Source organism: Equus przewalskii, chromosome 32 (genome assembly GCF_037783145.1).
Source record: "Equus przewalskii isolate Varuska chromosome 32, EquPr2, whole genome shotgun sequence".
Lineage (NCBI taxonomy): Eukaryota > Metazoa > Chordata > Mammalia > Perissodactyla > Equidae > Equus > Equus przewalskii.
In genome coordinates, this window is record NC_091862.1 from 3,527,911 (window position 1) to 4,681,343 (window position 1,153,433).

Consider the following 1,153,433-nt stretch of genomic DNA (forward strand, 5'->3'; position numbering starts at 1 on the left):
CAATGTTAACACAACTGAGTTGAAACAAGAGTAGGTGAATTTACTTAACGTGAGCTGATGTAACTTTGAAACTGATATGCTCTTCCTTCCAAGTAAATTCTTCTAAAAAAGATAAACGAGTTTTGTCAATGTAAATGCAAATGTTAAAGGAACATTTTATTTATTTATCTATTTCGTTACTCAATTCAATTGTGGAAGTTTTTCAGCATGTTTGGAACAACGTGGGCGTGGAAATATCCTTTTTTAAACTGCAAATTCTATGAGATTCAAAACAGATCAAGTATTGCCAGTGAAAGTTTAGCTTCTGCATTAAGATGAATCGTAAGTGTAAAATACACTCTGGATCCTGAAGGCTTAGTATGAAAAGAAGAAAATAGAATATTTCAATACAAATTCTTATATTGATTGCATATTGAACAATATTTTGGATATATTGGGCTAAATAGACTGCCTTGTTAAAATTCATTCGCCTGTCTATTTTTACATTTTTAACGTGGCTACTAAAAACTCAAAGTTCTGCATGTGGCCCCCGCTCCAGACCGGCCCCCTTTCCTCATGCCAGTGGCATGAGGAAGAGAGAGGGCTGGTTGTCCTATTGTCCTGTTAAACGTTCCTTCCTGGATATGTTTGATTATTTATTCATAGTTTCCATCGACGAGGTCCTCTAACCTTTCATGTCCCGTAAGCTGGACGTGGAGCTACAGACTTGCCTGGATTCAAGTTCAAGGTGTGGGGTAGACTATACACCAGCGGCACTGTTTACTTGATGTTGCTTCACGCCAGGAGGGACTAGAGTCCTGTGGACCTGCTCATAGTAACAGGAAGTAGGTACATCTGGATCCCTCCTTGTAAGTTTGCATTTTTCCCTTTTGGACCGGCAGATAATCCCTGTGAAGGCGCAATCCCCGTTCTCTTTCTGAACGGTGTTAGCATCCTGAGATGATTTTTGTCTGGGTCAATCATTTCACTGGGGATTGCAAACTGGTGTCCTTTTAATTCCAGCATTCTCTCATATTTATTCCGCTCTCATATTTATTCTCATATATTTGTCACTCATATTTATTAGCTAGGATTATCCTGAAAAGAGCAGCTTTCCTTCATCACGAGGGCTATCTGAAATAGTTCACAAATGCTTCTTTCCCCTTAATTAACAAAAGAGTTGGTGCACTGACGATGACAAGAGTTTCAGCGTTTTCGTTTTGCTTGCTTTCCTATGCATCTTTTTAAAGATTTCTTTTTTTTTCCTGTTAAGTTTTTTGAAATAAACTTATTGGGATATAATTCACATGTGACAAGAGATTTTCATATATTGAGGTTATATGGGGTAGCTATTCTAGTTTAAAAGTGATTTGGCCTGAACTAAACATACACTGTACAGCTGCTTTAGCCATTAGAGAGTGCTTTAAACGTTATCTCAAAGTACAAGAATGCACCCTTTGAAGATAAGAACGCAGACTTCCCCTCCTATGCCCACCAGTAGCTCACCAGGATCAGTAATGCCCGTTAGTGCTCCTGAAGGTAAGATCCTTTCCTGGACCTCAGGGTCATGTTGACGTGCTAATCTGCCATTGAACCCCTCTATGAAACTTTCATGAATTGTATCCTGGGCGTGTTTAATGTATGTTCTTTGTTCTAAAACGGTATAAAACTGTACTGAAAACCATGCTTCTCCAGAACGCTTTCTTTCTTTGTGGAAATTGCCTTCCTGGGTTATAATCCTCAGCTTGGCTCTGGTAAAACTCACCTTATCTCTTTTATCTATAGAAGGCTTATTGGTTATTTTGTGTCAACACAGATCATCCAATTCACCCCTTTAAAGTGTCCAGTTCAATGGTCTCTAGCATATTCACAGTTGTGTAGCTGTCGCAACCAATGTTGGACCATTTTCATCACTCCAAGAGGGAGGCGCGGACCCATTAGCATCATTCTGTTTCCCCAACCCTCCCAGCCCTAGGCAGCCACCAGTCTACTTGCTGTCTCTCCAGCCTTGTGTACTCTGGACAATTCTTACAAGTGTGGTCACACGATCTGTTGTCCTTTGTGTCTGGATTCTTTCACTTAGCATCGTGTTTGCAAGATCCACTCATGCTGTAGCAGGTCAGAACTTCATTTCTTTTTTAAGAATGGCCCTGAGTTAACATCTGTTGCCCATCTTCCTCTTTTTTTTTTCTTCTCCCCAAAGCCCCCCAGAACATAGTTGTATATTCCAGTTGTAGGTCCTTCTGGCTCTGCTCTGTGGTATGCTGCCTCAGCATGGCTCGATGAGCGGTGCTAGGTCTGCACCCAGGATCCGAACTGGTGAAACCCTGGGCCACTGAAGTAGAGTGTGTGAACTTAACCACTCAGCCATGGGGCTGGCCCCCAATTTCTTTCTTTTTTTTTTTCTTTGAGGAAGATTAGCCCTGAGCTAACATCTGCTGCCAATCCTCCTCTTTTTCTGAGGAAGACGGGCCCTGAGCTAACATCTGTGTCCATCTTCCTCTATTTTATCTGGGATGCCTGCCACAACTCGGCTTGACAAGCGGTGCATAGGTCCACACCCTGGATCTGAACCGGCAAACCCCAGGCCACTAAAGTGGACCGTGCGAACTTCACCACTGTGCCACTGGGCTGGCCCCGCCTCATTTCTTTTTATTGCTGAATAATATTCCATTGTACGGATAGTCCATATTTTATTTAGCTAGTCATCATTTAATTTGACATTTAGGTTGTTTTCCTTTTTTTGGCTCTCATTTATAATGCTGCTATGAGCATTTGTATATAAGTTTTGTTTTGTTTTGATTTGGTGAGGAAGATTGGCCCTGAGCTAACATCTGTTGCCAATCTTCCTCTTTTTTTTTCACTTTTCTTCTCAAAGCCCCAGTACATACACATATATCCTAGTTGTAGGTCATTCTAGTTCTTCTATGAGGAATGCCACCACAGCATGGCTTGATGAGCAATGTGTAGGTCCACGCCCAGGATCCTAACTGACGAACCCTGGGCCACTGAAGCAGTGTGTGAACTTAACCACTTGGCCACAGTGCTGGCCCCTGTATACAAGTTTTTATGCGGATGCATGTTTTCATTTCTCTTGGGCATATACCCAGGAATGGAATTGCTGGGTCATATGGTAACTCTGTGTGTGTTTAATCATTTGAAGGACTGCCAGACAGTTTCCCAAAGCAGCCGTAGCATTTCACATTCCCCACCAGCAGTGTACAAGCCTTCCTATTTCTCCACATCCTCCCCAACGCCTGTTGTTTTTTTTTTCATTGTAGCCATTCTGAAGAGCGTGAAGCGGCATCTTATAATGGTTTTGATTAGCATTTCCCTCATTACCAATAATGTTGAGCATCTTTTCATCTGCTTATCCACCATTTGTATGTCTTCTTTGGGGAAATATTTATTCAAATCCTTCACTAATTATTTAGTTGGGTTATTTGTCTTTATATTATTGAGTTGTAAGGGTTCTTTAAACAGTTTAGCTACAAGTCCCCCTTATCAGATGTATGATTTACAAAAATCTCCCCCCAGTCTCTGATTTTTTTTTACATCTTTTTGTTTTCCCTTGAGGATCATGAACTCACAGAATTTTCTATACTGGTGTTTCCATCGTTTGTAGTCACTGTTCTTTTTGACACTCAAAATGTCCTGCATTTAGCCAGTGGGAGCCCCTCCAAGGATGGCTTCTTGTTCTGTGACACACCCCCTATTGTGTAGTGTCATCAAGGTAGAATTTCAGCCAGTGTGAGAAGCAGACGAGAGGGCTTTCCAGACTCCTGCAGTCACAACCCGAGAGCCCGGCCCCCATTGCCCAAGGACAGCTCTCTGCTGTCCCCACCACCGTCTAAGTCTGTGGTCAGAGATGTGAGCTACTGTTTGTGTTGATCTCTTTCTCCCCCAGCCTGGTTTTCACCACACACAAAACCAAACAATTGCACAAGAGAGCAGAGATGAGGACCCAGAGATAGCTATGACCCCTCTGACCTTTCTCCAAGCACAGAAATCCACAGGGATAACATCTCTCCTCAGTCTTTCGTCCTTGAAGAGAGGAGATAACGCTTGGAGGATTAAAGGCTGGTACAACACTTACAACCTCTCTAGGATTAAAACAAAAACAAAAAAAACCCTGTCTGCTTAGCAACAAAAGAAAGACGATAGCATGAAGGAGCATATGCTTAAGCTCCCTTAACAGAATAAAGGGAACTGAGAAATGAACGTTCATTGAGTCTATTGTTGACAGTATCAGGCCTTGTACAGATATTGTTCCTTTTCACTCTCACAAAAACTCAACGTGTATGATACGATATTTACTGTTTTCATTTTATAGATTAAAAAAATGAGGCCTGGGGAGTTTGAATAATTTGCCACATACAGGCAGCTAAAAAGTGGCAAGGCTCACTCACCTGATTCAAAAGTCTGAGTTCTACCAGTGCGCACTCAGGCTCAGAGGGCGTGGAAGTACCAGCAGGGCACACAGCCACTGGAACCCTGGGACCCTCAGTCCCACAAGATGCTCCTTCCAAAAGGGGTCTGTGGTTAAGGAAGTTTGGGAAATGCTACATAGAATAAGCTTCTTTTACGGTATCACAATTCATATGAGCTTAGCAAAGGCTCTGAGAAGAGCTGCAGAAAAAAAATAACCTTGTCTGATTCAAATAAGTTTCCGAAACACATTTGACCAAGAAACCACTCCCTCTCCATTTTTCCCTTTCACAGATCAACGTCAGGTGTGACCCATTGAGATCCTAAAAGAAAATGAATCTGAGTCAATCACAGGCTTGCTATTTTAATTGTCAAAGGCATTTATTTTCTTCTTTAACGTCATTTTGAATAGCCAGCATATGTTCATTGCAAACTTCAAAAAGAAACAAGAGTATACAGCGAATAGCTGCCCTCCACCCCTCACCCTCTTAGCCATCCTTAGAGGCAGCCGCTGTTAACATTTCTCTTTTATGTTTGCAAACATAAATTTATATATTTTCTTTGTCCCTACGTACAAATGAGTAACAAACTTTACACATGATTCTGCACCTTGATTTTTTCTTAGAAATCTTAAAGATCTTGGGGCCAGCCTGTGGCCTAGTAGTTAAGTTTGGGGGGCTCCCCTTCAGTGGCCCAGTTTGGTTCTGGTTCCCAGGTTGCAGACCTACACCACTCATCTGCAGCACTGCACCACTGTTGCAGTGACCCACATACAAAATAGAGGAATATTGATGCAGATGTTGTCTCAGGGTGAATCTTCCTCAAGCAAAAAGAGGAAGATTGGCAACAGATGTTAGCTCAGGGCAAATCTTCCTGGGCAAAAAAAAAAAAAAAACCTTAAAAGATCTTCCCATATCAGCAGACATAGAGCTCCCTTATTATTTTAAGCGCTGTATAGATTCCAACGGAATGGATGCACCATGATGTCTTTAACTCTCTCTCTGTGGATAGGTATGTAAATAGTTTCCAATCCTTTCGTATTAAAAATAATGCTGTACATGTGAAATTGCACGTTTACTTGTCTACCCTAGGAAAAGTCTCTAAAAATGGACTCGCTGCGTCAAAGGACATGTCCATTATTACTGTTAATAGATTCTGCCGCATCGTCCTCTAAAGAGGCGTTTAGATTCCGATTTATATTCCCGGCAGCGATGTCCCAGAGTCCCTGTTTCCTATACCTTCACCAAACGCATTTTAAATGACAATCGTCTACATTTTGGGCCAGTATAAAACATCAAAAGAAAAAAATAGCCAAACCAACCAACCCCACACCCTGAACAACCGAAACCTCCCGTTTTCCGGTCTGACTGGCGCATCCGCCCGGCCCAGCTAACGGTCCCGCTCCCCGCGGCGTGCACGCCCGCTGGTCTATGCAGCCTTTATCGGGGCACAGGGATGCGTGCTCCCGGACTGCCTCCTCCCTGCGTCCGCTCCTCCGGCTCGAGCCCGCTGGCCCGGGCGGCCGCGCCGGGGCCCCCGGAACTGCAAAGGCCTGCCTGCGACCCGGGCCGCGGCGCCCTTGCGGAGACGAGGACGAGAACCCGGTCCGCCGTGCCGGGAGTGTCACCTTCACGCCCGGGGCGCCGTGAGCCGCGGGCGCCTAGCAACCGCCAGCCAATCCCCGCCGGGCCCCGGCCGTTTTACGGCAGCAGGCCCCGCCCACGCGTGCCGCCGATGGGCGGGGAGGAGGTGTGCGGCGCGCTCCAGCCAATCCGCGCCGCGGTCTCCCGCTCGGCGCCCTCCCATAGGCCGAAGGCCGAGCGGCGCGGCGCGGCCGTAAGGCGGGGCCGGGCTGTCGTGAGGCGGGCCCGCGGGCGGGCGCGCTGTCCGCGGTCTCCGCTGTGCCGGGTGTCATTGGGCTCCGAGGCGCGGCGGCGAGGGCACCGCGGGCGGTGTGTGTCCGGCTCGGCCATGGCGGGCGCGTTGGTGCGGAAGGCGGCGGACTATGTTCGGAGCAAGGACTTCCGGGACTACCTCATGAGGTGAAGAGTCTCCCGGGCAGGACCCCGGGACCACCGAGGGCTCCGGGAGTCCGGTGCCGGCTCCGGGACGAGGGGCCGCGAGGGCGCGGGCGCCGGGCAGCGGCGCTGGACAGTGGGGCGCGGTGGGCTTCGCGGAAGCGGGGCGGGGGCTGCAGACAGCGGCTCGGGGTCTGCGGGCAGCGGGGCGAGGGCTCCGGACGGTGGGGCGCGGGGCCGGGCAGCGGGGCAGGGGTCCGGGCAGTGGGGCTGGGGCTCCGGACAGTGAGATGGAGGGGTCTGGGCAGCGGAGTGGGGGGCTCCGGGCAGCGGGGCCGGGGGTCTGGGGCCGCGGGGCTGGCCGGAGCGCAGGTGGAGGACCCCCGCCCTGGCGCAGACGGGAGCCAAGAGCCGGGCCGGTTTCCTGGTGGGTCCCCTCCAGGTCCCCGGAGTGGGGCGGGGGCTCTTCCCCGCTGCATCTGCCGGGCAGTTGTGCGCCAGGTGTGCTCCAGGTGTGCGCCAGGTGTGCGGGGGACGTGCCGGGTTGGGCCGGGAAGTGCCAGGCGGGGGCGCTGTGGGAGCGTGCGCGCGGCGCTGCAGGTGTCCCAGCTCCTCTGCAAGGACGGAGATCCAAGGAGCTGGGGCGAATTCGCCTCTCCTTTTCTGCAGCAAGGACTTTAAAAGTGTCTAAGCGTGGGAGGCAGTTGAATCTGAAATATTCTTATATACGAATGTTCTGGCAACCGGAGTAAAATAAGGTGTCTCCAAGGGCATCCCTTTTTCTGATTCTATTTTTCATTAATTCCTCCTTTCCAGTTACAAACAAAGGGCGTTCATGGCTGAATGGCCTGAAGACACACTTTGCTGATTTTATTGTCACGTCTAATCGGAGACGTCTGCTTTTATTTCACAGTTTTTGCTATAACTTTGAAACAGGTTTAAATAGTTTGTTTAGGAGTATACTTTATACTTAATTTTTCTGTGTTCAATTTTAAAGTCTAGGCAAGTATAGGGCTGCAGCGTTTTTTTTTTTTCAATAGTTAGTAGTGTGGTAAAGAGGTAAGGTGATGAGAGCTAAGAAGTCAGTCCTAGCATAACCATCCAAAGGGTACAGGATGAAGGCAACTGAATTTTACCCAAATAAAAAGGATTGATTTTCTTAAATCCTGAATTTTATTGCAAATACTATTTGCTTCTAATTTTACAAAGCAGTAGGGTAAGAAAGATAATGCCGTCTGCCATATGGGAGAGTAAATTAGGAAACAGAAGCTTTGCTCCCACCTTTCCAAAAAAGAAGCTTCTGTACTTAAATAGGACTATGACTAATTAAGGTAGATGTTTAGTATTGTGGAGCAGAATGATTTATCAGATGAACGTGCTGGAAAAATCTGAGCAAAGTGGTAATATGAGGATGTGTTCTTAGTGCTGGCAATTGGGTTTCTCTATGGCTTTGAATATCATCTTAGTTTTTCACTAATGTTTTCTCCTTTGTATTATAAGCCTTTCTAATAGGTACAGCTCTGGATGAAACTGTATAATATAATTAAGAATAAAGGGTTTACACTTTATCCATGTATTCTGATGAGTAACAAACTTCCCCCCCATGGGTACCAAAATCCTCTGATGCTCAAGTCCCTAATATAAAATGGCCTAGTACCTTGAATACCACGGTTGGTTGAATTTGAGGATACTGAGGCCCAACTGTATATTTTTTTCTACTGGATAGCTTTCCAAGAGCCAGGCTTTCCAGTTAAGTACATTGATATATGTTCTAACCTTTTTTCTCAAATTAAGTACACTTAGCTTTAATGTTTATATACTTTCTTTTTCCTTTATTGCTTTAGCTGAATTAAGCTTTAACTAAATAAAGAAGAGAATTGCAGTGTCTAGGAAAGTACTGCCTGGTAAGGGCACCAGACTGGGGTTCGAAAGAATGGCCACTAGCCAAGCGATCCCTAGCAAGTCAGTCCCAGGGGACTTTAGTTACCCTGTCTAGGAAGTGGGTTTAATGGTGATGCGGATCTGGTCAGTTTGCTGAGAAAATTAAACTGGATGCCAGATGTGAAACTGCTTGGAAACTCCAAACCACTATACTTTTTATTATATCCTGGTATTTTTTGTGAGCAGAGACATTTTAAAAAGTACTGTTGTGGAAAAAGTCAAATCTTAAGTGTGAGGTATAGAGCTCTGTGATTTTGACCTGAAATATCTTCTGTGAACTGAACAGGTGAAGCGAGTTGTCAGGCTGGCCTGGTTTCCTCGCCGTTCTTGGCAGCAGTGGGATTTCATACCAGCTCTGCCCATCCGTGACTGGGGCAGAACTCTCGCCAGAAGCTCTTTATTTGAGCTTTTTTCCCCTAGAAAGAGAAACCTTTCTGCCTAGAACTCATCAAGAAAGTTTTCCCTATTTTTTCTTCCAGCTTCTTGCACAAAGCCCCTGCTTTCTTTTTGCAAAGGAGAACAAAGCATAAAGAAGAGAATTTCCTTATGGCTCTCTTCCGATCAGAAGTGAAGTCTACGCCTTCCTTCTCACCTCATAACTTGTTCTGCCTACTCTCTGCTCCCTATCCACTAAAGAGCTGCTGCATTCTTTTCACAGCCTACTGAAGGGGTACGGAGGTTTTCTCAACTAAAGCTGTTTTAAAATTTTAAAAATGACTTTGTTAACAACACAGTTGAGTTTCTCAGCAAAAATTTAAAATCCTATTTCATACAAATTATAAACTCCTATCAATCACATTTATAAATAAGATTGAAATGTCTGTATTGCTAAAGTGGATTCCCAAGTCTATTTTAAAATGTTGATTTTCTTCACCAAGAAACAGGTAAGAGAACAGGCTCCAACCGAAGGCAGCATGTGGGCTATGATTGGATCTGGAATGGAAGAAAACAGCTGTAAAAGCTTAACTGGGACAGTTGGGGACAGTTAAACAGGGCCACAGTATTAAATAATATTAAGTAGGTATTGGCCATTGTTAGATGTGATGGCATTGTTAGATGTTATTAACCCTAGGCGATGAGTCTGAATGCTGGGTTTGAATCCCGGCCCTGTTGCTTTCTAAGCTGTGTAGGCTTGGGCCAGTTACTTAGGTTTTGTGCTTTGGTAGCTGTTTAATGACATAGCGGAGTACTTGACCAAAGTAAGTGTCCATTTGTTTTTTATTATTAATATTCCATGTTTAGTCCCCTGGGTTCCTGGAACTCTCTTCTTGGTGCCTTCCATCTCTCCTTTCACTGATTTCTTCTTACTTACCTTAATGAGGATCTTGAATCCAGAACTTCCTGGATCTCTGTTCTATTATATGTTTTTCAAGAAACTATTTCCTTGCATACCTTATTGTTGGACTAAAAGAAAGTAGCTCCTTTTTGCACTTTTTTTTGTTTTTGCTCTTTTTGCTCTCCTCTCATTGTCCTCTTGAATTTTAGTTAAGAAGAATAAATGAGAATGAGCCAATAGGTTTTGAGGTAGGACATATATTTTAATGATTGAGTCAACCAAGGTGTGTGCATATTTATTCTAGAGATTTGCCCCTCTTCCTGAGAGAGGTGAACGGATGTGTATATGCACCTATGTATGTGCCAAGGACGTTTTCTTAAATAGAACCTCGATCATGGAGTATTTTAAAATCAGTTAATCAGTTAGCATGGTTATACATCTGAGTTAGTTGAGTGTTTGCAATGAATATTCTCTGGTTAATAAGGTATTCTATTCTAAGTTTATTTTAACTTCTAAGAGCTTTAGGAATTTATACTTATTAACCAGGCGAGAAGTTGCAGTGGAATAACAGGGAATCTTTCCCAAATGATAAAGAGTTAGAGTTGGAAGGGATCTTAGAAGTCAGAGATACTCCAACACTTCATTTGCCACACAAGAAAGCTGATATCCAGACAGAGCAGAAAACTTGAGACCCTCTGGGCACAAAACTTGTGAAGCCAAAACAGGGATGTCCGTTTAGGATTTAAAGGAAAAGAGTCATGCACAAGAACGGTTTCGAAAAGAAGTAAGGTTCACGTGTTTTTTGTGCACCTTCTTTCCCTGCATGTGCCTCCATTCTCTCTGCCAAGCTGCTCCCTATCCCCTACCCTTGGATTTCCTTCCCTGGCGTATCACTGACCTTCAGAAATTTAATGAAGCCCGGCATGTTGCAGCAGAACCGACCATAAGAGTTTCTTGCTACCTGGACAGGCCAGTTTCCAGAGATCTTTTCTGTCGTCCAATTTAGTTGACCAGCTAAATACAGTTGCATATCATGCATTCTAATTGCTAAAACTCTCCCCTCATTTCAATTTGAACCAGAAAATCAGATGAAGCTTGGTGAGAATAAATGAAATGCAGGTGAGCATTTTCAGCCTGCAAGAGAATAGCAGTCTAGAATATCTCAAAATCCTACCCCGCTTCACTTTAAGTAGTGTTATAAATAGACTGTGCTAGGCGGCCGTTTGCCTCCTTTCAGTACTGTATAAGCACCTTATAAATTACCTAAATTGCTCACAGTACTTTCAGAGAAAGCTGGCAATTACTGGCAGTAATTTTAGGAAAATAAGAAACAGATCGGCAATGTCTGGGAGACATTCTGAAAATAAAAATGGCCTTAGAAGAAACCTCGAATCAGCCAGTAACTATTCCAAATTAAGGAGAAAAACAAGTTAAAGTTTATTCTGTGGCTGTCATCCGCCTTCATCATCTCCATCATCATCCTCCGGAACTAGGATGATCAAGTTTCTCCTTTGTGAGAATTCATGATCATCAGTGAACCCAAGAAAACCCTTATATGGTTTTGGGGTTTTTTTGGGGGGGGAGGATAGTTTGTTTTGGGGGTTTTTTTGGGTTTTTTTTCACCTTCACTGAAATAAAATAAAGGCAGCATACCAAATAAAGAGAAAAGCAAGGATATTTTCTACACCGTTTTACATTACTATCCCCAAATTGCAGCTTGTGTGTTATTTATAAATTTATCTTTCTTTGGAACAGATACTCATACATACTAGGAAGTTCCCTTTTTTTTTTTTTTTTTCCTAGTTTGGCTCTGCAAAAATTTGCTTTGTGGAGTTTTGACTGAATAGCTGATTCATGTTTGGACGACTCTGACACAGAATTCTGGGATGTTGGATGTGGATTTTGTGTTTTCTAGGTATTCTCAGATTGTTTTACAATCTTTGGTTAAACCACGATTAAAGGGAACGATCAGCATTATTTCTGTGATCATTTCACGGGTGACGTTCGGATTGAGCAGCTTGTGAAGACGGAAGTTAGTGCCCTCCCCTTCACGTCCGTTTATAATCTGTACTAAGGTCACCTGTTGTAAAATGGGTGGAGTTTGAACTGTTGTACAATTTGAGGAAAGAGTCCTGAACTGAAAACTAAATTATCTCCACATTGACATTTTAAATTTTAATTACTACATCTTTTAAAATATTTTCATAGGGAAAAAATGTGCCTTTGGTGATTTACAGTTAAATAAGAGGCCTGTGTTCAGATCCTGAACAAGGATGTGTTAGGGAGCGTGACCCTGTTGGTGACTGGTCCATGATCCACTAGGTTCTGCTGCCTGCGCTGGCGAGGTCATCGACCCTCTGCCGTTAAGCACTGGTGTGGACCTGCTGTGAAGTACAGTGTTGGAAATGCAATTTGTTAAAACAATTTGCTTCACACTGAAAGACGGGCTCTTTCTAGGCTTGTCATATTTCGTGATAGAACCTGCTTGAAGTATATTAGTGGCACTATCAACCGATATCTTCATGCTGGAAGTTAGAACTCCTCGGCCTCTGAAATCAAAACAGCCAGAAGAGCTGTTTGGACAGGAGTGCGTTTCATAAAGGATTTATCGCTTTATTTCTCTAACTGAAACTTTCAGTAGCTAAACTTTAAGATTTTTGCCTTAACAGAACAATTAAGCTATATCCTGGAAAGAAGACTTGTCGTTTCGGAAATAAAAGTAATTTACTGTAAAACTTTCAGTGTTTTTTAAAATGCTATTACGTTTACCACTCAGGAAAAGAATTCACTTAACACTGAAGGTTTTTACTATTTTTTGAATGCCTTGTAAATGCTGGCCACCATTTGAGGTTCCAGACTTTCAGTAGTCGACAAAATATAAAATTACATGCCTATTTTTAGGCACTTACATTCTGCTGGTAACCTACTGGTAACCTATTAGTAAGTAAAAATGGAAGTTTCATTGTTAATAGAATTCTGCAGCATTGTGCTTCTCTCCAACTTGTCGTTTTCAAAGAAATGCCCCTTTAAGCCTGTGTTGTCTAGTTTGAGAGCCGCAAGCCACACGTGGCAGCTGAGCACTTGACATGTGGCCAGTCCAAACTGAACTGTGCTGTGAGAGTCAACTCACACCAGATCTCAGAGACTTAGTGCAAAAAGAAAATGTGAACTGTCTCATCAATACGTTTTTATTGATTACATGTTCAAATTAAAATAGTTTTGATATGTTGGAGTAAATAAACAATAAAATGAACTTCTGTTGTCTCTACTTTTGTTAATGTGGCTCCTACAGATCTTTAAGTTACGTATGTGGCTCCTATTTGTGACTTGCATTATATTTCTACTAGACAACTCCACTCTAAGGATTAAGCTTATTTTTCTTAAAATTAAACTTTAATTTCATGAGGTCAAAGTTCTTAGGAGAAATGTGGCTAGATTTTCTCAGGGAAAAGAAAGGAACGTGTGCTGCTAATTGTGGTTCTGTTACTGAGACTTGAGTACCCGTGTGAGGCTGAAGTAACCTAATAGAACTGAAATCTTTCAAGGCATCTGATCTTCTTTTTCTTTTTTCCATGTCTCCCCTGTCCGAACCTCGGTGACTCTTCACAAAATAGTACGGTAAGAAAATTGTTTCTACTTCATTTCAGGTTTTTGCAGACTGTCTGCATTAACAAAGTTACGGACAGCAGACCTGGCTTCCTCTGTTTGAGATAGCATATCTAGCCACCATGACTGGTGAGTTATGGGCCAAGTGCACTCCCAGTGTCCCCTGGGTTCTCCTGGTCCACTCTGGATGGTAACTTCTCTGCAGGACCAATGCGTTGACTGATGAATATCTGGCAGAGCATAGACTAAATGTGTATTTCGGAAAAGGGAAGAGAGAACTAGAATCCTATGCTAGATAGAAAAGATGCATTATTAACTTTCTAAGCCTAGCTAGTTAAGTAAACTGGTGTTGCAATTAGTTTTATCTTTTATGTTGTTTTTAAGAAATATGTTTTAGGTATAGCTCAGTGCTTGCAATCACAAGTGTATACATAACCCTTAGCTCGCAGAGCCCTGCTTCGTATAACCCTAACACTCATCATACTGAAACTCTGAATACCGGCATTTGGCCCCAAGTCCCTGGGGCTACTTAAAGTTTCAGATTTCTGCCATGGTCTTACTGCGTGGCCCCAGCTGTGAGGGAAGACGCCTGTGTGCCTGGTCTAGATAAGCCCCTCGTAGTGTAACTCTTCAGGCTCCATAACAGCCCCAGGTCTCTGCATGATAAAGTGGGCATCAAGACCACCATGCAGAGTGGGTCAGTGGAAAGAGATTAAACAGAGAAGAGGAAAATGGAGCAAAGTGGAGAAAGGCCTGGTCCAAAAGGAGGAAAGGAAGATGACTGGATGATGGAGAGTGAACAGTGAAGTGACACCCGAGGACAGGACAGGTGGGAGAAGAAGTGGGTGAGGGGGGCAACTCTCCCGCAGAGGTCTGGTGGGTAAGGGCAAAGGGAGATGGGCACCCCTCACCTCAGCAGAAGACACAGTCACGTTGCAGAGTGAGTAGCTTAGATGGTACCCAGGCTGGAGGCAGGAGGACGAATTAGCCGCCCCAGAGCCTCAGAGAGTCTGTCTTCCAGCTGCACCTAATTCACAGGGCTCCTGACTCGGGTGTTAGGCTCTTGAGCACTTGCAGTGCTGGCCTAGGGGCGCTCTGACGATTTCATGGCTGCTTAAGGCATAGGCCACATGCTTACCTTTGAGCGTGTTAAGTAAACATTTCAAAAATACTCTTATATTGTGCCAAATGTAATTCTCATTTGTTCTTCTAGTATTTCCCTTATTTCCCACTTCTGTGGAATTTTTGGATTTACTGACTCCTGGTCAGCCTTAGAAATGCAGGTCTAGACATGTATTCTGCTGTCTGAATTTCCCTTAAATTCTCTGACCCGCAGAAGTCGAGCACTGTTTGATGTCCTGATGACTACACAGGGTGTTTAGCCAACAATGTGTGGTTTCTTTCCTATTTTAAAATAGTGTTTGCAAATTGTACATTAATAAAACAATTTTTAATTTCATGGGGAAAGCCACTGGACTTATTTCAGCCTCAGAAATTAAATTAAACTGGATGTTGCTGCTGTTACCCATGAACATCTTAGTTTTGGTATCCTGGGATGGCTTAGTTGTAGAATGAAAAACTGATGGTCCTTTGTTTTTAATACAGGTTTTTGCTGTTACTTCAAAAGTATTTTCCAATCTTAGCTTCTTTGTATCTGGGGTTCTGAGTGTAGACTTCTGGGTTCTCTGATCTTAAAATAGCTCATGAGCTGAAAAGCCGTGTCTTCCCTTATTAAGTTCCTTTCTTCAGAAAAAGTGTCCAATTTGGGTCTGCATTTTAAGAGATACATTGACAAATAATGAAAATTTGAAAAAGGAAGTTTGGGTAGATTTAAGTATTACGTTATGGAGAATAGTTCTCAAAAGGTTTAAGTTACGGCAAGCGTGAATTGTGTAAGAAGTTAACCTCATTTTAAAATTCTCTACATGGGACAATCAGATTACTGTGTTGTAATCTGGAAGTTGGTAGGGACCTTGGTAAACTGCCAAGTCCTTTCTAGCTCTGGGCTCACCTTGTAGGAACTGCTGATTCATAGGCAAACACTTGAACAATGAAATACCTCGTGTTAACCATCCATCAGTTAACCATTAAACCCACCAGATGTAAACGTGAACATTCATTTTCACATGTTTCACATTATTGTTTAAGAGAAATTGCAGCTGTTCACAGCATTGCCTTATCTTTCTCCTCTCATCTTTCCCTCTCATTTTTTATAGCACTTCTGGGGCCCAGTAGCGAACTGGGGTCTTCCCATTGCCGCCATCAATGACATGAAAAAGTCTCCAGAGATTATCAGTGGGCGGATGACATTTGGTAAGGATGCGGGTTTGAATAATTGAGAGAACTTACATGTGTATAATTCTAGCATAATATAGCTCCTGCTTACACTTTAAGTTTGTAGCACCAGATACTACTGTCACTATTGGAAAGTAACATAAAGGATAGGATGGCGGGGCCGGCCCTGTGGCTGAGTGGTTAAGTTCGCGCGCTCCACTTCTGGCAGCCCAGGGTTTCGCTGGTTCAGATCCTGGGCACCGACATGGCACCGCTCATCAGGCCATGCTGAGGCAGCGTCCCATGTGCCACAGCTGGAAGGACTTACAACTAAAATATACAACTATGTGCTGGGGGGATTCGGGGAGAAAAAAGCAGAAAAAAAGAAAAGAAAAGAAAAGATTGGCAACAGTTGTTAGCTCAGGTGCCAATCTTTAAAAAAAAAAAAAAAGCATAGGATGGCATTGAAGGTGCTGCTTCTCCATAGTGAGGAAGAACCAGGACTACTTTGAAATATTTATCGGGGAAGTGTTAAGGGCTTGTTGCCTTTCAGTCTTAGTATACTCAGTTGAAAAATGTGTCCTCTTGAACTTTATTTGGAAAAAGTATCTTGTTTACTTGAAACCATGATATTTGACCATAAAACTATCATGAAGGGATTAAATAGCGATTCTTTCAGATAATGGATTGTGAACTGCTCTGGGGGACAGAAGAAGTGGCTAGAACTAATTTCAGCCAACTCTAGCTAACAAGTATGTTCCTAACATGTTGAAGTAATCAATAACAAAATACCTAACAGTAGAGTAAGATATCTGATGTGTTACCGTTCCTGGAAGCATTTAAGCAGTGACTTAATCATCCGTCAAAGGTTTTAGCAGAAGAGATTCTCTTCCTGATTCAGGCAGTTGAGCCATTGCTCTCTGTGGTCCCATCACCTCTGAGTCTTCCAAGTCGTAAGTCGTTGCTTCTCTTTCTCTGATGTTTTGGCAGCCCTCTGCTGTTACTCCTTGACCTTCATGAGATTTGCCTACAAAGTGCAGCCTCGGAACTGGCTTCTATTTGCATGCCACGCCACCAACGAAGTAGCCCAGCTCATCCAGGGAGGACGGCTGATCAAACACGAGTAAGCGGATTCCCATTCAGTCGTTCTTGTTGTGAGGAACTGGGGAGAGTGAGATGGAAATCTTCACAGGCGTCGAGGGGCCGGGCGGCAGGTGTGCGCGGATGTGCGTCAGCACTCGGGGAAGCTCGATTCAGAGCAAAGACATGCCGTTCAGTTTAAAACAGTGGTTGGGCAATTAGTACAATGCAATGCAAATCCATTTTTTAAAACATGAAAAGTAACATGAAATAGGATATTCCTGTTTCTATAAAATTGTCTGTTGAAATAAATGTTATGTAAGGCGTCTTCTTAAAGCCACCCCGGGCCTGTGAGGCTGCCAGTGAGGTTCTGTTTCTCATTGCGTTTTCCCCGTGTTTATTTCCAGGATGACTAAAAGGCCCCAGCAGGGCGGCAGTGGGAAATGAGGAGCAGCTCTTTGAAGGGGTGGCGTTGCCAGCTGCTGCTGCTGAGTCACAGATCCCGCCACCACGACCGGTCCTGTGAAGGAAAATAGGCTGAATGCTATTTTTATTAACCAGACTCTTTTTATAGAACTAGCAGAGAGTCTTTAACCCAGCTCTCTGCTGCCTTACAAATATGGAATATTATATTTCTCTTCATAAAGGGTAGCTGAAAATATGCAATCAATTTAATAATTCCCCATGATGGTTTTATCTGCAGTAATATGTATATTATCTATTAGAATTTACTTAATGAAAAACAGAAGAGAACGAAATTTGTAACTATTAGCATTTAAGTACTCAGAATTCTTGACTTTTTCTTTAATGACCATGAGACAACCAACAGCTGGCCACATAATTAAAATCTCATTGCCAGTGTTTGAAAAAGTATCTGTATTTCCATGCAGTGTGTTTATTGAAATGCTGTCATTTAATGGCAATAAATGATTTAAATATTTGTCAAATAAGTCTGACTGAATCTTAGTTAAGAAACTATAGAACTATATCCCTAAAAAGAGAATTATAGGTTAAAAAATGGAACTCCTTGAAAGTTGTTAAGTTGGCCGAGGGAAATGACGAGCTGGAAGGCCAGTTTCTGGAAAGCATTGGCAGTCCCAGCTCCTTGGAACGCGTTCTCTTCTGCGCAAACATTCGGAAATGCACCTGACAAAAACCCCAGGGTGACCGACTTCAGGCAAGCCGCCCAAGTGTTCTGGACTTCGGTTTCCTCTGAAGTATGTAGTCTCTGAAGTAGGTGATCTAAGAACTGTGCTGTTTTCCAGAGAAAACTGTGGAGCTCGCGCTCCCACAGGATGTGCTGATGGCCTGGCCGCCGGCGCTGCGCCGGGCACCCGGGGAACGATGCAGCCCGTGGCCCGGGAGCTGCTCCCGGAGGAAGCGTCCTGAGAACGCAGTGCTGATTTCTTAGTTCACGTTGTGCACTTAAGGTAGGAGTTTAAAGACTTCACAGTGAATAGGGGCACGATTCCGTCTTCTCTGTGTTGGTCGTGGATGAGAGCGGCAGAGGCAACGCCGACCTCCTCTCAGCCAGCCTGTTCCCGCTGACTAGTTTCTCTTCTGTCACTTTTTCTTTTTCCCGTAAAGGTACTAGACAGCTTACAAAGCATTTTCGTAATGTTCCCTCTTTGGAGCCGCACACAGCCCCGGGAGGCCAGCAGGACTGGGGCTGCTTCCATTTTATACGTGAGGGAACCTGGGCGAGAAGCTGGGAAACGCCCGGTTCCTGGCAGGGCTGGGGCGCCACACCTGCCCCAGGCCTCTTCCTGCCTCCTGGCATCCGGGCCCCGGCAGGTGACAGCTGGGAACAGTGCCCGTCTTCGGCTGGCTCGGGCTCGTTCCTCCAGTTAGCCGGACTTGAGGTTGGGTAAGAGGAACTAGCGTTAAGCACCTAGATGAGTTTAATTAAGCTGAAACAGTGTGTTCTACTTTACTTATCATACGGGTAATGTTACTGGTAGAAGATTCCAACTGTCCAGAGGCATACAAAGTAACAGCTGAAGCTTGCTGTCTTTGCTCTTGTCCCGGCTCTCCAGAGTCAGACACTCAGCTTCTGTGCTTTGGGCTCTTCCTTGTGTCACCTTGGAAGAATTCTCATCCTACCCGTCTTAGTGCCAAGTGAGGAGCAAGGGCATTTTCTCTCCCTCCATCAGAAGGGTTTGTTAGCTCCCTGAAGAGGCGGCCTGTAGGTGTCAGCCCCACTGGAAACCTGAGGAGCCCCGGACCCAGCGCAGATGAGGCAGAGAGGAGAGCAGGAAAGGCCCCTGATAGAATGGGGTCAGCAGGCTGGTTCAGTGAGCTGTTCCCATGCACCTGATAAGAAAATACAGAGAGAGTGAGGCCAGCGAGGTCGTTTCTGCTTTCCAAAAGCTTCCTGTGATGTGAGAGAGAAACCTGGAATGAGCACAGACCAACACCTGCAAGGAAAGTATGCGCAAAACAGCGTTGCGCGAGGCAGGAGTTGGGCCGAGCGTCCGAGGGAGCAGTGAGATTGACTGTCCCAGATCAGAGAGACGAAGGAGCCAAACAGGAGGCTGACCTTGCTCCTGGCTGCCTCCAGGTCTCAGCAGGCTCCCACCAGTCCCACTTTCTCTCTGCACGGAGCCCCCAGTGCTGGCGGGGACAAAGGCAGGGACACAGAAGGAAGAGTAGCAGCGGGACAGGGTGTGAAATGTCCAGCTAGGATCTGAGTCCTAATTTCTTTTTTTATTTCTTGAGGAAGATTAGCCCTGAGCTAATATCTGCTGCCAGTCCTCCCCTTTTTGCTGAGGAAGACTGGCCCTGAGCTAACATCCATGCCCATCTTCCTCTACTTTATATGCGGGACGCCTGCCACAGCATGGCATGCCAACCAATGCCATGTCCACACCCAGGATCCGAACCGGCAAACCCTGGTCTGCCAAAGCGGACTGTGCGAACTTAACCACTGCGCCACTGGGATGGCTCCTGAGTTCTAATTTCATATAGCATCCACACCAAGATAAAAATCTATTCCACAGCAAGATTTCCTTTGTTTTTTTAAAAGTTCTTGGTTGCTTTAAAATCGCCATATCCAATGTCTATCATTAGCAACAAGGACGCTTGGGCCAGCTGGGCATTCAGGGTATAAGTGATAGCCTTCTCTAAAGAAGAATGACCAGCTGTTAGACTTCCTTCTCACTGATCAGGAGGCGGCAGCCGTCCCGGCAGCATGGACTCCTAGCCCTGGGCGAGCCCTCCCTGCTCTTTTATCCTGGGCATTTGCCGAGCGAGCTTTGTCTCCTAGAGATGTTGGAAGCGTGTTACACAGAATGTGGTAGGTGTTGGGTCTGCACTAAGAGCAGTGTGTGTGGTAGTGTTCCATCAGATCTGGTGCCTTCAGAGTGGTCGGTATGGTTAGGGTTCTGGTATGTGTTAGCAGCAGACCCTGCTGGCCCCGTGAACATGCTGACCGTGAAAGGGTCAGCATCTCAAGGAATGATGGTTGGTCACTAAAACATGAAACACCGAAATTGGGTTGATGAAAACTTGATTACGTCGAAAGCCCAGTGATATGTATTCAAAATGTTCGATTCCCACGTACAACATCCTCTCTAAAAATAATACTCAAGGGCTCCAAATAGTTCTCATTTCAAATAATAAAACACAGAGTTCGAAGACACAAATGCGTTGTGACCATCTTCCAAGATGAAGTGACACTGTCATTACAAACGTGCCTTGATGGTTTCAGCCACAGAGGCATTTCCTTTGTTATGATAAATTCACGGGGCAGGGGTGACAATTGAGAAGTACTGCACAACCCAAACCTCCTGCTCAGGCAGCGTGTGGGCTGGCTCTCGAGGTGCAGCTGCCTGGGGGCACGACTTGCCAGTGGAGGAGACAGTTGAGAGGTCGATGGCCTTGTTTCCTCCTCTGCCACAGTTGGCTGCGAACCACCTGCCCCCTCCCCTTCTGGTCCCGGCTCCACACAGCCCTCAGGCATTCTGGACCTCAGCTGGGTTCAGTTACTCGTCTGCTTCCATCTTCATCTTGGTCCCGCGCATACTTTCTCAGACTCATTTGTACGGAGCATTTACAGACCCAGAGAAAGTCAGCACGAGTGGTGACTTCTGATGCCAGACCTTACCCCAGATTGCTCAGGAGTCATTTGATTGTCTCAAAAATGACTTCCGTTCTAAGATCTAGAAGAGAAACGAATGTCAAGACCGTGTCATCCTCAAAAGCAAAGCCCGAGTTACCTGGGGCTGTAGGCCTAGGCAGGTGAGTGGCCTCCAGGAGGGTGAGGGCTGGACCGCAGAGAGCTGTGGAGAGAGGTGCCGTCCCCATCGGACATCCCAGTCCTCACCCTCTGACAGGGCAGCTGTGGGGAACGGTCCTAACCAAGTGGGCCCACAGGGCTCCTGGGTTTTGTTGTTTTCGGTGCATGTAACAGTAAGCACAGAAAAGTTGCTTGGGGATTAGCTGCACCCTGACACCTTTGTTACAAAAGCTAGTCGCAGGTCAGGACCTGCTTCACCTACAGGCGTCTTAAGCAAACATTCATTAGCCAGCAGGCCCAGAACCCCGCTGGTCACCTGTATTCCTGATGGGCTTCAGCCCTGATTGCTTTCAGGTGCTTCAAAAGGCCCGTCGGAGGCAGAGGCCACATTTCAGCCCCACTGATAACTCCCACCGAAACACAATTCCATTATGGTGGCTGCATGGTGGTTTCCTGTTTCTAGTTATCAGGTAGCCTGCTACAAGCTAGTTTACTCCATTAACTGAGACTGGTCACTCACACCAAACATGGTCCCTACTGAGAAGGCAGGATGAATGCTCAACTTTTTCCTTTTCTTCCCAATTGTATAAGTAAGGAACTGATTCAATAGCTATTCCAGTTGTAACAAATTATTTTGAATTTTTTTTACTATTTCTCTTTTGATCATTAATTTTCATAGATTGAATGTGTTTTTATCAACTCCAGTTATTATTTTTGTTTTGGGGTTTGTTTGTTTTTTTTTAACTCCTCATTTCCCCGTCCCCCTGGCCCCTAGCTAGACAAAATATTTCTAATCACGTTGACTGGTGGCATGAAAAAGTGAGGAAGTGAAATATATATTTGCCAATACTAGAATAATTAAGTGAATATGACCAATTTTTTCAATGAGCATTATTTGATAAACATTATTTCATCCTGTTTATGTGAAAATTTAAACAGAGATACATACATAGAAGGAGAGAGAGGGCAATAGGACTAGAAACGTGTTTACTGAACTGTTAACATTGTTTTGGGTAGTGGGTTTTAAGGTGATTTTTATGTTTTTTTTGTAAGCTCGCGTTTATTTTTTTCAAAGTAAGCAGATATGAGTTTTACAGCTGGAATAAACTTATTTTTAAAAGAAAAACAATCTTATCGTGCATTTTTCACTTTTTTAGACATTGGGAGAGTATTAACCAAAAGAAACAATGTTTGCAATGGCTCCCTGTCTCCTACAGGATGGGGAGTGAAATGTTAGTGGAGAGTGAAAGCTACATCCACGGAAAATGGACATTAACTTGTTCTCAGTTGTGTGATTGATGATTATAAATTTAATCAGAGTTTAGAGACAAGAAAATCAGTGTGAAGTGGAGTCCTGGAACAGGGGTTCATGCAGAAGATGGGGCTTTATGTTGGGACCCTTGATCTTGTGACCCAGTGTGAACACGTAGAGGTTAAAGGTAAGTATCAGGATTTGTGAAAGATTTAATTTTGGGTCAAGCTTTAAGTAAATGATAAATTTTGTTTTATCATTTTTACTGAGGTATAATTGACATATAACATGAGATTTCAGGGGTACAACATAATGATTTGAAGTTTGTCTATATTGCGAAGCAATCACCACAACACCACAATAAGTTTAGATAACATCCATCACCATATGTAGTTACAAAAATGGTTTTTCTTGTGACAAGGACTTTTTGGAAGGACTCTAACAACTTTCAAATATGCAATAAAGTATTAGTAACTGCAGTCACCATGCTGTGCATTCCATCCCAGTTCTTACTTTATAACTGGAAGGTTGTACCTTTTGACCTCTTCACCCATTATCATTCTTGTTGGCTCAGATGGCATTCCTTTGGGCAATAGAAGCCCCTCTAAAGGTGCCTTCTGCTACGACCCCACTCATCTTTGAGAGTTTCCGTGTGTTCTGGCACAAGATGCCTCCCACCCGCACTACCTTCCTGCCCCCAACAGGGGACGTCTCCCAGAGAGCTCTGGCTCCATGTGGAAGGAGTGGTGTTTGTACCCAACATACAAGCTCTTGGCAGATCTTGCTGCTAGAGGGACGTCACTTCTTGGCCATTTCAGTGCATGGTACTAAAAAGGATTTTTTAAATCATGAGTTCATGTTGATATTTCCACTTGAATTCTAGTATAGTATTCCAGTTAATTTTTTTTCTTTTCATAATTGAACCTTTGTATACTAAATAGCATTATTTCTAACAACACAAACATTTCATTGCTTTCTTTACCCAACTATAAAAGAAAAATAGTCTCCCAGTCATACTATTATTATCATAAATAATGAAACTACTGAATAAAAGCTCTAAATTTTCCCTCATGTGTCCTGAGACTGCACGTCCTGAGTAAGTTTGAAGTAATAGTTCTAAATTCACTTAAGATAACCTTTGACTGTATGTTGCGTAAGCACTTACCCAACGTAGAGTTTGCTACAATCGTTCACATCCATTTTAGCATGAAGGCTTTTGCATCCATCAACTCATAGTTGTGAGAAGGCGGTAGCTTTTGGCTAGAACTCTTAGTACAGGAGGTGGAAGGTCAGTCTGCCAAGGCGCTCTGAGGTCACACAGCCATCTGAACGATTCGCTCTCCACCAGTGCTTTCAATTCTAGTCTGACTACACTGGAAACAAAAATCTGCCTTTTACTGTTTAATTTCCAGTACTGTTACAACCAACATAATTTAACTTTCTAATCTTGTCCTAACGTGAAAGTTTCATCTTTGCCTTTTTGAGTTATGACTTTTCTCTTTAAATAAAAATAATGATATCCAGTCTTTCTACATACACACTGTGTTTTCACACCAAGGCTTCCATGGCATCAATTCAAATAATTCAGTTAACAGTCCCTTGACTTTGTGTGAGTCGGTGTTTACTTTTCCCCTGGGGGAGAGTGTAAGGAGAGCTATGGAATCTCCAGATCCCACAGGATGAGCACAGGTGATGTATGTAAAGAGAGCTCTTTAGGGTTGTGTCAGAAATCTATTCACTCAGAAGTCAAACTAAAGGCAACTTTGCTTTATTTGTGTATTTTCCAGCACAATTAAATACCCTTCAAGTCGTTCACCCACCTCAAACCATTTAGTAACTATAGTTATTTACTCAAAAGAACAAACAAAAAAAAAGAGTCGTGCATGACCAGATTTGTGGAGTTTGGAAGAGCAGCACCACGTTTGGCATGGTTTTTGCCAAAAGTTAGGGTGAAGTTCAACTCGGGACAGCTCGAAGGCTGATGCGTGCGCCATTGCAACATCTCTGCTTCTGGCCGAGAGAGAAATAAGAGCACAGAGCAGAACACGCTTCAGACAGGCTCCAGGAGCGTGGCCCGGGCGTGCCGCTGTCCCTTCCTCTCTCTGAGTCCAATGCGCTTCCCATTTAACACGGAACAGAGAGCACTACACACACTGTAATAGACGGATCAGCAGATCCAGTCTTTTCAATTTTGCTTGTGGTTTAAATTCAACCACATTCCACTTTCTTCTAAAAGCCTTTCTAATTTCAGAATTATAATTACTTCCTGATTCTTTCAAAAGTTGCAACTTAGAGCAAAGAGTAGGTCTTTAAAAACAATTGGGGTACATAAGCCAGTTGAGGGGTGGGGAACAAATCTTCGCAGTTACTTTTTCTAGACAGCTGCCTTGAAAGCTCTCCAGATCCATGAGATAGCATCTCAGTCGAACAGGTGAACTTACGATGTTTTAAAAATAGTCTAAAAAATCCTGGAACATGTGAGGGAGAACTCTGCAGCTTTTATTTGAAAGTCTTCCTTTTCATTGAGAAAACAGAATTACAGCAGCCCTCTTAGAGGCGTGTACGTTTTCAGTTTCGGATCAGCTGTTTTAGGTCGTATAACATCTTGGGTATATCTGGGGCCTTCTGCCCTCAGGCAGTTCTGAAGATGTTTGCTTTTCTCTCCTCTGTTAGACTGTAGGCTCCTTGGGGTCCCTGCGGGAACTTCTGTCACCATCCCAGCTCATAATATCTTAAACAGCCCCCATATATTTTAGGAAGTTCTCAAACTTCCTGTTTATCGGCTGTCTCGAAACCCGAAACCCGCCTCCCAAGCAGCCAGAAGCAGGGCGGGGCCTCCCTCTGTGCCAATCAAGCACTCTCATTTGGAAGTGAGAGTCACAAGAAAGCAGGCTCTCTGCAGAACATCCACTTCACTAGTCTACATGCAGCTTTCGCCACTGAGATTGGCCTCGGTTCTGGCAGCAGAAGCCCAGGCATTAATCTGGTGGTGGCAGCAGTGACAGCAGCGTTCTCATCTGTCCAGTCCCACTGCACGGTTTGGGTCTTGGTCCTGGCAGCATAGTCTCAAAGCCTGTTCCCAGTCCGCACGATTCTGTGAGTGACCTCACAGCCTTTAGTAAATCCCTTTTGTGCTTAAACCAGTCATTGTAGATTCTGTTTGCAATTAAGGGCTCTAACCAACCTCAGACAAGGAGCATGACCTCTTAGTCTGCATGTCCGCAATTCCTGATGAGGGTCAGTAGAGGTCATGTGCACCTGAAAATATCTTTTACAATTGTTACAATGCGATGTCTTCTTAGGCAAGACCAGAGTGTTGGGTTCCCGACTTTGCAGGCCCAGAGACTTTCATCAGTGCCCAAGTTTCTGCGAGCGCTCAAAAATCCAAATGTACTAGAGACGGAGGTATAAGACAGAAGGACTTCTTAAAATTTGCAATAATAAATATAAATCTTGGGGGCCAGCCCCATGGCTGAGTGGTTAAGTTTGCGTGCTCTGCTTCAGCAGCCCAGGGTTTTGCTGGTTCGGATCCTGGGCACAGACCTAGCACCACTTGTCAGGCCATGCTAAGGCGGCATCCCACATAACTCAACTAGAAGGATCTACAACTAGAATATACAACTATGTACTGCAGGGCTTCGGGGAGAAGAAGCAAAAAAAAAGAGATTGGCAACAGATGTTAGCTCAGATGACAATCTTTAAATAAATAAATATAAATCTCAAATGGACTGAAACAGCTCATGTTGTCAGGATAAGTGACTCTCTACATTTGACTACAATTAAAGAGTCTGGGAGTCAATTTAGAGCAGGAATCACTGGAACATAGATGAATGGAAGGAAGGACGAGGGGAGAGAGATTGAGAAAGAAAAGGAAAAGAAAAGAAGTGGTTCAAATGGAAAGAATTCATGGAAGGCCAAGCAGGGGACAACAGAAAACTCACACCTAGAAGTATTATACCAAAACCTAAGAATATCGAAAGCAGAAAGTTCTAAAAGCTTCCAAAGGGAAAGAATTAATCATCTATAAGTAGGGTGACAAAACAACCTATCAATAAGTAGACCGTATGTCTTAGTTTACCCAGGACGGTCCTGGGTCACACCTACTGTCCAAGCTTAGTTATTGGTAGTGTCTCCTTCACTCTCAAAAGTGTCCTGGTTGGATGATAAATTATATTTTCACCCTTCCTACAAAGGAATAAGAGGCGAATTGATGGAGGGCTTCTCAATAGCAAAACAGTACAAGAGGATAATAGTGTGATGTTTTTAAAGTATTAAAAGAAAAGAACTTTGAATGTTAAAATTTTATCCAAATTTTCATTCAGATGTGAGAGTATGAAATAAACATTTTCGGTCACATAAATCCTCAAAAATTTTGCCATATGTTGAAAATGCTCTTGAAGGAAGGGTTCAGATGAGAAAAGAAACAGATCCAGGAGATTGTTAGAGGAGACATGGAATAAATAGTGATCAAATACCTAGGTAAAGTCTATTATATGACAAAACAGGAAATAGAGTGTATCCAGAATAGCCAAGAAGTACAATAGCTACACTATGGGAGTTGAGAGAAGACGGAGACCAAGGGACGTGATCATGTGCAAAAATCTTGAATTGTGAAGGGTACAATATAGATATTGCTAAGCTTACTACTAAGGGCAAATATGCATCATGACAGGCTTTAAGAGTAACCACTGTGAGGACAAAAATAAAATGTTTAGCTTTTAAATGGGCAGAATACCCAAAATGACCAAAAGAAAGCAGGAAAAGACAATAAAATAAATAAAAAGAAAGTTCAATAAAAGCAAAATATGAAATAAGACAGCAAAAACAAATCCTAATATATAGCCATTATAATAATTGTAAATGGATAAAACTTAAAAATATAAAGACTCTCAGACTGAATATAAAGTAATATCCAATGATATGATATCTAGAAGAGGCATGATTCAAACAGAAAGACCCAGAAAGACTGAAAATAAAGGATGGCAGAAATACAAATAAAATGTTAGCAAGTAGAATTCAGCATCACATTAAGAAAATAATTCACCATGACCAAGTGGGATTTATTCTGGGAATGCAAACTTGTTTCAATATTTGACAATACATTAATATCATATACATATGTACAGATCCAGGAAAACATCATATAATTATCCCCATAGATGCTGTAGAAGCCTTGGGCAAAATCAAAATGCATTCCTGATAAAAATTTCTCAATTTGGTAAAGCTAGCATCTTACTAAATAGAGCAACATAAGAGGCATTTTCACTAAGATCAAGAACAGGGTAATGATGCCCAGTATTTCCTTGACTGTTCAACACTGTATAAAAGCATTAGCCAATGCAATTAATTAGATAAAAAAAGTCAATTACAGACATAAGAATTGGTAAGGAAGAAGTAAAAACTATCTCTTTGCATATTATAGAAAAGTATACTAGGAAAACCCTAGAAAATCAATGATAAAACTAACTCCAACAATAAAAGAATTCGATATGGTAGCAGGATATAAAACTTACTTACAGAAATCAAGACTCTTCATATACACAAACATTAACCAATCGGAGGACATGACAGTAAACAAAATCCTATTTACAATGGGAACAAAGAGAGAAAATTGTTAGGAAGAAGCATGACATGAAATACGCAAAACCCAAATGAGGAAAACTTTAAATTATTCCTAAAAGACAAAAAAATAAATTTGAACAAATGGAAAGAACTCCCCCCCGACCCTCCGTTCTTGGACAGGATGATTCAGCATTATAAAGATGTCAGTTCTCCCTAGATTAACTTAGGAATGCAATAAAATCCCAATAAAAAGATCAGTTAGCTTTTTTTTAAATGGAGTTAGACAAGTTACTATTAAAGTGTATACATAATAATAAACATACAATTATAGGTAGAATACAGATGAAGAGACTGGATACAAAGAGGTAGACAGCTTCTCTGACAGCAGTCACTAAGCAAGGAGGGTCAGAGTTTGAACGCAGCTCTTTAAGACCAGAACACACCACCTCACCACTAAGCAATGCTGTCAATCTCAGTTCCCAGTAATCGTGGAACGTTCGCCTAAGACTACAAGTTCTGAAATGTTAATTGCCCATAGTCATGCTAGCCAAGATGTTTGCCTCATTTTACCTGGTCTCAGCTCAAGTTTCATAAGAACAGTGCAGGCACTTGTCATCCAGCTGCAGTTTTCCTAACTGGAACTCGGAGAACACACAACCAGTCAGGGAATATAATTTTCACCATGTGGAAGCAAGATAACCAGTATGAGAAGAAGTCCTCCCAGAATGCCCAGGGCACAGAGCTGCTCCCCCAAGTGTAGGTCCTGACTGTCTGCTCTTTCTCCTCTTACATCAGCACTTGTGGTTTGGTCTACAGACAGAACAGCAAGGTCTAGACCACGAGTAATAATGGAGACGGCGCCTCCTGAATATGAGTTACGAAAGAGAGCGAGACAGAGCGGGAGAGAGAGCGAGAGGAAGAGAGAAAGGAAGGAAGGGAGGGAGGAAGGAAGGAAGGCAAGAAAGCAGGGAAAGAAGAAAGAAAAAGAAAGAGAAAGACAGAAAGACAGACAGGAAGGAAGGGAAGAAAGGAGGAAAGGAAGGAAGGAAGAAGGAAGGAAGGAAGGGGGAGGGAAGGAGGGAGGGAAAAAAAGAAAGAATGAAAGAAAGAAAGAAAGAAAGAAAGAAAAGACAAGGAAAGAAAGAGAAGACAGAAAGAAGAAAGAAAGAAAAGACAGAAGGAAAGACAGAAAGAAAGAAAAAGAAAGAAACAAAGAAAAAGAGAGAAAGAGAAAGAAAAAGAAAAAAGGAAGGAGGGAAAGAAGAAAGGAAGGAAGGGAAGGAGGGAAGCAAAGAAAGAATAAGAAAGAGAGAAAAAGAAATTTGTCAGTTTGTTGTCATCAGTTTTTGCAACCAATTAAATATTTTGAGTTTGCAATAAAATACACTTCTATCAAGGAAATCTATGCCCTTGTCCCGTCTGCGGGATAACTTTGGTTTTCCCGTTTGAAAGTTCAGCTCTCTTGGGGACACACTCATGGGTTGTGCTGGAAGAGACTGCACCGTGGACCTGCAAGGAGCAAGCTGCACCTCAGCAAGAACCTGGAAACTTGAAAACATCTGCTCCTCCTCCAGAATCCCGGTACCGAGAGGCCAATCCGTTTTCACCGTCATTTGCCCTGTCCCCAGGTTGAGGCTATTTTGTGGCGAAACCACGCCATCTTGTGGCTTCACAAGATTCCAAAGCTGAGGTCAAGGATGATATATTGTGATACGTGTTCAGCTAATATTTGTGGTAAGGAATATAACAACATTTTTCAAAACACATACATCCTCCTTATCAGAATATCCCTTTTATCTACTAACACAGACATGAAAACCGTCACCACCACAGATACCGTGGGAACATTTTTCTTCATTTGCGTAACATTGCAGTTGTTTCCCCCTCAAGTACTCATGAAAGGGATATAGTAAATGGATCAGGAGAAATAAGTAATGAGAATGCTGAGTTCCTTTTGCTTTTAAACAAGCAACATCCAAAATTTGTTAGTAGCTGGTTCATTACTTTAAAGCATTGGTCTCGAACAGTTCCCTTGTTTTCACAGACTAGCACATGAGTTTCACGAAAGCCTCAAATGGGCATTAATAGAGTGACTGGCAGCTCTACTCACAGTACGGCTGTGACCACAGCAGGGATTTCATGGCTGACAACGCCAGCAGTTGTCAGAAAGATAAAGCAAAGAGCAGAGTTCTGTCCTCATGGTACCAGGCTCTCTCTGCCATCTCTGGGGAGACAGGACTGGAGAAAGGCATTTTCTCCCCTCTTGGGGTTCAAGGTGTAAAAATTTCTCTCCTGGAAAGATATAACACCCAACAGATAATCATTAAAAAATCACCTTTGGGGGCCAGCCCCTTGGCGTAGTTGTTAAGTTCGGCACGCTCCTCTTCTGCAGCCTGGGTTCACGGGTCCGGATCCCATGCATGGACCTACACCACTCATCAGTCATGCTGTGGAGGCGACCCACACATAGAGTGGAGGAAGACGGGCACAGATAGTAGCTCAGGGCGAATCTTCCTCAGGAAAAAAAAAATCACCTTTGTGTCTTTCTTTGGAATGACACATATGAGCAAAATTTACAGGCAGGATGTTTTCTACAACAGTGGATCCTTGGGGAAAATATTTCACTCACCCTTCACTCAGTGGTTTACATGGCTCAGCAAATGAGAAGAGAATCTGAACGTCAAGGCAAATTGGGCATCGTTGGACATTTTTTGACTGCACACAGCAAAGACTCCAGACCTTGTGTTCAGTGATGGGCTGATAGCCATGAGGACCACTGGTAGAAGAAATGCCTGGCTTGTTTTGGCCATTTGAGTACTTAGTTATATCTCACTGGCCCCCTGAAAGGAGAGCTACAGAAATATGGAGGCACCGTGTGCCTGACTTAAGCCCTGCCACCCTTGCTTCTCTTAGACAAGGAGCAGTTGCCCACAGCAGGACTTGTGCCCCGCTGTGCTGTTTCTCTCACCCTCTGCTCGCACTCCCTCTCCTTTGCTCCACTGCAGGGCCTGACCCAGCGTCTCTTCTGCCCCACACTCTTCCGGGGGGATTTCCTGCACCAACAGATGCCTCCCAAATTTCCATCTCCAATCCATCTGCACCCAGATCTCTCACAACCACCACAAACCCCTCCTTCCTGCTCCCCAATGCACCATGGTGCTCTGTGCACATCCTGGGAGCCTCCCAGGACCCCACCCCTGTCCCACTCTCTGCACTCAGTCAAGGCCTGTAGATCCCACTTGTAGAATCTCCTGACTGTTCATTTCTGCCCATCTCCATGCCATCCTAGTCCAAGCCACCATGACCCTCCTCTGGTCTTCCACACACACCCCCAACAGATCCCAGCACAGCCACGCCTGCCCTCGGAGACCCGAATCCCAAGCATGCGTGAGTGAGCTTTCTAAATTGCAAACTGGATGTGTCACTTTCACATTCGATGTGACATGGATTCAATGGCTCCCCATCTTTCAGAGGCTACAACCCAAAATCCTTAACATGCATGATACGGACTGAACATTTGCATCCCCCCCCCCCCGAATTTATATGTTGAAATCCTAGTCCCCAGTGCGACAGCATTGGGAGGGGGCCTTTGGAGATAATGAGGGTTAGATTAGGTTATGAGAGTGGGGCCCTCATGATGGAATTAACACCTTTATAAAAAGAGAAGAGACCAGAGCTTCCTCTTTCTCCATCACATGAGGACACAGCGAGAAGGCAGCCGTCTGCAAACCAGGAAGTGGGCCTTCACCAAGAACGGAATCAGCCAGCACCCTGATCCTGGACTTCCAGCCTCCAGAACTGGGGATTTAAATTTCTGGGGTTTAAACTGCCCAGTTTGTGGTATTTTGGTATGATAGCTCAAACTGACTAAGATTGTGGTCTGCAGGGCGTCCCCCATCAGCCCATTCCAACCTCCCCTAACTCACTTCTCCCTCTTGTGCTCCCCATACCAGCCAAAACAACCACACTCACAGCTTTCTTTTCATGGCAAATGCTAAGTTCCTTCCCACCTCTGGGCCTTTGCACGAGCCATTCCCTCTTCCAGGAGCCCCCTCCCCGTTGTCTACACCCACTCATTCCTGACTCTCCTCCACTCTGAGACCAGCACAGCTCCTGTGCACAGCTCCTGCAGAAACCTGCACATCCTTCCATAGCTGTGCTCACAAATACAATGAACTCAGTCGTGTATAACGATTATTTTTAAATTAATATAACGATTATTTTTAAATTAATAGCTTTTTTTGAGCAGTTTCAGGTCTACTGAAAAATGAAGAGAAAGTACAGAGCTCACAAATATCCCCTCCCCACACCCAGTTTCCTCTATTATTAACATCTTGTATTAGCGCGGTGCATTTGGTACAACTGATGAGCCAACTGATGCAGTGTTGTTGACTAAAGTCCCTCGTTTACATGAGGGTCCACTCTCTGTGCTGTACATTCTGTGGGTTTTGACAAAAGTGTGATGACATGAATCCACCACCACCATGTTATACAGAACAGTTTCACTGCCCTAAAAATCCCCATTTTCCATGTATGCATCCCTGCCTCCCCAACCCCTGGCAACCACTCATCTTTTTACCCTCTCCACAGTTTTGCCTTTTCCATGGTGTGAAATAATTGGAATCATACAGTGTGTAGCCTTTTCAGGTTGGCTTCTTTCACTTAGCAAATACACATTTAAGGTCCCTCCATGTCTTTTCACAGCTTGCTAGCTCATTTCTTTTTAGCACTGTCTAATATTCCATTGTCTGGCAGTAGCACAGTTTGTTGATCCATTATAATGATTTTGTAGACTCCTCTTGTTATAGAACACAAACACAGGTCCGTTACGCAATGTGCCGGAGGACCAATTAAGCGAAACACCAGGCTCGTGGCAAAGAAAGAGGTCTATTATCAAGAGGCTGCCAGATGAGGAGATGGGAGTTAAAATTCAAATCCACCTCCTCAAAGGGAAAAAGGTAGGGCTTTTGATCAGGGGTTTTAGTACGGGAAGGGGAGCATGTAGCCTCCCTGGCTAGTGTCTTCAGCCTGTGTTTGGTCTTGAAGATTGAATCTCTTTTTTTCTTTGACCATCTGGACTTTTCCACTTAGTTTTCATCCTTGGCCTGCGTTTGGCCTTGTGAGGCTAAATCTCTTTTTTCTTCTTGACGTCTGGTCCTTAACTTCCAGGGAAAAACAGCTCACTCCTATACTAATGAGGGACAGAGAGACCTGGTTTGTTTTAAACAACAGTTGATGATGCTGAGTATGCACAGCTGCAGTTTGCAAAGCTTATCTCAAATTCCTTTCTTCTCCTCTTCTAGCCCAGGGAAGATGTTTAACTCCTTCATTCTTGGTTTCACTCTCTTCCCAGTCAGTCTCATGCTCATCTATGTACCTACACTGCCAACCCGGGCAGTGCCTGCCACACAGGACACACTCAACACGTAATTGTCAAATAATTGACACCTGGATTTATTGTCTCCTACAGACACCTGGATTTATTGTCTCTCCTACAGTTAACCCTGGATGTCATATGGATGCAATTTGTGTCTCAGATTCTTTAATATGCTCTAGCTATTGTTACTCATTTATTCACCCTAGAAACATATGCTAAGCTTCTATCACGTGCCAGGCTCTGTGCCAAGGGAAGGGGTCTGAGCATGAGTGAAACTCTACTTCTAAGAGGAATAGCTAATCCAACTCATCTTTCCAGTTTTTTGTAAACACTGCAAACTTTTGAACAAGGGTTTACTGTTCTCTGGCCAGTGCTGGGTGAATGGACTCTACCAAATGGGGAAGTGGTTCTTTTTTTTCCCTTTTATTCTCCACCATGCTAAACAGAGATTAAAAATTAGGGCTGCCTGTAAATATGAATTCCAGAGAACCTTGGAGCTTTCCATAAATATACTACTCCAAGGTCATCAAGTGATAGGTTTTGCTTTTCGGTTTGGTAAGACCATAATGAAAATGTCTATTATTTTGTTTTATTACATCACCCACTCTATTCCTTCCTAAAGTCTGACGATTAAAAGGTGGATCCCCAAAGATTTTTAATGTCCACCCTCCTGCCTTCAGTAGAGATTTTCCCTAATCTCAGATTAAAAACAGATACTATAAGACCCCTGGAAAAGCAGGTGATACACTCTTTCTGATAAAACAGTCCAATGCCCAGCATCTTTGGGGCAGACAGTACTTATATTCGGTCTATTTATACTAAAGCGTGAGATCTTCTCCGTCTGTCTTTAATTTTAAAAGATCAGAAAATAGATGATAAGCATCTGCTGTACAATAATAAACCTTTATGTGTCTATTCAGTGAAAGTACATCTATACATTCTTCAAAGATTTTCCTTTTGAAGTTTTCCAGATGCAAAAAGATGAAATAAACTGATATCTGCAGTAATGGAGAGAAAGATTTCCAAGAATATTTGAAGTTGAACCATGTCAAAATGCCAACGTCCAACAATTTTCAACCTAAAAAGGACCATTTCTTATATTTCATCCTGTACTTGGGTGCAAGAAATTTTACTTAGAAAATAATACTGAACATTTAGGAATGTGGCGTGGGCTTTTTCACTTCTGTACTCTATGAGCCGAGCTCAGGTTCCTGAAAAACCCTGCACAAAGTTTATTGCAGGCATAACCCTTATGGAGATCATAAAATGATTAAAGCGTCTGGGCGCTGGAGTCAGACTGCCTGGCTTTGACTCCTGGCTCTGCATTTTATCACTGTGGGATTTGGGGCAAATCAACCTAAACTGTTTTATTTTCTCCTATGTGAAGCCAAGGTGATGACAGTTCCCACCTTGCACGGTGGTTAGGAGGATTAAATAAAATAATCCTACAGTCCGTCCTCGTTCTTCACAGGTTTTGTATTTGCAAATTCACCTAGTTGCCAAAAGGTATTAGTAACCCAAAAATCTATACCTGCAAGCACTTTCATGATGATTCAAGGACACGTGCAGATCAGTGAAAAACAAGTCGCCCAGGGCACAGGGTCCTGGCTGAGATGGAACAAGGCGACGCCCCGCTTTCTTGTCTCAGCTCTCCTACTGCAAACAAGCACCTCTGCAGTCTGTTCAGCGCCACGTTTTTCCCATTTTTGCGCTTTTTTTAATAAAGATTTTATTTTTTTCCTTTTTCTCCCAAAGCCCCCTGATACATAGTTGAATATTCTTCATTGCGGGTCCTTCTAGTTGTGGCATGTGGGACACCGCCCCAGCGTGGTTTGATGAGCAGTGCCATGTCTGCGCCCAGGATTCGAACCAACGAAACACTGGGCCGCCTGCAGCGGAGCGCACGAACCCAACCACTCGGCCACGGGGCCAGCCCCCCATTTTTGTGCTTTTTGGTGGTGATTTCACTCTTTAAAATGGCCCCCAAGCCTGGTGCTTGAAGTGCTGGCTAGTATTCCTAAGCACAAGAAGGCTGCGATGTGCCTTACGGAGAAAACACGTGTTAGAAAAGCTTCTTTCAGGCAGGAGTTACAGTGCTGTTGACTGTGACGTCAGCGCTAATGAGTCAGCGATACGTATCACACAAGGTGTCCTTACACAGAGACGCACATCAACAGGGTTATGCACTGATTGGCTGAGGAAAGTGTGGTCCGAGGCTGGCAGGAGCCTCACCTGTATTTCCCTCGGAACCAGTGCTCCCGGATGGCTAATTCGGTGTTTGTGGCGACTTTATTGAATGTAACTGCTGCAAATAACAAGAACTGACTGTACCTGTAAACACTCATGGCAGGGCCCACCACGTGGTAGAAATGCTGGGTTTTGTGATTATAATCATTACCGTCGTTTCATCACGTATACTTTCTGCTCTGGATCCCCACCTCCCTTCCCACCCTAAAGAACTCTGGAACAGAGTGTAAGGAGACCTAAAGTGAGTCTTTGCCTCTCGCCCATAAACCTAGAAAAAAAATCTAAGTAGCTTCCTAATCCCTTCCTCTTCCTGCTGTTCAGCCACGTAGCTTTTCAGAGCCAACGACCTTCCCAAACACGGGGCAGCCCAGGGACAAGAACAAGAGGAGGCTCCGAGTCACGAGAGGCAAGGAACTTGAGAAAACTCATCTTTCCGGTTCCCCGAGATGAGCGTGTCTCCCACACTGCCTTCCTCCAGGCCTGCCAGAGCAAGATTCACAGATCCTGGTCTCCACACTTGAAATCAGCTGTTCCTTCCTCCTCCTTCCTCCCTCCCTTCACCTGGCCACGGGAAAGCAGGCGCGAGCGAGGCAAAGACAAGTTCAGAGGGAAGAGCCCTGGTCAGCAAGGCAGAGGTCTCGCCCCTGGAGGATCCAGCCATGGGAGCTGGAGAGGGTGGTGCTCTCCACAGGCAGGCCCTGCCCAGCCCCCAGGTGTGATGCTCCATCCTGCATCAGGAACTCGGACCCCAAGGGACCCCACACACAAACCAGCACCCTTACACCAAGTGGCTAGGTTCCCAGAGGGTTTCTTAGGACAGCAACATCAGGAACGGATGTGGGAACCTTTACCCAATGGCAACATCTTAAGCATTTTGAAGGAAGAGAATACAGAACCTTTTAAATTTCCCATTCCCACCTCTAAGAATTCATAGAGTACTTGGTAGAAATTGTTGAATGTGTCAAACACTCTCAGGTGACAACTTGGGTAGGAAATGACACTTGAAATTGAGCCCCTGAGTGGTTACAAGTGCCTGAGAAAGAGCACAGATCCCGAGTTTGGGATAGATTTAACAAGATTTAAACACTGGTCGTTTACTATATCTCGTAAGCTTGTCTTAATCACTTCTTTGGACATGATAGTGAAGCTTGGTCAAAAAGTAACACAACAGCTTTTCCTCCTTCAGAACTGAGGCCCAGAATGCTTTGTGCGTGAACAAAGCCAGCTGCCTAGCATCAGTCTGTTGCCGTGGTTACCTGGGGTCACAGCTGAAGAGCCAGGGAGCGAGGCACTCTGCACAGAGGGGACAGGACTGGTTGTCAGAGTGTGGGTGGGAAAGAAGTTAGGAATACCTGATTTCAAAGACGACTGAAATGAGGAGAGGAGACAAACCTTTAGAAACACACAGCCTTAGTTCTAAGTATGCTGCTTATTTTCCCAGAGAGACCTTAATGCTTTTCTCTCACGTTTTAGTGCTTGCTTGTGTTGCTGATGCCATCCACAGAAAAAGTGAGCTGTTCTGACAACTGCTGCATAAAGGCAAGAGGAGGGAAGTGTTGGATTGGAACAGAAAGGCAGCGCCATCCGCGTGCTTCCACCCAGGGCTTCACTCTCCTCCCTAGTTGGAAGACGAACTGACTTAAACACCTCTCATGGGTAAAAAGGACTAAGGCAGTCTCCTGCTATTTCTTGTGGGATAATTTGAAGTATAGTCTCATTTAATCTTGAAAAGTAGGTGTTGTCATGCTCTGATGAGGAGCCCTGGCTAGGAGACGGCTAGTCCCCAGCGCCACACTGTTGTGGCAGGGCTGAAATCAGGGCACAGAACTGCCGGCCCGCAAAGCCTGTCCTTTCTTCCCTGACTCCTTCCAAGAGAAGATATTTTGAGAACTTCACTCCTGGTAAGTCGGTGTCCAGTTTAGACTGAACCCATGCCTGTCAGTCTTCCCAAATTGGCCTCCAGGATTCTTCTCCTACTGGTGTCAGGCCTGAACGTCCCGTCTGAGGCACTGCAGTACTGGACGCTGTTCTGCAGTACTGGGCCTTGGGTCTGCAGAATTGGACCTCAAGTCTGCAGGCCTGGACGCGAGTCTGCGGTACTGCACGCAGGTCTGGGCACCAGCGTCAAGAACCCTCGTGAGGATCTGTGTTCGTGGGTCCCTTCATCCAACAAGCAACGAGTGTGAGCCCGCTGTGTCCCCACTCCATGTGATGGGAGGCAGCGACCGGGGACATCCGCGCACGGGGGACCCGCGGCTGCCCTGCCTGCTCGCGAGACCACCTCCACCCAGCCGACCAGCTGCCAGGTCAGCGAAGCAAGTACCTACTCCCACGATCCACGGCCCGCGGGGGCTTAGTGCGCATGAGCGCGCGGCTACGGCGGCCGCGCGGGCGCGCCGGAAGCGGGCCAGTCCGCACTTCCGGTCGCCGCGAGTGGTTTCTGGTTTCGGCTTCCCGGTTGCTCGGTGGGCTCGGCAGGCCGGCGAGCTTGTGGCGGCCGCTGCGCCCAGGAGCAGGGCCATGGAGAAGCTGCGGCGGGTCCTGAGCGGCCAGGACGACGAGGAGCAGGGCCTGACCTCGCAGGTAGCCAGCCCGCGTCCGTCCCCGAGCGCCATCCTCGGTCCCAGCGGCCCCAGACCTCCGACCGCCATCCTCGGTCTCGGTGCCCCCCGACCCCGGCCGTTATCCTCGGTCCCCGTGGACCCCGACCCCCGGCCGCCATCCTCGATCCCAGTGCCCCCCGACCCCGGCCATCATCCTCGGTCCCCGCGGACCCCGACCCCCGGCCGCCGTCCTCGATCCCAGTGCCCCCCGACCCCGGCCATCATCCTCCGTCCCGGTGCCCCCCGACCCTCGGCCGCCATGCTTGGTCCCAGTGCCCCCCGACCCCGGCCATCATCGTCGGTCCCGGTGCCCCCAGACCCCCATCGTCGTTCTCGGTGACCCCCGACCGTCATCCTCGGTCCCCGCGGTCCCCGACCCCGGCCGTTATCCTTGGTCCCGGTGCCCCGTATCCCGGCCGTCATCCTCGGTCTCGGTGCCCCCAGACCCTGGCCGTCATCCTCGGTTTCCGCGGACCCCGACCCCCGGGCGCGGCGGGGGCAGGCGGAGCGGGGTGAACGGGTGCCGGGCGGGGCCCCCTCTGACCCCAGCTGATGCAGGAGGGCTCCACTCCCGGTCCTAGGAAGAGTCTGGGAGCATGCCCGGTTCTCATGATGTCTGCAGAAGCTACCTTTGAGATACCCCCCCATCCCCCCAATTGGGCCTTCTGGTTCTCGGGACCCCGGTAACTGCCTGTCTCTCTCTCCCCTGAATGATCCTCCGTTCTCCTCACCCACCCGACTTGGTTTTCTGCGCCTGACATGTGCACGGGCTGCCCAGTGCCGCTACATGTGCAGGTCCTTCGTCCTGCGAGCCGCAGAAAGCCAAAATCTTAAAGTTTGGTTGCGTCTCTTTGCCCCTGGACGTAAATGAAGTGCTGTGTGTGTGCGTCTTTTGCAAGTAGAGACACTGGAGGGAAAAAAAGAACAGGTCGTCGAGAAGTGGAATAATACTAAATTAAAGGTTGTCTGTTAAGGCTTTGAGCCCTGGTAGGAGATTTTAAAAAATCAAAAACAGGAAAACCCCCTTGTCTCTGTGCTTTACCCACGAGACTTGATAAGGGTTACTTCCTCTAGTGAGAGGGTTAAAAATAGGAGTGGAGCGGGAACTGCTTTATAAGTATTTTTATTTGCATGCCGGCAAATTCTTGTGTGCCTGTCGGAGAAGTGGAACACTTAAAATCGAAGAGTGCTGATGTAGGGATGTTTTATTTGTCCCCCTTCCTAACTTCCCTGCCTGTCATATTTTTGCAGCACCTCTTGTGGGCAGGATTCTGAGCTCTGTGTGAGGGTTCAAAGACTAAAAGAGAAGCATCCGCTTTCGCTCAATTCTGTAACCAGTTTGGCGAAGCATCATGGTAATACAGGAACCCACAAATAGTAGCGAGAGGTGTGAAGAACGAGGTGGAAGGAGAAGTGTGACCCAGGAACACAGTGAGGAGGAGCAGCAGGTGGCCTAGCATGATGGCCAGATCTTGAAAGCAGGTGTTTCTGGGGCAGAGGAAGGCACGGGAAGCAGCAGTGAGGAGGGAGCATTCCCTTAGCCCACCTCCTGTCCCAGTGACAGGACGTGTGGGCAGGAAGACAGGCCCCACTTGAGAGGGTGCAGGGGAGACCAGATTGCAGACAGAGCAGGAGGTGGGGAGTGGTTGCAGAAGAGGGGGAGGATGTAGGGAGTTTGCTGGTGGTGTTCAGGGAGTGGGGAGTGCCCTGGGAGTGATGGAGGACTTGACGAGGTTGGCTCAGGACAGATTGAGGACTTAGGGGAGGCGGCGAGTGTTGCTGGGGGAGCATCCTGAGATCTGGGGCTGCTCCGTGCTCCTGCTCACGTGGTTGGGAGGCCAGGAGAGAGACAGAGTAGCCAGAGTTCTGGGTCCTCCTGTGGGAGATCTGGGAAGATATCAAGGGGGCAGAGACCTGAGCCAGGTCTTAGAGAGTCGCGTCAGAGCATGTGACTTCCTGTAGCACTTGGAATAAAATCCAAACTCTTTTCACGGCACCACAGCCCAACTTCTGCCCACCGCTCCACCTCACCCCTTACCTCCCTCCCCGGGGTCCCCTGTGCTCACTTGGCTTCCTCTCCCCAGTCTAAGCCATTCGTTTTTATCTGCCTGGGGGACTTGGCCGTTGCATTTCCTTTTTCTCAGGTGCCCCTAACATGGCTCTTTTCAGGGTTGAATTTGTCATTTCCTTTTGCCTCCACTTAGCCACCTCTTCAGAGAGGCCCCCTTCCTGATATCCAGTATCCTCTCTGTTTCCTCGTGGAACTTACCCTAGTCTGTAACCTGTTCCCCCCATTTGAATGTATTTCCGTAAGCGCTGGGGTCTTCTTCATCTTATTCTTTACTGTTTGTCTAGAACCTACCAGGTCCCTGGCATATGACATCTGTTCATAAGTCTTTGCTGAGCCAGTGAAGGAGTGACTAGTTTGGGTTTGGACAACTAGGGCATGGGTGTAAGGCACCTGTTGGTGCTGAGGCAGCAAGGCTGTAACGTGTGAGTGTGCCACAGAGGCCTCTTATTTGAACCGCCACCAGCTTTATTTAAGGGGCAGTTTGCAGGAGACAAGCCATTTTCCTGTGGATTGAGTGTACCTTGTGGATTTGAGTATTTACAGATGGAAACTGTCTGTCTTAAGGTCTCATTTTAAAGATCAATGGGATATGGTAACAAGAAAAATAGCTGTTGTTACACAGATTAAGCTCCCTCCCTCCCTTTCTCCCTTCAGAGATTGTAAGCGTAGTCTTGCCTTATCTGTTTCCCTCTGCTCACGTTGTGGAGGTGGACAAGGTGGATTAGGGAGAGGTACAGAGAAGGGCGAGGAGAAGGCTCAGCAGAACACGTTTCATTTCCCCGTGGAGGGAGAGAGACGCCGAGGAGACCGTTAGAAGGAGTAGCCTGCATGGCAGAAGGCAAAGCAGAAGAGAGCACTGTCGGAGGAGTCGATGGCAGAGAGTGTTTCTGGGCGGGGGGAGGGGGTGAAATGTCCAGTGCGGTTGAGACAGAAGGGAGACTGGAGTCTTAAGAGTGTCCCTTGGAATGAAGGAGGGGGAAGTTGCTTTCCTGTCTGGATGGTTCTCGTCGGGTAGGGGCAGGGGAGCTGGTTGCTGAGGAGAGTGGGCATGGCTGGGCCGGGAGCCCATCAGCTTTCAGGGTTCTCCCCTGGGCTTTACCTGTGCTGGCTCTTCCTAAGCTGGGGTCCGACAAGGGGGACAGGCGCTGGTTTCTAGAGTGCAGGTTGAGAAATGGGACGAGGAGGCAGTTTGGGGGGACGAGGAGGAGGTTTGGGGGGACAAGGAGTTTGGGGCTCTCTCTCTGACCTTTGCTTGGCTTGGTCCTTAGTTCGGTCAGGTCCCTGCTCGCGTCACCTCCCAGAAGGGCCTCCAGCAGGACTTCCCAATATGCCTGACCCTCGCGCCTCCCTCGCCACTCTCCACCCTTTAACCTGCTTAGAGGCTCTTCACAGCTCCTGCCAGACCTGATGTTCTGCTTGACGGGCATCTGCTTATTTGAAGATAGCGATCTTACTGTGTTCACTGTTGTGCTACCCAGTGTCAGAGCTCAGCCCAGCTGGGAGAGAGCGAGCTGGGCTGTCACGTGTCTGGAGTAGCCAATTAAAGCAATGGGCCAAGAAGGAAAGGGCCAGTTCAGCCTTAAATCACTATCTGCAATGGGATAAGCAAGAAGCTAAAACTGGAGGAAGTGCCCACTCCCCTCGGTTCCATTTCCCCCCTAGAATGGACACTGGTCAGGGGCCAGGTGGATCAGCCAGGACGTGGGGAACGTCTCACTGCTGAGGGAGTCCCCAACAACAGTTTTATGGAGCCTGAGGTCAGGGGAGGAGGGCAAGTGGGGAGGCTAAGAGTGGACTAAGTCGGAGAGGCGAAAAGTGTCTTCAGGGTCTCCTCGTCCCCTGTGAGGAGGCCCTGTGGGAGAAGAGCTTGGATAAGAAACCCTGGGAGCCCGGCCTGGTGGCGTAGTGGTTCAGTTCGCACGCTTTGCTTCCACGGCCCGGGGTTCACAGGTTTGGAGCCCAGGTGCGGACCTAGCACCACTCATCAAGCCACACTGTGGCCACATCCCACATAGAAAATAGAGGAAGATTGGCACAGATGTTAGCAACAATCTTCCTCAAGCAAAAAGAGGAGGATTGGTAACAGATGTTAGGTCAGGGCCAAACTTCCTCAAAAAGAAAAGAAAAAAAAAAAAGAACCGCTGGAATGGGGGCCGCAGGGCTGAGACTGAGATGTGTGAGATGGCATGACCCGCTGGGGCTGAGTCCGTGACTGCAGCTCCTTTTAGAGTCTGCGATGCAGGGTCTGTGCATGAAGTCTGCCGTGGGGAGGGCAGCCTCCCCTGGGACAGCTTTTAACTAGGAGCCAGACTCCTCACCCAGTACTTAGAACAGGCACCTAGGAGCCCTCAGTAGGTATTTGTTGAGTGAATTAGTGAATGAGCAGAGGCTGCAGGGTGGAATCAAGTCAGCTTTTTATTTGTTTAAGATGGAAGAGGCTTAAGCATGTTTAACGCGTTGATGGAAATGGTCTCAGGGAGAGAGCATGGTTCATGATTGGAGATGCGGTAAGTTTCCTGCGAAGGTCAGAGGGTGGGGATTGGAAGCTCGGTGGCCGGGTTGACCTTCGCTCCTCTGCGTTAATCCGAGGAAAGGAAGAGAGGATGTTCTTGAGGTGGGCTTGGTGGTGGCGGCAGGCAGTGGAGGGGGTTCCACTAGCGGCTTCCATTTTCTGTGTGAAATAGGGGAAGTCATCTGCTGGCAGTGAAAGTGTCAGAGCCAGAAATGGAGGTTTGAAATAGTCAGTGGGTGGTAGGGCGAGAGAGAAGGTGACTTAGAAACAACAACACGTGTCAGGTTGCTGGACAGGCAGCATCTGGGCCCATTTGAAGTTGGTGCTGACCGGGTTACGATGCCCTCTCCTGCTGCGTGACTCAACTCTGCCCAGAGGAAGAGGAAGGCAGGCTTCAGTCGGGGTGGGATTTGCCAGATGGATGCAGTGGAAAGGGAATTTGAATGTCTGATTCACATGAGGTACGGTGTAATTTCCACGGAAGAGAAAGGAGAGGATCGCTGGGCTGGGTAAAGGTCCCAGAGGCCACAGAGCAGTGGAGGCAGGAGCCGTTGGATCAGTGCTTCCGGGAGGGCTTTGGGGTGGGGCTGGAGAGCAGCAGCTCAAGGTTTGGAGATGGAGTAATTTCAGGTGGTAAGAATGCCCTGGGTCACTGAGTGGAGTGCAGGGGAAAGGCCGTTGAGAGTAGGGGACTAGGAACAGAAAGGCCAGGCTGTCCATGTGGATGTTGAAATCATCCAAAACTCTGGTTGGATCCGAGGTGGCACCTGTGATCAGGGGTCCTGAGTGGGAGAGAATGACAGGGAGAGCAGTAGGTGACGGAAATGAGGAGGGTGGGGGTGCTGTTTGTGTGAGCCTCCTAGTAAGGGGGAGGGCACCTGAGGAGGTAGGTGAGGACCCGACTGTAGAGGGTCTGTGGATGCCTGTTTCTTGTGCTCACTGTCTGCTCATCTTGATCTTTTTATACACTGAAAGAGGTGTTTTAAGAATACTGCATTCAGTGCGTTCATTAGTTTAAAGCCACAGTGTTCTCCCTTTATTCCAGTGGTGGTAGCCCCAGGCAAGGCTCAGGGCTCTGCAGCTGTCCCCTTTGTGATAAGGTCGATCTCCCGCTTCTCCATCGCCGAAGGAAAGAAGCGAGCGTTTGCTGTGCTGCGGGTTCATTCATTCATCTGTAATGTTGGGGCTGCGATGAAGATGTTCTCCTCCATTATACTTTCACCTAGTTTTTCCATTAATCAAGTTCGGGTTCCAGGCAGTGCTGTTTATGTGTTGCAGCAGGAACAGGACACCAGAGAATGCAAGTCACACTCCTGCTCTCCAGAGATTTCTCTTTGCTTCCTCTTCCTTTGATTACAAATGAATAATTGGTAGCAGTGTCGATGTATATTGTGTATTTCTTTTCTGAGACTATGTTTAAGAAATTGACACAGCTGATGGTGGTGGTGGGCTCGTTCCTGATCCTGGGTGCACAGGAACGCAGCTCCTAAATGCTTGTGCTGAAGGGGGGGGGCTGGAGCATTGGCGCCGTCCTGTCTTGACGTGAGCGTGCTGTGCCAGGTTCTCTTGCATGGTGAAGCGACATATAACTTTCCCATTCAGGACCTAGGAAATCTCTGATTTGTTTCTGTATCCTGGACAATTTGCAAGGCTTGAGACAAATCATTTGCTTGTGGATTGACTATTCCATATTTCCAAATGGAAATAATTCATCATATGCTTCATTTTAAAGATCATCTCATGTGAGATGGTAATAAGGGGAAAATACCTACTGTTACACAAATAAGCGTGCCGAATGAAAAAGAGACCAGCTGTTGAAAACCAGAAGTTGAACTTATGAACAGTGGGTGACTTAAACTTGTAAAAGAAAGCAAAAATGGATGCTTTTCCTCTCATTAAGCCCTTCTCACCCTGGTGCGCTCACACCCACCGTTTAGAAGTCGCGCTTGCTTACGATGCCATGCCGCCTCTTTACGAACCACTAGATCTTCCTGTTTAATGTGCGATCTTCAGGGTTTATTCTGTTCTGTAGTTAAAATACACTCGATGTGTGTTCTTCCTGATCAGAAAGAATGAAATTTAGACGTTTTTATAGGCAAGTTCATTCTTTGTTTAAAATCCAGTGATCGTTTTTGCTATAAACAGGTAAGATTGCTGGAAACAAGAGTGTCTGTGAATTAAAGCAAATTTAAAAAAAAATTTAAGATATGTTAAAAAGTGATATACGTTACATTGACAGAATCTTTACTCAGTTATTTTTATCTCCTTTTCATGCTACATAAGGATTCACAGATTAATCTGTGGAGGTAAGGAACGTAACCAAAGGTATTTTGAGCTTTTGCATATAAAACTTTCTGCTTTTGCTTCATTATTCTTGAAAATACTTTATAAGCATGTGGTCTTATTTTTAAGTATACATGGTATATAAGTTAGAAATTTTAATTTTGGTATATAAATTCTTAATGTATATTTCTAGTTTCTTGAAACAGCTGCTGTTGATACTTTTTCAACCTTATTGAGAAAATAAGTTTTAGTAGTATACTCAGTAATCTAAATGTCTACTTAATCATTACTGCGTGCTTGATTATTGTACTCTATAAAGTATGCAGAGTAATTCCTACTTTTCTCCGCACATAATTTGGTTAGATTTTGCGTGGCATACAGGAATATTGTTGCTCGAGAATAAATTATCATTTCAAAAATATGTTTTTAATAATGGCTGAGGAGATACCCAAGTTTGCATAAGTTGGTTTGAAATGAACTTTTTATAATGGAAGTTGTCAAATGTATCTAGTGGTGACAGTCCTGGTGGCTGCCCAGTTCCCTGTTGTTAGGGGGCTATGCCCATCACCCAGCGACTCACAGCTGTACCCTTTGGCTCACCCTGGAGGTCCTGCAGTTACCCCCAGTCCACCTACAGCTGGTGACCACCTGACGGCAGCTGGGTTCCAGAGGCCAGCTGCCTGCCACTCGGGTGCAGTTTACACTGCAGGCCCAGCTGAACTGCAGCTGAGGCCACGTCCTTGCTCCATCCTTCCCCTGCTCTGTTCAGCTTCCCTTGCTTCCCTCAGGGTTTCTCCTGAGAGCCGTTCCTGCACAAGGACCCCCGTCTCAGGCTCTGCACGTAGGGACCCTCACCTCAGATGGACACGGGCAGAGTAGGGGTGGTGAGCCCTGTGTACCTGACCCGGCCTCAACCCTTGGCAGCGTTTTGCCTGCCTTCTTTCATCCTGCCTCTGTTTCTTGATCATCGAGTGTTTTATAATATATCTCATATAATATATCTCATACGTGCATAGCGTGCTCTGCTGTCCCCAACAGGTGGGGCTTTGTAAGTCCACCAACACAGTGCTGTTTTCACACCTGGCACAGTGAACAGTGATCCTCAGGACCCTCTGATCCCGGCCCACGTTTGCATTTCCCGTCACAGCCGTGAATCTTTAAGATTGGCACCTGAGCTAACAACTGTTGCCAATCTTCTTCTTTTTTCTGCTTTTTTCTCCCCAAATCCCTCCGGTACATAGTTATATATTTTAGTTGTGGGTCCTTCTAGTTGTGGCACATGGGACGCCGCCTCAACATGCCCTGATGAGCGGTGCCATGTCCGCGCCCAGGATCCGAACCCTGGGCCTTCGAAGCGGAGCGCGCGGACTTAACCACTCGGCCATGGGGCCGGCCCCTACAGCCGTGAATCTTAATGTTGTTAAACAGTGCTCCAATACGCAAAGTAAAACCAAGGGTCGTCGTGGAGGCTAGAATGGGACCTCGCCTCAGCACAGTGTGAGGAATCGGGCTGGTGAGTGGCCGCTTCAGAGCCTGTTCTCATTTCCCTTCTCTCCGAAGGTCCTGGATGCCTCGACCCTTAGTTTCAACACCAGGTTGAAGTGGTTTGCCATATGCTTCGTGAGTGGCGTTTTCTTCTCGCTCCTCGTGAGTTAAGGCTTTATATTGCTTAATAATTTTCATTTCATGTCAGACTAATAATGCCATCCAGTACCATCAGGCGGTCCACTTGATCTGGATTGCTGTGAGACAGTTTTGATGGGACACATTTAGTCACCTGAAATAAAGGGGTGGACACCAATACAGGGATGTAGAAATTAATATTTTGGGGGGTTTTATGGATTGTTAAAATACTTAACAAAAATCAACAGGTGTTAAGAGAGCTGCAGAATCAGTCATTTAGATGCGTTAATTACTTTTTTAACTGGCCATTTAAAAAGAATATTTAAGTAGCATGAGATTTACATGTATACAGAAGGTTGTGTTATGGGTTATTTATATATACTTATATGCAAATAAGCAGAAGATTAGAATTAGCAAATAACGTTAGAAATTAACTGATTTTTTAAACTATATAACTAGAGACTATAAGCACATTTATACTTAAATTTTATTTTTTAATTTATTTCATTATTATTACTCTTATATTAGCATATTTGTATTTTAAGCCATTACAGTGGTAAAATTGTTTTTAAATAACTGTAATATCTTAACTCAGGGAACTGGATTGCTGTGGCTTCCTGGTGGCATAAAGCTTTTTGCAGTGTTTTATACCCTTGGAAATATTGCTGCATTAGCCAGGTATGTATAGAAGTTTGGCTTCTAAAAATGTTTTGTTTGCTATCACTATCAAAATTTTCCTTTCTAATAAGCACTTTCCTAATAGGATATATTTCTGTAGCTCTATTCATACCATGAATTCAGCCACAAAATTTATGTTCCTTCAATAAATATTTGTTGACTCCTGCTATGTGCCAGCTGCCATAATAGAGTGTCAATGGCAGGAATAGCCAGCATTTGGGGGCACTTACTGTGTCCAGGGACTTTTTGAAGTGTTTGGTATGTTATGCCAGTTTATGAGGTGGGCACTGTCATCACCCCACCTTATAGCGGTGGGTGGTAGCACAGAGAAGGTGGTCGCTGCCTGGTGATGTGCCTAGCAAGGTGATGAGGCTGACTTCCCACCAGACAGTCCTCCGGAGCTCGGCCTTAGAGCTGCTGTGCCCCAGTGCCTGCTCTTGTGCTCTTGTGATGTCAGGGTGCTGAGCAGAGACGGCAGACAGGTGATGCGTGCCACGGCCCAGCAGCACTTTGGATTGGGCGCTCCGGCATTCCTCTCCCAGGATCTTTGGTGCATCTTTGGGTGTGTTGACATCTGTTGGAGTAGTTGGGTGCACTTAGCTTTCAGAGGTGACCTGCTGTATCCTCAGGAATTTTCCGGCTCAGAGATATTGTCGAGTGAACGGGCATGAGCCAGCCCGAGCTCAGTCAGCTTTCCTGGGCTCGTCCTCATGATTCTCCTTCAGACCGCGGTCGGAAAGAAGGCTGGCGTAGCCTTTTCATGTTGCGCTGCTACTAGAGGCTTTGAACTGGCAGTGACTGTGGCTGGCGGTTTCTCCTTGTTCTGACGGGTGATAAGCGTGGAGATAAGGAGGTGGGAGTGGCTGCGCTGGCACAGATTGAAGACAGACTTCCTGTTTAGGATCACTTTGGCTGTCCTGCTCACCTGTGGCCCTAGATAACGCCATGAATAATTTGTAAAAAGGCATTGCTGTGTCATAGAGAACTCAGATTAAAGTTTCCTTTAAATGTTAAGGATAAAGAAAACAGATTTAGTGGGAGAGATTTTTATTGATAAACTAACATAGGATTTCTGTTCTTTTCTTAAAAGCATTTATTTTTATATTGCCAGATAAATTAGTAGAGCCATCTCTTAGTTCTCTTATTTGTTTCAAATAGTACCTGCTTTTTAATGGGACCCGTGAAGCAACTGAAGAAAATGTTTGAAACGACAAGATTGTTTGCAACAGTTATCATGCTTGTAAGTATACAATGAAAATTTACAAAGACCTTTTATTGAAGTATTTTTTGCATTTTTTTCCAGCGTTGCCTGCTCTAATGTGTGTACTGTTGTTCTGTTTCTCTTGTTGAATGTAATATTCATGTCCTTGAGGCTGTGTGTTCAGAGTTTGGATTGTACAGCATTACCTGAAGTGTTTGGCGGAGGGCATCCTGCCCTCTGTTGCGTGTGTCTGACACGGTAGCTCTGTGTATTTACAGTGACGCTTAGAGCTGGATGCATTTCATATGCAAGCCCTGTAGAGCGTTTCTTAACTGCTGTGTGCGCCCTTTGGAGGGGGGAACTGGACGACAGGTCACTTCTGGGTCCGTTTGAGTCTTCTCAGAGGGAGTTGCCTGAATTGAAGTAGCTTGTCACCTGGCTTTTGTCCCTTCTCTGTTTGATTGCAGTCGTGCATCACTTAATGACAGGGTTGTGTTCTAAGAAATGCATCATTAGGCCATATTGTACTTGTGTGAACATCATAGAGTGCACTTAGACAAACCTAGGTGGTACAGCCTACTACGCACCTAGGCTGTGTGGTACTAATCGTACGTGACCCCCGTCATCTGTGTGGTCTGTGGTTGACTGAGACGTCACTGTGGGGCGCAGGACCATACTTGTCTTTCCAGCAGCATGGCCTCTGGAGCAGTGCCCTAAGTACACCCTTTCATCACCTGTGGGTTCTGTACCAGCCAGCAGGTCGTCACTGCACAGTGCAGTGTTCTCTTTATCTTTGAACAGGGAGGGCTCTGCTTGGGGTTAGAGGCATAGCTTTATTGTCATGCATTTTGGGTTCTTAGCTGATCATCGTTTGGGGTGTTATAGGCAGAGGAACCCAAGGCCCCCCTTCACCGAGCCTTGATCCCTAAGTCTTGCTCTGTGTCTCCTGCCTTAAAGCGTGTTGTTGAATTTAAGTATCAGCGTTAGCTAGTTTGTCCGTTTAACCACTAATTAACTTTTGAAACACAACTAATCCCAGTAGATTTACAAGTGAGGAAATGTTCCCACTGTAATGTCTGTGAGTCTTTCCCCACCTCTTTGCCAGAGGAAAAAACTTTACACTGTTGGACTATGAAAAGTTTGTATTCTACGGAGATTTTTCATAGATTGGTTTTGTTTAGGCAGTCCTGGAACCTGTCTTAGTAATGTTCCCTACTTATGCAGACAATCGTGAAGTTGAGAGACTGTTCAAACATTTAGAAATAACAAAATATTTCCCGAGACAGACCATTAGTTATTTATATGATGTAACTTTGGCGATGACTTGAGTCTTAACGTTTCCGGCTGAGTGCTTCTCCATGGTCTGATTTGCTGCTGGTGGCAGAGTATGCCTAACAATGACGGCAAAGAAATGCTGCCACTTACTTAGCGACTTCTGAGTGCCCAGCGCCTTGCAGGCAGATTCTGATTTGTTCCCTGTTCACAGCCCTGTAGAGCACGTAGCTAGACACTGTCCTCACTTTAAAGAGCAGATAACCGAGGTCAGGACCAGATGACTAACTTGACCAAGGGACTCTCAGCTCCTGGGCGTCAGCGCTGGCGTCTCACCGAGGTCTCTGTCTCCAGGCCTCCCGCATGTCCCCCTTGCCGTCACCTGCCTCTCATTTTCACTCCCCTGCCTCCTCAGGGGACACAGGGATGTAGGGTGACGATGTAATCTCTCTGTGTGAAAATCCTTACAGTGGATTTCTGTGTAAAGCCAAGTAAAGGAGACTTTGCCGTGTGTTAGCAGTTGTACTGGATACTGTGTTGGTGGTCTTCTGTTACTAAACACTGACGTGAGCCTTCTTAAGAACAGCTGTCGTCACTCTAGATCGTTCTGCAGACCTTCTTTCTGTTGATTCAGTCAACAGATTATTTACCAGGTGCTTCCAGTTTGCTAAGGAATATTGCAGTCATAGACTTTAAATAACACTCATGGAATATTGTCTCATTAATTTTGTTCTGTTGTATGTTATCCATGCAAATGAATGCAGATAGTTTATGCATTCTTTTAAGCTTTTGAAAGGACTCACATGTACACTTTTCTCTTTCCTTTCCTGTAGTTGTGTTTCGTCTTTACCCTGTGTGCTGCTCTTTGGGTAAGTTAGACCAACCAATGCCTTCTTTCTACTAACTCTGTGGCCCATCACCAGCTAAGTGTCCTCACACTGTCATCTCAAAGGAGCTCAAAGTCTGGCTTCTTAAAACCCACCAAAGATCGAGCATCCCTAAAATTGTGTATGGTCACATCGAGTTAGTGGCTAGACTTGCCATAGATTCTGCCACCTGAGACAGACACAGGGGAGTTCGTGCTTGTTTCGCTCAGGCTGGCTCCTCCATCAGTCCTGAGCCCTGAGAGGCCCTCGCTGAGGGTCTGTGTGTCTGTCTGCTGGCCTCACTGCCCGGGCTGTGCTGAGCTTCCGGGCAGGCCCGCTGATGAGGGAGTATACTGTGAGTAACCCAGTGTCGAAACTAATAGGGAGAAAGGGCCAGAAAACCAACCAAAACAAAGGAGACAGAAGAACTTAATCGCTTGCCGCTTAGAGAGAACCACTTGCAGACAAGGTGAACGGCTCTTCGTTAGCCTTTACAGAAGTTAGTGTCACAGTTCACCTGACTCGTTGTTGCTCCTGACCGTACATTATATTTTATTGTTCCCTCTACTTCCCAGAAGGGTTTGAGGTGCTTAATGAGCTATCAAGAAAACTGCACATTTTAAAGAAGAAAGGGTGGTGTATAATATGTCTTAGAAATGCTCTATCAGAAAATGCTCTGATTTTCTTTTTAATTTTGATGATGTAAGGACTGAACTTATGTGAAAATTCAGTTACACCTCGTTTTCCAATGATAACTTAAAAGAATATTCTTAAACAATTTTTGCATATCCCTATGGAACATTGACTTCTGGTTTTCGAATGGTCTAGCAGCCTGTTTATTTGTGAGCAGTAGATTAAAAGTAAATGAAGAAGTAAATAAAAGTAAAAAATAAAAATGGACAAGGAATTCTGAAAGTAGATAATTTTAAAACAACCATGGAAACTGTTCATTTTACATTATTCCAGAAGATCACAATAAAATACAGTTTTCCTTCAAAAAATAACTCAAGGAAAGGAGGAAATGAAAATGAGTAAAATGTGTAAATTCCACATAGGATATAGGTCTGATAACTAAGTGGGGTTTTAAATGCTGATTTTAGAAAAGTTAACGTTGACTTTAAGAACCTAACTTTAAAGACTTTTAATATTTTCAGCCATGCATAATTATTTAGGTAATATTTATTTAATGCCATATATTTAGCAGTACAGTCATGCGTTGCTCAACGATGGGGATGTGTTCTGAGAAATGCATCCTTAGGTGGTTTCATCCTGTGAACATCATAGTGTGCACTTACACAAACTTACATGGCGTAGCCTCCTACACACCTAGGCTCTATGGTGCTAATCTTCTGAGACCGCTGTTGCATATGTGGTCTGTCGTTGACTGAAACATCGTTATGTGGCACATGACTGTATTTAAATTAATGGCCACAGAGACTTTTAGAAAGGAAATGTACTTCATGGATGTTTAAATTTCAGAATCTTAAATTTAGGTACAGTACTAAATTAAGTACTAAGTTTAAAGTACTAAATCTTAAATTTGTCATACTAAAATTTGTTAAAGAGAAAGGGAGCTAGCATCTGCATTTTTGAAGGGGAGGAATTGAACTTGGTTGTGAAAAATATTTTTAAAAATTCTTAACTGGTTTCTCTGTTTTTGCTGTTTTTAGTGGCATAAGAGGGCACTCGCCTTGTTATTCTGCATATTGCAGTTCTTGTCAATGACGTGGTAAGTCTTACACTGATTAGAAAATTACGGTTCCCTAGGCAGTGATAAGCATTTTGTTCTGAGCCTGTAAGCCCTAGGGAAGTCGCTGGCATTTTATCTGGTGTGGCGCCTTGGAGGGGACGGACCTCTTGAGAGGTCACATGAGTGAGATGTGCAGTGTGCCCCATGGGACGTGGCTCAGGGCCCCAGAGGGAGAGCTGTGGGGAGGTAGGGTCACACCAGTGCTGGGTGCTGTGCTAACATAGTTACACAATGATGCAGTCGCTTCTTGTCTAATATGTGAAAGGGAAGTGATAAGGAATGTAGGTGAAACGTATGAATCCATGGAAGTGAGGCCGTGTCACAGCACGCGTCCGAGGGCGTATCGCTTCACCATTCCCTTTGCACCGAGTTGCTGAATAATCATGACGTAGAATTCATTTTGATGCTGGAGCTGTCTTCTGAATCATCAGTGCACAAATTGTTGTTCACTGCTGCTTCTCTGCCTCAGTTTCCTCTCCCTCTCTCCGAGTCTTCGGGCATGCCATTCTTCACACTTCCCATTCATGTGGCCGTTTTTGTGACTTGGACTGTGTCCCGTCCAGCTGCATAAAAGGCCCTGTGAACGTGTGATTAAATTGTCTGCCCTCCTTGCACATGTCCATGTTAGACCAGGAAGTTTTTTTCACATATAAGGTATTTTTTTTTCAAGATTTTGTTTTTCCTTTTTCTCCCCAAAGCCCCCCCGGTACATAGTTGTATATATATTTTTTTTAGTTGTGGGTCCCTCTAGTTGTGGCATGTGGGACACCGCCTCAGCATGGCCTGATGAGCGGTGCCATGTCTGCGCCCAGGATCCTAACCAGCGAAACGCTGGGCCACTGAAGTGGAGCGCACAAACGTAACCACTCGGCCATGGGGCCGGCCCCCGTATGAAGTATTTTTAAGAATGCTTTTCCTTTTTCTTTAGAGCTAAGTCTTGTTAGCTCCTTCCGATATTCAGTCAACCCCTCCCTGATTTTGCTGTCTTAAATCTCTCCTTTTCGATAAGACCCAATCTGGGATCTGTCTTTCTTTTGGTCCTGCTTCTGCCTTTCTGCTGATAGATGTCACATCAACAGATATTAAATGCAGTTCTCTACATGCTACAAATGAACTGTGTGATGATAGTTTACTTCCTTTCAGTAGTATGTGGAAAAATTTAAATTGAATCCCTTAGTTTTCTATAATATGTTGCTTTTTATTGTGTAATCTGTACTTAACGATTTATTTATCCCTAAAGGAGAATGCAGTTTATTCTTATTTTTGTTTCTATTTAAAAAAAATAATTTAAAAGGGGTAACCTTTTTATTATAACAAGCTCAAACTTTAGCAGGCATCAGAATTACCTAGAGAGTTTGTTAGAACACAGGTTGCTTATTAACACCCCGAGTTTCTTGTTGGGAGGTATGGGGTGGGGCCCAGGGGTTGGCACTTCTAACAGGTCTCGGGGTGGTGGTGCTGCTGCTGGTCCACTTGGAGAATCATCCTGGGATCGTGACTTTTGGGGTCACACTTGGAGAATCACTGTGCTATATTCTGCTGCTTTGTTTTTTATGGTGTTACAACATGGCCATTTGGCATAAAGAAGAGCATCATCTAGGTTACATTTCAACATGCTTGAATTTTCCTTGCAGGTACAGTCTGTCATACATCCCGTATGCAAGGTGAGCTCCTTTGAATTCCATCTTATTGTTTCTGGTCCTCTAACTCTCTTTACACAAATACATGAATTTTAGCAATTTGCACGTTAAAAGATTATTTAAAAGGCTCTGTTTTGTTGACTTTTACTTTCTTCCCAAGAGGAAATTATTTTTTAATGAGATGACTAAAAGCTTGCCATATAAAGTGAAACCATTTTGAACATGTAATGGATAGGTTGGGAATTTACTCCTACTTTACCATATGAACATTTGCAGTTAGGGAATTATGACAAGAGATTCCAGAATCTTCCATGACTGCAAATATTCGGGAAATAGGATGTGGAGACTAGCAAAACAAATTGTACTTTTAAAAAAAGGAAGAAAGTGAACAAGATGAGGTCTCGTACATAAATGTTCGTTTTAAGCCAGTAGAAACATATTTATTCGGTATGTCAAGAGGTAACTGTCATTTTCTTACAGTTTTTCAGAGAAATGTACTAATTTAGTTGTGGAGAAAAAAAAGCTAATTGCAATCTTAAATCTGGCAGAATCAGAAAACTATTCTGTTGAGGCACAGCTGTGCTTCTTTGTGAAATTTGGAAACATACGTTGTATATGAAAACAGCAAAATTGTACGCCTTATATGAACGGTGAGGGAACCTGGCAGACATTCTGTTTTTACTCAGTTTCAAGTGGTTGATTCTTTCTGATGAACACCTGTCTTAGTTCTTTTTGGCATTTAAATTTATTTCTTCATATTAAGATTAGCACATGTGCTGGCAAGGATTGCCTAAAGCAAATCTCATTTCAGAGATTGACAGGTTATTTCCAAGTCTCGGTTCTTCATTTCTAGGGACGTCCAACACAGGTTTAGTTCATCAGGACATGAGTGGGCGTTCCGCCGAGTTCTGATTTAAAGAGCTGATCATGCCTTTGTCTCTTGGCAGGAATGTTTCTGAAAGGTTGCTCTTGAGGCAGATTATTACATTGTGTTTTCCTCCCTCTTTTTCCACCAGGGATGCGGTGATTAAATGCTGTTCTTCTCTCCTAAGTTGAAAATCAGAAACTCTTCGGAGAAAGCGTGGGAAAGTCGATGTTGTGGTTTTGGTCAAGTGTGCCTTTACTGATACAATAGTCACTCCCAAACAAGTGCCGGGACGGTTTCAGACCGTTTTGTGTTCTGGTAAAGACTCCCTGCTCTATTAAACTGTTGGATGCTCGTAACGTTGTAACCCGAAATTCATCGTGTGTCATTAATGTGCTTTTCCAAAGATAAGGAGATTTTAATCACTGCCGGTTGTAGATGATTTTTAGCCAGTTTTTTAATCTTTTCTAAACAGCATTTGAGATGTGAATATTTAAGGATAAACCTGTGCTGCAAGGTGTATTCAGCTTTTTTGTCTCTTAAAATGTCTACATTTTTTAAATATCTTTTTTTAAAACTTTAAATGTGAAAGTTTTTCTTTAAGCTAAAAACTTATTATATGTAATAAAAAATAATATATAAATCTTTACAATTTTGAAATAAACCCAAACTTGGAAAAATAACATTTTCTGGGTCCAATTTCTTATGTTTTAAGTGGGTGGTACATTGATTCAGTTCCATAAAATTTAGTTCAGACGTTATGCAATTTTTCTGTGGAAAAGTGAATAAGATATAGTCTGTGTGCTAATGCTACTGAGTATAAATTTGTAAAAGATAATAGGACTGTGTAATGAAGAGAACGTTTGTCAGTGTGCTGTTGAGGGCGCAGGCCTGAAAGCAGAGCATGCTGGGACGTCCAGGAGAGGGTGTAAGGTGGGACAGTTGTCAGTGTGAGGAGAGCTTGACAAGCCAAGTCGGGGTAAGGGAGGCAACCAGACACTAGCAACAAAGGAAGAAGCTGCTTTCACCCCAGGGCTTCAGGAATGACGGGAGGGCGGCGTCTGGCAGGAGCTGGGCCCTCCAGGGAGAACCTGCTTGGTGGGGCTAGAGCATGTTGGAGACGCTGGCAGGGTGTACCCCAACTCCCCCTCCTCCCCTCAGGTCTCCCACCAGCGCCCCAGCCCCAGTGGCTGATCCTAGTCAAGTCAGTGCCCACTGAGCTTCAGAAATGTGGCTCTGCGGGGAAAGGGCAGGCGGGCGGGTGCCGGCACAGACCACAGTGCAGAGGAGGGGGCAGTGCTCACGTGCTGTTGTGAGCGTTGACGAAAGAAAGGGCTCACGAGGGAGGATGGCAGGATTACTTCCTGAGTGGTTACCCTCCTGAACACATGGTGGGGAGAGTGTTCTCGAGGGCGTGGCAGGAGAGGAGGTCTGGCTGGGACGGAGTAGATCAGGTACTTGGTATCGCTGGAATGCAGAGGCGGGATGGAGGGAGCTGAGGCTGGGAGGGAGGCAGGGCCAGGCCATGAAGGACCACGGGAGGCAGATTGGTACGGGAAGTGAGTGAGCTCTGGAAAGTCAGCAGGCACTGAGTGCCTTGGTGCTGATGGATGTAAACGCAACATCCTCACCCCAGAGGGGTCCCGGTTATGGGCGAGGCAGACACGTTCTCACTTGTCATCCAGAGATGTGACTGCAGTTACAGAGAGTCACAGGACATTGTGGGAGTGTACAGAGGGGCAGCTCCCCGTGCTGCGGGCAGAGGTGATGCGTGGGAGTAGTGTGGAAGAGGAGGGAAGGCATGCAGGTGGCATGGGTGTGCAGAGCGCCACAGAGAACATGGGGGCGTGCAGAAGACGTGCCGAAGGGACTGGAGGTTGACCCTGAAAGTCGCGTGGAGCTCAAAGAAGAAGGTGGTGGTTTTAGACAGTTAGTAGTTGACAACAGCAGTAAAGACAGTGAATGATCTTAGTTCTCAGAAGAGGTTAGAGGACAGCCGAGCATCCTCCAGGCACCTCTCCACAGCCCACCCCGGGCCGACCGTGCTTAACGGTGGGGAGGGCAGAGCGCACGGCCAGCGTGGTCGAGGCAGGGTTTAAAGAGCCCTGTCTGCGTCCAGAGGCCACTGAGCTCCACTGTGCCCTCTGCCTCCCGAGTCCTTTTGATCCGCCTTCCTGTTTGTCAGCTGCCCGGGAAACCTCGCCTGGAGAAGAGGGCGTTGGGAGTCTAGTGGGGCGTCTCTTCAGTTTCAGTGCTTTCAGGTAGACTTGGTTTTTCTGAGTTGAAATTGTGTTACTTGCTTACCCACTGTCCGGCATTGGCTGTAGTGTTCAGCCAGACAAAGTGAGGGGTCTGCTCGAGTCAGTATGAGAGGTGTGGGGTCAAGCTGAAAACGGTGAGTCCAGGCAACGCCAGAGGGAGAGCCTGAGCCAGAGTCAGCCCAGGGACAGGTCGCGATGGCCAGCAAAGAATGGACGCACCTTATCTTGAAGGGCTTCCTAGTCTTCTCGTCGGAGGCCACTGTTGGAGTTATAGTTGGGAGCGATGTGTACCCAGAACTAACTGGAAGCACACTGCTGTACTGGTGCAGAGGATCCCAGGACGGAACATGGAGTATCTTTGGGTAAAGATGTCCATCGTGGAGTTGGGGCATGGCCTTGGGATGGAGGAGGAAGCTGTTAAGTGCACTGAGATGGTGCGAGAGAGAGACCCCTCCCCCAGAGACAGGAAGCGTGTTGCCCTGCTGAGAGCTCTCAGGGTACGTGGTTGGCCCTCTGTCCCTGCCCAGAAGGCAGCAGTGGCAGATGTTGCCGGGAGACTGGGAGTGATGGAAGGCATTAAGGATTGGTGAGCATGTGTTCTGTGCCAGGCCAGGTGTTCACGTCCCTTATGAAATATCATGCTCACCAGAAACCGTCTATGCCTACTCACAGCTGGGGAAGTTGTCTGGGAGGTGAACCACTGGCCCGAGGTGAGCAGGAGTCGGGGTTGGAATTGGGTCTAGCTGTGTGGCTGCTCGATCCCCCTACAAGGGAGGAGGGACATTATGATGGGCTTCAGCCTCTGGGTGTGAGCAGGACGACATGGTACATGTGTGTCCCCAGGAGGAAGGGACAGGTGAGAGGTCGGCCACAGCCTGTGCTAGGCCCTGCCCTGGGTGTGGAAGTCAGATCAGATTCTTGTAAATCACGTGAGAGAATTCCACGTGAGACTGTTTCCTGCACGCTTCCTCCAAATGGGGGTCCCTTGGGAGGGGTCCTGCTGTGGTTGGAGGCCCAAATCCTCAGCAGGATATCCTGATCTGTCCCCACTCTGCTTTTCCTCTGGGTTCCCACCTTCCTGTCTGCTGGCCATGCTGCAGCTGGCCGACAGCCCACAACACACACGGAGACCAGGCCGGCCCACTCAGCCTCCCTGAGGGGAATTCGTGCCAAGGTTCACATCCCGAGCCCACAGATCGGCTTCGGGGGCTTCAGGACCCACCCGCCCATCCCCCCCATCGTAGCAAAATTTAGTGTTTCCTTAAAGGGATCCCCAAAACCTTGAAACATGCTGGCGTAGACAGCCAAGGCCCTCTTTGGTGAAGGCCCGGGCAGCTGTCAGGAGAGGGGAGCGGGAGCTAGCTTAGGTGACCCTTGCTGGGACTGCGGGCAGCTCGCCCACCCCCTGGGGGTCAGAGTGTGCAGGACGCGGGTAGCACCCCCCACGGTCTAGCTGCGCGTTTAGGCAAGGCGCTGACCTCCGGAAGCTTCCGTTTCCTTATCTCATGAAGAAGCTAGGAATGGCATTCTTCTGGTATTTGCTTGATGGGACTGCTGGGAGGAGGTATTGAGGGAGAAAGGCCTGGCACGTGGTGTTCAGCGTGTAGACTGTTACAGACTAAAGGCCTTGGACGTCTGTGTGAAAAGCTGCTTTTGCACACACGTCTGTACGACTTTGGGCCCATAATGAACTTGGACCTGAGTGCTCCCAGGGTGAACCTCAGCGACACGGGAGGGCGGCGTCCACTGTCCCCACGGCCCTCTGGCAGGGACCTGTGGGAAGCCGTGCTGAGGGCTGCCCTTGCTGGTGACAACCATAAGGACAAGACTTTGGCACAGCTTCTCCGGTCCTGGGGGCATCACCGGCTGGTGCTGGTGTCAGGAACTGGAGCCGGAGGACCTGATGGGCCCTGTGTGTGACAGTGACCACAGGGAACCCATGGCGGGTCTTGGAAAGGGACCAGCACCAGAGGTGGGGGCAAAGACACAGAGAAAGTTCATGTTCGTAAACCTTTGTCTTTATCCCCAGACTGGTGTGACCTAAGGAAATGTGGACTTACCTCTATTCTCTTTAAATATTACTGAAACCATCTCCCGAAGTATCAACTAGCCCTGAAAATGTCTGTGAGGTCATTTAAAATTAGACTTTGCTTTTGCGAAGCTGCTGTACAGCTGCTGTTGCATTTGCAGTGCTAGACTGAAAATACCAAATACTCTCAGTGGTCGTTGGGGGGACTGTCTGAAATCGGCGCCGTCACCATCACACTGTCCAAGGACACCTGTACCTGGCTGGTGTACTTAGGTACTGTCTTGTGCTGTCGAGTGAATTATTTAAGGAACAGTTTATAACTAGATGCTTTTGTGGGGGGGTGAGGGAGCAAGTGAAACTGCCAGCCTCTCGTGGGAAAGTGTTCTGTGTTGGTATTTAACATATAATGGGATGAACAGAAGTGACAAAGTGACGCTGACACAGAACTGCTCCGCCCCAGGAAAGCACACTCACCCGGGTTAGTGTGGACGGTGAGGCCCCAGGGCGCGTCCAGCCAGTTTAACAGCAGCCACACAACCACAGGGCGGCTCTGGACCCACTTAGGTTTCTGTCGTCGGCATCACTTTCTCCCATTCTGCGGTGCTCAGAGCCGTGTTACAACTTTTGCTGCCTAACTGCATTTCCCCAGGTTAGTTTCCTGCACACATCCCTTGGCCCAGTGTTTCCAGGCAAGCGTTCCTTAGCACATAAGTTCCATGCACATTGTTATAAGACTTACAGCTACTGCTTCTCCCAGCCGAATGGGAAGATTGTTGAGTACGTTGACTATATCTAAAACTCAGTTTTGCAAGAAAGAGGTGTAGTGTAAAGTTAAGGCATGTAATTTTTTTTTTTTTTTTCCTGAGGAAGATTAGTCCTGAGCTAACATCTGCTGCCAATCCTCCTCTTTTGCTGAGGAAGACTGGCCCTGAGCTAACATCTGTGCCCATCTTCCTCTACTTTATGTGTGGGATGCCTACCACAGCATGGCGTACCAAGCGGTACCGTGTCTGCACCTGGGATCCGAACCAAGGGCCACCAAAGTGGAATGTGTGAACTTAACCACTGTGCCACTGGGCCGGCCCCAGGCATATCATTTTTAATAGTAGAGTCTGTGACTTTCCTTCCTGCATGAGCTCATGTTCCTATTTGCTTCACTTTTTTCCAGGATGTTACAAGAAAGAACCAAGTATTAAGCTTTGCTTTCAAAGTGGAAAGGACACACCCACTAGCCAAGATTTTGGTCAGCCATGTCGGAGCATAGGGCTCCCTGTACCACACGGCAGGCAATGTAGCAGTCCTCAAAGTGTGGCCCAGGGACGTGCCCGGGGTCCTGGGGACTCTTTCAGGGTCTACTCTGGTAATAATCCCAAGACACTGTCTGTGCTTTTCACTCTGGCGCAACCGTGAGGGCACTGTGGAGTTAACAAGGCTGCAGACGTGTGATCGCACACGGACCGAGCACAGAGCCCACCTCTCATCTCATTTGTTTGCTTGTTCTAGAAAATGTTATTTTATATTAAAAATATGTTAGCATAATGGGTTTTATCGTTAATTTGATGGGTTTATTGTTATTTTTAAATGTGTTAAACAACATATTTGAAAGTCTCAGTTTAAATTTCTATTAAGGTTACCATCAAAAGATAGAGGCCATGAAAACAGAAGCTGTTTGGGTCCTAGGAGTGTAAAGGGGTCTTGAGACGCAGTAGCATGGAGGCGAGAGTGTGCTTTTGCGTGTCCTGGCCTGGACAGCTGCCGCCCTAGCCACGTGCTAGTGGTGGGGCTAATTGGGCAAACTTTGGTTTCTCCATCTGTAACATGCAGGTATCGCTGGTACTTCTCTCATAAGGCTCTCGTGAGAGTTCAGTGAAGGAATCCAGATAAACCGGATTATTATCTTAATGATGAGAAAAAAGACTCGAAAGAAAATAGCATCTGAACAGTTTCCTAAGTGTTGTCCTACTCCCAAAGCCTTTCATAGTAACAGACCAGTGTTAGGAGCAATTTAGGTAATTTGTAGTTATTGACCAAGTTCCCTGTTTCTCAGTAATAGGATTTATAAAACCGGAATTGGCTTTCTGTGTTGTTGTTTGTTTTGGTGAGGAAGATTGTCACTGAGCTAACATCTGCACCAGTCTTCCTCTGTTTGGTATGTGGGATGCCACCAAAGCATGGCTTGATGAGCAGTGTGGGTCCCTGCTGGGGATCTGAACCCGCGAACCCTGGGCCACTGAAGTGGAGCACACAAACCTAAGCACCACGCTGCCAGGCTGGCCCCAGCTTTCCGTGTTTTAAAATTCAAATTTAGTTTTAGTTCTAGATGTTTAAACTACCACTGCTATATCAAGTAAAATTATTTGAATCAAAATACAGAGATGAAGTCTAGCACATAGGAAGAGGGTGGGCTTAGAAGAACAATGTATTGATTTGTTTTCCTTTTTGAATTTTTCTGAACATACATTGAAGTATTATATGCCATAGTAAAACCAAGAAGTTAAGTTAATGAGAAGCATAAAACATTTCTTAAGATCATGGCTAGTTTACTGGTATTACGTATGCTTACTGGCTCTAATTTAATTAACTGGTGCGTCCATGGTAATGAACAGTTGAGCACCACCCTGTCTGTGTGTAGCACGTGTTCATTCTGGATGGTTTCTGTGGATCCAGGCAGAGGTGTGGTCAGGTCTGTGGCCCTTTGCCGAGCAGGGTCATCATACCGCAGCCTCCATGGGTCTCAGTTCAGTTCACACCCGAGGAGCACTTACCCTTTATCATTTTAGTTGGGCCTTCTTGGTATTTTATTTTAGTGATTGAAATATTTTCTGCATACATTATGTTCATTCTGGAAATATTTTAAAGGGTGGTTGTAGTGAAACATCTTTATTTGTACACTTACTCTGATACAATAGTAGGAGAAAAAATTACCATGAATCCCTAAATGGTGGGCAATTATTGTGTTATTGTTTATTTAAAATTTGAAAAGCAAATAAATGTAATTCAAAGATTAAATGTCATAAGGAAAAAATATGTACAGTTCTTACTTATGTATTTGATTTTGCTTAATTGACCTTTCAAGTCAGCCAGCTTATTTGAAATAGTAAATTCCGTAACCTCAAGATGAAATGTAATCATGTATTTTAGAGATCAACTCTTGTCCGCTGGTGATGCAGAAAGACACTCGTGAAACTGCTAAGCCAATCGCAGTCTGCCAGCACTCGACTTTTACTATTTAGTATGTAAACGGTCATCCCCATTGCTGTGTTACTTGGCATGTTACGCAAAACCCCATGTGAATTTTGATTTAAATTTGACTATATTTCTTGACTCTAATCACTCTTCTGTCACATTTCCTGTTCTGAACGTAAATGTGGCTGTCTTCTCCTTACTGGTAACTGTCACTGGCTCCTCAAGTCTACCAAGTAGAATGTGTGACAAAGATTCTTAACAGCCAGTGTATTAGTGACAGGGCCAGCAGCATATGCCGCTTTCCTGCGTTCCCCCCGGGCCCACGCCAGTCTTTCTAGCCTGTGATTTTCAAGGGCTGAAGGTTTCAGGTAGAAGAGGCAGCTGGCGGGGAGCAGTGGTGCTGTCCTGTGGATGTTTTAGCGGAGTCTGAAGACCGGAGTCCCGTTGGACGTGCTGACTCCTCCGCCACTCCTGGGACAGCAGCCCACCACGAGGTACGGAAACTCCATCCCCCACACGGGCACCTGCCTTCCGGAGAGAGAGGGCAGAGGATGCCCTTCCGGCCTGGGTGGGAGAGAACCCATCGCTGACACCATTACAGCTTTTGAACGGCTGGGGTCCATACTCACATCTCTGGGTCTCCAGCTGTCGATTTTTCTCAGTAGTCTGTCTACCTCTGGGGCTGCACCCACGGGAAATGGTTTGGCACCTTCCCCTCCTAGTCCTCTCCCGCCTCCATCCTCTCCTGTCTTAGTGTCTTCATCTCCTCTCCTGTCTTCCACTCTCCTGGTATAAAACCATCAAACTGCAGCCACTGCTTACGAACCTAGCCCCACCCCCAGCTGGAAATACTAAAACCTGGAATAAAATGCATGTGTGCTCTCAGTACCTACGATGGCTGTTTTACGACTTGAACTGTCTCCACGTTCACATCTGAGCAGCAAGCCCTTGAGGTCTGGGCGGGGAAGGGGAGAATGTCCATGGTGGAGGAGGAGAGCTGGGAGACTTGTCTGGAAGCTGTATTTGCATATGTTATGGAGAATAGGTAAGCATGTGGGTGGCTTGGGGGTGTGGTGCAGATTATGGGGCCTAAACCTACCCCTCCACCCCCTTCACCTGCTGAGAAATGTGTGTGGCCATTATCACGTTTCCTTCTTGCCTCCTGCCCTATACCCAGTAGCCCCCTCAACTGGAAAACATGGGAATTGGAGAGGAATGTGGCCAGTGTCCTGGTGGCGGCCGCCTGGGTAGGTGGGGCTGCTGCTGCAGCAACTACAACAGGGGTGGTGTCATGCTGTGAGGGCTGGGGGGGGGGGGCGGGGGGGGGGAGAAGGGCGGGGGGGGGGGAGAAAGGGCAGGGTGGGTGTTCCCCCCACAGGCACATCTGAGTGCTTGTGAGCTAGCCTGGGGCTGTGACCACAACTGGTTATGTTCCTGGGTTAGCACAGAAAAGCATATCCTGTGGAAAAATAATTTTTGGAGAGCTAAACACTTAATAATTATCCTTAATGCAGGGGCTGCCTATATGAAACGTTGACGTTGATGCGTTGCTTTGTAATTGCTCGAGCAACTTTTCATTTATTCCACAAACATTTGAATATTATAGGAATGTTTTCGTGTCTCTACAAGTAGAACATAAGTGATAGTGAAGCTGTCTCGTGTTGAACCACTGCTGTAATAATAAATGTATTGCTTTGCTCACAGTGATCGCTAAGAGAGCTTCGTGTTGAGTATTTCCTGTATCATCATCACCACATAACTGAAGCTGGACTGTTTTGCCTGTTCTTTGAAAACTGGGTTTTTAATTTTAAAATGACTGCCTTTCAGCAATGGCATTAACATCGTGAGAAAGCAAACAGAATGATTCACGGAAATGCCTTTTCCCGGCTTTCTCCCCTGACACCAGCGTGCGGGCTCCTTTCCCACCATCTTAGAGGCACTGGGAGGTTGTGAAGGATTTTCTCTCCAGCGTGCGAGGACTCCGCCTGAGACTTAGGACGCCCGCTCTCCCCGGGCGCCTCTCCCCGCCTCTGATGGATTAACACCAGCCCCGGGCGGTGGGAGGCCTGCGGGTGGGGCCGAGCCCCCGCCCTCCGCCTGTCCCGGCGCTGTGTCTCCTCGCATGCAACAGTCTGTCGTGACACCAGCCAGGCGCAGCCAGCACCTCGCGGGGCCGCGTCCCCGGCCCGCGCGCTCGGCTCCTCCTCCTGCCGGCGACTCTCCCGGCGGGGACCAGGCGGCGCCCGCACTCGCCGCGCCCGGGCGGCTGGCGCTGTCCCGCCGGATCAGGCCAAGGAGCCCCCGAGTTAGAGGAGAGCCGCCGGCCCCGGAAGGAAGGACAGGTGCCTTAGCTTAAAGTCCCCAAGTGTGGGCGCCGGGCCCTGAGGAAGCCAGACATGCTGCGGCTGGACGCAGGTGGGTGCGGAGCGGGGATGAGGGCGCCGACCCGGCCACTGATGGGGAGGGCAGCAGGCTCCGCGCGCCCCTGACGAGGGACCGCCCCTCTGCTTTCAGGGCGCTGATGATCCGCCGGCTCGGCAGCACCATGCCTTTCCCGCCCGTGCCGCCGCCGCCGCCCGCCCCGGCCCCGGGGGTCCCCGCGGCGCGCCCGCCGCCCCGGAGGCCCGGCATCCCCCGGAAAGCGGCGGCGCCCGCCTGCGCCCCGCCCGGGCCCTCGCCGCCCGCCGCGGCCGGGGAGAAGAAGAAGAGGCCCCCCGAGCGGCCCGAGGGGCTGCTGTCCAGCTCCTGGCCCTCGGCCACCCTGAAGCGGCCGCCGGCCCGCCGCGCCCCGGGCCCGGCCCCTCCGCGCGCCCCGCCCCAGGCCGCGCCCTGCCGGCCGCGCGCCCCCGCCGCCTGCGCCCCGGCCCGGCCGGCCGGCTCCGGCCACAGCCCCGCGGGGGCCACCGCCTCGGGGGCGCGGACCGCCGGCTCGGGGACGGCCGCGGGGGCAGGGCCCGACGACGCGCTGCGCTTCTCCCTGAGCCTCACCCCCGAGGCCGTGCTGCTCATCCAGAGGCGCCACATGGAGAAGCAGCTGCTGGCGCGGCCCCGGCGGCCGCTCCCCTCGCCCTCGGCCGACGCCAGGCGGCTGCTCGCCCCCTGCCCCCGGGCCACGGCCGCGGGTCTCTCGCGCCGCCCGGCTCCGCCCGGCGGCCTGCAGGCCCTCGACCTCGGGCCGCGGCCCGCCGACCTGCGCCCGGTGCTCAAGGTGTCGCTGCTCAACGAGCGGCACAAGTACGACGACGTGGAGTACGAGGAGGAGGCCGAGGTGGTGGACGAGGGCCTGGTCCGCAAGTGCACCGAGTGGCTGCGCGGCGTGGAGTCGGCGGCCGGTCGCGCCGGTCCCCTGGACGCGCTGCCGCACCTGAGCACGCTGTGACCCGAAGGACGGACGCCTCCCGAGGCCGGCTCCCGCCTCCTGGCACCTGTGAGCCAGGTGGGCTTCCTGATGCCAGTCGCCGCCTCCCAGGCACCTGTGAGCCAGGTGACGCTGCACGCCCACCTCCCTGCGCCTGGGAGCCAGGTGGGCTTCCTAGTCCCCGCTGCTGCCTCCTGGCCACACTGTGGCACCTGAGCACCTGTGTGCCAGGTGGGCCTGGTGGGACGAGAGGGTCTCACTCGACGCTCACCGCCCACCCCCTGGACGTGCTGCTCCACCCGGGCGCCCTAGGGGGAGACACAGACAGCCTCGCCGACCCCCATGGCCCACCTCCTGCCCAGGCGCCTCCCCGCTCCCCAGCCGGACAGCCGACGCCCCTCCCTCTCCACACTGGTGGTCTCGACCCCACAAGTCTGCCTTCTGCACCATCCTGGTGTCCTTGCCTCGTGGGGGTGTAAGCAGCGGTGAAAACGCCTCTCCGCCCTGGTCCCCTCAGGTTCGTTGAGGCCCTCTGCTGCGGAGTCCTCGGTAGGCGGGTGTCACTCTCTGCAGGTGCTGGGCCGGGGTGCCCCGGTCTGAACAGTGGGTGACAGCCACGAGGAGGGATGGGGGACCAGGAGCGCGGGGTCTGTTGCACAACCGGACGTGGCGCTGCATTTGTGATTTTGTTTCTTCTCGAAAGAAGAGACGTTGCGGGTATTGGAAAGCCTGAAAATGGAAGGTAACCGAATGTTCGAACTCGGAAGGCGAAGGGGCTAGCCCACCAGGAGCTAGCCCACCTGGTGGATGGACGTAGTGATGGCAACGGTGCCATGCTCACGACACGACTCTCCGCGGGCTGCGTGCTCTGCGGGCCTCTCTGCCAGCCGCGGGCAAGTCTGCCCCACACACACTCTCACACACACGTACATGCTCACATGCTCACGGATGCTTACCCTTACACTCACACACTTACACTTGCTCACGCAATGCTCTCACGCACACTCTCTCCCACTCATACACACACACACACTCACACTCACGCTCACACATGCATGTGCACAAACACACACACCATGCCTACCCTCGCACAAACTCATTTGCTTACATGCTCACACACACCCTCACACACTTGCCCTCACACATTCACACGAGTGCACACACATGCTCACTCACGCTCACACACATACGCACCCTTACACACAGTCATACTCCTGCACACACACGTATACATACAGTGCCCTCACACTCACACGTACTCATGCTTACATGCATACACACCCTCACACTCGCTCTCACACGCATGCACACACTTTCTCACACAGCCTCACACACTTGCTCTCACACAGATACACACTCACACACAGTCTCACACTCACACACACACACACACCCACACAGGTCTTCTCAAGCACAGCTGCAGGCGTTGTTTTCAGTGGCTGCGTTGAGGTGCGAGCGGGAGCGAGGGGCAGCTTCTGGTGAAATTTGTTTGTATTTGAAGCGCTGCTCACAAAATACCTTTTGTGCTCCAGAAAGAAGGAGTAACCAGAGGAGAGGGGAAGAATGCAGAAAGCTGTCCCCAGACGTGGAACAAAACGTCCTGGGCTGGAGGAGCGATTCCTTTGAGGGAGAAAGCGGGGAGGGAGTTCCTGGGGGTCACGGGGTAGATGTGTGCGTTTTCCGTACTTTTAATCAGTGTGTGAAAATCGTAGTGGCTTTGTACCGTGGTATATAGTGATTTTAAAAAGAAGAAAATTTCTATTTATTATTTGAGTAAAGAGTAAAACTCCTCTGCCTTATAGGAGACATACCCTTCCCGGCTAACTCCAGGCTGATTTCTAGATCTTTCCTCCTTGGGTCAGAGTGTATTTAACTCTAAGATTGAGAAGGAAAAAAAGTGCTATAATCAGATAAGGCTGATTATAGAAGAGTAATGTATTACCTCAATTTTTGACTTATTTTGTAAAAGTCAATAACTACTTTAATGTTTATCTCGTTAGACTTTAACGTGTCAAGTCTTAATTATATTTTCCATTGAAGCCTTACATTTTTGAAAACCGATTTTCTATTTTTCTCGTGGAGGTCTTTGCTCTAATCTCTCTCCCTCCCTCTCTCCCTCTCTCTCTCTCTCTCTGTCTCTTTCTCTCTCTCTCTCTCTCTCTCTCTCTCTCTCTCTCGTGCTAGGCACAAATTGAGTTAGACAGGAAGCACTGAGTTCCCTGGGAGCTAGATCAGCCACCAGATGAGTTGCCAGAACAAAAACCCTCCCCACTGAATAGCTTTTCTTCTCTGACCCCTGTTTGAATGCAGAGAGCTAGATTGCTTTTATTTAAAATGAGCGTATTAATCCCAGAGAGGCAAAGTTAGCGACCGTGAGGAGGTGAAATTGAGACTCAAGCCCTGTGATGCTCTGGCTGCCCCACCTCCCCCACCCCATGGCATCTGCCGCTCCAGTCCTGGGGGAGGAGGTCCCCTCTGGACGTGCCCCAGCAGGTTGGGAGTGAACTGACTGTGAGGTCAAGGTGCGCAGCATCATAACATGGTCTCTTTTGCACTGGGTGCGAATATCAATAGTTAAGAGGCCCGGGTTTCTGCCCATCGTTCCAATAGCAACAAGGTTTTTAAAGACTTTCCTAAAGTCGTTAACTTTGCTGAGCATCTGTTCCTGTCTTCCTGTGTCTTCTGGGTCATGTTGCTGTTACAGTGTGTAGGTCCCTCTCTTCCCCTGCAAGTCTATCTCCATGTCCCTGTCACTTTCTTTCTTTCCTTTCCTTTCCTCACCCTCTCTCTGTCTCTGGGTCCCCTCCCCATCTCTCCCTCTTAGCTGGCCACAGGACGACACGAAGCACTTTTTCCTCGTTTGCATTTGTGGGATGGAGTTTTGTGTGCCTTGTTCTTTGGTCTGAAAAGCCGATGAGTGGAACACGAATGTTGCCCTGGTTGATGACCCTTAATAAAAAACGAGAAAGGTTCTGCGCATGATACGTGATGTCTATTCATGCTGTTACTGTTTGAGAAGGTTTTCTAAGTCGCTATGCTACAATTTCTTAATGTTTTGAATAAAAGAGAAATTCATTGCCTTGTACTTCTTCTTGAGGAGGATGTTAAAAACTGGTCAGGAAGAGATCACCGAGGCATTTAGAATTCGTCTGAGGTGGTCTCTCCTTAGTGCTGCCCCATCTGAGGTTCTGGAACTTCCAGGGGTTGACAAAGGTTCATTGGCCTTAATTACTGCTAGAAATTACCAGGATTTTAAGAATTCTAATGATAATCAAATATTATCATAATAAGGCTGTTTGGCACTGGTACTTAACCTTTTGTACAACCTTCTGATACAGCCCCCAAGAGAGCTGTATTCCAGTATACGCCTAAGAATATGCACCACCTATCAAGAGAAATGTGCATGTGTTTTGTGAAGCTCATGGACCCCAGATTAAGAACTCCTTCTTTTTTTTTTTTTTTTTTTTGAGGAAGATTAGCCTGAGCTAACATCTGCCACCAATCCTCCTCTTTTTGCTGAGGAAGACTGACCCTGAGCTAACATCCATGACCATCTTCCTCTACTTTATATGTGGGACGCCTGCCACAGCATGGCTTGATGAGCGGTGCCATGCCCGCACCTGGGATCCGAACCGGCGAACCCTGGGCCACCAAAGTGGAATGTGTGCACTTAACCACTGCGCCCCCGGGCCGGCCCCAACAACTCCTTCTATGTACACTCACTAGAACATTTTTCTTTTAGTGAAAGTATTTTAAGCTGGTAGCTCATATCAATCAGAAGTTAAAGGTTCAATTTGAATAATGGTGAGGACTATTGGATTACTCAAACGGGGTATGTCACTTAATAAATGTGGTTTGTGTTTCAAATCTTTGAGTCCATGGGAAAAAAAGTAATAAAATGTGTCCATGGAAGTAAGAAGGTAGGAACGATGCTCTCTCTGCATCAGTAGTGGTATTATCATTAAATTCTCCCATCACAGGGGTTGGGGGCTCCCACCCCAGAGGATTAAGCTTCCTAAATTGTAGTGAGAGATCATGGAACGTCAGTAAGTGGACGTGCATGTGAAATCCCCGAGGTTGAGCGCAGATGGCTTAATGTCCTGTAGTCAGGGAATACTCTGGCACTTTAAGATGGGTTTTATGTTGATCCGCTTTATTTCCAGAAAAAGTAGATGCCATAAGTCAGAAACTATAGTTCTGTGGTTTCCCGGAAGTCGCACATCTCTGTTGAAGGTGGTGATCTGTGGGATCTGGTATGTTACACTGACTCTGAAACCATAATTTGGTACCATCGATTTTGGGATGGAAATTTCAGCCAACAGTGGTGTGTCCTTCAAGGCAAGCCCTGAACTAACAGTCTATGTGAAATAAGCAATAAGAACAGTTGTGCGTTACCAGAACTGCTCTCAAATGCCTTTGCAACCTGTGGATGCCCGGAGTGGCCCAGTGCAGACCCGCAGAGCCTTTGTCCAGATGCTGACCGGTTCAGAGGATGCTGCCTCAGGGGCCGGGGATGGTGGTGCCACGCCCAGCTTAGAGACTGAGCACCTTCCCTGGACCGTCTGGGAGTAGGTACCTCACTGAGGTTAAATGTGGCCTTTAGAGCCTTGGAGACTAGAGTTCCCATACTGACATTGTCCTTTGTCAGCCGTCTCTCATTAAACCGTCTCCTCTTCATACAATGGGGATGAGACAACATGGCGGATCCCATAAGGAGTATGATGGCGTGTGTGTAAAGCATTTGGGACAACACCTGCACGTCACCAGCTCAAGGTCACCTGTAATTATTACCACCTCAAAAAATCTTCACTAATCAAAAAACGTCATTCTCTGGCACTTATATGTGCAAAATCAACCCCTTCCTGGCTACAGTATTCTGAGGTTTTTCTCTCCAACCATTTAATGCACACCTGTGGTGGGGGCTATAATCGTATTTCCCTGAGGAATTTAAAAATAAAAATATCTATTGTGTTTTACCATCTCATTTCAAACTGATTTATTATTTATGCCCTGAACACAAAATTTAGCTCTGAGCTTTCTAGTAGCGAAGTCAAAATTAAAAATAGTGAGTTAAGTAATATCAATATCTAATAACAAGAAACACTAACACATTAAAAGACATAAACTTTTTCTTAGAGACAATTATTTTTGTGTCATGTTTATATTTATATTATATACAATATAATGGATGGTGTCCCTAATGCAGTTTCTGGAGGATGCATAAATGTTTTTATATCACTGTTGGTTCTCCATGAAAGTCAGTGGGATACTCATCAGCTGCATTCTCTGCTGTCTTGGGCCATTCTACCTTATGGAAGTGGATTGTATGGAAACCTGCAAAAAATGGTAGTGAATCTTTAAGAAGTAGTTTTAGATATATTCAAATATTTAGCAAATACTGGCCTAAAACCCCAGAAAATTGTCTGTACATCAGTTCCTAAACTTTTTGGTCTCAAGACCCCTTCATACTCTTAAAACTTATTGAGGGAAGCACAGAGCTTATGTTTACATGGATTACGTCTACCAACCCTTCCTGTATTAGGAATAAAAACCAAGACCCTCAAAGTGTCCAGGGACCCTCAAAAGTCTTTGGGTCACGCTTTGAGAACCCCTGGTTTCTACCATATATATATCAGTTCCTAATGCCCGTCATCTGTGCTGAAATGAACAGCTGAAATACTGGGGAAACATTTTCAGACGCGGATGATCCAGACCCCAACCTAGAGATCCTAGTTCGGTAGACCTGGGAAGGGGCTCAGGAGAGGCTGGTGTGCAGTGGAGTTCGGGAACCACTGCTCTAAAGCAAGAAATACAGGGTGGGACTCAGCAAATACTTGAGGCGGATCTTACAAATTGTGTGTTCTGCCATCAGAGACCCTGAACGTTACTGTATCAGAATATGAGAATCTCCCTTTCTGGGTGTCATGCTCTCTTCCCCAGCCACGTGTTATTCACGGCATGTGGAGGATAACTCAGTGACCAGAATGATGAAAGTTATCACACATCAGTTTTATTTGCCCGTTGGCTCAGCATGGCCATGGGACAATGGCGCTGGGTCATACTGGACATCCCCCTTTTGGAAGCTTCATCTCAGACCCTCCTCTCCCAGAGTTCCACGCTGACTGAGGTTCCAAGCCTTCGCTAGGCTACCTCTGTAATCATCATTATCATTGCCTCCAGATGAACGCTTACAATCATATCACTTTGATAGCTCTATCCCATAACATTACCAGAGGGGTGGGCCTGCTCTGAGGACCACAGACACGCAGCCCTGCGTATTGAAAAGCCACCTCCAAATAGTGTACAAATTTTTTTCTGATTTTATGAGCAAACTCTAATAAGTATTAATAGAATATTTTACTTTGAACAGGATAGCATCCCAGTGGGCCCAGAATAATTCATTTCTTCAGCAAATATTTATCCTGCTTCTACTGGATGAGAGGTACCTGGGATATGAGACTAATTAGACACTGTTCCCTCTATAACTTAATGAGTTGACCTGTGAAAAGGTGTAATTTAGGGTACTATCTGCTGGGGCTGGCCCCCTGGCCGTGTGGTTAAGTTCGCACACTCTGCTTGGGTGGCTCAGGGTTTCGCTGGTTTGGATCCTGGGCACAGACCTAGCATCACTCATCAGGCCATGCTGAGGCGGCGTCCCACATAGCAGAGCCAGAAGGATCTACAACTAGAATCTACAACTATGTACCGGGGGCTTTGGGAAGAAGAGGAAGAAGAAGAAGAAAAAAGATTGGCAACAGATGTTAGCTCAGGTACCAATCTTTAAAAGGAAAGGACATGTCTGCCAAGAGCAATGATTTTGGTGGAGGACAACTGACATTGAGTTGCTCTTTCTGACAGCGATTGGTCTATATTGTTCTGCTCGGGCTGCCCTAACAGAATACCACAGACTGGCCGGCTTCAACAGCAGTGGGGCCAGATAAAAAGATGGGAAATGTGACGTTAGAGCTTCGGTATAGATAAATCCTACACATCGCTAAAAATACTAGAGACACATAGGCAGAGTCAACGTTGAAGAGCAAATCCTGTACACTTAACACCACAGTAATTCCACATGGGTCCTGGGGTCGGCAGAGGGGGGATGTGGCCTCCCCGCTTCCCTGCGTTTGTGTCACACGTCCAGGAAAATGGCTCTGCAAATCTGCTCTGGACGTCCTGCCAGCATGGACTCGACACTTTGTCGCTTTATGAATGGAGGGGCCAGTACCCTTCAAGTTAAGATGATTGTAGAGAGATTACAGAAAGTGACCTAGATTTTATTATTTCGTCACACAACAGAGTTTGGGATGGAATTGCGTGGTTTCTATGATGAAAGCATGAGTTTCATTTCATATTCCAGGGAGTTGCTGAAAAGACCCTCTGAGACGAACCCAGCTCTCTGGCAGAATGGGAGAGAAGAAGGGGCACTGTGTCCGAGTGTCTGCTCACAGGGAGGCAGATGGGCTTGCAGCGCCCCGGCCCAGCCACCTGGCTGCAGTCCCAGGTCCACCATGTTCTCAGGGCCCTTAGTTGGTCGCTGTCTCTCCGCCCCTGGACAAGGGACAATGGGAGCTGCTCCCGAGATGGGGTGAGCGCTGTTTTCCCTGGTGCAGAGGACGAACATGGCGCATGGTGACCTGGTGTTCACCGTGGTCGGCCATCGCCGCATCTACTACCTGGGCACAGACCCTGAATGTGAGCCCTGCTGGCTGCGGTGCTGGCCTGGCAGAGACAGTCGAGCCAGAGAGTTCCGGAACAATCGCCCCTCATAGTGGGGACAGCCACTCAAACAAAGGGCTCATTCATGACTCAAGAACAGCGAGCACCCACTTCTGCATCGTCCCAGGGTCTGCGGAGAAACACCGGGAGTCACGGAAGGGTCGACTGAAGAAAATCTAATGATAGAGCATCTCGAATAATCCCACAGTTATTATAAAGCACAGCATCTCAGGGAGCCGGGCTCGCGTGGGTGCCCAAGGCCCCACAGTCGAAGGCGCATGAAGAAGAAGGTGATTTCTTTTGCATGCTTTGCTCTCCGACTCCACGTAAGACGTGCCTCAAAGTCACGGGCACCGTTTCTGGGGACGCCTATCTGTGCTAGGAGCCTAGCAACTCCAGGGAGAAGTTATAGCCACTCTTCCAAAAACAATGGAATCTTGGCCAGAGTCTCAGAAAAATGCGTTTGAAATGCTATGCAGGCAGCAGCAGGTGAAGGGACCCCACACCGGTGGACTGGGAAAGGACAATTGGCTGTCCAGGGAAAATGGAACTCCGGTCTCGTCAGTAATAGCTCGCTGTGCGTTGTTTCTAAGTTACTTTGTTTGAGAATTGCCAATAGACCTCGTTAGGAAATAAATGCGGAGCTGAGTTACGAAGAGAAAGAGAATTTTTTTTTTTTTAAAGATTTTATTATTTCCTTTTTCTCCCCAAAGCCCCCCGGTACATAGTTGTATATTCTTCGTTGTGGGTTCTTCTAGTTGTGGCATGTGGGACGCTGCCTCAGCGTGGTCTGATGAGCAGTGCCATGTCCGCGCCCAGGATTTGAACCAACGAAACACTGGGCCGCCTGCAGCAGAGCACGTGAACTTAACCACTCGGCCACGGGGCCAGCCCCGAGAAAGAGAATTTTTGAGTTACATAAAGATCGACTGACTAAGAAATAGACTTGTGCTTTCTGAACACAAATGCGGCTGTTTCCAGCTGCACTCGAGACCGTGGAAAGGGCTGGAATTGGCCTGATTTCTTCGTTTTCTATTGTCACCCCATCCCTGAACTCAGCATGCACGCGCTTATTATCAGTGCCCTGAAGATTCGAATTTTGTCGTAAAACACAGATATCTATAAGGCTGTGCAAGACAACTGGAGGTGGCCCATTTGCCCCAGAATAAGTTGTTGGAATTCGTTTTATTTGAGGAAGATTAGCCCTGAGTTAACACCTGCTGCCAATCCTCCCCTTTTTTCTGAGGAAGACTGGCCCTGAGCTAACATCCGTGCCCATCTTCCTCTACTTTATATGTGGGACGCCTACCACGGCATGGCGTGCGAAGCGGTGCCATGTCCACACCCGGGATCCGAACTGGCGAACCCCAGGCCACTGAAGCAGAACGTTTGCAATTAACTGCCGTGCCACTGGGCTGGCTCTCGAATTTTTATTTTCAAGGGGAGAAGGGAGGACGTGAAGCATTAGAGGAAGTGATGGGTGGGTGGAAGAGCAGAACCCGGGGAGAGATGTGAATGGAAGGAATGGGTTAGCCAATGCCCTGTCACTTTCTGTCTGCCGGCCCTGCAGCAGCAGGAGGAGACAGCTGGGGAGCAGGGAGGGAGGGGGAAGGACCGATTTGTGTGGGCTTTGTAAAGTGCCCAAGGTGTCCCCTTTGTCCACCCTCCCAGGCCCCACCTTCCTGGGCAGTGTGCAGGCCAGCCCCTCTCCAAACTTCCCTCATCCTCGAGGTCCAACCAAACTCTCTGAAGCTTAAAACAGTTCTGATACTTGTCTATGGGAAACGCCTTCAGCGTTAGCTTTTAAGGAAACAAACCCAAATCAATATCGTTACATCGTTGTCCAAATATATATGTGGAATATTTCCGGACCCTATTTGTGGGAGAGGTATGGACAGAAGCAGCCCACACAGTTTGCGGGCGTCACGGCAGCCTCGCTGGTGTGAATGCCCCCCTGTACTTAGACTGTTTCACGTGGATTGGGTTTATTGAAATGTCCAGAGTCGCCTTTTCAGCTAGTAAAGCCGGCTATGTCTCAGAGCCATGTCTGTTCTGCGAGACACCAATTTCTTTAACTGAAATAGAACCATTAACATCCCCACATTGGATCACAGAGAATGAAAGCCTTGTCCCTTCAGCTGGGGCCGGAGAGCCTGCTATTGTTTCCAGAACATGACTGACTGATTCTGGTACAGCATGTTGATATTGTTGACTGGTCCAGCAAATCAAGAGATGGTGAATTCCAAGTGCTTGGTCTAGTGGGGCCCCTGCCTCTGCATGCACTCCAGTGATGGAGGGTGATGGAGGGTGGTGCTGCCAAGAGAAGCATCTAGATGTCCTTCAGGGGTACCGTCAGATTTGCTCTTGGATATCACTGAACTGTGAACAATCTGTTTATAGTGGGTTGTGTTGACACGGCACAGGTTTGTTTACCAGCCATGCTGGAAGGACCCAGAAGCTGTCTTGCATAATTTCTACAATCCCAGATACTTGACAGATGGAAAGAGAAAATTCCGCCATATGCAGCTGAACGTTGGGCATCACATAGTAGAATCATTTTCCGTTAAAGCTTTCCTTATGAGATTTTTAAAAACTATAAAATGACGCATGCTCCTTGTGACGGGAGATACCGGATGTGTAGAGGCAAAGTTGCGAGTCCCCGTTCCCTGCGCCCCAAGGCCTCAGTAGGTCGCCCAGATCAACCTGGAGTATGTTCCTCCTCCATTCGACCTCAGGTTTGCTACCATCCTCGCTGCTCGTGAGACTGTATTATGCATCTTGCAATTAAGACAAATGAAGTTATGTTTTTTAAAATAAAGTTTATTTGAAAAACATTCATCTGGTATTAGATAAAAGGCTCACCCATTTGCCCTGCAAAAGGCTTTGACGGTCACCAGTGGGAATCAAAGGAACCCCGGGCCCCAGTGGCTGTCACCAAGGACTTAGGCAAATGTGCTGGTGGTTGTCAAACTCTGACCACTGGGAGGACCCGCCCATGTCCTTCCGAGGACAAACTGTCAGGACAGCCTGCCCCGCGGTTGTGTTTTCCTGTGGCACCCAGAGTCATAGTGTCATGATGGGCGTGTCTTTGCTCTGTGGCCCTTTCTCTCCGCAAAGGAAGTCCCTCCACAGGCACAGAGAGACCCTGCCTCCCTCCCCATCCACACTTACGGGAGGGAGAGAGCATCACCCAGGCCAGAAGCACCTTCCTCTCTCGATGAGTCATCTCCTTCCTGGACAGAGGGGAAATGCAAAGTTATACCGTTACCATAACCACAAGTGCTGGACTTTCCAGGGATGTTCTGGTTTACTACGATTCTACCCCAATGTGAATTTCAATTTCACGTCGGGAGAAAGAGGTGGCCGTCACCCAGAGTTAGCAGTGTGCAGCCGGGGTGGGCATCCTCTGCTTTTCTTCCTGTCCTCGTTTCCTCTGCCAGCTGTAAGGATTCAAAAGCATCCCCTGCGTGTTCTTTGGAAGTAGCCTCTTACAGCTCATTGTTATTAAGTAAGGGACCATTTAGGGCACAGTAAACCCAAAGTGAGAAATTGATCGCCTTTATTCAGAATTCTCTATGCTTTTCGGCCAGATAATCATTTCTTAAAATAACGAAAACCACAGCAAAAAGTGAGCTCAGGGCAAGGTACTCATCTGTGCTCTCCAGTTTAAAGCCACCGGCAAAACGAACACCCGAGAAATCGTTAAATAAATACAAAAACCTCCCCCACGGCTGCCACAGGCTCCCTCTGACTCCTTAGGGGTCTGTTCTGTTTGTGTGTCAATTCTTGACTGCAGGACGTTACTCACGTGGTTTTTCCATTCTCAAAACACTTAGTATCTCATAAAAGCTTACAATCTTACAATCAAGTACAAATTCTATAATTTACAACAAAAGGAGACACTAGATCTCTAGTGACATTAATCAACCCCTCGTGGTTGTATAATATTAAAATTTGAAAAGTAAAAGATCAGTTTGGAGCAAAGAAAGGAAAGCTACTCATGGTCCCATGATCACTGTAATCTTCATTGAAAAGATTAATTTTCTGTTGTCTTGTCTTTTCTGGGTTTCTTCAAGCAGACAAAGAAAGAAGATTTAAACAAAAGTACTTTGTGCATTATGTGTTTGCAATTAGATATCAGCACAGATTTGAACTCGGCTGTAGTTCAGATTTAAATTGATACTTAATTCTAAGGATGAAATGGTTCTCATTGGCTCTTCCCTCATCTCCCCATTGATGTGCAGGACTGAAAGAGCTGGTCTAGACTCTTTCCTTCCCCTAATTCAGATTTGGGGTCCATTTGATCTTCTTCACTCCTGTAAACTCATTGACTCATACTTTTTACTCGTATTTAACTCGTATTTTAAAATGTTGATGGTCCGTGGAGATTTTAAAGGGAAGGAGGTAATCCAGGAGCATGTGCTGAGCGCCTGCTCAACCCAGGCCCCTGGCTCTGGCCCAGCCCCTGGCTGTCCCCTCATGGTGGACCCTGACTACTCAGCCCTCCTTTCAGATCATTGTCATCCCAGCTACTTCCTGCACAAACTCCAGACTTGCAGGCTGCTTGTGCTTGTGGTTGTGCTAATAGACACAGCAGTCACTGTCACACTTGAAAACTCAGTGTCACCTCCTTGCTGGAGCCACTGCACGCCCACAGTTACCCCCCTTCCTGTCCTACTGTCCCCTGACTTGGGCCATATCTGTCCTGAGGTGGAGCTATTTTTGCCCCTGTCTTCTCTCCTGTTAGATGCATCCTTCCTCATTGGAAACGGGTACTACAACCCCCGTGAGGTGCTCTCGTATTCTGCTTTCTCAGCACCGAGAGAAATCTACAGGCAGGTAGGACAACGAAACTCAGGCTTCAGAAGAATCGGGCATGAAATGGGGTTCTCAGGGTCACCCAGTTTTCTCCCCACTCGCTCCCGCGGTCCCTCTATCAGAGTTCCAAATGCGATGGCATTATCCACCACCTTTAGACTTCAGCACTCCAGTTTATACTTCACAACCTGCCTTGTTTACCCTTTGATTATCTTTTATATCCATCTTTACCTAAAGTATTAAGTAGCCAAATAAGATAGTGATCTGATGCTTTCTCAACATAGCAGCAAGGCAGCTGGTAACTCAAAAATCAATTCACTGGGAGCGTCGATAGCAACCAGAAATGGGCAAACAAACGCATGTCCTTTCTGCTAACAGGATCGCGGTGTAAGTCAAGGGCCATGGGTTCTGGGAAGGATGGGGGATTTTTAACTGTATTTCTTTGGTATCGGATCCTCCTAGTAATTAACACTAGGATTCGTATTGCATGGTTCTGGGGGGTTTAATCTGCAGCTTTGCTTGTATCTTGACAGCTTCTACCGTCTGCAGAGCGAGATAGCCTGTGTGGTTTTCCAGTTCGAGGAAGTGACTCTTTGAGGGTTGTTTGGGCAGAAGCCACACGCTACCACATCTGGGGCTGAGTCCAGTTGTTAATTAAAGACGAGCGACTTTCTAATCTTGGTTTTCACCACCCGTAAAAGCATTCAAATAGAGAAAACTAAATCTATATTTAGGTTTCTAGAAACAGAAGCCAACTCTGCTTCAACTTGAGCAAAAAAGAAAGTTCTGAGAAGGCTATGGGAGCTAAAAAGGATGGAAGGAAAAGCTGAGGAACCAGGTTTTGGGAAGGGTGGGACCAGAGCAGCCTTGGGGATCTGGGCTGTAGGCACTAATGGGGGAGTCTGTCAGGGTCTCGTGTTTCTGCCTGGGGGTCACTCCCTGCAGAACGCAGATTTTGGGGAGAGGGTGGTTGTAGTTTGACCTCATACATTGCGGGTGGAGAAATGAGGATGTGACCAGAGAAGTGTGGGGTGGATGCCACTGGCCGCTACAGCTCAGGAACACAGAGCACCTGTTCTGAGCTGGGCACCCTACGTGCATCGTACCACGCAGCCACCACAATCATTCACTTGCTAGATGCCGAGTGCGGACCAGTGCTGGTCTGAGGGCTCCGGATGCAGCACTGCGCACATCCTTGTGGGGCTTGTATCCTAGTGGTGGGAGACAATAAATAATGAGGAAAATGGTGAGGTATGTCAGAAGGTGATCTGCGCCATGGGAAAAAGAAAAAGCACATCAAGTACAGTGGGGCGGTGGCTGCCACTGCAGTTGGGCAGCTGGGTAGCTGTCACTGAGAAGATGAATCTGAGAAATACTTTAAGAAGCTGAGGGGGCCGGCCACTCAAACCCTGGGGGGCTAGTGGTCAGGCAGGGAGATCAGCTAAGTGGCGGGACTGAGCCACAAGGAAGCCTGAATGGTGAATGAGCAGGGAGCCCAGAGGGAGGTGACAGGCTTGGGCAGGTCATAGAGGGTCTTGCAGGGCCCCCCAGGAGCAGGGATGGGTAGTTTTAAGGAGGGTCGCCCAAGTCTCCAGAGCTACTAAGTGGTAGGGCTGAGAGGTAAACCTAAGGAATTCTATGCTTTGCTGCACAGCCCACCTTCCACACTCCCGAAGAAAGACCCAGACTTCTGTAAGCGTCACCGCACCTCGGGGGATTGTCCCCTATCTCTGTGAAGCCCTCCGAGGAGGGAAGAATGTAGCCAACACTACTGCTCATTTGTCAGCTAAGTTGCTGTTCTTTTTCAGTAGTAGCTTCAGGACATTTGAAATATTTTTTAAAAAGTAATTAAATAGCAGAAATAGAAAAGTAAGTTCATTTTTTATCAAGAGGAATTCTGAGGCTTTATCTCATGTTGGGCATCTGTTTTATCACCCCCATCGAGAGAAGTAACTAAAGATGATAAGTAACTGAGACTTCGATGCCCTCATAATCCTGCACCAGTTTTCTGAACGGAATGACGATTCTTCTGATTAATTATAATAGTACTTTTGGTTCCTGAGTAACAGTATTTAAAGCATTTTCTTATGCTTTGTCTCATTGTTCTACAAATGGAAATACCAGATTGAGGGGAAAAAAAGCTATTTCTTAGGAGGTGAGGGATTTGACAGTGATACAACACAAACAAAAGGAAGCAGGAGGATTCTGGGAAATGTTCCATGACATTCGGTACTTATGAAGGAAGTGCAGTCCTGCGCCACATAACGACGTCTCCGTCAACGACAGACCGCATATACAACAGAGATCCCATAAGGTTAGTACCACACGGCCTAGGTGTGTCACAGGCTGTGCTATCTAGGTTTGTGTAGGTACACTCTGTGATGTTTGTACAACGGCGAAACAGCCTAATGATGCATTTCTAAGAACATATCCTGGTGTTAAGCGATGCATGATTGTATCGGCTTAAAGGGATTGTTTCTTCTAAATATCAAAATAGAATGATAAGCTTTTGTCCCTTTTTAATAACTAGGTTTTTCCTGCTTGTAAAAATCCTAGGAGAATACAGAGAGGTTTAAATTAGAAAACAAAAATCATTCATGGTTCTACTATCTGGATATCACCTTGTTATCATCTTTGTGCATTTGCCTTTTCGTATCTATGCATAGATAAAGAGAGCTACGAAACGTTAACATGAGAATCCTCTCACGTTATTAAACATTTTCCTACCACAGGCTTTTATTGGCTGTGTAGCTTTCCCCTATCACCATCATTTTGAAAACAAATTTCCAAAACAAACATTTAGTTTGCCCTCCTTTTTTATGGACTTTATAAATACCACCCAAGTAAATAGCTGTGTCCTCCAATATTTAGGTTTCTATGAATTATAAAGGACACTTCAGTGAACAGCGATGTTCACGTGTCTTTATGTACTCTTCTGACTTTTCTTGGGGTGAACTTCTGGAAAAGGAAGCCGAGAGTCTGAATATCTTGAATTGTTCTTGGTGACTTTTCCTCCAGAAAATTTATACCAACGTACACTCCAGTGTGGTGTCTGAGAACGTCCTTTCCATTCACTCCTAAAAACATGTGGTATTATAATTTTTTGAAATGTTAATTTGGTAGGCAAAAGAAAAAGACTTCTTGTTGGATCTCTTTGATGAATGGTAAAGTTGAACTTTTTAATTTATTTTCATGTGTTGACTGTTAGTATTTCTTCTTTGATAAATTGTTTGCTTTCCTTGGATGTTTTTAAAAGTATTCTACACAGCATGTGAAATGTGACAATAATTGCTAATGTTTACGAAGTATGTAGAGTCCTCCAGACTTTGTCTCCAAGGACAGACTCTCTCCTTGACCGACCTTGAGTCAGCGGGGCTCCTCTGAGCCTCTTGTCGACTAGGCCTCATCCTTGGCCCTGCCCTTGGCCTGGCTTGTCCAGTTGGTGAAGGAATCCTGCTAAGTTGGTTTAGAGAGATTCGCCGCCCTGGATAGCTGATTGTCCTGGCCTGCCCTCAGCAAGAATCCCCGACTCTTGACCCCAATCTTCTATCCACTGACCCTCCACTCTGCTCCTGGCCCATCAACCCCCAGTGGTCTATGCTCTCTTTGGAATTGAGCCTGACCTCTCTCCCTGTTGTGAGAGGCTTGACACCTAATGCAATAGTCCTGAATAAACTCACTATTTTAACAAGCCCCAGAGTAATTTTTTCTTTAATGCTGCACACTGCCCATGTATAAACACTTTTAATTATCTTGAATCCTTGTGAGGTAGGCACCATTTTGCAGATGAGAGGACTGAGGCCCAGAAAGGCCATCAGCTTGCCCACTGTCACACAGCAGTCACTGTAGGGGCTGAGATTCAAACGTCAGCAGGTCTGCCACACGTACAGTTCTCAGGCTTTAAGGATGGAGGGGAGCGGGCTTGTAGTTTTATAATCAGTAAAGGAACTCCCTTACAAACTGGTTTTTTTTCTTCCTCTTAGATCGGCACCCTGTCCAGGCCCTGTCCCCTTAGGGCAAAGGGGATGAGGTTAGGAGTGACTTGTGGGCAGGGGTGGGGCGGGGAGGGGCTCCATCTCTCTTTCGTGTAACTGCTCACTTCCTGGTTGGAGTAAACAAGTTAAGTCCAGAAGCTTTAGTTGTGTTTCCTACCATGGGGACATGGGCCCCTACAGGAATGGGGGCTCACCCACAGACCCCCCATCCCAAGGATGTTCTAGTCTCCCTTGTCACTCTTCTGGTGTCAGGATCTGACCCGTGGAAGCCCCTGAAAGGATGGAATGATGTGATTGATTGAATAACAGACACAGAAAATGACTTCTATTTTGAGAGTTATTTAGCCTAATCAGGTCCTATCAGACTATATATTTAGTTTAATTGTAAGTATCCACACGTGCGTGCAGTTTTTAAAGATGGAAGTGCATATGGTGTTCCTGAGTGCCCATTAGTTTCCAGGCAACAAGAGAGGATGCAAAAACCCCAAGGAGCTTTCTCAATCTAAGCAGAGCAAGACAATTACATCGCGAGGACAAATCAGCAGTGAATTCCAGCATGAACCAGGCAGCTGTTGGATAGAACGGTAGACGAGGATAGGGGACGCTGAGCGCACGGACGCGCGTCGGTCGCCAGGCGCGGCTGGCTTGTGTTGTGACAACCGGCTGGAGACGCGGGACCGCGGTGAGTCCCGGGCCTGAACGTGCCCGGACTGGGGGGGCCCGCGTGGCCCCAGGGAGCCCCTGCCAGCTGGAGCCGCGCCCTGAGCGCGCAGTGCGCCAGTGGGCGCGCGGGGCACCGGGGAGGGCGGCGGGGACCCAGCGGGGAGAGTGAAGGCAGGGTTGGCGAGGAAGGCAAAAGACAGACTCTGCCTGAGACAGCTTGGGGCGAGGAGGAGCTGGGGAGAGTGGGGGGTGGACGACCAGACACTTCTGAGCGCTCACCTCCGGGTGAGGCCACCTGGGCACTCCCTGTGTTGGTCCAGGAAGGAGGGCTGGCCTGATTGTTTCTCTAGGGAATTAAAGGGAGATTAAAACCACGCCTGAAAATCCCGCAGCAGGCCTGAAAGTGCACTTTATTTAAAATAGCACTGGGGAAAAACAAACACTACATTGTTTGGGAGCTTTCGGATTCTGTTTTCGTTCCGCAAAAATAAATCTAGCAACTCTGGAGAGCAGATTTTTATACCCCTCCAACTCTCATGAAAAAGATTCAAGAAAGAAATGAAATATATTACGTTCTTAAATACTCTTGGCCATAATGTGGAGTTTTTGTGAGTCTTTAAAATGACTTTTAAATGGCAGCACCATTATGCGATTTTTTTCCTTCCCAGCTGAGTTAGCTCTTCTGTGCCCTGAGTGGTCTGTGTTCAACCCTGGCTGCCCTTGGATAGTTCAAAACAAAACAAAACAACAAAAAGCCAAGGTTTGCCCAGCGATTCAGGGTCTCCATTCAGAGTCTGGGGGGTGCCTCGGCATCAGGCTCAAACTCCCTGGGTGATTCTAATGTGGGGCCGGTGCTGGGACCCACTGACTAAAACTTGACTTCCTACACCCCTGCCTCATGGAGTCATCTAAATAGATCGAGCACATCAATAATTTAAAACCCATTCGTACATGTGTCTTCCCAATCATCGTTCACAGTGGGGAGACCTTGGAATCGAAGGTCCCATGAGATCTCCACATCCCCAGGTAATGGGGGGGATAGAAGGAGTTCCAGAGAAATTTCAGTCCCCAGTCTGAAAATCTGAGCAAGTGGCTTTCAGTAATATTGAAACTACTCCAAGACCGTGGGGAAAAAACTCCCACATTTTACTGAACAAATAGAGCCACTTCACCTCCGGTTGGTTTAGGGTACAGATGGATGAGCCCCTTAGAGTTGGGAGCCAGAGGGTCCCAAGATGTTGACTTGAACTCCTGCCTCAGGCAGGTAAGGTCTTTCCAATTCCATTTACAAGTTAGGTCACTGAAATCTGAAAGGGGGCAGAGCATTTGCTAACAGAGCGCCAGAGAGTTAACAGACGTTGGAATCCAGCGCACCTGGGCAGAATCCTTGATCTTCCATTTCTTAGCCATGTGAGCTTGGAATTAAGTGCTCAAAGCCACACAGTTAATGGAAGATCATGGTAGCCACTGACATCGGGGCCTCCTGGCCTCCAGTGTCTTTTCATCATCCAGGAGGCCCCCACCGTAGATGGAACTCCAGCTTTGGCCGGTTGGCTTCATTCTGCTCCACGGCCACAGGCCTTGTTCTGTGACCACTGAGGGAGCAACAGAGGCTTGAGGTGGCTCCCCAAATCCTCCTCCACTGCTGGGAAACCACCTGAGAAAACTTCGAGGGTCCTTTCCATTCTAAAGTGCTTTCCTCATGGACCAGACCATCTCTTTCTTCATCATGAAAGGAAAACACACTATTGTTAACTGTTTTCCCGGCTGTACAGAAAAGGAGTCAGCAATCAAATACATTTTCAACTTTGGACTTTCCGACCACCCTGACCTCTGCGCCTGGAAGACTGTCCATGAATGAACCATGTCTTTAGAGAAAAAGTCACTTGCTGTTTTTCATCCTCCCATTTGTCTTCATCCCAACATGGATCGTTGGGTGGTAAAGTCCGCTTCTAATCTGGGGTGTGTAGAGTGGCTGTATATTCCTCCGGTGTGAGACACTTTGGAGAGGTGGTCCTCAGCAGAAATGGACCTTGATTTGGCCCTCTGTCTTCACAACAGGTGGTGGAGCCTCTTCTAGAACATGGCAGCCGGCCTTCACACTCACCGAAACCACACACTTCCTTCTCTCCTGAGTGGTTACCCACCGAGTAGCTCCCATGAACAGGTACCATTTTGGATAACTGGTAACAGAGGAAATGACTCCATTCCAATTATAGAAATGTAACGGTTCCTATCTTTCTTTCCCCTTCATTTATTTGGAACTATTTTCATATGGCAGGTCTCTAATAAGGTCAGATTTGGGATGGGAAAAAGTGTGTGGAAATCCAGGTCACAAACCAGGAGTCATTGAGAACAGAGCCCCATCAGCCTTGGAGGGCTGGCTTGGTGAGGGGTGGGGGTGGGGGGTGGGGGTGGGCTGGATGTGGCATTTTTTTGTTGTTTATTATTTTTTTAATTGAGGTCACGTTGGTTTATAACATTATATAACTTTCAGGTGTACATCATATTTCAGTTTCTGTGTAGATTACATCATGCTCACCACCCAAAGACTAATGACAATCCATCACCACACACATGTGCCTGATCACTCCTTTCACCCTCCTCCCTCCCCCTTCTCCTCTGGAAACCACCAATCCAAACTCTGTTGCTACGTGTGTGTTTGTTGTCCATTTTATCTTCTACTTATGAGTGAGATCATATGGTATTTGACTTTCTCTCTCTGACTTATTTCGCTTAGCGTAATACCCTCAAGGTCCATCCATGTTGTCACAAATGGCCAGATTTCATTGTTTCTTATGGCTGAATAGTATTCCATTGTGTCTATATACCACGTCTTTCATTTACAAGTTAGGTCATTGAAATCTGAAGGGGGGCAGAGCATTCGCTAACAGAGCTAATGGAAATGCAACTGATTTCTTAGGTTGATTTTGTTTCCTGAAACTTGACCGTATTCATTTATTGTTTCTAAAAGTTTTTTGGTGGAGTCTTTAGGGTTTTCCATATATAAAATCACATCATCTGCGAATAGTGACAGTTTCACTTCTCCCTTTCCAATTTGGATCTCTTTTATTTATTTTTCTTGCCTGATTGCTCTGGTTAGGACTTCCAATACTATGTTAAGTAAGAGTGGTGAAAGTGGGCATCCTTGTCTGATTCCTGTTCTTAGGGGAGGATGTGTCATCTGGTGAGAGACCGAGGACTCCACGATGCAGCTGATGGTCTCTGCTGTTGGTCCTAATGAGATAAAATATTAATATTTATTTTAATACACTATAAATTGTTACTCGTAATGTGTGATATTTTCTGTGCTTGTAAAATATTGACTTAATTACACGGTCCCCCTGAATATCCTGGGAAAACTGAGCAGTCCAAAGGTCTGCGGAAGCTAGGTGACTGCCCTCAAAGCTGGTGATAAACCTCCAAGGGGGGTTGCAGAAGTCCTGTGAGAAGGAAAGATGGCGTGGCATGGAGGTGGTGTGTGAGTCAGGAGAGTGGGCAGTAGAGAAAGAGAGCGTCTTCAAGTTGTATTTGACATTATGAATTCTGGAACTGGTCCTTGTCAGAAGATGGGGGCCCTAGTGACCTGAGTGTCACTGACCCCATGAACTTGGGTTGGTCAGTTTTGTCATCTTTGAAGAGACTAGATGATCCCAAAGCCCCTTTCGGTCCTAATGCATTTACTGCTTCTCCCCACCTGTGCCGCTATTCCCACCCTGTCCCGGGGCTCCATCCCTTACAGAGGTCCTGGTCGCTCCGTAGGACGTGGGACTGACATGGCCCGTCCCTGAGTCAGTGGCCTCTTCCTCTGAAATGTTTGTATGTAACTATGTGCAAACCCACAGGCTCTGTGCGGTCACTGGTCAGGCAAGTAGGTCACTGGTCACAGCTTGGCGTGTGGAGTGGGAAAGTTCAAAGTTTTGACCGAGGCCCCTAGAGAAGGTAGAAATCCCATTCTGGACGAGGAAACTTCCTGAGAGGATGGCTGGACCATCTCAAGGATCTGGATCCTGACCTAGGACGAAGGTCTAAGGGTCAGTTAGTTGGTGGTTTGGGGATTCATTTGGAGAAGGTCGTTGGGGTCTGTGAGCCCTTGTGGTGGGAGCAGGTGGGAGCAGGTGGGAGCAGGTGGGAGCATTTCCTTCTGATCATAGGTTTGGTGAGGGGGCTTCCCGAGCTCCTCTGGGTTCTTCAACACACATCTTCTGGAAAGACAAATGGCACCGTGTTGTTTGGCTGGACCATTCTGTTTTCCCCGGTTTTAGGTTACGATGCATCCTCTTTACTTTCCTTCGCAGTAATGACATTTATTCAACAAATATTTATTGAGTTCTTTCTAGTGCCAGACACACTGAGTCACAAGGGCTGTGCCAGTTAGATGCCTGGCTACAAACAGTAGAGACTAATTCTGAACAACTCAGGGGGAAGAAAAGGAATTGATTGGAAGAATATTAAGTAGCTCATGGAGCTGATGAGGCATCTAGAGAGCATGGCGCGGAAAAGTGAGCAGGAACAAGGAGACTAGGCATGTTGCCAACAGGGAGAGGTACCCAAGGCTACCACCATCCCGGGTCCTCTGGGCTGCAGGGTGCCCGACTCCAGCGCAGCCAACCACAGCTCAGAGTCGCCCCCTCAGGAATCATATTCCAAGCAGAAGCTTTTGACTGGGCAAGGGCTCCAGGCCAGGGCGCCTCGCGGCACTGACATTTTAGACCGGAGAATTCTTCGCTGTGGCGCGGTGGGTGGGGGCTGTGCTGTGCATCCTGGGATGTTCAGTAGCATCCCTGGGCCTCTACCCGCCGGATGCCATTAGCACGCCCTCCTCCCAGTGATGACAACCAAAAATCAAAAACATCTCCAGGTTTCTTGAAGGGCCCCTTTCCCCTCCAGAATACCCCGCTCCCCCCAGCCCTGCGTCTAAAGCACCTGGGGTTTTGTTAAAGTGTAGACTCCTGAGCCGCCCCCCCCCCCCCCCCCCCGCCCCGAGAGCTGCTGAAGCAGAAACCCTGGGATGTGAGGCTGTACTCTGTGTCTCAAACAATCCTCCCGGATGCTTTTATATACATTAGATTGAGTGCCAGGAAATGGGAAGAGATGGAAAGATTTGTAGGTGGGGTGGGGGATGGTGATTAGATTTACCTTTTAGAAAAATCGCTCTGGCAGGCAGAGGGAGAGAAAACAGGAGAATTTAGATAAAGCCGGGTTAGAGAGGATGAGGGCTGAGATCAAGAACAGTGGTGGATGTGGAATCAAGGGACTGAATTTGAAAACTATTTGCAGATAGACTTCGGAAGACTCTGCGACTGATTATGGATGTAGGGGAAGTGTCAGAGCGCTCCTCGTTTTCTGACTTGGAGGATGGTGTGACGTTGCTCAGGGTAAGGAATGTCAGGGGGTGAATCTCGGGGGAAGAGAATGAGCTCAGATTCAGACATCTGGGATTTCAGAGGCTGACGGGACCTCCCGATGGATCTGAGTGTGGAGTCGAGAGAGAGGTCGGAGGGCAGATGGGGCGTGGAGCCATCGGCATCCTGGTGGTGGCTACAGAAGAAGGAGTGGCTGAGATCCCTAAGGAAGACGTAGGTGAGGACCACAAAGGGCAAAATAGAGCCCTGACAAACTAACTTGAAAGAAGTAGGCAAGTGGGAGGACCCGCCAAAGACGAGGTGAGCAGACATCAACATAGGAGGAGAACAGGAGACTGACCACCGACGCGGAGAGACGAGGGCGATGAAGCAGGCAGTGGGAGTTGACCCCAGTGTCGGATGCCATGACGAGGCCCACTAGGATAAGGGCTGGTGGGTGTCACACTCTGCGGGCAATCAGTAGCCTTTGCAAGAGTGGGATCGGTAGAGTTGTGAGAGTAGAAATCAGATCATGGTGGCAATAAATAAATTTATTAAATAAATAAATCAGATCACGGAAGCAAGATGGTGGAGAAGGTGGCTGTAAAGCTAGAGGAAATGAGACAGTTGACGGTGGTGAGAGGGGCCTCTAGAGGCAAAGGAGGCTTTTCTTTGTTTTATAGCTTTTGCGAGGTGTCCTGGACACACAAGGAGCCACACATTCATAAACCCATATGCTTTGATAAGTTTTGACGTATGTATACACCTGTGCAACCATCACCACATTCAAAACAGTGGACATATCCATTGTCCCTAAAATTTCCTGTGTCTCTTTAGAAATCCTTCCCCCTGCCCCTGTGGGTCCCCTCCCCTCATCGTCCCAAAGCAAATACTGATTAGCTTTTTGTCACGATGGATTAGCTTGCATTTTCTAGAATTCTAGACAAGTGGAATTTTCCATTGTACACTCTTTTTTTGTTTATTATTTTTTTTTCCTCTCAGAGAATCAGTCTTCTTGCAGGGTATAGTATGTATCAATAGCATATCCCTTTTCATTGCTGAGTAGTATTCCATCGTGTGGCTATACCATGGTTTGATTATCCATTTGCCTCTTGATGGACTTTCCGGTTGTTTCCTGTGTTTGGCTGTTACACATGAGGCTGCTGTAAACATTCGTGTACTCCTCTGTGTATGCACATATAATTTCTCTTGGGTAGATACCTAAGAGTGGAAAGGGGGGGGTCATATGGTAGATGTATATTTAACTTTTTAAGAAACTGTCAAACTAGAGGCCAGCCACGTGGCATAGTGGTTAAGTGTGTGCACTCTGCTTTGGCAGCCCAAGATTCACAGGTTCAGATCCTGGGCATGGACCTAGCACCGCTTATCAAGCCATGCTGAGGTGGCGTCCCACACAAAGTAGAGGAAGATTGGCACAGATGTTTGCTCAGGGCCAATCTTCCTCACACACAAAAAAGAAGAAACTATGAAACTGGTTTCCAAAGTAGTTGCACCGTCTTAGTTGTCACATGTCCTGGCCAACACTTGGTGTCATCACATTTGAATTTTAGCTACTCTCCTAGATCTGTGGCAAAATCTGGTTATGGTTTTGATCATTGCTCCCCTGATGACTGATACTGTGAGCATCATCTCTATGTGCCATCCTTGTATCTTCTCTGGGGGAGTGTCTGCTCAAATCTTTTGCCCATTTTTAAAATTGGTTGTTTTCTGATTACTAGCCTCATTCTAGTCTTAAAGGATCCTTTGAACTCACTGAAAAGGGATTAAATATTTGATGAAAAAAATATAATGCGTGTAGAGAACACTGGGCTTACACAGAGATGGTCAGAGGATGTGGTTTCCTTAAACAATTCCTTTACTTTGTGTATTTGTGTCCTTAAGAACCTCAATTTCCTTTCTTCAATGATGGAAAGATCAAAATGCAGATACTACGTATGCAGCGAAGATGAAGCAGGGTCTGGATAGAAATCCTGAATCTTCCTTGTGAACTAGAGCCTGTCACAACTCCGGCATCTCAGGGCTGCTTTCCCAGTGGTTTCTCTGTTTGGAGCAGGAGGAGTGGCCCTGGCGCCGTGGGGGAAGCCGTGCGACACCTCATTTGTTGTGTTTCGTCATCACCGAGAGGTGGGAGCCCAGCCCTTGTTGGGGGCGGGGGGCGGGGGGGCATTCAGACTGTCACCGAGGGAAAAGGAGACATCTGTCTGCCCTTTTCACTCCACCGCATTCTGGTACTCTGAGCACATCTCTCCCAGGACAGGAGAAAGGACAAAAGCCTGATCAGAACTCATCGCTCAGCCCCAGGGGGGCGGTCTGCCAGCACCTGCTGGGTCTGGGGGGGCTTCCCGTTGGACTTCCATCCCCCTGTGGGGTATAGACATCGGGGGCTCGGAGCCACACACGGAGCCCTGCACAGCAGGTTCTCACAGGCGCAGCAAAGGCAAATGACAAGATCCTGCAAATGTGGGGATGGGGGAAGCCTAATGGTTGCCATGGCAACACAGCAGGAAGACTCCATCAATCGATTGGGCCCCAGTCTCAGCGCTCCCCAGCCCCGATTTCTGTCATGAAAGTGACAGCCGTGTTGGCATTGATGTGTTTCATACAGGGTGTCCTCTTCAGGTTAGGTGATCATTAGAGCCACTTCCAGCCACTTTCGGACCTTGACTGTGACCTAGAGTAAGAAATACACTTTACATGGTGATGGAGCACGCGTGTACGTGTGTCTGTTTCAGAAACAAAAGAATGAAATGAAATCCCACTCACCCTTATTACGGGAAATACAGTCTCTTCTGTTCTGTTACATTGTATATTATAAAGAATATGTTATAACATTATTTGCTGGCCGTACCCACTAAATTGAATGTCTGAACCACTAGCAGCTGCAGACCTGAGATTTGTAGAATATTGGTCAGATTAACATGCCTGAACTGCAAGGGGTGAGTTCAGACTTCCCACTTCTTCCGTGTCACGTCTGCCGTCCCTCCTCAGCTTCAAGGCTAACTGGTGAAGGAGCACAGCCTCATAATTCCAAATTCATGCCTGTTGGGTTATATATACCTTCAGGGAATAAGGCTAAAAATGGTCAGAGGCATGGCTTGTTTCTTCCCTCTTTTATGCATAAGGAAACTGAGGCACAGACTCTTGAAGGTTCTTGTGTGAAATCACGCCGCTGAGGGTGGCAGAGTCTTGGCCAGCGCTTGTGTTCCTGGCAGCAAGCCTAGGGTCTTTTCAGGTCTTTTTTTGTGTTCTTTTGGTGAGGAAGATGGGCCCTGAGCTAACATCAGGGCCCATCTTCCTCTATTTTACATGTGGGATGCTGCCACAGCACAGCTTGATGAGTGTTGCATAGGTCCGCGCTCAGGATCCAAACCTGTGAACCCCAGCCCGCCAAAGTGGAGTGCATGAACCCAACCATTACGCCACCGGGCCGGCCCCTTTCCAGGTCTTTTGATTTATACAAGTTAAAATTTGTCTTTCTATCTTTAGAATTTAATGCTACAAATTTTTGAGTTGTAGGTAACACACAATATGTTGAGCCAGGAGGCACCCAGAGCCAGTAGTATAATTACTTACTGAAAAAAATAAAACTCTGAAAAGAATCACATAATTATGAGAATTTGCAAAAGAGTGTAAAATTTATTTCAAATTGCAAAAACCTGGTTCTGTGGTTTCCTCCATTTTTTCCACCCATTCTTCTTTTTCCTCCCCCCACCCTCCCTCCCTCCCTTCCTTCCTTCCATTTCTTTCTTTCCTCACTTAATCTGTCTTTCCCTCTCATTCATTCAGGGGGCTGAGTATGACTGTCTATTTTGAAATGTCACCAACATTTTTCTTCTGTCATTTGTAGAGCAGTCCAGTGAAACACCCACGCTGTTATCTTTCTGTTGATTCTGTCTATTTCTGCCCTGAGAGTGAGGGCTGAACCAGGCATGAATTTTGAAGAACTGGGGAGCCTGTGCGCTTGGCTGTTGGGGACTGGCCTGAGAAATACTGAGAAAGGATCATTTACAAAGATTCTCTCTAAAATGAAAACATAAACGGTTTGGGAGATTAACGAGAGGACACTGAATTTGGATGTGACAAACAAAATCGATAATAATGCCATCTTTCTTCGGGGAAACAAGGCTTTCTGAGGAGCATGAAGGAGCAGCTGCAGCAGGCACTGACCTCACTGTCCCCGGGGGTGGGGGGCGGGGGAGAGAGGTGACCGGCTCCCTCCCGGGTCCACCCACGAGCCATGTCTCCTGCTGCCTGGCCATGCTGACTGCCATCAGGATGTTAAATAGCACCTGCTTCCAATGGAGCAAAGGAGAAATCCCATGATGAATCATCAGCTTTTAATTTAGAATCTGGAGAATGGCAGTGAAGGGCCAGCTTATGATAATCCTCTAGGAGAAAAGACTGAGGCACCCAAACAGCTAATTGCTGAGAAGCAAGTGATGCATCCCACACATGTCGCTCATAGTCCCTCTTGCCCTGGTCCCTTCCTCCCCATCTCCCCTCCCACCCCTCACAGACAGTTGCTATCTCCCCCCTAAGTTTCATCCTGCTGGGAGCACTGTGTCCCATGGGCAGTGCCATAAGCAAGAAATTAGCTTTGCACCTGTTTTGGAAAGTGAAATGTTGGCCTCATAGTTGCATAAAATCTCTTTCAAAGCCACAGTTCCATTTCTCAAACTCTCACCAGACACAGAACTGAGGCTTGGAGCTCTGGACCCGTGCCACCAGGGAAACCTGCCCGGAATTTACAAGTCGGTGGCATTCCATGAACTGCGAATCAGTATCCGATGCTGAAAAGAAGGGAAAGGGGTGACGTGTTGTGAAAACTGAAACCCTCTTAGCTTGCAGCTTCTGAGTCACAAATATATTTGCCGTGTCATAATAATCGCTATTTTAAAAGACAGCCATACTTTTTCAGGAACTTAGCTTCTAAATAATAAAATTTACAAATTTCATACTCATAATTTTTTTTTTCAAAAAAGTTAATTACAGCATAAAAGGAGTATTTAGTCACATAGAAAAATAGCATAGCAGCAGATGTTAGCTCAGTGCTAATCTTCCTCGGAAAAAAAAAAGAAAGAAAAATAGCATAATACAAATAATACTTTTCAGAGCCATCTCTTCACTTAAGAATATCTTCTTCTACGAAATGCAGTTGGTATGAAAATCTAGCTCGGGATGGCGAAGACAGGAGGGAGCCTGACACGGGGCAATTGGAAGCAGAGGAGGAAGGGGCTGGCATTCAAAGGACGGATGCGAAGCAGGATGCAGAGAAGGTGTGGTCTGAGAGCGGAAGCCCGGGGCAGTGTTTCAGCTTGGAGATGGTCCAGGTGATTGGAAGGCTGGCCAGTGATGGTGGAAGTGGGTGGCTGACGTTGAATAAAGGGAAAGGATGCTGATAGCGTGGAGAGAGAGGAGTCAGGCTATTTATTCTCTGTAGAGACGTTGACATCACCAGGATTCTTGTAGAGACGAAGGCTACGGGCAGGGGCAGCAGGCCCAGCACCTGAGATGGGGCGACCAGGGGCCAGCAGATAATGGGACCAGGGTGTGTAACCTCACGTTTGAGATGTTGGCCTCTATCTTTGCCTACATCACTGGTGTTGGTGTGAATTTGATGTGGCAAAGCTCGGAGCCTGCTGGCACACTTGGGGTCACCACCCATCCATCCACATTCCCCCGTGGATGTCAGCCACATTAGGCTCTCCTTAACAACTGAGATGCCATGGGGAGAAGGTGGATGCAGGTGCTAGAACCAAGGGGACCCCTCAAAGAAAAGGCAAGTCTAAGATAAATAAAATAAATTACTACTTTGCACAGCAGATGGCAAACTTTCAAATCTTGTTATCCCAAGACTAGTACAGGCCAAAAACAAACAAAAATTGAATAAAACAAACAAAAACTTGAAGAAGCTTTTAGTCACTGGACTGGTAACAAATCTGTTATTAAACAAACACTTTGGAGCACATTCCTATCGTTTTGTGGTTGAGCTGTTAGTAAACATCCCTGGACCCCTTAACACTTTAGGTTTCTCTTTCCTTAAATTAGTGGCATTCATAGCACCAACTCTCAGGTCAAAATTTGACCCAGAATATTCTATGATTTTTGAAATATTTTCCCTCCAGTGAAATAGGTTACAAAAACATGAATTTCAGATGTGGGTATTTTTATCAGTTTGCTGGGGCTACCGTAACAAGGTCACCCAAGTTGGATGCCTCAAACAGCAGCAATTTATTGTCTCATGATTCTGGAAGCCAGAAGTCCAAGATCAATGTGTGTGCAGGGTTGGTTTCTTCTGAGGGATGTGAGCAAGAATTTGTTCTGGGCCTCTCCCCCAGCTGCTGGTGGTTGGCTGGCATCTTTGGTGTTCCTGGGCTTACAGAAGCCTCACCCCATCTCTGCCTTCATCTTCCATGCCTTCTCCCTGCATGCATGTCTGTGTCCAGATTTCCCCCTGTTTATAAGGACACCAGTCATACTGGGTTAGGGGCCCACCCTGCTCCAGTATGACCTCCTCTTAACTAATTACATCTGCAATGACCCTGTTTCTGAATAAAGGCTCCTTCTAGGCGCTGGGGGTTAAGACAACCACGTATGAATTTTTAGTGAAGACAATTCAACCCATAAGAGGTATAGTCCAAGTATAGTGGTCCTCTTTCCTTTTTAAACCGCAGCTTGTTTTTAGCATAACGTGTATCAAGACCTCAGCTTTCAAAGGATAATTCCGTCATCAGTAGGGGGCTCTGTGAAAGTTGTGAAGATAAAAAATGAGATTCCACTACGCCTGAGTCATGCCTCACTTTGCCGTGTTCTGACCAGACCCTCGTGTTGGGATGCGATGCAGGAAAGAGATGCTTGAGTTCTTTGTGGCACGTGATTTCCTCCTGTAAACCTCCGGGACTTTGTTTGATGTTTCCCTGCTCCTTAAACAGAGGGTTCGAGCGCATATATACTTTACTCATGTGCAACGTTTCCCATCTGTTCCTGTTTGAAGAGTTTCTTCTCCTAGAGCCCTCCCATTTCTGTTTCCAAGGCAAAACCCAAGCCGTGTCGGAAGGCCTTTGCTGACATCTCGAGTACGCCAAATAAGCCCTTTAAAAGCTAGAGTCAAGTCGACGGGAAAAGACGTCAACTCTGTTCTTTCATCATCAGATTTAACACAATGTTCCACTTGAAGATGTTCAAAGTTGCTTGACTTCTTGGACTGGGTGCTCCTACCTCTCGTCTTCTCTTGGGATGGGATTAAAATGATCGTTGGGGGGCCGTGGTTTTTATCAGCTGGTCGGTTTTTCTTTCCTCCTCTCACCACCGTCATGCACACCCAGCTCAACAAATATTTGTCGAGTGAGCACCTCCTGCATGCCAAGGGCATTCTGGGGGTGGGGATACCAGCAGTGAGCAAAACGCACCAATCCCCAGCCTGGTGGGCCTGATTCTGGTGGAGCCAGATGGCCAGGAAGCCGGAGAAGTAAGTCATTTATAAAACTATACATAAAATGATGTATAAAGGAATTATATATATATATAATAAATAGTTTATTAAAATGTAAGAAGCAGCGTAGAGAAAAATACAGCTGCGATGGCGATGAGGACCATGGGGTGGGTGAAGTCCTCAGCAAAGTGCCCCCAGAAAGGCAGAGTCTGAGCAAACAGGGGTGCAGGGGCAAACCCAGCAGACACCATGGAAAGCCCTTCACAGACGACACAGAGGGACCCGAGGTGGGAGTGGGACTCTCCGGGCCTGGGAGGAAGCTGGGGAGAGGGTTGAAGATGAAGTCAGAGAGGGCGGGTGTGGTGGCGCAGATCACGGAGGGGTGACGACCACTGGGAATATGGCGAGGGAAGTTCTGATGGCAACAAGGCTTGGAGAGCGGAGAGGATGGTCCGGGGCTCTGTTCTGGAAAGCATGAGATGAGCCACCTGGGGACCATAAACGTGAGTTCGCCAAGCCTGTCTGGAGCAGCACCGTCCCAGCAACTCCCACTGTTTGCTGAGTACCCGAGAAGTTTGCAGCGCTGCGCTGGGAAAGATGGCCAAGGGAACCGACAACGTCCCTTGTGCCCGGGAGATGCTGTGGTCCTGTCGGAGAGGAAATGCATGCACGTGTCTGTGAGCGCACACACACACATGCACACACACTTAGACAAATTCAGCAGTGCCACTATGGTGGAACTACAAAACTATTGCGTAAGATTCGAGAATGGGCCACGCAACTAGTGATCATGTTTCTGATGTTTGTGAAAAGTACTAATATTGCAAGGTGGGGCACAGAGAAAGAAACTATGTTGTGTTAACCAGTCTTGACACAAAACAATATCCTAACCACAATGAGGTATCACTTCCCACTCACCAGGAGGGCGCTAATAAGAAAGACAGACAATAAACAAGGGTTGGCAAGACGTGGAGAAACTGGAACCCTTCGACGTTACTGATGGGAATGCAAAATGATGCAGCCGCTTTGGGAAAAGTTTGGCAGTTCCTGAAAATGTTAAACATAGAATTACCTTATGACCCATAATGGAAAATACATGTTCATGCAAGACCTTGTTCATGATTTTCATAACAGCATTATTCATAAGAGTCAAACAGTGAAAATAACCCAAATGTCCATCAAGTGATAAATGGATAGTAAAAATGTAGTATATCCATATGGTGGAATACTATTTAGCCATAAAAAGGAATAAAGTACTTATATAATGGATATATACTACAATGTGGATGAACCTTGAAAACATTTTGCTAAGTGAAAGAAACTAGATGCAAAAGACTACGTGTTTATGATTCCATTTATAAGAAATACCCAGAATAGAAAAGTCTATTGTCCTGTATTAATCTGCTAATCTTCTTAGAAGGGCACCAGCCAGATCGAATTAGCACCCACTCTAAGGGCCTCATTTTTTTTTTTAAATATTGGCACCTGAGCTAACCACTGTTGCCAATCTTCTTTTTTTTTTTTTCTGCTTTTTCTCCCCAAATCCCTCCAGTGTATGGTTGTATATTTTTTTAGTTGTGGGTCCTTCTAGTTGTGGCACGTGGGATCCCACCTCAACATGGCCTGATGAGCGGTGCCATGTCCACGCCCAGGATCCGAACCGGTGGAACCCTGGGCCACTGAAGCAGAGTGCGCGAACTTAACCACTTGGCCACGGGGCCGGCCCCTAAGGGCTTTGTTTTAATTTAATCACCTCTTTAAAGGCTCTGTCTCCAAATACAGTCACATTCTGAGGTCCTGGGAGTTAGGACCTCAACATATGAATTTGGGGGGTGGGGTGCACAATTTCAGCCGATGACATCTATCGAGACAGAAAGCAGATTAGTGGTTGCTAGGGGCTGGGGGGAGGGGAAATGGGGAGTGAATGCTAATGGGTATGGGGCTTCCTTTTGGGGCGATGAAAATGTTCTAAAATTGATTCTGGTGACGGTTGCACAAACTTGCGAATATACTAAAAGCCACTGAGTTGAACACTTTAAAAGGGTGAGTTTTATGTTATGTGAATTATATGTCTCAATTAAAAAACACAATATTCTGCTAACCTCCGGAAGAGATTAATATAGGTGCCAGTGGGAGAGACAAGGAGAAACAGGGACGAATCGTGAAGAAAATGTCTCCTGGGGCTCTCCAGGACCCCTTGGCTGTCTTCCCCAGGCCTTTGATAAACCACCTGCTCAGCCTCCCCCCTCCCCTCCCCCAGCGCCTCTCCACCCCGTTGCCAGGTTCCGAAATCCAGGAAGGAAGGAAAGCCAACAAAGGGAACAAGGGCATCCGTGGTGGCTGAGAGAGCCCTGGCACCAGCTTCTGTCAGCCGGAGTAGGACCGGGTGCTGCTGTGCTTGGAAAGACACTTCCTTCCTAGCGGCACAGAGGTGCTGTCTGGATTCTCTTGCCTGCTTCTCCATTTCTCTCTTGCCTCTTTTGTAAAAATCTTTCTTCTTGTTCTGAGCCACTTCTGTGCCCCAACTGAGCCTGAGAAAGAGCGGCCAGGATGTGGAGCCCCTTTCTGCTTGTGGCAGGGGAGCTTGGAGGAAACTGCACTGTGCCTCGGGAGGGAGAGTGTCCCTGGCTTTCATAACGGCATCTACTATCTGCCTGCACATTCTTTTGGTTGTGAGTTTGCACAGAGACAAACTGGACACTGCAGCTTCACTTCTGACCAGAGTCATTGGGAACCACATTTTGTTAAATGTGTGAAAAACCACACAAGGGAAAAGATGTCTTAGAGTAAAAATTATCCTGAGCCAAAATTTGATGCACTTTTTAAAAAATGTGTGACTTAGGATGTTTTGGATCTTGAAAGATCATCCAAAAAAGTGAGTGGAGAGCAGCTCAGTGATCAACATTTTCATACAGATGAAGACAAAGGGCAGAAGTTGGTGGAACAGGTAGTAACCATTTGTGTCTGTGTTAACGCATTGAACGTGTGGTCTTTCATATGTCTCTATTGGATGTCCTCAGTTCATGTTCTGGCAATACGGCCATTATTAGTGTCAGAAAATGTCACTGTGCATTTATATTAAAAGTCCAGATAGTCTGGCAAAATTAAAACTTTCTTTGAGAGTAGAGAATTGTGATTTCTAACAAAGCTTTTAGAAAAAGATCACTTTTACATGAATGGGTGTGAAAAATTCATGCAGCTTTTGGTCGTCCACGGTCGCAAAAGAGAACATGACAAATTGAAATCAACCAGTAAATGGGAAACCCATAAACTTCGTGTGTTTTAAGTTCTTTCCCGAAAAGATCTGCCCCCAGAGGGCCTGTGACTGCGACTCCTTGTTCTACAGCGCTCTCTAGAGGAGGAAAAGGGAAGCGGCGCGAGGCCGGCTGGACGTCTGGGTGTGAGCAGGCGCGCGCAGGTGCGGTCGTGGGAAAACCAGATGCGTCCCCACATGTGGCCTCAGCAACGTCCGCGCCAACGATTTCAAGACTGCGTGAACGGTCTGGAGTCCTCTAAATCCACTCCTTGAGTTTAAAGTTGAGAAGCCTGAAATTCAGAGAAGAGAGGTTGTGTCTTACCCTGGTCCTTTGAGGCCAGGACCCTGGAGGAGGGAAACCCTAACCCTCTCCCCTCGCCGTAGCTCACAGGACTTCAGGGAGCGGGCAGGCAGGCCCCAGGATTTGGTGTAGCGAGTGTGAGGTCATCCCGATGCTTTCTGTGCTCTCTATAAAGGAGGGCATTGTCTGCAACGGAGGCGTGTGGGCTGTTGGAAAACATTGGAAATAGTTGTTGCACAGTGAGCAAGCAAACGGCCAGAGGAGGCCCAGGTGAGGGTGGGGAGTCACGACTAGATTGCAGAGGTTTGATCTTGTTGGAACGGGTGGTGGCTATTTGTGTTAGTGTTAGCAAAATTGAATTCATGGTCTTTAATATTTCTCTTTCTGATGTCCTCAGTTCGTAGTCTGCACTGTGTTGCTTGGGCAGCATCGCTTAACTATTCTGTGCTAGGGTTTATGTGTCTGAAAATTAGATGAATACTTGTACCTGCGTCTTGGGTTGTTGTGAGGGTTTAATGAGTTAATCTGAGTAACATGCTTGATGCTGTGCCTGCACTAGGCACACACAGGAGAAGCTCAGGTTGATGGAGACATTGATGACAATGCTATTGGAACCAGTCAGGTGAGGGGTGGGAGGGAGTGCTGGAGTACTTGTAGGAGCAAATCACACACACACGACAGAAATCAATAATGACATCCACATCTGTCCACACTTAGGGCAGCTGAAACAAAACCTGGGCGAAGCTGCTAACTCATCTGTTGTTTCTATATCTCCAGTCCACTGAATCCCCAAGTAAGCAAAATAATAACATTTTCCCTTATTTTTCTTATAGATTAAAAGATACTAATGGGAGACCCACAAAACCTACCCCCCCGAAATTTACAAACACATGCATATACAGACACACACACAGACACACATGAACACACATACATGTGAGTGCACATACACACACAAACACACACACACACACAAAGAATAAGAAGACAGTGAAAACAAATGACCAGAGGCAGCAAAGATTCCGAGGTATAGAATGGGGAAATCATTCTGAGGCTTCAGAATAAATAGTATTGTACAAAACAAATTTACTTTTTAATACAGGAGGAAAATCTAAAGCCGTAATGCATAGTCTCAAACAGATTTGAAGATTATTTCATCTAACACCGGCGAGATCAGCAAAGATTGCTTTCAGATTAAAAACACTGTTTCATTTTAAAAAGCAATAGAAGCGAATTAACAGCTCCCTTTACCCTTCAACCTGGCAGCCCCGCTTGTAGCAATCTATGACAAAGCTCTTCCTGCACAAGCACAAAATGGTCCGTGCACAGTGTTATTAATTGCAGTATTATTTGTGACAGCATAAGACTAGAAAAAATGGGAAATATCCATGAAGGGGGGGCTGGACTGTGATGCTACACAAAGAAAGAGGAAGATCTCTGTGTGCAGATACATCGAGATCTCCAAAATATCATATGAAGGGTAAAAAAGCCAGGGTCAGAGCAGAAGAAATAGATTGCTGCATCTTGTGTACTGTCGGTGGGAAATAGGAATATAGGTTTATGTATTCACAAGAAGAAACAGATGAACCAGAAGCTCGTGGTGAGATGGTTCCCTCAGGGGGCACGTAGAGAGAACAAGCCTGGAATGAAACTGAGACCCCAACCCTAGATGCTCTAATCCTCTTCGATTCTAGAACCACAAATGTGTAATGTAATTAACAGAAAAGTGATCCCGAACGTTGAAAACCATAACCAGTGGAGCTAACTGTATATCAAATCGATAACATAACCACATAGCGAAAAGAAGCATTTCATGAGTTTTTAAAGTATAGTATTTTTATTATTTACGCTATTGTACATACTTAATGGACTATAGTCTAAGTACAAAAGGAGTTACAAAGAAATCTTAAAAAAAATACTAGAATTATTATTTTGAAACTATCTTATGAATGTTATAAAAAAGACGTAATTTTTAGTGCTCTTATAAACCAAGATTTTTAGTGTGAGAGAGAAAAGACAAGTACAAAGTGCAAATCTATGCAAAAATGTACAATGTTCTGTTTGCACTGAAAATATTAATAGGAATCATGTTTTACTTTTAAGATGTGTTTTCTAGCTTATTCCACTGAAAAGGCCTGGAAGCAGTGACACCCAGTGGCAATGAGCACCCATCTTTGAACCCAGAGTTGGTCACTAAATGTTCTTCCCAACGAAAGGAATGAGAGCTCTATGGTAGACTGAATTTTTCACCCTCCTTGCGCTCCTGCTCTTTGCCGTGTCCCTATGTGGTTCCTCTCATCTTCGATGGAGAGTCTGCTTTCCCACCTTTTGACTTGAAGCTGGGCCACGTGATTTTCTCTGGCTGATAGATTCACAGCAGACATATTGGGCGTGCAGGGGTTAAAACATTTTAGCTGGGCAGGCCCCCTTGTGTGTCGGCCATCACCATGGAAGGAATATTCCCAGGCTAGCCCACTGGTTAAAGAATATATGATCATGCTACATATAACTCTAGAGAAAACATTTGAACATGTCTATGGAGTGAGTGGTTTTATAAGAATATGTAAGAAGAAAGCAAGCCTGGCTAGAGCAATAACCAGGAAATAGAAGAAGTAATCAAAGAACTATCTTCCCAAAAGGGACTCTCACATTTCACAACTGAGCTTTAACATGTTTTCAGAAAACAGATCAATTTTCCGCTATTTAAACTGATCCCATGCATTAAGAAGGAAAGCTCCCTAATTGTTTGAAACTATAAAAAGGTGATGTGGGAAAAGAAAGTTCCCCTAAAAATTAACAATCTGATCTTATATTAAAAAATTATGACTCATTTTCTATTAAAATCCATCAAAATATAAAAAATATGAAAACAATAATATGTAACCAAGATGGATTTTTATTAAGACAAAGTGGTTCAATATTAGAAAATATACTATTATAATATAATTCATTATATTATTAGTTCAAATGAGAAAATATATGATTTCAATGATGTTGAAAGGAAATTGATAAAACTCAGAATTTATCCTTGATTAAAACAAACTCTACATAAAATAAGCATAGAAGAATGTTAACTTGATTACTATGTCATGCCTAATGGTGAAAAATGATAAATGAGCCTCAATAAGATTAACAGATGACTTCTCATCAGAAACCACAGAGGTCAGAATGACGTGGCCTTTGCTGTTTTCAGACATTGAAATCCAGAATCCTATACCCAGCGAAAATATCCTTCAGGAATGAAGGGGAAATTAAGACTTTCTCAGATAAAGAAAAATGAACAGAATCTGTCATCCTCAGACATACTCCAAAATAATCACTAAAGACAGTTCTCTGAAAATGAAATAAATTATATTAGAAGGACCTTGGAACATGAAGAAAGAAGAAAGGGCACAATAAGAAAAAAAATGTGGGTAAATATGGTAGGGTTTTCTTCTCTTCTTGTGTTTTCTAAATTATGTTTGATGGTCGAAGCAAAAAGTATAACACTGTCTGACGTGGTTCTAAATGTGCATACAGGAAATATTTGAGACAATTATTTTATAAGCGGGGGGGGGGGGGACCTTAAAGGGAGGTGAGGTCTCTATACTTCATTCAAACTGCACAAAGACACCGCCAGGAGACTCTGATACATTCTATATACATAGTGTCATACCTGGAACAATCACTAAATAAGCTATGTAAATTGATCCACTCAAAAACAGTATAGTTGGGGCCAGCCCCGTGGCCGAGTGGTTAAGTTTGCACGCTCTGCATCAGCAACCCAGGGTTTCACCGGTTCAGATCCTGGGTGTGCACATGGCACCACTCATGAAGCCATGCTGCAGCAGCATCCCACATGCCACAACTAGAAGGACCCACAACTAAAATATGCAACTATGTACCAGGGGGCTTTGGGGAGGAAAAGGAAAAAGAAAATCTTTAAAAAAACACCCAAAAACAAAAAAACCCACTATGGTTAAATCAAACTGGAATTCTAAAAAAGGTTCAGATAATTCACAGGAAGGCGGAGAAAAGGAAACAGAGAAACAAAAAAAAAGAAAGCAAAAGTAAAGTGGTAGACCTAAGCCCTAAAAAAAAAATCATTAATTACCATTAAACGTAAATGGTCTAAATACACCAATTAATAGAGATCATCAGAACGGATTTAAAACATGACCCAATTGTATGCTTTCTACAAGGAACTCACTGTAAATATTATAATATTGGCAGCTTCAAAGTAAAAGGATGGAGAAAAGATATGTCATGCAAATATTAATCAAAGGAAATCAGGAGTAACTATGTTAATATCAGGTAAACTAGACTTCAGAGCAAAGAAAATTGCCAGTGACAGAGAAGGATGTTATATTGTGATAAAACAGTTGATCCACCAAGAAAACATAGCAATCCTAAATATATGAAAATGCATATGCTGCATTGCAACCACGTGGGCCTGGAGATTTTATTGTCAGTTTTATCGATCTTCTCAAAGAACAAATTCTTTGTGTCACTGATTTTGTCTATTGTTTTCCTGTTTTTAAGATCATTGACTTGTGCTCTTATCTGCATAATTTCCTTTGTTCTGCTGCAAAATATGTGAAACAAAAATGAATAGAAGTGGAAGGAGAAATAGACAAATTCGCAATTGTGGTTGGAGACTTCAACTCATCTCTCGCAACAATGGGTGGAACAAGTGGACAGAAAATCACCAAGAATAGAGATAACTTCAACAACCCCACGAACCAACAGATGGAATTCACATGTATGGAACACTCCACCCAACAACGGCAGAACACACATTCCTTCAAGTGCCCATGGAACAGACCATACCCTGGGAGGACATGAAACAAACCTGAAAAAATCCAAAAGAATTGAAATCACACAGAATTTGTCTTCTGATCACAACGGAATCACTGAGATTAATTTCCTCTGAAGTGAAAGGATTAAAAGGGACAAAAGCAGTAGGAATTTAAAGTGCATTGACACAATTGGCTCCTTGAACTTTATTTATTTGGATTTAAATAATGGTGATTCTTCCCACCTCTGAAAGGGATGTTAAGGAAAAGTTTTCGTTACTGCACAGAGGGCACAATCTGCTCACCACGGGACAAAAGCCAATCGTCAAGAGGCGAGATGATGGCAGAGAAAGGGCACTTTATTGCAGCTTGCTAGCAAGAGGGAAGATGGCCGACTAATGTCCAAAAGAACCATCTGAAGGGAGGCACAGAATCTTGAAGCAGTTATACAAGCCAGTGGGTTATAGGGGAGGGGTTAGGAATGTTGACCCTCTGCTGTTACAGACTGGGAGTTCCCTTCACCAGATCTTTGAGTTGTCATTGATGATGGCTATCAGCATAGACTTTCTGTTTGGGCGTCATCACATTCCTAAGGATCTCAAAAGAACGAAGTTATCGTCTTATCGCAGCTGGGAGATATAAGCACTAGCAGGGGTTGTAACATCTACAGAACAGGTGGATCTCCTGGAGGGTGCGAATCCAGCTGGGTTAGTTGGTCAGAGGTCATTCAAAGTTACGACACGGTCTCTCTTCTACAATATGGCTTCCCTTATGTCAACCTTGTGTTGAGCCGGTTTCAATTTGATCTAAGACAAAATACTTCTCTTCTGGATAAGAGTATTCATGGGCTTGGTGGATCCACAGTCAAGTTTTGTTTCTGCAGCCTGCTGACTATTAGGAAAAAAAGTGTTGTAAGTTTGGGAAAGTGAAGACTTCAAGTCTTTCCCCCTAATTTGCCCTGAATGAGGGTAAAGAGGCACCACAGGTGGTCAGAAGATATCTGTGCATACACTAGTTTTTCTTCTATCTGCTTCCTGGTCCCAAATATGTAATTTTTCAAGATTAAGTCAAAGGGATAAATCTAGTTCTGATTCTAAATTATCCATGGCAATAGATCGTATACTACATTACATTTTTTCAGTTTTTGACTATGCGATCCTAAAATAAGACGGCTGGTTTTCATGCCTGCTTATGGATATTAGTCTTATTTCCTTATAGTTAAGGCTTGTCCATATAGAACTCAGAACTTTTCTTAACTGAAGAATCATCTATGACATAGAATAGGAGGGTAGGGACATATTTTATTTTATTATTTTTAAAAATCATGTACTTAATCAACATTATGAGGTGTAATTTACCCGCAATAAAGTTCACACATTTTAAGTGTGCCAATGAGTGACTTTTGACAACTCTATACATCTGTGAACCTTTACCCGAATCAAAATATAGGGCAATCTATCTCCCAGGAAAATTCCCTTGTGCTGTGGGCATTCTTTTGATTAATTCCTAATTCTGTAATGGAATATTAGCACGACCTTGAGTTCCACAAGGACAAGCACAGACTAAGAAATGCTATGTATGTGACGTCCAAGAATCTGCTCCATGAGAAAATGGAGAAGCAACAGATACAGATGAAAATGCATGCTCTCGACTTTCAACAGGACCTTGAATATCAGAAGAGAAAGGTACCCTGTTGTTCATTGTGCTTTCACATTGGCTCTTGTTTGCTGCCTTTAATGTGCTTTAGAAAGTAACTTCATTGCATTTTGTTGTCAGAAAAGCCCTTCTGGTTGGTTTTTATTTAGACCCATTTCCTGGATGAGAACTTAGAGGCTCAGAGAGGTTGGAGAAGTGACCAGGACACTTCTGGTGGCGGAGCCAATGTTCAGCTCCAGGCCTGTTATTATTCCTCACTGTCTTTGGTTGAATAAGGTCTCGCCAGACCCTGCCACCCTCTCCCTTACAGTCCTCAGGCCCAGGGTCCAGCCCTGCCCCTGGGCAGGCCTCTGTGCCATTTTGAAGTAGAGGCTGACCATGACTGGCTTCTTCCTAATTCCCTTTCTCAAGGTTCCCCAGAGAGGCTGCCTAAACATCTCCAACCTATCTAAGCTCTAATATTTTTCTCCTTGCTAGCTCAAGGTTCCTTCTCAGTTGATTAATTTTAGGTAGGCATTGTTACCAAACCAGGTTCATTTTTGCCCATCACCCTGAAAGCCAAACACCGAGATGATGAGATTGCAGCCGAGAAAGGGTTTAATTACAAGGCAGCCAAGTGAGGAAACAGGAGAATGAATCTCAAATCTGCCTCCTCAAAAATGGGGACTCAGGGATGTTTATGGGATGGGGAGCAAGGTGGTCTGAATGTGGAGATAGATGATTGGAGGTGAGGAGAGGTGAGGTAATTGATGATCTGTGCAAGCGTAGTCAGGCTCCATGGCTCTTCATAGGACCCATGTTCACAAAATGGCGGCATCAGCATGATCTGAGGGTGGAATTTTCAGCCTCCTGATATCAAAAGGTCATTTATTGGGCATCTGTGCAGCCCAGCTGATGAGTTGGTGGTCTCAACCAGCCTGAAGTGGACAAGGGGTTCTAATTTCTGAAAAACAGCTCACATACCCATTACCATGGTGACCCAGGTTCCGGGGAGATGTTATCTCTATGAATCTAGTGGGAGTCAGACAGCATGTTGCCTAAACAGCACAGTTACCAACGGGCAGGGGAACAACTAAATGCTATAATCAGTAATTGCAAAAAGGAAAAAAACCTTTAGTTCCTAGCTATGTAATCATCAATGGCTGTTTGCTGGTTTCAGTATTAGGAAGAAAAAGTCTAATTAAAGACATTTCCACTCACATAGGCTTCTGTGCGTGGATGTGTGTGTGTGTGTGTGTGTGTGTGTGTATGAAGCTGCTTTCTAGCTGAAATAAATCTCAAATTAGTAGTGTTTTTAGAATGATGCCGGAGACATTTGGGATGAAGGACCTAACCTCTAGTTTTTTCTTTCTTCAAAATACAGCATACTAAATACTACCAACCTTCCACAGGAACGTTGAGTCTACCACCCCCCTACCTCCGCCCCATCCAATCCTATTCAGAAACCTTTTCATCTACTCCCAATACGATCCACACACACACATAAAACCACTTTTTGAACTTTGCTAGCTTTGTGGCTCATGCTAGTTGCTACTACCCAAGTCATCTGGTTCCATGAATTTGGGGGAACTCCTTAGGGTCCATGATGAATGCAATTTGAGCCTACGGTCACAAGCAAGAGTTGACTCTGAAAGGTTTTGCAGTACAACCCAGGTGTTAAGCCCTGTGGTTGAGAGCTCATAAGTTGGAACTCTCCCCTTGGAGCATCCTGAGCTAACAGCTGACCTCTGCGTGTGCTCCCAGCACAGCCTGGGCACTCATTGGTCTTCTTGACCGACTATTGGTGATGCAATCAGCACTTCAGGCCCTGGGGCCACAGTCAAAACAAGAGGGCCTGAGCCAAAATAAGCCCTGCCTGCTACATTGTGGAGGCTGTGAAAAAGCAGAGCAAGAGGTCAGAGGATTCTTTTAGCTCAAGAAAGTAGAGAAATAACAAATTCGTAGAAAATTCTAGCTCCTCTCTCCACCTAACTGGGTAATTTTTTCTTCTGTAATTTTTTAAATCATACTATCCATTTCTGTTGAATATTCATTTGTATGGGGATTTTTTCTTTCTTAAAAAACTTTAAAATTATGGTAAAATATACATATAAAATTTACCATTGTGGGACCAGCCTCATGGTTGAGTGGTTAAAGTTCTGTGCACTCCGTTTTGGTGGCCAGGGTTTGTGGGTTTGGATTCTGGGCACAGACCTACTCCACTCATGAGCCATGCTGTTGTGGCATCCCACATACAAAGTGGAGGAAGACTGGCACCAATGTTAGCTCAGGGCCAATCTTCCTCACACACACACACACACACAAAGTTCCTTAGAAAAAAAATTTACCATCGTGACCATTTTTAAGTGTACAGTTCTGTGGCACCGAGAACATTACATTATTGTGCAACCATCACCACCATACATCCCCATAACTCTAAAAAAGAGTTTTAAGTGTGAAAAAAGAGTTTTTCATCTTATAAAACTGAAACTCTGTGCCCATTAACACCATCTCCCCATTCTCCCCTCCCCCCAACGCCTGGTTACCACCATTCTACTTTCTGTCTCTATGAATTTGACTACTCTAGGGTCCTCATGTAAGTGGGATCATACAGTGTTTGTCTTTTTGTGACTGGTTTATTTCACTGAGCGTAATGTCTTCAAGGTTCATCTATGTTGTAGCATGTGTCAAAATTCCCTTCCTTTTGAAGGCTGAATAATATTCCATTGTCTTTATAGACCACATTTTGTTTATCCATTCATCCATCCATCCATCCTTTGATGGACACTTGGGGGGGTTGCTTCCACCTTTTGTCCATTGTGGATAATGCTGTTATGAACATGGGTGTCCAGATAGATGTGTTGTTTTTGACTCAGCCAACTGCTGAAAAAGGTTGATGCACCAAAAGACTGCAGAATAGACAAAAAATCTTTGTGGTTTTTCCAGTCAACAACAGGTGGTTTGGAGAGATGTAGTGGGCTCTTGTGGGAATCCAACTGTACAAGCAAATGATGTCAAGAAAAGAAAGAAGGGGAGAAATGCTTACTGATTTTAGTTTATGGGGAGTCTCTAAATGTTGGAGAGCACCCTGAAATTCACAGAAGGCTCTCATTCATTGATTTATTCCATCACAACACGTGTTGACACCTGGCACCAGCCTATGCCGGGCTGAGCAGGCTCGCAGATGAAGGAGAGAAAGATCAGCTCAGCCTTGTCCGCACAAGGTGTGGATGTCTGGAAAAAATACAGTCGATTCTCATTCTCCACAGCTGTTATGTTCTATAAAGTCTCCACAGACCCTGGACAAGTGAATACTGAAGCGTTGTTCCTAGGAGAAATACAGTTAAGTTCGTTTGAGCCTCTGGTCCCAGTATTTTCATCAACTGATCCAACACACAGCCTTGTTTGATGTGTGTTTCTGTGTAAAGACGCTTTATTTAACACATCTAGTAGATTCATTAACACTGAGCTCATGGCCAACAGCACAGAATTCATGCCTGAGTGAGGTTATCTCACATACAGATCTTCTCCATCCTAAGGCACATCACAGCCTTCTTGTGCTTAGGAGGACCAGACAGCACTTCAGCACTAGGCTGGCGGGCCACGTTAGACAGGGAAATCATCAAGAAAAAACACAAAAATGCAAAAAGGCTATGGCACTAAATAGGCTTCCAGAAGGACAGGCATGGAGCATGGGAGCTGAAAGAAGAAGGCAGGGCACAGCCTCCTTTGGCCTCACCTGGGAACGTGCACGCCTAGCAACTCAGATCTTATGCTGCTCTGCCCATGTCACAAATGATCAGGAGTCCCACAAACACGGAATTGAGGGTTACAAATACTTTTTAGCAAGTAGGCAAACTTGCAGATGCGGAATCAGGGAGCAATGAGGATGACCGTGTTTATCTCACTTAATCATTTTGCAGACAAGGAGGCGAGGCTTCAAGTGCCAAGACGCGCATGCAGGGCCACATAGGAAGGGACGGAGCTGGGACTCCCGTCCAGATTTCCGCTTTGAGCCCCCGGACTTGCCACCTGTGTGGCTGCCTTCTGCACCTCTGCTGTGCCACCCAGCGGATCTTCATGGCGGGCTGAGTCCTGGCCAGTCCGTTCCGTCTCAGCGCTGGGGAGTAGCTGCATCTGTCTGCTTCCTGCTTCCTCGAGCTTAGTGCTCGCTTAAAGCAGCTTTGGAAAAGAAGCTCCTGTGGAAAATAAAACAATTAAGGACAATTAACTGATGCCTTTGGAGGGAAAGTCTACTCTCAAGTAACCTCATGTTTTCATGGAGCAGATATTTTCATTTCGTTCATTCAACCAATATTTATTAAGCGTCTCCTAGCCTGCCACGTATCTGGTGAGGGAGAGAGAGAAATCCCCGCTTTTGGGGAGTCCACTTTGTACCGATGAGAGACAGAAAATAAAAAATAAAACACAAAGATGAATAAATAAATTAGGTGGTGTGATCAGAAGGGATACATGCTATGAAATAAATGAGGCAGGTTAAAGGATATTTGGGGTGCTGGGGAAAGGGCTGCGATTTAAAATGGAACCATCATGGGGGGCTTGAAGAGGAGAGGAAGACGACCCTATGGGTCTCTGGGTCTGACCATTTCAGCAGAGGAGCAACAAGTGCCAAGGCCCTGGGTTGTGTAGTGTGTGAGGAACAACAAAGACATCAATGGGTGCGGAGGGTAGAGAGGCAGAGACGTGGTGGGCAGGGGACAGGGGTGCGGATAATGTGCCTATAGTGTTACCGAACCTGAAATGAGTTCATGCACCTGTTGTGCAGCAAGCCAATCTCTGACACCGGGTGTGGTGGAAGAAAGTAGGAATTTTATTTTTGCACAGTGCTGAGCAAGGAGAGAGGGCAGCTAACGCTGAAATCCCAAACTCCCCGAAAAGCCAAAAGGAAGGGTTTTTATTTGGGGTTTTAGGTAGGGGAGGGGGAGCATATGGCCTTGCTGGTCGGAGCTTTCCCACCAGCCTATCTTTGGCCTTGAGACACTTGCAGAGAGGAGGGAGCTCATGACCTTGCTGGTCAGCAGCTTTCCCACCAGCCCGTATCTCTTTGTGGGGAGGAGATGGTCCAGGTGCTTGTCCTTGATGGTGTCTGTCTCCATGGAGGATAGCGGATTCTGGAGCCAGGAAGCCAGAGAGTAAGCAGGGAATGAGTGTTTTAGTTTTAACCCCATATATGCTGGGTTTAATGTGGGGAAACTGACATCAGGGTCGATATCAATAGGACCTGGAAAGGACGCTGGCTTTTACTCTGGGTCAGATAACGAGCCACAGGAGAGTTTTAGCAGCAGACTGTTAACAAGGTCATAGTTAATAATTCCCAGTTGAATGCTTCCATGTGTCTTTGCCTATTGCTGTTAGGGTGTCCTCAATTGTAGTTATATTGGGTTTCTTTTTAATAAAGCATATTCGGCAGCTGGGATATGTCTGAAATGCTCCTATCTCCCAAAATGACAGGCCGGGGCACTTTTGTGAAGCTGTGGGAAGACATCACATTCAAAGAGAACCCCAGCATGGGTCACAGGCAACAAAATGCCTATTTATCAGCTGCCCTGGGCAGGTGGTGGAGGGAGAGCCTGGGACAGTGAACAAGTGCACCCACAGAGGATTTGAGAATCTTCTATCTGGGAGTTGTGAATAAGCTCTCTGTCACGGGCTGAACTGTCCCCTCAAAACAGGTACATTGACATCCTAACCCCAAGACCTCAGAATGTGACCTTCTTGGGAAATAGGGTCATTGAGGATGTAATTAGTTAAGATGAGGTCCTGCTGGAGTTGGGGTGGGGTTGTCCCTAACCCAGTATGACTTGTGTCCTCATAAAAAGGGGACATCTGGGCACATGCACAGAGGGCAAGGCCATGTCAGGACGGAGACAGAGAATGCCAGAGACGGTCTACAGCACGAGACGCTGAAAGGGGCAAGGAGGCCCCTCCCCAGAGCCTTGGGAGGGAGCACTTCCGGCCACCAGCACTGTGCGAGGATCCTCCTCTGTTGTTCTCGGCCACCGGCTCGTGCTACTTTGTTAGGGAGGCACTAAGAAATAGTACCCTCTCTAACAGATCATGCACTGACTCCTTTGGGTATATTCTTGAGTGCTTGTACTAAGGAAATCACAAAACAGGATCGCCCTTGACAACACTTCCTCTCTCTCCATATACAAATCTCACGGCTCTTCAGTGGATGCGGAACCTTGTCGCTCCATCGCCTTCCCCCCCCGGCCCCAGCCAGCATCGCCTTCCCCTGGACAGTGTGACACCCTCGTTACTGGCCCTGCTCCACCTTGGGCCACTGTGGTCTGATCCACACAGCAGCCACACTCAGTCTGGGCCGGTGGCTCCCTGTCCGGCCCGCTTGCCGTCTGGCCTCCTGTCTGCCTTCTGAGCATCCCGGTAGATCCCGATTCAGGGCTGCCTCCTCCCTCCCTCACCTCCTTCACATCCGTGCTCACCTGCCGCCTCGTGATGGACGCGGCTGGCCACGCCGCTTAGCTGCCCTCTCGGTGGCTCCCTGCTCCACACTCCCCAAATTTCCCTGCTTTTCCCAGTCACCTTCTAACACACTATGGGATTACTGACTCATTCTGTTTCTGTTTGCCCCCACTGAAGCTCCATGAAGGAGTTTATCAGTTTTGTTCCCCAATGTTTCCCCAAAGCCCACAACAGTGCCAGCCACAGAAGAGGAATTTAATAAACATTTTCGAACCAGTGAAAGGATGCGTGAATAGAAAGCAATTAGAATTTCTCTTGAGTGTGTCTACAGCTCACTGCAAGGCATACTCTGTGGTTAATGGCTTTTCTAACTCTGCCAGGGAACACTCTGTATAAAAAAGACGACCACACAACACCCGGGCTGGAAAGCATGGATTCCTCTGCCTCCGAGCCTTCACCCCACCCCACCCACCCCACCCCACAGGTTTCACCCAGTGGAGCTTCATGGGTTTCCTTCCACTGCGCTGAAGGCGCATAATTCCTTATCCCACAGGTAGTGAATGCTCCAGTTTGCTGCCCCCCTTTTGGGAGCCGTGAAAGCTTTGGCGTATCTGAGAAGCAAAATGAATGCTTGAGAGCAGTGGGTCTCCCAGAGTGATCCCTGGACCCACGGCGTGGGCGTTCCCTGGGAACCCGTTGGAAATGCAGAGTCTCGGGTCCCACCCAGACCTGTGGAATCAAAGCGTGGGGTGCAAACTGCTGCAAGAAGCCCTCCAGGTGATTCTGGGGCCCAGGCAAGTTTGAGAACCCCTGCTCCCGGGGAGGAGAATGGGGTTAAGTAAATACAGCCACCTGAAGACTTTGAAGGACAGGTTTACACCTTCCAGAAAACTCCTTGATGTGGAGATAATTCCATAAATCACTTTGCTCTCCACCCCACTGGAAGTCAAACCAGGAATTCATTCCCAGACACCAGGATCTCCTGCCTTCCCCAACATTGCCCCACCCCCTTCTAGGTACCTTGATGGGATTAAAAAAAAATACACCCAAAAGCCTTTCTGTTGACAATACTCAGTGTCAAATACCACTGCCCTCGCAGGAGGCTCATTAGCATTCTATTAATATGTGCATAAAATGTTGTCTGCGTCTCGGCCCAAATACACAGACTGGGGAATCAAAGAGAGGCTCTTCCCACCTTTTGCTGGCTTCCTCCTGAACAGTTATTTGTTTTCAAACAACTTCCTCGGGAATTTCCTTTCTAAAAGAAACTCCTCTCCATTTTAAAGGAAAATTACCCCTTATTCCCCTCTCCTCGAGCAATTTCTGACAGGGAGCCTCTCAGGAGAGCTGGAAGGCTGCAACTGGCGTTTTTCCTGTCCTCCTTTTTAAGGCTGTAGGCGAACTCTTTGTGAAATATTCTAAGGAAGTGTGCTGACTACAAAGGGTTTGCATTTTGTGTGGAATTTATACTAATACCTGATTAATGCCTATGTTTTCATGGAGGGCAAATAATTACCGAAATGCAGTAGACTTTGAACCGTGTTCCAATGAGGAGATTATAAAAAGGTCTCTAACCAAATGTTTCTGGACATGAAAGAATGGATTTTCTCCTCAAAAGAGCATGCCAACATTAAAGCAGATTCAACAGTGGTATTGAGAGTAAAAATAGGAGAAAACATCGACTTCTAACACAAAGGTTTAAAGTGTTTAATAATATTCAGCAAATATTGTTGGTCAATTTTTGATACTTCTGGGAGTTAAAATACATGTTTTTTGGCGAACATTTCTGTCTCTGAGATTGATTTATTGAAGATCTTAAAGGCTCTAATGGACTCATTTAGTTATCTCATTTTTCTCATGACCAAAGATGTGAAAAATCTTAAAATTTGTGCAATTGTAGAGTTAAACAGAGCTTGGAGGTTATTTCGTCCAATCCTTGATTTTCCTGGTAAGGAGATGTGCCCTGTGTCCAGCAGCCTCAATCCCCAGGGCTCTTTCCACCCATCGCTGTCTGTCTGAACGAGATGCTGCAGAAACAATGCCTTTCTGTAACAATATTTAACAATTTCTAATCACTAAAGGAATCTGTCTTCTTATTAATTAGAGGTGAATGGAATGCATATTTCTTGTATCTATGATATTTACCACAATTTGGGAAAAGCCAAGCTTCCTTAGTTTGTAGGCTCCTACTCAAGGCTCAACCTCCAGAAAAAGTTCCTGAATTTCTTTCTAAAACCATCCCGCAGACTGTACAGTCTATTCTAATTGGACTATGGAGAGATCTGAATTTTAGTATTTTAAGTTCTGGGCTTCCTCAGGCCTCACTCATTTCAGCCTCAGTTTCCACCTCTGATAAATGTGGACGTAAGGGAAGGGGAGAGGGTGGGAGGGGTTGGAGCAGACCCTCTCTGGGTCTCACTTGCTATCACCTTCTGAGATTCTCTTCACACAAGCTTCTGGAAGCATGACCTCTGCTAGCTCACGTCATCCTTATCAGATTGTCCTGTAATTTCCTCAAGGCACAAAAGCCAAGGACCTTCGTCTGTGATGGCGGAGGCTTTGCTTTAAAACACATTGTAAAAATTGACCTGAGAGGTTCGATAGATTTTATACAGTTATGTTTACAAGAAACATAATTAGAGTGAATTTCCAACTTAGAAAATGACTCACCATTTCCTCGCTCACTATTTAGGATGCTATTTACATTGCCCCTAGGGTTTCCAGAACCTCTCTCTCTGGTACAATGAGTCACACCTTCAATTCAGACCTATTTGAGAGGGAGGCAGTGTCATTTGGCAAAAGGCAAAACTATTCTTTTTGTCTTATTTTCTGTGGGTAAGCTAAATACATTGCACTGAAATAGAAAAAAGGATGTTTTGTAGTACACTGAGGGCCCACATAATTATTTTTATCATTACCACGTAACACCTTATTTAATGCTGGAGGAATCTAAAGAGGATGGATTCGTAGGGCTTTATAAGGAAGTAGGAAGGAGGAGGAATTTTTCAATCCGTTCAGGGAAGGACTTGTACCTTATACCTAGAAGAACTGGCACCTAGAGAGACAGATGACGTAGGACAATAGGGTTCCTTCCTTCAGGGGCTCAGGGACACACTTGGGAGTCACCAACATGGTATTCAAACAATATCACGCTACATGGTTATTTCAGTACTTAATTACACTTACGACACGAATATATTTACGGCTCTTAATAAATGTATATTGTTTGAATTACCTGAACTTTAAAAATGGATTATTTCCTCAATAGTATATTTAATTGATTTGCTTTTGACATTTCCGTTTTGAAGTTCTTTTGCCGGGGACTTAGAATATCATCACAATTTTAAAGGGTATGTGATTTTGAGTTTTATTGTGCTAAACTGCTAAATTTGAATTTATTTTGACTTTTCCATGATTTTTTTTCTTTCATGGAAAGGATCTGGACTTCCACATTTAGCCAAATTAATAGATATTAATGTCACGCAGATTGTTGAAATAGCAGAGCAAAAAAGTGTAATTTAGGATTAGTAGGTCGAGTGGAGACCAGGGCAGCCCCGGATGGCCTGCTGCCTCCCCTTCCTCCTCAAGCCCCTGAAATGTAGGTTCTATTACTATGTGTTTCAAGACCAGGCCTGCAAATATGTTTGCTGGGCACCACTGTCTTTGGAGGGAAAGCCCAATGCCCATTTTTTTTCTTTCCAAGTAGCTATGATCATGTGTGCAACTCACTTATTTTTCTCATCCATCGCATACTGATGATGGCATTTGTTGCTAAGAGCCGTAAATCTCCAGTTAAGAGAAAAGACCTGGAGAAGCGCAGAGCAAGGTATTTTAGGAAGAGTTGGCCACAGACATCAGCCCATCGATTCTGGAAGGATTGTGACATGAGGCTTCCTTCCAAGGAGCTCTGGGGTTGTTCCACACAGAACTTGCAACGGCCAGTGTATTGAAGCCCAAATGAAAGACACCAGCCCCAGCCCAGCTCAGTCTACCGAAGAGTGCGTTTCCCACCTCCACCCCCAGGAAAGAAGACCCTGATTTAGGATTTTAGGATCCCATGTTTTAAGCCTGAAGAGGGCAGATTATAATCTTTCCCATTTCTGGAATTATCTACTCGCCTTTGTTACAGAATTACAGCTCTACACACTTGCTCTCTCAGAGAGTCAAAAATTGCCAAAATAAAATCATTAACTTGAAGAATTTTAATCTAATAATTGTAAATAATTTAGAAGGAACTGAGAATTAAGTCAAGGTGCTACCATTTGGCAGATCTTGATGAGATTTGAAACATCATATTATTCATTATTTTCAGCAAATATTTTTCAGGTGGGCCTTTTTCTATTAAGAATTATACTTGAGGACATTTATATCAAATAGATAATCAATAAAAATATATGGGTATCAGTAATGGAAAAAACTGACTATAATTGAATAATTATTTCTGGTACCAGAAATAATTTAATGGTTTTCAAAATAATAGAAAGTTCTATGTCTTTTGCCATTTTGCATCTGTTAGGTGCACAAGAAATATTAATTTCATAGGCTCTGCTTACAAATAATAACTCATTATTTGGTGAAAACTTTGTTTTGTGTCAGGATCTAGTATACAATTTCCTGTGAAGCTGAACTCAATGGAGAAGACCATACCACGAAAAATTATATTGTACCCCAAAAAAGAGTGATCAGAATCAAAGTGAGACAGTCTATTTAAATTCGCATCACTATTTTCATGACTCACGGTAGAGTGCATTTTGCTAGTCGTAGTGGTATTAAATCTGCCTTTATTATTTTGCACAAATGAATGCATGAGACACGTGCATATGTATCATATGTGTATGTATGTGTGTATCTTTCAGAATCATACTAAAAAGGAAGATCAGGATCAGCTCTCTTTATCCCGTCACTAATGCATCACTGAAGCCTTAGGAGTGATCTCTCTCCTATATTTAACTTAACGATCCAGCCCCTTCAGCCATTCGGAACTTTGCTGATAACGGGAAATAAGCTAAATGACCTTAAGGAATCAAATAGATGTCACAGAGTCTAGACATTACATAATCAAAATTGTCGACATATAGCTAAGAATATAGTCACGGCAAGCACTTACATAGGACTTACTATGTAAACGGGGAGGTCAGCCCATCACTGAATGCTTTGTATGTATCAATTAACTTGGTTCTCAGAAAAATGTCTAAAGTAGGCACTGTTATTTTCAACTTCATTTTAAAGATGAGGAATATGGAAATTCAAAGAAGTGAAGTAACACATTAAAGTCACACAGCATGTGAGTGGCAGAGCTGGAATTTGAACCCAGGCACAGTGCCTCTAGATATAGCTCCTAAACACTATTTTCTTTTTCAATGTGAGGAAGATTGGCCCTAAACTAACATCTGTAACCAATCTTCCTCTTTTTGCTTGAGGGAGATTGTCCCTGAGCTAACATCTATGCCAATGTTTCTCTATTTTATGTGGGATGCTGCCACAGCATGGCTTGACGAGCAGGGCTAGGTCTGCGCCTGGGATCCGAACCTGTGAACCCTGGGCCACAGAAGTGGAGCTCATGAACTTAACCACTTGATCTTGTTAGTAAACTTGCTATCCCTTTGACTCTGAAGAAGCTACCTTCCATAAATCCTATAACTGAAAGAAATTAAATTCTGCCAACATCCTGGTGAACAGGGATATGCATGTTTCCCCAGGCAGACCTCCAGATGAGAACACAGCCTGGCCAACAGCTAGATTGCAACCTTGTGAGACCCTAAGCAGAAGACTTGCCCAATCCGTCCCTAGATTTCTGACTCACAGAAACTGTGAGATCATAAATGTGTGCTGTTTTAAGCTGCTTCAGCTGCGGTCATTGGTTACACAGCAGTAAATAATGAAGGCATGAAATTATCCTGTTCACATGAGTAAAGAGTGTGGTGCAATACATAGTAAAGATTTTAATGGCTACGTGGTTATTGGTTTGCATCATTATTTTTATTAACCTGAGCAAATCTTTAAAATATTTGTAGCCCAGCTCATGTGTGAAATAGATAAGTGTTAAGATTTTAAAACAATTTTGCACATAGTAGTAATTTTTCTATATATTTTAGCCTTCAAGTTTTAGTTGCTACAACTTGGTAGGTAAAACTTAAAGGCGCATGGAGTGCAAAAGGATTACTTAATATGCATTGATCTCCTACCATCTGGCAGATAGCTCCAGGCACTTGACAGACAAGATCTTATCCTCAGAACAGCCTGAGAGGAAGTATTATCACCAAATCTAGTGATAACAGCTGAAAAAACTGAGAATTGGAGAGTAAGTAATTTACCCAAAGGATAGAGCTTAGAAATGAACCCAAATTAGACTGACCCCAAAACGTATGTCCTTTCCATACATTATCCTGTTTATTTTTTAAGTCTTTAAACTCTAGACAAGTAGGAGATTCTCCTCCCCCCTCATTTTATGCATCAACTTACTTTTACCAATACACGTTTAAAATGAGAATCTAAATATTTTTAAATTTCCATAATTATGGCGAACACATGAAACAGTGGAAATGCGTGCAGTTTCCTTTGTTTTTTTCAGCAAAATTTTTGTGTCTTTTATTAAATATTGTACAAATAGAAAATAAATAATTTTAATTTAGCTAGTTGTCAGCTACATTCTTTCTTTCGATTATGTCCATAAAGATTTGCATCACAAAGAATACTGCATTCTGTATTTACCCTGGATATGAATGAGCTTCAATTAATGTTTACTGAGCACATCACAGATGTTGTTAAAGTATAATTTTCAAAAAGTTAAAAATATGGTGCCCACGCAAATAAATAATGAACATATAGAAAAGATCAATGAAATGAAGAGTTGGTTCTTTGAAAAGACAAACAAAATTGACAAACCTTTAGCTAGGTTCACCAACACAAAGAGCACTCAAATCAATAAAATCAGAAATGAAAGAGGAGACATGAACAACTGTTACCAGACAAATGCAAAGGGTCATAAGAGACTACTATGAACAATTATGTGCCAACAAACTGGACAAACTAGAAAAATGGATGAATTTGCGGAAGCATACAACCTACCAAGACTGAATCATGATGAAACAGAAAATCTGAACAGACCAATTACGCAGAAGGAGATTGAATCAGTAATCCAAAACCTCCCAAGAAACCAAAGTCTAGGACCAGATGGCTTCACTGGTGAATTCTACCAAACATCAAAGAATTAATACCAATCCTTCTCAAACTCTTCCAAAAAATAAAGAGGAGGGAAATCTTCCAAACTCATTACCTTGAGACCAAAACCAGACAAGGAGGCAACAAGAAAAGAAAATTACAGGCCAATATCCCTGATGAACATAGATGCAAAAAATTAACAAACCGAATACAACAACACATTAAAAGGATCATACACCATAATCAAGTGGGATTTATTCCAGGAATACAAGAATGGTTCAATATCTGCAAATCAGTCAATGTGATACACCATTTAACAAAATGACGGGTAAAAGTCATATGATCATCTCAATAGGTGCAGGAAAAGCATTTGACAAAATTTAACATCCATTTGTGATGAAAACTCTCAATAAGGCAGTTACAGAAGGAATGTAACTCAGCGTAATAAAGCCATATATGACAAGCTCACAGCTATCATACTTAAGGGCAAAAAGCTGAAAGCTTTTCCTCCAGGATCAGGAACAAGACAAGGATGCTCACTCTCATCATTTTTATTCAACCTAGTATTGGAAGTCCTTGCCAGAGCAATTAGACTAGAAAAAGAAATAAAAGGCATCCAAAGTGGACAAGAAGTAAAACTGTGACTATTTGCAGATGACATGATATTATACGTAGAAAACCCTAAAGACTCCATAAAAAACTGTTAGAACTAACCAACAAATTCAGTAAAGTTGCAGGATAAAAAAATCAATATATGAAAATCCGTTGCATTTCTATACACTAATAGTGAACCATCAGGAAGAGAAATTAAGAAGAAAAATCCCATTTACAATTGCATCAAAAAGAATAAAATACTGAGGAATAAATTTAACTGAGGAGGTGAAAGACATATATACTGAAAACCACAAGACATCAATGAAAGAAACTGAAGAAGACACAAATAAATGGAAAGATATTCCATGCTCATGGATGGGAAGAATTAATATTGTTAAAATGTCCATACTACCCAAAGCAATCTACAGATTCAATGCAATCCCTATCAAAATTACAATGGCATTTTTCATGGAAACAGAACAAACAATCCTGAAATTTGTATGGAAGTACAAAAGACTTGAATAGCCAAAGCAAGTTTGAGAAAGAAGAACAAAGCTGGAGGCATCATGCTCCCCGATTTCGAACTCTATTACAAAGCTATAATAATTAAAACAGTGTGGTACTAGCATAAAAATAGACACATAGATCTATGGAACAGAATAGAGAAATAACAGAATAGAAATAAACCCACACATTTATGGTCAATTAATTTACAACAAAGGATCCAAGAATATACAAGGACAGTCTCTTCAATAAGTGATGTTGGGAAAATTGGACTGCCACATGCAAAAGAATGAAACTGGGCCACTGTCTTACACCACACACACAAATTAACTCCAAATGAATTAAAGACTTGAATGTAAGACTTGAAACCACAAAACTCCTAGAAGAAAATGTAGGTGGTAAGCTCCTTGACATGGGTCTTGGCAATGATTTTCTGAATCTGACACCAAAAACAAAAGCAACAAAGGCAAAAATAAACCAGTGGGACTACATAGAACTAAGAAGCTTCTGCACAGCAAGAGAAATCATCAACAAAATGAAAAGGCAACATAGTTAGTGGGAGAAAGTATTTGCAAATCATGTATCTGAAAAGGGGCTAATATCGAAAATATGTAAAGAACTGACATGACTCAATAGCAAAAAACCAAACAATCCAATTAAAAAATGGGCAGAAGATCTGAATAGACATTTTTCCAAAGAAGACATCCGGATGGTTAACAGGTACATGAAAAGATGCTCAACACCACTAGTCTTCAGGGAAATGCAAACCCAAACCACAATGAGATACCATCTCACACATGTTAGAATGGCTATTAGCAAAGTCAAGAAATAAGAAGTGTTGGCAAGGATGTGGGGAAAAGGGAACCCTTCCTTGTGCACTGTTGGTGGGAATGTAAATTGGTGCAGTCACTATGGAAAACAGTATGGAGGTTCCTCAAAAAACTAAAAATAGAACTACCATTTGATCTAGCAATTTCATTTCCAGGTATTATCTGAAGAAAATGAAAACATTAACTTCAAAATATACCTGCACCCCCATGTTCGTTGCAGCATTACTTACAAGAGCCAAGATGTGGAAACAACCTAAGTGTCCAACAATGGATGAAAGGATAAAGAAATTGTGATGTTTATACACACACACATACACACATGCACACGCGTACACACACACAGAGGAATATTATTTAGCCATAAAAAATGAAATCTTGCCATTTTCCACAACATGGATAAACCCCGAGGGCAGTATGTTAAGTGAAATAAGTCAGACAGACAAAGACAAATGCCATATGATTTCTCTTACATGTGGAATTAAAAAAAAAAAACAAAAAACTAAGCTCATAGATACAGAGAACAGATTGGTGGTTGCCAGAGGCAGGGGTGGGGGGTGGGAGAAATGGATAAACTTTTCTTAGTGAAAAAAAGTGTATCAAAGATTTCATTCAACTAATTAATTAATAAGGCGATAAGTAAGACGTGAAGATTGATTCAAAGGAGAATTTCAGGTATGAAGATTTATATAGTGGCCAGTTGGAGAAATGCTGAAATGAATTTGCTATTAGATGTAAAACTGGTTAATGTCCTAAATGACGATAAACCTTAACCTTGGGGTTATCTTTTCCCCCTGGGCAGAAATCTGCACCTCTAATGGATGGAAATCTACAACTGAATATGTAACTTCAACTAAATCTTTAACTTTAATCAATAGTAAAAAGTGAGTCCAACCAAATACATCCACTTAGATAATCCATAGGCAGGCTGTTAAACAGTGTTCATATCCGACATTGAAAAGAAATGCCATCTACCTTTTTAACTTTTTCCACGTTTTAGATAATGTGCCATAGTTTAAGAATATCTTTAATACAATATTATATTGATAGATTTCTTTCTGTGTTCATATGGGAAATATCTCCCCCAAATATTGATTTGAAAGAAAAGGCCAAAATTTGATTATCAAATCTGGTATATGTGGTCCAATTTATGGCTATTGAGGGTTAAAATTCCTCATGGTAATTAAATCCTCATTGCCACCATGGTTCTGTGACTGGAAGGTCCCTCTCAGGGAACTGGAGGAATACTAGGGTATAAAGTCAGGAGTCCGGGGGACACCCATGAGGGTCTGGTGCTGCATATTTTGGGAAATCAATGCAAGTGAGCTATTATTCAAGAAAAAGGGAAAACTTTCTGGGGGACTCATGATTCATGTAAGGAAAATTCTCGCTGGATGCCTCCGTTCTTCTGAGAGGTGCCAGGGTCACTCACAAAGAAAGGGAGACCTCTTTCTATACATCTAAAAAAAGAAAAAAAGAGAGAGCGAGCAAAGGGTCGTGAATCTTTTTCTGGGGTGGTGCTTATTCCATTGGGGACTAGGGTTTTTCCAACACAATTATTAACAGAAGTGGATAAAAGTTGTGGTTTCTATTGGCTTGTGGGTGGGGTGGGTGAAACAGGGCAGTTGCTTTTTATTTTAAGCCCTTCTGAAAAGTTTGATTTTTTTAAAACCATGCACACATCTTAATGTGATATTTTAAAACAAAATTATTAAGAAATCTAAAATTTGAGATTCAGAAGGGACTGAAGGATTCATCTAATCCAATTCATTTTATAGAGTAGTTTTAGTGTCAGGACCAACCAAAAATGTTGGTTTATAACTAAAAATAATATATAAAGGGAACTTATCACATATAAAGAAATAACTCTCAAGTCTTAGATAGTACTTAGCAAACGCTGGCTCGACCAAGCAGATAATGCAGACTTTCTGAAATTTACCCTAAACCACTTTCCCACCTACTTTCTAAAATGTTTAAGATAAACAAGCTTAAAAGGCAGCGTTCTGTTGGAGGTTCCTTTGCATAATTCTCTAAGTTCATAAGCCCATCGCTGTGTGTGGTCTGGTGCTGAACCCGGGGAGGGAGGACCCTGTGGGGTTCTCCGGGCCCCAGGCCCCAGCGACTGGGAGCGGACGCGGCGGGGTTTGACTGGGATGGGCCGGGCTGACCGCCAGGTGTCGCTGCCGCAAGGACCTCGACCACCGTGGAGGCCTCAGTCTGGGCATCTGCGGAGGATGCTCGGGGACAGCGGGCGAGAGCGCCACCTGTCCGATCTACCCATCCGGAGAAAGAACGGTCCCTCCAAAAATTAAAGCTAGCTAAACGGCATCTTGAATAGTTCAACAGGAAAGCGAAAGTGAGGTCATTAACCCTTGCTTGACCACACCACTGCTACCTGGAAAAAATTTTAAAGAATGGTTTGAAATTTAAGGGAGCACAAAGGAACATTTGGTTATTCAAAAGGGTTGATTTTTACAAGAAACTGTTTCAAAAGGCTCCTTGGACAGTGGGTCGATGCTCACCTCTTCGCGTTCGCACACAGCTGGCTGAGCCCCTACCTTGGAGCTGCTGGAGTCCCCCCACCCCCAGGCTGGGGTGTCCATTGGCAGCCCGGGAGGACGTGAGAATGTGCGAGATCCGAGAATCTCCATTTTCTTTTCTTTCCTCCTGGAGTCTCCTTATTGGGACTGACAGTAATTGCGGCTTCTAATGGCCCAACTTGAAGGGGAACGGAGACCACAGCAGGTTTACGGCCTGCCAGCGGGGCTCCGGGCCGGGCGGCCGTTTCCTCGACGGGCGGGGTGCGCGGCGGGCGGCGGGGCCCCGCTGCGCGCTCATTAGCGCCCACTCTCCTTAATGGCTTCCTGTGGCTGGATGTTTACTTGTCATTTGTTTTCGCCTTTGTTTCCCAGCTACTGAACTGCAGGCTGACCGCGACTTTTCTGTCCTTCTTTGCAGCGCGTTCCTGGAGCTGGACAGGCGCCCCCGCGCACAGCCCGGCGCCCCGCGTGCCCCTTGCGCTCCGGCGCCCACCGGGTAGGACCGAGGACCGGGTTGGTGCCGGCCTGAGAACCCCTGCACGGGCCTTGCCGCCGCTGCTATATTCTATGTGTCCCGTCTCCAAGGCGCTTCATCATCAGAATGACTCAGGAATTGGGGGGGCCCTGGCCCCCCAGCATGCGCGGTGCAAGCCTTTGCTCTTGGAGCCCCTCTGCCCAGGGTTATGTGGGAGCCATGCTGGCTCTCATCAGCCCCTCGGGGACACGCGAAATACTGAGAGCTGGACAGAGGGGAGACCCAAACACCATGGCCTCCAAACCCCTTCCACTTCTTGCGGGGGCTGGCTTGTGTGCCATAGTGATGAACCTCATGGCAGATCTCCATTTCCCTGTAATGTTAGTGTGTTCTGAGCAGAGCCCTGAGAACAGCCGCGATGAATGAAAGCTCTTCCCGCAGAGGAAGGGAGGGACCTAGCTGGAGGGGCCACCGCCACGGGTATCCGAGGGATCCCACAGTCCCCACGTACAGCGACGTCCCATAAGCGAGCGATTGCTCTAGAAATTAGACCGAAAAAGTGGTGTCCTTCGTGCTGACGTGTGTTACATTTGCATCATCCGTGAGACATCCCCGAATGTTTTCAGAGCCCTGTGCTTCCTGATTTTATTCTCCTTGAGTGGAACATGGAACATTACATCCTCGAGTTATAAGTCCCTGGGGATATTAGAGTTCTTCCGGGAGGGGTGTGTGTGTGCGTGGGGGGGTGGTGTGTCACTGTTTTAAAGAAGCTGCTCTGTTTATCTAGTTATACTACCTAAAACAGGCCTTATCAGTTTGACGTGTACCCCCAATTTCTGAGAGATGAGATGATATTTAAAAGAGGTGAAGACTCACTTGTCTTCCTCTAAACTGGCAAAGACATCATTTATTATCGCAAGCAGCATATTCCTATGTGACAATTGGTTTACAGTGTGTGGCAATTCTAGCGTCTCCACGTCAAAGGGAGATAAAGTTAGAAATTGAATTTTAAGGGAAGGATATCCTTATCTACTTCCTCTCATTGTCCTCAGACCTGTCCTTCCCTCTCTCGCTCCTCTCCCTCCCTAATGTCCTCCTTCTCTCCTCCACCAGCCTCTCCCAAAGAACTCCCCTTATATTAACTCCTGGCTGCTACTACCTAGGATAAGACAAAGAAGAAAGCAAGCAAAACAGTCTACCTCCCTTCAAATTGTTCCCGTTAATTATTAAATACAAATGAACCTCTAGGATTTAGGGACAGAGACTTTCAAAGGTGTCACTTTCCTGGTGTCAATTACTGTTGGCAAGAACCCTTTCTCAGTTAGACAGCTGCAAGTTATCCAGACGTTATTCTCTGATGCTTAGAAATGGGATTTTAAATTTCCAATTACCTGCTGATTTCGAATTAGCCTTTAAAAATGTCACTCTGAAATATAGACATTAATCTCTTTGAAAATAAGATTATAGGGTTGCAAAATGAATCGACCAAAGGTGGAATCTTGAAGAACACGAGCGACTATGAGGAGTTCTGGAAGCTGATTCAGGAGGAAGATGGTGGAACAGAAGTCAAACAAAATCTCCAGAACATAAAATTTAAAAGTTTGTATTTTTCCTGTTTTTTTTTCCTTCTGGATTTTGATAAATACTTACATTTTCTGCAATTAGATCTGAGAAGCAGTGATATAATCTGCCCTACAGTTAGGTTAGTATTACAGAGAGCTGTCTTTTAAAGATTTTTACATTGTCTTTTTAAGATTATGTTGACTTTTTATATAATTTTTAAATAAAATAAGCACTGTAAAATAGTGCTTATGTGTTTGATATTTTCCTTTAATGTCCTAACCTCAGTGACAGCAATAGCCATCCAGAGCCACAGATCAGAGTGAGAGAAAACTATGCCCTTTTTCCCTCAGTGCCTTTCCTGGGCTCCTTTCGCACCAGAGTGAAGAAACTCATTTCAGTAGCTGTTGAGCGTTTACTTCTGGCTAAGAACTGTGCACAGATACATGCGATAAATAGCCTAAAGGATGAAAAACCAATGTTCCCCAAAATTGTTTGAGAACATGAGATTTTAAAGGAGGACTGCCAGGAATTTTCTAAGTTAAATTTACTCCATCAAGTCATATGACCACTAATAACGTCACTCAGTGGGTTTCATCTCTACAGTATCATTTAGCTGATGGGAGCATAATTTTTAAATGTGTAGGATATATCAATAGTTTGAAAGTGAGTGAAGCTCATACCAACAACTTGGGTGTCTTCTGGTACTTTTAGACAAATTGGTTGGTTTAAGTGACCCATATAAGAACTTCATAGTTTGGAGATGGATGGTGTCTTCTCTGGGGTCCCGAGTATTCTAGGACTCGGTCCTCTCGGATTCTTGCATAAATGTTTATTGACTGTTCACCATGCCAGGCACTGGTCTAGGCAACGTTGGTACATGGTGAACAGGGCAGGCTAATATTCACAGCTTTTTCATTGGGCAAAATGCTGAGTCAAAGTATTTTTAGGTGAGTGTCATCTTTTTTAACTATGCATTCACATTAATATCCTGCAGGAATATTCTAGGCTCTCTTCCCTAGCCTATGTTCTGGGTTTTACAGGCAATATCATCTTTCACGTTCCCCCGTATATTGTTATGTGCTCTTTCCATGAAAATGTCTAAAGAAATGTTGTTCAAACTTGCAAATTTCTTGAGTAACTTGTGCATTGAATCCATGTAACGTGGAATGTTAACTTCCAGAGAGGATTTAAACGTTGTTAGTAGAGTGACTTTTTTTTTAGAATGGAAAAATTCAGGTGCAAATTTTGGGGTGGTGTGTTGGGGCAAAAGGGGCCCCTGCTTTTTCATGTACGTGCAGAACTCCTGAAAGAGGGGAATGGTGTGCAAAGCCTGCTGGGAAAGAAAGCCTCGTGGAGGGGTGCATGGGAAGGGCCCAGCGCTCCAGGTGTAAGGGAGCAATGAGGGAGCAGTTTGGAGCTGCTTATTGTGGAAGGCATGGCTGATGCATGTTCACTCTGAACTATTCGTTTCCATGTGTAAACAGGACTTAAATCCTGGGAACTCACAGGCTGTGGATCGTTTTTGAGAGTGTCTATCTTCAAAACGTTTCTCTCCACTCTTAGTGGTTATTTTGTGTTTTCTAAATAGGCCAGTGTGATGTAAGTGTCATAATTACCCCTAGAAATCGCCATTGTCATTTCATAATCAAAGATCTGTCGGTGTGGTGAGACCAAGGTGTCTCCTAGGAAGGAATCTGGGCACCCAGCTTAGCAGCCTGTTCGTGAATATTCACAAAAGAAAAGTAGCACCATTTTCTAGGAAATACAAGACTGGGATCCAAATGGGTGTCTACAAGAGTCTTTACTGTAATTTTGGAATATTTAAATGGTGTGCATAAAATGTATTTTTTGTCTCTACCAAAATAACTTTAGTTTTTCTCAGACTTTTAAGAATTAAACTATGCTGGTATAATTTTTGACTTTTATACAACGATAAATAACAAATCTACTAGCATTTACGTATACAAAGCATATTATTAAATACTGAAATATCAGAATAAATCTTGCGTAGTGGAAGGGACTGTAAAGTTCCAGTTTTATGCCAAAAGGAAGAATTTACTGTTCAAATGTTAAGCTTGATCTTAAATATTAAGTAATATCTCTCAATGTGAATTCATATTCTTTTCTATTTATAGAGTAATGAAAATTTGTAATATCAAATGCTACATTCTATTACTACAGGAGCAAGTTGGTCCTTGCTAACTCTAAAACGTCTCTTCCCAGTGTCTGCTTCTAAACTCCGGTCTGTGGCTGCTCCAAGGGGAAGAAAAACCAGGCTGTCGGTCAAAGCTGATCAGAGAAAAGAGGTGAGGTTTCTGATATTGATGAAAAATGTGTTTTCTAACACTATATTTTAAGTCCCATTAGGGAATATTTTTTGCATGCGACTATGTACCAAGCTTCTTAATTACTTAGAACTAAAATATTCATTTCAGTCAAGTGATTAGTGTAATAAGCATTTTAAAATTCTTGTTGTATGCAAAGTATGTTATGCATCATGTGGGTAGTTTCATTTGGATGATATAAAAGCAGGACTCATGATCCCTGACTCCAAGGAGAATATAGTGTGTCTGGGGAGATAAAAAAATAGACTTAAAATGACTCAAGAAGAATAATGAAATCAACAAATAGAAACACAAGTCTGGAAACAAAGAAAATAAGTTCTTGTTCTTTATTAAATAAAATCAGAGTGAAAATGAACTAAGAATTTTTCCTACAGAAAGCAGGGCTGAAAGGCTTTGCTTTTCTAGAAAGGAGAGGGCTTGTCCCCTTGTGTCTCTGGTCTTCTGAGCTAGTTTTAGCTAGTGTGGTCTCTGTAAGTGGCCGGCTCTACTCCTACTGGATGTGGGAATGGATTTCTTCCGATAGGATACGTGCCGTCCGTCTTTCTTCCTTTTGCTGTTCTGCACATCTCCATTCCTTTCCCAAGTGGCATTTTAACTCTTGTTCTAAAGCTAAGGAAACATTTTCATCATTGCATATTTGGAAATTAAAGACAGAAGGATCTAAGACAGTGGATTATTATGGAACGATCTAGGATAGAATGTAGATATTATGAAATATATATATATTTTTTAGAAGCGAATACTCTTTTCTTTTTAGATTGGCCCTGAGCTAACATCTGTTGCCAATCTTCTTTTCTTATCTTCTTCTCCCCAAAGCTCCCCAGTACATAGTTGTATATTCTAATTGTAGGTCCTTCTAGTTCTGCTGGGTGGGGTGCTGCCTCAGCGTGGCTTGATGAGCGGTGCTAGGTCCACACTCAGGATCCAAACCAGTGAAACCCTGGGCTGCCGAAGCAGAGCGAGCGAACTTTATCACTCAGCTGTGGGGTCGGCCCCTGAAATGTCTTTTATTACCTGCACTTTACAAGTTAGATTTCAAAATTAAGATAATTTTTTTGCCGCCGTTCAGTGTTGAATTTTTCTTTGCATGCTCGCACATAGCAGCAGTGACGGAGGAACCAGCTCAGGCTTGGAGGAATAAAATCTGGGCCTGACTCCTCATCTTGTTACTTTTCAGATGATTTGAGCAGGTGAGTTAAATTCAACCCCCTGAGTTTATGGGAAACTGGTGATGATGATGCCTGTTTTGTAAGTTTGTTGTGAGAGGAAACTTACGTGAAAGTGCCCAGCACAGATTCGTTTAAAGATGAAGACAAAGAATGTTTGCTGTTTAAGTGTGTTTTATTTTGTTGTATATAGTTTTATTAAATTCTTTTTCTGAATGACTCAGGGCGCTATGTTGTGTTCTGAACTTTTTCTTCACCAGAAAATTGTCTGGGCGCATAAGGTAACCAAAACTGTTTGGAAGAAGGCAGGCTGTTTCAGTTTGTTCTCTTCTCCCTGGGGTGTCTGGGCCAGAGTACCGTTCGCTGTGCCCTCCTAGAGGAGCCCGGAGGGCTGGGCCTTCACACCTGGGTGCAAGGAGCACGCCATTCTGAATCTGCTGGACAGCGCAGTTTTTGGGGCCACTCTGTCAGAGGGCTGGAGATGGCTGGAAGTTTAATTTGCAGGAAACCTTCATCGATGGACTGCATTCTTTGGAGAAAAGACAAAATGGTCCCATGACTGTGGACTCAGAAGTTCCATTTAACACTTTCCAAGCAAGATCAGTAGAACGTCTTGACCTAGGAAAGGTGGTTTTCTTAAATAACGTTAGAAATGTGGAGCTTTTGGGAAAAAAGGAATCACCATCCACCTGAAAGTAAGTCTTTATGGTCTCCGCAGAAATGGAAGAAATTAAGAGTGAATTGGATGTTAATGATTTCTGGTCCCCCCCTGTATTCAAAGAAGAACTGAAAGCAGCTTTATCCATATGGACATGCGTGTGTATACGACTATTTACGCCAGCAAGAGTGGGAAAGATTTTGGTAGACGGCTTACAAGAGTTTGTGGAGGTTTCAAGACACCGAGGAAAATGTAGTCCTTTTTTAAAATGAAAGGTGGGCTGGATAGTAAGGCTCTAGAAACTTCTACCCAGGAAAGACTCAGACAGGCTTAGCTGAGTCTAGGAAGATAAGTCGAAGGGGAGTGTAAGTGGCCTCAGACACTTGGGGTTCTTGCGCAGATTTCATATATATATTTCATGTTCTAATAAACATATTTCATGTGTATTTCATATTTATCCTAAGTTGCTTCCAAGACCAGAACTAAGACCAATGCGAAGAAGCTACAAAGAAGTAAATTTTAGATCAACATGAGGGTTTTTTGGTTTTTGTTTTTGTTTTTTTTCTAACTAAAGGTGTATCCTTGGTCCAGGCTGACCTTTGGTAACTTGGAAGTGTGTAAGCCTAAACTGGACGCCACCCCCTCCCCCTGCCTCCCATCCAATTCCCCAACCAGGGATTTCAGTTTTCAAAAGGAGGCTCACCTAGGTGGATGCTGGTGTTCCTTCCAATTCCAGGTGTATAATCATCTAAAAACAGAGAAGAAACAACCAGAAAAGTAAAAATGCACAATGTGAAAACAGACACACTCTACAGAAAACCCTTTACTCAGAAGACTGCCTGTGTAGACCCACTGATTCATAAACTGGAAACCACTGTGCAAATGTAAGCGCCTGTTCACCTGTAATGTTGCCATTAGAGTTCTGCATGTTATGGCTTTTTAGGGAATGTTAACATTACTTTATACAGAAACAAACCACAGCCGAATTTAAACGTGTTATTTTACAGGCAACCATCTGTGATATTTACAGCACTATGGGAAGAGTCTTCAGAGAATGAACTAAAAATAAAAAAAAGTGTCCTACATAAAATATTGTAATAAGAGGAAAAATAGTTATCGTATATTAAGGCAGTAAGATACGGGCTAAGCAAATGACTAAAATGATAACACTACATATTTATTTAATATGATATTTCAAGCATTGTGCATGGATAATCCCAATTAATCGTCACACAAATCCTGTGAAATGGTATACCTACCATTTTTTAGCAAGCCCATTTTGCAAGTAAGGAAATGGAAGCTTAGGACAATCAATAACTCACTCGCCCTGAGGTAACCAATTAGCACGGCATGAACCCGTGTCCAAACCCAGCCTGTCTTCACAGCCTGTGAACCTAGTCATATTGTCGCACCACCTGCATAGGGTAGAACATGAAATTACTCAATATGTACAACAAATGTGTGGAGATGAAACCCTTCCTTGTGACTAGCGAACATTAGTCCACCAATTCCAATATCAATGTTACTTAGTAAAGATATAAAGTACAGGGGCTGGCCCCGTGGCCGAGTGGTTAAGTTCGCGCGCTCTGCTGCAGGCGGCCCAGTGTTTCGTTGGTTCGAATCCTGGGTGCGGACATGGCACTGCTCATCAAGCCACGCTGAGGCGGCGTCCCACATGCCACAACTAGAAGGACCCACAATGAAGAATATACAACTATGTACTGGGGGGCTTTGGGGAGAAAAAGGAAAAAAATAAAATCTTAAAAAAAAAAGACAATAAAGTGAATTTAAAAAAAAAAAGATATAAAGTACATTATAAGAAAACTACAGACCAGTATCTCTCATGAACATAGAAGCAAAAAGCTTCAACAAAATATTAGCAAATCAAATTCAAGAAACTATAAAAAGAATTATACAATATGACCAAGCGGGATTTACCCCAGGTATGCAAGGCTGATTCAACATTCGAAAATCGGTTCATGTAATCCATGACATCAACAGACTAGAAAAGAAAAATCACATGTTTATATCACAGGATGCAGAAAAAGCATTTGACAAAAGCCAGAAGTGGTTCATGAAAAAACTCTCAGTAAAGCAGGAATAGGGGAGAACTTTCTCAATTTGATAAAGACCGTTTACAAAAACCTACAGCTAACATCATACTTAATAGTGAGAAACTTGAAGCTTTCCCACTAGGATCAGGTACAAGGCAAGGATGTCCCCTCTCACCACTTCTTTTCAACATGGTACTGGAAGTCTTTGCTAATGCAATTAGACAAGAAGAGGAAATAAGAGGTATACTGGTTGGGAAGGAAGAAATAAAACTGTCTTTGTTTGCAGATGACATGATTGTCTATGGAAAAAAATTTGAAAGAATTGACAAAAATGATCCTGGAATGAATCAGCAATTATAGCAAGGTTGCAGGATACAAGGTTAATATATAAAAGTTGATTGTTTCCTTACATATCAACAATGAAAATGTGGAATTTGAAGCTAAAAAGAAAATACGATTTACACTAGCACCTCCCAAAATAGAATACTCAGATGTAAATCTCATGAAATATGTACAAGGTCCATATCGGAAAAACTGCCAAGCTCTAATAAAGGAAATCAAAGAAGAACTCAATTAATGGAGAGATATTCCATGTTCATGAATAGGAAGACTCATATTTATCTAATCTGATATTTGTCAAGAAGTCAGTTCTTCCTAACTTGATCCATAGATTTAATGAGATCTTGTTATTTTGTGAATATCAACAAATTGATCCTAAAGTTTATACGGAGAGATAAAATACCCAGAATAGCCACTCAATCTTGAAGGAGAAGAGCAAAGTTGGAAGACTGACCCTACCCAACTTCAAGACTGCTTGTAAAGCTACAGTAATCCAGACAGTGTGGTATTGGTGAAAGGATAGACAAACAGATGAATGGAACAGAATAGAGAGCCCAGAAATACACCTCCATAAATATAGTCAACTGGTCTTTGACAAAGGAGCAAAGACAATACAATGGAGCAAGGATAATCTTTTCAACAAATGGTGCTGGAATAACTAGACATCCATGCAGAAAAAAGTGACCCTAGGCATAGCCCTTACACCCTTCACAAAGATTAACTTAAAATGGATCACAGATCTAAATGTAAAATATAAAACTATAAAACTCCCAGAAGATAACATAAGAGAAAATCTAGATGACCTTGGGTATGGCAATGGCTTTTTAGATACAAAGCCAAAACTACAATCTGTGAAAGAAATAATGGACGAGCTGGTCTTTATAAAATTAAAAACTTCTGTTCTGTGAAAGACAATGTCAAGAGAATTAGAACACAAGCCACAAGATGGGGAGAAAATATTTGCAAAAGACACATCTGATAAAGGACTGGTATCCAAAATATACAAAGAGCTCACAAAACTTAACAATAAGAAAACAAACAACCCAATTAAAAAGTGGGCCAAAGACCTTAACAGAAGATATATAGATGGCAAATAAGCATACGAAAAGATGCTGCACGTCATATGTCATCAAGGAAATGCAAATTAAAATAACAATGAGATACCACTAAACACCTATTAGAATGGCCAAAATCCAGAACACTGGCTTCAAATGCTAGCGAGGATGTGGAACACCAAGTACAAGAATGCAAAATGGTGCAGCCACTTTAGAAGACAGTTTGACAGTTTCTTATAAAACTACACGTTCTCTTACAATATGATCCAGCAGTCAAGCTGCTTGTTATTTACCCAAAGGAGGTGAAAACTTATGTCCACACAAAAACCTGCACGTGGATGTTTATAGCAGCCTCATTCATAATTGCCAAAACTTGGAAGAAACAAGGGGTCCTACAGTAGGTGGATGGATAACGAAACTGTGGTCCATCCAGACAACGGAATATTATTCAGCACTAACAAGAAATGAGCTATAAAGCCATGATAAGACATAGAAGGACCTTAAATGCATATTGCTAAGTGAAAGAAGCCAATCGGAAAAGGCTACATACTGTATGATCCCAACCGTATGACATTCTAGAAAAGGCAAAACTATGGAGACAATAAAAAGATCAGTGGGTGCTGGAGCAGGAGGTGGGGTGGAGGGACCCATAGGTGGAGCAGAGAGGGTTTGTAGGACAGTGAAAATATTCTGCATGATATTATAATGTTGGATCTATGTCATTATACATTTGTCTAAACCCATAGAATGTACAGCGCAAGAATGAGCTGTAGGGTAAACAGTGGACTTCTATCAATGTAGATTCCTCCTTGGTAACAAATGTACCACTCTGGTGAGTGATGTTGTGGGAGAGGCTGTGGGAAATCTTTGTACCTTCCTCTCAATTTTGTCGTGAACCTAAACTGCTTTAAAAGAAATGAAGTCTTTAATCAAAACAAGACAACCTATAAACCATAGAACACAACATTTGTGTGTATACTGATAATAAAATGGCTTCTTTCTAAATTTTCAACTTAAAAAAAATGGCATAAAGTGACTCTCAGTTCTGAAAGTCCCTTCCTGATGATTGCTTTCTGCTCCATGGAAATATTTTCAGTAGAAACCTTTTTGTAGAAGGACACTTCAGGTGAATTTGGAACCTGGTTTCCACCTCCAGGAGGGTCGGTGCAGCTCGCACCAAGCTGTGAGAAAGCCTCCTGGCCTTTCATCTGGGCCTGGGGACTCTGTTGGCCTCGGAGCTCCTGTTTGGCTTGCCTGCATTAAGGCAAACACATCCTTGGCTCAATATTGTTCCTGAAGAGCTGACCAAGGAGGAGATTGTTCACGGAGAGGTGAGAAAAAAATAAAACTGAAATGAGGCAAGACCCTTTTTAACATGAAAAGGAGAAGGGCCACTTGAAATGAAATCCAAAATGAATTTAAGGTGATTGCTCTAACAATTTGTCAACAGAGAGGACAAATAAGTGTAGACAAGGCATGCTTTAGGGAAATGACAATGGAGAAAATTAAAGAAAAACAGAAATTAAGACTGAAATGTGGCCAGCCTGTTGCAGATTCATGCATGTATCTGTGGACTTCAGTGTGTCCAGTTTTACAATTTTTCCCTTCATAGTTTCACATTTTCTTCCTAAAACCATGTTGCACAAGACTGTGGTTTCTATCAGTGACTCGATTCCAGTGGATGTGTGATTGTGGCTGCTGGCATGAGATGCTGGGTTAAATTTAACCTATAAGCTTTTCACCCACTTAATTACTTGAACTTCAGAAATCCTGGAAAGAACGCCCTTGAAGTGATGAAACCAGGTCACGTGGATTGTGAGCAACTCAAACGCACGTGGCCATATGTCACCTCCCGGAAACTCAGTCACACCGCAGTCCTTAGTGGCATTTTCATCAGACAATGTGGGATTTGATTGGCCACAAAAGAATGAATGTCTGTCCATGGTGGGAATGGCCCCCTTGAAAGTGAAACTTTGGGCTGCTGGTTGAATTATATTGAATCAATATATATATATTGATTGATCCCTAAATATTTTATTATCACCTTACTGATTTTTCTATATTACCAAATAATTCTGTGCATAGATCTTGCCTTTCACAGATGGAACGGTCATTCTTTCCATGGTTCGGGAGCCACTCCAAAGGTCTAAGATGAGATCGTTTTGGTGTAAATTTAGCCCCTTTTCACCAGCTCCTCGGCACTTGTGTCTTAACACCCAGCCCTCGACTAGAGTGAGTAGACTCTCTTGACGAGGCAACGATTTAACAGAACTTCTGTGCACAAGTGTGAGAGCGTTAGCAAACTGGGGCTTTCTTAAATGTGTTGGGATAGGTTCTGCACCGTTATGAGACAAGAATACATCCCAATCCAGTGGTTTGTCAGGAGTGGTCTGGACCAGTCCAGCACCCCTGGGAACTTCTTAGAAATGCAAACTCCCAGGCCCACTGCAGACCTGCCGAATCAGAAACTCTGGGCTGGGGGCCGGCGGTCTGTTTGTCACAAGCTGCCCCCCGCCCTGGGTGATTCTGATACAGGCTTCAGTTTGAGAGCCAGGGTCCTCAGCAGTAACCCAGCTCCAGTGTCTAACTGTCCCATTTGTTGTTAGGAACTTCGAGCTCCACTTTTGGATCTGCTAATGATTGACCGCCTGACTTTGAGTAATGAACCCCAGGGCTTCTTTCTGAAAGTGATTCTTTGCTATTTTGCACACCAGCCCTGGCAGTGGTTGGGGGTATGCCCATCCTCTCCTTGGCGCCCTCCCCTCCCCTTGCTGCAGATATCAATGGCAGAACACCTCCACCCCAATCAGCCGTCAGGCCGTCTGGACTCTGAGTTGTCTCTTCACTGGTGGGAGTGGATTTGCCCTCTCCAGGCACCTGGTGACCAATGGCAAGTATTTGTGAGAAATTCATTTGCGATTAAGCCGTTCTACCCAGTGGTCAAGCTAACCCTGACTTCCTTCGCCTCGAATCTCAGCCTGTGGGCTGCAGGAGCCAACCTGCTGAGGAGCATCTCCTACCAACCCAAAGTGGGGAAGATGAGAAAGGAGACGTATCTTGGTGGTGTGAACAAGCGTTCGTGTGAATCACCCATTCAACACTTCCTAGAACGCAGGGTCTCTGAGCACAGGGCAGTGACCAACACTGGTTCCCAGAGGCGTTCCAGTGTACTTCAAAATCAGATTAATTGCACCCAACCTGAATCCTCAGTAGGCCTTTTACTCTAGTCTTAAATCCTGTTATTGATAATAACAACGCTGATGTCTGCAGAGCACCTGCGCACTTCACAGAGCGAGTCCGTGGTGGTTTTAGAACCCAGTTGGCTTTGTGTTGTTCCTGGAGGTGTGCTCCACTGTGCAGTCAAGGGAGACCCATCTTTTCACCCGCCACATAGCATGAGATTCAGAACCAGCACTTGTCAGGCTCTGAATGAATGCTATTGCAGGAGAGGAGAGGAGAGTTAGGAGGAGAAAAGAAAGGAGAAAAGTATTAGAATGGAAAATAAAGAACATTTTTATCATCTTATGAACCATATTAGAGAAGAGATTTCTTAAAAGGGAGTTTGTGGGGGCCAGCTCGGTGGTACAGTATTTAAGTTCACATGTTCTGCCTCAGTGGCCTGGGGTTCGCCGATTCAGATCCCAGGTGTGGACCTATGCACCCCTTAGCAAGCCATGCTGTGGCAGGCGTCCCACATATATAAAAATAGAGGAAGATGGGTACAAATGTTAGCTCAGGGCCAATCTTCCTCAGCAAAAAGAGGAGGATTGGTGGCAGATGGTAGCTCAGGGCTAATCTTCCTCAAAAAAAACACAAACAAACAAAAAAGGGAGTTTGTGAATGGTTCTTGGGACCATCAAGGTGGCTCTTGGAAAGACACAGCATGCCAGATAATTTTACCAACTGCTAGTCTTCAAAGAGCCAGATCTGAACTTCAATTTTCCCAACTCTTAATCAAGAAGAGCTCCTTTTGGATATCTAGTAACCAGAGTGTGGCCGGGCACACAGTGGATGCTCAGTAAAGGCTCATCTACTGAATGAATGACTCACAGGGAAAACCAAAGGGATGATGGAGCTGCTTCCTCAATGAGGTGGGCAGAGCTCCAGCTGGATGCCCTGGAATTGAGCATCTTGTGGAACCAGAACTTGATCAGGAGACACAAGGAAGGGGTCTGAGCGGCAGCAAGGAGCCATGGGGGTGAGATTCTCCTTCCTTCTGACCGCTGCCGCTCAGACGTCAGCAAATCTGGCTGCCCCAGCAAGCGAAGGCCGTTCTCCCTGGAGCAACATCCAGAGAGAAGTGAACTGGGGCTTGACGACTATCTACAGGTTAAAGTCCCCGATGACGCTGCCCTCACAGGTTCTCTCTGACGGCTCCTCTCCCCGTCAATGCTGCGTCCGCTCTGTGAGCAAATAAAGAGAACCCGCTTCTTGAGAATGAGAAAGGACCTGGGCCATTGTTCAGCTTTTAGAAAGAAACCACCATCAACGTTCATCTCCACGAAACTGTTGGCTGACTCTGGAAGGGTCTCAGATAATGAGCTTTCCTTGCTGCCTGCCTCGTGGTCTCAGCACCTGTATGTGGAGTTGTAAGGAATTCCTAATTACCTGTGGGTTCTCAGGTGACAGGTGACTCCTGACGGCTCTGCTCGCTTCCAGCATCGGCACACTTCAGCTTCTGAGTGCAAGAACCTCCTGCACGGCCACTGTCGGGAGCAATTTGCCTCATAACTCCAAGACTGTGCACCTGCCGATGTAGAATTTGGACGTTTGTGCTGATGCTTTTGAGGAAGAATGAGCTGTCGAGTGGTGAGGTTGACTTTGTCCTCGACTTGTCTTTTTGTCACACCTCGCGTATGATCTGTCAGCAATCGTGTTGGCCCTGCTTTCAGGATATAGCCGGAGGAAGCTGTAGATGAGTTCTGCCTATATTGGAACTCTATATAAATGGAATCATATTGCAATACCTTTCTCTCTTTCCAGAATCTGACCTCTTCTCACCATCTACGAATTTATGACTACCCAGGTCCCAGCCAGGCTTGCCTCTGGTCAAAGTCATTGCTTGCACTGCCCCTTGGCTCCAACACACTCCCACATAGTCTAGTCTTAACACAAGAGCCGGAGTGATCCTGAACAGGGTTTCAGTTATCTATGGCTGGGTAACAAAGTGCCCTGGATCTTAGTGGCTTCAAACAACAATGTGGTATGATTTCTAAGGGTTGGTTGGGGCTCCCGTGGGGGCAGGATTCTTTTGTTGGTCTCCCCAAGGCTCAGTCGTGTGACTGTGCTAGCTGTGAGCTGGCTGACTCTGGTACATCCAAGATGGCTTCAGACTCTCTCTCCCTGTCTCTGTCTGTCTGTCTCTGTCTTTCTCTATCCCTCTCTTTCTGCCTCTCTCTTTCTATGTCCCCCTCTCTCTGTGTCTCTCGCTTTCTCTGTTTCTCTCTCCCTCCCTCTCTCTCTTGCTCTCTGTCTTTGTCTCTGTCTCTGTTTCTGTGTCCGTCTCTGTTTCTCTCTCTCTCCATCTTCCTCCCTCTCTCTCTGGCAGGGTACCCATCTTTCCTAAATGGTGGTGGCTGTCTTCTAAAAAACAGGAAGCTGAAACTGGCTGTCCTTTTAACACCTGGGTTTGGAAGTCCCAGAATTTCAGTGTTGTCACATTTTGTGAGTCAAAGCAGGTCACAGGGCTGCCCAGGTGCAAGGGGAGGGAAAATCCATCCCACCAGTCGCTGGGAGCAGCCACATGTCCACAAAGAGGCGGAGCCGGGCTGCCTCCAGAGACTAGCTCCCATAGATGTGAGCTTGCTCCTGTGAACTCCCGCCAAAACCCTCAGATGGCTTCATGTGCTGTAAAAGCCGATGTCCTTACTTGCTATAGCCTACAGGGCCGATTTCTTTATCTGTTTATTGTCTGTCTGTCTGTCTTCCTTCAGTTGAATGCAAGTTCCTTTTGACAGGCGTTTCTATCCATTTGTTTGCTGTGGTCCTCGATGCCCAGAGCAGTTCTGGGGGCTTAGGAAGAGCTCAACAAACATTTGTTGAATGAGAAAAAATGTATATGTGCACATTTAGGTAAACACATACATATGCTGTTATCCACTTACCAGATTGCATTTCATAAGCATGCTTGCAGGATACTGTCTAAACGATGCTTCATGACTGTTAGCAGTTGTGCTGTATACGAGACAGGAAGTACTCTCCTGACTCTGCCTGAGTTTGAAGTTTTGGCACTTGAAGTAAAGGTGTGACATTGCTGAGAGCCTGGTGTGACGGATAGTGGCTCACACGGCCCACTGAGGTGCCCCAGACCCTAAACTCAGTCAGTCCAACAAGGCAATGGACGTCATGCGTGTACAATCAGCCATGTTGAACACAGGCAACAATGTGGTGGGCCCATGGTTGCTGAAGACACTACTCTGTGGTGCTCAGGTTGGGCTTGTTCAGTCACAGCACTTATCAGAGAAGTTTCTCCATTCCTCTTAAACTAGTGTTAACCTTAGAGTGATGATCATCATCGTCTCTGGTATTTTGTGAACTTATGAATTCCTGTTAAGTGAGTCTTTTCTTTTTCTTCCCTGTTTTCTCGTCGGTAAACAAAAATGGTCCAGTTTTAAGATTAAAATAATATAGCAATAAAATAATTTTAGCTCCTGGATGCATCTCCAGTGCTGAAGCCTTTCCTTTAATTGCTTTTGTTTTGGGGTTGTGACAAATTAGCTGCTAAGAACATGAGTTTAGTCCGTTTACAGAGTATAATAGATCACAAACATCAGGTTCTAATTCTAGAAGCTTGGTTCATGGCACTTCATTCAACAATAGGACCCTAAATTTGGAGGGACCCCTTAATTTTTACACTATAGGAAAGATGTCTGCTAATGTTTTCAGTAAGAATGGAAGATAAAACAAGTCATGGTACTACCGGGTCCAGAATAAGAGTAATAAGAAATTCTTCATGTTTCTAAAATATCGAGGATATATCAGAAACGCGTGAGAAGATTCCTTTAGAAGACTATTGTCTAGCCATTCTTTACTTTTTACTTCTTTTAAATTTTCATTTTTATTTATCTTTCACAATTTTCGCAATTTTGAAGCCTTTAGAGTTTAGAGTGGTTTTTGTCAATTCACACAGTTACGTCACACACTCCTTTTTAGTAGATAGTTAATGTTAAATTCCTCGTTCTCCTTAAAGGTCAATGGAAACAATATTTGTTATTCATATAGAGGGAATAATAAAACTTTCAAACTTCAGAAATGAAAAGACAAAACAATTATCATTATATTAAATATAGACTCATTTGACTTAACCAGTTTTAATGAATCTGAAATCTCAAAAAATAGTAGTTCAACCTTCCTAATTAGGAGTTATCTTTCTTGACAGCCTGTCTGTCCATCCTTATTTTGACCAGAAAGCTGTTCTGAAAGCATATCTAGATATTCCGAGAAGCAATAAATAATATGGCTTTGGGATACTTAGTGCTGTGTTTTATAAATATTGGCAATCACTAATATTCACATAAAAGGAAATTTTCAAGAACCAAAGATAATTTTCCTCTAAAAATGATATAAAATCACAGTACATTTGGGGCATCTCATTATATGTGAGCATTTGTTATATGATGACAACCTGGACAAATATAAAGACTATATTTATCCAAATGGGGAAAGGTTATATCAATTACCAAATGTATATGTAGGAATTTGTTTTTAATTCCACAACTATCGAAATGCACCATAATATCTCCAAATAAGAGGTGTTTTATTTTTGAGAAATGCTTTTGTGCAATGAAGCGTCTCTTCATTGGGAAGAGAAGCATTCGGAACTGAGCATTTAATGCTGTTTTTTTACAGACCCAGGTATCTTCCCCAGAATCAATAGCCTGTCTGCCTCAAACACACAGAGGATCTCAGCAGCCCACTCCCAGGGTGAGTGACATAAGAATCTCCAATGTGACCTTGAAATCTTAAGGTTATTTATCAACTTGATAATGAAACCAGGACTGAGTCTGGTAAAGAATGGTCTTCCTTCCCAAGACATTAATTGTAGAATCTCTAAGTTTGTGTGTGTGTGTTACAAGATTGTATATATGAAATGCTTTTCTTGAAACTGCTTATTATTGCCGTCTTTCCTATTAGTGGGGATATTGTTCCATATGTGAGGATGTCTCTCTAAAAATCAAGTACTTACTTCGAAACTTGACCAAATATCGTCCATCCACCAATCCATCCAGCCACCCATCCCTCTATCTATCTGTTAAAACCAACAAACACACTTATTTGTGTAGGCACCAAAATAGATTCCGTGAGAGAGAAAGAGGTGAACTGACTGCTCAAATGGCTGACATTTTGATAAATTTTTAGCCTCTGCTGTACTGCAACTTGATTTGGGTTTTAGAAGTAGTGGTAGAATAATTTTTAATTGTGATATATATGTGTAATTTGATTTTGCTGGGGGTTTTTCTTAAAAATAATTCTGGTCTAAGAAAGTATCTGAAGGGATCAGAAATAATAGCTAATGAGAAAATTTCAATGATAATACATGCTCTCTCCTTATTTTCTCCCTGAGTGACTGCTAGCAGCTCAGTGCCTCAAATTTTCCTTCATTTACTATAGGCATACTTCAATCTATGCTACGGATGCTGATTAATATTCACCCTAAACATTCTTCATTAAATATGGAAGGAATGGTTTAGAATATTTTTGCAAAGATGTTTGTAAGAGGTGAAAAAATACAGTACTCTTTCTGGACCCCCTATAATTGGACTTTAAAGAAATTTTCGTAGTTCCAAGATCACTAAGGGTTGGGATAACCCCCTAGAAATAGACAGGAGAGTGTGTGACGAGGGTGGCCCTTTCTTTCCGTTTTTCTTGCAATTTCAACAGGCAAATCATCAGCTCCTTTTCGCATTGAAAATAAAAGGTGGAAAGAATCTGACTGGCTTTTACAAGGTAGCGGTGATGTTTGCATGAAAAATAAAATTCCCTAGGCAGAGGTACGCACGCTGTCCCTTCCATGATGCAGTGTGGACTTTGTGAGAGAACTTCTCAGTGCGTGGAGCCCATGCAGCCGATTCCTGGGTGCTCAGACCATAAACAGCCTTCATGGCACTTAAAAAATCTGCATTTTGTGGGTGTTGGCAGAATGCTCTTCGGCTCTCTCATCAGCCATCTGTTCCTTGTGTCTGAGTCTCCCTTTGAACATTTGCCTTGGCTTGTAAATTCTTCCATTTATTTCACTTCGGGTTTCAAGGTGATGTCATTTTGCCAAATGCACTTGCCGTGGGTCCGTTCCTAAAAACAATCTTCGTGTTTGTTAACCAGACTTGGCTTTTTTTTTTTTTTTTTTTGGTAAAGACCCAAGGTTTTAGGTTGCTGAAGGGCACTCCTGGGACCTGGCGATTTCTCCTCCCGACAGTGATGGCGAGGACAGAGGCCACCTTTTCCAGCCGTTTTTATGACCCATTCCAGGCTGTGTCACTTTAGATCCCACATTGAAATCATTATAGGCTCAAGTTAGCGGAGGTGGTCTCAAACTGGCCTCAACTCCAATTTTCCTCTTCGTCTCATTAGGAGTCAGGGCACGGGAACTAGACAGGGATGTCCCAGCCCCCCGCCTGCCACTTACGGGCGCATGACATTCATAGCTGAAGAAGTGCATTGTTTCAGAGTTTGTACTTAAGAGAAACCCACCTCCCTAAATTGGCTCTTGTGTGCCCAGCAGGCTGGGCTGCTTCTCGCCCGTTCCTCTTCCTCTTATAGCACTTGGACAGGATGGAAGCCCTTGGGTCTCACCATCAACGTCAGAGGTGGGTGCTTTACGGATTTCCTAAAAGAACCTTCCTAATGTCCAAGGAGGGCTAAAGAGGACTTTGCAACCTTAGTGACTTCTAAAAACGGACCTGCTAAATCCCTTCGTGGTGTTAGGAAGGAACCCGAATTTGTGAATGGATTTCTTTGTTGTGTGACGTGAGCAGAAATAAGTCTAAAAGTGATGCTGTGCTGTCACAGAAAGCTGGGTTCTACTCCACGTCACCAGAGTGTTTGATGACATTCTGGTAACGCTCCCTCCGTCTGGGGTCTCAGCTCCTTGTTTCCAGGCTTTACAGCTTTATCCTCATTAGCTGCCTGCTCTTGGCTCTTTCTGCCCTGGCCACCCCGGCCTCCTTGTTCCTCACACACTCTGGATGCCTTCCACCCCAGGGCCTTTGCACTTACACTTACCTTTTTCTGGCATGCCCTACCTCCAGAGATCCCGGCTACTGACTCCTTCCCTTCCTTCTGTTCTGGTCTTTGCTCCAAAGGCTTACAGGAAGTAACCTATCTGATGTTTCTACACTGCCTCCATGCCCTCCCTTGTATTTAAATTACTTTCCTTGCTTTAGTTTTCTTTCTTAGTGCTTATCACTTTCCCACATAATATGCATTTTATTTATTTATCCCCTTCAGTGTTTTCCTCTACCCTCTAGAGCATCTTTCTCATTCTCTAGAGTGTTTTCTATACATCCTCAGTATCTGAAAAAAGTCCCTGGTATTCAGTAAATACTTGATGAGTTAATGAAAAGATTGGGGAATTTTCTAGGGAATGTTATTCTCCTTGGCAATATTTTTCATTTTATTGCATGACTTACGGTTTCTGAACCATGAGCACAAGATAAATGAAGGCTGTCTCACTCATGGACTTGGTCAGACCCGGCGTTCAAGGCCTTCTGTAGTCTGGCTCCCAGCTCCCCGGGAGCAGTGGGGTCCTCGGATCAATCCAGGGCTTCCCTCTGTCCCTATTGACAGCATCTCTTCTTGACCCGTCCAGACTTTTCCCCTGCCAAGCTCATGTTTCTCCTCCCCCGCAAACCTTTCTGGGTGGATCCGTGGATGATACATAATTTAGTCCTTGAGTAGCTTGTAAGCTCCTCCATGGAATGGGCCCAGTCTTCTACTGCAGCATCTACCTGGGGTGGCCTGTGAGTGGCACCGGTGCTGACTCAGCCTGACCCCTGGCACTTCCCTGCCAGGGAGTGCCCGTGTTCCTTGTGGCTGGCTCCATTGTTGCACAGCTCGCCTGCTCAGTCGACGTTAGTTTATACTCAACTTTCCCCAGCAGAGTTCTAGATTCTTCAGACAGGTCCCACTCCCATGATGCATCATGTTGATCATTTGTTTAGAAATAGGGTTACTCTGGCCCTCATCACTGGTTCCATCATGGATGGTTGATCCCCTCCAAGAGGCAGAAAACTTCCTTCCCCGGCCTCAGGCTGCTCCTTTCATTCACCCTACACGTGTTTGCTGAGCTCAGTTCATGACCGGCTAAGACAGTGTGGTCACCTCCCATACTGGAAAGAGCACTGGCTTCTGACCTTGGGTCAGTCCTCAGGGTGACACTCAGCATGGTGCCATATACGAGTCTGTCTGTAAAGATGCTTAACCTTCACAGATAATTGCTGAAAGTTATCTTCGTTTTAAAAAATATTTTAATTTTTGGTCAAAAGTTTCATTTCAGGAAATCTCTTCTTCCTTTGCTGTGAAGAACAGGCTTGTGACTTGAGAGAAATTATTAACGTCTACCAAATATACTTTTTCATAAGCAATATTAGACCCAAACTTAGACCTAATGTGGGCTTTTAAAATGGAAGGAATAAAGGCCATATAATGAAGAAAAAATAGGTGGTTATTATCATGTCTTGTAACTGGTGGCCTTTATTTTTTAAATATTTTATTTTCCTTTGAAGGTACTAATTCTTATTAGGTTATGTAGATTCAATTTGGAGAGTGTTTTCACTCATCTCGTTTTCTCGTTTAATCTGTATTCAAGACCGTGAGCATCTTTAGGCCAGAACTAGATCTTTCTCGTCTTTATGTGTCTAAGGTTGCACGCACAGATTTAGTAGGAACACAAGAAATATTTAAGGTACAAGGAACACGTGAATGAACGAACAGACCTACCCCTTCACGCTGGGTTACAAGATTGACCTCTGATAACCTGTGTGGCAATATCTTACAAGTCGTGAGGCTGTCACTGGTATTGATCTCATCGTGGGGCTTCTCTGTTAGAACTGCAGATTCATTCCTTCACAGAGAGTTAGCAACTTGCTAGACTCAATCTCTCCCATTGGGAACAATCAGAATCCCCATTCTTCTCAATCAGGATGCAAATAGGGAGGTAGGAAAAATATACTTGTAAGGCTTATTTACTACCTATATAAAGGATATTCTCAATTATGTCTCAAAGCGTTTTACTTTTTCAGCTTTTTTGGAAAGTGTTTCAGACTGTGACATGTAATACTGTTGAGTTATTCTGAGTCAGCCCGATGTGGGCCCTGACCTGATTTTCCCAGTTACCTGCTGCAGACCCTGGTAAGTCGCTTCTGTTCATCACCTGTCAGTTTCCCCATCTTTAAAATGGGAGCAGTAATTCCTACCCACAGGGTTATTACAGAGTTCAATTAAACAAATTCAGTTACACAAATAAAATTACACAAATATAGTTCAACAAAGTTCCTCTCACAAACTCATCATTCATTCAACGTGCTTTCTTCCTTTTTTATTTCTCCAACTCAGTTGAATTTAAAAAACGGTAGCCATGCTAAACTACGACTTTTTGATAAGAATACGAAATAAAGAATTGAAAATAGTGGAAAGAAAACATTACACGAGACTGTATCTCTACTTACAGTTTTGCCGTTACTCAGAATAAATTCAGTATTTAGGGATTGCCACAGCCACTTTCTCTAATCTTTTTATAAATTTAAGAAATGGGGTTCTGTATCACATTGAGCCAATGCACAATTTTATTCTTTTATCTTAGAGTAGGATGGGAAGTTTTGATTGGTGGGCAGTAGACGGATGCTGTCAAGTCAAACATGACACAGGATTTCAGTGATCCCACACTTTTCTCTGCCAGGTGCTCTTTCCTCTGAGTGGTGCATTTTTTCTGTTCCAGAGGCCAAATCTCCTGTCAGGAGAGTTAGCTGCTTGGCTCATCAAACCCAGATGGCATCATTCTCACTTAACTGGTTTCCTTTAACAAGGAAAGTTACATTCATGCTTCTCAGTATTTCTTTCCCCCACATTTCTTGGAACATTTAAGTCAGTCTGTAGGCCTCCTTTGTCCTCAGATTTCCTCCAATAATCCTTTGTAGCCAATTACTTGTGTCTATTTTGTAGCATGTCTGCCCCAAAAGTTTGTAACATGGCAAAATCTGTTGAGCCGCAAAGATGTGTCTTAGGACGTTCTCGGCAAAGGGGTTGAAAAATGAACTTTGGGAAAATGCGTGGTTGTGATTGACAGATCTGCTTGCTGTTATGCAGATTTAGAAACCACTATTTGTGGCCTTTATGGCTTCAGTTGGGAATTTTACATGCAGTTGCTTAATTGTGGCAGACAACATGTACTTAATCAGAGCCCACTCGTCCTGCAGGTAGGTTGTAATATATAACTCAGAGCCTGTCCCTGTGGGGACCGGCCGGCTGTGAAATGTGACTGAGGCTCTGTGTAGTACAAATGGCATTAATGACCTCAAATGAGCATCAGCCAAATGGAGTCATTGGTTTTAGGAACTAACCATATCCTCCACTTAGATCAAGGATCAAACTTTTATTTTGTGTGGTTCCAGGAAAACACACTTTGTGATGTTTATGTTGAACAAACCTATAATTAATAAAATGAGGAAAACCCAAAGTACATTTCCTTCTTATCTGCTTTGCTTTCTTTTTAGATACTCTCCATATGCATAAACAAATCCAGGCTGATTTGTTTTGCCTTAATTTCTCAAAATGTGTAAATTTCTGTTCCCTCCCAAATATGCTTAAAAATAATAGAAAATGCATACAGTAAAAATCCTGAAAATTCCAACTTCAACATATGAGTCGATTACCTCCCAATAAGTAATGAAAAGGGCAGCATGTAGATTTATTCGGGGAAATAGAAATGGCTTCATTGTTTACTCCTTGTAGAAATCGACAGAGTACGAAATTTTGCTTAAACCGTATATTTTATTAGGAAGCACAGGTATGATTTGGTGATTAAAGAAAGGCTTGTCTTCAATTAGATCTGAAAAGTAGTTTTGTCCCCAGATGAGACAGTCTTTGTGGTTTAACTGCAATTAGAAACCATGGTTCTTCTTTTTTTTTTAAAGATTTTATTTTTCCTTTTTCTCCCAAAGCCCCCAAGTATATAGTTGTATATTTCAGTCGTGGGTCCTTCTAGTTGTGGCATATGAGATGCTACCTCAGCATGGCTTGATGAGTGGTGCCATGTCCGTGCCCAGGATCCGAACCGGCGAAACCTTGGGCTGCCAAAGCAGAGTGCGCGAACTTAACCACTCGGCCACGGGGCCAGCCCCAAAACCACGGTTCTTAAAAATGCGGCTTATCCGATATGTCTATATTTATTTTAACCATGTAAAATGTTTGGACAAGAAGTAGAAGCATAGTGGAGTGGCTAGAAAGGCCTTTCAGAAATCAACGATGTTTGAATACCGTTAAAATGTTTCCTGTACCAATTTCTGCATTAAGAAAAATGTTACAGAATCACTGCTAATCCAGGAATTCAGAAATAAGTTTAAAATTAATCTAAATTAAATATAGAGCCCTCCAATATCGGGCTCTGAGAAATCTAAGAATAGGAAGGGAACGATGTGCTGGAGTGAGTATGGGGTTTTTTTTTCTAGCTGTTCGTATAATCTAGACAAACATTTTCTGGAAAGGAAATCATTTTAGACTTTGTAGACCACATCCCATCTCTGTGGCGTATTCTTTCCTCCTTTCCTTCTCTCTTTTTCTCCCTTCCTTCCTTCCTTCCTTTCTCTCAGAGTCTCTCTCTCTGTCTCTCTTTGCTTCTAACAATCCTTTAAAAATGTGAAAACCACAGACTTGGCACAGGCTGGAGTTTGTAGACCTCTGATCTAGGATGTTAAGTTGGTGATTCTCCTTTCTGGCCTTAAATTAGAGAAAAATGAATTGAAACATCATCTAAAAGTATCAAAGCCCCTTCTTTCTGATCTTGCATTCTTCATTCAAACCACATGCTTTATCGTGTTTGATCCTTATATGCCAAGATCCTAGCCCAATGTCTGACGTGTGATAGGTTCCCGGAAAATGTTTGCCAAACAGTAGCATTTCTTATTTTCATCTAATCCTACCGCACTAAAAGGGTGACTTCCAACCTAAAGGATGGGTTTTTTGACTATCAGCCTAAATAGTAATGTTTCCATGGGTCAGCTTACCCAACCCCACCAGTTTCCTGTAGAATGTAATGTATGTAACCCAACAGATAGAATTTATCAAAACTATTAACTTGATAAGCAGTATTATGCATGATGCAAACAGTGTTGCACAGTGAAAATAATTTAAGGGTATAAGATAAATTCTTGGCTGCTGATTTTTTAAATGTGTTTAAGTCTATTTTGTGTTTATTTGTTGGGTGTCCCCAATTATAAAGTAATGTTCTTTGAGGGCAGAACCAGGACTTTTTCTTCCTTATATTTCTTCTACGTTTCTTTTTCTCTCCTCCTCCCCCACTTCCCCCTGCCCCCCTCCCCCCTCCCCCCCACAAAGTGGTGACGTGCTCACTACTCAACACAGTAGGGGCATAATAAATGTTGCGGACTCACTCGTTTGCTCTCTAAGATAGCCCTTTCTCTTGGCCATCCTTTCTTTTGCAAAAATGCCACATCCACTTTTCCGTTTCTTTAAAGAAATATATGTGTTTCTCAATCTGCCAAGTAAAAACAATATAAACAATTTAACATTGCTTTAAATAAATTGACTTTCTGATTTTTTTCCCCTTCTTTTTCAAAATATTGACACAAAGCCATGGGCAGAATGACCGGACTGGTTTGTGAAGTTATGTGACAATTGACTGACAGCTAGTCTATAACGATTAACGTCTTCTACCGCTAATAAAAAGAAAAAGGGCAAAGTGTGTTACATCCTCACTATGAAATACCAACAGAGATCTGACATCTTTGAAAACACATATGATTTTTATTTATCTCTCCTAATTTGAGGAGGAAAAAGAACCTGGTCATGTAGATTTTAGAAACATTTTGTTACAGTATTCAATGCCGTTGAAGACTTTTTTTTTTTAACTTGGGTTATCAAATGTCTAAATTAATTTGGCTTCTCTCGGCTTCCCTTCTTCAGTGGTCTAAGTTTTGGTGGCCTTGTGTTGTCCAAAACGTTTCTACTGGGAAGTTGCACGCGACACAAAGATCTGTGGGAGGTTATGAGACTGGCCTCACCGGAGCCCCAGCACATGTAGCAGTGGTAATTTCGGGAATAGTTTTAGGAGCTAACAGCCAGCAGCCTTGCTGTGGAAAGAGAGCGGTGAGCCGGCACACCCTCACAAACAGGGGAAGCTCGCATCTCGCTCCAGCTCCTTTTTCTCCAGCAGCTCAGCATGGGGTGTCAGCGAAATCATTAAGGAGCATCCTGGCCTCTCCCTCCCACACCTGCGGGTCTTGGTTCCCTGCTGTAATTTTATGGGCCGTGAGGAGGCAGGTTTGACGCCACGGAACACAGTCTCTGCCAACAGCTGCAGACGAGTCAGCTCACCAGACAGTAAAATGTAAAGAGGGGGGAGGGAGAGATAACCTTTGAAGTTTACAAAAAAGCATGACTTTGACCACTTCCTTTTTCCTTTTTAAATTGGTGTCCCAGGTAGGTTGAGAGCAACCATCAGCTAACTTTACAAGGAAAGATTCACTTCCTCCCGACACTTAGGGGCTGCGTGGGTTTCAGGATTTTAATCCCAGACTCAAGGGCCTCCTCCCCTTTCGGCACGGCATCCGTAAGGGGCAGATGAGAAGTGAGTTATTTCAAGTGAAGGTGTATATTAGACCATAGTATGGACGTGCACGGGAAATACGCGCCTACATACACGCAGAGAGATTCAAGTTGAAGGTTGAAAGGCACCAGCCGTCACTGAGGGCTCCCCACGTTCTCCATGCATTACTCCACATTGGGCCTCCTTGTTTGTCCTTAAAGGAACACTAAGGAAGGGAATGGAAGCTGTCTGTCGTGTTATGTTTCCCCCTTATTTTCATATCTCAGTTTCAATCTCCAGTTAATGCTTCTCCTCTCCACTTTGCTTTCAGTATTTTTCTGTTTTTGTTTGCAAAAGGATTCCAGGATTTTAGTTGTTCTGTCACTTCTATACAGTTGAGCAGGAAATGTCCCAGAGGGATGTCTGTGTGTATGGATGCGTGTGTAGGAATCAAATAGCATTGATCTTCCGGAGAACTTGCTGGAAGGTGGAGTTCCAGTCTCCAGCTTGAACCACGCACATGAGAAACGTGTAAACGATTCCTTTCAAATTACATGACGCACCTCATGTTTGACAGCTTTGTGATCTCCAGATGGAACTTCTTTCATTTTAACGATGGTCTTAACTTTCTGCTTAATGAAATGCAGCCTGAGTGGATCAGATTTAGAATCTTTAATGTTCAATTCTAAAATAAGAATTAGGATCATTATAAAAGGCTGTTTCCAGGCCGGCATAAAATTTACAGAGAACAAAGAATCTCACAATTCTCTCGCTTTTTTTCTTCAAAAGAATTAAAAAGAACAGAAATACTTGCATCCTTTCTTGTAGGGTAGAAATTAACCTAGAAACTAACCCATACGAACTCATGATACCATCGGCGAAGTGCTTTGTCTCTCGCCACTTAGTAGTAAGACTTCAAACCAATCACTTAACTTCCTGGGACTCAGTTTCCCCATTTGGAAAAACAGGGCATTGGGTCTAGACCTCTTCTGTCCAAGACTGTAGCCACTTGTCACATGTGACTATTTAAATTTGAATTTAATGCAATGAAATAGCATTAAAAATTTAGTTCCCCAGTTGCACCAGCCGCATTTCCAGTGCTCAATAGCTGTGTGTGACTAGTGGCTATTGTACTGGGCAGAGGGGAGAGGGAAAGTCCCTCATCGTGGTGGACACAGTGGGCAGGTCAAGGGTGTGCTACACCTTACGACCAGAGAGCAGAACACACGGGGTACTCCAGGCTGCTGTGCTGCAATCAGTTTCCTCCTTATTGTTGGAAGTTCACTGAGTCATTATTGCGTTATTTAGAACAACGGTTCTGTGCGGAGCCATTGATTCTTAAACATGCAATAAGGGCTTGCTGCGTGCCAGAAATTGTGTGATAGGCTGGGAATATAAAGATAAATAAAACCTCGTGCTTGTGTGCTAGGTGCCTAGTGCCTTGTGCAAACTAACAATTCCTGAGGGGAGAAGAGTGAGACAGGAAGAGCTGTGCAGGAGATGCTGGGGGATGCTAGAATGAGAGACTCTGGGTCAGGCTGGGGGCCAAGGATGGCTTCCCAATGGAGCGCTGATCCCCAGTGGGGGATAAACACTTTGTGCTCAAATTGTTTCAGAAGAGCAAAGGTCAGAGATGGAATTGCTGGATTCAGCAGTACGACATAACGTCAAGATTTTGATACTCTGAATTGTCCTTTTACTGACAACATGACAGCATCTATTTCTACACTTTAGCTAACACTGAGGAGTTCCAACAAAAAATCTTTTTTACCAATATTATAAAGAAAAAAATGGTTAGTTTTGCATTTCTTTTATTACTGGCGAGATAGAACACACTTGCATTATTTCATTGATATATATTTCACATATCACTTTCATTATCAGCTATGTCGGTGCGTGTGCGCACACATAGTCATAGCCCAATTTCTTTTTTTTTTTTGGCTTGAGGAAGATTCACGCTGAGCTAACGTCTGTGCCAATCTCCCTGCATTTTGTATGTGGGTCCCTACCTCAGCATGGCTGATGAGTGGTGTAGGTGTATGCCCAGGATACGAACCCGTGAACCCAGGCCACCAAAGCAGAGTGCGCTGGACTTAACCACTGCGCCACAGGGCTGGCCCCTAGCCCGGTTTCTTTTTGATTTGCAAGATCTCTTCATTGGAATATTCACTTTGTGCCTGTTATAAAATTGCAAAAACTGCAAGTTTGTCATTTTCCTCTTAAGGCTTATATATATTTTTTAATTTATGAAAGCAATGGATACTTTTCATTCTTAGGTAATTTAAATGTTTCAATCTTTTCCTTTATGCCATTTCTCTTCCCAAAGCAAATATGGTGTAAATATTGATCTATATTGTGGCTCTTCACTTTGGCTGCACATTGGGGTCCTCTGAGCACTTGAAAAGGATGCCTGGGACCTACCAGCTACTTGGGTAATTCCACCATGCAGCCAAGCTTGAAAAACGCCGATTTATATCTTGTAGTACTTTATAATTTCATTTTCTACATTTGTTTGATTATGAGGTGGAGATCTGACACTATATTTCTAAGAGATTTAGCCATTCATCTTAAAACCATTTGCTACGTATGGAATGCCGTCTTAACCACATACTCCCTTTTCAGAGATATTTGGGTCTTGTGCTATACTCTCTATTCTGTCCAGTCGATTCACGTGACAGTACCTTACAGTATCACATAAGATGAATCCACCCCTGTCACTTTTCTAGATGTGGAACTCACGTTTTAAATGGCACTCATAAATTTTCGTTGATTAAGTAGAGGAAACCTAGAAATTCACGGTCCAAGTAATAACAAACAACGTACAGAGCCAGCTGGATTGGTTGGTCATCAGTTAATATTAACAGTTGGTTTATTCTTGGACCACTTCATGTAAAGATGTTTAGAGCTAAATATGTAATCATATATTCATTCAACAACTTTTTGATGGGCCAAGGCTTTTGCTTTAAGGTTGTGTCTGCTGATGAGCTTCGTGTGGGTTTTTTTCGCATTGTCCGGGCATGGTCTACAATTGAGACTTCCAGTTATGTGATTCCTTAGAAACCCCGGCACCCAACCTGAGCACAGAATCCTTTTCAGACACTTATCGTTTTCTTGCCTGCACTCAATTTGTTGACGGTCTTTTAGGTGACTTACCTTTATTATGTCTTCACAAAGCAGTCAGCTTGATGGTTTTGTTTTTTCAGAAATAGCTCCCTGTCACAGTCATATTTTATGAGATTATATCAATGGTTCACTAAATTATAACACTCAGATTATAACTACCCTTGGCTTCAGGAGGGCATAAACAGTGGACGCTAATGGACATCAACTTGATGGTGGATGTAGAGCCACATGGCCACGCACAGAGGGGCCCTGTCGTTGGGTTCAGCCTGCCCCGGGCACCCGTAGGTATATTTCGAAGAGGGTCGTGGGCTAATCTGCTTGATGGCTTCGTGGCGTTTGAGGGAGGTTCATGAAGTGGGGGCGGCACGGTATTGGGAGCCAGCAGAGCTGGATGAGCCCGTGTGGGAATCCTGGAGACCCCACTGGCTGTGAGGCCTTGGGGAAGCCACTTCTGTCACTCCCACTTTCATCCTGGGCCTAAGAAGGGTGAGATAATGCATCGTTGTGAGGCGTCAACGTGGCAATATAAAGGGGCTACTATGCAAGCCAAAAATCTGGAAATTGTCACTTCTTTCACCTCTTTTTCCACCCACATCTAGTGTACCCCCAAACTTCCGGCGTCTCTCAGGTCCACAGCCTGCTCTCCATCTGTCTCCGCCATCCCCAGGCTGGACCAGGTCACCGTTTTCTGCCATCTGAACCAATGGCCTCCTTGCATTTCTTACATCGATTTTCATTAGGATAGTGATTTCCAAACACGTCTAGGATCATTCCAGCCTCCTCTTCAAAACATTGCAATGTCTTCCTAGTGCTCCTAAGATGAAGACGAAAGCCCTGATCACCATGGGCACTGTCCAGAGTGGTCTGCCCCTCCCGTGTCCTCAGCTCCCATCTCCCTGGCCTTCCAGTTCCTGAAATGGATCGAGCATCTCTTTAGAGAGCCTCGCTCACACTCTCCCCTGCTCCTCCATCTGCCTAGTTGAGTTCCCCTCTTCCTTCACAGGCCGGGTTGGCCAGAGCCCCACTCCTAGAGGAGCATTTCCCATCTCTTCATACCCATCCAATTGTTTCCTACCCTAGATTCTTGGGGTGGACTCCTCGTCCTCAGGAGCACTCATCCAGCTATAGCTGCCGGCGCATTTCTGTGGTTATTTGGTTAACATCAGTCACCTCTGGTGAACTGGTGGCCTCCAGGGGGACAGGAATCCTGCCCGTGGTTGCTCACCTGGCACAGGGTCTGAGCAAACTCTCAATAAATAGTCTACAGAATGAATAAGGGAGCCAGTGATAAATGTATAATGCCGTCTAACAGAGTCTGACACGTGAGATGCACTTTTATATATTTATTTCCTTTTTCCTATGCTTTCAGCTAATCCAGCGGAATCACGTTACTTATTAAATGAAATATTTCAGCTTCGGGCCAACCGCATTTGACGTGGGAGGGGAATGACATGGCATCCACCTTAGAAATGATTTCTCTCTACAGAAAGGGGTGGGTCTGAGAAAACATCTTAGCAGACACCAAGGTAGTAAATTCTCTGCAGAAAAGGTTCAAGTTCCAGAATATTCTAAACAGGTCCTGAGAAAACAGCTCTCCATAAACCTCCATCCTGGATCACAAACTGTCACAGTTTCAGATCGTACCAAATTGCAGCTTATTTTTAATTATATTAGACTTCTTTCTCCCCTGTTGGGAGCGCGCAGGGAAAGCAGAGCTCTCTTTGATCCGGGAGTAGGTATGCTAATGCTAGAACAACAGGAAGCCCTGGGCCCGATTGCCTCCCCGCCCGCTCAGCCCCCCACACCATTATCTGCTGGCTTGATGAGGGAAACCAGACTTGAAAGGGGCCAGGCTCTCGGTCATCCTTACACCAACTGTATCCATTAGAAAGAAAAGAAAAATACCTTAAGGATAAAGACGTTTAAGTGATTCACTGGTCAATTTGAATCTACAGTGAATATCAGATTTGGGACTTTTATGTTTTCTAGAGATCTGCAAACTTTTTTCTGTAAAGGGCTGGGGCAGGGGTGGGGGTGGGGCAGGTCTGCACTCTTCTTTATGGAACCGCTCAGCCCTAACTCGGGTCCTCATCACCGGTGTTGCTGGAACCATCCCCAGCTCGTCACCTTTCCTCCCACACCCCTTACGCATCGCCAGCAGACTGAGCTTCCTAATATGGTTATCTGATAGTCTACGGTCCTGCTGGAAACCCCACCCAGCTGCCTGCCGGGCAAAGTCAGACCCCTGGATGGGATATCTACGTCCACCCTCTTCTCTCACTGAAACAGAAGCCAGCCTTTGTCAGCTGGAGGTCTCTTCTCCATCCTCTGAATTTGGCATTTGCGTTCCAGGCGTTAAGGATTTTTTTGCCCCCCGCCACTCGTTCCTTCTTTTTTTCCCTCACCTGTTCAAAGCATTCCCTTCAAAGCCACCCTGCCTCTTCCCACTGCTTCCCACCTTCCCATTCCTCCTACAGCCCAAACTACCTCCAATCCCCCTCATGTTGCCCTTTACTGGGGCCCACTTGGCATTGCCAGTCACCTCTGTCTTCTCTTCCCAGCTCGTTGCAAACCCCTACAGGGCAGAAAACTTATGTTCCTTTTGTATCTCCCCCAAATATGGCAGGTTCGCTTATACACGTAAGGAGCGGAATCGGTCCCCAGCCCGTAGTATTTCACACGCAGGTCTGTGCAGAGAAGCATCATGTTCTTGGTTCAGAGGGGGCTGGCCACCCTGCCAGTGGGATTTAGGCAAGATCTCCCTCCCCTGCCAGGAAGACACAGTCCTGAAATTCAAGAATGTGAGTTGGCGTTCTCCAAAATAGGCTGCTCAAAAGTACCCATTTAGGGGAGGGAGAAAACTACTCTATTCGTTCGTGTTTTTTTTCTAAACATAAAAAAGGAGGTAAGCATAACCAGTATTTAATATACACGCCATCTCTGGCTGGCACACTGTCCCATGTGTCACACAGCTGTCACACAGCGCCAGGGTGGCTAGTGTCTGCTATGTGGGACGCCGCCTCAGCATGGCCTGATGAGCGGTGCCATGTCCACGCCCAGGATCCAGACAGGGGAAACCCCGGGCCACCCAAGGAGAGCTGAGGAACTTAACCACTGGGCCATGGGGCCCGCCCTGGGGGTTCTTTAACCAAAAGAATTCATACCGATAGGTGAAGTATCCTGAGACCACCCAGTGGGACAGAGGGTCCTCGCGTCACTCGCTTCAGCTCTTTGGGACACGCTGCAGTTTTTGTGTGTTTGGTTAAGTGGATTTAACATATTTTGCTTATCCACACATTGGTGATGATACAAAACCACAAGGAAATGGCAGAGGAGGCCATTTCTGGGACCCAGGATGAGCTCTTGGCCACCCTCATGAAAAGGTGGCTTGACAGCAAGATCTAATCAGAGGTAATTCAGAAAGAAACAATGACAAAAACACCACCGATTGTGTAGATTTTCTCCCATCCTCCCCCTCAGACAGACTTGCCCCTCGGTGCACATTGTGATTTGAGAAACTAGCTCAAACTCCTCTGATACTTTCGTGACTTAGCAAGATATTTAAGCAACCTGGAGTTCGTGGGTTCAGATCCCAGGCACAGACCTACATACTGCTTGTCAAGCCATGCTGGGGCAGCAACCCACATACAAATTAGAGGAAGATTGGCACAGATATGAGCTCAGGGACAATCTTCCTTAAGCAAAAAGAGGAAGATTGGCAACAAATGTTAACTCAGGGATAATCTTCTTCACCAAAAAAAAAAAAAAAAAAAAATTGGGAACTTTGAAAGTTCCCACTGCTATAGTTCTCAGTGACATGAAAATCATGCACTATTGCATCCAATACTTTACAAAGTTTTACTAAACCTAATGATGGTCATTGAGAAGCCTCTCCTGTGAGGCTTCTTTCTTAGAGAAAGATGAAAAAGTCATGGGTCATTGGTGGGAACTTTGTCCTCCGGCTGAGAATAAAAATGACCAAAATGACATACAGAAAGCAGTAAGGTGACAAACGAAAATGTATTCCTGAAGCGTATGCTGCTGGGTGACGTTTAGGAAATCTGGCTGAAGATCTGAAAAAACTAGTATTCCAAGAAATTTTCAGTGGGAGAATTTTGTCATATTTCACAAGAAGTTCAGGAGTCCTGATGGGTCTCAGTTCATGCATTCACCAGCATCTGTTTTTGTAATGAGATCTATGTTTACCTAGGGGTGACCATCCGTCTGAATGTGTGGGTATAACCGTTGGAGTTGTTGACACGTGGAAATACTTCTGTGCATGTGGGTGAACAGTGAACAGCTTCAGCCCCAAGGGAGCTTCCCCCCATCCACTCCCCAGAACGCTCCACAATCCAGCTGCTGGTCCGATTGTTAAGTGCCTGTGCAATACCAGTTTTAAACATTTTGAATATTACCCCATGTGTGTATATGATGAAGATATATTCTTCAGAATAAATAACTTCTTTAGTTAAAAAAATTACAGAGAATTAGTGAAAACACAATCACTAAGGTAGTGACATCTTGGACAGGAATGAATAGAGAAGGATTCTGGGGTAGGTTATAGACATAGCATCAGATGTGAAATTCACTCATAGCATCATTCTAGGTGAACTTGGGCAAAATGAGTGGAACCCAGAAGCGGGCAAAATGATGCAGAATATCATTAGTATAGTTAACAATAAAAGTAAAATATATAGTGACATGTGTCTTGACATGGCTTGTGGCCATGACACTTCTATGCCGCTCAAGAGGTTATTGGTTACTTCTAAGTGGAGCACTTGGAACATTTCAATGATAGATAAATTATATGCTTTTCTTCTATGCAAAGAAAACGTTCCAAATTTGCTGATCTTTTATGTGATAGCAAATGATTGCTAGATAGCTACCTTGTGGAGAGTTAAAAAGAAAAGCCTAATCCAGATCCTTTAAGGTAAAGATAAAATTATCATTTTACATTTAGGTCTGTGATCCAGTTTGAGTTAATTTTTTGTGAAAGACATGAAGTCAATGCCTAGATTCCATTTTTTTTTTTTTTTTTTTGGTATATAGATGTTTAGTTGTTCCAGCACTATTCGTTGAAAAGACTATCCTTTCTGTGTTGAATAGCCTTTGCCCCCTAATCAAAGATCAGTTCCCTATATTTGTGTGGGTCTATATCTGGGCTCTTTCTTCTGTTCCATTGATCTGTTTGTCTGTTTGTTCTCCAATACCACACCGTCTTAACAATTGTGGCTTTATAGTAAGTCTCGAAGTCGAGAAATGTCAGTCCTCTGACTTTGTTCTTCTTCAGTATTGTGTTAGCACTGCTGGACCTTTTGCCTTTTCATATAAACTTTAGAATCAGTTTGTTGATATTCACGAAATGACTTGCTGGGCTTTTAATTGGGATTGCATCGAATCTGTAGATCAAGTTGGAAAGAACTGACATCTTGACGATATCGAGTCTTCCCACCCATGAATGTGGAATCTCTCCATTTATTTCGATCTGCTTTGATTACTTTCATCAGAGTTTTGTAGTTTTCCCCATATAGATCTTGTACATGCCTGGTAGATTTGTTCCTAAGTACTTCTTCTTTTTTCTGGGTGCTATTGTGATTTACATCTTTTTATTTTTGCCAGTCTTGCGAGAGGCTTATATATTTTGTTGAGTTTTTTTCCCAAGAACTACCTTTTGTTTGATGCATTTTTTCTTCTTTTTTTTTGTTTTCAGTTTTATTTAGTTATCTACTATCTTTACTATGTCCTTCCTTCTGCTTTCTTTGGATTTGTTTTGCTCTTCTTTTCCTAGTTAGATGCAGTAAGAACTTATAAAACTTATTTGAGACTTTTCCTCTTTTCTTAATGTGTGCATTTAGTGTTATAAATTTCCCTCCCAATCCTACTTTAGCTGCATCTTGCAAATTTTGATATGTTGTGTTTTAATTTTCCACCAGTTCAATGCATTTTAAAATTTTCTTTGAGACTTCTTCTTGGACCCATGGATTATTTAGGAGTGTGTTGGTTACTTTCCACATGTTTGAAGATCTTTCTTCTGTCTATAAATATTGATTAGATCATCTTGGTTGATGGTGTTCAGTTCTTCTATATCCTTGCTGATTTTCTGTTTAGAGGTTCCATCAATTGCTGAGACAGGGGTGATGAAGTCCCCAACTATGGACATGAATTTGTCTCTTTCTCCCTTCAATATTTCCTTCCTGTATTTTGAAGCTCTATTGTTTGGTGCATACATATTTAGGACTGCTGTATCTTTTTGGTGAATTGGTCCTTTAATCATTGTGTAATGTCTCTATTTGTCCCTAGTAATTTTCTTTGCTCCAAAGTCTACTTTATCTGCTATAACATAGCCAATCTTGCTTTTTTTGATTTTTGCATGGCATATCTTTTTTCATCCTTTTATTTTCAAACTCGCTGTGTACTTATGTTTGAAGTGAATTCTGTGTAGATAGCATTTAGTTGGATTGTATGTTTCTATCTATTCTGCCGCTGTCTGTTGTTTAGTTGGTGTATTTAGACCATTTACGTTTAGAGTAATTATAAATGGTTAGGATTTATGATGCTGCTATTTTATTATTTGTTTTGGTTTTTTCCCTCTGTTTCTCCTTGCTCTGTTTCTCTTTCCTTGCCTTTCTGTGGATTACCTCAGCATGTTTTAGAATTCCATTTTATTTATTTGTAATTTTTTTTATCATATCACTTTGTATAGTTTTCTTAGTTGCTGTTCTAGATATTGCAACACATATAAGTAACTTATCATAGCTTCCTTGTATCAAAATCTTACAACTTTGAGTGAAGTATTGAATGTTTACTTCCATTTAGATCCCTTAACCCTTTCTACTTTTTAAATAAAATTGTCCAAATATTTTGTCTACATACATTGAGCACTACATCAGATGGTGTTATCATATTTGCTTCAACCATCCAATCTGATTTAAGAAACTCATGAAAATGATAATCTATTATTTTAACCTCTCTTTTTACCCAGTCTAGGGCTATTATAGCAGAATGCCACTGTGTGGCTCAAACAGTAGAAATTTATTTCTCACAGTCTGGAGTCTGCAAGTCCAAGATTAAGGTGCCAGCAGGATGGGTTCTTGGTGAGGGTTCTCTTCCTGGCCTGCAGATGGCTGCTTTCTCTCTGTGTCCTCACATGGTCTTCCCTCTGTGTGAGCATCACCTGTATCTCCTCCTCTTCCTATAAGGACACTAGCCCTATTGGATTAGGGCCCCACACTTATGATCTCACTTAACCTTAACTACTTTTTAAAGATTCTGTCTCCAGATATGTCACATTGAGGGCTGGGACTTCAACATATGAATTTTGGGGGAATACAATTCGGTCCATAACACTCAGCTATTTTTTTTTTCTTTCTGAAGAAAATAGCGAACAGCTCATGAATTTGTGTGTCATCCTTTTGCAGGAGCCATGCTAATCTTCTTTCCATTGTTTCAATTTTAGTGTGTGTTTTACTGAAGTGATCACTCCTGTAGCTTTCTGAATACCTAAATAATTCTTGTTGGTAGAGTCTATTTCTCACCATAGAACCTGACATTTTTTTATCTTTATGATATAGATTTATTTTCAAAAGCAAGTTAATGTCCCCTTATCTTAGTTGACTGGTTCTCAAGACATCCTTAAAACATTATAACTTTACCAGTACATTGGAGCAATTGGTGAAATTTGAATTTAGTCTGTAAATTAGATAATAGCGTTACAGCAAATTTAATTCCTAAATTTGGTCATTCTACTGAGATTGTATAAGAGAATGACCTTTTTTATTGGGAAATATACAATGAAATATTTAGGGGTAAAGGGCTGTAACTTTCAAATGATGAAGTAATGATAATATTATAATTACATGTATACATGCATATATACGTATGTAAAGAGAGAGAAAGGGAGAGATAAAGCATGCATTTTATGTGACACATAATGTGAAAAAATGTTTACAATCGATACATCTAGCTGAAGGACATATGGGAATTCATTGTGCTATTCCTGTAAGTTTGTATAAGTTTGAATTTTTTTTCAAAATTAACAGTTAAAAAATCTTGGAGTTAAAAAGGCAACCCTGCCCCCCAACTTTACCTGGGGCTGTCATATATCCCAAGATAAAAATAGAATGCGTTCTATTTTTTTTTCCGGTATATAGCGTTACTAGTAAAGACAGATTGAAAACAAAATTACAGTGCTGGCTGCAGCTATAATCAATATTCCGTGTGTGTTTCCAAGTAAGGAATTTGGTGTTTTATTGATTCCCTTGGAAGATCCGAGGATATGGTTTAAGATGGGCAGAACCTGTGGGAAGAGTGTGCTCATCATAAGCCAGTTGACAAGCTTCTTATGAGCTAGAAATAAACAGTTTAAGACAGAAACTGGAGGCAAATAAGCTTTCCGCCTCTGGAGATTGGAAGAAACCAATTAGACCTTCGTACAGATATGGCGGATCAGATGGTTCTTGGATTGAAGAGGTGGTCACATAAAAGACTTGCAAACAAGAACGAGTTTTTGAAAATGGAGGTGATCTGACAGACCATGTGAGTGCAGCCCAAATTCCAAAATGGGTGGGGACAATGGAAACATCTAATAAAGGAAAAGATTGTAAGTGACCTAAGATCTAGACTGCAATATCCAAAAGTATATGAGAGTGTTTATAAACTCTGAGATACAAACAATTCTAGAGTAAAGGAAGAAATAAAATATTTGAAGACCTTTTAGGCACGTGTGACTCTCTTAGAAGAGATTGGGAAATATTCAATGATTCCTTAACTGACAATGAATCATTTGAAGCACGTACTTTATGATTTGAAAAGGATTATTTCAAACTTTAAAATGCCAGTTAAGCATGTAGAACATGAAACTGTGTGAAATCTTCATCGTAATTCCAGAATTGACCTGCGGCCATGGCATGCCAGCTCACTAGCAACTTAAGGCGTCAGTTGGAAGTGGTTGATCCGCAAGGAGAACATTCTATCTTTACAGCTCCTGGACATGCAGGAGAGCATCGCAAAGACTTGAGCTGAGCCCTCCTCAGCTCACAGGGAGATTCACCAAGTAGGTGCTGATAAAGGAGAAGAGGAAGAAGAAGGGAGGAAGCTAACGACAAGAAAGAGCAGAAGGAGAAAGATGAGGAAGATAAAGAAGAGGAGGAAGTAGAATTGATGGATAAAACTGAGATGCACAAGCAGAAAAGAAGACGCCTCCAGGAAAACACTAAAACTCCAGCTAAGCACAATTTCTTCAGGGCAAACTTTCCCAACAAACACAGTAGTGATTTAATTACTGGTCTTTGCAGAGAGCACCATCTTTACCAGCTTCAAGTCATAGGTCAAATACTCCCCCAAAAGAAGAGATTCTATCACTGTGGTTTATCATCCAAGGTGATCCCCTACAGAAAAGTTTCTCCCTAAGATTTAGTCCTTCTAGCAAATAAAAGGCCTTCAACTCAACAAGACATCTTTTGTAATTTAAACTTCTGGCCCTAAAAAAGTTTGTAGTTTTGCAAGGTGATGTATCTTAACTCAATTTAGTGGGGTAATTATTTTGCAATAAATACACGTATCAAATTGTTATGTTGTACGTCTTAAACTTATGCAATGTTATATGCCAATTATGTCTCAATAAAACTGGGGAAAAATTAAAAATAATCTCCTGCCACTTTTTTTAGTGTGTGTGGAAAAAATACAGGACCCACAAAATAGAGTTGAAAGCCAGGACTCTGGGATGCAGGCGATATAGAGAGTAAGGACTTGAGTGTGTGTCACTGGGTGCACGGAGTCTGAGCTGGTGTGTCTGTCTCCGGATGCCTGCGTCTTCTTCAGGATTCTGTCTCCTCTCAATCCTGCCTTGCTTTGTGTTTGGCATCATTTTCTCCTCCTTCAGCCCAGCCTCATCCAGGCCATGAGGGGACAACAGTGCCTGGCTGTGATGACCCCAGAGGGAGATGGATGGAGAAGACAGGCAATTCCCCAAGGGGCTGGGGGCTCTTGCCAAAAGAAAGGCAGTGAGGGGGACAGGAAAACAACAGATATCACAGAAGGCAAAACTTAACGTGAAAATTTGCCTAAAATTGGTGATTGCAAGATGGGATTTTATGGGCCATAATAGAGGGAGAAAAGTTATCAACACCAAAGTAAAATTTTCAAGATTTTTCAAAATAGCATGTTTTCCATGCTGACTGGACACCGTGGTTCTTAGCTGAGATGGGCTAGTCCTGTATTCTGTGCACGTGGCCATTAACCCAATCTGACTGTTAAGATTGCCTCTCGTTTGGAAAGATTAGGCTCACGCATGCTGAGTTGCTGTTCTGCTGCTGTTCTGCCCATATAAAGACACATCTTATCTTCATTGAGCTCAAAGGCTTAGCTCAACTGAGGTTTCTTTTGCCCTCAGTGCTCAGAGCCATCTGTCGTGCTTGAGCCAAAGGGATCATGGACATCTTCTTCAGGGGCATGAAGCTATCAAGAGAACTCTGGACAAAATTGCTGGGACTAGTGTCAGCCTGTTTGTATTATCACCCCTAACCATCTTCTTATGTACCTCCCTTCTCCATCCCTCCCTGCTTTGTCTAGTCATCTGTGGGATGAGAATGATGGTATCTACATCATGGGGTGGTTGGGAAGACCAAACCCAGCACTGAATGTCAGATGAGGTTTACGTGACCTGGAGAAGCCAGTGGGACAGCATAAGATGGAAGAGCACCAGGCCAGGGTGCAGCCAGAGCAGAGAACAGAAATAAATAAGGCCGGGGCGACCTGTGCTGAGGGGGAGCTGGAGGAGAGGTCTGGAGGCAGGAAGGGGCCAGATCAGACCATTGACCTTCTCTGGAAGGGTCACATGGGGAGCTGAAACGCAGAAATGCCCATTATCCTTAGCCAACATGCGTTCAACATCCACCGTGAAACGGTTTTTACGTACCTTGCCTCTCATCCTTACGGTTCAGTTAGGTATCGTGGTCTTTACCAGATTGATGAGGCAAATGAGGTGTTGAGTTGTCATCACCCAGAGTGACAGGAAGGAAGAGCCAGAGCTGGAATCTCAACCAGAAAGACAGCTTCCGAATCCACGGGCTCCCCGTCCTACCCCAGGGCTGACCGCAAGGCCCTGTGGAAGTCAGTGAGAGGACCAGACTTGACCACTGAAACTTCTCCTGGTTTTCCTCTGAAGATGATTTAAGAAAAAAAAAATGTGGACAAATTTGAAAGAAGGCTAAGAACTGAAATTCCCAGAGCGTGTAAAACCAGCAAAGAGGGGGACCAAACAAATAAGGAGGAAATGGTCGATATTGTTATATATCTGATACATCCCATTTATACTTAGCCAGAAAATAAGAGACAAATGCAATTGCTGGCATTCTGCAGAAGACACAACGCTGTCATAATTCCAAAAAAATAGCTCCCGGCACCATCAAACCAAAGAGCCTACATAATTAGGTATGACATGCACACATCTTAGAATTAGGGATGGGAAGTGTCACCAAAAGTGGGTCTGGGCAACACAGTGCTGCATTTGGAATCCTAACCTTGACGTGCAGTGGGGGCCTTGCCCTCTGTCTAGGTACAAAACCGTGAGGCAAGTTCCCCACTTTTTTTTTTTTCTTTATCTCCCCAAACCCCCCCTGTACACAGTTGTATATCTTAGTTGCAGGTCCTTCTGGTTGTGGGATGTGGGATGCCGCCTCAACGTGGCCTGACGAGCAGTGCCATGTGTGTGCCCAGGATCCGAACCCTGGGCCGCCGCAGCGGAGTGCGCGAACTTAACCACTCGGCCACGGACCCGGCCCCTCCCCACTTTTTGAGTTGCAGTGAAAACTGGAGGAACACAGCTTGGCTGACAGTGTCAATAAACTGCGGTGTTGAAGGATATTTGTAAAAAGATATCTTGCATTTTCCTCTAAGGGCCTTCTTTCTTGGCTTATGGAATGGAAGAAAAAGTGTGAACAGCGAGAAACTGCAGGAAAAGTAGCCCAAGGCTGGGAGAAGGTGAGTTGCATGGGTCTCCTTAACACGCTCTGCTGGGTCTTTCTGGCACCTTTCCCTTCCTCTCCCAGCTCTTTTTTGTGTTGGGTCCCAGGTTGAGTCCAGTTGTCTTTAACCTGCGAGGAGGCCCAAGGTGTTGGGGGTTCAAAGTGAAATTCAGGAGAATCAGGAGTGGACAAGAAGAAAAAGGATGCAGACAAATGTTTTTCTTTATCATGAGAATAGCGGCAAAGCCTGGCTGAGGGGCTGAGGCTGAGGGTACGTCCTATACATGTTTCCATTCACTGAGGCCAGGAATGATTTTCCCCAGCCTGAAGCGCCAGCCACAGACACAGATATTTTGGCTTAATTTCCTAAAGGCATGTCAAGATTACATCAGCAATATTTGAGCTCCTTAGGGTTCACGTGAATTCTTGAAACTCGTGGAATTTAATGAACAAACTTTCCTCCAAAGACTTACTGTCGTGGATTATGAAAGTTAGAATTGAACTTTCTTTAATTTATTCACAGACCATAGTTTAAGGGTGTGGGCTCCAGAATTCTCCCAAACTCAGAAGAGGGTGAAAGACGCATACTTGTAAATACATGCTCTTAAGTGCAAGGATTACAAACTCGAGTGGCACACAGAGGCATATCCTTGCCTGTCAAGTGAGGGGGTTTGACAGGATGACCTTCTTGGTGACTCATCCTGCGTGTGAAATTCCATGAACCTACAAGTGTAGAATCTAGGCACCACCCCAACGGGGTAGCACACACGCACACTTACTAAGGCCTTTCATTTACAAAACAAGTCTTGTCCTATAACTAATATCATCTAGCTTGAAATCTGATTCTTTAAGCAAAGAATATAATGCACATTTTTGGGGGCTGTCTGAAAGAAGACCAGCCTCTTTCTTTATTTCTGGGTTCTTTCCTGAGCCATACTTAGCTCTGCGAGTGTTCCCCAAGTACGCCGGATCACAGCTGTCACCTGGAGCACCTGGTAAAAATGTGGGGTTTCAGGCCTTTCCCCAGACACTCTGATTTAGTTGGTCTGTGTGGGGACCCAGGAATCTGTTTTGTTATCGAGATCCCCAGATAATTACTGTGATCCGATGATTAGACAAACATCGGAAATCCTGTGGCTATTGACCCCTGGTTCTGCCTGGCCGCCGGCCGGTTCTCAATGACCACACTGCTCCTCCTCTGCAACCAGAACCAGAATGTGCCGTGATTTATCTACAATAATTTCCTCACAAAGGCCTGGGGGGCTTGAAAATTCACTGCCACACAATCACTTTCTCGGCCCTCCCTTCCCCCTACTTTTTCTTCCTGTTTGTTTCTTGCTTTATTTGCATCTGGTTGAAATTTTCTCTGACTTGCTATTCTTTCCCTTGAAATTCAACTGGGTTTTGCTTTAGTTTTCCAACTATTTCTGTAGCTTTTTTTAAAAAAAATAATGTCATTTTCTTAGAGTGGTATAATTTATGTTGCAATTTTTGGATTTTTAAAATATCTCAAATACTATACTTGGTACCACCTTTAATTATGCTATGCTAACTAATATATATATATATAAAATATATATATATGTATATATATTTTCACCCATCATAGCTTAGGTATCTAGCTCTCTGTCAGATAGTATCGCCCCTCAGTGGCAATAGTGCTGTCTCGTTAACTAATTCATACGATAAGACCGAGGCAGAGAAGGCTGAGTACTTACGGCATATCCAGAATATTCTGACATGCATCAAAGGTATTGTAAATGTAAACTAGGTAACATTATCAATGGGAGCGTGCTAGATTTACTCATCATAAGAAACCGCACAGTATACACCTACTGTGTGCAATGTATTGATCCGTGTGTTAGAGATAGAAGGAGGCAAAAGTACCCATCCGTGACAGTTTTAAATTCCAGCTGCAGAGGGAAGACGTGAATGTAAAAAATAAAAATAAATCATTTCTTCCAGGGGTGGCCTGGTGGCTCAGCGGTTAAGTTGGCACGTTCTGCTTTGGCAGCCTGGGATTTGCTGGTTCAGATCCCGGGTGCAGACCTAGCACCACTCATCAAGCCACGCTGTGGCAGGCATCCCCCACATATAAAGTAGAGGAAGGTGGGCATGGATGTTAGCTCAGGGCCAGTCTTCCTCAGCAAAAAGAGGAGAATTGGCGGCAGATGTTAGCTCAGAGCTAATCTTCTTCTTCAAAACAAAAACAAAAACAAAAAAATAAATAAAGCATTTCTTTCAGAACAAGATTCTCCATAAATCAGCTGAGAAGCATTCCCGAAGTAAGAACTACCTCAGCTGCTTGTATCAGATGCGTTCTGCCTCTCTCGCTAACATGCGCTTCTCCAGGAGGTGAGGTCCTCTCTAAAGCATATAAGGATGCCTGTTTTAAACCTGTCTTTGCACCATCAAATTCACAGTCTTTTCACAGATGCGTAAAAGAACTGCCACTCTGCGAAATGGTGTCAAAACTATCTCCCGGTCAAAGAAGCGTCGTAGAGTCTAATCAAGAAGAAAGAAACTGGCATAGTGTGAATCTAAAATGTACACAGAGGGGGGCTGGCCCCGTGGCCGAGTGGTTAAGTTCGCGCGCTCTGCTGCAGGCGGCCAAGTGTTTCGTTGGTTCGAGTCCTGGGCGCGGACATGGCACTGCTCATCAGAGCCACGCTGAGGCGGCGTCCCACATGCCACAACTAGAAGAACCCACAACTAAGAATATACAACTATGTACCGGGGGGCTTTGGGGAGAAAAAGGAAAAAAAAAAAAAAAAAGACATTAGTAAAGGCCAAAGAGAGGCCTAGAGACTGGGAGAGGAGTTTTCAAACGCTCTATGTCATCCAGCCTGATTATGTGCCTGCGGAAGCTCTGCATTCTACCACCGACCGCTGCCCAGGCCCAGTGCTGGTGCCTTATCCCTTGGCGCCCCATCAGTGTTCGGGAAGCCTTACAAAGTGAGTGCTGTCACAGAAGAGGGACTCAGGCTCAGCATGTTGGCTGACCTGGTTAGGGTCAGGTTAGTGGTGGAGGAATGATGGGCCTCTGGTCCACTGACTCTAGACCCCAACGAGGTGTACTCTGTGTGCTTTTCCTCACCTGTGTGAGATAGGCGTTGGTCTCCTTCCCCTGAGACTGAACAGGTACACAGAGCCTGGTACCTGGTCCAAGGGCACCGCCTGAGTGGTTGGACTTGAACTTGGATCATCTGGCCCCAAGTCCACCATCTTCAGCTCCCATGCACAAGTGGAGTAGTGGCATGCACAGCACCTGGTGGGAGGACTGGGGTGGAGGGTGTGGCCCTAGGGAGCTGAGAAACTACTTGCCTCCTTGGGACCCCCAGGAAACGAGGCCACCACGGAATTAGGATGAATCAAGATGGTGGCAACCAACTCTAAAACTGGGGCTTTGTCCAGTGAAGAATCCCAGAGTTGCACCAGATTTGTTCAGAGGTCTTCCTGGATACATACGAGGGAGATGGAGCATTACCAAAGAGACGAGAGCCTTGTTCAAATCGAAGCCTTCTTCTTTTCCCCAGGAACTGACACACACAGCACCCCGAGACCGCCTCTGGGATGTTTCCCGTGAAGCCATTTAACAGAATATCCAACTGGAAGAATCCTGCAGGTTCTGACAGCAAAGGAGTGACTTTGTGGTCATTTATAGGGGAAAGTGTCTCCCTCTTTTAGTGGCCAATTCAGGCCCTGGCTATTAGCATTTGAATCAGGCAGCCATGCTGTTTTGATTGAAGAGAGAAACCCAGCCTTTGTTGTCACAATTTAGGGGCGTAAGTCATTTTCTATCCTCCTTTAATCAAGTCAAATAGTTGGGGAAATGGCAATATCTGGGAAAAGTGTGGTCTGGCCTCGGAAATGCAAATGAGGCTCCTGTCTTGAAGCCTGCTCCGTGAGGTCTGGTGGTCACTCTTGGTCGCCTGTCCTTCCCATCAGAAATTGGCTGAATGTCTTCGAAATATTCTCTTTGTTTGGATGAAGCCAATCCAAATAATTACAGGAACACAGCAGGACTGGATTGAAACGCTGATAGTCAGTCTTTTCTGTCGGCTGATCCGTGTTTCCTGCACAAAAGCAACGGAAGGTGGAAGCTGCGTGGTGGATGCAAGGGTGGCGTCCAACATGCTCTGTGAAGTCAAGGTTCCTTAGCCGCTTGGAGCACTTGATAACATTTAATTTCCACGCTTAGGAGACATCCTATTAAAACCTAATAAAAATCGCAAAATTTTAAGTTGAAAAAGATAGGAGACCCAGTTTGCAAAAATCCTCAGCTTGCTTCCGTCTTCCTTTAGTTTGCATTACATTTTCTTATATTGGGCATATAGAGACGTGAAGATTTAGGATTCTTAGAAATGCAGATGACAAAGGAAAACCCATTTGGAAAAAAAAAAACATGTCCTTGCAAAGTTGAGATGTTTGCAGCCAAACACGCAGCAAAGTTTAGCTGAGAAGTTTGCTTAGTTTTGCACACTGGTTCTTGGGCAGAGGCCTCGGAATGTGCGGGATGCTCTTCTCAGCCCTTCGTGGGCTTTAATTCCTGGACCAAAAGAAGGATGCCTGGGTTGACGACATCCTCATCGTGCATCAGCTGAAGGTGCCTATAAACACCCGCAAGGCCCCAGCACCCGGGAGGTGCCCAGGACGCCCTCAGGCTCCAGCTAGGAAGGACCTGTGATGACAGCAACTCTGCAGCCTGTCATGCTCTGCCCCTCATGCTCAGAGACAGCCCACCAGAAGACGCTTCTCCCTGCCTGGCCCAAGACCAGATTCAGCAACAACGTGAAACAACCCATGACATTAAAACGCACCTTCAGAGGGCATCCGTGCACACCGACCACACTTTGTTGGCTATTCCCGGCTGAAATATTTGCCAGCTTCCTTTCCCCTGCTCCCTGTTCTGATGTCAGCTAATCCATCACCTCCTCCAGGAGGTATTCTGGGATTTATCTCCTTCATCTCTAGCTCCTGTCTTAGCTGGGTCGAAATGGCCCTTCCTCGAGTCACAGTCCATAGCTGTCTGACCTCTGCAAGTGCCTCAAAGGCAGGGACCGCGTCTTCTAATTATCGTGGACCCTCCCAGAGCCCTGAGTACTTTCCCAAGAAAAGCAATTTGTCAAACAGCTGTCCCCCGGGAGCTGATGAAAGGCTGTTTGTTTCTGCCTTGGTGTTTGCTGTACCGTGTGTACGGGGACAAATGGCAGGCTGGGCGTTCAGGCACCTGTCTCATCGCAGTGGGAAAGGGCATCCATGCTGGTACAGCTCACTCTGGCCTCTCCTCCGCCTGCCAGTGCCCCCGGCGCCACTCAGAGCCCGCCAGGGCCTTGCTGTCAGCTAGCCCACCGGGGACTCATACACGGGGGCTCGCCCACAGGGCTCGCCCTGTACTTTGCTTCAGCTGTTATGGCCTCGCCAGGAGAAGTAACGTGGAAAGGAAAGATGAAGTCCCCGGGGATGTAGCCCAGGGCCACCCTTGGTAGCCGGTGACGCCAGACAGTTCTTTTGTGGGCTTTAGAGTCTGTGTCCTCAAAATAAACCACTGACAACAACCTTTACTCCGTGTTGTCACAGAGCTGTCATGAGAACCAGGTGAGAGGGCATGGGCTCTGCCATGGCCACGACAGGCATCATAAGGAGGGAGACATCCTTGAGACTGTCACTGTGGGGTCCATAATTTGACTCCAGGGTAACCCACAGGTCCTGGGCCTCCAGGGCCGGCAGAGGCCTGAAGGGAACTCCCCATGAGGGACAGTGTCCCGGCTTCTGTCCCCAACGTCCCAGCGCAGCCCAGGATGCAGGTGAGGCGAGGGGAGGGGGCGGCACGGTGACAAATGTTGCATCTATTATTGGCATTGAGAGAGAGTGGCAGCTAGTGAGTGCCAACCCCGTCTAGGCACCATGCCGCCTTCCCCATGGACACGTATGTCACTCTGTCCTCACAGCCCTCTGAGGAATTAAGTGTTCCTGTCACGAGCTCCGAGGCTCATGAGGGCTCTTGTGTTCACAGCCAGCAAGGGGCCTGGCGGACTGAAATCCTTGCCAGGATCCTGGGGCATCCCTTTGGCCACAGGCACCCCTTCGGCCCCAAACTTTCTGGGTTAAGGCCCGTTTTATGCCAGATTTTATTTGTAATACTCTGTAGCAGCAAAAGGAAAATGTAGTTTCCTGGCCTGTTATAATGGGTGGATTTCATACGCTTCATACTAAAGCTGTACCATTCGCCCATTCCTGAACCCAGACCACTTGCCGTCTTCGCCTGTGATTTGGCATCTTTTCTTTCGAGATGAAAATGAGAAGTGCCGAGGGCTCTCTAACACAGGCCTGTGTGTTCAAGGAGCGTGGAGCCTGACAGCTTGCTTCTGTGTTTGCTTTTCTCTGTTTGGTGCTACCCGAGCAGCCTGCTGGAAGGAGACGGCCGCTTTGCAGATGTGGACAGAGCCAGGGGGCTGGTCAGTACTGTCTTGGTCTGGAAGCCGCACAGTGAGGGTCTATCCTCAGCTCTGGGGGGCGCGTGGGCAAGGGGCCGGCTGTGGGGGAGCTGACTGTGAAAGCACAGAACCTTTCCTGCTGCGTGTCAGCAGACTGTGCCCTGAAAGTCCTGGTGCATACAGGAAGGCTGCCTGTAAGAAGTGGCCGCCAGGTAGAATTAAGGAGGAAGATGCATTCTGTTCTTACCGAACTCCATTTCCATTCTGGATCTTGATGTCCTCTGATGTGGTGACCAGAGGACAGAGAGGTTAGTTTTGGTTTTGAAGAAATAAAAATTTAATCTTGAGTCTAACTTAAAAACAAAGTGAAACCAAAACAGCACCTGCCTTTCTGTGGGCTGATTTTCCTGCCTCTTCCTTCTGTGCCACAACACTGCCCAGCAAAGCCACCACCCAATGGGTGATCATAGACGAGATGAACACACAGAGGATTACAGGGGACTTACCAGTATTTCTTAGCAATAAGGTACTATCTGCTAAAATATCAAATACTGTCGAATGAAAAATTTAAAATATGAATAAATAGGGGCCAGCCCAGTGGCATAGTTACTAAGTTTGCATGCTCCGCTTTGGTGGCCCAGGGTTCACAAGTGTGGGTCCCAAATGTGGACCTGCACACTGTTCATCAAGCCATGCTGTGGTCACATCCCACAGACAAAATAGAGGAAGATGGGCACAGATGTTAGCTCAGGGCCAGTCTTCCTCAGCAAAAAAATAAAAATAAAAATAAATAAATAAATAAACACACATTTTAATGATCATTGCTAGCCCAAATTTACCAAATTCTGTTTTAAAAATTATTTCTGACAGTATTCTGAAAGTAATGAAAACAATAACCACAAAAAATGAAGGTGATGTTTGCTTCTGACAGCTGGATCGCTTGTTCCCAGGCGGACACAGGCAGCGCGGCGTGCAGCCCAGGGAGACGAGGAGGGAAGACTCGCGGCCAGCTGGTCGGCAGCCTGCAGCACCGCCCCCCCTCAGCTTCCTGAAATGTGACAGCCCAGCCAGTAAGAAAAAGGATTCCAATCAGAAAACAAGAAGACACCAAGCAGCCCCATGTGGCATGTGAGTAGCCTAGAAAAATGCCAGAAATGAAAAATGTTGCAAAGAAACCAAACTGCAGTTTTTGAGAAGAATTTGACAATGGAAAGGTAAAAGGAATTGAGAACTAGGAAACCTGAAGGCCAGATTGAGTGTGGCAGGCTCCTATGTTAGATCTACGCCCAAATACCACTTTCTCCGGGAAGCCTTCCAGGATGCCCTGGGGGAGGGTGGGTACCACACTGTGCTCCCATCGCCCTCATCCTTCCTAGTGCAGCATTTTCCTCCACTCATCACCATGGATCCACGGGTCGATGGATTGTCATTGGCTTGTCTGTCTACTCTCTCCTGCTGCCCTCCCCTCGTTGGAAACCCAGCCAGGGGGCAAGGGCTGTCTTGCTCACCGCAGCGCCTCCTGCTTCTAGGATGGCAACTGGCTCACAGCAGGAGCTCAATTAATTTTTCCTGAATGAATGAATAAATGAGCTCCTTCTGGTTTGGATTTCCATCTGTAAAGTCTACATCATGCTCACTTCTCCCTTCTCACTCCGAGGCAGAATGGTGCCATAGACGTTGCAGGACACACCCGATTCAGCTCCTTCCTGCCCCTTTCTACCTACATGGCTTGGTCAGTGGATACAAGAATACCTACTCTAGGGTTGTTGTGAGGACTAAATTCAGTCGTGTAGATACAGTGCTTTCCATAACGCCTGGCACATGGCACGAGCTCTTTGAATGTTGAGTTCCTTGTCTGAGATGAGTTACGTCCATTCAGACAGCAGTTACGATGAATGTCTAGTATATGATGAAGCACGTCTTCTGTGCCAGGCCCCTTGCATCCATTCCCAGTAACCTCGTATAAAGGGGAAAGGCACCAGGGTTCCAGGGCTGCCAGCTGAGGCAGCGTGGCTGAGGCTGCCTCCAACTAGGGAGAAACCCAGTTGCAGCCTGGCCTCCGATTACGCTCAGCTGCATTGTGGGACAGCTGTTTTTAGCATTAGTCCAATTTGATGGCGAGGTAGAGACTCGAAGACAAGACACTGGGATTCCGTCTCTTATTACTTTGGTGTCTTGTCAATATCCATTGTTTTTTTCAGAGTCCTTTCCAGCTAGTGTGAAATGAACAGAGTTAATATCTTAATTAATGCACCTTGGACTTTAAAGCGTAGCCATCATGCTCTCTTGCCCTAAAGATGCGGTGTAGCACAGAGACAGGCGATTTTTAGAGAGCCTGAGAAAGTGGTGCACACTCATTGCTGATGAGGGCTGGGGAGGAGTCAGAAGTCTCTCTCCACTCCAGGCAAACCCCGCTTTCTGCCCTCCGAGAAGGTTACAGATGCTGTTCTTCTGGACACCCATGTGTAGACCCGTAACCGAAGACAGGACAGGATCATCTGACACCAGTTGTCATCTGGTCTGTTTCCTGGGTAGCCCTCAAATTTGATTGATTTATAGATGTTTTGTAGATATTAACTTCAGGCCAACACATAGAGCAGATGAACATTCCTGAGTCATTAATATTTTGTATTTTCATGTAAGTTGCACTGGGGATGGGTTTTTTTTTCCTGCACACACACACACGCACACATACACATGTGCACACACACACCCTTGTTAATAGTGGTTTGTTTTCATTTCTCTGCTAACTGGTTTTGGTGAGGATTAGTTGTTCTTGCTAGAAGCAGATGCTGTTTTATTTAGGCAATAGTGTCTGTGCCTCTCAAAACATCTTCCAAAGCAGGATGGTTGAGTATAAAATGCTAACCCAAAATGTATATGCTGTATTCCCAAACTTTTGAAGAACATTTCCACAATTTCCCCACTGGTCAAAATTGCCACTTTGAGATATAATAGCCTTGTGGATTCACATGATCAGGACAAGAGGTAGGAATATGGGTAAGTGTGGACGCATGTGCCATGAAAACATTACAAGTAAAACAGACTTCAGAGAGCCACTGAATGGGGGAAATCTGGCAAATTTATAGTAGATCGAGGTGCTTAATGTAAGGTACGTAAGCTGAGGGGGACGTAAACCCTTTAAAATATGTTGTATATGAGTACGTACATGTGATTTTCTTTGAGAAAGGATTCATGTTTTTTTTAATTAGATTTTTAAGGAAATCTGTGATCCAAAGAAGGTTAGTGTCATGAAGTTCAATGAAATGGAAAAAAACCTTACATTTGCAGAAAAAATTGCATTGGTATTAACACCATTTTAAGAGTTTATCTATAGAAAAGTAATTTAAACACAATCTTTAAGAGAAGTTTCTCTCTCTTCCTTTAGGGTTAACCTTCCAGAACACAAGAGGGGTGAGGCTGCTTCTCCTGGGATGACCACAGCACCCCTGACCCTGGAACAAGCCATTCAGACACACCGAGTTGTGGTTGGCTCCGTCTTTTCTCTGTCTGAGGGTCAGAGGGTGTGGTTCCCCAGGAGATCAAAGAACAAATTAGAGTGAGGGTGAAAGCAGAGATGCTGGAGGACAGGAGGTTGTGGTCAGAGCAGGATACGGAGCTTAAGATTTCTGAGTCAGAGCATCTCTGGGCGATGCCCAAAAGCAAGAAGGAAACTGCCTCTTCAGTGGCGTCGGGGTGAAGGTCACTGGGATTTTGGTGCTGGAGGGTTAGATGGATCAGCAGCCCAAAGAGAGGGGGGCTCCCAGGATAATGGCAGGAATAGGGGAGATGAATTGCTTCCTAATTCCTTGGTGAATTAGAGCAAATGGCCAAGAATTAGAGTTATAAGGGGTGGTGGGTGGCTCATCCCCAAGGCATGTTCCCTTCAGAGCTTTTATATATTCTTTTTCTCTTTTCTTCATTCTAGGAGGCTAAGACAGCAAGGCGATATTGGACTAACTACGTGGATTAAAAATGAGACTGTAGCATCCTACCTAGATGAAGAGGATGAAGAAATGTTGGAATTCCCAGAGAAGCAATTAAATGGCAGATTTCTTTTTCTTTAATTCAGAGTTATGGTATGCAATGAGAGTACCATCAAGTAACTAACAAACTCATTATAAATGTGACATTTTCCATGTGGAAACCCAGAACCATGGATGAGAACAAACAGAAATAAGAGTCAGTGGAATCAGAGTCACAGAGAATTGAGATAATGCAAATTATCAGATGCAGAAAATATAAGGATGATTGCTATCTTATCAATATTGATAAGAATGTAAGTATGATTGATATGCTTAAAGAAACTGTAAAAAGAAATTTCAGATGATGAGTAAGGACTAGGAAACCATGAAAATGAATCAAAGATGTTTGGAAAAGAAAGAAATGAAGCTTTTAGAGCAGAAACATGTAACAAATAAAAATAAATATTCAACGAGTGGGTTAAAGAGTAGGTTAGGCATAACTGAGCATAGAATTAGGGAACTATGTAGACCAAAAGAAATTATCCAAAATACAGCACAAAAAACAAAGTGATGGGACATATAACAGTGAGGTTAAGGGACACAGAGGCTAAAGTGAGAAAGTCCAACATACGTTTAGTCACAGTTCCACTAGGAATAATCCAGAGAGTGGGGAAGAAGCAATATTTGAAGAAAAAATTTTAAAATGCCAGAATTGATGAAAGACATCAATCCTCAGATTTAAGGATCCCAAGGAATCACAAGAGAAATAAATAAAAAGGGCAGCATGTCAAGTGAGCTTCTTTAAAGAAGCCAGAGAGAAAAGACAAAACACTTACAAAGGAATAAAGTTGGAAATACAGATGACATCTCCATAGCAACCATGGACGAATTCCTAGGAAATTATCTGAGTAAGAAGAAACGGAAAATCCAAAGGGTCCTACAATTATTAAGTAAATTGAATCCATTATTTTTTTTTTAAAGATTCCCACCTGAGTTAACATCTGTTGCCAATCTTCTTTTTACCCCCAAAGCCCCCCAGTACATAGTTGTATATTCTGGTTGTAGGTCCCTTGGGTTTTGCTATGTGGGATGCTGCCTCAGCATGGCTTGATGAGCAGTGTGTAGGATGTGGACCGGTGAAACCCTGGGCCGCTGAAGCAGAGCATGCAAACTTAACCACTCAGCCACAGGGCCGGCCCCGAATCCATGATTTAAAAACCTTCCCACAAAGAAAATAAGAAAACTCTAGGTCCATGTGGTTTCACTGGTGAATTCTATATGGATACTTAAGGAAGAAAGGGGGCCATTGTTCATTTGTGAACTCTCTCAGAAATGGAAGAAGAGGGCACGTACCCCAGCTCTTTTTGTGAAACCAGCATAATCTAGAGGGAAAAATACAAGCTAATCTCACTCAAGAACGTAGATGCAAAATTCTTAAGCAAAATATTAACAAATTGAACCCAGTAATGTATTGTTCATTTCTGTAATTTCTGCTCATAATAAAAATAATAGCAAATTATGAATAAGAGGAAAATTCCTTAACCTGTTAGTATATTTTTTAAAAAATTATAAAAAAATAATGTACTTAATGGTGAAATATTGCAATGTTTCCTTTTGAAGTCGAGAACAACAGAAAGATGCCTGTGTTCCTCAATTTTATTCAAGTTGTACTGGAAGTTTGACAAGTGTAATAAGCAAGAAAAAGAAGAAAAAGCTGTAAAGTTTACAAATGATATAAAACTTTCTAAATAGAAAAATTCCACAGAAGACAGAAAAGCAGGAAAACAATTATCATAATTTTCTGGAAAATGATTAACTTCAAAAGGGAGGGAGGGGTTTGTGATTGGGAAGGGAACCTCTGGGGGGCTGGAAATGTGTCACTTCTTGACCTCAGAGGTGGTTACTAAGTGTTTGCTTTATAAGATTTTATAATGAGATAAAATTGTTTCCATAAAAATTATAAAAAATTAATAATTTTATAACATAATTTTTAAAAGATTCCATTTATGATAGCAATAGAAATTGAATATCTGGGACTGAATTTGAAAAAAGAGGTATAAGCCTTTTCTGAAAAAATTATAAAACATCACTGAGAGATGTTAAAAGAGAAGTAAATAAAAGAAGGAATCATGCTGATGGGTTGAAATAATATATATTGAAAAGGTGTCAGTTCTCCCCAATCTGACCTTTAGATTTAACGCAATTTCAATAATTTTTCATGGAACTTGACAAGCTAATTACTAACTGTATCTAGAAAAGCAAGTGACTGTAACAGGCAAGACATACAGAGGCTACTAAGGGGTGGGGGCTTGTCCTCCATGACATCAGGCCCTAATTTAAAGCTACGTAGCAATTAAAATGGTGCTTTCTTGTGCAAGGGAAGATAAAAAACATCAAGCAATTAGAATAGGGAGCCCCAAATTAGATACAGGATGGAAACTAGTTATGGCAGATTTATTGCTGATCTTTGGGGAAACAATAGATGATTAAACTAATGGTGCTTGGACAAGTAGTTTTCCACATTGAGATTGGATCTCTAAGTCATCTGATGGGTGGATGTCAATTCTACGCAGATGAACGTCCTACAGGTAAAAAGGCAGAACTATACAATTTTAAGAATATGGGAGACCATCTTGGGGGAAGGAACGGTTTTCCTAAACAAAGGCACAAAAAGTGTAAAAAGAAAAGGAAAAATGCGATAAAGTTGACCATATTAAAACTGAGAATTTCTTGTCAATCAAAACTACAATGCGCTATCACTGCACACCTGTCAGAAAGGCTACTATTAAAAAGGCAAGAAATAACAAGTGTTGGCGAGGGTGTGCAGAAAAGGGGACCCTCGTTTATTGCTGGTGGGAATGCAAACTGGTGCAGCCGCTATGGAAAACAGGATGGAGATTTCTCAAAAAATTAAAAATGGAAATACTATATGATCCAGCTATTCCACTTCAGGGTATTTATCCAAAGAACATGAAAACATGAATTCGTAAAGGTATTTGCCTTCCATGCTCATCACAGCATTATTCACAATACCCAAGAGTTGGAAATGACCCAAGTGCCCATCAACAGATGAAAAGATAAAGAAGATGTGGTATATGTAGATACAATGAAATACTACTCCACCATAAAAAAAGACAAAATCATGCTATTAGCAACAACATGGATGGACTTTGAGAGTATCATGCTAAGCAAAATAATTCAGATAGAGAAAAATACTGTACGATTTCATGTCTATGTGGAAGACAAACACACAGATAAGGAGACTAGATTGGTGGTTATCAGAGGGAAAATGGGTGGGGGGAAGGCAAAAGGGGTAAAAGGACACAAACGTATGGTGATGGATAAAAACTAGACTATTGGTGGTGAGCACAATGCAGTCTATACAGAAACTAATATATAATAATGTACACCTGAAATTTACACAATGTTATAAACCAATGTGACCTCAATAAAACAATAAAAAGTAAAAAAAAAAGAACCTGAGAATTTCTGTCCACAAAAGGATATCGTCAGGGATGTGACAAGACTCGTCACAAAGGGGGAGAATGTTTTGCTATTTATAAAATGGACAAATGGTTAGCACTGGCATTTTAAAAGAACTCCTGTCATTGAATTTTAAAAAAAAGATGTAATGAGATACTCAGAATCCTTAGTAATCAAGAAAATGCTATTTAAAACCATGGCTTTTTTTAATACCCATCAGATTGGAAAAATTATAAAATTTGACGATATCAAGTGTTGGCCAGGATGCAAAGTGTGAGAAATTTACTCACGGCAGGTGCATATAAATTTGGTGCAACTTCTCTGCAAAACAATTTAGCACATTCTAAAAATGCTGAGGGTGGACGTTACCCAGAAATTCCCTTTCTAGGCTTCTGACCCATCTATGGGAGCTCTTGCATATGGGTCTCAAAAGATATGTATAAGAATTTTCTCCCAGACTTATGAGACAAACAGGCAAATTTGAATACAGAATAGGTTTTTGATAACATCAAGGAATTCTTAATTTTTTAGGTGTGACAGTGGTACTATGGTTAGGTTTAACCAAAAGAAATCTTATCTTTTAGGGATACACGCGCAATCTCTCTTTTGTGGAGGAAAGGATCTGATGTCTAGGATTCACTTCAAAGTGACCTGGGGGTGGAGATGACTGCAGTGAGGGGGCAGATGGAACAAGACTGCCCGTGAGTGTCTCTTGTTGATGCTGGGTCACAAGTCCATGAGTGTTTGTGATACAGTTACTCTCTGAGCATCTTCTGAGCCCATTCGCTCAGCCTCAGCCCTGGTCTGCATCACCACACTCTTATGGGGAGGTGATGCGGCAAAGAAAGCCAGCTATGTGGGCGCCATGGACCTGGACTCATGCAGTGAGGGCCTTTGGTCCAGCTGTGTGGACCTGCTCCATTTCCTTTCCTTTGCCTCTCCCGGTGCGTTTCTAATGGATTCACTGAACCTTGTGATTTGAGCGTCTTCATTTGGTCCATGAGCCCTTCTGCTTAGTGACCTCTGCCACAGCTTTCCTGATAGTGAATTTGAAGGCTACCTTTGCATCAAAGTCAATTCCCCAAATGCTGCCATGAGAGCCCACCTCTCCGTAAGCCTCTGGGGCTGGGGGCGGGAGGAAGAGGAATGGCTCGTTTTGGCTGCTGTGTTGAGAACCGACTGCAAGGGCAAGAAGTTCACGTATGAACAAATGGATAGGGAAGCTAAAGTCGTATGAGGAATTTTCCAGATTGGGTGTTGTTTTTTTAAAGATTTTATTATTTCCTTTTTCTCCCCAACACCCCCCGGTACATAGTTGTATATTCTTCGTTGTGGATTCTTCTAGTTGTGGCATGTGGGACGCTGCCTCAGCGTGGTTTGATGAGCAGTGCCATGTCCGCGCCCAGGATTCGAACCAACGAAACACTGGGCCGCCTGCAGCGGAGCGCGCGAACCCAACCACTCGGCCACGGGGCCAGCCCCCGGGTGTTGTTTTTTAACCCAAGGATGATGGCAAATAGCTGAGGGGTCAATCACTCAATATACTTGTTATAATTTTTTTCTAATGGAAGATGCTTCCAAGAGCACATTTTTAATAATGATATTGCTTTACATGTTCTTGTACTGAAGATCTCAATCTAATGCTAGTCTGTTAATTGGAGTGTTTATTTTCAAAACACTCAAAAGACAAGTTGTGGTCCCACGCTGGGCCCTGAGTCTCTCGATTCTAGGAGGACTTTTCCTGCCTCAGTGTGCACCTGGAAGGGGCACTGATTCATAACCGCATCTTATTAACCTTTGCGTGGAACCAACATATCTGTGTTACAAAGTTTGAAAGAAGCTGAGGCGAAAGATGTCAAATGGTTTTCTCAGTTTAAGGCCATAATTTACCTAATCTTTAATCCTATACTCTGGCCAACTAGCCAACCGATGGTTCTCATCATTTCCTGTTGTAAAAAATAACAGAATTCCCGTCCTTTAAAGTTTTAATTAGGTTTTAAAATTTTAACTTGGGGCCGGCCTGGTGGCATAGTGGTTAAGTTCACATGTGCTCTGATTTAGTGGCCTGGGGTTTGCCGGTTCAGATCCCGGGTGTGGACCTAACACTCCTCGTCAAGCCATGCTGTGGCCGCATCGCACATAAAGTAGAGGAAGATGGGCACAGATGTTAGCTCAGCAATAATCTTCCTCAAGCAAAAAGAGGAAGATTGGCGACAGATGTTAGCTCAGGGCCAATCTTCGTCACACACACACACACACAAATTTAACGCAATTGATTTTTCTCCAAACATGAGAAATACATGAGAATTTATTCCCTTCATCCAAACCCCAGCCGACAACACCGTACAACGTTCCTGCAAAATGCCCAGGTTTTTCTTCCAGTGCCTTTAATCTCATTAACCCCTCTAACGCTCAAAGCAGCTACAATGGTAGTATGGTCTTTTTTAAAGCCACCTCTGAGGTTAATGAGGATGTTTGAAAGTTATACAACAAGTTGGTAATATCGTGAGTTAGTGAAAGAGCAAAGAGCACACTTTGAGCCTTCCAACTCCTCTTTTGGAATTATTGTAGTCCATGAGCATAACTTGGAACCCTAGTTCCACACCAACTGTGTGACCCTGGGGAAAGTGCTTTCCCTCTCTGATCTACATTTTATTTTATTATGAAAATCTTTGAAGGAGGAGGAGAATAATATTGACTTTCATGGGGCTCTTTGGAAACTTGAATAGGATAATGTATTTAGGCTTAAGCACCCCTTGCCTTTTGTTCTTCTGTCTAGTTACCAGCATCTCCCACTGGATTGCAAGTTAAAGGATTAAGAGATTTTCCTTCTCCAGCTCCTGTTATATTGCCATCCTTTATATCACTAAACCTTTTTTCAGATTTCAAAAGTATTTCTGCCAACCAGTTCCCCCTCCCCAAACACACACACACACACACACACACACACACACACACACGCATGTGCCAGATTCATTTTATATAGTTATGCGAAGGTGGTGGGTGGGAGGGAGAAAATAAGTTTGTTTCTGCAGGCCATATATTGAACCTAGTCTAGTGGAAACAGGACCAGTTTAAAACAGGACAAATCAGAAACCCAGTTGCTTCTCCGTTTTTTACTCGCCCTGGAGCCTTGGTTGCCAGAATATAAAAGGGGGGCTGTCACCACCTTGCAGGGCTGCTGATGTCGAGATGATAAGTAGGCTCCGTTCCTTGCATATAATAGGCCTCTGTGAATGCTAATTCCTCTGTCTCCTGTGTTCCAGGACAGGGTGTACCCGGGAAGCCCTGAATGAGGCTGTAGGAGGTGCTAATCCTAATTTCCAAATGGGTTCTCCTCCCCAGCGGCTTCTTTTCAGCTGGAAAAGTCCCCATGGCTGAAAAGTCCCCATGGCGGGAACCACTGACTGGGATCTTTTCTCAGGGACATGCGAAGCCCTCCCTTTGTCTCATTTTTACTATCAGTCTGGTACTTGATATGTAGGAAGACATATCTTAGCTCCTCCCTCATGTCTTTCCAACCAGAGGCATAGGAGCCCAGCCCCCAGCTGCAGCAGGCCCTTCTGTCTGTCGCTCTCCAGCTCTTCCTCTCACCCGAGTGCTCCCAGCACGTCCTGCTGCAGGGTTTTACTCAAGAGGGGCTCTGCCTTGTCTCCCCTCCTTTCCCTGCCCCCAGATTAGCCCCCTCCCTAATATTCTTACAGTCTTACAGCCTCATCACTCTTTTCTTCCCCTTTGTTCAATCCTATCTTGGTCTATAGTATTTACAGGAATTTCTACAGGAAGCCTCTGAAGGGGCCCACCAGCTTGTAGGATATATCGCAGACCTTTTCTAGAGTTCTTCCCATCCGGTCCCTGAAGATGCTGACATCCCGCCATTTCCAGGTCTGCCCAGAGCAGCACTCCTATGCCTACCTGCCTGAGCTCTGCCCTCCTTTGTCATCTTCCCGTATCGCACGCTTAGCACATCTGTCTCACCGTAAAATTTCCTGCCAGGCTTGCCTTCTTGTCTTAGCATCCCACTTGTTCTTATGAAACAGGTGGTTGTGCCTTTTGAGTCTCAACCTTCATTTAAAGTTGACTGTTGTCGTCCTCATCTTTGCTCCAGAATCAGGCACATAAAGACCCCGATGCACTAGTCTTCCTCAGCTTGTCCCTGCATGTCCTCACATTCTGCATCCAGTCCAGCCATACTCACATCGTTTGGTTTTTCATAGAAAGAGCTGCCTCCCTTCCACTCCTGGACTGAACCTTTGCCCTCTCCCCAGGGCCCCACATCCCCAAGCTGTCTCTGCTTCCTCTGGGAAAATGTCAGGACCCAGAATCTTGGAGCTCTGAGCCTGCAGCCCCAATGCCATCACAGCAACATCACAACCTGTGGCAACTTTGGACGTGATGTTGAGCTTTCCTGCTAAATAGTGATTATGGCAATTAGAGCCGGTCCAGCATGAGTAGATACATACATACGTACACCTGCATTTATTTCCAACATTCTTTTCTACAAGAGAATTGATCTGGGACTTCAGATTTCATTTAATGCCAAAATAGGGTTTTCCAAACTAAGGAATAGAGAAAGGAGAAAGGAAAGTTCCAGCAGTATTACATATAATCATTACATGATGGAGTAGAGTCCCCAGTCATGATTTCTTGAGTAATTTTTCGCCTAAAGCAATGTCCCTATTCCCTTCACCTTTGTTGTTTCCGTGGAAGAGTTCATTTCTGTTCATTTGTTAGGTCTCATTTTATACACAACTTCCATAGAAAATCCGTCCTTTATTGTCTTCAAGGCAATTGACTATTTGAATCAATGAGTGCATGACTAAGGAAAGAAAGATTGCTCTAGCTTCTGTGGTTTTTGCATTTAGTAAATGTTAAGGGTTAATGTCAGTCTGGTGTTGTCGTTATAATGCCCCATGGCATGGGTCCAGGGGGATTTGGAGAACAGCGGCTCCTGCTCCTCCTTAAAGACAAATGCTAGCGGCACTTCAATTTTGCCAACTCGGTCATCAATAGGGACTGTTGAGTCTCCACCGGGAGCTAAGGGGTGGGTTCATGATGATTAATACGGACCCTACATGTCCATCTACTGTCTCACAGTGTAGCTGTGACAAGGGCGTTCACCACAGTCGGGTCCATGGAGAGTGAGCCACTGGCGGGGACCAGGCTGGGGAGATCGCCCCTATTTAAGAGGAGAAAGTGGAAAAAGAAAAGAGCATGGGGCCAAGGGATAAAGGATAAGGGGGATGCTTCATAAGACTCAGAGGAAATGCAGCCTCGGGAAATAATAAGCAAGAGGAACCAGAAGATAAATTCACAAAACTGGCCTTCTCAGTAAGACAGAAAACCATGACCTTTAAGGAACAGAAACAGAGCCTTGTGGAGCAAGAGGCTGAGATAGAAGGCATCGGGAGAAGATGACCCGGGATGTGGAGGAAATAAGGATTGCCAGAAAACCGAAGCTTCAACAGAGAAATAAAATCTGCATGGGACGCCGTAAAAACCAAAAGTGACACTGAGGCGAATTGACAGAGTGGTGTGGAAAAAACCTTAAAAAGCCACTTAATAGGGGCAGAAGGTCGGAGAGGTGAAACAAGGGGAGAAGGCAGGAGAAACTGAGAACAGGCTAGGAGAACGGGCAAGAGAAAAAACAGAACAGCCGAACCTGCTACCACAGTGCGAGTCACTATGGAAGAGACGGTTGAGGGCAGCCTGCGTTCCAGCAAAATCAGGAAAAACAGATCCCACTGGAACACAACATGAAGAAGCCTGTGAACTACAAGGACTGAAAAATTAAATATGCAGACAGAAAGCACTCAAGCTACCGACCACGTAAGGGACCCTAATCCACTGCCCACAGCTTTCTCTCCTCTGCAGCCTGGGGATCCAAGGGGGCTGGAACAGCTGCACTGGCGTCTTAAGGAGAAATGTTACAGCCCGAAACATGCAGCCTCCACAGGCTTGTTTGTTTGTTTTGAATGTGAGAATGCCTGTCACGAGACTGTACCCTGTCCTGTATGACAAAACTTGAAGGCTCAGAGGGTATAGTGAGGATGGATTTGGTCTAGAAATGACTCAGCTGATAGTCATCCAACCCCACGCGTGCAAAGGCCACACTCTCCCCTGCAGTTCAGGGGGGAGGAGATCAAGCAGCTCAGTTCGTAGCTCTCCTCCTGAGGCCACGGTGCTGGCCCGGCCCCGTGCAGAGCTGGGCCCCTGCATTCAGAACCAGACTTCAGAAACATGGCTTTGTTCTTTCCCATAAACCAGAGATGCCCCAAACAACCCAATGGCCCTTAAAAATTTTCCAATGCTAAGGAGTCTAAAGAATTATATTATGCAATTTTAAAAACCGTGACAAAATTCACTGGGTTTCTTTCGATGGGCAAGACGAATAAGCCAACTGTGAGACAGAAATGATTTGCTGTGAAGCACCCCTTATATGTTGTCTTAAATTTAGGACTTGCGAATGCTTTTGGCAAGTCTGCTTAACCAGGATGAGAGGATGAACTCGCAGAAGAACAAGAAGAAAGAAGATGAGAAACTCCCCGAAAATGCGAACAGCGAATAGAGCTTAAGGTTTTTATTTTCACATATATACACATAACACATATTGTGTCTATAGAGATATATGTAATATATTCTACAATAAGCACGAATTTTATAATCAGAAAAGAAGTTTACTTTTTCTTCCAGAAAGTAGAAACTGGAGTGCCTGGTAAGGGTCCCACAATGCTGTCCCCTCCAGCTGGCCTTGATCAAGCCTGTTATGGTATCGTTGATCCCTGCTCCTAAAAGACAAATGGCTTTGCTCCTTGAGGAGTGTTGGGCCTGGAGAAAACTGCTTCTCTGGAAATTGAGGAGTGTGTGTGTGATTTCTCTTAAAGTGTTTCCTAAGTTATTCTGGGGGGGGGGGGGGACACTAGTTGTACCCCGAGGCTCAGCCATCGTGCCTTCTTCTTATATTCCCTGAATGGCTGGGCTTCCCAAGCAGACATGGACCTTGGGAGATAACCAGCTGGAAGTGCCGCGGCCCCTCCTCCCCGCAAGGGAGCACGCTGTTATTAACTGGACATTCTTTACAGCTGGGCTGGAGGAAGTTTTTGGCTGTAAACTGTCATGCACTGCAACCTTCATTGAAAAGGCCGAGAGAATGGAGATGCTTGTCCTGAGAACCAAGTAACAAAGATCCAGAAAATCAGGCCCAGAATTGAGAGGAAAAATAACAGGTCGTGAAAGACGAGAGATGCTCCCCAGCTACGGCACCGTCGGTAACCTCCAGCCTCCAACGCCCCCCACTCCTGCGGTCAGACCTCTGGATCTCGCTCTTGAACGCTTGGGACGTTCGCCGTTGGAGGGTGGAAACGTCATTGCGCGTGTTTGAAATTTCACATTTTTTTTTCTTTCCGGGGGTTTTAGTCGTGTTTGGCTGGCCTGCTCCTGTTTGTGGAGCTGAATTGAAATCAGAACCACAGTCCTGGAGCCAGCTGGTATACACGCCAGTATCCCCCAGCTCTTCTGGACTTTGGGAAAATCGACCCCCAAGTGGTGAGCGCCAAGAGAGCTCCCGCCTTAGGGATGGAGGAGCGTCAGCCCAGATCCTCCGCTGCCTGGGACCCACCCTTCTTCCTCCACCTCACCCCACCTTGCCCCTTGCCCCTTTATTCTGAGCTCGGAGACTGGAGCCCTCTTAGGCCCCAGAGGAGACGCTATAGACATTTTTATTCTCTCAGGAAACAGACACACACATCCACACACAAGCACCCAAATCCCGTGGCCTGAAGAGCCGGGTAGAAGGCGACTCTGGAGGGTCCGGGTGCCAGGAGCAAATGAAGTCCTTTTGGTACCTCTTTCCGGAAGGAACTTCCTCTCCTTGGATGAGCTCCTTGGGCATTCCGTGCACCTTAGACAACAAAAGAAACTGACAACCGGGGACAGACTCGAGGTGCGCCGGGACCCCGACTCTTCGGTCTCCGTTTGGAGAGGGGCGGACAGGCAGCCCGGGAAGCAAGCTCATCCCACCCCGGGGGGCGGCAGGCACCCTCTCCCGAGCAGGCCCCAGGAAGGCAGAGGCGGGGCGGTCCTCCGCGTCCCAGCCCAGGTCCCTCGGGCGGTTTCCCTCCTAATTCCCGACCCCGCCGAGCCCGGCCGGGCGCCGGGCAGGGAGGGGTCAGCGCGGGGCGCAGAGTTCACGCTGTGCCCGGAGAACCCTCTTGCCAGGGCACAGGGCTGTTCTCAATGGGGTGCCCCACCCGACGCGCTGGCTTTTCCCAGAGGCCGCGGAGATGGGGTACGTGGGAAGAAGACCAGGAAACCGAGGCTGGAACCACGCGCTTTGGGAGAGCGGCGCGCGAGGGGTCCGGAGGCGCACAGCCAGCGCTCAGACACGGAGCTCCTGCTTCCTTCCTCCCTCCCTCCCGGGCTCCCATTTTAGGAGGAATGCTATTGTTTAAAGAGACCTTATTGAACTATTTCCTGCTCATTGTCACCTTTCCTTCGCTCTCCTCGCCGAGCTGCTCACAGAAAGGTAATAAACCGGCCGAATCCCACACCGCCGGCAACGGTGGCCGGGCCGGGCCCAGCCCCACGGGGAAGCGCACCCCGACCCTCGCTCGCCGAAGAACACCCAGGGCAGCCCCCTCGCACTCCCACCCTCCGCAGAAACAAAGACCAGACTACAGAGGCCAAGCAAACTCCCAGATCACAGTCAGTGCACGCGCAGCCCTCGTCCACAAAGTCCTGTTCTTGTATGGGAAGCGAGAAAACTTCCAAATAGGGGTCGTTTGGTTGACTTCCGTCTGTGTCGCTCAAAGGCAGACTGCGAGCGCGCGGGGCTTCCCTTCCAGGCTTGCGAAGGCCACAGGGAACGGGGCTCGCCGGGGTGGGCTCATCCACGGTCTTGGCTGTTAGTGGAGCCCCCTGAAGCGCCGCGGGACGTGGACCGTATCGGGAGGGGACCCTGCTCGGTGGAGCGCTGCGCCTTCGGAGGAGTGAGACCAACACGACCCGGGAGAGGCAGACAGCGCGCGCCCTTCAGCCTGGTTGTGCGCGCTGGTCGCTGGCGGGGGACGGTGGACAGCGGGCCCGGGCGCAGGTGAGCGCCGCGGTGCCCCTCCAGGTTGGCACACCTGCGGATTCGCGGATGCGCTTGGAGAGCGAAGAGGGCTTCGCAAGGGGGTGGTGGGGAGCGTCGCGGGCGGCCCGGCAACCCCTGGGGGACGTGCGGGCTGGGGCGAGCTCGGGCGCCGGCCCCTCCATCCCCGCCCCGCCCCCGACCTCCTCCCGGCCCTCGGGCCCGCCCAGCCGCTTTGAAGGAGGTGCAAACATTTGGGGGAGGGCGGAGGTGTAGGGGCTGGGCCGGGGCCCAGGATTTACATGAAACAGGCGCGGGAGCCCATTGTTGGCCCCCCGGCCTCCCCCGCCCGCAGGGCCGGGTCTGATATGGCCGCGCGCCACCAATGGGCAGCTGCCCTGGCACTTCAAAGGGCGCGCGGCCCAATCCGCCGAGCCCCCCTCCGCGGCCGCCGCGGCTCTATTTATGGGGAGGGGACCGATTTTCTCTCCGCAGAGACCTACTCTAGTCGCGCCTGGAGGGAGTTCAAGTGGAATAACCCTCCCCCCACCCCTCTCCCCCGCCCCCTCCCCCCCCAGATCTCCGTCCTCGCCCTCCTCCCGGGTCTGTGCTGGGACCCGGGCGCCGTCGCGGGTCTTGGCCCGAGCAGCCCCTTTTCTTGGAAAAGCGGCCGCCGACGGCGGTGACGGTGGCTCTCGGGTAGCGAGTCGGGGCTCCCGGGGGCGGTGGGGAGGGGCCGGGCGGGCGGGCGGGAGGATGAGCTCCCCTGGCACGGAGGGCGCAGGGAAAAGCCTGCAGTACCGAGTGGACCACCTGCTGAGCGCCGTGGAGAGCGAGCTGCAGGCGGGCAGCGAGAAGGGCGACCCCACGGAGCGCGAGCTGCGCGTGGGCCTGGAGGAGAGCGAGCTGTGGCTGCGCTTCAAGCAGCTCACCAACGAGATGATCGTCACCAAGAACGGCAGGTAGGTGCGCGACCCGAGCCCCGGCGTGCGCCACGCGCTCCGGCGGGCCGGGGCCCGGAAAGTTCCTTACTGTCGAACACTTTGTCCTCGTGGAGGTCTTTTTGCTCATTTCTGCTCGGGGTCGGAACAGACCCTTGTGGCCCCTGACCCTAACTCTTCTGGGGTTTTCTTCGCGGAGGGTTGGGGAGGAGGCGCTCCTTGGAGGACTCTCCCAGACCCGCTCCCGCGCTTGACCGCCAGGCGTGGCCCGGGTGCTAAAACCCTTGCCCCGGGCCTCTCTGGCCCTGCCTCCGGAGCTGGGGATAGTGTGGAGGAAGGCTGGGGACCTAGGGGGGCTCTGGGAAGAGGGGAGCTTGGGAGTTCCCGATGGGGCTCCTCTTTGGTGCAAAATGACAGACGCCTCTGTCCCAAACTTTCTGCCTTGGGTCTAACGGGTCCTGTCCGGAGTCCTCCTGCTGCGCTCCTTCCTTTCCAGGAGGATGTTCCCTGTCCTGAAGGTGAACGTGTCTGGCCTGGACCCCAACGCCATGTACTCCTTCCTGCTGGACTTCGTGGCGGCCGACAACCACCGCTGGAAGTACGTGAACGGGGAGTGGGTGCCGGGGGGCAAGCCCGAGCCGCAGGCGCCCAGCTGTGTCTACATCCACCCGGACTCCCCCAACTTCGGGGCGCACTGGATGAAGGCGCCGGTGTCCTTCAGCAAAGTCAAGCTCACCAACAAACTCAACGGAGGGGGCCAGGTAGGTGTGATGGAGGCCACGGAGGGCGGGGACGGCGCGAACCGGGACGCGTTCCGCGTGGCGGATGTTGGAAGGGACGCTGCTTGCACGGAAGGCGACGTCTGCCCTGAAGAGACAGCCACAGCCTTCCTCCAATAGGTCCCCAGTGTCGTTTATGGTAAACTGATAATGGAGAGCCGGGAGAGGGCGCAAAGCCTCAACCTTTGAAGACTCAGGCACGTCTCAAACTTTGGGGCACCTCCGCGTTCTAGCCCTGAACTTTTCTAGGGGTAGAGAAAATATCAGCCTTGATGATAAAACAGTCACTTTAAATCTATACAAGTGTCACAATATTTACTGCGTGAAGTCTGAACAAACTTGTACATTTGTTCTTTTCTAAAGAACATTCTTTCTTTGGGGATTGTTACTGGGAGACCCCGTGTGCCAGGAAGCTGCAACCCAGCTGAGGCATTTAAAGATGTCTGTAGCCCTGGTGGCAGCCTCAGACTAGAACTTCGAAGGATTTCATGATGGGCATTCCCTGTCTTTAATGGGTTGCATCCCACATCCCTTTTCCCATACTCCTTGTGGGAAGCAGCACCTTGAAGGGAAACCCACCAGCTTGGATGGTAAGGACACCCTCTTGTGAGCTGCAGGATATTCTGCATCTTGGATGTATTTTTCTTCTCAACAGCAGGACAAATGGACGTTTTGTGGTCTTCACGGTGGTAGGATGGTGATGGTCACGGCTCTCGTGTTTCTGTCTCCCTCAGATCATGTTGAACTCCTTACATAAGTATGAGCCTCGAATCCACATAGTGAGAGTTGGGGGTCCTCAGCGCATGATCACCAGCCATTGCTTCCCGGAGACCCAGTTCATCGCTGTGACGGCTTATCAGAATGAGGAGGTGAGAGGGACGCAGGGAGAGGGAGCATCCTTGCAGGTCATGTGTGGTTAGTGTACTTTAGACCCATATTTAATGCCTTTTCAAATAACTTACCATAACTATAAGATGGGGATGGAGGGAGAAGAGTTTAAAGTCAGTCCTCATTCAGGCATGTTTTTCCCCTGTAATTCTCTGTGACGGTGTCTAAAACTAGAAGCGTCAACTAAATGCTCAAACTGAAAAGATGAAGGAAACATGTAGGTGAAGAACGAGGAGAATCTCTTGAGAACAAGACTTGAGTGAGAGAGGGGCATCTCCTTAATTTCCCGAAAAGGTGGGGGGCAACCCTCCAGACCTGTGCAGTGTGAACAATCAACTAGATTCAGAATACGGTTTAGGTGCCTGTAAATCTACAACTGGATCCAACCGCAAAGTCCCGACATTTTGTGATGAGCTGGTTAAGCTGTCAGTGTTGACCGTCAACTAGAAGTAGCCAACTACTGTTTCCTGAGCGGATCTAGTTTATGTTTTGGGTCGTGTTTGTTTGATTGATGCACACAGAATATTATCAGCGGTACGTTAAATTTATTGTGAATCCCACTCAGAAAATCTGGCACTTGAAAACTTCTCATAAATAAGCTATTCTTTATGAAATATTACCATTACTCAGCCATTTTCAGCCTGGAAAGAAGTCTGATTATATTCGAATATTTAAAGGGGGTACTGGTGTTCCCCAGTTTCTTGGTGCCAAATGAAATCCTCTGGTTAATGAGCACCATGCTAGTAAATTCCATTTCTTCTTCTTCTTTTTTTTTTTTTTTCCAGATCACAGCTCTTAAAATTAAATACAATCCATTTGCAAAAGCTTTCCTTGATGCAAAGGAAAGGTGAGAGAACTCTAACTATACCCTTTGGGCAAAGAAATACGCGGAAAGATGAAATAGTGCTGCAAGTACTATTTCCTGGGTGTTCTCCTTTCTGACAATTTGCTATACTTTTTTGACAGAAGTGATCACAAAGATATGATGGAAGAACCTGGAGACAGCCAGCAATCTGGGTACTCCCAATGTACGGTTTGTTGTGCTCTGCCCCAATGTACCTTTTTTTGGGACTAGACTGCTGAGAGCTAGAAGCTGGAGATGGAGCAGAGAGCGAGTTTCTGGGTGTGGTTGGGGAGCAGATTCTCCCTTCTGCAGTGCAAGGCACATGGCCCCATGATGCTGAAGCTGTGTTACTACTGGTCTTCAACTTCTGCTCTAACTAGGGGGTGTGGATTCTCACCCAGCTATGAGACTCTTGACAGAGAAGTCTAGGGGGGCATTAACCTGGGTTCTTTGCTTTAGCTCAGACGCAGCTCCACCCATGGCTGGGATGGATTGCTGATACCTTGGTGGGTGACTGCTGTGTTGGGCAAGAGGAGAACGCAGCTCATTATATCCATTTTGAGATGATTCCTATTTTTGCTAATGACTGAAAGCTGAAGGGCCATCTTTGGAGAGATGCTTATGAACAAATGTGGTTTTCCTCTTAGCCCACTTTGGTTCTGAGCATGTCCCGTCAACTCATGCTGGTTTTGGTGGAAACAGTGGCTCATAAGATGGGGAAAGTCTGCTTTAGGTCCAGCTTCCTCTAGGATTTTCATGAACCAGAGCCAAGCGATGCAGTTCTAGACGGTGGCGTCTACCAGGAGAAACTCCTTTGTCCAGCCCTCCACACATTTAACGTCTGAAATGATTGACATTGTTAAGAGAGATGGTGTTTGCTAGTCACTTCAAGAGGCTGGATGAACCAGCATGGCACACTCCTCAATCAGTTGTGTTCTCTCCCATATTTTTTGAGTCATCCTTCTAGGCTCATGTAACAGTCTGCTAAAGTGGCTCATGGACAGCCACAGAAGAGGTGACCATGAATAGTCACTCTGGGAAGTGATGGGGCCCAGGCTTGGGGGCAGATCTGGACCCTTCCCTCATTTAAATGTTGTCTGAAGAATTGTTTGTAGTTTGGAAATTGGAGCCAGAGTAGAAATTGGAGACCCCTAGATTTGCTTTTCTGAATTAAAAAATACTAATAGCCCAAAAAATAACGATAATAAAGAAGAATTTGAAATTTTAGAGGAGGGCAGGACAGTGTTGGAACGATTTTCTGATTGATGCGTACTGCAGGAAGAATGTGAGCCGAAAACAGAAAAAAGGCAGAAAGTGGGTGCCCATAAGGCAAGGACAACAGGTCCCCAGTAGGACTGTGTGGGCGGTGGGAGCCAGGTGAAGGGGAAGATAGAGGGACAGAAGCTGCATGGCTAGCCCTGTGTGTCTGTTTTTACCGTTTGGTCATGCTCAGCATTTAGGAGCTGAAAGCTGACCTGCCTCGGGGAATGGAAAATCCCATTTCCATTGAGTGGCGAGGTGGTGTGGATTCTGGAGGCTGGGTTCCCATGAATGACAGCGGTTGAGGAAGCAGCTGGGGTTGGTGAGGCTGGGGTCCCCCAGGTTTTCTCAGGTGCCCTGAGAAACCTTGGTACCTGTGGCCTCTAGTAAGAAGCTGATGCCACAAAGCCTTAGGACTTGGATGGGGTACTCACGGTTAGGCAGTAGGAATCCTTGCCTCATCAGGGACCCCCAAGGAAAAGACCCACAGTTCCTTCCTCTCCGCTTGCCGGTCTTGTCAATCACGAGGTCATGCAAATGCCAGTTACTCAGCATTCTTTTCTCACAGCAGGGGGGTGGCTTATTCCTGGAACCAGCACCCTGTGTCCACCGGCCACCCCCCACCCTCAGTTTGGAGGCCCCCTCTCACTTCCCGCCTCGCACGGCTGTGAAAGGTACCCTGCCCTGAGGAACCACCGTCCGTCCCCCTACCCCAGCCCTTACGCGCATCGCAACAACTCTCCAAGTAAGTCGTAAGTGCAGACCAGGGGTTTGGGGTGGCCAGAAGCACACTCTGGAAAGGCCTTCTGCAGGGGTTCCAAGGGCAGAATAGGAGAACCTCTTCCAGAACCCACACTCAAACCCAGTTCTTTAGAGGCTCAAGAGGAACCTTCATTTCATGTCCAGCCACTGCTGGCTTGACCACCTGGAGGCCCAGACCAGGGGCTTTCGGTGCTGAATGAACGTCAGCGATTGCTCGAGCTTCTTTCCTCCAGGACTGTGGGCCCATCTCTAGGGGTGGGACCCAGGTGTGGATATTTTACGAACCTCTGTAAAGGGATGATGCTGGGTCAGCCAGGCACAAAAATGACCAACTTGACTAGATTCAAGTATGATTCTCCAAGGGATCCACCAAGCGTGATTCTCCAGGTGTGGTGCCCAGACCTGCTGCTTCAGAAGCTCCAGGGTTGGGGCGGCAGCCTGTTTGAGCAAGCCCTCGGGTCATCCTGATGCCGTGTTATGAACACTGGGCTACACCCTCAAGATCCCTTTAACTCCTTCTCTCTAACACCAGGTATGCCCAGACTTAGTTTTGTCTGGCTCCAAAAGGAGGGAAAAAAGCTAATGAACACCATAAAACAATTAAGCCATTAAAGCTGACTTGAAATGAAAGGAGCTTGCTTGGTAAGGAAATAGTTGTTGGCACTTCTTCAGCCAGAGGCTAGACTCAGAGGTTAGAAGATCACATTTTAAATTTTGCCTGGAGTAATGGTTTCTAAAGCCTCTTCAATTCTTAAGAAATAATCCTTTGGGAAAAGGCAGGTTAAAGTTACATTTTTATTTACTTTTTTGGTGAGGAAGATTGGCCCTGAGCGAGCATCTTTGGCCCATCTTCCTCTTTTTTGTGTGTGAGGAAGATTGTTGCTGAGCTAACATCTGTGCCAATCTTCCTTTATTTTTTATATATGGGACATCACCACAGCATGGCTTGATAAGCTGTGTATTAGTCAGAGCCTGTGAACCCCAGGCTGCTGAAGCAGAGCACCTGAACTTAACCACTATGCTACCAGGCCACCTCCTTAGTTTTATTTTTAAAGATAATTCATCCCCGTCAGGTGATTGTAGGGCTCTGTTTCCACATGGTGGCTATTGGTCTAATGATAAAGAAAGAGCCTGGATTTGCTGGAATATATTTTCAAATGTATACATTTGGTAATAAATATTAGCCTTTGATGACCAATTAAGCAGGCTAGTGGATTATTTTCTGTATTCAATACTGCACACACGTTTTGTTTTCCATGTTGGGTAGCTCCAGTTGTTGGTAGCATTTCGCATTTTGTCACTCTTGGAAGACCCCGTTAATAATGACACTTTCTTATATCCCGTAGCCTATTCCGACAATTCCTCTGCATGTTTATCCATGCTCCAATCCCATGACAATTGGCCCAGCCTTGGAATGCCTGCTCATACCAGCATGCTCCCCATGAGTCCTAACACGGGTCCAGCTGCTGGCTCTAGGTAAAGTATGTCCGGGGAATGATGGAAGCCATCCTGGGAGCTCCGGGTATCTGACTTCATGCCATTTTCATTCATTGGCCTTTATTCTGCCCTTTACCTGCAGATGGTCGAGTTTTTAGTTATAATTCTACCTTTAGCCGGGTGTGTCTGGCGATTCCAGGTTACATGACTGCTGTGAGTTCCTGCTCGTCTGTTCTGTGGGAGGACCGGTGGCGCCCTCATGGTGGTGGCAGTAACAAAAGGAAACAGGGCCCCCATCCTGACTATGTTATCTACTAGGTCATATAATGGACAAGTCTCTTAAATTCTCTGAACCTCGTTTTCTTCAAGAAAAAGATACTCCTCAGCCTGTCTTTACAGGCTTGTAGGGGCCAGTTGGTGAATTTCAAAGATATGTTTTAAGAATGTTTTTCATTTCCAAAACATTTTTTGACAGGAGCTATTAGAGTAATAAGTTTGTTGGCTTTTCTGTGGCTATAGGCCTTCTGTGGCCTTAACATATTTGCCGATAACTAGTAAAGAATGATGACTATTTTATTCTTAACTTGAAAATTGTGTAGTGGGAGACTGGCTTCAGAAATCAAGCTTGTCAGTAAATGTATCACATTTCTTCATAGGATTATTATAATAAGAAACTAAAATAACAAAGCTAGTAGTCAATGCTCATTTTCCAATGAGGAAATGGGCTCAAAGACATTAAATGATTTCACAGGCGTTGGCTCAGAGCAGAGCGAGTCTCTAGACAAGTTATCTTGACTTCAAAAGCAAGGCAGTTTATTGCATATAGAATATCAAAATATGCCTAAGATCTTAATTCTTTTTGTCTAGGAGCCAGTTCCTTTATAGTAAGAATCTAATTGTCTGCTCTTAAAAATAAAGCAAATAGGGGCTGGCCCCGTGGCCGAGTGGTTAAGTTCGCGCGCTCCGCTGCAGGCGGCCCAGTGTTTCGTCAGTTCGAATCCTGGGCGCGGACATGGCACTGCTCATCAGACCACGCTGAGGCAGCGTCCCACATGCCACAACTAGAAGAACCCACAACGAAGAATACACACAACTATGTACCGGGGGGCTTTGGGGAGAAAAAGGAAAAAATAAAATCTTTAAAAAATAAATAAATAAATAAAGCAAATAATGCAGAAACCAGCAAACTTTTCAAGGGTTCCAAGTTCAGTTAGAAACCTGCATATAAATAGGATGACTTGCAGATTACAAGCTGGGAACGGGGCCCTGACCTGAGGATTTCAGTACCCCTCCAACTGGGCATCTCAGAGCCTCATTTCTTTTCCTCGTAAAATGGGGATAGTAACCTCGTTTAACTCAGACTTGTTTGCAAGTTCAAATGCAACTGAAATACAGGGCATAACTTGGTAAACAAAATAGCACGATGTAGTGTAACGTCTCATTCATTTATAGGATTCTTCTATGAGAAAAAGAAATTTTCTCAAAATGATTTTAACACGGTTTAGCATTGTTCAAATCTATGTTCTTAGACTGGAGGATTTAATAGCTGTTTCCAACTCCTTCTTTCATCGAATGGGAAACAGCCTCAAAAGTAGTCGCGGGCCAGTGTCACGTTACTCGACTAGTTAAGGGCAGAATTGGGATTTGCTTCCGGGTCTAATTCCCAGCGCCACTAACATTTGTCTTGACAAGGTGCAGGAATGGTGCCTATGTGGGAGTTACTATAAAGAATGTCTTTCACAGCTTATTGTTTTAGGAGGGTGTTGCCTCCATCATAAGAATCACCACGGTGGAGGAGCAGCTGGCACAGATGCTTAAGCCCATCCTCTGAAATGTTTGATTCAGTGTATTCTGTATTTTGGATTCTGAACAAGGGTGCAAAACTGGAGCCCAGTCTTTTGTAGCAGGAGATACGTGTATGTAAATAACCTTTTTAATCAGCTTCCCAGTCATTTTGTTTCTTAATAGATATGACAATAACTTCTATGCAGCCCAGAGTATGGTTTAATAACACAGAGGAAAGGAGCTGTTTGTAGGAAAGACGCCCTGTAACCCAGCTACGAGGAATGGGAGTATTTGGCGTTTGTTTTCCCCGCCTGCAGATGGTCTGGAGCTTCCCCCAGGTCTCTGACTTGTCCGTGCTTTTCCGTTTTTCCATTTCAGTCAGTACCCCAGCCTGTGGTCTGTGAGCAACGGCACCATCACGCCAGGTGCCCAGACGGCGGCGATGTCCAACGGGCTGGGAGCCCAGTTCTTTCGAGGTTCCCCCACACACGCTGCACCCCTCGCCCACCCGGTCTCGGCTCCTTCCTCCTCGGGATCCCCACTGTATGAAGGGACCGCCACGGCCACAGACATTCCTGACAGCCAGTACGATGCCTCGGCCCAAGCTCGCCTCATAGCCTCATGGACACCTGTGTCGCCGCCTTCCATGTGAATCAAGGTCTGTGTCTTAGAAGACACAAGGACTTCTAGGTTGTGGCAACAAGTGTTGATTTGATTGATCTCCTAGGTACTAAGTGGCAATTTCATGGGTCAAGGAAAGGAAATAGGCCTTATTAACCTCACTTTAAAATAAGAGGAGGAATACGTGTCCTGTTATTCATCAGAGTCCCACCAGCACCACCCTTTGCCCATCGTCTGCCGTGGCTGTGCCGTCCTGAGTCATTTATGTGTTGTGGATGAATTCAACTATGGCAGCAAGGCAGTGGGCCTAATTCACCACGATTGACAATATAAATTATTTGCTAGGGTCCAGAAACTTTTTGTTTGTTTCTCATAGAGCGCATAGATGACTTTCGCACCTCAGAATTTGTAAACTCCCCTGGTCTTACTTTAGCGAGATAAAGAGCACACTCTGAATCCTCTTCCTTGTTGCTTTTGAGTCATTTTCAGGTCCCTTGGTGGCAGGTGTCATAGTTGGAGCTGAGCTGTGAAGGACGGGCTGGTATCAGAGTGGAGGACAGCAGATTTTAGTTGAAATGGGGTTGCCTGCTCTGCCCACTAGAATGTGTTTATTCTGAGCACAGGTAGCTAATCTTTTGTATTGTTAAAGCTACAACTGTTTGTATTTTTCTTTTGACAAAGTAGCCAAAGACAATCAGCAGAAAGCATTTTCTGCAAAATAAAGGCAATATGCAAAATTTGGTCGGTCCAGTTATTGATCAGACAACTCCTCTTTTTGGGTGAGATTTTGCTGTTTGTTTTAACTGGTGGGAAAGACTTTTTTCCCCAAGAAACATTTCAATCTGTTATGGACTTTAATATTTTTTATCTAATCAGTTGCAGAACTGGAAGTGAAATTTGCATATATTTACTCAGTGCTGATTGCCAAAAAAATGCAAAAGGTTTTAAATGATTTTCAAGAGATTTAAATACTCGACACTGAATCATTGAATGTGGAGAATTGACAGAATGTAGGACCTACTGATGTCATAAAGATTAATATGGGATATCTGTCTGATTCAAGCAAAAGTACATAAAGTGAACTAACAGAAAGTTATAGTTTGTAAATGTAAGGTGGAGTTGTCACGGTAGTTTGAAAGATAGGACATTTGTAAATATCTTTCCTGCTGGTGTTCCCAGCAGTGAACCAGAACTGCGCATGTGCTAGATTGGGGCAATTTCTCCATCTAGTGGCAGAATCCTTAATTGGATCCTACTTGTTTAAGCTTGATATTCTGAACCTCTGCTTTCCAAAAGACCGTAAAACTAGAATTTAAGTGTAAATAGCTGAATTTTTAGTGTATTTGTGGCGGCTTTCCAAGTGGGATGTGTTTCTTGTAAACTATTTGCCACTTCTGAGTTTTTGGGGGGTTTTATGACTACTAGGTTTTACTGTGACTCATATGTGAAGTATCCTAAATCAGATCTTTATTGGCATAAATATATTGGAAAAATATTTTTTGAGTAAACCGCTGCCCAAGTAGAATTGGGAAATAAAACTGGCCCCAGTCTTGACTGTGGCTCCTATCCAGGCAGGCAGGGATCTGCTGGAGAAGGGCCAGGGGAAAAGGAGTGAGGAGTGGATGGGACCACCCTAGGACCCCGTAGTGCTGGGAGCCCATCTCACAGAAAACTGATCTCCATCACGCGGCTGCTTTGTGAAGGCTGGGACCAGGATTTTGTGTTCCTAGGATCCACCGTAGCACCCGCCCCTTCCCATGCCTTCAAGAGTGTTAATGCAAGACTGAGAATTGGATGCCAGACATGGTTATTAAGGGGTTGTTCCTGGCGAGCACCTCCGGGAACACAGCCCTGCCCCATGCTTGGGACTGCGGGCAACTGAGTCACACAGCCCTTCTCGCAGGGTCCAGTTGGGACGAGCAATTTTACGTGCAGAAGATGGATGAGGTTTTAACATGTTTAAAGTTTTAAAGGTAACCTAGAGTTCAAAGTCAAGTAATTAATATTTTAATAAACCAAACAGTGCCTTTCCGGTTACGCAGTGGGGCAGTGGCAGCCATATAGTGCAAGGAGTCTTCAATTTGGTTCAAAAGACCTGGATTTGTGTATTCATTGGCCTCACTTGCTATAGGACCCCAGGAAAGTTCATTATCCACTCCAGAAATTCAAGTTCCTTATCTGTAAAGAGGGATAAAGAAAATTCTTATCTATCAGGGTTGTCGTGAGCAATAAAAGAGAGAATGATCTTGGAAAGTGGGTAGAAATGGTAACTATAGGCATCAGAGTTCAGATTCTGAGCCGATAAGACAAATTGTAGCCCCAGCTCTATTTATGGAAGCTTTAATAAGATATTGCTGAATATAAGAAACATGGAGTGAAGATCCTAGGCTGTCTGTTCTAATTTGGAATGCAAATTCATTTTGCATCTGGAGGGAAATTCCTATGAATTATTTCTCCACCAAATTCAGGTAGGCTCTCAGTTATTCATGAACAAAAAGATATATAGCCCAATTTTTAAGAAGGAATGATACAATGTGAGATCCATGTCTTTGGGGTTATAGGAGGGACTGACCCCCTGTCTGTATGTAAGGTGAACGTGACCTTCAAAAAATGTTCCTGCGACTGTTTTAATGTGTATGGCCTGATTATTTTATTATATCTTTTATTTTTGTGGGAGGTGGTGGGAATAGATAGGGATTCTGCCTTCTAAAAAGAAAAATACTTTTTGAAATGTGTATTTAAAAGATGACTATGTAATGAATGCATTCCTGACCAGGAATATGGGTAAGTGCATAAACATTACCTGTGCAAGATTAAGAGGGTGTGTCTGTACTCAGGTTAAAATCAGAGCCAATCATAAAACTATAAGCTAACCTAAATTTGAAGAGATCCAAACACCCAATTCTACTTTTTAGCATAATACTATATTAAAAAAAAACATGTATTGCTAAACTAGAAAATTATAGTGCTCCATAATAAAGATGCTATACTTGGATTATGGCAAAATAGCCAGAAACCTCAGCATGGTTATTAAAATCCCTTCTCCCCAGTTCCCAAGTGTATAGTTCTGAGAAGAAAAGCTTATTTTCCTTCTATTTAAATATGCTTATAATTCTATTATTTTTTTGTTAAAAAGAAGAGGCTAAATGACTATCCTCTTTTTTTGTATATTGGGGATGAAATGGATTGTACGCCATCTTGATTCTCAGGGTAGGAGCGAAAATAATGAAAAGAAAGCAAGCCATGGAATGTATCAAGCAAGGCAGAGCTGGCCAACCACTGGAGAGAGAAAATAAAAGCTAAAGAAGAAAAACTGACAAATATTTTCTGGGTAAAACTATTAGCAATAGAAGCTAAGAGAATTTGTAACCAAAACGGGGTGAGGAAAGATTTCAGTTACATGAGAGCAACGTGAATCTTGCTCCATTCAGTTGGTTAAAGCTCAGCTTGGAAATGGATGGAAAGGCTTACATCTGAAAGTTGAGTTTCTTAATGATTCTATGAGCAGACAGACCTGGCTTTGCAGAAGCAGCTGAGTCTGCAAGACTGGGAGTGGGAGGGAAAGAGCGGAAGCTCTAAGAGGCAAACAGAAAAATAAAAAATGGAGAGGAAACTTTGAAAAGATATTTTTTAAAAAAATCAAGTCTTTATTTTACAAAGAGCCTGTGGTTACCAGCCGAGTCTCATACTGTAGAAAAGAGCTATTGCTGGGCAGAAAAAGCACGTTGGTTGCCTGAGCAAGAAATATACAACCAAAAGATGACAATATTCCGGTGATTGGAGACAGAAAACCAACTTCAGGAAGATCTGATTGTGCAATGGCTCCATTGAGAGGTCTTATAACTTGAGATGGACCACCCCGTCCTTCAGTGTTGGGACCTCAACCAACCAACCACTAAAGATACCCAAGAACTCTCTTCTATCCACAACTCAAGAGCTAAGACTGAAGTGGGCCTTCTGATGAGCCTCTGCCTGGATCAAGGTGGCCACCAGAGTTATCGCTGCTTCTGTTCAAGGTCCTGGTTCTGCTTCATTGACCAACAGTAACAAAGAGGCATCTATTGATCCATCCCCGCTGAGTGTGGGCACCCCCTCCTCCACTGACGTTCACAACTACGTTGTCTCTTTCTTCTACAGCTAGTCAAAGAGATGCACCAAGCAGTGTCCCCTATGCAGACATCTACAATATCTGATCTGGGCCCTGGACCCAGATATTGAGTTAGGAGAGGCCAACAGGCTCTTTTCGCCCACACCTGTGAGTCATCAAACATTCTCTGTCTCATTAAACAGGAAGTAGCTTTGAGGTTTTTCTCTTGTTAGTCCTCATTTGCATAGGTTTGGGGTAATGGAGATCCTCATATCTTCATAGTAGATAGCTTTGGGATTTGGCGGACCAAATCAATCTGCTCAGGGCCTTATTTCAGAAAAGACTTGATTCGGCTATTTCTTATTCTCTTTCTCAGAAACAGCAAACAATCCATCCCTAAAGAATGAAGGAATCACTTTGGTGGACACCCTCTCTTTCTCTGTTCTAAGAGCAAAGCCTAGACGTGCACCTGAGTAGAGGGATGGCAACCTCTGACCATAGGGTGTCATATTTGACATCTGTGCAAATATCTCCTCTATAGAAACCATGGACCTACCTCCAATGACTATGTGGTTAGAGCATTTCATTTAGACAATGAATTTCATGTCCTTCCAAGTTCCTAGTGAGTGTCATGTTGATTACCAAGTTCTCCAATTTTGTGGAACTTAATTCCATCCTTAAGCTGTGTTAATCAGGTTTGGATGTGATAATGCCATGTAACAAACAACCTCGATATCTCAGGAGCTGATAAAAACAAATCCTTATTTCTCACTCACATTGTCTATCAGTGGCCACAGATCAGGGTCTGTGGCTTTTCTCCAGGCAGAGGAAGTCTAAATCTGGTCCATGGGTTTTTCTCCTCAGGGACCAGGCTTTAGGGACACAATGGGCATACAGTTGTCATGGTGGAGATGGGAGCAATAGGAGATCCAACAGAAACTTTCCATGTTTCTTAAACATTTTACTCATAACTGGCGTGCTTTAACTGTCACTCATGTTGTCTTAGCCAGATCAAGTCACGTGACCAAGCCCTACATCAATGAGGTAGGAACCATATCTCCCTGCCTAGGGGATTCAACGAGAGAGGAGAGCCAGTAGTCAAGGCAACAATACAATTTATTATACACTACCCAACTTAGAGTCAGACAATTCAGTCTGAACACAACAGTAACTTTTTTCCACCACAAATGAATACCACCTTTTAAATGATTGCTTCTTATGGCTTTTCGTGTGTGTAATCCAAAAATATTGTGTTTCAGTTCTAGCTAATGCACCTCATGTGTTTAGTAAATGATTTCAAATGGCGTTCACATATACTATTTCAAAAGTTCTTATAAAAGAAAAGCTCATTCTCCCTTTTATCCTTTTTTATTTTTAACCTGTAATTACTGTATAGCACTGATTTACAATAAACATTATTCTTCTTAAAATAAAGTTCATTCTAAAATCGAGAAGGAGAAAGCATTACAGTTACAAAGATATTTATTCACATGGATGGCAAAATTCCTTGGATAGAAAACAACGTACACAAGTGAAGCAAGACAAAAGTGAAAGGTGGATGCTTCTAGATGCGAAGGTAAGATGTCTTCTAGGGAAACTCATGAGGAGGGAGACCTGGCAAGATGTCTGGCTCATGGTATAAGGACTAGAATGCAGAACCCAGACCCTCTTATCTGCAGGTTGGCTTTGTCTGAGAAAGTTGCAGTGGAAACATTTCTCCGGATCCTCCCTTCCATGTATAATCTCTTTCCTGAAATTGATCTGCTTCAGAAGCTTCTTGAGGTGGAGGGTCTCCTCCCAGCCCCTTTCACTATTGCCTTTCCTCCACTTAAAAGGGAGGGTTTACTGCTGACTCACCAGGATCTTCATTGACTCAGGTGTAAAAACCTCCGGGGACATCAAACGAAGAGACAATTGGATAATTCCAGGGCATCGTAAAGGTCCCCAAACTCCCCCCCAATAAATCCCATTAAGAATCCACATGGTAGAAGATACTTACTTCCCAGCACCAAAATATGCATCACTTTAGTTCCAGCCACCCACGGAAAAAACCGACCAGTCTGGCTCCCAGTTTTAAGTTCCTGGGAGATGGTAACAGCTATCGTTTTGGGTGCTTATTATGTGCCTGTCACTGTTCTAAGTGCATTGCATGTGTCAACTCAGCCTCCTAAAAAACCTGTCTTCTTTTTACGGAAAAGCAAGTGGAGGGACAGAGAAATGGACTGTCTTGTCCAAGGTCATACAGCTGGTAAGCACGCGGAGGAACAAGGCATGCACCCAGGAAATCTGGCAGAGTTCCCACTCTCTACTAGAGTGTGCTTGGCCGAGCAAAATAGGTCAGATGTGCTTCCCTGATCTGATCATGTGGGACCACAGAGGGTCATGTCAGATGTGCAGACACGGCTGCTGAGCCTCCAAGAGGAAGATCTTGTGAGCTGTTAGATTCCCAAGAGGTGTCTGATACACTCAGTAACAGTACACAGGGAAATCATGGCTTCACACAGCCTTCCAAACCCCAGGCTGGATTCTGGGGTGGGAGGAGGTGGTTGAGGAAGAGGTGGAAGGTTGGGTGTGAATGGCGGTGAGTTTAGTGACCAAGATGCCAAGTACGAATGGACGATGAAAGAGTAAGAGTGGCACGTAGACCCTGCAGAGTGTCCTCTGCAAATGAGTTAATCACCCAAACCTCCAAAGGGTGCTGTTGCCGTGGTCACCCTCCCCTTCCCTCCCTTCTGCTCACAAGTGCGTATCACTGGAGTAAGTGTGGGGGTGGTGAGGAAACACGATGGGTGAAACCCCATCCCCCATCTAAAACAAGATGAAGGGTTTTCAAAAGAAGATGCATTTGAAAAATGGTAAGCGTTAAGGAGAAAATAAGCAGTGTCTTAGGAAAAAGCCTGGGTGAGGAGCCCTTCAAAGAAGGTTGTGAATCAACGCTTCTCCAAGGAGGTGACATCGAAGACAAACCCAAGGCTGGAAAGAGCCAGGTGTGAGAAGATGTGTGGAAGCGTGTTCCCGGGGATGAACAGCAGACCGAAAGACTCTGAGAGCAGGAACAGTGTTATGTTTAAGGGACGGGAAGGGTAACATGGATAAAGCACAGTGAGTAGAGAAGGGAAGATGGCAGGAGAGGTGGGCATGACAGGACGGTGCAGGCTCTCATAGGTCCGCTGAGCACTCGTACGTTTTTAAATACACATAACATAAAATTTACCATCTGAACGATTTTAAATATACAGCTGAGTAGTGCTAAGTGCGTTCACATTGTTGTGCAGCCGTCACCACCATCCATCTCCGGAACGTTTCATCCTCCGTACCCAGCACACTGCAGCTCACCTTCCCTCCCCCCAGCTCCTGGCAGCTACTGTTCCACTTTCCATCTCTATGGATCAGACTACTCCAGGAGCCTCATATAAGTGGAGTCATACAGTAATTGTCTTTTTTGTGACTGGCTTGTTTCATGTAGCACATTGTCCACAAGGTTCATCCATGTCAAAAGGAATTTCCTTCCTTTCTTTTTAAGGCTAAATAATATTCTATTGTCTGTATAGACCCCATTTTGCTTATCCATTCATCTATTGACAGACACATGGGTTGCTTCCACCATTTGACTATTGTGAATCATGCTGCTATGAACATGTTTCTAAAATTTGTATTACAGGGACAAGAAAGCATGCCCCCAAACTCAGAGCTCAGACCTCTCTTTGGTGGGACTCGGAACCTTGCTCTGAAGCCATCACACACCAGGACCACCGTGGTCCTTGCTTCTCTGCAGGGGGGATGCATTGCCTCACTCTCTGATGGCAGGCAGCATCTCCTTCCAAGCGTTTTTCTGTGTGCTCCATTCTTAGAGGCCAAGTGTGGGAAATGAGTGCCATTCCTCACCTATGTAGGAGAATTTCCTCATCAGGAAAAACACATAGTTCCAACAGCACTGAGGAAAATTCCTTGGGTCTGAGTGATTGATGGAAGATGGACAGAAAAACAGGGGCAGTGTGTGTTCTAATTAAATGGTATGTTGTTTTTAAGAAAGTGGCACATCTTAATAATATCTAAAGGATTTATTTTTGACATAGATAATTAACTATGGTTGAACCATGGCTTTTACTTGACTTCTTTATAAAGCGTCTCATAAAAACGACAACTGGCATTCCTGTGGCTTTTTTTTAATGTGGGGTTTATTTCACGATAACAGAATTTAAAAATTGTAATTTTATCTAAACTTGGAACAATATAAGAAAATTTTGAATAGTTCCAATTGAATTCAGTTGAACCACTAATACACATAACCATTTTAAGGATATATAAGTCCGAGCTAAATGTAATCTGAACACTCATTCTGCTTGGAAAATAGAAACATGCACATATGAAAGTCTATGGAGTTCATTCTTTCTTTTTTTTTTTTAAAGATTGGCACCTGGGCTAACAACTGTTGCCAATCTTCCTTTTTTTAAAATTAAAAAAAATTTTTTTTTAAAAGATTGGCACCTGGACTAACAACTGTTGCCAACCTTTTTTTTTTTCTTTTCTGCTTTATCTCCCCAAACCCCCCCTGTACACAGTTGTATATCTTAGTTGCAGGTCCTTCCAGTTGTGGGATGTGGGACACCGCCTCAACGTGGCCTGACGAGCGGTGCCACGTCCGCGCCCAGGATCCGAACCCTGGGCTGCCGCAGCGGAGCGCGTGAACTTAACCACTCGGCCATGGAGCCGGCCCCCATTCTTTCTTTCTTTCTTTCTTTTTTTTTTTTTTTGAGATGCATGCCATTTTATTTTTTAAAAATATTTTTGATGATTTATTACAGAGTTTATTCTAAAAAAAATGGGAGCATCTGATGGGTGACCATTTGCTTCTTTGGGTTATGTGCTATAACGTCCTCAACATAATTTTCATTACAAATAACTATATGGGTTACCAAAGCAGGCATATACATCACTACAACACTCTGTAGTAATACATGCAGCCCTTTAAGTGAACTCAGAGATGGATAATGTAGAACTAGAATCATTTCCTAGACACAGGACCACTAGCAACAACCCTTAATAGTCCAGGGTCCCCAGTTGCCACATGGCTTGTTTTTACCATTTACTTTCATGTTACAGAAAACATTTTGAAGATCTTGCATATATTCAAGAATATATTCAAAGAACGGTATTTTGTGAACTAAGAATGCTTCTAAGATGATTTTATATTGCTATTCAATATATTGAGGCAAAATTAAAAAGAGCACACAAATTATTTTAGAATTGAAAAGAATCTAGTTTTATCTTTTCCAAAAGAATACTACTATATTGAGAGTATTCAAAAGCAAGGAGGAATTGCCTTTTAAAAATCTTGTATGAGGAACATCGTAAGCACTCATTAAATATTATTTGTTGCAATTTTTAGCTTACTGTACTACCAGAAATCAAATATTTTGTGTTATTTATTTCTATCCTCCAGTCTTTGTTTTGGAAATGTGTCCACTATATATGTGTAAATTTTGCAAGAAAAAATTAGCATAACGGCATAAGTCTTAAGAAATAGTATCATGTACCTTGCTTCATTTCTGCGTTCGCACCATTATGGATAAGTTCATCGAGTGCACTCATGTAAATTCTACTTTTTTATAGTTATTCCCATCCTGTCTTCTATCTTGGTCTGAAATAGTTTCTTTACATAATACGGATAGTTTTCTCTTCGGTTCCTCCCTTACTAACTTCTCATTTCCTGTTCTTTTCAGAGCATCTCTTCCACACTTGCGTTTTCTGTTTCTGTTATGGATATTGACCCTTCAAAGAATCTGAGAGAACCTTGAAAAAGCATGACCATCATAGCTAACTTCTAAAGACCCGGTCACCCTGTGCCAGGAATTGTACCTAATAGTCAATTCTTATTTTGTCTGCACACTAACCCATTGAGATAAGCACTGTTCCCATGCTCATTTTGTATGACAGAAACAGCGGGACCTCCAGCATACAGCACATTCCAAAATTCCAGAGGTGAACTTTGGAAAACCAGAGGTGTAAAAAGAGAAATCAACAGGTCAGTTTTATGCAAGGCAGTGAAATGTTGTCCCATAGCTCTTTGCCCCACAACCACCTTGATGGGGTAGGTGTTATATATTTAACTCTATTCATGTAATCATACTAGAGCTTGGAGTTTTCAGATGCTTGTGCAAGCTTACTTAATTAATGGGAAGCTGAAAGTAAAACCTACATGTCTGCCTCTAAAGTCCATGGTCTTTCCAGAACGTCATGCCCGGGATGTTTACAGGGACAATCCGTATAATGGATTCCTTCTCTACTAGTGCAACTAAATTAAAATCAAATTGTTGCGTCAGCCTGGGTTATTTTAAAGTCATTCTACATTACTTTTAAATAACATAAGTCTGTAAAGTATGACAGTGTATGTTTCAAACAAGATGACACCTGGCTCAATGGCTCAAAGGCTCAAAATTTCATCCGTATTTAAGTCGAAAGTATTTTGAAAAGAAACTATTGTTTATTTCTTTATCATGGTGAATTAATGTCATGGATAATGCATTTGAAAACAATTTCCAGTGGCTAACATTGAACTTCCCAGAAAAGATTTTAGATATCCTGAAGGTGTAATGGAACCATATTTACTGAGATGCTTTTCCAAGTTCCTGTAGGTGAAGCCAGTGAGGTTTTGACCACTGGTTTCCATATGTGTTCTCAGCCAAGGTGGTCAGCACGGCAGGATAACCATGTGTCCCAGAGTTGGTGGCTGAGTGACATTCTGTTGATAATGGTGTGGGCCAGACCCCCGCAGCTGCTCACTCCTCGCTTTCTGTCCAGCTAATTGAAAGTTGGGTGCGCGTAAAATTCTCCCATCGGAATTCATCTGTGGCACTGCTTTGGATATTTTGTCCCAATTCATAAAAAATTTCTGATGGAATTTTCAGAAAGAAAACATGATGAGCTAGAGTTTTTTAAGATGAGTTTTTCATTTGTTTCCAGAGCACCTTTTAAGTTCCGTGACTTTTAACTGGATGTGACTGGCAAGTGAGAGTCTTTCTGCTGGGGGCAGGTAGGGTGGCCATGGAACAAAAATGTCACAGGGAGGAGGGTGATGTATGACTCCTGCTTATTGCAGCTCTGACTGTGAGAACATCCCCTCCAGATGAAGCAAACAGAGTCCACGTGTGTTCTTGAACGCTTGGTGATTCACGATGGTAAATAGGTCTGACCTGAGGGCTCTCAAGGCAAATAGTTGAGTTAGTGGCTTGCAAAGGTAACCATGCACAAGTTAATAGTGGCTCTCTTGTTCTGCCACCTTTTTCTGGATGCTTTACTAGGTTAAAGGAAAACCTTACAACTCTGAATTGATGGAAAGTGGAGGTGGAGATGTAGTGAGAGGAGAGATGAGCTGGGGCATGGGGTAAGGGGAGAGGACGCCCCACTAACACCCAGAGACTAAAGCCTTCACTTTGGCCTGACTTCTAGTTTTACTGGGAAGTATAAATGATAAATATAAAGTCCTAAGAATATACATCAAGATATGTATGGGGGGCTGGCGTGGTGGCGCATTGGTTAAGTTCACGTGTTTTGCTTCTCAGCAGCCCGGGGGTTCATTGGTTCGGATCCCAGGTGCGGACATGGCACCGCTTGGCAAAAGCCATGCTGTGGCAGGCATCCCACACATAAAGTAGAGGAAGAAGGGCACGGATGTTAGCTCAGGGCCAAGCTTCCTCAGCAAAAAGAGGAGGATTGGTGGTGAATGTTAGCTCAGGGCTAATCTTCCTCACCAAAAAAAAAAAAAAAAAAAAAAAGATTGACCATATTAAGTATTGGCAGAGACTCTGGAACTCTCACACACTGATGGTAGCAATGTAAAATTGTATATCTACTCTGGAAAATGTTTGGTAGTTTCTTAAAAAGTGAAAGAGATGTCTACCATGTGGCCCAACCTTTCAGCTCCTAGATTTTTACCCAAAAGAAATGGGAAAATTTTATTCCACAGAAGTACTGACACAATGTTCACAGAAGCTTTATTTGTAATACTCAATGACTGAAAACAGCCCAAATGTCCATCACCAGGGCAATGGATAAGCATATTTTGGTATATCCACACTATGGAATACTACTCAGTAATAAAAAAGAACAAACTTTTGACACATGGAATATTGAAAAATCTCAAAATAATGATGTTGCATAAAAGAAGCCAGACAATAAAAAGTACACTGTGTATTATTCCATTCATATAAAATTGAATAATAGACAAATATTTAGTTATAGGAAACACATCTGTGGTTGCTGTCGGATGGGAAGTTGGGAGGGAGAAATGGATTACAAAGGAGCAGGAGAAAAAGTTTGGGTGTGATGGAACTGCCCAAGATCTTGATGGTGGTGATGCCCTCACAGGGGCACACACATGTCAAAACTCATCGAATGGTACAATTTGAATATGTACAGCTTATTATATGTTATTATACACCAGTAAAGCGGTGCAAATTTAAAGTAAAAAGGAAGTTTTTAGCTGTGTGGTGGAAGGGTTTGGAAGAGCGGCGAATTGGGTCGGATTGGGGAGTGAATGGAGCGGAGAGCTGAGGGTGTGGATGAGGACAACTGGGATGATGGAAGTGCCCGGATGTGTGGGATGGCAGCATGGGTTATGATTATCTGTTGGGACAGGCAGGTAATCAGTTCCAGCCAAATAGCTGGGCACACTGGTAACACTTCTGTCCTGCAAGGGCTGATGTGCCCATCCTGGGATGGCAAAGCTTTTCCTCAAACATTGCTCTCTTAGGCAGCTGCAGGAGCCCTGAGAGGGCCTTCTCCATGTGGGGTGGTGTGGGCTCTGGGAGAGGTACAGTCCAGCTAGGGCAGGGGACAAGGAAGTGATCATGTGACAGTCCCTTGACATACAATAGACATATTCATACATGCATACACCACACACACATTCATATATGCACACACAACATATGCATATTCACATATGCACACACATATACATATTCATACATGCATACATATACGTATTCATATACACATACGCACATATATTTTTAATCTTCGTTACAATCTTGTCAAGTGCTTTTTTTAAAATTTAATTTCTTTTTTAAGTGCTTCCCATCCCAATTTTGCTGATGAGGAAAATACATTTCAGAGATAGTAAGGAATGTGCTCAATAATAATTCATAATTAATATTAATTAATTAACAACCCACGTGGTCCTGGGCTCCCACTGCTGTAAGCCTAGAGCTGCCCTTTGGAAAGCATTTAACCTGAGGCGTCATGAGAGTCTGGACTCATGCCCTCTTTCCTTGATTCCTAAGCTCCTGGCTGGCTTTGAAGCTGACAGGCTGACCCCCACAGAGGATGCTCGGTAAGGGGCTGTGGGCTCCTTGTTCACGCAGCTCCCCGCCCCTCCCTCATCCGGTGCTCCCGGCAGTCCTGCCTCTCTCCCTCCCTTCGAACATGGCAGATGGCACGTACACCAACCTCCGAGCTGTGACTCAGCTCTCTATGTCCAGTTTTGTGCCCCACGGTGCCCCTTGGAATTTTGGGGTAAAACCTTGCTAGTTTATCCCATGTGCTCTCTCTGCAACGTTGCTCCTCAGACAGGCGGTACAAGGAGCTTGTGTTCCTAAGAAGGTAGGTGGTCTTCACGGAGACGTCCCACAAACAAACTTTTATATTTTGTTCCTAAGTTGTTTGCCCTCCTCCTTGCCTGTTAGAAATTGAGGTGATTGGATGTGAAGTCCTGAGAAGACTTATTTGCCTCAGCTGTTGAAGGAAGGTGCTAATTTTCACACAGCAGTCACACTCTGGCAGCACTCCTTACCTAGGGGGTGGGGGAAGAAGCTTGGTCCAGGGAAACTGGAAAAACAACTACAGCCCTGGTTTCTAAGGCTCCTGGTCTTGAGGCAAGGTGGGATGCTGTGCTGGGTGACAGCACAGGTGCAATTCTCTCTGCATCCCCACCTGCGGCAGGAATCCCTGCTCTTCCCCTCGCTGCTCCTGGTACTTACTCATGTCAGATGGAGGGAAGTCTCAGCAGCAATCCTGCATGAAGCCCTTGGCATGTCCTTTGTGGAAATGGCCCCTCCTGCTGCAGCCCCCGGGGAGTAACTTCTCCCCAGCCCTTGTCACTCCTGCGGCCGCCCATGACTGAGTTATTACTGCCATCATCACGGCTCCCTGCTCTCCTCTATAAAGTGACACTAGCAGAAATGTTCCTCCAAGGTCCCAGCCACCTGAATGCTCTGTGGGGTGTCAGGAGGGTTGCTACTCTTTGCCTGCTGCACCAAGGCGCCCGGCACTCCAGCCCCAAGTGGGAGATTTGCGTGGAAGGATGAACAAGATTTGATGGGGATGCCGGACAAGGGACAGGGGAGATAAGAATGGCACCTAGGTCTGTTCCAAGCAGGAAGATAGATAGTGGCACAATTTGTGGAGCTAGTGAACCATGGAGGAGAACACATTGGGTGGGAAACAGACAATTTTAGACACGTTAAGTTCGACGTAGCTGTGTGATTTTCAAATGGATTTGTCGAATAACCATTTAAAGAGGTCTGGGTTGGGCATATAAATTCTGGAGTTGGGGCATGGATGGGTCATGAAGTCAGAGAATAGATGGGGTTGCTTAGGCAGAATTTGAGGCAATGCACAGAAGAGGGCTCTTTATGGAAATCTGAGGGATTGTCATTTCTAGATCAAAAAGGGCAAGAGGAGCTGGCAAACGAGCAAGGAATGGCCATATGGAAGGACAAAAGGAGGGTTGATGGACTGAAAGATGAGAGAAGAGAGCACTTCACCAAGGAGAGAAGGTCCCCTGTGAGCAAAGCAAGATGAGGACGAAAATGTGGAAGCAAATCCATAAGAACCAGGTTTAAAAGAGAAGTTGCTAGAAGAACAGCTCAATTTTTCTCCTGTTTATTCTTATCATTCATCTGCAAACCGGCTGTTCCTCTTCATTGTGGTCTCCGTAGAATTTTACTGGGTGTTCAACATCAGCTTCTGGAACCAGGAGGCCATATGAACCTTGTGGGGCATGGCGCTTGATCCATCCCTTCTTTTGGAGGCCAAGAAGCCGTTGATAAAAGCCGAGAGGAAGCTGAGATTACTCCTGGTACGCTGTCCCTTAAGGTATAAAAAGTGCAAAAGGAGTCTGGCTATTTGAGGGATCCAGGACCACAACTGTTTCTTTGCAATTATTTTGGCTCAATCCGCGTCTGCTTTTGCTGGTTAGAAAGCGGAAAAGCTGTGAAGATTTTGTCTGCATCGCAAAGATTGAAGAAAGAAGAAATAACAGTCTCCATAGGATCCAGAGAAGTTGGGGATGTCCAGGGAAATAAATGATGCATGGTTGCTGGGAACAGGCTACTGTTTTCCGTTGAAGCTAAGAGTCATCAATACCGACAAAAATAGTTCTCACTCGAGTGCGGAGTCCAGGCAGAGCCTCTCACTGTACCTTCCCGAATGGGCAGAGGGCATCTCTCTGAGAACACAAGGACAGCTCTAGTCATGGAACAAATGGTTGTTGAAGGATTTTCCCTCTTTCTCCATTCCATCTGGCTCCCCTTTCTTCTATCCTAGGGACAGAAAGCCATCCCAACCGAAACATTTTCCTCTTTGGATGCATCTGACAGCGGAGTAAAAAGTACCTCTTTGTAGCAAATGGATTTTTTTTTTTTTAAGATTTTATTTTTTTCCTTTTTCTCCCCAAAGCCCCCTGGTACATAGTTGTATATTCTTCGTTGTGGGTCCTTCTAGTTGTGACATGTGGGACGCTGCCTCAGCGTGGTCTGATGAGCAGTGCCATGTCCGCGCCCAGGATTCGAACCAACGAAACACTGGGCCGCCTCGAGAACTTAACCACTTGGCCACGGGGCCAGCCCCTGTAGCAAATGGATTTACTAACACTGTCAAGTTCCTCAAACCAAGAGCTTTAATCCTAGTACCCATGGCGGTGGGGGGGCAGGGTATGTGTGTGTGTGTGTGTGTGTGTGTGTGTGTGTGTGCTGTAGTTCAGGGACATTCCTGGGCTCATGAAATTGATTGCAACCATTTTTGTATTGTCTGTTTTTCTGTGCACTTTCCTCTTAATAATTTTTTTTGATTTTATTTTTTTCCTTTTTCTCCCCAAAGCCCCCCAGTACATAGTTGTATATTCTTCAATGTGAGTCCTTCTAGTTGTGGCATGTGAGGACGCAGCAAGAAGACAATTGTCTATGAAACAGGAAGCAGGCCATCACCAGACACTGAATCTGCCAGTGCCTTGATCTTGGGCTTTCCAGCCTCCAGAACTGTGAAAATAAATGTTTGTCATTTAAGTCACTCAGCCTATGGTAAATTTTTATAGCAGCCCAAGCTGACAAAGATAACGTGCTTATTGGCCATTTCTGCATCTTCTTGGGATAAATACCTATTCAAATCCTTTGCCTATTAAGAAAATTTGAATTATTTGTCTTTTTCTTGTTGAGTTGTTAGAATTCTTTATATATTCTGGATACAAGTCCCTTATCAGATATACGATTTGCAAATGTTTCTCCCATTCTCTGCATTATCTTTTCACTTTTTTGGTGATGATGTCTTTGGATGCACGAAAGTTTTTAATTTTGATGAAGTGCAGTTTATCCATTTTTTTCTTTTGTCACTTGTGTTTTGGTGTCATATCTAAGAAACCATTGCCCAACCAAGGTCATAAAGATTTATTTCTATGTTTTCTCCTAAGAGTTTTATATCTTCGGCTCTTACGTTTTGATCTTAGATACATTTTGAGTTAATTTTTGTGTGTAGTCTGGAAGAAGGATTCAACTTCACTCTTTCACATGTGGATATCTAGTTGTCCCAGCACCATATGTTGAAAAGACTATTCTTTCCCCATTTTATTGTTTTGGTATCCTTGTTAAAAATAAACAGGAAGCTCACTCCATTTCATGTAGTTTCTCTAATTTTTTTACTCCCCTTCACAATCCACCTGCTTTTGGTTACTTTCAGAGTCCACAAGTGGTTGCCCTTTATGTCTTTTCCAGAGACTTTAGTTTTAATCAGCAGGAGAACAGGCAATTGTGAGCATGCACTGTTAGTGAAGCACTCTCTCAAAACCTGCACACAAATGCTTATAACAGGTTTGTTCATGATTTCCAAATTTTGGAAGCAACCAAGTTGTTGTCTGACCTGTGGGTCCCTGAAAAAGACCCATTCATAGGGCTTGTGTTTATTTGACCTGACTGAGAGTTTGCTCAGTGGGCATAGCCCTATCCCCAGGGCACTTGTCAAAAATAATCACCTGCAATTGTTTGGTATCCTAGCTGCCTGAGGTGGGAATTCTGGTTCTCAGAATCTAACTGTGTTCATTGCCTGATAAAACAATCATCAATATTCTCCGGAGGAATATAATGAAAGTCCAGAGTCAAAGCAACATAACATTCACACGTCCCTGATAAATACAACATTGCTTAACATACAAAGAATCAGGAAAATGTGACCTGATCTCTAGTGAAAAAACAGTAAGCAGATGCTAACTCCAAGATCTCCAGACATGAGGATTGCGAGAGCAGCTATTATCACTATGCTCCACGAAGTAATGATAAATGCATTTGAGATAAATGTAATGATAGAAGTTTACAACAGAGAAATAGAAATTATTAAAAAGAACCAAAAAGAAATTTTAGATCTGAAAAAAAAGTTATTGAAGTTAAAAATTCACTGTATGGGCTCAGCAGCAGAATGGAGAGGACAGAATAAAGTGTCAGAAAATCTAAAGGTAGATCAATAAAAATAACCCAATCTGAAGAACAGAGAGAAAAATTATTGAAAAAAAAGATGACAGAATCTTGGAGAACTGTGAGACTATGAGGAAATGTCAAAAGGTCTAAATTATGTGTCATTGGGTTCCAGAGCATCAGAAAAAGAGATTCGTGCAGAAAAAAATATTTGAAGAAACAGAGGCTGGCCCAGCGGCATAGAGGTTAAGTTGATGAGCTCCACTTCAGTGGCCCGGGGTTCATGGGTTTGGATCCTGGGTGTGGATGTACACATCGCTCATCAAGCCATGCTGTGGCAGTGTCCCAGATATAGACAGAAAGGGAGGTAGGAGAGGAGCAGGGGAGTGTAGGGGGTCCCATTAGTTTCTGACTTCACTCCCCCAGCCAATGGGGCAAACACAACAAGAATCATCCTCATCTGGACAGTTGTGAAAAAGCAATGCAGCTAAAGAGCTGCAATAATCTAAAAGGCCACACGATGGCGAAACAACACTGGCAAAGCTTCCGAGGTCCTTGCGTTTTAAAATCACTTGCGTCAGCCCATCCTCCTGTGTGTGTGAACATATGCTCATCCATGTACTAAGTTGCTTGTTGCTTCAACAGATATTATGGAGTTGTTACTGCATGCGGGTACTAACACCACCCCTGTGAACTAGACAGTTTTCTCCACAGGTGTGGGATGGGGTGTAGGAAAAAACCCAAGTGAATAAGCCAAAAAGGATAATTTCAGAGTGCGGTAAAGATTTGAGAATAAGAGAACTAGGCATTCTGGGGTGCAAGTTGTGCTGGTGGAGCCAGAACTGGGGACAAGACTTGGCCATCAGTGTGTGGTCAGGACCACAGACAGTGGACCGCCAACACCCTTCCACCATTCACACGCTGACTCACAACTGTTGTGGGACAAACTCCATGCACACATCTGATCATCAAACTCACCTTTACTGCTCTTGTCATCTTTCAGCATTGAAATAAACAGCTTTTATTTAGCCTGGCGGATTTGACTTTCCTTCTGATGTAAATCCAGTTTATCTATCTATCTGTCTATCTATCTATCTATCTGTCTATCTATCTATCTATCTATCTATCTATCATCTATCATCATCATCTACTATCTGTATCTATCTATCCATCCATCCACCCATCTATCTCTGTCTGTTGGTCTATCTGTCTCTCTAGCTATCTAGCTATCTATCCATCCATCTATCCATCTATGGTCTCCTTCCAGCTGGGAATCGACCCCCCCATCACATCTTCTCCAGACCCAGAGTGGTGAGCATCCCTCTATATTCTGTGCTGATTCTCTCAGGAAGCAAAATACAGAGTTTAAATATGGGTAAATTGGTATGGAGTCAATGACAGGAAAGTGGAGAATAAGAAACCACATTTTATGAGTTGCAATTGAAGAAACCTGGGCTGTGATCTGGAGAGAAGCGACCTCAGGGTTTGGGGGCAAAGTGAGGGTGAGGCAAGAGCCTTCCATATCTGGAGGGACTGTGTGGAGGCAGAGAATGTGCTTGCTCTTGGCGACCTCAAGGGGCACAACTGCAGAGGGCAGGAAGCCAGTTTTGATGGGATAAATGACAGATCTTTCTCTACTGTTAGCTAGGTGAAGGCGCACCGCCCTGCACGTGGGGGTTTAGAGAGGGCTACGGGGGGCCAAGAGGGAGGTCAGACATATGAGGGTGGTTGAACCACATAGCTTTTGAGATCACTTATCATCCTGAAATTCTATGATTTTTAAGAGAAACTGAGAAAGTCAGGAGGAAGCACAAGGAGGAATCAAAGAAACCAGACAAGTTGGCTAAGTTGGAGAAAAGCAAGAAAGTACAAAATGGGGTCAGGAAGCCAATGGGTCGGGGCTCGGGAGCTGGGAGCCGCATAGGGGTGCTTAGTGTTGTCAAGGGTGAGAGAAGACAGAGTAAAGCATTGGATATCCATATGTCTATCTACACATAGCAATCATATATCTACATATCTCTCCTCTATCTTTATCTCTACATCTATATACATCCACTGTTACTGGGACCTCTGCATTCCCGCACAGCAGGAGGCTAGCAGTAGTATGGCAGCCACATTGCAAGGGGCCAGAGAGAGAGGGGCTGACGGAGGGGGTAAATAGCAGACGGCTCTTTATAAACAAGCATGTGATGTGCACCATGAAGGGGCAAGCCAGGCCTGGAGCGGACGGGAGGCAGGAAGGAGAAAGCGCGTTTGTGTTTCCTTGTTTGTGTTTTTTAAGGATTGTGCAAGCAGAGGGAGTTTGCCCAGCAGAGTAGACTGACAGGGAACCACTGAAGATATAAGAAGTTGTGGAAATCTCAATTTATCAAGGAAGAGACCCATCGATATTATGGGGTATTATCTGAATATCATCTCATGGCGAAGGAAAGGTGTGTCTGTGATGTCACCATGGCAAGATGGAGTGGAAAAGGTGGCCGAGGAACAGGTGAAGGAGAAGGGACTAGGAATTAAAAATAAAACCAGACCTGGATTTGAGCTCTGGTCCACCCTCTTATAGTTGTTGGGATCTTGGCGAGTCTTGTAACTAGAAGAATCTTGGATCCCCCATCTGTCAGGTCATTAGCAAATGATTGCTGCTATGTTTTGAGTGTTTACTGAGACCCAGCCTGGTACTAAGCAGATGCTTCCCAAGCATCATCTCACGGAATTCTTATGACTCTAGGCAGCTGGTAAAGACGTCTCAAGGTCACAAAGCCGAACTGGTGCCTATTCTCCTAAACACTGGGATACAGGGCCCCCTAGTTTTCTGCCGCTCGCAGCTGTTCTAAGGGTTAAAAAATAATGACTATTCAAAGTAGCAGTGATTATTATAGTGGGATTATGACCTCCCATGGTCTGATAAATATGCTTCAATTAATATAGCCCAATGTTCCTAGTAACCACGTTTCATAGTAAGCATATGATTAGTTAAACTCTGGGGACATTTGGTTGATTTGAAAAATCTGAGCAAAAAGTTTATTGTAAGGTACTTAAGAAGGAAAGATAACAAAATTACTCCTTTGTAAAGTATGCAATGTCATTTCACACTTTGAGCAGACTCCGGGTGGAGTGCCCTCAGTTGAAAGAAGTTTTGCTCCTGACCGGGAGCTCACTACCTGCTCCTCCAACTTTAAAGAATATTTGTTTTCTTTTCTTTTCATCTTGGGGCAATGTAATATCCTTTGCTGTTGTGTTTGAGAGTCAGCACAACTTAACCTCTGCCTGTCCTCCTCGCTGATACTCAAAGTGCGGAAATACATGTATCTCATTGATTCTTGTTTCTAAAAGCCCCCAGTGATTCTGAGCAGGGTACGCGCAGATCCAGGAGCCCTGAAATGGGACCATTTCTGGGTTTCTAGCTCCCTCTTGTGGATTTGCTGTTGTATCTCTTTGAATGACCTTGAATAGATTCTGCTGCTTGTTAAGGGTTTACAGGGGAGCCACGCTAATTTGTTAGATCACGCATGCACAGTCCTTGGGATTCGGAAGGGTCCCAGCTTCCAAGTCCAGGGATTTATGTGTTTTACCTTTTCTCACAATGAAACATCCTTGTTCGGTTCCTCCAGTCTTTGTGGCATCTTAGGGGGATGGCAATAACTAGGTAATTGTCAAGAAAAAAAAGAGTGTGTAGTTTGTTGCTGTAAATTATGCACCCAAAGCAGAGAGGACAAAATGCAACCTTAAGATGAATAGGTAATTTAAATTGTGCTTCACAACCTAAGTGCTATAATTATTTTTAAAAAGTATGCTATAGTGCTTTTATGCACTTATTCAAACATATTTTTTGAGCCCATTATATGTGTCGGTGGCTTTGCCAGATGATAAGGGTGAAATGATAAGCAAAAAAAAGAAAAAATGGTGCGTGTCTTCTGAAGCTTGCAGTCCAGCGGGGCAGGCCAGTGTTGGTCAAATAATCAATCAACAAAATGTCACACTTGAACTGTGACAAGTGACATAGAGCAGAATGCCCAGGTCACTGATGGCTTATCAGAGTGAGGGTTGACCTCGTCTGGAAGACCACGCTCTGGCAACCCATAATTGAACTGAAATCTGGGGGATGAGCATAGTTGATTCTTTTAGAAGATTTGCCCCTCATTTTTGGGCTTGATTTTCTTAAGTTATTCCACGGTGGTCTCTTCAGCAGATTACTATTGGTGATCTTGAAATAGAGGAGTAAAAACCAGAATTCATCTAGATTTCTGAATTCCCCTAAAATTGTTAACCATCCCTCTCTTTTCCAATAGAACTCCCCCCTCCTCCCACACAGTTAGAGAAGACTTTGTAAAAATCATCCTGTCTTTTTACTTTAAAGTAATGCAAACAACCGTATTTCCAATTATATGCATAACACATATATATGTAGAAATTGAAGTGTAACAGGAAATTAAACAGAAAAAAGAAAAAATCACTTAAAAACTTATAGCCACTGTTAACAGTTCAGTAAACTTCCTTCCCAGATCTCTCTTTACACAAGTACAGACATTTTTTAAACCTTATTGAAGAATAATTGACAGATATAATTGTATGCATTTAAAGGGTGCAATGTGATGATTTTCTATACACACACAATGTAGAATGATTGCCAAGATCAAGATAATTAACACATCCATCACCTCACATAGTTGCCATTTCGCGTGTGGTGGGAATGCTTAAGATCTACTCTCGGCAACTTTCAGGTATACAATCCCATGTTATTAGGTACAATCACCACACTGTACATGAGATCCTCAAAACTTCTTCTTCTTATAACTGAAAATTTGTACCCTTTTACCTACATCACCCCATTCCTGCTACTCTCCCAGCCCATGAACCGCTATTCCTCTCTGTTTCTATGAACTTTTTTTTTTTTTTAAGATTCCACATATAAGTGATACTATACAGTATTTGTCTGTCGTTGTCTGGCTCATTTCACTTAGCATAATGCCTTCAAGGTCCATCCATGTTGTCACACATGGCAGGATTTCCTTCTTGTTTAGGGCTGAATAAGATTCATATACATGTTCTTTATCCATTCGTCCATCGAAGGCCATTTAGGTTGTTTCCGTAGCTAGGTTATTATGAATAGTGCTGCCATGAACAGGGAAGTGAGATATCTCTTAAGATACTGATTTCAGTTCCTTTAGATATAAACCCAAGAGTGGGATTGCTGGGCCACAGAGCAGATCAATTTTTAATTTTTTAAGGAACCTCCATTCTGTTTTCCATAGTGGCTGAACCAGTTTATGTTCCCACCAACAGTACACAAGGGTTCCCTTTTCTCCACATCCTCAACGACATTTGTTACCTGTTGTCTTTTCGGTGATAGCCATTCTAACAGGTGTGAGGCGATATCTCACTGTGGTTTCAATTGCATCTCCCCGATGATTAGCGATGTTAAGGGCCTTTCACGTACCCGTTGGCCATTTGTATGTCTCCTTTGGAAAAATGTAAGTACAGACATGTTGACATCAATTGTATCTCACCTTAGAGGGCAGCTTTCTTCATGACACACAACACACCATGGAGTTCTTGCCATGTCAATGTTACAGATGAGCATTATTCTCTCCATGATTGTGTCATGTTCCACTGTAAGGGATAGACTCCACTGGCAGGGAACCAGTCCCATGTTCCCAAGGTCATGAGTTCATTTCCAACATTTCATTAAAATGCTACAATTAATGTCTTTGCATATACATCTTTGTTTATCTTTTATAGGTAAGTTACCAGATTGTCTTCACTTTTAATAATTAAACGTGAGAAAAGAAGGCAATGGTAAGTCTAAATTCAATGAAGCCGAGTGAGGGAAATACCCATGCTCATTACCTCTTCTTCATACTCTCTGTGATTTGGGGGCGTCCTTTCCGTGAAACTGACCCGCCAGTCGTAATCTGAGGGCTGCATGTCATAGGAAGAGACGGTCTCACCCTCGGGAAGGTTAAAAATCTAGCAGTCCTGGGGCCTTATTTCTGATAACTTGCTTTTCTTGTTCCTGGTCTTTCTCTATCGTATCGCAGATAAAGAGTTTCATTTATAGGAATAGTAGAAGAAGGCTTCCCCGGGGAGACTAGGATGAAGACATCCCAGCAGGAGGGCATCTCTAGCTCAGGGAATTCTGCAGGCTCCCAGGTCACGGACACCTGCACGGATGCCTGTTGGAATGGCTTCTAATTGGGCAGGGGAGATTCTGCAGACCTATGAAAAAGAGTTGTATTGCCTTGCTCTCTCCAAGGGGTCAATTGGTCAACAGAACACTGCGGATCGCTTACTTCATGCTGCCATTTGTCTTGGCACTGTCTATGTCCATGTGCTCTGGATGGACGGATGCTTCCCTGTACCCAAGGTGGGTTCCTGCTTTTGTTGGTTTGAGACAATGCAACTTGGACTTGGGCGTTATCCCAGAGCAGATGCCTGAGGCAGCCGCCAGAGGGAGCCCCAGCTTGCCCCAGAAGCCCTGGTTTACTCTGGGTAACCAGACCCCTTAGGATGGGGTGCAGAATTGACTTCACATCAGTCCTGGGCTTCCCCAAGGTGTAGCATGAAGACACCACATTATCATTACTTTTCATTGCAAAATAGAGTTGATAAATTATATCTTCCAATTGTAGCGAGACAATTTGTTTCATAGAAAAGAATTACACGAGCAATTCAGTTTTAAAGGGGAAGTGGATGAAGACTGATTGAGTTTGTTGATTCGTACTCATCGTGGGCATGCAACTTTATTTCTCAAACTCCCTGCTGGTTTAGGAAGAGGTGCTGACCCAGGATTTTTTCACGGGAGTGCGTCAGTTCTAGCGCTGACTCCGTGCAGTGAACTTGGTCAGAATAAAAGCGGATATGTTGCTGGTTAAGGGCAGTCTGGCAGCTGTAGTTAGTTTGGTTTCAGATTTACAGACGACTGCCCTTCTGGGGAATAAAAATGTATTTTCTGCTTATGTTTTTAATCTCTCCTGAGAGAGAGTTGGTGATCTCACACGCAGCAATGTCAACTCGGATTAGTTTCAGAGGTCCAAGTAATGCACTGTTTTGGGCACCGCTTGAGGTTAGTTGACAAAAGAAGTTATATAAGATCTCCTAGGTTTGCGCTTTTTAAATTTTTTTAAAAAATTTTTATCTTATTATTTTTTGAGGAAGATTAGCCCTGAGCTAACATCTGCCACCAATCCTCCTCTTTTTGCTGAGGAAGACTGGCCCTGAGCTAACATCTGTGCCCATCTTCCTCTACTTTATATGTGGGACACCTGCCACAGCATGGCTTGACAAGTGGTGTGTAGGTCCAAATCAGTGAACCCCGGGCCACCAAAGCGGAATGTGTGAATTTGACTGCTGTGCCACCGGGCTGGCCCCTTTGGGCTTTTTAAAAAACATTTATTTTATTTCAAAAGAATTTGCGTACAGTAAAATTCACATTTTGTATGTAATGTTCTAGGGGTTTTAGCACATACTGGTTTTAGTAGCCACCAGCACAAACAGGATACAGAGCAATTCTAACACCCAGGGAATTCTCTCTTGCTGCCCCTACTCTCTGGTGACCACTGATTTGTTCTCCGACTCTACGGTTTTGCCTTTTCCAGAGTATCTTATAAATGGAATAGTGTGGCATGTATGTACGACACTGGCCTGTGCCATCCTCAGCATAACGCACTTGAGGTTTGCCTGTATTGTTTCGTGTGTCAACTGAGAAGGCAAATTTGTCTGTCATTTTATCTCAAAATGAGTTTATTTGGGAATGGTCAAAAGAATTATAATTAGGGATGTGCATGCTATGGCAAACCATAGGTAAATCCGGAAAAGAAAAGAGGGGAGCTGCTTTTACAGAGAAAAAAGCAGAGTAGAGAGCGGCTGTTCTAAATGAAAGTCCACTGAGGGACATAACAATTCAGGGCAGCAACGGCTTCTCATTGGCTGAGCTGTGGAGGCTTCTCAATGGCTGAGCTGTGGAGGTTTCTCATTGGCTGAGTTGCAGTGTTTCTCGTTGGCTGAGCTGTGGTGTTTCTCATTGGCTGAGCTGTGAAGTCTTCTCATTGACTGAGCTGTGGAGGCTTCTCATTGGCTGAGCTGTGGTGTTTCTCATTGGCTGAGCTGTAGAGGTTTCTCATTGGCTGAGCTGTGGAGGTTTCTCATTGGCTGAGTTGCAGTGTTTCTCATTGGCTGAGCTGTGGAGGCTTCTCAATGGCTGAGCTGTGGAGGTTTCTCATTGGCTGAGCTGTGGTGTTTCTCATTGGCTGAGCTGTGGTGTTTCTCATTGGCTGAGCTATGGAGGCTTCTCATTGGCTGAGCTGTGGCATTTCTCATTGGCTGGGCTGTTGCCAGGTCGGGAGAGAAATCTTCCTTCAGTAAGTAATTGCACTTCCTCCCGGGGATGCAAGAGTTTGTCTCTTCCCGTTTGGTGTAATTGACCATGGGTCATGGCACATCAGAGATCCCTCTGCAGGCTTTCCCAGCTCCAGTGTAGTTAAGTTTTCTTTTATTAATTTCCACCCCTCTATCAATAGCTCATTCATTTTTATTACTGAGGATTCCGTTGTGTGATAAAACACAGTTTTTCCAATCACCCACTGAAGGCCATTTGGGTGCTTCTAGTTTTTGACGATTACGAATAAAGTTGCTATAGATATTCATGTATAGGTTTTTGCGTAAAGATGAATTTTTCATTTGTCTGGGATAGAGACCTCGACCTAGGGTACCCAGAAACTGGGCCATGTGATGAGTGAGTGCTCTCTCATGAGAACTTGGCCTGTTTTTGCCCTCCTTGCTTCTTCATCTGTTCTCTTCGCTTGGGTGACCTCATTCATCTCCAGGACCTCAGATGCCATCTTGACACTGAGAAGGCACAAATTATGTCTCTAGCTCAGACATTGCTTTTGAAATGCAAGTTGAATTATTGCATCATCTCTTCTTGGACGTTTCATAGGCAACTCAAACAAGACCTGTCTAAAGTAGAACTCTTGAGTCTTCCTCCCAAATTGTTTACTTCCCACTCAGGAAATGGCACTGCCATCCCCCGAGTTCCTCAAGCCAGTGGTCACCCTTAACTCCTCCCTTCCACTCTCCTTCATCCCATTCACCAGTAAGTCATGTTGATTTGATCTTCAAAATATATCTTAAAACCACCCACTTTTCTCCATCTCCACTCTGCCATCTTTGTCCACACTGTCATCGTCTTGAGCTGGATTATCACAACAGCTTCCTGACTTCTTTACTTGTTTCCATCCTTGGTTTGCTTGTCAACCCAGTCTCCAAATAGCAGCCAGGATGAATTTTTAAAGGCATAAATCAAGCAGATTATGACACACCCCTGTTTAAGGCTCCCAATGGCCTCCAATGCAATATTTCGCTCCTGCTTACCTTCTCAGGAGCAACTCCTAGATCTTTCCTCTTTGCTCACTAAGCACCCTACTCTTGGCTCTGTCAGGTCCTAGAACACACCTAGTGTGCTCCTGCAACTGGGCTTTGGGGTCTTCTCTCCCCTCTGCCTGGGATGCCCCTCAGTCTCATTGCATGGCTTGTCCTACTCATCCTTCAGGCCTCCTTCAAAAGCCATCCCTGGCCACACTCCCTAGCATAGATCTCCCTGCCATTCTCTGTTGGAACCTGCTTATTTACTTCTCAACGCTACAAACAATCTTTAATTATTCAAGTCCATTAATTTTTGTTTATTAGAATTACTAGACTTTGGGCTCTATAATGTACATTTACTATTGAGAGTATTCAGTTCTATTATAAAAGATGAATAAGTCTGTAAACCATGGGGGGAAACTTTTAAGACATTTAAGTATAGGAAAGGAGCTATTAAGCAAAACGTTTATTAGACATGGGCAGACAGAGGTCATAGATTGTGCTAAGAATAGACGAGTAGCTAGTAGCATGTGAGTGTTAAATAGAGATAGAAAGAGACGGACCGAGTAGTAAATGATTTACCAAATAATTGTATGCAGAATACACATGAAACTAAATGTATGAGTCACTAAATATTCAGGATACACTAAATATACATAAGCACTTAATGATGAGGCCATAGTTCAGCCATGTATTAGTGACACCCGTTCTGGCCTCGTGTGCCTTCTTCCCAAGAAGAGGAAGAAACACAAGTAAAACTCATTATTGCTCCTTAGGCCAATTGGCAAAGTACAGCCAGGTGTCCTTGTTCCTGCACTTGTCTAGTAGAGAAACTGCTGTATGTCACTGACCCGGGGTACCTTCTTAATGTGCATCTCCTTGCTCAAAACTGAACTCTGGTCCTTGTAACCACATCATTGGTGGGAAAGGCTGATGCAGCAGAGAGAGAGAGTGATAGGTAGATGTACAGACAGACAGATACATAGACAGACGATGGACACATAGATAGATGGGTAGATAGATAAATAGATAGATAGATAGATAGATAGACAGACAGATACATAGACAGACAGATGGACACATAGATAGATGGATAGCTAGATAAATAGATAGATAGATAGATAGATAGATAGACAGACAGATACATAGACAGACAGATGGACACATAGATAGATGGATAGCTAGCTAGCTAGCTAGATAGATAGACAGACAGAAGAGAGAGAGAGAAAGAGAGAGAAAGGAGATATGAACATCACATACCCAGCATTCAGGTGGTATGGTCCACGTTGCTCATACCTTATCCCAAGCGTGCTAACTTACCCCATCTCTTTCCACTTGCTTCTTTAATTGCTTTGAGTAACCTGTGTGATTTGAGCATTTTACTCTGCCTGTGACCGCTGGGATAGCTTACCCAGTCGTGTGCTTGAAGGCTACCACTGCATCAGGGTGATTTCCCACATGACACTCTCTGCAGGTGAGGAGGTCAGCTGTCTTGCTCTCTGTTGCATCTCTAGCAGAGTTGTAACGGGCTTTGTGGTTGAATCCCCAGCAGTCAGTCATTCTTCCCCCAAATACCGAGTGTAAGGCAGTGTGGCAGTCCCACGCACTTTAGGGATGGGCCTGTGGCCCCAACGAGATGAGGGAGTCTGTTGGATTGCTTCAGGAAGATTTCTTTGCTCTCAAGAAAGACACATGCTCCTTTGTTTTCCAGCGCTGCCATGGCAAGATCTGACCCGTAGAAATGCTTTAGTCATTTTGTGACCAAGCTGAGAAGAAAGCCAATAGCAAGGTATAATAGACACTTGCTAAAAACAGCAACACAGATTTTATTTGAGCTACCGACTTTAGTACGGAACTGAGCTGAACTCTAAATACAACAAAGACAACCAGGGGGTTATAGCCGATGAGCAGAGTCGCAGGTTGGCAGATGGAAAATTACTATGAGGAACTTGATTAGACTTCAAGGGTAGGGAATTCTCGCTAAACTGACTTAGGATTCTTTACTAAAATTGGGTCTGACAGGCCAAGGGCAGGGTGGCTGGCTGAGGTCGAGGTCTAGTCAAGAAGAGAGCTCAGAGGAGCCTGACTAAAGTTTGGTCAAGGAGAGTCTTTGTCAAAGGAGAGCAGAGTGGAGAGATCTTCCCATCTGAGATCCGGGGTTTCAGATGACATCTCTGGAGCCTGTGAGCTAATCCTGGGGTGCAATTTACCTCTGACATTCTTGTCGTATGAGATTATAAATTCCCTTATTATTTTAAGTCAGCTTGAGTCATGTTGTTATTATTACTGCTTTTGTTTTTACTTTGGTCATAGTTTTGTTTGTTACTTGCAGCCAAACGTGTTCTAACGGATAAAACAGAGCTTGCCACAGACCAGGCTGTTACATATTATTTGGGGTGAGTGAAAGAATGCTCCCACATAGACGGTATTGGCATGGAAAGTTAATTTGCTGAGGAGGATTTCTAAAAATCTGCATGCATTTTCTTTTAAAAAAATTTCAATGCCTTTTATGATTATGGGATTAGACATTTTATTTATTAAAATTTTATCAATATATATGCTTAGTAGGTAAAGTGCCAATATATTTTATTTAAATTGTTTCACAATTACAAAGTGTTTTCCAATAACATTGTGTAATTTGATTTGCGTACTCCGTGAAGTATGCAGCACGTTTTATTATTAAAGATAATGATTTTCCTTCATTCTTCAGCTATTTATTAAGTGCCTGCTATACATCAGGCATTGCACCATGTGCTGGAGATGCAGGGTCGAATAAGACAGTCTTAGCCCACCCATCAGGGCACCTGCTCTAGAGCAAACTAAGATTCTCACGACAGGATGTGGGAGATGGAATGGCTTCATGTGGTTGATATTTTAAGGCATAAAGCAAGAGCAGGATTACTCACGCAAATAGTTTAGAGGATTCCAGATGGAGGAAACAGCATGTGCAAAGGGCCCTTCAGTAAAAACACAATTTGGCGTATTCTAGGAACCGACAAAACGCCATGTGAGTCAGTGAGAGAGACAGAGAGAGTAAACCAAGATGAGGGTGGAGAGATGAGCAAGGACCTATAGGATAAGCAGGGTCTCCTGACAAGGAGTTTAGGAAAGGAGGTCAACTGGTGAGGCTAGGGCACCATAGTGAATGCAGAAAGACCGGTTAGGTGTTGGCATCTGTCCCCATGAAAGACGAGTGGCCAAGAAGAAGGACCTGAGGATGGATCAGCATGCGTTCTGGGAGTTGGTTTGACGGGGTTTGCTGGGAATTGGGTGTGAACATTCAGAGACAGGAAAGACTGAGGCACGTGCCTAGGTCACTGTCGTGAGTAACTGGATGAGTGGTGGCCCTATTTACTGAGTTGAGGGGACTGAGTGTCAGGTACATATTTTAGGGGAGAAATCAGAGTTTCCTTTCAGACACGATGCCTGTGGTTCCCACTGGATATTCAAGTTTGAAGCCTGGAAGGAAGTCTGGCTAGAGATGAACATTCAGAGTCCGTAGTGTGAAGATGGTAATAGAATTTCTGGAAGAGATGAGAAGAAGGCTTAGGGCTGCCCAACATTTAGGGCTCAGCAAGGGGAGAGGCCCACCAACAAAATGGAGGAGGTGTCCAGATGGGGAGACCCAGAAGAGAGCCAAATGGAAGAAGCCAAGGGAGGAGAATGTTTCTAGGATGGAGGCTCAGTTAGGAAGAGTGCTCCTGGAGGGAAGATCAGGACAGAAATTAAGAAAATGGAGGTGATGGTAACAATTGCAAGAACAACATCGGTGGTATGTTGCTGATGGAAGCTAGACTGAAGGGCGGAAAGCAGTAAATGGGAGGGAAACATGAAGACAGAGTGTGTGGACAATCCTTGGAAAGGTTTGCCCACGAAGAAAACAGAAATGAGGGTATAAAACCAAGGCATAGCTTTTAAAAAAAGAGCTGTACTGGAGTGTGGCTCTGTCCTGATGGCAATGGTCCAGTGGGAACTGAGAGACTGCTCATTCGGGGAGCGCCTGGGGATGTGCGTGTGATGGGACCCAATCGATGGGTGCGGTTTGCTGAGTGTCCCTATCAGCCAGCATTGCTAAGTCTCAAAGCCACACTGATGGGTTGCTCCTGGTGTCCCTCTTACAGGTGAAGAAACTGAGTCTCAAGGAGATTAAATAATTTCCTCAAAGTTATGTGGCAAGCAGGATTCAGAGCCAGTTTGCTCAGCTCCAATCTTTTTCCTCATCTTTCCCACGGGGCGTGCCCTGCGAATAGGAACATTCCAGCTACAGAGCATCCCTTTGAGCCTTCTCGGTCTTGGTGGTGGGGCTACTGAGAAACCTCCTTTTTTTCCTTGCGCCTCAGCCCCTGCTCCCCACCAGCTACAGCAGAGGGTGCTGGGCCAGGCGCTGCTGCCGTCATTGCACACCATCCGCAGAGGCGGCAGACCGGGTAAGGGAGGTCCGAGCCAGATCTGCGCTTGGTCCTGCTGCTCTCAGACCATCGGATGGAGCAGCTTCTGCGTGTTCTGGGGGGCATTCTGACGGGAACTGGAAGACCCTGACGGAGAACCTTCAGCAGCTGGAAAGCAGTTTTCGTCGTTTGAGATCAGAATGTGTGGAAAGCTTTAAATGGGAATAGCTTCAAAATACAATAGCAAAAGATGACGGTGAATGCATTTAAAACTCCCCTTCACTAGTTTTGCAAACCTACAGCAAACCTTAATTCTAAGACATTTTATAGGTAAAGCCACGATTAGTGTTGTGTGTGATTTTTGGGCAACCTTTGGAAAACAAATCTGGATTCATGATTCCTCCCTCCCTCCCTCCCTTCCTCCCTCCCTCCCTTCCTCCCTCCCTCCCTTCCTCCCTCCCTCCCCCTCTTCCTTCCTTCCTTCCTTCCTTTGTTCCTTCCTCCCTCCCTCCCTCCCTCCCTTCCTTCTTTCCACTCCCCACCCCTTTCTCTGAGAAGCTAATTGGCTCCTTGGGAATAAACTGACTCTATGGTTTATTTTGTCATCTCTACCCCTCTCTTGGCCCATCAAATTTTTCTTACCCTGTATTTGTCATGGCAAGACGTTCAAATTAAAAAGGATGATTGCACATCTTTGTCAAATAAAAATTTGCAAATTCAAAAGCTAAATCTTATTCTGTGTTCCCTCTCAGTTGAGGGGTCCCCTAGGCAGGCAGTTCTGTGGGTGACAGAGGAACAGAGCCACACGTGGAGGATTGCAGCCGCCAAGTCTTGTCTGGAATAGACACTTGATGTGTGTTTATGATTAACCGTTTGCTAAACTTTTGGATGTTACCTGAGATTTTCCAAAAGGCAGTTGACTTTCCTCAGGATATAAATTTAATTTCCAGAGTGGGGACATTCCTTCCCTGCCGTTGGCTCGGTTCTTTCAAACTCAAAGAAATAAAGTCATTGTTAGCCTGCCCGTGTAATTTTTTTTATAGCAGGGCTTTTATTTCACACACACAACCACGCAGACTGAAAATGGGATTAGGATCAGCTTCAATTTAAAACTTAAATAAATAACAAAGGCCACGTACCTCAGATGGAGGGCTGGCGCCAGCTCCGGGTGAGGCCACAGTGATCTTCACTTGAATGTAAACTGGAAATCATGCCACCTAAGTTGGCATTAGTAGGACACATTTGTGCTAAACTATGAAAAAACATTTCTGCGTTGTCAACAAATGTTTCCATGTGGCTAGATTTTCCATATTGAGAGTTTAAAAATAATTGGGCAGAAACTGTGGTGGTATGACTTTCCTCTGCGTGTAACACATGCATAAACTGTGACCAACCTTGTCTGTCTTTCCTGGACACACGCACACATGCACCCACCCACAAATAAACATGCATACACATACATACACCACACACACACATAGTCACACGAACATGTAGACATACCCACACACACACATAGACATACACACTCATACATAGACCACACACACACATCCATACACACAGACACACGTACACAACCACACAAACACATAGACGTAGTCCCTTACATGCACAGACACCCTCGGGGCCATGTAGTTGGGCTTGTCTAACTATCACATCCACATGCAGTGGGGCAATGTGGTGTAAGTTGGTCACTGGACTACAATAGACATTTGGAATCCTGGCTCCTCCTCTTATTAGCACTTTATAGATATTTCCTGATTCTTCACGTGTTTCCCTACAAACAGGATGGTATCCACGTCACAGACTATTGTGAAGGTTGTTGGGTGAACACCAGGCCCTTCTGCCCTGCTGAACCTCCCTTGACTCCCCGGGGTGCTGCACCGCTGGGATGTGCTGGGCCCAGGAGACCTAAGAGTTCTCCATACCCGCCTGCCCGGGCAGGAGGTGTGGTCCCAGAGCTCTTCTGGATCACGCATTCTGCTACACTTCCAGGCATGGTTTGGCTTCACTCTTCAAGCGCAGTGAACTCTTCATCACTCAGAAGGACTCAGCAATAGTCGGAAATCAATTAGGTGACACTCCAGAGACAATGCTCAGTGTTCCTTCCCTCTTGGTCACACCGCTAGGCCAGTTGCTGGAGCTGCGTGCCTGGGTTCTCCCCATGGGACGAGGTGATGTCTACAGGACAAGACTTGGTCTCCGCAATGCCAAGCTCCCTCTCTCTTTCATTCTCTGCCAGCAGGAGGCCTTGAGGCTCCAGGGGATGGCGGAGCCACGAGATGAAAGCACCAGGGCCCTGGAGGGATGATGTGCAGGCCCCAGTTCCACGCCAACCAGTGCTGGACCGTGAGGGAGCAATGAGAATGGTGAGACGACCACCTCTCATTCATTGGCCATGTTTTCTGAATCAAAAATGAAGATTTACAATCCCACAGAAATAAAAGTGCTAAAAGGAAAACTGAGATAGAGATTTGAAATTAGGATTATTTTGGAAAATCTGGGTCATAACATTTAGACAGATGCAAATAATATTCCTCTTCTTAGCCTCATGAACTGAAGGTAAGCCAGAAGGAATGAGCTGGCTGTTGAGTATCGGGAAACACAATGAAGGGAGAATGAAAAGATTTGCACAGGTCCCCTTGGCTGTCCCATCTTATTTCTAATAAAACAATTTTATGCAGTTTGACTTTTGGCAGTTATTTTGGCATTTGCATTATATTTTACTTTAAAATGTATTTACCATCACTTTTTCCCATTATCTGGTTAGGTTACCCTACAATCCTTGCAAAGCCATATTCCTAGGAATGGTGTTCCTCCTCTCTCACCTGGCTCCTCACAGTGTGGTCCCCAGACTAACAGAATCAGCATCTGCTGGGACCTGGTTAGAAATGCAGAATCTTTGTTCTCACCCTCAGACTTGCTGAATCAGAACCTGCATTTCAACAAGATACTCAGGCGATTTGTGTGTACATTAAATTTGAAAATGTTATTTTATTTTTCTATCTCACAACACTCCAATGGGGTGATATCTGGTCACTCATTTTATAAACTAAGACGTGTAAGAATATTTTATATGCTGATTAGCGTTTATTTTTTTTAATGCTTGATGTAGATAAAAACTACTCTTACTTTACAAAAAAGAAGAATCAGATGGATGTGTTATTCTATTGCTACTCAGCAGTATTGAATCTAATTTTCCTTTTCATTAAAGAGAATCCAGTGCAATTAAAAATAAAATTCTTTTTATTGACATTGAAAGTCTGAGAGTAAATATTCAGTATATGAAACAGTAACTCATGCACTCTCGTATTGATGCAAACAGGAGGGATCTTTGCCACATTGAAGCTACCAAAATTTGAAATCCTTGGTTTAATCTTTACTATTTTGGGGATTAATTTATTCGGAATTTTAAATGTGATTTCCAGCAGACGATACAGCTATGTGGTAAAGAATTTTAAACATAAAGAACTTGTTTGATCTATTTTCCCAGCCTTCATCTTTTAGTTGGTGCCTTAAAATTTGTTCCGCCCATCGCTCTAAGTAAGTTTGTAAGTTTCAACAAACAACAGAGCATGGCACTTACTTACGGGCTGTTTAAAAACCAACAATCCACATTAAGGACTCCACTTACGACAGTGTAGTGTGAAGGAACCTTTTGATGCATCCTGAGAGAACTGGAGCATAAGGTTTGAATACGACTCTTGTGCTTTTCTGGACTGTACACCATCTGAAGGTAGAGAGAAGCTAGCCAAAAATTAATTTTTCTCTTTTCCATGTCTTTACATATTTTTTTCCCTATATTTTGTTTTCGTTTTCGTATTTCAACATCTTGATCCTTTTAGGCAACAAATACAGTCCCTGTGAAACTCCTCCCTCCAAAATGTGGCGGGTTGCAACTTAAATGCACCGTCAGGATTCCAAATTATAAAGAGCATGAAAGAAAAGCCCTGTTTTTAAAAAATTACATGCTCTTTGTTTTAAATTTATGTAACTATATTTTCAGTAATATTAATCCATTTATGAATTTGAAATATTTTGAGTCGTACCATGTGTGGAGAGCTCTTCTGGGGGGGATTAGCGTAAAGACAAATATGCAGTCTACTCTCAAGGGTATCAAAAGTCCGGAAACAATAAAAATTAAAACCAGATCCATAAAACAGCATTTAGCAAGAGTTTATTGTGCATATAAGAACAGTTCTTGTCCTGGGAGCTTTCAAACCCAAAACTGATATGAAGCTCAGAGGAATGACGTGACAGGATGGCTTATAAAGTGAAAATGAGGAAGTAGTCTAACCTTTACGGTGATTGGTTATTCCAACGTGGGTTTCTAGACAGCAGGGGACTGGTTAAAAGGGGTTATCTTATACCATTTTAGGAAGATGATCTAAGTTCCTTTTATGATTATCAGAGGCACTTACAAGAAATAACCTAAGTTTTGCTTTTGTTTAAGAAAGAAGGTAGATTTGCTTACATGGCGTCAGTGGTTTTGTCTGCTCAGGGGATTTTCAAGCCTGGTCTCCATTTTATTTTATTTTATTTTAACAAGGATTAATACTCTGTTGGAGAGACAAGCTTGTAAACAGAGGCAATGGCTGTGAATGGTGCTGTACTGGGGGTGTGTACCAGGTCATCAATGAGCCATGGTCACATCTACTGAGAGCTGACTTACTTCTCATGGAAAGAAGATGAAATGGCAACTGTGTGCAGGTGAGCCCCATATTTTGTCTTTTGTACTGTGCTAGGTGCTTGAAGACTTAAGATCTGGTTCGAGTCTCAATGATCTTGGGAGGTAGAGCTTGTTTTCATCCATATTTATAGATATAGGCAAAAAGGGTAACGAAGTGATCAACAGCAGTTCGCTAGAAGATGCTGAGCTAATATTCAAGGCCTGACCTGAATGCCAAAGTCAAAATTCTTACGTTTTTCTCTCCTATTGCCTAATCTCCCTGAATTTTTATTATCCATTTCCAATTATATGTATATTTTCCTTTGTCTTTTTATTTTCATAACTTGGTGCTATCTCTTAGACATGGTAAGTACTTTATTACACGTGTTCACTGCCTCTCAAATGATTGGTGTTCTCCCCTTTCTTGGGTGTGCCATAAAAGATACTTCTCTGCCAGACGTGCTCTCCTCTTACTTAGCTGCCCAGAAAATTTCTAGTTACTGTTCAAGCCTCAGTTCAAACATGGTAGATAACTTTCGTGAAGATTTTGCAACTCCATCAGGAAAACTTTGATATTCCTCTTCTCCTGTCCCCGTGTATTTCATCCATCCCCTCCCAGCTTAAACGTCTGACCCATATTTTATTGCATAACAAATGTGGTTGAATGATTGATTGAACTATCATAGTTTTTGTTAAACATAGTTTAGATGTGATCTATTTCTCATCTAAGTGAGAAGTGTGAGTGTTCTTTTTTTACCGATGGCAGCTGTTGACCTTTGTCCTCTTCTGTACCTCCCAGTGGCCCCACCAAGACCGTACTAGAGAAATTCCAAACTATGTCTGCCTCTCTGTTAACACACCACACACAGGGCCCTATGCCTGCTCAAGAAGCTAATTATGGTTCTGTGTTATTTGCTTGGTATACCCCTAAAATTGTGAGCCAAGTTACCAAAAAGTAGGCTTTAAAAATCTATCTAATGGGAATTAATGACAACTTTTAGTAAAATGTATCTAGATTTTTGGTTCAATGAATTGCTCTTGGCTGTGTGGATTATTTCAAGACAATAATTTCCTGATAGCCGTGAGTTTCTGGAGAGCTTCCACACTTGTTTCTGATCCTTTCACATATATAAATGCTGAAACTGTAGAATGTGTGATATTTTTAAACTAGCTATTTCTACGTGGTATTGAAATATATAATACCCAGACTACAAAACGTAAGCTGAGACCATTTATACAACTCCCACATTTAGCATTTCCTTGTGTTCTCATAAAAAAATTGTTTTTCAAATACTGGACGAGAAGAAATCCAGGAAATGGGAAATATTTGCAAAATTTGGAGGTACATATGATTCTGGTTATCTTAGCTACAGAAGTTTTGTTTAGGAAAAATCTGTAGAAAAAGGGCTTGATGGTTGAAATCTTTAGCATTCGCATGTTTATGCATTTATGATTTTAAGAAATATCCTCAGTTTCACAATACTTCACAGTGCCATATGGATGCTTATTAGAAATTGCTTAAGAATGTATATTCTGAGATAACTCTCCAGGAAAAGAGGGGAAAAACCGCAAAGAAATGGCTTATTTTTTGAATAATAGCAATTGTTGGAACTTTTAGTTTGTGCCAAAATCCTGAAAATTTTGTATATGAAGCGCCTCTAGAAGAGTATATAAAAGAGCCACTATTTTATCATGAATAACGTGGAAAAAGTACAGAAGAGTTTTGTTTGGTAGAAAGAGAACTGGGCAGGCAACTGGGGACATGAGTATAGCCTGACTTCAGCCATTGTCATTTGAGATGGGTCAACATGGTCTCCAGATCTTTGCCTTTGATGCTCGGTATGTCCCTGAGGTCATTTTTGATTCAGAAAGTTGAGTAGGCATTTCCTCACCTTTGGGTGTTAGTGCCAATGGTTCTTGCTTAACAAAGAAAAATGCAAAAAGAGGAGAGGCAGCCCACGTGTCTGTGGGCATAGTCACCTGTGACCCCGGCCACTCAAGCCTTTTAGTCAAGGGATCACGAATTCACAGGTCCCTAGTGACTTTCCAGAGTCTGGTGACATTGTGCCTGGTAGCGCCAGCCATCGCACTTGCCTATCAGATATCAGTTTGATAAGCCAGTTCCCGCCTGCATGAAAGGAAACTGTGTCGGTGTGTCTTGAATCTTGTTCTGGGTTTAAGATGTCACCTGGCTAACAGCAGGTATTTCTCAATTTCTAGATAAAGACATGGAAAAAGAAGAAAACTCGAAAGAACCCTGATTGGGAGATTCTTGGTCAAATTCTTTTCCGGGGGACTTATTTATGAACCTCATAATTGATAGTTCTGTTTTCCTTTCTTTGGGGAATAAAATGGAAATAAAAAACTCTATCCATTAAGGCAGTTAGACCGAGATCTGGGTGTTCTTCCTAAGAAAGTAACTCATACACGATGTGTCAAGGGAAGAAAATGCTTAATATTGCTGAAATTCTGGTGAGAAGTCTGCTTTCGTCCAGAACACTGGGGTGCTGGCTGCTTATGCTTCAGCTAAACAGTGGAGCCTCCCCTTAGTGCCCGAACATCACCCCAGTCCACGGCTTCTGCCTCAGGGGAGGCCACAGCCCTGGCCCTTTGAAGTAGGGGGAGCCCACAAAAGGTTGGCTGCAGGGTGTGGAAAAATACCTCTCTATCTGTCCCTGGGCCACTTCAGGTAGCCAACACCATTGCCACTTGACTAGAAGAGGAGAGATATGAATATCAAATGAATATTGCTTCATGTCTCTTGATTAGGGTGAAAGGAAGAGTGAAATGTTTGACGTTTCTCTCTCTCTGTCTCTCTCAGAGCTGCAGGTCCCATTGCATGTAAGGACTCCAAGCAAACCTGGCCCCTCACTGAGACAAACTAAAGCAAATAGCCCGGATGACAACCAGCAGACAACCTATGGCTGGTATCAGTGAGAAATCTCTAGAAACTATAAAGTAGATAGAACCAACGCTTGCGAAAGGGGCCACTCAAAAAGGATGAAGACCCTGGCCTCCATCCTTGCCTGTGACCCCTGGCTCAGAGGTCTGTGACATCCCCACTGGGCAGCTGGCCTTCTATTGTGTCCAAACAGCTTTTCGAGCAGCCCAAGAGCTGTATTATCCCTGCCACTCCCCTGTCACGACACCACATTACTGTGTCTGCTCAGACCCAGCACCTCCCAGAAAACAAACGCAAAGGGAGCAGGGAAGTGCAGGCAGAGAGGGATGCAGAGAGGTGGAGACAGCACCCGGGAAATGAGGTTTCGGGTGCCAGCATTGGGTCTGGTGGGAGGAGCAGGGCTGCACCCAGTGATGTAAGGAGACACGGGGAGCCGGCTTCCCACAGCCACCTGTCTTCCGGGGACCAATGGGAAGCCTTATTTGGCTGGCAACCAGGTCAAGCGTTGTTTTATGTGGCTGAAAAATAAAGCCTAGGTCAATCTAAAAATGTTCTACTTCAAGATTTTGAAGAAGAATTTAAAAACTTCTTTTGTACAAGGGAGAAGGCAAATGCCACATGGGTCAAGATCAGAAAGTTTTTAGGAGTTGAACCAGCTGAGTGAACAACTCACTTCAACTAACTGAGTTGAAATAAAGACAGTGAGATAAAAATAAAATTTGACCAGATTTTAAAACTCAGATGAACTATTGAGAAAGGATTATAGCAGCTAACAGTGCAATAACAGAGTTCAAATTCACACTGAAGGATCCTGCTTGGTGACCTAGTAGTTGGCTATGGTGTGTTCTGCTTTGGCAGTGTGGGTTGGGATCCCAGGTATGAACCTACATCGCTTGTCAGCAGCCATGCTGTGGCAGTGTCCCACATACAAAATAGAGGAAGTCTGGCAACAGATGTTAGCTCAGGGTGAATCTTCCTCAGCAAAAAAAACCCCAAAAAATCCACATTGAAGACTGGAACCAATGCTGGCGGACAAAGAATCAGTCATGTGGAGGGTAGATGTGAAAAGCTAACCCAGAATTCAGATCAAATGGAAGAAGAAGATGCACTAGATGAGAGGGTATTAATACATATTGGAATAGGGAGAGAAAAATCAATTTATGAACCAACTTATTGATATTCATAATGAAGAGAACGAAATCAAAGGCATTCCAGGTAATTATAAGACAAGCTTCCTGAATGGAAAGGAGACTGAATATGCATTGAAAGGACTCCCTAAGAGAGCAAGGAGAAAACAAAATGCAATGTGATGGTGAATTTTAGTACTCCTCCCAATCTCCAGAAGAAAGAGAGAAACTAGCTAATTGAAGACTTGAATAATACAATTAATAAGGATTGTAATGTATACACACACATAAATAATAGGATTTTGTTCCCTCGAAGTGACTACACCTGTGGAAATATTTCAGCAGTCAAGAAACATTAGAAATTTTTAGCATCTGTTACTCAAGGAGGAAGAGCTCAATAAATTTACAAAAGTTTTGGGCGCATACAGGAGCCATTGCACTATTTTCTGTCTCCCTGGAGATGATTCTACGAGCTGTTGCACATTGAGGGGTTGCTTTGGTGAAGTTGCGCCTGGGGAGATTCCCCTGATCTGTGGGGCTGACATGAACCCCAAGGAGGGAGGTAAGAGGGAAAGCAACGATCATACGGATTTGAAGGTGGTGAGTGAGATGGCCAGACGGTGGAATTGGCTATGAAGAGCCACGCGACATGAAGCAAGCTAATGAAAGCCTGAGGGAGCATCAACTGAGTCAGATCAAATTCCAAATTGATCAGACCAGCCAATCAAAGAAATGACACACGTGGAAATGGAGAATGCTCGTAAGATGATGTTCAATGCCAGATAAAGATATCAAGTAAAAAAGCAAAAATATCCCAAAGCACAGGCAAACAAAAGCCCCTTATTTTTTCCAGAGCTGGGCAAGCATGGACAATAATATATTCACTCTCGGGACACCATGAGTTGGTGGCGCCATATGCTAACTATAACAGTGGTTTGTTCCTGGTCTTCAGTTGCCCCCAACCCCTACCCTATTCCTCTACTATACACGAAATAGCTGGAATGTGTGCGCTCAGGTGTAATGCTTTCTTTTTATCCCCTAAATTGTCAACTCTATGTTTCAATCAACATCAACGATAAATGAGGTGAGCAGAAAAATTGGTTCTCAAAAAATACACTCTTTTCTTTCAGGAGTGACATGCTTACTCAAGTTTTTTTATGTTTATATGTCAGTAAGCTATTTTGATCTCAGTGTTTAACAATAAACAAACACAAACAAAAACCTTTCACACACTCTTTGACTGGATTTTGCTTTTTATCATTTATTATATATTCCTGTCAATTGTACGGCATTCTGTCTTTCAATAGGACTAAATTATTCTAACAAAACTGATACTAGGTAAATTCTCCTTCAAGTCAAATGTCTTGTTAAAAAATGTCTTTTGAAAACGTGTACAGGCCACACAACCTTTTAAAAGACAGACCGAGGAGATCTTCCAGATTGAAGGAGGCTAATTTGACGAGATGACCAAATGCAGTCTGTGACCCTGGGTTGGAGCCTGAACCAGAATTTTATTTGCTTGTTTGTTTTCTATAAAGAACATTAGTGGAGCATTTGGAAAAACTTGAAAAACTTCTGTAGATTAGATGTTAGTACTGTATCAAGCTTAGATCTTGATTTTAATCATTGCACTGTGTTTAGATAAGAGCACGCATTTGTTTTTAAGAAATGCACACTGAAGTATTTATGGATAAAATGGCATCATGTCTGTGGCATTGTGTTTGCAACTGTGGCATGCAGAATTCTAGAGGCAAGGACAAAAAAGAAAGGAATATGTATTCTCACAATACTGTAATAATAAATTAGGAAATTTGGTCAGAATATCAAATTGAACTCTCAAGAATCGGAAATTTTACCCATTATTAAGCTTTACTATTGATTCGAAAGGTACAGGTAATCATGAGAAATCAAGGGGAAGACAAGACCACCAGTGCAATTCCCAGCTTCTTGTTTGCCAAGATTTATCATATGGGGCTCCCAGTCGGATATGCAGGGCATTGCTCTCACAAAGGGGCCATTTCAACCATGAAATATCTTTATTTTATATCCTAATAATTATGTACTTGTCATTGATGTTTTCCAGGGGCCCATGTGCTATAAATCTACAGATCTTATGTTGGTACCCGTTATTATACACGAAACCTGGACAGACCGGGTACAACCTGCTGAAAGCATTCTGTAGATGAGGACTCTCATCTTTCCACTAGTAAATATCACGAGGAAGTCTAATTAGTATGTTTCCAAGATCTGAGCAAATCCTTTCTTTCTTTTTTCTCTGTCTCCTCTTAGTCCTGTATCACAGAGCCCGGTTAACTCTTTCCTTCCCAAGACCCACAACATCCCCTAATTTGTCTGGGAGTATATGGTTCTATGTCTGTTTTCTCAGCATCCTTCTGATCAGCACCGCTTTTTAACCTTAAAAGTGTTCCACTTTGAAAAATAAATTATTGATCATCCTAACTATAATCGATCACGGAAGAATTTTTTTTAAAAGGCACCAGGCTTAAGTAGTTTTATGCAAATAATTTCAAAATTTTAAAGAAAGTTATTGTTAATTATATACTATTCCAAGGTGTAGCAGATATAATGAAAAGCTTTCCAGTTGTTTGTTTTATTTGGCAAGAATAACCATGATACCACAGTAGGACGAATGTTGCACAAATAAAAGTTACTACAAATCTATCAAAGTTTATTAGCTCTTGAAGTATGGCTGGGTATAGAGAGCGATTGATCAAATAAAAAAATCTGTCTGGTTCTGTCATTTGCTTCTGATCTCCTCTGTGTCGGCTTCATCCTAGGGCGGACATCCGTCATGTATATATCACTTACCTAATGCATATTATAAGAGAACACATTTATTCTGAAAATCGTCCATTTCAATATTGTCTTTGATGTTAATAACAAAACTTTGGTTTGAACCTTCCTGAGTTTGCTAATTGTAATGGGTGATACATGCGATGAGTGGTAAAGGCAGAAGGAAAAGTTGACAGCCATTCTGAAATCTTGATCAAATGGAGTTCCATTAGGAGCAATTCTCATTAAAGCAAGAGAGATGGGTGAATTACTTGGAGCTTTAGGAAAGAACAGTTTTCCTGAATAAAGACTGATTCGTAAAAGAACATTAGCCTGTCTTTATCTATATTTAAATATTTTATTTATGTCTCTATTATGTCACACACTACCTTTTATCATGAAAAGTTCCATAGCAGGTTGTCTGTTCTATACGTTGCGAGCCCACTAGAGGAGGGGACTGTGGTGCACCATTTTTTGTCACCCCAAATGGCTTTCAGATGGAGGCAGCCCATATATATTTTGCGAGAGTGACTTACTCATCATCACCTTCTCCCATCTCTCCTCTCTTCTAAGCTTTGGGATTTAGAAGTTTCCCCTCTCTTTGATTCTTATTTCGTTTAGATGAAGCATAGATATCCTGATAAGATATCTGAGAAGAGTTCTAATTAGGCCGGTTTGGGTTCTGCCTAAACACAGAGACAGCTTCTTGAAAAGAATGCTTGCTTATGTAATAAGTGAGGGGGGTCTGCTGAAGTCACTTAATTAGGCTGATTAGCAGGTGGGTATCATCCTTCCTTTCAAGATGCACGTGAGTGGTTGTAAGTTTTAAAAACACCCTAACAACATATTTCTGCATGTTTTGACCCATGGCCCAGCTGTCAGGCTGTGGGAATGCCAGGTCTACCATGAGCACACTGTCTGGATGACAGACATCCCACTCAACTGTCTGCTCATCCTGTGGACCTGAGATGCACTTCGTGATCCTGCAGGAGCCCTGGCTGTCTGGTGGCAGTCCTTGTTCCCCAGTAGCTCTGGGGAGCCATGTTGCTTCCTGCATTGACTTTGTCACAGTGGTGCCTTGCCTTATCTCTGCTTGCCCTGCCACTCCTGCTACCTACCAACTCTCTCCATCTTTGTCCACTGTCTCACGGTTTCCACTGACAGCTCTCTCCCTGTGCTACGTCTGTTTCTGCCCACTGCCTTTCTAGGTCTTGTGTTTATATTCCCTAGGAAAAGACCTTAGTGGAGGCCCTTTTGGATAATTTGGCCCCAAGCCCTCTAATAAATGCCTGCCTTTGATTCAGACACCAGTCCTTGGTCTGGCTGGGTGTGGCAAGATAGTGGATTGCATGGTATAAATCATGGATTAGCAAACAGCTTTCAGATTCTTTTAGTAACACTGTTAACCACTGGTCATTAGAGATGGGCCACCCTCGCAGCGACCTGAGACCAGGTGGGCTGTTATAACTGAGGAAGGCTGAGAGAGTTCTGTCTCACATATATTGATGAACAGGCAGACCCTAAAGGAGATATACGGCTGGATTTTGTGGTCCTAGTGGAATCTGTTCTATGTGTCCTCAGGTGCAAGTGGCAAGCCCAATAGTACCTCATGTCAGCATCAGTCTTCTTGAATTGGGGGCAGGTAACTGTTGTCCATAGTCCTTGTTCGGTAGAGAATTCCAGATCTGGAGCAGTGCTCCATACGTGTTAGGTGAGTAGGTCTATCAGATTTTTACATTTTATCCAAGCAAGGATAATACAAGGTCAGTGGAAGCTGTAAAACTTTCCAATTCAGTTGCATTTTTTGAAGACCATTTATTTCACGGAGGAAAATTTACGAATTAAAGAAATTTCTGTGGCAGACTTACTTAACAATGCTTCAAAATCTTGCTATAGCCGTCTCTGAAGTGTAGATTTCTGATTAACTAACCCAGCTAACCACCCCTAGGCATTAGATTAAAATTAACTTTAATACAAGCCTACTCACCACTCTTTATTCTGAAGTAGTTAAAAATTTGTTATGCATGGTGATTTGTGTGTCAACTGAACCATCTTTAGCTGCTTCTCACATCCTTAAGAAAAGGGAAAAATAGTAGGAATTTATGAGTCTCCATCATATATGATCCTATTCGAAAAGGAAATGAAATTAGCAAGTTGTGGTTTATTACTGAGCTCAAAGTGGACATGAGTTTGTGTTTTAATAACACATGAGAGAATGGTCTGCGGCCAAGCAATTCAGAAATTTACCATCTCCTTTGTCTGTTTTGAAAATAGAAAGCTGATTTACATGTTTTTTCCTGATTTCTGAAGTTCCTCAAGAATTGCAGACAGTTTTCCATCCATTTCATACAAAAGTATTTTCCATGTCTTTGCAAATAGTTGGTTTAGGCCAAGAGCTTCAAATTCATTTGCAGCAACAATTTTGAGATTCCTTTCCCTGTTTTAATTTTGTCTCCTTTTACCCCTCCTTTCTCGTTTTACCCAATGATAATTGTGGGTGGAGAAGTTTTGTTGACTGTTGACTTAGCAGGATGTGACCTTGGGTAGATGATCTCTTGTGAGCATGGGTGGCAGGTCTCATCTCTGGGGTATTAACCCCTTGGTTTTCCACTTTCCTCTTTCCCTTCCTCTTTTGTTGGTGCCTGGTGAGCACCTCTAGCTCACATCCAGCAGAAACAAAGACCCAAATGTCAGACATAAAGATTTAGAAGCATCATTGCAAGCTAGCTCTTTTGCCTTAGATTGTCTTGTTCGGGAAGCCACAACAAAATATCATAGACTGGGTGGTTTATAAACAACAGAAATTTATTTCTAAGACTTTTGGAGTCGGGAAGTCTGAGATCAGGGGGCCATCATGATTGGGTTCTGGTGAGAACCCTCCTCTGGGTTGCAGACTGCTAACTTCTTGTGTGTCCTCACATGGCTGGAAGGAATGAGGGCGCTCTTGGAGGTCTTTTTTTGTAAGGGCACTAACCCCGTTCATCAGTGGACCACTCTCATGAGCTGATCATCTGCTGAAGGCCCCACCTCCTAACACCAACACCTTCGGGATTAAGATTCTAACATATGAATTTGGAGAGGACACAAACATTCAGCCCATTACAAAGATTAAACTATTCTGATAAGAGGAGAAAAGACAGAGGGCTGAGAAATGACCCATAGAGAGACATGTATATTAAAGGAGTGGTGTTCTCAATCTAAGAGATATTCTGTTCCCAATGACCAGGGAGTGGCCCCGCTGCCCTGGAGTGTGCACTGCCCAGTCACACTTCACGGTGGGCTCCTTACCCTACAACAGATGGGAACACGTGAAGCAAGACCCTAACAGAGCCTGGGCACTTGCAAATCTTGTGGCGATATGGGAGCTGGAAGGTAAATTCTGCACCCCGTCCGGGGTGGAACAGAACAGAACCTGCTGGGAGTTTTTCTATGGGCCATGGGAATGGTGGACTCACTTCCATTGTTTCTAACATCTGAAGTTTCGGGTGCTAAAGCACAATTTGTTTGGGATGGAAAAAAATGGCGAGTATTTAGAGTGAGAGAAGGCAGGCAGTATTCACCAGGGCTTCAGACCAGGGAGAAGGCAAATGATGACAGGTGCCTAAATTTGATCAGCTGAGTTCAAGCTACACATCAAGCAGTGTCACTCAGGGAGGGAACAGAAGGCAGAGGGTGGTATGCGGGAGAAAGAGGAATAGAACCCTACACACAGATTATACCAAAGATAAGTGCTTCACTGACTCCCTTAACCAGGGCCCTTGAAATTGTTTTAACCATATTTGTAATTGGCACCCAGTACTGCATATAAATTCTACATTTAAAAAACATCTTTCTCCTCATCCAGACTCTAAGGCCCAGATGGTTTTGTTGATCAGTTCTGTTAGACTTTCAATAAACATTTAATTCCTACTTTATAATAAGGCACTTCTCCCACGTATAAAAAGACCAAAAATTGCACTTTTCATTCTATAGCTAGATAAGGACAATTCAAGAGAAGAAAACTATGGGCATAGTTTATTTTGCACATAGATGTAAATATCTTAAACAAGATATAGCTAAGAAAACCCAACAGTATTTTAAAAAAGCGATAATTAAGTAAGACTTATTCATGAATGCAAGATGGTTCACCATCAGGAAACATGTCAATGGAATTCACCACATTATCTAAGACTCTAAGATTATCAGAATTGATGCAGCAAACGTTCTTGATAGATTTGATGCACAGTTATAGTGAAAATGCTAACAAACTAGAAATAGAAAAGAATTTCTTCAACTTGTTAAAGTTATATACTCTGAAAGTTACAGCATACTTTATACTTTTGAAGGGCATTTTAGTATTTCCTCTAAAATTGTGAGCAAAGAGAAGATGTCCATCATCACTGCTATCACTTAATATTTGTACTTAAGCTCCTGACCCATGCTATCAGGAAAGAAAAAAAATAAGAATTGGAAGGAGGAGATAAAACTGTTGTTATTTGCAGGTGATACAATCACCTATCCAACAAATTCCAACTAACGTCATGCATCGCTTAACGATGGGGATACATTCTGAGAAATGTGTCATTAGGCAATTTCATCACTGTGTGAACATCATAGAATTTACTTACCCAAACCTAGATGGTGCAGTCTACTACACACCTAAGCTATGTGATACTAATCCTATGGGACCACTGTCATATATGCAGTCCATCGTTGACCAAAATGTCATTATGCGGCGCATGTCTGTGTTAGAACTAGTAAGAGAATTCACCAACATTTTCAGACACAAAAACTTATGAAATCTTAGCATCTCTCTACAATGACGATATTAACTAGAAAGTATAATTAAAATACTATTCCAAATAGCCAAAACTCTAGAGTATATAGGAATTAATCATTAACGCATAGGGACTTTAGAGAAAAAGTTTAAAGTTTTAATGAACGACCCATAAAATGAAATGGAGAAATGGAGAGATTATGCATACTCTTGGCTGGAGCAAATTAACATTACAAAGATGCTACTTTTCCCCAAGTGAAAGTATGAATTCAAGACAATTTCGACAAAAATTCCAGTTGAATTTTTTTGAGGGATGCAAAAATCTTCCTACAAAATTTATAGGAAAGAATGAGGTCCATAAAGGAAAGCAAAATTTGAAAAAGAAGTATAAATAGGAGAGATTTGCCCTACCAGATATTAAGACATACTACAGTGTTAAGATCATAAAGAATATATATTTAACCAAGAATAGATAAATAATCCAGTTGGAACAATATATTTCACTGAGCCAGATCTATATATTTACATGGGCATTTAGTATATAATAAAGTTGACAACACAAATCCATAGAAAAAATACATTATTTGGTCGATAGTGTTGGGAAAGTTGGCTCGCTACATGGAGAAAAGTACAACAGGATCCTAACCTAACATCACACACAAACGTGGACTGCAGCTGGATTAAAGATATAAATATGAAAGGCATCTTCTCTCCACTCAGATTTCCTCAAAATACACAGGAACAGCTGTGCCTTGTCAGGAAATAAGTTGCCGAATAAAGTGAAGTTCCTCAAATCCACCTGACGGAACACAACTGCCAGTGGGAGCAGGTGCCCTGCCAGATACCTGCCTAGGCCCATGGCTGCCCTCACCTCTCCCTGGTGGGGTTAGATCTTTCTCGGAAGGGTTTCCCAACAAGTCCTCTTCAGCCCAGCTGTGTGGCCCCAATGCTTCTACCCAGAACTTTGGAAACCAGAGGCAATACATCAAAACATCAAAGGTATATAATTCCCCCTTGCTCGACATGCCAGGGCCCACACCAGAAAAATATCTCAGAGCCACAGTGCATGTGTATCTACGGGGTGAATCAGTCAGGGTTCTCCTGAGAAACAGAACCATGAAGATTCATTTACTCTATCTATCATCTATCAATCATCATCTATCTATCTATCAATCTCTCATTTATCCCCTATCTATCTCTCTATCTAATCATCCACCCATCTATCATCTATCATCTATCAATCTATCATTTATCATCTATCTATCTACCTATCATCCATCTATCTATTATCTACCTATCTACCTATCTATCATCTATCTATCTATCTAATCATCCACCCATCTATCATCTATCTATCTATCTATCTATCAATCATTTGTCTTCTATCTATCTACCCATCATCTATCTATCTACCCATCTATCTATCATCTATCTATCTATCTATCTATCTATCTATCTTCGTCTAATCATCCACCCGTCTGTCTGTCTATCTATCTATCTATCTATCATTTATCATCTGTCTATCTACCTATCATCTATCTATCTACCTATCTATCTACCATCCTATCTATTATCTACCTATCTACATATCTATCATCTACCTATCATCTATCTATCTACCTATCTATCATCTATCTATCTATTATCTACCTATCTACATGTCTATCATCTATCTATCATCTATCTACCGATCTATATATCTATCGATCGATCTACCTATCTATCTATAATAAGGAATGTTTCACATGATACCAGTGGCTGGTAAGTCCAAAATTTATAGGGCAAGCCCACAAGGCTGGAAACTCAGGCAAGATGTCTACGTTATAATCTTCAGGCAGAATTTCTTCCTCCCCAGGAAACCTCAAGTTTTGCTCTTAAGGCCTTCAACTGACTGGATGAGTCTCACTCACATTATCCAGAATAATCTCCTTTGCTTAGAGTCAGCTGATTGTAGCTATTAACCGCATCTACAAAACACCTTCACAGCAACACTTGGAATAGTGTGTGATCAAATAACTAGGTAGTAAAGCCCAGCCAAGTTGACACATAAAACTAACCATCACTCTGAGTAAACCACACTTATGTTATTGACTAATTGTACTACTCATATGGATTATGGTTGTATTATTTACCAACAGGTGTGGAAATATTTCAGAGAGTTCCTATCAGTCCTGGCCACACATCAAACATGTGTCAAATCGCTGGGCAGGGAAGGGATGTGGGAAATGGAGATGAAAGGGAATAAATAAACAAATTCCTAAATAGTTAATAAATAAAGCAAGAAAAGGGCTTTGCATGAGTAGTGATGATACTGTGCCAAGAACTTAGGAGTGTGAATAAGTCAACCCTTTATACTTAAAGCCGCAAACAGAAACCTTAAAAAAATGCTGGCCATGGCTCCTACATAGTTAGCTAAAAGAAATAACAACTGATGTTCACAGGCAGACTTTACAGGAGTGTTCATAGGAACTTTACCTAAAATAGCCAAAACCTAGGAAAAAACCCGAATGTTTATCAACAGGTGAATGGATAAAAATTGTGGTTTCCACACAATGGAAAGCTACTTGGTAGTAAAAAGCTACCGATACATCAACAACATGATGAATCTCAAAAAAATTTACCCTGATCCAAAGCCAGACATGAGACTACATGTGTACAATTCCATTTAGATGAAATTCTAGAAAGGGAAATCTAACCTCTGATGGTCCAAAATACATCCACGGTTGCCTGGTTTTGGGTGATGATGGCCATGTGGCCCTGTGACATTTGAGTGATGGAAATATTGTGGTGGCAGTTCCACCAGTGTATGCACCAAAATCCATCAAAGCCAGATTAGAAATGGTCCTCGCATAGTCACCGGCTATAATCCAGTGGGCAGATCCTGGGACACTGGGAAATGTGGTAGCATGGAGGGAAATGCATTCTCTCTGTTTCCCATGTTCATCTCTGATTTCTTGATATTTGAAAATGTTAATTATTTTTAATAATACAATTATGAAGCAAGAGTACCTCCTTCATATTTCAGACATTCCCAGGAGCCATGGGGAAACCTGTGTCTGCACGTTGGAGGTGGTGGTTCCAACCTGGCAGCATCTTCCAGGAAACCAATATTTGTTTGTATCAAATTGCCTTGACATTGGAGATAAAAGCCTGTTCTTTTTACTGTATTGAAGTCTTTAAATATTTGAAGACAGTTATTATGTTTCCTTTTTTCTTCTTTGGGTTAACATCACCAGTTACTCTAGCCTTTCCCAATAAACAATGATTTTGCCATGTCACACCTTTAGCCCAGGATTTGGGTTGCCCACACCTGAACTTAGATGTTTGCTGATGTCCCTCTAAAAGTGTGCCTGCCCATCCTACCGCAGTGCTGGACAGAACAGCTACGGCAGGAGTAACACCTCCCTTTCTTCTTGAAACTCTTTTTCTGTAGCCAAAACACACATACTTGGGTTTTTGGTCAGTGAATTACACTGAAGATTCTTTTGGAATTTTAGAGTTTCTAAATCCTAAAATTCCTTAATTATAAACTGCTGTTCAATAGTGCTATTCTGGTGCAGAATTCAAATGCAGGACTTGATATGAAACTGATTAAGTTTCATTGTTGGGGGATTAGACCAATATTTCAGACTGCCGAGATTTTTATTTGGTTTTGAATCCGACCCACACATTTATTATCCATGAGAGCTTTCTATCTTGAATGAGTGAAACAAGCAGACCATTTTCTTCCAAGACTATAGACTGTATGGGAAGCTTTGTGGCAATTCCCTGGAGACCTCCTTCCATTGAGCATTATTCTGTTACTCCGTACACTGAACTTGTTACAGATCCACCACTTTGCAGTCATCCAACCTATTTAGAAATGGTTTCCATTAATAAACAAAGACAGTGCATTAAAAAATATCAAATGTACTAAGAGGTGAATTTCATGATTGTTAATGTGATTTTTATTACACCTTAAGGTAATTTTCTTTCTATAGGAGTGAATGTCCGAAATTGTAATGGAAATTCATGAGAAAATGTGACTCAATGCAAGGCTTTCAGTGACACTTTTTCCTGCAAAACCAGAGGAAGATGTATGGACGAGATTTGGATGAGAAGTTGCTGCTGGAAGCTGTAGTGTTGTTTCTATGAAAAGATTTAAATGCAAGTCAGACTTATAGAGCCCAAGAGTGAGCAGGAGGAAGTAGAAACTAGAGGTACATCCGGTCAGGCTTGAAATGAGTACAAGGGAGGCTGGTTTACTATTCTGACCCCTTTAAGCCCAATAAATATTGTTCAAATTAACACTCGATGTGGGAATGGATAAATGTGAGAAGATTGAGGTTGGTCCTTTATTTAAAGGAATAAAGGAGGAGGAAAAAGATATAGGCTGATTAAAGTCAGAGGCTTTAAAGAATTCAGGTTTGGTGTGAGTGTCCTCAGAAGTTGAGAACAAAATGGGCAGAAAGCATATGGAGGAAGTGAGCCTAAGGGTGAGTTCGCAATTAAACAGGGAAGAGACGAAGACAGAAGAAACCGGGAAAGATACTAATTTTACTATCTATCTTAAAAATTGGTCAGTAAATACCTGTCAAGTTCTCAGAATAGGGTGAGATTTGGAGAAAATGAGGAAAATTGAGGGAGAGAGTGCATGGTGTTCAATTATCCCTTAAACTATGGGCAAGAGAATTCACATGGGAGGAACATTCCGGAATATCCATGCCTACACAATACAGAGTGCCGAGAATACAAGAACCCCGAACTTGACCAGTCAGCAGTGTGGCTTTCCACAGGCCTGCCTTCATTCTTCCTTTTCCTGCATGTATTTTTGGAGACTTAAGCACTCATACCCTATAATTAAACTAGATTGCCAACAAAGCAGGAGAAATTTCAGATTAAAGTAAATGCTAGGATAAATGAGATTCTTTAAGAAAACATTTCCTATCTATATCATAAATTGTGCTAGTTTTGTTTTTTTCCCACCCAATTACACACTAAACTATCATGTTTTGCTATGGTTTTTTTTTTTTTTTTTTGCTGTGGAAGATTCACCCTGAGCTAACATCCATGCCAATCTTCCTCTATTTTGCATGTGGGTTGCCACCACAGCATGGCCACTGATGAGTGGTGTAGGTCTATACCCAGGAACCGAACCTGGGCTGCCAAAGTGGGGCCGGCTGATCTTAACCACTAGGCCATGCGGCCAGCCCCGCTATGTGATTTTCCTGTTTGGTTTATGTGCACACCATAGTGAGAAAGAGGTTTACTGTTTAATAAACCTAACCAAGGAAACTTTTGGTCTTCACACTCAAACTGAAAAACAAAACAAAAATTTATAGACCTTAGCATGCGAGGGAAGAGAATCGATAAATCAGTTGCCATAATGTATGTGATCCACTGCTTTGCACTGCTCCACAGCTCTTCTCTGCAAAAATCTTCATCCTCCTTTCATATAAAAGAAATGGGTTCAGACATCGGAAAAAATTTTTGAGAAATCAATGTATAACTAAAAGCGTCATTAATTGTAACAACTCGCAATTCCTATACTGATTTATGCATATGTTGAGAATAACATGACCAAAGAGTCTAGAAAGGCCACAGATTTCCTTGTTGGAAAAATTGTAGATGAATCCTGCAAAGCAAAAGTCAGCTGATAGCACTGGAAGGAAAGAGAACCGTGTGGGAGGCAGGCTGAGTGTGAGCTCCTTCCAGAATGGGCTGTGCCAATTGACGTCAGCCCGCCATGAGCCTCCCCCAGATCTTGCAGACCAGCTGGGCCGCCCAACTGTGCAGGCTGTGGGACTGGTGTTAAATATTTGGATATGGCCACAGAGAGTGAATAGACTTAGAGTCACAGACTGTTTTCAGTGCTAGCACAAGCCTTGGAGATTAAATTCCTCTGAGAAAGGATAGTCTCCTGAATTCATTTTTGTTGGTTATATAAAATCATAAAAATTCATCATTTCAAATCAGATTTGAATTTAGTCATAAGATCAATAAATGAAAAGTGTTTGAAGTCAAATCGTTTCGTCCGTTCATATTTTTGGGGTCAAGAATGTGACGTTCGGCTACGGGCATGCAAGTCGGGTTTTTAGAAGTGGGGGTAACATTTGGAGAAAAGACAAGTCAAAGCTCAGTCACCCAGGGTCTCTATGTCAGCCATTGCTGGATTCTACAAATAATTACTGAGCACCCGCTGTTGAGCAAGCCATTTTCTAGATACCCAAAATACATCCATGAACAGAACAGACAGAACTCTCTGCCGTCATGGAATTGAAAGCCTAATGGAGGAGACAGAAAAAATAAAATATAAATAAATGAACTGCTTAGTATGTTCTAAGATGGAAATGCTATGAAAAAATAGAGCAGAGTAGGGCATTGGGAAGAGGTGTCGGTAAGGAGACGGGGTAGGTTGCAATTTCTCATAGAATGCTAGAGAGTTGGGCCTCATTGACAGACAGTTACCTGGGCAATGAGCAAAGGAGGTGAAGGAGTGAGCCACGGAGATGTCTGAGGGAAGAGCATCCCAGACAAAGGCCCTGAGGTGGAAATCACTTGTCTTCATGGACCAACAGTAAACAGCAAAGTTGCTGGAGCTCTGAGCGGGGAGCTGAGATGTGTTCAGAGAGGATGTGGGAAGACCTACAGGGATGTCCATCACCGTAAAGTCTTAGCCTTTGACTGAATGAAACGGAGAGCAAATCCAGGGTTTTGAGCAGAGGAGTGAGTGATATTATCTGACGTATATTTTTGAAGTATCATTTTGGCGGAAGTTTTGGAAGCTCACACCAGGGCAGCAGCAGTGAAAGCGGAAGTGCTCAGATTCTGGATCAGTTGCATTTTGAAGGGGGAGCCAGCCGGGTGAGGTGGAGGGATGGATGTGGGATGCGAGAGAGAGAAAGATGAGTCAAGCAGAACTCGACGTTTCTGGCCTGAGGTACCGGAGAGAAGGCGTTTCGCTTCCATCATCGGAGATGGCATTGCAGCATGATTCTGTCACCTGCTGTGTGTTAGGCCCAGTGCCAGGTGCTGACTCCCTAAGCGGGAGCTAGGTCAGTATTTTTCCATCTCCAGGACACGACCAGTTAGGTTGCTACAATTCAGTGACTCTCCACCAGAATTTAAAAAAAATCAAATGGAATGGTGTTGTGGATACTTTGGGGCCCCACCAACACACCTAGAGGGGTGCTGGGAGCATTGGCCTCTGTTGGCTCAGAGCTGCAACCCTCCCTGGGCAATGTCTGTGACCACAGTGAACCACCTTGCTGAAGGAGGAGCACACAGCCCATGCCTGGCTGATGGGGATACAGAGTCTGACCTCTTGACTTCAGTCTGGAAAGCAGGAAGGATCAACCCGGTTCCAGGGCTCCAGACAGGACTGGCTGAGGCCTCGGGGAAGAAGAGCTCCATCTTCTCTCCTGGAAACTAGACAATTCTTTTTTTTTTTTTTGAGGAAGATTAGCTGTGAGCTAACATCTGCCACCAATCCTCCTCTTTTTGCTGAGGAAGATTGGCCCTGAGCTAAGATCTGTGCCCATCTTCCTCTATTTTGTATGTGGGACCCCTGCCACAGCATGGCTTGATAAGCGGTGCCTAAGTCCATGCCTGGGATCTGAACATGCAAACCCTAGCCTGAAGCGGAGAGCACAAACTTAACCACTACACCACTGGACTGGCCCTCAAACTAGACAAATTTTAACAGTCAAATCCTAGTGCCAGCTCTGTGGCCAAATGGTTAAGTTTGACTGCTCTGTTTTGGTGGCCCAGGGTTTCGCTGGTTTGGATCCTAGGCACGGACATGGCACCACTCATCAAGCCATGCTGAGGTGGCATCCCACATAGCACAACCAGAAGGACCCACAACTAGAATATACAGCTATGTACTGGGGGGTGCTTTGGAGAGAAGAAAAAAAAAAGCAAAGATTGGCACCAGATATTAGCTCAGGTGCCAATCTTTAAACAACAACAAAAAATCATATCCTTGTGAAGTCCAACTGAGAATATGCCGGGCTTGCCAAGAGATAGAAAGGATGTGTGTGGATAAGGAGGGGCAACAGGATCTAGAAAATACCTACTGGCAGGGTCCTGAGGTACATGCAAGGCAGGGAGAGGTCTGGAACCTCCAATGTGGCTCTCTGGGCCCTTCATTTCCACAAGAGACATGGGATGCTGGCCTAGCATCGTAGGTGAGGTCTCTAAGCGAGGTGCAGATCACCTCACACAGCAGGACACATTTTAGGTTATGAAACATCTCCATTTTATACTTAGTTGAATAGCCATGTGACATTTTCCAGGGAACTGTGTGCCATAAATCCACAGATTCTAAGTTTCTTTATCATAGGTTACATTCAGTTGAAAACATTCAATAGATAAGGACTCTTCCAGAAAATATCATTTGTCATGAGATCCAGTGATCACCATGCCCAAAAAGAGATCAGACCAGACCACCTACTTTTTTTCTTTCCTAAGAGTGTCTCCCTGCTAATCGCCTACTCTCCCAGGAGAACTTTCCCATGACACAAGATTTAATACCCTGGAAAGGACCCCAGAGGATAGTGCAAACATACAGCCAGACTTGCAATTTTGGAAAAGTGATGGCTTTTTCTATTAAGTGAAGAAGGAAACGCCAGAACCACCATGGTAGATGGTAGATGGTGGAGGGAGGGATATTAGCAAAGATGTCACAACTGAATATACAACTAAGTCAAGAACCCCTTCAAGCTGACTACGTTTTGTGCCACGTCCAGAGGACATCCGGTTCATTATATCAAAACAGGACGTACTGGAAACTTCCACTTCTAGTCCAGATGGAATAAGAGGGACTGGATTTACCCTCTCACCTTCAATAACTATAATCCCTGTAATAAAATAATGATTTACAGACATTGGACAATAAGCAAGCAAGAATGAGATCTCTGGGAGAGGAACAAATGAAGTGAGTGCTCTGATCGCATCATTACAATGCCTGAAGACATTCCTGAGGCTTCAAGGGAGGGAGGGGAAACCAATCAGAGCCTGACAGTCTTACAGATTTGAGGAGATGCAGACTGGACTTCACGGAGCCCAAGGTGGTTAGAATTTGCAGGTTCAAAAAATGAGGGATGATGGAACTATAGAGAGAATGAGAGAGATCTGCACAGGGGTCTCCCTGAGTCATTGAGCCCCTACCCCATCCTCCCTGGGTCTCTGCTTGTTGAGCCTTTTCTCCAATCCCTCACAGATTTTATAAGATACATGATATACCTCCAAAATATCCCCTTTCTATATCTTAGCACTTGATTTCTGTGACTAGCCTCCAGGAATCCTGGCCATATACAACATTTGTGAGGATTAAATGATGCAATCATATCAAGAGCACTATAACTTGATATCTGATAAATGCTCCAAGAACAATAGCTTCTGTATTATCCTCGTATCCTTCTGCCTAGACACCCTTTCCAGATGTCAAACAAACAAATAGGATGATATTGTCCATATTGTCTCCTTTTTCATCATCCAAATGGGACAAAATGACACGACTGTGACACGTCTCTATACAACAGATTCTCTGTTTAGCTTCAGAGTTAGAGTAAACACTAATCTATCCATGTGCCTATTTAGTTAATCCATCATTCAACAAATATTTATAAACAGACCTTCTATGCGTGCCACCCCATGCTAGTCCCCAGAAATATGAAGCACCGACCATTCTAATAAGCAAATAGAAAACAAAGAAAAGAAGAAAGGATGAAAAGAAGGAGAGGAAGACAAAAGGTTAGAAGGGAAGACTGAATGAAGAAGGGAAGAATGGGCGCCATGTCTTGGGAGAGGTCTGTACTGCCCAAATGGATTCTAGTGACATCCACCCAGGACAACGGCCCCATGAGCTGATGCCATTCTGGACCTGGAACCATGTTTGGAGCTAGCCTTCCGTCCACATGAGCTCAGGGTCTGACTTCCTTACTTTGCACAGCAATAGATGATCTAGCCACTTCTTCACAGGATTTTAGTGGGAAAAAAGAAGATAATAAATAGACAATTGCTTGAAAACTCTCAAAGGAAAGTTATTCTAAATTGGATAAGATTATCATTGTTACTAATATCAAAAATAGTGATGTACATTTATGATACAAAATTTAACATTTTGTCCTAGACTCAAATTACTTATTCCTAACTTTTTGACTAATGCCCTGGATCATTCTCGTTGTGTGTTCCCTGGCTTTTTTTTCTGATTTCGCCCAAACAAGTGATGGATCTGATTCGCTGGCTAGTCCCTGGTTTGTCCTCTGAGTAATACCGCTGACCTAAGTGCATAGAAAGCCTCTCCTCCTTTGTCCATCATGCATTAGACAAAGAGAATGACACCTTGGACTCATCACTGAATTTACACTTACTTCTAAAACAATACGAGGGTTTCTTGTGTCTGTAGTTGCTTTAGAAAGACTGCTTTTACATTCATATACTTTCCTGAAGTAATTTAATCAGAAACAATTTGAAGGGAACTGCCTCAATCATGGCTGACCCATGGTAGATGGAAGTTCCAGGACAATCCTTACGGGGTGCCCAGAAAAAAATTTCTCTATACCTTTCCCCGAAAACATCCTCTGCCAAACAATTATTGTCAACATATTTTCTAGTCTCTCTTGTAGAGAATTCTCTTTGCCTTTGATGCTAAGCTTCTTTCCTGCTTGAAGAGTTCCACAGACTGACTTACGATAATGTTCTCCAGGAAAAAGCAGAAAACAAGCGTCCCTAAACACGTGAGTGAGGGAAGGAAAACGACAACTTGGATTAGTTTCCAGTAAGGGTGTCATTACTGGGGAGAGAAATATGCATAAACATTCAAATCATGAGTTTGCCTTTATCTATGAAATTTTGTGTGCAATAATAAAAATTAAATATTTGATCTTCATCTGATCCCTGGCACTTAGTTCCTAAAACTCTTGGGATTCCAAAGTGATGAGTGTCTTTTGTATGCTAATGAAATGACAGGGGCTGGGGGCCCCTGGATAGCTTCTGGATGGGGCTGGCTGCCAGAAAGACAATGGCATGATTAGAGGGTTGGAACTTTCAGACTCACGCCTGACTTCACCTCCGGGGAGGGAGAGGGGCTGAAGACTGAGTTAATCACCAATGGCCACTGATTTACTCAGTCATGCCTACATGATGAAACCTCCATCAAAAACCTCTAAACAACAGAGTTAAGAGAGATTCTGAGTTGGCAAACACATCCCCGTGCTGAGAGGATGGTGCACCCAACGCCACGGACACAGAAGCTCCTGTACTCTGGACCTCACCCTATGCACCTCTTCATGTGGCTGTTCATCTGTATCTTTTATAATAAAGCAATAATAGTAAGTAAAGTGTCTTCCTAAGTTCTGTGAGCTATTTTACTAAATAATTGAACCTGAGGAGGGGGTCATGAGAACCTCTAGATTTATAACCAGTTGGTCAGATGGACAAGAGGAGTCTGAAGTGGGGGCAGTCTTACGGGACTGAGCCGTTAAGCTATGAGCTCTGCATTAACTCCAGGTAGTTAGTGTCAGAATTAAATTGAATTGCAGGACACCCAGTTGGTGTCTGGAGAGAATTTGTTGGTGTGGAAAAAAACCCACACAGTTGGTGTCAGAGTGTTGTGAGTAAAAACGGCTCATACTCTGCATATCATGTGGCCTAGATTTTCTAATTTTAGATATGAATCCTATAGATGTGCTTCCATGTAGGAAGTAGGAAGCTACTAAAAATGTCGTTCTCATCTTAATAACAAGAAAAATGGGACGATCTACAAAATCATGACTTTTCTTGAGTTTTTCATCAGGCTGAGTTTGCAAGGCAACTAAGTCACCTGAATTCCAAAGACAAACTTGCCCAAGGAGAGGTAGGTTCACTTTAGCAGAGCATGGGAGAAAGAGATGACTGCCAGATAAAGGGTAAGAAGAAATTACCTAGAATGTCATCAAAGGCTGAAGGCCAAGTGTGGGCTAGTAGGTCAGTTTGGAACAGCCATGGGGTCTCCAGCCACAAAGGCCTCAGCACTCAGGCACCCGCCCTTTTGCCTGGGTCTCACTGGTGCAGATGTGCAGGCATGTGGGAGGTGAGCAGCAGGTGCTGAGGGAAAGGCACAAAGCTCGGCTTACTCCCCTGATCCTTTTCTCTTAAGAAACAAAAGTCTTAAGTCCCTGGAAGAGAATCAGCAACCTGTCACCTCCAGGACACAAGCAAAGATCCAGGATAGCTGGGGAAGGGAGAAGAACATTTTTCTCCTCCTCGATAAGAGGCAGGAAACTGTCTTGGGCCAGGATCCCATTCCAATATGAAGAAGGGATGTGCTAACACAGAGGGAGGGGTGGATTCTTCCCTCAAATGATTCTCCACGGATGCAAGGCAGAGTCTTGATGCCTCAGGGAGGAGAGATGGGGTGCTGGGAAGCCTCCTCTCTCAGCCCTGGCACACAAGCCTTGTCTAACCGAGACTTGACCAGGACAGGGGAGAAACCACTGCCCCTAACACGAGCCTAGCCCAGGTGACAACACCCACAGTCTCCTGCCTGGGGACAGCGGGTACAGGATGAGAAACTGCATTCTGGGGGCAGCTGCGCAAGGACGACTTCCCATCCTGGAAGCACAGGGCACCTCAGCCCATCTCTAGAGGAATTTGAAGCATGAGGATTTGACAGCAACAGATCCAAACCCCAGTCAGCTCCTGAACAGATTGACTCACCCCTTTGCTAACGTCTCTCCATTCCTGGGCATAAGTAACAAATTACCTCCATCTCCACTCTTTCACACATAATGTTCAGTATTCAATTATGATGTAAGAAAATTATCAGTAAGAACATTATGAAATACACAATAGACCAAGGCAAAAAAAGAGGAACTAATGTTCAAGAGATAAAGCAATCAACAGAACAAGACTCACAAATGACCCAGAAGATGAAAAGATTAGACTGGGACTTTAAGAGGACTGTGATCAACAATGTTAAATGCTCTAGTCGAAAGGTGGCCAGCCTGTATGGACATGGCACCAAACCAACAGGGTAGGGTTGATTGTCCCACATACATTGCTGGAAAAATTCCCTCTCTAAAAAACTTTTTAGAGCTCTACTTCATATCATCTATCAAAATTAATATGACAGGATTAAAGAATCCATGTCTAAAAAATCCATTAAAACTAGAAAAATAACGGAATACTAAGAAATATTGGGTTAAGGAAGGATATTTTAAGCAGAGAAAATGGAAGAAATTACAAAATAAAATATATTTTGATATAAGAGCATACAATGTATAATTTTGTGCATCAGATCACGTCATGATGTCAAAATCAAGTAAGTTGAGAAAATGTGTAGGAATGTGATGCATAAAAAGCTATTACAAGTTAGTAGGAAAATTATCAATGTTTCATTAGGAAAATAGGTAAAAATATTAATAGATGATTCACAAAAGAAGAAAGACTTATGGCCAACAAACATATGAGAAAAGATTCAAACTGGGTAGTAATCAAAGAAATGTTATAGAAGGTGTCACAAACAACTTCCTCCTATGTACCAATATCCTTCTCATTTTCTCTATATCCCAAACTAACCCCTGACTTTCAACCCTTTTCCAAAGCCTGAAATTACGTGTTTTATCGGTGTCTAGAATCCACTCAAAATATTGCATTCTAATTTGAAAGGTGAAATGGATAGACTGCACAAGAAAATGCCAGGTATCCAATGAACACTCAAGGATGTCACAATTGATTGAAAAAGCCCCTATTTCTACGTGCAGATAACAGTCATCGGGGACCACTGACTTTTCACAGTTGGAGGGACTGAGGGAAATAGGAACATTGGGTGGGTAGATTTTGCATCTGATGGAACTAAAAAAAAATTAAATTTTAAGAAAGCTGAATAAAATAGCATTAAAATATATTGCGTGTACTTTACTCATCTTCATCCTTCCAAACCTTGGCCTTACAAGTTGAATTGTGTCCTCAAAAAGATATGTTGAAGTCCTAACACCCAGTACCTCAGAAGGCAACCTGATTTGGAAATAGGGTCATTGCAGATGTAATTACTTGAGATGAAGTCATCTTAGAGTAGGATGGGTCCTTAATCCAATATGCCTGGTGTCCTTATAAGAGGGATGTCATGTGAAGACACAGAGACACATGGAGAAGACGATGTGACGATGGGGCAGAGAGTGGAGTGATGCATCTATGTACTAGCCAAGGGATGCGAAGCATTGCCAGCAAATACCAGGAGCCAGAGAATAAGGATGGATTCTTCCCGACAGCTTTCAGAGGGAGCATGGCTCTGCCAACACCTTAATTTCAGACTTCTGGCTTCCTGAACTGTGAGAGAATAAATTTTTGTTGTTTTAAGCTACCCAATTTGTGGTAATTTGTTATAGCAGCCCTGGGAAATTAATGCATTTGGCAAAGTATCAGGCACATAGTAGATATTCCATAAATGATCATTACATAAATGGCTAGGTGTTCTCTCGCATCCAAAGGTGGTTTCCGAAGCCTCCACCACAGGAAGTGTTCCATATAAAACTTTTAAGTCCTACAAGCAATACCATATGACTTTCAAACATAAGAGTGAGATGTATTTATCTCCTGAGGGTACTGTGGCGCTTTTCGGTTTTCTAGTATTAGTTTTTGATCGAATTGCTAGTGAATATTTTCCTTTTTGTCAGACTACAAAGAACTGAAAAAAGAGGGACAATGGGAGTAACATCTATTTCATTCAAGGACAGAAATAGAATCAGCAACAGCTCTGCTGGTGTATTTGATTGGCTCACAGGACAAGCTGAGGGCACTCAAGTCAATTCTCTAGAAAAAGCACTTTGAAACACAGAACATCCGCAGGTCCTGGATCCAGCAGTGAAGCCAGGACCCCACCCGTCAAGCAGACACACTGCAGCAGCCACACAAACCCTGCCCTCTCTGTTTCTCTCCTGCTTTATTCCTCAACAGTTGGTTTTTAAAAACTGATCTAAACTGTGAATATAAAAGGACCCACGAATCTAAAGAAGTAGAAGGAAACTTGTCTTAATCAGAGCAAATCCTTAGGGCTCCAAACTCTCTGAAGATGATAAAACAGCCCTAGGAGAGACAATGTCGTGGGGCTAAGACACTCAGACTGAACAGACCTTCCTACTGGGCAAAATTTATCCGGTGAATCTAGTTTGTTTTTTTCTCCTCTCGTCCTACAAAAATGAATGTGTATATCTGCACAATTCTGTGAAGGACAATAGGAATATAAAGTACAATGACTTCTTTTGTTTTCAAAAATATTGATGAGGGAGCCAGCCGGTGGTGTAGTGGTTAAGTTCACACACTCCTCTTCCATGGCCCAGGGTTCAAGGTTTGGATGCCAGGTGTGGATCTACCCACCACTCGTCAAGCCACACTGTGGCAGCATCCCACATACAAAATGGAGGAAGATGGGCACAGATGTTAGCTCAGGGACAATCTTCTCAAGCAAAAAGAGGAAGATTGGCAACAAATGTTAGCTCAGGGAGGATCTTCCTCACACCCCCCCCAAACAAAGAAAAACTGATGATTTTCTGCTTTAGATGTTTTCCCTGTGTCTAGTAGAGAAACCAAGAGATTTTGGAAATCGAGAGTTTCTAAATTTCATAAAATTTGATTCTTAAAATTCTGTTTTTTAACCAAAAATTAAAGCATTTTGAGACATCTTTAATCATTAATTTATTTTAAATAAACCATAGTTTTACAGTTAAATTGTTTAATTGAAAGTCAAGAAGGTTATGTATCAACATGTTATCTTTCAAAAGATTTAACTGGGCAGACGAGTTATTGATATGGAAAAAACAGTGAAGTTTGATCCGTACTTCACCCCATAAACAAAAATCCATTCTAGAGGAATTAAGAACTTAAATGTCAAAAGCAAAACTTTGAGACTGTCCCTCTCGTTTGCCTGCTTTTCCTCAGACAATTCCTGCCTCTTTCCACATGCTCTTTCCTTTCTCCAGGCCCAGATGTCTGTAGATTTCCGATGTGGTTGATCTCTGGGTTGTCTTTCCATTCTCACTGTGTTTTCAGCTCCTTCAGCGCCTTTGCAAGGAGCTTCCCATTTAACGTTCCCTCTTTTGAACCACCTCTCAGGCACTCTTTGACACAAACACTAAAAAGAAAAAATAAGAGAATATTATCATTCTATAGTGTTAAAATTAAGGACTTCTGTTCATCAAAGGAGACTTTAAAGAAACTGAAAATGAGCTAGAAGTTGGGAGAATATATTTGTAAAGTGTAACCAACCAAGAATTGATATAAACAATATTTAATAATGCACATTAATCAATAAGAAAAAAATGCAAAAAATCCAATAGGTAAATGGGCAAAAATACATGAACAGGCATTTCCAGAAGCAGACACACAAAGGCTAGTAGACAGGTGAGGAAATTTGAGATTAGCATCACTAATATCAGGGAAATGTAAATCAAGACCACAATAATAGACCATTGTGTATCCACTTGATTGACAGAATCAATCAGATTAACAGGTCAACAGACTGTCTTATAGCTCATGAGGGTATGCAGTTGGAAAAAAAATTGCATACCTCAGCAACCTTGCGCATGTTTTCTTATTGTCAGGAATTTCTTGTTTCCTTTTCCCCTGGGAATAAATCTGGTTTATACACTCAAAACTTCCTGAAATTTAAATCTCTACTCATTTGGTATGATTTAGAAAATATGCACCTTCTGGGCCTTGGGGATGTCTGATTTCCTATGGAAAATTCAGGGTGATGATTTTAACAAACTTGAATGTTCAAAATTGTGTGATGCTTTACTTGGAGAAAACAAGTACCTTTTGCAAGGTATTATTATTATTGTAATTATTATCATTACCTTATATTCTAAAGGGTTGTTAGTGTTTTGTCCTTTGGGAATCTTGCAGAATTTCAATACTTTTGGAATGACCTTAAAGGTCTAAGTTTGACAAAACGTCTTTGCTGCTTGAAGAGAGGGAGACAGAAATTTTTAGATATTAGTAGAGAAATGTGGCAAGAATATCTCAAAATGTTTGCTCACATATCATGCATGAATGGGACCCATTATGGTGATTAAACATGGAGGCCAGTAGACTGGGGTGGTTCCCATGCCTTGTAGCCTAAGTAAGCAAACTAAAACCTAAGCCAGAGTCCATGTACTGGAATCTGAGAAAATAAAACTTAAGGACCACGGGTCACAAATGGCCAACTAGCCTTTCCCAAACAAGGCAATCACTTCAGTTATAACCAATCAAATACTGTCTTTGCTTTGCTTTTGCGTCTTCTCTATAAAACCTCTTCCCTAGCTCCTGTGAGTGGAAAGGCTCCTAACCACTTTCCATTTGGTGCTGGCTGATTTGAATTGATGTATGCTCAAACAAACTCTTGAAAATTTTAATGCGCCTCTGTTTACGTTTTAACGGGCGCTTTGTTGTCATTGTTTGAGAGATGTTAGAAAAATTTGAACTCTTTTCCATCATTATGGCTATGTGGCTGGTGTTTCTTTGAATGAGTCCTGCACCAAGGTAGCTTTAAGGCAGGGGTAAGCCTGAACTACATAGCCACGCAAGTGAGAAAGCTTCGGAGCCTGACTCAGAACAGGGAACTTGTTGCTAATGGATGGAATCCAGTTTACCCAGATGTAGAATTTAGCAGACGGGACTTCAAAGCAGTGTTATAAACAAATATACTCAAAATACTGAAGGAGAAATTTAGATTATTAAAGGAAATCTGATGAATTAAAGTATGATGACAATGCCTCAACACTTAGAGAATTTCAATAAAGAGATAGACATTATTACAAAGTACCAAATAGAAATTCTGGTGACGATAAACATGGCTGTTGAGTGCTTTCTCCCCCTACCTCTGGATCATACTTTGTTGTTTCTGGTCAGTTTAGATAATATGTTAGATCTTACCTAATATTTAGATAATGTATTATTATAATATATATTTACCAACTATGGATTCTGATTTTTCTCCCTTGAGAGTGATGCTGTTTGTGTTTTATTTGTTTAGTAACTTGTCTAGACTGAATCTGTGAAATCTATTTTCCCTATGGTGTGTGGCCACTGCAGTCTTTGCTCAGTTTTTTTATTCTTATTTTTATTTTTAAGCACAGCATCCTAGGGGTCATCCGTGTGTAGCTCAGTGGTCAGCCAGTGATTGTGCAGAGGCTGTGCTCCGACAGCTGGAGCCAGCAAGACTTCTGCTATCTGCCGATAGATCAGTGTGTGACTTGGGGAGCTCATTCAAGTCTGCCCTGGTCCTAACTGTTGTCTGGGCCCTCTTGCACCTCATCTGATTGCACGTGCAGGCTCATGGTCAGCCAGTGGATAGCTTGGGCTCTCTCCAGTCTCTCCCATGGGGCTGTGTGGACAGCTGGTCAAGCTTCTCTGAGCTGTCTCATTTCATGGATCACTCTGTAATTTTCTGGCTAATCTGCTGCTCTGTTGCTTGTCCTAGTCAAGACTGCAGCCTCAGGCTAGCTGACCATTGATCTTCCCAATGTGTTTGCCACTGAGAGCTCCTCTGTTACTGACAATGCCATGGTGGGTGGAGCTGTTGTCTTTTGCTTGTGTTTTCTACTCTACTCCAATCAAAGTGAGCCTTCTCTAGCAGCAAAGTTACTGGTTTCCATGGCTTGTCCCAAACTGGTATAACTGTCTCAGTGATGCAGCTGAAAGGGATGGGATCAGCTGCGGGAAAGAACCCTTTGGTTTTCCACTCTTCTTACCTGAAATTCACTAGGTTTTCACAAATAACCACTTCTCAATTTATTGTACACTTTTGGTCAATTTCCTGAGCCCTGAAATTGCTGGGTTTTTTAAAACTAATTGTGTCCAGTGTTATTTTTTCTTTTGGGAGAGGGAATTTACCAAGTTCTCCAGTCTACCATATTGGAAGTCCAACTCCTTACTAGTTTCCTTAAGGTGGAAGTTACATCATTGATTTGAAACACCACTTCTTCCTTAACACCAGCATAATGCTATAAATTTTCCTCTAAGCACTGCTTTGGCTATATCCCACAAATTTTGATAGACTGTTTTCATTTTCATCCAAATCAAAATATTTTCCAATTTTCCTTTTTACTTCTTTGTAATGTGGAATATTTAGAAAAGTGTTGTTCAATTTCCAAACATTTGGGGATTTCCCACATATATTTCTGTTATTGACTTCTAATTTAATTTTGTTTTGTTCAAAGAACATACTTTGTATGATTTCAATCCTTTTAAATTATGACACTTGTTTTTTGGCCCTGAATGTGGTCCATCTTGGTAAGTGTTCCATGTGCCCTTGAAACAAATGTGTATTTTGCAGTTGGCAGGAGTTTTTTATAGATAACAATTAAGACAAGTTGATGCTACTGTTTGTTAAGACTTCTATAACTTTATTAATCTTCTGTTTACTTGTTTTATTAATTACTAAGAGAGGTAAGTTCCAAGTTCCAATTATAAGTATGAATTTGTCTATTTTCCCTTTCAGTTTTACCAGTTTTGCTTCAAGTATTTGTAGAAGGTCTGTGATTAAGTGCATGCCAATTTTAACATTGTATGTCTTCATGATGAATTGACCCCCTTGTCATTACAAAATGTCTCTCTTCATCCTTGGTAATTTTCTTTGCTCTGAAATCTCCTTTGTCTACAGCTAATCTTGCCACTTTAGCATTCTTTTCGTTGGAGTTCTAATAATACCTGTTTCTCCAATATTTTACTATTAGCCTCTCCATGTATTTATATATATCTTTGCCTTTTAATTGGACTGCTTAGACCAGAGGTCAGCAAACTATGGCTCCTGGACCAAATCCCATCTTCTGGTTTTGTAAATAAATTATTTTGGAACTCAGCCATGTCCCTTCATTTGTGGAATATCTATAACTGATTTCTTGCTACAACAGCAAGAGTTATGTTTTTACAGCAGAGATCATATTGCATGCAAATCATAAAATGTTGACTATCTGGCACTTGGCAGGAATCCCTGGTTTAGAGCATTTACATGTCTAAAGTAAATGTGATACTGTGGTTATCACTATGATTGGGTTTAAATCTATTACCTTGCTATTGTTCCCTCTGTTATTTGTCTATTCCTCTCCTCTTTTCCTGTTTTCTTTTGTAGTGACTATTTTTTAACAATTCAATTTTGTCGCCATAATTGGCTTACTACCTGTATTTCTTTTGTGTGTATGTATGGCTTCCCTGGGGTCTACCGTATATCCTAAATTTATCAAATCTACCTTCAAATAACATTACACCCATTATTGTGCAATTTTATGCATATTGGAAGAAACTATGATAGTTTACTTCTGTTTCCCCCTCCTTGCTCTTTTTGCCTCTGTTCTGATACATTTTACTTTTTCATGAGTTATAAACCCCACAAGACACTTTTATTATTTTTACTTTAAACAATTAATATCTTTAAGTTCATTTTTTAAATGAGAATTATGTTTTGTTGAACTTTTTAGTCCCCCAGGTTGAAGGGGAAATCTAGTCTCTTTCTCCTACTGTGATCTTTAATAAATTTTGATGACATTTCAAATTCAAAAATCCAAAAATGAAAACTGAGTGTCTGCAATATTCAGTCACTTCCTGAGTGTTTCCACATGTGGTGCCTCATCCAATCCTCCTAGGAGGATTACACCATTATTCATAATTTATAAATGAGGATATGGAGGATCAAAGAGTTAGGCAACTTATAACATCATCTCAGAGGGCACCGATATTGCCCTTTGCTGGGGAAAAAGATTCTCTCTCTATCTCCCAAGTCTATTCACATACAAACATCCTTGAAAAGATGTCCAGAACAAAAGCAGTGAATGCCTCATGAACAAGACATTCAGAAACACAAAAGACTCATGGAGAGTTGTCTCCAAATATCCAGCTCTTAAAAAATCTAAGGGATCTCGGGGATTAAAATTGTTTCATTATTCTAGCTTCGGGGCTATTCTCTGTGTGTAAATGCTGGATTGCGTACATATTGTAGAGTCATTTGGGGGTTTAAGAATGGTTAAGGAAAAGATCTAGATGAGTTGGATGCTCTGTTTCATTTCTAGATTTGTTACAGTTGCTTGCTTCTGTAAAACTCTGTCCTTTTTAGTTAAAATTTATTTTGGATTAGCCTTCAATAAGCCACATTCTCAAGATAAGAGTGCCATGGGATTTTTAGAAGTGGAAAGCAGACCCATACTTCAACAAAGATCTGATTGCACGGGGGCACACAGCTGGTAAGCGATGGGATGAGTTGAAATCCCAGGTTACTTAAGTCAGCCCAGCATCTGTCCCTTAGACTCCACTGCCTCTCCTATGTGTGTCAACAGAAGATAACTTGTTGTTATCTCAGAGCAACATTCACTGAGCTTATTAGCTCGACCAAGGAGTGGTAGAGTATTAATACCCATCAGATATTGGATCAGTGAAGACAGCGAAACTACAGTTCTAGATCTTTCTGACCTTAAACAACCTACTCGGTGTCTACATTGATGAGACTAATATGATGAGTTGCATCTCTGCTTTTCATCTTCTTACTCAGACACGCTTATATTACCTGTCGTTGAAAAACACACTCGCATTTTGAGTTCTTATGTATGAAGTAATCAGCATCAAACACAGCCCTAGCATTTTATGATAATTTGGAAAATTCATGAAACCAATACCCTCTTTTCCTTTCTTGACCTTTCTCTGAGAGTGTCTGGAAGAAATCACACAGAGCCTACAGGTCATTTGGCAATATGATATACAAATAATTCCTATCATACAAGACACTTCATTTTTAAAGTGACATTTTTAGAGTAAAGTGTTCTAACAGCCCATCAGAAGCTCAGAGGTTTTCATATACTATGATTTTTGCAGCTAATTTTTTTGTAGCAGGCCGAATATAGAAAAAAAGTTTTACAAGTCTTCGCATTACCCAGGCTGTTATTTTTCCATTCACACATGGAAAGATTTTAGAGCGAGGTTATTCACGAAACTTGACTCACATAGGCCTCAGTATAGACGTCAGCGAACACATAACACCCATGCTCTCTCCCCCAGCCCTGTGATTGGAGCCTATCTCTCCTGTGTGCTCACCATCCGCACAGGAAGAAGAGTTCCCTCTTTCATTGTAGGCAATTTGAAGGATGCAGAAGAGCATACACTGAAAAGAACACACACACACACACACACACATGATCTTCCTGCCCCAAAGCGCCCACAATTAACACTGGATGTGTTAGATGAGGTGGTTCTTGCTGGTGAAAAGCAGGAGAGGGAGAAAGAAAAGCGGATTTACACATGGTCACTTCCTGAACCAGGGCAAGGAATGGAATCCAATGATTCCACTTTCTCGTGGCTGTCTTGAGTAACTGCGTGTGTCTGAGAAAACTGGCCCAGAAGGTCGCCAGGAGTTTATTTGCATGAGACATTCAAGATTCGCCCCAGAGATCAGCCTGACCTTAGTTCTTACCAGCCACAAGAGGTGTGGGAACGGAGGAGATTCTGAGAATATTATCACATGGATAAATACATCCCATTTCCCCCCAACACCAGGATTTCATCTGCCCAGAGGCTGGGGATGATATAAAAACCAAAAAAGATGTTTCAGTCAAAACTCTGTACTATGTAGGTTCGAAAACAGCTCTGCTTTGCAAAGTATATGACAAGAGAAAGTGAAGGTCTCCTCCCCACTGAAATCCCTGACACTCAGGCTCTCAGGGGCGCTGGTGGGTGTGCACCTGTGACTTCCGGTGTAGGCAGCACCCAGCTGCTCCAGAGCCTGAAGGGTGTGTCAGCAGGTAAGCTCCGGGGTAGCTACCTAAATATTCCCAAGCACAGAGGATGGCGAGAAACACTCCACAGACACTCATTACTGGACCAGAATTAAAGCCAATGAAACTCTAGTTAAAATTCAGTGTGTCCCCAACCCAGCTGCAATTGGATCCTGGGAAGCTTCTGAAAGTCACCTTTGCTTAGAGTGGTTCCTGGGAATCTGTAGTGGTGGGAAGATCCCCGTTTGCTGAGGCCACCATATAAGGATGAGTTTTAGGAACCAGAGATCTCCTCACAGTGTGGTCCTTAGAGCTGCAGCCCAAGGTGGGAGGAGCTGTGGGCATCCAGGTCCTCTCTCCTGGGCTCCAGCCCCTTTGAACGTTGACCTAGAATGGCTGAAAGCTGCACCCTTGGGAGAAATGCCCTGGGAGGTTGGGGAGCTCTCCATCTGCCTAGGACATGGTGAGATGCTTGCTCCAGAGCCCTCTTGGAGTCAGCCTCCCACTGACCACACATCTCTGTTTGACTCTTCTCAGCCCCCTCCTGCTTCCCTCCTCCTGGCAGGCTCCTTTGGGAACACTTCCTCAATAACTACTTAGACAACAGTCCCGAGGAGTCAGGCTCTGCTAGGAAGGAACCCAGCCTAAGACAAGGGGCATCACCTGGAGCTGGTTAGAGATGCAGAACCTCTGGGCCAGACCAGACCTGCGGGTCAGACACAGCATGTGAACAGGATAGATGCCCAGGAGGTCTTTGCCTGGATGCTGCTAGAGGAACAGGACTCCATAGACCGTGCCCAGGTTGTCACTCCCAGTGTGTATGGCCAAGGCTGGGACAGAACAGCACACCTGCCCTGTCCACCCCACCCAGTTCTCTGTGCGCGAGCTCTCTTTAAGCACAATGGTAGCTTTAAAAAGAAACATCTAAGCAGGCAGCCAGAAGCACATGTGTGAAGAGAAAGGCCATTTGATGTGTTAGCCATGGCAGGTGAAGAGGCCTCACTGTAATAGAGTTTTTGAGATTTTTAAGAACTACAGAGGGAAAAAATTGGCAGCAATTCGTGGGTGGGAAAAAATGCTTCACTAAATGTCCACAAAATATAACATTATGCCAACTGGTTTCCTGCAATTTAACTAAACCCATATATATTTAATGTGTGATGTGGTGCGTTTTTAATATGTTTGCTCTGTCGTGGCTTGGGGCCTCTACAACCAAGAATGCCCAAAGTTATGAAAACCAAAAGGAGCGGTCTGGAAAAAGGAGCCGCAGGGCCATTTTCGCCCTAGAGGGGTCTAGGGCTGACTCAGCTCTTCTGCCCGCTGTCTCTGGGCTCCAGCAGGCAGGGGCAGAGTCCAGGTCATGGAGGCACTTGCCGAGGGATGGGCAGAAAGAGGCTCCAGGTGGACAAGCTCTGCTCGTCACTGCCTTGTACTTTTCTCCTAAAGTCCGTGTTGTGCCAAGTAAAAGGCGGAGAACTGGGATGAAGATGAGGGTGGGTCTGAGATTCTGGCTTGTTCTGTTGCTTAGAACAGGCTGCCCACTGACTAGGGTCTCCTTTCTCTTCCATTACACAGGAATTCTACTATAATCCTAAAGAGTTCGGTTGGTTTCTACAGAACGTCCACCTTCCTCCCCAGCATACCCTGATTGGGGAAGGATCATTACGGCCACTGCGGTGACCACTTGTCACCTGGTGTATTATTTAGAGCCTGGCTCGGTGTCTAGCTTCACTTTTTTTCTTTTTTAGAAATCAGTTTGTTAAGTTGGCTTGAATTTTGTTAAACTATAATTTACACACACTGAAACCCACCGCATTTCAGTGTACAGTTGGAGTTGTTGTGACAAATGTATATACAATGTAACTGCCACCATAATCCAGTTATAGAATATTTCCATTACCCCAAAATTTCTCTTTGAAGTCAGTTAACCGTCCACTTCCAGGAAAGCACTCATCTGCTTTCAGTAGTTGGACCTCTCTAAAATTTCAGATAAATGGACACAAGTCTCCAGTTATAAGATAAATAAATATAGGGACGTAAGGCACAACATGATGGCCACAGTTCACACTACTAACGGTATAACTGAAAGCTGCTAAGAGAGTAAAGCCTACAAGTTCTCATCACAAGGAAAAAAAACATTTTTTTCTTCTTTTCTGTATCTATATGAGATGACAGATGTTAACTAAACTTATTATGATAACCAACTTACAATATATGTAAGCCAAGTTGTTACGCTGTGCACCTTCAACTTCTACAGTGCTGCATGTCAATTATATCTCAATAAAACTAGAAAAAAAATAAGTGGACAAAAGTCAATCCAGGACGATGTTGAAAAGCAGTGATGAGAGGGGACGTCTTTGACTTATTTCTGATGATATTGGAAAAGCTTCGAGTTTCTTACTATTAAGTCTGATTTTAGCTGTAGGTTTCTTGTAAATGTTCTTTATCAAGTTGGGAGAGTTCCCTGTATTCCTAGTTTGCTGAGAGTTTTTATGGTGAATGGGTGTTGGATTTTGTCAAATGCTTTTTCTGCATTTATCAGTATGATCGTGTGTTTTGTCTTCTTTATCCTGTTGATGATAATATGGATTACATTAATCTATTTTTGAATGTTGAACCAACCTTGCATACCTGGGATAAGTCCTGCTTGGTCGTGGTGTATAATTTTTTTTACATTGTTGCATCTGGTTTGCTAAAATGTTGCTGGGGATTTTTGCATCTATGTTCATGAGAGATATTGCTATGTAGTTTTCTTTTCTTGTAATGTTTTTCTTTTTTGGTTTGGGTATTGGGTAGTGCTGGCCTCCTACAGCGAGTTAGGAAGTAGTCCCTCTGATTCTATCCCCTGGAAGAGACTATAGAGAGCTGGTGTAATTTCTTCCTTAAATGTCTAGTAGAATTCACCAGTAAATCCATCTGGCACTGGTGCTTCCTGTTTTGGAAGGCTGTTGTATGGCACCCCCTTCTGTTCTTGACTTGGTGATATCTTTCTTCTCTTCCTTTTCCTTCATTAGTGTAGTTAAAGGTTTACCAATTTTATTTGGTCTTTTCAAAAAACCAGTTAGGTTTAATTATTTTCACTCTTGGTTGTCCATTTTGTATTTCATCTTGAAAAATATTCCTTGCTTTAAAGTCTGTTTTGTCTGGCTTACTATAGCCTTTCCAGCTTTCTTATGCTTACTGTTTGCATAATGTATCTTTTTCCATTCTTTTAATATATATTTGTAAATTCAAAGATATACATACACATCTCTTTGAATTTAAAGTGCATTTCTTTCAGACCTTATATAACTGGACCTTACTTTTGTATCTAGTCCAATAATCTCTGCCATTTGACTACAGTGTTTAGTCCATCTACAATATAAGTATTAATATAGTAGAATTTGTCTCCCATTTTCCTGTTTGTTTTTATTTGTCTCCTCTTTTTTTTCTTATTTCCTGCTCTCAAATTATAATTAAAAGTAATTTATAATACATCATCTTAATACCTTTATTGATATTTTTGCTGTTTTCTTTTGTGTTCTTATTTTAGTAGTTTTTCTAGGGATTAAAATATACAATTTACTCTTATCAAAATGGCCTTCAAATTAGTATTGATTTGGTTCCAGTAGAATATAGGAACTTTGTACCGTATTCCCTACCACTCCCTTTGTGCTAATATTTGTGTCATGTATAATGTCTCCATAAGCTTTATAAACTTAGTGTAATGTTTAAATCTTGCTTTAAATAGGAATATGTCTTTTAAAGAAATTAAGGGAATACATACACACACAATCTTATCTTTTATATTTACCAAATAGTTATCATATGATGCCACTTCCCTGCAGCCTGAAAAATTTCATCTAGAATTCATTGCAGCACTGATATTTTATCAATAAATTATCTGTTTTTGTTTATTTAGAAATGCCTTTGTTTCATCTTCATGTTTGAAGGACAGTTTCAGTAGATATGAAATTCTTGATTGTCTGTATTTTATTTCAGCATTTGAAATAGGTCATTCCAATGTGTTATGGCCGCCATTATTTCTGACGAGAAGTCAGTCATTGAATGTATCATTTTTCCACTGTATGTGATGTGTCATTTTTCTCTCGCTTATTTCAATTTTGTCTTTGCCTCTGACTTTTATCACTTTGACTATAATGTTTCTAAGTGTCGTTGTGTTCATCCTACTTGGGTTTGATGCTCATCTTGAATCTTTGATTTGACTGGGGTTTTTTTTTTCAGATCTAAGAAGATTTGGCTATTATTTCTCTTTATAATATTTTTTACCCATTTCTATCTGTCCTCTCTTTCTGGGAATACAATAACACCCACCCGTGTAAGTTTGCTTGACATTGTTCCTTGAGTCCCTGAGACTGTTCATTTATCTTTAGTGTTTTGTCACTTACTTAAGAGTAGATAATTTCTAATTAGTTTTCTTTAAGTTCACTGACTTTTTTCTCCATCCATTCCCAATATGATGTTTTAATTTTTATTTCAGTTGTACTTTTCAGTGATAGACTTTCTTTTTTTTTAACAGTTTCCATTTCTATGTTGAGATTTTCTATCACTTTACTGATGCCATATTTTCTTTTAGTTCTGTAATCATGTTTATAATGTCTGCTTTCAAGTTTTCCTCTGCTAAATAAATCATAAAAACTAGACATATATAATATGTTCCATCAATTATGGATTGTATTTTGTTCTTCTGAAAGTTCTTTTTGTGTTTTTTTTCTTAGACAATTAACTTACCTGGAATTGAACTGAAATATTCCTGCACTGTGCAGCCACCGATATCTCTAAAACTTCATTTTTTATCCTGGAAATAGGAACACTTACTATGTGTGATACAGTTAATCTGTCACTAACCAAAAAGTTTATGACAATCTAAAAATATGTATTTATTTCACCTTATAACTTTTATTTTTAAAATCACTCTAATTCTTAATTAAATCTAATTTTTAAATTTACAATTTAACATTATTATCTAAATTAGTAAAATGCATGTTACCTATTTTTACCCCTAAATTACTGATAGCTTAACAAGCTTCTCTGGACTTTTTTGTCCAGTCTAGCAGATCTTTTGTGAATGTATTTGTCATGGTCAACCCAATGATGATGACGAAAGTTATTCTGAAGAAATGAAAGTGGGAAGTTTCACTCATTTTATTCAGAAGTATGATCTTTCATATGCTGTCATCAGTTTTGAAGCCGTAATCAGTGGAGAAGTGATAAAACCAGAGAATTTTATCTTCAGAGGTGCACAGGCTAATAGAACAATGAAGCCACTAACATTCTAGTGGCATTTTAAATACAAAACAAAAAGAAAAATGTTTTTAAAATCTCAAAAGAATTCCTTGAATGAAAGAGTATTGAAATAAAAAACCAACAGAAGTAGATGTTCAATATTTTACAAATAAACATGGGTGCATTGTGGGGCTTCTTATAAAGGAGGACTTCAGGTACATAAGACTCAACTGTCATATACTACCGCTGAGATGCTGGTCTCAGAAAGACAGCATCAAGGACACTTGCTTGCAAACGTTGGGTGAACTTGTGCTAAACAAGGCAGCTTACATCCCACCCTCCAAAGACAACACAGTCCACATATTCAGAAACTATTAATGATGTGGAAATCCAACTATAGATAAAATGCTAAACAAATTTATGTTTTACCACTAAACAAAATTTTTTTGCATTGCAACTTGACAACTGCCCTTGCAGAACTGACACAGCAGCTTTTCAGCACGTTGTGATTTGACCATGATAGTGATGTGAAAGAATTTCCAGCAAACGTAACTAGCTCTGAACTGTATAAAACTACAAAGGACTAAATCATCCATAATGTGGATTGTCGTTTAAATGTTGTGTAGGATGGTACAGCTTCAATGACAGTACAACATGCCGGAGTAATTAAGAGATGAAGGAAGCCTTTGTAAAGGCAGACAGGCTCCATGATTCCTATTTGCTATAGTGCTTTGCTTTCGCATCCTCATGTCTCTCTCTCTCTTTCAGCTTGTTCATAAGTAGATTGACCTTATCACACTTTGGTGGGAAAGCTGCATCCTTGTTCTCATTTCTCTTCACCATTTTGTCCAATTAAATATATTTATTGGGCGTTGGCTTGGACCTATGCTCTGAGATACCTTAATCCATTCAGAGATTTTTTAAATAAGCCATACCTTTAATTGGACCATTGTACAAAGCTGAATTTTCATTGGAATTTGTCCCTCCAAGACTTTATCCAATTTATATTTAGCACTGAAATTTCTTGTCCAAACCGACAAGTCCTCATGTAGATGTAATGTCTAATGGAGAAGGAACTTGTGGGCTGTTTAGATGACAGAAGTCTGAGATTGGTTAAAGATGCAGGGGTAATATTTTAATAATACTTCTGGGCAGATGACTTCTACAGCAAGTGTTTGATTCTCCGTATTTCCCTCCTAAATGGAAATTTAAGAGAAAACTGAAATGTTTCCTCTGATAAGATAGAATATTCGTGTCTAATCACAGTCTAATGTTAATCAATAACTTCATCCTTCCTCAGAAAATAAAATGGACCTTAGCATATTTTAACTCCATTTATCCTGTTCCCACTGAACATGGCATTATCTTCATGCATTTTAAATCTATATTTTAACCCCATAACACATTATTTTTGTACTATACCATCAAAGTCAATTTAGTTTTACTTATATATTTGTTTCTTTCTTTGTTCTTCATTCCTTTGGACATCTCTGCCTTTCCATCTAGGATCACTTTCCTCCTGCCTAAAGTCAAGTCTTTAGAATTTCCTTTAGTACCGGTATACGGTGACATACCATTTCAGTTACTGCTTAAATGAAAATGCCATTTTACTCACTATTGAAGGTTGGCCACTATTTCATTTCACATTCATTGAGGCTATCGTTTCTCTGTCTTCAAGCTTCCTTTATTATTATTATTATTATTATTTTTTTTTTTTTGAGAATTCAATTGTCAGTCTTTCATTCCTTTGAAGATAGCCCATTTTTTCTTCTTTGGCTATTTCCTTTTCCTATGTTATGTTTAGGTGAGGATGTCTTTTATTTATCCTGTTTGAGATTCACTGAGATTCCTGAATCTGTGGATTGATTTCTTTCATCAGTTCTGGGAAATTATCAGCCATTATCTCTTCAATTATTCCCTTCCCCCATTCAATCAACTCTGCCTTTCTGGGATTTTATATAAACCTATTCATAGCTCTTCAATATAGTTTACCCTTTTGTGATTCCTCTCATATCTTGTCACTGTGTGATATTCTGGATAGTTACTCCCGATGCATCTTCTTGCTTAATAACTTCTCTTCAGCTGTGTCTATCCACTGACTTTAAACTTTAAATCCATCCACTGACTACTTACTTTTGAATGTTGCATTTCTCAATTCTAGATTTATTTTTGGTTCTGTTTCAAACTTGGTGTACTATTTTTCCTAATTTTCAGTTCCCTGCTGAAATGTTCAAGCTTAAATTTTATTTCCTTAGAGTCATTCTTGACTCCTCTCTTTCGTGATATCCCACAGGATAGCCTGTTGGCTCTACTTTCAAACTATTCTCAGACTATGACAGCCTCTTACCATGCTCACCAGTATTACTGTGCTGAGTAGCATCATCTTGCACTTGGATTTCTGCAGTAGTCTACTTACTGGTGTCCTTTCTGCCCAACCCTTGGCCCCTCCAGTCCATTTTCAACCCTGTAGCCAGAGAGATCCTTCTACCATGCATGTCAGATCCCGCCACTCCTCTGAGCAACAGAGGAATGGCCAGGCTTCCAGTTCACTCACGGTAAAAACTGAAATCCTTGCAATGACTGGCAGGTTTTCCTAATTACCTCGCAACCTAGTCTCTGGCTTGTCCCTCTGCCTAGAACATTCTTTGCACAGACACCACATTACTAAGTCATTCTCCAACTCCAACTCTGCTCTAATGCCTGCTTCTTGGTAAAGCCTACCCTTACTACCCAATTATCCTGTTATCCTGCTGTATTTGTTTTTTCCCAAAAGCATAGATTACCTTCTACCAAAATATCTCTTTTTCTCATTTATTATCCTTCATTGTATGTCCCTCATCGAATAGATTGGCAGTTCCACGAGTGCAGGGACTATTTTTTATTTTGTTCACGGATATTTCTCATGCACCTAGAATGGTGGCTGGAACATAAGTACCCTACATATTTGTTCAATGAATAAATGCATTAATTACTTATTTAATCTGTTCAACTCTCTTCCCAAATGAAATCCTTCACAAAAGTTATATACACTGTCGGTATAGAGAACTAAGCTACAATGATGCAGCAATTTTTGACCCTGAGCTGGGAGGCCCAGAACCCCTCCCCTTCTTCCTTGCAGTGATCCTTGGGCTGCCTCTTCCCAAATCTAGAATTCATGGAATTCAGCAGAAAGTCACTGGCCTGGCTGTACTGAGACTGCGAGCCGTTTTTATAAACAAGCACACACTGTGGTCACCATGAGTCTTCACACGATGTGGCATACATCAGGATGAAACAAAAGATGCAGCCAATCCTCTGCCTGGTTAGCCTGGTACCCATCAGAGGGATGTTCATTCTTGCTTCCTCTGACCTCACCAACTAGAGAAGGACAGGAGGAACCAGGGCAAAGGCAGTAAGAGTTGTTGTCACTGAGTCCCCATAAGAAGTCATGAGGACTTCAAGACCCATAGGACCCCTCTCTTCTTCTGGCATGGGCTCTGCTGTCCCCACATACTCCTGGGTGATCTGAGAAGCCAGCCTCACAGCTAGCAGGTCTGACCCCTCATTGCCTCTTCTGTCCTGCCCCATCAGCATATCCCCGGAGTTGCTAATGCTGACCAGGTTTTTCTTGAGTCTGCGAACGCCATTGGGCATGAAACTCTGTAACGCTAGACAGTGTGAAACTCTGGTCTTATTCCCTCTGTTACTCTTAGCCACCTCTTTTGAGAAACTCAGCACTAGGTCTTCATGAGCTGAGTCAGAGGCCATCCACATGGTACGATCCCAAAGCATCTATGTGGGTCAAGTTGTGTCTTCTGAAAAGATATGCTGAAGCCCTACGCCTGGGTGCCCGTGACCGTGACCTTGTTGGGAAATAAGGTCTTTGCAGATGTAATCAAGTCAAGATGAGCTCATTTGGGTGCATCCCAATCCAATATGACTGGTGTCCTTATAAGAAGAGCAGAAGACACACAGAGGGAGGGCCACATGACGACAGAGACAGAAATTGGAGTGATGTGACCGCAAGCCAGGGAACGCCAAGGATCGACAGCCTCCACCAGACGCTGGAAGAAGCAAGGAAGGTTTCTACCCACAGTCTCAGAGGGAGCACGCCCCTGACCACACCTTGATTTCGGACTTCCAGCTTCCAGAACCATGAAAGAATAAATTCCTCGGGTTTCAGGCACCCACTTTGTCTCACTTTGTATGGCAGCCCTAGGAAACTGATCAGTGTTCATTCGCTGCCCCTATTAAGGGTTCCCAAGACAGAACCCGAACACCTGGACTCACTTTCCACAGACTGACGTCCCCATCTTCCCATCTCCATCCCTAGAAACTTCCTCCAGGTTCCCGGAAATGTCTGCTGCCCCGCTTATTCAAGAGCATCAGTCCTGGGGGACCCAAGCCCCATGACCAGTTCTCAGAGTAGAACTTATGATTCTTCCAGAAGGCAACTGTGTGCCCATGCAGAGGGACTCCTGGCAGCCTGCCTTGGCATACCAGCATTCCCATGGCGGTTACCTTAAACAACCCGTAAGAACCATGTAAATATTAATTACGGTTCATCTGTTACCATCTTTGTACATAATTCATATCTCCCATTACCTTTACACAGTGAAATACATTAGAAAGCAACTGTAATCACACTTCAACGTTGAAGCCCTCTAAAAATAATCGAGAGGAGTAAAATATAAGGATTGACATCCCATTTTTTAAAATTTTTTCTTCCAACTTTAAACAAGGATACACAAGGAGAAGAGAGGCGGCACCCTCAAGAGATTTATGTCTTCAAGGAAAGAAATACTGACACAATTCCCCAGAACTCAGCTTGACTTTCCATGTAGGAAAGACAACATCTTCAGCCACGAAATCTCTCTTTTAGTCTTGCTGTGCCAAGTTTTCAGATGGGGAAAAGGCATTTTTAAAAAGCAATCATAAAATCCTTTAACGTTTCCTTTGCTTTTTTTCTCCTCCCAGCCTTGCCTTCCAATTCATAAAGTTAAAACAACCAGACCATCTAGCTGGAGCCCCTGGAAGCTGGAGGATTTTCCGAAGCAGCGGCGCGTGTGTGTTACCGCAGTGGTTGGGAGCTGTGGTGCTTTTAGTTGACTGCAGCGGAACAAAGCGCGAGGTGCAGACGTCAGTGCAGCTACACAGACTTTCTAATGCACAAATTACATCTTTTGCTCCTGTGTTCCCTCCCTCCACACACCGAGGAGTGTGTTAAAAATGATGTGCAGTTTGTACTGAAATATCTAAAAAGATACCTACGCACCTAAGAATAAATCACAGGCAGTAAATGTTTTTTAAACTCATGATCCGTATACAGGATTACTGTATGTTTCTGTGAGTGTGTATGTGCGGAGGGTGTGCTTACAAACGCGTGCGCACACTTGCACCCATACACACGCGCACACACAAGCGCACGTACAAGCACACACACTGTACAGTTCTCCTGAAGGGAGAGGAGGGGAGATGGTACATTTAATTTCTCCATTGCAGAGCTTGCATAGCACAGTCCTCACTTTGGGTTTCCCTCTCCTGGTGGCATCTCTGCAAACGACGTCTATTGTCTATTGCGCGTCCCCAGGACGCCGTGGTGCGTCAGGACCCGAGCGCCCCCTGCCCGGGTGCCCTCCATTTCTCAGTCTCTGCAACAGCGTGAGGATGAGATGCAGCCCTGCGCTGATTCTGAGGGCCTCTGCGCTAGGTGGACGTTTCCTGGCCTGGCTGCTCAGAGGAGGGTCTGCCTGCGCCTGTGGGACAGGGATCCGCGTTGCGCCCAAAGACGCACTCGGAGCCGCAGGGGCGGAGCCAGCCTCTGGCAGGCTCCTCCCACCCCAACCCGTCCTTGGTGAATGTCAGTGGCAGGACCCATTTTTACGCGCTTGCTGAGCCTATTTCCTCCCCCTCACAAGAACGCCTACTCCGTTTTCTCTCCAATGACATCCATGGCCATCTGTACCTTTACATATTTGCAAATGCATCATTTCTCTTCTAATTTGGATGCAAAAATTGAGCTAATAATTATCTAGTAACACTCGTTACGTCTGCCTCTCTAATTTCATATAAAAAAATCGTTTTGCAATAGGACCAATTTGAACTTATTTTATCCAATATGCCGGCTGACTCAAATGGGGTCTTCCACTGAAGTCCATCAATCAACATGTTTTATATTTATTGCACCTAATCTACTTTTGCTGAGCACTGTTATCATTCATATCGGAAAATCGGCTTAGACATGAAATGATGGAGGTTATATTTGAAACAGTGTCCTAAGGCTGCAGTGTCCTCGAGCCAATTTCTTTTCTCATTGTGCACCCCAAAATTGCCTGGTACCATATTCAATATAAAAGACGTCATCCTGGGCATCTATGGGTCACATCCTAAGGGTGCAAACAAAGAAGGCTGTAAGTATTCATCTTTCTTTTCCATGTCTCTCTCCTTCAGCCCCTCCGGAGCCCTCTCGAGAAACCCCTCTCCTCCAGTGTTTTTACCTCTCTATCCTTGCTGGAATGAAAGAATGTGGGGAATTAAGGAATTGACGTGACCACTCCTTTAAATACGTAACCTGCCTCCCTTAACTGGCAATGGTTGACTTATTAACTCCTCTGAACGAAGTTCACACACATGCAGAGAGCTTGTCCTACTGTAAAAATGCAGTGACAACTAAAGGGTGGTTGAAGCCATCCACCTGAACACAACAGTGACCCCGGTGGCTCAGGAAAGCAGACAAGCCCGCTCCCTTGTCCCAGTTCCCAGCCTGGGTCTCCAGCTTGGGACTTCTGCTGTTTTCACTGGCAGAGGAGAAAACCATGACTCCAGAGGAGAAAGGTCTGGAATTCAAAAGAACAGACACAACCCCTCTGCTCCTGGGTATTTTTTTGTGGCCGCTGAAGAAATCTGGAGGAATGGAGGCCACAGGCTGGGAAAAAGGGAGTTAAAATTGTTATGAATTTACAAAAAAATTAGGCCACGCTCTTTGTAACTACTTTATTCCGAGGCTGCTGAGTTCTGGGAACCCATTTCAGTTGAAAGTGGGATGTTCTGAAAAAATTTGATTTGAGCCCGCAGAGATGGCCCAGAGAAGTCCTTGGAGACAAGGCAGTTCTCTTAAGGAGGCTCTCCAAGACCTGGCTTCAAAGAGCCAGATGACCAGCTTGTGGAAACGTGTCCCTTCTGTGTGGAACAGCAGCCTGAATAGACGTGGCTGCTCCCAAGAGGCGGTTTCAGACAGATGGAGCAATATTTCTGCTTCCACTTTTGGAAGCTACGACTCCCTACCGAGGGCTCCCACCGCACTAGGTTGGTCCCTGGGCCTCCCTGTGAAGTTTCCGGGCTTCCACCTGTGGTTGAACCTCTGCTGGAAATAAGGAAAGGGCTCCTGGGCATCTCCCCTGGGAGTTAACCTGGGCTTCCCACCTCCCAGCAGGAACGAGCACCAACCCCCTGAATTGTTTGAGGACCGGCATTCATTGTATATACCCGTGTCTAGTTATCTTTTTAGAAATCCGTGTGCACTCGGCATTCAGATGCAGAAGCATTCAAGATTCCTGCCACTCCAGACCGCTTTTGCTGCTGACGTATTTCTCCTTGATTTGCATTCATAGCTGGTGTTCTGGTTTGTGTCAACACACCCACACACACACACAAAAACGCCGGGTAGGAGAAGCTACAGCTATGCACCAACTACCCCCCTCCACACTATGTTTCGGCGATTTGTGTGCAGCAGCTTGAACTACCTGTCGGTCCGTCTAACCACCCTATTTGCCTGCAAATCCCATTTTTTTTACAGTCTTGTGTGTGTGGACCGACACCCCTGCAAAGGCGTTTCCACTGAAGCAAAGGCTGGCTCCCTCGCGGTCAGCTGCACCGGCTGCAGCCAGCGCGCTGTGTGCAGAACTGCAGATCTCACCATGCACAGATGAAATATTTAAAGTTTCTCCTGCAAAGGAGGAAGAGCAGCTCAGCCTTGCTTTGCGCAGGGGGGCGGGGGAGGGTGCTGTACACGCGCCAGGCGTGACGGCCCCAGCGGTCTGATTTATGAGTCTGATAATAAAAATCCCATTAGGCTCCTCTCATTGAGAAAAAGGAGCAGGAGAAAAAAAGCTGTGTGTGTCACCGAGCAGCATTGACGCAGGCGGCTCTGACGCCAGCAGCCGGGCGGGGGGCGCGGGCGATGGGGGGCGCGGGGGACCCGCGAGGGGCGCGCGAGGGCCGGCTCCCTGGGCGCTGTGGCCCCGCTGCCTCCGGCCCCCTGCAGCTCCCCGCCCCCACTGCCGCACCGCCCGCGCGCCACTGCACTCCCTTTGTGGACCCCGCATCTCTCTGCCCCACTGCACCCCCACCCACGCCTCCTCCCCTGCCCTCCCCGCAGCTCCCCGCCCCCACCGCCGAGCCTCCCACGCGTCTCTGCACCCCACTGTGGACCTCGTGTCTCCCTGCCCCACTGCACTGTCTCTGCCTCCTTCCTGCGCCTCCGCACCCCTGCACGCCCCACGTCCTCCCACTTCCCTCTGCGCACCCCGAGATCCCCTTGTCGCACCCCATCACCACCATCCCCACAGCCGCTCTGCAGTCGCCGTGCCAACCCCGTGCGACCCCGCCGACCCCCCAGCAACTTCATTGCCTGGGAAAGCGGACGAGGGGAGGGCGCGAGATGGAAGGGGAGGAGTACTCTGGCTGCTGCGGGGCGCGGTTCTCAGTCCCCAGAGGAAAGGGGCTGTGGCTGGGGGCGGAGAGGGACCACGTTTCCCACGCGACCCATCTAGATGCCCGGAGACCCGAAGAGTCAAATCACCACAACTCCCTCCAGAACTGCGCCGCCCCCAGACGTTGCCCCTGGCGCCCCCCCCCCCCCCCCCCCCCCAGCAAGTGCCTAGTGTTCACAGCCGGAGAACCTACTAGAGTCAGGGTTACATTTCTGTTAAAAAAAAGCCGTCAGGACAGGAAAAGAGATTAGTGGTGCTGTGCCCTGAGTGTGCATGTCTGGTCCAGGGCCCTGCCCCCGCGTCCGCGCGTGTTTCCTCCTGGAAAGCTCTGGGCCTGAGCCCTGGCTCTCTGCTGGGAGAAGTCGGTGCGCTATTGTCCACTGCCCTGGTCTCTGGGGTCTTGGGCGCTGGGACAGCGCCGGAAGAGGGGTTTTGGGGGCAGATGTTGTTGCTGCGGCCTAAACTAAACATTGTGGCCAATGCTGCCTCTTTATTAAAACAGAACAAGCAAAGGATTGACTGCACGTAAACATCTGGATTTCCAGATGTGCGACGGGTTTTCTCACTCTCTCCAGAACAGAGTAATTCTGGCCAGTTTTACTCCTTTCCAAATGTGCTAGAAAATTCATCCTGTAGGATAGGTCTGAACTTGGCAGCCACAATTTAGCTTCCAGCCTTAAATTCTGACATTTCTACCCTCATCTCCATTTGGTATGGTAGATACATTATTCATAACGTCCTGTGGCACGGAGCTTTCCAACCCCACTGCAGTAGGCAGCCCTTTCACTGGTGGAGAAAGGTTTTGAGAAGGCCCCTTGTTATAACTTCCTTTTCATTTCTAATAAGCCCTAATTATACCTGGAATTAAAAACATAAACATCTGATGCTTCTATACCAATATTCATAGCAGTATTACTCACAATAGCCCGAAGGTGGAAACAACCCAAATATCCATCAGTTGATGAATGAATAAAAAAATACGGTATATCTTTGTAATGGAATATTATTCAACCAAGAAAAGGAATGAAGTTCTGACACATGCTACAGCATGGATGAATCTTGAGGACATTATGGTAAGTGAAATAAGCCGGACACAAAAAGACAAATATTGTATGATTCCTCTTAAGTAAGGTACCTAGAATAGTCAAATTCATAGGGATAGAAAGTAGAATGGTGGTTGCCAGGGGTTAGGGGAGGGGAAGGGGCCTTATGTTGTAGAGAATTTCCTCAGACACGTGGCTGTATAAAATTTTCCATCTCTGGAATGATCTTCATTCAAGTTGAACATGTACATATACACACCATAATAATCCTTTTACAACACTTGTTGTCTTACATCCATGTTTTAACATTGCCATGGTTACCAAAATAAGTCATTGAAAAAAATTTTTTGATCAAAGATCAAATTATAAATGGATTACATGCTGTGACAGCATGTTCTTTTGTTTGTACATTAGTCAAAATTTCAGCATTTCTCAACGGAAAATTCCAGATTTGCAAGAGAATCTCTAACATTTCAAACCTTGGCAAGCGTGTTGAGAACTATCTCAAATCTGAGAGAAGCAACTTCACAACTTTCAAAGACACATTTACTTCTTCTTTATGGGAGAAAACCTTTGTGTTGAGCAGTTACAGAGGGCGTGGAGGAGGGGAGCTGGAAGGGCACGACACTTGGTCAGTAACAGAGACAATGCACATGCCCACCAAGCTCTGACTTTCAGTGCAATTGCATTTGTGTGTCCTGCCTACATATTATAAGAAACTTATGTCGGGGCTGGCCTGGTGGCATAGTGGTTAAGTTTACACCCTCTGCTTGGGCAGCCCAGAGTTCGCAGGTTCAGATCCCAGCCTCGGACCTAGCATGGCTCACCAAGCCGTGTTGCTGCAGTTTCCCACATATAAAGTGGAGGAAGACTGACTGGCACTGATGTTAACTCAGGGACACTCTTCCTCACCAAAAAAACAACAACAACAAAAAGAAACTTATTTGTTCTCAAAGGATACTTGGTTGAACACCTGGCAGTCCGATTTTAATTTTGAATAGGAGCTGAATCCTATCTTTTGTTATATACAGGGAAGGAAAACATTTTTATGTCGACGTTTGGCTTGGCCTAGCAATGCTTTTAGTTCTTTGACAACTCTTATATCTGTTCCTTAAAGAGTTATATCTTCTAATTTATCAGGACCGTTTCTGTTATAGCATATCAGTCACTATTAAAAAGAAGATGTGTTGACATATGGTAGTTCTTCTCATCACAAATTGGCCAATATCTGCAGCCACTAATGGGGATCCAGGGTGAAACCTCAGAGAAACTAAAGTCATTGAAAAAAAAAACCTGCTTTATATGAATTAAAACATGTTTGGTATGATGAGAACAACGCCTACTTCATTTAACTCCTGCCTGGTAACCATCAAAAATGATTTCATGCTAAGAGAGAAGAAAATTTAAGGGTAAAACCAGAATCGCCCTTGAATTCCAGCTGACCAATCCCGATGACACATCTTTCGTGAGCCAGGCTGAAGACAGAGGGCTTGTGGATAGTTTTGACTTTCAGAAGCATTTTTAAAAAGATATACTCAAATGATAAAATTAAATCAGTAAGAATGGGAAAAGGAAAAACCCTAAAACTGAAAGAAAATGGAAACAAACGAATCTAGTCATCTTTCAAATGAAAGACAATGGAAGGGAAATAAATAAAAGAGAACAAATTCAAACAACTTTTGAATACAGTATTTGACTATAGATGCCCTGCATTTTGTACCACATGATGAGAGGTTTTTGGGGAAGAATTACAAACAAATCCTGGCTTCCTTTGGTAGTTTGTCTTTTGTAGTGGTGCGGGCAAAGCAACTGGGGAGCTTTTAGATGCATTAGTATAGGGTTGAGTAAGTGAGTAAGTAAATGCATTGATGTTGTTGGGAGCCAGGAACTGCACTGTGATAAAAGGGATATACATAGATGCCGTGGGGAAAGGCAAGAAAGACTCCAAGACTCCTGACTTCCACAATGTATGAATGTATGCATATGTGCACAAGTATGTTTGTCTATATTTGTGTGTGTGTGCACACATCTATGTGTGTGTGTGTGCTCACTTATTGCCTAGATCGGTCTGTTGCAAGACTGAGAAGAAAAGACACCCCAGTAGCAGTGAGCACCTTTGGTACCCAGATCTTGGTCTCTAATACCACTACAAGGACCAGTGTTCCTTGAGAAATGGCTGATTCCAGCCTGGGTCAAGGTGGGTACAAGCTGGGCCTGAAACATCTTGTGTGCTGGAAATTAAGGACGAGTTCAGAAAATGATGGGGATGTGCCATACGGACCCAGGAGCCAGCTTCAAGGGGCTCTCACTGGTGCTTTTCATGGACCAAATATCAGCAAAATAATTACATACAGAAATGAAGTATAAACCATTAAAAATAAGAATTGGTGGGTCCTTAATACTTTAATACCCATAATATTACTAATTGGTAGATATATAAATTGATAAATTTATGGGAAATTTATGAGAGGGAAAAGGCAGGGCTCTGGCCCATCCCAAGGCTGATGAGCAAATGTGGAGGGAGTGTTGAGTTTGAAAGCCATCATGGCGGGGTAGACCAAGCCAGAACCCTCGGTGGAAGCCAATTCTGGGCAGATTATGATGAGAAGCAGAATGTTCTCTGGATTTTCAAGTGTCTCCCTGCAGACTGCTTATTAGTTGCAGTTGTGAGTGAAGCAAAAAGAGTAATTATATGGTGGAGAATTCAGATAAGACCCTGATCGGGATTCAGATCAGTAGTGAGAACCAGATGGACATCAGAGCCTCCGGATGTGACATTCTGGAAAAGACACAGCCTTCCCTCTGGAGTCTTCCTCCTGAGAATGCATAACCTGAATCCACTCATGAGGAAACATCAAACAAACCCACACTGAGAAATGGCTTATTAAAAATAGAGAGAGGGCGTATCTATATTCTTCCAAAATATCTGTGTCATAAAAGACAGAGAAAGGTTCTGGAAATGTTCCAGATTGAAGAAATCTAAGAAATAAGGCAATTAAATGCAATCCTTGATCATAGACTTACTCCGTTCTGGATCGGGGAGGGATATTCCAAAAGACATTGGGTGGATGGACAAAACTGGAATCTGGATGGAGATTAGCTAAACGTGCAGTCTCAGTGAAGTTAATTTACTAAAGTCAACAACTGGGCTGTGTCTCTATAAGGAAATATCCTTATCTTAGGAAATACACACACTGAAGCATTTCGGGGGCAAAAGGTCAAGAAGTATATAACTCACCCATAACTGATTAAAAAAATAGAGATCGTGCAAGTGACAAAGAAAATGGTGTGAAAGGTTAACGAGAGGTGCATCTGGGTAACAGATGGATGGGTGTTCTTTGTACTATTTTTATTCCTGCAACTTTTCTGTAAATTTTGAGAATCATTTCCAAACAAAAGTGTGAGTGATGAAATCTAAATAGATGAAATATTTAGGATAACCGAGCTAAGCTACTTATGGAAGAACAGGAACAGAGATGATGTAACTGCTATTTCTGCATTTATATGATGGGTTTAAAAATCTGAACATAATGCATAGCTATCACGTCCTTCCTCAAAAAAAAATCCTACATAAAGACTCCACTACTATTTGGCCATCTTACGTCATTTGCCCCCATTTTCCTCATTTATAACACAGAATTGGGGGGCGAGGGGATTAGTCTTGTTAGATAATTGAATGTTCCTTCCAAATCTAGAAATCAGTGATTAGATTCTGAACCTCGACTGTGCTTCTGAATGACTGTGCTGGGTCGGGCGACGCAAAGCCTCCAACTGTGCGGGGAATGGGGACGCCGGTTTCCTGACAAGGTGTTTGCCCAGCAGGCCACATTGTCAAGGCAGGCTGCTCTGATTTTGCTTGTTTTTACCACCTGTTCTTGGAAGTGGTCAGAAGTAACACCCCATCATCCAAAGATCTCACTTCTTGGAACAAGGAGCGCTTAGAAACACTCTTCCAAGAAAAGGGGAGATGGAAAGGTCTCTGACGGTGGGAGGCAGCTCTCGCACTGAGGCTGAGTCCTTTCAGGTGTCAGGAAAAGCCTGAAGCCCCCCTCGATGACGTTTATTCTTAAAGTACTCCTTACGGTCCCAGGAGGTCATTTTGGAAGCTGTAGCATGGGGGCAAGGAAGCACAGGGAGAGTGTGGGGGAGGCCAGGTCAAAGGCGACTTCGTGCCCTCCCAGGGGGCATCCTGACTGCAAAGTCAGGGAATCGCCCTCAGGACATTTGCTGGCTCACACCACTAGCTCACTACCTCTTCCATAGCTTAGATGAGATGACCTTTAAGCCCTTACTATGTCCTGTAATTTGACTTGTTCATCACCTCGATATGGGAAGGGGGTGGCCACTATGAAGGAAGAGAGAATCTCAGCCCCCACAAAGACTTCTCCCCACCAGAAATGAACAAAGTGGCCCTGGTTTATACATCAGTCTCTTGTGAGTCTTCAGCACATGCTCTGACCCCGATCTGCTCAGGTTAGGTCGGTAACCTGGAGTCTCCAGATGTTCAGAGTAGGGGACAGATCTCAAACTGAATTAATCAGGCCACCAAAGTTGAGTCAGCCTGTCCACCTCCTTGAAGACGTCAATTGCCCTGTAATCCTCAGCAAAATTTAACTTATTTTCAGATCCTACTTCAGAAGATGGGCAATCGCGTATGCATTCTAGAACTATTTCCATCTTCCTCACCTCCCACATCCTGTCACTACACATGGCCAACTTGCCTCCCTCTGTCAACTCCACATCCGTGTACCAGCCTCTCTTCTCTTGTCTCACCAACTGTGACCCACTCACCAATTTGCTTTCATAGGACACCATTTCATCTCTTTCTGAAGACCCTTCAAGGCCTTCAGGATACAATCCCAACTCCTTAGTGTGGCCAGAAGGCCCTTCATCATCTGTTCATCCTCCAGCCTGACATGGGTATTCTGAAACATCCCCTCCCCCAGGCCCCTGGGCCTTGTACACCAGCCTCCACTATGGAACCCCCACCAGCCGGGCTCGAGTGTGAGTGGCCCTGGACATGTTCTAAGCCCACCTCTCCTGTTCAAGGTCCTTCCCTCACTGCCTCCAGCACCACACTCAGCCCACGGCCTCTTCTGTGCACCTGCTCACCCCCACCACTGGATCCGAGATCCTCAAGGGGAGATCCTGGCACTTCAAGCTTTGGAACCCCAGAGCTAAATGATTGTTGAATGAATAAATGTTTGACTCATAGACTGGGCATTCCAAAGTTTCAGGCCCTGGAATATTTACTTACTGGATGAACATACTAAAACAAGACTGAGGGAAAGGAGTATGGTGCTCTGAGGACACAAGTCAGCTAGGGGGGCCCCTTGACCTCCAAGAGAGACCTAGAGGCTAGGCACGCCCCTGGGTACCCATGGTAAGCCCTGGGCAGGAAAGCAAAGACCAACACAGAGGAAAAATGAAACAGGGAGTGAAAGAAGCAATTGAAGAAGAAAGTGAGTGGGAAGAGAACGCCGATGCTCCTCAGGAGGCACCCAGAGACCTAACAGTGGTCTTGGGTGGGGGCTCACAGGCTCTCATATGCTTATTTTATTTGGGAACCATTGTGGCAAAGAAAAGGCCCTCCAACAGCTTCCAAACTCACCTTCTTGTATTTACCAACAAACCAGTCAAGCATCTCCTGAATGTGTAGTGAGGGGAAGGACTTCTGTGAGGCTCAGTCTAGCTTTTATGAGATTATAAGCAAAAGCAAAACTCTCCGTCCTCATGAAGCTTGCATTTTAGTGGGGAGATGGAACAGAGAAGGCAAACAAGTCAACCGTAAGTACCGCAAGGAGGACTATGAAGCAAGGACCGGGACAGGAGGGGTCTTGACGTTTTCTGTGTGGTGGTCTCTGGAGACTTCTCCCAGGACGCCCCCGAGTAAAGATGAGGAGGAGGAAGAGAACAAGCCCTGTGTGTTCAGCAGAGAAGGGTCCGGAGAGGGGTCAGCAGGTGCAAGGCTGAATGGGTTTGAGAAAAGGCCTGTGGGGCTGGTGATAAGGGAGCAGGGAAGTAAGAGGCGTAAGGCCAGAGAGGCCAAAGGGCTTGTAGATCACTATAGGGCATTTGGCTTTTACTCGGGGAAGTTGGGAAGCCACTGGAGGGTTTTTAGTAGAGAAAGACGTGATCTCGCATTTTAACAGGACTGTCCTGGCAAGAATAGGGTGAAGGGGGGGCATGGGCAGAGCAGGGAGAGGAGCCAGGAGGCGACAGCAACAGCTCAGACAGGAGGCAGTGGGATTGGGGTGGTGTCAGTGGGGTGGTGGTGGCAGGGACTTGGAGCCTGGCCATAGTTAAAGGCAGAAGGGGCAGAAGTTACCGACAGATGGAATGTGAGCAGTGAAGAAAAGAGGGGTCAATGATGCTCCAATGTTTTTGGCCCTAGGGCAACAGAAAAGAGAACATATTCATTATTGAGGTGGGAAAAACTGAGGGAAAAGTAGGTTTGGGGTGCAGGTAAGATCAAGAACCCAGTTCCAGTCATGTTAAGTTTTCACTGCCTTCTGGACACCCAGGTGGCGGCGCTAGCTAGATACGTGAGTCTAGCACTTAGAGGAGAGGTCTGGGGTAAATGTATAAATGCAAAAGTCTGCAGCCTTCAGATAAGACTTAACACCAGGAGGCTGAGTGAGACCTCCAAGGGAGCAGGTGGTGAGCAAAGATAAGGGGGCCGTGGATTGAGCCCTGGAGACGCTCTGACAGCAGGAAGCTGGGGAGATGTGGGTTCAACAAATGGGACCCACAAGGAATGGCTGAAAAGGTGGGATGAAAACCCAGGGAGTGTAGCGTCTTGAAAGCCAAAAGAAGGATGTGATTACGGGAGAGGGGAACCATGAGGTCTGCCCAACACAGATGGCAAGTGGAGCAAGATGAGGACTGAGAACTGACCTTCACTGGATTGGGCATAGTGGGGTTACTGATGACCTGGGTGACAGCAGGATTTTGCTGAATAGCTGAGATAGAAATCTTAAGACAGTCTTATTGGAGTGGGTTCAAGAGCCAATGAGAGGAGAGAAAGCAGAGACAGAATCTAGGGCAACTGCTGTGCGCTGTTTGTTGTAAACGGAAGGAGAGAAACTGGGTGGGGGTGAGGAGAAGATGGGGCAGCAACAGTTTTTATTCTTTTTGCCATAGGAGAAATGACAGCATGTGTGTGTGTGATGGGAAGGACCCAGTAGACGACTTAGGAGGGAAAACAAAAGGAGTTGTGAAGGCATTTCCTCTAGTGGCAGGAGGAGCCGGGGTCCAGGGTGCAAGTGGAAGGGTGGCTTTTTATGGAGCAGGAGCTCGAGGAGATCTCCTGAGTGGACAACTCGTACAACCTTCTCTGATAGGCTGGGCCAGCCCCGGCTCTGAAGGGCTCAGTGCATCAGTTACGACACTCCTGGGGGGCGCTGCTGTCACCCAGGCCCGGCTCACATTTGTGTCCCGTGTTCCATGGAAGCCTTTGTGTCCGTGTATGAAGCTCCTGCGGTGTGCAGGGCGCCTTAGAACTTTATCCTTTGTATTCCCAGGCGAGAAGCAAGAGGAGCGCTCAGCCGGGGTGGGGGCGGGGCGCGCCGCGTCCCAGTCCGGGTCTCGGTGGGCCTGTCGGTCCGACCGCTCCCGGCAGCAGCGCGCGGGGGGCGCGAGTGCACGCATTCCCGGCAAGCTGGGCTTCGGTGGGAAGCCCGCCCTGCGGGCTCCCTGCAGCCTCCACACGGCACCCTGTCTTCGGCGCACGCCTGGGGGCTCTGGAGCAAAGAGCTCGCGGGCTTGGGCTGACAGCGGTGCGCAGAGGGAAGCGACACCCGCGTCCCCAGCCACTGCCCTGAGCCACGTGGCCGCTCCCCTCCCTTGTTGCTACAGTCCGGGGCATCAGACAGGAGGAGGTTGCGTCCCCATCCCGGCTCTGGGTTGCTCTGGGGCTGAGCGCAGCTTTCTCTCTGTATTGCGTTTTAGCATCGCTGGGGCAGAAAAGACCCCTAGGGTGGAGGGGCATGAGAGGGCAGGCCCCTGCTCTCTTAAGAGTGGTCGTTTGGGGTCCTCCCGCCCGCACGGAGGCGAGGGCGCGTGTCCCTGCTTGGGAGGAGCGCGCCTCACGCGGGCGACATCCCCGCAGACCTGGTGGTCCCCGCGCGCGGGCTCCATCCATTCACTGCGACTCCCAGAGCCGAGCGGCGGCCCCAAGACTCCAACAGAATCTATGAATGGGAAGGGAGAAGAGAAGCAACGTCTGTTTCCACTCTGTGCTTCCCTGCCCCCTCCCCTCCTCCCTCCAGGCAGAGCGAGCTCGATACAAAGTGACAAGGGCAGGGCGGGCGGCACTGCGGGGGCGTGAGAGGGGGTGGGAGTCTGGCTGGAGACAGCACTATTTATAAACTCCGGAGCTCCAGGAGAAAGAGGGCAGGTCGGAGCTCCCCCTCCCTCATCGCCCCAAGCCCCAGAGCATCCCTGGTCCCTCCCCCGGTGGCTTTGATTTCATTACCCCCCTCCCCCCGGCGGGCTGGCAGGTGCGGGGGTGGGAGCCGTCTCCGCGGGAGCAGCCTTGCCAAAGGTCCGGCTGCTGACGTCGGAGCGCCCGCTCCTGTCAATGAACGGCAGCGGCAGCCTGGGGCCTGTCTGGCAACGAGGCTACAGACGTCATCGCCTCCTGTTGGACGCGGGGGGTGTCCGAGCAGCAGCGCCGGCTTAAAGGAAAACTCTCCAAGTTCCAGGCAGCCAGGGAGAGTCTTTCCTTAGAGCACACGCACCCCCGAAAGCCCAGTGCGCGGGGCACACGGGTTGGCACACGCTCGCACAAACGCGCGCACACACACACACGCGCGTGCGCGCGCGCGCACACTCGCACTTATGTTCTCTATAGGTGTGTGGGTCCAAAGTTGCAGCCGCAAGGAGAATGAACTGCAATGGACCAGTCTTGCTTGGCGCCTAGAGCTCTCAGCGCGGCTTTCCTCGAGGCCCCCAGATGGAAAGGAGGGAAAGAGGAATGCCACACACCGCTTGAAGTTGTCTCCCCCCTTGCCAAGAAGATCAGCTCCAAACCCAGGGTGCCCGAAGCCTCGGAATATGCCTGCAGAAGGGAGCAGAAGCGAGCGTTCTTGGAGAGGTCCCGAACTTGGGCCACCGGGCTTGCTCGGCAACTTGCTTGGCGCAGTTCTCCGTGGAGCCCTGGACCCGCTGTGCTGCTGGCCGCTTGCTTGGTTTTTTTTCTTCTCTTGTTTTTAATGTGCGAACTTGAAGCGGAAAACAGCTATGCTCTACGGGCCCGACTTTGGCGGGTGAGTTGGTGGTTCCTTTTATCTATTATTTAACCCTTGAGAGGCCAGAAAAACTTAATTCCAACCTTTTCCCTACTTTTTAAAATAAACTTCCCATCATTTTCCACTGTCCTTTTTGGCAAAGAGAAAATGTGTGTGTGTGTGTGTGTGTGTAGTGTTGGGGGACATGTCTATCTTAGAGGAGGGGTGATGAGTGGAAGTGAGAAAGAAGAAACTTCAGTTTGTAAAGCCAGAAGACTCAAGGGGTGGCAGGGGAGATGAGAGACGGCAGCCACCCTCAGCGCAGAGTGCTCGCCTCCGGGCGACTGCTTGGACCGAGTTTTCCAGCCCCAAGTTCCCTGCGAAGCCTGCCTTCCAGCTGCAAAACGCAGCGGCAGCGATGCTAGACCCGCAGGTGCCTCGGGAGGCGGCCAAGAGAAGCTGCTGGCGTGCCCCCACCTTCCTTCCTCCGTTCAGGGCTTCCCTCCTCATTTCTGAATGGGGACTAGATGCCCCTCCTCTTTCCATCCCACCCTCTGCTGCCCCCTCCTCAACCCCTCCCTCCACTTCCCCAGCCCCTTTTGCAAAGGCTCATAGGATGTCACAGAGGAGGAGGGGTCCAGCGTCCCTAGCACCTGAAGGCACCGCAACGGTATTGCGTTCTGCAGCATTGTATTTTCTCCATTCTACCCAATTTTCCTTATAATCCGTTGAAAACACCCACCAGTAAACACCACAAACATTGCTCCCCCACAAGACGCCACTCCTTTATAAACAGACAGAGCCAGGAGTCCTAATGTATAGGACCCCCAAGCCCCACCCCATCCCCCTCCCAAATTAGAAAGAAAGCAGCTGAGGGGCCCAAGGAGCCTCTCCTCTCTGGTTTTGATCTCCCCTCCACTCTGGGCTAACCCTTCTAGTGGGAAGAAAAAGAGGAAGGAGGAAGGAGGGAGAGAGAGAGAGACAGGGAGAGAGAGAGAGTCAGAGCGAGCAAACAGCCCCCTAGACGTAGATGAACTGATTTTAGGCTCTCTGCGCCCGGCCCCAGCCTCCTCCTGCCTTTCCGATCACTCCGAAGGGCCTTCCCCTCTTTAAGCAGCAGCTCCTTTTCCATCCATCTCCCTCCCCGGCCTCTCCTCCCCACCCCTTTCTTCTGTCTCTCTCTCCCCTCCACCTCACTCCACCTTCACTCTCCTCTCTGACGGGGGAGGGCTGGGGGTGGGGAAAGCACACCCCCAAAGCCCAGCCCCGGGCAGAGATGTCGAAGAAACGCAAAGCCCTGGAGGGTGGAGGAGGTGGAGGAGAGTCCCCGCTCCCAGAGGAGGAACCCACTGCCTGGTTTGGGGGCAGCAGCGAGGAGCAAGGTAGGGGGAGGGAGGGAGGGAGAAAGAGGAGAGGACCCGGCTTGAACGTTTTTTGGAGTTGAGATCTCTGCAGGAATGTCTTGGCCTGTCTTGTCAGCTCCCTATGTCAAGCCAACTTGAGTAGACTTTTTTCCCCCACAAATGGGATTTTACATGTCTCCAGGAAATTGGGGGTGGGGTGGGAATGAGCTGATTAGGCTGATGCTGGAGACTCAAATTTGGGTGAACTTGAAGCTCTGGGGGGAGAAGGGAGGGTGAGGTGGGATGGGAGAGGAGGCAGGAAGGGGCCGGGAGATATGCCTTGGGGATGGCTGACCATTTCCCGTCCTCTGCCTGCCTTGCTGTCATGTGCATTGGTGTGACAAACTGTCCGATGGATGTATAGCCTGTATTCACGTCTGTGTGCAGGACACCTGTGTCCGGAGTGTGGGGTGCTGGTACTGTCCCCCTAGTGTTTGTTGCCGGTGAGGGACAGCATGGAGGGACGTTGCTTTCTCCCAGGCTTCTCCAGTCCAGGGATGCTCAGGGTTGCGTCATGTTGAATCCTCATCCTGCACAGGCAGGCCCTTTGCATCCTCCTGAAGTTGGAGGTGAGGCTGAAGCAAAATTTAGTGATGTGTTGTGATTTCAAGGAGAGATGGAGTGGTAAAAGCAGTTGGGTAGTCCTTTGCCTAGAATAATACCAATGAAAAAGTGAAGGTGGAAAATTTCCTATGGAAACAAAAGTAATACTTGAATATTTGATTTCTACATGAAAGAAATCCCAGGCACCTTGTATTTCACATCAAGCCTTCTGGATTTGGTTAAAAGTAGGCCCAAATGAACCAGTCAAGCTTTTCCTGGGCTGAAGTTAAAATCTAAGGGAAATGGACCAGATGCAAATGTTTTGTTATTGGTTATCTGTGGAAAGGAGGTGAAGGGACACAGAGGAATGGTCTGAACCCAGGTAGGGAGGGGAACTGTTCTGTATGAGTGCTTTCCTTCCCAGAACTGAGCCTTGTGGTCTCGGTTGGTGGCAGGTGCAGGTCTGAGCAGAGCACCAGGAGCCATGGGTGTGTGTCTCCAAAATGGAGTCGATGGCTCCTCTCCTTTGACGTCATAAGAAACACGAAGTCACAAAAGTCCTTCTTGCACATAAAACGTGAATCTCTGTGTCCACTTGGAACCTTTTGCATGACCTGTTTGCATTGGAAAGCAAAGGTTTGGTTTGGGCTATCCCTGGATAGTGCATTTTGGATTTAATAGAACTAGGTGACAGCAATGCTGGCCGCTTCCCTCAAAAGAGGTTGCATTTTAGAGACTGCCCATGGTTCGACTTTCCTTGCTCAGTTGTGATCTGAGAGCTAAAGTCAGTGCATTTCTGAAATTGATTTTATGGGAAAAATGGCATTTGGTAAGAAATTCAAATATTGCAAATGACTTTATCTGAATGGTTGGTATTTTTCCACCTTTGGGGAGAATAATTCGACGTCACCATGAGTTTCTGACAGATTCATCAACTCCATACGCAGCTTTTGGCTTTGACCTGAGGGTTACTCTCCAAGGCACATACCATCTTCTTTTGGTTAAGTAACTACTGATGTCTTTAGGAACTGACATCACTATCATGGTAAATAACAACCTGGATGCATTTTATGCCCTTTTAATAATTAATGAATGCATGGCTGCCAGTTATAAAAAGAAATAAGAATTGTATTTTAACAAACATTTCTCGTCCTTTTTGTGGAATTGTGTGGTATTAGAATTTAAAAAGCTATGCTCAAGAGGTCTTGCTCCAACAGTACCAAATAATCCCCACATTGCCTAGTGTGATAGGACCCGGCCGAGAATATTTGCAAGTCAGAATAGACAACAGTAAGTACCTATACGCATATTATTCAGAGATTATCATAATTTTGAAGTGATTTCTTGTACAAATTGATTTTATTTTACAGCTTAAAAATGTCTAATGATTTTACTGTATCTTTTGTATTTGGTAAATAAAAATGATACTTGATAATTGCCTGTGAACAGGTAACTGTAGAAACCATGAAAGGTGTGGAGACCCAACCACCATATTATTGTGAATGTATTTCTTTCGGAAATGGTAGCCCTGGCACATGCCTAAAGTGGTGGAAATACGTATTTATGCGTATGGTAGGATGTATGGCTGTGCACACTTTGACAATGGACGATGGAGAGGTCAGGTGGACACGAATGTTTGAGTGACAGGTGGGTATGCACGTGCGCCAAAACGACCCTTCCACATGGTTCTCCACTTTTAAGGAACTGGATCTCCTCCATCTCTTCAACTTAATGCTGTTGCTGATTTTCCTTTTGGTTTCTCAGCCAAACTTGACAATATGCACACTGGAGAACGGAGAAAAGTATTTACATCAGTCTTGCTGAACTTGAATATCAGAAGGGGCTTAAGTTGCAACAACTTGGAAGGCCAATGTGTTTGTTCATTTCAACCATTGAAAGTATATTACAGCATGTATTAAATTAAGGCAATTGGAAATTAAGTTTCAGTGGTAGTCATTGATTTTAAGACTCTGTGTCAGCAGGTTGGCTTGATCTAAAATTTTAAATAACCAATAAGCATATAGGCTGCCTGGAGAATGTGGTGAGAACTTTGAACATAAGAACATTGGTCCTTCTCACGCCCTCTCTTGCCACTAATCTATGCCAGGGTGCGCACAGGCCCCAGTCATAGATGGGTAGGCACTCACTTCAGGTCCTTTGGGGATATTTCCTGGTTGTCGTGTTTTAATGGCTCCTGTCTTGTTAACAGTTCCTCTTCAGGAGATTCCTTATAGGGATGAAGGTAAGATCATACATGGGTGATTGTGAACACACATAGATGGTTTTAGTTTTCTCCCTGACCTGATGGCTCCATCCTATTTCATTTAGCTGAGTAAAGGGGAATATCAAGCGCACTGTCATAGCTTTGGTTGGACGTTTCTTTGGACATGCGTTGAGGTCATTTGATGTGTGTGTGTGTACATATGAAATCATGGTCAGAAAGTGATCCTCCTGTGGGCCCCAGCTGACTCTGTGTCCAAGACGTGTTCAGACCATACCGTGGAAGATATTTGCCTAAAGTGTTAAACTTACAAAGATTTCATCTTTACAACTTGGAGAAATTTGGTGTGCAGATGGACAGTGCTGGCCACAATTTTTCTTTGCTTTGCTTTTGTTTTGCTTTTCATCATTGCTTTGATCTTAGACACAATATTAGGTTACAATGTTCAGTTAGCTGTGAAGGTGATGGATATGTGGGAGACCGTAGGGGAAGAGTCTCTGATGAAAACATGGAATAATTACATTTATTGATTTTTATACTGTAAGAGGATACTTCTATTTTTGTCCTTCTCTTCACATTAGTCCCTTTTCAAGGAATTATAATTTACTTAGAAACTTTGGTTTAATCACAGGATATTTCATGAGTTACTCTACGCTGAGACGCAACATCAAGCCCCGTTTCACCATAGTTACCGTCTAGGTAGAAACCTATTCCCTTAGCCTCTGTAGGTTCCTTGAAATCCATCTCCATTCTCCCCCTTCCCGACTCTCGTCCTAATTGTTCTCCATTGCTTTGTCTTCTAGTTTTAACTCATTTCTTTTAAGCTGAATTTTGGGTATAAAATGATGTCAATTGTTTTTTATTACATTCAGTTAATCTCACGAATAGTTTAAAAATAAGTAGTTTCTATTTTTTTATGAAATTGGTTAAGCTCCTATCCAGTCTGGTTTTCTGGATTCCTGCCCCTGTAGGGTTTAAGGTCACCTAAAGGGGCACCTCTGCACCAAGGGACTCTGGGCAGGTCTGAACAGTATCTACAACCTACTCATACTTTACATTCCTCAGATTTCTTGAGCCGCAGTGAAACCGTCTGTGGGTAGATGTTCTTTCGTCGTATGAGTTAATGACTGAAGTAAATATGTGGTTTCCTATAACCATGTAGTCTTTGACATCATCAAGGTGCTAGGGTTTCGTGGCTTCTCTGTATTATTAACAGGTTGTTGCTTTGGGGGCATCTGGAACTGGGGGTGGAGGAAGCAGTTTCCATTCGATGCTTCTAAATCTAATTAAAGGCAAACATCTAGAGTGTTAACTGACCTACATCTGCGTAACCCCCTAAAATCAGTTGGCATGATCTTTTTTCCCAACAGATTAATTTTTTAAAGATAATTGATCAGAGTGGCTGTTGTTTTTATAATTATGAAGAATCTCTTAAAGGATGATATATAATCATTAATACAAAAGAGTGGGCATGACCCTTGGAAGAAGAGATCGATGTTAAAGAAAACAATCTCACGTGGATGCATTCTCCAGCAGTTTGATGACAGAGAGAGTTAGAGCTCAGATATTTTTCAGTTCTCATGTTACTTCCCCTGGCTGCCCCAGGAATGCCATTGCTGTGTGGTGTGCCAACGACAGTGGAGGAGAGAGGAGAGTTTGGGGAAAAAGTAGTGCGAGAATGCAGGATGGAATCCAGGAGTGAGTCCTCACACTGAACCAGGAAGGAAGTTACATGTGTCTTAAAGACAAAAGGCACCCCAGTTGTCTGTTTCGTCATCTGTGACATTAGAAGGTTGAATGAGAAGACCCGGATGGTCAAATTTCTAAGATTTTGACGATGATCATGTGGAGAAATGGATAAACCATAGGCGGACTCCAGTCTAGATGGTAACCCACAAAGGAAGCAGATGAGGGGCAGTTCATATTGACCCGAAAGGACGAGGAGAGGAAGCTACCTAAAATCTGCACAATCTGAGGGGCCTGGTTGCTGGGTGGTACTTTCTTTCTGGAACCACAGGAGCTCTGAGCGTGATGCAGTATTTGCATGGGGCATCTCTTTGTCTATAGGGTAGCAGCAACTCTTCCTTACATCATAAGCAGTTTATAATTATGCCCCTGCTTGCTGATCCTTGCCCTGCTCCCCAAAACCACACGCCTTCCCCCTTCCCACAAGGCAAGAAGCAAGATTGCAAAGAAACAGAGGCGAGGCTGTGTAGCCATGCTTCCCCCAGTGCTTCCATGGCTGCATTGAGTTCTGCAAATGGAACCTTGGCTTCTCAGGTAAGCGGAAATCACCTTCATCTGTTAGCCCGAGGAGCATTTTTAATGAAAGAACTGGTCAACTGTGACATGAAATTTTTAAGAGCTCCTTGACTTTCTCTTTTCTTCTTTGATGAATACAAGATAGAAATCACAATTATCAATATCATAATATTATATATATACACACATATGTGTATTATATACACGTACACACATGCTCATGGTAGAGAAACAGTCAAATATCACAAGAGTGTATGCAGAAAAGATACATAATATGTCCTCCTCCAACACGTTCTCCAAAGGTCACCAATGTTACAAGGTTCTTATGTTGCCAGCCAGAAATGTTCTGTGCATATACAGATTGACATATGTAATATCACATTCTTACACAAACACAAGCCTCCTCTACTCACTTTTCTCCTTGTACCTTTCCTTATTCACTAACTTACGTCTTGGAAATTTGTTGGCATATATAGAGTTACTTTATTTTTCTTGTCAGTATAGTATTCCTTGGCACAATGTACCATAATTGATTTCATTCTTATTGAATGGTACTCAAGTGGCTAGTCTTTGGTTTGGGAAATAACCTATCATAAGCAACTGCACAGTATTTTTGAAAGCACATATGTAAATTTGTATGTTGGTAAATTCTTAAATATAGAAGTTGGTTCAAAGAGATGATAATAATTTAAACTCCACCAAGGGCCTATTTGTCCACTCCTGCCCCAATTTTCTTATGCAGTGTGATCTTCTATCAGTATGGACACCACACTTTGGGAACCAAAAATTGGAGTATTTGGCAAACATAAGCATGCTCCTCAAAACAGTGGGATGGAATATTTGAAGTACGAACAGTTCTAGATGTCGGGCGATTGCAGCTTTGATGGATTTTAGGATTTTGGGGCCCGTTTTTCTCTTACTCTTTGCTTAAAGTGGATGAACAGTATTGTCCGTCTCAGTTATAAATAGGCACAGGCTTGCGATTTTGCTGTAGAATATACATTGAGGGAATTTAGGTAATGACAGAGAAAGAACTGTGTTATTTAAAAATGTGTATTATTTTAAAATAGGATCCTAGGACTCTTTCTGGGGAGATCCATGAAAATTATAATTGGTATAAGTATTGCTCTTGAATGCTCATGAAACTGCAATGATAAGTCTGGGTTTTGTGACTTGCACACATTTTATGCATTTAGAGATTCTTAAATATTGTCAGTTGGAATATAAACTCATAAAGGGCAGGGAGAGTGTCTTACCTGTGTGTGTTTACATAGGACTTCCCCTGGGAACTGATAACTCCTGTCTTGTTCACTCTTTTCTCCTTGCCCCTGTTACAGTGCCTGGTACATGGTAGACACTCAGTAATTTCTTTTTGAATGAAATGATAACTGTTTCTGTAACCAGAGCAACTTGAGTATTGAGTATTCTATTTAAGAGTGATCATGATAATTCTACTTGTAAACGGCTCAAGATAAGAAAGAGTATTTACATGAAGCGCTAAACATTTTTCATTCATGATAGAAAGTTGCCTCTGAGATTAAGTTTACACAGGTGATTAAAACACAGTATCACATGTTTATAAACATAGTTTTTCCTTAGCACCAAATTTTAAGATGTTGCCTGGTATGAATGTGTGAGAGAGAAGTAGAAACATGTTCTCCTCTCTTCCCACTTTTTATTTTGAAAAGTGTCAAATCTGCAGAAAAGTTGCAGGAGTTGGACAATGCATGCTTATATACTCTTCAGTTAAATTTACCAATTGTAACATTGTGATACAGGGTTTAACTTCATTTTTGATGCTTGACTGCTGACAGCTTTCAGATCCCACCACTCAGCTTCCCCTTCTGCTCCACATCTGGGCAAGCTGATAAGACTGCTCGGGTGGTCCTTCCCTTGGTGCCAGAGGGAAGCTCAGCCCACACAAGGCCTGACCCTACACGAGAACCCTCACCCCATAACAACAATAAAACCCATACTTATCTCCTTGCTCTCTCAAGCCATAGTTGGACATGCTTGGGAGTCTGCCCTGCTCCCCTTAGAAAACCTCATTATCTGATCAATGAGCTTTTCCATACCCTCTTGGTGCATGTGTGACATTAGCAATGTTGACGTTGGCTCAACATCTGAACCAAATTTTGGGTGGGTGGGGGGGGGGGTGGCCCATTCCACTCTTGCAGAATTGTATGACAAATGTTTGGCTTCATTTTCTCCTTTTCCTCACCTTCTTCTTTCTCTCACACCTATTATTATTTTTGGCTGAACCACTTGAAAGTTATTTGTAGCCATCATGATGATCTAGATACTTTAGAGTTATTTTCTAAGAGCAAAGAATTCTCTACATGACCAAAATCCAACAACCACACTGAGAACGTTTCACCTCGATATAATATTATCTAGGGTGAGCACATGTTCAAATTTTCCCAACGATAGCCTGATTTTTTCCTCTATCTAGGATCGAATGAAGAATCATAGGTGACATTTAGTTGTCACATTTCTTTAATCTAGAAATGCTCCATGTCGTTCACATTTTTGAAGAATCCAGGTCAGTTATCTTTTAGAAATTCCCAATTTTAATTAACCTGGTGTTCCCTAATGATTAGATTCAGGTTAAACATTTTGAACAAGGATACTATCTAGGTGATGCTGTGTCCTCTCAAGATGTCACATGAGAACCCACAAGATGTCACTTGGTCCTGTCTTTAGTGATGTTAAGCTTGATCGCTTGGTTAAGGTGATGTCTGCCAGACTACTCTACTGTAAAGAGAAGTTGAAACACGTTTTTATAATTCGCTGCTTATGCTATGGCAAAATCTCTGCCTGAAAAGTCTAAAATGTTGACCACTATAAAATTGTATAAATTTGGATTTTGCTTACATGCCTATATGTTTCTTTTTAATTGAGCTGTAACATTTTCAGAAAGTTCATTTTCTTAGGTCAACAGCATAGGTAAATCTTAGGTGAGCAGCTTAATTCATGTTAGCATATATACATACCCAGATGAAGAGATAGGACATTTCCATCATTCTAGAAGGAGCCCTGTGCTTCATCCCAATCAAACCACTTCTCAAAGGTGAGCACTACTCACTATTCTGAACTCCATTGCCGTTATTTCATTCTGCCTGCTTTTGGACTCACACACATGGAATCAAACAGCACACAGTCTTTTGTCTGGGTTCTTTTCCTAGGCATTATGTCTGTGGGATTCATCTATGTTGTAACAGTAGTTTGTTCGAGTGCCAAGTAATATTGCATTAATATTCCACAGTTTATTTGTTCTTTCTACTATTGATGAGCATTTGAGTTGTTTCACTGTTGGGGCCATTACAAATAAAACTGCTGTGAAACATTCTTGCACATGCCTTTTGAAAATAGATCCTACATTTCAATTTCTAAAATCATTTGCGTAATGTTCTTATCAGTCATCAGAGTCCATCAGTGAAGATGTTTGATTTTCTATAAGTATGTCTGAATATTATAAACCTTACATCCATGAGAAAAATCCTTGATGCCCTCCACATAGTTTAATGTGGCCACATTGGCAATCCAGATATAGGATCTAGATAAATGAGCTGGATCTTATTCTTAATAGTAAAATTCTATACATAATTTTGATTCACACAGTTATTCCTCTGTATCATGGGTATTGAATTTGATCCTTATTCATTTAAGGAGTATATTGTGCTTGCTTTGCTGAGTCTGAAGGAGGAGGTATTGAGAAGGAAGATGGAGTGTCAATGGGGTATAAAGTCTTCAGGCGAAGTGTGCTTATAGGGCAGATTCCTTTCCATCTGTTTGGGGAAAGCTAACCCAGTTCAGGAATCTCCACTGAGCAAGGTCCACCTCATTTCAGGAAGGGAGTATAACCAGGAGGGCCATGTTCTCTTTCCGAAATGATCCTTGCGCGCTGTGGTGACTTTGATTTCTGCCTCTTCCTATTTTTCTACTTGAAGGTGGGCAAAATGGCAGTCACTTGCCTGGGTTAACTGTGAAAGAAGACAAAGGGACAATGTGACTTTATACCACCCCTTGCCCTGAAATAATAAAACTCATGTTTAGGTAACAGGTGCTGTAATGAGGTGGAGGACTCCCAATTATCTTAACATTTAGCACCAGAATATCTCCCGTGAAGGAAAGTATCTTTGTTTGGAAATACTTTGATGTGTGACAACAGTAGAAGGTGAGACCCTGGGGCCTCAGGTGCAGGGGTTTCAGTCACTCCAGCAAAAGGGAGAGTCACTGAGTGTAAAGAAAAGAGAATGTGAGGGAGAGAGGAAAGGAGGAGGGTTTGGGGTTCAACTCAGAAGAGGACCCCTGCTATCAGTTCGGTAGATAAGAATTCAGAACCCAGGATGACTGCTAGTGACTGTGTGTTAATTTGATGCGTGGTGTGGGCTGTACGCCTCTGTGTGACCTCAATTCTTTGGTAAGTCTACCAAATTCTTAAACATTTCAGTTGTAAATGGAAACCAGTGAAGGGCCTGAGTCTCATGTCTGCGTTGTCATGGCGTAGACCTGAGCGAGCTCGGCCGGAAGTAGCAGCCAGACACAGATGAGACCCTGAGGACTGAAGTCCTACAATATTTTCAGAAATACTGATAAGGCTTTGAGTATCTCCAGGCTGGAATAGTGTGCTATTCAGGGCAAATCTCTCAATCTCAAGGCCTGACTTTGAGCTGTATTTCACCATATTTTCCCCCTTGCTTGAAGTTAATTTGTACATCATGATTGTAGTCACAGCCGAAATTCCTGTTTTTAATGTGGTATCACCTGTGGCTTGATGTTTGGCAAAAGAGTGCAAAGCATTTTTACAACCCTGGTTTCATTCAGATCCAGTCGATTTCGGTGACTCAGTCTAAAATCATTAAGATTGGGGCCGAATCAGCTGTGTATCTTAAATGATAAAAATGATAACTAACATGTATAAATGACAATAGCTTAGCAAGTGTAAGGAGTTTTCTTTAACCTCATTACGACTGTCCAAAGTATGTGGGAAAAAACAATTTGCCCTAACATACGGGAAAAATCAATTAGCAACTGATAGTTTGTCAGTTTAACGTCTTGCTCTCTGCTTAATATTAAGCTCCTTCCTTGCCCTTTCCTTCCAGTTTTAGTTGCTCTGTCTCTCCAATTGTCAGACTTCTGAGGTCATCGTTATTTGATTGTCTGAAATGCAGCACAAAAGAATTGCAAAGTGGAATTGAAATGTCAACACAGTTCTCGTGAAGTCCATGAGCGTGATGTTGGGGACAGCTCCACTCATGTGCTAAGCCGCTGAAAATAAGTTAGACTCTCCTCTGAGGAAAGGAAATTAACGAGGATGATCCAGTGTCCCCACTTGTGTATATTTCTATCCCGTCCTATTCTATTCATCAGATATCTTCTGGGGAAACACTTGACCTGTGCTCAGTGCTGGCCACACAGGGCACTCAGGAACGGGCACGGCCCCCGGCGTCACTGTGGGGACAATGATGTTTAACTCATAGGACAAAATGCTATCTGATATTTTTAAATTTTGCTTCCTTTTTTGTGGTTGACCTCTCCTCCTGAGAATGTATTCTCTATAAAGGCAGAAATCTCTTTGGTCTTTTTTCCAGTGTACCTCTAGCAGTTAGAATAAATATTGGCAAGTATCGTGTTTCATAAATATCTGTTGAATGAATGTATGAACGAATGATTGAGCTTCCTTTTTTAGTGGAACTTTTCTGTAGACTTAGGATGCACAGAATGTATTATAGAAACAGGCTCAGGTGGACTTTTAGAAGAGGCCCCCAGATGGACCATATGCCCCCAGCTCTTCCTGCTCAGTCCTCCTGTGTCATGAGGACCCTCTCAGTTGCAAGTGGTGTGATCCAAAGAGAATGAGCTGCAGTGGCAGGGGGTTTTCAGGAGGTCCCTGGGACAGTGCCCAGAATCCAGGGAGAGCCAGAGATAGAGGAGCAAGACCTGCAGCCTCACGCTTGGCTGCTTCTCCTGCCTCCCCGTTCCTCCAGGTAACAAGGAGAACAGCAGGTTAGACCCTTATGGCCCCGGAGCAGAGAGGAAAGAAAACCTTTCCCCACCAGCACTGCCAAAATATCCCAAAGACAGAACTTCTCATTCTCCTAGATGGGGCAGGGTCTATTTCTAGAAGAAAGTGAGAGGCCAGAATGTGCATCATATACAATAGCCACGCACCGCTCCCTCCCGTGCCGGGCTCCCTCACTGAGTACCAGCAGCCCCATGGCTGCCCCTTCTCCTATAAGGAAATTGCCAATGCTTCTTTTTTTTTCTAGTAAAATGAAGTACAAACACTCTCCTTCGGCATTAAGGTCTGCCACACTGTGGTCCCAAAGGAGATGTCAATGAGATGGTGGATATGCCATTGCCTTGTCAACGAAAAATGGTGACAAAAAGGTAAAGCCTTAAGATCTTGTGCTCACCTCCCATTCCTCACTTTATAGGTACCCTACCATTCAGCTAAATTGATATTTACTTTTCACGAGGCTTATGAAATTTCCTCTGCCCAGAACTCCTATTCCCGCCTCGGTCTGTCTTAGTGGAAAGCTTAGTCATCATTGGAGCCCTTTCCGAATTTTTACCTCCTGCGAGAAGTGGATGTCATCTTCCCTAGGGGGCGGGAACTTTCCTTCCTGAGTCTAGAGCCCCAGGTGCTGTCTTACGGACTCAACACTCAACATTCAGTGAGGTGTGAGGATCATCTCCACAGTTTCTGGATCCCTCTTTCTCCCATTGGCCTGAAAGATTCTAGAGACGAGGAGTTTTTTCATCTACCTTCTTACAGTCATTAGAGTGACAAGTTATCCCTTGTCAAAAATGTATGCATGAAAGAGGAGGAAAGATACGATGAAACAAAACCACAGGTATTTGAACTGATAAGCTCTTTGCTAATTCCTAGTGATAGTCTGTATATGGTGTGGGAAAGCAATGTGAAAATTACCATAAACATTAGTAGCGTTATTTAAGAATTATTTAATGATTTAATAGACTGATTCAAGTGGTGTTTTGATGATAGAAAATATAAGGATAAAGCATTTTTTGCTTCAATGGCTGGTTTACAGGGTGGATAATTCATAAGCAAAAATGCTTAAGCTTTGTTAAGAAATTCTGTCCTGTTACTAAAAAAGGAAATTGACCAGACATACAACAGGCTGAATTGTGATAGAAAAAACAACTTACATGGAAAACATGTTACTAAAACAAGTAATGCCCGGTCATTGCACATTTATTCAGATATTCCTGGAAAAGCTCTGCTCACCCATCCTAGGGTGGGTGTCTTGGACTCACTGTGTTGCTCATCTGTCTTTATCTTCCCAGTGGCCACCTTAATATACCCTGTACATCTTTAGACTGCCAAGAACTGCTGGATGTTTCTTCCGCATGTTTGTTTTTAAAAAAAGATTCTAAGCTTTGTTAATGCAATGCATTCCTTAGTCAACTTCAACTAGCTTCAGTAAAGCTTCCTTTTATCTTTCACTCACAAAACATATGCAGGAATCCTTGGAGACCTCAATTCCATAACATTTTGGAATGGTCTCAACCAGTGTTTGTCAAATTGTGGGTAGCAACCTATTTGTGAGTCATGAAATCTATTTTTAGTGAGTCCTAACCATATTTCTAAAAACTGAATGGAATCAGGGAGAAGATGAGGGAGAGGCTGAGGGGGAGGGAAGAAGAGAGGAAGGGAGAGGAGGGGAGAAGAGTGTCAGAGTGAATCCAGCAGAACAGGCTGGTGTTTAGTGACTTGTACGTGTGTTTGGGCCAACTGTAGCATAAATTTCTTATTGTGAGTTGAAAAAGTAACGAAACCCCTGGTCTAGACCATATTTTATGGATATTTTGGTGGCAGTGGACAGCCTGCAACGCCAGAATTCTTATGGCTTCTTGGTGAAAAAGAATAAATTAATAATTTAAATGAGTTTATTCATCTAAAAAAATTAGAGCAAATCTCTTTGGATTAAGGATTGTCTCCAGGAGGGCTCAGAACTGCCTTTGTTAACTGAAAGTGGAACACGTTAACGCAGCAGCACCTACAAGCCTTCAGCCCCAGGCGGCTTAGGACGTCCCTGCTCTGTGGGAGCCGCCCTCTCTCAGCCGTTCTGGGGCAGCTCCGAGAATGTGCTCTGTTTTACCGACATCTAACACTGCTTGTGTGAACCTTGGCTTTCCAGCCAGATTGAAACAGTTTTAAGGACATGATCAAGTCTTTGTTCTAGCTATTCGTCCAGTCATGAGCACAGAGGAGGCATTCAACAAGTAACTTTGTGTTCATGACTGAGAGACGGAACACCCGTCAGCATTGTTGGAGAAAGGGGAGAAAAGGGAAGACAGGAAGATGGATGAGAAGGTGTCAGGGCAGATCAGACGGCCCAGGTGCAGAGCCTGAGACCAGCTTGGAGGAAGCGATGCAAATCCCTTCCATCTTTGCGGGCAGCGATGCCCACCAGTAGCTAGAATCCTTGTTCCCAGTGGCTCCATCCAGCGAGTAGAACAGAACGTGTTCCACCTTCCACGATAGAATGAGAGGTCTGCTCTCTTTTCTAAAATTATTTTTATGCTCTTGAAAACTTTTCACCCTAGTTTGGAATCTTTATGTGCCTGGGCAGTAATTATCTGTTTTTTTTTTTTATTTATTTAAGTGAGATTCTTGTAGGCTGCTTTTGTCACAGAGCGTAGCTTTTCTTCTCACCCCCTCACACCCCAGGAGGCTGGACTTTAGCCTCCCTTATTTGTGCTTTGATTGCTACTTTGTCAGGTATCACTTGTTATTTTATACTTTAAAATGTTTGAAGTGAAATCACAGTCAATGCCATGGGTACATATAGTTCTTTACTTTTCTCCTTCAAGTGTGTAATCTGACTAGTCTGGATTTAATAGGTAAAGAGGTAAAATAATGAGATAAGTAAATAAAAGCTTTGTGCCTGCCTACATGCCAATTTGCAAAAATTAATGCCAAATTATCTTTGGAAATGTCTGGTACAGCTGTGGTTTCCAGGACTGCTTCAGCCCCTAGGTCTGATGACTTAAACTTTCTAGTTCTCCTTTTAAACATTAGCGGCAGTAAATTACTATTGTTTTACTCCCTTTTCTCCCATCTTCAGTAAAATATATATGTAAAACATGGTTCTTCATTGGTGAGGCACCATTAACAATTTATGTCTGAGTTTGGATCAAGAGAGAAAGAAAAGAAAATGAAAGTTTCACGATCACAATCACATGTTTGCTATCTACAAAGCCCTGGAGAATTGCAATGGATGAAGGACGAGAATTTATTTTCCCAGACCTTAAGGAATTTTTCCATCTTTATAGGAAGATAAGAATGTGTTACATGAGCCATTAACTGAGCAACTTCATGGAAGTCATCCAAAGGGTTACCAAATTTCTAGATGGGAGTACTCCATTTCTCCCAGGCTTGCTCGAGCTGAATCAAAGATGGCCTTGAACTTCTTGCCTGACATGCTCATTAGGCAGCGAGGAGCCATTCCTCACGTTTAAGCATGTTGGATTTTTTGTTTTTATTTTTTTAATTTTTTCCTTTTTCTCCCCAAAGCCCCCGGTACGTAGTTGTGTATTCTTCATTGTGGGTCCTGCTAGTTGTGGTATATAGGACGCTGCCTCAGCGTGGTTTGATGAGCAGTGCCATGTCCGTGCCCAGGATTCGAACCAACGAAACACTGGGCTGGCTGCAGCAGAGCGTGCGAACTTAACCACTCGGCCACGGGGCCAGCCCCTAAGCGTGTTGGATTTATTAACTAGATAAACTTTAGATAAATATTAAATTTTGGATAATTATTAACTAGAGTCCGCTTCTGTGCAATTTTTAAAATTTGTTTAAAAAAGATTTCTTTATAGCAACTCTCACTAGACTCAAGAAGGCCCACTGAAATTTCCTTTTCGTGGGGTCCAACTCATGTTCTGATAATGTTTTCTTCAATGCACGGTCTTTGCTGTAATTTTATTCATTTATTCTCGAATTAAAAATAAATACAATTGGTAAAAATTCAAAAGATGCAAAAGATGTATAATAAAAGAGTCTTCTTTTGTGCCTTTTAGTGTTTCTAGGTTTTCTTCATATGGATATTACCCATTTCCTCTAAGTTTATTCTTAGATATGTTTATCCCTTTTTAAAATTTCCCTTCAAAATGGAATAACTTTTTCCATTAAATTTTTTATATTAGTTTCTCATATGTGATAAACGCTATGGATATATTTATAAACTGATTTTTAAATTTTGAATCAATCAACTTACAGAAAAGTTGCAAATACAGTAGAAAGGACTTTGTTCTCTCAACCATCCATTACCCTGAATATTTTGGGGCTCACTTTCTACAAACTAGGACATTCTTCTGCATGAACACCACACAACCACCGAAATCAGAAATGACATCGATGCATCTCTACCATCTAACCCTCAGACCCCGTTCAAGTTTTACCAATTGTTCTAGTGACGTCCTTAACAGCAGAAGGATCTACGCCAGATCCGGAGCCGCCAGAATCCAGAGCCACCCGTGGCATTTGTCTCTTTGCTCTCCTTCAGTCTGGAGAAATTGTTGAGTCTTTTACAGACCTTCATGACCTTGGTGTTTGTGAATATTGCGAGCAAGTTATTTTGTAGGGTGTCTCTTGGAGTTTGTTGTGATGTATACTCATTGTTAGATCCAGACTATGCCCCATTGGGAGGACTATCATAGAAATGATGCTGTGTTCTTACTGCGTTTTGACAGGTGGCCCACGCATTGAGTATGTCCTATTACTGATGGTGTCCACTTTGACCACTAGGTCACTTGATCAAGGTGGTGTCTTCCAATTTTCTCCCTTATAAAGTCACACTCTTCCTCCTTGTGAGTAGTGAGGAATTTGTGGGAAGGTATTTTGAAACCAGGTAAATATTCTTTTCCTCTTCAAACTTTCCATGATTCCTTGATTGATTTACATGACTTTGGACTCATGCTTTCCTATTTTGTTTGAGGGGTTATGATACATTACTACCACTGTTTATTTTGAAGCTCAAATTGTCCCAGATGTGGCCACCAAGAGCCTCTTCAAGGTAGCTTCTGTAACTTTCAACATAAACATCTCTGTCTCAATCTTGATCTCTTTCTCTATATCTGTATCTACCTATATAGAGGGACTGAAACATACACTATCTCCATAAACACATTTACCATTTACATCTGTAATTTTTTTCTATGCCTGTCTATAGTCAAAGTCAGGAGCTCACACCAACACCTTCCTTTCACTCCAACATCACCGGGTTCCTTCTAGTTTTCTCCTTTTTCATATTTGTAGCTTTCTTCTCTGACAGTGACAGACCCGGCTATGTCTACATCTGTATGCTATTTGATCGATTTTTCTGTTTGTCACCAATCTCCTGTAACTGCTGCCACCCCCTCACCTGTGTGGACCCTCTCCTCACCTATCCAGGTCCTGAGACCCAGATCTGGGTCTGGACCACCACAACTCCATCTACATTGGCCTCAGAGAAGCTACCCTTGACCTCGGCAAAGGTGCTTGTCTTGTCTGGCCCAGCTAATGGCTTTGGGACTGAATTGTTCAGGAAAGGAATAGAAAGAGGAAGAAGAGAAAGTGTAAGAGGAAGAGGAGCAAAGGGTATTTGAATGCTGATTTTGGCTTATCTACCTTACTGACTTCTTATGTCGTTTATATTTGCTATTCAGATTATTTTTTCAAGTACCTCAGATAGTCAGTTGCAAGTAATGGTAATTTTACTGCCCCTTTCCAAATTTTATACCTCTTTTCTTCCTCATCTGATTGTATTGTCTAATATTTCCAGAATTTCGTTAAACAATAACAATGGTAAAGACTTTCTGGGAATGCTTCTTTTTTCCCCCACTTGCCATAGTGCTGCCTTTTGGGTAGAGACGGCTAAATTTCATTAGGGCCATCATTCTTAAATGCAGACCTGATCCTGTCACATCCTTGATCAAACGTGACCCCATCACACCCCTGTATCAAACCTCTAGATGGATTCCCATTGATCACAACACCCCCAATATGACCTGTGAGGCCCCACATGCTCCAACGTCTGCCTCTCACTCTCCAGCCTTGCCTCAGGTCTTTTATTCATAGTTTTCTTCTTAATCAAGGGTGGATGCTGGATATGGAATTTTCTATCAAACGACTCTAACTCCTATAGATATAATTATATGATTTTTGTCTTTTGATCTATTAGTCATCTTTAAAATATTTTAAAGTTCTGCATTTACAAGGAAGCTCCCAATTAGATACAACTGAGGATTTCCGTGTCACCTGGTCAGGATAGATGACTTAAAGAATCGCGTGGAATTGATGTAAGGATGGCATGGAATGATTCCATTTTTTCTTCTTCTTCTCCGCCCCTCCTTCCCTTTTTCTCTCTCTCTCTCTCTGTCGTGACACCTCACCATGGTGAGCGTCTTGGAGTCGCACGTCTGATTCTGTTTCTCCTTGGTCAAAAAATAACTGGTTTCTTGAGTGTATTTGACCCATTTTCTAGGAATTTGGGTAAGGGAGTCCCATTGCGGCAGTGGGTCATTGTGATAGCCCTTATTGAGTCATTTCGGCGTGTTAGTAAGGCTTTCTGCTTATGCTTCATCAATGTGAATGACTCCATCCCACACAGCCCAATGGGTCTAGAGCTGGGTGCTTTATAAAATACAACAATGACTGTGCATTTGTTTTATTTGAACCTGATTTTTACTCAGATTTTTGTTGTTGTTAGTGCCATCAAGCAGATTCCAACTTCTAGCCCCTCTGTGGACAGCAGAGCGGAAACTTGCTGGATCTTTTTGTGCCATCCTCTCACCTTTCAGTGCTATTCCCATAATTTTCCTGGCCAACTTTTTCAAAAGTGGGTGGCCAGGTCCTTCTTCCTAGTCTGTCCTAGTCTGGAAGCTCAGCTGAAACCTGTCCACGGTGGCTGACCCTGCTGGTAGTTGAAATCCCAGTGGCACAGCTTTCAGCATCACAGCAACACGCAGCTGCCACAGTATGACAACTGACAGACGGGTGGTGCTGTTCCCTGACCAGGAAATGAACCTGGGCCGTGGCGGAAGAGCACGGATCTTAACCACTAGGCCATTACTGTATACCTAATAAGCTCCTCTAATTATTGCGTGAGTTGACCTATGAGCCCAGAACAAAGTAAATACTTAAGAAATATTTTGGCTGTCTTTTCATTTACACATCTATCTAGTACTTATTTGTTTATGTGGCTATCTGCTTCTAAATTGGGCACTGCTTGTTAACAGGAGCCATGTCTTATAAGGTTTTATATCCTTGTGTCTTACACAGCAGCTGGTGCAGACTAAGTGCACCAGACATGGGGTGATGAGCGAGAGATCATAACCAGTCTCTTGATAAACTCCGCTAGTGTCACTCCAGCAGAATCGGTTGGGCAGTTTTTTAAAAATTATGACTATTTCAGATGTATTATAGCCAGATTTTATCTTCACATTTTAAAAGCAAGTGGTAAAACTGGTAAAGATATAAAAGAGAATAGAAAAATAAATGATAGGAATAGAGAAATTAGGTCCCATGAGAAAAAAAAAAAAGGTAGTTGAAGCTGAGTGTCACTTGTCCTCCTGGATGTTACTTCCATCACTTGTCGATAAAATGAAGAGGGCTCAGTCGCTTGTTGTCTGAGACCTCTTCCAGATCAGAGGGGTCCCAGTCCTAAGTTACAGGTGGCTGGCTTGGGGAGGACAGGGAACATGAGTTATCTGGGAAGACTTGACAGTTTGCTCCCTGTCGCTGCAGATTTGATAATGAAGGTATGGGCTGCATTTTATAGGGAGGGTTTATAATAAAAGGAAGAATTTCTTGGCAATAAGAGAGAGAAAATAATGAGACAGCTGACTAAGAGAAGTCTTTGCATCTGTAGGTTTCAGACAAAGAGGTCACCGTTTTTGCTTGCTTGGGTTTTCAGCTACCAGGAAGCCAGATGATGCTGTGGTGTGGCTGACCCCTTGGGTGTATGGTGCCTGCACCTCCTCCCTTCCAATCCTGAGGAGCTCCTGCACCCTGGGGGTTGTGAATGCAGAGTCAAATGCATGGCACCTGCCCTTACAGCCTTGTCAGGTGAGGTGCCTGCAGGGCCCTGATCAAGGGAGAGGTCTGCAGAGGCCAGGCGGTGGCCCAGAAGGGGGGCTTCTACATAATCCAGATGGCCAAATAGGTGATGCCTGGAGTTATCACGTTTAAAAATGGGAAAGAGGCTCTATGCAGAGAGGAAAGCGCAGAGGCGGGAGAGCATGACTGATGTCACCTGCCAGCCACAGCTGCCTCTGTCTGTCTCTACCACTGGTCAGCAGCGTGGCTTTGGGTCAATATTTCCTTTCTCTGGGCCCTTTTTCTTTCTTTTTTTTTGTGAGGAAGATGGGCCCTGAGCTAAGATCTGTTGCCAATCTTCTTTTTGCTTGAGGAAGATTGTCACTGAGCTAACATCTATGGCAATCTTCCTCTATTTTATGTGGGATGCAACCACAGCATGGTTTAACAAGCAGTGCTGGGTCTGTGCACGGGGTCTGAACCCTCAAACCCCAGGCTGCCGAAGTGGAGTGCACGAACTTGACCACTAAGCCACTGGGCTGGCCCCTGGGCCCCTTTTCTTTACTGGCAAAACCATTTGTCTATTTTTGTGCTGGACACTTTCAGTAAAACTCTTATCACAGTCCTCTGGAGCGGACTTCATCTTCCCATTTTAGATGAGCAAATTATGACCCTAAGATGTGAAATAACTTGTGAAAAGTCACACCCAAGTAGGGAGGAAAGTGGAATTTGAACCAAGAACCATTCAGCTCATGCTAGTTTTTAACATACCAGGTCGTCCTCTGTGAAAACGAGGATGATAATACCCACTAAGCCTGTGCGTGGATCCAGTGAGAAGCTGTCTCGGGAGACATTTTGAAACCTGCAAGCACTATTCAAATGTAAGTTATTACTAAATGACACAGATTTGTTTTACAGCCAGACACTTTGAGCTGTCCTGGATTAGTATTAAAAATATTTTTGCTCTTTCTTCCTATAAGTGTGTATGTGTGTATACGTATGTGTGTGTGTGTGTGAGAGAGAAACACACACGCAGAAAGAGGAAACTAATACAAGTCTTGAATTACTTAGAGACGTTCGTTTCAAAGGATGGAAAACCAAGTTGCATTCTTGCCAACATCTGAAAGATTTCTATCCCTAGTACATTACTACATTTCTAAAATCGGGTAGTTAGAATAGTTATTACAACTTAGGGATGTGTTTGAGTGTATGTGTGTGTGTGTGCATACATACTTGTTTCATATTTTAATGCATGAAATAATCAGGGTCAATGTACACAACAAGCATCAACTGTGGGGCACATTGGGCAACTCACCTGCTGGTCATAAATGTGCCTCTGTTGAGGGCCCAAAGGCTGGCCAAAAGCAGATGCATTTTATCCACCTGAGGAGCGTGACCATGGTCTTGATGTTCAATGCCTGGGGCATCTTATTGGTCTGAACCTGAATTCATACAGATAACAAGGACAACAGTTGACCTCTTGCCTTTACTGGCTGGTTTAGGACCAGATGTGACATCACCCACAGCCCAGCTGGGAGCTCCAATTTTGACTCGTGTCTTCCAGACACGTTATGAAACGTCCAGAAACATGCACGGTCAACTTCCTGCAGCAGGTGATTAGAATCTGGAACGACGGAAACTTGGACCTTATCGCATCCTCTCTGGGGGCCCAACGGAAAACACATTTCTCCAGGCTTTTGTCGGAATGTTCATTCCCACCTGAATTGTGCAGCGAGGCCAAGCTGAACGCGGAGCCAAGCGATGGACGATTCAGGGGTGGGTGTCCAAGTGTCAGCAGACAGGATGTGTAACCGGTCAATAATGCAGCCCAGACACACCCGGGAGCTTCTAGCCTGCGGGCGCCCCAAACTCTGGTCACTGAGCCTGAGCCAATGCCAGCTCTCCTGTGGTGTGGCTGCTGATCTCCTTCATCTTGGGTTAAAGATGGTGCCCCAAGGGGTTCACAAATAACTGAGCAGTTTTTTTTGTGATGGTTGCTGTTGGCAGAGGCAGTATTGCCCAGTGGACAGGCCCTTGGGGGCAAATGGGCCTGGGTTCAAATCTCAAATGCGTCACTGCTGGCTTTGTAACCTCGGGTGACTTCCCTTCTGAGCCTCAATGTCCTCATCTCACCACATCTCCAGTGCTATTGCGGGAATGATACTGGACCACAGGGTTGTTGCAAGGATTTGGACTCACACACGTAAAATGCCTAGTGTAGGGCCGGGAGAGTAATACGTTTGGTAGCAGTGGTCATGCTAAATAAAGTGACAGCAGAGTCATGTCCGAGGGGCCAGGCATGAATGCTGGTTGACATCTCAGGCTGACAGCCTCCCCTCACTGCCCACAAACCACCTCTTCGCCACAGGTCACGCCCAGATAGAGAAGATGTGAATCGGGGCTAAGAAGACTGGTGGGGATTTCTGGAAAGGAGATCTCACCTGGGGCTCCCCGAAGAGGGCCTGTCTTCTCTGAGGACCTTGGTTCTGCTGGAAACTTCTGCAGAGCCTGACCCAGCACACCGGAGGGCTCTGGGTTCTCAGGGTGACAGACCTCTTTCCAGTAGTTTCCCAGGCTTGTTGAAAGGCCTGTCCAACCAGACCCTGGGGGGTCGAAGCCTGTTGATTGTTCAGCCTGTGTTGGCATCCATAGGTCAAGCTCCAGTCCTGTAGGAAGCCAGCAGTGTTGCAGCCTTCCCTGCCCCATTCTTTTGTTATAATAACTTGCACTTCTTTATGTTTGTGTTGCCCATTAAGGTACGCACAACCTTGTCACCTGATGATTTTAGGTGGCCCTTGCTCCTTCAAAGAGGATGGGGAACCCACTTTGCAAAGAAGAAAGGTGAATGACTAGTGGGAAGTCAGACAGCTTGTGAGCTCATCCTGAGGACCCAAGGCAGGGCCGTCATTCCGTGCACTGACAGTATTATTTTCTGGGTGCTAGAATTAGGCACCTGTAAACATGTTAGTGGTGACTTTTAAATGAGTACAGGAGTCCCCCCGATCCATGGTATTTGCTTTCTGGGGTTTAAGTTACCTGCGGTTGTGTGGTCCAAAAATATTGAATGGAAAATAAACAATGCGTAACTTTTAACTTGTATGTCGTTCCCAGTAGCATGAAGAAATCTCCAGCAGTCCAGCTCCATCCTGCCCAGGATGTGGCTTGTCCCTTTGTCCAGTGTCTCCATGGTGTGTACGCTACCTGCCCAATAGTCGCTTAGTAGCCATCTGGGTTATCAGAACGATGGTTGAGGAAGCATGTGCTTGTGTTCAAATAACCCTTATTTTACTTAATAATGACCCCCAAACCAACTTTATTATTAGTTATTGTTACTAATCTCTTACTGTGCCTAGTTTATAAATTAAACTTTATCATAGGTATATATGTATAGGAAAAAATATAGTAGATACAGGGTGCAGTACTGTCTGTGGTTTCAGGGATCCACTGGGGGCCTTGGAACATTTCCCCTGCAGATAAGTAAGGACCACTGTGCTAACCTTTAGGGCTGTCAGCACCTGCATTTGTACAGATTCTCTGCCATCCTTACCCTGTACCTGGCCTTACCCAGGAGACTGGCAGATCCAAGAGGAGCTGGCCATCCCACACTGCCGGCCCCAGGGCTGGTCCTGGCTCTGCCCCAGTTGAGCTCTTCTGATGGCTCCTGTCCCACCACTGGCAATGCCATTCCTCTCTTGCTCCTTCTACCTAACAGAAACATCCAAAACAATGGGGGCTGCTGTAGTAGGACCATTTTCATACTCCTGGAGGCAATTCCAGAGACATCCCTCATGGCCTGCCCACCATCTTCACCCTAAGCAACAACCTTCCTTCTCTTGGGGCATCAGACTTGAACTGCTGTCTTGTCTTCCATTATCACTTGTGTATCTCAACCTTCCCTCTCATCGTTCACTGTGAAGTCTCACTTCTATACTCTGCACACATCTCCCCTACCTTCAGGGACCTGGGGCCACTGATTATTCCTTTTCTCTCAGATCTTCATTTTCTCCCCATCTACTGACTCACTCCCTCTTGTGTACAAACCCGCTTAACTGCTGCCTTCTTTAAACGTCTTCACTGCGTTTCTAGAGATTCTTTGCCTCCTCCTTTCATGACAACCAGCTTCCCTTTGTCCTTATGTTTTGAAATTTAATGACGTCATGTCTAGGTGTCAGCTTAACATTTTATGCTGTTTGGAATTCAGCAGACCTTTTAATCTGAGGACTTTCCAGAACTTTCCTCAGTTCTAGAAAATGTGTTGCTAATTGTTTAAATGTTGTGTCTCTTCCATTGCCTCTATTTTCTCTTCCTCAAACTCCTGTTGATGGGTGTCTGGTGGAGCCTCCCCATCCCTTACTTTCATTTGCACTTTCCTTCTCTTGATGCTGGTTTGTTGAAAGCTCTGTGCTATGTTCTGGGATAATTACTTTGCATTAACTCTCACCACCTTAATGTGGTATTTGTGTGCTATTCAGCCTTTGTTAATTTTTATTCTTTTTGAGAATTCTCTTTTGCTTTTCTGTAGTCTTCATTGATTCTTGCTTCTTTCTCCGGGTCTTGTTTTATACCCTCCTGTAATGGTTTTACAGGTGCACAGCTCACTTTCTCTCTACATAAACTATTTGTACTTGTGTAAAAGTCCCATTGCAATTTTGGATTGCACTAACTCTGTCCCGGTATTGAGTTCATCGCCTCTCTTTCATGTCAAGGGAAGACTGCCCCTTGCTTTTGCATGAGCAGGCTGACCGCTGGGCGGCAGGGTGGGATGGCTGGAGAAGTGACCTCAAGGGTGTGTGGCCTCACTGATTTCAGAGGAAGTGGGGAAGGGCAGGGTGCAGCCTTGTAGGGAACCTTGGAGGCTGAACTTGTGGGGCCTTTTGCTCATCACCTCTGTTGCCCATCCCTGGGCCTGGCCTCTCTGCCAGGAGGCAGACCCCTGCAGAGGCAGCAGGCAGAGAGGATGTGATGCGCAGTCCCCACTCCAGGGCCTCCCAGAGCAGCGTGGCCTTTCTCAGGGAGCAAGGATGGAGTCTTCTTCTCCTGAAGCTTTCACTACCCTCTTCACATTCTTTTCTCCAAAAAACAGAAGGTCTGGATGGAATATTATCCAGGGAATCAATTTTCCAGGCTGACTTCCACAAATACGCCAAAGATAGCCAATCTCCCAAAAAAATGAATGCAAAAACTAGATGTAAATTATCCTGTTTTTCTGATTTACTCCATCTAGGATGGTATGTGATAGTTTTCATAAGGAGGAGAGTGGATAAATGACTCATTATATTTTTACGGCAAAACACTTTAATTTTTCTTCTGTCTTCACAGAATCGTTAGAGATGGAGAGAAAAGCCAAGAACTTTGAAATGACCTCTCTTCTTTACTCCCCACCCCGTCCTCCCTCCTTTACCTCCTCCTGTCAGCACTCCACCCAGCTCAAGAGAAAATAGCTTTTTGCATGCCGATATGGAAACCATTGGGTGGAAATGGGGAGCTGGACATTTTTTAGGAATAGCCTCACCTTGGCTTCCAACTCCTCTGAGCATATTGCAAGCTTTCACTCTATTATATACGTGCAATGCTTGCCAAGAACAGCCTGAGGCAGAGGTGTTGAGCTTGCAACTCTGTGCTGCCTTCAGAAGTCGACCATAACACGTCGCCACTCTGCACATCACCCATCTGGCTGCTGGTTATATCACTGTGCCTGGTCCAAGGACCCCTGTTGCTGAGGACCTGAGCTTTCAACTTTTCCCTATCACTATCCCGTGACTTCTATAGCTTCTAGTTTTCCACTATGACTGGAATATTGAAAGTTATGAGAAAAACATCAGGAAACGAAAACCCTACAGATGTTTGTCTGGAGGCAAAACTCTACTGGAATTATAGGCCCAAGGGGTAATTGTTTGCAATAATTTGTAATCTTGTATCTGTCGGACAGTGTTTCTTTTTGTGTGTGTGTGAGAGGAAGATTGGCCCTGAGCTAACATCTGTGCCAAACTTCTTCTATTTTATGTGGGATGCTGTCACAGCGTGGCTTGATGAGCGGTGCCAGGTTTGCACCCGGGATCCGAACCTGTACACCCTGGGCCTCTGAAGTGGAGCACACAATCTTAACCACTATGACACTGGGACGGCCCCAACAAGTCTTTCTTTTGGCTTTTCTCGTTCACTCTGGGCCTTTTCGCGCTTTGCTTGTGTGTGCGTGAATGTCCAGCCCTCCTGCTCCAGTGGGTTCTGCCTTCTTTTGTGATGTGGAAACATGGGATCTTGATGCTCAGACAGCTCTGCTTGAAGACCTGCAGCAGATGATCCTGGAGATGCCGGGTCTCTATTCATTCAACCAGCGGGTCCAACTTTTTGTTTCTCTTGCTAAGTAAGAGACTCTTTGTGTGAGTTCTGATTCTGGAAAGGATCAGAAATACAAATTTCAGTGTTTTTCTATCAGAGCTGGACTGAACCTGGCCCTAGGCTGACACAAACTGAGAAAGATCTTTAGTGCCAGACCTGGAATATGGTCCACTGCCCACCCCTGTGGGACCATTGCCCTCTTGGCAATCTCTGTCCTCTGGCCTGAGCAGTGCAGAGATTAAGCAAAGATCTGAATTTGAAGTTAGGATCTTGAGGGTGGCATGGGCCTAATTTGGACACCCTCAAACAAGATGTTTCAAACTAAGATAGAACAAATGACCCTGAGCTAACTTGCATTGCCAATCTTCCTCTTTTTTTGCTTGAGGAAGATTTTCTGTGAGCTAACATCCATGCCAGTCCCATTTTGTGTATGGGGTGCTGCCACAGCATGGCTTGATGAACCATGTGTAAGTCCATGCGTGGGATCCGAACCCAGGAACCCTGGGCTGCTGAAGTGGAGAGAGTGAACTTAACTACTACACCACTGGGCTGGATCCAGAACAAATCGTCTTAAAGGTGGTTGCTACTTTTGTATTATTATTTGTCTCTGACCACGTTTGCCTCCTTTAAAAGCCTTTAAGCTTTCAGAGGCATGTTACTCATTTTATCCTCATGATGCCCAAGCACAGCACCCTGGGCACCAAGACCTTAATTAATAGGGAGGTGGCAGGGCAAAGTGGTGAGTGGAGTTGGACCCTGGTGAGCTCTGGAGTCAAATTGCCTTAAATAAACTAATTTGTGTGAGGAGCTTAGCCCAGTGACTGACAGCGGAGAACCTGGTAAATGTTAGTAATAATTATTAGCAGTAATGTATGCTCCTTGAATGAGTCTGTTAGCAGTTTTTAGGATAAAGGTGTTTGGGATAAGTCTCCCCACCCCAACATCTACTGAGCACATCCTACCCGCTGAATAACTCAAGTCTTTTGCACCACGAGCCAGAAGGCCTTGTTTCTGTTTTGGCAAATGCCCCTCTCCTGGAAGGGAAAGCGGAAGAGCTGTTGGATTTGTTCCTGGCCCAATTTCATGGTTGATTGTGACTTATCAGTCAACCTCTGGCCAGCCCGTCACGCCATCAAATGCTCTGAGAGGATAGAGGTTAAATCATGACGCATGCAGTTAATCACTCTTTACAAAACATATATTTGAAAATCCACTCCTATTCGCCTATGGCAGGGTCTTAAGACCCCACTCATCCTTTGATTCGATGACATGATTATATTCTCTACCAAGAAGACATTACAAAGACACATGAGCCCTCTCATGTGCTCAGTGGACATAGAAAGATGTCAAAGAGAACATCCCGCAATTCGCTGCTTCCTTGTATAAACAGTTATGTTTTAAAAGTCAAGTGACAACCATAAGAAGAGGCAGAATCTGATGAATTGTGCCACAGGTTTAAATAGAAAGCTGTAAAATATTCTTCACATTTGGTTGAAGTGTAAGTTTCTTTGCTCACGGAAATCGGAAGGATCCCATGACTGAGTATCAGAGGATTGTGCAAGTCGGACGTGCTGAAATTCCCTAAGAATTGCTTTTTTTGTGCGACTTCCATCATTCTTGTTAGGTTTCTCGGGAAACTAGTAAATTTTGGACCTGAGTAGAACCACTTGAAAGAATTAGACCGCAAGAGACCACAGAATCGAGTCACCCAAATAGGGGTTTTGGTAAAGGATTCCGTGAAATGGAGAGAAATTGCCACTGGTATCAAGTCTTTCTCTTGAATTCTTTTTTAAAAAAAAAATGTAGAGAATCAACAGTAATTTGGACATTTCTCATACTCATGCATTACCTCTCCCTCCAGAGTCTGGACTCACATGTGTGTTAGTCATGTGTTTGCATGAGTTAAGGAGAGAGTGCTGAAAATAAGATGTAACTCTTATGAAATAATTTAGTAATTTTTTAAAAAGATATTATTGTATTTTATTTTTTTCCTTTTTCTCCCCAAAGCCCCCCAGTACACAGTTGTATATTCTTCGTTGTGGGTCCTTCTAGTTGTGGTATGTGGGACGCCGCCTCAGCATGGTCTTATGAGCAGTGCCATGTCCGCGCCCAGGGTTCGAACCAACGAAACACTGGGCCGCCTGCAGCGGAGTGCGCGAACTTAACCACTCGGCCATGGGGCCAGCCCCAATTTAGTAATTTTTAAAACGCTATTTTATTTTGCTTTTACGTCTCTAGTGGGATTGGACATTTTAAAGCTGAAAGAAGCCCCCACAATGTGCCCAGTCTCTCCCCTGATCAGTTTATGAATATGCCCCTTTTACAGATGTGACTGTTGAGGCCCCAAAGAGTAAGGAATCTGCTCAGAAATTGTAGCAAAACATAATGCACAATATGCACTTCTCTGTGTAGCTTTAGAAACTTTCATGTGAAGGAAAATGTGTAGTGTTATGTTTTGTAACCTATCAACATAGTTTCAGGTATGGGCAGTTTTTCCATTTTCATTTGTTACAGTACCTGGTTTGTACTACATGTTAGCATGTTACCATGATATAGATCCTTTAAATTCTCTGGTCTTGTGTAGCTTTTTTCCTTCGTCAATAATTTTTAAAGCACACCTCTGCAATGAAACGACTCCTGTACTCACATTTAAAATGCTTTAATATATGTCCCATATTAGAACTTTCTAATGTGGATTAGTGTCTGGTTTCCTACGCTTTGGGCATTGAAATATTGGATTTTTATATGAAGGAGAATACACTACAGGCAGAGGGAACAGCATGAGTAAAGGCTCAGAGTCTGGCCGCATACTCAGACTGGGAATGGTGAGGTGGAAGAGAGATTGTGGAGGATGTTGGATGTCAGGCCAAGGCGTTGGGGCTTTAGGGGAGCCAGCAAGATTTGTGCGCATGTAAAAGACCAACAGTTCTGTGTTTCAGGAAGACTCAGCTGGAAACACTAGGAGAAAGGATTAAAGAAGGGAGACTGGCAGAGGAGACATTTCTGAAGTTCTCGCAAAGATCTAAGCGAGAGATAATGAGGCCTCCGTCAAAGGAATGGAAGTGAAAAATAAATGAGAGATGCCATTAAAATGAACTTTTTGCCTTTTCTAGCCTCCTTTCACTTCCAGCCCCACATTCAGAGCTTGACCTTAAACGTCAGGAGACGGGACAACTTGGGTCTTGTAGCTTGCTGAGCGACTAGTAAAATAGGAGGTTGTCCAGGCACGCTCCATGCACACATTGTTGGGCAGTGATGGAGTACATGACTGTGGTGGCAGACAAGAGGGGACATCGTGGAAAAGGACAACCCAGCTTAGTGGCTCTTTCCAACCAGGTCTCAAGGAGAGCCCTGGGGTTGGAAGGCAGTGAGAATGGGCTGAACTCCAGCTGTGTAGAGTTTGTTTATTGCTGTTGTTGCTTATTTTCTGCAATGGCAAACTTGTGTATTAGCTAATCGAAGAGCCATTCCCCATGCCCTCTGCCCTGATTTCCTTCCTGTAGACTGTGGAAAACGAAATGCTTGTCTTCCCAGCCTCCTTCACGTCCAGAGGTGGCATGGGACACTGCCTGGCCAGGGAGATACAAACTGAAGAAGCCTGCCTAGAAGGTTCTGGGAAACCTTGTGTTTCCTTGTAAAAGGTGTGCTGGGGCTGCCCCATCCTGTCTGCCTGACTCGAATGCTGCCGCTCCCACCTGGCAACCAGTAGCCGACAGGAATGAACATGGTGGAGATGGAGTGAGCGCTGACACTGGAGGAAGGATGGGAAGACACCATGTTTGATGGCAACACCGGCAGTTGCCTCCCTCCCTGCTTGGTGTCTGAAAAACGCAAAGCCCTATTGTTTCAGGCTCTGTTGAGTGGATTTTCTGTCCCTTGTCCAGAGTGAGATCCAACCCAATGCAGTTTCCCTTCTTTTCTCCTTCCTTAGTTGCTGAGCACTTCCTAACAGGTGGACGCCAGGCTCTGAATATCTAGGACTGAATCAAGTGTCCCTTGGCTGTGGATGTTCTGTAAAATATGCTTCATTTGTCACATTACAATTGCTTTTATTTTCAGGGTTGATAACATAATCTTAATAACAGCAGTAATCACAATAGTAATACTGTCAGAAGTGAGATCTGCTGTAATACTTTTATTTTAAAAAATTTAGCTTAAAAATTGCCTTCTCTCGGGGCTGGCCCCGTGGCCGAGTGGTTAAGTCTGTGCGCTCCGCTGCAGGCGGCCCAGTGTTTCGTTGGTTCGAATCCTGGGCACGGACATGGCACTGCTCATCAAGCCACGCTGAGGCGGCATCCCACATGCTACAACTAGAAGGACCCACAACGAAGAATATACAACTATGTATTGGGGGGCTTTGGGGAGAAAAAGGAAAAAATAAAATCTTTAAAAAAAAAATTTGAATAATCATAACTTCTTTATAAAAAAAAAAAAAAATTGCCTTCTCTCCATGCAAAAACCCCCACATGGACGTTTATGGCAGCTTTATTCATAATCATCCAAAACTGGACGCAAGCAAGATATCCTTCAGTAGGTGAATGGATAAATAAACTGTGGTCCATCCAGACGGTGGAATATCATTCAGCACTGAGAAGAAATGAGCCATCAAGTCAGGAAAAGATATGGAGGAACCTTAAACACATATTGCTTAGTGGAAGGAATCAGTTTGAAAAGACCACATACTGTATGATTTCAACTATAAGACGTTCTGGAAAAGGCAAAACTATGGAGACAGTACAAAGATCGGTGGTTGCCAGGGGTTAATGGGGAGGGAGGGACGAATGGATGAGCACAGGGGCTTTTTAGGACCGTGAAACTACTCTGGTTCTGTAGTGGTGGATACAAGACATATGCATTTGGCAAAGCCCATGGAAAGTACAATGCCAAGAGGGATGCCTAATGCAAACTGTGGACTCCAGTTAGTAATAATGTATCAATATTGGTTCATCATTTGTAACAAATGTGCCACATCAATGCAAGATGTTAACAATAGGGATTCTGAGGGCAGGGGGAGAGGGAGCTTATGGGAACTCTCTGTACTTTCTGCTCAATTTTCTGTAAACCTGAAACTGCTCTAAAAAATAAAGTGTATTAATTTATTAAAAATAATAAACAGCCAACAAAGAAAGAAAATTCCTTCTCTTACCCCTTGAAGCAGTAAGCGTTTTAGACATTAGTATTTCATCATTGAATATTTTAAGGGATAGGTAGGGAGTGTATTAACTAAATGGATTAAAGGCATTCTGTAAGAACAGAGAGAATAAAGGCTCCCAGTCATGCAGTAAGGCATGGAGCAAAGTCTAATATATAAACTTTAATTAGTAAGTTTCAATTAACCCCAAAGTGGTAGTTCTGCAGGGAGCTAAAAAAAAAGTGACTTTTCATTTTTCCGCTCTCCCCGTTTCAGTTCCTAATTTCCTCTAATGCTGGGTTTGAAATATAATGTTGGGCCGGACGGGAGAGAGGCTGCTGGGCTGTTTCACAGTTACGAGAAGATGGAAAGCCCACAGCTTTTGGTCAGGAATGCACTGCGGTCACTTTTTGCTCTTGTAAAAATAAAAAGTGGCTGAGGAAACACACATCAAAGATTTACTTAGCGGGGAGAAGGGAGCCAAGTGGGAAGGACAATTAGGCGTGCTGGAGCCCTGGTGGCTGGAAGCTGCGGTGGACTCGCCGGCCGCAGGAGAGGTGGTTTGAGGCGGCCACCGTCCATTGTCTCCACACTGAGGCTGTTCTGCTGAGGCAGAGAGTTAAAGGGGTGGGGTTTCCTGTCTCTCCCAGTTTTCTGAGGCTTCTGGTGAGTTTTCCCTATTTCTTTAAGAAGACAAAATGAAAACCTAAGGGGAAAATGTCAGAAATTTTATTGCAAGCGTAATATTGAAGAACAACCCCAAGACAGGGAGCAGGTTCAAGAATTGAGGTTGGGAGTGTATATAAAACTGAGGAACTGTATATTCTTTTCCACCATCTCCTCGCCTACTATGAAACATAACAAGTTCACGTCACAGACCGATTTCCACGGTTCCCACCTCTCCTCCGGCACAATCTCATCATGATTTTGTGAACCTGGTTTCACTAGTATCTGTAGGGTAACGTTCAGTGAGAGACTTGGAATCTTTTAAAGTCAAGTTGGGGAGACAGGAGATGCACAAGTGAAAAACTGAAAATGGAGACTGGCCCATGGCCGGGGCAGTAAGTGCCACGTGGTGGGAGACAGAGCAGCTTAGCGGCTAAGACGGGGCTTCTGGATCCAGAATGCCAGCTTTGAATCCTGGCTGGGAAGATCATTTCATTTCTCTGTGCTTCATTGTCTCATATGAGAAACTGAGGCTAATACCAGTTCACTCCATCACAAGGTTATAGGGAGGATGAAGGAACACACAGGTGGGGAAGCACTTACCACACTGCCTGGTGCGGTAACTTCTTGATGGATGTTAACTTTTATTATAAATTATTAGAGCACATGTGCAATAAAATGCCAATTGAGGAGTTTTAGCTTGCAACTAGAACAGTGCCTGGCACGTTGGAGATCCACAATAAACATTTGTTGAACGAATAAATGGAACCAGTGTCCTTCATTAAGGGAGAGCAAGATTGCCCCTTGTGTAGTGAAGGCGTGCCTTGCCCTGAATATGGAAGACTCAGAGTGTGGAGAGAAGTGAAAAGTAAACTAGAAGAAACCGCAGGCAGAGGATGTCATTGAAGGGCGGTGATTAAACCCGTCTAAATGGAAGAAACACTGTTGAGAGGAGACCAAATGAGAAAGGAAGATTGGAGCCAGGTTGAAGTGGACTTAAATAAGAGGGTCAGGTGTTAGGGTTTCACATCACGCCCATGTGGGTGAGGTTCAAGGAAGGATGCTCTAGCATCCTTCATGAGGTCGATTGGAAGAGCAGCCAACTCTTGGTAGGAACCAAGGAAGCTGAGGCAATTTGGCTGTGAGATACTGAGGATGTAAACCGGGTGGTCGGCCGATGGTCAGAGAGTATCTTGGGGGGTGGACCTCGGGCTGGACAGAGCCAAGTTCGACATAGCTAGTCAACCTAAGTTGAAGTTCTACAAAGCTTAGAAAGGAGAAAGAGAGCAAAGACAATACTCTAGGAGAAGACACAAAATAACTTTGGAAATGCAGATACATATTGGCATTTGCTATGTTACCTGTGATCTAATTTGTCAGTTTACAGAGTTGGTGAATCTGGCGCGATTTTGCGTCAGTTCAGAAGGTGGTTTTTCAGCTCCTTCCCCAGCTGACAGAACATCCCTGACTGGCGAGTGTTGCTTATGTCAATCTCAGGAAAGGCTGCTCCGGCCTTGGTCCATCCCATAAACTGACTGTTAGAGCTTGAAGGGACATACAATGAAACGACATGTGAGAGCCAAAGATGACTCACATTCTACATCATTCCAACCTATAGGAGAGAATGATGTCTGAAGAAATCAGTAACTTTCCAACAAGGACAGAAATAGTTTTATCGTATTTCATTGACTTTTTGCCATCGGTTTTGTTTACACGGAGTTTATGTCTGAGGATTTAACTTCATCAGGCTGTGAATCATCCTTGAATGCTGATTTCCCTTCTTGAGTGCTTTGAACTTCCAAGGTTTGGCTGAAGAGGCGGAGAGTTTAGATTTGTTCTCATGACCCAGTGTAATGGCTTCCAGGCTGGCTGCTTTCTTCTCGATTCAAAAGGCCCCTTTCTGCAGCCCAGATGGAGCTGTTCTTCAGAGGGGCTGGGAGTCACTAGGGAATGTCCACTCGCACAGAGAGCTCTGTGTGCAGCAGAAGAAGTTTCTAAGAAGAAGAGCCACCTGTGGGGAAGGCCTTATGATCTGCAGCTCTTTCTGGGGTGTCCTTTGTTTTTGCTTTAAAGATTGGCACCTGAGCTAACATCTGTTGCCAATCTTTTCTCCCCTTCTTCTTCTTCTCCCCAAAGCCCCCCAGTACATAGTTGTATATTCTAGTTGCAGGCCTCTCTAGTTGTGCTGTGTGGGACACCGCCTCAGCATGGCCTGATGACCTGTGCTGGGTCCGGGCCTGGGATCTGACCTGGCGAAACCCTGGGCCACTGAAGCAGAGCGCACGAACTTAATCTCTCGGCCATGCGGCTGGCCCCATGGGGGTGTCCTTTCTAGGGGACTTACAAACACAGAACAGGTTGAGCATGCTCCCACCTTCGGATAGGGTTGAAAGGAAGAAAGCTCACCTCTCATTCTTTTGACAGAAATCATTAGCTAAAAACTACAGAAGTACTCAGTGTGCAAATAGAAAATGATAAACATGACTATAAACCATGTTACAGTGAGTGAATTATGTTAAAAACTTATAAATATCAAACCATGTGATCCTGTTAAGACATTTAGCAAAGGTGGTGTTTTTGTGTATATAGGAGGGATAATTATTGAAGAATTCTCTGGGTTCTGCTATTCAGATTGTAGAGCACATTGCATTTCATTTTTAATTATGGAAATTTAAAATATGTAAAAGAAATAGGCTGTATTTTTCAAGTTAGTCTAACTTCACTTTATTATTTTTTTTGCTGAGGAAGATTGGCCCTGAGCTAACATCTATTACCAATCTTCCTCTTTTTTTGCTGAGGAAGATTATCCCTGAGATAACATCTGTGCCAATATTCCTTTATTTTATATGTGGGATGCCACCACAGCATGGCTGATGAGTGATGTGTAGGTCCATAGCTGGGTTCCAAAGCCATGGACCCAGGCCACTGAAGGGGAGCATATTGAACTTAACCACTACACCATGAGGCCGGCCCCATAATTTCACTTTTTAAGGAAGATAATATAACAGCAATAAGGAAGTCCAGCTTAACAAGGATAAAGGAAAAAGAAGAGATTGGACTAAATTCATGCAAAATAATAATTATTTTTTAAGAAGTCTCTTGCATCAATATTCTTTTTCCTCCTCCTATTTTAGCTATTATATTATAAAATTATACAATATTTTATATATTTATTTTCCCAAGGTGATTTTTACTTTCTTTCAACAACAAAAACAGCCAGAATGATGTTGGAACTCAAAAGATAACTACAAATGATAAAATTTAATGACATCTGACTTTCTTAGCATTCATATAGGGTCATTTCGGTAAAAATACTTTTTATCGATTTTCCTAAAGACTATTCACCATCTTTTGATATTCAAACCATTTCATTTGAAGAACCTACCCTATGCTCACCATTATTGGTTCTCTCTCTCTTCCTCTTAACTGGTCTGACTGGCGGATCCCCATCTGTCAATGGGGTATTTGGTTAGATCAATTCTCTTACATCAGTCTCATAGACTTCCTGAAATCGTCCATCTTTTGAAAGAGTTGCAATTTCATTTTGCAATTGATTGGCATTGAATTTTGTCCTAAGGTGTCTACATTGGTAAAAGCAGCAAAGACTGACAAGCAATGATATTGATAAGAGGGTGTGGGATAGACATTCCTGTTAAGTGGGGAAGGTTTGAGCGAGGACTCAATTCCTTAGGAATTCAATTCCGAGGGAAAATGTGTGCAATGACTTTTGTTTTCTTACCCAACCTTGTAACTAGCGGAATCAGATACAGAATTCTCAGAGCATTTCCCCTGGAATGGATTTGAAAGCAGTAGATGTCAGCATTGCAATGTCAGCAGTAAATGAGTTAATGCTTGACCAGGGGAGAGTCCAGCCCAAGATCTCTTCCTTGTTCAGAGGGGCCATAACCTCGGAGCCATAGGAATATTTTTTCCAACGTCAGGCTGGGGCGGGATGGGGGCTGGGGTCAGTGGACCCACCTTTGAGCCTAAGACCAGGAATTCTGTTTCCCTTTCCGTTTAATTATGTCTTTATACTTTCTTTCCATACCCAGTCCTTCTCGGTGTAAATGTGTATTGGACCAAATTGTATTGCTTATCAAACATTCCTGTGTCCCAGAATTCCCTGGGATTGTTAAATGTGGGTCCGGATTCAGCAGGTCTGGGGTAGGCCTGAGGTTCTGCGTCTCTCGCCAGCTCCCAGGTGAGGCAGGTGCTGGTCTGTGCACCACACTTGCAGTAGCTATGCGGTAGACTCCACCTCTTGTTGCCACTCTTGGGCTTCACCTGTCTACCGTTGACCATGCCCCATCCCGAGAAGAAGCCGGACAACTCTAACGCTATCTGCTCACTGCCAGTGGTGGGACCCATCACCCAATTAAGTCAGAACCTCAGAAGATGAGGCCTTGGCCTGGTGGGTGCAATCTGTGGCCAGGGCCGTGGGTCTCAAACTTGAGCCTGCATCAGAATCACCTGGAGGCCTGTTAAAACACTCATTGCTGCCTCCTCCCATCTCCTCCCCACCCCACCCCAAATTTCTAACCATCATTGCATTTTATTTTCACAATACTTCAAGCAAGATATTATTGTCCCCATTCTACAGATGAAAAACCTTGAAGCTCGGAGAGGTGTATTGACCTGCACAAGGTCACGCGGCTCATAAGCTGGTGAGCTGTGGACCTTGGATGTAAACCTAGGTTGAGATGACCCCAAAGCCAATACACCTGTGGTGATTGGGGGCCTCTCCTCCCCTCTGAAGCCCGGGAGATGGTCAAGCTCACCACTTCCTCCTCCAGAAGGAGAAGAGGCATCGCTAAGCCTTCCAGTGGGTGAACACACCAGTGTAGACACCAAAGATGGGGCTTCCATCAGGTTTTCCCCAATTACAACACTCACCCTGATGAGGAGCAGGAGGAGGGCAAGGGGAGGTGGCTCATTCCTCACACAAAGGGAAGACTAAGCCAGGTCGGATCCCCAGGCAGAGGTCCTCAAAGTCTGCCCCAGCATCACCTGGGAAGGTCCGAGATGCAAATTCTTGAGTCCCACCCCCACCACACTCCCATTGTGGCAGATTTCAAGCTACCCATGTGACGTCACCAACACAGAGTTGGAAATAGATACCCACAATCGGCTCTTTCCCGTGAGGGTGAGTGGGACGGAGCGGCCTCCAGCATATGGTGGCAGTTATGCTGCTACCATGTGACATTGATTTTCCTAAAATTCAACATGCTATTCAAAATCGTGCATTAAAAGCCACAGGGCTAATGGGAAAATGAGGTTAAGTCCACAACACTCAAAAACTTTATTAGTGACACATTATAAAATGAGCGTAACTCCATAAAAATGGCAGCGCCATTTGTACATGTTAATTGGTTAAGAAATGCGTAAATATGACAATAACTGTGTTGCTTTGGACAAGTCACCTTGAAGAAGACCTGAAGTTTCTTGTGGAAGTGAGTTCTCACATTCCTGGGGGCCAGCACACCCGCCACCCTGTCTGCAAGAGGAAGAGAAGAAAAGTGAGAGAAAGGGAGTGAGAAAAGAGAGAGACCCCAAGACAAAAAGAGCAGAAAACAGAGGGGAAAATGTAAAATAGGGGAGAGTAAAGGGAAAATTAAAGAGAGGGAGGGCCCAGGGCTATGAGGTCCAAGGGGCTGCAGGTCGTGATAGAGAGAGGTGCTGGCAGGAGGGCTGTCTGGAACCCGCCAGAAAGTTGTGACACCAGATGTGTGGTGTGGCTCACGGTCCTGGTGAAGTGAGCAACTGTGCGATTTGTGTGTTCCCGCTGCATTCGTCTGGTTTCTCAGGGATGAAATCGTGCGTGGGCAAACCGAAATTCACATTACGCTCAAATCGTCCCCTAGCCTATCAACCATGTTGGAACAAATCGTCATTTCCCAAACAAGCGTTAGAACAGAACTGGCTGTGTTTACCCCATGGAAATTGGCAAACCCTACAAGTCAGAGCTTTTCTCTCCCTGGAGGGCCTGTGGTTAAATTCTTATAGCACGCTGCTGATTATAAGCGCTTTATGTAGTGCTTGGTATACACTAAGTGCCTAATAAATAGTCAGAATCAACAGTGCTTTTCCCAGGTGGAAGTCAAGCGAGATTCGAATGGACAAGCAGAAACTAGCGGTAGACAAGGCAGGCGAGTAGAGGCCGTAGAGTTGGAACAGAGCAGCCAGCACAGGCGAGCAGACGTTTGGGGCCCCAGTGTAGGCAGAAAAGGGAATAGCAACTTCTGGAACACATCCACTTCCGCCAGCCCCAGCGGGTGCAAAGAAACACTGAAGATAATGTGTCACAAATCCTTAGCATCTTTTGTAATTATTTTCAAGGAGGAAACAAAACAAGGAGTTATCATAAGCTCCAGGGAGACATAATTTTGTCAAGGTATTTTTTTAAATCATAAATTGGCCCTTTTCATGCTCCTGCCAACCCTCCGTGTGTATCTGGTTTACCGTGTGCTTCCTGGCAAGCCTGAGTGGGATATTTAAGAAACGAGGCAGTAGCAGACATTTATTAAACAAAGTTTTTATGAGGAAAACCAAAATGTGCAGGTTTTTATGGTGCTTGCCATCAAGCGTGAGGGGCAAATCTTATTCGTAATTGATTGGGCAAACAGTGTGGTGCGATGAAGCCCAGGTGGATGAAGAAGGAAAAAAAAGGACCACGTGAGTCGGAAGAGACCTGGCTGCCTGGAGTCTCAGAGAAGGCATCACTGAGGATGCGGTGTTTGAGTGTGACCTTGAAGCAGAGCGGAAATTCAGGAGATGGATGTGTGCATGCACTGCAGGTAGAAGACAGACTCCATGTGGAAGGACAGCAAAGTACGGAGCGTTTCAAAGAACTGGAATAAGTTTGGTTTGGACAGACATTTATGAAGGGCATCTCCGTACCTCTTGCAAGACAGTGTCTTAATGGCTGTAGAAACGGGGAATTTTGTAGAATGGAGAGATTTCTGCAGGTTTCAGGGAGGCTTATGTCAGTTTCCTTATTACAGGTTTACTATTAATGGATTATTAATAGCTCTCCTTGGCAATCATCATTCCAAGTATTTCATAGCCATCATCTCATTTAATCCTTACAACAATAGAACCAGGTGGGTAATATTGCCATCGCCCTTTTATATGAGGAAACTGAGGCAGGAAGGGTTTGACTTGCCTAAGGTCACGTGGCTACTGAGTTTCAGATTTGGGGACAAATTCTAGACTGACTTCCCAGTCTGGGCCCCCACCATTCTCAGTCCACCACCCACCTTGCTTCGATCTACACCAAGAAGTGTCAGAAGGTATCTGCAGGTAGTCCTACAGTTTGTGGTGGAAAAGACACTACGAAGATTAAACAATTTGAGTTCTATCTGTGTTTTTCATAGAAAAAAAAATGGGCTCTTGTCACATCAGAATTTGGAGGGAGTTAGCTTTATTCCCATATTTCATCAACGATGAAGGTTGCTGAATGCACAGATCACAAGTTCATTCCCAATAACTAACCATATTTCACCTTATTCAAGACCTTTTCAAAGACGAGGGTGATGAGCCAAGGGTGGAATGGGTTGGAGCGCTAGGGAGAGCCCACAGGAAGGCCCAGGCCCAGGAAGGTCCTCAAGAAAGGGGATCAGACCCCAGAAAGCAGTGCTCTGAAGGGCAAGTGGGAAGTCTGCAGAAGGTGACGGAGCAAATACTGAAATTGCACACCCAAGTGTATCAGTGATGTGAGTGAGGATGGGAGGGTAACGAGCAGAGCACCAGGCCGTATCCCGCAGATTCTCCACGATGGAAAACTGCACCGGAGCCTCACATGAACTTTCCGACAGCAAGTCTAAGAAGCAGAGCTGTTGTTTCCAGCTCGTTCCGCCTTCCAACATGAAATGGTTTTGGTCGATTTTCGCTGACACTTTAGACTTGGCCTGGTTGTTGGCAAGTGGCTGCCAGTATGCCTGTGTGCTCCCTTGATGAGTTTCCACTGCCTGTGTTTTAATACAATATTCCTTTTTCCACTTTTATTCAGGCCAACTCTGTCTGCAAAGACTCGCTGTAACAAAAATTTGAGTCCAGGTGCCACAGACTAGAAGTGTACTAAAGATGCTACGGCATCTTTGCTGAAAGAACCTTTATTCTGAATGCAAAAGAGACACCTAGTAAACAGTCTTGAATAATAAAACGATTGATACTCGTGTGCTCAGTTGTAGGATTCTCCAACTTAAAGGCTGAGTTGTTGTCACTGTGGAAGGTTGACCAGTTGCCTCTGTTGCACAGATGCGGGATTGTTGAGAGCTGAGAATCCTATGACCTCCTCGATCCCAGGGCCTCAATCCCAGGGCCCAAGAACTCAAGGGTGGGTGGTAATTAGGGTAATGAAAGTGTTCAATGGCAAAGAATGCTTCCATTGTTGGAGCTGATTGTGTCTGATTCTCCATGGAGGTCTTATAGCAGAGAAAAAACCCCAAGGATTTCAGGAGGCTCCTGTAAGTAGTAAAAAGGATTTGGGGAGTTAGGCAGACTCAGGCAACGAATACAGTCCTGCAGGCTACGAGTTACATAAGCTCCAGCAAGTGACTTAACCTCAAGGAGGACCATTGTCCTCACCCACATCTCCTTCTGAAGATTATTAAGAGGACAATGCAGTCCATGTAATATTTCAAACATTAGCTAGTACACAAAGTGTAGATATTGTTTATTTTACAGAATGAAAATACCAGAAGAAACCAAGTGATACACATTTAAAACAATTCACTTGTTCCATTTCTTCTTTTTAAAAATTGTATATGGAAATTTATTATGTGTATTTACATAAATACTTTTATAAATACAAAAATGTGGGATCTCATACTGCTGTTTATTGATTAATAGATATAATTATATATACATATTCAGCTATCTTTCACTATATGAAATCTCATTATCTGAACTCAAGAACAAGAGCATTTGGAGGGAAAGGGATGTTTTTATATGACCTATATAACTTTTCTGTTATTGCTTGTTTTACAAAAGGTGGATGTTATACATATTTTTTTTTAAAGATTGCCACCTGAGCCAACAACGATTGCCAATCTTCTTTTTTTCTTCTTCTTCTTCTCCCCAAACTGCCCCCAGTACACAGTTGTATATTCTAGGTGTGAGTGCCTTTGGTTGTGCTACGTGGGGCGCCGCCTCAGTGTGGCCTGATGAGCAGTGTCATGTCTGCACCCAGGATCTGAACCGGTGAAACCCTGGGCCACTGAAGTGGAGCCCATGAACTTAACCACTCAGCCACAGGGCCGGCCCCACATATTTTTTTATATCTTTGCTTAGTCAACAGTATTTCTTAGAAATCTCACTAAGTCAACTGGTATATTCTGCTGAAGTCTTCGTAGTGGTTGTAGGATGTAGAGGTCCCATGTTTTACTCATATCCCCATTGATGGGCATTTACTTTGTTCCCAGTTTTCTGGGGCTGCACACGATGCTGCGATAGATATTCTTGTACATACATCCAGTGTACCGAAGCTTTTGCTTCTCTAAGTAAAATTTCATTTCCAATCTCTAAATAGAATTTCATTTCCCATTTCCTCCAATCTGCCCTTTCACACACACACACAGATCAGTTAACCTGGTTATTCATAGGAAGTGTTGCTGTTGTCTCCTGAATACTTCTGGACTTCTTTGTAGCCACTTCTCAAGTAAGTACTTAACAAGGAGCTCAGGGACCCGTGTTTGGGAAAGCATCAAGGCTCCATTCTTGAAGAACATGCCAGATAGGTTCCTTGGGGACCTGCATTGGTAGTCCAGGGAGGAGAGCTCCATTGTCCCATATGCCCCAGGGACCTGGGTCCCTCACCTGAAACTCTTCCAAGCTTAGCAACATTTTAGCCTAAAATCAGCTTTATAGCATTGTTTCATTAAAAGTACATTACATTTCAATAAAATAAAAATTCTGCACTATATACAGAATAGGCATTGTAATGAAGACATCAAAAGATAGGAGCTGATATGCTCTTTATTCTAGTTGAAAACTTAAGCACATTTCTACAATTTATTCAGAGGCCCATCACTGTCAATGAATTCTGTGCTAGAGTTTTATGGAACAGATTTAACTTCTGATGACACAACTGTTCTTTTCATGCCATCCATTTGCTCTGATTTCGGGTTGGTTTCATCCAGGTGTTTTTCTTTGAGTTACTGATGTGTTCATAGTCGTACTTCAAGCGTGCCAAAGCTCATTGCTCGGTTTTCAAAGGTTCTTGACTTGTTGGAGAGGGAAGAATGTAATATATTTAGACTTTTGACATTTACAGTCCAGTTTTTGACTTTTGAAGTATTTATGGAGAGAGAAGAAGAGGGAGAGACTGACATATGACCCTTCTATGGTGTGGGATCTGTGCTGATGTCTGTTTTTAGGCATTTATTATCCGACTTCGTACTATAGGAGCTGGTTTATAGGGTCCTGAATTTAGACTTTGAGAGGTGAGAATCTCTGAAATTAGCAAGGGTAGTTTGAATAGCACTTATAGAAAAGCCAGTTAACCTAGAGCAAGTAAATCCTTAGTTATATCCTGTTTAAAGAATTTACGTAATTTTCTTTAAATTATGATTTGCTGCTCTTGACAACAAGCTTTGTGCAACTGACAGCAGCTCATTCTCAGCCTGTTTTTACCTGTTTACCAAAGTGACTGCTCACTGTTCTTTCAATATTGACTCTTCCTTCATTCAACAAATATTTATTGAGTCCTACTATATGCCAAGCACTGTCGGGTCTATAATGATGTCTGGGCATGTACTATACCCACTCTTCCAATAAATATTTCTTTCATAAGTTGTAAAAAAATAATATTCAGGGTCAGCCCCCATGGCCTAGTAGTTAAGTTCAGTGTGCTCTGCTTCGGCAGCCTGGGTTCATTTCCTGAGCAAGGACCTACACGAGGCTGTTAACCGCCATGCTCTGCTGTCAGCCCACATACTAAAAAATGGAGGAAGATTGGCATGGATGTTAGCTCAGGGGGAATCTTCCCCAGCAAAAAATAGAATTATTCAGAGACAAAAAAGGGAAGGGATTATTAAGGACAGGAAGTTCTTTTTAATATCTAAGTTTATTTTGGGTGCAATATGAGAACAAATTCCAATGCAAAGTTGTTTAAAGAGAATGTGAAAATCTCATCATTTGAATGACTTAGGGGAAAAGTTACTCTGTGAATTAATAGAAGCTAGATAGAAGATAAAGAGAGACAACAAAATCTGAATGTTAGCTGATGTCTTCTTATTTTGTACTTTGGCCCCCCAAAAAAGGGCAGATAAAAGTCTTATTAGGTCTCAGGTAGGTGCCACCTGGACCCTTGCATATGGAGGAGTAGACAAGTGGCAGTGGTGGGGGAGATTGATGGATGAGCCCAGCAAGCTAATAGGCTTGGCTGTCCTCGAGCATTTAAGGGGTTCCTGAGACATCTGGGATGCTGCCTAGGACACAGGCACCATTGCCCTATGTAGAGCTAAGGAAATCGTTGCAGTCACCCCTGAATTATATAGACGAACTTTGTCCCAGAGTAAGTAAAGGGTCTTCTAAAATTTGTACAGACAATTCCTTGACACTGCAGGCTGTATTTAGCCCCAATCAAACCACCTCTCAGATCTCGGCAGGGATCTTAGTCTACCTGTCCATTCCTCTTCACTTCCAGCAGGAAAGGACTGAAGAATAGCAATGAATAGCACCATTGCATTGAAAAGAGAGGATACTGGGGAATAGTGAGGTCCCTGGTCAGAATCTTCCTCATCAATCTCTACCCTTCTCCATCACCACTGGCCAATTTTCCTCTGTTTGTCAGCATAGTCTTGGTGAACGAGACAGAGCGATGAGCAATGTGCAGCCCAGTTAGGAGGTAGAAGGAAGAAGGGACAGGCAATGAACAAGTAAAACAGGTAAATAGAGGCAATCATTTCACATAGTGATAAGAATTATGAAAAGCGTAAAAGAAGATGAGATGATGGAGACACTGTTTTAAATCGGGTCTTTACATTGGCCTCTGGGAGGAGAGAATTTTTTCTGAGACCCAAATGACAAGAAAGAACCAACTGCATTGGTTGGGTTAGAGCGTTCCAAGTAGAGTTTTGCAGTGACTCCTACTGTCCAACAGCATCCATTCTCTTTCTTTTGGCACAAACTCGGGCATTTCCCCAGTCTCCCATGGGGTGAGGTATGACATGTGACTGGATGTGAGCCGACAGAATGTGCCTTACTTCTCTGTCTGACCTAGGGAAACTCCCACCACATCCCTTCTATGGTCTGTTACCCTCCACTGGGGCTGGGAGACTCTAGGATGTGACAACCACACAACGGAGGGCTCCAGGGTCGCTGGACGACCACGTGGAGCAGTGTGAGCCATTTTCCTTCTGTCTAATTAGCCATTTTCCTTCTGTCTAATCTAAATCTTGATTTGTTGTACTTTGCTCTTAAGACACTCTTATCTTTTGAATCTGAAAACAGTAATTCTTGTTTTGCTAACGTGTAGAATTATGTCAGCATTGAATGAGGGAATGAAAATGCCAGAGCAGCGTGTCCATAAACGTATTCCACAGAGCTCTAGATCCACAGGCTGGGAACAAGTGTGTGGCAGATGTGAATTCACCAAAGTCATGGTGCAAAAATGACAACTTTATTTTTTCATACTTGAACTTCATGATTATCTTGAGTTCCCATCCCCACCTGATGGTCAAAAGCATAACGTGGTCACCTCAAGATGAGCTTCCACAAATTCCCAGCCATTATCCATTCCGTCTCCATCAACGGCAGGTGTTCTTTTCCCCCCCTGGATGGTGCACTTGCATGGGTGTCAGGAGATGTTTGGGCCATGGGAGAGGTGCTCTGGTTCATGCTCACCCAAGTGCTTGGTTGTCCTTTTTGGTCTTTGGTCATCAGACCCTTTTCCCACTGTACCCACTGTCCCCATGGATTCTGAGTATGGAATCCATGCCAGTCACTCTGTCTCCTCTTGTCCACTAAACTTTCTCAGCCAATTCTTTGCCATCCCTGGGGACCAGGATCCTTTATATGCTCCTTTGCCTGGGACAACCTCGGGACTGTTTTAGGTTCTCTCATGTCTAGACACCCCAGAAAGCCATTGCACCTTTTTCTGTTCCCCAACCATGCTGGTAGAGGGGGCTTCTCCATGAGACTGCTGCCTTCTTAGTCTTCAGCAAGCGGCAGTCCTGCCATCCTCAGATCCCCAAACCTAGAAAGGGGTCCTATCACCTACTGATCCTGCCGTGACCAGGACTTGCTGGGGGAGAAGGCCTCTCATGAATTGACTGCAGCTCCTCTCTCTTTCCTTCCCCTCGGATTCTCTCTTCCCCGGCTTTAGGTAACCTCTAGTTGCCGTGGAGTGGGACAGGAAACAGAGGGACGAAAGGCCATCTGCCATTTCACCTGATCTTGTGCGAATGTCTTGATTCCCAGAAGACCAAGCCCTTTTGAAATATAAAAATCACCCACTTCTCCTTCCAAAAGTTCAGCTCTTACACGTCAAAAACTTTGGCTGTCAACACCATCATCCTGCTCTGATGTTTAAGAGCTCAGTTTAAAAACTGAACACAGTCGAAAGGCCTTATTTCCTTCAGGACTTGCTGTATGGAGCCTTTAATGGACCAATGTGTACTGTGAATCTCCAGCAAAGAGACAGGGCATGAGGCATCTTCTCAACTGCTTTGATCATTGAACGATGCTTTGAGATCATTATCTGGACTGGGCTGCACTAGTTTGACTGTCCACTTGCACTTCTCCAGGCTGCATTGTGCTTCCCTTCACCTGTATCTCCGCTCGCCTGTGTCTCCGCTCACCTGTGTCTCCACTCACCTGTGTCTCTGCTCACTGTGTCTTCGCTTACCTGCCTCATAATGGGACTCTCTAACCTTTCTGTCTTCCACCGTAGTGCCATTGATGAAAGCCACAGGTATCTTTATTCTCCTGATATTGGCTCATCCTGGACCATCTTACCCTTCTGTTTTCTTTCATTCCTGGCTCTCAACAAGGCCTGGAGCGCATTCTTTAAGTAAAAAGTTTCTGGATATGGAAGGAGGGCCCTAGGTACTGCACTGTATCTATGGTTATGAAAAAGAAGAAATGGCTTATTCCTCTAGGAAAGTTGGATTTGTTTGTTTTGTTTTTTAGAAATCATAAAGCCTTTTGTATAAGACCTTTTCCATATAGAAGACCCTTTCCTTCACCTACAGTTATGAAACAAGGAATAAAAATGGTACCTGCAAATTTTGAAGGCTGCAAGAGACTACTTTAAACATTTAAACACCCTAAATGTTTCCCACCTTATTTTATGTTCACATCTGCAAATAGTAGATCATGAAGTTTTATGACAAATTATATAATTATTTCTGCCTGGCACTCTTGTGGGATGAAGTGTGAGTAGTAGACATAGGTAAGCCAGCACAAATACCAGTGACAATTCATTTTTATCAGTAGATGGACTCCTTCCTTTCAATAAACACGTATGGAACGCCTGCTATATCCCGCTGTATTCTAGACAGACGCAGTGTCTATGCTTGTGACTAGACAATGAACATGTAAACCAATGAATAAAAAGATAACCCCCGACAGTGAACAGTGCAATGAAGGAGCTGAAACCAGGTGACATGTGAGGCCGGGTCAGAGCTGCTGCCTCAGCTCATGGGGTCAAGAAAGACTCCTGAGTCCAGGACGTTTGAGCTGAGGCCTGAATGAAGGAAGGAGGCCACCTTGAGAAGATTGAGGGGAAGAGGATAGGAGCAAATTATTTTGTGAAATCAAATCATATTTAAAACATATGAGACAACCATCTGATATTGCTGGCATGGTGCACAGAATGGTTCATGACAGACATTGTCAACGATCCATGCCTTGTCAGCCACTTCTGATGAAGCTAGTGTGGCCTCCGTTTAGTTCCATCACCGTGGTTGAGTCTAACGGCCTGGGCTGGTCAGGCTGAACTGACTCCTGATCCCAGGAAGAGCCATCTTTGTCAGTGAACTGTGTGAACCCTTTCCATGACTCACCACCACGCTGCCATCTAAGGAAAAAGAGCTAGTATTACAATAGGTAATCAGTGCTTAGGAATTTTCACTCAAAATGTTCTGAATGCAAGCAAGTCACTTTTTGAAATACCAGGAGTCTCTTTCTTGCTGCCACTTGCTTCCATGTGCAGTAATCATTTTTGTCAACAATATTTGGATAAGAAAAGCTCAGCATGTGCTTATTTGAATATTGATGAAAAGTGAATCTTGACTATCTCTTGAGAAAAAAGAAATTAAGAAAAAAATCTGACTTGTGAAGCTTTGAGGTGATTCTATGACGTGTGGACTGAGCAGGACAATGCCACCTCTTGATTGCCTCTCCTCATTTCTCCTTGTTTTCTTCTTCGATTGGGTTGGCTCAACCAGTCGCTCCAAACGATGCATGCAGAAGGTGACTAGATGGGGAATGTTTCTTTCCTGAATGTGTGGGGGTCCCTCCTGCCCTCTCTTCTTTTTCACCATGGTCCTTGACTACTTTTCTTCGTGAAGACTCTCTGCTGACATCCTGGGCAGCTCCATGGAGGTGAAGAGCAATATGGATACACATCCCGCTAAGATGTCTCTAGGCTTCCTGGAGAGCACAGAACAGAAAAAACACTCATTTCATTAACCAGTGAGACTCCTCATTCCTCATCTTCATGCCTAGAATTGACACGTTTCCCAGACTTTGGATAACATACCTCTTTCTACCTCTGCCATGGCAACGTTTTTCCAACCATGTTAGATCAGATTTTCCTGTGAATGCAGTCACTGGGATGGCGTTAGGGACTATGAAGTTACATATATTTATCCAAATCTGGTAGTAATGGTTCCTGATAAAAAAGAATATTTTGACCTCATGATTTTCTAATAGCATAGTCAAGGCACATCCCCACCTCCCCGCTCGCAGGAGCACTGCTACGTTGGGGGAGTGTCAAGGGTACTTCCTGTACTAGGAGCAGCCTGGCTTAACATGAGTTACTGGAATGTTTCTGATGGCACTTGACAGAAGTGTCAGCAGAATTCCACGGAAAAAGGAGGAACTTATCCAGAATATAAGGGCAACAGAAATAATATTCCTTAGGTCAATATCAACTCTGCCCTTCCCAAAAGCAAACAAACAAATGTGAGGAGAGAGGAAGCATTTGGTCCATTCCTAATCCTTCCCAATTTCCAGCCACTTCCACGCCATCACCAAATCAAATCTACAGGTGAGGGAGCTGCTTAATTCTTTAAAAATGTCTCATTTTCTTTAATTTTGTTTTTTACATCAATTACTGTATTAATACTGAGTTATTGAAGGCCTGCAATGAGTGAGGCTGTGGATGGAATTAACTTCCTGGTGAATAACTATTGTGTGCCTAGGCTTGACACACAAGATTTAATGTTAACCTCCCAAGAACCTTAGATAAGAGAGGGACTATTGCCCTCGGAGATGAAGCATCAGAAGCTCAAAGAGGCTGATTCTCTCACCTAAGTACGCACAACTTTCAGGAGAAGAGCTTGGATTGGAAACTAGAACTGGACAGCTCAAATGTGCCCTCCTCTCACTGTTTAATTCTTTATCTGTCATCCCAAGAAGACCAGATCGGAAGCTTCTCATTCAGAAGGTCCATATCTTATACTTCTCCATTCCTCTGAGTACATTTTTTGGGTGCTCAGTGTACAGGGTCTGAGCACTTGCTTGTTGAGGAAAATCTGTATTCCTGTTTGAGATCCCAGGACCTACCATAGTTCCTAACACTTAGAAGAAGGTGCCAAATAAGTTTCTGTTTAGAGTGAAAGAGCCAGTGATGGCCTGGATCTTGTAGCCACATCCTGGGCTGCTGATGCCACTTGGTTTCCAAAGATGAAGATAGTCTTCTGTCCTTTTCCCTGCAGAGTGAATGCTCAGCAAGAGAGTTTCCCTTTACTCCATCACCGTCATCCTTAAAACACTTCTATTCTTTAATTCCAGCAGCATAGCAAGGTTTGGGACCCCCCCCACCCCCATAAATTGAGAGCAAGGGGTTGAACTCAGGGTTTGGCCAGAGAGGATGGGTATCCAAGATCTTACTAGCCCAAGGGCTCACTCAGATTCTGCAGAATGGCTTCCAGAAGGTTCTGTGGCAACCACATATAACCCCCTCTTCCCTTGGGCTCCATTGGGTGTCTTGAGCCCTATTTTAGCCTCATCCTCCAAGAAATCTGCACGTAGTGCAAACAAGAATGATTCTTATGCAGAGTACCTTTGAGATCCCATTTCTGGCTCAAATGAAGACCCCTAAACAGGTGTCTGTGAGCATATCTATGTATGCTTTGCCCTCTTTTCTGTCTGTTTCTGGGCACGATGAAGCTAAAGCCTTAATATACTTACTTTCAACATATAATATATATTTAATTATATATAAATATTATCTATGAATATTAAATATATAATATATTTTAGTATTATATATAAATTATGTATAATTATATATCATAGTTATATATAAATGTATATTTTATACATTAGAAAATATAATTAATAAATATATATTCTCCTTAATAATATGAATGAGAGCAAAACCAGGAAATATAGACATAAAAAGGAGAAAACACAAGGCATCCTGAATTCTACCCATAGGCCAACACAGAAAACCTTTGTGTATGTTCTTCAAACCTTCTGCATATAGTGATTTATACACTTAGATTTTTTTCCAAAAATGTTTTATTGCCATTACTGTTTATAAACAGCCTTTAAAAATTTTATTAGATTTTGATTATATTTTCATGTTAATAAAATGTGTTTATGTTACCCTTTTAATATATAAGTGTAAATAATTTATTTAACCAATCTTCTATTGTTGGTTTTTAGGCTATTTCTAGCAGCGGTATAGCAAAAATGCTTATAGCTAAATCTTTATGCACATCTTTATTTTCTTAGGATGAATTTCTGGTAGTTTAAGTGTCAACACATGCTTTTTGAAGGATCTTAGCATCTTTCCAACAAGTTTGTCTCTATACCTAGTAGTTGGAGAAAAATCCAACAACCTTTATCCCGCCCCACAAGAGCCTTTCTATGCAACTGCGAAATCTGTAGAAATGCAAGATATTTCTATTAGCAAATTCAATCCTTTTTGATGTTAAGTAGAACATCTTCATTAGAAAACCGAATTATTTTCAGTAGGTCTGAGGTTTAAAGATCGTCGTGACAACCCAGGAAGCCATTGGAGGATAAGGGGAGCCGAGTCCGTCCGACACGTCATGGATGTGTAGTGCTGGGTGGGATTATGTGGAAAGTCTAATTCTTCTCAGGTTAGATCCTGTGTTCTAACTGCCCAGGGCTGGAAGCCTGTCTTGTCTTTCTCTTTCCTGTTGTCCAGTGCAGGACCTGCAGGGAGAGTGTGAACATAGGTGTGTCCAATCTCCCAGCCAGGATTTCTAAATTAACTGCAAACTGAATTTTTTCAAAGCTCAATTGAACTTTTGTGTTTGACTTTACCATGTAAAGTACAACTCTCATGTTTGAGAAGAATGTAGACATTGACAGAAATACCATGGAAGAAGTCATAATAGTCAACACTAAATGGCACGTGCATATTTAATTCTAGATTAACGTGGCTAACAGAGTTCTTTGGACGGATAAGAAGGGATGGGTTTAGCTCCAAGCAAGGGCTAGGTGACTTCTTAGCATAACTGGCTCTATGCATCAGAACCTCTGGTCCTGCCTTGGTTCAAACCTCACCTGCAGATGAAATCGAGGACCACACAAAAGCCAAGTGTCATTGGTCCTCACTCACCTCACTCTGCCAGGGAGTGTGTCAGGTGGAAAGCAAGGACAGAATGCATCTGAGAGACTAGTGTCCCAGAAGCTGTCCCTTTCCAGGGAACTAGGTGCACTGCACACTGGCTCCCTGGATAAGATTTTTTAAAACTTTTGAGATAAATGTAAATCTTCATGCCTTTATGAAAAATAATACAGCGGGGTCCCCTCTACCCTTCGCTCAGCTTCCCCAATGGGAGCATCTTGCATAATTATCATGCAGCATCACAACCAGGAATTTGATGTTGATGTAGTCCATTCGTCTAATTCAGATTTCCGAAGTTTTCCTTGCACTCAATTGTGTGCACGTGTAGGCATGTATTTAGTTGAATGCAATGTTATCACACGTGTAGAATTGTTTAACCACCACCATAATCAATATACAGAGCAATTCCGTCACAAAGATCCTTGTGCTAAAGCCACAGACCCTTCCCTTCCTCAGTCACCATCCTTCAACAACCACTCATCTGTTCTCCATTTCTATAGTTTTGTTATTTCAAGAATGTTATATAAATGGAAACTTACCGTATATCGTCTTTGAAATGGGCTCCCTTCATTCAGCATAATTCTCTGCAGATTCATCCACGTTGTGTGTTGCTCCTGAGTAGTACTCCATGGTATGGATTCACCATGGTTTGTTTGACCAGTCACCCATGGAAAGACATCGAAGATCTTTCCAGTGTTTTTATTGTTGCAAATAAAGCTGCTACGGATATTTGTGCACAGGTGGTCATGTGAACCTAAATCTTCATTTCTCTGTGATCAGTACTCAGGAGTGCACTTGCTGGGTCATAAATAACATTTTGCTTTGAAAATGAATGTTTTGTTTTGAAAAAAGCTATCACACTGTTTGCTAGAGTGGCTGAGCCATTTTACATTCCTACCAGCAGTGTGAGAGTAATCCATTTCTCTGCATCCTTGCCAGCATTTGGTGTTATCACTGTTTTTTAAATTTTATCATTTATCATTAAATTTATCATTTATCATTAAATTTTATCAGTGTTTTTAAAATTTTAGCCATTCTGATAGGTGTGTAATGATAGCCCATTGTGATTTTAAAATTGGCATTTCCCTAATGATTAATGATATTGACCATCTTTTCATAGGTTTTTTTTGCCATCTGTATATCCTCTTGAATGAAATGTCTGTTCATTTGTCCATTTTCTAATTTGATAATTCATTTTTTTTACTGATGAATTTTGAGAATTCCTTATATATTCTAGAGCCAAGACCCTTGGTGGATATGTGGTTTGTCAATATTTCCTCACGGTCTGTGGCTTATCTTTTCATCCTGCTCACAGAGTCTTCTGCTCAGCAAAGTTTTTAATTTTGATGAGGTCCATTTTAACAATTTTCCCTTTTATAGATCGCGCTTTTGGTGTCAAGTCTAAGAACTATTTCCCTATTCCTAGATCTTGAAGATTTTCTCCTATGTTTTTCTTCTAAAAGTTTTATAGTTTTACATTTAGCTTTGTGATCCACTGTGAGTTAATTTTGGGGTGAAGTGTGAGGTTTGGGTTGAGGTTCCTTTTTTTGGCTTATGGATACTCAGGATATGATTTTTATGTGAAGGGAATCTTCGCCTCTTTACTCCAGGGCTCTGCCCACCCCTGTCCCCACTGCCAGTCTGCATCTCCCAAACTGTGAAATAGGAATTCAAACGTCTTCTGTACCTCCCTAAAGGCAGATTATGAAGGGCAAATTATGTTGTGGATGTGAGAAAGCCCAAAATACTGCGTATATCAGGAACTAGCACAACCTACCTCAGGTTACCTGGATGCAGGTAACTTGGCCATTATACGTGTTGAGGTTCCGTATTTGGGGTCTCAGAATCTTCCTTCTAGCCCTTTGGAGAAGCCCTGGAAGTGGCCCCAAATGCCCCAGCACCCATTCACATCCAGTCAGAGTTGATTGTGGGCAAATTAACAAGCTTAACGCTGCAATTATGAGCATGTCTAAACATAGGTGGCAGACCGGGTCCCCAGCAGGCTTACATGTCAGCTGAGAGGAGGTTTGCTTGTGTGTCAGTGCACCCACAAGACAGGGAGTTTCTGCTGATGGCACCCTGTCTTGACGTCTGTGATGGCAGAACTGTCCAGAGAATGCTGCGTCTGAACTGCAGCCCCTGGTGTGGTGGGAGATGACTCTTTGCTCAGTCTCCTCTTTCTAGACTGAATAGCTCTGGTTTATTCACTCACACAGGCCTCTCCTCAGCACCCTTCTGGGTGTCGTATTTTCCTTTCATCTGCTCTATTCATCACCTCCTCTGCTTTGCCCCACCATGACCCCTTCACTAAGTGTCATCACCCCTCCAATCTTTTCACACGTCAGTGAAGAGGCAGATCCTAGGACCACCTCTGTCACCAGGCGGACCATGGAACATGCCATGCTCACTCTCACTTCTGCGTCCTTTCTGCAGGGAGGGAACAAGGTCCCACTTCTCTGCCTTTCCAGAGCCTCTGCACCTTGTAGGGTCAGGTCAAGGACCACCTCCCCACAACACGCCCAGGGGACCCTTTCACTCACTGTTAATTCTTCTCACCTCAGAAAACCTATAGCACCTCTGCTACCAACAAGATGTTATGCACTCCCCCTCTTATTTATTTCACGTATTTATGACTTCTCACAAACAAGACTGTAGACTTTTTGAGGAAAGGGTCTCCAAGAATGCTCTGCTTCTTTGCTCTCCCTTGTGGGGCGTACACAGGTTTCTGCACAAGGAAAGCCCCCACAAACCCCAGTGGAATGACAGAACGTTCTGAGCTCTGGGTGGTAGCACAGGGCCTTGCACACGCCGCTCACACAATGCACAAAAAGAGTGAACAGCACACTCAGAGGGTGACCTCCTTCCAGCTGGAGATGCTTGTTATAGCCCACCCTATATGTCGAACGCAGTAAGTTTTGGTGGTCTTACTCTTTCTAAAACTGAAGTTCAGGAACTGAAAACCACCTTTGAGGGTAGATAGCATTATATATTTTCTCCGAAAAGGGAACTGGCACAGATTTCTGGTTAAATTTATGCAATTATCTTGGTTTTAAAAACTGCTCATTTTAAGCTAGGAGTGGATTCTGATTAAAATCCCAAATTGTGTAATTGTTCCCTGAACCTCTTCCCACATCCTCTAAGATTACTTTGTGAAAGCATCCTATCCAGTATCTGATCATCTTGTTAAAAGAAGGCTGCCACGTAAGTACTTTATTCGAAGGAGACGTGAGCTGCAGCTAGTCCGTAATCTCGTGATGGAGCCTGGAGCCGTCCCAGCTGCCGTAGACCCAAGGAGGAGGCGTCGGCTCCGGGCTGTGCTGCTATCATGGTGGGGTCCAGGCCTGTGTGTGCTTCTCTTCATCAAGGCTTTGCCACCTGCCATTGTGTGATCGCTGGAATGCCTGGAATCAAGTTAGTTCCCTTTCCAGCAGACATGCCCAGAGTTTGTCTTAAGAACTTGTCCATACGTTGGAAAGTCCATTTTCAGGGGAGAACTATCTCAACATTGGTTCATAAGCACCTTGATCAAAGCAAACACTTTTGTGCAATGCTTCTTTCCCATCCCAGCGGTACACAAAGAAGCAGCTCGTTTATGACATCATAATTAGAGGGTAAAAATTTTTGCTTACATAATTTGTGTTTACTGTCATGTCTCTCAACTTTTGTATAATATCTTGGTCTTCTTTTCTCCTTCTTGGAATGATTTTTATCTGTTTCAGTGGGTTAGGGTATTGCCACTCTTTGCTCCTTGCAAGTTCTCTGCTCTACCGTGTTAGGCACAAAGACATGTATATGAAGTGAAATCCTCATGTTTGGACCATAATTTCCTGGGTCCTCCTTTCACAGTCTAGGTACATGAGGCATGGCTGAGGGACGGGATGGAATATTCTGGCATCCTCCCAGGAGACTATTAGACCCCCTTTGCATAGAACTGAATCTGTTATCCATGCACAAGACTCAACTGAATGTTTCCACAATGGAGAGCATTTTTGTATTCAGGTCTATCTACCTCTTGACAATGATGTCATCTGTACACTTTTCTTTCTGCATCTGAGTCAAATGTGGAGCTCATACAAGTGGTCTGAGTTGCTTCAGGTTAATCCTTACATTGTCATAATCTCCCACGTGCTTTTTTACAAGACCTCCCTAGGGACTTTTGCTATTGTTGAAAATTGGAGTTGTTGCTTGACCAGTTGGAGAGCAAGTAGATTCTCCTAGTTAAAAAAAAAAAAAAGAGGAAAATGGGTCACTTACAGTATGACTATCTGATGGTCGAAATATTGAAAACACCTCTTATTTATCATCAATGCACGCAAACTCAGCTAGTGTCGCCTGCTGCAAGAGTCACCTATTATGTGTCTCACTTGCATTTGCACCACTTGGCTGAAGAGAAGCTGACAACCAGAGAAGCTCTGACCTTGAAGGAATTATTGCGACCACTAATGAGACTGTGCAGTGCCTTGGTGGGGCTTAGTCGCACTGTCCCTGCCGTCTTGGGGGGGGGGTCTCTGATGGCAATCAAGATGGAACTTCCCTAATGACAGAAAGCCTACGTTTGTGATAACACTGATTTCATCTTCCATCTCTATGTTTTCTTCTGGTTCGCAATCAGGATTTACCCTCACGGAAGTCGGTTAGAACACAAAATTTCCTTTCTTTGTTAGAACTGCGATGTCATAGTAACTTGAGATATGCTGACTTCATTATTTGTCTCTTTGTGGGCTTATACATTTCAAGGCTAGAAAATGAAGTATCGTTGATATTTTTTCTGTGTAGATGATACGGCTCTCATTTCCAGACAAGTTGGGGGTAAAAATACAGAAAAACTCAAAGGTTTAATTCTTCTTTCTAGACACGTAAATATAGAAATGGAAAATAACATAGTTTTTCTAACTTCATGGCATGAAACTCTTAGCAAGACTAATAAAAGTTCTTCTCCCTTTTGAAAAAAAATTTTTTTCAAATCGAAACAACAACTCTCACTCTAGGTCACTCTCTCTAGTTGCTCCAATTCCACCAGCATCCAGTTACGCTTTTGCCGCCTTTCCACAATTCCTCACCCCTTCGAGTTCCTTCTCTGCTCCCTATCAGCTACCATCCCGTTGTCCATCAGGGTGTAATTTCCTCCTGCACCTGGACCCCGTGCCCCCTCTTGCTTTGCTGTATTCACTGAGCAGAACTTGGAATGTGGTTCAGTTCAAATCTCTCCACCTCCAACCAGCTGAAGGTGGCTGGAGAAAATGCACACCACCCCACCACCCCATGACGCACACACACTTACCACCTGACTGTATCACACACACACCACACAACCACACCACGCACTATGCACACACCATACACACACCACACCATACCACATATACTACACAACCACACACACACACTTACACACAACTTGGCCTCACTTTAAGTTCATGACCACATACTTCAGCACGGCAATCCCAAGTCCACCAATTTCCACTTTTCCAGACGTTTGGTTCACACCTCCTGACTCCTCCAACCACGTACTCCTCTCCCACACCCACCCGCAGCCAATGATCTTGCTTCCCTCTTCACTGAGAACCTTGAACCAACGTGCGAAAACATTTTCGGGCTCCCACATCACATCTAGCCCCTGCTGGCACTTAATGAGCTTTCCTTTCCATTTGTCAATTTGGTCCCATCCTCTCTTGCCTTCTTTACTTTCTCCCATGTCATCAGTTTTTTTTCTGAGCTGGATCATTCATTCCCATCAATATACAAATATCCTAGTATCTCTCACATCTTAAACTTTCTCTTGACCCATCTTCTCACTCCCTCCTGGACTATTTATTCCCTTCTTGCAGCAAACATCTTTAATGACTTCTCTGCACTCACAGACTTGAGTCTCCTTCCATCGCTTCCCTCTGAGGTTTCACTCCAATCAGGCGCTTACCCTTACTTCTCCCCAGGAACTGCTTTGCCAAAGTCACCAGTGACCCCATGTTGCTAAATCCAGTAATTAATTCTCTGTCCTCACCCTTCTTGGATCCACTAACATATTTGACAGTTGACAGCCCAAGCTCCTCCTCCTTGACACGTGGCACTTTCTTCACTTGCCTCCAGGATACCACACTCTTCTGGTTTTTCTCCAAACTCACCAGTCTCCTCAGGCTCCTTGCTGGTTCCTTCTCTGCCCCAGCCCTCCTAATGCTGAAATGCCCCACAGCTCACTCTTCTGTCTTCTTCTCAATCTAGTCACTTCCTTGAATGATCTTACCCAAACTCCTGGCATTAAATAATATCTACACACCAAGAATTACAAGATTTCTGCCTCTAGTCCAGACTTCTGTCCTGATCTCCAGACTTGTATATCTGCCTGCTCTATATCCCCATGTGGGTGTCTAGTAGATACCCCAAATTCATATATGTAAATCTGAGCCCCAATCCTCCTCCACCCCAAACTTACTTAACCTTCAGCTTTCCTCATCATGGCTGATGGCAGTTCCATCCTTCCGACTGATCAGGCCTAAAATCTTGAAGTTATCTTTGACTCCTTTCTTTCTCTCACATCCCATATCTGATCCATTCAGAAAATCCTATTGACTCAACCCTATTACTTCTAACTGTAGTCATGCACCACACAACGACGTTTTGCTCAACAACAGACTGCATAGACGTCGGTGGTCCCACAAGATCGATGCCACCTAGCCTAGGTGTGTAGCAGGCTAGGCCATCTGGGTTTGTGTAACTACACTCTATGATGTTCGCACAGTGATGAAATCACCTAAGGACGCGTTTCACGGAATGTTTCCCCCTCATTAAGCGGTGCATGTCTGTCCTTCCGCTGCTATGACCCTCGTCCTTCCTATGTCATCTTGCATCTGTCTTGCTGCCTCTTAACTGGCCTCCCTTCTTCCATTCATTCTTCCCTACAGGCTAATGTCAACACAGTGGCAAGTACAAGCCTGTTACAAATCGGATCCCACTGCTCAGCTCAAAGCTTGTCAATGCTCCCCACTCACTCAAAGTAAAAGTTAAAGTCCTTCAAAGGGCCAACAAGGCCCTCCTTGGCTTGGGCCCTGCCTCTCTGAACTCACCCCTTGCTACTCCCTCCCTGGCTCACTCCGTGATGGCCAGCTGGGCTCCATGCTGGTCTTTGAATACACGAAGCTCTCTCTTGTTTTAGGACCATTGCACTGGATACTCCTTTCACCTAGAACATCCTTTCTCCAGGTGTCCCCATGGATCATCCTCTCACCCCCTTCAAATGTGTCTCCAATGCTACCCTTCTTAATGAGGCTAAGGCTGACCACACAATTCAAACTTCCACTGTGCCCCCAGCACTCCTGGTCTTGCTTGTCCTGGTCATCCTCAATCCATAGCCCTCATCACTTTCTAACACACCCGATGATGTTTAAATGTATTATCTTGTTCTTAATGGCTGACCTCACCTTCAGCTTCTAGAGCCCAGTCCATGAGGGCAGAGATCATTGTCATTTTTCTTCCCTGGCGGATCCCTAGGTGCTCAGTAAATATTTGTTGAATAAGTAAACCACTACCAGCCACAGGTTGTTCTTTCTTTGCTCTCTAAACTGACCATCCAGGATTACCACGCCTCCAGAGGGCAGTCTGTCTCTATGCACAGCCTATTGGCAGCTGACACCTACTTATCTCTCAATTGTTGGCGAGATTCCAGAAGGGGGATAAGGGGTGTGAGCAGGAGCTGGGGAGATCCAGGGTCCAGGGCTGTTCTTTGGAGAGAAGCTATCTGTGCAGCATACTGTAGCACCAGCAGTCCCCCCCCTTGGCCCCTCTGACCCAAGAGCTGGTTTCTAGGGCCTGACTGTGCACATCAGAAGGCACAGACCCTCACTCAAGGCCAAGAGTAGTGACAAAATGAGCTTTAGATTGTTTTGTTCCACGTAAGGTTCCTTCCTCCAAGCAGATTTCCGTCACACAGAGGTTGGAGAGGGTGCCACTTGTGTGTGGAGAATATATTTATTCAATGAGTATTTAGGTTTTCTTTTTTTTGCTTTTTGGTGAGGAAGATTGGCCCTGAGCTAACATCAGTGCCAATCTCCCTCTTTTTTTTTTTTTTTTCCTCCCCAAAGCCCCAGTACATACCTGTATATCCTAGTTTTAGGTCATTCGAGTGCTTCTATGTGGGACGCTGCCTCAGCATGGCTTGATGAGGATTGTGTAGGTCCATATCCAGGATCCGAACCAGCGAACTCTGGGCTGCTGAAGCAGAGCGTGCGAACTTAACCACTCAGCCATGGGGCTGGCCCCGTTTAACGAGTATTGACTGAGCACTGAGTGTGGTCCAGGGCCTCTTCCAAATGGTGGGGATATGGTGGTATAAGATAAAACCGTTGCCCAATGAGATGTATTCTAGTGGGTTATTCAGTGTAAAATAAGATAATTAACAAACGATAATATTTCAGGAAATGACAGAAATATTTAGGTGAGAGAATACTGAGAGGTTATCGGCAAAGAAAAAAGGGGTGGAAACATCAAAAACCATATTTTTACCAACTTCAAAATATGACAAGGGCTGACCATGCCTATTGCTGACTTTGATTTTTGTCCTAATTTGTAGTAAATAGGGGTGTGTGTGTGTGTATGTGTGTGTTTGTGTGTGTGTGTACGTGTGACAGCCCAACCTTGGAGGATAAGCATTTGGATACTCGCTCAATATAATTATATGGGGGTTAGAAGACCAATGGCGTCATTCTTAATGATAGGGATCCTTTTACTGTAACACATTCCCCACTCCAGACTAACAAAGCGCCATGCACAGAAGAGATGGCCAGTAAGAATTTTTGAAAAAAGTTGTTAGTGCAAGAATGCATGTGTGAAGGTTGGTGATAAAGCATCAGTTGCAAAGCAGAAAATACATAAATGAATGTCCTCGATCCTGCTTTGTAGTTTAGATCAGGGGTCAGGAAGCTTCTTCTAGAAAGGGCCAGCAGGAAATAGTTTAGGTTTTCTGGGCCATATGGTCTTTATTGCAACTCCTCAACCCTGTCCTTGTAGCACAAAAGTGACTGCAGGCAATGTGTCACCAAATGAGCATCCTGAAAAAAACTGTGCACTGAACAGGCAGAGAACGGACAGTAGCGAGCTGACGACTTCAGGTGACTGTCGTTTCTTAGGGTGATTGACGAGTGTCTAATGATGTGAAATGATAGGAGCCGAATCTATAAAGACATCAGAGACGTTGAGCAATGTACAGAGTTGGTGACCAGGGACCTATCCTATCACTATGAGGCTTCTGAAAGTTATCAATGGCAGGATTTCTACCTTGGTTGGACTTATATTAGAGCATTCTGTGTGCTTTTGTCTGTGCAATAAAGTTCAGGAAATGTTAGGAAGATTAGATTGAAGAGCCACTAAGTGATTCTAGTTCTAAAAATAGGATCGTAAAGATAGCTTCGGATGGTTTGCCTGGGTTGGCAAACGGCAGATGGCAGACCAATCCGGCCCGCGGCCCTTCTGGATGGCCCACAAACTAAGAAGGGTTTCTTCGTTCTTAAATGGTTGTAAATAGGAGAGGGGGGGAGGAGAAAGACAAGAACCAGAAGGAAGAGACTGTGTGAGGGTGACAGAGACCGTATGGGACCCGCAGAGCCCCGTCTATGAACTATTTGGTCCTCACAGAAGAAGTTTGCTGACCCCTGGCTGGAGAGTTGAGAGACCATGTTGACAGAAGGAACTCGGTCTGTGGAGCAACAGGGCACTTCCTGTTAACAACGAAACACCAGGCCATCCCGAGGAGGGCGTGGGCCTGGGCAACTCCATCACTTATAGCACATGTCAGCCCCATGCCCGAGTGCGGGACCCAGCAAGGCTGCATAGCCTGCCTCACTCCAGGAGATGGTGCGGACATACATATCCCAGGTGGGTAGCCTTTGCTTTTGTAACAGAAACGGGGGCAGTGCCAAGCATCTAGCTCTCTGTTTTCATCTCCAAAGAACCTGGTCAATTCAGAGAAGGCAGCAAACCAGCTGAGCTTATTGACTAAGGCATAAGGAAGAGAAAAGTTTTAATAGCCAAGACTTGGAAGCAACTTAGGTGCCCATGAAGGGATGAATGGATAAAGAAGATGTGGTATATATACACAATGGAATACTACTCAGCCATGAGAAAAGATGAAATCTGGCCATTTGTGACAACATGGATGGACCTTGAGGGAATTATACTAAGTGAAATAAGTCAGAGGGAGAAAGTCAAATACCACATGATCTCACTCATAAATAGAAGATAAAAACAACAAACTATCACATAGAGACAGAGATTGGATTGGTGGTTACCAGAGAGGAAGGGGGAGGGAGCAGGGCGAAAGGGGTGATTAGGCACATGCATATGGTAATTCATCTTTGGGTGGTGAACATGATGTAATCTACACAGAAAGTGAAATATAATGATGTACACCTGAGATTTATATAATGTTATAAACCAATGCTACTGCAATAAAAAATAAATAAATAAATTTTAAAAATTTAAAAAAGAAAAGTTTTAATCCTCAAAATGGGCTATCAGGGAAGGTTCAGCAACTCCCTTATCTTTTCTTCTATGTTTGTTAAGAATAGCATCCGTTTTCTAAACCTTGACAATTTGCCACGTCTGTGGGTACAAGGCACTTCCAGAAGAATGGGATTTACATTCACGTGTTTGCTGTTTGGTAGGAGGCGGTTGGTTTCCTGCCATCTGTCTTTGAGAAGAGCTCTCCTTAACTCATCACAAGGTTGCAAGCACACCTGTCGAGAGGATGTGAGAGTCCATGTCACTCATTAGTATGTTAACTTCCCAGGTGCCCAGTGGACACTCCTGGAGCGAGGGCTTCACATGCATGGTAAAGCCTGTGGACAGGAAATGTTGTCAGGTAGGGATCTTTCTAGAAAATGCGTTTCTAATACCTGAGTGCATAGCCAAATTGGTCTAAAGAATGTAAGCTAAGAGACTACGTTTTACTATAGGTACCTTTATAAAAATGGAACACTGAAACTATATTCAAATACAACTAGTTTAAGTGCAAAATCAGTTTGCCATTCAGGAAATTCTGTGAGAAAAATTCATAAATCGGTTGAACTGTTGGCTACTAAAATAATTATTGTTTCAAAAGAATTTCTTCTACTCCTCCTGTAGGCAGATCATGAAATTTCTAATCATTTCAGTATCAATAACATTAAATCTCAATTTGATAGAAATTGATGGTGGTTTGAGGTGCGTTCTGCATGGAAAATAAGCCAAAGCAGTCTATTCACTTTTTTTTTCAGCTGAGGAAGATCAGCCCTGAGCTGACACCAGTTGCCAATCTTCCTCTTTTTTTTGCTTGAGGAAGATTGGCCCAGAGCTAACATCTGTGCCAATCTTCCTCTATTTTGTATGTGAGATGCTGCCACAGCATGGCTTGATGAGCTGTGTGTAGGTCCACACCCAGGATCCAAATCCGTGAACCCCAGGCCCTGAAGTGGAGTGTGCAAACTTAACCACCATGCCACTGGGCTGGCCCCCTATTCGCTTTTTTTAAACCTGAAAATATATATTACATTTTAATTATCCATATTTTCAAAGGCTGTTGGCAATTTAAGAAGAGACTGTACATTGGGGTGGGGGGTAGCAGGGCATGTGTGAGAACTCTGCTTTCTGCTCAGTTTTTCTGTGAACCTAAAACTGCTCTAAAAATAGCATCTATTAAAAAAAAGGAATACATTCATGTTTGATCGAACCTTCAGAAAATTCTATATATGATGAGATCACTGTGGTTAAAAAATTTCTACAGCTGGGGCTGGCTGGTGAGGTAGTGGTTGGGTTCACATGCTCCACTTCAGCAGCCTGGGGTTTGCAGGTTTGGATCCCATGCACGGACCTAGCTCCACTCATCACGCCTCGCTGTGGCGGCATCGCACACAAAGTAGAGGGAGGTTGGCAACAGATGTTAGTTCAGGGCCAGTCTTCCTCACACACACAAAATTTTCACAGCTTCTAATATTCGAATTTACTTGGTTCGCTCTATATTTTCTTACAACACCCTGGTATTGTTGGGTTACAAAATCATTTTCCTTTCTGGAGTACTAAAAAAATTAATGTTAGTGAGCATCCTGTATTTATCGAGCATTTATTGGGGGACGATAAGAATGAGGTGTGACACCAAGAAGGTTATGGAGTCCTGGTTCTTCACTCAGGGGCAGACGATAAGGAGCCTCATAAGTTAGATGGGACGGACATACCGAGACACATGTCACAGACGTTAGAACACATGGGTACGTCGGGCTCTTGGGATCCAGAGAAGGAGGCAATGTTAAACAGGCCTTGAGAGATGGGGAGGGTTTGATCCTGTTGAGATGGGAAGGATGGGGAAGGAAGGCTTTCTGGAAGTACCAGCTGGCCCTGTGCTTATGCCAAATTCCAGCTTCCTATGTGCTCCGCCGAAATGCTACACAGGACACCTGACTGGCTTTTCTCCTTTATTTTATTCAGTTAGTATCCCCTTTTTACCGTTCTAGGAAGATAGATAACATGCAGATTTACGATGGTAGAGGCCAAAGTCTTATTCCTCCATTTGCCCTGATTCGGACTTAGAACTAAGTGTTAGATTTCAACAGCTCTTAGTTGTGGCGATTGTGCTGGAGCACATAGCAGACACCTTTCCCAGCCATTCCCTCCCTCTGATTCTTCGTCGCTTGCAGAATCCCAACCTTGTCCCTGTTTTTGCCTCTCGTGAGTCCTGGGACCATGACGCCTTCCATTCCAGGGCTGAATCGTAATTAATCTAAGACAGTCACGATAATTCAGTTCCCGCTGTTGGTGATAGCCCAGTGTGGACCCTGTGACCCAGTCCTGGCGTCTGGGGAAGGAGACCAGCTGGAAAGAGTTTTTCTAAAATAAAATGAGATTTGCGGTGGAGGGCATGACCTTCTTCTTCCCTGGCCAAGCACAGTGATGGGAATTATTGTCACCATCTTGCTGCAGTGCAAAGAAATCCAGAGGAATTTCAGCCAAGTTGACCTGGAGCCCTGACATTTTTAAGCTGCTGAGTTAACTAGTCTTGGAACCACCCAACCGCAAGACTTCTTACATGAAATAACTAAATTCCAACTATTTCAACTATTTTTCACTGGCTATTCTGCTGCTTGCAACTAGAATATCCCAGCGACATGGAACTTGGACAAGAGAGATGACTCTTTGAAGCTCTCCATATGGTGGAGACAGAAGTGGACAATGTCCATTAACAGAGGACATTGTGTTTTAATTTATGACATTGACAATACGGTTGGTCCACATCCCACAGTGCAAGTTAAAATTTAATTTGTATGACAACTGACCGCACAGAAGAGACAGAATTGCTAGTAGTTGCTGAAGACCAAAAGGAACCAGTTTTTTGTTTTGTTTTGTTTTTACAGTCTTCACCCAGAGCCAGGAAACATCACACTTGGTATAAATGAAACTTTAGTATGCATACGAATCTGGCAGAGAGTGGGAGAAAGCAGCAGCAGAAGGAAAGGAATCGAGCTCTTGTTTTCTTTTCTCCTTTGTCATTAGCTTTGCCTGCCGTGTTGTCACGTAAGACGCAGCCAGCAATAAGTTTTGACCTTAAATTCCAGTTTTGAGCCTGAGTACTTACTGACCCAGTTATAGTGGAAAAGAACATGTGGAAATCAAAATTGGAATTAGGTCACGGAGTCTCCTGACACCGACAGACATTTCACCTTTTCGTCACTGGCAGAGTTTGCAGAAACATGTTTGGATCAACAGATTGCAGATGAGGAACTGGCTTTAGTTCCGAAAATTGCTGACAACATTTTTTAGAATATTTAAAGCAGAATCATCACACATTTTCCAATTAACGTTCCCATAGCAATGTTAGCACAACGACTTTGTGCAAAAGTAATTACTCATTGATTGTGATTGTTTACGTCTTCATTTAAGGACCAGTAATCGAACCTGATGACATGGCTGGATTAAGTATTTTTAGGAATATCTTTATATCAAATTGTCTTTTTTTCTAGTGGAGTCATACACTTTAACTCCAGGACCGTCTTGGACGTTGGATTATTTCAAAGTACAACCAAAAACAGAAATTAAAAACAACGACCACCAAAATGTCAAAGATACTCCTGTATTTGAGCATACAGAGTAACATATCTAAAGAAGCTGGAAGGGGGCCGGCCCAGTGGTGCAGTGGTTAAGTTCACACGTTCTGCTTTGGTGGCCTGGGGTTCGCAGGTTTGGATCCCGGGTGTGGACATGGCACGGCTTGTCAGACCATGCTGTGGTAGGCGTCCCACATAAAATAGAGGAAGATGGGCACGGATATTAGCTCAGGACCACTCTTCCTCAGCAAAAAGAGGGTTGGCAGCAGATGTTAGCTCAGGGCTAATCTTCCTCAAAAAAAAAAAAAAAAAGAAGAAGAAGAAGCTGGAAGGCTAAAAAGCTTTGGAGTATGCATATAGCCATAATCTAGGCTTGTGGCAATCATGTGGCTTTTTGGAACATGAAAGCAGAACACTGTGGGCCACAGGGTCCAATGACACAGTGTTGGGTCATTTGACTTTACGTGCAATGCTCTGGGGGGCACACAGAAAGAGAGGAAGATAGTGGCGCTCCATAGTAGGCAGGGGAGGGGGTCCCACACCTTTCTGGTCCTGTCATGGTGCTGCTTCTCTGGCGTACAGAAAATGTGGCTGAATAGTGACAAGTTACGGTAAGTGCGGGATAGTCTCTTAACCATCTTGGTTTGTAACTCTCATCCCAGTCTTCACATGGACTATATGGTCTGTATCAGGTCTTAGGATTTCATGATATTTTCTTGTCCTATTCTCCAGTTATTTCTCATTTTACTATTATAACTTTTAAAAAATCTGATTTTTCTTTTCAGTCATTACATTTGAGACAAGGGACCCTGTCTTCTTCTGTCTTCACCCTCAGCACTCAGCTTTGTACCCGTCTAACTTAATATCTGTTCAACCTGATAAGCCGGGCCTCTTCATTGAAGCCTGGGTTCTTGCACTTCTGTCTGAACACAAGGAGTTAGATGACATGCTTTCCTTTTGCAACAGAAAATTGGTTTTGGACACACTCTGTAATTGTCCATTTTCAAGTGTGAGCTCCATGCTGTTTGTTAAAGGCCCCCTTTGGGTTAATTATAAAGTGCCAAAATGATGTTGGATTATTCGGGAAGCAAAACATGCATTAGGAGGGTGTTTCTGTGCCTTGAAACCAGCGGAATGACATTCCATTCTCGAAATTTCACTTTTTCTCTAGAAGCATCCTGTTCCACATCTGTCATTCAGACAAACCAGTTGGGAGAGAAATTGGAAAGGAGCATAGAATCCCCTTTCCAAGTCTTAAGTTTCTGGTCTGAAATAGCCCACACTTGTATCTCTTTCTCTTCTACCCGTCTGCGCTCATGTGTGATGCTTTCCCTTGTGGGATCCAACACGGATGGGAGTATTAACAGAAGGAAGCCAAGGGGGGCATATCTTCCTGAATTTTGGCAATCACTCGGTTTGAGAAAGCAAAAACTGGCCTCGGATGGTTCATGCCTCTCATCGGCTTTTCCCGAACTGACTCCTGCCATCTGAGTTAGTGACAATATCCTTGGCCATTTTCCATCTCACCCTCTCCCTAACGCCTTTGTACAGCTGTTGCGTGTTTCTCCCAAGCTGCTGTGTTTCGTTTTGGCATCTGTTCTGCAGCTGGGAGCAATCTCCGTGGGATAACGTGAGGGGGCAACTCGGTAAGTGTTATAAACCCCTTGAAGATGAAAGATGCTCTAACAGGCCAATTCCTGTGGAATTCTGTTTATGAAACATCCTCAGAACTCTTCACAAAGCTGCACTTGGTACATCGACCTGCTCAGGCTCAGAGGGCAAAACTGTGAGATGCAGGGGCGCCAGAGAGGAAATGTCCGTTTGTTTTCTAAGTTAGTTTAGCTCATTGGTGACATCATAAAATCACTGTCACCTAGGTGATGGAACACGTTGCTATGGGAACCTCAAAGCTGTATGATAACACTGCTTCAAAATGTTGACAGTTGGAGAAGCTTCCTTCTTTTCTGTACTGCAAAGCCAGCAGGGGTGCGTACATAGCGGGTGGGTGTTTTCCTTAAAGTATTAACATTTAAAGTTTTTAATATAAACTCTTTGGAGACAAGTAATTTGTGACACTTAACATATTTAGAATATTGAAATATTTTGAAATAATGAAAAGTGTTACCATCTTTAAAAGAAGGCCTTGTGTCCTGGAGCTCTTACAGGCCAGCTGAAGTCAGAGTCATTGTAAGAAAGATGTAAAACCTCTTTGCAAAGCTCAAAGAACCACAGACATGCCAGGGGGCATATCTCATGCGTGTCTTGTCTTGAATTTGGGGCCCTGATGGATGGTTTACGCACAGAACCTTGATGCATTTCTTTTAGCTTTCAATTCCCTTTTCCTGAGATTTCTTAGTTTCACTCTGTTGGTTATTGAATCCTGACAGTCTGCTTTCATGAAACCATGACTGGAGCCCTATGCCATATCCTCCCATGCATGCTTACATATCCATGCATACATACATACACGTGTGTATATGTGCTTATATGCAGTGTGCATATGTATATATACATATATGTGTGTGCACGTACATATGTGTGTATATGTCTGTGTATACATACATAGTCAATTCTCATTATTCATGGTAGGTATTCTAGAAAGTCTTCCTGACATTGACCTAGCGAACATTGAACTGTTGCTCCTAAGGGAAATACAGGGTGAGGGTCCTGTGAGCCTCTGGTCACACATTTTCATCCACTGATCAATATATAACCTTATTTGTGTGTGTTTTTGCTTAAAGACACCTTATTTAATCTATATTGTTGACTCATTAACGTTGACCTCATGGCCAACCACACACACTCATGCCTGAACGAGCTTCGCTAACACGTGTTTTCTGCATAAAGCATGAGGCAGTGCTTCAGCACTAGGCTTGGGGTCCATTTGAAACAGCGAAATGAAAAATAAAAGCACAAAAATGTGGCAAATGTGGCATTAAGTAGACCACAAAAGGGACTCATTTATAGTATGAGAGCTGAAACAAGAAGGCAGAGTGTTGCCTCGCCCGATCTCAGCTGGGAATGTGTGCATTGGGACACTCAAAGTTTTACCTCTCTGCACATGTCGCAGATGAGCAAAAGCACCAGGCGTGCTGATGTGGGGGTTACAAACAGATTTTAGCAAGGAGGTGAATTCGCCAATATGGAATCCATGAATAATGAGGATCCAGTGGTGAACGAACCACTTGGAAGCTTAGGGACAGACATTTCCCAGAGAGGAAACACCACTGCTTCCTTGTCCCTTGAAAGCTTCCTCTAAGGGCACCCAGGAAATGAGCTCTCGTCTTCTAGGCTCTTAGATCATTGCTTTATCCCCCTCACATGATCCTTACTGTGCATGTCTCCAGGAATGTGACCTGTCATCCCTTCTAGGCTGTGAGGATGAGGAGGGCAAGCCGAATGTCCCATATGCACCTGGTGGGTGAGCCACACGTGGTGAATGACTGCGACGCAAAAACACTCATGTCAGGGAACTGAAAGTCTGCACTGAAAGGATGATGGCAGGCCTGTGTCTCTTTCCATGGTTTAGTCATCTGGTTTACCAGCTGCTCCAACCATGGTGTAGATGACAGAGTACTGGATTAGCAGTCTGGAAACCACACCAAGTCTTGCCTGTATGACCAGAGAAGGGTTGGGCTTCAAGTCTTCATCTACAGAATGAGGTCATTTGTTTAGGGAAATTCCATGGTTCTAAAGTCCTTTAAAAATTTTTCTTTTAAGGTCCTGTCCAGTGGCGCAGTGGTTAAGTGCGCACGTTCTGCTTTGGCGGCTGGGGGTTCGCCAGTTGGAATCCGGGGTGTGGACATGGCACTGCTTGGCAAGTCATGCCATGGCAGGTGTCCCACATATAAAATAGAGTAAGATGGGCACGGATGTTAGCTCAGGGCCAGTCTTCCTCATCAAAAAGAGGAGGATCAGCAGATGTTAGCTCAGGGCTAATCTTCCTCAAAAAAAATTTTTTTTTCTTTTAATTATGTAATTCTGAGAAACTCAGATGGAGTTTTATAACAAAGTCTTTACACGTCATTTTAGGAACCCTGTTCTTGGCGAAAGTGTTCAGAGAACAGTCCAATACATATTTTCTATGTTCTCCATCACAGAAAGTAGACTGGTTTTAATAAAAAGCCTTGTTTTGGGGAAAGGATTGGTTGGTGGCTTATGTCATCATTTTGGGGTTTTTAAATTATAAGAATTTTTGAGATGTAATAGCATCAGGATTCTTAAAAATCCTTTCATAACATCAAGATTAGATAGGTTGGTTTTGCTTTGTTCTGTTTTTTAGTAACTGAAAAGGCATGGATTGCCAACCACCACTTGGGAACATGTGTTTCCTGCTGAGTAGTCTGCTAGTGACTATAGTTATACGGGTTCTAGTCCTTACAGCACGCCTGCAAGATGTATATCACAATCCCCATTTTTCAGATGATGAAACAAGGCTCAGAATAGCCAGCATGTGTCTAGTCAGCCTAATTCCAAAATCTACATCTTTTTTTCCTTTGGTTTTGTGGATTGTGATACTGTACATGTACGTTAGATTTTATTCACATAATTTGGAATTTTTTTTGCAATTTTTAACTCCAGAATAGTTATAGAATCTTCTAGCATATAGAAATAAAGATATTGAGGACCTAAATTCATTTTACTAGGAACTTAAGCTTCATCCCTTTGCAGAACCAAATTAGACTTCCCAAAAAAAAAAAAAAAAAAAAAAGAAACACCCCCAAGATGTTATTAAAAGAAACTTTCAAATATAGTTTTATTCTGGCAGCATTGCTTTTAAGCTGGTACACACTATATATATTAGTTGCCTTGTGAATGTTCCAACAGAAAGCACTGTACTTAGCAAATTTGTCAGCAATTTATTTAGATGCGGTGGGACTATCTGATGAGCAATCAAAACATTCCCATCTGTTCATCAGGGAGAGTCTGGATGTAAACATCCCGTCCCCACTGCTCGGCTCCTGGGCATGTTTCTGACTTCCAGAGTGTTCTGGCCAAGTTGACTGCGGTCACCAACATCAGCCCTTTCTTGGGTCGTGCCCACCAGCGGTGGGCTTCACCCACACATCTTGCAATCCAAGATAAGATTGTTCTCTCTTACCTCATCACATCGTTCACTCACCTTGGATTTTGTGAGCATCCAGTTCATGCCAGACACTATTCAAGGCACTGGGCACACAGCAGAGCACAAACTAGAGAAAATCCCTGCCTGGGGCACACATTCTACCGGAGGAAAGAGACAATCAGCAAGATCAGTACGTATTAAAAACAGCGATAAGCGCTCAGAAAAAATAAAGCAGGGAAAGGAGGTAAGAAGTGGAGGGGAGGGGTAGGTGTTCAGAATCAGGTTGGGGGAGGAAGCCCTGTGGACCTGAGCCAAGGAAGCTGCAGAGGGAAGGAGAAGACAGTGATGGAGCATTGTCAGAGATGTGCTTGGGGCCTCAAAGGCTGTCATTAGACTCTTAGCTTTGATTTGAGTAAGACGGGAAGCCGATAGATAGATCCCTTTTCGCTCAGCTTGCTGCGGTGAGAGGCTAAAGGGCCACAAGGGTGAACAGGGCACCCGGGACTCCGGGCATCCAGGTGAGAGGAAGTGGTGCTTCCATCGCTTCCATGGTGCATGGGAGAAGAGGTCGGATGCTGGATATGTCATGAAGCTGAAAGGCACCAGGGTCTGCTGGGGGGCTGGATGTGGGGTGTGGGAGAGAGGAGCCTGTCAAGAAGACTCTAGAATTAAAGTCCTGAGCAACTAGAAGACAAGACTCCCCACTTTCTGAGTTGGGGAGCCTGGAACGGGGACATCAGGGGTGCAGTTTGGACGCAGCTGGGCTTGCTGAGCCTGCCACCATGAGGTAGTGTCTGGGGCTCAGGAGAGAGGCGCAGGCTGACATTCACAGGTGGGGTCACCGGCACCAATGTTATTTGAAGCCATGGGATGGGGAGGAAGGGTAGCCAGGAAAGCAAAGAGGCTCAAAGGTCAGGGCCCCGAGTTTTATAGGTCAGGTGATAGAGACTGGGAAAGGGGGTCTACGATAGAGGAGAAACAACAGGAAAGTAGGCAAGTGAAGAAAACCTTCAAAGGAGATGTGTTTAGTGTTGCACACTGCTGCTGAGAAGCCAGGCAGGATGGGGACTGAGAGTTGATCTGGGAGCGTGGATGTCACTGGGACCTCCGGAAGGGAGGGAAAATAGCCCCAGAGAGCACAGAAAGCCAGGTGACCAGTGAGGGAGAGGGTGGAGCAGTGCTGGCCATGGCAAAAAGGAAAGGGATGGAGGAGTCCTGGAGGAGAGAGGGACAGTGAACACACTGTGAGCAGTGGAAGGCTCCCCTCCCTCCCCGAGGCTAATGAGCTGGACTCATAGTCAGATGACTGACTCTAGTGAGGCCACTGGAGGCCAGGAGTAGAACAAAGAGATGGGGCAAGGGAGCTAAAGGTGGGCCTCAGCAGAGGTCATAGAGACAGTATGTAAGTGGGCTGGTAAGGAGAGGAATGAGGCCCCGTAGTGGTCAGAGGAATCCGTGGTGCTCGAGAGAGCCAGCCGAGAGCAGGTCATGGTGGTGGAGAGAAGAGCTGGAGGAATGGTGATGAGGTCGTGTAGAGGCGGGATGATATGGAGGAGAAGAGATCAACTGAGAGGCCGGTAATGAAAGGTCATTGTCATACAGCACAAGTATCTTGACAGGGTCCTATGTGAAAGAATTAGAATGATCCAGGAGGACAGTCGTCCCTGCGTATCCGCAGGGGATGTGTTCCAGGAACCCTGGGATACCAAAATCCACGCGGATGCTCAAGTCCCTTACGTAAATGGCATGGTATTTGCATATAATGTACCCACATCCTCCCCGTATACTTTAAATCATCTTTAGGTTACTTATATTACCTAATACAGTGTGAATGCTCGGTAAATGATTGTTATGCTGTATTGTTTAAGGAATAATGGCCCCCCAAAAAATCCTGTACATATGCAGTACAGACGGAACCATCACGCGCTTTTCCATCCGCGGTGGTTGAGTGCGTGGATGCGGAACCCGCGGATAATGAGGGCTGACTGTAAATCCTTAAAAGAACGAGGGGAGATCACCTGGGGGTCGTTCTGATGGACCCAGTTATGTTGGGTTTAAGAAGTTATTTAGGAGAGGACAGGAGCAGAGTAAACAATTATTATTATTGTTGTGATAATAATTGCGACTTTTATTGGTGCTTACTGTGTGCTAGGCACTGCTTAAATCATATATACGTGAATGCGTCTGACCGTCACAACAAACCAGTGAGGAGAATACTATGGTTTTCATGCCCATTTTATAGATGAGGATTTGACAACGGAGTAACCTGCCCAGGTTCATAAAGCTCATGAGTAGTGGGCCATGAACACAGCAGCTGCCTCCAGAGTCTGAGCTCGACCCAACTACTGTGATTAATGGGGAGAGAAAAGGCAAAACAAACTTTCCCATCTCCCTCCTCTCCGTCCCAAAACACCACACAATGCTAGTTCTGTCTTCACACCAGGAGGCTGGGATGAGCAAAGGGCTGTCAAGAGAGAATGTGGCTCCTACCATGGAAATTTTCCCTAGTTATTTGTACCGAACTCTAGTTCCAACAGCATGTGGCCCTGTGAAATGCAGCTGCTTTTAATAACCAAGGATCTCAAGCAGACCTGCCCTCATGTCCCAACTACCAGCACACGCTCCTTCCTGGTCCGTCACACCAGGAGTAATGTGACATCTCTGATGGAAGAGACTCAAATACAATAGAAGTTTATTTCTGGTTCACGTAACAGTGCGGAATGTGTGCTCCTGTTCCACGCAGATTTCCCCCATCTAGAGATTCAGGGCCCATGCCCCTTCCTTCTGTAGTCTCCCCCGACCCAGGGACTCATATTATCTACATCCAGACTGTGGAAGGAGAAAGTGTGGAGAAGCCACATTTGCTGTAAGCCGTGTTCCAGAAATGACACCTCGCACCTCCATTCACATTCCACTGGCAAGGGCCAGCCTTGAGGCCACATCTAGATGCAAAGTGAGGCTGCGAAATACCATCCCTGGTGGGCAGCCACTTTCTAGAACTCTCTTTTACGGATGGGGAACACAGATTCCAGTGGTCAGCTAGCCAGCTTTGCACAGAGAACCATTCTCTGATGCAGGGAAGACTGAAGAGAGCCAGTTTGGTGAGGAAGCATCTTGAGTTCACGTGATACCAAGCAAGGTGAGAGGAAGAAGGAAATATCGCAGGCTGAACTATCCTTGCATACGATTCCCAAAACCGCCAGTGCATCTGGGTAAAATTCAATCAGCCAACTAATGATCTGAGACCTTGAAGCCAGAGATACAAATCAAAGGAAAATACTCATTTCTCAGAAGCCGTTTTACTTTTTATCTATTTCGGCATCACATAAGTTCAGCCACTAAAGTGCAGATTCAAACCGTGACGTACATTCTGTGCATCATTGAGAAACCAGGGCAGTAGTCGGAGAGATGGATGATAAGATGATGTGGGCTTCCTCGAACAAAGATTTTGGAAAGACCCTGAGTTTATAAGACAGATGTAATCTGCATATGTGGCCAATGCAATTATAAAAAATAAAGCCTTGTCTTCATTTTGTTCAAATTCAAAATAATTATTGATTGTTCTTTCTCCTAGTTCACACAAATGATGTAAGAAGAAAGGTGATCGATTGTTAATAACAGACTGAGTCTGTTTGGAAAGCAACTTTGATAATGGACTGTATAAATATCTCTGGATACTTGGAACTCACCAATGAATATCAGATCAGCTAACATCCTTGGACAATTTTGTGGGACAGGACTGTGCTTAGTAGCGGAGACAAAGAAAATGAGAAAAACACATCCACTCTGGGAAATCTCATCCTATGGTGGAGAGGAGGAAACGAAAGTGGATTGTCTCAGTGCCCTCTGATGAGTTCTAAGGCTAAGTGTGAAGCCTGTGCAGGGTGCTGTGGAATAGAAAGGAGAGGCCCTCTGGCAGGGGGGATTTCTAAATTGAGTCTTAAAGGAGGAGCTGAGAGAGTCAGGAGGGTGTTCCAGGCAGAGAAGAGAGCCAAAATCAAGACCCAGCTGCACAGGTCAGGGCTGGGCCATTCTGTAGTGCTAGAGGGTAGACAGCAAGGGGATGAGGCCCAGGGGGAAGTAGAGGCAGGCCATGCAAGGCCTGTAGCTTTGCGAGGAGGTTGGGTTTCCCTCTGTTTGCACGGGAGCCACTGGATGTCTTAAAACAGAGGAAAGATATCATCACTTGTCACATTTGAGATTAATTGCTCTGCAAAGTGAGTTTGAAGAGATACTGGTATGGAGATAGGAAGAACAGAGGAAAGAAAACGCATTCTTTGCTGCTTGGTGGGAGCCTCGTTCACTGGTGCACACATCGGTTCATTCAGCTAGTACTTAGGGAACATCAACATCATGCTGGATACCCCACTAGGTGCTGGAGATGCAATGGAAAACAGGGCCCATCCCTATGGAGCAGGCGCTCCTGACTGGGCAGGTGTCTCCCTTGCGGGATCATCAAAAACTGTTCATCAACAATTTGGTTGACAACTCACTGTGTATGCAGATGGGGGATATGCTGGGGCTTATAACACTCCAGATCCCAGACATCCTAGGCTTTCCCACTTATGGTATTGACCATGCACAGCGACAGTGACCTGCAAGGGAATCTCTCTATCAGGTAAGAGAGGCCCAAGTCTGGTTTATCATTCCCTTGCTTGGGACTTTAATCAGACCCTGTCGTCAATATTCTGGTTAGTCCAGGGAATATCATATATTTCACTCCATGTAAATTTCACGGTGCTATCCAGTAACGAACTGGACGCATGGCCAGTGTGCTGAATGAAGGTGAAGTTTACAGTTTCGCTTTACGGATCAATGATTGAATTGGCCTTGAGAATGGAGCTTGAGAAGGGGACTAACCTTTGTCACTGACTTGTCCTGTCACCTTTTTTCCGTTCCCAACCAATACTCACTGGGTTTGGAAGGAAGGTCTTTAACTTCAGTCTCTCATCCTTTACTGTTAAGGGTGTGTGCGCATGAGAGAGACAGAGATAACTTCATGCCTACTAGTCGGATGTCTTTACTCCTGAGTGAAAACTGGAAGACCCCAACGTGTCTCTGAAAACCTCCTTGTGGTTCCTTCTGCCTCCACCTTTCCTCCTGAGGCTGGGGCAGGAAGCCTCCAGGTTCAGTGCAGGTGGTCGGCATCAGCACCGAGCATGCAGGAGCTCTGTTTCCCTCCCCAGTGGCATCACATTCCCCTTCGCTCTTGCCGCATGACTTATCAGAATGCTGGGACCAATCAGCCCTTCTTGACTAATTACCCGAAGGGCCAATGAAAAATTAGTGTATGAGGAGATTCAAAAAGAAAAAGGAAAAAACCAGGTTGCTGAGCAACCCGACTCCGTAAGCAGAGGGAGATGCTATTTTTACACCGAGAAGGTGGCTGCAGTTGATTCTGTAGCAAACTCCTAAGAGAGCAGAGTGCCAGCCTCAGCAGGTGCAATAGCTTCCTGCAGCCCCAAGACCGAGCCATGCAGCCTGGCGAACATGCACATCTTGGGGTGTCCCCACTGTCAAGGCTCCAGGCACTCTCTCTTACATCTCTGGTTAAGTGCGACCTCTTCAGGAAGGACTCCACATTATAGCAAACGTCAAAGTTTGTAATTACAAAGGTATTTTTGTGACTTTCACAAAATATCTCTCTATGCACTAGACTGGAAGCTTGCCAAGGGTAGGAGTAGTGCCCGCTTCTCTTTACTGCTGCATTTGCCCAACACGTATTCCATCGGCTGGTTCATAGCAGGTCTCAATCAATATTTGCAGAACGAATGAGTGAAAAGGGAAATGATGACTGATATTAGTGTATTGGATCTGATCGTGATTAAATGTCATCTCTATTCAAAATGTGCGAGAGACTATCAGAATTTCAATAGTTTTTCTTTAAGTTGCTAACAGGGGTATTTTTCAACAAGAAAATACCTAGATTCTGGCAACTACTAATGGAGTGTTGTTCAAATTAGCTAACACGCTTGTATTCAGACCACACAAATCTGTTGATCACCGTGCTATGTCAGGCATTCTTGTGGAGGCTGGAGATGGATGCACAGCTTAACAAAGTCCCTGTCCCCTTGAAGCTCATGTGGAAAAGAGAAAATTAACAATGAGCATGGGAGCTGCCAGGTGATAATCTACCTAGAACAGCAGAGCAGGTGAAGGGGCCAGGTATGCTGATGGTGTGGTCCAGGAAAGCCTCTTGATCAGATGGCCTTGGAGAAGAGAGCTAGAGAAGTGAGGGAGTGATGCACGCAGTATGCGACACAGCTGGCCACACTCTTCTTCTGGGTCTTCTCCCCCGCTGAGCGCTTTCTCCTTCTCCTCCACTGGGTCCTCCTTATCCTTCGCACTGCTAGACACTGGAAGGCTCCCTTCCCAGTCCAGCCCCTCGATCAATTTTTTCTCCCTCCTCTTGTCTGCACACATCATCTCTCTAGGTGGTTTCGCCCAGTCTCAAGTTTTTAAATACAATCCATATGTGGATGTCTCCCATATTTATGTTATCATTCTGAAACTCTATTCTAAAGCTCTAGCTTGTAAATCCAACTGCCAGAAGCCCTCGCCAAATGTCAACTATTTCTGCATTAAGCGTCCAAACACAGAGGGTCCGTCCTTTTTCAAGGCAATTCGTTTAATTCTTGGACACCCTGGATTGTGAGGAAGTTCATTTTTCTCCTCCACGTTCCTTTTGGTTCTGGAACCCCCCAAAAATCCCACGTTCTTATTCAACTGATGGTTAAATATCTCAAGATAGAGATTATATCTCTTTTAGTTGTCTTCTCTATGTGCATTCCCATACTTTTCAAGGCACTTAATAAACATTTACTGAATATGTGTTTTATAGAAAGCATTGTGCTAGGACGATGGTCATGGCGTCTGTTCTCAAGTATCTCATAGAATAGTAGGGACAAGATTTGTCCTATACTTGCTAGGATAAGGTGAGACCACTGCCACAAATAGACCCCAAAATGCAAGGGCTCCAACAAGATACAGTGCTAGTGTGGGGAGGTGTTGGGGCCAGCAATTGTCTGTGTTCTTTGTGGTTATTCCAACACCCAGCCTCTTCCCATCTGACGTGCTGCCACTGCCGAGGCAGCTTGTTGTCTTTGCCTCGGTGCTGGAAGCTGGGCCTCTACCACGTCAGGATTTCAGCTGGTGGAGGAGAAGGCGGGGTGGCTTAGGTCCAGACGTGGCTCACGCCCCTTTTGCTCACGTTCCTGTAGCAGAAACTTAGTCAAGTGATGACCACATCTTGGTCAACTGATAAGGGAGGCTGGGAAATGCATTTTGGCTGTGTGTCCAGAAACCAGGGGAGAATGGCTTTGGTGGACAATGGGTCATCTCCACCAGAGGCAGAAGTCCATTCAAGACCAGAATGAAAATGCTAAGTACTCTAAGACTTGGATAGGCAAGGAGGGGGAAGCCGACAGGATGTGCACAAGGGACAAGGACAGGTTCAGTCTTAGGGTGAGGACCATATAAAAAGGAATGTATTTGTGGGTGTATTTGTCCCCCAGGTCTGCTGTGCCAAAGTGCCACAAACCGGGCAGCTTAAACAACAGAAATTTACTATCTCACGGTTCAGGAGTTCGGAAGTCTGAGATCAAGGGGTCAGCAGCTCTGTGCTCCCTCTGAAAGCTCTTCCAGCTTCCAGTAGCCCGAGGTGTCCCTTGACTTGTGGCAGCATCACTCCAGTCTCTACCTCCATCTTCTCATGGCCACCTTCCGTCTGTGTTTGTGTGTCTCTGTGTCTTCACGTGGTCTTCTCCTCCTGTGTCTCTGTTTTCTCTTCTTATAAGGACACCGGCCGTATTGGATGGGACCCACCCTAAAGGAGTATGACCACATTTTAACCTCGTTGCATCTACGAAGACCCTACTTCTGCATTCACAGGTAGTTGGGGGTGAGACCTTCAACATGTCTTTCGGGGAAACACATTCAACCCACAGCAAGTGGATAGTAGAAGTGAGGTGGGAAGGGTGGTCTGGAGGCAAACCCATCCTTCTTTGAAACCAGTCTTTCTTCCTCAGGCCAGTGGCTCTAAGTCCTGGCTCTTCGTCAGAAACACCTGGAAATCTTCTAAACTGCAGATGTCTGGACTCCACACCAAACCGGGATGAGAATCATCCTAGATATGAAACCTCTGAAGCTCCCCAGGTATTTTTGATGCTTAGCCACGGCTGAGAGCCACTCCTCCAACTAATGAGGATCTGTTAAAGGGTTTGCCCACCTTAGGATGTCGGTTTTAGGATGGCTTGAAGTCTCGAGTGGCCGTATGTAAGTGTTTTCTAGTGTTTGCATCCTAAAACGTGGCCCAGCAAATTCAAGATAGTCCTCAAGTTATCGTGTGGCCACCCCGAGCACAGTGAGACCATTGCTCATTTAGTTCTGTTTGTTCTCCCTCCACGAGTGTGGTACGGGATGGCGCGACTCTTCGCAGCAGCCACATCTGCTCTTGGCTCCACATCAAGTTTGTGGTCTGCTAAAACTCCTCCCACGTCTTTTTCCCGTGACTGGCTATAAATCCAGGTTTTCCCCATCCAGCACTTGTGTAATTGATTTTTGGACCCTGAATGCAGGCCTTGACATCTATCTCTGTTTCATTTCATCTCGTGGTTTTGGTGAAGTGTTCTAGCCCGGCGAGGCCTTCCGTAGTTCAAGTCCGTCATTTGTCATGTGAGCCATACCTCGTAAGTCTGTCATCTGCAGATTTGATAAACATGTCTTTTCTGGCTTCACCCAAATTGCTGCAAAGCAGGTTAAACATGTCACAGAGAGAGACATATGATATTCCTCCAGAGACTGCCCTCTTTTGGCCACTCTTTGGGGACATAGTTGCTAAATCAGCTGTCCTATTGAACCACAGGGCATATTTTATTCTCAGAGAATTCTTTGAAACTTCAGTCATCCAGGAAGTGCTGCAAATTCGTAACTGAAGTACATGACAACAGGACCAAAGAGTGGCAGGCAAGGTTGACTGGGGCCATAAATACATCAATTGGGCTGCACCAAGAACACACAAGCCACAAAGAATGTTTGTTGTCAACTTTAAACTGAAAGCAATCTGTGAGTCAACTAGGCACCCGGTGACCACAGGCTGGGCAGCAAATTCAGAGCCCGACAAAGCATGATTTCTGAAGCTGGGAGCTAGAGCCTGGTTTTAATGTTGCCCCAATTCCAGACCCCATTCAGATTCTATAAAATACCTGCGATGTTCAACTCCACTCAGAAAACCTTCATTGAACTCCTACTATATAGTTAGCATGGTGCTGGGTTCTCTGGAATATATTCACGAGTGGCTATATGGGAAAAGAGAAAGACATTAGGGAATGTGGGATGGGCGCTTGGAGGAGGTCTGGCTGCGTAGCCATGATTTATATTGTGGAGAGTTCAGGCTCTGGATCTGGTTCAAACACTCATGCTGCAGTTTATTGCTGTGTGACCCCCATCAAGTTGGTTAACGTCTCTAGCCTCATTCTAGCCATCATTTAAGTGTTAACAAGAAGCCTAACTAACAAGACTGTGAGAATGAAATGAGATGTACGGAAACAGCCTGACTCAGGAGAGTTGACTTCGCTAAGAAGGTCTGACAACTATGGGATCCTGAACCAGAAAAGGGACCCTAGGAGGACAGTTGGCAAAATTTGAAGAGTGACTCTAGAGCAGTTAAAACAGTCATATCAACGTTTATTTCCTGATTTTTGTCATTGTGCTGTGGTTATGTGACATCTGGGGAGGCCGGTGCAGGACACATGGGGATGCCCTCTTTTTTTGCAGCCCTTGTGTAATTACTTCAAAACGAAGTTAAAGAATGTAAACAGCAACTCCTTTAACTCTTGTCTACTCACTCTATGAGGGTTTCCAACCTAAGTGGGGAGGGGGTATGAAATGAGACAATGAGAGCAACCGAGAGGAGCAGATGGTGGTGCGCGGGCAAAAAGGCTGGAGGCAACCAGCGACAGTGACACACCAACCTTCGTGAGCCCCTGTGTTCCTGCGGGAAGATTCGTCTCAACTTCATGGGCAGCCTTCCCTCGGGGAGAATCATAGCTCAAGACCTGGGAGTGGGGGCAGGTCACCAGTTTGGATGTGATGGGGATGGCAGTGAAGTTCCTCTGGATTATTCCTGGGAAGGATGGGGCCAGATACTCACAGGGCAAGAGGGCAAGAGCCATGCCTGAGGAGGCCCAGGGAGCAGCTAAGGGGGATGGGGCAGGGGTGCAGATACGGCCACCCATAGGGAAGGAGGAGTCAGGAACACACTCGGAGCTCCAAGTCCTGTAAAAGGGTGCAAAGTCGAGGAATCCAGGAAGAGTGTGAGCACCATGCTGTGGGGAAGGGGCTGGCAAGGCCACCACCAAGTGTGCTAACATCTTCTCTTGACAAGGGCAGCTCATCTGGGTGGTCTGGGCTGTTTTCCTGTGGCCCTTTTTGCCATGGAAGGTGTAGGGGGAAGCAGCCCTGGGGAGGTTTCAGGCAGGAGGTCTTCAGCATCTCCACTTGGGTCAGAGAGTGGCGGGGACTTAAGAGGCCCAGAGTCGAACTTTCCATAGAGAGGTCACTGCTGTCCGTTCCCTCCACCCACATCCCCCAGTCCCACCTGGTGGCCTCGGGGTCTTGCTCTGCACCTTCAGCTCTTGTCTCCCTCCCTTACCTTCCAGTTGTTACCAAGAAGCTTGGAACTGGAACTTGCAGTAGGCAAGGGTCCAGCAGCTCTTGTTCAGAACACATAGAAACATTTTTCTCAATTATTTTCTTCCTTTTAAAACATTTTTCAGTTACTTTATGCCTGGGACCTGTGGGGTGGGGTTAGTAGAGAACTGTGTTTTAATAGGACTTTGGATCGGTGAGTGTCAGCTGTGGATCCTATCACGGAAAAAACAGGCTAAGGTGGATTTTCTCTGTATAACCAAAGTAGATCCGCTTCAGGATCTCTGTGATCTCTGGGGTTGAATTCGGGATTCCTAATAACCAGGTGTCTCAGTCAGTTTGGGCTGCTATAACAGAATACTACACACTGGTGGCTTATAAAACACAGACACTTATGTCTCGCAGTTCTGGAGGCTGAAAGTCCAAGATCAGGGTGCCAGCAAGGTCAGGTGAGGACCCGCTTCCAGGCTGCAGCCTGCTGACTTCTTGCTGTGTCCTCACATAGTGGATGGGACCAGGGAGCTCTCTGGGGTCCCTTTTATAGGGGAACTAATCCCATTCATAGGGGCTCCACCCTCACGACCTAATCACCTCCCAAAGGCCCCACCTCCTGAGACCATCGCATTGAGCATTAGGATTTCCACGTATGGATTTGGGGGGACACATTCAGACCACAGCACCAGGGATAAGAACTATGCCTCAGTTGCCTAGAACTGAGATGAGATGCCCCGAGACTATTATTTCAGCTATCTGACCACATTAACTAACCCAGAATTACCTTACAGATTATTTGAATTTTATTTTTGTTCTCCTAAGGGGAAGAAAACAAAATCAGAAGAAGTGAGAACAATAGAAGTTGCTAGTTTCCTCCGTCTTCCCTCACTCTCATCTCTCACAACAGGGCAGAGCAGGAGTCTGGGGAGTCCTGGTGGGAATGGGGCTCCTAGCCAAGGTCTGGTTGCAGCGACTGTTCCAGGTTGGGCAGGGGACCCCATCAGAGATGCCCAATAAGATATCATGTGGCTCTTACTGAAACTTATAAGGCTAAGGCAGGCTGGTTCTCAAGGCTGGACCTGAGAGGCTGGGCAGTCAGGCACGGGTGCAACGGTCCTGCAATGACCGCCCTGCAATGACCAGGGGAGAGCCTGCCCCAGAGTGGAGGCAATATGGAAACAGAGCTGAGTGACAATGAGCACCTTGATGCAGGTGACACCTTTGAGCCCAGAGCCATCCGCACCTGAAGCTCTGCCTGTGAACTTATCATTTATATGAGTCAGTGCAGCTCAAATAAGATACAAATACAGGAAAAAATTCTTTAAACATAGAACTACCACAACTTAAAGCTACTTTCAAATTGTTTGCAAAAGCCCTTTGAAACATCTTTAAAACTAGACAGGAAATCACAATCTTGTGATTTTGGAATCACATTACAGAATATGATGGATGACACATCATCAGAATGTTAAAGGGGCTGAAAATACCACCTACAGACCTCAGGCACAAGTCCTAACATGTTTAAAGTTTTGCTGTTTAAAAAAGGCAATCTACTGGGAGGAAAATTGTGGTGAGGGGGTTCTGTTTCTTTTGAAATTTGAAAAGGGACAGTCTGGGATGGAGGATCATGGGTAAATCTGAAATATTCTTGGGATCAGCCTGCGTGGTACTAGGGTGGGGATCCATTCAGAACACATAAATTCAGTCCCTTGTTTCTTTCTTCACTTGAAAATAATTACAGCTCTTCACTTTTAGATGGAGTTCTGTCTAAAGTAGCAGGGATCTCCTATCATTATATCAGGATGCATACCTCCTGATTCTTTTAACTTGCTCACTTGGAGTCCTGGTCCATCCTTTGTCTCTGTAATATCATTTCTCAGTGGACATCAGGCATGTTCCATGTATGTCCCAGGGACCCACTGAAAGACGTGGGAGTACAGTAGAGGCTCGCTCTATCTGCCTGAGGGAAAAGGAATAGCCTGTTCCCATGTTTGTTTTAAAAATAATTAGTAAACTTTATTTTTTAGCGTAGTTTTAGGTTCACAGCAAAATTGAGCAGCAAGTACAGAGAATTCCTGTGGAATCTCTGTGCCCGCACACATGCAGCCTCCCTCACTATCGGCATCTCCCACCAGAGTGGGACATTCGTCACAATCCGTGAACCTACATTGACACATCATAAACAGTGGTTTTAATGCTGTTGTGATAAGGAGAAGGAAGGTACGTGGTTTCTCACAAAACTCATCCACTTCTTATGAGGACTAAAAGTAATCCAGGAGAGTCAAAAATTGAGGTTTTAGAACTTGAGTTAAATAGCTAAAGCTGTCATCCCAGATGATGTCGATTTATTACTTGTCATCTCCCCTCTATCTATCTAAAACCTTTCCTGCTTAAAAAGTCAATGCCTTGACCAGTGTCCGGGCCATCTTCCTGTCTTCCTTTCATGAGGGATCATCTTTCCAGGGTTTGCTGCCATCCAGTGGGAAAAAGGAAACAACCATCTTTGTCCTTGGCTGGATTAAAAGTCTGTGGAATGACTTTTTATTTGCATAATACTAACACAGAGCCCCTCTAGTTTCATGTAAATGATTCCATACATTACATTCAGCTCAAGTCATGGAGACTGTGGTTTGAGCTTGTCATCTGAAGGAGACCACCCCGTGTTGCCGCTGGTCACCACCTCTTAGGATATACCGTGGAGATCCCAGCATCCAGCACAGAGCAGGAGCTCAGGAAAAGCTTGTAGGTGGGTGGGTGAGTGAGTGAATGAGTAACAGAAGTTATATGCCTCTCAGGTCCCTCGTGAGGAAAAGTTCCTGGGCTAGAGGTCCTTAGAGTTTCTCAATCCCTGATATGGAGGATGCTTGGGTGGTAAAACAAAGAGAATTTCTGAGATTGTTATTTACTGGAGATAAGAAAAGGGGAAGTCTAGAGAAGTGCCAGTTGAATCTGTACCTCTGAGCGTGTGCCTTGATGGCGTTAGCAGCTCAAAAATATCTCATGAATGAAGGTAACTCCATCTGGCTTGGGGGTCCTCTCATCCCAGATGTATAGTTGAGGCAAACCGGTGGTATGGCAGAACCATTTTTTTCTTCTGTGGTGACTGGTGTATTTTTACCAACAAGTGGGAAGGCTTGGGTATGTGTTGCACTAGAATGGGTGAATTAGGAAAGGACTAACAAGAGTGTGCTTTTGTATAAAGAACAATTTTGCAAACAGTTCTCTCTTTAAGGCTCTCTCCATCTTAGTGGCACCTGTAGTCCATACTTCTTTTTTTTTTTTAAAGATTTTATTTTTTCCTTTTTCTCCTCAAAGCCCCCCGGTACATAGTTGTATATTCTTCGTTGTGGGTCCTTCTAGTTGTGGCATGTGGGACGCCGCCCCAGTGTGGTTTGATGAGCAGTGCCGTGTCTGCACTCAGGATTCGAACCAACAAAACACTGGGCTGCCTGCAGTGGAGCACGCGAACTTAACCACTCAGCCACGGAGCCAGCCTCTGTAGTCCATACTTCTTAACAGGCAGTATTGCATAGCAACTGACACCATAGATCATGCATTCTTAACAGGGGTAGTATCAACCACTAGGAGACAAAAGTTGGTTTCGGGGAGGGGGGCAAAACTCTTGGATATTATCATGGTTTGTGGTCCTCCAAAGCTGAACTCTACCCAGCAAAGTCTTACTGCTTAGTATTCCATTCTCTCGTTGGGTTTTCCTGGGTATCATATAGGTGGCATTGACATGGCAGACACACAGATGCATGCAAGATCGGGTCTACAAACTGTGTAAAGAGGTGGCTGTGGTCGGAGGACCTCTGACTTATTGCTTTATCTCTGCCATGTTTCTAAGCGTTTCTAAGTCTTGATTACTGATATGTTCTCCCTGAGGTTCCCTATAGTTCCTCAATCTGAGGATTGATACCTCACCACTGCTCAGCCTGTATGTCTTCAAATAGCGCTCCTCTCCTTCTGAAACTCTAACTAAATGTGTGCTCGACTTTTCACCCTATTTCCATAACTCTTAACTTGCCTTTTAATGATCTTCCTTTGATTTTTTCAGACCCTTGTTGGTGCTCCCAATCTGGCAACGCTTTGAAACAATTTCCATGTTCAGTTTGTGCTCAGAGTGTAAATTTGAACCCAAACCAGGCCAGCCTGTGACTACAGATTCTCATCGGAGGCATATATTCCCCCTCAAGGAACCAAGGCCAGGAGGAAATACTTGCCCTTGTCTCCTTTTGTGGATCTGATTTTCTTCTTGCTCACACCCTCACCGAGCATCTTCTGGGGTCTGGCTTTACCTGGGGACCTCTACTCCTCCACTCTCTTTGCACAGGCAGCCCCAGGGCCTGTCTCCTGACTTCCTGTGTGGTCAGGAACCCCATCAGGAGCAGCAAACACCGTGAGGGCTCCTCCCAGCTCCAGGGGCCTGCTGAGGGGCCACCCTCCCATCTAGAATTCACTTATGGACTCAGCTGCGCATTTGAAAGGATTTTAAAAAACACTTTATCTAATAATGTTAGTTTGTTTGTGGCAAGAAGGTTTTCAGGCTATCTACCCTGCAATTATTGCCAGAGATGGACGCAATTTTATTTATCTTTACAATTTCCTTGGTATAGTTTACAGCTTCTTATAGATATTCAATAAATATTTGAGGAGATGAATAAATAAAGAAACACACACATATAAAGTTATATAAAACATGCAAACTCCCAAACTTAAACTTAGATATAGATATATATATAGCTATAGCTATAGATATAGATATCAAATCATATAGATATCAGACAAAAGAGCATAATAGGTTATATCACTTACTCTTTTCTGGCCTCCCTCTTGGCACATATATACATAGATATATCTATATATACAATAGATGTATGGGTCTAAAAGAGAACAGTAGAACATAATTGTTCGTTTAGCATTTCCCCTCTGCTGCTGAAGGCACGCAATCTAGGAGCAGAGGGCATATTGGAATAACCCAGGGAGCTTTATAAAACTGTAACTGCCACCATCCACCCCTTCAGACCCATGGCTCCTACCTGTATAATGTGAACCTGGCCTCCAGTTCCTCCAGGGGGCTTCCAGGTGATTCTGAGAGGCCGTGCTCTCTCCTGAAACCCCCGCCATGGAAACCGCCATATGCATAGTTAGGCGTGCGCCTTCTCTTCATTTGCAGACCCCCACTGCTTGTGGTCATCTTCACCTTCCTTTGCTGCAGCCCCCATCTTATCCTCATCTACGTTTCTAATGGATTTTAAAAAAGAGATATTAGCATGCATTTTGAAATCTTAAGTCTGGAAATCACAGCACACGCCCCTAAAATTTCAAGTTATCAGTCTGGTCTGGCTTCTTCAGTGGTTGCATACCTCCATCTAGTGGCCAGCAGTGGCATAAGCCTGCAGATTTCAGTCCCTACGGCACAGCCCTAGCCGAATTCTCTAATTATACCCCACCACAGCAGCATCTATCCACCTTGTAATTACGCATGCTGTTTCTGCCACCGTCTCCTCCCTCTGTGTTTGCATCTCCCCCTAAATTCTTTGCAATTATCCTCTAAGCCCCCACGGTTGAAGATGTTTGCAACAATTTTCTTTAAACAAAGAGTAGCACATTGTAGTGTTCAATTAATCTGATGCATTGTTGCAATCGTTCCCAGAAGGAGATCAATTACGCTTGATGTGGGTTAATTCCCGTGTTCCTCTTTAACTGCCTGGAAGGACATCTTACATAAAATTCATTTCAGTAACATCAAGACTAAGTAGTTTATATCAACTTTAGGTTTCTTTGTGAGATTCAAACAAACCCGTGTGATTCAAATGAATTTAAATTGTGTGCATGGTACATTTTTTAAAATAGTACAGTTTCAAATTTCAGAGGGAAGACACCATGTGAAATGTGGAAAAGTGAAGGATGCTTTTGGTTCTGGCTTTGCCACCAGCCACTTCTGTGCCTGAGCAACCGACTTCACCTTCTGTGTCTCTCAAACAGAGTTTGCAACTGTATGGTCTCTAGATTCCTGACGACCACATCCCGGTGATGAAAGAGGCTTTTATCAATCAAAGTTTTATAAACATTTGGAAAGAAGCACAATTTTTAAAATGCATGCTCCTCCCGAGTTCCTCTGTCCCCCTGCCTCCCTGGCCTTTGATGTCTCCCGGCAAACATATGCCATATGTGAAGGAAGCACAGTTATTATTGCTTGGGAAAGTGGTTTTCTTTGAGTAAGCGTTTGCATGTTCTCCAACGGCCCTCATCGCTGTGATTCTGTGTTGGCACGCTCCTCCTCCCTACGCCGCCCGGTACCTCTCTGCATCTCCTCTTTCTGTCGCATGATGGCCGTGTTTGGGATGGAGGGAGGGATACTTCAGGGCACACAGATACCATAGGTTCTAGCCAGACCTCTCTACTGTCCGCACTCCTGGATTGTTGTGCAGCTTCCCCTGGTGACTAGCAGTTCTGGTCTGGGATGTTGGATCGGAGATGTTAGAGGGAAGTAAAGTAGTGGGGTATGCCCTCTCTTGAGGTCTGGGCCTTTTAAACCTGGAGTCACATCTCCTGAGTTCCAGATGGGGGATACAGTGCCAGATCATGCTAGTCACCTTCTCACGTAAAATAACCCTTTCCACAGGCTGAATGAGGTCAGCACCACTACCCACCACCTGCACCGTATTCCATCAGCGGGGCATCAAGGCTCCGCAGAGGGTTGATGGCAAGGCTGATGGTTCAGACCAAAGCCCAGGGGTTGTGGGCTTCCCCGCCACTTCATCCTTCTCTTTTAGGCTCATCAACCTCTCAGTGAGGGATGTGGACTTTCCCAGCAGTGCCTCCTCCCAGCCCTCTCAATGCCTCTGCCACCTCCCCAGAGCCTAAATGAAATCGCAGGTGACACCTTAGCGGTGGAGCTTGCTGTCCTTTGCAAACCAAAGGCAGGAATCTTGACATACGCCTCTCCCCCATCTAGATTCTTTCAACTCCGACATACTTCATAGCTTACTTTTACAATACCCAATGGTATTCATGACTGATTGTTAAGCGTTCATCCGTACAACACCAATATTGTGTGTACTTGAGGCGCTGGAGTGGGGAGAGGGGCAAAGATGCCCTTGGGGATTGCACAGTCTACTTGCTGAGACAGACATGTCAGCCCATAAGCGTGATGAAATTGAAGACTTCTGAGGCCGGCCCTGTGGCTGAATGGTTAAGTTTGCGCGCTCTGCTTCAGCGGCCTGGGGTTTCACCCGTTCGGATCCTGGGCGTGGACCTAGCACCACTCATCAAGCCATGCTGAGGCAGCTTCCCACATAGCACAACCAGAAGGACCTACAAGTAGAAAATAAAACTATATGCTGGGGGGCTTTGCGGAGAAGGAGTAAAAAACGAAGATTGGCAACAGATGTTAGCTCAGGTGCCAATCTTTAAAAAAAACAAAAAAGAAATTGAAGACTTCTATGAGACATCTGTCAGGTGACCTTTAGAATCAAGGGTTGCTCTTCTGACAAGGTCAGTGACAGCAGTGGGAGCAGAAATCTGCCACATCTTCCAGTGTATTTAATGCTCACATTGTGTCACCAAGATCAGGCAGTCTTTTGGCCAAGAGCTGGTTTCTACTGACGGGTCTCAGGAATCTGGTGAGCTGAGATGATGCCTAGGGGAGAACGTGAGAACAGGTGCTGGGGGAGTGAGAGCTGCCGGTGGGGGCGGTGACCATGTTTCAGATCACCAGCCCCCCAGTAAACCCTTCTGCCTGGGTGCTATATTCTGATGGGGTACAAATAGCATCACTGACTGTATTTTTCCAGGTGATTTGTATCTTTTTAACAATGAGGAAAATTGTGAAGATGCGTGATAGGGGACAGTTGACTAGACAGACAGAGAGAGAAAGAAATAATTCACTTCTGCTTGGATTAATGCAATCCTTACTTCCCTTCCCTATGTATTTACTCAAATGCATTTCTCCTGACCTGGAAATCACTTGTTGTTCTGTCCTCAGCTAGGAAAGTATTTCTAGAGGATATGATTTGTTTGTATTTAGAGAGTGTTTCACCGTCTTGCTGGATGGAGTGTAGATGTTATTTATTTAAAGATTTCTGGTTTTGAAGAGACGACTGTTTTGAAATTAGTTGAATTTTCCATTTCTCTTAGCCGGAGCATTGCCCGATGTTCTGTAATGTTTAGTAAAGAAGGTAAAATGCAATGGACAAGCCTAGGACCCATCCGAGTGTCTTGCTTCTTCTGAACATACAATCAATCGTGAGTCTTTGAAAACTCTGGTTTGTTTGCTCCTTTGATATTTTGTTCAAATTGTGGCTTTCTTGGTTTAAAGAACACAAAGAAAAGCTTAGGCAACTGCACAGAAGGCGTCTTAAACATCAAAAACTCTTTCGAAATGAAAAATGATGAGTTAAGTGTGAATGATTGAGAAACATGTGGATTGAGTTTTCCTAGAAATGCACATGGAGTTGAAAATTAGGAGGAAAAGTGCTTGGCTAAATGTGCTTAGGGCTTTCCCGGCCCAGGAAGTTTGATAAGTGACTTGTAGTATTTCGCTGAACCGACCCAGCTGCCCGTTCTCAGTGAAAAGTCTACATGTGGTATGATGTTCTCATCGGAAATGAAACACTTAAAACCAGAGGAAAACGGTGCCGCTACACACCCACAGAACTTGGCCCAGCTTGGAGAAGCTGGGAGATAGAAGTAGATGAACATATGAAGGACCCTAAACTTTCAGAAAGTCAGAGGACTCCTTTGGGTAGAAATATGCATGGTCAGGAAAGGAACTTTTAATTTAGGAATTTCAGAAAAATGGAGGTGTCCCAGAAGAGATTCTCTGCATCCAGCAGATGGCCCAAGACCATCTCATTTTGAACTCTGAAAACAGATACATCCCAGGAACAGGGACAGAGGTCTACGTAGATTCAAATCCCACTCCTGGTACCAATTCTGTATCAATCTGGGTCCAAGCAGGCAAGAGAAAACACACAGTAATTTGAACAGGGGAAAGTTAGACCTCAGCAATGCTTTCGAAGATCTAGTTAAATCCTGTCTTTACTGAGCATGGAACAATGAAGAATATTTACTGCTGTTGATGCTACATCTGCTTCCAGAGAAGGACTATCAGGAAGTTATATGGTCCCAAGATGCCATATGGGATGCTGGTTAGGAGAGTTGACCCCAGAGTCATCAGCTTGGGTTCATAGCCCACTCACTAGTAAGACCTTAGGCTGTTGCCTCCCTTCTGTCTGAGTGTAAAATCTTACTGCATGGTTGTGACAGCCTATCGGAAGGCCCAAAAAAGTGCTGGTACACAGTAAGCCCTCAGTAAGTGTCACCACTGCTACTTTTTATAAATTTCTAGCACGTCCCTAACTAAAGCAGGAACCTGCCATGATGGGCTGGACCAGCCAGGGCTGAGTTTATCTGCAGACAGAGGACATGCTTCCGACCTTGTGTAATTTGAGAGATGACAGAAAAATTACAAAATATTTTCCCCTCTCTCTTGCCCACCATTAAAGCTTCCTTCTTAGTTTCTAAGTCTTGCCTTTGCTACTATGTTTTCCCGAGGCAAATACTAAAAATATTTTTGAGAATAGAAATGATCTTATTGTTTAAAATGAAAATAAAGTGCAAGCACTCCTCAGCATGGATTGTTATGATTGAAAGCATTCTACACCTTGCGAAGCAGAACATGGGCCCTAAACATCTGTGTGGAGAGGGTGGAAGTGGAGGAACGGACTCGTAAAAACAGATATGGAGGACACGAGTGAGTCGTAACATTAATTCATAATTTTTTTAAGGATGCTGGGAAATCCCTTCAAATGGTGATAGCATTGTCCAGCCTTTGGAGTAGAGAAAGCAGACAGAGAATTTCAGCCTTTGACTTTGTGTTTGCTCCAATGATATTATTAGGAAAAGTAAAAGATTCCAAAGATTCGGTATCATTGTTATTTCCAAAAGAACAACTGAAAGAAAATCCATCTACCGCAAAGGAAGTGACCTGGGTTTTGTCGTTATTGCCTTTTCATATGATCATGAATCTGAATGGTCTTTTTGATCATGGTCATCAATATGATGCCCAAGTTGACTGCTAAAGGCAGAGAAAAAATGTCACCCTAGATATCAAACTTGAAGCAGCCTCAAATTTTAACACTGAACTTGGCTTGGGAAATTGCTGATAATACAAAATTCCTAAAGAACTGGGCTGCATTTACATGGAAGACCTGGAATTTCTTTCCCTGAGGTTTTTTGGGGTTTTAAACAATTTTGCCTGTCTATGTAGGACTCATTATATGTAACTCAGGTATTGCTGAGACTTCGCTGAGTTCGGGACCCAGTTGAAGGTCCTGACCCTATCTCCTCTTGTCCCCTCCATCCCCTGCAATGATCACTCCCAACCCCATTCTTGGGTCTCTGCACAACTGGGTTGAAAATTCTGCAGTGGTGCACACATCTGGCTCTCATCTGTCATTTTTTATAGAAATCCAGTCACACGTGTACATCTCAAAATAGACCACCTTCCAGCTTCTAGGAAGGCGTCTACAACCCCACCCACGCAGCCCCTTGGGAGGTGGAGCCCAGCCACCCAGCCCTGCTCATTGGAATCCTTGTGAACCAAGCTGTTTTCATCTCATTATACTCAAAATCCATAGGCTTTGAAGTAAAACGAGCTACAGCATCAGATCACATCAACTAATGGGAACCAAGGATGAGCAGTGCAGTGAATATTTTCAAACATGATTTCTTCCCATCATTTTCCCTGGAGAAGCAAGAAGGAAACCAGGCAGAGTGTCACATGACTTAGAGAAAAGCTGAGAGACTTACATTCAAACTCTGCCTTCACCTCCTACAGCCTTTAAGTCTGAGCAAGATACTTAACTTGTCTGACCTTAAATTTCCTCATCTGTAAATGGGGTACCCATTTCTACCTAATAAGCTTATTGTTAAGATTAAACAATATGTCAAATGCCATGTATTTAACACAGGGCTCAGAACACAGTCAGTAATCATCAAAGCATCAGCATCCTTTTATCCCCCTTTCTTTGCTTGAGATCTGTTGAAAGATGACCCTTGATCCAGGAGTTCCTGGTAAAGGTTTGTTTCTTCCTCTTGATCAGGCCTCTTGGTACTTGGTTTGTGCCAAGCGCTGTCCTGGAAGATGAGGACTCCAACAGGAGAAGACCCAGCTTGTATCCCAGGGTATTCGAGGGCTAGGCTGGATCCTCAGCATTTTTAGGGACAGGGTTACATGGTAGCTCTGACATTGCGTTGAGTCGGCTTGATGCCAACAAAGCATCTGGGAGAGTAAGGAGAGTTTGCTTGGTGTGTCAGAAACACAGACCACCCTCCAGCTGAGGACCCAGCCTGCAGCCAAGCAGCCTCAGGCTGCAGTGTTCAGGCTGTTGCTCCCCTCAAGCCTCTCACCCGATTGGATGCTTCTCACTAGATTTGATACGTCTAACCTCCATAGTGTGGGGGAAATATTGGCCTGTGTTTCCTAGAGCTGCCATAACCAAGTGCTACAAGTTGGGTGGTATAAAACAGAAGACATTCATTCTCGCACAATTCTGGAGGCTGGAAGTCTAAAATCGAGGTGTGGGCAGGGCCGTGCACCCTCTGAAGGCTCCAGGGGAGGGTCCTCCCCTGCCATTTCCAGCTTCTGGTGTTTCCCCAGCAATCCGTAGTGTCCCTTGGCTTACAGCTGCGTCACTCCAATCTCTGCCTCTGTCTTCACATGGCCTTCATCTAAGGACACCAGTTATATTAGACTCAGGGCTCACCTTCATCCAGTATGACCTCATCCTAACTTAATTACATATGCAATGGCTCTCTTTCCAAATCTTGTCCCAGTCACAGGTTGAGGGTGGACATGAATTTTGAGGGAATTCAAGCCAGTACAGTTGGGAAATACATCATATCAAGCTTATCTCCATTCTGAGCCATGAAGCTCATAAAAATCAACAGCTGGAGAAAGAGAAATTAGTAGTTACTGGAAAATTAAAAATAGAACTATTATATGACCCAGCAATCCCACTTCTGAGTATATAAAAGAATTGAGGGGCCGGTCTGGTGGCGCAGAGGTTAAGTTCGCATGTTCCACTTCTCAGCAGCTGGGGGTTTGCCGGTTCGGATTCCAGGTGAGAACATGGCACCACTTGGCAAAAGCCATGCTGTGGCAGCCGTCCCACATATAAAAAGTAGAGGAAAATGGGCACGAATGTTAGCTCAGGGCCTGTCTTCCTCAGCAAAAAGAGGAGGATTGGCAGTAGTTAGGTCAGGGCTAATCTTCCTCAAAAAAAAAAAAAAAAGAATTGAAATCAGGATCTTGAAAAGATATCTGTAGCCCTATATTCACCACGGCATTATCCACAATAGCCAAGATATGGAAACAACCCAAGGGTCCATGGACAGATGAAAGGATAAAGAAAATGTGGTATATACATACAATGAAATGTTATTCAGCCTTAAAAAAGAAGAAACTTCTGCCATTTGTGACAACTTGGGCGAACCTGGAGGGCATTATGATGAGTGAAATAAACCAGTCACAGAAAGACAAGTACTGCATGATTCACTTATATGAAGTATCTAAAATAGTGAAACCCGTAGAAGCAGATAGCAGAGCGGTGGTTGCCAGTGGCTGAGGGAGGGGGAAATGGAGAGTTGTTCAATGGGTAGAGTTTCAGTCATGCTAGATGAAAAAGTTCTAGAGATCTGTTGTACAACATAGTTCCCATAGTTAAAAATACTGTACAGTACACTTGCAAATTCGTTAAGAGGGTAGATCTCATGTTGTGTTCCTACCACACACACAGACACACACACACACAGACACACACACACACAGACACACACACACACACACTGCAAAGGGACACAAAGAAACTCTGGGAGGTGTTGGATACTCTGTTACCATGACTGTAGAGATGGTATCATGGGTGGTCGCATATATGCAAATTCATCAAATTGCACATATTAAATATGTGCATTTGTTTGTATATCAATTGCACCTCTATAAAGCTCTTAAAGAAAGAAAGAAAGACAAAATTGGCCCATTCGCAGCAACGTGGATGGACCTCGAGGGTATTATGTTAAGCGAAATAAGCCAGTCAGAGAAAGACGAACTCTATATGACTCCACTCATAGGTGGAAGTTAATATATTGACAAGGAGATCTGATCGGTGGTTACCAGGGAAAAGGGGGGGTGGGGGGAGGGCACAAAGGGGGAAGTGGTGTACCCACAACATGACTAACAATAATGTACAACTGAAATCTCACAAGGTTGTAATCTATCATAACATTAATAAAAAAAAAAGAATGTAAAAAAAAAAAAAAGAAAGAAAGAAAGAAAGAAAGCAAAGCTCCAGAAATAAGAATGAGTTTTAGAAGTTTCCATAGGAGATTTTCTTTCTTTTTCTTCTTGGGCGGAGGTCTTCTGGACCTCTGCTGCCAGGGGTGAGGTGCGGCCCTGCAGGAGTGGCCCTGTGAGCCGTGTGGGCTGACCCACTCACCTTGAACGTGTGTTTGACTTGGGGTGGACAACCGGCCAGCCACACAACCTCGTCTTTTACTCTGGTGTTGATGGCTTCCTCTGCGCCCAAGTATTTTGCTGATTCTCAAAAATTGCTCAAACTACAGTGAAGCTAGGATTTTGGAAGCTCAGCAACTTTTACTCCTTTAGCAATTTTAATAAAATCCATCATTTTAAAGATGAAATTCAGCTAATACATCTGTAATCTTGGACAAGTAAATTATATCTTTAAGTATCCAGTTTGATAATTGTATGAATGAGTCAAATTATAGACAATGCAATTTTATTTTCCTAATTAACCAGGTGACTTTGGACCTTAGAAGACTGAGAGACATTATACCCAGGTCAATTTCACCCCTAAATTTCAAGCTGACATCTTTGTTAGCTTTCTATTGCTGTTGTAACAAATTACCGGTAGCTTAAAACAACACAAATTTATTATCTTAACAGTCCTGCAGATCAGAAGTCTAAAATGTGTCTTTCAGGGCTAAAATCAAGGTGTCAACAGTCTTGCACTCCCTCTGGAGGCTCCTGGAGGCGCCCACTTTCCAGCCTTTTCCAGCTTCTGGAGGCACCCACTTTCCTTGGCTCATGGCCCCTTCCTCCACCTTCAAGCGTGTCACTCCAACCTCTGTCTCTACCGTCATCAAATCTCCTTCTCTGACTCTGACTCTCCTGCCTCCCTCTTGTAAGGACCCTTGTGATTCCATTGGCCCATCTGGATAACCCAGGGTCAGCTCTGCAAAGTCCTTGCCATGTAAAGCATCATATCCATAGATTCGGGGAATCTGGGAGGCCATTACTCTGTCTACCATAACATCTATCTAAACTCGGAAAAATAAATCTATTTATTCCAGATTTCTGAATATGCCTCATCTGTGTTCCTTGTCCTGACCCTTGAAGCCTCTACGATATTTTAGGAATGTCACCCTGAGTGATGGTGATGACTGACAGGTGGTTGATACATTTGAACTGGCTTTGTTAGGTTACCAACCCTATAAATAGTGACACCCAAAAGTCCCTGACCATAGCTTGTTTTCTGATGATTTAACTTTTCCTCTTAAAGTGGGCTAGATGAATGTGACAACCATGGATGACTTCTCAAGTCCGGTAATTTGGAGGGGGACAAACTCATCAAGACACAGACCTTGGTCTATTGCTTCTTGCTGTACACGGAAGAAAGGAGGCATCTCTGGTTTGGTTTCTAATCTCGTGCTCAGAAACCTGGCAGATTTATTGTGAGGTAAACAGGGTGCCATACCTGGTGGAGACTGTGCCGTCATCATTCAGGCTTCCTCTGGGCAGCATAAGGTACAGCGGAACAGCACGAGCTTTTAGTTGGAAAGACCTGTTTGAATGCTGGCTCTGTCACCTACTAGGTGTGGAATTTTATGCAAATTATCTATTTACTCTGAACCTTTGTTACCCTTTTTCCCTAAAATAGGGATAGTAATCCACCTTGTGCAAAGACTAAATACTATAATGCATGAAGTGTTTAGCTCTGTGCCTGGCAAATGGAAAGCTCTTAGAGAACGTTGTGTTATTATATTTAATTTTATTAAAATGACTGTGAAGAGGTAGGGTAGATAGGATTTTCATTTGGCACTTTAAAAGATTCTAATTTCAGGGCCTGGCCCTGTGGCCGAGTGGTTAAGTTTGCACGCTCTGCTGCAGGCGGCCCAGTGTTTCGTTGGTTCGAATCCTGGGTGCGGACATGGCACTGCTCATCAAACCACGCTGAGGCAGCGTCCCACATGCCACAACTAGAAGGACCCACAACGAAGAATATGCAACTATGTACCGGGGTGCTTTGGGAAGAAAAAGGAAAAAAATAAAAAATCTGTAAAAAAAAAAAAATTCTAATTTCAAAAGTGATCTTTTATTTATTTATTTTTATAGTTTTGTGTGTGTGTGTGGAAGATTAGCCCTGAGCTAACATCTGCTGCCAATCCTCCTCTTTTTGCTGAGGAAGACTGGCCCGGAGGTAACATCCATGCCCATCTTCCTCTACTTTATATGTGGGACTCCTACCACAGCATGGCGTGCCACGCAGTGCCATGCCTGCACCCAGGATCTGAACCAGCAAACTCCCGGCTGCGGAAGCGGAATGTGCGCACTTAACCCCTGCGCCATGGGGCTGGCCCCCAAAAGTGTTCTTTTAAGAAGAATCACATTAAGACATTTGGAAGTAAGGAGAGAATTCAGGAGCAACTGGATGGAGCCAACTCACCTCCAGATCTGTGGTCACTAATGCGAGAAAGATTCCGATGTGGTAGAAAGAGAACGAGGAGGCAAAGTGGGAAAATATTTTAAACATAATTGCTCTTGGAGGAAGGGATTGGAGAGTGAGGAATGGGGACGCGTATGAACCTAAGAAAGTTGCATCATCCTGACTGAACAAACCCCGTGTGGAATTCACCATGCGGGGAAAGCCAGAAGGGGAAGAATGCATCATTTCTGAAAGGAGACTAAACAAGGAGGGCTTGTCAATGAGTCCTGAGTTTTGAAAGCCACACGTGGGTCAAAACAGTTATTCATTCTGAAAGCAGACAGTGCCTTAAGGATGAAACAAAAGCAGTCATCTTTCATTCTTTTCCTGGAACCGAAAAACATCAGGCGTGCTTGCTACGGAATTCAGGTATTTGTTTCCTGAATGCAGGTATGTCAGCCATAAATTTCAAATCCACAGGGTTAGATGTGCACCAAATTGGTGTTCAGCATGCGCTGGGCAGCTTTCGTGTGGATGGCGATTTTCAGCCTTTATTTGCTTTTACACGGCTGCTCCTTTTTCCCGGTCTGGGACTGCAGCTGGACCTCACAGCAAAGCGAACTCAAACTGCGACTTCTAAAGGGCCGGCAGACAGATTGCAGCCCTGAGTTTAGTCTCTGGGCTCTTCTGCCTGGGATGTTATGATCATTTGCAGCCTTTCTGCTCCATGACGCACAGAGGTTTGGCAGCCACTCTTAGAACTAGGAGGCTGTTGGTTTTTAACCATTGGGGATCCTAAATAAGTGCTATCTTGTGGAGCGGTGACTTCCAACTTTGGGGAGAAAAAGAATGGAATAGGGACGATACCTCTGTTTACTTTGCTACCCTGATTTCTGTGTTGTTCAGACAGGAATAGTCAGAACGAAGAGCCATTTCTAAGAATCTTTTCCCCATTTCGTTTGTTTTCTCAAGTGCCTAAGTGTTACACTGTTTGAGGCCTCAGTTTAAGGATTTAATTCATTATGTTAGGTTCCCTTTGAATAAATAGAGATGAACTGGTCTTCCGATTAGAATGATACGCTCCTTTATTTTAAACATGCCAGCATCTGAATTAAGTGATGTTAAGATTCTCCTTTCTCTCCTTATTTGACAATATCTATGATGAGTTGGGGGTTCAACACAGGGCATTTTTGCCTTTTTTAAATGGAATATACATACTTATTCCTAAGTAGACCCCCTCTCTTTTGTCCTTCTGTGTCCTGGACCACAACCTCACTTCCTGACCTCCGGCGAAGGTACGCTGGGTTTAATCCATCCTGGAGGCACCGGTGCCTCTCTTGGTGCTCAGCGTATCAGACACGTAATAAATGTTTGCGGTATTAATTACTTCAAGCACTCTTAAACAGCTTTCAAATATGTGAGAGTCATTCTAAATTCTGATTGCAGCTGCCAGACCCAAAGACCTACCTCGTGTTATCCATAAAAGCTTCTCCAAAAAGCCACTTTATACAACTCTGTTGTAGTAGAAAGTTTCTTGGGCTGGTGATCAGGAATATCTCGTTCCAACACCTGCTTTATCCTTTATAGCTGTTTCACCATAAACGAGTCACTTAATTTCTCCCAAGTCATACCCCATTCTTAAAAACCAATAGAGGAAGCAGGCAGGGCAATTATGAAGCATTTGGTAGGGTTAAACATCCCTGGGTGAAAACAAAAGAACGTAGTAAAAGAAAATATACTTTTCTAGAAATCAAATACCAAAAAAATCACAGTGAGTTATCTTAGTTCGAGTGATGCCAGAAAAAACAAAATGGGGGCTGGCCCCATGGCACAGTGGTTAAGTTTGGTGCACTCTATTTCAGCGACCTGGGTTCGAGGGTTCAGATCCCAGGTGTGGACATACACCACTTGTCAGCCATGCTGTTGGAGGCAAGCCATATCGAAAATGGAGGAAGATGGGCACAGATGTTTGCTCAGGGCTAATCTTCCTCAAGCAAAAAAAAAGAGGAAGATTGGCAACAGATGTTAGCTCAGGGCGAATCTTTCTCAGCAAACAAACAAACAAACAAACAAAAAACCAAAACGGATGTTCTCAGGGAGGAATGCAAATGAGGGCTTGCGCCAGTTTCTAGGACTTGAGTGTTTTCCTGTGTAAAACTTCTCAAGTTTTCAGCTTCATCTTGGGTTGATCATAGGCATTTAAAATTCTAATTCCTTGGAGGCTAGCAAGGTAACTCCTTCTGAAGTGCTTAACTCATCCCAGATGGCCATCAATTGTCCCTCCCTGAAGCTGAGCGGTAATATACTCTATTGAGCACATTCTGTATACCAGGCATAAGTCTTCAACCTCACAGAACCGGTCATGACAGATGCCAAAGAAATATAACCATTGTGGTATTTCCATGAATTTCTGTGGTGCTTTATACAGAGATCTCAGTTATTCCAGGGGTTAAAACAATCGGAGTGATGGTCCAATTATTTCAACTATGCCAATGACTTGGAGAAAAAAGACACAAGTGCCTACCTCTCCTGATGTTACCCTCATAAGATTGGCAGCACACATGCAAGTCTTTCAGGGACCAATCATTCTGGAAGAATTGGAGAAGACACCAATTTATTTACTAAATACAGGGCGAGGTCCGGACTCAAGATAGCTGACCCCAGCCCACGCTAACGATTCCCCGAGCAAGCATTTCTTAACGATTGCATCCACTCACGTTTTGGTATTAGTCTTAAAATATTGTGCACACTTCTTTGCTTCAAATAGATTTTTCTGCTCCCTGTTCCTCTCTAGGAAACTGACCAATGTCCCCACTGACCCTGACCAGTGGCCTTTCTTGGACCCAATTCCTTGTCTCCTTTGGAGCCCTGGGGAAGCGAGGAAGCAAACAGGGTCATGAGCTGCCTTTGGGAATTTGAGGTCTGCTCCTGGGAAGTATTTTGACATCCCAGTGTGGACCAAGTGCGTCACACCGAATCTCTGATACACCACTGAGAATTTAGTGGAATTCTTTTAGTGGGTTTGAGATATATCTAAGTTTTTCCTCCACTTCCTAATTTCAAATGGAGAATATTGTGGCCTGTGCAGACTTTCGCAAGATGATATTGAGAGAACAAAGAAAATGTGTGCTATTTAATATTCATCACCAGCACCATAATTTACATAAATATTATTGATTTCAGAACGGTTTTGTAATCATCTAATGACATTTTCTGATAATATTATTTTGAACAAACCTAGCAATACCATCTTTCTTATCTTGCACAAAAAAAGAAATGGATTTGTAGGAAAATTCATGCCATAGACAGAGTGTCTCAGGAATAGAATCTCGGATCTGAGAATCAAGCTGGGTCACCCGGCTTAGCTTACTCTGGCTGAACATTTTTTCCTAATGCAAAATAAGTTCTCTTCCTCCATGTGCATGAACATCCACCAAGGAAAAGACTACATTTTCCCCAAAAGCAAGTAGATTTTTTAGCTATTTGGCTCCCAACTTTGAACCTCATTCTCTACGTTTCTAAACGAGGTTTGATGAAGGCAAAATAAGACAAGATAATGTGTGCGAGCTGTAAAACCGGAAGTAATTGTGTGATATGACTATTGCTGTGATTTTTATCAACATTTAATAATTCCTCTTCCCTGTCTGCTGCCCCCTGAGTACCTCTGGCTGTTTTTATCTTTGACTGGATTACTGTTACAGTAATACCATGTAATGCTTCATTTTCTCACAAAATGCTGTTTGCCTGGGCTTGGAGAACAAAGCTTCAGCCTCGGTCCCTTGGGAAAGGCTGGTAATAATAGGAACCTATATTTGTGTTCTGTTTTCCATTTATGGAAGAAACAGCAGAGTTTTCATCGTAATTCTTAACAGAGTCTTAAAACAAGCACACGCTTTGAATTCCTAAATGATCGATTTTTTAAAAAAAATCCAGTAGTGAACGAACAGATTATTTCCAGGCATTTATCCCTTTTCCTTCATAGTATGTGTTTCAGTGAATTGGTCAGCAAAATATAAAGGGAAGTGCCTACGATATTTTCATCAACCAAATTGAGAGAATTATTTTTGCATCAAGTTTTAAAATGCATCCTTGACATCTCCTCTAAAAACATATATCACCAAGATAATAGATCTTGATAGCAAGAATTTTATGTCAAGTTCAAATACCGAGCTTAATCCCCAGTAAGCGTATGGTTTTTTAAAAAAAATTAAGGACAGTTCTTTAAAACCCTAAAAGAAAGGCTGGCTGTAACCCCCATCTTGGTTTTAAAAATGAGATCAGCAGATGTTTGCTCTCTCTTGGGGAGAGAGTTGAAGTTGAGACAAACGATTGCCTTTCAAGCTCTGAATTTACAACACAAAGTGATGGATGACCACCATTTTGCAGACACGCAGAAGAAGACAGAGTTTAACTGACCCTCCCACTGAGCAAGTTCACTGTCCAGCCAAAAACCAAACTGACACAAACCTCCTCACCGCTGGCAGGTTTTTGTTCTCATTCCCAGAAAGGCTCCAGGAGTCTTATTTTTGTTTCTGGATGTGTTGGGAACTGACCATTTAAGGAATTCAAAGAATTGGTGGTTGAGTACAGAGATTTTAAGCCAAGGAGATAATTTTGAGGTCATCTTTCCTGAGGGTGCGATTCCAAGTAAAGACTTGCTCTGCAGGCAGAAACCTCCGGGCACTGCTGGAGGAGAACATCCCTGCTCCTCTGAGCACTTTTGCTTTCCCTCCAGACCGCCGTGAGGCCAGGGAGCAGACCTTGCCAAAGAATGGTGGAAAAAGTTCCATCTTCCAACAGATGAAGGATCTGACCTTGTTAGCCTCCTCTGCTGCCCTTACCCTCAGCAAACACAGTTCCTCCTTCTGTGAAATCACCCCGATGAAATGCCACCGAGTCCAGGTTCCAGCTCTCAGAGCACGGTCCTTGAAGGTGACTGAGCCCCATTGCCATGCGGTCTCAGGACAGCCTTCGTCCCTCTGAGGGACGGCCATTGAACCTGTCTGGGTTTTACATGGCTTTCCTCTCCTGCCTAGAAAAATTCCAATATCGCCTTAAAGACCCTGGCTTGTTGTTAAAGAGAACACACACCTAGCATTGTTTCAGCCAGAACATGTTTCTCACATCTTGGTTACTCACCTGCCCACCTGAGCCCATCCTTGGGGTCAAAGGAACAAAATGAGCTGATGGACTATTATCAAAATGGCTTTTGATGATGAGGGCAGCCCACCCCTGGGGCTTGGGTGGGGCCAATCCCGCCCACACTGAGTGGGCGGAGAACTCGGGTCCTTTGGAAAAAAGGGGGGACAATGCTAAAGATGCAGCCAGCACAGGTCCCTGGCCCTTCCTAATACAGTCCATAAATGTTGGCGCATCAATGGCACAGTAAAACCCCCTCATAATGTGACCATCAGGGGCCAAAACCTTCTATCACATAAGTAAGGGGTCTCCTTGCTGCAAAGTTAATGCAATCAGTACATCTCTGTAGGTTTTCTAGTTACTGCTTTTTAAAAAAATACGTTTTGGGGCCAGCCCAGTGGTGTAGTGGTTAAGTTTGCACACTCCACTTTGGTAGCCCAGGGTTCACAGATTCGGATCCCAGGCATAGACCTAGCACTGCTCGTGAAGCCAAGCTGTAGCAGCATCCCACATAAAATAGAGGAATATGGGCACAGATGTTAGCTCAGGGCCAATCTTTCTCACACACACACAAAAATATGTATGTTTCATTTGCTTTCATTTATTAAAGAAATGAAAATAGACAGTTAGAAATAAAATGTATGTTACAAATATGAAAGGATTAGTGAAACGAAGAGAAGAATAACACCAGCCAAAGCACACGTTAAGTTATTTCATCAAGGCATCCTCTAGCCTGCTTTGTGGCCGCCCTCCATTGAGACTCAGCCAGGGCAAGAATGCATCGAATTGAACAAAGTCCAAAATTGATACAAGGCAGCCATTTCTGACATTCGATGGCTCCACAATCTTGGCCCAGTTGAATTTTCCTCATTTGCTTTTCTCCAACGAGAACCTTCACCTGGCTCTGACATTTTCTTGAACACACCTGATTTCTACCTTTAATTGTGTCTCCCCTCGTCTCTTCCTGGAATGTGCCCCTTTCTCCAACATGCAAAGGCATTGCTCCCTGGGATCAAATCCCGCTTCCTCCAGGCAGCTCTCCAGGGGCTGCAGCCCTAGAGAAACCGAGGCAGACAAAGGGCCAATGGTCCTGCCAGGGTTTTCAGGATTTCTACTTCTACTGTGCAAAAGTGAATCTTTTAAATCTGGAGCATTAACAGAGGCTGCTGATGTGCTGAAGCTGTTGGTTTGGGAGTCCTTTGGCCCCCACTTCTGGGTGATCAGTCATTCTTGGTTAGCCCGGCACAGGTTGTTCTGTATGCCTGCACTCCTGCACGGCACCCATCTCCGTCAGGGAGAGTTTGCCCAGCAAACAAATGAATATGGAGTTGATTCTCATTATTCACGGATTCCATATTTGCGAATTTGCCTACTTGCTAAAATTTATTTGTAACCTCCAAATCAATACTTGCAGCGTTTAGCTAATTTGTGGACATTGGCGAAGAGGTAAAAAAATTGGAGTGGCCTGACTCACATGTTCCAAACTGAGGTGGAACAGGGCGACGTTCTGCCTTCTTGTTCCACCTCGTATGGTAACCAAGTGACCTTTTCTCACTAGTGTCATGCTGTTCATGTTTTTGTGCTTTTTGTTGGTGGTTTTGCCCCTCCAGGGAGGGAGGAACAGGAAGCTATTATTTAAGGGGAATGGAGTATCAGATGATAGAAGCTCTGGAGACGGATGGTGGTGGAGGTCACACAACAATGTGAATGCACTTAATGGTAAATTTTTATTGTGTACATTTTACCACAAGTTTTTTTTAAAAGGCCCCCAAGCATAGTGCTGAAGTGCCGTCTAGTATTCCTAAGCACAAGAAGGCTGCGATGTGCCTTATGGAGAAAATACCCGTGTTGCAGAAGCTTCATTCAGGCACGAGTTACAATTATAGTTATAGACATAGATATAGTTATGGCTCTATGGACCACGAGTTCAATGTTAATGAATCAACAAGTATGTCTTTAATAAAGTGTCTCTAAATAGAAACACACATGAAATAAAGTTGTATATTGATCAGTTAATGAAAATGTTGTGACCACGGGCTTGCAGGTGCAAAACCCTATATTCCCCCTAGGGGGCGACAGTTCAGCATTCGCAAATTCAGTGTTTGTGGTGACTTTATAGAACGTGATTACCTCGAAAAATGGCAATCAGCTGCAGCTTTTTCTACACCTGTGATTTTCAAACTCTACTGTACTTAAGAACCAGCTGAAGTGCTTTTTCAGATGAAGATTCTATCTCCAAAGGCTGGTGTTGGACTGAAGACTGGAATTTTGTGTTTCTAAACCAGCACCCGGGATGAGCTCCGTGCTGGGTCCAGGGAGCACCTCAGGGAACATAACTTAAATGGTCAACACCAGGAGCATCCTCCTATTCAGGAGAGTCGATTTGACTTGATTTCCTCCTTTTTCGTTTTCCCTTTTGAAGGATCCTCATGGAGATACACAATGGATGTTTAAAGTTTGATACTCACTGATGGTTGAGTCCTTTAAAAGCCTTAAGCTGATGGGAACAAATGCTGATTTGAGTGTCTCTCAGGGTCTACGCTTGTCCACACAAACACAGCTCAGAATGTACTCTCTGCTACAGTCAGGGAATCAAGACATTACCGCCCCTGGATGTCCCCACTATGGCCTAATGCCCTTGCAGCAAGACGCTTGACTCGCCACTATGACTAGTTTATGTCAAGGCAAAACTGTCATTCCAACCATTGTGAAGTCACAGTTTGTTGAAAGAATAAGGCCTAAATTTCAGGTTTTCATAGTGAAAATGCCTGAAAACATTCCCGTCTCCGTGTGTGAACTCCAGAGCGCACACTCGCAGTGTGAAAACGTCCTCTCCCATAGAAGGTCCCCAGTAGGTGGCCCCGGTGCTCTCAACAGCACGGGTCCCAGAGAGCAGGACCAAGAGCCCAGTGAATGTTTTGAGGGAGACAACTTTCTTAGATGATCCTTATCAAGGCCTCTGTACAAAGAATTTTCTATGTCTAAGTTTATTTGTGTGTGTTTCTAACTCCCCCACCCCATGAAACACTAATTAATGAAAGAAATAGGAATATGAAATGTAATTAATTAAAAAGCCACAGCACCTACAATTAAACAATAGTATTGGTGGATGCTTAAGAAATGTTGAGCAGGATGCTTGAGGCAAACATAACTTTCATTCCATTTTCTTTCTCCATTCCTATTTCCAGAAAAACAGTACAAATATCTTTGTGTGTGCGTGAGAAATGCCAGGGGAAAATAAAGTGTCAGGGGAAATTCTGGCGATGTCAGCCCTGGTCCGTGTTATAACCCTGCGTGTTCAGCTTGTCCTTCCAGGCACGAAGCAGGCTGGCACCTCAGACGCCACTCTAGGGACCCAGACTTAACATACTCACAACTTGGCAAAAGGTCTGCATAATGAATTGTTCTCATCTGGTTTTGTTGCCCTGGGAAACACAATCATTCTTTACACACACACACAGACTCACACTCACAATGCAAAGCTGTTGAAACCACATTGCAAAGGCAAGAATGAGGCTGTAAATATGCAGACAATTCCTTGCCTGCTCCCTTGTCCCCAGCAGCTCCTTTGATCATTTCCCTCCCCCAGGGTCCCCGTGCAGCTTCAAGGAATGCTGTTGTCCTCAATGGGACACAGCTTTTGGTTACGAGGGACTCACGTTTCCCTGCACTTGGCATGCGCTGGAGGGAGAAACAGTGGATGAAATGTTGTGAATAGCAGAAAGCCTCACAGGAGGTCTCGTTCTTCTCTTTGACGCCGTAGAAGAATCAGAGTATTGTGGCAGGAATGGACACCTTAAGAGCCATATTGGCTGCCTGGGACGGTGCCTGAAAGGCCATTGTTTGCCCTAATAAAGTGCTGATCCTCCTGGGGCTCAGGTCCTGATCAGAACTCTCCACCAATATGCAAAGTAGCCCCCTGGGATGGAGCCTCAGGTTTCCTGGGACATTAACTCTAACTTGCTTGGGGCAGTCCCCTCAACCAGCTTCAGATGCTGAGCGTTCTCTTAGTGGGTGAGTGTTTTTAACCCCTGGAAGTCTTGGAATTTACAGAGTGATGAAATGAATCAATCCCATCATCCCGGTACTTCTGTGTTAACTTTAGGAGTGGTCTCTGCACATCTCCGTTACAGAATTGGATAAAGTAGAGAACCCGAGAGATGATCCTTGTGATTCTTCCTGTTTAGCAATTTACTTTAGATTATGACTGTGATTTTCAGTGGTAAGGTCTAAAAGGTTGAACAGAACTTGAGATTCACGTGTTCATGCGTCTCCCTCATTGATTCGCTGGATGCTGTGGGCACTGGAAGCCCATTTTGGCATCCCTGACTCCACGTGGTCCTGCTGGTTCTAAACTCACTTCAGTCTCTGTTGACTTGACTCCTTAAATGCTGGGATGCCCCCAAGGCTCAGTCCTGGTCTCCTTTCTCCTTCATTGGTTCTTCCTCCTGGAAACACGCGCTTCTCTGAGCTTGCACCAGATGACCGAGATTTCTTGAAGATATCTGCCCTTGTAGTTTCCCCTTTCTCATCACAGCCTTAGCTCCCCTTCAAGCCCAGACCAAACACTACCGTCTCCAGTAAGATGTGACCCCCTGACAGTGTCTCCTTGGCTCCTCTTTCCTGTAGGTCAGTTATTTCATACTTGACTTGCCCCTCCTACCAGGGGGTAAGCCCTGGAGGCTGGTGGTCCCACCTTGTTCCCTTTATCTCCTCCCTGACATGCAGCGCCTCCTACAACACACCTGGAGAAGGTGTTTGAACAGAAGGGGCCAGAAGAAGCAGAAGCACCACAGCCACCCAAGTGGCTCTAGAAAGATTAGCAGACAAGTCACAGACCACTCTTGCCCCACGCTGTCCGTGAGATTCACATAATACGCTTGCCCTCCAACTCGACTTCCCTGAGACAGACTGCCTGCGTCTAGTTCAGCAACCTGCTGCACACATCCAGGAAGCCCCATGGGCTCAGGTGGGTGTCAGGCACACCTTGCACTTCTCAGAGATGGCCCAGGGCCCAAGTATACTTACTTCTCACACTTCTCACCTCCTCCTCTTGACTCTCAGCAGAGAAGACGCTCAAGCCCAAATTCATGAAGACCTTCTGACCCCATCCTGTAGCTCCCACCTCCCATTCCCTGGCATCTTTGAGCCCAGGGAGGTTGGATGGGAGGTTACATGGGGCCTCGTTCAGGATCACCTGCAGGTCCATCCTCAAGCCCCAGCCTGCTGACCCACTGCCCACTGCCTTCTCTGCCCGGGAATCCATGGGAATCTGCCTGGCCTGTGTGCTCGCCCTGCAAGCGCATACCTGCAGGGAAGTCCTCACCCAAGGGGCCCGCAGATGAGCACCCCATGTGGGAGCCTCTTAGGGGCTCCCGGCAGAGCTGAAGCCCTGTTGCTCAGAGCAGCAACTTCCACAAAGCACCCTTTTATTGGCTTCTGCTCCTTCCATTTCTCACTCTCCGACTGCCTCACCTGTGCTTCCTGGGGTCACTTCCCAGGTCGACTACTGGAACCCAAGCCCCTGTGTCAGGGACTCCTGTCGGCTGAACCCAAAAGAAGCAGGCTTGTTTGTGGCTGCAGTCTGTTCTCCCCTCACTGGTGCAGTGCGGGGGTCTGGTCTCCCCCAGACTTCAACTTGATCTTCAGGCAGATGTCTGTGTTGTGCCCCAGCTGCCCTCCCCAGGTCCCCACCAGCCAGGCAGCTATTCACCAGGTGGCATCCGAATCAGTGAGCAGAGCCCTGCACTGCAGTCCTCAGGCCTGGGAAGCATCTCCAGGCTGAAGGGCCCTGTCACCACGCCACCGGGCCCTGGACACCGGCCCACCAGACTCAGCACTCTGTCACTCCCAACCCAGTTCCTCCTCCAGCATCTTCCTTCTTCACGACATCTACCCACTTCAGCCTTGCGACTAGATTCACCTCGGGCCCCAGCTGGCCCTGAGAGCTGTGTTTCTAATTTAGCGTTTCCTGAGTGTGGTCTGTGAATCACACCAGGTCTCTGGCCGTCTTCCAAGTGGCTCCGTGGTCTTCCAGGTGGTCTCAGAGCATAAGTAGCAAAGCATTTTGGGTCACAGACATTGCACAGTTTGAAATGTAAAACTGACTGCCATTGATGCAGACTCGGCGAGCCGAGGAGTCAAAAGAAAGATTTCTTGGACTCTCACGGTCTGGCAGTAGTGCTCTTTTATTTAGAGAATAGTGTGGAATAGCATGGGGACAGGACTCATGGACAGTAAGAGCTGCTTTAAGCATGGGTTGAGGGTAGGGCTAAATTGAAGGCATAGGTATGTGAGTTATTTCTTTACAAGACAAAGGAAAGAATGTGTAAAAAAAGTTGGTAAAATGGTATCAGTGAAGGTGGGGTCTGGTTATTGAGTGGTCCTGTAATTTTTAGATAAGAATCAAACTTGATTAAGTAAATGGCTGAAGCCACCACCTTAAATATTATTTTTAGCTAGAGACAAAGGAGGATGTTGGGGGTGGAGGGAGCATCGATCATGGGAGATTACTACACAAGTACAGTAAACAAATGCAGATTTAAGTCCTTGCCTTTGGCATTGATTAAGAGTTTCTAGAGATAAGGTCATCCCCCCTTCTTCCTGGTACAGAGAGGGAGACACCTTTAGAGATGGAGATTTCCTTTACAACGTAAATGTCTCTTAACAAAGGGTAAGTAAATTCTGCTCCTCAGAGCCTCCTTCCCATCTGCAGTTTTTGAAAGTAACCAGTCTAAAATAATCCTCATCACCATGTTCACAGAAATCTGCATAATTGTTGCATTCCTAAGTTATAGGAGCACTACAAGAATTACAGTCATTGGTTCACCTGCTGAAACAAGGTTGACGGGGGAAGTTGACTTTCTGCTACATCATTTGGGTGTTATGTTCTATCACGTGTTAAATTTGCGTATGTCATTGGCATTGTTGTTTCTTTACATATCGCTAACTCCCCCCAAAATTAATTAACAGCACAAACTTGCTCTTGCAACATGAAAGCAGTCTGAAGAATAGCTGTGTGAACACTGCAATTCAAAATAGTGTCCCAAACGGAAATCGTGAGCACAGCTCCCATGTAAATATGAATGGAATCTGCACATAAGATGGTTTTGAACAAGCAGCTAAAACGAGACATGTTTTGATAGCAAATATAATAATAAATTTCTGACACTGGGATTTTTCTCCAGGATACATTAATTCCTAGTCCTTAATACATTTCTATTATGAGACCCTCAGTTAGCACTGTGACCCCATCAAACCCTTGATGTAACTTTCATCTCAACACAGTGACCCTTCAGATCAAGCAAATGAACGTTTCCAGAACTAACCAAAATGATGCTTTCCATTGGGAAATGATTACTCTTCCACTATAGGAAAAGAAGTTACTGTGACCACAGAGGCATCATTCAAAGTCGCTCCCAACATCAGGAGCCACAGGCTGCAGAAGTGCAGAGAAGTTTGTAAAGGCAGCTTCCAGGCTAAGACAGATCTATACCTAGAGAAGAAGCAGAATGAGCTACCAGAAGAAATCTTTACCACATGGCTCTGTTGGGAGTCACACAATAGCAAGGGCATGAAACGTGGAAACTCAGGGGCCATCAGTGGGGCTCACTAGAATATATTTGGTAAAGTCACTACTGGGCAGAGAACAAAGCAGCTCACACTTGAGGGCAAGGGGCACTATCTCTTGTTCTTTTGTAAGAGCATGCCCATATCGCAAGAAAAGAGGTTTTTGAAGTTAGTTAATAAGCCGTGAGCTGTGCTGTAACCTAGAAAAAGTGTATGGCCAAGGACGAGCTCTGGTGCCCAGAGGGGGTTTGACACAAAGATCAGTGGCTGCACCTGCATCCTCCACTCAGAGCACAGCGAGCTCAGCTGTTCATCCTGCCTGAGCAAGAAACAACAAAGATGGCGGACAAAGTCCACCCAGAGGGCTTCTCTACAGCGCTGTCCGTGAAGAAGTGAGCCCAAGCTCCCGAGACTGATGTCTGCAGAACATCAGTGGGAAAGAGATAATATGAGTATTTTAAAGGGGACGATTTAAAAATTGTTTTCATGACACTGACAATGCTAGAAAGAACCATTTCTAGGATTTCAAGTGGTTTATCTCAGTAATACATTCAGTATCTTGAATGGCTTTAACCTGTTAAGGATGAAATAACATAACTTTTCACATTGGGGTCAAGACATCAGAGCTTTTTAATAAGGCCGGCCACCCAGAGATGAGATGATCTCCTTCCTTATCAAAACTGAAGATATGTTATTGGGTATGTTTTTGAACCATATCCACATGCTATCAGAAGCTTTAGACGTGCTCTGCAAAGTCAGATGAGGAACCAATCTTCCACAACTTCCAAGTTCAATCGTCCAACTTCCAGTACTTAGTTACAACCTGCTCCTTGGCTTAGCACAAGAAGACACATGGTCCATGTCCAAGCTCGACACGCAGACCATCCAAGAACACAGCTGGGAAGGGAAACGAGGTCATTGCAAAAACTGCCCTACAGCCTGAGCCACCCATTATTGAGTTAATGTGGATGTTTCGGGGAAATTTTGATGATATCATCCTTCCTCTTATTAATAAGAAACTATTATCCCTCAATTGGGGTTATATATGTTTTTTTAATGTGATGCTTTATTATTCTCATTTCCAAAATGCTTCCAGAACATCTCTGCCTTAAGGCTCTGCGCTTGTGCTCTGTCAACCTAGAATACACCGTCCTCCCATCCGTGCCTGTTATAATCACAACGATTCTCAAAACCAACTCAAATTCACCTCCTGTGCGATGAAGCCTTCCCCACCCTCGACATCCAAAGTAATCTATTCAGAAGGCCCAGCTAGTGCTGGCACTCCTGGGGGCTTAGTAGGCTGTAAAGCTCCAGAAGGGATGATAAACACTTTCTAGCCTAGCACAGAGTAAGTGCTCAGGACGCGTGGTGACCTATGCCCATTTATAAAATGTGTACAGATGGATAATTAATCAAGAAATGGCCCGTGTGCCTTTCTCAAGTGGACGGAACCATTTGGGGAACTTTCAAAACCCTTCAAATTATTAGCTGCCATCTGTTGGAACCAAGTCGATTCTTGCTAAGTACGAAATAGTTCAGTTTCTTTTCTGTTTTGCAAGGGACCGTCAATGCAAATTTATCTACAACCTGAATAAGTCTTAGAGGAACTTTAATACTAACATGGCACTTGCATGACCATAGCAAGGAGCCCTTGCATGTGTGGTGATGATAATTATGTTTAATAGGATAGAAATATAGGTGGCAAGTTATCTCTTATATTTCAATAGGAAGTTTTATTTTTCTCTCACTTGAATCTACCTGTTCACTTTCTGTCTCTCCCTTTACCCACACGTGCACACACACACACACACACACACACACTCTTGATGCTCCCAAACGCAATAGGACTGACTGATCAAAATATTTACTTAATCTAAACTTCAGTGGTTCGTGAAGATAAGCATCAAGGAGACGACTTTTGATCTTTGCTTTTAAGTTATCTAATGAGATGCCTGGACATGCTACAGAAAGGTGAATGTCACCAAATAGTTTTAATCATATTGGATTCTGACATAATCTTGATTATTTAAAAACAGTTGAATTATTGAAAAGCAAATAAAGTATGTCATTGAAAAAACATGAGTACCTTGAATCTGCGTCTTGAGGGGATGCTTGAAAAAAGGAGCTGGACCGTTCAAGGTACCTTGAAACTTCAGCTCAACAAATTCTGGTTACACTGCCAGCCCACTTCCCGTGAGGACCAGAAGAGGGCGCCCGTCCTCCAGGACCGGCGCTGCCAATCTCCTTCGCAAACAGGATGGAGGGCAGAACCCATTACACTATGAACACATTTTATCTTGAGAACATATCCTATTGACAGGAAGGAGCATATATTAAACTTAATTAATTCTAATATGATTTTACAGTATGTGAGGGGTATAACAGACTTCTCAGCTATTAATAAGAAACGGTTCAAAGAATTCCTGGGAAAGAAGAGCCACAGCTTTGTGCTGAATTCTGCCTTCTAAATGTGGTCCACAGACCCCGGGGGTCCCACCACACTTGCAGGGGTGTCAGGAGTTCAGAAGTCTTCTCATCAAAATGCCGAGGCATGTTTGATCTTTGACTAGGTTGACGTTAGCGTTGATTGTGTAGAAGCAATGATGCGGGGAGCCGCCGATGCTTGGATGAATCAAGGGCCATCGCCGCTTGCACCCTAGTAAAGAAAAAAACAAAACAGCTTCACCTAAGAATGCCCTGGGGAAGCAGCGAAAATGGTTAACTTTGCCCAACTTTTGCGCTTGTGTATATCTTTGTAACATTTTGGGTCATGAAATGGAAAGTGTACACATAGCACCTCTGTTGCTTGAGTTACAATGATTGCCTTGGAGAAAACTCTTGTGCAACCTTAGAGATGCAAGGTGCACTAGCCCCTTTTTTCATAAAACTTCATCTTTTCTTGAAAACAACTGAAAAAACTCTAGTCCTTCAGACTTGGGTATTTGGTAGACAGTTCCTCAAAAAAGAACAGTGAGCCTGTCACTTCAAAGCAAATGACAGTATTTGCTGCCATTGACAAAATTCAAGCTTTTGAGTGAAAATCAGGATTTTGGAAACATGTATCAGCCAGCATGAGCTTGAACTGCCCAGTACTTAAAGACTTTTCTGATAAGATTGGTGGCAATAGTAATGTGAATTTTTTATATTGTATAACTCAGTGAACCAGTATTTTCCAAATGGCCAAGGAATGATGTTACAAGTCAGGAATGGGTAAAGGATCCACTCAAAGTGCAAGACAGATTTCTGGGTTTTAAAGTACCAGAGCACAGAAGGTCATGAATATGGTTTCAGACTCCATATTGCAACCAACTTTTTTTTTGTTTTTGAAGATTGGCACCTAAGCTAACATCTGTTGTCAAGCTTCTGTTTTTTTTCTTTCTCTCCAAATCTCCCCAGTACGTAGTTGTATATTCTAGCTGTAGGTCCCCCTGGTGGCGCTATGTGGGACACTGCCTCAGCGTGGCTTGATGAGTGGTGCTAGCTCCACACCCAGGATCCAAACCCGCGAGACCCTGGGCCACTGAAGTGGAGCACATGGACTTAACCACTTGGCCATGGGGTGGTCCCTGCAACCAACTTTTAAAAAGCTACCACTACACGAATTTTGGCATAGTATCGAAGAAAAATACGCACAATTTTCTGAAAAGCCTGTTAAAATAGGCTCTTTTCCAACTACCTGTCTATATGAGGCCAGATTTTCTTCTTATGCTTCAATCAGAGCAACATCTCAACAGATTGAAGGCAGAGGCATTTTGAAGATCAACTTCCCTTCTATCAAGCCAGACATTAAAGAGGTTTGTAAAATGTGAAACAATGCAACTCTCTCCTTAATTGTTTTCTGTTTTTGAAGACCCAGTTGTTTTTCATGGCCATATCTTCTTTATATTAACATAGAATGGGTGTATGGCTGTTATTTTTAATGAATTAATAGTTTTAAATGTTCTCAGTGTTCATTTCTGACATGGTTATGCACAATATCAATAGACAAAACCCACACAAACAAAAATACTTTGGAGTCCTCAAAAATTTTTAAGACTGTAAAAGAGTTCCCAAAACTGAAAAGCAAGAGAGCAGCTGGTATGGACCACAGTAAGGGGCGGGGGGGGGGGGGCGGGGCGCGGGTGGAAGGAGAGGATGCCTGTTCCACCTGAAGACACAAGGAAAGCGAACGATCTGGGACTTGAAAGATGGCGTGAGTTTGCTGGGCGGGGGGTGGGTACCAAAGGGAGTGGATGGGAATCCTTAGTCAGAACTGAGGCAGACGATGGAAATCTATATTCCAAAATCCCAAGGGGCCCAGGAGAGGGAACTAACCTGGATAGGCAGGGCAGCAGGGAGGGGCTGTGGAGGTCAACCGTGAGCAGTGACTGAGGCCTGCAGTAGTCTGCTGGGGTTCTAACAGAGCACAATAGACCGGGCTGGAGGGCGTTAAAGAACAGAAATTTATTGTCTTATGGTTCTAGAGGCTGGAAGTCCAAGATCCAGCTGTCTGCAGAGGTGGTTCCTTCTGAGGCTGTCAGGGAGAATCTTTCCTCGGGCTCCTGGCAGGTTGCTGGCAATCCTTGACATTCCTTGGCTTGTAGAAGCGTCACCTCCATCTCTGCCTTCATCTTCAAGTGGCGTTCTCCCTGTGTGCCTGTCTGTGTCCAAATGTCCCCTCTTTATAAGGACACCAGTCATACTGGCTTAGGGGCCCACCCTACCCTAGGATAACCTCATCTTAACTAACTACATCTGCAATGATGCTATTTCTAAATAAAGTCACATTCTAGGTACTAGGGGTTGTAACTTCAATATCGTCATCGCTTGGGATGACGAAGCGAAACAAAACAAAACAAAAAAATCCGAAGAGGATTGGTTCCAGGACCCCCGTAAATACCAAAATCCTGGGATGCTCAAGTCACTTAGTTGGCTCTCTGTATCCAGCATTCAACCAACTGAGGATGGTAAATATAGTAGGAGATCTGTGGTGGTTTGAATCCGCGAGTGCGGAACCCACTGATACGGAGAGCCGACTATATATGGATTTGGGGGGACATGATTCAACCCATAGCAAGCCTGAAGGAGTTTTCTGAGCCAGAGTTGTTATTTGATTTTTTGTGCTTGGCCATTGTCATGGGAGTGCCAGACCCAGCTGGAGAGGCTTAACTGGACCAAAGTGGAGGAATGAATCACTTCTGGAGGTCTCTGCACTGCCCAAGGGGTGGGAGTACACCTGTGAGGCAGAGGTGTCTTGCCCCTTCCCCCTGCTGCTCCTGACCCTCACACGGTTGGGCTGGACCATCCCTGACATCTCCCTACAAGTGCGGTCAGCCTGCGGAACATGAGCATAAACGGGGCCCTGAAAGAATCTAGTAGATGCAAACGATGCTGCGCTTATTTTCTTTCCATATCAGAGGAGTCTGGGTGCTGAAGTCGTGAAGGACCCCAGCTGGAGAGAGTGACACTCCCATCAGAGGTGCCGGCCTCCTCCCGCCGATCTGGCCCAGTCTTCGCAAGCTGAGCAGTCGTAAAATGTTTATAATTCGCTGCTAGCAGTTGAAAGCCGGGACATTTTATGTAAATACCTCGACTGCCAGACTCTCTTGAAAAGTCGGAAGCTCTGGCCACATCCAGTTTGACTCATCCGGGGGCTGATCCCCCCAACACGCCCTGGGCGCTCCGATTCTCACAGCCCCCCACTTCCTCTTCGTTCCCTGGCACCGAGATGGTGTGAGGTTGTCTCTCTGGCAGTAGGATGTAAAAGAAACTGAACTGGGTTAGGAAGGCAGGGGGTGGATGGACCATGTTTTTGCTGAGATTGGAAGATGCGGGACCAGAAAAGCACAAGCTTTAAGAGCAATGGAGAAAACACATCTTTGTGGTAGGAACGTTATTCCAGGGATGTGCTTGACCTTCCCTCGTCCTCAACATTTGCCTGGACTTAGGAGGCACTTAAATTGTGATCCTCACTCCAGTCACCTCAAAAGAGGGTCAGGTGATACCACGGTGAACAGGAAAAAGTGTTTTAAACATCTACACAGTAGACCAAGTTTTTATCTCCTGGTTCCATTGTGGCATCCTTTTAATGACAGCCTGTGTCTCTACAGCAAAATCAATTAGTGTCCATTAGACAGCACCGTTACTAGATAATGGTGCTATCTAATGGGACAATAGCCATGAAATTACAAAAATAGGAAACAATACAGATTATGAGTTCTAAATTAAAATCAAAAAGTTCTTTTGTGGCTCACGACATGGTGTTTCGGTAATAGCATGGAGCGCACAAAGGCGATGGCGCTTGTATTAATTTCCTGTGGCCGCTGTAACAAATTACCACAGATGTAGTATCTTACAGTTCTGGAGATCAGAAATCCCAAAACAGGTCTCATTAGGCTAAAATGCACATGTCAGCAGGGCTGGTTCCTTCTAGAGGCTCCAGGGAAGAATCGGGTCCCTTGTCTTTTCCAGCTTCCAGAGTCTCCTGCGTTCCTCAGCTCGTGGCCCCTTTTCTCGATCTTCAAAGCCAACAACGGCTGGTTGAGTCTTTCTGATATCACTGATGCTCTTCTGCCTCCCTCTCACAGTTTTACAAGGACCCCCATCATTGCACTGGGCCCACCTGGACTATCCCGGCTGCTCTCCCTATCTTAAAGCCAACGGATCAGCAACCTTCATTCCGTCTGCCACTTCAAGTCCCCCTTTGCCATGTAAGGGAACATATTCAAAGGTGCCAGGGATTAGGACGTGGGCATCCTCAGGGGCCATTATTCTTATGGGTTTAGTTTGTGTGGACTCAAGGAAACGATGCTTGAGCCTCTACCAGGAGTCATGATGCCCCACCTCATCTCCGTGTGTGCTTTCCTGAGGAGCGTCCTTCAGCCGTGCTTCCCATTTCTGCAGACGTACAATGGGAGGTGCTAGAGGATGATTCTTAGAGTTGCGTTTAAGGTATTCAGCATAAATTTACTGGGTACTTACTAAACGCGTGTAGATCGTAGATAACAGTCAGCAAATGTAACGTTAATGACAGCAGGATTTATGAAGCATTTATTGTATGGCTGACCCAAAGTCAAGCATTTTACTTGCATTATCTCATACAATCATTGCCAGAAAGTGGTGAGAAAGCACCATCATCATCATCTCCTTGTAAAGAAGAGAACGTGGGGTTTGGAGAAGTTAAGTAACTTGCCTAGGGACCCATCGTCCTTGACCCCTAAGTCTATTCTTAACACAGTGGAGGAGTGAGCCTTAGAATATAAGACAGGCTGTGTCACTCCTCTGCTCAAAACCCAACTCAGGCAGAGGAAATGTCGAGACCCTACAAAAGGTCGACCCCACTCACCCCCTCAACCCCTTTGAGCTCATCTCCTCCTTCTCTCCAGCACCCAGCCTCATTGCTGTCCTTGAACACACCAGGATGCTTCTCATCCGCCACATCCTTAGAATCTTGGTTCAGAGGTCACCTTCTCTGGAAAACCTTTCCTAATGACCCAATTTAACATGGCCAGCTCCCTCCCTCCTCCCCAGCACGCACAGATAATCCTGATGCCCCCACCCCCCATGGGACACACCCTCCGAGTTACCCCAAATGGAAGCCTCTCCAGAGACTGGGGATGTGGTGAATGTTGTTTGCTGTTACAGTCCTGATGCCTGGAACAGTTCCTGGCACACAGGAGACACTCAATAAAAACTTGTCAGATGAATGAGTCAGAGCAGGAATGAGCCAGTCCTGCAGGCTGATTTCTCTGTGCCGTGCATCTATTTTCCAAGCTTGAACCTGAGAAAAAAGGAGTGAAATAGTTATCATATGGAAATTTAATCAGCAGTTCTGGGTCAAACTCAACAGGGCAATATGTTGTTGGCTGGTGGAAGGAAGGACAAATGCTTTGCTAATTGGTATTGCGTATCTCTTCTGAAAGGTACATGACACTTTAACAAACTTGATCTACATTATTGCAAAACAAATTTTGCTTGAATATAATGACTTACAACCAAAAGGCCCAGTGAAATGAAATCGAGATTGAGATTCAGGCAAATTTGTTTAGGTTCAAATAAATGCGGTAATTCGTATCTTAATGGTTCAGGTTTAATTTAACTTTGTTCTCATTTCCTTGTTAAATAAAAAAAGAAAGTCATATTGTTTTCCCTTAACTGCTGCCCAAAAACCCAAAAAAACAAACAGAAAACCCTGCTGGCTTATAATATGGGAGTTGGCTTGCTTCAAAGCAAGACACTTATCATCAGAAATGATGTCAGAGGCAGTCTTGTGTAATTGAAGAGTCAGCTAATTTGCATTTGAATGTTTTTGAACTTTCCTTTAAGATTACAGCCCCCTTGTTTGATCACAAATTTATCTTCCTACCTTTTTTCTAAATGCTTTACCAGCTTGTTCCAGATCTTCCCTCAGATCATTTTTATATGAAGCAATGATTTTGCCATACTTTTGTGCTATCGTAAGTGTTGTTTGTACTGTGTATTATAATAATGCCAGAGAAGAATTCTTAATAATTATAAAAACATAAATTAGAAGCCAACTTTTAATATGTTATAGCCGCTTGCGTCAGCTTAATTACAGCTACTGTGTCAGCTTAAAGGATGACTAGACTCTCACAGAATAATCCCGATTATTGCTGAGTCGTGCTGACTGCTTTAGCAGCTACGAGCCGTTTTTCTCAGCTGCTTGTTCAAGCGTCCCCACTGCTTTTGTGTAAATCCTAAAGGGCAGGAAGTGAATGTGAGCACGCTGGCTTTATCTGCAAGGATTAGATTCACATGGAAGAACATTTGGGGAGATCCTGTCACAGCAAGGAGTACTGACATTGGCAAGTACTCTGCCATCTTCTGAAAATAAATATGCCCACACAAGTGTATCTCGGGGTTTCGTCCTATCCAAAGGCCAGCAACGCAGGGGCCACAGTATTTCCAATCTGTACCTGGTTGGAAAAATCATCCAAAGCAGAAACACCACTTACATACCTAAAAGAATACTGAGAATTTTGTGAGAGGGGCTGCAGGATCTCAAATTAATAAGACAGAGTCTTCAGACTCTGGGGCTTTCTTCCCAGGGAAAGGAAGAAAGAAGGGAATGCATAGTTTTGCTTTACTCCCACGGGGTTTGTGGCATTCATTTCTCATCCATTTTTGCTTTTATTTGGTTTCCAAATTGTTCATCTCAATTGCTCCAATTTCCTCCTTCCACAAACCACTTAGAGGAGAAACAACTCTCCTTTTTGGAATTCCTCAGGGAATTTTCTGTCCCTAGTTTTTGAATTGCAACTGTGTTCAGCAAAACCCCGTGGACTGACGATGATGCAGAGTGTAATGCGGAGGGGGGAGGGAGGCACTGAGAAAAATGAACCCCTCATGCCTGAAGGAACAAAACAGTTGCTAATTCCAACATCCATCTTGGCCCTGGACCACACCTGCCCTGACACCGGGAGATGGGTCAGAGCTGCCTGTGTTTGCAAAGAGGATAGAATAATTTGCCACTTAGAACAGAATAATGTGTTATCTGGGAGGATTTCCCTTTTAAGGACAATTTCCTCAGGTGTTCCAGCTTTGTTTACTTATTGTAACAACTCCATCACTCCTTAGTGCTTTTCCTCAAGGAGGGGAACGGAGGGATAATTACAGGCTTCTCTCAAAATCTGGCAGCATTCCTAGATCTATAAAGCTTGGGGTGCCGCTCTGGACCCCTGTCCTATGGGACACAGCTTTCCCAGGCTCCTCGGGGGAAAAACAATAGTGTTTACTTAAAAAAATCTCAACTGCTTACGGACGTTAACAGCTCAGGGCCAGCAAGACACAAAGAGCCCATTTTCTGTGAGATTCCATAAACCCGGCCAAAAGATGACAAAGATTGATTGATCATGCATTCTGGAAATTGCCCTAAAAGACCAACCCTCCCCTAGATTTACATCTCAAACCCAGACACCTCTTTCCATTTCTTTACCCTCTATTAGAATCGCTGTCTTCTACAGACAGCCACAGTGGGTTTTTTTTTTTTTTTTGCATTGAGACATTCTATTTAACTAATTAATGAAAGATTGGAGGTCTCATACCTAGCCGTTGGTCAGATTTACAGTGTTCTTATTAAACATGCCAAAGAGAAGATAATAAATCATTTGCATATTTAGCAGATGTTGGCAGATTTACGCACCAGAGGAAGTTGTATGTCAAATGATACAATTTAATGCTTGTTCATATGTTCAGTGGATTCCATGTAGCTCTAATATTTTCCTTATGAGGTTTCACAGCACATAAATAATGTCCCACAAGCAACCTTTAAGTTTAAAAGAGAAACACATCCTTGTTGAACTGAATGGGGCTGTTTCCTGCAGCCTGACACTCCTGATTAGTTCCAGCACTATTTTTCCAAACAGATGGGTTAAATGGTTTCCCCAGCAATGATGTGAATGAAGCCAGTTAGAGATATGTCATTTCTCTCTCTTTTTTTTTTTTTTTGAGGAAGACTTGCCCTGAGCTAACTGCTGCCAATCCTCCTCTTTTTGCTGAGGAAGACTGGCCCTGAGCTAACATCCGTGCCCATCTTCCTCTACTTTATATGTGGGACGCCTTCCACAGCATCGCCTGCCAAGTGGTGCCATGTCCGCACCCGGGATCCGAACCAGCGAACCCCGGGCTGCCGAAGCAGAACGTGCGCACTTAACCGCTGCACCACCGGGCCGGCCCTCAAGATGTCATTTCTGACATGTTTTTCTGCCTTCAAAATGGGTATGATTAACCAAATGAGTGTAGGGTGGAATTTTTTTTTGATGCCTGGTGTCAAAAACCGATTTCTCCCATTTCATCACCCTTGTTTTTCATTATCCTGATTTTATTTCTTCTCAGTCTTTTCTCATATTCACTCAAATTGTATCTTTCTTTTATTCTGAGAATGTAGTTTATTAAAATCCCTCCTATAAGGTGCCCTCATTTAGAATTCCATTCATATAGCCATTGTAAACTTGACCTTTGTCATTTTAGTGTAAATTGTATAAAAACCTGTAAGGAGCTATTTTTTTTGTTCTCCTTTTTTAGTTTAGATTGGCTGGCCCTCTGTTATAATTTTTTTTTTTTTTGAGGAAGATTAACCCTAAGCTAACATCTGCCACCAATCCTCCTCTTTTTTTTGCTGAGGAAGACTGGCCCTGAGCTAACATCCATGCCCATCTTCCTCTACTTTATATGTGGAATGCCTGCCACAGCACGGCTTACCAAGCAGTGCGTAGGTCTGCCCCTGGGATCCAAACTGGCAAACCCCGGGCCGCCGAAACAGAATGTATGAACTTAACCGCTGCGTCCCTGGGCTGGCCCCTGTGATAAATTTTTTAAGTAGAGAAATTTGTTGCTAACTCTATATCACGTGATATTTAAATTTGCACCTCCCAGTTTCGTATCTCAAGTTCACTGGAAACTTTGTAGATGAGACTGCCTAATATTTAAACCATTTCTCACCACGTGCTTTTATCTCAGAAAGATTTGTTTACAGCATAACACAGTGACACTCAGAGAGAGCACAGCCCACCAAGTAACTAATGAGAAGCCTTGAAACCCACAGACATCGTTAGGTGCAGAATTATATCATCTGTTCATGTTTTCTGTAAGTCTTAAATAAGCTGTCCTGATGCTGATAAACATAACAGCTAATACTTCATAACTACAAAGCTGAGCCTATACAACCGTCTGTCAGAAAGTGCATCCAAGGGTGAATTGATGAGAATCACCTTTTGCATTTTATTTTTTAAGGATCTGCACTGGCCACAACCCAGACAGATCAGCATGGGGAATGCGACCCATGAGTTAGGATTTTAACCAGCTCCCAGGCCGTTTTCATAGAGAAGGTTGGGACTCCTTGCTCTACCCAGCGATGCTGGTATTATGATACCATTACTTCTTTACTATAATTCTTTTCAACCTCCTTAAATTGTGATTAAAGAGTAAAAGCAAGAATTAAGTATAACAGTGAATGAGAATGAAGTTTCTTAGGTTAAAATGAACAGGGTTTAAAGGCGATTTCTACCCTGCCTTATGGTTTTAAAACATGTTGAACTTTTAAGCTAACTTTTGTATAAAGAACTTCAAATTCTAGCCTTATGGCAACTCGTGACATTTCCAAACTCAGGTTCAATTAGGGGGTGTTAGATCTTCCAAGTTCATGTTTGAAAATGGAAAATGGAGTGACTTGGAAAACCTTAGTTGCACCCTGTTAAATTTCACTGATTAACAATTTGCATATTATGCAACACACTTCTCCTGAAGTCTTGATGATAAGCTTTCATTAGAAAGGCTGAGCTCAGTGCTGCTTACACAGCTTGAATTTGGACCCAGAACGGGTCAGCTCTCCTCCATCCTCGATTCTACTCGTTGTCCTTTCCGTGTCCTGAGGCCCTTTGACCTTAACCGTGACCGTAATGTGAATGACCTTCAACTCCACAGCTCAGACCCTGGCCCCCTCCACTTGTCCACGCCCCGGTACAAATGGCCTATAGGCTTCTTCCTTCAAAATGACTTAATTGAGAAAATCAAAGTCACACTAAAACTAAACCCAACTTTTGTCCCCTTCCTATACTGTGTCCCGTGTCCCATGCCCCATCTCAGAACCTTCTAAGCAGCTCACTCTGCTCTGTCAGCCTTGGGACTTTCCTTTATGGTGATATTGAGACCTTCTTCTGACTTTACACCCTCCTGCCCTCAGGTACATGCCTTCATTCTCTCTCTTTTTGGTCTCTCTTTCCCAGCTTAGCTCAATGCCACCAGGCAGGTCTCGTTAAGCACCAACTTGACCTTCCACCCCACTACTAAGAACTTTGGGGACTGCCCTGCCCTCTGCGATAGAGCTCACAGCTTCCTCTTTGGTGTTTATTCATTCCCCCACGCCCACCGTGCCAACATTCCTCCTGTTCCTGAAGAGAGCTCCTCTCTTCCTGTTGGCGAGTCCATTTGCCTTCTCTGGATGTGAGTCTTGGCTCTTTGCATCTCAGTCTGCAGTGCTCTAGACTGGGCTTCCATGCTGTCCTCGAATCCTCTGCATCTTTTCAGGGCCAACTCTTGAGCCAACAGTGATCTCTTCCTGCCCCAAATTCCTTAGCTTGTACTGTCCACCCCCTCATTGAGCACCGGGGTTTCTATAAAGCCTGCATGGGATCATGTCTTCTCACCCGAAATCATCTGTGCTTCTTGGGGCTGGACCCCAACCGAGCTTGTGCTCTCATGTGGGCTGGGCACAGTGGGACTCATGGGCAAGTGTGTGTCACGCTCTTACCCACCTCCATGAGCAACCTCTGTTGGGGTGCCAGGTCTCCACTTTCAAAGATCTCTGCAATCTTCACAGCAGCCTTTCAGGTGGACAAGGCACATGTGATCCAGCCTTAGGGAGGAGTTATCCGGCCTCAGAGAACTGGAAGGAGTTGTGTGAGGTTAGTCGGGGGCGAATAAGTCTCAGAGAGAGAACAAGAGAAGGTGGACGTTCTAATTGCCTGTTATAATGCTTGATCTCCGAGATGCTTGAGTCTTGTCTTTTCCACCGCTAACTTGCTGTGTGACCATGGGCAAATTACCTCACCTCTCTATGCTGTGCGAGTTAGTGATGAGGATGAAAAGAAATGACAGGGCATCCTGCTTAGCTTAGCGCAGTCCTCGGCTCAGCCTAAACGCTGGGTACGTCTGAGCTAACCTCGTGAAGTTCAAATCAAAGTCATCAACTGTCCCACCCTGCCTAGCAGGAGGAGGCCTTGATGGATTTCCCAAGTCAACTTGCATTTGCTCAGGTACTCGTTTTAACTCCCTCGGAGAGGTGAAGTATTCCTGGGCTGCATCAAGGGAGTTGCATTTAAATACGAATGCCTACGTTCCTTTAGCATATGCAAAGATTCAGGCACCAAGCTCCTCGTCATAGTAATTACAGAACTGTTGAGGGATTCTAATGGGTACATCCGTGCCACTAAGTGGCTCCTTTAATGGATGTCGTGCGGGTACATCACCAGCCTGGATGAAAATAGGGAGATCAACGTTGTCATCTCTGCCTCTGAATTACCTGCCTTTTGTCTGCTTGATTGACTGTGACAATCTTAACATTTAAAAAAATGTGTAGCATTATCTTTTGAGTTTTTAATATGTCAAAGACACGCACGTTGAGATTTTGTTTAGATTAAGCGATCAAGCATAAGCAATAAGCATAAGGGGAAAGGACCATTGTTATATTATACAAGTTCATTTTTTAAAGCACATCTATAAAATACTTTCCAAATTGTGCATATATATTTTTCTTTTTTTCTAGCTGAAGTAGCTACCTGGAGGTGAGAAATGCTATGAATTGCCAGTATCACCTAGCAATTCAGGTGGAGCGAAAATCACAGCAAAGATGGAGAACCCTTGGCATAATTTACATCATATGCATAGTTAAAATATTTTGGGGGTTGCGTTTTGATTTCCTTCCCATTAAGATGAGCAAGGATGTAGTCACTGACAACTTCCCTGGGCAAACGTTGACTGAAGCCTGCTCCGCTGTGGCCATTGAAACACTAAGAGGAAGCAGCTAGCTATCAACCTGTGCCTGCTAAGTCACGCATTTATTCATACTGTTTAGTGAATGCTCCCTCTTTGCAAGGAACTAGGCAGCTTCTCAGGCTGAGAAGCACCTTAACGACAGATGTCTTCCTTCAGGGCCATCCTTCCTCTGCAACAGAGAGTGAGGAGGACCCCAGCAAGTCACCTGCTTCTACAGCGATGACTCGAGTCATTGCACAGTGGGAGACGAGGTGCAGGCTTCCCACAAACTGTTGTACAGTTCAAAGAGTAGGTAGGAAGGGTCACCTCGTGCAGCCAGGGCCACTCGCAGTGCCCTTTGCTCAGGCTGGTCTGAGGTCCGCTGACGACACTCTGAAGTCAGCAGGCAACAATATCCCATCCGGCCAGCACAGTGGCCTGTCCCAGCCTTCTGGGGGCAGTGGGCCAGGAGGCCTGGGCACCAGCAGCTCTGTGGAGGGCCTGTCCTGTGCTCCGCTCCGCCCTTCATCAATGTGTTGACTTTCATTAGTGAACTAGAAAATTTCGCCATGGTGACTATCCAAAAGGAAATTGAGACCCAAAAGTAAATTGGAGAAACAACTATTCAAAGTCCTGCCATGATTGGACACCTACTGTTTGCAAAGTACCATGCTAAGATGCCAGGTCTACCAATGTGAATAAAACCTGGTGGTTTTAAATACAGTTAAAATAAGTGAATTTTGGGTTATCAAATAAGGAAGAGTATACACAGATATTCTCCAAATTAGATTCTAGAAGGGTGGCCTCCAAAATAGGGTGCTCTCACCCCAGGAGTGTTCAAGAACCCTCACTGGGGAATGAGAAGAAAATATCATAATGTTTCTAGATAGTTATTTTTATGTTACCCTTATTAATTTTCTGATTTCAGTGCATATTTTAGAATGCACATGATGTGGTAGTATATTGGTCTTTTCCTTTGTATATCATTTATTAAAAAATAGATACAAATAGGAGTGTGTTAAACTATTTTTACTTACAAGACCAGGCAATCAAAGTCATTTAGAGTAGTCTGTTCTAGAACATGCTGGAAATGCACATGTGCCCCTCTAAGACTTACAGAACTTCCTCTGTGTTTTCCATACTCACCTCTTGCAGTGTCGGTAGCTTGGGAAGATGTATGGTGAGGTGAGCCAGCACTTTCAACTGGCCCAGCCATGCTCGCTTGCTAAACTTACATGGACATCTGCTTTTTCTTATATGTTAGTGACTAGAAGTAACTGTTATGGAGAAGGGTAAGCAAGTAGTATTTCAGGGAAAGAAAGATCAGCTTCAGAGTGGCACAAAAGGAAATTTCTGCTAAGTAAAACAAAAAATTCATGCCTTCCAATGCCCGATTGTTGGTGAAAGGTGATTCTTAGTCTACAGACAACACAACCAACTCCAGAACGCCCAGTCTGACTGGAGGCACCTGTGATAGGTTGCTGGGAGATGAGGAAGGAGAGAAAGATGGAGAGGATGAGATAAGGATGGAGAAACTTTACAGAAGCAGAGGCAGAAGAGCTCACATAGAGTCACACTGTGGACTTGGGCAGAGTTCCCTCCCAACTTTTCAGAATTGTTCAACCATATGAATTGGGAACTAGAAGTCTCCAGAAGTCATAGAAGTATTATATGATTAGTCAACCTATTGAGAGTAAGGTTGGAAGGAAAATAACCTAGTTTACATTTTTATGTCTTTTTTTCTCAATATCTGATATTCAAAAAGTCTTGACCACTTCTTGAAGGGAAAATTTACAATTGTAGTCAATTTCTCATTAAAAGTTTGAGATAAATAGGATAGTTCTCCAGGAATCTCTTTATAAAATTTATTGCACAGCTGTGGTGATTATAATTCTTTGAGCTCCTCTGCTGAAAGGCACTATTTAAATCACAAAGTACTTTTGAATATTAACTCATTAATCCTAACGACACCCTTTTGGAGAAGGTAGGTGGCAAAATGACTCATTCAAGGCCACATTAGTAAGTCAGTGATAAAGTTTGACATGTAGAAGAAGAATTTCTGGAATTTTTTGAAGTGTTCTTTTCTCTGGATTAGTCCTGTCAACTAGGAATGGGTTAACCAAGCTGGAGAATCCCTGGACAGCCACGGGTGTTACATATTTTCATTGAATCCAGCGTTCTTGTTTGCAAACGATAGGAACCAACTCAGAAGGAGAAGAAACTTACTGGAAAGACATCAGCCCATTCACAGTATCACAGGGAGTCTTGGGAACCAGACTCAGATAATGGACAGTGGCAGAGGGAGGCTGGGCATCTAGAACACAACTAGGGCCAGTCTGGACCTTGGGAATCCTGGATGGTGCCGAATAAATCCTAGGCACTCTCCTCTTTCATATCAGTCATTCAAAGTCCCTGAGGAAACATGCAGTTGACGGAGTTTACAGAATACAGGCTTCTGGAAAACAAAAGAGCAAAACAACAAAGGACATTTGAAAAGGGTCAACTCTCCCCCATGTGCTGGGTGCTGGGTGCTGGGTAGTGGGTGTGCCACAGAGAAAAAGATACAGATTGTGTTCCCCAAGGGCTCGGGCACAAGTGAAGGAGGCAAACCCAGAGGACAGCCCAAAGCATGTGGCAGTAGGGTCCGTAACAAAGGAGTGAGAGACAGCACGCTGGGTTAGGAGGCGTTGAGGAGGGCTTCCTGGAGGAGGTGAGATCTGACTTAGGTTTTGAAGCACAAGTGATCTCTTACCATGCAGTAGAGGAAGAAAGGGCTGAGGGCATTCCTTCAGGCCCATGAAATGGCAAGCTCAATGGCACAGATACAATGGGGAACAGGTGAGCTTTGCTGTGTGACTGAAGCGTAACTCATAGAACAGGTCAGGTGGGAGAAGGTGGAAGAGGTGAGCAGGAAAGGAATGGAACACGAATGCCCTGTAAGCCGTGCTGAAGACCTTAGACTTTTGCTGGGAATTAGGGGACATAAACTAATACCGCGAGAATTTGACAGAGCTTCTTAAGGTATCCTTGAGGAACCGTGGGGAAGTTTGGGGTACGAGACCACTGCTTTCTCAAGTTCCTCATGTTCTGGCTGGCTTCCCAGTCTTTGCATGTGCTGTTCCTTCCTCCCAAGATACCCTTCCTTCCTTATGCCTGCCTTCTTTGCGTCTGTTCTGCAGGAGAGGGAGGGTATCGAGCAGCCTTATGACTAGACATCATGCCATGAGGTTGGAAGCTAATTGCGGACAAGGTACCCCTTCTCTCTGCCCCGTACAATGCTGAGCCCTTGACATAAACTGCATGAATGTTCATCAAATGAAGGAATGAAAATCCTTACAATATGAAATAAAAAAAAGAGAGGAGAACCAAAATTTTAAGGACGAATTCAGTCTCTTACTCAATTCAATGACCAAATTTTGCATGCCTTAAGCTCGTCTCTTTAACCTTGACTCAAGCAAAATATCGATGTTAAATCTCAAGTGTTTTGTGAACTAAATATTCAGACCTTCAGTGACTTGAGGTTCCCTTGGCTCGAGTGCCTGCTTTCACTTCTTTGGGGTATGTCACCAGCAGTGGAATTGCTGGATCGTATGGGAATTTTATGTTCAACGTCTTGAAGAACCACCATGCTGTTTTCCACAGCAGCTGCACCATTTTACATTCCCACCAGCTGTGCACGGACATTCCAATTTCTCCACGACGTCATCAACACTTCTTTTCTTTTTTTTAATCATAGCCACCATCCTAATGGGCGTGAAGTGGTGGCTCATTGTGTCCCCCTAGCGTGATTATCTCCTAAATGTTTCTCAGCTCATCCCCTCTTTCCCTCCTACGACCCACGGTCATTCATTTGGATTATTACAAGTGTTCCCTGGAAGATGTCTTGCCTGAGGTCTTATCGCATCCTCAGAGTTGACAACTGCACAACTGAGAAGTGTCTCCTCACAGACAGCAATGGGGGGAGTGCACAGCCCACAGGACTCCATGGGGCGGCACCGCCCCCCACCCCATGCTGCAGCCAGTTGGCTCTTTTTAAATTGCAAACCCTGGTTTAAAAGCTCCCAGGACCCCACGCCTCAGGTGCCCTCAGCATCTTGGCTGACTTCCATCCTTACACTTACCACGTCATGGTCTCAGGTTCTCTTTAAGTGCCTTAAGCTTCCATGGAAGTTTAAGGTCCTTGAAGGCAACAACTTTCTTTTCATCGCTTTTACATCTGCAGAGTCTCTCACAGAACTGGGTACCGAGCAGGTACTTGACAAGTCTTTGTTGATTGGCCAATTGAAATGTTGAATAAAGAATGAATTTACTGCCCTGCTGCACTTCATTGTGATCACCCCATCATCTGCTGATTCTCTCTTCTAGAATTCTCTCCTCTACCATCCTGTCTACTGATACGCTCTGACTTCCTGCTCAAGTTCTGCTTCCTCCATCAAGCCTAGCCTTATTATTTACTCTAAATTCATCTTTTCCTCTTTTGAAGAGCATCTCATTCACTCTAGAGTTCACAGAGAAGGGAGCAGAGGCTCAGAGCCATTGTGGCCCCCATTCACGTTCTTGTGCGACGGGGCTGGTCCAGAAGTCTTGCAGCCCAGAGCTTGTCCTCGGCGCCACACGCTCTCTCATTCTCTTCCTGCCTGGAAATCCCACCAGCTGGAAAGCGTGGCCTGGGTCTAGCACTGTTCTAACCAACGCCGCAGGTAGGTCTTTGTCATATGCAGATGCTCCAAGCCCAATCTGGGCAGCTCCTAATTTGGTATTTCTGATGGATTTAGGCAGGATTTATTTAGCGGAGTCAGCAAGACACTGATTCTCTATAAATAAATAGAGTCTTTCTTGAGTTCAAATTTTGAGCTCCAGTCCATTCACTGAACTGGTGGTGTGAGGACCCATTTGAAGTCAATGCTCGCAAGCAGAGGCTCATAGCAGGGTCCGTTGTGTGTTTTGTATCAGCCTTCCACGGCTCCTGTCCCGATCCAGAGGAAGCGGGCATCGCGGTTCCTTTGGAGTAGGGGTTTTGCCGGATGAGGTGACAAAAATGAGGAGAGGCAGAGCTGAAGGTCCTGGTCACGCATCCAAACTGAATAAGAAGGAAAATGAAGAAGAGAGGAGGGTTGATGGATTAGCACAAAGTTAGAAAAGAGAGAAACTCACATTCCTGGGGAGATGGCACCATACGGTGGTGTTGGGTTTCAGAGTCATCGCTGACCGACCTCTGATGTGACAGGAGTGTGGTCGGGCTGGTCTCACAGCCCATCCTGCAACTTGGCTTTGCTCATTGCAGGTGTCTTCCACAGAGACACATCAGAGAGGGATGTGCTTGGTGATTACATACTTGCTGATAATTCCTCAGATATACAGGGATTCATGTGAGGGAATCTGAGCTGACCACAGCCTTGTTTCTGGTGGATTCCAGCGCTGTTTTACTGTCCTTTTTAGGGGACTGCTGAGAAGCCTGAGCTCCATAACCTGGCTGACTCTCTGACCACCCAGATTGCAGTGTCTGAGCTCGATTGTGTATTCTCTTCTTCTCTGCTGCATCTTTCAGGGCTTAACACAGTGTCGTAGCCACCTGACCCTTTAATAAGGCAAAGATCCCTTGTTTATCTCCTGACAGGCTGAGACTGAGGTTGGGAGAAGGTGTTGGCAATGACCTCCGGGAACAAATAGCCTGAGGACCCCAGAGTCACGGGATGCATCACGAAGAGAGCAAGATGGGGCCAGCCAAGGCCAGGGCTGTCTGTGCATCTCCCTCTCATTTTGGACAAGGAGGCCTGCACTGTGCCATCGAACCAGACAGAGTATGCCTGGTACCAAGCAATAGATAACTGCTGTATTGGTCAGGATCCAGCCATGGAAGCAGGAGGAGAATATTTAGAGAAATATATGTATGTGAATATATTAAGGGATTTATTGCTAGGAATTGGCTAATGTGATTTTGGGAGCTGGATAAGCAAGTCCAAAGTCCTAGGCAGGGGCTCAGGAAGGTAAGATGAACCAGCTGGAGTGCCACACAAGGGGATTTTGGAATCTCTTTCTCAGGGAAGGTCTAAATCCCCTTCTAAAGGCCTCACCTGATTAGGCCAGGCCCACTCAAGATAATGTCCCTTTGATTAACTTCAAGTCAATCAATTAGGGTCTTTAATCACATCTTCAAAATCCCTTTGTGGCAGCACCTAGATTAGTGTTCGGCTGAATAACTGGGAATGGTAATTTAGTTTAGCCAAGTTGACAACAACACAAAATGGTTTAAAAATTCAAGGGCAGGTACTGGCTCACAGAACTGAACGTGCGGGCTTCTGAATAGTTTTGTTGGAACTTCTCTGCAGCTACCTTGGTTCTTCCTGTCTTCCTGAGTAGATTTGTCCTCAGCTTTGCTGCCCAAATGGCTGCAAAAGCTCCAGGTCTCACAGCCACACAGTGCAGAGTCCGGAGGAAGAGAGAACCGCCCCTCCCCCACCCCCACCCGCCACCATAAAGTGAAGTTAGGACCCAGGATGTTGGTCACATTCTTCCACCTAATTCCAGGCCGCCCCCTAGAGCAGGACTAGTGGAAGATGCTTGGGAAGCAGCCGTGCCACCAAATTGCACATTCCTGCCAGCTCTGGGGGATGTCCTGTCTCCCCAGGGAAGTCGCCATTCTCCCTTGAGAGCAGGGACCTGTTTCATTCTTCAGAGTGCTGAGTGTCTACTGCGTGCTGGGGCCTTGACATACAATTCCCCACCCCACTCAGCCCTCCTTCAGTGTCGCTGTGACCCCCTGTGTGCAGTTGAGGAGACAGAGGAGAGTGCTAAGTGACAGTCTGACATCACACAGGAGGCAGTGACAGAGCTGGAATTGGGACCCGGGTCTTCCAAACCCACCGAACACACACTTCACGGCACCATATGTCAACCAGAGCACCCGAGATATTCCTAAAGACACACTTTACGAATGCAAACAATTTGTCTTAAAAGCAGTGGTCACCCAAGGCTGGGGGGGGCAGAAAGGGGGGAGGGACCACAAACAGGTTCCGGGGTTTCTTTTAAGCTGATGGAAATGTTCTGGAATTAGGTAATGGTGATAGTTGTGCAATCTTGTGAGTATACAAAAAAATCACTGAATTGTACTCTAAAGGGGTGAACTTTGTGGTATGTGAATTATATCTCAATAAAAACGTGGAAAAATATTATGTCCAAAAAATCCCTAATTATCTCACACAAAGAATAGCAAAGGTAAAAGAAAAAAAATCTTAGAAAACCCTCGTTTATATTCATCATTTCCTGGCTTACTCTCATTTGGGCCAACAGTCATCCCATTCATGTGGGTTTTGCAGTCACTGTAGGGAATGGTGAACGGGATGGTGTGATTTTAAAGTGACAAGTTATTCCCAAAGGGCTTCGGCGAGGTTATAAATTGTGGGAAGGGAAGGGAATGGTTTTATGATGTCACTTGAACCCCACAATTACAGCAGGCGGAGGTCATCTCCTCGCCTTTATGGTTCACGGGCCCAAGGCAGCCCCTGGAGTCTCTCTGATCCACTTCCGCTCTCTGAGTTCCTGGCTCGGCACAGCTTTTAAAAACGGGAGAATCACAAGCTGTGCCTAACTCAGTGGATCACTGGGGGAACCTCGGGCCTCCTTGAGTTAAACATGACTCACAACCAGTGAGGTAACCCGGATCGATCCATTTTTCTAAAATAGCCTCTGGCGGCCAATGGTGACTTCCATTTTCAAACGAAAAACTTGGGCCAAAGATTAAACATAGAAGCTATACGGTTTATGAGGCAGCAAGGGAAGGCACGTTTGGAAGCAGAGAAAGTAGGAAAAATAATAAACAAAAAGGGAGGGGATTGCAAAGCAAGGAAATACACCACTTCAACTCGGTGGCCATCCATGGCTATACAAATAACCCCATTTCAGGATTGTAGGTTGAAGTGTGTTCGTTGTATTCTTAGTAAGCATTAAAATCTCGTTCTTCCCTGTCATATTTCATTTCTCCGGGCCTTCCATTTCCTTATTTGGAGGTTTCATTACGCTGAAACTCTGGGAGAATTTTAAGGTCCCGATGCGGAAGATGAGTTTGCACGCTCCTCTCCCCCCTCCCCGCCCCCGACTTGCACCGAGCTCCAAGAAGGCAGTGTGTGTCTAAGGATGGAGCAAATTGGAAACTCTCATTTCTATCCTTGGGCCCAGGATATCAATGACCGTAGATGGTGTCATTGCCCCGGGACACCATCCTTCAATGACCCATCTGGAAAATAACCTGGTACGCAGGTTGGTCGTACCATGGGATCAATTTTAAAGTGACAAATACTTTATTTATCACTTTAGAAAGAGCTCTGTTGCTAAGAAGAGCTACAATGCAGCTTGAGCATCCGTCGATAGTCATGGGGATCAAAGGGCTTAGCCCACGTTTTCAGCAGCTACAAGAGACCCTGAGAAGTGATACACCAATCATGTGACAGTCAGAACTTTAGGAAATGAATGTGGGTGTGACATTCCTGATGCTGGAAGAGAATCTTCTAAAATTCTTCACAAACTAATTATCTGTTCAATGAGACCTGGTGGAGGGAGATGGTCCGGTGGGATCCTGGAGAGTCCACGGCAAATAACTGCCAGCTCCCCAGAAAACATGGCTCCTGCCAGCTCAGAATATGAAGAGTCTGGACAGGCAGCAAGACAGGGGAAAAACATCTGGATGGGGCAAATGGTCTGAGCAATGCCACATGACAGATGTTGTCCCTGAGAGGGAGAAGACCACTTTTCGGAAGAGGAAAATTCCCATGGTGAGACTGTGGGGATGGCCCCATGTTAGACTCAATCACATGAAATCGCTAACATTTGACTATTTTTTGACCTACAAAAGTGGCAGTTTCATATAGCTCAACTATGAACGTCAGACAGGCCAGAGAGTTGAGTTTTATTTGTTTTTTTTCTTTCACGGTGAGCTATTGAAAATTTTCATTCTTTGGCAATATCGAGGAGTCTTTGCCCTTGGGGAGTGACATTAGGAGGAACTCTCTCAACCTCGTTCCACCCTTCCTTCTTCCTGTCCATTCCTGCCCTTCCATGTAGCAGCTCTCCCAATCTCTCTTCCTCCCCCCTCCCCCTCCTCTTCATTTTCTTCCTCCTCCTCCTTCTGTGTCAGCAGCTTGCTCCTGCTGTCCTCCTGAGCAGGTGGCCGACTCCCCAGGTGCTCTCTGCTCCAGGTACATGGGCTGATGCCTCCCAGTTGCTGCAGCCATGCAGGGTCTCCTCACCCTGGTTCAGTAAGCTGGGAGCGGGGATGCCCCCTCTGGAAGGGTTGGGGGAAGCCTGCCTGATTCCTCTCTGAGGCTCCCCCAGGGCTCTGTGGTGTCCAAGCACTTAGACCAGCAGGGGAAGAAGAAAGCTCATCTCAGCAGAACCCCCGCCTTTGCTGCAGGAGCGGAGCGGCCTTTGATGTACAGTGGCTTTAGAAAGAAAGGAGATCAGGATTTAAAGGAAAAGTACTGGATGACGGCCAGTGGAATGGGGACCAGGGCATCCTCAATTAGGCACCTCTGCCAAAGCTCCCTTCTTATGAAGGGCTATCCTGGGGCACTCAGGAGAGGAAGCACAAAGAAAAATGAGAGTTAAAAAAGTTTCAGGGTGGCCGGCCCCATGACCGAGTGGTTAAAGTTCAGCATGCTCTGCTTCAGCGGCCCCGGTTCATGGGTTGGGATCCTGGGAGTGGACCTACTCCACTCATCAGCCATGCTGTGGGGGCATCCCACATACAAAGTGGAGGAAGATCGTCATGGATGTTAGCTCAGTGCTAATCTTCCTCAAGTAAAAAACAACAAAAAAAGAAGAGGATAGGATTGGCAACAGATGTTAGCTCAGGGAGAATCTTCCTCACACACACAAAAAGTTTCAGTCTCATAATTGCTAAAATATTATAGCTTGAGGTCTCCAGGGTTGGTGGTATGGGGGTCGCCTACCAACATTTAGCTGTGAAATGTCTTGCTTAGCTGCTGACACATCCTGGAAACTCTGAGGCTGAGGACATTGTCATGTCCCCTCTAAATTCTGTCTGCGGCCTGCACGGGTGATTCTGGTGCTGACTTGTCATGCATCTGTCGGCCGTTCTGGCCCATGCGCTCTGAGCCCTGGACGGGCTGATCTACCCTCATTGCCCTGATTCTAACATTGCACGTGGCACTTAGAAGGGACATCAGTCCTGCTGCTTGCTGTGTCCCAGGCACTGTATTGGGAGTCTGTACTTGTCAGCTCCACCCCAGGACACGCTTCCAGCAGGCCCCTCACCGTACTCCAAGAGCATCCTCCATACACTCCCTCTCTAGATACGGGTCCTGGATGGCAGCATCTTGAGTCTTCGGGACAGAGCCAGTGCCAGGCCACCCAGTCCTCAGTAAGTAAGGGGGCATCGTGTGCTCAGGAGCAGTTTTGAGGCTGAGCGAGGGGAAACCACTGGCCCACAGTACTGTGGTCTGTAAAAAGGAGTTGAACCAGGACTCAAGCTGTGTGACTCTGAGCTCCCTGCTGTCCCTCTCTGCCATTCTCAGTGTCTTTCACTGAATGGACCAGAGCTGGGAGGGAAGGATGAGAGACGAAGCACCGCCCAGTGACTCAGTAACTCATTGGTGGCACAGCCAGAGCTGCGGGGATTTTCGAGTGACATCTTCCCAGCACCTGGGAGTCCACCTGTCCTCCTGTGGCAGCTTTGGGGTGCTGTGTGATGTAGATCTCTGACCGTCAGGTTAGGAAGTTTTGCGTCCATCTGTGGCAATGAGCTCAGAGCTGCCCATGTGGGGAGCCTCTCCCCATTTCTGGACAGGGGTCCTCACACCACCGGGGATGGTGCCTCAGTTTCACCTGCATCCATGGCCCTGCTGGATGAAGTGGCTTCCAGGGCTGCACGCAGGACAGGTGCTCTGCTGGAGTCACTGAGCGGGGCTTGCTTGTGGTGCAGGTGGTGCCCACACTTGCACTAAAATCTCTTAGCTTCTCTGAAGCTCACCCTCCAGGAGCCCCTGGAAAGGTGTGAGCCACATGCATGCTCAGCACTCAATGGTGTGTCTTCTGCTCTCTCTCCAGTCACTCGGGGTCTAAGCTGCCCTGTCTGGTCCCTCTCCAGACTGGCCCCCCCAGTGCCTGCATGACTTGAGTCTCTACAGGTTGTCTGCCACTTGGGTGGCAGTAAATTACGTGATCTCAGTAGCACAACGTCAGAATCTTAGATCCAGTATAAACCTTTTGACTACTGGCACACCCATCTGTGCCCTCAGCTCCTAGTTGGGGGCCCACCTTTGCCTCGTGTCTGCATCTTTCCTAGGGTAATGAGCTCGTAGCCTTGCTCCCTGGGTTCTAACACCTGAACTTCGCTGGCTCTGACTTGGAATGGAAATCAGAACCTTCACAGAGCTGGTCTTTTCTGCAATAGCCAACTAAGACCTGTGTCATGAAATGCAAGAAAGAATGCTTCTTGCAGAGAGTAAGCTCTAGACTCTGGCCTGCTCAGGTCAGCTGGCAGAGCAGCTGTTCTCTTAGGCACCCATGCCCCCCAGCAACCAGGTGACTTAGTGGACACATGAGGATGGGGTGCTGCCTGCCCCTGGGGGGCCCAGGAGCTGGGCAGCCCTGCTTGTCCTGGACGATGGGTGGGTGGCCCTTGCTGATTCTGCACCCAGGAGAGGCTGTTCTCCTGAGGCCCTGGAAGGAGCCACGTGTCTCCCGGCCGTCCCGTCCCGGAGCATGTGTTTGCTGCATTCCCTCCTTTCTCTGGGGCGGCTCCAAGGCTCTCACTCAACCTCTGAAGGTGTCCTCCCTCTTTCCCACCTCTCTGCCCTGGGAACGCTGGGGACTAAACAAAGACACAGAATTTCACATTTGTGTGTGACAATCCACACGGGCTTGTGACTCACAGTCAAGGCGGGACAAGTAACCCCTTGTTCCCTGTCAAGCACCACTGAGCCCCACACGATAGGGGGAAAACCTCTCGTGTTTCCTTCAAAGAAAACTTGAATTTTGTTTCTTCCTGAAGGTCTTGAGAAGACGAGCTGAAAGGACATGTCTTAATGTCATTTTACAAATTGAAAATCCTATAACGAACCAGAGGAAAGATGACACACGATGATTTCTATTGTTTTCGATTACTGACATTGTGAATGATTTTCAGTTCAGCCCGGGTGGGGCACACAGGTAAGTGACACATAGCACATGCTCCCGTGTCAGACGTGGCCTGTTGGGATTGATCCATCTTTGCAAGAGTCATGGCCCCCTCAGCATTGGGATTTTAAATGGTGCAGGAGGAGGTAACCCAGAATATGGAAGGGATGCAGACAACACTTTGTCGCAGTAAAATGTCTCCAATCCACTCTGCCCATTAGACTCTGTTAAACCCAGAAAAGCCCATTTTCTGGGCTGAACCTCCCACTTCAGCCAGGGTTCAGCTGATCAGCCATTGCTGATGAATGATGTCAAAATACTTCATTCCCAGTTCCTAGCTGGGACGGTCCACACTGAGGACAGAGGAGGGAAGGCCGACACCTTGGGTTGTTTGGGACCACAGAGACATTAGTGGGGCTCCTGGCTGAGTGCCGTGAGGTTCCTGGGGTGAGCTGGGAAGGCAGAGTGTTGGTGGGGGCAGAAACTCCCCCTCAGAAATAGATTTTGTAATCTGCCCAAGAGGACACCCCTGCTCAGGGCACTTCCAGAAATCATCTTATGTGAAAAAGGGGCCATAAACCCAAAACTTAAAAAAAAGAAAAATCAAGAGTCTAAATCCCCTTCTATAAATAAGTTACTTTGTAAAGCTGGGCAAGATAGTTAACCTCTTTGAGTGAAAGCTTCCTCTTGGATCTCATTAGGAGGTTGAATTTGAGCCACTCCTGGTCCCTTCCCGCACAACGATCCTCCAGCACCCCCTCCACATCGTGTCCAAGGGGAAAAAGTTACAGCTGCCTGTGATGGGAACCAATGATTTCCCATTTGACTTAAGATACATATATCTCTTTTAAAACAAAATCTTATACTTTCCCAGTGTGGAAGTTGAAGATACTGAAAAGTACATTCGCTTTCTTAAAGTTCCAGGGTGTTCCATAGTGTTCCATCACAAGACAAACAAACATAGTTCTGCGATGTCTCTTCTGACTTCCCGTTGGCCTGCCCTTGGATGTCTTTGTGTCTTTTTTAATTGTTTGCTTGCTTTTGGCTTTAAGTAAGACAAAACTAAATGATATGACGTCTTGACAAGTGGAAGAGAGAGAGAAGAAATTTGCAAGTTATGAAAGAAGGACACGGTACAGACAGTCAACAAGTATCTGAGAAACCATTAAAAAAAAGATTTTTAATAAAAAAATTCCCACAATTTTTAAGTATACAGAAACTTATTAAAGATAAATTTAAGTGTGAATTCCTATACTGGGCAATCATTTTTTACCAGAAGGGACTGACTGCTTGTTTGAAAGATAGGAAAAAGTTATGTTAAGCTGTTTCATGTAAACTGTCCTCTGGGTACCAGGTAGGATCAGTGACTGGGGTTTTCAAAGAAAAGGGATGGTGCTTTCCTATGTTCCTTTCTCAAAGTTGAGAGTTGGTTATTTAGGTTTGAATATAAAAATCGGTGTTAAAGATATGACAGTTTCGGGGCTGGCCCCGTGGCCGAGAGGTTAAGTTCGCGCGCTCCGCTGCAGGCGGCCCAGTGTTTCGTTGGTTCGAATCCTGGGCGCGGACATGACACTGCTCATCAAACCACGCTGAGGCAGCATCCCACATGCCACAACTAGAAGGACCCACAACGAAGAATATACAACTATGTACCGGGGGGCTTTGGGGAGAAAAAGGAAAAAAATAAAATCTTAAAAAAAAAAAAAAAAAAGATATGACAGTTTCAACCCACTAGGATACTAACACTTTAAAATCAGCTTTTGGGTTTCGGGAGAATCATCTATTTGCATCAGTTTGACCCTGTAGGAATGTGTATATTATTGGCACAAGGAGGAAAACTGAAGTTGAGTCAGCTCATTATCTGCTTTTAGTGGTCTCGGGTGCTCAGGTCATGCTTCACCAAGGAGAGTGGACATCACTTCTTTATAATTCAGTGATGGATGGAACATTAGAGGCAACTGGGGGGCAGGTCTGACTCCCTAAGACATGGAGTTCCAGTGTCGCGCTATTTATGGGGCATAAATTTTGGTGGCAGAGCCGGGCCTTCCTTTACTCCTAAGCATCGGGAGAGCCCATAACATGACAATGATATGATTCAACATGGCTTCACAACATGGCGTGTGAAGGCATAGGTACTGATGTCCATCTGAATTATTTTTGGAAAGCACCAGAAAAGCTAGCTTTAGAATGTATTCTAGAGGACAACATTACTCATTATTTACTGTGGAGGATTCTGACTATCTTTGCTTGTTTACCCAATATTTAGATAGCTTGGCTCCCACTCCAGGGAGGGGGGTGGTGGCAGGAAGACTCGGCCTAGAGACCAAGCTAGAGCTGGAGGAGCCTTTGAAAGGATTCCCCGAAGCATTTACTACCAACAACGATACACGCAATAAGACGAAGTGATGAATCTATTTGCACTATAACTTGTCGATTAATTTTACCTCAACATCTCCAGCTTGAAAAAGCATTTCTGGTCCACAAAACACTCACCAGTTTTCCAGCTCTATGCAGGGTACGGAATCTCCCTGTCTCATCAACTCAACTGTTGAATAAGATTTCCAGAATATTTGGGGGTAGGGGGTCTGCAGTCTCAGTTTATGACCCTGCCAAGGAAGCAGACCCTACATCTGAATTTTCATGGTTCCTATTGTCTGTGCAGAAGTTCTTCCGTGGTGCTCATCTGCCAACGTAGCAAGGATGGGTTTTCTTCTGGTGCTGATGCCCTGAAGCCCCAGAATGAAGAGCGGGGGCCTTCTTCTTGCCCCTGCTGAGAGGTTGGAGCGCCCACAAATGCCAGATAAGGGTGACCTTTCTTTTGCTGGAGAACAAGGAAAACACTTCCTCCAGGGCAGCCACTGTAGGGGAGGAAGAAGTACTCCTCTACCCTCCAGGTTCTTCTGGCTGGTCTGAGAATTAAATTGACATGAGGCAGAATAACAGGAAAAATCAAAGTTTAATAATATGTATACATGGGAGAAACCCAGGAAATCTGAGCAACTCACCAAAATGGCGAGACCACCACCTTCCGTACCATCTTCATTTAAGCACAAAGGAGGATGGTGGGGGCAGTGGTTTGAGACTTCAAAGGGGAGGAAGGCAATTCACATGGAGATGGAAAAGCAAATGTTTGATAAACAGATGTTGATCGTGCCTTACAAAGATAATAATAGACAGAGAGAACTTTGATTAAAAAGGCCCTTGTTAGGTTCCTCTCCATCTGTTACATCTAGTTTATATTATCCTATAGCTGTCTTATGGGATCAGCTCCTTCCTGGAACAGGCCTTCTATCTTACATTCTTTTAGGGAGTTAGAGGGAAGGTCAAACTTTCTTCTTGAGTCTTTTGGTCTCCAAAAGTAATCAAGCCGAAGAGACACATTTTGGGATGGCAAATTCTGATCCTCCACACCACCAATCTAAGAGGGGATCGGTGACAGTGAACACATGCCCCTCCCCGAGACAGTAGGACCTCCTCTTAGGAAATCATCCTTAAAGAGAGCCTATGAGTGTCTCAGGCAGGAAGGAGGCATCTGGCAGCCAAGGCTGAAAGCAATTAATACCGACTTTCGATATCATTTCACTTAGGGAGTTACACAGAATACAAATTCCTCACTTTGTACAATGTGACCGGTACTTGCTCTCACAGTGGGACTAACCTCTTAACGGTTATGGGGAGAAATGGGGGAAGGTTCCGCCCTGGGGGTCTGAATATCCAGCAGAGGGCCCTGGGGGCAGCTCAACTGGGGGAGGAGTGACATTAGGGGGTGGGAGTCGTCTGTGAGCAGGCTCTGGACAGCAGCTGCAGGGCTTCCATCTGCCCTGACCCAACCCAACCTCAAGGACACTAGGCTGCCCCAGCATCCTGGAAATGACGCTTCCGACATGTTCTTTTCCTCTGACTCTCACTCCGGGTTCCAGATCTTTTCTCCTCAGGCTTCAGGCCAGGACCCCACCACTTCACCTCCCTTTCCTCCTTATCTCTCTTGTCCCCATCCTGACCAGCAATGACCCAAGGAAAATCCCAGGGAGGCAGGATCTGAGGTATCAGCTATTTTTAGATACTTCATTGATTAACTAACTTGGAACTTTTAGCATTGATATATCACCTTAAATAAGCCTTTTGGCTCCTTGTAGGGTGAAAGCTTTTTTCTTTGTTACAGAAACGTCAGGCACGAGAAAGCAAGGCACTGGACTCCTTATCTTGCCCTGAGTAGAAAACTGGCCTAGTGTTCAGGGTGAGTTGGGCGCTGTGAGGGTGACAGGTGTCCCCTGTTCCCAACCCACCTGCTGCCCCCGGGAGAACGCTCATTATGGCTGCTTATGGTTTCGTGCCAGCGTTGACAAGTGTAGTTAAAAGAGAACAGTCTAAGGAAGAGACAAAACGGTATTTAGATTTTCAAATTGCAGTTTTTCTGGCTGTGCAATCTTGTGCATTTTACCTCAGAACTTCAATCTCTTTGTAAAATGGGAATATTAACATCTACTGTTCTTGAGTTAATGTAGGGAGATCTATATATATATTACATATATTAATATATTTTATGTATTATATTGTTTTAATTCTTACATATCATATTCTATGATAACTTGATTATATTAATTACTATAACATTTACTGTGAATATTAATTTATATAATGTATATTAATATCTGTCTCAAGATCCCCAGATAACATATTATTTTTCAGACCTAACTTGCTCTCAAGTTGTTGTTTTCATGACCCAGACTTTGAAATTCTCCTCAGCAAGCAGTTTACTGTTTATCTGTTTATACTCCACGCCTACTGCAGAGTCTAGCCCATAATAGTAGTTCAATCAATTAAAGAATGACGCTGCTTCTCATTACACTGTTTCTAACAAAGGAGTATGCCTTAGCACAAACCATTTTCTCTAGATACAATTATGTCTCTCTGTTAGAGTTCCACATCATAAGTTGTGGTCACTTCTGCAAATGGGTGATTGGAAGGCGATGGGATCGGTTGACAAGCGTCCTGGCATGGAGACCAGATCCATACTCTTCCTGGGCTGGTCTGGACCGGATTCCTTAGTGCCGGGGGCTTATAGATAATTAACTTTTCTAATCTTTAAAATGCATTAGAAAGAAAATAGATTGAAAGCCAAGCATCAAAATAAGTCATGTGTGTTTAGGAATATCATCGCCTCCATTTTTAGCAACCACTGAAATGCGGTGGTGCTTGGATCCACTTCATGCCTGAAAATCTGTTCCTAAGTTCACGTTTGTCTGTGGGTCTTTGGCTTTAGCCATCGTCGTTGTTTGGGGGGAGGACATATGGGAGGGGAGGACGTGCGTTTTCCCGGGTTAGAGGGAAATGTGTGCGTGGGAAGCATCGGGGCGCAGATCAGAGTCACCAGCCAAGCTCCTGCCGCCACAGTGCGGGTGTGGACAGCGCGACGTGCGCGTCTGAGACCCAGAGGAACCTCCTCCTGTCACTCCTGCCGGGACGGGCCTGGCTCCCGGACGCGGTGGGACGGGAGCGCTCGCCCGGCCCGCGTCTGCGGGTCCACCCGCCTGGTGCCCTCGTCTCCCCGTCTCCCCGGCTCATCGGCCACCTCCTGGGCAGCTGGCACTGCCCCAGCCGGCACGCGCGACCCCAGGGGTGCGAGGGAGGGAGCCCGCGTCCCCTCCCGTCGCCTCCCGGCCCCGCCATTCCTTCCCCTCCAAAGTCCCTTCTCCTTCCTCCTCCCTCCCTCCCTCCGTCCTGTCCACTCCGTCCCCACTCCCCATCTTCCCCCTCCCTGTCACCTCCTTGTCACCCTCCACCTAAGCCTCCTCCATGCCTCCTCTCCTGTCCCCTCCGTGCCTCCCCCTAGGTGGCCCCTCCATGTGCCCTCCCTACCCTTGCCTTCCCTCTCCCTCCTCCTTGCCCCCCTCCAGGCCTCCCAGTCTCCGCCTCCCACCCCCATCCTCGCCTCCCCTACGTCGTCGTCCGTGGATGCTGCTCCGGAGCGTCCTGCGCTGTCTGCGGAGCCCACGCAAGACACAGACGCGCTGAGGGCCCCTTTCTCAGAGTGGATCTCGCGCTGCCCCCCATATGCATGTGACCAGCGTCGGCCGGCTCAGAGGGGCGCTTGTGGGGGCTCCAGCAAGACCGCAGGCGGGTGGAGGGGCACACCTGGTGCGCAGGGACAGGGGGACGAGGCTTCCATCCTGCACTTGCCTGTGCTTATGTGTCCAGTACCTAGGAGCCTACATACAGTATTGTGTTTTATTCTGAGGACAAATAGAAGGCAAGGACATTTTATCAACTCTGTGAATAAAGAAATACAATATTGTAAACAAGATTAGGAGAAAAATACCCAGTTTCCAAGGTCCACACAATAGAAAACTGTTCTTTTTAAGCCTGTGATAATAGGGTCTTGGAACCGAGGGGTGTGAGGTTCATTTCTGAGAAGCTTGAGAGTTCTTTTACCTCTGAAGCGGTATTATTGATCCAAATTATGACCGTAATATTTTAGGATTTCTGAGGAAAAAAGGAGAGTCTCGATATTAATTTTTAAGGCAGGATTCTAGTAAGAAAATTGTGAAGACAGATAAGGAATGACAAAAAGACAGGAAGGTGGGAGTGGTTCATGATTCCTCTCACTTTTGGTTTGAGGTCTTCACATTTGGAAGGCAGGCTTCCTGGTGGTGGTGGCTGGAGAGGCCCGGGCAGGCTCAGGTGCATCCCATTGCTGTGTGGGTCTCCTGGAGAGCAGACATCTGTGTGAGGGATGCCCAGGCACAGGGGCCATAGGGCAAAGTGACCAACCAACATTGCTTGAGGCCAACTTGCTTGTGGGCAGCCCATCGGGAGGGGGGTGGAGGCAGGTCCAGGATCTTCCTGTTTTTCCAGTGGGCCTCAGGCCAAACTTTCTGGCAGCTTGTGTTTGTTGCTCTTGACTCTGTGGCCGCCCAGATGGCCTGAGGAACCCAGCTGGAATCTTCTTTAGACTCCATGTAATGGATGGGCTCCAAAGTGCCCAGCATCAGGTTTTCCTTCCTCAAATGTCAGGGAACCGCATTGTGGCTGGACCGTTTTCCGTTGATCTAAATTGGGGCTTGGGGACCACACAGCTTGAGCCCCACTCACATGAATGATGACTTATGCCCTCAAATCACTTCATCCTTTCTTGTGCCACTAAAAACTCCTTCGCTCTGAGAAATGAGAAGGAGCCACTTAGCTGTTACAGTTTCCTGGCCGGCCGTTTAAGCCGGGCACGGCAGATCTCTTCCCATGGCAATAATGAGGAACTCAGTTCAACCTCGTAACTGGGATCCCGCCTAGAGTGGAATGACAAGTCCACCACCTCCTGGCTGAGTGACCTTGAGCTAGTGACTTCAACACACTGAACCTGGGTTTTAAGAAAGGTGAACGTGCAGGTGTTGGCACATGCGATGGGAGTTCCTTCTCCTCCGGTGGCAGTAGCCATGGCCACAGGGTCAGAGGGTGCATTTGAACACAGCCCTGCTACCCGGTGTGGTCGTGAGATGATGGCAGGCAACCAGAGCTGCCCCAGGTCAGCCAGAAACTGACCGGACCTCATGGTGAGCGTGAACCTGGAAGGACCCAAATTTAGAAACCGCGCAGAAATGACAAGAGCAAGGAGTTCAGGCGTTGTCACAGATGTGGTTTCAGTCAGTCTTCACTTCAGCTCTGCCGTCAGGAGTAATTTTTTCTCCATCTGGCCCGTCTGACTTCCTAAAGCGTAAGCAACTTGAAAAGAAAGAAGGTTCTGTTTCTGATTCACTGACTCAGTCACCGAGACGCAGGCACCGAGCCCTGCTCTGGGAACACGTTTTTGATTTAGGCTCTGAGATGCAGCTATAAACAAATGAGATGAAGCTCTTGCTCTCCAGAGCTCACAGCGTGGGAGACAAGCAGTAAGAATCAGAACGAGGAACCATCCAGTGGTGCATTGATTAGCAATGGGAAGACGTTCTGAGAAATGTGTCATTAGGTGATGTCGTCATTGTGTGAACATCATAGCGTGTATTTACACAAACTTAGATGGCATAGCCCACTACACACCTAGGCTCTGTGATACTAATCTAATGGGACCACCGTCATATACGAGGTTCGTCATTGACTGACACGTCATCATGCAGCGCGTGACTGTCTATACATTGTCAATGCTAATAAGTATGAAAAAAACAAGAACGAGGAGCCAGGGAGGGATGAAGTGGGGTTGTGTGTTGGGGTTGTTTGTATGTAGTGTTTTAGATAGGATGGTCAAGGAGGTGAGATTTGAACAGAGATCTGAATGAAGTGACTGCACAAGTCATGTGACCATTTGGAGGAAGAGTGTTCCAGACAGAAGGAACGTCAAAGGCAGAAACAAGGAGGCTGCTGTGTCTGGGTGTGCCACAGGGTCAAGAGGCCTTGGCTGCTGCATCAATGGGTCTGTAGGGCTGAGGCAGGGAGAGCGGCGAGGCGGCTCCTGAAACAGTTTGGTCCAGAGGAGATGGGCCTGGACCAGGCTGGTAGGACACAGTGAGAGTTGCTCAGACTGGAGCCATATTTGCAAAGTGGTTTTAGTTTGTTACAAGAATGTGCATGACACATTCACAGCACGCACATGCGCACCTGCTGGCAGCCACAGGAACTCCTGAGAGCTGGGGTGGTATCACTTTCCCTTTGTAACGAGTTAACGCGTGAAGCTGAATCATAAAAACGCGATCTGCCCAGGTCTCCGTGGTTTTCCCTCCTCGCCCGTGGCTCTCTCACTTCCCTGAGACCGACGGACCAGCCGAGATATTTCATTACTCTGAGACCATCCACAGAGACGTTAACTGAAAGAAATGTCTAAATAATTCAGTGAGCAACTCCGTGATTCGATAGTTTTAAGATGAGTCCTTTAAAACAGATGAGCACCTTTTGACTGTAATGTGTCAGTGTTCAAAAATGTCAGTGGGTGCGATTGAAATTAATTTTTTTTTGCAAGAAATAAGACAGTAGATCGCCCAGGACAAAAACAAAGTTGAAATTGCCAAAAAACTCCTTCCAAGAAATACCAAGATGGTGCTAACTACTTTGTGATGCTGACGCGTTAACAAAGGGCTCTGAGCCAGGGCACTGTCTGCAAATACAAATAATACATTCTTTGTTCTGAGGTGAAGATTGACGTAAAGTGACTTGCACCTCATCAGGACCATAGGTATTTGATAAATAAGATGAATAAGCCTTTTGAAGAGGCAGACAAGAAGATTATGACGCAATAAGCAAAGGTTGTGAGGAAAGCCCCCCCTTTTTTTTTTTGCTGAGGAAGATTTGCCCTTAGCTAACATCTGTTGCCTATCTTCCCCTTTTGTTTTTTTGTGTGTGTGAGCTGCTGCCACAGCATAGCCACTGACAGATGAGTAGTGTAGGTCTGTGCCTGGAAACTGAAACCAGGCTGCCAAAGCAGAGCCTGCCAAACTTAACCAGTAGGTGACCAGGGAAAGTGCATTTTTAATGGTTGCACATATGAATTATGTAACAATTATATAATTTTTGCCTGAAACAAAAGCTTCTCAAATCCATAGTTCCCCAATCAAAGCTCATTAATAATTTGGTGCTGTCTGATATTGAATTTTTTTGTTGCAAATAATTTTTTTTTCTTTTGGTTTCATCTTTACCAAATTTAAGTTTGTGACTCTCTGGGGAAAGACTAGGACTTTTTGAGAATTGAATAACTATCAAAAATTAAATCTTACTGAAAATAATTACTCAAAGGAGAAGATGGCTATGATTTCTGAACACCTACTGTGTGCCAGGTGCTCTTTATATGTCTTCTGACACGGTCTCTCAACATTAAGAGGGAAGCATTTGAGTTGCCTGGAGATTAAGTAACTTTCTAAAGATCATAAAGTACTTAAATAGCAAAAGCACACATTTCACTCAGGCATTTCTGTATTCAAAACCCAAGGGACTTTTAAACAAGGAAAGGCAATGAAAAATTTTTATGCAGCGGTAAAAAGGTTCTGTGAATCAAGCCACACTGGAATGCACACACATCACTTAAGCATAAATATTTAAGTTTGGGGTGCAAGATTAACGAGGAAAGTTTTTGCCAAGTTCAAAAACTTCAAACTAGGAACACTGTCAGTTTTGCTCAGGCTCAAAGGTGACCTTTCTGAGACCATCTCGCCACATGGCCAGTGGTTTTGTCACTGCACCTGCCATCCTTCAGCACAAGAATGTCATCACTCCTGCTCACAGGGCAAAGAAACCATCCAGCAACTTGTGCAAGTCACTTAGCCAACTCTGAATCTTTATACTCTGTCAAAAAAAATTATAGACAAGCTCAAACACATTAGCATAATTTAAACTTGTCTCCTACATTTAAATAATGTCATCTTCTATGTTCTTCTGCAGTATCGTAATTATCAGTAATTAAAATATTAAATGCTTCATCATTCAAGTGGTTTCCATTTTTTCTCTGGGCTGTCAGGGTAATGATTTTTCACTTTTGTTCTGCAGGGAGCGAGGGAAGGAAAGGGCATGTGGAGAAGAAGCAGGTGGGGAAATCGAAGGTGAGGGCACAGCCCTGAGAGGCCAATTCAACCCTACTGGAGCACCATTAGCCTGGGCCATGGGTCCCACTCAGCATCTGCCGTTAGAATCTGCAGTTCGTGAGACTAAAACTAGTTGCTGCTGCTCTATATCTTGCCTTTCAATTCGGGGAACTGACTGAGCAGGTAGCAGCTACTCCGTCTTTTATTTGTTGAACAGCATTAACAGTGTGCAACCCCCTGGCACATCCCAGCCCAGATTCCCCGACTGGTTCATTCTTTCTCTCCACCAGTGACTTACGTTTTTGAGGAAGAGAGAGAAGGGCAGGGAAATTTGTCATGAGTTTGGAAGATAGGTCGTAAGTCATGCTGTCTAAATCCACAACATCTGCTCACTCCTCCACCAGTATTTATTGAGGACTTACTGTCTGCCTAGATCTCTCTTAGGTCTTCCCACTGAGTTTTTGACAGCTTGTACTGCGCTAAATACTGCACTTAGAATGTTTAAATCTGAGCTCCTGATTTATTCTTTTTGAGAGAAAGTTAGAAAGCATGGCAATAGCCTTCCCAACTTTTTAACTTTTTTCAGTTTCTGCCATGGGAAAGGAAGTGCTTGTCTTCATTCCAGGTATGCTTCCGCCTCTCTGTTTGAACAGATTTACTGCAAACTCACTTAAAACAAAAAAGTCCTGCTCTGTAGTGGAGTGATGGGGGAGCTGATGAGTAAAAAGATGTTCTGGATGGTTCACGTGTTCACTGTCGCCTGAAGGCTGACTGAGACGTCAGATCATTTTAAAACTAATTTCCAGTGCTGTGTTTATTCAATGACTTATTGAACACCTACTCTGTGCCTTGCTCTTTGCAAGCTGCCTCTGATATGATGCCAGATAAAACCCTTCCTGAAGGGGTTTAGTCGGGGGAGGGGGTGGGGGTGGCCAAGGTAAATAGAAAAGTAGCACTAATCAAGAGGCAGAATATTACTGGGGGGCTCTCCCTGGTGCGGTCTAGGTTACTAAGTAAAGTTCAATAAAATCCACGGGACAAGAAGTCCCCTTTCAAACTATCTCACTGCAATTTTGCTAGATGTGGTCAAATACTCATGTTTCATATGAGCATGTTCATAATTATTTGGGGGCAGCTGGCTTTATGGCAGAAATTAATAATTTAACAACTCTCCTGGAAGTTGAATGACAGTTTTAGGAATTACTGGAGGATTGAGGTTTGTTTTTGGGATGTTGATTTCCAACATCCATAGTTATAAATTAAATATTTTTCTCGCCAACACTAAAGTGACTTTTTCCCTTCAAAAAGCTAGTTCTAAGATTCCGTTTTGTACAAAATCCACTTATACAATATTTTCTTAAGCTGCAAGTTTCCAGTGTAATGTTCTCTGTGGACATTATATAGTCTTAGCTACTTTTCAATTGTTGAAAGCCTGAATAGATTTGCAATGCCATATGTGATAAATATTTGGTTTTAATGTGCACTTAATTGATTAGCACTTAATAAACAGCTTTTAGCCATCTCTAAGCAGTCTCTGAGGTTAAAATGTTGACAGTGCCATTAATTTGATTTAAGTCTAATGGGATAATATTATAATGTGTATTGATTCCAAATTATGGACTAGCCTATCAAAATTATTTTATCCATTTGCCAGGTCTTAATATTTACCCCAATTTTAAGCTACTAATGTTGCTGCAATGAATATGAAATTATGGATATTAAAGGGATTGCTTTGGCCAAATGTAGCACAGTTGTGAGGGAACGCTTTCAGGGAGAGTTCATCTGAAAATGCAATAATTGGTAAAAGACCTGAGGTTCGTGATTATATCATTTAACTCCCTTTATGTCAAATAGGAATTTATTTTTTGCTTTAACAAAGTAATTTCTTGTGTAAATGAAATGTTCAGTGAAGTTCAGCCTGCAGAAGGCGACAGTGCTGGGGGTTTGGAGTCATGTACCTGCTGGGCAGCATCCCTCCGTGAGGCTCTGAACCACAGGCTTGGCTTTCACATGCTTACATGCTCCAAGTTAAAATAACCAGAGAGACCCAAGGTTCCAATTTAATTACAGAGCTGAAAACACTCACTTATAGGACACAGGGGGAGAAACATAGAACTCAGAAAGCATGGGGAGAAAGGAGAAGACACAAATGGCTGTTTGTGATGAGCTTTTGAAGTGATCCTACTGATTTGTGGCAGAAGTTACAAAAGATTCCTATTGTTATTTTCTACAAAAATTTACGCATGTTCACTATAGGAGATTTTTGAAATATAAATAAGTAAAAATTTAAATTAAAAAAACCTCCTTAAACCTACATCAATGATGATAATCCTGTTAGAACCTTTTGCTATAGATCTTTGTGGTACATTCATTATATTTTTCAAACAAAAATGAATTCAAATCATTCAAGCTCTTATAATCTATTTTTTACTTAGTATACCAGAAACATTTTTACATGCCATTTTTAATGGTTGCGTTTGTAATAACAGACACACATTTTTGCCAAATATAATTTATAGTATTCAAAAGATATTTCATTTAAAAAATTTGCTCCTAAATTTTATAGTCCTAACTTACATTTGGGGAGTTTAACAAAAAGATTTTTAAAAACAGCAGCTCTTGGGGCCGGCCCCATGGCTGAATGGTTAAGTTCGTGTACTCTGCTTTGGCAGCCCGGGGTTCGCTCATTCGGATCCTGGGCACAGACCTAGCACCGCTCATCAAGCCATGCTGAGGCAGTGTCCCACACAGAAGAACTAGAAGGACCTACAGCTAGGATATCCAACTATGTACTAGGGGGCTTTGCTGAGGAAAAAAAAAAAGATTGACAACAGATGTTAGCTCAGGGCCAATCTTTCTCACCAAAAAAAGTAGTGCCTCTGTATTACTGAACAAAGTGTTCATCACAGAATTGTAAATACAAATAGAGCTGAATGAGATTAGACAACCTGGTGAACATCTTTAATATTATTATTTCAGCCTATCATTTATCCATCTATTCATTTAAAGAAACCTGTCTTGAACCCTCTGTGTGGCAGGCTCTGGGGCACTGGGGATATGGGAGGGAACATATTAGAGGCTTCCCTGGATGAACTCACAGGCTGGGAGCAGAAAGCACGTAATACAAAGCTACTGAAACGCCATACAGTAGGAGCTTCAATACAGGTTTGGGCCAAATACCATGGAAACACAGAGTAGGAACAACTGGATCTGCCTGATGGGGCTCAGGACAACTGAGGGTGGGGGGTCGTGGCAGCTGGTGGGCCCAGAGGACAAGCAGATGATCCCTTGTGGAAGACAGATGCACATGATGGAAACTAGAAGCAGGAGAAACATGAATGGGGACGCTGATAATGACGACCTGAATTTCAGGGTGCAAGTGGCATTTTTAAAGAAGCAAGGAATGCTTAGGGGTACAAGTGATGAGACTGGTAACTGATGACATGTGGACAGTGAAAGGAGGAGTCAAAAATGACACCAAGGTGTGCTGAGGGGATGGGCACACGATGATAAGGAATGCAGGTGAGGGGGCGGGGTTAGAGGAGAGGATGAACTTGGTTTTGGAAATGTTGAGTCTGAGATGTCTGCAGGATGTCCGAAAGCCATTGGGAATGCAAGACTCAAACTTAGATAGAGGCTTCATAAATGTGCTTCGGAAAATGTACATATTGTTCAGCTGCACATTAAGCTTCTTGTTCAGCTTCTTACATCTCGTATATATGTGACAGTCTAAACCTAGAAGTAAAAACATCATGAAATTTCTCAAGAGTTCAGATTGGTTTGAAACTCAACATCTGGTAAATATAAGGTAATCCTGTCTAACAGAGCTAAAGTAAACACAGGATTTAGTCTTCTTTCTATCACTTTGAAAGGACTTTCCATCATTTGCTATAGATTTGTTGCAAATAAATTGGTGAGAACATTTAGCGACCATCCTTGGATGCCCTTCAGATTTTGTTACCCATCGTTAAAAGAATGGGTTCATATGAAATCTGCTCTCTTCTGAGTCCGAAATAATAAATAAAATAATACGATTCCTGCTTTTAAGTATTTGAATTTCATTCTCACATTTCCCACAGGCAAATTGATTAGTTGGGACCACCTTCACGCCTCTAATCTAAAGGCCAACCACAGGGAACAGATTTGTACATTTTTTTCTATGTAAATTAGCTTACATTTACTTTTTATATTTGTGTTTGCCCAGCCTTCCCGTGGGATTGAGAAATGCTTGAATTTAAAGACTTTAACTTTTACTTTCTTTACGATTCCCGAAAGAGATGCGTTTCATTTCATTGTTGTTACCATCCAGCCTGCACAAAAAAACCAAACTCAGGCAGCCAGATTTGCAAACACTTAACATTATTTTGTTTAAGTTATTCTCCTCCTTTTTTGTCATTTTCCACTTTTGTTTCTTATTTGGAAGGGAATCTGGGAGGAACAGTGGAGATGGAGGGGACTGAAGGTGGAGCGGAAGTGATGGCTGAGTGAGCAGATAGAGGAAAGCTTGCGCTGAGTAAGAGAGAGCAGCGAAGGCGGACTCTCATCCCTTCCTTAGCCGGTCACGGCCGCCTTAAATTTCCTGTCTGAGAAATGGGACTAAGAATGCCCAGCTCCGAGCAGGTGTGAGAACTGAATGGCTCGAACGTGTGACGGGTTTACGTCCGTACCTGGCAAATGGTCAACAGCAGGGAAACGTTATCCTGAGATGTGGGACAAATAGGTCACAGGGGCTTGTTCTCCTCTTCCTCTTGCAAATATTAAAATTCTAGGGCACTTTTTAATCTCCTATATGCAATCTAATTTGCCACCAGATCTCTGTGAGATATATAGCAGAACATATGTTATTTTACAGATCAGGAAACTGACGTTCAGAGTTTAAGCGATTTTTCTAAACTCACTGGCAAAGTCAAAAGTTGAATCCAGTTTTCCCAGTTCCAAGTGCAGTGTCCTCACGCTGCTCTCTCTAACCTCAGTTCACGTGGGATGGAAGCGACTGGGCAGGGTTCTGTTACAAGGGCTGGTAGTTTGTGCGTTCTTGGATTCATTCTACAGCTTAATTACACCAACGTGAGAAAGACACGGATGGTCTGGCACACGTCATACTGCGTGTCTGCTGCTCAACCTGACATTCAAGACCATCTTCAATCTGACGTAACCTTAGCATCCAGCTTCATCTCAAAGCTTATCATATCCGCAGAGTGGGAGCTCAGGGAGGGAGACAGTGTCTCTACTCTGGCTGTCCCTTAACGGTCTCTTCTGGGAACTGTCCTCCCTCATGCTACTGTCTTTCTTTCACTGCAACCCAGCAGCCTGCAGGAGATGCACGAGCCTTCTATTTACATGGCCTTGGTCTAGGGGTGGGCCCTGGATCCAACTGGGCCAATGAATGTCTTCTGGGGATTTTTGTCCCCAGGATAACCTCTTATCAGCTGATGCAGTTAGATCTGAACTCTAGAGCTGCTAGTAATCCCTTTCTCTTCTACGTGACACATTCTGGTCCACTGTGAGAAGAAGGATGCAGTCATGAAGCAAGAGATGGGGAGAGCATCTTGAGAGCTTTTTGAGTTCCTAATTCCAATTATTCACCCTTCCTGTAGCTTGGGCATTAAATTTTCCCTCTAGGTTTCTTGTCTTTCTTTTTTCCCTCTGACACTGGCTTACGTTGGGTTCCTCCCATTTGCAACCAGAAACAACTTAGCTATTACAGCATGGCTTCTCTCCAGCTCCTCACCGCCCAGCAGTGTACCACATCCGTCATTCCCTCTTCGAAGCTTCCATCTTAGCAGCACTCTGCTTCCTGTGCCCCACGTGCAGTGCATCTCCACCAATAAGAAAGCTCCACAGTCCTCAGTTCCCAGGGCCGTGCTTCTCTCTCTACTTTCTGAACACCCACAGCATTCTGTACCAGAGTTTGGTGTTGGCTTACAAGCACAGCCTTATCACCAGATTTCGTGCTGCTTTGACTGATATTTGACTGTTTTGTGTACATTTAATTAACAAACACTTCTATAGTGCCTAAGATTTACCAGGCAGTGTTCTAAGAACTTTACAAACGTCAACTCGTTTAACTCTCATAATATCCCGTTACCATTCCCATTGTACAGAGAAGAAAACCCAAAGCAGAAGCCAAGTTCACGTGGCCAGTAAGTGGAGGTGAGGAATTTTAAACCCACGCAGGCTGGCTCCCACGCACATGTTCTTAACCACTGCCCTGTGCTGCCTCTCTCTCAACAGATGGAAGGCATCATAAGCCCAGTGAGTATATCAGGCCCTTTAAATAAAGTTCCCTATGGAGAATTAGCAGGCTGGGGATGTAATAAATGATCAATTGATAAATACCAAAAAGAAAAGTTTGGGCCGGCCCCGCGGCCCAGTGATTAAGTTCACAAGCTCCGCTCTGGTGGCCCAGCGCTTCACCAGTTCAGATCCTGGGCATGGACCTAGCAGGGCTCATCGAGCCATGCTAAGGCAGCATCCCACATAGAAGGACCCACAACTAGAAGATACAAGTATGTGCTGGGGGGCTTTGAGGAGAAGAGGAAGAAGAAAAAAAGATTGGCAACAGATGTTAGCTCAGGGCCAATCTTTAGAAAAAAAGAAAAAGGACAAGTTGCTCAAGCTTCTTTATCAGGGGCTAGTTCTCTTCCCAGAACATGCAGCTTTGTACAGGCTGAACCTGGAGATATGAGGCAGGAAGGGGACTGTGGTATCACGTGGCAGTTCAGCTGAATGAGCTCAGGCCATGGATGGGGCGTCAGACGCTCCAGCTGAACCATCCCTCACACTTGTAGACCACAGCTGCCCCCTAAATACAATATGAAAGGGAATAGAATGGGGTAGTAGAGATAACTATATATATTTTTAAAGTACAATACTTCTATCAGTCTATGATCAAAGGAAATGAACTTGAGGTTGGAAAGTCCAATACAATACTCACCGACCAGTCTCTAGAGGAGACCACGTGTGCAAGACCCCAGCATCTTTTAGCTTTTCCCTTATTTCAAGAGCCCCCTTCCCCTACCACATGCAGTTCTGCTTCTTTGCTTGAGTTGAGCACTTTCATGACATCCAAGCTCCAAGCTGAGTGACTCAGGAATCCCAACATCTCCCCCTACCCATCCTTGCCCCATCAGATGTGATTGATCTCACATTCTCCCCTCTCTGGGCAATTTTCACACACCACAGTGTCACTGATGAGTTAATTGGTTACTAAGCCGTTCTCCTTGACTCTTCCAAATCCGAGATCTAGATGTCCACAAGAAAATTCCAAAACCCATTTAAAATGCCTGCTGCTTTAAGAACAAACACACCCCGAATTCCATGATTTGGGGCAGAACAGCAGAGAATAGATTTATTTTGCTGTTGTCGACTGATTGATTTGCTCAGCCACCAGATACTTATGGAGCATGTTCAATGTTTAAGGAGCTGGGCGCTGGGCACTGGAGCACACAAAGACAGAAAAGACTTATTTCCTGCATATTTTATCTATTTCTGCATGTAATGTTGACCCTGACAACGTTTGTTCTTTTGTTCAAACAGGCAACTGTAGATAAAATCATATGCATTTTTTAAACTCGCAATCTCCTTTCAGAATCATAGATACACACAGAGAGTCATTTTCATCAGATGATTCATCCACCTTTCTGGTGGCAAGGAGCATCTGCAGAAATAATGCAATGAGCCTCAATATTTGATTTGTCAGTGACCATATAATACCAGATTTACTGGGGCACAAGCAGAGGAAGAGAACTGAGGCCATGGCTATCCTTGCAAATGCGCTGGAGGAAATTAAAGACCTTTGTCTACTTTCTGTTTGTCATGGGCAGGCTTTTTGCTCATCCAACTACAATCATTTTCCAGACAGGTTTGGCTCTTCTCTGCGTTTTTCTGCTTGTAGCGAATAAGGACAAATTGAGGAATGTGACTATATGAACGGGTTTCTAGAAATTCTGGATTTTGATTTCCACTGTATTGTATTCCCTCATAAAGAAGTTAGGAATTTTAAAATCATGTTAAGTGAATCCAAATTTAAAGAATATGGAAATCATGGAGGAAGTGGTGGGAAAATAATTTATCAAATATAAATACGACTCCTCGTTTTTCTCCATGGGTTCGATCATTTAACTTTAGGATGAATTCTTTTCTAATGTTTATGAATCTTTTTATAGGCTTTTATCTGTTATTTCATTTGTATTCATAATAATCCTGAGTGGAAGGCAAGACTGGGATCATTTCATCCTGTTTTATGATCAATGGAAGGAGGTTTGGAGCCCTGGGTGACTTGAGAAGCCGTGTGGATGGCCAGCAGTACAATGAGAACCCAGGCAGCCTGACGGCCCATCCAGTGTTCTCTCCAACTCTGGATCAAATTCCCACTTTTATGAGCCCACAATCCCATTCCCAAAACCCTCAGGGCCTGATGTACTTCCAAATTCAGAATTTGTTGGATTTTTAAAAGGTAATAAATATACCACATACTTCATAACACCCTTGACACCCTTGTGTGAATTCAGGTCAATTTGCTACATCCACCCCACCTCGGAGAGTGTGTAGTCTTTCCAGACTGGCTTCTTCAACTTGGTGATATCCAGTAAAGGTTCTCTCATGTCTTTTCACGGCTTGGTAGCTCATTTCTTTTTAGTGCTGAACAACGTTCCATTGTCTCGATGGACCACAGTTTATCCATTCTCCTACTGAAGGACTTCCTGGTTGCTTCCATGTTTTGGCAATTTTGAATAAAGCTACTATAAACATCTGTGTGTAGGTTTTTGTGTGGACATCCTTTTCAACTCATTTGGGTAAATACCAAGGAGCATGATTGCTCACTGTATAGTAAAGGTATGTTCAGTTTTGTAAGAAACTGTCATACTGTATTCTAAAGCAGCTGCACCATTTTGCATTCCCACCAGCAAGGAATGAGAGTTCCTGTTGCTCCACATCCTTGTCAGAATGGGGTGTTGTCAGAGTTCTGGATTTGGGCCAGTCTAATAGGTGTATCATAGTATCTCATTATTTTAATTTGCATTTCCCTGATGACGCATGATTGAACCTGATTGTTTTATCTTTTCTCCTTTTTTTGGCTGGGGAAGGTTCACCCTGAGCTAACATCTGTGGCCAATCTTCCTCTCTTTTTACTTTCCTTCCCCAAAGCCCCAGTTCATAGTTGTATATTCTAGTTGTAAGTCCTTCCAGTTCTTCTATGTGAGCCACCACCACAGCAAGGCTACTGACAGATGAGTGGTATAGTTCTGTGACTGGGAAACCAACCTGGGCCACCAAAGCAGAGCATGCTGAGCTTTAACTACTAGGCCATGAGGGCTGGTTCTGTTTTTTATTTTCACATTGTTGAGTTTGAAGAGATATTTGTATATTTTGGATAAGAGTCCCTTATCAGATCTGTCCTTTGCAAGTATCTCCTCCCAGTCTATGGCTCCTCTTCTCATTTTTTTTGACATCGTCTTTTGCAGAGCAGAAGCTTTTAATTTTAATGAAGTCCAGCTTATCAATTCTTTCTTTCATGGATTGTGCCTTTGGTGTTGTATCTAAAAAGTCATCACCACACCCTAGTCATGTAGCTTTTTTCCTATGTTATCTTGTAGGAGTTTTATAATTTTGTATTTTACATTTAGGTCTATGATCCATTTTGATTAATTTTGGTGAAGGGTGTAAGGTCTGTGTCTAAGTTCATTTTTTCACATGTGGATGTCCAGTTGTTTTAGCACCATTTGTTAAAGAGACTATCTTTGCTCCATTTTATTGCCTTTGCTCCTTTGTCAAAGATCAGTTGACTATATTTGTAGGGGTCTATTTGGGGGCTCTCTATTCTGTTCCATTGATCTATTCGTCTATTCTTTCCGCAATACCATCCTGTCTTAATTGCTGTAGATTTATAGTAAGTCTTGAAGTCAGATAGTCAGTCCTCCAATTTTGTTCTTCTTCAATACTGTGCTGGCTATTCTGGATCTTTTCCCTCTCTAGATAAACATTAAAATCAGTTTGTCAATATTCACAAGATAGCTTGCTGGAATTTTGGCTGGGATTCTATTGAATCTGTAGATCAAGTTGGGAAGAACTGACGTCTTGACAGTATTGTCTTCCTATCCATGAACATGGAATATCTCTCCATTTATTTAGTTCTTCTTTGCTTTTGCTCGTCAGAATTTTGTAGCTTTCCTCATATAGATCTTGTACATATTTTGTTAGATTTATACCTAAGTATTTCAGGTGGGCATCATTTTAAAATTACATTTATATAGAATATCACTATGCCAAGCTGATCTTGTAGAGTATCTAAGGGTAAATCTTATTGAAAAGTTGCTTACCCTCTCTCAGATTCAATTTCTTCTGCGCAAGATAAAGATCATGCACCTTCTTTGTGGGTTGTTATGTAGAAATTAGAAGTGAATATAAAGAGTCGAAAGGTGACCAATAAATTATACCATATAAGCTAGTAATATTTGGAGAAAATATATAATTTCAAACATTTCTTTTTTTCCAATTTTAGATTTCCAACTTATGGTTCACTAATCATTAATTATGATACTGTAATTTTAAACTTTACTAAAGTGACCTGAAACTTTTGAAAAAGTAGCTACTCATTTTAAAAATAGCTCCGCTGAGTGATTAACTATCACCTTGCACTCCATGAGCAGTGCCAGCCAGTGGGAAAAAAGTCAGTTTTCCTATTTCATCTGGAGTTGTAGGATATTCCCTTAGTGAGAGGACACTTTTTTTTTCATTCAGGATCCTGGATGCTCCTTGCTTGACCACTAATCACTTTTGCAAGTTATTAAAAATCCTTTTTTCTTTAAAACACTGGACCTAGAGATTAGAAATAACATATTTTGTCTGGACATTGTATTATTATCCTCTGAAAAATATTTGTTTGGTACCTACTGCATATGCAATATAATATCTTATAATATCTGAGTGGATAGAAAATAAGTCAATGATGAAGTACGATATATCTATACCTCTCCTACTTCCCAAAAGAACTTGAGGTGGTTTACCATAAAAACATTGGCTTGTTAAGATGAAAGCCCATTAGCATAAGACAAAATTAAAAGTGAATGAATAAATGGAAGTCGTAAAGCGAGCCGTATGTCGGACATTTCAATTCAGAAGGAACTTGGCAGCTGAGCACACACTCTGGCCCTGAGGCTCCCAGCAGCTGGAGCAGAGAGCTGAGCACAGTCGGTTAGTGAACTGGATCTCCCTGTTTTTGTGAGCAGACTGCCTCGCGAGGAGTCAGACCCCAGCCTACAGCACACAGCGGACCCAGACAGCAAACAGTAATGGCCAAGGAGGGGAGATCACAGGGATGGGTGGCCCAGGGAATGAATTCAAAGGATGGGACAATTAAAGTGGGCCTTCTAGAATGACCATTTATTTAGGTGGAGGGTGATGAGCACAGCTTACATGAGGGTGTGTGGAGAGAAAAATGTATTTCCTGAGACTCCAAACGGGCCAGCTTGGCCTGAATGAAGACTTGCGATGAAGATAAATGAAGGGAAGGATTGAAAAGATGATCTGAGTGTCATGGCTAGTGATCTTTGATTCCAGTCTAAGCAGTTTGGACTTTAGTTTTTAGGCCATTCCGTGTTGGTTTTTGCTTTTTTCTTTTAACCAGAAAAATGCTAAATGAAGAAAATATCTTTAAAAGATTATTAGTAGTTGCCAAGATGGTATTAGGAAAGCAGACTTGAGCAGAAAACCCAGCTACAGTTCCAGAAGGGATTAGAGTCGACGTGGTAAAGGCCAGGCAGAGGGAAATAGGGAGAAGGATGAGTCATGAGAAGAGACGAACTGATACGGCAGACAGTGATGGAGAGAGAAGTAAGCAGAAAGAGGAAGCATATAGAGCAGGCTGGTCAACCATCCAGTAGGATCCTGGAGACAGAATGGAGATGATCAGGGCCATGGTCAACGACGGCAAGTATATTTTAGGAATTATAGTTGGTCAATGAAAGTTCAGCCCGCTGAGGAAGTGACTCTGGAGGGAATAAAGTAGGACAAATACCAGACTTTGGAGCCTGTGTACAATCAAGACCACCAGAAGAAGACGCCAATAGGGGAAGGCAGAAGCCTCATGTCATGTCCTTAGGTAGAGGAGAGGCAAAGTGCATAAAATATTCAATGAGTTATCACATCTCAAACTACTTAATCAGATCAAAAGAGACAGCCGACATTTTGTCTGTACAAAGATGAAAGAAGAAGTGTCAGCAGACAAAAGCCTGAGGACAGTCAGACATTGATTCCGGAGCAAGCCCATGTTCTCTCTGCTAGTCTCTCAGAATTTAATGTTTTCAAAACAGATAAGTCAAGGGGGAATAATTCTAGTTCACCTCTCCTGAACCACCTGCCTTGCCAAGTCTGAGGCCAGAAAGTGTTGATGTAGAAATCCTCATCCTTGGGGCGGGGTGACAGATGTGCCCCTGGTCCAGAGAGGAGCCTTCTGAGAGCCATAAGTAGGCCCGTCTGCCAAGCATCTTACTTGTCCCGCCAACATATTCCATCACGTTGCACAGAGAGTGAATTTATTTATCATCTGGGGAAAGAAAATCAAGTCTGTTTTTTTTAAGGGAGGTATTTTTGTGCTTTCAGCAGACTAGGGGAATTAATTTCATGGGTTGGGTTATCAGTTCTTTATGTGGAGATCCCTGGCCCCTCAATATGAGACTGACCCCAATGTGCATGCTGTTGTGCATTTCACCAGCTGGTAGAGCTGGGTTTCCCACAAATCAAGCAGTACAGTCCTGTTTCCTACAAGTCTTAAAAACTGGACCTGAGGTATCATTTTTCATTTGTTAGGATTGTCCATTAAGTACCCAATAGGCTTGCTGGGAGCCAGATGTGGTGTTGGGGCCTGCACGTGCCTGTCAGAAAACTCATGGTGCCATCCTCCGAGGGGGCTTGCTGGTCAGTGGAGAATGAGTGATTGAACTGCCCTCACAGTGTGGGTGTGGGGGTGCTGAGAAGGAGGTGTGCACTGGCACTGGAGGCCTTTGGAGAAGAGCTACAGGGAGGGGCCAGCGTGTGGTCTGAAGGGGTTGGCAGCTGAGACGTTCCCAAAGTAAGCACAGTGGTGCAGGGTTCAAAGGCCTGGTCTGTGAAGCGTGTAGGAGTCGGAGCAGATCAAAGACCAGTGAAGGAAGGGCCTTGCTTCCTAAACTCGGGCATTTGAACTTGACCCTGAAAGCAGCAGGGAATTAGCAAATGATGCTAAGCAAGAGAGCAGTAGAGTGGAGAGCTGATTGGATGGGGTGGGACCAAGGCAGAAGTAGACCCAGGGCAACCAGTCATTAAAGGCTTCAAGGATAAAGGGGTGCACGACATTTCAGCTTGCCTCTTCAGGGAAGAACAAAGCTTAATTTTCTCAATGGAATGACAGACTTTAGGGCCTCCTGGATCAGAGCATGCGGATCTCTTCTCCACGAGGTATGCACACTTCTATTTCAGTCCCGTAGCAAGTAATATTTACGGTGAAATAATTGGTTTCAAAAGCCTGTAGTGTGCTAAAACTCAGGACAACTTACTGACAGGAGTTATTTACCTCCTTAACTGTGGCCAACGTTGGCAAAACGTTTGATGTCGAATTCTCTAATTATGTTTAATGTCCACATTGCCAGTATTATATCAAAGAATATTATCAAACAATGATGTCATTTACTTCCCATGAAAGAAAAATTGCAACCTGCCATTTCAATATGCAGCCTTCATCATTTTAAATGGAGAAGAGTGCTTTCAAATGGATTCAAAGGAAACTTTTCATTTTGACTCATGCAAAGGGCATCATACAAATCAATTGACATAAGCGATGATTTCATGTTCTGATGGTCTTACCCAAGTAAATATGAAAGCAATCTCTGCTTTCCCAGGAAATTGATTACCTGTATTTATCTAGAGTTGTACATAATAGCAAGTTCCGAAAAACATCAGCTACGAGAAGTACCACAGATAATTCCTTATCCCCTATCGAGTGTCATCCCAGCAGGAAAAAAATATAGTAAAATCACAGGCTGGAAAAGATAGTCATCTAATATAACTTTTCCACTTTCCAGAGAATACAGCTGGGGCTCAGGACAGTTCAAAGACCTCTTGGAAGTTGCCCAGTTAGTGATAGAATTCGGGCTGGCCCGGTCGCCATGGTCCCCGGTTACAACTCCTCCCTGGATGTCACACACTGTCAGTGACTAGCTTCACTCCCCTACTTGTCTTACTCCATGACTTGTGGAACCAGGAGAACAGGGAGCCGTTTCAGCAAATGCGTGCAACTTCTGGGAGAAGCGCCAGAGGAACTGGCAGCTGTTAAAGACCTCATTCATCACCGGGAATGTTACGTGCTCACAGTGTCCATGTTCAGGAGGGACCCTCCCCAAAGATCGTGCGGAGTGATCTGAGATGAAGCCCGCCCAAGAGCGTTCCCAGGAAGGCTAAGCTAGGAAAGGAACCTGGAATGATTGAGTAACACAACTACAAAGCCAGAGGGAACAAGAAAACAAAGGCAGGGAGAATGAGGCGATAGAAACTTGGCTGTGCACTGCGCGTGCGATCTCTCTGCTTTCCTTGAAAGGCTCCACAAATGGCTTTTGAATTATGAATCCTTGTCTTCCTACGGTGACCTTCTTCCTCTCTCAGTCCTGCAGAAATTCTCAGTTTTCAACATACTGGCACGTTGGATTGAGTGGCAGAGAAAAATGTGAATGTAACTCTACAGACACACATGGAAATAGGCACAAGGCATATCTAACTCCAAAAACAACTGCATTCAGGCCAAACTGAAAATGTTACTGTCACTGACTTCCACTGCCCAAGGGGGGGTGACCTTGCTGTTCGGTGAACCATCGCAGCCAAGCGATGCAATCGTTGTTGTATGTCAGCTTGAATCTGAATTTCTAAGAGGACTTTGGGGAGTTAAAGCATGTTCTTTTCAAATGTTTCTAAAGCTCTAAATAAACAGGAGGTTGACGTTGAACTTGCCCTTTTCTTCTTTCCAATTTATGGTCAACGTTTCCATGAGACACAGCTCTCACTTGACCTCATGCCATCCTGGTCCCCGTCTCCCTCCAGCCTTGGCCCCAAGAACCCTCTCCAAACTTCCCTTTCTACTGTACGTTGGATCTGCTGTCGTCATTGCTCTCCTGCCAAGAAAACAGGTTGTAATCCAACCCATGCAGTCCTGCAGGCAGGGCAGAAAGGCAGCTGACGGGAACTGACACATAAACTGATGAGCAGAACACGGCATATTTACTCAGGAATTAACATTTATTTTCGTGTAAAGGGGGAGAAACATGAGTAGAGACAGCAAATGATCGCCTTTCTTTACTTAGCGAAGGTCCCAACAGATGAATCAACTTCGCGCACTGTCAACACGCATCCTCCTAGTACCAAAACAGGATGCTATGCAAGCATACCTACATCTGGATATCTGACTTATGAATCCTGGGGAATATTTTCTTTTTGAGAGAGAGGATCAAATGCACGAATTAAAAAATCAGTAGCCAATTGAAGGAATATCCTCTCTAGGCTTCATCTCAAGTTTTCTCTTACATCTGGACAGGGATGTGACTTAAGCTGTGAGAGTATGTTGGTCCTAAAGAACTCTGTGTGATGAAAAGACTGGGAACTTGCAAAATGTAATATATCTTCCAGCCGTTGGAAAATGGACCTCACAATGGTATACGATGTACCATGCTGGTATACTTAATAAGTGCAAAGAAATAAGATATAAGCGACGGTTGAAGCACTTCAATTATAAAGATGCCTGTTGTTTTATGATCAACCTGCCTTTTAAATTTGCTAAATAAAATCCAATATCTAAAGCAATTAATTCTGGTTCCAAAGGTGCATTTGTCATCAGTGCACAAGGTCTTAGAGACTGTGGCTCACAGGCTTTAAGGAAAGTCCTCGGGGCAGGGGACAGAACTCCCAGAGGCCCCTGTGAGGAGGACCCCCACGAAGCCTACGGAAGGTCCTTGGGATTCAGCTGAGTCATGGGGCATGTCCATCAAGTGGCTGAAGAAACATACACAGCAGAGTCTGGACTGGCTCGGGAAGCACCTAGAATAGTAAATCTTGGGGGAGTGACAAGTTCATAAATAGGAAATGAGCCACATGGCCCATGAAGACCCAGTGTTCCAGGAAGAGCTGGAACAGTCTGGGAAGCAGAGTATGATAAGGATGAGTAGGACCAAAGCACTGAGACCCACTTCCATCCGTGATGCGGTAAACCAGCCCTGCAGCATGGGCACGATCGGGGGTCCCTTGCACCACAGTGCTCAACTAATACAAAATCACACACACGTCCTATGTAGGAATCCCTCATCTTTTGTGGTTTTGCCATAATTATACACCCAAGATTAAAAATGCTCCTTATACAAAAGAACACAACATTGACTGCTCCCGACTCCAGCAGATATATGGGTACATCTGTGGGGTGGTTTAGAAAAGTGTCTGCTTATAGTCTGGTTCTGGAAGACACAGATAGAAGACAAGGGCCAGAAAAAGATTCTTCCTCCTTTGATCCTTTTTTAAAAGGCGAAGCAGTTACACAATCACTTTGCTAAGACTTTAACTCTTTAAGAGGGAATAATGAAAGTGCAAAGGGCATTACATTTCAATCCAATAATGGCTGAATCAAATGCAGCCTGTTTCATATACAATTCGGGGGGAGAATCAGCCTTAATCAAAATACCTCAGCCATGTTTCAGGAGAAAGTTTACTTACCGGGGTGGGGTTTGATCACTCAAGAATCTGTTTTATTTTGGAAATGGGTGCTTCTGGAAATGTGATTTGCTTTCTATAAAAATGCACTTGATGCTATTTTTATTATTTTACTCTGACACGTTATTTTTTTTTATGAGCCTCTGCCCTTAGTGGCCTGGGTTTTGCCAGCCATTTCAAGAATGCAACCCCTGAGGGTGGCAAGGGACGGCCATCTGTAGATAATGTGCAAAATCTGTAACTTGGTGAAAACCAGCTAATTACTGAGGCTCACGTTGACCTTTATATTCTAAAGCTAATAATGTTTATTTCGGTAAGAATGGCTGACCACTGAAGAGATTTGAAGACCTAAAGAAAAATTCTTAACATTTATATTTGGATCAAAAGAATGAGCACAAATATGGTGACCAAATTTCAAAGCTCAATAAACATGGTTCCCGTATCAAATGGCCTCTGATGAGAAGGGTAACTAGGTCATTGGATTGACAATGGATGTACCAACATAAGCATGTGCTAGCCTTCCAATCTGTGGGGCATATAATAAAGGGTGACATCCCAGGACTAAGTGTGGGCACAGAAACAACAGGTGAGCCTCATTATGGGCATCCCTTAGAGCAGGTCACTGGGAAGATGAACCACAACTCTCCTTAGACATTACTGTCTCCTCTCTCTCCACTGTGTCCCTGGAAAGGGATCTAGACAACCTTAGGAGAGGCTCTGAAAGCAGAAAGGGCAAAACTAGCTTATCCTTGTACAAATCTTTGGATGTATTAATGTACCACTTCCATCAGATGCAAAAAGAACTGAAACGATGGAAGCGAGGGAAGGGCTTCCATGTTGGGTCAGACTAAAGCACCTAGAACACTCCCACCTGGAAAGAGGATGAGCTGAGGGCCATTTACATTTTCAAGGGTCTAAAGGTAGATCGTGGGTTTTCTTTTTCATCAAATCTCAGAATTCTGAAAGTAGGCTGAAATCTCTTAACTTGGAAATAGTTTCATTCATTTTTTGAATAGTAAACTTATGGTGCCAGTTGTTGCATGTGTTCCAGAAGAGTCCAATGTAGGGCGGATGTTTCAGATTCCCTGCTGTGTAAGGAAATCTAGGAAAGTGTGGGATCCATCTTTGTCAGGCCATCAACCAGGACCCCAGAGAACACCTTTGAGCTGGAGGGAGCAGACAAAGAGCTAACACTATACGGATCATAATATGTGTTAAATTCCATGTTGAATGGAATTTAAGCTGGAAACATGCTTTTTCATTTGACTCTTTTAAGAAGCCTAAGATATAAAGATTTTTCTCTTTCTTTTGATGAGGAAATAGGCTCAAGATATATTAAATCATGCGAACAACTATGCAGAACTCAGGAACGGGGGCAGAGTTTTGATCCCGAGTGACTGGCCTCCGTGGGCTACCTGGTCCCTTATGCAAACTCAGACCCCAGTTCCTCACTGAGTGCATGTTGCTTCACAGACTCTTATAAAAATAAAGTATTAAAACATTTAAGTGTAATAAAGATGGCACATTCCAAAATAGGACTTTGCCAAAGTCCTTTTAAATCAGCTTTCCAAATCATACCTAACTCAACGGGAATAATATAAAGATACATTGTTCAGTTGTCCTGAGAGCTCATGTTGATAAACTGAAGAACCAGGCATAGAGGGGAGAACCAGCAGGTGGGGCCCTGATGCAATTTCCATTTCAGGCCATTTTAGAACCCCTCTCGTCTCTCCTGTCACCTTTAAATTTTTTTAAAAAATATACTCGTAAATAGAGTTAAAAAGAGATTCAGAGCTGGGGAAGTGGTTGGGGTGAGTACTGGTGAGGAAGAGGGCTGGGTTTGGAGACAGGGAGTTAAACCCTTTGAGGGGAGGGTGACCCAGAAGAAAGGCTTACATCTCTGGCTGCTCTATGGCTGGGGGAAGGTTACTTTTCATCATCCACGGGGGGCTGTGTCACTTTCAAATATTCATTTGCTTTTATTGTCTTTTTGTCCCTGGCACCTCGACTTTCTCCCACCTCCCTCTGGCACCAGAGCCTGCTAAAGCTCCGAAGTGTGAGTCCAGAGGAGCTGCCCAGAGGGAGGGTCGCTCGGGCTGGGACTCCTGCACCAGGCGGAGGGGATTCAGGCCCCGGGAACTCAGTCGCCGCGCCACGCGCTTCCCACTGAAACTTTCTCCCTGGGTCTTCGCCCTGGGCGCACTGGAGATGCTCTGCGGTTCAGAGCTCCCTCCCGCTTTACAAGGCAGGACGATGTTTCCGCACCTCACTCCCCGCTCCCTCTGCAGCGAAGGAGCGAAGGTGGCTGTGCGCCCCCGCCCGCGTCAGTCACCGCCCGCGCCAGGCTGTCCGCCCACCGCCCTGCGCCCGGCTCCCACCGCGCGCTCGGCTCTCACCCGAAAGCCCTCCCACGTGCGCCCTGCCCTGCGCCCCGGCTCCTTCCTCCCTCGCCCTCTCGACCTAAGCATCCCATCCGCTGGCATCTCCACCCTGCATCCTGTCTGCTCACCCCAGCTTTTCAAGACTGTGCGGTGCCAATGGCTTCTTGTCTCTCCAGAGGAAATCGGACCTTTGACCACTTCGCCGAAGAACCCTTCTTCCGTGGCATGCTTCCTGTGGGGGGCTCAGTCATTTGATGCCCCTTATAATGGGTAGGTCACCCCTCACACCCTTGGGAAAAACAACGTGCACATTCGTATTTTCTTAGTAAGCCTGGGGACCAAAAAACAAAACCACACAAAGCAAATGAAAGCAAATGAATGGTTGAAAGTGAGGAAATTATACTATCAGGATGAAATCCGAAACACATTCTTGCAGCAGCTGTCAACATTTTAACGTGAATTTGGAAGAAAATATTGCAATTTGAGGACACTTGAATACAGGATGAGTCATTGTTTTGATGAAATATTTCCCATTAAATCTTTCCCATCAGTCTGCCGCATCAGCCCACCCTCTCAACACACCTATTTCCATGGTTTCTTTAGTATTTAACTTTTTAAACCAACATTTTCACTCACAAAGTGAAGTTAAATTGAAGAATAGTTCTCGGTTAAACATAGGTTTGTCTTCCCTTTCATTTTTTAGTTCTTCCTTCAAAAGTGTCTACCTTTCCATTCTTGGTGTCAAAAACAGTGGTTCTTTCATTTAGGAAAGGAGAGAAAAGTAGAGATCGCGAGATTTGCGAGATTTGTCACGTGCGAGGCAAATAGGGAGGCGCACCCGGAAAGCCTAGTTCAGTAAGTGATGAGAGTAAAGGATGGTGGGAAACCAAATTCCAGCATACTTCTCCTGCCTAAACAAGGTAGTTTCCAGATATGGAGATAAAAGATTCTACTAAGTCTATTAACTGTGTTTGCATATATGGAAATTATATATCAGAGAGAGAGGGGTGATAAAAACTCCATCCAAAGACATCTTATGAATGGAGCATATGGCCCATGAAGACCTTATGTGAACTTGTTCAATGTAAGGTTCATTTTTAGCAATTCACTACGGGAGCTATCTCATGTTTTTGCACATTATTTATTTCTTAAAAAGACTTGTTAAATTCCTACTTTGTTCCGGATTAGGTTATGGGCTGAGCATTTAAAGATGAGCAAGACTCATTTCCTCCTTCAAGGTGCTTGTTGTCTAGTACAGGGACACAGACATCAAAATGGTTTTTAAAATGTTTTCTTAATTTTTTTCTTTCTCACAGCTGCACTCCTGTATTTAGTTGTGGGTGTGTTAAGTATGGGTTCCTTAAGGACACAGAGACCTGAAGGTGTGGTTAGGTATGTGAGCTGCGAGCTCAGGGGGAAAGTTCTGGCCAGAAATACGCATTGAGGGTCCTCACACATAGGAAAAAAATCAAATCATGGGAGGAATTGAGATCACCCAGGAAGAACACGATGAATGACAAGAGGACGAGGATGTAATTCCAGAGAATTTAAGTCTCCAAAAGATGAATTTGGAAGGAAACTAGTTCATATTCAGAAGTGACTTAAGACAGGACATACTATTAAAAACATGCTTCTTGGTGCTACTAAGCATTGGTTTCAAAACGTAGAATTATCAAATTCAGTCATTTTTTCCATCCATGACTCAAGCAAGTTGTAAGCATCTGCGAGATGTTCAACATTATGCCTGACGCCCTGGTATCTGGGTCATGAAACAAAGCCCTACCCTCTTGGAACTTATTTATTTGCCAAAATAGATCTAACCTGAAACAACTGAAAAATCCTATGAGGTGCTGCCTATGGTGTAGGATCGCCATAAGCTCTAGGACAAGGCACTGAAGAAAGAATTAAGTGAACACCACACAATCAGAAATATCTTTATGGAGAAATTGGGATAAATGGGGTCAGGTCCAGTTGGGAGATTTGAGGGAGAGGAGCTTCTAGGTGGAACGTACTGGATCAAACTCTTTTGAGTAAAAGCACAGAGATGGTGGTGGATGGTGAGGACACTTACTTTGAGTTCCACACACATGAGTCACACCTGGAGGCAGGTTATCTATGAAGCTACCAAGCCTAAACTTTAGGGCCCCTCATCTGTATGGGCCCCTTCCAAGGCCCACTACCTAATTCTGTAGTTATAATTCTGTAACATTTTTCTTAAAGAATGTCCCCGTGATTGTACAAGCTCCAGACCCTACCGACTTGGGTCTGTCCCCGGCTACCCCTTTCTGGTGGCCCCTCCTAAGCTGAATTATCATTTATATGTTTGCCCCCCTGCCTTCCCCCGAGGGCAGAGCTTTTTACTTCATCATCTCAGTATCTGCACGGGCCTGGCAAAAAGATTCAGTTAATAGAGGACCCCAGAGGCAGGTCCAGGTTGTGAGTTGTTGAAAAATGATGATGGATATTAGACAGAGGGCAGCCATTCCAAATGCTGAGTGTGGAGGGGAAGTCATGGGAAGAAAATGAACCTCACAGCCGTACGCAGTGGATTCGAGGAGGAGAGACTAAAAGCAGGGAGGTAGTAGACGGTTGTTGACATAATCAAGGACAGAGGAGAGGAGAAGACAGACTCAACCCGAGTCATGGCAGTGATGATCATGTGATGTCTGCCACTATGTATAACTTTCAGACTCAGGTAACACCAATCTTTTTGCTCAAAATAATTATGGGTGACCTTGAGAATCACCTTCACCCACCCCTGCTTTGCATGCCCTATGACCACTGACAGAACAAAACCAGAAATCACTATCTCCCAGGTCACCCTCTCCACCCAGACAAACTTTCATTTGGATCTTTAATAGGAGAAAACATGAAAGGCCCAAAACTTCAACCTTAGAAACATTTGTCTTCCTAGCTCTCTAACAAAGTCTATACCAAGAATTAATGAAAAACAGTGTGGATTTGGCTTAGACTTATGGCTGCTTGCATCTTTGAATCAGGACAATTAACATGCCCTGATAATTTAGTAGTTCCTTTATCTCAACACAAAATGTTACCTTAGAGTTCCTTAGCTGAGTCAAAGTGAACCAGCGAATGGAGATGGGGGATGGGGTGCTTCTGAAATGCCATTCATGTCAGTGATGCTGAGGTACTGTGTTCCACCACGGACCACTGCATGAGTGAGTTCTCTGCAGAGAGACATCTGGTTGAAGGATTTCAGAGAACAATTCAGGAAGCACTGATGATACAGAGTAGTTTTTAAGGTCTAAGCAGACTAACTGACTGTTAAAAATTAATGCCTTATATGCCTCCAATCTGGTGTGGTAGCTGTAATTCTAGACCAGGATGCACGAGATGGAGACTCTAATCCCAGCCCCGTCCCAAGAGTAATTTCGCCTCTCAGCAGCCCATTCGCTCAATTACCATGAGAGCAATAGTGGCTCCCCTGTGTCCTCTCGGGCTGGATGTTGCTTTACAAATGGATTTCAAATGGTAATGTCATCTACAGATGCGGGGAATCATTGTTACTAACCACTTCCAATCTACTGCTCTGGGGGTACCAAATGGGGCATGATTTCAGTTGTACCTTCGCTACTAATTGACAATCTGACCATGAACAAGTTGCTTTACTTTCCTGAATTACGTGAAGCTAGATACCATGGTACCTAGACCATAAACCCCAAGCTTAAAATGGTGGAGTGGGGGTAGTCTTCAGGTTTCCAAGGGCCCTCCGGCTACATAGATCAATCACCACTACTACCGGATTCTGGAAAAGGCTCTGAGACTTTGCTGACCACACTGGAGTTCTCTTCGGGGCTTTGGCTGTTGTACTGAGGCCAGAGGGGCACTCACTCCTCCAGAATCCCTCAGGCAGCACGGCCAGCTACTGTTGATATCTCCAGCTCTCCAGCCGCCCAGCCATGTGGGTTCATCTCCCACAGTAGCACTTCCAACTCACAGTGTGCAATTTCCCAATTTCCTTATACCTCTAATGCCGATGGTCTCCAGTCTCCGGTGACATAATATTATACTCCATTATGAGACGGAGCCTGACTTACACATCTCTCAGCCCCTGACAAATACCAGAAAAGACAATCTAAGCTTTCTTCTCCCCTGCTCTTGTTCAGGGCTCGCAGAGCAATATCTCCCTCCCTGGGGAATTGCATGAGTATACTTGCTTTTAAAAAAAATTCCTTGGTCTAGATTTATAGAACTATTAATCCTGGCTTCTGAGCACATCTGCTCAGAAAGAAAGCACCAGGGAGCTCACTCTCTAACAAGGAGCAACTGAAATCTACTCCTGGGGAAACATGAAATTCCAGGACCTCCGCCATCACTATTTGTCTTTAACATGTGCTCACAGGAACTAAACAGGAATAGCCTGATAGACATGCCAGGGAACTGCTGGTCCTGCTGTCTAGATAACTTGGTTAACAGCCTAAAGCTTGAGCCACAGAGCAGTAATAAACATATGCTGTTTTGTATGGTTCCACATAGAGAGGGTTTCACTGCTTGCAGTTTCCAGAGCCAGGATCTATTCAGTAAAGACAGTAATATCTGCAAAAGAGAGAGAGAGAGAGGTTTTCCAGCTCAGGCGAGTACTGATTTCGTTTGTTGCAAGTCTAAAAAGAAAATTACCCTCAATTTCTGAAGATGGTTAAAGATGAAGTGGATAATTTCCTAGTTAGGAAGACTTCAGGAGCAGGAGACTTCAGGAGAAACTGCTAAAATCTGGTGGGATACTACGCACATAGATGCTCGAAGCATATTTATTGAATAGATGAACTAATTCGCAGATGGAGGGAATGCTGCTTAGTGGACTGAGATGCAAGAAATTCCATGCAATAGACAGTGGGAGCCAGAAAATGCTTTTCCAAGCCTCTTCCAGGGAAGTCCCTCCTTATGAAAGAAGCTTACTATTATTTGCTTTTAGGCAAGCAGGGGGAAATGAGATGAAGTAAGCTGTCACCAAGAAGCAGGACAAAAAAAATGGCCCTTAAAAATGTATTTTAAAAAGGAGTGGTTACCTCTAACCTCTGCTCCCCTATGCAGCTTAGAAATCTTACCCGAACAGCCATTTGCTTTGTCAGATTTTAAGCCACGCACCCAAACAAAAATACAAACAAAAAGCCTTGGCAGGCAGCTGAAGGTAGTGGGGAAAATTAGTGGGTGCAGAGATCTACTCTCTTTCTCTATCTGCTTTTCCTTTCACGGTGGTTTTTCCTTCACAGCGGAAGCTAGATCTGAGCTCCAGATCAGAGATGGGCTTTGCAGGGTGCCATGAGAATTCTGGCGTCGCATGCCTTTTTCTCTTTTTTTTGGCCAAAATTTAATTTGGATCGACTAGTGTTTCCATGGAGTCTGCTGTCATTAATTTTTATCATCGATAATCACATCTTCATTCAAATTAATTAAACACCTCTTAGCATGCTACCAGTTTAAATTTAACTTTGATGATTAATATCATTGTAGTATTGTTTTTTATGTGAAGATTTTCAAATTTTCTTATTAGTGTTGAGGCAGTATCACATTTGGTCGTGAATTCCAGATTCTTCTATGCCCAACCACACTCCTTCCTCTAGCTGCCATCTAAAGAGATGAATGCTACTTTGAAACTTTGGACAAAGGTTTTGGGTTCTGCAAACACATGAATGTTTGGATTCTGTCATCTTGTGAGTTCTGGAAATAGCCAAAATGGCCACATCCTGATACACAGGACAGAATGCCTTGACTCTGGGACCCACTGGGCCTGGGCAGAACAGAAACATCAAACATAAAAAGACTCCTGAGTCTGCACCTTGTTCCCCATCATGGCTCTGTTACCGTTTTCATCTTGATTTTTCACTCACAGGGACCCAATTTCACAAAATCTAACTAGTTCTCTTCTCCTTGAGCAAACAGGCAGAATGTAATTAAGAACTTTACAGTGTGTTTATAATTGATCTTAATGATTACAGTATTTTTTTAAAAATGTAAGGTTAACAAAATCTTAGGCTTTAAGAGCTACCTGATTTTCCAACTAAGCATGGATGCTTTTTATTACATGTGTTTAAGTATGTACAAAAGAATAGCATGATGCTTGCACACTGTAGGACTTCAAAGCTATTTCTTCAGTTGAATGGAAGCAAAGGACCAAATTACTAGCTATAAACCTGTAACTTCAAGCTTTTCCCCATAATACAATATGACCTGAATTTACTGACAACCTACTTAGTCGACTGTGTTCTCAGAATAATTAGATTATATACTATCGCATGGAGTAGAGAAAACAAAGCACATACAGAAATCCATAATGAATGCTCACACTAGTCTGCTCTCTGCTCAGAGACAAGAGGCATTTGGTGCATAAATGTAATGTTTGTTTTTCATTATTTCAAGATCAAAGATTAAGGATATATTCTAAATATATCTGTTTTCATTTTAAAACTGACTACAATGCTTTAGTCATTTGTTAAATTTTCAAACTGCAACGCACCTAAACTTATGATTAGATTAAAATTTTCTTACCATAAAAAAGAATAATTAATGTAAATGATTGTAAAATATTGAATAAATAAAGCATCTTGAAGCAGTGGTAATACTAAAAAGAGAGAAAGAGAACAAATTTATTGTTCCCCCATTTGAAATGACCGTCACCCCAAGTCCTTATTCTGAACATTATAAATTAAAGAGAAAGAATTTACCCTGTCTTTGTAGAAGGGACTGTAGTTTACCCTGGATAATGAGGGAAAGCTGTTCATTATGCAAAAATGCGAGCTCTAATAAATGTAGGATAAATGATGGATTTAGAAAATAACCACTTTGCAATCCCCAAGGAAATAATAGATTTGACAAGGATTCCCGATGGGTTTTAAGACACTTAGATGAAAGCTATGGAGAACAAGATGTTCTCAAGGTATCCCCAAGATAATCACCCTGCAGATTACTTGTTGATTTCAAATGGTAAACTGTAACTATACAATAGAGGATCTAATGATCACCATTTAACCAAGTAATCAAACTTATCATCATGATAATGTGAAGTACACAGCATCACATAACGAGTATTCTTGCCTGAAGGATTCACCCAAACTCAATCAAGCTTGTAGACTAAGGGTCATCACACACCTATTTGCTAGGATAGTCCTGTTTCCTGCCTGTTATTCAGGAGCAATTATTAACAAGGCCCCTATTTACTCTCAAAAGTATTCTAATTTGGATGATAAATTTTTTGGTTATCTTGTTTAGATCGAACTTCTCGTACAAAGGAACTACAGGGGATGGAAGAATAGGCTAAATGACACCATGAGAAAACAATTAGGAAAATGCAGAAAGTGGAACATTCTACAAAAGAATTGGCCTAGTTTCTTCACAGTTTCAATGTCATGAAAATGAGGGGAAAGAGGGACTCAGGGTATAAGGCTTTATTGATTAAACAGGGCTCAAGGCAAGTAACAACAAAAATGCATTACATGAACCTTGATTGGATCTTGGTTTGGAATATCAAAAAAATTAAAGCTTTAGTGGAGTACATGAAGGAATCATTAAGGAGATTTGATTCTAGATGATATAGAGAATTATTATTTTGTAAAATAATTTTGAAAGGGAGTGTTTTTGACCCCTTCCTGATAATTCCCTATTTGATTCTCACATACAACCAGATGGATTTATAGATATTATCTTAACATTACAGAACCCCTGGGTACGTCCTGGCTCTACCATTTTGGGGAAAAGCTCCATTGACCCAGATGGGTAAGCAAATGGCCAAAAAGACATGAGGAAATATCATCTCCGAATTTCAGATGAATTGAAGAGAGATGTGTAAATGCAATCTAGTTGCAAAATCTCCCTGGTCTAGAGTTCTGTTTTGACTGTGTTGAATTCAGCAACTTTTTATGAGCAAAAGCTTTGGATAAACATTGAGAAAATGAAAGCTAAAAAACAACAAACAACCCAAATGCATATTGTAGGTGCAGGCCTAATCCAAAGGACCATCTGAATGGGTGTGGGAAGTGGAGACGACACCAAGATGACATTCTTTTTGACCTCATTTAGTTCATGGTCAGTAATGACATATCCAGGGCAGGAGACTGACGACCATCATTGATACAGGACATTGAATTCAACTGAGGGAGATGGCCCATTTTCACCCCCCGAAACCCACCCCATACAGTGTTCCATGAAGACCCTTGAATAGCCGGCACAGCCCATACTGGGAACGGCAGTGTGACAGCTGGTGAGGGTCATTAGCAGCAAAATCACTGATGGAAATGCATCTACTTCAGAGAGCTTGAGGGTAAATCGACTACGCAGAGGACAGGAAAAGTGCTAAAGAATTTCCAGCAGGAAGAACAAGAAGAAAGTAGAGAAGAGAAAGCAGAAAGACAAAGGCATTGGCAGGTTAGCCTCCAGAGGTGGTGTCTTGTTTTAATCTCTTCAGAACCACCTCCAGAAAAGTCAATTCAGGTGCTAGGCGATGACAGAACAATAGCTGAAAGAGTGGGGTATGAAGATGCAGGAAAATTAACTCCCTTTTTGACATTGAAATGACAGTTCTGTTTTGACAGAGCTCTAAAATAAGCCCATGTCACATAAGGTTTTCTTTTATAATAGAGTATCTATATAACTTTGATTTTTTCTGTTATAGGATTGTGCACAGCACAAAACAATAGGCACATTCATGTTTATTCATTAATAATCTTGCAGACCTTTTTCATCAGTAATGTAAGTTATTTATTCCAGAAAGTTTCACTTACTCCCCATTATTTACAAAATTCAGTGATAAAGTCATCCCATCTCTTTAGCGCTGTCCTTTAACGTATGACGATGTCAGGAGAGATCAATTCTCAGAGAACCTGTTTCAGTGTTATGTTACCTTTCTGTCAAATGATAAATTAGTTCTGTGAGTGTGTGTGACTGCGCATGAGAATGTAAGTGTGAGTACGTGCATGTGTGAGTGTAAGAGCAAGTTGTGGGTACAAGTGTGTACAGGGAATTGTGTAATCATAAAAAAAGACACTGGGATGTGAACTCAGCTCAAATTTTGAATCCTGTCTCTCTGTTTCTTACCGGCTTTGAGATGTTGGGCAGGTTTTAATTTTTGTGAGACTCTGTTTTTAGAACTGTAAAATAAAAATAATACCTGTTTTACAGGATTTTTGTGAAGATGAAATGAGATAACGGGAGTAAAATTTCAATCCCCATACCTGACCCTAGTTTGAAATAAGAAAATCATATTAGTAAATACCAAAAAATATTCAAAATAGAAAGATATCTGTAAGTGTCTAGTTTTATATGCAAGCTTTTATGACTCATGGGAACCTCCATTTTGAGTTGTTTTAGTCTTCTAAAGTTAGACATAGACAAGCTCCTCCATCGCTTTTTTCTGATAAAGAAATCTGATATTGGTTCCGTAGGATATCACTAATGTCAGAGAACAAAAATCCAAGTGCCGTCTAGTGAAATTCGTCAGCCTCATTAATGTAAAAGAGCCCATTTGTTGGTTTGTAAAAGCCACTGGAAGGGCATCTTCCATAAACAATCATGTGGAAATGTCTTCTTTTTGTGAAGGAAAAACGCTTCCTTATTCTTCACACATAGATTTAGATTACTTTGATACTCACATAATTCAGTTTTTACTTTATCTTCAAAGTGAGTTAGTACTGTTTTGGAAAACAGCATTGCTGTGCACAGAAACCGGATTTGGGTTTCATAATTACCCTTTTCTCCCAGCATGGAGTGAGTTGGGAAGCAGTCATGACTGTCGCCCAACCTGGGCTCACCCGTCCTTTGAACTCCTGGGTCACTCACGGTGTCTATTACCCAATTTATAACTAATCATGATTTAGAATTAATTATGTGTGAAATTACCACTCCAAGTAGATGTGCAGTATTTTGGGGTCTGAGATTATACCGTAAATATCTTCTTTTCTCCGTATAGCTGATTCCCAATAAATCGATTACCTGGCTAAAACATTATTCTGCAACATATCTTTCAGGTCTGTGTTTTAGGAAGTTGCAAATCATTGTGAATGTTGAAGAATGCCATTAATGTGAGGAATATGGTGACCACTGGTTAAAAAGAGTTACTAAGGCAGTTTTGAAATGTTATGAAAATGGAGGTTACAGAAATTTTGATCCAAAGCCATTATTTTAAAAGTGCTTGTTCTGAACTCTTATCAGTGTCTCCCAAATTTGCACGTGAGAATAACCTTGTTGAAGCACCAGTTATGGATTGGGAGATGTGTGAGCATACAGTCACGAAACCGTATTTTGAAAGTTCCCTATTTGATGTTAATATGCAGCCATATTTGGGAAACACTGACCAGAAGTCTCACTTTGTCTTTAATCCTTTTTTCTTCTTTTAATAAATAGAACTATTTTTGAAAGATGTTAGAAATACTTCAATTTAGAACTAATCTTCTTTTACAAGGTATAGAAATTGGATATAAGGTTATTAGTTTTTCAAAGGGCAATGCATTTAGAGGCTGTTAAATTTTGATAATTCCAACTGGATGAGGATTTGGTTTAATATATAAATGCATAACAACAAAACCAACAATAATAATGTTTTATCACTAAGACTTTTTAAAATTAAGTCTAATTGTCTGTGAAGATATCTGTGATACTAATCCATAACTCTCTTGAGTTAGAATCTAAGCCTTTTTATCAACTAGTGTAGCTATTGGCTCAAAGACCAAGCAGATTTTAAAGTCTCTGCTTTGTCAGAATTTCTGCTCCCAACTTAGAAAAGTAGTAGATGGTAAAGAAACAGAGACTATTACTATTTACTGTAGCTAGTGTTAAGCTTTTAGTGTAAATAACCTCCCTCAAGTCTCACAACAACACTAGGAAGTAAGTATCCTATGCCATTTGACAGATTAGGAGACTGGGGTTCTGAGAATTACCTAAATTGTTCAGTGCCACGTAACTTGTAAAACGTAAAGGAGAGATGAAGGAATTATTCTCTTTGAAGTTTACAAGAAGGTTGATTTCTCCCACTAAGTTTTAAATCTTGGCTTTTGAATGGATGATAATCTATCCTTCTTCTTTTTGGCATTAGGACCTGTCAGAATAAAAGAAGGCCTTTGAGACTTTCGGGGATAAAAGGGCAACATTTGCTTCAGGCTTCCCCTCCGTTACCAATCCAGGAACTCTCCCTGGTACTGAAAAGTCCCGGCCCAACTCTACTTTACCCTTTTTGATCTTGTCTTAACGGAACCTGGTTGACTAAAGCAATTATATGCCAACAGTCACCTTTACTTGTCTTCATCCCAACCTGTCTGTACACAGTTTCCGACCTAAATCCTGTTTATATTTATGATCACTCAAACTGAATCTGCCTTGTCTCAAGGCCTCTGGCTATCTCAATACCCATCATTTGCCCGATCCTCTGACCAGCTAACTTGGTCTGCATGGAAAAGAACAAAATAAAAGCAAAATTATTGGAGACATCTGAGCTCCATTAGAAGGTTGCTTTTTGAATTTGAATGATGATTTTCAATTTAATTTAAATTTAAATAAGTGATTAATTTAAATTTAAATAAGTACATTTAAGTAAGTGATGTGGTATTGCTTGCTATTTTTCACATTTAACTCCTATTAAAAATGGAAACAATATGAGTTGTTTTGTTTGTTATTCTATATTATACCATATTGAAAGTTTATAGTCTGAATTATGTAAATTTCTTCAATTGTCTTAACTTGCTTCCCTTTGTAGAAAGGACTAAAAATTCAAAAGAGAGGAAAGGATTTAATTGTCAAATAGAAAGACTGGTATAGTAAGAAACAAGCAGGAGGTTAATGTAGGAAAGTAGAAAGGAGAAGGTAAATACCAAGAAAGTAGACTCGTGAGATGGGTCGGTTGATAGCCAAGAGGGTCAATGAAATGAGTTTTATTGAACACTGAAGTAGAGCATTACAAGTCAAATGAGTTAAAGATGCACTTTTCCGCCTCCCTAACCTGTTCCTATTTTCTTCCTTCTGACATCAGTCCATTCATTTCATATCATCAAACCTGGGCTGCTCCTGGCTTTCAAGTTAACTAGCAGTTGAAACTCGACAAGTCATTTAACCTCTTTTGTTTTAATTTCCTCTTTGCTAAAGTGGATGAGGTTGAATTAGATGGACTCTTCCATCACTACTAGATCTCAAACAATGGGAGTCTTTAAACTGATCTCTCAACAGCCAGCCAAGGGTTTGTAAAGCACTCATTCTATGTTTGTAAAGCGTCTATTCTATGATGCTTTAGTTCTGAATGTGGGATTTCTCTAAACCAAGAATCTTACCATTCTCTGATGCTTTCCTTCTACCCTTTTGGAAAAGAAATCTTCCTCTCGAAAAGAATCTCCCTGTCTTCTATCATCAATGCCCATCACTACTCTAGAAACCAGGCTTAAAATCGAGTCATCAAAATATTAAAAAGCCTCAGTTTAAAGAAGTGGCCTCTTTTTTAGTGTACACATATCTGTTTCTTAATTTTATTCATTCATCCTGTTGAAATGGTATGAATGAGTCAAACTGTGCCATATTACATGCTGTGGTAGAGGATAAAACTCTAAAAGATGTGTTCCAAACCTTTGAAGAAAATATATCCTAGTATGCGATATGTGATAAGACACATATTAAAAAGTCATGACTAAAAGTATGATTGCAATGGTAATTTGCATTATATTCTGTAACAGCCACTTGGGTATGTACAACTGGACAAGCGTGATAAGACACTCTCCTTTATGACTTGACCATCTCCAGTAAAGGGTTTCAGGCATAACATCTACCCAAATAACATTTGCTAGCTGAATAAAGTATTTTAAACACTATTTCAGATTGCCAAGTAGCCATAAAATGGTCACTGCCTCCAAGGACTACACAATTTTCTAGAGTATGTAAGTCACATATGCGTTCATTTATAAGGCAAGAAAGTATGTGTGGAACATCAGAGAGTACTAGGAGTAAGGGTTAAGAACTGCAGTAGTATGAAGACAGCATACGAAAATCTATTTTTATATAGATCATTTTGTTCTTTTCTCTGTATTCAGCAGCATTTTAAAAATTGTACATAATCCACAAGCAAAAGTTGAACTTGGCTTTGAAAATTTGACTGTATGATTTCCTGCTCCACACAATGTGTCTCAATTAAGTCCTGATGCATTCTGCAAAAGCCAGTCTGTTGAACCAGTAAGTACGTCACTGGGCACACAGTACGATGTATGTCTTGATGTTCTTCTGAATAGGCTTCTGGGTTTCAGAATTCGTTTATGGTGGATACTAAGTTGTATGTGGACCCAGGGGAAATACGATGAATTGAGTTAGCAGAGTTCCAAGTTCCACAGGAAATGTCGGGAGGGTTGGATAATTGGGTCCAGTGTCCATCTCTGAAGGGCAAATGGAAACTAGTGAAACCGTATTGTTCTCTGCCTCTAACACTTGTACACATCAGAACCGCCAGTGGGTTCAACTTGTTTTTTAGACAGTTTGTAATCCACTGAATCAGATTTCCCACACCTTGGTCCTGTTTTGGACTCTTTGAAGAGGTTATAGAGTGATTTTCAGTTAGGATGGACCAATAAATTTCTGTAAGTTGAAATAAAGTGGGATGTCTATGGCGATGCCTGTAAGGCAGCCTTAAACTAGTAATATGACTTCTCTGAAGTGATAAATCAAATTCACAAGGAGGATGACAGTAAAATCCCAGAGGACAATTAACTTGTCAGTGATTCACATGACTTAGTCCTTTCGCTGAGCTATATACTAACTTTGTGATTCGATTTTGAACTATGAAGAAACTTTTGATTTAAGGAATTCAAGGTGAACACACTTTAATTTGAACTTTCAGATTACACTTAGCTGAAGCAGCAAATCAACTACCTTCATTCCTATGTTCTTGAGTATTTCTCCCCTCTATGGACTTTTTTCCTCTTAATACTTGGGGCATTGTATTCTTTTTCTATGACTGAGTAACAAATAACCCAATGTAGTGGTCTAAGGCAAGATCAATTTATTATCTTACATTCTTTGAATTAAGAGCCCAACACAGGTCCCACTGGGCAAAAATCAAGGTGTTAAAAGGATGCGTTCCTTCAGGATACTCTAGAGGAAAACCTATTTCCTTGGCTTTTCCAGTTTTCAAAGATCTCCTGCATCCTTCGGCTTGTGGCCTCTTACTCCATCTTCAAAGCCAGCAATATCTGGTTGAGTCTTTCTCACATAGCCTCACCCTGACTTCTCTCCATAGTCAAATCTCCCTCTCTCTTCCTTTTCTGTCTCCATCTTCCACTCTTAAGGACCCCTGTACATTGGGCCCACTTGGATAATTCAGAATAATATTCCCATGTCAAGATATGTAACTTAATCACATCTTTATAGTCCCTTTTGCCACATAAGATAACGTCCGCAGGTTCCAGAAATTAGGACATGGACATCTTTCAGGAGAAGGGGAGTTATTCTACTGACCACAGATGCTTACTATCATGTGATGGTTAGTGTGTGTGTACTTCATTTTCTCTGCCGCATTAATCCCTGAAAGGATAATATTATTATTGCCTTTATATTTTTTGCATTCTGTTTGCATTCCCTTTGGTTCATTTACGCTGATACCCAGTCCAGAGGCTGAATGCACCAAATAAGGAGTAACAAAGCAGGAGCCAGCGTTGAACCAGCCAGTGGTCAGACACCAAATTGACATAGAAAGTTCAACAATCATGAAGTGAACACTAAGGAGAGGCACAGTCAAGACATTGTATTAAATACAGCCAAAGAGTAGGAGGTCAGAGGCCTCAGGCAAATTCAAGGCCGAGAGCTGACACCAATGCAAGAAGATGAAGCCCAGGACCACACCTGCACATATAATTATTTATTATGAGGATTTGGTGATACAGAGAGTACAAAGATGGCCAAATAAATTCTCATCCATGATATTTTCTTCTAGCATGGACTTTGTTAAACATCCAAGTCCTGCCTTCCTGGGTACTTCAAGTCTGCTCTCGATAGTCCTGAGAACCCAGGGTCTGGTGTCTGCGTGATGATGCTTTTTCACTCTACCATTTTCATTTATCACTTTTGCAAGCATTCTTTTTTTATACAACACAGACTCTAATGTATCAGCTGTAAAACACAGCATTTACAAATTAATCACATTTAGGGATTTATTAACCATTCTCTTATGATGCACCTTTTTGGTTTGGTGTGAAGATAATTGTTGTAAACTTATTTTTGTCACTTTACTAGTTTCAGCATATCTACTAATTTCTTTACATCTTAGGATTTATTAAGCATGAAAATTTTCAATGATATTTTGAAAGAGAATCACTGGCCTTTTTGAATATTAAAGACTATTCTATTCTATTGCATTTTCAGATCAAATGTGTAGGCAAAGAAAAGTTTACTAGACACTATTTTCTTTATTATTTGTTAAATTTCAGTTTCCTTAGAAGAACTCAAGGCACTTTACAATTGAATGCAAACTTGTACCGACTAAGGATACAAATGTGAATAATGTGAGAAGGGAAAGATCAAACATAGAGAGGCAGAGATGGAAAAGATAATAATAATAAAACATTGAGAATAGAGGCAAGAACAAGTGTCTGTCCCAAGAAAGGGAACTTATTCCAACCAGCACCGAATCTCTCACACGAGGTAAATTTAAAATTCCCCATGGTCTTCTGGATCCTCTCTGTATAATAGCTGTTTTGACGTCTTTGCATCAACATCAGAGAAGCAACATCTGTGTCATCTCTGTTTTAGGTTGGTTGATTGTCTTTTCCCATGCCAGTTGAGATTTTCCTGATTTTTGCATAATTTTGGACTGTATACCACATATTGCTTCCATGTCTTGGGCCAAGCAGTGGGAGGATAGAAAGACAAGAAGGTTTCGGAAGTTTTCCCCCTTCTTTTGAGATCACGGCTTCACTGATTGGAGGGGGAAGCTTAATCCTTCAGACTTTTGACTCCTGTGGGTTCTTAGTGCCTTGTAACTCAGCCACCACCACGATAACCACACAATTGCCTGGGATATGGAGCATGGGGAACAGAGAGAAGAAAAAAAATACAGTTCGCACACTCTCCTTGAGTATTAGGATCTTTGTTTTCCACTCCTGTAGGCAGAACAAGAGGACTTCAGGTGCTCTCTCTGTGTAGGCTGATCTAAGCATCAGGTATCAGGTACCTACTTCTAGGTGTCAGACTGTGTTATTCAAGTGGAGAATACGGGAGGGGTAAAATGTCATTGTTCGCTCAGAGGTGCTTCCAATCCTGGTCTTTTTCTCCAATCCACCTGCTATTGTATAATTTTCAAATAGTTTCTCGAGTCAGTCTGTCCACGCTTTATAGTTGCATTTAGCAGAAGAGATGAGGTGAAATATGTTTACTCCTTCTTATCTGGAAGTGGAAGCTCTCAGAATTTATAAGCAGTGTCCTTTCTGCTATTATGTTATGTTGATCATAAGCTTCATCTTTGTCAACTTGGACTTTGAATTTCTCTTTTAAAGAAAGAGAAGTGAATTTCTCATCAAAGACCAAGTACAATGACATAGATTACAGTCACTTTAACAATTTTTTTCCAATTCATAAATGATAATGATATGAAAGGCAGCCCAAGCATAAGAAAAGCCCTCAACAAAAAAGGGAAATCGCACAAATAGATGTTCTGGAATAGCAAGGTGCCCAAAACGCATGATTATAAGGTTGATTTTGAGAAGTGATGGACAAAAACCTGGTAAGGTGGGACTGTGGAGGCTCCCTTATGAAGCTCATAGACGGAGAGCCACAGAGGTACTTTGGGAAAGAAATACAATGGCTTTGAGTATAACAGAATGGACCACAGAGAGCCCACTGTCGGGCACATCAAAGCACATGTCTGAATTAGGAAGGTTGAAATGAGACTGGACAGGAGGGAATATATGAAAGTGACAGTCCAGTGGAAAGACAGGCTGGATTTGATGATGGATCAAGGTAGAGGGTGAGAAAGGTTTTAGATTCAAAAATAACTTCTAAGGTTATCATCCTGGACATGAAAACAGAGAAAGGAGAGGGAAAAGTTACTTACAGGACAAAAATAATGTGTACAAGTTTAAAGATCTTGAATTTGAGGTGTTATTGGGGTTTCTAGATGGAGGTGGAAACTAGGGAGGTTCGAGTTTTGGGGGAAACAATACATTATTTGCAGTCATGAATAGAGTCACCGAATTGAAGCTGTGAGAACAGATAAAATTCATGAGAAAAAGAGTAACCAAGAAAAGGCAGAGGATCAAAAACAGACTCTTGAGCACCCATTTTTGGAAGGCCAATGAAGAAATGGAGAAAATTAGAAAATTTAGAGTAGACCCAAGTAACTCCAGTCATAAGGAATGAAAATGAAGAGATTCCAAAAGCACAAAAATACCAAATAAAACAAGCCTTTAGATTTGTAAGTTAGGTGAACACGAATGGCCTTGAAGGTGGGTGGTTTCACCAGCCTAGAGTCAACTTGAGGAGAGGAGATAGTAGAGACAGAGAGCACTGTAGAAGACCTTCCCTCGAGCAGAAAATAGAGTCAAAAGGGATTGTTTAACACAATGGAGACCTAGAAACTCCTGTAGACTGAAAAGAATGAGCCAGTAGAAGAGAGATGTTGGCACAAGAGGGAGTGGATGAAAGAAGGAGGCAAGTTTCAGAGGAGGTGATGGACAAGCTGTGGAGTAATTTGAAACTCTACACTCACCAGGGTGTTTCTCTTTTTCCTTTGCTCATGTTTAACCCTCCCTATGTAACAGACCCTTCCTCTTCGCCCTGCCAAATCCTACTCACCTCCAGGAAGTTATCACCCAACACCTCCACACCCTTGTCCTGAAGAGCTTAGATGTTCCTCCCAAGAGTGCCCTTTAGTAGGATGTTCATCTTTCTGTCTTTGAACTGACCAGACTGTTTATAGTTCTCTGTCTATGTTCCTGTATGCCCCACTTGTCTGTGAGCCCCTTGTGGGCAAGAATTGTGTCTTATTCAGTTGTATGTCATCATCACTTAAAGGATATATATGTTTGTTGACTGAATACAAGAACAGATTTGGTAGGTGTGAGACTATATGAGGTAGCAGGTTGGGACGGTTGTGGTGAATTGAGACTGTGCTGAGTTCTGAATGTTGGAGTTGATGCTGGCCCAAGTGAGTGCAAGGTCTTCCAAGGCAGGGTATTTAGAGGATCAAGATGAAGGTCATATGAGTTTATAAAAAATCATTTATTAAAAGTTAGAGTGTTGATGATTCATCAATGGGTAAGTGAAATGATATTGAGGGCCAGTAAAAAGGGTGGAGTGGAAAACTGCGAGGAGGGCCCTGATCTCATCCTGGAGGTAGGTGGAAAATGGCAGGACATTGTGGGGAGGGCTACCAGATGATGAAGAAAATGAGAGAAGTGTAGTGAGATTGAATGATCTGAATTCTAAAACAGGAGGTTATACGAGGAGGGTGGTGGAGAACAGTCTCACTAAGCTTTGCATCCTTTAGAGACCAGCAAGGCACAGCACACAGCAGATGCTCTGTGAGTGTGGACGGTGGAGTGGATACAAGAGTGGAGAGGCAGCAGTGAATTGGAGGGCAGCAGATGCTCTTTTCTTAGGAAATCAGAGAAGGAAGGGGAAGTGGGAGGAGCAGCTTGCAGTGGCCACAAAGGAAGGAGTGGAGACAGCCAGGTGGGAGATGAAAGGAGCATCTGCAGGATAGGAACCCGTACTGCATTGTGACGGGTGAAAGTGAATTCAGATCTGCTCAGGGCCCTGGACTTTGTCTCCAATTTGCCTAATACCGAGATTTATGCAGTAAATTCCAGGAAATGCAAACAAAAAAGAAAATGAATCAATTTTGTATACACTACCCCCAAACAGTCAAGCAACATTTAGAAAGCAAGTAAAGTTGTGTGTCTCTTTTACTCATCATTGAAATATAGTTGTTGGGAAAGGGATCAATTGAGGCAGACTACCGCTGCAGTCAGAAATAAACACCACACTTAGCACTTGTCTCAAAGTGGAGCTAACAAGAGGCTGCTGAAATGATGTGACTTTGGGCACAAGAGGAACTCCCCTTTACCCTGAAAAAAATAACCTATATTTATACACACACACATCACTGCAGAATTTCTTTCCTTTATTATAAGCCAAACAATGACTTCCTTTCCTGTTGAAATGAAGAGGGTCCTTGCACATCAGTTGGAAAAAGAGGGGCTCATTCAAGAAATGGTTGGGGGAACTTTGTCGTGCATAGTGCAAAAGTAAAGATGGTATCCCTACCTCACACCTCTGCACCACCAAATCCTGATGGATTAAAGACTTAAATGTGAAAGGTAAGACTTTAAAACTCCAAAAAGATAAGAAAATATCTTTCTGACTCTGGTAGGGCCAGGATATCTTAAACAAAAACTAAGAGCATTACCCACCAAAGAAATGATAGAAAAGCCTGGGCTACATTAAAATTAAGAACATCTGCTCATCAAAAGATAGCATGAAAAAGGCAAAAGTGCAAGACAGTTGCCACACCAATGACCAACGAAAGATGAGTGTCTGGAATATATGAAGGACTCTTAAAATCAATTTTAAAAATTGACAACCCAACTGAATAAAAATGGGCAAAAGATACAATCAAGAAATTCATAGAAGAAACCCAAATGGCCTATAAAAACACAAAAAAATGCTCAACCTCATTAATAACTAGACAAATGTGAATTTGAACTACAATGAGATAAATTGGTACCTACTAGTTTGACAAAAATTTAAAAGCATTGGTGAGGATATGAATCAGTGGCAATCTTTAGACATCACTGATGGGAAAGTAGATTGCCCAAAAGCTGTGCAGAACAATTAGACGCTATTTAGTAAAGTGGAACATTCGCCCAGTGTGGACAGCATCTCCACTCTTAGCTGTGTTCATTAGGGGAACTCCAGCACCTGTGCACCAGGAAAAATGCCCAGGGATGTGCAAGGCAGCTTTGGAGACAACCCAAAGCCCGTCAACAGGAGGACGGATGAATAAAAATTGTCCTATTCACAAAATGGAACATTATACACAAGTGAAAATGGTTATGTCTTCTACATGCTATAACACGGATGAATCTCAGAAAGAAAATGTTGAATGAAAATAAGTATATTGCAAGATTACCTTCAGTATGGTGACATGTTTTGTTAAACCCCAAACCAAGCAAAGCTACACGATATATCCTTCAAGAGATACATAAATACTTGATAAAGCTGGGTTTTTTTTAAAAGGAGGTAATGATCAACACAAATTTCAGAAACTGAGGCCCTCTGGGCAGGAGATGGAGATGGTAGGGAGGAGCAGGCCCATAGGCACAATGATGTAGGAAAGGTTCTTGCTCTCATTCTGCGTTTGATGATTGCTTTTCAGTGGTCCATTTATTATCATGCTTCATAACTTACCTCTATGTTTTATCCATATTTTTTGTACGTATTAAATATTAAAGGATAAAAAATTAGAATGTACATGCCCCGGGGGAGGTAACCCATTCAATCTTATCTGAGCTTTTGGCTTCAGAGTACTTTTGCACACGTGGCACTTTTCCCTAGAAGAGGATTTGATGACAATAGGAGAGCACCTACCTATATTTAAAAGAAGGTTCACCAGATTTGCCATCTTGATTAGAAAACCCAGAATCACAGTCCCTCCTTCCTAGAGACAGAATGCTGTTGATTGCGAAGATGAGATTCTGGCTGTGTTCTCACGGGTTAAATTATCAGTGTTTCTGTTGTGTGACCTGGTCATGACCATTCCTTAGACAGGGATCATATTTGAAAACAACAACGATAGAGAGAGAAACCACTCAACTTGTTCCTCAGGAGAAAAACTCAGCCCACTGCATCCCTTAAAACCCCCTTTCTCTGTTCTCCCTTTACACCGCCTCAAATAATTATACCTTATAGAAACAAAAGTTTTCTTGCTCCTCAAATGCAAACGCAAGCTCACTTTCCAACATGGTGGCTACTCTGTCCACAATGCCAGCCTGCTCTCCGTCCCCACAAACCTCCAAATGCCCATCCTATGGAGGAAAGCTGAGATTCAGCGGGGACTAATGCTGGACCAGACACTGTTCTTCAGGAAATGAAAGTGAGAATACAGGTTTGAAGATAATAGGGGAGTAGGATGCACATTCTCCTTTCCCCTACCTCTGTACACCATATCCACTTCTCCTTATTTCTAAGGTGAAGAGGATGAGAAAAAAATATATATATTTAATTTTGTTACATGCATCTATACCTGGAGAGAAAAAACTTCTTGGAAAGACAGCCAGGAGATTTAGGTCCTGCTGCTGATATGATCAAACCGTTGGCAGTTGTTTACCTTCTCCGAGCCTCAGTTTCCCCACTTCTAAAATGGAATGATATCTGCTGGGCCAATCCCCTCTCCATTTTGCTGACTTGCCTATAGGTTTCCCACAAAACAGGGACCCGACCTCCTGACACTTTCAGAGCTGAACAGAGGCCCTAGTGGGATAGAGGGAAGGAGAGAGAAATAGAATGAGAGAGGAGGGCAGTTCAACCACAGCAGCGTGTCAAACAACATGGTGTGTGGAAATGTTTTGTGAACTCGAGAGAGTCACAAAATTTAAAGCGATTAATGTCATTATTAAGGTCAATACTGCTAATAATTATTATATATATATATATATATCAGAAAACTCTCTGTTTTATAGGAGTATAGGAATATACTCCCTGTTTTATATGAGTTAGAATGAGAACAATTCTTTCCTATTTACAAAACATTTATTTGCATTGTATATTTTATTGAAGTAGTTTGAGTTCATGGAAATGAGCAAAAATGGCCAATGATTGTATCAACTTCTGAACTTGTTGAATCTATCTGAACATTTCTATAATTCCAGAAGGAAAGGGAAGCAGAGAAACTTTGTACAGAAGTTCTCAAATTCTCTTATTTTTGTAGTCTTTTTATACTTGGAAAAATTTAACTGTGTGTTATACATATGCAACATTAGTAAGAAAAAGCTACTTGATTTGTAGAATTAGCAAGGATCAATCTGAAAATAAATTTATTTTAATTAGTGTGAATTTCACAGCTGAAAATCTTTGAGGAGAAACAGTTTGAGCATTTTTTTTTCTCATCAAGTGGGATGTTTTGAAAATACTTAATAAATAAAAGAAGCTCCATATTATTGGCAAATTTCTCCTATTTCTTCTTAACTATGCCAGTGTGGTAAAATTATTTGAAGATTTTGGCAGTGCGAAGCTGATTAAATTTATTATTCAAATGAGTTTTATAAGAAATGAAACAGGCCTTTTCTGGGAGTAATGAAATCATTGGCCATTTTTTTCTTGCTGAAAACTAAGCATAAGTTTTAAACTCTAATACTAGTTACAGGTTGAATATCAATTAATTTGTATTTTTGGTAACTCCGACCTTTACAAGTATCCTTTAATAACTGACATTAAAAGATAAACCAAAAAAGTTTAAAATTGTTTCAACAAGATGATTTGTTTTCAATCAGTTTCATTCTTGCTGTTAATCAGTAGCAGAGTAATAAAATATGACTAGTCAACATTCAGACATTTTTCCCCCTAATATCGCCAAAATAAGATTACATTTTCCCATTAAAAAAGCAAAAAGTGCATTCTTTATTCCTCAACAAATTAGGTTTTATATCTTACAGTGTGATGGGTGCGTTTCACAAATAGAGAAGGCAATGAATCAAAGGAAGCAGGCTTGGTTTCAGCTGATGACCTTTTAAAAGTTCATGAACAGCAAATATTCATCCTGTTACCAAAATAATGGATGATTTCAAAGTCAGGGTGTTAAATGGTTGCTAAGGAAGTGTCACAGTGGATGCTATTGTGTGGCCAGAGTGGTAGTGACGGCCACTCTACACGTTAGGAAAACGTCAGTTACTCTGAAGAGGTTGGGAATTCCACCTCCATCCACGCCACAGCCGTGATGACCATGCTGACTTTCTTGTTGTCGAAACAAGTCCGTCCACTGAAATGGTTTTGCATGATTTGCTTTTGTTTTCCCCATTGACTATATTCTTGATAACGTTTCTGAGATAAACTAGAAAAGAAATTTTCCACTTGGCCAGCTGGAAATATTCACGTTTCTGTTTGATGGATTGTTTCCAACGCCCACCGTGTCACTCAGCCTAACAGCATTTCACAGGATGCCTGTGGTCTGTCTTTATGTTTCTTTCCTAAATGCTGATATAGAAGATGCCAAATGTAAAGTTACTAGCCTCTGATAGTTCTTAAAATCGTTGTCACTCTATATTGTGCCCAGAGTTAATGCTTTCATGCTGGTGGGCCCTTTGGAAGTTCTTTCTATTTAGAATTGTTAAAGAAACAAAAAACTAAAAAAGAAAGTAATAAAACACAGAGCTGAATTCCAACCGTCTGGAATTGAGAGTTACAGTTTTGTCACATTTACTTCCAAGGAATAATCTTTTCCTTTCAAATAAAGGAAAGATTATCAGTAACATGAAAATCTGTCTGATCTTGAGTCCCCCAGGCCCCCCTGACTCTCCAGAAGCAAAGACTATTAGGAATTTAGCGTGTTCTTTTCCAGGCCATTCATTAAACTTTTACATACATATATTCAGGAGCAATATGTAGTCTTTCTATGTGTGTTTTTAAGATACACATAAAAATACTTATTTATGTCTGCATGTCCCTGCAATTTGCTTTCTCCCATCAACATTTTCTTGAAAGATAATTTCTAATTTCTATTGTTGCAAATCTATTCTTAAGAGTCTTATTATTTAGTAGTCATTTCCAGAGTGGAGTTGAAGCGGAAAGAAAACACAAAAGTTAAAGGTAATGACGTCTAAGTCACTTTCATTCTCCCTTTATAGAAGTTTTTTTCACTTTACATTGACTTTTTACTTTACTTAATTTTTTTTTCTTTCTATTCGGCTTTCAGAGGGAGACAGTGTTTAAATTTGAAAGGCCTCCAACTATTGGGCCTTTTGAACTGTTTTGGGATTTGTTTGTCTAAATAAATTGAAAAAAAAATTTTTTTTAAGTATTGGGGATTCTTGAAGAGGTTGGTGTTACACGTAAGTGAATTTCTCAGACAACTGCAATGTCAGATCTGTTTTTAATTGAAAAGTTTTGATAGAAATATTTCTGAAATGATGTCTTATACACATCTCAGCCTTAGAAAACGAAACAAAACAAAAGAGCAAATACGTTGAACATGCTTGTTGAATCATATGATCTGTTGTGATAGAGGTTGCTTTTAAGATTTTCTAGGGTTAAGGGCTGTTGGGAATGGCCCCATGTGGTTTTGAGTCCTTATAACTATATTTTATGGCTTTTCTTTCCATTTACTGATTGTCACACTGACAAAGTCATTTTTTATTTTCATCCATGGTTAAGATTCTGGAAACCTCTCTTTCCTTCTCTTTTCTGTTTCTTAAGAGGCTGTTACCTGGAAATTTTGACAATAAACTAAATAACCCAAGCTAACCTTTTATCAGTGAGCTCGTTTAGTGCAGAAATTTGAGTCAGAAGCCTCTTTTCTTTCTTATTTTTGGTTCGTGGCTGAGTCCTGGTCAAAATAACTAAACATGAAGATCTGAACTCTTCTGAAATTTGATTTGTAGAAATAAAAAAATAAATATTTGAAAATCAGAAATATTTTCTATCTTTTAAGTTTATATTGCTTCTCTGAGAATATGAAAAAAGTAACGAAACGATGGGAACAAGTTGTCATTACAAAATACAAGAAGAACCTTTCAAGTGTTGCCTCGCAGAGCAACATGAAGCCAGCTTTCTGTTGAACATTATTTCAGATGTGGGAACTTCTAAGAGGACTTATAACGTCAACAGGCGCTTCTCAAATAAACAAACAAGAGAAATGATATTTTCAAGGAAAAAAAAGATTATTTCCTCTGCCAAAGGTGGAAGAGACCAGATATGCCTGTGTATATTTTAAAAGAATCATTTGTGCTTTTTTGAGTAGAAATAAGTGAAAGCTCATTAATTTGAACCAGAAGTAACATAAAATGAAAATTCAGAGGGCTAAGTGCTTTCACAGATCATTTTGCCTATCTTAAAAAAAAAAAATCTCTGGCCTAGGGAAATGATAAAATGAGTTTGTTGAAAGAATCATTTATCTAAGGATAAAGAACTCGCTGAACTGATTTCTGAGAAAATGATGGTCTGTTCAAACTCAAGTCCAAGAGTGTCTGTTCTTTGTAGAGAGTATTCAGACCATGTCGTAGTGTGTACCTCCGAACGTTAAAATATCACTGTTTCTGAAATATTGTGTCCATCAGATTTTTTGCTTTATTACATGTCCTTGCTCCCCCAAAATCAACAGGCACAAGCTTTTCTCACTTATTATACTCCACCACCTCAAAATTTGTTCTCCCAACTGGATTCATTTGGAAAATAAGGTACAAATTAAAATATGTCATAAGAAATGACCATAATCAGTGGACCACAGAGTTGGAAAGGGGCCCTAAAGATCACCCAGCCCCCATTTACAGATGAGGACACAGAGACCAGGAGAAAGAGAGCAGCCCTTGAGGCGAGGGTGCGCCCCCATGGCCAAGGACAAGAGGGTTCCACATCACAGGCAGGGACAAGGACAGGAAGCTCCAAAGGACCAGTGGAAACAGTCAGAGGGCCTGTGTGCCATGGTGAGAATTTTGGGCACTATGTTTTGAAAGAGGAGTTAACATGTTGGGTTTCTTCCCTCTATATTTTAGGGCCTTACTATATGACTAATGACATATAGTTACTATATGACTATATTAACTATGCTGCATTTAATAACTGAAGTACATCCCATCTGAACATGAACAATAATCCTTATAAAGTTTGTTTTTTGTCAATACCATAGATTCCTTGTCAGGCTTTCTTCAAACAACACAATCCTTTCTTCTTCGTCTTGCCGATGGGCCTGAGAGCACTTCTTACTGTTTAAATAAGATATTAGCAGGGTTAAACCTTATTTGAGCTCCTTGGAAATATGAATATTTAAGGCGGATCTTTTAAAGAAGTATTTCTAACACAACAAAATATATATATAGTGGTGTGGTGGGGGAACAAGGGGACAGCACTGAAGATGCTCGGAAGGCAAATCCAGCAGCACATTGACGTCAGTCAGAACCCATCAGCTCCCTCTCTCTCTTGGGCTTGTCCTCCCAGCCGCACATGGATGAGTCAGTCACATGGACACAGTGGAGCAGCCTTGCAGCCACAAGAATTAACCTGGTGTGACTGTGGTTAGGGCGCTGGTGTTGTGCTAGTGAAGGCAGAGTGTAGACAGCCTACAAACTTCCCAACACTGCACCAGCTTCTGACCCAGAGCCTAAACGAGGCCGGACAGACAAGCAGGGCTTTTAAGATTTTCCTTTCACTTTTTGCTTCCTTTGTAAACTGGAGATTTGACAGAGGTGAGATCAGGAGACTGAAATTCCCCTTTTTTTTTTTTTTTTTTTTTTTGCCATTTTCACAAATGTATTATCTGTTTTATTTACAGAATTGTTGAGGAACCTAAGCATTGAGGAAAGAAGTTTAATTTTCCTGTTGCCTTAAAGGGAATAAACAGAACTCTCTTTCAGGTCCCTCCACCACATCAGAACCCGATGGTTGGACCTGGAAATCAGGGTTATGTCAAAGAGCGTGGCAACATTCAAAGTGCTGGTTATAGTGGGAGAACATGCAGGGCTGGGGGGCCGATAGGGAAATGGAGCTGGAAGGACTGTCTTAGCTGGGAGACGCTTCACGTATAGCTGAGTGGTTGGCAGTCCTTCCAGAACTTGTTCCTGGGCCCCCAGGGCTCTGCAGACACAACACAAAGAAGTCAGATCAGCTTCCACATGCTTTTTACCTATAATTCTGGAGCGGCCCCTCCAGGTACTCTGGGTTGCCTTATGATTTAATACAGACGAAAACAGCAAATATTTGGTGTCCTGTCTTTCAACCTTGGGTTGTACTGGGCACAACGGATAAAGATATTAACAAACCACCAGCCCTGTCCTCAAATTCTCAATCTAGAAGTCAAATTCCAGCAACTGCCATGTGTCACTTTAGGAGCACGATCTTTGGACAAAGAGTGAGGGCGTGTCTAGCAGGGAACGGTGACTGTGGACCAGAGGGATGGTTGGCAGGGCGAGTGGTGAGGGAATTCGAGGCAGAGGCATGGGGGCAGCAGTGCAAGGGGGTGGTGATGGGGGAGCCTGGGGAAGGGGCAGCCAGGGGTCCCAATGCTGCTCCTTAACTTTGTACTTTTTCTGTAGGTGAAGTCACAACATCAAATGGGTAAAGAACAGTGTGACCCACACGTGTTTTGGAGCCCCCGCTGTGAGGGGACGTGGAGGATGGTAGATAGAGAGCCCTGCTCGAAGGCTAATAAATGCTTTTAGAACAGAGATGATGAAACCCCAGCCATGACAATGACACTCTCCCTGGAGGACAGGCTGTGCGTTGTGTGAGCAGGAGGGGAAATGGGAGTCCAGAGTGAGCCCATTGTTTGTAGGATGAGAATTCAGAGCACATCTCCAAGCCCTTGAAACTTACATAACTTCTTGGAATGGAAGACTGCCTATTATATATAAATGTCTGCGCAGAGAACATTCCAGAAGGATATAAGGGAAACTATTGTTTCATCTAGGCAGTGGATATGGAGATTGGGGGTTGGCAGGGAGATTTGCATTTTCTATTTGACACCTTTCTGCATGTTTGCTTTCTTTTTTAATAGAGCCGATGTTGTCTGACAATTTCTGAGTCTCTGAGCACTAGGAAATATGACTTGTCATTGGATGGGACGCTCTTGAGTCACTGTCAGTGGATCCTCCTAGAACACTTTTCTCATCCTGAAAAGAAAGAACCTGCCTCCTTTTTTTTTTTTTTTTTTTGTACTTTGGCATTTAGGTTGCTTTGTTTGTTTTCATCTGGTAGTATTTCTATTTCAATGCTTGCATTTCTGTTCCTTATTCAGGAATAGAGATGGAAACTAGCGTCTTGTCAGGACTTTTTTTTTTTAAATTGGAAATAATTGACATATAACATTATATTAGTTTCAGGTGTACAACACAATGATTCATTAGCCAGGACTCCTTTCTGAGCAGAGAAACTGCTTTCTTTAGATGTTAATATATCTGTCAATATTTTCTGGAATTCCATAATAAGGACAAATCAAAATCGCATAATAGATTAAGGATGATCTTTTTATTTACAAGGGATTTATGCCTATGGAGTCTTCCAATTCTTAAGACAGCATGTTGCATAAATCATTAATTATATTTGTGTTGCACACACAAACTCTCCAAGGGTGAAGAGCTAAATGAGTGGGCAAGACAGTTCTTAGAAGAAAGCACAGAGGGCTCCTTTCTCTTCTCTATTCCATCTCATAAAGTGCTTTATAGTCTTTCCTTAGACATCAGGCACTGTGTCTTTGCTCACAGACAAATTTGCTAATGTTTTACACTTCTATCTGAATGTGATTTCCATGATTATGTGCTTTCCAAGATTTTCACAGGGCATAAAGAAAAAACTATTAGCGGTTAAACTTTTGCTTAATTTTAGTTACATACTTGGCAGCCTATGGGATGGATTCAGCCAGAAGCCTGCATACATTCTTTTCTTTGGCAGAAAGAGAGGAAGTGATTCTAGCAATATGCATCACTGTTTAAATTAACCAATACAAATTACCACAGGAGGTGTATCTCAACTTTTTCTTTTTTTTGACATGGATTACAGTTTCAGTAGACTGTCTCATCTACTCTTAAATTTATGTGCTTTTTTGTTTAAGCAGATTATAGCTACCAGATCCTAAAGCTGTGCTGTCAACACAGCAGCCACCAGTTACCTGTGGTTATTTAAATTTAACTTACTTAAAATTAAATAACATTAAAAATTGAGTTTCTGGGGCCAGCCTGGTGGCGCAGCGGTTAAGTTCATACGTTCCACTTCGGTGGCCCAGGGTTCACTGGTTTGGATCCTGGGTGTGGACCTGTGCACCACTTATCAAGCCATGCTGTGGCAGGCATCCCACATATAAAGTAGAGGAAGATGGGCTTGGATGTTAGCTCAGGGCCAATCTTCCTCAGCAAGGAAAAAAGAGGAGGATTGGTGGCAGATGTTAACTCAGGACTAATCTTCCTCAAAAAAAAAAAATTTAGTTTCTCAGCTGGACTAGCCACATTTCAAACATTCAAAAGCCACATATGGCTAATGGTCACTATATGGAACAGCACAGATACAGAACATTCCATAATCACAGAAAGTTCTGTTGGACAGCATTAGTCTAGAATGTACATATTTCATACACAGAGTTGAAATGGAAACGTTTCTGTAATATGTGTAAAAGATAATGAAGGAAAAGATGCCGTTTCATGTATCTTCTTTACAGACTAGAACATAAAATACACATAAAAACTTGACACTTTCCTTTGTACTGTTTTCACATAGAGTGTAACTTTTTGGAGTTTGTGGAGCTCCGTGCTGGGATTGTTTTATTTGGCTTTCTTTTAGATGAAGGGAGGAAAGTGTGAGAATAACAGAGAGGACTACAGTCACAGTGTTTCTCTGGCTTCATACTGCAAGAGCTGATTCAGCTCAGACACAGCGATGCTCTGGGTGGAGTTATGACGTTAACTGCTCTCATCTGACAGTAAAGGAAAAGGGACTTGAGACCAATCTTAATTCCCTACTTTTTCTCCCTAGTAGTCTTTCAATTTCTAACTCTAGATTATCATCATATATATATATTTTTTTTACACACATATATACATATCTCATATATATGCAATTTTGACTAAAAAAGATGCTTCTTGAGTCTCTGTATATGAGGTATACATATGATATGTATGTATATATATGATATATTAACCTTCAAAAGTGGTTAGAAATACTGCATGGTAGTCTTCTTTCTATAGGTGTTTTAACGCTATTAATGATGTTGGATGATCTTCTATTTCCCTATAAATATGGAAAAGTTTGAGAGCTAAGTGAAAACCATTTAAAATAAATTACTATCTTACACTATATACAAAAATTAACTCAAAATAGATCAAAGGCCTAAATGTAAAAGCTAAAATTAGAAAACTCTTAGAAGAAAACATAGATGTAACTCTTTACGACCTTAGATTAGGCGATGGTTTCTTACATATGACACTTAAAGCACAAGCAACAAGAGAAAAAAAATATATGTATAAATTGAACTTTATCAAAATTAAAAACTTTCGTACTTCAAAGGGCACTATCAAGAAAGTGAAAAGATCGACTCACAGGATGGGAAAATATATTTGCAAATTGTGTATCTGATAAGGATCTGGTGACCAAATATATACAGAGCTCTTACAACTCAACAATAAAAAGACAAATAATCCAATTTAAAAATGGGTAAAGGATTTTAATAGATATTTCTCTAAAGAAGATATACAAATGGCCAATTAGCACATGAAAAGATGCTCAACATCATCAGTCGTTAGAGAAATGTAAATCAAAACCACAGTGAGATACCCCTTCACACCCACCAGGATGGCTAAAATAAAAGACACAGACATCAAATGTTGGCAAGGATGTGCAGAAATTAGAACCCTCATACATTGCTGGTGGGAATGCCAAAATGGCGCAGCCACTTTGGAAAATAGGTTGTCTGTTCCTCAAAAAGTTAAACATAGAGATGCCATGTCACCCACTAATTCCACTACTAAGTATATACCCAAGACAAGTGAAAATGTATATTCACACAAAAACTTGTATTTGAATATTCAGAGGCACAGTATAGTAATAGCCCAAAAGTGGAAACAACCCAAACGTCCATCAACTGATGGATAGATAAACCAAATATGGTCTATTCATACCATGGAATATTATTCAGCCATAAAAAGGAATGAGGTACTGATACATGCTAAAACATGGATGGATCTTGAAAGCAGTACACCAAGTGAAAGAAACCAGTCACAGAGATCACATATAGTATGACTCTATTTATATGAAACATCCAGAACAGGCAAATCCACAGAGACAGAAAGTAGACAAATGGTTGCCAGGAGCCTGGGGGACAGAAGAAATGGGGAGTGACTTCTAAAGGGTATGGAGTCTCCCTTGGGAGTTATGAAATGTTCTTGAATAAGATAGTGTGATGGTTGCACAGTCTTGTGAATTTACTAAAAAACCGCTTTTAAAGGATGATTTTTATGGTATATGTATTACATCTCAAAAATATTCTTAAATAAATACATATTTATATGAACTTAATTCTTAGTTTCTCTTTTTTAACCCCTTAATCTAATAATAAGTAATTTTTTCAGTGCCATCTAACCCAGCTTTTTAGGGAACCTGGGGGGAAAAAAACACGCTGTAAGAACCAAGTGTCAGAGTGAAATGATACTAGCAAAATCAAGTCCAGATTTTTATGCAGAAATATAAGGAAACATCTCTTTTCACTTTAGCTAAATGTATAAATTAGAAGTGGAGCGTGTTATTTGTGAGCTGGAAAATTCAATTATAAAACAATAAAACGTATGGAAGGCTCTGGTGGCATCTTTTTTAGTCAAAACTGCACATTACATAATCTTTCAATGGCTACATAAAAAGAGCTCAGAACCACATAGGAATTTCACAAGTCCCTAAAGTTGGAAATAAATGGAATGATCCCCAGTGCACTGGCAAAGCACATGTGTTTCCATTTATTTGTCACTGTCTTTGCCTCCGTATTTAAATATCCCTGAGGTGCCGGCTCTTCTCAGGAAGGGGAGGCAGAATCATGGCCGAGCCTGCAGGTCTGGTGACTTCATTTCCTGGGTTATATAAAATCCTAGCCTGGACCAACTGCCTGTGGGAAGTGTTTTCCACATAACAAATAAACAATAGAAGTCAGGGCATAAAAAATTAAAAACTCCACTAGTTCGAGAAACAAAACAATTGCGTGGAAAATTGACCTTAATTTGCAAAAGGTTTCAGATTATCGGCTGGGGTTTCCAGTTCATTGTCTAAACCTTATATGGGGCTTTTGAACTGGGCGCTAACCCTCCATTTCCGTGCCAAAGGAATAGGGAGGACAAGTGGAACTTCAAAATAAAATTCTCGCTAAGGCCTCATAAGCGATGTGTCACTAGGTAAGATAACCGTATATTAGGATGAATCTTTCGTGATCAACAGAACAAGTCAGAAGAGGGAAAGGCTCTCGTCGTTAGGAACTCAGAAAGAGTTTGTTATTGTTCACTCACTGATATTTTACTGACTGTCCTTAAAAACATTTTCTTATAGTTTTAAAGGAAATGTTTAAAATAAACACACCAGACTCTAAAAAAATAGAAAGTTTTCAATGAGTTGCTTCATTATTTAAATTAATTACTATAGAGTATAACAAAGGCTGTCTCTAAACTTTGTAGATTTTTCCAAAAGTGGTCATAATCACAGTGGTATTGCCCCATCTGACAAGTTTGATATTTCTTGCAAACAGATTTTTAACGCTAGAATATATTAAAATCAGTTTGATTGTCTGAAATGGTTTGTAATAACATCTCTCATTTCTTGAGTGCATGTGAGGAAAGCACTAATATTATGCTTATTTTTCTGATGGTGGAACTGAGATTTAAAAGCTACCTAACATGCCCAAAGGCAACAGCTAAGGGTCGGAGCAAGGATTCAGACCCCCAGCCTTTTTATGGCAAAGCCAAGATGTTCAATCGTTCTGCTACACGGCTCTGACCACTGTTAGACCTTGACGTTCTCTGGGTTTTCTCCTACACTCTTTACTGGATTGAATTTTGTTCTGTAAGGGCAGCATTTTGTAGTATTTGAACATGCTACTCATTCCACCACATACTAGCTGAGGGATCTTGGGCCTCAGTTTCCTCATGTGTAAAATGGAGATTGATAAAATGGAAATAATACTTATTTCTAGATCACAATTGTTCTCAAGATTAAATGAATTACTACAAATGCACTGCTCAGGACAGCACCCGGAATGTAGGAAGCATTCAATCAGAGTTAGCTCTTATTATGCACAAAATCTATGCCTATAGCTCATAGTCAGACTAAGTAGAATGCACAAATACTGAGATACTTGCATCGTTCAATGTTGTGTGAGTTTCACAACGCCACATAAGCACAACCAGGTGCTACTATTTAAAACAGCATTGTTATTTAGCTGGACAGATAAGACAGAAACACGTGGAACGACAAATGATATAAAATATTTAAACAGAATCTCAAACATAAGTATTACGGTGGGGTTTTCAGGAAAAACATCATAGTGATGTCTTTAAGAAAGGAGAAAATTAGGTAAGCTGAGGACACTCCAGAGGGTTGATGAACCAATGATGTAAAAGTCCATGAAGGGAGGTTGTGTGAACATTGAATGCAAAGGTCTGGGATGTGCATTCGGAGCCTCTGCATCAGTGGCAACTTTCCAGCTGCTAATGAGCACAGACTGTCTTACGAGTCTTAATCACCCATGGGTCAGCGGTCACAGGATCTTGGACCAAGACTTATGTGAGGCTGTGGCCAATTTTCGGCATAAATACGTTCCTTTATCCTCGTTCCAGAACTTTTTGAAAGTTGTTGTTGTTATTTAGTTGGGTTTTATCTTTTCTTTCGTTTTCCTTTTCTTTTTCCCCTTTTTTCCTTCTTGTTTTTCTTTCCTTCCTTCCTTCTTACTCTTCCTTGTGTGTTTGGGGGGAGAGCCACAGCGAACGCCATCCCAGAGCCAAGCTGGAGAAAGCTAAATATACTCACAGAGAAAAGTGATGCCAATATTTGTCTGAGAATAACTGTGTGTCAGTGACAAAGTTTTCTCAGTCTATGGTGACATAAGAAAAAAAACTATAGTGACATTTTTGTAGAGCTATAATTATTTGATTTGCAATCATTATATAGTTGTGTGCTAATTCACTTAATTTGTAACCATCCATTGTATAATGTGGCTGTAAAATATAATTACAGAATAGGTCTACAAAATTTGAAAGTGACCTCCTTGACTTCCCCATACTCACCATCTTTATTTTTTTTAATGTTTCCAAAATCTAAAGATGTGATGACTGCTGACAGGGCAAGTTGTAATGAACATTTAAAAAGGCACTACTTATTAAGACCATTCAGTGGATTTCCATTAAGCATAACTGTAGAGAGCCAGTCCTGATGGCCTAGTGGTTGAAGTTTGGCACTCTGGTGGCCCAGGTTCGTTTCCCGGTCACAGAACCGCACCACCCGTCTGTCAGTTGCCATGCTGTGGTGGTGGCTCACATAGAAGAACCAGAAGGACTTAGAACTAGAATATACAACCATGCACTGGGGCTTTGGGGAGGGGAAAAAAAGAGGAAGATTGGCAACAGATGCTAGCTCAGGACGAATCTTTTCCTGAAAAAAAAATAGAATGTATAACTATAGATGATTACTTATGAGGCACAGTTACTTCCTATTGTAGAAGATAGCTGTAGCTACAAAAAGAGATGCATTTTCTATTATATATATTTACATAATATATATTCAATACAGTACATTTGTATTATAATTTACATCTCTTTTTTCTTTGAAAAGTGGTATTTCTTTTATCTACTGCATTAATTATAGCAGATTAATTAATATTCATTTAAAAGATTATTTGTAATGTATATTCATTATTTGCTTCAAAACAATAAGCTTTTTGTATTTATAGTAACAGAACCTTCTTTTTTGACCCGTTCTTTTTAAGCATCTATTGGTGACCTGATGTATTAACCTCATGTTGATGATTGTAAATGGGAAGAAAAAGCCAGGCTTGTATCCCAAGCAAAACCAAGGGGAAATTGAAAGACATTCTTGCAAAATTGTGATCGACCTGGCAGAGATATTGCAGGTGACCAGCGGATAGAGTAAAACAAAGTTAACTAAAAGGGGAGTCTTTGCTAACCAAGCATTAGTATAGTCACCTTTACTTCCCGAGGTCCACACTCGATTTATTTCATGCATGTGAATTTCCATAGCATTTACATTTTCTATCAGTAGTGGGAAATGTAATTTCATTTCTTGTTGCCTCCTTGCATTTTTAGTTCCCTCTACCAGCTTGAGTGTAAACTTTTTTTAGGGGCAGACCAGAAAGAGGCTTCGAGGCCAGCTGGTGCTGGATGAAGCCCAGACCCACAACTTGAATCCCTTCTTTGCCACTTACCAGCTGTGGGACCTGGGCAGTGTCACTAAATTTCTATGAGCTCAATGTTCTCATCTTTAAAGTGAGAGTGATAATGTCTACATTAAAGAATGAAACAAGATAATGCCTGTAAAACACCAAGTGTGATGTAGGAGTTTAATAAGTGTTAGTCCTTAATCTTCCTCTAGACTAGGAGGTGGAATCTCTCTAGTATCCTTTTGAATGCACCCAGGAAAATGCTTAGCACACACACTTCATTCATACATTCATTCAGCAAATATTTATTGGAAATCTGTTAGCTGGTATAATGAAAAAAGCATGGGGGAGAAAATCAGAAAATCAGGTCCAGGCCGCTAAACAGCAGTGTGACCTAGGAAAATGGATTGGCTTGCCAAGGCTCGATTTTATCATCTTTAGAGTGGGTAGTTGAAATGAATAATAACTGTTTGAAGTAGAAAGGGAGGGATGCAGGAAGGGAAGACAGAATGGAATGAGGGAGAGGAGGAGGGAAGAAAGGAACACGACGGTGGAAATAAATGCTATATGGGAACTATGAATCCTGAAAGGAGAAAAACCACATGTTCTTCTAATCCAGAATGTGATCGAGGAGTCAAAGAGTTCATCCACACGAAACCGCATTGCCAAGTTTCATCATTCAAAATAAAGGAAAGAAAGATTGCAATACGTTGTTCTAAAGTGAGCAGTCATTATGGCACTCACAAATGCCCTTTGGAAATCCAGTGGCAGCGTCCAGGAGAGGAGCAAAGTGAGGGATGCAACTGGCCATGCCCACAGCCAGCCTGGCCCATAGCAAGGGCTCCCAGAATGCCAGTTACAACCATAGCAATAATAATTATAAGAACAGTTATTATTAGTATCATTAGCATCGTGACACTGGCTGGAATACACAAACACTATCATTCTGCTGTTCCATAAATATACAAAAAGACGTGGAAAATACATTACATTGTAAATGGCCCCTTTACATGTAATAAGACTTCTCCTGCAGATAAAGTTTGATTTAGGGAACAATGTTTATAAGAAACTTAGATCTCGACAGTAAAGAACTGGATGAAAAATGGCTACCAAAAATGCAAAGAGAGCTTGACTGGGTGGAGTAGTGGTTAAGTTGGCACGCTTTGCTTCAGTGGCCCATGGGGTTTGCAAGTTCGGGTCCTGGGGGTGGACCTAGCATGGATCATCAAGCCACGCTGTGGCAGCATCCCACATAAAATAGAGGAAGATGGGCACAGATGTTACCTCAGCGACAATCTTCCTCAAGCAAAGAGAAGAAGATTGGCAACAGATGGTAGCTCAGGGGCAGTCTTCCTCACAAGAAAAAAAAAAGAAAGAAATCCATGAAAGTCTTGTAGCGTAAGCAACAGATGAAGTAGTGTAATCAGAAGCTGAAGGATGATGATAAACATCCAGGGGGAAAAAACGCAATCATTATGTATATTTTTCTTTAATGTTGGCATTGGCTGAGCAGCCAAATCTATGTTTCAGGAAAATTAGCTTGGAAAAGAGTTTTAAGTAAGCCCGAATACGTGGAGATGCGTATGTGTGGTTTTCCGGTGGCAGCAGTGAATAGCCGAAGGACCAGGTGGAAGATTGGCTAGCCTTCAAATCAAAATCACTCTTAATTCTAGGCTGTGAGATAGTGTAGGAAGAATAAATTAAATCACAATTTCACTCCAATTCAAGGAGAAAAACTTTTATAACCAGGCACTCTTGCTGTGTTACCTCTATGTGGAAAGCGAAGAATGTGAAATAACTTAGATGTTTTTGCTCTTTTGAAAAAAAAAAATCATTTCTGCAGAAGAGTCATGGGATTCAGTCCCATACATTTTATTAGAATGAGGATCACTTTCTGTGCAAAATCATAAAACTAAGACCAGCATTGGTTCGGTAGGTTGATTTTAATGGATACATGAGACTGAATACACAATAATTTCACGTCAGACGAAGTGGAATAGGAACAAAACCATACCACTTACTAGGTGAGTTTTAGAGCCCACTTTTCAGCCCACTTCAAGTATAGTTTAATAAAAAGGAGGAAATATGAGCGTAGAAAAAAATTAAGCCCATCATGTAGGCCCACAGACCTGGATGATGTGGGCGCCTCCAGAAAATACTTTGGATCTCATTTTCCACCTATTTTCAATGAGGGGATTGGACTAGCTCACCTTTAGGAAAAGTCCTTTCAGATGCTGTTTCACGATCTATCCTGTTGTCCTCAGAGACCTATGAATAAGGTTATTCGGTGTGGCCTGCTCACCCCTATATTCTTGTCTTCACACGGAGAGTGAGTTTGTTCCTTTGGAGCCATAATTTCAGAGTCGCAGGAGATGAACTGAAGTCTCAGAGAGCCTGTCCTTTCTCTCCTTGAGAGAAAAGAAAACGTTATGTACTAGACTCCAGAGAATGATGATTTGGTCCCAAAAAGTTGGCAGGTCCTCCCTTGGGCCAATCCCATCTCATGCCAAGTGAGAAACACAAATACCATCCGAGGGTGTGGGAAACACCCCCAAAGGCTGCCTAAAACACTTTATTCTGTGTCCCATCTTCTTTTTAAAATTTATTTTTGGACTTGTCCCAGAAAAGTGTCTCCCCTTTGCCTGGACAGAACTGCCCGAATGACAAGGGCACATAACCGCTCTGGAATTCTGCTGCCGGCATCCAAGAGAACTGTTCCACCCCGAGAGATGGGCACTGGGCTCTGAGTGCCCCTTAATATCGTCGGCAGCCAGCACACAGTGTGGCAGCAACTCCCCTTGTCTCCTCAGAGGTCTACACTTAGAATAATGTAAGACTATCTGATATCTTCTAGTCTTTCTACAAGTAAATGAAGGTTTTCCAAAACTTCAGGGCACAGTAACAGAAGTAGAATTTGACTTCCATAGAGAAAAATCACGTGCCTCTCTAGAAGCAGCCGAAGTGGAGACTTTGAACAAACCAGATTTTGCAACAACGTTGGAAATACAAGAACCTTTTGAAAGATTGCCTTTCTAAATATTCAGGTACTTTTTTTTTTAATTGAAAAATCAAGTCAGGAAAACAAGGCCTAAATTTAAGTGTTTAATTCCAAGCAAAATTCAAGATAATTTAGCTTTCACCATAACTGTCGACTTATTGTTACTGATGACAATTTGGGGAAAGAACATATACTCATCAAAGAAACAATGCATATGATATTTCAATTTCTTGACATTTTTATAGATTTTATCTCTGGAAAATGGCAAATGCTCTTGAAAATTTGTTAGGATTTACTAAAATATATCAGAAATCTAAATGAATATATCCTTTTTTCAGAAAAAAACTCCAACATTGTAAAGTTGCCAATTTTCTCTAAATTATTTTATAAATCATCATTCCAATAAACACATGAAAATTATTCTTATTTTTTTAAAGATTGGCACCTGAGCTAACAACTGTTGCCAATCTTTTTTTTTTCTGCTTTTTTCCTCCCAAATTCCCCCAGCACATAGTTGTGTATTTTTAGTTGTGGGTCCTCCTAGTTGTGGCATGTGGGACGCCACCTCACTGTGGCCTGAGGAGTGGTGCCATGTTCGAGCCCAGGATCTGAACTGGCGAAACCCTGGGCCATCTAAGCGGAGCTTGAACCCAACCACTTGGCCACAGGGCCAGCCCCTGATGAAAATTATTTTTAATGAGACCAGGTGATTCTAAAGGTCACATGGCAAAATAAATAAATTGAAAATTGCCCTGCCAGAAATTAAAACATGTTATAAAACCTCAGTAGTTAAAACAGAATGGTAAAGGCATATGATGGATGTATAAATCAATGCAGGAGAATAGAAAATCCAGAAATAAGTCCAAACTCACGAAGGAATTTTGTATATTTTGAATGGGTTAGTCAATAAATGGTGTTGGAAAATATTGTTGCCACCTAGAAAAAGTTGTAGATGGATCAATATCTCATATTCTAGCCCAGGATAAATTCCAGATGAATCAAAGATTTAAATTTTTAAAAATGAAGTCATAAAAATATTGGAAGAAATCTGAGAATTGTCTTGTAAACTCAGCAAAGAAATGGCCTTTCTAACTATATTTCAAAATTCAGAAGACATGAAAGGTAAAGATTGATATACTTAGCTTTATTTTAAAAGAAAGCTTCCACAACACACTGTAGGGGAGGAAGACATTTCCTCTACCCACTGTGGGTTCTTCTGGCCGGAGAAGAAGTTAAATTCACATGAGACAGAATAGCAGGAGAAAATTAAACAAAGCTTTATAACATGTGTACATGGGAGAAGCTCAGACAAGCTGAGCAACTTGCCAAAATGGCTGAAGTCAGCACCTTAAATATCATCTTCAGCTAAAGACAAAGGAGGATGTTGGGGGTGTGGGGAGTCAGTTACGGGAGGTTACCAGACAAGCACAATAAACAGAAATAAGATTATTATGCAGATTTAAGTCCTTGCATTCTGTATTGATAGGAGTTTCTAGAGATGAGGTCATCCCCCTTCTTCCTGGTACAGAGAGGGAGACACCTTTACAGATGGAGATTTCCCTCACAAATGTAAATGTCTCTTAATAAAGGGTAGGTAAATTCTACTCCTCAGAACCTCCTTTCCTGTCTGAAGTTTATTAAAAGTAACCAGCCCCAAATAATCCTCATGCCAAAGAGACATATCTTGAGGTGGCCAATTCCAGTTCTCTACAATACCATAAACAAAGTCAAAAAGCAAAGGAAAAAATGGAAAAAAAAGAAAAACAATTTGCAGCTGGTGCCACAGCTCCCACAAATCGGCAAGAAAGAGGCTAATATCTTTAAAAAAAGAGAGGTGAGCACAAAGGACATGAACATTGAATTCACAGAAAAAGAAAAAGAAGTAATAGTGACTCATAAACATATGAATGATATTCAGCCTCCCCCACTAAGATATCCTTTTTCACTTAAGACTGGAAAACAATCCGTATACTTGATAATATGCTCTGCCGGTAGGATTTTAAGAAAACAAGGACATATTCATATGTTGCAGATGGAGAGGAATTTGGCAATATCCATCAAAATTAGAAGGATGTATAGCTTTGAATAGCTTTCGACAACCTGCATATGTGCAAATTCATTGTGGCGTTGTCCACAATAGCAAAGACTGGAAACAGTTGAATGTCCACCAATATGGAACGGCTGAAATGCAGTTTGCCAATCCCTTCCATCTACCCAGTCATGCAGTTATAAAAAGAACAAAGTCTATGTTCTGAATTGGAAGGGTCTCAAAGATATGTTATTAAGAGAAAAATGCAACATGCAAAACATTGTGCTATAATAGGAGGAAGCATAAATTCATATTTGCTTGTATATGTATGAAAATCTGGAAAGATACAAAAAATAATAGTGCCCAACTATTTTGGGGATGGTGGGTAATGATGGTAAACAGGAGACATAGATGAGATGTAGCAGTTCATATACGACTTTTTATAATATTTTTAAATTCTTGAACAACGTGAATACATAACTTCTCAAAAACTAGAACATTTTTAAAAATAGAAAAACCAGCTAGAGAAAAGTATTTCTGGACACCTTCATCTTCCCCAGAGAACTTTCCCAGGCTTTTTCGTACTGAAATTTTAAAATAATTTTCCTACCTTTTCTAACATCACCTTCCTGTCAAATGCTATTTTTAGAATTTCACCCAGAGCCTGGTTCATCTACTATGATTTGAGTCATTTGGGTTCCATAGAGGGTTTCATTTCTTTAGGACGCGGAGTTCATAGGCCTCCTCTGGAACTTGCCACTGGACAGGAACTTGCGCACTGTGGAATATCAGCCTTACAGACTAAGTGGCAGAAAGAGAATTGTTGGAAAATATGCTCCAGGCACTGCCATGCGCATCTCCCAGCGATTTCCCCAGGCTTTTCAGAACCATTGAACGTGTGGTCTCATCTTGAGTCGCGTGACTAAGCGAGGTGGTCACTGGGTTCTCTATCCTCATGCAGGAGAGCTGCGTCTGGCCCGTGGTGGCTGTCGGCTGTCCTGCCTCCCTTCCAAATGTGCTGTACTTTCCCCTTTCCCGTCGCATCTTCTACAAACGTCTGTCACCCCAATTCTTTCCCTTGACAGTCTTCCCAAATGTTAGACCCTATCACTCCTTGGCTGAAATCACTGTTTACCAGCCATTCTTCCCAATTACTAGACAAAGAACAGCTTTGAAGCTTATTTGATAATGAAGATTACACACTCTGCTTTTTGTGCTGTATTTTAAGGAAAAAGAGTGATTCCAGTCCTAATGTTTCTGAGTGATGATAGAATGACGTTTACAGAGAGAGGTCTTCTGAGAAAGACCTGTTTAAACACACACTGCTTGTTCTGCGGTTGCCCCGCTCTGCGAGAATTTCAAAGACCTGTTTTCCCCAGGGCAACTGTTTATCTTACAAATCTTTTAAGTAAGTTTAATGAAGTACTTTTAAAGCTGACAACTTGCATTTATTATTTCACAATATGGTGACAGTTACGACCGGATTAGCATGAAAAAATAATAGCTACTAAGTAATTTCATTAAAAGGACTATTTTTCTGAGATGCAGAGGTCCCTTTTTGCAAAGCACAGAAAGATTCAGGACTTTGAAGAGGAAGAAATTCACAACACGTGGATCTGGACTTCTTCTAGACTTCTAACTTGTGGGTCAGCATTAAAACCGACCAAACCCACACAAGTATTTCCAGTGAGATTTGTGTGTGTGTCGTGCATCTTTATTTTTTTAATCTCAGCTTTATTGAGGTATAGTTGACAAATAAAATTGTAAGATATTTAAAGTGTACATTGTGGTGATTTCATGTTAAAAAGTGATTTCATATTAAAAAGAGGATTTTTTTTACTAAGTGATCATTAATACATATTGTTTTATGGATGCTCGTAGTACAGCTCCTTCACCCCTCACTAACTTAGAAATAGAAAAATCAACATTGATTATCACGTGCCCACTGATCTCAGAGAACAAAGACACAGATAATTATGGCTTTATGCCATAATACGGCTTGGCTATGCAATTCAACTCACTTTTAAAACCTTCTCTTTTTTTCCTTCCTGAAACTGATTCTCATTAATAATGGCTCTAAGGAAACAAGCCTTCTAAGACAGCTGTGAATTTTGGTTGCCAATTATACTTGCCACAAACTGCCCAGTAGTTTTGTTAAGAACACGGTGGTTAGTCTTCGTAGAACTTCGAATACGGCGTATTAACTAAGCATGTTTGTCTATGTAAAACTCCACTTTACTAGTTGGGGCTTTTGTTCAATTTTAAAAATAAATTTTTGCTATTGAAACAATGCTCTGATTCAAGATACAGGCCATCTGAGAAAAGCTCATTTATTGTGCTCCAGAAATCCTAACTCTAGACCGATTAAATGGTCTGATGTAAGGTAAGTGCTCAGATGGGAGTGAAATTTCTCTATTCTTGACCCCAAAAGGAAAATCAGCTAAATGCATTACTTATTTTATCTAATTAATTCTTAAGACAGAACAAGGAATAAGGTCCCGTTATTATCATCATCCTACAGACGAGGAAACTGAGGCTTTAAGAGGTTCACTTGCCCAAGCTCACACAGTGAGTGGAGAGCAGTGACAGCATGCTGGATCCAAAGTCCACATGCTTAGCCCCCAAAATAATAATAATAATATATATATGTACATATATGTTACTTTTTGTTGCCCGTACTTAGAAGAACTGTTATATTAAAATTTAAATACATTTTTTTTCAAAAACTACTTCTACAGCCACGTCTGTCTCCAATAGCATATTAATTAGCATCGGTAGTATTAGCCTTAGGAACACGAGCAGGTCTTCTTTCTTTCATACCAGGAAAATGATTCGTGCTAGTTTGTTTTCTGGGAAGAGGTTCCCAATCTGTGTCTCCAAAACACCCAAATCTCAGTTCCTCAGTCACTTATTAAGCACCAGTTGTATGCCAGGCATTGGGTTACAAATGTGAGCAAGCTTAGTGCCTTCTGTAGCCCAGGGTCCTGTAGAAAGAAAGACAAGATAATAAATATGCAAGGAAAGTGCCTTTCAGCTGCCGATTGAAACATCCTGGGGCTGGAGACCTTGAATAACTGCTTATCGAGTGGTTCTCGCGGCTCGCTGTCTCATACAGCAGTATTGCATGAGCACATATGTCGTACGCACTATGGACCATCCTGGATTTTCATAGTATTTCAGAGAAAAAGAGAGAGGCTCAATCAAGACTACCTCATGTGAAATACTTGACTAAGGGGCTGCCAATATAAGTTATGTACCTTACGATTTGGACATGCTGGAACTTTGTTAGTTTAAGAACATGAACTCAGGGAAGAGTTATCGTCGATGTTCTCTTATTTCTATTTAATTGTTACTACTCTTATTCCAATATGGAAGAGAACTGTGTGTAACCACTAGCATTCTAAGTATAGCAACATTGCAGGCTCCAAGGAATTCTTCATTATTGTGGATTAAATGACATTTTGTCACTTCAAGGAAGTTCTCCGAAATTTTAATAAGCCTATAATAAATTATTGAAATTCATTTAGTTAAAATGTGAGCAAGTTAGCATCTGTGGTGGAAGAGAAACTAAACACTAAAATTAAAATTATGTCTATTCTTTAAGAAGTAAAACCTGAGAGTTCTTACGTTTTTATTGAAAACAAAAATAAAATCCTACACTTGGCTTAGGAAAAAGGGAAAGCTGGTCACATGAGCCTTCTGTAACATGAAATAAAACTGCTCCCTTATGGGGCCGGCTCTGTGGCCGAGTGGTTAAGTTCGGGCGCTCCGCTGCAGCGGCCCAGGGTTCGGATCCTGGGCACAGACATGGCACCGCTCGTCAGGCCACGTTGAGGCGGCGTCCCACATCCCACAACTAGAAGGACCTGCAACTAGGATATGCAACTATGTACCGGAGGGGGGGGGGGGGTTGGGAAATAAAGTAGAAGAAAAAAAAAAAAGAAAAAAAGAAAACATTGGCAACAGTTGTTAGCCCAGATGCCAATCCTTAAAAAAAAAAAAAAAAAATTGCTCCCTTAGAATTTGTCTGATGAGATGACCCCATCAGTTGACCTCCCCTATGGGGACTTTGACCTTCTCGCGGCTTTAGGGGCTAAACTACCTGAATAGAGTTAAAAAGTGGACCCTGCCCGTCTAGTTTCCCTAGACTGCATTGCCGCAGATTCTGTCTACTAACCTACAAACTTCGTGGAGATTGATATTTAAAGCACATTATTCAATTTGCCGAAGATTCAATACAAGATGACATTGACTAGCTGGTTAAGTTTCTAATGACTAATTTGTTTTGATTACCTAAAATTCAGGTAATTTACTTTCATGTAGAGTTCAAAAAACATTTGATTGATAATGTATTTCAATGCTATTAAAATTTCTTTCCAATGCTAACAACAGGTCTTTTTTCTTAGTAAAATATGAATTACAGGTTAAAAATAGATTACAGTTATCTAGCAAATAGATGGACATAACATTTCCTTATATTCATATAATTTGGGTATTGATTTTCCCACAAAATGAAAGAAAAGCATCAGAGGATACATATCTCCAGGTAATATAACGTCGTTTATACTTCAAGGAGCATCTGCTAAAAGGCTACTTCCTTACAGATGTGACAGTAGACAATGACAATGTTTCTTCCTGCTCAGGGGCCCTTTGGTGTTCTAATCTAAAGGAATGAGAGTATGTGAGAATTTTAAATACTCTGGCAGAGTAGATGTATTAATTAAGACTCTTTTCGGTACAAATAACAGAACCAACTGCATTAGTTATCTATGGCTGTGTAACAAATGACCCCAAACCCTAGCGCTTTAAAGTGGTACACACTTCTTATCCAGCATTTTCTCTGGGTGAGGAGTCCTGGCACAGCTCACATCTCTGCTTCTTCAAGCCCGTGCGGCTTGGTGGGGATACACTCAAGGTGCTGCCGAATTGTGATGCTGTGGCGCCAGAGGGGTCATCTCAGAACCCTGGGTTTGCCAGCAGCAGCTAGAATGGGGGAGGCCTGTGCCCCACAGCAGCGGGAGCTTGGAGGTACCCCTGGAGGCTGGGGTGAGCCTTAGATGGCATGCAGAGATATCCGTGTCCCTGTTCCTCTCTGGAAGTCTGTGTGCACAGAGAAGTATGAAACCACGTGAAAAGTTGCATTTCAGAGATGAACCAGAAGATTGTGTCTGGAACAGAACAAACAGAAGCAAAGAGGACAAAAGGTAATTGCAACAAGATCGGCCAAGAGTCCCTGTGGGAAGCGGAAGCGACGGGCACACTGTCCATCCCACTGTGTTGGTCATGCTATAGACTTACCGTCACAGCAGGGCTTGGGGTGAACTAAACCATCTCAGCCCCATGTGGGGAAAATGAACCTCAGACCCAGGCTCAGCTGACACGTGAGGCCATGACCGCCACCTCCCAGCTAGCTTGCTTGTCCCCAGCTCCAGAGTAGCCAGGCGCCTGGAGCTCCTTCCACCCTCCCCTCCAGTTGTGGACACTCCAGCCAGCCTCCTGCTCCCTCAACTGCCGCTTCTGAGAGAGTCCTTGAAAATTCCTCAGGACTACAATCCTTTCTTTTTACTTACCAACGTTTGACCACCTTGTTTTGGGTCCCTTCAAAGATTTTCCTTATTGAATTCAAATAATTCTTCCTAAATCGTTCAAGTGCACTCCTCGGTCTCTTAGGGAACTGTGGTTCTCGTCCTCCACCTCCTTCTGGCAGCATCTCTCACTCTTGTACCTCCCCCTTCTTCCTTCTACATTTCGTGTCCGTCAGGGCACCACCTGCTTCCCATTCAGATCGCACCTGGAGAAGCTACAGGGGTCAATGAGGACCAGGAGATGTCACCCCAGTCACTCCTTTTCTGAGACCCTCCACCTGAGCACCATCCATGAGTTGTTCCCGGTAATTTCAGGAAATGTGAGTGGCTAATAAATACTAAGGAAAGATTAAGTCACGATTTGAGTTGGAAACGTGAGGCATTTCAGAATCAATAGGTGATATTTGCCTTTGCCCATTTAGTATCAGAAATGGTAAATACTAGAAGATAGAAGAGGAAATGTTTTTCACACACAATAAAAGGAAGCCAGACTTAAGAGGTAGCCAGAATTAATATACCAGTAGGGAAGTGCATAAAAAGGGGCATCCAACAGGAAATATTTGAGGTCTGATCAATATTTTAGGAGCTTTGACAGTTACCTATTTTGGATTTATTATTTTTTAATTACTTCACTTGGAGAAATAGTACATGGATGATGATGATGATGATAATGATGATGACAACAAGGAAGACAGTGGTGATAATAGCGATGGTGATGGCGATTATGATTATGATAGTGGTAACAGTAATGACTATGATGGTGATGATGGTAATAGTGGTCATGATGATGATGATAGTGATCATGATGTTGATAATGGTGATGATGATGATGGTGATGATAAGGATGATAGTGATGGTGACAGTGATGATACCTGTGTCTTTATTGAGCACTTTGCATGTGCCAAGTTCAGTTCTCACGTGTATTAACTCTACCATGCATTGTGCCTTAGCTCATTTAATTCTCAGAGCAGCTTTACAAGGTTGATACTATACTCACCCTAATGTTACATATGAGGAAACTGAGGCAGAGAGGGGTTAAGGAACTTGCCCATATTCCACAGTGGCACTGGCAGACATTAGAAGTTCTAACCCCAGGTCTGTGAATTGAGCCAAGGTCTACCGCCTCTCCAGCTGGCCCCTCAGGATAATGTAATTCTATTTCCTGATCGTGGCGTTTCTTCACTGATGGTCAAATCACACACACGCACACGCACACACACACTCACACTCCCTTCCTCAAAGTGAAGTTTGCTCTCCGATTTCACCACCAGGCTTCTTGAACCTCTGCACTCTGTGTCGTTTCTCTACACCTATTTTCTGCTATGAGGTTTGCCTTTTTCCACATAGCTGCCCCTCGTCTTTGCCTATGTAGCATCCTCAGAGGTTGTATTACTGCAAACGGTTTGTTTCTACAGCCACATATTTAACTATTTCTTTTGGCACAGACGAGAAAGTGTAAATATTTCTATCACGTCCTTGACATTGAAATAACACCGGTGGTGTTAGTGGAACCAGTCACTCTGAAGTACGTTGGAAGGAAAATATTTGAAAGGGGAAAAAAATGCAAACCTGTTGGTTCCAGCACAAGGAGAATGCTCGCGCACTTTCACGCAATGCTGTAAGAAACCACGTGACAAATACAAGACAGAACCCAAACCACAACTCTCCCTTTTTTCTAAAGCCTCAGGTAGCTTAACACTTGATATCTCCTAATGGTTTATGTATCCATTTCCAGGGCAAGAGCCTTCTCAACACTTCTTTTATGTTTCAAGTACCTAATCAGCATAAACAATAAAAGTGGAATTGACAATTAAATGTTAATGGGCCTTTTGGAGCCAAAATATTCATATTTGAGAAAGAGGGACTAAGATATGTTTTCTGGGTGTCTGGCATTCGATCCTTACTACTAGGTTAGTAGGTCTGAAATCGAGCAAAACGGGGCTCCTTCTGCTCACCACATGGGGCGCCAATCAATTGCAAACAAGTCGGTGGTTGAGAAAGGACAATTTATAGGATTAGGTAGAATAATTGGAAGATGGCAGACAGCCCTAAAGAAGTGTCTTAAAATCGTACAGAATCTTGAGGCAGTTATATAGGGGAAATGGGCAGGGAGGGAGGGGGGTTAGGGATGTTGACCATCCAGTGTGACAAACTTCAAGGCGCCACATTATCTCTTTCTTCTGTCATTCGTGATGGGTACCAATGCAGAATTTTTCTTTCTGGAGGTCATCATATTTCTGGGCAACTCGGAGAACAAAGTTGTCTTATCACAGCTGGGAGATATACATAAGCAAGAGTCACAGAACCAGAGATCGTGTATTTTGCAAAAGTGAGAGAGGCTTAATCATCTAGGCTACGTGCAGGCTAGAAGGTATTCACAGAGACTAGTGAGTCAGGGTCATAATTACAATATTGCTTCCTTTCCCTAAGATGGCTTCCCTCGTGCAGACTTAAGATCTAGCTATTACAGGTCTGTTCCCCTGCCAGGTCTCCACTGTGAGCAGATGGTACCATCAAAGGTTCTGCGGAAGAGGGTGGAAGTGGACAGGGCTCTCCCACTGAGTTTTACTGGAGGGTAAGTGAGCAAAGAGCTGGACTACTGGCTGATGGGCCAGTGGGAGAGGGATTAACCATGGAGGGCAGGAACGCCCCAACAGTCTTGATAGTCCCATGTGGATAGCTTTGTTTCCTTACAGAAACGTCCTCCACTTTTCTGTCCCATGGTAAATGCTGATCCACATGAGCTCTGTGTTCACTGGGGTGGAGAGATCAGAAGGGGGTGAAGGGAGGCAGTACATCAAACTTTCAATAACCAGCCCCACCTCCCCTCCCTCTTACCTGTGGGCTGTCAGCCTGGGCGTCACAGGATGCTCTGGTGCAGCCTGCCCCAGCCCCCTGCAGAACCCTGCCCACGAGAATGGCCACATCCTCTTGGATTTTTTTCTACCAACAGTCTCACTTCCTTTCTGCCTTCAGGAAATTTGCTGAACTCTCTCATCCGCTTATGGTCCTCTTCCCATTCTTTTTGATGGTGTGGATTCCTTTACTCCATACATTAAAAAAATATTACTTTCCCTTTTTACCATTTTGAGCACAGACTTGGGCCAGATTACCTGAATTCAAAGATCAGCTCCTCCACTGACTAGCAATGTGATCTTACCTCAGTTTCTCCATCTGTAAAATGGGTATAATATCAGTACCCACTTCACAGTGTTGATGTGAAAGGTGAACAAATGGAAACAAGACATTTTGAACACTATCTGACACATTGTATGCCCTATATAAATGTGTGCAAATTTAATGCTGTCTCATGAGGAAGTGGAGGCAAATAGATGTGCTTAGTCTGACATCTTCAATCGACAGCCTATGTCTCTTTTATAATTTAAAAATGATATTAATTTGGGCTGGCCCCGTGGCCGAGTGGTTAAGTTCGCGCGCTCTGCTGCAGGCGGCCCAGTGTTTCGTTAGTTCGAATCCTGGGCGCGGACATGGCACTGCTCATCAGATCACGCTGAGGCAGCGTCCCACATGCCACAACTAGAAGAACCCACAACGAAGAATACACAACTATGTACCGGGGGGGCTTTGGGGAGAAAAAGGAAAAAATAAAATCTTTAAAAAAAAAATGATATTAATTTTCAAACATTTTTCATTTTAAAATTTAACTGAATCGATTAGATAAAAAATAATTTTGAAAAAATTTTAGTATTTATTTTAAAACAAAGGATGTTGAGGAAATGTACAAAAGAATCAACCACGGTCTCTGGATTGCACCTTTGTGGTGACTTCTTTTTTCTTTAAAATTTTATGAATTTTCCAGGTTTTACATAACTAGCATATAGCACACTCTCATTAGGAAGAAAGAATAGAAAATGTTTGAAGCCAGATTTATAATAAGGTAAAAAAAAAAATTTTTTTGCATCTAATATTTATTTTAAAAAACTAAAACTAAATTTTTAAAGAAGCACTTCTGAAAGTAAGATTCTTGCAGGCAATGTATTAATATATCTTAGAATCACACAGAGTTTTCAAAGAGTTCATAGAAAGTGTTACAGATATGTCAAAGACCTACAGTTTTCTAAAACTTCTTAGTTCTATATATATCCTTCTTTTGAAAGATGGCAATCAAATATATGAATAACTTGGCAAGCACCTACATCTTCTTACATCAAATAGAGGTGAAGTGGGAGAAGCTGGCTGATCCACGAGTCAGCCTGATGCCTGCCTGTCTCATCAGCCCTCACCATTTCCGACCCGGGTCAGAACTAGCCCGCACATCCTGGCCAGTGGATGGAAACACCAGGGACCATGGATGTTGCTCTTCCCTTTGCCAGGCACTTCTGACACACATTGGTGCTTACTGAGTATTTGTTGAAAGAATGAAGAAATGCACTTGTTTTGCTAGGAAAAGCCCTCGCCTGTGTTGTCTGCAGAAACAAGCTCCTCTGTGTCTTATTTACTCAAATATTCGTTCATGTGAGAATATAAACTGGAGTGGGCCAAGACTTCACCCCTCCTGTTTGATGCTCTGTTCCCAGAATTCTCTCTAACGCTTGACACAAAAATGATCGTTGACAGAATCTTGAAAGAATGAGTCTTTGCCCCGCACAAGTCTAAAACTGTCCCCAACCTTTACCCACCTACATATTACTGTATGTGTTGTTTTTAGTATTTTTGGGATGCCGCTTATATTTATTTCTTTGGTCATTATTAACATTTTCTTGGTTATCAGGCTAAAATGTCTTCAAAGACACGTGCTGTGTTTGTTACTTTCAGGTTGTCCCTTGCTCTGCCTCCCAGATGCTTCTTAAAACTGCAGAGTCCTAGGCTCTGCTTACAGAATCCCTGGGACAGAGCCTGACAAAACACACACTTAAATGTGTACATATACATACGTCACCATGGTGAATGCATTGCTGCAACAGATGTTAGCTCAGGGCCAATCTTAAAAAAAAAAAGAAAAGAAAAGAAGAATAGGAAATGAATATCCATGTAACTAGACCCACTTTAAGATAAAAAAGAAGTTGAAAACCAACTCCCCGTATATGTGATCTTCTCCCCTGTCTCACTGCCCTCCTTCTGGACCAAGGGGAGTCACTGTCCTAAATTTGGTGTTGGTCATTCTCTGGCATGTTTTTTACAACTGTAAATATGTAAATAGACAATGTGTCTTTTACAGCATATGAACATACATCTAAACAATACTTGGTATTATTTTTCAAATTTAAAAGCTATATATAAGGGGTGTTGTATTTATTCTTCTGCACCTTACTTTGTTCATAAGTTGATATATAGCTCTGGTCCACTTATTTTTCCAATATCACAGGAGGTTCTGTTATATACACATGCTTCAATTTATTTGTCTTTCTTTCAAAGGACGTTTAGGTTGCTTCTTGGCTTTGTTTGTTTTTTTATTATAAACATGCTTCTATGAAGACTTTTGGAACATATCTGCTTATGCCTATATATGAGAATTTTTTGAGGATAGATTATCTAGGAGTGTAATTATTGAGTCATAGAGTAAATGTATCTTCAACATCAGGAGCTGTTGGCAAATCGCCTTCCAAAGTCATTAAACCAATTAGAAATGAATCCACATTCTCTCTAGCATTTTGATATTTCAGTTTTTCGCCCGTCTGCTACATGAGAAACAGTACACAGTGGTCTTCTTCTTTTTTTATTTTTTGGTGAGGAAGATTGGCCCTGAACTAACATCTGTTGTCAGTCTTCTTCTTTTTGCTTAAGGAAGATTATCCCTGAGTTAACATCTGTGCAAAATTTCCTCTATTTTTTTTGTATGTGGCTCGATGCCACAGCATGGCTTGATGAGTGATGTGTAGGTCCCTGCCCGGGATCCAAACCCATGAACCTTGGGCCACTGAAGCAGAGTGCTTGAACTTAGCTACTAGGCCAGTAGGCAGGCCCCCAGTACACAGCTGTCTTAATTGTGACTTTTTTTTATTACTAGTGAATTTAAGCATATTTTCGTATATATTGGGTGTTTGCTTTTTTTCATTTCTTTTGCTCATCTTCCATTGGGCTTTTGATGTTTTCCCTCATTGATTTGTGGTTCTTTTAATAATCTGGATACTTGTCCTTTCCTATTTATATTTATACTTATAAGCATCTCCTTGCTCTTTATGTCTTGTTTTGTTTTAATTATTTGCTGTTCATTTGATGAACAGAAGTTTTCAATTTTAATGATTTTCTCTATCCATATTTTTATGATTTTTGCTCCTAGAACCTAGAGATACTCTCCCAAATTTTCTTCTAAGTACTCTGAAATTTTCTTTTAATATTAAGGGGTTTTATCCACATGAATTGATTTTTGTACATGGTGCAAAGTAGGGAACCAATTTTATTATTTTGCTCAATATGAAAAACTAATTGTGCAAGCACTGTTTATTTAAAAATCTGTTGTACATTTGTCATATTTTAATTTCCATTGATGTGTGAGTCTGTTTCGAGGCTCTGTCTCCGATTCCATTGGTCTGTTTGTCATTCCTGCACAATTACCTCATTGCTTGTTCACCACAGATTAAAATCAGTCTTGATATCTGGCAAGTCTCTTGCCCCACAACGTTTTCTTCCTCAAAATGATCTTGGCTGTTTTGCGCTTTGCTCTTATACAGTAATTATAGAGTCATTTTATTGGAAAGACTCTGTTGAGAATCAGGCTGGCATTGCATGCAACTTTCAGATTAATTTGGGGAGAACTGATGTCTTTATAATAATGTGTCTTCCCATCTCATGGTTATGATATGGCTTCATATATTTAGATCTTTTAAAAATGTTTTTCAATGATGCGTTCATAATTTTCTGCTTAAAGATAATTAATACCTTTTATTAGATTTAGTACTAGTTACTCTGTAACTGTAGCTGCTGCCAAAACAGCTATTATTTAAACTACATTTTCTAAATCATTGTTACTAGCCAGCGGGAGGCAGTTGGTCGCTCATGCAGCAAACTTGAATTAATCCTAACATTCTGTCTTTATGTTTCCTTGAGTTCTACGTAGTTAGTAATATTATCTGCAAAAATGGCAATTTCCTATCTTCTTTTCCAAAACTTCAAATGATTTCTTTTGCTTGTCCGCAGTACTATATCAAATATTGCCAGTCTAGTGGACATCTGTGTGACATGTCTGATATTAAATGAAATGCCAGACAAGGACATAGGAAAAAAGTAAATTATAAGCCAATCCCTTGTGTGACTACATAAGCAACAATTCTAAAAAAAAAAAGTTGAATCTGGATGAATTTTTTAAAAATCATGACCAACTTGCGTAGAAAGTTTAATATTAGATTTGTTCTTGATGTAATCCACCACATCCATCTTTAAAAGGAGAATGATCATCTTAACGATGCATCCTATGGTCCTTTGTGATCATGCTATGATCATCTTAATGATGCAAGAAAATAGTCATTAAATTTTATGACTCACTACTTATTTTTTTAAAAAAATTAGAAAATCTAATTTTTAATAGCCACGTCAAGCAGTTATAATTATATCTGATTCTTATACACAGTTACTTTGAACATATTAACTGTTCTAAATATTGCCCTGCAATCAAGCTAAATGGTCAGAAATTTTGCTTTCTGGCTCCTACAAAACATTTTCCTGATAAAGTTACTTTTATGATTGCGCTATTGTGCTGTACAGTTGCCTTGCTTTGAAAGGATGCTTGTCATCCCTTGTATTTTAGGGAAGTTATTGAGATTAAGTTTGAGTTTTGAACACAAATGTTCAGCTTATCTGATTTTTTCCAGCAAACGGGCTTTTTTTGGCCACATGCACACTGTGCATTTGGTGTACATTTCCCTCCTGACCTCGTTTGCTAGGAAGCTCAAATATGTGCTGGTCCTCAAGCCACTGACCTAGAAAGGATAGCAAATAATTCTGTATTGTGGTCACTGGCTTTGATGTAATGTCTTAAATTTACTTCCAAAGGTCTCAGTGTCTTCTTCTATTAATTTTATCCTGGGCTGTTTTACTAGGCGGTTTTAAAAATCATGTTTAAAAGATAATATTTAGAGAATGATTCTGAGGCGAGTCACCTAATTAGTACATTCGCTCTGCTCGTGTCCTTCTCCCAGCTAGACATTTAGTGTCTGGATCATTCATTCTCTGCTTTTGACTTTCTGCCCTGACTTTAGTGTGAGCTGAACTACAGTCTGGCCTCCTTAAGTAAATTGCAATATACTTAAGTGGAAGGATCGGTTCTAATCCTTCTTTCCTACCCCTTAGAGAGAAGAGGGGTGCAGTCTCACTGTTAGGGAGCATCATATGTGTGAAAGTCCCTAGACTTTGCAGAAGAGATTGCAATGAGGATTGCATGTAATAAGGCAATAACTTCAAAGTTGTGAAAATCTTCATAAAAGGAGTTAGAGAAAAGTAAGATCAATGATGAGTGTAGTCAATAAACCAAGTTTGAGTTTTGAAATTATTTGACTAAACTTTATATTATGAGTTAAATACATTTATAGTGATGTAATAGTTTCCAGAGAAGGAACTAACTTTTCTAATCATATCTGGGTCAGGAATTAAGTCAAGAAAATAGTAAAGATATTATTTTTACTCATTCTGAAGGGCTGTTAGCTATTCTAAACTGATAATTTTCTGATAATTGGATCAATTTAAGGGATTACAAAGTCAAAGCTGAAAGACCTGAATTTTGTACTAGGAAAACCAGTACAACTGAAAGTTTAATCATGGCGAAATATTACTGATATATGTGATGGGCAAGGGTCAATATATATGGTGTATAATACTAAAAATGGCTAAAAATAATTAATGACTGTGTGCAAATATGTAAAGGAAATTCAAAGACACTTAAAGAAACTGTGACATGAATTTCCCCACAACTTTGAGTGTCTGCTGTCAGGAGATTATTTCTATTGAACTCATCATTTGAAAAATGATTAAATTAACTCATATCTGAATAAAAATGAATTAAAACACCAAGGAGCTACCATTTTCATCCTGCTGAAACTAGCAAAAGTTACTTTAAAAACAAAATTGAAGGGGCTGCCCCCGTGGCCGAGTGATTAAGTTCACGTGCTCCGCTGCAGGCAGCCCAGTGTTTCGTTGGTTCGAATCCTGGGCACGGACGTGGCACTGCTCAACAAACCATGCTGAGGCAGCGTCCCACATGCCACAACTAGAAGGACCCACAACGAAGAGTATACACTTATGTACCGGGGGGCTTTGGGGAGAAAAAGGAAAAAAATAAAATCTTTAAAAAAAAAAAAACAACGAAATTGAATGCTGCAACGGTTGCAAGCAAACAGATAGCCTGAAAAATCGCTATGATATTGTAAATCAAAATAATACTTTTAAATAAAAACATTTATACCCTTTAGGCCAAGAATCTCACTACCTGAAACTTACTAAAAAGAAATAACTCAAGATATTAAAAAAGCATGACTGGTCCACAGTCCTTTATCTAAACCCCGGGCCAGATGTGTTTCATAATTCAGTATTTTTTTTTTTTATTTTTGAAAAAGATGGTTTGGCACATCTACTATATGTCACATAACATCCCCAAGGGTCTGAGGCAACACCTTACATTCAAAGACATTGACATCACTCCTGTGGAGCCCATGAGTGTCCACCACAAACAAGATAATGACTCCAACGGATTCTGAGTTCAAATTTAAGAAAAAAATAAATTTTGCTTCCAAGTTTGTAAAAAATTTAGGTTTTAGTGGGTTTTTTGTTTGATAAATGTGTATAAGACCTTGTCTCAAACAGATATTAATATCAGTATTATTTATATCACAAATATGAACTAACTATAAAACAATTAAAAATTAAGTATTATAGAAAGTCTTAAGCAAATGATGATGGATCAACTCAGTGAAATACTAAGAAGAGAAGAATTAAAATTAAGGAGACAATGCACCAATATGCAAAATTGTTTAAAAAATTTTTAATAACTGGCTCGGTCTTTACTATGCGAGTCTTAATTATCGTAGACAGGAAAGGCAAGCTTTCCTGCCTTGTCTGCTCCAAGACGCTTGCTCCATAAGAATTGGACAAATTTAGACTTCCTTTTCCTGTAGACATTGCTACTTATTAACATGGATTATTTCAGAAATAGGAGGTGAATCTAGCGTCCTATGTTATTTCTTATGTTATTCAAAGAGGGACTTTAAGGCCATTGTAAAAAATACCCTTTTCAATAGATTACCATGAACCCTCAATTTGATCCTAAAGGCAACGTGGGAGTGAAAAATCACTACAGAAAACTCACAGTCATCCTCCAGTCATGTATTCCCCGTGCATTCCATCTGCCCACGTCTGGGTAAATGTAGGTAATACCACCTGTTCGATCTGTGCATGTCCTAGGTGGAGTAGTCACTTCAATAAAAATAAACGTGGCATGATCTCTTGCAGCCTCTGTTTTTTCATCTCTAAAATGAAGATAACACCATTTACCAACATTCTTGTTGAAAGTTAAATAGGGAGTCAGAACATCGCAGTTCGAATCCTGACTTTTCACTTAATTAGCTCTGTGATGGAAGCCAACTCAGTAAATGAGTCCGTGCTAAGGTGTGAATTGTTTGTTATATTATCTCTCAGAGGAAGGGAGGTAACTAACAGAACTAGTGGAGGGGTTTCAGTGTGTATATCTCGGTGCTACCTGCATAAGCATTGGCCCAGTTTACGGAGTGAGAAACTGAGACACAAACACCAACTAAAATGATAACTCGGATCTCTTCTCATGCTCATTCTTCGCTTCCACAGGCAGAGGGTAGACACGCAGACAGCCTTCATATGAAAAATCAAAGACAAGCGTAAGAAATATCTTCAACATAGTCCTCCAAGTAGAACTTCAGAAATGTGTCCAAATAGAGTCTTTAGTTTGGTTATCAGTGTTGTACCAATGCTAGCTAGTGTCTTCATTTTGATCAATGGGCCGTGGTTGCGCGAGATGTTAACAGTAGAGGAAACAGACGACAGCATTAGGAGCACTGAGCACTATTTTTGCAGCTCTTCTGTACCTATTTTTTTATTTTTTTCAAGTGTATTGTATTAATTATATTAATATACTTATTTATTTTTAAATGCTTTTATTGCAGTAACATTGGATTGCAAACTAAAAAAGTTTTGAAAAGTGGCATGCCTGGGAGCACTTATGCGACAGGTCCTATAGAACATAAGGGACTTCATCCCCGGTGCCTAGAATAGTAATTAGCACATCAGCACTTTGAAGACACTCTTCAAATATTTTCTAATCTGTGAAGAAGCCTCTGTAGGCCCAAATTTCATTCTTTCATAGGTCAAATGTCTGTTTTCTCTGGTTATTTAAATTTTTTCCCTTTGTCTTTGGTATTGTTTAATTTTACTGGTAAAGAATCTGTGATGGTTAATTTTACGTGTCAACTTGACTGGACCATGGGGTGCCCAGATATTTGGTCAAAGATTATTCTACATGTGTCTGTGAGGGTGTTTTTGGTTGAGACGAACAATTAAATTGGTAGACTGAGTAAAACAGATCACCCTTCCTAAGGTAGGGAGGCACCTCATCATCCAATTGATTGACGGCCCAAATAGAACAAGAGACTGGCCCTCCCCTAAGCAAGAGAGAATTCTCCTGTCAGGTGGCTGGGAGTCGGGCTTTCCTACTTGAACCAGAGTATCATTCCTGCAGATTTTAGACTTCCCAGCCTCCATAATCACATGAGCCAATTCCGTATGATAAATATGCATAGAGATGGATAGATAGATGATTGATTAGATAGATAGATAGATAGATAGATAGATAGATAATTGATGGGTAGGTAGATAATCTTATTGATTCTGTTTCTCTGGAGAACCTTGACTAATCAGAATTCAAGCGCGTGAAAATTTATCCCGCTTCGAACTCTTGAGTTTCCCCAATCTGAAGGTTCTTGTCCTTCAGCCATCTTGGGAATTCTCTGCCACCATCTCTGAAAACATCTTCTCTGCCATTCTCTTTATTTTCCCCTCTGGCGCTCCGATTAAGATTGTGCCGGATATTTCCTTCTGCGCTCCTTGTCTCTTAACATTCTTATTTCCTAGCTCTTCAGTCTGGCTCTGCTCTGGCTAATCCTCAGTCCTACCTTCCAGTTCATCAGTTCTCTCCAGTCACTTCATCCAACATGCTGTTTGTTTCCTTTTTTTTTTCAGTGACTATATTTTTATTTCTAGACGCTATTATTTCGTTCTTTTACAAATCTCCTGTCTCTTCACAATGTTTTGTTCTTTGATTGTGATTCTGAATCCTTTTCTGTCTAAGAATTTCAAATAGATCTATAGCTTTTTTTCTTTGTTGTAGTTTCTGAAATCTGGGCAGTGCTAATCTTTGTGTTTGCTGTGTGTACCAAGTCTCTTGTGTGTATTTCCCCTCCTGTTCGTTCTGTCATTTTCACTTTGACGTCTTTCTCTGCGGGAAGCGAGTGTGGCTCAGGCGGCGGCCATGTCTTCCAGATGGATCTGCTTTCGTTTCTGGTGGCATGGTGGCCCAGGAGCATCCCCTCCCTATGACCCATCCTTAGGAATGTTACCCCAGCAGGTGGGTCCTCACACCATGCAGACATAGAATAAGTTTAGATTCCAAATCCATGCAATTATCACGCTTTTATTCCTCAGAGACCTTTCTTTTCACGAAGAGACCTGGGAAACATATGCTCCTTGCACTGTTTCTCTTCCAACAGTTGGATTCTTCTAGTTTTCTTTTCCTGTGGAGATGGAGCCCTTGAAGAGACTTCATGCTAAGCTCATCTTCCAGCTCCATCTTCCCAAATTGCCTGGACCCAAAGCCTCACACCATATCCATGAACAAGAGTTAAAAATTGCCTGGTGTTACATTTTGGATCCTACGTATAACCCTCACTGTAGGTACTGCTATTGAGAAAAGGACAATTTTCTTTTCCTCCTGGACCAGATTCTCATTTTATGGTGTATCTGTACAATAATGTCTCCTATAGGGAGCTTTCTTGACTTCAGTGAAAGCTCGGTGCAAGATGAAGAGATCATGGGGTACAGTAAGTAATGAGAAAGTGGTGTTATATCTTTGAAGACAGGAGAACAGTTTAATTTTCTCCTGTCAAACAACTAGGTGTTTTAATAATCCAGCCTTTTAAAGTCTCAGACTATTAAGTTTTCTTACATCTTTGACGTGATTTCTCTTTGCAATTCCACCCACTCTTTATGAGAATAATAACATGCTAATGTTCTATTCTTCCACTGCGCTTTTATTCAGAGAACTCTAAGCACTTTGTAGACATTGCCATTTATCCTGACAACACCTTTGCCTGCTGTGGAAGCTAGTTTGTTAGAAAAGTCTGTTTAATGGAAAAGGAGGACCAGGGAGGCCAACGGCGACAACACTGGGAACAATATCAGATTACACCATGAGTAAGTTCACACAAGTGCAACCAGAAACATAGAAAGAGTCTTTCCCCTGTTTCCAGACCCAAGGAAGCTGTTTCTAACCTAAAATGATATATAAGGAAATAAATGGCCATCCAAGTTATTCTTCAAGGAAGAGGTTTAATATGACAGCTTCTTGCTTAATTATATTTCATATCTCAGGTCTTGATAGGGCATAGCTGGTAAGGTCTTCAGCAGGATGAGAAGAGAGCTTCCTAGGATAATTGTAGCAAGAAAGAAACCAGCTCATTGTAGGACTGACTGACAACGTGTTGGGCATGTAATAGCATCCCATTTCTGGAAGAACACAGCCTTCCTTGGCAATGAGAACCTTTGGAATTTGGAGCAGGTGGTCGTTAGCCATCCACAGAGGCAACTAGAAAACCGTCACTGGGAACTAGGAGCTTAAGAGCTAACATACCAACAGGCTCCTATAAGAGAGTTGTCAAAATCTGAAAGACTGCCAGGGTATCATTTGGAGTTGGCTTAACCCGTGAAAAATCCATAGAGCAAAGCAGAGGGGAAAACAGGAAAAGGAGAAGACGTAAAGTGGCTATTATCAGAAAGCCGAGTTGAGTTGCGTCAGCTGCGTAAACCATTTACCTTCCTGTTTCCTGAGAGCCACAGCAGAAAAGAGAACAGGAGGAGTTAATTCACTCAACACAGAAGTGTGCTTTCTATGCAGTCCGTCCTGCGCTAGAGCTGGGGGCAGCTATCACTTTCTAATAAAAGAGCACTAATATTTCCTGATACAAAGAAATCCGGAAAAGTTAATTTTGTGAGTTTCTCATAAAGGGATCTGAAAACCACGGGCAGCTCTCCAATAGCAATTTTACCAAAAATATAAAATTTTCTTTATGGACCTCTTCTTACTTGACCCTGGAAACCAGGTGAAAACATAATACAAAGTTCTGAGTTTTCTGTGGCTTAGCTCAGGGCCAATCTTCCTCAGCAAAAAGAGGAGGATCGGTGGTGATGTTAGCCCAGGACTAATCGCCCTCAAAAAAGAAAAAAAAAAAGTGTCAGAGTTAAGGTTCACACCGGAAATTTTGGCTTTAGAGGGTGAGCATTTAGCTGCTGTGCAATATTTCCTGGATCAATAAAGCCTGGATAGAGCTTAGAGAATTATCCCCAAGACACGCTCAAACTGTGATCCCACATGACATTTTTATTGGTTTGCTGTTACTATTTTAAAATAACTATTAGATTTTCTCTATGCAAAATTACTGCATATTGAAGGCAGCACATTCATGTTCCTGCGCTCCCAGTTACAAATGCAAACACTGGGAGTCATGCTTCTCTCTGCTAATTCTCCTCCAGCCACGCTAGTCTCTGTCGTTCCTCCAGCACACCTGGCAAACTCCTGCCTCGGACCTTTGTACTCAATGCTTCTGCCCCAAACGCTCTTCCCCAGATATTCACACGGCTCCTCCTTCACCCTTTGGCATCTCTGTTCAAATGCCCACTTGGCAAAGGAGGCTCCCGACCCCTCCCCTGACACTGCAAAGCCTTCCCCAGGTGACTTTTCTCTGGAGCGTTTACCACCAGATTGCACACTGCCTGTGTGACTCCTGTCTTTCTTTATTGCCTGTCTCTCCCTGGGGTCGGTTTTGACTGTGATGTTCTCTGCCGCGTCTGCAGGCACTCCCCCCAGGATGGTGCTTCCCTCTGGGGTCGAGAGGACGCAACAAGGGGACTCCAGGGACTTGCTGGGCTGTGGTGGTGTTTTGTGGCTGGCTTGAGTACACAGGTTCCGCATTTACTGGCGTCTTTGTAAATCGCATACTTGCTTACATTTTTGTAGGCATGCTGTAGTTCAGGATAATACAGAGAAAACACTCTGGGATCCGAAGAAGCGGTTTATTTGACACAGGGATCTGGGAACACAGAAAGACTTCAGAGAAACAGTGGCTTTTGAGTTCAGCCTTATGGAATAAGTGGAACCCTCCAGTTGAAATGAGAGGAGGAGGCTGCAGAAATACCGGGAGGCGAAGTTTCTCTTGGCTCTGTGTTTGCTGGGTCTCAGGATTCCCTACCAGGTTTTTTCACTCAGTCTTGAGTTTTGGGTGGGTTTGGTTGGTTTTTTATCTTTTAATTGGAGGGCACCTTCTAGTAATTTGTTCAGGAAACCGATCCAGGCAGCATATTTATTGAAAATATACATGCATATATTGAAAATATACATTTTATATATATATATGTATATATATATATATATATACATATATATATGAAAGTCTATTAGTTGTCTTCAAAAGACAGCTTGGCTGTGTAGACCATTCATCTGTCTTAAACAGCAGAGATTGCTCCAATCTCCTCTGGTTTGTGATGGTACCCGGAAGTCTAAAGCTAGTCTGGTTTCCCCTTTAAAATAACCTGCAGCTTTTTTTCTGCCTAAGAATCCACAGCAGGTATGGTTGTTTGAGACAAGACATGAGGACTTTCAATCCTTGCTCTACCCTTTACAATTTTTTTTAAAGGCTCACCATGGAAGTAATTACTACTGTAGGTCTCACCAAGTGTGTGGTTTAAAAATAGGTAAGTCAAAGGCTTATTAAGACTCTGATCCCATTAATACAATGATCCACTGGATGCAAGCGGTGGGCCCCCTGGTTACTCATGAGATCTCATCAGGTCGAGTCAGGGGTTACTACCCCGCAGTGGTGGGAGCAGGTGGGGATTATTTATTATTTCATTATCATCTTCATCTTTCAATGTCTCCCAACACAAACTTTTCTAAAAAAATAGGTTTCCAACTCTCCATATCTGAGATTACTTTCAGTAATTTATCCAAATATTCTGATGTTCTCTTTTATCTCTTCATGTCTGTAAGTTAGAAAATAAAATCAGGATGAAAAAAAACCTCTGCTGTATTTTGGAGATTTTCCATCAGAAGAAAGTTGATATTCATATTTGGCTGAAATTGAATTTTTTACTGGGAAGTTTTAAATATATCCATCTTTTTCAGAATCTCTCGTTAATTAGCTTAATTCCAAATGACAACTCTTTCTCTTTTATATTAAATGTATATCACTCTTACATAATATAAATCAGCTAATAAAGAAAGCAAAGTCTCTGGGGGCCAGCCCGGTGGCACAGTGGTTAAGTGCACACGTTCCACTTTGGCAGCCCTGGGTTCGCCGGTTCGGATCCTGGGTGCAGACATGACACTGCTTGGCAAGCCATGCTGTGGTAGGCGTCCCACGTGTAAAGTAGAGGAAGATGGGCATGGATGTTAGCTCAGGGCCAGTCTTCCTCAGCAAAAAGGGGAGGATTGGCAGCAGTTAGCTCAGAGCTAATCTTCCTCAAAAAAAAAAAGAAGAAGAAAGCAAAGTCAAGGACTGGAGAGCCACCTCACGCCCTTTAGATGTGTCCTATTTGGCCCAAGGAGTGGTTTCCATTTCATTTGGGGATGTCAGTGCCCTTGGATGTGGCGTGTAGTCTCTCCAAAGCTGAGGCCACCATTCTCTGCTGTCTTATTCCAGGCTACTTGACACTTCTATGTAAAATACCTACACTTGGATAGCTTAAAAATACTTTTTGGCCTAAAAATGTTATCACTACAACATCCCTCTTTTTCACCATCCCAATATTCTCACAACCATTATCACATTACCATCTTGAGGGGGCGGTTTTTACATGATGAAGACTGGCACGTTGGAACTGCAAACGGATTCTTTGTCTTCAAACCATCCCATTTCTCAAAATTTGTATTATTTCTGGCAAGCTCCAAGTGGAAGCCGGAAAGCGAATCTTTGCGTTGGGTCGGCGCCCGCACCCACATGTCACTCCTGAAAGGCAGGGTGTGGATCGATGGAGCAAGGGCTACGAATTGACTGACGTTTGTGTCCTCCTCCGCCAGCCCTGTGGCGAGGAGCCGCACATTTCTAGTTTTGCATCAGAAGTTGCTCTAAAGGTGGGTAAAAAAGCAGCTGAATAAAATGAGAGTGATGATGTCGACTCTGACGGGAACTGTCATGGAAGTGTGCCAGCTGCTCTGAAAAGCTGTCAGAGGCCCCACCAGGAGCCAAACTTTCCTTCTGGGTGCAGGGCATTGCAAGCAATCGTGCTCAAATGGAATTCTTGCTGACCGCCCCATATCATCTCTGTTCAGTGCTCTGAAAAGTGTGTGTGCTGGGGGTGGGTGGGTTTTCCTCGCACTGTTGGATTTTTGCCTAATTTTCTTCTAAAGACCGAGATTTAGCTGTCTGTCTCAGGAAAAAAAAAAACAAAATTAAAACCCTTTCTCTTTTTCCTTCCCCTCTCATCTCATTTTTGCAAACTTACAAAGCCGCTTTCAATTTCAGTCTTTTCAGCAGTGTAAGATGAGAAGCAGCTGGACAAAATAAAATGTCTTCATTTTTTCTTTGGAAACATGGATTATTCAAGTTGTGTCTCATTAAATAAACAAACACACTGGGACTTTTTTCCTTGCCATGAATCAAATGATTGGACAAGAAAGGAAATGATTTATTCATTTCTTTTATAATTTTTGATCTTCTGGCCATCTTCCTCCTATCTGCTCTTCCAAATTTCCATAGACATTTTGAATTCTTGAATGTCCCACTGTGGCGTTGGCCTTAGGACAATAAAGCCAGGAGACACTCATGATACACTCCCAGGGCCCTCTGTCAATTTGGGGTCAGCTCTCTTGTTGGGACTCCTTCCTGGACCCTGAGCTTTTTTCAGGGAGAGGAAGGAAGAGGAACAAGCATCTAGCATTGTCTCTTTAAAAAATCCCCAGGATCTTGGAAAGACTCCTTGCCTTCAGCAAGCAGGGATCCCACACGACTCACTGGGTGATGGTTTGGTGTCTCTGACAAGCTCTGCGTGCTGACCTGTGATGTAAGCTCCTGAGTAAGAATTATGACACGAAGTTAAGTAAAATTTGGCTACAACTTTAGTTGTGATTCTGAGAAGGAAAAGAGTGTCAGTTCTCAAGAACTCTCCTTTGTATTAGTCACTCAGCTCATGTGGTCAGCGATTCCGTCTGATCCGAAGTCAGCCCTCAGCTCGTCCATGGTGGGGGCTGATGTGGAGTCAGCACAGCTGGGAAAACCTTCCCGTCGGGGCCAGGGCACACAGCACAGATTCTGGCCCAGAGGCAGGGTGGACAGCAGGGCAGAAATGCCTGCAGCATGCTCTCCCTTCCTGGACCCACAGGAGAATCCTTTCCATTGGGACTATTTATTGACACGATGGTGCATTTGCATTTTATTCTCACTAGAATTGCCCATCTGCCCTTGGGGTGGTTTTCAGTGTTGTCGGTTTGGAACACAGGCAAGCTTCTCTGTCATCTCCAGCTTGGCCACAGTGAAGTGGAGAACTTTTCCCAAAGGGAGATCTCAGCTTGTTTTCCTTTGCAAGAGTAGGCAACTGCTCTTGTAAAATACTGTACAGCGTCTTCAACTCATCAAGGGACGTCCGGCATCCCCTTACGATGGCAGAGGGGACCAGGATGCCAAAGGAAGCTGATTCTCAGGGCTGTGTGGGATCTAAGCGGCAGACACCCCTGCCATCTCTGCTCTTACAAACCAACCAGCATAGATTACTGGCCCAAATATCCTTCCGACTTGGAACCACTGAGTAGTTACAGCTTCCTCCTATCCGCTTTCTTCTCACGCTCAGTCCGGGTTCATCCCTGAGTTTTCGCTGACGTTGCTTGAATTCAATCATCTGGGTAGTCATTGATTTTGCTGACTTGTAACGCCAGCTATGCTTATGACTCATGTAAAAGTTTGAAGATTTTCATCTAACTGTTGAGGATAATTCTTTTTTCTGGGGAAAAAAACAATTTCTAATGTTTCCTCAGTATATTTTTTCCCCACACGCTGTGTTATCCACTTCTGTAAGCTATTTCTCAATTTATTTATTTATTTGATTGCTTCAGAGAATTGCTGACATTTCTGTATTCTTCCTCCCTCTCTTCCTGTAAGAGCTGGGATGTTGCTGCAAGTGAATGTTCTGGTGAAAGGAGTCAGCTTCCTTCTTTGAAAGCTTGGAACTCCATACTATGAATTGTATGACTCCTTGGTTCTTCCTTTCCCTACCTTGCATATGCGCAGTACTGTAATATCTCAGATATTTGTCTATATTAAATCAAATAGCAACAGAGCTGTTATTCGTAAGCCCATATTCTCTTTGCAGTGAACGTAAGCCTATGGAAGATAGACTATGGTGATTTAGCTCAACTTCTAAAGTGTGCACCAAATGGACGGGATCCTTCACAGCCATTGAGCTCAGAACCAACTCCTTCATCTGACAGATAAAGAAACTGCCACATCTGGGGCCAGCCCCCGTGGCCTAGTGGTTAACTTTGGCACGCTCTGCTTGGGCGGCCTGGGTTCAGTTCGCGGGTGCAATGGCATGGACCTAAAGATGACAGATCAGTCATATCTTGGTGGTCAATAGTAGCAGAAGGAGTGCGTCTTTATGGGAAGGAACGGAAGATGAGCAAGAGGAAGAGAGAGGAAGAGCAAGGGACAGAAGAAGAGCAAGAGGAAGACAGACAAAGAGTGAGGGAGGCCAAAGGGGATGACAGGGCAGGCCTGCAGTCATTACAAGAGAGGGATAAATAAAAGTAGTTGGTTTTTCTAGGGAGTACAAAAGACAATGGCAACTTTAAGAAGAGCGGGAGTCAAGAAACAGGCGTGAGCGTTTAGGTGCACTATAATCAGTTCCTCACGTCTGACTGCCCTGGTCTCATGAATTCTGAAAATTGCTGACCACAAGGAAACGATCTTTAATAAACCATCCACAATGTCTTGGCCCTCTGCGTCCTTGGAGAGGGACCCTGCACCTGCTTTGGTGAGAAAGACGGCCCTGGGATCTGATGTCATCTCCGTGAATGACCTCCAGTCTCCTGACTTCCAAAGTTTAACCCACTTGACTGCACCATGTAATTGTCACTCTGTGTTTCCTTCTACCTTAATTATCATAATATAAGTAAACTTCATTTGATTATAGCCATTTCCTAGTAAATGTGGAAATTTGAACAAAATTCCATTAATTACCCTTGTAAGCATATCAGAGAGGAATTATGAGGACCCAGTAGGCGTGATAAAAGAAACCTCGAAATTACCCTTGGCATATTCAAGGGCTAAATGACTAGATGGGTCACTTGAGCATATCAAAAAGAAACGCTGCTAATTTCAGGTTAGTAAAGACAAGATTGCAAGCCTGATTTTAAGCTAGTCTTTTTCTAACTGCCTAGCAATTTATCTACTAGTCTGTCAGCATGAGCCAGCCCTGGTGGTCTTGTGGTTAGGATTTGGCCCTCTCACCACCACGGCCCAGGTTTGTTGGTTGTCATACTGTGGCGGCTGCGTGTTGCTGAAAGCTATGCCACCAGGATTTCAAATACCAGCAGGGTCACCCATGGTGGACAGATTTCAGCAGAGCTTCCAGACTAAGACAGACTAGGAAGGACCTGGGCACCCACTTCTGAAAGAATTGGCCATGAAAACCATATGAATAACAGTGGAGCATTGTCTGATTTGGCACTGGAAGGGGAGAGGATGGGGCAGAAAGACACGGCAGGGTTCTTCTTGGCTGAACACAGAAGCGCTAGGAGTAGAATTGACTTGACAGCACAAACAAGTATCAGAGGGATGATAATAGCGGTAATCATTTAATTCTGCACTTGTATAGCTCTTCCAATCTTCTTACCTCACTTTCACACCTGTGACATTCTTAGTCTCAAAATGGCCCTGAGGAGAGCAGGCAAGATCTTATAACCTCATTTTATAGATGAAAAATCCGAGGCTCTGGGAGATTAGACTAGGTGACTTCTACTCTCTTTTCTAGCTGCAACATCGTCATTCTATGAGTTTAAATAAAGCCCAATTTTTCACAGCTAGTTTATGGCAAAATCTCCCAGGTTTAACCTTTCCAGGTTGAAACCCAGATAAAGGTCATTTATGCGTGCAGGTTTACTGACTGGTATTCAGCCCTTTTATTTTAATTTTGATGGACTACACGCTACAAACTTTAAGCCCGTAGCATACACTGAAAAACCTGAATAGTCCTAATTCTGAAACAGTTTACAGAATTCATGGAACGCACTTCTCGGTGAAATAAAGTTCTGATTTTTCCCAGCATCTCTCAGAGGGATTTCTTTGCGTGAATAAAATTCACACACCGACCTCCAAGGGAAAAATAAAGAAATCCTCAAACCTTTATTTTCTTCCTTGTTTGTTTGCACCCCTTCAAACTTGGCTTTAAAATGTTTAAGTAACCAGTGTGTGCGGCAGCTAAGCAGAAACAGCATTTGTGTTGTAAACAAAGATCAAAATGAGATAATTAAAATTCATGTCCTACCCTCCTTCTCTGGAAAAGGCTAGGGGTTACTCATTTCCCTGGTGTTGCTAAAATATAGAATTTAAAGCATGGAATTGTTAACAACTATAGCAAAATATGCTCTGTTTTGAGCCCTGAGATTTGCACAGCCTACCATGGGCTGTGGAGCATGACAGACATGACTTGGCATTCCAGCTTTTCTACTTCCTGCCTGCTCCAGCAGGGAGAAAGCCCTCTCCTGGGGCATGAGCAAGTGGGATTTCCTGTGAAAGAGGACAATGAGCCTCACTACTTTTGTAGGATATGGCATGTTATAAATATAAGGGACTCAGAGATGTTTACGTACTCGATAGCGAGCTCTCTCCCCTGTCGACTGAGAAAGCAAAGGAGAGAGTAGGCAAGGGGGGAAGTGGGCAAAGGAGAAACAGGGAGTAACTGGGGGCTGTGGCTGTCACCACATCTGCTGGGAAACGATTAGCTGTGTATTTGTCTCAAGCCGGAGTGTAGGTAACCAATGCAAGGGCGAGGACTCATCATTCGCTTTATTCTCTAAAGCAGGGACGTCCTCACGTTTTGGTTATACTGAGTTGAAAGGAATTATTACGTTGAATTCAAACAAAAATGTGGTTCAAATTAAGCTTCGGGGTGCAAAATATGTATTTCCTTACTTGGAGCAAATTATATCAAAGGATTCATCAGATCCGTGGGCTGTGTTATTTTACCTGCAAAGGTGTCACATGACGTTAACTCTGATTTTTCAGAGTGTTCAGTAGAGGTAAAGATTCTGAACTTTATGAGTATCAGACTTCTCAAGTATCTTCCCTTACCTGGTATTGTTCTGGCATGAATATGAGTTAAAATTAACCTTCTAACCCTTGTGGCATGGTTATAAACAAGTGGAGCAGAATTAGGTTACAGGGAGTCACTTTCTACTTTCCACAGATAATGGTAAATGGAGCAAAGAAAACCCATCATGTTTGCTTTATATCATAGCACTGGACATGCCTTGGAAATTGATTTCCATAAAGTTTATCTGATATCAAGATGAGATAAATCAGGTCGAATTATCAGATGTATTCATGGAAATAATTCTGTACCATTTGAAAAATTTGCGAAAATTATATGTGATTAAATACACATATTTGTCATTTAGCGCCCATTTAAGAAATCACCTTGGAATCCCTAGTTGAGAAAATAGTGTAATGCCACCAAATCTACAATTTCAGCACCAACAATTTGCAGCAAGATTTGTCAAGTAGTCCTCAGAGGAAGTTTCTAGCATCTTCAGGAATTTTGTTAGAGCCTTAGCTTCTCTTAATTTACATATCGGTATCCCTTTTTTTATAGGCTGTATTCACTTTATGTCATTTAAAACATTTCAATCAGTGAGTTAATTAAAAGAAGGAGAGCATAAGTATGTGAGATGGGTGGTATTTGTGGACCAGCGAATCTGTGACTGGGAATTGCACGCTTACTGGGTGAAAAGGCACAAAGACCTCTCTCCTATGTGGATGAATGTCATTGGGGAAGTCAATGAAAATCCTCCTCGTTCTGTTTACTTTTCTTACAAAGGGACTGTTTACCAGAAAAAGCATCTGGATTCTATTGCTTTTTAATTCATTGTGGACCACTGATGGAATCTGGAACCACTTATGAGGTCAGAGTCTGTAAATGGCACTTAGAATACGACAGGAAATAAGAATGACGAAAAGGCTCTCTTGAGCAGTGGAAGATTCAAGCCTACCATTCTTAGGAAATTCCCTTGGGTCTTAATTCATACCCCAAAGTATTTTTACCTTGAAGCAAAGTTTTCAAGTTAAGAAGTAACAAATTGGATTGGGGATGAAATCCTTCCTTCAAACACCCAAATCAAATATTTCTGAAGATACTTTCCCATTCAAGGTTCAAGGGAAGTGATGAGAGGCATTAAATCGTAAAGCCTTCAAACCGGAAGGAAGTTGGGCTCAGCCAGGGCAAGAGAGTTCTTAGAACTTTGCCCTCCTCTCCCACCCCACAGGGGCCCATTCTAAACCCAGCAGTGCGAGACAACACGTTTTCTATTTGAATAGCTCAGTTTGAATCAGAAAGTCTTTCTTTATAATGAGTCAATCTCCCTTTCCATTTAACTCCTTTTAATCCTCTACATTAAAAAAAGTCTAATACATTACTGTTCTGTATGACATTCTTGATTTTTAAGACGGGTTACGGATAACCATACATATTCTCCATGTATTGCTCTTTGCCATGTTCAAGATTCTGCATGAACACAGTCAGTGACCTCCTTAGAGCTTGGAACTGAGAACAATGCTGCAGAAGTGGCCTGGCCAGAGCAGGGGATGGTTGGGACCATCTTCCCTTTCTTGAGACCGGACTTGCATATATTTATCTTAAAATTGCATTACAAAGCCCTACCTCTTACCAATCACATCACACCCTTGGTTCATGCTGAGCTAAAACCACCTGAAGTGCCTAGCTATGCCTTCCATTATGAGGTTCACTGTTTATCCAGGTCAGCCAAACCCTGTAGTAATCAAGGGCGTTTCTTGCGGTGTTAGACGGATTGGCATTAATTTCAGCCACTGTATATTATTTATTGTTGGTCTTCACTCTTAAACCAGAAGCTTAAAGATACTTCACAGGACATTTGACAATATGAGATTTGGTCTTAGGAGAATTGCAGATAGATTTTTCTTAGTCCCATTTTTTGTCCTTTTTTTGCACTGTTCTAATGGTTGCGTATACTTCTCAGACCAGGGCTGCTGTGCGCTTTCCAGTTGTTCTGTGTAAGTTCTCAGGTTCAGGAGGCAAATCGGGCTGAAATGCAGCCCATTCTGCCCTCAGCAAGCCAGGTGTGCCGGCCAGGGGCTCTTATTTCTACTTTTCAGACATTTATATGCTTTTTGTGAAATAATATATCACCATTTATTGAGGATGTCTTTGTTTTTAGACGTCATCTGTAGAGTTCCTGTTATGGAACTGAGGGTTAAATTCTCTTGGCAATCACCCCCACCATACACATACTTTGCACACTCCTGTGAGCTCAGTGTGTTGTGTCATGATTATTCTTGGTCAAAGTGGTGGTATTTGTGTTATTTTGTCCATGTAAATATTCCTCATGCCTGAATCAAGTAGAGGACTTGGATTCCATCTTTTTTCCCTTGTACAACTTCATTTTTCATGTAATCAATATTAGCCTTGTTTTTTGTTTTTTTATTAATGTTATGATAGATTACGACCTTGTGAGATTTCAGTTGTACATTATTGTTAGTCATGTTGTGGGTACACCGCTTCCCCCTTTGTGCCCTCCCCCCACCCCCACTTTTCCCTGGTAACCACCGGTCAGATCTCCTTGTCAATATATTAACTTCCACCTATGAGTGGAGTCATATAGAGTTCGTCTTTCTCTGACTGGCTTATTTCGCTTAACATAATACCCTCGAGGTCCATCCATGTTGCTGTGAATGGGCCAATTTTGTCTTTTTTTATGGCTGAGCAGTATTCCATTGTGTATATATACCATATCTTCTTTATCCAATCATCAGTTTCTGGGCATGTAGGTTGGTTCCACGTCTTGGCTATTGTAAATAATGCTGCGATGAACATAGGGGTGCAAGGGACTCTTGGGATTTCTGATTTCAGGTTCTTAGGATAGATACCCAGTAATGGGATGTTATTAGCCTTGTTTTTTCACATGCTTAGTTTTTTAGCTATAGCTTAACTCCCCCCCACCCCCCGACCAAATGATCTAACAGAACTTTTACAGCGCTAACAAGTTTCCAAATTTATTCCAGACAAATTTAAAGCTCTCTATCAGCTCCATGGTCTTTTTTCCCTTGGAGCCCCCTCTGCCGCCACCCTTAGCTCTGCTCCGCCTGGACAGGCTACACCTGTTGCACATCTGTTGTCCCGGGACCTCCCAGCATCGTCACCCTGGGAAGTCCGTTTGCGGCTTCCACTGGCTCCTGTTTCTCTTTTTCTTGGTTTAGTCCTTCATTTGAGCAGAGCACATCATCTAGCAGCTTCCTGACAAAGGGCACCTGGGAGGTAAATGTTACAAGACTGTGTATGTCTGAAGATGTCTTTACTCCTCCCTCCATGATATTTTCAATGGGTACAGAACTCCGGCTTGAAGGTCATTTTTCATCTGAACTCTGGACACTCTGCTATCTTTTAGAGTCCAACGATGCTCTTGAGAAGGAGAGCATCATTCTTCTTTCTTTTCCTTCATTCGTGGCTTTGTTTCTTCTCTGGGAACTCTTAGGCTCTTTTCAGGATCCCTGCTGATAACAAATTTCATAATGATGTGCCTTAAATCCATGGTTCCGGGCGTGCGATGTGCCATTCAGTGTGGAGACTTATATACTTCAGTTCTGAGTTACTTTCCTGTATTATTCCTTGGACAATTTCTTCCCCTCGGGGTTTTTTTTCTTTGCTGAATTAACCCTCATACTTTCTTGTCTTTTCTCTCCTATTGTTGTTTTGGTACTTTTGTTCTATTTTCTGGGAGACTTCTTCAATTTTATCTTTCAAACTCTCCATTGATTTACATATATATAACACATACGTATATATGTATATATATTATTTTTTTTATTTATTTACTTTTGGTGAGGAAGACTGGCAACAGATGTTAGCACAGGGCCACAGGACCCATACACACGATGCATAGAGGAGGACAGAGATGAGACTCTAGACCAGCGGGAACACTATGACAGTCAGCATGGCAGACTTTGAGGTGCCCCCACCATTGCCCCAATCTCTTCATCCTGTCCTGCTCCTACACTGTATGCTTCTAAAAACACACTCCTAGAAGGAGGAGGACTTTTCCCTGGAGAAACAGAACTGCACCAAAGAACATACCTACGTTTGGGGTAAAGGTCTGTCTCCCCATGCAATCATTCTATAGGAAGCTCACCTGGCAACAATCCCTGAACCCCCACACACCCCTTCACTGGAGTTTTCAGCCTGCGTTCTTAGTGCTTCACTCTTAAATAGGAAAGGATGGTGAAGGGTAATGAGATAATTGAAGAAAGCTTCCAACACAGAAGACTGAGGCCAAAATAGTAAACAGTAAAAAGAACCTTTGAAAGAGACCAGACAGGGAAGGAAAAAAGGTCTTAAAACTATAATATTCTCAGAGAAAGAAGAAAAGATATTATATTCACGGTAAAAATGAATGCTATAAAAGAACAACTGGAGAACAATTAAGAGTTTTTGGAGATTAAAAATTATAAAAATCAGGAGCCAGCCTGGTGTTGTAGTGGTTAAGTTTACACACTCTGCTTCAGCTGCCTGGGGTTCGCAGGTTCAGATCCCAGGCACAGACGTACACAGTGCTCATCAAGCCATGCTGTGGTGGCATCCCATACATAAAATAGAGGAAGAAGAGCACAGATGTTAACTCAGGGCCAATCTTCCACAAGCAAAAAGAGGAAGATTGGCAATGGATGTTAGCTCAGGGTCAATCTTCCTCAAGGAAAAAAAAAGGGCAAAGGACTTGAATAGACATTTCTCCAAAGAAGATATACAAATGTTCAGTAAGCACATGAAAAGATGCTTAACATCTCTAAGCATTAGGAAAATACAAATCAAAACCCCGAAGAGGTATCACATGACACCCATTAGGATGGCTATTGTTAACAACAACAAAAAATAGCAAGTTTTGTTGAGGATATGGAAAAATTGGAACCCTGTGCATTGCTGATGGCAATGTAAAATGATGCAGCAGCTGCAGAAAATGGTAGAGTGATTCCTCAAAAGATTAAACCTAGAAGTATCATATGATCCGGTAATTCCACTTCTGGATATGTACCCAGGAGACATGGAAGAAGGAGTTCAGAGAGAGTTGCACATCCATGTTCTGAGCAGTATTATTCGCAACGGCCAAAAGGTAGAAGCAATCCAAGTGTCCATCAAGGGATGAATGGAGAAACAGATCGTCAGGTACGCACACAATGGATTATTATTCAGCCTTAAAAAGGAAGGACATTCTAACGCGGGCTACGACATGGATGAAGCTTGGACATTGTGTTAAGTGAAATAAGCCTGTTGCAAAAGGACAAGCACTGTATGATCCCACTTACACGACATTCCTGAAGTAGTCTAATCATAGAAACAGAAAGTAGATGGTTTCCAGGGACTGAAGGAGGAGAGAAGGGGGGAGTAGAGTTTATTGGGCACAGAGTTTCCATCTGGGAAGATGAAAAGTTTTCTAAAGGTGGATGGTGATAATGTCTACACAACAATGAGAATGTACATAACTCTGCAGAACCAAACTCTTTAAATGGCTAAAATGATAAAATTAAGGTCATCTATATTTTACCACTATTTTAAACAATTTAAAAATCAGGAGGGGCTGGCCTGGTGGCATAATGGGTAAGTATGTGTGCTCTGCTTCAGCAGCCTGGGGTTCACGGGTTCGGATCCTGGGCACGGACCTGGCACCACTCATCCAGCCATGCTGTTGTGGCCTCCCACATACAAAATAGAGGAAGATTGGCATAGACGTTAGCTTGGGGCCAATCCCCCTCACAAAAAAATTAAAAAATAAAAATCAGGAATACTCATTAAAAACAAAAGATTTTGGCTCACAGACATTTCTTTTCACACAGACGTTCAAAACCATCCTGAGTGCCTCGTCTCTCTGACGTCTGTTCTTGACAGATTTCTCTTTGTCATCATCCATCTCCTCCTTTCTCCTAAATGCAAAGGAAAAGAACTGTCTTCCGTCCTTCCCTGAAGGTAATGCTCTTAAGCCTTCATCCAGTTCCCTCAGGCACTGGCCACGCTCTGAACCCTGGTGGGTCTTGTCCATAAACATCAGTCTCCTCCACCATCAGCTCCTTCCTCCCTCACTAAAGTTGTGCACAGGGCTCCACAGCCTACAGAAAATCTTCTCCTCCAGCATGCTTTCTGTGCAGGCCACCGTCCCATCTCCTCTGCTCTGACCTCCAAATGACATCATGTCAGCTGTTCTCAGAGTGGCTCTCCTTGCCCCACACTATTGAAGCTGTTCTCACAGGTCACTAATGTGTCAGTCTTCAAACCCAGCATCTTTGTCTTGCGCCTAATCCTTTGAAACCTGCTGACAGCAAATGATAGCTTTGCTTCTCCCCTCTTCATCAAAGATGAGATGCTTGCTTAGTATCAGGCCCTGCACATCACAATCTGCCTCCCTGAGGTCCGTGCTGAAGCACCGCCCCTGCCTTGCCCGTGGCATGCATGAGTATATTCCCAGAATAAAAGAATAAGAAGGAGCTGCAATCGTACCATGCATTGCACACACCAAATCAGTTGTAAACTCAGGCCTTGGTCCTATAACGTCAGAAGGTCTCCTTGACTCTTGGTAAGAGCAGGACCCGGGCTGGGATGCGGGGCTCACACCTGGATGCCTGGGGCTTCATCCAGTCTGGAGAGAGAATGACTCAGTGGTCTTTCTGTTAGAACACTTCTGGTCTGATTTTTGTGCTCAGGGTGTAATGCTGCTCTGTGGTCCAGGCTCTACCGGGGAGGCCTTCCTTGGTAAATGAGCCTGCATTTAATGTTACGTTGTGTCCCAGGCATGGTGTGTAGAAGAAAGGGAAACCTAACTGCCTGGTAGAACAGAATTAGGCAGGGGAGAAAGCAACTGCGGGAGAGACTTGCATCGTTCCACCACAGAAGGCATGGATGCTAGGAGACAAGGATGGAGCCCTATATTCTTCCAGACGCAGTACCACCCAAACCTTCACACACTGAAAGTGGCTTAGCATGTGTGTGTGTGTGTGTGCGTGTGCACATGTACTTGTGTGTGCATGCATCTTTGTGTATATGTGCACACCTGTATGTGTGTGTTCACATGCACGAGCATGAGTGTGAGCGCACGTGTGTGTATGTGTGTGTGCCCTCTCTTCACCTCTACCCCTCTTCGTTCCCATGGACTCTGTTACTTCCCTACGGGTTTCTTCTTCTTCAGAAAAACGTAGTCTTTTGGGTGGCCCAAAACACAGCATTCCTGGAATCTATTGAATGGTTGATTTGGGGAAAAATATGTCTACATATCAGATTGGCTCAAATTTAGGTGATGCTCATCTGACACACACTGCTTCTGTTGGCTGATTTTTGAGCGCATGGGCAGCATGGGGTTCTAGGATGAATGATTTTAATCTTACTACAGTATCAAAACATTTTGAATCTTGGTATTCATCTGTATAAAAATGTGGTTCCTTATCTTGGAAACTTTTGCAATCTGAATGTCTGTGAGCCTCAATAGTGTGCATAAGGGCACAGTGCCGGTTATGGTCCATAAACCCCATGCAAGGGGCACCCAGCCCAAACGCCCACCAAAGTGCTGCTCTGCTCCATCCTCTGCTCTCTCAGCTGAGCTGCTGGCCTCGGCCACATGGAGTCCCTCTGGCATCCTGCTTGGTCCAGCCCAGAGCTCCCAGGTCACACAGAATCAGAATCTGTCTGCTCATCAGAGCGTTGCAAAATGGGAAGGAAAACAATCCACCCCTGGGCTTTGTACTCACCAAGTTCCTGGGCTGGGGGAGTCCCTGGGGCCCCAGAGTGGCCCCCTTTGTATTCACACTCACACATTCTTTTGTGCCCCTGGGTTGAGACCTGTTGACAACTGGCCATGACTCTGTATGCAGAGCAATAACTCCCTCCAACGTTGGACTCTGGGCTGAATCCAGCTAGCCACAGCAGACTCCTATTTCATTAATGTGTGGATTCATGGATTTCTCGGAAGGGCCCCCAAAATCCTCTTCCAATTCAATTTCTGTTTCCCCTGGTCTGACAACATGGCTGTGTATGGTTGAAACCCAATCCTGGACCTATTCAGGTTACATGCAGGGTCAGTGTAAGGACCCAGGCATTTCATGAGGAGCGACACCTCCCACTCACCTTGAGTTTACTTTATCTGCAGTCTTCATGGTTGAATTTCAATCACTATCTATTCCTCTTATTTTAGGAAGAAACTCGGTCTCTGTTCTTTTTGACTCAGGTATTATCAGAAGGTACTGAGATTTGAAAGGAATGTACATGATCTGACACCCAGGACCACAGGTAGAAGGTTCAGGAAAGGCGAACGTGACTGCCCCCCCCCCCCCACCACAGCTCCTCCCCAGGAAGGTGGACGCGGCTGATTCATGGCACTCCCATTCTGCAGGCACCAGGCAGATTGGGGCTGGCCTAGAACAAGAGATCTTCACTTCCCCCGATGCAGAGCATGGCTTGACTTTGACATGAGGTCTGTGAAGTGACTGGTCCAGTGCCCTGTGGATATTCTCAAATATGAGACTAGATATAAGTCATCTCACTCTAGCATTTGCTCTGCTCTGTTTTTCTGTTTCCACACAACTCTAATTACTCAACGTGTTATGCTGATGGTGGTTTCATGGGTGTAGACAGATGTCGAAATGTATCCAAGTGCTCTCTGTAAATATGGGCAGTTTATGTGTCCATTATACCTCAATAAAGCTGTCTTAAAATATTTTGCAATGTTATGGGACATGTTAACCCAGGATATTCATTGCATAGGAAAAGCCATCCTCCCATCAATAAAGCATTCCAAAGTCTGTAGGTGGAACTTAAAAATTATTTACAATGGATTGTCAAATGATTTTTCACTGCAGACGACTGTGACCTCAGCTGTCTTCTGTTAGTTATCCACAAATGGTAAGAATTGCAACCCAGAGTCCCGTGAACACTAGTTTAGAGTTAAAGCCACACACAGGCATGAAGTCCTGCTTCTTCTCCCACCTCCTGCCCTGCTGTTAGTTGCATGGAGAAGACCAGATTAAAGAGTTAAAAGGAGGGATGTTTGGTATGGTTCTGGTTTTCTTTGCTCCGAAGGTCTTTGTCTTCAAGCCTTATCCTACAGCCCTCGCCTTTGCCCCTCTACACGTGGCTCGGCCCTTCTACCTGTAATGTTCGATGGTTCCCCAGCCTAACAATCTTCGGTAACGAGAGCAAACTTCTGTCACTCTGGTGAAAAGGAGCTCAGCTAAGCCCCACATCCTCCTTTACACATTTCTGAATTAAACCGTACATCATCATCTCTGAAGATTTTTTTTATTCTGGTTACTACTATAAAACCTCAGCACACTGCAGTTTCTCCCTATGGGAACAAGTACATTCTTGACGCTTTGTGAACAATGAGAGTCTCACAGCTACTCTCCCACAGCCGGCCAGATCCACATTGTGTCAATTCACATCCCAGTGCCTCAGAGGCAGGAGCTCTGCTAGGAAGGTGTGGTTCCCAGAATCTGCGCAGAAAAGGCACCCTTGATTTGCTTCTTCATTGATTTACTGCAATGCTGGGCCCCTGAACGTGTGGATCCAGACTTTGGGGTTCTCAAGTCTTGTTAACCCTGATGGCATTCACCTGTGCAGCTCTCTCCTTTGGAAGTACCCAGGGCCATGGGCAATGCCTACTGGATAATTAGAACTCATCTCACCTCTCCCTCTCTCTAGAAATCTTTTCAGATGGCAAATGAGAGATCTGAGTCTACTCATTCTAACTTATTTTTAAGAAAAGGTAAAACCGAGCAAGCTCTGATGGACCAGTGCTTACAGTTCAGCACGTTCTGCCTCGGCGGCCCAGATTTGCTTCTCGGTTCAGGAACCCCATCACTCATCTGTCAGTAGCCATGCTCTGGTAGCAGCAGCTCCTGTAGAAGAACTAGAAAGACCTACAACTAGAGGAAGATTGACAACAGATGTTAGCTCAGGGTGAATCTTTCCCAGCAAAAAAAAAAAAAAATAGATTGTGATCAGAGAAGAGTGGGTCTCTTGTACTCTGAATAGCACTATAAGAAGTTTCTTTTAAAAAAAAAAAGGTAAAACCCTCCTCATGCTTTAGTATTTAAATTCATATTTAGTGTAACAAACCCCTTGCAACAACAGAAGAGCCGAAGTTGAAAACTGACCCAAGCCATTTTGGTATTTCCAGCCCTCAGATTCTTAATGGAAGATGCCAGTTGGCACTGGTAGTGATGGCACAGGGACCTTTCCCATCTCTTTGCTCCCCAGGTACCTTGTAAATGAAGGAGTCTCACACCAAATCCTGCAGCACAGACAAATGTTTGTCAGGAAGCGGGAGTGAAGAGGCTCATCCCAATCTGTGAATGTGATGAATGCCCTTTGCCATCCTCTCAGGGGTTCTGTTCATCACCCCTCGTGAAATATTCACTCAAGAAAGGCCCAGATCATTCTAAAAGCGACGTTCAGCTAAGCTTTGAGTCCCACCAGATGTGGCTCCCAGAACCAGAAAAAAATCGCTGGAGGCTTTTACCTTATGCACACCACCGTGTAGAGCTCAGGATTTTCTAGCCAGTTCACCTTTCTTAAGCTCCATTCATTTCACCACTGAAACACCATGTCTACACCCATTATTCTGATTACAAACCCTCTAGGGGGACCAGCAATAAAGACAGTTGAAGGACCTACAGTGGTCATTTGTGGAATATGGGATTTTGATGTTTCTTTCACATGTTGAACACTTCTGAAGTGTGTTATTGATCAGGGTGCCTCTGATGCTAACTGTCACCCCTGGGATGCAGGTTAAAACTAACACACTCATACATCATGCCGTTTATGTTAAAGAATGTTAAAGTGAATGACAGACAGTATAACACCAGATGCCACTGTGTCCCACAAACACGTTTGAGACCCACAGGTCTGACAAAGGAACCGGTATAATTCCTGGCCTGGTCTTAGGAGGTTTGTAGCTAAACTGAACATAGGTCAGCGTCATATGAAGCAAGTGTGTTAGGCTAGCTGTTCCCCCTGCACAGCCCCTCTCGCCTTCATCTCATCGCCCACCCCACCGAGACACACACACTCACATTTAGGGTCTGGTTGGAGGTGCTAGACTTGACCTCTCCTTAGGAAAATCTACTGAGTCAAGTCTGACTCTTAATCCCCCTCCAGTAGCTAATTCTCGGAGTCCACCAGACAAGACCAGAAGCAGGGTGTTCTAGCTAACGTAAGTTTTTGACCATCACATCTCTGAATCCACAGTTGGGAGCCATGTTTGTGCATGGGCTTGTGTGTGCACACCCACACCGAGGGTCAGTTGCAGCCCTGATCACACCATGCCTATCTCTGTAAATGATCTCTCTCTGATCGGAGACTTCCAGGGAGAGCCCCGCTCCTGACTACGAGGGCACATTTCAGTAGTAGTTGAAGTTAACACCATATCCTGTTGTTCTCTCCAGCCAGCTGCCTCCCCTTCACACTTAAAAGTGGGAGCAAAGGACCTGCTTTGCTGACACTGAGAAGCAGGACAGACAGCCTGGAGCAGATGAGCAATGACCCAGCGGAAGGCAGCTTGGACTCCTGCAGTGCAACAGGTACCGAGGAGTCCTGCCACGCTCCCACCTCCCCGGAGACTCTTCTTGTCCTTCCCTGATGTCCTCTCTTTGTTCTGAGTGGGGGCCTCATGGACAAAGTGGCCAAGAAAACTGTCTGTGATTGGGAAAGATATGGGAATTCTCATGCTAGAATAGTGTCTGGGAATATCGACAAGCCTTACTTGAGTTTTCTAAAATATCTCCATGACTTTTTTTCTCTTATTTATTTTTTCTATTTTTGGGGATCTATTGACATCTATACTTGCTTTTTATCCCTTTATTTTCTGAAGTCAGTCCAGGAAGTTTCTTGATTAATACCACTGCCAAATTAGTGATTTAATACAGTCATGCACCACGTAACGATGTTTCGGTCAACGACGGACTGCATATACAATGGTGGTCCTATAAGATCAGCTCTATACCTCCTAGGTGTGTAGTAGGCTCTACCATCTAGGTTTGTTTAAGTACAGTCTGTGATGATGAAATTGCCTAAAGACGCATTTCTCAGAACGTATCCCCGTCGTTAAGCGATGCATGACAGTATTACAGTGAAGAATAACGTTCTTAATCACGGTCAAGCAAGGGCATTCTCAACACAAAAATAATTTACGTTACTTTTATCTGATGGCTTTTATGGCTAAACAAAGTATTTGGGAAAAAGTTCCTGATTTATTGGAAATTTTTTCATGTAATGAGACTATTACAACCTCGGAAGGAAAGTTCCTAAAAGACAAAACAAATGGGCTTCTCTCTATTCCTAATGTAGAGAAGGTGGTGACCATCTTTTGAAGTGGTCAATTTGGATGTTTAGGCATGTTTATAATAGGAAAACATTTATAACTTTTTAGCTGTCTATTTTTGTATATTTATTAAAACCAAAAGGACTTTGCACAGGGCCAATGGAGGACTCCGTTGAGCTGACAGCGCTGCTTGAGTGGCAATGGCCATTCTTTCGTCTATAGGGATTATTTAGTTCCTGCTATGTGCAGTTTCGATTATTGGCCCTGGGAGTTCCCTTAGGACCAAGATAGAGCCCCTGTCTCCATGGGCTCACATTCTAGTTGGAGAACAGAAAATAAGCAAACAAATAGATGCTATAGTTTCAGAAAGTGAAGAAAATCAAGCAGATGAGGGGTGACAGTGATGAATACAGGGGACGTACTGGAGGTGGAACAGTCAGTCGTAGAGGTCTCAGAGGGGGTGACATGAGAGCAAAGGCATGTGTGCTCACACGTGAGGATCTGGGAAAAAGAGCTCCTGGCAGAGACGTGAGCACCGAGGCAAGTGTGAGTTGGTGTGTTCAAGGAAGAGCAAAGAAGGCCAAGCAGCCGAAGCACAGTGAGCAGGGGAGTGTGGAGGAGAGGCGATCACAGCTGTAGAAATGAGCAAGATCATATGGTCCTTGAAGGCTACAGCTGATGGTCTTCAATTGTTTGGAAAGCATTAGGAAATTGGAAGCAGAAGAGTGCGTCCTAGGTGTGTAGTAGGCGGTACCGTCTAGGTATATTTTAAAAGACTACTGGGGCTTATGTGAAGTAGACCAGGAGAGCAAGAAGGGAAGCAGAGATTCAACAAAGAAAGGAGAAATGCCATGGCTTGGGAAAGGACAACAGCCCTAGAATGGGGGAAGTGGAGTCGGGGACCCATTTGAATACATGGTTGATGGGTCTTGCTGAGAGATTTCAGGGGAAGTACACGGAAAGACAGAAAAGGACTATTTCTAGTTCATTGTTCTGTTTTGTTTCGGTCTTTTGTCCTGGGCCTGTTTGTATGATGGGGAAGAGCAGGGAAGATGCAGGTTTGCAGAATGGAAGAAACTAAGAATTGTGTTTTGGACATGTTGAGGGTGAGAAGGCTTTTAGATATCCGGAAGACGTGGAATAGGCAGTGAAATGTGTAATTATGGTGCCGAGGGGACTGATAGGGGCTGAAGATACACATTTGGAAGTCCCAAGAAGATGTGTGGTGTTTGAAATCATCATACTGGTTGAGATCTCCTCGAGAGAGATCAATGTTGATGAATGGCTGAGAGATGAGCCCTGAGCATTAAGCCTATAGAGTTGGGCAAGTGGAGATGCCAGCAACAAAGGCTGCAAGGAAGGAGGGAGACCAGGCGTATGGTGGCCCAGAAACCAAGCGGCAGAAACATTTCAAGGAGAATGTGAGCAACTGTGATGAACACATGGGAGAATTGATGATAGGCCTTGGCAATGTGGGTTCCATGTTGACCTTGAAGAGAGCTCTTCAGCGCAGGGGCAGGAGGAAAGCCTGATGGGGGAGGTTCCAGGGCAGGATGGGAGGAGAAGGATGGAGGCAGCAAGTACAGAGAACTCTTCCAATGAGTTTTGTTTTAAAGAACAAAGAAGTGGGACAATTGCGGGTGGTGGATGTAGGGGTCAAGAGGGTTTGTTGCTTTTTTGTTTTTTAATGTGGGGTAGGAAAGATTGGCTGAACTCAACTGGCAGCAAATGGTGATTGTCTTAGAGCTAAGTGGAGATTTTCTGTCATCTGCAGGAGGATCAAGAGCAAAATCAGTACCTTTCTTTTCAGCCTTGATCATAGGGAGAAGGCTATTATCCCTCCAATCAAGAGACCTTAATAAATAAAGACACTAGGAAAAAAGACACTAGGAAGCTACACACACACACGCAAAATTAATTCCAATGTCAAATTCAAGTCCAATGGAAACGAATGAAACTGTCCTTACCTTATGGGGTAGTCACTTGCCCTATGTGGCTATTATAATTTAAGAAATTTAATGTAATTAAAAATTCAGCTTCTCAATCACACCTCCCCCCCATTTCAAGTAGCCACATGTGGTGAGTGGCTACTTTGAGAAGAGCACCAAAGTGGGTTATTTCCACCATCACATTCCATTGGGTAGTGCTGTTCTGAATCCCAAGGGACAGGGTATTTGGAAGGAAAGATTAGCATGGAAGAAGAAAAGATACATGTGGGAGGAGGGAACAAAGTAAACTGACAAGTGATTTGACTAAAATCCTGAATAAAGTGTAAGAGAAACATGGTGAAAGCAAGACCAGGCATTTGAAGAGTTAGGAAATAATAAAACATAGACGGCGCGGGAGAATTGAAGACATGAATGCCAAGTCGACAGCTGCTAACCAGAGTTTAATGCGAGAGAAAAAAATAGAACACAGAGAGCAGTAAAAATACAGTAAAGGCAGCTCTAACAATTATATTTCAAAATTTTTTTGTAATTCAATTCTTTGCAATCCAGAACAGGATTCTTTTGAAACTGAGGCTGTTTAATAATTTAGAGAGGAGTTTCCATCCGCTACCCACAGCATCCTTGAATCGTGGGCCTATTAGCGTCTTCACCTGTGACCTCTGGGGCTTAGAGAAGCTAGTTTCCTAAAGAACGGAAGGCCGTGTGGGAGGTGGACCTTTGCGTCCCGGTTCAGTGCTCTCTCTGGAAACTCGGTGAGCAGGGGCCTTGACTAGAGTCTGAGCACCCCTTCTGAGCAGAGAGGAGGAGTCTGTGCCAGCCCCGCTTTGGAGCAGGACCAGGGTGGGACTGGGGAGGCCCTTGGGCATCCTGGAGCAACCTTGCTTAAGGTTCAGGAACCAAAACGTAGCATTTGATCACGGTTAGTATTAGCACCATACTAGCTATGTTCAGGGTCAAATAGAATTTTCTGGGCTTCCTTCAGGAATCCTTAAAGGATTCTTCAGGATTTTAAGACTACCATTTCCATGGAGAAATATTTTCCGTGTGATAAACAACTGACTTGAAACAAACTGCTGGATCACAACTTTTTTCTGCTAATGTCCCTAGATAGGATTACAGGGCTAATGTTTTTCAAACACTTAAGTAAATTCTAAATCACTTGCTCTGATAGGGACAGCCCTGGGATTAAGGCTAAGAAGAGTGTTTCATCTTTTAAAAACTCTTTCCAGAAATCTGCTTTTCCCTGAATGAAACCATATAAAACTGTTATTCGTAAGTCTTTTTCTCCATAAAGCCTAGAAGGCAAATAGAAAAAAGATTTTAATATCTCCTAATACCGGTTCCCAAAGGATCCTTTTATCAGGTAATGAGAATTAATTACCCTTCAAGTTTTCCCTGTTTGTCTTGGCTGCCAGGAAGCTCCTAGCGAAATGTATTGATTTAATCATAGTCTTTGAAGTTTTAATGGGGAGGAAGGTTAGCACTGAGGCCAAAGAGAATCATTAGGCTAGGGGAAAGGGACAGGTACTTTGACTCTGGTTTAATCCCTATCTTTAGCTGAGTAGAATCAGAAACTGGACTTTATCAATTACCCTACATAATATCAGACTGCTACCTTAAGTACCAGAACACTAATTTATTAACTTATAATCCTAATAATCTCCTTCTAATAACCAGAATGTTCCTGTCCATGATCCACGAAAATCTCTTTCCTGATTTAAGATATCTGGGAAATCAAAACAGTATCCAAAAGTTTGCTTAGGGAACATAGAATTAAGGCGAAGGGAAGCAAATACTTTGAAGGATGCTTCATCCAGACCACAGTAATATCACTGAAATACTCTTGTTGCCCAATTGAGAAGGTTTTTCTGGTGACAAGGATGCTTTTGTGTCTCAGACTTTATCTTTTTCCCCCATCCAGAGCCAGGCACTAAAATGTGCTATTCTGGAAGCTGGTACACCATGTCAGCCCTCCCTCCACATTTTCCTGGGTATGTTTCTGTCACCCATGTCGTTAGAGTTCTGCACCAGGAGGCTGACTGCCCCACCAGAGCACAAACATTCCCTTGGTCTCCAAGTTCTTGGAGGAGTGGGGCCCTGTCCACTCTTCCTTCTCTCTTGTTATTCCTGTGTTATTGTAAGCAGCCACAGTTCTTTTTGGAAGGAAGGGCAATTTACATTTTGAGCACAAATACATAAAATTTGCAATATTTAAATGAAGGCTTCATCATTAGCAAATGATTGCTTTAATTACTATCTTAGTGCACAGACGATTGCCATATTTTTTAAGTTATGGCATCTTTTTAAAAAATAGACTCCATATTTTCCCTTTCCTCAAAATTACATATTACCTAAATTATAATGGCTATCTTATATATCAAAATAATTACAACCAAAAGCTCTATATGAGTTACTTTCCAGCTGAAAGTCTGCTCATTGTCAGTTATATTTTGATGTAACACAATTACATTACATCAACTTATTTGAACAATCCCTTGAATTCATAGAATTCGTCTTATCACCCCAAGAAGTAGTTTTTGGTGATCACTTCTGCATTTGGCACCATGCCAGTTGCGATGGGGAACATAATGGAGTCTAAAACAATACCTCTAGTTTAAAAGGTTTTGTCTTAGAAAGCTTTACAAGAATTCCTGAGTCCTGTCCCCATGGGTACCATCTTGGGAGATATGGGGCGGGCCCCTGGAATCTTAGTAATTGATAGGCAGCTCAAGCATTGTGCAGTGGTCAGAGGACCCCACTGGTGGGTGCTGGTGATGCTGTGAGAGCCACCTGCTATGGGATAAGGGTTTTTTGCCCTTTGAGATTTGGCACACAAAGACAGTTGGATCGGTGAAAATAGGGTGAACCAACACAATAAAAGGAGAAGATTGAAAGAGTTGGGACAGAAACAAGTTGACCTGGAAAAGGAAACCGCAGATATACACCATAGTTGTGTATTTGGCTTTAGACTTTTATCAACTGCTGATGGAGTTAATTTGTTTTATTTCTTTATAGTATGTCTTTCTGTTTTCCTTGACCAAAAGTGTGAGATGATCAAGTCTATACCAGGAAAGACATTTTTGTTATCTGTTTAGTTTTGCATCTCCTTGTGTGTTTATTTTCATTTCACTCTTGTCATGTAGATCAACAAAAAGGGATATTTCATGTTGAATTTCACCTGTTCACGAAACCTAGTCAACAGGTTTTTGGCCGCTGAAATCTCATTGATCTTTTTCCTCCTCTTTAACAGTCCACACGTAGGTGGATCTGTAGGTGTGATAGTGAGGACAGAATGCCTCTGAGGGGTTTTACTGGTAACAAATAGGATAATGCATGTAACTCTGTGTGAACTCTTCTTGGAACGGACACTGTACAAGGGGAGCCAAGGTTGCAGGGAAGTTTCCAACCGTGTTGTTCCTGTTGCCAGCTTTCCTTAAGGTTATCTTACGGCACACACCCTCCCTTATTGGGCTGGGCAGTGGTGGTGTTGGTTGGTTTATAATTTAAAGGAGTGCCCCTATGTTCTTCCTCCCTTTCTTTCCTGATCTCCCTTTCTTTGAAGGACAACAAGCGGGTCCCTCCAAAGCTGTTGCATTGTGTGTGTCTGTTCATCTGGCAGTGCGTATCCTTCAAGGACCACAGCCAACAACACCCACAGTGTCTGCTGGCCCAGAGCCTGTGAACTTGAGCCCATTCCCAAACATATACAGGATTTCTCTGTTAGGGACAACATATTGTTGTGTGTGACACTGCTGCAGCTGAGTTTACTCCCTCCTTGGTGGGCAAGTGTGAATATGCTTGGGGATGTGTAAAAGAAAATGCTGGGAGCTGTGTTTTCCTTGACTTGACTACTCATGCAGCTCCTTACTTCATCCAGTCTTCTTGGCGATCTGGTTTTGTGACTTGAGAAGTTGCACCATTACAGCTGGGGGACTAGCCACTAACAGTCCTTCTTAGAGAATCTCAAGGGACTTGAAAACAAGGAGAGATGGGCTGGCTGAGCCCTGGTTGGCTTCTCAGCCCCCATGCCATCCCATAGCCATCAGTGAGGGTCAGGGGAGGGGGCCACCAGAGAAGTGACAAGGACAGCTGCTGGAAAGGAGTGATGGTAGGAGGTGATGAAGACCCAAGATGGAGACAGGGAGATGGAAGGTCTCATGGAAGGTCAGGGCACATTTTATTGCTTTTGGCCTAAGACCAAGATTTACAGAGCAAAAAAGCAAGGTACAGCATGATCTTTGGAGTAATTCAGCAAATTGAACAGAGTTTCTGAGCTTTCAAATGCGTAATGTTTGCGTCAGATCAAGTATCAGATCAAGCTCCACGTTCCTTTAATTTCACGTCTACAACAACTTTTGAACTTACTTTTGAAAGCTTTGAGTTGATATATGATCTCCTCCGAGCGTTGTCTTTCCTTAGAACTCACGAAGGGAGGAAAGTGAATGAATAACAAGTGAGGCTTACAAAAGACGACCCAGTGGCGTCTTATCTTCGTGTTCTTTGTATGGGTTTACCCACAAAACCCTGTTACGACTCACAAACCTGGCGAAATGACACTCGAGTTTTTGTACCACTACCAACACCCGGATGAGGCTGAAGCAACAATTGCGTCAGCCTACCTAGCATTCCAGCTTCTGTGATGGCCCTTCTTCAAAAAGGAACGTGGCCACTGTTGTCTGGACCCCACACTGGCTGTAAGACAAGGCGAATGCAAAGATTGGGTTATACTATTAGACCTAGGGAGAGGTGACAATTTTTTCAGATTAGAGATAATTATTCGCAAGGCGGCAAACAACCCAAGAACCTGGCCTTTGCAACACAACAAAAACTTCTCTTCTCCAAAGTGAGTTGTTTTTTGAGTAAGTGAAATACGTGCCCTTCACCTCTGAAAGACGCCATCTAATTTTTATTACGATGTATTTCAGGTTGCACGGGTAAGTTAAAGAGCAGTGGGCTTCCAAACGCATCTTGGTTACGGAAGATCACGGGGCGGGTTATCATCAATCTGTTTATTTCACTACTGACCTTTCCCAGAGCAAGTCCCGGTTCTGGGAGTTATTATCTTGTGGAGTAATAATATCAGAGCCCTTATGTTCACTTGGTTCTAGTGCAGATTAGATAATGAGGGAGAAGATTACTGTAATGAGCCCAGGAACGGGAAAGCTCACTCCTCAGATGACGTGGAAACTCCAGCTATCTCTCGGCGGGAAAGGCTGGCTGCCAGCTCCGGTTACTCAGTGCCTAACCGACAAGTGCCTTTCTCTTGTTCTGCTTCCAGCACCTTTGGATTTTGTAATACTTGTCACTTAGCACATTCATAAGTGTGCCACATGCTGTCACTTTCCCACGGCGAATTGCTTGATCTTCAGTCGACTTCTTGACATTCAAATAGATTCCTGAGATGTTACCGAAAATGTCCCTCTTCTTTGCAGGGTTTGTATGGACATGTGTCCCCAGAAGGGCAGCGCTGTCCCATTTAGTGTGTGGTTGCTAGTTGCCCAGGTTGTGGAGGGATGCTGTCGGCCCGTGGCTGGAGATTGGGATCAAGTCCTTAGGGTCGGCTGTGAGGTCCTCACTCAGGCAAAAAGCCCTTTTGACCTGAGCAACCAGGGGACAGGATCTGGCTTTGTAGTGAGTTAAAAGCGGTCACTGTCAGAAGGAAATAGAGAAAGGGCAGGGTGTTTTTAGAAAATTACGTTTGAAAAATGTACCTGTTCTCTGCTTTGCATGGTTTTCCTTGCACTTTACACAGGGCTTATCCTTAAGCAGATTCTCTGTCACAGGGCGTGTTCTGAATTTACCCAGCCTTGACCTGACCCTGACCTTGAGGCAGCTCCACACATCATGGGCTCACGCAATGTTTGCCACTTGAAGGAAAGTGTACTCTAACAAAGCTGATCGACCCTGCCTCCCTTCCAGCTCATGCTCTTGGCCTCCCCTCCTGGCCCCGGAGCTGCAACCCCCAGTCCAGATTGGCAGTCCCCGCAGCACAACATTTTTACAGCACATGAGGGTCTCTCCATCTGTAGAATTTCTCTTCCCTTAGTTTCTCTAGAGGTCATTCGTCAAGACTCATCTCAAGTCTGTGAAGTCTTCCCTAACCCCCACTCCAAGTGCACGCACACACACACATGTGTGAACACACATTTCTCTGCACACACGCACACAGGAAGAGTAGACCAAGCTCCTTTCCTGACACCAAGACATCTTTTGGCATCCAGCATCTAATTATGTGTCCCTTCTCTCCAGACTGTGACTTTCCTGAAAGCAGAAACCATCCTATTTATTTCTATATCTTCAGCACCTAGCACAGTGTCACACATGTTAGAATGTCAACCAAATGGTTTTTGTGGAATCAAAGGAAACATCCAAGCTTGAATTGGCGGAGACTGCCCAGTGGCGAGCATGCACAGGACTCTCCTGAAAAAGTACACAGAACAGCGACAGTGACCCATTGTGTTGTTGGGTTTTTGGTTGTGCACACAATCTAAGGACAAAGGAAACACACCTGTGGAAGGCATGGAGCCATCCAAGACTGAGTTGGATGGTTTGCATCAGCGCTGCCTGGACAGGGGGCTCTTCTATGAGCTTTTCTGTTTTCCTAGGAATTCATTCCCAGGCATGTGAAGTCAGGGCCTTTGTTTGAACAAAATACCACTCCTTCTGTCTGTCTCTAGAATAGTGGGATGCTTTATCCTGATCTGTTTCTTCTATATATGCAAGTCACTTAAATGAGTTACTATAACCTATGAGCCACAAAAGAGTTTGATATTGCAAATACAACCTCTTTCTCTATTCCTGTTTGCAATGCCGACAGAATGCAGGTGTCAGACCTAATATGTTGAATATCCTATCATTTCCCAACCAGTGCCGTCAACCAACTTGCATCAGTAAACACTTCAAATGTCTCCTTTCCTCTCATTCGTACCTAGCTACAAAATCATCAGCATGATAACGTCATCCTCTAAGAGAAAAAAAAAATCAAATAAATATTAAACAGTAACTTTTTCCTTGGAGGTCCTCCTAGGGGTACAAGGAGACTAGTAAGTTACATAATTTAAATGTTGTGTTGAAATCAAAGATAAGTTGATGATGAACTACTTCCTGGTATGGTATGCTTGGTAAATGCTCCTACAACTGGCATTTGGAAGATGGGATTTCATTCCTTGCACGCTGAACTCTAAGCGTTATCCTTATAAAACCAGGAATAAAACCTCATAGGATGTACCATGCAATCTGTGGCAAAAGTGAACTTAAACTCAGACTTGACTAGTTCTCTCCAATCCTCAATCTACACAATACACTGGGTGATAAATGACACTTTAATTTTCTTTCTCCCAAATTCTCTTATATTCTGTATGATGTTACCTGCAAAAAGGCAAAGGAAAGGGCATCCTGTGTATATACTAATGTCAGGAGCCTCTAAGTGAGGTGATATTTAAAAAAAAAAAAACAAAAAAACAGCTTTATCGAGGTATAATTCATCCATTTGAAGCATACAATTTGATGGTTTTTGGCATATTCATAGATATGTGAAACCATCACTACAGTCAATTTTAGAACATTTTCATGACTTTAAAAAGAAACATCATGCCTATTAGCTCATACTCCCTACACCCTCGCCCCATCTCCTTCCCACATCCTTAAGCATCCACTAATCGACTTTCTGTCTTTATAGATTTTCCTATTCTGAACTTTCATATGAATGGGATCACACAGTATATGCTCTTTTGTGTCTGGATTCTTTCAGTCAGCATAATATTTTCAAAGTTTATCTACATCCTAGCATGTGTCAGTACTTCATTCTTTTTTATGAGTGAATAATATTCTATTTTATGGGTAGGCATCATTTTATCTATTCATTTATCAATTGGTGAACATTTGGGTTGTTTATACCTTTCAGCTATTGTGAATAATGCTGTTACAAACATGTGTGTCCAAGTATTTTGGCTTCAGTGATTTTCTCTATTGTTTTTCTATACTCTGTGTCATTACTTTCCACTCTAATCATTATAATTTCCTTCCTTCTGTTTAATTTAGGTTTAATTTGCTCTTCTTTTTCCAGTGTCTTAAGGTGGAAGTTTAGGTTATTGATTTGAGATCCCTCTGCTTTGTTAATATGTGCATTTACAACCATAAATTTCCCTCTAAGCACTGCTTTCACTGCATCCCATAAGTTTTGGTGTCTTGTGTCTTTATTTTCATTCATCTTGAAGTATTTTCTGATTTCTTTTTTAGTTCTTCTCTGACCCATTGGTTGTTTAAGGGTATGTTGCTTAATTTTCACCTATTTGTGAGTTTTCCAAATTTCTCCATGTTGATTCCTAATTTCATCCCATTGTGGCTGGAGAAAATACTGTCTATTATTTTTATCCTTTTGAGTTTATTGAGGTTGTGTTGTGGCCTGGCATGTGGTCTATTCTGGAGAATGTCCCATGTGCTCTTGAGAAGATTGTGTATTCTGCTACTGTTAGGTGGCAGGTGCTATAAATATCAGTTGGATCCAATTGGTTTATAGCATTTTTGAAGTCTTCTCTTTCCTTGTTGGTCTTCTGTCTGATTGTTTTATCTATTATTGAACTCAAAGTTCTAACTATTATTGTTGAATTGTCTGTTTCTGTCTTTGATTCTGTCGGTTTTTGCTTCATGTATTTTGGTGCTCTGTCATTAGGTGCATATATCTTTGTAATTGTTATATCTTCCTGATGAATTGATCTTTTTATCATTATAAAATGTCCCTCTTTATCTCTAGTAATAATTTTTTGTGTGTTAAAGTCTATTTTGTCCGATATTAGGTTGGTCATTCCAACTTTCCTGTGGTTGTTGTTTGCCTGATAAATCTTTTTCATCCTTTTACTTTAAACCTATTTGTATCTTTTGAATCTAAAGTGTGTCTTCTGTAGACAACAAATAGTCGGATCATGCTTTTTAATCCAGTCTGACAGCATCTGCCTTTTGGTTGTATTGTTTAATCCATTTACATTTAACGTTATTATTAATATAGTTGGATTTATGTCTGCCATCTTACTTTTTTGTTTTCTATATATCTCTCATGCCTCTTTTGTTCCTTTGTTTCTCTATTACTGCTTTCTTTGACATTAAGTGAATATTTTCTAACGTAACATTTTAATTTCATTAATAATGTTTTTCACTCTATTTTTTTTTTTCCTTTCTGATTTCAACCCCGTTGCTCTTTCTACTATATCAGACCTCATTTCACATTTATGATTACCAGTAGTATTCCCTCTATATGGTCTCAGTCTGGGTTGCCTGCCTCCTCCTTGGATAGTAGTCCTTACTAGGGTTATTTATTCCAGTTTTCATTTTTCATAACCCTATGGAAAGGAAGAGAATTTAAGTCTTAACATAAGTGTTTCTGCAGACACAGAGGAGATTGCTAACTAGAACCAAGGAGTCCTTTGCCCTTCCTGTAGCTGCTCAACTAAGGTGCCCTGAGTAACTAGTGTTATTACTGAATGATCTTCCTGGTATTTAGGGGTGGCATTCGTACTACTTAAAATTGTTAGGTGGTAAGGAAACATGGGATTTTTTTAAACAATAGGAAGTTGAGAAGTTGAAGAGAAAGGAGAAATTCATTTCTTGAGACTAATTTTATACAGCCAAGATGGAGGAATAAAATAATTTTCTAAGATGCTTCTTCTAAAGGGTTGATAGAGACCAATACTCACTACTCTCAGCAGGAATAGTGACAGACAGTAAGACTGTGATGTTTTCTTCTTAACTTTTCCCCTGTAGTCACAATTAATTCTTTTTTATTGTGGTAAAATATACATAACATAAAATTTACCAATGTAACCATTCTAAATAATATTCCATTGTGTATATATACCACAATTTATTTATCCACTTGTTCATCAGCAGACAGTTGGGTTGCTTCCACATTTTGGATACCGTGAATAATGCTGCTATGAACACGAGTATACAAATAACTATTCGAGTCCCTACTTCCACTTCTTACGGGGTAAATACACAGAAGTAGAGCTGTTTAAAGTTTTGAGAAGTCACCATGTCATTTTCCATAATGGTTGCATCATTTTACGTTTCCACCAGCCATGACCAAAGGTCCCAATTTCTCCACCTCCTTGTTAACATTATTTTCTGTTTGTTTATTTTTGTTTTTGTTTTATAATATCCATCCTAATGGGTGTGAAGTGGTTACTCTATATTTCTGAGTTACTTTTTCATGGTTGTTTTAGGGCTTACCATATACATCTCAACTTATCAGAAGCAGCTTCAAATTTATACTAGCTTAGTTCCAGTGATATATAGAAATGTTACTCCTCTATCACTCTATTCTCTTTTCTTTCTTTTTATGGTATTATTGTTATACATAGTATATCACAAACCCTACAATACACTGTGATAATTATTACTTTACCATCTGTTATCATTTTCTTAACAATTACAACTTTGCCCCCACTCACTTCCTTTGTGCTGTTATTGGAAAATACTTTATAGTTCTATTGCATTTCTATATGTTATAGGCCCAACAATACAGTATTGCCTATTATTTTGCACAATTATTTTATACAGTTGCTTTTTAACTGAACTAAGAAAAGAGAAAAAGTATGCATTTATAGTGTCTTTTAATTTCATAATAACTTTTACCAGTGGTCTGTGGCTTGCATGGATTAGAATTATAGTGTAGAAGCTGAATAACTTCCTTTAGTATTTCTCATAAAGGGGGTATGCTAGCAACAAATTATCTCACTTTTTACTTTGGGAAAAATCTTCATTTCCCCTTTATTTTTGAAGTATACCTTTGCTGGATATAGAATTTTTTGTTCACAGTTTTTCTTTGAGCACTTGGAATATGTTATCCCTCTGCTTTCTGGCCTCCGTTGTTTCACTGAGAAGTCAGCAGTTAACTTACTGGGATTCCCTTGTATGTGTCTGGTTTTTTCTTGCTGCTTTCAACATTTTATGCTTGTCTTTGACATTCAGCATTTTCACTACAATGTGTCTGTTTGTGAGTCTCTTTGAGTTTATCAAATTTGGAGTTCATTGAGCTTCCTAGGTGTATAGGTTATTGGTTATTGTTATTCAATATACGGTTGAAGTTTCAACCACTATTTATTCAATATTTTTTCTTCTTTTTTCTTTCTCTCCTTCTGGTACTTCCATTATATGTATGTTGGTATGCTTAATGATATCCCATTTTTCTATGAGGCTGTGTCTATTTTTCTTTTCTTTTCTTTTAATTGCACCTTCTTTTTTTTTTGCAGGGAAATATTTGCCCTGAGCTAACATCTGTTGCCAATCTTCCTCTTTTTTTTTTCCCTTCCCAAAGCCCCAGTGCATGGTTGTATACCCTAACTGTAAGTCCTTCTAGTTCTTCTATGTGAGCCACCACCACAGCATGGCAACTGACAGATGGGTGGTGTGGTTCCATGACGAGGAAGCACACTCACGCTACCAAAGTGGAGTGCACCAAACTCTAACCACTAGGGCTGACTCAACTGATCTTTTTTCTTTATTCCTTTCTTCTTTCTGTTCTTCAGCTTGTGTAATTGCTATTGTGGGGACCTGGAATTGGCCACCCCAAGATATGTCTCTTTGGCATCAGGATTATTTGAGGATGATTGCTTTTGATAAACTGGGACAGGGAAGGAGGCTCTGAGGAATGGAACCGGCCCTTTGTTAGGACACATTTACATTTGTAAGGTAAATCTCTATCTGTAAAGGTGCCTCCCTCTCTGTACCAGGAAGAAGAAAGGAGATGACTTTCTCTCTAGAAACTCTTAATCGATACCAAAGGCAAGGACTTAAAATCTGCATTTTATTGTGCTTCTCTGCTAACCTCCTGTAACTGACTTCCCTCCCCCTCCCAACATTGGCATCTCCTTAAAGATTAAGCATCTTTCTTTAGGCTGGGAACCGATTGCAGCGCTCATCTGTGACCCGACCCAGCCCGAGGCAACACACCTGCCACCCTGCGGCGCTCACTGGGAAAGCAGACCTATCTGCCTCCACCAAGCGCTGTGCTGACAGAGCAGCCTCATGACTGTTGTAAAAGGGACATTTCAATCACATGTGAAACACCCTGTTTGGGGGTATATCACCACTATGTGCACACCACTTCTTCGGTGCCCTTTCTTCCTTTGGGAAGAAAGGCCCCGGGCCATGGTTCCTCATAAAGCTTTGTTTAATTTTCTCTTGCTATTCTGTCTCATGTGAATTTAATTCGTTCTCCGGCCAGACGAACCCCCATTTGGGAAGAGGAAATGTCTTCCTCCCCTACAGTATCAACTATCTTCAAGTTTGCTAATTCTTTGTCCTGCCAGTTCATAGCTATTGTTGAGCCCCTCTAGTAAATTTGTGTGTGTGTGTTGAGGAATACTGGCCCTGAGCTAATCTTCTTCTTTTTGCTTGAGGAAGATTGTCACTGAGCTAACATCTGTGCCAATCTTCCTCTATTTTGTGTGTGGGACACTGCCTCAGCATGGCTTGATGAGCGGTGTGTAGGTAGACACTGGGATCCAAACCATGAACCCCAGGCCGCTGAAGCAGAGGGCACAAACTTAACCACTTTGCCACCAGGCTGGCCCTGCCCCTCTCTAATCAAATTTTATTGTATTTTTCAGCTCCCTAATTTCCACCTGGTTCTTTTTCACAATTTCTCTCTCTTTATCAATATTCTCTGTTTGATGCAACATTGTCATCATACATGCCTTTACTTCTTTTTTTATTTTTATTTTTTGAGGACAATTAGCCTTGAGCTAACATCTGCTGCCAATCCTCCTCTTTTTCCTGAGGGAGATTAGCCCTGAGCTAACATCCATGCCCATCCTCCTCTACTTTATATGTGGGATGCCTGCCACAGCATGGCTTGACAAGCGGTGCACATGTCTCCACCCAGGATCCGAACTGGCAAACCCCGGGCCACCGAAGTGGAACTTGCAAACTTAACCACTGCGCCACCCGGCTGGCCCCTACATGCCTCTACTTCGTTAATCATGTTTCCTTTAGTTCTGTGAATATATTTATAATGGCTGCTTTGAAACCTCCTGTTAAATCTGACATCTGGTCATTCTCACAGGCAGTTTCTGTTGCCTGGTTGTTTTTTTCTTTCTCCTCCCATCTTAATGTATAGGTCATACTTTCCTGTTTCTTTACACGCCTCATAATTTTGTGTTGGAAACTGGACATTTCAGATAATATATTGTAGCAACCTTGGATACTGATCTTTCCTCTATCCACGACTTATTATTGCATTTGCTTGTTTATTTGTTCTGTTACTGGCTGGATTATTTTAGTGAAACATATTCTCTCTCTCTCTCTTACACACACACACATAGTGTAAGGCTCAAGGAGGCACAGCTTCAGGTGTGCCCACAATCCTCCTGGAGTGACAGTGGTACTGGTGGGGATCTCTTCCTGCTTTCCTTGACTACACACAGCTGTGAAACTCCACTGTTCACCTTGCTGACTGATGGCTCAATTATTTCCAACAATGCCCTGGGGCACAAAGTGATTTACAAATGAATCCCATCAAATTCCGGCTCCTTTGAAGGAAAAGTTTCTGAGGTCATGTTTGATATTCTGACCTAGTAAGGCTCCTGCCAGCCATCTTATTCCCCTGGTTGTCTCCTGCCAACTAGCTGGCCTACAGTCTAGGCTGTCTCTTGATTAAAATCACAAATCTCTTCCCAGTTGCCTTTGCCCACAATTGCCACTATTCTTGAGAGTGCCCTTGGGTTTGAACTTCTCCAGGCTCTGTTCCAGATGAGGTCAGTTCCTTTGGGAAGAGAGAGGAGCTATCTGTTTTACAGCCTGCTTCTCCTCCTAGGCAAAATCTCTGAATCAGGGCTCTGGGGCTGGGGGTGGGGACAGTGGCAAGCTTCTCTCTGAGTGACAGCTCTGTTCTAGGAGCTGAGCACTTGTGGGGGAGGAGGAGCAGGCAGCAGTCCGGGGTGCTTTTTGCTTGCCTCTCCTAGCATGGAAGCACCACCTCACAGCTGGGGAAAGGGTGACTGGGGACCAGTATTTTCAGCACGCCGTGTCCAAGGGAGAGCCTGCATTCCGTGAGTGGAGTCTGGGTAGAAGGAGGGAGCCCCACCTCACCACTGCACTCACCTGGGACACAGGCAACTGCGGGGCAGGATAAGAAACATTGAAGTCTGCTCTTCTAGGGGAGAAAGCCTTGTGACCAGGAGCTGGGGGAGAGGGATCTCTGTGTTCTTGGCTGCAGCCGTCTGGAGTGGAGTCTCTACCTTACTGAGCTGGGAGGAGAGAGTGAAGATGTCATCTCAGTTCAAAACCACAGACTCTCGCCGTTCTTAAGTTTCCATAGATTTTCTTGAATAGATATTTCTTCATTTGCTGTGTGCCCTTAAGACCGTTTTCAGAGGCTTTAAGTGTTTGGGATTTTTTTAATAGCTTTCACCAATTTCACTGGGGAAGGAGCCCACAGAGCTCCTCACACTGTGGTCTCTGAATCTTGCACTGGTAGGATTATGCACATTGTTTCTCTTAGGGGAAAAAAAACCCTCATTTATGTCTCTATATAGAAACATTGTTCACATCAGGGGAAAATGTGTTACAGAAATAGGGCTATAAAATAAACATCATTTTCCCTTGTCTTCATTTTCAAATAACAGATGTATTCCTGGGGGGGAAATCTCATAATTGATTGAATTGAAGGTGATGGCAAATGCAGGGAGAAAGCAGCCAACTTGTTAAAATCGTGCTTTTAGGGAGTTAACGTTCTCAGTGGGTAGGTTTGGTTTGGTTTTGTAGCCTGGTTTTATTCTGATTTTGTATCTTTACCATCATCATTCCCTTCTCATCCATCCGCTGTCCCAGATAGTTTAAAAACAAACAAAACAAATCTACTGCGTGAATTTTTGACTCAGAGAAGCTTCTAGCTGGACAGGAGCTTAGAGACCATGGAGCGCAATCTTCTTTTTTATACATGAGGAAATGTGGTCCACAGGGTTTAGTGGCTTACTCTTGGTCACTCAGCCATAGCGCCACAGACAGCCCTGGTCTCCCAGCCCACTGCTGCTCTCTGCTCCACTTGTCAGCTTTAGAGGACACTTCAGGGGTAGAGTTGAGGAGCAGTGAATTCCAACCTCTACCACTACGTGGTCCAACAGTATCACTTACAAATCTGACTTCTGCTCCATCCAATGGCGAGGAATTCCTGACTTCTTCACACTGCAGCTCCCTCCGTCCTTCACTCCCTAAGTGCTAATGGAGGTGGGCTACGCTGACTCCCGTTGCCTGTAGCTGCTACAGTTAAACATGGTGCATAATAGCCTGGAAATTGGTTAGTTATAAGGCTGAGGGTAATGTTAAAAAAAGAAATAAAAGGGTTCCTTACGTCTCTGATTTTGTAAGTTTGTCTCTATATTTAAATAACTTACAATGGGCTATACCTGTGCACTGCCTCCAAGGCAGGAAGCCTCTTACATAATGAGCCACCTTTGCTCTGATTTGTGATACATTTATAGTACCTTGAATTATGTATCATCTAACATCGCCTCAGGTAGCGTTGTGTGGTTTTGTGAGATGTTTCAATTTGTGTCATTAAAAGTAAAATATTTACTTCAAACTGGATTTCTGAAATTCAGAATACATTTTAGAAAAATAAAACAAGTTGATTTCGTATAATTGTGTATTAGCTGAGGAAAAAATCTTCTAAAGACTTCTATGAACATTATGGAAACAGCAGGCATTATTTGAAGTCTGAAAACTGCTTACTGAAGACTCAGGATATATTATTTTACCTTCTTGCCTGAAGCTAACTGACCCCAGAAAAAAATTAACCTTAAGATGAATTTAGTTGGTGCCAAGAAGTGGAGAATACAAGGCTGTCCTTTTAGATTGAGAGCATTGTTCAAACAAATCAGGTCCTCAAAACCAGTCTTATGACTCTGAACTACTCTTACAATAGTTACAGGTTTTTAAATAGTTGTGTAAAGAGATAGCAGGATGGTAATGTGGAGTATTGTACTTGTCTGCTGTTCGGATTCTAACAAATTCACTGCAATTTTAAATGTTTCACTTGACTCATGATTTCACACAATATTCCCCCAAAACAATAAAGACTTGAACTAACTATTGTATAGGTATCTACAGTGAAACTCTCAGCACTAAAGCCAGTAAATTAAGAAATCACTGATTCATAGATTCAACACTTAAAACAAACTAGAGGACATAATGATTTTTTTTTTTAATTAAAATGTGACACCTAGAACTGACATATCCTTTAGGCTATTGATGGTTATCCAGACCCAGTCTATCCTGTCTATGATGTTAACAAGATAAGAAAAGGACCCATTTCTTGCAAAATATAAATATACTGCAGGCATATCTCTGCGGCACAGCCACTATGCCTTGAGGTGGAATTTGGAAATAAAATGCAGTATTCCACTTCTGGTTGTATTAGACAATACTTCCCTTTGTACAAGAGTTTTTAGTCTATTAAGAAAGGATGGAAGGATTGCTACACTATGACCAAAAATGCCTAGGTAATTTCCAGATACAAATTTTCTCAAAATCCGTCTACAGTTAACAGGGCTTATTTTTGTGCAGAATGTGTTACCGCCAAGGAACTACTTTCTGGACTCAGGGTTTGAGGAGGAACATTTCTCCAGACATACTTGAGCGCTGGAAGTTTTAGCCACAAGGTAGGCAGAAAGACCTGCAGAGGAGAGAGGGCTGTAGATGCTGTGACTGGTCATGAAGTGCACCCAGTGGGGACAGACGGATTCTTGGCCCAGTGACCCAGAAGCCTGAACCCGTGGCTGCCAGAGGGAGCAGAATTCTTTGTAACGGCCAAATTAACATGATATTGGGCTTGCCAGAGTCCTAACAATGAATTCTGTCCTCAATCTCAGATGCCTGAAAGATGTGACAATTCCTTTCCTTCTTCATCCCACAACAGTCGGCTATGACGTCATGCCCCAAAGTACAAGGTAACCCCTCTGCCCACCCACTCTCAGCAAAACTGTGGATCCAACCATAATGAGAACATAGCAGGTGCTTTCCCAGCATCAGGCTCCTTTACAATCTCACAATACTCTGTGACACTAGGATTTATTGTCCTCTCTCCGTAAAGGCAGACAGATCCAGGGTTTGGGCTGGATATGAATGAACCCGCGCCTTCCCGAGTCTAAACCCCTTCATCACCTCCTGCATTTTGCGTTAGTGGAATCCTGCGAACAGAGCATCCAATGGTCCAGGAACCAGATCTGTATTCGAGGGTCAGTCCTGCCACTAATTAGGTACTTTGAAAAATTACATCTTTTAACCTAAAATTGCTGAGCAAAAAGAGACCTATTCAAGGGAGGGTTCATTGTGAGGACTTCAAAGGATGACGTAAGTGGCCTGCTTATCAATTCATTTGGTGTGCATTCAAAAAGTGTAAAGGATATAATTAAAATCCAGTAATTCAGTAAGTCCTTACTGAGTGCTTGTTTTAAAAGCGTAGTGTAACATCCTAAACAGGACCGACACAGTTTATAACCCAGGGGGGCTACAGGACAAGTAGCTTCAGGGCTGCCTGGGGAGTTGAGCTGAGAGGCTAAGATGGGACATCAGGGGCCAGCCCAGGGTACAGCAGTTAAGTTCTCATGTTCCGCTTCTCAGCCGCCCGGGGTTCGCCAGTTCGAATCCCAGGTGCAGACATGGCACCACTTGGTAAAAGCCATGCTGTGGTAGACGTCCCACATATAAAGTAGAGGAAGATGGGCACACATGTTAGCTCAGGGCCAGTCTTCCTCAGCAAAAAGAGGAGGATTGGCAGTAGCTAGCTCAGGGCTAATCTTCCTCAAAAGAAAAAAAAAAAAAAGATGGGACATCAGCCCCTATAGGGGCTCCTGATGGAGACTTGGAGGCTTAGGGGAGGCCCACCCGAGGACACCTGGGCGGAGATGTGAGAAGGAGGTGGAGGTCTAAAAATGGGTGTGAAGGGAAGGAGGAAGCTTCGGGAAGAGCTTGTGCAAATGCGTGGAAGGCATGGGGGACCAGCCTTCAGTGACCCAGAAGCAGTTCTATACCTTCAGGAGTCTGTAGGTGGTGGGAGATGAGGCTGGAAATCCTCATGAAGACCCTCCAGGCACGCCAACAAGTCTGGACTTGCCCTCAACAGCCAAGGGGGTGGCCCCATCAGATTTGCCATTTCTGGAGCTCACTCTGGGTTACAAAGGAAATTAATTGGAAGAGGGCAAGGCTGAAGCATGAGGACCAGAAACCGGGCAGGCTGGCATGACAGCGGGCTTGGGCTGAAACTATTTAACACTGAAGTGAGATAGGAGGTGGCATGTGGAGGAAGAATCATGAGCTTTGGTGTGAGACAGACCTGGATTCAAATCTGGCCTCTGCTGGTTCTGCCCCATGACCACGGGAAAATGATAGCATCACACGCACGGGAGGTACTCAACAGTCCATAGTTAACACGCCCAGCAAATAAAGTCACATAGTGCGTATAAGAATACCCAGTAAAGGAAAGGCAACGTAAGCCCTAGTACTTACTAGGGAAAGATGTGATTGCCCCGTGGACACCAGGAATGCCTGTGTTGATGCTCATGTTGGTGGCTCTTGAAAGTTCACCAGAGTCTGAGAGTTCTCTGAAGTCCAGTTACCATATATTGAGGACACATGGTGTGCTGGGCACTTTAGAGACAGTGCCTCAGTTTACCCTTGTAGCAACACTGGGGTGAGTGTTGTTCTAGCTGTCTTAAAGGGACCAAAGCTGAACTGTCACACAGGTTGTGTTGTTAGCAAACCAGGTTCGTTTTTGCCCATTGTCCAGAAAGCTGAACACTGAGATGATGAGATGGCAGCAGAGAGAGGGTTTAATCACAAGGCAGCCATGGGAGGAAGCAAGAGCATGATCCTTAAATTCGCTTCCTTGAAAATAGGGACTTGGGGATATTTATGGGGCAGGGGGCAAGGTGGTCTGAATGTGGAGAGAGAGGTGATTGGAGGTGAGGAGAGGTAAGGTAATTGATGTTCTGCACAAGCGTAGTCAGACTTCATGCCTCTTCACAGGACCCATGTTCACAAAATGGCAGCATTAGCATGATCTGAGGGTGGAGTTTTTAGCCTCTTGATGTTGGAAGGTCACCTATCAGACATCTGTGTGGGTCCAGTGGATGAGTTGGTGGTCTCAACTGGCCTGAAGTGGACAAGGGGTTCTAATTCCTGAAGAACAGCTCACACCCCCATTACCATGGTGACCTAGGCTCTAGGGAGATTATCTTTAGGAGCCTAGTGGGAGTCAGACAGCGTATTGCCTGAGCAGCACAGTTACCAACGGGCAGGGGAACAACTAAACACTATAATTAGTAATTGCAAAAAGGAAAAAGACCTTTAGTTCCTAGCTACTTAATCATCAGTGGCTAACTCTCTGCCAGTGTCAATCCCCCTTTTCTTTGGTCATTCCTCATTCTTGAGGGATTCGGGACAATGACTGATCTAGCTACTTCCTGCTGAATTGGGGCATAGATCTGGGTTAGAGGAATGAAACTGTTCAATATTCATTTGGAAATATTCTCTTGTTCCCGGCTTCATGTTGACATTTTTGTGTTATTAGAATTTTATATCTTGCTCAATATCTAAAACATCTAAAAAGAAGGGTAAGTATAGACAACCCAAATTTTAACAGTCCCTGAAAAATAGACCTAATCCCAGTGGGGCCTCCATCTGATCTCCAGGTGGGGCAGACGTCTGGTCCGAGTTCCTGATAGTCTTTGTCTCACTGGGTATGCATCAGCGACCAGAACAATGGCCTATACCCTGATCTTTCAGTTGTCATTGATGACGGCCATCAGCATAGACTCTCTGGCTGGGACTCATCACATTCCTAAGGAACTCAGAAGAACAAAGTTATCAACTTACAGCAGCTGGGAGGGTCCATAAAATCTACAGAGCCTGTCTGGGTTAGTTAATCAGAGGCCAATCAAAGTTACAACATCGTTTTTTTTTTCTATGATATGGCTTCCCTTACATCAACCTTCTGTTGACCGGTATCAATGTAACTTGACCAAAGTTACACAGCTTGCCAGTGGCAAAGCCCATATTTAAACCCAGGTCAGAGAGGTTTTAGTGCTTAAGCCAATTCTGCGTGAACTCCATACATGCATTTTCTGTAATTCTACATACCTCCTGTACGTATCCTGAATAAACAGTGATCGTGGAGGATGTTGTTTTGGTTTTTGTTTGTGCTTTTTTTTTGTTTAACACATGACTTAAAATTTAAAATTTTTTTTAACTCATATGATTTGAAATAAAAATAATATGAAAAGGAATGCTTTGGGAAACTTCACTCCTATCCCTGCCACCTTTCACCACTCCCATCTATTCACACACCTATGCACATGCACACACACACACACACACACACACATACAGCAAGGGGAGACAGAGAGAGACAGCCATCTCTATTCATTTTTTGGATAGTTTTCCAAAGTTTCTTTATACAATACATGCAAATATGATTATATAGTATTTCTCTCTTTTCTTATACAAGGGGTAGCATTCTATAGTCACTGCTCTTCATCTTGCTTTCTTCAAGTAACAATATGTCCTGGAGGTCTTTCTAGATCAGTCCATATTCCATTCCACTTTTTGGCTGCACCCATGGTTATTTGACTAGAATACAATACTTAAAAGCAATTCAAACGATGCCCCAATGAACCCATGGAGACTGCTGTCACTGGGCTTCCTGCCTTAGCTTCTAGTCCAGGGAAATCTCCTGAGCTACCAGCTTCGTTTTCTCAGGCTTCATCAATTACACCATTGAACCATTCAAATACTGGTCCATTGAAAGGATTAAGATGAACCTATGGATTTGAGAACCATTGAAATTATGCTCAAGTTAATTCCTCAGTTTGCATTTTCTTTCCTTTGACTTCTTCTCAAAGGCCTATTAACCAGTTCTTTTTGAGTTTTTAAAGTGCGTCGCTAAAGGAGGAAGACATGAGGGCTAGACATAATTCCTTAAGTCCCACTCTTGTAAGAAGATGCATATCCATACATGCTACCTTTTTGTGTTTTCAGTGTCTCAGGTGAAATCACACCCCACAGTCTACATTTTGGGGCTCACAAGCTGGCCCAGGGTGGTAGTTCAGGGTGGCGGCTGTGGAGTCAGACAGCCCTGGGCTCAAACCCCAGTTTTGCCACTTAGCAACTGTGACCACAAGCAGGTTCCTCACCTCTGTGTACCTCGGTCTTCTAGTCCCTACCTCACCAGACTGTTTGATGACTAAATGCGTGAATATTTGGGAAACACTTAAAATAACGTCTGGCAAAGAGTGACTACTGCATAGAGTTTGCTTAAAAAATAATACGCTCTCTAGGAACCTCAGCCTCTGGATGTAAGGTGCACATGTGAAATGTGGAGCCAGAAACAGTATTTCACAGAAGCATTGTCAGCTAAAGTATATAGAAACAACATAGAAAAGATAAAGCCTGATATATTATACAAACGTTAGTCAGTCTCGCATTTTATACTTACAGGAACAATCGTTTTAAAGTCGGTCCCTTGGTATCACTACCAAACTAGTGAATGTCAACATTGAAAATCACACCTTGCTAATGGAACTCGTGGGAAAATCAAATTGGTTAGATGACATTTAAAGTCTGTCTGTGCAGTGATTGCTCAGAACAGAAAAGTTTCATTTCACGAACTTCTTGATTTTGTGGTTCTTCAATTCTTATCAGAGTGGAATATAAAGTAGTGATCGCTCGTCTTGATTTTAAAGAACCGCTTCAGGGTCCCTCAGTTTGGTAACTTTGATTCCATAGTTAAGAAATCTTCATAAGTAATGTGGCTATACAACCTTCTCACAAAAAATATGCCTCCTTCACAGGGGCAGCAGCCTGCCTCTGGGACCTGTTGGGAGCTGGTCGGTGGCGGTCACAGGTGCTTCACAGCCTCAGGAGGATGGAGGTGGAGGCGGACGTGGGAGTGGACAGTGAGGAAGGCGAGGGCGGTGGGAAGCAGCCATGCTCTGAGCTATTTTTGGTGTGCTCAAACTTATCAGAGTTTAAAATGTCTCTCCCCAACTCTTCTGCAGAACAGTTTGAATAGAAAGAATTTTAGAAGTCATTTAAAAGAACAATTGTTTTAGTTCTAACGTTATTCATGTCACTCTCCTTAACATCAAACTATTTTACATTTTCTAAAAGCTTCCTGAAGCGCACACAATAGCAATTCATGGAGAAGGTGGTTCTGCAGATCCACTCATTTAGGTAACAGCGCCGAGGTCCCTCGTGTGAAATTGCTAATGCCCGTTAAAACCAGCAAACGGTCAATTATGTTTATGCTTATATTTGTGCTCTCTTCCAAATGGCTAATGTCTATTGCACTCCCTAAGGGTTTTCTAAAAAGCACTTACCAAAAAGTGTTGGAAACAGGAGAACAAATGTGAATATAATTCCTGATTTGATTGAAAAACCTGCTGTTTCTCTTCCTACCGCATGCATATGATATGAGGGTCCTTTATTTTAGAAGTTGTTGTACTCTGCCCTTCTCATAGGTAATTTTAACTGTTGCTGCTGCAAGAATCCAATACTCACCCTAATGTTTAAAACAAAACCAATAAACCAGACTCTAGGGGCGTGGCCACGGCTCCCTGAGCAACAACAAAACAGATGTGCGCACTGAAAGGTAAAAGAGGCTTCACCCAACAGATGTGGCAGCAAGAGGGGAAGCAGCAGACAGTTAAGGAGGGTCAGACTCACAGGGAAACCAAATCAGGAAATAATGGCTGTGCACGTGTTATTTGCTAGACCTGCCCTGGTGGTCTAGTTGTTAAGATTTGCCATCTTACTATGGCGGCTCGGGTTTCTGGTCAAGAAACCACACCACCCGTCTGTCAGTTGTCATACCATGGTGGCTGCATGTTGCTGTGATGCTGAAAGCTCTGTCACCAGGATTTCAAATATTAGCAGGGTCACCCAGGGTGGACAGGTTTCAGCAGAGTTTCCAGACTAAGACAGACTAGGAAGCAGGACCTGGCCACCCATTTCCAAAAATATTGGCCATGAAAACCTTATGAACAGCAGGGGAGGAGCATTGTCTGCTAGAGAGCCAGAAGGGGAGAGGAGGGTGCAGACCAGGCAGGGGTCCACTCTGCTGGGCAAAGTGTCGCTAGGAGTCATAGTCAACTCAAGGGCACTGACAACAACGTTATTCGTTATGATGCGGGGTCAGTGAGCTGAGGAGTCGAAACAAAGATTTCTTAGACTCTTAAGATCTGGCAGTAGTGCTCTTTTATTTAGAGAATAGCATAGAATAGCACGGGAACAGGACCCATGGGCAGTCAGAGCTTCTGCTGCCCCAAGTTGAGGGTTAGAGCTAAATTTAAGGCATAGGTATGTGAGTTATCTCTTTACAAGACAAAGAATATGTAAAAAAGTTAAAATGGTATCAGTGCCTGTAGGGTCTGGCCATTTGGCTAAAGACAAAGGAGGATTTGGGGTGGGGGGTGGTTAAGTTACATGAGGTTGCCAGACAGTAAACAACTTAAGTCTTGCCTTTGGCATTGATTAAGAGTTTCTAGTGATAAGGCCATCCCCCTTCTTCCTGGCACAGAGAGGGAGGCATCTTCACAGACAGAGGTTTCCCTTAGAAGTGTAAATGTTTCCCAAGAAAGGGACAAGCAAATTCCACTCCTCGGAGCCTGCTTCTCATCTGTAGCTTTAAAATTAACCATACTAAAAATCCTCATCATAAACCGTTTTAAAATTAACCAGTCTAAAAATCCTCATCAGTTAGACGCCATGCCCAACACAAAAGACCCAAGAGTTTTGTAGGTTGAGACTCCAAACACATCATACCTCAGGACCCCAGAAGGCGTACCATGGAATAACAAGGAAAGGCACCCTGCATTTATTCCCTCTGTAGTGTGCAGAAAGTGATGCAATGGATGCAGCTCATTTAATGCTAAGGGCACAGCCCATCCATGTATATGTGTGCATGTCCATGCACATTTAGGATTGGGAATAATATGTCGTTAAAAGGCAGCTCTGAATTCTTCTGCAATGGTCTCCAATCTATCCTCTAATGAGCCACTATTAAACTCAAGAATGGCTGCCTCTTTCCTGTTCACAGAAACAGTTAGGCTCAAGGAATGGATCTCCTCATTTTAACATTACCCTCTTATTATTTTTTTCTTAATGGTTTCTGCTGCCATCTGTCTATACTAAAATCTGATGTAGCACTGAATCAACTGTATCTTATAAATTCTTCTTTTACATTTTACGTATCAAAATTTGAGTGCTCACAAAGAATAAACCAATGTGACCTCAATAAAAAAAAAAGTGCTGACAAAGAACACTATGCTTTCAGGTGCTCAGCCAGCCCACTGAAAGCATTTGAAAAGCACTCTGCTCGCTCCAGCATCTTCCAAGATCAGGGATGCATGAGTCGGTGTCTGGCTGAAGCTCTGCTTTCTCCCCACACTTGCCCTACCCCCAGGTCAGGCATCTTGGGTGCATCTTCTGTAGAAGCTTACTCACTCATGGTAGGGAACTGCTCCTTGAACAGTTGGGCACACGAGTAGAACAGTAGTAGAGGTTCCGGGGGAGCAGCTTTCCTGGGATGTTCACAATAAATTTTCCCCAAAGAAAAGGCAGGAATTCTCTGTCTCTGATTAATGCTGACAAACAGGCAGGCTCTTCTTACTTAATTTGCAGTCACAGTTAACAGTTGCATCTGGTTTTCTCCTGATTATCTTTGGAATCATCAGCTGACACATGGCCTTAGAAGAAGACCGAGTGACAGAACACACACCGTAAGCCACTAAACCGAAGGATGCATTTAGCAGACTTTTTGTTTGACTTCTCTGCAAACACAGACCATCGTTCTGATCTGTTTTATGGTACTGATGAAATGGCTCTGTTTTGGTGAAGTTTTCAAATTCTAAGTTAACAGGTGTCACTGAGTCACTTGCTGTAAGATTTAACCAAAGGCAAGATTCTTTACTATATTCTTACATGTGGTGATGATTTAGGCATCCACAAAATTAACCCCTTGCTGAAGGGGAATATTGACTCGCCTGGAACATTCAAAAGTATTTATGGATTATAAAGAGCAAAGTAATGCAGTTACATATGGCTGTTTCTTAGCCTATTTCTTACACTGGTGAGTACTGTTAGTAAAAAAATAGTTTCAAAAATCATCAGCATATTATTTGGAGCTAATAAAGGTGCTCTGTTCCTGGATGGCCACATTTTTAACTTCAAGGAATTCCAGTTAACATTTCATTGTGCCATTCCTGTTTTCTATAATTGCTTCAGTGTTTCATTTATTTTTATTGAGGTACCATTGGTTTATATCATTAAATAAATTTCAGGTGTACATTATTATATTTCAATTTCTGCGAAGACTACAATGTGTTCACCACCCAAAGTCTAATTGCCATCTGTCACCATACACACATTGATTCAACTGGTCATGGTGTTATTTCAATGACTGATACCAGGAATCAGTGACACTAGAATCAATTTTGGAAGGAGATTAAAATTGTCCAATAGTATATAGAACTTTCAGTATTACTTAACATCAACTACGTTCTGTTAAAAGTCAAACTTCAGTTTTCGTTATATTCCTTTAACCTTTGAATGTGACCTTTGGGGAAACATCACTATAATACTCAGACACAGATTCTTGAAGGTTCTCCTTCTCACGCCATTGGAAAACGCAGTACAGGCCACACAGGAGTGTGGGAGTGAGTCAAGAGCCTGGGGCACACTGTGCTGTGACTCAGAAACAAGCGACAACATTGTGGAGGCATCCCACATCTCAACAACGGCAAGGATGGCTTGCCCAGGAGGTAATGTTCAGCATTAGACCAAGGAAACGATTTTGGAGAAGTCATTAATTCCTTCATTTATTCTTTGAGCAAATATTTATTGACTGGCAGGTATGTGGCAGGGATGGTGCCCATCCATGTTGCAAATATTCACTGGGAACAATTGTTTATTGAGTACACACACGTACCAGGCTGTCCTACGTACTGGGATGCAGCGTGAGCAAATCTCCCTGTCCTCAGGGATCCTAGTGAGAGGAGACTCAAAGAGTAACTAATTAAACATAGAGTACATCAAAGGATAAAGCAGGGGAGTGAATGAGGAGTGTGGCGAGGGGAGAGGCTTGTAATTTTAAAGAGTGTGGTCAGGGAAGGCCTGACAGAGAAAATGACCTTCGTGAACAATCTGAAGGAGGTGGAGAACATGGAAATGTAGGCAAAGAGCATTCCAGATACTGGGAACAGCAGGTAGGAAGCCCCAATATTCCCCAAAGCTCCTTGATACCTGGCTTGTTTGAGAAGCAAGGAGACCAGTGTGGCCGGAACAGAACGAGCAGGGGGAAATATGTAGGAGGTTTGTGGAGAAATGCAGAAAGATTAAATAGAAAAACAACAAAAAGCTTGAAGAGTATGTTTTCAATAAATGATGTTCAAGGGGCTGCTGTCAATACATACTCAGGTCTACACCATGTAGTGCCTCACTCGGTCAGCCTCACATTGCAGCCCAGGGTCCCGGAGAAGAGGGCAATATGTTGAGTGTAGTCAGTCACACAATCAAGGAGGTTTGTGATCTAATTCGGAAAGCGTGCTGTTTTAAAATTCTATTAAAACATGAAGCTTAACCTTCAATTATCTGTGATGAAAACCACCTCCAATTATTTAAGCAGGACATCAAATTAAGCATACCTTAGATGCCTCCTCTGTCTTCCGCAACATGCGTAGACAAAGGTGACTGCAAAGCTAGTTTATCGGAGTCTTAGTAGGGTAATGTGTGTGTGTGTGTGTGTGGACTCTATCATTGTTTAATAAGTCCTATCTGACTTTTCCTCCAGGATGCCCGTTGACTGGGCTGTTTCCTGGAAGTCTGTGTTGGCGATGCCCCACCCGAAGGTCTTCAGTGTGTTCTAAATAGCATTCTTTTTGTCCATGTTGCATCCTTCCACTTGTCATTTGAGAGCTTGTCAGTACTCTGGTAATCAGCCTCTTTTAGAGAACTCACCCTATGAGTTATTGTCTACATCTTTAGTCTTCCTTCCTTCCTGTAATCCATTCATTCAACAAGTGTTCTTGTGAATACACATTATGTGCCAGGAGCTGTGTTAAATGTCAGGTACAATGGTCCACGCAGACGTGGACTCTGCCTAACTTTTACATTCTGGGGTGGTGACGAGTGAGGAGGAATCAGACATGGAAACAGGAAATTTTAACACAAGTGCTGAAATGGGGAAAGTTTAAATGTCTCCAGGGGTGCCTAACCCAGACCTGAGTGTGCAGCTGTATCTTGCTGGAAGCAGTGACATGGCAGCTGACATCAGCCAGAGTCCAGACCATAGCTGTTGATTTTCATGTTCCCAGGTGATGGTAAATAAGGTGTTTAGGTAAATCTGGCTACTTAGCAGATTGGTGGGAAATCAGCAGGTCGAAAACTAGATGAAGGATGACTTGGAACAACTTCTTCCTGGCCATCTGAAATAGATTTTCCAGAATTACACCCACTGTTCTGAGAGCGATTATGCCCTCCTTTGATGCTAATAAATGATTTAAGAAGAATTGAACTTGTTACCATGAATGCAAATGAACACGTCATCATCGAGTTGGTTTAGGATCTCAATGAACCTCTCTGAGCTTCTCGCTTCCTCCAGCAGCTCTGTTAGAAAAGAACAAGTAGTGACAGCCATTATCTTTGTAAAACCGACCCATTCCATCCATGATTGCTGTGACTCTATAAAGGCCACATCTTTTATAAGCTGATGTAGCTCCGAGCTGATTCTGGGTGGACAACAAGTATATTTCAAAACACTTACTCACAGATGCTGGCCATATCCTGTCTACAGTTTGCTCTTCTTAGAAGAAGGAGGGGCGTGTATAAAATAACTATAGATTCCTCTATAATTTTAAGGAAAGAGCAGCATTCTGCTGGATCAGCAGCCCCAGTGTCACCTGGGAACTCATTAGAAATGCACATCCCCAGCCTTGCTCCAGGTCTGAATCAGAAAATCTGGGGCATGGCAATCCGTTTCTCAGAAATCTTCCAGATGATTCTGAACCACTGCTCTATGGGAAAATACACACACACACAAACCTTTCCAAAGCAATTATTGATGTCAGTATTGATGCCTAAAAAATATAATTTTGAAACTTTCTTTTAAAATTGTCCCTTTTTCTGTAGCCACATGGACCTAAGTGTTAAGAGAGTGTCTTTTTATTTCTTTTTGTGTAGCAAATGTTGCTGATTTAACCATATGGACTCTGATGTCTATCACGTGGGCTTGTTGGATGAGGTAAACTAATATCTGCCTGGTGCTCTGTAAATACAGGGATTGTTCTAATAAATAGAGATTTGAAGGCTGGTCTGTTCTATTCTGATATGAAAGTCCTATATGTATTCTCTCTAGGAGCTTTCATTTGCAATTTACAAAGTAATTTGAGAGTCTTCAGAATTATAGGTTCCATAGTGATGTAAAGATATTAGCACCTAAAATCATTTTCTTCAAGTTGGCCACCCTAAAATACATAGGAGGAAATAGATGTATTTAGGCAGAAGGTAATGAGCATTTTTGAAAGGATGCATTTTGGGATATATGTGTTACACAGTGGTAGAAATTTTCCAAGGTTCCTTTATCTAAAAATTGTCTGCAGATTATGCCTTAAGGTCAAGGCCAATTTGTATAGACAAGACTCCCTTTTCTTTCTTATTGTACTTGAGAGGTACCTCTCTCCAGGGAAAGCACCTCGAATTGTAGCTGGAAGTTTGCTTTCTGATAAAATGTAGAAAGAATAATTTTTCACCTTGTTTCCTCAGTGGAGGTTGCTACAGCTGAACTGTGATCTATTTTGCTTTTTTGGCAGCAACTCACTTAAATTTTAGAACTTGCAAAGTATTATATTAGGCTTTAAGTCTCTCTTTGTATTACTTCTAAAACCTTAGAGAAGAAATTTCATGATGGGGCTTTTTCACTTCTCCCAATTAGATGCTATACTCCTTACAACAAAAAACAAAGAACTAGATCTGTGATTTTTTTTTTCCATCCCAGTATCCAGAGTTGTACCTAACAATACCCAACGGTGTCCACCATAGGTATCCAAAAGCATCCAATAGTACTCACCTTGGGTACCCAACAGTACCCACCATAGGTACCCAACAGTATCCACCATAGGTACCCAACAGTATCCAACAATACCTACCATGGGTACCCAAAAGAACCCAATAGTACCCACCATGGGTGCCCAACAGTACTCAACTGTACTCACCACAGGTACCCAACAGTACTCAACAGTAGTCACCATTGACACCAAATAACACTAAACAGTACCCACCATGGGACCCAACAGCACCCAACAGTACCGACCATGGGTACCAAATAGGACCCATTAGTACCCAACAGTACCCACACCATAGGTATCCAGCATTACTCATGGTTGCCATAAGATGGAGACTATTCCAGAAGTGCCACTTCCCAACCTTTTCTCTCAACATTCCTGAACTGGACACATGAAATTTTGTGGCCCTGTGTCCTAAAAGAAAAGTGAAAGTGTATAGCTATATCTGAGGCTGCACCATGTAAAGATGCCATTCCCGTAAGTAAAAAACAGTCAAATATCAGCAGTTTCATAGGCCCCACTTTACTATGCATATTTTTCCAAACTGAAATAGCATGGCCTTAAACTTTGGGGAGACTGGGAAGTATTTCCTCGGCATCTGTGTACTTCGACAGTTTTGGGAACCCAGGCTTGCTTTGTTTCCTAGCATCTCTAGAAGGTTTGTGTGAGAAAGGAGAGGCGGCAGCCCTGCAGCCCTACCAAGGGCTGGGAGAGGTACCAGCTGCGTCAGACACCAGACTTTCCCATCCCGTATTCTTCACTAGGCTTGGTAGGAAAGTTGAGAGAAAGCTCTTCACCATTTTTCTGTATCACCTTTGAGGATTTGTTTTTTTTTCCTGCTAATATCTGAGGCTACTATAGCATAAAGACCATTTGGGCCGGCCGGTGGCACAGCAGTTAAGTGCGCATGTTCCACTTCAGCGGCCCGGGGTTTGCCGGTTCGGATCCCGGGTGCGGACATGGCACCACTTGGCAAGCCATGCTGTGGGAGGCGTCCCACATAGAAAGTAGAGGAAGATGGGCACGGATGAAGCTCAGGGCCAGTCTTCCTCAGCAAAAACAGGAGGATTGGCAACAGCTGTTAGCTCAAGGCTAATCTTCCTCAGAAAAAAAAAAAAAGAACATTAAAGTAAGGATCTGGCTATCTGGGCTTAAACTGAGATTTATCTACCTAAATTAGTTCCTAAATAGAGCTAAATTACCTCACCCCTCTTCTCTTGTCCCTTCACCTAGTGTGAAATTAGGTCTACCTACCTGGTGAGGTTGTTCTCAAGATAAACCAAGGTGATGGATATGACAGCCCCTTTCCTGGAGAACCCAAGCCACGATGACCTGAACTGACCACGTGCTATGTACTTAAAATGTCTGTCATACATAATATGTTATCGAAATACTCTTAGGAAAATTCAGAATCTCCAAACAGATCGTTTCAATGGGACTTTTTTCCAGACAACCTCCCATCTTCTTTCATCTCATAATGCACTCCTTAACATAAAAGACTCTGGAAAAGTCTGGCTGACTGTTTTAAATCTCTTTCTAGAAGAAAACAGACAAGATCCTTGTGGACGACCGTTGATTTGGTGGCTGTTGCTAGGATAGGATTTCCACCACGTGTGAGAAAGAATGTGCATGCTAATTTATCATTCAAAGGGAATTTTTTTTTCTTTTTTGGTAACAGCTAATGTACAAAGCCTGTTAGTACAAAGAGAGGAAGAGAGAGAGAGAAGCTGAGTGTGGGTGGAGGAGAGCTGTGATCTTAGCACTGCGATAGGGTTTGAGATTAACGCTGCGAATGACGCTGGTGGGGGCTGGGGGTTGGCACAGAACGCCTTGTGTAGAGAAAACTGCTTCCACAAGGCAAGTAGAACAGGACAGAGGCCCAATTTTTAATAACTTTATTTTGGAATCGAAATGAGGTGATCATGAGGATTTGAACCTTCCCACTTCTCGTTTAAATTTAAAAAATAAATCCCAATACGTTATTGCTTCTTAAGAGGTAATACAGGGGTTTTCGTTTCCCCCAGAAATACAAAGAAGAAAGGTTTGAGTACAAAGGTAGTGGCTTGACAACACTTAAGGAATCATAGGGAAGTGTATTAGTCAGGGTTCTCCAGAGAAACAGAAGCAATAGGGTGGAAAGAGAGAGAAAAGAGAGAGAAAGAGACTCAAAGTCTACTGATTTAAATGTTAATCTTGTCTAAAAGATGCCTTCACGGCAACATCCAGACTAGTAATTGTCCAAACATTTGGGTACCATGGCCTAGCCAAATCAACACATAAAAGGAACCATCACAAGAAGGAAGAAAGTCAACATTTCAAGCAAGATTTTGTACTTTTTCTTTGAAAGTTGTTATCAGAACAGTTCCGTTTCTTGGGAATGAGTTAGCGCCCATCCTGCTGGAGGAGAGGGTCCTTGAGGCCCTCCAGTCATTTTCAGGGCTCTTTGACGGTCTTTATTTCCGCTCACTCTTGGGGTTATAGGCCCATCTTGACACAGAGGAAGAGAAGTGTAAATTCAGACTGCCGCTTTGTCAATCTGTAACACCCTCATCCTTCTAGAGTAATTCAGGGGAAACAAAATACATGAAATGTAGATGATTTTTGGTTTTTTTTTGAGGAAGATTAGCCCTGAGCTAACATCTGCCACCAATCCTCCTCTTTTTGCTGAGGAAGATTGGCCCTGAGCTAACATCCATGCCCATCTTCCTCTATTTTATATGTGGGATGCCTGCCACAGCATGGCTTGATAAGTGGTGTGTAGGTCTGCACCTGGGATCCAAACCGGTGAACCCTGGGCTGCCAAGGTGGAACAGGTGAACTTAACCACTGTGCCACGGGGCTTACACCAAGATGATTTTTTTAAAAGAGAAGTCAGATCATGTGAATCTTCCAATGTTTGCCCATTTCATGAAGAAGGAAAACCAAGGTCAATAGCCTAATCAGCTCACATGAGCTAGTCCTTGTTACCTTTCTGATTCCTGACCACTCCTGTCTGTCTTCCTCCTCACCCACTCCAGGCAACTGCCTCTCCTGCTCCTCCTTGAGAAGCCACACATGCTGTTCTCGTGGAGGCTTCACAAAGGCCAGCCTCTCTGCCTGGAGCACTCTTTCCCCACATACCCACAGGCTTGCCCCCACCTCCATCAGGTCTTGGCTCACACACCATCTCCTTGGTGAGCTCTGCCCCACCACACTACTGAAACCCCACCAGCACCCCCAACCCACCAACCCACCTCACCATACTCTACTTCTTGTCCACTGCACTTGTCACATCACATAATTGCCTTGTTTGTGATATTCATTGCTGCTTATTTTCCATTCTGGAATACAAGCTTTGCAAGAGCAGGGGGTTTTGCATCTTTGGTTCACTCATGTGCCTGGAATAATGCCTGGCACACAGCAAACACCCAATTCATATAGTCATGTGCCCCATAATGACATTTTTGTCAACAATGGACTGCATATGTGACGTAAGGCCCCATAAGATTAGTGCCATATAGCCTAGGTGTATAGTAGCTAGATGATCTAGGCTGGTGCGTTTGTGTAAATACTGTAGGGGAGGAAGAAATTTTCCTCTACCCTTCTAGGTCCTTCTGGCCTTCCTAGCAATTAAATTGACATGAGACAGATTAATAAGAGAAAAACAAACAAAAGTTCAATAACATGTATACATGGGAGAAACTCAGGAAAACCGAGTAAGTCACCAAGATGGCTGAAGTCCTCACCTTAAATACCATCCTCAGCTAAAGACAAAAGAAGATGTCATGGCTGGGGAGAGGCAGGGACTTCAAAGGGAAGGAAGGCAATTCACAGGTAGGTGAAAAGGAGCAAACTTTTGGAAAACCAGTGTTCGTTTGGAGGCACAGAGACAGAAGAACACAGAGGGGAGCCCAACCCACAGGCTTTACCAGGTTCCTCCATGCCCACCACCTAGTTCATGTGATGCTAAGGTGATGGCTGAATTCCTGAGACAGGTTTTTTATCTGAATTCTTTTAGACAGTTAAGGGGGAGGTGGCAAGAAGAACTTTGAGTCTTTTGTGTCTTAAAAATAATCATCCTAAAATAATCCTCATGTTAAAGAGACACATCTTGGGGTGGCAAATTTTATTCCCTTTCAGCATACTCCATGATGTTTGCACAACGATGAAATTGCCTAAAGAGGCGTTTCTCAGAATGTATCCCCATCACTAAGCGATGCATGACTGTATTTGTTAAATGTGTACCTGAGAGATTTCCTGGTACGGTGCAAGGGTTGGCAGTCAGCTGCCCTCAATCCCGCACCCACCATTTCTGGATTTTCTTCATTGGCCTGACTGAGGTGATTTGGGAAGAGGAGAGAGTCCTTTTTAGTTTGCAAATCTCCTTTAGGGGGCTCCACACATGTGGGCACCCATGAGAGTATTTGTACATTTGATTTTAAATTATCTTATTTTAGCTAAAAATAGAGTGCAAATCATCTAAGACTAATTTGAATTAAATATTTTAAAGGCTTCTTTCCCCTTCTCAATACACGGAATATACTTGAGAATAGTACTCTTTACTCTTATCAATAAAGGTAAACCCTTATTTTAGACGCAAGCATATAGAAGCACTGCTAACAATTTGCCTGCTTGTAGTCTAATTTTATTTATACTTTCCAAGGATAAAATGTGAAGTTTTATGGTTTGGTCTTTTTGCTTAATATGTGTCCTCCAAAACAAAAACAAGCAAACAAAGCAGATACTTAGATCTCAGGCTTTCAAAAGCATAGGAAGAGTTGCCTATTTGCAGAATAGCAAATTTACATGAAAAATGTAGCAATATTTTTAGGGCAGGCACAGGAGAAAGAAAACCATTGATTTTCCAATATCAAGTTATCGTGATGTTTTACCTCTCTTCTCATCATTACAATGACTTATGCTAAAAACGCAAGCTTGAAAACTTTGATCGTTTTCCCCAGAAGAAAAGGCCCTGGTTGTGGTGGGTTGATGTGTGCTGTGGATGAAGACCAGAGGAGGATGAGGTCTAAGAGTAGATAAAGAAAAGGCATTCAGTATAAACCACATTTCTCCTAGCTCTGAGAATGGGGGATGAGAGATACCCGAAAAACACGTGAAAAATCCCTAATTGAAAGCAAGTTTTGAAAGTGAGTGTTACAACATTCATAGACAGTAGGCTACTCTCTGCTCTGTGGTCTTGTCCGGAGAGCAATCTCTGGGCACGTTGAGCTGCTGGTGGTTTCTATGCTTCTTTTGTGACAAGTTCATTAGCTTTCTTTGTCCTCGGTGGGCCCTTAAGAATCATCAGTTAGGCTAAAAGCTCATTAGCTAAGAACACACATCAGACTACATAGTCTCATTTTATAGCCCTAATAAAGATAGCAGGTCCAGTAATGGGGCATTTGCGCCATGCCAGGCATTGGTCTAATGGTTTCCATGCATTTTCTGTCTGAATCCTCACCGTTATGTCTAAAATGACTTGCCCAAGGGTTGCTAGGGTGAGGCAGATGTAGGATTCAAAACCAGGTCTGTTGCGACTCCAGAGACCAATTGTTTTTTTTTGTAATATTTCTATCTGTTGAATGTTTACTCCCTGCCAGGCACCATTCTATGCATTTTTACAGACATAATCTTCTCTAATTCTCACGGCAACACTAGGAGGTGGATATTGTTATTGTTCCCACTTTAAAGATGGAAAATGAAGCTCAGAGAAGTTCTGTATTTTGTCCAGAGACACACAGCTGGAAGGAGGTAAAAGCAAGATTTGAACCTGGCCAATTTGTCTCCAGAACAAAGACACGTGTGTGCTTTCTTGAGGGTCTGCTCAGCTCACACCCCCTTCCCCACCAGACCTTCACAAAGGTTGAGCATATACGTAGACACAGAGAACACTTTAATCAAACGTTAAAATTTAAAATTTTACAGACCACATTCTTTTACTATAATCCAAAAAAATAAAATAATAGCAATGTGGCTGAAATTCTTCTTCACCACTTTGAAATTGATACACACACTTCTATATAACCTATGCATCAAAGAAGATACTAAAACTGAAATTAAGAACTATCTAGAAATGTATCAAAGGGGGACTATTTTATTTTGAAGATTATGGGATCCCCAAAAGCTCAACTCAGGGAAAATGTCTGGGTGGAAATGCTTTCAATATGAAAGAAGAAAGGCTTAGAATAAAAGAGCTGAGTACACATCATGAAAAATTAGAAAACAAACAAAAAATGAAAGTGTAGACAAAATTCATAAATGGCTGAGACTAATAGCATATAAAATAGAAAGTAAACATAAATACATAAACTGATTCTTTGAGACGGGGAGTGGCTAAAGAGGCCTGAGTTATGGGTGGGAGGGTCTCAGGATCTTGAGGGGTCCCTCTTACCACTGCATCATGGTGACTCCAGCCCTGGGGACCTAGATTTTAACCCTTGTCTTTCCAAAACCAGCAAAGAAGCTACATTGGTCTAATAAAGCCAAATATGCCGTGGCATGTAAGAAAGCAATTGAGAATATTTAACTGCTATGCTTTCCTTATTTTGGAACAGTATGCATCAAAGCAGGGTTACAGACTCCTGACGTGTGATGCTGACTTTTGTAAATCAAATTCTTTATCAATGCACTGGGAGAGTTTACACAGTAACATGGGATCTGTGTTAAATTCACTTATAATGGTTTCTCCTCCTTCAATCTCGTTTATCTGTTGAAAAGTTCACATTTTCACCAATTACATCTTCTTCAGTCATGCTGTACTTAGCGACGGCTTATTCAGCAAATAAACCATGCTTTTTAGTCCGCCTTTAAATTCTTTGCCACGCAAAACTCATGCATTGCCATTAGTTTGGGGCTTTGGAGACAAGCTTTTATGAGAGCAAAATAACTTGCTACACTTAGTTTTGGCTCTTATTTAAAAACCATTTATACTAATCTTGGATTTTTCTGTTGTTGCAAAACTTTCAGTTCGTATTTTGTGATTGTGAATCAACACGTTTGCTTTTCAATTAAAACTTACCCCCACCAAACAGACTTCGTGTACCATCCCCTTCTCTAGCCATGACCATTACCATAATTTTTTCACGGTGCCAAGGAATTATGATTGTTGTTCATTTATCCTGCAGTGATACAAAGTGAAATGTGAATTTTATGAGCCAAAGAAATGATTCAAAAAATTTAAAAAAGTTTTTCACTAGCTCTATTTTCTTCAGAGTTATACTGAGCTTGGCGACGCCTTCTGGATGAGTTCACGTAGAAATGACAGCTCTGGGACGTGTTAAGTGGTTGGTTCCAGATTGAATTGCTAGAGGTGGTGGGCCCACTGCAGTTACCTTATTTTAATCCACTGTAAAAGGAAGGAGAGTAGATTTTTATATCCAAGAAAGGCTGACAACTCCGGCAGCCACAGTGAATTGCTGGAGTTATGCTAAAACGCTGTGGTTAAGCTAAAAATCTGCTTTATCCCATTGACCAGGAAGATATATATGAGTAATGCATGCTTTGATGCAATTAATGAGTTTCTGATAAACTCTGTGGAAATCTTCCCTTTTTTTCGTAACCGAGCATCAGCTTCTAAATGCAGGATCCAAAGGGAGGTTTTAGTGACTCACAGATTTATCTGCTTGTACTGATCTCTCTTCTGAAAACTTACTTAAATCAGAGTTCAAAAAATAAAATCTGATTGGACCTGTATTTTAGTTACTTAAAAAAATAAGGTTTGACTAATAACTGATGGATAGATTTTAACAACATATATACTAACGCAGCTACAAAATAGGGCTATTTCGTGTGTAAGCTTGCTTTGATATGGGAGGAACATTTTAACCGAGCCCTCTTTAAAATGATCTCACCTTAATAAACATAGAAATCTGGGAATACTGAATGCGAACATTTTGCCTTGGAGAATAAAGCACATGAAATATATCTAAACGGGAAAACAAAAGTTCTAATTTGCCTTCCATAGCTGCTTTTCTTCACATTTATAATCCATGTGTGAAAAATATACAAAATGGGCCTCAATCCTAGCCATAAAAGCTACCTCCGAAGGCTGTTATGGGAATAAATTAACAGTCTTTTGAGTGCAACCATAATGAACATATTCATAGGGAGACATACTAAATAGTCAATGTGAAGGTGGCAGAGTGAGCAATTTATTTTCTCCTCCTGGGTTGACTTAACTCACAAGTGGCTGTGTAAATGGTGTGTGTGTGTGTTCGGTTCTCCCGAGAAAGTGGGCCAACATACTTGGGCGGTATTCACACTCTTCAGGCGTTAGACATACTCTGTGATCACTCATGGGTTATTGTGTCATTGTATCTCTAAAAAAATAAAATTATCAAGTTTACCAGTCGCTGGGAAAGAGGGTGAGGAAAATGTCATCAAAGCAGATAAAACACAAAGAGGGTTTCACTCTAGCCTGTGTCATTGAATGATATTCACAAAAATAAGTAGACTTTGGTAATTTATAGCAAGGATCATCCACTCATTATGCCTCAAAAATAGAGAACTTCTTGCCAAAAAAGGATGACTTCACATGGATACATTGAAAACCTATGAAATTTCATCTCTTCACCAGTGTAGCCTAATCTGAAAAGCGGATTGGTTAACTACAGGCCACAGAGACATAAAGTGTCACTTGTTAAGACTCCAACAGTTATGGAGAAGACAGTGGAATATGATCAAGAGAGACACTTTGCAACTATAAGATGATCAACAGCTCCTTCATACATGGGGACTCTACCGTAATTCACCTAAAGGGTGCCCATGCCACCGTAACTTCTCAATTTGTTTGAATACATTTATCCCCATTCTTGTTCTTCACCTTAGGTGCATAATGCTGACACTTTGGGGTATTGTTAAGACCCTAGGAATCCTAAGTCCTCTCTCTACTTGTAACCTGAGCAGCTTCTCCATCAACTATGCTGCTGCTTCTAGGTAACTCCAGAAACTAGGACAAGGCATTTATAGGAAATACTCACATTTAACTTAAGGTGATTCTATCACGATTTGTCAATTATGTGAGATTATCAAAGTCACAGTTATTTTTAACTTGGTTTTAACTGTTCCATTCCATTTTTTTAAATCAAGTAGGAGAATCTTTCAGAATGGGCATGTTAACCTTTCTAAACTTTTACTACCAAATGAGCTGCATTTGAGTTAATGACGTCCTATTATATTTCTCAGTGTCCCTGTGGTAAGGCCTTTACGCTATGGATGGGAAAACCACAGCTGAATGGTAACTATGGTGGAATTGCCCTAAAGCCACTCTTGTTTTCCGCATTTCACTCCAATGCATTTTTTGGTGACTCATGTTAAGAAGTGAATTAGGGGTATCTTAGTTCATACACCATAAAACACTTCCTCAGATCAGGATGCTCCTTCAGGACCAGAAGCCCACCCTCAGAGCCTTTGGAAGGAGAGGGTGGACAAAGTGTACAGAGAATGTGCAAATGACTTGCAGCTTTCTCTCTCCGATTCCCCACAAGCCACCTTAACCATCCATGTGTGGCAGGATTATTGTTCCTGGCCCCCTGCCAGGTGGCACAGCTTGAGCAAATTCAGCCTCCAGATGTTCCCTTCCTGCCCAGCTCAACCACAAGTGTACAGACTTGAGCTCGGGCCAACTGGGTCCTTTAAAAAATGACCACTATGACATGGAAAGCATAATCAACCAATTATTTAATGCCACTCAGCTTTGGTGTGTTTTTCTGGAAAGTCGGCGTTCACCTCACGTGCCCTCATCATGTCCCTCAGCTGGACGCTCATAGTGCCCAGCAGACCAACATCTCACAAGTAGAAAGTAAAATGGAGATTTCAGATCAGAAGGGTATGTTTGGTTTTACAGTATATTTTTTCAGCTAGAGTTGATATGCTAAATAATTGTTTTTTCGTAATGATAGCAGTGATGGTGGTTATTGAAGGGGGCAAGGGTCCTTAAGTAGGATTATCTGAACAACAATAGGCATAGTACATAATAATGTGCCAGGAGCCCACGACTCCTGGGTGCGGATTTCTGGAAACTTCCAATGGAAATCTCTACCGCCGTGGAGTGCCAGAAGGAGAAGGAGAAAAGTAAACTTTCATGTACACAGCTAGAAAGTAATAATCTAACTAGTGACCTGGAGTCAGTGAAGAAACAGATTTGAATTCAGGTGACCTCCACGTGTTTGACTAGCTCCCATACTCCTTGGCTATTCTGTGTGAAACAATGAAATGCTATCAAATGACTGCTTAAACGTCAGGAGCAACATGTGGACGCAAATGAGCTCCGTGGGGAGGAAATTCCACTTTTTTTGACCATACCTTTGTTGATGACTACAACATTAACCAATGCAGCACAAAAGCAGAAATTTATTAAACACCAATTTCTGAACCAAACAAAATGAATGTGTCTAGAGATTATGGAAGATACATGGTCTTAACTTCCCCTTTCTTAAACTACCAATCTGACAGATGTTGGCAAATTTCTCTGGTGCTCTGTCAAGTCATATAAATAACAAAAGGCTACAAAACAAGGCTGCTTATCTTTGGGCTTTTGAGAGTTATTTTTTCTCATAAGGGTCCATTTCAAAAGATTTAATATACAAAGTTGTAGTTATAGGTCACATGGAAATGTTGCTTTTACAGACGCCGGATGGTGAGTGTGCCAGCAAGGAGGGCTGACATAGTCTAGACAGGGGCCTTCCATAATGTCAAATAGAAATCCTTGAAAAATTTGCCCCAGCACTGCATGGCTGACGCAGCAATGGATGTCAGTAGCTCAGGAATGTTGCAGCATAAAGTTCTCTCTCACTCTCGTTTTTCTTTTGGGCACTTTTAATAAGAGAAGCTTAGGGGAAAATCTGGCTTTATAAGTCAAGGCCTGATGTCAGAACAATTCACCCATGTGAATGAACCCGCCTCCACTGCATACCTTTAAATGCTCTTCCAATCATGGTCCAGACTGCAACACAACTAGGAGCCCCAGGCCATAGCTTGCTTATTTTTTCTGAGATGAATAGAAAGGAATTTAATTCTCTGGATGCAATGAGCCATTTTGATCCTCAGTTTTGAGACAACTCTGTAAGAGTCACCAATTTTTCTTTTTCCCATAACTGAATCAGACCCCTTGTATAAATGTCAAGGCTCATTATTTTAAACTAAAATAATATTTGCAAGAAAAAGACTTCCAAGCCACAGACGAAGACCTGCTTATTTCAAACCTCGTTAACAATACACTATTCAAATATCACGCAATCATTTGTGTGGACATGAAGGTACTCATCATGGTGGGACACACTCAGTAGGAATTTTGGCAACCTTTCATGAAACTCTATGCTCATTTGTACCTAAGGTGTTCAGATAAGGACATACCCTGTTGAGTAAGTTAAGCTACTCCCTAGTCCCTATTTTTTATCCCTAATGCCCCTCCATGTTCACTTTCCACTTAAATTCTTTAACTGGACTTCAGTTCTGCTAAAGAAGTATTTCTTTCTTTTAGGCCTATTGTATATATATAATACATATAATTCTCTCATACTACTTTTATTTGACTCTTGAAACACAGTCTCAAATGAAATTGATACATCTGACTTGTAAAAGTTTGGTGAAAGTGTTGATTATTTAACCAGATCTCATGGTTATATTCTAAACTGTATGTTTTTGAGAAATGAAAACTGCTTTGGCATTCTACAAATCTTAGTGGGTTTCTAAAGTGATTTGATATTTTTTTAACGGCATCATCTTCAAAATGGAGTTCTGTGTCATAACAGGGCAGTGTTATATAAGAGTTAATGCTCACACGGTGATCAGAGAACTTAGGGTCGCTTATATAACCCCAGCAGCACTTTTAACACCAGTATCCTCAGGGTGAAACACCCACAGCCATTAAGCAGAGCTTATTTTCAGAAGGGAACTAAATGTTTTGCTTTTGAGTAACGAAAATTTCCACTTGGATCTTATTCATCAGGGAACACACTTAACCCCTTTTTCAGAAGGTATGGCTACTTAAGAAGATTTATTTGGCATACTAATGTTTTAACAATCTGCTTGCTATCTAAAAAAAAATCATTGAAAAACTAAACACTATTTTGATGTTTTTTAATGAAGAATAATGTAACCCATACTGGTTTTTAGTGGTTTTATAATGTAAAGCAATAATAAAATTGTAGTATGTTTTATAGTTAATTTGTTTGAATTCATAACAATTTAATTGAACCTGAAGATCTAGGAAGATTAAGGGTAGCTGATGGAATTGTTTTTGTCACCTTTGGTCTATTTTCAAGGTTGTCTCCTTTATAATAATATTTTTCTTACTGAAATTATAACCGCCATTTTTTTTAGGCTGGACTGTGACTATACTGTAAGAATGCGTGCCTCCCTTTAGTCAAGATTTGTTAATATCAACACTGATAGAAATGTGTAACCAGTTGGCATGCAGGTGACATGCAGGAGAGCAATCATTGAGTGCCTATTGTGTACTGGCCTTTATTAAAGCTTACAAGTGTTAAAAGAAGCAGGACCCCTGCTATCAAGCTGTTGAAAATGGGATTGTCATTGCAAATTATCTGTGTGTTAAATTTCTTAAGAAGAGATTTAATGCAACACATTTGTATGTGGAGATAAAATACATGAGCTCCAGGAGTCTAGACCACAAAGCTGTGATGGATTGGGGATGAGGAAAATTGAAGGATGTTTCCTGGAAAGACAAACTTAGAGCTAATAGTGAGGGATCTGGTGGAGTTGGGAGGGTGTGAATAAATGCCTGGCCACTGAACTTCATTTTTAACATGTTAGATAATGAAGAAATTATCTTATTAGAATGCAGAGAGTTTGGGTGATATATGGCAGCTGAATTATATATATGTTGATAATTTACTAGCAATTAAATGGAAAACTCTGACATGTGGAATCCACATGGTTCTACTGAGCTTGGGGGCAATAGCCACATGCTTATGAATTATTTTGCTCAGATAAGTATGCTTTTTAAATAAGCCATGAACATTAAAATCAAGGTAAAGAGAAAGTGGTTTTTTAAAATAGACCTTGTCTGTATAGGTAGATGAGCTTAACATTTAATGAAACTTTGTTTTATATCTATATAGAGGGAGGTTACTAGCATTTTAAAAGAGAAAACATTATTCACGAATCAGGTAGCAATATAAAATTTATAGCTGTAAGTACTAATGTCAAAAGGTGTAAAATAAAATCAATTAAGACAAAGGCCTCCACGTTGGTCAAAGCATTTGTAAAATATTAACCATACCTATTGTAAAAGTAACTCTGAGACTATTAAAAGGGGTGCATGGTTAAATTATCATAAAGAAATTCCATAGTTTTATGAGGAAAATCATCATTTTTAAAATTTCTTGGGCTCTACTTTTGATCCATGTTTTAAAATGTTTTTAAGAGCATATAACTCAAAGTAGATAATAATCAGGCAGATATCATGTCATCTATAAATGAATTGTTATGCATAGAATACTAAAATTAATATAGAATTAATTCGATTTAAAAATAATATATGGAGGAACGTTTGGAGAATTTAAATATACTTATGGTTGCACAGGTCCACCAACATAAGGTTTCATGACCAATATAAACTTCTTTCTTGATCACTTTCCTTGGTAAAGAGCAGAGACAAATGCTTTATAAACTTTTAAAATGTTGAACTGCCGGTAATGATCATGGTAATTTTGGCAATTTTCCTGGTGTTAACTTCCCTGTTAATATACTTTTAGTTTTTACTCCTTGTGGTGTAGGCTGGCATTTCCTCAACTGAGAATCAGGAACGTCGTTTATTTCAGGAAGAGCATTGTAGGGGGTGTGAATTTCCGCCAGGGTTCTTCCTATGCTCCTGGAGTTACAACTGATAATTTCAGTTGTGCTTAAATTCTGCTGTTTCCTGATAACATTTTGACATATAACTAAATTGCAAAGTTTATGGGGACTATCAGAATGCAGAGTTCTCTTGATTATGGGCCACTGAGTTTATTCATAAAAGGTTTGAAGTAACTAATATTTAGTGACAATCTTCTCCCTTTTCTGATACATCACCAGACAAGCTCAAAGAGAAGGAAAAGCATCCACAAGAAACACATTCTACAGGTGTTGCAACACCTGAACACAGGGTGAGTGAGAGCCTTTGTGTCTGTGTTTTTGTAATTTAAATCTTTGACTAAACAGTGTTTCACAAAGAAAGGAAAAGTGGCTGAGTGCCTATTAGACTTATATTAACGGAAGTGGACTCCAATATTGAGTAGGGAGAACACTTAACAAATGTAATCGATAGTCAGTAAACATCTCCTCAACCTGTTCCTTTTCCGTTGTCATGCTTTGTCATTTTTAATTTGTCCAGGAACTGTGTGCCTTCTAGCAAGCATTTGGAGAAAAGAAGGATGAAAGACAGAAAGAAGTTTGATTCCAGAAAAGGGTTAGTGAAAATTCTAAAGTTTGCGCCCTGATTTAACAGAGACTCAGAGAACAAATATTTGATGTTTTCCGCTCGGCGCCTGGCGCCCCGCACCCGTACAGAGGGGGCTTATATTCAAGTTAAATGTAAATTTTTTTGTAACTGGAAAGAACTTTTATGATCCCCAAAAGGCAACTAAGAAAACTTAAACGACGGGGAGAAACATTTCGCATGTAAAGGAATGAACAGGAAACACTCGGAGTAGAAATACATCCTCCCCAAACCTGTGGGCAGCCCTGGAGACCCTCCCCGCGGGGCCCAAACCGCAGCCTGCGCAAAAACGCGCGACTCCCAGAGAAGTAACAAGCGCGGGTGTGCGCAGCCAGACGCGTCAGCCGGGAGCCTGCAGCAGAAGCCTGGCCAGCATTGCTCAATTATTCTAGTTTTTTTCTTCCCCGAAAAAAAGAAAAAGAAAGAAAAAAGAAAAAGTAAAGGCAAAATGCCCTTTCAGTAAGGTAAGAGTCACCGGAATCTTTTCCTTGTTCCGCAAATTTGGAAATTCCAATCTAATGAGTGCCAGGGCTGGCGCCCGCTAAGCGCAACGTTCGGAGTCCGCCCGGCAATCGCGGAAACGCCCGGGGGCTTTGCTGGGAGAGTAGAGCCGCCCCGCGTCCTGGGCGCCCCATCTGCCCAGTTTGGTGCAAATACAAATATGCCCTTTTCCGCTGCGGGATGTTCTGATGGGAGTGGGGAAAAGCACAAACTTGGGAAGACTCTGGAGCACACTTCAAAATAAAAACACCTGAGAACTGGACGGAGAGAAGAACACGTGGGAGGCGAGAAATGGCCCCGGGGCCGGGGGGACGCCGGGGGCCCCGTGCCCTGCGTCGGCCGAGCGGGTGCAGCGCCGCGCACGCCCCGCGCTCAGGTGACCGCCTTGCCCTTCGCGAAAGCTGCGCTGCGGAGCGCGTGCTCCACTCTTGGGAAGGTGACCTAGTCCAGGGAGTCTGGACAGCCCGTCCCGCCGGGTGGCAGCAGGCCCGCCGCCCTCGACTCGGACCCAGTTTGCGGTGGCGGCTCCGCTGCGCGCGCGCCGGCGGGGAGACGGACACCTGCGCGTCTGTGCGCTCCGGCGCTCCAACTTTTCCAAACTTCTGGCGCCTCCTTGTTCTGAGCGCCCATTGGGCGGCACATTTCCCTGCAGTAGCAGCTATCGGGATTCGGAACTGGGGAAGTGGGCGGGGGGGTGTTGTCCCGAGCAAGCTGCAGGAGACGAGGCGGCCCTCAGAGCTTTGGGGCGATGATCTCACACATTTTCTTTTATGAGCCATGGTTTGCCCTTTCCATTCTCTGACCTCACCGGAGCAAACGGGGCTGTGCACACCAAGTTTGTTTTAAAGTGAGTATAGCAAAGGGAGTCCTGTGGATGAACCAGCCTCTAAACCTTAGTTTATTGTAATCACTATGCGTTAATTTAAACTCCAACCAAACGTCCGAGTTGGAAGCCTCCTTCCGGGAGCTCTGAGCACAGCTCGCTTGGAGCTGCTGGCCCGCCAGGAGGGTTCCTCGGCTCGGGCAAGGGACAGGCCGACGTGGCTCGCCCAGCAGCTCACAGCTGGAGCAGCTGCAGGCCTGCAGGTTTAGAATCCGGAGCACCAGACCCAGATGTGACGACGCCCCGGAGAGACTCAGGCGCTCCCCTGCCCTTCCGCTCCGGCCCGGGGCGCACGCTGTCAGCTGAGGGCCGCCAGGGTGCGGGGACCTGGCGCCGCCGGGCCGAGTCGCGGCGGGGCGCGCTACGTGGGCGCGGACGGCGGCGGCGTGGGGAGCGCCCGCTCCGCCAGTGGGCGTCTTCTGCAGCCGCTGCCACCGCCTCTACGGGCAGCGGCACTGCGGCGCTTTTCTCCGCCGCTTTCGAGCCATCGGCGAGGCTCCGCCACCGGAGCGCGCACAAACCACGCCACGCTTGCAGGCAGCGTCTCCGCCGCCCCTCGCCCGGCCGGGAGCACGCCGATTGTGCACTCCAGCCAGCAGCCGGGCGCCGCCGCCGGGGACTCGCCCCGGGCCCGAGGTCCTCCCGCACCCAAAGAGGAACACGATGTGAAGACTGGGCCGGGAAGGGCGCGGAAGCCGGGAAGAAGGACCAGACCGACGCTCGGGCCGACTGGCCGGGGAGGGCAGGTCCTGTGGGGGCGGAGCCCGCCGAGTCCGGGCCCGCGGCGCGCCCCTCCCGCCGGCGGCCTGCCCCCACCGCGGCCCGAGGAGGAGGGCCATGGCCAGCCCCGAAGAGCCGCTCGCACCCCGCCCCCAGGCCCCCCTGCCGGCGGCCGGAGACGAGCCGGGTTCCAGCCCCGGCAAACTCCGCCCGGAGCCCAGGCGCAGCGCCACCGGCGGGGGGAGCGCAGCGAGCCCGGGCCCGGCCCCCGAGCGGCCTGGCCGCGGCCGGACCGAGCGCGCCGCGCCCCCGCGCCCGCCCCCCTCCACCGCAGGCCGCGCCAGTCCCGCTGGGGGCCCCGGCGCCCTGCCTGCGCGCGGCGGCGGCGGCTGGGTCGCGGCCCGCGCTCCCTTCGCGCTCGCCTTCTCCTCCCCCGTCCCCTCCTCCTCTCCATCTTCCTTTTACTTCTGGCCGCCGCCCCCCCCGCCCCCTCCTTCTCTGCTCCCCTCCTCTTCTGCCTTTCACCTCCCCGTGCGTCTCCCAGGAAGGGAGGGCGCAGCGGCAGCTCGAGGAGGCGGCGGCGATGCTGGCGGAGGAGGAGGAGGAGGACAAGAGGCAGCTCCCTTGAGCGTCCCCCCCAGCAGTAGTCACCGCGGCGGCGGTGGCAGCGGCGGCGGGCGGCGGCGGCTCTTCCTCTCCCCTGCGCTCCAGGGTTTGCTGCTCCCAGCCCGCGCCGGGCCCCGGCCGCCGCCGCCGCCCCGGCTCGCGCTCGCCCCGGCCGCCTGCCGCGGGGGCTGCCCCGGCTTCCCGGGCCCCGGCGGGGGCTGCCCTGGCCCCAGCCCCGGCCCCGGCCCCAGCCCAGGCGGCGGCGGCCGAACTCCGAGGCGGCCCCGAGGCGCCGGCTTCGCCCTCGCCGCCGCGTCCTCGCTGCTCTTCGGCTCCGACATGGAAGATGGACCTTCTAATAATTCGAGCTGCTTCCGAAGGTTGACCGAGTGTTTCCTGAGCCCCAGTAAGTGGCCTGGCTCCACATTCCCGCGTTTGGGCGGGGAGGGGGGGAGGGAGTGGAGGTCTGGGAAGGGAACCTCCTGCGATGGGCGGCGGGCAGGATGCGTGCGCCCCGGGCGTTTAGCGCCCAGCGGGCTTCTCCGGAGGCGCGGGAGGCTGGAGACACCTTGGTGGCGCGCGGGAGCGTCCGTCAGCGCCGGGACACCGGGGTTTCCCAGGCTCCGCGTGCGTGCGGGGGAAGGGTGACCCGTAGCCGGGCGTTTAGAACAGGACCTGCTGCCCACCTCGGGTCCCGCGGTGGTGTTTCTGGCCACACTTGCCGGGCACGTCTTTATACTCTCAGTCCTGTGATCATTTACGCCAGGCTCCTCTCTCTTTAGCCTGGGAACACTTGGCTCGAGTACACGCGCTTCCTTTCGCTTGGGGGGTCCGCCCGCTGAGTCCCCTGGCTGGGCGAGGGCAGCTCCGGGCCCCCGAGCCACGCGCTCCCAAAGGTGAAGGCACTCGCGGTTCCCCGGGGTTCTGTGTCGGGGCCCAGGCCGATCTCCCCCCGCGACCCCCGCCTGACCCTGTTCCAGAGTATGGACTAGCCGGGTGGAAATGGGTGCACCTCCGCTAAGAGTCCTCTTTTTCCAAATCCTGGGGGTTGGCTGGTGCTCGGGTTGGTAAAAGGAAGGACAACGGGACGTTAAGGTGGAGGAGACTAGGCGCTGCCGGTCTCCCCCAGGCCGACCACGGCCACTCCGCCTCCCCAGCCCCGGGTGCGGGGCTGAGAGCGCGCTGGAGCAGGGGTGGCAGAAGGCGTGTCACGGGGGAGGGGGATAAGACTGAGTAGAATAGTCAAGGCAGAGGTTCGCTGGAAGGCAGGAGGCGGGAGATGTTAAAGGAAGAGGCGCCCGGTGCGCAGAGGAGGGGGTCGCCGTTGTCTTGGATGGAGGGCGAGCGAGGTGAGGACGGGAGACCGGGGGCGGGTGGGAGCGCCGCGGGGGCCCGGAGGTCGCGCCCACTGGACACTGGGCGACTCTGGCGCCGGCCAGGTCGGGCGCGGCTGCTCGCGGCCCTGAGCGCGGGGCTCCGGCGCCACCGTCCACCGCGTGCGCACCGAGCCTTTGTCTGCTGCTCGCTGGGAACCGCGTTTCCGCGGCGCCTCTCCCGGCCGACTCTTCCAGGGCTGCTGTTTCGGCTTCCTGCTCCCACCTGCCGCTCACTCCTCAGTCCCGGCCGGCCCGCGCCTCCCGGCCACCGGGGGTCCTGCCCCTCCTCGTGGCCGGAACTTGTCCGGGCTCACTGCCCGCCGAGGCGCCTTTGGGGCGCAGCCCCCGGGCGTGCGAGCATGTGCGGCCCGGGGCCTGCTGACCCCGCGATCCCGCCTCCAGGACGCGAGTCGGTCCCCCGTGGCCGAGTGGCCCAGCGGCCTCTCCTACACTCTCTTGCGGGCTCCGGCCAGCAGCGGTCTCTGCTGGTCCTTGCCCCTTGACCTGATCTGCGGGTGTGGGCCCTGGAATCCCAGCTGCCCCTCCATCCAGTACTCTTCCCTAGTCTGATGGGCACAGCAGTTTCCAGGTGTCTGCCTCCCCCCGGCCCCCAACCTGAGGATGCTGGTTGATTCCTAGATGCCGCAGTGGAGGAGGGATGTGGTCAGGACGTGAGGGGCTCGTTTGCAGCCCTTAGGCATATTAGGCAGGGGCATTTTTATTTACCGAAGTGGACCTGGGTTGGCCATGGATTGAAGGTGAGAGGAGAGCGTGGAGTTCTCAGCCAGTTCTGACATGTGTCGGGTAAGCCTCAGGCCTGGCCTAGGACCCGGTTCCTGTCTGTTCTCTTCCTCCTGCCTTGTGAAGTCCTCCCTTAAAAAATAAACTTCTACTTTTCACCATTGGTAGCGAGTAGGGGGGTGGGGTGGGGTGGGGTGGGGTGGGGGGCCGGGGGTCAAAGGCTGCCACACGGTGCCTCTGACAAACACAGTTTTGGGAAGAGAGTGGTGCTAAGGTGACTTAGGAGTTTAGGCGTTGGGATGGAACACGTTTTCCTAAAACGATGAGGTTTCTGTTTGTATGTTGTTGTAACTACAGTTTGTTTGGGGTGGGGGCACATCGTGCTGGAAGTTATGGAGTGGAGTAAAGATGAGCAGCTCAGGTGGGGTGAAGTTGTCCTAGAAGGATCCCTGGCAGACTTTTCCTTAGACAGAGAACCTGGAGAGGAAGAGGACCAGCAGAAGGGACCCCACCTACTCTGCAGAAACTTCTGTCAGGAGAAGCACAGCCTCAGGAAAAGCCAGGCCAGCCATAAGACACTCAAGAATTGTGGGGGATTGTTTTTTTTTTTTTACCCCTGATCAAGTCGGAGGGAGCGGCTTGGGGTTTGAACAGGAACAAGTGGCTACAAAAGTCTTCTTTGGGACAGTGCTAAGGTAGCAAGTACTTAGGTGCTTTTAAGCAGAATCTGTTACTGGACCTGCCTCACTGAAAAGATGGGAAGAGGCTGGATGGATGCTCCAAGGACAACAGCCAGTTTCTGCTCTAACACTCTAGTCCCCACCTTTGGGGTCCTTGTTTCTGTCTGTTGCTGCATGACAAGCTACACTTGTGTGAATTGCTGAAGTACCTGAAGCTTGGCAGACTTTTCTAATATTTGTCGGTAAAAATGAGCCTTTTTGCAAAAAAAAAAAAAAAAAATTCTGGATTCTGTAAGAATGTAAGAATGCCCAGATGCATACAGATGTGTCTTAATTGTCGCATGTTGGTTCCCTTTTTACCCTTTCAGTTTGGTGGATCTCTGCATTTGACAAGCAAGTTGTCACGTGAAGGTTGCTGGTTCCAATTATTGCTTGTACAAATGCCGGGTTTTGTTTTTATCGTCATCACAAAGAAAATCACGTGTGGAAGGTATAAGATCCTGGTTCTATTCTTGTGTATTTTAGCTCTGCGTTTTGGTTTACACCGATGCACTGATTCACTTAGTTGTGCACGAGCTTATTGAAAGCTGCTGCCACCTGCCAGGTGCTGCCCTGGCCAGGCTGTGGTCCGGGAGTTCACCAATCGGTAGGAGAGAGATCCTTCTAGAAGTAGGTTCAGCACTGACAGCGCTGGAAGGGGTCAGTGGTCACTCTCCATCCCTATCAGACCTTTCCTGGTTTGACGTCATCCGCCATCTGCCTTTAATTGCAGACCTCTGAACTGGTCCTCAGGGACCAGACTTCAGCACTTCATTGCTCTAAAGTTGCTGATTAGCATAGAAAACACTACCTACTCAGGGAGAGCCCCAGTCCATCCAGAATGAATTTTTTGAGGTCCACCTTGCAGTGGGGTGTGTGTGTGTGTGTGAGTGAGCACATGAGTGTGTATGAAGGAAAGCAAAGAAGCGATGCTGTGATAGGCCAGTATGGGTTGCATTCATTCTTCTGGAAGGAACAACTTACCTTGTCTGCACTTGGTGCTGTGATGGGAAGTGCAGGAGATACACCTGTGGACAATAGACTTTTGGGGCTGAGCAGAGAGTAAAGCCTTAAGGACACTGGAAAGTCAGGAAGTCGCTTCCACCTCTCGCTGTCACAGATGCTCCCACATCTCTCTACAGATGTTTCTGTGTTTCACCAGTCGGCCCCTCTGAAGGACGCAAAGAGCTACAGAAAAAGGAGACCACTGTAGGTCATGGAGGGAAGAGAGGAAGCAAGGAAAGTGAGCTGGGAGAGATTTGTGAATGCAGGCTGCTAATATTTCCTCGGACTGCAATTTATTGTTTAGTTCTCAAATATCTAAAACAGAAAATGAATATGTTTCCAGGAATTGTGGATTTTGAATATGCTCCACATGGCTCACTAGCCACTCCTGCTCGCTTTCTTGAGATGTAAGATACTGTGTGGCCAACCCTTGAACAAACTGAGATAAATGGGATCCCTTTTAAGAGCAAATGTGTTTAATGCATACCAGCTACGCTAGACTTCACATTTAACTTATTTTTACGGTCCTGGTGGGACTGAGATTGTAGAGGGACAAAAACACAGCAACAGAAATGGGTGTAAATCAATTAACAGCCAACTCACAAGTAATTACTGAGTACCTGTTCAGTGCAAATTCAGGGAGATGAAAATAATAACTTTCCTCAAAGGACTTGAACTATGCATATGGGTACCTACACCACGGGCAAGGCTGTGACTTCTTCCTGCGGGCCAGGAGGATGCAGGTCCTGAGTAGGACCAGGTGTCAATGGCGATGTCTCTGTCTCTTTTGGCTGGAGTGATCCAAATCCACAGGGCAAAGCTGTTTAAACTGGGTGGAACTAATTAGGTTCATTAATTCTAATTTCACAAAATTCCTCTTTTAATTTCAGAAAACCTGCGTGAACAAAGATGGTCCCTAAAAATTTAAATGAGAATCAGTGGAAACAGTAGAAGAAGGTGTCTTCTGTCATCTCAACCTGACATATTAACTTTAGTTAATTTTTGCACATCAAAGTTTTTCTACCTCAATGGGGAAAAAAATTCAGCGCCATATAGTTAAGCCAATATTGGGATTTTGTTCAGTATAAAGCAGGTTAAACATGGTGTGGTGAACATTTTACCAATTATGACACCGTTAATTTCTGTTTGTTTAAAAACAGCTCATGCAGCCTGAGAAGGAAGGGAAAAATAATTTTCATGAAAAAGAAATATTTCTCCCTTAAAAGGAAAATTCTTAGTTGTAATTCAAAACATTTTAATTTCCTTTTAAAATGTAAATCAAACTCTCCAGCTGATCTATTCTCTAAATCTGTCTGGGAAAACTCCACAGGGATCCCAGAGCTCCAGGTCTTACAAAGGAAACAGAAGATGCCCATCACTCCTGTTTTATTTGTAGCACTTACCACTTTCTGGAATTCTCCTGCTCATTTATTGCTCTGCTTGTTTACTGCCGGTCTGCCCTCTCCAGAAGGCAAGCTCAGGAGAGCCAGAGGGCAGGGGCTTGTCTTGTTTTTTTGGTTCTTTTCCTGAGACTATAACAGTGGTTGACACACATACGGAAAGTCCTTACATATTTGTGTTAGAAATTCAAAGATGAAAAGAAACAAAAAAACCCCCGACAACATGGTGCCTGTCTTCAAGAAACTTCGAAATTGAAGGCCAGTCATGACAGCTTCCTGGGCTGGAGTCTTCTGTCCTAGGGAGCCAGGATTCAACCCCGTATGATTCAGAGTTGGTCCTCTTGGGAGCCCACGGCTAACAGGCAGAGCTTACACACATGCTCACTGTCCGGCAGAGGCAGCACAAGATGCTCTGGGGACAGAGAACGGGGTACCCTCTGGTTGGAGGGCCCTGGAAAGGTTTCACAGAGGAGCTGGTCCAAGCCTCTAGGGTGGAGGGGTTCTTCCAGCCTGAGCTTGGAGGAGAAGAAGCCTGGGGAAAACCCTGCCATTAGCCTGGGGTGAGGTGTGGGGAGAGAGGGTGGTGAGACTGGAGAGAGGGTTCTTGTGGGCTAATGGAAGGATATTACAGTTACCCTTTCCAGTGAACTCCTTTGAAGGACTATACACAGAGAGGTGAAGGAGAACGGGAGGAAGACCACCTTCCGTGGTGGAACTGGGCTTCCGTGTGACTGGAGGCAGAGGGCTGACATCTGTGGCAGAGTAATCCTCCAGACGAGAAGAGGTGGGACTTGAACCCAGCCACGCTCAGGACAAGTCGAGGGAGACCAGGAGCGCTAGGTTGCAGGTAATCTGAACAGGACTGGCTCACTGGATAGGATAGGGGCAGATGGCTCCTTAGTTTCTGGATCGGAAAGTCCGGGGTGTGTGTGTGTGTGTGTGGGGGGGGGTAGTTCCTTGTTCAGAGAAAAGAAATATTAGAAGGGAAGTATCAGAATGGAGCACCTACTCTGTGTCAGACCTTGTCACTTGTACCGGGGATTTCTGCTTGTGTGATGCCTACACTCTAGTGGTATAGACACTAACCCTCAAACATACGAACAAAAAATAGCAAATATCACAAGAGCTATGGGGTGAATTAAGATTGAGAGTTGACTGTGTAGCTCCTGTGTGTAGTTTGGGTGGTCTGTGAAGGTCTCTCCGAGTAGGGGCAGTGCCACTGGTGTCTAAATGACCAAGCAGGGCCAGCCATGGGGATGTTAGGAAGAGAGCTCCCCAGGCAGAGGGAGGGTCAAAGACTAGAGGAACAGAATTCGGGCCGTGCTGCTGGAGCCACCAGAACAGTGGTCTGGAAGGAAGCAGAAGAGGTGAACAGGCCAGGTCAGGGCTTTGTAAGGCAGGGGGAAACACTGCATCTTACTCCGCGTGCAAGGGGAAGCTACTGGAAGGGTTTAAGCAGATGGGTGACGCGTGATTTATGATCTCAGATGCTCATTCTGGCTGCAGTTTGTTGAGTGCATCTAGGGGGCTGTAGTGGAAATGGAATACATGGAGGCCTAGTGTAGTCAAGACGGTAGGTGATGGTGACCTGGATTAGGGTGACGGTCATGGAAATGTGGCTTCAGGAGGCATTTGGAGGCAGAGTGTAGAAGACGTGGAGGTAGATTGGAAATGGGGAGTAAAAAGACAGAGGAATCAAGAGGGATTTTACCCGGAGCAGTTGGGTAAATGGGAACTGTACTGTCTGTGATGGGGACGTGATGGGGATGCCTGGAGGAGGGACGTTTTGGGGGTGGGCAAGAAATCAGGTGTTCTGCTTGGCACTGTTAAGTCTGAGATGCCTGCTGCACAACTTAGAGGAGATGTTAAGAAGACAGTTGGATAAATAAAGTCTGGAAATCATAGCGTTGATGAATCGAGACGGGAGAATCAAGGAATCCTGGGATTGTCTGCTCCCTGTTGGGTATCTGTGGATGCTTCACGTGACTGTTGAGGACTTTGAGGGGAATACAGATGGAATCGGTTAATAAACACTTGCTGGGTGCAGTGTAGTGGTTCCACAAAAGTCTGATGAATGAAAAGACGGCTTTCTGGAAATCTGCAGGGGGAACTGGACTAGAGATCTAGCTTTGTGACTCTTCAGATCATAGTCGAAGCCGAGTCCTGTGTGGAAACCTGAAATGAATAGTACGAGTGGCAAGAGGGCAGAAGACAGATCTGGCAGGAGAAGAAAGAAGAACCATGGGATCCGCTGAGAAGGAGTGATCTGAGGGAGAGGAGGTGAAATGGAACAGAATGTGTCATGGAGTTCCAGAGAGGAAGCCCGAGATGGAAGAAGCCAGATGCCCCGGAGATCAAGTGAGTTACCGCAGCCAGGATGCCATTAGTGACTCTGTCTGGGGATTCGGAGTGGAGTGGCAGAGATGGAAACACATTTTTAATGGGGCAAGGAGTCAGTGGAGACAAATACGTCTGGCTGTTTTGGTCCCTAGAGAAGGTGAGAGAGAGTCCCATAGCTATAGGGAGATAAAAGCTGTCTCTTTCCCTATGGAGGACTGACTTGAGAATGTTTATTTGTTGAGGAAAAGGAGTGTGAGGAAATAGGAAAAAGAGAACGGGACAAAACCTTCAAGAAGGTGGGAGGAGTGGAATGTAGTGGACGTGGGAGGCTGTGGATGGTGAGGGAAACGTTTCCCCAGAAATAACCGTGGGAAGAATGGGTGTGGACGCTGATGAGTATTTAGGTGGAGAGAAGGGGACGGGTGAGAAATTCACAGTGTTTTCACCAGATCCTATCTAGCCATTTCCCCTGATTGGACAGCCCTAGGGTCACCTGAGAGTGGGCGGAACCGGAGCGCAAGCCCTGAGGAATGATGACATGGAGAGCAGGAAATGAGCTCCCCGGGGCCACAGAGGAGAGGAGAGCGTGGATGTGGGAGGTCCTGCCAAGAAGGGAAAGGATGGATTAGTAACCACAGTTAGATGAGTGTGAGTGAGAACGTTTTAGAAGGAAAGGTACGTGGTTGAAGCAATAGTTTGGGAAGATGAATCCATTGTTGGTGTCTGGAGGGAATTGGAGGGCAGAGCTGGCAAAGAATAAATGCACCTACTCTGCATTTACAAAATACATTGAACCAGAGAGCAGGGACCTTAAAAGTCCTCGACACACATCTTGATGAAAATTGCCCAGCAGGATGAAATTTGAGTGGTGTTTGGGGGGAAGAAGAGTATTTGGAATCGGTTGCTGAATGAGGGGAAGTGTACCCATAGAAGAGACGCCCAGGACGGAAGGTAGAAACCCCAATGAAGAATTCAGGAAACAGTAAGTAGAATGATCTGGTGGTGGGGAGGGCTTCACGCAGAAGAGAAGTGGAAGAGAAGGCTGGTGTGGCGGATCAAGGAAAGATGGTCAAGTGTTGTGTATGGAGGTCATTTGAATTTGATATTGGGAATGGGTGGGAAGTGCAAAAACGCACAGCGTTAATTAGATCATGTAACATGCAAATCTTTACTGAGTGTTTTCTCTGCACCAGTTGCTGTCTTAATCGTTGGTCATGAATATGTCCACACAGAGCTGTTCCTTACCTTCAAGGAGGTGCTGTCTAATGAGGGAAACAGACAAGACAAAAGGCACTTAGGATACATTTTAACCATGACAGTTGGTAGAGCCGTGCAGAGTTGGGACAGAACACTCTGTAATGGCACCCGTTGCCCATAGGGCGAAGTCTGAGATCCTCAGCGCCCTCCTGTAGACTCGTCTGCAGTGACCTCCTCTGCCTCTTGCCCCTTCCGCTTCCTTCGATGTATTTTAGGGACCAATTGCTTATAGCTCATGAACTTCTGCCCTGGGTCGCAATGTCCCCTCTGACTGGCGAGCCTTGCCTCCCACTTGCTAGCGGCGTGTCCCCTGGAATCTCTCCTTGCTCCCTGGGCTTGCTCACGGTCCCCCGTGTACCTCCATGATCCTGGCGCTTGTACTTGTCCGCGGTTGTGTGTGTCTTCCGTTAGCCCGTGTGTTCCTTGAGGGCCGAAAGCATGTTTTAGTCATTTCCTTAACCTCACTGCCTAGCACGTTGCCAAGCACAATAAGTCTAATGAGTGAGTAAGCAAAGCTGTTTAAGTGGGAGAATACGGTCAAAAGGGTCCTTTAAAAATACTAATTTTTTTAAAAGGAAGGAACCAAGGAAATAATGTGGTGGTTAAATTTTGTTAGCGTAGCTTGAAACTTCATTTGATTCATTTTTTTTTTTTCATGTAATCCAAATACACTATATGTCATCAATGAACAGGGCTGCTGAGTTACCGAGAACACAATATGTTCAGGTGCCTGAGTCGCTCAGATCATGAACCCAGTGTGGGGCAAGGATCAGGAGTTGATGGAAAAGAACAAGATAAATGTTTAGAGTGTATTGGATGCTTCCATTCTATTTCCTAAGACAGTGATAAAAAGCTTTTTACTTTGATGAAAACGTTTTCTAGACTAGCAAAGAGAAAGCGTTGCTTATTGCGTTGAAACAATGCCATGTGTTTGGATATGATGAATTATTTGTAAAAATATGAGCATATTTGGACTTTTTAAAGCTGGTAAGTACTGTGTAAGAAGCAGTTTTGCATGAAGAGCAGGTCACTCTGCTGGAAAAAAGCGTCATGCGTATGTGGAACTCAAGTTGTACTTATTTGTACAGGATGTAATTATGTGTTTCTGTATTATAGTTTTAGTTGCTTCCAAAATAAACATCTAAAATGATTTCCAAAAGGGCTTGATTACTGTGGCTTCCTAGATTTGATAATTGTGTTTTACATCATTGCTATCAAGATTACGTACATTTTCAAATTTTTTTCTTTTGTCCCAGGACCAGAAGTTTACATTTAAAAAACATTCTTGTCTCAGCCGTCATCATGCCTTTTTAGGATAATACTTTTCGTGTCTCGTGATTAAATAGACTATCTAATTATTTCAAGGCAGATTAAAGACCTAGTTATAAAACCTCAACAATTAAAACAATGTGATACTGGCATGTGAATAGATGGATAAATCAATGCCACAGAGTAGGAGAGTCTGAAAACAGACCCAGAGCTATAAAGGAATTTAGTATATTTTAAAACTGTCATCTTGTATAGCAGGAGTAAAGACAGGCTGTTGGATACATCATTTGGGGCAACTAGGGAGCCATCTAGGAAAAAAAAAAACTAGATCATATCTTTTACTGTACCTCCAGGATAAATTCCAGATGGATCATATCTTTAAACATATAAAAAAAGAAACCATAGAAAGAAAAAAAAAATGAGGAAATTCCTTTCTAGCCTTGGAGTGGAGAGAGAATTCAAATGTGACTCAGAATCCAAAAGGAAACAAAAAAAGATGGATAAATTCATCTGCATTAAAAGAAAACCTTTTTATGGCCCTAAGTACCATAAGCAAAGACCTAATATCTTCTGGTAAAGCTCCTGGGAAGTGACTTCCCCCACCCTGCCTTTCTGCTCCGTCTATGGTGCTTTTTAAGCTCCAGCAGCACCAAACAGCTGCTAGTTCTTGAACATCTGCCCTAGGAAAAAACATTTACAGCTCATATCCCAGCCTAGGGCTAACCTTCCTAACATATGAAAGCTCCTAGAAATGGTTAAGCAAAAGAACCACCCAATAAAAAATAGTCAAAGGAGATGAACAGACAGTGCCTAGAAAGGGAGAAGTAAATGGCTCTTTAGAAAATGAAAAGAGGCTCGAGTTCATTCATGATAAACTAAATGCAATTTAAAATAACACCGTGGTCCCATTTTCACCTGTCAGATTTGCAAAAATTTATTAAACTTCTTTTTTGTTTGTTGTTTTTGGGGTTTTTTTTGGTAAGGAAGATTGGCCCTGAGCTAACATCTGTTGTCAATCTTCCTCTTTTTGCTTGAGGCAGATTGTTGCTAGGCTAACATCTGTGCCAGTCTTCCTCTATTTTGTATGTGGGATGCTGCCACAGCATGGCTTGATGAGTGATGCATACATCTGTGCCCAGGACCTGAACTGGTAAACCCCGGGCCACCGAAGCAGAGCACGTGAACTTAACCACTATGCAACCAGTCTGGCCCCCAACATTATTAAACTTTTTAACACACTATTGGCAATTCTGTGAGGAACCAGGTACTCTTGTACATTCCTGGCTGCAGTATCAATTGGTCCAGCCCCTGAAGAGGGCAATTCGGCAGTGTCGATCAATACTAAAATGCTTGGACCCTTTAAACTAATAATTCTTACTTCTGGGAATTTATCATTCAGATATACTCACACCTGGGCAAAAAAGGCTTAGCAAGCAATTAATACATTGCAGCATTGTTGGAAAGAGAGCATTGGAAAGCCCCCAAAGTTCTCTCCCTAGTGGCCTGGCTGAGTAAAATTTTCAGCAGTGAAACTAACGTACTAAACATCTTCCAGATCCATTGCTGTGTGCAACAAGCAAAGTGTAAAGCAATATACACACGTGCACACACACTCTTGTGGTAGAAAGGGCAAAGAAAGTGTATACTTGTATTTGTTTGTAATTGCGTGAAGAAACGGAGCAGGACTCAAAAGAAGGCGTTGACAATGCTTTCTTGGCTAAGGGGAGTGAGAACTGGGGAAATGGCAGAGCAAGAGTTAGAGACTTTCCGTGTATACCTTTTTATGATTTTTGATTTTTTTTTTTTTTTGAGGAAGATTAACCCTGAGCTAACAGCTGCCATGAATCCTCCTCTTTTTTGCCGAGGAAGGCTGGTCCCGAGCTAACATCTGTGCCCATCTTCCTCTGGTTTATATGTGGGACGCCTGCCACAGCATGGCTTGCTAAGCAGTGCATAGGTCCACACCCGGGATCTGAACTGGCGAACCCCGGGCAGCCAAAGCAGAACATGTGAACTTAACCACTGTGCCACCGGGCCGACTCCTATATTTTTTGATTTTTTTAATGGCATAACTTATTACCTATTCAAAAATGAAATTTAAAAATAAGTCAGAATTTACCGATATGCCATTTAATTAATTGTCAGTGGCCCTACTTTGTGGTTGAGGTAATCCTATTGTTGTGTTTTTATTGTTTTCTATTGAGATCATAGTTTATTTTTCAGCCCCTTTAAGCTTGTTCACTTGATTTCTGGCTTCCTCTTGCCTCCCACTTACTTCTCCTACACAAGATCCCAAAATGTCAAAGCATGAATATTAAAAAAAAAAAAATCGCATGCATCAACACCCCTCGTCCTTATCGACTCCTTTCTACGTCATGCACAGATTTGAAAATGGAAAAAAAAACCCACTTCTATTTTCATGCAATTTCTGACTCTGATACAGTGTCTGGTTTTGCATTTAAGATATGCACTATTGTTTAAACTGTTGGACGGCTGCCCAGCCAGCTTCATCTGGTAGAAATCACTACATTTTGGCAAGAAACGGAGTATCTACCCTGTGAAAAACGTGGGCTTTACATTCTGGCACATTCAAGGGAATGACACCGTGGCCTCGAGTGGTCTTGCCTCTTAACAGTACCACTAAATTGGGGCCACGACAGTGGGTTATAATTCTAATGTTTCAGCGACTTGATTTTTTATTTAGGGCAGGGACAATGTGAACTCATCCATTCATTCATTCCTCAGCAGACATTTGCAGAGCTGATGTCGAAGCTGTTCTGGCCAGAGGAGATGAAGGATGGGCTGGCGCTTAGAGACCCTCATCCAGCTGAGCAAGGACAGAGCTGTTCCTTTTGCTGTGCCTGTCGTAGAACTGAATTCTTTAGGTCCTCATATTTGATCTTTTCCCTGATTTTATTTTGGGTTTAAAGTCAGTACTCACTGTTTCTCTAAGTGGGTTTCTTTCCTTCTCCCTTAGTCGGGATATCAACCCTGCTTATTTTCCTGTGTTCTGGTTATAATGTTGACATTTTTCTTTGTCTTATCACTTAATATTATTTCCGTCTAGTCCACCCATTGGTTTTATTTTAGCTGCTACTTCCTTCCTAGTTACTGGATTTTGTGAAAACCCTTCTGTAACCTTAAACGTCCGCCTTCTACTGCCCTAAAAATCTTCCTCCCGTCCCGCCTTGGTGCTTCTGAGGTCTTTAGGCTGTTAATCCCTGTTACACACCCTGGGCCTTGGGGATGAAGAAATTGTCAGTTTGCACAGCTGCTTCTTTCTTGAAAGCCCTGTTTTCTCATAGCGGCCCGAGTTTCAAGGATGGTCATTGCTCTTTTTTCCTGGCGTGGGGTGTGGGGCTGGGGTCGGGGAGCGGAATCATAGTCTTTGCACTCCGTTGAGCACTGCAGATGCCTTCAGAGGCTTTTCAGATCACTGGGAATGTCTTTATGTTATAGGTTATTCTTTATTAATATTTGTGCTCTAGTTGAATTTCATTTCTCCTAAGATCCTACCGTAGCTGGAGAGTTTTGGCACCTTCTGCGTTTTGTGACCATTCTGTTCTTTTTGTCAAATGGGCCATCATTAGGAGATCTGTCATTGTTTTCTAAGGGATGTTTGAATTCTTTTTGTTTTGTGTTGGTACATTTTTTAATACATCCTGGCTACATTTTTGAGGTTCAAAATTATTATGACTTCTTGGATCTGGGTTACAGTGTGGTGGGAAGTACCCCGTATTGCTAATGCAGTGGGGTATTCAGTAGCACATTTGAGGATGACCTAAACTTTTGACAAATGCTGTTATTAGATAGCGATCTGCCCCAGAGAGGGAGTGTGTGGGTGGAACGAGAGACCAACAGTTTACGCTTGTCCCTTTTTTCTTTCTTTGTTGATAAACTGCTGGCCTTTGTCAGTATTTTCTAGTGCTTTGGGACTGGCAACTTCTCAGTAAGAAAAAGCAGATAGTCTAAAGTGTTGAGAAATGTGTGTGTGTCTATTTGTTAAGCAGACATCAACGAGGCAGTGTCACATGGAGCTTGGTGAGTTAGACAAGCCTGCATTGAGGGCTTGCTTTGCCAGGTCGTGAAGATGAAGATGAAGATTGTCCTGAAGATGCAATGAGACAGTATGTGTGAAGTGTTGACAGTGCCTTGAACACAATCCATGCCAGAGCCTGTTTGTGTCATCCACTGCTTGGACTCTGAGTGAACCCCATGAGATGGTCTTTGCTGAAGAGGTAGCGTGGCACCCCCTGTAAGGGCTGTCTAGGTGGCAGGGAGATGGTTGGGTGGCAAAGGGAAATGAAGAAAGAGGCTGCTTTCACATCCATTTGGCTGGGAAAGGTGTTTCTTTGTAGTTACAGGAAGTACCGCTTCTGGAAACACTGATATCAGGAAATGGCTGGCGACTTAGAGCAATTCCACTTTGTTGGCAAGAAATTAAAGGAAAATGTGTTGAAAATAAAAAGGAAGAATTTTTGGGAAGAGAAGGAACTAAAATAAAACGTGATTGTCATTAGAATTCTTCCAGTCAGGGGAATCTATTTTTTGATCGGCTGTAACAGGCATTTTCCCCATTTATGGAGCCTCTGCACCTCCAATAGATTTGACCTCTGTTCTCTCATGTCTCTGAATTGTTCACATGCACTTGGCCTGACTAAAGAGGAATGTTTCTATTGGGCCTCCCTGCTGCTCCAGTTGAGTGGGAGAGCTCAGCAGCTCACAGCCCTGGAAGCAGAACGAGCCTCAGGTGAGGTGTGTGCCTTGCCAAGGATGCATGTCACATCTCTGGCCAGTATCCAGCGGACACCCTAGCTCAGATCTGGTTTGTATGTATAACTTTATCCTTTGCAACTGGTTATGTATTTACTTTAGAATTTTGTGGATTGTTGGTCTATATTCTTAATTAACTACCTGAGTGGTGTTAGACCTATATAAGTATTACATTTTCCTTTTGTAATTTAATTCACTCTAACTTGAAGAAAGGTGAGAATGTGTCCATGTGTGATTATCTCCTTAAGGATGAATTTCGAGGCTGGATTTTAAACCCCTTTCAAAAACACTCTACATCTAGTTTGCATTTATCCAAAACAAAAATACCCATGGGTTATATTATTTTAAGACTTTACAAATAGTTTGAGGAATTACGCTTTTATTTGTTATGTTCTTTTGGAATTCCTTAATACTCTGTAGTGGACATGTTCGTTTAAAAAAATTACTGAATTGGCTTCTGCTTTTCAGTAGGCAATAGTTCATAAATATTAAAAGAAATTCCAGACAGGCATTCAGCCGTGTAGCTGTGGCACATGCTCCTTGTCCTTCCCTCTGCCCTTTGCACAGAGCACCTGCATGATGCCAGAATTGATGGCCTGTTCGTCTGCCTTTCCTTGACATTGAGGCTTGAGGTTTGCTATCTTTATATCTTGGATGACTAGCAGAGTATTCATGAGCAATCACCCACTAAGTATGTGTTGAATGAAGGATTCCCAAGAAGCAATATGGTACACTGGAGACATGTATCTTGGAGTAAAATTTGGGCTCAGATCTCCACTCTGCTTAATTTCTGAGAACTCCAATTTCCTTATGCGTAAAATGGGTGCTCCAGAAGGTAGTTACCCTTCCATACTTTTCTTCCAAAGAAGAAATAGCAGATCTGTGTTAAGGCATCAGACTTGGGAATTTTCTTGAATTGTAAAATTTTACGTTGGTAATATTTTCGTCTTGATTTTATATTAAGGATGAGAGGCTCAGCTTAGTGTGTTAGTACAAGAAGAAAAGAAAATGCAGAGCAGTTTTCAGAACTCCTTAAAATGTTGCTTCTGATTCTTAAAAGAAACTGTGACCTCATGAAAAGGTCTATAAAGGATGTCCTTGTGGGCCTTGGTGGGGCGCCAGGCCACAGGGAGGCCTCCCGCCTCTGGCTCCCCAGGCTGCAGCGGGACGTCCAGGTCTGTGCCAGGTTGACCCGCTTTCCCGAGAAGACTCAAGTGTTCTCCTATTTTAGGATTTGACCTGCTGCTTGGCTCGCTGGGTGATTTTTGCCTCCCTTTATTCTTGTTTCCTACCTCGTGTGAGGATGTTGTCCTCAAGTAGAAGAATCTGTGAAACTGTTTGTCGTCGTGGTCAGTAGTTATTTTCGGTGGATGTCAGTGATCGGCTGGAGTCAGTAAACTGTTTACAAGATCTCGGTGGACCACCCTGTGTAGGTTTTGCCAGATTTGAGTGTGGCTGGCATTCCCGTGAAATCCCTCTGAGGTCAAACCTCTCACTCTAGCGGTTCTTTTAATTACTCAGTTTCCCTTGAAGAAAGATTTTGAAGAATTCTCGTTTCTTAGTTTGGTTTTCCTTGAAAGCAGAGCCTCAGATAAGGGCAGGTGGTTTATTTAGGACATGATTCTAGACATGAGAGTGAGGGGGTGACGTGAGGGTCACAGGCAAGGAGGTGAAGCCAATAGGAGCTGAGTTGTGCACATAGTGATATGGGCAGTAAGGGCTTGATGCTGCTGGACCTGCCTCCCAGAGGGCTTCCCTCCCAGAAAGGCAGGGGCAGCAGCATCGGCCCACCTGCTTCCTCCGCCACTGAGGAGGGCTGTCCTTGAGAGCACCAGCTCTGTACTTCTAGACTCTTCTTGTTGTAGGGTTGCATGGGCTCTTGTAAAAGCAGTAAGTCTCAGGGTGTGGACCTAAGTAGGATGTGGACCCTCAGCTGAGTCTTACCTGGCTAGGAACAGGCCACCACTGCTGTGGCAGGAACCAGAAGTGGGCTGGGAGGATGTGACATGCTGCACCAGAGGCCTCTGCTGCTAATAGAGCCCTCAGATTAGACAATATTTATTGTCTTTGTTCCACTTTCAGAGTCTGAGGCATAGGACTTTTTACAAAGTATTAATTTTTTAAGCTCCAAGATTTTTCCTGAAATCAGTAGAAATCCAGACAGTTGTGCCTGTTCCACATACACTGTATGTTTCAAGGTGAAATTATGCTTATCCAGAGATAAGACACTTCATTATCAAAGAAAAGTTAATTTATTTTCTTGTATGCTATTTGGTAAGGCAGGAACAAGGATATGACATATTTTGCAAAGGGTTTTAGCAGAAAATTTGAAAACAGAAAAGGTTTTCTGGTTAACCCTCAGTTAAGGAGAATGTTAAATAAAGCAGGACGTGCTATTCAGAGAGCATTCGAATTATTGAGTTTCCACCATTTTGGTGTTTCTAGTCCTCAGGTTGTAAAAGTGATTCTTCTAGATAAATATTTTAAAACAGCACAGAGAATATAGCTTTACTTATAAATTTGGTATAGATGGGACTCAGTTTAGTTAAAAATATCTTTATTATTGCATTTTTCTGAGTCAGAAGATTATATAAAGTAACTGGTTAAATTATTGATCAATACTATTAATTATTAATCAATATGGACTACATAAGACTAATGATAAAGAGACTATTTAAAAATAAATACTAAAACTAGTGTATTCCATGAAAACATCTATATGAGATGATTGTCTTAGAACAGGGCCGAACTTTTTCTGAAAGGGCCAGATAGCACATATTTTGGACTTTGTGGGACATAAAAAGTCTCTCTTGGAATTACTCAACTCTGCCATCGTTGTGGGGAGGCACAGACAGTGCATAAATGAATGAGCTTGTTTGTTGTGTTCTAGCAAAATTTCATTTAGAAAAACTGGCAGTGGACTCTAGTTTGCTGACCTTTCCTCGTGTTAGAAAAATATATTATTTTTGATAAACACAAATTTCTGCCTTTGGGTCATTAGAAAGCCACTCTATTTCAACAGAAAGAGTATCCTGTCATGGAGATCCTACTCATAGTTTGAGAACATGGACTCTCACCCCGAACCAGTGAGACTTGCTGGCTCTTTGTTCTCGTGGCCCACTTTGTATGGGCCAGGGCACTCTGCTCAATAATGCGTCTTCTTCAGAAAGTCATAAGGGCCACATTTTCATGAAACAGGAATTTTGGGGTTTTCCACCTAGAATTTATATCGATTTTCCTTTTTTTAGTATCCTGTAATGCCCAGTCTCTTTACACAGAGTCAGACAGAAATCAAGAGACGATTGCATAAACATGCAGTCATCTCTGAGAACCATATGATGTATATGGACTTTCTTTTGGCAGAATGCTTTAAATTGTTTTATGTATGGCTGAACTGGCTTGGAGAGGATATTGCTGTATCTTTTTTTGTGACTAACTAAATTCATGAACACAGAGGTCAATGACATACTACTCAGAATGGCCAGTTTGTCAAGAAACCCCTGTGTCACACACGCACTCATATCTTTCTTTTTTTTCTTAAAATACTGAATACAGTCCCAGTGAAGATTCGGGAAACACAGCCTTACTTTTTATTTAGAAATGTTGGAAAATTTTCGCAGTCTTTACAGAATGAATGTATAATGTATTATATGTATGATGCATAGTACCATATTATATACATTATATGTAATAATGTATTATAATTATAATACATTCCAAGGGAGACCCACTCGGGCCTCTGTTCATATGTGTGATGCCCAGGGATATGGTCAGCCAGTGGGGATACTGGAAATGCCTTCACTCAGAGGAGGTGACAGGAAGATTCCAAATCTATGGCATCTGTTGAAATGGGAATTTTTTTTTCGATAGTTTAATTCATTGGTTTTAATCTGATAGAAGAGTGTTTACATATAAATAATCACAAAGTATTTATTACATGTAGCTGAAGAATGAAGTATCTGGTTTGAGGCTCTGGCCATCTATGTTTTTCAATGATTTAGTTATAACAGTGTTGTGGCCCAATGTTTGCTAATTTTTTTTTAACTTTTTATTGAGATTATGATAGTTTACAACCTTGTGAAATTTCAGGTGTACATTATTGTTTGTCAGTCGTGTTGTAGGTGCACCACTTCACCCTTTGTGCCCACTCCCCCTTTGCCCTGGTAACCACTAATCTATTCTCTTTGTCTACATGTTTAACTTCCACATAGGAGTGGAGTCATACAGAGATTGTCTTTCTCTATCTGGCTTATTTCACTTAACATAATACCCTCGAGGTCCATCCATGTTGTTGTGAATGGGACGATTTCATCCTTTTTTATGGCTGAGTAGTATTCCATTGTATATATATACCATATCTTGTTTAACCAACATCGGTTGATGGGCACTTAGGTTGCTTCCACGTCTTGACCATTGTAAATAATGCTGCAATGAACATAGGGGTGCATGGGACTTTTGGAATTGCTGATGTCAAGTTCTTTGGACAGATACCCAGTAGTGGGATGGCTGGGTCATATGGTATTTCTATTTTTAATTTTTTGAGAAATTTCCATACTGTTTTCCATAATGGCTGTACCAGTTTGCATTCCCACCAGCAGTATGTGAGGGTTCCTTTTTCTCCACAACCTCTCCAACATTTGTTACTTTTTGTTTTGGTTATTTTTGCCATGAAATGGGAATTCTTTATCAGCTAACTTCAAACTAGGGTACCCACTTTTGAGAGGGTTCGTGGACCAAGATTGCTTTAAAGAAGTCAATTTCCGTATCCTCAGCATTCACAGAGACTCTTTTAAAAATGAATTTTCCCAAGAACAGCTGCCTGACAATAGGTCCACTTTTCTGCCATCCCTCCCACCATTGTCCTTCTCCTGTTTCCAGAAGAGCAGAGGCTTCCCTCTTTCCCATCCAGAATCTCACTATGGTTCATTGCCCTGACTATAAATGTCAGGTGCTAAACCACAGTGCAATCTTCAAAGGCTCAGCTCTGAGAGAGAATCCAGGGAGAGTAAAGAGAGCTTTTGTGATGAGGGAGACTCTTTATTCCACCAGGTCAGCAAACTCATTGCAAAGCTCTGGGTCTCCATTCATCCTCCATGCATCCTCCATCCATCCATCCATCCATCCATGCATCACTTAGAATTATAATTATAATTCAGAACTGAGAAGTTGTCATGGGGATGCAAGTTAGAATATGTGTTTAAATTATAAAATAACCTTTCCAGACAGAACTTAGGTCTGACTTAGTCATTTGATGGCATTGAAGACTGGCTTTCCAGTAAGGTTGTATGGCGGACACACTGTATCAACTGAATGAACTATTCCTCAGCGCCAGGATTTTAACAAAAGTACATATAAGGCATATTTGCTGTAAAAAATGTGTGAACATACGTCATTTGCATCTATTTAAAGTTGTGATAAATTTTTATATGTCAACTTAAGAATGTGTGATGGGGAGAAATTATTTAAGTATGCTGCAAAAGAATGAATAAATGCAAAGGATGCTCTTGACCTGAATGAATGAGCTGAGTGTGAGTAAATTACCTGGGCGGGGTGGCGTTCCCCCCCCTCCAGGTTCCTGAAAGCTGTGAAGGGTGGGGTGGGGAAGCCAAAAAGGATGAAGATTACAGACGAGGATAATAGCTGAGATTTGGCTTACAGGTCTCATCAGCAAGACCAGAGTGTCTTCAAGGAACTGCTCTTCCTAATTTCAACCAGTTCATCCTGTAGCCGGAATGATTATTCGGGATTGTGCACACCTCACTGTTTTGGGGAGCACTCCTCCTCTGAAATTTTTGTGATGGATTATGTTTATTTATTATAAATTCTGTGTTTATGCGGCTGTCTCCCCGAGTCGAACGTAGTTCAATCCAGTGAATGTTTTTTGATTGCTTCATGTTGATGCACTTGTGAACAAAGCCGGCAGCATCCATAATGCCTGGGAGTTTGTGGTCCAGCAGTCAAGTCTGTTGTAAACCAACACAGCACGTTAGAGCTGTGTGTACTGGGGGGCTTATCTGGTCTGGGCGTTTGGGACCATCGCCCTGAGGAAGAGAGAGAGGAGAAGGGAAGACTGAGTACCCGGTATGGATGTGGGTGCAGAGTGGGTTGTGGGAGGGAAGGGGTTCTGGTGGAGAGGGTGTTCTCGCCCAGGTGCAGGTACCGGAATCTGGTGTCTCGGGGCGGCAGGGTCATGGTGTACTGCTTCCCAGGGTCCGAGCAGCACATCACGTCCCCCACAAAATGAACAGATTAAACACACACACGAGTTTATGAAAGCCCCTCCCTGATGGACTAGAAGGAAACCATATTCATAGGAGGGCACGCCCCTAAAAGGTGAGGTTGACCCGTGGAGGGCAGATCCCATTGGTACTGCTGTGGAGACGTCACCGTGAGCGGATAATCGTACCGATAACAGCACTTTACAGATCTCGGACGATTTCAGGTTTTTAAGTAGTTTTATATTCATGGTCTCATTTGGTTCTTGACAGTCCAAAGAGGATGAATCATAAGCGAATCGAGGCTCAGAAACTGAGACCTTGGCCCCAGCAGTGTAGACGCAGTGAGGGCAGGGACTTTGGGCTTCTATACCCAGATTTCACACGGCGCCCTCAGAAACATCTGCTGAGTGAGGAGGTGCTCCCTCTCCTTGGGGGTTATCACCCTGTAATGACTTCCTTTGCCTCCCTGATCCAGCCTTTCTGGGACAAAAGTGTTTTCCAGATTACTGAAGTGTGACTTTTAAAACACGTGTTTTTAATGATTTAAGGTATTTTACATATACGTCTTCCAAAATTGTGTGATGTCTTTTTTATCCTATTAGATGTATATTGTGAATCTACTATTTTACCTTTTACCTTTGTCAGTATGTATTATTCTTTTATAGTATAGAAGTGTCTTGTAAAGGACTCAAGCTTTATAGTTCTCTTTGCTGCTGTAGTTAATATCCTCGGACAATTATGCATTTTTGTTTATCTTTCTTCCAACTTTTAAAGTTCTTTCCTTTTTCCTCTGTGAATCCATGGGCATGGGTCATCCCTTGCTGGTCCCCACGTACCACTCGCTAAGCCTCATCTATCTTCACCTCCCCAGGATGCTTGTGTACCCATCTTGTCTGGTCAGATGAAGCAGACAACCACATTTGTGTGTAAGTTATTAGCCCTGAAAATGGGACCTGCGGGGCCTGCCTGTGGATGAGCTACCCCCACACTTGGTGATGTCCTTTCTCACTACATGGGGAGTGGCCCTGGAGCAGCGACTTCAGATGAGAGATACTAATTGTGTGTGTGTGCATTCCCAATATTTCCCAGTAGGTTGCTGTGCAAAGTAACAGTCAGTATAAAGTTATTGTTCTTATTGGGTGAATTATATTATTCTGTGCCAAACTTATAAACTATTTTTAATAAGCAAGTTTTACGTATAAATGTATAAACTATTTCTTACATGAGCCATGTTTGATCTAAATCCGTATCTCACAGCAACAACATTGTGTAGTTTATCAAAACTTTAGTTTTACACCTCTGACATCCAGAGAAGAATGTGATGTGGTTTCAGCCCTTTTGAACAGAAAGTTTAGAACAGAGGGAGAGGGGGAGCACCATAGGAGTTATTAATAGTTAAGAGTGATGTCCAAGCTTTCATATGAAAGTGCTCCTGAATTTTTACTTAGTTTTCGTGTTCTTTACATTTTCTTTTGTTTTTCTTTAAAGATTGGCACCTGTGGTAACAACTGTTGCCAATCTTCTTTTTTTCCCCCTGCTTTTTTCTCCCCAAAGCCCCCCAGTACCTAGTTGTATATTTTAGTTGCGGGTCCTTCTAGTTGCGGCATGTGGGATGTTGCCTCAGCATGGTCTGATGAGCAGTGCCATGTCTGTGCCCAGGATTTGAACCCTGGGCCGCTGAAGTGGAGCGTGGGGACTTAACCACTTGGCCACGGGGCCGGCCCCTACATTTTCTTTGAGTTAAAGTAGTTAGCCGTTTTCTCTCTACTTTGGAGTTATATGAATAAGCTTGCTTAAATTTGGCAATTCAATCGCTTGATAAAGTAACATGAAATATTTTCTTTTAAACCTTTACAGACCAGGAATAGTCTAGATGTACTTGTTTAGTGTATGTTTACCAAGTAAGTAATATATATGGTTGGTGATTTGAAAGAGTTGTAAAACCTTAATATTACGTATTTAAATGTACAGAAAGAGAAAGGTGTGCAATTTTTAAAGGATTTTTTATTAAAACTAGTAAGTAAATGCCATCAGAATTTTTATCATTTGAAAGCCTCTTGACAGTTTAAAAACATTTTCAAAATCTAGAAAGTTCACCTTAAGTCTGCATTTCTTGTACTTTAATGGATAAGAGTAACACGCGTGCCATTTAAAGAACGTCAGTTCATTTGACGTTACATAGATTGTTCTTTTTTGTCTCCCTTCATTTTTTGTCTTGATTAGTTGCAGTTGAGAATTATAATAGGTATGGCTTCCTGTAAAATTAAAATTTCTCTCTGAGTTTTCAGTTGTACAAACTGAGGTGGTGAATGCAAAGTCACATAGCCACAAGTCGATAAAATGCAGGTATCAGACTGCCATGCAAAGGACGGAAGACTTGGAATCAAGTGACCCTAGTTTGAGTATTGAACGGTTTGAATATTGGTCCCTCCATCTGCTGTTCCTGGACAGCTGGGCAAATCATTTCACTGCTGAATCTTTTCCCTAATCTGTAAAACGGTGGTCATCTTACTATCCTGCAGCTTCCTAACTCCTTGCCTCGCTCTCTTTTTCTGGTCAGGATAAAGATGCAGTAATGGTTGTGAAAGTGCCGTGTAAGCTGTAAAAATCAGCACAAATGCAATGCCTCCTTAGGGTATTGTTAAAAAAATCTGGGGAACACGGACTATAAAAGTTAATAATCCTCATTGTTATATAATGTTTGAGTGGCAGTTGTGTGTTCTGAGTACAGACACTCAAGTTCTCTCTTGGTATAGTCCTTAATTTACCACTGTCATTGCCCACAGTCTATTTTGGATGCTAGGTAGGCAACTGAATACATACCCTATTATCCAGTGTGGGTGTGGTGTGGGCAACTTAACCTTGGGATGACGAACTTAACTTTTACCAGTTTTGACTAGTATATATTTAAATGATCAAGTTTTAAGATTTCATAGTGTATGCTTTGTAAAAATTTTATTTTTTTTGCCTTTATCTCTCTGTAGTTAACAACGTAGACTATGCACTGTAAGTGTTCTATCTCAAACACCGGTGCAAATTAGACGACCTGAGCGCTGGAATAAGGCTGACGTGCATCCTTTCAGAACACAGCACAGCAGTGGCAATAATTGGTATAAGAAAATTAAATTATCTTTCTTTTAAAGCTGGATTTTCTTTGATATAAAAATGACTGAGCCCTCCCTCCCTCCCTCCGTCCCTGCCTCTTTCCTTCTTACCTTGCTTTCTTCCTTCTTTCTTCTTAGTTAAAATCACTTTGCATTTGGCTTTTATTTGTGTTCTCTTTTGACCCCTTAAAGTAACCAGAATCATAAAGTGGACATAAAAGGGAAGGGTAGATGTGCTGCATATTAGAATCATTTCCAAACAGAAAACGTTAAAATAGTTTTTCTTCCTTCCTCTCTTCCTTCCTTCTTTCCTTCTTTCCTCCCTCCCTCCCTCCCTCCCTCCCTTCCTTCCTTCTTTCTGTAAAAAGTAGGAAATTTTACACTGAGGCATTTCACAAAAGGCATAATCTTAGAATCTTGTGAGATCTCCATTTTGAGATGGATGTTTTCCCCCAACATAAGGAGATTCTGACCCATTTTTAGAAGAGGTGTTATTGACAGCATTTACTAACAGCAAGTACCAGTTGGAGGAAAGGAGATGGGGGTTGGAATAAAAACCTATGGGAAAATAGGGTTATGGAGAATAATTGCTAAAAAGCATTTTCTTCCTTTGAGAAGTAGAGACCAGGAACATTTTCAGAAATTATTTTTTGACGGTAGGGAAATTCAAGCCAGATTTTGCCTTCTGCTTTGGCATTCTGCCTTTATTGTAAATATCATTCCCAAGAGAGTTCAGTGATAACTCTCTAAGGCTTTGGTACAAATCTGGGAGGGTCCCCCACCTGATGCTCAGGGTCTGAGGATGCCTCGGTCCTTGCTATTCTCTTTCCCACCCATGCATAAAAAGAAATTTGTAGTACTGGCACAAAGCCTTTTACGTATCATTAAAAATGATGCCTGGTAATGAACAGGTGCTTATTTGTCTTTGTGATCCTATTATACTGCCTGACACGTAGTGGGTGCTCCAGAAAGTATTTACTGAATATTGACTGGATGTGTAATCTTTCTTTCTTCTCATGGCAAAAGTGGGTAATATTCTGAAGTCTGTGTGTGTAACTTTCTGCCATCTACCTTAAAACCCAGTTTTTGGAAACAGAACAGGTTGCACTCAGTCATTCACGGTCAGGTACAGTCCGTGCATGTCACCGATGGGTTTATCTGGTCATAAACACACACCCTAGGAACCCAGGCAGGCCTGGGTGGGGCAGAAGATGTGGCAGTGACTGAAGAGATGAAAGCTTCAGGAAGCCGCAGCCCGGGGGTAGAGGCAAGTGGTCATCCTTTGGACGGTTCTTTTTGCTTCGACCGTGTTCCGTGTTCTTTGCCATCCTTACTTGGCACAGCGGTCCAGCGCCTTGGCCCTGGGCCCACATCTGCAGCTTCAAACTCTGGCCTGCCTCTTACTGTCTGTGAGAAATTCATTGCATGACTTCCCTTGGCCTCATCTTATCTATAAAATAGAGTGAAAATAGTAGTACCTTGTTCATAGGATGAAATTAGTTAAACAATGGGCACTTAGGACAATGCACTGACTGCACGTCAGCTATTATTTCCTTTATTGAGGATTTGCACGTTAATCATCTCAGGTGTGGTCGTAGCCATCTTGCTAGAGGGGCGAGCTGTTCTTTTACAGGTCATAAAATTGGTTTTGAGGTGTCAGGTGACTTGGTGGCAGCCACTCAGCTTGAGCCCAGGTTCTGACTCACCTCCTTGCCCTCCCCTTAGGCTGCCTTGCCCTCTGGAGGTGAAGGGTGGCTGAGATTGGGGCTGGATTTGGGAAGCAGGAAGTTTGTATAGTAGATAGAATAATGCCTGATTAGAGCTGGCAAACCCCCGACGTCAGAGGAGGCTCCTTTCTGTACCTCCGTTAATTTTTCACAGGTGTGTTCATGTGGGTGCGTGAACACTCTCTCCGGTTTTTGCGAAAATGATTGCTTGTGTAGCAATTTCCCTATTTGAATAGTGAGTCTTGCATTTACTGTGGGAAGTGGCCGGGAACAGACAGCTGCTGTTCCCGGCTTTCACTTAGCGCCTTGCCGTGGAACGTCTGGAATGTGACGTTTCCCGGAAGGCCTGCTTTTGCCTGCATTCTTCCTTGTTAAGATTTTCCAAAAAACTATAAATTCTAATAAGATTCGAGTGCTCCTTTTTTATGATTGATGTCTAATCCTCAAAATTCTCTATCAGGGGAAAGGCTATCAATTTTGTAAATGTGACTTCTCAGATTATATTTCCCTGTTTTCACCCTCCATTTTGCTCCTCAGAATAATTGTTATAACTTTGTTTGGAGGGGTGTTTATCTGTATGTGTGTGTGTGTGTGTGTGTGTGTGTGTATGTCAAAATTTTCTTTGCAAGTAGCCAATGAACTCGTATGTTTGTTAGTATGATAAAATATATGGGGGCAAGCATACAAGATCTATTTCCTGGATTTATTCTAACCCAAGGATAAGAAATATGGGATTCTGGGGCCGACCCTGTGGCCGAGTGGTTAAGTTCACGTGCTCCCCTTTGATGGCCCAGGGTCTCGCTGGTTCGGATCATGGATGCGGACGTGGAACCGCTCATCAAGCTGCGCTGAGGCAGCGTCCCCACATAGCACAACCAGAGGCACTCACACTTAGAATATACGACTATGTACTGGGGGGCTTTGGTTAAAGAAGAAGGAAAAATAAAAAGAAGATGATTGGCAGCAGATGTTAGCTCAGGTGCCAATCTTTAAAAAGAAAAAAAAAAGAAATATGAGATTCTTTTGATAATATGCATCCTACTCCCGAGGTAAATGAGAGATTTTTATTTACCATGTGAATGTAAATGTCTGCCTATAAATAGAATTATGCATTTAAAATTTGTAGAAAAATAAATAACAGAGGCTAAGGGACTTCCTAGAACTCATAGGAATGGCTTACCCTACATTGAGATGCTTGTGTAGCGATCACACAGCTTGTGAAATTTACACTTATTTTGAATGTTACTCTTTGCAATATTGCATACAGGCAGCTGTCACTATACAGCATTTAACATTTTTCTGTTAAGAAAATAGAATCTTTGGTTTTCATTAAATTAAAACATAATCTTCCTATCTTTTTACTTTTTATTCATGATTTTTCCCCAGGTGGTTAGTAAAGAGATCTTCTTTCTTGAGTGCTCCAAATTCTATAGCTCACCCCAAGTAAAAATAAGACTCTGTTCACTATGATCTTTCAAATGTTTTGTGTGAGCAAACTTATCATTTATTTGGATGCAAATGAAACTATTCTAAAAGTAATTCCAAAGCTCTGAATAAATTTTACAAAATTACAAAATGCATAGGTCGGAAAATGTATAGAGTTGCCATGAATCTCTTTTAGAGTCAGTTAAAATAGATATAAACATACTCTAACAAAGCATCCACTTGTTTTGCTATGTAGCATGATTCCACATCTGCTCGGATGCTTCCTGTGGGCAGAGGTGTCCTAAGTTAATTGTCTACAAATACAGACCCAAGAAGTTTTGCAAGTTTCCTTACCTGCTGACTGACTTAATGGGCTGTCTTTTGAGTGTACATTCAGTGAAAAGCAGTATATTGGTGAACTCCCCCTCCTTTCTAACAGCACTGAATGTACACACACGCACACCATTTGACTGTTCTGTGAAGACAAATCCAATGTGTGGGGGAGTGCTTATGCCAGGACTAAATTGGTGCCTGCATTCAGTCTCATAAAATGATGAATAACTACTACTACTCACAAATGATAAGAACAAGTAAGATCCCTCTGGGGGATATTACTCTCTTCCGTTGCCTTTTATAAATCCCGTCTCTGTGCTGGGCACGTACGCACATCACTAGTCTCTTCGGGGATCTTACTTGCCTGTCCATCTCTCTACTAGGGTGGAATCCAGACATTTTTCCAAGGAGAATGGCCCCTGACTGGGGCAAGTTTCTCAGTAATGGTGAGGTGGCCTCTACGGGCAGTGTCACTTGGCTTCTCAGTTTTAGTAAAGGATTATCTCCTCTACCCTCTCTCTCAACTCTTGATTAAGGCAAATGGGTCTTTGTTTCACTGGCTACCTGGAGGAGCTGTGGTCCAGCCACTTTTCAGGAGGTTCAACAGAGCAACGATTGCCACATAAAAGCTTGAGTGAAGCCAGGCCAGAGGCCTCTGGGCTCACCTGGACCACATCACATTGAACCAGTCAGTATGAAGCCTGGCTCTGTTTTGGGGGCGTTGTAATGAGGTTGTGTCTACGGAAAGTTTGTTATGAAAGACCGGCAGTTGGAGGACATGCTCATTCTCCCAATACCAGGAATATTGTTCTCTTTTCTCCAGAACAAGTGGTCTGCTTTTATTCTGTGGACACTGGATTGTGTGAATGAGCAGCTGGCATTTTCACCTTGACTGCTGAAAGCCTGAAGTCAAATTTGTGACTTCTCTGTACTGTGTGTGTCATTTTAGGTGCTATATGTTTCGTCCTACCCTCATTTCTTCTGTTTTATTTCCCTATTCTTTTTTGCTTTCTCCTTTTCCATTTCTGTTTAAAGGATATTATCTTGTTTTCTCGCTGTACTGGATTATATACTTGCAATACATACCCTCTTGAACAAGGCAAAGTAAATAACTTCATTTACTAATAACTTAGTACCATCCTGGTATGGGAGAGTTATTATCCTTGTTTTACCTAAGAGGAACCTGCAGGCTTATGGTCACATGGCTAGTATCATAAGTGGCAGGATTGAGGGTCAGCTGTCAGTCTTTCTCCTAGAAAACCCAAGCTGATTCTCCTAACCATGCTGAGTCCTCTCCCAGGTAAAGCCAAGAACTACAATGTAACCATTCACAATACTCTACAAACGCAAATGAAATTCCCTTGGCAGGGCCCCAGACACATGCATACCCAAGCCAGACAAACACATCCAGATGTACAAAGCTGATGTAAGGGGTTCTCCGAGGGCATTGGGCCCCACCCCACTGCTATGGAATCAGAGACTTGGAGCCTGGGGCCCAGCGCCAGTGGTACACTCATTTTTTCAAGAACCACTGAGAGTATTCATTTTAGAAAAAAATAATTGTTTCACTGATAGGATTTTCTTAAATAGCGGACCCTTCAGGTCTCTTGACATTTGAATTTAGTTTATAAGGATTCAGTTTTTATACATAGCTTCAGGAAAACATCTATTGTGGAAAAAGAGGGATTTTAAAAAATAAAAACGATCTGAAGTATTACTCTTCTCCAATACCCCTCCAAACTACCTTTCCTCCTTATTTTCTTTGGAGAAATAAATACCAGGTTTTTAAATGTTTATTTGTTGGTTGGTTTCTTTTCTTAATTGTACCATCCTTTCTCTCCTCCGACGGGAGTTTTTTCCAGGGCGCAATTTCTGGAACTATAAAGGAAAAGTTAACTTGTGAGCAAAGATTTTATAGTATCTTCACTAAGGAGATCTCACCTTCTGAAGATACTGAGCTGAATCCTTTGCACCCAGCCTTTTGGTTGTGGTGATGACTGACATCCTTAAATGCTCTTGTAGGATCTCTCCTTCGCCCTCCCACGAGGGACCCCACGGCTCTAATCTTCCTCCATGTCACTCGTGATCCCCTTCTGCACAGAAGAAATGGGCTCCTCTGTTCTTGAAGCGGCTGCTCCTGGGGTAGCACGCTGTGCCCTCAGCCTGGAGACGCTGCCTCTGAGCTCTGTTTCAGGGATGTTAACTTGATGGGATGTGCCAATTTGTGGCCCTTATTATTAATACCTTAATTTTCCCTCATGCTTTGAGGCTTCCAAAATGTAATGTCTCTATAGTGGCTTTGTTGCCACTATGACGCAGAGGAATGCGTCCACCTCTCACAAACACATACACCAAAGACATTGGCTTCATTCTGCAGTGTTAAAATCGGCTCAAAGTAAAAAGCTGTGCTCTTCTCCAGGGTGACTTTCTTTATTCTCAGAAGTGAGTATGATATGCTCTTTACAGAGGTGGTGAAATATTCTCTTCCAGCACGTCGATTGACTGAGGAATACTCAAGGAGATGGTGATGTTTAATGATCTAGCCTCAGATCTCAGATGGGCGGATGTGCTGTGCGGTTAAGCTAGGACTGTGTTCCCATCTTGGCAAATCGGAGCGATTCTCGGGGATATAGCACTAAAGAGCAAATATATTTTATGGAAGTATGTCAGTCGGGTTGTCCTGGAGCTGGTGTTCTGTAAGCCCTTAAGGTCTCCTCCTATTTTGAGTTTATATGCCAGAAGGGACATTCGTTCCCCTGTTTGTGACTGAAGTTATTGGACTCAGCCAGTCTGTACGCTCTAGCCTGTCTGACGTGTGCAAGCCCAGCTTCCTCCAAGGCCACTTCGCCCAGAGATTGTATAATCTGGGCAGAAACTCTCCGACCAAGATTTACCGAGATACTTGGATCCAAGTTGTAGTAAGTCCATCTTTTTCTGTTCTTAATTTCAAATCGCAAGATTACTTTTGAAATATGGTCGTTGGCATGAACCTTTTCTCGCAGGTTCTTTTTGACTCGTCAGATCCAGAACACAGTTCCATTTTATTTAAGAGTCTTGTTCTCAAAACAGTGCATTTCATAATGATTCCCTGAAGTGTAAGAAATTTGTTAAAATCACAATGTAAAGAAATTTCTAAGGAGAGAGGGAAGGTCCCACTGTTCTCTGTCCTCGGAGGCATCCTGTGTAGCTATGATTTGCCATTTGCCATCACACACTCCTATCTGAGCTTTCTTATGAGCCTTAAACTCAAACTGGAATTCCATTTCCTCTGACCCGAAAGCAACATAGTTTCTGTGGCTTCTTGCTTAGCAGGGGATGCTGTCCTCCCCAGGCCTCTGTCATCTCAGCCTCAATAGTTGTTTTCTAAATTTTCAGTTATGTCACTTTCACCTTGAGTATTAGGTACTGTCTTTTGGTGGTGGTTGCTTATATTCCATTTCCACATGTCTAAGGTATTTTTGTTAAGCTTAAGTTTTGTGTAAGATATGATATCTGACAGACATTTGTAAGACTCTTCGTAGGTTATACACAGGTTGTACACACTGTCAACTGCTTATACACAGTGTTGCAGGTCTTACACACTGTCAAAAGATTATGCACACAGTCACAGGTTGTACACACTGTCACGGGTTGTACACAGTATCACCGGTTGTACATACTGTCACAGGTGATATCCACTGTCAACAGGTTATACACACTGTCACAGGTTATACACAGTGTTACAGGTTATACACACTGTCAACAGGTTATACACAGTGTTACAGGTTATACACACTGTCAACAGGTTATACACAGTGTTACAGGTTATACACACTGTCACAGGTTGTACACTGTCATGGGTTGCACACATTGTCACAGGTTATACACACTATCGTAAGTTTTATACACTGTGATGGGTTGTATACACTCTCATAGGTTGTACATACTTCATAGGTTATATACACAGTCAACAGGTTATACACACTCACAGTTTGTGCACACTGTCACAGGTTGTACACACTGTCACAAGTTGTACACACTGTCACAGGTTATACACACTGTCACAGGTTGTATACAATGTCACAGGTTGTACACACTTTCAGCTTTGGGAGGCGGTGCTTGTTTCTCCCCTCATTATTCTTGGTAATTACTAACAGTTCTTATTTATGTGTATAATGTTATTATTTATCTGTGGTTTTATAACAGTAAAGTTAATCGTGCAATACAAAACATGAAGAAAATTATTTAATTCAGACATACTGTAATTCATAATTCTGTAGTGATGTGGATACTGCAGCATTCATTTTTGGGAGAAAATGATTGATGACACTTTACTGTTGTCCAAATTGTCTCACTTAAATAATGCTAAGGGATTGATTTTTTTTGTGCCTCCACCCCTGTTCCTAGGGTAGATGTTCAGGATGGTGTGTACATTTACAAAATGCCAAATGGTTGAGTCGAAATTAAACCTTCCTTATCCAATCAAAAGGAAATAGTTAGGCTGCCTCATACACACTGCACAGGAAGACAGTAATTACAATTATTTTGATACCTATATTTATTTTATTGCTAAAATGAGATTCATTGCCCTGGCCCAGTTTGCAGGAGAGCTTGTCAGAGCACTGGACTTGGAGCAAGTGAGAACTCCATCCAGCTGATTCTGGGGGAGCTGTCCCTTTCTTTCTGTCTCTCCAAGATTTCCTTTTTTTCTTTACTTTTTCTACTCAGAAGACTTACTGGCAGTAAGTAGAAAGGTCCTAGACCTTAGATCTTTTTCTAGGCTGCCAGCTTCATGCTTTTTGTTAGATGACTTCACCTTTTCCCCATCTATATCTAAACCAGCAGAGTTGTCAAGTAGACGTGGATACGCTACATTTTTATTTCTAAGTAGAAATCTGCTCTGTAAATGTGTCCTGCCACCATTAGTCATGGTGTGCACAATGAGAGTGTTCTAGGTGTATAATGCAGAGAAAGAAATAGAACAAAGAAAGATAAACTTCCTTCAAAAACAAATAATATGGCAGTGGATTCTAGATATGACCCCAAAAGCTCAATTGAAAAAAGAAAAGATAGATAAATTGAACTTCATCAAAATTAAAAACTTTTGTGTATCAAGGGAAGCTGTCAAGAAAGTGAAAATAAAACCTAAAGAGTGGGAGAACATATTTGGAAATCTCATATCTGGTAAGGGTTAATATCCAGGATACATAAAGAACGCCTACAACTCAAGAGAAAAAGACAAACAATTTAATTTAAAAATAGTCAAAGCACTTGAACAGATATTTCTCCAAAGAAGATATACACACAGACAACAAGCACATGAAAAGATGCTCACTATCTTTTGTCATTAGGGAAATGCCAATCAAGGCCACAGTGAGATACCATCTCACATCTACTACCATAGCTATAACCAAAACATTGGAAAGTAAGTGTTGGTGGGGATGTGGAGAAATTAGGACCCTCATACATTGCTGGTGGAAATGTAAATGGTGGAAAAGTAAAGGAAAACAGTTTGGCGGTTTCTCAAAAAGTCATACATAGAATTACCATATGACCCAGCAGTTGCATTCCTGGGCACATGTCCAAAGGGGTTGTAATCAGGGACTTGAACAAACACTTGTATGCTCACGTTGATTGAAGCATTATTCACGACAGCTAAAGGGTGGAAACACCCAAATGTCCATCCACAGATCGATGGATAAACAAAATATAGTGTATCCATACAATGGAATATTGTTCAGCCTTAAAAAGGAAGGAAATTGTGACACATGCTACAACATGTGTGAACCTTGAATTCCAGAAACAAAAGGATAAGTGTTGTATGATTCTACTTATATGAACTATCTAGCAAAGGCAAGTTGATTGAGACAGAAAGTAGAATAGAGGTTACCTGGGGCTGAAGAGAGGGGAGAATGGAGCGTTATTGCTTAAGGGTTACAAAGTTTCTGTTTGGGGTGATGAAAAAATTTTGGACCTAGATAATGGTGATGGCTGTGTAACACTGTGAATGTAATTACTGCCATTGAATTGTACACTTAAAAATGGTTAAATGGCAAATTTTATGTTACATATTTTTTGCAACAGTTAAAAACTTGTTATATACCAAAAGCCATTAAGTTGTACACTTTAACTTGGTTAATTATATGATATGTGAATTATATCTCAATATAGCTGTTGTATTTCAATGGACCTAGTCAACCTGATGACATTCACCCATGAAGGCAAACTCACTCTCTCCTGGTGTCTATCATGGAAAGCCCCATCTCACTAACCCCATCTTATTCTTCCCCACTCCGCCCTGCTGCCTGGGCGATACGAGTGGTGGGAAGCTTTTGCTAAATGTTCATCCAGACTCATGAAGGGCATCAGAAATCTACCTGGCAAAGTTTCGGTTCCATTCATACAAGCCTCCCTTAATAATTTATCTAAGAGCAGTGGGGAGAGAGAGAGAGGGAGGGGGAGAGAAAGAGAGAGGAAAGAGAGAGAGAAGTCTATATGATTCCTTCAAGTCCCTATACATTAAATTGTACGGAATTATTAAAATTCATTTTCCACATACTTCCAGTCATTAAACACATTCAAGTCAATGTTGAATAGCCTTGCTTGGAATCTCTGCTTTTTTACTGAAGTTATGTAGCTTTCAAGGAACGTGAACTGTTGTTTGAGATGATGAGCGTATTACGTATGATTTTTCCTAATTGTGGATGAGATCTTTGTATTGACAGTGGTGGTTAATTGAAACCAGAATGAAACTAGTGCAGTAGAAATGATTTAATATGGTAACAATTAATTCTTGTTTTAAATGGAAAGCAGTTGCTGCTCCTCGGCTGATTAAAAATCTCTCGTGTGCTTTAGTTTAAAAAAACCTCATCACTCAAACGAGGCTAATTGAAAGTAGTTTTTAATATTTCTTCATGCTTTACTTGGACAGTTTATAAACCAATTTATGTCCAATTAAGAAAATAAAAAGTTTAGATTTGAAAATATCATTCAAATGACTTGTTTTCTGGCTTTCTAAGTGCGGTATTGTTTAAAAATTCCAAGTTAAGGGCAACTGCTTTCTATGGAACCTTAGCTTTATGCTATTAAAATCACACCTCACGCTGGCACACAGCTTTCTAGAGTTCTCCTTTCGTAATTCTATTTTCACATTGGTATCTAAGGAGGACAAAGAGTGCACGGTCTGCAGTGGGCCATTTGTAAGAAATTTTCTCTGAATTTTAGTGGATTTGGTGCTGTCTAAATGCACTGCTTCTGACCCGCAGCTATGTCGTATCTGCACACACACTGCACAGCTCAACTTTCCAACTCTTAAGAACTCTTCAGAAGTGTTTTCAACACTTAGTCATCACATCCTCCCACACCATCTACCCACTTGCACATCAAAACTCCTGAAATAGTGTAAAGTCATTTATCTCTGTATTAAAAAAAAAGCAGACACATGAAAATCATGATATCAAGGATTCTGACAACTGTGACAAAAGTCTGGCCTTTCAAAACACATGGATCTGCTGCCCTCAGTTAAGTAAGAGGTCTTTTCAATATCTAGATTTTTTTGTAAGTTCAGTGCTTTGAATATCCAGAGCATTACAGTTCCTTTTACTGCGAGAAAAATGCAATAACTAAATCTCAGTTATCTGTCATTCTAGAGGTGTAGATTAGTTTAGTGGATTAGTGAATTTCACCATCCCTTGAAGCATCACAGTTGAAAAAAACGAACCATTTTGGATGGAAATCTTTTAAATTTTGCTTAAAAATTATGTGTGCTTCTCTGACTTCCAAATCAGAGCAAACTAATATCACTTAACCTTTCCTTGATAGAAGTCACAGACGTTAGTGCTTATCACGCACTGTGCTCAGTAAGCATTTTGCCCGGATTGGTTGCATTTAAGCCTCGGTACATCCATGCGAGGTAGTGACGATTATCTTGGTTGAATGTATAAGGAAAATAAATGTCAGAGAGATTAGGTAACTTGGCTTGTGAGCGCACAGAGTTTCAGAACTCAGGCAAGCTGATCCCAGAGTGCTAGTCTGCGTTATTCTCTTCTGATGTCGAAGAGTATAACTTCACACTAGCCTCTTAAATTCTGGTGGCTTAAGATTTTTATAATTTCTAGCCATTTTTGTTGGTTGTGATGATGTACCTAGGCATTGGTTTATAATCCAGATAAGCAAGGTTTGGAAATTCTATAGATAAAGCAAGAGTAAACCGCTTTCAAGTGAAAGACTGAGAGGCAACCTGATTAGTAAGTTACGGTCATTGAAATCTGGAGAGTGTCTTCTGTGACGTATTCTCTCAAGCTACCATTTCTTCTTTCTTTAAGTTTCCAACAGAGTGATAATTTTGTACCATTTTAGAAAGTTTATGTTTCAAATGGGCTCCCCTGGATAACATTTCTGGCATTTGCTTTTTCGGAGTGTGCAGGTTTATCTGGTCTTTTTTCTCTCTCCTCTCTGTCACTCTCTCTGTCTCTCTGCAATTCCTAAGTGTCCTAAGTGAAAAGGCCTAGGACGTGGTGGGTTCCCTTGGCACCTAAGTTGATTATAAAGAGATTTCTTTCTTTACAGGGTTTCTCTCTAGCATGAAATTTTCCAGTGGGTGTTTTCTGATGGCTTCACTGTGTGTGTTTGTGTGTGTGTGTGTGTGTGTGTGTGTGCGCGCGTGTGTGCGCGCGTGCATGTTTTACCATAAGGATTTTATTAGGTCCTTTGTGGGGAGGAAGTCTATTAGTCAAGATTCTCTGAGGAAACAGAGCCCATCCCAGTGAGAACCAATAGTGTGTGTGTGTGTGTATGTGTGTGTGTGTGTATACGTATATACATGCATATATATGGAGAGAGTGAGAGAGATTGATTGATTGATTGATTTTAAGGAGTTGGCTTATGTGGTTGTGGGGTCTGGCACTTCTGAAATTTGAATGGCGGGCAGCAGGCTAGAAATTGAAGTAAGAGTTGGTGTTGCAATCTTGAGGCTGAATTTTGCAGAGCAGCAGGCTGCGTTTCTATGCTGCCGTCTTGAGGAGAATTCCTTCTTCTTGGGGGAAGCCTCACTCTTTGCTCTTAAGACCTTTGACTGATTGGATGAGGCCCACCCACGTTATGGAGGGTCATCTGCTTTACTCAGAGTCGACTGATATAAGTGTTAATCATATCGAAAAAAATACCTCCATAGCAATGTCTAGACTGGTGTTTGACCAAACAACTGGGCACCACAGCTTAGCCATCACAGGAAGTTAACCATCACAGGTAGAAAGGACATAGTGTAGGAAAATGATCTGTCACTGAGAAACAATGGATGTGATGGAAAATGAGGGGAGAAACCTCTCTGTATCAGAGATTGGGTCTTCTGTGTCAGTCTCTCGTATTTCTTTACTGACAATTCAGATCATATGCAGTCTGTCAGGGATGCTAACTTGAAAGGAAAAAGGCCCTTTCAATTCCAGAAAGAATCAGTTTTGACTTTCTAACTTTTATATTGTAAGCACTGTAGGCAATTCACACTTTAAGAAGCTTAGACATCTTTAAGCTTAAATTTGGTATGTGATGCTTTATTGAACATCGGCTCCTTTTTTTTTTCTTTTTAGCTCTCTAAATGTTATGAATGTATCTTTAAAATATGTAGTTTGCTTACTGGACTTAAAAAAAAAGTCAGTTTAACCCTTCATGGTGTAAGTTTCATCAGCAACAGATAAATTTGATCACAGTCTTTTAAAAAATTTTTTTTCTCAAATACAAAGGACAATGTATAAAATAAGACTTAGAGATAAGAATGAAAGTGTAAGCAGTTGGTTGTACCCTTATCTGCCTTTTTGTCCCGATAGAGCATTTGCTCTAGAACCAAAAATTGAGTTCAGAGATGTCTGGGCTTTTCTGTGAAACTTGCCACCATGTGAAGTAACATCGTACCTTCCTCATCCTCTGCCATCAGCCACCCCACATTACGTCTATCTATTCTCTTGTTTAGACGTTTCCACTCTTTCTTTTGCCTTAAATGGCTCTGCTCAACACTTCACCAGGGGCTGGCTCCATGGCTGAGTAGCTTAAGTTTGCTTGCTCTGCTTCGGCGGCCCAGGGTTTTGCCAGTTCGGATCCTGGGTGTGGACCTAGCGCCACTCATCAAGCCACGCTGAGGTGATGTCCCACATAGAAGAACTAGAAGGACCTACAGCTAGGATATACAACTATCTACTGGGGCTTTGGGGCGAAAAAAAAAAAGAGGAAGATTGGCCACAGATGTTAGCTCAGGTCCGGTCTTTCTTAAAAAAGTAAACAACAAAAAACACACTTCAGCAGATCCTGTGCTGTTCCTAACTGAGGGAACCGCCACATTTTCCACAATTACCTGGCTGCGGGCCCTCGGCTATGCTCTGTGGTGTCAGTAAGTGCAAAGCTAGTAGGCACTTGCTGCAGCTTTGAAGTGTCAGCAGATATTTCATTTGAATATACAAGAAGTGTCTCTTTCTGTTTCTACTGCCCATGATCAGCCCCTTATATTCAGACACTGCAGGTGGGATTGGGTGGGGGAGGAGATACAAAAGATAGTAAAAACTGTTTTATTTAGTGTCTTTATTCTGTAAGCATAGAGGCTGGTCCTTGGTATAAAAAAAGTTTCATGGCCCAGAGTATTGAGTATCGCACTAATTTTTTTTAGTTAGAGAATAGGAATTGATAGGAAAATAATAGAATTAATGGAGAAAGTGAAGGGATATGAGTAGGAAAGAGTTGAATTGTATTCTCCACTCCTTTGAAACAATCTTCGTTTTAGAATTCTAGCCTAGTGTAGGTGGAGACCTGGAGAGTAAGAACGGGGGTAGCTAACGGTCAGTTATTACAAGCCCAGATCCACTGGTCACTCATTAAATATATCATCTCATGTAAATTTACAAGTCCCCTGTAATCTGGGGATTGCAGATGCTAAAACATGCTGCTTGTGCAGGGTTCTCTGTGGTGGGTCAGAACCCAGTTTGTCTGATTCTTGAGGTTAAACACTCAATTATTACATTACACATCTCTCTGTCTCTCTGGAGCCAGGGGGTGAGCCCACTGCTGGTCCCATACTCCTAGGATTCTTTTGGCTACCTATTTAACAGTGATTTTTTGCTTTTCCTTTTTTAATACTCACCCCACACATTTCTTCTTTCACATTTCATTGGAGAGTTTATATTTTGAGCTCTGACTCTCACGTGAACAAGAGAGGCGAGACAAGCGAGGGGCACAGATGACTTTGTTGCGTATTAGTACAAACTGCCCTCGCTGCAGGCTGGCAAAAAAGTTGAGGGGGGCCCGTGAACCCCCCTTGGTGACTGTCCATGTGGACAGGAACCATGCAATTCTTGGGTCCTGTGGCTCGAGTGACCCTCTGTTCTCTCTGTGTCTTTGGTCCTTCCTCCACATGGACCACTTTCTCCTCCAGGACGGCGGGCTGTGTGCTTGTGCATTGCAGCCGGTTTTATGTGTGACGTTGAGATGGACCTGTTGTGGTGTGAGACGATGAGGGCTGACACAGATGGCCAAAACAGGACCACCTCTGGATAGCCCCCATGCCTGTTCTGTGTTTGTGGAATGGGCAGGTTTTGCGTATGATACAGCATCCGGGTTTTAGACCCAAGAATTGCCATCAGTGTGAATTCTGCCCCTGTTTCATTTCCACCTTTGTGACCTGCAAATTAATTTTTTGTTATGCTGACATAGAGTAAAAAAAAAGAAAAAAGATCCAAATTACAGCAGGGTTACCATATTTTTCTCTGATTCTTTTTTGGTCGGTTTTTCTAACATTTAACTAATAGAATATGTGTAATTTATTTGGGGGATAAAGTAGTCTTAATTTCTGTGTGATTATTTCACTACTGAGAATTGTGCTCATAAATGTGGATCCTTAAAGCAGCAGGCCAGTGGGGTTTATTCTGCTTTAAGATTGATTGTGTGTTTGGTTGACCTTTACCTTTGCTAAATCAAGTGCTGTCGTCACATCTGACCAGGTGCACTGACCAGCAGGTCCTGGGTGACCTGAAACTTCCCCAGTTTTAGCACAGAGTGCCCCACGTCCTGGGAACTCCCTCGGTCCCCGGAAGCCGAGAGGGTTGTTCACCCGAGTACCAGACCTTTTCAAGAGCACAAAGCTACAGGTCCCTAGTCACCCCTTGCCTACGCTTTAGTTCTGAGCGTTGGTAGCCGATCTGATGTAAAGGCTCATTTTAAATCGTTCATGTGGAATTGAAGACGTGAGGCACTGCGGTAGATAGGGTAATTCCTCACGCTGACCCCTTCCTGACTTTTAGGCACTACTTCCTTGCTATTTGGCTTTTGCAAGGGGTCCCCTTGCCTGATGGGGTGAAGTGATGGGAAGGACTCTCCCCTCTGTAGGAAAGGGCTTTACCCTCTTTGGCTTGCTGTGCTTGTTGTCTCAGAGCTTCCCCAGGCATTTCAGTTTGAGGATGCACGTGTAATCTTGTGTCATTTCGAGCATCTCCACTGCTAAGATTTTCTTGAGCTTATACCCCTAGCTCTGATTCTAGGCATCTAATGCAGGAATAGCATTAACTCATTCTACATCCATTCAAGAGATGTCTGCCAGGACAATTGAAAAATAAAATATTTATTTTCAATAAAACATGTCGAAAAAAGGATCTGTTCTCAAATTTTTGTATAAAGAGTTTTAACTTTTTTTGTGTAAATTCTGGTAGTATAAAATATTGTGTGTGCCTTTTTCTTATTCAGAAATCAATTCTATTTTTCCTTTATTTGCATAGGAAACTGGAGTGCATTTTAAATTGTTGCATTCAGGAGAAATTGGTTGTAATGTTGTCTATTAACAAAATAATTCATTTGTGATAGAAGGAAGCTAGTCTTTGAAATTCCATGGCTGCGTAATAATTTGCTAGTAGGATATTAAGTTGGCATCCCAGCCAAGCGTATGTAGCAGTGAATGATGCTGGCTCCTCCGTATGCATGACTTGTATATTGTAACCTCTTGTTAACACAAAGAAACTTTAGAAACGTCCACAAAAGGTCTACCTCCTTTAGGCTTTCTGCCTAAAGAAAATGTTTCTCTAAAGGAGTGAAAGCTGCTTGGAGAAAACTGGAATTATTTTTTTTAAAAGTGTTTACTTCTGCCTGGTAAGGAGCAGCTGCTTCATGAAATCAGGCAGTGGCTGCTGAAGTTGCTCCCTGGGACCTTATGCTGTTTCCTTGCTAAATATGGTTAGGGAAGTTTGCCCCTTTAAAACTAGACTTTGTACTAAAGAGAGGATTTATTCTCAGAATAATTCCATAAATTGGTTCCTGATAGGGCTCTGGGTAAGGAAAGCAGAGTATATAACAGCCACTGCTTACGCTGTGTTCCGTTAACTTGCGTGGGGTGTCGTGTGCAAAGGGCCAGATCTGACCTGGAAAATGCCTTTTGGGCAGATGGAAAGAGAAACCGAGGAAATGAAGTTCAAGCAACTTACTAGAAAGCCAGTATTTCCAAACGGCAAATCAGGTGTAAGACTAAAGGAAGAGAATTCATGTTCGTGGGTAAAAATCAGGGTTTTAAGACATCTACTGTGAATCAATGAAAATAGCTTTTGCTTTATTTCCCTCCGTTTTGACCTCCACGGTGTGATTCATGCATTCCCCTGCAAACCCAGCGAGAATGTGGGGTTAGCTCATTCCAACCAGAAAATGAAAGTGACGGCAAACAGGAGAAATGGTGCAAGCTCCCGGCGGGTACTGAGTGAGCAGGCACGAGAGAAGGCAGCTTACATCTGAAAAGACAATTGAATTTTAGTAAAATAAACCGAGTAGTAACCTACTAAAATTCATCTAAACTAACCAAATATGTCTTTTTATTATGCATAAAATATTACTTTGCCAAAAGGAGTTTTAAGATAAAACTTTCTTTAAATGTTCTGATTCCTATCATATTTAAAAGGACCCCAAACTCACAAATTTAATGCTTCATTGTTTTATTTTTAAATTCTTCTTTTTAAAAAAACAGTAAAGTGATAATATCTCATTGCTTTCATCATAACCTGATCATCTTTGCCTTTTGCTTCTGTTTGTCACACATGGAAAACATCCAAACTTATCTTCATCGCTTTGGTATCAGAAACATTTGACAGTTTGTTGAGAGTATCTGAATAAAATGTGTTTTTGTTAAACTGACATTGAAAATAATAGGTGTCACATAATTGTTTTAACAATTAGCTACCTTATCAAATTTGTTTCATCTTAACGTAGTGGATGGAATTAACCTATTTACTTTATATTTGTTCTTGTAAACTCTGTCCAATGAGTTTAACGCTTTCCTTAGAATCTTATTTTATCATATTCTTTACTGCGCACAATTCCCACACCCAGTGGTCCTTGTTTCTGTTTGATCGGGAGAGTCACTGAAACTGCCCAGGGATTTTAACATATTTTCTCCATTTCAGTTCATTTAATCAGTCATTCAGATATTTACTGAATGCCTCCTGATGCCGAGAACTCTGCTAGGTGCTGGAAATACAGCAGTGAACAAAATCAAAATAGTCTCCATTTCCAGAGAGGATACTGGGCGAACACCTCATGCGGGCCTGGTGTGTTGGGGGAAGAACTTCACTGGAATGTCTCATATCACAGTGAGGCTTAAAAGATAAGTAAGAGTTAACCAGGTTGGGATGGAGATGGGGTGGAAGGGAGGGAGGGGGGCTGTCCTGGAAGAGGAAGGAAGCTGCATGTGCGAGGCCTGGCGTGAGATGTGTGGCCTCTCCACGAGGTCATTATACAGTAGGGAGTTGGGTGGTGGGAGATGAAGCATTTATGAGGATTAATCTGGCATTTATGAACCGTGGTTTAGAGGAGCAAAACTTAAGCCAGAGGGTACTTAGCAGAGTGGGGAAAGAATCCAGCAGCATGTAGGACCTAGTAACTGACAATAGGGGTGAAAATAACTGGAAATGTTTGAGACATATCTCCCTGGCATAATTAGCACAATTTGGGGCTTCTGGTTGCATGTGGCAGAGATGGGAAGATGGCCAGGATCCCAGGAGGACGTGCAGGCTTCGAGCAGGGATAAAGAGGAAGGAGACAGGAGAAGGGGCCCTCTTGGGGAGGGAGATGTCAAGCTCAATTTTGGGCCAGCTGAGTCTGAAGTCCTTGTTGAATGGGCTGTAGAGAGAAAGAGTAGGTATCAGCAGTCAATGTAGGGATCTGAGGCTGAAGAGAGAGAAGTAAGGCTGGAGTATAGCTGTTAATTAAAATATTATTGTGGCTTGAACTTTTATCTTGCTATTTGGAAGAAGAACTCAGTGCTGCATGTTGACTCACTGAGATAATTTCACACTTTGTTGTGACTAGTAAGTTTTATAACCTCAAGTACTTTACAATTCTGTGGGCTTCCTCAGTGTCCACAAATAGGCAATTTCTTGACTGTAATCAAGTGACTATTTGGTTCATTGACTAGTGGGTTATGGAGCGTGATACGTTAAGAAAAATATCCAAACACATGCAAATGATGTCTAACTTTACTCTATAAAAGGGAACTTCTGCTGGGAAACCAACGTGACCTTCAATTTCACCACATGATACAGGGAACAGAAACGAGAGATTTTTCAGTTTAAAGTGTGCCCATATGAAGGAAAATTAGTAAATACAGACAAGAAACTATCTCCTAAATAAGGAGAAAATATTCTTTTTTATTTGAGTTTTTTAATATTTTATGTGTCAGGTTTGAATGCATTTTCATCTGTAAACTTTGTTTCTGATGGCAGAAGTAATAAAGGACTTTGCAGATAGTTCTCATGACATTCTGTTTGAATTTATGCCCTATTGGTTAAAATGGTAAGGTTTTAGTTTTTGATGTGTGGATGTGTAGATATTTTTATAGTTATTCATGAAAGAAGTATAATAAGGTGAGACTGTTCTGCTGGAAAGGATGTGTTGTGGGCTATTTTAGTATTGTTTCTTGTAGTATACTTCAATTTGCATCCCTCTTGATCTGAGACAAAACCATATAGGTTTATTTCTCACATCATTTTCTAATGTGAATAGTGTTTCACAAGCGTAGGTGGATAAGGACGTGTGCCTGAGGTTTCCTTACATGTGTGGGGTGTGGAAGGATGTGAAAAGCTTCTGCTGAGGGTTGCCATAGTTTGAGGAACAGAGTTAACAAATGCTTCCCATCGAAAACGACTTTCTATTGTTCTCGGAGCAAGATCAATCCCATTTGGTCTACTTCTGTATTTATAATAGGTAATTTAGCACGAATAGTCTTGTGTAGACATTAGTGCTTAATGATATTGTCCAGTATATGGTGATTTTTGAAACCCTAAATGAAATTTGAGTAGCTTTTGCGTGTCGATAATGTATGTTTGCAATACTAGAGAAAAATAGGGTATGGGGGTGTGTAAAAGAAGCAGGGCAGAATAGGATCCAATCTTGGCAATCAGCTGAAGTTGTCTGTGGTAATTACTGATGACAGTGTAATTTTCAAGCGGAATCTGGCAAGTCTTCACAGCCTGGGAACGAGAGTTGATTTTGAATGAAGGAGATCAAGTAACCCAAACAGTACATGATCTTTGTTACAGTCACGGTTGTGTAAAACAAACATCACTTGTTTAATCCAAACATTGTGGCAGGCTTTCTTACAGAAAATTGTATTAATATTTACGGAGAATTCTTCATGGTGCTTTCAAGGAAATGAACATGTGGCTTGGCGACGCTGCTGATGCTCGTGGTCTGGCAGGTGATTGTTCAGAGATGCAGTAGGTTTTCGAGAGGGTGACTTCTATGAATGGTAGTAATGATTGCTTAGCTATTTGTCCAGTCAGCTTTCCCACTCGCCTTCTGGTAACAGACCCTGCTCTCCTGCCGCCTTAGAAGGCACGTGATCTGGGGCTGGCACTTTATGGCAGCCCATCGCCTGGCTCTGGGATTCAACCACAGCAAGGCTGATCAGAGCCCTTCCTCAGCTCTGTAGAAGATTCCGGAGAGTTCTGTCACTCCACCGTGGTTGTTAAGCTGGGGTGGATATGTTCTCAGTCCTGGGAAGGAAACCTGATTCGGTCAGGACAGGCTGGGTTACAATGTAGTAACAAACGCCCTGAAAATCTCAGTGGCTTAGTATAACAATAATATGTTTCTGTTTCACACACAGTTGGCCCCGGGTCCCGGGTGATAGCTTCATACTTTTTATTTGTTTGCTTACATCGCTACTGTGAATTGAGATTTTGTCTCTTGCAGTTGAAAGGGACTTTTGAGAAACAAATGTATTGGAATTTTACTCAGGGGAAGGGAATACAGTTTAGGAGAGAGAGACAAGCAGAGCCACAGGTTGTGAATGGCGTTACCATTCACTCTAACACTGATTTGGGCCCTCAGCTGTTTCCACGGGAAGACTCTTGCATTAAAACTTAAAGTTAGAGGGTAGCCCTCCTTGTTTTAGGAGGGAAAACAGAGGTGAGGTGCCTTAGGCCTCTTGTTAAAGGTCACATAGGAATTTCAGGAGAGGGACTTAAACCCGAAAAGGTTTTCTGACTCCTCGTGCAGTGTTTTTCTATTGCCTTATAGTCTCTGTCTCACAAATAAAAGTAGAAAAGTCTTGAGGGCCGCTTGCTTATGAAGCAGCTGAAGAAAGACAAGGTGTAAATGAGGTTAGCGCCCACCGTGGGTGCACTGCCCTCAGGTTGGGAATTGTATTTAAAAAACCCCTGTAAGTTATCATTTATGGCAGCAAAAGCCATACTTGAATTAAAAGAACTCTTCATAGAGTAATAGAGGGAGTGACTCTGATGGGACAGCATTTTGGCATTATCTCATGACACACACCAAGGAAAATGTTGGGGTGGCTCCCCTCTGGGTTCCGTAAACTCAGTTGACATCAGAGAGTCTGGAGCTCATTTGAAGATCGGTTGCACATACATGAGGCTCTCTTCACGCCGCACCTGCCCGGCTTCAGTCTTTGGGACATGTCCCCTGAGACGGTATTTGAATAATTACATTAACGCTTCGTTGTCCAGAGTCAATCAAGGACTGGGGTGTCAGTACACACTTGGCCTCTTTCTTCCAGGGGGAAGGAAAAACTCCTCCTCATGGAGATGGGTGAGCTCCTTAGCTCTTTTAGGTCCTGTCGTCAATGGATTTCCAAAGATTAACTTAGTTCCTCTGTCTAAGTGGGGGAGATATTTTGAAAAAAATTATTTTGTTATTTCCGAGTTGTGAAGCAAGAAAACAGGTGAAATATGAGTATAATTTGACAAGGTAAAACCAGAGTAGTACTTTCTATTGGAATATAAAGAGCCCTAGGCTGACCATATTACGTTACCAATGCCGATATCCTGGGTTCACCACTCATGTGACCACTAATATAGCATCAGTGACCTTAACAGTTTGACTCAACCTACGTTCCTTGATCTAAGCTCCTGCAAAGCGTCCACACCCTCCGTCTCCTGGCCACAGCGCACCATTAGATGCCACTTCCCAAACCTGGCTTACCGTTTGATCTATCTGTCTCCCACTTGTTGTACCTGGTACACTTAGTCCCCTAAGAAATGCTCTTCTCTTCCCACTATAGTCACTGGCCATGTGATATTTCAGTTGTTTCTCCTGGGTATGGGGTAAGATTGCATTTCCGCATCCCCTTCAAGCTTATGACCATTTGTCTTGCTCTGACTAATAAAATGTGGAGGGAAGTGAGGTGTGCGACTTAACAGTGGAAGTCTTTCATAGCCTGTTCACAGTTTCCTGTGTTCCTTTCCCCTGACATGGCAGGCTGTGATGTTCCTGATGAGGTTTCATTTTGAGTTCCTGAGTGAGAACAAAGTGGAGGTGAATCCCCAGACCTTAAGGCGGCAAGTGGAGTGAGTGAAAAAAGATTCTTGGTGTGGTAATTTACTGAGATTCTGGAATAGTTGGTTACTTCAGCAAAACTTAGCCCTTACTGACTGATGCCCTTATATATGTTGAGCTTCTCTTTCCTCATTGTTAGTGAAACTACTGATAGCATTTTTGAGAATTTCCTGCATCCCAGGCTCTGTGCAAGATGCTATATTTGTGGTACCTCATTGAGTCTTCTCAGTAGCTCGATATGAAGTTCTTTTCATCACTCTTGCACTTGTAGGGAAACTGAGGCTTAGAGATGTAATAATTTATTCATGGTCATGCTTGGTGACTCCAAAATCTTTGTCCCCAATGACTACTCTCCCTGACTCTTCTTGGCTGCGTTATCTAGCAAATATCCACGAGCCCCCCCCCACCCCCCACCCCACTGTGTGCCCAGCTCTGTACTAGGTCTGAGGATCAGAAACAGCCCCTGTCCACTAGAAGATGAGGATCTTCCAGGGAGAAAGAGAAATTTAAGCAAATCAGTACAATGAAATGTTAATCAAAGTAATGCAGCATAGTGGGTGCTGGAAGGATTTGGGATCAAGACCTGTCTCTTTCACTATCTGGTCTTGGATAAGTCCTCACCCTCCTCCCAACATTTCTGACTTCTATTTTTTCATTCCTAAAATGGGGGAAGTTTCAAAATTTTATAAGATGGAAAATGCAGAGGCCTGTCTACCTCAAAACAGCCTTAGCATAGAATGGACAAAGTATTTAAATTGCCTGGTGCTCGGGAACCACAAAACACGGTAGTTCCTAATTGATTTTGTTGTTTCAGTAAACGATTCTGTGAGAGTGCAAAGGAAGGGGCGTTCTGTTTGAGGGGAAAGAGCAGAAGAATTTTATGGAGGACGTGACACTTGAGTTCTTAAACAGAGGTAATTTTACTGACAGGAGGTAGGAAAGGGAAGTGCATTCCAGGCTAAGGGAAATAGCATGAACAGAATTATGAAACATTTAGGGAACTCCAAGAAATTTATTATTACAGGAACATGGAGCATCGCGGGGGAAATGGTGGGCGATGACGTTCTGGCAGGCATCCTGGACAGGCTCCCTTGACAGAACTTTATCGCTCAGGCCATGAGGAACCATTGGAAGGATTCAATCTCTGCTGTGGCTTCTTTTATTTTTCTTCTTCTTTTCAGCATAGGTTCTTGATGCCTGGAAGCAATGTCAAAGTTGAAGATGAAGGGGGTCCCAGATAAAGGAAAGGAAGCCGGTTAGTAGATGGCTCCAGAGAGAGCTGATGAAGGCTTACATTAAGACAGAAGGGACGGAAGGCAGAGAACAGATGGAAGCAACACTAATAAGTTGAAATGGGTAGAGACATATTTCCTTTACAAAATTTCAGGAGTCAGAGAGGATCCCAGAAGAGCTCCCAAGTTTCAGATCTGGTGACTTGAGAGATGTCTGTAATAAAGATTGGGAATGCAGACAGAGTTCTGCATTTCTTTTATGAGGAAGATCTGTTGCCAATCTTCCTCTTTTTGCTTGAGGAAGATTGTCGCCGAGCTAACATCTGTGCCAGTCTTCCTCTATTTTATGTGAGACACCACCACAGCATGGCGTGATGAGCGGTGCTAGGGCCGAGCCTGGGATCTGAACCTGCGAACCCCAGGCCACTGAAGTGGAGTGTGTGAACTTAACCACTCGACTACCAGGCTGTCCCCAAGAGTTCTGTTTTTTGATTGTTTTTTAACTATCCAGTTTTCATTTCATGTGGGGATTATTCAATTGAAAAACTCAAAACAAGGTGAAAAATGTTCAAAGTAAAAGGAGAAATTCCACTTTCCATTCATGACCCTGGTAGTTTTCCCCCTAAATGTTTCAAACCGCATTTGTGTGTAATGATCATCTTAAACAAAAATAGTACCTTTTGCAACTCTCTTTTGTCATTTATCAACATAGCGTGAGCAGCTTTCCACTAAGTACACAGAGGTGGATCTACTTTGCTCATTAGTGAAAAAGGATCGGTAATATCCCATGCTGTTGAGGATGTTTCTGTTTCTTTATGTTTGCTTTTCCAAGTAATTCTATAAAAGATGCTCTGTGTATCTATCTAAAAGTTATGATAAAGAGAAGAAATGGGTGCCAGGAGGAACCCCAATTTTTGAATTTGGTGGTATGGAAAAGCCCCCCGATCTGTCATGCATTCTTCTTTGCTAATCCTAAATGATATTTTCAATATGTACAAGTCTTGATTGTTGTACTTGCCACATATCCTAGAAGGAGCATACTGTGTAAGAACTGGCTTACACAAATAGAAATAGTCCCAGTTTGGACAATAATTCGTGTGGTTTTATGGCCTGCTTCAGCTAATTGGGGGATAGCATTCCATCATTTGCTGATACCCCTTTTTATTTATTCATTCCCCAGTGGAGAAACGTTTCAAGTTATTACCAACTCTTCATTATTATAAAACAGAAAGCTACTTCTGAAACAACACATACAACATTCAGCTTGCCCTCTTTCTCTACATTTCTAGTACTGTTTCTGTTTCCACGTGTCCATGTGCCATGACTGCAACAAAGTCGCTCCTTGCTTGGAGGAGCCAGTCCTCACAGATGTACTGTACTGCCCTCTCCAGAGCCTGTGCAAATGCCTTTCAGCTGGACAGTGTGGGAAGGGCTTAAGGTCCTAGTGCATTAGGAGAGAACACTGTATCTTAAGGACAATGCTTTGGGGAAGCCTCTGGCTCTTACTCAACAGCCTTCCTACTATGAGTATTTCCTATTTTCGCTAGAACGCTTTTCAGCTGCAACATGGGGTGTTAGAAGTGTCATTGTTGCTGCTATATGTTACTTCTCTGATTTTGTGCTTTAACTGTATCCTGCTAACAACATGTGGATTACAATTGCCTTGACTCTGATGTCGCTGAAGTACGAAGCTAAAATGTAATAAATATCAGTGAGTTTTTAAGGAGTTGCCATGGGATATAATCCCATAAACCTTTTGGTCCATTTATTTTTCCTCAACGTGGCTGCACAGCAGAATCGTGTGGGAAAGCGTCAAGGTCCCTGTGTTAGACTTATTCCTGCAGACTCTTCAGACAAAACATTTTTTAAAAAGATGCCCGGTCGTTACCAAAGTTGGTTCAAGATACATCTGAAAATCAGGAGGCATATAATTAGTAACTCTCATATTATGTAATTATTTTGTTCTTTTTAACATGGAATTTGTTTTTTACTTCTTATCTCCCCTCTTCTGAAAGTCAACCTAATTTTGTTTTCATATTGGAGGAAAAACAAATTCCGATGTCACATAAATATAATACAAACTAGTTTAGGCTTCATGTAACTTTTCTTTTAGTCAAAGCCTTGCACCTGTAAGATATAATCTAGGAGCACTGGATTTTTGTGAGGTTGAACTTTAGCTCATATAGGTGCCCTCTTTATGAAAACACAAAAGTATCTCACGTTGGCAAATTTCACAAAATTACGTGATCCTGTGAAGTTCTGCCAGTTTCACAAAAACTCATCACCAGGGTCTTTCCCAGGACGTTGGAAACGGCCTGTCAAATGGTAGACCTTGAAGCTTGGCTTCATGGTAAATACTCCCCAACCCAAACTCTTGTTCCCAGTCAGTTTTCTACAGTGCCTGAAGTTGCAAGTTTGGAAGGATGCTCCAGTGGTACATTTTTCTGGAACTCTTCCATTAAATTTGAAATCTTGGAGAGAGACTGAAACAGTTAAGCCATAGAGGTCAGGAGGTTTATTTTCCAGGGCCAGCTCCATGGGTTGGAGGCTGAATCCAGAGTGTTTTGTTGAGAAAGGGTGTGAGAGGGATTGGAGTGGTGGGTGGGGGAGAGAGTTGGAAGTGGGACAGGAGAGTTGGGGAGACAGTAGTGGGACAAGGGGAATTGTTTACTATCTCTGCTGGGTTTTTTTGCCACTGCCCAACACCTTAGCATGAATTCCTTTATTGATTTACGATGTTATACTTCCCTCTGTCCCGGTAGAAGCCTGTGGAACAGGCAAGTGGTGAAGACAGAAAGGGCAGTGGATTTGGAAGAAAAGGATGACAAGCAGAGCCTCAGACCCAAAGACAAGTTTTATTCGGTAGATCCTGATCTTAATGTCCATTTTTAAAAATACTGATTATAGAAGCCACTTTTCCCCTTTATCTTCCGACCTCTGTCATAGAACAGTAATTATTGCAACCACGATAAAGTTGGGTTAAACACTGTTTTAGTTGGTAGGGTCTTCAGTTTGTGACTCTTTATCTTCAGAGACTTTGAGAAGAGATGGTATAATCATAAGCTATCATTAATAAATTAGATAGGCTTGAGAGATCCTACTGATTATTTAATGCACCTAAGAGCAAATAACAACATAAGAAAACAGCTGTCCTGACTAATCTGTGTAAAATTTTAGACTAACCAAGAAATTGTCCATTAGCAAGTTCTTAACATAAAAATGTCAGGGGGTGGGGCATCTAGAGACTAGGAAATCTTGAAAGTAATTACTCTCCTGAAGTGAATTTGAAGGATATGGCAACTGGATCTTTAAGTATTGGCATCTACCAGTTTTTGTACGTTAGCTTGCTCATCTCTACCTCCTAGGGCAGTTGTAAGCATTACATATTATAATGTCACCAAGTCACCTAAAACACTGCAGAGTACACAGCAAGCACTCAATAAACACTAGCAAATTATGTGTAATACAGAACTGTTTGCAGAACAAAATGTTAACATTACTGCATTTGAGTTGCTAGAGAAAAAAATACTGCAATCATACTTAACATAAATTTGGAGCACTAGATTTGGCTAAGATCCCTGTCAGCATCAGATATGTTTAAAGAATTAATTCCTTATTGGTGAGGCAGGAGTGGAGGGAATAGAGTAGGAGCCATATTGAAATCCCAGCTTGGGATAGTGGTTGGTACAATCCTATCTGAGTGGTTAAAGGCAGTTGACTAGGCCCTCTGGGTTCCTCTGTGGCAGATACTTTGTGTCGTTGATTAAATAGTCTCAAGACCTTTATGGAGTACACGCTGGGAGTGAAAGGTTGGATGAGGAAATATTTGGCTGTAAATCCACTGACGGGAAGATGAGTGGGATGTGGAGAGAAAAATACAGCAGGAAGTGAATATCCGGGGCGGCCGGCAGAATAGAGCTGGAAGGGATGTGTGAGGAAGGGGAGCCCTTATTTTATAAACATGGACTTGGGAAGAGGTACTTGCTTCATTGTCAATTGAAGGACACATGAGAACATTTATCTGTACCTGTGTGTATATGTACACACACACACACACACACACACACACACACACACACACACCCATTTGGTTTCTTGAATAGAATCAAAGACCCTCAAAAGAAGACCCACTTTCCTTTTGGATTAGGTTTTGCCCTGATCTTAAAACCTCACTTTACAGAGAATTCATTCAGTGCCATTTCCATAGACTATTGTCCTGTAGAACTGGGCGCTGGCTGGCCACTCTCTCTGAGAAGTGGTTAGCGTCTCGTGAAGGCTGCAGGCTCTCTTGGCCATGTGTCCTCAGCAGGTGGCTCTGGAAACCCAGCAGGTCTTCCCTGGAACCCCCAGAGGAGTGAAGGTGACCGATTGGGGTGGGCGGTGGGGATTGAGAGAGAGGAAAGCCCCTGTCTGGGGAGGGCTGTGTGAGGGGTGCTGAGGTGAAGATTCCGGGGTCCCACTGTGATGTCAGCGTCGCCGGAGGGAACAGGTTGTCCTCAGCCTTCGGCAGTTGGAATCTGTTGGAGGGTGGCTGGCCAATCCTTGGCCGGAGAGAGTTGGGCACTAGAAGACCCCACCGGGGTGTCAGCTTGGACTCCAGGTAGAAAGGAAGTAATCCAGCGATTTGTGCCAGTCCCTGGTCCCAGGACAGTCTGCATGCCTGATGCCAGCCCTAGGAGATGGGCTGCCCCGGAGGCCAGGGAGGCCTGCTTAGAGGCTCTGCGCTCTGGGCCGAAGCGTTCCTGCTCCTGCCCGCGCCCCCTGGCAGTTACCCGCTGACTGTGGTATGGCAAGATTCTATGGTGAGGAGGGTGCTTGTTCAGTGACATAGCAATGAATGCTTATTCAGCTCTGACTCTGTACCAGGGGTGTCGCTAAGCCTGTTTAAAGACCCTGGGGTTCTCTGAGTAGCTGTTTTCTGAAACCATATGCAACCAAGGCACACCTAATGTTTTCCTAATTAATGTGGGGTAAGGGATGAAGCAGTGGCTTCAAGGGTTCCTCTGACTTCTCATTACTTCCAAGAGGTCAAGAGAGAGACCGATGCGAAAACAAAAGCCAAAGCTGATTGTAATGCCATTTATCAGAGAGGAGCTTGGAAAGAGGATAGCCCTGAGGAGAAAAAGAGAAAACTATAGTGGTGGGTTGTGTTTGTGGAACAGGGAAAATCCATCCTTGTTGCAAGGGGGTGCGTTAAACTGAGCAAAGGCTGCACGGAAAGGTGCATTTGCCTTACAAAGGGGAGGGCTCACGTTTTGGGACTGCTGCTTTCTCTTTGCTTATTTTAGGATGCTTTTGTCTTCAGCAGGGCTGAAGAATCACTGGCAGCCATGGGAGGGGAGGAATCGGCATACAATTCATTACGATTGTTTGTATTCTTTGAAATTCATCCATAACTGTCCTATAATGTGGCAATTACCGGAGTGAAATCCATAGAGAGTGTGTTAGACTGTCTTGGATTGGTGTTTAGGCTAATTTGGAAGTACTTAATGGTGGGGCTGTTTTTCACCTCTTCTGAAGGGTTGGAGAGGCACGTCTAGGTAGGATAGGAATTGGGAGAGCATCCCAGAGGAGACAGCTGGAGGTCTCTTCCAGAGATGCGAGAGGACGAAGTGAGGCAAAGAGAGTCATGGGTGTACTGACTCCATCACTTTATTTCACCTAAGTTAAAGTCCATAGCCACGCTCCTAGCTGGTAGCAAACGCAAGTCTAGTTCCCAATCCAAGGGTTAGTAGTTTAAAATTTTCTGAATTTATTTGAAAAAGGATAGGATAATGGGATTTTTTTTCTTTGAAAATTGATTTGTGGTTCTACCTATTGTATGAGCTTAATAGAAAATAGAAGAACCGAAGGAACCATTTATTGTGCAATTATCATGTTCTAGACAGTGTATTAAGAATTTTACATGCATTTTCTTTATGAGTCTTCCCAATAATGTTTATAAGATTAGTACTGTTGTTATCACCATTTACAAGTCGAACCTTAGGATAAGTGCATTGCCCAAGGTGACCCAGTAGGGCCATGCCATTTGTACCCTGATTACGCGTGGAGGAAGAAACTTCCTTTTTTGTGATAGAAAACAGCTGTGCCCGTGTGTCTTAAGTTTGGAAGATTTTAAGCATAGTTTTGATAATAAGTATTTTTTCATTTGTTTTTCCTGTTTCAAAAGATAACTTGACAATGTTATCAATGCATTTGCCTGCAACTCTTAAAAGTTACATTTTTAAGATCTCTTTGATATTGTTAGTTTTTGGGGGCTATCTCTCTCCAAGATCTGAAAATAAGGAGAACAGAAATTAAATATGAGTAACAAGGTTTACTTCCAAACTTTTGCAGCAATAAATTTGACCATTCTCAGATGCAGTTAAATAATTGCTCAAATGTATCTTGGTATTTTTAAGATCTAACCAGCAAATTGACGAGTTTGGGGGTTTTTTCCTCAACAAAAAATAAGTGGGAATAAAGTCTGTTTAAATTAGACTAATGAGTGGTTTGTTGGTCTGACTCATGGCCTTGAGTAGGCACAGAGGCCAGGGACCAGAATGTTACTTAAGTTAGTGTAGTTCTTGTTGCCATAAGAATTTGGTTCGTAAGGGGACATCTGCTTCACTCTTACATGTGGTCCCACACAACAAATGTCAGTAGTCCTTTTACTTCTTTTCCATTGTATTAGCCTCACAATCTTCTTTCTATTAGCTTCTAATTACATTCCATTATATGCAAATGAGATTTAAAGGCATACAAAGGACACAATCAGAACTATAAGCAAACCTAGTGTCATTCGTGTTGTCTCTTGCCTGCTTTAGTCTGACATGGCTAAGATCTTGTCCACAGCTGTTAAGCTATCTGGAAAAGAATTAACTGGAAGGAGTAATGGAAGCAATTCTGTTTCTAAAGTGGATTTGTTTCTGTCCTACAAAATTATCCTAAGTCTTTGTTTATGGGCTATATTTGCACTTATTTGAGGGACTTTCTCCTCCCAGTGCAGGCTTGGTGAGCCAAGGAGTCAAAAGAAAGATTTCTTGGACTCTCAAGGTCTGGCAGTAGTGCTCTTTTATTTAGAGAATAGTGTGGAATAGCATGGGGACAGGACCCACGGGCACAAGGAGCTGCTGGAAACATGGGTTGAGGGCAGGGCTAAATTGAAGGCATAGGTATGTGAGTTATCTCTTTACAAGACAAAGGAAAGAATATGTAAAAAAAAGTTGGTAAAATGGTATCAGCACAGGTGGGGTCTGGTTATTGGCTGGTCCTATAACTTTTAGATAAGAATCACACCAGATTAAGGAAATGGCTGAAGCCACCACCTTAGATATTATCTTCAGCTAAAGATAAAGGAGGATGTTGGTGGTGAGGGGTGGTCAGTTACATGAGGTCACCAGACAGTAAACAGCTTAAGTCCTTGCCTTCCCCATTAACAGTTTCTAGAGATAAGGTCATCCCCCCTTCCTCCTGGTGCAGAGAGGGAGACATCCCCACAGATGGAGACTTCCTTCACAAATGCAAATGTCTCTCATCAAAGGGCAAGCAAATTCCACTCCTCAGAGCCTCCTTCCCATCTGCGGTTTTTAAAAGTAACCAGCCTGGGGCCGGCCCTGTGGCACAGAGGTTAAGTTTGCACGTTCCACTTGTCGCTGTCGCTGCCTGGGGATTTGCCAGTTCGGATCCCAGGTGCAGACATGGCACTGCTTGGCAAGCCATGCTGTGGTAGGCGTCCCATGTATAAAGTAGAGGAAGATGGGCAGAGATGTTAGCTCAGTGCCAGTCTTCCTCGCAAAAAGAGGAGGATTGGCAGTAGTTAGCTCAGGGCTAGTCTTCCTCAAAAAAAAAAACAAAAAAAAAGTAAATAAAAGTAACCAGCCTCAAATAATCCTCATCACTCCTACTCATTGCTCACACAAGTTACCGTAACACTATTTTGTCATCAATACAGATAACCTAAAGGGAGAAAACGTTTTTGTGGCTAAAACCTGAATTCTATATGGGAAAATGCTTGGGTACAAATACAACCATTGGCTTACTTTTCCACATACAGTTTCGCTTTTTTTTTTTTTCTTTTAAGAATTGAGATAACTTCATGACTAGTTCAACATTAAAACCTGATTTGGATTTAGTACTCTATATTAGGAGAAAGTGACTTAAAAAAAAAAAAAAGCCCACATGGTCATTTTCTTAATCTATGATCTGTATGTGTGGGTCTGTCATATATTCATTTACACAACAGAAATGAGGTGCTACTCTTTTAGGAATTGGGGATATAGCAGTGAACAAATGGATTGAAAAAAAAAATCTCTGTCTTCCTGGATACACCTTAAGCAGGGAGATAGACAGAAATAAACAAATAAGTGAAATACGTCGTGTGCCAGGTTAGTGAGAAGTGCTATGGAGAAAAATCTGGCAGCAAAGGGCGATATGGAGCGTAGTTATACTTTTAATTGATATAAGCAAGGAATGCAAAACCCGAGCCAAGATTTCAAGCAGGTGAGCCATGCAGATCACTGGTGACCAGGTTTTCAAGCCGAGACAACAAACAGCAAATGCAAAAACCTGATCTGAGAGCATGGCTGATGTATTTGGAGGCATTGCAACGAGGCCAGCGTGAGTAGGGGAGAAAAGCAAAGATTGTGTAGGGTGTCCAGGGCCCCTGAAGGATTTTCTCTGTTCTCTAAGGAAGATAGGAAGCCATTAAAAGGTTTTAAGCAGAGAAGTGACCTACTCTGGCTTACTAAAATCACCCTGGCTGCTGCATTGGGAACAGACTACAAGAAGAAGGGCAAAAATAGACAAATTAGGACTCCAGTGACCAATCCAGGCAAAGGATGGTGCTGGCCTTGGTCATGGTGGAGGCAGTAGACTGGATGAGAAATGATGGGATCATGGATATATTTTAGAGGTATAGCCAATAGGATTTCCCGACAGATTGGATGTGGGGTGGGAGAGAAAGAGATGCATGATGGCATCAGCGTTTTGGTCAAGTTTCTTGCCAAAGTCTGGAAGAATGGCGGATCAGGTTTGTGGGAAAATCAGGGTGTGTTTGATTTTGGGCATGTTAACTGAAGGTACCGACTAGGCTTTTGGCTGTATTATGATAGAAGTCTGGCTGTTAAAAGTTGATTAAAATAGCCTTGATCTTCATTTGAGGCTGTTATAATGGAGTACAGGTAAGCGTTTCATGAATATTTCTCATGGTTGATTTTCTTCAGTCACTTAAATTGACCAGAACAATGAAATGATAATAATCTTCTAATTTTGGTTGTTCTACAGGCTTATCTTTATTAATTTTGCAGACATCCATCCTTCTGATAATTGAACTGGTTTTCTTGACTCTGTAATATAGTCAAAGACTTCTAGCCATCTTTACTGTGACAGTGCCCTTGCGCAGCTTTGGGGCATGTGTGTGTCTGGGGGGGTATTCTAGTTTGAATCTCATAAGGACTAATGTAGAGACAAGGAGGTTAGGAAAAGGAAAAACTGAGGCTAGGGCAGGGAAGCTGTAGGGCTGGCCCCTGAAGGAGTTGGCCAGTGTTTATGGAAACAGTCTACACTTGGCTGGACCTAGACTTTAAACCCAGTGGTGGTTGGGGTTCCTGGACTCCGGTGGTCAAAAGAATCTAGATTTTAGAATCAGACTTGGTTCAAATTCCAGCTTTGCCAGTCCCTGGATGCTTGACTTCAAGAAAGTAATCTAACTTCTCTGAATTTCAGTTTCTTCATCCATAGATTGGCGATGATCCTGACTTCATGATCTGGGTCTTGTTTACCGTTCCAGCCTTATCTCCTGCCATCCTCTCATGTGCTGCTTCCCTTGCAAATTACGCAGCAGAGTATATGGTTCTCTGGCTTAGCGCAAATTCTCACTGCATCACGTAATGCCAGTTCTATTTTTGGTGATGCTAAATTTGCTCACTAGGTTCAGATGGTGTCCAACAGATGTCTCTACTGTAAAGGTATCTTTTCTCCTTTGAAATGAGTAATCTGTCGAGTGATGCTTTGAGATGGTGTGAATATCATCCTTCCCAACACCCTTTCATTCAGTGATTTTGGCATTCATTGGTTGTCTTTGCCTGAATTAATTTTTACATTCTGGCTTACAGAATGCTGACTTTTGAAAAATTCTCTGATTCCTTCTACATCTAAACCTTGAATTAGCCTACCATCAAGACCTCCCCTCACCTTTCCTTTTTGTTTTGGTTTTCTGTGGGTATAGTTATGGACTCAAGGATTCCTTTTATATTCAGTGTTATAATACTACAGTACCATATTTCTTCTTTTTCCTTTGAATATGTGATATGTTACAATCTATTGCTGTGTTTATTATTTCTAATCCTCCAACTGCCCCAGATTTGGCCAGTTTGAATTCTTTCCAAACATTTCCTTATTCCTTTTCACATGTCACCATTAACCCTAGACACTTCCTTGACCTTCTAGCACAAAATATTCCCTATCTAGTTTATACTTTCCTATTTCTGACCTGGAATCAGCTGTTTCTCCAAGGAGCCCTGGTACTGTTCAATGGGGAATGGTGTTTAAGTAGCCAAGACTTGAATCTTAGGTGTGCTTAACAGCAACTTTGGTGTTATTCTTTCTTGGCCTTTTCAGTGGATAACGCTAGGAAATGTGTATTTAAATAATAATTCTATAATGCTATCTCCAATTCAAAGCTGATATCATATAGTTCTTCCTCACTAGGAAAGGCACTTTAAAAATTATTATATAGAGTAATCAGCACAGAAAATAATTATTAGAAAGCTTATGTATTACAGGCTAGTATGATTCAACAAGAATCTCACCTTATGGTCAAAGTATTAATATTGGTGATTTAGCTCACTTAGAGGAACGTGTTTTGTGGGCTATGATAGAACAGGAAACCTGAGGACAGTTTTTGTTGTCTTTGGAGTTTTTTGTTTGTTTTTCAAGGTTGGTACCTGAACTAATATCCGTTGCCGATCTTCTTTTTTTTTTCTTCTTCTCCCCAAAGCACACCCCTGGTACATAGTTGTATATTGTAGTTGTAGGTCCTTCTGGTTCTCCTGTGTTGGACGCTGCCTCGGTGTGGCCTGATGAGTGGTGCTAGGTCCGTGCCTAGGATCCTAACCGGAGAAATCCTGGGCTCCCGAGACAAAGCGCGCAAACTTAACCACTTGGCTCCAGGGCCGACTCCAGGGAGTTTTGACTTGATACTTTTTGCATCCTTAACTTACTCAGAATGACCTACATGATTCATAATATTAGTGTCCTTAGATGGATAGTTTAGGAGTACATTTGCCATTTTAAAATTTCCTAAGTTATAATAAAAATTTCTTTATTAAAACGTTAAATATTTACTAATAAAGCTTTAAAGAAATCGAATTGTGACTAATGTAATGTCTTAATATTAGCTGTAGATTTTGCGGATGTAATAGTCAATATGAATTGTTTGATTTTTAAATTTTATTTTATTATAGTATCCCATATTTGTACTGCTTTTGCTCCTTTTAGAATACTGAATCATATCAACTTTCCTGATTAGGACATTTTGCAGTTTATCATATATATGTAAGGATTTGAAGTAAAATGTTATGCTGTGTTGAATGATTTTTTAATGCTAGTATAGCATTTTTTTCTATTTGTATTTTAAAATAGATATTTGACCTTTTTGTTAAGAACACATAATACAGTTAGCCCTCTTGTGGATTTTGCATCTGGAGGGTTAACTAGGGGACTCGAACATTTGTGGATTTTGGTATCTTCAGGAAATCCTGGAACCAGTGTCCAGTGAATACCAAGGGATGATTGTATAGTTTCTTAAATAGAAAGCATCGATGAATGAATGGACCAGCTTTGTGGATTACGTTCCTTTCTTTGTTCTGACAAACGGCATAAAATTTATTGAAGGCAATCTCACTCAGTTAGATTATATTCTTGATTTATGTCAGGCTAATATGTATTCAGCAGCTACTTAAAATTCTTTTTATATCTTTTGAAGAAGTGCTCAAGCATTTCATTTGTGTGTCCCAAGTGTGAGGTGAACTTGACCTTGCCTTTTGGCCAAGATTGCAGAGCAGAGCAGGGCAGGACCAGATGAGTAATGCTTGTGGTGGCTCAGATGTCTGGCAACCATTCCATACATCTGTGGTTCTTGTTATTGGAAAACCTGGGTTTGAATGAGAGACAGCAGCCGGGCCTGACGCGTTTACTATAGCAGAGCAGAGCAGAGCAAAGCGAAACAAAACCATAAACAAGTCATTTCTAGGTGGACACCAACTAGGGTTGCACCAGCTTTATTTCAAGTGCAAAACTTAAACCTCATGCCAGGTTCTGCCTTCAAAGAATGACAAAGGCTGACTGAAAATACTTGTCAAGGAAAATGCTGGAGATCTATTCAGTTATTTTTTGGGCCATGAAAGCAAAGTCCCCCTTTGTGCTGGCCAATAGGCCTCATAGACAGGAAGGTTGCGACGTGATTCTCTTTTTGACCGTGCTGTCTAATTTACAGTGAATCATGCACAATCTATTAGTTTTCCCCTCTTTCACTGTACCGTCTGCTCCTCCTTCTCTTGCCTATAAAAATACCTCTTCTCTTGCCTTACTGCTTTCATAATCCACATGACTAATATGATGCCACGGGAAAAGATCTGGGCAAAGCAACTCTGTCCCATCTTCTAGTTTATTTTGATTTAAACACTTCATTAATTGAGGGGAAATAACTCTGCAGATCTATGGTTTCTTCATGCTTGTTGTAGCCCTGTTAAATGTCTACACTCGTTTTTTAAAACACTGTTTCTTTAACTTAAGTCATTTTTTCGTGTCTACTCAAATACATTGTAAACATATGCATTGCAAGAAGAAAAAAGGAGGCTACGATTTTGCAGCTGGCGCAACATAAGCGCTCAGAAAGTGTTTGGGTGAAAATTAAGAACATCGAGCTCTTTATGCTTGGCATAAGCTTGCATTATGGTTCAGTTTGATTCAGGAAGTATTTCTCCTCTTGTGAGTTAAGAGTGTTACCTCTGGAGGCAGACAGCTTGGTTTTCATCTCAGCTCTGCCACAGATATAGCTGTGGGGCCAACTATTTACTTAACCTTCCTCTGCATCACTTTCCTGCTCTGTAAAGTGGGGGCAACAATAGCTCTTACAGAATTGTTGTGAAGAATAAATGAGTTAATATCTGCAAGACACTTAATCAGTGCTTAGTTCACAGTCAATACTCAGTAAGTGTTAGCCCTTATTTTTATTGCCACTTTCCTGTAAATCAATAGCGCCTGACTCAGTTAGTAAAATTGTAGAAAAAGCTCAAGATTCAAGATTTTCTGGAAATGAAGTCTTATGGTTATTTTAAATGAAAACCTAATAATTAAAGATTAATTAGTCAGTATTATTCTACTTCTGAACTTTTTCTAGTCTTTATAAACATCTCTGAAACATATTTACCAATAACCCCAAAATGTGTCTTATCTTCAACTGTATACAATTGAAAATCCAAATTCTTCAAGTAGCTTTCGGAAGGATCTGCTGTCTTTTATGCTTTTTATCTTAGCTTGTCATAAAAAGTGAAATAACATAATATGCATATTTAACTTCAAATTTTGTCTTTTGAAGTGTTTTTTTTTAATTTAACAGCCGTAAGGTTTTTTTAAAATTAAATTTATACTTTGAGGCAGAGTTTTAAATATAAATGACATTTTTTAATGTACCTGGATGGTTGGGCTTTTTGTAAATCTAGTCCTTCATTTTCTGGTTTTTTATTGAACTTGGAATTCATACCACCTTGCAGATAAGTTAGATAGCCAGAGAATACCGAAAACTCCAGTCCACAACTTTTTTTCCCCCAAATTTACAATTTTTCCCATCCATCCGTTTGGCTTTCCACCTATCCACCTATTCATCTGTCCAGCCAGTAACAAACATTCTCTCTGCCAGGCACTGTTTTGTGTCTGGCGCTAAATGTCATTAATTTAAAACGTGAGAATAGAATGAATACCCGTGCACTCACAAACCAGTGTAAGAAATCCTAACTTGATTTTCAAAGTTAAAAAAAAAAAAGATTGTAGTGTTCATTTTCTTTAGTTTTCGATTAAGTATTTTACTTAAAGCTAAAATGAAATGAAGCATTTTTCTTAATTTTTAACTAATGCTTTTTTTAATGTAAAGTAATAGAACCCTTAGGAGAATAATTGAAAATGGGAAAATGTAATATTATCTACTTCACAGGCATGTGGAGGTCGTGTGTGCTGGGTGCCATAAGGGACCCAGAGCCAAATAGAGCCCATATTGACCTCAAATTTGTTGTCATTTCAAATCATTTTACCCGATTAACTTTTTTCCTGTGCCTTGTCCAGAAAATAGAATTAGAAGCCATATCAAGGCCTGCAATATTTTAATGGCACTGCTCTGTATGTTTTCAATTGACTCAATTTCCTTTTTTTGGACTTTTGCAGTTTGCAAAAATATATACCTGTGACTTCATAAATGTTGGCAATATATTAATCTGTGATAATATGTTAGTTTTGTGGCCATGGCTGATTTGAAAGGACTCGTGTAATTCAATCATACTTTCTTGATGATTTTGTTGTGTAATAGAATATTTTCAAAAACACAGATATTGGCTGCATTTTTATGAATGTTTTAAATATTTCTTGAGTACATCCTATGTGTTAGGATTACTCTACAGCCTGTCCATACCTTGTACCTGATCTCATTTAGCATTTGCAAAAACTGTAGTGCAGGTGGGGAAATTGTTCGTAGAGACGTTACCTGTTAGTGGCAGAATTGGGATTCATGCTCCTATCTGTCTGATCCTAGATACCATGCTTTCTCCACCGTGCTAGTAGTTTGCAGATTTGTAAGTTTTATGAACTAATACCATTTTTCTTAAAATGAGAGAATGACATTGGTTTGTCCTCTTTTCATTTTGCCAGCTAAGAATTCTAAAAATAAAATTATTCCCATTTCATTTCAAAAAGATAGTTTGATACCCAAATGTAGTAAGACATCGTTTTAACATAAAGGGCAGTCCTTTTAAGTGGAATAAACTTAGTTTTATGAAAAACTCATTCCAACGAACTGTACACCTCTCACAGGGCAGGAACTACTGTCCCCGTGTTCCATCCTGTCCTACTTTGGCCCCCAAGCCAAGATTTGTTCAGTTGGGGAAGGACTTCTTTGAGACTGGTGGTAAAATGAAGAATGTAATAGATGCGGAGACAAACTTCAGAACCCAGAAACTAGAATTTTTTGCATAGGCATCAGTGCCTGGATTCTTCATTTGGTATATTTTGCCTATTTATGTTATGTCAGCCGCTGAGAAAATACCATGTGTGAGATTGTGTTCATTGCAATACGTGGGTTTGTGTTATTATTAGGAATGGCTGAACTTCTGTAAGCGAATATTGAAGGATTCTATTTTTCAATTTTCCGTATTTCATATATTTTCCATGGAATAGTGACTGGCAATATGAACAGATGGCGTTATCTTTTTCTTAAAGACAGAAATAGAGGAAAACTGGTTTTGTCAGAGAAGTCACAGAGACTCATTTTTTTGTTTATGAAAGGGTCATATATATATTTTTTCCCAGACCTTTTTTTTTTTTGAGGAAGATTAGCCCTGAGCTAACTGCTGCCAATCCTCCTCTTTTCCCTGAGGAAGGCTGGCCCTGAGCTAACATCCGTGCCCATCTTCCTCCACTTTATATGTGGGATGCCTGCCACAGCATGGCGTGCTGAGCAATGCCATGTCTGCTGCTGGGATCCAAACTGGCCAACCCTGGGCTGCCAAAGTGGAACGTGCAAACTTAACCACTGTGCCACCGGGCCGGCCCCCAGACCTTTTTTAACAGATGAGAAAATATAGCTTAAACGAAGGCATTTTACTTTATATTCATCTTGGGATATATTGAAAAGTACTCACTTGATGGCAGAGGGACCCAGTAACATCATCAAGTTAACTTTATTTCCGTCGCTCCCCAGTAGTTTAATACCACCAAGATGTTTCTCTAATATTAAGCTAGGATGGGAGAGGAGGTATTTTCCCCTAGTGTCTATTACAAAAATAGTAACTTAGTTTGAAATGTATAGACATATAGTTTAAAAAAAATCAATTTTTAGAGCAGTATTTAACAACTTTGTAAATTACTTTAAGAACAGAGAATAAATTTCTGGTTGATAATAAGAAAAATACAAATGCTAATTAAACACTTGTTGACAGGGGCTGGCCCCGTGGCCGAGTGGTTGAGTTCGCGCGCTCCGCTGCAGGCGGCCCAGTGTTTCGTTGGTTCGAATCCTGGGCGCGGACACGGCACTGCTCATCGGACCACGCTGAGGCAGCGTCCCACATGCCACAACTAGAAGAACCCACAACGAAGAATATACAACTATGTACCGGGGGGCTTTGGGGAGAAAAAGGAAATAATAAAATCTTTAAAAAAAAAAAAAAAAACAAAAAAAACACTTGTTGACAGATTTGAAGTTAGTTTATCCAAGGTCATACATGATCTTCTAACACACTGGGACCAGAAATGCCTTTTGGAGGAAGCCTTGAGTGCTACATTAAATGTAGCATCCCATTGAGCTATATGCTGTAAGATTGAGTAAATGTTGCTCGTTGTTATTTGTAAGAATTTCTGGGCATTTTAGTAGATTTGTTAGTGCTGTTTGTAAAATCTATAAATTGTGAAGTAGTTTGCATGAGTTACGATCTTTTCAAACTCTGCTCTCAGGCACACTATGAAAATAAGGGTACCCCTCCTGCCCCCCGCTCCCCCAGCCTGGGCATACAGCCTTTTCTCTTCTAAGGCACTGGCCTGGAGTTGTGCTCACATTTGGCCCTTAATCAGTATGAGTTGGCCTGAAATTTGCTAATTGCTAGGTTTTATCTAATTTTTACTCCATGAAACATGCAGTGGTTAAATTTTTCTATCAGTCCTGCTAGTGTTAATAAAATGAGCTGATGAGTTAAATGAGAAATTTCTTCATCTTTTTAGGGAATAGATGCTAAACGTTTATAGCACAACTGACTTACTCCCACATGAGACCTGAAAGCCTAAGGAAATTACTCATTTTGTTTTCCTTTAACTGCTGCTGGGGCTGGCCCGGTGGCGTAGCGGTTAAGTTCGCATGTTCCACTTGGGCAGCACGAGTTCATCAATTCAGATCCCGGGTGTGGACCTATGCGCCACTTGTCAAGCTGTGCTGTGGCAGGCGTCCCACATATAAAGTAGAGGATGATGGGCACAGTTTTTGCTCAGGGCCAATCTTCCTCAGCAAAAAGAGGAGGATTGGTGGCAGATGTTAACTCAGGGCTAATCTTCCTCAAAAAAGAACCTGCTACTAAGGATGAGAAATTTAACTATTAAATTTAAGTTTGAGAGCTGAGTTTTTGGGGTGTCACTTTCTCCTTGGATTGTTCTAATTGCTTTCTCCTCTTATATACTTTTTAAAAAGTTTGTGCTCATCTCTTCTTATCTCTTTCTTCCCATTCCACTGTGAAATGAATCACTTGATCAGAAGTAATGCTGTGTGGAATGCCATCACAGTGATAACATTTAGGGTCCATCTGGGTAATCCGGGCTGACCTCTTCCTCTCAGTCTTTAATTTCATCTTTTGCCATATAAAGTAACATTCACAGGCTCCAGGGTTTGGACATGGCTGTCTTTTGGGAGGTCATTTTTTTGGCCTACCACAGTATCTGCCCCTTTTACCTATAAACTGTTGAGAGGCAGTAAGACTGAGAGATAACAGAGTATGGAATGTGAAGGCACGCTGACTTGATTTGAAACATGGCCGAACTACTTATTTGCTGTGTAAACTTTGGGAAATTACTTAATCTTAGTCCTCTTCTGTAAAAGGGGGCAGTAACAGCAAATTTATCGTAGGAGTGTGTTGAAGCTTAAATGATTTCATAAATGGAAAATGATTAGAATAGTGCCTGGCACACAGTAGGCATTTGACAAATATTGACTATTATTACGAGCATTTGGCTCAGAAAAGCTTTGCGTAAATCACGCAGCTGTGAAGGCTGGCACTTGGTGGTTGATAGATTTAATGTGCTGTGTATTTATGAGAGTTCTTTATTTGCCGTTTGAAGAAACAGTGGCTAGATACACGGAAAAGCACAGTCGTATGTGTTTGGGGAGGAGGGGTCTTAATGAGAGTGTGACTTCTCAGTATATACTTTTTCACATTGTTTTAATTTTTGAATGTGTAACAGTTTGAAAAGGACAGCTAAATAAGGAAGTTCGAGAAATGAAAGGTCATTTACTTGTCTTGATTACATAGCTAATAAAAATCCCCAAAGAGTAAAATTAGGGGTTTTTTGGTGTCTGTTCCCATGACTCATGAATCCATCTTGTTTCCTTTGGTATATGGTGAGTTTTGTCCTTTGAGTTAAGGCCAATTTTTATATTCAGTATTCTTTCTTAACAACCTTCTGTTTAAATCTCATTTTTTTTTTTTTTTTACTGTGCTTTTAAACTTAGGTAAATTTATTTTATTAAGACTTGCTACTTAGATCATTTGATAAGAACGAATCTACCTTAGAAACAATTCACTTAATTTGAAATGCATTCCTGTAGTTAGCTTGTTGTTAGATTGGCATGGAGAATTTAGAACCTATGCTTCTGCACACTTAAGCTCTCGTCAGATAGTTTTTATTTTTCCATTTGTTTTGTTTTTTAACCTTGCATTAACTTTAAAGGCACACTTTTGTTGGAGTTGACTGACTTTTTCTTGTATTGCCCTGTATTTCCAGACAGCTTATTAAACTCAGTAATGACAACTCAAACAGCCCACATGAGGAAATCTGCTGTTTTGGTGAATATCTGCCTTAAAATATTAACACTTTGCTGTCTGTGGAGCTTTATGTTTTTGAAAACATTTTCCCGTTAGTTAATTTAAACTTCACAGCAGCCCCGGGAAGTGGGTGGGTCAGACGTAGCTAATGTCTTCTACCTTCCTGTGTCGTTATTGTCCACTTGCTTGTTTCTTCAGCTTGAGTAAGAGGCAAGGACTGTGTTTTTGTCATCTCTGGATTTCTAGTATCTAGCATATTGTCGGTACTCAAAAATAGTTGTTGAATGTACAAGTAAATATATGTATAGCTGGATGGAGAGAGAAGAAAAATCAGTAAAATGACCTTTAGTGATTTTTCTAAGCTTTTGTGTCAGGTCAACGAAACCACCAGAGCAAAATCCATGCCCTTAGACTTCTAGTCCGCTTTCCTCTCAGAACAACTAGCTGATTCCTTTTCTCTGCTTTAAATGTGAGATCAGTTTAGGGTGATCCAAATCCTTTGTACCAAACAGAATAAATGAATCTCCAGCCCACGTGAGATTCAGCACCCTTGTTCATCAGAATAATCAAAGCAAAATTCTCAAACGTGGGATGCCTCAGAAGCAAATTATGAGAAATTCACTGTTTTGTATATTCTGTTCATCGTAAGTTTTAAGTGATATGCTTATTCCTGTCTGTCTTAGTTCAGGCTGCTGTAACAAATACCATGGACTGGGTGGCTTACACAACAAACATTTGATTTTCACATTTCTGGGGGTGCAGGCTGATTCGCTTCCTGGTATGAGCCCTCTTCCCGGTTTGCAGAGGGGCCACCATCTTCCTTTATCCTTACATGGAAGAGAGCGAGATCGTCTCTCTCTTGTTTCTTCTAGGGCACTAATTCCATCATGAGGACTCCACCTTCATGACCTAATTACCTCCCAAAGGCCACACTTCCAAATACCAAGACATTGGGAATTAGGGCTTCCCGGCTGAATTTTGGCGGAACACCAACATTCAATCCACAGCACTCTCTCTCCATCAATGCACGGTGACACTCCACTTAGTATTAAATGGCCCAGACTCTTCTTCTCAGTGATAAGGTTTCAGGTGCCAACTGAATATTTTTATTTTTATGAATGGTAAGAGATATGGAAGGTTAGCACTGGAAGAATTGACAGGGTTTTTTTTTTTTTTTTTTACCACCCTTTTCTCTCCTTAGGATCGCCATGGTGGATCTAAAAAGAAAATTAACATTTATTTTCGTCACCTATTTTCCTAACTTAGTATACTAAAAGTTGTAAAATTTAACACGTTCTAATTTGAACTTACCATCTTTTCTCATTAGATAGTTATGCCATTTATGTAGCTACTCAAGTGTGAAAACGGCCTCATCTGTCTTCTCATTCACCACTGACCTACTGCCTCCGGTCAGTTAATAAGTCCTGCTGATTATGTCTCTTAAATATATCTCAAATGCATCCCTATTGACCTCAATGACCGTTATTTTCTCCCTAAAGTTAATTATCCTCACTAAAGTGGGGTGAATGTTTCAAAAATGCACAGTAAACTTACTTGAGTTGGAATTTGAGGCATTCTGTAATCTGGCCTCAAATTTACAACTACTAGCCTCGTTTCTGCCTCCCTGCCTTTTATTTAAGCTTAATCAACTTCAAAGTGCTTGTGGTTTCACACATGCCCCTTGTGCTTCTTGTGTCCATGTCTTCTCATGCCTTGATCCCTGTCTGGACATCCCCAAACCGCTTTCTTGCTTGCTTAATTCCTTCTTCTTAAGACTGAGTTCAGGCCTCATTTCCAGAAGACATAGCTGACCCATTCTTCCCCACATCTCTCTCCTGACCCCCCATTTTGGCTTCACTTATTCAAACATTCATTGATTTAAATATTTCTTGAGCACCTGGTGTGGGCCAGACACATGTCTGGATATTTGGGATCCCTCAGTGGACAAAACAAAAGATTCCTGCCTTGTGGCTCATACATTCCAGTAGGAGAGACAGACAAAAAGTAAATAGAAAATAAATCATATTGGATATTAGAAAGTGGTAGAGTGTCATGGGAAAAATGCCTAAATAGAGAAGAAAGAGGAGGATGAGTTGGGTCGGTGGGGGCTGGGAGACAGCAGTAGTAAACACTGTGATCACTGAGGCCGAATGGGAAAGATGGTGACATTTTGAGCAGACTTAAAGAAGGGGAAGGACCAGTCGATGTAGACACCTGAGCAAAGGGCATTATTCCAGGCAATGGCAACAGCCAGGGCAAAGGCTCCAATGCGGAAGCATGCTTGGTTTGTTCAAGAGGGCCAGAGAGGTCGTGAGGGTCAGTCGGATCCTATAGGGCCTTGTAACCCATCGCGAGGTCTTTGGCTTTTACTCTGTCTGACTTTGGGAGGTGTTGGAGGGTTCTGAGCATGGGAGCAACGTGATTTAACTTAGGTTTTGACAGGCTGCTGTATTGAGACCAGAGTGTAGACAGATGCAGGTGACCCAGTTAGGAGGCGATTGCGGGATCCAGATGAAAATGATGAAGGCTTGTTGGAGAGTGTTGACTGTTGGGACGGTGGAATGTGGTCAGATTTCAGATACATTTTGAATCTGAGACAACAGGATTGCCTGGTGGTTTGGATGTAAGTTGGGAGAGAAAGAGAGGAGTCAGGAACGACTGGTGTTCTCGCTGTCATTGTCCTTCCTCTCATGCACCGACAGGAGGCATTCTTCCTGCCATCCTGTAAGGGAATGTGCTCCTCCTCCGGTCTGGGATATCCTTCTCACCTGTCTGCTCACAGAATTACGAGGCCCAGCTTGGGTGTCATTTATCTGCATCTCACCTTGTCTGGTGCTTTTCTTCCTTTTCCCATAGGCCTCAGGCACAGTTGCTAAATGCTCCTCTGTGTGTGGTCTCTGGCATTATGTACACTTTCAAGGCAGGGGTGGAACTAGTATCTTACCGTTATCCTGCACAGCCCAGCGCCTACAGGGCTGACTTCTAGGCAGCTGAAGCTTTAAGGAAGAAATGGGTAGAAGTCACTTGGAGACATTGACTTTATATCATGCCAGTAGGAACAAAAGTAGAAAGTGGTCATAGCTTCCTGATGCCCTGACATCATAGAAGCACTTCCTGAGTTACAAGGACAGTCTTGGTTCAGCTGTTGTGGGATCAGGACAGGGAGTTATCCGGGGGAAATAAAAGAATTGGCATGAATGTGCATTTTTCTCTAAAGAATTAGAAATGCCAGTGAAGGGAATTGAATGGTTGGCCTCAACTCGTGTTGGGGATAATCAAGGGATTCTGTGATGGTAGCAAAGACATCTTTGAAATAATTGGGAAAGGTTTTCCAACTCAAGAGGGGGGCAAAGTTAATTCAAATGGCAGAGAAACCAGGTGGACAGGGCCCAGTGTGCACAGTCGAGGGCAAAAGCCAGACTCGACAGGAATGAAAGGAAGAATGAGGCCTAAGGATTGCAAAAGGTGTGTTAGTCTGCTTGAGTTGCTACAACAAAATACTGTAGACTGTGTGACAACCGACGTTTATTTCTCCCAGTTCTGGAGGCTGGGAAGTCTAAGATCAAGGTGCTGGCTGATGCGTTTCCTAGTGAGAGCTCTTTTCCTGGCTTGCACACAGCCAGCGTCTTGCTGTGTCCTCCCAGATCAGAGAGACATGGCCTCTCTTCTTTTAAAGGCACTAATGCCATCCTGAAGGCCCCATTCCTGTGACCTGATTATCCCCCCAAAGGCCCTGTCACATTGGAGTGTAGAGCATCAACATAGAATTTTGTGTGGACACATTTCAGTCCATAGCAGAAGGTGTTGTTCGGAGAGGGTCATTTTGTCATTGGGGGGAGAGAACAATTTTTCTACTTTATTCATGGTTTATGACAGTGGGACCTCCAAACCATATAAAAGAGTATCTGGGTGCAAATTAATTATATTTATTCTAATTTAACAGGTAAGCTAGTAGGACTCAACAGTAGATTGAATGTGATTTCATAAGTCTATTGTTTTTTTTAGCTCTATAGCCAGATGACAGTGTAGTTTGTGAAGCATAGTATTTTAAGATAGTTGTAAATCATGGTATACATGCACTATCATTTTTTAATAGAAAACTATTTAATGTACAAGCTGAGCTGAGACTAGTACATAAAAATCTCTTGTTTTGGATATTCAAAATAGGTAAGTATCACACTTGCAAAGTTAATTTTTAATTAGCAAGTGGGATGCTTCTCTAAATAATCAAATTTTGTTTTTAAGTGATTTTTAAATCAAGTACAGGTTTTTTGTTTATTCATGAATTTGGGGGTGGTTTTTGTAAGACAGTTTTTCTCTGCAGGAAACTCTGAATCCTGGTAGCGCAATGTGACTGTTGGAGCCCCACCCGGTCATCGAGCATCCCCCTCTCTGCCTTTGATATCTTGCATTAGGGTGGCGAACATTGGCAAACACTTGAAAGCAGTTTTAATCTTACTCCCAACCCCAAACACCAGTTTTAATGGAGCTAATGTAAGAGCTCCATGTACATTTTCTAACAAATTGCTTTTTCTTTAACGCTTCTAAACGGATTATAATGGAATTATAACTTTGACATACATTTGCCTAAGTAGGAGGAGGAGTGGTTGTCGTCTATAGCCAGAGCACCATTTTAAAAAAACTCCCTTTCTTTTAAGGTTGGATTTGAGGGCAGAAACTTTCGTTATATAATTAATGTAATAGGCTGGGCTGTTTGTTTTGTTAATAAGTGGCTAAAACCTGCCTCGCTCACAACTTTATCCTACACTCTCACAATTACACACCCTCCTTTCTCTCAGGTTCACACAGTAGTGGTTGAAGTGCCAGACACCGTAAACTGATAAGATAAGAAGCACATGGTCCCCTGCCATAAGCCAGGGGTCCCTACTGGGCTGCTGACGCACACAGACCTCCCCTGATGTCAGAAGGCTGATAAGTTGCACTTGGCTCCCTTCCCACATTTTGTGCCAGAGTGGGAAAAGGCTCTTTGTCTGAAAAAACAGCTCTATTGAAGTAGTTTTTTTTTTAAAACATAGTATTGCTTTTCTTGACAGAAGGCCAGATTCCTGTCTGTTTAAACCCTTTAGTATTATTTCTGACTTGTTTGGCAGAAATAAATGTTTGTTGGCAAAAATATGCATGATATCCTATGGTATGTTTGTTATCACACGCAAGGCGTCACGTTTGGTATTTTTTTGTGAAAAAATAAATGTGGCAAATTTGTTGAAGGGGTAGTTCAGTAGATCTCATGTAAAAAAGCGTCTATACTCTTTCACCAAGATGTGTGTATTCCCCACCCCCACCCCCAAGCCCGTTTCCCATGGCAAAATGAAAGATCTGAAAACCTAAATAGCCCAGCATATTATATATCAAAATTTTTAGTTACTAATTCCGACATCAGCTCAGGTTAGTGAAATTCACGTTCTGCATTATCATCTAAACTTAACATGTCAAAAAACACGCTCTTGAATAAACTTAGCAATGAGAACTGTAGATTACAGTAGTAAACAGGTACAGCCAATTACAGTCATGGAGAATGGTGAAATGCATATGTTGAAAATGAAAAAGCTGAGGAGAATGTTTGTCTATATTTTTGCCACCAAGTAATCCCAAAAAAAAGGGTTTCGAGAATTTAGAAATGCCCCTGAATTCCTACAGTTCCTTTCTCAAGCTATGAGATGCTACTGAGGCCACTTTTATAATAACATAATATTGTGTCTTTTGTTGACTATTATAATAAGCAAATGTTTTATATTTATGAGCTAGCGATAGCTAACATTTACTGAGCACTATTTTAAGCAATTTTCATCTGTTATCCATATTTAATTCTTAAAACAATCCTATGAGGTATAGATATTATTAGCATTATCTCCATTTTGCAGATGAGCAAATTAAGGCACAGAAGCTGACATAACTTGCTCAGTTAACTCCCTAAGTGGTAAAGCTCAGAGAAGAACCCTGGCAGTCTGTCTTTAACAAGTAGAATTTTATGCTGTAAATTAAATGGTGTCATAGCGACCAGAAAAATAATGCCCCTTTTCTTTAGCTGCTAACTTACTATCATCAAGTGATTAAGGATTGAGGAAGAGAATTTGAACTTTAGGCTAATAGGTGACACTCATGAAACTTTTAAGAAAACAGATTGCTGTGTTTATATTTAAATCTTTCTTTGATAGAAAGATCAATGAACACAGTTCTACGGTGCTTGACTGCCTCTGTGCAGTAAGTTTCCCTGGGTAACGTGCAGAGTGTAGATGCTTACATTCCTAATCTTGGCTTTTCTTAGTCAACAGGGAGAATTTGGCTCACAAATGATTAAGAAAGAATTAGCTGTTACGTTGTGTGTGTGTGTGTGTGTATGTGTGCAGCAAGACGTTGGTGGCAAGTTGGGGGCTGTGTAAATGATCTGAAGTGGAAGAAGTGTAATTGGGACCAAGAGGTTGAAAACTGGCGTTGTATTTGCTGCCAACTCTAAACAGTGTAGTGGGCCTGTGGATTGTGGGAAAATAAACCTAGCAGGCAGGTCAGCTGGTATGGAACACCTAAAAATGAGAACGTTTTTCAAAAAGCAAAACCTGTTTGTCTAAGAAGTGAAGCGGGATGCTTCCGAAGGATGTCTCGATGTTTTAAAATGGCTCAAGTCACAAATGAGACAACTGTCTCTCCAGAAACAAAGTGTGAAAATGACTTACGGTTTGTCAGCATCTGGCCTCACTTCGCCTCCAAGAGACGATTATCCATAAGTAGTGATATAGACTTGTAAGCTTAGCGATGTTTTTAATATCTCATATCTCAGTGCTGATGCCTACGTGGTGTGTTCTTGTTCCAGTCGATTGGCAGGACTTAATTCCTTAGGTTTCCCAACAGAATTTCACGGCAGGTGCTGTTTCAGATTTTTCATATTTATTAACAAATCGCTAGTAGAATAAACAAAGAAAGTAACCTGTCTGCTAGGTAGGCGAGACAGAAGACTTAGTTCCTGCACACTCAGCTTTGTTAGCTTCACTGCTAACAAGCAGCAGGCTCACGATATATACAGCTTTCTGCCCTGGTGGATTCAGTGTAAGATGGGAATGTGTTACATGGGATCGAGATAATTAAATTACTGGAAATAAGGGGAACACTTCATTATGATCGTTTCATTCATTTATGCATTCAGTTCCAAAACATTCCTCAAATGCCTACCATGTGACAGTAGCGTCCATCCTCCTAATTTGCGGATTCCGTATTTGCAAATTCATCTACTCACTAACATTTACTTGTGATCCCAGAATCAATACTCATGGTGCTCTCCCTGTCATTCGTAGGCACGTGCTTATGCAGAACAGCAGAAAATATGAGTCATCCTACATGCATGTTCCCAGCTGAGGTCAGACAATGAGACACTCTGCCTTATTGTTTCAACTCTCACGTTGCAAACAAAAGTCCTTTTTGCGGAATATGTAGTGCCATGTTTTTCTCATTTTTGTGTTTTTTATTGGTGATTTCACTGTTTCAAATGGCCCCCAAGCCTAGTGCTGAAGTGCTGTCTGGTCCTCCTAAGCACAAGAAGGCTGCCATGTGCCTTATGATGGAGAAGATCCATATGTGAGATAACCTCATTCAGGCATGAGTTCTGTGTTGTTAGGTGTGAGGTCAATGTTAATGAATCGACAATATATACTAAATAAGGTGTCTTTAAACAGAAACACACATCAAACAACGTTCTGTATGATCGACTGATGAAAATGTTGTGACTGGAAGTTCACAGGAACCTAACTCTGTCTTTCCCCAAGGCCGTGGTTCAGTATTCACGGATTTAGTGCTTGTGTTGGTTTTATAGAACATAACTACTGCTACTCACAAGAATTGACAGTAATTACAGGCTCTGGGGATAAGAAGATGAATAAGAGGTAGTTTTTGCCTTCCAAGATCATGCTGATGGCCAAGAGAGACTTAAGTCAATGTTTAGAAAATTGATGTAGTGAAGATTCTTTTGTGTTGAGATGTCAGTTTCTTAACTTTATTATAGAAAATCGAGTTATTCCTATTTTAAAATTAAGTAGGACTTGAGAAGACTGGTGCTGATGAAGATGATGTAAACGTCCTCCATCATAAACAAAATAGGCTGTTTTCTTGATATTAATACAAGAAAATAATGTGAATGGTTGTAATTTCAGTTATGTATTTTTTTAAAGTGTATGACAAAACACATTCATATACATTACATTAATTTTTACTCAGGGACTCTCCCATTTTTCTTGATTGTTTCTTCTACTGGGTGGAACTAAATTGAAATATTAGGAAGACGCTAGTCGTACATTTGCATGTTTTAAATATCAGATTAGATTCATAGTCTTTTTTTGCATGTTTATTATTACTTGACACAATATTTCTGTAGTTATTAAAAAGGTTCATTCTGCCTTTTAAGGTATTTTTAGAAATAAGTACAGTCACGTGTTGCTTCACGACGGGCATATGTTTTGAGAAATGCATTGTTAGGCAATTTTGTCCTTGTGCAAACATCATAGAGTATGCTTACTCAAACCTGGACGGTACAGCCTACCGCACACCTGGGCTGTATGGTGCTAATCTTATGGGACCACCGTCGTCTTTGTGGTTTGTCATTGACTGAAACATCGTTATGCAACCCAGGACTGTATAAGCTTTTCAGAAAGGGGAGTGTCTTAGTTCGCAAGGCTGCCATGAGGACAGCAGTCACAGCGCATTATATACCCTTTACATTATCTTCTATTACTTTCCACTGGTTTTCAGCTTGTAAACCCAGTCCTGAGTTTGTTCATCTTATTTCTTGAGCCAATCGGCCTCTAAGAATATTCTCCTGCTGGCACTTCTCTCTGCCCTATTTAACATTAATAGTTTAAGGAAATGTGGGCCAAAAAATATCTGGAGACCAATAGTCTCTCCAAAGAGTCATCAACATGAGCTCTCAAGATCACCCACAAGTGAGGGAGATCGGCTTCAGCTCGCTGAAGAAAACCTCGCACCCCTGTGTTGGAAGCCTGTGGTTCCTGCTTGGCGAGTCTCACGTATTCTTTCTTACTTGTGGCACCAAGTGTAGTAGAAAACAAGGCACTGATAAGCAAGAGACTGCGAATTTGCCTCCCTGTATGCAGGTGTGTTCTTTTTCATAAAACATTGATTAGGCATCAGCCAGACGCGGAGCAGGCCAGTCTTTAAGAGAGGTGTGCAGCTTTGGTTTGTATTTAAGGTAAACCCGGATGTTGAATTCTTTTGTAAAGCACGTCATAACTCAGCCTTTTAGTAAATTCAGGTGTTTTACGCCCTAAATTTACCTAAGTCTGTGCCTAACAGATATGCGCTCAGCTTTCTAAAGATCATTCACTCTGTCAGAAAACCCCAGATATCCTGCACTGGGAGGCGTAACTCTCACAAAGGAAGGTGGGGCCAGGAGCCAAGGTGACATTGCCCAGGGCTGGATGGTTTGCTTTTGTTTTTTTCTTTTTACTTTAAAAACCCATCAGGCGGGTGCTATTACTTCTGTCAAACAGAAGATAAAACTGAAGCCCAGGGAGATTACCTAATTTATCCAAAGTCACACAGTTACCAAATGTCAGAGCCACTTTTTGGGTCGTGGTCTGCCTGACTCCCAAGTCCGTCTTTATTTCCCAATCAGTCGTCAGTGTTTTTTGTTTCTGCCATTCCTGGAACAAAAGCCAGGACGTATGAACCGGGGGACAGAGCCAATCTACTGTTCGTTCAGAGTGGTGGCTCTGGTGGCTAAAGGAGAGTGTAGTGGGTTGAATGGTGCCCCCGCCCCGCCAAGATGCATCCAAGTCGAAACCTGGAACCTTATTTGAACGTGACCTTATTTGGAAAAAGAGCCTTTGCAGATGTAATTAAGTTAAGGATCTTGAGATGAGTTCATCCTGGATTACTCAGATGGGCACTAAATCCAATGACAAATGTCCTTATAAGAGAGAGGCAGAGGGAGGTTACATAGCTAAAAGGAGGAGCAGTGTGACCCGAGGCAGAGATTAAGGTAATGAGGCTACAGGTCAAGAGATGCCGACAGCCAAGAAACAGACTGCCCCCCAGGGTCCCAGAGGGAGTGCAGCCCCGCCCGGTTCCCCACTTCTGGCACTTAGAACCCTGAGAGAATGAATTTTTGTTGTTTTAAGCCCCGCAGTTTGTGGTGATTTGTTTTGGCAGCCACAGGAAACTAGTACAGAAAGTAATCACTTCTTCTTTTCTTTTTTTTTGAGGCAGATTAGCCCTGAGCTAACATCTGATGCCAATCCTCCTCTTTTTGCTGAGGAAGACTGGCCCTGAGCTAACATCCGTGCACAGCTTCCTCTACTTTATACGTGGGACACCTCCCACAGCATGGCTTGCCAAGCGGTGCCGTGTCCGCACCGAGGATCCGAACAGGCGAACCCCCCGGGCCGCCGAAGTGGAATGTGTGCACTTAACCGCTGCGCCACTGGGCCGGCCCCAGTAATCACTTACTCTGAAACACTGCTGAGGTGCTCTGAACACCTGGCTTGAGTGTGCACTCTGCCAGTGACCAGCTGTATATTCTTGGGAAAATCACTTATCTTTGTCTCATGTTTTTTGTCATGAAAGCAAATCAGAATAACATCCCTACGCACCTCAAGGCTTGTATTAGAAACACATGAGATGATGAACGAGGTGAATAAAGCTTTAAAGCAATATTGTATTGATATGCCTTCCTTTATATGAATCAAGAGAGTGCCGTTAGTTTTACTTGTGATGTTTACTTAAAAATGGTAAAGTCAAAATCAGTTTTTAAGTAGGATTGCAAAGTTGCAACATGGCCCTTGAAGACTAGCACAGTCTAACAACACTCTTGCAAGAGAAGAAAAAATAATAAATTCCCTGCTCCATGTGGAACCCAGGACAAAAGATGGCAACTGAGTGGACTGTAAGTTTCCACGGTGCATCTGAATAGCCTAAATTAAGGGAAAGAGAGAGCGACCTTAAATAAGCAGGAAAAGAAGAAAAAGTGGTCTTCAGAGTAGTGGTGTCCAATATATATATAATGCCAACCACACAGGTAAGTTAAAGTTTTCCAGTGGCCGCTTTAACAAAGTAAACAGCTGAAATTAATTTTCATAATACATTTCATTTCTCCCAGTATATCCAAAATATTAGAAGTTTAGCATCTGATCAGTATAAAAATTACTCAGTGAGATATTTTACATTCTTAGGTTCATACTGTTGTCTTTGAAATCCAGTGTATATTTTACACTCACAGCACATCTCACTTCAAAGGAGTGACTTTTCAAATGCTCAGTAACCATGTGGCGCTTATGACTTCTCTGTTGGACAAGATGGCCCTAAAAACTGTGTGAGTTACAGAATAATGTGTTTTTAATTCTTTCCCCTGAAAACGTCGAAGATTCTGGGGGTATAAGAGGCACTCGGTGAATATTTGTTGGGTGGTCTGATAAGCACCTGTGCTTTCTAATAGAGCCTTTATTTTTTATCTTCTGGGAAATGATACCTATTAATTACTTAGTGATTTTAAAAACCTTTATTGAGTGCATGTTATGTGCTGGGCACTGTACTTAGAGCAGATGATACAAAAGTTAATCTGTTGACTTTCAGAGAAATTATAATCTTGAGGTCAACACAGACAAACAGACTGCTAACAACATAAAGCGAGAGATGGAAATGCGATGTCATAGATAGAGCTTTAGATCTGGATTCCGGAAGTCTTGGGTTTGGATCCTAGTGTTAGTACTTTTTAACCGTGTGACCTGGATTGTTGATTTCCTGAACTCCCTCCATCCTTATCGGGAAAAGGCTGATAAAATTCCTGGCACTTAGGAAGCCCTCAATGCATGATCGTTTTTTAAAAAGTATTTAAAAAATAGTTTTGAAACTCATTAGTGACTGCATCTGTTGGGGGTGTAGCGAGAGATTGGGAGTGTCTTATAGAAGTGATGAGCACGTGCTTGCCTGGCAGTGAAGGGGAAGGAAAGACGCCATTCAAGGTGGAGTCCGTGTGCCTGAAGGCAGAGGGAAAGCAACAAATATTGGTTAAAACATGACGGTTTTTCTGAGTGGCTTTTAACCCATGGCTTTTAAGTTGCATAAACCAAGGTTCAAATGCCATTTCTACCACGCACTAGTTATAAGTAATTTAACCCTTCTGAATCTTAGCTTCCTTGACTGAAACACAGAGATAAGAATAATACCAAAGCCCCTATGGTCTCCTTCCAGATGCTACCCTTAAGGATAACAACTTTTCTGACCTCTTACGGATGGTAATTTTTTCCTTAAAAGCGGGGTGAGTTCCGTTTTTTTACCCCCGGCTTTATTTATTTATCTATTGAGGTCATAATAGTTTACAACATTGTGCAATTTCAGTTGTACATTATAATTTGTCCATCACTGTATAAGTGCTCCCCTTCACCCTTTGTCCTCATCCCATAGTCCCCTTCCCCAGGGAACCACTGAACCGTTCTCTTTGTCCTTGTGTTTATTTATTTTATTTTATTTTTTTTAAAGATTTTATTTTTTCCTTTTTCTCCCCAAAGCCCCCCGGTACATAGTTGTGTATTCTTCGTTGTGGGTTCTTCTAGTTGTGGCATGTGGGACGCTGCCTCAGCGTGGTCTGATGAGCAGTGCCGTGTCCGCGTCCAGGATTCGAACCAACGAAACACTGGGCCGCCTGCAGCGGAGCAGGCAAACTTAACCACTTGGCCACGGGGCCAGCCCCTGTCCTTGTGTTTATTTATCCTCCACATGTGAGTGAAATCATATGGTGTTTGTCTTTCTCTGTCTGGCTTATTTCACCATAATACCCTCAAGGTCCATCCATGTTGTTGCGAATGGGACAATTTTGTCTTTTTTATGGCTGAATAGTATTCCACTGTGTATATACACACACACATATGTATATACACACTACATCTTCTTTACCCATTCATCAGTCGATGGGTGCTTGGGTTGCTTCCGCATTTTGGCTGTAGTGAATAATGCTGCCGTGAACATAGGCGTGCATAAATCTCTTTGAATTGTTGATTTCAAGTCCTTTGGATAATTACCCAGTAGTGGGATTGCTGGGTCATATGGTATTTCTATTTTTAGTTTTTTGAGGAATCTCCATACTGTTTTCCATAGTGGCTGCTGCAGTTTGCATTCCCACCAGCCGTGTCTGAGGGTTCCCTTTTGTCCACTACCTCTCCAATATTTGTTATTTTTTGTCTTGGTGATTATAGCCATTTTAACCTGTGTAAGTATAACTTAGGGTAATTTTGCTTTGCATTTCCCTGATGATTGATTAGTGATGTTGAACATCTTGTCATGTGCCTATTGGCCAGATGGTAATTTAAAAAAATGTCTTATAATAAAATACTGTGGCATTTGTTGACGAAAATAATCCATAACCAATCTATAAATGAAAATTTGGGCGAGTTTATTCTCAGCTGAAATCTGAGGACCATGGTCCGGGGCCTTTCTTCCTGAAGGAAGAAAGGGCACCAAAGAAGTGGGGTGCACAGAGTGGTTATATACCCCCAGAGAGGATGTTTCACATAGGATTGAAATGTCCCTTTTTACAGTAGTTGTGAGACTGCTCTGTCGGCACAGCGATTGATGGAAATAGCAGGTAGGTCTGCTGTCTCAGTGAACACAGCAGGGTGGCAGTCTGCTGTCTCAAAGCTGGGTGGTCACAGGTGAACTGAGTGGTCAAAGGTGAGTGCAGCAATCAGCTCCTAGCCTAAGGAAAGATGCTTATCCCTAAGGAAATGCCAATGTGGGGGAAGTTGCACCTTTATCTCAAGGGCCTTTGTTCTGGCCATAGGAAATGTCTAAGCAGATATACAATGCGTGCTCAATAGCCACAGTCAGGCCCTTTTGGAAAAAACAAAGCAGGCCGAATTAGGTTTATACCAAATGGCTTCCTCGTATACTCCAATATATCCTATTGCTTGCCATTTTCATTTGTCACATTTATGCTTCGATTTCTTGCATCTTCTGTTCAACATTCTGTTTGTGCGCTTTGCCCATATTGTGGGTGCAGCTGTAACTCGTTCTCATTGTTGTCTGGTATTCCATTGTGCGAATATACCAACGTATTTTTCCATTCTACTGTTGATGGACGTTTGGTCGTTTCCAGGTGATGGCTATCAGAGATGGTGCTTCCTTCAATATTCCGGGACTGTAAGTGGCGTTGATGGACGGAAGTGTGCATTGCTGTGGGGTCGAGTGGCTGGGTCTCAGGGCATACGTATATACGTATGTTCAGCTTCACCAGACCCTGCAAACGCTTTTCCAACGTGATTGTACCGATTTACACTCCCACCAGCAGGATATGCGAACGAGGATGCGATTTTGACTTGCTCATTTTGCCACATTTTGCATCCTAACACTGGGTTTGTTTTTTAAAAGTGTGATTAAGATCATGTCACTCCCATGCCTTAGAAAAGCCTTTAGCAGCTGTTTTTGCCTTCAGGACAAAGCAACTCAGCCTTATCAGGCCCTTTCTTATCTGACCCTGGCTTTGCTCTACACTTTGAAAATCTTTAGAATCTTCTTGGCATTGTGTCTTTTGGCCTAATTGCATTACTTGCAGTATTCCCACCCTCATTTCCAGACTGTGATCTGGCCTGTTCCCTGTGCAGAATGCCGTCTCTCTCCTCGGCTCACTCTCATTAGTCCTTCAGTACCCCATTCAGACCCATCACCTCCTCCTGGAAGCCATCCATGACCTCCATGTCGCAGACTTTTCACACAGGTGTTTGTGACTCCCTCACTAGATTCAGAAATCTTGAGTGGGGAAAAAAAATGTATTCTTATTTTATTTCAAGCTAGACTCTCTGGGTTTTAATTCTGTCTTTAGTATTAACTAGTTGTTTGACTTTAGACAGATCTCTTAATCTGTGTGACCCTCAGTTTCCTGATCTGTAAAATGAACGAGGAGGACGGGGAAGGGAAGGAGGAAAGAGAGCAGGAGGAAGAGGGGAGAGAGGGAGGACAGAGGAGTGGAGGAGGATTAGATGTGTGGAGGGTTCATATATGGAACAGCATTTAGAACCTGGCACCTCGTAAGTGCTATATAAATGTTTCCCGTTGTAATTTGTTAACGATGAAATGCTTGTGCACTTTTCCTTGCTGTTACAGAATTTAGCATTTGGTGTTTTCTGTTTTGTATTTTTTAACTTTTAAAAAAAATTCCATAAGATGGTATGTTGAGAGCAGAGGCTATGTCTTAAATCTCCTGGACAGCGCCTTGCAGAATGCTGGACACGCAGAAGTCCCCGAATATTTGCTGAGGCGTCTTCTGCTCTTCTGCCTGTTTCAGTGAATATGCTCTTTTGTTGATAGGGGTGCTGCTACGTCTTGAATGAACACTGCGTTTACCTTTCTCTTTCCTCCCTTTTAGTTCAGATCAGCATACTTATGTTTGTAAAACATCCATAAAATGTCATCGAGAGAATGGGCACAACCAGAGAGATAGCAAGTGTGTGAATTTTTTCTGTTCATTGATCAAACTACGATTTTTCTTCTCAGATGTAGGCTATTGAATTAAAAATAAGTGATAGTGTTTATTTAGCCCTTCTGCTGTGTAACTTTATCATAGTTATTATTTTATGACAAAGTCATAATCTCTTTAGCTATGTGGCTTTAGATTTTTTTTCCCTTTGCAGGATATTTCCAGGAAAACATGGATCTATTTTTGTGATCGAAATGGTTAGGAAAATGAATTTGATTTGTAGTTGTTCGCTTTATAGGCAACTTTTCAGAACATTCTGTGAGGTGTGAAGCATTCTTCCTTTTATGAAATAAATCTAGTTCATTAATTCTGTTTTACTCGTCCTGTTGTCCCTTTGTTGGTCATCATGTTTATTTATATTTAGATTAGCTTAAGATTCTGGGCACAACTGGCCATCAGATAGATGTCAGAGGGTGGCAGTGATGTGCTGGTGTTACTGGGTTTCTGATTCATCCTAATACTGTCCAGTTAGACAAGACTCCAATTTATTAACGATAATGATGACTTATTAATGTGCATTTGAAGATACAAAGTGAAGATACTAGTTATGCAAGTGCACATGTCTACTGAACAGTAACCTTGCTACTATCAGAGCAGGTGATGGAGCGGTGGTTGGTAAGCAAAAGAACTAAGAGATGTGAAAAATTGGGACGGATAGCTCATGTAGGGCTATCCAGATTCAAGTGAATACCCGTGATCCACATCAGAATGCCTCTCCAGAGAGGCCACTGTATCCACCATGTAGTAATTTCTTTCTAGTAACACACTGCTTATGGAATGCGAGTTACTCAAACTTTTTTGTTTCTTGATCACAGTGAAACTAAGAGTACACTCTGATTTTTTGTGCGTGCGTGTGTACAGCTCTATGAATTTAACATATGTAGATTTATGTAACCACCATCACAATCACGACACACAGCACTTCCAACATTCCAAAGAAATCCCTTGGGTGCCCCTTTATAGTGGCACTTTTCTCCCATCCCTAACCCACAAGAACTACCAGTGTGTTCTCCATCCCTACAGTTTTGTCTTTTCCTGAATGTCATATAAATGGAATCACACGCCATGTAATCTTTTGAGACTCGCTGCCTTCCCTCAGCATAATCCCTAAGAGAATCATCCTGGTTGTTGTGTGTATCACTAGCCATTTTCTTATTATTTCAAAATGCTTTTATTGCTGAGAAGCATTCTGTTGTATGGCTGTACCACATCGTGTTCAACCATTCACCCACTGCAGGACATTTGGGTTGTTTCCAGTTTTTTGTAATTTTGCATTCATGTACAGATTTTTTTGCATGAACATAAATTTTTGTTTCTTTAGGGTAAACTACTTTTCTAAACTATTATTTATCGTGTGTGGTGTGTGGAGTCTCTTTTCCTTTAAATGTGATCAGCTAGGGTGTTGATAGAGACCTCATTGAATGTCTGCAGCCAAAAATAAAAGAAAGAGAGAAAAAGAAAGAAAAAGAAGAAGAAGAGAAAGGAAAACTCCCCCTCTCTTTGTAGATTGGCTCAATGTTGGGCATTCCTTCAATGCCTAACCTTTATTCCTGCTCGCGTTGAGCCTAATTGTCAGCCAGGGGTCAGAATATGAGAGTTTGGGGTCTTCTCATGGCTTTTCAGGGCATGTGTCCTGCCCCGGGCATGTGTGGCTCTCTAAATACCCTGGTGTAAGTGGGAACCTGCAATGTCCTACTTCCCCAGAGTATCTCTCTCTCAGCTTTTCCTTTCAGACTTTCAGTGTGTCTGTTGTTTGCTGCAACTGTAATCCTTTCCCCCACAGCAGCCGGGGATTCCTCTGCTTTTCACTGTTTTCCAGGAATGCCTTTTGAGTAGCCACTCTCTGCGCGAGAGAGTTCTGAGTGAGGTGAAACAAAGCCGTGTACTTCATGTCAGTCCTTCAGGTAGCCTCCAGACAGTCAAAACAGACAACCAAAGTTCTTTGAAAGCAAGATCTGCTCTGTTTCCTCTAGAACCAGGGAATGTGGCTGCCATCTTCAAGACCACTGCCGAGCAAGGGAGGGGATGGGGCAAGGGCAAGTAAAAATGCACTAAGCTCGCCTTCTGTTTTTAAGTTGCATTTTTCTGGACTCAGTATCTCCTTGATCGCTGTAAACATTTGACTATTTTCCAGAGCTCTGATGAAGTTGATTCTGACAATTTTTGCTCACTTTGGGGAATTTCTATGGAGGGACAGGCCCTTTGAGCTCCCTCCTCTGCCATTTTTGCTAATGTCACGCTATCTACAAAACACCTATGGCTAACATCATACTTAGTCATGAGAAAGTCAATGTTTTCCCACTAGGATCAGGTGTAAGGCAAGGGTGTCCCCCCTCCCACTCCTTCTCAGCATTGTACTGGAAGTTCTATGCGATAAGACAAGAAAAGGAAATAAAGGTACACAGATTGGGAAGGAAGAAATAAAAGTGGTTTTTTTTTTAAGACTTCATGATTGTCAATGTGGAAAATCTGAAAGAATCAACAAGGAAACTCCTGGAACTGATAAGCGATTATAGCAAGGTTGCAGGATTTAAAGTTAATATACAAAAGTCATGTACCAGCAATGAAGAAGGGAATTTGAAATTAAAAACACAATACTTGGGCCGGCCCGGTGGTGCAGCAGTTAAGTGCGCATGTTCCAATTCGGTGACCCGGGGTTTGCCGGTTCAGGTCCCGGGTGTGGACACGGCACTGCTTGTCAAACCATGCTGTGGTAGGCATCCCACATATAAAGCAGAGGAAGATGGGCACAGATGTTAGCTCAGGGCCAGTCTTCCTAAAAAAAGAAACCCCCAAAACACACAATGCCATTTACATTAGTACTCCCAAAAAAGAAATACTTAAATAAAAGAAAATATATACAAAATCTTTCTGCGGAAGACTACAAAACTCTGATGAACAAAATCAAAGAAGAACGAAATAGATGGAGAAATATTCCACGTTCATGCACAGGAAGAATAGCAAGACTCAATATTGTCAAGATGTCAGTTCTTTCCAACTTGATCTATAGATTCAATGCAGTCTCAGTCAGAATCCCAGAAAGTTATTTTGTGGAAATTGACAAACCGATTTTAAAGTTTATACGGAGAGGCAAAAGGCCCAGAATAACCAAGACAACAATGAAGGAGAACAAAGTTGGAGGACCGACCCTACCCAACATCTTGACTTACTATAAAACCACAGTAATCAAGACGGTGAGATCTTCGTGACAAAATAGTCAAATAGATCAATGGAACAGAATGCTGAGCCCAGAAATAGATCAGCTCATATTTGAAGACCTTACACCCTTCACCAGAAATTAACTCAAAATGGATCATAGACCTAAACGTAAAATGCAAAACTTTAAAACTCCTGGAAGAAAACAAAGGGGAAAACTTAGATGACCTTGGGTATAAGTGGTGACTTTTTAGTTACAACCCCAAAGGCACAATCCGTGAAAGAAAAATTGATAAGCTGGACTTTATTAAAATTAAGAACTTTTGCTCTGTGAAAGACAATGGCAAGAGAATGAGGGGACAAGCTACAGACTGGGAGAAAATATTTGCAAAAGATACATCTGATGTCGGACTATTATCCAAAATATACAAAGAGCTCTTAAACCTCAAAAATAAGAAAACAAACAACCTGATTAAAAAATGGGCCAAAGACCTTAACAGACACTTCACCAAAGAAGGTATGTAGATCGTAAATAAGCATGTGAAAACATGCTCCACATCACGTGTCATCAGGGAAGTGCACATTAAAACAACAGTGAGATACCGCCATCCACCTATTAGAATGAACGAAATCCAGAACACTGACATCACCAAATGCTGGCGAGGACGTGAAGTGACGGGAACTCTCATTCATTGTCGGTGGGAATGCGGAATCATATAGCCATGTTGGAAGAGAGTTTGGCGTTTTCGTACAAAGCTAAACCTACTTTCACTATACAATCTAGCAGACATCCTCCATGGTATTTACCCAAAGGAACTGAAAACTTATGTCCACACAAAAACCTGTGCATGGATGTTTACAGCAAGTTTATTTATAATTTCCAAATCTTGGAAGCAACCAAGATACTCTTCAGTAGGTGAATGGATAAATAAACTTTGGTGCATCTAGGTGATGGAATATTATTCAGCCATTAAAAAGAAATGAGTTATCAAGCCATGATAAGACATGGAGGAACTTTAAATGTGTATTTCTAAGTGAAAGAAGCCAATCTGAAAAGGTTAGATACTGTATGATTCCAACTATATGACATTCTGGAAAAGGCAAAACTATGGAGACATTAAAAAGATCAGTGGCTCCCAGGGAATAGGAGTGTGGGAAGGACCAGAAAGTGGAGCGTGGAGGTTTTTTAAGGCAGTGAAAGTACTGTGTATGATGCTATAATGGTGGATACATGTGTATACATTTGTCCGAACCCATGGAATGTACAACACCAGGAGTGAACCGTAGGGTAAACTGCAGACCTTGGGTGATTATGATGTGTCAGTGCAGGTTCATGGATTGTAACAAACGTCCTGTTCTGCTGTGGAATATTGATAATCGGGGAGGCTGTGTATGTGTTGGGGCAGAGGACATGTGGGAAATCTTTCCATCTCCCTCTCAGTTTTGCTGTGAAACCTAAAACTCCTCTTAAAAAAGTGGTCTTAAAAAAACGCTAGTTGAGTGTTTTGAGCTTTTTCTCTTAGGCTTGAATGTATTGAAATGAGAATCACTGTAGTCGTTTCCCCCTAAACATCTATATTTATCAAAGGGTGCAAATAATTCATTATTTTTAAAGATACTCTTGGCCTGGTTAAAAATAATTCCTCTGCAATCTTTTGAACAAAAAGTTTGTAACAACTGGGCAGTGTGTTAATAGTGTCAGAGACGGGAAATGTCTTTATCACCAGCAACAGTTTGGAACTCCGCGTGCCATTTGCAAACCGCTGAAAGACTTAAAAAGGGCAGGAGGAATTTTTTTAATGAAAAACACAGAGACTTAGAATTCTTTAGGTGAAGCGATGTTACAAGAAGATGCAGGACTTCTGGGTTTTTCTATTCCAGCATACCTACTTGATCGCTTAGCCTTGGCTTTTTTGTTTATAAAATGAGGGGTTCGATGATTTCCAAAATTCCGTCTAGTTCTGAGACTTCGGTTTTGTGTTCCATATTGATTCTTAGAAATAATAAATTTATATGTCTTCTTGAGAAGTGAAATTATACTGATAAAATATTCTCAGTATGTTTACATATATTGATTTTTAAAACTTGCAAATAGGGGTTGGTTCAGTAAAATGATTCATGTCATTGGAGATTTTTATCTGTAATCATGTATGTCCTTATTACATATTTTTGCATATTTCTCCTGGAATAATATCAATTTCATTTCTTAAAGAGAATCCCTAATTTCTCAACATAGATCACAGTATACACTCTCCTCTTGTTTTGTGACACTATGATGGTAATATAATTTTTGACATACTTTGGGAAAATTATTGTAAGCCCAATTCTGGCTTTCTCCATCCATTCCCTTGCTTCACTTCTTTAATTAAGGTTGTTGGGAGGAATAATTAAATTTTCTGTACCAGGCAGAAGCCCTGATTTATCTATTGTGTTTCTATTTGATAAGTGGAGAGTAAAATGTTTAGGTTAAAGTAAGATATGTTAGGTGTTATATAAGCTCCTAGTCAGTCAATTATAAGGATATATCAGAAAATGAAAGATTAGTGGAACTTAATCTTGCATTCATTAAATAAGCAATTAGAAATAATGGCTGAACAAATTAGAAGTATGTGATGTACTCTGAGGTGAAGGACAGAATGCTTTTTTGGGCCGATGGCTCACCTGATTTGTTGGAGTAGGCAAGGAGGTAACCCGTCTACGCTCTAGTAGGCGTACCTAGCTCATGTGAGCATGGGATATACCAAGGCAGGTGGCCACTGGTGGTATTTCCATCTATTAAGTCTGAATTAGTTTGAGGAAAGATTTTTAGAATAAATTTATCTCTGAGTAACCTCTGTTTTATCAGGAAGATGTTTGTAGTCAAAACATGTCATTGATGGGGCCAGCCTGGTGGCATAGTAAAGTTCACATGTTCCCCTTCAGCAGCCTGGGGTTCAGTTTGGATCCCAAGTGTGGACCTATGCACCACTTGGCAAGCCATGCTGTGGCAGGTGTCCCACATATAAAGTAGAGGAAGATGGGCACGGATGTTAGCTCAGGGCCAGTCTTCCTTGGGGGGAAAAAAAAAAAAGAGGATTGGAGGCTTGGAGGCAAATGTTAGCACAGGGCTAATCATCTTCTTCTACAAAAAAATAAATGTCATTGTTGGGGCTGGCCCAGTGGTGTAGCAGTTAAGTTCCTGTGCTCTGCTTTGGTGGCCTGGGGTTCACTGGTCTGGATTCTGGGTGTGGACCTACACACCACTTGGCAAGCCCTGCTGTGGTGGTGTTCCACATATAAAGTAGAGGAAGATGAGCACAGATTTTAGCTCAGGGCCAATCTTCCTCAGCAAAAAGAGGAGGATTGACAGTGGATGTTAGCTCGGGGCTAATCTTCCTCAAAAAAATAAAATAAAATAAATAAGACATGTCATTGTTGTCTAATCACGAGTGTGGATGCCGAGGGAGTCTTGTCAGCCCTTGTTCTCACTCTTGCATTATGCAGAGGATGAGAAGCAGGACTAGAGAGCCACAGCCGCCCGTCACTGAATTGCTCGGCCTTTGCGTAATTGGAACAAATGGAACAAACGCCAGCTCTCGGGGTTCTGGCTCTGTCCACAGCCCCCTTTGGAGGACAGTCTTGGACTTCTCAGGGGACTTTTGCTGGAACTCTCCTGTTTAACAGTCTTGATTGTAAATACTTCTTCTGAAGGATAGGGGTTTGATTTGAAGCTTTTCTTTGTTTCAAGGATTTTGGGGGGAGAAAGATTTCAGGCAAGGGTTTTGTGGCTAAGAATTTTTTAATTTTAATTTGATTTCTTTTACAAAATCAGAAAAACTCATCCCTTCTGTTTGAATACTCTGAATTTCTAGGAGAGAGCGACAGAGAGAGAGAGTGTGTGTGTGGCTTAGGGGGAGGGAAGAGAAGGAGAGGAGATGGGTGTGTGTGTGTGTGTGTGTGTGTGTGTATGCATATGTGTTCATTTTTACCATCATTATAACTACCATTTTTATGAGCCAAGTTTTATGTCTTTTACATGTTATTTTTAATTCTCCTCAAAGCCATGAGATGGGTATATAATTATGATTTTATAGATCAAAAAACAGATTAGAAAGAATACTTAACTTGCCAAGTCAGTCTGCCTGAGAATGGCAGAACCAAGATTTGAAATTATTTTTGTCTATCTGAAAAACACACAGACACACCTTATTTTGTATTTACATATGTGTGTGTATAAATACATATACGCATACATACACATATCTATATATGTATGTAGATATAAAATTGGTACACTCTGCTGGCATAATCATTTAATTTCTTTTGGAGTATGAAAAGCACGTCCCAGCAAATCCGCTTTTATTGTTTCCCCCTGGGAAGTAAGACGTATTACTTTTATTTATTTATGAAGTAGTTATGCATATTCTGTTTATTCAGATTTGAACTGGAGTGTTTGACTTCTTGTCGGTGAACTCTATATTTAGGATTGTGTCTCCTGTAATAACAGACTTGCGCTGAATTTGTCACTAGTAGCATTCCTTCGCAAGGTGCTTGCAAATTTAGAATATCTCCCAGGTCTTGGGTTAAATTGAAGATAAACTGGCCACCTGGGGAAGAGACTCTGCTGCAGCTGAGAAATGAGAACTACATAATAATGATCTAATTTGCTCCAGACGTAGGAGAACTGGCATCTCATTACTTTATAATCATATCTTGTATGTGACCTCAATTGTTCTGGTGAGTGTTTCTTACAGGTTTCTACCCGAACACCCCTAATGTCAGAGGAAAGTTACAGGTGGACTTCCTTCGACTCTGTGTCTGTGGTCTGATGAATTCTTTACTTCCTCAACTCCCAAGTAAATGTTGGCACTGAAAGAATTCCTCAGCTTTATCTTTTGACTTTAGCATCCCTTACAGGACACCTCCTTGTGTCCCCCTGGAGGTTCTTGTACCCCATTCTGAAAATCACAGACCCTCCAATTTCTAAATGTAAAACAAAACCAATTTACCTGTTCAAGATTGGGTTGGATTCTTAAGTCTTACTGCTGCTCTTTATTCTTGGTTAAGAGAAAGTGAAATATCATCAGTTTGTAGGGGGCTTTTAGCTGAAATGTGGGAAAATTCATTCATTCGCCAAATATTTGAGTACCTCTTATGCACCACACATGGTTCTGGATGTCTCGTAGGAAAGTCAAACCCATAAGATCCCCATCCTCGTGAACCTTCTGTTGTAGTTGGGGTTGACAGAGAGCAGAGAAACATATAAATAATTCAGAGAATTTCCAGTAGTGGGAAGGGCCGTAAAGAACTTAAAACCAGGTATGGGACTGAGAGTGACTGTGGAGAGGGGTAGGACCTGCTTGGTGGGGCAGTCAGAGCAGACTTCCCCTAGGAGGCCATATTTGAGCTGAGACCGGAGAAATGGAAAGGAGGAGCTTTGTTAAATCTAGAGGAAGAGCGTGGAAGAAAAAGAGAATGGGGCCAGCCCTGTGGCTGAGTGGTTAAGTTCAAGTGCTCCACTTTGGCGGCCCAGGATTTGCAGGTTTGGATCCCGGGCGCGGATCTACACACTGCTCATCGAGCCATGCTGTGGTCGCATCCCACACAGAAGAACTAGAATGACTTACAACTAGGGTATGCAACTATGTACTGGGGCTTTGGGGAGGAAAAAAAAAAAAAAATGAGGAAGATTGGCAACAGATGTCAGCTCAGGACCAATCTTCCTCACCAAAAATCATACCTTAAAAAAAGTAATGCAGCTTTCCCCAACCCTACCTGTTCTTCTAAAAAAAAAAAGGAAAGAAAACAAAAAATGAGAACAGAGAGTTCCAAGGCCCTTAGGTGGAACTATGCAGGCACGACTGTGCTTGGGGAACTTGCAGGGCAGAAAGGGCAGGCGAAGACAAGGTGGGAGAGGCAGCAGGCTTACCAATTCAACAGATCTTGTAGGGATACACTGGAATAAATAAATATGTCATAAAAATACTTATGCAGTCTTTAGCCTCTTCAGATTTAAAAGGAAATGTTTGATGCATGTAGGGATCTTAAATGAAGATTATAATTTAAAAACAGCCTGGATAAGAAGAATGTGCACATGAATATATTATTGGTTCTTTGGTACAGAGACCCTATTTCATAATTTTTTTCCTCCTGTGAGAGTTCTGTATGCAGTAGGTACTGAATATTTAATTAATTATGACACTTGGAACTGAGAATACACATTTTCCTATAGAAACCATAGTTTTTAGGTACCTAGGTAACCCACAATGATCTATAGTATTACAGCATAGTGATTAAGAACAAAACTCTGGAATCAGGCCCAACCACCTGCTCACTGTGGAACTTCACCTCCCTGTGCCTCAGTGTTCCCGTGTATAGAATGGGAGTAAACAGAAGTAGCTATGTCTGTAATAATTGCGTAAAGTGCAGAGTACCATGCCTGGCCCATGGCAACATTTAATAAAAGTTTATCATTATAATTCTGGTGTTCAGTGTAGCTGACACTAAAGTGATCGACACGCAGGCTGTGAGTGGTCCTACCCACTCCTCCTCCTAGATTTTTGTCCTGTTCCTTATCTCCCCTTTAATTTTGCTTCTTTGTGCCCCTCCTTCATTAGGGATTAAAAAGCTTTGTTCCCTGTTGTTCAGTTTGGGATCCTAATGACTTACACTTACACCGTAATTCGTTATAAGCATTTTTTTTTCTGTTGCCACTTCACGGAGCCGTGGGGCTTTCTCTGAGGAGCAGCAAATCCTCCCCATGGTCATGGCGGGCTCTTGCCGCTCAGCATGATGCAAGTGGGTGTCTGTACTCACTTTTCATTGTTGATGCTGGATGTCGATGCTTTTTGTGCCCCTTGTTTCTTGGTATATTTGGGAATTAGAAGCACGTTGCTTATGTTTATTTATCTACAAAGCCATGGGAAATTAACCTCTAGATCTCATTACTGAATGCACATGTATCTTGCGAATAAGCTTTCCTTGTATTTTGCCTTGGGATAGTTAATTTCTGTATACCATGCTTTTATAATAAATACTGAAATTATTCTGACTGTAGTATTTTATGCACTTGCCTTTTTAAAGCCCACATTATATGAGAAGAAACACCCTATTTCATAAGTTGAAAGTAAAGTCCTGGATTTCTGAATGATACCTTAACCTGCATTTCAGATTTACTATTCCATTCTCAATGTGTTATTTATAGATGTAGAAAGATGGAGAGAACATCATACGATTATCACACTATGAAAGAAAATGGACATCTTTCAAAGAACTTTCAGTTAATGCGATGTTTCAAATGTTAAAGCAAAAACAAAAAAGATAAAGCAGTCTTCTGTGAGAATGTGATATAATTTACTTTTCCAAGCTTGGTGACCACGTGACAGAGAAAATAGTTTTCCTTGGCTAAAAAAATCTGTCCAAAATCTCAGCTCAGCAGTGCAACCCCCAGATATGGGTCTTATTTGGGACATTATTCGACTTTCGGACATTATTGAAACAGAAAGATTAGGTTCTAGTTTAGTTGATGAGACCCTGGACCTTCTTGAGAGTGTGATGAAAGTGTGTTGACCGTTCCCTAGGAAAATGTAAATACATTCAAGGATGCAGAATTCCAGATGCTTTAGGGGGTTCCTGGGACCCCTTGGAGCTCATCCATATGGGGTTGATGGACCCCAGGTTGAGAAACTACCTAGGTATTGGGCGTACTATGGGATCATTTCTCAGTCTACACCTCTTTGTGACCTTTTTCTTCTTTTTTCCTTTTCTATAAAATTATAAATAATGCTCTGTCTACTCGAAGTGGAAAATATTCTCAGGGAAGCCTAAGACAGTCCAAATTATCATTTGAACTGGGATTTTTCATATCTCTGTTTTAGGCAAATAATCATGAGTTCATTACCAAGGTGTTAAAGAAATTAGTTCAGCCACAAATATATCAGGAGTAGACTTCCCAGGCTGTGTATGTTCACTGCTGCAAGGAGGAAGCAGTGATGGTCGGAGAGAGGAAAGTTAAATAACACCCCTGGACGGACCAACCCATCTGGAGAGCGCTGTGATCTCAGAGGCCTTTCTTTAGAGAACATCCCTGTGCTAATTCACTGGGGCTGCCATGCAAAGGACCACAAACCTCTTACCAACTTAAACAATTTAGCAGCTTAAACAAGAGAAATGTACTGTCTTGCAGTTCTGGAGGCACGAAGTCTGAGGTCAAGGTGTGGCAGGGTTGGTTCCTGCTGAGGTTGGTTCCTGTGCAGGAGAGTCTGCTCCAGGCCTCTCTCCCAGCTTCTGGTGGTCTGCTGGTTGTCTTTTGTGTTCCTTGTGTGGTACCACCATCACCCCGATCTGTGCTTCCATTTTCACGTGGTGTTCCCTGTATGTGTGTGTCTGTCTTTTCACATGGCGTTCTTTTTATAAGGACACCAGTCAGACTGGATTAGGGCCCACTCGACTCCAGCAGGACCTCATCTCAACTAATTACATCTCCCACGGCCCTGTTTCCAACTTAGGTCACACTCTCGGGGTTAGGACTTGAATGTGATTTTTTGGGGGATGCAATTCAACCTATAACATCCCCTAAGAGTTTTTTTTTTTTTTTTTTTTTAAGGATTGGCACCTGAGCTAACAACTGTTGCCAATCTTCTTCTTTTTTTTTTTTCTGATTTTTCTCCCCAAATCCCCCCACTACATAGTTGTATATTTTAGTTGTGGGTCCTTCAAGGTGTGGTATGTGGGACGCTGCCTCAACGTGGCCTAATGAGCAGTACCATGTCTGCGCCCAGGATCCGAACCGGTGAAACCCCTGGCCGCTGAAGCCTAACGAGGGAACTTAACCACTCAGCCGACCCCCGACCCCTAAGAGACTTTTAATTGTAGTGATTTCATATGTCTTCTGTTTGAGATGGTTACTAAAAGTCCTAAAGTACAGATGCCCAGACATTTGAATCATCTTTGTATCAACACCTTCAGTTACATTTGTTTCAGCATGCCTCCACGTGCATAACTAGGCTACTCTTTTAAAATGAATATTTTCCATTTTCTTTATTTTGTCCCTCCTTTTTTTCCCTCCCTCCCTCCTTCTTTTCCTCCTTCCTTCCTCCTTTCCCACCCTCCCTTTCTTGCTTCTATAGTATCAAAGCTATAGTATCAGTTCTTTCAGCAAACACCTATTGAAATCAGGATTTCTCATCCTCAACACGGTTGGCACTTTGTGCGAGTCGTTCTTTGTTGTGTGGCTGTCCTCTGCCTTGTGGGATGTTTAGCAGCATCGCTGGCCTACAGTCACTAGAACAGTACCCTCCTCTCCCCACCGCCCACTGCGACAACCCAGAATGCCTCCAGACGTTGCCAAATGTTCTCCTGGAGACAATGCCACCCCCACCAAGAACCACTGAATTAATCTTTACTGTGTGCCAGGCGAGGTAGTGGGGAATCCAAGGACTTTACTGTGACAAACTCCTGTCCTCAAATGACTCTGGTCACTGATACGGGTGGCACAGCAGGGCAGCAGGGAGCAGTGTCCCAGAGAAACTCAGGTTGTGGCTGGGCAAGAAGGGGCTGTGACAATCAGGAATCTAGAGGCCAAATCAAAAATCAGCTGCTATTTCACACGTATCTTGAAGAAACATTAGTTTACTTTCTTACTGGTTAGGATTTCTCTTAAGATAGTCTCTAGATTTTTTTCATCTTTGTCTTAAATTGTAGTTTTCAAAACATTTATCTGAAGGAGGCTGGCCCAGTTGTGTACTGGTTTAGTCCGGTGTGCTCCGGTTCTGCAGCCGGGGTTCAAATCTCATGGGTTCAGATCTCAGGTGTGGACCTACACCACTTCTCAAGCTGTGCTGTGGCACAGTGACCCACATCACAAAATACAAAATAGAGGAGGATTGGCACAGATGTTAGCTCAGGGACAATCTTCCTCACCAAAAAAAAAAAAAAAAAAAAAAAAAAATTATCTTAAAGTTATTTGAAGAAGAGCTAATAGTAGCATGTGTTTTTACGTAAGATAGTTGGAGAAGTGAGACCTTTCATGTGGATTTAAGAAGGTGAAATTCATTCCTTTTCTTTGGGCATGTAGATTGAATAACAGACTAAATTCTGTTTCTTCCTGAAACTACATCCTGTGTGTGTTCATTTATTTTCTGTCTTTTGAAATATCTTAAGTGTTATAATTTTTGTTGTTAAAATAATAAACAGTTGAAGGGCATCGAGTAAACTGATGACCACCATACTGGGTTATTCATTTAGTTCTCTTGCTAAGGAGCAGCTGCCAGAGACTACAGTTGCTTTTCCTGACATCAGCCCCAAAGAGAGAGCTCATGTCCCTGTTACTTTATTTTTTTAATAAAATTACATTAGGAAATAGATTTTCTTTTTGGCAGTCTTTTTTATCCCATGCAATTAAATTGCATCATAATATTTAAATTGTTTACATGTCTAACGTGAAAATTTTGAAACCATACACAGTGGCGCTAAAAAGTAGTGAAAATGACTTCATTCCTGATTGGTAAAAACTAATTTTAATGTTCCATCAAACTTTGTGTATTGGGGGAGGGTTTTCCTGGGTTTAAATATAGAATTGAAGTTAAACATGATTCATCTTTTGAGAGTTCGTGTTGGTGATTATTGACCTGATTTCATTTATTAGTTGTCAATGTAATGTTTTAGAGGAATTAAGACCTTATTATTCATAAATATTGAAAGCTCTTCAGCGTTGTAAGTCAGAGGCGTTTTGACTTTGATTGCCCTAAAGGGACCTATCGATTTTCATTTTGGCATTCTACTGAATTGGCAGACATCACAGGGGCTGCTGGCTCTGTTCTTGCAAACAGGGACGGTATTGAAATATACAACCATCCTACAGAACAGAGGGACATGATGTCATATGTGTTTGCCGACGGGCTCAGAGTTTTATTATTTGGATAAGGACTTGTTCAGCAACTAAGTCAAGATTTGGAGACATAGGATAAAGAAAAAACCTTATTAAAATCGTAGTTTTGGGTGAATTCCTTTGATGTATGATGGATTTTAGATTTTCTACGGCAATCTTTCTGGAAGACAAAAACTGAGAACTTTTATTTCTTATAGAGTTTTCTTTTTTCTTTTAACTTCCCGAAAGAACAATTGCTCACAATTTCTCCCTCCATGAGGTTAGAAATCTCTCTCTCCGTTTTGAGACATGATAAGACCATATTTTGCAGCTGTGTAAAGTGTGTTTTTAGTATTTTGTTTTTCCTCAAAATGCATTTCTCTAATTTAATTGTCAAAGACCAACTTGTCAGCTTCTATTGGGTTTCATTTTTATGCCCAGAAATATTAGTTATTTGGAGGTCAAATTTATATCTGAAGTAAAAATTCACTGACTTAAAAAAAATGGTTCTCTTATCTCTTCAGCAGAATTTGGTAAATAATGGTTATAAGTTGGCAACTATTTAAAAATTATGCTAAAATTCTATAGTTCTTTAGATTTTGCAAAAATGTGATGTAGTTTTCTTCTTAGGAATAAAATACATGAGTTAAATGAATTTTGACAATCTGCAACAATTGCAAGTTATTTCAATTTACAGTTAAAGGTAAATGTCACAATTCTTCTCAAAGGTTCACTTCTACACACCCGAAACACATTAATTTGTTATGCCAGAAAAAACTGTACTGCTACTCTTTTACAGCAATAAATTTTATGCTTTTGTCATCATTTTTCTTTTCTGATGTTTTCTTTCTGACTCTTCTGTCCAAATTCCAAAGTTTTATATGATTTCAACCAAGTCTTATTTTGAAGCGTATGCTAATTTACATGAAAATGAGCTTTCTGATTTTTTAAATTAAGAGTTGTCAAAAGACAGACACATTCATTCATTCATTCAGCAGATAATTTGCTGGGTGTTTATTATATGCCAGGTGCTATTTTAGGCTGGGGATAAAGTAGTGAAGACAGTAGGGCTGGTAGGTTAGCTATATATACCAAAGGAAAAAATAAAGCAGAGAAGAGACTTGTTTGTGTGTCTGTTTGTTTTGGGTAGGATAATTGGCAGCTTCAGAAAAGGCGTGCAGGGAGACCTCACTGAGGAAATGACAACTGAATGGATTAAGACCTGCAGGGGGTGAGAGAGTGGGCCAGTGCGACAGCAGGGCAAACGGCTTCCCAGAGGAGGACACCCACATACAGATGCCCTGAGGCAGCGCCCCTGGTGTCTAAGGTGGCTGGAGTGAAAGGAGCAAGAGGAAAGTAGAGAAGTGAGGGCCAGCGAGATCATTTGAAGGACTGGCTATTACTCTGATGACACGGAAAGCCATTTGAGCCCGGGGGTGACATGGTCTGACTTAGATTTTCACAGGCTCACTCTGTTGCTGTGTAAAGAGGAGAAGGAAGGGAGCAAGGGCATTGGGAGGGAAGCCTTTCAGAATTTAAGAAACTCCTGATGTGGAGGTGAGCGAGGATGCACACAGGCCCTGGTCAGCAGCAGTCAAGGCATTGAGGGGTCAAATTCTAGACTGAGAGCCAGCTGGACTTAGTGAGGCAGAGAGGGGAGTCAAGGATGACTCAAGGTTTCCACCTGAGCAACTGAGCGATTGGAGTTTTTATTTGCAGAGATGATAGAGACCTATGTTAAAGGGAAGGCTTTGGAGAAATTTTATTTTGCAAATGCATGAATTAAGTGATTTTGGGTAGTATGACATCCCATAAGAGTGTATTATTAGTTGTTTGTAAGATGTACTTCTGTGGCTTTATAGTAAGTGTCGAACTCAGATACGTAGATTTTCTCTTTCTCTTTTTCATTTTCTCGGTTGCTGTGGTCATTCTGAGTCTTTTGAATCCATGTACATTTTTGGACCAGTTTATCAATTTCCTGTAAAAAGCTATAGATCAGTTTGGAGACAATAAACACCCTAATGACCGTGAATCTTCTAATCCATGTACATTGCATTGAAGTGTTCCTTAATTTGGATTTGCAGTGTGTTTTGTTTCCAGTGTACGGATCTTAAATTTATTTTGTTCAAGTTATGTCTACATCTTTTATTCTTTTTGATGCTGTAAGTTCCTTTTTTGGTTATCTATTACTAGTATTTAGAAAAATAATTGATTTGTGTATATTTATTTGTATCCTGTGACCGTGCTAAATATGCTTATTGGTTCTGGCAGTTTTTGGTAGGTTCTTTAGCATTTCCTACCTACAAGCTAATGTCTGCTGTCTATGAATAAAGACAGCCTTATTCCTTCTTTCCAATCTGTATGCTTTCCCTTTTTCTTCCTTGCACATTTTTCTTGCGCGATGATCCTGGCTAGAACCTTCAGTACCATGCTGAAGGGAAGCGGTGACAGCAGACATCTTTGCCTTGATCCTTCTCTAGAAAGATGTTCATCCTTTCCCCATCAACTGTGCTGTTTGCTGTAGATTTTTCACAGATGCCTTTGATCTGGTTGAGGAAGTCTCCTGCCGTTTCTACTTTGTTGAGAGTTGATGTCACGAAGGACGTTGGAATGTGTCATATAACTTTCTGTGTATTGATTTAGACAATCGTATGATTTTTGCCCATTCTGTTAACTTGGTGTATTATGTTAGTTGATGTTTGGATGTTAAACAACCCTCATTTTCCTAGAATAAGACCCTCTTGATTGTGGTGCATATTCCTTGTCATAGGTTGTTGGATTTAATTTGCTAATATTTTTGTTAAGGATTTTTTCTCCGTGTTTATGAGGCATATTGGTCTTTGGTATCAGGATAAAATGCCTCGTGACATGAGTTTGGGAAATCTTCCCTCTGGACTTTGTGTGGGATTGGTATTGTTTTCTTCTTAAATATTTGAGATAATTCGCTAGTGAAACCATATGCTTTTTAAAGATTCTCAGTAATATTGCCGACTGTCTGACCTTTCATAGGCCTGTCCTCCCCCGGACTAATACCAATGTGCCTGCTGTGTCTGCTAATTGAGCCTTTGATATTAATATTCCTTAGCCATTTACTCCCACTCAATTAGATATTTAACACTTTTTTAAACTTAAATTTATGACGTTTGCGCACATTTTTGCATTCCTTGCTATGTTGAAATTTAGGCAAATTTAAAACCCTTTCTTGGAGACTATTATACCATCAATTGAGGTAATTTAAAATGTTTGGGATTGGAAATCTCTGCTGCTATGGACTCAATTGTGTTTCCTTAAAATTCCTAAATGGAAGACCAAACCTCTGGGGTGACAGTATTTGGGGTAAGGAAGTACTCAAGGTCAAATGAGGTCATAAGAGTGGGCCCCTAATCCCATAGGATTGGTGTCCTTATAAAGAGGAGTCACCAGAGAACTAGCACTGTCCCTGCACCATATGAGGACAGCCAGAAGGGAGGTCTCATCCAGAACCCAACCCTGGTGAAACCTTGGTCTCGGACTTCCCAGCCTCCAGAATTGTGAGAAAATAGATATTTGTTGTTTCAGCCCCCCAGTCTATGGGATTTGTTTTGACAGCCTGAGCTGACTAATATGTCTGCTTTATGGTGTTGCCTTTGGAATGTGTTTTCCTCATGTGCTGTCACGTAGCTCCATGCCTAATAGGGTCCTCTGCATCTGCTTTTCGGGGAGTCCTGGGCTGGATGCTTTCGTGGTCTGCTGGGAGTGTTACAGTAGCTGGTTTGCTGCATACTTGTTTTCCCAAACTGTAACCTCTCAGGAATGTTTCACCACCAGTTGGTGTGTTCCCTCAGAATCGTGCTCATATTTGCTCAGAACTGCTACGCTTCTCTCTCTCCGCCTTTTGGTGCTAATATGAGATTGGGAAAGTAAAGATGTACTCTTCTGACTTTGTACTTCAGTTAAACAAAAAAAGGTTTACAACTTTCACAACTGATGGCAGTTATACTTTTTGTCAAGCTGGCTACGGGTCACGTGGTTTGAGAACTGTAGGACATTCTTCTTTACTTAACTGGGTTAATAATAAAAATAATCCAACTTTCAAAGGCGTATTCATTTTCTATTTTTGCATAACAAATTACTGCAAATTTAGTGACTTAAAACGATGCCCATTTATTAGCCCACAGTTTTGTAGACCCATACTCTGGCGTTGTGTGACTGGTTTTTTTGGCTCAGGACACTACAAGACTAAAATTAAGGTGTTCACCGTACTGAATTCCCTTCTGCATGGTCTGGGAAAAGCTCTGTGTCCAAACTCATTCTTGTCATTGGCAGAATTCATTTCCTGTGGTTGTAGGACTAAGACCCTCATTTTCTTGTTGGCCGTCAGCTTGGGGCCTCTCTCAGCTCTCGGAGCTTGGCTGCATTCCTTGACACATGGCTTTCTATCTGCAAGCCAGCTGTGGTGCTTTGAATCTTGGACTTTCTCTTTTGCCACCAGCAGGAGAAAGTTCTCTAGTCTTTTTTTGTTTTTTGTTTTTTTTTGAGGAAGATTAGCCCTGAGCTACCATCTGCCACCAATCCTCCTCTTTTTTGCTGAGGAAGACTGGCCTTGAGCTAACATCCATGCCCAACTTCCTCTACTTTATATGTGGGGCTCCTACCACAGCATGGCTTGACAAGTGGTATGTAGGTCCACATCCGAACTTGGGAACCCAGGGCTGCCGAAGCGGAACATGCGACCTTAGCTGCTGTGCCACCAGGCTGGCCCCAGAAAGTTCTCTACTCTTAAAGGGCTCATGTGGTTACATCAGATCTAACTGGAACATCTCCCTATATTAAGGCCAACCTGCATAACCTGATGCTAAGAGTAAAATCCGTCACATTTGCAGTCCTGCAGATTATGCAGGAAGTGTACACCAGGGAAAAATCTTGGGGGCATCTTGGAATTCTGCCTGTCATAAAAGTTTCTGTAAATGAGTATGGCTGTGGTTTTGAATCTTGATGACTTGAATAAAGAGAGGATTGAGTGAAGGATTTACCATACAAGCCAATTGAAAAACCTTATACATAAATGTTTTCCATCTTTCTAATGAGACAGAGATAATACAATATTCTTCCATGATTTTAAAAAATAGTATAGGGCAAAGATGAGAATTAACATTTTCTTTTGCCATATGGGATGCAATGCAGTATTTCTGGGAAATCTAATCCCATATAAATCTATTATCAGAATGGATGACTTTCAAGCATACTCCTCTCAGCCTTTACTTTCCTCTCCTGAGCTGTAGATTTATATTTGCTACCGTTTACTAGAAATCTACAGACGGATAATCCGATAGGCAACTTCAGTTCAACAGATCCCAAACCCAAACCATTTTCTTTCCCGTGAATCCTTCATTATCTCCTATTTTTCACATCACAGTCACTCCCCTCAGCTAGAAACAGTGGAGTCACCTTTGAATTATCCTACTGCTTCATTGTCTTTTTAAATTTGTCACTAGTTCCTGTTGGCCAGTCTTACCCAGCATTAGAGGGAATTTTAAAACTCCATAAGGTTAAGGATATTGTTTGTTTATTGTAGATCGACCATATAGATATGGCTGGTTCATAGTAGGCACTCGGTAAACATTTATTGAGTGAATAAATGAATCTCAAAATGTTTAGAACTAATTGTGTCAGCCTCACCTTGTGTTCAGTTAATGCACCTTATCAACCTTGCAATGTGGGTCTCTGTCTCACTACTCATCTTCTTACATTTTCTGAGTTCTCTGATTCACCCTGAAACATAATATAATGCCTGACACAGTAAGACTTCAGTAATATTTTTTAATGAATACATTGAATGGAAAAGCATCAATAGTGATATACTTTTATAAAGGAAGTCTAGAAAAATGCCATTTCTGGATCAACTTATAATAACGAATTTTTTTAAGAAGGTATATTTTCTAGCAAAGAAAGTAAAAATATGACTTTAAATCATATAGAGAAAACTTTTGTATTCTTTGTTTTTTTTTTGTTTTGAATTTGTGTACAAATACATGACTTTTTAAAATCCCTTTTGACAAGTAAAAGGAATCTTTTATAGAAATCCCTAACATATTTTGTGCTACTTTCACTTTTAGGGTATAATTGTCTTAAACTTAGATAAATGAAAATGCTGATGTGAATAGTTAAAAAATATTTCATCAAGGTTTTAAATGGCCATAAGAAATTACCATTGTTATTTTTCTTATCTAAATCTCAGCTTTAAAACACTGAACCCTGAAGTGATTAGTTAAAAGTCTGCCTGTATATTTATTACATCATTCTCTTTTTTGTGTGTTTCTCTTTTCTTCATTTATCTATTTTATTTCACCAGAGTAAATTGCTTCACATGAAGCCTGTTTTCTTTCCTTTCTAAATATTTCAAAGCTTTCTTAAGACCTTGTATAATACTATAAAGTTTATTTCCGTGGGAGTATTTATCATTAGTTTTTTTTTTTAATTTTTTATCAAAGGCTTTACTGAAAATCTCAGTAGATAGTGGTGGATTTTGAGTTTTTCTTGTTATTCTTACTTTAAATGTGTAGGCTGTACTTGCCTTTCGGCATCTGAAATGTTTGTCCACAGATTCATTGTAAGCGTTGTGGCTAAAATGCAAAATGTGTTTATTCAGCGTCAGGCTTATCTGCATTTAGTGGCGACTGTCCAGCATTTGAGAAACCACTTTCGCTTTCAGGCGACAGAGTTTGATGTTCGTCGTTCGGTTACTGTTACCGTGTGGATCATGTTAATAACATACTGATTCTAGCTGCTACTTTTCCCAAGTCAGTGAATTCTCAGTTCTTGTGCCTTTAATCCCGGTCAACTATCCCAGCTCTCAAACCATTTGAACCATGTCACTATGTTAGAAAAAAGGAAGCTTTCTCCATCCCAGCTGTCCTCAAGGCAAAAACCCTGAACTTTCTTGGTTTAGTTCTGTCTTTACTTCTGGGCTGCTTGCTTCTTTCCTGTTTTTACTCATCTTACTCATTTTATTCATCTTTACTCATTCAGAGGCTGCTTCCTCCAAGAGGACTCTGAAGATCTTAGAGATTGCCTTCCGCTAACTTCCCTCTCTGCACTCTGTGGAGTGTCCTTATATGCTTGTCCTTGGACTCTATATTCCTCTGGTTCTTCCCAGTAGCTAATTGGCTTAATCCAGCCTCTGGCACCCTTCCCAGTTTAGTCCTGCCTGGAAGCTCTTGCGTGAGACCTGACTCGGTTCCTCTGAGGTCAGCGTTCGGCTCTACATTCTGGTTAATATGGTGGCTAACTAGACAATTTCTGGACTTGATAATTCTCAATTTAAGCACTCATGGGATGTCTAAAATGTTGCTATTCTGAAACACACCTAGATGAAACGTTCCTTAAGTATAGGTAGCTACAGGTTTTGTAAAGTCAAATTACATTTAAACAGTAGCCTGATTGGATTTGCCAAAATCTTAAATCTCATAATATTTCTTGATATGAAAGTGCTCCCTATTTTGATGAAGATGGGTTTTATTAAGTAATTATTCATTAATCACTTAGTGTGGGGGAATATTTATATGAATTATATTCCTGTGGAGTAGGCACTGTTATTGGCCCCATCTTTTGTTTGTGAGGGCAACGAGGCTTAGTTAAGTGCCTTTCTTAAGGAGCACGGCCATATTTGAGCACCCACCCAGTGACTCAGAAGCTGGAGAACCAGGAGATGCTGTCTCCCACCAGGTTACTTTGAATTTACAGTGAATTTGAGTTAAAGAGGTGAGAGTCTTAACTCTTGTTCCCTGCGTAAGCTGTGCCTGAATATCAGCCTCCATTTCAGACTTCTGTAGTTTTCTGAGTCATGGAAAGGGTACATGTTGGTGTACGTAAACTTTCTCTTGGAGTTCTACTTGAAAATCATCGTTTTCGTCTTCATCTTATCACTTTGAGCAGCTTGAGTTTTTATTTGGCTTTCTCAGTTCAAGAAGCTTTCATTGATGTCCTCAGCCAAGGCGAAACACGTAATTAATTTCATTTTGGTTGAGAAACCCAGCAGTGTGGGATTTGCCTTCTGATAAATGCAAATCACAAACATCAAATTACGAACGAACGTTGGAAACAATGTCTTCTCTGCAGCCAGGGCACCCCTCAGGCTGTTAACTCGCTTAGATTAAGTAAGCAATTATGGAGGTCAGAATCCTGGCAGTATATTCAATCAAGGTTCATTAAATGACTGCTTTTAGGTCATAGACAAATCTTTAAGTAGGAATATACTTGGGTGGGAAGATATTATTTAGGTAGTGTAGATAGAAGGCAAGGATAATTATTGTAAATCATTTAAAATTTTTTTCAGCTTTATTGAGATATTATTGACTTATATGTAAATGAAGGTGTACAGCTTGATATTTTCATACATGTATATATTGAGAAGTGATTACCATAATTAGTTTGGTTCAGACTTCCATCCTCTCACATAATTACCTTTTTTTGTGTGGTGATAACTCTTTAGAGCTACTCTCTTAACAACTTTCAAATATATAATACTGTTTTGTTAATTATGGTCACCATTCCGTACTTTAGATCCTGGAACTTACTCATCTTATAGCTCGAAATTTGCTCCTGCCTAACTCTCCTCATTTCCCCCACCTTTAGTCCCTGGCAACCACCGTTCTACTCTCTGTTTGTTTGAGTTCGGCTTTTTTAGATTCCACATATAAATGAGATCATACAGTATTTGTCTTTCTCTGTCTGACGTCTCACTTAGCATAATGCCCTCAGGGTTCATTCATGTTGTCGCAAAAGGCAGTATTTTCTTCTTTTTTATAGTTGAATAGTATGCCATTGTGTGCGTATGTGTGTGTGTATACACCACCTCTTTTTTATCCATTCATCTGTTGATGGACACTTAGGTTGTTTCCATGTCTTGGCTACTGTGAATAATGCTGCAAAGAAGATGGGGGTGCAGAGGTCTCTTCAAGATGGTGATTTCATTTCCTCCAGATATATACCCAGAAGCAGGATTGCTGGATCATAGGTTAGTTCTATTTTTAATTTTTTGAGGAAGCCCCATCTTGTTTTCCATAGTGGCCATACCAATTTACATTCCCACCCACCTTGCACAAGGGTTCCTTTTTCTCCACGTCATTGCCAACACTTGTTATCTCTTGTCATTTTGATAATAGCTGTTCTAACAGATGTGAAGGGATACCTCATTGTGGTTTTGATTTGCATTTTCCTGATGATTAGTGATGTTGAGTAACTTTTCATGTATCTATTGGCCATTTGTGTGTCTTCCTTGGAAAAATGTCTATTCAAATCCTTTTGCTCATTCTTTCATTGGATTGTTTTTTTGCTATTGAGTTATATGAATTTCTTATATATTTTGCATATTAACCCCTTATCAGATTGCAAATATTTTCTCCCATTCAGTAGGTTGCCTTTCTATTTTGCTGATCATTTCTTTTGCTGTGCACAACTTTTTAGTTTGATGGGTCCCACTCGTTAATTTTTACTTTTGTTGTTTGTGCATTTGGTGTCATATCCAAAAAAAATCTTTGCTGAGATCACTATCAAAGAGCTTTTCCCCTGTTGTCATCGAGGTGTTTTACGGTGTTAGGTCTTTCGTTTACGTCTTTAATCCATTTGAGTTAATTTTTGTGAGTGGTATAAGATAAGGGTCCAATTTCATTCTTCTGCATGTGGCCATCCCATTTTTCCAACGCTGTTTATTGAAGAGACTGTCTTTTCCCCATTGAGTCTTCTAGGATCCCTTGTCAAATATTAGTTGACCATGTATGTGAGAGTTTATTTCTGGGCTCTCAATTCTATTACATTGGTCTGTGTATCTATTTTTATGCCAGTATCATTCTGCTTTGATTCCTATAGCTTTGTAATAAAGTTTGAAATCAAGAATTGTGATGCCTCCAGCTTTGTTGTTCTTTTCGGTATTGCTTTGGCTCATTGTGGTCTTTTAGTGGGTCCATACAAATTTTAGGATTTTTTTCTATTTTTGTGAAACATGATAAGGCCTTTGTTTTTACTTGGCTCCTTGTTTTTCCTCTTTTCTTAAAGAAGAATGGTATCATTGGCTGTGGAGTTTTACACAATCCAAAGAAACATCTTATCTATTCATTTGACTTTGGAGTCATTTTAACGACGTTGAAAACCATTTACATCTGTCATGTGATAAATTCTGTTCATTGCCTATAAAGGATGTCGCCTTTTTAGATAAAGACAAAAATGAGATTATGTTTACAGCTCATTAATCCCTTCCCTTATTTGGTAAATGGTCAGATGGGTCTGCTATAGAAATCCTTATATTAATAAACTCATGTACACTAGCACATTGTGGGGAAAAACTTTGATATAAGGGGGTCCGTATTATAGTATTCACAGGAATATATTTCCAGAATTGGTGGATTGAAGGATGTCAGAATTAAGAAAGCAAATGCAAAATGTAATGAAATTCTAATTTTTTAGGAAACTTAATACAGAGATTTAAACTCTTTGGATGGAAAAAGAAACGTGAAGGAAGAATAGGAGACAGAAATGACCCTCCTCTGGTCTCAGGAGGATTGGCGATTCGAGTAGGAGCAGTGGGCTCTGAGAGGAGGACTCTCTTGCTTGGGCACTTGCTTTCCGACTTGAGTGCGTCTGCGGTCTTGCAGGACTGGACACAGTTTCCAGTAAACACGTCTGTACATGTGTCAAGTCATGTAAGACAAAGAATGACCCATTGATTAATTCACTTAATCAAGATGGTCCCTTGGAGTTACTAAGTCTACTCCTAAGTTGGTTGGTTTACTAGGAGGCTTATAGGATATGCATAGGGTCATACTCATGGTTAAGATTTCTTACAGCGAAAGGGGATGCAATGTGAAATCCTGAAAGGGAAAAGGGGCACAGAGTGACTACCGGGGAGACCTGACACAAGCTTCCAAGAGTCCTCTCCCATGGAGTCACAGAGCATGTGCTCAATTCCTCCAGAGACAATTGTGACAACACTCGTGAAGTGCTGTCTACCAGGGAAACTCGTTAGAGACTCAGTACCCAGAGTTCTTACTGGGGGCTGGTCACATAGGCACCCTCTGCCTGCCAGTGTCCAACACTCCCCAAGCCAAGTTCCCAGGTGCCAGCCGTGGGCCGACCTTGCAAGCAGCCTCTCCAAGGAGAACGTCTCAGGCCTGCTGTGTTGACTTTTCTGCACAGAGCCAGGGGCTCTCCTATGTGGACAATGGAGAATGAGACAGATCAGTTGTTGCCCTCATGGAGCTCATTGTCTACTTGGAGAGGCTGACGTTTAATGAGATGACACCAAATAAGTAGTAAGTTTCAACTTGGTATGAGAGATTCAGAGTATAAGGGCAGGTCCCACGAGAGCATCATGGAACAGGCAGTGGACGTAGAATGTGTGGTTAGTGAAGGTGTCTCTGTGAAGTTGCTTTTCAATTGGCCAAGTGTCTCCCTTCTCCAGGGGAAGAGTGGAGAAGAGTCAAGCAAACAGCCTCAAAGACCATGGCTGGGCAGGGAGAGGGCTTGGCACATTTGAGGAAATAAATGAAGGAAGCCTGGAGGGCAGTGGGGTCTCCCAGGAGACTTCTTCTCAGGGCTAGCCTGTGCCTCCTGGCAGTTTCTGCTCCAAAACTTTCTTTCCACCTTCTTCTCAAAGCCCGAGATTTAGCAGTCCGATTTTCCAATTTGTAACCTGAGGTCAAATGTGGAATAGAATTCCAAATTGGGAGGTAACACTAGTCAGTAGCCATGCCCTTCAAGTCTAATAAGCTCAGACAGGAAATAGTGTCCAAAACAAGAGGCAGTGTGGCTTTAAGAGGTGAGCTCTCCAGCTTGTATCTTTGTTCCAACCTTAATTACTGCTTCTGTGGCCAATAGAAAATGAATCCAGTTACTTCTCTGTGCTCAATTCCCCTTGTTATATTCTGAGGATTATAATTCATTTATTCAACGGATATTTATTGAGCATTTATTCTGTGCCACATACATAAGGCTCTGAGGTTCAGTGAGCCTATGCAAGTTATCTTTATGGCGTCTTTAGGATTGTATGTAGAGAGAGCGTTCAAGTAAGGCCAACCGTGAGTAACAAAAGCTATAAGCATTTTTATCCTTTGGTAGGGAAGGAGGTTAAACAGTTGGAGTATAGGTGCAAGAGAGGTAATACCCAGTAGGGAGAAGGTGTATAAAGTTGAATTTTGGGATTCTGAAAGTAACCTTAACTGATTTTAAACTTATTCCCCTGATAACCTTTATTTTCTTTTGGATACATAAAGAATGGTTGTACATAGAAGAGCCAACTCTGATGGCCTCGTGGTTAAAGTTCGGCACACTCTGCTTGGGGAGCCTGCATCCAGCTCCCAGTTGTGGAACCACACCACTTGTCTGTCAGTAGCCATGCAGTGGTGGCAGCTCACTTAGAAGAACTAGAAGGAATTACAACTAGAAAATACAACTGTCCACTGGGGCTTTGGGGAGGGAAAAAAAAAAAGAAGATTGGCAACAAATGTTAGCTCAGGGTGAATCTTTCCTAGCAAGAAATAAGTAAATAAATAAAAACACTTAAAAAAGTAGAATGGTTGTGCATAGAAGCATTTATATACAACCTAGGAGAACATTAACGTGCAACTTGTGTGACTACACACACACACACAGACAACTTAGCTTTGCCATCAAGCAGCGTGCCAGTCCAACACTGCTTATAGTATGACACAAGATATTTTGTTTTGTTGGAACTTGACAGATTTTGTTATAAGGCACTAAAATGTTTCATTTATATTACTACACATTTACAAAAATTACTGTTTCTGACGTATTTTGGAACCGCCTCTTGAAACTAATAACAATTTTTATTTTCAAAGTAAATTTGTGTGTATACCTACCCCCTGGGTAGTTTGAAATGTGAGGACATCACAGACTGTGAAGGGTCTGTAAAGTGTCCTGGATTTTCCTCTCCTGAACCTCACAGTTGTAGGAGGATGCACTGTCTGTGGAGGTAGCCTGACCCAGCTAGAGAATCTTTTTTTTTTTAAGATTCTATTTTTCCTTTTTCTCCCCAAAGCACCCCGCCCCCCCCCCCGCCCGGTACATAGTTGTGTATTTTTATTTGTGGGTCCTTCTAGTTGTGGCATGTGGGATGCCGGCTCAGTGTGGCTTGATGAGCAGTGCCATGTCCGTGCCCAGGATTTGAACTGGCGAAACCCTGGGCCGTCGGAGCACCATGGGGCTGGCCCTCTATAGAATTTTTTGTTGCCTGAAAATTTCTGCGTGAAATTGAATTGTAATCGGCTTCCTAAAATGTTAATTCTGATTTTGCCCCTGGGTTCATACGTGGAGAAAACAAAACAGGAAGAAACAAACTGAAATTTCTTAACCTTCTTTACTTAACAGCATTCAGATTAAGCAGTGATAATGTCCACCAAGAACCTTGTGTCCTCTCGAGTCAAGATTTGTGGTCCTTCACCCACTCCTCATATGACGGCCCCCTCACAGATCAGGCTGTTCTTTGGCAATTGGACTATTCTGGGATAATATTTAATAGCATAAAAAGTGGGTTTTTTGTTTTTAATCACAATCTATCTTACAGTTGGACTAAGACTTTAAAAAACAGAAAATTATTTACTGCTTCTTCACACCTGGAGTAAACATACAGGAAATTATAAAATTGAGACAATTATTGTGATAAATCAGGGAAAAGATTATTAGTCACGTGTCCCTTGCAATTTTAAAGTATGTGATTTCTTCTAATCTGAGATTAGCTACATGAGATAATGGGAATGTAGGGGTTTTTTCCCCCTCTTTTCTGTGATGGGGCAGGAGCAAGGAATTTGATGATAAGACACGTAATTTTGGAGGAAAGGATTCTTTAAGATCAGGAAGACCTGGGTTAGGGAGGGTAACCTTAGGGCATTATGGGATGGGAACTCAGGAACCAGAACTTGGGTTCCAGGGGTGGGATGGGGCAAAGTGCGTGAGTGTTGTCATATGTTGTTGACTGATTTTTTAAAAGCATGCAGACACATATTGGGATTTTTCTCCATAAATTAAGATGTTAGAATTAATACTTGAAAAACTGTGCTTTTTCCTATTTCTAAAACAATGGGTCTTTTAGCACTTTTGATTAAAATATTAAAAATATCCCTCTGCTTGAGAAAAACAATAGTTCTTTAGCCTCTGATTTGAAAGTGAGTTTCTAAAATAATTTTCTATGATGATTAAGATGATAAGACTTCAGAAATAATAAATGCTTCAGCATATAGATACTCATTTTTAGAATAATAATTTGTCATAAAGACACGTTTGAAGATACATCTGAAGTGGACCTAAATGTGTATCCAGTTGGTGACATAACCAGAGAAAAGAATATTTCAAGTGACTTTAAAATACAGTAATTTGTACATTTCTAGTGAGATATGTCCTATAGGACACACAAATCCGCCTTATCGTTTATAGCACTCATATACTATTGTGTGTATATTGTATGATAAAACAAATGAGTAGTTATGTAATCTAATTCCATCGTTCCTGGAATTGAAATACCACTGCCCGCTGAAAGGAAACTGAGAGCTGAAGGAAAATTGTCTGCATTCAGATCTGGGGCAGAAAATGTGCAAGCTGAACCTGAAACAGCCTACCCTAGCAGATCATAAGGAGGCCATCAAGAGCTACTAGATTCTTGTCACAATGACTTGGGTACCAGTTTGAAGAAGCTCCTCCCGCTGGCCAAAAGATGCGACAATTTGAGTACCAGTAAGGATGGTAATTACAATGGAAGAAACAGATCAAATTTGTTCAAATACATGATTTTTATAATAATACCAACATCTTTAGTTGCTCGCCTACAGGAGAATGCTACTGAGCCAATTCATTGTAAAAACTGGTAAATAAAGGGGAACAAATTAAGCATTTATCCTGTCTTGTCTCTGTGAACTAACCAAATAGTAGAGATGAAGTTTTCTCTTTCTGTTATTTCAGCTAATAAATGAAGGAGGCATTATAGAATTAGGAAACCACCATTTTCAAGCCCTAATGAATTATGACTCTTGGATCATCGATGGTGCTAACGTCACAAACAGAGAGGCAGCCAGATGGCATGAACCTTTTGACAGAAGAACACAATACCACTTATGAAAATTGCCTACCCACCTCCAAATTGAACTGCAATCTGTTCAGGTCTCTAGATCTAATCTCAGTTTTCAGGAAACGCAGAGGGCAGACGAAAATGCTAAACACCACTGCAGAGAGAAAGTCAGAAAAATCCAGACTCTAGAAAACCACAGCACAAAAGATCTGTTTTCTTCAATCATAACTTATAATGGGGAAAACAAAAGAGATGGAGGGCGAACCTATAGAATAAAAGAAACCTGTGAAAAATACAAAACAATGGCAGCTGTAGACCTTTTCTGGGTCTGGGTTCATGCAAACAGCCTGTTAAAAAAAAGTTGAGAATTAGAAACTTCAACATTTAGATATTTGATGGTGTTAAAAATAATAATTAATTTCTCTGTGCATGTGATAGTAGCATTTGTGGTTAGAATAGTTCTTATCATATTGAGATGTAGAATGTGTTGAAATGATGCATGAGATTTGATTCAAAATTACGTGCAAGGAGAGTTGGTAGGGTACAGATGGGAGATGTTGGCTATAAGTTGATAATTGTTGAAGCTGGGTATTGAGTACATGGGAAGCCATTCTGGTTTTTTGTGTGGTTTTATAAAAGGTTTAAATTTATGTACATATGTACACACATGTACACAATCTCCATCTGAAAAGGCTGAATTTGTGAGTTGCAGACAGCAATAATCAAAGGGTAGTATAATAATGTGTTACATTATTAGAAGCTTGTAAGATTTCTAGGGAGATGGAAGAAAGCCTCAGTGTTACTGGGATAAAAAAAGATGAAAAATGAATGGTTACTGATGTTACCATTTTGTTATTGCTATTTTGCGTCCATAGATTAAAACTCAAATGGCGCAAGTCTTTTTCATTATGTCTCTATGGCCCGGGAACAAAATATTGAAGTAGAAGATATTGCTGTGACTTTTATCTGTCTGTCTGTCTATCTCTTTCTTGAAGAGAGTAACTCAGCATCAAAATGAAGCTATTTTTTATCCACCCCTCAGGTTATTGGTTGAGTTACTAGCCACAGAAGCAACTGTCTTTACTAAAATATTTGTCGGTCTTTATTTTGTGCTTTGTTATATGTCTTTGGGTTCAGTGTTCAATCTAATCATAGGTGTTTTTAGCATTTATTTAGATTGTAATCCTTCGTCATATTTTCAGAGGGTATTGTGAAAACTAGTGAAATCCATCTGAGTCTCCCTTAGTCTGCCCGTTCAGTCTGTCAATATCCTTGTTCTTTCCTGCTCTCGTTTGAGACTTCAGCCCAGCCCTGCTCATTAGCATCTCTGCCAGATGTTGAAAAATGAAAGAAGATGAAAGTCAGTTCAGTCTTATTATCTATGTACTTAATCTTATAATCTCTGAGCACTGTAGCAAAATGCTGCATTGATGAGAGAATGTAGTTTATTAGTAGAAATGGAGTATTTTTAAATATATTGCCTCAAATGTACGTTATCTCGGAATAGCTATCTATATTAATATCTATCTGTATGATTCATTTTGTGTATTATTGGTGGCAAATTTTCAACCATTGAATGCTCTGGTGTGCTAATGACAACCCTGGTCTGACCCTACTGCTCTCATTGGATTTCTTCTCAAAGAAACACTAACTAAGTCTTTTATTGACATAAACAAAATGTATAGGCCATGGGAAGCTAGGGAAACATTAAACCAAAGTCAGACAAAAGTTAAAGAAGAATGATTTCCTCATCCATACATCTGCCATTCTTCAAGAGTGTCCAATGATGATTATTTCAATGTCTTATTCTAGGTGGGTCCTGTGTTGCCCCAAAGGCCTTTTGCAAAACTGGATGTTAATAGGAAATAAAAAAATGGATAAAATGTTAGAAAAAGGAGGGAAGGATTGCTTTTGATGGGTGAGGAAGCTGAGCAAACATTGAGTGCTAAAATAAAAATGGAAGTTTTAGAAAATTGGGAGTTTTAATGTTAAAGAAATGAAAAGTTACAAACCTGTGATTTGAGCCTCTGGACAGATGCAAGAGTTGGATTCATACAGGTAAAACAATGGCTTTTGGTACTAATATTAAATGTACCAGGCAAAAATACTGTGTATGGATTATTTTATTGGATTATTATAATGACCTTGGGATTTAGATACTCTTGTTAGTCCCATTCCAGTCCTGTTCCAATACAAAGAAGAAGCCAGGCTTAGCGAGTTTAGCAGCTTTGACCAGGCTCATACCCCGGCGGGGAGGTGCAAGGAGGAAACTAAGCTTTCTCTGTGCTTTCAATCACTGTGACCTAATCCCTTCCCCTACCATTGTCATGTTGATTGAAGTAGTTATTTTCATGAGATGTGAATGGCAATTTGGGGGGAAAATTATCCTTAGATCTTTTGACATTTGAAATATAAAGCTCTGTGATAATATTTGGAATTCTAAACGGAGTTTACAACCAGAATGGTCTATTTGCCTTTTCATTCTCTTCTACATACTTAAATCCAGGATTTGATTAATTTCTTTAGTCTAGAAGTTTACTTAGACATCATAACTCGTTTATGACTCAATTGATCTTTAAAAAGTAAGTTCTGAGTAATTTATACAAAGTAAGTGTCCAAGAGTGGAGAGTTATGTTTCACCTTCTTGAGGGCAGAGCATCTACTTAAATTATTTTGAATTCTTCTGCATGGAAAATTTATGTGTTCTCCTGTTTGTTTGTCTGCTTATTCAGTCATTTACTTAAATCGGCATGGACTCATGGATTGTCTTAGTCTATTTAGGCTGCTATAACAAAATACCACGGAATGGGGGCCGGCCCGGTGGCGCAGAGGTTAAGTCCTCATGTTCCGCTTCTCGGCGGCCTGGGGTTCGCCGGTTCGGATCCCGGGTACGGACATGGCACTGCCTGGCAAAAGCCATGCTGTGGTAGGCGTCCCACATAGAAAGTAGAGGAAGATAGGCACAGATGTTAGCTCAGGGCCGGTCTTCCGCAGCAAAAAGAGGAGGATTGGAAGCAAAGCAGTTAGCTCAGGGCGACTCTTCTTCAAAAAAAAAAAAAAGAAGAAAAAAAATATCACGGACTGGGTGGCTTATAAGCAACAGAAATTTATTTTTCACAGCCCTGGAGGCTGGAAAGTCTGAGGTCATGGTTCCGGCTTGGTGGGGTGGGGGTCCTCTTCAGGGTCACAGACATTTTGTACCCTCATATGGCGGAATGGGGCTAGGGATCTCTCTGGAGCCTCTTTTATAAGGCGCTAATCCCATTCATGAAGGTTCCACCTCATGACCTAAGCACATCTCAAAGGTTCCACCTACTAATACCGTCACCTTTAGTGATTAGGGTTTTAACGTATGAATTTGAAGGGAGAGGGACACAAATATTCAGACCTTAGCATGGATATTTATTTTATTCTTTGGGTTATAATCCAGTGCTGCATTACTTTGTCACTCAAATTCTTCCATGTTTGAACCATTGGGAGTTCTTTCAATCAGCTTCTGTGTCCCTTTGACATACCCCATCATTTTGTGTGTGTGTGTGTGTGTGCGCGCGCACGCACGCACTTAGTCCTTCCTTTCTGGCACTAAAAGATACTCCAAGCTCATCTTACGTGTTTTCTGTAGCTGTCCTAAAATCAGCTATTTCTCCAAGAAGCTGTGGTTCCTTTATTGGGGAATGATATTAGAAACCAAGATCTGGGTGCTCCGTGTAATTTTGTTGGCACTGGGATATTATTGTTTCTAGGCCATCTCAGTGAACCTTCCAAGGAAATATTGAGTGTATACTAACCTGAGTATATACACAGTGTATCTACCAGTATTTCTATGTACCATCGTATCTATATTGAGCTAAATATGAGTTCTTACTGATGTCTCAAACTCTAATCCATTGTCACATAGATTATTCTAGACTGTCTTCTTGCTTATGTGTAACGTCCCACTCTGCCACTGAGAAACCGCATTCCCACCATCCACTTACTTAGTTATCGAGTTCTAGTATATATGAATAGTGATGTCAGAACTGTTAAGCTCTACCCTCATGGGATAACTTTATCAATTAGAGAATAGACCTGACGTGCAGTTTCTTCAGCCTTTGGTCCTACAGACTCATTTCTAAAGTTACATAGGTCAACACCTTCTCCTCCACCTCCTTCAGGGAGGTTGTTTCATACCTTTGTAAAACATTTAGATTCTTTCGCCTCATTCTCCCTTCCATCCTGGGATAGCCCAACCTTCTAAATGATTTTTTAAAAATTTACGTACATTAAAGGTTCTTTTGGTACTGTAAAGTTCTATGGGTTTTGGCAAACGCACAGTGTCACGCATGCACCATTGTAGTATCATACAGAATAGTTTTATCACCCTGAAAGGTGCCCTGTGCCTCACGCATCCAGTCTTCCTGCTTTCCCCTCAAACACCTGGCAACACTGATCTTTTTATTCATTCTATATAATTTTGCCTTTTCCAAAATGTTGTATAATTAGAATTATACAATATGCAGCCTTTCAGACTAGCGTTTTGCACTTAGCAATATGCATTTAAGACTATTCCATGTTTTTTAATGGCTTGTTAGCTCATTTCTTTTTATTGCTAAATAGTGTTTAGCTGTATGGATATGCCACAACTTGCGTTTCCACTTGCCTACTGTTCTAAGACATCTTGGTACTTCTAGTTTGGGATCATTATAAATAAAGCTGCTATGAATATTCAAATGCAGGTTTTTGTGTAGACATAAGTTTTCAGATCATTTGGGTAAATACTTAGTGATGTGACTACTGGATCATATGGGAAGATTATATTTAGCTTTATACGAAAGTGCCGAGGAGTCTTCCAAAGTGACTACCATTTTGCACACTTACCTGCAATGAATGAGAATTTTTGATGCTCTGCATCCTTGCCAAAATTGGTAGTCAGTTTTTGGGATTTTAGCCACTCTAGTAGTTATGTAGTAGAATCTCATTTCTGTTTTAACTTCAATTCACTAATGGCGAATGAGCATCATTTTCATGTTTATTTGCCATATCTGTATCCACCTTGGTGAAGTGTCTGTTCAGATCTTTGGCTCATTTTTAATTGGTTTGTTTGATTTTCTTCTTGTTGAGGTTTAAGTGCTTTTTGTATATTTCAGATACAAGTCTTTTATCTGATATGTAATTTGGCAAACAGGACTTGTATAGTAGTGCACTAAGATGAAATGAGATGACAAGATGGATGAGTCAGTTATGGCTGTATATTTTCAGCCTGGGTTTCTGGGAAAATAGAGGGTAATAGTAACAGAAAAAGGGAAGTTGAGAGTTAAAATCACTTTGTGGATTTTAATCAATACGTTAAATAATAAGAATAAGTGGGAAGGGGGTGACTCATTGAGTTTTGAGTCAAGATGGAGCTTGAGGTGTTGGAAGAATACCCAAGGACTGGAGATCAAAAATATGTTAAGATTCCTGATTCAGATTTCGCTGTCATCATCATAGATTATTGACGAGAAAGCAGAAGGAAAGACCAATAGGAAATTAGGAAAAGAACTGTGTTGGGTTGAATCACAAAAGTGATGGAAGGAAGTTTTAAGAAGAAATTAGATGTCAAATGTGTACCACTATGGAGGATGTCATCAGAGTATGAAATTTGCATTGTCTGTGTTCTTGAAGGTCACGTCACCTATCAGCTTACTTCAACATCCTGTGCCTTTGTATCTTGGGACTGGACCTTGCTCTGTCAGGAGAGCTCTCTCTCACTTTAATGAGTCTTTTATCTTTAGCACCTTGTGGGATTTTTCCAATTGAATTTTACATCGCCGGGGCTCTTGGGCAGGGCGAACATAGACAGGGGTCCTGTTTATCTTTTATTTAATACAACTATCTAATTATATATCCGTATCTCTCTATGTAGTTTAAGTGCACTGTTTAAGTACTGAATTCATTGAAAGAAATCATTTGCCTTCTCAATTCTACCATTCTGTCGGAGAATCAGAACAGTTGTGACTCTAGTCCCCAGCAGAATTAATTAACACATATGAATTCTGTGCCTTGTCTGCTGGTGAAAACATGCAGCCAATTCCCCAGAGTCATAAAGATATGCTTCCTTTTCTTCTCTTCTGCGTCTCCACGTACAATTTTCCATTGCCTTTTTCACCTAACCATCCCTAAGGATGGTAATTTATTGAATAATTCAGTTAGGATATAGTAGTAAAAATAATTGCCATGACTGAGTAATAATTATTGATCTCCTGTTTGCGATTTGGACTTGTTTAATGAAATGGCACGCCAACACGAAGCATCAATTTGAAAACACATAATTTTATATGTTCAACTTGAAAACATGTAAAAGTTCTTTGTTTGAAAATCCTATGTGTAGTCAACAATTATTATTAGACCATGAAAATTATTTTAGTGAAACTGACTACATACATAGAATGACAATGACCGAACATCACGATTATTCTGAACTGAACGTTAGTTATATCAGTGGATTTAGTGCCCCTGAGAAAAAGGAGAATTCATGTTGTAAACAATAAAAGATAAGAATTTAGTCATAAACTTTTTTTAGCTCCTAAAATGTATATCCTCCTGTTACTATTGTTAGAGTTTCACTTACCTTGAGTATTCAATCTATGATAACTATTCACAAAAAAATGTAAGTACTTTGTAAGGCTTGACTGCAAGATACTGGAACCCAGCATCCACTCAAATATAACACTAAAATTCACTTTTGGAAAACAGCTGTGTAACATGATGTAATGTCTGTAGTTTAAAATCGTTAAAGTTCTGGGGCCAGCCCGTGTCAAAGTGGTTAAGTTTGCGTGCTCCGCTGTAGGCGGCCCAGTGTTTTGTCGCTTCGAATCCTGGGTGCAGACATGGCACTGCTCATTGAGCCATGCTGTGGCGGCGTCCCATATGCCACAACTAGAGGGACCCACAGCTGAGAATATACAACTATGTACCTGGGGGCTTTGGGGAGAAAAAGGAAAAAAAGAAAAAAATCTAAAAAAAAAAAATCGTTAAAGTTCTAACTTTATTTTTTTTAGCTGTTTTTTTATAGTGGTAAAATATATGTAACATGAAATTTGCCATTTTAACCATTTCAAGTGTATAATTCAGTGGCCTTCATTATACTCACAGTTCATGCAACCATCACCACTGCCTGCTTCCAAAACTTAGTCTCCACCCAAAACAGAAACTCTGTACCCATTAAGCAGTAATTTCCCATGCCCCCCCGCCAGCCCCTGAGAATCCCTAATCTACTTTGTCTCTAAGAATCTGCCCATTCTAGATAATTCATAGAAGTAGAATCAGATAATATTTGTCTTTCGCGTCTAATTTTACTTACCATACTGTCTTCAAGGTTCTTCCATGTTGTAACATGTATCAGAACGTCATTCTTTTTTTATGGATGAATATTGTTACATTGTATATATACACGTCTTTATATTCTTTTTATATTTATATTTTAAATCAGGCTAAGCATGATATGTCATTGTTGTATATCATTGATGTGTTTGAAGATGTCATCTAGATTAATTTTATTCTTTTCAATTCTTTTCCAGGTTTGACAGATGAAAAAGTGAAGGCTTATCTCTCTCTTCACCCCCAAGTATTAGACGAATTTGTATCTGAAAGTGTTAGTGCAGAGACTGTAGAAAAATGGCTGAAGAGGAAAAACAACAAACCAGAAGGTAAGATCACATTCAGATGGAGTGTGGAATATTTACTACTTTATAGTGATGAAAAGCAGGTATTTAATACATGCTGGAAAGTAAAATACAAAGTTGACAAATATTAGCATTTTAATACTGTAGGAATTTTATTCTGTTTAAAAAAATAATTTGAAATAAGTTAGCATGAGGGGAAATGAAAACAAAAGAAAGATCCTTGACTATAAAAAAACCTTGGCAAGAATTCTTTTTTTTGAGGAAGATTAGCCCTGAGGTAAAATCCGCTGCCAATCCTCCACTTTTTGCTGAGGAAGACTGGCCCTGAGCTGACATCCGTGCCCATCTTCCTCTACTTTATATATGGGATGCCTACCACAGCATGGCTTGATAAGTGGTGCTAGCTCCGTGCCTGGGATCCGAACCGGCAAACCACGGGCTGCTGAAGCAGAGCGTGTGAACTTAATCGCTATGCTACCAGGCCAGACCCTTGGCAAAGAATTCTTAAAAATTTATTTAGATGTGACCACTTGAAAATGTAGAAGTTAGTATTAGACTTAATTTTATTTAATTATTATTAATCATTATAGAAATAGTCTTTATATATATTTCAAAAATGTATATATATTATTCAATTTTGCAAAACGATGTCCTCAAACAATTTTTATACATGCACAGTAGGAAAAGAACTCTTGACTTTGTATTAGACATTTCATTCACACTCATAAACTTAAGACATTGTTACATTTATGAAAAAAGAGATGTGGACTTAAAACGGATATGAAGTCAAATAAATTTCCCCTGAAATTGAATATATATTAATATATTGCATTTGAATATTGTAGTATAATTTTAATTTTGGCTTTAAATGAATTTATATTTGGCCAAATATGACTTTTCATTTCTATGAATGTTATTTTTATAGTGGAACTTAATTTTATATATGATTTTTAACTACTTGATGAACTCATATTAAAGACACAAAAATATATAGGAAAGGGGAGAGAGAAATGTAAATAAATCAGAGACAGGCATAATCTTTTCAAAACAATCATAGCATTTAATATTAAGGACAAAGCTTGACATGGTTTATTTCAGCTTCAAACATTTGAAACAATTTTAGATATTTGACTCTTTCAAATGTGTGACTAGTGTTTTTAAGGCATATCATAGAAAGATGCAAATTTCAACTTGCTATATAATGATGGATAATAATATATGCAAGAATGTAGGGTATCTGTGAGATATGAAATTGAGTCTAGGTCTTAGAAAATGAAAATTTTGCCTGCTGTTTCAGTGTTACAGTGATAGTTAACTCTTAAATTTTTATAAATATTTGATTGCATCATCCCGTATCTCCCAAATCTGTTTTCTATGTTAATTAATCAAATGCTACTTCAAACTGTTTCATACATATACTCAAGACTTAAATGATTATTAGGAATAGCAATGTGTAACTGAAATAGTACTCGGTTATATAGGAAGAAAAACTTGTCCCTCTGAGGGGATGTTTTTACAGTGACCCTGCTGAGGGCTAAAGAGGGTCGACGAGACCCAGAATGAAGTGAGGCTGGATGAGTGTTGACTTGGGGCTTACCATCTAGCAGTGGGACAGGCAGAGAAGCCACTGCATCACAGAATGCATCAGTAGTAAGCAAGGGTGCATGTAGTTTGCCATGGAAGTGCATAAAAAGCAACCTTTAATTCTACCACGGAGGTCTGGTAAGACCCTTTGTACCGCCTCGTCCGAGGGAGTTTATCACAAGAATGGATCTCGTAACATCCTGTTTGGGTTCAGCTAGGCTGCGTGTCACCGCCCCTCCAGACTGTATGAAAAGGAGCTTTAGCACTAACCTTGTGTGAATGGCATGCAGAAAGCATTTCCCGGTTTTCTTTGAAATACAGAAAACCAGCTAAATATCTTTATTTCATTTATATAGTTATGGATTAAGGTCATCGTCAGTGGAAGCTTTTCATTCTTCCATCACTCCCTCATTATCTTTTAAAATTTCACGTTCTCCTTAACTGGGCCGTATTCTCCTTCCAAGTCCCTTCATTGAAACGTCTTGAGGAAGAAAATTTTTGTGGCGAGGATTTTCAGTGAGTGTCTTGCATTTCCATGGGTGGGCCCAGGACCAGAAAGTGTGACACACAGTAGGTCTTGGAGAGTAGTTTGTTGAAAAAGAGACAAGGCTATCCAGATTATTTCATTACCAGCCTCATGTGGAAAGGATCTATGCTATGGGGACAGACAATTGTGTAAAGGTATATTCTGCTTAGAGAAGTTCATATATGAAAATACACATTTTTACATAAGTGAATAAAGGGATGATTATTTAAATTACAAAATTATATTTGCCTTTAAAATCATCAGCTTTCATATTGCTTGCAGGTGTTTTTTAACGGTGACTTTGCTCTGTCACAAAAAGCTAGTTCTTCATTCATTTAGTATTTTATTGAGCACCTACTCTTTGCTTGGTGCTCATAGGCAAAACACTTAAAAAAGTAGAGAAGGCATGGCATATTTTGGTTAAACTATAGTAGTATGCATAATGCATTGATATTGTGTGGCCACTGAGGAGTTGTCATTTCCAAGGTACTTCACGTGTATTCACCCTTCACATCTGGTTATAGTTAGTGGAGAACAGGTAGAGTCATGGGCATCTGGCAGATGTTGAAACTGCGCCAAGAGATGCTAAGGGACCATTGGAGGTCCAGCATCTGTTTCTTGATGGAGTCCCCAGACAGTGACTCTCCGAGCAATGTGAGGCTTGGACCATGTGTATCATAGTTATTTTTGTATCTCTCGCCTAACAACACACCTGATGCATAGTAATGGGTTTTATAAACATTTTTGAATGAATGAAGGAATAAATTAGGGAGGGTTGGGTTTTCAACCTCCCAGTGCACCATTATGACACTTTTCACCACACTTGGCTATCATATCATGCCTGACACCAGAACTACTTTTATGCTCGTATCTCCCCTACATTCACTTAAAAGCTTCTTGACAGAAAGGATTGTGTAGTATATGTTTTTAAGTCCCTCAAGATACCTTGTCTTTTCATTTATTTAGCAAACTATGTGTAACGCGCTGTTCAGGTACTGAGGTTATTAAGTCGCTAAGGAGTTCACAGTCAAACAAATAGAAGAGAGTTACAAGTTTCTATTTTCTTCTCGGTAGTCTGAGTGTGAGGTTGAGCATACTCGAAGCTTGAAGGCTCTGAGTCTGAGTGGTCTTGTGGAGGGACCTGGACCACGATGAATCACGGTCTATTTTGTGTAGACAGAGGCGGGGGTTGGGGAAAGATGGACCACCATATGTCCCCAGATTTAAATTTCAAAAGTCTTTACTGTTATTGTTTTCAGTTTAATTTTATTGCTTTCATACCATTCTCATTTCAAATGCATAAAGTTCTATCTGTTGTTGCCAGGCAAATTGCCTTTTGAAGGTTGACCTCTGATCCTAAATTCCAAATAAGGGATTTTCAAGTGATGTGTGGAAATTGGAGCTAGCATTTATTTCTTTTATAACCTGATGTACCCCTTTAGAGAATGTATAAAAATTTGCTCAGAAAGCATTGAGGCCCGTTCACCCTGACAACCGTGCTTCCATTTGGGAAACCTTTGGAAAGAAAGAAAACTATCTACGTCATGAATTGTTTCACTAAATGTTATATTTTATGCTAATTTTTATGCAAAGTAAGTTTGACAGGCCTGGCTGGTATTCATCAAGACTCAGATTACTAAACTCTCTAATATCTACACAAATATCAAAGTATAAATATAAAATTAGTAAGTAAAACATTAGCATATGATGAAGAGCCAACCTTTTGCACTTCTTGTAAGAACATTCTAAGATGGAACACAGTTTCACAACCCTAATGTCATTCTAATATTTCACTTATGTGCAGGAAGAGTCCTTCTTGACTTTTCGCTTCTAATGTAAAAAATGATTAGTTGACAATGTTGGTGGTATTGGAAAGGACGCATAAAGAAGTGAGAACGTTGGAAGTCAGCGTGACCATATTTGGCATCTTCTGGTATTAGAATAATATTTAAAATATGTGGATTTTGTTTAAACCTCCCAAAACATAACTATGATATTCATTTTCCAAGGGGAATCTATTTGGCTCTCAAGAGAGTGATTGATTGAACCCAAATCATTTAAGAATTATGAGTAGCTGTGCTATCTTCTATGGGCAGTAATTATTTACTTATTTATTTATTTTGTGAGGACGATTGTCCCTGAGCCAACATCTGTGCCAATCTTCCTCTATTTTATGTGGGTCACTGCCACAGCATGGCTTGATGAGTGGTGCTAGGTCCGCACCCAGGATCTCAACCTGCGAACCCTGGGCCACCAAAGCAGAGCGTGCGAACTTAACCATTATGCCACTGGGCCGGCCCCAGTGATTTTTATTATTATTATATTTCTATGTCTAAAATATTCAGTAGCAGACTATATCACTATCAGGGTAGCTATAAATGTCAAATAATTATGAAAATATTGGTGCTGTCAGCTGCCTTAAATATTTTTCAACAAATACATGAATGGTTTCTTTGTTTTTACTCGAAGAATGTACTTACTACATATTTTTAACCTCTCTATGATTCTAGAAATGAGATTTAATTTTTGTTCAAATAATACTGTTAGATATTTCATACTTAGAATTAAAGTGGAATTTAAATTATGCCCCCTAAACCTAGTCTCTGCAGCCTATAATGCAGATTAAATAACATTTCTCCTGCTTAGTATAGGACAGATGGCTTCTATGCTAGTATACATCATGTAGTGGGATAGTCAGTTAACGGGGCATGAATTACTTTGCAAAAGTATGCAATGTTAGAAGGTTTTAGGAAGTAGGACACTAATAAATGATGTGTTAACTATTAGTACGTATCATAAATAAGAAAAAAACACACAGTTGGAGTGGTTTACTGGGAACTTCATTTTGAGCACCTTCTCTCTTTTCCTTGAAATCTCTTTGTCTCAAATATTGAAATTATATTTTCATCTAGAACTTTCATATCTTTTTTTTTGTAGTGGAAACCAGAAAATGTGTTAAATGTGTTGAATGCCTTGATCTGAATTATAAATAAACATGAATTCACCATCTGGTAACTAGAAGGGGGATAAAGTTGATATTAATTCATTTGCAAAGAGGTACTTGATGTATTCCATTAATTCTGTTAATTGCTCATATTATTATAAAGATGTATCTTTAATTTATTCTTTCTGAGAGTGTTTGGGCTCCATAGCAATTGAATCAAGTTGATTGGGATTTTGATAATTTTAAAGATTGTCAGATTATTAGAAGTATTGTTAGTGACTATGAAACTAATTCAAATAAATTTAATACCTTTGTTACAGACCAGGTTGATTTCTGAAGCAGTTTTTATAGTAGCCATAAAGTTCTTATTCATGGTAGCCATTATTTTTGCATTCAACATCATTACAACATTTCCTAAGTAAAAATTTTGTTTTCAAAGGATACTAACTAATGAAAATGTTATGAGCTAATTGATTTTTGAAAATACTTTGTTTTTGTCGGTATCTTTCTTTATAAAAATTGTATTTGCTAATTGCACATATTATAGAAAAAGGTGTTTAGTAAAAGCCGTTGCGTATATTTAATAGAATTGTTTTCAGCATTTAAAATTTCATTTCATAAAATACAGATTTTTAAAAATAAAGGCCTGTGAAAGATAAGTGGTATAACTATTTCTCAGTGTGTTTTATTTTTTTAATCTACCCCTTAAAAGCTTCCTGAAGATTTAACAGTGATCTGGATTATTTGGCCAAAGATTAAATAATCATTTCTACAAACATCCATTTGAGTGGCAAGTTGTAGCTGGAATGTGACCAGGTACTACTCATTTCTCTGGCTAGTCATTCAGTATGCCGGTTGACAAATAATTATTGAGTTCTTATTCGAGGAGTGTAATTGGAGAACAAGAAATATAAACTTGCTCCCCTCAAGGTCACTTTCTGATAGAGGAAGACAGATAATAAACATATAATCAAAGAATAAGATTATTTCAGTATTTGTTGACTGTACATATTTGAAAACATCTAGCATAATGTCTAGCAAATAGAAATTTGTAGTGGAATTAAATTTGCTTGAGATTTGAAGATCCACACTGTTTGCTTTTGGCCAGTCAGAGGGAGCCTCTGTGCTAAGCACGTGCCTCTGTCGGTCTGCCATGTCCTGGGCTCTTTGTAAGCCACAGGAGCAATATTGTGTTTACTGCCTTGGGAGGACTTATAATCTTGTGGTATGGGGAAAGAAGATAGGAAAGTATGAGACTTCAGCAACCGAGAGTATCTATCAAGTGTTAAATGATGTGGTTTAGGTTGTGCAGACAACACTTGTGAGGCTCAAGCTCATTAAGAGGTACGAAAATTGAGAAGACTTTTTGTAGAGTTGGCCCTTGAGGGAGGCCACTGGTTCTCAAAGTGTGATGCCCAGACCAAGGTGAACATCACTCGCGAACTAGTTTGAAATGCCGTAGGGCGGGTCTCACCCCAGACCTGCTGAGTCAGAAACCGCGGTGGTGGGCCCGGGGGTCGTGTTTTGATGAGCCTCCCAGGGAATTCTAATGCATGCTAAGGTTTGAGAGCCACTGTCCTGGGCATTTCGGGGTCCTGTGGGAGAGCAAATGGGGTGTGACTGTTGGGTGGGGAGCAACAGGAACAAAGATAGGGACACCGGGCTTGGCGTGACTTACTTCTAGGAAAGCCAGAAGAGGGAGGATTTGGCACAGAAAATTCTGGGTAGAAGGAATTTGATAGAAAGCAGTAGGGTGGTTGAAAGCAAGCTGGCTAACGAAACAGTTCAGTTCAAACAGCAGTTTGCTTAAAATGAATAGTCAGCCCTCTGTATCCTCGAGTTCCACACCCATGGATTCAACTACCCAAGGGTGGAAAGGCATAGGAAGATTCCATCTGTAATGTGCAACTTTTTTTTTGTTACTATTCCTTAAACAATACAGTATAGCAACTATTTACATAGCATTTACATTGTATTAGGTCTTATAAATAATCTAGAGATGATTTAAAGTATACAGGAGGATGTGTGTACGTTATATGCAAATACCATGACATTTTATATAAGAGACTTGAGCATCCTTGGATTTTGGTATCTGTTGGGGTCCTGGAACCAATCCTCTGTGCATACCGAGGGACGACTGTATGCTCAGTTGCTCCTCTTAGTTATTTTGTTTTTAAGTTTTTGGATTTTCTTGTTTGCTTTTGTAGTGCTGGCAATTTTGATATTCCGTGGAGTAGTTCTGTTACAGATTTCACATCTTGAAAATACTTTTTCTTGTCTTAAGAATGCGAGAAGATGGTATTAAAATTTTTGTCTTTCTACCTTCATTTTATTTTAGCTATTTGTTCATGTTCTGCATTGACTGTAATAGGAAAAGTAGAAACAGTGTAAATATCCAAAAACAGGTGTTTAATTGGTAGTTTCATGCAAGGGTGGTGAGTTGAAGAACAGTATATATTATCACCTTTTTGCAGGTTAATAATTACATATCAATACATAGACAAAGAGCTAGTAAAATATGTGTCATTGTGATTGTTTTTGTATTTTTAGGATTTATAGATGTGTTTATATTCTTATGTATGTTGCCTTTTTAATAGGAAAGAAATAGAAGAAACATTAAAAGATAGCTTCTCGGGTATTTCTTATATGGAGGATTTTGCCCCAACTTTCAATAATTCTAATTAAGTTTAAACCAATATTCTCTGCTTGTTTGGCTATTTTTCTCTTGTAGGGGATAACAAACATTTAGTCTGTTCTCACTAATCCCTTATTATTAGCTTTTTCCTGCCCCTCCCCGTAGTATGTTATCATTGATCCTTTTGATGGTCACATAAGAAGTTCGTGGCTGAAATGGGGACTAGAAAAGCACACAGCTCAATTTTTGTCTCAGAGTTGTCATTTTAGGTTTACAAATTATTTCATTTTACTCAGATTTACCAAATGTCAACTATGTGTTTAGCATTTCTTAAGCATTGGACATGAGTTCAGTTGTAATGGAACTTACTTTCTAAAGGGGGCCCAAAATAGTAAATAATTTGTCTATAATTATTTAAATCAATTATTTAAAATTCTTTTTTCTTGTGATGAGAACTTTTAGGACTTACTCTCTTAGGAGCTTTCAAACATACCACAAAGCAGTATCAACTATAATTATTATGTTGTACATTGCATCCTCAGTACTTATCTTATAATTAGAAATTAGTACCTTTTGACCACCTTCACCCAATTCCCACACCCTGAGTCAATTATAAAAAAGTGCTGAGATTGAAAACTTTTGCTCTAAGATCAGGAACAAGACAAGGGTGCTTACTTTCACTGCTCCTATTCACCATAGTCCTGGACGTCCTAGCCAAAGCAGTTGGGCAAGAAAAAGAGATAAAAGACATCAGAACTGGAAAGGAAGAAGTCAGATTATCTCTATTTGCAGATGACATGCTTTTAAATATAGGGAATCCTAAAGACTCCACCAAAAAATTGTTAGGTCTAATGAATCAATTCATTAAAGTTGCAGGACACAAAAATAACGTACAGAAATCAGTTTCTGCACACTGAAAACAAATTATCTGAAAAAGAAATAAAACAATCCCATTTTTAGTAGCATCAAAAACAGTAAAATATGTAGGAATAAACTTAACCAAGAGGATGAAAGATCTCTACTCTGAAAACTACGAGACATTGATGGAAGGAATCAAAGAAAACACAAATAAATGGAAAAGTGCGATTTTAATGTTGCTGGATTGGAAGAATTAATATTGTTAAAACATCAGTACTACCAAAAGCCATCTATAGATTCAATGCAATCTCTATGAAGATTCCAATGGCAGTTGTTTTTTTTTACAGAAGTAGAAAAAACAATTCTAAATTTTATATGGAACCACAAAAGACCTAGAATAGCCAAAGCAATCCTGAGAAAGAAGAACAAAGTGGGAGGTATCACACTTCCTAATTTCAGGCTGTGGTAATCAAAACAGTATGGTACTGGCATAAAAACAGACAAATAGATCATTGGAACAGAACTGAGAGCTCAGAAATAAACCCAAGCATATATGGGTAACTAATATTTGACAGCAGAGCCAAGAATACTCAATGGAGAAATGGTGCTGGGAAAATTGGATATTCACATGTAAGAGAATGAAAGTAGACCCCTGTCTTACACCACTCACAAAAATAACTTGAAATGGATTAAAGACTTAAATGTTAAATGTAAGACCTGAAGCCATATAAATCCTCTGACTACATCAAACTAACATCTTCTGCACAGCAAAAGAAACCATCAACAAAGTGTAAAGGCAATCTACAGAAAAATGGATGAAACCATCCATTAGATAAGGGGTTACTATCCAAAATAGAAAGGGAAGTCATACAACTCAACAGCAAAAACACAAATAATGCACCCCCCCACCCCCCACCCCAAAAGAATGGGCAAAGGGCCTGAATAGACTTTTTTCCAAAGAAGATAGAGGAATGGCCGACAGGTACATGAAAACATGCTCAACGTCACAAATCATTACAGAAATGCAAATCAAAACCACAATGAGATAGTCACCTTGTGCGCTGTTGGTGGGACTGGAAATTGGTGCAGTCACTATGGAAAACAGTGTGGAGATTCCTCAAAAAATTAAAAATATGGCTGCCATATGATCCAGCAATTCCACTGCTGGGAATACATCCAAAGGAAACGAAAATGCTATGTCAAAGAGATATCTGCACTCCCATGTTCTTAGTAGCATTATTTGCAATAACCAAGATGTGGAAATAGCCTAAGCATTCATTGACAGATGAATGGCTAAAGAAGATGGGGTATATGTATATACATGGAATATTATTCAGCTGTAAAAATCCTGCTGCTTGGGACAACAGGAATGGACCTTGAGGGCATTATGCTAAGTGAATTAAGTCAGGCAGAGAAAGACAAATTCTGTACGATCTCATTTTTATGTGGAATCTAAAAAAACCCAAACTCATAGAAAAAGAGATCAGATTTGTGGTTATCAGAGGCAGGAGGTGGCAGGAACGGGAATTGGATGAAGGTGGTAAAAAGGCGCCAACTTCCAGTTATAAGATAAATGAGTACTAGGAATGTAGTGTACAACACGATGAGTGTAGTTAACACTGCAGTGTCATATATAGGAAAGTTGTTTAAGAGAGTAGGTCCTAAGAGTTCTCATCACAGGGAAAAAAGAAATTTTTTTTGTATCTATATGAGAGGATGGATGTGAACTAAACTTAGTGTGGTAATCATTTCGTGATAGATGGAAGTCAAACCATTATGCAGTACATCCTAAACTTAGACAATGCTGTCTGTCAATTATATTTCAACAAAACTGAAAAAAATCCAAAAGAAAAAATGCTAAAAAGGAAGGTCAGTGTTTAGTGAATGCATGTAACAAGAGGATCTTACTTTGTCTGGGGCTGAGAAAGGATTCTCTGAGAGAGGAGAACTTAAGCTGAGGCCTGAAGGATGGGTTTGCTAGCTAGAAGAGAGGAAGAGAGACGGAAGACTCCAAAGGTGGAAGGGCCTTTGTTTGGAGCATTATGGAGGAAGAGGATGCGGATGTGAGCAGAGATCGATCGTGCAGGACCTTTTTTATCTTAAGAACAACATGAAGTTATTGAAAGATTTAAAGGAGATTCGAGAAGACATGTTTTGAATGCTTTTCACAATCTATAGTGTCTTGTTCAGTATGAAAAACACACAGTGAAGTTTCAATCTTTGCCCTATTTTCACATCACCAGAACTCATCAACGCACGCCTTTGATGGTTTGTTGTGTCGTTAGTTGATAACTTACTTGCATATATCTTAATGCAGCAGCTCAGTCTTTTGAAATTGAAGCAAAAAGTGTGTATCTCTCTAATGTTGGTGAAACATCAAGGAATAAAGTTTTGCTGGGAACTTTTTATAGAACCTGTATGACGTTAATATTTTCAAGTGGAGTAAATAAATGTTCCTTTTGGTTTGGGCACAATTTAAAACCTAATGGTATAACTTGGAATGTATTTGAGGAAAAGTACACACTGAGTGAGCAAGAGTCAGGAAGAGAGAAAGCATACATATCGCTAATCTGTGTAAATCATGAAACATTATCAAGAATGACTCATAAAGCTCAGAACGTGGAGCAGAGACACAACAAAATAACGACGGTTCTCAAACTTCCAAAACAATTGAACAGGAAATGATAAAAATGATGAAAGGAGTGATTTATCTTAGAGTAATTAGAAACACCAAGAATTTATAATCAACAAAGGAGCCATTCTAAGAATGTTTTAGAAATTGATCTCAGGCTAAGAGTTTTAAAAATCAAGGTTTCTTAGATCAATCATAGTCAAAACTCCTTATTTTGGAATTTGTATGATTTTTTTGCTTAAAGAGTTTATCTAAAACACATATAAACAATTCTGTTTCTTTTCCTAATTACGTACATATGAAAATTGTTTGAGATGGACTTAATAATATTCTTAAAGAATTTTTTTAGATGTCAGTGGAGACATTCAGATTTCACTTCCTCATGCTGTTGTTTCTCTTCAGCTTTCTGTGTATCCTTTTACTGTGGGACTAAGAAAATTAAGTTCTAGAATAAGTCCTGTTAGAACTTTTTTCATAAACTATTTATGTGAAATTCTAATACAAGGAAAGGAAACTTAGAATATGTTAAATTACTAACAATTTCTAAGATATATGACTTCAGTTCTAAGTTAGAAAGAGAAGTGATGTTAGACACAAAATATTTTTCTTATCACATTTTTCACATTAAAAAGACTTGCTTTTTATATTTTCCCCATACACATTTTAAAATGTAACATGTAGCATATACTTAAATTATTTTTGTTTTAAGAATTGCAAGTCCCTTGCCTAGAATGGTATCCTGTTAAGAAGGATTCTTGCTCTAAACTTTGTTGAATGAAGAAACACAGTTAAGTTAAATACGGACATGCAGAGTTTCAATAAAACTGGGGATTCCTGATATATATCGATCAAAGCTTTATGAAAGGAAATTAGCACCTGGCTAGTAACCATTTATAGAAAGAACGAATGAGTGAATGTAGCAAAGTCTTTCACAGCTCATTAACATGAGTAGGCACATATTGATATCAAAATAGTGAAATAATCTTGACAAACAGTGGCTACTCTGCTCTCCTTGAGGCTCCCCCACCACCTCAACCCCCAAGACACAGCTGGACCTCCTGTCACAGGTTGGATTTCTTGGGAAGCTGGACTCTGAAATGGAGATTAGTGTGGGGGAGGTTTGTCAGGGAATTCTCATGGGATTCACGCCTGTGGAAGGGAAGAGGAAGGGAATGAAAGTGGGAAGGAAAGGAGACTGCTTGGCAGAGGGAGAAGTTAAGCTTTGGATAAATGTAGTTGTGAGGCTGGGGTGGCCCTTCAGGATTATCCTGAGAGGGCTGAGGGGTCTGGACCTCACTGGACCTTTGTAGCCCACTTTACTGAGGCGGTGGATAGGTGCCCCTGGAAGTGGATGTGCCCTTGAGTGAGGTGTCTTCCTTCAGGTGAGGCGGTCCTGGTGGAGCGCTGGGTTTTGTGCTGGCAGTGTTCCCAGGGAGAATAAATTCTTCATTACCCAGAGGGACCCATATAACACATCACAGCAACCACCACAGGAACCAAGTGTAAATAAGGTCAGAATGGTTCAGAATTCACATTTCAGCCAATCCTTAAGAAACTATCGCTTGCTAAGTTTTGGTTTCATTTCAAAAAAAATTTGTGCAATTATCTGAAAAGTCTTTAAAAATACTCCTCCTGTCTCCAACTGCCTATCTTTGTGAGGTCAGGCTTTCTTCATATACTTCACCCAAAATAACATATCACAAAACAATTGAAATGCAGAAGCAAATTAGAGAAACTGGCTTTTTCAATTAAGCCAGACTTTAAAAAGATTTATAACAATTTAAAATAATGCCCCTCTTCCCAATAATTTTGTTTGTTTGTTTTGGAAAATAGTTATTTTTCATAAAAATATGTGTGTGTGTGCATGCTATATGTAATGGAATTCTTATTCATATTATTTTAAAATTAATAAATACACGTTTAAAAATGCCTCAGTTTTTATTTCTATTATAGCAAATATCAATACTTATTTAAATAAAAGCTCTCTGGGGTCTTCATTAAGAGTGCAGAGGAATATGAGATTAAAAAATTGGAGAACTACCTCAATGTAAGAATCTTCCAGATCTCCAATAGCTGGCTTTTAATGAAAGACTAAAATCTTCTAAGAAATTCTGTTCTGAAAGAGAATTGTGAATACTCTACACAAGTACTTTATGCAGGAGAGTTCTTCATAATGTATACATTCATCTCATTTTTTCAATTCTATAATATGGCAGCATCTTAATATTTTCTGATATTGTCGGGCATGTAAAATATGATATGTTTGTCTTACTGAAAGCTAGGAATTTTCATTAATTAAAAGCCAGTTCAGTATATCATGACATTTTTATTTGCTCACAAATTCATTAACATTTCCATCTTGACTGACACATTTGAATTTGACATGTTAGAAACAAATCTAAAAAGTGTATGTGAATAGGTAAAAGGAGAAGTAACATTTGGAAAAAGTATTGTACTTTTAAAAAGCATATAAGCCCTAACATTTGTTTTCATAAAACATGAAAAAATCACTATGCAATCACTATCCAATTAGTATCAATCATAGGACTGGAAGTATTGTATATTCATTTACTGCCTTTTTGTGAAAATATACTGGCCTATAAAGTAGTTAATATGCTTCTTACAAGACTTACTCCTATAAATGACCTGCCTCTCATGAAATTGTGGGGTTTTTTTTTCAATTTTTTAAATAGCGGTGAAATACATTTGATATGAAATTAACCATCTTAGTGATTTTTTTTTTTAAATATTGGCACCTGAGCTAACATTTGTTGCCAGTCTTTTTTTTGCCTTCTTCTTCTCTCCAAAGCCTCCCAGTACATAGTTGTATATTCTAGTTGTAGGTCCTTTTGGTTGTGCTATGTGGGACACCGCCCCGGCATGGCCTGATGAGCGGTGCCGAGTCTGCACCCAGGATCCGAACCAGCGAAACACTGGGTCACCGAAACAGAGCGCACGAATTTAACCACTCGGCCACGGGGCCGGCCTCTAAGAAACCACCATTCTACTTTCTATCTCTGTCATTTTGGCTACTCTAAGTACCTCATATAAGTAGAATCATGCTGTATTTGTCCTTTTGTGCCTGGCTTGTTTAGCTTAGCACAGTGTCCTCAAGGGTTCATTCATGTTGTAACACGTCAGAACTGCCTTCCTTTTTAAGGCTGAATAGTATTCCCTGTATGCATTGACCACATCACATTTTGCTTATCCATTCGTCCCTTGATGAACACTTGGATTGTTAGAGTAAGGTTACTGTGAACGTGGTATACAAATAGATTTCTAGTTTGAAAAGCTGTCACAAACAGTTTGGGGCTTTTAAAAAGTGCGCCATGTTTATAATTTAAAATATTCAGGTCCTTTTTCTTTATACACTGAATGATTGGTCTCAAAATAATCTTGCAGCTTAACTGGTACGACAATACTCTCTGAAAATGTTCTGTTGCGTAAGACAGGATGAAGTGAATTACGAAAGCCAAGAGAGTGACATTTTATCATATTTTTGTTTCTTATTTACAGTTTCACCCAGTTTCTTTGGAGGAGATTCCTCCCTTCCATGAGTCAGACAATCTTCTGATAGGTCAGTTTCAACTTTTTCAGTTTCTTCCGACATAAACAGTGCAGCTCTAGGTTGAGAGAAGGAGTTTATTAAGCTTCCCCTTTTAAGGACAATGATCAATCCTTAAAAATAAGAAAATATACTATAAATAAATTTTGTTTTAGGAAAAATAGATAAAATATTAACTTTTAGATAATAATAGTTTTAAATAAAGTGTACTTTTTATATTTCTTACGTAGGCACAAAGAAGTCTTGGGGTTTCAAAATATTTGTTGGATGTTAATGAAGTTGCAGATACTTTAACAGATGTAACTAAAGAGAGCAGCTCTTTAAGAGAGCACTATGGAAGTATTGAGAACTTGAGTTCACCCCTGAAAACTCACGTATTTGTAACCTAAACCTACGACCTTAAAAGGTCTTAGAAAATATTAGAATACAAAGGATGCATTCTATGAATTATGAGAACCTCGTAGCTTGTGAAACATCCACTGCAAACTTGTGAGAAAATGAGAAATAGGCAAATCACATCTTAGTATTATTATGGAAATAGTTTTTACCTGTAATCCCCCTAAATTGGTCTCTGGGAGCCCAGAGGTCTCGGAACCCCATGTTGACAATTGCTGCTGCAGAGTAAAAATGATGAGTTTGAATGCAAAGTTGGACTTCCAGCTATGGCTGAATGAAGAAAGTAAAGTAGCATATCCTCTGCCCAAAAAGCAATTATAAAGTGGAGAATAATGGACAAAAGCAGCCATTTTAGTGTCTGAATATCAATCAAAGGCACACAACAATCCGAGAGGCATTTATGATCCAGAAGCTGTGAGCTTCAGGTAAGAACTGTGGGCATTTGTGGTGTTATGGCCTGCAGCTGCTTCCATTAGCCCCTGTCCCCTAGATGGTTGGTGCGGAGGTTCTGACAACTTCTCTGCTGCAGTTGAACGAGCTCACTCAACTTGGAGTGGTGGGCAACCCTCTTTCTCTCCATCCAATGGCATTTTGGGGGCCACTGAGTAGGGGAGTGTTGGCCAGTAGCCCGGCTGTACCAGCTTGGGATTTCAGTCAAGACTGAAGCAAACCTGTTCCTGGCTGAGGACATGCACACGTGTGGTGGAGACTGGAGAAGCTGATTGTAAAATGCAAAGGACCGAGAAGAACCATAATTTTGAAAACGAAGTTCAATATTGAGGACTTGCATTGCTTGATTTCAAACTTTCTATACAAACACAATATTTCAGACCCTTTGTATTCCTGCCGCAAAGATAGGCATGTAGATCAAGGCAACAGAATTCAGAATCCAGAAACAGATCTCTTCGCGATCAATTGATTTTCAACAAAGGTGGTAAAACAACTCATTGGGAGAAAGGATAGTTGTTATAAACAATTGGATATCCATGTGCAAAAAAAAGTGACTATATACCCTTTCCTTACATCATAAACTAGGATTAATTTAATATGGGTCATATACCTAACTGTAAGAGCTAAAATTCTGAAATTTCTAGTAAAAGATACAAAAAAAAATTCATGATTTTGGGTGGGGCAAGAGTTACTTCGTATAATACCTAAAGCGTGATCCATAAAATTTTTAAAAATTAGTAAATTGAACTTTATTAAAGACTTCTATCCAGTATATATAAAGAATTCTTAAATTCAATAAGAAAATAAACAACCTACATTAGAAACAGGCAACAGATTTTAATCTTCATTATTCCAAAGAAGATATACAAATGACTAATAAAGACTGCTCAGCATCATTAGTTAGTAGGGAAATGCAATAAAATACTATTCTGCAGTCACTGAAACAAGTATAATAAAGCAGATAGACAATATCAAGTATTGGTGAGGATGTGGATAAACTGAAACCTTTATGATTTGCTTTTGGGAAAATAAACTGGCATAAGTACTTTGAAAAACAATTTGTTAATTTCTTAAAAGGTTAAACTCACCATCTTACTCATCAGACTTACTCCTAAGAATCTATCTGAGAGAAAGGAAAACATGGCCACACCAAAGACGTGCATACAAGTGTTCACAGGAGCATTACTCAGAATAGCACCGAACTGGAAACAATTAAAATGTCCATGAGCTGGTAAATGGATAAAAAAAAAAAGTCGTGTATCCACATAATGCAACAAATAAATTTGACAATAAAAAGAAATGGTGTGCTGATATATGTTCCAACATGGATGAACCTCAGTAACATTTCGCTAAGTGAAAGAAGCCAGATGCAGTCAATTGCATATTGTATGATTCCATTTATATGCAATGTCCAGAGAGGCAAATCTGTGAAGACGGAAAGCACATCACTGAGGTGGTTGGGGTATGGGTGGGAGCAGGGATTAAATGTAAATGGGCATAAGGCAGCTTTCTGGGGTGATGGGAGCGTTCTAAACTGGATAGTTGTGATGGTTTCACACCTCTGTAAATTTACTGAAATCATTGAATTGTGTACTTACCATGGGTGAATTTTATGGTATATAAATTAGACTTCAGTAAAGCTGTTAGTGAAAAAAATATTGCAGCACATCTCTTAGAGTGGCTAAAATTAGACACACTGGCCATACCAAGTGTTGCAGAGGATGTGGAGGAACTGGACTCTCCCACAGGCCCTGAGGGAACGTAGAACGGTATAACCACTTTGGAGAACAGCTTGGCAGTTTCCTGAAAGTTAAACATACTTCGGTCATATGACCCAGCCATTCTCCTCCTAGGTATTTACTGAAGACAAAGGAAAGTCTCTATCTGGGCAAAACCTCGTACGTGGATGGTCATTCTATCCTTGTTTATAATAGCCCTAAACTGGAAACAACTCATGACCATCAAGAAGTGAGTGGATAAGCAAACGGTGGTAATAATTTTCCTGCAATAAAAAGAATAAGTTATTGACACAGGTAACGTTGTGGAAAAATCTCAAAATGATTATGCTGAGTCAAAGAGGCTAGATAAAAAAACAGGGCTGTACACGATACTGTTCTATTTATATAAAACTCTACAAAATGCAGTTATCCACAGTGACAACAGCAAATCAGTGGCTACTTGGAGATGGGGTTTGGGAAGGATTACAAAGGGTCCGTGGAAACCTTTGGGGTGATTTATGTCTTCATTATTTAATTGTGGTGTTAGCTTCATGTGTTTGTGCATATGTCCAAACTTATCTATTTGTTCATTGTAAATAAGTGCAGCTTAGTGTGTGTCAATTATATGTTAATAAAACTTTTAAAAAATATAATTAATGGCCTTTTTGGGACTGGCCCCGTGGCCGAGTGGTTAAGTCTGTGCGCTCCGCTGCAGGCGGCCCAGTGTTTCGTTGGTTTGAATCCTGGGCGCGGACATGGCACTGCTCATCAAACCACGCTGAGGCAGCGTCCCACATGCTACAACTAGAAGGACCCACAACGAAGAATATACAACTATGTACTGGGGGGCTTTGGGGAGAAAAAGGAAAAAATAAAATCTTTAAAAAAAAAAATTGTTTAAAAAAATATAAGTAATGGCCTTTTTAAATACTACTTTCTAATTTGAGAAAGATCTCTTCCTTACTTCGAGGCTTTATATAGATGTAGTCTTTGAAATAATTATTCCAGTGGTTGGTTTTAATATATATCTTCTTTTTTGAGGTGGTTTATTTGCACTAAAGGAAACATTGTTTCATCTTAGATGACATTTTGCGCATAGCCCAGAATTTGTTGATGAGATAATTCTCAAATTTGTGTAAGATTTTCAAAGCATTTTTTTTAAGGGACCAAAAGAATTTAAAATACTTGTAGTACCCTAGAAGACCCTAAAATAATAGGACCTATTAGTAGAACTTGCTAGTTCCCTAGAAATATGTAATTAAATGTTTAACTGAAAAGAGAAGTAGGAAGGAAAAAGAAAAAAGCAACTGAAAATCATTCAACTGTGATTATATACTTCTTGAGCGTCATTATTTTCTTTTTCATGGTATTACATCTCAATCCAAAATGTCCTCGAGGTTAACCGTTTCCTACAGAAATTTTGTTCCATGAACAGTATTGGCTGTTTTTGTATGTTGCTTTCACTATAGGATTGGAAGCCTAATGGTCAGAAACCCACTTAAGCAGTGAGGTGACCCCACACAGGGAATAGATTGGGAGCATTCCTCCTCCACACTGGTTGGGTTGAAAAGACACGTGCTGGGGCCTCAGCAGTCCAGTCAGTGACAGGGATCAGGGCAGATCTGGCAGGAGATGGATGGAACCCTACTAAATGCAGAATGTCCTGAATAGACATGTTGAACCTGGGCTCGGTATAGGGGGACACTGATGCCTGTAGTGTCTGTCTTCCAGTGGATCGTAATAGTAGGAATCTAACGACTCATGCGTATAAGGGGGAAGTGGACATTAATTTACAAATTCTGTGTCAAGTCAGTTTTAATCCTCAGCACATTCGTAAGGGATCAGAAGTCAGGAAGCTTTGGCTATCGGTTTCCAACATCCTTCCTCTACCCACTGTACCACTGTGCCTTCTCAGTGAAGGAAGCAGAGGCATTGGCTTCCAGGGGAACTCGTCTATCCAAGCAGAGCAGCTTGCCTCGGCTGCAGGAACCACATGAGCAGGATCCAGTCTCTCTGCAAACCTCCAGCCCAGACTGGGAGCTTGTGAGAGTTCCTCCTCTGCCTGCCTGGGCTCTAGCCAAGCACTTGGAGATGTGGGACAAAATTTCAACCCTAGCATGAGACGGAAATGCTAGCTAGGGAAACGGAGAGAAAGTTGTAAGGCAGTAGGGGTAGCAGATGGTTTCAGCCAACCAGACTCATCTCAGGAGCACCAAAGGGTGATCAGCAGCAGCATAGATTCTTGACCTCTGCTCCCAAAGGAGCGAAGGCTGCTGGTAGCCCCTGAACTGATGATCACTGGTTAGAAAAAATCAGAATAGAGGCTCAGCTTCCGGGACTAAGGCACCAGACAGTGCTGTAACTTTTTCCTTTGAGGGAACATTCAGTATTTGTAAGGTAGGGAAAACATTGAAGTCATTCATACCAGACTATTTGTCACGGCATCACTTGTAGAGAGAAAAGACTGAAATCAACCTGTGTCCATCAATAGGGAATATTGAGTAAACTGTGGTCCAGTTATTTATGGAATGTTGTGCATGTATTGGAAAGATGGAGTTCGGTCTCTTGTCTGGAGGGAATCCAGGACATTCTAAGTGGCAAATGTAAGCTGTAGTGTAGTGTGTATAGCTGAATGCCATTTTAGCGGGAAAAAACAAGCATACTTATATGGTATGATTATGTTTGCATGAAAATGAAAAAAAAGCTAGAAGAGGATGCTTCCCGGAGCGTTAGCGTTGGCTACCATGAGGGAGGTTGGGAAGTGGGAGCAGTAAGATTAATCCTGTTCTCACCATATATTTTGGTATTTGTTTTATTGGCTGTAATGCTTGTTACTTTTAGAATATTTGAAGACGAACTTTATAAAAGATTTTTTTTAGAGTTCAGAATTTAAAATGGTTTTTATACCAGCCATCTTTTGAATGGAACCAATTAGAAAATCAAGCTGGAGTTCATGTAACTCCTCTGAAATCATACGCAGAATTTGCGAACGTACCATCATTTTCCTCAGAGAAGGTCCCTGCTTTTCCTTAAAGGACTTTAGGCCTCCCAGATAGTTATAAATATTTCTTAGAGAAGATGTGAGCTGAATCCTTTCGCGAACCTACGTTGTAAGACTTGGGTTTAGAGCATGACACTGTAGGTGTGATGGGGAGGAGAGGTGAGGTTGGCTGTGCCCAGCCTGGGTCAGAGTCCCTCCAGGTGTTCACAGCCTGGCTCCCATCCAGCTCCGTCCTTGGTTTTCCAGGGGACCCACCTAGTTCTCTCAGTGTGTCTGTACCTGTCCCCAGTCCATATGAGTAGATTCACTGTGGGGAAAACACCTGTGCTTGTCCTGTGGGGAGAGCAGAGGTTTTGATCCCTTCAGAGGCTCTCTCTGATGGCTGCAGATCAGGGGACTGTGTTCTTGCACAGGGAGGTTTTATCCTGTCCTTGAACAGCTGGCTTCTTTGATTTCTTTGCAGACGTTAGATCCTTGGGTCTCCAGTCTTGTACTTCAAAACTGAACCATCTGTGACTGCAGCCCTGCTGGAACCCTGTCCCTTCGCTTCTTCAAATCCCTGAAATGACATTGCCTTTTATCTGGAGCTCCCACCATCCTTACCCTTTTAACACTTGCGCTCGCTCCAGTATCTCCTTGGATGTGACCTCTTTTGGTCCCTGAATACTGTCTGTAAACTGGACTACATCTCCCGTTTTTATGGTCAGACTGGGTTTGGGAAGGGCAACTGCACTCCTGCCCAGGTTTCTCCGTAGCCCAAGGAAGTTGCTTTTTGCCACCCCTCTGCACGGGGTTCCCACACACCAGGGGGTAAGTGCAGGTGTCGGGAATGTCCTAGTCACTTGCCAGGAGCAAGGCTTATGTGGCAGTGCGAACACATAGCCAAGGAGTATGGTGACCCAGGTGACAGTCTGGACCAGCAGTAATAGGAGAGACTCTAGTATTGATAGATTAATTTTATTCAACAAATAAGTGAGGAGCAACTAGCCCATGTCTAAGCAGGAAGCCAGACACGGGAGGTGGAGCACTGAACAATAGATGCAGCCATTTGTCTTGCAGAGCTTAATTTATTTTAGCCGAGAAAGAGATTCTTTAACATGTAGACAGATGGAGCAATGGGGAGCAAGGAGGGGCATCATGTGGAAATCTGGGTGGGCACTGGGCTCAGGCTGGTTTTTCAGTGGGTTGTCAGGTTTTGGTTTCATGAGATTGGATGACATGTTCTCTGAGGTATCCTTTAGCCCTGAAATTTTACATTTTGTGGATTAAAATTTTTAAATGGAAAATTTCCACCTGTATATAAGATATTATTAATTTAAACCAGACGTCCTGATAAGAAAAGGCTGTGCCTTTAAAACATTTAAAAAAGCAACAGTGATGTCAATTGAAACCAGTGGTCTAGGACTTAAATTTATTACCATGAGTGACATACACAGATATACATAGGCGCGCATGCAAGATTGTTTCTTTTGGCATCGTGTGTGATACTGGAACCTTTCTGAGTGTGTATGTGTGTGTGTGTGATAAATCAAATAATATAATTTGGGCAATGGAATATTACATAGTATACATACAACGTAGCATAATTTATGTAATGTGGCTATGTCGGATAATCATAGAACAGTTATGTTACACCTGTATTTACTCATATATAAAGATGTTAATAAATGTTTAGTTTATAAGGAACAACTTGATTATAGTTTGTATATAATGACACTCTTTTATGAAATGAGAATTATGTTTACATACATATTTAGTCTTAGAAAAAAATATAGAAGGAGAGAGACACCTAAAATTTCAAGGATGTTTAACACTGATTTTTGTGTGGTATTGAATGATTTAAAGTTGTTTGCATTTATTTATGTTTTCTAGTTTTTCTACCCTTTACATGTTTATATAATAAAAACAAAATAATAAAAGTTCACATTTATGAACATGACTGAAAGCATTTAGAATATTATGGCTTGATTTCTTCAGATATTTGCAATGTATTCTTCACAATTTTATAGATAGAAAAATCGTCTATTTGCCCAGAAAAGGTTGTTTGAACCATTTCAAATAGATGTTGAACTTATTGGACTATAGAAACATAATTTTCCTCGTTAACTTTTTCTTTTACTTTAATTTATGTTATGTTTTCTTTTGTTGTATTTCTTATTTTCAGAAATAATTTATGTGCGTGGACCTTTTTGCTATGAACGTTCAAGTCACTGAATCTCTTAGCATTATTATGACAGATCTATAAGGAAATAGAATTTATTTTTACAAGGATTATAAAAGTAAACATAGTTTAAACAACTTTTGAAACTTCTTACCCCACACATATTGGGTTGACGAGGCAGAAATGATCAAAGAAAGGCTATGTCTGGGGAAGGAGAACATTTGTCACTCTGGAGAGCACCTGAGACAACTGGGCCATGTACGAGCAGAAACAGTTGGATTGGGAGAGTTCCTGGTTTCTTGCCTTAAATGTGTTTGAAGGGTGCATCTTGACCTTGCTAACAATTGCTCATGGATTTTCCACTGCCATTGCCGTTATGATGATGGTCTGTGTTCGGAAGACTTTGTGCTTCCACGGTCTAGTAACCAGGTATTTCTCCATTGTCCTTTTGTCCTGCAAACCACTGTGGGCCATAGAGTTCTCTTCGTGCATTCATTCAGTAGTCATTTTCAAGCATCTGCTGTCACCTGGGAGATGGGATGATGCCCCAGGGATGCTCATGTGCCACCGTATCTTTTAAGAAGCCTTGGATGCTATAGGTCACTCTAGAGTAACATAAGATAGACAGAAACTGTCTAAATTGCCATTTCAAGTAAATTGAGATATATGAGATATTTTCCTTTTGTTAAAAGCATAGTTTAGTCCACTGATCTATATTTAATTTCTCCTATTTGCCTAAGGATTTAACGGTTGAAGATCGCTGGAAGATTCAAAAGAAATAGTGAATAAATATTGAATAAATTTTCATAATTATCAGCAGCAAATTTATTTACCCTATTTATACCCATAGATAGATATGATCAAGTAGTTATTATATAGCCAATCATTCATTTAACAGATATTTACTGAACTGTCTACTTTGCATCAGAAACAGTTCTAGACACTCAAGATAGAGAATTCTACAAGGGAAATTTTCACCCTCCTTGAACTTTCACAGTAGTGTAGGTAGAGGGAAGACAGACAAAAACGTAATAAATTAGCACATTATATATCATGTTTGAGGTCATAAGTAGCATGGAAGAAACAAAAGCCAGCGTAAAGGACACATGAGAAGTAGGGAGAGGATGCTGTGATTTTTGACGGGCATTCACAGGCATAGAGCTCACATAGACTAAGATGGAACTACTTAGGCAGATGACACTTTTGTATATAGGAAATCCCAGTGAAGATTATTTTAGAACTAAAATAGAAACACATTTAAGTATGTGCGATAAGAAATGAAAAAGGGAAAATGCTAAAATTTTAACCCAAGGGAAACATTTGGGGAGTTGAAACTTGTGCACCCAGAATTTATGGAAATCGTGTTGTAAATCCAGCCTGAGGATTTAAAACCTGGTTATCTAGGCCAGGTGCCTCATACCTGAAGTCACGTGTACTTACTTTATTTGCATATATTTCATCTTGAAGATTGTTCTCAGAACTATGATTGGGAATCTTCTTTTTTCTTTTTAATCGTGGCATAAAATGAAAAGGAAAGTAACAGGAGATAGAATCACATCGACAGTGGTTTTTGTACTGCCTTCCAGAAATATTTGAATTACATGTTTTTTAACAATTTAAATCTATAGTAAAATAACAGGAATACTTAAATCTTCCAAATTTTAATCTGCTGGAGACCACCAAGAGATTAACTTTGTGCTGCTGGTTCAACTCATTTTTATGCAGGACTCGGATAAAACTTGTAGTGACCCATCTGTATATTTGTCGGAACTTCTTATAAATGTGTCAGATTAGTAAAGTTTTGGCTCTGCTCTCGTCTTTTTGAAGAAAGTTAGTTCCGTGCATATTTAATCACAAGAACATATGCAAGAGTTGGCTTACTGTTTATCTGGATGCTTCTTATTGTAGGAATTTGTATTTATATTTGTCATGTGTTTAGTGATTCAACTTTGAAAGAAAATTTGTAAATATTATCTCTTTTAAGCTTCTGAGTCATTTTAATCAAGAGTCTTTTGAATTTGTAAGGCAGTACATAAAACAAACAAAAGAACGACAAACCTCCCAGAGCAGTATTTTATCTTTTGTATCTTGTTATCTACGTGAACCATTATGGGTTCCCCCCAAAATTTCCAGAAATAAATCTGATTCTGAGATTGATGTAAGACTACACATGTTCTCCATAACATCTGTTTCAAAATTTTGTGTTATTCAAACAGCTTCTTCATTCTCTTTATTGCCTTTATATAATTAGTTTTGTAATAATTTTTAAATTTGATAGCAAATTTTTGCTAATAAAACACATATCAGTTAGGGTTTGGTTATAAATAATAGAAACCAATCTAAGCTAGTTTAAACATAAAGAAATGTATTGGGTGACTTACAAATCATTGGAAGGGCTAGAGCAGTCAACTCCAGGTGGAATGACCAAAAAAACTTTCAGGCTGCAGAATTTCCCTTTCACGGCTGGGACCGGTAAAGCTGCTCCCTTGGCTCCAGGATGCCCAGGGAGGCAGGAATCTGGAGGCTGTAGATCCGTTCTATCTCTGCTTTGATGCTCCCCAGAAAAAGGAACCTCACACCCTACCTTTCCTCCCACTTAACTCAGTTCTGAACTCAAGCTCACATTGTAGTATGTCTGATTCAGTGCAAGGAAATCTGACAATGTAGTTTTTAGCTTCCAGCTGGTGCAGAACCAGAAGGAGGTCTCAAAGGAGGTTGCAAATGATATTGAAGGAATTACTATGTCTCTGGTTAGATTTTTCTTAATGTATTTAATCTGTTGGGTTATTCTGTATAAGATTTTATTTGGAAATTTAAAAACTTGCCCAGTTGGAAAAAGTTTGCAAAGTACTGATGAAACTCCAAAATGTAGCTCTCGATATTCAGTATCCGAAAGTGTAGATCTTCTGATAACAAGTGAATGGGTCTGCCTGTCTATAAGCAGGTTGATTTGAAACCCAAAAGCCTGTTGTCGGGGCTCCATCCTTGCTCCGGAACCATAGCCAATTTGTTTAGAGACCTCAAGTTTATTGGCCCAGGATCTTAGTAGAGATGAAGAATATTCCATCATTTATCTCAGGTATATAATGCTGTAGTATATTTTTAAATCCTAGATATTTAATACTATAGCTATGTTTGGTTAATTTTTTATAGTGTTAGTAGAAAGACATGATACTGTTCATCTATACGGCATTTTAGTTTAAGGATATGACCTCTTGTCTCTGTTTAGTGGTTATCTTCCGAAATTTTTCAAAATAATATTCCAAAAAATTGTTTCTCCTTGGGCTATACACATTCTACCAATCTCTACTTGGTAGGATTCTGGAATTATTCTGCTATCAGTTGTTTTATCAATTTCCAGAGAACCACAGACACAATGTTTTTGAATTCAGCAGTCTTTTGCAAATAGGTGTTTAATTCACTTTTATAATTGATTATAACTAATGGATACGAAAGAATAATGAATTTCGTGACAATATTTTAGCCTTTTTTTGTGAAAGTGCACCAGCAAGATGGACTTGGATGTGCAAAAGAACATGTAATTTTATCTTCTTTATCTGAGCTCATCCTGCTCATGGATTGCATTTCGTATTGAGAGAAGAAGATATAGAATCTTAGCAATTAAGGGTCTCAGTTACTTCTACTTTAAAATTTACTTTCTTGGCATGAATTTGGTCTCTTTTGGATGCTTGATATTTTGCATACTTATTTGTAGATAAATACCTAGGACAAGGATTTCTGAAGGTGCCAAACTATTTTCCAAAGTGACTGTGTAAGAGTTCCCATCTTCCCCAGCTTCTTCCTAACCCTCCTTTCTTCATCCTACAGTTGGGCACGTAGGGAAAATTAGCAAACATCATGGTATTGATGGTGAACAGCCTTTGGCTTTTTAACACCCATCCTCTGGGTTTCTTTGTTTTATTCCTTTGGGTGGTACCCATAATAAATAGAAATGTTCAATATGTTCAATAAAAATGTACATATTCTGAGATAATAAGTAATTCTCTGACCTAAGAATACTTCACGCAGGGCCGTCCTCACTCCCCTGTGGTCAACTGTGCCCTCCCCTGCTAAGACCCCCTTGCTCCCGTTGGCCTGAGCAGACTGTGTTCCTGAGGCTTTTTTCCTTTGTTGGTCTGTCAGCTGGTCTGGAGCAGAAAGAGAACCACTCACAATCTTCACCTTCCTGCATATGTTAAGGATTTTTTTTTTTTTAAATAAAGTCAGCTCTTTAGAAGTCTCATTGTTTTCAGCGTACACAGAAACTAACTAGAGAGCCAGTAGTCTAAATGTCCTCTATCTACCACACTTGACATGCTGCAGAATCGGTGGAGGGAACATGAAGCAACTTCATAGAAAAATAATAAAGCCTTTAATTTCTCCTTTGAGCAGTTTTGGAGCAGAAGTTCAAAGACGTACAAATTAAGTTAGTAGTAATTAGGTTCTATCAGACACAACAGGAAGAAAAACACATTTTCAAAAGTGAAGTGAAAGATTTGCAGACAACCAGAAACTTGTGCAATACATTTTCCAACTCATTTATTATTAATACTGTGACTGTGATTCAAAATGATACGATTGAGGCAGTGAAACTTAAACCTTTTTTCTGAGTTCTTAGTGTTTATCATCTGTTTGGTGCCAAGATCATCTACTATTTTCAGTTTTGAGTTAGGGTCTCTGATAGCCAAATTTCAAGGAACGTTGTGTGCTTCAGAGAATCTTGGGAATCTGGAGGTGAACAATACATTCTGGATTTTTTTTTTGCATCCTCAGAAAACTCCCAGACCATATTGACTTTGATGCCCTTCTCTGTTTATCAGTTTTATCAATAGGATAGGAAAGCTTTGGAATTCTCCTTTCCCCACATCCTAAATGTTGGAGTGAAAATAAAAAATACTAAACAGATGTATATGTATTTTTTGCGTGTGAGGAAGATTAGCCTTGAGCTAACATCTGCCGCCAGTCCTCCTTTTTTTCCTGAGGAAGACTGGCCCTGAGCTAACACCCATGCCCATCTTCCTCTACTTTCTATGTGAGACGCCTGCCACAGCATGGCTTGATAAGCAGTGCATCGGTACGCACCTAGGATTTGAACTGGTGAACCCTGGGCCACCAAAGCAGAACGTGTGAACTTCACCACTGCGCCACCAGGCAGGCCCCTTAAAGATATTTTTTTAAAGGCACAAAACGTTTTAAGAGTTCTAGGAAGGCTCAGTAATTTTTTATTCATAATAAATTCTAAAATTTCTCAGCTGTTTCTGAATATCACTTGAAACTATGAATTTTGGAAGACTGTTGAATATGTAATTTCCCCTGTTCAGACGGTGACTACTTCCTCAAATGTTGACAGTTTACATTTAATTAGTTCAGTTTCTTCTGTTGGAAGGATAGAATTGTTTATGTATTTCAACAGCTTGTCTAGTATCAACTGAGAAATCAATATCAACTCAAGAAAATAATTCCTTGTATTAGCCTAACTAGGATAGATGTTGCTCAGGTTTCTGAAGGGGAACTTTGAAGTTAGTTACATTTGCTCCTGAGCACGATGCCAATCCAGAAAATGATTAGGACATACAGAGATTACACTCACAGAGTCAACACAATTCTAGGTCATGTAAAGGTTACTAAGTTCAATAATTTAACATATGGAAAAGAAGAAAAACGTATTAAGTGATTGTATTATGATACCTTTCTTGAACTTTCCTTCTACGGCCTTGATAAGTGAAAGTCCCTGAAATGTGCTATTTTCTGTTAACTCCAAGAGAGAAACTAAATCATCTTATTATACAGTACTTACCTATTATACATGTTCATAATTCTTGTGTCTGCAAAATAAAATATAAGGAAGAGATTTTGTAAATTATTACATTTTATATGTATCGATGAACACCTGCAATTCACACTATGCCTTTTTAAGCCATCATTTTTCATTTATAGAACCGGAAAGCTTGATGGGCTCTCACTAGAAATGGTCTCATTCTGTTCGTATAGAATTAAGTCCAGAGGAATAGACTATAAGTAGTATGTGCTAGAAAATGTCATTCTACAAGTAACTGAAAAATCAATGTAATCTTTCAGGGAAAAAATAATAGCTTTTCCTGTTTTATGACAGCTTGTGAATATATATATCCTTTCCCCCCCTTTTTTTTTCTGACCAAGCATATCCCAAGTATATAGTTCCTTGTACCTTCCAGTTATTGAGTGATTTGTGGTTTATTTCGTGTTTCCTCATCAGTAACTCTGCAAAGTAGAGGGTGTGTTGGCAGAAACCAATTAACTTGGTACTGCATTCTTGATTACACGGCTCATGTTCTTCCATAAATGCCTAGCTTTTAATGTTAGAAAATTCAAGAAAGAAAACAAAAACGAAGTGATTTGGGAAGTGTATTTAATAGTTAGGCTGAGAGATTTTCAACCACTAGCAGAACTAATAATCTTCTAGTGTTTTACCACTCTGCTGCTGTCTGAAGAAAAAAATACTCTGTGTGCAAAAGCATCATCATCTATTTTTTAGTCATTCAAGAATCATTTTTTGGAATGCCATTTTTTTTCAGTAATGTAAATGAAATAGTAGATGTGGTCTTTTGTCTCCAAGAACTTCTATCCAGGTAAGAGGTCATTCACATGAATCTAGTTATCGACAGAAGGCAGACTATAACTAACGCCCAGTTGAATGGGGAGAAACAAAACTGAAATTTATTGAGCGTCCACTCTGTGCAAGTACTTTGTGTATATTAACTCAGTGAGTTAATCCTAACACCGTCTGCCATGACCTCATTTTACGAATATGAGGTCACCAAGTTTGGAAAGGTCGAGAAACCCATGTGTGGCTTCTAAGCGAAGCTGAGATTTGAAAACAGATCTGGTCGGACTCCAGGCCCATCTTCTTTTTTTCCGTAGCACTCTGCTTTCCTAACAGCAAAGGAGTGCCTAAGAATTCTGAGGAAAGAGAGATAGCGGACCTGTTGCTTTCCAGAGGGCCTCTTGGACAAAACACACATTGAGCTGAGTCTTGAAAAACTTCAGGATTTGGAAAGGAGGAGGAGCTAACTTCGGCAAGAGCAGCCGGCACACTTGTGTCTCAGGGTCTTTGCTCAGGCGGCTCCGTCTGCTGGAATGTGCTTCCCTTAGGAAGTGGCTATTACAGTTCAGCTTCTCCAGGAGACCTACACTAACCACTCTTTTAGCCTGTTGCCTGTCCCCAACCTCCTCCCCCACTGCTTTCTGATCCTTCTTAACCTGCTCTACTGTGTTTCCCATCTCAAAGCACTTCCAGCTGCCAACTTGCCGCATAACTTAGTTATTTGTCATGGTTATGGACCATCTCCTGCCTTTAGAATAAAGCCTCCTGAGGGTAGGGATTATCATCCTTTTTTGTTCTCTGATATGTTATAAGCATCTACAGAGGTGTCACGCGCTTCGCCCTCAATAAATGTTTGTTGTTTGGAGGTATGACGATTTTGAGTCGAATAAGCAAAATGTATTGGGGGTTCTGCTGTTGTGAACATTTTTGTTGCAATTTGATGCTCATGAATGATTCAAAATCTGGTATCCATGGCAATTTTCCTCCTTTTCCACGATCCCTTCCCCTTTTGTTTTAAAGCGAGCTTTGTTGCTGAACCATGGGAAATGCCAATCCAGCAGTTAGGTCATGAGTGCATATTGGGAGTGTACAGACATGGTCCAGAATCATGGGTCTCTAGAAGGAGGCCTCCTAAGTCATGAGTTTTCTTTTTTGTGTGTGAGGAAGACTGGCCCTGAGCTAACATCTGTTGCCAATTTTCTTTTTGCTTGAGGAAGACAGTCGCTGAGCTAACATCTGTACCAATCTTCCTCTCTTTTGTTTGTGGGATGCCACCACAGCGTGGCTTGATGAGCAGTGCGTAGGTCCTCACGGGGATCTGAACCTGCGCACCCCTGGGTCACCAAAGCAGGGTTCACGAAGTTAACCACTATGCCACCAGGCCGGCCCCTAAGTTCTGGGTTCTTAACCTGGAATTCTTAGATGATGTTTTTCAGAATCAAATTACGTTGTCAAGATGTTGTTTCAGTTCAGACTGATAAGGTGGCAAAATAAGTCAGACACTTTGCCCAAAGTAATATGGCAAATGAGTGCAGATCTGGTCTTTAAACCGTAGTCCATTTTGCCTCTTGTATACCCTTCTATAGTGCCCCTCCACTGCAGAGAGAAATTAAATGAACTATCTTCGACATGCTTAAATTTCCCTTGGGCAATAGAGTTCAAATAAATGAAAGTTCCTAATATAGGAAATAGGAAGCAGAGTTCCCTTCTCCTAGCAAATTTCACTGTGTTAATTAATTTCCTCAGCTAAAATACCATGTGGCTTAAATATAATAGACTTGACATTCATTTAACAAAAATTGTGGGGCTGGCCCCGTGGCCGAGTGGTTAAGATCGTGCACTCCGCTGCGGCGGCCCAGGGTTCGGGTCCTGGGTGCGGACATGGCACTGCTTGTCAGGTCACGTTGAGGCGGCGTCCCACGTCCCACAACTAGAAGGACCCACAACTAAGGTGTACAACTATGAACGGGGGAGGCGGGGTTGGGGAGATAAAGCAGGAAAAAAAAAAAAGATTGGCAACAGTTGTTAGCTCAGGTGCCAATCTTTAGAAAAAAAATTGCTTGACTTTCATGTTGGAGGAAGAGAGAGCGTACATTTCTGAATCAGCATGCACAGTGAGAAATCCAGAAATCAGCTCTAGGTAAAATTTTTCTTTCAAATACATCAAGCTGCCCATAGAGTGAAAAATAGTTGATTTTTATACATATGTACTATAGAGTATCTCATGCACACTCAAGTTTGAGAAGTACCAAGCAAAACTAAAGTGACATTTATTGGGGCCAGCCCACTGGCATAGTGGTTAAGTTCATGCCCTGTGCTTCAGCGGCTGGGGGTTTGCAGGTTCAGATCCTGGGCATGGACCTAGCACTGCTCATGAAGCCATGCTGTGGCAGTGTCCTACTTAAAGGAGAGGAAGATTGGCACAGATGTTAGCTCACTGCAAATCTTCCTTAAGCAAAAAGATTGGCAACAATGTTTGCTCAGGGCCAATCTTCCTCACCAAAAAAAAAAGAAAAGGTAACATTTATTTACAGATGTCTGGACATGCACACTATTCTTCCCTTGAACTAACTTTCAGAACTTAGTGATGTCTGCTGGATAGTGGAAGGTTCCAGTGTTACGGCTTGGCAACTCCATGCCGTCCTAGTAGAAAACCTGTTTGTACAACTGCTACTTTTCATCAAGTGCCTTTTAATCCGCTTCGAATTTTGAAACGATGTTCATTGATTTCTTAGATAAAAACTTAAGAAAATTAAAAACCTATATGAGCCTTTGTAAGTTTAGAAGCTGTTTGTAAATTTGTTCTAATGATTATATCAGAGACCCATCTTCAGAGAGGTTCAGGAGAGAACAAGGGGTCAGGACGTGAAGGGCAGAGGAAAAATTTCTGCAATGTGACATCATTATAGAAGATAAAATCAATGTTTTTCCTACAACATGCTTGCATTCTTAGGGCAATCAGATGCAATACTCAAGCCATTTTGCAGCAATTACAAGAAAATATGTAAGCAAGTATGTATTAATACAATAATCCAAAAATTAGGTACTGTTTATTGAATACCTGCTATCTGATCGTCTCAAGCTTGGTAATTTTTAAAAGGCTCCCAGGCAAAGTCAGTGTGCAACCAGTGTTGAAATCTGGTTTCCTTTGATTCTGAGCATCTAAGGGGCATGATAGATAGACTGTTTTTGAAAGACAGACTTGGTGGGTGAGAGTGCGTGTGTGTGTGTGTGTGTGTGTGTGTGTGTGTGTGTGTGTGTAGGCATGATGGGCAGATACTGGATTCAGGGACCAGCTTGGAGGCTACTGCTTGGTAAATGACTTGGGACTTGTCTTGGTGTTATCTGTGGAAACGGGTGGTAAGCAGTAAATCAGAGAAAGATTAGAAAAAGGAGGAAACAACAGGACTCAGCAGTTCAGTTAATAAGGATGTTGAAGGAGAAAGGATCCCCACAACCTTGTGTGAACCCACGGGACATGTTTTTGTCAGTGTCAAGAGAAAGTAGGCCATGCTTTGGAGGAACACGGAATACGTTAGATTGGGGGCATGTTAAGTGTGCTCTAATGGTGGTAGTTAGGGTTTGATTGCTAAATGAGACACAAGACAGCAACAGCATTCAATTAAAGGCTGCCTCCCACTGAGGGGTCTGGCGAGGCTGGCTCCAGTCTCTCTTCCTTGGTAAGGGCCACATAAATGCACTTTCTCTGGGTCAGAACCAGTGACCTGGGCGTGGGACACTCAGAACCGGTGGTCCTACAGTGGAGTCTTGGCTAGTTTGTTGCTTGTACCATGTCGGTCACTCAGGCATATTCTTGCCATGTAGCCAGCCCCAAGGGGAGAGCCCTTCAGAGGGTCTCACCTAGACCAGGTGCATTCCATCAGTTCATTTGACCAATGAACAATGCTGACAGGCTGGTCCAAACTGCCTCTCGGCTCCTGGGACCCATGGTCCAAAGCAGCACTCCTAATAGATGTGTTTCATGCCTTGACCAGGGTCCCACAGGTTCATGTCTTATTCCAGCCAATTAGAAATGCTGAAATTAACCCTCACAGCACAAGTGTTAATGGTCATTTGAGATCTTCCTGTGGGTTGTGTCATTGAGAATGTTGCAAATGTTACAAAGCCTTTTCTAAATACATATATTTGAATAAACTACAGTGCAGCCATATTTGCAGACACTACTTAAGAAGGTAATCTTGAAAATGACTAGCAAGTTGTTGCGGCATTTCATTTCCTCTCCAAAATTAACATGTGTGTCTAACTATAAATTTATGTTTAACCTTTATAGATTTTTAAAGCCAAATTCTTAGATTTTGTAAGAGGAAGCATTGTGAAAGAGCCTTCTAGTTTACTGAGAGTGAACGAATGTCCTGTATCTCAGAACCTACTCAGAGTTTCTAATTGTGTTTTTTCCTCCTCCCTTCTCAATCCCCCAGATGAATCAGCTCCTAAGGAAGTCAGCAGGGTAAGTAATATGAATAGAATTTCTACTACCACAATATGGGGAATAAATCCTTTAGTACATTTTCTCATTGCTATCATAGGTTCAAGTATTAGCAAAAATGGTGAAAAAACCTGAGAGCCTTCTTCAAAGTATCGCTCATTAATATGGAATAAAGTCACTGTAGAGAGAGGTTGCAAATTGGAGAAACTGGAGGCCTCAAGACCAAGCACAGCTAACAGATGCATGGTGTTTGGTGTACATATGCTTATGGGGTTTTCTGAACGAGCTGCCAACATTTAGAAATTTAGAGACACATATTAAGATTGGATTTCTGGCTTCTCTTGAAAAACTATAAGATAAGGCAGCACCAACACAGCATTCCCACATGGCAGCGGTCTGCTCGGGCCAGGTCACAGGAGCCACCTGCATCAGGTCCTCCACTTAATTGGCTTTCCGCCAGTGTGTTACCTGGCTAACCCTGCCGTTGAGTGTATGCACCTTCTTTTTGGAAGAACAAAAAGGTGACTACTCGTGTGTTGAAGACGTGGCATTCCTCAGTAATTTTAGAAATATTAAATGCACTGTTTTCATGTCCAACATTTAGAAATTTAGAGACACATATTAAGATGGGATTTCTGGCTTCTCCTGAAAAACTAAAAGATCCAATACCAAGTTAAAGTGGTATTAACTTTGAGACACTTGAAAGCTTATGGGGGACGAGCAATGAAAGCATTTAGCCTGCTGTGTTTAGTACTACAAAATTATAATTATAATTAATTACCTATGAAAAGTATCTTAATTGTACATCCTGCACACAGATAAAGACCATAAGCATGTATTAAATATTGAAAATAATCAGTTTGAGTTGCATCTGTTGCAACCTTCCGTAAGAGGCCACTCTTTATCATAAGATGTAAACTGAAGTATTGTTAATAGGATCCGGTATACAAATCTGTTCCTTTATTTTTGATCTTCTGAAAAAGGAATCTCTGAAATGACCAGGGCCTTGCCTGGAGACTGAAGAGAGTTCCCTCTGTCCATAGCAACCTAACAGAATTTTAAGGTTTCTGTAAATCCCAAGGTTTTTTCTGGGTACCTTTACTGTTCACTTCACATTTGTAGAGCTCACAGAAAGTCCCCATGTCTGGATGCTTCAAGGTGTGTCAAGGGGTGGAGGGATCAGCCTGGAACTTTTGCAGCTGCTAGGAGCAGCAGACAAAGCTAAGAAGAAATGCTTGAGGGTAAAAAGGGAATTCTCATAGTGGACTTGGGCAGAGCCAGACTGTGTGGGGGTGTTGATATTGGCAAAGCCACAATCTCAAGTCTCTGAAATAGTACCATGCATTTTATGAATCAAGGACAGTAGGGAGAAAACTACAATTTTCTCATCAATATTTCTTTTTTTAAATTTATTTTAAATTTTTTTTTTTTTTTTGAGGAAGATTAGCCCTGAGCTAACTACTGTCAGTCCTCCTCTTTTTTGCTGAGGAATCCTGGCCCTGAACTAACATCGTGCCCATCTACCTCTACTTTATACGTGGGACACCTACCACAGCATGGCGTGCCAAGCGGTGCCATGTCCACACCTGGGATGCGAACCGGCCAACCCCGGGCCACCGAGAATCGGAACGTGCGAACTTAACCGCTGCACCACCGGGCCGGCCCCTCTTTTTTTATTTTAACGCAGACCAACTGGTTCACAGGGAATGCCTAACCTCAATTTAACCTTTACAGCCCCGAGAAGATTTTAGACCTTGTTGTTGTTTTTGAGAGAGGTGGAAAAAGGATGCCCAGAAGAGGTGGTTTCAATCAATCCACCTGTTTTCTTACGTCCTATTCTGTTGACAACCAGGATTAGAATTGTACTTCTGACACCTCATGTCAGCATATAAACTCTGTGCACCTATTTGCTGGAATACTCTCCTGTCACCTCCAGTGTCCCCAAATATAGAGATTTTGTACCATAGTGTCATCACTGATTTTGCTGTTGCATTCTACTCCTTCAGATATAAACTGGGTTACATTGGGGAGAATAATTGTATAGACAAAGAGTAGACTTTTTTATCGAATATATTTGTATATATTTTAGTTAAGCCAAATATCACAGCAAGACATCTTGGGTTCAGATAATGACATTGGCACATACTTGCTACTGTGCCAGTGCCTTCCTTCTGTGAGAAGAGATGCCATGTGTTCAGACAATCCCACATGCTAGCTTTAAGGCCGTTAGAAATGCTGGTACAATGACACGTAGTGGTTTTTCTTTGCCATTATTTTACAAGGCTCTCTTATTTTATGCCAAATTTGGAGAAAGTGCATCTCTAGTTTAATACTAAATTTATGAGTTGATAACCTAGAATATCATCAGTTGCCAGGATTTTTCAAGTAGTTTTTTCTGAATATACCCTATATCTTGATCAATGTCTATTTGACTGATACATGCTGCTCTGATACATGCTGCTCGTGAACCGTGCCTTCCTTGCTCCTATAAGACACTTTGAAACAGCTCTGTGTGTAGCATCCCCTTTGCGCTCTGATACATTGCAAGACCAGTGAGGGCAGCTGCTTTTTCTTTTATTTCCCAGAGTGTTAGGATGGGCTCAGGAAGAATATATACTAACCCCTTGGTTGCTATTTAGGACTTGAAAGCTTTTTAAAAAAGGCATTTGCAAAAGGGTCAGTGGCATCCTCTTTGCTACCCCCATTTTCTCTCTCTCTCTTTTTTTTTTTTGAGGAAGATTAGCCCTAAGCAAACATCTGTGCCCGTCTTCCTCTATTTTATGTGTAGAATGCCTGCCAGCATCATGGTTTGATAAGTGGTGCTGGGTCCATGCCCTGGATCCGAACTGGTGAACCCCGGGCTGCCAAAGCAGAGCGCTTGAACTTAACTGCTACACCATGGGGCCGGCCCCCTCATTCTCCTTTTATACCACTGTGCCCTTGAGGCCCACAGGATTCCTTAACTGTTTGTTGTGATTGCTCATTCTTAGTCATGCATCCCATGACAACCTTTTGGTCAATGACTGCATATATATTGTGGTCCCATAAGATTAGTACCATATAGCCTAGGTGTGTACTGGCTATACCATCTAGGTTTGTGTAAGTACACTCTGATATTCACACAATGACAAAATCGCCTTATGACACATTTCTCGGAATGTATCCCTGTCATTAAGTGACAAATGACTGTAGTTAGAATTTTTCTGCCTTTGGTGTTTGTGTGAAGTAAATGACCTTTATTTATAATTTATTTTCATCTAAAAATACCTAAGTCATTTTTGTTGGCTTTATCCTTAATATATAACGTTAAAAAAGGTTTGGTGCTTTCTTGTGAAGTTAAATATAAATTTAGTGGGTTTTTTAAATGAGGAAGGTGTGCCTTGAGCTAACATCTGTTGCCAATCTTCCTCTTTTTGCTTGAGGAAGATTGTCTCTGAGCTAATATCTCTGGCAATCTTCCTCTATTTTGTATGTGGGACGGTGCCGCAGCATGGCTTGATGAGCAGTATGTAGGTCTGTGCCAGGCATCCAAACCCTCGAACCCTGGGCTGCCGAAGTGGAGCATGCAAATTTAACCACTATGCCACCGGGCTAGCCATACATTTACTTTTTGACCCAGGAATTTCACTCTTACATATTTGCTAAAGACAATTGAAAACTTAGGTTCACAAAAAGACTTCTACAAGAATGTTCATAGCAGCTTTATTCTTAGCTCAAAGTTGGAAATATAAACATCCCGAATGTCCAAAAGTAATAGAACAGATAAATAATTTGTAGTATTTTCATACAACAGATGCCACCAGCAATGGAAAGGAAGGAATACTGAAACACACAGCAACATGGAGGGATCTCAATATTGAGCAAATAAACCCAAGTTCAAAACAGTACATGTTGTATGATTCCATTTACATAAAATTCTTAAAAATAGGCAAAACTAATGTATCATGGAAAAAAGTCAAAAACAGTGGTTTCTTGGGTGCAAGGATTGATTAAGAAGGACCAGGGGAGAGACTTTATAAAAGGATGAAATGTTCTGTCTTTCATTATTGTTATTATTGCTGGGATATTTATTATTTACTTTAAGAATTGCACTTAAAAATGTTTCTATTTTTTTGACTAATAATTGTATGTATTTAAGGTGTAAATTTGATGATTTGATATATGTGTACATTATGAAATGATTACCACAGTTAAGCTAAATCAGCACATCCGTCACCGCACAGTTACTTTGTGTGTGTGTGTGGTGAGAATGCTGAAGATCTCCTGTCTTGGCAAATCTCAAGTATGCCATACGGCATTTTTAATTATAGGCACCATCCCGTATATTAGATCCCCAGAACGTTTTCTTCATATAACTGAAGTCTGTAATCTTTGACCAGTGTCTTCCCCCTTTCCCCCACTCTGCAGCCCCTTGCTGCAATCTACTTTCTAATTTTATGAATTTGACTTTTTTAGATTCCACATGTAAGTGAGACCTTTTACAGTATTTGTCCTTCTGTGTCTAGCTTATTTTACTTAGCATAGTGCCCTTCAGGTTCATCTGTGTTGCCACAAATAGCAGAGTTTCCTCCTTTTTTAGAGTTGAATAGTATTCCAGTGTGTGTGTATGTGTGTGTGTGTGTATGTGTGTGTGCGTTTTGTTTATCCATCCATCTGTCAACGGACACTTATCTTGTTTCCACGTTTTGGCTATTGTAAATGATGCTACAGTGAACATGGGATTCCAGATCTCTCTTCAAAATAGCGATTTCGTTTCCTTCGGATGTGTACCCAGCAATGGGATTACTGCATCAAATGCTAGTTCTATTTTCAACTTTTTGAGGAATCTCCATGCTGTTTAGCACAGAGGCTGGATCAATTTACATTCTCACCAACAATGTTCACGGGTTCCCTGTTTTCCCACATCCTCACTAACACTCATCTCTTGTCTTTTTGATACTAGCCATTCTAACAGGTATGAGGTGATATTTCGTTGTGGTTTTGATTTGCATTTCCCTGATGATTAGTGACATGGAGCACCTCTTCATATACCTGTTGGCCATCTGTACGTCTTCCTTGGAAAAATGTCTGTTTAGAACCTTTGCTCATTTTTCAATCGGGTTATTTGCTTTTTTTTGCTATTAAGTTGTAGTTCTTTATATATTTTGGATATTAACCCTTTATTGAATATGTGGTTTGCAAATATTTTCTCCCATTCTGTGGGCTGCCTTTTCATTTTGTTGATGGTTTCCTTGGCTCTACAGAAACTTTTAGCCGGATGTAGTCTCTGCTCCCCAGATCATTCTGGTTGTAGCTTCAGTTGTGTCCATCATGCTCACAACTCCCACCTTGTCTCCAGATATTATGTGTTGCCACTTGGGCCCTGCTGTGCCAAGATCCCATTTCCTGAGTGAATTCAGGAAACCCCATTGGATAGCAGCAGTTCCCACGGCCATTCCTGGCCCACAACACAGAGCTCTTCACACAGGCCGCTTCACCCTCTGGAACATACTTCTCACAAACTTGATGAAGAGAGTATCTGTAGGATGTAGCCAAAGGCTGGGTAAACAGGTCTTACGGCATAAATCCATGCTAGCATCCCAGTCTTGCTAAGATTGGAATGTATAGTAGGGAAGTTCTGGCTTTTCAACGGTGTTTAGTGTTGGCCACTTTGGGGAACAGATTTCAGCCAACTCAGCCCTTGCACACTGAAGCCACTCTCTCTCCTTACTGCACCCATATCTAATGTTTGCCCCGATCCAATATTATCTTTCTTCTACACTATTTCAGCACCCTTAAGATCCATTCTCATCTGTTTCCCGGGTTTCTATACATTGGCTAAATCTCATCATTTTGGGGGAGTGTGTGCACTCTGGACAAGTCATCCTTTATACTTTATTTTCTGGGCCCTGCCTGGACTTGAGTCAGTTTATAGGTCAAGAGTTAAGAGAGGTGGTGAATGATCAGCAGTCCCTTATGAAGCCACTAGAGGAGGCTAGGCAGACTTCGGGCATTAAAGGCATCAGGCTCCATTGGAGTCTGCCTGTATGTCCCATGTCACTGAAGTCTTCCTTCACTGACCATCCGGTTTACAAAGATAACCCTCTCCCTCCAAAGGTGTTCATGCTCAGCCTTTCCTGCCCCGCTTTCTGCATAGCACCTGTCGCCTTCCGTCACACCATATAGTTTCCCTATTTATTCTCTTCCAACTGGACTGTAAGTTCCTCAAGGACTGGAATTTTATTTTGCTCATCCTCTAGTGTCTCTCATGTCTAGAAGAGTGCCTGCATGTAGAAGATTGTCAGGATTGCTGGTACATATTTGGGAAATGATTGATTGATTCATCCATTCTTTCGTTTGTTTATTCCTTCCGCAGATGTTTATTGAGTACCCAATAACAGCAAGTCATCAGCCTTAGGAGTGAAAGATGTCTGGGTGGTCAAGAGAGAGACAGGTGGCTTGAGACAGTTTCCGAGGCAGACAGACACCACATTTTGTAGAGTGTGGGAGGCCACTCTGTGAGGAGTTTGTCGGTTATTCTAAGTGAAACGGGAAGGCCCAGGACTATTTTAACCCAGGAAATGACAGAGTTTTATTTTATTTTTAAAGTTTGCCGTGGCTGTTGTTTGGAGAGGAGGCAAGCTTGGGAGCGGGGCAATTTGTTAGAAGACTGTTTTTCAGTACTTGTAGAGAATACACACAGTGGTAGCTTGTGCTGGGAGTAGCTGAGATTTAGCTTCCACCGTCTTCCCAAACCCCTTGTCCCCCTGCTGTTGTCCCTGGTACCACGATAAAGCCTAGTGCTCTGGACTTGTGCGACGGCTGCTCCCGCAGGGGCGGCTGGAGTGCACACCTCTTCCTCCTGTTTTAGTGGCATATTTGAGATCCGACTAGGGTGGCAGCCACATTGATGCAAATAACTGGAGAGTAATAACAAACTTTGTTTCACCCAGTGCAGTGCATACTGGTGACTCTTCTAGCTTGTCACAATATTTCCTTCAGTTAGCAAACTTTTATACTATTTTTACTGATCAAGTTGCCTGATACATTATTTACAAAACTTCAGAAACAGTCATAATCTGTAACATTTGATATTTTAATATAAATAAGCCTACGTGGAGTCTATAGATATTCTTAGTAAGTCGTAGCAATTTAAATTTTCAATCTATTTTTATAGTAAATTATGGTATTTAAATCATGCTCTATAAAAGCATAATCAACAGCTAGTAATAACATTAAATATATTAATAGTATGTTTTACAAACTAAGGAATTTTTGTTTTATTATGTTTAATTATGCCCTTTCTTTTTATTTTTTTATTCAAAGTACCAAGATACGAATATGCAGGGAGTTGTATATGAACTTAACAGCTATATAGAACAGCGGCTGGATACTGGGGGAGACAACCAGCTTCTCCTCTATGAACTGAGTAGCATCATTAAAATAGGTAAGGAATGTTTTGTATTCCTCTTGGTAGAAAAAAATGAACCAAGAATTCTTTTATTCCGTTGCAAAAAGTGGCAAAAATAATTCACATACTAAGAGGCAAATGCAAGTCATTTATTTACTTCGATTCTCGGGCTATGTTTGAAGTGAAAATATTTTATTCTGAAACTACCAGAGTGAGTCAAACCTAAAAATTGCTAAGTTATCTGATCCCAAAAAAGCATCTTCCTGATGTATAAATGGAATATACTATGACTTCTAATTAAAACCTGGTGTTCTGTGGAAAGTACAGTTTTAGTGAATTATATCACATCTTTAGAAAAGGAATCATTAATTTTTAAGGAAGAAAAAACATTTTAAATTTACTTGGAGAGATGACAAATTTATGTGTCATTATCACTGTTTTGCTAATGAGGAAGCCTTGGCAAAGACAGGCCAAATAGCTTACCCAGGGCCACCCAGGTGGAAGGACTTACGCAGGGGTTTATATGCAGGTGCTCCCTCAAGAATGATCTATTAACTGCTCTGATAATTGCCTTCAGATGACCCAGAAGCAGTTTTAGAAGAGTTAAATTATGTTCTCTTCGGTGATGATATGTAGATGTGTACATTATCCTTGTTGATACTTATAATGGTTATTTAATACTATGAAAATCACTTCTGGTATTTTTTAATACTTAAAAAATTAAATACAGTTCTCAAATTTCAAAAATATTTTCCAATAATTCTGCTATTTAAAGTTTGACAAATACATTCTTTCACAGTACCTTGACTGCTGGATATGCATTTGAGGATGTCACATCGTAACATTTGCAATAGCTGATGAAAAAATAAATGAGAATATTCTACTTAATTGAATTAAGCCGTGAATTATTTTGTTCAGTTTACTGCACGACCATTAATTATGTTAACAAATGCATTCAAAAGACTCCTATCTGAGGGCTCACCTTAGAGAATTCATACATGTTATATTCTTCTATTGAGATTAGTTTCTTCCTTTCTTATTACTTTGGCAGCCACAAAAGCTGATGGATTTGCACTGTATTTCCTTGGAGAGTGCAATAATGTAAGTACCTAAATTTAGATTTTGGTGCTGTAGATAAGAAAAATGTCATTAGCTTTATTAAAAAGATAAAGTGTTATGTTGCAAACAATTTGACAGATGTGTTGTAATTAAGTATTTTAAGCTGATTTTGTATTTCGTTTCTATATGTGGTTATTACCAGCTCAGAGTTTTAGCAACATGGCAACATGTAGGCATGAGATTTTATAACGTCCTTATTGTTTGGTGTTGGTTTGTGGTCTCCTCTCTTATGAATGGCATTTCTAGACTCAACTGTTTTGTAAGGAAGTTCTTTCAGTGCCATTTGCCTGGTGTCGTCGTGGACAGCCTGTGCCCGTTTCTACACACAATCCGCAGGAGGATAAAATGAGAACAAAAGTTCAACGTTTTTGATGTGATTTTTAATGTTTTTTTAAGAGGACTCTGAAAGTGCCGTGATGGAATTGTTAACTCTTGGTCTCTAAGCTCCGTGGCCGTGGCTCAGCCTGGTTCATGGTCCAGCCCATTCAGGTCTACCTGCTCCAGTCTTCAGAGGAACAGGCTGGGCTCTGTGCTTCTGCTTTAACCTAAAGTACAGCCCACTGTCCAGTGTGGCGTATACATGCACTTTCAAAAGTATTTCGAGACAGTCAGTTACTGGCTTTTGAGTTTTGTTATGGTATTAAAAACATGTACATAACATGTTTTAGAATAATATTCTGGGCCGATAAAACTTATACTCATAGCTTAAATATAGAAAACCCACTTACACATTGATTTGGCAAACTTTTACTGTGTATTTCTTACTGTTAGGCATTGTTATTTGAGATTTGGCATGTATTTGTGCAAAGTGATACTCATATTCCTGAGTGTTCAAAATGTGTGTTATTTGTATTATGTAAAATGTTACTAGGAATAGAGACACAGGTACTGCAGGATTTTTAACAGTACTCGACATTACAGTAGTGCAAAGCATGGAAGTCATTGCACAAAAAATATTTATTGGTTGATTTACTCTACTCATAATTGAGCCTCTCCATTTGCCAGCCTTTGTTTTCCATTGTATTGTAATTATGTTACAAAATTAAAAGCTCTTTAGGGCAAGGACCTTTTTCTTTCACTCGTATATTCACCAACATCTCTCCTAGTGTCTTTCATATAAACAGTCAGACGAGTGTTTATTAAATTGAGTTATTCAGATATTACTACTACTTCTAAATGCCTTCACTGTATTTCAGACACTGGTAGTATTTTGAAATAGCCAAGCTACTAAAATAATAAGTAGATCTCACTTTTACCTGTTCATTCTAAAAATTTATTTCTAAAATTTTGGGATTTTTTTAATTAAAAAATTAAGAATTCCTTTAAGAAAATTTGTATATAATTTGCAGATATTTTTATAATTTATCCATATGTATAATAGCTCAGTGTAATCGTGATGTCACATCTCCTTACTCCTTCCCTGAGATGTTCAGACAACCACAGGGTTGGCCAGGCAGCCATGTTTGTATCATGGGACCTTTTCCTTCCAATCCCACTTCCTGGGACCAATCAGATTCTCTGCTGAAACCTGGATCTTGGACTCAGCATTTATAGCTGTTTCCCTCAAAAGAAGTGATGTGAAACTTGGAACTGAGGCTGCCACTATGGGATGTCCCTCTTCTGTGTGTGGAGGAGGATGGGGAGCACTCGTTTGCAGAGGTCAAAAGGGACAGCAACCAGAGGCCCTGGGCCTGCCGGGTGTGAGAGCATCAGAAAGCTCTTGGATTTAAATTTCCAATCCAGTCTACTCTAATCTTCATCACTTGGCTGTATGTTTCACTTTATTGTCTGCAGACTTCTTTATACGTTGACCTCGGTGAAGTAGCTTCCTCAAATACACGATTTAGAAAAAGCTTTTGTATGTACAACGTTCTCAATTGTAATTCTACGTCTACCAATTCTGAGTCTTTCACTTTTTACTCACCATTCACTTTCGTAACTTAATTGAGGGGAAGATGTCGTATTCTCTCAGGCTTTAGTCACTGCTTATTCTAAACTCCTAAGGCCGTTAATTTACTCCATGTGATTTTCTCCAGGTCATCAGTTCCTCTCTCCTTTCTCTCTCACATCTCAGGGACGGCTGTGTCTTGTTCAATGGTGTATCCCTCGGAACAGCAGGGTACACAGCCAAACTGTAGCTTTTCTGACATCCATAAGTCAGATCCCAGTCTGTTATGCTTCCTTAATATCATATACTTCTTCATTGAATTCAAGCGGATCTGTAATTACATATATATCCTTGATTTCTGTGATTGGTTGCTTATCTGCCTTTCTCACTAGATTAGAAGCTTCAGGAAGGCAGAGACTGTCTCTCTGGAGGATAACTTTAGGAGATAATTACTGTGTTTTGCTAACTGTATTCTTTCCTTTGTGTATTCCACATAGATAACTGGCCCTTATTCTTTAACCCTGGGATTTCTGTGGGTAGGAAGAAGACATATGGTCTGAGGTCTGAGGTTCACTCAAGTGTTTCTTTAGATGTGTCTACGTAGTTACCACTTTCTTTGCTCTTCATTTCTTCTGCCATCTCAGGTATTCCATTTGGACTCATTTTTCTTCTATCCCGTAGAATTTCCCTTAGTGAGAATCCGCCGATGGGAAACTCAGTTTTTGTCTGTCTGAATGTGTCTTCATTTCACCACTTCCCTGAAAGATATTTTTGCTGTATAGAGAATTCAAGTTGATAAATATGTTCTCTCCATATATTGACTATAATATAGTTACTTTTTGGTTGTTTGTTGATTGGTCTCAGTCCTCCATTCTAGTTTTTTGTTCCCTGGACATATTTTCAAGCTTATCTTTTATTTCTTGAAATATATTAAGTATACTCTTTTATATTGTTTTGTCTTCTTTCTGAATTTATGGTTGATGGTGACTTATTTGCTCCTGTGTTTTATGTTTGTTTGTTTGTTTTTAGCCGTGAATAGTATTCTTCTTTGGGCCCTTTTAATTGGATATTCTTGAGGTTTGTGTTGAAGTTCCTTTCCTAGAAATGGGATATGTGTTTATTTTTGCCAGTCACCTAAGGCACTACCAATCCAGGACTATTTTAATTAAATAATCTAATTGCGATTTTTTTCAGACTGCAAAGTGTTATGGATTCAAACCTCAAATGCACGTGATGCATAGTTATGATTTCTGAGAGGAGGTTTTTATTTTCCCTCCAGCAGTAAATTCAAGATAATCTGTTTTCCTTGTAATGCCTTTGCAGCTGTAAGTGTGTTTACTCTTTAGCGTAAGATGAGGACATAGCCCCATACAGGGGTCTCCTCGTAGACTTCCCAGGTAGAGAGGTCCCGGGTTTTCTCTCTTGTGTCCTGTTAGCCACGTGGCTTTCCTGAGGGAAGGTCAGTGTATCTAGGCTCTGGTTGATACTCAAGAAAAAAACCACTTTGCTGATTTCTTGGAGTTCCTTTATTTACTTCCTTTTAGATTTCTGTGGATTCCTTCCATTCTTCTCAGCCTGGCAAAAAAGATTTGTAAAATATACTTTATCCAGCCTTTAAATAGTTTTAAGATGGCTTTTTTCAGGAATGTCAAATTATCTAATCTACCGTATTGCTTGCAACAGATGTTGACATACTTGTAAAATGTAGCCAAACGTATTAAATAAAATAAAAGTTTTTTTGGCACTCATGAGCAGATACATGTATATTTTCTTATATTCCTTCCTTTATCCATAAATGTTAGTATATTATAAATATTTATCAGTGTTTTTAAAAATTGGATCGGGATTTTGACTCAGCTAAAAAGCTTTTCTTAAATAACTCATTTTCAAAACGAAATGTATGTGCTTTAATGACAAAATTGTAATAATGCAACCCAAATAGACTGAGATAAAATTTTAGGCTATATCAATAAATACCAAGGATTAACATAGCAATGAGAGGAATTATAAAATTCTTATAAAAGTACCAATTTCTTTTGTTCATGAATGAGAATCAGTAGAGATCATTTAATTTCTGAAATGGATGCATCAAGAAATATAATTTAAGTAATGTTTAAATATATCGAAATTGCACTAGTAGAATTAAAAACCACATTCATTTTACCAGAGAGCAAAAATTTAAAGAAAACTTTGAAAGTTAAGGAGAAGATAGAAAATAAACTAAATAGTATTTAGTGAAAAATAAAACATAAAATATGACTGTGGAACTCATTTTGAAAGATATCACAACAAGATTACAAGTAGAATAGGTCCAGCTATTAAAAGAAAAAAATCTTAAATCAGGTTTAAAAACCCCATAACTTTGTTCTGTTTTATAGAGATGCGTATGAGCAAAGTGAGTCAGGAAAGGTTCACAATAAAGGGAATTTTAGATGGAGCCAACCTACTCCAGAAAAATGCAGACTAAAGGAGAATAAGTGCCACATATCAGTAACAAAGTTGAATTCAAGGAATAAAAGCATTAAATAGGAAAAGAGAGTCACTTGGTCTGTGAAAGATTTAGTCTACGGTGAAGGGAGGGCTGTTAGGGAGTTTCTACAGTAAATATTGGTGCATTGAAATTCATAGAGCAAAACAGTCCTACCAAAAAGTGAACAGAAAAACACAATTTAGAGGATGTTAATAATATCATTAGTTGGGTTTATCCAAATATGTATGTCTATGTATTAAACTCAGTATATTATTTTGGGATTTACCAACTTGGGGTTCCCTTTCTTCTTTGATTAGACCCTACTTTGATGCATTTGGCCCCCATTTAAGAATTCGGATCTGTTACAATGGCTAAAAACAAGGAAATTAAATAATATGCTAAGTAACTCTTTGGGCAAAGAAAAAATTTAAATACAGTTAATGGAATATTTAGAGAATAATATTTATGAAGATGAATTACAGTATTGCTGAAGCTCTGGACAAAGTTACTCACAGTGAAAAATTGACATCTTTAAAGTATTAAACATTCTCTATACATTTTTGAAGCATTAATAAATAAGCTGACAAAATAAGTTAATGTATTGATTCAACACATTTTTGGTGGGTGTTACCACGTGGTCGTGTTCTAGTTACTAGCGGCATTGTAGTAAATTAAAATCTCTGCCCTCTTAGGATTTACCAATTTAACCTAAGAATATAGAAAACTAAAATCTATATAAACAAGGAAATATAACAACTATACAGATTAAATTATTTGCTAACCTAGTTAGCAAAAAAGAGACGATGGAATTATATATAATTTTAATAATTTTAAAATATAGCACAACAATAGATATAGTGAAAATGACAAATTATGAGAGGATACTTGTGTTAGTAAATGTGAAAATCTAGATAAAATGGACAGTTTTCGAGGAAGATATAAATTGCTCCATTTAATGCAAATGATGATAAAAAACCTAATACACCAGTAAATGGAAGAAATTGAAAACAGTGTTAAAATAATGCTTTTCTAAAAGCCGGGAGGACATTTATTCACCAGAATGTTTTCTGAGCACATCCTTGTTCAAACAGTTGTAAACCTGGGCTACAGTGATGGACCAGAACAGGTTCCTGTTCTTTTTTTGTGTACATCTCACTGGGGATAGCCCTTCAGGAGAGAGAATTCCTGTGCTATCTCTACACTGTTTCAGAGTTTGGAGAAAGAAGGAAAGCTTCCCAGTAAGTAGTTTAGCTTTCCAAAGAATTTTGATTCTGGAATTGGATTGCGTGAGTTCCAGTTCACTACTTCTCGACTTTGTTAAGATTTTTAAACTTTCTAAACCTTAATTTAACTTCCATTGGGTAAATGTGTCATGAACGTTTTTCATTCAACAAACCATTTTAGACACTTGCTATGTACCAAAACTGTGCTAAATTGCTGAACATGCAAAGGTGAATAAAAACTCATTCCTGTCATCAAAGAATGTACAACCAGTAGGGGAAATCGAGAAATCCTTAATTGTAGAACGTGGTCTTAAGTGCAAGCAATGAGGAACCCACGGTGCTCTGGGATCCTGAATTTGGTGGGAGTCGTGGAGATTTGGGGGTGGACCACATTAGAAACAGTTTGGATGATCAGCCCTGTTTGAACAGGGCTTGGAAGACCTCTCACTTAGTAGAGAAGGAGGGAAAATAAAGGACTTTTTTAGGAAGAAGAAGCAATTTGTAAGAAATCTGGAACTAAAAAAGGAAGCAGTGTATTTTTATGTCCTAGCCCTTAGCAGTGCCTGACACATAACATATGCAAGATGCTCTTGAAATGTTTGTTGGAAAACCTGATTTTTCCATCATTAACATCTTGCTTAATTCACTGTCTAATGTTTCTACAGTTTTGCTCTTTTGTACCCGGTCGTGTCCTCCAACTGATACGTAACACACTTTATCCTGTTATCATTATAGCTTTCCTTGTGATATCCATAAGAGTTGTTCGTAAAAGCTGAAAACCTCATGAACTCTAACTGTACTTTAGATTTTTAATTCATAACGTAAGTTCATAGATAGCTTTTCAGATAGGAGTTTTAGAATTTAGAGCCAGTAGTTCAGAATAATCGGGTGACCTTTTTCAATAGCACAGTGAACTTTAGTGGGTTCGTTTTTAAGAATTATGTAAACAAAGTTAGTGATCTATTTCAAGTTCCAGGTGAGTGTGGGGGCAAGTTGCTCATGGCCATGTGCGTAGATCAAAATTCATTTACTATCCAGTGCCATCTAGTGTCGTGTAAGAAAAATAACTCAATGGTAAGCCTAACTAATTTTCTTCTTAAAAAGTATTTCTAAAATTTAACTGCTTGTGAGTTGAAGCCTTTAAAAGAAAAATGGGGTTTGAAGTGATCTTTGAATTGTGTAAGGAAAGAAAGATGAGAAGGGAAAGAAAGAAAGATGAGAGCAAGTGTTGACCAGTGAAGTGGACTTATCTGTTTAGTTGATGTCAGTGAGTCAGATTTTTCTATTTCATCAAAAAAATCTCGTCTTTTAAAGAATAAATTGATAGCCTATTCTGTTGTTCATTTTCCACCATATCTATTTCTCCAAATTTGTTTTTTTCTAAATTGAATGCTTTTTTATTCCTACATTGAGCCCACCTACTGGTTATGACAACTATTACCAATCTTCTCTAATTTAAATTGTCTAACTTTGAAAAGGTGGGTGAAAATTTGCTGTTATTACAAAAATGTTGGCTAGTTCATAATGAGTTTCTTTGAGCAGTTGAAAAAGCTAATTCATCTCCTACCGTGGCGTGGCGTCTGGGCTGAGTTCCGGCTCTGCCCAGTCTCCGTGGTGATATTGGGAGGTGAGGGGATTAACAATCATGGCACCTCCAGAGCTCTCGACTAGGAATAAAGAACCACAGCACTCATTCGTCAGCTTACGTGCCCCAGATGCAGTTAATTTCTTGTCTGGAAAAGGTAGAGGTGGTTGAGGTTTGAAACTTTGAAACTTTCCTTGTTTTTAGTTGTTTGTCTCTAGCCTCTAAAAAATGTTTGTGCTAATAAAAGTTTTTATAAATTCATACAACATTAGTGTAGGAGTTAATTTTAGAGACTCAGTTCAACACCAGATTTTATAGATGAATTAGACATTGGAAATGTATGCAGGAAAGTCTTAATACATTCCAAAATATCAGGTAGTAATGTTTGATAAAGAGCAGTTTTCATTCATCCTCCTATGAAAATAGTATCATGATTTTTATCTTATTAATCTGAACATCCCAGTGAGATCCTTATGTCAAAGGTCATAATGATTGATTTTGAAAAATAAAGTCTCTATTTGCTTTGCAAGTTACTATAGAACTTATTTACACCCGTCATTTGTTAATGCAATAATGCTGGCCCTTCACCATGAAAAATTTTAAATATATCTTATAAAACAAGTCATGATTATTTTGACACATTAGGAACCAAAGCAAGACTTGCCTTGCCAGATCACAAAATGTACTATAAACTTACAGTAATTAAAACAGCGTGGTAAACAAATAAATCTAAAAAGTACAGAATTGAGGGGTCAGAAACAGACCCATGTGTTCTTGGCGATTTTGTATGTGATGAAGGTGGCAGTGGGAAAAAGACCAGTCAACACACCACCGTCTATTTGATTATTTCTGTGGACTAAATACAGGTAGATTTAATAAACTTTCCCATCACTGAAGACATATAAAATTCAGCCTCTCATTTAGAGGTTTGTCACTGACTTTTTCTGTTTGTGACAGTGACTGCTCATCAGTCCATTCAGTTACTAAAATCGTGAAGAACAGTGATTGTGGAACACACGGTTCAAACCAGTGACTCGTCTTCAGTCAGGAATGGACGTTATGAAGGGAGCTTCAGCACAGATGAATTGTGTGGAGTAAAAAAACCCACAAGCCCCCCCAAAAAGAGTAGGAAACCACAAATACCCAGGAGAGAAAGTAAGGCTGTGACAGCATCAGAAACAGCTGTCTGTCTGCCTCAGGCTGGTCCTCATTTTTCCTTCCTGCCTGAGCTTTTGGCTTTCACATGACAACTTACTCAATATTGTGTTAACACTTGCCTTCAGCTCTCATTCGGAAAAATTTCTCTTTGATAAATATGAAGAAAAATCATGAGCTAATTAGTAAAACAAATATAAAAGTTCCCACTATAAAGAATTATTTAATTTTTTGACAATTATTTATCATCCACAGGAGTTTTCCAGATTCAATCAAGTAATTGAAAGATTTCTAAACCATTTATCTTCAGCAAGCCTGATATACACAAGAGCTTGCATTATGTTTATCTGTTTCTTGTGCATCTATAGAAACCCTATATAGGGACAATAAATGTTTTATAATATTAAATAAATTATCTTCTAATAATAGAGGAATGTATAAGCTATCCTATCACTATCAAATTGTGAAGCTAAGTATAACTCGAAGTTGTTATTAAATCCAGCCTTAATGGGCACAGCAAAGTCATCCCCAAAAGATGTCTGTTGTATATCTTCAAACAAAAAACTAATAAAATCAACAATTATAAGGGAAAAACATCCAAAGCTACTGTTGAGAGCTTGCTCCAGAGTTTACCTTCTGTTACTGTCCCGGGAAGTTCCTTTTCAGAGTTATCTAGACCGCTCAGTTCAATTTAAGTTCATTTCCTGCAGTTCTGACTTTGGTAGAGAAAAGGAGCATTAGTCAACATACCTCTCACAATTAACTCTCTCATCGTTTGGGGAAAGCGTTGTCAACTGCGATTTTTCTTCAGGCTCAATATACCATAGCCTGAAAAAAAGTGAACTTTTTTTCTTGCAGACATCTCTCTTCCTGTTCTTAAACCCTTTTTCTACTCTTCTCTCAATCTTCAGACAGGGCGACACACTGAATTGTATTGTGACAATGACAGCTACTAAATCGAATGACAGTCTTGCTTCATCTGTGCCATAGATATGTTGGTGGCCAATGGAATTATAGTAACTTGAAAATCAATGACTCTGATTTCTCGCCTCCTTCATATAAATAAGGCAAACTTGTCCTTTATCATCTCATATATAGTTAAATTTTTAAAATCATCTTAAAATATAGAACTTGTATTTAAACATTTCAAGCTTCATCTTTTTTAAAAGAAATGCTTAAAGTATATTTTTCATGGGCGTTGTCTTATTAGCAAATACCACTTAAGCACAGTCCTAAGTGATGTAGATATACGTGTGAATAAAAATATTTTGAACTTCGCTTCTAATCTTTAAACAGTGTGATGACTTATTTAGCATGGCCGGGGTTGACTCAAAGCTCTGACTTCCTCCGTCCTGCTCCCAGTCGACTGAAGGAGCTTGAGTTTATAGGGTTCACTCTCTTGTGATCATAAGTAAGACTTTATTTGAATAAAGGGTCCTCGGACATTACAAAGCTTGGAAACCCCTTATCTAATAAGTTGACAATTACATCCAACATAGACCTAGCTTATAGCTTAGTAAGAGCAGGGACTAATAAATAGTACATGTTTAAATTAACAGGATTGTCTAATACTTAGGGTTCAAAAGGTCTTCAACCTTTTAAGTGACAGCAATCCAGTTTAACATAAGAGTAAAGTGAAGTATCGGGAGAAATTACCTGAACTGTGATTTCGATTTGAGTAGGTAATCATAATACAATTATGTCAAAATATGGCCCCCGGTCACTCGATGATTTGTTTAGCAATTCTTATTTAGTAGATATTTAAAAATGTGATTAGGTTTAGTCAGAATAACTGATCATACTTTTAAAAACATTTATTTTAAAATAGCTTCAGAACTGTACCCTCCCACCCAGTCATTTGAAAGGGGAAGATACACCCAGATTTGTCTTAAATTTTTTTTGTGCAGAAACGAGCAAAGTTTTTATCAGGTGCATTCTGAATCTGTAATTTTATGGGCAGGCCAGTTTAAGGAGTGGAGTGATTGAGTATTAGAAAAAGAAATAATATTCTGAGAAAGGAAGGTTTTTGATGAAAATGAGAAGTATGAGCAAATCACTTTGACCTGTAGTTATGGATCCTGTCTTCAGATCCGTGTGCCAAGTCTGTAGGGAGGTTGGGCCCAATGTGGGTCTGTTTCTTGTATGATAGTGTCTTGACCCCAAGGACAGCTTACTTTTTTTTTTTCCCAAGTAATTTTATTGGGGTTATAATGGTTTATAACATTGTGTAATTTCAGGTGTACATTACTATTTATCAATTTCTGAATACACTTCATTATGTTCACTCCTAGTAGTCTAATTTTTATCCATCACCATACATATGTGCCCCTTTATGGCTTTTGCCCACTCCAACCTCCTTCCACTCTGGTAACCATTAATCTGTTCTCTTTATGCATTTATTTGTTATCTTCCACATATGAGTGAAATCATGCTGTATTTGTCTTTCTCTGTCTGGCTTATTTCACTTAACATTACACCCTCCAGGTCCATCCGTGTTGTTGCAAATGCGCCAATTTTGTCTTTTTTAAGTCTGAGTAGTATTCCATTGTCTATGTGTATATATATACCACATCTTCTTTATCCATTCATCTGTAGAAGGGCACTTGGTTTGCTTCCACATCTTGGCCATTGTGAATAATGCTGCAGTGAACATAGGGATGCATAAATCTCTTTAGATCATTGGTTTCAAGTTCTTTGGATACATACCCAGTAGTGGGATAGCTGGATCACATAGTATTTCTATTTTGAATTTTTTGAGCAATCTGCATACTGTTTTCCACAGTGGCTGTACTAGTTTCTGTTCCCACCAGCAGTGTATGAGCTTTCCCTTATCTCCACATCCTCTCCAACATTTGTTGTTTTTGTCCTGGTAATTGTAGCCATTCTGACCGGTGTAAGGTGATATCTCCTTGTAGTTTTGATTTGCGTTTCCCTAATAACTCGTGATGTTGAGCATTGTTTCATGTGCCTGTTGGCCATCTGTATATCTTCTTTGGAAATATGTCTGTTCATATCCTCTGCCCATTTTGTGATTGGGTTGTTTGGTTTTCTTTTGTTGAGTTGTATGAGTCCTTTATGTATTTTGGAGATCAACCCCTTGTCTGATAAATGATTTACAAATAATTCCTCCCAGTTGGTGAGTTGTCTTACTGTTTTGTTCTTGGTTTCCTTTGCTTTGCAGAAGCTTTTTAGTCTGATGTAGTCCCATTTGTTAGCTTTTTCTTTTGTTTCCCTTGCCCAAGTAGACATGGTATTCAAAAAGATGTTGCTAAGAACAATGTCAAAGTGTACTGCCTATATTTTCTTCTAAGAGTTTTCTGGTTTCAGGTCTTAACATTCAAATATTTAATCCATTTAGAGTTAATTTTTGTGCATGGTGTAAGATAATGGTCTACTTTCATTCTTTTGCATGTGACTGTCCAGTTTTCCCAACTCCAGTTATTGAAGAGACTTTCCTTTCTCCATTGTATGTTCTTGGCTCCTTTCTTGAAGATTAACTATCCATAGATGTGTGGTTTTATTTCTGGGCTTTCAGTTCTGATCCATTGATCTGTGTGTCTGTTTTTATACCAGTACCATGCTGTTTTGATTACTATAGCTTTGTAGTATGTTTGGAAGTCAGGGATTGTGATGCCTCCAGCTTTGTTATTTTTTCTCAGAATTGTTTTGGCTGTTCAGGGTCTTTTGTTGTTCCATGTAAATTTTTGGCTTTGTTCTATTTCTATGAAGAATGTCATTGGGATTCTGATTGGGATTGTACTGAATCTGTAGATTGCTTTAGGTAGTATGGACATTTTAAAGAATGGTTTTTAAAAAAAAATTTTTTATTTTCTATGTATCAAAATAGGAGGCTATTCTGTGAGGTTTTCTGTGCCTAGACATTCACTTAGGTGCTATATCTAGCCTGTAATTTCTGTGCACTGGAAATAAGAGAGAGAATTTCAACTCAGATACTCCAGTTTGATCACGGCAAAGCCCCTTTCTCATTTTATGTCTCTTCTTTTCCTTGGCTCAAAGATTTCTTTTGACTAGTAAGTAATATGCAGGAGTCTTTCTGTGCTGTGCCAATGTGCAGGAAACCCTGTAAAACATGCTCTTCCCTTCTTCCTAGAGCCTGTGTGTGTTCACCCCTCCAGGAATCAAGGAAGGAAAGCCCCGGCTGATCCCTGCTGGGCCCATTGCCCAGGGCACCACGATCTCTGCTTATGTGGCCAAGTCCCGGAAAACATTGCTAGTAGAAGACATCCTGGGGGTAAGTGGCTTTCTACTCTTTGTGACATTTGTCACCTGAAGGATTTAATTAAGAAAGATGACAAATCATTTTGATGTCATAATTTAGGCCGTTTTAAGAAAGCATTAAAAGCAAGATTTAGATCAATAAGTGAGTTTGTATGTAAACTAATTTTTTGCACTCAGAAAACCATATCTTGCATACCTATTAAGAGCTGGATTTGAATAGTTCTTATTTTAATACGTGCCAGTATAGTTAAGCATAAAAATGTATATTTGTGTTCGTGTAAATTAAACAATTCCTGTTTTGTGTTCCATACCCTAACAGGATATTTATGAATGAGTCAGCTATTGCTGTGTGACAGACTACCCCAATTTTAGTAGCATCATACAGCCACCACTGGTTATTTCTCATGGGTCCATGGATTGGGCTGTCCTGCTGATCTGAGCTATATTCGGCTGGGCCTGCTCATGCATCTGGGGTCAACTGGCTGTCCCTTAGCAGCAGGCTAGTCTCAGATGGCCTCAGCATTTCACGTGTCTCCCCCTACCCCTTTATGAAGGCTGCCTGGCATGTTCTAATGATGGTGGCAGGGGTCCAAGGGCAGAAGTGGAAACATGCAAGTGAGTTTCCAAGCCTCTGTTTGCATCAAATTTACTACCCTCGCATTTGCCAGAGCAAATCACGTGGGTGGGTCCAGACCCAGTATTGGAAGGTCCTGACGAAGGACACGGGTACAGGGCACGTGGCAGTTGGAACCCTTAGCACAATCTTCCACAGTGTATGTGATCACTGTGATGAAATGTCACTACATGAGGTTGGACTTTAGAAGTGACAAGTAGGGGGCTGGCCTCATGACGTAGTGGTTAAGTTTGGCACACTCAGCTTCTGCAGCAGGGCTTCACAGGTTTGGATCCCGGGAACAGACCTACACCACTCATCAGCCATGCTGTGGCAGTGACCCACATATATAGTGGAGGAAGATAGGCACAGATATTAGCTTAGGGTTAATCCTCCTCAATCAAAGAAAGAGGAAGATTGGCAACAGATGTTAGCTCAGGGCTAATCTTCCTCAGCAAAAACAAAAACAAAAAAAAGTGACAAATGTACAAACAAGTACCTAGGTGTAATGACTTTGCTCTGTAGAAGTGCTCAGTCGGAGTCATTGAAATCTGGGCTTTCATTTTGGTTTTGCCACTAATTATATGTATGACCTTGAAAAAATCAGGCAACTCGTTATTCTGTTGAATAGAAAATGTGGCTAAAAGTAAATGTTGCACAATATAGTGGATATAGACCACAGTATTGTATTATAATCATCAAACTTGCTAAGATCTTAATTATTCCCACCACAAAAAAGAAAATTGTATGACATGATAAGAGGTGCTAGCTAATGCTACAATGGCAATCAAATTACAATATAGAAATATATCAAATCAACATATTGTACACCTTAAATGTACACATTACATGTCAAATATAGTTCAGTTTAAAAAACGAAATGTTAAAGGTAAATGCTGTAGAAGTTGTCATTTGAAAATGTTCCAATCCATATGCAAGCTTTCAAAAGATCTGTAAGTTATAAGTATAGATTTGTACTCTTCTTGATTCAAGAAAAGCTTCCCACAGATAGTAGAAATTGAATAAATAGAACTGGTGTGTTGATATTAACTCACTCAATTACCCTATATTTTGTTGAGTGATTTTACTAAGCTAGAAAATCATTCAAGTCAAAGAACCAATTTCGTTTCTTATGATAAATAATTGATAATTATTGGAGTGTTTGAATACTTAGTATGGGCCTTTGAGCTTCAATGAGAATGACTATCATTAACATACGCTTTTGTATGAGTCCAACTGTAAAAATAGAAAAGAAAGAAATTTTGTATATAATTTCCTTCCTATGGTATTTACATTTGGAGTTATTTTCTCTTTTGACATTTTACCTGTAAAGCCCTAAAAAGAATTCTGGCACATAGAAGGTGATGAATGAATGAATGTTAACCATTGTAATTACTTTTATTATTGCATTAATATATTGATTAATTAAATTCTACTGTACGAAGATAAACATTAAAGCAGTGTTTGGGTATAGGTCCATGTTGCTAAAGATAAGCATTTTCCTTAAACAAGGCATATAGTGGCCATCATCATTTGGTTTTCCTTTGAAAAGGACCATTTATTATTGGTGACAAATAGGCAATTTCTGATAGAAATAAGAATCATAACTTGGGGCTGGCCTGGTGGCTCAGTGGTTAACTTCAGTGTGCTTCACTTTGGTGGCCCTGGTTCAGAACTTGGGCACAGACCTACACTGCTCATCAAGCCATGCTGTGGCGGCAACCTACATACAAAATAGAGGAAGATTGGCAACAGATCTTAGCTCAGGGCCAATCTTCCGCACCAAAAAAAAAAAGTCGTAATTTAACAATTCCATTTTCTTCACTGAATTTATAACTTTTCTACTTTTACTTTTCAGGATGAACGATTTCCAAGAGGTACAGGACTGGAATCAGGGACTCGTATCCAGTCTGTTCTTTGTTTACCAATTGTCACTGCGATTGGTGATTTGATCGGTATCCTTGAGCTGTATCGGCACTGGGGCAAAGAAGCCTTCTGTCTCAGTCATCAGGAGGTGAGGCCTGAACACTGCTCGTTAGGACTTTAGTGGTACCTACACCGTGGAAGGTGCTCATTAATACTGTTCAGTGGGTAAATGAATGAATATTTAAAACCACACTTTGCTTAACAACGTTTCCATACTAATACTAATGATTTTTAAAACCAATTTGTTTGTTGTTTTGCAGTTATTTAGAGAAGAAACTGATTAAATTAGAAATATAGTCATTGGCTCTAGCAAGCATCTATTTTAACAATAAAAATAAAAGTATACCACATTCTGAATCGAATAGAGTAATAGGATGACTGGAGAGTTCTGACATTGGGTTGCTTTTATGTGTTCTTAAAATTGTCCTGAATGAACGTTCCAGCATCACATCCATTTGGAAAGCAATAGGTTCCATTCACTATTCCCTGAATCAGAATTGGCTCATTAACACTAAAACCAAATACAGTGAGGATCTGTCTGTCTCACCCAATATACACCCAAGTCCCTCAGCGGCCTGCACCCTGTCCACTCACTAGGATGACACATCTCCTGCTCCTTCAGCCAGCTCCCTTCCACCAGTCCCACTGGACCCTTGAGCAAGGCTGACGGGCTCCTAGTCAGAGCCTGTGCGTCTGTTCTCCCTCTGCTTGGACTGCGCTGTCTTCCACATCCCCACCCCCAGCCACTTCCTTTACGAACATCCTCAAACGCGGCCCTGTCAGCAGGACCTTCCTGAACACTGGGTGTAGACTTGAGCGCTTCCTGTCTCCCATCCCTTTTCTCTCTTTTGTGTCTCTTTCTCTCTGTAGCCGCCATCAGCAAGGGATACGCCGTGCACTTCACTGGTTTTCTTTCTTGTCTTTCTCTCTCCTCCCAGGACACTGTAAGCTATTCTGTTGTTTTTGGTGTTGATGCTGCGTCTCCAGCTTCCAGAATAGTGCCTGGTACCCAGCAGGCACCCGCTCAATATGTGTCCAGTGAATGAGTAATAAAAGGAGTAGAATAGCTGGTAACTTCAGAACTTGTCAGCAAAGTTTTGGAAACATTTCATCTTTGACCTCAGAAAATTCTTCATATCCATTAATGCTAGAGCCTGTCATTGGGATGTCTGCATGTGACTAATAAAAACCTGTCTCATAATTTTTTTTAGGTTGCAACAGCAAATCTTGCCTGGGCTTCAGTGGCAATACATCAGGTTCAGGTGTGTCTCTGGGATGTTTTCATGGGGCTTCCGAAGAGACAAGAATGTTTACGGGGCAGCATCGGGGAGTGGAGTGGGGGCCAATAAGTAACGCAGTGCTTATTCCTGGATAGCAGATATTTTGTTATTTCTAAATTTTTTTAATCTATTCACTTACATTTACTTACTCCCTGCCTTAAATATCTTGCAATTATTTTTATATATTTATATAAAATATAAATCATTTATGCAATAAGTGGTATGTGTCCTATTATGGCTTTTGCTTTCCACTGAAAGCCCAGGAGCTATCTCCTACTGGCAGCAACATTGATAGATATTTTTTTTGATAACTTTTTTGTTTTGTTTTTGCTGTGGAAGATTTGCTCTGAGCTAACATTGGTTGCCTATCTTCCTCTTTTTTTGCTTGAAGAAGATTGTCCCTGAGCTAACATCTATGCCAGTATTCCTCTGTTTTGTATGTGGGTCACTGACACAGCGTGGCTGAGGAGTGGTGTAGGTCTGCTCCCAGGGTCCAAACCCATGAACCCGGGCCACTGAAGCAGAGCATACCAAACTTACCCATGATGCCATGGGGCCTACCCGAGTATCAATGGTATTTTTATGACTCCATTTCCTAAATTAAAGAATCCTCTGAACTAAATGGAATATGAAATCATTAATCTTACATTTCAGATACCCGGTTCTCTTGAAAATATGATCTAATTTGAGAGAACACAAACTACGTAAAGTTTTCCTGGTAACGAGACCTTATAGTTCAGGAACACGGCCTCCCTACAATTCTGCTTTGTATCTTCCGCTTCTCCTTTTTTGTTGCTGTTTTGTTTTTTTAAGTCCGTTTCAGCTAACTCAGGTTGATCTGGAACTGTGAGCTAGAAAGAGAAAAAAATATATTGTTAGAAGGTAATAGTATGAGGAGCAAGGACTTCTCAGGTCTGACAATATCGAGCGTAGGTAGAAATGTGCCCAAGGACAATTTGTTAAAGTCTAAAAGTAGATCGAAAGAGTGACTCTGCAGGTAGAACGTCTGGGTCCTGATGCTGTAGCTCCATCACTTAGCATCTCTGGAACTTAGCCAGGTTCTAAACCCCCTCTTGCCTCAATTATAAAAATAAACCCCAAATCTGTAGTGTTTTGTGGTGATTAAATGAGATAAGAAACATAAAGTGCTTAGAATAGTGCTTAGCACATATAAGCATTCCATAAATATGAATTGTTACTACTCTGATTACATTATAGACAGAGTGATTCTGTTATGCCTTTTGCAATAAAATAAGGTAAATAGTATCCTGGAGTTTTTATTTTTAAATCAGCAGAAATGTCATAATGAATAGCTATTCTTTTCTATGGCAGGTGTGCAGAGGCCTTGCCAAACAGACTGAGTTGAATGACTTTCTACTCGATGTGTCAAAGTAAGTGTCCCTTTCTAGGGATGTGGTACTTCCCATCCATCATGGTTTAAATTAAGTGCAGGCCCTGGTAGCAAGGGACTGCGGCAACTGCAGTCGATAGGGGACGATCCGTCTTCCCTGTGTGGGTACTCTGGTAAGAATGGTCCATCGTATTTTGGACTATAGAGCTGCCTTCTCTTGCATGTTCCCTTTACAAGTGAAGCATTGCAAATGTATACATAATGATCTTCATCTGCGATTTGGTATATATTTTGTAGGTAGGGTCGCTAGAACACGTTACAGACACTAAGTTTTTCTGTTTTTGTAGGAGCAAACAGACAGCAAGACAAGCAAACGAGAGGAAATGTTCTAGTTCATTATTTTCCAAAAAATCCTCTCTGGCATCTCTACAAATGTCAGTAAATCAAACCACAATATTAATATTATTTGTTGAATTTTCCCACGTATAGTAGCTCAGGTATCATTTTAGGGAAAATGTCCCATTTCCCTGAAGTTTGACCTAGAAAAACCCCCTTGGGCTGGCAGTGGAAACAATTACAGATAGTTATTAAATTCTGGGTTCGTATTGGTTTTGCTTGCTACAGGGAAGGGCTTCTGTATGTCTGACCCATCTACTTGTTGAAATCTGAGAAATGCCCCAAGATAGGGTAACTTCAAGGTCATGTCCTCTGACAGGTTTGCTAAAGAAATGACGTATCTGTTCTTCCCCGGCCGCCAGCAGCGGCTCTGATCCTGTTCTGTCCCACTTTTCACTTTGGCAGCAGTTTATGACTTACTCGTCAAGAAGTACTGTGATCCTCACGACCAGTTAGCCTGAAGTGGCCCCTTCATGTTACACTTTTTCCTGAATTACAAAATTAGAGAAATATGGGCCTAAAAGAGTTCTCTGTCGATTCCCTAGGTCAACTCTCTTCTTTGGGACAGAATTAAACAATAGTTCTGGGACACTTGATATTACTACCTCCAAACACATAGAAAAGGAAGCTGGGCACCTTCTCTTGCATGTGTGTTTGAATATGTGGCAAGTCTTCCAAGCTCTAATTAAACCATGTGACACTTTAAATCTATGCCCCAGCGGGAAATCCTGTTTACTTTACCATCTTCCTTGCAGTACATTTTTCACTGTACAGCGTAATTAAGCATATTCTCAGTCTTAGTGGCTTCAAGGTAAATAATTTGTCTTTTAAATGAAAGGCATTGTGTATTACTATAAGTTATTTTAATTCTGAGTATGTTGCTAAATTTACACAAACCTATGCTGGAAGCAGTACCTTGCCAACAGGTGCTATGTTAAGAGTACTTTTTTCCATATTCTCTATAATTCATGTATGTTGATTCATGTATTTATGAGGGTTGCATTTTAATATATATACCATACACCTCCAAAATATTTATTTGCTCTTCATAAAAATGGCTATCAATTTTACTTGTGTGAAGTCATCAAGTCCTTATCATTACTTGTATTCTGATATTTCTTCTCCAGTGAATTACATTGCCTTCTCAGTACAGTTAAACTACATTTTAACTTTCCAGTTTTTCAGTGATAATTTATATTTTAACCGTATTAATTAGATGTAGCAAATTTAAATAGTTTCAATCAAATCTAAATTATTAATGAAAATATTAAATATGGTGAACCCAATTTTATTCCTTCATAGTTTTAGTTAAATACTACAAACTTTTTCCTCTATCTTGGTACTTCCCAATAAAATAATTACTTAGTGCATCCTCTGGAATTAGTCTTCATGTTAAAATCAATGGTAAAGTTTCACTTATGTCTTTGAAATAATATTATTGGCTGTTGCCACAAAAGGACAGAAATCAAACAACATTTATCTTTATGTTTTTTATTTAAAAGTAAATAAAACTGGAAAATATATTCAAAGTTTAATATGTTCTGTGTTCTAAATAAAATTACTTACAGGTATTGTGTTTCTTTTTTCCAGAACATATTTTGATAACATAGTCGCAATAGATTCTCTACTTGAACACATAATGGTAGGTTGCCTTTTGTCTTGAAAATGGTTTTATTTCACCCTTTATGTCCTAATGTATGGTGGAACATTTTAATGTATTAGACATACAAGATCTTTTAAATATGATGAAAAGGGGGTGCTGAAGGCCTCACCTTGATTTGTTTGTCACTTCCATTAATTTGAGAGAGTTTTGAAGGACATTTTGAAGACTATCTGAGTTTTTCATTATTTAGGTGGCAAACTATGCTTTGGGAAAACATTTAGTTTCTTTTTATATTCTCCAAAATACCTTTGGCATAGAGACTGTGTTAGGAATTCCCAACTGATTCTTCCTGGTCTTGAGGTTCATTCTACTCAGCTTTAGTCTTAATTATTCCTCTTTTCTAGAAGGCTAATAGGCACCTGGAGCTGAAAGCCATACAAGGGGGGCTTTATCCGTGTTTCTCTGTGCTCCTGCTTTCGTGCTATGGCTAGACTTCATTAAAGAAGTGGCTCGCGGTAGTCAAAGGGACTGTCTGTGTACCCCATGGTGGCCAGGCTTGCTTGGAACCGTTTGTGCCCGGTTCTATATTTTGATAAACGTTCTTTCTCCTTCCCCAGTCTTTCTCAAAATATAGTACTCTTGTCCAATAAGGGTTTCCTCATCTCCAGGTTTCATGATGCACACTGATCTATTTCTCTTTGATATCATGGCGGGCGAGTATGGAGTGGGATATGCTCAGTGTCTTATAGGACAGAAAGTGTACTGAGGGTAATTGGAGAGTGACATTAGGAGTTATTACTTTCCTCACATTCGTTAGGTAATTAGTTAAATTGATGGTTTTATTTGGACAAAAAAGAGAACACTTAATTGCACAGTAAAAAATAACTTCTTTGGTTATGACGAAATTTAAGGAATTTGTAAAGCCGTGAAAAGTATTAACAAGAATACAAAAATATATAGATAAAATATGGACTGACATAGAGTTTGCACTCGGAGTACAAGAAACACTTATTGACTAGTTCTCATATTATTAATATTATTTTTAAAACAGCTTTATTGAGAGATAATTCACATACCACACTAGTCATCTATTTAACATGTTCCATTGAGTGATTTTCTGTATATTCACAGGTAGGTACAACCATCATCAGTCAATTTTAGAACATTTTTGTTACCTCAGAAAGAAGCTCCATACCATGTTAGCCCTTTATGCTCCTATCCCTTCCACACCCCGGTCCTAAGCAACCACTAATCTACTTTCTTGTTCTATGGATCTAGCTATTCTAGACATCTCACATAAAAGGAATCGTGTAATTTGCATGCTCTCGTGCCTGGCTTCTTTCACTTAGCATGATGTTTTAAAAGTTCATCTGTGTTGTGGCATGTATATGGCTGAATAATATTCTGTTGTATGGATATACATACCACATTTTTTTTATCCATTCATCAGCTGATAGACATTTGGGTTGTTTCCATGATTTGGCTAATGTGAATCATGCTGCTTTGAACATTCACATGCAATTTTTTGTTTGAATACCTGTTTTCAGTTATTTTGGGTATATAGTTAGGAGTGGAATTGCTGGGTCATGTGGTAATTCTATGTTGAACTCTTTGAAGACCTGCCCAACTGTTTTCCACGGCAGTTGCACCATTTTACATTTGCACCAGCAATGCACGGGGGTTCCAGTTTCTCCACATTCTCACTCACACTGGTTATTATCTGACTTTTTGATATTGCCATCATACTAAATGTGAAATGCTGTCTCGGTGTGGTTTGATTGGCATTTCTCTCGGGACTAATGGTATGGAACATCTTTTCATGTGTTCATGAGCCATTTGTGTATCTTCTCCGGAGAAATGTCTATTCAAATCCACTGGCCGCTTTTTAACTGAGTTCCTTGTCTTTTTATTATTGAGTTGTAAGTGTTCTTCATAAATTCTAGATACAACTCTCTTACCTGATTTATAATTGGCAAATATTTTCTTCCATCCGTGAGTTGTCTTTTTCTTTCCTTGATAGTATCTTTTAAAGCACAAAGGGTTTTAATTTTGATGAATTCCAATTTATCTTATTTGTCGTTCATGCTTATGGTGTCATATTTAAGAATGCATTGCCAAATCAGAGATGATAAAAGCATACTCCAGTATATTCTTCCATGGGCTTTATAGCTTTAACTTTTACATTTAGATTCTTAATCTGTGTTAGTTAATTTTTGTTTTTGGTATGAGGGCCCAACTTCATTCTTTTGCATGTGTCTATCCAGTTTTACCAGCACCATTCATTGAAAAGACTATTCTTTTGCTTTATATGGTCTTGTCAAAAATCAGTTGAGCATGGACATATGGTTTTGTATTTCTAGGCTCTCAATTCTATTCCCTTGATCTATATGTCTCTCTTCAAGACACTACCACACTGTCTTCATCACTGTTGCTTTGTAGAAAGTTTTGAAATCAAGAAGTGTGGGTTTTCCAAATTTGTTCTTTTTGGATATTTTTTGGCTGTTTGGGTTCCCTTGAAATTCCATATTAAATTTTGGAAATCTGCTTTTCAGTTTCTACAGAGAATTCAGATAGGCTTATGATAAAGATTGTGTTGAACCCACAAATCAATTTGGGGAATCTTAACACGTTCAGTCTTCCAATACGTGAACATGGGATGTTTTTCCATTTATTTAGATTATCTTTACTTTTTCTAAACAATGTTTTATAATTTTCAGAGGGTAAGTATTGATCTTAATTTGGTAAAGTTTTTCTAAGTATTTTAATTTTTAATGCTATTTTAAATGGAATTGTGTTTTTTAACTTTTTTCAGATTTTTCATTGAAAATATTTTGAAATAAAATTGGTTTTTATATTTTGATCTTGTAACCTGCAAGCTGGGTGAACTCATTATTTTCAATAGTTCCTTAGTGGCTCTTTTTAGGATTTTCTACATGCAGAATCCTATCATCTACAGTTAGTGATAGTTTTACTTTCTCCTTTCCCATCTGGATGCGTTTTATTTTTTTTCTTGCGTGATTGTCCCGGCTGGAAGCTCTAGTACTATGTTGAATAGAGGTGGCAAGTGTGGACATCCCTGTCTTGTTCCTGATCTTAGAAGGGAAGCATCCAGTCTTTCACCATTAGGTATGATGTGGGTTTTTCATAGATGGCCTTTATCAAGTTGAGAAAGTTCCTTTCTATTTTTAGTTTTTTGAATGTTTTAAATCATAATTGGATGTTGGATTTTTATCATCATCCATTTTCTCTGCGTTTGTTGAGCTGATCTTGTGGTTTTTGATTTTCATTCTATTGATGTAGAGTATTATATAAAGTAATTTTTGGATGTTAAACTAACCTTGCATTCCTGGGGTGAATCACACCTCATCATGGTGAATGATTTATATTGGAATTGCCTTAAATTTAATAAAAACTTAAGAAGAGTTGATATCTTAAGCATATATGGAGTCTTCTCATATAAAAACATTGTCTTACTTTCAACTTTCAAAAAATCTATCTTAATTGAGTGTATTGACTTTGGTCCCCTATATTTGTATAATTTTCATAATTTTCAGGAAAGACAGTCATTTATAATGCATATAATGTTAGCAGTGGCTCTAATTTTATAGTGTTTACACTACTTCTTTCTTTCTTTTTTAAAAATATATTTGCTAGGACCTAAGGAACACTGTTGAATGGAAGCCATGAGAGTAGATATATTTTCTTAATATATGTGCTTTTCATTTTTCACTGCTACATATATTTGTTGTAGATTGCCTGCAGGTACTATTTATCAACTTAAAGACTTCCTTCTATTCCTAATTTGCTGTGAGTTTGCATCTGATTGAGTGTTGAATATTATCAAATTTTTGTAGACCATTATTAAAATCATATAATTTTTCTTCTTTTAATCAATTAGAATAAGGAATTATATTAATTTAATACTTAATGTTGAACCATGCTTCCATTCCTGGGGTGAACCCTATTTAGTTGTATGTAATCTTTAGTCCTGGATTGGTTGTTATTATTATTTCTGTCTTTTGCATCTACATTCATAAGTAAGATTGCTCAGTGGCTTTCCTTTTTTCTGTCTGTAGGTAGTATTGGTCTTGGGGTTATGCTACACATATAAAATGAATTGAGAAATGTTCCATTCTTTTCTGTGGACTAAAATGGCTTAGATAATAAATGAATTAGTTGTTCCTTCAAATTTTATGTATACCAGCCGTAAAACCATGTGGGTCTTATTAGGGGCTAGATCTCTGATTCTATTTTCAATTTCTTCTATATTAATCCCTTCAGGTTTCCATTTATTCATTTTTGCTATAATATTTCTTGAGTATCTGTTGTACTCCTGTACTAGCTAGCAGCTGGAGTTCTAAAGTCGTGAAGCCAAATTCTTCACAGTCCCTGTCCTTGTGCAGCTTATAGTCTAGTGGGGGAGACAGACATTAATCAAATATGATCATAAATGTAAACTTGCAGTCACATTAAGGACTGTGAAGGAACAGAACACAGTGCTGTGAAAGCTCATAATATGGAGATTTGATCTAGTTCAAGAGGCGATGCAAGGGTTTCCTAAGGACCTGACCCCGAATCTGAGGGATCAGTAGAAGTCAAGTAGGCAAAGAGGAGAGATGGGTGTACCTTAGGGGAGGAAGGAACAGAATGCTCCTATGTAGAAATGCCCGAAGAAAGGCCAAGTCATCCAGGCTTTGTAGGGAGTTTTGACTTTAAGTACGGGGTGCAAGATCAGATTTGTGTTTTGGAAAGATAACCCTGCATTAGAGGAGAATGAGGTTCGATTGTTTTGAAAGGCTTTTTGGTAATATAGACGAGAGTTCTTATTTCCAGATGAACAAATTTGGGTAATCTTTAAATTCCTAGGTTATCAGTTCATCCAGTTTGGTGTTTCTCATGGGGGGTGATATTGACATTTTGGGACAACTCTTCCTCCTGACACAGGATTGGGCTGAACATTGCGGATGTTTAGCATCTTTAACCTCTGAGAACTAAATGCCAAGTGTAATCCATCACCACTGGGTCCTTATAACACACAGAAATGCCTCCACTTGTTTTCAAATGCTCTGTGGTGAGGTGGTTCTGCTGCTAGTTGAGAATTAGTGAGTGGGACTTTCAAATTAATTTTTATAAATTTGTAGGTACTTTTAATATCCTTCCGATCGGTACTGATATTCCCTTCCTCATGCAATTATGCAATTAATGAAGAGACTCTCTCTCTCCTCAGACTTGCCTTGAGCTTGTTTGTTAATCAGGACTCTGGTGTAAGCCAGAAAATGTCAACTACCTAACTCAACTTAGCTCGAGAGAATAAAAGGGGAAATTTCCTGGCTCATATCACTGAATATTCAGAGCCCTTGAATATTCAGACTTCTATAATACTGGACCAAGGGGCTCAAGTTATATTTGCAGGAATATCTCCTTCTCTGCTTAGCCTCCCTCTGTGTGGTCCTTCTCACAAGCTGGCAAAGTTGGCTGTGCCAGTGCTAAGCTTAATTCATAAATAATTAGTGTCATCACCTACTTCATTACCAAGATTAAACAAATGGCATACTTTTGTTTCCTCTTGTTTTACTTGCTGATCTTATATATTTTTTGACACAAGCAGATATGTGAGGTCTGTTTTTTAGTTAACTTTTTATGTGATGTCTGTAATTTCTTAGATATCTTTTACTAACAATTTTTACAGTTTCATTGTAATTTTAGTAGTTTCTTTGCTCATCGCTCTTGTCGCCCAAATCTTCCCGTGCTTTCTTGAACTCATCTGTTTGTTTATTTTTGCTTGTACACATCTCCCTTTCCAAAATAGTTCCCAGGTAGTAATTTTCCTGAGTACTATGTACTTCAGAACTATCTTTCTTTATCTTGCCTTGTGATTGAATGCTAGTTTGACTTGGTAAAGAATTTTAGGTTTAAAATAAGTCTTCCTCAGAAACTTGAAGGTATATTTTCACTGAAATTTAAATCCACTATTGCTATCAAGAATTGTTTTTTACTTACAAGTAAACATTTGTGAGTTTGTGAGTGTGTGAGCGTGCATAGGAGTGGACGGTGGCTTTTACAATGACCTGGTGCCTGGAGTTCATAAATATTACCAAATATGTCTAGGGTATCTTTATTAATTCCTTTGCAGCATATGAATGTCATTTCCAACCGAAAGCTTAATATTTGGGCAGAATGGAAAGGTAAATTTACATTTAGAGTCACTCATTTTAAAACAGAAGACTTTCTTACTACCTGTAATTGTTTTTCAATTGATTCTTTTGATTTTTCAACATCTTCAATAACATCATCAAACAATAAAACTTTCGTCTCTTCAAATATATATACTCTCCTCTTTTCTTACCTAATTGTGTGTTAATAATTATGATAACATGTTGTCTTGTCCTTAACTTTAGTGTGTAAACCTTAATGGGGTGATTCTGACATTTTACCATTTGCTAAAATACAGACTGTTGTTTTCAGGAAAATATTATTAAGATATCTATGTTTATTCTTCTATTCCATTTTGCTACATTTTTCTCATGAATGATTGCTGCATTTCATCACATGCATTATTTGGCAACCATAAAGATAATCATATGATTTTCTTCTTTGTTTTATAGTTATTATGAATTATAATAACAGACTTTCTGATACTTAGTTCTGACTAGTGTAATTTTTAAATATTATAATATTTGTTAATTTATGCCTACGTTTGATTTGCTACTGTTTTTATTCATGATTTTCCTTCTGTCCAAGTTACATTGGCCTATGATTTTCATTTTTATAGTAGCATCTTTGTCAGTTTTCAGTATTGGTGACACAGCAGGGGTTGTAAAAATAACTGGAGAAGTTTTGTTCTTTCTGAACTTAGAACGGTTTAAATTGGATGGGAATTTATTTATTGAAGATTCTTAAATAATTCATATTTGAAATCATTTGAGCCTCATGCCTTTTATGGGGATAATTCTTCAACAATTTTTCAATTGTCTTTATGATTCTGGTTCTATTCAGATTTTCAAGTCCTTCTAAACTCACTACTTTTTCTAGAGAGTTTTCCATTTCATCCAGATTTTTACAATTATTAGTATAATTTTGTGTCAAAGTATTAAGCAACTAACATCGCCCTAGGCAATAGGGATGCAAATTTTACTGTATATAATTTAATCTTTAATACTGCAGGATCAATATCATTATTTGATAATTCAAGATCTCATGAGTTTGCAAAAGAAATAGGTGATTCTTCTGTATTTGCCAACAATACAGTCCCATGACTCTCTTCCTACCTGTATGCCATTCATCCTTTCTCAAACATTTATTTAGAGTTTTTGAGTGATGGAGACCTTCTATGTTCTAAGCTAAGAGTTAGCAAACATTTTTTTTTGCCCTGAGGAAGATTTGCCCTAAGCTAACACCTGTGCCAGTCTTCCTCTATTTTGTATGTGGGTCTCCACCACAGCATGGCAACAAGTGAGTGGTGTAGGTCCACGCCCAGGAACCGAATCCAGGCTATCTAAGTAGAGTGTGCTGAGCTTAACCACAAGGCCATGGGGCACACCGCTTGGCAAGCTTTTTTGTACGGGGACAAATAGTAAAGTTTTGTGCTTCATGGGCCATACTCTTTTGCAACTACTCAACTCTGCCACTATAGCAGCCATAAGCAATACATAGAGGAATGCACATGGCCATGTTCCAATAAAAATGGATTTGCAAAAACTGGCAGTGGGCTGGATTTGGCCCATGACCTATTTAGCTCATCTCTACTCTAGGCCTTGTCCTGGGCATTTGCAATACTGTGGATAAAAAAGAAGCACTTTCTGTTATCACACAACTCATAGGCTAATGGAGTAGACAAACTGGAAGTTCTGATGATCATAATATCCAGTATACTTAGTATTTGGCAAATCAGGCACAGCCTATGTTTGCTGAGTACAATTCATAATAGCAGTAAAGACAAGCATATAATATGAGGATGAACCAGGGTATCTAACCAGGGTACCTAACCCACTCTGATTTCTTTTCATTAAATCTATAAGGTAGTTTGTTTTACATGAGATCATATAGTTTCCTCTGGCCACAAGGTGGCCCATGTCCTTCATGCATAGACTTTATGACAGCTATTTTTCTCTGAGAATTAATTCTTTGTCTCTGAGGAATAATTTCATGTCCATCCTCTGGATGATTGAGGTTACCGGAATTCTCAATGTAGGTAAATATGGTGGGCAACATAACTGTAGCCCCAACCCACTGGGGACAGTGGTATGTGCTAGGCATTAAAGAAATACTTGTTGAAGGAAACTGATGAAGAAATGAATGATGAAATAAATACATAGTTTTCCATTCAGAAGAGGAAGAGCACATCTGTTATGAGAGCATAGGCCATGGAAACAGCTAGTGTGAGTTCAGGTACCTGATCCATCGTTTACTATCCAAGTGAGAGTGGACAGGTTAAGTTGCTTCTCTGTGCCTCAATTTCCCCACTATGTAAAGTGGAGATAAAAATGCTCCCTGAGTTCATATTGTTATTGTGAAGATTAAGTGAATTGATGCACATAAAGTGTATAAAAAGTGTCTAGTACATAGTAAACAGTAATTGTTACACATTATTAGTGCAGCAGATAAAATGTAACTGATGTAGATATGAATAATGTGTGTCTCATTAGAAGTGGGTATTTCATATTTTTTACAACTGGTATGTCACAAACACCAACCAATCAGAGTGGATGCTAGCTTAGGAGTTGAAAGAGGCTCAGACCAGAGCACCAGGGGAGGCCTGAGAGGTTCTGGTGGAGGGGCCTCGGTGACAAAAGGGTCTTAGGGACTTAGGCCAGTAGCTTCTTTCTAACCCATACAGAAGCGTTGTCGTATTTCAGCATCCAGCACCGTGGCAAGGATGCATAGCAGCTGCTTATTTATTCATGTTGGTATCTGCTAGTGTTAGCACATTGACAGTGACCTCGATATATTTTTATGCCTATATTTATTTAGTTATAATGCTAATTTCCCCCAATTAGGGTATAGGATAGCTAAAATTCATACTTCATTCTGATAAAGTTTTCCTGTAAACTCTTTGAATTTCTCATTGGCTCACCCTTGTTTTATTGTTTGTCTTTAGATATATGCAAAAAACCTGGTGAATGCCGATCGTTGTGCACTTTTCCAGGTAGACCATAAGAACAAGGAGTTATACTCAGACCTTTTTGATATCGGAGAGGAGAAGGAAGGCAAGCCCATCTTTAAGAAGACCAAAGAAATAAGGTACAGCTAGAAGTGGACTGTCGGTTTGCTGTGTTTGCTGCTGTGCAGGTGTTCTGTCACCCACTTCTCTGTGCCTGTTCACAGGTGTGCTGACAGTACTTGTCATACTGTGATATCATTCCCACCAGGACCCGCCTCCTGAAGGTAGTACTTCTGGGAATGACATTGCAGTGCCAGCGAAACCCCGCCTAGGAAGCTTTAGCGTCACTCCTGGAAATGCCGTCTTCCGGAGGCGGTCCTTTTGGAAATCATGTTGGAAAAACTTACTAGTGCTCCCAGGTAGGTAAAGGTCCACCCCGCCTGGAGTCTGCAGGTTTGCCCATGTCTAGGAGCAAGGGTGTGCTTAAACAATTTGGCCCCCACCCCTTCCCAACCTCCGGGGCTGTCTCCAAGTCCAGACCCTAGTGGAAACTGACCTGGTATATTTGCTGACTTCAACACACGATTCTATCACCCAATGGTTGGTTTAGTCGATCTTAGAGCACGCTTCTGTTGCATCTCAAATGAAAGCCTTCTCCATTCTTTAAGTGGCAGCTCTTGTCACTCAAATAAACAGAATGGAGCTTGTGTGGCTGCTGGAGGCACAGTGGCTCAACCCTGTCACAAGCCGAACACCCACAAGGAGCACTGTCACAAAACTTTTAAGAAACAAGCTTAACATTCAAAAATGGATTTTTTTTAAGACGTTTGCATTTCTTTTGTCTTGTGTGTCTTGTTTAATTACTTTGCCACATAATGCTCTAACGTGCTTTGGTAATTACAACACTCTAGGAGAACACTGTTCCTTTTTAATTAAGAATTGCTGTTCATTTGGGCCGTCAGTCATATAAGGGAACTGAGCAGGTGTGGGGACACAGAGTGTGGTCCCCCACCAGCCTTCACTGCTGCCCCTTCGGTGGTCCCAGGGAGCTAGCTCCTGTGTGCCATACCTGCATCACTTTGACCGATAGGCACTATTTAGGGTTTTTTAAAAAATTATTTTATTTTCGGAGGGACTGGCTGCATGGCCAAGTGGTTAAGTTCATGTGCTCTGCTTCAGCGGCCCAGGGTTCATCAGTTTGGATCCTGGGCGCAGACCTACACACCTCTCATCAAGCCATGCTGAGGCGGCATCCCACATAGAAGAACTAGAAGGACTTACAACTATGATACCATACTATGTCTTGGGGCTTTGGGAAGAAAAAAAAAAAAGAGGACAATTGGGAACAGATGTTAGCTCAGGGCCAATCTTCTTCACTAAAAAGCATACCTTTTAAAAAGAAACGACTTTATTTTCGGTTTGTGTTTTAGATCTCAGTAAATCAGTATGAATATAGTCGTTTAGGTGCAGTCATTTCTCTTGCTGAAGGTTCATGTACTCCCTCCGAGTGCTGGTGTTGATCTCTTCTGACGATAGTAACTCGAAGCCCGTGTTTACACACAGTGAGGTTGGCCGTGGCTCTCAGCTGACCGTTTATGTGATGTGCCTCTTAATTATCGCCTCCACTGACCTGAGATAGCAGAGCACAGAGAGCTGGAATCAAAGTTCCAGTTCAGACTACCCTCAGACCAAGAAAATCACGCATAAATCGTGAAATGGATTCTGATAGACTGCTCACGGCGGGCTAATGCGCTGTGTTCACGTTGTTCAAAGCACAAGAAAACCTGGACAAAAACAGGGTTGCATTTTGTGCAATGTTGGGTTCGCTTGTTGATGTTTCAAGAAAGTCAATTCTCTTTTGTGTCACTTCTCTTCTGAATTTTCCTTAGGGGAAATTTTTTACGGCGGAGCTTTATTTCAATGATTATTTTCTGTCATGTTGAAAATAGAGCATTATGAAAGTTATTTTCGAGCTGCCGATATACATAGATACTGTGCATTGTAGACATCTTAACTAAATTTCAAAAGGAGTGCGTGTATGATGATAATATTGTAATGAGAAAACTATGAGAATATATTTATACAAGAAAATGCTGATATTAGCTATCAAAACATAATTAACTACAATCAGATAATGCTTGTATTTTGACTGTTTTTAACAAATTAGGAGTAAAAATGCAAGAAATTGTGAATTGTGTTATTTTTATGTAGTACTTGTGTTGCAAATGCCTTAAAATTTCAGTCCTGCATGGTAACATGAGACATAACTTGTGAGTTTCTTTATACGTACGGTGGAAAGTACGTTGGTGTCAATCTACATTCTTGTTTTTATTGTGCCACTAATATTTTAGGAACGCTGTCAAGATACTGAACCCCTATGGGCCTCAGTTCACACCAGAGTGAGAATTAATTACATAAATTTATGTTGAAACACCTTGTAAATTACATATAAATTGTATATTACATGTAAATTGTATATCTACTTTGCAAATACAAAGGATTATTATTGGTCAGTGCAGGAGAATGCTAGTTAATTTTTCAATTTCAATTTGTGGTTCCAGTATAATTTAATATATTGTGAATTATATCTTAAAACAAGATTCTCAAGCGATTAAAATGCAATGTTTTTCTGCTTTACCTTTACACATTTTATGCTAATAAGATGGCTTGGAATATGGAAATGTAAAATTTATGAAAGCACTTAAAATAGTGCATTTTTCTTTAATATTTGATGATAGTGAAATGTTTCTAATTATTTTGCAGCACGTCTATTTTAATTGGCATGCCGCTCTCTTTTGTATGTGCAGATTTTCAATTGAAAAAGGGATTGCTGGCCAAGTAGCAAGAACAGGGGAAGTCCTGAACATTCCAGATGCCTACGCGGACCCACGCTTTAACAGGTAAGAAGCAGTTTGTGTCCTCCATCAATTTCTCTGTCCAGCTCACACTGGCTGAAACCTCTGCGGAGTTCTGCACATCCCAACTCAATTATGTCTTTCCTCCTTGCTGCTCTGTAGTACTTTCTTTGAACCACCTCTGTTATCGGTAGTCGGTGTTTTCAGAGATTTATAAAAATGATGGATTCTCAATCGTTAAGGATACCCAGCTATAAAAGTTTAAAATGTTATAAAAGCAACTAAAAACCAAGAGTTTAAACTTATAAAGCTACTTTTTTTATTATAGTGCCATCCTTTTGTCCTGAGCATGTTGTCTATCAAAACTTGCCCTAAAAGGCTATAACAACCAGCAGTAAAAGTACCACTTTTGTTTTTTCTTTTTCTTTTTTTTTTGTAAGGAAGATTGGCCCTGAGCTAACATTGGTTGCTAGTCTTCCTCTTTTTATTTTTTTCTCCCCAAAACCCCAGTACTTAGTTGTATATCCTAATTGTTGGTCATTCTAGTTCCTCTATGTGGGATGCCACCACAGCATGGCTTGATGAACGGTGCATAGGTGCGCGCCCAGGATCCAAACCAGTGAACACCAGGCCACCAAAGTGGAGTGTTTGAACTTAACCACTTAGTCATGGGGCCAGTCCCCCAAAAGTACCTACTTTTGCTTGCTGGTTCTGTCATTTATTAGCTCTAAAGTGACCTGGAGTAAGTTACTTAATCTCTCTGAGCCTCAGTTTCCTCATCTTTAAAATGGGTACGATAATGCCTATTTTGTAGTTTTTTGGGTTTTTTTTCGTACTTAGAGAAAAATATTCATAAAATGTCTGGCAACTTTACCTGACACAAAGTAGGAACTCAGCAAGTTACAGCTTTCATCAGATATTATTAAAGTTGAATATTAGGATGGATTATAAAGATTTTTTGTTTTGTTTTGAGTTTCTTTGGAGAACTAGAAACTGAATTATATAATCCAATTATAGTAAATCTCTGGAAATTGAAAGTCTCAAGATTGGTGTTGTGACTTTCACAGTTCAGATATTTTGACAGCAATGTTCGGTTAATTCAAACATTTACTTTACTTTAAGAGACAATTAGATAACATAAGCAATAAGGAAGATTTTTCAGGTATTTGATTAATGTCGAATATATGCCACTCATATATAAACACAACTATATCCTAGTAGTATGTTTTATCAATAAATTAAGAGTATGCTAAAAAAATTTTTTTCAAAAAACCCAAACTTGTTATTTTAGTACTTAAATATTAAAAATACTTGTATATCCTTATATAAAACCTTTATATCAAAATTTATGGGTCAACTATTAAGAACATGAAAAATCAAGCAACAGATTGTGAGAAAATATTTGCAAAACATCTATCTGATAAAACACTTGCACCCAGAATAAATAAACAACCCTTCCAACATCATCATAAGATAACTCAATTTAACAAATCAGATACATGATTTTAACAGACACTTCACCCAAGAAGATGTACGAATGGCCATTAAACACATGAAAAGGTGTTTGACATGAGGGAAATGTAAATTTAATTGACAGTGAGATCCCACTACACCCCAACTTGAACGGCTAAAATGTGGAAAGATTGTCATTAGCAAGGGTTGGCAAGGATGTGGAGAACCTGGGACCCTCGTATTTGGCTGATGGGGATGTTTAATGATACAACCACTTTGGAAAACAGTTTCACAGATTCTTATAAAGTTAATCTCATACTTACTGTATTCAGTCAGCTCCACTCCTAGGTATCTCGCCAAGAAAAATGATAACATCTGCCCACACAAAGTTGTGTATGCAGATCTTTAAACGGGGTGTTATCAAGTAATAATGTCCATTAACTGGTGAATAGATAAATAAAAAGTGATATAGCCATACCATAGAATGCTACTCAGCTATAAAAAGGGCTGATCCACTGACAGGTGCAGCAACACGAATGAATCTCAAAAACCTTACTCTAAGGAAAGGAAGCCAGGCACGAAAGACTGCCCTCTCACTAACTACCTTCTGTTGTGTCCTCGCTTCTGTGAAACTGAGTCCTGTTTTCAAAAAGTGTTTCCTCTGAATCAGGAGTCAGCAAGCCTTTCTATTAAGGCTCAGATAGTGAGTAGTTGTGGCTTTATACACCATAGCATCTCTGTCACAAGTCCTCAGTTCTGTTATAGGGTGGTAGCATTCCATTATGCAGTGGTGTGGCTGGATTCCAGTAAAAACTCTGTTTATGCAACAGGAGAGCCAGCTCCGGTGGCCTAGTGGTTAAGTTCGGTGCACTCTGCTTCAGCAGCCCAGGTCCAGCTCCTGGGTGCAGACCCACACTGCTCATCTGTCAGTGGCCATGTTGGGGTGGTGGCTCACATGCAAAAAAAGGAAGATTGGGAGTAGATGTTAGCTCATGGTGAATCTTCCTCAGGGAAAAAGGGAAGATTGACAACAGATGTTAGCTCAGGGCAAATCTTCCTGGGGTGGGGGGGGGAACCCACACAGGAGAGGGCTGCTTTGGCCCATGGGGTATAGTTTGCTGACCCCTGCTCTGAATTTTTAAAGTGATAGCTCCACTTTGTTTGGCAAGTTACATCTCTCATAAGTATGACCAAGTTCAAAGGAACATGTTATTCCACCGAATTTCTTATATTCTTCTCTGAATCTATAGATTGTCTCTGTTCACTTAGTGATGCTGGATACTTAAAACCGAATGATAAGCTAAGAGCCTCCTAGAGGCTGTTCTGAAAAACTCCCTTGAAAACACAAGAACAAATCAGTTAGAATATTTTTGAAAAGGTTTTTAACCCTTTCAAGTGTCACGCTGTCCTTAAATTTAGAAGCCGACAGTTCCATTGCAGTCGATTGTAGTAGAGGCGTGTCGGTTGCAGAACTGGGTTGAGGTTTGTGACAGAATGTGTCATTCGTTTTCCTCTGCCTGTTTTTTCCTGTGCGCTGCTGCTTTGTTCCTGAACGTCCCCGCAGAGAAGTAGACTTGTACACGGGCTACACCACCCGGAATATCCTGTGCATGCCCATCGTGAGTCGAGGAAGCGTGATCGGTGTGGTGCAGATGGTGAACAAAATCGGTGGCAGTGCCTTCTCCAAAACGGACGAGAACAACTTCAAGATGTTTGCTGTTTTTTGTGCTTTAGCCTTACACTGTGCCAATGTAAGTAACGTTTTTTTCAAATGCCTTTTTAACTACTGGATACTCATTATAAAACCTTTTAAATAAAGTCATTGAAGTACTAGTTTTTTTTCATTGTAAGTTTCCTTCAGAGACCAGAAAGAGTGATTCCTGGTCATACATATTTTAGGAAATGCCTTAAAAAGCCTTGGAAGAAAAAAATAGATCTCCTGATATTTTGCGTTTATTTCAAGATAGGAATTTATTAAAAAGAAAAATGAAGTTAATATAAAGGTAAAGTGTTCAAGCAGAAGGTTTATAATTCACAACATCTCCTGAAGTGAATAAGGAAAATGTTATCTAAACCCTTACTGTTTGTCGTAAGTACTGCATTTGAGATTCTTGTATGAATGAGTGATGACTCACGTTTTTACACCAACCAGCAAAGTGTCAGTTGTGAGGAAAAGTGAGCAATTCAGCACGTTTGTCAGATGCTATAGATAAAGGCTCATTTAGTCCTCACAACAGGATTGCCCTGTTTAATGAATAATAAATTAGGTTTCATTTATTTTATGAAGTCTCACTTTGAAATAGTTGAATTTCTCATCTTTCTCTTATGTTTCTATATTTTAAATGAGTTAAACATTCAGTAAATTCTGTAAACTCTAGTAATCTTTTAGAGACATTACTGGAACTCTGAAGTTAAGGAAATTTTTATTAACCTTCTTAGAAAGCTAAATCAATATAAATGGGAGTTCCCACCTTAGTAACTTAGAGAAATGGCCTTGTTGGAAATTGAACCAAGTTCTGTGCAGTAACCTTATAACTAATGGAAAAAGCTGAGAGATAATTAGCAGCAAAAATGGCAAAAAATAATACTCTGGTGACTCGAGATGACCATTTGCAGTTCAGTTAGTGCTATTTAAGAAGAGCACCCATCTTTTCTTTGCGTCACCACTGTGCCCTCTTATGGGGACATTTATTGTTACTTAGCTCATCGGAAGTAAACTAGTACAGTTGTCAAATGTTTTTTGCTTCCGACACTTTCTGTACCTATGACTGACTCTCATAAACAAAAATATTGACAGCTTACATTTGTTTTGTTTAGTTTAAAAGTTGCGGAGAATGTCATTTCCAGTATATTTCTAAATATCGGTTTATGTCATTTTTTAAATGAAGCCACTGGAATCTAAGTACTATAGCAACTTGATACCTGTGTAGACCATTTAAAAAATACAGTGGCAAGCTCTTCTGAGTGGAAAATTCAGCATCATTCTTTTCTCTCTCTGAACATGGATTTTTATCCGCCCACAAAAGTTTTTTTCTAATATAATATGTTTCATGCTTTGAAGTATTTTATTAAATTCCCTAAGGTAATATTCTAAAACAAACATGTATAATAATGGTTAAAAATTAATTTTGGGCTGTGGTAGTATATGTCATTATTGTATATATGTGATCAAAGTAACCGTGTTACAAAATTTTGATAAATAATTATCAAAAATACAAAGTACCAATTATTGGAAATATTACTTATTAATGAGATGGCTGTGGCTTAAAACACAAATAGTTAATATACCCATTCATAAATCTTACCTATTGCTGGGATGAAAGTAAATTTAGCCTAAGTTGTTTACGTTTTCTGTTTTGAAATAATTGCAAACAGAAAGCAAAGTTGCAAAGATGGTACAAAGAACCCCCTTCTACTTTGCTCTGCTCCCCAAATGTTAATATGTTACCAATTTTGCTTTGAGATTCTTACTTTCCTTCTCCTCTCTCTCTCATTCTAGATATCATCTCTCTCTGATACATTTGCGAGTGTGTTTCAAACAAGAGATCTTATTTTGTCTATTTCTCCCCCCTTTCTCACTATTTTAGAAAACAGTTTACACATAAGCCTCTTTATCCGTGTTCTCTTTCTCTGTCTCTCTGAGGCACACATTGATACCCTGAGTCTTAACACCACAGAACTCCTTCTGGCCATCTCATTTCCATCTTTGGAGGTTTTTCCTTGACATTGAGAAATTTGGCTTCCACTATTCAGCATCAATTTTATTCCCACTTGTCCCTTTTATGTTTAAGGAGGCCACAAGAATTGCTTTCATTAACGAGTAGATGGGAACAGACAGTTTTATTATAGCAATTTCTCTTACTTTAAACTCCACCTGCGCTAAGATGCCAAAAAGTGCTGATAGTTCTATCATCAAAAATTATTTTTAATGATCTATCTGCTGGAAAGTTATTTAGGTCACCTTCAGTATTTTATGAAAGCTTTAGAAACCACTGTTAGACCTCATTAACACCAACATTTTAAATTGTCCCTTTTGTTTTAAGAGGTTTTGGTATTAGAAAAACTTGAGCAGGGGTTTATTTTGAGATGGGAGGTGGGAAAAAGTCATCTTTAGGCACCAGTGAGTATGTGTGAAAGTTAAGGAGGTGAAAATTGATCCTCTTAAAATCTATCCATGTTTCCATGTATCTCTTGAAGAATTTCTGTGTACTTCCAAGAATATGTAAATGTCAGTTAATCACATCTGTGAGCTCCTGCCTTTTCCTCATCGTTCCACTTGGTTCTAGAGAATGTACAGAAATATTTATTAAGGTCATAAATCTGAAAAAGCTTTGTGCAGTCTAAAGTGCCTTTTAATTGCCGGTTATTATTAAGTCTGATTAAGCATGTTATTCCTGGGAAATTTAAAATATTTCTGCTCTTGAACAAATTATTGCATCCTTAATAGGAGCATGTTTCCTACATGAGAATTGCTTCTAGTACTCAACCGTGATAATGTAACAGCATATTTTATTGTTGTTTGGCTCAGTGGTCCTGTTTGATTGAGGCCTGTCTAAGAGGCAGGGCACGTGGGCCACACAGACTCTCATCATGTGTCTTTATTCTTCTTTAGTTCATCCATAGTTCTCTTAGATTCCACCCCTTTTTTTGGGTTAAAGAGCCATGTCTCTGATTGGCAACGTCTTTTCATTTTTAACAGATAGCTGATAGTACTGTCAATGGAAAGATAACCATTTAGAAAGACTGAGAGTCGAGTCGTTTCCAAACTTAGAGTCAGTTAATTTAGTCATACACATTATGATTTTAAAGAAACAATTTGATATGATGCAAAAAACCAATAAGATGGTCATTTCTGTTATATCTTTTGCCTGGAAAAAGGAATCTTTTCGAGATTAGCTCTGTACATTCTGCGTCAAAAGACGTTTAACGTTAGAGGAGTGTGGAAAAAATCAATATTAAGATGAAGCCTGTTGGCGAGGGATAAATTTAATAAATGGTTTAGCCTTTATTCATTCCTCAATTCAACAACCAAGTAGCGAGTATCCTTTTTGTATCAGATGGTGGATACAATATTACTATAATCAGGACTGCTCGTATTTGATGTCACACTTACTCCGGGACGCGCACTGTTCTGGACACTTTATGTATAAAGACTCATTTAATTAGTCTCACAGTGATCCTGAGTGAGGTGATAATTCTCTCTTTTTGACATAAGAAAAAATGTACACATAAAGTTTAATTTGCCCAACTTCACACAGCAAGTATGTGACAGAGCCAGGGTCTCAATGCATGTTTACTGGCTCCTCGCTGTGCTGCCTTTCACTTGACACTGTCCTTCTCTGAAGTTGCTTATAGGAGAGACAGACATTAGATAGAGTTTTAAAGTTTTATATATAAGATATAGAGTAGGTGGTACTTGGGAGAGTGTGATTAATTTTTCCAGAAATGGGAAAAAGTTCAGGAAAAACCTTCATAGATAAGGTAATCTAGATTACAGGGCGAAGATAAGGTTAATTAAATAGTGTGAAGTAGATTGATAGAAAGTTTAACAATTCTCGCTATACTTTGAAGGAGAATTATGTAAATTAAATTTGTATTTGTAGATGATGAACTGACTGTTGGGTACAACACTTGAGTTTTTCATATCCCCAACGAAACTTTTCTTAGAAATAATTTAAAATTCATATTATTTGGAAATGGATTATATGACAAAGCTGTCTCCTAAAATTCACCTGTCTCCTTGTTGGTAGGAACATGGTAACACACACGCGCATCTTTCTCTCTATAACATCTTTAATTTGAATACACTAGGAAGAAATTACTGACTAACACCTCCCAGATTACATCTTTTGGATAACATGAAAAATAAAAAGTTTAATCCTTCTCCAAGTCTACAAGTATATAGATAACTAATTTTAACTGAATTAAAAACTTTTTTCTTGCCTTTGAGGCTACGAAATTTATAAATGACATGATTATTTATTCATTCCACTAATAGAAACTGAACACTCGTGTATGTTAGGTACTGTGCTGGGTACAGATTAAGAATGAACGGAGCCAGCCCTGGTGGTCTCGTGGTTAAGATTCGGCCCCCTAACCACCACAGCCAGGGTTCATTTCCCGGTCGTGGAGCCACACCACCTGCCTGTCAGTTGTCACATTGTGGCAGTGGCTCACATAGAGAACTAAACTAACAACTAGGATACACAACCATGCACTGAAGCAGGAAAAAAAAAGAACTGACACTGAAACCTAGGTGGTTTCATGTCCCACGTTTACATATATATATATATAATTTTTTTGAAAGTCTAGGCACTGACTACAGGGCAATTTTCCAATCTCAAATTGATTTTAAAAGCATCATTTCCAAGAGGACTTACTCTGCAGTAGATACAGCTTTTCCCTCAGATATTACACTTTTCTTTCGTCTGCTTTTCCAAGTCATTCTCTAAGCACTGTTTGAGTGAAAGCATGCTGTGTATCATTCAAACCTCAGGCTTGAAGTCAGGCAGGTAGGCATTTTAATACTAGCTTCATCGTGTTCCAACTTTTTGACCTTGGGCCAGGCGGCTTACTTCTTTGAGCCTCTGTGTCCTCACCTGATGAGCGGGACTAATGCCCATCCCACAGGGTTGCTGTCAGGACTGAATGAAATAATATGAGTAAAATTCTTAGTACCGTCCCCACTCCATAGTAGATATTCAGCCTTACTCCCTTTGTTTTTTACTCTGCATCATGATATTTATATTTTGTGAATAATCATTATAGCCAATTTCATGAAATCTCAATGCATTGTTATATATATTTATGGCAAAGCATTTGGAGAGTCCTCTTGTCACATTTGCAAATCTCACCGTGAAAAGAATTCTCTCTGGTGTTGCATAGAGTAGTTTCCTTGACCTGTCTTTAAGAAAGACAGCATTTTAAACACTTCTACTTAGGATTTGGTCAACCAAGAAAAAAAAATCAGCCCTTCGTGTTTTGGTCCTGTGGTTCCCATAAACTAGAAGAGCTGTGCGGGCATAAGAAGTTGCATTTCAAATGTGACATTTTGGCAACAGTGTATTTTGAATCTCTCAATTACTTTTCATGAACTCAATTGTTAGGGGGTGTTGGTCTGTCAATTCTTCCTTGTGTTGGTCTCTTCTTTCTTGGATTTATTCATTCATCCATTCGTTTACTTAATCACTTGATATTTCCTTCCTCAGATGCATTTGGAATTACTGTCCCTGTGGGAGACCCACGTGCCCATGATTGCGTAACCCTTTCTCCACGTACCTCCAGTGTTCATTGTTCTCGGTCCACCTTTTTTGTTAGTTAATTCTTTAGCTTGAAATTCTTACGGTATGTCAGTAGTGCAAATTTGGGACAACTACATGAGGTACAGGAGGAGTTTTCATTTCTTCCATGGATGGAGACTATTTATTCTCCACCCACAGCCCCAAGCAGGAACAAGCTCCTTTTATCTTTACAGAGTTCTCAGTGTAGCTCCTCTTCTCACGCAGCCACGGCCAGGTCTCTCGTCCCACACAGGCCTTCAAATCCCAGAACCACGAGCCACAACTCTGCTGGGTCTGAGGTCCCTTTGGTCCACTGCAACACTATGTTATGCTACTAAATAAAGAACACACGGTTTCTTGTTAAACACTTTCCATGCCTATCTGGAGTGTCTTTGATTTTAAGACAAGATTAATTTTATTAATTATTTTTTAATTTTATTGATGTTATCATTAATTAATTAATTTTATTAGTGATATCATTTAATGCTATTGACAAACATCATATTGAAAATATGTATGTTAGCCAATATTTTGTCAATTGTAATTGAAATGTGAGTTAAGTTGACTGGAGGAAAGTGCATATAACTTATAAGAGCAGGACAGCTATCATGACATCCTCAAACTTCTCCAGTAGTTAAGCTCCTTGTATCTTGTGCGTTACCTATACCCAGTGGCATTCTGGTAAAGCCAGCTCTCTAAAAAACAGAATCTTTATTTGTATGTAGTGTTTCCCAATTTCTGTGGTGTATACACTCCCATCATGGGCAATTTCAAGCTCCCAGGTCAGCTACTGGATTCTGAATGGGAAATGATGTGTGTAATTGGCTCCTATAAGACAGTACAGCAAACCACTACCATGCAAGAATAGTTTGCCAGGGGCCAGCCTATGGCACAGCAGTTAAATTTGCACATTCCACTTTGGTGGCCTGGAGTTCGCCGGTTCAGATCCCAGGTGCAGACCTACACACCACTTGTCAAGCCGTGCTGTGGCAGGCATCCCACGTAAAATAGAGGAAGATGGACACGGATGTTAGCTCAGGGCCAATCTTCCTCAGCAAAAAAAAAAAAAAAAGAAAGAAAGAAAGAATAGTTCACCAAAATAAACAATTTTAGGGGGACCTGCAACACTGAGAATTAAGTAATGTTCCTGAATATATACTGTTAGTAAATGCTGGTGAGAAGAGTCAACCCAGGCAGATGACCCAGAGTCTGTTCTTAATCGCTTTCCCTTGAAGTGACTCCAGGCCTACTGTGAACATTAATTATATCAGAGTGTTTGCTAAACACCATGAGTTCTAAATGTAGTGAGGATGATTGTAGAAATAGGCCACAAAAAAACATTCCAAAGTATCACCAACTAAATATTCTTGTATGCCAAGAAGTAGGGATGCCGTTTTATGAAATTATGAATGGTTGGTTTCCCTCACCACGTGGTAGAAATACGCTGTGTTACACTCCTGTTTCCAGGTCATCTTTCTTCTGTCTTCTGTGCCTTGTCTATTCCTAGTGCCTAAGATTGGTGTGCCATCAAAATAAATAGCAGTGCCTCCCATAGGAGTGTCTTCCTGGACAATGAGTCCCAGATTAATTACTCAGTTATCATAGACAATTAGTTTATGCAAAGTCAACTTAAAAAGACAGCACAGTTTTCTACCTTCATTAATAATTGCAGTATGATGAATAAGGTGAAATCATTTACTAATAATTCTACATTATATTATTTTCTACTATTCGCATTGAAAGTCATTTATTTTTTTAACTAAAATATCTATAAAATTTGCCAAAACTAATTATTTTTTACAGTAAAGTTAATATGCATGGGTTACCTACACTAATTACAAAATAATAAAAATAAAATTTTAAATTAAGAAATTTTTATATTTGCAAACATTATACATTTATAAATATAAGCTTATAAATAGAAATAAAGTTCATTATAATTTGAGGTCATAAGCCTGTGAAATGATGGTAAAAGGAATAACTACTTTACAGCATTTTTGTGAGAATAACGTGAAAAAGTGCCGTCAAAGGACTTAGTATGCTGCCTGCCACATGATAAGTGCTCAGTAGTATTAATGATTATAATGGCAATATTATTTTGCTGCTTAATGTAGTTACTTTTACTAGCAACTTTCCCATTGAATTATGGGTAGTACCGAATTACAGTAATAGTGAATTAATCCTGTAGAGTCTTCACCCTCCTCCCAGAATCTACACTATCGTCTTAAATGGAAGGCAAGTGACGTCCCATTGAGGTGTAGGAGGAAAATGTGAGAACTTCCATCTAGATGTGTTTTTAGGTAAATGCTATTAAAGAAACTACCTTTTCTTGATTGTGCGTACATAGATGGAGGTTTACTCAAGTTCATGCATCATGTGGCCATGTCTTGTCCAGGATGCAGTCGCCTGTGACAGAGTGGACCTTCCACAATCGGGAAAAGGTGACAGTGGTGTCCAGCTTACACTTTCAAACCTGATCCAGGCTCTTCCTTGTCTGTGTTAGGAGGGGGGATTATTAACACTTGCCCAAAACAATTCACAATTACGAAGACAGCGCCGAAGTGTACATTCACTTCCATTTTGCTACCCGAAGATTTGCTGCTTGTGGCAAAGTACTTGGAAGAATGGCTGAATTTGTAGATTATTTACACATGCGTCTTTCACAGAATGATAAATATGCCAAATTGGCTGAGCGTTTCTGGTGGCAAAGGCAGTCAATATTTTGTTCCTAAGCAGATGTATGCAAAGAAATAAACAACGTTTAATCTGAACTTTCAGATTGCGAGTGATGTTAACACTGAATAAGAAAATAAAGGCTTTTCCAAATAAACTCATGCTGTGAAGAGAGCACTTTGAAAACAGATGTTTGCAAGTATTTTCATTGTCCTGTGACTTTTTTGCTGTCATATGTATGTGTCATTCATACAAATTATCACATGCCTTTAAAGACTGGGAGCCGAAATTTTTAACTAGCTTTGCTGAGGTTTATCAATATCCAGTAAACTGCAGATGTTTGTGGAGTGCACAGTTAGACAAGTGTTTATACCCCTCCCCCGTGAAAACATCACTACAGTCAAGATAATGGATGTATCCACACCCCCACAAGTTTCTGTCGATCCTTTATAATCCTCCCTCTTACCCCTCTGCATCTTTGTCCCGCCACAATGAGGTAACCACTGATCTGTTTTCTGTCACTGTAAATTACTTTGCATTTTCTAGAATTATTTTACACAAATGGAATCATAAAATCTGTATTCCTTTTCGTCTCTCTTCTTTCACGCAGCATAATTATTTTGAGATTCATCTGTGGTGTCACATGTATAAATAGTTCATTCTTTTTTATTACTGAGTAGTATTCCATTGTATGGACAGACTGTAAACTGTTTATTTTGTCACCTGTTCATGGACATTCGAGCTATTTCTAGTTTTTGGCTTTTACAAGTAAAGCCATGGTGAACATAGGTGCACAAGTCTGTGTATAGACATGTTTTCATTTCTCTTGAGTCAATATCTAGATGTGGAGCGGTTGGGTCATAATATAGGAGAGTATTTACTGTTGAGGAAACTGCCAAAGTGTTTTCAGAAATGGTTGTACCCTCGAACATCCCAGCATCATTGTACATGTCCCCTTTCCTCCACATTTGCCATCTCTATGCCTTTTTCCATGAAGTGTCTTCTCAACTTGTTTGCCCATCTTTTGTTTGTGATTATTTTCTTATTATTGCTTTTTGGTAGTTCTTTATATATTCTAGATTCAAGTCACTTATCGGGTGGGTTACTTGTAAACATTTGCTCCCAGTGTTTGGCTGTCTTGCTTAAAGTTCTTTTAAGCAGTTTCTTTCTAAGAGTAGTTTTTCACTCTGAAGAAGTCCAGTTCATCAGTTCTTCCTTTTATGATGCTGCTGTCAGCCTTTTACCAAAGAAATATTTGCCTAACCTAAGCTCACAAAGATTTTATCCTGTGTTTGAGAAAACCTTCAAGAAGTTTTATAGTTTTAGGTTTTACGTCTAGGTCTATGATCCATTTTGAGTAAATTTTTGTGTATGGTGCAAGGGAAGGGTCAGAATTTGTTTATTGGTTTATTTCACAAATGAGTGTCCGGTTGTTCCGTCACCATTTGTGGCTTAGACTCTCCTTTCTCACTGTCTTGCCTCTACATCCTGATTGAAAATCCACTGACCGTATTCATTTAGGACTACTATTTTCTCTTGAGGAGCTCACCCTTTTATCATTTGAAATGACTTTCTTTATCCCCAGTCATAGTCTTTGCTCTGAAATCTACTTTGTCTGATGTTAATACAAACACGCTAACTTTCTTTTGACTGGTGTTAAATGGTGTGTCTCTTCCATCCTTTCACTTTTACTCTGTTTGTGTCTTCATATTTACAGTAGGATTCTCATAAACAGCATTAGTTAGGTGCTTTTTTATTCTGACAATCTGACAATCTTCGCCTTTTAATTGGCATTTTTAGACCAGGCCCATTTTATGTTTACGTGTATATGCACCATCTTATTTCTTTTCTGTTTGTTCCATCTCTCCTTTGTTCCCTTTACCTCTCTTTCTGCCTTCAAAATTGAATGCTTTTTATGATTATATTTTATGAAACAACTTTTAGCTAATTCCAATCTTCCTCATGAAGAGTTTCATTGGTTTTGAACCTGTTTGCTAATACATAAAAATGCAGCTGATTACTTTGCAGGATTAACTGATTGAGATCAGGGAAAATGAATTTCAACCCAAAATATTAGTGATTAGGGAACAAAACTATAAGTTCAGAACAGCTACCTTTCTTCCCTTTGGATCCACATACGTTTTGGCATATCTTTCTCAAACAGTATAACTGACATTCTAAATGCTGAAATAAATTAAGCTGAACCAGACATTAACATCAGTATCTTACAAACTTTTAAAGAAAAAGCTTGACAATTGATAGCATACATTTAATTACAGTGCTTTTATTTTAAAATACATAATTGTTTAGTAAGAACAAAGAGTCTTGTTCAGTAAGTAAATAAAACCTTTTAAAAATAGATGCTTTTCATTTTTATCTTTTCTAGCTTTCTATTTTAGTCTGTGTTTTATAATATAAATAAGATATGAGCACAGTGCCTGTGCATGGAATTCCTGCAGGAGTCTACGTTTGTCGAGAGTGCATCTCCAGAATTCTTTTGCTGACAAAGGTCTTCACAAACATTTTAGAGACTTCCTGGCTAGAGGACTTTGACGTCACCAAATTAGGCTAAATATTTTTTTTAAAGGAGACGTAGAAAAAATATCTTAACTCCTGACTCATTTAGTTGCTGTCTTCGTCCGTTCAGATTGCTGTAACAAAATACCGTAAACTGGGTGGCTTATAAACAACAGACATTTATTTCTCACAGTTCTGGTTGCTAGGAGTCCAGGAACAAGGCACTGGTAGATAAATACCCAGTAATCTCGCTACCCAGAGATAATGTCTGATAAAAAGCCACTTGTTACAGAATCTAATAAGTCTTTTAAAAGAGAGAGAACATTTTTTTAACAACTGTTTTGTGTCTTCAAAGTGACAGTGTGGGTATCTTCAGTGTATGTGGCAATGAATAGTGATAGGTAGTAATATTAGGTGATGGATAGTGACGTTAGTTAATGGATGGTAATAGTATTTTCAGTTATAGTTCTGATTCTTTTACTCCGAATTCTGAACTTTCGTGATGTAACTATTTTAAACGTTCTTGTAGTTTATTTTGTGTTTACTGGACTTGCTTTCCAGATGTATCATAGAATCCGTCATTCAGAGTGCATTTACCGGGTCACCATGGAAAAGCTGTCCTATCACAGCATTTGCACCGCAGAAGAGTGGCAGGGCCTCATGCGTTTCAACCTTCCAGTGCGTCTCTGCAAAGAGATTGAGCTGTGAGTATCCTGCCTCGTCAGTGTCTTCAGGAACAGACTTTTAATTTGGTTGAACTTAGAGTGAAGTGGGTCACAGAATTAGAATCACTAATCTATTGTTAGTGATTCTATATTGGATTCTAATTCTATTTAGATCTAATTCTAAATAGATTGTGATATAGAATTAGAATTACAACAGTAGTTTCCTGTTGCCATTTTCCTCTTTGGAGGTGATTCCAAATTTTAGGATAGAACTTGGAAGGCGAGATCTCTTTATCTGGGGGAAAAAAAAAATCTGGAGCCAGCCCTGATGGCCTAGTGGTTAAAGTTTGGCGCACTCTGCTTCAATGGCCCAGGTTCGGATCCCAGGCGCAGAACCACACCACCCGTCTGTCAGCAGTCATGCTGTGGCGGCAGCTCATACAGAAGAACTAAAAGGACTTAACAGCTAGAATATACAACTATGTACCAGGGCTTTGGGGAGGAGGGAAAAAAGAAAGAGAGGTAGATTGGCAACAGATATTGGCTCAGAGTGACTCTTCCCCAGCAAAAAAAAAAAAAATCTGAACACCATTTTGAAATGAGTTCACCTAAAGGTTAGCTTTTCTCATTAGTCTTTTGCACGCTTTACACCATACAGTTAATACTCAAAATGGCATTTAATATCAGATATCTAAAAGTTTTCATTTCTGTATGAATTTAAATTTACCAATTAAATTTAAGAATGTGGTAGTCATTAATTTAGCTTTCACACTTTGTTTTCTAATCCTGTGCTAATATGTATGCGTAGTAGGACCTGGGATAATTTGTATTCCCATCATAAGTGCAAGCCAACACCATTTAACTACACAGAAAATCTTCAGAAGTGACCCAGAGCTGATACTTGCCTTATATTTGGAAATATAATGTTGTTGAATTAGTTAAAGAAGGAGACCATTGGACTGAAGTGGCTCGAATGTCAAACCAAACTCTAAGCCTGTCCATCCCTCAAAGTTATGAAATCAAAGGCTAAGCACAGCCCATCACACACAGCCAGCTAGGCTTTAGCTGCAGACAATCAAATAATGTCCTTTCTCTGCTTCTGCACCTTCTCTGTCTAAGTCTTTCCCTGAGCTCCTGTCTGCGGAGCCCTCCTAACCACTTCTGGTTTGGCACCTCCCCCTTTGAATTGATTTTTGCTCGAGTAAACTCTTACAATGTTTAATATCCCTCAGTTTACCTTTTAATTCTGTATAAATAGTATGTATTGTGACATAATAAGAAATATATATGTATTTGGTCTTTTAGCTGGCTTCTGGCACAGAGCTCCCAAAACCCTTGTTATTTCCTGAGTGATGTGGGTGACGGGGAGGCTGTTCTTCTCCGTAATAAACGTCTTTCAACCACACATGAGTTCATGCTAATGAATGACTCTTGGAGGATGGGGGGTGATTGCCAGAGGAACCCACCCTGTGATGAGAAGGTTGGCATTTTCAGCTCCACGAAGGACCTTCTGGGAGGGGGGAGGGGCTGGGCATCGAGTTAATCACCAATGGCCAATGATTTAATGTCATGCCTATGTAATGGAACCCCCATAAAAACCCTAAACAAGGGGTTCGGAGAGCTTCCAGGTTGGTGAACACAAGAAAGTAATAGAAGGGGGGCTGCCTAGAGAGGGCACAGAAGCTCTGTGACCCTTTCCACATACCTTGCCCTATGCATCTCTTCCATTTGGCTGTTCCTGGGTTGTATCTTTTGTGATAAACTGGTGATAGTGTTTCCCTGAGTTCTGTGCACTATTGTAGCATGTCATCAAACCTGCAGAGGAGTTGTGGGAACCTCTGTTTTATAGTCAGTGGTCCAGAAGCATGGGTGTCCTAGACTTAGAATTGGCATCCCAAGTGGGACTGAGCCCTTAGCCTGTGGAGTCCATGCCAACTCCAGGTGGGGTGAGAAATTGTTTTCTAGAATATCAACCGGTGTCTGCAAAGGATTGGAGAATTGGTTGGTGTGAAAAACTCATACATTTGGTACCACCAGTGTTACTAGACGAAAATGGTTTCTTTTAATACTTTACCATTGTTTATTCGAGTTAAATGTTAGTAACTAAATTAGCAAATAAAAAATAGTCCATAACTTTGGATGTTTATGTTTATGAAATTTTTCTCTCGATTTAAGTACGAGAGAGAATAATTTTCAACTCTAAAAAAATTTTTCCCAAGTTTTTTCACCCTTATCTATGTGCTGTGTAATATATGTGTATTATTCATAATTTTTCTTTGTACTTTTTCATTGCTCTGGTAACAACCACAACATCCTTTTTTACAGATTGTTTAATAGAAAATTAAGCGATGGCTTAAAAATTGGAGCAGGTTCTGAGGGGAATGTGTAGAATTTCCTCCTGGAAACCTTTAAATACAACAGAGATGTTGACTGCGAAGCCAGGAAAAGAAATGGCTGAACTCTCAGATTTTTCCTAGTTTCTCGATAGACAAAAAAATTAAATTACTTTCTTTACTTGTTATCATATTTATCCTAATTATATTTAAGAATAAACTGCATCTTCTTTTCATTTCAGATTCCATTTTGACATTGGTCCTTTTGAAAATATGTGGCCTGGAATTTTTGTCTATATGGTCCATCGGTCCTGTGGGACATCCTGGTATGAAAGATCTAAAAGCTTCTTTTTTTAAACTGTTGAGTGATGTGACCTCTTCCTCTCCCTTCCTATATGCCTTGCCACTTTCTTGGTTGATAATCACCTTAAAATATGCCATATATAAATTATTTTTTTAATATTCAAATTTTAAAAATGCTAAATATGTTGGACAAATCCACAGCCTTTTAAGACGTGCCATAGAGGCTGCCAAGCTCTCTGGCAATATGGCTGTCCCTTGGCTAACAAGCTGGTATCTTAACCAGGTGATCATAAAAATATAGGTTAAAACCGCTTTAGGTTATTTAACTGAAAGACACAGGGGTTACTACTCAACATAATTACATACTATTTTAAAGTATGCTTTGGATTATATGCATGGATTTTGCAGCAACTTGCAAATTTATGGACTAGATGTAAAAGAAACATGTCTTCTAATTCCAAGCCTTTAACTTTATTAGTAATTAAATTATGGCCCTCTTTCATTGCAAATCTTTCCCCTCTCACTCTGGCCTGTCCTAGAGGCCTTTCATGACTTTATGTCTGACCTTTTACAGCCTAAACACACATGACTTAGAATGCAAGGAATAATTTTCTTCTTCTCTTTCATACTTATTGACTCATTAAATGGCTTATAAAGGCTCCTCGTTTCTCTAGAACTAAATTGTCACTCTTTTTCTATTGAATTCTGTGTCTTCTCTTAGTTCTCTCAGTGACTTTTGTAAATTGCTGTTTTAAAACCCAGGAAAACTAATCCCAGTTATTTCTTAGATATCAATTGAGAATTTGACCAGTTGGAACTCTTACAATGAGATACCCTTTACTTCAAGGATATTTGAAAAATTTCACTAGAGAAAAAAATGAAGGTTATATATTTTTAGAAGTTTTATGAACTCATCTCTTTGGTATTTCAAAGAGCCCTGTTTTATATTAATGTGCTTTTGTTGTAAGCTGCCTTAAATCCATTGAGAGTGTTGGTAGGGCCTTAAATACATATAAATACATGATAATAATATAAAATAAAATACAATACTATTGTACGATAAAAATATATGTCGTATTCTTTCACGTACTATGTCAGGATTTGAATATGGTCCTTTGCCACTTAGTCACTTGAGTGTACCATGATAAATTAGATTCATTTTGAAAAGATAATCACTCATCTAGAAAATCCTTGTGGTATACACATTTACAGTTCGTGAATCTGAATATGCTTTTTGGAAAGTATTAGCTCAAAATATTCTGGAGCAGGATGATGATATGTTGTCTGTTGAGCACTGTGGGACATCGGGAATGCCTGAATGGTGAGGATGGTGATGAGAGTTAATGATGGCAACTGCCTGCTAATTCTAGTCCCTGCTCCAATTAATGGATCAGAAGCAAAGCTATTAAGGAGCTTCCTTCTCTCTGAACTGGCTAGAGAAATAGAAGGGAAGGGGTGAGGCTCCAGTGCTCTTGGAAATCCGTCTTTGTAGAAGTCCCATGGTTGCACATGTGGAAGGGTATAGACGTGTGTGTATCTAGACCAGAGGTCTCTCCTAGAATGTATTGATTCTCTACCAGTCTCTCTCCTAACAATTTCTTCTGCACACAGCTTTGAGCTTGAAAAGTTGTGTCGTTTTATTATGTCTGTGAAGAAAAACTACCGGCGGGTCCCCTATCACAACTGGAAGCATGCGGTCACAGTGGCCCACTGCATGTACGCCATCCTCCAGAACAATCACGGGCTCTTCACCGACCTTGAGGTGGGTGTGCACACACTTTTTCCTTCTGTTCCACATAACCTGAGTGAATTTAATCCTCCATGTCTGGAGCACAATTATGACATGGTTATGGGACGTGTTGTTCCAGGACAAAGTTTGGTTCAGTGAATTAATAGAGGCACATTTTAAAGTTTGCTCCACCCAATCATTTATCCTGTTATTTTGTATAAGGAAAGTAGATACAGAAGTTCTAACTTCATTAAAATATGCCCCAAGGCATCACTAATTTTTGTAGTCTCTCTTCCCTATTAAAGCTAAAGTTTTCTGAAAGGATGTAAACAAAGTGATTTTCTCTCATCGCCCGTATGCCCTGGGTAGTGTAGACACGTCCTACTGAATTGAGAACCTAGAGCATTACACGCAATTAAGACATAAATGCTTATTTGATTTCCTCTAGCAGAAGGAAACAAGGGCTTTCTGATGTTTCACTGCTTTGTCTGACTTTACATACCCAGAGTTGGTTACATACTGGAAACTCTCCAGATCTCAGAGTTAGAAGGTTTAGGGACTGCCTCGTTCATCCATGCACCACTGTCGAACTCCTTCCTGAAACACCCGGCCCAGGGCTTGGTGATCTGAGCGCCTTAGCCCCAACTGTTGCCGCTCCTCGGTCTAGACCGTCCTGACCACCAAGTGCATCCTCTCTCCGCGCGGTCCTGGCGGTGCCTATGGAAGCCCTAACTTGAGCCCAACTTCTCTCCTCCGTAAAACTGGTGTCTTGCTTTGGCAGACGTCTAACCATGAGAGAAGGGAGCTGTCATCTCTGTGATAAAGAAATTGTGCTCTTCCCAAGGTCACATTCACATTAGAGCCCAGTGCCCCTGAGGTCCAGTCCTGCCCTTTTTCCATCCTGTCAGACCAAATTCACAATCTGGGCAGGAAATTTGGAAGGTACATTTTAGAAAACAATAATATTTTAAAGAAGGAGTCAAAATTTCTCTCTTTTTTTTAATCATCTTTACTTGGGTCTGAATCTATTAAGTAATTTATTTATCACCAAAAAAAAAAAACCCAGATGAAATTTGTTCTTTTTTCACATAAATTTTTCTAAACAATTTTCCATTCTGTTGAACCCCATATTTTTGAGACTTTCAGGATTTTCTCCACTCAGTTTCTTTTAAGAAAGCAATTTCATTGTCTCCTTGCCATAGGATAGCCTGTGAGTTTGAGAGTTATAGGAATTACACTTTCAAATTGCATTGAAATTTATATTTGAAAATGGAAAATTTTAAGATAAGTGAGAAAAATTTTGTTATATATTGACTCTCAGTTCCAATTCATTTTCAAAGTTATATCATTATATTTTTCCAAAGACTCAAGTCTTTTTGGCTAAACGTAAACCCAAAATAACATATGTTAAATATTTAAAATATATTGTATAAAGAGGATATTATATCTCTATTAGAGCTACTAGAAATTATTATTTGATCTTGTTAAATGAAAATGTTTAACAAAGGTAATTCTTTACTTTGTAAATTATTTTCACATGCTTGTTTCTGGGATATTTTTAATAAAACTATTGAACATAACATCAATAAAAATAAAATTGGTTAAAAAAATTGGAAAGATGTGCATAAGAGCTTTTGTCTGTTGTGCAAGATTTTAAAACCTTGACATTTCTTACCAGATTCATCATGGTTGACACAGCAGCATAAAATATGGAAACAGCCCCCAAATAAATGATGCTCAGAACACAGCTAATTCAGTTATCTTAAGACCACTGAGTGCGTAGGCTTGATAACAGCAGATATCATCAGTTTAGGAGTGTGGGTGCTCTGAGAGACCTCCCAACCCCTTGGGTTGCAGGAGAAACTAGTTCTTCTCAATGAGGGTAAAGAAGGAACAGGACTCAGATAGGCACAGATAAACTTGTGGGGATTTCTGCAGACTCTCCTGCAACCCCCATCAATATCTGCCCGCAGGGGACTCTGCCTTAACAGACTCTCCAGAAGGATTCCCTAGGCTCCTACCCAGAGGTGACCCTTCCACTTGACCTTGTCCACCACCACCACTCTTGAGGTCACTGCCCTAGCAATTCTTCCTGTCTCCTCCATTAGCATGTTGGACCATGTCATCTGCATGCAGCATGCTGTTGTTTGTTACTTCCTTCTTGACATACACTCTCCATCTGCCTCTCTGCTCAGCTCCTTCCTGATTTCTCAGCTCTTCTTTGTTGCAAACCCTTGGAAGAGTTGCCGTACTGGCTGGCTCCAGTTCCTCTACTCCCTTTTTCTCTGAAATCACCTCCGATCAGGCTCCTGCCCCTCACACACCAGAAAATGCTGTGGTCCAGGTCCCCAGTGCCCTGCGTCTTGCCAGCTCTGAGGGTTGGTGAGCAGTGTTTCCTCTGTGAGCAGCTGTCTTCAGCTGGTTCCTGGGACACCTCCTGCCGCACTGGCTGCTCTTCCTTAGTTTTGCTGGGTTTTGGAATGTTTTGGGGGTTTTTTTTGAGAGACTCTTTCTCTTCACTCAGACTTCTTAAAGTTGGGCTTTTGAGGGTTAGACCCTTGACCTCCTCAGACCTCACAGGACAACCTTGGTGAGCTCATCCAGTCCTGTAGCCCTAAATGCCATAGGTACACCGACCATTTCCTTTCTCCAGCAGAGACCCATCCCCTAAAGGTTAGACTTAAATAGCCAACTGTCTGCTCAAAGTCTCCCTTGACTGTCAATTAGACATCTCACCTCGCCCCAAAACCAAACTCCCGTCCTATCCCCTCCGACCGGCTCCACCCACAACTTTCCCCATCTTAGTCGGTGACAGTCCTGTTTCTAAGGCCGAAAACCTTGGAGTGATGCTTGATTCCTCCTTTCCCCTCTCCATTGTCCTGCCCTTCTTTCCTTTCACAAACAGGCTGCCAGAAAATCCTGTTGATTCTGCCTGCAAAATCCATCCAGAGATTAATCACGTCTCGTAACCTCCACTGCTAGCATCCTGGTCCAGGCTTCTATAACATTTTGCCTGAGTTACTTCAAAGCCTTCCCACTGGTCTCTCTTACCCTCCTGGAGTCTGTTCTTAATACAGTTGCCAGCATGGTGATCTGTAAAAAAATGCGAGTTAGATGATGTCACCGCTCTGCTAAAAATCCTATAATCATTCCCTGGTTCGTGCAGAGTAGAAGGCCTCTAAGGTTTTCAGCCTCTGTTCTCCATCCTTTTCTCTGTCCTCCTCTTCTGCAGCCCCTGGGCCACCTTCCTGATGCTCTGACTCTCAGGGCAGGCTCACCTGCAGTGACGGGCTCTGACTGCCTCCCCACCCACCCCAGTGCTCTTCTCTCAGAACCTCCTGCTTCTCTCCTTCAGCTTCCCATCTCTGCTCACCTCTGACTTCCCATGGCCCGCCCTGACTGCTTTATTTAGGACCCCGCCTGCCTCCTGCTAATCCCCTTCAGCTGTTTCTCCTTTTCTATATAATTTACCATTTTCTCACATGCCTTTTTGATGATGACAGTACACTGTTAGAATCTACAGTTGAATAGATTTTTGAACGAAGAACCGAAACCATCCTCTCCTTGTACAGACTTGCTTCGTCTGTAATTCTTTGAAACATTCGCTTTAATTTGATGCCACCTGCACTTTTTCCCAGAGTTGAGCAGGAAAGCTCAAGAATAATTTGACTGCCAAGTTCATAAGCAGAAAAACAAAGAAGGAGGTTAAGAAAGAAGTGAGATTAACTGGAATTTCAAGGATTCATGAGGATGTTGGTGATAGTAATGGCAGAAGTTAATGTGATAGGAATGGTAAGCTGTAAGTCTCCTTGCATCCTCTTCCTTTGTTTTGAACTATGTGCACTGTGTTATTTTCTTAAGCGCAAAGGACTGCTAATCGCGTGTCTCTGTCACGACCTGGACCACCGGGGCTTCAGTAACAGCTACCTGCAGAAATTTGATCATCCTCTTGCCGCTCTCTATTCCACTTCTACTATGGAGCAGCATCACTTCTCCCAGACGGTGTCCATCCTCCAGGTGAGGTGACCCAGGGCCGCAGGCGTGCCTGCCATCTCTGCTGTGTCAGAATGATCTTCTAAGAGACGTTAATGCTTTATAAGTAAAAGACGGCTCTTGTTTTGGCTCCCTTTAAAACCAGTAGCTACGTTTTATTGTACAACCTTATATTTATAGCCACCATTAGATAATTTCGGTTTTTGGATAAAGAATTCTTTGTGAAGATTTTGAATATATGTGTTCTGGAGTCACATTTGATTTTTAAGTACATGATCCCATGAGGCAAATTTTGTTTCACATGGTTTAATTTAATTTATGTGGATTGTCATATTCTTGAACCAGAATGTATTGAACAATAAATCTTGAAAGTTAGGCAAATCTATGGTTTTAAAACCTTGCATTGAAGTCGTTTTATTTTCCCTTCAACGTGTTTAGTTTTTCGTTTTTTTGCTTTTAAGGTGTTCTTGGTGATTGATCTGTGTGGCAGATGTCACTTCACTTTAAGATATATATGCTCCTTCTTCAGTTTAAACATTTTTCCTCAAACTCAACAAGGTAGCTATTGCCACATGATGGTTTGGCTCTTCTCAAACGTTTGACTTAAGATTAGTGGACCCTGTTTCTTCCCCTCACCGTCAGCACCTCAGAGGAGGAAGAGAAATCCTCCTTAGGTCTCCTGGTTATGCGTCTAAGGAAGGATTTTCATGTTCAGGGTTGCTTAACAAAACCCTGGCAGCGCCTTTAGCAGCACCTGGCAGAAGGCAAGTTGTGAAGCAGAAAGATGCTGCCACTTGGTGTACTTTCTTGTGTAACCCAGGCCTCCCTCTGGACACCCAGGATTTTTTCCCTTCCATCAGCTTCTCCTCCTGGCTCCTCATTTGTTCTCACCACCCAAGTGATTGGTAGGACTGCATGCTCGGACCTTTGTGAAACCCAGCAAAACTTACCTGTCCAGGCCCCATTTCCTGAAGGCCAAGAAGGTAAATGATGGACTTGCTGAGTTGTAAGCACTATTCGAATTACCTGCTGGGTAAAAGCAAGAGGTATTTTAAATATGGAGCTATTTTAGTCGTTTTCCAGCCATATCCAGCAGGAAGCTGAATGTTCCACTTGCTCACAGCCTGGTTCTCTTCCTGAAAGCAATTAGTCAGCATTCCTGATATTCTCTAAACACCAATCCTTTTTTTTTTTTTAATGATACGTGGATGGATGGATGGATGATGGATAGATACGTAAAGACACACCTAGAAACTTAAGTAGGATAAAAGATGTGTGTGGGTATATATATATTTGTGTGTGTGTGTGTATCTGTGTGTGTGTGTGTGTATGTGTATGCACATATATACACACACACACTCACGCACATATATATAATGCATGCTTTTTGTAAAGAGACAAACATTACAGAACTTTGTGATAGTTGATAATTACTTTGCCCTTACCCATCATGTGAGGCTATTTATTTGTACAGGAAGAAGGGTAAATGTCAGAAATGACATCAGGATGCCTCCATTTAGAAATCATTAGGACTCCCTGAATTAGCACCCCATGTCCTAAATGAATTCATACATTCGACTATGACAACCTCTCTAGCAATTGAATCTGCAAATGAATTTTCATAGCCTTTATAACATTTCATTGGAGAACTCATTTTAAATGTAATAGAATTAGTTTTGAAATAGAGCAGGATTGCAAAGTCCATTGCTGCTGAGTGGAAGAGAAAATAAACCATGTAATCTAGCAGGGATACAAAGCAGGTGGGAGTGGAGAGGGTCTGGACCACCCCAGAATGACTGCCCCCATTTGCTGCCATCACCCATGGAGGTTCAGAGTGGTTTGTCTCATTTTTCAGCAAACCCTCAGCAATGCGGGGGTTCCACGTTACATAATGCAATGTTCTTAGAATGATCAAAACACAGTAACTGGAAATCAGGCAAGCTTTTGGCATCCAGAAAGTTGTTGGAGAACAGTTAGATTCCAGGTGTGAGGGATGGGATTCCAGTCACTGGTGAGGCAGTAATAGGACGCACTTGTTCTCCTGTCTTTAGAGAAGAGCAGGTACTCAGTAGATTATAGGAGCAGAAAGCCAGGAAGAGGAACTGGGCATTGCCATAGATTCAGGTGAAAAGCTCACCATTTAAAAACTGAATCTGTATCCTGGATTGACCAGAACCTCTTGTGTGAGCTGTGACAGGGAGAAGGATATTGGGGCCATGAACAGATGGCCCCATCTCCATGGGCTGGAGGATTCAGGAAAGGTTTCCTCCCTTTTCTGGAAATTTCTTTACTCTCTACTGATTTTACATTTTTGCTCATGATACTCCACTGAGTATTTCTTCTCAGATCCATCTAACTGCCCCTTGAAATTGAGTTCGATAACCAACATCTTTATTGAGCGCCTCCCAGCTGCCGACACCCCTTTTAAGCCCAGGGTGAGTAGTGAATGAGGAAAGTCCATGTCAGGAGCTCTGCCCCCACCCTGCTCTTCTCACGGCTCCACCAGCCGGCCATCTTGGGTCCTCGCCGTCTCCAATAGGCTAGGGCTCCCACGTCTGTCTGTCAGCCTAGGGCACAGTAAGACTTCCACTTCCAAGTGCTTGGACTTGGCATTCGTCGTGGCCAAAATTTTGCTTACGTCATTTCACATCTCCTGTGGTAGCAGCCTCATTCACCCAACCGCATGGGTGGGCAACCTTAGAGTCATCATTTCCCTTCCCACTGACCCCCACAACAAGTCACCAGGTCCTGCCAAATTTCTGTTTTGTCAAGACACCTCCAGACTTGACCAATGAAGGTGATATCCTTGGGTAACAGCCAAAATTCCAACTTCTAGTCACCAAACTATGAGACAGTACAATGTATCGTGACATCACATGGAGACCTCTGTTATCTCTGTTTATCCACAGTGTTTACTGTCATGAAAGTCTTGGCCTATTGCTGTCCTGATCTCTGCAGATAGTCTTTATCACTGTTGCTACACAGATGGTCATGGGTCTGGAACTGTCCATCCTCAGGCAACATGGCTGGATAGAAGATAAACAACTCAGTCTATAATGTTGGAAATAGCGCCCCATAAGGCCTTCTCAAATCTGTATGTGGATGGCTGCCTGTCATAGTTTGGTTAATCCAACTGGCTGCCCCTGTTACCTATTGGAAAATCTGGACAACTGGAGGGCTCATGGAGATGAGTACCCCTGGCTGACCATAGCAACATCAACAAACAGAATGAGAAAATACATTCAAAAGTTAACCTCAAGCTGACACACACACAAGCTCATAAATATTCACAGTGCAGAGAGACAGGAAGAGTGTATATTTGATCAAAGCTTGCCCTCACTTCTGTCACAGTGAGAAAGATGCAGTGGGCGGTCCTTGTTGACTGGGAAGTGAGAGGAGGTTAAGTCATGAATGAAGTAAGGAGAAGTATCAGAACATCTAGAGAAAAGATGAATCTGCATTCTTATCTTTTGCTGAGCTGCCCGTTGTCACTTAGTTCTGGGCATCAGGACTGTTTTCCTGGTGACTGGGGCCCGTCGCTGGGTCTAGGTTGTGATGGGCATTCAGGAGAAAGGAAGTTCCCACCTGGCCTCTGTAGCAAATGCTAAGCTGGCCTCTCTGACCACTGCAGCCTCCTACATGTCCATGGAGGGCCTTTCCTACTTGACATCACAAATTCAGCTTTCATCATATTTTGTCTGTTTCACTGCTTTTTTTTCCTCATTGGTCACCGTTTCTCCAAGCGCGTGTCTCTCAAATCCATCTTGCAAATATAAGTCTGAACATATTATTCTTCTGTTTAAAAGTCATCAGTGGCTCCCATGTCCTGTCTCTTATGAATGGCCTCTGCCTGTTCCAGGACTACTGTACCTGATGTACTTTTGTAGTTTCAGACTATTTCTTAACTCTGTGCCATCATGTAGATTCCCTCCACGTGTAATTCTCCCATAGCCTTTCTGAGACCAACTTCTTATTTAACGGCTCAGCTCAGTGAAATTATTTTATGACATTTCCACATAGCTGGGACAGCAGTGTGCCCCTGCGCCCCTGGAACATACACGCATCTTGGTTTTTTCCCCATCATACTGAGATTTTCTGTTTGTGATTTAGCTTTCGTCTCCTCTGAATTATAAGCCTGATGAGGACAGTCACTGTACCTCATTCATTTCCGGAACTGTAGGCCTAGCTGGATCTGTTGTTTTGAGCAGAAGTGGTCGCACGAAGGTGGAAATGTGGATATGAGAGAATTCAGGGTGGGAAAAACAATGTGTTCAAAGTTTGGAGACTGAAAACTGCAAGTTTTATTTAGGGGAATGTGAGTAGTTCTGTCTCCTCGGGACAAAGGGTTTACATGGCTCAGTCGCGGGACGTGAGTGGAACGCCCTTAACTCAGGAGATTATTTGCGTGGACTGTGACATTTAAGACAGTAGGTAAGCTGTGTTTTCTTATCTAAAACTTACCCACATATTCTTAGCAATTGTGACAGAACCATTAGTGTTGGAATATTAAATCAATTTATTCTCTTTCCTAATGAGATGTTAATGATTATTTTGAGCCTTCAAGCTACTCTTTGTCTTTCGCCTTCTGTGAATATCCCATGTTCAGTACTCCAAAGTCAAAATTTTAGGAAAAAAAGCAATTAGGAATGATTCTTGTTATTATTGAGAACACTTGCTGGATATTCCATTAAGCTTGGATTATCTAGTGCTTTGGAAACATGTTGAGAGTTTAAGAAAGTTATCTTTAGACCGACAATTTGGGATCTTATGACATTTTCCTTACTTTTTACAGCAGTAACATTTCTGTGACACAGCTACAGCGTTCTTCCATTTTGTCTGTGCTAGGTAGAATTTAGTGTTGTCTATTACAGTTACAGCAAAACTATATTCAACTCCACCTTTACTAATAATTTAAAATGTATGGCACAGAGGCCAGCTTAAATCTGTCCTTTTCTACAGATATATTCAGAATAGAAATGGACTTTGACCACTAAATTCATTTCTAGGCATATCCGTTTGTTTCTCCTTCTCTCTCTCCCTTCACTCTAACTGGAGAAGTTATACTGGTAGATTTTATCATCATCACCACCACCACCATCATCATAATTAGTTCGTCATTTATTGGGTACTCATATACACCAGAAACTTAAGAATTTGGCACGTTAATGCATTTCACTTTTATAGTATCCTATGAGATAAATATTATTATTCATTTCTGTTTCACAAATAAGAGTAGTGAGCATCAAAGAGGTTAAGGAACTTGTCCATTGTCACATAGCTAGTCAGTGGCAGAGTGGGACTAAACGCCAGAATTGCTTGACTCCAAAACTTGGGTTCTTAATTACAATACTATCATGCTTCCTCGTATGTGATTTGATGCAGTAGGGGATTAAATATCACAGTAAGTATCATGTGTCTTGTAAAGGCATCGTGGTTGTGAATGCTTGATATAATTAGTTATGTCACTGACTTTTTTCATCGAAAAGCCCCTGAATGATTCAGCCTCGGCCTGTGGCCTCCTGTAGTGGTGATTTACAACCCAACTGGGGCAGGTGTGCTGGGAGGTGAGGCCTGGATTAGTTGGCATGAAGGTATGGAAATCTGAGCTCCAAGGCCCTCCCATAAGAATCTCTTTTATAGAGCTAAGCAGCATAGGGCTTGGGGGAATTAGTCATGATTAATAATAATTTAAAAGCTTGCCGAGGAAAGATGGACCAGGATGCCCTCCTGCCTTGCACTCTGACCTTCCTGCAGTCCACCTTGTCACCAGAGCCATGGTTCTGAAACCAGACCTCCTCATGTCACCACCTTACCTAAAATCATCAGTGGCTCCTTATCACCTTTCAGATAGTCCTTCAGTTCTGTCCTAAGACCTTTTCTTTTTTGAACTCCTTTCCTTTAATTCCCACCATTTCTCCATTCAGACAATTTGCTTGAGCGGTACTGAAATTTCGGTAGCTCCCACCAAACACGTGTGGTCTCACACTGCTCCACGTACACATTCTCCTGCTCCTGCTTCTCCTCCGGGCCCTTCAGAAATCACGTCCCCACCCTGGAAAGGCCTCCCGTGTTCTTCCATAGTCCTCCACTTATCTCAATCCCAGACGCCGTCCCGCTCTGTTCTATTGTGTGCTTCCATGCTCGTCTCTCCCACTGAACTACCAACTACTTAAAGAATGAACTAACTTGGCTATAGTTGGTACTAAACTACTGATATCCTTACACAAAGGGAAAGACTGCGGACTCGCTATCTGCTAAATAAAGACGCATGTTCTTCCCTGCGTGTTGGGAAAGATACAGCTGTGGCGAGAAAGAAATGCTCCATTCATGAAGGAAGATGCTGAAAATGCTTAGAATCATCAGGGCTGGGAGCTGGGAGGGGCCCTAAAGATCATCCACTCGGGGTGAGTCCCCGAAGAGGTGTTCAGCGCCAGAGCCAAGTTCAGCCTTGTTTCCGTTCTCTAATACCTCGCACATCTCAGCATCTACAAACGGAGCCCACGCAAATGCTTCCACAGAGAGAGAATTATATGCTGCTCACCCTTTGTTGGGTTTTAGGAACATTCCTGGGTATACAATGCTTATCATTTCATGCTTGATTGAGGCAAAGTGGTGTCACCTGTCTTGAATTAATATAAATTTCAAACAGTGTAACCTGGGATATTAACTATAATACATTCATCAGTTGGGATATTAAAGTATTATATTACTTTATGAGGTTTTACTGTGTTGTTAAGTAATGCGAGATTGGAGCTTTAAAAAGATTTTAAGCTGTTTATCTGGTGGGTGTAGTTGTTTGTATTTCTCTTTATTTTCTTGTGTTTTGGTAGGAGCAGAATGCAGATAAATATATACCAGATTCTCTTGAAGAAAAGGGGGTTGTTTATTGTTCATTTCTTCATTCATCCCCTGTACTCTTGTGAAATATTGAAGGAGGCGGGAAAAGTGTCCTAGTTACAACTTTTCATTGTAAAGGTCCTGCACTGAACTTTTTCCACCATGTTTTCTCTAATATTGAAAAGTAATAAAAGAAATAGTGAATCTGAAATAGCCAGCAGAATATGCAGATCCTGTAAAATGGGTTTTAATGTGTCTTAGATCATGGCTACTTTTCAGAATCTGACGAAAATGTGTACTTCGGGAGGACACATCGACGTATTAGAGATGGCTGCACTGACTTCATAACTCTGTGGTCCCCGAGCGAACTTACAGGACCCAGGCTATGAAGTCTCCCTATTTTAGAGAGATCTACAAAAAGAAATTTCAACAGCATGCTGCAAAGTTTTTTATACACTATCATTTAATGGTTTCTTTGTGACAGAAGAGGAAAAAGCATATAAATATGTATTACATGTGGATGCTCTTTAGGCGACCTACAGATAGCAGATGTGTGCATGGGTACCAACCAAACACGCTCCAATTTGAAACACATTTATGAGGTGGGAGCACAGGTCACAAGGCGTTACGTGTGAAAGCAGAGGCCAGTTATTTCACCTGAGTTATGATCAAAGCAAAGCAAAGCAGATTTCACAGCAGAAGCCAGAGAAAAGACTTCCTTCTCATAACTTTTGCAGTAAATTGGAGAGTTGAGGCTGGAAGGGGCTTGAAAGGTTCAACCACCTTCCCAGGGCTTGAGTCCCCTCCCCTTGTCCCCATCAGTTACTAACCAGCCTCTGCTTAACCGTCTCAACCCACAGCATCTCGTGCATATTCCACGTGGTGAACTCTGAACATTTAGACGGCTCTGCCCCATGTTGAGCTGCAGTCCACCCTTAACATGCCCACCTCTTTGGCTCTGTTGTATTCACGAAAGCTGCTTCAAATGAGGTTGCAGTACTGAAAAGTACTGAAATGACCAATGTCTGTAAGCACTACAGTTTCTCCTTAGAGAAAAATCTTAATGTTTCAACAAATACTTCATTTCAGATAGATATCAAAGACTTATTTAAATTTTATAATTTCAAGGTGAAATTATGTGTTTGAAAGTGCGTTGTAAACTTACAGCGTTCTCCAAATGTAAGGCCTTACTCTTATTAACGTCAGGAAAATAACCAAGTAGAACTAACTCAGTTTGCTGCATTTATCATAGAATAATTTAGCTATTTGTAAAACCTTAAGAGTAAATCGTACAGAAAGATTCTGATGATTGAAAACTGAGGGTGCACGTACAGCCTATTTCAGAGTAACAGGAAGCAATTTATTAGTGAGATGTCTGATTTTGTAAAGAAATATCCCTTAATAATTTCAAGTTTTTAATGTATTTTGTCAGGCAATAAATTCAGCTTAAAAGTGAGAATTATTAAAAATTAAGTGATATTAGGACTTTGTTGACTAATAAGGAAATCATTAAAAAATAATTGGCAAACCCATAAATTGAATGCATTTTAATTATCTCAACCTTTTTTTGTTTGAAAAAAATGACCCATTTTATCTCAATTACAAATAAAAACTTAATATTCTCAACAAAAGAAATTACTGTGAAGTTTTTAAAAGATTCACAGACAGAAGAATAATTCTGAGATACTAGAATCCAAATGATTGACATTTGGGTCCTTTTTTGGGTGGTTATCTGCTAGCTATGCCCCATCTCCCATGAGGACGGAGAAGAGAGGATGGCCCTACAGTTTTTACACCTCAGTGATTTATATTTTCTCTAAAAGTGTTCTTGCCTATAGGGAGAGTTTTTAATATGCCTAAATAACCTTTCTTTTGAGGTCGTGGACCGTTTTCTTCCAGGATACAGAAAAGTAAGTCATTATTCATTAGTCTTGCTGAAATGGACCAGGATACAGATGCCTTTTTAAGCCCATTAATTTCCAGTATAATATAAAAATTACGAAAGTTTTTAATTCGTTTAAGAGGAAAAGTCTTTTCTTTAAATATTTTGTTTTCCAGTCCTTTAATTACTTACTAGAAAAACCAAAACTTAGGTATATATTTAAATCGCTGGGATCTTGTGGCAGCAAATACTGTTATTGTAGTTTAAATAGTTCATTGAAGTGGTAGCTTCATTGTTGTAGCTTAAAGAGAAACCAAAATGTTAATTTCATTAGTCATTTCAAACTCTTGTTTTGTTCCCTCAAAACCTGTCACTTGTGTGCCAAATGCCATTGACTGACTATATTGTTTCGAGTAACTGAAAATGTCGTAAGGTTAGAGCTTTTCCTCCTTATTGGTGGTGTGTTTTTGTGTGTTTTCCGTAGTTGGAAGGGCACAATATCTTCTCCACCCTGAGCTCCAGTGAATATGAACAGGTGCTTGAGATCATCCGCAAAGCCATCATTGCCACAGACCTCGCTTTGTACTTTGGAAATAGGAAACAGTTGGAAGAGATGTACCAGACCGGATCGCTCAACCTTAATAATCAATCACATAGGTAAAAATAATTTTTAAAAGTTTCAAAACCCAGGAAGTGTTATCTGGAATAAATTTATATTTAAAAACAGAAATGTAGTTTGGCATAAATTTATATTTGAGAGAAGAAATGTAGAAAAATGTATGTGTTTTTTTGTTTGTTTTATGTGCACTTTATATGTATTTTGGATATTTTATTATTTGAAAAAACTGCTGACTGTGTATTGTGAGGATAATTAAAATATGAATTGGAATTTAAACTGATCACACAGGAGTGGGAGCTTTTAAAGGGAAGTCATTTTCCAAGAGGCCTCTCCTTGAGTTTATTACAGTCCAGGGTTTGGTCATTGGCTTCACAGACTCAAAAGCAAATGAAAATGGATTCATTTTTTCAGAAGTCAAATCCTATTAACCAAGCTCATGTGGTTGAGGTATAAAACTGGAATTCCATTTCATTGATCTGCAAATGTGTATTCTAGTTACAAGCATCAGAATGTCGGCATGCTGTGTGGTCAGCATCATTTGGGGAGTGAGTGGACCATTAAAAGTTTGTTTCATGAACATGGAGTCAGAACAAGGAGAACTAGACTGCTTAGCTGTTCTAACGGCATCAGTCTAAGTTAGTCTGATCCTTCCTTTCTGAGAAGGCATGTCTTGCAAGTGGCTTCAGAAATGTGTCAGTTGTGTTCCTTGTGAACCCATCCACCCATCTTCTATACTGGGTCTCAGTCCGTTGGCTAAACTGTCTCTCCTCCTTGTCCCAGTTTATAGCTGTTTGCCACCAGCTTTTATTGCTAGGACTTTCCTTTTGCTGTTTCCCTGTCTGACCAAGTCCATCCTAAGTGATGCCATCTTTATCTTTAGATTTGTGAGCATTCGTTTCCTGGTTCTATGCTAGTCTGGCTGAAGTTGGGTCTGTTCTCTTTGTCCATGATTACCTGTTATGTCATCTTGGAGTACAGACCTCTTTATTGTTATGTAATGCTCTCCTTTATCCCTGATAACTTTCCTTGCTCTGAAGTCTGGGCTGTATAAAATTAATATAGCTACTCCCATTTCCTTTAAATTAGTGTCAGCATGGCCTATCTTTCTCCATCAATTTGCTTTTAATCTATATGTCTTTATATTTAAAGTGGATATCTTGTAGACAACGTAGAGTTGAGTCTTGTTTTTTGATCCACTCTGACAATCTCTTCCTTTTAATTGGTGTATTTAGACTATTGATGTTTTAAGTGATTTTTTGTATAGTTGGATTAATGTCTGCCATATTTGTTATTGTTTTCTATTCTTTTGGCCTTGGTCTTTTTTCCTATCTTTGTCCTCCACTCTTTTTTCTGCTTTCTGTGGTTAATTGGCCATTTTATATGATTCCATTTTCTCTCCTTTCTTAGCATATCAGCTATACTATTGTTTTTTTTGGTGGTTGCCCTAGACTGAAAGATTTTTTCAGAACTTAAAGCCAATAAGAACATGAAATTTTGCTCACTATCTTTGGTCATAAAGAAAAACCAAAGTAAAACCACAGTGACAGACCACCACACATTCACTAGAATGGCCAAAATTAAAAAGACCAACAAAACCAAGTGTTGGCAAGCATGCAGAGTTACTGAAATACTAGTATTTTGCTGGTTGGAGTATGAAGTATACAACTGCTTTGGAAAATAATTTGCAAGTTTCTTATAAAAATAAATATATGCTTACTCTGTGAGCTAGCCATTGTACTTGTAAGTTATTCGAGAAGTAAAAGTGGTACTATGTTCACACAAAGACTTAAACGCAAATGTTCACAGCAGCATTATTCATCCTATGTTCAGACAGGAAACAATGCAAATGTCTAATACAGGTGAATGGATAGATAGTTTCTGGCATTTATACAATGCAATACTGTACTGTTCAGCAAGAAAAAAAAATTAGGGACTGCTGATTTGCGTAGCAACTTAGACAAATCACACAGACATTATGTTGAGCAAAATAGTGCATATCATAGGAAAGCGTTTTTACAGAATTCTAGAACAGGCCAAACAAATCAATAGTGTTAGTGATTGTGATCGAATTGAAACTGGCTGTTGTCAGTATTGGATGAGGGACATTGATTGGGAAAGGGCAGAAGGCATTTCTGGGTGATGAACATGCGCCTTATCTTCATGGGTGTGTTAGTTACAGACTGTATACATTTTCATATTCATTGAACAATACGCTTCAAATTGATACATTTCATTCTGTGTAAATTACACCTAAATTAAAATATGAGAAACAAAAATGCATCATCAAGGAATGTGATTGTGTTGAAAAATATGAAACATTTTTGTTTCAAGTGGCTTTTTTTCTTAAACAAGATAGAGTATGTGAATGATAGCAGTATGTCTTTAAAGGAAATAATTTAAAAAATAAATAAAATGGTCCTTAATTCACCAAGTGAGATCAAATCTCAGTTCTTTTAGTAGTCCCCAGAATTCTGTGTGGTCATGAGTAAGCGTTTCACACATTTTAGAATTATCAATGATGCAGTATCCACATATTTGATGCAGCTTTAGTAGCCTTTCATAGATTTCTCCGTGGGGATTCTGGAATGATGTGTGTAAGAAATTGCCTGATTCCAGCCCTGGTGTGTTGTCCTAGGATACTGAAGGCATAGAGTTCACACAGGAAGCTTCTCCCACACGCTTGGAGCTGCCCTCGTGGCTGTTGAAAACCCTTCCTTTCTTCCCCTATCCATTTTCTCGAGTCACTTATTACACTTGAGTTCATACAAACGTCATTGCCCCAGTGACAAGGATGTGTATTCCCCCAGCTGTCCTTTTCGCAGACACAAGTGTGCTCTGAACAATCCACGCACGACATCATCTCTATCTTGGCAGCCGTCTCTGCAGCAGGAGCTGCAGTTTGCAGACAGAAGTTTTACCACAGAGGTAGAAATAGCTCACTTGGGCACCATACAGAATGGGCAGGTCTCATCTCCAAGTCATGCTCGTTTTTATATCTGACTCTTCCTTCTCTGGCTTGAGCAATTCCATTTCAAAGAAACAGGAACGAGTGTTGTCTTCCCTGATTCCGCTGGCCTTACGCACTGACATCACCCAAGGGCAGCTGCCTACAGGGCCAGCTGTGCCACAGTCACGACAGCTGGGGGGTCTCTGCATGCTGGTTAAAAAGGGTGCCTCGCCAAAGCTGTTTTCTCTCCATTGGTTGAGGTGTGGTCTCCAGGCTAGAAATATACTTTTATTCTGTTTCTGTTATTTTACTATTTACCTGTGCTTATCAAAGTGATGTCTTTCTTTGATTCTTGTGCTCTTTTGGGACTCACTTCTTTCTGGTGTGCGCGTTTACTTCAGCCCACTAATTTTTTTCTCCTCTTATGTGGAACTATAATTTTTAAAAATGCATGTTTTCTAGTAGGATTGTAAATAAATTTGGTCTTGTTTGTTTTATACCTTGAGTAAATTAATTTATCTGATATTGTTGGAAAGTATGTAGTTAAATATATGATAATATTTCTCAGATAACTTTTGGAGATATTAATTGTAATTATCCCTCTGAATAGTAGATAAATGACAGACCGTAGCCTCTCCCTTTATACCTAAAATTAATACTAGAACACAAAAAGATGACATTATTCATCTGAGGAAATCCAAGGCAGCCTTTGGCCGAGAATTGAAGTTACCTAATATCTAGAGCAGTGCATCCTTTATTTAAATTAAGAATCGTTGTATTTCTAAACCAGAAGTAGGTAGAGAAATTAAAGTAGTACTTATAAAAGCATTTTATTTAGTTACAAGTGCATATGCACCTTAAGCTGAAAATTTTTTCAACTAATATCTATCTTTTCTTCACTATCAATTATTTTGTGAAAAAATTAATACTTGTTAATATTTTCCAGAACAATTCTCAAACTATTGATATTCTCTTTATGTATTTTGTGTTAAAATCAGGATAACCGCATTCCCCAGTTGGTCTGGATCATTCTCGACTAACACCTGTTGTTCTGATGTAATTAATTATATTGGTACTCTTTTTCACTCTCAAAACTCTATTGGCTTGGACGTAAATTGTATGCTATAATATCCTTGTTGTGTGTAATCAGAGGATGGTATGTCATATAGATGAAAGCCATCACATTCTAGACCGTGGTCCACCAGTGGGGTCTAGAGTGATGGATATCTGTGATGTGTCTGGCACATAGTAGGTATTCAGTAAGTATGTGTCAAGTAAACAAATAATAATCCCAAATGGCAAATAGTAAAGAGTGTAGGTATTATCCTGTGATCTTATGCTCATATTTTTGATTAAGGGCATTTTGCGTTTTGGTAATTTGATAGTATTTTACAAATACTGATGAAGCTGGAAATTTGCCCTCCTTGGTACCCAGTTCCTTCTAGTGTTGTGCAGTATCATCTCATTTATCTAAAATATTACAGCACAGGATTCTCTTTTTTCACAAGTATTCTCTACAGTGTGACAGGTAATCATTTTACATAGAAGATATAGTGCATTCCAAATGAAGGCAGATGGCCTCAGGTACTTTCAGTGTTTTATCATTTATGAAAGCGTTTGGTCTAAGGAAGGTAAATCCTAATGACCAGTGGCTTAAAAATATAGGGTTTTATTTTTTATCACATTATAAAAGATCTGAAGATAGGTACTTGCTATCTTAAGTTCAGCTGCCCAGTGGTGCTGAGAGGAAACCAGGCTCTTTCTGTTTTTCTACTGTGAGGAAACCAGGCTCTTTCTGTCTTTGTGCTCCATCATCCTTGGCATATTGGCTGTTACTGGTCTCTTATTCTTGAGTCAGCCTGACTTTACCCATTCATTCTCCCATCTCATGGCCCTCTCAGTCTTTGTTGCACTTATTCTGGAGCTGAAGGTCACTTACATTCTCTTGATCATTGCTGGAAGTCCTAAGTGTCTCCCGATGGCTCCCTACCTGCTGTCCTTATACGAAGGGCAATGGTCCTTACCACCTGCTCTTCCTGCTGACTCTTATACTTTGTGTCAACTTGACATTGGGGTCACGACTCTGCTTAAAGATACTAGGTAATTTTACTATTTTTTTACTTTGAAAATCAAACAACCAGAGACCAAGTGTATATGAAAGTTGTTGCTGTGTCTTTCCAATGCTGATGAATAATTCACTTTTATATTAGACATACATAGCTTAGTGTTCAGAAATATCTTACATTTGAGAATGAAAAACTTCTTTGAACTTTATAAATAGGAGAGCCTGACAAATGATTTTAGGGTCCCAGAAAGGAATCATTAGACGAGTTTAAATCTTAACTTATAACAGGGGAGTTGCTAGTGATGGAACAGATGGAGAAATATAGGGAACCACAGAGAGAAACAGGAACGGTAAACTAATCGCTTTCTTCACTGAAATTTTCCTTCAAGCTCTTTCTCTCACAATTAAACCACGATTAACCACAACTAGAAGTGAATGTCACATTTCAAAACCAACTCTGGACTCAAACCAAGGGTAGGCGAAGGGTAGCTTTATTGTTTCTCACTGAAACTGTGATCGTTGTCTCCTTTTGATTAAAAACAGACCAGAGCATCCACAGAAATCAGAACATTATTGTTGAATTACAGCATTATTCTTGAATCACATTTCTATCCTAATGGAGAGGAACATACAGTTTTGCCTGAGGACCGTTTTAGCAAACCAATGTGGTGTAAGCTGTGAAATCAAATTAAATTATCCTTTTAAATATTAAAGGGACAAATATATGAGTTGTTGGTAGGTTTTCTAATTTTTATTTCCATGTATTTCATGTTGAGATTGCCTTCCTCAAGCATGTATTTTAAAAATAAACGAATTTCAGAATTTTATCATCTCTAAAAGCATTAGGAAACATGCAAATGGAAATGTTTATTCTCTGAATCCCAGGGGATATTTGGGCCCTTCAGAGACATCCCTGTGCCCCACTTCTTCCAAAGTCTTTCCTTAATCTAGATTTAAGAGCACATCAAAGAGAGGGTATGATATTAAACACTTGAATAATTCTTTAATCAATTCAGAAATAGAACGAGGAAAGTTGTAACTAGAAAAGCTACTACTGTGTATTTCGAAGAACAAGACATATTTGCATGGAGTGTTTTGTTCTTAGACTGAGACAGTTTCCTCTAGCGTGTTTTGCATATGACGGCACCCATGAGTCTTTACCTGCCGTAGTAAATGCACAAGGGCCACATTCAGCGAGGTATGTTGTATTTTTCAACTGAAGAACTTGCAATGTAGGGAAACTAAGTTCTAAAGTGAAATTACTGGTGTTCTCACCTGATCTGAACTTATAAAGAGTAGCCTGTAAGGGTTCTCAGCTCTAGGAATAATACAGAGATTTTGTTAGGCAAGTAAATTTTAAGTTAGAATTTGGTTTTTGTTGTTGTTGGATTTTTTTTGGTGAGAAAGATTGGCCCTGAGCCAATATCTGTTGCCAATCTTTCTCTTTTTGCTTGAGGAAGATTGTTGCTAAGCTAACATCTGTGCCAGTCTTCCTCCACAACATGGCTTGATGAGCAGTGTGTAGGTCCGCACCCAGGATCTGAACCTGTGAACCCCAGGCCACCAAAGCTGAGTGTGCAAACTTAACCACTATGCCACTGGGCCGGCCCCTGGAGTATTTTTTTAACAACAGCAAATCCCTCTGTGATATGCATTTGCTTGATTGACTCTCTATTCACATACAATTTCTTTCTCCCTTCCTTTTTTTTTTTTTTTTTTTGCTTTTGTTTTGTTTTTCTCTCTTCTTAGTGGTATTTTTGAAAGCATCAACATGTTTAGGGTTCTATGACATGAAGGGTTGAGAACTTACATTTAAAGTTTGTTTCAGTGAGATCACCACTCTGTCATGCTTATGCTGATATTAAAGAGTTATCACTCATGTCATTGGAGACAGTAAGAGTCTAAAATCTTTGCTGTGGTGTTGGTTCTCCAGCTGGCCTGTCATAACTCCTGTAGATGTGAACATATTTCCACTTGGCTCTCCCTCTAACTTCTGGAATCCTCTGCTTTGCGTGTCTCCTCTATCATCATCCTAATTCAGGCTGCCATCATCTGTCGTCTGGACCACTGCAGTGTTGTCCTCAATGATTTCTCCACATCCTCCCTTACCCTCCTACGATTCTACAATTCCTTCCCCGACTGAGAAGACCAGAGGGATCTCTTGAAAACGTGTATCATGTCACTCCTCTGCTTGTAGTCTCCAGTGTCTTGTCATCAGACTTGGAATAAAAGCTGAACTCCTGGCTTGTCTCCAGACTTAGCAGCACCCCAAGTTCCAGTCATTCCTATGTTTCAGCCAAACTGGCTTTCTTGTTGTTTCTCAGACACACTACACATACTGTCCTCTCTACTGGAACGCTCTCACAGATCTTCATGTTTTTGCCTCTTTTGAAATATGTTTTACACAGACTTGTTGCATGAAATGTATGACTTTATTATTTCCTGCTTCTCTCCGCCAGAATTAGTTCTACAGTATCACGATCTATTTTTTTTTTGGTTGCTCTAACCTTGCTTGACTCGTAACAGGCATTAAAATCTTTTTGGAATAAATGAAAATAGTCAAACCCCCTAAAACTACTTGCTTAAGAATTGTCTGTAACATAGGCGTTGTGTTGAGCTCTTACTTCATTGTTCTTAGTGACAAGGTTATACAAGGTCATACTAAGAGTACAGTTAGCATGAACTCGATCCCTTTCACACTTGGTTGTTAGAACAAGTTATGAATTAGGGATCTACACCAATTGGGTCCATATTCCATTCATGGAAAGAAATAAAACTATGCCAGTTCAGGTTAATGTTTCTGGACAATCATGACCATCCAACTGATTTGTCACTGAGAGTAAAAAAAAAAGTAATTTTATTTGTTAAAGGCATTTAATGCAGAATTTATCTGTTTTATGTACTTTTTTTGGTTAACAGTAAAATAACTGCTGTTAAATTGTTTTGTCTAAGTAATTTTGGCAGCTAAATCTAAATGATAGCTAGTTCATGATCTTTCCCACCCCAGTAATAGCAATGTTACCTGTGAAATCATTTTCAGTGAAAAATTTAATTCCATGTGTTTTACGGTGTCCCATTCTATGTACATTTTTTTTATTTCATAAATTTATGAGATAGGAAAGCCTTTTTAGGATAAAGCTTATTAGAATATTTAGCCAAGAGAAATAAATGTTGAATTTTTTTTGGTAAATATAGATTGAATGAGATTGAATTATTTCAATGTCATGATATAATTATTTGTAAACAGAATAATAGTTTTTTCCCTGTTCTATTTCTGTTTAAATGAATTTACTATTGAGCAAACAGATAATATACTCATTCATTTAGAAGCCCAAATCTAGAAATAAATATTCTTCCTTTAAACCATGAAGTGCTTGGGAAATCACCTCGTCAAAAAAATAGAGATCCCTGATCATTTTAAGGGATGTGGATCTTCATGTGGCATCTGTTTGGGTCATAGGAAGGGTACGCATGAGTCTCATCGATGTTTATAAAGTTATCTCGTCTTCTCTGTTGGAGACATGATACCTTTGACGTGTCCGTATGAAAAGTAAGACTGTAGAAGAGATCATTTAATTAGGCAAATGGGCTAAAGGAATCGGGCTGATTGGAAATAAAAGATCCTTGCAACTGACTGGCGTCAAAGACATGGGTAATAGGAAAAGCAGCATCTCCTGGGTATCCTGGAATCGTCCCTTTAGGGAGCACAGCTAAACCAGACACTCTGCCAGTGTGACAGACAGATGCTCTTAATATGCTGTCTGCCCTGGTCGGGACAGGCTCAGGACCCGTGCAGGGTGATGCTCACAGGTGGGGAGTGTCTGTGGACCAACAAAGAGTGAGGCAGTGGTTAGCAGCAGTGGGTTTCGAAGAATCATTAAAATTTAGATATGAGCTGGAAACAACATCGTCTCACTTTTTCCAGTTTTGTATCTTTCTTCATTACTTGTCTTTGAAAGTTACATAATTTGCCTCATAAAAGTTAAAGTCAGCATGTTAAAATTCCTTAATTACTAGTGTGTAGTGTTGCCGTTAAGTGCAGCCTTCATTTAGGGGAACCACCTATCAGTGGAGCAAATCCACTAAAACTATAGGGGGTATGTCTCTGAATTCTTTAAGCAATTTTTATTTTTCTTCAAGCGGAAAGATTAAACCAAACAGTTTTTTTTTTTTTTAAAAGTCAGACATGGAACACACAGTTGTGAATGCAAAGCAACTGAAAAAGAAAACTCATTTCACTTGGGAGGTTAGAATTTGCAAAGTTTTCGGAAACTGTTCCCATCACATCCATTCTCTGCTCGTGGGGACACAGGAGGGAATGCTGGAGACCTGCGTCCTGTCTTGAGCTACTTCCACCTTGGACACGTCATTTCATTTCTTTGTACCTCAGATTTTCCTTATGTAAATATAAAATGAAAGGATTGGGATAAATATTTTGTTTCCACTCTAAATTTCCAAAATTGCATGAAAATGAAAATCTGGTCCATGCCTGTAAAAGGGTGCCAGTGGATTAAGATGGTAACAGAGCTGTGCCCACGTTATATTTGATTTCAGCAGTAATACCAAGGCAACAGGCACATATGATATCCTCTTCATGGGACCAGTGACACAAGTGACCGATGTTCTTAGAATTAAAGCAACACTGTTCTCTAATTCTGCCTTTCTTTCCTGCCTGTCAGTGGTATCTACTGTGTAACTCACTCTTTCCCCCATCATGAAGTAACGCCAACCTCAGTCTCATTCCTGAAACTACAGGAGTCCTTCCAGTTCTCAGTACAAATGTACAAATGCTGCGCTGACCACTTTTGTATTATTGCGTTCTAGAGACCGTGTCATTGGTTTGATGATGACTGCCTGCGATCTTTGTTCTGTGACGAAACTGTGGCCAGTTACAAAATTGACAGCAAATGATATATATGCTGAGTTCTGGGCTGAGGTATGTCCTTGCGTTTTATATGAACAGAGATAATATCAAGAAATGGAAGCAAATCAGAGGAGAAATTTTGTAAATGGATAATTTAGTAACAAGGTCTTAATTGTGCATGTTGCTAGTTATTTCAAAAAACTCTGGCCAATCACACACGATGAGGAATTTAGCTATTACACATACAGAGTGAGAACAGTCATTCTGTGACATCTGACTTGAATATGTGTGTAAGTTCTCTGATCTCAACTGAAAGAATTCAGGAACTTATTCACTGAACAATAGTGCAACAGTTTCCCTTATTTAATAGCCAATCTTTGGTTCATTCATTCAAAAAACATTACTGGTCATCTGTTTTAAGATAGGCACTGGAAAAAGTGTTAAGAAAGACTCAGAGTATCATGAGCTATATGTGCCTGCAGTTGGAAATTCGAGACAATAATCATTTTGTACCACAGACATATAAGATTATATAAATATACCAAATACTCTATTTAACTGCAAATTATGGGTTCTCTAGAATATGTGGGATATTAATTCATGATACTCCTGATGTGTGAAACAAACACGTAAATTACACTTTGGTTAACACCTTTTCTTGCCTGAATTATCTAAATTATCAGAAATGTGCATTTAACCCCTCAATTTTCTTTCTGAGTTGTCCATGAGTAAGCAGAATGTAATTATCTTGTTTAGATGAATCCACAAATACCTATAGGTCCACACATATTCCAAGATTACATTGTGGGGGAAAAAAACCCTACAAAACCTTTGGGTACCTCATTTGGTTTGAAGAAATACAGGTAAGTTTGGAAGCCAAAGAGTTGGGTAGTTGATGATCAAACCATATATCTCACTCAGGTAGAAGAATGTCGTTAAAAAGTCAAAACCGGCCAGTCATCCAGTTAAAAGGAAAGGCGAAATGGTTTATAATGTTGAATTGTTTCATAATGATGAAGCCAGAGAATTTGTGTCAAGTGGGAACCAAAGGCCTTGAGTTCCTTCTACTCATGGTGTTACTTCTCCAGAACACCTTATATGTTATGTGTGCATACTCCTGTATCATTTTTAAAAATTTGTTGTGTGTGTGTATGTGTCAGAACCTAGTTACTATCAGACTCAACGTGGAAGGTTGTTTTCAATGTACATGTCTGAACTGTAATATTTGACTTTATCGTCACAGTCAACTTAATTTGCACGTGTGTCTAAAGGTAATCATCTGGAGTACATTCTCTGATTATCGCTGTTAAGAAGACTGGTCTGAAGCTAGCTTATTGTTTTGCAAATTATTTTATTTAACTATGATGTATTTCATACTTTAACAACTGTATTTGTATTCTAAAATATGAATCAAAATGTGAGAGGTATGTAGCACAGATTTTTTTTCCTTTTCTGTTCCTCTTTGGTTAAACAGTCCTCAAAGATCGATTAAGCTCCCAGCATATTCGTAGGTGCCCTCTTCCAGGACCTCATTGTTCTTGGGAGGAAATAGGAATAAAATCACCAGGTCCTGCCAGTTGATCTCCTAGATATCTTAAAGTCCGGTCTACCCTCCCATCCCCACCGTCTCTCCCTACTTCAGACTTCCGTCAGATCCTTCCTGGATTACTGTAACATTCTAACCCGGTTCCTTGCTTGTATCTTTTAGACTTAGTGTAACAGTAAGTAAGAGTGTGGTCTTTGGTGTCATGTGGTTTGAGATTAAAATCCCGCATTGTCACTTAGGATGAAACCTCAGCTAGGGTTCTGACTAACCACTGTGACTCGGCTGCCATATTTTCGAGATGAGGATGACTTTTCTGATTCTGTCAGTAGCCTGCTTCCAACCCTTTGTCTCTCCCTGCTGTTGAGATAAACACAAAAATTGTGAACTTGATCTGCAGAGCCCAGTGTCTCTCCAGGCTGTCCCAGCCCCTCGCGATTCCTTTATTCACATCTCCAGGTTGTCATCTAGCTCTCTGCCTGTCCCCTGACTTTTCATCTGCCTAGAGCACTCCCCCTCACGCCTCTGCAGCCCCTTCCTCTCCAAGCCTCAGACTAGGTCCCTTCTCCATGGTACACATTCCACAGGACTCAGTTGTTCTCCTTTTTAGCATGTATCCTTATTTGTTGAGTGCCTATTCAAATCATTGTTTATTTAAAATCTTTTTGCTTGTTGGACTTGTGAAATCCCGGAAAGCAAAGGGCCTAGTTAGTTTCATTCACTTAGAATAGAAAAGAAAAAAATTGGAGAGCCACTGATTTTAGTACTTAAAGTGATAACACTAGGCAAAAGCTGTGCTTGCTGTGTCTTTACGTTGTTGGGACAAATCCCTGTGTCCTGTACATTAGCAGTTGGTTTCTAGACCCCACCTTAGCAAATCTAAGATGTTGTTAGTTGTGTACTTCTGATTGCTGAAAACAAGCATAATTAAAATAATTAACATAAAAAATAATAAGGACATGTGAGGGAGGAATGGGGTATTAGGAAAAAAATTAGGGAATGTTAAGGAAGATTTTAATTTTTAACAAATAAATAAAAAGGGTAGGATAAGTTTTACAATCTATGAAATGGGGATGATAATATCTAACTCATAGTATTTCATGAAGATTAAATGAGATAACATTTACAAGTTATTTGGCCCAGAGCCTGCACCATAGGATGTCTTCAGTAAACAGCTATAGTTAGGACTTTTATGATAATGGATAGCCAGTCATACTGCATCTTTACTAACCCATCTTAGCAGACTATTGTTTCTTCTCGATCTATCAATATGTCTTGCTAAACCTTGCTTCACCTGGTTCAGTGTACATGAAAAATCATTTGAAAAAGGTGAGAAAAAGGCCTTTAGATTCTTCCATGTTTTTTTATTCCGCCTCAGTCTTTACTATATTTCCTCTTATTATAACTTGTACTGACTTCTGCAAAATTAAACCAGAAAAGCCGTCTGGGTTTCTGGTAAGTCAGTACAGGAGAACATCAGGATAAAAACCAAACAATGATACTTCACATTTTTCATTATTATGACATTGGTTTGAGCCAATAACCGGAAACATTGTTCATTTTGGTGAAATTAATGAATAAGGGGAACAACTCTTTAATAGCAAAATTTAATAACTCTTTATAAGTTGAGAAAGCATGATTTTTCCCCTGTTTATCTTAGGGTGATGAAATGAAGAAGTTGGGAATACAGCCTATTCCTATGATGGACAGAGACAAGAAGGACGAAGTCCCACAGGGCCAGGTATGAATTATGTTGTAAAGTCAAGTAATTTAGAATGGTGATAAAATCGTAAATGAATAAAAAGCGTATACCATCTTACAGCAGCCAGAACTACTTGAAATCTTCTCCGTTTAGAGTTTGGGGCTAGGAAGACCAATATCAGGAAATCCTAGTTGGATGTAAAGAATTCCTAAATACCCTCGTCATCGCTTCTTTCTATAGATCTAATTGCAGTAAACAAGCTTCCTTTTCTGACTTGAAATAGAGAGGATGTATGAATTTGAATTCTTAATATTTTTAACAAGCAGAAAATATTTTGTCATTGAATGTACAAAGTTATTTTTTGGAAAGTAACATCAAAGAGTTTGATTAAGTCAACTTTTCCTAAAAAATAATGCAAAGTATTTTAGTACGTCTTGAGTTTTGTTTTAACATCAATTGGCATAATTATTCTCTTTCCAGGTCTTCCTCCATAATTTATGTTAATTTTTTGACATTTTGAGAGCTCTTGTGCCTTGTTAGTTTTGCATGTGTGCATGTGTCCTGTGATGTATTTGTCAGATTATGGTGTTTTTAAACTACTCCTCTTCTCATGTCAAATAAGGAAGTGAGTTTTGGACAAATATTTATAATGTAGAATTCAGTTTAGAAAACATTTTAGAAAATTCAAAGGATGATGGTTTTGGATAAGTTCTCAACTTTTCCTACTTTATTTCAAGTACATTTATTAACTCTTAATACAAAAGTTTAGGCAAGTCCACAGCTCGTAGGGACATCAGCACAGCAAGAGCCTCCATGTTTTTTTTCCTCCTCATTGACTTCAGTAAACAGTTTACTCATGTCCTTACCCAGTTTTTCTGATGGATGCTCATTGTTCCTTCCTCGTTGAAAGTGCACCTGACATGCCTGTCATGCATGTTGCATGTGTACTTTGCAGCTTAATTTCTTTTTCACGTTGTTTATGAGACTTCACAATATATGTACTCACAGCAATCAGTCTTTTCCCGTCCAGTGTCTGCTTTTCATGTCACAATATAGAATTCCTGTCCCACCCTGAGATTATTTAAATATTTACCTATTTTCTTTAGCTACTTTTTTCATTTCATCACTTTATATTTGATTTGTTAATTCTTTTGGAGTTTATTTTGTTATGTGGCTTAAGATAGGGGTCTAGCAATGTTTTTCTTTCCTGCTAGTTAAGCTGTCATCCCAACAGAATGCATAGGATAGCTGAAAATGTGATCAAAGAATGGGCTCTGTCCTAGTGTTATTTATTTATGAGAGTAGTTTGTTTTTTGACAAAATTCCAGATCCATTTACAGTATGAGTTTTAAATAAAATATTTCTGCGATCAGCTAATAGTTTACCAACTATATTGCTTCTGAATTGTGATTACTCTGACATTATTCTTTTGCATTAATAATAAAATACTCTACTTTCCTATAATAAATTTCTTTCTCGAGATCTTCTCCTCCATGATACCTGCTAAATATTAAAATAAGAGAGTCTCTGTGCACTATAAAGTTAAAGATGGAAACACATAGATATTGGACTAGTGAGGTTGCTGTGATGATAGACTTTTCAACAGCAGGAAACAGAAAGGAACCAAGTAGATTTGATTCTACCGTATCCTTTGGTGCATCTCACTGAAGTTGAGTTTTTTAAAGAAATTGATAAGCCATGGTTTGGGGGTCACCTCATCCAAGGAGCCGATTTATCTCCTACATGGTGTCAACCACATGGGCAGTTATGTGAATCTAGACAAGCTGTGGTCTCTGGCCAATAGTGTAGCAGATCTTTTACGTCTGGCCTTCAGTAGGCCAGTCTGAACTAGCATCATTTATTTTCACAGTGGCCCAGAATTCCTAATAAAGTGTTCTAGAATATATATTTTTAAAGTACCACAGATGAACTGAAATCTGACGTACTGACAGAACTGTATCCTGAGAGAACTCTGGTAAAGTCAATGAGACTTGTTATGGGTCAAATAAAGGGAGGAGGGAGATGAGGAAAATTTCAAGAGACCAAAAAAGATACCAAAAGCCAAGAGTAACAAACAGATAAAACAGCGTGCACTGATTCCCGAATATTAAGTTGGAGAAGAGTCAGCCATTTAGAATAGCTGGTTGACTTTGGAATGTCTACGGTAGAATACTAATCTGACCAGAGATAAAAACAGGACTTGAATTATAACTTGACTGGTCTATAAATAGAATCTCATTGACTGCTGTACTTGGGTTTTAGATTAAGTTCTTTTTATGTTTTCAATTTTTATGTGTTTTATTTTGAAAATGTATTTTAATGGATTTTTAACTGTCCTCTCCAGTAGTGTTCGTTGAGCACAAATGTCACGTAGCAAAACTAGAACGTTTAATTTTATAGTTAGGTGGGAGAAATAGAAAATTCACTTGGAAATATTGTGCTGCTGGAATCGCTAACGTGCAGTTGTGTTTCTTGTCGATGGTTTTTGTGCTGAGGCAGCTTGGATTCTATAACGCGGTAGCAATTCCCTGCTACACCACCCTTACCCAGATCTTCCCTCCCACGGAGCCCCTCCTCAAAGCGTGCAGGTATGTACATAGTTCAAGCTGTGATGTTGTTTTAAAAAATGACTAAGACTCCATGTAGGATTTTACACTCCGTCAGAGTGTGCGTGTGTCTTATTTATAGTTAACAATAAATATAATTTGATGGGCTGTGTGTTTGCCTAGGTAACAATTATATGTCAAGAGTATTTATTCTGGGGCTCACCTTGTAGCATAGTGGTTAAGTTCATGTGCTCTGCTTCGGCAGCCCAGGGTTTGCAGGTTCGGATTCCAGGCAAAGACCTACATCAAAGCATGCTGTGGTGGTGTCCCACATACAAAATAGAGAAAGATTGACACTGATGTTAGCTCAGGGCCAATCTTCCTCACACACACAAGAGTATTCATAAAGTTATACATTCACAAAAATGGAACATGGAGTTTTTTTGTTTGCTTTTATGACGTAGAGAGCCCTGCCCAATGCTGTTCCTAAAAAGATGAGACAGTAATGTCTGTTCAGGTCTGCTGCTTTGGAAAGAGGCTCAGCTTAAATCACACAGTTTATTGTTTAAATGGAAGAGAGGGAACCTTGAATGGGACCTCTCTCTTTACGTTTTATTTTCTTCCCAAAAGAAATGTAAGCTGTCTCTTATCTGTCCTAGCTTCAGGTTTCTTCCTGTCCTTTCATCATCTTTTTTGAGGGCTGAGCTCAGCTAAGAACATTGGAATTTTTTTTAAGATCTTTATTTTACTTTGAAAAGAAGTTCCCCTCCGGGGAAAGCGAAGGGTGATGGGCAGAGAAGCTGTGTGAGTTCTGCAGGTGAATTGGTGTCAAGGAGATTTTTCTAACTACTCTGCCAGAACCACACTTGTTGGGTGGAGTGTGCATGAGGGCGGGTGGGGGATGGGAAGGAGAGACACAGGATGGGAGGGACAGGGGACAGACATTTGACTTAATAATTTTAAACAAAACCAAAAGCCTTTAGTGTACTCCCATCCTCTGCTGTTGAAATGTATCTTATGAACTAAATTTTTAAGGAAAACAAACAAAACCAACAAGCAAGAAAATTTAAAAAATGATTTTTTAATTTTTTATTTTTTGTTTAAGTGATGGCTTCTCTTTCCCCTCTGCCCCCTGGGAGATGAACATAGCATCCCACCTTATTTTGTCAAGCCATCACGGACCTTAATCAGTGATTAGTTTATTAAAATACCATCTTATTACACGAGGGCTGAGCCATGTGGACAATATGGAGTGTGAACTAGGACTCATTTTTAATGGAATCAGGTTGAAAAAGTGAATGCCCCACCAAATTGAAATCCACACAGTATGTTGGGGGAAAAAAATATCCTAGGCAATAGTCAGAAGTCCTTTGCTATCCAAAAATTCTGCTCATTTTATGCTGAATATTTAGAATCAGCAGAAGGAATGCTTGCCGTGATTGTCAAGCACTGGGATAGGTACTCAGTTGTCTTATCACCTTTGCCACATCCTTGCTTCAGTGTACCTGGCTGAACCACGTAATCTCTTAAAGACCTTTTTAATCTTAAAAAAATTCATCGTGTGTCACTGGTGTCCAAGGAAACATAGCAAAGTTAGTGATGTCCTTTTTCCAATATGTCAAAATATCTCTAGGTTCTGGGAGAATGATGCCTGGTGATATGGTACAAAAGTTAAAAGTATTACATTTTTCAGGTTATATTTTGGGGATTTCTTTTGTCCAGAGGTGTCTTAGCTTGTGTATGCTTTGTACGAATTTTGTGTTTGCCAATGCCAAAGTTGCTTTCTGATTCTGACTCTGTATATGGAAGCAAAGTGCAGGGTGGGAAATGGTGCGATCTCTGCCTGCTTAGCCATAGAAGGCAAGATGGTGGTCATGCAGTGGTAGTTATCACACCGTTAAAGAAGATGAAGATGCATGCAGCATTTGAACTGCAGATACTGAGAGGGTGGCAGAGAAACGAGGCTGCATTTGAGACTGGAGGTCACCAGAACACAAACACGGTTTCACCATCACGAGGAAATTTCAAATGTTTGTACCAGGTGTGACTTACGGTGACTTTTTATTTATGACATAGTGTCCAAAATCAGGCTGCTCCCCAGTTTCAAGTGTGATGTGACAGGGACTGCAGCCTCCAAGGACATGCACTGTTTCCACCCCGCAGAGTCTGAAGGCCCTGGCTGTTCCTTTGGTCCTGAACATTCCTGCTGCTCGGGCATCCTCCCCATCCATCTATCCTGCATGTTCCTCAGTAGTAAATCCTAAGGCTCATTTTCCTTTTTGAGTTAACCCTTCAAATGATCTGTCCTGAGCCTCGCTTTCCTTTTTGACCTTGCAGTCCAGAGCTGGTGGACAAGGTACCCCCCAGGCTTTGGTGGTTCAAGGCCCTTCTACGGACACTAAGCTGCAGGGGCAAGTCAGGGAGACACAATGGGAGCCTGCCTGGTCTCAGCAAGCTGGTTATTATCACAGTCAGAATGACACCAAAAAGCCACCATGCTTAGTCATGCCACAGGAGGGTGTGGTTAATTTTTGAGACAGAGTCCAGAAATCCTTCTTTAAACATCACCTGTCACTGTGTCTTTTATCCCTAGGAATAACCTCAGCCAGTGGGAGAAGGTGATTCGAGGGGAGGAGAGCGCAGTGTGGATCTCGTCCCAACCAGTGGCCCAGGGGACCTCTGAGAAGGTGCCTGTGAAGATTGATGACTGATGCCTGCTGATGAGCTGTCCCACCTGAAGATGCTCGTCCAGCTTCTTTGACTTTTCTTCCTTTTGTTTTTGTGGGGGGAAACCTACATCTGGTACCTGGGATGCAAACCTCTTCAAGAAGGTAACATCAAGTCAATATGTCAAGCAGATGACTGTCTCATCTGTAACGCATCATAGACAGTGGTCAACCAGGACCACCCCATGACCAGAAATCAGCTGTCCACGTGACTCCATTGGACTTGCAAACTGGCCTTTTCTAATAGGCTAATATTGCTGAGGCCTTAATGGAAATGGACAAAAATTATTCAGAAGGGGGTACTTTTCCATTGTATCTTTCTAGTGAGGGTTTAAAATGGTACTATTATGATATTGTACTTTGGCTTTAACACCAATGTTGCTTTGATGTTGTTGGTTATAAATAGGAATTTTTACACATTACTATTGTGAATGTTCATGTGTGACCTACTTGTAATTAGCGTGAATTGTAGCAGCCAGCCTCAGGACAGGCATTATCGAGGTTACGGAGTAGGAAGTGTCTTTCTGCAATCAGTGATGGAAAATAGTCAGATTCTTGTCTCAAAGCCTCATGAATTAAAAGTTAGGTGGACTAAAGTGTATCCTTTAAGTTTGTACTAAAGGGCTTAGATGAGTAAATTTAACACTAAAGGAAGTAGACATTCTTTCATCTGGAGAAGAGATGCAAATATACATCATAATAAATTCAGAACTCTAAGTATCAATTCAAAAGACGTCAAAGAATTTTTTCTTAATTTTCTTTTCTTCATTGTAGTCTTGGCAGATTTACTAAACCTTTTGCATAAAGAACAAAATAAAGGAAAAGCATATGAAATTTGTTTTTTAACGGACAAGTCTTATGGATGTAAAATGTGAATTTTTAATAATGATTCCTTTCTATTTTCACTTGGTGTCATTGCAGAATTTTAGACGCACACTCAACATGAAAGGTTTATTCTGCAAATTATTTAAAATATCATACATTTCTCTCAAAATCAAATTAAACCATAAAATTTAAGTGTTCTGTAATTTTTACTTTGTTCTGCTGAATTCATCTCCCATTTATCCCTTTTTATGTTACTCGATCATCTTTCATAAGCTTTCTGTCTGTGACAGGGGAGTAGAAGAAAACAGTGTAATTGCATTGTGGCTTATGTCTGCTCTCTTTACTCTGGTTAAGATCAAAATCTGCATAGAAACCTGTGGTTTGGAGAGTTTCTTCTGTATAATTTTTGGTAGACTAATATTACTCTACAGTGTAAATATTATACAAAAGTCATAGTCTGGACCTCTTCCTACGAGGATTATAAGCCAGTCACTTCTGGTGCATATTAATGCTGTAAAGATCTTTAGCACAATGACACAGGCACCTCCGAAGCTGTCATTAGTCCTGACCTGAAGGAATTAAGCGTCTCAAGAAGTGACAGGCCAACCCATAACAGACACCTTCTCCACTATTCATGTGGCAGGAAACTGGAATATTCCTTTTAATAAAATAAATTTTTAAAATATTCTTCTACATTTCAATACTGTACACGTTGTTGTTCATATGAGTTTGGTTTTTTGCAAAAAAATTAAATCAGATGTTTCTACAACATGGTTTATTTATGCTGTAGCAGAGTTCGCTATACATAAACATTGTTCTTATTTTAAAATTAACACTATGTGTTCAGTTTCCTTATGGGCTTCTGAAGGTTGCCATCTTGCCTACACAGGGCATCATTTGGGACTGTAATTATACAATATGAGGTAAAATGAAATAACTAAAGAGAGAGAAATACCACTGTGGCTAGGTACACACATACACACACATGTAGATATACACATGTATGTATGAGAGAAAGAGAGAGTGATGCAAACACATCTATGAAAAATAAAAATCAGCCCCATTCTTCAAAAACGGTGATTTTTTTGTGCTGGAAAATGTGTATTGTTTGATAAAGAGCTGAGAAGAAAGTGTCTTTTTTATGTTAGTGTATTCATAGGATTGAATACTAAAAAGTTGCGTATTTTTCTGCATCTAAATTTATGAAACCGGACCCACCAATTTCAACTTCCATCACAAAAGTTAATTTGGTCATTTAATTTAACTTGGAGACTGAATTGCAATGGGGGAGGAAATATCATTTAAGATTGTTGTTGAATTAAAAGGATTTTAAAAGAATGCATGAATTCTGCTTCTCGATAGAGAACGGTTATGGGGGGAGAGAGTCCTATGGGCATTTTTGCATTTAAGGTTGCTATTCCGGTAAGATTATCACAGAAAATTCTCCTATTGTGACACCGCCAGGTGTATTATATCATATGACTGCACTTTGAAGAGTTTCCCAAAGAAATGTATATGGATTAATTGGTTGGTTGATTTCTCATAAAATATTGTCTTAATGGAAACAGAATTTGAAGCAAAGACTCTATTCTAATGTAAAATGTTCATATTGCTTTTACCATGAGTAAGATTTACTTAGGAATCATAGATTTACCTAAAATAAAAGGGCCCAGGATGCAGTGATGTTTAGTGAACAATCTGTTCTGGAAAAAATATAGTGAGGAGCATTTTTGCCTTTTGGCAGATATATTTAGCAGAAAAGCTTTTGAGTTCTCATCTTTTTCCCAGATCTTTTCTCAAAAAGATAGATGATTTTTGTTACCAAAAGTTTTGGTGAGTTTCTCAGTAGGCTGGTTTTCGATCTTGGGCTAACCAGCTGTTAGTGTATATAGAATGTTTGATTTGCAGACATTTTTATTAGTTGTGCTGATTTATAATAGACAGTTTTATTGTCAAATGAAGTGATTCCATTATCTTGCCAGAGATAGTGAAAATATTTTTTAACTAGAAATTTTCTTGGAAATGCACGCCGACAACAACATGAAATATTGAGCTCCGGCAGTGGAATAAAATTCTAAAAAAGTGCAAGCATCTTATTAAACAATAGTTGACTTTGAATTAATTAGAAAAGCTGAAACAAATGCAATGCGTGTGGAAAGTAGTTCTCAAAAATGGCCCTTTGACTCAGGCAGGAATTGTGATGCATTTCCCAGCTTCCGTTATTTCTAAGAAGCGCACGAGAAACCGGTCTTGGAAGAGAGACCACATTGAAATACTCACAGTTGTCCTCATTCCTGACTCTTCTCTCAATGAAGAAACATCTGTGCAGAACATTACAATGCTACTCGAACTGATGTGTTCTCAGAGCAACAAAATCAGAAATAATTTGAAGCTAGATCTGTTCAGTGTAGGTTTCCTCCTCTTAGCATGCTTTTTAGATTTTCTAAAATTTTGTTTTGTACAGTTGATCTCAGTGAATTTTGCTTTATTGGATGTTCAGCTACACTAGATCTTTTTGTACGTGACACACATAGATGCATAAATCCTTAGCTACCTGGAATTTTTAATAGATTTCATTTTGAGGATTATGTTTCTGGCCTTTTAACTCAGAATTAAGGTTTGAGCTTTAATAGGATTAAATTATTCACCCCGCCTTGGCCAGTGCCTTTATTTTAAATACTCATTTTTCTTCTTCATTCATATAGTCACTAGTTTGCTTTTCTTGCTTAACTATAATTGGAAACATTTAAAGGGACACCCATGGTTAATTTTATCAGGTTGACTGAATAAGACCTTTCTCTCCTCAGATTTCTCTCCTTTATTCACATATACCCCCATATACCCTCATAACTACAATCAATGAACTGTTCAGATTCAGTATTTTTTTTTGCAAGAACTTCCAAGAACTATGACACTGATCATGATGTGATTTTGTTGGGTTTCTGGTACATATGCATGATTTAGATTTTGAAAATCACTTCTATCTTTATATCTTTCAAGTATGTGTTTGCTTCCTACACTTGGCTGATTTTATTTAGGGTTTGATTCTTTAAAGCCTTACTCATTTAATCACATTGGTGTATCCCTTCTATTGCAAGCATTAATCTGATTTTGAGATCACTATAAAATGTGAATTAGCCGAACTTGTTCTCAATTCTTCCTTCCCCATGCTTGTCAGTAGCGCATGGCGGTTCTGTTCTTACCTTTACGTAAGTATTTATCCTGATGACACATTTTTCCAATTCCTTTAAACAGCTATCTTAAGTTTCAATTAGTGATACCCAATGCAGTACTTACACTTTTTGTTTTGTCTTTTCTTTTTTACTGGATATCTTGGTTGTCTGAAGCATTAGATGCATTTATGTGATGAAAAAAATAGCAAAAGAAAGAAAGAAAAAAGTTTCAGTGGTGTTCTGATTCTAAATTTAAAAGATGGGACACAGGGAAAGACATTCCTAAGAATCACGTTTAAAGTCGTGAAGAGCATTACTGTCATCACTCATCGAAGCTTTTCCCTTCTTGACCCAACAGTGGGAAGTGTGCTGCGTACTTTGCGCATCATTTGCCTGCTCTTTACAGCAGGTGTGAGTAAATGGTAACCGAGAGCACGCACACCCTAGTGTGGCTCTGCTGGGGCACAGAGTATTGTCACCCAAGGACTCAGATGGAAATTTACAGCTGAATCCAGATTGCCAAGTAGAGAAGTTAGTTTACACATGTCAGGTTTCAGCTCATATTTTTAAGGTACCGTAGATTTGCAGAAGTTTAAATGGAAAGTTTTTATTCCCATTGTAGACTAAGTTTTAAAAGCGCTTTACCTAGTACTCTAGCTCACCTCAAATATCATTATATCATGGGCGTGACAGCTTTTGGTTTTGTCCATTGGTTACCGTAATACCGAGCCCCATGCCAGATCTTAAATAGCCTATGTAAATGACATATAGGAGTATTATTTTCCATACGGTCTGTTGTATGGTGTATATTCTGTGTATCCATCTAGTGTGCACATTGAAAGTTCAATAGATTTACCTATAGAAGGTCTTTCTAGACAATGCCCCTACCTATTCACCGGACCCAACCCAGTGACCCAGTTGGAATAATATGCTTGCCCAAGACACTGTGAAACAGTTACCAAAATTTGTAGAAATGCAGCATCTTGAATCTGTCTGTAAACAGAAGGTGACTTTCTTTACAAGTCCACATGAACAAAAGACAACCTTTATTCCTGCCAAGCTGAGGCGTCTGAGAGTTTGCTGGGGTGATCTCCTTGCCGCCCAAAAGGCTGGAGTGTGATGCGGGTTACAAGCTATCAGAAATACAACGCTCAAAATTAAGTGATGTGTAGAGTCAATGGATCTGTATCCAAAGTTTTAATGGGCTTTCTTGGAAGGTGAAAGAATTTCAAGTGAACAATATCCAACTTCATTATAGTGGATGAGTTAGTAAATTTAAAAACATTATTTTCTATGTACAACATCTAACAATCTTTGTAAAATGCGCAAGTGCAATAATTTAAAGAGGTCTTAACTTTGCTTTTATAAATTATAAATATTGTACATGTGTGTAATTTTTTCATGTATTCATTTGCAGTCTTTGTATTTAAAGAAACCCTAACCTGTTATGTTTGTACAATAGAACAGTAATCACTTATTCTAACCTAAGCAAGTTGTAAATAAATTCATAATTCAAACAGCTGGTATATATGCATATATGGGTGTTACGTTGCAAAATCTATCTTTGTTTTACTTACATGCTTAGAGCAGCCAGAAATCTTTTGTCGATATGTAATTATACATATAAAGTATATATATGTATGATACATGAAATATATTTAGAGATGTTCATAATTTTAATGGATATCCTTTGGTGTGAATAATTGAATACAGAGTTTTTAAAATATCATCTTTCACGTTCATCATTTGCTCTCACTTGTGGGGAAGGTCAAAGGCATTTTGTAGGTCAAAAAGGAAGTACGGTGGCTTCACTGAAGTTCGTTCACAAACACTCAGGGCCTTGTTTGCATGCAAGACACCAAGTTCACATCTCAGTAAGGTTTAATATTTCTCTCCGCCATTTTCTAGGGGAAAAGATGAGGCAATGTAAAATGTTAAATTGTATCCGATGAGTTGTTAATGCCATTGTATCATTTTAAAGGTTCGAAGACTCGTTGGAGAAACTGCGGTCTTTTAGAACGACCACTTCAGATTACAAAGCTAATGACCCCAAGTGCTGACCCTAAGACACCCGAAATAGCCTCCCTGGGCATGAGGGTCCCCAGTAACAATCCAAGTTCACACAGCTAAGAGCAGGAAGGACACCATGCTTCGTGCATGGTTATGTGGACGCACTGGGATTCTTTATTCATTGTAATAAAGGCAACGTTCTCAGCTAAACCTCACAAATCTGTATTGTGTGGTAAGCATACTCATGGCTTTTTCTTTAAAACTCCACTTTGGGGCTGGCCCGGTGTCTAGTGGTTAAGTTCATGCTCTCCGTTTCAGCAACCCTGAGTTCATGGGTTCGGATCCTAGGCATGTACCTACACACTGCTCATCAGCCATGCCATGGCCGCATCCCAGATGCAAAGTAGAGGAAGACTGGCACAGATGTTAGCTCAGCAATAATCTTCCTCAAGCAAAAAGAGGAAGATAGGCAACAGATGTCGGCTCAGGGCCAATCTTCTTCAATGAAACAAAAAATTCTTCTTAAAGAAATTGTGTTTGCCTATCTCTGCTTGTCATCAGGTAGGCAGGCAAATGATAAATATTTAAGACCAAAAAGTTAAAAGTTTATTTCTATCCCCAGACCCTCCCTAACCATAAACATTTACAGCTAATTTTAGGAGTAAAACAAAATGAATGTTTACTGGAATAAAGACCTGTTATCTTGTTAATATGTGGTCACAGCCTTGTTAACTAGACAAAAGTGTAGAAATCCATTAAAATGGAATTCTCCAGCACCCACCAAACTCTTACTACTGGAATTCCCCCGAGTGCATAGCACTGTATGTTACAGATAGGAATTTTGTTAAATATTTTCTGTGAAATTAAATAAAATGTTTACTGTGTCAAAAATAAACTTCATGAGGGGCCAGCCCGGTGGCACAGCAGTTAAGTTTGCACATTCCACTTCGGCAGCCCGGGGTTCACTGGTATGGATCCCCTGTGTGGACATGGCACCGCTTGGCAAGTCATGCTGGGCAGGTGCCCCACATATAAAGTAGAGAAAGATGGGCACGGATGTTAGCTCAAAGCCAGTCTTCCTCAGCAAAAAAGGATTGGCGGCAGATGTGAGCTAAGGGCTAATCTTCCCCCCAAAAAAATAAAAAAGAAAGAAAGAAAAAGAAAAGAAAAAGAAATTTCATGAGCGAATATATCCATAAACTTATTTGGTAATACAAGTTCCAGATTGGTACCCGGTGAAGCTGAACTGAATTTGAATCCCTATCTTAATTATGTACATGTCTGATTTCTCCATCAACTTTACTATATAACTCAAAGAGCTTGGAGGAGAGTAACATTTCTCCATCATATCGCTTTCCTAATGCAAAAGGAACTCTGAAAAGCAACACTTACTGAACAAACATTTATTCAACATGTACTCATTGGGCACTTGATGTGCAGGAGGGATGTAGGGCCGGGAAATGAGGAGTAGAAGGCAAGACACAATGTTTCCATAGTGTCTTCATCTCAGCACAGCCTTTGTCACTTTGCCATTCCTTCCTATGTACTTGTCCCTTTCTGCAATTGGAATCTTCATAGTCATAGTTCTGTGAGAGATGAAAGGGAAACTACACATTTATAGACCGAAAATCTCACACATCGAACAAGACAATTTTTAAAAATTTTCCGAATACTACACAATTGATGCTATTCTCATTAAACTAAGCCTGATGAAGCAGAAACCAAGCAGAAGCGCTGTTCCTTGCATTCTCTCCTGTCCTCCCCTCCCCACACCCTCCTCTCGCCATCAAAAATCAAAGAGGGGTCTCCCACCCATTGCACGACAGATTTAGACCTTTCGTTAATTGATGCTGCATAAGGAAAGGAAAATGACTAGATAATAAAATCAGGAATTTATTTGAGACATCAACTTCCAAATTTTTACTTGGTAATTGTATACCTTCAGATAACATCTAGCCTCTCTGATATCTGTGTCACTAGTTAGGTAGGACTTTTGGTCAAAAGGATGCCTTTAGAGCCTGGTAAATGCTCAGCCATTAGAAAAAAAAAGATTCAAACATTTTAACATACAGAATAACTATGACACATGAATATATTAATATACATTGAGGAAATAACATTTGCCTGCTTGATCTTGCATTAACTAAAAAAGCCATGTATCAAACACTCTGTTTCCTAAGCCTTCTGGGTAATTGAATTTTGTCCGTGTGAAATCATGACTTGGGCGTGGGACTTAGAGGTCATTGGTTCAACCTTCCACCAGCAACACAGCATTGCATGCTTGTCCTTTCTGATAGATGGTCATCCGACTTCATATTCCAGGGCTGGAGGACACTATCATATTGTAAGCCAGACCATTGTTTGACAGGTCTAGTTGCCAGAATGTTCCGTCTGAAGTCCTGAACTCTGTAGTTTTGTAATTTCGATTCCAAGCCACAGCTCTGTACCAGTAGCCACATGAATAAGTCGACTTCCTCTTTTATCTGACGAGCTTTCAATTATTTAAAGAAAGCTATCTTACCTCCTTATGCTCAACCTAGTCTTTTTAAAATTTTAAAACATACGTAAATTGGCTTAGAAACCTGACTATTCTTGACATTTCTCCCCTTAGAAATTTGCCAGTGACCTTCTGCTGGGCACGCACTTACTGCAGAATGAATTGTTAAAGTTCATCACTGGGGCTCTGGGTTCCTCTCCTGTGTCCTATGGCTCAGTCACATGGAATGCACATCTGTTTTTGGAGCATCCTTGTCTTTTCATGAATATGCCACATGAGATGCTTTCTTCTGGCATAACCTCACTCTCTGTTTTCTGCTTAGTCAGCTCATCCTTAGAAGCTCCAATGTTATCTCCTGTGTTTGAGAATCTATGTTCCTCCCATTCAGTGACATGCTCCCTCCTGAATGCGTTCCCACTGATCGCCAGTATTATGGGGATATGGCTGAAATGCTGTACCTCACCCACATTGAAATAATAGACATCAGCATATATTGAGCACTTACTATTTTGTCAGGCACTCTACTTGTACCGACTCAATCCTCACAACAATTCTCTGAATTATGCATGTTATATATATTTGTTTGTTTTGAGGAAGATTAGCTCTGAGCTGATGTCCACTGCCTATCCTCTTTTTTTTTTTTTTTTTTTTTGCTGAGGAAAAGTGTCCCTGAGCTAACAGCCATTCCCATCTTCCCCTTTTATATGTGGGATGCCTGCCACTGCATAGCTTGATAAGCATTATTCAGGTGCCTGGGATCCTAACCTGTGAATTGGGGGTTGCCAAAGTGGAGCGCACGACCTTAACTGCTGCACCACTGGGCTGGCCCCTGAATTACGCATGTTATATCTTAAGAGAAATGAAACTCAAGAAATTAAGTAGCTAGAAAAATAAGAAAGCAGACCAGCTGAGGTCCAGAGACTCATGCTTTAGCACTGTGCTGTCATGAAATGCGCCTCACTCCAGTAGCTGTTTGCAAAGGGTGAGCCAGAGAACAAGCAACCCAGAGGGAACGTTGGTCTTGACATGCGGCTGTAGTTTTGGATGGCAGCACATGCTGTGTGGTTGGGGGATGAATAGGGTCACCCTGCCTCAGTGAACACCAGCCCATAGAAAAAGAGACTGGCTCAGGGACACCACTGAGGACAGGTGGCGGAGGTCAAGAACCAGCAAGGACATTGCAACTGTAGCCCATGTGGGCAATGCAGCACCATGAGAGACCTTACCTACTCCTTGCTCCCAAGTCCACGTCACAACACCCACCCCAGTCATCCCAAACGCCCCTCAGCCACACCCAGAACTCAGGTGGGAAATGAGCATGGGAGAAAGGATTCTAATTTGACCCATTTAAAACCTGAAGGAATGGAGGACGCAGTCGGTTTAGGAGAATTTACTTGAATGTGATTTAATGAAAGTTTCCTACGTTGGACAAATTAGGAATTCAAGGCAAATGAAATACAGTTCTAGAAAAATACAGTTTTTCACTGAATTCAGGGCCAGTGGAATGCGTGTTTGCTGTACCAATATAGCCTGTTCTTGGCCTCACATCCATGGTTCCAATGGTTTAGAGATTTCTCTAACCTGACTTTACAAGGGTCATTTGAAACTGATACCTACGCAATGGCCCGAGAGTGTCATGGACTTTGCTATATACTTAACAAGTCAGTCTACGCCTCACAGTGCTCAGGAATCACCACGAGGTGCTATTATCAACAACCAAGGTCCTCACTAGGGGAATTGTCAAGATTCCCTTTGTGAGAGTTGCTTTTCTTTCAGAATAAAAGAGCTACTCCTGTACAATGGCCTTTTAACATGCACAGTCCGTCTGGGTCAACCCAGGTGTATTAGAGCTCTCCAGAGAAACGGGACCAATGGAATATACGCACATATATGTATGTGTATGTGTATATAGGTATATAACCCATTGGTTCTGTTTCTCTGGAGAACCCTAACACACACACACACACGTGCACACACACATACTAAGGCATTTGTTATAAACAAAATAAAATTATATTGCTGTAAATTATCCCACGATCCTTCCAAAAAAGAAACACATGTTGGTGCCATTTCATTTAAGGACAAAGATGCTTTATAAAGGCAATAAAACTAATTCGGCATTTCTCAAAGCATGTTGCGTAATCAGAGCCGTACCTCGAAAAAAGAGAAAGTTGGTGATTAAATTGGTTTGGAGCCTGCTAGAAAGAAAGAATTGAGGAGGATCCTCAAACTCCTCCAGGCGTTGGGTGTAGACTCTTCTCGGTATATTCTCAGAATATTTGTCAGAGGTCAGTTGAGGAGAGTGGGTCCCATTGTGCAGCGTCGAGAAGAAAGTGAACAGGCACAGAGATGGAGCGTCCACGTCATGTAGCTCGTAAGTCCAGAGGGGGTTGGAGCATCTCGGTCTGCGTCCTGCGTCCTGCTCGGCAGGCTGGGGACCAGCTTGACTCCTGTCTGCAGAAGGCTAGCATCAGTAACCATACTTCCGTCTATAACTTTAAAAATATCACTTAGACATGTTTTTCCCTATATTGACAAACTCTGGCTTGATTTCTTATTAGAGTAAGTGTTTCCTGCTTCCCCTCCCCCCACCAACCATCATCTCAGGAGAAAGATCCTCATCTCTGCCACACGGCCAGGAAAATACCCATTGACAAAACACAGAACTCTCCTCTCCTTCACATTTACACCTCGATGACTGCCAAATCTGCCTTCTCGAGGAAGCATGCCCGCTCTCAGATCCACAAGGAAAACTCTGCCTTATTTCTAACGCTTGTCAAAGTGGGAGGGCAGACACGTCCCAGCCAGGTGGTGTAACTGTCACTCCCTTCTATCTTTGTATTCAGGTACTAACAGGCCTCCCACTATCATTTGTTTTAAATGTGAGCAACTCTATTCTGAATGAACATACAAACAAGGCTGAGGATCGTCCAGAAACAGGAAGTAATCAGCAACGCCAAGCATTTTTAAAACAGGTGCTGGAGAGGCACATGTCCCCTTGTCCCACAGCCGTAGGTTTGACTTGAGATGAATGGCCGGCTGCCGTGTTTGCGCTGCGAGCTCAGCGACGTCACCCGGTGTTTGCACTTGCTGGTGCCACGGGCTGGGGAAATTAAAAGGCCATAATACCAGGTCTCTGTTTTCTCAAAAAGCCATTCTGGAAAGAGTTTTATGCCTTAACAGCACCAGCTCCTCAGCCTCCCACGTGGGAGCCACATGGCTCACTTTTATTTGTACTTTTCTTAAGAATTACATTAATTTGGGATCACTGAAAATGTCTGGTGAACTAGATGGAGTAGATGCCTGGTTTTGCTTTGTTTTCTGCAAGGACAGAAGATTCCTTTCCCCGTCTGCCCCAGCTTCCCTTTGGCTGGTTTCATGGGCCTTTTAGACAAGTACTAGGTCGTGGAATTGAATGCTCCCAATTCGCAGATTTTCAACATTTCCTAATAAACTGTCTTCGTTCCTTAAACGTGTTCAAATCTATCCAATCATAAAAAATCAAACAAATCAAACCCAACAAGCCCCAAACCAGCAACAATCTACAGTCCTCCACTCCAGCTACCGCCTTACCTCCACCGTCACATCAGAGACGAATCTAGAGGGAGTCTGTCCTTCATCTCTAGCTGGGCTCCTCAGCCATCCACTCATTGCTCCTGATGTCAGAACTCTCCTTCCCTGGCTCTGTGCGTGGCACGTCTGGTCTCAGCCCAAGTGTCACCTCCTCTGGGAGGCTGCAGTTGGCAGAATAATGGCCCTCAAAAGAGGTCCATGACCTACTGCCCAGAGCAGATGAAGATGTCAGGTTACACCACAGAGGGGAGGTGAGGTGACAGATGGAATGAAGGCTGCTAAAAATCAGCTGACCTTAAGAGAGCGAGCATATGTAGCCTGCATCGTCCAGGTGGGCCCAGTGTAATCATGAGGGTCTTTGTAATTGGGGGAGGAGGCAGAAGAGCACCTGTGAAGAGAGAAAGACTCCACCAGCTGTTGCTCCCTTTGAAGATGGGGGAAGGGGCTGGGGGCCGAGGAGCACAGGATGCTGTGGAGCCTGGCAAAGGCAAAGAAGAGAGCTTTCTGGACTCTCTCTGGCAGCCCTGCTGGCATCTTGACTTTGTCCACTGAGATCCATTTCAGACTTCTGAACTATGGAAGTGTAAGATGATAAATCCTCATTCTTTTAAGCTCCTAAGTTTGTGGTTACTTTTACAGCAGCAAAAGGAAACCAATAGTGGTCTGATCATCTGATCTAAAACCGTAAGACTCACCACTACCTTTAAAAATTATTATTTCACCTTATTTCCTTCACAGTTTAATTGTGGATTTTCCCTCTCTTTCCACCTAATTGGCAATGATCAGATGTGTGGCAACATACTGATGGATGACACCTACCTGGCGGTGAGGGGGACCACCCACCCTCGTTGTTGCTGGAACTGGAGAACTGGTCCAGCCTCCTTGAAGCACAACTCGGTGAGATGTATCAACACTCGCTGGGTGAAAAGCCTTGGACTCAGCCCCTCCTCCTATTTACCTGCATATTCTCACACCTGTGAAATAACCCAAAGGCAAGCGGTGGAGTTTACTAACAAAAGAGTAGAAACAGCATAAGTGTCCGTGCAGGGTCTGTCGATTGTATAGATTGCAATACAGCCGCAAAATGGAACACTATGGAGCTATTTAGAAAGTCAGCTCGCTCTTTATGTACTGGCATGGAATGATTTCTGAGATGTTTTTTGAAGACAATGAGTCCAGGTGGAGGAACGAGTGAGTAGCAGGCTATCACCTGTGTCAGGAAGGGATGGAGAGGTTCTATGTGTATTTTCCCATCTGTGGATGGCCTGTCTGTGGAGGTGACACAAGGAACGTGATGTGGTTTGTCTTTGAGGAGAATAACGAGAAGCTCTGAGGATGCTGGCAGGGGGCGTTTTCATTACCCTCCTACCTTTCACTTAATGCCTTAAATTCTTCTGGAAAACCATGCTGTTAGGTTAAAAGCCATTACACCAAAATTATTTTCATTGTTTTTAATGGCGAATCATAACGTCCTCCATCGTGACCCAAGACAGCAATTTGCACAGTTGAAAAAACATTTCGATGGAATATTGGAAACAATTTTAGATATGTAGTAAACGACAGTAAAGAAATGCCATTTTCATGTACAAATGTAAGGAAGGTTTACTCCCTGAGGAGGAGGAAGAGGAAACTTGAGGAGGAGGTGGGTGAGGAAGAGCCCTGGGGGTCCTTCTGGGGAAGGGGCCCTCTTTCTGTACCATTTTCTTCATCCATTTTCAACCATTTTGAGTCTTGTAGTTATTTTGTCCCCAAATGCCGCTTAAAAATAAAGTTCTATTGCAGGAAAGCATCCTTAGGGCAAAATCAAGGCTACACACGAGAAGGTTGGAGATGCGAGAAGACAGCGCCCCAGGGCCGGAGATCCAACTCCGGCTCCTCTCGGTCTTCCACCCTGGGGAGGCAGGTCAAATATGTCCGCTGTGATGTTCTCTGACTCGTCCCTGCGCATCCAGTAAATGTGAGGGTGCCTTTGCCTTAGAGAGATGTAGGGTCAAAGCAAAGGTTTTGAGTTTTATATATTTTTAAGATGGGAAAAAAAGAGCACATTTCTTTTCATGGATATATTCCATCAGATGGCGAGAGAGAGAAAGAAGTGGGAAGGGAGGGGAGGGGGAAAGAGTAGCCCATGGGATGGGGACCCTGAAAAGGCTAGAGGACAGGGGATCGGAGAACCTCTGACACTTTTGGCCTTGGAGAGACTTTTCTTCCACTCTATCGAGAGCGAGGGAGGAGAATTTAGGGTGTAATTGCAGGCATCCATCATTGAAGTGCGTAGAACTGGAAATGCAGTTCTTGACTCTTACTACTGCCCCCATTCACCGTCTGCTAGAGGTAGCCACATCTTCCTCAAAAAAAAAAAAAAAAATTATAGGTAGCCACAGAGTTACTTTTCTGGAAATTTGTGATCTCTCTCGCCTCTAAAATCTTTCAATAACCCCTGCTGTCTGCAGCAGCAAATTGAAATCCCGTCGGATCCTGCCTCTGTGCACATCTGCCGCTCCCAGCATTCCCACGCTTCCCACGTCTTCCTGCCAGGCTGGGGTCTAATTTCGGTGAAGTGCTGAAACCTGTCATTCTTTTTCATACCTCCAGAGCTTGGAAAGCACAAAGATGTTTAAACAGTCGTTTCAACTTTGTCCATTTTTGCACAAATTCTAATAGCTGAAAAATCAGCGACTGGAAACGTTTATTTTGGACCGATTACCTTTCCAATCCATTAGTTGTTCTGACCATGCATGAGACTCCTCCCCTCTTTGATGACAAGGAAATCCTGCCGCTCAATCTTCGGGGCACCTCAAACGTGGGGTCCTCCGGAGGCCTCCCCGCCCCTCCCTCCATCCTCGGGGCCAGTTTGCTCCCGCCTTCTCTGCGTTCATCCCACTGCTTCTTACTCGTAAGTTGTCTCTCCTCTCTCCTGAGCATCTTTAAAGCAGGGAATAAATCGTGCATTTCTGCACTCTTAGCAAAGTGATAAGAGCAGACAATACTTCTTTTTTTTCTTTTTGAATGCGGGGTGGGATGAAAGGTGTGTGGACAAATTAGTTGGGAGGTAGAGTCAGTTTCATCAGCAGGTCAGTTAAATGTTTTAAGATGTGTTCCTGCGCCATCTAGCGATGAAAAACAAAAATAGCATAATGCGAATAGGTACAGGTACATAGTAACGAATTTGTAGGGCGAGCAGTCCTTGGTGGTTCCCACAGTAGATGCCTGACCTCAAGGAAGATCTCACGTGTTTTTGGCAGGTCAGTTCAATGCACTCATAACATAATTAAACATGTTTCTGCGCCGAAGACTTTGTTGAAATATCTAGCGATTGGCGAGTCACAGTGGATTTATAAGGCTTGATATTGATTTGACCACTGACTTCCTGATCTTTGGCCGATAAGGGGTGGATTAATTTAACTGTGGGATGACTTGGGAGAAACTTAGGCCTTGGGAACAAATACGTTATTTTCTTGATGATCTAAACCAAGACTCTAAAATACCACGTGAAATGAAATAAATCCGTTCTTCTGCCAGCGAGCGGTAGGAGGGCTGAAGCCCGAAGGCTCGGGGACCGACACTTTCCCTGACATCTCCACGGAGGCCAGGGGCCTGTCCCTTTAGCTGGTCTGTGGAGGAGGAGTGAAGGGTACGTCTGCCATCTGTCTACCTGCCTGCACAGAGTGGGAACAAAGGGACGTTCTACAACCTGTAAGAATAATAAGCCCTTTTCCTAAATCACCAAGCAATACTGAGCAGAAAGTCTGGTTGTTTCATCTCCAATAGTGAATTATATCACAAACTGGGCTGCACACATTTGATTTTAATTTATAATTAACTGAAGGTGGGAAACAAAGCATTTCCTCTCCCGGGTCCGTCCTCAGATATCCTTGTGTGATGTGGGCATTTTCACGTCAACATTTCTAGTTGTGGTTAGATACCTAAATACTGTGAAAATCAGTTATCACTTTTGCGATCTTCTTCCAGGTCAAATTCAAATACACCTAATTATGGAGCCATCTGAGCATGCTGGGGTCATGGCAACTTCATGGTTTCCAAAATGCTCACATTTAAAGTGTCTGACCAGCGTCAGTGGAAATAGAAGAAAAATACCATGTGCCCTGGAACTTTCACAGACACCATGTAACTCTATCCTCAAAACTCCATGGCTAAGTATTGTCACCTTCCTCTTTTCAGAGCCGGTAAGTAGCCAGCGCTGCTCAGAGTTCTCCTGAGAACAACCGAGTCATCATTCCACGACACTCAAGTTCTCTCTGGCTGGAAGAAATTTCAATAGAATTGCAGTTTTCAAAGATGGGAAACTTAGAGGTTTTTATCTTTTTCCTCCCACATGGGATAGACAGAGGAAAGGGCACAGACTTTGCAGTCAAATGTGCATTTCCACTCTTCTTCTCCTCAATCACTGATTTTGGGCAAGTTACTTAACCTCACATGATCTCAATTTCCTACTGGGAAATTCATGGATAATGACACTAAAATTATTACATGATAATTTAGTGACTGGCGCCTCCTATTTGCTAGAACTCGGTACAGTTGGATGGGTTGTGCACTGTTCAATCTGCACATCTCTATAGAAGATGCCCAACCAAAGACCAGTTACCTTTTGCTCCCTAGGCTTTGGAAAAGAATCAGAGAGAGCAAGGGAATTTCGGTGTTTTTCAAATCACAAAAAGTGTTCTCTTTTAAAAAGGAAAACAAGCCAGCAAACCTAGTACTCGCTGTTCAAGACGGTGAGAGGCATAAGACGGTGAGGATCAGAGGAAAGATTCCGTGGCAGGAGCTGCCTGTCCTGGTTGCCCAGCAGCAGAGGAACACCGTGGGGAGGGACTTAGAATGTTTGTCTGTCTCCTCAGTAACTCGCGGCCTCAGCCAGGAGCTGCGCTGGGGAGGAGGCGATGGCTGAGGACTCGGAGCCTGAATGTAAGTAGACACTGAGTGTCCGTGTTTGCTGTTTGTCTGCTGTTTGATTGCCTAGGAACCTGGCCTCTCTGAACTCAGGGTGAAAAATGCAAACCTTTCTGGTGGCTGCAACTCCGCTCCCAGGTCACTAGCGTTTGGAATTGCAACTGGGGATGCGCCCCCTCCTCAGACAATCTAATGGTAATGCGCGATGGAGGGAGGTTGGATGGATGTGTGTGTGTGTGTGTGTGTGTGTGTGTGTGCCTGTGTCCTCCGAGAGGAGGAGGGATGGGAGAGAAGATTTCTAGAGGCTGTTCAGAGTGTTCTTTAAAGAAAGCCACCCTTGGGGTCGTTGGCTCTGGCACGTTGACGTTCTACATTCCTCGCTAGTAACCACAAACCACCGAATATCCACGCCATTATGTACAAAGGCTGCACCACCTCGTTATTTAGTTTCATGTCCCCAAAGGATTATGGTTGTGATTTTAGGAGTGGGGACCAGCTTGACTTCACTCCTTGTCTTTTGCTTCTGAAGCCATTGCTCTCCCACCACACAGCGAGCATGCAAACGGGGTGGGTGATTCAGGCGAATTTTGGGTTGAGAGAAAGCTTGCTGGGACTGTTGACCGTTGAACGAAACAGTCTGAATTATAGAATGCTTTTTAAAAGATTTTATTTTATTACCTCCAAGGGCACTTAGTGCTTTTCTGTGTGCGTTGGTCAGGGGGCAGGTGACAGCTTGGGCCCTGGAGGCAGCTGACCAGCGGAGCATATATACTGACTTAGCCATCCGTGCCTCAGTTTCCTCGTGTGTAAAATGAGGCTAGTACAGCACCTGTCTCCTGTAAGTTCTTAGACTATTTTTCTGTTCCTTGTGCAATTACTCAACAGACTAATTGTGTCAGTGAAAACCTCTTCTTTGTAAAGAATATAAATGATAATATCTGGGGCCAGCCCTGTGGTGGAGTGGGTAAGTTTATGTGCTCTGCTTCAGTGGCCTGGGGTTCAGGGGTTCGGATCCTGGGCACGGACCTATACACCGCTCATCAAGCCATGCTGAGGCATTATCCCACATAGAACTAGAATGACTTATTACTAGGATATGCAACTATGTACTGGGGCTTTGGGGAGAAAAAAAAGAGAAAGATTGGCAACAGATGTTAGCTCAGGGCCAATCTTCTTCATCAAAAAAAAAAAAAAGGTTTAAGGAAAAAAACTTAAAAAATAAATGATAACATCAGTCTGCTCCCTGGGTAGGTGGTCTTGATTTCTCATGGTGCTCCTTTGGCAATTTCCAAGTTCCTTTCTGCTCCAGGTATGTTGGCTTCCCATGCATGGCAAGGACTGTTTCACGCTATATTGCGCCAATTATTCGGACAGTACAAATCCTTGTTTCTGTACATACCATGGTGGCATTCGTGTTGTTCCTTGAAGATAGTGGGTGCCAGAGCAGTGGGCAGAAGTTTAGACAGAACGTCTGAGCCACTTTTGCCTTGCAACATCAGTGTTGGTAGTACTTAACTTTCAAGAACTGCCCTATAGGAGCCATCTCACCTTTCCTCCATTTGGGGTCCCTGGGGGAGGGCGATGATGTGCTTTGGGGGGCCACCGTCCCCTCTCATTGCAATGCCTGCTCTCCTTGAGCTGTCAATTCCATTTAGAGATCATACTCTCCCTTCTGCTGGCCACTAGCCTCCCCCACCTCATCATCCCCTCCGCCCCTTTACAACTGAGTCTGCATTCCACGTGTCCCAATGTATTAAGTTTTCTTCTGCTCCTGTAAGATACGGTAGATTTAGTGACTCAAGGCAACACGTATTCATTATCTCACAGTTCTATGGGACAGAAGTCTAGGTTGGCTCGGCTGGCCTCTGCTGGGTCTCCCTGGGCTGAAACAAGGTGTGGGCCAGGCTGTGTGCCCTTCTGGTGGCTTCAGGGCAGGCTCTCCTTCCAGGATTGTTCAGGTTGGGACAGAACCCAGTTCCTCGTGGTTGTAGGACTGAAGTCCTGTTCCTTTGCCAGCTGTCCGCTGAGGCCACTTGGCTCCTGGAGGCCTCTCTCTAGTCTCAGCACGTGGCCCTCCATCTCAGAGCCCCAGGCGGCCAGGGAACCCTTCTCACACTGGGAATCTTTCTCACTTCCCTTCTGCCGCCTTTCCCTTCTGATTCCAGCCAGAGAAAATTCTCTGCTTCTGGGGGCTCATGTGATTAGCTAGGGCCCATTTAGGCAATCCAGGAAAATCCCTGTGTTATAAGATCACAACCGTAATTAACTCTACAAAGACTGTTTGTCAGGAACATGGAGTTAGGAGGTGGACATCCTTAAGACGCCGTTAATCAGCCTTCCGTGCCCAACCAACCTAAGAAAGGTCATTAACGTAAGATCTGCTTAGATGTGGCTTCTCCACATCTCCCGTGTATCCTCCCATATCACAGGTGTGCAGATTTTATTCCCTATGGGACTTTACGGTTCCTGCTGGGGCATTTACTTCATCCCCTGAGGGAGAGAGCATAGTGTGTGATGCACAATGAAATTTTCAATTGTTATTTCAAGTTCTGAAAAGATTACTTCTTTTCCACATTTATTTGTTAAACAGAACAGTTAGTCCTGATTTTTTCTGAAGACACTGATGGGAATAAAACATAGTTCGTTCCCTCGAGGAAACGTAAGAATCATAGCGGGAGAATGTTCCAGGTAATGATGTGTGTACAGGGTGTGGGAAAGAAAGATCTCAATCTTGAGAGGTGTTTTAAAGATCCTCCGCGTAGTTAAGATGAGGCAGCACAAAACAGCCAGAGGGAGAGGGTCCCCAGAGATGGAAGGACTCCCCATGTAGGTTCTGTTAGTTCTTTTGGGGGCATAGGTGCCCTTGGCCTGGCTCCATGCCCAGGCCGGCCTCTTCCTCTCTGGCTCTCCTCTGGCCAAGCCCACCTCCCGGGGCATTGAGCCTGTGGGGCGGGGGATCTACCTGCTCTGTTCTCTGAATTCTTGTCACTAACACCACCCCCCCCCCCAACCCGCCCTCACCAGGATGCTTGCTGACTCTAAGATGGATGCGGGGGAGACAGGGCACAGAAAACACAGGTGGTATAAGGATATTGTGGAAAGAGACCAGCAAGAACTTCTATGGGATTCCAGGATTCACAGAGACCGGATAACACACAAAGGAACATTGATCCGTAATAACTTTGACATTAAAGATCTGTTGCTTCTATCCTGAAAAAGATGAATTACTAAAAACAAAAACAAAAACAAAAAAAACTCTACGTTTTAAAATGTCAAATCTTTACAATGTTTGAAACCTTGATTAATTCAAACCTAATCCAAAAAACCTGTTACTATGTCTTCCCTATCAATATCTATTCAAAAAGTCAGTTTGGTTTTACTTACAGCAAATTTATTTCCTTATTATACTATAAAGAACCACATTTTCCAATGAATTGTTTCAATTTTTTTTTCTTTTTTTGCAGTCAGTTTGAGATGGCAAGATATACAAATCAGCATGTTTTCATTAGGAAAATAATTAAAATATTCATTGCCAGGAGGGGATCTGTATGTATTATAAGAACTTGGCAGACAGCAAAGGACTCTGGATTCTCCAAGTCTAGTGAAGAAGTCTTATTTCAATCTAAGTCAAAAGTATTCTAAGTAGAAAGGTGATTTTGCTAATTAATTTGCTGGTGCCTCCAAATCCTTTTTGGAAATAAAATAAGCAAAGGATAACACAATGACTAAGTTGCCTCCTTCTCCCATTTTGCAAAAAGCGTTGGTATAATGTGTGTGATGGTGAATTTTATGTGTCAAGGTAGGTCGGCCACAGTACACAGATACTTGGTCAGACATCATCCTGGATGTTTTTGTTGAGGGTGTTTTTTTGGATGAGGTTAATATTCAGCTCAGTAGATTTTGAGTAAAGCAGATTGCCCTCCATAAAGTGGGTGGGCCTCATCTAATCAGTGGAAGGCCTTAAAAGAACAAAGACTGACCTCCCCAAAGCAAGAGGGATTTCTCCAGCAGAAAGCCTTTGGATGTGAACTGGGTCTCCAACCTGCTGGACCACCCTGCAGATTTTGGACTTGCCAGGCTGCATAATCATGTGAGCCAATTCCTTCAAATAAATCTCTTTATATACACATCCTATTGGTTCTGTTTCTCTGGAGAAGTCCAACTAATGCTTTGCTCAGTGTTTTCTTTAAGCGTTGATGCCTTTGATGAATTATAATGATTATCTGTCTTGAAGAACTGTTCTATTAATATTTTAACATTTCATAAGCGGTTTCTTTGAAGTCCTAAGATAATCAATAGGGAGCAATTCTCAAGAATCCCACTGCTGGAAACATTTGCTCCAGTATCCAACCACACAAGGAGGAAAGGATGACTTGTTTCCTCACTGGACAATGCACGAGGAGGCTGGGCTCTGGGCTTGGCGACATCCCTGAGGCAGGCAGGACTCTGGAATGCCCCAAGTTTCTGTGCCCCCTGGTGCACATGTCCAGCCTAGTCCCCAGGACTGGAACCATGAGGAGAGAGTGCTTCATGATCATGCTGTGTCCTATAGCACCAGTGACCTCAATATAGGGACAGTGTCAGGTGGGCCTTACCTAATCACATGCGGCTGCACACAGAGGGCTCAGAGGTCAGGGGCACAGGAAGTATGTGAAGTGCCCATGCTGGCTTGGAGACGGAGGGGGGTCATGTGTCCAGGAAGGTGGGCGGCCCCTAGGGGCTGAGAGAGACTCCTGCCAGCAGCAAACTAGGGATTGGGGACCTCAGTCCTACAGTCATAAGGAACTAGGTTCTATCACAATAAGACTGAGCCCGGAAGTGGATTTTCCCCCAAAAGCCTCCAAGCATTCAGCCAGACCCACACCCTGATAGCCCCATTGTGATACCCAGAGCAGGGAACCCAGCCCCTCCAGGCTGACGTGCTGCCCACAGAACCCAGAGCTAACATGTGGGTTTGCAACTGTTAAGTTTGCGGTCATTTGTTACATGGCAATAGAAGCTATTGCGGTTCCTTATGTTCTCTGGGCCCTCATTTCTTCTCTTAGATGAAAATAGAGAAAGTGGTTTGTCCTGATTTCTTGTCATTGCATCTGGACATGGACTGGTCAGAGAAATGGGTTTGGATATGGCATGGGTCCCAGAAAGCCCTGTCCCCGCCTCCCTTTGCACAGGCAGTTGTGAAATGAGCGAAATGATCCAACAGTTAGGGTAAATAGCTGCACTCAGAGGTCAGTGCTGCCACGTGTCAGACGTCTGGACCTGAGTCAGGCACGTAAGCGCTCTCAGCTTCTCTTTTTCAAAATGGGACTCATTACAGTGGGGATGCTCCTGGGGACTGAAGGCTGTGATGGGCGTGTGGGCGTAGGTGGAACCTTGGCCTGTGGGAGCTCAGGATGGGGCCCTAGAGGGCTGAGATGGCTGGTTTTCTCTCTGTCACCAGTGTCCTACCCAGCTCAGGAAGCATGGTAGATCTCAGCTTTGGTGGACAGAAGGACATCTGCTTATTTATTCCTCCGGGTCTTTCTGGAAGGTTATGCTACAGGCTATCTGCTCCAAGACCATCACAGTGTACCCCCCCAGAAAGAAATCCCCTTTTCTCATCCTGAAGTCTGGACCTACTCATGTTCTACCAGAAGCATTTAGTAAGGTATTCCCTGTACTGTAGTCCTTTAATAAAAATGGGTACCATTTATGGAGTATCTACTCCATCCATATGCTTCTTTACCAAAAGCTATTCCATTTGGTTGTCAATCAACCCTTTGCGTAGGATGGTCACTCTGATTTTGCAGAGGGAGAAACTATGGTTCAGAGAGATTGTGTAAGTTCTTTGCATTCACGTAGTCAGGAAACTGATTCAAAGGGCCACATCTCCCACTTTCTTATGTCTTGGGCCATGTGCCCAAATGGAGCTTTACCACTGGGACCCATGAGAAGTGGGGCCCTTTGTGGAGGGGTCCCTGTCGACATACCCACAAATTTTGCTCTGTGGCTCATTATCGTCCCACAAGTGCGGTGGGAGGGGAAGGAGTGAACAACTCGTCTATCACGGAGGGGTTCGTCAAGGACTCCTGAGACATTTCAGCATTGAGGGAGAAAGAAAAACACCTTTGTTTATTCCCTAGTGTAGATGTCTTTAAGCATCATCGTTAAGAATTATAATTACACTTTTAGACTTTTCTTACAAGGCCTTCGCTAACATTGTAAGAGACCATCCGTTGAGTCAAAACCCCGTCTTCCTTCTTCCTGGCTCTGCAGGCTCCTGGGCTTTCTGACGGGAACTGCGCATCGCGTGCATCTGATGTGCTTCTCGCTTGCCCAGCCCTGCCCGTGTACCCTTTTCCCCTATCCGCCAGTCTCTCCCTTGGGAATGCGATATTCTAGTTCAGCAAATGCACACACTGCCTCATTGCCTTATTGTGGACCTAGGAATGATGTTTAATCATCTTATTATCTTTCCCGACCAGTCTACCTGAGGTGGAAACACTGTGAGACGCCCTATGTTAAGACTTTATGCAATCTAACGAAACTCCTGAACAGACTTCAGAGAGACCATAGAGATGACGTCTACCTTTACATCTCTGGACACCTGAATCCCAATAAGCTCTACAGGCCACCTGCGACGATCTTGCATCACTGGCCCAATGCCAATAGGCCAAAGGGGGAAAGAATCGTCAGAGTGGAAAAGCCTTTCGATAAGAAGATTGCACAGATGAAAGATGCCTGGGCTTATTTTACCATCAACACAGCCCTGCGTCCAAACGATGCCCAGAACACACCACTCTTCAGGTATTTGAACCCTGTGGCACACACTTCCCACAGTTCAGAAGAGGATCTCATTCCAAAGATGGCTCCAAGAGGAGAGGGTTCTTCTGAAGGACGCAAGAAGGAAGAACTAAGACTGCCAGAGATGAAGGTTCTCAAGTCCAAAACAGTCAAGTCCAGCCGTCAGTGCGTGATGTCACCCCCAGGCAAGGCTGAATACCAGTACATCAGCTCGTACTTGGCCGGCGTGACGAAAGCAGACAAGTATAGGAAGTTCTTGTGTTTCGAAAAAGAAGTTCTTGCCAAGCAAGATCTACTGAAGAATGATTTCACTGGGGGCAAGGCAGCAATATGCCATGAAAAGAAGCTGGAACAGGTAAGGAAGGCAGTTTTGCAATACTGTCCACGTAAGTGCCGTAGCTCTAGGAATCTAAATACTGTGGGAAGAGACTCGCCCTCAGGTGCCTCATTTATGTTTCCAGGCAGAATAGAACAAGGCTGCCAGGTGCTGAGAACATCTGAACAGGATGTAGATGATAATGGTTGGGGTGAGATAAAAGAAGGCTAAGTTTGGAGACTGGTAAGTTGGAGGTGATTTCATAATTGGAAGCATTAGATGCTGCATAGCAGCTATGGTAAATAAAATGTTCACGAGATAGCAGAAGGATCCGAGAAGAGGTTTGCCTAAGTCACAATGAAAGAAGGTGAAGGGAGAGGGAGGAGAGAGTTGACAGTTACATGACATAAGGAAAGGCTGCCTATGAGTCACACATGTCTTTGAAGGTGGTTAAGTGTGCTGTGAAGTGATGCGTTGAGCGTGCGAGGCTCTGGGTATTGCACGTGATACATACCAGATAACCAAACCTTGGTGAGATTTTTGGCTGAGAGGACTGAGGAAAGAGACAGACCTTGGGGTCATCATGGAGGCAGAGAGTGAATCCTTGAGGACAAGATGCAAAGGGGTGACTAAAGAAAAGAAGACAAAACTTGGATGACAATGTAAGGTTCTCAGTACTGGCTGGAGGAAATCAGATGCATCTTGATTTCCCACTGGGCTCTGCCCAGACCTAACGCTTGGGCAGTGGGAGCTGTATCCTCTGATAGAAAGCCCCATGGGGATTCTGATTCCTTAACCTGAGAAACTATTTGGGAAGGGAAATCAAGACATCCTGAACCGGTCTGGTTCTGTTTTTCCTCCAGGAGCTCCAGAAAGTATGCGTATGCGACCCTCAGCAGTTCAACAGACTACAGGTCTTTGGGAAAATTTTTGAAGACATTTGCAATAGTTCTTTGATATTTGGTGATATCTTGAAAGAAGTGAAGGTAATAGAAACATATATCTCCCACATAACAATTGAAAGCCATGCATGATCTTCTGCGCACATGATCTCAACTCGCACAGAAATTCTGCCAAGTATCATGGTCTCCTTTCTACAGACGAGGAAAATCCCTCACAGAGCCTGGAAGTAATGTGCCTACAGCCACATGAATCCTAAGTGGGCCATGTGGCGTAAACACCCAGCTTACTCACTCCTTAAGCTCGTATTTTTCCACTAAAGCTTCCTAATTATATATAAACTTTTATAAAAGCTACATAGGTAACATATAAACTTTTATAATGATGCATATGTAATTTTACATGATTCTTTATGGAATTATAAGTTTGTTGTGATTTCATGATGAAAATGACCTTCCTATTGGAGCTAAGTTGAAAGTAGGTTGCTTACAGATCCTGCTATTGTCTAAGTCCTCAAGGGCAGAGAATACTTAGAAGCAGCAATACGGTGTGTCCTGTTCTCCAGAGAATGTCTTCATCCCTGCAGAGCTCATCTATGGCAGGTCAACAGGACCCGATCCATGGAGCTTCCGAATGGCAGGAGCTCACATGGTCTTACCATGTGTCAAGTGATTTTATGATACTGTTTTGAGGTGATCCATAGTTAATATTCAAATATGTTTCAAAGATAGTGAAATTGATACATTTTAGTGTGTACAGTGTTTAACATATTGCAGGAATATTTTCTAGTTTTTGAAATGATCTAAAAACTGACATCCTTAAGTCCGTACTACTCACACACACAAATAACCTTTAGTCTCGTTATCCCATACCACCTATCCAATGGGTTTTTCTCTCTCTCTTTTTTTTTTTTTTTTTTGTGGTACAGGACACATATGAACTCTACATGACAATACTTCTGGAGTCCCAGCCCACAGCCCAGTATGAGGTAACAATCAATCCTGCAGGTGCCTAAATGAGCCTATTTCTTCATATTTCAGGAGCAGTAGAAAACATTCTGAATCCAAGAAGCCCCATTTGTGCCTCCATAATTCAATATAGCTGATACTTTTATTAGAGATGGGCTTGATACTAGCTGATGGGTGTTGTGGGTAGAGAACTTAACTTCTGCTCATGATGATAATGCTGGTCAGGGAGGAGGAGGCCACCAATTCTCAGTGATCTCTGCTGGCTTAACCCTCCGTGACCCAGAGCTCGCATGTTGGTGTTGCTCAGAATTGTCCCTCTCTCGTTTCTCACTCTCTCCCTGCTAGATGAGATCCATTTGCGTAGCCCCATTACACTGATGATCCCCAGCTTTGTATAGGTCTCCCAGATCTTTTCTGTGAGTTCCAAATTGTACCTCTATCCAGCTTCTCACTGGATGTTGACACTTAAGTATCTGGGGTAGGCAAGTTGCAGACCTTAAAACAGGGAGATTATCCTGGATTATTTGAATGGGCCCAATCTAATCAAATGAGCCCCTAAAAGCAGAGAACGTACTCTGGCTGGAGTCAGAAGGGAGAGGCGATTCCAAGCATGAGAAAGATTCCACGGCCGCTGGGGGCTCTGAGACGGAAGGCCCATGTGCTGGGACTAGAGAGAAGTTTCTAGGAGCTGAGAGCAGTCTCGGCTGACAACCAGCAGGAGAATGAAACTTCAGTCCTACAACCACAAGGATCTGGCTTCTGCCAACAACCTGAATGACCTTGGTAGGAGATTCTGCCCCAGAGCCTCCAGAGAGGAGTGCAGCCCAGCCCACACCTTGGTTTCAGCCCTGTGAGACCCTAACAGGGCCCAGCTGAGCCAACCCAGACTTCTGCCCTACAGAACTGAGATAATAAATTTGTGTTAAGCCTCTAAGGTTGTGACCATTTATTATGACTATAATATAAAAGTAAGAAAATGTCCCATGGATAGCTTAAAACAGAGCTTCCAAAACTGTTTTTAATTGTCCTTTATTGAACATCAGCTCCCATAATGCATGGGTGTGGTCCTTGTCTCATTGACACCTCACAAGGACCTTCTGAATTACACATTCTTTTCTGCATTCTCCCAATGAGGCAACCGTCCTGGGTTGAATAAATCTCCTCCAAAACTTTGTGTCCACCTGGAAGCTGTGAATGTGACCTTCTTGGGAAACAGATTCTGTATAGATGTAATCAAGTTAAGATGAGATCATTAGAGTGAGTCCTAATCCAGTGATGAGTGTCCTTATAAGAAGAGGGAAGTTTAGACACAGACACAGATGTTGGAGGCAGAGATCTGAGTGGTGCATCTCCTGACATAACACTATATTCCCAAACCATACGTAAACAGTTTGGGAATATAAATGGTACCATGTCACTAATTATCAGAAAGCATGTCCAGTTGTTATCCCCAGTGAAGAGTATAAAGGAGACATTGTGACGAGTAGCATGAAGCATGCATGAACCTGTGGCCTCATCTAACTGGTGACAACTTCCAGGTGTTCCCTCCAGACTTGGGTCACACCTGTGGATGTTTAGTAAGGAAAACAGACTTCAAGAATAACTTTATCACCTACCAAAACCAGGAGAATATAACCCTGGAGCTAAGATGACTTTTGATGTTTTGAATTCATTCAAGTTTAAAAATTCTGTCTTATAAATTGGGAAGCGTAGTTTCTTACTTTGTGTAAAAAAACCCAACATTACAAGGAGGTCAGTTCTAACTTCCTTCTTAATCCAAAATCAGCTGTGTGCATTGCTTTCTTTGTTTTGAGCTTTTCATGCTGCAGAAAAATAAGCTTTTGTTTGACAGAAATAAACAGAGGCTCCAGTTGGGGGGGGTCTACCCTGTTTCTTATCTTTCAAGCTTGAGTCAAAAAGGAACATATATGCCTGTATCTCAATCAAACACCGGAATGCAAAAAATCCCCAGGCCAACGGGGCACTGCATCCTTCTTCCAGTTTCTGGAAACTTGGCAGCCCATCAGCTCCACGTTTGAGTACAGCACTGCTTTATATCTGTGTGCAGTAAATGAATTAATTGATTCTCACTCACTTAGAAGAAATAGTTGTAGTAAAGATAATGATGTACTCGAAGCACTTTATTTCCCCCACACAAACCACGCAACCCCCCACTGATTTCTGAATTTCTTAGGAAAACAAAACCTTAAAATATATATAAAAAAATTTTACCTGGATCGTCACATGACTGGTTATCCCACCTCCAATATTATCCTCTCCCTGAAGCCCTCCCTATTTACCTGTTTTAACTAGAATGTAGATTTTGGCTCAGGACATCTTGAATGCACTGTAACCACAACAAAGGAAGATTCTCACCCTTCCTGTGTGTTTGTCCTGCCTAGACTTTGCTGGCTCACCTCAAAGGGCTGCAGAGGAGATCTGTGAAGACAGAGGATGTCGACCAGGCCAGGGAGGAACTGAGGGCGTGGGTGAGGGCTGTCAAAGCAGCCGTGGAGCGTAATGACAAGTAAGGGTTAACCAGCTGACTTGATCCGTGTTGGGATCATACTATTTTACTGTATCTTAGACCATGTGATGAGCATATATTTCCCTTTTTGCTGCATTATTGGCTGAGGCATGCTACCTTTATCTACTTCCTGTCCATCATCTGGCATCTTCCACAAGCAGGGACATATGGGACTAGGGTATTCTAGATCTGGTGTTTCTACCAGAGGAGTTTGGGGAGGTTTCTGAAGGAATCTTATGTGTTCTTTGGTGGTCCCTTGAGAACTTATTGACAGATGGGAATGCTGTAAATTCTAGACACCTTTTATGAATGCCCTTATTATCTTAACTTAAAAAAATCTTTCTCCTCCCTGTATAGTCTTCCAGGATGAAATCGCAATCAGATAGGGTATACTTTTTGTAAAAGATTAAAAAAAAAAAAAAGATTAAAGCAAATTCGACACACCCTAAATAGCCTCAAGAAAATAAAACAAGAAACAAAAACCAAAAAACAAAACTACACCTTCAGTGTAACTAGAAGACGGAAAGCATCCAAAATTCAAAATACCTGAAAATGAAGAAAGGCACATCAAATGCTGGTGAACCATTATCCACTCTCTTTCTGCAAACCTTTGTGACAGTAAGGGCAGTTTGGAGAAGAGAGAAGAACGGAGCTAACAGAAGACCTAAAATTGTTCTAAAGCCACTGCCAGAGGGAGAGAGAGAAAGAGAGAGAGAGAGAAAGAGAGAGAGAGAATCTATCCTAAGTGAGAATATTGCAAAGGTTGCCGGTAGATCGATCAGAGCACTGACTTAAAAGGAAAGGACTTCAAAGTGAGTGTGGAAGCAGGGAAACAATTCTGAAATGCTAATGACCTGGGTGAGAAGAGGATTAAAAGAAGTGATCAGCATCCGTTGCAACTGTGCACTGAAGAGACAAGAAGCAAAGATGGGGAATTTAGAATTCCATCAAAGAAGAACATCGAAGCGTACACAGTGCCTCCCACTGTGGTTCTTCCTTTCCTCCAAAAAAAAGCTATCCAGCAAAAAACCAAAACAAGACAAAACAAAAGACCCCAAAACAGCAAGAGCATAATTTGCTACTCTGACAGATGTGTCCTCTTGAATTAGGAATCTTGCACACTACCCCAGACCACTAGCCGTGCCCACAAAATGGCAGAGGTATAAGGATCTTTGTCCACACAAACTACTATAAAAAGAAAACAGAATATGAGAACCCAAACAATTTAACTGATGAAAATCCTGCCATCCAACAATAACAGCAAACAGTTGGAGAAGAAAACTGTGCCACAGCACTCCAAACCAAATGAAATACTCTCAACAGAGCATTTCAGGATATGAAAACAACCTTCAGTCAGAAATTTAAAACCTAAGCACATAAATCAACAACAGCAAAAAAGGGAAGACGTGAAACAAGATTTGACAATTAAGGAAAGACAGGTGAAAAAGTCAAAATTACAGATCAAGACTAAATTATGACATGCCCAAGGAGGAATATCTCGGAGTGAAAATATAATCAAGGGCATTAGAGAAAAGCAGGAAAACATCAAGAGAATGAAAATGACAGAGAGAGAAAATGAGTCAGAGAAAAAGGGCTTGAAACAGAAGATCAGCAAAGAAGATCCAATTTACATATAATTAAAGTCCCTGAAGAAGAAAAACAAAGCAATGGAATAGAAACGTAAATAATATTTAAAACTATAATATAGTAAGAATGTCTGGAAACTCAACCCTTGGAATCTACATATTGAAAAGGCCTTTATCATTATAATTAATCCATTCAACCTCAATTTCTTAACATTGGGGGTCCTAATACCTTGCTGTTTCTCTTTTAATCTCTGATAAAATGAGCTAATGTGTATGAAAATCTGAAACTATTAGGCCCCTTCTAGATTTGCAGCATTAAGCCATTTGTGGTTTTGATGTTTTTAACCAAATCACAGTGAATACCTCAGTGTATGCAATATTTATTAGATTCCTTTTTTCTCTCTCTGTAAATCTGTTAGAAATAAGATAGTTGATTTAGTTTATTTTGAACCAGGAAGAGGATCCATTGCAAAGGTTTTTATTTTCTTCTTTTAATATTTCTTGTATTTTATTTTTAGTTTAAATATAGTGGAATTAGTAAATTGTATCTGTGGAATGAAATCATAATGCACAGGGAAAATACAATGTATATTCCAACATCAGTAAGATCTTTCTATTGCCCTTGATTTGTTGTTTGCCTCCGAGTGTAAAATATTTTCTTTGCCTCCTTGCTTCTTAGAAATTCAGGTCACAAAATAATATCAATAAACTCTATTGTAAATCATGTATTTTACGTTAACTAGTTCCTTTAATTAGTAGTTTACGCAATCTTGGTAAGAAAGTGTTTTCTCATTTATCTAGCTTGACTTAGTCTCTCATTTTATGTATATCGTAAATTTTCTTTTTTGCTAGAAACTAATAAGATCAGTTTTTATTTCTCAATTAGAAAAAAGATGAAAGAAAAAAGTGCCAATGGGGTTCTAATGTTTCACTATTTTTTATCAAACCGTAGACTCAGAAGTGAGTTAGAGTTGGAGCGTGTCTTGCTACAATCTGCTAAGGAAAAATCAGGCAAGTGATGTTCTTCTGACATATGTTTGTCTGGGACTTTTGGGTGAGGAATCTTCAAACCTGGTCCCCTGTTCACGGCCTCCTGCTATTAGTTATTTGAAAGAGTTTTCCAGACAGATTATTCAATTTTATTCATTTACTTTTTCCCATCAAGTTGTTTAGAAATAATCTAAGACTTCATTTAATCTGAAGTGGTTTAAATGAAATACTTTAAAGACACAAGGAAGCAGTTGGTCTCTGTAAGAACTTCCGTCAGGGTTAAAAGTTTATTATTTCAGTTTCTTTTCTTTTGGGCACCTTTGATTATTTAGTTTCTCTGTACCCAGAGACAGTGTCTCCATCATTTCATTATTCTTTACAATCTTTGTGGGGTTTTTTTTGTTGTTTTTTTTTAAAGATTCGCACCTGAGCTAACAACTGTTGCCAATCTTCTTTTTTTTCTTCTGCTTTTTCTCCCCAAATACCCCCAGCACATAGTTGTATATTTTAGTTGTGGGTCCTTCTGGTTGTGGCATGTGGGACGCTGCCTCAGCATGGCCTGACGAGTGGTGCCATGTCCGTGTCCAGGATCTGAACCAGGGAAACCCTGGGCCGCTGAAGCAGAGCACGTGAACTTAACCACTCAGCTACAGGGCTGGCCCCAATCTTTGTGGTTTTTAGTGGAACATTGAATTAATTCAGGACCTTATGTAGAGAAAATTATGTCAAGTTTTGACCAAGACATTTGGAATACATCCTAAGGAAATTGACCAAATGATCTAAATATGGGAATCAGATCCCATGAGGAAATGTTGAAGGACTAAAAGTTGTTCACTCTGGAGGCCGGCTCCGTGGCTGGGTGGTTAAGTTCGTGCGCTCCGCTGCGGCGGCCCAGGGTTCGGATCCTGGGCGCGAACATGGCACTGCTCGTCAGGCCACGTTGAGGCGGCGTCCCACATCCTACAACTAGAAGGACGTGCAACCAAGATATACAACTGTGTACAGGACGGGGTTTGGGGAGATAAAGCAGAAAAAAAAAATTGGCAACAGTTGTTAGCCCTGGTGCCAATCTTTGGGGGGGAGGGGGAGGAAGGAAGATTAAAAGAAAAAAAAAAGTTCATTCTGGAGAAAGTGCCTTGAAATACATGCTGGGTCTTAAAAAGGGAACCGTGAGCACCTGTTCAATGGATCCTCACGGGACTGAAGCAGAGGAAGTGGAGCTGTGGCCTCTTGTGGCTTTCAGGGTAACAGCAATGAAGGCAGCCCATTCTGGTTTACAGACCCTTTACGTTTTTATTCTTAGGTCAAAGAAGTCGGCTTTAATGGATCACAGTGCGTTTCTAAGGCTGGCCGAGTTCGGGATGCCAGTCAGTGGTAGAGGCCTTGACAGGGCTGTGAGTGTGTTCCTGACAGGGAAGGTGGCCAGTGCGTCACCAAGGCTCCGAGGATCCTTATTTCTATTTCTTTAGTTTCAGCTGCCTATCTGCTAAATCAGGATAATGATGGTACTTCCTTATCAGGTTTATTGTGAGGATCAGATGTGATGACTCATGAGACCCTCGAGCACAGAGCCTGCCACAGTGTAGTCCCTCTGCCCATGCATTCTTCGAGTCATTATTACTTGTGAGAAAGAATACACGGTTCATGGGAAAGTAACATTTTATGAATATTGATGTGCTCAGAGTTTGAGTTACATCATATTTTATAGCTATATGTAACATACCTAATATTGTTAATAATACATACTATATTAATAAAGGCTGAGAGACTAAACACAGTCATACTTTGCTTTTAAAAATTATTTCCAGAATCATCCAAGAAAAAAGTAATGGATGAGGAGAACCTTAGTCTTATAGAGAAGGTTGAGAAGACGAGGTGTGAAATACTTAATAAATGGGATGAAATTCAAGCTCTTGAAAGAGAAATTAAAACAACTTTGGTTCATACTGGAATTTCACACATCACTGAGAACAAGATTAAAAGCATAGAGGTAGGCAATTTATTTATTTGAATGTTTACATTGTGCTTTTGCTTGAAAACCTTGGGAAACACATGAAGCAACTCGATTTTACCATAGGGTAAAAAAACAATGTAAAATTTGGTCCACATATGTTTTCATTTCAAAACATTTATAGCAAATGATTAGAATAATTACAACTTAGCTAAAACAAAAAAAATGAGGGTGATAAAAATTCTGTGGAGCTCTGTTAAGGGTCAAATTGGATCTCTTTCAGGTAAATTGATGTGTTTTAGAATTTAACAATTTTGTATAGAAAATGCTTGTCATAAAAATAATGGCTGCCATCACATAGTGTCTAATATGTACTAATTAGTTTAAGCTGAATCTCAGAGAAGTTAAGTAACTTGCCAAATATGACACAGTTTGGAGATAGCAAAGCCGAGAACAAGCTTAGTTTCTTTTTGGGCTCCAAAGTCCTTATAATTTCTGTTGTGCCACATTAACTCCATACTTAGATTTTTAGTTAGGTGTACAATTATGCTGGAAGATAGGAATTAGTTACTGCCATTGAAAGGAGAGCCTACTGTATTCAAAGTAGTCTTTAACAATTATTGCTAATCACTTTCTTGATAAACAATATAAAGTAAATTGTAAGTTTTGATATGCTGTGGTGTCCTGCTTATGGTTACACTGAGCCAGGTTCTGCACAAATAAAAATTTATTATAACATATATTATATATTGCTGGTATATATGTGACATTGACATTTGTATTTTTATATTGTATCCAGCCACCTTAACAAAATCTCTTACTAGTTCTGAAAAGTGAAGAATTCTTCTGCTTTGGAATTTGCCTACAATTCTCTAGTGTTTTGCAAAATCAAGCCCACCTCTTTTAGTTTTTGACCAAGAGGGCCAGAATCTTAGTGCATGTCCTTCACGTCATGCTCTATTTATTCATCTGTTTTTAAATGGTGTGCTATTGGTACTTTTGAAATTAGAATAACAGCATTCACATAATACTTTTTCTTCTATAAATGGGGAAAAATATTTAACAAATATTCTTAACCAACTATCTTTCTTTTAAAACCACTTCTCCTTCAGACTGAAACGATAAAATTGGACACAGCAAATAAAATTCTAAGGAAGAAAATACTTGTAAGTTTTTATGAATCAATGTTTTTAACAAAAATATTTTCACTAGTGCCTTCTGGTATTGGGTTGTAAACCAAATAAGAAAATATGCATTATCTTTCTAAATGATAACTTTTGGTAATGCTAGGAATATCCGGCTATGCAGACATTAGCTTAAAACTGGACATATTTAAGCTAGTGTATTAATGAAAAAAATAAACATTCTTTTTTAATAGTTGAATGTGCCAATCCGAATCGACCATTTCTTTAACCCTTCCACACATAACAATTAATTGTGATGAGTTTATTCAGTGACAAGGAATATAATGGACTGGCTCCCCTAACAACTATTAGGATACCCCTCCAAAATACATGCTAACAATTTGTTGCATAATAGATTATAGTTCTGTTTCTATTACATATGTGTATCTTTCTATATTACATATAATATGAATTATTATGTTATGCTTGATTCTAGGAGTGGTAATCTCTTTGGATTCAATATTACTGTTGTTATATATGACCAGTATCATGCCATTTTACATGACCAAATGACTTTTACTTTTTGGTAGATTATTGAAAACCATTTGAAGCAGAGCATGAAGAAGAATAAGATGAGTGAGGAGGAGCAGCAGTAAGTATTGATTCCATGATAAAAGAATTGACATAATCTCACGCTATTCCCAAAATCACCCATTCAAAACTAGATTAGGCTAGACAATACTTTTGAAGTGTTTACATTCGTGAGTGTTAACTTTAAATATGCATGTGACCTCCTTTCCTGTGCTTGAGAAGGCTTAGCCCACGATTTAAATCTCAATCTGTATATATTACTTAGCAATATAAAAATAAATTCTTTGGAAAAAGCTCAAGAGTTGAGGGTGAATTCTCATGGGAGGGGGGTCAGGAAAGTGGAAAGTCACATGGCTGAGGATGGCTTACTTTTCTCAAATTATATGGTTTCCAGAGATATTAAATCTTTGAAAAACCTATACCTGCTTTACTCTAAAAATTTTAATTTAAAAATGAAATGGCTGATTTATATTATCTGTTACATAAGTTTAGACTTTATATAGTTAATTTTCTTAGAGTTGGTACTACAATTCAAATCTCGGGATTTGGTAAGGCTGCGAGGAACAGAAAAACATTGGTGGTTTACATATGGAAAGGGCTTATTTCTATCAACAGCGAAAAGACATTTATTTGTAGGTGGCCTATGTTCAATGATATCATCAAGGAGCCAGGGCTCTTCCATCTTCCTTCCCAGTTCTCCTTGAGTGTGATTTTCCTCCTCAGGGCCTCAGTATGGGCTGTCTTCAGGCATTGGGTCCATGTCCCATGGGGGAAGAAAGGGGAAAGTGAAGGTCAAATGGCAAAGAGCTTCTCATCTTGAAGCTTTTCTGCTTTATTTAGAAAGGAAAGCCCTTCGCGGGAACTTCCACCCGTATCTCATGGACAGCGTCATGTCTCAAGGCCATCCTTAGCTGTAAGGAGCATGTCAAATTAAAATGGAGCATTCCACTTCTCAGTGTACGTGGTAGAGAAAGTCAGAGGGGAAAAGATATTAGAGTGGGTGCTGGAGCTGCATGAGCCATACAAGTGGATGCAGGTTTTGTGGGGCATTATATCATGTTGGGTGTCTTCAGAGGAAAAGAATGTAAAATTACAAATACAAAATTGGGAAGGCTCCTTCCATAGCCTTGGCAATGAAAGTGCATGAACCTGAAGTTTAAATATCATTGTCTTCAAGGTAAATCCACCTCTGCTGTCACACCATACTTAATCTGGAAAATGCTGTAGGGGATTCTTCCCATATACAGAGAGAATCTTTGCTGCACTCAAGGCCAAACTCTACTAAAATATTCTTTAAAATGAAAGTGGAGGATTGCAAAGTCTCACTGTGTGTTTTTGAGTAAACGTGTCCTAAAAATAATTATTTTGAAATTTTCCTTTATGCTTAATGTGCTGTTTTCTAATCTATTGTATTCATTTGTTATTTTAAGGAACTTCTGGGAATTTATTAAAGAATTTGTAAAATTTAAAGAAGCAGACAATAACTCCCAAGTGAATGGAAAAATGACCTATGAAAATTTACAGCCACCATGTACATAGCGTCGATGCTTGCAGATGTGTATATTAATGAAGATACATTTCATTTTGTTGGTTTTAATCTCTAATAAAATTAATGTGGTATATGTATCTTCAGATATTGAAATAAATACATGTATGCCTTTGATTAATTTTTCTTTTGTATACATCTTCATCACAATAATACTTCTTGGAGCATTTTCTGCTTTCATTTAATAACTTTCTCCAGGGAAAAATACTTTGAATCATTTGATAGGAATAAGAATTTCAGCATCACTGCAGTATAGACCAAACTTGTTTCTTATTTGCCAAAGCAAGGATATATATGGGCATTTAATAAAATGTAGTAGTCATCTAATTAATATTCATTTAATTAAATAATGATACACTACTCTACAAATATTACAACACTAGCATAGTGCTTTGCATGGCAGGTGTCTCAGCTGATTGTTATCTTTGTGACAACATTGTGACTTGGGATTTTTTTATCTCTACTTTGCCTATGATCTGGTCTGAGCACTTGGAGTAAATGCAAGTCTGATTTCTTCGGACATTCGTATATAGGACTGTTGTGAAGATTAAATGTAAGTGGTGAAATACAAAGACGAGGGATTTAATCCTAACTTAAAATATTAAAGTTTGAGTTCAGAAAGCAAGAAAGAGATAAACAGCGTTTGCTTTCTATGGACCAGGAGGTTGATATTAGGGAGGTGTGTTCATTACAGCTCTCTTTGCAATCATTAGCTTTCCTTGGGGCACGATTCGTTCTGCTTTTAGAGATAAAATGACGGCAGCTGAAACCGAAAAATTTTTACCATATATAGAAATAAATTGGATTTTATTAATGTTTGTTGAATTCTCTATGTTCAAGTTCCTTTCTATTGGTTATTTATGTTCACTAGAATCTTATTGAGTAGGTACCATATTTGCCATACATGTAGGGGAAAGAATGAAAATGTGAAATGGTGAATTGATTTTTTTAGACTACACTGTCAATAATAAAGCTAGGATGCGAACCAAGATTTGGCTTGCTCAGTTCCTAAACTCTTATCACTGCCTCACGCTGTGTCATTTATATACACCACCAGACAAGATACAGGGAAATGAGTATACGTTGTCAAAGAGTGACATAAAGACCGCTAAAACTAAAAAGAAACAGACCGACAAACAAAGCTGAAATTATTTGCTTGCTAAGCAAGGGAGAGCCATTCACTCAAGAGACAAGGTTCAGAGAGAATCCAATTTGAAAGTGGAGGAGCTGGATATAGGGGCCAAAGTGGCATGTTATTTCATTTAAGAGGATTTTGGACATTACGCCTTGAGTGTATTTTTAGGATGGGGATGGGTGCTAGAAAGTTCTTTTTTCCATTGGCCATTATCCTGGCTATGGTCAGAATAGCACTGTTTTCAAAGAGATATGAGATGGGTTATAATAAAGCCTTGTCAAGATCAAAGTCTTGTAGCATGCACTTGAGTATGTGTATCCTTGGGACTGATAAATTTTTCGTTTAAAAACAGGTAAGCAGGGGGGCTGGCCCCGTGGCCGAGTGGTTAAGTTAGCGCGCTCCGCTGCAGGCGGCTCAGTGTTTCGTTGGTTCGAATCCTGGGCGGACATGGCGCTGCTCATCAAACCACGCTGGGGCAGCGTCCCACATGCCACAACTAGAAGGACCCGCAACGAAGAATATACAGCTATGTACTGGGGGGCTGTGGGGAGAAAAAGGAAAAAAAAAAATAAAACCTTTAAAAAAATAATAAAATAAAATAAAAACAGATAAGTAAGGGCTGGCCCAGTGGTGCAGTTGTTTAGTGGGCATGTTCTGTTTTGGTGGCCTAGGGTTCTCCAGTTCAGATCCCGGGTGCAGACATGGCAAGGCTTGGCAAGCCATGCTGTGGTAGGCATCCCACATATAAAAAGTAGAGGAAGGTGGGCATGGATGTTAGCTCAGGGCCAGTTTTCCTCAACAAAAAGAGGAGGATTGGCAGCAGATGTTAGCTCAGGGCTAATCTTCCTAAAAAATAAATAAATAAACAAAACAGATAAGTAATCCTGCTATTCATTCATTACTCAAACAACATTCATTAGATCAACATTCAAATATATTTCAGACAGTTTGCTAGTTGCTAGAAATATAGAAATGAAGACATGGTCCCAATCCTTAGAAAGTTTGCAGTTTGTTGCACAGATTTTTGAAAAGAATAGCAACAAAAAAGAAAATATGATAAAACTAAGTGCATAGAAGGAGGCGGACAGCCAAACCCTCACCCACTGCTGGAGAATGTGTAAATTGATATGAACAGGTTGGAATGTAATTTGGAAACAAGCTGTGTGGCTCACTGAATATCTGTGTGTTTCCAAAATATCGCAGCCCTCCTTGCGTGAGGGCCATGTAACTTGCTTGGGCCAGTGTGGGATGGTTGTGATAACATATGACAAGAAAGGTGAGCTCTGGAAAGATTAGCTCACTTGTGGAAAGAAATATAAGGGAATCCAGAGTCAGGAATTTGGACTTCTCAGTGTAGGGAAAGCTGACCACTTTGAGTCACCAGGTTTAAGAGACGAAATTTTAAAAATCTATACCCTGATTAAATGTCTGAAAGTGAAGAGTAAATTATAGGTGTGGCCTTTCCAGCAAAGCCCCATAGCCTCCAGGAAGCTGTCTTTGAATTGAGAAGTAGAGATGGGCAATGGAGAGGAGAAAGCAAAGAAAAAGATCTGAGAGCATCTCTAAGCGGACTGTGGATACACAGAACCAACTGGAGGCAAACGGATTGGACCTCTGCTGAGTTTTTAAGGGAGTTTTACTGCCAAGGAAATCAGGAACCTCAGATAAGAAAGTCCATTACTGTGCAAAATCTTTAACCACTCTTGGTCCCCTGGACTCCCATGAAGAGGAGTGGGAAAGAAGCTGAGAAAACTTTATATCCCCCAAGGGAACATGCTCCCAAAGCCCACTGCACATGTGCCCAAGGAGGGGACAAAGGAGAGCCAGGCCAGCTAAAAGTGTAATGAACAAGAGAGCTCCACTCAGATGCAGAACTGGGACCTAACCGCGGACTTCCGCTTGCTCCTTGGTAGGAGCCCCTTACAATGTCTTCTCTGCAGGGCTTCAGAAATCCCATAGATGAAGGACTGCTGAGTGTGTGCCCTCTCACCCTTTCCGCGTGAAAATCTCTTTGCAAATTTATTATAATTATACTGGTTCTCAAGAAATGGAGAGACCATTGTGTCTCCCTCAGAGATCTTGGACTTCGAGCAGCCCTGGAGATGCTCAGGGAGAGGAAATCCTTGTAAGTACTGGAATTCCGGGGAGGAAAGTGTGAAGAGGCAAGGGGCATTGACACGGAAGAGCAGGTCTCACTGTGCTCCCAGCACCTCATACGGTGGGGGGGGAAGTCGAGGAAGCGTCTTATCCTAACGATAAAGTGCAGAGCTGGAGAACGGTGATGTTCTTATCAGTGAACATCAAAATTTATTATGACATCGCTCTCACTTGCAATCTGCTTTGTTTTTTGATGTGGAAACTGAAGGAGGGGGCTGAGGTTAGAGCATGAACTCGGCTTCTGCCCCCACACCATCACAAGGTCTGTGAGTGTTAACACCATCTTGTGTGTGGATTGGAGAAAAAAATGGTGAGGATTTTCTAAGGAATTACATTTATTTTCTGTTTATACTAAAGCAAGGTTTACAGATCAAGTCACATAAAACGCAAACTCTAATTATAAACGCAAACGTTTTAAGTATTGCAAGGGCCTATTTTCTAGACATTTTAGACTCGTTAAAGAAATGCTACTTTTGTTTCTATGCAGAGCTAAAGCCGTTTCTCCTCTCAGTCCTCATGGTAGCTCTGAAGCAAGCACTAAGCTAAGACAAAAAGTAAATGTGCATCTCAATGGTCTTGATTTCAACTGCTTCTTAGATTTTCTGAGAATTTGTGAGAATAATCAACTAGGACTCTTTAAAGTGCAGAACTCTTTTTAAGGGAGAGCAAGGAATCTAAGTTAGTATCATTAAAAAAAAAAGAGATCCAGCCCGTGGCTGAGTGGTTAAGTTTGTGCACTCTGCTTGGGCGGCCCAGGGTTTCACTGGTTTGGATCCTGGGCGCGGACATGGCACCGCTCGTCAGGCCATCCTGAGGCGGCGTCCCACATGCCACAACTAGAAGGATCACGACTACAGTATACAGCTATGGAGTGGGGGGCTTGAGGGAGAAGATGAAGAAGAAGAAGAAAGAAAGATTGGCAACAGATGTTAGCTCAGGTGCCAATCTCTATCAACATTCATTTTTGGCATGTTTACTTATTCCTGCCAATCTTTATTTTCCCAGTTTTTTTTTTTTAACACATCTTTCACAAAAATAAATTATCTGGCCTTCTTTGCTTAAACTATTGTTTAATATGTTTAATATGTTTCCCCATGTTACCTCTTCTCGGTAAGAAGCAACTTTTTAGTACCATTTATTGGACAATCCTTTCAAAATAATGGAAATATTACTATTGATAACAATACACACACACACACATATAAAATAAAAATATATGTTTGATCAGACCAGATGACTTTAAACTTCTCTTCCAATTCTAGATGTCTATGGATTCTAAATCAAGAAGCTTGTTTTAAAGATTTAGAACAAAAAAGCAATTAGATGAAGGGATTTGTCCAAGATTCCAAAGCAAGTCAAAGGGATAATTAGAACTAAGACTGAGACAGTCTAATCTTTCAGACCATCCCTTCAACACATTGTCAGTCTTGAGGAAGGACATGTGCCACACAGCGTTTTCCAAAAATATCGCATTTTCCTTTTTAGCATCTCTTGGGACTTGTGCATTTATAGACATAGTGAAGTCTTGGTCTGAGTCCCGCGGATCCCTCTCCTGTCTCTGTGATATGGGAAAAAGAATAAGAACAGAAGATATAGGTAGTGGAAGGAATTGGGGAAATGCTCAAGGAGAAGGCATTAAAAGGAGCAGAATAGAGTGTCTTAGCACCAAAATATTTCTAGATGATGTTTCAAATTGCATAGCATCTCAGAAGATTACTGTGCATTTAATAATGTTTTATCACAAGGTCAAATACACCCAATTACTCTGTATTTTTATCAAACGATTCTGAAACATATTCACGAAAAAATTTATATTCCCATTAATAAGACTAATAAAAGACATTGACCAAATTAACAGAATGAATGAAATGGTGATAACTTTAAGCAAACACCGTTGTCTTCTTTTGTGAACTATTTTTATAAACTTAATTAATTTGAACTTGCAGTTAGTGAGCTCGTTTAAACTTATTTACAATATGTCTTTATCTTTAGAACGCTGAATAAAGCATTCTATTCAGAACGCTGAATATCTTAACTTGGATGTGCTCCCATATTCTAAGTTGCTTTAGACCCATTCATAAATGTAAAAATAAATTCTAAAGAGGAATATTTTTGCAAGAGTAAACTCTAATTTTTCAGTCTCCACTTATTGTTACTGTAGAGACTTGATCTAAAATTATTACTTTATCATCAGAGTTTGCTCAGCTTTGGCTCTCAGTTCAGCCTTATGGCTATTATATTTAAAAGGATATTATGCTTTATGTTCAACCATATATAATCCCTTGGAGCTAATTCATTAAAACTGTGTATTACCTCAAGAACTATTTAATTTGGTCTCTGGACATGCCATTTCTCTCACATTTTCTTCTTGCAAAATTTAACAGGAGAACTTTAGTTCCAAGATCAGTTTCCAGAATTTGCTACCAGTGTGTGTTGTAGATTTCTTCTGGTATTTTTCTTGCCAGCAGTAGCAAGAGTCAGGGCACTCTGCATAGTTTTGCCACGTCCTAAGGATGCAAGACTGCCTTGAGGTGGAAACCATCACACAGTGAAAGAGCACTGCTCTCTTAGAGGGGAGGAGATAACTACTCTTGGTTTTAGGGGCGTCCTCAGAGAATGCTCTCCAAGACTCACTGCCTCATTTACACTTTGCAGAATCAGTTCCTATTGCTAAGCAGCAGGCTCTGTCTGATCTCAGAGTCTGTACTCGTTTGCAAGGAACTCAAAGGTGTGCTCATAACACTTCTATGTCCACCTAACTTGCTGTGAACTCCAATGGATATCAGGAGCTATCCATCGCAGACTCCAATAGCCTTGCTGCATTGATTATACTCTCTAAACTTCATCTTCATTCCTCCTTTTTCCTGGGTCTTTTCCTTTATCTTGTGAACACGTCCAACTTATCCATGTTACAAACCAACATACAGCAAGAGAAACACCCCTCCCTGGGTTGCATTCTTCAACAGTGTTGGCTGCCTACCCAGCCTCTATTACCCACTTCTGTCTTCCTAAAAGAATCCATGTTTCTAAATTGTTTTCTATTTTTATTTTATTTTATTTTTTCCAATCCTCTCCTTTCCTCCATCTCAGCCCTTGTAAAGCAGCCAACTTGACCTTCCTTCTAGCTTCAAGAGTGGATCCCAAATTCATTTAAGTCAGTGGTTCTGGATTTTATCTGCATGTGAGACTCATCTGGGGGAAAATTAAAAAACAATTGAATGCCAGAACCTCAATCCAGAGCAATTAAATCAACAGATTGGTGAGACCTGGTCATTAGTAATTTTTATAAGTTCTCCTAGTTTTTCTAATGGACATAGCTAGTGGCGTTGACTTCATCCCTCCCTAGTATTTGGTTAGGAACTCAGGCTTAAGGTGAGTGTAGGCATTCCCCAGTGACTCTTCTGGTCTAGAGGAAAGAACGAGACCTAACCTGGCCCAATTAGATGAAAGGGAAGGCTCTTATTGTGCAGTAGGAAGCAGTTTACTCTAGCCCTCTGAAAGTCAACAAGGAGGCAGGTTGCCCCAGTTGCTGCTGGCAATGATCTGGCAAAGATCAGGAAGGGCACCAAGAAAGCAAGACAGCCACACAGAGATGGGCAATGGGAGTAGAATGGCGCAAGGACTGTGACATGATCCTGAGCACACGCTCCTGAGGGCCACCACCCTCTGATCTTCTCAGTGCGCAAAGAGATGTTCCCTTTTTTGAGCCACGTTGAGTCAGGTTGTCTATTGCTTGGAGCCTTCTTTACTTCATTCCTTTCCTCTTCATGAGCAAATTTACCTGAAAAAAGTGTTTAGTGTCATTGTCTTCCAATTCCTCATTTTCAATTAAGGGGGTTGCCATCAGGCCCCTGCCCACAGCACTTGACTGGAGCTGTTCTTGCTAAAGTCGGTAATTATTTCCTTTTAGTCCCTCATCCATCCCATCTCCTTCCCTCTGCTGTGAGCAGCCCCTCTTCTGGCTGCACAGCATCACAAGGTCTGTGCTTTGATTTGACAGGAAGGTTTTTCAGCCTAGAACACTCTGCCCTTCCACCTTGCTACGTTAAGTAGGATTCATCTTTGAGATTCAGCTCGGATGTTCACCTCTTCTAGAAACTGTCCTTCCCCCTCCCAGAGTGGGCATGATGCTCCTCCTGTGTACATATCATCACAGATATGGTAATTTTCTGTTTATGGGTCCATGTCCCCTGGAAGAAGAATTTCTCCTTGAGGGAAGGGACCGTAAGTCAGTCTGTGCCTTCAATATCTTCATAATACTTGACACATTTTACTGACTGTTATGGGTTGAACTGTGTCTTCTTGAAAGCTGTTCAAGTCCTAACCTCTAGAACCTCCGAATGTGACCTTATTTGGAAATAGGGTCTTTGCAGACGATTAAGTTAAGATGCGGGCATTAGGGTGGGTCCAAATCCAATGTGATTATGGCCTTATTAAAAGGGGGAACTTGGACACAGACCTGCACACAGAAAGAACGCCATGTCAAGATTGGAGTGAAGCTGCCACAAGCCAAGGAACTCCCAGGGGCCAGGAGAGAGGTCTGGAACAGGTGCTTCCCAGCACCTGCAGAGGGAGCATGACTCTGCTGACACCTTGATTTTGGACTTCTGGCTTCCAGAACTGTGAGAACAGAAATCTCTGTTAAGCCACTCAGTCTGTGGTGCTTGGTTACAAATACAGCGAGGAGTCCCTGTACATCTGCTGGATGACTGAGTGATTGGGGAAGCTAACCTTAGCTACAAGAATGAAGCTCTAACTCATGCCAGGTATACCCAAAGGGTAATGGTGGCATGCTTCACTCAGGGCTGTATTCTGGGATCCAAATCTAGACCACTCTTGCTCAAAATGGTGTAAATATTGGATATGACCTTTTACATATGAATTCAGACCCCTCATTTTTAGTTAAGAAAATTATCTTTGAACCTAGATTTTATCTAGATTTCTAACTGTCCACCCTTTTAAGGATTTATCTTGGACTTTTCTGAAATGTAAGCACTCTTATAAGCAATTGCATATTTAAGATCTATTTCAAGGTAATTATTTGCCTCACTGTATTTTCCATTTCAAATCCTCTCGGTTCATTGACAGTAATTCAGGTTTTCTCTCTCTCCAGACAATGCTTTGCTCCACATTTCCCTACACCATCAACACATACTGAACTTGGAGTTCTTGGCAAAAATGACAAAATGGTGGTAAAATTCTCTTTCAGTAACAAAGTGAAACTGACCTCTATTGATTTTTCAAATCTTAGGGATTTTGCAAACAGATAAAATTGGTTTTCACTTTTGTAAAATGGCTGAATATTTATTATCTAATTGATTCAGAAATGTCACTATTCGTTTCTTCTGTCTTGGTGCATTCCTCTTCACATTTGTAATAAGCCCATTTGGCTATTGTGTTTCCTTTTTGTGTGTGACGTTTAGGGCATGACTTCTCATTTTCTCCTAGTTTGGATTGAGTACTTTCAAGTTTCCTTGGCATGTGCAGAATCACGACCTTTAGAGCTGAGGTAACTCTTGTTGGCATGTTTTCCAGAATATTACAAGGAAGAATCCCAAGTATTTGATGAGAACTTCTACCCCTGAAGTAAAAGCTAATACAAGTGACCTTTCATTCTCCTTTTCATGCCCTGGTGGGACCGGGGAGGGATCTGAGCTTAGTGGAACTTCACCCTTGTATGAGTGCCTTAACTTCCTCCGGTCTGCCTCTGTCAAAATGGGAGGTAGTAATAGTAAAACTCATGATAACAGTTGTGAAGATCAACAGCCATAAAACACTTGCTTTGGAGATATCAATAACTTCAGTGATCCCCTTCTGAGGGAATCCCACATATGCCCCAGGGGCGGGCAGCAGGTTATCAGGTGCCAGCCCTCAATGTCACAGGATGGATGCCTGGGCCCCAGAATTGCCCAACAGAAAGAGTATTGCAGGACTGCTGTGGGCAACCCGGATGCTTGGAGAGGCTGTGGAACCCAGCCCTGAAGGATCCCACAGAGGAGTGTGGAAGCTGAGGTGGTTATCCATCAACTCCTGTCTTTCATTGGGTGAGAGTTGCGCCATAGGCGTGCGTTATGACCCCTGTGCCTCTGCATGAGCCAGCAGGCCTCTGTGACCAGAGGAAGATCTCAGCAGAAAGGAACAGGGACTCACGGGAGTGGGGGTGGGGGAACTGCCCGCCAAGCTGCAGGCGACATCCTGGGCGCATCCTAGGGATGCGGGTCTATGGGTGGATGCTGAGAGTACACGCAGTAGCAATGAAGAGAGAAAACCCATCAGAAGCAGGATGGAGAAGACAGGGTGCACACGTGCAGACAGAAGCAGAGAGGAGATGTGCCATGTGGCCCCCAGGGGGCCAAGAAGTGGTTCCTGAATCATCCAGGGACACTAGCCTTTTGCGTCTGAGTTCTGGCCTGTTGTATTCTCATAAAACCTCTGCTTTCCCCACTTCCGAATGGATTTCTGTTCCTTACACCCAAGAACTCTTATCAGAGTATTTTTGTGGCTTCATGCATTCAAGCATTTATCCATAAAACTTGATTGAGTACTAACTATGTGCTGACCTGTGCTGGGGAAACAGATTAATAAAATACGGGAATTGTCTAGAGTCGCTTACACTGTGTAGAGCTAAATAAACTGAAAATGGTTATTATTCCTACAAAAAAAGACTAGGATATGTTAATATACAAAGAAATGTTCTCACGTATGTTCAGAATTCAGATTGATATATAAGCTTCCTTGAAAAGGAGCACACCTGGAGAAAAGTGTATCTATTCTTCGACAGAGAGCATGACACTGCTAATTTAGTTTGTATGGTTCTCCTGTGGCTCAGTGGCCTGTCGCCTGCTTACTGTGTGCTGGGGTTTCTGCACTGCCTCTGTCGCCCATAGGGAGGGTTTTGGTGCACGTCCTCATCCCCTTGTTATCAGAGTTACCTTTCAGTATCCGGGTGAGTCAGCCCTGAAAATACCCAAGAGGGTTATTTTGCTTTTGGTACTTTTATCTCTTCCCCTGAAATTCTTAAACATCACCAAGAAAGAGGACTTTCCTTTTGGAGATACAATTATCTCTCTAAAGAAACATTGTTCCAAATATCTAACCTCAAACATATTTACTACAGTTTAAGTGAACTTCTGTTCTTAATCTCTCTCTGGATGTGGACACCAGAGAGAGTTAGCAATTCCGATATTATTGCTAACTTTGGAGCCACTCCTATTTCTATACATTTCCCTGAAAATGTGAATCCCAGAATTGGAAGCAAAATGATACATGCTTGACTAACAATGCAGTAATACAAATCGCAACATTTTGAGATGTCTGTTACAGACTCACGCTCAGTGTCTGCTGATATTTCCAGCCCATTCATAGAACTTTTATCCTATTGATTTATTGCACATTTCTAAGCCTCCTCAGTCTTAGAAAATATTAATACTTTGCAATCTATGTAAGATAGGTTAACTAAACTTTGACTGACCTTACTTTTGCCGTATTTATAAGTAATGCCATGCAGCATAGACACGCAGGTCATCTGCATCTGCAGAATCAGAGACTGAAGATTAGAGTCAGCAAAATACTGCTTTAAAGACATGATAAAAAGCATTTTAGTTTCTAGCGTTCTATGCCCCACTGCCTTTGCTCATCCGCTGTGAAAAGAAGTCATCAAGAGAGCAATGACAGATATCGAACGTCACATTGTTAAAAATAGCTGCACTTGCTTCACCCTCAGAGTAGATCCTGAATCGTACCGTTATCACCTGCCAAGGCCACCAGCACCACTGTGCGTTCAACCACAGTCATAGTTTGCCTGGATTATGCGATCGACTCCTAGTGTCCCCCTGCTTCTCTCCTTGGTGCCCCCCAAACTCAACAGCAAGGGGAATCCTTCTAAAACCCAAGGCAAGCACTCCGTGATCGCACCCTCCCTGGCTCTCCATTCCCTCAGAGTAAATTCTGATGTCCTCATGGTGCTGGTGCCTATAAGGTTCCCACAGGCTTCGTTCCATTGCTCTGGGATCACTCCTCCAGTTACTTTCCCCTGTTTATTCCACTCAGGACACCCTGAGGCCCTCTGGCTTCAGGATATACACTGCCCCTTCTGCCTAGAATCCTCAGGGCCCCTCTCTGTGTACTGAGTCTTTGCTCAAGCACACCTTGGTGTGGCCTTGCATGATTACCTTATTCAAAATTACAACCCCCCCATCTCCTACCCTCCATACCTGCGTAATTCTTCCCCCCAGAGTATATATTATGCAATATCCTACATATTTACTTATCTTGTTATTTGCCTGTTTCCACCCTGTTTGCAGGTCATTTCCAAGAGTTGCAGAACTTAAGTTGGTTTTGTCTGCTCTATCCATTAAATCTGAAAGAGTGATGGGCACAATGAGTTTGTGGGCACTTATTCTGATGCTTTTACACGCTTGTGTCTATTGATTCATTTCATCCTCAAACCACCCATGAAAGTAGGCCATTGCTATCCTCATTTTATAGAGAGAAAGCTGAAGCAAGCCCTGTGAGGTGTAAGGATGGACTGAGGTTGTGGAGTTTGTAAGTGGGGAGGGTGCCCTGGCTCCAGAGTGCGTGCACTCAAACCCTTGATTACCAGTCAAGAACTGATGGGTCCCAATTGTACAGTTCAGACTTCTCTATGTTAAGAATTTAAGCTTCAGAACTGGGGCCCTGGCCTTGGCTCAGTTCATTGCTCCGGGTAAAAGGTTTAAGAACACGCACTCTGGAGCCTGGGTGCCTTCCAGCTTACAAACCCCACAGGGCACAAGAACTATAACTGGCTCCAAGGGAGCCAGTGCCCGATCTCGTCTTTCCTTGGAGGCATATGTCTTTCCTGAGATTTTAGGATACTTATTTGCTTTGTGACCTTAGCTCTTCGATGGGTTAAAAAAGTTACGTTTTTGAAGTTAGTTAGCTTTTTCTTGTGGCTAGGCTAGGAGGAAGGCTCTTTCCACCTTTCTGCATCCTAGGCAGAGGTGGAACTCTTTCCTTCTGTCATGTTTCCAATCGTCAACTGCACTGATGGCTTCTGATAGAGTAATCCATTCTTAGAAAAACAATCCTGAGGTGTTGGGAAATCTCAACAGGTCTTTTGAATCATATGAGAGTCTACATATTACCTAGCTTTACGATGGAATTGTATTTACTTACAGATTTCTAATTTGTCGCAACTTGGTTCTACTTGCAGGATACCGTCTTGATGAACATCAAGCCTCCAGACCCACTTCTGAGGTTTGCATAACAGCCTCTAGGAATGGACAGGGAGGGGAGATGTTACTTGTGGAATCAGGCAGGCAAGGGGGACCTGATCAAGAAGCAGGCAAGGGGGCCTCATTAATAGATCGAGTCGATCTGCTCCTGAAAATCGTTACTGTTGAGAACTGTCGCTCAGAATTGCTGCTGCAGTGACTTTTGGGGCTTACTCCTTTGTTATCTGACCCTGTACCAACCCCACCCCGACCCTGCCCCATGCTGCCTATGTCCTACTCCCATTTTGATGTTTTTATTCTCGTATCGAGTCACTTAAAACAGCTAAAAGTATATTCCATTTTAAATTCCATTTACACTTACCGTTTAACACTCAAGAGTTTCTGGGAAGGCACTTGACTAGAAGACGAGAGGAAATCTTTAGAGTGAAAGACTGAAATATTCATCTCAGATCTCACATTCTATTCAATAGTGTATGCGATACATTTGTGATCGCCTCCTGGAGTGCCACAAATGGATAGAATGAGTAATGGAAGTAACTCTGCGGGACGGAATAGAATGGAATTTTTTTTTTTTTTTTTGAAGATTGGCACCTGAGCTAACATCTGTTGCCAATCTTTTTCTTCTTCTCCTTCTTCTCCTTTCCAAAACCCCCCAGTACCTGGTTGTATAGTCTGGTTATAGGTCCTTCTGGTTGTGCTATGTGGGACCCCACCTCAGCATGGCCTGATGAGCAGTGCCACGTGTGCGCCCAGGATCCGAACTGGTGAAACCCTGGGCCACTGAAGTGGAATGCACGAACTTAACTACTCGGCCATGGGGCTGGCCCTGAGGATTTTTCAAAAATCGAGTGTCTATAGGTGTTACTGAAAGGTTTGTTAACTATATGAAATCTTTTATAGAAGTTTTCCCTTAAGTAATCGCCTACTTTTGAAAAGTAATGTTATTTTATTTAAATTGGCTTAAGTCTCATGTGTAAATGAAATATAGTACATAGATATATGAAGGCACAAGGATATTTACTGCTACTTAATTTTGTCAGGCTAGGAGTTAGAGAATTCAGCAGAAAGAAATTAAATTTCACTCAGCAACTCCTTTCAAAATTCATGAGTTCTTTAAATTATTTATTTGGTAATAGTAATAAAACACTTTATTGAAAGCTTAAGGTCTTTCTATTCTATTCCAGAAAAACATAAGTCTATTCCTATGGAATTGTTCAAATGTTTATTAAGCCCCTTCTATATCTATACACTGTGATGAGAAAGCCGATATCGACAAGTGGTTGACATTCTAATGTAAGTGACAAGAGGCTGAACTAAATTTTTCATTTCCTTCAACGGATAAAAGGAAGAGTTCTTATGCCACTGCATATTGACTCTTCTAACATTAGTGTCTTTTTGTTTTGATAATATTTAACCTGTTTAAATGGAAACTTTAGTAGTCACTAGGGTTTTTCTTCTAACCAGTTTGACTTTTGAATTAATTTGGATTGATTGAATTGACTGGTGGTTTGGGTCTGAGAACACAGGGACAAAAATCATTTTCAAGCTCATCCTTAGCTAAAAATGCCCATCATTTAAACTTTCATGTAGATATTATTCTCTAGCCTTTCTTTAATTTCAATTTTTTTCCAGTTTTATTGAGAGAGAATTGACATACATCACCGTATAAGAAATAATTGACATCCATCACTGTGTAAGTTTAAGGCGTACAGCATGATGGTTTGATTTATGTATATTGTTAAATGATTACCAGAATAGACTCAGCTAACAGACGTCTTTTCATATAGATACAATAAAAAGAAAAGAAAGAAAAAAAGGAAAAAAGAAAAGACTTTTCTTCTTGTGATGAGAACTCTTAGGATTTACTCTCTTAACATCTTTCCTGTAGACCAGAGAGCAGTGATAGCTTTAGTCATCATGTGGTACTCTACATCGCTAGTAATTATTTACCTTATAACTGGAAGTTCATACCTTCTGACCCTTTTCCTCCAATTCTCCCTCCCCCCAACCCCTGCCTCTGGTAACAAGTCTGATCTCTTTTTCTATGAGGTTTCTTTTTAGATTCCACATATACATGAGATCATACAGTATTTGTCTTTCTCTGTCTCACTTATTTCACTTAGCACAATATCTTCAAGGTTCATCCATGTGGTCGCAAATAGTAGAGTTTTCTCGGTTTTTCACGGCTGAATAATATTCTGATGTACACACACACATATATGTATATATATTTATCACAACTTCTTTATTCATTCACTCCCTAACGGACACTTAAGTTGTTTCCACGTCTTGGATATTGTAAATAATACTGCTATGAACGTGGGGGTACAGATATCTTTTTGAGTTAGTGTTTTCATTTCCTTTTGATATATTCTCAGATGTGGAAATGCTGGATTGTATTGTAGTTCTATTTTTGATTTTTTGAGGATCTTCCATACTGTTTTCCATAGTGGCTGCACCAATTTACAAGCCCACCAACAGTGCATAAGGGTTCCATTTTCTCCACATCCATGCCAGCATTTGTTACCTCTTGTCTCTTTGGTGATGGCCATTCTAACACACGTGAGGTGATATCTCCTGTGGTTGTAATTTGCATTCTTCTAATGGCTAGTGACTAGCCTTTTTAAACATCATTGCAGAACGTTTTAAAATTTTTTCCCATATTTCCTATTGATTCATGGAATACTGAAATGATTTTGGTAACAAGTTACTAAATTAACTACATTGTGCATTTCATCTATGTCCTCTCTTTAAAACCAGTAGAAGATCTTAAAATATTTGCTATGAAGTCCCTGGTCAAGATATATTTTGGGAGCAACTTTATAGTTGTCACCAGTAGGGAATGTAGGGGTGTGTTTATTTTTAGAGGAACTCCTTTAGCCTAAGATGGGAATTTCCACTAGGAGAGTGGTAGAGAAATTGTTTTCTAAGATTTCCTCATTCCCTGGTGAATTCATAGGTGCAAAATCCCCTCAAACACAGGCCATTCTCTTTCCATTATGATCAGCTTGCTAGAGAGTCAAGCTTTAGAGAAGGGAATCCATCTCAGCAAGAATTCAAGCAGAAACATTGAGTGATAACATCACAAGGGAGGCTAGAGTTAATTATTAAGGAGAACGTTTTATCAGTTCTAGCTCTCAACGTCCAATAAAAGTAGCAAAATCTAGAAGAATTGGTACTTAGTTTCAGGTTTAATAGGCTGTCTACTCTGATGTATCCTGGTCCTTTGATTTGTGGATGTTCTTATTTACCGTGTTTCCTGACTGGGTGAGAGCCCTTTGAATGCTGTTTCTCAGTGTGGTCCACTGGCCACCTGCATCAGAAACCTCTTGAGTTTTGGAAAATTTAGATTCTCTGCTCCCAGTCCAAAGCCACTAACTCAAGAGTCTCTGAGAAGGAGGTCTGGGAGTCTGCATTTCATCTGCTTCCTGAATGGGAATGCCCGCTTCATCACTTTGAGCCTCAGTCTCCATGTTTTTAAATCTGGGGATTAAACTGGAATCCAGTTTTCAAGACTTTCCCCAAGTGATACTTGCACAAGTGAGGGAATGCCGACAGACTCCAGGAGCTGGCAAAGAATGGATTTTCTCCTGAAGACTTTGTAGGGAATAAGGCTCCTCCGATACCTTGATTTCAGACTCTGGCTTCCAGAAGTGTGAAAGAATAACCTTCTATCATTTTAAACTACCACGCCTGTGGTGCTTTGTTATGGCAGCCATAGAAAGCCATGATTTTCACTGAATATCAAAAGATAACTTCCTGGGAATTTTCACTTTTATCACTTGATGGATTCTCTGGGATTAGAGTTACCTTCTTGCTGTAAAAACTAGAAAATAGGACAAAATAATGAAAGTGCTTTTAGACATTGGACAACAGACAGTGTAGGGCTGTGTTCCCTGAGAGAAGACAACAAACGGAAGCGGGCCTGAATGCGAGAGGGAGGTCACAAATGAGTGACCTTCCTGAGCTGAAGAGACAGAGATCAGGAGGTGGAGAGACAAAGGTGGCTGAAATTTGCAGGAGAAAGTACAGAATAGTCGGGAGCTATGCAGAAGAACAAACTCCAGACATCTGTTTAACTGGCTCTTTGAGCGTTTGCTGAATAATTACATGTCCATGTACAGAGTGAAACTCCATGAGGCTATGAAAAGAGTAACAGTGGGGGAGGCAGGAGGTGAACAGGTCTCAGAGCTCACAGGGGCTAAGGCTAGGAGACCTTTAAACTTCATTCAGCCAGAGTAGGAGACATTTTGAACACCTCGGCAAGTGCACGGCTAGCAGGAGGGTGACATCTTACTAGTAGGGTTCCATCAGCCTTAGAGTAAAGGTGGCTTTCGAATTGGCCTTGCTTAAGCATAAAACGTAAAAGGATCAACTGGATTTGCAATGTGCATCAAAAAGTAAAAAAACAGAGGCCAGCCCTGTGGCCGAGTGAATAAGTTTGCTCACTCAGCTTTGGCAGCCCAGGGTCTCACTGGTTTGGATCCTGGGCATGGACCTAGCACCACTCATCAAGCCATGCTGAGGTGGCATCCCACATAGCACAAACAGAAGGACCTACAACTAGAATAAACAGCTATGTACTGGGGGGCTTTGGGGAGAAGAAGAAAAAGAAGAAAAGAAGAAGAAGAAAAAAAGAAGATTGGCAACAGATGATAGCTCATAATAAAAAATAAATAAAAAACAACACTTAAGTGAGAAAATCCAGTTAACAATATAACTTTCACAAAGTCCAGCACCTTAGAAAAAATTATCAACATGGAAAGAAACAGCAAATTGTGACCTATGATCAGGAGAAAAATCAGTCAATACAAATAGATCTGGAAATGACAAGAACCTTAAAACAGCTATTATAAATATGCTCATAGAATTGAAAGAAGGCACACCATAGAAAGAAACGAAGTGAAGCAAGCGTCACTACTCAAGGTGAAAAATACTATCTCGTTGGATGGAATGACACCATAGCGGACAAAAGAAAACATTAGTAAACTTAAAGATGTAGGAATAGAAAAATTCAAAGTGAAACACACAGAGTAAAAAAGGTTGAAAAAACTCGAGAGCCTCACTGACGTGAGAAAACTCAAGTAGCCTAACATACATGAAATTGGAAGACCATAAAAAATGGAGGAAGAAAGGATATTTATTGAAGAAATAGTGGTCAAAAATTGTTCAAATTTGATGGAAACTACAGATACACATATTTAAGAAGCTAAAAAAAATCCCGAGAAGGATAAAAAGGGCACACCATAATAAAATTACTTAAAATAAATGATGAAGTGAGGGGCCGGCCCGGTGGTGCAGCGGTTAAATGTGCACATTCTGCTTCTCGGGAGCCCGGGGTTTGTTGGTTGGGATCCCGACTGTGGACATGGCGCCGCTTGGCAAGCCATGCTGTGGTAGACGTCCCACATATAAAGTGGAGGAAGATGGGTACGGATGTCAGCTCAGGGCCAGGCTTCCTCAGCAAAAAGAGGAGGACTGGCAGCAGTTAGCTCAGGGCTAATCTTCCTCAAAAAAAAAAAAAAAAAAAAAAAAGATGAAGTGAAAATTTAATAAGCAACTGGAGGAAAAAAGACAGATTACATATAGCAGACCAAATATGAGAATTATTACATACTTCTCAATGGAATCTATGCAAACCAGAAGACAGCGGAGCATCTTAAAAATGCTGATAATGCAGGGCTGGCCCCATGGTGTAGTGGTTAAGTTTGGCATGCTCTGCTTCAACGACTCAGGTTCATGGGTTAGGATCTTGGGTGTGGACCTACACACTGGTCATCAAGATATGCTGTGATGGCGACCCACATACAAAATAGAGGAAGACTGGCACAGATGTTAGCTCAGGGCTAATCTTACTCAAACAAGAAAAGAGGAAGACAGGCAGTGGATGTTAGCTCAAGGCCAATCTTCCTCAGCAAAAAATAAAAATAAAAAAATAAATAAAATGTTGATAATGCTGGGAAAAAACCCCTGTCAACCTAGTATTCTATATAAAGTAAAAATATTTTCAAATAAAGTCTTTCTCGTGGAAAGAAAAAAAAACCTGAGAACACTAGCTGTCTGCTGAGTTGCAGTACAAGAAATGTTGAAAGGAATCCTTGAGGCCAAAGAAAGTGACCCTAGACATAAACTTGAATCTATACAAAAGAGTGAAGAACACTGGAAATGGTAAATGTTTGTGTAAACAGGAGACATTTTGTTTTTTTAAAATTTTCTCATCTATTTAAAAGATAATTGATGGTTTAAAGCAAAAATGATGCCAATGTACTGTGGAGTTCATGGCATATGCAGGAGTTCAAAAGCACAGGGGTGCAAAGAACAGAAGTGGAAACGGAGCATCTTGCTTTAAGGTTTAACCCCGTAAGTGATGTTATTTGAAGCCAGACTATGATTACACAAAGATGCAAGCTATAAAGTCTAGAGCAACCACTAAAAGTCTAAAACATAAAGGCAAAAAATATGAATCCAAGAAAAGCCATGGAGAAGGGCAAACAGGGCCAATGGGCATATGGAACAATTATAAAACAAATGGCAGGCTTGTATATGTAAATCTGACTACATCGATGAATTGAAATAAATAAAAATCACTGAAATATTCCAATGACAAGGCACATTGGACAGAGACAAGTCTCAACCAAATTCTGTCTGCCAGAAGCCCTCTTTAAATATATTGACATGGGATAAAGTTATTCCATGCAAATGCTATCAAAAGAGAGCTGGTATGGTCATGCTGATATCTGACAAAGAAGATGCTAAAATAAGGAAAATGACCAAGGTAATGACAAGCATTTCATGATAGTGAAGGGGTCAATTCATCAAGATGGTGCAATGACTCTAAATCATTAAAATAAAATGGCAATCCATAGAATGGGTGAAGAGGACTCCCAATATATATATCCAACAAAGGACTAATATCCAGAATATATAAAGAGCTCCAACAACTCAATAATAGCAAGATTTTATTAAATTAAATAATGGGTAAGGGATTTGAACACACACTTCACAAATGAATATTACACACACACATATATATATAGCCAATCTACATATGAAAAGATGCTTATCATTAGTAACCAAGGCAATGCACATTGAAACCACAGCAAGACACTGCAGCACACCTACTAGATTAGCTAGAATGATATAGGCTTGCATTATCAATTGTTGTCATGGATGTGTTGTGACAGATACAGTCATACATTACTGTCTGAAATAGAAAATGACATAACCATCTTGGAAGAAGATGTGGCATCTTTTGATAAAGTTATTTTATACTTGCAATATGACCCTGTGAATTTATTCCTAGGCATTTATCAAAAGAAATGAAAAATGTATGCCCACACAAAGACTTTCACACAAACATTCAGACTAAGTTATTTGTAATTGTCCCAAACTGGAACAACCTAGATATCCACCAGCTAATGAATGAATAAACATATGTGATATAGCTATACAATGAAATACTACTCAGCAATAAAAAGGGTTAACTTACTGGCACATGCAGCATGGATAAATCTCAAATCCTTATGGTGGAGTGAAAGAAGTCAGAAAACAAAGAGAAGATGTGTGATTCAATTTATAGAAAATTCTAGAGCTGGCATAACCGGTGGTTAGGGTTGGTATTGGTGGTGGAAAGGGAGGTGGTTTGGCCAAAAGGCGTGAGAGAAGCTTCAGGGGTGACGGAAATTTGTATTTGTGTGTGGGGGGGTAGTAACACTTTTGTTACATTTGTCAAAACTCATTGAACCATACACTCAAAATATGTGAACAAATAAATTTGATTAGCAAAATGTTTCTCATGAATTTAATTGAGAGTTCCAAATAAGGGTTCAGTAACCACCATGAGAGTGGTTGAAGTTGGCTAACTTGAAGGTTCCTGCCATCCTCTCTTCTTATTTCAATTCTCTAGAACATTCCTTGAAATATGGACACCATCCTCTCAAATGACAAAAATCAAATTTTGTGTGTCAACTTTGAAAAGGGAGTTTTTCTTTGGAGTAGCCACAAGATGGCAGGGCAGCCCACTTCATAACGTTTTAAAATGCTCCACTCGAGATTCAGAATTATGCTTAGAATATGGTTATGATTCTGCCAATGATTATTTGACATTTTGGATGGCAAACGTCTCTATGAGGCTGCAGGCTGAGGGACCGTGCTATCCATTCAACCGGGACTCCCAGCCACGCCTTGTCCACTCGAAGAACTGTGCACAGAGCACTTCTGTTGTATCCACATTTTTATTCACTTCAACGCTAAGCAAATTCCTCAGGAAGCATCAACGTAGAGACAGGCAGACTTTATCATGGCCGGGCAGCACTTGACAGACACTTTTGCTTGTTTATAAAATCAGAATTTTTGAGATGCATGTGATAATGATTTGACTCAATATACACCGAGCTTCTCTTCTTACAAGGCCTTCAGCAGCTGGGTCAAGAGGCTGCGTTATAATTGAAGCTCTGTCTTGGAATACTTCAATCACTGGCTTGCTGTCCCCAGAGGTCTTCCTTCACACCTGCTGCCACCATGGAGGAGGAGAGGGGAGGGCAGCGGAAGGCAGGGGGAGAATTTCTACAATGGAGCCTTGTCCTTTGTCTGGCAAAGAATACCATCTCCTCTTCTGCCAGCTCCTGCTGTCGCCACACCAGCAATTATTTTGCATGATAGCAGGTCAGTCATCTCCAGCCCACATTCGAGAGGGAATGAAATGTTTAAAGAGAAAACAACAACAAGAACTAAGACACATAACAAAACACCAAAAATAACCCTAGCTTCTGTAGCCAGAAAGGAGGAGTTTGGTCATGTGTGGTTTTAGGAAACAGCTAGTAAGAAAAATTGCTATATTCAACTAAGAAGTTATTTTTCATGTCTCCTTGATTTGAAGAGATTTAAACAACAACAACAAAATTTCTCAAAATAGCACCACGGTGATTTTTAGAAAAAAAAATTCTTCAGAGTGTGTCTTCCCTGGGGATTTTTACAGACCCTCTAAATGTGCCACAGTTTACAAATTTTTGAGCAACAAATGAGAAGTGAATTAGCTAAAGCAAGAGAAAATAAAAAGAATTACATTCATATCTGAAAGACTAAATTTTAATGATGCTAATGTAGTGGGGTGCCTGATTCAAAGAGTGTCCTTCCAAAAGTTCGATTTGTATTTTTCTCTTAATGAGAGAATGCCAGGTCCTCGATATGCCGCCTGGATGAAATTGCCTATAAATTATGAGGATATAATTTTCTTAGAATGAAAGGGTGAGGCAAATAGTTTCAATTATCTGTGGAAAGGTGCATAGCCAAATGCTTTGTTTTTAGAGGATTTAGAAGAAAAGCTATTCTACTTCTTGGAGGACGGTCTCTAGAGAGAAAATGGAAGCTGGCTTTGGCTCCGTGAGGTGGTGGACATCCAGCCCTGATCCAGTCCTCCCAGGGCTGGCTTTCATGCTGAGAAATTGTCTGCATATAACCAGAAGGAGCTGCTGCCAGAGCCATGATCTTAGGCTCAGCTGGTGAGATCTTAGGGTCAGAGTCTTGAGGGATGAGACCTTCTTACCCCAAGAAAACACATGGACTAGCAGGGTCACCCCAGACTGATGGGTGTTGTGGGTTATGCCAGATCCAAGACCAATAGCAAGAAGCAATGGCATGAGTAGCAATTTTGCCTAAGGCTCCTGTGGAAAGAATGTCTCTCCCCTCTCTGCCCGCCCTACTCCACAACCCCTTTGGACTGAATAAATTCCGGGCTTCCAAGGCGATTAAGGGAGGTGGAGCTAAAGTTGGAGCTTCCAAATTTTCTGCAATTAAGAAAGATAGAGTCCTGAGAAATTAAGTGAAAAGATTAAGAGAAACATCACTGTATATATACTCCAAGGCCACAGAGTGGCTTGTGCCAATCACACGACGATCACATGCTTTCTAGACTTGTATTCTCACCAACAAAAGAAAGGGACTTGTGTGAATCAACAAGGGGCGTTGATTGGCGTGAGAAACCTAAATGGAGTAACAGCTCATGGAAAATCAACCAATGATGGAGGCCCAGAAGCATCAAGGAGAAAGAGAACCTGGACCATAACCCTTAAGATCTTTGAGTTGTAGTTTTACCTTTTTATTCCTGTAGGAAAGAATTGGTAGGTCATGCCAGAACATTAGTCTTGGATGCTTCATAATTGAATAATTATGCATGCATATATACAAATACTAATGAATATACATGGATGCATATAATTAATATAATACATACAGTAGAGTAATATATGTACATTTGTATGCAAATAGAGTAGTCTGTCTGTCTGTCTGTCTCAACCAGGTGATGTCCCTCAAGCAGGAAGCCGCAAATATTACAGTAAAGTGCCAGAGAGCGCAGTCTAGGTAGATGTCTTGAGCACCAGCTCTTATCCATTGGGAGTGGCTGTCTGGAGAACTATCTTGAGAAAAGTTTTGAAGGTGAGTCCAACTTCAACACAAAGAACTTTGCTTATGCTTGATTAGAAATGTCCCCCTTGGTGCACGGGTGGGATGGTGAATGGCACATGCCATATGCATTTGCCATTCCAGGTGTGGATACAAATACATTTAGCTTCGAGCTATAGCAGATATAGTATATATGATACTCTGTTAAGCAAACCAGTAAGGTGCTTAAAAAGAGTATGCCAAATGTTGCTGGTAACCTTGTAAATTAGTACAAATATTTTGGAGAGCAATTTACAATGCATATTCAAAGCTTAAACAGTGTGCACAGTTTTGACTCTGTAAGTTAACTTTTAGGAATTTCTCTTTTGGAAATGATGAGAGATGGGCATACATACATTGCAAGGATGATGTTAAATACCGTGTGTTGTTTTTTAAGAAGAGATGTATTAGGTGAATCTTTTTTCATACAATAGAATGTAGCAAAGCAACTGAAAATCATGTTTTAGAGGATTATGTAATAATTGGCAAAGTAAAACTCACAGCTCTCAGAGAGAGCTTATAGATGAATGTTTTTCTTTATTCTTTTCTAATATTTTGCAAATTTGCCACAATTTTAAAAAAAGGACTTGGGCAAAAATCTCAAGCAGAATTAGACAAAATTTGATCTTCAGCTTACAAGGTCAAGAAATTAAGACTTAAGCTTTCTGTATTTCTGAGTTGAAGCCAAAAGAAAAAAATGCGATTAAATGAAATATGACCAGGAAAATTGGCTCCAGCTATTTAAAAATAAGTGATTAAAGACAATAGCGGATTTACTTCCTTGATGATCTTCAGAGAATGCTAGTGTTTTAAAGGAATTTTGCTTGTTCTATCAAAATATTAATTATGTCTGTTAATTATTTAACCTGATGGCAAAAAAAAAAAAAAAATGTGTTCTGTTCCCTCAACTAGACAGGCATATTTGTCTACAAAGCAATTTGGTATGTATGATGACGCATACTAATGTCACCTCAAGCATTTATTGTAATATTTCCATGTTTCATTTACATGTACTTAGTATTCGGTTGCGGGTATATTCTTTGTGCCTTTTATTTTCTTAGGTTTGGGGGAAACTGTCTTGTCATCATATGCCTTTGGTAAATTCTAGAAAAAAAAAATGGTTCATTGGGTGCCCCCAACGGATTTGGTCATGGGAAGACAAATCACACATAGAGAATTGGCGTCTCGTAGATCTGTGTGACAAATGGCTCTGCACAGGCTGTGGGCTGGGCTGGTCCTTTAACTTAAGAATGGGGCAATGGAAATTCTGTTTAATTGTTAGTATTTGCCTAACTTTCAAAATATACCTGGACCCTTTTCTTCTTATGTTTCTCCTCCCACAGATTCATTTTTACCTAACTAAATTCTTTCTTCAATTTCTGACACATTATTTGCTTTTCATCGTTTTCTCTAATTCTCTTTGTTTTCACTGCCTTAATGTTTTCCTGTGAAGACTTCATTGTATTTCATTTGTGAACAGTTCGTTTCTCAACTTTGCCAGAAAATTTTGCATTATTATAAGGAAAATATTTAGCTGTAGCCAAGGGACATCTTAAGAGCTTCTCAATACTAACTTTATTTTTAAGCAGTGTGATTAGAGGAGAGGACTAATAGCTGACAGATGAGAAGCCAAAAGGCATATTGCGGAAATGTGAATATTTATTGCTTGTTAGATTGTTGGCATAACTGAGATGTTTTGCAATTATGAGTGTTTATTTGACCTTTTATATGGCTAGGAAAAATGTATTTTTTTTGTATAGTGTACTAGTAGAGAATTCCAAACGTGTAATGTCTACTTTACTGAATTTACATATTTATAATCAAATTTTTAAAAGGAAAGATAACTTCCTTTTTATTTCCCTTTCTTTCACATATCCAAACACATATATACGTGGGATACACATATTCAAATACTTAGCCAATGAAATTTCTTATTTATTCTTTTACACTGATAAAATTAGCCTTCAAAAACTATGATAGTAACAAGAGTAGTAAGAATGGAAAGTTTAAATATTGTAAAAGTGACAGTTATATATATAAGTGAGGTAAAGTATAAATATTGGCAGAAAAGTATTTTTTTAAAAATCTGCATTAAAAACCCTTGAGCTTGGAAATTATACTTAAAAAGTTTTAAAGTTAGGTGCAATATAAGAGCTGCTGAATGCTTTGTCCAAGTGATTTAAAAATAATGCTTATTAAATTTAAATTGACTCTTGTGAGAAAATAAATTTATTTCCTAAATGAAAGCACAAATTTTTCTGTGATAAATTGATGTATGAAAAGTTTATCTCTCAAATGGATTTGGATATAAAACTCTAAACATTTATTTTGGTTCATTTTTATCTAGAAGAGTTGTCTTACAATTGATTGACTATTAATAACATGCTGTGTGTTTCACAAGTAAATGGTAAAGATAGCAAGAAAGCCGCACGTTGAGCATCTATGCCAAACAAATGACAAATTGTGATAGTAATGCCAAAAATGTTATTAATGGTTGATTATGACATTGATCAATGAGAAAAATCAATGAAACCATGGCAAATAAACACACGAAAACATGCTTAGCACTGCTAGACTTCAGGGAAATGCAAAATAAAACCACCATGAGACACACCTACTGGGACATCTTACAGTAAAAAGAATGACCACACAGTGTTGACAGAGATGTGAGGATCTGGAACTCACACACTGCTGGTGCGACTGTAGGAATGCTACAGTCACTTTGAAAAAGAGTTTGGCAGTTTTTCAAAAACTTTAACGTACACCTTCCATGGGAGCCACGGATCCTACTCTTAGGTATTGACTCTAGAGAAATGAAAGCTCATGTTTGTGCAAAGATTTGTACACAAGTGTTCTTGGCAGTTTCATCTGTAATAGTCCCAAACTGGGAAAAAACCCAAGCGTCCATCAGTAGATGAATGGATAAACAAAATGTGGCATATCCATACAATGGAATGCTTCCTTACAAGGAAAACGACTAGACTATGGATACGGGCTAGAAATGAATGAATTCCAAAAGAAGGATGGCCAGTGACAGAAATAGAACAAAGAAAGGTACAGACTGCATGATTTCACGTATATAAAATTCTATAAATGCAAACTCGTCTATAAGGACAGAAAACAGATCAGTGGTTCTTGGGGATGGAGGTCAAGTGGGAGGGGCAGGAAGGAAGGATTTTAAAGGAACAGAAAGAAACTTTATGTACATATATGTATATTCATATGTATTTATATTTACAACCTTGATTGTGGTGTATAAACTTGTCAAAATTATCAGATTATACACTTTAAATATGTGTAGCAGACTCTATGTTAAATACATCTCAACAAAGCTGTGAGAAATACAAATCAAAAATAAAAATCATAAAGAAAGAAATATGCTAGAGAATATGGTCTATCTACCCCCAAGTAAAAAATAATAATTATTTTAAAAATTTTATGGCATAACGCCCATTTTACTAACTAGAGTGATTTGCTTTCTGGAGGTTAGACCCACAGTCTGCTCAGCCTTAAGCTCCACAGTTGCCATCATGACTGCTCTTCGTGATGCTGGTCTCCCGCCCAGACTGTTCACGGACAGCGGTTCTCATGTCCTGGTTGGCTGTTGGTACTACTTTGTCCCTAGGAGCAAGTCAGGAATTCTGAAGTCTTTGTTCCTTCCTGTTCGGACATGCTACTCTCATGGTTCTTTATCTTTAATCCAGTATGCACAACTAATCTTGTTTGTACAAAATTTCAGTGTTTATTTATTTTGTTAGTGCTTTGAGCAATGCTTGTCACTAACCCCTGGCTCGCCACATCCAGATGGGCCTGCAGACCGTGGTCTTTAAGCCGGAAGGATGACAGCATCCAACCACTGCTGTTGTTGCCTCCCGACCGGCTGTGTGATTCCAGAAGAGCATTAACTACACCGCTTGGATTTTGGTCTCATGATGCCACCCCCCCATAAATCCTTTAAAGAGCACCTGCTGTGTGAGTGGGAATGTCAGTGTAGGCGTGGTCACCCCGCACTCTGTCCTGGCTAGGGGTGAGGGAGGAGGGGCATCCTCTCTCATTGGCCAATCTCCTGTAGCACCTCTGATAGCGATGGGTTATTGAGACCATACCAGGTGTCCTCTGAGAAGCCTTGGGGACGAGGTCTGTGGGTGGCACCTCTCCGGTGTAAGCTACAGTGGGCTGCACCACTTGTCCCTCTGCTTGCCACAGCCCAGCTTGTCTTCTGTCCCTTTTGGGCTGGTTCAGCCTGTGGGCTCTGCATCCTTGTGTGGTTGGAACTTCTGTCACTCTGTTCTCTCCTGCAGGGGTGTGGCAGCCCCCATAGGCCAGGAGATTGAGACCCTGCAGCAAAGGCTTTCCTGTGGTCTGCCCGTGGCGTTGGGTTGAAATGGTACAGAGGGCAAATCTGTGATCCCTGAAGTGGAGATCTCACAGTGGGGTGCTCATGCTGCCTGTGGGCAGGCCCAGCCAAGCCTGCTACCTGGGCCACCTGCCATCATCAGAGCTCAGGATCCCAGACGCTAAGGGGGCCCTTTCCACAGTGATGGGTGAGAGACATTTGGGGAGACTGATACATTTATTTATTTTATTGACTTTTTCTGCAGGGGAAGATTCACCCTAAGCTAACGTCTGTTGCCAATCTTCCTCCTTTCTTCTTCTTTTTCCGTCCAAAAGCCCCCAGTACATAGTTGTGTATAGATGTAGTTTCTTCTGGTTCTTCTATATGAGCCATTACCATAGCATGGCTACTGACAGATGGGTGGTGTGGTTCCGTGACCGGGAAATGAATGTGGACACCGAAGGAGTGAAAACACCAAGCTTTAACCACTAGGCCATCAGGGCTGGCTCACATTTTTTTTCTCTCTCTCTTGGGAATTAAAAAAAAAGAAAACCAAACAAGCAGACCAGGTTGTACCTGTTGATTTCTATTCAGATTCTATATTCAGACACTAGTATGTCATTGGCCACAGTGGCGTGTTTGGCTGGCTGGTTTGGAAGTGGTGAGGAAGAGAGCCAGGCCCTGAGGGTGGAGGGGTCATGCACACCATTGGCTGCGAGTATTTGACCCAAGGCGGAGAGCCCACTTGCGGCCCTGCATTGTGCTCTCCTGGGCAGCTTCTCCGGGCAGGCAGACACTTGAGCCTCTTGGCCTTACTAAGAAGGACAACTGACCTCTCAGACATGTGGAAGGAGTGCCAACTCTCCCAAAGCCGGATGTGAGGTAAGAAAGACAGACTGGGAAGGTTGAAAGTCTGGGGAGAAAAAAAAATCACAGAATGGACTTAGTTATATTGTAAACCAGGATTTAAATATTATAGAATCTTAAATGATATGAGGGAGGCATAGCTTTATATTTAGTGTGTAGGTAACTAGAAGGGGAAGCACCTGGAGTGGTCTTGGATGCCATGTGTGGTGGTTAACTTTACATGTCCGCTTCTGCGCTGTGATGCCTGGTGGTTTGGTCACACAGCAGTCTGGATGTTGCTGTGAGAGTATTCTGTAGAAGTGATGAATATTTAGAGTCATTTGAAGTTAAGTAAGGCACATTACCTCCCGTTATGCAGGTGGGCCTCATCCAATCAGTTGAAGGCCTGAAGAGTGAAAACAGGTTTCCTGGAGAAGGAAGGAATCCAGCCTCAAGGCGGCAATGGCAGCTCCTGCCTGAGTGTCCAGCCTGCCGACCTGCCCCATGGACTTTGAACTTGCCAAACCCCACAATCCTGTAAGCCAAGAATAAGTCTCTCTCTCTGTCTCTCTCTCTCCTACTGGTTCTGTTTCTCTGGAGAACTCTGACTGACACAGCCTGGGAGAAGCAGCCTTTAGAGACAAAAGGGGAAGTCTTCATAATTTGCTGATAGAAAATTTATGTTTTAAGCCCTTGAGGCATGTGCATCCCTTATGCTGACTCCCAGGGCAGAGGCCCGGGCTTGGTCTCTGCCTCCCCTCCTCTCAGTCTCAGGGCAGGTTGGGTGGGATTGCCCGGCTTTCTGGAACGCATGGACTCCCCTGCCGTGGCCTTGAGGCTGGTAAAAAGTGGTGCAGAGCTCATTCAAGTCTGTGTGATTCTGTGGCAGGTGCATCTTTGGGGCACATTCCTCCCACATTTAAAGAGCTCTCTTCACATTCCTTGGGATTAGAATGTGAAACAATCCTAAATCTCGTTGCGGGAGAGAATGTGCATTTTTGGGAAACGTTCCCCAGCTCTTTTGGGTTAGTCTGCTCCAGCCGTTCCTTTGCGAGTCATACGTGTTGCAGCTTTTTTCCAAAGGATCCAGTGTCATCCTCACTGCTGCTGGAGGCAGGACATGGCACCAAAGGGACCCTTCTTCTGATTCAGCATTAAATACAAACTTATTGCTGTTCTCTGTCCATCTGAGAAGTGCTGACTCTTGGTAGTCCTGCAGCCCTCGCATTTGGTGCTGTTTAGTCATGCTGGGTCAGTATTCCTAAAGCTTTGATCTTTCCAGGTTCAATGTGAATTTTACGTCTTTCTTTTCAGCACACTTTGTTTTTCTCCCAAAGGGCTGGGATTTGGCCCTTGATAAGTTCTCATTTTCAGAAGGGAAGTAAAAGGGAAAAGAAAGCATTTGGGCTTTTATAAAAAATATACTGATTTACCCTAACTCTTCACTGTGTGATTGTTTTGAAGTTTGAAGGGTAACGCACACATATACGCACACACACACATACGCAAGCACACTTCAAGTGTGAAAAGAATTTGAACTAAATCAGGGGATGGAACTCAGAGAAGAGACGGGATGAGGGCTATGACAAGCCTTTTCTTTATTCTCTTGAGCTAATTGTGTCACTTGACACGCTGGCATCAGGCATCGCGAAATTCTGACAGGCTAATTTGAGCTTGTGGTTCCGATGAAATGTACATAAGGCACTCGTTATATTTAGTGGCAATCAGTGTCATTTCTGTTTAAAAGCGATCCGTTTATTTGGTTGCCTGTGAATGCACAGCCCTTTGAGGTGAATTAAAGTTTCATTCAGGATCCAGTCATGGTTGGGACAATATGGAGGCCGAGACAAAATGGCAGAGGGAAGGCCTTGGTCGTTAGCTGGTCTGGACGAATGCTGGGGCAGGGCCTGAGAAAAGACTGATGGTAGCACAGTCTTGCATTTGACCGTAAAAACAGGGCTTGTGTCTTGCCTCAATGATTTCACCCCTAAGTGGCAAGATATTGCAGATTTTGACTAGCCGAGATCCAAATGGTGATTTTATTTAATTATAAGTCCGAGCTGTTGTGGCTTTAAGGAGAAAGATAAAAGATAAATCTTTATGGATTAGAGAAAATGCTAAGTCTTAGAACAGAAAAAAATAAAAGAAGGGGACCAGAATATATTTGGCCAGTAGATGGCAGTCTCAAACCACGCCAGAGCACCACTTCCTGGCACTGTTACAATGGGAGAGATCAGAGTTGTATAAAATTTCCTGTTGGCATAGAAGGTGAAGTCAAGGGTTGTAATAAAGACCACTTTGAGTCTTTGAAAATGCCGCATGTCAGCAGCAACTAAGACTGACCCTTTGAAAAAAAAGCTCAGGAACGAGGTCGCCAGAGAGGGTACTGAAACAGTGTCCCGGCTGAAATAACGTCTGATGTCATGAGCAAAAATAAGCATACAGACCTTGTCTGTTTATGCCGGCCATAAAGTGGTCACATTCATTTAGTGACTGGAAGTTTCATTTCACTATAAAAGAGAGAGCCATATGGAAATAAATTTTTATACAGCTTATTTCTCCAAAAGAGAAAGAGGATGTTCTCAACAACATCTTTTCCAAATCTTGTGTCTTTCCCCTCCACCCCCTGAAAGGGATCTTAGTGCTCGAAACAGCAAGGACTGCTGCAGGTCAAGGTAGCATGTAATTACAGTGCCAGATGGGAGACTATTTCTGCCAGCCGCGATTCTAATTTGGTCCTTTCCTTTTTCCAGTACTAAATTGACTCTCCTTAATAGAGCCACACACTGCCGGAACCACTACACAGCCTGTATGGCATTCTGATTTGTACCCATCTTGTAACATGTGAGAAAAGCCACATTTTTAGACTAGATGAAATAGCGTTGTTATAAGAATGACTAAGTTCCAAAGACGCTGCAGAAGATTAAAAGACATTATAAACTAGAACTGAAACGGTACCCTGACTCTACAAATCCCTTAACTGGAGCCTTTGAGGAGATGTCCCGATTGGTGAGTTGTGGACCTAAGCTGCTATTTCCTTAATGTCAAGCCTGGATTCTCCCAGCAAGATATTTTGCTCAAAAATCTTTATTGAGCCAATTTATTTCCCCCTTACCGAGAGTGATCATCAGCTAAAGCTGTAGTAAAACCCCTTTGCCCACAAATCACTGTGGTTTCAGGGCCATGAAATGTAATCAAGTCACAGATGTGCTATTTTTCTAAAACAGCCGTCCCGCAATGAGGACGTGGGGACCTGGCTTCTCTCCAGAGAGATGTGCTAGTTCCAGTTTGTTAGGGAATAGGAAAGTTGGGGACAGAAATGGGAAGAAATAGGGCTTGAAAAATTGGTGAGAGAGAGAGAGAGCTCAGAAGAATCCAAGTGTTGGTAAAAATAAACAGCCCAGCACTGGGAGCACAATTTTGGAGCCCCTATCTTGTTTGGCTTACTTTTTTTTCTTGCCAGAATGAGACGAACTGATACCCAAGTCAGAGTCGTATTGAGGCAATTATGGCAATTTTCAAAAGGGAATTTAGGATCGGTCAGTTTCATAAACTCCGGTAGCTAAATTCTCCATTATTACTCATAAGACCCCTCAAGCTAATGCTACTTTATTTGCAAATCTCCATGCTCACTTGATCCTGGTACTTGCAATAACTGCTCCGGGCAAAAGCTCTTACCATGGTTTTCTCCTCGTGGAAAGAGTCTGGACTTGGTCTTAGACGCTCCGCCTTGAGTCAGGTCTACCATTTCTGGTTCTGGGCTCCTCTCCCCATCTACCCCTGGCCAGGCCATGCTGACTTCACTTTTTGGAGCTTCTCTCTTATGGAACATCTCCTTTCCATATTTCTGGACACACTGGGAATGGAGAGGAGTTGAGCTGTCAAGCTCTCTGCTCTCCTCTGTGCTTCTAGAAGGTTATCCCACCACAGTTCCTTCACAATCCCTTACCTTTTCAATCCTCACCATCTGATTATATCGCCCTCTTCAAATTCTTGATGGTCCTGGTCCACTGACCTTTAGCATATTCTGACACCTTCTTCTGGGACAACAATGAGCCTTTCTACCTCATCAAAGGCCAGTTGAGTGCCAGATAAGAAATGGATGAGTGTCCTGGAACACAACAGTCATGACATTCTGCTTCCTGGATGCACCACAGACTCATGCTTTCTCCCCTCAGCCGGATATCTATCTTCCTCCCAACTATCTCAGAGTAAGAAGGATCCTCTTTTCTGGGGCTACCCCTTCCAATTGGCATCTCTGTGCCCTTCAGGATTTTATTCTTTTAATTTTTCCTTTTGTGCCTCTTTTATCTCACAATTCTCCCTCCGCACTGCTCCCTCTCTGTGCCTACAGACATAGATATTTCCCATAAGAATAAAAATGCATGAATCTTCCCTTGGAATGTTGTCAAGGATCCCTTCTAACACCAAAATAATGGCCTTTTTTTCTGAAAACCACCTAAAAAGTCAGCATCTCTCTTCTGGAAGTTGGCAGGAATCGCATAATTGGTTTCTTGACTTCAGTGTAAGTGATTTCCTTAAACATAATTTCATTATGTCACTTTCTGGCTTAAAATACTCCAGTGTGTTCCAATTACTCAGAATAAAAACCAAGCTCCTTAGCATGTTGTACAAGACCCAACCCCACGGAAGGTCTGGGCTGTGCCCAACACCGCAATCTCACTTTGTGCTCCTTTAATCCCTGTTTGTCCTTATGAACTGCAGTCACACCAGTCTACTGTTACTGTCAGACACTGGGGTCTTTGCACCACAGACGCTTCGCGTATGCTGTTCCCTCTCCTGGAATACTCTTCTCCTCGCTCTCCTTGTGACATGCCTCCCAACGGCCCAGTCATATAGAACTCTGCTTCTTTCCTTTCTGACAGTTAACACAATATGTAATTTATTAATTAGCAAACTTGTTTAGCTTCTGTCTTCTCCACTAAAATGTAAGGTCCCTAAGGGCTGGGTTATTTCTATTTGGTTCACACTTGTATTCCCTGTACCCACTCAGCATGGTGTCTAGTATATTAAATGCATTCAGTAAAAAATTTATTGGACTACTGGATTAATAAATGAATAGATGAATTCTTAGAGCAGCCATCTGTTGTGTGGAAATTTGCCTGCCAAGCCATGCTACCTGTACTGTAATTCTGTGGCTATCTACCCTCCTCTATGCCATTGATTCAATCAGGGCTAATTTTTAAGACACAGACCCCATCTCATCTATTCACATTACCCAGTCCTAATCACTTTAGACTAAGGTCTTCCTGGTCTTTTCTGAGTCAGAGTGTATTACCTTGTACTGTTCATGAAAATGTAACTTTTCATGAAAACACGTTTTATTCTCTTAATTGGATTATGGGTCTTGATCACAAAAACCATGTTTAATATCTTTTCAATTTCCTGGAGCTCTCTATCACTGTGATGATTGACTGATAGATTTGAAAAGGAAGACTCTGAAAGAGACTTACCTAATGTTTAAACTTTCATCAAGATGAAATAAGTCATGTAAGAGTCATTACCTATGACTTTCCTAATCTGTATATACTTTGCTTCAAGAATTCCTTGTACTGTGATGAAAAAAGGATAGAATATTTGAAAATAGCAAATGATATGGAATGTACTTTATTGGGTATGACAAATATGGGGTAAAACATGGTAGATAAGAATGTAGTGTCATTAGTCTTGAGCACTCCACCTTTTGAGGAGAAATCCTTTCTCTTTTCTTTTAATCTCTCAGGTAGTCTTGAAAGCTACTTACCCAAGAAAATCAGTGAAGGGATGTCAGTTAGGGAACTAGACTGTTGTGGGTTTTGGATCAGAAGAGGTTCTCAAATGGGTATTCAGATGCTGAAGTACAGCGGTTTACTCACAGTGGCTGGGATGCTTGTTTGTGTGGCTATAGTAACGATGCTGCAAAATGAGTTCATGATGTTGCCATCACGTAATGATGTGGTCATAGCAAAGGCATGCTCAAATCAATTCAGTGACATCCATGGTTGGAAAGAAAAGTTCTGAAACTGATCCAAACAGCTTTGTGGTTTGCCTCTGATTCAACTGGGTGGAGTGATATAAACCGCTAGTTTCCACGGTAGTGCTCAGAAGGCTGTGTAATTTCTTCTAATCAAGACGTATTTGAACAAGGTATCAAAGGCCGGTGTCATGAAACTATGAGTTGATTAGAAAAGAAAGTGAGCAAAAAGTATGGATTAAGTGGCAAAAGCCATCTTCAGGTGGAAACAAGTATATTATTGATTTTCTGAGAGCCCCTCCCTGGTGGGAAGCCTGACAAAGTTGACCTGTTGGTTATAGGTCCCAGTGGACTTGGATGGATAGGCAGAACATCTTTGACCCTCAGGCTTATAATTATGGCCTGGAGGGACATGCAATTTGAGTTAAGTGTATTGTGGGGCTTAGCTTTATCTGATTTATTCTGGATGGTATATTTTTAGATGACTGTATCTTTGGGACATCATCCATGTCATAGCTATCAACTAGCACATTTTGAGTAGAAGCATTTGTTTCTGTGGGATAAGTCTAACATTATAGACAGGTAAAGAGACTTGTATAATTATAATAATATACTAATATCCAATCACGTCAATATTTGAGATGAAGCAATAAGTCAAGTATGGAGGTTGGATGAGTAATGAGCAATGACTTTGTCCTGACACTGTCCTGTCCTTGGATCCTACATGGGAAAGCTCTCAGCCAGCTGTACCAATGGCAAAATAGGGGAGAGTATTCTAGTAAAGACAAGGCACCTGGGCTTGTTTCTTTTCCAGTTTTCTCCTTTTCTCCCATGAGACCTATGATGATTAATTTTATTCTCAACTTGATTGAGCCACAGAGTGCCCAGACATTTGGTCAAACACTACTCTGGATGTGTCTGTGAGGGTTTTTCTGGATGAGATTAACATTTGAATCAGTAGACCAAGTAAAGCAGATTGCCTTCCATTATGTGGGCAGGCTCCATACAATCAGCTGAAGAACTGAAGAGACGAAGGGCTGACTATTCTGCCTGACTGTTTTTAGCTGGGACATCATTTTTTTTCTTGCCTTTAGACTTGAACTGAAACATTGGCTGTTCCTAGATCTTGAGCCTGCCAGCCTCGGGACTAGAATCAGTACTATGACTTACCCAGTATGTAAAGCTCTAGGTGTCATGCTTGATTCCTCTCTTTCCATAGCCCCCTATAGTTAATACATCAGCATGTCCTATCAGTTCTATTATATATTTCCTGATTTAACTGATTTTTTTCCAGCTCCCCAGCTACTTATCCAAGACACCATCAAATAAGACCTTTATTACTGCAATTACTTCTAAATGATCACTCTGTTTCTGCTCTTGCCCTTTGTAACCTATTACCTATATAGGATCCCTAAGTAATATTTCAAAAACTTGAAACACACTAGCTTCCAGTGACTTATGCTGCACTTGGTAAAAAGACTCTTCCTATGCTTTGACTCATCTGGCTACTGCCCTTCTCTCTCGTTGCATTCACTGCATCAGCAACTGTGGTATAGATGGCAAGAATAAGCCCAAGTATTACCCTTTCTGGATCCATGACTCTTTGCAATGTGACTTTGAAGCTTCTCCCATGAAGAAATGAAGCCTGTTTCCCTACCCCATGAATCTAAGTTGGCCTTTGACTAAAGGAATACAGTAGAAGTGATGTTGTGTCCATTCTGAGTCCAGGCATCAGGAGGCGTAGTGTGCTGCTTCTAGTATGTTGGGTCACTGCCCAGACACCATGATGGTTGCCTCCTGGAGGATGAGAGACCATCTGGAGCAGAGACGCTCTATCGCAGTTGAGGCAGTCCAAGATCAAGAAGCCCTCAGTAGACCCAGCAGCTGACCAGTGAAGCATGACTGAGTCCAGGTGAGATGAGAAGTATAGCCCATCTCAACTTGGCCAAATTGCTGTCTCATAGAAAGGTGAGCCAAATTAATAACAGCTGTTTTAAAACATTTAAATTTGGGGGAATGGTTTAATAAACAGCAACACAAGCCTTTCTTTTCTTCTAACAGACAAAACCAATTGCCTCACCTGGATGGTTGCCCTTACTGTTCCCTCTGCCTAAAACACTCTTCTCTTAGTTCCTTTTGGTCTTAGCTGCTTCTGAGTCTTTGTGATCCAGAAGAAAGCATTTGAAAGTTTTTGCATGGATTATCTCCTTTAATGTTGACAACATTATTATTTACATTTTCCCAATAAGGATATTGAAGTACCAAAAGGTTAAGTATCTGGCTAGGTTTTCAGAGGACTAGGACTCCAACCAGGAAAATTATGATTATAAAAGCCCACGCCTTTAACCACTATGCCATTCTTACTACCTTTATTTATTCATAGTAAGATATTAATAAATAATTGTTAAATTGAAAAATGAACAAATGAATGCATAAGGCAAATATGTGGCAGAAATACAAGAGTAGCAGCCTTCTTTGGGGGACACTGTGCCAGGGGACAAAAAATTTCTTAAGAACCCTTTTAAGCATATAAAACATACCAGGAGGGAAAATATATCCAGGAAACATTAAAGATCATAACAGGTTTATTAAATGATCTGGGCATTGAGTGGTGAATAAAGAAGCAGCTTTTTCTGACTCATGCCAAATGGCCCTTTCCCCCACAGAACGAAACTGGCAAACTTCCAGTCAATTTCTGACATTGACAGTTTCCTACACAGAAAAGACCTTTGGGATCTAAATCAAAGCTTCAGTTTCTCATTCAACTGAAATATTCTCTCTTTTCCACAAATCTTCTGGCCTGAGCCAGAAGCCTATAGGGAGAAAGAAGATATGGATTGCTTTTTTCTCTTTGCCTTTTGTCTTCTCTTAGCTCTGATTCTTCTGGTCCTTCTAGGGTGAGTGGGGAGAGGAGAAGAGATATAGAAATGTTAAGGTCTTGCTTGAATAATGCCACTGCAATCTGCTATTGATGTTTCTGCCTTGGAAATGCAGAAACTTCAGGCTTCGGGTACACCTCACAAAGATTCTTGCTGTTGAGGTCACTTCTCCCTGGCAAGCTTTTGTCAGGCCTGGCTTTTTCAAGGCAGTTCATGGGCTACTTTCCATAGTGACCACTCTGGTCCATGGAAAGCACATGGCAGGTCACTTACAATGTGGCTTTCTTTCCTCATTCATCTATCACAGATAACTCCAGTCAACCTCTTGCTTTTAGATATTTTCTAGATAAACGTCAGGTACTCAGTCACTATGCCTCTCAAACTTTATGGGGTAAATGGCATGCTATCCTTTACCTGGCTTGAATTAGACGAACTACACCCTTTGCCTGGATGGGGGCAAAGGATACATAGCCCTCTTAAAAATACCCTCCAAGAAAATCTTCATCATCAGTCTTCTCTCATACTGACCAGTCTCCTGTAAACAGCTGGGAGAAAGCTCCAAAGAGCTTTCATAGTCTTGTCTATGAGTTGTTTTTATTGGCTAGCCTATCTCTTTTGAACACTTAAAACCTAGTGTCCTTAGTAGAAATCCTGACCGGAAAAGCCCAATTTAACAGGTTTAATATCTTAATTCCTTATCAGGCATCTTAGATCTGATCACTGAACAAACATTGAGAGAATGGCCTGAACATGTCAGGGTTGGGCAGGATGCTAACATGAAGTTCTCAGAATGTGAGAAGGAGAATGCTGTCTGCTGGTGAGGGCAAGGCAAAGTTGCTCATAACAGGGCAGCAAGTATATGACCAGAATAAATGTAACTAGTCCAATCCTCACAGTAATGATCTGTGATATTGTTATTCTCATTTCACGAATGAAGAAGCAGAAGCTTACACTAGTTTTAATGTTTTCTAGGCAAACGAGAGGACAAATATTTTGATTGGTAACACTGAGGAAAATATCATCACCCAGTAAATATGTATTTTATTTTCTGTGTTCCATTTGATAAGTAATTTTAATTATTCTGCTTTGTTCCTTATCTGCACTCTAATGAGTAGAATGATAATTAACTTTAACATCCTACATGCTACTTGCTTTCACGTTCATGTTTCATGTTACATTGACTTCTCATCTACCAGGTGATAGATAATTTTTTTCAAGATTGAAAGGAATGGACCACTCTAATTAATTGTCATCCTGATGTATTTAAAAATTTTCCAGTCTGGGACATTCAAAATAATAATTCATGAGAACATCTAAGTGTGTTCTCTGTTTCTCCCAATCCTCTCCCAGCTCCTTCTAAAATGACCTCACCCTTGTCAGCTCTACCATCTTTCGTATACATCTATTCCTAATGTTAATCTGTGGTATCGAGGCTCTCTGAACAAATATTCATTCAGAATGAGGCAGAAACACTTGGTGTAAGATTCTAAGGGAAAGCATCATGCATTCTTTATCTGAACGCACACAGAGAATGTAAGAATCCTTGTCAAGTACTTTCTAGTCTATGTAGAGATAAGAGACTTTTTTCTCTCCTTCCAATTTATCACTGCCCATTCGAATATTCATCCAGTGTCAGGAAGACAACCTTGGGTGTTCATCTTCTACTTTAATAGCCTGACAGAAACAGGTGCCCAAGCGGATTTTATTTTTTAAGATATCCCCCTTTTCATTACTTTTACCGTCTGTTGATCATATATTATTTGACATAACAAATTGGACTGGGCTCTTAAAATACATGACATGACATGATAAGGGCTGGGTTTCAGATAATTTAGACTGAATAGTGTTGGATTCTAGCATCGCTGAACCAGACCGTGACTTTTCCTGACGGGAGAAATGTGAGTACGTTAGAGTCGCGCCATCAGCCTTTCATTTCAGAACTAATGGGATGCAGAATTTCAACAAAAAATAATCACAGCAGCACTGTCAGCGCTCCTATCAGAGACGCAGCTGTGCTAACATGCTGCTTCCCCTCTCTCCCCAAACCTGTCTGCCTGTGAGATGTCAAACGGTCACCGTTGCTTACAGCTGTGATTCCCCAAGATCTTTCATCAGGATAACCAGCTTCTGGGTGATGCCATCTGTCTTCATTTATCTCTGCAGAATGTCCAGTTTAGAAAAATGAAATGTCTCTATGAGTTAAGATTTTAGGATAGTTGAAGCCAAGCTGAAATTTCTATCAATTAGTTTATTTTTTTCTCACACTATTGTCTCATCTACTTCAAGACAGTGAACATTAAATGCACACTAATACAATAACACTGAAAGATAAAGGCTCAGAAAAATTTCTGGCTTTGAAATAAGACAAATGAATCCTTATGGGGCAATTATTAATATTTCCCGCGTGTACAACTTGCAAACAAATAACAACAGCCAGTGTGTCTTGACTAAATGCTCATTGTTTGCTGGCTGATGAAGGTCAGCTGTGTCAAGGTAGGAAGTGGAGAGTCAGTGGGTGTCAGCAGTACACGACAGTTGTCTGTTAAGATTTTTCCTCAAGGCGAAGATGCCAAGAGTAAATTCTAAAATTGAAATGGCGTCAAGAAGATTAGGTCCACAAAATATAATTACTTGAACTGAAAACTGACCTGGTCATAAGAACAAATGCTCCATACCTTACAAAGGTGTTTTAGGAGGTCTCTAAAAGAATTTTCTCTCATATGTGCTTACTAAAGCAGCTGCAATGCTCATCAGCGACAAAGCCCTTCTCACCCTGAGCTGTTTTTATTGCAGATAATAATTTTGACTCAATTTCTTTACATCTATTGTCTGAGACACATATTAAAAAGTTTCTTATAGCCACCACCGAAATGAAGCAGTGCAAAACATTAGAAAATAATTCAACCATTGCATGGGTCAAAGAACGTTGAAAGAAGAATGTACCAGACCAACATTTTTAAGGGTATTTGTCCTTACCTTTTTCTATTTCTAGTCTTTTTCCTTTTGCCACTGGGCCAGCTCTGAAGGAAGGAGAATAAATGGAATTTAAGATAGCAAGCAGCAGAAGCAATGCTTCAAACTACTGTGCCCACCGTTTCTTTTGTTGAAAGCATCACCGCCATTGAACATATTTACCATTGATGGTGTTATAACACGTGGGCCATCCTTCTCAAAAGACATCACAACACAAGCAAGAAGTTAGCCATCGCTTTGGAAAGCAAAGTGGTCCTAGAAGGTCCCAGAAGAGCGCAACAGAGGACTAGTAAGTTGTGGAAAGAAGGGGTGAGTCTGAAAGATTTTATGCTTTTTGGAGGCCAGAGTTGGGGAGAACAAGCTTAGTGCATGCCCCGGGGTGGGGTGCATTTTCATGGGCAAGGTAAGAGGGTTCCAATTTCTCCACATCCTTACAGACACCTGTTGTTGTCTTTTTTATTTTAGCTATACTAGCAGGTGTAAAGCTGTGTTTCACTGTGCTTTTGATCTGCATTTCCCTCATGCCTAATGATGTTGAGCATCTTTTCATGTGCTTACTAAGCATTTGTGCATCTTCTTTGGCGAAATGTCTACTCAAGTCCTGTGCCCATTTTTAATCCTGTTGTCTTTCCATTATGCTGCATTTTTAGTGTTTTGATATATGCTCATAAGTGGCTTGAAAAGCACTATATAAAAAATTATTTTGTGTCAGCCCTGATGGCCTAGTGCTTAAAGTTTGGAACTCTCACCACTTCAGCGGCCCAGGTTCAGTTCCCTATAGTGGAACCATACCACTCGTCTGTCAGTTGCCATGCTGTGGTGGCGGCTCACATAGAAGAACTAGAAGGACCTACAACTAGAATGTACAACTATTCAGTAGGGCTTTGGGGTGGAAAAAAAGAGGAAGATTGGCAACAGATATGAGCTCAGGGCAAATTTTTCCCAGCAAAAGAGGATATATATATGTGTGTTTTTTAAGTGTTGCTATTAGAATCTACAAATTGTCTATTTTTAAAATCATTTTTAATGTCCACCTTATCTTTAGCTAAATCACCTTCATCAATTGGGAATATGATGCATTGAAAATGAAAATAAACCTTGTTATAAGACAACAGATAATAAGTATCTCCTCTTTTTTAACCTAAGATCATCTACTTAATTCATAAGAAAGAATTCAAATCTAATCAAAGGGTATTTTATTAGCAATATTTGGATCTTCCTCAACAAGTATAGATCATTTGACCGTTGGGTTTTTATGTTTTTGTAATTTTCATGATGTGATACTGAGATAACGATTAACTAGTTTTTCTTCAATTTAAGAACATTTACTGGGTACCTACATAGGCCAGACACTGTATCAGTTACCAAGGATATAAAGAAAATGGGTGATAATAGATGCCCACTTCCAAGAAACACTCAATGAATGTTAATTACTGACGATAGCATTGCTCATCCAGTTCATGTTGAACCAGGAGAAATAGCAATACAAAATTTGTCATTATTTAACTTTCCAGTCTAGAGTGGTTACCCTTTATAGATCATTTTAAGAGTAGACAATCTTTCCATCCATCCATTCACCCAGTCATTCAGCAAACAGTTAATATTTATTGGGCCTAGTATATGTTAGGTAATGGTAAATAATGAATGTTACTGGTATTCTAATGAAATATAAAGAAGAAGAGTAATAAATATTATTACGAACAAGAACCTTCTGTCAGGATGTCAACTGTCACCTGGATTGCAAAGGAAGAGAGAATATGCGTTTCAAAATAAATGGATAATAAGATGTAAATTTTCACGGAAAAATCTAAAAATGGGGAAAAGATAAAGAGGGCTCCACGCAGGAATGATTACGAAAGAAATTCCTTCCTTATTTTTTTCCATTTTTCTCACCTCATTCCCTTTCTTTATATGGCTGTCCGGACAAAGAGATTTTGGATCAAAAGAAATGTTTAAGCCTTTTTTTGTTTTTAAAGTTGTCTCCTCTGTGTTGTTAATGTTGCCCTCTTTCTACTTTACAAAATTTGGACAACGTTTTCTTGTTCCCTAGTGCTTTTGTACAGGTGCATTCTTTTGAGTTAATCAGAAGATGCGCTGAGTTCTACATCAGAATAGGTGGGGCTCAGACACAGTTATGAGGCACTAATGCCAAAATCTGAAGAACGGATGGCAGCTAGATTACAGTAAAGAGTAAACAAAGTTAAGTTTTATTTATATATCTGCATAAAATATATACAATTCTATACCTACAATTCTCTGTATTCGTTTCTCTGCCTGTCTGCCTCTGTGCCTGTTTCTCGGTGTCTCTGTCTCTTCGAAGGAAAGATTAGAATAAAATATACCAAGGGGGCAGTGCGAGAGGGGTAGAAGGCACCCTTCTATTTTATATAAGCTTAATTTTGGAAAATTTAAAAATAACTTGTATATATAACTTTTTAATATAGCTTTATTGAAGTGTAATTCACATGCCATGCAATTCACCCATTTAAAGTGTACAATTCAACATTTTTATTATATTCTGAGTTGTGCAACCATCGCCACAATCTAACTTTAGAACATTTTCCTCTCTCCCCAGAAAACCCATACCCATTAGCAGTCACTCTTCATTCCTCCCAGCCCCCAGGCCCGGGCAAACGCAAATGACCTGCTTTCTCTCTCCAGGGACTTGCCTAGTCTGGAGATTTCACGTGAATGGGATCATCCAATATACGGTCTTGTATGACTGGCTCCTTTCAGTTTGCGTACTGTTTTCAAGGTTCATCCAGGTTGTGAGATGTATCGGTACCTCATTACTTTTATTGCCTAATAACAGTCCTTTGTGTGGATATACCACTTTTGATTATCCTATTTCTTAATTCATATACTTTTTAATTGTTTCCATTTTTTGGATATTATGAGTAATACTGCTATGAGTATTCATGTACAATTTTTTCGTGGACAGTTGTTCATTTATCTTGGGTACATATGTAGGGGTGAATTGCTGAGTTACATGGTAACCCTGTTTTAACATTTTGGGGAACCTCCACACCATTCTCCAAAGTAGTTGCACAATTTTCCAATCCCAGAGCACATGAAGGTTGTAATTTCTTTACATCCTCACCAACACTTATTATCGTCTGTGTTTTTATTTTAGCTATCACAGTGGGTATATAGCATCTCTTTGTGGTTTTGATTTGCACTTCCCTAATGACTAATGACGTTGAGCATCTTTTCCTGTGACTGTTGGCCACTTATACATCTTCTTGGGAGGAAGGGCTATTCAACTCTTAGTACATTTTTAATTGGGTTATTTGTCTCAGTTTTTGAGTTTTAAGAGTTCTTTGTATATTTTGCCACATTATATGGGTTACAAATATTTTTTCCCATTCTGTGGCTTGTTTCTTCACTTTTTAGATTATATCGTTTGATGAACTAAAGATTTTAATTTTTTTTTTTTAGGAAGATTAGCCCTGAGCTCACATCTGCAGCCAATCCTCCTCGTTTTGCTGAGGAAGACTGGCCCTGAGTTAGCATCCGTGCCAATCTTCCTCCACTTTATATTTGAGATGCCTATCACAGCATGGCTTGCCAAGCAGTGCCATGTCCACACTGGATTGGAACCGGTGAACCCCGGGCCGCCGAAGTGGAACATGTGAACTTAACGACTGCGCCACTGTGCTGGCCCTGCTTTTAATTATTTTTTTGCTTTTAAATTTGTTTTTTTTTTTTAAATTGAGTTCGTATAGTTTACATCATTGTGAATTTCGTTTGTACATTATTTCTTGTCGGTCAGCATATAAGTGCTCCCTTTCATCCTCTGTGCTCACCTCCCAGCCAGCTTCCCCTGGTAACCACTGAACTCTTCTCTTTCTCCATGTGTTTGTTTATCCTCCACATATGAGTGAAATCATCTGCTGTTTGTCTTTCTCAGTCTGGCTTATTTCACTTAGCATAGTTCCCTCCGGGTCCATCTATGTTGTTGCAAATGGGATGATTTTGTCTTTTTTATGGCCGAGTAGTATTCCATTGTATATATATACAGCATATCTTCTTTGTCCAATCATTGATCGACGGGCACTTGGGTTGTTTCCATGTCTTGGCTATTGTGAATAGTGCTGCAATGAACATAGAGGTGGACAGGTCACTTTGGATTATTGCTTTCAAGTTCTTTGGGTAGATACCCAGTGGTGGGATAGCTGGGTAGTATGGTAATTCTATTGTTAGTTTTTTGAGGAATTTCCATACTGTTTTCCATAGTGGCTGCACCAGTTTGCATTCCCACCAGCAGTGCATGAGGGTTCCCTTTTCTCCACAACCTCTCCGAGATTTGTTATTTTTAGTTTTAGTGATTATAGCCATTTTAACAGGTATAAGGTAATAGTTTAGTGTAGTTTTGATTTGCATTTCCCTGATGAGTGGTGATGTTGAACATCTTTTCATGTGCTTGTTGGCCATCTGTATATCTTCTTTGAAAAAATGTCTGCTCATATCCTGTACCCATTGTTTTAGTCAGTCTGTTTTTTGTTGTTGAGTTGTGTGAGTTCTTTATATATTATGGAGATTAACCCCTTGTAAGATACGTGACTTGCAAATATTTTCTCCCAATTGGTGGGTTGTCTTTGGGTTTTGATCTTAGTTTCCTTTGCCTTGCAAAAGCTCTTCAGTCTGATGAAGTTCCACTTGTTTATTTTTTCTTTTGTTTCCCTTGTCTGAGAAGACACGGTATTTGAAAAGATCCTTTTAAGTTTGATATCAAAGAGTGTGCTACCTATATTTTCTTCCAACAGTTTTACGGTTTCAGATCTCGTCTTCAAGTCTTCAATCAATTTTGAGTTTATTGTCATGTATGGCATGAGATAATGATCTACTTTCGTTCTTTTGCAAGTGGTTGTCCAGATTTCCCAACATCATTTATTGAAGAGACTATCTTTTCTCAATTGTATGTTCTCAGCTCCTTTGTCAAAGATTAGCTGTCTATAGATGTGTGGTTTTATTTCTGTGCTTTCAGTTCTGTTCCATTGATCTGTGGTACCTATTTTTCACCAGTACTATGCTGTTATGATTACTATGGCTTTGTAGTACATTTTGAAGTCAGGGGATTGTAATGTCTCCAGCTTTGTTCTTTTTTCCTGAGGATTGTAAAGCTTTTAATTTTGCTGAAGTCCAATCTATCTTTTTTTTTCTCTTTTGTTATTTGTGTTATATATAAGAAGGCTTTGCCTAACCCAAGGTGATAAAAATTTACTCCTATATTTTCTTCAAAGTGTTTTATAATTTTAGCCATTACAATTAGGTCTATGATCCATTTAGAGTTAATTCATGTGTATAGTGTGAGGAAGGGATCCAACTTCATTCTTTTACACATGGGTATACAGACGTCCTAGCACCATTTATTGAAAAGATTATTCTTTCATTATTGCATTTTGTTGGAACATACATCAAAAATCACTTGACTGTGAGTGTGAGGGACTCCATTCTATTCTATTGATCTATGCTTTTACTCTTATGTTAGTACCCTATTGTCTTGATTACTGTAACTTTGCAACATGTTTTGAAACCAAGAAGTAGAAGTCCTCCAACTTTGTTCCTTTATTTTCAAGATTGTTTTTGCTATTCTGGATCCCTTGAATTTCCATATGAATTTTAGGATTAGCTTGTCAATTTCTGCAAAAATGCCAGTAGGAATTCTGATTAACAATTCTATTAAATTTGTAGGTAAATTTGGGGAGAATGTCATCTTAAGCAATAGTAATTCTTATGATCCATAACATGGAATATCTTTCCATTTATTTAGATTTTCTTTAACTTTTTTCAACAATGTTTTCAGAATATAAGTTTTGCGCATCTTTTGCTAAATGTTTCCTAATTATTTTATTCTCTTTGATATTACTTTAAGTGGAATTATTTTCTTAATTTGACTTTCAGATTCTTCATTGCCAGTGTATAGAAACACACCTGATTTTTTTGTATATTGATTTTGTCTCTTGCAATGTTGCTGAACTCATTTTCAATTCTAACACTGTTCCGTTTTTTCTTCTTTTTTTTTGGTTCCTTAGAAGATCATTTCATCTGCAAATTGAGATAGTTTTACTTCTGTCTTTCCAATCCAAATTCTCCTATTTCTTTTTCTTCTCTGATTGCCTTGACTCCACTACAATATCGGCTAGAAATGGTGAGAGCAGATATCTTTGTCTTATTTACAATCTTAGGGGAAAATCATTCAATCTTTCACCATTAACTGTGATGTTATGTGTGTGTTTTTGTTGTTGTAGTTGTTGTTTTTGTTTGTTTGTAGATGACATTTACCAGGTTGAGGAAGTTCCCTTGTAATCCTTGTATGTTGAGTGTTTTTTATCATGATTGGATGTTGGATTTTGTCAAATGCTTTTTCTGCATCTATTGGGACAATTATGTGATTTTTGATCCCTGCCTTTGTTTTTTTCTGTTGATATGGTGCATTGTTATTATTTATTTTCAGATTTTAAACCAGCCTTGAAATCCCTGGATAAGTCTCATTTCATCGTGATGTATAATTATTTTTATATGTCGCTGGATTTGTTTTCTAATATTTTGTTGAGTTTTTGTATCTATTCATAAGGGTTATTGGTCTGGAATTTTCTTGCAATATCTTCATCCGGATTCAGTATCAGGGTAATGACTTGGGAAGTGATCCCTCTTCTGTTTTTGAAGAGTTTGTTAAACGTTGGCATTAATTCTTTCTTAAATATTTGCTAGAATTCATCATTGAAACTATTGGGCATGGGCTTTTCTTTGTTAAATATTTTTTAATTACTAATTCAATCTCTGTGCTTGTTATAATTTGTCTCGCTTTATCTCTAATAACATTTTTTTTTGTTTTAAAGTCTAGCTTATCACATGTTAGTGTAGCCTTTCCAGCTTTCTTATGGCAGCAGTTTGCATGATATACGTTTTTCCGTCATTTTATTTTCTGTGTACTTGTATCCTTGAATCTATAGAGAGTCTTCTGTAGACAGCACATAGGTTGATCTTTTTATTTGTTTGCTTCCAGTCTGAAATGTCAGCCTTTTGATTGCGCTGTTTAAGCTATTCATATTTAATGCTATTATTGATACAGTGTGATTTATCACTGCCATTTGCTTTTTGTTTTCTATATGTCTCATACGTTTTACTTCTCCTTTTCTCCTTTCCTGCGTTCTTTGCATTAATTGAATGTTTCTTGTATAACATCTTTAGTTACTTTAATGGTTTTTTTCACTGTACTTTTTTGAGTTATTTTCTTAGTGTTTGCTGTAGGGTTTACTAAATGCTGCTTAGTTATCAGAATCTACTTCAGATTTATACTCATTTAATTCTAGGGAGATATAGAATGTTATTCTTTTATAACTGCATTCCCCCTCTTCTTTTGTCATGTTATGATTGCTTATTATTACATTTGTGCATGTTAAAAAACCAAAAAATACATGTTGTCATCATTACCTTATATAATTTTATGTCTTTTAAAGAAGGTGAGAGAAGAAAAAAGAGCAAATATATATTTGTAGAGTTTGTTATATTACCCTTCTTATTTACCAATTCTGGTTCTCTTCACTTGTTTCTGGGAATTCAAGTTACCATCTGGTGTCATTTCTTTATTGCAAAATAGCTTTGCTCCATTTACCTCCTCTGTGCTCTAGTTGTCAAATATATTACATATATTTTATATGTATATATATATATATTTTATACTTATATAATTACCTTTGCTTTTTTTAAAAAAAGTCTAATTTCTATATGTTATTAGCCAACAGTGCATTATATACATATCATTTTATATAACTGATTTTTTGTGTTCCAATAAAACTTTATTTATAGACACTAAAATTTGAATTTCATATCTTTTTTTAAAAAAATTAAGGCAATTTTTTTAGAGCAATTTAAGATTCAAAGAAAAATTGAAGGGATGGCATAGAAATTTTTCATATACTCCTTCCCCCCTCACATGCACAGCCTCCCCCATTATCTACGTCCCCTACAAGACTGGTACATTTGTTACAATTGGTGAACTTGCGTTGAAACATCTTAATCACCCAAGTCCATGGTTTATATTAAGATTCACTCTTGCTTCTGTACCTTCTATGGCTTTGGGCAAACGTATAATGCATCAAGCCATCATTATAGTATCATACAGAGTATTTTCACTGCTCTAAAAATCCTCTGTGCTTCACCTGTTCATCCCTCCCCTTCTCCCCAACCGCTGATCCTTCTACTGTCTCCATAGTTTTGCCTTTTCCAGAATGTCCAGAATGTCACATGCTTGTAGTCATAAGGTATTTAGTTTTTCCCAATTGAGTTCTTTCACTTAGTAATATGCATATAAGTTTCCTCCATGTTTTTTCATGGTATGATTGATTTTTAAATCAGTTAAGAGAGGAAAGGAGACTATATATATATATTTATACTCTCTTTTATACTTATATAGTTACCTTTGCTTTTTTTTTAAAAAAGCCTAATTTCTTGCTTTCAGCCCAAAGAACTTCCTTTACTATTTCTTGTACCACGAGTCTGCTAGCAATGAATTCTGTTGGGTTTTTTTAATCTGAGAATATTGTATTTTATTTTTATTTTTGGATTTTTTTGTTGGATATAAGATTCTTGGTTGATAGTTTTTTCTTTTACCACTTGGATCATGTCCTCCCACTGCCTTCGAGCCTCCATCGTGACTGATGAACATTTAGATGTTAATCTTTTGGGGGTTCCCTTGCATATGATGAATTGTTTTTCTCTTGCTGCTTTCAAGATTTTCTCTTTGTCTTTATATTTCAACATTTTTACTATCATTTGTCTGAGTCTGAATCTCTCTGTGTTTGTCCTACTTGGAGTTGCTTGAGCTTCTTTGATGTGTAGATTAACGTTTTCTTTTGGGGCTGGCCCAGTGGCACAGAGGTTAAGTTTACACATTCTGCTTCAGCAGCCTGGGGTTCGTTGGTTCAGATTACAGATGTGGACCTACGCACCACTTGTCAGGCAATGCTGTGGCAGGCGTCCCACATATAAATTAGAGGAAGATGGGCACAGATGTTAGCTCAGGGCCAGTTTTCCTCAGCATAAAGAGGAGGATTGGCAGCAGATGTTAGCTCAGGGCTAATCTTCCTCAAAACAAAAATATTTTCTTTAATTTGGGTTTGGGTTTAGCCATTATTTCTTCAAATATTTTTTCTACTCCATCCTTTCCCTCCTTTCTTTCTGGTACTCCCATTATGTGTATACTGGAACACTTAATGATTTTCCAAATTTCTCTCAGGGGCTGTTCATTTTTTTTTCATTTTTTTCTCCCTTTTCTTCAGATAGCATAATCTGCATTAATGTGTCTTCAAGTTTGGTGATTCTTTCTTCTGCCAGCTCAAATCTACTGTTCAGCCTCTCTAGTAAATTTTTCATTTAATTGATTTTACTTTTCTGCTCTAGAATTTCTATTTGATTATTTTTACAATTTCCATCTCTTTATTTCTCTTCTCAACCTGATAACCCATTTTCATCATACTTTCCTAAGCCTCTTAAGCATGATTTCCTTATGTTTTTGAACAAATTTTAATTGCTACTTTGAAGTATTTGCTTCCAATTCTGACCTCTGGACTCTCTCAAAGGCAGTTTTGGTTGCCTTTGATTTTTTTTTTCCTATGTATGGGTCACATTTCCCTGATTCTTTGCAAGTACCGTAAATTTCATTGTTATTGACAACTGGATACTTTACATGACATAGTCTAGTACCTGTGGATACTGATCCTCTCTTTCCCCTCAGGATTACGGTTTTTGCCATTTGCTTGTTTATTTGTTTAGTGACTTGACTGGACTACTTCAGTAAAATTTATTTTCCCTGCAGTGTGCAGCCTTTGATGTCGCTCCATAGAGAGTAAAGTCTTGGGCACCACTGAAACACAGTGGTTTTAGCAGAACTCCCTTTGATTGTCTCTTTCACTTACTTTTCTTCTCTCTAAAGAACCGCTTTTAACATTTTGTGCAAGACAGGTCTACTGGCAGCAAATTCTCTCAATTTTTGTTTTTCTGAGAAAGTCTTTATTTCTCCTTCACTTTTGAAGGATTATTTTGTAAGATACAGAATTCTAGGTTGGTGGCTTTTTTTCTCCCAACACTTTAAATATTTCATTCCACTTTCTTCTTGTTTGCATGTTTTCTGTGGAAAAATTGATGTAATTCTTAACTTTGTCCCTCTATAGGTAATGCATTTTTTTCCTCTGGCTTATTTTAGGATTTTTTTCTTTATCCTTGATTTTCTGTAGTTTGCAATGGATATGTCTGGGTGTAGTTTTTTTTGGCATTTATCCTGCTTGATGTTCTCTGAGCTTCCTGGATCTGTGGTTTGTATCTGACATTAATTTGGTGACAATTCTCAGTCATTACTGTTTCAGATATTTCTTCTGTATCTTCCTCTCTTTCCTCTCATGGTATTTCTATTACGCATATGTTACATCTTTTGTAGTTGTCCCAATGTATTCAGATATCCTGGGGTCTTTTTTTTGGTCTTTGTTCTCTTTGCTTTTCAGTTTTCGAGGATTCTGTGGATATATCCTCCAGCTCAGGGATTCTTTCCTTAACTGTGGTCAGTCTATGAATAAACCTATCAAAGGCATTTTTAATTTTTGTTACAGTGTTTTTATCTTTAGCCTTTCTTTTTGTTTCTTTCTTAGGATTTCCATCTCTCTGCTTATATTCCATTAGAGTCCTTAGCATATTAATCATAGTTGTTTTAAAGTCATGGTTTGATAATTCCAACATCCCTGCCAAGTGTGGTTCTGATTCTTGCTCTGTCCCTTCCAATGGTACTTTTGCCCTTTGGTATGCCTTGTGATTTTTTCTTCACAGTCTGACATGACATATGGAGTAAAAGGAACTGCAGTAAATAGGCCTTTAGTAATGTGATGGTGAAGTGTGGGGGGAGGGGAAGTGTTCTCTAGTCCCAGCTTATGTTGATATAACCATGTTTACTTGTACTTCCTTATGGCATTTTGGGGTGCAGGCTCATGAAGTTTCTGGGATGATGCCTAAGTTTCTCTGGAGGTTGCAGGGCAAGGATATTTCCATGATCATTGAAAAGGGAATTTTATGGGGAAAGATTTGGAAAAGAAGCAGTCAGTTCAGTTGAGAATATGTTATCTTCGAGATATCTGTGGACACCCCGGTGCAAATACTTTATAGGTATCTGGTACCTCAAAATATACCTGAGCTGGGGAAATATATTCGAGATTCCTGCACCTTGGGAGTGGAAAGAGAAGAGCGATTGCTTTTCTCAATTGATGATTCTGATATGGAAATTAAAGATCAGTGTTTTGATTTTGACAGAAAATCAGAACTCTTAGGATGAAATTCATCATGGTGTGTAGAAAATGACTCTTTGATGCATTGTTTTTCAGGGTAGAGCTGCTTTATGATGTAAATCCAGTATTGATTTATTCTGTACCCCACCTTGTTACTAAAAGTATTTCAGGTGGCTTTCAAGGGTAGATAATATGTGAGACTATCAAGTGATTTGATGATGGCAACAACTAAGAAGAAGAAGGAAGAGGAGAAGGAGGAGGACAGTGTGGAGAGGAAAAAGAAAAAGAAGAGGGAGGAGGAGGAGGAGGAAGAGGAGGAGGAAGACGGGAACAAATTGCAGACAAGGATAATCTTAAACATGTGTCCTATTAAGGCCTGCATATATTCCATGAACAAGTCCTGAGACATTCTGGTATCTCATGTGACAAAGGCTAAATATATAAATATATATATGCATAACTTTGGCCAAGTTGTACATTTTGGCATTTCTACCAGTAATGGGTGAGGGTTCCAGCTGCTCCACATCCTCCCCAGCCCTTGGAAAGGTCATCCTGTTCATTGCAGCCATTCTTACTGCTGTGTGTGGCATCTCACCCAGGTGGAGTTCATTTGCATTTCGCACATATACATATGTATAGACAAATGCATATATGTACTTAACCTTGGAACTGATCTGGGGTTAATATCAGGTAATAATTCAGAGGTGCTTATAAAGAATTACAATGTAAGGCAACAAACAACATCCTCCACCATATCTCTACAGTTTTGTTTTTTTTTAACAAGAGAATACTTTCCCTGCGTGCGCCCCCCCACCCCCGGCTCCTGAAGTTTCCCTCCACATGGAGGATGCTTTATTAATTACAGAATCACTCCTGGCCGCTATCTATCCCCTCATTCCCTTTGTGAGTTAGTGGAAAGCAAAACTTGGCATGAATAGCACAGTAGTTTGCTCTCCTTCTCCCTGGAGGGAGGTGCCTGCTGAGCTACAAGCTTTCCTCTCCTCCTCTAAGTGAGGAGCTCTTACATGGGAAACTCTATTGCTAAAATTGTCAAAAATAATGGGAAAGGATGATAGTCCGCCATTGCCTATCACTGGTTGGGTTCATTTCCCAATTCTGTGAATTAATCTTGGTAATGCTACTGACAGAAAATTATTTAATATTAGTTTATCTGCCAAAAGGTAATATGTTGGATTTTCCCCTATTTGCTTGGTTGCTTATTTCTCATTGGGCTCAGCTTTTGCATGGGGAAGAGATGCTTACTTACTGGGATTCCCCAGCAATGCAGTGATTTTCACAGAGTTTTAAAGATAATCAATGTTAGCTGACATCATAAAAAGGACATGTAATTTAGTAGAAGTAATTATACAGTGTAGAAATTTGATGTTGGCACAGTATTTTGCTGGATTTTCTGGATCTAGGACTCTATCGTAGAATATCTAGAAAAGGGTGGAGGGTCTTCATGATCTTGAGTTCATTGTTTGCTAGAAAATAGTAAGAAGGGTCTCTTGTTTGGGAATCAGGAGCCCTTTATTATAGTTTTAACACTGCTTCCTGATTAACAATTTTGAGCAAGTCAAATAAATACCATCACGGGAACTCACGCTTCCATTTCTCTGAGGCTCTGCTTCCCAAACCTGCAGATCACCACACTTACTTGGGAGCTTGTCCTGTGTTGTGTCCCAAAAACGCTGAGCCAGAAAGTCTTTTGTGCAATGCTTGAACTCGGGTTTGATCAGCAGCTCAGGAAATGAAGGTCTTTTCCACTCTGAGAATCCACGATTCCCCGAACTTCCCAAGTGATGGATCACATTTTCTGTCTCAACCTTGCTATGTCCCCAGCCTCACCATTCCCTACATCAACTTCAGGTGTATGTTTTTGTAGATTTTCCAAACTGATAGGTGATATTGCACCTATAGGAGGTTGGATACAGCAGAGCATGGATTTGTGTTCTTACAATTACCCTTAATTTGAAGACTCCGGATGAAGCAGGGCCAAGAGACCCATCCATTTTGCTTGGTATTGGGAGCTACATGCAATCCACAGTTTTCGCAGCTAGTTGACAGAGCTGGGTTGCTGCAAACATGGCCCCGCTTGGTTTGCTTCAGATCACTCATTACTCATCTGTGCGTGGTGCTTCATGAAGGAACAAGAGCTGCCCACGCCTAGGAGCCTGGGGCCTCACAATGGAGCTCTGACAATGCATCCTGTCAGCCGGCAGCTCCTAGACACGAATAAGGAGTCTTTTAGACAAGGCGTCTTGTCAATCTGCAATCGCAAATTTGCATAAATAGGATTTTTGATGCAATGCCTTGGAGCAGCCTCACATATGCTTTGTCAGTGAGCTGTGCTAATCTGCAAAGAACTGTTACGATATTAATAATGCCACAGTGGGCCAAGCTTATTTCTGTGCCAATGAGGCAGAGCTTATGGAAATGGCAGGATATGCGGTGGGGAGCACTAAACAGTGAGAAGAAAAAAGATTCACTGCTTTTTTTTTTTCTATAAAAGGACGTGAGATAGATTATCCATCATTTGCTGTCAGCTATCACACTGGTCCACAAAGTACTGTTTGAACCACACGTGATTTCGAGGAGAAGTGGATAGGACAGTTTATTTAGTCAAATCCCCTCACGGCAAAACTCAGGCAGGTAATTTTCAGAGATGTGAAGTGATTTTTCCAAGATAATACAGCCAGTTGATAACAGATTCAAAAATATAGGATCATTTACATTGTGAAAATGGTGATGAGCTATATTTTTCCTGTCAATTTCCAACTCTCTCAGTGAAAGTACTATTTTTTCACTTCTTAGCTGTCATAAGCATGTCATAGCTGATGGTTTCCTAATTTGTGCACTAAATGCATTGCCTTCTTGTAAATCATTTCCCCACTAGCTTATCAAAAGTGATATCTAACCAGTGACCTGTGGGTTTCTAAAACAGAGCAAAGATTGGTGACATGAGCTTTGCAAAATTTAGTTGACATGGAACCACTAAGGACCCAAAGGCAAGAAAAGTCCTAAAATATGAAGGTACATCCTTAAGTTCATTCAAATATACATTTGGGGAAGGATACTGGGATTATTCAATTTTAAATAAGAAGAGTTAGGAGAAAAAGACTGTGTGAGATGCAGGCTAAGCTTGAGTCTGGAGCACTTACTTTGTACACCAAATAGCACAATGTTTAATTACTTTAAAATAGTTAATAGGTGCTGAGGTTCCAACATATTATGTCGACCTTGCTACTTAAAGAAAGGTTCTGAAGAACAAATTAGTAATCACTATAGAAAACAGAGGGGTCCAGAAATACATGTTTTGTTTTGTTTCGTTTTCTCTGAGGAGGTTAAATAGATCAAAACTGGCTGCACGGAAACAGATCATGTTACCATCTTTCATTTCACATTTCACGTGTTTTTCATTCATGGAAGAAGAAATAGGATACTGGGTTTGGGACAGAATTTGAATAAAGTTTGTGATGATCAAACACTCAGTGTTAGCTCTTGATTACAAATTGGCGGGGAGGGGATGTTGCTACGTCAGTGTCAGAGCAGGAGATTGTCGACGTTAGATCAGAGATGTGGTGGGACGCATAGCACAGTTACCTCTCCAAGGGTGGTGGTTGTGATAATTTCTGAGGGAGAGAATTTCTTCCTTCATAGACTCTTTGCATTGACCTGTCTACTCATACAATTAGATCATCAGTATTCTGATATTCTTGAGAGTATCAGATAGGTTAGGACTTGAACAAGGAAAAGATTCTGTCATGCTCAAATGCATGGGCTCATTTAATCATTCATCACACATATCTTTAGCGCCTGCTAAGTACAAGGAACTCTGTTAGGAGCTATGGGGAATGCCAGAGTGAATAAGATAAGGATGGACTGTACACCCAAGAACCGGGTAAGACCCCAATTCTTTTTAAGGTGGTCTGAAAGTATAAAATATTGATCTCTTGTTACTTTCTCCACTCAATGTATTCAAATATTTAGGTAATGTCAGAATATGCAGAAAATGTGTTTTCTTCTATTACGCCATAGGGGTCACCTCTTAGGTATTAGCTTTCAAGCTTGACAGCTCCAGAACTTGTGAAAATGATGATTGCCCTCACCTCCAACACTCCTCTCCCCAAACCATACTCTCCTGTATGCTGGAATGTGGCTCAAGAATATGATTCTGATGGAGGTCATCATAATTTAAGAGGAAAATCCTTTCTTAGAATACTATATTAACTCCTGTTTCTAGTCTAGGCATAAAATTGAAAAATTCATACAACTCATGGTCACTTTATGAGCTCCATAAAAGCACTATCTTTGATAAGCTTTTTGTCACCTTAGATTCTATATTTTCATAATGTTAAAAAGTTGGTGAAATTCTGTGTCTGTAAACATCAGTATTGAATTGACGGGGCTCTGGAATATCTTACAGGTTTTGTGAAAATAAAGCCTTGTCACATTAATCTGATCTCTCTTCTGTGACAGAATGAAAATCCTGGTGAACCAAGAGAGCAAGGGTTTTAATACATGCTGACCTAGATAGGTTTATAATTAGAATGTTCATATGGCACAGTCTAGCAACAATGACAAAATGAAAGCAGACAAACAAACCCTAAGAGAGGGGATTCTTCATCTTTTATATCACAGCCATTCTGGATACTCTCCCACGCTGCCTTCTCTTATCTCATAAGGTTGCTTTTAGGCATTTTGGCAGGATTCTGTTTTATTTTATATTTTTAAGTCAAGAAGATTGAAGACTTAATCTGGTTTTAGCTCATCTCAAGTCTTCACATCTCATGGCATACTGGTTTAGTTTTCAGAGAGCAGAATATCAAAGTTAGCATTAAGCTTAAAAATGGTAATTTGAGTGTGATGCACCCCCTGAGAGAATACCTTGAACTGGTATTGTCAACAGAAGAGGAATAACCTAGAATAATGTCCTCTCTTTAATCTAGGTCCGTATTATGGTGAATCTAAGAATTCCTATCATCTGGAGTTTTATTTAGATGGCAAAATTCCATTCTTATTGATTTTGTTCTGATGTGTTTAATTAAAACCTGTTCAAATGTGGGTTATTTTGGAAAGCAAGGTATCCTATTCAGAGAAGCATATAAAGTACAAAGAACATTTTAATATGGCCATTCAATACATGTTGTAAGGTAATCACAGGCATCTGGAAGGCATGAATTTGTAATATTTCTTAATGCTCCAGCTCCAAAACTCCTGGATTTGGGCAGAGGAGAATGAGTAAAGGGAACCAGGGGACGCGCCCATGGCACGTGATGTGATGGATTTTTCTTGTCCTCTCTGGCAGCCTAGTAGATCAGATATCTGTTGTTTCTTAACTCCCAAACCCAGCAGCTGAAGACAACAAACATTTATTATCTCGCCCATCCATCATTCAATTTCTGAGGATCAGAGTTCTAGGAATGGCTTACCTGGAGGCTTGTGGCTCAGAGTTTCTTGTGAGGTTGCAGCCAAACTGTTGGCTGGGGCATCAGTCATCTGAATATTTGACTGGGGCTGAAAGATTTGCTTCGAGCTCACTCACACGGCTGCTGGCAGGGGGCCTCAGCTGCTCACCATGTGGGCCTCTCTGTGGAGCTGCTCAGGACTTGGCAACTGACTTTTCACAGAGCGAGTGAACTGCAAAAAGAGATGGAGAATTAGAGAGAGAGAGAGAAAGTGCAAGATGGAAGCACAGTGTCTTTTATACCACTATCTCAGAAGTGACACACTATCACTTCTGCCATAATCTATTGGTCATACGGACCAACCCTAGTACAACAGGAGGTGGGATCACTGGGGCCATCTTACAGCAACCATGACTGGGAATGGAAAGAAAAGGATTGAAGATCCTTCTAGTCTTCTATGTGATGTATGAATTTATTTGGAAAATGAGATCCTTCCTGCTTTCTTATTTGGCCCCAGTAAATGACAGTTAGAAAGGTTCTAATGAGCTTGTCTTTTGTGATAAATGGTGGATGCCAAAAATACCTTATAATACTGATAATGAAATAGAACGTCCTTTTGCAAACTTTGGCGTCTTTGTCTACAGCCCTCAGAGCCTACTGAATATGAAGTACGAGAGCTTGGTAAAACTATAGATATATTTCTCTGAGCTGGAGGCTACGACTAGAACACCTATGCAGAGACAATGCGGGAGATCAGAATCCTAGTAATGACTAGACCACGCTCCTTGCATGATGTTAAAGCCTCTGACTCTGGACAGTGCAGATGGTGGAGGCTAGCAAAGGAGGGTCCAAGCAAGTGTGGACAGAAAGTATCTTGTATGTAAAAATTTAGAGTATTTACAAGTAGATTAAGGATACAATGGCTCCAAATCCTGCTCCTCAGAAAATCAGCATTGAACTGAGTGGATGAGAGTGGGTGAAAATCCTGGGCGTTGCTCTTTTTGTTGTTTTTCCAAAGCAGCTTTATGCCAGTTCCAATAATTCTAACTCTGGCTGGTATCCTGGCACAGTGCAGGCTTCTGCCATGTCGCCAAAATAGGGCAATTGCATCTAGTGAGAGGGAGGCCCGGTATAGGATAAGATTAGTGCTTATGTAAGATTATGCTCCATCCTCAGGCTATAAGAGGCTTACACAGTAGTGGAGACCTGTGTAAATGCTATTAACTTCAGCTAATTAGGACCCCTCTAAACTTGAGAAATCTGGATTCCAGAAGCAGACATGAGAACCCTTGGACCAGTTTACTGAATTATAAAGCAGCTTACGTTTGCCTGTGGCTGATGCTTGTTTAAATCCTTAAGTAGGAAAGGTTTTAGCTGAGGATATTCATTCTAGCCTGAACAGAGCAACTGTCTACAAAAAAAACGGGCTTATCCACTGGGATCACTAGGATTTTGACTGTTGGACTATAATTGTTCAGATGGGGTCCACCCAGTCCAGACCATTGAGAAAATGCATGGAAACTCACTTTCCCTTAGAACGCTGAAGAAAGCAAGCATTTCTTGAACATGATACAACTTGTTTTCTAGATGAATGGCAGAGGTGTTTCTTTTCAGATGTTAGATATACTTAAGTGCAACTTGTCCTAATAATGTGTGAAGTTTTTCTTGTCTTCAGATTCCACCTGACTTAAGGGTGGTACTTAACTATGTCAGGGCATCATCTTGTCAAGTTTAGTTACTGTCAGTTTTCACTGAGCTTTTCTCTGCCATCCTGTGGTTTTGGTCAGTGCTGAAGGGCTGCACATTTCAGGCCCTTACAGGCTCGCAGAATGTCCTGAGCGTTTGCTTAAGTATGTATTCAGACTTCCGTTGATATACAGGTTTAGTGACTGGTTTCTGGCAAGGTTTGTGTAATCCAATATGTGCTGAAAAGACTAAGCATCACCCTGGGAATAGCTCCTCTAGGCAAGCTTGCTGAGGGCCCCTCTCGAGCTGAATTCTCTGCCTCTTGGGGTCTAATGAAAGACATGGAGAGGGATCCTCTCCTAATAGGGAATACGTACTGAAAACAGGGACTTTGCAACCACGTCAAATACTTCCCTCCAGAAATCTTGCTTCTCCCTCCAACTAGGGCAAGCAAGTACACACACACACCATAGATGCAGGGTTAACTTTGCATACTAACTTTGTCCTGTCCTGGACTATTAGCTAATTTGCTTAGAAGTCTAGAGTGTTGGTTAAGAACTTCAGCTCTGGGGTCACACTCCCTGTGTCTGAAGTCTGTCTCTCCTCAGTGTTTGACCTTGAGTAAGTTACTTAACTTCTCCAAAAGTCAGTGTCCACACATGATCTCTATCTACTTATCTATCTATCTATCATCTATCTATCTATCTAATCTGTCTATCATCCATCTATCTCCTTTCTCTCTATCATCTATCTCTATCTATTTAACTATAATCTATCTATCCATCTATCATCTACCCCTACTTCATTTGTTGTTGTGAGAATGAAGCAAGTTACTGTATGCAAAGTGCTTGGAAGAGTTCCTGGCACCAAGTAAATAGTTAATAGATGGTAGCTTTTAGAATAGTCCAGTGGCACCTTAGAATTGTCTGTATCTACGACCACCACTACCTCCCCTCTCCATTTCCTTACACATGTGCCCTGTTGTATTGCTTTTATCTTTAACTGGTGTGTATGTGCTCATCTCTCTTGTAATGAAGGGCATGAAAGGAAGTTGGAAATGTTAGAAAATTGTTGATTCTGACTCAATACATAGATCTATATATTTAGCAAAACTCCAAGCAAAATCTTAACACTTTTTCTTTTGGAACTGGACAAGACTTTTTTGAGATTCATAATGTAGAAAAGCACAAAAATAAAGATATTTTTATAAATTAATAATAGAGTCCCTTTTTATATAAGACATTATATTGATTACCCAGGGTAGGATAATTGAAAGGACTTACAGATTCCATAGGGTATATTCACACGAATAAAGATGGAGGATGCCACAGACAGGAGAAAGTGCTGGTAATTATAATCATGGAGGGGGCTGGCCCAGTGGCCGAGAGGTTAAGATCGCGCGTTCCGCTGCAGGTGGCCCCGTGTTTCGTTGGTTCGAATCCTGGGCGCGGACATGGCACTGCTCATCAAACCCTGCTGAGGCAGCGTCCCACATACCACAACTAGAAGGACCCACAATGAAGAATGTACAACTATGTACTGGGGGGCTTTGGGGAGAAAAAGGAAAAAAGTAAAATCTTTAAAAAAATAATAATAATCATGGAGTAGTTAAAAAATGTCCATGTGCAGCTACTTTCCCTCTACCCTTGCAGTCCTTTCTCATTTTCATGGGATGTGCTTTCTGAACCACTGAGAAATAGAACTCAACGCCAGAGACCAGGCAGAGGTGTACTGAAGGCATCTCTTATCTCCTGCTGGCATGTAGTTGAAGCAAGGGTATGTAGCCAGTTAAAGCAAATGCAGCATCAACCTATATATCCCTAAACAAGCTGATGCAGAGTGACTCCAGGCACGTTTCCAACCTTAAACAGCACGTTATAAATCATTAGCCAACCCATCTCGTTCTTATTGTAGCCAACAGTCAGGACCGCACTTTGAGGCATCCCCAGGGGTAAGCACAGAGCTGTGCGGGTCCAGCTCTAAGATAGCCCCATTCTCACACAGCTCTGAGATGCTCTATAAAGCTGCAATGTTCAAAACAACATAGACCAGTGAAGCTCTAGACCAGTATGAGAATGAACTACATATTAAAATTGGTGTTGTAAATGAGCAAGGAAGGGAGAAATGATCCAAAAAGTTGTGTCTCAGTATGTTCTAGGCATTTGTTGTTTTTCTGGAACAATTATTTCTATTTCACGGTATAAGCGACATTTCATTTTACTTCTTGGTAGCCCTGGAATTCTTGGTTTTGCAGTAAGATACCAAAAATATACAAATTTCAGGGAAAATATTTTATTGTAGCTCTCTGTCAAATTTTGAAAACTATACTTATCCTACATGACTTTGGTGGCACAGATGTTGAAGAAGCAGAAAAAAAAAGAAAAAGAGAAAAATATTGTACTTTTGTTTTATTTTCATTTTTACTGGAAGTCCATGAAGTTTACTAAGGAATGTATTTTTATTTGACTTTTAGATATTTTCTTTTTCAATACAAGTCACCTCCATGTCTAATCATGAACTTTGACACCGGCATTTCTGGTTCTCCTTTTTATATAGCAACGTTTTCATAGGCATGCTTAAAAATACCCTTTAAAGATATACATTTAAATGTATGTATCATCTTCAAAACATTTGTTATTATCATTTGTGCTTGTTGGGTAATGTGCTCAATTCTGTCTAATAAGCCTATTTCTGGAACAAGAGTTTCCGCAGAGACCAAGCATATGTATGCTGGTCATTGGAAAATTGTCTGTTTCCTCAACATTCTAAACTAATATATTGGCGTTCTCTGTTGCGATCTGCTGCGCTGGCCTCCAGAAGGCTGGGTTCGTTTAAATCAGTTCCCTAGAGCTTTGGTTAAATGCTCTTCAACATCCAGAATTGAGAATAAAAGGAACATTTCACAGCACGAGTCATCAGAGACAAAAATCCTACTACAGAATGAATTAGATATGGTGCATATGAAGGTTGAATTAAACCGGTTTCCAGGACTGTTCCTGATCAGAAAAATCTAACATTCCACAACCGTTTTGTTTATATTACAATTACATTTTAATATTGTAATGTTTTGCTCTCTTTCTGTTCTAGTTGTCTACTAATGACTAATTCTCAGCCAAATACGGTCGACTGTTTTAATAGTCAAGACACATTTGCCACAGAAAAAGTGTTGTCTGCTGATAATGGCAAATGAGGACTGGAAAAGATTTTGTCAGCGCAAATGCACTCTCTTTTTCTGCCCGTTACGAATTAGAAAGCTTCGTCAGTGATTGCTTTAAATTATAGGCTCCTAATCTTACCACCTAGCAGTCTCATAATTACCAAGTCCTTATCTGCTGCCCACTGATTTTCCATTTGTAATGTGTCCATTTTGGAATGAGAGGAGAACTGCCCAAGAGATTCGAAAAGAAGAAGAAGAAGAATGAGAACTTTAAATGTTCTGGCAACCAAGAACAAAGCTCCTTTCGTTTCATTTCCACTTCATCTCCTTGTCTGCATCGCAGTCTATCTTGAAGACTCCAGCAGCAGCTGGGATATTTACAGAATGATGCTGATGTTTCAAAGTAAAGTATGAGGTTGGCAGCGACCCTGAGTCTGATATATTGAAAGCAAAAAAAGGAAAAAATGCAATCTTCAATGTTAAAGGAGATCTGTCAGCTTCTCTCTTTTCTTGAAGCTAATTATATAAGCACCTATTGCTAATGTGAATGCAACCCCTTAATAAATATATTAAGCATTATTAATATGTATTTAATTACACAAATTGAGCATTTATAGATTTTTGGTATTAATTTCATGAAGCAAAACAGGAAAACTGAAGAATGACACCCATGTCTTTCTTTGGTATTCTGTGGAATTCCAAAAGGGCAAGTGAATAGCGTCTTGAGTCATAGATAGAATTGATCATAGCTTTCAATTGCTTTGTTATGTTAATAAGAAGAAAAATATAGAAAACTGCTTAACATCCTTAATAGGTTGTAAGGCAGAGTGAATTCTAAGAAACAGAAGCAGTGATACATAAGAAGAGGAGAGAGAGGATAAAACCTCAACAGGATAAAATGAATACAGAGAAGCTTGAGTTAAGAAAGGACTGCAGAGAAATCTCGAAAATGTGATAGTACAATTAAGTTGTGAATGATTCATCTACAAAGTGATGACTGTACTTTGGAGTTAAAAGTGGGAACAGATTCATTTCTAAATCCACATAGCTGTTTTTCTTTTCTTTTTTTAAAATAGACTTTATTTTTTAGAGCAGTTTTAGCTTCACAGCAAAGCTGAGCAGAAAAAACAGAGAAGTCCCAATAACAATGTGCCCCGACACATGCACAGCCTTCCCACTATGGTTTTTTTTTTTTTTTTTTTTGAGTTACAAATGTTTAGATAGACTCTGGAAGTATTGGAGGAGTAAGAATATTTTACACATAAAGGTGTGAAACTTTGTTGGCTTATCTTTTTCCTTTGCACCTGATTTCAGGAGACAATTATGCCATAGTCAACATTTTTTGAAATAAATGTCTGTTACTCAAGAAGTGTATGCCCAGAGAAGTTGTGTTTTATGCAGAAAGGCATTAAAGACATTTTTAGATATACAAGAATTGGGAAAATATACTATAAATTTTTAAGGAAAAATTCCAAACCCTTGAAAACATACCAACGTGCATTGAAGCTATGAGTTTAAAAGCAAATCATTCATTGTTTCAAAGGACTTGCAAGCCTTCCCTTCCGGGGTTTCATCATAAGTTCTGGAATCCAGTTGAGCTGTTTGTTCTGTCAGGTAGTGCACGTGGAGTCATTTCCCTCAATGCTTACACATCTACCTACTCTTCTCACAAGGATCCCCTTTCTCAGTGTTGTTCTTCCCCTCACATGGAAGCAGAATCTTGTGCTCAACTTCACACCCACTTAATGTGATTGCTAGTTTTCTCTTTCAATGGTTATCAATTTTGGTAAAATATTTCTCTAATTTGTTCTCTGAGATTGGAGAACTACCTATTAAAAAAATAAATTTAATCTTCACTCCTCTTCAAACAAAGTTATGAAAGGCAACAAAATGGCCATTTATTAAAGAACTTGAATACTAATTTTATTCGTCTTTAAATCTCACTTTGAATGACATACATTGCATATTTTTAAGTTGGGAAATACAAAGAAAACACTTATTGATAGATATTATTTGCTTCCAAGTTGCCATTTATTCCTTTTCCATCTATAACCTGTGGATATAGCAATGCTATCATTATAACTATATTTAAACAAACAGCCCTGGTAAAAATGCTGAAAGAAACTGCAAGAAAATATTAGAAGTAATTTTCTCTTTAAAGGCCTGGAGGCATTGTCTTTCTTGTCTTCTGTCTTGTGTGTTTTCAAAGTCACCTAACTAGCCTGAATTTTTAATTTTGAGAAAAAATTTTATTGATATAATAAAAGTTATATAGAAAATGTAGCTTTTAAAATCTTCCATGCTTTAAAAAGAGAAAGAATTGATATTCTGAACTTCTGATGCAAGCTTTTGAGCAAAATAAAGATTAAAATTAAGTAACAAAAGTATCATAGAGAACATAAGTCTGCACAAATTTCTATCTGCTCTTTAGTAGTAAAAAAGAGACAACTATTTTGAGTAATTTTTTTTTTCTTGGTGAGGAAGTTTGGCCCTGAGCTAACATCTGTTGCCCATCTTCCTCTGTTTTTTTTTTTTTTTTGGCTTGAGGAAGATTGTCCCTGAGCCAACATCTGTCCCAATCTTCCTCCATTCTGTATGTGGGATGCTACCACAGCAAGGTGCCATGAGCAGTGTGTAGGTCTGCACCTGGGATCCGAACCCATGAACCCTGGGCCACTGAAGTGGAGCATCTGAACCCAACCACTATGCAACTGGGCCAGCCTCTCAAGTAAATATTTTTAAAAAATATGTTTAAAATGTAGCACTTTACAAACTTACAATATTTTTTAAGTTAAAAATCAACTATAGAATTTATTCTGAAGTGTTTGATTTTGTTTCGATTAAAGAATGTCCATTTTCTTAATTCAGCCCTGGGAGTTAAAATCTCTCCTTTACTGACGATCAAAATATTCTCAAAGTTGATTCATTTCAGGTTCTTTCAACATGTATTTATTGACTGATTATTTTGTGCCAAGTTACTGGGCTGGGCACTGGGGATAAAATAGTGGTAAAAAACCCATGATCTCTATCTTTAGAAATGTACACCCTAACAGGGGAACCCAGCAATAATCAAATGATCTACAACCTAATGCAAATGACCTTGGTGGCAAGTTTTGCAAAGAAGGGTACACGGCTTTATGAGACCTCAATTAGAGAGTCTATCTTTTTACTTTCATACCCAGAGTAATGCACAATGTAGCCATTTAATAAGTTGTTTTTATAAACATCAGAGTTTGTTATTATTGATATTTCTTCTTCTTGCTGTTGCTGTTTACTTCTTTAATGACTTTCTTGAACGAATTCTGTAAAGTCTACATTGCTTATCATGTGCAGCCACTGAAGTTTCTGCTTCACTTAGCTTCGTGTCAGCTAGCACTTGGACAGAGATGTTCTTTAAATACTTTGAACCAATGAGTGCCCAGTGTTTGCTGCAGAACTCGGCGTTTGTGTTGTGGGCCCGTTTTCAATGCCTCTGTGGTTTCCAACTCTGTCTTCATCTTGATTTTATGCTCGCTCAAAGCTTGAAGGTTCACCAGAGGTGAGATTTGAGGACCTTCTAAGGTCTTTGCTGAGAATACACACAGCCGTGCAAATGCATGTGGGCCTCCAGCTTTCCAAGAGTATGCTGGAGTTTTTCAAAACCTTTTATGAGCATCTTATTCCTTCGATTTTCTTTTTAACTTTTTTTGTGACCTTCTTATATTGTCTGAATGTTGTCCCCTCCTCAGGCAGCAGTGATATGAAATAATTGCCACTGATTATTTTTAATAAATGTCTCGAGGAAAAGAGTTTAGAGCATGTGACTTCTGAGTGAGGTCAAATAAAGAAAAGCTCTGAAAGTGAGGGTTTCCAGGGAGCTTCCATACGGGTCAGATAGTCACCATTCACTGAGGATGGAGACTGGGGCTCTAATCTACTTCTTCCCCATCCGTGGCAGCTAGGCTGCTGGTCTTCAGATAGCCTGCGGTCAGGAGTCGGTTGGTTTTCAAGGCTCCCACAAAGATGGGGGGAGAGGAAAGGGTAGAGGGCAAGTTAAAACATCAGAAACCTCTCTGTTTTTACTGAAGTTCTGTCATTATCCTTGAATAAACTCTACTTGGATTGTTGCAAGCTTTTGCTTAATTTCCAACGTTCTTAAAAAGTGGATTTGCCATTTTGCTTGTGCTCTCATTGCTTTTATGGAGGAGTATATTTTCCTGGTCCTTGCTCCATCATTCCAGATACTGCCTCCGTCCCCCGAATTCTTCTTACCAGGAGTGTGGAAGAGACGTCTGGATGTGGAACAGAATCTTGTTACCATAAATGTGACAGTTCTCCAGTAAGGATAGCCGAGCAGAAAGATAAATGGAGCCTAAATCTTTTATATTGTATCTATTTTGAACTGGGATTGTTATATGTGGGAGAAAAATAACTCCCTTGTTTTTTAAATCTTTGTTTGATTTTTGTTGTTGTTATTGTTACTTGTAACTGAATGTATGTGCAGCATGGTTTATGGCGTAGAAACACTTGTTTAATAAATCGTTTTTGAAAAGCATGAGTTGATTGACAATCTATTATGTATGACTAAGTATGACTTCGCCAACGAATGCTTCCTTTGTGACCATTCCTCATAATTTATGAAATAGATTCATTAGAAATAGAGTGGATTGGAGACTTATCTTGAAAGAATTCAATGGGCAGAGCAGAGCTGAAGGTTAGAGAGTCAAGAGTACAGTGTGAGGAATGGCATAAAGACAAAGAAATGCAGGACACATGGGGATGCTGAGGAAATGCAGGTTACATGGTAAGAGTTGACTTGAGAAAGTTGAGTTGAAGTAAGTCATCAGAGGGCTTTCATTACTATGTTAAGGAGCTTGGCCCTTCCTGCGTATGCAAATAGGTGGCAGAGTGTGTCTTCGCCCAGAAGTTAAGAAAAAGTCCCTTAAAGATACCTTCAGTCTTTACTTTAAGAGAGTGAGACCCACACACCACAAATTTTCCAGCCTGCCAGCTCTCAGCTGGCATGGAGAGATAGGACCGGTCCAATTTCAATTTCACTATCTCTTCTACAAACACATTAAAGCATGACCAGCAATAGAAATGGAAAATTCATCCCATGGCCTGATAAATACCTCTTGAGAAATGCCTATCTTCCTAGGGGCAGCTTCATCTCATAAATGATGGGAGGCCTAATGAGAGGGGCCACTCCACAAGTCTGAGTTGATGGGAGGTAAAATGCCTAACTATCGTTTTGCAGAATTTCTCCGCAATGATAGCTTCACATGTCTCTTTAAAGGAAAACAACCGTTTAACAATATTTAGTGAAAGCTCTAACAAATAGAAATGGAAAATATGAGAATGGCTATTCTTTATGTTATGAGAAATTTGGAAAACCGGATCCCATGAAAAGATGAGGTTATCATGCAAACCATCACAGCACATTATGCATCTCATGATACATATAGCAGTAGCTATGAGAAGCCCCAAAACAGGGATTACTATTAATTAACTGGAGCCTGATTTTATGTTTAATACATGGAAGGTCCTTATAAAATATATTATTTTCATGTTATTAATATTTCTATCCACGAAATTCCTGAAATTGAGAATCAGTAATGATGTGTTTTTTCTGGTGGGAGCACATTACACCACTTAGGTATATGCTTAAAAAAAAAAAAAGAAAATTCTTGAGAGGAATTGATCTTTTGCCTGTGTGGACGGTGAAGGTTGATGCTTGAGGGTCATACAAGTTTCCGTGCAAATCTGCCCTTACTCCTGCTTTCACGTGTCTCCCTCCAATGTTCGATAGACTCACTCCTTCACAGACCTTTATTTACGGGCTCTGGTCAGAGTACAGGACAGAAATGGGGACTTCCAGTGATTACCTACCTGTGTTCCAATCGAGAACCTTCTGAAATAATCTCTTCTCCCACCCAAAATACAATATATTCAAAGCTTTGAGTTTCCATCACCCAGCCTCCATATGTGCTATTTCTAAGTACTTCTACTGTTTTCAGTATAGATCTGAACAAAATGGAGAATTAATATATTTTTCTATTTGAATCTGAAAAAAATGTGCTTTCCTTGTAAGTAATGTTATATTAGTGCTGTCCAATAGAAATTTCTTCAGTGACTTTCAAACTTCTGACCTGTGGTTAGTGTGATTGAGAAACTTTTACATTTTTATTTTTATTTAATTTAGATTTAAATATACCTGGGGCTGGCTCCATGGCCGAGCGGTTAAGTTCGAGCACTCTGCTGCAGCAGCCCAGGGTTCGGATCCATGCTCAGGTTCCTTCCTTCCTCTTTCCTCCCTTGTTACGTATATTATCCAAATGTTTCAACACCCATTGATGAAAAGATCTTCTCTTGCCCTTTGAACTACTTTGGCAACATTGTCAGAAATTTGCTGACTGTATATGTATGAGCCTATTTCTGGACTGTCTTCTGGACTCTCTATTCTGCATTGTGAGCCTGTATACCCACTTCATTAACTTCTGGAAATTCCTGTTAAAATGAGCTGGAGTGAATTATGTCATAGCATCTAGGAACAATGGGGGCTACACCTTCCATTTAACTTAATTATAAAATTTCTGCTCTGAAAGAGTATTGATTTTGGCTGTTTGAAGAGTCCAGATGACAGTATATAACTCTGCAGATATTAGTAATGCTTAGCAATAAAACCAGTTTTAGGAGAGGAATTTTCTTCGTTCCACACTACATGCTTTTAGTGTTGTTTATTCCGAAGCAAGCTGGGCTTTTGACTGCCCTTCCTCAAGTGGCTACTTTCCTACTGAGTGATTGTTGTGGGAGCCATTATTCAATTCTACCACAAAAAGGAGATACGATACCCCTTTGTGAATCAGAGGAAATCTGGCGTCTGCCCTCTGCAGTGGGTTTGAAATCATTAAGCTAGTTAGACCCACATAAAAGCTTAGAAAAATAACTTGTTTTTTTACATCCTTAATCTCATTAGTTACCTTAGAAAAAAAACTTAGTAACTCCTTGGGAGAGATGAAATTGTACTCTAAAATTAACGAGTTAACAGAGTCAGGAAATTGTGACGGATTTTGCTGAAGACATATACTTCAGACAGCTCTTAATGCCTTCTTTGTTGTTAGAAAACACTTATGAAGCACCTATCTTTTTTTTTTTAAAGAAAATCTTCTTTTTTAAAAGATTGGCACCTGAGCTAACATCTATTGCCAATCTTCTTCTTTTTTTCTTTTTCTCCCCAAAGCCCCCCAGTACATAGTTGTATATTCTAGTTGTAGGTCCTTCTGGCTCTGCTATGCGGGACACCGCCTCAGCATGCCTTGATGAGCGGTGCTAGGTCCGTGCCCAGGATCCGAACAGGCGAAACCCTGGGCCACTTAAGCGGAGCACGTGAACTCAACCACTTGGCCACAGGGCCAGCCCCAAGCACCTATCTCTTGATTTCTCTAACCATTGGCTTATCCCACATGTTCCGTCTCTTACTCAAACAATTCAATCTATCATGGCCTATCCTTACTGTAACACACAGTAACTTTGGCCCTAGGGCTAGGCAGAATCTGCCATCTGGAATTTACTTTTCGATTGACGATCTTTTATTTAGGGATTCACAATATACATTTGCCTACCACATCCATCCCATTAATGTTTAGATGTTCGTGAAAGAAGAGAACAGGATCTGTGCTTTTAAAACTTAGGCATGGAGGACAGCACACATTCTGAGATTTATATGCCTCTCGTCTTGTGTTCACTTTACAAACATTTCAACTACATCTTTCCAGCTAGATAAAAACTATCAAAAAGTCAGCCTCTATGTCTTAATCTATTTTTCTCTTTTTAACCATTTAAGCAAAGTTTTAAGCAAAAGTTTCTCCTTTTCCCAGTTTCTGTGCTCACTCTGTTCTGAACTTCGTTTTTATTTCTTTAGTAGTAGCCTGAAAAATCTGGCAGGACTAAGAAGTGTCATGTTCTAGAAAGATTAATTCATAAAATAACTTGTATTCATAGGCACCATATTGGACTTTTAAAAATCTTTAGTAAATAAAGAGTCCTGGGGACTCATTCTGAAGTTTTGAATGAAGGGCCCAGAATTTAAATCAATTTGTTATTCTTGTTGTTTCAACTATTTTTGTGTCTTTTAACTGAACAGACAGGCATAAACCCAACAATAACACCAGCTTGGGAAAAGGACGTAAAAATATGTCATCACATAAAACAAACTTCCAATTACCTCTGACTTCCATTTCCTTTTTTGCCCCCATTTTCCATTTGGAGCCAACTGTGCTAAAACAGTAAAAACAAAACAAAAGAAAACAAACCAGCCTCATTATTTCCCAGCCTGGGACACACATGAGCCATATGGACCCCACACTGAAGTGCTGATATTAAATCTATGGCAAGGCATTCACTTTTTAACTCTAGAAGATGAAGCAGTTGGAGAAGCCATTTCAAGTGGGTGGGAAACTCTTCTTCAAAGCACAAATAGCTGAAATAATAACTAAAGAAATTTGGTAAAAGGGTAACCTATTTTCAGGAGCAATTCTCTTTCCTTTTATAACTTTACCAAGTATGAAAATTCACAGAGGTAAAGGCAAGGCAGAGAAGAAAAGCAAAAAATATAAAATTTCTCTTTAAAGTGATGAGCAAACAGCCATGGCTCAGTGGACTATAGAAATCCCGATGAATCTCCTGCCTCCATCAGAAAATGCCACAAGAAATATTTCACATTTCTTCTTTCTCTTTTGTTTCAATGGGAGAACAAGGCATTATGAATATTAAAAATATATATAGTGTTTGTTTTTTCCAGATTAAAAGAGAACAAATTCCTTTTATCTTTCTCCTCTAAAATATAATTAAAACACATACACAAATGCACACACACAAGAACACACATGTGCACATACATGAACACACATGTATGTGCACACACAAATACACACACAAGCACACATGCACATCTACATAGGTCACCACAAAAGTACTGGCTGTGAGAGCTCTCAAATGGCACCAGCAGATTGTATCAGATGGCACTATGTGAAAACAGCTCTGCCAATGAGTGATTTGTGTTTTTTCTTGCTGTTCCAGAAAGTAGAAAGTGTATCAAGAGGAATGTAATTTGTTTCCATAAGAGGAATGAGTAATTCTTTGCAGGGTCACTGAGGAATGGCAAAAATCGCCCTATTTCATTAGACTAGCTTGTCATACACTGTTTAGTGGAAATACCTTTTCAGCATTTTTATCAGTTATCCTGACAGACAAGAGAGACCTCAACTTTTAGGAAATATTCCATTTTACAATGGAAAGGGGGATTGGAGGGCGAGAGGGAGTGAGACTGACTGGGAAGGTACAAATACATGTGGAAAATATGTGTCTTCACAAGTTTCATTAGAATATGTTTCAGAATGCCCCAAAATGAAATTGAAGGCAAAGTTTTCCAGAATATCATAATCCGGAAAGCCCTCTAGTCTCTAGATTCTACACGAAGGCCACTCTGACCTATTAATGTTAGAAATTATTATTTTCATCTGACTCATTGCTAATTTCTGATGCTGTGGTATTTACCACGGGTTAGACCAGGGTAGAATGTGTAGTAGTTTATGGGTTAGCCTTTTCCCATCACATTCTTATTTTGCTGTTTTTATTTTTTAACTCTGGAGTAGATAAGAATAAGAGTAGCCGTATCCCCTACAATTGAAATGCAAACACCTATTTTTATGCAAATTTTCCCATCTAAGAGAAATTTCCCCTTGACAATGCTGGCCCATTATATATGTTGATAATAAATAGCAATTTTATGCCTGGTATTATGGAAAGGAAGTCACAAAAAGGTCTTTGATCTCTGTGGACCAAAGTGGATAAAACAGGATGCTGCAATTAGTGACTAATGTAAGCCCTGGAGAGAAATAAAGAATGAAAAGAGATATGCGCATTTTTCTTCTGGAAGGATTTTAAGAGAATAAAAGCAAAGAAGGATATTAGAGTGGTAAGATAATGGCTCCCTTTATTTGTCTACCAGGATAGCAACATGCATTGTTATCTGTCTAAAAAACATTCATTAAATATCTAATGATGCACCGAAGGATAATAATACTAATTCAATATTTTAGCCCAGAAATCATTTACAAAAGTTGTCAGTACCATGAAATTCACCTTGGAAAGTTAGGCTCCATCAACGTTTGCTAGAACAAGAATTCTGTTAATTTAAAGCTCTCCACTATTTTAGGTGATGTCAAGTCACATTCTTTGTGGAATTTTGTGATATTTCTTTTGTCTCTTAAGACCATAATAGCGTTTACTTTTTGAATTTCAGAGAAATTAATTTAACTTAATTTTGAGGATCTCTGAAACACCCAAGCATGCTCTTGAAACAATTGGCAGGAGTAGCAATGTCGTAAAACCAATCTTGGAATTGCTGGCCTGTAGGAAGAAATCATATATTCAGTTAATTTGATAAATTTCTAAGATTATTTGAATTCATTTTAACACTGTTATAATTTTTAATTGCCAGATAACCAACCAAAAAAATAGTGACAAATTATAAGCATCCAGCTGAGTGCATGATCACATGGGAACAAACCCTGCCATCTACTATCCAGGGCTTGAAATTGAACATTATGAATATCTCATGCTCTGTTGTACTTACTACTGCCTTACTCCTTTCCTCCCCTTAGGTAAGCATGATGCTGACTTCTAACACGATGGATTAGTACCGCTTGCTTTGAAGCATATGCAAAGGAATCATATATATGTATTCTGTGTTATGTTGTTTCTTTCACTCATCATGATGCTTATAGGTTTCATCCTAGTTGTTGAATGTAACAGTAATTTGTTCATTTTTATTAATTTGTAATACTCTATTGTATTCTAAAATTTGTTATCACATATCACAATTTATTTATCATGAGAAAATATCCAATAAATCCCAATTGAGGAACATTCTACGTGTCTCGTCCAAGACTTTTGGTGCACTTGTGTACGCCTTTAGGTTGGGCATATCCGTTAAAGTGGATTTGCTATTTATGAAGGTATGCAAATATTTAAATTTAGAAGGTGATGCCTAACTGTTTTCCAAAGTGGGTTCACATTTACTATCTGCAGAGTGTGAATGTTCCCATTGCTCCAAATCCTTGCCACTTGTCCTGTTAGTTCTTTTTTAAAAAAATTTTTTATTTTTTTAATTGCGGTAACATTGGATTATAACATTGTATAGCTTTCAGATGTACATCGTAATATATTTCAAATTCTGTGTAGATTGCATCATGTTCACCACCCAAAAACTAATTATAGATCATCGTCTCACATGTGTGCTTAATCACCCCTCTTGCCCTCCTTTCCTTCCCCTACAGTAACCACCAATCCAATCTCCACTGCTATGTGTTTGTTTGCTGTTGTTTTTATCTGCTACTTATGAGTGAGATCATATGGTATTTGTCTTTCTCCCTCTGACTAATGTCACTCAGCATAATACCCTCAAGGACCATCCATGTTGTCACAAATGGCCGGATTTCATCATTTCCTATGGCTGAGTAGTATTCCATTATGTATAAATACCACATCTTCTTTATCCATTCATCCCTTGAGGGGCATCTAGGTTGCTTCCAGGTCTTGGCTGTTGTGTATAATGCTGCAATGAACATAGGGGTGCATGTACCTTTATGCCTTTGTGTTTTCAAGTTCTTTGGATAAATACGCAGCAGTGGGATAGCTGGATCATATGGTAGGTCTATTCTTAATTTTCTGAGGCTACTCTATACTGCTTTCCATAGTGGCTGCACCAGTTTGCACTCCCACCAGCAGTGAACAACGGTTCCCTTCTCTCCACATCCTCTCCAACATTTGTTGTTTCCTGTCTTGTTAATTATAGCCATTCTGACCTGAGTGAGGTGACACCTCATTGTAGTTTTGATTTGCATTTCCCTGACAGCTAATGATGTTGAGCATCTTTTCATATATCTGTTGACCATCTGTATATCTTCTTTGGAGAAATCTCTGTTCAGATCTTTAGCCCATTTCTTAATTGGGTTGTTGGTGTTTTTGTCGTTGAGCTGTTTGAGTTCTTTGTACATTTTGGATATTAACCCCTTATCTGATATTATAGCCTTTCTGGTGATTGTGTAGTGATATCTCACTGTAATTTTAATTAAATTTCCCTGATAACTCATGACATAAACTACTGTTTCCCTGGATATCCTTTTGTGAAGTGCATATTCAAGCCATTTGTCCTTTATTTCTATTTTTTTTTGTGTGTAATTTTCTCATTGATTTATGGGGCGTGTTTGCACGTTCTGGATTTGAGGACTTGTTAGCTATGCGGGTTGCAATAGCTTCTCCAATTCTTCAGCTTACATTTTCACCCTCTCAGTAAAATAAAGTAAAAGTGAAAACTGTGATTCAGTTACACTCGTCACATGTCAGGTGCTCCAAAGTGGCTAGTGGCTGCCATGTTGAACAGTGCAGATATTAAGCATTTCCATGACCACTGAAAGAGCTATTGGATAGCTCTTTTCAAGGATCTCTGTTGTTTTACCTTTCACATTTAGAACTTCAATCCATAAGGCATATTTCTTTTTTTAATGTGATGTGAAGTAGACATCATTTTACTTTTCCCCTATCTTGATATCCAATTGACACAGCCCAATTTCTTGAAATTACTATTCTTTCTCCACTGTTCTGTGGTATGAACTTTGTCATAATAAAGAGTCCACTTGTGGAAGATCCTATTTCTGAACTCTTACTATTTTATTTCTGTTTGCGTACCCTTGCATCGATAACACCCTGTCTTAATTACTATGACCGTATAATTCTTAACAAACAGTTGATTGTCTTGCAGTAACCTTGGCTCCTTGCTTGTGTATAAATTTTAGAAACATCTTGTGAATTCCTACCAAAACATTAAGTTTTCTTAGGGACTTTTATGGGATTTCATGAAATCTGTATAACAGTAGGGGAGAACTAATATACGAGGTATACCATTCACTTTAATTTCTTTCTCTGATGTATATTCTTCTGTATAGAAAACTGATTGCATGGCAGCGACTTGCACATTTTTAGTAGAAATATACACAACTTTTTCAGATGTTATATTAAGTACTACAGTACTTTTGTTTATTTGTTAAAAATTTAAAACAATCATAAAGTTATAGAAAAGTCTTAGGGCAGTACAAGACCTTTCTTTTCTCTAACCTTTTGTGAGTGGGTTGCTCATGTGATGCACCATTTCCCCTAAATATCTTAGTGTGCATTTCCTATGAATGATGACATTCTCCAACCTCACAGCTATCAAAATCAGGAAATTAGCAATGATATTGTAATAACATTTACCGCTCACACTCTACTCCAATTTCTCTATTGTCCCAGTAACATCCTATAGCAAGAGAACACGGTTCAGAATTAGATGCTGCACTTAGTTGTCATGTCTCTTTAATCCACTGCAGCCTGGAAGAGTTCCTCAATATTTGACTTTCATGAACTTGGCACGTTGGAAGTTTATAGGCTGGTTATTTTGTAGAATGTGGTTTTCACATGGACTTGAGACACTGGAAAATATCAGAATTCATTCAGTCTTTGCTCTTTTCCTATTTTTTGATCAGTCTACTGTGATTGCTTTAGCTTACTATAAGGTTTTGAGATATTGAGAATGTTATAACTGCATGCTGATCTGGAACTACAATAACGTAACCTTGGAAATGATACCCAGCTTGTTAGCAGGTACCAACACTTCTGAAAGAAGAATCCTATATAGCAAGACGTGATTTCTCTTCCTTATAAAGAGGTAGCCCCTCTTAGAATTTTGCACCTCTCAGAATGAATGAATTCCCTTTTTCTAATCATGGTTTAGATGATAAAAGACAAAACAATAGCGTGCACCAATAAACGAATTAAACTATTTCTTGACTATCTCAGTGTTAGAGCAATGACAAAGCTTTGACTGAAAAATAACCCAGCTTCTTATCTGTAAGAGTATCCAACTTGTTTTGATTCTCATTTTGTTGTTTCTCTGTCATCTTATCTATATCCTAGGAAATTGTATTCTCATGTTTTATTACAATGAGAAGAAATATTTCCAGGATGCATCCAGCTGTGCTCTTGAACTTGTGACATTTAAAGGGCAATAGAATGCTAATGTGACTAATAAAATAGAAAAATGGCTTTCTAACAGGCCATGCGAGGATCCTAGTTTCTCCTTAACTTATCTTTTAAACTGACTGAATTTGACAACTTACTTTGTAAAGATCAAAATAGAGAAGCACTGTAGATTCCAACTGAAATAACAGTAAAACAAAGATACTTCTTACCTTTCAATAAACAGATTGTCATGTTTTTCTCCTTTTTTGTAAGGAAAAATCTATCAGGAAAAAGGTGAAGGAGTGTGTTTCTGTGAGTGTGGTGGTCTGTAATGATTTTTGAATTACTCTGGAAGGCAAGAGGTTGCAATACAAAAATAATCCTTCTTTGGTAATTGATTTTTGTACTTTCCTTTGAATGCATGAAATTGGTTTCAGGGCTAGTGTATTACAATGTGCCAGTGAGCAAGGATATTGGTAACTATAGTATATGAACTCTGCAAGCTGTCAATTGCCAATTTTGCCCTTAGTACTTGCATTTGGCATGTTAAAACCAGGGCTCAATAGCTACAATGACTCTGTTCAGAGCTGAAAAATCAGGGCCCTTGGTCTGTCAAATGCAAGTATGCTGAAGTGGGAATGTCGAGTGAGAATATTTGAAATAAACATGCTGTAGAAGTTCTAGGACATATGGTTACTCCAGCTAAAGCGTATCTTAAGGGGAAAAAATGCACTCATTCATTTATTAACTCAATAAGCATTTTATGACTGTATAATAGTCACTAAACATTAGAATAGGGAGTTGGGGATGGAACTATGAATAACAGGCAGTCTCTAACTCTAGGAGCTCACAGTGACTCTTTAAAGGAGCAAGGAGGATGAGAAGACCCTATTGACACTGACCTTTTGTCTCCACTGCTTCTTCCATCTGAGAAGGAAATTTAAGCATGGTCCCTATATTATGGAAGCCAGGGCCAATTACAAGAGATTATACATGAGCCAGCGAACCTTCCAGCTTGGCTCGGTGGGGCAGGAAGACTCACAGCCTTTCATGAGATGGCTATCCTAGTATGCACTGCATAATTTCTGTTTGCTCCTCTGAGGCTCTCTGTGCACCTTGTCTACCCTGCTGGAGCCTCAGGAGGTGGCCCTGTATGGACTGAAGCGATGACGCCTTTGCTGGGAACTCTGATGGGACTCACCATGGGGGAGACTGCAGCTCCTTTGCCTGACTTGCTCCCTGCTGATCATGAGGGCTTGGCTGCATCATGGCCTGTCTGGACAGCTATGTCTTATAGTGACAATGGCTCACTCCAGGTTTTGATGACCATTTCTCCCTTCCGGTCCAGAGTGGCAAAATCTTCCTGCTGTTGTAAGCCATGAGATGCTTCTTCATCCCTTGTTGACTTCCTTTAAACCCCACACAGTTTTATAAAGTGTCCTGTTCTGGGACTCTTCTCTGTTATCCCATTTGAGTGGACCCTCTGTCTCCTGCCTGACCATGACTGATGCAGCTGATTATTGATCATATCACTACTGATATGTAATGCCATATGCAGAAGCTATACAGGCAACAAATTGAGAATGATGAGATGCATCAAATATGATGCCGCCTAAGAAGGGGTCCTTTGTAGCCTCCAGTTGGCTAAAGGGGCTTGGGGCGGAGTTCGGCTGTTGGCTCTAGTTGGTCTCATTTCTGTATTCAAAGGATGATATATAATTGATAATTCACTAAATTTAAAATGAAAGGAAAGATCATGTTAAAAGGGTCCTTGCTACTAGAGAGCCCTAGATTTTGAATGTTTATAAATCTTATTGAAAACTGTAAGACCCTTTGATAAATAAATAAATGAAGAGTAAACATCTCTCCACGTGAGACTGTGACTGTTAGGAAAACACAAAACTCTGCTATTCATCGTTCAATTTGAAATTTGAAAAGATGATGTAGCACATCAAATGGACATTCCTAAGCCAATTTTTCTATTACCACTGCAATCGGAAGTAAGTCTTACCACAAAAAAGAGATTTAAAATGCTTCTCCCATCCCTATGAAGTACGGAAGACTGATATTGGCAGAGAAAAGCTGTGGTTTGGCAGAAAATACCAACACAGGGCAAAGAACCACAGCCGCACGTGATCATTTCTGTCACCTGGTGAAAGAGCTGGCCAGCACTCTGCAGATCTTGGTGGGAGAAGCAGAGTCTGTTAAACTCTCTCTAAAGGCTGTTCTTTGAGCAAGTGATAAAGTGAGGTTAACAGCTTGGGACAACAAGTGAGAAACAGACATACCAGAGTAAGAGAAGAGTGGACACAGCGAACATCCAAGGAAGGAAGAAGAGCAATCCACGTCTCTGTTCTCTTGCAAAAACTGGTTAAGGATTAGTGAAGACAGTTATAAGAAATCCCTGTATAGTATATTGTTTTACTTGAGTATATGTCTGCAGTTCACACTTCTAATTCCATTTTCAACTCTTCTCAATAAATCATATTCTCATCTTCAGAAAGTTTCAAGAATTCATCTAGATAATGTTACATACATGCTCACGCACGTAATTTTCCCCTCATGCCCACACCTGTATCTAATCTTAGAAAGAGAATGTTGCAGTAAGGAGCTGCTAAGATATCTACACATTGTGTAAGGCATCTAGAATGGCATCTCCACCATGGAGGAGGTCCCTGCATAACTCTCCTCCCTTGTTCCAGCTGCATGGACCAAAAGCAGACAAGAACTCCATCTGCCGAGATAAATTCTCTCCTCTGGGAATTTGGAACTTTGACCCAGGGACAGTTGCTCTGTCTCTGAGTGTGGCTGAATGGCACATGGAGAATTAAATTGCGGCAGCTTAAGTAGCCGGGACACCAAATTCTGCCTTGTGCCCTCCTTCCCCACAGACACCAGCTCTCACATCAGCCAAGGAGACAAGGCACATTCTCGATGATAGGAAACTGAGGAGATTGGGGATTTATTCGTGAACTAGGAAACAAGATTTTCACTCTACAGCCTGAATCTTAAACTCTGGGCTTCGGAAGGAGAGAAGAATTTTGGATGAAGAGCTTGGAGAGGAAGGTAGAAACAGGCATCCCTCCACTTGCCCATGCCCCTTATGTTTCCCAGAGTAAGGGAGGCAGGACACAGCATCCCACTGATTTGACAAGGATAAGAGAGCAGACATGTCAGTGAGGATTAGGTTTGGCAAAAAGTTACAGGAAAAAAATAGTGAATTAATGAAAGCAGAATTTTATTCTCTCTCATATAAAAAGTCTGGAGGCAGGCTGTCCAGGCTGGTTTGTCAGGTTCATGGCATCATGATCCAGGTTCCTATGTTGCTGGGATGGTTAGTTTCATGTATGAACTTGGCTGAACTAGGGTGACTAGTTATTTGGTCAAACATTAGCCTAGATGTTGCTGTGAAGGTATTTTTTATATGTGATTAACATTTACGATCAGTCGACTTTAGGTAAAGCAGATTACCCTCCATGATGTGGGTGGGTCTCATTCAATCAGATTAAGATCTTTAGAGCAAAGACTGAGGTTTGCCAAAGAAGCAGGAATTCCCTTTCCAGATTGAAATGTAAGAATGTTGCCTGAATTTCTAGCCTTCAGACTCAAGACTGCAACATCAACACTTACCTGAATCTCCAGATGGCCAGTTTGCACTACTGATTTTGGACTAGCAAAACCCACAATTGCATGAACTGGTTCCTTAGTTGCTAATCCACCACTGAGAGCGGCAGCCTTGAAGATTTCTCCTGTGCCACTGGGGAATAGAGATGGGGGGTTGGGGTAATGACATGGTGCTTCCAGGATTCAGAGGGACACAGCCAGGGCTCTGACTCTGCCAGCTCAAGAGTGGCATGTACAATAGCCAAATGGCCCTGTGCCCAAGTGGGACACACAGTTTGTGAGTTAAGAGGCTTCTCCCAGCAAAGGTGGTGTTAGATGGAGATGCTGCTGGAACCGTATAGAGGTAGAGAGTGGAACTACAAATCTGGCCCTTTGCCACCCACCAAAGTAATATCCAAATGTTATCTAAGCTGGGAGAACACACGATCCATGATTCCAACAATGAGCAACATCAGGAGATAGCAGGGAAGAAGCAACTATATTCCTACTATCACCCCTGCCTCCCTGCCATGCCTTATTGATATCATGAGGATGCCCCCAAAGAAGGTGAAGGGAGGTCTGATTGTTAGTAAGATAAACTAGATGGAGACAGATCAAGTCAAAAGAAATCTGGTTCTAGAATGACCACTTGAAGAGACTCTGGAGATCCACTCCCAAACAAAAGCATATAAATCAAAGGATCTGACAAGTGATGAGTGAAAATTCAGCCAATAAACCCTTGTGGTGGTCTGACACGAGGTGAGGGAGGTCCCACCTGCAGGCAGCATGAGGCAGTGGGGAGTTGAAGTCAAAGGAGAGGTAGACGTTTACGTAGGCAGACAGTTGGCATTAGCAAGGTGTGTCTTTAAGCACTGAAGCTCCATGTCAGGGCAGGGGCCACGGACAGGTGGATACCAGGAAAATGTAGGAAAAGCTATGGGTTTAGATGTTCAGAGAAAAATGAGATCCTAGCCCCAGAGGGCTAAGCATACTGGGAGGCTGGCTTAAATGAGGATTTAGGCGTAAGGAAAAAGGCAGAAGCTTAGGAAAGTAAACTGGGCTGCGAGGTTTTAACAGGACTTAGTGGTGAGTGTGATTTGATGCTGTGTGCTAGACTGTTAAAGTCCTTACATTTCTCTGAGTCAGGGATCGTGTAGAGACTGGGCTGGATTGATCCTTCTATGTGAGTGCAGTGTCTAGAGTCAAACAGAGCAGAAAGTGGGCAGCACCTGAGACCATTGGGTTATGTTGACTGATATAGATTTTGCTTGAAAGCGTCTACTCCTTTATCAATAAAGTCACTCGTTATTTCCCTTTCCAGTCTCATAAGCTCACCTGTGCTCTATTAGTTAATGAAATCATTGTTTGTGACTCAGTTTTATTAAATATCTTTCAAAGCAGATTAAATCAGCATCCTGCTGATTCAAAAATGAAGGATTTTAAGATAATCTTTGAAGAGGTTTTTAATTAAGCATGTGAAAGAGAATTAACAAGTGGAAATCTATTGTTACGACCAACTCTTACTGACATTTGTTGTTAAAATGGAGACATCTCAAAGTAGCATATTCCACAGACCTTCGATTCTTTGAGTATCTTTAATCATTCCCTCTAAAATATGGGAAAAGAAAGAATCATGCTTTGGAAAATTAGAAAATAATGAAGACTTTGTAAAAATAGCTGCTGTTGAAACTCAGGTAAGAGCACACTTGGATAATTCAAGCAAAATAAAATTAGTGGTTCCAGATGGCATTAAATGCGGTACAGCAGCTGAATTAACTAAGAAACATATTCAACTCCTAAAGAATATTTTCAGGGTACAAAAATAGGACAGTATCAGAAGATCAGAAAATAGGAAGTAGGACACCTCTTTTTAAAAGAGAAAGAATAACCATGGTAATTATCTTAATGCATAATTCTTGTTAATTTTATAGGCAATAGTAAGATAAAATAGCTCAGGAATCTGAGTCTACGGCATCATTAAAGATAAGATTCATCTGGGTTAACAAGGCTGATGACAATTCTTCTAGAGGAAATCTTCTTTCCCTTTCTTATAGATTTTTCACTCTTTTTCCCCTATTTGTTTCTCTGTTCCCTTCTAACCCGTCTTTCACCACTTCCGTTTCTGTGACTCTGTTCCTCAGGGCTTCTTTCTTCTCTTTTTCACCTCTGTCTTGCTCCTTAAGTAAAATCATTCACTAACCTGCCCCAAGATGATGGTTAGGGGTAAGTGACAGAAGATAGGAAATATCTATCATGCGGAGCCTGGCACATAGTTCCCAATTAAATGTTAATTTTCCTCCCTTCCAGCATCTTCCCTTCCCTTCCTACCCTCATATTCTACTTCTCTTCTCCTCTCAGTCTATTCTACTCACTATCCTCCTAATATGAATTCCAGTTTCCTAAATCTGTGCATTTAATTAATGAAACATATACATTGAATATCTGCCATAGTGAAGACACCAGGACAGTAATTGTGGTTAACGTAAAGGCACGTGTCTTACTTCCATCTTTCAAGAGTTCACCATCTCTGCCTTCAAGTTCTCATTGTTAATCTGCTTCTCATCTCAAATTTGGAAAGCCCTTTTCTCCTCTTATCTGAGTCTCACCCTTTCCTGTCATTCTGCCCCCATGAAACCGCTACACTTCCTCTTCGCAGGGACCTCTCTTTACGCTGAGCCTTTGCAGCAGCATTTTCTGAACATGTCCTGAAGAACATTATTTCTTTGGAATTTTGACAATTTTTTTTCATTAAAACGGGGTTACGTGGTCAAACACATTTGGGAGTTGCTGATTTAAATGAAGTTAATTGGGTTTCTTTACCACAGGATTTCTTGGAGCTTTTAATATCCTAATCTGCATTTGGAATCCTCAGGTGGGGTCGCAGGGTACAGAGTTTTACATTTATAGTTGAATACAGACCTGATTTTGTGGATGGACAAATGGGGCTGATACTCTGCAAAGCGGACCTTGGAAAACTCTGTCCTGAGGTACATACTATATCATTCATTTACCATGCTTTATAACATTGTTTCTGTTAAGTTTATGTGGCTCATTTCTTCAATTAAATTGGCTTCTCCCTAATTTTGAAGATTGTGGCTTATGCTTCTTTGTCACAAAAAGTCACGTACTTTGCCTTGTCCGCTATATGCAAAGTACAATTTCAAATAAAAACCAAGCTACTACTTATCAAGAACTTACCATCTGCAAGGCAGTGTGCAGAGCTTCCCAGAGGATGTGAAGCTGTGCACACTGCAGTTTCTTCCTTCAATAATTAACTTGTATATGATGCTTTAGAATTTACTCTGTGCTTTTTAAAGATTTTATTTTTCCTTTTTCTCCCCAAAGCCCCCCAGTACATAGTTGTATATTCTTTGTTGTGGGTCTTTATAGTTGTGGCATGTGGGACGCTGCCTCAGCGTGGTTTGATGAGCAGTGCCATGTCCTCGCCCAGGATTTGAACCAACGAAACACTGGGCCGCCTGCAGCGGAGAGAACTTAACCACTCGGCCATGGGACCAGCCCCACTCTGTGCTTTTAAATACAGTGTTTCACTTGAACTTTTCAGCAATTCCATGAAGTTTGATAAGTGTTACTCTTCCCACGTAACAAAAGAGTAAGCTGGGTTCCAGTAAAGCGTACAGGACTTGAGTGGTTGCTTGTTTAGTAAGGACCAGGGAGGGGCTGGATGCCAGCCTCTCCGCTTTTCCCGCGGACTCTTTCCACAGCAGCAAGGGAAACCAGTGGGAGTGCTCACTTGAAGGGGATCAGGAGATTACCCAAACACACATAAAAGAAATAACTACCATGTTCTTGTTTGCTGGAGGGTGGATTATGGAAGGCAACAGTCTTGCAAAGAAAAACTTGACACAAGTTTGCATAACTAAGAGGTTGGTTAGACCACGTAGTGTGACAGGCAATTCTTGAATTTCAGAGACAAACAGACCCATGCCTGCTATAAACTGTGTGATTTGGGGCAAATTATCTAACTTTACTGGGGCCTTCACGCGTCAGATAGAACCCACCACTATGCAAATCAAGGAGCTTATTTTGTCCCTATTGCCGTGAAAACATGACCACGTTTTACCAGAATCACTGCTTTCACTATCACCTTTTAAAGGCGTCCAAATAAGGATTGCCCTTATTCTAAAGAAGAACCAAGTTTTCTGTCCTAGAAAGAAATCAGAAATGTTGATAAAATTATGACAGAGGTATTGAAGGGGAATGAATGAAAATATGTGGATTGGTAGAACAAATGATAAAAACACTATAAAAGCCAAATTCAGACATAAAATAGGGGAAAGCAAAATGAATATAGTAAATGTTATAATTAAGTAGTGGCAGTACACAAGTTTATAATAAATAGAGGATTATATTTACAAATGGATTAAGGCTATAAAAAACAAGTAAGAGATTACAAAAATTTTGTATCTATTCTAAGTATAGGTGTTTTGAATTATAGAGTTTTATAAACTTTAATAACTCATTTTTATATTTCATTGTACAAGTCTTAGAAATATTACTTATAAAATTGTATTTTAATTTTTAGATGGGAGATATGAAATGGTTCATAATTTTCTAAAGTTATTAGATTTCTCAGTTAGTAATGCAGAAGTAATATATTGTCCTGAGTAAAAGAAATATTAATGCTTGACAATTTTAGCAAAGGTCAAGATTTACATGAGATACAGGGTAGTATGAAAATATGAAGTAAAATTTTAGTTTCTTTCAATCTTTTAATATTTCTGCCATCCTTGTTTAAGTCAACATAAACGTGAAGATTTGTGTTGAAGGGAATTCTCCTTAGTTTCTGCTAGTTCTTTCAATTTGGTAAATTATTTCCCACTGTTACTATTTTCACAGTCATTACTCATTAGGGGGTATCCCATTTGTTGATAATGTTTGGAGGAGAACTTTGAATTGACATTTTTTTAAGATTATTTTTGGTGAGGAAGATTGGCCCTGAGCTAACATCTGTTGCCCATCTTCTTCCTTTTGCTTGAGGAAGATTGTTGCTAGGCTAACATCTTTGCCAATCATCCCCTACTTCATATCTGTGAGATACTACGAGAGCATGGCTTAATGAGTGATGCTAGGTTGGTGCCTGGGATCTGAACCTGTGAACCCAGGGCCCCTGAAGCAGAGCATGTGAACTTAACCACTACGCCACTGGGCCAGCCCCTGAACTGACTTTTGAAACAACATAAGGATGATACACTATTATAAAGCATATGGCAGGCTGTCTAGCAGACCGTGACTGCCATGCCTGCTGTCCCTGGGTGTGGCTCCTGTTGATGACATGGAACAGGGGTTAGCAAACTACAGCATGCAGACCAACTTGGGCCTGCTGCTGATTTCTCTCTCTCTCTCTCTTTTTTTTTTTTTTGGAGGAAGATTGGCCCTGAGCTAACATCTTGTGCAAATCTTCCTCCATTTTATGTGGGACACCGCCACAGCATCTCTTCATGAGCGGTGCTTAGTCTGCACCCAGGATCCACACCTGCAAACCGCGGGCCGCCAAAGCAGAGCGGACAAACTTAACCACTATGCCACTGGGCTGGCCCCACCCTGCCTGCTGCTGATTTTTGTAAATAAAGTTGTCTTGGAATTCAGCTTTGCTCATCTGTTTATGTAATGTTCACGGCTGCTTTCGCACAGTAGTGGCGGAATTAAGTAGTTGTGACAGATACTGCAGGGGCTAGAAAGACTTACTATCAGGCCCTTCTCACAAAGTTTGCCTGCCCTAACATAGAAGATGTGTGGTGGAAAGATACTGCTTTCCCCTGTCCAGTATGCAATTTTCTTTTCTCTGGTAATAGTTCGTGATCCCCCTTTGGGGAGCAAGCCTCTTATACTGTCAACCCCTGTTCTTTGATGGGTCCAATCTTGCTCTAGCTTGAGGAATGAGCACCTGGCCCAACCTTAGACAAAGTCAGGGTGATTTATTTCAGGGGTGGGCACTTTATTTGCTTTGGGCCAATTCATGACATTTGGAAAATGTATTTTCTGTCAGGCCAGAGGGATTTTTACCCCTGGTTTGCTAAGCTCATAGGAGATAACTCAACTGCCATGTTAATAAAGCCTGCCTAAGAATTAAGCTAACTAAACGAAAGCGGAGTCAAGCACTGAAGAGGAAGGGATAGAGAGAGAAATAGAAATGGATCTGTCTACTTGTCTCTCTCTCTCTCTCTTTCCATTTCTCTCTCTCTATCAGTTTATCCATCAGTCAAATCCTGATAACATGGTTTGCTGCTAGGAATCTAGCTGTAGTAAACCCCTCTGCAAATCTAGACCCCACTTTAGGTCAGGTTTTGATCTTTCCAAAATAAAGAATCCCAACGAATACAGCATGTTCTCATGTTGGGGTGGGGAACAGGGAGTGGACAGTGGATCGAAGAGAGAGTCTTCCAAAATCATGACAATGGAAACTGTAGAAAAGGATCAAAATATCACTATCTGGCAGAGGAAAAAAAGATATGAAGGTAGAGGGAAAAGGAAATATGCTTGTCTGCATTCCTTGATGCAAGATATTGGATGTAGGAATAGCTGGTTCACAGTAACCCAGGGAATTGGGTTCATCTCAAAATGTGACATATGTAGTGGGGTTACCAGTTGAACTCAAAAGGCCTTGAAGTTTTAAAATAAGACTCCCTTCAAAAACATTATGCTAAATGAAAGAGGGACTGCATACTGAACGATTCCCTTTACATGCTATGTCCTGAAAAGGCAAGTTTATAGAGACAGAAAGTAGATTAGTGGTTGCCCGGTGCTGGAGGTAGGAATGGGGATTAGCTGTAAATGCGCATAAGAGATCTTATTAAGGGGATGAAAATGTTCTAAAACTGATTTATGGTGATGCTTGTATCACTCAGTAAAGTTACTAAAAATCATTGAAATGTACATTTGAAATGGTTGAATTTTATGATATGTAAAATATACTTCAATAAAATTGTTTAAAAAAGATGCATGAAAGATAAAAATAAGATGAAAGTGAAATAATGCCTAAACCAGAGAGCTTTATTTAAAAATATTGTTCCTACTGAGTTGGCACATAGTATTGGCACTGCTGTCACTTACAGCCAAATGAAATACATTTACTTTGGTGGAATTCTGGTAAAGAAAGAAAAACAGTTATACAAGACATTCTTAGGACAACGGGAGATATTTGAATACGGATTGGGTTTTAGATGGCATTATAGAAGTATTTTTAATTTTCTGAGATGTAATAATTATACTCTAATTTTATGAGAGAATATCCTTATTCTTAAGAGAGCATGTTGCAATATTCAGAGTCACAGAATAATAAAAATTTAAAAAGGCTGGACATTTACCGTATTTCATTGTATTTAATTCTCCACTGATTGTAACATGGATCATTATTATTTATACCAGAAGAAGGGAAAAAATGTTGCCAATACAAATGATACAGTGCTTTCACATTTAAATAAAACCAACAAACAAACAAAGACAAAAGTCAATCTCTTAGAGTGAAACAAAGTTCTGGAGCCACAAACCAGAAGGTGCATGAAAAACTACCGGGAAGATACTATCTGGAGTTTCCCACTTCTTCATCCATCATGAGTGAGGTGAAATAAATGGAAAACAGTGAGATTTTGGTGGCTTAAGAAGTTTTCAGCCTCAAAAGCATTCTATTGATTTAATGTGTGCTTTGTATTATGATATATTATTATTATTATTTGAGGAAGAGTAGCCCTGAGCTAACTGCTGCCAATCCTCCTCTTTTTGCTGAGGAAGACTGGCCCTGAGCTAACATTTGTGCCCATCTTCCTCTACTTTATATGTGGGACGCCTGCCACAGCATGGCTTGACAAGCAGTGCCATGTCCACACCTGGGATCCGAACTGGCGAACCCTGGGCCACCAAAGCGGAACAGGCACACTTAACCACTGCACCACCGGGCCAGCCCCCAATGATGTATTAAAGATAATTATTACTCAATAGCATTGTTTATAGAAGTGAGTTTTGGGGGATGAAAAAGATTGTACCAGGGATTAAAGAGTGAAGTTTAATCCAGTGAAATTACTTAGATATAATTCATTGATGGAAGTTGGAATATCATTGTGCTGGTTGACTAGAAGCAACGGCAAGTGGTTTGGCATGGCTTGGGGCACAGGAAACATGTTGGGGGCGGGCAGGACGTGGAAGATAGCCTGAGAACAGAGTTATTTGGAGACTGTAAAGAGAAGGATAGGAGTGATCCAAGAGGACGTGTCAGGCAGTACACAATTAGTGAGGCAGGCAGAGCGCAATCCTGAAGACCTAGTTTGTCAGACCAGAGTTTTTCTGCAAGTGATAGTGGGTCTTTCAAGGGTTTGGGGCAGGGGAGAAGTGTTATCAGTTTTGCTATTTAGAAAGATGAGTGTTTTAGGAATGTGGAGAATGGGTTAGATTGGAGACAGATAATCCTTCTGTGAAGCAAAGATTGTAAGAACTTTTTAAAGCATCGGTAACACCAATAGAAGGGATGCTGAATAGATATTGAAGTAGAATGGACACAACTTTGTAATATTTGGGGTCTGAGGGCTGAAGGAGCGGTGGGGATTTAAGATGATAATTCTTGGCCTTTTAGACTTCATGGACTTTTGAGAATCAGATAAAATGTTGCCTTGGTAAATGTTATCAGCATGAAAACACACAGAGTTTTGCTGAGACATTTGAGGGAAATTTTAATGATCTGCATCCTTCTCAAACAGGCTCTCGCTCATCCCTCAGGTTCATTTAAATTCAATCTCAGCTAAGGACACCTGGTTTAGGAAGACTACCCAAGCTGAGGCTAGAGTAGCTTGCTGCACCACAGAATCATTACCTAGCAGAGGAAACATGAACGAGAATGAATTTTTAAGGGGAAAGAAGACGTTATCAGTTGAAGAAATGTTGCAACCTAATAGATACTATTAATGTAGCCAAAAGCATAGGGTATAAGCTAGCAAGGAATACTTTGTCTGAAATAATCAGTTAATAGGTGGCATTTAAACATCAGCAATAAATAAGGTATCTAGGAAGTGTGCCGAGAGAGAAGAGAAGTGAACAAATGATAGAATCTGGGGGAACGCCAAGAATAGAGTTCCTTAAATCATACTGAGAATCAAGTACATAGTTAAAGACAATGAGAAGCTCATGTTACTTAGGGAGAGAAAATTTTGAGAAGAATTAGGAGATCATTTTTAAATGCCCCAGAGAGGACATTAAGTTGAGAACTACACAGTCGATTGGATCCGGCAAGTAAAGGTCATTGGTGCTGGTTACTAAAGTTGTGCCCTGGGGGTGAGCTAGGACCTAGATTGCAGCGAGTTGAGGTGTGAATGGCCACTAAAAAAAGGGAGGCAGCAAGTATAGAGTCTTTTCTTTTGAAGAACTGGCTTGCAAAGCGCAGGAGAGAAGTCCTGTTATAAAGAGAGAGACAATCGTTGCAGATGGTTGCTAAGTTAAGGTATAGTAAAGATGTTCGGAGTTCATCCACTGCTTTTTGCAATGACTTTGCCCTCAAAAAGATCAGCATATGTCCCCACTTCCAGACAGACCCCTAGGCTGCTCAGACTATTGGGTTAACAGAAATGATAATCACGGAAGTAAAGTCGTGCTATACTGCATTTTGTGAGGCCTTCTACTACGGTACGTGCGCTAGAAAGGCAGAACTTGCTCTTAAATAGAATTAGCACCATGAATTCCTGAAACAAAGGGGGACACTGTTTACAGCGTCATACTGCATTCTTTATTCGTTTTTTCTCTCATAAATAATACACATGAGTGTTTCAGCCATGTACTCAAAACTGTAAAAACGCTCCTTTGCAGTGGAATAATCTGTGAAATTTTTTGTCTTATTCACTGCATTAGAATATAGACCAAACAGAAAAAGAGGTAAGATCTAAAATGGTTCTTTCATTTTAATTAGCATTACCTAATAGTTTATGTATTTTCATATATCTGAAGAAATAGGTACTAGAGAAATTCTTTAAATATATTTCCGGAGTAAATACTACATTACTTTTACTATCCGTATATTCAGCACTAATATTTAAAAACTCTAGTTTTGAGTAATGCAATTAAGTTTATGCTTTACAAGATCACAACTCATATATTTATTTCTCCATGTTGCTCAACATTGATGCATTCAATCATATCCTCCATTAATTGTCAGAATACCAGAATACCAAGGCATAAGTGCTTATTCCTCAGCTCTTTTCCCAGGAAGTGTGCTTATTTCCTTATTAATTAATTAATTGCTTCTGTCAGGATGTATTACGTGCCTAGGTACTAGAGAAACAGAGAAGGAAAATCACGAAATGGACTCTGCTCACATGCAGTTTACCAATAATTTTACAAATAAGTGTAATGGGCCCAAGTGTAATAGAAGACAAGTACAAGGGGTGTTGATAGTGTCTTCTCTAGTCCTGGAATTTCGAAGAAAGCCTTCATGAGGAAGCATCACTGATGTTAGTACTTGAAGGAAGGGCAGGAGTCGGCCGGATGCAAAAGTGATGGAGAATATTTTGCATGGAGCCAGCAGCAGATGTAGAGGATCTTGGCATATTTAGGGAATAAAATTAAGGCAAGAGTGTCAGGGGCTTAAAAGTATCATGGATAGAGGCATGAAATGAAGTTGAAGAAGGTAAACGGGGACCAGAACAGTCAGGACTTTGATACGGATAATATGATGGGATGTCTGGGAATGATGTCAGATTTGCCTTAAATGATCTTAAGCCTGTGAAATGGAGAAGAGATTCAGGAGGGGGGGAGTGGCTGCGGAAAATCATTTGGGGACCATTGCCATGATCCAGGTGAGATGATTAGGAGGAGAACAGAGATGTGCTTCGGGATGACGAGAAGTAGACAGAATGGGAAAGGTTTGAGAGGAATTCTATTGGTCATGAGTAGCGAGAAGCAGAGTACTGGTGCTGGTTACCTGGTTTCTGGCACAAACACTTGCTTGTTTGGTGGATTCACCTACTTAGACAAGGGGCACTGAGGGGACAGGTGAGGGTGGGGGTTGAAAGGGTGGTACGAGTATGAGGTGAGAAGTAATAATTTTAAATGTTGTTGGTCTTTAGCAGAAGGCAATGGTGTTATTTTATCTAGCTAACAGTGACAATGGAACCTAGGATATCACTTCCTTGATGACATTTCAGATGGCTTCACGCTGTATGTACATGAAGTAGATGCTTCTAACTGTACTGCTTTTTTTTAAAAAAAAACATATTTAAAACATAAGATAAAGGGGATTACTTTCTTTTTTGGTTCTTTCTTCCTTTATGGTATGAGATAACTTGAAATGAGAGAACAAGCAGATAATGTCAATGACGATGGTTTCTTGCTGTTCAGATGGCTCTCTGACCTGTGCCAGCAAAATCCCTGGCATTTTTGCCCCAGCTCACTCAATAGCTTCCATCATGTCAGTGAAATCCTCCCTTTCCAAAAACAGTTTCCAAAATGTCCACCCGTTTCAAGGGTTCCTCAGCAGAGACCATCACAGGAGGATATCTTAGGGGTGAAGTAGTGATGGAGCGAGTGGGGAATTCATAGAGAATGTATATAGTGTTTATACTCAAAACCAGGAAAAAAGCTAAAAAGCTAAAAGAGCTTGTTTAAAAAGCAGTCTCAGAAGAAGTTTTCAGGATTAGTGAAAATGTAGTGTAAACTCTCACACCCCCTAAACTGGAGATGTTCTTATTTTTAGGGATAACTTGGATGTCCTGCAGATCTGGAAATGCTTTCCAAGACACTTAGCAGAGAGATGAAGAGAAAGTGACTGCAAGCATCTGGGCCTTCCATTCATTACTTGGATGCAGCGTTTGGACCAATGGGAGGTGGGGCACATCCCCTCCGCCTCTGCCCATGTGCACACAACTTGATGCAACTCTTGGCACCTCCCACAATTGTCCCCCAATGGCACTTCCTATTAGAGTGTATTGGCTTATATTTTAATTGTTTGGAAATTCCTAAAAGGTAACTCTCAGTTGATTTAAATAATGAGGAAATGCCATTTCCTGAATGTTAGTGTGCACTCCTCTTTATATTGAGTAAAGATCACTATCATTATGCTGCCTTGTGTGAAAAAGTTCTGGTTTTGGATGTACAGCAGCTGGCTTTAATCCAATTAACAAAAGATATATGAGATGTTGGCTGGCAGAGAAAAATATCTGCCATTGCTGCCAGTTATTGTGCCTTTACTTCTTCCAAAATTGGGCACGACTGCCAATTCTCAAGATAGTGTGGAGTTTAGTGCCATTATCCACTGTGTCTTCTCCTTAAAACCTAAGTATCTCATCTTTCTCTCATAAAGAAAATCATTTTCCTTTCCTTTACCAGATGAAGAAGAATTAATACTATTATTATTCTTTTAAAGGCCTGAAAATGAAATATGTTCTCTAATGCCACCTATATAATATTGCAACTATTTTAGAATAAGTTTATTACCTTTCAGAAGGAGAAAAATACACTGTTTCTGCTTTACTTCTCCAGGGAAGCAGCTTAGACTGGGTTCTAAGTTGTGCTGCTCCCTGAGTTCCTTGTTAAAAAGAGATTTAGGGGCTGGACCATTGGCCGACTGGTTAAGTTCGCGCTCTCTGCTGTGGCAGTCCAGGGTTTCACCCATCCATACATCCACCCTTCCATCCAACCATCCAACCACCCACCCATCCACCCACCCACCCATTCATCCATCCATCCATCCATCCATCCGTCAATCCATCTGTCCATTTGTTATTTTAAGTATTCTACAAATATTTATTGAAAGCTTTCCACGCACAAAATTTTTTTTTGTTTCTGAGTGCAAAGAAAAATAAAACACATGCCTTACTCATAGTTTGGTGGGGAGACAAACAAATAAACAGACAACTTTAATGCCGTTTAATTCTAGATAACTATGGGAAGAACCCGAATCAGCACCATGCGAGCTTGAGAAGGCCTGACTCCGCATATAGTTCTCTCCAAAAAAGGATTGAAAGAAACGATCTTTTGTTTCCCTAAGGAAAAAATTAGGTAAGCCTGTAGGACACACTCACTTATTATCTTTATAGATGCAGGTATTGGGGACATTTTCTGTACACCAAATAGGAAGACCGCAGTGACTTGAGGGTGTCAATTCCAATTTTAGATAACTACTATTATTATGAATGAAAATAATAAGAAAGTTGTAAAGCACTTCATGGATTTAGAAATAAATTTTACCTTTAGTGTTAGAAACCCAGACTTTGTATGGAATCTATTAATAATGGCTTAATTTTCAGACAGCAGCTTTAACTGAGGATGCATGGTGTCAGGAAATAAAACTTTCTGTTCTGCCATCGTAAGTGAACAAGGCATTCAAAGATATGCCTTTAGAAAAGAAATTATGTCCCCGAAGCAAAAGTCTACAACTTTGAAATATGTTCAATGTTAGAAAACATTCTATAAAAGAAAGCAAGATATTTCAAGCAGCATATTGTAACTGATGACTGTTAAAGTGAAATACACAGGAATTTTTTTTTTTTTTTGGATAAACATATGTTATTTTTCCAGGGCAAAGCATCCAATCTTTAGCACTTCACAGACAATCCTGCCATTTCAGAAGCTTTTGGAGAGGATGGTATAAAAATCGATAGTAAAGTGACAGTTCCATACTCAGCCCCAGGTCTTTAGTTGTTTCTTATAACTGTTTATTGTGAGGCACAATTGATTATGCTTCATAAATCGGTAATAGTTACCTACATAAAATTCAGTGTCTGTGATTTTGTTAAGCATGCATGCTCAATGCTTGTCTATAGTAAGGTGATATTCTTCTGGCTACAAAAATGACCAAAATTTGGAGGTATTGTGGAAACTACATTCACACAGTAAAGTCACCTAAAAGAATTATGCCTTACGTTGACAATTCAGTTGTCAAAAGTATATTCATGTAACACAAATGTCACGATTTTTCCAGTTGTTTCTATATCAGGTACACCCCCAAGGAGAGTAACATAACCCATGTTACTTTGTATTTTCTACAGCAGCAAAACTTTAATTAGTTATAAATGAGTTTGATCAATGAATAATTAACTTCTATTAAAGTTTAAGGAGAATGTCTGAGCTGGTCACTCTATTCTGAATTTAATCTGGAAAAGGTTGGATAATTAGTGCTAAGTGAATTGATGCCAGAGCATGTCCTTCTCAGTCTTCCCACTGAACAGAGATGAGTCAGCCAAAAAGTTGATTTTAGAGTTCATTTTTCAGGGCTCAACAGACCATAGTGTACAATTTTACCATGAAGCATAACCTACAAGTGGCTGACCATGCTGTTTGCAGTGGGGAACTACCAACCTTATGGAGACATGGTGATCCTTTCTTGAGCCCATCTGAATACCTGTTGGCCCGTGTTTCTTAGATCTAAAATTTGAGCACACACTTTCAAGTTTCAATAAGCAATCATTCATACATTTGTTCTTCTATTCATTTGCCTTTTGTTCCATACCTATGATGCGTTGGCAATGTGCTAGGTGCTGGAAATAAAAATTTAAACCAAACGCAGTCTCCTAGGTTAAAGAACTTACAATGAGAGAGTCAGACAAGTACATGAACAGTTTAACTGCAATGTGACAAGCGCTGTGTCAAAAGCATAGAGAATGCAAGCCCTAACTATACCTGAGGAGCAGTAATGAACAATTGAGCCTTTATTAAGATTTTTTCTGGCAATACTCAATCGCCTGGAAGAAAGAGTGGAAGTAAGGTTGGAGATACGCAGGGCAGTGCTGTGAATGGATGTGGAGGAGACTTGTACTCGAGATGGTGCATATGGATGCAGTACTTAGAAAATTCACTTCTCACCTACATATTTGATCTTTTGTTCTCAGTTATCTGAGTTAACTTATTTAAAAAGTTGAGTAATTACAATGTACAAGGTGATACAGTGGGGAAAGATAAAAATAAAATAAGACATAGATCCTTCTGCTTCTCTTAGAGTGTCTGGTTTACTATAGTGTATAGTATAACACAAAAACTCTGTTCTGGAAAAGGTGAAGTACAGAATTTCTAGAAGCCCTAACTCTTACTTCTTCTTCTTCTTTTTCTTTCTTTTTTTTTTTTTTTTTTTTTTGCCTTTGAATGCCTACCAGGTGTTATAGGAAAGTAAGAACTCTAAACAAGTACTGATAGTTACATAAATTTTAGGACAGCAAAATGATTGATGCTTCACTGTTTATGCCACTCCATTTCACTATTCGTTAACTTAAATAAGTGAAATATATAGAAGTTACTTCTGTGCGTATCAATCATGTTGTTTCATAACAGCTGCTCTCTTTCATTAGTATAGCAGACATTCTGCTAAAAATGTACAAACTTCATGCTATCTCATTGATCAGCTATACAACCACAAGAGGAAGGTGCTGTTGTCCCATTTCAAGGTCAGGAAACTGAGCCGAGGATGGAGGGAGGCATCACGTGGGGAGTCGTGTCAGAACAGGGAGGGAGGTTCAAATTGGACATGCGTCCTGGAGGTTCTGGTTCTCCATCTCCCTGCCCAGTGTGGAAGAATCACCAGTTAATGAGTCACTGATCACGAAAGGGGTCCAGCCCTAAGATCTGTTGTGGAGGGAGAAAATGTCGAAGACTGCTGGTTGAACCAAGTTGGAATGAAACTGCTTTTGTGAAAAGTGCTGGTTTTTCAAAGCCACTGTGGTAACTTAGGGAATAACATCTGTATGATTTACGGAGATTAGTTAACTGTGGAAACAATGAAATAAAGGTAATCTTAATTTTGGTCAACTATTGATTCACCTTGGGTCAATAACATTGTATTGGATTCTTTGCCTTTTCTTTAAACCACAATGAAAGGAAAAAGAAAAAGAATTGTAATGTACATAGGTGACAAAAGGTAAGGTTTGGAAAAGATAAAACCACCGAAATACCTTAGAAAATCTCCATGTGAAGAAAAAATTAATTTAGACTATCGTGTAGGCTATCTTTGAAATAATGCTCTAATCAAGAAGTAAGAATTAAATTGAAACACATCAAAATCACAAATTGTTGCAGAATCTCTGAAAGCGAAAGCTAGTCTAGCTTAAACAGGAACTTCGTTAAACGTATAAAACCTTTTGCACAATCACAAAGTTGCAGCAATTGGTCGAAGACTTCAAAGGTGAGACCAGGCAGGGGCGTTTCCAACGGCTCCATTGGGCGGGACCTCCGGTAACACGGGGGGATGTTGTATTCCTGTGTGGGGACTGAAGAGCTGGGTGCTAGGGGTGAGGATGACACAAGGGTGGGGCCCGCCTCCAGGGCTTTGGGGCCTGAGGCAGGGTGCACAGCCCATGGGAATCCTCACCGCCTCTCCCACCAGCCCTCCTCACAGGGTGGGAGGGCAGAGAGGCAATGATAGCCCTGCCGAGGTCAGTGGCCCTTGAGGACATGGCTGTGGTCTTCATCTGCGAGGAGTGGGCACCAGGGGCGACCCAGAGGACCTGTGCTAGGATGTGATGCTGGATGTCTGCTGGATCACTCAAAGAGCTGTGAATGGGGAAAGAGACACCTTTCCCTAAGCACCTGTCCAAGACTTGCATCTCCCAGGTCCTATGTTGGTGCCCACCTGGAGCTGGGGGAGAGCCCTGGGTGCCTCGTAGAGTGGACATAACTTCAGGTACAGCAAGTGACTGTCATAGGGGTTCTGGCCCTGTTGCGTCTAACTTCTCTGACCTGGACATATCCTTCTCATAGCCCTCAGGGGTTACCAGCAGCCAGAAGGCATTTACAGGGAAGCTTTGTCTAGGAACAGAGGACTAGGAGAAACCTTTGGAACACAGTGTTTCTTTAGAAGGAGCTTCAAATACCATGAATCCCAAGGCACATCTGTCTACCCAGCAAGCCTACCTGTGGCACGTGTGGCTTACCCTTGCAAGACATTTTGCACCTGTGGAAACAGCAGGTGACACAGCTTGGGAAGAAACACACACATGTGGAGCGTGTGGGAGAAGCCTCTGATTCAGGGCAAACCTTCACCAGCAACACATGCGGCAGAATGAAAGGAAGCCCGTCAGAAGGGACAGAGGCAGTGCCTCATTTGTGAAGAGCTGCAGAGACCCCACAGCAGAATGGCCTTTTGTGTGTTGGGGAGATGGAAAGAACTTCCCTGCCAGCACAGGCTTTTCCAGCATCAGGTCACTCACAGCGGAGGGGAGCCACACGGGAGCACAAGTGTGTGGCGGTCTTCCACACTGTACAAAGGCATTACAAATGCAGTGAGTCTGTGAAAGCCTTCGGCTACAAATCTGCACTTGCTCAGCACCAGAGGATCCACACTGGAGAGAGGTCTTAGTATTACAGAGAATGTGCTCTCTTCTTTCTCAACAAAACAAGACTCACAAGAGAGAGAAGCTCTGAGAGTAGCCTTTATTACAAATCTATCAGCCAGACGTTGAACACTGTTCATCTAGTTATCCACACGGACAGAGTCCCTGTGAGTGCTAGTTATGTCGGAAGCTTTCTGGAGCTGTGTTGCAAGTTTTTGTCTGTCCATGGAGTTTTATCAATTTTGTCACTATCAGTGAATGTAGCTGAAGTCATCTTAGCTCTGACAGGTCCCCAGAGTTTGCACCAGTCACCTCAGGGTTCTGTTATCTCCAATCCCTAGACAGAATCATGAGTCATCTGAGCTTCTTGGTTGCAAGACCTATATAGGGCTCAGGTGGGAGTTATATTTTATAAAGGAGCACTGGGAGTGTTAATAGGAAGGAGGGTGGGTTACAGCAAACTAGAGAGAAGGCACCTATTCTAAAGTTGCATTTACAGATGCTTCCAGGAACATGGCTCTGCAGGATGAGGGTTCTGCGGAAAGTCTCTTGACCAGTGTCTCTCCTTTGCTCAGTGTTACTGGCGCAGCAAATATTCTAAAGCTTTTGTGGATTACTGCAGCCTCTATGGACCATTCTTCTCAAGGACATTGCTGCATAGGCAAGAAAATGTGGACTGAAGGAGGGTAGATCCCATGGTCCAGTGGTGTGACAATTGTGAGACCATATTCTTGATGACGTAAATGAAATGGCCCTCCTTGCTTATTAGTCTTTGCTGCCAAGGTTGAGGACAGAGACGGTAGGTTGAACATGGGGTTACCAAATCTTCTGTTTTTCTATAATAAGGGGAAATCCAGATTTTCATGTGCAATAATTTGCTTCCACATTTTATTGAGGTATAACTGATATACAATAAACTGTACATGTCTGATGTATAGGTTCTGAAATACATATTCATGAACGAAACTGTGACCATAATCACGATAATGAACATGTCCATCACCCTCAAAGTGGCCGCATGGCCCTTTGCAATCACTCCTTTCCCGCCCTCCCCAGCTCCAAGTCTGCAGGAAACAGTTGACTTTCTTTTACCGTTGAATTGCTTGCCTCTTCTAGAATCATAAGTGCTTACTCTTTTTCGTCTGATTTCTTTCATAGAGCATGATTGTTTTGAGATTCTCCCTTACAGCGTGCATGAATAGTTCATTCAATCTATTGTTCAAGAGTGTTAAGATGAATGTACCACAGTCTATTTTTCTTAATTGACATATGAGCTTTTAGCTTTTATAAATAAAGCTGCTATGGCCATGATGATATAGGCCTTTCTATGAAGATATGCTTTCATTTCTCTTGAGTTAATGCTTAGGAGTGCAATGCCTTTGTCAGAAAGTACACGCACGTTTAACTTTTTTAAGAAACTGCCAAACTGAGTTTTAAAGGGTTTGTACCATTTTCTGTTTCCAACAGCACTGTGGAACAGTTGCAGTTCTTAAACATCCTCACCAAAAATTTCCATGCTAGATATTTTTAATTTTTTCCATTCTAATAGGTGTATATTAGTACTTCATGGTGTTAACTAGTATTTCTCTTATGATCCACAATTTTGAACAATTTTTCATGTCTTTCTGTGCCACCCACATAACGTCTTTGCTGAAATGTAAATTCATATCTTTTGTCTATTTTTAAATGCTACTTATTTATTATATATTATTAATTATTTGTCTATTTTTAAATGCCTATTTTTAAATATTAGTTAATATTTCTGTTTTCATTAAGAAGACAGTGGAACAGCAAAGAAATGTTGAAACTTCAATCATTCATCAGTGATGTCAATGATTTATTTTCTGAAGGGGAAATATCTTTTGAACAGAAGAATATTTCATCCAATTTTTGTGCTATTCACAGTGTAAAGCTAAAGACACGTACTTTTAAATGTCATCTGTGCTATTAACGTATTCTCCATCAATCTGAGTCTACATAGTCACTTAAGCAATAAATCAAACTCTGAAAATAACTTAAAAATAGAAAATAATAAATACACATTCCATTGCTAGGCATTTAGTGCATACAAGTATGCAAAGATGCACACTCAAGGATGCACGCTCTAGCATTTTTATAGCCAAAATGTAGAAACAAATGTTCATTAGTAGGGCATTGGCTAAATACATTATAGAACATCCACGTAAGAGACTGCTATGCAGTGTGGAAAAGACTGAGGTGGATGCGCATGTCCCGCTATGAAAGGTTTCCAAGATACATTGTGGAAAGTGATACGCAAAGTATGTTCACATTTGGGTTAAAATGTGCTGCCTCTAGAAGTGGAACCAGGTGTCAGTAGGGCCCGGTGGGGGTTACTTTCATTTTATATTTGTACCTTCTTTAGTAATTTGCTATGGATGTATGTTACTTAATGTTCAAAACTAAATATTTAAATACAGCCATCAGAGTTTAAAAAGCAATGTCATTTAGGCCAAGGAGTGAGGTTGAAATGTAGTCACGCATATAATTCCAAGTCAACAAAGTTGATATTTTAGTGATTTATTAGATGCATTATAGTATGATTATTTCTTTTTGAAATAATTTCCACCACTGTGGTGTTAGTGTTATAAATCACTAACTTGTCTAATTCTGTGAAAAGGCCAAAGACCTAGGAAATCAGGCGCCCAGAACTGTAACCAGCTGAGGTGCCATTCACACATCAGGTCTTAGTTTTATAGTGCTTAGGGTGGGAGGCTTCAAAGTGTAAAAATGAGGTCCCTGAAGAGATGCACAACATGAAGACCTCAGAAACTATCCAGTAAGTTGGGACTATCAGGCCTTTTTTTTTTTTCCTGTGGAGGGGAAAAAGATCGTGTTTCACCTGAGAAAGGTCAGCCTTACTTCTAAAAATCCCAGAAAACAGTGGATTCCTGCAATGTGGTTCAATGCTGTATCCTGTGGTGTGTTAAAAGGAAATTTTCCACAGACTCTTTATTGACCCAGTAAGCCTTTATTCTTTGGTCAATGAATCAGGCAGCATCCAGTCCAGCAGAGAGAAAGTTGCTCCAAAGAGCTGTACCAAGAGATTTTTGTGGACCAAAGTGAGCAGAAACAGGGAAAATTGTACTGGGCAAAAGCGGATTGGTTAAAGCGGGCTTCCTTTCCTTATATGGAGCAAAGGGAAGTCATGGAACAGCGTCAGGTAACTTGTGCTGAGCAGGCAAGTGCTGCTGGGTTGACACAGACCTTCCTTTCCTGGGAGAACCAAGCATAGAAACTTAGTTAAGCTTTGGCTTGCTGACTGGGGCTTAGCACGAGTGACTCCATGATGGGCCTAATTTGGTTACTTTAATAAGTGTGAGCCACAGGGTTCCTGGCCCTGAGTTCCTGTTCCTTAAGCTTTCAAACAATCCTCTCTTCATCTAAACTCAGACTTTCCCATCAATATGCATGTCAAAGATTATGTGATCCTTTGTGATGCTTTTATCGCAATTGTGCGTGTGTGTGTTTGTGTGCACACTTGCATTTGTGCATTTTCTGTCTTGTTGAAGCTTAAATGGTTTTATCTATTTTATTTATTTGCTACTTGACTGATTTTACTTCAAATTTCACTTAAAGATAAGAATCATGGGGCCGACCCGGTGGCACAGCGGTTAAGTTCGCATGTTCCGCTTCTTGGTGACCCAGGGTTCCCTGGTTCGGATCCCAGGCGTGGACATGGCACTGCTTGGCAAAAGCCATACTGTGGTAGGCGTCCCACATATAAAGTAGAGGAAGCACAGGAAGAATCAGGAGCTGACATTCCAATGGAACAGAAAGAGGACATTTCGGGCCTCAGGTGGTGGTGGCAGATTGCCTGCTTTTACCTTGTGGTGGGGCTCTGTGGTTCATCCTGGACTTGAAACCAAGCCTATCACACTGGTGCTTGATGAGGCACTAGGTCCTAGAATCACTGTACACTTAGGTCCCTACAGTTCTATCCGCCTAGTCACTCATGCTTGTGAGAGGTCTTATTTTACCAAAGGGAAGAATGATCACACTGTGTCCAGACCTGCTGGAATATAGATCATAAATTCGAAGGGGAATCAGGATTCGTTTACTCAAATTTTGTATCCCTGTAACTTTTTAGGATCTCATCTAGTTTATGATAATGCACACTGATTGGAAAAACCCCAGTATAAACGACTTAGTCTCTACTCCACTAAGTAGATTTCACTTTAGATTTTTCCCCCCAATTACACGTTTCCATGATGTGAACTTCAAAAACAACCAGGAACAGAAATATTTACATCTCCTATCAGAAACCTCTTCTTGGCAATTGGCTGTTTCATAGTTAATATTTAAAAACCTTATAAATTGGGGCTGGCCCCGTGGCCGAGTGGTTAAGTTCACGCGCTCCGCTGCAGGCGGCGTAGTGTTTCGTTGGTTCGATCCTGGGCACGGACACGGCACTGCTCATCAAACCACGCTGAGGCAGCGTCCCATGTGCCACAACTAGAAGGACCCACAACGAAGAATATACAACTATGTACCAGGGGGCTTTGGGGAGAAAAAGGAAAAAAATAAAATCTTTAAAAACCTTATAAATTGAAACTCATTTGCAAAATAAATTTTACTCGCTAACAAGTTTTCATAATTCCTTGTTGCAATTGTTTTAACTACAAATATTAGTTAGGTTCAAGTGGCTTTCTGTTAAAGAGCCATGACAACTTTCTAAGAGAAAACATATGAAGAATCTACTCTATATGGCACATAACACACATGTTCAAAATCCTATGGGGCAGTTATTGAACTTGTGTTACAGATGGTAACACTGAGCCTTACAGAAGTTAAGTGATGTGTAAGTCACGGGGACTTGGGAATTGTACTTTAAGGTTTTTGACTAAAGCCCATGTCATTTTTCACTCTAATGCTTTGAAGTGCTTCAACTGAGACACTTGGGACAATTCAACTGTATAAGTGTGGTTTGAGTGAAGACATACGGACTGTCAGCATTTCTGGTAAATATCAACATTATATTGGCTAGTTATGTCACCTACCCAGTTAAGATAAAATTTCCTATAGGAGGGAAATGTTGTGACCACTCATAGGTCATTGCAAAATGGCCTATTTCTTTTAGAGAGGAAAAAATTTAAGTGTTTCTGCAAAAAGCGTAAGAAATAACTGAAAAGAAAAGGGAAATTATAGAATATATTAGGGAAATAATGTCCAATGATTAAGAGGAGAAGTAAGATACCATTATAACCAACAAAAGAGAAAGCAGAGGATAAAGAAAGGCTGGTGCTCAACATTGCTAATCATTAGGGAGATGCAAATCAAAACACAATGAGATATCATCTCACATCTGTTAGAATGACTGTCAACAAGAAGACAAGAGATAACAAGTGTTGGCTAGGATGTGGAGAAAAGGGATTGTACACTGTTGGTGGGAATGTAAATTGGTGCAGCCACTATGGAAAACATTATGGAGGTTCCTCAAAAAATTAAAAATAGAGCTACCTATGATCCAGCTATCTCTTTTCTGGGTATATATTCGAAGGAAATGAAAACAGGATATTGAAGAGATATCTACACTCCTATGTTCATTGCAGCGTTGTTTACAACAGCCAAGACATGGAAACAACCTAAATGTCTGTCAATGAATGAATGGATAAAGAAGATGTGATATATATATATATATATATATATATATATATACATACAATGGAATATTATTCTGCCATGAGAAAGAAGGAAATCCTGCCATTTGTGAAAACATAGATGGACCTTAAGGGCATTGTGCTAAATGAAAGGTTGAACAGAGAAAGACAGATACTGCAAGGTATCAGTTATTTGTGGAATCTAAAAAAAACCCATCAAACTTACAGAACCAGAGACAGAGAGAGTAGAAATGGGGTTTCCAGGAGCTAGGGGGTGGGGGATATAAGGAGAGGTTGGTAAAGGGTAAAAATTTTCAGCTATAAGATGAATACGTTCTGAGGATTGAAGGTAAAACATGGCGAGTATAGTTGATAACACTGTATTGTATAATCAAAATTTGCTAAGAGAGTAGAACTTAAATGTCCTCACCAAAAACAGCATCAACAAAAAAGATAAATATGCAAGGTGGTGGATGTGTTAAGAAAAGAAAAGAAGAGAAGAGAAGAGAAAAGAAAAGGAAAAAAAAAAAAAAGAAAACAAAACAAAACAAAAGGAAAAAGAAAAAGCCTGGTGCAGAAGGTGTAGAATTGAAAAGAGTGAGGAGCTAAGGAAAGTGCATACAGATGTGAGTATTAGGGAAAGTCAGAAATGATCACTACAGCTTTGTCACTATAATATTGCCAATTCCAGTGAGAAAGGAGAGCAAATAACTGCTAGTTTAGAGGAGGGAAATGTAACATACATCCTCAGGGAGAGGGTGGGCAATAATCACTACAACATCTCCAGAGTTGTAGGTTTCACCCTAACTCTGTGGGTTATTAGTGCTCATGGTTTATGTAAAGAATGAGGTTGGGGGAGCAAAAGGATATAGTTTAATAAAGAAATGAGAACACACTTACACAGGGAATTGGGAATTTTGCACACTGTTGGTAGTAAGTTCTAAGCTGTATGATTTAACTTTATATTAATCATTATGTACATGTGTATATATATGTGTGTGTGTATATATATATATGAAGCATCTGAGTTGTTAGTTTCTTGTAATGAAGTGCTTTAGGTATGAAAATGTCTCACACCAATGATATTTTTTCTCTAGTTAACATGGTTAAGAAATGAATATATTTCAGTTTTCCAGAGTAAAAACGGAAGTGGAGTATTTTCGAGGCTTTCTAGAAGTTATACTCATAGATAAAATGTAATTCCTTAAAAATTGAGGTCTGACTGTGGGACAGGGGAAGGGAGAGGCAAAGTCAGGTCAGAGGAGTAACATGACAGTAGCACAGGCTGGTGGAGTTGTGGCAGAGACCTAACAAGGGAGCACAGGGGAAAAATACAATTAATGAATATAAATAAGAGAGGTAAGGCAGATTCAAGGATGTAGGGAGCAGAAATAAGATGGCGTTGTAAAACCTATGAGGTCAGTGAAAAGTCAAAGAAATTTGTAAGAAAAGAACTGATGAAACTTTAGAACAATCCAAAAGGAATGACATGTATAAATAGGAAATAGATTTTTAGATCAGGGAAGCTCACACTAAACAAAGCCTTTACTTGAGAGAATGATAAATAATAGCCAGAGCACAGAGAATGATGGGGTCAAATGATATTAATAACATTAAGCCCATGAAGTGTAATGACAGAGACTATGTGACTCTGAAAACAATAAAGGCTCTATATTGTTCTCCTGTCCAAATTTGACCCAAAGCCTAAGAGAATGATGCGTAATGCCAGAATGACTAGGATTGAATGAATTTCAGTGAAGTTTTTCTATGAGTAATTTCTATGTGGCTGCCGCCAACTAGATGCATGGTTTCTCAGCTGTGATTTTTACATTGCTTTTTGGAACAACATTATTTAGAATCACTCCTTGACCTTTCATCATCTCCAAGCTTATGTATTCTCTATGCACTACGTAATCTTGATAAATTGATTTGCAATTGTTCTGTCATTTCACATTGAGTCTCCCTGAAAATATTTTAAGTTCATTGAGGTCAGAGACTTTGTCCTCTATTTTTTGTATTTATAATCATGTTTCCCTTTTCCAAATATATTTCCGTCTTCCTCTTCTCCCCAATATGCACACACACACACACATACACATGCACATTGCACCTCATGTGTAGGAAATTATCTCTCATGACTTGGTTACTGACCAAAGACTTTGAAAAACTTCATTGAAAGCTTTTCTTTGCATGAAAAGGACTTAATATTTTATTTTTAAAAGTTACGGATAAATGGGACTTTTGAATTGTTAGCTGAAAAGTTGCAACATTTTTAAACTGATCGAGTGACCACACTACATTTGGAAGGAACACTGTGCTGGAAGTTAGCACACACAGGTTTTAATTTTGACTATATCTTCGGTGTGCAACGTTAGCAATTTACGTAATCTCCCTGGAAATCAGTTTTCTCATCTATAAAATGTGAAGTTCTGTTAGATGAGTTCTGAAATTCTTCCAGTTTTTCAGGCTGTGATGCAAATAGCTTGTGTTTAAGAGGAAGTAATAGAAAACAGATAAATGACAGGTCAAAAGAAGGCAATTGAATGCTAACAACAGAGTAGAGGTTGAAAAATGAAAACAAGAGAATGGAACGCTATGATCGCTTTTTAGATTTCCATCTTCAGCCAGTTCTCAAGAGATTTATGACAATTTATGTTGATGCTGTTTTTGGTGAGAACATTTAAGAAAGAGAAGATACTGGGGCAGTAGTTAAAATTGTCATTGTGTGGAAAAGTATTTTACGACTCTGCAAAGCAGTGGTTATGAGTGGAAGGAAGGGCTGGTCCAGGGGTGTAGTAGTTAAGTTCCCCAGCTCCACTTCAGTGGCCTGGGGTTCGTGGTTTTGGATCCTGGGTGCAGACCTACACACTGCTCATCAAGCCATGCTGTGGTGGCGTCCCACATACAAAATAGAGGAAGATTGGCACAGATGTTAGCTCAGCAACAATCTTCCTTAAGCAAAAAGAGGAAAATTGGAAACAGATATTAGCTCAGGGCCGATCTTCCTCACAAGGAAAAAAAGAAAGAGTGGCAGGAATACACATCATGAACACATTGGAAATTAGAACAGTACTAAAAATAGCTTAAATAAGATAAAATTAGTCCAATCTCTTTCTAAGAACTTCAGTGACTTTGGTGATATAATCACAAAACCACTGAGCAAACCTAAAGAAAGAAAAGCAACAACAAAACCCAAAGATGTAAATTGATACGAACATACTTTTGGGCGTTTATCAATACTCAATCTGTTGAGGAAGGATGGTCGTGGGGTGAGGAAAATCTCTGAGACAGGCAGGTCTGGGTTACGGTCTTCATGGTGCTTTTCAGCCACGTGACCTACAAATGCTACTGGATTGTGTCTTAGTCTCAGTTTCCACATATGTGAAATGGAGTGCTATAAAATGCATGTTTGTGTCCCCATGAAATTCATAAGTTGAAATTCTAACCCCCAATGGGATGCTACTGGGGGGAGGGGGCTTTGGGGAGGTGATTAGGTCATGAGTGAAGAGTCCTAAGGAATGGGATTAGTACCCTTATCAAAGGGACCCCAGAAAGCTCCCTTCCTCCATGTGAGGACACAGAAGGAAGACTGAGAAACAGGAAACGGGCTCTCACCAGGCATAGAATCTGTCTGTGCCTTGATCTTGGACTTCCGGTGTCCAGAACTATGAGACATAAATGTCTGTTGTTTATAAGCCCCTCAGTCTACTGTGCTTTTGGTCTACCAGCCCAAATGGACTAACATGCGGAGATAATAAAAACTACCCACTCTGAAGATCAGTAGTGATGATGAAAGGAGATAATGTACGTGCAACGCGTACACTATGGAAGACTCAGTCCACAGCGGTTATCGTCATTCCTCAATTGCTACTTTACCATTATGTTTCTTAAAAGTCTGCTTACCACTAGGAATTGGGAGCAAACAATTAGATGAGGCAGGTATAAGAAAGCAAGGTATGTGCTTAATTCCTCATTTATGTTAATTCTTTCTGAAATGGAATGATGAAAATAATTCTGTTTGCAAGGGGAAAATAGTCAATAGATAATACTGACGGGAGAAAAAATAGGTTTTTTTTTAAACTATATTTTTGAAAAAGAACTCTATATTCATGTATGTCTACTGGAGGAAAAAAAAAACTTTTTTCCAACAAAGTCCTGTGAAAGTTAAACAGATAATATTTGTGGATCTATTTGTGCTTCTCCGAAGAAATTGCTTAAAAATAGATGTTTTTAAAAATTTTTCTCTTTTTTAAGAAGGTGAGGAAAAAATCTTTAAAAAGTTGCATTGTTTCCCTTTGTCTTGAAGTTTTCTTCCTCTTTCTCAGTAATTTTTTATATCGTTTAAAAAGTTGAGGGTGTCAGTTAGGGTGCAATTCAAGAATTTGTTTAGTTTCTAATGACATTGTTAGTGGAGAGTTCACTGTGAAGTAGGTTTGCCCACAAGTATGAGCTTAACGAGTGCTGAGTTCAGTAAGAGAGCAAGTGTTACAGGTCAGAAGTACTCACTGAAAAGCTAAGATGCGGCTTTTGCTCAGAAAAAGGAAATTCACTGTTATATTTGGAGAAAGAGTGTGAAATATCAAGACTAGTCATTATCACTTTGCCCTAAAGGGAAGCTGTGAATCTTAAATTCTCATATTTTGGAGAGTCATTTGGAAATACTCTGTGCTATTGGAGAAGTTCTACGAAAGTGTGGGTGACAGTCAGGGCTTTAAATCAAAATCTCACAGACTCTGAAATAAATTATTATGGTCCTATTTTCAAAAGTATATTAATGGGTGTTCCAGAAAGATCATAATAGGTTTCCAAAATAAAAATCAAAATTTTTTGGATCAAATACGTTTTGTGGATGTTGGGTTGAGTGATGTTCAATGGGTGTCTTTTCTAAAAGACTCCTCAAAGACATTCATATACAAAGGGGGATTTAGTATGCAGAGTTTCCCAGTATTTTCATAACTTGAGCTGTTTTTATGGAGCATACGTTTTGTAGTACACAATTGCTCAGTGGGATATGGTTTGGAAAATGGTGATATACTTCAGAGTTTGGTGTTATTAGGTCAGTGTCTTAGTTGCTTCAAGCTGCTAAGACAAACTACCATAGACTATGTGGTTTATAAACAACAAAAGTTTGTTTCTCAATGTTCTGGAGGCTGGAAGTCCAAGACCAGGGTGCCATCATCCTGTTCTGATGAGAGCTCTCTTCCAGGTTGCAGACTGCGGTTTCTCCTTGTATCCTCACATGGCAGAGAGCAGAGAGGAAGCAAGCCCTCTCCTTGGTTTTTATAAAGGCTCTAATCCCATTTTATGAAGGCTCTTGGCCTCATCTAATCCTAATTACCTCCCCAAAGCTCCACCTTGTAATACCATCACACTGTCCTGGCTGGTAGGGTTTCAACATAGGAATTTTGAGGGAACAGAAACATTCAGTACATAAAGCGAGTGCCCCAGAAGCCACACCAACATGATGGTCACCTAAAACCGATTGATAATGATTAAAAATCCAAGGCATATTCTAGAGCCTCAGTGTTGGATATTTTCCTGTCGATTGATCCAGTGCTCAAAGAAAAATAACATGAGAAAGAAACTGATTATATCACAGTGAACTCTAAACTACTTCACATCTGTCTACTTCTTACCACCCCCTTCACCTCTTCACTAGTGGAAGTTATGTCCACCTCTCACCTGGATTAATGCAGCATCCTCCAACTGTTCTCCTGGCATTGGCTTTGTTTCTTGCATTGCAGCTTAGTTCTTTCAAAAAGCAAATCTGTTCACGTTAGCTCTTGCTAAAAGTTTTCATTGGGTACCATCCAGAATCTTTCATACAGTTTACTAAGCCTTGGCTGGTCGGCCTCTCCCCACTTCTGTGGTCTCATCTTGCATTATCTTCTGCCTTGTGCTCTGTCCTAAGCTACTGTGACTTCTTTCACAACCTTGGAAACCCCATCCTATCAGTCACCACAGGCTCCCCCAGCCAAACCTGAGCCCTTTCTCCTCCCACCCATATCTAGTTTCACTCAGGTAGTTTCTTCTCATCCTACAGATTATACCTCAAAAGTCATTTCTTTGAAGAGGTCTTTGTTGACATCCCCAATTAGGTCAAATGCTTCTACTATGCACCTTGGTGGCAACTTTGTGGTTTAGCACTTATAGCTGTGTAATTATTCATCTATTTTTGTGATTGGTTGATAATTATCTACTTCCCCAGTAGACAGTAGGCTACATGAGAGCAGAGACCTTATCTGTTTTTGTCCATCACTGTATGTCTTGGGCCTAGCAAAGTGCTTGTCACTCAGGAGTAATTTAACAAGTAGTTTATTTACTGAATTAATTAAACAACTGGTTTTTGAAAAGGCTATCTAATGAGTTAGCTTAAAGTCCTGCTGAAGCGAGACTATTCTGAACCATATCCAGGCTACATAAACATGACCAGAAGTAGTCCAAGATATAAAACCTCAACCCATTTATATTTATACTACATATGACGTATATAAAATATGTTATATGATTATGGACAGAGCTTCCTGGGCACATGCAGGTGTGCAAGAACACACATGTACACACAGTGCAAGGCAGGATTCCAGCTCGCTCCGACCGGTCCCTGGTGTGCTTTCATTCTACGGAAGTCAAACTGCTTTGATTATAAAGCCAACGTGATCTTCTTGCTTGAAGGAGAGTCCTGGAGCAAGGCACTCTGCAGCATTTCAGGACTGTCTCATGGATTTGATTGTATAATAAGTCTTTTCGTTTAAAGCCAGGTGCGTGCGTGGCACTAGCTCGTCCTTTCCTTGGAACGCGCCTCCCCTGGGATGGATTCTCTTCAGTTACTCACTGTGGCATTGCTGCTGCCCTTTTACGACTTTATCTCTCCCTCTTCCTGCCAGTTTATTACCCTGTCCCCACTATAAAGCAAGTCGTTTCCTGAAGTTTATGAGTCTCCAGCATGGATATTTTGCTCATAATTAATTTGAGCACAATCCTAGCTCAACGCCAAAGAAATGATACCCTTGAAGAAGGGAGCGAGCCGCTTTCTTTTCAGAAAGACTTAGAGAATGAAGGGATGATTGAGAACAATTTTTCAGATTATTATGCCACATATACGCACTGACTCTTCATTATCCAGGAGAAACATTACTAGGAATGAGTGCACGTGCTGTCCTTTCACTTCAGACTTCCTATCACTCCATGCACTTCCTGTTGATGACTAGCAAAGAATGTCATCTATGCTTTATTCCCTTCTAGTATGCCACTCATTCTTTTATTTTTCCTGAAGTTACTACCAAGTGAGAACAAATATTTATTTCCCATTTTCCTTTTGACGCTGAGGTAAATAAAACCTGTTGTTCTTTCTGAGTTCTTACAGAAGTTGTACTGCAGTTTCACTGAATGTCGTTTCTTCCTGCACTGTCCTCTTCTTCATACCTCTACGGTTAAGTCTCATTCTGAGCAAAGATACGTCCTGAACTGAAAATGAGTCTCAAATAATTAGCTGTATTAATTTGAAAAATTTTACGTAAATGAACTATGTAAGTATGTACATATTTTTTGAGCCAATAGATAGATTTTAAAGATAAGACACGGATCTGAGACTATTTCTGTCCCAAATAAAAGATCTATTCAGTTCAGTTACTTCAAGTAAATTAATTTTCTGGCTTGATTGTATATTTTAAGGACAAAGCTCAATTATTCAAGTTCTGTGACTCTATTAGTCAGGTTTCACTAAATAACGAACCATCCCCAAACTTAGGGGTTAGAAACAACAAACATTTATTATTTCTCACAATGCTGTGGGTAAGGTGGAAGGTCATTCTGTTCTGCATAGGCTCAGCCAGGACTGGATGATCTGAGAAGCCCTCACTCATATCTGGCCATGGAAAACTGGCTGGTCTAGGGTGTGTGTAAAATGCTTAGCTGGTTGGCTCATTTCTGTTCCATGAAGTCCCTTATCTACTCCATTGGGTGAGTCCAGGCTTCTTCATATGATGACAGAAGGATCCTCAAAAGCATGAGATTCCAAGACCCGGTGCTCGAGGTCTTTTCAAGTCTCTGCCTTTGTCTTGTTTGCTTTGTTCCATTGTTCGAAACGAGCCACATAGGCAAGCCCAGACTCAGTGTGGGAGGGGGCTATGCCAGTGCATGGACACAGGGAGGTAATTATAGCAAACACTTTACAAATAATCTACCACACTGACATATGGCAAAGCAGTGAATTTTTTTTAAAAACTATGATTCATTGTGATACCACTCACATCCATTTTATGGCTAAATGATCTACTTTGTAGCAATGTTTTCTCTCTCTCTCTGTCTTTTTCTTCCCCTAGGGACGCAGCAACCACAACATAAAAAATTCAGTTCAAGGACAAAGTTATAGTACAATTACTATATTTTAAAACATTCTTTATGTAATGATGCTAATGCAAGAGTATTGAAAATATGACAAGGGACAGAAATGATCTGCATTGCTCTTGTATAAACGTATAACAAGTTTCTTGCTGTTAATAAACTGTTTCATCTTAAAACCTAGATCTTGGCATTAAAAAATGTCGGGGGCCCACCCCATGGCTGAGTGGCTAAGTTCCCATGCTTCACTTCGGTGGCCCAGGGTTTTGCTGGTTCAGATGCCGGGTGCGGACGGAGCACCACTCAACAGGCCATGCTGAGGCGGTGCCCCACACAGCACAGCGAGAAGGACCTACAGCTAGCATATACAACTATGTACTGGGGGGCTTTGAGGAGAAGAAGAAGTAAAAAGAAGAGTGGCAATAGATGTTAGCTCAGGGCCAATCTTTAAAAAAACAAAAATGTCTTATTGTGTTGGTAATACAGAGGGAAATGGCAGCCTTCGTGTCCTCAGAGTTTTCATAGTCCAGTAGGAGAGGCAGACAAATTCTCAGAATACTATAGTACAGAGTGACAATTACTGGACAAGCATTCTGGAAGGTACTATTGGGGAACAGATGAGGAGCATCTAATCCAGATGTTGGAGGAGGGGAGAGCACAGGAAAGACTTAAAGACAAATCTCACAAGAGAGAAGGAATAAGGTAGGTAAAAGTGATGGGAGGAGCTTTCCAGTTAGAGAAGAGAACAGGTTCAAAGGAAAGAGGATCCAGCACAGTGAGGTCAAAGAGTGGAACACAGAGGGCTGATATGGGAGTATGAAGTCCCTGGGCAGCAGATGCAGAAAACTGTGCCCAGAAAGATGTGTAACACCAGTTTGCTTCATTCACTCATTTATTCCACAAATAACTACTGAATGGCTGATGTTTGAGAGGAAGTGTGCTACGTGGTTGGGACACAGAGGTGAAGAGGGCAAATGAGAGTCTTGAGGGGTCAGGAAGCTTACACTCTAGTTGTGATGGAGAAAGTAGGGATCAGAGCAACAACCCAGAGACAACCTTGATTGCACATTGTGACCTCCACCAGGAAGGAAGTTTTCATTTTATCCTTGAAGGCACCTTGGGGAGCAATGGAAGCATTTTAGAAAGAAAAGATTGATCCTATTTTAGTTTGAGGAGAATAAGAGGTGTCATGGAGGCTGAGGGAGCAGAGGATTTTAAGGAAAAGGAGATGTTATTCCTATGTAAGATAAGGGCTAAAATATCTGCTGCATTTACGACTAAGAAGTTGTATGGCCAATGACTATCTGCTGGGTTGTAAATATATTGTACAGGTATTTTAACCCTTGACAGCTGTTATCTTCTAGAGCAGAGTATGCAGAAGATGATGAGAGAAACTAGACTGTGATATTGTGAGTAAAGCACACAGACACAGAAAATGACCAATTAAGCCTATTTGAAGACATCGAAGAGACGTCATAGAGCATAAACTTGAACTGAAGTCAAAGGCTAGAACATGAAGGAATTTGGCATTTTACAGTATAATGAGAAATAAAGAATATGCATATTTGATAGTTTATTAGGATACTTTCAAATGCAAATGACAGAATTAGAAAGTTCAAATTAACTTATAAAAGAAAAACATTTGGCTCAGTATCAGAAATGGCCACATCGCTAACTTCAGTTAGGTCATCAAGAAACTGTCTCGCTGAGTCTTGCCTCTCGTTAACTCTACAATAGCTTCATCTCCAGGCAACTTCTTTTCACACTATGAGACACTTCTTACCAGCTCCTGGCTTACATAGGTCCAACATCTTGGGATCTACAATAGAGATACATTGGCCCAGAGCATGTATTGCAATCTTTAGAAAGGGACATTAATTTACCATGCTCAGATCATGTGCCAAAACTCTGGACTCTACAAATCACTACTGACCATTAGATTAGCTTAATGTTGACTCTCTATGTACAAACCTGAGAATCAATGGTACAAGCAGTGATGGACCAGGGATATGTGGGTGGGGGGAGGGAGCAATGTGTTACAGTTGAGAGAGATTTTATCATTGATGTTGTTTAGAATTACAGGGGCATGGTGATGGTTAAAAGCAGACTCTTTAAGTTTTTATATTCTCTATGGACAACGCACCCTCTTATTGTCCTTCTCAATTGGTACACAATCAATACAAGTTGGTATCTTTTTTTTCACTTTTTTTGTAGTAATTTGAGTACTTTGTTTTCTCAAAGGAGAAGGATATGTCACCTTGATTTTCTAGCACTTAAATAAATGACAGCTATTGCAGAAGAGAAACTTCTAGGAAAGAATGTAAAAATTAAGTCCTCAAATAATCCATAGGGTTAGAATTACTTCAAGGAAGTAAAATCATTCAACAGAAAGAAATCCGCTAAACGAGAGTGAGAGTCACCTGCTTTCGGGGACAAGTCTCTTCTCATATTTAGCAGGATGTATCTTGTTATCTCCCATGATGCCAACTGACAGCTTCTGCCAATCTTTGGAAGTTTTAGAAGATCTGTGAGGGTTATTGGGATGAATTTCTTTGCCCATATTTCCTAAGACTTCAGGCCATATGCTGTTGGCCTTCAGCAGCTATAAGCAGGTTTAGACATAATGAATTTAGTCTGCTCTAAGTCTGGGTTCTTTCTGGTGCTAGTTATAATGAAGAGAGGAAGAAATCAGGCTTTGTAATGACATGGGAGCAATGGATGAGTCCCGCAAAAGTCCCAAGCCCTGAGTTAAAATCCTAATTCTGGTACCAACCAGCTATGATACCAAGAAGGTTGCTTCACTAGTTTTTGACACAGGTTGTTGTCCTGCAAAATAAAAAGGTTGGGTTTGATCCCTGCCGACATCTATTGTAACGCTAATACTGTATGAAGTCTAGAAATTTTATATCAAGGTTGCAAAAATATTTGGATACTTTCTTTATCATGACTTTTTACTTTTTTCTAGAGAATCTTGAGGCCCTATTAGGATATAAAGTCAATCTTTAGGATCCCAGGGTTAATGAAGTCCAGCATTAGCCCAAATAGACGGTGGAAGAATTCCATGGTAGAAAAATGAATTGAGCCAGTCATCATGTCATTAAAGCTGAGCCAGATGAGATGTAATCTGAGCATTCTATATGTGCATACCGGGTGCTGACAAAGCCCCATCCCAGAGGATGGGTTCTTCTGAGTGTTTGTGCACACTCATGTGGATGTTTGTGTGGATGTTTGTGTGTGTGGTGTATGCATGTGTGTGGTATGTGTGTATATGTGTGGTATGGGTATGTGTGTGTGTTATGCATGTGTGTGGTATATGTAGGTGTGTATGGTGCATGTGAGTGTGGTGTGTGTGTGTCCACTCTCTCTTTATTTCATGCTTCCATGTGGAGGAGACCCTAGATCTTGTCCCACTCACTCACTCCTCCCAGTTTGGGAGGTCCAGGCTTTCTCCTGGGATTTCTTGTCTTTCCTGAGCATGCCATTTTCTTCTGTCTAAGCAATATATGGAGCTGTCGGGGGAGGCTTGTGGCTGTCCCCTCCACCAGGGATCAAGTCAGCTCACTGCGCTCACACTGAGCCCCATCCTCCACCAGCTTTATTAGGAATAAAGGCAGCATGTCAACCTCAGTCGTCTCACTGCTGTATTTTTCAAGTGTTTCTGCAATGCTGGCAAGGAAGAAGTGTGTTGTACGTCAACATCTTCAGGCCTCAAGATGTGGGGACATTTGTGTATGTGTGTTAAGGAAAATAGAGGTGCACCAGATGCCATTTTGCACTTGCCTTAAGAGAGAACTTGTTGCGCTTGTCTTGGGGACCTCAGCCTCTTTATTCTGGGCTGCTTTCCCTGCACCCACGACTCCTCTTTCCTGTTGCCTCAGTCACCCAGTCCACGGCTTTCTCCTTTTCACTCTCTCTCTCCTATCTGTGTAAATCATTCAACTTGGATTATCTGTGAGTCTTGACTTCAAATGCTCCATCCAATTGTCAAATTGTGTCACAGCGCGGGTCCTGATTTCGATTTTGGAAAGCATTTCTGATACTTGTATTTCTTGCTGTGTTAGCTACAAATCGTGTTCATTTGCAAATAATAAAAATCCCAACAATAGTAGGTAAAAAAGATGAGTTTGTTAAAAAAAATTTTCTCACGTATCAAGGAGTCTGGCGGTTGCCATCCAGGTTAGAATAGTGGCTTCATAGTGCCACCAAGAACCCACCCCTTCTGTTTTTTCCTCAGCCATTGACTTCCAACATCCCCATTGAACAGTTTCTACTTAGATCTCACAGGCTGTGGTGCATGGCAAAGGAGTCTGGGAAATGTAGTCCTTTTACTAAGGAGGCTGGAAGCAAGTAGATATTGGGCAGCATCTAATGGTCTCTGCAAAGCCGATGCTTGGATCCTTCATTCACACAATAGGACAGATGCCTTATACATAGCATAGGTCTACTCTGAGGTATTTCACTTGTAAGAGGGACCAAGCATATAAAGTAAAGGAATTCAATCACCATTCTGTATGTTAGATATTAGCCAGCTTGCAGAGTTGGCCATTTTGGATCTGTGGGACACCTCCCCAAGTCCTTTGGCATCACGTCATGCTGGTAGGTACCACTTAGGGGACGACTGATAGTTACTTCAGTTAGTAGCATTAGCCCTTGACATGCTCAACATACTTGACCCATGACAATATAATTTTGGTGTGAAAATAAAGACATGAGATACTATGTTGGTGTCATGATGTCATCACCAATGCAGAACCATTTAAATATTGTAATGACCACTTGGATGGTTTCTATTTCTCTTTTACTGTTGACTATTTTTCATCACTATGTTCCATTTTCCCAGCCAAGAGATGAGCAGGAAGGAAACCAAAGGCAGGGAGTTATGAAATCATTGATTCATGTTGCTCTTTATACTTCTTTATGTCCTATTGTTTCTTTATGTCTTCATTTTCTAGTAAGGAGTTATGTGAACACTTTCCCTGGCTCTGACCCTTCCGCTTAAGATAATTCACAGGACACACTACACAGTTGGGGAAAACAATGCTTTAGAAAGGCTGTAGGACAAAGAACGAGTTTCTTTCGTTTCTAACTTCTCTCTACCACCCTTGTCTTATTACTGCACATTGAATGTGTCTTTTCTGGGGAGATAACTATTTTCTTAACCACTCAGTAATGGCTTAATCTGCATCAAAGGTTATATCCAACTAGTTAACATGGTTTTCGTCTGCAACAAATCAACTGTTGTCATTTCTGTCTGTGTCTTGAGAGCTCATAGTGAGCCGTGCTTAACCAGTTAGTATCCAACAGTTGCTAACTGATGCAATGGATGCTTGGGGCTTGGGGATTATGAAAGGACTCAAGAACTCACAGAAATTAGTGGCACCTGCACAATGGAAAGAAGTGAACAGTGTACCATTGATGAGCTAGGGAAATCGCAGAAGAACCGAATATGCCTTTTCATTCTGCTATGCTGCTATGCCATTTTCTCATACCATTGGGAGCTCACGTAGATGTTTGAATATGTAAAATTGGTATTTTTAACCTAGTCAACTTGGTGTGAAGGAGTTTCACTACTAGAGAATCAGACAGTGAGGTTACCAATATAACAATGTGTCTAATTTTATGAAACGCAACTTGGAAAACATATACTGCAGTAATTTCCAGCCAATGCTCTGCATTTAATAAGTGTACTGTAAGATCTTCACCAGAAATTTTCAGAATATTAACATTTTCAGACTCCTGAGTCCAGGATCACAGAAAGGACTCAGCACTTTGAAAATTGGTGAGTCCATTTTATTAGCTAGTTCAGATCTACTTTCTTTTTTGAGAAGGGAATCAGAAAATTTTCTCACTTGTTTATGAGTCAGGGCAGGAAAAAAAATAAGAAGAAACAGGAATAAAACAACCAGTCCATGAAGATAATGAGGACTGGTGAGAAACACTGGAAAAATCAGAGGAAAGGACACATTCTTGCCAACATTTGCACATTCAGATGCTCTTGATGGAACAGCACGAGCTGATTCTAAAGCAAATCATTCAGTTGTCATAATGTCTGTTGACGTTAAACTCTATTTAGCTATTTTTAGAGAAAAACTAAGCATCCTTAAGTAAATACCTTAGATGGGAGGGCTTTTTTCTCTTCTATGTTTTGAGGTGTGTATTATAAATAGATTTCTATCTAACTTTGGATATTTTTTCCTGAAGATAAATCTCTATTCTTCAATTCGTTTCTCATGTAATAAGCAAATTCAGGATTATTTATATCTGTTAATTAGTTAGTGTTTTTCTTACCAAGTACTAAACTTGGGTAATTTTGTATTGATTAAATTTATCCTCATGATTTATCTATATTATTGAAAATGTTGAAAGAGCATCTATTACTTCGTTTTTCAACTGGGAAAATAAAGAGAAAAAAAGGTCAAGTGAAAGAAATTAAAGAGTACGTTGATAAAGGCAAAATAAAATCTCAAGTCCTATAGATCCCAATTTCTTGTCAAAATAAGCTCTTAAATTTTACTTCCATCTGCATCATATCCACATTTTATTGGACTGGTGCATTTCATTTTCCCTGATGTATTTGCTACATTGAAATAAACTAGCTCAGGAATGTTTTACCATCTTCTAATTATGAATCGCTATACTTTAATCTTCAGTTGTCAATCAGCCTATTTCTACCATGACTCCAGCAATCTCATCATTTTTCTGTATTTCAAATTCCTTACTACTTCTCTTCAGTTTAATGATAAACTTCATTGCTGTCATCGCCACTTTCCCCAATCGCATCTCATCAGAATCCAGATATGACAAGGCCTTATGGCTTTAGGGAAATTCTCACTATTCAATATTTTATACCACTTTACCTCTGGGTGGCAATAGAACCCCTAAAAATATGTCTTTATCCCTTTCTAGGTTCTGTCGGATCATGTTGGCCAACCAGAAAGGAAATGTTCAGGAATGGAGAGGCATTCATGTAGTGTGAGACCTGCAAAGTAGAGTGTTTTATGAGATGGAACATTCCTGATGGTCCCAGCGGGAAGTCAGGCACAGTGTGGAAGGGGCACAACTTTCTCTGTCCATTGCTAGAAACAGCAGACAACTGGATAACCAAGATCGTGTGGTGAGAGCTAACATATTTCTCATAAGTATGCAATGTTTGAGTCACACGGCTTTTACTTTACCATTATGATTCTGGGCTTTCATTTTTTAATTTTGATCCTCAACATAGTTACTCAATGTTCAAACTTTACATACTAAAAAAGTGGTTTCAGAACTCATACTCATAACTTATGCTGTTAATTAGGTTTCAATTTTTTCCCACAGTTTTTTAAAAAAATTTTTTGAGGTAAATTTCCACAAAATGAAATGCCCAGATCTCAAGTGTACAGTTAGATGATTTTTGACAAATGTATACATGAGTGTAACCGACATTCTCCCCAAGGTACAGAATATTTCCACTATTCCACAAGGTTCATCTGTGGCCCTTTCCTTTCAATTCTTCCCCAAGAGGCAATCAGTGTTCTGATTTTCACCCCCATTGATTAAGTTTTCCTGTTCGAGAACGTCAAATGAATGGAACCATATAATACATACTTCTTATTGTCTACTTTCTTTGCTCCATACAATACTTTGAAATTCATTCATATGTATCAGTAGTTTGCTCCTTTTTATGGCACTATTGTTTAATCTACTCTGCCGTTGATGGACATTTGTATTGTGTCCAGATTTGGGCTATAATAAATAAAGCTGTTATGGAAATTCTTATATATTTATCTTTCTTATGGACATATATTTTTATTGTCATTGTTTTCCCTCACGAGTTAGGACCTCCAGAACAATGTTGAATGGAAATGGGGAGAGAAATCATCCTTTCTTTGTTCTCCATTTTAGGGAAAAAAACACTACTTTTCCCAATTAAGTGTAGTTAACTATATTTTTAAAAATGATTTTTATTGATTTGAGAGTTTTCTTTTATTCTTCGTTTGCTGAGAACTTTACTTATCTGCTCAATCCTAGAATTCAAAGAAAGTAGTGTTAGAATGAGTGAGTTATCCCCACTGCAAAATAAAATAAATGCCTAATACGAGTCTGATATTTGTTTACCTTTTTTTTTCTGTTTAGCCAGAGGATAGCTAACAAAAATAAAGTGTTTAAAAGTTACTAGAATCAGCTCATTCCTTCTTTTCAGTGTGATTATTTCTGTCATTTGAAATATACTTGGGTTTATTTCACTTTGTATTCTATTTCAGGATTATTGTTGACTTTATTATGTATATATATTTCTGTGTATATGATACGTAGACATCATTCCAAAAGTCAGACTATGCAGAACAGTGTAGTCAGATAGATGTGACCTTCCATCCTTCCACACTTTTCTGACTCCATCTCCTATTCGGTTTTTTATTTCTACATCCTGTGCTTCTTTACCCACTAGTGAGTAGGTACATATTTATGTTCTTACTTTTTCTTATATAAAAAGTCACACACTATAGATACTAGCACTTTACTTTCACTTAGCAATATATCTAGGCAGTCACTTCATATCAGTTCATAGAATGTTACTCATTCTTCTTAAAGCTGCATAGCGTATCTTAGGGTGGATGTATCAGTTTTTTCAACTCCTATGTATGGGGATTTGGTCGTTTCTAATGATGGCGTTATAAACAATGTCACAATGAATAACCTTGTGCATATGTATATTTGTATTGTTGGGGTGTATCCTTAAGGTAAATTACTAGAGGCAGGATTGGAAGTCAAAAGCTAAATACTAAGTAGGTTTGCTAAATATTGCATGAAGCAGTTTGCATTTCAACCAGCAATGCACGAAAGTGCCTATTTCTCCAGAGCCTTAACAAAAACTGTCTTATCACACTTAGAGCGTTTCTATCCCCAAAATTCACTTACGTTTCTTTGTAGTCACTCCTCCTTTCTACCCCTGACAACTAACTACCTCTGGTATGCTTTCTGCCACTATCAATTAGTTTTGCCTGTTCTTCTATTTAATAAAAAGAATCATAGTATGTACGTACGTACGTCTTTTTTCTGAATTCTTTTGCTCAGCATAGTTTTGACGTCCATCTACGATACTGAGTATATAGTTCATTCTTTTTTATTCACAAGAGGTATTATATGTATGGATACACTACAGATTGTTTATCCATTCCACTTGATGATGGGCATTTGAGTTGTTTTCAGGTTTTGGATATGTGAGTAAATATGCTATGAACATTTGTTTAAAAGTTTTTGTGTGAACATATGTTTTCGTTTCTCTTGGTTAAATATCTAGGAGTGTAATAGTTGGATCATAGAGTATACTGATATTGTTAAGCTGCTTTCTGAAATGATTGTGCCATTTCATACTCCCACAAGCAATGAGTAAGCTTTCTGGTTCCTCCACATCCTCATCAGCATTTTGCATTTTAGTTTTGGCCATTCTAGTGTGTATGTTGTGTTATATCTTTGAGGTTTTCATTTGCATTTCCTGGATGACTCAAGATGCCAAGCATTTTTCACATGCTTATTGATCTCTTTCATATGTTCTTAACTTAAATGTCTTCAGATATTTTTCCAATTTTCATTTGATTGTTGTTTTCTTATTATGTTTTAAGAATTCTCTCTGTATTCTGGATAACACTATTTTGTCTAATAGATGTGCTGCACACCTTTTGTCTCTGTGCTTGCATTTTCATTTTCTTAACACAATATTTGAGTAATAGAAGTTTTATATTTGAGTAAAGTACAATTTAATAATTTTTACTGTGTGGTTTCTGTTATTGGTTTCAAAGCTAAGAAATCATATATTTGAAGTTGAGTAGATTTTCTTGCATGTTTTCTTCTATATGGCTTCTAGTTTTAGCCTACACTTAAGTCTATAGGTCAGTTTATGTTAAATTTTGTCGAAAATCAATTGTCCGTAGATGTGTGGGTCTATTTCTGGAGTCTTTATTGTTTTTCATTGATCTATATAAATACAATGCAAAATTTTCTCAGCAATTCCTAGTGAAGTTCAATTAATGTGCATAATTATTTATGGATGTTACCCCTTCATAGTGGTGCCATCTCATGAAACTGGTCCACCTGAAAGACTAGAAATCAGCCTGGTTACTCAGGAGTCAACTGCTTCCTCATCTTGGCTGTGAGGGTTTTGTATCATCCAAAATAGGTTAGAAATTTCACTCTCATCCCTCATAGCAATTTATATCTCACTTAGTACGATCAATTTTGTTAAATTCTTTCTTTCAGTACATTTTGAGAAGGGCCAGAAGGTGTTGGAATTGAAAAGAGCAGCGTATCTTCAGTTAACACACAAGGAGGGGAGCAAATTCTGCCTCTGCTCCTTACAGACATTGTAAACTGTGTTGTATAAGCCCCCTGACCCAGTTTCCTGATGTATTAATTAGGGACAGTAACAGTATACACTCTTCAATATCTATCATTGTCTAACAATATCTACTCCACACCAAAATATTTATATCAAATATTTATAATTTATACAATAGAAAATATTAGACATTATACATAAAGCACATATCAGTGGCATATAATGATAACTAACATTAAGGATTTCAATAAATATTGATCAATATCAGTATTTTCATTCTATTACAACTCAGATATTTTGTACTTTGAAAAATCTCCAAGTAGTTAAATATAGAGTCTCTACGAGATGTGCAGGGGAAAGTATTCAGATACATCATTTACAGACATTCACTGAGCCACCTTTAAAATAATCTCTTTTTATGCTTTCAGACATATCAGATCAACTTGTGCTTGTAATATCTGAATTTGCTCTGCATTGAAAATTCAACTTGGGACTTCACAGTGAAAACATAACTCAGGAAGAAAAATCAATACTTACATGCTTAGTGTTAAGTAAAACCAGGTTTCATATCACGAGGTAGATAATTTAGCATTAAGATCAGGAAATCCATGCCTATCAGCATTGCACTTTCAATTAATAACGGCATCTGGAGCTAATGACTCTCAGCTTTTCAAATAAATGTGCACCATTTTCTTGAGTAATTTCTCGATACATGGGACATGGCTAGCAGAATTGCATGCATTTGGTTTGAAAGACAACGTGATCCATAATTCAGAGGACCACAATTTATTAAAAAAGAAACTATTACTGTAAAAATAGGTTCCATGAATCAGGCAGAGGGATAATTTTTCATGGGAAAGTATAAACATTTCTATTGACCACAGCATTTTTTGTGAACTTATATCGACTGAAAACTGATTTTTATTGTTTTTACTCTACAAGCTGGATTAGTCTGCAATTTCAACAAGTGATCTAATAACTTTATGGGTATTAGTAAACCCTATGCTTCATTAACACTGCCTTTCATCTTGCTAATGGTGGCTCCACATCACAGAAATACGCCAGATAATTTCAGTGCCTTTAATTCTGAGAAAACTACCTAAGAGCTGTACTACTAGATTGATTAAGTAAAATAAAGAACATGACCTAAAAGTAAATGTATTAGGAGACCTGGCTTCTTAGGAAAGGATTCTAATGATTGCACAACAGATATCCACTACTTCTTCAGCTATAGCTCACATTATCAACTGATAATATTGACATTATGGTTTATAAATCGATCTCCCAGGAGTTTGGTCCTAATGAATCATTTTGCTGAACTTGATCACCTCTGAATGAGCAGATAAAAAACAGAGTTATAGCTTTGTAATATTTCTATACTGAAGCCAATAAGCAGGGGCTTCTGGGCAGAGAAATCTTCCTAAACCATTATCAGTTAGATCCCATGCTGGATTTTCTACTGCCAAGGTGGGGTTGCCCTCTTTATAGACTAGAAGGTTTTTAGCAGCAGAGGTTCATGGGAATTTCTTTCAGTGGAGACACTGCTGTGCCTGACATACTTCAGGTTGTTCCCCGAAAGGTTTTATTTATATAGATAAGAACTAGATATTACAAATTTTACCTGGAATAAAAAATTCAGGTATAACACACTCAACCAAATACTTTTGAGAAAAAGACATTATTTTGTTTGTTCTTATTTTTCTCAGCAACGTCTGGGGTTTATTTTCCTTCAATTCTTTTAAGCAAGTTACTATTTACTAAATATATACCTTGGCTCAGAAAAGGGGTCTGGAGAACAATACATCATTTTTAGGTTAATGCGTTCATCTCATATTTGAATGACATTATATAAACTGAAGTACTTTTTTTCATTCCAAAATAGAAATTGTCAATGCCCATGTCTGTCGGCAGGATGGAAGTGCTTGGGAGATGATAAGTGAACTTAACGAGGTTAGGCATGTGAAATTAAAAAAAAACACAGTATTAATTAGTATGCTCAATAATGAGCTTTCCAGCTCCAGGGGGGTTGGAAAATGTGTCTTTGCACTACTGATATCTACCACACCCTCCAGGTTTGAGGGAAGGCTAGTTAACATCTGTTTATTCTAGAAAGACAACCTGGAAATCACTGTGTGTAATTGCTCCCATTTATAGAGAAATTAACTGCAGAAACTTGAAGAAGCACACGGCAATTATGGGCCCACCCTGCACAATGTTTAGGTATAAATGTCTGGCTTTGAGGTTGATGGGGCTATTGCCCATTTAGGACAATGCTTCTAGACACATGTGGGTCTAGACACACGTGGGTCTAGACACATGCACAGGGAGACGCAGACCTGTCACAAACACCCTGCATTTTGTTCATTTAATAATTATTTATTGGATGCCCACCCTGGGCCAGATAGTCTGCTTAGTCATAAGAATAAATGGTAAATGAGAAAGCCAAAAATCCCTGACTCGGGAAGCTTACATTCTAGTGGAGAAGACGGGCAGGAATGAAGAGAAATAAGCATGCTTCAAGATAAAGAGTTGCCAGTCAAGGCAGAATTCTCCAAGGACGTGACATTTAAGTAGGGAGAATCTTAAGCACTTCAGTGCACATTTACCTAACATCCAATCCCAACCCTTTATTCAAGCATACAAGGGCCTTCGCTATGTCATTCCTGCTTCTCTTCCAGACTTCTTGTCAATGGCTCTCAAGTTTTCAGATTTTATCTCTTCACAGAGTACTTTACAGAAAACTCTATTTAGTACTCATAATTCTATATTATGATTTAATGGGGAACCAGACATAGTCTACATTAGTGAATGTTCCACATGAGCTTAAGTAGAATGTATATTCTACTGTTGTTGAATGAAGTAGTCTATAGGTATCAATTGTATTCAGATGATTGATGGTGCCATTGAGTTCAACTACGTCCTCACTGATTTCCTGCCCAATGGGTCTGTCCATCTCTGATAGAGGGGTGTTGAATTCTCAAGTATAATAGTAGATCATCTGTTTTTCCTTGCAGTTCTATCAGTTTCTGCATCACTTATTTTTATGCTCTGTTGTTAGGTTCATACACGTTAAGGACTGTTATATCCTCTTGGGGAATTGACCCCTCTATCATTATGTAATGCCCCTCTTCATCCATCATAACTTTCCTTACTCTGATGTCTGCTCTGTGTGAAATTACTATAGCAACTCCTGCTTCCTTTTACTAGTGTCAGCATGGAAGATCTTTCTCCATCCATTTACATTTAATCTAGATGTGTCTATATTTAAAAAGTGGGTTTCTTGTAGACAACATAGAGTTGGGTCATGTTTTTTGCTCCACTCTGAAGATCTCTGTATTTTAATTGGTGTACTTAGACCATTGATGTTTAAAGTGATTATTGATACAGTTGGATTAACAACTGCCATATTTGTAACTGTTTTATATTCTTTCACCTTTTCTTTGTTCCAGTTTTTGTTGTCTTCCATTCTTTTTTTTTTTTTTTTTTGCCTTTTTGGTTTTAATTGAGCATTTTATACAATTCTCTTTCTTCCTCCTTTGTTAATATGTCAGTTATACTTTTATAACGTTTTTTAGTGGGTGCTCTAGAGTTTGCATATACATTTACGACTAATACAAGTTCTCTTTCAAATAACTGAACCACTTCTTGGGTAGCGCAAGTATCTTAGAATAACAAAATAATTCTGATTTCTCCCTCTCATTTCTTGTATAATTGCTATCAATTTTCCCTAATTGCTTTAAAGTTATCTATCTTCAAATTACTTAAAATAAAAAGAAAACAAACAGGAGAATTAGAAAGTGTCTATGAACCCTTATTTCATCCATAAATATTTTACTTTTAGACGAAAAGAACTGGACTGCGTACTGTAATTTTTTTATACTTTTTTCCCCTAGGCTGAGAGTTACTAGTGGGTAATGATTTTGAAAATTCTCTTGTTAAATATTTTTAGCAACAAGGTACTTGTAAATCTGAATAAAGATCCATTGAGGTTTTACCTTAAATTTAACTGAGACGTTTTAATTTATTAAAAATTCTTAGGAGACATTTCTTTTCTCAATAAAAATTCAGAGAATTCAGGCAAATCTTGAAATTCTATAAATTGAACTAAGAGAAGTTTAGTTTTAGGGTGATTTACTTCTTTTTGACTTCCTGTATTAAAATGGTGATTAGATTGTGCACTACGTAACTTCAGAGAGTGCCATTCAAAGAGACTGCAAGGTGTATAGCATCTCTCCGATCTATGCAACGTGATGGCCTTGTGTGAGAAATAAGACGCGTGCATTAAAAAGTTGTTCAATTAATTCTATCTTCCCCTTAACCACAGTCAGTACTGAGAGGGTAAAAGGGAAGAGAAAGTGTTGGAGAATCATTGTGGATTGTATTCCATTTGTGTGCATTGAAATCCTACAGAAAGGATGTTTCACGAAACGAGTTTGGAGTTTGTCTTCAAGCTTTTATTTATTTCTCTCATCTTTTTCAGGCAATTCTCAGGAAGATGAATGGTGTTGATTTAATTATCTTTTAAGCTGCTCTAGACTAAACTACATGCATCCTTATTTCTGTGAGTGAATGATTGAACAGGTCTATTACTGAAACTATTGCATTCAGAAAGTTTATTGATTTGAAGTCTTGGAACAAGAATGGTCAATACACTGGTTTGGTACTTTAGCTTATTTAGATTCAAAAATTCCTAGAGATCGTGGAGTCTGAGGGTCTGCTTTTGAATTAAAGATTACAATGGCGAAGCAATTTCAAAAAACCTGAGCTTTCTCTTCATGGAGTTTAGAAGATAATCTTAGAAGATCAATCTGTGCATGTGATTACTAAACATACATATAGAGGCTTATTGACATCAACTCTATGAAATGAGTATGTCTAGCTTGATACAATTTGCGTCTTGAGAAATTGTGCCTTGTGGTAATTGACTCCTCTTCTTGAATCATCTTGGTAATATTTTACTCAGTCTAACAAAATTGATGTATTCTCCAGTTAGATTTAGGATTGATCATCCAACCATCATTAGTAGAAAGAATTGGTGAGTTTTTAAAAAAATCAATCAACATTTATTGAATTTCTACAATAAGCAGGGACTTATTGTCAGAATCATCTAGCTTCGGTGAAAATCAAGTTATATTTACAAATTATTATGAAAGATTTAAAGTAGAATTGAATTTGAATTGCTAATTTCCATCCAAAATGGAAATGGCTTTTGCCTTGGCAGTGCTGGACACCTGGTCCTTGTTTTTAGGAAATGTACCAAGTCAAACCAACTGGAGATGGGGCAGAATAGAATGCTGTGCTGGAGATGGCCCAAATAGAATGAGTGTTATCAGTCTCTAATTTATGGAGCTCTGGTGGTCTAAATTCCTCTAAGCCCTGGAAGAATTTTTAGCCATTATAACATTGTCCACATGCCAGCAGGCTGCAGTGGTCCAGCTGGCAGACTCGAACATTTAGGTTGGTTAGTGTATAAGCCTGCATGGCCACAATGACCTGAGGGACAGCCCTTAGGAACTAGTTAAGAATAAAAGCGCAGTTAGTACACCTCTTTCAACGTACAGATATGCTGACAGAGACTTGGAGGTGTCATGTACAGATTTTATGCTGGTGTTGGTCATTTTCAGTAACTCGGGAAACTCCTAAACATATGGGTAGAGATTGAGCCTTGTTGTCAGAATGTGAACTTCTTCTGGGAAAACACGTTTCATCTGACATAAGTATTCTTTGAGAAGATGTTGCAAAAATGGATTTGCCTCACAAAACTATGATTTAGTCTGGGAAAGTCATGGTTGCCTCAAGATGAAAACACAATCTCTCTACCTGCTATTGTTTCAGGCTTCATAGTTGATAAAACAACCTGCTCTGATCACAAATGTTACAATCGGGTAGAGCGCACATCAGGAGACAACATATATAGAAGAAAAAAATGTTATTTTTTTGATGTGCCTGTAAGGAAATCCGGGAGAAGATGTGAATGAGATTTTCAGGGCAGAGGGTAAAGAAAGACCCAAATGAAGGCTTGGTGAGCTGTGGCTGTCACGTCAAAATCTCCTATTTTCTTGATTCTTGATCTGATTTACCAAGACCCACATCATTTGATATGCCCAGTTTACTCCTCAATTCCTTCTTCAAGGCTGAGTTCATTGTTTTTTAGATGATCTGAAAATGAAAGTTTTTCATTTTCAGAAAAAGAAAGTGATACTTTCTTGATGATGATGTGACATTCTTGGCAGTGAAGGACCAAGGAGAGTGAAATCCTTTGCTGACCTTGGGGTATTTGATTTTCTTGTGAAAAGACCAGAGAAACATAAGCCTAGGAATGGGATGGGGCAGCAGTAATCTCAATCGGAAGTGACAATATTATACACAATGTAAGATAATCACTAAATATAATAATATCCAGATGATGTAATACACAAGATCCTGGGTTTAAGCCTGATGGTGGACTTGACAGTTGGATGAGAACTCTGTGGGCCCAGGATGGAGATAAGGATATTTTGCAGGTGAGAGGCATGTGAGTAATTAAGGCAGAAGGCCAAGCGGTGAAATGGTGGCATTAGTGGCCACAATTGATGGTTGCTCAGTGTCACTGTCCTCGGTCCATGCAAATGCTGTTTTCTTCCACTCTCACTCTGGGGTCAGCTTGGGATTCGCTTTGACCAGAGGGGGCAGTAGAAAATTTCATGAAAACAGATGCTTGGAAATACACTAGTGCATTTCTGCTTCTCCTCTTGCTCCTCTGATTTCATCTTGAAAACATACACAGAAGAGCCTGTTAGAAGACGAGTCACATAAGAGAAAGTAAGCCAAAGTAAGCAAAGCTGCCTAGTGAAAATGCAACTCCGGACAGAAGCATGAAAGAGCCCTGCTGAGCCCAGGTCACATTGGCAGTAACTCAACCAGACCTAGAGACTCACGAGCAGAAATCAGTGTTCATTGCTCTATGTCAATAAGGTTTCATTGTTCTATGTCAGTGTTCATTGCTCTGTGGCAGTAATGGAGATAGACTTCTGAGACCTGCCTGCTGGAGGGGACCTGCTCTGAGAAATGTAGTGAGCTGAGAGACTCCAGCTGTCACCCTGTGGGATCAGTGAAGCATTCACACCAGACCATGCTCTCCCCAGGCTGCTCCAGCCAATTAGTGGGCACAATGAGTGTGCTGGAAGTGTTACCTTCCCACATCATGTGGGGTGAGGATGCTGGAATAGGAACATTGCCTCCAAATGTGGGTGAGGGTACTAGAACCCCAACATTCCCACCCAATGTGGGGCTGCTGTAATGTTAGTTGTTGCTCTGGGCTAGCCCTCCCACTCGCTCAAGAAGTTCCCCAATTCAGGCTCTTCTTACCCAATCCTCTCCTCCTCTCCTTTTGCACTTAGACCTGCATTATGATCTGAAGGCTGGTCCTATCTGTGTGGCTGCCTCTCCCTTTTAGCCAACACAGGACTTTCCCCAATGAATCTCTCCCACCTCTAGTTCTTGATTTCTGGTTCGCAGAGAGCCTGCACTGACACATTTCCCATATGCGTTGTTGTGTCAATTATTAATTGGTATCCTTTAATCTTTCTGAAGGTATAAAGAAACATATTTAATGGTACTTTAAAAATTCTGTTTACTGTGTTTTTTCGTGTCTTTATTTCTCTGTTCATATTTAAGAGTAAACCTCTAAAAAGGCTATTTATTTATTTATTTTTTTTTTAAAGATTTTTTTATTTTTTCCTTTTTCTCCCCAAAGCCCCCCAGTACATAGTTGTATGTTCTTCGTTGTGGGTCCTTCTAGTTGTGGCATGTGGGACGCTGCCTCAGCGTGGTCTGATGAGCAGTGCCATGTCCGCGCCCAGGATTCGAACCGACGAAACACTGGGCCGCCTGCAGCGGAGCGCGTGAACTTAACCACTCGGCCACGGGGCCAGCCCCTAAAAAGGCTATTTAAATCTCTGTGTGCATAGGCAAGGATTGCTGAGGGGACAGCTTCCATTTAGAGTAACCAAGTGGCAGAGCAGCTGCTGTGCTGTGTGGGCGGGGTGTGGAAAGCAGCAGGATGTGGAAGGGTTTCTTCTGTGGCTATTAGGTTTCTCCAGAGAGGAATCCTACAATATCGTGTCTAGGGGTGATATAAAACTCACAGCTAGCATTTTGGGAGGTTTTGAAGTCTCCGTAGTCTAATTATAGAATTTAATCTCCCTGTTTTCAACCTTTCACCTCACTCCAGGCCTGTGTTGTATCCTGTTTCTCAAATCCTTGTCCCCTCAGGTTGAATTTTTTCCAGAAAATAAACCTCTAGTCTCGTGGATTGGAGGTTGGTGGTGCTGATTCGTGTAAGAGAGGGAGCCAGGATCCATCACCTCCGTGCGGAGTCCTTTGCCCTCCTCTGGGCATCAGCCCACACCCGCACCTCCTCCCTGGTGCCCAGTGCCTCCGGGCTCCCTTCTGAGACACTTCTGGAATTCTAATCCAGTCTCCAGCCCTTCACCTACTGACCACCTTTTCAAAATCCGTTGAATGACTATAACACATTGTTTCCTCTATAGTTTTCTTTGTTGTTTGGTTTAATACCTCTTTCACTTTGTTACTGTAATACTTGCAAAGTTTTGGAGGGAGAGGGGGCATGGCGGGTGTGTTCTATCCATTGTTTTAAACTGGAGTCCTAATACAAAGTGTCCTCCCATGAGTTTCCGTCTTTTTCCCCCTCCTCCTTCTCCGCATTATCATTGAAGCCGCTTTTGTACATTGACACAATGCACTGTATCACACTTTAGAGAGTGGCTTGTCTTATAGACCCTACGAAATTATTTCTTGAATGGTCAGGAACCAGACTTTGCAGTTTTAAATCTGCATCGAGCCTTCACATAGTAGAGGAAAAATAAACATTTGTAAAGAAGGAGAGATTGCACCAAGGTTGGATAAATCTGAGTTCATGCTGCTATTCTCCCGAGAAAGTTCATCATTCCAATAAAGAACCTAATTTCATGTATGTTAGCTGTTATACCTATGTGATATGTATGAGTATCTACATTTAGGTGCATATGTATGAGTATATACATTCAGGTATATATATTCAGGTATAACATACATATGATATGATATACATACATGTATACATATATATGATATATACACACACATAAACAGTATGGATATGTGTGTGTGCACATGCATGTGTGTGTGTGGGAGGGAGAGGGAGAAAGAAGAGCAAGTGCTATTCTACTAATACTCTGATTTATTCTGACTAAGTAAAATACTCTTTGATTTTCAGGCCACATTGTTGCTTATACAGATAATATGCATGCATCATTTTATACTTGGCCATTTGAACGTGAATGCATTGGAAGTTCATAAAGTTAAATTTAAGAGCACTGGGAAGGGGGAAGAGTTTTCTATGAATAAAATTCCATGTTTTCAAATCTTAAATGAGCAGTGGGAACTTTTTTTTCATTGAATAGAGATCATAATTTTTAATCTACTTTTGGCGAGAGTTTTTCTCCTTTCCCTTCCCTCCAGGACGATGTCTTTAGATTTCTACAAATAGTAATCTCGTCTGAGAAATCTCTTACTAGAGGTAATTTTAATTTACCTGTCTAAATAAGCACAGGGTGTTTGATCAGTGCAATATAGCAAAGCTGGAATACACACAAATATCTCTTTGTGTTTCTCTTTATTTTCATCCAATTTGATTTCTCAAACTTGCTGCGGTACATTTATTGATTATTTGGTCATGTATAATACGTATTCCTAAATTTGAAATACACTAAATATTATACAGCACTTAACATTTTTTGCAAGAGTAAATTTTCCAATTCCTTATATATTGACTTATTTGAGACGTGTTCCAAATGCAGAAACTCTCAGCCTCTCTCTGATGCTGATGCTGTGGGACATTCTTTCGTAATCTCCATACCAGAGGTACAATTTAAACCTGCACAGAGGTTAATATTATAGGGCTCTTGGGCCGCGGAGCTGACAGCTTCTCGCACACTTGAATTCTGAATCTCCTTCACAAGGATCCTACATTTTCATTAGCAGCTGATGCATATTTTACAGGTGTAAGTAGTAGCCTCAGGCAATTGCTGAGAAAAATGCTTCTCTTCTGATTTCGTCTTGTCTTCCTGCTCATTTCTACAAGGTTCCTATTCAGTCTAAGCATAATTCTGCCACAGAGCAATGCGGAGTGCAAAGTGAAGTCCCCCAGTCATGTTCTTCCTCACAGATGATGGAGAAACTCTATATTGGATTGGCTGAAAGATTTTAGAGAGAGAGAGATCTTCTCAGCTGTTATTTCACCAGCTTATGTGGGAAATAAAAATTATAATTAAGCATGAATATGGGGAAAGATTCAAATAGCCTTCTGGAATCCTGCACTAAACACACCCTACCCTTTGTTATATAAGTTTATTTCCATTCCCCTCGACTCACTGTTACCATGTTTACACCTTTATTCCAGATATATTGCTGAAGGCACACAATATCAAAAGTCACAGAGTCTTTGGAAAGTTTGCTATTAATTACACTGAAAATTGTTACTCAGGAGCCCAGAGCAAGACAACTGAGGCATGGGACCAGGAAATGATTTTGGCAATTTTGTCTTTGTCTTGCTGAGTATGCCATGGAGCATTATGCAACTCATCTGGATGGTCTATATTTAGGAAGATCTTATTGTTTAGAACATTCCCATCCTCTTCATCATTGGCATCTTCCTTTCAATTTTGTTTTCAATTGATTTCTTATTCCCCTTATTATTTATTTTTTCTAGTATTTTATTTTTGAGGAAGATTAGCCATGAGCTAACATCCACTGCCAATCTTCCTCTTTTTGCTGGGGAAGATTGACCCTGGGCTAACATCTGTGCCCATCTTCCTCTAATTTATATGTGGCACGCCTGCCACAGCATGGCTTGACAAGTGGTGTGTAGGTCTGTGCCTGGGATCCAAACCGGCAAACCCTGGGCCGCCAAAGCAGAGCATGCAAACTTAACTGTTTTGCTGGGCAGGCCCCCCTAGGATCTTCTTAAAGATTAGTTTTACTATTTTGCTTTTTACGCCAGAAAGCAAAGTTTAGTGGCCAGTTTTAGGATAAAATTTGCTCATTATTTGTGGCAGACAAAGGCATGATGGTTTCTAATTTTTTTTCCAACATCATCTTTATTTCCTACATCCTACACCCATCCCCCAACATTTTGTTGTTGTACTCAGCAGCAAAGATGGGACTCATCTGGTTCTTAATCATATGAGAACACCAAGTTTACCCAAAGGGCACAGCTGAATTTCATGGGGCATGGAGTTCTGTGCAAGTCACTGAGATATCAGTCTCAATTATAGAGACTTGTTGAATGGTGTGTTTTTTAGGGTTGTCATATTGAGCAAATAAAAACACAGGGCACCCAGATAAATTTGAATTTGAATCTGAGTGTCGTGATTTTGTCTTGCAATCCCAGCCATTGTCTAGCAAAACTCTACAAAAGTTAAAATTTATAAAATCTGATGAGGTCTACCTTCTCTTTAATAGGGTTCAAATTTCAGATTTCAACCAAATGGTTCTTTAAGCTAATTGTGTTGGTAACAGTCTCTTGGGCTGCCATTATATTTTTCTTTAAAATTTTCTATAAAAGTAAGCAAAATACTCTCCCAAAGTTGCTGTGACATTTTACATCCCAACTAGCAGTGAATGGAAGTTTCTCCTTCTATACATCCTTGTCAAGATAGGGTGCTGTCAATCATTTTATTTTAGCCATTCTAGCGACATATATCTACGACACATGTCTAAGAGTGAGCATCCTTTGCATTTCTTTGATGACTAATGATGTTGTCCACCCTTTCATATGCTTACTGGCAACTTATATTTCTTCTTTTGTTAAGTATGTGTTCAAGTCACTTGCCAATTTTTTTAATTGAGTTCATTTTTTTTTATTGTTGAATGATAGAAGTTTTTAATGTATTTATTCTGAATGCAAGTTATTTGTCTGATACATGTAATGAGAATATTTTTTTCCAGTGTATGGCCTTCCTATTAGTCATCTTACCAATGTCTAATACTGAGCAGGAGCGTTTTTAACTGCCTTGTGAATATTGTTGAAGTTCAATTTATAAAATTTGTTTTACGGCTGTTTCTTTTTCTGTGTTTTCTAAGAATCTTTGACTATCCCAAGGTCACTATCAATCTATCTATTTACATATTTTATATATGTATTACTTTTAAGTCAGCAGATTAAATATTTTAAGAACTCTGCTGATATATAATTTATGAACCCTAAAATTTCCCATTTTAGATGTACGATTTGGTTATTTTTAATAAATTTATAGAGTTGTGCACATAACACCGTAATCCAGTTTTAGAGCATTTTCACCACCCCAAAATGATCCCTCATGCTCATTTTCAATTAATCCCCATTCCTACCTTCAGCCCCAGGTAACTACTAATCTGCTTTCTGTATCTATAGATTTGCCTTATTTGAATGTTTACATAAATAAAATCACACAATATCATGGTAGGTAGAGTTTAAGTTGGCCCTCATGACCTTTCCCTGTGTATTATAATCGTGACATTGGGACATCATCTGACTAAAGGGAGATTTTTCAGGGGGGCCTAATCTAATCACATTAGTCCTGTAAAAGAAGTGTGTTTTCTCTGGTTGGGAACAGAGGGAAACACAGAGATGGTGTGAAGCATTAGAGGATTTGAGGAGCCTTTTCGGGCTTTGGAGATGGAAGAGGTCCCGTGCAAGGATGGGAGAGCAGTGTCTGGGAACAGAAACAGGTCCTTGGCTGACAGCCAGTGAGGAAATGAGCAACCCCATCTTACAGCTGCCAGGAGTGGGATTCTGCCAACAACTTGAACGGGCTTGAAAGCAGGTTCTTCCCCAGAGCCTCCTGATAAGCGCCCAGTCTGGCCAACACCTTGATTTCTTAGTAGAAGACCAAGCTACCTGTGCCCAGACTCCTCACCTACAAGTGGGAGATGATGGATGAGTGTTGTGTCGGGCCACTGTGTGTGGTCATTTGTTATGCAACAATAGAAAACTAACACACGTAGATAGTCTTGTGTGTCTGGCATCTTTCACTTACATTGAGGTTCATCTATATTGTAGCGTATATCAACATTTTGCTCCTTTTTATTGTGAATAGTATTTAGGGCAGTTTTTAATAGGTAAATTTTATTAATACTTGCCAAGTTTAAACAATTAATACACAAAGAAAAACAGTACATATGTATAGAATATATATATGCAGAATGAACACATTCCAGAAATGATCAGAGTACAAGTGAATTTATATTCAACAAAAATAAATATAATTAGTTTTCACATTTATAGTTTTAGATTTTACCTTTAAGTTTATGATCAATATCAATTTATCTCAGATATAAAGATCTCAAAAATTTCATTTATTGACCAATTCCTAACAAAAAAAAAAATCACATTTAGAGGCAGTGACAGTGGCCCATGATTTTGGAAAATATGGGAGAATTCATTGTTAGAAATATTTAATTAACTTAAAAGACTTGAATCTGTTTGATAAGATTTCCTTTGTATTTTGAGGCTTTATATTTTTACATCCTTTTAGTAGGAAATTTAGGTTGATCCAAGATTGCAGAGAACGCAACTTAATTATACATAAAAAAAGACAAGACTGCTCTCGATATAACATTTACCCAATTAGTGCTTCGAGACTAAAAAATTAAAGGATATGCAGTTTGCAGTTATAATAAGAAAATGTCCATGAAACCATAGTGAAAAATACTGTAAATGTAAAATACTGTAAATGTAAAAAGTAGCACTCTTGTTGATGTTCAGTCTAGAACCATATAAGAGTCTTGCCTGTGGTCACAATACTTTGTCTCCTTCTGAAATTGAACTTATTTGAATTATGTACACTGAGAGAAAAAATAGTGTAAATTACAATCTGAGACACCCTCCCTCCCCAATTTGGACATCAAGTTGTTTCAACACCATTTGTTGAAGAAACTTTCCTTTGCCTATTTAATTGTTTGATGTTTTTCTTGAAAACCAATTTTTCATTTAAGCGTTAGTATAATTCTGGACTCTTTATTCCACTTAATAATATATTTGTCTTCCTCATTCAAATCCCACATTGTTTTGATATCTGTCACTTTATGGTAAGTCTTGAAATCCCTTGGCGTAAATTGCTCATTACATTGACTTTCCTAACCTATAATCATAATGTATATCTCACTTTATTTATAATTCCTTTGATTTTGCTCAACCAAGTTTTGTAACTTTTTTTGAAGAGAACTTGACCATCTTTTGGTGGGTTTATTCCTAATCATTTTAAATGCTTGATATTATTGTAAATAGTATTACATTTAAATTTTATTTTCCATTTGTTCATTGCTTACACATAAAATCACAGCTGACTTTTTGTAATGTTTACACTTACACAAACACATTATCTGTGAATAAAGACCATTTTACTTTTTCCTTTCCAATATCTGTGTATTCATAATTAAGATTTCTCAAAAGTGATATGTTTGTGTATTGGGAATAAAAATAATCTCCAGTTGACTAGAATGTTTCCACTTCCACCTAAGAAACTTTACACTTCGTTTTCCTCACCCAGGAGCTCTGCCATGTAAGAACAAATTTTTCCATTTTTTATGAATATTCTGTGGAAGGGAAAGATTAAGTAGCATGACCAAGTCACATGGATATGAAGTTTCTGAGCTGTGATTTTGAGAGCAGTCTGATTTAAAAGCCATTTTGCTTTAGAATCTTTATGAATATTGAACCTATCATAATAGCCATTTTTTAAAAATTATGTGAACAGCATGCATGTTTGCTGTCTTCTGTACCATTGATGAAAACTGAGAAAACATAAAGACCTCCTATTGTACCAACCAACGCGTGACATTCAACCAGTTATAAATGCACTCAATCAACATTCCTTCATGGACCTCATCTTTAAGTATTCCTAGTGAAAGTCCTCTGACATGGCTGAATAATTAACAAAACAGAATCTATATAATAAGCACTACACGGATCCTTAAGCTCCAACTTGCAATGTCAGAGAGTTGCGTAGAGTATGGGCATGGAGGAATGACGGCGGCCACATGGGTCCGACAGGCTGTTAGGCAATCTTTGTCCACCAATTTATGTTTTGATTTATGAAAAGGCATTTATCAAATGCCCTTTGGGCTTCCACTCAGCAGTGATCATAAATTTAAAATACAATAAACCTTTCTTCTCTATAACATTTTTTTCTAACATACTGAGAAACAACTTAGAGGAAATCATATAAGCATTAGACAGAGTCATTAAAAGTTGTACACTGGGAAATAGATATGTGTTTCTCCGAATATTTAATCAAAATTAATTAAAAAGAAATCTCTCATGGACTCGTATTGACTTTCTCTGTGTATGTCTGAATAGTATTAGATCCTATGGCAAAACAAGACTTCATGGGTATCTCTGAATAAAGTACGCCTCACTATTGATATTATATAGTATGTGTACATTATGGGGTTGTATTGTATATAAAATATAAAATCATAGCTGGTGACATAAACTGTGAATGGTCATGAGAGAATGGCAGATGTTGTAAAAAATATTCTTTATAATATTGTTTTTATGTTTTTTAAAATTTCAGTAGCAGTGACCTATAAATAAGTTTATACTTCTGAGATTGCACTGGATGGGAAGGGATTGGGGGATAAGGGGAGTGAGGGGAAGGACCATGAAAACACAGGTTTGACCACTGTCACTCTTCAGACCACATAGAGAGTGTGGTGAGCCAGTGGCGAGTGTCATGTTGGAAAGTGAGATGGAAAGTAAGTATAGGGTGTGTTGGGAGAGCTACTGAGTGTCAAGGGCAAGACTTGTTTTCATTTACATCCAGGGTTTCCCTAAACATATGAACAATATAAATGGAGATAGAGATAGAGATGACACTGATATAGATAGATAGAGATAACTAAATGATACTGTGGGTTTTATTTATCTATTTTTTGCTAAGGAAGATTCATCCTGAGCTAATATCTGTGCCAATCTTATATTTTATGTGGGACGCTGCCACAGCATGGCTTAATGAGCCTTGTGTAGGTCTTCGCCTGGGATCCAAACCTGTGAAACCCAGGCCACTGAAGCAGAGTGCGTGAACTTAACAATGACACCATTGGGCTGGTCCCCTTGTGGGTTTTCTTTACATCTTCCTATGTCATTAACTCATGAACATAGTTTTTGGTGGTTCAAATCTAATGAATTTACTGTAATTTATTTAACCACATTTTTGTGAATGGACTTCCTGGAAGCTTAAAAAGAACTAATGTTGAAACTTCAGCCAGGGACTCCTAATTATAGAATAGGAAATAATCTTTTAGCAGTCTACTGAGGGAATTAGAAGATAATCATTTATTGGCCAATTCCTAACAAAAATAAATCACATTTAGAGGCAGTAGCTGATGGCCTCTGACTCTGGAAAGTATGGGAGAATTTATTAGAAATATGCATTTTTTTAGAAAGACTTGGATCAGGTTGATAAGACTTGCTTTGCATTTTAAGATTTTACGTTTTTGTATCATTTAAATAGGAAATTTAGAATTGCTCTAAGAGTTCATATATACATAGAGTACAGACACAGCACTGTTCTCCATTATCCTGTTTACAAATTTAGTCCCTTGAGATCAAAAAATAAAGGCTATCCTGTTTGCTGTAGAGATATAATAAGAAAATAGTTATGAAATCATTATGAAAAAGTGCTGAGAATGATGCAAAAAAAAAAATAAAGGGAATGTAGTTGTTGTTTAGTCTAGAATCACATAAGAGTCCTATCTGTGGTCATGACACTATGTCTCTTTTTAAAAATATGTTTATTTCAATTGTTTACACTGAGAGAGAAATAAATGTATTCAAGAAAGATGTCTGGAGGTAATTTTTGGCTTTTATAATTGGAGTCGGCCATTACTGGCATTTAGTGGGTAGAGGCTAATGATGTCAGTAACAACATACAACACACAGGACAGCCCCCTGCCAACCCCCACCCCCATGACAAAGAAATACCCGACCCCAAATGTCAGAAGCGGTGACATCGAGAAACCCTGCTCTAGAAGAAAATGAGACTTTTCCTAATTTGCCTAAAGTTCTATAGGGACCAGCAATGGGCCTGTGGTCCTGATGTTGCTAACCTCATAAATGGAGGTGTGTGGACATACAGCACGCTTCTCTAATAATTTTTAACCTATGTCACAGTACCTCCGAAATCTTCTTCACATGCACAGGCCCTTTGAGCATTTTTATGACGGGCAGTAACATGGGACAAAGGAAAGCTTTTTAGGTTCGCAGATAGGAAAGTGACCTTCCACTGTGGTTAATACTAAGACTTCTTTGAAATATTTGACCAATGGCACTTAATCACATAGTGTTTATTGTATAGGTCATTTTAGTCACTAGCGAGTGTTAACATTTTCTTGTCAATGATGCTGCTGAGAAACAGACAAATTCATGGAGACCAGCTGCCTCTTGAAATTTTCTTGCTCAACACAAACTCCCACCTGAAGAAGATGAGTCACCGTCTCTGTGTGAAAACAGAAATTTCTCCTGAAAATAACAGTGTGTGTGGGAATGGAAATATTTCACCTCTCTGAGAGAGAAATGTTTAGAAATCAAGAAAATTTACCACACATTTCTTCAATCAACTTTCTAAATTGAGGGTCGCTTTTTACCAGTTGAAAGAACTCTATGCTAAGGTCACAGTGTGTCCAGAGACGAGAAATTCACTGCCACGAGCATTCAGAAGCCAGGTGTGAGTGTGTGTTTGTGTGGGTGTGCATGTGCGGAGTGTGTGAGAGTGTATGTGTGCATCTGTGTGTGTAAGTGTGTACACATACATAAGTGTACACACATTCAAATGTGTGCATATGCGTGTAGTGTTATAGAGGTTCTCCAGAGGAAGCAACCCACAGTGTACTGAAATCAAATGCTTCCTGAAAGCACGTGTGCAGAAAATGCTCTGAAAAATGAAGAGACACTTACTTTACTGGAAATGGCTTCCGTGTGAGAGAGCACTAGCTTCCTTTGATATTTTTACTTTATCGTCTCTAGGAATTGGAAGGGAACAGAATGGGTCATTTCAGAAGAGGGCTGTGTGTGCCTCTTTGTCTGTGAAACTTCTCTGAATAGTGACATTAATGACTTACTCTTGCTTTACAGCTGGTCTTATCTTTTAACAGCGCTTACTAATGCCTATAGCTCCAAGGAGCTTACGTACTGTGTGAAAACAAGGATGCTTTATTTACGTGTCTTTTCTTCTCTGTTTCTTCCTCCTTTAGCACCCTATACAAACACCTGCACAAAATGGATACTTGAAATGAGCTCAGCCCATATTTGTTGGCTACTGTACGCCAGTCAGTGTGCTAAGGACTGGAGTCCTAATGATGAAAAAGACTGAGCTGTCGTATGGCATGAGGGCTCATAACTAAAATGTGCAATATGGTAACTATTGCTACTGATCTGGACAAAGTTCTGCAGAAAAACTAAGGCAGTTTACTTTAGAGTTAGATTCTGAGACGGGTTTAGGAATTTTCCTGGGAAAGAAAGAAAGTTAAAAATGACAAGAAAGATCATGAGGTGCTTAACGGTGGCAAGAAAAAAATTTGCTTGTTTATGAATAATTTGCTTATTTTTGATACATATGTGTTACCAAGAACTGTCTGTTTGTTTATATCTACATATCTATCTATTTACCTGTCTATAATCTATCTATCTATTTATCTATCTATCATAGTCTGCTTGAGCTGCCATAAAAAAATAGCATAGACTAGGCAGCTTAATCAGCAGAAATTTATTTCTCAGAGTTCTGGAGGTTGGCGAGTCCAAGATCAAGGTGCTGGCTGATTGGGTTCTTGATGAGAGCTCTCTTTTTGGCTTGCCGATGGCCCCCTTTTTGCTGACATGTGGAAAGAAAGAGAGAGACCTCCGATCTCTATTCCTCTTCTTATATGTATACTAATACATCACAGGGGCTCCACTCTCAGGACCTCATCTGATCCTAATTACCTCCCAAAAGCCACACATCCGAATATAGTCACACTAGAGATTACGGCTTCCAAATATGCCTTTTAAGGGAACAAAGTATTCAGTCCGTAACATCATCTATCTATCGTCTACCAGTTTCTCAACTTATCTATGCATATACAGGCTGTTTGTGAAGGGTATACACAGAACTGTCACTCTTATCTACAGACAGTAAGGAACCACTTCAGATTCTTATAGAGAATGAGGAAGAATTATATGGACAGATCTATATTTTATAAAAGATATTCCAGTGGCAGTTTCAAAGGATAGGGTGGGAGAATGGAGTTGCTAAAGGGGAAAGCCCATCTAGGGCGCAGGAGATAATGAGGGTCTGAGAGGCAGAGCAGCAGAGATCTGGAGAGGAGAGGATGGAGTCAAGCGACATTACAGAGGGGCTGGCCCGGTGGCCAAGTGGTTAAGTTCGCGCGCTCCGCTGCAGCCGGCCCAGTGTTTCGTTGGTTCGAATCCTGGGCGCGGACGTGGCACTGCCCATCAGACCATGCTGAGGCAGCGTCCCACATGCCACAACTAGAAGGACTAACAACTAAGAATATACAACTATGTACCGGAGGGGCTCTGGGGAGAAAAAGGGGAAAAAAATGAAAAAAAAAAAAGAGACATTACAGAGATAAGATGCATGCGGTTCACTGATTATTTGAATGTGAGTGCACAGGGAGACCGAATATTCATGGATAATTCTAGATATTGTCCCTACGTGGCTGGTAATATAAGTAACCAAGGTATTGAACACAGCAGAGAATGTAAAATATTTAGAGGGAGAAAAAAACTCATAGCTGTGGATATCGCAGTGTGGAAACAGAGCTTGTGAAAGAGCACGAGATTTGAAGTCAGGCAAATTTAGGTGCAAACACAAGCTTTCTCACTACTGGTTGAGTCACTTACTTCTTTGCTCTTCTATGAAACCCAAATAATTGGGCATTTTTTCTGATGCCGTTGTAAGAATTAAAATATGTAGCTTATATTGTTTAGGAGTTATCTTCTTTGAAGGACCTTAAAACTGCCTAGCACATAATAAACACTCAATTAATATCAGCTATTCTTACATAACGTGTTTCCACTCTTATGATAAATACATTAATAAGTAACAGGTACGTAGCTTTTGTTATATGAAAGGCACTGTCCTCTTCTAAGTTCTTTCCAAATAGCTGTACATTGAATTTTCAGCAACATCTTCTGAGTAAGGTACTATTACTATTTCTATTTTAAAGATAAGGAAAGTATGACACAGACAAAAATCCAGTAAATAAGACAGAAGAGGAGAAATCACTAAGTGAGTGATTTTCACTAAGGGAGAAAAATAGGAGAAGAGACTGCAGAAGCAAAGGCGAAAACATCAGATAGAAGGAGGTAGTTCATTGTGCCAAGTGCCACAGACAGGCCCGAGGGGATGGAGGCTGAGAAGACACTGGACTGTGTGTCAAGAAAGGAATTCCTGTCGAGGTTGAGAAGGAAAGGCAGGCTGCAGCAGGGTTGAAAAATAGATGGAAAGTACAGAAGTGGAAATGGAAAGTGGTTGAAGACCAGTTTCATAGCAAAGGAAGGAGAGAGAAAATGGGAGCTTGAGAAAGAGAATGTGTGCAGATGAAATAACAAATTTCAACCTTCCTCTTTAATTTCTAAGGTGGTCCTGTGATGAATTCTCCTCTTCAGTTATCTTCATTTTAAAAATGAGGAAAATGAAACAAATGAGAGACAGCGCCTTGCTTAGGGTGACATCGTATATCTATTTATGGGTAGAGTTTCTATTAATATACAGAGCTTGCAATTTCTCAGTCCACCCCACTGAGACTCCCATTTTACCATTCTGTCTTTAACTGAGATAAAAAGTAAAAATAACTTCACCATTTAAGGCAGCCATTGCTCATTTAATGTCTGTAGAACACACTTTGTTAGCAAAGAATCGCACGGTATGTGCTCTTCACTTTCCAAAGCTTCTGCTTTCAAAATATTGTCTGGATTATATCTTAAAAATTGCATATATTTTCTTCTTTATGGATATTTCAGCTAACTCTTATTCTATATACATTTAAACTGAAATATCATGCTATGATGGGACTTTAAATGAATATTAAAATAGGACTCTTTCTGTCTTGGTTTATATGAAGCCACCAGCATGAAAAAGCAATAAGAGAACTGCCAGGTATCCCTTAGGTCTTTAATAAAGATGGTGGGCCATCTATTCAAGACATGCTGAGAGATTGTGATGCTGGTTTTGCCAGCATTGGCCCATTATTTTCCCCAAGCCTACATAAAGTATTCCACTGATGAGTTGGCAGTGAGATTTCTTTGAGAGTCTTCAGTGTACTGTCTGTTATTTTCTCTCTATTTAAGAACTGGTATTTGATTCATGCCTGAAAAGACTAACTGTGAGAAACCATGGCTTGCCAGCTATTGTGGAAAGACCAAATAAGGAGGGTAGTACTGTGAGAAAGCTGCATTTCCACCAAGGATACATGCTTTTCAGGGGTTATATTTGGACCCCATGGATAAATCCTGCAGGTTTGTACCACTTGGGAGGGCAAAAGTGTGGAAAAATTGAAGCTAAGGAGAGGGGAATCTTAAGCTGGAAAGAGGCTTGGTCCAACTCACAGAAGGAGGTAACTTTGGGGGAACCACACAAGGTCAAAATGGAAGTCAAGTTACTTCCATGTTCAATGCATCGCCAGCAGATTATGCCTGCATTAGACAAGGAAAACTGTACGTTTCCTCTATCCCAGTGGTGTGTTGGTGCTCAGGAGAGCAGGCTGTGTGCATCTCTCCTTGTCTCTGTATTTAGTGACATATTGTTGGGAGCATCAAATCAGCCATCACAGGAGCATTTACTCCACAGGAATCAGCAAGCACTACGGATCAAGGTCTTTTTTATTCTTTGCAGAGCTGATTGTTAAACATTTACCAGCACAATGCTGCTTTAAGCGCCTCTCCCTTTCCCCTTGGCCTTGAAGAGGTCCAAGAAAACCACTAGCAAGTTGGAGAAGAGGAGGGAGGGAGAAAGCGAAGAGAGGGGACTCTCTGTAAAAGGCATTTAGCCCAGAGTAGACACACACTGGGGAAAACAGAGAAACAAAATGTCACAATGAGTGACTCTCGAGTTATGGACTTATTATTAAGGATTGAACTTAATGGAAACTAGGAGGGTCCTGAAAGACTAAGAGATCTGACAGATTTTCTTCAGGGGTGGGAAAGTAGGAACAGTTAGGAAGTTAAACAATAAATAAATGTATTTCATATTTTTATATATTTGATGCATCTTTTTCAACTGGTGACAACGTGGTGGGACTTTCCCTTAGCAGTTGAAACAGAGCAACTGCCATATTTTTGTAATTTAGAAATTACGTTATTAAACACCATTTTATATATGAAAGGACTACTATTCTCCTTAGTTGCTGTGAAATAAATGCTCCCTGTATCTCTCCTTTGAAGACTCAAACCCATCATTTCTCTAGGAGCCTGTGGTTTAAAAGCCTTAAAATTAGAGAAAGCATAAATAGTGAAATCCACATGGGAACTAAGGCTTCCGTGTTCCATCAATGACAATAATTAAAATCAGGACAAAACAGTTAAGCAGTTATGCTTCCATTTTGTATGTAGAAAATGTCAAGGAAATGCCACTCCAATCTTAACACTGAGAAAAAGTCAGAAAATCTACAAATCATAGCTTTCCTTGAACCCGTCAGAGAGCAGTCAACTGTTCTGAATGATGGAGGCTAAGAGGACCTTCCAAGGAGATAAAGGACATATGAACTTTTTTATTTCTAGCAGAGGATGGGAGAAGGAGGTGGCCATGATAGAATGGGTAAGAAGAGAGCAGCCAAAGTTTTAACAAATTCTTGAACGTCAAATGTGGGCGAAATAACTGGGAGCCCAGGCATGAGAGGAGTCCACGTGCACTCACCTTCTTTCTCATGAACCTCCCCTAGGTGCTCAGGAGGAAGACTGGGGACAGGGCAGGAGACTGGGAACAATACTTCCTGGACCATGTAGGGATCCGGATGATGGTCAGCTGCTGCTGGTGGCAGCTAAGAAACATCATCCATTTCCTCAGACCCTTCTCTACATGAAGTAAAAGCCCACGGCGAGAGGCAGATATCCAGCCTCCAGCCCACGCAAAGACCTACTGCTCTGGAAGAAGAGTAAAAGTAAAATGCATCTGAGCAGGCTCAGTTCCCAACTCCTGAGCACATTGGGCTTGCGCAAGACTGAGGGTGGGTCAGAGGGGACTTCTGAAAGCTGTTGATGGGGCAGAAACACTGAGAAAAACCCTCTGTCACTTCATTCCCAACACCAAGCACCCAACACAAAGTGGCAGCCTTCTACGGCTGCAGAAACTTGAAGCCTGTGGTGCAGTGCAGGTAAGGAAAGCAACATCAAAACCCAAGCCCATCTCAACTAACTGGATTGAATCAACGTTTCGTGTTAATGGCCTTAGAGAAGAGGAGATGTGCCAATTTTTGGACAAAAATAAAATTTACCTCAGCCTCTATCATTTTATTCTATACAATATCCTATATTCAATAAAAATAATATGAGAAATACAACAAAAGCAAGGATAAAAAATTCAAGTGTTGGGGCCAGACCCATGGAGTAGTGGTTAAGTTCGGCATACCATGCTTTGCTAGCCCAGGTTTGTGGGTTTGGATCCCTGGCATGGACCTGCATCACTTGTCAGCCATGCTGTGGTGGTGACCCACATATAAAGTGGTGGGAGATTGGCACAGATGTTAGCTCAGGGCTAATCTTCCTCAAAAAGATTGGCAACAGATGTTAGCTCAGGGCAAATCTTCCTCAGCAGAAAAAAAATATGAAGTGTTGACATAGAGTAATCAAGAGAATAAAATTTAAAGAAACCCAAATGTTAGAGCCATCAGACAGGAACTTTGAAATAATTATGTTTATTATGTTAAAAGACAAAGTGGAAAGTATATAGTTCAACACATATGTATAGATGGGGAATTTCAATTTTATGACATTTTAGAAATGAAGAAACTAGGTAATAATTCAAGAATAAAATTCTAGCTATTAGATCTTTTAAGTGCACTCTGAATTAACTGACCACTCTTGGAAATGCAAAACAACTTTAAAAATGCATTGCTGTATGTATTGGGTTTGGCCTTTCATGACCAATTCAGTATATGATGTGTTTTCTTTTTTGTCTCAGAACGTTTATTTGGATTTACTTTTTCCTCAACACTCTAAGCCTCTAAGACCTGTAAATTGAGTTACCTGCTTTCGCTTTTATCAAATGTCCAGATCACATTCTAAAAATACGGGTAAGGAGTCCCATTTGGTAGGGCATGACCAGTCCCAGATCAGATTAACGTTGAATTGTCCAGACTATACACTGCTGTTTCATTTCAGGACGTAAATTATCACTAATGTCAGAAAGCCCATTGAAACCACCCTGGAAACAATTCAGAGAAGAGAGCGTTTCACAGTTTTTGCTTTTGGAGATTGAAATTAACCCTTTCTCTATCATCATAAGTGGACCAAATTTTCACTTCCTTGGGCTGGGGTGTAATAGCAGGTTCCTTCTCTCATGAAGCCGCTCATGAAAGCAATAAAATTCTATATGCCCATGATTCTTATGTCTCTCTTAAAACATCAACAGATTCTATATTTCACATTGAAAACGTAATAAAACATGAGGACCAGATTTGTTTTACTGATGAGAGGAGATACTTTATAATATTAACAGTAGAGAATAGCACTGATTATGGAGAACAGAGTCTGGAAATCATCTCACCAAAACATACAATTGTCTCTAGAGTTAAAACTTTGCAATCTGCCCTCAGGAGGTGAGCATAACTCCTCACTCCATTATTGCAGGCCATTCATGGTGATTTCCTTCTAAACAGTGGGTGGAGTAGAAAAAGGGGAAAAAAAGCAACACTCCAGTGGAGAAACCGAACAAACACTATATCACCCGGGTGATCAAGGTCAACAAAAGGGCTAAGTCACATTGAGAGTTTGTACCCTTGATATGATGTGATGAGGATGGCCTTGATCTCTGTGAGCCTCCTCCTCCAAACCCATAACACCAGTGTAACGCTGAGAAACACTTCAGAGGAGTCTCAACTCTGGGACCTTCCACAAAATATTTGAGCAGTACTCCTCAAGACTGTCAAGAACATCAAAAACAAGGGAAATCAGAGAAACTGCCATAACCAAGAGAGCCTAAAGAGGCACAATGACTAAATGTAATGTGGTATTCTGGATGAGATCCTGGCGGGGCAAGGAAATTAAGTAAAACTAAGGAAATCTGAATAAGTATGGATTTTAATAAGAATACATCCATATTGGTTCATTAATTGTGACAAACGTGGGACATTAATGTAAGATGCTAATAATAGGAGAAACTGGGTGTGGGGTATATGGAAAATCTCTGTATATTTTCGTAATTTTCTGTAAAGCTAAAACTGTTCTAAAATATAAATTTTATTTTTAAAAACCTTGGAGGGTGCAGTCATGAAGTGCATCACTCTTTCATTCTATTTCACTAAATGTTTGTTCTGTTTGAGCATTCAGTGACATCATTCATTAAATGGAGAATTTTATTCTTGTGTATTTTTAATCTCACTTGATGTTCTCCGCATTGCCTTACTTTCACTTGCAGACGCTCATGTTTCCCATCAGTTATTGGCAGAGACTGTGCTCTCATCATTCTCACCAATGCCATATTTTCAGCACAATATGTAGCATGAGGCATGAGTACCATTAAGTGCTTTTATTAGTTAATTTGACCTATTTAGAATCATGGCTAGAGCCAAATGAGTCTTAAAGAAGATGGAGTAAAATTCCTTGTCATAGCAAGTCAGTGACAGATCCAGGAATAGAACCTCTGCTGGCTGTGATTCTAATTTATTGAACTTTTCATTACAGTCTAACTCAGTAAGCAATAACCCTGCTGGGTCACACAGAGTAGTATATAGATTATAAGGAATTCAATTACTTGAGATAACATCAGTTTGTTTCCCTATTGATATTACCTTTATCCGCTAGTTTCCAAAATGGGGTTCAGTCTTCAAAACGAACCAGGAGCCACCAATGGAATATTGTTCTTGCTTTACTGAACACCATTTTTTATAAGCAAATTCTTTCACATAAAGATTCTTGCAGATTGAGAAATCATGTCATTGTCTGAAACAGCTTTGCTGCTTCTTTTACTTTTTAATATGGAATACCTCTTACCAAGCTTAAAATAACTTTCGTGGTTATAGATTCAGTGTAAAGTTGAACATTTGTTGATAATAATTGACGTGCAGAAATTATTTAGAGCAGAAAACCACTGGCTTGTTCTTCCAAGCGAGAATCTCTTGCTTCCTGTTTTGGGATAAATTCCTCTGTCTTGGCCTTCAGGGCTCCATTTGGTGCACTGGGGCATTATTTTAACATATGGTGCCCAAATTCCTTGAAGGAATAAACTCAATATAAAAAAGGAACAATTTCCTCTTTAGGCAATGATCCGAATAAGGTCAGAAATTTTCTATTATTATTAGCTATAAACAGTGATCAAATGAGGAGTTGTTAAACAGTATGGTACCAAACATCACAAAATGAGTTTTGCTCTTTGTTGAATCTGTAGGGTAGCTATAGCTTTTACGCAACCCAAAATTTTAAAAAAATCTATTTTCTTCCATTTCTAGACAAAATTTATAAGAAAAATATTTTGGTGACATCTTAGTGGACTTGTATTTGATATTTGCAAGTAAATGTATTTGCAAATATGCAACTCCAGTGGGAGCAAACGCCAATGCCGTTCGCTAGGAGGAGAGTCTTTGTTGAGTGCTACTAGCGAGAACATTTCTCTCACTCATACAACAATAAAAATAGCTGGACATCTTCAAATTAAGAACTTTTCTTGAATTCATTAGAGATCTGAAATCACAGAGAAAACAACTAACTTCAAACCTGGCAAGAGACAAGTGCCCACAAGGAGAAACAGACCTCAAGTATTTGCTTACCTGGGAAAGATGTCACTGAAATAAGTTGGTCAAACATTTTTCATGAATTGCCAAAGCTGAGTGTGGGCTAGCCTGAGAATGTGAAGACCCTGCAGATCACAGACATGGAGAGTTTGCACACTTTCGCAGGTTTCTCCTCAGAAATCTCACCAAACACTCACAGGGGGCATCATGGAGAATCCTGAGAAAGTTCTCACCTGGTACTGATGGGGAAAGGGCATGGCAGCCACCACAGAAATTCCACCCAGACCCTCCCCACTTTATCTTAAGGAGCAAAAGCTTTTATCTGCAGTGGGAAAGGCCATGAAACTGTGGACTGAGAGCTCAGGGGGAAATCCCACAGATGCTGGGGGAAAGAGAAGAGGGAAACAAAAGCGCTACACCTGGTGATGGGCGCTGTTCTTCGTAGGTCCACCATTAAACCTGGAAGCCATTGTACTTGTAAAGACCACATCCTCACAGCCAGAATTGCAGCAGCTGCCTAAGAGTGAGGCTTAATTAGAGCATCAGAAAATGCCCCTTTCACATTCCCCCCACACCATGCTAACAAGTGTGGAGGACAAATCCATTCACATACAGTTGGGAGAGATGTAGCAAGTCTCCTTGGGGAGCAGTGTAAAGGGACAGCTCAGCGCTGAGCAGGGAGACCCAAACCGTGCAGACAGCAAACTTTCATCTCAAGCCAATTCTTGACTACATTTGCACAGACTCCTACCCTAAAAGCCACGCGTGAGGAAAGGTGAGCTCATGTTCAAGCACACGCGCAAAATAAAGCCTCAGGGGCTGTTGTCCTTAACAACATATCTAGTGTGCAACCAAAAATTATGAGGCGTAACAAAAGGCAAGAAAATACCCAATCTGAAGAGACAAAGCGATCATTGGGATTATCAGAACCAGCCCCAGATGTAAGATAAATGGAAATACCAAATGTCAAATTTAAAATAACTATTATTAAAGTGTTATAGCCTATGATGGAAAAGATAGACAATATGTAAGATCAGACAGATAATTTCAGCAGAGAATGGAAACTATAAGAAATAAAAGCATGGAAATGCTATAAGTGAGAAAAAAAACAGATGAAGAATGCTTTTGTCAGACTCAAAAGCAGATTCTACAAATCTGAATAAAAAACAACGAATTTACAGATAGGTCAATAGAACTCACATAATGTAAAACATATGGAGAAAAAAAGAATAAAAGAACAGAGTAGAGAGTCTCAGATCTGTGAGAAATTTTCAAGTGGTCTAATATTCGTGTAACTGGAATCTCAGAAGAGAGAGCAGGCCTGAATGAATATTTGAAGAAATCACAGGCAGGAACTTTCTGAAATTATTTACAGATACCAAATCCAAGAAGACCAGCTGGAAAAATATCCCACAAACAACAAAACAGAACAAAAACAAAAAACTTAGCAACAAAAAGAGCTAGAGCAGCTATATTAATTTAAAATAAAATTGCCTACAGAATGACGAATATTTTCAGGGATAATGACAGATATTGCATAATGATAAAGAGGTCAACTCTCCAAGAAACCATGACAATTAAAGAACAAATCCTTGAACTACCCTGAGGGCAAATGGTGAAGTTTGCCCGCTCTGCTTTGGCGGCCCAGGGTTCGCCAGGTCGGAACCTGGCCGTGGACCTACACACCACTCATTAAGCCATGCTGTGGCAGCATCCCATATAGAAGAACTAGAACAACTTACAGCTAAGATATACAACTACACAATGGGACTTTGGAAAGAAAAAAAAGAATACAAAGAGGAAGATTGGTGACAGATGTTAGCTCAAGGCCAATCTTACTCACCAAAAAAAAAAAAAAACTTATATTGGTACTTTGGACATTTTTATGTATTGCTTGTATAGAATACATGTTTTGAGTGTACATTTTGATACTCTAGCATTTTCTCAGCTTTGTGTGTTCCTCAATGTTTCTATCACTATTGCCATCATGTTGCTGTTATCTACATCAGATTGTTATGAAAATATTGTCACTTTTATTAATTAGTAAGCTACAAATTTTATTTAGTAACTTATTCATGCTTAGTTTCCATATATTACACAACATCTTCCATTTCTTCTATGGGTATTTCCTCCATGAGTGTTTTTATAGAGGATATTTTTATTTCATGCTAACATTTAAATGACATTTAACTGGATATAAATTTCTAGTTTCCTGCGTATGATATGTTTCTTTCATCTCTTTGAAAGTATCATTTAATTGTCTTCCTTCAACTACTGTTTCTGTTGGGAAGCCCAATAAGTCTTCTTTTCTTGGTGATGCATTTTCTCTTGAAACCCTTGAAATTCTCCTGTTGTCTTTGATGTTCTTAAATTTCATTCTAATATGTCAAGTGTGGATTTTTAAGATCTATGTATTCTTTATAGCACTCTATACCCTCCTGTAATCTGTGGGCTTTCATCTCTCTTTCATCAGGATTTGGTACACTTCCTCATTTATCATTTATGTTAGTTTTCTTTCTTATTTATTTTTGTGTGTATTTATTCATTTTTTGAGGAAGATTAGCCCTGAGCTAACATCTGCTGCCAACCCTCCTCTTTTTGCTGAGGAAGACTGGCCTGAGCTAACATCTGTGCCCATCTTTCTCTACTTTATATGTGAGATGCCTACCACAGCATGGCTTGCCAAGTGGTGCCATACCTGAACCCAGAATCTGAACCAGCGAACCCCGGGCTGCCGAAGTGGAATGTGCGAACTTAACTGCTGCGCCACTGGGCCGGCGCCTGTATTAGTTTTATATTGCTGCTGTAACACATAACCATAAATGTAGTGGCTTAAAACACACGCACACACACATTTATGCTCTTGCAGTTCTGGAGGTCAGACTCTAAAATCAAGGTGTTGGCAGGGCTGTGTTTCTTCTGGAGGCTTCAGGGCTGGTCCAGCTTCTGGAGACTGTCTTCATTCCTTGGCTTGTGGCCCCTTACTCACAGAACTCCAAACTCCAGGTTCCATCATCACATCTGCTCTTCTCTATCCAAATCTCCACTGCCTCCCTCTTATAAGGACACGTGATTACATTCAGGGTACACCTGAATAACGCAGGGTAATGAGCCCATCTCCAGATCCCTAGTTTAATCACATTGTAAGTCCTTTTTGCCATGTAGGGTCACGTTCTCAGGTTCTGGGGACTAGAGCAAGGACATCTTTTGGGGGCCTGTTGTTAGGCTCAACATCTTTGCTTCAAATAGTTGCTCCTCTCCATTTGGTTTTTATTTGCTTATCTTTTCTCTACTTCTATAACCCCTTTTGCTAACACTTCTCTTTTTATCCACTGCTTTAACCCCAAAGCATTGCCATTCAAGAACTGCTAGGCTTCTCCAGCATCCTATTCTCCCAGACTCAGGAAAATTTCTTATTTTCTCCTCCTCCTGCTTTCTAAGGAGTTCCTGACCCCTTCTCTTGAGGATATAGTGAATCATCTTTTTAAGAGATCTGGGCTTTTACAAAAAAACCCAACGAAATAAAGAAAAGAAGGAAGGAAGGATGGGAAGAAGGAAGAAAGCCTTGGTCCTAAGCACTTGTTTTTCTTGCCTGCTATAAACATTCTCTGAGACAAAAGAGCATATTGTCTGACCATCTGCTTGAAATGGGAGGGAGAGAAAAATAGGGAGAAAAGACACAAACAACCCACTGTCTTGGAAGTAACAGTTCTGAGTTTAAATCTAGGTTCTGCCCTGAGTGACTGTTTTGGGCCTTTATGTGTAAAACAAGCCTGTGAAAAAATGATCAATGAACTTGAAAGGGTCTTGCAAATATAAGCTATTGTTGTGTTTATACAGTTGGGAACAAAACAACCATTCAGTTCCTCACTCATTTCTGTTGTCTTTTATTTTTTTTCTGATTGTTTTGACTTGTGAGATAGACAACTGTGACTGACTAAGTAGGAAATATATTATTTTCTCTTTTAAAATGGAGGGGAGCACACAGCTCCAAAGCCATTTTTTAATTTTCATGAAATAGCAGTGGATTGACCTCTCCTCGATTATTTTGCTGCAAAGCTATGTGAAACTAACCTCAAGGAGGCAATTGATTTTTTCATAGTTCCTTATGAAACCCGTTAGGCAGGTTTCACTGTGGAGTCCATTACTGCAAGGAGAGCCATTGGTCCTTTTTATGACCGGCAATATAAAAGGTTCATTAGCTCCCAGCACCTACACAATACAGAGAGCCGCGGCTGAGGGGCCAGGGTGGGGGCTGGGCAGCGGCTTTTTTCTTTCAGCTTATTAGCACCTTTTAATGGACAGTATATCTGCCCCTTCACTTGTCTGCTGTGGAATATTTTCCCAAGGAAGAAACACACACACAGAGGGCGTTGGGGACCCGCTCTTTCCCTCCTTGGTGTGGTTATTAAAAGTCCACAGTGGGAAGGCAAGAAATGTTTAGAGAGTTGTGGAGAAGGCCAGCTAGGTTTGGATTTTCGCAGCCACTGCCTTCCCTCCTCCGCGGCATGGACCTATAACATGAACTGGTCAGGGAATTTTCGCTCATTGATTTAGTGTAAATATTTTCCAGCTTAAGCGCACATGTTTCTTATATTTTAAACTAGATTTTCCTAAATAAAAGATAACTGGGGAGACATTTAAATTTGGAAGCATTAGTAGAAAGAAAAACTTAAAAATCGAAAGACCATTTTTCTTCTTACCTTTTTTCTTCTTTCTCAAAATTTTGAGGAAGTGCAATTAAAATTCACTGGTGACATGGGAGTTCTGGTCTTCCTAAATAGGTGAGTTCACAAAATGCTTGGATGGGTTTCAGATGACATAATCTCCTAGGGAGTCTGATCCCTTAACTTCTGTCTTACAAATGAACATTTCGTTCACTTTTAAGCTTTACTCATTTCTTGATTATATAAGTAATGCATCTTATTTGGAAAATTAAGATATGCAGAAAAATAAGAAACTATAAAATTCTCTAATCTGTACTGTATAGAATTTCAAATATTCCTGTGCATATATTTGCCTATATATAATATTTTTTTTTCATGGGACAGTGTTCCTGATTAATGAATCTAATCATCATTCCTAATGGACACGTATCAAAAAATTGTTTGGATTCACTATGAAATCTTCACTAAATGTCCCGTTACCTCCAGCTTTGCTTTTTCCTTCTCCTCCTCCTCTGTCTTCCTTTTTCTTTTGCTGTTTAAATGTAAGAACAGTAAACGTCCATAAAAAAGGCACTCTGGTGTAGTATTCAGGCACACAGTTTCTGTGGACTCTGGGTGTGCATCTCCGCTTCATTCTGTAGAAAGCTATGAGAACTTGCACATGTTTCAAAACTGCTCTGAGCCTTTAGCTTCTTCGTATGCAATGGGGATAATAGTCATAGGGTTTTGAGACAATGAACTTTAAATACTGTTTGTGAAGCATTCAGCACTGTTTGTGGAATGCAGTCAATATATAGTAAATGGTAGCCATTACGCATCAATTCAATACATAATTGTGCATTTGTCTAACTCTTTCTTTGGGATAAATCCTTAGAAATAGAACTGCTGCTTTCCAAGAAAGATTCCTACCTTTGAAAGCCATTTGATGTGCACTACGAAATTGTCCTCCAGAAAACCTGTGCCAATTTGCATCTTAAACAATGTGCTTAGGTGCAAATTTTTACTTATTCTCACAAATATTAGATGTTTTCACTGATAAAAAGTTTGAGTAAAAGATTGCCTCATTATTAATTTCCACTCCTGTAGTTACTAATGAGATTGCACTTTTTGCAACACCTATGCATTTACTCAGCACGTGTATCTCTTCTTTTATTTATTTATTTATTTATTTATTTATTTATTTATTTATTCTCAGTGAGGAAGATTGGTCCTGATCTAACATCTGTGGCCAATCTTCCTCTTTTTGCTTGAGGAAGATTGTCCCTGACTAACATCTGTGACAATCTTTCTCTATTTTATATGGGGACACCACCACAGCATGGTTTGATGAGCGATGCCTGGATCCATGCGGGGGATCTGAACCTGCAAACCCTGGGCCACTGAAGTGGAGCAAGCAAACTTAATCACTAGACCACCAGGCTGGCCCTTGTATTTCTTCTTTAGTGGCTTGTTTATTCATGCCTCAGTTTATCTTTCTGTTGATATCACCTTCCATAACTAGTCCGAATTTTACCATTTTTTGTAACATAAATTGCAGATTTCTTTTCCAGATTTTTATTTACTTTTCATCCTTGCTCATGTTTGCTTTTACACTGCTATGAGATTTTTAAATTATTATGTTATCAAATCTACTAGTCTTTTTCTCTAAGATTTCTGCCTTTCGGGGTCAAAGTTGGAAAGTATTTCTCCATCCTCTAGCAGAAACGAGAATGCACACAGATTTGCTGATTTGTTGTTGGATATTTATTTAGAATTGCCAAGGAGCATCTGCTTCTGTGAGAAGATTCCCAAAATATTATAATACCAGATATCCATGCAAAATATCGTGCTTGTAACTTTACCCTGAGACTAACTGCCTCCACTATGGAGCACAGTAACTCAAACATTTCCTGGGATCTGGTAGCATCCATTCCATAGTAGATTTTATATAGATGTTAGTAGAGTAAAAAGCAGCAGACATTTATATAACCCCAAGATTATGTAAATATTAATCTACGTTTTTCCAAAATGTTGGTTTTAGTATAAAATTTAATTGTTAATCATGTAAATATTATATTGATGAAGTTAACAGGAAAATTTATAATCTTACACTTTTTTAGTTGGCTAATTGGCTCAAAAACCATTTTTCAAATAGCATCCATTTATCATGGATTTCAGATGACATCTATTCTCACTTTTGTTCAATATTAAATTCTACTTTTGGACTTGGATTCAGGGTTATTAATTAGGTATTATTTTTAATTAGGTGATCTTTAAATGAAGGAAAATACAATCTTTTCCTTAGGTCAATACTTTCTAACTTAAGCTCTTCAACACATTCCAACATTTTCCCTTTTCCTACAAAATGGGTTAAAGGATATCTTAAATGGTAAAATGTTTCACCTTTTAAAATTTTAAACTTTATGATATTAGAGTTTGTCCACAAGACATTTTTGGGGGGGAAAAAGTGTTTATTATATGAAGCTATGGATTTATGAGACTCCATGACTCCAGGAAAAAAAAATTGTATTTCAACCAAAGTAGCTCACCAAGTAATATTAAAACACTAGCACAAATAGCCAAAAGGCACATTAAATGATGATTGTGTTAATGACAGTGCGTTCATCTCTCTCTCTCTTTATATGGAACTGATACAATTATAGCAGGGGACACTGTAACTGCATATTCACAGTTATTTCCAGCTACCTTTCCTCAGTCTCTATAGTGTTATCGTTGTCATGCCTGGGGCCACCATGCATGATCTATATTTATGAGATGAGTCTTACCTCCATTTCAAGGGTTAATTTTAACATTATGTGGAAGACATTTTTTGTACCTAACCCAACAGCTTGCAATTTACTTTAACTGGCTCTACGTCTATTTATCCAATTCTGAGAATTTTGCTAAAATCCAAATCACTGACATTACCAAATGCTAGTGAAGATGAACAGGAACTTGCATTCTTCGCTGGTGGGAATGCAAACTTGTACAGCCGTGTTACAAGCCAGTTTGACATTTCTACATCGCTACATGAAGTTTTATCATACAACCCAACTTTCACACTCCCAGTTATTTAACCAACAGATTTGTAAATTTATCTCCACACTAAAACCTGCTCATGAATGTTTATATCAGCTTTATTCACAATCGCCCAAAACAGGAAGCAGCCAAGATGCCCTTCAATAGATGAGTCCATAAACAAACTGTGGTGCATCCACACCACAGAATATTATTAAGTAATAAAACTGAATAAGCTATCAAGCCATAAATAGACATGGATGAACCTTAAATGTATATTTCTAGGTGGAAAAAGCATCTGACAAGTCTACACACTATGTGATTCCAATTATACGAAATTTTCAAAAGGACAAAACAATAACAATGGTAAAACAATCAATGGTTGCCAGGGACTAGGCAGGGAAAGGAGGCAGGACAGTGGAAGGGTGTTAAAATGATGAAGCACAGGGGACTTCTGCATGATGCTACAGTGGTGAACACATGTCACTACAAAATCCCGAACGTTACAGCAAAATGAGGGAACTTTATGTATGCAAATTTTTAAAGAAGCATTTAGGAGGTGAATGGAATGCAGAATGTGACAAAATGATTTAACTGTATCATAAATGTACCAAATAACACCTCTGAAGGGGTGAGTGAAAGGGTGCCCACCTAAGTAGGTTTAGAAACAAGTGGAGTCCATAAGACTAAAGTCAAAAGCAACTGCACGTAAGCCCTGTGGTCCAGTTGATAAAGTCATTCCCACAGGTTAACAGCTCTGACACTGTTGTACAGGTGTACTGAAGTGGACAATAGGTAACTGCATGGCAGATAGTGGGAGCCAAGCTTCTCGCTCTTAGGGTAGGAGGTTAGAGAGAAACAAGGTGTGTAGGCTAGAAAGAGCAGCGCAGTTATGTAATAGAATTGGAGATGTCAGTATGAACTCAATTTTAGCTTAGTATGGATACAGATGGTTACACGTAAAAATATTTATAGATATGTGCATATGCACAGGTTGGTATACACAGGTGTATTTCAATGATTTCTCAGCTGAGATGGCCTAAAATAAGACACTCCAGTATAAATACATACTCCTAGCACCCAGATCTTAGTTTTTTAAAAAAAATTTATTTTAATTGAGTTCATAATAGTTTACATCAATGTGAGATTTCAGTCGTACATTATTTCTTGACTGTCACCACATAAGTGCTCCCCTTCACCCCCTGTGTCCACTGGCTACCTCTCTTCCCCTGGTAACCACCGAACTGTTTTCCTTTTTCATGTGCTATTATATTCCACATATGTGTGAAACCATCTGTTGTTTGTCTTTCTCAGTCTGGCTTATTTCAGTTAGCATAATTCCCTCCAGTTTCTTCCATGTTGTTGCAAATAGGATGAATTTGTCGTTTTTTATGACTGAGTAGTATTCCATTGTATATATATATATCTTCTTTGTCCAATCATTAGTCAATGTGCACTTTGATTGTTTCCATGTATTGGTTATTGCGAATAGTGCTGCAACAAACGTAGGGACACATATATTACTTTGGATTGTTGATTTCAAGTTGTTTGGATAGATACCCAGCAGTGGGATAGCTGGGTCATATGGTATTTCTATTTTTAGTTCTTTGAGGAATCTCCATACTATTTTCCATAGGGGCTGCACCAGTTTGCATTCCCACCAGCCAAGTATAAGGGTTCCCTTTTCTCCACACCCTCTCCCACATTTGTTATTTTTAGTCTTAGTGATTATAGTCATTTTAACAGGCATAAGGTGGTATCTTAGTGTAGTTTTGATTTGCATTTCTCTGATGATTAGTGATGTCGAACATCTTTTCATGTGCTTATCGGCCTTCTTATATTCTTATATTGCATTTCCTAATTGAGTCGGATATTTCTCCGAGACTTTCTTCATTTCTTTTTAGTCTTAGTTCTCTCTCCTCCTCTGTTTGGAGCATTTCAACACGTCTATCTTTGATTGTGCTGATACGCTGCTCTAAGATGTCCACTCGAGCATTCAGGGAATCTGTATTTTGTTTTATCTCTTCCATTGTGTCTTTCATCTCTAATATTTCTGATTGATTCTTCTTTAGAGTTTCAATCTCTTTTGTGAAGCAGCTCTTAAACTCATTGAATTGTTTCTCTACGCTCTCCTTTATCTCATTGAGTTTTTTGATGATAACTATTTTGAATTCATTGTCATTTAGATTACATATATCTGTGTCCTCAGGACTGAACTCTGGGTGATTGTTGTTTTCTCTCTGGTCTGAGATTTGATGTAGCGTGTGATGTTGTTAGAGGAGGTGGGTCAGGTCTTTCCCACTCTATTATTTGGTTGCTGTTACCACCTATTGCCACTGGGTGGGGGTCGAGAGTCCCATATTCTCAGCCCTGTGCTTTGAGTGGAGATCGCAGGCAGCAGAGCAGGTGTGGGGCGGTGGGAAGAGGGGGACTTTCTCCTGCGTGCTCTTGGGGTTTTCTTGCTCTTGCTATCTGGTCTCCTGGGGTGTTGGCTTGATGAGGTCAACCCCTGCAAAAGCTTTCACCCCGCTAGAGGGCTTCCTTCTAGGCTACAAGAGCCCTAGGAAGTCCTTGGTGATCCCGCAAATGCGCGACCCCTCCCCTGTTCCTTCCCTCGTGGAACCTCCTGTGTTTGTGGATCACAATCTTTAGGGGAGGGAGCGAAGTTCTCTCTTACCCCATTCCAGTTCCTCCAAGGGGGGCTACAGCCTCTCCAGCCTCCATTGTATGGCTGTGTTGGGTTAGGATGTCTTTTGTTAGAGTATGGATGCTCCTGTTCATTGTATGTTGGAGGGAGAGAGTCCTGGGAGCGTTCACTATGCCATGATGCTCCAGATCTTAGTTTTTAATATCATTCTCCAAGGAAAGGAACCAGGACTCCTTGGAGAAATGCTTGATTCTAGAACTGGGGCAGAAATAATACAAGATGAGCATGGAACATCTTGCAGTGCCGGGATTAAGGATGTGTTCAGAAAAATCCATCAAAACTAGCGTGATGGCAGCCTGTCAAAGGAACACAGAAGCCAACTGGAAGAGCTCCCAAGCCAAGGTTAGAAGTGAGCAAAAAAAAAAAAGAAAGAAGTAGAATTGGATTATAATCCAAATTCAAGATAAACATTCATGATCTATACTAGTATGAATAAATTATTGAATAAATAAGTAAATGTGGAATAATAGACTGATCTGTCATACAGAAGAAGTCCAAATAATTTATGTAGTTAAGCTGCACTCAAAGTGTAACTGAATATACTCTAAATTTAAACTATTGACCAGCTAGCACACTAGAGAAGAATTTGATTCACGCTTCTCAGTTAATAACAATCTTATATGATGATATAAATTAAATTCCTTCCTTTCTTGGATGCCTCATTCCCACTGTTCCAGCCTTGGGAAATAAAGACCAACATTTCACCAACCTTAACCTCCCTCCTTTCTTGTCTTCTAGGGGCATTTTTTATTGTGTCCTCTTGCTTCTCTAATTAGCTCTGTTCTATTGCTTATCTTACTCAAACTGCCCTATAAACCAATTGTATAGCACATGTATGTTGAACCATTACAATGTCTCAGACACAGCTCTCAGTGTGTAGGATTAAAGAGACGAACTCGTTATGACCATCCCCTCAAACTCAATATTCTCTTTCATCTGAATTCTGCAATAACCTCGTCACTCTGCCTCTCCTTCCATTTTGCCCCTCCAGAATCCACCCTTAAACAGAAGCCAGATTGAATTTTATTTCTTTATTTATTTTATCGAGGTCATATTAGCTTATAACATTGTATAAATTTCAAGTGTACATTATCACATATCAGTTTCTGTATAGATTGCATCATGTTCATGACCAATAGTCTAGTTTTTATCTGCCACCATACATATGTGCCCCTTTACCCCTTTCGCTCTCCCCACACCTCTTCCCCTCTGGTAACCACTGATGTGTTCTCCTTATCCGTGTGTTTGTCTTTTTAAATAATTTATCTTATTAGGCAACTCTGGCTCAGAACCTTATGCTTAAAATCAAACTTTTTAAATAACTGCAGGAATCTGCAAAATGTGATTGCCTTTAATCCTTCCAAACTCAAATATGATTCTTTTTGACCTTCTAGCACCCTTTGCTCCTCATAATCATGGCTTCTGAATCTGCTCCAGAAAAGTGATCCCTTTATGCTTCAGGAATTTGTGTTGCCCCTAAAACATTCTCCTCCCTGCTCTTTACATAACTGTCTTGCTTCTTTCGGGTCTTTATGTAAATTTCATCTCTTTGGCTTGACTTCCTGCATAGTCCTTATCCTCATTATTCTCTATCTCTGAAATTAATTTATTTTAGCAAAATACTTTTAATAATACTTATTTTTATCTGTTTGCTTGCTTAATATCTGATTTATCTAATAAAAAATTTCTTGAGGATTCGGGTTATCTTCTTATTTTTAATGGTTTTATAGTCAGCCTCTCGAAGAATGCCTACACAGAGTAGATTCTCAGTAAATATTTATAAATATAAAACGATCTTTGGGCCTCTTATTGCTTGCCATTACTATAATTTTAAATAATAGCACTCAATCATTTTTAGAGATTTACAGTTCGAGACTTACAACGTTGATGTAGAGTTTGAGACCTCATGAATTGTGTGAGCTCCTTATATATTTAATAGGGTCACTTTAGAGATGGGTACATTCACTTGTTTGGAGCTAACACCTGAAAAAAAGGGCAACTTTAAAAGTTGTAGCATGCAAAGGATTTTTTTCCATTAATTTATTTAAGTCTGAGCATTTGATTTCCTTGCAGAATGATGTCAAAAATGACAACCCTTTGATTGAGATGTTGGATTGCTTGTGTAATTGAAGGCGTTAAAACATTCTTTAAAAAGTTAAAATTTTTGTTGTTTTCTTTTATAATGTGAAGATCTTCCATTTTCTCCCTCTCAAAAGTGGATTACTGTTCAGATGAAATGGTTTTGTACAGCAATGGATAGTATTACCTGGAATCAATGTGTTTCATTACAGAATTGTAGCACCTTGTATGTGAAATGAAGATTTGAATGTACACACGTATAAACTATTTATGGACAAATTTCTTCTCTGTGGGAAAATACCACATATCCTTTCCTTCACGGTTGCTGATTCATGTATCTCTCAGTATGGCACCATTGCAATAGTTAAAATGTGCATTCACAGATGTGCCCAATAAGAGAGGCTGTGATCCACAGGCTCTTTATAAAGTTAGTAACAGAAGCAATGGGGAGTAGCTACTATGTAGCATAGGAAGCAGCAGGTTTTGATTTTCTGCTAAACTGCTGTCTTCTTTTCTAGGATTTTCTCTTCCTTTTCCTCCTGTGATTCAATTACTCTTTTCATCTGTGTTGCACACAATATGATTGCATCTTTATGAGATGGAATGGGTTGTGTGGTGCCATTTTGAGCCCACACTGGATTTACCTTGCTGGCTTATTTGAAAATTGCGGCTGCATGACATTTATGTTCCTTCTATGGAATTGTGAGTCCTCCAAGCTCAGGTTCCTGGGGCTGTAGATCGCTGCTACTGGGTGTGCTTGCATATCGAAAAGACAAATGCTTGTGAAGTGAAAAACTCTTTGTTCAGGAATGTTTTCCCCAGTACGTTTCTGATTAACAAAATCTTGTGGAATGTTCATGGAAGTTCATGCTCCTTTCCAAAGTTCTCTGGCAAATCAACAAAGCTACTTAACAGTTTGCTTTTGAGACTTGAAAGGAATGAGTGATTCTCTTACTTCTTCCTCTCCAATATCCCAAACGTCAATTCTGTTTTTTGGGGGAACACGGGGAGTAAGTTTTAGTTTCTCCTGCTTACTCTTCTTTCTCTGAATCCACAAATGCACACACATACATACACACACAGAAGTTCAGGCACATAAACATGCACACATGTACACATTATTTCTGAGGCTATATGATATATGAATGTGTATATGTGATTTTTGGGGTAGAGAAAAGGGGCCACAGCCTTCGCATAGCATAAAGTCTGGATATAGACTGTCCAAGGCTGCTGGGAGGTCCATGGTATAACCTATGTACCAGATGGCTACATTACTGCTCCTCCATTCTTGTTACTTGTTTCCATCCTCTCGGTCATCTTGTGGTTCACAAGATAAATGCTAGAACTCTCAACAGATGGAGTCATGCAGAAGGAGGAAAAAGAGGATAAAATAGTGCTTGTCAGTTCAGTAAGGCAACCTAAAGAGCTTTCCCAGAGACCTCCCTCTACAGCTAAAACATATTTTATTGGCAATTCTGATACAAAAGATCTGGGAAATAATATTTTAGTTGATAAAATTGCTATTGTTATCAATACGGAGATTCTGTTAGTGAAGAAAAAGGGAAAAATGAGTATTGGGTAGCAACGAGGAGTTTGTCCACTACCCATACATGCCTGTTGAATTTTGTACCATATGTGTATCACTTATTTTAAAACAATAATTAAAAAAAAATACTGAGGCTGGCCCCTTGGCCAAGTGGTTAAGTTTGCACACTCAGCTTTGGCGGCGTGGAGTTCGCCAGTTCAGATCCTGCGTGCGGACATACACATCGCTCACCAAGCCATGCTGTGGCGGTATCCCACATACAACAGGTAGAATGACCTACAACTAGGATCTACAAATATGTGCTAGGGGTTTGGGAAGAAAAGAAGAAAAAGCTACTGTCACTGATAGTAGAATAAATGAAAATAGAAAATGATGATAGAATAAATAAAAGAATCAATGCAATAATCAAACTCAAACCCAGCATATTTGACTGAGCTGCAGCCACAAGTTTGGGGAAGGATAGGATTTTTTGTTTTGATGGGAATACCAGGTCTATGAAGCCAGGTACTTCTGTCTGAGGCTGTTGGAAAATTTTCTGCTGTTTTTGGGCATGTAATGCATAAGGGGCCTCTTATCTGAAAACACATGGTCTATAATGTATTAACACTTCTCATACTGCGTGGTACATGCCTCTTTTCTTAGACAAGGAGCTCTTTACCAGGTGTATATGTTGTCACTCCTATGTTTGCTAGGACCACTGTCTAAGTCTTATAAAGGACCTGAAAAAAATTTCATTAATGAAGAAAACTGATACGAAGGATTCCTTAACTTTAAGATATGTTGATTTAATAAATGCTACACTACTTTTAGCCTAAAATTTGTTGTCTAGATTTGACATAAGAAATGTCATAACATTCACACTGATATTTTTTAGCTATGGCATTTAAAATCTTATGAATATGTTGAAACAGAAAGAAATCCAAAGGAGAAAAAAAAATGGTACTTAATGCTATACCTATGAACAATTAAAAATAGTTAAATAAAAGCCATACAGGTGTAAAGTAAGAAAAGTAGAAGTGTCAAACAACAAAAGTCCCATTTCCTATTGTAGTCTCTCTCTCCAAGGACAGTTGTTGACTTTCATGTATTTTCTTCCTTCAACATTACACCAGCATATCTATCTATCTACCATCACTGATCTATTTCTATCATCTGCCTGTCTCTATCATCTATATATCCTTTTAAATTTACACAAAAGATTTACTTTTTTAATTTACTATATTTGGAAGACTCTTCTATTTCAGCACAAGCAGAGGCATTTTATTCTTTTTAAACATATACATACACACACAATGTGTTAGCATGATATATATGGGTAAAAAATAAAAGCAACACAAAAATGTGAAATAATACACAAATTTCGGTGTCATCCTTGAGCATGGGCTTCACTAATTTTCCCTGTGTGACTCCAATTTCAGTGGCCCAGGTCACATATTATTAAGTAGTCTCTTTCTGAGGAACACTTGATGGTTTTTAATTGTGTTGCTATTATAAACTGTGATATCAATAAATTGATATTTATATACTACACCAAACATTTAGAATTTTATCAATAGGAAACATTTACAATGGAATTCCTGTACCAAAAAGTACAGGTAATTGATACTTTGGTTGATATTGACAAACTGTGCTCTCTAAAGTTTGGCCTAATTTACTCTCTCACCCACCCATTTATAGGAGAGTTCACCTGGCAATTTTACACATCCAGATATCCCTGGGCAAGTTAAAAAATAAACTAGTCATATTTACTTGAGTTTTCACTGACTGTATACATTTAAAGGTGAATAAACAGTTACCACATTAAATCTACTTATTTGAGATTTTTTCCATTTATTTCAATGCCATCTTTTGGATTTTAATAAACCTAACTGGTTATTGCTGGTATATAGAAAAATAATAATTGTAATATAATTTTAGAACTTGACTTTTTTTAGTTTCTCTAATTTTTATAATAGGTTTCTGTGTATGTGTATATATATATACCATATATATACGCCAGAGTTTATATATAATTACTATTTTGTTAAGATATTAAGCTTACATATTAATATACTTTATTCATATTGTATTCATTTTAGATATACAATGCAAATTTTGCTTTCTTCCATCTGTTATGTATATATTTTAAATTTTCTATCTGTTGCTAATTTTATTGGTTAGTGCAACCAGAACTAAGTTAAATAACATGGTAATTATGGATACTCTTGGATTGATTCAAATATCATTGGGAAGTCTTCTGTTGTTTTGATGTTAAATATATTGGTAAATGTAAATGTGTTTAAGTGTATGCATGTGTGCGTGTGTGTGTGTGTGCGTATGCCTGTGTGTGTGTATTAGAAAGAGAGGGAAAGATATTATGGAACCATTGATCTATTTTAATTTGTTTGTTTTTTCTTGTAGTCATTGATGTGTGATGTGTGCAAGAATTTTTTAAAATACCTTTACAGCATTTGTTATTATCGTATTGCATTTCTTTTTCAACCTAATAATAAAAATATCCTATTAATCCATTTCATAAAAATAAAGCATCATTGAATTTCAGGAATCTAGCTCACTTGGTCACAGTGAATTAATTTTAAAATTATTCTCAATTTCATATTTTATTCATGTTTTTTCTTAAGTAGTCCTAAATGAGATTGATTCTGGTATTCTATTGATGTGCAATTTTCTGGGATCAATGGTAGATGGCTTCTTTACTTAAAAAACTGTCAAAAGTTTTCTGTTTTCCTATGGCATGAAATAGTCAAATTAGTATTGAAATGATTTATTGTTGAAAGTTTGAAATAATTTTTGATACAAAACAATTTGGATCTTGCTCTTTGAAGAAGATGTGTAACTGAACACTTTTTCACTGGCTTCTATTATTTTGCTTTGTTTTGTATTGGGCTTCTACTTTCTCTAGGAGCAATTTTGATAAAATATTTTCCCATAAGTTGGTTGTTTCATGGAGATTTTTAATTATTTTTTAAAGACATGCACCTAATTTAAGATTTGCTTTGTAGCTATAATTATATTCCCTTTTACTGTTATCTTTTTGTATTTGTACTTTCTCCTGTTTTAAAAAAATAATTATTCCCAGCAGGTAGGTTGTCCATTTATTGCATTTCTTTTGCTCTCTTTTTTTTGGTGGTTTTCTCAATTATTCTTATTTTCTTGCTTTAATGTTGTTGCTCTTTAAAAAAAACTTCTTGCTACATGGTAAACACAGTTAAAAAATTCTTTGCTATTTATTTGTATAATTATTTAAGACTATGAATTTTCCTGTGAATATTGTTTTAGCTGTGCTCAATAAACTTCTTCTATAAATATTTTTATTATCAAGTAATAATGATTGGTGTATCTTCTTTATTCTAAGTGTTGCTTATTAGAGTTTTAAAACTTCCAGATAACTATTTTTATTTTTCCTCTATTTTTACTGTCATTTTACAATTTTATTCTGTATGGTCGGAAAACACTATTTATATTCTTTTTACAGTTTGGAATTTACTTGGCTTCTCTTTATGATTATACATGCTTACCATTTTGATTAAAAGTTTTGTAAAACTTGAAATATATTTCAATCAAGAAATCTTTCATTAAATATCTATTAATAATAAATTATATAATTATATATAATATAATTATAATTATAAATTATATAATAAATAATAATAAATTTATATTTATTAATCATAAAGTATGTTATTTTGATTCCTTACAAATTTTCTTAGTTTTGTGTCCTTGTTTTCCTTGGGAAAACAGAATTGTAATTTGGCACAATTCCCGAAACGTGTGGTTTGTCAGTTAGATTGCTGCTATCTGCTACATAAATATTTATGCATAAAACTTCACTGACTACTGTGCCCTTCGTTATTATACAATGCTTCACTTGATCTCATTTCACACGTTCTGTCTGTGGAAAACCCACTCAGCTTTCTTTTTCTGAACAGTTTTCCTGGGGATATTCTGCCCTCTTTTTGATGAGAAGAAGATTCAACATTTTTTGTTTACAAAAAAGTACAATATTTCATTTCTTAACTCAGTCTTTGAGTCGACTTTATTTAAATAAATGAGTTTATTCTATAGTTATTTAACAATATAGAATAGATATTTGAACTTAATTCTGAAATCTTGAATTTATTGTGTTTTTCATTACCTTACATTTAATTAGATTATATATTTAATAAGTCTCAACACTCTCCACGAAAGGTAACTGGTTTTGCACATTAGGTCCTGCAACATTAGAAACATTAAAATGCTAGCATTTGAAAAACTGATTCCATGTTTGCCTGTAGTAGGACCTGTGTTATGTATCTAGTAGGCTTGGAAATTTGAGAGGTCATAATTAAACTCCCTAAAATACATGTAGTTACTGGCCTTATTAAATAAGCATTGCCTGTGTTTGTTTTTCTTATTAGATCCTTATCCATTGAATTTAATATTTGGGAAGAAAAAGAAGTCAGTTGAAGTGCTTGACAATTCTTTCTACATCAAAGCATGTTACTAGGTCTGTATTAAAATTGGAAAATCACATTCTGAAATCAATGTCCAAGATCATTAATGTTATATGCTACTGCTCATGCTGTACAAGCCAAAGAAAAAGTTATGAATGATGGCCAAAAAGTAGTACTGAGAGTAGCAACAGAAATGAAAGAACAAGCAGTCTGTTTTCCCATAAGTAATTGGTGGTGCTTTTGGCAACTGAAAGAAATTTCTTGTTATTAGCACTAATTAATTTGTCAGCTAGTTTACTTTATGGACTTGCTGGATGTTCTTTTTTCTCATAAATATTTTATTACTTTGGTTAAGTAATTAAAGTTTTCTAAATAGCTTGTGTTTTGCTGCGTAGCTTATCTATGAATTTCAATGAACTTGGTGTGAGTCTGTCAGGGAAGCTATTTCTGAAAACCACATGCTGATCTCGGGAGATGGCTTAGATGTTGTCTCCAAACCCTGTTACCTCCATCACCCCAGCACCTGCCAGTGGAGCCTGAAGCCAGGCTGCATGCTGGTGCAGCTGGACCAAGCTGCCTTCCGACTGCTTCCGGAGTGCTAGTGATCTGACAGAATGACCATGGAAACTGTCGCTTGCTACAGACAGAGCCTTTAGTAAGGTCTGGGCATGGAAACAGAATGTGGGTGATCGCTTCTGTTGCCAGGGAGCTGCATGGTGCATCATTCCGTGTCACAGGGATATGAGCGCGTGACACATGCCCCATCAAAGTTCACTCTTGATTAAGCTGATGTTCTCTGATTTGTATTTGGTAACTGCATTTGAGAGAATTAAAAGGCATTCTATAGGTAAATATCATTGCCGGAACAGAATATGTGGAGGAAAAAGACCTCATTTTACTGAAAAGACATGTTTAAGATGGTGAAAATGCTAGGTCTGACCGTGAGGAGGAAAACCTTCTTACAGTAGATTGTGGTGTCCTGTAACTGGAAAAACAAACAGGGAAGAAGCTCCTACCATAAACTAAAGTCTTTGTCCCTCAGTAACTGATACCAAACCTGAAGTGAGTTCACTCACCCGTTGCACAGCAAGCCAATCTCTGACACCAGGTATAGTGGAAGAAAGTAGGAATTTTGTTATTGCACAGTGCTGAGCAAGGAGAGAGGGCAGCTAACTGTGAAATCACAAACTCCCTGAAAAGCTACTTGGGGTTTTAGGTAGGGGAGGGGGAGCATATGTCCTTGCTGGTTGGAGCTTTCCCACCAGCCTGTATCTCTTCGTGGGGATAATGAATCCAGGTGCTTGTCCTTGGCGGTGTCTGTCTCCATGGAGGATAGTGAATTCTGGAGCCAGGAAGCCAGGGAGTAAGCAGGGAATGAGTGCTTTGGTTTTAACCTCATATATGCTGGGTTTAATGTAGGGAAAATGATATCAGGGCTGGTATCTTAACCAAAGAAGCTTCTTCATATTGTTCCCCACCCACAGCCTCTCTCCCTGTCAATGAACAGAAAAACATTGTCTCCCATAATTTAACGGTCTTTTTTGTCTCTTCTCTGTTGAGAAAATGGTGGCCTCCTTTGTCTTTGGGATTCTATTCAAACTTCATTCATAATTACCCTTCTTTCTCCTCCACTACTTGGTCCTCTACTATCAAGACATCCCACTGACTCTTAGAATAAGTTTGCTTTGCTCTCATTTTGAAGTTTTATTTGTATTTGTGTGTGTTTGTTTTGACTTTTGTTTATCCCATTCAGAGTGGCTTCATGTTCTTCCAAAATACTTCTTGAAAACTTACAACATTTATAGTGCCATTATACGTGCTTCATCATCCTCTTAACTCCAGGTTCCAGCCAAAATCTATTCAAGGTCATATCATTTGTAATCAAGTTGGTGGAGTGGTATTTTGTTGTTATTGTTTTCAATTTGAGATTAGAATTAAAACTCTACATCTTGTTTTAGTAACGCCAGCTTTATTGAATAGCATACACTTGAATTTTAAGTAGCAAGGGTATCTGAACTGTTAACTTTTCATGTGTGTCTTTCGTTGAATGTTTGGTTTCAAGAAAGAATGTTTAAAGCTTTTTAGACTTTAGTTCTTGATTCAACTGTACCCTTCTTCAGGGAAAACTGTAAGCAACCTGGTGGGAGCAGATTCCCCGGTGGTATTTCCCACCACTTGCAGGTGGCTGCTTTACCATGTTAATGACTTGAATGTAGGACTCCCGTGTTCTTGGATATATTACATGGGCAGCATTTTCTAGAGCATTCTACAGCAACAACTAGTAAAGACAGTACATTTCCCCAGTGTTTGTCTGCTAATATCACTTCTGTATTATTGTTAAAGGTTTTTTATGATGTATGAAACATATTTTTTGTAGATAAATGAGTACAATTATATAAGGGTTGTGGCATTGCCTGTTTTTGTTTGTATAAGTTAAGTATGCACATGAGGCAACACTTCTGATTTATTGCAGTGTTTGGTCTTAGTTTTTACTTTTATTCTTAAAGCATTAGGATTTGCTTTCAATTTTATGGACTTTAGCTCTGAGTGAGATTTGCAGAGGTGTACAGATAGTTTATATTTATGTATTGCAATTAGTCATGTGATTCTGCATTGATGTCATATTGTATTATGTAAATGATAAAAGCTTTGTACAGACAGGAAAAAAAACAGTGGACATGGATTGTCCCTCCCATTACTGAGTCATGTCATGCTGGTTTCTTCCCTTCCTCTGGATTTATTTCCTTGTCTATAAAACAGCGGCATCTCAGTAGATGTTTTCTCAGCTTTGGGTAATAGTTATCTGTATCCTTTATTTTTGTGACTAGAGGTCCATTTCATTATTTTTAGATTTGTTAGATTAGACATCTAACAAGTATGAAATTGTAAAATACTAAAATATACTTAACACTGCAATGACATTAAACGTATTTTAGAATTTGTTTCAAAATTTGAATAAAGGGGCCACCATAGGCAATAGGAATCCAATAACTGAAGTTGATAAATTTATGGAAGATTATCCCCAGTGAAAATTCACAAGTTGAACATGTGTATTAATAGAACTAACCTATTTATATAGACACACTTATATCTTTATTAATATATGTGAATATTTGAAGTGAAAGAACGTTCCACATTTGGAATGAGATTTTTTTAAACGTCATTGTTTGTAATCATGGCCAATTGGAAAATTCATTTTTGTGAATAATTGTAAACCTTACATATGTGTTTATCCTGAGATTATTTTCATTTTCTCTCTCATTATCCCTTTGTTAAATTTCTGGCGGTAACTTTTTAATTGAATTATAAGAAAGATAGTGGCACTCTTCTAGAGTTAATATTTAGCCATGAAGTTTCAAACAGCTGGGCAATGAGTAGCTATTTATTTGTTTTCTAGTTATTCTTCATAAATAGTCAACAAATAAAATAATAAAGAGCAATATTGTTTGCCAGCTATGGAATTATTCTACAGCAACATTTTTCTTTGGTGTTTATCTAATTTATTCCTTGTAAAAATCTGACTTCTGACCTTTGTTGGCAACCTATTTTTCATAATCATTTAGTAAAACCTGAAATTCCCTTAAAAGCCCAAATTTTCTAATCCGGAAAGAACTAATGAATTCCCAGGTGAACTGATATCCTGTTGCCTCAGCTTTTTTTTTTTTTTTAAAAGAAACAGATTTTTAAGTGAAATGAGATATTATATATTAAAATAATTGTTACCCTCCACACACAAAATTGCTATTTAAAGATGCTATCTGTAACCACTAACCTTGTTGCCGTCATTCAGAGCATATTTATAACTCCTTCAAAATTATCTTCGCAGCCTGGAACATAGCTGTCTGAATGTTATAAGTGGTATTAAGCTTTTGTCTTGTATATGTGTGTGTGTGTGTTCATGTGTGTTAACAATCTATTATTAGAGAAAAAAGTGGTTGGTGGTCAACTTGTATCCTACTGTTTGGGATCAGATATGAGATGTGTTTATAAAATAGTGAAATTCATTTCATCTGTGTCTTATAAACTGTTCCTGAAGGCACTTCCCTCAGAAACATGATAAAACCACTTTGAACAATGGCAGCTTCATTGTAACAAGTGCATAACCTTTTGTAGTGAATAGTTTAATTGGAGTTGTAAATGATAGAACATCAATTAGGGTTGGTTTAAGTGAAAACATGGCCTATTAGATCAAATGGCCGAAGAGGCTGGCTCCAGGCATGGTTTGATCCAGGGATTCAAATGTTACCTGTTCTTGTTTCTACTTCCAGCCTACCTTCAACTCTGATTCCATTTAAGGCCCACAACCAAAAATTCAAGTCTGACTGAGAAGAGTTTGCCTCTACTTGATTGCTTCAGAAAAATCCTGGGAATCATTCTTACAGGAAGATTGATCCAAGGGAATGAAATGGCAGTATTTGACAGATTTATCCATCTGTCATGTATCTATGATATGCATCTATCAGTAAATCAGTTGGGCAAGGGGAGTTTAATGTGTCATTGGCCAGACTTGTGCCACATTCTCCATCCCTAGACTGGTGTTGGAGCCCCAGCCCAATACCTACAGCAGAGGAACGGGACACTTACTTGGTCCCTCCAAGCAAAATCACAATTAACTTAGTAAAGGAAGAGGGATGTTGGCTTGGGTAGAACAACCAAATAGCCTACAAATCAATGCATTTGAAGCCCAAGTGTTTTGGCTTTTATTGCTAAAGAATCTCTGCAGCCGCCCCTGACACAGGAAGGGTTAATAATCACTGGAAAAAGCTTGCCAACAAACTGTGACCCGGAGGTAAGAAGGCCAGTTAGCCAATGACGGGTAAGACGTCCTGGGGGGGCAACCTAAGCCAGGTGGCGGCTGCCTGGGGGCACAGATGGAGAAACGATATCGATATTGGGAGCAGGAGGGACCGTTGCCTAAGAGACCTTGCCTGCTCCAAGATAAAAATATAGGAGCACAGCAATAACATGATAATATCAAAACAGAGGCCAAGGGAGGGCTCCTTGAGAAATCACTAAGAATTCTTGGCATTCGCTAATTACTTCATCCAGAACACCTGTGTATGTTTAACAGCTGTAAGCCATGTATATATTGAAACGCTGGTCATAATAAACTCAGAGTGGCCATCAGCCCTCTCCGCATCTATCCTGATGTGTACATTGGATTGCGACACCGACAATCTCTTCCCATTACTCTATAGTAGCCTATAATATGAAAATTTGCATATGAAGTTCTGTAAGAAAAAGTTAGTTTTAAAACTTGTTTTATTAGAATTATTAAAGAAATATGTGGATTCACATTCATATTAAAATCTATTATTTCTCTCCAGTTATCACATACAGTAGAAAAACTGTAGCTAAAGAGCTGGCCGCCTCCTCCTCATTATTATTATTGTTATTATTATTTACTTATTTTTGGGAAAACTATACTTACCGACTGTGGCATAGCTCAATGTTTAGAGATTTTCCTAGTAGGATTTAAAAATTAAATTGTCTGATTTTTTTCATTATTGTTAACTCAGTTAAAGTCTGTAGGATATGCATATATGTCCATGCATTTGTCTTAGAGGTTTCACTGTTTGGGGTTTTACTTTCTTTTATAATCAACTTGTTCTTGTTTTTTTATCTGATAAGATCTAGGATAATACCTGGAGAATTTATCATTATATAAGTGACAACTTAACATCCATTTTGTTTTTCCACATTGTACATTTGGATTATTTCCCAAAGCATCCTTTATCTTAAGGAAGCCACTAGACTTACTCACTAAATCTTTCCTTGCATTATAAAGTAATACAGTGCCATTTATTTTCTAATTTCTTATTTTAGTAAACTATTCAACCCATTATCTCATGAAGGTTATGAGAGGATATGTAAGAGAAAAGAGCAGTAGATCTAAAAGAGGAAAATCTGGCCTTTACCAATGAAGCAAGAATAAGATTTTGGGGAACCAGTTGGTCAAACTTTGCAATATCAGTCCTTGTTTTATATAGTAAGTGGAATTACATTGAATGCTCAGACACGAATTATTTTTCTATAGATTTGTAATATTAATGTATAAAAAAGCTTTTAAATCTAATAAACGTCATCTTCTTGATATAAAATACATTATTTCATCTTCCTCTAATAGACTTTGAAAAAATCTAGGCTGCTGAATGTAAAATAAAAAGCATACTTTTTACTTTGTTTTTGTTATTGCATTCGTTTTTTTAGTCTTTCATGCTGTTTGCATACTTTATTTTAAATCCTATTTAAATGTTTTTAGAAAGGATGAAAATTGAGAAAACAGAAGTTATTATCATTGTATACAATTCGTTTTAACTACTTTAACAGTTAAATATGAAAAACACATCCATTAGCTAACTGCTAATGTATAAAATCAGAAAATTTTCTATGTCTATAATGGAAAGCTTTAAGGATATTTTTTCCCAGGTAGGGAGAGAGGAAATGTTTATATAATAAGATGCCATAATTAATGCCTTTCACTACCTACTTTAAAAAATAACCAATCACCGGGGCTGGCCCTGGGGCCCAGTGGTTAAGTTCCCGCGCTCTGCTGCAGGCGGCGCAGTGTTTCGTCGATTTGAATCCTGGGCGCGGACATGGCTCCGCTCATCGAGCCACGCTGAGGCGGCGTCCCACATGCCACAACTGGAAGGACCCACAACTAAGAAGATACAACTATGTACCAGGGGGCTTTGGGGAGAAAAAGGAAAAAAAAAAAATCTTAAAAAAAATAACCAATCACCAACTGTGGGAGGGATAGTAAATTCTCACCCAAAATCTATGTGCTCCTGTTTCTTTTCCAGGTTCTTCTGTGGAACCTTATGAGTAGCTCTGGCCAAAGGACTACGAGCTGTCCAAGATGGTGAAGAGCAGAGTGCCCTCTAACTCTCTTACTCCATAGTTGTCTTCCTTGCCCACAGAGATCTCAGAAGACACATGTGCCATGTGACACAGCCACAGATGGAGGACAGCTGGTCTACCTGATTTGGACTTTGCATGAGTTTCACTCATGCAATTATATTTTGTTAAACTACTGATGTATTGAGATTTGACCACCTGGGCAGGTAAAATTAATCCAGATTCATACATCAAATTTTACTTAAAATATTTGTCTTAGCTTCAGTTTTAAATGTACTATGTAATTCTTGTAAAAGAAAAAAAAAAAACACGTAAGGAGGCAAACTCCTTATGTCATCCAAAGTTAGTTCTATTATTCTTTTGGTGCTACAACAGCATTTCCCATTTATATCCCCAGAGATTCCCAGGATATGCGATTTTTTTCTCCAGGTAGCCATACCAGCTCTATTATTATTTCCAAGTCTTTGTCAGTATTCAAAGTGTAAATGTTCCCTGACATTGCTTTATTTGCACTAATAGTGATAAAAATTTTGTCTTGGGTTCATGAGTGCATACTTACTCTTCTAAAAATAGTTAACAATTACTGTTCTAACGGTCAAGATTTAATTTTATAAACCATTCACTGCATAAATCTTAGCTACAACCTATGCTATATTTCAGATGCTTCAATGTGTCAGGCAATATGGCTGAATACAGCAATTTAAAAATTTTTAATTTTTGAAAACCAAAATATGATACATGGATCTGAATCTGCTGGGTATGCTTTTTACAATCTTTGAAAGTTCTGCAGAGACTTTCCAAGTATTTTTGTAAGAGGCCCAAACGAAATATAGGAAATTCAGATAAAAAAATTAAAATCAGAAAGCGACACCAAAATAGATTTTAATAAAACAAAACAAAAAACTAATATGAAGAACACCATATATTTTTAAAAGAAGCTAGGGAGAAGCAATTTTGTAAAGCAGAATGAAGACCTCCAAAAATCCACACTTCCCTAAAAGCAGAAAGAACACTTGTAAAAATCAACTTGGTCAATCTTCACTTGGTAGAGTTGAAAGTTCAAGGTCTTCCTTCCATTAGAACAACATGATATTGGAATGTGTTGAGAGATTTCTAAAGGAATTCTAGGATCTGGAATCATTGATAGTTGCAGATGAGCAATTTTTCAAGGAAGCGGTTCTTCTTTCATAACTTAGAAGAAGAGGCCCCCTTTACAGAGCTTGTTCTTGACAAATTTTCACTTCTGCTGTATGAGTCACAGCTCTGTGTTCTAATCTGAACGTGGTTTGCCTGTCTTAAGTCTTTCAGGAAATGAGTCTACATTTACCCAATCAGCTCAAGGAATTTGCAAACCGGAATATAAGTTGTGAAATGTGGGAAACCAATATTTATTAAACATTATTACGTGTCACGTACGGCCTTTGGTACTTTACATAAGTATTCCAACTCATCCTTAGCAGAAGTCCTTAGGCAAGTAAAATTCCTCATTTTACAGAGAGAAAAAAAATTGATGCTCTGTTGTTAGGAGCATACACATTAAGGATTGTTATGTCTTCTTGGAGAACTGATTCCTTCATCGTTATGTGATGCTCCTCTTTGTCTCTGATAACTTTTCTTTCTCTGAAGTTTGCTTTGTCTGAAATTAATATAACTTTTCCAGATTCCTTTTAAGTGTTGCATGGTATAGACTTCTCCATCCCTTTGCTTTTAATCTATCTGGATCTTTATATTTAAGTGAGTTCCTTGTAGACAATATATAGTTGGTTCCAGTTTTTTGTATCCACTCTGAAAGTCTGTGTGTTTTAATTGATGGATTTATACCATTCACATTTAAAAGTGATTATTGATATTTGATATATATGGATTAACACCTACCATAATTGCAATTGCTTTTATTCTTTGTTTTCTTTGTTTCTTTTTTGTGGCTTCCACTTTTCTGCTTTCTCTGGTTTTAATTGAATATTTTATATGATTCCATTTTCTGTATTCTCTTAGCATGCTGATTACACATTTTAAAAATTTTTTCTTAATAGTCACCCTAGTGTTTGCAATATACATTTAGAACTAATCTGAGTCACTTTCAAATAATACTAGTTGCTTCATGGTTAGAGCAAATACTCTATAACAGAGCAATCCCAATTTTTCCCTCCCACTTCTTAGAACATCGCTGGTATTCATTTCACTTATCCATAAACTATAATCACTGAATACATTGTTGCTATTATTATTTTGAACAAATCATTATCTGTTCAATCAATTAAGAAGAAAAAATATAAAAGATATTATCTTATCTTCATTTATTCCTTATCTAATGCTCTTCCTATCTTTACATAGATCTGAGTGTGACCTACATCATTTTCTTTCTCTCTAAAAAGACTACTTTTAATTTTTCTTGCAAGGCAGGTCTACAGAAAACATATTTACTCAATTTTTGTTTTTCTGAGGAAGTTCTTATTTCTTCCTCACTTTTAAATTATGAATTAATTGGATACAGAGGGTTGGTGTTTCTCTTTCAACATTTTAAATATTCCACTCAACTCTGTTCTTCCTTGCATGGGTTCTGAAGAGAAGTCCAACATAATCCTTATCCTTGTTCCTCTGTAGGTAAAGTGTTTTTTCCTCTAGCTTCTTTCAAGATTTTCTCTTTGCCTTACTTCTGCAGTTTGAGTATGATATGACTAGGTGTCTATTTCTGGCATTCATCTTGCTTGGTATTTTCTGAGATTCCTAGATCTGTGGTTTGGTGTCTGTCATTAATTTTCCCAAATTCTTCACCATTTTTACGTTATTTTTTTCTTCCTTTCCTTTCTTTCCTTCTTCTTCTAGCACTCCAATTATGTGTGTCTTACGCCTTTTGCAATTGGCCCACAGTTTTTGGATATTTTGTTCTATATTTTTCTTTCTTTTATCTCTTTGCATCTGTTTGGGAAGTTTCTATCGACATATCTTCAAGGTGATTGATTCTTTCTTTGACCATGTTCAGTCTATTGATGAGAGAATCAAAGGTATTCTTCATTTCTGTTGCCATGCTTTTGATTTCTAGCATTTTCTTTTGATTTTTACCTAGAGTTTCCATCTCCTTGCTTACATCACCCATATGTTATTGCGTGTTCTTAACTTTTTGATTAGGGGCTTTAGCATATCAATCATAGTTATTTTGAATTCCTTGTCTGATAATTCCAAAATCTTTGCCATATCTGAGTCTAGTTCTGATTCTTTGTTTGTTTCTTTAGACTGTGCTTTTGCTTTTTAGCATGGCTTGTGTTTTTTTCTTGTTGAAAGCCAGACTTGATCTATTAAATAAAAAGAACCAAGGAAGACAATCCTCTGGTGTGATTTTTTATGTTTATCTGGCAGTTAGGCTGTGTGTAGTTTATGTTTATCTGGGAGTTAGGCTGTGTTTTCTGTTGCTGTAGCTGTGGTGTCTGTCCAATGCTAACATTTCCTTTAGTGTCCTTGTTTTTGTCTCCCCTGCTTGCTTTGGGTGTCCCTAGAAACTCCTGAAATGAGGTTTGAGGCTTGCAGCTCTTCTAGCTGCAATCTCCTGTTACTGTGGTGGAGCCCTCTTGATGTGGACATAAAGGGTAGGAGAAGAAAGCATTCAGTAGTCCTGAGATTAAGTCCTAGTCTCTTGGTGAGCTTGAGTTGGGGATTTCCCTTCCCCTAGATCAGTTAGGTTTGGACACAGTCCCAGCAGGTTAGGCTATGGTGAAATCATCTCCCTTGGAGGCAGATCTTGTGTAGGACAGCAGAGAGCTCTGGGCTTATTTCAAAATGGTCACTTTTCCCCACCCTCTGTGAGAAGCCCTAGGGACTTTTTCTCAGATCTTCACTCTGAGAACATAGGAAGCTCCTGGAGGTAACATTTAGGAATGTGTGGGGTCCCCCAGACTGAAGTTTTTGACTCTCAGGTTTGTTTACACTGAGCCCCCAGCATTTCATCAGTTGCCGTTTTAAGTGTTCTTCTTCTAAACTTTTTAAGTGGCTTCAGCTGCAGGCTTCTGGTCTGGGGCTTCTGCTCAGGAAAGCTGTGATTCTGTGTATTGCCTGTGTGTCTCTCCAGCTTTCCAGGTAGAAGTTTTCCCTATGATCTCAATTATCTGAAGGATATAAAGAAAGTCATTAATTTCCTTTTTTTTCCAGCTTTTTTCTTGTTATGGGAATGGCAGTGATGACTTCCTAGTCTAAACATGTCAGGCCAGAAACTGCTCAAACACGTCTCATGGTTTTTGATGAGAATTAGTTAAGAACCATAAATAATTGTCTTGTTTTCATTTTATTATTGTGGATAGAGTGGTGGGATCAGGGTGAGCATAGAGCTAGTATCTATGTCTGGAACTGAAACTATTCCTCACGTTTCCCTTTGACATGTTTAACTTGTGCTGAAAATCATGAAATGCACATCTGGATATAGTGCTGTTTAATTTTCAACTACATGTGAATTAACTGAATTAATTTATGAATTAAAATTAGATCATACATATTTATATATGTGTTTTATAAACATATGTTATATTAATATATTAATATATGTTTTCTATGTTTGTGTGTATATTTTAAATAATATCTATATATAGTTATTTCATGTAAATTTATACATACAGGATATTTACCACATTCTATAAAAGGAAAAGGAAGAGCTATGAGTCCAGAAACCAATTAAATATATGGAGTTGAACAAAACAAGTCTTGAGCCCAATTTAAGCCCTTTCAGCCTAACATCTCCATTAGTTAATGATGGTTTCATAGAAGTGGCCTAATGTGATGGATAAGAGCACACGTTTTGGATTCAGACAACCTGGGAGCAAGTTTCACATCTACCACTTGTCCTTTGGGCAATCACTTTGAGCCTCGGTTCCTCTTTTGTTCAATAGTAATATTAATAGCACTTACTGTGCATGATGCGTTATTGTGAATAAATGCATATGGGTAGCCTGGAGCCTACTATGTTCTGAATATGTGTTGTTATTATTGATGTTTTCATCTCAATGACATCAGCCTTTACCATTTATATTATTTTTTACTACTCCTTTGTATTTTCTGTCATTTTTTTGTTCAGCCTTAGAGGAATTGAAGATGACAGCTGAGCACATAATCTGGGTATGCTGCTCAGCAGCTCCTGGCTCCACCTTGCCTCTGTTTCCTGACAACTCTAAGATCAATGTCTCCAGCCCAGAACTTTCTTCCAGGCTCTGCAGTCATATCCCCAACTTTCTATTCTTCTCTGTCCTGGAGAGTAGAGAAATCAAACTCAATAGCCCATATTTCCTCATAAATAATTTTTAGCCTAATTAAATAAGCAAAGATTTACAATATAGTGAAAGTTGATAAAGTACAATGAGTTAGTACTTTTTATATACCGCTTATGAGAGTTCAAATTCATTTATTAAAGTACTTTGATTATATGTATCAAAATCATTTACACATTCTCAGCATTTATGCCACTATTTCTATTCCTGGGAACATAGCTTAGGAAAAAAAACCAGATATGTGGACAAATATTGATGTAAAATTCCATTTATTATACCTCTATTTATAACAGAAAATAATTGAAAAGAAATCTGTAGGTCCAATTATTGGGTAATGGTTATATATATTTTCATAATAGAGGAGATGCCAGCTATGTAATATTAAGTAAAAAAAAATAGTGAACGCAATCCAACTATATTAATGTCTCGTATTCAACATGTATGTATGCACACTCAACATACTCATGGGGGAAGAAACTAAGATGATAAAACTGAAATTGTTAACTATGTTATGCCCGGAAATGAGGATATTGTCAATTGTCATTTTCTTCTTTATGCATTTCTCTAATTCCACATTTTATAATTCTGATACATTAAATGTCATTAAAATGCTATAGAAAAGAGGCAGCCTCACAGTTTGGAAGCACTTTGTGTTTTATAAAGACCATCTGCTTTCTTATACTTTTGTTCAGACTTGAACAGCTGGAGATTCAAGCAGTATATCCAGTGATTGGTTTGCGGTATATTTTTAGGGTCAGTATTTTAATGCATATTTACCATCCCCCATATATCAGACAAAATAGAACACATTATATTTCTCACTTCTGGTGAGGAAAGTGAAAAATCTTCTGAGAAAAATGAAAGGGAACAGAAGACAGTACATGCTGAGCTCCTTGAATGGCCATCCCAATATTCTTGGTGGTTTCTTCAGGGTTCTTAAAACATGTTTTAGATTGTGCATAGAGATGGCCATCCTGCCTCTCCGTGTAGCTTGTCTTACAAAAGCCAGAAGGAGCAGAGCAGGATGGTCCAGTAGGGAGCAGGATATAAGTGATGCTGCCAGGAGCCCATGAAAGGAGAGAAATGGCAGAGAGGACCAAGACCAGCATTTTATTTGCATTGTTCTCACTGGATCACCACATTCTCCCAGAAAGCTAGATATGTCACTGTTTTACTTTTACCAATGAGGAAAAGAGACTCTGAGAAGCTGAGTAACTTTCTCCACATTACATAGCTAGTAGATGGCAAGGATGTGAATCTTGGAAGTGTAACTAAGATCCCATGCTCTTGTCACTGTTCCTTGCAGCTTTGTTGGGGATAAAGTAAGGAATATTATCTCCATTTCATTCTACTCTCATAGGAATGAGTGTGGTCAGCACCCAGGAGATGAGGGCAGGTCACAGGAGGTTGAGGTGTTCTAAGAGGAAGAGAATTCACAATGCCTATGCCTCAGTCGTCTCTTCCTCTAGTACCACAAATCATGAGCTTCTTGCAACTGTGACCTTCTGCTAACTGGTCAGCTCCATATCCTGCAGTAAATTTTAGATACTGTTGCCAGAATGTAGTCTTGAGCATGATTTTACCTTGCACAAAAGCCATCAGTGGCTGAGAGACAAAAATCCTAACCCAGCTTGACATTCAGATATTTCCAAATCTGTCCTCAAGCAAACTTTACAGCTCTATTTCTCACATATTCTCCTGTGTGCTGCCTCAAAACCAATCAAGCAACATTAATGCCATCTTCCTCTTCCCAAACCTCACCTGTTCTCCCACAGGAGAACTTCCCACACCTCACATGTTCTCCAGGGACTTACCCAAGTTCTTGCCTTTGCCTGGAACACCCTTGCTTGCATCCTTACATCTTTCAGGAATTAGTAGCAGTGCTGTCTCTCCCCAGAAAGGAAACATTTCTTCCATCTCTTATACTTTTAAAACATTTAATTTAAGGGGAGTGACATCAGCATCACAGCAGCTTGAGATCTTCCTTCAGTCTCTCCCTCCTAGGATACAGTGAAAAGGACATTCATAAACCAATAGAGGACAATCACACAACACAATAGATCTCTGAGAGATCCACACAGTCATATGTCTGAAGATGGGGGTGCTGGACCCCTGGGAGGCAGTGGAAGGAGGTAAGGAGATCTCCTCTCCCTCCTGAGTGGCAGTGATCTAGGGTTTAGGATCTTGTGTGGTGGCCAGGACCCAACACTGAGAAGAGAAGGGGAGAAAATCAGCCCTCCATGGGAACGCTTGACTCATGGAGTCACCTCCCAGCCTGTGGGAACACTCCACACTGAGGCAGCTAAGCAATTGTGGGGGAATCCACACCAAGCTGAGCAGCCCAATCCAGCAGACAGTGGGGGTGGAGTGGGGGTATGTGGGATCATGCATGTGAAAGAACATGCTCCTGCCCCCACTCCCACCTGGTGTACCAGCTTGGCTGGTGGCCAGAGTGGGGCATCCCTGCCAGAGCGTCTGCACATACATGTGTAAAGCAGCAGCGGCCCGTGGGCAAACTCACTGGCCCTGTCAGCAAAGCTTTTAATGGACAGCACATCTGCCAGGGGTTACAGAGGGCTCAGAAAACACAGCTCCTGTCCCCTCCATCAGTAGCAGCAGGTGGAATCGGTGACCAGATACTACCACTATGTGACAACAATAGTCCACCCTATCAAATAGCATGAAAAGGTATATTAACACCCCAGGCCAGAAGGAAAATGACAAGCACCCAGAAATCAATCCTGAGGTCACAGAAATTTACAATCTAAATGACAGAATTCAAAATAGTTATCATAAAGAAACTCAACCACTTAGAAGAAAACTCAGAAAGACAGCTTAATGATCTCAGGGATAAAATTAATCAACAGAGGGGATTATTTACAAAAGAGATTAAAACTATATGAAAAAAAACAGTGAGAAATGTTGGAGATGAAAAACACAGAGAAAGATATAAGGAAAAAATCTGGAGTCCTTAAAAAATAGGGCTGATATTATGGAGGAAAGAACCAGTAATTTAGAGGACAGAATTCTAGAAATCCTGCAGAGAGATGAGGAGAGAGAACTAAGACTAAAAAGACATGAAGAATTTCTCCAAAAAATATCCAAATCAATTAGGAAATGCAACATAAAGATTATAGGTATTCAAGAGGGAGAAGGGAGTGAGAAAGGAACAGAGAGCTTGGTGAAAGAAATAATAGGGGAGAACTTCCCAAACCTGGGCAAGGAGCTGGAATTATATGTAAATAAGCTAATAGAACTCCTAATTACATCAATGTAATAAGACCTTCTCCAAGGCAAGTATTAGCAAACCTGGCAAAAGTCAATGACAAAGAAAAAATATTAAGGACAGCAGGGCAGAAGAAAATAACCTACAAAGGAACCTCTATCAGGCCTTCAGCAGACTTCTCAGCAGAAAACTTACAGGCTAAGAGAGAGTGGAATGCTATATTCAAAATTCTGAAAGACAAAAACTTTCAGCCAAGAATACTCTATCTAGTGAACATATCCTTCAGATATGATGGAGAAATAAAAACTTTCCCAGATAAACAAAATCTGAGGGGGTTCATCACCACAAGAGGCTCCCCCTCTCCCAAGAAATGATCAAGAAGGCCCTCAGATGTGAAAAAAAAGAGAAAGGGTTTACAAAGCCTTGAGCAAGGAGATAAATAGATAGACAAAATCAGAAAATTGCAGCTCTCTATCAGAATATGTTAGCAAACACTACTATAAATTAAAGATAAAGCATCAAAAATAACTATAATCACTTCATTTTAATCATAAACTCACAACACAAAACGGAATAAGTTGGAATAACAATAAATTAAATGGGTAAGAGGAAAGAGACGGAAACTGCTTAGACCATGGAAATAAGAGGCTATCAGAAAATGGACTATCTCATCTATGAGATCTTTTATATAAACCTCACAGTAATTAAAAAAACAGAACAGAGCCACAAATGACAAATAAAGAGAAAACTGAGAAAACCGTCATAGAGAAACACCAAACTGAAATCGCAGTTAGAAATACATGGGATGACAAACAAGGGAAACACAGAACAACTGGAAAACAAATGATAAAACGACAGTATTAAACCCTCATATATCAATAATCGCTCTAAATGTAAATGGATTGGATTCTCCAATCAAAAGACACAGAGTGGCTGGATGGATTAAAAAACAAGATGCAACAACATGCTGCCTTCACATCTTCACATCTCACCTCTAAAGACAAACACAGGCTCAGAGTGAAGGGATGGAAGACAATACTCCAAGCTAACAGCAAACAAAAAAAGCAGGTATTGCCATACTTATATCAAAGGAAACTTCAAGATAAAAAAGGCAATGAGAGACAAAGAGGGGGAGTATATAATGATAAAAGGGACACTACACCAGGGAGACATAACACTTATGAATATATGTGCATCTAACAAAGGAGCACCAAAGTCCATAAAGCAACTATTAACAAACTTAAAGGAGAAATTGACAGCAACATGATGATAGTGGGGGAACCTCAACACCCCACTTTCATCAATGGATAGATCAACCAGACAGAAAGTCAACAAAGAAATAGTGGAATTAAACGAAAAACTAGACCAAATGGACTTATATATATAAAACACTCAATCCAAAATCAGCAGAATACACATTCTTCTCAAGTGAACATGGAACATTCTCAGAGATAGACCAAATGTTGGGTAATAAGGCAAGACAAAAAATTTAAGAAGGTTGAAATCATATCAAGCATCTTTTCCAACCATAATGCTATGAAATTAGAAATCAGCTGTAAGAAAAAAGCTTGGAAAGCGACAAATATGTGACAAATATGTGGAAACTAAGCAACATGCTGCTGAGTAACCAACATATCAATGAAGAAACTAAAGGAGAAATGAAAAAATACCTGGAGATAAATGAAAATGAAAATACACCATACCAACTCCTATAAGATGCAGCAAAAGCGGTGCTAAGGATTAAATTAATAGCAAATGCAGGCCCACTTTAACAAACAAGGAAAATCTCAAATAAGTATTCTTAAACTACACCTAAGAGAACTAAAAAATGAAAAAAAAAATTCAGCACAAGGAGAGAAATAACAAAAACCAGAGCAGAAATAAATGAATATAAACCAAAGATAGAGTAGAAAGGATCAATGAAACTAAGAGAAGGTTCTTTGAGAAGATAAACAAAATTGACACACCCTTAGCCAGACTCACTAAGAAGAAAGAGAGAAGGCTCAAATAAATAAAATTAGAAGTGAAAGAGGGGAAATTACAATGAATAGCACAGAAATACAAAGGATTATAAGAGAATACTATGAAAAACTATATTCCAACAAATTGGACAATCTAGAATAAATGGATAAATTCTTAGACTCATACGACCTCCCAAAACTAAATCAAGAATAGAGAATCTGAATAGATCAATCAAAAGTAAATAGATTAAAATAGAAATCAAAAATCTCCGCAAAACAAAAGTCCAGAACCAGGTGGCTTCTGTGGAGAATTCTACCAAACATTCAAAGAAGATTTAATAGTTACCCTTCTCAAACTAATCCAAAAAAATTGAAGAAGAACGGAACACTTCCTAACTCATTCTATGAGATCAACATTACCCTGATCCCAAAGCCAGATAACGACAACACAAAGAAGGAAAATTACAGGCCAATATCTCTGGTGAACATAGATGCAAAAATCCTCAACAAAATATTGGCAAACCAAATACACCAGTACATTAAGAGGATCATACATCATGTTCAAGTAGGATTTATACCAGGTGTGCAGGGATGGTCCATGATGCACAAATCAATCAATGTGACACACCACATTAACAAAATGAGGAATAAAAACCTCATGATCATCTTAATACATGCAAAGAAAGCGTTTGGCAAGGTCCAACAGCCATTTGATAAAAACTCTCAATAAAATGGGTTTAGAAGTAAAGTACCACAACATAATAAAGGCAATATATGACGGACCCACAGCCAACATCCTACTCAATGGGAAAAAACTGAAAGCCATCCCTCTGAAAACAGGAACAAGACAAGGGTGTCCACTCTCACCACTCTTATTCAACACAGTACTGGAGTTTTCAGCCAGAGCAATTAGGCAAAAAAATAGATAAATAAATAAAAGATATCCAAATTTGCAAGGAAGAAGTAAAACTCTTGCTGTTTGCAGACGACATGATTCTATATATAGAAAACCACTAAAGAATCCACCAGAAAACTATTAAAAATGATCAACAGCTACAGAAAAGTTGCAAGGTACAAAATCACCTTACAAAAATCAGTTGTATTTCTATGCTCTAATAATAAAATAACAGAAAGAGAACTCAAGACTACAATCCCATTTACAATTGCAACAAAAAGAACAAAATATCTAGGAATAAAATTTAACTAAGGAAGTGAAAGACCTATCCAATGAAAACTATAAGAAATTATTGAAAGAAATCTATGATGGCATAAAGAGATGGAATGATATTCCACACATATGGATTGGAAGAATAAACATAATTAAAATGTCCATACTACCTAAAGCAATCTACAGATTCAATGCAATCCCAATCAGAATCCCAATGACATTCTCCATGGAAATAGACCAAAGAATCCTAAAATTCATATGAGGTAACAACAGACCCTGGAGAGCTAAAGCAATCCTGAGAAAAAGGATTTGCTGGCAGCATCACAATCCTTGACTTCAAAATATACTACAAAGCTATAGTAATCAAAACAGCATGGTACTGGTACAAAAACAGGCACACAGATGATTGGAACAGAATTGAAAGCCCACAAATAAAAGCTCACATCTATGGGCAGCTAATCTTCAACAAAGTAGCTAAGAACATATAATGGAGAAAGAAAAATCTCTTCAATAAATGTTGGGAAAATTGCATAGCCACATGTAAAAGAATGAAAGTAGATCTCTATCTTTTGCCATACACAAAAATTAATGCAAAATAGATTAAAGACTTGAAGGTAAGATCTGAAACCATAAAACTGCTAGAAGGAGATATACACAGTACACTCTTTGACATTGGTCTTAGAAACATCTTTTAGAATACCATGTCTCCTTGAGCAAAGGAAACAAAAGAAAAAATAAACAAATGGGACTTCATAACACTAATGAGCTTCTGCAAGGCAAAGGAAATAATGAACAAAATGAAAAAATAACCCACCAATTAGAAGAAAATATTTGCAAACCATATATTCTACAAAAGGTTAATCTCCAAAATATGTAAAGAACCCATACAACTCAACAACAAAAAACCCAAACAACCCAATCAAAAAATGGGCAGAAGTTGTGAACAGACATTTTTCCAAAGAAGATATACAGATGGCCAACAAGCACGTGATAAGATGCTCAACATCACTAATCATCAGGGAAATCCAAATCAAAACTACAATGAGATATCACCTTACACCAGTTAGAATGGCTATAATTACCAAGACAACAAATAAATGTTGGAGAAGATGTGGAGAAAAGGGAACCCTCATACACTTCTGGTGGGAATGCAAACTGGTGCAGCCACTGTGGAAAACAGTATGGAGATTTCTCAAAAAATTAAAAATAGAAATATCATACCACCTAGCTATCTCACTACTGGGTATTTATCCAAAGAACTTGAGATCAACAATTCAAAGAGACTTATGCACCCCTATGTTCATTGCAGCATTATTCACAACAGCCAAGATGTGGAAGCAACCCAAGTGCCCATCAACTGATGAATAGATAATGAATAGATAAAGATAAATATATAATGGAATACTACTCAGCCATAAAAAAGACAAAATTCTGCAACAACACCTGCAACAACACGCATAGACCTTGACGATATGATGTTAAGCAAAATAGGACAGACAGAGAAAGACAAACAATGTATGTTTTCACTCATATGTTGAAGATAAACAACATATGGAGAAAGAGAACAGATTAGTGAAGAAGGGGCAGAGCAAAATGGCGGGGTGAGCTGACCCGGGGTTCTCTCCCCTCCAAAATACAACAAAAGATTGGAAGAACTGAATTTCAGGGAATAAACATAATGCCAGCTCGTTAGAGACCTACAATACCAAGAAGGCGGAGATCATAAACTTTGCTCACACCCTCGGAGGCGCCAGAACGGTAGGAGAGAACATCGCTCCCTCCCCTAGAGTCTGCGATCGCTGCGGCGTGCGTCGGGAAGGTGCGGGGAAGGGGCCGCACAACCGTGGGATCATCCATGACTCCTGCTGCTGATTCAGTGGAGACCCGCTGACCGGGGGGGGGGGGGGGGGGAAGCTTCCGTCCGCAGGGACCCTATAAATCAAGGGCCTTGGGAGACCAGAGAACAGAACTGATCTGAACCCAGACCGGTGCGTGTGAGTAACAGCCCCTCCTGCCCAGCAAAGCCAGTGGGCGCAGCCATCTTGCCCCAAGGCGGAGAGCTAACACGCCGCTCTCGACCCCCATCTAGTGGCGACAGGCCGTAACTGCAACTGAATTCTACCACCATGTGAAAAAACCGCTCCTCTACCATCCAGCAATTTATAAAAGCCCCAGACCAGAAGGAAAACAATAAAAACATAGAATTAAGTCCTGAGGACTTGGAATTAGGTAAACTAAGTGATAATGAGTTCAGAGCAGCTATAATCAAAAAACTCAATGAGGTAGAGAAACAAGCCGAGTTCTGGAGTTACTTCACAAAAGAGATTGAAATCATAAAGAAGAATCAAACAGAATTACTTGAGATGAAAAACACAATGGACCAGATAAAACAGAATACGGATTCCCTGAATGGCCGTGTAGACAACATAGAGGAGCAAATCAGCATAATCGAGGACAGACAGGCTGAATGGTGCCAGACAGAGGAAGAAAGAGAACTAAGAATTTAAAAAAATGAGGAAAATCTCTGAGAGATAATGGATTCAATGAGGAGTAAGAACATAAGGATCATAGGAATTCCCGAGAATATGGAAAAGGAAAATGGAGCAGAAAGTGTGCTTAACGAAATTATTGAAGAGAACTTCCCAAATCTAGGGGTCAATGGAGAAATGTGTGTAGAGGAGGGTTTTAGATCTCCTAGATTTGTCAATGTAAAAAGAGCTACCCCAAGGCACATAGTAGTAAAGTTGGCAAAAAGGAATGATAAGGAAAGAATACTCAGGGAAGTAAGGAAAAAAAAAGAGAATAACCTATAAAGGAGCCCCTATCAGACTGTCAGCGGATTTCTCTACAGAAACCCTACAAGCTAGGAGAGAATGGAGTGACATATTCAAAGCTTTAAAGGATAAAAATCTTCAGCCAAGAATACTCTATCCAGCAAGAATTTCCTTCAGATATGAGGGAGAAATTAAATCTTTTCCAGACAAACAAAAGTTAAGGGAATTTGTAAAAGCCCTCCACTACAAGAAATCCTCAAGAAGGCTCTCATACCTGAAAAAAGAAAAAAGGGCGAAAGGGGACACAATCCACAGACTAGGGAGACCGATGGATAGAACCAGAACAGGATAGCAAATATTCAATTATAGCATTAGGGTAAAGGTTAGGAAACTATCAAAACAAGGATGATCTTAGCACTCTAACTACCAATTAATAAGACGAGTTGGAATAAAAAATGAAAATAATTATTTAGGAGGGGAAGAGCAAAGAGTCTAAATCAGTATTGGTCAAGTAAGTAAGAGACCACCAGAGAATAGACTATATTATACATGAGATTCTAAATACAAACTTCAAGGTAGACACTAAAATAAAGTACAGAACAGAGTCACAAATCATAAATAAGGAAAAATCTAAAAAACCCAGCATAAGAAATTGCAGTGTTAAATGGGTAGTCTAAAGCAAACAGGAAAAGAAACGCAGGAAAACAAGATAATGAGCGACACATTAACAGCACTAAGTCCACATGCATCAATAATCACTCTCAATGTGAACGGATTGAACTCTCCAATAAAAAGACACAGAGTGGCAAAATGGATTAAAGAACACGATCCAACAATTTGTTGCCTCCAGGAAACACACCTCAGCCCCAAGGACAAACACAGACTCAGGGTGAAGGGGTGGAGGACAATACTTCAAGCAACTAGCAAGGAAAAAAGGGCAGGTGTTGCAATTCTCATATCAGACCAAGTGGATTTCAAAATAAGACAGGTAAAGAGAGACACAGAGGGACAATATATAATGATCAAAGGGACACTTCATCAAGAAGAAATAACGCTTATAAATATCTATGCACCCAACACAGGAGCACCAAGATTCATAAAGCAACTATTAACAGACCTAAAGGAAGATGTTAAAAACAACACAATAATAGTAGGGGACCTCAACACCCCACTCACATCAATGGACAGATCATCCAGACAGAAAAGCAACAAGGAAATAGTGGAGCTAAATGAAAAACTAAAACAATTGGACTTAATAGACATATATAGATCACTTCACCCTGAAAGAGCTGAATACACATTCTTCTCAAGTGCACATGGAACATTCTCAAGGATAGACCATATGTTGGGAAACAAGGCAAGCCTCTACAAATTTAAAAATATTGAAATAATAACAAGCATCTTCTCAGATCATAGTACTATAAGTCTAGAAATTAATTACAAGAAAAAAGGTGAGAAAGGCACAAAGATGTGGAGACTAAACAACACACTATTGAACAAGCAATGGATCATTGAATAAATTAAAGAAGAAATAAAAAAATACCTGGAAACAAATGAAAATGATAGCATGCCATACCAACTCATATGGGATACAGCAAAAGCTGTATTAAGAGGAAAATTCATCGCAATAGAGGCACATCTTAACAAACAAGAAAAATCCCAAATAAGCAACCTTAAAGCACACCTAACTGAACTAGAGAAAAAAGAACAAATGAAGCCCAAAGTCAGCAGAAGGAGAGAAATAATAAAAATCATAGCAGAAATAAATACTATTGAAACGAAAAAGGCAGTAGAAAGGATCAATGAGACAAAGAGCTGGTTCTTTGAGAAGATAAATAAAATTGACAAACCACTAGCCAGACTTACAAAGAAAAAAGGGAGAAAGCTCAAATAAACAAAATCAGAAATGAGCGAGGAGAAATAACAACAGACTCTGCAGAAATACAACACATTATAAGAGAATACTACAACAAATTATATGCCAATAGAATGGATAACCTAGAGGAAATGGATAAATTCTTGGACTCCTACAATCTCCCAAAGCTCACTCAAGAAGAGGCAGACAATTTGAACAGATCAATCACAAGGAAAGAGATTGAAACAGCAATCAAAAACATCCCAAAGAATAAAACCCCAAGACCAGATGGCTTTCCTGGGGAATTCTACCAAACTTTCAGAGAGGATTTAATACCTATCCTTTTCAAGCTATTCCAAAAAATTAGGGAAGATGGAACACTTCCTAACACATTCTATGAGGCCAACATCACGTTGATCCCAAAACCTGACAAGGACACCACGAGAAAAGAGAACTACAGGCCAATATTGCTGATGAACATAGATGCAAAAATTCTAGAGAAAATTTTGGCGACCAGAATTCAGCAATTCATCGAAAGGATCATACATCAGGATCAGGTGGGATTCATACCAGGGACACAGAGATGGTTCAACATCTGCAAATCAATCAACGTGATACACCGCATCAACAAACTGAGGAATAAAAACCACATGATCATCTCAATAGATGCAGAGAAGGCATTTGACAAGATCCAACAGCCATTTATGATAAAAACTCTGAACAAAATGGGCATAGAAGGAAACTACCTCAACATAATAAAGGCCATATACGACAAACCCATAGCCAACATCATACTCAATGGGCAAAAACTGAACGCCATCCCCCTGAAAACAGGAACGAGACAAGGATGCCCTCTATCACCACTCTTATTTAACATAGTACTGGAGGTCCTGGCCAGAGCAGTCAGGCAAGAAAAAGGAATAAAAGGAATCCAAATAGGGAGGGAAGAAGTGAAACTCTTGCTGTTTGCAGACGACATGATCTTATATATAGAAAACCCCAAAGAATCCATTGGAAAACTGTTAGAAGTAATCAACAACTACAGCAAAGTTGCAGGGTATAAAATCAATTTGCATAAATCAGTAGCATTTCTATACTCCAGTAATGAACCAACAGAAAAAGAACTCAAGAATACAATACCATTCACAATCGCAACAAAAAGAATAAAATACCTTGGGGTAAATTTAACCAAGGAAGTGAAGGACCTATATAATGAAAATTACAAGGCCTTTCTGAGAGAATTGGATGACGACATAAGGAGATGGAAAGACATTCCATGTACATGGATTGGAAGAATAAACATAGTTAAAATGTCCGTTCTACCTAAAGCAATCTACAGATTCAACGCCATCCCAATCAGAATCCCAATGACATTCTTTACAGAATTAGAACAAAGAATCCTAAAATTCATATGGGGCAAGAAAAGACCCCGAATTTCTAAAGCAATCCTGAGAAAAAAGAACAAAACGGGAGGCATCACAATCCCTGACTTCAAAACATACTACAAAGCTACAGTAATCAAAACAGCATGGTACTGGTACAAAAGCAGGTGCACAGATCAATGGAACAGAATTGAAAGCCCAGAAATAAAATCACACATCTATGGACAGCTTATCTTTGACAAAGGAGCTGAGGGCATACAATGGAGAAAAGAAAGTCTTTTCAACAAATGGTGCTGGGAAAACTGGAAAGCCACATGTAAAAGAATGAAAATTGACCATTCTTTTTCACCATTCACCAAAATAAACTCAAAATGGATCAAAGACCTAAAGATGAGACCTGAAACCATAAGGCTTCTGGAAGAAAACGTAGGTGGTACACTCTTTGACATCAGTATTAAAAGGATCTTTTCGGACACCATGCCTTCTCAGAGAAGGGAAACAATAGAAAGAATAAACACATGGGACTTCATCAGATTAAAGAGCTTCTTCAAGGCAAATTAAAACAGGATTGAAACAAAAAAACAACCCACTAACTGGGAAAAAATATTTGCAAGTCATATATCTGACAAAGGCTTAATATCCATAATATATAAAGAACTCTTGCAACTCAACAACAAAACATCAAACAACCCAATCAAAAAATGGGCTGGAGACATGAACAGACATTTCTCCAAAGAAGATATACTGATGGCCAATAGGCACATGAAAAGATGCTCACCATCGCTGATCATCAGGGAAATGCAAATCAAAACTACACTAAGATATCACCTTACACCCGTTAGAACGACAAAAATATCTAAAACTAATAGCAACAAATGTTGGAGAGGTTGCGGAGAAAAAGGAACCCTCATACACTGCTGGTGGGAATGCAGACTGGTGCAGACACTGTGGAAAACAGTATAGAGATTCCTAAAAAAATTAAAAATAGAACCACCATACGATCCAGTCATCCCACTACTGGGTATTTATCCAAAGAGCTTGAAGTCAGCAATCCCAAAAGTCCTGTGCACCCCAATGTTTATTGCAGCACTGTTTACAATAGCCAAGACGTGGAAGCAACCTAAGTGTCCAGCAACAGACGAATGGATAAAGAAGATGCGGTACATATATACAATGGAATACTACTCAGCTGCAAAACAGAACAAAATCATCCCATTTGCAATAACATGGATGGACCTTGAGAGAATTATGTTAAGTGAAATAAGCCAGCGAGAGAAAGATAATCCGTGTATGACTCCACTCACATAAGGAATTTAAAAATGTGGACTAAGAACAGTTTAGTGGATACCAGGGGAAAGGTGGGGTGGGGGGTGGGCACAGAGGGTGAAATGGTGCACCTACAACATGACTGACAAACATTAATGTACAACTGAAATTTCGCAAGATTGTAACCTATGAATAACTCAATAAAAAAAAAAAAAAGAGAACAGATTAGTGGTTGCCAGAGGGGAAAGGGGTTGCTAAGTGGGCATAAGGGGTGAAGGGGCACATGTATGTGGTGACTAACAAATAATAATGTAAAACTGAAATTTCACAATGTTGTAAACTATCATGACCTCAATAAATTAAAAAATAATTAATTTAAGTGCTTTTGATGGCAACAGTCCCCTTCTTTACTGCAGTTTGGTGGGGTCAACATGACAAAGCACAGTCAGCTTCTGAGCCCTCAGTCTGCATGTGCACCTTGTCGCTAGTCCTGTGTGAACCTAGACAGAGCACTTAAACTGTCTCGGATTCCCCATCCAGAAAATGGGTAAATTAATACCAAACTCACTGGGTTATTGTTAGGAATAAAAATGACATGTTGTACCCAGCACATGGCTGATGCTGCACTAAGGGAAGTTAAATGAGTTATAGCTATAACGTTGATCAGCTGCGTTATGAAATGCTTTCTGTGCACTAGCTCATCTCATCTTTCTAACTCCCCTTTGAGGGGACGTTATCATCATCTCCCCGCCATAAATGAAGCGACTGGGGCATACAGAGATGAAATGACTCACCCAGGGACAGAAGGCATGAGAGACAGGTCAGCGCCTGCTCCCTTACGCCTGGTGGTGGAGCCGGCGCTTTTAACCATGCCCAGTGATGCGCATTCTGCAGCCCTGCCTTCTCTAAGCCATCTTTACTTGATGGCTCCCCAGGAGATGGAGATTCATTTCATCCCTGATGGATGCATTAGGCAGCAACGTTGGGGTGTAAAGAAAGAAAACCGAGCCTATTATCTTCTGGAATTTGGAGCCAGCATTGTGGATCTCTTCCGCAGCCAAAATAGTCCATATCTGAATAGTACAGATGGGAGTAGGGCCATTCACAGCCCCTCTTAGCCTGTTTGAAAGCAAACGAATGCCATGCAGCAGGGTAAACCTGCACCTTTATCACAGCGTCCATTCCACAAATTTGCAGCCGTGTTAATTGCTTAATTATTCTATCAGGAAAGGATGGCTTGGTGACTAAGTCCTGCACCTTTCATTTTCCTCTTTAACTCTTCCGCTGGAAGAAAGCTCAGTGCATTCGTCATATCCGTAATTCATTCTATGTAGCACTGTCACCTTGGGCTGCTTTGGCCAACTGGATCTCCTCCACGTTCTTTTGTCCTTGCTAATGACCAGGAGGGTCCATGAGTCGTGTTAGCTCAGCCCCAGGGGATATTTAGTAATCAGGTCTTAACACTTTTCTCCAGCAGAAGATGTATCACTGACATAACTTATTTTTATGACATTAATTTTAGAAATATGTGATTTTTCTTTGCTATATTTTGTTTAATTTGTTTCATTCGGATGACAGGGAAAGAATGTATTTATTCTGCTCTAATATAAGTATTCATTGGCCAAAAAACCAGGGAATTACAAACCAAGATAAAGAAACAAAATAAAGAAGCGCGCCTGCTAGATGTATTATTGGAGATATGCATAGCAACACTGGAAACGAGGAAGATTTGATCTCTAGGTGTTTATAAACTTTTAAAACCTTATTTCCCAGAGGAGCCCTTACTGCTCGCTTCTCTTTTGCACGGAGAAAAGCAGCGTTGTATCTGTGAACCCGTCAGCGTTCCTTCTCTCAGGGCACCCCATTGGGTGGTATCACATTAAAACATCTCTGTGTTCCATTGAAAGACCTCAAATATATTCTTTTCTCCTCCTCCCGCAGCTGTGAATGCAGCTCAGGAAGCAGTGGGAATTGCTGTTTCCCCCCATCGTAATCAGTCTACCGCGTTTCAACTGTCCGGAGGTTTTCCGTTCTCTTTATAAATATGTTCTTTCCATTTCTCATGTAGTGAGATCAAGCAACACACCCCAAAAGGGGCTGTGACCACAGTTCCCTGGTGCTCAGCATCCTGGTATTCAACCATCCCGCCTGAGTCAGTGAAATCGCTTAAGGCAGTGTTAATTAATTTCTCCCCACTTAGCCCGCACTCCCCTCTCAGGGTCTCTGGTCTCAGAATCGACTTCCTGCTCTTGTACTTTTTCACAGTCCAAATTAGCTTAATGCACACTGGAAATCTCATTTCGAGCTAGAGGTAGCACTCAGTCTCAGAGAGAAATCAAATACCGAGTCAATCTGAAAAAAAAAAAAAAAAAAAAGAAATACTTGGTCAAAATTATTTTCAGTGCCTTTGAGATTGAAACCGGAGAGTGGGGAAGGGGCAGCCCTTTACTGGATGGTGGCATGTGGACAGGCTCGCGCATAAAGCTTCCGAATGCATTCGTTGGATTTCAGCCAAATAACGTTAGTGTTAAAATGCAAAGTGTGCATTTGTTTACACATGCAGCAGAGAATAAATCGTCAAATAACAATTTCAATAAATACCTAAATTTATCACCAGTTGTATCCCCTGGTTCTGCCTTGCTCTCACATGTATATTGCTTAAATTTATCAATTAGTTTAAACAAAGCATCAGCATTCGTTCAACCCCTAACATACCATTTGTGTTCAGAATATATTTCCCAGCGTTTCTGCCGGTCTTTGGCATGTCTCCTGTTGGAAATGAATCAGAATACCCAAAGAGGGCTAATTGACAGGTCTGTAAGGCTGAAGGTAAACTGTGACCTGAAATGAGAACTGTTCTCTTAATGAGACCAACAGTTGAAGATCCAGCGGGGTTGCTCAGGCTCAGTTCTCCTCACAGCCAGCAGGTGGAAGCAGAGCCTTGGAATCGGCCGGCCCTGGGTAGTGTGTGGTAAGTGCCCTCCTTCATTTCCATTCATCTTCACTTGTCAGATCCTTCATAAGTGCTTTCTGTAGACTAACCCTGAAATTGCATCATTTAATCCATAATCATATATTGCCAACATCTCTCCCTTTTACTGCTTATCAATGGTATTAATTCAGAGGAAACAGGGACCACTGATAGCTCTGGGCAACCCTCTGCAAGACGGAGATATTCATAAAAGTCAGACACACCGCAGGGACAGCCAACTTGCCTGAGATAAAGAATTGGGGTTTAAGGGAAAAGGGGAAGCATGTGGAAAAAATAATAGACACTTTATGTTTCTTCCCTTCCTTTGCTCTTCTTTAGCACGCTTTTACTTGGCATTCAAAACACAGATTTTTGGTCTAAGATGCATTCGCTTAGATGTCCAGATTTTCCCTCTATTTAATAAAATCCTATCTGATGTTATGTTGTTAAATACCCTTTCCCCAGGATATATAATCAGAAATTGATGGGTAAGACTGAATTTAGCATCTTAAAAAGGCTGGCCCTGTCATTCCTCACCTCCTGTCAGTGGGATCTTAGTAGTGTCTTGATTGCAAAATAGAGGCATTTCTGGGAAATGATAGGATCTTATAAAAGCGAAGGTTATCAGCATACCACAAGTTTAATTAACTTAGGGTTAAACTGATGAGACATAAGCATAAAAAAAAAGACATTTTGTTTTTTTTTCTCAAAGCTCACTGAATTTCCAGGAGAGTAAAGATTGTCATGATCTCCCAGGACTCTAGATGGTAGTACAGAATCAGCCTGTGCTCTCTGCACTGCCGTTTATCACAATCCCTTTTTTCCCCCACTTCTTTTAGGGCATTTGGGGTGCTTGCGTCAGAAAATATATTGAAAAGAGCATATATAAAGAAAAAAGGCAATGTTGTAAATCAAATCAATGAGGAATCTACAGCATCTGAGAAGGATGAGCTAGATGTCCATGCGTGTGGTTAGTTTTAGCCCCCATATTTAGAATAATTTTCAACTGAGTATAACAGCGAAAATGTTCTAGAAGGACTTAATGGTGTTATGCTGAAGCAATAATGAATTCTGCTAAATTGAAACGAGATTTTCATGAAACTTACCTGCAAATAAAGGGACATATAAGTTGTCATGAAGTAGATGCTGTGCCTCTTTTGCTGCGAGTTAACCGGATGTGTAGGTATGCAGTGCAGTTGTGCGTCTGCGTGCGCATTTTAATTTCCTTCCGGGGCAGAAGCACCTCTTTGCATGGGGCAGTGCCTGTGGGTTCAGACACAGGTGCACACATACAAGCTGACACACGTCTGGACCCAATGCCGTGTGTACTATTTTAAAAGCATGCTGTTGCCTTTCCAGAGAACAAAGCAGTCAAAAACATCTTTCCTCCTCTTGTGGGATAGAGAGGTGAGGAAAAGCAGGCAGGTACAAAACTAGAAGGAGAGAAAGGCATGACTATTTACAGAAAATGTCATGTGACTATTTGCAGAGACATTCAGTCAGGAAAAGGTTCTTCGCCATAAATTACACAGCCTTAGCTCTTGGGATAGGGTCTTCCTCCTCTGCTCCTGTGTCTGCTGACTCGTAAGCCGTTGCCATTCACCTCTTCAAGGCATCCTCAGCAGGTCTTTGAGACGTGTGGTGTGAATTCCTTTTCCATGCCCTTGGTTTCTTTATTTCCAATCCCCCTCCTTCCCACCCAGCCTCCACCACTAACACATTTTACCTTCATTATTTCCAACACTTTCTTTCTTTCCCTTTCCTATCATGGAATTGTCTTCCTCTTTTCAAAACACACACACACGTGCATTCACAAACTGTCATTGAAATCTGGCACGCTGTGTGCCAGATCCTGTCATGTAAACACTACACCACATGGTCTAACTTGAATCCATACATCATCCTTTCTGAGAAGATATCACCCCCACTCCAGCAATGAAGATATCGAGATTCTGAGAGGCAATGCAACTTACCCAAGAGCTCCAAGCCACAAGTAATAGAAATTAAAATCTAGCCCCACCTGCTTCAAAATCCTATGCTGTTAACAACTCTGTTGAAAGGCCGTATGATGTTGTCTGAAAATCTACTTTATTAAAGGAGACCATCAACCAAAAAAACCCTAATAGACTAAAAACTCTTTCCTGGATCCTTCATCCATTTCCGCCTGCCTCAGCAATATCATTAATTTATTTATCAAAGTCTTGTTGAGTGCCTACTGTAAGCCAGTTACTGTTTTCTGGAAGTTACAGCCTTGGGTAGTTAGCCACATGAACCGATTGTCATAATACACAGTATTCATTGAGAGAGGGCTTGTTAAAGGACCCTAAGAACGTTCTTTGAAGACTAGTCTCCTCTTATTTGCCCCGTACGTTTCGTGACTCAGCTGAACACAATCTGGCTTCTCTCTCCATCATTTCTCTGGAATTTACTTTTCAGAGATCAATTGTTCCCTAATTGTGGGTTACAGAGAAAAGGGGAGGGTGTGGTCAAATCCAGAGTCGAAAGCTGGCCACGTTTGAAGGCAAGGTACTCACACATTAAGTGGGGCCAGATGAATTTCTGGGGAAAGGCATAGGTTCGAGACATCCACTCAAGTGCTGAGGGCTGCATGCCCACTCCTGACTTTGAAGGCTGTGATATCCAAATCCCGTTAACCGTGCTCTGAAATATTCAGGACCTTAACTGTGGTTGCCAGGGCCCTAAACCAATGGTGCCATGCTGGCTCTGGTGGGTGGTTATTTTATCAAGATGCTCAAGGAGCAATCAGCAATGCATTAATAGTTCCATTAATCATGCTTGGGTCCCAATTATTTTCCTATCTTGCAAGTTTATTGTCCACTCTGCCTACAGTTGCATGGAAGATAACATTTGAGAAGATTCCTTCTCCTGATATTTGAGGCAGAAGTCATTTGTACCACACCCAGGTCAGTACCTCTGAACTAAAGTAGAGTTCAGAGAAATGTCAGGAGTCCTCACATTCCAGGCCTCTCCCTGAATCATGGAGCCAATTTGCAGGCTGGTGAAATGGACATCCAGTGTGTTGCCTGTGGATATGTCGGGAGATGAAGGAGATGTTCTTATCTACATATCCTTCAACTTGCAATAATCCAAGTTGTTTTTTCAGTAATGATAGGGAATATGGTTACGATTTAATAAACAAGAGTATATGAATAAATTGTGAATAAATACAGGATATCTTGCTCTTGTTTATAAAAAAATATAGTATTGTTAACGATGAGCTAGTGTTTGTCCCACTTGCTGGACAGAATTCGGCTTCATTTTCCTCATCTAAACACATACAGTGCCATTCCTTTATGATTTCCTTAGTGTGGCCCAGAAGACACGGTCTGTGAGCCTCGAGGACACCAGAAGGAAGCGTGGGCTTCAACTGGAGGCGGGGATCCCGTGAGCAGGACTATCGAAGCAGAAACCAGAGCAAAGTTGCAAAGGTGGTGTGTGTGGGGATCAGATGACAAAAGCAGGTGTCGAATTGAAGTGGAGAAGAGTGGCTGTTGGGCAAATCCTTCAAACCTCAGGTCAAAAGCTGGCTCTTCTCTGAAACCTTCTCTGATTTACACATCGCTTTATACTAGGGGGGGGGTGTGTGCGTGTGCATGCACGTGTGGAGGGGCCGGGTTTGCTATAGAAACAGCACACCCAAAGTCTCAGTTCCCTACAATAACGCGCATTTATTTTGTGCTCACATTATAAATGTGGTAGCTGGGGATCAGCCACAAACGTGAAAGCGTTGTTCAGTGCTGCTCTGCCCGTTCACTGATCCTGAGACCCGGTGTGAATCTGATGGGAATTAGTGCTCCTGGAAGCTTTTGTTCCGAAGTGGTATCTGCCATGTCCACTCATGTCCCACTTATTGGCCAAGGCATGACTCATGGCAGTCCCAAAGCTGATGAAGAGAGGGAGATGGCAAGTGAAGGCAACACACGGGGATAGATGGTCATTTTACAGGGAAGGAGCAAATAATTAAGAACGATAATATAACCTACCCCACCGTGTGTGATTGTTCTACTGTACTGTCTCTCACATGAGCCCTGCTTGTGCTGGATGTCCCTCTGAGATCAGCCACCACAACTTTTTTAAAGCAAGCCTTGCACACAGGAAGCATTCAATGAATGCTTATTTAGTTGAGTTGAACTGAACCATATTTAATTAAAGAAAACATATGATGAGAGAAGCCACTTGTCGTGGTCAAAGAGCTTTGGAGCAGATGACCCGAAGATCCAGCTCAGTTCCTCCACCTGGCAGCTGTGTGTTTTGGGGATGCAGCATAATATACGTGCTTCATATTGCTTTTCTGGGAAATAAGTATCAAGGCCTGGCTTTGAGAGCTGCTGTAAGGATTAAAAGCAATGAGTAAAGCTGTGTCCTCAGGAAGCTCTGCGTGCATGTTGCTGCTATCACGTTCCGTCCACCTGGAAGAATGTTTGTGGATGGGACGCACAGTGTGGCTTCTTTGAAAATCCAGGTCTTCACCTCTGTGCCTACATCACTGCCATTGGCTCTAAAGTTATGAACCATGGAGTCTGGCATTTGGAATGTCACAGATCAGAACGTCACATACAAGATTATATAGCGACAACATACATGCAGAATATGTATGTGTGCATGTATCAGAGCACTTACAGAGATGACCTTCACAAGTGAAGGGAAATCTATTATTCTTTTCATCATGCAAGGTAATAGTAGAATGTTAAAGGAACAATGATGGAAACACAAGGCGTTTGGGAAAAGATCGGTGGGACATTCTATAAAAAGCAAACACCTGGCAGTTTCCATGTGGTAAGAGATCACCATAAAGAAAATGAAGCCATTCTCCATGAACGCCATTTTCCCCTTGTAAACCTAGTTTTCTTCCATGGAACTGTGCTGATTCCAAACCTGGGCAGGATATTTTAACAGATTGCTTTGTACTGATTTATATTTGCAGGTGTCAAAAGATCTGTGTTTGGTTTCAGGGAAGGTTTCCTTTATTATTTTAAAAATTTTATTATGAAACATACATTCAAAACAGTGGACAGAGTGGTATAATTTCTGCCTTCAGTAATTAAATGGTGTCAGTATGGCTCAAGTCACCGCACCCCCAAATATACACCTTCCCAATCATATTCTCCAATCTCCTTTCCTTGAGGAAAATAACTTTTTGAATTTGATGTTTATCATATCTAAATACTGCTTTTATAGTTTTATTTAAAAACGCGTGTATCATCAAACATTGTATGATATAGTCTTGTATATTTTAAAACGTTATGCAATTGACATAAAATTTTTTTAATCACTCTTTGTGAGATAAATCCATCATGCTATATATAGCTATTGTTCTTATAATTTTCTTTATAGTATATTATTCTATTTTGTGAAAATACCACAAAATATGTACTCGTTCGTTTGTCAGTGGGTACTTTTGTCATTTCCTTGGGAAAAATTACAACCAGTGAACATTCATTGTACATGTCCATTTGTGAATATGTAAAAGTAATTCGCTGGAGTATCAAGATTAAGGAGTAGATTTGTTCTATACGCTATTTGAATCTTCAACTTACGTAAATATTGCCAAGTTATTCTCCAAAGTAATAGTATAAAATTGTATAATCATCAATGGTGCAAATAATTTTGTTACTCCACATTTTGGCAACACAATTTGTGAGAAATGAATTATCGTTTTTTAAAAAAAGTAGCATTCTTTGGTAGCTTTCAATGTTGAAATTTTCTTTATGTGTTTATATTTGGATTGGTTTTCTTTCCTGTGAACTGCCTACCACCCATTTTTTTTTATTGTGTTTATCTTTTCTTATTGACCTGTTAGACTGCTGTTTACAATGTAGAATCTAGTTTGTTTTGTCAGTTATATGCATTATAAATATCTTCTCCAAAAGTGAGTGCAATCTTTGCGTTTTTTTATGGTGTATTTGGATTCAAAACTATTTTTTAGTATTCATTAAATTGAATTTATCAGTTTCTACTGTGTAATATTTAACAATTTCCCAAATTATAAAGATGCTTTCTATAATTCCTTCCAATATTTTAAAGTATTTTTTTTTCATTTTAAGTTATTTAATCTACCTGGAAATGACTTTTGTGTAGGGCGTACAAATCACCTTAATTTTTCCCACTGTATAATAGCCAATTGTCTTAGCATCATTATTGACACATCTTTCGCACATCAATTTGTCATTCCACTTCTGTCTGTATGAATTTTCCACATTTATGAAGACCTCTTATTCCTGCCCCAGCTATCTTTTCTTTTCCACTGTGTTTTTGTCACTTTTTGCATTCATACCTCCATCTTAGATGTTATAACTTTGTAGAATCTTGATATCTGGTAGGACAAAACCTCTCACGCTTTTCTTCTTCAGAATATTGACCATTCTTAACTCTTTCTTGTTCTATGTCAATTTCAGATTCAGCTTGAGAAGATCTTTAATATATTTGCAGATGCTTTTAATTTTCTATGTAGAAAGTATAAAATATGGGAATACGATAGTCCCTGCAACTCGTGTTTCTTTTTCTTGCTTTGGTGTGCTAAGTAGGACTTTAGTACAGTGGGGATGAAAATAGGTGCTAGTGTGCACGATTGTCCTTTCGCTGGTTGTAAAGGACTTGTTTCAGACGTGTCACGGTCTGGCATCTTTTTTGCCAGAGGTTATGTTTGTTCTTTCGTTCGTTTGTATTTTCGTAGTTGCCTTTTCCAAGGTTAAGAGAGATGGCTCTACTCTTGCTTCTCCAGGATAATTTATTATGAGTGCCTGTTGAATTTTATCCAATGCTATTCAGCTACAATTACATTAATTGCTTTTCCAACTTGAACTAAACAGTGAGTTTCTGACTTTTCTCATTTGAGCATGATGCATTCTCTTTTTACGTATTCCTAAATTAGATTATGTAACATTGTATTTAGGAATCTTGCATTTATGACCCTGTATCTAGTTATGAGGTAATTTCCTATTTCTTATTTCCACACTAGACTTAGTATTATAGTTTTACTAACCTCACAAATTGGAAAATATCTTATTTTTTACTCTCTGGAACAGCTTGTATACATTGGAATTAATTTTGTCTTGAATATTTTGTAAATTCTATTAAACTATGGATTTGGTGTTTTATTTGTGAGAATAATTTAAATTATTAATTGAATTTGATTAAGGGACATAGGACTATCTGGGTTTTTATATCTTCTTGAATCATTTTGGAAAGCTGTATTACTATATAAATTTGCTCCTTTCAAATAAGTTTTCAAATTCATTGGTGCAAAATTGTTAACATCTTTCACTATGGTCTTAATGTCTACAACACCTATTGAGTTGACCTCTTTTTAATTCTAAATGTTGTTTCTCTCTCTCTCTTTTCTTTCCTCCCTCCTTCCCTCCTTTTCTCTCTTGATCTTTGTCTTTTAAAAATCCTAACCAGTCAGTTGTATAGTATCTTGGAAACACATTGGTTCAAAAGATCATTTTTAACTTTGCTGATCATTTCTACACAGTACTTATTTTTCTCTTATTGATTTCTGTTTTTATCCTTATTATTTTATTCTTTTTACTTTTTATAAATTTATATTATTGGTTCCTTCTCATCCTGACTTCTTAAGTAGATTATTTTTCAGTTATGAATGCAGCTAAAACAGTGACGGGAGGTAACTTTATAGCCTTAAATATGTATGTGTGTATATATGTTTATTTATTTTAACTTAATGTACATCTTTGATCTGTAAGCTATAAAAAACTGTTTATTACTTCACAGGTATTTGAGGTTTTTTCTCTGGTAAACTTTTTAGATTTTGATCTAATTTAAAATTAGATTCAATGAGAGGACGGAATTTTTAGTATGTCATTCCTTTGAAATCGGTTGTCATTTGGCTTACAGATGTTTACATGGTTAGTTTTCTAAGTGTGGCTTTTAAAAAACTATGGTTCCTGCTATTCTTAGTTAGAGGTTCTTCATTGTTTTAATCTTATTTTTTACCCTTATCTATCTGTTTTAGAGAGAGATGCTAAATTCTCTTATGTAATGGAGAACTTACCAGTTTCTTCTTGTAGTTCTGTTCATTTTTGTATTGTATATTTTGAGGCATGTTAATGAGTACATTCATGTTTAGATTTTTTTTGTTCTTCTTGGGGAATTAAGTATTTTTATTGTTACATAGTTATCCTTTCTTGTAGAGTTGGATATTACTCCTTAAAGTGTTTATTAATTTACATAAAGTTCTTGTCTGATGTGTACTGTTTCATCCTTTTATTTTCATAGTGTCTGTTTCCTTACATTTTGGATCTATATCTCATAAATAGCATAAAATTATACAATTTAAAATTTGATCACAAAATCTCTATCTCCTAACTGGAGTACTTAGTCCCTTTTTTTTGTAATTAGTCATTTATTTGGATTCATTGTACTATTTGGTTTTGTGTTTTCTGTTTACCCTCTTCAACTTCTCTGTGATTCTTTCCTTTTGTGTGGGCAGAGTTTGTGGGAGCTCCCTGCAGTTAACCAGGATGTGTTTAGAACCATAGTGTGGAATCCCAGGTCCCTGTCTTCGTAGCCCTATGACTTTGAGTAATGCATGTGTCTTCGCTACGGCTAAGTTTCCTCATCTGCTCATGTGAGTGTGATAATGCATTGCATAGGGTGGTTGTGAGCACTAAATAAAACACGTTTTGGAAATTGGCTTATACAAGTCCAGTCACATGGCGAGTGTCCTTTAATATAACTCTTCTCTCCCAGTCCATCCATGGTGAGTTGGGAGCCAGGGCTCGAGAGCAGACAATAAACACATGCATTGTGCTTATTTTGGCTGAACAAAAATTTTTTTCTGCATAGGTCACGCTCTTCCCAATAATAATAAGAAAAAACATTAAGAGAGCATTTAGCATGCAAGCCTTTTGCATTTAATTTTTGCAACAACCCTGAAAGACCTTTTTATTTTCACCTCTATTTTTTTTCAAAGATCTCTTCCACCAAACCCTTAGGATTTTGTGTTTTGTTTTGTCTGGAAGCCCACACCCTCATGAAGATTTAGCACCTTCTTGTAGTCTGATTGTCCACATCCAAAATCTCAGCTTGTCTGTGAGCTGGAAAGTAGGGCTTCCTGTCCGTGTGAAGCTCCTAGAAGCTGCTAATATAATTCACATGCACTTGCCTAGCAAGCAGGTGATTATCTGCCAAGAGTGTTTTCATTTGGATCTGCCATGACATCACAATGCCTCCCTGGGAGGTGAAGAGTCAATGGCAGTGTGTTAAGATGGCTGTTTCTCTTCTCCAGGCTTATGGTTAACACCTTTTATCAGCCAATGAACGGCTAAGTGCGGAAAGTACGGCATTTCTGTTTTCAGACTTCAGACCAACTAGAGCCCCTGACGTGTGTGGAAATGGAAAAGGCTATCGTTTGACACCTCTAGGACTCATTGATCACCTTCCTCCTGACATCAGAGCCAACCTGTCTTTCAGCTCTTGGCTAAAGGCATGAACTAGCATGTGAAGATTTGTATAAGTAATATAATTTGCTTGTAGTTGTTCCTCTGAGCAGTAATTTCCCCAATCAGACCTCCTTTCTGGGATTAAAAAATGAAATAAATATGAAACTCATTTGTCTGATGCCAGCAAAGAAAGTATAAAACTGGTAACTAGTCTGCAGATATGAGAAAGAAATCTCAACAGCCCAATAAATGCTGTGGTTCATTATTTGTTATTCATCACATGAAAAAAAACAAATGAAAAGACTTGACCTTTTCCCAGGCAGTAGCACTATTCTGACAATAGTCAATAGTAACAGCTAATAGTTGTGCAATTTAAGATCTGCTGGATAATGATACATTTGTAAACACATTTTTTTTTTTTTCCTAGAGCAATGTGAGTAGCAATCTACTGGCAGCAGATATAAAAATAAAATACATCTTCCTGCTACTTTTTATCCCTCTCCTATAATTAGAAATCATGGGTGGTTCATCCAGGGAGAGTCAAGGCCCAGAGTTGGTTAGGAGGGAGCAGAAAGAGGGGGTGAGATGAGGATCCAGTGCCTTGTGTCTTCTGTGCCCAAGCCTTTTATCGACTAAAACTCTGTGGTTCCAAAACGTTTTGTTGGCTCTTCGGTGGAGAGCAGTGTCTATGTTTGCAATCAAGGGGATGTAAAAATCTGTGCATTTTGGGAGAAAGTGGCATAGGTGATGGTGGTACAGTTGGAAATCTAGTCTGTAGCCAGATTCACTTTCAAGCCAAAGATATTACATCTCAGGATGTAATAACTACTCATTACTTGTCCTACTTTTAATCAGTTCTTCAGTGTCCCTTTGTAAATATACACATGCATTGAAAATCCTCTCATAAGAAATAAAATACCAATTTTTGTCATTCTCAAGGTGTGAGTTTTCTAAGCTCACTAATTTCTCCATGGATAGAAACTGGCAGTCCTTATTCTGGTACCTGTACATCTGGTACTTCATCAGGAAGCTTGCCAAAACCATCAGAAATGTTTAACACAGGGTTTAGGCCAAATACGTGCCATCAATTCAGATAGCAAAAAACAGAAAAATAAAAGGAAAGGAAAGGTGCTAAATTGCATCAGACATTTAATTATCCTGCTTCAGTATATCTCCACACACACAGGCGCACACACACACACACACACTCCTTCAATAGGAGTTTAAAATCAAATCACACTTTTCTTTGCACCTCGGCTCCACACCTCCCCACACTCACAAACAAGGAAGCATGGTACAAACACTGGCAGGATGCAGGCTGTAGATAAAGATGAATCCACTCTGGCTCTTCACTGAAAGGATCACCGTCCAATGGGAGAAACAAAGTAAATAGAAAAGTGTCATCGTTTCTCTAATAGACATCTCTGGGATCTATGAGATTTTGCCTCCAGGATGAAGAAAAGTGTTACAGATAAGGCCTCTATTCAGCTGAGCCTTGTCTAAATTCTGCCAAAGTCGATGCAATAGTCTGAGAAGAGACAAGGGCTTGGGAAAGCAGCCTGGGCAGGTGAGGAGACCAGAAACTGTCTACTGCTTGAACTTACACCAGGCATTGGAAAACTGCACCGGACGTGGCAGGAGCGGGAGGCAGCGGGCACATCATGGTGTCTTCACACACCTGGGAGAGGAAATTGATCTTTATTCCATGGCAAAAAGAGAGCCACTGAAAGGCTTTGGGCTTGTCTGGCTTTTTGCCTTTTTGGCTTTTGTGGAGTAACCTCCAGTTCCCGATGATGGTGACGTGCTTCCCCAATACATGCTGTGTTGGCTACCTCTCTTTCCTGCCTCCATTTCTACTACTCTGCTAATGTGATTGGGATTATCTCCAAAATAAAGCACTTACACTGAAATATTTTTCTTAGTTTCTGCTTCAGGGAACCTAATCTATGAAAGTAAAAAGTCAGTGAGAGAACTTCTAAGAGATTTTAAAGCAAAAGAATCTTGGGAACACAGCTGATGTTTGGAGTCGTAGAATAAGGTAAAGTGAAGGAACCAGGATGGAATCTAGGTTGGAACTCTGTGTAATAGTGTTGCCATACATTGAGAACAGGCCATAGGTAGAGAGTAGGTTGGAAAGAAAAACTAAGGATTTAATTTTAGGATATGTGGAATTTAAGAAGACCTGGAGACACTCAAAATTGTTATTCATAACCAGCCATATAAAACCAAGGCTTAAAGGGAACTGCGAGCTAAAGATTTGTATTTCTGAGCCCAGGGTTAGAAGTTGAAGCTATGGAGGAGGAAGACACTGCCAGGGGCATGGAGAAGAGCCATGGGGCACACTAATGTTTAATACGAGAAAGAAGGGGGTCCCCATAAACAAGAAAGAGGATAAATGCCACTGAAGTTGAATAACTTGGACCTAACGATGTTGTAGAAACCAAATGAAAAGGAAACTACAGGAGGAAGGGAGAAACCAAAGGTTTGAAACACACGCAGATGTCAGTTGGGATGAGGAGGAAAGAACTGTGGCTCCGTGGTGGACATGGGAGAATTGTCACAGAGCGATGTTATTGTAGTGAGGGGGAAGAGGTGGAGATTGAAGTGGATCGAGTAGAGGCCGTGTTAATGAAGTGATGTTCAAATATTTAAGAACCATGAGGACACAGGCTCAGACAAATCCGAATAGGTGTTGGCTGTGACACGGAGCAGGGTTCTAGAGACAAGTTGCTGATGCAGTTTTCCAATTGCTGGATTGTGAAGCAATCTGGATTCAGAAATCAGGGTGGCAGGACATGTGGGGGCTTGGGGCAACAATTATTTATCATGAGAATTACTCCAAATCCTACTGGCTGACCATCAGTCCTGTATCTTCTCGCTGTTATATGTAAACTGCACATATATACGATTCGAAATATAATCTGGACCACAAGGTGGCGGAACTGTCTGGTGCACGTGGCTATTTCATTGTAGGGGTGTGGTTGCTGATATGGCAGTGAGAAGAGGCAGGGGTGGAAGGTTTGTAGAGTAAAGATGGGCTGTTGTGGGGTCTAAGGAGAAGGAACATTTACAGCCAAGGGTAAGGAAGCCCAGGATGTATAATTAAACGTGGCAGACAGGCGTGATGATATGAATGAGTCAAGTCCTGATATGCAATCAGAACAGTCCTGGGAATCAGAATATCTATGTACTATGTGTTGTGTGTTATCTGACAAGAAGGACTCTGAGAATCGGCTTCTTTCCAGGGATAGAGGAGATGTTTGACATCCTCCCCACTCCTGGCCTACACCTTAGATCACAGAGAAATGTATGGATGCAAACCTGTGGTCAGGTGTTCATTTCTCTGGTTAAACCTGCTTCTCCTTCATGAAGTGAGTGAACGCAGTCTCCTTGAGTCATCATAGTTAGCTAGGCAGTCATGATCACTTTATAGAGAGGCAGTAGATGTAGAAAATCTGGATTGGGAGAGAAAGGGCATGTTCCCAGGTGTTCAGTGGTGTGCAGTTTCCCAGGTGTGCGAGTTCCCAGGTGTGCAATGGCGTGTGGGTTCCCAGGTATGCTGGTTCCCAGGTGCGCTCTGGCTTTTCTCTTTCAGTCAGGTAGCATCCTGACTGCCATTCAACTCTCAGGAAGCACAGTGAGTACAGGACAGGTTGCCTACTCCAAGGTGCTCAGACAAATATTGACAATAATCAAGATCTACCTGAAAAATGTAGATGCTCAAATTTCGTGGGGGCGTTTTTAAAATTCACTTGTCTTTCTGGAAAATGGATTGAGCAGCTGCCTTGTGCTTCTCCAAGAAAGGATATTTGTACTCTTACATAGAAACACTGTCATTTTCCCAGCTCACGGCCACATTTAGCAGCAATATTAATTTCAGTTTCTCACAGTTGCAGCTGTGAACAGCTAAAAAGGGTCATTTTTCTACACTTGAAATATCCAACACATATTAATTTTCCAGTAGATTAACTTAATGATCAAAACTGGAAAGGAAAGGAAAACACTTTTTGGGAGGAAAGAAGAAAGACGAAAGACAGCAATTTCCTCATCCCGAATCCACGCAGTTTTCCTCCCTGTGGACCTTCTGTGGTCCTCACTGGATATCCGCGTTCAGATTCTGTACCGTAATACCTGCCTGCAATGATTAAGGATGGTGCTTCACAGCTGTCTAACCCAGTGAGCAGGTGGCCAGCGTGCAGAACACAGCTCTTGTTCTTGACAAGGAGAGAAACAGGTTTCACAACAGATCTAGAAGGTTGTACAGAGTGTATCTCTAAGCATATCCCATATATACTCTAGGTAGATGGAGAATGTCCCTAAAGATACTTGCTACCACTTATATCGCTTTAGTCTTCAAATCTCTAAAGCCCTCATCTTCTTGGTTCTCATACCAAGGTCTGGGCCACTCAAATGATTTGAAACACTTTTGCTGAGCTCTCTCCTTTTAGGAACTCTCCTTAAATTTTCCGGGATGCTGTAACATCAGCACTTTCCCAGTCACCATGTTGAGAATGAACAAAAATTATGTAACCGTATTGATCAAATTCACCACCAAATATTCTTATTTAGCCTTAACTGAAGCATCTAGTCAACTGGCAAACCTGTTATTCTTTTGGGAAATTCAACCAAATGGTTGAAAATATTTATTGAGTATCTATGTCATCTTGGCTACTACAGGTTAAAATAAACAGTAAAAAAATAGGAACAAGGGAGGTGACATAAGTAGAGTGTGCATAGAAAGAGTCAATGGTATGAACAGGACCCTAGATGACAATATTTAAAGGGCAGGCAAAAAAAGCAGTGATTTGGAAGTCCAGAAGATGGTTTCGTGAAGGAGGACAGTAGCCTGCTGTCCTTTAAAAATTCATCCGTGCCCCTGCGTTCTGTTTGAGCTACTGCTATCTTCCTTTTTTTTTAAGGTTCCTTTTGACTAATAACATGACTGGCACACGGTTGATATCATGCCAAGTTAGCTGTACCCATGAAAAGACCATAACAAGTAAATGCCTTTTCTGCCTGCAGAATATCTGCATTTAGTTTACTAATCCTTGTTAAGTTTTATTTATTTATTTAGTTTATTAATCCTTGTTAAGGTGACAGAGAGGATAGAGATAAAAAGACTTCGTACCATAATAGGAAATTAGGAGTAATCACTGGGTTCACTTACAGGTTTCCTTCTTGTACAGACATTTTATTTATTTGCTTTTCTTCTTGGGTTTCTAGATAGTTACTTTTTCTCTTGCCTCTCTTCTCCCAAATGCTGGCTTTACATTAGAAAATTATTTTCTTCAATAACATTGTCTCATTTATTACCATACTTTACATTCCACTCAACTTTTTGCAACTGAGGTGTGCATATTCTCTTCAGTTTATAACTATACTCCACAAAAAAATAAAAGTCAAGCACTAAATTTCCATTCTTTATGATTGCAGTGTTCCAGCATTTGCAGCCTAAATTCTTTCATAGTTCTTTCGTTCATTTGTTTGTCAGCTTTGACAAAAAAAATCCTTCTGAGAATTTGACTGAGGTTGCATTGATTCTATTGCTCATTTTGGAAAGAACTGACATTTTAACAATCTTGAATCTTCCAAGCCACAGACGTGGAATATTTTATTTAGGTCTTCTTTAATTTCACTCAGCCAGGTTTCATAGATTTCTGTATTCAGGCCTTTCATATTGTTTTGTCAAATTCATTGGTGGTATTTTATATGTTCATGCTATTATACATGGTATTTCATTTATTGCAATTTCCATTTGTTATTTTCTAGTCTGTAGAAATATAATTGATTTTTTGTTAATTTTCTATTCTACAATGTAGTAAACTCACTTATTAGATCTAGCACTTTCTTTGTAGATTCTGTTAGCTTGCCTGTCTGGATGCACTTATCATATATGAATAAAGATTGTTCTACTTCTTCCTTTCTAATGTGAATAGACTTTATTTATTTATTTTTCTTGCCTGATTGCACTAGCCAGACATCAGTACAATGTGAAATATAAATTGTCAGTCTTTTACCACTATGACGTTAGCTCAGAGTTTTGATTAGCGTCCTTCATCAGGTTGAGGAAGTTCCCTCCTATTCTTTCTTTCCTGAGAGTACCTATTAGCAGAGGATGCTGAATTTTCATCACATACTTTTACTGCACCTATTAAGATAATCATGTCGTTTTTCTTTTTTAGTTTTTTAATATATTGAATGACGTGCTTAGGTTTCTGAATACTAAATCAACGCTGCATTCTTGTGATGAACCATACTTAGGATATATTTTCCTTTTTCTATATTGGTGGATTAATTTGCTCAAACAATTGTTAAGAATTTTGCTTTTATGTTCTGAGGGATATCACACTGCAGTTTTCTTATCTTGTAATGTCTTTTCCTGTTTTTGGTATCAGGATTGGCTTCTCACCCCACAGGAGGAGTTGGCAGGAATTTCTTACTCTTTCATTTTCTTGAATAGTTCATGTGGAATATATTCTGTTATTAGGTACATAAATATTTAGGACTGTTATGTCTTTTTGAATAATTGTTGTACAATGACCTTCCTTCTTCCTGGTAATGTTCCTTAATCTGAAATCCTTGTGTGGTATTAATATAATGTGTCAGGTCTCTTTTTGAGTGTGCTTACACTGATATGTCTTCTTCCATCCCTTTTCTTTTAGCCAATTTTTATTTATAGTTAAAGTGCATTTACTGTAAGCAACATATAGTTAGGTTTTGCTTTAGTATCCAATCTGACAATCTCTCCTTTGTAATTGGAATATTTATACCATTCACCTTTCATGTGACTATTAATATAGTTACATTAAGTTTATCATTTTTCTGTTTTCAATTTATCTTATTTGGTGTTTTTAAATTTTTCTCCTTGCACTCTTTTTTTCAATTATGTTTTTATGATTCCACTTTACCTATTTGTTGGTGTCTTAGCTAAACCTCTTTGATTTCTTATTTTCCTCATCACTATAGTATTTATAATATGCCTGAAAATGTCTTGATTTTCACTTTGTTTTTGAAAACCTTCTTTCTAGATATAGATTTCTAGGTTGACAGATTTCTCTTTCAGTACTTTAAAGATAATGCTCCATTCTCTTTGCACTTGCATTGTTTCCAATGAGAAATTGCCCGTAATCTTTAACTTCGTTGCTCTCCACTCAATATCTCCTTTAATATTTCCTTGCTCATTTTAACTCTTTATGATCATTCTTTCCTCAGCATCAGATGCACTGATTAGTACTCTGCTAAATACTTGAGGGGAACCTCTGCAGATCTCTCTCTCTCTCTGTCTGTCTCTGATCTTTCTGTATTTCTTTTCTCTCTTTCTCGCTTTCTCTGTTTCTCTAAGTCTCCCATCTCTAATAGTAAGTCCTCTGATCTCTAGCCAGCTTAGTCTCTCAAAGCTTCTGCTCTGTCACTTCATCACGGAATTCACAGGATCCTGCCCGGGCTCCTTTCTCTGTACTGTGTCCTGCAAACTTTTCAAGGCATTAAGCTGTGGTTGTTATAGAGTTCACTTTGTTTTTTTTCCCATATATTAGTGATCACTGTCTTTCATTCTTTCATTGCCCGATGTCCTGTGTCTCGAAAATCATTGTCTCATGTATTTTGTCTTTTGTTTTTTCTTTTGGTTGTATCAGGTGGGAGGGAACATCTAGTCTCTGCAAGTCCATCTTGGTTAGACAGAAAAGTGTCATTATAATTAAATTTTAAAATTCACTTAGAATGTGAAATATCTTGACTCATTTGAAAATTATGGAGGATTTTGTATTCCTTCAATTGAGTTTTTCTTTTTGATCAATATGCATTGATTCTAACAACTGATACAGTTTTTGGACATACATTTTCCTTGAAATCTACTAACTTCAATCAAAATGATAGCTATTGGTGAAGAAAAAAATCATTCATCCTCTATCTGAATTTCTTTTGGGACTATGGGATATGTGTATTGAAACTGAAAAGGAGTGCAGAAGAGTTCATTGAAAGACACTTTCACTTAATTTTTCGCCGAGGTCCAAAACATATATGACTGTTCTGGTTATCTACGCTGCATAATGAACGCTTGCAAAACGGTGGCTTTAAAAAACAACAATCCTTATTATTAACTCTTATGGTTCTGGATCTTGTCTCAACCCAAATTGATGGTTTTTGCTAGTGTCTGTCATGCAGTGCCAGACTGTGGCTGAGCTGAGGTCATTTGGAGGCTCCCTCACATGTCTGGAGGTTGACATTGGCTTCATCTGGGACTTCAGTGGGGAGCAGTCAGTTAGATGCATACACATAAATGCTCTGTGTAGCCTCTCTACTCCTCAGGGAATGGTGAAGGGCCTCCAAGAATGAGCATCTCAAGAGGACCCAGCAGAAAATGTATTACCTAGCCTCAAAAGTCATGTACTGTCACTTTCACAGTAGCCACAAGCCTACGCACATCCAAAGTGAGGGAACTCTTGATGGTAGGGGTGCCCAAGTCACATGGCGTGAAAGGACTGTAGTGATCTACAAGATTTTCTGCAGACTTCATGGAAACTATAATCTGCCACAATGATGGTCATTACAATTCTTGAATAAAATAATATATCATTACAAATGCAAAGCCATGAGCAGGCATGTCCGAAAAAATAACTCAGCTCACTCTGGGTTTCATGGGCAATGAACTAACTAGGACTGAAGATTCCTCCTTCCTCCAGTGGGAGTTCCTCATGCAAGCTCAGCCTCTCATGGAAAACTGGGCTTTCTCTACAGCCTCCTATGGAACACTGGGCTTTCTCTCTAGCCTCCTATGAAAGACTGTACTTTCTGCTTCACCCTTATGGAACAGTGGCCTTTCTCTCTAGCCTCCTATGAAAGACTGTGCTTTCTCTTTCACCCCTATGGACACTGAGGTTTCTCCCCCAGCCCTTCTGGAACACTAGGCTTTCCCCCCAGCCTCCTATGGAACAATGGTCTTTCTTCTCTAACCCTTATGGAGCACTGGCCTTTCTCTCTAGCCCCCTATGAAAGACTGTACTTTCTCCTCCACCCCTATGGAACACTGGGCTTTCCTCCCCAGCACTGCAGCTTCCCCTTCCCATAGGCTCCATGTTTCCTCATTGCTAAGCAGCTGGCTTTCCTAGATAACTTCTATAAATAGCTGGCACCCCCATTGAGACTGCTGGGGTGCCAGGCAGCCTGTGAAAACCTCCGTGACAAAGTATGTCATTTTGCTTGCCCCATAGAAAGGATGAGTATCATGGGGCTGTGCCTTCCACAAAGTTGCCTGGCCCCAGCTTGCTTCCCTGTGAGATGATGGAGAAGCACAGTGTTGCCTTTTCTTCTCTCAGTTTGCTTTGGCATATTAAATTTTCCTTTTCTCTAATAAAGCCTTTTCTTTAATCTATATTATGTGACTTTGTGAACCTTGTCCCATTTCTTGATGCATCATTTGCAGAAACTCAGAATGAAAGTGCCATGGCACACCATACAAAAGAATAAAGGACATGTTTTTATGCTATATATCTCACTGGTAGCATTCAGGGTGATAAAATGATGAATTGTATTTGTTTCTTACTTTTACTCATATTTATTTGTTAGATTATTGATACCTATGCAATTTAGAAGTACATAGTAAAGGCATGCCTGGGGGATTGTCAGCTCCATAAGAGCAGAGACGGTACTTCAGACACTGCTCTCGTTTAATGTGGTACTTGGCACACAGTAGTGGTCCAATGCACTTAGTTAAATAAATGAATAAATGCATATATAAGAATTTGTTGGTCATTCTTCCTGCCAAGGTACCTATTTGGATGGCCCCTGGAGGACAGCTTGCATTTTGCGATGGGTCTTCCATTATCTCAAATTACATTGCAAGCATTATAATTAGCATGAGTTTTATTTGTGCGAAACTGACAATGTCCCATAGCTAGGACAATATCCTAAAGTTTGTGGGCACAAACTTTACCATAGGGCCTACCATAACAAACTGGGGATGAAAACAATGTTAAAGTATAAAATAATTTCTGTATATGTGACAAGCAAAATATTAATATCTTTAATATTTAAAGCACCTTCACAAATCAATAAGAGAAAGAAATATGTACCAATAGAAACAGTGCTTAAGGTTATTAATAATCATTTCTCTGTAGGAGAAATAGAAAAACTGGTAAACATATGTAAACATTGTTGACATTCACTGCAATATAGATGGCTAGTCAAATTGAGAATGACAAAAATGAATGATAATACGCGTTATAGATGACAATGAAGTGAAAAATGCAATGTTACAAACTTCCAGGTAGATGACAAATGGATGCAAAATTTTTGGAGAACAATTTGGTAATATTTATTAAAATTCTTGACCAACCAACTCTATTTATATAAAGATACCCTAAATGAATAGTTAGAAATATTTTCAGAATTTTAGTTTTATTATTATATTAGAAAATTGAGATAACTTTGGTGTCTATCAAAAGGAAATTTTAGAAATAACAGCACCCTTACTCGTGAAATATTACATAGTGAGTTAAAATGTTGTAGAGTCATATTTTATAATATGCACATTTGTTATGTAAAAGCATGTTCTGAAGTACTGTGTACTGTATGATCTCTTTCTGAAAATGATCAAAAGATAATAAATAGAAAAAGTCCTTGACATATTGCAATAAATTGCAGAGGAAGAGTCTTGTTGGTAGGCTTGTGGCCGATCTTTATTTTCTTACTATTGTTTTTCTGTATGTTCTCATTTATGTGGTGTAAATAAATTAATTTTGTATTGGGAAAACAATCGCAAGTAAGAGCAAATAAACAAAGACCGGAACTGAATAGAGCTGGAGGCTATAATATCTTCTTTGATAGTGGTCTCCTCACCAACTGAAATAGCAGGAAAGCCATCTGGAGCCGTGATTTTGAGAACATATGTACTACAAACCTAAAAGCTTTTTCAAACTCTCTTCAGTTTCAATTGGATAATTTATCGCAGTCTAAGTTAGATAACTAAGTGATTTCTTCCCCAGTTATGGGTTAAATAGTTTGCTTATTTCAATCAGAATATAAATGATTACTAATTAATTAACTCTTCTATTCTACTTATAACTAACATTCATTGAGTTTCTGCTGTTGGATTTGACATCTGGGGCATTTACGATAAACGTGAGTGGATGCTTCCCCTCTGAAAGCTTGGCATTTGCATGTCATTGTAAATAGTTTTCATGCCTCTTGATTACTCATTAAAAATAATATTTTAAAATAGGATTAAGTTAGCAGCTTAACCTCAAAAATGTCCTAATAATTAGCTGTATTATGGCATTCAATGTACTGTTTCTTACAGTAGATACAATCTTTTTAGGGTAGACCTTCTAAAAGACTATGGATAAATGAGTATGCATGTATGCGTAATTAAACTATTATAGATATTCCCACCTGATGAAGAGGAATCTTTGCAGGACTCCAACACTACCCTTAATTCTTTCCTTTTATATTCTGCTTTAAATGATCTTCACATTTTCTATGTTTATTTGTAAATGGTGGAACCAGAATAGGTTTTCAAAAATTATAGAATAAAAAAATAATCATTATTGAAGGAATGAAATTGAAGTTATGATTTTTAAATAGAAGTGGTCACATTATTCGTCAACAGGTCTCAGAAGATAGAATACATTGCCTGGGTAATGTGCAGGAGGGAAAAAGCACATAAAGCATTGATAGAAGCACAGGAACTAAATCATTAGCCAAGTGTCTTCCTGTATATGAAATATAGAGTTCCTCTAATATTCCCTGTTATCTTTCTGCATCTCTGAACACCTCCTGTCTGGTTTGTATAGTGAGGTGAAAATGTCCATAATATACCCAGTAGTCTGATGCAGGTATATAAGATCGAAGATTTTCTTTCCTGAGCCAAGAGCTAAAATGAGAGGAATCTTTCCGAGTTTCTTGTTTAACTAAAGCTGCTAAGCAGTGATTATGGCCAAAAGCTGCCTTCCTCTCTTTTTATATTCAAGAGATTTAAGCCACCATCTCTCTAATCATAGCACTGAATACTGTAATAGACTTTTCTGAAGAAGATAAAAAAAACTTCCCTTATCATTTTTATGATAAAAATTCAGCACCCTATAGAATTAGAAATGCTTTTTCAAGCTTCCTGGAGAAGTTTGTCCTATGCAGAAGGTGAGTAATTTGACCTGAAATTCTCTTGGTAGACAGAATAATTGAACCCTACTGCTCTCTGCCTTGGAGACAATCATATGGATCTATACTAGGCTTTATCTAAATGATGTAACCTACAGAAATTGAAACATACTGATGTACACCTGAAATTTTTATAATGTTATAAACTAATGTTACAGCAATGAAAAAAATAAATAAAATGAAGGGCACAAAAAATAAATTAAACATAAATGCAATCCAACAATTTACACTAATGAAAACTTGATGCTAATTTACCATTCGGAAATCCGTTGTTTTGAGTTTATATGATCACAGTTTTTGACCTAGCTTGAAAAAAACCTCCAGCATTATTGTTTTCTGTGTATGAAGAGAAATTTTATTCACCATCCTGAGTTAGCAGAGAAGGTGGTTCAGATCTGACATGCAGATATACCTGATTTCTTAAGAGTAGAAATGAAGTATGCAGTGGACTTCCTGCTTCCACTCTTTATGCCTCCAAAACAATCTGCATATTACCATTCAATTACTTTTAATTACAAACTCTTTGTCTTGTGATTTCCTTGCTGAGAAATGTATTCCAAGGTTCTCCATTTGTCCATACTGTGGATAACTGTGGGTTATAAGGACAAGATGTTTGATGTGTGGATAAGGTCAATGTTGGAGACAGATTGTGCAGAACTGAGGAAGCTGATGGCCAAGTCCGGATGTAGACAATTAGGAGTTTTTGAGCTCTGCAAGTGGTGAAGTCAAAGTCAAGAAATGAAATGGACCAAAAGCTAGGCAGGCAAACAAGAGTCAATTAAACATAATGCAAGCAATGGGGCCAAAATCCAGAAGCACAAAGTCATCAAAATAAGTGATCAGACAGAGAAGAAATGAGCTCCTGAGAATTAAGATGACAGTCATGGAGCAAAGAGTCTGAAAGAAACTAGGAACAACACAGAGCAGTGAATTTAATGTCTACGCAAGTAATTCCATTGTCAATGAGGTCAAAGAAATTATGAAGTTAGTGAACAAACGATTATCCTGATCGTATCTCATCTCATCATATTCTAATGCCCTTTTCCTAAAGGGAGATAAAAAAGTCAAGTTACACCAGGAATTCAGTATAGTGTTATGTCCAACCTGGTTCAGTAAAAATGGTGATGATAATCATCATGAGTTTAGGAGAGAGGAGGACCAGTTTTTCACACTAATGGTATTCCATATCATATTCATTCGATATGCAAAGGGGATTAGACACTTGGATATAAGGTACTATATAAATTTTATTTGTACTATAAGCCTAAAGTCTTTTAATATATGAAGTAAATACTTAGAGACATGTTGAATTAAAATGTTTGCATTTAAACTAGGAGTCTGTTATGAGAGTCAGGGGAGAAATTTAAGAAACATAATTGGGTAATAATGCCTATACAGGCTGGGAATGGAGAGATAAGAGAAATAGCCTTACACAGATGAGATCCATTCAATTTATTTTCCTTAAGAGATTTTCTTTTACATTTCTAATGAATAATTTCCACACTTGTCATTGCCATCAGTTTCTGCGGGGACAAACATTAGTTTATAAAGAAACATGGCTGTCACATGTTCCTGCATGTAAAAATTGTTTCAAAGACATGTATATATGATAAAACCTACACATTAAGCTAAATAAAATGTATTTTCTCTTCTACCGTAATTTTTTTTCATAAATATTGCTTAAACTGACTGGAAGTTGGGAATAATTTTGTCCTCCATAAAATGGTCTAATTGGTGGTTTTTGTATAGTCACTCTTATAATGCCCATCCTGTCTTAGGCTACTCACTTAACCAGGTTTTGTTTTCATGTGATGCTTGGAGCATCGTAACTGAAGGGACCCATGCTACTACCACCTCTTCTCCACTTTGCTGTTTGGAGCAGACCTGCAGGTTCACATTGCAGGATTTATTATCATTTGAGACATGGTCCATTAGTTGTACAAGTTTCCTGACATTTTCACTTAAGTTAACTGTTAAAACAATTGGACGTGATGAGATCCAGATGTGTTTCCTAGCACAACACAAGATCCCAAAAGCACCACTGGCTTTTCTTAGTGGATACAAAGTATTTGCCATCAAGTTCTTCCCGTTTTGCCGGCTAGAATCGGTGATGAAGATTAAAAGGAGCAATGATTTTTCCAAGTGAGAAGAGAGAAGAACAGAGTTGTACTTACTGATCTCTTCATACAGCCATTCAATCTTGTTCTGCTTTCTCGTAAATTCCCCTAAGCTGTGTCATAGATGTTCTCTGTGAATACAGAGAATTTAACCTTGTTATTTCTTTGGACAGCAAAGGCAGTGGCTCTACCCTTTTTGATCTTAGATTATAAACTTCTCAAGGGCATGGACTCTGTTAGTTTAATTCACCTCAAATCAACCATAACTTCTTTATAGAGAAAACTCAGCCTTCCATCCTTTTGATGGGCGACTTTTTACTACTGTTATTCATTATATGTCCCTTCTTTTTCATGTCTAAGCTGCAGATTGGGGTGATATCTCCCTTACTCTTTGGAATGGCATCAACAGGGTGGTTGTTTCTCTAAATGACTGCAGGTATAACTGATTCGTGGACATAATATAACACTGCATTTCGAGACGATTGTAACAGAACTCTTTCCTGAATGCATGGCCCTCTCACCACCTGGTGGTCTTTTCCTTGAAGCTGAATTTCATTCAAATTGGGTATTATAATCCTGGACAGTCTCATATATCTGTGCATTTGTATTCAAGGCGCTAACAGCGGTGGCCAGGGAATCAGGATTGTTAGGAGCATGATGGAGGTGCTTCAGTGTTGCCATTGGATTGTTATTAAACGAGCTGTTGGAAGGAGCCATGCTGGTTTATTGCTCTGCCCTTACATTTAATGACCAGTCTGAGGCTTTTCTTTAAGAGAGCAATTTATCTCTTGGAGCTGCTAACCAGAATGATTTGAGTTCTGGGACCGCTTCCTAGCCTCCATAGCCTTGCTATTTGAAGTGTGGTCTATGGGTTAGCACCAACAGCATCAGCCAGGAAATTATCAGAAATGCAGAAATGCCGGCCTCCAGGCTCACCCCAGACCTACTGCATCTGACTGCATTGCAACGACATCCCCGGGATTATCTATACATATTAAAATGAGACTCAGGACACTACACTTGTATTTTCTGAGATTGTGATTTAGTGAACTTTTTGTTTGGCTCCTTGGAATCAGACAGCTGTTTCAATGGGGCCCTGCTGCAGTGGCTGTTGGGATCCATTCTGTGCACCTGATAGGTCCGGTAAGAATACCTTATGGAAAAAACGTCTTCAGTGCCAGAGGACTTCCGAAGTCTCGGAGCTTTGTTGTCGGTGATTCTGTCCTGTAGCTATTTTATATTGAATGCCGCTGCTTCTTTATTTACGTAGTTGTTAACAGTTTGACAGGGAACGGCCTTTATTTCCCTAAAGCCTTCATGTAACTACCAGTGACAAGAGACCTAAGATCTGTGTGCCCCAAATCCTAGCCTCGTGCTTTGACACCTCTGTGTCCCAATGCTTAAAATTAATGCAGATGTTGCTTTAAACTCTGGAGCAGGGTGCTCAAGAACTCTTATTTAAAACTAGTATACACACCATTAGACAACGTCAGACAAACATGCTGAACATTGTAAATTGAAGTGATTTTTAATTGGCCTCTCGGGGAAACTTCTGGGTTAAGTTAGGAGGGTAGCACTGTACTGTTGACCTCCTCTTTGTTCTACCCACATGAAGTGTTTACCTATACGGAATGTTAAGGCTTCTTGGAATATAACAAAAGTACCCCTGGCATACAAGAATGGCAATTTCTCATCTGCTATTAATATTGCACACCATTTTCATTTGAAAAAATGGTTTTGCAATGTCCCAACTACAGATTCTTAAATGCGCCACTTTCAGGATCATGTGCGCATGGAGTAAAGTATAATCATGTTGATCCCACCAGGGATGCACTTTGCCTCCTTACCTCAGCGTCATCACTCAGCAATAGTATGCAATTACCAAAGTAAGCATCAAAATGTTAAAAGTCTGGTGTATTGCCAAGACTGCCCAGAACTCTGTCCCATAAGGTAATCTTTAATCTGCTTTGTTTGGAGTCTAGTTGGATGGCTTGCTGATTTCTCTCCTTCCTAAAATTAGATGATCTAACTTCCATCTTTTATTTTGGAAGACTTTGGCTTTATGGAAAATGCTGCCTATGATACAGAAGTTTAAGAAATCTTCCAGTGTCATTTGATCCTTGAGTGGAACTTTCACACTAATTCTCATTAATGCTTAACTCTCGATGATTATAAACTGTCATTGTTAGTGAGTATTGTCTTCTGTACTCTATGTCATTATGGTCATTGATCTATGGCCTTTTCTGGATCACTCTCTTCCATACTTTTGGTACGGCCAGTAGAACCTTAGGCTGATAGCATTTCCCAGATGTCTAAACATATAATCTGACATCTGGTTCTAGGTCTCTTGCTTCATCATGGTTGTGGATGGCTAACAAAAAATTTAATTTACACAGTGCCTTTTTTTTTTACCCTGGTATGTCTATGACATCAGTCTGTAGCTGTGCGTAAACTCCTTAGAATAATCAATTATTGCGGACAAGCATAAGAGCCCACTTCTCATTTTATATAGTACGGAGGCATGTTTAAATCTTCATTAATTTAATATTGAAAGTCTACTATGTACCAAGCACGGCTTTAAATTGAAAATGCAACAGGACAAATTGACACAAACTGTGTCTTTGTGGCTCTTATTAATAAGTGGGCAAAACAGACATGAAACCATCAAAAATAAATTTTCACTTATGTAACTGCAAGAATTAGCACTTCCTAGAGACAGAAACTGAAGAGTCCTAGAGATCTTGGCTAAAATTTTGAAAGAACTCACTAGACAGGTCACATCAGAGTTTCTCCTTGTGAAACTAAGGGAGCATCTTTTAGGTGGTACGTATATGACTTCTTTCTCAATCTCAGCCAATCTGAAGGGGTATCACACAGAAGTGGAGAGAAAGTAAATGCTATTCTGGAAACACTTTCAAGTTATGTGACTGTTACCGAGTTATATTTTCCAACATTAGGAGCTTAAACAGCACAGTCTGAGAATATTTATTTGCTGTATCAAACAGGTTGGAAGTTAAACCTTGAAAAAAGTTTGAGAATATAAAAGGCATCTGTGCAACCCAAGGTAGTGAAATATTTCATGGAGATCCAGCATTAAGAGCCTACTCCCACCTCGAACAGGCTGTGAGACTTACAGCGACACAACCCACTTCTAGAGACAATTTTATGAGAATTGGGAAATTAACAACCAGCATTAGAATCCTTCACAAATTTCTCTCTGAGTGTTTGGGATTTGTGGAAACGCACTCGTGGAGGATAGGATGGTGAGGAATTGGTGGGTTTCTGAAAAAGTAGATGGATGCTCCTGCGGGGGAGCTTAGAGGAAGGAGGTGCTTTGAAAAAGTTGAGAACCTAAGGGAAAGTTTTATGCTTGAACTGGAAGGATGCCAGGAATTGACTTTCTTTCTTAAAGGATTTAACTTCCTGGGAGCTTTCCGTTGGGTTCTGAAGAATGTCATATTTAGCCTACATCTCTAAATTTCTCTGAGGAGATAAAAAAAATCTACTCACTTATACCAGCCCTTAAGCTTGCTTCCCAGAGGGCTTGTATATAACAGACGGTCTGGTCCAATGGTGAAGCCAATGACATCAGAACACCAAAGCAGTAATGGGAAGCAGGCACACTGCAAATCCACATAGCTCATACAGTGTCTTATTTAGGTTTTTGGTCCTCAAAATCTAGGGGATAAATGAGAGAATAACTGGGATATGGGGGCATATATATGGGAGCCCTTCAAATGGACAACTCAGGATAATATTGAATCAAATACATCCATTTTCTCCCTGCATGCAAGTGAATTGGCCTCTGAATGATGCATGGTGGTGTCTGGTGGTGAATGAAGGAAGATACTTAGAGTTTAGCGATAAGCTGTCATACTTTCAGGGAGAGACTTTACAGGGATGGTTACTTTTGGTTGTTAGGTTCTGGTAATGCTTATCTGAAAATATATATATATATAATAATAATACATCTGAATAAAGAGTAGATTTTATCCATTGAACAGTGAGGGGAATTGCATTTGAGGTAGAGGAAACAGCATGAATGAGCATCCTGGGAGAGGAAAGAGTTGGGCAAATTCCAGGAATTTTTGAAAAAGGAGGGTCCTTATGACAGGTCCCCCAGATATGAATTTCTGAAGTGGAGGCACTGCAGAAGTGAGAGAAAGAGATAGAGAGAGAAAGAGAGAGAGGAGAAGCATAAGATGAAGTTGACCAGGTCGTAAGGACTCAGATTATATATATAAAGCCTTGTAGATGTGTGGATGTTAGTATGATTTCAGATTATGTTACAAATGTAGTGATTTTAGGCTGAGGAATTTTTATATTGTGCTTATTATGTTTTGCACATTGCAGAGACTATTCTGATTGCTTTGCAGAGAATGGATTGGTCAGGGGCAAGGATGGATGGGGAGTCAGCTAAGTGGCTAGTGCGTTAGTCTATCAGGGAGTTGATCTTGTTTGGCTTGTCTCCCTCACTCTCCCCCCGAATCAAGTCTTTCATTTCTACCTCTAAAGTATAACTGGAGTCTACTCATTCGGCTTCAAAAGAGCTTCCAGAGAGGAAAACGGAACACCTGTGAACTGTGACATCCTAAATGTTGAGTGAAGAGAGTGTTTCAAGAAGAAAGCAGTGAACAGCTGTGGTGAAAGCTGAGAAGACAGATAAGTACTGAAAAGTGTCCACTGGATTCATCCAGACGAAAATCATGGGTGACCTTATCCAGGGTAGTTTCCATTGGGTAGATGTCTACTGGAGTAGGTTGAAAAGCAATTGGTCTTTGAAGCAGCAAAGCCATGTTCTACACACATGTACTTTTATTTTGTAAATAACAATAATTTGGAATATTGGGCAAGTTATTCCAGGCTCTAGCTGTGGAGCTTTATATAGGAATTCCCAATTCCTTATTTTAAAATTTCAGCAAATGTTCCTTAAACCCTGAAGTTTCTGGTGAAACTCTTAACAGCATTGGTGACTTCATCAGAAAGGGAACAGAGGTTTACTTGCTGAATTCCTGACAGACAGAACTTGCAGGACGTTTCCAGTGAAATCTCTCAGGGGTGAGGCTGTTGGTCTCCTGAGCTTTGTGTCTCATTGATCGTTCTTGTTAGTTTGAGCTGGAAAGTCCAATATGATTTTCCCTGAGTAACAAAAAAATCAACATATTGAACTGGCATTCCTTTCTTTCCTTCATTTAACTCTGAATCTCAGCCTCCAATGCAATTTATTGGGTGTAGCTTAATAATGCTAAGTGTGCTAATCATTGTCTAACTGATAACGGTCACTAAGAGTAAGATAATCCATTTAAATTATCTGGCACATAGTTGGTGCTTAATAAATAGAATGCCTTAGTAATATTACTATTGGAAAGAGAGGTAAACTAAAGCCCTGATTTAATCACTTGCAGAAAGGAAGATAAACTTGATTTCTTCTTTTATCATTTTTACAAGTCGTTCTACATAATTTGAAAGAATAATCATGTCTCATTCCTCTTCTCTTACATTCTTGAAAGAGGCTCATACATGATTACAACAACAACTCATATTGTAATTGTCATTACAACAACTGTCATTGTCATTCTGAGCCCCTTGCCAATGACAGAGGTGATGTAGAATAGATTCAAGGAATCTTGGTGTTATTTGAAAATAACCACAAGTGACCTATGTGCTATTCACGCTCACAGTCCCAAGTCAAAGCTTGAAAAACACCGTTAAGGTTGTTCTACCATGATGACATCCTCTCTTCTCTACACAGTACAAAGTTGGACGTTAGAAGTTTATTTCTATAGTTTCTGGGAAGTTTGGTATCAAGAACTCAGTATTTACAGTATTCCACAGAACGATCCCTTATTCTCTTCAAATATACTTAAAGCAATTGTATTTTCATTGCAGAAATGGCACATTTACCTTTTCAGCTACTAAGCTAAGACTTTAAACCAAATTAGAAAACAGAATACATGCCAAAATGAATCAGCTACATCAATCCATCCTTAGAAGCATTCTATAAGAGTTTAATATTAAATTTAAAAAAGGGAGATCTGGGTCAAATTTGCAGACCACAGCACATTCATAAAGGATATCATTTTATTCAATAATGAAAACAGTATTACATTTATTGAGTGCTTATTCCAAGCATGACATTTTACCAAGAAATAATATGTATCGTGTTATTTATTTTGTCCAACAATCCTATAAGGCAAAACTATTTTTTTTCCAATGCACATATGAGAAAAAATAAAATGTGGCCTGCCCACTTTCACACAGCAGGTGAGTAGCATGACTAGAATTTGAAACCACGTCTGTCTCCAGGGTCTAGGCTCTGCCCTTTGTGTTACATTTCCCACTCTGAAGCTAATATCTATTCTTAAAAATTTTATCCCCCATAATTCAACTTCTAGGTCTTCATATTATGGAAATAATTACAGATATAATCCAATAATTATCTTTAAGCATATTTGATCTCACATTTTTAAAATAACAAAAGATTGAAAATAACCCACACATCCAAAAATAGATTACTGATTAAATAAATAATAAAAAAGTCACATTATTTTAATTTATGGAGCCAATGTAAATGAATATTTTAAAGTTTTGTAAAAATGCTTTCAATAAAATGCCAAGAGAAAAAAAGCAGAATACAAATACTACATATTGTACACAAACATATACAAATTTTTATACACGTGCTTACAAAAGTAGTTCAACACATATTCCAAAATATAAACATTAACTGTTACTAGATTGTAACATTATGGCCATTTTTGTCATTGTCTTTTACTTTTTTGTATTTTCAAATTTTCTACCATGACTATGTCGCACTTTTAAAATGAGATCGTCATTAAACTACAAAGTAGGCGGGTTTTCCTTGTATCTGGTGCTTAGATTAACGAAAGAATCATTATACAAGTCTTTCCTTAGGCTAGAAATATGGGCATTCATTCAAATAGTGTCCTGACATCCTAGATTTTGTCAAACTTGGCTCCTTCTTGGTTTTATGGAAGTCCACTTTACCCAACGCTGGTCTTCCTCCTTCTCCATTCTTCCAAACCTCTGTGCTGAGCTGTCAGGGTAAGGTTGAAGCAAACTCACCTGGTCTGTGCTTGCACTTCTGACTTCTTGATTCCAGCATCTGATTTCTTCTTTATTTTTAGCAAGTGCTGTAGCAACCAAAGCATTTATAATAGTGTGTCTCAGGGTACAAATCAAATTCAATAACTTTTGAGTCAGACAAGGTGAAATGTTCTGTCAAACTTGACCACTGTGAACTTTCATAGACCCAACGCTAGTCAGAGAAAGAGACTGATATTGATTACTTTCTCCTGACTTGGGAGGCAATTGGTCTTTGTGAAGTGTACACAGGAAGGAATGAGTGGAAATTTAGCTAAAGTTCCTGACCAGTATTGGATTTTCGGCAACTAATAGGTTCTTTGGGGAAATACACTGCTCCCCTTACTCCTCTAGTATATTTGTCCCTGAGTTGGTTCAATGTATCTTCAAGTAATATTGAACCTTATTTAATCAAACACAGAAATGACATGCATATGAACCTGTGAAAAAGAGACTTTAGTAAATTGACTTTGTGAAAAAGTCAAAGATAACCTGCTTGTCTGGGACAGGAGCAGAGCACTGTGCCTACGTTCTTTCAATCAATTATAAATCAACATTGATTGCTTATCTCCTGTGGACCAGGCACTGTACCAGAGGCTGGAGGAACAAAGACTGATAAGATAAAGTGCTGGCTTCAAGGAGCCCTTAGACATACTTTCCATGAGTGGAGTCTGGGAGTTATTTCTGCAAAATTTCACATGATCACATAGTCATCTGGAGTTGTGCCTCTCAAGGTAATTTATACATGCAGATGCATAAAATACGTTTATACTGAGCATTTTGCCCTCTATAGTGACACGGGCAGTGCCACTTTCTCCCTTCACTCCTTTTCTTCTGTCATCTTCATGCCCCTTGTGCCTTCATTAGATCCTTATCTCTCCCTATCCTCAAAGCTGGTCTTCCACAATAACTTCCTAATCGCTCTCCTTTTTCTAGTTTTGTCCCCATAGTAAATCCCTCACTGTGTTATCATATTATTCTTGCTAAAATGCGTCTGATCTTGATTATTCTTTCTTGCAAACATCTGATGATTTCCCATTGTCCAGAGCATGAGCAAATTGCAGTATTTCTTTAAATATATGTATATGATTGTGTGTGTGCACATTCACCTATGCACACTTAGTGTTCATTTTGTACATAAAATTTTGATTGTGATTTGAAGTAATATTTTGATGTTTCCCATGTCATTAAAAATCTTCAAATGCTTAAGATTTTTTGAACCAATGTGTGGTATTTCATCTATAACTTTACTGCAATGTATTTACTCAATCTACTACCATTGGGCATTTATTTTACTTCCATTTTAAATAGTGTAAATAATGGGTAATAAACATCATTATCTTAAAACATAGAACTCTTAAGTGTCTGATCATTTACCGGGAAGAATCAATGGAACAAAGAAAGTAATTTTGGTATAAGTGCATTTGTTAGTGTGCATCTTTACTACAGTCAACATTTAATGATAAATGTGTAGCTCTTTGCCCTTGAGAGTTATGCTTCTGAAAATCAGCAGAGAAGCTTTGTGGCGTGGGTAGGGGAAGAATCATGCCGATTTTAGCATTTAATGCAAAATCTTGAGTTATATTAAATGTTAGCTTATCTACCTATAGTAGATAATGTGATAGATATTAAAATTGCTTTTTTTAAGGGAAATCACAGAATAAGAATTTTGAATGTGTTAAATTCTTAAATTGCTCCTTTTTAGGAAAATCACAGAACAAGAATTTTGGGTGTAGGAAGGGTCTTTATGATTACAATATTTACTATGGGAAATAGAAGCTCTCTGAGACTCAGTCTTGCTATCTACAAAAATAGTATGCTAATACCGCCTTAGTGTTGCAAGTATCCATCGAAATGGCACATGTGGAAGGAGCTAGTATGGAATAGATCGTGGTACACTATAAATGCATATTAAATGTTCGTTTTCTCTCTCTTTTCATTTTTTTCTTTCCCACGCCACTAAGGGAAAGATTCAAATAAAGCAGCTTCTAGCTTCTAGTCTAGTCTGACTCCCAGAAGAACTACAAAAAGACGATATCGGGAGGGAGAATTAATGATAAAAATTTATTTCTATCTCTATGCAACTGTTTGATCTTTTCTACTGTACAATAAAGAAAAAGGAAATTCATTGAATAGTTGCTATGCTGTTAAAGATTGTGAGGCTAAGTCTATGATTTTTAATATAATCTAGCATTGGCTGAGTAAGCAGAGCAGTGCATACTATGCTAAAGTATATTCTTCCTGAGAAGTAAGTTGCATAACTGCCACCTGCTTGCTGATGAGAATAGGGACCACATTCTGTGCCAAATGGAACTTATTGGACAGGCACAGAAGTAAGAATAAATTTGCTGAGATGGGGCCATTGACACAAGAATCCTTTGGAAAGGAAATTTAGCAAATGCCCTCTGTGAATGGTTAAAAATAGTTATTTCTTTAATTAGTTGCAGGAAGGAAATAATAGTATACTTATTTTTTGTACGTTTCTAGATATTGGAAAATTTAAATATTGCACTGAATTCACTTTCTTAAGATTTCTGCTTTAAACTTTAGTTTTAAAATAAGGAAAAATGTGTCCATTTGAATTCCTGAAAATCTCTTTTGCTTTTGTAATTTGTCTTAGGCATTTTACTTTTTGTTGGTTTATTTTTTGCTTTTTCATAAGAGTAAAATTTTTTAAAAAGCCACAAAATCTTGTCTGTTCTCCTGGAAGAAAAAATATATCAAAGAATAACAAAGGTATAAATCAGATCATTATCCCATTTGTCCGTAGACGATGGAGACCATGAATGAGTTAACATTTCTAATTCATGTGAATTTTCTCAATGATATAATTGTTCTCCACAATGTATAGACCCCAAGACAATGAACTTCAAAAAACAATACACTTATCTAAGCATGTTCTTGTGTACACCTGTGACAGAAAAAAATCGTTTGGTATTTTTCAGTACAATTTGTTTCGCATATATACCTACACATTAACATATACATAGATATAGGTTTATATGCTAACTCATAAAAATGAAATCCTTATCTGAGGCTGTGTTTACAACTCCATTGTCAACTAAGGCATCCGTTGCTAAATGGAGGTGCCTTTAATTATAGTCATTACTGACTGTAGAGAATTCAGGTCCTTAAATTTAACAAGGAAGTAAACTACAGACTTTAGTAAATTTCCTAGTAGGAAGCCAAGTGAAGTAAACACTTTTACAAGAACGGCAGCCCTGGAAAATGTACATGTTGCTAATAGCATGTGTCCTGGGATGTGAACAGTGATCTTGGTCAATGGGTGAGAGCAGAGCCCCAGCAGCCACAAACTTGTTGCAGTATGGCACCTTCAATACTGCCCAATAAGTTACTGCGTCCACTAGCTGGCTGTGAGATGACTTGGACACCATCCCCTCCTAGGACTCCAACAGCTTCTCCAGGCCGCCACTACCTAGAAGGTGATCACATTTCCTTCTTCACTAGGAAAGTAGAGAGAAGTATACTGGAACTCTCTCTTACCGTTCGTCTCTACCAAATCTACTGACCTCCATGTATCTGTGGCTAATCCTTTGCCCACAATCTTGCTACAAAGGCAAGAGCATCTTCATGCTCCATGAAGCAATGTTCCTCAACCTTTTATTCGAGAAATCTTTTTAGGCTATTTTTTCTAATTTTAACTCAAGAGGTCTACTATATATCTGCCTATGAACTGCAGAATATCTATGATTTAGGCATAAAAAGAATAAGATATTTTGCCCCCAGAACCATTTTTCAGCCCATTGGTGGTAATCTCGAGCCTATTGAGAATGCACGCTCTAAAGAACAATCCTCCATACATGTGGGTATGTTCGCGTGTGTGTTCGTGTGTGTGTGTGTAGGAGACTTCTCTGCCTCCATAATCAAATGAACCAATTCTGAGAGAGAGGGAGAAATCCTATTGTTTCTGTTTCTCTAGAGAATCCTGACTAATGCAACTATTTTGCAAAATCCAATTTTCTCTTCACTCTCTCTTCACCTCATATGATTCTTCAGCAGCATTTGAACTGGTTGAATCATCATTCCTTCTTGAAACATTTCACTTGTCTTGACCTTACGATTGTTTTTGTTTTCCTCCTAAGTGTCCTACTTTGCATTTCTATCAGTAACGTATAAGAATTTTATTTGCCCTTGTTGGCGGTTGGTTTTATCAGATTTTATTTGACATTCTAGTAGATGCATAGCAGTTTCTCACTGTGGTTTTAATTTGCATTTTCATAATAAGTAAAGATGTAGGGTACTTTTTGATATATTTATTTGCCATTCATTTGTCATCTTTGTTGAAGTGTCTGTTCAAATATTTTGGTCATTTTAAAATTGAGTTGTTTGTTTGCTCATTATTACATTTCAAAAGTCCTTTACATATTTGGGATACAAGTCCTTTATAAAACGTGTAATTTGAAACCATTTTTTACTTCTTTTATTCTCTATCTTTTATTCTCTAGTTATCTTTTATTCTCTAAGAGTAGATTTCAAAGACACAAGCTCTTAATTTTGATGAGGTTTGATTTATCAGGATTGTCTTTTATGGGTCATACTTTTGGTTCTGCATCTAAGAAATCCTTGTCCAAACAAAAGTCACAAAGATTTTCTTCTATACATTTTTCTAGAAAAGTTTGATATTTAGATTTATGATCCTTTTTGAGTTAATTCTTCTTAGGATGCAAGATATGGATCAAGATTTTTTCTTTTTCTTATATATATCCAATTCTTCTTCTTCTTTTCTTTTGGTGAAGAAGATTGGCCCTGAGCTAACATCTGTGCAAATCTTCCTCTATTTTGTACGTGCGCTGCCTGCCACAGCATTGCTTGATGAACGGTGTGTAGGTCTGCACCTGGGATCTGAACCCAACAACTATGCCACTGGGCCAGCCCCTATATCCAATTCTTTTAGCACCACTTTTAATAAAAACTATTCTTTCTCTGTCAAATTGCCTCAAATTGCCTTTGCACCTTGGTCTAAAATCAAATGATGCTCTATGTGGGTCTATGTTTGGACTCGCTAATCTGCCCCATTGATCTCATATGTAAATAATTTCTCCAAGTATGCTATGTCTTGAAGATTTTAGCTTTATAATAAATATTTAAATAAGATAGTGTAAGTTTTCCAATTTTTTTCTTTTTCAAAATTGTCTATTCTAGTTTTTTTTTGAAACCCTGTATTATTTTAGAATCAGCTTGGTAATTTCTATCAAACTTTCTGTTAATATTTATCTCAAATTGAATTGAATCTACAGAGACGTTTTTGAAGAATTGATGCTGTTATAATATGGAGTCTTTCAACCAATCAATATGATACATCTCTCCATTTAGAGAGAAGGAATGGGAATAACTCTAGATGCAAATTGATGAATAAAGCAACAGTGAAAGAGACCCAAAACAAAGTTAGGAGGGCTTGGCCTTTGAAGAGAGCAGGGACAATCCTTCTGGTTCAATACATGTGACAAAGTGTTTAATTCCTTTACACAAAACAAAAAGAACTCATGACATAAATAAAGGGAGAACGGACATCCAAATAGCACAAATTGGAAAGCAATCCACAATAGAAAAAATATAAATAGCAAACAGAAAGATTTGTTAAAAGCCTCGTTAATAGCAACGACAACAACAACAATGATATTAAATGGCAAATTAACATATCTAAAGTGATTCGGGTAGATGGAGCGAACACACACTCCTGTTAGCTCTCACTGAACTTAAGTGCAAAGCTTTGGTAGAATGCGTGTGCAGTTATCAAGAATTCCATATAGTAATATGGTCAGATGGGTCATGGAAGGTTACGAGAATTCAAATACAACTCAACAGTGATGAGGTGACCATTATTTCCTCTCCAGTATCCCCCAGCCTGAACAAAACAGAATCCAAATGCAGAATTGACCACGTGGTGCAGGCGGGGAGACCCAAGGAAGACTGTAATCCTTGCTCATGGAGTGGAAAATGCAACCTCTAAAGCTACGAAAGAATAGCAGAAAGCTTCCAGGATTTTTTAATTTCCATTTTCTCTTTGCTCTTGCCCCAGCAACTGGGCTGTCCCAGGCAGAGGCAGGGCAGGGCAGGGCAAAACCTGCCAGATACGGGGCTATAGGAGTAAAAACTCCCAGGAGAGAGACTTCCTCTTGTTGGGTGGAGCTGTGGGTCCCAGAGAGTGGTGTCAAATCCTGTGGATTATATCCTTCTCCCTAGTTCTCTCACTGCTTGGTTCAGGGCAGCCCAATCATGGAACTGGGTAGTTTCTGGCAGGAGGATTAAAAGGGGAGCCGGGAGAGGGGTAAGCACTTGGAAAAGAATGGAAAAGGAGGAATGTAGGAAAAGGACCCTGTAAGTAGTTTCATGGACCCCTGTGCCCGCCCTCTCTGGATGGATCTTGGCTTAATTAGCACCAAATATGTCAAGGGCTAAGCTAAAGGGTGGATTTCTGGCCAGGTCCAAGATTGACCACTGGATAGCACAGAACAGGAGAACATTGCAAATGCTTTGAAACAAAGCTGACATTTTAAGTATAGCCCACAAAAATGTCGACGTTATCCATGGAATATAAAGAAGACCCAGAATCTCATAACATAAAATGTCCAAGATACAAACCAAAATTATTCAGCATATGAGGAACCACAAATATCTCTACTCACTATGGAAAAAACAATCAAATGAACACCAAAAGAAATAAAAAGTCAAGTGTGCTGTATAAATACATGGTGTGTAATAATATATATTTACATATACATGTAATTATACAGTAGACGACTTTTCTATTATATCTTTATATTACGTATTCTTATATTACATTTCATATAATACATATGTGATTTTCCAGGATTGGTAGCTTGAAAATTGGGGAGATATTACATTGGTCCTCACAATTTATGAAGTAGGTACCACGATTTTCCCCATTCTGCAGTTGAGTATTGTGAGGCAGAGTTTTCAATAACTTGTCCTCAATCTGATAGCTAGCAAGTATATTCTAGAAACTAACTTGGACCATCTGGCACCTGATTCCATCTTCTTAATCACTGTATAATGTTGCCTCTCAAAGAAGTCAGTGAAAATCAAAGACTGAAAATGCTGGGAAAAGAGAGGCAAAATAATTTGTGGAAGGTTTCTCATTGAAATGTAAATGAATCTTTTTTTTTTTTTTTGAGGAAGATTAGCCCTGAGCTAACTACTTCCAATACTCCTCTTTTCACTGAGGAAGACTGGCCCTGAGCTAACATCCATGCTCATCTTCCTCTACTTTATTTGTGGGACGCCTGCCACATCATGGAGTGCTAAGTGGTGCCATGTCCGCACCCTGGATCCGAACCAGTGAACCCCTGGCCACCGAAGCAGAATGTGCAAACTTAACCACTGTGCCACTGGGTTGGCCCCAAAATGTAAATGAACCGTACTTACATCTTTACTGTTCCAAGAGATTATTTTTCAATATTGACTCACAATGAAGAAGGAAACGGAGAGGAGATCCAACGATTAACACTATGTGCTTGGTCCCTGCCTTCATGGGGTTATAGTTTAGTGGGGAATTTAAAGCCAATTTTTAAAGGCAATAAAAATCAATAAAGCTTTTTAGCTATACAACCCGTTATGGGCTGGAATGTGTCTCCCTGAGAATGTTTTGTTGAAGTGTCAACCCCCTCAGTACCTCAGAATGTGACCTTATTTGGAGAGAGGGTTTTAAAGAGGTAATTATGTTAAAATGAGGTAGTTAGGGCGAACACTAATCCAATATAGCTGATATCCTTATAAAAAAGGGGAAATTTGGGGCTGGCCCCGTGGCCGAGTGGTTAAGTTTGCGCGCTCCGCTGCAGGCGGCCCAGTGTTTCGTTGGTTCGAATCCTGGGCGCAGACATGGCACTGCTCATCAAACCACGCTGAGGCAGCGTCCCACATGCCACAACTAGGACCCACAACGAAGAATATACAACTATGTACTGGGGGGCTTTGGGGAGAAAAAGGAAAAAAATAAAATCTTTAAAAAAAAAAAAAAGGGGGAAATTTGGGGGCCAGCCTGATTGTGTAGAGGTTGAGTTTGCACGCTCCGGTGGCCCAGGGTTTGCCGGTTCAGATCCCTTGCGCGGACCTGCACACCGCTCATCAAGACATGCTGTGGTGGCATCTCACATACAAAACAGAGGAAGATTGGCAACAGATGTTAGCCCAAGGCCAATCTTCCTCACCAAAAAAAACCAAAAAGTAGAAACAGAAAGGGAAATTTGGATAGACGTGCACAGGGAGAAGGAAAATGGGAGTTAATGCTGTCGCAAGACCAGAAGCTACCAGAAACTAAGAGAGAGGCCTGGAATTGATCCTTTCCTCACGGTGGTCAGAAAGAATCAGCCCGGTAGCACCTTGATGTTGGGCTTCCAGCCACCAGAACCATGAGAAATAAATTTCTGCCATTAAAGCCACCCAGTTCTTGGGGCTTTGTTCTGGCAGGCTGAGCAGACTAACACACCCTTGGTGATAAGAACCTAGGAAAGAATTAGTGATGTTAGTCTTGAAGAGAGAAATGTTTTAGAAGCCATAAAGTAGATATACCTTTCCCTATTTCTCTGCTAATTCCAAATAAATATCATTGACCTTATCTATAAAACAGACAGAAGGAGACTCTGAAAGGTGGAGAGCAGGAAAACAGGCCAGGGACCTCAGGACCCAAGAAATGATAGAAGAAATGAGTCTTGTGAGTTTTCTTTTCCCTCATATCCCCCAGACATGGAGCTATCAACTCAGAAACAACAGGTGCAAAAGAAAAGTCAGTTCTTCCCAGCCAAAGGGCCGTGAAAGGGATGGCCCACAGTGATTCTGGTGGCCATGGAAATCTCTCTTAACTGACTCAATGTCAATATGCTGGTTGTGACACTGGATTATAAGTTTGCACAATGCCACCTTTGGAGAAAAGTATGTAAAGTGTATGCAGGGTCTCTCTGTATTGTTTCTTTAAACTGCATGTAATTCTAAAGTTATTTCCAGGGGCTGGCCCGGTGGCACAGCAGTTAAGTTTGCAAGTTCTGCTTCCGCAGCCCGGGGTTCGCTGTGCTATGGCAGATGTCCCACATATAAAGTAGAGGAAGATGGGCACCGGATGCTAGCTCGGGGCCAGTCTTCCTCAGCAAAAAGAGGAGGATTGGCAGATGTTAGTTCAGGGCTAATCTTCCCCCCCCCCAAAAAAAGTTATTTCCAAATACATAAAAAGTTTAATGAAAAGAAAGAGAGAGAAAGAAAGAGAGAATGCAGGAGAGGAGAATAGTCATAAAAATTGTGAGAAGGAATAAAGTGTTCAGTTGAATTGTTTGTAGTCACAGTCCAAACTGCATTTTAGTAACTTCTGAATGTTTTATCAGCCGTCTCTGTACAAGGTTGCGAGCACGGACTGGAAGTATGCATGCGTCCACATCCTGGCTGTAGTCACCTTGGGCAGGCCACTGGCCCTCTCTGAGGTTCAATTCCTTTACCTGCAAGGTTCAATTAAAGATAATAATGGTGCCCAATTTGACATTTTCCTCTTTGCTGGCAAGGATTAAATTAGTTAATATGCATAAATGCCTTATATCCATGTTCTCCACATTGTATGTAAACGCTTTGTGAACTGGTTTTTCTTTTTCTTTTCCTTTTTTCAATTAACTCTCTGAAGGCAGTTGAGAAGAAGTAAAAAGCATTTGTTTAATTGAAATTAAAATATGTTCTTAATTTCAAATAGTTGGATTTCTGAAAATGAGTTGTTTTTCATTGTTCACTATATTTAACTCTAAAAGACTCTCCTACTCCTAGTAGAATAAAACCAATATCAAAACATTTCTTGAATTACTTTGTCATCTTGTCAGCAGCAAAGAAATATGCAACAGATTTTAAGCACAAACATCTTAATACTTTCTAATATAAGATTTTATTTTATATGTGCTCAGACGTGATTCTGATTAGTACAATTTACCTTATTCTTTATTCTTCCTTAAATACGTGGCACTCGATTCATTTGCACTTATTGAGGGCAGGTTTGATAAATATTGCCAAAAAAAAGAATAATTTTGTATTTAAATTAATAAAGTCTCAAAACATGCATCAGTTATATCTAAAACATTATATATTTATTTTTTCCTGCAGTTTTGTGGTTACCTAAGCATTTTAAACCAAATAGATTTAGTTTCCTTATGCGAAGGTAGACTTTAAATTTCTCTCGCAAAATATTTATGTGGTTTTCTCAATTTGCATCTGCTTAGAAAAGTGTCTGATTCATTTTGATAATATTACTGAAAGATTTCTCATATGAAATTCAGTATACCAACTCCAATTTAAGCATGTACAAAATATGAACTCGCTTAACGATTTTATTCTATTCATAACTGGCAAATAATGTGAGCCACTGTTGCAAGATTTTCTGTCATATAAGATAAATTTAAGTCAACGCAACAAACATTCTCCAAACATCCACTATGTCCACGAAAGGGTAGTGGGTACCACAGATACAAATAAGGGAAAGATTTATGAATTTCCAGTATTGCGGGGAAATCCATACTGAAAAGTAATCAGGCAATTATGATACATTTTGATAAATGCTAATATGAGGGAGGGAAAGTTACTATGAGACAAAATAAGAGGAATGTTTATCTAGAAAGTGGGGATTGGGATAAGGATACCATGCCTGAGGAGGTGGAGGTAAAATTGAGACCTCTCAGACACGGACTGTGAAGGCTATCCAGGCAAAACCTTTAGGAGGAAATGGGGAGAAGACGGCACCAAGTGGAAGAAATAGCCCACGCTAAGGCTCAGATGTGAAAAGAAGAGCTGGGCACTTTCAGCTGTAGGATCTGAAAGTGATTCAGGAAAGATGGAGGGAAGAGTATATGAGAGAGTGAAAAGGGAGGAGATTTGAGGAGTCAGCAGTTGTTTGAGGACAATAGAGATCCCCTTTTTAAAAAGGGGAATGAGTGAACAACTTGTGCTTTAGTTAGAAACATCACTCTTGGTGCAATGTTCTAGAAGATGGCTAAATCTAAGCGCTGCAACGCAAACAAGATGTTAGAGGCCTGAACCATAAAAGCTGCACTAGAGATGAGGAGAAGTTGATGGATTAGAATCAGAAAATAAGTTTAGTTAGATTGGAGATTGCTTCTCTGATGGATGACAGAGCAGAAGTGAAAGATGACACACATTCCTGATTCAAGCTATTTGGTGGATGCGGCCTGCGTTTCACCTTCTAGAGGCTAAAGCTATTGCTCAGAAGTGGGTACCCATTGGGGATGCACACTTCTCACCTCTCCATGCATTCAGATGTGGCCATACGACTAATTCTCAACAGTGGATTGTAAGCAGAAGAAACATGAGTTAGTTCTAGGCTAAGGAATAACGAAGAAATTATGTCTTTACTTTCTCTCTTGCTGATGGATAAGTGTCTGGGGTGACTATGGAATGCAGGTGATAAGTATGGTAGATCCTCTTCCACTTAATTACTCTTAACTTAATTATCCTTTTTCATTCGATTTAATTAACTCTTAAATTATCCTGAAGAGTGCAAAAATGGTACCTTGACGTGAAATGCTGCCATAATAAAAATCATCTTAGTGGTCGGAAGGAAGTCTGTGATGAAACTGATATAGGTTGGAGAGAGGGAATCTTTTATATGCACTGGCAAAACACTTGATAAAATGTCATCTATAAAAACTTGAAAAGCAATCCACATGCCTAGTGAAGTGTAGGCCACGGGAAGAGATTGGAAAGACTCAAAATATGGTATCACTTACTTTTTACTTTCTGCTTTTAGCAAGGCATCAAAAGAAACAGGTGAGCTTAGGTAAAAATTTCTTGAGAGAATAAGCAAAATAAAGTTAATCTAAAACATTGGGACTTGAAGGGTTTGAAAATTGAGCTGCCTCCTGATCCAAATGGAAAGGTACAAGACTGGAAAAAAAAAAAGGTTGGGATAACAAACGTTTATTATAAAATATAAATTATTCGTAGAGATTCATTCCTGAGTATCTTCCCCTGTTTGATGCCTATGGTCTTAAGCTAATTGACATTAAATTGAGAGACAATGGCTATGGAGCAAGGGAAAAAAGTCAGGCTTGAAAGTTAGTCCTAATTGGGAAAAGAATGTTATGGTTGCTGGCACATGTAGCTGACTCGAGGCAAGTATATCAGAAACCTAATAAATTTTAAATGAAATTACAGTGGCAGAAAATATAAAGCAATGCCTGGGTCCCCAAACTACATGAAGAGAAGGCCTGTGGAGGCTGCGCAGCCCCAAGAAGGTCATAGTTAACTGTGCCCCATCAGATTTGCCATGAAGAATGAGGAGCAGAAAGAATTCCCAGGACTGAACTGGGACCACAGAGGAAAATGAACAAGGACGAGAAGGTAGGCGGCTGGATGGTTGGATATAGGATGACCAACCATCTTGATTTTCCCGGCACCCTCCCAGTTTTAGCACTGATAGTCCTGTGTCCTGGGAAACTCCTCATACGGTAGTTTGACTCATAAAGAGCAGTAAATTTCATTTTTATACCACTTGTGTGGTGAATTGAAATTCATATCAAAGAGTAAGAGTATTCCAAATAATCATTTGTTGAAGTGAATATAATGTTCGCTAATTTACTTGCAAATGTTCAAGAGAAAAGAGGACACATACACGTTTATATGCACACACGCATTTTTTTCACATACTCTCCTTTATTGATGTAAAACACTTTAAAGCATAGTATAAAAAGTCATGAATAAGGATGTTGAGGAAAGATGCCAGGTTCCTATAAATGACTTATTTGTTTAATGTCAGGATCTAATTTATATTGAGACCCGAATGCAGTGAAAATCTGAGTGGGACAATGTATTCTTTTGTCTTTCCCTGTCCTGTCTCACATAGAATTGTGATGAGAACAGGTGAATATGAGGGTATTACAAGTAAGCGTTTCTGTGCCTGTCAGTCATGGTTATTCTATCCGGAAAGCCTCTGAAAAAGTATGAAGTTCATCCTGGTTAATATCTTGGCTTCAGTCCCACCAGCACTCCTTTTTGATACTAAACTACAAGAGACCAAACAGGTTTGATTTACGAGAGATGTTCTTTCCGTAGACTATTACGTGAGCCCAAGAATTTGGGTGTGTTGGAAAGAGTTAGCACTGAAAGAGTTACCTCCAGAGGACAGAGAAGAAAGCAGAAATGATTTTGGTTTTATTTTACTGCATTTATTTACTGTACAACTGATGTTGATAGATTTGGAAGAAGGCATTAAGATATGGAGGGTGAGTTTTAATTCAAATCAAAGTGTCTAATGTACAAGATTACAAATAATGTGCAAAGAACCAGTCTTATTGGTGGTATTAGAGGATGAGCTTGGAGTAAATTATATGGTTTAGGATCTTTTTATTTTTAAATTTGCGTAAAACAGAAAGAATCAATTTCTATTGACAAAAGACATACCAGGTTGTTTGCAAATGACCACTCATCCACACTCAGACTCATGGTTATTTGTGTGATCATGTAATTGCCAAAGTTTTGTACAAACCATATTGCAGCAACAAGTTTGAATTAAGCAATTGTCCTGATAATCTGTCTCAGCTAACAAACAAACAAACAAAACCTAGCTAAACAAGCTACTTGTCTTGAGTTACTCTTTAACTAAATGGGTGAAAATGATTTTGAGCGTTAAATTAAGAACAACCTTATCTTGTATAGCAGTCCTGATAGTAGAGAGAACAGCTCAGAATGATAAAGAGCTGTAGGATGGCAAACGGTTGCTATACATTATCCTTGCACCCCTGTAACGAGTGTGAACTAGCTTATAAAGAACACTCAGGTACCATTTTACTGGTTTCTTGTACCTTTTATTCATTATTTAAAGGCATTGAAGTTCATCATGAAAATCTGTGGCTGGCATTACAGAAGAAAATAGCAGCATTATGTATCAGGGTGCTGATTAAATGAATCAGCTAGCTTTAGACTCTGCCGAACCTGGAGGAATATAGCATAAGCCTCATTAAGCATAACAGGTGAACAATCATGTTACTGTGGGCTTCATTACCCTGCATCATTTGCATATATTTTCACAGGGGGCATAGGTTATTAGATAACTCTCAAGGGAAAAAGGACTTACTAAGAAAGGGATACACTTTGATTGTATCACTCATATTATTTGCCTTTGGTTAACCCAATTTGAGTACCCACAATTATTAGAAATGCTACAATGAGTCTTAGTAGGGTACACAATAGGAAGGTATGGGCAATATGTTGAAAACTTTCTTCTAAATTCCTGAGACAGATTTTGGGAAGATTTCTTCCTTCTAACTAGTGGAAAAAATGTTGTTCTATAGCTGTTGTTATTGCTCTTGTGGTGTTTGTTGTGGCGGTTGTTATTAAAGGGGCCCCACTGGAAGTCAGGTAGCAAAACCTCTTTGGCCTCACTATATCTGAAAATAGCAGCTCTTGAATCTATCCTCACCTCTACACAGCACACGTTTGCCCTCCTGGTATATAAAGGATACCAGGATCTTTTGATTCAGAATTAAACAGACATTAATTGGCTACCTTCCAATACAGTAGTCCCCTCTTATTTACAGGGGACACATTCCAAGTGGATTGAAACCACAGATAGTACCAAACCTCATGTATACTATGCTTTTTCCTATACATACATATTTCCATACGGATCTATGATAAAGATTCATTCATAAATTAGGCACAGTGAGAGATTAACAACAATAATAACGACAAAATAGAATAATTATAACAATATACTGTAATAAAACTTAGCTTAGATCTTAGCAACCTCTGCGTATAGTTTTTTTCATTCTTTATTTAGTTGAGGACTTTTACCTTTTCACTTAAAGGAAGCATCTTATGGCTTCTCTTTGTTATATCCAAATTGCCAGCACCACTACTCTTACACTTTGAGGCCATTATTAAGTAAAATAAGTGTTATGTGAACACAAACATTATAGTTGATGATAGTGGTTCTGATAGCTGAGATGGCTACTAAGTGGCTGATAGGTCAATAGCATGTCCAGTGTGAATATGCTGGACAAAGGGATGATTTATGTCCCGGGTGGGATGGAGTGAGATTTCATCACACTATGCAGAATGGCGCACAATTTAAAACTTATGAATTATTGATTTCTGGAATTTTCCATTTAATATTTTGGACCACAGTTTACTTTGGGTAACTGAAACTGCAGAAAACAAAACCACGAATACTATCCATTGTTGATGAAAATAATCCATAACCAATCTATAAATGAAAATTTGGGTGAGTTTATTCTAAGCCAAAGTGTGAGGACCATTGCCTGGGGGCTTCCTTCCTGAAGGAAGGAAGGGCACCAAAGAAGTGGGGTATACAGAGTGGTTATATACCCTCAAAGAGGATGTTTCACATATGATTGAAATGTCCTTTTTACAATAGTCGGGAGACTGCTCTGTTGGCACAGCGATTGATGGACACAGCAGGTCGTAGGTCTGCCATATTGGTGGACACAGCAGGGTGGCAGGTCTGTTGTCTCAAGCTGGGTGGTAATAGGTGAGTGCAGCAATCAGTTCCTAACCTGGGGAGAGATGCTTATCCTTAAGAAAATGCCATGTGGGGGGAAGTTGCACATTTATCTTAAGGGCATTTGTTCTTGCCATAGGAAATGTTTAAAGTGGATATACCGTGCATGCTCAACAGCCACGTCAGGCCCTTTAGGAAAAACAAAGTTGGGCCAAATTAGGTTTACACCAAATGGCTTCCTGATAGACTCTAATATATCTTATTGCTTGCCATTTCTATTTGTCAACATGGACAAGGCATTGGGAAACCTCAAAAGACAAATGACAAATCCTACCCTAAAGAGACCAACAGTACAGTAGATTTTGTGTGGTTTTTGTCTAAAATAACATAATGAATTTCCAACAGGTTTTTTTGTTGTATTAGCTTTACCAGTCAGTTTATTCTTGTTTTCCGTTGCTTACTTCACCTGTTGAGATGAAAATATCATCAAGGGCAGCTCACAAATATATAAGACACACAGATACAAGGCAGAGTTGGGCTGCCATGAAGAGGGAGTCAAGAACACTGAGAAAGACCAACCTACCAAGCCCGGGTACACAGGTCTGACCTAAGACAGACACTGGATCAGGACATGAGAGTAGACTACTTCCCCGCCACCACCAGATATGGATTTTGAAATAACTATACTTCATATGTGAATGGATTTAGGAGAAAAAATGTCCGATGTGTGTGACAGATGGGGATTTAACCAGAGGGAAAGATAAAAAAGAAGTAAAAGAAATATTGGAAATTAAAAACAGTGGAGTTAGAAACATGAACTATGTCTTAAATGGATTTATCAGTTGACTCCACACAGCCAAGTGAAGTTAGTAAATGTAAAGATAGATCAAAAGAAATTACATAAATTGAAACACAGGGTGAATAAAAGAATGAAGTGAGCATAGAACAACGCAGAAGATCCGACGACCGTAGAACAATATCAATACACAAATAACACATGCATGTTTGGAATCCCAGAAAGAAAAGAGAAATTGAATGGAGCAAAAGCAATATTTGAAGATATAATCACTGAAGTTTTCCAAAAATAATAAAATATAACAAAAAATAATAATGAGATCTAATAAATTCAATGATCTCAAAATAGTATAAATAGCAATAAAAATAGACATAGTATATTCAAACCACTGAAAACTATTGAAAAAGAGACAATCTTGAAGGCAGCCAGAGTGGGAGAATAAAATATTACACACATAAGAGCAAAGGTAAGGATTTTGCCATGTCTGATCAGAAACTATGCAAACCAGGGGCCGGCCCTGTGGCCGAGTGGTTAAATTCGCATGCTCTGCTGCAGTGGCCCAGTGTTTCACCAGTTGGGAGCCCGGGAGTGGACATGGTACCGCTCTTCAGACCACGCTGAGGTGGCATCCCACATGCCACAACTAGGACCCACAATTAAAATATACAACTATGTACTGGGGGGATTTGGGGAGAAAAAGCAGAAAAAAAAAAGAAGAAGAAGATTGGCAGCAGTTGTTAGCTCAGGTGCCGACATTTGAAAAGAAAGAAAGAAACTGTGCAAACGAGATGACATCTTTAAAGAGGTAAAAGGGAAGAAAAACTACCTCACAACCCCTAATTCTAGACAAAATAATTTCTTTCAAAAATAAATATGAGATAAAGATATTTTCATATAAACTAAAAAAAGTCTTTCAAAAATAAATGTGAAATAAAGACATTTTCAGATAAATTAAACCTGAGAAACCCCACTATCAGTATTTAAGGCTGAATAATATTCTATCGTATGTATATACCACATTTTGCTTATCTACTGTTGTGACCCAGGGATCACACTGAGGTGTAACCTTAAGTTCTTCTTGGGTATTTTCTGAGCCTCCACCTTTCCCTGGGCTTGCACAGTGATTTTCTAATTTCCCTTGTTGCTTTTGAGTGTCCCAGTAACTAAATGTCTAGCTCCCAAAAGGAAAAAAAAGAGAATATAGGAAAAAAATATGTCAGCACTTTAATTCCTTGGAAGTTTCTTCAGCCACCTGGGGTGAGGCTTTCAACAGTAGGATGGGGAATTGTGCAACAGTGGCTGGAACTTCTGTGTCTGCACCTTTGTGATCGGAAGCAGTAATCAGAGAACAGAGCACAAATCCTCAATATTTGGAGGGCAGGGTGATTTCTGCCCACTTGGTTTCTGCAAACTGTGTGCAGGTTACTAAACAGAGAAGTTGGTGTCGACTGATCTTTCCCTTCCTCGTCCACTAAGTACAGCTACAATGCAGCATACATAATACAAGCGACAACCAAATGAGAACTCTGAAAGATGGAAAGAGGGAACTGAATTGGTAAGAGATACCAAGACAGATGGAAATGCATAGTGATCGGGCTTCTTAGGATCCCCACCTTACCCAACAGAAGTAAATGGCCCAGACAGGGTAATTTTGATGTCCAAGTTAGCAACAGAATGTGTCCATGGTGGCCTCTGGATCAAATGGGATTCCTGTTGACAAGACCAGGGGAGCCCAGCAGGACCAGTGAAAGGTTTCACTTGGAGCTTTGCTAACAATACGTGGACAAAGGACATGTTCTCGGTCTGCCCTGGGCTGAGGTTCTTCTCCCTCAATCAGAGATACTGTCCAGCTTCGGGAACTGACAAGAGGGATCCTGCCACAACAGGCACCCAGCCCGGAAAGCACTCTGAAGAAGAGAGAGAAAAGAGACCCAAACCCCATAAATATATAGAGCCTAAGGACCTGTGGGACAATAACAAAAGATCTAACCTTTTATCATCAGAGTCCCAGAAGGAGAAGAGAAAGAGAGTGAAGCTGAAAGAGTATTTGAAAAAATTAATAGCTGAAAATATCCCATATTTGATGAAAGAAAAACCTACATATTAAAGAAGCTGAATGAATGCAAAATAGTCTAAACACAGAGGAATCCATGCAAAGACACATTGCGATTACTGATATCTAAAGCAAAACAAAAAATCTTGAAAGCAGTTAGAGAGAAAAAACACATTACCTAGAGGGGAGCACCAATTCAAATGAGTGGATTTCTCATTTGAAACCAGGTAGGTCAGAAGAAAGTAGAACAATATTTTTCAAATGATGAAAGAAATCTCAACTACAAATTCCATATCAGGTTAAATTGTCCTTCAGGAGTGAAGAGGAAATAAACACATTCTCAGATGAAATAGAACTGAAATAATTTGTCACTCATAGGCCTATTTGTAAAGAATGGCTAACATGAATTCTTCAAACATAAAGGAAACGATAAAGGAAAAAATCTTGGAGAATCAGGAGGAAGAAAGAAGGGAAGAGTAGAAATATTGGTAAATACAATAGACTATCCTTCTCCTCATGAGTTTTCTAAATTATATATGGTGATTAAAATAAAAATTATAACAACATCTGATACTTAAGACAATGATATTTAAAAATGGGAAAAGTAAAAGAAGTTAAATGGAAGTAAGATTTGACACTTAAAGTGGTAGCACACTGATATCATTAGATACAACTCTTTAGGAATCTACAATCTTTTCAAATGCTTAATTGAAAAAAGAAAAGAAAAAAAAGAGAGCAAGAGTGGACTACCAACGCATGGAACACCAAAGATGGCTCAAATTCATGATGACAAATGAAACAAGCCAGGTCGAAAAGGTTACACACTGTATGATTCCACTTATAATGATGCTCTGGAATATGCAGACCTCAAGAACAGACAATCATCAGTGCCTGCCAGGGACTGTGATGAGAGAAGGAGGTTGACAGCATACGTGTACAAGAGAACATTTTGTGGATATGGAAATGTATCTTCTCTTTCTCGATTGCAGTGGTTGTTACGTAATTGTATGTATTTGTCAAGGTTCATAGACTGTACACCAAGAAAAGTGTAAAATTTACTCTATGTAAATTATACCTCAAAACTTGAATTAAAAAATACATATTTTTTTTTATTATATCAGAATGTCTAGATAGCTGAATTTCCTTTCTACACTTTTACTTGACCTCTGAAAGCTCTATGATGAAATTATTAGGAAAGGATGTTTTAGCATCTCTATTTGGTCATGTGGTTTCTAATATACCCCATGAAATCATCTCCTCTACTTCTTTTTTCTCTACCCTGTCTCAAATGCTCTTCTAGGCTTACTTTCTTGGTTTGTATAAGTGTACTAGTCATAGTCAACTCTTTGTTTACTATGTGCCACAGGTTCTGATTACTACTGGATCCAGGGGTGTAGGATGAACAAACCTCAGTCTTTGCCCCCATAAATCCATTCTTTGTCTTACATGATGATGGGACAATCCCCAGGTACCCAAGTCAGAAACTGGGTGTGATCTGGGGATTCCCCCCTTCTCTTCCTGCACAAATCTAGTTGAACCCCATCCCATCCATTCTACCTCCTTGCTTTCTTTTACATAAATTCTCTTTGCTCATTTCCCACTGCTGTTTCCTCACATGACACCGCCATCACCTTTACCTTGAACTACTGCAACTGTGTCTAACTGGTACTTTGTCTCCAGGCTTACACTCCTTTGAGAGTTTTCTATAAGACTGTAGATTCTCCTCTGTGCAAAGAGAAGCAGATAACACATTGACCAGGGCATTCCAATCACCAAGTTCACTGAGAGATAAACTCCATGTTTCTGTTTCTCCGTGTTTTTAATTTTTATAATAAACCTACAAATTTTATTCTTCTAATTGACTATATTTTCAGAATTAGCATACCTTTGAAGTTCATTAGAAGTGCATCATTAGTTCTGTGTGAGCCATAAAATACAAGTAATTATTCCTTTCATTTTTTATCAGAAAAGGGGTAATTTATTTAACTATCTTATTTATCAACTTGAATTCTAAATTATAATTTCCATGAGGGCAGGCTGGAAAAATTCCTTACTCCTCAATATATCTCCCACTCTGTCTACTACTTAATATACTCCATTTGTCAATTTTGGAGGAATAAGAATGAGATCAGAAATCATGCCTCTCAGCAAATTGCCATGATTCAAAATGTTCGAATCAAATTCTGTAGATTTTGAAAGTTTTTCAAAATGAAGAATTCAAAGGGCTTTAATAATATCTCAATGGAATACATAAAGACATCCCACTGGATAAGTTTATCCTCGAAGGGGATGCCTTAACAATTGGTATGGCCGTTTGTAGGTATAGCTCTGGTGATATTTTAAGCCATTATTCTGTAATAAGAATAATAACAGCTCGCATTTACTAAGTGCTTCCTTTTCCCAGGTACTGTTTATTGCAAATGTCAACTTTATACTCTCAATTAGTGTTTACAATAATCCTATAAGAGAAATCTTACTAGTATCATGATCTACAGATGAGAAAATGGAAGTACAGTGATGTTAAACAACCTGTCTGGGATCACGGAAAAAGTAAACAGTGGAACCTGTGATTTTGTTGTCTATTCTCAAATTGCACTAGACACAGTGCCTGCCATTTGCAAGGTACATGTCTGGAAAAAATAAAAACTCACAAAACCCTGCAAAATAGAATTTCCACCTACTGAGTGCTCACATGCCAGACAATCTAGTCATTGTTATCTTCCTATTTATATTATTGCACTCAATTCTACACTGCAATATGAATCTTTGACTTTTGTGTTCATCATTTTCAGCTTGGGGTGGGAAAACAGAGGGATTAGAGATTCTAAAATGGAGAGATTAGAGTACTGAGACTAAAGGTGCAATTTAAGATCATAATGTCTCACCATGATTATCAGGACCTCGTGGTCATTTATTTATTGATTTATTTAAATGAGGTGTTTATTAACTTCTTTTGGAAGATTGGCCCTGAGCTAACATCTGCTGCCAATCTTCCTCTTTTTTCTCCCCATAGCCCCAGTACATAGTTGTATATCCCAGTTGTGAGTCATTCTAGTTCCATTTGGGAGGCTGCCATAGCATGGCTTGATCCGTCGTGCCAGGTCCGTGCCCAGGATCCAAACCAGGGAACCCAGGGCTGCGGAAGCGGAGTGCTTGAACTTAACCACTCGGCCACAGGGCCAGCCTCCCTTATGGTCGTTTATACCGCATTAGGAGTAAGTATTGAGGAAGGCCATATCGTCAGCAGCAACGGGGATGCAAAGGAGGACTTTGGAGGGCTTTAGATACGGTGACATCTGAATTAGCTCCTCAAACCACCTAAATAAACATGCAATCTAAGAAACATACATGATACACATCTTCCAGAAAAGTTCTACCAACAAGACTTCTTCCCCCACGTTCTCATTACATAGAAATTTAGGAGCTGACACTGATGAGAAGTATAGAAAATGTAGAACAGTAATAATCCTGGTTTTCATTCTCATCCATCTTCACTTCCCCTCTTGATGAGATGCATGTGCCTGCACACACACACAGCACGAGGAATAGTGCCAGATCATCCTATGGCAGAATTAGGAATCTATTTCCAGCGGGGCTTAGTCTGTTCCAGCCCTTAGGATGAATCTTGGCTTTCAACCTGACAACTATCACCTACGAAAAATTCACCTTAAAGCACACACACATAGTATTTTATGATCATTTTATATTTAATATTGCTGCTGTTATATGAAGGCTGAATTGGGCTCACTCATGCTTTCATTTAACACACACACAATTACCATTACAAGAAAATCGTATAGAAGAGAGGGTATCTATCTGTCTCCACACACAGCCTCATATACTCTATTAAAATCCTTTACTTTGCCAATTATATCTCCCTGTGCCTGGTTACTGAGACATCCTTTATGTCACGTTAATACCCGTGAAGGTCAGTCTACATGCTGTCAGATAGCATTAGAGCAACTTCCAATTTCATTTCTATACAGATTCTTCCTGAAGTCTCTATCATTAGACACATTTGCCTGTGGAGCTTCTAGTTGGGCACATTGGGGTTTGTGTCACTATGACAGGTCACTAAAACTTGCCAGCACCATGCTGACACTAGCCTTGCATTTTGCTTTTCCATTTGTTTTAACCTTGTGCTGGACAGACAGACTGGCATAGCAATGAATTATGAGTCATCACAATCCTTGGCAATCGAGACAGAAACGTCAGTGCAGCAGCTCAATCTTCATTGCTTTTTATATCTGAGTGCCAGGTGGATTTTAAATTTCTTTAAAGTATTTTCACTAATCAAGTTTCCATTCCAGCCTTCCTTCTTCAGTATCAGAGTCTCTTTCCTTTCCTTCCCTTGCATTCAGAAAAAAAAAAAGAAGAAATCATTTCAAAAAGTATTTGTACTGAATTTTTGTTTTGCTCTCCCAGGAATTCATGAAAAATGTGTTTGTGCATAAATTGGAGACATTTTGGCCTACAGTGATACGGTTACGAGACAAACTATTAATCCTTATTCTTTAGGTGAAATATAGGAATTAACGTAGAAGAAATTAAAGTACATTGAATTGTAAGAACTTACATATTTCAGATGGATGCTTATTGACACAGGTGTTCTTTTAAATAATTTGTTTTTAAAGAGTTGCTATGGCAACCGTATCACATTTAAGACCAAAAAGAATGAACTTCAAGTTGAATTGGGTAGTTTCAGCTTGTGTTTAGATAATTCAAATAAATTGCAACAAATATGATCTGTATTAACACTCCAATATTATTCCATTATCTTTGTTTCTCCGTAACACATCTGAATATGCCTATCTGACAATGAAAGCTTAGGCTGTAGAATAGACATTGACAGGGTTTCATTTTTTTCTCCTTTCAAGGACTGTATGAAATGACATACAGTCAGCTATGAGTGCAGAAAGATAGACATTTCCTCTCAATTGCCAGCTTAGGTATAAAACTGGAAATTTTACCAATCTAATGAGCAGAAATATTAACTCTGGTTTATTTTCCATATCCTGTGGTTATAGTGAAGTTCAAGTACTTTTCATTATTATCAAATATTTTATTTCATTTGTTGTTACACCTCTGTTTTATTTTATTGGGTTGTCATTTAAAAAAATTAATTTGTAGTTTTTACAAATTTTTTCCCAAAGTTTTCCTTTGTTATATGCATAGAAAATATTTTCCGCAAGTCTTTTCTTATTCTTTAACTTTGCTTTTAAGTAAACATAAAAGTACTTACTTTTGATGATGAACATCTATCTGTTTTTGCTAGGCGTTTGTTTAGGGTCTTCTTTATGAGCACTTCCCACCTTGTCTTGGTGCATTTGGGCTGCTATGAGAGAAAACCACAACCTGGGCAGCTCACAAACAACAGAAATTTATTGCTCATGGGTCTGGAGGCTGGGAGTCCAAGATCAGGGTGCTGAGTGTTTGGGTTCTGGTGAAAGCCCTCTTTGGGGTTGCAGGCTTCTAATTAATTGTGTCCTCACATGGTGGAAGGGCAAGGAAGCTCTCTGAGCTCTCTTTCATAACGGCACTAACCTCATTCATGAAGGCTCTGCCCTCATGACCTAATCACCTCCTAATATGGTCAACTTGGGTATCAGGATATCAATGCGTGAATTTGTGGGGGGTGCTTTCAGACCATACCACTGCCCTTCCGACTTCATGAATATACCTCATTCCCATACCCTCCATTCTCCTCCATTCTATTCATTTAATGCAAATCCTACACTGTATTAGTAACTTGAAATGTAAAATACGTTTTGATATCTTGAAAGAAAAGCTCTTCTTTTGTTATTTTCCACAATAGTGTGGCTCTTTTGTGCACATGTTGAATTATATACATTTTAGGATCGTTTGTCAGATTTTCTGAAAAATCTTATTAAAGTTTTGGCTATACTCACACTGTATTTGCGGATTAATTTTGGAGACGTGACAACTTTTTTGCCTTATTGAATCTATGCCATGGACACAATGCCTCTAGTAATTCAGGCCATGTTTATATCTTTAGTAGTGTTTCTAATTTTCTTCATAAACGTCTTCTATTTTCTTATTTTATTTCCTAGGTATTTTATTTTATGTCAGTTTTACTTTTTTTTTTTTTGAGGATGATTAGCCCTGAGCTAACATCTGTGCCCATCTTCCTCCATTTTATGTATGGGATGCCTGCCACAGCACGGCTTGATAAGCAGTGCATAGGTCTGTGTGGGATCTGAACCGGCAAACCCTGGGCCACTGAAGTGGAGCACAGGAACTTAACCGCTAAGCCACTGGGTCAGCCCACATTTTTACATTTTTATCACTGTATTTTTTAATTAATATTTTTAGATATGTAAGATATTTGTGTTTTGATCTTAAATCAGGCAATTTTTTGTAACTCTAGTTTTTCAGTTGATTCTTCTGAAGTTTTTTAATTAGATTATCATTGTCTGGAAATTCTTACCATTTTCCTTTCTATTATAGTCTTTATTCTTATTTTATTTCTTTCTTTTATTTGTCCTCTATACCTATCAACTTTCATTGTTTACACTTTATTCTTCTCCTGTGAATTCTAAGGCATACATGATCACTTCAACTCTGATTTATTTTTCTGCATTAATAAATTCCCTCCTTACTTTTTCTTAACTCCATTTGTTACTTATGTTTTTTTAAATGTGCCATTCTCTCTTTTCATTTAAAATTGGAGCTTAAAATTTTTCTGACTTTTATATCTTGCTTCATAGTGTTCTTATTTTATTTAATTTTTGAGATAATTCAAAACAAGTGCTATCCAAAATTGACTTTTTGAATTTTAAAACTTTAGGAACCTAATTATACCTATTTATTTAATAGTTTGCTTCTTTTTATATTGATATAATTTCCCCAGACTCATGCTACTTTTCATGTTTGCTAATTATTGAGCAAAGAAAGGCCTGTGATGGATGTAACTTCTCAGATGGAGCACAAGAGTGTTCCCTTATAGTTGATGCTATCACATTTTTTCCTTGGATCTTAAGTTGGGGGATGAGATAAGTGTTAAGAGTTGAGGGAGTTAGATTTTGGTGAAGAATCTGAGCAAAGAGTCTTTTCTCCACCTAGTGAAGCCACTGTGCCAATATCCAGCTTTCTCATCTAGTTGAATCTGACCTCATTGTTTACCCCCTAGTCTTACTCACCTCAAGAAATACATCAAACCAATTATTCAAGCCAAACCTGGGAGTTACTCCTGACAACTACCTCTCCTTCTCCACTGAAAGTCCTGCCACTGAAACTCAAAGACATTTCCAAAAAATATCCATTTCATTCCTTCTTCATTGCCAATGCCCTAGCTTAATTCACCATGATGTCTCCATAGACTATAGAATCACTTCATCTGATCTCCCAACTTTGATTTCTGGCCCCCTCCAGTCCATTCTCTATACAACGCCCAGGTTATTTTAAAGCATTTCGATTGATTTATGGTAGTCTGTCTCTTAAAATATTTCAGGATCTGCATATGGTACTTCCTTTAAAATACAAAGACCAAAATACATCCCTGTGATCCATCATCTAACCCTTGAGTGTGTTTCCAGAGACATTTTATATCATTTGTTTCCTCCCTAGTAATTTGACAGACTTTCCTTCAGGTTCCAACTATAGTACTTTCCCAACAAAGAACCTGGTACATTCTGGTCCATTTGCCTGGGTCACACTTAGTCCCAGAATCTACTAAGATGACTTCTTCTCATGCTTAGAATCTCAACTTAAGTTTCAGTACTTCAGAGACATGCTCCCTGGCCAGAGCCCCATGCTCAGTACCAATTAGGTTTCTGTGTTGTACTTTTACTAGTACTCATGGCCTCTCTTACTTGACTGTATTGCTACAAAGTCTGATGTCTGGTGTTCTCACCACTGTACAGAGTCTGGAACACAGTAGATACGTTGTAGATGTTTGCTGCATTGAACGTGTAATCAGATTCATTTTTCTGCCCATCATGTCAAGGAATACCTTCTCTAGATCAGGGTCAATGGAGGACACAATGTGGGACACCTCTGCCACAATACTACATCACGTTTTCCAAGAAGACTTTGAATTGACACTCAGCATCCTTCTTCGATGTTGTTTAGCAGAAATAGTTGCTCAAACATTATGGCATGTGTGGATTCTGGTTTTCAAGTCCCCAAAGGTGAATTGACTTGCTCTTTTAATTTTTTATTGTTGTGTCAATTTAAGTTGATGTCTGGGAAGTAACAGGAGTGGTTTGGGTGGTGTCAGGTCAGAGCATTACTAGGTTGGTATCTTTGTTCATTTGTGCAGGCTACTGTTTATTTTCCCAACATTTTAAGAAACTCCTGTGCTATATTTTACTGTTACTTCTTTGATGGTATATCAGTTTCACAGGGCTGTCTTAACAAAGTACCACAAAATAGGTTGTTTAAACAACAGAAATTTATTCTCTCATCATTCTGGAAGCTAGTAATTCAAAATCAATGTGTTGACACCCAGTGTTCTCAGCAAAGCTTGTAGGGAACGATCCTCTCCTGCCTCTTCCAGCTTCTAGTGGCCTTAGGCGTTCCTTGGCTTGTAGATGCATCATTCCAAACTCTGCCTTTGCGGTCACATGACCGTCCTGTGTTCACTGTGGGTCTTTATCGTCTCCTTTTTTTATAAGGACGCTGGTGATATTAGATTAGGACCCACCCTAATGACCTCATCCTAACTTGATTACATCTGCAAAAACCCCATTTCCAAACAAGGTCACCTTCACAGGTACCAGGGGTTAGGACTTTGACATATATTTTGGGGAGACACAATTGAACGCCTAACAAATGGTTCCTATCGTTCTTGAAAACATTTGTAACTTATCCAAATTTAAGTCTTGAAAATGGGGTAGAGTCAAAATGGCAGTGCAATTTTGTGTTCAAAAGATGGCATAACCATATCGTAATAAGATGGATTTCTATTTTGTTTGCTCAACTGCCCCATGAAGAAAATGTAAAAACCTGTGTAACAATGGCAGCATCATTGCAATAAATACATAGCCTCTCACAGGGTCTACTAGATTTATAATTTCTGACAGATGTGATAATGTGTAAGCCTTGATATGCCTTGTTACTTTATACTTACGGTACATATATCTAAGTCACTTCTAAACTGTTGGTAGTTTGCAAATTTACTCCTGTTATAATGGGAAATTCAAATACCCATTTTCCAGCTACTGATGCTAGTCCACTGAGCGGCGTTCTGTTTATATTTTCTATTTCATTTGGCTTTAAAAATAAAAGTTCAGTTCTCTAGCCAAGAGTGACAATATTTAAAATGTTGGATACATAGAGGTAACATTATAGAGACATCGAAGCTGCCTGACAACTGATCTACGGCTCCTAATTGTATATCCTAGCAGATATAGTTGAAGATACAGAAAACTAGAAGAAATGAAGAATTAAACTGTGCCTAGGAATTCAAGGGAAATGGAAACACTCAGAATAATAGTTCCTGTAGATTTCTGCGTCTTCATGAGTGGTGTAACTCCCCGTGTACTCCCAGTGAATCTAGGGCATTAGAAGTTACCCAAAGATGCCCTATTTAAGCATTCCTATGTCTCGTGCTCACAGAACAATTTTGACTGATGTTAAATGTATGTAGATGAGTGAAATACATGCAGTTAAACTGACTATAATACCTGGAAGGGATATTTTCCATTTCTATCTTGTAATCTTCTATGTCCAATCAGCTGTGGATGAAGAAGTTCAGACAAATATTAAAATCGTAACACCAGTTCTACTGCTTAGGAGAAGATTTTTTCTTCATTTGTTCTATCCCTCAAATTTGTGGCCATTTGACAGCAAGCACAGATGATAACTCATGTCCTCTCTTTTTTCCAAACAATAAACAGCATAATAGTTAAAATTCCAAGAACTCTCAACATCTTCTGGGTAGTCATTCTGATTTGCTTTTGGCTTATATTATAGGTGACACCTACCTGGCTAGTTAACCACATAACTGCTCCAATGAGACCAAGAGAGTACTGTATATTCTACAAAGCTTATTTAGATGAAGAAATATCATTTAATTTTCCAACCCATTCAAAGGAAGAAAAATATAAAACCACAGTCTTGGGAGACAGTGTTGAATATTCTACTATACGGCCTGATGTTGCAGAAATCCTCTTGACCTCTAAGATTTGCTAAAATTGTGGAGTCTTTTCCCAGGTAATCAGCCTCCATTGCTGACTTATTTATGGAAATAAAATTGAGATTAGTGTAAATTCATCTTATGCAAAAATGAAATTATAGTGTTTCTCTTTAATTCGGTAGCTAAAACACACAGAAACAAAAACAAACGTATGCCAAATGAATTGGTTGAATAGCAAGAGGAGGTTTCTACATGGCAGTGTGTTTGACTCAGGATATCTTTACTCTATAGGCATAGGTCCAAGATCAAGAAACAATGGCATATGTCCTGTCACCCAATTTTCTTCTCCTGTAGATTGTAAATGGGTAAAAGTATAAGTCATACTTGTTTTATTCCTAGCAGAGGGAATAAAAACAAAAGAATCTGAGTACCTGCACTAAATGGGTTGGTGCTGACCTGATTTGATTAAGCATGAATGCCACTAATTGGGTTGATGGATGTGGTTATGGCAGCCATCGGCAATCAAAACGTGAGAATGTGCTATTTGCCGCTAACCCACACCTGGAGTCATGAAGATTGCATAGTTTTTGATGGATGCTCAGGAAGTTCTCATGCTTCTTTTTAAAATTCCTTTTTTCTTTCACAAAAGTCAATTTACCAGAACCCCCAATAAAGCAAATTCTTAAGTATCAACTTATAATCAGTGTTTCTGAAAGCATGCCAATAGTTATGAGACGCCCAAGATCATATCTGATGTTCGTCAAGGACCAATCAAGTTTTCTGTGCAACATTGAAATTTTTAATTTCTATTTGTTTTCCAACTTTTCTATTTCTGCCAGTGTCCCAGTAGTGGTTGTATTCTTTTGTGTTTTTTCCAAGTATCCAAAATGCTTTTCCTCATTTGACTTTAAAATTGTTCACTAGGCCCCTTGGCTTATTTCCTGATTTGCACCGTGTGTGTGTATCTCAGAAGAGGGTGATTATCAAAAGAGTAGTCTCAAAAGTGCGTGTCTCACTTAAATACAACTTGTATATGCTGTTTGAGCAAACTGTTTTCAGTCACAGTCACCTGAATATTATGGTCATTTCTGACACTCTCCTACGTTATCCTGGCTAAAGAAGATAAATTATTTCCTCATTCATGTTTCCATCTCATTTTCTTTTTTCATTTTTTTGGTGAGGAAGATTACCCCTGAGCTAACATCTGTGCCAATCTTCCTCTATTTTGCATGTGGGACACCATCACAGCACGAATTGATGAGCGGTGTGTGGGTCCATGCCCAGGATCTGAACCTGCAAACCCTGGGCTGCTGAAGCAGAGAACATGAACTTAATCACTATGTTACCAGGCCAGCCCCCCATCTCACGTTTTTTTGATGTAAAATGTAATGACCTCTTCTGACAAATTGCAAATCTTAAGCACAATGATAGTAGGCCACCGAGACAACTTCAGGACATCTCAACATGGTTCTTAGTTCGTTACATGTGGAAACAGATCACTCTGTGAACTGTAGCTTATGAGGTCATATTACCAGTGAAATCATTTATCTGCTTCCCCCCAGCCTGCAGCAAAAAGTCCAATGATCCATCACGGCAGATGCACTGTAACCCTATTTTTACACTTTATATCCCACCCCACTCCCTTAAGCCACACCAAATTTCCTGCTCTTTCCTGTGTTTACACACTTGCCTTGTGGCACATGCTCTCCCCTCTATCCTGAATCATTCTCTTTTAGTTGACCTACAGATAAACTTCTAAATGACTTTTAAGCTACTACTCAACTGGTGCCTGCCCTGAGAAGTCTTGGGACACTTTTAAGGATAGCTAATCACTCCCTCCTCTGTGATCCTACAGCGTGTTAGTCACTCCTTTATTGGAATATTCATTATGTGGAACTAACATTAGTTAATTTTGAGTCAACACTCATGGCCCACAGGGCAAAACTTTAGTATAGTACTTTCATAGTGCTTAATACCCACTATCTTCCTTTTAACTTCCTTCTCATTGTTATCAATGATATGTTAAACAATAATGTAACCAACTTACAAACTAAAAAAGAAAAATGCATGGATGATGTAACCTACATTTAAAGATAAGTAAACAAAAAATCAAATATTCCATCTTCAAAATGAATGAAAAAAGTATTTTACAATAAAATTAGATGCATTTTATTATGAAAATGACTGGGGGACAAATACATTGATGCTCACACCCTCTGAAACTCATATTCAAGAGAAGAAAAGTCAATTAGTTACAGTTCACACTTTTTCTGTAGTTTTAACATTTTGAAATAAGGCATAAACAAGGATAATTTAACGTAAGTTATATGCTCATTACAGTTACAAATACAGATTGATTCATACGTTGGATTGGTGGTGCACACCATGAGAGGTATGGCTGTTGTCCATATTTTGGTTTTCTAGAATTGTAAGTTTTGGTAAACGTCTGAACAAAACAAATTTCACTCTTCACTCAATATACATGATAATTGTGTTTCCAGATAATTCCGTGGATATTAAAGCCTAGCAAAAACTTCTTTATGTTTCAAAAGAGTATTAAGTTCTGGGCTCAGATATTCATCTGCCTACAGGAACATTAGTGGGTTATGTGATTACCAAGTAGGAAGGACTTGGAACAACATTTTATTGTGCGGGACTGTCCTGTGAATTTTTGTGTATCCACCTCACTTGGATCCAATCCAATAACACCCCGCATTGCTACTATTTGTGATGATATAAAATAACTCGGACATTTCCAAATAATTTATGAGGACGCTGTTGAGAACCACTGGCTAACTTATACCAAACTTCAGATTAATTTAGTTAAGCCTGGCAATAGTATATTTAATAGAAACATCAAAATAATAGCTCCTTGTGTTTGTCAGTCTATCACCTTCAAAGTAATTTCTATATAACTCTTCTCAAAAACTGTAAAAGGTAGTCATCTCTAGTTTTCAGATAAATTTATCTTAAAAACGTTTTGTGATTTGCTCCAAGTCAGACAGCTGGTGGGTGGAAGAATGGGTTTCTTTCTTTCTGGAAGACTGGCCCTGAGCTATCATCTGCTGCCAATCTTCCTCTTTTTGCTTGAGGAAGATTGTCACTGAGCTAACATCTGGGCCAATCTTCCTCCATTTTGTATGTGGGATGCGACCACATCATGGTTTGATGATTAGTGTGTAGGTCCATGCCTGGGATCTGAACCGTGAACCCCAGGCCACCAAAGCTGAGCATGGGAAGTTAACCAGTACACCACTACACTACCAGGCTGGCCTCAAGAATGGGTGTCTATTCAGCTGCAAATTAAACCATCTAAGCCTTTGCTATGCAGTGGATCTTTTCCACATTAGGACATATGCCCTTTTCTTGGCTGAATTTCACAAAGGGAAGCCTAGGAATATGTCTCTGCTGCCATCCTATATGGCTTCTGCCCCATGAATCCCAGGGGCAGCAATTGCTTTCCTTAGCCTGTACTTCTCACTGCAGCCAGCCTGTCTCTGAGATGTGCACCCAGCATTTCTTGAAGCCTGCGTGATCGATTAAGAGACTGTGTTCACTGTTGAAGGTAACCATCTGCTACAAAGTGCTGACACATTTGTTCTGAAAGCAGCCCTGGGAAGAAATCTAACAGAGTGGCAGTGGGGTGGTGCAGATAGAGAGCAGCTGACAGCCCGGAAGCCCCATAAGGACACAGTGGAAGTCTCTGAGGGAACTGAGAAAGACCAAAAAACTCTCATGCAAGCAATCCCGTTTGTGACATCCAAGATCTCAGCCAAAGCGCAAAGCAGCTTTCTCCATCTCTGTCTTCAGGAGTGTGTAGCGAATGTGAATTCCTCCTGGGGTAGCACATGCAAGCATTTGCAAACTTATCCTTCCCTTTTGGAATAAACGATCCTGATAGAAAAAGACTATATGGAGTTCTGTGATTAGATAAGTCCCTTCTTTTATGCATCAGCTAAGAACTAACTTGTTTTCTGCTTCTTAATAGCATGATGGTACAGCAGGTGAGAATTTACACATCAGGGATGCCCTGACATGATTTCATGGGCATGGACACTGAAGCAGGCACAGAGAGGAGGTATGGTAGGCAAAATAATGCTGCCCCAAAATCTCCACTTAAATCCCCGGAACCTGCCAAAAGAGTATGTTCCAAGGCAAAAGGGAGTTAAGATTGCAGACGGAATTAAATTTACTAATCAGCTAACTTTGAGATCGGGGGATTATCCTGGATTATTTGGATGGGCTCGATGTAACCACATAGGTCCTTATAACTGAAAGAGGGGGGCAGAAGCTTGTCAGAGTGATTCAGTGTGAGAGGTCTAACCAGCCATTGGTGGCTTTGAAGATGGAAGGGGTCCACCAGCTCCGAAGTGCTGACAACCTCCAGAAACTGGAAAGGCAAGAAAATGGATTCATTCCTAGAGCTTCAGGAAAGCACACAGACTTGCTGGGACCTTAATTTTAGCACCGGGAGACCCATTTCAGACTTCTGACCTCTAGAACTATATAACATTGTGTTATTACAAGTCACTAAGCTTATGATAAATTTTTACAGAAGCAATAGGATACTAGTATACGGTTGCATAGCTGCTGGTGCCCTTTACATTTTTGCATGATGGCAGACTCAGAACAGCAGGTTGATAAATTTAGCAGCAGTGACTTAGTGGCGAGACAGAAAGATGTTTCATGGTTGCATGTGTTTGCATCATATGTTGAATTCTATCACAATTTGAGCTCTCCCAACTTAGAGGCAATAAGGACCATCATCAAAGTTCCCCTTTGGAAATAATTCCAGGGCTCTGGTGAGAGGAAATTATGAATGGTGTTCAGGCAAGTTAATTTTGGCTATTGTGTGAAGGATTTTGTATCATATTGTATCACATTTGTCAAAGATATAATAATTTTGAGAAGAGAAGGTTTGAAGAATAACGCTTTGAAGAGGGATATGAGATTAACTGAGGCAGCTGAAGCCAGCTAATGTCCTTTGCTTGATTCATCCTTTACCAAACATGTTTTAGCAGCTGAGGTCAGTGTGGAGACGATAAACAGGTGACCAAACTTAGTCTGTGTTCTCAAGAAGTTAATTGTCCAGTGAAGGAGGCAATCCTATGGATGATTAAAATACAGCAGGGCACATGCTTCCCCAGAGGTATGAATAGGATGTAGGGAGTCAAGGAGACAGCATTGAGGTAACTGGGAGAGGATAATCAGAATATCTCACAATGGGATCATCTTGCTTATGTGCTCATCGCATCCATGAACACTCTATTCTTGCAACCAATGTCCTACTAAACTATTTTAACTATTTACTCATCTCTCTTCCTTGGCTGTTTTTTGTAGCCTTAAGGAAAAGACCTGCATTTTTTTTCTTATTTGAATTACCAGCAACTTCTTCAGGTTTCGGCCATTCTGGTAATGCTCAATAAAGTCGCTCGCTTGCTGGGTAAGTAAATAAATGAGTAAGTGAGTGGATGAATGAAAGAGTAAATGAGTGAATCAGGTGACATTTGACCTGATAGATCTTGAAGTACAAGTAAATAACACGTGAGCTGGGGCAAAATAATATTCCAAAGCCAACAGTATTGTATTGTTTGGGTTCAAATTTCAAAGGCATTCCTTAGCCCCGCACTGTTCTTACAAAAACTGCTACCTATAGGGAGGCACTCTCAACCCTGGAAATGCTAGACCAGCCCTGGTGCCCAAGGAGGTGACTGTGTAAGTGCTGTCTCCTCTTTCTCCCAATATACAGTCCACAGGAGCTCATTCAAATGACTTAGCAATGTGGACCCTAATTTCAAGTCTCCAGGAAATGGAATATGGAAAACGCTTCCTTACTTTGTCCCTGGGCTGAGAAAAGCCTGCTGCCTTTGTCCTCGCTGTTCCCCTTGGTTCCCTCTCTTTTCTTCCTTTTCCTTGACTCTTTGCTTATTCACATTAGCTCCCGCTGAAGCCAAAATCACTCCAAGATCCAGAATCAAATAGCTAAATTTAAGTATTTGCCTGCTTCTAATGGGCTAAGAAATGCTAACACAACCAGAACCAGCCCTATTGTAAACTGTTTTTATTAGTTCCAGAATCCCCGTCTGTAGTGTTGTATGTTTGTTTTGGTTCATTTTTTTTGTTTTCCAAACTTTTCAAGGTACAATCCTCTCACTTTTCTTCCCAAAGAGAAAATCAGAGAAGAGAGGCTGAAAGGATCAAAGATTAGGATGGACATAGGAGGGGGTGTCAATTCCCCAGCTGCTATATCAGGGCTCATCACAGAAGAAAAATTTGGAGCCAGTCAGTTCGTGAGGAAAAAGGCATGTTTTCCCATCAATAACTGGGAGTTGAAGAAATTTTTCTTTAAATATTCATGTAACAAAGTTATTTAAATTACATTTTTGGAGTAACATATCGTGGGCACTAATGGAATTTTATGATCATAGCTTCAGATGGTTTCAGATGGTTTCACAAGGTAATTTTTGAAATTTTGATAAATAACTGGTATTTATATGTGGTTCTTAAAATATGATTTTTGCATATATTTAATTGGAGAAGAGAGAATTTCTGCAGTTTGTGAACTTTATTAGGAACTTGAAACTCTGCTTGTTAGATTTGCATATATCCAAACAACATGCTACAATTATCTCTTGGACTTTCTTATTTATAATATTAGTCACTGGCTTACAGATTTGCAGAATTATCATTTCCAGAGTTATAAACACATAATTTTATGCTCCACTAGTTATTTTCATATAAAGACGAGTACATTTAGGGGTTACGTTGGAGTCTATCTATTGATAGCACAATAGAATTTGCTAGAAACAATATTAAAACATATTATAAAGTCATAGTAGTTATATCACATAGTATGGGGGTGCCTTTTGAACCAAGTGATAAATGTTGTGACCTAGATTTGGAGCTAGCATTAATTTCTTAATTGGCTATATTGACTATTATAGATAATTTTACAGAAAAAATAAAATAATGTATACATTTTTATAGGTTAATATTTTTTTTAAAAGGCAATGCCAAAAGTTCAGGAGAGAAAGATTATGGTATTAGTAGCTCAACCTTACATATGAAAACACTGAGACTGGTTAAACAAGTAAGCCACCTGTTAAATAGAGTGGAATGAAAGCGAGCTTCAGATTCTCAACCGCATGCTATTTATCACATAAGTACACATCACGCATTCAGTTCAGACTGAATTGAACCAGGGAAAATAACCCAGAAAATCTTAACATAGTGTCAATATCCAGGAGGAAATGTAAAAGCATCGTTGGAAGAAACATCATAAATATCCTCATAAAACTCACGGAATTTATCATGTAAATTTTGAAATATATCATAGTACATATTCTGAACAATGGAATAATTATACATTTTTCAATGAAATTGCAAATCACAAATCGAATTATCTCATGGAGGGTTTCGAAGTTACATTGTTCATCTTTTCCACACTATGCTTCTGTCTCCTCTCTTTCTGTCTCTCTCTCTCTATATATATGTATATAAAATTTTTTTCATAGTGTGAGTGTGAGATTGGAGTCAATGACATATTTTTCTCAATACTAAAGTTTTTTGCTACTGTGGCTTTAAAGCAGCTACAAAATTATACTCTTATTTTTCCTTTCAGACAATTAGTATCTAAGAAATGGAAAACATAGATCAAGGAAACTCCAACATCCAACATTTTGAGAAACTAGGCTTAGGGAAACTATCAAGCTAAAGCTTCTAAAGATTAGTGGTCTTTTTAACCTTTTTTGGCTACAAGACTTGAATCTGTCTGGAAGTGACCTTTAGTTTCTTAGGAAGTTCTATCAGCATCACTTACACATGAAACTTAATAGCCAATGACAACAGAAGATCAATAATGAGGAAGTCCTGAAGCAACGAAACCAAGCATCCTGATACAGGCATGTCTATGGGATGATTGACAGCGTGACATCTGAGCAACTCCTGAGCGTCTCAGATGAAGTAGGGTCACCTCAGGAAGCATGAGTTGAAAGCTGGCACGGTGACATATGGAATCACATCTTCAGACAGAGTTGTAGCAGTAGGCATGTATCAATGTGCCAGGCAGCACTGTGAGATGCTATGATTTATTTTGGGCAAGAAAGGCAGGTATCCAAGAGGCAGAACCCTAAAAGATGACAAATCTCAGAGCCCAGGCCACCACTGTGCTCCAGAGAATATGTGTCTGCTCTGGTAACATGGCTGCTGTGCATGCTGTCAGTAGTGACACTTTTTAACGCACTCGGTGAAGGGCAAATTCTTTGAGATGGCAGCTTCTGGGTAGTTGTCAATACAAGGGACATCTAATGTCATTGCAGCAGATTTGATAAGAATAATTTGTTTATCAAGGAATTTAAATTACCCTTCTAGTATCTTAGCTCCTGATGATCTGTGGTGAGGTAAAAAAATAAGATAAGGAGAATGAAATTGCAGATGAGGAAAGCGAAGGCCAAAAAGACGAAGTTCTGTGCATTTCACTGTCACAATAGGCCATAAGATAGAAGGTTGACCAGTAGGATCATGGAAATACTGACAAATAAGGTTTTTCTTATTATGCAATATTACAGAAAATAGTTAACATTGCAGTGGCTACAAGGTTTCAAATAATGGCCCTCTATGACACATCTTTACTGCTATAGACAACATTGGAAATATAATATAACTGTCATTTCCTGCGAATGAGACCTTTGATGAGACAGAAATACCTTGAGTTTAACATATCCATCAACATTTTCAAACTATTCTGAAGTTCCACAATAATCAGATTCACGCTTTTATCAGATATTTTTAAGCACGGGTCATATGAAAGGAACAAGCTAGGTATTAATGATATATGGATAGAACATGGCTAATTCTTGCCCTCAAGGAAAATGAGGTAGTACCACCAGGGATCTTTCCATCCTGTAGAGTAGACAGTCAAGAACAACAACAATTAAAACACATCATGATGAGTACTATCATCTAATTTATAAATAATATTATGTAGAACCAGAGAAGAGAAATGCCTTTTATTGTTTGTGAGATGATGAATTCCTATTAAGTTAAGTATTAAGGGGAAGATGTCAAAACTGAGTCTTGACTAATGCAAAAGAGTTGGCCATTTGGAAGAAATTGAGGAGACTTTGTTAAGGGAAATTCCTGGAAGAGAGACCAGCTTATTAAGTTTTCAGTTAGCTTGAGAAGTGTGATGTTATCATTATTTGTTCCAAATATTTTAGTCTCCGTAATTCTTTACACTCTTTAAAGTTATTGAGAACACCAAAAAGCTTCTGTTTATGTGGGTTATATTTGTCAATATTTACTGTATTAGAAATTAAAACAAATTAAAAAATATATTTATTAATCTATTTTAAAATAAGAATAATCAACTCATTGTCTGTTAAAGTAAACAACATATTTTACAAAAATTACTACATTTTTAAAAACAAAAAAGCAGTTAGAGGTGTGGCATTGTTTTACCTTTGAAATCTATGAATATCCGGCATAATAGAAAACAGATGGATCCCCATCTGCTTCTGTATTCAATCTATTTAAATAAGTAGTTTTAGTTGAAGTTTATAAGTAAAATCTGGTCTCGTACACACCGATATGCAGCAGAAAAAGGAAGGGGTATTTTAGTAGCCTTTCTGGATAATAGTGGATATTCTTTGATATTACACCGAAATTCAACAAATGGTGGTTTCTCGAAGTTTCGTTGGAATGTAGAATTTTGAACAATATCCATAAGCTTTGGCTGATTGTTTTATCTTATACTGGTCTATCTTTACTTTCAATGGATCTTTTACTCAAGCATGATTTTGGTCATTTATGAAACACCGTTTTATTGCGTTATGCAGATCTTTCAAATATTGGGTCATATTATTGCACAGTATTGTGAAAAATCACATTTGTTAATATCACCACTAGTCTTATCATAAAACTCTGTAAATACCGGGAAGTTTTTAAGCTCTTGTTGCTGAATACTTGTTTTCCCCAAATCTATATTTCACTGAAAGCTCAAAGGTTAACAGCTCAGCTTAAGCAGTGGGACATGACTGAGCCAGATTCCAGCTGATTTCCTCTCAGGAATCTCTTTCTCCCCTTTTTCTTTTTTCTTCTCTATCCCCGGGGCATTGTTTGTTGGGCACCACCCATGCTCCAGAAGGCTGGCCTCCTGCTTCACTTAGTGAAGGCTGACCAAACAGAGAGGGAACAAGAGAGAAGAAGAGAAGCCGCCCAGATGAGAGAGAAGCCATCTTACCTTTGTGCAGATTCTCCTGGCATTTTAATGCTGCAGAAGCAGGTATGACCTGGGAAAACTTGCCTATAAGCTTCCTACTTAGAAACTTTATAATCTTTTTTTCCCCTCTTTCTGGAATAGAGCCCTTTTTCAATGTATAAATCTACTACGAGACTTGTGGACATTTCTAGGCATTGGGAGTGTAATGACTGTACAAGAGCAGGGTTCTTAACTGCCCCTGGATCTCAGCGCCCATCTTGTCTACACGCAGCATAGAGCTGTCAGATTCCACCAGACCCATATACTTGTGATCAGTTAAGACTCTGCTGTTCTTTTCAAGGGGAAATTCATAAAGGCATTTTCAAATGGACTTGTCAAACCAAGGCCTTTAAAAAAAAAAAGTTTTTTAATTAAATTACACCAGATAAAAAGAAAGGCAAACAATTGTATAATTATACTGTTCAATATTTATCCCTAAATGACCACGCTCATGAACCACATCAAGTTCCTTGCATTTTTACTTAATGAGGTATTTAACCTTTGGCCAGTTTTATAATTTTTTCTTCTGAAATATATTCTTATTGATTTGAGTCCATAGCTATAATTCCACTCATTATGTTGAAGAAACAGGCTCTCCAGTGGATGAGAAAATAATTGTTTTTCTCTCCCCACTGAGCATTCAAAGCTGATCTGTGGGACAAGCTTGTCTCTTACAAAGGAATGAAATTTAAGCCAGGGGCAATAATTTTTCAGTTCCCTTTTTAGTGATAGAAAGTTTTCCCGTCATTTTTATCCTTTCCCAAATGGTATCAGTTCCATAATTTTCCATAATTAAAATGTCTAGTTGTACTAAGAAAAAGAAAACACTTCAAATTAATTGGAAATTAAATCTACTGGTTTAGGCTTGCTTGAGGGTAGGGCTCCTGATGTTAAGGAAGAGGTGGTGTGGCCTGCTTTCCCCACTGGATTTAAGACTGTGTTCTGATTCTTCTAAGGTTGGGGATAGGAGTGGGGAGTAAAGCTGTAAAAAGTCAGGAAATACTTTACTTTTACTGGTACTGTCCTGAGAGTTCCTAGGACCTGGTTATTATTCTAAGATGCCTCTGTCTAGATTTGATGCAAGATCAACTATTGAAATTCTTTAAACACATTTGTGAGTTCTTCAGGGACCCTCCCACGGCTATGAAGCTCTCACCTTCAGCATCCTTCACCCAGCCAATTTGTGTTTCTGGCTGGCTGTGTCCCTCAGCCTTTTGTGGTCCACTCATCAGTCGAGGTCATCTTTCCATTCCATACATTTTACCTGGGCAACCTCTAAGGTTAATCCAAGGGAAGTTCTCTCTTACTTGGCTCATATCTTGTGAACAGGAAACGCTAATACATTTGTTGCCCCACTATACTCTGGGATAATCTTTGCACTCATATTGTTCCATCTTCAGAGCACATGGGCACCCCAGACCTCTTCCCCTTTACACTTCTCAGATACGAGTCAGACGCCAATGGACACTTACTAGCTTCTCCAGTGGTTTCCTTGACATCCTTCTTCACACACGTTTGCATGATGCAGTCCTTGCTGAGGGGGCTATAGAGAATGGATAACATGCAGTGTCATAGGAGCTGAATCAGAAAAGGTGTCGTGTTATCATTTTGCTACACAGTCTATGGAAATCTTTTGGAAATCCAGCTGTCACAGTAAATCTACCATCCCCTTTCGCTTGATTTCACCCATAGATTTGATGCGCAGATCTTCTATGTTATTAACACTTTAATTAAGAGTTGAAAGAAAAAGGCATGGTCAGAGATAAAGTCCACATGGCAGATCAATAGATCCCTGGTTCTGAGTTGGCATGATCTGTAAATCGACATTGCTCACATATGATTTAAACGGCACTGCTACCTAACGACATCATTTAGTCAACATCTGCCCGTGTTATGTTCACAATTACGTATCGAGTCATTTTTTTCAAATATTTCATAGAAATCCACACATATTAATGGTATTTTTAAAAAGAAGTTAATTCAAAAGAATATACAAGACATACACCAAAACTTAAGATAATAAAAGGAAGAGTTTTTTGTTTAAACTTATTTGAGATTTCTTGGCACGAGCTGCTGACTGAAGTGCTCGATGTGGAAAAACTAAGTTTGAATATCATTAGAAAATTATCAGTGTGAATAAAGGTCAAATTACAACCTGGGAAGAATACTTATAGCCTGACAGGCAAGTGATTAATGCTTTTACTATTTGAAAATTCCAAGAAATCAGTAAGAAAAAAACAATGACTCCCTAAGACTGGCAGAAGATATGAAAAAGTAATTCTTAAATTACTAGGATAAAGTCCAAACTTGTTAATTATCTAAGAAATGCAACTATAACCAAAATGGGAAGCTGGTTTCCCTCTTTCAAACAGGCAATGGTAAATGATAATGCACAGTATTGGCAAAAGTTCAAGAAATTGTCATGCAAGGCTGATAGAAGAGAAAAAAAGATGAGATATCTCAATTTGGCAAAGTATATGAAAATACTTAAAATACGCATACCCTTTGACCCGTCAATCTCATGTCTAGAAATTTAAATCAAGGAAATAACAAAGGTGATGTGCCAAGATCAGCTACAGGAATGTACAGCATTGTTTCTAATGGTGAAAATTTGGAAAATAAAATTGAATGTAGAGCAGCAGGTCAATAGTTGAGTAACTTTCTACTTCCTTGTAATGGTGTACTCTTCATCCACTAAACCACATGGAGCAAATTCAATGAAAAACAATTTTTTCATAATTTGTATTTATTCAACACTGCTTTGTGTGAGGGACTCTCCTAGGTACTGATGATAAAGCAACGAACATGACAGGTAAATCCCTGATCTCATGGTTTACCTTTCAGTGAGTTCAAGATAATGGTGGATGCTTTGATAAAATGCTTTGATTGGAATAAAGCAGGTTAATGTAATAGAGTAAAACAAATTAAGAAACAGTATATACAGCAGGGTCCCATTTTAAAGGGTAATTATATACATAGAAAAAAATTACATAAACATGTAATAGTTTATTTACTTTAAAATTTTGTTTTGGTTTCCTACATTTTAAAAAATGTACATATATTGCTTTTTTTAATAAGACAATATTTTTAAATTAAAATTTAATTTAAACAGCAGAAACATTTGAAACCATTTTCTTCTATTTCCTATTTATATGTTTTTAATATTCTATAATTAACTATTATAACTTCATATATATTAATTGTTATAAATTAAAACTGGTTTTATAATATAAAGTGAACTAAATCATGATTGAATAAGCTGTATGTCTGTCTTTATCCAATTTAAGAAATATTTATTGGGATAGTATGTATTCACTACGTACATTTTTGTACCTACCCACATAAATAATTTTACAGCAATACAGAAATGTGATTATATGCATGTACGTATGTTCCTGTCTTAATGAAATCTATTTTTCTTCTTCTTCTTCTTCTTTTTCTTCTTCTTCTTCTTTTTTCTTCCTCCTCCTCCTCCTCCTTCTTTTTTTGCTTTATTACACAGGTGTCTTCTATCTTCCTCTTTACTAGAATGTGGACCCATATTAACAACACAATTCATCAGTCTGTCTTTTGCTGTCCCTCAACCCTGTGATCATGTGATACTATGAAGATACGCAAGCACCACGGAGTTCAGGGCAACCCTCGACCACCTGGGGACAGGAGATGCAGGAGAAATTCTTCTGCTTCCCATTCTTCAGACTGACAATTCTGGGAGAGCTCCTGTATGATTCCCAGCAGTCCCAGAAGAAACTTGCCAATATCACTTATAGCAGATATGGGCTCCCCACATCACGGCCCTGTATTGACATTCCTCATCCTCTCTCTTTTTTCTCTCCTAGTTAGTTATCACCTCCCACAGAAACAAAGTTCACCCAAGTCCTTGTTGACGACCTCTGATTAAAGCAAGCTGCCAGATATACGTACACAGGGTCGTGGGTTTTCTTGTTGTTTATTTTACAAAAAGTTAACTATGTTATAGAAAATTTTTGCATCATGATTTTCTCATTCATTTTTTTTTTGTAAATTCCTCCTAGCATGTTATTGCATATGAATGTCTCTCTCTCATGTTTATCCTCTCCCTTGCCCTCCTTCCCTCCCTGTTTCAGGATGGAATTGATATGGAATAGATGGAATAGGATGTATGTACACATATAAAGATGCATGTGTCACACGCATGCAGATACGTATATCTTATATAAATATATACATATTTCTATGTATATGCATGTGTCACACGCATGCAGATACGTATATCTTATATAAATATATACATATTTCTATGTATATATCTTATATACACTTATATATATATGTATATATACATATATATATATATATGCATGAGTGGTTAATTTGTTTATCATTTTCCCACTTCAGAAAAACGTGGCAGGAACCTTCTATGTTCTAGTACTTGATTTCTTCGTTTTCTTTTCTTTTTTTTCTCTAAAGGAGATTTGCCCTGAGCTAACATCTCTTGCCAATCTTCCTCTTCTTGCTTTAGTAAGATTCACGCTGAGCTAACATCTGCGTCAGTCCTCCTCTATTTTGTATGTGGATCATTGCCACAGCATGGGCACCGATGAGTTGTGTAGGTGTGTGCCCGGGAACTGAACCTGGGCCACCTAAGTGGAGTGTGCCAAAATTAACCACTAAGCCATTGGGCCGGCTCCTAGTACTTGATTTCTATGGTCCAAATTGAGGAGTGAGACTTCCTTGTCAAAAGGTGTGTATATGTTTTTCTTTATAATTTTAGTAAACGTTACCAGATTATTTTCTTTAAAAATGATAGTATCATTTTTCATTTTCATCAGAAAGGTTTTAAAGCATCTTTTACTTCACATGCCTACTAGAAATAGGCTTTATATCTTACACGTTTTCAGTCTAATGTAAAGTGATATATTGTTGTTACTTTTATTTACATTTTTCTACTAGTGAATTTAATATCTTCATGTATTTCATGGCCTTTAAATTCGCACTTCTGTTAATTATTATTTTAATTTTCTTTGCATTATTTGTTCCCTTCTTACAAATTTGTAGCTCATTTTATATTGTAATTAGTTAACATATTACCATCTGCATAATACAATTTTTCCATGTTACGTATTTGTCTACCGGCATTTTTCATGGTAGATTTTGCTATACAAAGGTTTAAATTTTTCTATAATCCAATATGCCTATTTTTCTTTAAAACATATCTGGGGAAGTTCAAGCCTTGGTTAAAAAGAAAATCTCTTTGACCCTTATTTGTAGTCTGCTAGGTTTTCTGTTAGCCTTAACACTTTTCTTCCTTTTTTTTTTAACATTCAGCCATCTAAAATTTCATGTATTATGTTGTCCAAATATGAATAAGTTTAGTGCCCCTTTTTTTTGTCTTCTAGACAGATGGTCAACTGTGGTAATCTCTTTTATTAAACAACCTATTGGTTCTTTATTGAATTATCCTAAAACCTATTTCAGTGTTCTGATATCCACTTTTGTTCTAGTCTTTTGTTTTTCTCATTTCATTTTCTGGTAATGATCAGTTACCTTACACTCAGTTACAGACATCTCTCAAATGTCAATGATTTAAACCAATATACACTTATTTTTGCTCATTCTACATGTCCAGTGCAGCTACTCCGAATTCCATGGTGAAGTACAATAATCCTCCCCGCCAACCCACAGTTTTGCTTTCCACATTTCGGTTACCCACGGTGAACTGCAATCTAAAAATAGTAAGTGAAAAGTTCTAGAAATAAACAATTTGTAAGTTTTAAATTGCACCTCATCTGAGTAACATGATGAAATCTCACACAGTACTACTGCCTTCCATATAGGACATGAATCAAACCTTTGTCCAGTATGTCCAGGCTGTATATGCTACCTGCCAGTTAGTCAGTTAGTAACCATCTCAGTCATCACATTGACTGTAGTGGTATCACGGAGTTTGTGTTCAAGTAAACGTTATTTTACTTAATAATGTCTCCAAAGTGCAAGAGTAGTGATGCTGGCAATTTGGATATGCCCAAGAGAAGCCAGAAATTGCTTCCTTTAAGTGAAAAGGTGAAAGTTTCTGACTGAATAAGGAAAGAAAAAAAATCATATGAGGACGTTGCTAAGATCTATGATAACTTTTATTACAGTATATTGTTATAATTGTTCCATTTTATCATTAGTTATTGTTATTAATCTCTTACTGTGCCTAATTTATAAATTAAACTTTACTATAGGTATAAGAGAAACCTAGTATAGATAGAGTTTGATACTATCTGTAGTTTCAAGCATCCACTGAAGGTTTTGGAAAGTGTCCCCTGCACATAAGGGGGTCCATTGTAGTCTCTGCCCACACACATTCTCCCCCTCTCTTATAGCAAAGAGAAGGGAGATAGGCCTAGACACTCACTACGTTTCTGCTTGGAAATGACACAGCTAATATGATGCCCATATTTCGTTGGCCAGAGAAAATCACATGGCCATATTACTTCAAGCATTGTTGGGAAGTATCAGAAAGAGAAGGAGTAGAATAAGTGTGAACACCCATAATGTTTACCCTTACATACTAACACCAGCCTGATCTCATTAGTATCTGTGATACTGTGGATTGATGTCTTTCATCAGCTCAATAAAATCCCTTCATTATCTCTTCTTTTGAACCCACCACATTTACTAACTTTGCTCTCCCTCTGGAAATTCAAATAGACTATGTTTGATCTTCTCATCTTATCCTCATGTGCTTCATTTATTATTTTATATTTCCACTTTGCCCTCTATGCCATGTTATGGATAATTTATTTTGATATATTCTCCTAGCTACTAATTTCTTTTTCTGATATGGCTATTTTTAAAGTACATTCCTTGAGTTTAAATTTTTTTTTTTCATTTTTCATTTGTGGAAGTTCTATTTGGTGTTTTGCAAAGCTGCTAAGTCATTTTCAGTAAGTCCCAGATTTTTACCATCTTTTTCAAATAATTGATATTTCTTTAGCCAGAGTAAGATAGTTGCTGTATCATATTTCTCTCATAATTCCCATATGCAAAGGTTTTGCATCTACTTTTTCATTCATTTTTCTCTTCTTATTCTTGGTCTTGGTTGCTTCTGTGGTTAGGCATTTTTAATTTTTAGCTGCTAATTTTCCTTGAATAATTATTTGTGGAGATTATTTAAGGCACAGGATGAGGGTGTTATCATTTGGAAAACAATTGAATTTCTCTCTCCCTGGTGCCTGTGGGCATTTAAATTGGGACTATTTTCAATTAAATTGATGGCTACAGGTGTTTTGGACCACCCATGTTACATAAATAACATGTATGCATGGCAGTGCAAGATGCACAGGTGTAGGCTTGTGGTTGCAAATTCTTATATACAATTTTTTTCTCCCCTACTCTGCTCTGCACAAGACTAGTTTCCTACTAGTCACCTGGCTGAGGGAGTAGAAGGGAGGAGTTGGGTTAAACTAGGACTTACCTCTATCACGGGAACCTAGCTGTGTAAGGCCCCATCTCTATTAAGGCACCTCTTGTTGGAATCACCTTTTCGACGGGCTTCTGGCTTTCTCTTTTGTCGCCTATGCTTAGCAATGCCAATTAAAACTGAAGATTGAAGGGCTTCTGATAATGGTAAGTGAAGTGGTTGGGCAAATCATCCCACCGGTAGCAATTAGAAAATTGTGGATACACACACACACACACACACATACACACACACACACATACTATTTGAATGTGGGAAGCTTTAAGGAGCTGGAGAAGAGTTTACTTTGAAAATTGCCACTGCAGAGGGTAAGAATTACAAGTTTTTAGTCTTTCTTGTCTGAAGGCACTCCCAAACTGCCGTAGCTACATACTAAAAACTCCCATCCTTGCCAGTTTGAGGTGACAGAAGGCAGAGTTCAGAGCTGGAACCGTGGCTAGAAATTGAAGGAGCAAATGTTGGAAGCAGAAAAACAACAGAATTTATGAAACCCCTAATCTGAATGTAAACTCTCCCCATATACTTGTCTGATGATATAAACAAGTATGTCCAGGAGAACCCTAGGGGTCCCAGATGAAAAAGGCAGCATCTGGAAGCTGTGAGAACTGAGCACAGATACCGTGCTGTACATCATGTACCAAATTAGGCTGTACACATAATTTTTCCTTTAGTCTAGGCATGGTAACTACATAGCAGAATGACAACGACAGTGAAAACACCTTCAGAAGTATGCAAGAAACCTCGGGATTCTTCCAATATAGTATTTAAATATCCAGTTTTAAGGTGAAAATTACTACATATTCAAAGAATCAAGACAGTGTCTGCCATTCTCAGGAAAGAAGGCAATCAATAAAAACTGACTCTGAGTGTATCCAGATATTGATTTAGCAGAAAAAGACATCAAAGTCGCAATTATAAATATGTTCAAAGACAGAAAATGGTCTCAATGAGGGAATAGACAGAGAATTTTAAGAGAGAAGTAGAAAGCATGGGAAATGAAAAGTCTACAGAGTAAAGTATTATAACTGAAATGAAAAATTCACTAGATGAATGAAAATAAATGAAAAATTCAACAACAGATTGGAGATGACAGAAGAAATACTCAGTGAACTTGAAGATAGATCAATAGGCATTACCCTGTCTGAAGAACAAAGAATAAACAAAAGAGAAATGAATAGCTTCTCAGAGACCTGTGACACCATCTCAATGTTTCAACATGAATGTAATTGGAATTTCAGAAAGAGAAGAGAAAGAGAAAGCAGCAGAAAAAATATTTGATGAAACAATGGTAAAAAATTTCCCACTTTTGGTGAAAACGTTAACATACAGATGCTTCATGGAGCTCAACAAACTAAGCAGGATAAATAAAAAGAATGATTCACCTGGGCAGATTGTAACTGAACCAATGAAAGTTAAAAATAAAGAGAAATTGTGAAAACAAAAGAAAAACCTTACATAACGAAGAGCAAAAATATAATCCATCCTGAATTCTTCTCAGAAAAAAATGGAAGCCAGAAAGTACTGGAACAAAGTATTCAAACTATTAAAAGAAAAAAGCAAAAGCAAAACTCTCAACTAAGAATTAGACCTGCAACTAAAGCATCCTGAAAAAATGAAGGGAACAATATATTTTTGGTATCAGATCAACAAAAATTGGGAGTATCTGTCACCGGCAGACTTGCATTATAAGAAAAACCAAAAAAAAAAAAAAAAACAAGTCCTTTACGTTGAAGGGAAATGATCCAAGATGCCAAATCTGGTCTACAAGAAGGAATGAAGAGTAATGGGAACGGTGAATATGTGAGCAAGCATGAAAGGTTATCACACACACACAGGAGCGTGCACACTCACACTCATGTACACAGGTGTGCACACAGTCTAAGGGTTCATCATAGCAGTGGCCCTGGAACTGACCTGAGCTCTTTTGTTGAAATAAATGATGTGTCTGCACAGCACTGACCCTCAATGAAGGCATTAAATGTACCGATTAATGAATGTGTTGCTTTGTGATCATGGGTACAGGGGAGTTTGGGGTGGTTTGTGCAATAGGATTGATGATTTGTGCTGGTCCAGATAAGAAGCCCAGAGGGCTCTGCCATGGGAGCTGGTCATACAGCAACACTATGCTTGTTTGATGAACGGGATATAAGACACCCGGGAAGGGAACATATTTTGAGGTATTCCATGCACATGTTAGTGTTGCTGAATTTGAAAAACAAAGCACATCCCGTTGAGATGAGAGTCCCTGAAGAGAGAGGACTATTGGGGCCCACGCTGGTCTCTGTAGGACCCTTACAGTGAGGAGCCTATGGGCATCCTTATTTAATACAGTTGCTATATTGTATCCTTTTCTTGAAGTAAACTTGATTCATAGACGTTGTCGTTTGGGGTCCCATGAGTCTTCTTTGCTAAGCAAAATCGAACCCTATCTGAGTGAAATCAGTAGTGTATCATCTTCTCATTAAAAGATTTTTGACTGTTTAAAGCAAAAATAGTAACACTTTTTTGTTCAGTTTATAATGTATATAGATGTAGTAAATTTGGCAATAAGTGCAAAGATGGAAGTGTTAAATGTGACTATATATGTCAGAAGTTTCCTATGTGTTACCTGAAGTAATTGAATAATAATTCTAAGTCTACTTTGATAAATTAAAGATGCATATTGTAATCTCTAGGGAAACTACTAAAAATAATTTAAAGAAATACAGGGAAAAAGTCAATAGAGTGAATAAAATGGACTCAAAAGTATTTATTTACAAAAAAAATGAAGGAAAGGAGGGACAAAAATTAAACAGAAGAGAAAAATAGTAACTGAATAGTAAAATAGCAGACATAAATACAACCATGTCAGTAATGATGTTAAATATAAATCCGCTGAATCCAGTCAAGACAGAGATTATCCGACTAGATTTGAAAAGAGCCAATTCTATTCCATCTACAAGAGAAACACTTGAAACACACAAACATAAATAGGTTGAAAATGTAATATTAGAAATAATATGCCTTGAAAACAAACAGCATCAGAAAGGAGGAGAGACGATATTAATAAAAGACAAAACAAACCTCAAGACAGGAGTATTCCTAAAGAAAAAAGAGAGAGAAAGTTCACAATGATAAATAGGCCAATATATCAAGAAGTAAGACAATTTATATATATATGTACCTATTTGTACATATATATAACAATATATATAAAACATTACATATTCTGTCAGTTTCTACTATAAAAATTGTATATACATATAGTTATATATATAATTTTAGGAAGAAATAGACAAAGCATAGTTGAAGATATTAACAAACATAGTTGTTGATACTAACACACATTTCTTCATAACTTATTAGACAATTAGAGAAAAATAAATCAGAATATAGTAGATCTGAAGAACCACCACAACCCAACTGTCATTTCTGTGACAGTTTATCCAACAATTGCAGAATGCATTCTTTTCAATTAAATCTTCTCAGGCTATGTGCACACTCCTGCCATTTGTCTCAATGTTTCCTCTTCTGCTTTCACAGACCCTTGTCTCTTCTGCTTTATTATTTTGTTTTTATTTTTGTTTTTTGATGGAGCCTTCTCTCAAGCAGTTTTCTGTGAGCAATATGCTCAATTTTTACATACCCTTAAGTTATTTTTTTCCCTTTTGTGCTGATAGTTTATATGTGATCATTTATGCATGCCTTTTCTCTTTACTTCTAGTGTTGCAAAGCAAAACTCTGATTTTTTTATATTGTAGGAAAGTAGACTTTCAGTGGAAAAAATTTTTAAGATTTTCCCTGTATCTTTAAAATTACACAATCTTACCATGCCTTGATTTGATCTGTAGCTCTTTTTCTCAATCCTTTCCGGAGCTTGGTGAGCCCTTCCAACTCGCAGGCTCAGGTCATTTTTCCTATAACATCTGCCCTTCTTGTCATCAGTGACTTAATTAGTTATCATTGAGAATCAATTAATTACCATTGAGAAAAAGTTGTCAATCTGTCTCTATTCTCCTTCTGAAGCTCCTGTTATAAACATTTTAGTTTTCCTAATCTACCCTGCAATTTTCTGGTATTTCCCTCAGAATGTCTATTTTCTTACACTTTTGCACTACATTTTGAAATTCCTTGCACTTAGTTTTGCAGACCACAATCTCAATAGGGACCCTACTTTTTCTTCAGTACACCTATTGCATTTTACAGTAAGAAAATCTTGTTCTTTTTTTCACCCCCAGAAAGACTTGGGTGTGCCTGAGTGTTACATTTCAAACTCGTAAGTTATCTCTCTCTCGCTAATATTTTTGTGGGCTTATCTGTGTCCTCTGGCAGACCAGGATCCCGTTTTTCTACCTACCAGGTCTCCCTCTCTGGATATTTGGCTACTCAGCCTATTCTAAATGGTTGTGTTGTTTGCTTGCTTGTTTTGCGGGAGCTGGAAGGTTTTCCAGCCTCTCCCATCCTTCCTGTAACTAAGGTTTAGGAGCTGAGAGACGGTCAGTTGCCTGATGAGGATTCAGAGGAGCTTTGTGGCTCTCTACCTTCAATCTCTGGGGCATAGAAAACTCCCCCTTGCCCTGTTCAGCTCACTCTTGGCTTGTTGGGAGTTGATGCAATCTGTAATTGTCACATGATGGAGGAGAGACTTTACTCTAACAATAGCCATCTCTTTAGGTTGTTTTCCAGTCTTTTCCCTGGGCCACGACATTGTTTTCCAATGGTTATCTAAGGAGATGAAAGCCTGTAGTACATATTTGTTCTCTCTGCGTGGCCCCTGATGAGTTAACCCCCGCCTCATTTTCCGTTAGGTTGCACGGCAGCTCCTTGTTCAGAACAGGAGTGACCTGCTCCAGTCATTGTGTTCTCAATAGAGTTCTTTCTCTAACTGTTGTGCTTCAGAGCCCCTTGGCTAGCCCTTTTGGACACTATGTCATCTTGAAACTGAGGTTAAAATAGCTTTGTGAAAAATCCAGAACAATGAGGGTTAACCCTCAGCACATACGCTTTAGGGAATCCTTTAAATTCTGGTGATTCTTCAAAATGCACACAAAAAAGATAAATCTTTTGTTTTTCTTGATCAGAAGTGGGAAGATAATGAAAGAAAAAGCAATAGAAGAGCTTTTTAGAAGTCAACAAAACATAACTTCACGTTATGGTAAAACTGTGAAACATGGGGAAATTGCAGCAGTAATTATAAAAGATTGGGTAGGTAATTGCACTCAGAGAAGCAGTTGAGGTTTTTTCAAGAAAAAGTGCCAAGACACCTTTGAGACAGTAGTGGTTACAGAGCCACGGCCACTAAATTGTGAGCCTAATAAGAACCATAAATAAGAAAGTATTGAAAGGAGATTTAATATATATTTTTGTTTTAGGATTGATAAAATATATTTAAAAGATACATAAAATCAGCTAACATTTCCTATAAATAACGCTACAAACTTTTCCAGTTAATTATACTGTTCAACTGAACTAGAGAGAAATATGTATGTTATATTCCTGGTAGGATGTTGAAATGACTTAAGACAATTTACGTACTATAATAAATATTCTAAAAAAGTTTCTTATCCAGAATATAACAAAATGCAATTCGTTAACAAGAAATTACTATCTGTTTCATTCAAATTTTAATTTGTATCACTGGCTATTGAGCCCTTCTTATAGAAATACCATGAATATAGATTCATAGGACAGAGAGCCACAAAAAAAGCCTACATTGTTGTTGCTGCTTTTCTTGTAGAAAAATTTGTAGGGAAATGCCAAGTTGAGATGAATACGGAAAGAATTATAGCAGGTGCAATACATGGCCATTTAAATAAATGGTATTGATCTCCACTTATCGTAAGCTGAAAAGCCCAAGAATCATTGACATTCTCTATTGGCTTTTTTTTCTTGCAAAATCTGTTCTAGAAGATAGCAATTTGTTATGACAATGTATTCTATTCATCAGGACTAGAAAGAATCAGGCATTTGCCAATATGCATTCTGAGAAGTTTACTCAGTGCAAGCGGCATACTGTGGCAGAAAATTAGTCTGCAAAATCAACTAACTACTTGATACATTAAGTACAATTCAGCATTTACACCTTTTTTATAAAAGTTGCAAAATGCAAGAAGAAATTGTGCTTTTTACTGAATGCATGTGTATCCATTTTCTTCAATCCATTAAATGCTGGCTTGTGCTTTGGGAAGAATGAAACGTAAATGGCAATAAAACGGGCACATAAATTGAAACAATCTTACCTTAATTATAAGGAGTCTGAATTTTATCTAGGTACAAGTCCTAAATACAAAGAGTCTATGTTATTCTGTAATAACAATCTCAGTGAATTAACCACGAAAAGAGGGTGTTCTGTCATAAAGATAGCACTCTCTGGTTCTGTGTAAATCTCTAGGACAGCTGCCCCACATTTACCTGGGTATTCTAGAATGCTTCAGTCAGGACTTACAGATAGGCACCTCCAAAGTAATAAGAACTTCTGTGATCACCGTCCCATGGGAAGGGCCATCTGGAGAGGAGGACTGGCTGGTAGGTGCATCCCCCTGGGAGTGACTTGCCTCACTTCTCATCTGCCAGGGCAGGTCACAGGCACCTAAGCATCCCACACACCCAGGTGTAGAGAAGAACTGGGCATTGGTGAACAGTCGTTGCCTACTCTTTTTGCTGCTTTTCTGCATCCTTTCATGTCTCAAGTTCACCAATAACCATGCTCCATAGCCTTCAACACCATAACAAATCATAGTTAGCTTTTAGTCTGGTTTCGCTAAGAGCCTGACACTGTGCTAAACACCGTGGATATATTATCTTACTTAGTCCTTAAGTAAATCTATGAGGCCAGTCTATTGCCATCCCCATTATACAGATAGTGGAACTTTCATATCACTTAGTGTACATGTAGTCAGAGTTCAAGCACACATCTTTTTCTGATTTCGAAACTGATTTCCCATGCTACTATCTCCCATCAGGATTCACTTCCATTTGCTAATTACTGGCTGAGTTCTTTTATTTCAAAATCTAGCATAATAAAGTGCCTATGAAATTATATTTGGAAATGGAAAATGGGAAAGGAAGGGTTAGAAGCCAGTTTATAACCTGTGCTTTGTATCATGGTAACAACCATTGCGAGAGAAAAAAAGGAGGGAAAAAACTACTGAAAATCTCCTTTAAGTGTGCTAATCTGAATAGCTGATAGCACTTACCAATGAAAGATAATGAGTCTGTATCTGCAGAATGCTTTCAGCAGGTTATCTCTGGCCTACTTATGTTTCTTATAGTAAACCAATTTTATGGATTTATGGGATTTGTGGATTATGGAATTTATGGATTGGTGAGGCATGGCCTGCTTAAAATATCAATGACAGTATATATTTATGAGAATATAAAATGGAGATGTTTTATGACCAAAATAGCTCCCTTTGTGTAGGTGATATCTTATGTAACATAATTTAGAGATCTCGTGTGTTTAATCTGGGTCAAAGAGCATCCTGATGCATCAAGGAATGACCTAGAAGCTGTTGGAAGACTTGGTGCTTCACTGTGTCTCAAGGGTTATCTCTATCCTGTGGTTTACAGGCAAATCTGATACTGCTTAAGATTTCAATTCTTATGAGTCTGATCTGGACATCTGACGCTTTGCATTATCTTAATCTCTAACCAATTTTATGTCCCACTTGATTTATATTATTAATGCTTGGGAACTAGGATTGTTCTCTGTAAATCCAAGCCCTTTTGGATTCCTGAACAAAGGAGACCAGGAATCTGTGGGCTGCCTCCAGGTAGGACTCTGATTCCCTTGGATGGTTGTAAGGAGTTAAGTAGGCTAAACATTGAATATTTTGAGTCTGAGGATTTGCTTATGTTCTAGATCAAAGCAATACATCTTTTAAAATATCACTTTTATTTCTCGTAAATGGATATAATAAAATCTGCTTCATCGGATTCAATTCTTTGAAATCTGAAAAATTTCCTGGGTTCATACTGTATTCCCATTCCCTTCCAGGCTTAAGTCTGTGCATGATATTGATTCCATTTGTGTGTTAAACACAATTGATTAAATGAGTTCTAAAGAATAAGCCAAGCGCTAGTCCCATACCCAGGGCAAGGGGAGCCTTCTCTTGGCCAGGATGCTGGTGTGGGGCTTCATCTGCCAGGCCCTGAGCACTCCCATGCTGCTCCCCGTTGGCCGAGGGTCTGGCTGCTGGCCCTGAACTCAAAGAGCCTGGAGCACCCTCAAGCCCAAGTACTGGGCTTCAGTACCCACTTCCCACTCTCGCTCCCTGTCTCTTTCTTTTCAGGTCTTCTGCATTCTCCATCCCTTTTAAAGCCCTGACACTCAAAAGACACAAAAAGAGTTTTATGGTTCTTAGCAACACATTTAACACATTACAAAAGTCTGTTTACCAATTCTGTGGGAAAGGACAAGCAGTTCTTAAAAACAAGATGTCTGATTTGCTTTCCCTGTAAAGAAGGGCACGGCTTCTCCTCCTCTTTCTCCCTCATCCCGCAGACTGTGCTGGGAAGTAAGTAACGAATCTACACTTAATTCTCCACCTGTCCCACTGTTAGCTAGGTCTTTGAGAGGATGCCATTCTACATTTACACAAACAACAATTCTCTTATATTCCTCAAAATGATTGTAAATTACTGGTAGACAGAGGCAATATTTTGCACGAACTAATTTTCCACTGAGAGCTGCATGCAGGCAAATACTCCCTATGGATTCCCACTGAGATACAGAGAAGACGTTACCTAGTTGAATGACATATGCACTGCACCGTATATAGCAAATAGTTCTCTGTGGAATCATGACCTGGAATGCATCAAAATTTATGCAAGAAAACAATGTTCCCATGGTCAAGTAGCATGGGCAGGCTGCGTATTTATAGTTAAAGTTACAGTTTAGCTATAGTTACATTAATTATAGCACATTAAAGTGTTGACAAGGGCTGCATGATACAAACCTTTTCAATTTTAACCTACTGTTTCCCTCATTTATTTGAATCTGGACCACTTCATGTTTCAATCAGGGGCCAGTGAATTTTTTCTTAAAGGACCTGGTAATAAATGTTTTAAGTTTTGCTGGCCAAAAAGAGGCTATTGTGTAGATGCTTATATAACCATTTGAAAATGTAAAAGGCATTTTTCCATCACGGGCCAGAAAAAAAGAGGTGACAGGTCAAACTCGGCCTGCAGGCCATAGTTTACCAAACTTTGGTGTAAAGCCTGTCTATTGACATACAGCAGCAGAGTTTGGGATAAGCACAATGAGATACTTTCTAAGTATACCTTCAGTCACAGAACTTTAGGATTTGATTCCAAAGTTACTTAAGTGTTAGGAAAATGCCTGCACACAGAATTGCTTCTAATTTTTGTGATTGTTTATTCCACTTGCAGTTGGAAATTGATATAAATATTTCGCTACTTTCTTAAAATTACATATTGTTTGTCAAATTATAAAGGATTACATGCAAAAGAATAAAAAAGGAAAACAATCCCACAACTCAGAGATAAATATTCTTAACAGTGTGTTATATTTCTTCCAAAGCTTACTAATGCATATTTTAAAGCTAGTATAGATTCTGTGGACAGTACACAGCCATGTACTTGAGAGTGTCAGTGTTTTTAGTGACTGCAGGAGAATGGTGTAAGTACAGGTTCCTGACCAATGTAATTTGGTGAGGTGGGCCTGCCATAAAATATACTGGTGGTTGACTCCCATTTTAATGGGTTTTTTCACAATTGTTTATTTTTTCTCAAATTTCTGTTAATCAAATGAGATGTAGGCCAGACAAACTATTGAGCAGACACCAGTGTCCAGGGTGAAATCTTTTTTTATGCATCAAAACAATATTAGCTAAGTTAAATTCACTCAGCGCACATCCCAGTTTGTACTCTGTGCAAACTGAAATGTGCTGTCAGCACAAAGCATTCCCAGTAAAGCAACTGGCTACCCAGTTACGAGACATGCTCAGATTGTTAGAGAGCAGCCTCTTCTGGTTTCTTTTTCACGGCTAAAGCTGATTTAAACAAATAGAGTTCACAGTCATAGCTACGGGTCCCTATGATCTTGCACATTTCAATGCATTTTGCATTTCATTAAATGCATTTTGCTTCATCAGAGCCTCTCCTCACCAATTTCACAGTGAGATTCTGCACACTCGCAGAAGTGTGTTCTGAAGGTGTTTACTGATATGTTATGAAAATTGCAAATACACGTTGTGTTTCTCAGATTCAAAATCTATTTGCACTTCAGTGACTATTGATTACAATAAAGATGGCACTTCTTGGCTGCTTGACAGGACAGGGTCAGCTGGTGATTTTTACATCCACTGGTCTAAAAATGGACCATTTAAAAGCTCTCTACATAAATTTCCCTAAGTGTCCAAAAACAAGGGAATAGTGCCAAGGGAAGAGAGACCAAATACTGCCAAGAAGCTAAAACAGACTAGTCTGCCAACAATATATTAAGCACAAATAACAAAGAAATATGGCGTGCTTTGCTCTGTCCTGCCAGCTGCAAGCCAGTTCCCAAATTTCTGTCAAATTCTAATGTTGGCAAAGAGAAAGAAACACATAGAGCAAATTGAAAAGAGCCTGTTCACCAATCCACATTTCCGTAAAACAAAGTAAAAGCTAAGTAGCTCTGACAGAAAGTAGTTTAGAGGAAGAATTCCCGTTAAAAGAAAGGAATGGTAGAGAGAAAAAAATAAAACAAGAATATTCAGAGGAGTCCAGAAGCATCGAGTGCGAGGCCCTTGATTGTTTTCTGTTACCACATTTCCTAGTGCTGACAGTTTGCTTTCAACTCGTAAGTGAGAGAGGATGCTGTACAAGGGGACTTCAGTTTCTGAGCACTGAGAAGCTGAGGGCTGTCTCCATCAAATGGAATAAACCTCAGAGGTGACTCGATGGAGGAGGATGATGAGGCTGTTGCTTCACGTGGTGAGAAGGTGCATTACCAGTTCAATCAGACACTGCCTGAGTGCTCTCCAATGTATGGATCTTAACAAAATAACATTTTCCAGATTCCAGTTCATTTTCAGCTTTCATGCAGAGTTCGCGCTAAAGGAAAGTGACACTGCGTTCCTGTCAAGGAAGTGACTGAGCAGCTGGAGGGAAAAGAAGTGGCCTTATGTACTTTTAAAAGATGGGCTAATGACTTAAGAATGTAACAATTTGTAATTTCTCACTGTTTCCTTTGAATAGTTGACAAGAGTACTGAAATATTAACTTCCATTTGGATGGGCAGTAATGGAACGCGTATGCTAAAATGGTCGTGGTGGTACTGGATGCTTATCATGAATGTCCTACGGTGAGATTCCTAGGACCCAGGTCCTGGTTTCTGTGTCCAGGCTCAAAGTTTTCAATGTTTTGATGATTTGACCAAGATTGGCTAAGAAGCCTGACCACTGCCCAGAGAAAACTTTGAATTATACCCTTAGATTGAAGTTGGTTAAGATTTCATATTCCATGCACTGTTTTACCTTATGTAATTTGTAACTTCCTTTAAATTGTTTTTCTTTCAATGTCCTTAAATGTTATGGACTGAATGTCTGTGTTCTCCCAAAATTCATCTGTTAAAATATAACCCCTAATGTGGTGGTGTTAGGAGGTGGGGCCCCTGGGAGATGATTAGTTCAGGAGAGTGGAATCCTTGCAAGTGGGATTAGCGCCCTATTAAAGAGATCCCAGAGGGGCTGGACCAGTGGCGCAGCAGTTAAGTGCGCACGATCTGCCTGGGGTTCCCTGGTTCAGATCCCGGGTGCGGACGTGGTACCACTCATCAAGCCTTGCTGTGGCAGGAGTCCCACATATAAAGTAGAGGAAGCTGGGCACAGATGTGAGCTCAGGGTCAGTCTTCCTCAGCAAAAAGAGAAGGATTGGCAGTCTTTCTCAAAAAAAAAAAAAAAAAGAGATCCCAAAGTGAACCCTTACTCCTACCCCCATGTGAGGACACAGGGAGAAGACAGCTGCCTGTGAACCAGGAGTTGACGCTTATCAGACACCAAATCTGCACACACCTCCATCTTGGGCTCCCAGCCTCCAGAACGGTGAGAAAGAAATTCCTCACAGTTGTTTATAGGCCACTCAGTCTATGGTATTGTTGCTATGGTATTGTTAGCCCAAACAGACTAAGATATTGATTTAGTATTTTGTAAACTTTTCTGTTGTTGTCCTAACATTAAGGTTCTTGAATACTTTATGCAAATAGACATTTGTGAACATGGAAATAAACATGAAGACATTGAGAAAAACACTGAGGATATGTGAGATAAAGCCAGCCAATAACTGACGGACAGGAGACACCTGAGGTCTTTGTGAAACGTTAGTACAAACCTCAGCCTGGAGTCATCCCCCTTAATGGCAGTTGTGGGTTGAATTTTGTCTATACGGTACCAGCCTGTGATATCCTCCAAGTCTACTCCTCTTACACCCCTGCCTTAGGCCCTGAACTTGTCCTCAAAACCCCAGAGCCTTGGCATCTGAATCAGAGCATTTAACCCCACAGCTGTCCCAAGTCCTCACTCCCCACAAACTTCATCAGACCGCTGCTCCCTTGACTGCCTTCACTTCCTCCCAGGCCATCAGTTTCCTCAATCTTCTCAGGTCCTATCTACACCAGACACTATGCTTGGTCATCTGAATGATCATTTCACTTAAATCTTCATTTCCTTATATTTATGGGATAACTACCACACAAAACTCTAGCTTAGCATCTGTGTTGCTGTGTATAGTCTTCATTCCCATATCCAGGCAGGCAGTGATGCTAAAGAAAATCCCACAATCAAGGAAATCAGTTCACGGCTCACGGCTTTCTGTGCACGCATCAATCCTTTTATTTCATTTGATCCAGGGTCTCTTCCTTCTGTTCAACAGCCAGCAAGCTTGCAACATTCTTCTCAAGCTCCTACGCACAGCTAAATTACCGCACTGAAAAAGTTAGGGCCACGCCATCTGAACTCCTTCAACTTCTCAGGGCCTTAGAAATATAACTCAACCATGTCCATCCACAACTGCCCCCCTCTCCATGCCCAATGTCAAAAATAACCTATCCTCTCCCAACATCACCCTGATCCTATATCACCTCTTCTTTGGGATGCTGCTCTGAGAAGCATGACGTCTCGTGTATCTTTAGCTTCTTCCTATCACTGAACCCTCCCATTCCCCTTATGAACCTCTTTGTTGCCAATTCCAATCATTCTCTTTATTCTCCACTTCATCTGATCTCTGTGACACACGCCACCGTTGACTGTCTTATCCCATGACCTACTTAGCTTTTCTTCTACCACTCTGGACAGCTTTTCTCCATTTTCTTCGTTTCCTCCTGAAGAAATATTGTCTGCAGTGCCCCCTCTCTTTTCATTCTATTCACCACTGATGCTGTTGCTCCTGGAACTACCAAGTATCACATTTTACACAGTCCCACCCTACACAGAGCAAGAATAAAAGCGATTATGAAGTAGACCATTGTAAATCAATTTTCCTGCCCATTAGAATTATATAATGGAGCTTTATTCATTAATTATGTTGCTAATGACATGGCGACAATGAAACATGTAACACAATTGATACAATTGACATATGTAGACATTTCTTACAGCATAAAATACTATCTCTAGGTAATTGTATTATAAAATTAAGTAATAGATATTCATTATTATAACAGGTTTCAGTGTTGAAAACAAAACATATTAAAAGGACATAAATTAGGCAACACCATAGCTATAATAAATATAATCAATATATGTAGTACAGGGTTGTTCTAAATTCTCAAAATTTAGATGATGTTTCAGGAAGATTTTAGCTAAATAAAATCTCAAATATAGGCAAGATAATTTCACATACTGATCACTTCATATTTTGAAAATGTAACAAGTGGTCACAGTATTGTTTATTGGAAAATATCTGTACAGTATATTTGAAAAAGAGTTGGTAGTATTTATTTATAAAGGTTGCCTGCAAATTAATTAGTAAATAAAGCCACAAGAAAACTTGAACAGGTAGTTCATAGAAAAAGAACTATAGCTAGCCAATGAAGACAGAAAGATTCTCCGTCACAGGGATAATCAAGGATGTGTCATCTATAAACAATGAGATAATTACTATGTTGGCAGGGAATGATGCTTGAAAACAGTGATGTGTAAAATAGCATATAGAGTGTGGTGATGCACCAAAAAAATCTGGCCCTGCAATTACTCTTTCAAAAATATTTCCTCAGGAAAATATAAATGATGTGTGCGAAGATGCCTATCCCAGCAATGCCTACTACAGCATTATTTGAAACAGTGAAAAAATGAAAACAAGGTATGCCTCCAATCATTATATTTTTTGAAATATTAAGACACTACTGAAAATGTTATAGAAGACTATGATACGAGGATATATTAAAATACACTCCTATGTGGAAAAGTCTTCCGAAGTTTTCTGCAATGTACTTTGTTATTTATAAATTAAAAAGTTATTAAATATTCCATTGATCTTTGAACTCTGTCCAACTCTAGTACGTCTCAATTTGCCTTTTTCAGTAATGGGTTAGGTATTGCATATGAAGTGCCTTCCTAGGACAATTTAGACAGTGAAATGTGACTTGTAAGAATAGTAATAGTAATATTTAGAATAAAGATTTTGTCAACATTTTTTCATGAATTTATTTTGTGCAAGTGTTTGGGAAAAGAATGAGGTTCTCTTCACGGAGGAGTCTTGTATACTATCAGACACTATTTAATGTTGGATATTCTTCTCAATCAAAGTTATAAATGTAGCTACTCACAATATTCCACACTTTTAAAGCTTTCAACTTTTATTTGATTGGCAGCTATTGGAATACTCCCCAGTTCACTGAAAAATAATCCCACAACACTATCAGTTCATTCATTTGGACTTGAATTTATTGCTTTATTTACGTTGCATAGAATTACCATGGTAGCCAGAAGCGGTGTCCTTATGGGGCATATATGTTATGCTTTGTATATTTGAGTAGTAACAGAATGAGTGGGTGTGTAAAAAATACCGAAATACAAATATTAATAAATATATTAGAAAATTGAAATGCTAATTAATGTTTGGGGGTAAAGTTAGACGTGTGGATACATATGTAAGAGACAGACAGAATGTCTAAAAAGAGAAACATGTAAATTGAATATGCTTAAATACAAATATAATCATAATAAATGAATTAATAATAATATCTGTTAAAGGAATATTTCCATCAGGTAAGAATGTAAAATATGTAGAGAAAAGAACAATGCTGTTAAATCTAATTTGATATAACACATCAGGTGATTACAAAGTACTAATATAAATTAAAATTTGTAATTGAATCACACCCAAAATGCGCACATATCTTTACCAAAATTGACTATATATTCACACCAAAGCATATGTTTTGGGCTTTATATTTTACCCAGACACACACACACACACACACACACACTTTCTGTGAAAACTCTATTAGGTTTGTGTTATTTGGTACAGTAAACTGAGTCTTAGACTAATGGTCTAAAACAAAACCCTATAGCAAACAGAAGAGTTGCTATAGAAACCTATTCATTACATTGTGAGCTTATGTGTTATTTTAGAACTGTGCTGAGAATACAGAAGGCTCTCAATAAATACTTGTTGAAAGTATAAATAAATAATTGTTAATTTTAGTTTGCCCTTATTTGCCTTATTTGGGTTGTTGGAAAGCTACTTATTCACTTCCGGTCCTGGGGAGCCCTGGGGAACAAAAGTATTAATAGGTAAAACTCTTTTAGGCTGAATGCTATATACTTCATTTCTCGTTTCTCCATCTGGACCTAGGAAACTAAAACAGTAATTATAAATATCCCTGATTTATATATTTTTGTTTCCTAAAGAAAGAATAATGACTCTTCCTTGTGAATCGTGATTTGGGTTATTAATACAGTTCTCATACCTCGCTCCAAAGTTACAAAAAAACACTCAGAGATGGCAATTTCTTCCAAGAATGTCAAATATTTAAATTAAAGTAACCTCAAGATTGTACAAATATTATAAGTAATTGAGTTATGTGAAGAGCTGTTGATGACCCACTGATGCTTTCATTCTTAATTTTCAGAAAGAAATCTTCATATTTGAGACATAAAGAACTTAATAAATATGAACCAAACTCAACTTATCACTTGCAAAGTTATAACATTTCCTCAAATTGAC

At 41.4% G+C, this 1,153,433-nt stretch overlaps 8 protein-coding genes, 7 long non-coding RNA genes, 1 other non-coding gene and 1 pseudogene across 42 annotated transcripts in view; 11 read left to right on the top strand and 6 right to left on the bottom strand.

Annotated features, from left to right (window-relative positions):
* Window positions 1-6,259: 6,259 nt before the first annotated feature.
* Window positions 6,260-16,649, top strand: MPC1 (mitochondrial pyruvate carrier 1). The gene is made up of 4 exons (XM_070603180.1): window positions 6,260-6,449; window positions 8,568-8,571; window positions 15,465-15,561; window positions 16,513-16,649. Exons 1-4 carry the CDS (start codon window positions 6,379-6,381, stop codon window positions 16,647-16,649), a joined length of 309 nt encoding a protein of 102 aa, XP_070459281.1. The 5' UTR covers window positions 6,260-6,378.
* A 2,134-nt stretch (window positions 16,650-18,783) lies between these two features.
* On the bottom strand, window positions 18,784-28,409 carry LOC139080808 (uncharacterized). Of its 2 annotated transcripts, none has more exons than XR_011535607.1 (3): window positions 28,224-28,362; window positions 27,609-27,673; window positions 18,784-18,915 (listed from the first exon to the last, which is right to left on the bottom strand). It is a non-coding gene; the product is annotated as an uncharacterized lncRNA (long non-coding RNA). The 2 variants fall into 2 exon arrangements; XR_011535606.1 differs by lacking the exon at window positions 18,784-18,915 and adding an exon at window positions 23,844-25,484 and having other exon boundaries at window positions 28,224-28,409.
* A 5,513-nt stretch (window positions 28,410-33,922) lies between these two features.
* Window positions 33,923-55,324, top strand: SFT2D1 (SFT2 domain containing 1). The gene is made up of 8 exons (XM_070603181.1): window positions 33,923-37,860; window positions 46,307-46,393; window positions 46,965-47,047; window positions 48,206-48,287; window positions 50,354-50,389; window positions 52,057-52,115; window positions 53,771-53,800; window positions 54,793-55,324. Exons 1-8 carry the CDS (start codon window positions 37,489-37,491, stop codon window positions 54,830-54,832), a joined length of 789 nt encoding a protein of 262 aa, XP_070459282.1. The 5' UTR covers window positions 33,923-37,488; the 3' UTR covers window positions 54,833-55,324.
* Window positions 55,325-64,392: 9,068 nt separating this feature from the next.
* PRR18 (proline rich 18) lies at window positions 64,393-65,743 on the top strand. Its single transcript, XM_070603315.1, has 3 exons — window positions 64,393-64,532; window positions 64,632-65,542; window positions 65,591-65,743. The coding sequence occupies exon 2, from the start codon at window positions 64,639-64,641 to the stop codon at window positions 65,494-65,496; it is 858 nt and encodes a 285-aa protein (XP_070459416.1). The 5' UTR covers window positions 64,393-64,532; window positions 64,632-64,638; the 3' UTR covers window positions 65,497-65,542; window positions 65,591-65,743.
* Window positions 65,744-80,196: 14,453 nt separating this feature from the next.
* On the top strand, window positions 80,197-178,095 carry LOC139080834 (uncharacterized). 13 transcript variants are annotated; one of them, XR_011535657.1, is made up of 13 exons: window positions 82,480-82,686; window positions 84,729-84,834; window positions 123,921-123,998; window positions 125,438-125,576; window positions 127,764-127,846; window positions 141,006-141,080; window positions 164,932-165,015; window positions 167,245-167,354; window positions 167,434-170,597; window positions 171,406-171,457; window positions 172,387-172,564; window positions 174,825-174,924; window positions 175,365-175,968. XR_011535657.1 is itself a non-coding variant. In XM_070603305.1 (12 exons), exons 2-12 carry the CDS (start codon window positions 84,751-84,753, stop codon window positions 175,407-175,409), a joined length of 1,047 nt encoding a protein of 348 aa, XP_070459406.1. In that variant the 5' UTR covers window positions 80,197-80,323; window positions 84,729-84,750; the 3' UTR covers window positions 175,410-178,095. The 13 variants fall into 13 exon arrangements, 10 of the variants coding, with proteins under 10 accessions (XP_070459406.1, XP_070459405.1, XP_070459407.1 ...); XM_070603305.1 differs by lacking the exons at window positions 82,480-82,686; window positions 167,434-170,597 and adding an exon at window positions 80,197-80,323 and having other exon boundaries at window positions 172,368-172,564; window positions 175,365-178,095; XR_011535658.1 differs by lacking the exon at window positions 167,434-170,597.
* LOC139080836 (uncharacterized) lies at window positions 104,136-124,313 on the bottom strand. Its single transcript, XR_011535660.1, has 2 exons — window positions 123,485-124,313; window positions 104,136-109,631 (listed from the first exon to the last, which is right to left on the bottom strand). It is a non-coding gene; the product is annotated as an uncharacterized lncRNA (long non-coding RNA).
* On the bottom strand, window positions 160,410-160,516 carry LOC139080847 (U6 spliceosomal RNA). The gene has a single exon (XR_011535672.1). It is a non-coding gene; the product is annotated as a U6 spliceosomal RNA (small nuclear RNA).
* A 1,654-nt stretch (window positions 178,096-179,749) lies between the features above and the next one.
* Window positions 179,750-188,072, top strand: LOC139080741 (uncharacterized). Its single transcript, XM_070602832.1, has 6 exons — window positions 179,750-179,828; window positions 179,889-180,084; window positions 182,151-182,184; window positions 186,111-186,429; window positions 186,615-186,826; window positions 187,156-188,072. The coding sequence occupies exons 1-6, from the start codon at window positions 179,750-179,752 to the stop codon at window positions 187,789-187,791; spliced, it is 1,476 nt and encodes a 491-aa protein (XP_070458933.1). The 3' UTR covers window positions 187,792-188,072.
* A 638-nt stretch (window positions 188,073-188,710) lies between these two features.
* TBXT (T-box transcription factor T) lies at window positions 188,711-198,008 on the top strand. Its single transcript, XM_070602705.1, has 8 exons — window positions 188,711-188,916; window positions 189,392-189,656; window positions 190,409-190,543; window positions 191,348-191,409; window positions 191,529-191,590; window positions 193,235-193,411; window positions 194,775-194,904; window positions 197,029-198,008. Exons 1-8 carry the CDS (start codon window positions 188,711-188,713, stop codon window positions 197,300-197,302), a joined length of 1,311 nt encoding a protein of 436 aa, XP_070458806.1. The 3' UTR covers window positions 197,303-198,008.
* A 93,307-nt stretch (window positions 198,009-291,315) lies between these two features.
* On the top strand, window positions 291,316-830,064 carry PDE10A (phosphodiesterase 10A). 7 transcript variants are annotated; one of them, XM_008516208.2, is made up of 23 exons: window positions 291,316-291,960; window positions 537,251-537,385; window positions 704,860-704,988; window positions 738,457-738,485; window positions 745,770-745,890; window positions 746,906-746,955; window positions 759,406-759,546; window positions 762,005-762,160; window positions 763,284-763,334; window positions 764,685-764,743; window positions 766,690-766,741; window positions 775,800-775,942; window positions 778,610-778,702; window positions 781,674-781,860; window positions 793,141-793,283; window positions 795,820-795,903; window positions 797,492-797,642; window positions 801,471-801,626; window positions 810,806-810,978; window positions 820,777-820,888; window positions 824,020-824,100; window positions 826,561-826,649; window positions 829,201-830,064. In XM_008516208.2, exons 2-23 carry the CDS (start codon window positions 537,337-537,339, stop codon window positions 829,316-829,318), a joined length of 2,367 nt encoding a protein of 788 aa, XP_008514430.2. In that variant the 5' UTR covers window positions 291,316-291,960; window positions 537,251-537,336; the 3' UTR covers window positions 829,319-830,064. The 7 variants fall into 7 exon arrangements, with proteins under 7 accessions (XP_008514430.2, XP_070459341.1, XP_070459340.1 ...); XM_070603239.1 differs by lacking the exon at window positions 291,316-291,960 and adding an exon at window positions 293,094-293,303; XM_070603240.1 differs by lacking the exons at window positions 291,316-291,960; window positions 537,251-537,385 and adding an exon at window positions 293,015-293,303.
* LOC139080780 (uncharacterized) lies at window positions 338,946-340,372 on the bottom strand. Its single transcript, XR_011535537.1, has 2 exons — window positions 340,240-340,372; window positions 338,946-340,130 (listed from the first exon to the last, which is right to left on the bottom strand). It is a non-coding gene; the product is annotated as an uncharacterized lncRNA (long non-coding RNA).
* On the top strand, window positions 359,275-372,254 carry LOC139080823 (uncharacterized). Its single transcript, XR_011535641.1, has 2 exons — window positions 359,275-359,354; window positions 366,008-372,254. It is a non-coding gene; the product is annotated as an uncharacterized lncRNA (long non-coding RNA).
* Window positions 830,065-834,513: 4,449 nt separating the features above from the next.
* LOC139080822 (uncharacterized) lies at window positions 834,514-846,219 on the bottom strand. 3 transcript variants are annotated; one of them, XR_011535639.1, is made up of 8 exons: window positions 846,134-846,209; window positions 842,231-842,385; window positions 841,706-841,799; window positions 841,412-841,617; window positions 840,750-840,941; window positions 839,993-840,292; window positions 836,734-836,927; window positions 834,987-835,235 (listed from the first exon to the last, which is right to left on the bottom strand). It is a non-coding gene; the product is annotated as an uncharacterized lncRNA (long non-coding RNA). The 3 variants fall into 3 exon arrangements; XR_011535638.1 differs by lacking the exon at window positions 840,750-840,941 and having other exon boundaries at window positions 834,515-835,235; window positions 846,134-846,219; XR_011535640.1 differs by lacking the exons at window positions 840,750-840,941; window positions 842,231-842,385; window positions 846,134-846,209 and having other exon boundaries at window positions 834,514-835,235; window positions 841,412-841,614; window positions 841,706-841,984.
* Window positions 846,203-865,718, top strand: C32H6orf118 (chromosome 32 C6orf118 homolog). Of its 4 annotated transcripts, none has more exons than XM_070603244.1 (10): window positions 846,203-846,334; window positions 852,784-853,457; window positions 854,282-854,404; window positions 855,247-855,306; window positions 857,689-857,813; window positions 860,352-860,410; window positions 862,198-862,379; window positions 863,453-863,506; window positions 864,055-864,116; window positions 865,486-865,718. In XM_070603244.1, the coding sequence occupies exons 1-10, from the start codon at window positions 846,310-846,312 to the stop codon at window positions 865,592-865,594; spliced, it is 1,473 nt and encodes a 490-aa protein (XP_070459345.1). In that variant the 5' UTR covers window positions 846,203-846,309; the 3' UTR covers window positions 865,595-865,718. The 4 variants fall into 4 exon arrangements, with proteins under 4 accessions (XP_070459345.1, XP_070459347.1, XP_070459344.1 ...); XM_070603243.1 differs by lacking the exon at window positions 846,203-846,334 and adding an exon at window positions 846,376-846,514; XM_070603246.1 differs by lacking the exon at window positions 855,247-855,306.
* A 27,831-nt stretch (window positions 865,719-893,549) lies between these two features.
* Window positions 893,550-931,614, top strand: LOC103548529 (uncharacterized). 2 transcript variants are annotated; one of them, XR_011535502.1, is made up of 4 exons: window positions 893,550-893,766; window positions 894,110-894,267; window positions 905,576-905,865; window positions 927,011-931,614. It is a non-coding gene; the product is annotated as an uncharacterized lncRNA (long non-coding RNA). The 2 variants fall into 2 exon arrangements; XR_544298.2 differs by having other exon boundaries at window positions 905,576-905,845.
* Window positions 931,615-1,028,543: 96,929 nt separating this feature from the next.
* On the bottom strand, window positions 1,028,544-1,028,639 carry LOC139080849 (U6 spliceosomal RNA; annotated as a pseudogene).
* A 119,362-nt stretch (window positions 1,028,640-1,148,001) lies between these two features.
* The window catches only part of LOC139080747 (uncharacterized), a 6,218-nt gene continuing 786 nt past the window's right edge, over window positions 1,148,002-1,153,433 (top strand). The window contains exons 1-3 of one of the 2 annotated variants that reach the window (XR_011535487.1): window positions 1,148,002-1,148,571; window positions 1,149,219-1,149,310; window positions 1,151,479-1,151,564. This is a non-coding gene — a long non-coding RNA (uncharacterized lncRNA). Of the gene's footprint in view, window positions 1,149,311-1,151,478; window positions 1,151,565-1,153,433 lie in introns of both variants that reach the window. The other variant, XR_011535486.1, reaches the window with a different exon arrangement.

What these genes read in the sequence shown, in the direction of transcription:
- SFT2D1 (XM_070603181.1), top strand. Translation starts at nt 37,489, where the DNA reads ATGGGAGGCAGCGACCGGGGACATCCGCGCACGGGGGACCCGCGGCTG. An exon ending in GCGTTTTCTTCTCGCTCCTC is followed by an intron (nt 46,394 to 46,964) that starts GTGAGTTAAGGC and finishes ATCTTAACTCAG; the next exon opens with GGAACTGGATTGCTGTGGCT. An exon ending in AATATTGCTGCATTAGCCAG is followed by an intron (nt 47,048 to 48,205) that starts GTATGTATAGAA and finishes TGTTTCAAATAG; the next exon opens with TACCTGCTTTTTAATGGGAC.
- PDE10A (XM_070603237.1), top strand. Translation starts at nt 585,823, where the DNA reads ATGGCCAGCCCCGAAGAGCCGCTCGCACCCCGCCCCCAGGCCCCCCTG. An exon ending in CGAGTGTTTCCTGAGCCCCA is followed by an intron (nt 586,718 to 704,859) that starts GTAAGTGGCCTG and finishes ATTCTTTTCCAG; the next exon opens with GTTTGACAGATGAAAAAGTG. An exon ending in TTTCTACTCGATGTGTCAAA is followed by an intron (nt 764,744 to 766,689) that starts GTAAGTGTCCCT and finishes TCTTTTTTCCAG; the next exon opens with AACATATTTTGATAACATAG.
- LOC139080834 (XM_070603305.1), top strand. Translation starts at nt 84,751, where the DNA reads ATGGCAGCCGGCCTTCACACTCACCGAAACCACACACTTCCTTCTCTC. An exon ending in CTCAGCAGCCCACTCCCAGG is followed by an intron (nt 141,081 to 164,931) that starts GTGAGTGACATA and finishes TTTTCCTCTAAG; the next exon opens with GGCCTTCTTTCTTGGCTTAT. An exon ending in AACATGCGCTTCTCCAGGAG is followed by an intron (nt 167,355 to 171,405) that starts GTGAGGTCCTCT and finishes CTACCCGAGCAG; the next exon opens with CCTGCTGGAAGGAGACGGCC.
- TBXT (XM_070602705.1), top strand. Translation starts at nt 188,711, where the DNA reads ATGAGCTCCCCTGGCACGGAGGGCGCAGGGAAAAGCCTGCAGTACCGA. An exon ending in AACTCAACGGAGGGGGCCAG is followed by an intron (nt 189,657 to 190,408) that starts GTAGGTGTGATG and finishes TGTCTCCCTCAG; the next exon opens with ATCATGTTGAACTCCTTACA. An exon ending in GCATCGCAACAACTCTCCAA is followed by an intron (nt 193,412 to 194,774) that starts GTAAGTCGTAAG and finishes TATATCCCGTAG; the next exon opens with CCTATTCCGACAATTCCTCT.
- LOC139080741 (XM_070602832.1), top strand. Translation starts at nt 179,750, where the DNA reads ATGGACCTGGACTCATGCAGTGAGGGCCTTTGGTCCAGCTGTGTGGAC. An exon ending in TGCAAGGGCAAGAAGTTCAC is followed by an intron (nt 180,085 to 182,150) that starts GTATGAACAAAT and finishes CCTGTGTTCCAG; the next exon opens with GACAGGGTGTACCCGGGAAG. An exon ending in CAACCGGGGACAGACTCGAG is followed by an intron (nt 186,827 to 187,155) that starts GTGCGCCGGGAC and finishes GGCTTTTCCCAG; the next exon opens with AGGCCGCGGAGATGGGGTAC.
- C32H6orf118 (XM_070603243.1), top strand. Translation starts at nt 846,487, where the DNA reads ATGCGCCCCCTCCTCAGACAATCTAATG. An exon ending in ATATCTTGAAAGAAGTGAAG is followed by an intron (nt 854,405 to 855,246) that starts GTAATAGAAACA and finishes TTTGTGGTACAG; the next exon opens with GACACATATGAACTCTACAT. An exon ending in ACAAGATTAAAAGCATAGAG is followed by an intron (nt 862,380 to 863,452) that starts GTAGGCAATTTA and finishes CTTCTCCTTCAG; the next exon opens with ACTGAAACGATAAAATTGGA.
- PRR18 (XM_070603315.1), top strand. Translation starts at nt 64,639, where the DNA reads ATGATCCGCCGGCTCGGCAGCACCATGCCTTTCCCGCCCGTGCCGCCG.
- MPC1 (XM_070603180.1), top strand. Translation starts at nt 6,379, where the DNA reads ATGGCGGGCGCGTTGGTGCGGAAGGCGGCGGACTATGTTCGGAGCAAG. An exon ending in CAGTGGGCGGATGACATTTG is followed by an intron (nt 15,562 to 16,512) that starts GTAAGGATGCGG and finishes ATGTTTTGGCAG; the next exon opens with CCCTCTGCTGTTACTCCTTG.